This window comes from Uranotaenia lowii, chromosome 2 (assembly GCF_029784155.1).
Source record: "Uranotaenia lowii strain MFRU-FL chromosome 2, ASM2978415v1, whole genome shotgun sequence".
Lineage (NCBI taxonomy): Eukaryota > Metazoa > Arthropoda > Insecta > Diptera > Culicidae > Uranotaenia > Uranotaenia lowii.
The window spans coordinates 404,693,269-405,511,031 of record NC_073692.1 but is presented as its reverse complement, the minus strand read 5'-3'; the positions used below and the strand labels follow the sequence as shown (position 1 = coordinate 405,511,031).

Below are 817,763 nucleotides of genomic sequence, written 5' to 3'. Positions count from 1 at the left end.
TTGACAATTTAGACAATTTTGACAATTTTGACAATTTTGACAATTTTGACAATTTTGACAATTTTGACAATTTTGACAATTTTGACAATTTAGACAATTTTGACAATTTTGACAATTTTGACAATTTTGACAATTTTGACAATTTTGACAATTTTGACAATTTTGACAATTTTGACAATTTTGACAATTTTGACAATTTTGACAATTTTGACAATTTTGACAATTTTGACAATTTTGACAATTTTGACAATTTTGACAATTTTGACAATTTTGACAATTTTGACAATTTTGACAATTTTGACAATTTTGACAATTTTGACAATTTTGACAATTTTGACAATTTGACAATTTTGACAATTTTGACAATTTTGACAATTTTGACAATTTTGACAATTTTGACAATTTTGACAATTTTGACAATTTTGACAATTTTGACAATTTTGACAATTTTGACAATTTTGACAATTTTGACAATTTTGACAATTTTGACAATTTTGACAATTTTGACAATTTTGACAATTTTTGACAATTTTGACAATTTTGACAATTTGACAATTTTGACAATTTTGACAATTTTGACAATTTTGACAATTTTGACAATTTTGACAATTTTGACAATTTTGACAATTTTGACAATTTTGACAATTTTGACAATTTTGACAATTTTGACAATTTTGACAATTTGACAATTTTGACAATTTTGACAATTTTGACAATTTTGACAATTTTGACAATTTTGACAATTTTGACAATTTTGACAATTTTGACAATTTTGACAATTTTGACAATTTTGACAATTTTGACAATTTTGACAATTTTGACAATTTTGACAATTTTGACAATTTTGACAATTTTGACAATTTTGACAATTTTGACAATTTTGACAATTTTGACAATTTTGACAATTTTGACAATTTTGACAATTTTGACAATTTTGACAATTTTGACAATTTTGACAATTTTGACAATTTTGACAATTTTGACAATTTTGACAATTTTGACAATTTTGACAATTTTTGACAATTTTGACAATTTTGACAATTTTGACAATTTTGACAATTTTGACAATTTTGACAATTTTGACAATTTTGACAATTTTGACAATTTTGACAATTTTTGACAATTTTGACAATTTTGACAATTTTGACAATTTTGACAATTTTGACAATTTTGACAATTTTGACAATTTTGACAATTTTGACAATTTTGACAATTTTGACAATTTTGACAATTTTGACAATTTTGACAATTTTGACAATTTTGACAATTTTGACAATTTTGACAATTTTGACAATTTTGACAATTTTGACAATTTTGACAATTTTGACAATTTTGACAATTTTGACAATTTTGACAATTTTGACAATTTTGACAATTTTGACAATTTTGACAATTTTGACAATTTTGACAATTTTGACAATTTTGACAATTTTGACAATTTTGACAATTTTGACAATTTTGACAATTTTGACAATTTTGACAATTTTGACAATTTTGACAATTTTGACCATTTTGACAATTTTGACAAACTCAGACAAATTATTGCATTCTTCCCGAAGCGATGAAGCAATCGTCATGAATTGTGCCAACAATGGGAATTGTTTAACGGTTTGATTAAGATTGAGTGAGATGCAATTTTGAAACAAAGGAAATGCACAATTTGAACGTCAATTTGCAAACGAAGTACCATTCTTGCCATCCCTACCAAGCTTCCTTCAGGAGAAAAAAAAAGTACTTTGTGCCAGCAAAAGTTGGACATTTTAATGACTGTTGAACAGATTTACTTGGAGTGGAACATAACGGTGAAAAAAAAAAACACTCAGGGATAACACTCAAGAAAACTCGTGCTCGCTGCACAATTGGGCCATTTTAAATCTAGATTCGAGGACACTTGAACAAATTAAGAAAAATTCGTTTGAAAAAATGAGAAGGACTTAAAATGACATAACCAGTGGAATCAATGATGATTTCAATAGTAAAATTTTGTGGAAAAAATTTCTCCAAAAATTTCTGAAACCCACTGTTCAAAGTCCTTCAAGTCGTCATAAAATTTGCTTCGAATGCATCTTGGCGTTCTTTTGTTTGGATTGTAATGCTCTGTGCAAATCAAATTATCAGGTGAATAATTTGTTGCAATGTTGCGCAAGTGAAGAGACTTGGGACGTTATTTGAATGGACTCCATCTTGTTGAAGTGGAAACGTTAAGTTTAATGGTGGAAAATGATTTCTCTTGGCTTGCATCCAAATTGCAATGAAACATGTTTGATTTCTAGTATAAAAATAAAATAAAATATCGTCTCTGGTTTTGGCGTTTTAGATTGGAAACTAGTTTTCGTTGGAGTGTTCATAAAATCGACTAACGTGTTCCAATTTAGAAGATGTCCTCTAACAAGAAGGCAATCAATGCCAATATCTGAAAATACAATCCTAACACGTGCTGCATGAAATACCTTGGACATGTTTTGCAATATTCATATCACTTCAGAAGGTACCACCAACAGAGACACACTTCAGCTTGCAGTCGTTAAAGCAAGAAAAAAAAGGAAACCAACAAAAAACGGTACATAAATTTGCGTGATTCATGTTTAGAAAATAAAATCCACTCGTGTGCTTGCTTGCTTGCCCACTTTTTTACGACCACGCACGACGTTTGCCGGTTTGCGCTTTCTTATCATAATGTAATTCTTTCAAATCTAAAACGAGGGAATCAAGAAAAGCAGGAAGAAAAAAAAACCCAACCCACCACCCAACCAACAAATGATGATGGAAAATGAGCATCCGGCTTATGTTTACCCTCAAAGCACTGGAGAACTAAATCCCGTGTAATAGTTTCACGTTCTTTTTCCCACCCGCACTCGCGCTACTCCTAAATACGCGTTCGCCTTGCGCCACACTCCCTCCCTCTGTTTTTGTTTTGTTTTTATTCCGCAATGGCCAGCATTAGCAGCCCGGGACTTGAGGCGCATTACGCGCGTGCTATAAAATCACTTCCGGTTGAGTTGAGTCACACGACCTTCCCTACTAGTGAAACCACTAGTATTTACACCAATTGTGAAACGGGGGTTTTCTTTGGATGGGAACTTGGTGGTCTGCCCCTATCAGCAAATAATGAAAGCGAAAGAAATGCATCAAGGGCGTGACAATTATCAGTGATTTTGAATCTAAGAACTTATTATGCTGAATAACGTCAAGAATGACATTCGGAAATCGGCATTTCCAATTCAAATTGAGAACTTTCCAGTTAAATCAAACTCAATGGAATTTTCAAACTTATTAATTTTTAGTCTATTTTTCTACTATAGTTTCGGAGACAATACAGCTCTGAAAGAAAACACTTTTTGAAGAGATTTGATTGATTTCCTTTTGTGCATTAATCTTAGGAATGGAGATATTTTAGCACAGTTCTAGTAAAGTAAGTGTATGTTTATGGTTCGTTTTACTTTTCGCTGGCGCCCGTCGAAAATTATTCAAAATTTTCATAAACATTTTCAAAAAAAGGTAGCAATTTGTTGAAACAACTCTTATTGACGGTCCTATATTTTTAATGTGAAATCGGGCGCTGAATCCGAAAATGAAATTCAAAAAATTCTCAGTAGAACAGTTTTTGAGTTATGCTCCAGTTATGAAAATTTGAAAAAATAAAAAAAAGTACTTGAACTTAGATTCAAATATCTCGGACTGCGTAACATTAATTTGAAATCTCTTTTATGCATATTAGAGGTGAATAAATTTGCTATCGATCACCTGAACTTCATTTTTACGTATTTATTGTTATTGTTGATATTAGTGACTTTTCGATAGAAAAATTTATAAAAAAACGTATTTTTTAGAGAAAATTTTGTTTCAGCGAAAGTTTTAGACACGATGGTAACATTTAAACATCTGATTTTCTGTTGGCCTTAAATATCAATCTAAAACAAAGATTTCAAGAGATTTTTTTTAATCAAAATCGGTTGAATGTTGAAGAATTTATGAATACTTTACAATAACAGTAATTTTCGCATTTTTGAATAATTTAACGAATCGCTGTGTACTAATTATAGTATAGGAAGAATTTAACTTGGTGAATCCCACACACTCCAAATCAAAACTTTTTTTAGCTTACCCGAGGAGTAAGCTGGGGTTACTAGAGTCTCCAATATGAATAGTATTTTAAGGTATTTTGCTCGGGAGGAACAAAAAATACTGGTTTTTCATTAAAAAAAAATGTTTTTCTTCACTAGCCGATCGCTTTCTATGAACAACCTTAATAAAGCTTAAAAAAAGACAAATATATCACTCATAGACTGCAACCCGATTGGACTTTAAAGAAAAAAGTTATTGCGGTTTAAAAGTTGTATTTTGGTTGCAAATTGTCGTCTAATACGCAATGAGTACTTTTTACGCTTTGCGTTTTATACAAGAATTTTCGACCAAAATACAATCTTTGAACCGCAATAACTTTTTTGTTTCAAACCCAATCGGGTTGCAATCTTCGAGTAAAATACTTGTCTCAATTTATAATTTATGAAAATTGTTCATAAAAAGTGATCGGCTAATGAACAAAATATTTATTTGTGAAAAAACCAGTATTTTTTGTTCCTCCCAAGCAAAATACCTCGAAATCCTATTCACTTTTGAGACTCTAGCAACCTCTCCCCATGATCAGATCTATCTGACATTTGACATGTGACCTTCGGGTAAGCTTAGAATAAGTTTTGACTTGGAGTAAGTTAGATTTATCAGTGATCATAACTTCTTAAGTTTTCAACCGATTTTGATAAATTACCACTTGAAATCTTTTTTAAATATTACCATCGAGTCTAAAACTTTCGCTGAAACAAATTTTTTTTCTAAAAAAAATAGGTTTTTTATATTTTTTCCTATCGTAAAGTCACTAATATCAACAATATCATACGTAAAAATGAAGTTCAAGTGATCGATAGGAAATTTATCCACCTCTAATATGCAATAAAGAGATTTCGAATTTCTGTAACGCAGTCCAAGATATTTGAATCTAAGTACAAGTTCTTTTTTTTTCCAAATTTTCATAATTGAAATATAACTCAAAAACTGTTCTTCTGAGATTTTTTTTGAAATTTCATTTTCGGATTCAGCGCCCGATTTAACATTAAAAATGATATTCAGTTTACTGATTTTAAAAATGCTGTAAACTAGTGAAATTAAACTAATGCCGCTCTAAAAATTTATTGCCAGATAAATGCAATAAGAGTAACGTTAGACTGAACAGAATTTCACTTCCTTTATTTTGTACGGTTTTTACTTATTGACTTTTTTCGGTGAGTGACTTCCCAAGCAATCAAAAGTCTTGTTAAAAGGTCAAACATAGCTTAATCAGCATAATCAAGGTGCTGAAGTTCGTTTTATCTAGCTCAAAATTTAAGTCCTTATTGAACTTTGAAGTTCCATTACAGGTTTCCAAAAATGTTCTCTTTTCAAAAACAATCCTTGGCGAGTTAGTTTTAAGTTGTTCTGAGTTGAAATTTCAATATAAATTATACATTCCAACAATTTCCAAGCAACAAAAAATGATTTTTGATTATTCGCCCTTTTGTGATATTCGTTCACATTTCATATTCATGAAATGGCGGACATGTCTCAAAGAAGGCTATTTGGGGAACGTTTTAGAACTTCGAGTCCATAGACGGCTATTTGAGTTATAATTTGTAACTTTCATACTGAATGGATGTGATTGACATGTCACAAAAAAGGCTATTTGAAGAACTTTTTGGAACTTCACGTCCATAGAAGGCTATTTGAGGTTCTATTTTTAACCTCAACACTGAGTGATGCGACTGCCGTGTCACAAAAAGGCTATTTTAGGAACCTTTTGTAACTTTCATGCTCACATTCGAGAAAATTCCCTTTAGAACCTTTGTTCAGCAAAATTCGAACTTTGAAAGCACGAGTTTAAGTAGATATGCGGCTTTTGTTTAACCCTTCGTTTCATGATTTTTTATTTTTCCTTAAAAATCACTTTAAACAGTTGAAAATCATGAGTACATCAAGAAAAAAAATAAAAATAAATTACGATTTTTCCATTTTTCCATGCATTAATTGTTGCAAATTTGTTACTTTATGAAACGAAGGGTTAATTGGGAATTAGGTTATTACGAGACAAAAAAAAGGCGAGCACAGTTTTCGATAGCGTTAATTAATTGCTTCAAACTGCGAGAAAAACAGAGTAATTAGCGCATTTAGGAAAGGGAACATTGTGGAAGGGGCTGAACATTCGGCCGAATGATGTTAGGCCGAAAGTCGCTAAGCCTAATGGGTTAACAGGCCGATGGATGTCCGGCCGAATAGGATAATAGGCCGAATAGGACATTTGGCCAAAGGTTATTTGGCCGAATGGATGTTAAGCCGAATGGTTGTTAGGCCGAATGGTCGTTAGGCTGAATAGTCGCTTGGACGAAAAGATTTCTATAACACTTGTCTGCAAGTTAGGCCGAACGGTCACTATGCCTTCATAGATATAAGACCAAATGGTCAATAGGCCGAATGGTCGTAAGGTAGAGTTACCAGATCCCACAACACAAAAAAAAAGTACATTGAGAACATTTGCCCAAAAAGTCAGGAGCAACGATATACAGTAGAACCCCGCTTATCCGAACTCCGGTTTTCTGAGCTCACGCGTTATCCCAGCCATCAGGTTGATACATTTAATTGAATAATCGAGCTTTGCGCCCGGATGGTACTCTACTACTTTGGCGGCCTCTCCTACTTCGAATACGCGGGCTTCGACTGTGATTGGAAACCGATATACACCTAGGTTTGTTTAACGTGGATTTTTTTACACGGTTTTTATTACACGGCTTTTTTTACACGGTTTTCTGGAATTAACACGGTTTTTTAACACGGTTTTTGAGAGAAAATATTGGAAAGTGGGAAAATCTTAGCTCTGAGACAAAAAACGTGAAACATGAGACCTGAGACCTGAGACCTGAGACCTGAAACTTGAGACCTGAAGCATAAAATGTTTGGAAACGACATCCAAATAAATCTTTTCGAAGATGTGAGACGTGGGAAAATCTGGTGAAACTAAAAACATATCTGACGCAAGAATTCAACGCAATGCGAAGTCTTCTCATAGATCTCTCCGAGGCGTTCTGACAAAAAAAAATCACCGTAGATGAATAAAGGATAATTTAAAGACTTAAATAGGCGGAGTTTTGTTGAAGTATATAAATGTTAAGTTGTCAAGTAGAGCTTTTTCAAAGATCCATATATTTTACCACATTGGAAGATTATTCGGCGGTCCCAGGAGAAACTTTGTTAAAAAATAACTCCAAGATTTTCAGCGGAGTATAAAAAAATATCTTTTCCATCATAATAAAGTTCAGGAGGTAAAACAGAAGGAGTAAACTTGTTGATGAAAAGTGCGTTTGTTTTTTATAGATTTATAAGCAGAAGGTTATCAACAGCCCACTCGTGAACTTTTTAAAGATCGTGGTTCATTTTAACACCTAACTGCTGTAAGTAAGAACAACCATCAGTACTTACGTAATCTGAACATCATCAGCAGAAAGATGAACTGAGCCAAACTTCAGAACCAAAGGAAGATCGTTTATGAATAACGAAAACGGAATTTTGCCGAAAATAGAACCTTGATGAACCCTAGGATCAATTCCTGAGAATTCCTAAAAAGCTTCATTGAAATAAACGGATTGCGTGCGCCCTTGAAGGTTTGAGAAAATTTAGAAAAAAAACAGAAAAATTGTAATTATGTATCAGCTTTTGAACAAGTTTATTGTGCGCAACCCTGTCGAAAGCTTTCGCAAAGTCTATTTAAAGAAGTAATGTGCTTCTGTTTTATCCAAGGCCAGTTCTATGTAATTATGCACTTTAATTAACGCTGTTTTAGTGCTATGATAAGGTCTGAAACTAGAACTCACTGAGAAAATTATGTTCACTTATTTTATCATATGTTTGTTGTTTAGCAAGCTTTTCAAATGCCTTAGATAAAGAAATCGAAATGTTTAATGGTTTAAAATTGGTGATACGTTAATTTTTTTTTGAAATAAGAATAACTTTCACCCGTTTCCACAAAACGGGATGCTTCGAAGTTAAAATAATGGTGTTGAAGAAATGGGTTAATAATGGAAATAAAGAGAACAGAAGAGTTTTTATAAGTTTCATCGGAAAATTATTCATGCCCACAGCATCGGATTCAATTTGAGATACAGAATTCACAACTTTATATTCTTCCACAATTTAAAACGGAACGCTATGGAGTTTTCAGGAAGTCGCCGAGCTGCGTTGTTTTCAATGGTAAAATTTGAAGTGAAAAAGAATTGATTTCCATTGCAGTGGAACTGAGATTTGAGGGAGATTGAAGCGAATTAGATAAACCAATTTTTTCAAGTTACTCCAAAATTTTCTAGCCGGACCACTCAAATTTGTAGAACGCTTTTCTTTATTAAGTTTGGCATCTAAAATCAATGAGGTCACTTTGTTTCTTTAAATTTTTCGGCAGTTTCGAACAAATAAACTTCGAAAATGATTCCATGTTCTGTATGCAAGATTCCTATTAATTATAACAATTTGCATTGAAATTTCAATACGGACCAGGAATGATTGCGGAACTTTATGAAAGAATAAATCGTGCATTCCTTTTAGGAAATTATTCTGTAATTCAACTAACATATCGGAATCATTTATGCTAAAAAATAAATCCCAGTGCAATTTGGACAGATTTTCGAAAAGCTCACTTGTTTTATAATGCTTGTAGTCGTGATACCTGTAGCCCACTTGCTCTTGATTTTTTATTTCAAAGTTTAGTGTTGCAAAAATTATATCGTGATGTGAAACACCTGGATTTGAAATTTGGCTAAAACGAACAATTTTATCAGGTGTATCAGTGAGAATCAGATCCAATTGCGAACAAACATTATTGTGAAAAAATGTAGGTTCTTAGTTAATACAATGATATGAAAAACTTGACATTATATCTTTCAAAAATCTATTCTACGCGATTTTCTCATATTGTCTGTATTGAAGTCTCCTATAAGAAAACTATTGTTGAACCATACTGCACATGATATTGTAATGTTTCAGGGCAGTCCAAATCTGGAGGATTATAGCAGATTCCAAAGAATAATTTCTTTGCTCCTAAGTGTTGTTTAGTTAAGATAAATTCAGTTGGATAGGAGTTGGAACCATAAGGTGGGCCGTTGCTAGAATTAGGTTTTTCAATTATTTCTATACTGAGAGATTTTTTTTATATAGATACATATTCCACCACCATTCCTATTTCGATCATTACGAGTTATATTGAAACCATCAATAGCTATCGTTGAGTCACTAACTGCATTACTCAACCATGTTTCAGTCATTAAAATAATGTCGACCTTACTTTGAATAAAAATGTTTTTTTAGCTCGATGAATTTGCTAATCGCCAGGCGCATAAACTTTGAACATTCATGTGGCATATGCTAAGTTTATCACTCAAAAGGATACTTTGTAAAACTGTTCTGGTAACAAAGAAATTCGTGGAGGTATCATCCCTTAAAACGTTATCCATTAAAAAGTTTAAAAATTTCTAAGTATGAATTCAAAAAAGATTCAAGAGCAGATTGAGCCTATTATATGCGATAATGTGGAACCGATTCGTCCGGCGGCGAAGACAATTCATATTTAATATAATGTTCAAACTAACCTCGAATTGTGCTTATTTCGGTTTCACTTAAATGGAAATAAGCTAATTTTCCACAACAACTCGTAACTGAGCCGATTGAGTACAAAAGAAAGCTTGAACTACGCGAATCTGAGTAAAACAAATTATTTAAAAAATTATACATGAATTCATTAATCTCCTACACCTACGTTTCCCACAGCTGACCGAGGGAAATACAACGTAATAGTGACAGCTCTCTTCGATGATATGTAGGTAACGTGGTTTCGAATTGCCAATCGTCGAGTTGTTCGATGACGCATGTGTTGCCTACGTCGCTGTAGGTGTAGGTATAAAATTTATGAATTGGAAATTTCCATACAAAGCTTGCAGTGGTTTAATATACATAGATGGTTTGTATGATTTTTTCGATTGTGGGATCGTCAAAAATTATTCAAAACTACCAAAACAACAGTTAGGTAGAAATTTGATTAGTTTTTAATTTGCTGTGTCAGTGTTGCTAAATCGAAAAAAATTTCGGATGTTTGAGCTCATTGGTGTACAAAAATAATTGGAGAGCCAAGAATTGCAAAACAATTGATTGGTAGAATCAAGAGTTGTGTTCCCAAAGTTGACTTGAAGGACGTATAACTGACCACTATTAAGCGTAACCCCATTCTGATGAACCTTTTATTCAAGTACTCTTGACTTTTTTCACAGCTTATTACGGAGGCTTTCCGTGGTCGGTGCCACAATAAAAAAAAATCAAGCTGAGGTAAACTTTGCGTGTATTGGGCAACATTTAGTAACTCAAACCTCCCATCTTTTCCCCCGATCGCGTGTACTTACTCGTTTTCACAAGGTTGCAATGTGCTTCCTCCTCGGCCTGGACTTCCAATGTCTCTCGCCTCTGATGCGGCGACGAAATTCGCTGTGGATGCCTTCGCCACTGGTGCGGCAAAGAGCTTCGGCGGTTGCTCCACTCGATGATTGCTTGCTGCGGCGGTAGGAGGCCCTTTGCTTCGGCGGCGGTTCCCGGAGGTTACGCCACAGATGCGGCAAGGAGCTTCGGCGGCTGCTGCACCCGATGATCGCCTGCCGCGGCGGTCAGAGGCCCTTTGCTTCGGCGGTGGCTTCCGGCTGTAACGCTCCAGATGCGGCGAGGAGCTTCGGCGGCTGCTCCACCCGACGATCGCCTGCTGCGGCAGTCAGAGGCCCTTCGACGGTGGTTTCCGGGGTTTTATGTCACCGATGCGGATCGGAAAAGCCTTTAGCGACCCTTTTGCTTCTTCTTTTGTTTTCTCCAGGCCCGAAATTCCTAGAGTTCCGACTTTCTCGGCACTGGGTACCCTTGGCTCTTTTCCTTTCACCTGACTCGGTGCACGTTGGTAAGCTGTGCACGTGGCGTGGCCCCGCTCTCTCCGCGTATGTGCTGTTTCCCGATGTGCTTGAAACGGCTCTGGCACTGAATTTTTGGCCCGCAATCAGGTCTCACGCGCACTGCCACGATGTTGTTGTGGCGACCGACCGTCTCGTTTTTTCCCCGGAAACTCACTTGACGTTTTTGGCGGTTTTGCACGCTCAGTATTGTTTAGTGATTTTTCCTGCACGCTCAGTATTCTTTATTCCTTATCTACACGCTCCGTATCTTTTCTATATTTTTGAGTTAATTTTGCATACACGCTTGCGCTGCTTAATATGGGGTTGGGTTTTTGGATGAGTTATTGTTGCCAAACGCTTAAAACGTATCAATTTGAGACTAATGAAATAGTGATAAATTTAAATGCAACAAGCTTCAAAAAGAAATTCCAAAATTTTAGTTGCCACCCGTTATTTAAGAAAAAATTCAAATATATCGCATTGGTAACTATTGGTTTGAAATAAAGATTGGAAAATTTTAGTTAAATTAGAAATAAAGATTAGAAAATCTCGCATTGAGTAAAATAGCCGTAGCTTCACACCCCAAGGACGCATGCTGGTCGCGAGACGAGGATTGCATTTGATCAAGAACGCGGCAAAACGTACAAATCCTGACATGTTCTCATTTATTGAACTAACTTACAAAGAAAAAGATAACATTTTCAATTGTACAAATCAAACCTTTAAGAGTCAATCGAATGATATATATCAAACCCATCAATTGAATCCGACGCAATTTCTGGATTGCGTATGGTAGCAAACAATCTTGATGAACAACCACAGCCACTTCGGTGCTAATCCAGCACGTTCTCGAAGTGTAATCCCTCAGTTAATTAGTGTCAATTCACACATACGGTTGAGGAAACAGCAAAACAGTCGAAGCTGCTACTTTATCCTGTCATTTTGGGAGATTAAATAGTTGTCTATTTTTATCTTCTTCAGAGAACTTGACAAACCAAAAATATCAATCAATGACAGAGGAATTGAGCATAGGAAGTTGGTTTAATTTTGCCACAAATCTTAACCAATATCAACAAAAAGGTGAGGGATTGAAAACAAATTTGTCCCTGTTTGTTTTTGGTGGATTTGTGGTTGGTTAGAATCGGACCAAAATTTAAGCTATAGTAACAGGATGAGCTTCAGGGAACTATTTTGTTTTTATTATCGGATCAACTAAGCGAAACAAAATTGATCGTTCGTCCATCAGTCCACAATCTAACCAATGTAAATTAGAATTCACCTCATTTAATTTTGTTGGGGAAATTTAATGTTGAATAAGGTTAGAAATAGAAGCATGTTCAACATTGATAAAAACCTAAGTCGGGAAAATTCACAAGAGCAAACATGAATTTCTGCATCTCAAAATAGAATCAAAATTTTAATGGTCAATCAACTTTGATTCAAACACCCGGTACCAATTTCCAGTTAATAACGATTTAAGTGACCACAGCTTGAATCTTCTGAACAACCGCACTTTAATTGAAACATAACACTTTGTTGCTCTTTTATGGTAATACAAAATGGTCGTCAGCCAACTCTCTTCTCCGAGTCACCCGCCTCGTCCTCGTGGATGCAAACAGTTGTTGCATATTTATAAAAGTCACTTAATATACCACCCCGTGTTGCTCGTTGACAGTGCCGCGATGCAATGGATAATTTTCACTTTGACGGTGGTGGCGGAGAAACCGTGGACGAGAAAAAGTTTTCCCTTTTTCAACCGATGATGTTGTGTAATTAGAGCTTGATGGTTTAGGATCTTTTGCAGGACAGGTACTGCTATAATATTTAGTTTGTTGATTTCCAAGAATTTTCTGAATTTTATATCGCTTTTGGACATTAAAGGGAACGTGAAATGAAATTCGAAAACTTCTCAGAATAACTAATTAATTTTATTTTTTGAAAAAATGAGTAAAACTATGCAATCTTAAATTTCAGGGAATAAATCAGATGGAAATTGATGTTGAAAAACATGCGAAATAAAGTTTCGCTGACTAAAAAAAACCATTAAAACAATTTATTTTCAAAAATGTCTACTGAACCCATTTACGGAGGATATTATGAATGTCAACTTTAATTTTCTGTTTAATAATTTAAATTATGTCATGATTTATGTCCCCAAATAAAATTAAATTAAGGGTTTTTCAAGACAAAGAATCATTTTCCGGAGTAACCAGGTCATAATCAAGCTCTGTATCTTATTCATAATCTAAGGAATATCGTTGCCAAATGTGCATAAAGTGATTATCAGAAGTTTTATTCAGTTTATAAGCTGCAAAAATGTGAATTAAGCTCATTCGTATCTTACAGGTTTACAAATATTCAGTCCGCAAGAACAAAAAGTCTCAAAACCTTGTATAATCCTACTGAAGCAGCGCTTAACCAAATACTTGACACATTTTTTGATAAAATGTTCACATCCAGTCATTATTATTAACAGTTTTTAGTTTTTAAATCATTACTTTCGACGTTTTCTTTATAAAACATGAAATGTGCTAATAGGAACTTCCACCCCAAAAATGTGTACTTTTTCAATTTACTCAGCTAATGATAATAGAATTGGCTTGTGATACGGTAAACTAAGAGTACTTTTGAGAAATCTACCGAATGATTTTTCTTTTTTGATAATATTCCTGATACGAATAATCCTCAAAAATGTGTATGCGTTTATATAAATTTCCAGTACTGTAATAAAATTAATGTTGATGATGTATTGAGCTATCATTTTTCAATCGTTCCTATCGCTGTCGGTTTGAAAAGTGGTATAATGTTTTTGAAAATACACCCAAAAATTTCAAGTTTTTTTTATTGAACCTAAAATACACTAACATAATCAATTAAAATTTGAAAGAAGAGAACAATCAAAACCAAATCCAGTTCTAAAGTAATTTCTGTAATAAAATTTCTTGAATATAAATGACCCCTTTACTGTCGCCATTTCAAAATCCGAAATCAGGAATCAATTGTAGTATACGTAGTGTACGTGAATTTTCGACTTGATCCGATGCATAATTGAAATTGTCCTGGAATTTAAAACTTGGGACAATCAGCTTCAACTATGTTGATAATCTAGATAGTTTCGTGATAATAAAAAATAATGTGATCAGATCAAGACCTGTCTGAGGAGAGATCATAGCATTACAAAGAGAACCCATGGACATGGCCATTTTGGCCGGTTCCGAGGCGAAATATGTCAAAGTTATGCATGTCCTATAAATTCCCTTCATCTTGAGGTCAATAGCTCTCTTCTCAGATGCCACAAGTCTCAATCCGATAAATTTGACATATTTTGCTCCGAAATCGGCCAGATTGACTTGATGAACATAGTTCCTAAAATTCAGTCGGTCCATGGCAACCGTCCACCAATTTCTAAGACATCCCACATTCGCCAGATCACGCTCCACTTGATCTAAACCTCGCTCATGGCGCCCCTGCTTGTCTCGTTCCTACCGGATTCGTAGCAAACACATTCTCGCATTATGTATGTATATTGGGTCTTCTAAATCATCAAGAGAGACCCAACATCATCCACACAAACTAAAACAAACGAATTTGTAAAAAGACTTGAAAACCATAAAACTGATAGACAAAAATACGGCATATCATCTAAAAACATCAAATTCCATTTGTCCAAGGATCTATGGACAACCGAAGGCGCATAAACAAAACTTACCATTGCGCCCTGTCGTCCCCAACATAACAGCCCCAACTTATGCTCTCTCCAAATATTTAGCCCAAATATTAAAAGGTGGAATTCAAAGTAAATACAGCATAAAAGACAGCTTCCAGTTTGCCGAGGAAATAAACCAGATACAATAACCGCAAGGATATGTCATGGTCTCGTTCGATGTTGTTTCCCTATTTACCAACATACCAAGACACCTGGTCATCAAAAACCTTATAGAGGAATGGGACAACATTAGACATTGCACCGACATCAACCTAGACCTGTTTTTAGATGTGGTTGATTTCTGCCTTGAAAGCTCGTATTTCTAGTTCAGAAGCACCTACTATATCCAAACAGAAGGAACCGCAATGGGCAGTTGCTTATCACCAATCCTGGCAGAACTTGTTGTAGACACCTTGATAACAACAGTCATTGGAAAACTAGATTTTGAGATACCCTACATGCGCAAGTTCGTCGACGGTTTGCTTCTCGCCCTACCAGAGGAAAAAACCCAAACAACATTGGATGCGTTCAATGCTTACCATCCTATGTTACAATTTACAATGGAAGCAGAAACACAAAACCAAATACCCTATTTAGATACGCTAGTAATTCGAAACGCAGATCAAACGATATCTACACAGTGGTACGCCAAATCAATCGCATCAGGTAGACTGCTGAATTTCCACTAAATTTCCAGCACGATTTATCACCATCAGATTTGCATCAGCCACAAACTCCAGCATCCATCCAACAGCAGCCACACAACATAACCAGTAGACTGAGTCGATTTGGGGTCATTTTTGAATTTCTCAAACCCTGGGGTCTTAAAAGCTTCGTTTTGGTCCAAAACTCATCCATGATTTTTTGCAGAATTTTTAAGTAACGTTTACATGAGTAAATTTGAACTTTTTGGTTTGTATGGGAAAATTGATTATTTTGTACTGAGAAATCAACATCATTGTTGTTTCTTCTGTGGAACCGAGCCTGCTTATGGTTTTTGTGCCAATTTATAAATTTCTTACAGGAAATTTTCCGCTGAACAACTTTGTCGAATATTATGACTTCGTATCTTTTTGAACAAAAAAGTTATTAGCTGTTTAACAGGTGTATGTCTTTTTGGATTGATAAACCATGAATTCAATTGACACCACTGCTTGTGCCCCACGGAGTATGGCATGAAAAATGGTCTTGTTATACTTCGCTAAGCACCCAGCAGTGGTGTCAATTGAATTTCTTGTTAATCAATGCCAAAAAACATACACCTGTTAAATAGCTAATAACTTTTTTGTCTAAAAAGATACGAAGTTTTGACATTCGTCAAAGTTGTTCAGCGGAAAATTTCCTGTAAGAAATTTATAAATTGGCACAAAAACCATAAGCAGGCTCGGTTCCACAGAAGAAACCAAAATGATGTTGATTTCTCAGTACAAAATATTCAATTTTCCCATACAAACCAAAAAGTTCAAATTTACTCATGTAAATGTTACTTAAAAATTCTGCAAAAAATCATGGATGAGTTTTGGACCAAAACGAAGCTTTTAAGACCCCAGGGTTTGAGAAATTCAAAAATGACCCCAAATCGACTCAGTCTAATAACCAGGGAACCAGCATCTTCCAACACAACATCCGAGGGGCCACAATCCGAATCAACCAGCAACTTCAGCTACCGAACACTCACCTACATCCCAACACTCACTAGCCGAATCGTTAGAGACCTGAAAAAAGATTTTCAAAACATTAAAATCGCCCAAAAAACTATCAACTGCGTTGGTAAATTATATCCGATCGTCAGAGATCCGATATTGCCAGCTCAACAGTCGAACATCGTCTGATTGCGAGAAGGTTTACATCGGAATGACCACCAACACACTCACAAAGAGACTGTATGGGCACAAATCCGATGTAAACAGATATGAAAAAGTTTTGGAGAGCGGAGTCACCAGCACCACGGACATAAAACTGAGATTGGGAGATACTACAGCCATGGTCGATCATATTATCAACACAGAGCATAGGTTCGAACACACCAAAGCCAGGATTGTTGATAGAGCGAAAAACTCATCAACTCTACGGGTATTGGAAATGTGCCACATTACCAATATTGATAATACGGTAAATTACAGAACAGATACAGCTAAACTCAATACCACTTATACAGGAATATTACAGTCAGTCAAAACAACATCAAAAACCAGTAATAGTAGTAATAGTTCCAAAACACAAAACCCACACACAGCAAAGAACCAAACCAACCAACTTCCACTCATTACCCCAAATAGTCCAGCTTCCAACCCCATCCACACATTCCACACAATAGAGCCCATATCTCAAAACGACAGTTACAGTGCGCCATCGCAAATCGGATGAGAAATTGTTTTATAATCCCGATTAAAAAAGTAATTTGATTGTGAGAAATTAGATTGAATCGAAATAACAAACATATATTCACAGAAGAGCAGCGAAGACTGGACACCTGAACGTTGGAAAAAAACGAAATCTAACAATAACAACCGTTAGACAAGTGAGTTTACACACTTTAAAACAGACTCTTAACAATGCTCATTGTAACTTTTGAAACTAATAAAATTCCAGTACCCTTGAGGAAGACCACCAAAAATGGTCGAAACGTCGGGCATTTCACAAAGAAAGATGTTTGCTTGAAATCCAAGACCGAAAAAATAGCCAAAAATTAAACATTAAACATAATAAACGGTCGATAACATAAACCTATTGATCAAAATGTGACATGAACTGGAGATTGTGTGACGATTATACGCACAGCAATCACTAGCTATCTAAAACTCAGACGACAACTGAGCAGCCGTTTACCGAGCAGCCAGGGTGGCACTTAAGCGAGCTTTTAAAACGAGCTAAGATAACTGTTACAGATCGTTATGCCAAAGCGTAGACATGGCCCATGGACCCATCGCTTGATCCCTAACGTTGGATTTTGGATGGATCGGAGACATGGAGAGGTGGATTTCTACATGTCACAGTTCTTGACTGGTTACGGATGCTCCATGCAAAACCACCATCGGTTTGGACACGTGGTCTCGCCATTCTGCCCGAGCTGCGTTGACACAGTTGAAACACCAGAGCACGTAGTGTTCAACTGTCCAAGGTTTGAAGGGGTACGCACTGACAAGCTTGCCGCCTGCGGACCAAACACGACAGCCGACAACATCGTGCGGAGGATGTGTGAGGATGCTAATGCTTGGCGCGTGGTCAGCGATGGGTTCACCCGGATCATGACTGGCCTGCAGAGGAGTTGGAACCAGCACAAGTCCGCGACCGGTGTAGTAGAGTGACTCCTTCATTGGGGAGCATCTGGGTAGTGTGCGTCCGAACCTGGCAGTAAAGCATACAAAGATAAGATTATACCTTCTGCGTATGTCGAGCTGCTAGTTACGTCGCGCGTCTTTGTGTAGGATACCTCCAACGTAACCGTCGCGGAGTATCCGAGTCGAACGCGCCCTCTGAGACGGAGGCTGTAGGGATAAGACAAGCCCTTCTCCGCAGTCGAACTCGTTTGTGGAAGAGTATTCACGTCGTGGAGTACTCTCGGGTAGAGTGGTCTCACGTCGCCGTCGGATGAGCCACTCAAATCGGGTAGGATGACATCACCGTCGGGATTCATCTGAGTCGTAAGCGTAAAAGACCCGTGTGCTGTGCTGTGACAGGCGTAAATCCAGGATAAGCTGCTCTCGATTCGGCACACGGCGGTCAAAAAGCCTAGGGTTGCCAGCCCCTAGATGCCCATATAGGCATATGAGTAGTAGTCGTTCGATCAAAGCAGTAAAGCATATAAAGATAAGACTCTACCTTCTGCGTATGCCGAGCTGAGTATCTGAGTAGAACGCACTCTCTACGAAGGAAGCTGCAAGGATAAGAACTGACCTTCTTCACAGAGAGAAGAGTATTTACGACGCGAAATACTCTCAGGTAGAGTGAATTCACGTCGTCGGCGAGTGAGCCACTCGAGTCGGTGTAGGATGATGTCTTCGCCGAGAATCATCCGAGTAGTTTCGTAAAGCCCCGGACGTATGCTGTGACAGGCGCGCGTCCAGGATAAGCAGCTCTCGATTCGGCACACGGATGGGCAAAGAGGAGAGGGCCTCGAGCCAAACCAAGCGGAATCAAGATCTTGAGTCGCTAAAGAAGAGGTCATTGGTCTCTTGCAGTGGTCTCGAACAGAGGCGGAGCGCAAGATAGTCGTAGAAACCTAGCGAGCCTCGATTCAAGAGTAAAGGTCGGACCTCAAGTCGTCAGAGGAGAGGTCTTTAGCCTTGAATCATAACAAGAGGCGGGGTTTATATGCTGGAGTTTGGACTTGAAACTGAGTAAGCCGATAAGCGCGGATTTGGTCTTCCATCTCGGGTACAGCCTTCAATGCAGTTCCAGATGAGAATTATGACCAGAGGCCTCAGATGGACTTTATGGCGTAGGGGTACATATTATCTAGAGTCGACCAATTGCACCCATGGACCCAGAGTAGTATACTGGTGGGACACGGTAGCTCGTCGTGCCTTGGAATGCAATCCGTTAAAAGGATTTACCACCTGGGTTATCAACTAGATTATAACTCATGGGGCCATGGGTTGATTCGGTGGCCTAAGGTCGTCAACCGAAAAGTGCCCGGAAAAACTGAAAGAGATCGTGCACATCTTTTCCCACAGCATGGCCCGACGCAGTGGCCACTTATCCCGTACGACGCAAGAGCCCATGATATCGAGCCAGTAACGGACGAGGAAGTTGTGGCTATCGCTAAGAAACTTGCGGTGAATAAGGGCTCTGGTCCGGACGGAATCCCAAATGCAGTGCTGAAGATGGCGGTACAGATCATTCAGGATACTTTCAAAGTGGTGCTACAAAAGTGTCTCGATGAGGGATCTTTTCCTAATCCGTGGAAAAAGGCGAAGTTGGTGCTTCTACTGAAACCTAGGAAACCCGCATCGTATAGACACATTTGTCTGCTGGAAACCCTGGGTAAGCTACTGGAGAGGATAATATTCAACAGACCAGTATCTACACAGAAGGCGAAAGTGGACTGTCGGGCAGACAGGTCGGTTTCCGGAAAGGGAGATCTACCGCGGACGCCGTCCGAATGGTGACAGGGTACACGAAGCGCGCATATAGAAAGAAGCGGACAGGTGTTTGTCACTGCGTCATTGTGGTGATCGACATTAAGAAACCCTTCTGCAGGATAATAGGAAGCCTCTTCGAAAATCTGGTCCTGATGTACGAAACCGAAACTGGGTTACGATCTACTGCCCTAACAGCGGGTGTTCCACAGGTTTCCATACTCGAACCTGTGCTTTGGAATGTCATGTATAATAAGGTGTTAACGCTGAAACTACCAGTAGGCGCGCACATAGTCGGATTTGCTGACGATATCGTGCTCATGATCACCGGCGAAACAATTGAGGAGGTTGAAGACCTTGCAACGTTGTCCGTAAAAGGGTTGGCATCTGGAAGGAGGGAGTTAAGCTTCAGATAGCTCACAACAAAACCAAATTTCTGCTCGTGACCAATAAAAGAGCATATGGAGATTACTGTTGGAGGACACACGACATCTTCGAAACAACAGCTGAAATACCTTGGAGTGATGGTCGACAATCGCTTAATTTTTGGTGCGCATGTCAAATACTGTTGTGAAAGTGCATCAAAAGTCATCAATTTATAGGCCTTGATTTTACCGAACTGTCATGGTCCAAATAGTAGCAAGATACGTCTCATTACGAGCATAGCACTGTCGAAACTACGATACAGAGGAGCCGCCTGGAGGTCCACCATAGAAATAGAGCGAAACAGTTCAAAATTACGGAGAACACATTGGCTGATAGCCATGCGAGTTTCCTATGCATACAGGACCATATCAGCAGATGCAGCTTTTGTCACCGTGGGCATGATTCTCATCGAAATAACTCTGGCGGAGGATAAGGGGTGCTACGAAGCTAGAGCTGTTAGACGAGTGCGTAAAGTTCTACGAGCAGCGTCAATGCTGAAGTGACAAGAGCAATGTGACGCATCGAGCAACGCAAGATGGACGTATAGACAAATCACGCGGCTTTAATACTTTTTAAATCGGAAGTATGGAGAGATCAACTTCCACCTGACGCAGTTCCAAACTTGACAAGCTAATGGGAGGTCTTGACCCTCGTATGACACCACAATTCAAAACCAACGCGATCATAGGGCGCGTTACATCGCTACTCTGGACTAATACGTGTTGTGGGACTTTCTTTCCTGCAGCAACTACTAGCTTGGTAGTTTCTCAATCCGCCATGCCTTGGTGGTTAGAAGTCTTACGGGAGTGTATGCTGTGACAGGCGTGATTTACTTCAAAAACAAACAAAAGCTAATACAGAATCTCAATGAAACTTGATGTTTCTCGAAGAGATTCCTTTTTTCTTAACTCTAAGCGTACATCTTTCTAGGATGTAGCACCTTACAAATATAATATAATAACAATATAATATCTTACAAATGCTAAAAACCACCCACCTACAAAAAGTGTACTATGTATGCCATGACCGGGATTCGATCTCATGCCCGCTGGCTTAAAAGACTTGAAGGCTATCCTCTACTCCACGAGCTGCGGAAAAAGCGTTAACTAACTGGCACATGTCTAGGGGTCTTCTGTAGCAGTCTGAAGTTGGCGAAAGAGGAAAAGAAAAAAAAAGGAAAAGGAGAAGGAGGGAAAAGGATGAATAGGATAAAGGTGAAAAAATATAAAGGAGAAAGACCAAAAATGAGAAAGAGGAAAAGGAAAAGGGTGAGATATGCGTATCATAAGGGGAAACCAAGGGGCACATCTGACATATGAAGCCCAAGTTGGTTTTCGTGGGACGAACCCACTCACAGCAGCAAACACCCGGCTGTTATTGTTTGCAGTCAAATTTCCATCTTGTAAAAAAACATCATTCGACAATATACCAGAGATAAAGTATTCATTTGGAACGCGAGGAAAGCACATTGTTAGCACACTAAAGTGTGCGAAAATGTGCGCTGTAAAGTACGGAAATTCACCAGATGTGCAGCAAAACTCATCAGATGTGCGGCAGAATTCATCAAGTGTGAACAAAATTCACCAAGTGTGCGGCAGAATTCATCAAGTGTGCAGAAAATTCACCAATTGAGCGTTCCATCTTTTTGATTGCCCATTTACATGGGATTCGATATAATAACATATATTGAATAATATCCGGCTTTTAAAAGTATGAAAGAATGCGTAGATCACTTTTTCTTATCTTATTCTGTAATCCCATCTTGATTAATTTTCTCTTAACACCGAAGTTTTGAAGTTTTCCCGTTTGTTTTGGAAAATTCTATGTGTTTTGACGTTTCAATCCATAATTACACCCTTTTGATCGCAGGGCCCTCTGAGAGTCGTTTCGAGCTGCAAATCGCCAATACTTGCTGGCTGATTGTTTCTTTCCTGCTTTGCCTTGAGAAAGGATATGGAATATGTTTTATTTATTATTTGAATCTTATACCGATAACTCCACCTCCTAGAAAGCTCAATATTGGAATAGAGTCTGATTCGTGGGTGAAGCTTGTTGTAAAAGTGAAAGCTCCTGACTGAGAAAACATCTGTCAAATCAAAATTTGTTTATATCAACTGAAGCTATTATTTTGAACGACTGCTCGACTGCTCGATTTAGCTTAGCAAAAGCAATTGGAACTTTTTTTTCCTACCACCGTTTTTCTCATTTTCTCACCAGTTTCTTCGAAACCTTCACATAAGTTGCGGAACCAATCTCGGAAAAGCGTGTCAAATGACCAAACGGTAAACAAACAACGATGACGCGTCACGTTGCATCGTTCAGTTTGCATCTAGAACGTCGATTCTTAATGGCTGGTAGGTTAAAAACAGAATCTTATCCCACCTCAAGCAAGAAATAACATTAAGGGTAATTTTCCTAAACCAACCAGAGCCAAGCGTCCGCAGAGCAGATACCACATGCAGCATTCTGATCTCTCACAGAATCTGGATCAACAGACCCATGCATACAGATTGATGCAAGCATCAGAGGCATTGATAATGAAAGGGAGCAACAACAGCAAGACACGTGCCGCAACTTAATCGAATCACCCCGCCACGGCCACGCGCGGCAGTTTTGTTTTCTTTCTACGTCCGCGTCCGCAGTTTTGGTTGATTAGCATTCACAATTGAGGTTGTGCTTCGAGACTGGCAGATTTTTCGGAAAGGATGGGAAAAATTGTGAAAATGGTGAAATTTGTCAGAATTGAGAAAATGGTGCAAATTGTCAAAATTGTCAAAGTTGTCAAAATTGTCAAAATTGTCAAACTGTCAAAATTGTCAAAATTGTCAAAATTGTCAAAATTGTCAAAATTGTCAAAATTGTCAAAATTGTCAAAATTGTCAAAATTGTCAAAATTGTCAAAATTGTCAAAATTGTCAAAATTGTCAAAATTGTCAAAATTGTCAAAATTGTCAAAATTGTCAAAATTGTCAAAATTGTCAAAATTGTCAAAATTGTCAAAATTGTCAAAATTGTCAAAATTGTCAAAATTGTCAAAATTGTCAAAATTGTCAAAATTGTCAATGTTCGAGCCAAACTCGAAGAATTGGCAACGTCGCATTTGCGCCACCAACGGAAAAAATCATCACCGATCACCGCCTGCTACTTTTGTGTGTTGTTCGTCCATTCAAGGCCATGCATTCATACGTGTGCATAAAAACGCCGGTAAACGCCGGCCGGCGTACAACAACAATTGCATGCTGTTGCTTCAGTCAGCGAGCAGTGGAAATTTCCATTGCGCACACAGATGTTTGTATGCGTATGAATGAATCAATCATTCAAGCAACCGGCGTGTTCGCCAATCCAGCCAGATCCATTCCATCCGTCGACAAGTTAAGACGTCGATTTGAAGTTTAGCAAGTGTTCCTCCTTTCCTTCCAACGAGTTAAAGTTAAGTTCCTGATAATTTAAGTTTCCTTTCTCCTTTAATTCCAAGTTAAGCCATTCAAGATCCTTTAATTTATGTTTAATCCTAATAAGTTAAGTAAGTGTAAATAATGTAAATAAAACTGTATATAGAGAACAATAAGTGCATTTTCACTAGTGAAAATTTCTCCATTCAACATCCGATTAATTGTGTCTTCGGACTTTTCGAACGGTCCCCAAATCGAGCAAAATTACAGTCCACGGCTCTTTCAGTCAAAATTGTCAAAATTGTCAAAATTGTCAAAATTGTCAAAATTGTCAAAATTGTCAAAATTGTCAAAATTGTCAAAATTGTCAAAATTGTCAAAATTGTCAAAATTGTCAAAATTGTCAAAATTGTCAAAATTGTCAAAATTGTCAAAATTGTCAAAATTGTCAAAATTGTCAAAATTGTCAAAATTGTCAAAATTGTCAAAATTGTCAAAATTGTCAAAATTGTCAAAATGGTCAAAATTGTCAAAATTGTCAAAATTGTCAAAATTGTCAAAATTGTCAAAATTGTCAAAATTGTCAAAATTGTCAAAATTGTCAAAATTGTCAAAATTGTCAAAATTGTCAAAATTGTCAAAATTGTCAAAATTGTCAAAATTGTCAAAATTGTCAAAATTGTCAAAATTGTCAAAATTGTCAAAATTGTCAAAATTGTCAAAATTGTCAAAATTGTCAAAATTGTCAAAATTGTCAAAATTATCAAAATTGTCAAAATTGTCAAAATTGTCAAAATTGTCAAAATTGTCAAAATTGTCAAAATTGTCAAAATTGTCAAAATTGTCAAAATTGTCAAAATTGTCAAAATTGTCAAAATTGTCAAAATTGTCAAAATTGTCAAAATTGTCAAAATTGTCAAAATTGTCAAAATTGTCAAAATTGTCAAAATTGTCAAAATTGTCAAAATTGTCAAAATTGTCAAAATTGTCAAAATTGTCAAAATTGTCAAAATTGTCAAAATTGTCAAAATTGTCAAAATTGTCAAAATTGTCAAAATTGTCAAAATTGTCAAAATTGTCAAAATTGTCAAAATTGTCAAAATTGTCAAAATTGTCAAAATTGTCAAAATTGTCAAAATTGTCAAAATTGTCAAAATTGTCAAAATTGTCAAAATTGTCAAAATTGTCAAAATTGTCAAAATTGTCAAAATTGTCAAAATTGTCAAAATTGTCAAAATTGTCAAAATTGTCAAAATTGTCAAAATTGTCAAAATTGTCAAAATTGTCAAAATTGTCAAAATTGTCAAAATTGTCAAAATTGTCAAAATTGTCAAAATTATCAAAATTATCAAAATTGTCAAAATTGTCAAAATTGTCAAAATTGTCAAAATTGTCAAAATTGTCAAAATTGTCAAAATTGTCAAAATTGTCAAAATTGTCAAAATTGTCAAAATTGTCAAAATTGTCAAAATTGTCAAAATTGTCAAAAGTGTCAAAATTGTCAAAATTGTCAAAATTGTCAAAATTGTCAAAATTGTCGAAATTGTCAATGATGCTCCACAGCTTTCCTGAAATTTAACGATTTTGTGAGAGCTGAAAATTTCTTTTAAAGATAAAGAATTGTTTTTCACTCATTCAACTCTTAACATTACTTATTCATGTACCTATAAATTAATGATTTCAAAACTTGAACCGAAATAACAAAAAGAGATAAGATTTTAAGATGTGAGCTGAAAGTTAGATAAAGTTTAGTTAAAAATTGGGTTAAGGTTAGATTTCATCAATTGAACTGGTCAAAATTGGATTTTATCAATTTTTTATGGTTTAGTTCGCATTGATATTTTAGTTCAACAATTTTCCGGTAGAGCCTAGATATAAGTCCATTAACAACAGCAAACTCTGAAAGGATCGCAATTCCTGAAATACCATAATTATCTCCCACTCACACGTCATAATAAGTTATCAGTACCTCAAGAGTGTCTGATGATATATTCATTATTAATGTGATTAACAATCTTTTCCATCCCTTTCTGGGTGAGGGAGAAGTTTCATCAGACTCATTTTCACTTCCCCACAAAACCTAATGGCTGAGATTTCACTTATCAGCATATGATCCCAGTCGATTCGATTTTTCCCCGCTTTCTCTTCCACTCTTCTGCTTATGAGTTATCTTTCTTTCTTGCTTGTAGGTGCCGAGAGAAACTTAAGTACCATCATCAATCACTGTCAATTAGGAAGTGGCTAAGCCGAGGGATTTCCGGCTACATGTGAGAACTTATACAAACATGAAGCGCCGCGCCCGCCAAATTCCCTCGACAATTCACACACTCGACTCAACTCGACCAAAATCCACCCAACCCAAGATGATCCGAAATCTACCCTTCTCAGCTGCTTTTTCAGTAAACTGAGAGGTAGGATCGAAAAAATTGGCACACATATACATATAAGCTTCAGCCCACATCCCCAAAACCTTTGAAAACATCAACCAGGATCAACCAAATCTGGATGATTCTCCCAAATGGCTACCCCGAGGAAAAAAAAACACCCCAATGCTACCGGGTGGATGAAAAGTGCATTAAGTGATTTTCCGAACCCTTTTTCCTACCTCATCATCAACGTCATCCTCATCACCGTCATCATGAGAGCGAGTAAAGTCGACGTCGACGCGCCCGTCGTCATCATCTCTTGAACGTCACTTTTTCCGCCAGTTTGAGTACCCATGCTAAAAAGTTAAATTCAAACGATGATGGTTAAATTTCATTACACGTTACCAGGGAGCTAAAGTTGGCTCCCCAGCAAGTTTGCAAGTTCTTGCAAATCAAGTTTAAACCAATTTTGCCATCAACTTTGAAAAGTGGAGGTTTGAGTTTGTAGCTAAGTGTATGTATGTATGGTTTCAAGAGGAAAATTAGCAAGCGTCATGTAAACTAAAATTGAAATTTCTGAAGAAAGTTGGTAGTTGTTAACAACCCACGTTAGCTAATTTAAAGGTAGAATTTTCAAATAATTTTAAAAGTCTTTTGAACAAGTAATTGCTTCAACTTCAAACACATAGTTACAATTCTCATCCACCTGCAATCAAATCACCTACGCCATTTGCCGAAGGCCATTTCGAAGATCCAACCTTTCGTCACCAGAACTCAGCCACAAAACCGATCGGCCGCTGCCACCGGGCCAGGATTAATGAACCGTTCGCTTTCAATTTGCATCCTTTCTCCAGCAATTCCAAATCGACTTAGACCTCAACTATGTACATGTATGAACGTGCCTCGCAGATCGATTGCACAAATGAACCTTGAGAGTGGTTCTGAGCCAGCACCTGCCGATGGAAAGCTGCAACGTTATCAACTTCAACGGTTTTCCTGGTAGCTATCCAAGATGCGAAATGACGTGATATTGGTTGAGGTCCGATGGCTTTTGGCGGAATCTGGAAGAGAAAGCCAGAGGCATCGATTTGTTCGCTGGAGCGTGGGAGAATCGCGCTGTTGAGTGTTCAGTTTTCAAATGGGCGATTGTTGATATATTTTTTGGTTGAATTTCGAAACGATCGAAACTAGTCAACCTATGTGTAAGAGGAGCAACATCTGATTTCTTTTAAAATTAAAATAGTGCCAACATCGCCGAAACCTTGGATAAAAAAAATCTTCAGCACTGTTTTCTGGCTCAATGTTCAAGCTCTCAAGTGAACGCACGAAAATCCGACAAAACTACATTGAATTTGATGCCCGGTGGCTCGTGATAAATGGTATGAATCTTGTTAACAATCAGATAGTTTTCAAACTATGAACAAACACTAACAATCAAAGTGGTAAAAAAATTACTAATAATCATACATTCATATGACGAGCTTCCAAATTATTTGCTTGAGCAACAACAAAATACTCTCATTGTTTGAGTTTCCAGTTAGCTCTACGACAAAAGCTCGGATCAATTGGAAGTGATTTTGACAGTTCTTTTGTATCGATTGGAATTTTGTGTTTCAGATGTCGCTTCTCTTACATGTAGGTTCTCTAATCGAAACGGTGTGTTCAATTTGAAAAACCCAATAATTGAGGTGGAACGATCAAAAGGTGCTTAAGCTGCCAACTGTAGCACAGAGGTCCAAAAAGGCTTAATGTGGAAATTTTTTTTCCAACTACATTTGTCTTTCATTTTAGCTGATAAATCTCTTCAGAACATTTGTTAGTTAGACTGTTTCTCATAACGCGAAAGTATCAAAAACTAGTTACAATCTACTACGATTTAAATAAATAAAAAAAATAACTTCAATGTCTGAAGAGGTAGAGACAAAATTCGTTCTACAAAGTTGTAGATATTATCAAAATTTGAAACTTTGGCAAAAAAATCAAGTGTTCTATTTCTATTCAGTGTAGAGTTACAGTGAGAGGCATAATAAAATTACATTTTTTTTTGTTTCCATTTCTTTTATTCATTGAAAACACATAGTGATCATTATTAAAATATAATTTATTATGTTTTTTTTCAAGTTTTGCTAATGTTTCACTGGTTAAAAAGATTTTTTTTCTGATAAAAAAAAGTTAATATTCCAAAAAAAACAGGGGCAAAATAAAGTGTCCAGATGTATGGCCTCCTTTAGCCTTCAACACTTCCTGTAAGCGCTTCGGCATATTTTCAACAAGGTTGTGCTAGTGTCTTGGGTCGAGATCTTCTCACGTACGCTACAGTGCATCAAAATAAATATTTTTATTTGTCACACCAGTCTTATCAATCCGAGCATCGAGGATGGCCCACAGATTTTCGATGGGGTTCAGATCATGACTTTGTGGGGGCCATTCAAGGGGTTCGATGCGGCAGGAACGGAAAAATGACTTCGTCAACTAGGCCGTATGCTTCAGATCGTTATCCAGCTAAAAAACGAAGCGCACTCGAGGTCCGTCTTGATGAAGGATACCTCGAGGTTTTCCCGTAGGATATTGCAATATGACTGAGCTGTCATGATTCCGTAAATTTTTACCAAACTGCCCACCCCACCCCAAGAAAGCACCCCCACACCATCACGTTACCTCCTCCGTGCTTGACTGTTTTTTTAATATGGCGGTCTTGGAGCTCCTCACCCGACTTGCGCCACATATGATCCCGCTTCTTCCGGTTGAATACCTCGAATTTGGATTCGTCGGTCCACAGCACTGTTTTCCAGTATTCAAGAGGTTTTTCGGCGTGTTCCTTGGCAAACTTGAGCCGCTTAGCATTGTTCACCTGGCTGATGAAAGGCTTTCTACCTGCGATCTTGCTATGGTACTCCTTCGTTTGGACGCGGCGACGGACAATACGACGCGATACCGAAAGTTGGAGCTCTTCCTGTATCTGTCGGATCGTAATTTTTGAGTTTTTCTTCACCTCAAGAATGATTTTCTTGTCCGTTCTGGCATCTGTCTTGGGCTTCCATACTCTTCCTGGGCGATCCACCACGATCCGAACGTTTCCATCTTCTTCATGATTTTTGATACCGCTGTCTTGCTGATTTCGTAGTGCTTGGCCACTTCCCAGTGCGTTTGACCGTTATTGACATCACGAACAACCAGTTTCCGGATGGACAACGGAATGGAACCAGAAATTTTTGCGTTCTCCATATTTTACAACTTTTCGAATGTAGACACCTGTTTGAATACTCCAGAGCCAAGCCAGTTGTTTATAAAACGTCAAACGTCGTTTTTTTTAAGAACATTATCTCTTTTTTTTTAATCAGAAAATAAAAAACAATATTTTAAAAATAACTACGATGTGTTTTCGTTGAACTTCAATCAGAAAAATAAAAGAAATGAAAAAAAAAATATTTGGACACATTGTTTATTCCCTCACTGTATAAAGCTTTTAGATGTGGAGTTTAGTCTAGGATGTGAAACTCACTCCCCTGTAATGCTATAGAATCCGTGTGAAGCACATCTATCAGATTTAAGCTTTTTCCTCAAATTTGAGGTTTTTTTTCTCAGATTTGAGTTTTTGTTTCTAATGTTCTCAAAAAAAAAGCATAAATCTGAGGAAAAAAAGCTTAAAAAAGAGATTCACTTACACTAAGCAAAAAGATGTTGGCCACACGCAGGCCCCTGCAATGATGAAGGATTTGTCTATGTATTGTGTGACTAACACCTTTTTGCTTTTTCCTCAGATTTAAGCTTTTATTTGCCTTGAGAGCATTGGAGACGAAAGCTCAAATCTGAGAAAAAAAAACCTTAAATTTGTGGAAAAAAGCTTAAATCTGATAGATATGCTCCACACTGATTCTATAGCATTGCAGGGTAGTAGGAATTTCCTGACGATGATTATCAAGATTCCGTCAGTTTGGAGCTGGCTCTTAGCTTCTCTAAGAGCTCCGTAGACTACGTTGTACCTAGGTTGCCAATCTAAATGCTCAGTATTTTTCCACAACAGTTATCAAAAACCTACAAATTTGGTACTTTTAAGTTATAAGCTTTCGTGCATGTCTTTATTTTAAATAATTTTCCATGAAGAAAACAAGTACATTAAAGATTTCAGGGGATTTTTTTTTATCTGACGGGTTTGCTCCGGCGGTCTTCGGATTTTCTCCAATATTTGAAATTTTGTTCGTTTTAGCACCATAAAAACATGTTTTTGCAGATTTCTAAAACTTTTATTTTTGCCTTTCCAACAGAAAGCTTTGGTTATTGATCGATTAGGGAGATCAATAATTATGGGTTTTTATAGGTACCTATCTAATCAGCTCGACGAGTTCTGTCGATGTCCGTGTATTTGTATTTGAATTTTTAAACGATTTTTAAAGCTTTAAGTAATGTTTTCACGAAACTGGGCTGCGCGATTCAAATGATTTTATTCTCAAAAGCATGGATTTTTTTCCTATACGACTTATACAAAAACGGGAAAAATACAAAATAGTTGAAATAATTTTCTATACCAAACACGTATCATACTCTTGATGCCAGAAGTTGCCAGTGGCGCCTCGAAGCAGCAGCACCAGCAATCATTAAATTTCAATTATAATTGTAGGTAATCAAAATAAAAAACACACGACTAGGGAATCGAACATAAAATCTTCATCTTTTCAATGTGTAAATTTGTAATTTCGGGTGAAATTTTGGAGGAAATCCTACGACCCCGGTGCCAACGTCTTCAAATTACCCCAAATCCTGTAACCGTCAAAAGTATGGAGGCATAAATTATACTATTCCGTTATTGAAGATTTGAGTATTAAATTTGAATTTTTCTTCATAATTCATTGGATTCTCAGGAAACATCTCACTTAGGGATACAACCCGGCCTAGAGTGAAATCAGACTACAGAGGTTACTCTATCACCGAGTGAGTATGTGTAGAGCAATACTCAGAGAGATAAAAAGAAAAATTAAGTTAAAATTGCAATTTGGAACGTTGAAGGATGTAGGAGCATAAATAAATGCAAGCAAATTAATGAAATTCTAAATCAATTCAAAGTATATATTACCTTACTACAGGATGCAAACGCTACGGGATTGGATATAACCACTGTAAATTTTGACTAGACGGTGATAAGGCAGAACAACAATAAATCTCGAGGAATAGCTATCACAGTGAGAAGACATCTAGACATTGAAATGATTAAAACTTGCAGCGTTTTTAAAAGACTTCTTTGGTGCGAAGTTAGGGTAGGAGAGGAGAGATACGATAATTAGGAATCGTAAACGATCATGGTTCATACAAAACAACATAGCTTTCTAAATAATTAAGCAGGAAACACAGAGGAAAGTTGAAAAACTTAGACGAGTTCAACGCGCAACTAGGTAGGGAGGACTTATCTAAGGCTCTAATCTAAGAGATCAAAGGAAAACATCTCGATCACGAATACTGCAACGATAACGGTGAATTATTTAAGAAGTTTCTTCACAATACATCTCTTAAAAACATTTCCCCATTTATTGGCAAGGGGACTGACTCAACTTGGAAAAGTGGGGAAAGGGAAAATGAAACTGACCATGTTTTAAAACCTAAATTTACAGATTGTCAGATTAGATACATAAAGAACCATAAAATAATTACCGTTGGATTAGTTTTAAGGGCAGAGATGGAAAAAGTTCATTTCAAAAACCAACATACAAAATTGAATATGGAATTGCTTAAATTACCTAAAATAAGGAAAAAAAATAACATAAAAAATAGAAGAGGCCTTTGGTTCAGTTTTTATGGAGAATAGTCTAAATGACAAATACAATTGATACGCAAAGAACATAAAAAAGGCAGCAAATGAGAGTTTCAATAAGTCCAAGTCCATAAAATACAAATTTGATTGTTCTATTATTCAGTAAGAAGAATCATGTAATTATAATCCATTGACACTTTATCAGTGTAAGAACTTTTGAGACTTTTGAGACTTTTGAGGAAAGAGCAAAAAGAGAGGGCTTTATCTGCCTTTCGGATGAATTTATGAGCAGTGATGTCAACCTTCCAGATTTTTTCTGGATCTTTCAGACTTTTTGGACTTCTGCCAGACATTTTTTAGGTTTCCAGACTTTTGTCATTCCTTCCAGACATTTCCAGACTGAATTCGACATGAATTTTCTGACAAAACAATCAAAATTGAAAAGTTTCGTTACAAAATGACAGAAAATGATTCGAATTAGTAATTGAAGATTGAGGAATGCCACGAAGATGGTAGTGAAATAGGAAATAAAGCATAAAACGTAGTACCGCCGACATCACCACAATAGTCTCAGGCATTGATAGTGTATAGAATGTATGATTATTATAAAGTAATGAGTGTTATTCCCTAGACTGCAATATTGTGATCTGGCGACCAAAAAAAGGTCATTTCCTATAAAGAGTTTGCCATCCAGACTTATCCAGACTTTTCCCGAATGTTTTTCATAATCTACCAGACATTTCTGAAAAACAGTTGGCATCCCTGTTTATGAGCTCGTTTGAGAAAAAAGCGAGGAATGAACGGATTTAACTTCATGAGCGAAAGAGATCGCGAGAAGATCATTCAGTCTTTTAAGCAATCTTTAAACGAACGGTCGGGTTATTGTGTATAGTGAAAAGTTTTAAAATGAAACTTCGAAAAAAAGCAGAGGTCACGACAATGGCGCAAGTTTGTAAGAATATCTGCTTATATACTAAAACAACTCCTTTTGTAGTAATACCATAGGCGTTTTGAGCGCAAAAACAGCGACCCGGTTCCCACTAATGCAAAGAGCCCGAGGTGGCGCTTGTAAACAAAAAATAAAAAAAAATGCGACCCGGTCCCGGCTAGACCGGAGAACCTTAAGTGACGCCTGATAAATTGAAAAAATGTGACCATCTTCATAATCCACCCAAAGCTTGCTTCATTTAGATTTGGAAAAAAAACTTTTTCTCATATTGTGGCGCTCTTGGTGGACGGATTTGAAATTTTTTGGCACCCACGTGTCAGGAATTTTGTCAGCTTCATAAAGATATGTATGTTTTACATTTCGCAAATCGACTGTACTTCAATCAATCAACATGGAAGCCGAAAGAAGGAAAACAGTTCTGCACAGTTTTTTTGGAAAAATCCATCATGGTCTGCAGCTTGGCTAGCTTAACAGCTGAAATTGCCCAGAAATACCGTATGGCGCGTTTTCAAACGGTAAAAGGAAACATTGACGACGATTTGGAAGCCTCAAGCCAATCGTCGGAGTGGAACTGTCGACCGAAAACTGCGTGGTAAGATTTTGAAGACGATTAAGAGGAATTCCAATCTGTCGGACCGTGATTTGGTCAGAAAATTCGGTACTGCCCATAGTATTGTGGGGAGATTTCGACTCCGGGAAGGAATCAAGTTGTATCGAGCTAGCAAACAGCCAAATCGCACCATAAAACAGAAAGGTGTGGCCAAAATCCGTGCTCGGAAGCTATACGACCAGGTGCTGATCAAATTCGACGGGTGTCTCCTGATGGACGATGAAACCTATGTCAAGGCTGACTTCAGGCAAATCTCAGGTCAAACATTTTATTTGGCAACGGCTCGGGGGAATGTTCCAGCCAAATTTAAATTTATATTTTCCTAATAAATCGTGTTACAGGAAAAATTTGATAATTCCTTCGAAACCGTGACAAATAATTTTATCCGTATTTTTTTTTAAAGTATTAAAAAACGCTACATTTGTATAAAGAAGATCTTGAATCCAATAATAAATAACCAAAATAAAGTTTTTTGTTTTTGTTCCAATTCAATCTGAAGCAAGCTTCATAGGTTTTTTTTGCGGTAGACAAAGTTGTAAGTACTTTTAGTTAAATATTGGGTTGTTTTTTGAATATCGGACATTTTCATAAGAATCCATTCTTCAAAATTTATTAAAGAAAAATTCGATCAGTAAGAAACCCCTTTGAGTGATGGCAGAAATTCTTCCTGTTAGACTCTCGCTTATCCAAGCTCATCTTAACTTTTTGTTTTGATTCTAATTGATCAGTTTCGGAGTTTCCAAAAATAGACCCATTCGCCCTCCCGAAAACAAAAAACCCTAACCGAATTTTCCCCTCCGTTAGAACCAGGGCCGGATTAAGCCATCGGGGGGCCCGGGGCAATTTTTCTCGGGGGGGCCTATAATTTGATTTTTTTTTCAAACGCTACACGGAAAATACAAAACCTTTTAAACGTGTAAAAAACTGGAGATGAGTTCAGTATACTATCTTCAAATAGCCTTGTTGTCTGCGTAGAAAAAAGTTACTGGAATCTTCAAATAAAAACTATTAATCAATTACGTGAAAGCATTGCGGAAGAGTTTAGAAATTTTTTAGAAATAAAAACTCTGATGAATGCTGCAAAATGTAAAATTTAATTCTCATTTTTTTTAAACCCTTATCACCCTTAACTAAAATTATGACCGGATGGATATTCTACATGATTTTCATATCATCATTGATCGTTTGGTTTGTGCTTATTCGATAAATATTTACCTAGTGACAATTAAGAAGTGTCATGAAGATTTGAAACATAGAAAACAAAATTAAAAAAAAATTAACAAAATAATTGAATCCACATTCCATAGAGATAAAGATATAAGAGTTTAAGAATTCAAAACTTAAAATCACGTCATATTCAGAATCAAAATTCAGTGTCACAAATCTAAATCATAATTTCAAATCAAGTTTTGAGAAATAAAGTATGAATTAAATTTAAAAAAAGAGATACAAAGTTACAATCAGAGCAAAAACAGAAATTGCACCAAATGTGAATTTCAATTCTATGTCTTTGAAACACCAAAAAAATCTTTTCATGAGATGTTTTTGAATATGATTTACATCAGATAATTTTTTTTTTATAAAATTGTTATTCTAAATGTGACGAAAGTTTCAATCGATGCCCTAAAAGCCAAAGGGGTATTAGTGCAAAAATGATCGGTTGAAAAAAAAAAATTGAGAATAAAGATTAAGTGTTTAAAACACAGAATCAGTTTTCATTGAAAAAATCAGATAAGGAATCCAAATGAGTTTAGTACCTTAAAAAAAGATCCTGAATTTTCAAATTCAGAAAAATTATTAAACTGAACTTCAGTAACTGAAGAAATAACACAAGACTTGAAAATTCCAATGAATCTGGAAAAAGATAAGATTAAGATCATAGAAATCTTCATATTAAAAAAATCACTCAATGATACTAGCAACTCAACTATCAGATCGTTTTTATGATAATTTGAGAATGATCATTTGGAAAATGATATGCTGAAATCAGGATATTCACTTCAGTAGATGATAAAATTTTGGTTAAATCAGTTGAAAATGTTCCAATACCAATTTCAAGTCTAAGACAGAAATTGGGATGGAAACTCAATAAAAAAAAACCCTGTACTGTCGATTGGTTCAATTTAAGCAACTACAGTTTTTTGTAAAGATTTTACTTTCAAAAATAGGGAGGGAAAAGGGTTATTTATAAACCAATGAAAATTCCAATAATTATGATTGAAAGGTAAAAAGTTATTATAATACGCAGTATTATCCCGGATACTGCCCGGGTTAAATTCTGAAATGTTTATCATAAAGCGAAATTGGCTGCTATTTTAGTGTAGTAAACGATAGCTTGGAAACTTTACGTTTCAACAATCATTATTGTTGTGCATGACGTTTGAATGTAATGAAAATGAGGAGATGTTTTTTCTTTATTTTACCTGTTCTGTACAGAATATCTTATTAGATATGTTTCGATAAAAAGAAAAAATTGAAGGTGTTTTGCCTCATATTCTTCTTAAATTTTTTTCGAATTCGGCTTTGTTCAGAAGCATTCTCAGCTCGCAAAATGTGGGAGAGCTCCTTCACTGCTTACTCTAGGGGGCCCCTTAACTTTTTTAAGACAAAAACTTATCTAGATTTTATTTCACGGGGGCCCTTTAGTTTTTATATTTCAAGTTTTCATTCCGATATTCTAGTTTTGGTTTCTTTTCATGGATTTGTAGTAGTATGATTTTGATTATACTACTAGTATGATTAATGTTAAATCTTTTTTCCCTCGGGGGGGCCCCTCTGAGCCGGGGGCCCGGGGCAATTGCCCCTTTTGCCCCCCCTTTAATCCGGCCTTGGTTAGAACGCATCTTATAGACGTTTTCCGTGGCGATGCTTTTAGCCAATCTTACTCAGGAGGAGGACTCTGCATTAGCAAGCTCGTTTTCTTCAACACGTATGTATGTAGGTACACTTTAAGCCAAAGAACACCAAAGATGCACTCGGAATGGCCTACAACGAATAGAACGTAGGTGATGCTTGGCATTGAAGGGTAACCAGAAAAGTGGTTTTCAAAATGGTCAATTATATGTTGATTGAATGATAAATTATTAAAAGGATGGTATATTTTTGGACACCGACTGTTGGTCATCATAGCTTATGATTTTCGTTTGCACGTGTGTCCTTTTTTTCTTTAATACAGATTACAGTTGTGAGATTTAAGAAACTCAGAAACAGCTACTCTGCCCGGCAGCCCGACCCGAACAAATCAGATCGCAACGTAGGACCACATGCAAATCGGTCTGCGGCAGCAGCTCGGGAGAGAGTGCAAATATTTGCACTGGAAAATGGAATTTATATTCATGTAAATAGATGGTTCCGTTTGATTGCATTAGAAGCGAAGGTGAAGCTGATGAAAATAGACCAGGAGGGATTCGAGGACCTGGAATGTGGTGGGAGCTTGTTGGAAGCTTGTTTGCGATGGCAAAATATGGTCCCTCGTTTTTTTTTCTTTGCTGTGCCTGTGTTTCAGTTTGAGTTTTCATTCGGAATGACGTTTTGTCAGCAATCAATTAACTGACTCTGGTCGTCAGTTCGGACTGTTGGCTAGGATGTAATTTTGTTCAATGAATACATATCTTTCCGTTCAGTTTACCTACTTGTGTGCTGTTGAAGAATTCTTTGACCTTTCTTCAAGGATGAATTGGAAATGTAATCAGACCCATGAATGCCGTTTTGTTTGATGAAATTCGAAAAGCTTTGCCTCAAGCCAATGATTTTGAAATAAAAAAATGTTTTTCAGAATAGAATCTTCCGATTTTTGATTTAAATTTAATTTTGAAGAATTTAATTCAAAACGAAGTTTACAGTTTAAAATTTTTAGATTCAAACCTCAAAAATAAGTTTAAAATCTAATTTTGTTAAGGTCGCCAAGTTACTTTAAACAAGATGATGCACCTTTTAACACCTAAAACCGATTAAAAGTTAATTCTTCTCTTGTCGATTTTGATAGTTTCACACTTCGGTCACCATCAGACACACTTTGTAATGTTTATTTTTACAATATAAACGATATGTGGAAGGTGCAGTTCATAATCAGCTTCATCCTGCTGATGTGCGGTGGAATCATTTTATCTTGCTTGAAGCTTCAAGCCATCAACCGGGATGCTTCAGAGCTCGGGACTCCCACAAGTTGTCTGGTCCACCGCTAAGCCGAACCGCAAATCCATATTTGCATACCGGAGGGTGCAATTGAAGCAGCATCACCTCCTGTCGATTCCACAGCAGGATCCCGGAACTGAAAACGGCAATAATGAAGACCTACATAGTTGGACCAGGACCAGGGGTCGGTGCTTTTGGGCAAACAATTCCACCTTATTCCACATCCGTTCGGTTTAATTTTGACCCCCGGATTTCAATGGCAATGATGATGACGACGACGACGATGAAGAACAGGACGACAAAGGTTGGGAATGGCCATAACACACTCATCCAGACACATCCGTCGGTGTTGACAGGACTAAAGACCTGGGCATTAGGTCGAACGATTCTGTTCCATTGCCATTGGTGCTTCAGGTCAGCCAAAAGTCGGCCATCAGACAGGACATTCTAATATCTGATGGTTTCCGGATGGAGGAAAACCGGCAGCTTCCTGCTGAGGTTTGACCGTGGTCGAAAAACCCCCAAGAACCAACAGATGATAGAGACATTATCATAAAATTTTATTTCACAGGCAGACAGTAGTAAGTAGACGGTAGGAAATCGGATGGAACGGAGTACATTCTTCAAACAGCAGGACGAAGTCAGGACCAGCACCAGAGAGTTCGCTTCTGGGGAGAGGTAAAAAGTCAAGTATCTGTCTGTATGCACCCGGCGATCGACCCAAGGACCGTGTATAACGGTCTACTTCTGGGTGTGACCTGTGGCCATGTGAGGGTTTTCGAGAAATGCACATTGGCGCCAAAATTTTCTGAGAAATGAATACATTATTTGTGATTTGCAATTACAAGATCCATTTCATCAAATTTACTATTTTTGTGTTACGCATCGAAATTTTATCAGCATTCGAATAAAATATTGAAAAAAATAGTAGAGGAAAACGAGGACACTAATCTCTGTGGTGCCTTGATTGCTTAACTATATCTCAAAACTGCAGTGTCTTACAATGATCAGAAGGTTTAGAGAAATGTGTCAAATGGAACAAAACAACTGTGCTAGAAGCTCAAAAAATTTCAACAAATCTATTTTTAGCTACTGCACATTATTAGAAATTTTTTATAAAATTCATTTGATAATTTTATTCACCAATTTATAATGTTTCTCACATGAAAAATTATTAAAAAAAAATAATTATAATATTTCAATCATTAGTATAAATTCCCGTACTAACTAATTTGAATTCATTTACTGTCTGGCAAGGCCGTATTGAGGGGGAGGCAATGAGGGCAATTGCCCCAAGCCCCCCGTGTGAAAAAAATTACATTACTTTATTCATGCCAAGTACAAGAAATTTAAAAAAGGAACTAGAAACTCGAAAATTGGGATTAAAACGTAAAATATAACAGCTAAGGGGGCCCCCTAAAAATAGTATCTTGAATAGTTTCCCTCAAATATAAGCTAAGGGCTCCCTAGAATAAATGTTGCCGCATTTTTTCCGCATTTATGAAAGCTGAGAATGTTTTACAAAACTTGGTAGAATCTAAGCTTATAATTTGGAATTTTTTGCAAACAAAATCCGGAAAAATGTAGGCTGAACTCAGTAATAATTCTTAATTTTTTAAGAATGAAGTGCGGAATAATACTACAATTATTATTATTTTTATCGAAACACGTCTGCAACGTTTCCCAATCAAAAACAAATTTAGATAAAACTAGCTGAAAAAAAATTTGCCAAACTTGAATTTTTTTGTTTTTTTTTTCTGTGTAAGGAGTGTATTCTATAAAAAATGCAACACTTTGTTTTGTGAATAACTTTTGAATGCGTGAATGTAAAATGGTGAACATTTTCGCAAAGATAACTAGGTACATCGTGTCAATCGTTATGAAAGAATGAGTAATTTGGAGTTTCCACAGGTCGTTAGCCTTCTCAAGTACTAGACATTCATTTTTTTACTTTTTTTCTCCTCGTTTGTTTCCGGGAAATACAGGCGAGACTTGTCAACGAACAGTTTCTGGTTGAAATCCTGATAGGTGACCGCTAAAGAGTTCGTTTTGCTATCCATTACGATATTTTTAAAAAAATCTTCCCACAAGCAGTCCAAATATTTTGCGCACGATTTGACCACCGTATTTTGTTTATTTTACCAGTGGGCAACTTTTCTACCTTGTATAATTGAAGTCATACCTATTGATCAGTGAGCTAGACGAATCTGCCAGAATAATTTGACATTTTTAATCACTTCCTCTATTCATATTTCCGTATTGAGCTTGAAAAGCCTCTCACATTCCTCTCACTTCATGGAATCAATCATCGTCACTTTTATTCAAATTTCAGCGCACTATTGGATCCTTTAGGTCTCCTTAAACGATCTACCATGTAAAGTTTAGTCAAATAGTTGATTACCAGATGTTTTTAGGTTTCCCACTGAGACTTTCCTGGATTTTTCTCGATCCTGCCCAATAAATTTTGTCAATGAACTTCAGTATTGGATGCTATCTCAACAACCACTTCGCAAATTGTCACCAAATTTTGAACACAATACATTACCAAAAAACTTCACTGAAAATTTTATCAATTTCCATCCATGCATACAAAAGTAATTCACAAAACAAAGTGTTGCATTTTTATCGAATACACTTAATATAAATTCAGAAAACTTCACTTGTTTTTACATTATTATGGCAACTATCTTGTCCGTAGTTTGCTTTACTTGTTCACTTCACTTTTAAAACCCTTACGAATATGGATAATCTTCTACCCACAAGAAATAATATATAATGTCCTTTTATTTATTGAATAAAGATTATATTTTGGAGTTCCCACAGAATGAAGCATTATGTGTCAAATATGAAACATTTTCTCAACAGTTGAAAAAAATTTAAAGCTTTTTCGACGTCTGGAATTTCATTTTATTAGCTTGGTAGAAATTTGAACAAATTACAGTATCTAATCATCAGTTTTTGAATGAAGACTTGCAGCACAGAAGAGGTAGAAAAAAGCAATACATCTCTCATTTTTATTAAGTTCGAATGTCTTGCACAATTTCTAGGTATGTAGAAACGCTTCACTCTGGACCATCGCATTTATTGGCAGCAGTTCGTTGTCGTTACTGGCCAATTGATGGTCTAAATGAAGCCCGCAATACAGTCCACCAATGCATCGTCTGTTTCCGCAACAAACAGAAATTCGCTCAGCAAGTTATGGCACATCTTCCTTCTGTACGCGTTAATTTCCATTCACCAGTACCGAAGTCGATTTCATGGGTCCAGTGTACTTGAAACCTCCTCGCAAACAGGGCCCGATAAAATCCTATATTTGCGTCTTCGTTTTCATGGTTACCGAGGCCGCACATCTCGAACTGGCAATGAGCCTTACATCTGACGCTTTCATCGCAGCGCTGAAACAGTTCTGCTCCCGAAGACGTCGTCCATCAGAAATCTACTGCGACAACGCCACGAATTTCGTCGGCGCCAAGAACCAGTTGGAAGAACTTCGTGTTCTCTTCCTGTCGCAACGGCATCACTTCGAAATTGTCAGAACTACAGCTCGAATGGGAATCGCCTTCCATTTCATCCCACCACGCTCATCCACCTTTGGAGGGTTGTGAGAAGCATGCGTCAAGTCCGTGAAACGTCATCTACATCGCGTGACTCTTGATGTCGCACAAATAGAAGCGTGCTACTACTTCCGGCTGCTTACCTGCTCCAACGATCCCACAAACCTCGAGGTCCTTACTCTAGGCCATTTCCTAATCGGTGGTCCAATCCTAGCTCTTCCCAAACCAAAATTTATCTCGATACCTTCTAATCACCTGACCCGCCGGCAAGACCAACAGCGTGTTCTCCAAACTCTTTGGGATGGCTGGAAAATCGAATACTTGCCCACTCAAATGCCCCGGAAAACACCCGAATCTAGCCGTGTCAGTGACATGGTTCTGGTGGAAGAGATCAACTTGCCTCCTACGAAATAACTCATCGCTCGAGTACTGAAGACGATGCGTGTGGCAGCGTTTCAGACGTGCTGTGTGAAGGAAACCAAATCTGCTGTTGCTCGATCCGTAAAATGTGCCCCTCCCACATTGCGAAGCCTACCAATCCTCCACAGTCACGGTATCCGAGCGTTAGTCTTCCGCTCCGAGCTGCACTCCCCAACCATCTCCCACAATTGATCTTCAGGCTACATCCACACTTCCGGCCACTGCTCAACTTTTGGCTCCGAACAACGAGATTGGTTCCCACGACGACAACGACGAATAATCATCCTGGTTTCCATCCATCGACGGCCGTTCCTTCCAATCGAGATGCTGTTGAAATGGTCATTTCAAGGGGGTCGGCATGTTCCAGCGCAGTCACAACGAACAGCGGTCCACAACGATTAATAACGATCAAATTCGAAGACATCAATGAATTACAAACTAAATACGAAGAAATACGATAAAATACGAATGTCAAGGGAAATAGTTTTAAGGCAAGCGATATTTTGTAAATTGTTGTGATATCAAAAAGATGTAATACTTTTACAATAGCGGGAGCTGGTTTTTCCTGTTTCTCCCGAACAAAATGTCTCAAAATCCCATACAAATTTCAGGCTCGTTGAGCGTCCCCTTCCCGTGGTCCGATCTGGCCCAAATTTGGCATGAGATCTTGTACTAGGCCTTGGATCAATTTTAGCTTGCATCGTATAACTTTTTCAAAAGTCGGGTCATTTGGGGCACTCTAATGCACACTCACGCCATAGATTTAAGAGTGAGACGAAAAAGTGATACGTGAATTCAAACCAAATGTTGTAAATGACATGTATATATTTATGCTTGAATAAAGATCACTTTGAAAAGCTAATCGCGCGCAAAGGACGTGTTTTTCTGCTACTGAAAGTTCGTTTCATTTCGGCCTATTGTTCGCTCCGCCATCGCTGGTCAAGTTGATGACAATTGTTGCTTCCTGCTACCCAGTTTTGTCTGCCGTTTGGGACCCAATTCGTGGGACACTAATAACGGAATCCTGCGTCCGTACATGTGGCTATATCGTTTTCCCCTATGTGCGACGGCAAGATTTTCCAGGAATACGCAGACGCGCAGGTCGGAAATACTTGTGGGAACCGGATCATCCCAGCCTAACTGCAGAGAAAGTGGATCAGCATTTTCGCACGAACAATCACCGGTCACTATCCCAAGCGGATCGAACAAGCTCAAGATATTTGACAGGATATTTCGCCTGGTCGAAGGGACGTCTGGCCATTCAGGAACTTTGAACAGAAGCTCATCGGAGGTAAGCTTCCAAAATATGCCGAGTGCTTTGATTGGAGACGAAAGATCAAGTTCCAAAACGGAGGCCTGTTCTCGAAGTTCCGCTGGAAACTGCTAAACTACTTCTGGAATGTGGATGCGTAGGAAAACCACCGGAATTCAGCATCAGAGACGATTCTGGCCGAATTAGTCTGGCACATTTCAAGCTCCCAAAATCGGCTAACGCTCTGCCTAAGATCATGGAACGTCGACAAGTTACAATGGACCCGAACTTCATCAGCATTGGTACCGACTTCGTGAAAACTGGATACGAGTCAACCAAACACTGAATTCTGAAGCATCGGTTTTCCGTCGGCAAGTTTGGAGTAATCGCTTAGCAAGAGCTCGAAGAAAACCCGTGCACCGATAACCATATCGATAGGATCACGAGTAGCAAACGATGGATCGGCGAGAGGAATGTTCTCCGGAATGGCAAAGTCGTTGACATCGATAGTGCTAGTTGGCAAATCGCTGGTCACCTTATTCATCACAATTAACTCCAGCAAAACTCGGAAGTTGTTAAACCGTGAGGCAACCGTAGTGACAGTTGAAAACAGCGATATCTATGTTATCAGGAGTCTTTCGCGAATTAAGAAGACGACAAAACCTTTCAGTCATGGGATTCTGCTATGCGAAGCGCTATCATGCAGAACCCGAGCGAGGCACGAAGTACCCTTTGGACCGAGGACTATTCAAACCTAATCGCGCGCAACGGCGGTGTTTTTTACCACCTGAAGTTCGTTCGTTCTCGGTCTTTGTTTTTCTCCGCCATCGCTGGTCAAGTTGATGACAAAAGTTGTTCCTGCTATTCCGAAAACTTCGACGCCGTTTTGGACCGAATTCGTGGGACACTAATAACGGAATTCTGCGTCCGTACAACGTCAGTATATCATCACTTACTACATTTAAACTAGCGTAAAGGAATATTATGGAGTATTTTAATATTCCTCATTTCTCTTTTCATATTCCAAAAACGTTATTAAAGTTATAAAGTGGTTAGTTTTGAGATTTTTCTTATGAAAGTAATAAAAAATGGATGCGCGCACACATTTTTCTTCATATGTTAATATTAGGAACACCCATATGTTGACATCAGGAACAATATGTGCCAAATTGAAACATCGAAACACTTTAAAAAACTTGATATTTTTCAAAGATTAAACCAAAAAATTGTATGTCTATGAATCAAAGATTTGGCCTACTTGTGCCAAATCTAAAAACCTGTGACAAAATATAGCAAAATTAGGCTCAATCACCCTATATGTGTGCGAGTTTAATATAACAAGTCTGTAAACTTCAACGGACGGGTAAAATTTCAAGGCATGTAAAATATTTGTACGTAGGTAACCGCCCCTAGCTACGCCACTTACATTCGATCATCAATGCCTCCTCTTATCGGTACGGTTGGTCACTGGAAGAGGTTTCCACGATCGTGAACAATAGACGACCGAGAAAATGATCTTCTCCACGAAGGCCTTTATTTACCACAGCCGGGTGGCTGGCGATTAGCCGATGATCGATGGACCAGTTCGATCAGAGTCATCATCCAGTTTACTTGCACGTTTTCGTATATATAAGTCTAAGAAGCTTAAGTTTTGTTGTAATAAATTAAGTAAATTAAAGTTGTTTGTTTTAACTAAAGTCGCGCGTGTTGAGTGTAGTCATTTTAATTGGGACACTAAGGAAACCCACCGGAATAATCACTTGATACGTGAGCCAGCCACATTGGGAAGCCGCAACATTAGCATCGATGTTGGACGGAGGACTGGAGACACCAGCTATCGAAGACCAATAGGTAACAGTGACAACCAAGTTTATTGACCCCCTCCAACAATATTGAAGGCGTGTAATATTTAATTTGCGCTGAAAAATCCGTCACATGTGATGCTTCATTTTCTTTACATCATATATGATATACCTTATTTTACAAATTTCTTTTGATTTGAGTATACATGTCTGTAATTAAAAAAAAACCTGCAGAATTAAACAAGCATAGAAAAATCCATCGTTTATGACGCTTCTCATTGTTTACATCATATGTCCATGATAAATTTTCTAACTTAAGCTTACCCAGGCACTAAGTGAGTTTTTTTTATCGCTTTATAACTGAATTACAGCCGTTTCCGCACAGAATGTTTTTTCAAAGAAGAAATTGCGACTTTGAATAACTTTAAAACAAATGATTATAGCTGAATTTTGTCTGAGGATCATATTTTAGTCACGTTACAAGCTTTCCAAAGCTTTAAATTTTGTAAAAATCGGTTGAGAAACAAGAGAGTTCAAGCGAAAAAAGTGTGATACTAGGATACACAGTAGACTGCCTCAAATTTGTATGGGAAATTCAAAACCTGAGAAATGTTGTGCGCTGCAGGCTAAAATTGATGCTAGGCCTAGTACAAGATCTCATGCCAAATTTGGGCCAGATCGGACCAGGGGAAGGGGTCGCTCAACGAGCCTGAAGTTTGTATGGGATTTTAAGACATTTTGTTCGGGAGAAACATGAAAATCCAGTTTTTCATCTATAACTTTGGTTCCCGTCGGCCGATTTCTTTCAAAAACGGGTTTTCTTAAAGCCTGAATTATGACAAATATTTCATCCGAAGATTGCATATCGATAAGAGAAAAGATAAAAAAGTTATTAAGCTTCAAAAATGGGGTAACTTTTTTACGGTGGTATTCATCACTGTTAATGAGGCATCAATATGTTCGACCGCCCCGACTCATTAACAGTGATGAATACCATCCTTAAAAAGCTAGCCCATTTTTGAAGCCTTATAACTTTTTTATCTTAACTCTTATCGATATGCAGTCTTCGGATGAAATATTTGTCATAATTTAGGCTTTAAGAAAACCTGTTTTTGAAAGAAATCGGCCGACGGGAACTAAAGTAATTGATGAAAAACTGGATTTACATGTTTCTCCCGAACAAAATGTCTCAAAATCCCATACAAACTTCAGGCTCGTTGAGCGACCCCTTCCCCTGGTCCGATTTGGCCCAAATTTGGCATGAGATCTTGTACTAGGCCCAGGATCAATTTTAGCCTGCAGCGTATGACTTTTTCAAAAGTCGGGTCATTTGGGGCAGTCTAATACACAGGTTACCTTTGTCCCACAGCATAATTTTTTTTGTTATCCCTTTCTCTTATTTTCTTCTCTATCTATGAGCTATAAGGACGTGATCGGCGCCGTTATTGATGATTAAAAAGTAAGCATCAGTTTTGTTCATTGTGAATATTGACCGAATGTTGAAAAAAAAAAACAGTTCGAATGAGATAAATTTAAAAAACTCTTTTTGATATAATTCTAACGTTTTATGAGTTTGAATTTGAAAAAAACACATGATAATGCTTATTTCATTTGCTTTCACTTAGACAAAATAATTTTTTTGTCGGACTATCGGTCATAACCAGGCAATAAAGGGATTGTTTTAGTTGAGTAAACGGATTGTAATGAATTAATATTTGATGTTTTTTTTTAGCGAAAATAATTTAAAACGCCCCTGAACAACTTTTGTGAATGCAATACCAAAACCAGGTAACTCGGTCATCATATATGATCCAAAAGGCTCGTTTCTAGTCTTTTACCGCTTCTGGGAATCTGGTCCATGTAAGGGCTTTGCCTCTCCCCAGAATGCTTCCCATAGAAAGAGGAGCAGCTTCACCTGACCAAACATATGTATGTATGTACCTCCACACATTTGCACCGATCTGGAACGAAACCGATTTTCAGGGTCCTCGGCATCGTTCGGCACCATTTCTAAATGTTTGGTCTTTGAGCGTCGAAGAGCAGCAGCGAGCAAATTGCTGATCCTCATCGGCCGTGTTGATTTTCATGCCCTTCTGGGGGTTGCGGGTTAGCAAATTTGAGTTTTGAAAATTGGTTTACCCAGCTTCTCAGTGCTTCAGTAGAGTTAGGTCCGACAAATGGTGGAACGGCCTTTTTAGGTTAGAACCTGGCGGCGATGATGGTTTTGTTCGAGCCATAAAATTTTGGCCGCCATCATCATCGCCATGTGAAGAAGCTCTCTAGTATTAAGGAGCAGCATTTCGATGGTGCTTTCAATTATCAAATTAATAAGTGGATATGAAGAGCTATGGTAATGGCTGCGGGTTTACCTGGAAGGTGTTTTCCGGTGTGAAATATGATTAAGCACCGGTCTCGAGTAATGTCAGGAATCCAATTGGTAAATTTTGCGTCCTGGAGGGTGTTTTATCTCAATTTAGATTCTCCGTACTTAACAGAATGAATTTGTGTGTAGCAGTTTATTGGATTTCGAACTAACTTCTGGAATTTGACACCAGAGGAAAAAATGACAAAAATGACAAAAATGACAAAAATGACAAAAATGACAAAAATGACAAAAATGACAAAAATGACAAAAATGACAAAAATGACAAAAATGACAAAAATGACAAAAATGACAAAAATGACAAAAATGACAAAAATGACAAAAATGACAAAAATGACAAAAATGACAAAAATGACAAAAATGACAAAAATGACAAAAATGACAAAAATGACAAAAATGACAAAAATGACAAAAATGACAAAAATGACAAAAATGACAAAAATGAAAAAAATGACAAAAATGACAAAAATGACAAAAATGACAAAAATGACAAAAATGACAAAAATGACAAAAATGACAAAAATGACAAAAATGACAAAAATGACAAAAATGACAAAAATGACAAAAATGACAAAAATGACAAAAATGACAAAAATGACAAAAATGACAAAAATGACAAAAATGACAAAAATGACAAAAATGACAAAAATGACAAAAATGACAAAAATGACAAAAATGACAAAAATGACAAAAATGACAAAAATGACAAAAATGACAAAAATGACAAAAATGACAAAAATGACAAAAATGACAAAAATGACAAAAATGACAAAAATGACAAAAATGACAAAAATGACAAAAATGACAAAAATGACAAAAATGACAAAAATGACAAAAATGACAAAAATGACAAAAATGACAAAAATGACAAAAATGACAAAAATGACAAAAATGACAAAAATGACAAAAATGACAAAAATGACAAAAATGACAAAAATGACAAAAATGACAAAAATGACAAAAATGACAAAAATGACAAAAATGACAAAAATGACAAAAATGACAAAAATGACAAAAATGACAAAAATGACAAAAATGACAAAAATGACAAAAATGACAAAAATGACAAAAATGACAAAAATGACAAAAATGACAAAAATGACAAAAATGACAAAAATGACAAAAATGACAAAAATGACAAAAATGACAAAAATGACAAAAATGACAAAAATGACAAAAATGACAAAAATGACAAAAATAACAAAAATGACAAAAATGACAAAAATGACAAAAATGACAAAATGACAAAAATGACAAAAATGACAAAAATGACAAAAATGACAAAAATGACAAGAATGACAAAATCGAAAAAAATTACAAATATGACAAAAATGAGCCAAGATTTCAAAATTTACAAAACAACGTTACAAAATTGATATGATTAAAGAAATGACATTAAAATGACAAAAAGACAATATCAAACTTAGGACTTCAAAACACAAATTTAAGAAAACTGTTCTACTGATCGATTGCATTAATAAAAAATCCTTCTTCAACTTTTCAAAAAGTACAACACCACCGAAAAAGTGTGAACAAACAGCATCCATGACACGGTCACATATTTGCACAGCTCCTTTGGGATTCCAGAGCAGTTGTTGATTGAACGAATATCTATGAATGTATATCGGGCAAAAGTTTTTCGCAGGATTCGTCGCTGACAACAAAGTGTCGAGAAATCACCAATCAGTGGAATTTTTCCACCAACGACAATTTGACCCGTAAAAAAACCTTCGTAGAGGGGTGCATTTCCAAAATTTTCCGCACTCCCAACCGTCGTCAGCTGCAGCAACAGCTCCGGGAATTTATACTCTTTTACGAAAGAAAATGAAAAAAAGAACCTTCCGGCAATTCACGGTCCAGCAGGACTACAATCATGATGCGAATGTTCGGTTCGAAATGACTAATGCATGACGTTCCCTCAGGTCACGAAGCGAGTCCGTTCAACTACACAGCAAAAAATTTCTAAAAGTATACGAAATCTAAACCACGAGTAGTCTAATTTTTTACACGTGTAAATCGAAGACGATGTAATTTTCAACTCCTTTTGATGTAATTTTTGTCTTTTTTCAAAAAGTGAATAGAAATACATTGTTTTGCTATAATTTTACATTCCGTGATGTAAAAATCAAGCGATCGATAAATTTTATATCACAAACAGTGTAAAATTGTATGTTTGATTTAAAATTAAATGGAAATGTGCAACTTGTGTGGCAAGCGTCGGATAAAAAGTAAACAAGTAAGAAAATTATTCGAAAACGAGTCGTAGGCGTAGCTCTAGCATTTCCAGAATCCTTCAAAAGCTGGTAGGTTCATAATTATGTCATATTGAAAAAAGAATGCTGTTGAAATTAATCAGTTTTCTCTCCATTGCAGCAAGATCAGATTTTTCGCAGCGGCTGTGATTTTTCGGAGAAATTTTCGTCAGGCGGAGGTGACGCTGACCGAAAAATAATGGTGTTCTGGGACGAATCGAGGATCCTGGTGAGTGGTGACTGCCATCTGTATAACATCACCGTGCTGGGAATCATCAGATGGAACAAAAATTCCAGGCTGACGCTGTGCGTGATGGTGTATATCTTTTAAGGTTATTTTTGGAAATATATGCGAAATTAAAATTTTAAAAGCAGCGTATTTATTCATAGACAACAGCAAAACCTGAATATTTAGCAAAGATTTCTAATATTTACGATAATAAATTTCAAAATTTACATTCCCGTGTATTTTTACACGACGGCTTACGTCGCCCGATTTCGTGCATTGTTTTCGATCTAAATTTACACGCCTCAAAAATTACATTCTTGAAAAAAATACATCGTGATAGAATTTTACATCAAAATCGATGTTCCGTTTTCGTGCATCGTTTTCGGTCTAAAATTACACGAATTTTTCTTGCTGTGTAAACTGTTCTCCATGTTCGTTATTGGAATGGGGAAAACCAAACCTAGTTTTTCAAAGAAAAAAAAATGGAAATAAAACTGAAGCAAATATGTTTGAAATCTAGAAGTGAGAGAAACTTGCCTGGACGTCATCCCCTTTCATATTTTTTTTATTGTATTGGATAAGGTGTGCGTATATTTAATTTAACGTGCGGACGCGTACTGTTTTAATGCATTTTATATTAGTGGCCTGCGGGGGCGTAGAAATTGGTTTACACGAGGACTTACTGGTGCTACAGACAAGAATGCACGTGGGCTTCTCCAAGAAGTTTATTAGACGGGAACAAACTATTATGTTTGTTGTGCAACATATTGCTTGAAGGAAAAAAAATCAACAAGAAATCTAATTTCTACATTCAAATGAAGTTGAACATTTGAGTTCTAATTAAAATTTTACGACTTCAGTTATGCCACGCTTCATGTTGTAAAATAATTGATATCAAACTAAAAGATTTTTTATACACCTCTTATGGAATTGATGAATCAAAGTTGGTTCAAGAGTTTCATACTTTTCATGCTTTAAAACTTTAATTTCTCTTACTTCAGGCATAGGCATTGTTGAATGTATAATGTTCAAACTTTCATAGTTGCTTACGTACCATGAAAAAGTATCGCACGAATGTCTTAATAATCAACATTGAATTTTTACCGTGAATTGAGGAAAAAAAGAGTAAAGTGGATGTCCTAAATGTTTTTTCAAACTTATTTTAAAACCATGATAACCAAATCGTTACACAAAGAGACTAAATTAAAAAAAAAACACTGATGGGTTGACAAATTTCAATTGTAAATAATGAGTTTACTAAACTTTAGGCAGACATTTTTTTTATAGTCGTAAATGAGATTTCAAGACACAGACACAAATGATGCTCTTAGGAATGTGTTAATAGTTTTTTGATTTATTTGAAAAAAAAAAATGTTAGAAGTAGATGCCAGTCAATTACTACTACTCTAGATTTTAATTCCATTTAATACGTTAGTGTAGTTTTCTGGATATTTTTTTCAAATGTTCGTGGCACAGTGGGCCAGGAACCACACTTTTGTGGTCAAAATTGACTACAGGCCAGAGGGTTGGTTGTAGCTCACCGGTGTCTTCGACAAAGTTACTTGACTATATTTGTGGGTTTCTGGTGGAAAAAAGTTCCCCAAACACCCTGAACTGGAAACAGCACTGATTAACACAGACCTTTCGTTGATTGGGCCAGCAGACAGCATTTAGAAACAAGAAGAAGAAAGGCAGCAGGGAGTTGAAATTTTCACACCTGACGAACTATTGATGGATTTGGATTACTTCTCTTTTTCTCCCTAAGGTGGCTCCTTTCTATAAAATTTAACTTTATACAGAAGCAAGATACAGACATGGTTTGTTTCAAAAAAGTTTTAATTATACCATTAACATAACCTTTGTAAATTATTGTTAATTTCTATGTTATTTACTTTCCATGTACATGAAAAAGTACATGAAAAAATCGCTAAACAATACCTCCAAGTTTCACAGTACTCGATTAAAATAGACTTAAATGAGATATTCTAGAGAAAAACTTATTCCTTTTGCAAATTTTTTCTGTCATAATCGCCATAAATAGGTATTAATTATACAGTAGAGTGCCCCAAATGACCCGACTTTTGAAAAAGTTATGCGCTGCAGGCTGAAATGAATCCTAGTCCTAGTACAAGATCTCATGCCAAATTTGGGCCGGATCGGATCACGGGAAGGGGTCGCTCAACGAGCCTGAAGTTTGTATGGGATTACGAGACATTTTGTTCGGGAGAAACATGAAAAACCAGTTTTTCATCAATAACTTTGGTTTCCGTCGGCCGATTTCTTTCAAAAACGGGTTTTCTTAAAGCCTAAATTATGAAAAACATTTCATCCGAAGACTGCATTTCGATAAGAGTTAAGATAAAAAAGTTATTAAGCTTCAAAAATGGGCTAACTTTTTTAACGGTGGTATTCAGCACTGTTAATGAGGCGTCAATATGTTCGACCGCCTCGACTCATTAACAGTGATGAATACCATCCTTAAAAAAGTTAGCTTATTTTTGAAGCCTAATAACTTTCTTATCTTAACTCTAACTGAAATGAAGTCTTCGAATGAAATGTTTTTCATTATTCAGGCTTTAAGAAAACCCGTTTTTGAAAGAAATCGGCCCACGGAAACCAAAGTTATTGATGAAAAACTGGATTTTCATGTTTCTCCCGAACAAAATGTCTCGAAATCCCATAAAAACTTCAGGCTCGTTGAGCGACCCCTTCCCGTGATCCGATCCGGCCCAAATTTGGCATGAGATCTTGTACTAGGACTAGGATCAATTTCAGCCTGCAGCGCATAACATTTCACAGGTTTTGAATTTCCCATACAAATTTGGGGCAGTCTATTATACAGTTTACATAAAGCAATAACTTCCTTAGTCGCATTTTGCGTACCGTAAACTGGAGGAACTTTGATCACCGGGGTTTGATCTGCCTGTAAATTGAGTTTCTTATAGGCCAAATTTGGTTTATAGTAAGAGATTTTTTTCAATGTACTTAAAATGTAGATTTATAGTTTTCATATATCTGTTTTTTTTTTCGAAGACTCACAGACAAACACTCCTGATAAAATTATAGCATATAAAAGCAAATTGGTTGTTTTATATGAGAGTTTAACCAGATATACTTTAACCAATATACACCACTTAACGAGAAAACGCGAGACACGAATAGCGCTATCTGGCGACAGAAATGGAAGTATTACGCTGTGATTTTTTTCGGAGGTTTGATCAGAGATGCCAGGTGTACTGATTTTTCAACTGAGAATCGCAAAAAGTGTGGCGTAGCATATCGAAAAGGCGGAAAGTAAAATAAGTACTTTCTGAATAAATACAAATTATTAACAGCGCAAATTCTTACAGTTCTCAAAACGTTATCCAAACCTTTAAACATCGTGATTGTGTTATGACAATCGATTTATCGCAAAGTTTAAAAAACGAAAGAATGAATAGTTAATGTTATTAGACTCGGTCAAGCATTCGTCACTTATAATCAAAGAGAAGGTTTGAAGAACCTCTTAGCTGAATGAAACTATGATTTCAAAGTAGTCGATGATTCCTTTGAATTCAGACACAGTATTTGAAAGACACAAATACTAGTATTTCACTAGCTACTTGCTAGCATCCTCAGTGGGTTTCCGCCAGCACTTAACGGGTAAACAAGCAAACTCGAATTCCACTAAATTAATTTTATCTCTGTCTTCATTTTGAGTTTTTAACAACGATCCGTTACCTAGATCGGCACAACAAGTGATAATATTTCTAGTGGTTCTGTCACAATAAGTCGTGAAGAATGTTCAGTGAATAGCTGTACCAGCACCAAAAATGTTTCATCGCAATTGTCGTTTCATCGCATATATAGTTATATTTCAATAGTTTTTAATGACATGTGATTAAGATTATCATTTGTTTAGTAATAGTAAAGATTTAAGGAATACATGCCATTTGGACCTGAGATGCAAATAAAAATCTAATTTCGATAGAGTTTTTTTTTATTTCAGTACAATTGGTTTAAATTAGGAAGAACAAAATAATTCTGTTGCACACATTTGTCTCTATAAATAAAAAAAATCAATTTGTGCCTTTTAAAAATGTTAATCTAGAACTGTCGAAATGCTGATCAGGGATGCCGGCCGAACATATTTTCATCACTTTTTTGTTGAGGTTGCATACACTTAAAAAAATTAAAATTCTGCTCATTTGAGAAATGTGATTTAATGTCTGAATTTAAAACCTTTTTCCCTACCAGCAAAATCGTCGAAACCAACTGAGCATATAGTGCTCGTTCATAAAAAATGAAAACAAATTTTTACCTCGCTGTATGAAATTGTGCAAAGAAAGTGAATGGTTGGGAATATCTTGATGTAGTTGTAATTATATTTGTTTATTATTGATTTCTCGTTATTATACAGTCAGTTCATTAGGCGCTTATTTGTTTTTCATATTTTTGTGTAACTGGCCAACCAACTGCGATGTCTTCGGTCAACAGATGACGCAGAAGTTTTACTTCGGAAGCGGTTTTCTAATCCATTCCAGGTATTCCAGGTGAATAAAAAAGGCTGCTGATTTTAATGGCGATGGTTTTTCGGGCTTCATCATTGATGGAATCTATAGTGTCTGCAGCCATAATGGATCGCTGGCTGAAAAACTTGTGCTTGCAACAAAATCATATAATGAAATTTCAATTCAGTATTATCTCTGCAAGATTTTGTCAGATGTGAATTTGTACGAAAAAACAGTGTGTTTTAAGAGCTACTTTTTACGGACTATTGAAGCGTTGGATCGAAAATATGACGCGTTTGATTTGGCAAAAATGACTGCAGGTATGTTTAAGTAATTAAGAAATTTGCAAAATATTTGACTTCACTAAACTTCGCAGTTTCTTGGCCATTTTTCCGGTCCTACTATGACAACTCAACATTGTTTCGGGTTTTGAGCATATTCACGGTAAAGTTTCTTTACATAATAATTTACGAAACAATGTTTGTTTCCTTTAACAAAAATATTGGTCATGAACCATGAACAGGTGCACGAATCTTAACATCAAATAAGGAGGGTAATTAAAAGTAATTGCTGAGATCCAGTATTTGTTCAGAAATATTTGTTTCGTATTATATGGAAATATTTTCTTAAACTCCTTTTTGTTTGTTTGTTGATTCAATAAATTTTTTAATGTGCAAGAATAGAATTATTTATTTATTTACATAGTGTTCCGTCTCACGACATAACTTGACGAACATAATTCCTAAAATTCACTCGGTCCATGGCAACCGTTCTCCAGTTTCTCGGGCACCCCACGTTCGCCAGATCACGCTCCACTTGGTCTAACCACCTCGCTCGTTGCGCCCCCGCTCGTCTTGTTCCTACCGGATTCGTAGCGAACACCTGTTTTGCAGGACAGTCGTCCGGCATTCTCGCAACATGTCCAGCCCAGCGTATCCGGCCAGCTTTCACCACCTTCTGGATACTGGGTTCGCCGTAGAGTCGCGCGAGCTCGTGGTTCATCCTTCGCCTCCACACTCCGTTCTCCTGTACGCCGCCAAAGATGGTTCTTAACACTCGTCGCTCGAATACTCCGAGTGTACGCAGGTCCTCCTCGAGCAATATCCATGTCTCGTGCCCGTAGAGAACAACCGGTCTAATAAGCGTCATATACAGGTTACACTTCGTACGAGGGCAAAGTCTTCTCGACCGCAGTTGCTTGTGGAGTCCATAGTAGGCACGACTTCCGCTGATAATTCGCCTCCGGATCTCACGGCTGGTGTCATTGTCTGCGGTCACCAGTGAGCCGAGATAGACAAAGTCTTCGACTATCTCCAGCTCGTCGCCGTCGATCGTGACCTTGTTATTACTGGACAAGCGGGTTCGGTCGGTCTCCAAGAATAGAAATAATCATTTTCATTTATTATAACTGGCATCCCTGATCAAGTCGAGTCTGGAATACACGCTATTCACAAGTTAGATAAATTTCTTGAATTAGTGCTTCCATTTTGTCCGCTAGAGGATGCTGATGGTGGCGCCTTCTCATTATACGAAGAAAACAAGTGTGGGGAATATTGGTTTCTATTATATTTGGTTTAACTGTTTCCCTTTGAATAGGTACAGTTTAAGAATTATTGTTATGGTCATTCTATGATAATTTTTGGATATTAAAAAACGGACATTTTCTATGAGAAAGCCTGTATATAACAAATGGCTGAAAATCCTATCAAATTCTTCAGTCGTATACTGTGAAACTTGGAAGTATTGTATAGCTGAAAACGAAAAAATGTAAAAAAAAACAATTTTTATGTATTTTTTAAGATATTATTTTTACAACGAAACCAAACAACTTAGATAAAATAACAATAAAAAGCGCAAATATAGTCCAGTAACTTTGTCGAAGTTACGCGACTGCTCGGTTTGCAGATATTTTTTTTTATTTTTTCGTCTAAAATGAAATTTTCTGAATACGCTTGACTAAATTAAACACTAAGTATTTTTAAAACCTGAAATACAATTCAAAATCTGCTGAGTTGATACAATAAAAAGAAATAATCCGCATCTTGTCTTGTAAATAAGACATAAAAAATAAATAAAGCGATACTTTTTACGAAATCAAATCAAACTTGGCACAAACCATAAAATTAATGTTTTAGTTCCACCAAATTAATCGATTTCACAAGTGCTCTTAGATGGTGATCCCTATCTCGGACATCTATTTGATTGTACCTGTATGAGCGCGCCTCGGGGATCATTATTGCGAAAAAAATTGATATGATTTTTTTTAATAATAGCAATTAAATTTTTCTTTCAAAAAAGCTCAAAGCAACACTTATACACTTTGAAGTATTTTTATTCATATAATTTAAACGGATTTTTTTTGTTTTAGTCAAATAAAAGGTTTTTTTCCTTTTTTTAATGATGTGAGTAATTTTCGACCGAGTATGTAGGGTAATGGACTTATTTTAGACCACCTTGTCTAGCTCTAGCAACAAATCATGGAAATTTTCAACAAATATAGTTGAAGTCCGGGCACCAAATCCATTGTACCAATTTATTTCAAGACAAGTTGCTTTATAAGAGAGCTAGACAAGGTAGTATAAAATAAGTCTGTTGCCCTATATGGTGGGATTCATGGACGGCATAACTCCTCAGATCGGCTTGTCTAGAGAAAATGCATTTTTTTCTCGTCTGCTCCTCAGAAGCTGTGCGAGGAGAGATAAATCGCACTACAGACAACAGCAAACACTGCATAACAGAGTGAGATTGTCAACACATAAGAGCGAGCGAGAGAATTTCCGTCCGCCGATGAAGAGAATTTCCTTCTCCGGAAAATTATATTGAGCATTGTGCTGAGGATCAATTTGAAAGGTGTAACCGTTTTTTTTTGTTGTAGAGGAACTGGAGGTAAGGAAAATAATAATTTTACAAGAACTGAAATAAAATTTTGTTCTATTTCCTTCACAAAATCGTTTCTTAGATTGTCTTCAATTAAATATCTACGCTGTCGGTGATTTCAAGCCATTTTTTATAAGTATAGTATTAATTTATAAAAACAGTGACCAACCGGCCCTTGAATTGGTAATTAATTTTCTCAACATATACTAAACCGATTTTAATCTAAAAATCGATCAATGAAAAATATTATTATTATGTACGATGCAGATAAGTATGGCATTTATCAGTTCACAGGTTCCGAAGATTATACCGGAACAAGTTCCAAATATTTAATCAAGAAACTACACATTATGTATACCTATCCAAGGTTGCCGATAAAAATCTGTGTTTTTTACAACAAGAAATTCTCGAATTCTGTGATTTAACCTGAAATTCTGTGATGGTTTTCTGTGACGCTTTTTCTATGAAGTTCATAGGGAAATCATGTGAAACATCAACAAAAAGGAAACTTTTTACGGTAATGATATAAAAATCGTCGGTTTACGTTATCATATTTTCGTGCGTTACAGTCAGAAATAAATAGTCGAAAGTAAAATTTCAATATATAATTTTGAAAATCTGTAGAAGAAAAATGAGAAAATCTGTGAATCCTGTGAAAATTTTATAAATTCTGTGATCACACACAAATTCTTTGACAAAATTTTGTTCAATATTCTGTGAAGATACCCACTTTTCTGTGATTTCGGCAACCTTGTACCTATCACCCGACACATAAAATTGCACTTAACTTCAGAGATTAGCTCAAGTGATGTTAAATGTTTTAGGAGGCCGTTCACATTTTCCGTGGACAGTTAAGTGGGAGTGAGTTGGTTCAGGTAGAAAAGGAGGGGTGTTACATGTCCAGGATTTAAACAATATTTTTTATTGATGCTTGCCCATTAAACAGGAAGGTTCTAAATTGCCCATATCTTGAATACATGGACAAAAGAAATTGTTTTAAGGACATGAACACATGGAATGGCCAGTTTTCTGACTAGATTTATTTTCCTTCATGTGACACTCTACTCACTAGTTTCGAGCTTGTCATTTCCCTCGACATATGATCTTGTAATGTGGTTCTGGGGATTCCAAAGTTTTGCAGGCATTTTTGACAGAAGCCCCACAAGCGATATCCTCTTTTGTAAGGGTAAGGCTCTCTTGGGTCGAACTACCACGGGTAGTTTTCCTTTGGTACTTGCCAGGTATCTGAACTAGGAGAAAATATATTTTAGTAACACCTAACTATCCACAAACTATGTCGGGCTTACTCCATTCAAAAAGTGACGGTTTTCCCTCCACAACATACATGTTTAAAAAAGAATTTAACCACTTTAAAGATTTAACTTACCTATACTTGAATCTCAGCGATAACCAACAAGGAAAAATACCAACTGCACACCAACAACAACGGATTTGGAGCTTTTTTCACGAATTAACTTTAAATTCTACCCGCGAAAGATTTCAATCGATTGCGCATCAGCGGCACGCCAGATTGTTTTGTTTATTATTTTGACGTTTAACACTGCACAGTGGGTTTCATGTATGTCAATATGTCTAAAATTAGAAATACTAACGTGTACAGTGCTTAAAAATTTTAAAAATCTAGGTTTTCTAGTAAAACTCCGAGGGTGACGGTCTTACCCCCGGTTCCCCTACGGTTACGTGAAAGGACTTCGCTCTCCAGAGGTGCCATCAGTCTGGATTTTTTCAGAATTCGTCTTACTTTTCAAGAGACCGTCCTGATTTTTCAAAAACTCTTGAACATAGTTGTTTTTGAAATTTCTCACGCGCATTAACTGGTGTGGACAAAACCTCCAAAAATTTCAGTGCTTAAATCGGGCAGCCGGCTGACTAACACCGTCGTTTTTGAGGCTAATGTTCACAAAATTGAAAAGTGTTAGTGAAACGCCCTGAATTATGACACGAATACCACTAGCGGCAAATAGGACTATTGTTCTGATGTTTTTAAAACTTTTGAATTGTCTCTTGAAACTTTTATGAATTGTCCCGATTTAAAAAAAAAATATATAAAAATATTAACTGAGATTGCAGTTTAAACATGAGAACTTCAAACAAATGTGTAAGAACATAGTTTATACTTATTTATCAGATAATAATCTTCGGTTCAGATGATATTAACTAAGAAGCTGCTCACTACCGTTATCTAAATTAAGGCGTCTACAGCACCGGTTTCTCCATATCATTTCCAACTGACAAGTGGTTTCCTGAAAAATCCTAATGGTTTATCTTTTTTCTTTTTTTTTTTTTGAAAAAAAAACAACCTGGAAACTTTTTTAATCTCCGAACGCTTCTTTTGACATTTTTTTTGGAAGGAAAAAATCCAAAACAGCATGGGCATGGTTGCAAAAAGTACAGATTTAAATCCACAGATTTTTTTATTCCTTTTTGTACAGATTCTGTCTGAACGGCAAACAGATTTTTAGGATTTGTTTCAGATAAGTACAGTTATCACCATTTGAATAAATCGACCACAAAAAAACCTTTTTGATATATATATATATATATATATATATATATATATATATATATATATATATATATATATATATATATATATATATATATATATATATATATATATATATATATATATATATATATATATATATATATATATATATATATATATATATATATATATATATATATATATATATATATATATATATATATATATATATATATATATATATATATATATATATATATATATATATATATATATATATATATATATATATATATATATATATAAAGCAATTTCTGTATGTTTGTTTGTTTGTTTGTTTGTTTGTTTGTTTGTTTTTTGTCCTCTATAGACTCAGCCGTCTTAAGAGCTAGAGGTCTGAAATTTGGCATGGATGCTCATTAGGACCAGGAAGGATGAAAAATGTTTTTAGATTTTCGGATGACCCCTTCTGAAGGGGGTCGTCCATAGAAGACAATTATTGTTTCCGCGATATTGACGTTACATTTCGTCGGATCGTGTTGAAAATTTGCACATGAGTGTTTTGAAAGACGAGAAATCGATTTCTGGTGTTAAATTTTGTGTAAGGGGTCAGCCAAAGGGGTCGTCCATATAAACTGTTCACTGTTTTAGCGATATTGGCGTTATTATACATCGTATTCAGATGAAAATTGGTACACGATAGTTTTGAGTGACGTGCAATCAATTTGAGGTGTCAAATTCATTGTAAGGGGCCGGCAAAATGGGTCGTCCATATTAAATTTTCAGTAACTTAGTGATATTGACGTTTTTATACATCGGATTGGGGTGAAAATTTGCACATAGGAGTTATAAGGGACAAACAACTGATTTCACTTATCGAAACTAAAATCAGGGGTCGACGAAAGGGGTCGTCCATATTAACTATTCACTGTTCATGCGGTATTGTCGTTATTATACATCGGATTCAGACAAAAATTGGTACACGAGAGTTTTGAGAGACGAGCAATGGATTCCAGGTATTAAATTCAGTGTAAGGGGCCGGCAAAGGGGGTCGTCCATATTAACCTTTCAATATTTTTGCAATATCGTCGTTATTATACATCGGATTGGGATGGAAATTTGCACTCCTTAGTTTTCAGGGACGAGCAATCGATTTCAGATGTCAAATGTTTTGCCAGGGTTCGACGGAAGGGGTCGTCCATATAAAATAATTTTTCACTGTTTTAAGCAATATTGACGTTATTATACAATGGATCACTTTGAAAATATGCATACGGGAGTTATGAGGGAAGGGCAATCTATTTCAGATATCAAAGATAGTATAAGAGGCCACCGAAAGGGGTTTAGCCTTTTTGCAATAATTGCGTTGTTATGCAACGATTGAGTCGAAATTTATACACGGGTTTTTTTTGGCACGGTCAATTGATTCCTGATTTCAAATTTAGTAGCAGACGATAGACAAAGTGATAGTCCAATATTTTTGCAATTATTACTTAATAATGACTTCAGAAGCGCATCTGGAAAATACTTGCAATTGACTTTCATACAAACTGTTCATGACATGTGCCAAGTTGAATGCGAAACGGAGTTCGTATGGGATCAGCTAGTATGAAATAGAAACCAAATCATTATCCATTTCATTATCCATAATTTTTTTCAGGGTATTTGAATTCAAAATTGTCGACCAAAAATCCGGGCAATATCCGGGCCAATATGCTCAAAACCCAGGAACTAGTCAACAATAAGCAAGAAAAGAAACTTATCAGCAGATTTTTAATCGTATTTTAGGTTTTCAAAAAACCTTTCATGGTTGTTTAAAACAAACTGGCTCAAAATTTCGTTTTGAACGCATTTAAAAAAAAATTTAAATCACAACTTATGATTTTTTTTTGTTTGATTTGGCAAATAAAGTTAATAGATCCTAGCAAAATCCAGGCTTTTTTCATCGAAATTCGGGCAACTAGGCCAGACCGGACTTTTCTCAAATGCTTTATTGAATATCTGAACAAAACGGGATAAAATCGGGCAATATATTTAGTAAGCTTTGAATATACCCTTTAAAGATGATTTTGGCGTTTTAAAGACATGTTCAATAGACTTTTTGTGTGTCATTTCGATAGAAGTTATAGTGCAGCTTTTTATTTAATTGGGTTAGGTTTATCCATTGCATTGATCATAAAATTATATCTAAATTGCATGAGTGTTAAATTGAATGAAAAATACTGTTATTTTGATCTAGTTCTAAAAATTTTGGACAGTGCAATGGTAATTGTACTGGGTCCAAATTTGTACTTCTTCTGACCCGGATATCATCCCACTAGTCCGAGTTCAATAAATCAACACTCTTGCTTGAGTCTCATACGTTCTGATGTATAGCAGTCGATAATTTTCCAATTATTTTTCTCGTATGAACTCTTTTTATGCAACAAAATTAAATACTTTTCTTGCAAAGCGTCGTTGTATCAGCTTGCATATTGCCGTCATCAGGGCAAGGACTCCGAAATCCCCGGCGTTTGTTTCGAAGGGAGTAGGAAATTTTGCAAATGTCATTCTTGCATAATTTATTTGTCATTCCGCTGTCTCACCGGTTGGCTGTTGACTTGCCTTCTGGCACTGATTGTTTGAAATATTCCCGTATCGACGACGTCCTAACACTTCGACGCAAATCGAATCCCCAGCTCCTTTCATCGCGATGGATGGCTCGAGTCCATCCGGAAAACGTGTTCCCAACCCGATACGTCCAATCAACTCGGATCTGCTGAGTTTCCCTCATGAGTCGACTCGGGTCCCTCCGGAGGAACTACCGGAATGGGAAACCCGTAGCAGGAATCGAAATGTATCAAATATATCATTAATCGGTCCCGTCATCAGTCGATTTTTTCTCTCACTCTATCAGTTGCTTTCGATTTACGACTCTCCCGCAATGTCGATAGTCTACCAGTCTGTTTGGCAGGATGATTTGACGAAAATTTGACATGATATTAATGGTTTTCCATCCCTACAGATTTCGTAAAGATTTTTCGGATTCCAGGTTGTGATTTACCGGGTGAATCCCTTGAGGATTTGCTACCGTCAGATGGTTGTCAGCAAAAACTCAGAAAAAATCCCTTCAATTTACAGCACACCGGTAAAGATCTTCGGTTTTCTTCCTTCGGGCCATTCTGGCTAGCAGCCGACTTTAAACGTTGAAAAATTAATATTCATCTATTGTGTCGCGCAGCATAGAGGCTTCATTCAACCTTTCCTCGTTTGATGGTCTGTCCACAAAAGTCAACAATACACATTCATCAACTGCCGGCATTGTTGTAACAAGCCTATAATTATGCAAATTCATTAGAGCTAGGGAGCTAGCCCGAATCATCATCGTCAGGCAGCCTAATTTTTTGCGACCGTCTTTAAATAATTGCAGGAAAGTGCACAACCCAACTCAACGCAATGAAAGAGGAAATCTTGATTGGTTTGTCAACGTAATGGCGGAGGGAAATTGAGTGAAGGGGGGTTATTCAAATAGCTTCTGGGCTGAAGGACGCCCGAGTTGATTCTATTGCGGAAAAGGAACTTTAACGCTAACAATAAAATCTACACCAATTCTTTTATCGGCCACAATGGGAGTTAAATCGATCTCATGTTCAGGATGAATACAGTAAAGTGAACGAAGTTTGCCACTCAATTAAAATTTTGATTCAAGCAAATGGTTCCATTCTAGTGTAGAAAAAAAAATCATTTCCGTTTTATCAGAAAAATAAATAAATTTTCATCTACAAACCGAAAGGTTGTAATTTATTCGTTATAACGATACTTCAAAAAATTTAAAATAATCATGGATAAAGGAAATTTACACAAAAACCACTTCTTATTTTCAACATCTTTTGCCATAACTTTTTTTCACCTGAATTACTGAAAATTTCCTAGTGAGTTACATTGGTTACACTGGTCAAATATTTTGAAAGGAATCACACTTGAAGAACCCAATTTGGTAAAATTTCAACTTGAATTCTTGATAACATATTTTTGACGATCCTGATGAGCGGTCAGGCTCGTACGAGATTCTTCAAGGAATTTGAAAGGTAAAAGTACGGACTTCTACACGCGGTTTTACGAGTACAAAAGAAACTTTGTTTGTAGCTAACGATAGCAATACGACTACTCGCGACGGGAGAAACAAAAGGATTGAAAAACAATCGACACGCAGTGTTGCCGATAGCTCTGTCAATAAGGAAACGGTACACACTCAATATTGAATGAGCACAAGTGCTCCCAACAGATCTGACCATTAACATTCCTCAATTTTCGGATTACGGGTGGCCCAATAGGGCATTATTTTCCGGCCAAATTCGCCGAGTGTTCTCCGGTCTATCCGAGTAGTCGGTCTACGTTATTGGAGGTGTATGGTCATAGATCGAATCACCTAGAGAAGACTACTGAGTGCTCAGTTTTTCACTGTTATCTCCAACATACGTGTGGCCAATTCGGACATTATCTTCCCGAGTGTTTTCCGATTAATGCACAGGCCGAGTTCCGGCCCGTTTGACGAGCAGATTCCAGCCAGTTGGCAGATAATCCCCAGAAAGCTCCGACAAATTCGACGACCGTCTTCCGGCCCGCTCTCCGAGCAATTTACGGTGTATTTGTATCCGTTCTCGGCCAAGGTTGTCGGAAGCAGCAGAATCCGGATGTTCGGTTCCCGGTACCCTGTTCGCCCAGTAGATCATCGCGCCAAGTCAACCAACCAAGCTGACGAAAACTTCAGGGAAGCCCATGATCTTCATCACAGCCAGCCGGCAGAACCGGAAAGTGTCTTCGGTTGCGACATTTCGGACGGTGATGACACGGCATGCTACATTGCTACAGGATCGTCGACGATATAAAATTCTTGATTATCACTGTTTGCCTGTCCATCCTAGACTTACTCTAGCGCTTGACTTGACTAGAAAATGTACATTTATTTCAGATTTTTGTTACGAGTTCACATATTTGTTTTTAAGTAACACAGGGTAGCCTTTTCATCTTTAGTGCTAAGAGTTTTAGTAATTTATTTTGATGATCCTGATTCTATCAGATTTAAGTCGTTTTTATTACTTTCGTGAAATGGAAAAGTTGCAAAAATTGAAAAATTACCTACTTATAACTACTGTACAACCTAAAGCTACTATTTACAACCTACAACTACCATTTACATTGAATCTTCAAGATATAAAGTGTTTATCAAGATATACTCAGATATATTGCATTTATCTTCAAATTTGTTTCTTATTTCATTTATGATTAGGTTTAATTTTTGCACTCCCGCTTCTTCGTGGAGGTCGGAAATTCTCGTACAGAATGGACGATCTAGAATCATCTGTAGGATTCGGTTTTGGACCACTTGAAGTTTGTTTTTATGTGTTTGAGCACACGATCCCCACACACCGGAGCTGCGTAGAAGACTGCAGGTGATATTATTTGTTTGAAAACGGCCAGTTTATTAACTCCTGATAGACGGGACTTTCGATTAATCAGCGGATAGAAGCACCTGATCAGCGACTGACATTTTACTAATGTTCTTTCAACGTGTGATCTGTAGAGAAGTTTTTCGTCGAAAATCAGTCCCAAATAGACGACTTCGGCGGATCAATCAACCCTTGTGCCGTCCATGATCACTTTACAAGTGGGTGGTGGTTTGATTTTAGGGGATTGTCTGTGGAGGAACATAATTGCTTGAGTCTTCGAGCCGTTTATCTTTATTTTTCACGTACTGGAGTACTTATCAAAGGTGTTTAAAGATCGTTGTTGCCTGATGGTGATTTTACGAGGCTTCCTTCCTTTAACTGCTATTGCGGTATCATCTGCAAACAGGTATAACGTGCAGCCGTTCCCCAGGGGTGGAATATCAGAGGTATAGATTAGAGATGTATCGAATAGTGGTATTCGGCGAACGGCCGAATACCGAATATTGACCTTTTCAACTATTCGGCCAAACGAATATTCGGTCGAATATTCTATTGAGTTTTCAGTGAAAAAACCTGAAGCGATTATTTCAATGCTTTCTATTTCTTCCATATTAATGCCCCACATGTTTTTAGTCGATTATTTTCAACCAGATGATATTATCGGATGATGTTTTACAAGATATTTTTTAAGTAGAGGTCTTTCTGATTTTTCAAATGTCACCAATAACTGAAAAGACATCAGATGACTAGTTACTTCTAGGGCGTTTATGGAAATAAACGAACACACACATATAGGATCTCAGTGAAACTTCATGTTTCTTTGAAGAGATCTAATTTACTTAACTCTAAGGCGTACATCTTTCAAGGATATTATGGCTAGCATCTAACAAATGCTAAAACCACCAGACCACAGAAAGAGTACTATATGTGCCGTGATCGGGATTCGATCTCATGGACTCTGGCTTAGAAGACTGGAACGCTATCCTCTAGGCCACGACCGGCGGCATAAAAAAAATCAACACTTTAAACATAAATTATGTAGAATATCCGATTATCGAAATTAGTTTCTGAATATGAAGCTTCTGGAAACTTATTTAATTTTATTTGCTCTTGAATTTAAAGTTATCGTTCAAAATTTTCAATTTTAGTCGTACTACAACAAATTTTTCATGTACATACATATGTATCTACACATAATTCCTAATTTTTTAAATAATTTGGAATTATAATAAAAAAAATTAGATGAAGGGGTAATTCTGAAAGTTAATACTTTTCTTTAGAGAAGAGTCTCAATCATTTACAATTAAAATAGCCAAACTTTCAGATTCAGAATATCAAACCTTTAGCTAAATTTTAACTTAAAACTTCAATATTATTGTGTAGATGAGCTGAAAGTAGTATCGGTGAAAAATTGCTGTAGATCTTGAAATCCAGGAGTGTTGGTTAAAAATCACTAAAAGATCTTCTGACTGTTTAGTATGATAGATTGCCTTGTTGCGTGAAATGATAAGGGGATAATTTTAATTCACAAGGGAAAAATTAAAACCAAGGCAAACTGTTTGGAAGATTTTTGCGACCCAAACTAGATTTTTTTGTCAGATTTTTTCTCTCCCTTCTTATTTTCTGGCATTTAGTCATTTTAAAACTATGCAGTTTAGAGTGAATCATCATGAATGATCATTGATGAAGTAACTAACCTACATGAACAAAAAAATGTAAAATCTTTACATTATCCTTTATTCAATCAACGATACAGATAAGAAGGAAGAATGCCAAAAAGTTCTCGCAAAAAAAACAATACAAGTTTCGTCTAGATAATCTTCGTATTTTACAAAATGGGGAAACATACTTACTTTTATAATTTTTTCTCATGGTAAATTACACACAGTCTTCATGAAAATTTCATTAAGCCAAAACCTTTTTTTTAATCTTTTTGATATTTTACACTTTTGCTAAAAAGTGCACAATTTTTTTCAATAAACCTTGTATTTTCAAAATTTTTACCGGAAACAAGAACTGATAAAAAAAATACAAATTTGCATTTAGCGCGGTTAGGTAAATAAGTCAAAATCAGTTTTCAAATTCTTTGCACTTTGTAAAATGTGAATTTTGTTCCCTTGTGTTATAGTTTTGAATGCAGAGTTTGGGTTCTGGAGATGAATTTGAATCTGTATCGCCAACACCAATTCCTTCATATTAAAACAGCTTTTATAAATACTGTTTGTTCCTTTTTGGCTCTAAAAAATCATAGAGAACGCCATTTAACGTAAGTGAAAATAGCACTGCTTTAGGTTTTAAAATGAGGTTAGCATCAAACATCTAATATGACTTTATAAAGTTTACAAATTCTCAATGAACCAACTGTAAACAAAAGAAAAAAACAGAATTTTAAATTCAAATTTATATTTAAATTTCAGATAGGTATTAGCTTTTAAATCTTAAAGTAAAGTTTTATTAGAATCATTTTTCCTGATGCTAAATTGATAATTTCAATCGATTTAAGAAATATTTAGAAACTCAAAAAAAATCCTTATGGGAAGCTTTTAGCTGCTCAAAACTTCATCAAAAATGAATTTAATGCGGCATCAACACTTGTTGTTTATAACGATTGAATTTGTTTAGTGAAATATTGGTGACTAAAAGATAAAAAGAAAGATTAGAAAGTTAGACGGTCAATCGAAGTCGAAAAATAAAGAAAATTGAAAATCACACGATTCCGTACGTTTATAGTTTAATGATTTTTTTTACTGTTTCCTTCTAAATTTGAGCAAATAATAAAGAAACTGCATATTAAAGGAAATAAATGTATGACGACAGCAGAATAAATATTTCAAGTATTTCAGTGTTATAACCATATTCACTTTTTCCATTGTGTCATTTCATAAAAGTTCAAAACAAAATCAAGAATTTAGAGGCTCTGAATTTGATGCAAATATAAAATTTATTACGATTTTCTCGTATTAATTTATGCATATCAGGGAAATTAGTGAGAGTTTAAAAAAAAGATGTCCTTACATTTTATTAATAGCCAATTAGAAAACAACACTAAAAACCACACTTTTGTTGAGTTACTTATCAACAAAAGTTATTTGGTATAATTTAGTCCAGTGAATCGCAAGTTACAGCTGGTTGAGTTTGGGAGACCGACTTTTTTCAATATTGAACTTTTTGTGATAAATTAACTTTATTGTAGAATAATCACCCCCACGGAGTGGAAAATTTTGAAAATTTTAAAGCACATCTACTAAGAAAAGTTCCAACTTTTAATAGAAATTCTTACTTTTGTGGGTTTTTTATAACGGTTTATTGTCGCTTGGGGGGGGGGGGGTGATCACCCCGATCACCCCCCCCATAGGACCGCGCCTGATCTGGATATTCCGTCCAGTTGGACTTATCTGGATTCTTTACAGGATTTATTAGCAAGCCCGAATATATCCAGAAAATCTGAAGTATAAAGCGATACCGTTCAGCATCCTCCTGTACGATCTACAGTGAAAGATACGCGGATACACCTCAGTTGTTTTGCTGAAACCATAAGTTTTCAAATATTGTGTAGCTTTTACAACATTACTTTAGAATATTTTATAAAATATCAAAAAATATTTGAAAAATTTACAAGTCTGTAGAAGATATTCGGTCTATTCGGCCTATTCGGCCTATTCGGCTTGCGGATACCGGCAGGTGTTCTGTCTGATGCTGTCTGATAGGGAACTGTTCAAAGATACTCTAAACGACCTTTGCTGAAGGTAGTTCCTGGTGATTTTAATGAGCTAAGTTGGGAAATATAATGAACTCAGTTTGTGTATCATTCCTTCGTGCCAAACATTGTCGAACGCCTTTTTAACATCTAACAGAGCCATTTCTGTTGATTTCGAAACTGTTTTATTTTTTCTGATATTGTTCATCACCCGGACTAATTGATGAGAGGTGGAATGCCCTTTTCTGAAACCAAACTGCTCAGGTAAGATGATATTTTGTTCCTCCACAAAGTTTAGTAACCGATTTAGTAGCAGTTTTTCAAAGACCTTGCTCAGCGAGGAAAGAAGACTGATAGGCCTGTAACTTGAAGGTAAAGTTGGATCTTTCCCAGGTTTGCGGATGGGAATGATTTTGGCTACTTTCCAGAGTCTTGGGAAGTAGTGTTGTTCTAGGCATCTATTGAAGATAATGCTAAGCAATTGGTACAGTTTTTTGCTGAGGTTTTTAGGATAAGGTTGAAGATACCATCGAACCCTGGTGCCTTCATGTTTTTGGTAAGTTTTAGCACTGAACAGCACTGGTCAGCAGTGACTCTGTTTGATAAGGGGACGAAACAAGGGGAGGCACCTAAGTTGTGGACGTTTTGTGTAACCTGACCTTCCATTGGACTTTGGACGTTAGAACCAAACAAGTGGGATGAAAGAATATGACCGGCTATGGCATTTGCTTTCTCATGAGGTGTGACAAGAATTGAGTCGTCCGCTGTGAGAGAAGGGATTGACTTGGGATGAGACTTTAGTACTTAAGCTATCTTCCAAAAGGGCTGGGAGCGGTCATCTAAGTTACGCACAACACGTTCAAAATTTTCGTTTCGGAGTAGGGTCATCCGGGAAGCAATCTGCTTATTTAAATCAGTTATTTGTTGTTTGAGACTCAAATCCCGGTTCTTTGAAACTGGCCTCTACGCACATTTCTTAATCTGATGAGCAGCTGGGTGTGGGAATCAATGGCTACAAACTTACCCCTCACAGGAACACGCCGTACCAAAGCCTCTTCAGCCGCGGATATGGCTCGTTGAAGTCCCTCGATTGCTTGGTTGATGTCTTCTACGGTGTCCAGCAGTGGTGTTCGTCGATGTTTCGGTCTACCATACGATTGAAATGGGCCCAGTTCACATGGTGGTGATCCTTACGTTGGCATCTCGGAGGTGGAACCACGTTGAAGTCGACTTCAGCCACCACCGGTTGGTGATCGTAGCTTAGGTCATTGTACGCTACCGGCTTGGTTACGCTGATGTTTTTCAAGAAGAAGTCCAGCGTGGAAGCATTTCCCGCCGGAGAGATGAAAGTGGGCTCGTCTGGGAACTGCACCGTGTACAGTCCGTGCTGGGAGTGGTCAAACAGCAAGCGCCCGTTTTGGTTCTGTTGATAATTGCGCCATGCTGCATGGCGAGCGTTCAGATCGCCACCCACGACGAAACGGGAACTGTTGCGAGTGATGGCCGTCAGGTCACGCTTGAATTTGGCCGCTAGGTCGTTGCTGGCTGTACACTGTCGGGGACAGTACACAGCGATGGCTTGGATGTTTCCAGATGATGTTTGCACTTCGACACCAAGGGACTCTATCACAGAAGAGCGGAAGTGTGGCAGGATAAGGTACCGGATGCCCTTTCTCACGATGATTGCAACACCACCCCCCCTGGAGCTGGTGCGATCAAGTCGGATGATGTTGTGGTCTGGCAACCAGAAGCTGTCGCCTGATTTTAGGTGGGTTTCCGTCAAGAGGCCCACATCGATGCTGTGCTTGCGGAGGAAATCAGCAAGCTCGATTGCTTTCGCTCTGATGGAGCGAGCGTTCCAGGTCAAGATGATTAATGGTTTAGCAGCCATACTGGATGATGAATTTGCCGAGCACTTGGATTTGCTCCGGTTTGCTACGACACTTGCGTAAAGCGCCGGACATATTGACGAAGATTTCCATCAGTTCATCCGCAGAGAACAGATCGGAGTTGTTGTTTGGGGGAGTTGGTTGCCATCGGAAGCCAAGGGGGGGTGATGATTGGCCAACAGAAGGGTTGATTGATGGTTTGGGGTCCAGACCGCGGGTCTGAAGGGCAGGAAAATTAGCATCAGTGAACGCTGGGGGGGCTCGTTTTTTGTTTCGACCACGCTGATGGTTGGTTGATGCTTGTTTTCGGATCTGTTTGAATTCTTCGCGTTTGGGGCATTGGCGATCCGAACCTTGATGCGCACCTCCGCAATTGACGCATGTGAACACCGCTGCTTCCGCCACCGGACAGGTAGATGTTAAATGATTTTGGGCACAGATGCTGCACCTCGGAGCGATGTTACAGTTACGAGTGCCATGACCAAAGCCCAGGCACCGTTCGCACTGCGTGACGTCACGATGACCACTACGGTACGGCTCCCACCGGACGATGATGGAGAAGAGTGAGCGGACAGCTTGCAAAGCGTTGAGCGTGACTGTCCCCTTCTGGAAGTGGACCAGGAAAAGACAATCCGGGTGTTTTCTGGGGCCTTCATTTTTCCGCGTAATGCGGAAAACCCCAGTGGGAACCAGCTTGTAACGATTTGTGATTTCGGCCGCAATCACTTCGGTTTTGATGTTGGGGAGCCCACGGATAACCACCTTGAATGGTTTTTCGCCAGGGATGTCGTGGGTGAAGAATTCCATATTGGAATCCTTGAGGATTTTCGTGACCCGAACGAAATCTTCCTTAACATAAAGCACAACTTTTATGCCAATCGACGTCAGCTTGTACTCGGCGTGGGCGTTCACTGATGCTAAGGTGCTGACCAGTTTGTTGAGGGGGACATCTTTCACCACCAGCGGTGGGAGCTTCATTTTGGTAGGAGTAGGCGGGTTTCCGGCAGGCCTGGGAACTGGAGAGCGCGGCTGCGCCACGCTGGGAGTGTAGTGTGAAACTGATGCACTGGTTTCACTAGCGGAATCCATGCTCTCCGATCCACGTGATGTACGGTCGCTTCTCGAGCGAGCATTGTTTGGGAGACATTTTCGTTTCGGAGAGCCTTCGCTCTGCAGTGACGCGCGACCCGAGGACTGCTTGCCGCTATCAGGGTCGGACCGCTTGCCGCTATCAGGGTCGGACCGCTTTTTCCTCTTACTGTTCTTCCCTTTGCCCATCTCGGGTGGGCGAGGGAACGCAACTTTATTTCAGGTTTGGTAGAAAAACCCCAATGAATTATGCCTCTTGAAGCACGAAATAATGTTCTGAAAAGAACCGAAACCGGTACGGTGCAATCATTGCCCTTTTATAACTTCGTATCTAGTGCAGTTTGGGTCGGCGCTCGGGGTTTTTTCGCTCGGGTGTTTTGCGCACTAATTTGTATATTTATTATTAAATCAACAGATCATATATTGATCCAAATGATATTTTAAAATTAAAAACTAACAACAAATACAAATCTACACTGAACTTAGAACACTAAGAATTCTTCTTCGGAATAAAACCTTCGAAACGTCAAAATCAAAATATTCTGAGAAGCGGTTAAAAGTCTTGATGACGCCAATTATTGCAAAGTTGGCCCCGTAATTGTTTAGTCTAACAGGAACGAAGAGCTGAAGATCCCGATTCCTCAAACCACGAGGTCGGACGCTAAGTGGAAGAACTTCCAAAAGTGCAGGAGAGTCGATTCTTGATGAAAGCAGATCAGCGACGAAAGAAGCACGAGTGGCGGTCCTGCGGGCTTGCAGCGTGTCGATGTCGATGTATATGCGCTTTAATAGTATTGGTGTACGAACACACAACCGATCCGAATTATTATTCGGAAAAGATGTCCGGAAATTGGAAAGCTTTCGTGACGCAAGATCTGTTCGAGATTTTCAATTTGTACCCTTATATTATAGTGTTCCCGTAGGACGTAATTCTACGTCAAAAATTTCTAAAAATTTGTGCCACCAAAAGTTTACAAATGTATAAAGAAGATAAATTTGGTACATTTTACTCTATTTAATGATGTATTTTATGATGTTTTTATGATACATTTTTTGATATATTAAAAGTAATGAGTAAAATGCACTCATTGCGTGTGAAACGACAATTTGCGCCCAAAGTTAAATCTTTGAGCTGCGATAATTTTTTAGTTTTAAGTCCAATCGTGTTGCAGTGTTCAGGTGCAATGTTAACATTGAATTAAATTCTAATACAATCATTATAAATAAACAATCGATGGACAAAGAAAAATAGTATTTGATGAAAACACACTTTTTATTTTTTTAATAACAAAACGACAGAGAAACAACACTAAGCTTCCGGAATTTTTTCAGCAAATAAAATATGTGAGTTTAGGGGATCAAAAAAAACGTAAAGTACTGTGGGCTAAAGAATGTTCGAGATTTAAAAACTTCAGAACAACTTTTGATATTGGTTTACGACTGGATGATATTTATTTTGATTATTTAATTGTTAACGGCTTAGTCAGTCATAATTTTGAAAATTTTTACGAATGGTTTGTACTACTGTCCAGAAGTTTCGGCTATTTTTTGTAGTCTTCTTCAACTCTTATAGTTGACCTCCTTCACTGAAGTACAATTACTGAAAAACATTAAAATTAAAATAATTAAATTTTGACAGAACTCTAAAGATAAGTGGTCACATGCTTTTTGAAATTTTGACGGCATTTAAAAGCAGCACCGGTAGTAGAAATATTAAATATTGTGAATTTCAATAAAAAAAAATTCGATACGTCGCTGATGAATTGGCAACAAAACACAGACTTCCGACTTCCGGCAATTCAGTACTTCACTATTCTTTGTCGGCGGAAGTCTTTCGGATGTCGGGAATCCGAACTTCCGAGGTAAAGTTTAGTGCTGGCGCGTTTATATATGGACCCCGGATAAGCGCAATATGTGGGATCAAATCCATCCGGGAGACTATGCAACTTTTTTCGCATGTTTGACATTAATTTTCATAAAATCTATTCCTAAATTTCCAATAACAGTGATGGATTTAATTCTGCATAAAATTTGTTCTTTATTTTTATCAGTCAACGTTTTTTTTAACAATTTTATTTTGTTTTTGGTATCTTTTTTAAGCACTTCACTATTTTTTTTTAAATTTGACAGGATATTTATTTTATACATTTTGAAAAAATTGCATTTCCCATACAACTAAATCAATCGACCACTACTGTAAGTACAGTCAACCGTTTCCTTTCATAGAGTTTGTAGCCTTGTTTATACTCACCTCAAACTAGATCTAATTTTTTTTTTCATTCTACCAAGCTCAACAACCTCCGGCGTGGCGGCTGGTGATAATTATATTCTCCAGTCAGCCATCGGCAGTCCCCGATAAGGGTAAGCTATCAGGTCAGGAATCGAGGTTTGGCACTCCCGTCCTGACGTTCTTAGTTCACCACCCCGAGGGGCCAAACCGAAAATTGTACGTGTGCATAATATGGATTTAATTAAATGTATTTAGCACGTGTTCCCCTCGAAGAAGAAATGCATCGAGAGCAAACGAGAGTAATATACACACCGCGTAGCTTCTGATTAGCATAGGAAAACCATTAATGTAGTTAGTTGGTTAGTTGGGAAGGTGGTTGTGTTGATGTTGCTGGTGCTTCTGAGGGTGGAAATTGACAACCCCTTGGCGGTATTGGAAAATAACAACCACCCCAAGAAAGCGTTTTTTTTTTCGACACAACCGAAAAAAAAACAACGGGTGTGACCACCATGCATGACAAAACTGAGGGTTGTAATCAGAATATGCGGGTATATGTGTAACAATTTTCTTCTATAAAATGTTTAGAATCAATCCAAGAACCACCCATGTGCTTGTTTTACTTTTTTTTTAGAAAACCAGTTTGATAATGTAAACTACTAAAAATTTAGCTCGAACTACATAGAATATACAAACAATAAAGTAGATGGAAGCAATTATTTCGACACCTTCCAAAAATCCTTAAAAATTAAGAACCGATAATTCCCTCGAATTGAGGAGTTTATCCTCATGATACAGCTTCCTGCTTTCCGCAATCCAATTAACACTTGGATCGTCCAAAGAACGCGGCAAACTTCTGTACATCTCACTCACCAGGGGGCATCAATCAAGTCACCGAAACTTCTCGTTGATTCAATTAATTAGGCCAGCCAAGGCGTCCTCAGGATGCGGTAGTTTTCCACTTACGCGGGCAGTTAATGAAGTTGTTTGGTTTGGGGGGATGTGTGGGAATGCGTGGGTGTGTCTGTTAATGGCTACGAAAGCCTCTGGGCTTAGCCGTTCATCTTCGATTATCTTGTTGTAAGTGTTCCTTATATTTGGATAGAGTTATGTTCATCATAAATACTTCACTTAAAAAAATATATTTTTTTAAGGTGTATCCATGAAAGATTTTACTATTTTTGGTTACAAATTTCAAAACTTTTGGAATTATTTAATCATTGAACAGAACTTTTTTTAATATCAAAAATAATTTTCAATCTTCGATCAAAGGACTCATTGATTCTCAGCTCTGACAGCTTCACTCCATCAGTGTTCAACTTTCACGAAAGTTTAAAGAAATATAAAATGGATCTTAAAACACAACCGAGGGACAAACTTTCAATGCCCTCGGATCCGAAATTGGAGCGCATTTTCACCCTGGAAAATATCTCGGAAAGTGAGTTGATCCTGAACGCTCATGCGGTGCCCAGCAGCAGGATTTTTACCAGCTGTACCAGTGTGGGTCAATCGTTGAACGGAAATCAAAAAGGAAATGGCTTCCCGAATACCAAACATGAAAATCCTTCGAAGGAGGTGGCAGAAAAATTGTCCCAGCTGAAAACCCAGGTGGCTAATTTGATAGACCAGACCATTGATCAAATCCAGTCGGAACAGAAGCTGGCGACCTTGTCTCAATCCCAATCCCAAATGGTGGAATCTTCCTCCTTCAAAGATGGTTTGCCGCCGCAAAATGGAGGGGGTGATGGGGAATTGTACTATCAACAACCAAAGGAGGATCAGCCAATGGATCATCGAGCTAAAAATGTGCAGCTTCTTCAATCGGAGTCGTTTGCTCAAAGTAAAACGGAATTGCGCAAGAAGCTGTACTCGGAAATTGAAACAGTGCTGGAGCGATTGAAAGATTTAGAAAAGCTGTAAGGAAATTAAAAAGTGAACAGTCAAATGAAATATTTTTTCTACTTGAGAATAAACGATAAACGAAAAATATCGAGAAATCAATAATATTTGCTCGGAAATTTTTTGCAATTTTAAAATGTCTCTGTTCGCCACTCCTGACTTATTCTGCGAGGTGTGTGTGACTTGACAAAATATAACTCTTATTGAGTCTTGGCTCAAAAAAGCACTTCGAGAACGGCCTGGAGGACTTTCCAAAAATGCATTTGGGAACTATCAAAACAAAGAGAAATCTAAAACCTTTCAACTCATCTGATACAAACTTTAAACAAGATTGTTTTTGTAATACAACAAAAATGACAAAAATGACAAAAATGACAAAAATGACAAAAATGACAAAAATGACAAAAATGACAAAAATGACAAAAATGACAAAAATGACAAAAATGACAAAAATGACAAAAATGACAAAAATGACAAAAATGACAAAAATGACAAAAATGACAAAAATGACAAAAATGACAAAAATGACAAAAATGACAAAAATGACAAAAATGACAAAAATGACAAAAATGACAAAAATGACAAAAATGACAAAAATGACAAAAATGACAAAAATGACATGAATGACAAAAATGACAAAAATGACAAAAATGACAAAAATGACAAAAATGACAAAAATGACAAAAATGACAAAAATGACAAAAATGACAAAAATGACAAAAATGACAAAAATGACAAAAATGACAAAAATGACAAAAATGACAAAAATGACAAAAATGACAATAATGACAAAAATGACAAAAATGACAAAAATGACAAAAATGACAAAAATGACAAAAATGACAAAAATGACAAAAATGACAAAAATGACAAAAATGACAAAAATGACAAAAATGACAAAAATGACAAAAATGACAAAAATGACAAAAATGACAAAAATGACAAAAATGACAAAAATGACAAAAATGACAAAAATGACAAAAATGACAAAAATGACAAAAATGACAAAAATGACAAAAATGACAAAAATGACAAAAATGACAAAAATGACAAAAATGACAAAAATGACAAAAATGACAAAAATGACAAAAATGACAAAAATGACAAAAATGACAAAAATGACAAAAATGACAAAAATGACAAAAATGACAAAAATGACAAAAATGACAAAAATGACAAAAATGACAAAAATGACAAAAATGACAAAAATGACAAAAATGACAAAAATGACAAAAATGACAAAAATGACAAAAATGACAAAAATGACAAAAATGACAAAAATGACAAAAATGACAAAAATGACAAAAATGACAAAAATGACAAAAATGACAAAAATGACAAAAATGACAAAAATGACAAAAATGACAAAAATGACAAAAATGACAAAAATGACAAAAATGACAAAAATGACAAAAATGACAAAAATGACAAAAATGACAAAAATGACAAAAATGACAAAAATGACAAAAATGACAAAAATGACAAAAATGACAAAAATGACAAAAATGACAAAAATGACAAAAATGACAAAAATGACAAAAATGACAAAAATGACAAAAATGACAAAAATGACAAAAATGACAAAAATGACAAAAATGACAAAAATGACAAAAATGACAAAAATGACAAAAATGACAAAAATGACAAAAATGACAAAAATGACAAAAATGACAAAAATGACAAAAATGACAAAAATGACAAAAATGACAAAAATGACAAAAATGACAAAAATGACAAAAATGACAAAAATGACAAAAATGACAAAAATGACAAAAATGACAAAAATGACAAAAATGACAAAAATGACAAAAATGACAAAAATGACAAAAATGACAAAAATGACAAAAATGACAAAAATGACAAAAATGACAAAAATGACAAAAATGACAAAAATGACAAAAATGACAAAAATGACAAAAATGACAAAAATGACAAAAATGACAAAAATGACAAAAATGACAAAAATGACAAAAATGACAAAAATGACAAAAATGACAAAAATGACAAAAATGACAAAAATGACAAAAATGACAAAAATGACAAAAATGACAAAAATGACAAAAATGACAAAAATGACAAAAATGACAAAAATGACAAAAATGACAAAAATGACAAAAATGACAAAAATGACAAAAATGACAAAAATGACAAAAATGACAAAAATGACAAAAATGACAAAAATGACAAAAATGACAAAAATGACAAAAATGACAAAAATGACAAAAATGACAAAAATGACAAAAATGACAAAAATGACAAAAATGACAAAAATGACAAAAATGACAAAAATGACAAAAATGACAAAAATGACAAAAATGACAAAAATGACAAAAATGACAAAAATGACAAAAATGACAAAAATGACAAAAATGACAAAAATGACAAAAATGACAAAAATGACAAAAATGACAAAAATGACAAAAATGACAAAAATGACAAAAATGACAAAAATGACAAAAATGACAAAAATGACAAAAATGACAAAAATGACAAAAATGACAAAAATGACAAAAATGACAAAAATGACAAAAATGACAAAAATGACAAAAATGACAAAAATGACAAAAATGACAAAAATGACAAAAATGACAAAAATGACAAAAATGACAAAAATGACAAAAATGACAAAAATGACAAAAATGACAAAAATGACAAAAATGACAAAAATGACAAAAATGACAAAAATGACAAAAATGACAAAAATGACAAAAATGACAAAAATGACAAAAATGACAAAAATGACAAAAATGACAAAAATGACAAAAATGACAAAAATGACAAAAATGACAAAAATGACAAAAATGACAAAAATGACAAAAATGACAAAAATGACAAAAATGACAAAAATGACAAAAATGACAAAAATGACAAAAATGACAAAAATGACAAAAATGACAAAAATGACAAAAATGACAAAAATGACAAAAATGACAAAAATGACAAAAATGACAAAAATGACAAAAATGACAAAAATGACAAAAATGACAAAAATGACAAAAATGACAAAAATGACAAAAATGACAAAAATGACAAAAATGACAAAAATGACAAAAATGACAAAAATGACAAAAATGACAAAAATGACAAAAATGACAAAAATGACAAAAATGACAAAAATGACAAAAATGACAAAAATGACAAAAATGACAAAAATGACAAAAATGACAAAAATGACAAAAATGACAAAAATGACAAAAATGACAAAAATGACAAAAATGACAAAAATGACAAAAATGACAAAAATGACAAAAATGACAAAAATGACAAAAATGACAAAAATGACAAAAATGACAAAAATGACAAAAATGACAAAAATGACAAAAATGACAAAAATGACAAAAATGACAAAAATGACAAAAATGACAAAAATGACAAAAATGACAAAAATGACAAAAATGACAAAAATGACAAAAATGACAAAAATGACAAAAATGACAAAAATGACAAAAATGACAAAAATGACAAAAATGACAAAAATGACAAAAATGACAAAAATGACAAAAATGACAAAAATGACAAAAATGACAAAAATGACAAAAATGACAAAAATGACAAAAATGACAAAAATGACAAAAATGACAAAAATGACAAAAATGACAAAAATGACAAAAATGACAAAAATGACAAAAATGACAAAAATGACAAAAATGACAAAAATGACAAAAATGACAAAAATGACAAAAATGACAAAAATGACAAAAATGACAAAAATGACAAAAATGACAAAAATGACAAAAATGACAAAAATGACAAAAATGACAAAAATGACAAAAATGACAAAAATGACAAAAATGACAAAAATGACAAAAATGACAAAAATGACAAAAATGACAAAAATGACAAAAATGACAAAAATGACAAAAATGACAAAAATGACAAAAATGACAAAAATGACAAAAATGACAAAAATGACAAAAATGACAAAAATGACAAAAATGACAAAAATGACAAAAATGACAAAAATGACAAAAATGACAAAAATGACAAAAATGACAAAAATGACAAAAATGACAAAAATGACAAAAATGACAAAAATGACAAAAATGACAAAAATGACAAAAATGACAAAAATGACAAAAATGACAAAAATGACAAAAATGACAAAAATGACAAAAATGACAAAAATGACAAAAATGACAAAAATGACAAAAATGACAAAAATGACAAAAATGACAAAAATGACAAAAATGACAAAAATGACAAAAATGACAAAAATGACAAAAATGACAAAAATGACAAAAATGACAAAAATGACAAAAATGACAAAAATGACAAAAATGACAAAAATGACAAAAATGACAAAAATGACAAAAATGACAAAAATGACAAAAATGACAAAAATGACAAAAATGACAAAAATGACAAAAATGACAAAAATGACAAAAATGACAAAAATGACAAAAATGACAAAAATGACAAAAATGACAAAAATGACAAAAATGACAAAAATGACAAAAATGACAAAAATGACAAAAATGACAAAAATGACAAAAATGACAAAAATGACAAAAATGACAAAAATGACAAAAATGACAAAAATGACAAAAATGACAAAAATGACAAAAATGACAAAAATGACAAAAATGACAAAAATGACAAAAATGACAAAAATGACAAAAATGACAAAAATGACAAAAATGACAAAAATGACAAAAATGACAAAAATGACAAAAATGACAAAAATGACAAAAATGACAAAAATGACAAAAATGACAAAAATGACAAAATGACAAAAATGACAAAAATGACAAAAATGACAAAAATGACAAAAATGACAAAAATGACAAAAATGACAAAAATGACAAAAATGACAAAAATGACAAAAATGACAAAAATGACAAAAATGACAAAAATGACAAAAATGACAAAAATGACAAAAATGACAAAAATGACAAAAATGACAAAAATGACAAAAATGACAAAAATGACAAAAATGACAAAAATGACAAAAATGACAAAAATGACAAAAATGACAAAAATGACAAAAATGACAAAAATGACAAAAATGACAAAAATGACAAAAATGACAAAAATGACAAAAATGACAAAAATGACAAAAATGACAAAAATGACAAAAATGACAAAAATGACAAAAATGACAAAAATGACAAAAATGACAAAAATGACAAAAATGACAAAAATGACAAAAATGACAAAAATGACAAAAATGACAAAAATGACAAAAATGACAAAAATGACAAAAATGACAAAAATGACAAAAATGACAAAAATGACAAAAATGACAAAAATGACAAAAATGACAAAAATGACAAAAATGACAAAAATGACAAAAATGACAAAAATGACAAAAATGACAAAAATGACAAAAATGACAAAAATGACAAAAATGACAAAAATGACAAAAATGACAAAAATGACAAAAATGACAAAAATGACAAAAATGACAAAAATGACAAAAATGACAAAAATGACAAAAATGACAAAAATGACAAAAATGACAAAAATGACAAAAATGACAAAAATGACAAAAATGACAAAAATGACAAAAATGACAAAAATGACAAAAATGACAAAAATGACAAAAATGACAAAAATGACAAAAATGACAAAAATGACAAAAATGACAAAAATGACAAAAATGACAAAAATGACAAAAATGACAAAAATGACAAAAATGACAAAAATGACAAAAATGACAAAAATGACAAAAATGACAAAAATGACAAAAATGACAAAAATGACAAAAATGACAAAAATGACAAAAATGACAAAAATGACAAAAATGACAAAAATGACAAAAATGACAAAAATGACAAAAATGACAAAAATGACAAAAATGACAAAAATGACAAAAATGACAAAAATGACAAAAATGACAAAAATGACAAAAATGACAAAAATGACAAAAATGACAAAAATGACAAAAATGACAAAAATGACAAAAATGACAAAAATGACAAAAATGACAAAAATGACAAAAATGACAAAAATGACAAAAATGACAAAAATGACAAAAATGACAAAAATGACAAAAATGACAAAAATGACAAAAATGACAAAAATGACAAAAATGACAAAAATGACAAAAATGACAAAAATGACAAAAATGACAAAAATGACAAAAATGACAAAAATGACAAAAATGACAAAAATGACAAAAATGACAAAAATGACAAAAATGACAAAAATGACAAAAATGACAAAAATGACAAAAATGACAAAAATGACAAAAATGACAAAAATGACAAAAATGACAAAAATGACAAAAATGACAAAAATGACAAAAATGACAAAAATGACAAAAATGACAAAAATGACAAAAATGACAAAAATGACAAAAATGACAAAAATGACAAAAATGACAAAAATGACAAAAATGACAAAAATGACAAAAATGACAAAAATGACAAAAATGACAAAAATGACAAAAATGACAAAAATGACAAAAATGACAAAAATGACAAAAATGACAAAAATGACAAAAATGACAAAAATGACAAAAATGACAAAAATGACAAAAATGACAAAAATGACAAAAATGACAAAAATGACAAAAATGACAAAAATGACAAAAATGACAAAAATGACAAAAATGACAAAAATGACAAAAATGACAAAAATGACAAAAATGACAAAAATGACAAAAATGACAAAAATGACAAAAATGACAAAAATGACAAAAATGACAAAAATGACAAAAATGACAAAAATGACAAAAATGACAAAAATGACAAAAATGACAAAAATGACAAAAATGACAAAAATGACAAAAATGACAAAAATGACAAAAATGACAAAAATGACAAAAATGACAAAAATGACAAAAATGACAAAAATGACAAAAATGACAAAAATGACAAAAATGACAAAAATGACAAAAATGACAAAAATGACAAAAATGACAAAAATGACAAAAATGACAAAAATGACAAAAATGACAAAAATGACAAAAATGACAAAAATGACAAAAATGACAAAAATGACAAAAATGACAAAAATGACAAAAATGACAAAAATGACAAAAATGACAAAAATGACAAAAATGACAAAAATGACAAAAATGACAAAAATGACAAAAATGACAAAAATGACAAAAATGACAAAAATGACAAAAATGACAAAAATGACAAAAATGACAAAAATGACAAAAATGACAAAAATGACAAAAATGACAAAAATGACAAAAATGACAAAAATGACAAAAATGACAAAAATGACAAAAATGACAAAAATGACAAAAATGACAAAAATGACAAAAATGACAAAAATGACAAAAATGACAAAAATGACAAAAATGACAAAAATGACAAAAATGACAAAAATGACAAAAATGACAAAAATGACAAAAATGACAAAAATGACAAAAATGACAAAAATGACAAAAAATGACCAAAATGACAAAATGACAAAATGACAAAAATGACAAAAATGACAAAAATGACAAAAATGACAAAAATGACAAAAATGACAAAAATGACAAAAATGACAAAAATGACAAAAATGACAAAAATGACAAAAATGACAAAAATGACAAAAATGACAAAAATGACAAAAATGACAAAAATGACAAAAGTGACAAAAATGACAAAAATGACAAAAATGACAAAAATGACAAAAATGACAAAAATGACAAAAATGACAAAAATGACAAAAATGACAAAAATGACAAAAATGACAAAAATGACAAAAATGACAAAAATGACAAAAATGACAAAAATGACAAAAATGACAAAAATGACAAAACTGACAAAAATGACAAAAATGACAAAAATGACAAAAATGACAAAAATGACAAAAATGACAAAAATGACAAAAATGACAAAAATGACAAAAATGACAAAATTGACAAAAATGACAAAAATGACAAAAATGACAAAAATGACAAAAATGACAAAATGACAAAATGACAAAAATGACAAAAATGACAAAAATGACAAAAATGACAAAAATGACAAAATGACAAAAATGACAAAAATGACAAAAATGACAAAATGACAAAAATGACATTTATGGTTTTTTTTGTAATTTTTAAAATTTCTGTATAGTTTCATATGTTTTTAATTTTTTTTCGTCATTTTTATAATTTTTTTTAATTTTTTTCATTTTTGTCATTTTTGTCATTTTTGTCAGTTTTTTCATTTTTGTCATTTTTGTCATTTTTGTCATTTTTTTGCAGTCTTCTTTAGGGCCTGAACCCGAAATTGAATCCAAGGCTTAAGTACAAGGTTGATTAACATTCAAAAAGTTGTTGTTCATTTGAATTTTGTTTTTGACTTTCTGAAATCTATCTCCATATTTTTTTTAATTTTTTTGGTTTGCTCTTGAATAATTGATTTATTTCTACTCAAATCACTTTGAATTTTAGTGCAGACCGTTTTTTGTAGAATCAGATCGATTCCAGACCATTGTAATTAAAATATCTTCATTCAACCCGTAATTAAAATCCACTTGAAGTTTCTTTGATGATTTTTCCGCCAGCCCGCTATCATTCATTCATCCATCAGCAAAAAAACATGCACGCGTTCGCTCTTTCAATTATCACTCTCATCTCGAGCAGGGACCTTCATCAATGAGTGAGTTGAGTTGTGTCATTCATAGTTTCATTCGTTGTAGGTTAAAATAGTTCTGACGAACTGCTTCTGTCGAGATAAAATGCAGATATCTAGGTTGCATTCAGCCAGCCAGCATATGCTCTAGTGGAAGAAAGTAGTATCATTAGCACACTCTCGAGCCACAAACGTGCGGCGCGTGTGTGATGCATCTCGTAAAATAATAATGACAACGCAGATGTTCCCAGTTTTGCTTTGGCCGCGCGATCGAGGAGCAACATCAGAAGGGCACTTGAAATTTTTACATTTAAACCTCGTTTTATAAACCGCTCCAGCCCCAGTTGGGTTTGGGAAAAAGCACCTCGGTACCCCAAAATTATTTAACCTGAGAGCATCAATCGGCGTCACGAGGCGTCGCGTCGTCTCAATGGGACGCATTGTGGGCTGCAAGTAGGAGGCAGCCGCAAAGCAGCTTCAGCTAACAAATTTCCCGCACAGTGTTGTCTCAGAAAACAACACGGCATTTTAGTCCGCCCACGCTGCTGGCTGCTGCTGCCGTTGCCTATTGCCTTGGTGGGTGGTTTTTGCGTCTGATGCTGATTTTTGAGCCCCCTGATGGGACAACACACACTTTTGCCGCGATTCGGGGAAGGCTCTCCCACAACAGGCAAACACAGGTTGGTGCGAAATTTGTGTCACGCGCCGCCCCTAATCGGTGGCCCGATTTAATTCCATCAACCGATAATGCACTGATGCCTTTACTGATTCCACTAGAAAAGATTGAAAAGGTTTCTCGGTTTAATAAAAATTACTTCAATAGAGAATAAATATATCAAGCATTGAAAAAAAAACTTTTCGGATTCATAAACGATCATGCTAGTTATTCAAATTTACCATCCGATAGTATACTTAATAAAGTTATAAGATGCTTACAATGGAATGGATTTAATCATTTGTTCATTACCGTCAAACGGGGCTTCATGCAACAGCGGGGTAAGATGCAACATGTGTATAACACCACACTGAATCAATATTTAATTTAATATATTGTAATAAAATTATTTATTTATGATTACAAAATAATGATGACATAATTTTTCGCATCTTAAACTTGTGTTTTCAAGTTTTTTTTAAATTTTATATTAAATTTGAAAAATCGAAAATAATTGCACAAACTTTAACTTTTTTCGATGCCGTAAAAACTTTGCCCCGTACGGATTGGCTTGATAATATAACCTTCAAACTTTTTTCTGGTTTCCTCATACTCATACTCATACTCATAAAAATATTTTTCGAACAATCACTCTATTTTTTTGAATAAATATTTTTATAATTTAGTTAGGTGTCTGGGGTAAAATGTACTAAATTTCGAATCAAAGAAACACCTTGTAAATCTCGTTTCCATGTGCTGGAATATGAATGTTTTGCATCACGCGTGTGTATACATTGAAATTTTATTCATCCAAACATGAATTTTTATGATTTTAGCTTGTAGAATTTTTCGTAGTATTATTTAACTCCTAAATGTTTGTAGCATCCTTATTTTAAGAAAAAATTGGAAACTAGTTTTTGCAAACCAAAAAATTACTGCAATGATGTTTTTATGCCTGATGATCTTTATGGCATTGCAAACATATTAAAAACTATAAATTTTCATACGTGCTCATACGATTTTTCATTAAAAACAAAATTTGTTGCTAGTTACTCCATTTTCTAATGAGGGTGAAAATCGCATGTTTGAAGAAAATAAAAATAACTAAGGTACACCGGAGTAAGTGTGGGCGATGGCTATTGAAAAAATACTGTGCACTATTTTTTCAAGCTTTTAATGCAGAATATTCAATTTACTTGTAATCTATCCAATAACTGTGAAAAAAATACGATTCATACAGTAACGGATATTTACAGCGACTTTTTTGGAATTTTTTATTTTCAACTACGATGTCGAGTTGATGTGCATCTCAGTTGCAAATTTCTCGTAAACTAGCTGGCTCTCGATGAAAAACTCTACATTGAAACATTTCTTACATTCCAAACAACCAGTTCGAAAAAGAAACGGCGGTTAAAAATGAAGAAAAAAGAGATTTTTTACAAAAAATTAAAGTTCTGTCTCCAACTCCTACCTGGGGTAGGTGTGGACGGCTTCAAAAAGGCTTGATGTTTACACATTTTTTCAATTTTCTTCCCTTCATCCGTCATGAATTGTATTATTTAGCTATATTTAGCATTTGGAACATGAAAAGTTGGGTAAAGTACTTGTTTGTTCTGTGTTTTTGATAAGGCGGCATCCATAAATTACGTAACGCAAAAAATTATTATCCATCCGAATCACTTCTTAGTACTCATTGATGATAACTCTCTGATAAAATAAATTATCTGTCTTATTACGAGTTTCTCTGTGCTTGTTAACTGGTAATCTACCTTGTTGACATTATTTACAAAATAGCTGATCGGAGTAATCAAAATCAATTGAGAAAAAATATTAAAATTTCCGTCTTACGATTTGATTGAGTTCTTGAGGGTAAATGTACCTAACATTCGGTTTTCCAAGGTTATTTCACGGATATCCCATACACGTTTAGTCTATCTAAGAATCTTTAAATAGGAATGGTTACAAACCAGTTTCAATCTTGTTAATGCTTACAAATTTTAAGATGATGTTAGTTTGCTTATCCTTTAGCAAAAAATGCATGATATCAAAAAAGTTGCGATTAAACTGAAATTTTTTAGGAAAAATATCGTTACGTAACGATGAGCATACCTCCGCCCCTCCCCTATGTCACAATTCGTAACACTAGAGCTTACTCCCTCCCCCCCCCCTAGGAGCGTTACGTAATTTATGGATGCCCCCTAAAGTCGGATCTCGTGTGCTGCACACAATAATTATTGAAAGATGCCTTACTAATAGTATAATGAACTTTTTTCAAAATTTTCGACGGTTCGAGCAATAAAGTAACGTATTCAACCAAGAAAACATAATTTTTTTGAAAATTTCCTGAGAAATCAAAGGGAAAATCTACCTCCACACTTACCCCATAAAGCGGGGTGTATGAAAACATCAGCAGTCCAAAACAACTTACCTACGTGATAACTTTTTTCGCTTTACTTCTATCGAGCTCATCTCTTCAGCGTTTGTAAACAACATGTTCTGCATCACATTGGACGTAGTTTAATCAAAATTGTTCCACTGCTGATTTTCTAATGATTTTTTAAAGTTGAACTATACGAAAAACCGTCCACACTTACCCCGGTGTACCTTATAGAAACCAATAATTTTTCTAACTAAGCCAATTTGATGTCACATCATCCTTACTTTTGATGCATAAGGGGTAGGATTGATTGTGAACATAAGTTTTTTAGAAGCCATTGAAGTTGAAAATTGTTGCATGTTGCCCCAGTTGACGGTATATAAGTAAGGTCGATACCTGTCGTGTTCCCAGAAGATTGAAAAGCAGAGACTAAATTATAAGATATGTTTATTCAAGCAAGTGTGACAACTGAATGAATGACTTTCACACAGGTAGTGGTATTTATACCAGCAGGTACTCCTAGCGTGATGATTGCATGCTACGACATTCTAGTAGCTTCTGATTGGTCATGTGGTCGAGGCCTACCACATCTCCCTTTTTTTTTTTTTTAAGAAAGATCGTACGAGCTCAATCGCTTGGGCGGTCAGCGATTTCGGGTTGGTCTTGTCCGTGGTGGTGGAGCTTCAGGTGACTGCAGAGGTGAGCCATACTCGGAACAATCCAAATCGTCTTCATTCCGCAAGGAGTCTGTTTGGTCAGCTTGGGAGACTGGAACAACGAAATCATCCAACAACACCGACAATGGAAGATTTGGTGTTGGAACCGGTGCTGCTGTTTCGATGAACCAGGCCTTCAGTTGATTGGTGTGGGATCGGATGAGTCGACCGTTGTCCATGAGAACGGTGTACATCACGTTACCTTTGGGTTCGATGATCCGACCCGGAATCCACTTGGCGGAATCCCCTTGATGAACCTTGGCCAGAACCTGGGGCGGGATTATGGAACTCGAAACAATCGAGTTTCGTTCGATTCGACCAACTTTGGCATTACCGATCTCGATTCGAATGGAATGTTTCGAGATGATCTACTACCCGATTTACTCGAAATCTAGTACGTTAAAATTTAGAACTCGAACGAGATTCGTAATACTGATTCTAATTCGATTCGAGTTCAACTCGAAACGGGTAACTCGAATCGAATAGGATTCATAATTTCACCCCTGATTTCCAGCGACGAATTTCCTTTGCACAGCGCCATGACGTTTATTGAATTGAGCGTTTTGAGCATCGTTGATTCGTGTTGGGCTTGGTAGCGTTGGCTTCAGAAGGTCCAGTTGGGTGGAGATTTGCCTACCGAGGAAAAGATAAGCAGGGGTCTTGCCGTCAGGAGCGCTTCGAGCTGGCGTGGAACGGTACACTGACAAAAATGTTTGTAAGTGCTGTGTTGTAGCCATGCTTTCCCCATTTGCGAGCTTCTTGAGTCCTCCTTTCAAGCTGTCCACAAACCTTTCCGCTTGGCCGTTCGATTGCGGATGGTATGGAGCGGTCGTCAGATGTTGGATTCCGTGTTCTTTGCAGAATTGTTGGAACTGTGCGCTGATGAACTGGGAACCGTTGTCGGAGACCAATGTGTGGGGATATCCGTATCTTGCAAAGGTTTCTTGCAAGAAGTCCAAAGTTGCAGTCGTAGTAGTTGAACGCGTTCGGAAAACCTCGGGCCATTTGGAGTAGGCATCAACTATGACCAGATAGTAGAAACCATCGATGGGGCCGGCATAGTCGATGTGAATTCGCTCCATCGGTTTTGAAGGAAGGGGCCAGGATTCGAGAGTTGTTTTCCGGGGATCTCTCACTGCTTGGGCACAGGAACTACATCGGCGCACAAAGTCCTCGACGTCATCATCGATGTTCGACCAATAGACGAAACTTCTTGCTATTGACTTCATGCGCTCCATTCCAGGGTGTCCTCGGTGTAGCTGGCGAAGTATTCGTTTTCGGCACCAGGCTGGAACGACGACACGGTCACCAAACATGATGCAGTCTTGAAAAACTTGTAGGCTGTCACGTCTGGAGAAAAACTGTCGTACTGTTGGATCGGCGATTGTTTTCGCAGATTCGGGCCACCGTTCTGGATATAGTTGAATACTTCTTGAAGTGTTGGATCCTCTGCTGATTGTTTGGAGATCATGTCCGATGTAACCGGCAGGTTGGAGATGGACCCTTCGAAAATAGTTTTCAAGTCTGTCTCCATCTGTATCGCTGCGATGACATATTCTCCGTCCGATTTCTTGTGGGAATCCATCAGACGAGAGAGAAGATCGGCGTGTCCAAAGCTTGCGGTTGGAACGAACTGGATTTCGAAGTTGTAGAGCAACAAAGTCAACGCCCAGCGTTGGAGTCGATTTGCTGTGTACACCGGAATCCCTTTCTTGCTGCCGAAAACCTTCAGGAGGGGCTTGTGGTCGGTTTGAAGTGTGAACCTGCGACCATAAACCATTTTGTGGAAGCGCGTGACAGCAAAGATGAGTGCCAAAGCTTCCTTCTCGATTTGGCCATAGTTAACCTCAGCAGGTGTCAACGATCTTGAAGCGTGAGCGATGGGTTTGATGGAACCGTTGGGAAATCGATGCATTATAACGGCACCCAAGCCGTGTTTGGATGCATCACCAGCTACGATGATTTCCTTCCGAGGGTCGAAGTGTGTCAAAAGAAGGTCGGACTGCAGAGTGGATTTAAAGCGGTCGAACGAGCTTTGGCATTCTGGAGTCCATTCCCAGCGGGCGTCCTTCTTCAGTAACCGGTCGAGCGGCGCACGGAGCTCTTTGATTTGGCCTACAAACCGTCCATAATAGTTTATAGCGCCAAGATAGGATCGAAGCTGTGGCACATTCGTGGGGGCCGGCATCTCAGAGATCGCACGAGTCTTGGCTGGATCTGGGCGGAGACCTTCCTTGTCGATGATGTGACCAAGAAATTTAATCTGAGGAAGAGAAAAGTGGCATTTTTCGATGCGTAGATGAAACCCGTAATCACGAATCCTTTCAAGGGTCGCGTCCAGATTGCGATCGTGTTCCTCTTGAGTTCGTCCGGATACCAGAATATCGTCGAGATAGGTTTTTACACCTGGAATGCCAGCTACCATGCAGTCGATTATGCGTTGAAAGGCTCCAGGTGCCGATTTTACACCTGGAGCAAGACGGTTGTACTGGAACAGGCCTCGGTGGGTGTTAACCGTCAACAGCTTGCGTGATTCTTCCTCCACTTCGACCTGGAGGTATGCGTCCGACAGATCGATTTGGGAGAAAATGCGTGCCCCAGCCAGGGCAGTAAAGATGTCGTCGGGATGAGGCAGAGGATGCCGGTCGGATTGTAGAGCTGCGTTGAGACCAGTTGAGTAATCGCCGCAAATTCGAACAAAGACGCTGTCCGATTTGCGAACCACGACGATGAGGGCAGCCCAATTGGAGAACCTCACTGGAGAAATGATACCGCGTTCTTGTAGCCTTTGGAATTCAGCATCCACCTTCGGGAGAGCGGCATAGGCTACCGGGCGCTTGGGGCAGTATACTTGTCGGGAATCCGGCTTGAGGTAGAGTGTAACCTGTGCTTTGGTACAAAGCCCAAGGGAACTCTGGAACACTTCGGGAAACTTAACCTTCAGTCGTTGTGCCACGTCTTCGGATTTCTTAATGGAGTTCACCAACGAGTCGAAGGGGACTGACCAAAGGTTGAATAACTCGATGAGGTCGATACCCAGCACGTCGAGATCGGAGTGGTTGGTCACGTAGATGCACCCTTGTTTGGAGACGTTCCGGATGGTTACTTCGGTGATAAACTCTCCTTTCAAGTCGAGCTTGTCACCGGAAGCGCTGACAGCAACGATGTCCGTAGGGTTGATTGTTGGTTTCCCGATGCAAGCCCAGGTTTCGGTTGAAATTATGGTGATGTCGGCCGCACAGTCGAGTTGGAGCTTCACATTGACACCGTTCAAATTTACTTTAGCAAATTTGCGCTTTTTGGAGATGTCAACATGTTTCACCGAACTGATGCTCTTCATCTTCTTCGTCTTGTTCCCGGGAGGCTTGGGATGGAGGGACACAGCGTTGATTGAGGGATCCTTCTTCTCAGCCTGGGGAACTGCGTTGTTCTGCAGGAGAACTGCCATCTGCTGCTGCTGGTTGGCCAGGATATCGTTGAGCCGGAGGAGAGCGTTTTTAATATCCATGTCCATGATCGGGATCCTTCGAGGTTCTCGTCGCCAATTTGTCGTGTTCCCAGAAGATTGAAAAGCAGAGACTAAATTATAAGATATGTTTATTCAAGCAAGTGTGACAACTGAATGAATGACTTTCACACAGGTAGTGGTATTTATACCAGCAGGTACTCCTAGCGTGATGATAGCATGCTGCGACATTCTAGTAGCTTCTGATTGGTCATGTGGTCGTGGCCTACCACAATACCAGAGGTGCTTCGATAGATGTTGTTTAAGGGATGAATCATCCTAAGGGATGAAAATCCCGAAAAAAAAAAAAAAGATAGATGTTGTAGCCCGGCTGGAAATTAAACCAGACATTTGATAAATATCGATCAGTTCAGACTACTCGAACGGACTGAATAGGTGGGGAAACATGCTATTAAATTAGAACGGAATTTTGTTCTAAGTGTTACGTCAGTGTGATCAGTGGTAACACCTTTTATATAAGCACACTTTAGTCTGGATCTTCCAGACTGTTTGGACTTTAGCCAGACATTTTTTTTATGATTCGAGACTTCCAGACTTTTCCAGCCTTTTGAGTTTCGACATGACTTTTTTAACAAACCTGTTAAAATTCGAAATTTTTGTTCCAAATAGGCAGGAAATGATTCGAATTAGTAATTGAAGAGTGAGGAATGCCACAAAGATGGTTATAAAACAGGAAGTTTAGCATATTTAAAACGTAGTACTGCCGACAATGGTTTCTGGCAGTGAAAGTGTATATGGAATGTATGATTATTATGAAGTAGTGGATTCCCTGGACTGCAATTCGACTGCAATATTGCGATCTAAAGTTCGCCATCCAGACTTTTCCAGACATTCTTTCAAAATCTTCCAGACATTTTTGAAAAACAGTTGGCTGTGACACATGGTCCGCCCTTCTTTTGAAAGTCATGTACGCGTCTTGCGTACCTATGCAATCATTTCAGTAGATACAGAAAATATAAAATTTTTCAGCATGGTATCGTTGAAAATTTTGGGTATTTAGGCAAAAGTGAGTTTCTCCGAAAATGTTTCATAGTATTGCAAATTACAAGAAGTATGTGTGTATTTCAAATAAATTGCTGCAGTTTGTTTTCAAACAATAACATTTACAAACCTAAACAAACTGAATACAGGCTTGAGGAATTAAGTCACACCTGAACATGTTATTTTACGTAAAATTTATTTCTTGAACTGAGAACTGAGAGGATATTTCAAAACATTGTTAAATTTGCTTCAGCTTATGATTTTCATAATGAGCGAATATTGAAAAATTATTTGATCTGGCTCCACTGGGTAGCAATCCAAATCAAAACATTGAAAACTCAACCGGTTTCTCGAAGAGGCGAACAAGGGTACCGGCAACCGATTTTTAATCTTGAAACTACCATAATTTTGAAAATCATCGTGAAGTATGTCGTTAATTCGAAATATTTCATAGTTGACATTTCCATCCGAGCATGGTTGCTCAGTACTTTTCTTGTGATTTTTATTGTTACAACATACTACAAGCTAAAATGAAAATCAAAACCATACGAATATTGGTAAATGATTGCTTTTTTTGCATATTTACAATTTTCCGTGAAGAGAAAAATTTCGCGCTCAAATCCTGTTTTTCGGTATTTTCGCGACCAGAATCAGCAAATTCGTACAAGTTGGATCAAGCTGGAGCGATTTGGAATGGAAGACGATGCCTTCAACTCCGGTGATGATAGCATGATAGTGCGTACTTTCATAATAACGATTATTGAGTGATCAAACTAATAGAATTTTCTTTCATTCCTAAAACTGACGACATCGATGAAATTTCCCGCTCCAGCTTAGATGAAGCCCATGAAGTTTAAATGATTTGTTTTACAAAAAAAAGTTCGATTGTTTCTTCATTATTTCTATTTCAGCCGTACGTGATAAAATGTTTCTATTTTTGCATAATAGCATGCGAAGATACAACACGTGTTGTTAAAAAACTTGAAGGCCACAGATCTCAAAAATGTTTTTGCATGACAAAATTTTAAAATGTGGTAAAAGCGGCAAAATTTCCATCACTTTTTCCCAACAGCAGTGAACTTGCTCTTAGAAGATATGCGCTGTTGCGTATTTGGTTTACATTTTGAAGTGTTGTCATTTTAATCTTTTGTTTGTATTTGTTTTTGATTTTATTTTTAATTTTCCATCTTTTTGTCATTTTTGAGTACATTATAATTTTTTAAAAAATCTTTTGTTTTTCTTGTTGTATTTTATCACCATTTCAGAACATTAAAACGTTTTTATGGCGTTTGTTTCAATTATATTGGTCCTGTTATAGAGAAAACTAAAAGGTTATGTCGCTTCTAAAAACCGTTTGATTTTGGCACATGTGCCAAAATCGGATATTGCCAAAATCTAATGTTGCCAAAATCGCCAAAAACGAACGGGGTCTGTACTAGCTACCTGCTCTATTTCACCATCTTTAATTTTTTTCTAACTTTCTGTCCGTTTATAAAAAAATAATAATCTTAAGATGTACTTTTTAAAAGGGACATTACTTTTCACCAAAAAGGCCGATCAATTAACAAACATATAAATATAAACTTAAAAAAGAGTTTATGAACTATGAACTTGTTATAAAATATTAAATTTTCGTGAAATGAAGTGGAAAAAAGGAAATTAAAGTTGTCGTAATTCTACAAAAATCTTGTGGTTGTGTCTTACATACTACCTCTTCAAATTTGAAGTCCAAATAGGAGCCGTTCACATCCCACGTGGACAACTTAGTGGGGGGAAGGAGGAGGGGGGTATTGAAATGTCCACGCTTGTCCACGAAGAGGGGGGTAGGGGCTTGGGTCATGTCCACGTGGACATACTTACTTTCAAAATATTTTCTAAAGGTGAATAAACATTAAGATGTTTAAATCAAAATCTTTAAATGGCATTCTTTTCTAGTTTAAGTTTAAACCATAGGTAGCTTCTTGAGAGAAAGTGATGAATATGATTATTAAGAAATTTAAAATTTATAATTTTTTTCATATTAGGAAATTCTTATTCGGTTTTAAGAAATCAGCCATTTCTATAACAAAACGGCAAAAAGTGGTGTTTTCAACTGTCAAATTATAGGTAATTAAAATAAAAACTTTTCCAAATGTGTCCACGTGACATCCGGGACATATTTTTGGTGCAGTTTATATTCTAACTTTCATTTTCAGCGCTTCCTTGTGACTATATTCTGCTATCCATCAACAACTTCAATCCTGATCGCGATGGGATTGTTAGAATGAACAAAACTGCTCGAATATTAGGCTACGCCCTCTTTACTCCCGATGAACTTGATATCAATCACCAAAAACCAGCGAAAAAACAGAAAACGAAAGCGAGGGGAGGAGTAAACCGATGAATACCTATGTCTTATACGAATAAGGTGGAAAGGTCAAAGAAAGGAGAATTCATTTGTTTTCCACTGTTTGTTGCAACGTTGATGGAAACAAAGATTGAAAACCATCAGTTCATCTGAATGAACGTTAGCTGTTTCTTTTCGATGAAATGAATAGTAAAACATACCGGAATTGAAACACCTTTATCATGGTTCTATGGGGCACACCGATCCATATATTTGGAACATATGTGACCGAACGCATTTCCTTTCTGTGTTTTGAACGTTTGCGTTTCATTCCCATGAATCATAGAATCGGAAGGATACACATTTAGCCAAGCGCTGTAATCAACTCATTTAGACCAGTTGGTTGAGTGATGTGACGAATTGTGGCACGTGGCGATGAGCTAGCACTTATCAGTCCTTTCAACACAAATGCAGCTCATTATGAGATTGGGGTGAGTATGTATTGTTTCGTAGACTGACTAAAATCGATTCAAAGAACTGGCTCTCATTTCTCTTGATGATTATGTCTTACAAAATCCTGGATTCTTTTTTTATTTAATATCATCTAAACAATTAACAACGAAATTCGGCTTAGCGTTTTTATGAACATCAATAATGATTACACCAAATAATAAAATTAATGACTTGAAGTTTTGTCAACTGTTCGAAAAGCTGACCAATAAACTATGACATGATCCAATTAAATATTTGTTGCGAGCCTACTTGGCTAAATAATTCTACTGAATCAAAGCAATCGTCAGATTCCCTTTTTTTAACCACGGTATAGGAAAAGTTCAGATGCTGGTATTCCAATAGCAACATACTATCTCTAACAGTGAGCGTATTCGATAATCGATAGTATGTTGCTTTCAAAATATGGGTATCTGAAATTTTATTATACCGTGGTTGAATTAAAGGAAATTTTTCGATTGCTTTGATGCAGTATAACATGATCATTTCAAATGATGAATTTAAGCCGGAATCGTCTTTAGAGGAAATAATGAGATAAAAGTAATCTTGAACTTTCCATTGCAATCGCAAACATTCAAGATCACTTTAACTGTTGGTTGTTTTTTTTTTCTTCAATGGCAAATAACTCGTTCTTATCAATTCGGAGGAATGTTTGCCTAGTAAAAAGCTATATTGTCGGTTGACATGAACAATTGCAGATGCATGATTGCAGATGACTGCTTGACTTTGTAAGTGAAATCATTTGAATTGAATTATTACCAATACTATCATTTCAACGACCAAGGTTCTTTAATTTTTATTATTATTTTCAATCTTTACTTTTCGAATCTAGCTGCGACTATTACGGCCCTCTCTCCTACTAGCCTAGTAAAATGATAAGTTTATAGATACACTCGGCACTCTGCACATTAGAACTTGCTTAAGTGAAAGGCCTAATAACACAAGTAGTACAGTGGTGTTCGAAATAATAGCAGCGGCTCGAAAATTGATAAAATAATTTAGGCATTTTTCTGTATTGTCACTTTAATTTCAATTCTCTCTTGGTTTAGTAAGCATATTAGTGGTACATTAGAAATACAAAAGATTGAGGATCAGAATATCAATTGCAGGCTGAGAATAATAAAAAAATGATTTTTGCCCTGTTCGAAATAATAGCAGCAAGAAATTAAATATTTTTTAAAAACAAATAATGAATTAATACCAAGTCTTTCTCTATGTGAAAGTCATTTATGACATCAATACTTCGTAGTGTACCCGTTATTTCTGATCACTGCAGCGCATCGGCGTGACATAGAGTCCACAAGCTTTTGGCACCGTACGACAGGTATTTCTGACCATGCACGGCGAACTACAACCCATAGTTGCTCTGCATTTGTCGGCTTTGCCTCGAAAACGGCCTTTTTGATGTCTCCCCACAAATTTTCGATAGGATTGAGGTCCGGCGATTGAGCCGGCCAATCCATCACATCAACGTTATTGTCCCGGAACCACGCTTTTGCTCGTCTGCTGGTATGTTTCGGGTCATTGTCCTGTTGGAAGATCCATTTCAAGGGCATTTCCTCTTCTGCGTATGGTAGCATGATATTCTGAAGAATTTCCACGTAACCAACTGCGTCCATGATACCGTCTATACGATGGATGGGCCCAACACCGTGGTACGAAAAACATCCCCACACCATGATTTTGGCACCACCATGTTTAACCGTTTTCACGGTGTACTGGGGTTGGAATTCTGCACCTGGAGGACGTCTGACGAACATTCGCCTACCGCTGGAACCAAACAACTCTACTTTGCTTTCATCAGTCCACAAAATGTTACGCCATTTTTGGATGGGCCAATTGACGTGAGAGTTGGCGAAGTTCAAGCGGTTATGAATATGTCGTGAAGTTAGTAGGGGCACTTTCCTCGGGCTTCTAGCTTGCAATTTAGCTTCAATCAGACGTTTTCTTACTGTTGAGGTACTGATGGGAAGATCCAACTCTTGTTTCAGTGCTCTTGATGAGATGTGTGGTTGCATTTTCACCAACCGAATCATCTTCCGGTCAGTTCGTGAAGCTGTTGCTCGCTTTCTGCCACGAGTTTCACCCTTTTCCTTCCAGTGCAATGCATTGTATATCTTTTTCGCAGAACAGTTAAGCAGTTCCTGAACTTCTCGATATGTTTTTCCGCTTGCAATCAGTCGTTTGATGTGATTTCGTTCTTCGAACGTACAATGCTTCGAGCGACCCATTTTGATGAAATATTGCAGATTTTCGGTAATGTATAATCAACCAAAACTCATCATGGAACCTTTATGTCTCTTACCACAACAAATTCACATCGAAAACTATGAATTTCTTCAAAACTTCAGCGATTTAGTGCACTTTGTTACCTGTGCTGCTATTTTTTCGAACAGCCCAAGAACGATATGTTTTCAAAATGGCAACCGAATAAAGTAAACAAGTGCGTTGTGCATCGAAATAGTCGAGCGTTGCACTCATCACTCATCAATACACTAACGTGCGTAACATTTGTTAGCGGAGGACAACACTCATAAAAGTACGCAGTATAATTCGATGCGCTTCACTTGCGCTGCTATTATTTCGAACACCACTGTAAATATAAAAAAAAATCTCTATGCTCCCTACACGCCGTATCGGAATTTTACCTGAGATTTAAAACTCTGACTGAAAATTGGATACAAAAATGAAAGCTCTGGATCCTGAGCAGTGAACGAAAATTTAACAGACAACATGTAAAATTTAAGACTTAATTTAAAAAAAAAATCAAATAAAAGTTATTCAACTCACAGTATAACTTTTCGATGATTCTCATGGATGACTAACGCAAGATCCATGACTTTTTTGGCCTTTTCTCAATGGAAGATATTAATTATATCAAATTTAAAGTATTTACAATAAGATTACCAGAATCATTCAGGATAAAAAGGAATTATTATTGCACGAATGCCATTATCTTGTTAAGGCTTTGAACAACTAAACGGGTTTTCAACCGTTTTTATATGTCTGCTGTCTAAGAAATGCTGTTTAGGAATTTGAACAGGGGTCTACTGGAGTTCCGAAATTGATCTCAAATTCCATGTATGTACCATTGAATAAAATCTTAAATCTATTGAAATAGATCTGCATAATCCAACGACGCATTCCAACCAAGTAACAAAATTCAACAACGTAACATAATCCAGGGTTGCTAGCGATTATTCATTTTGAAATTTCAGAGATTTTCCTGGTTAAAAAAGATGATTTTCCCAGTATTTATTCTACCCGTTTTTAATAAAAAAAAATAATGGTGGTTTAAAAAGTCAATGTAAAGCTCTAAAAATTTCTAACAATTGTTTCCAAAAATTGTTAACAGGTCAGAAATCAAGATAAATACTTCGATTTCTTTTAACCCAACAATGCACAACACAACTACAATTTCAACAATTTTGCAAAAACAAGTCCGATTTACTTGATTTTTAAATTATAATGTGGTTCTTCTGAGCAACTATGGAAATTTCAATTTTTTTTTCTAAAATTTATACAGAGTTGTAGAAAAAAAATTGTGTAGTTGGTATAGAAATATGTACAAAATACTTCGAAATTTAGTATCAAATTAGCTTTCTGTGTGATTAGTTTAACAAAATTTAAAATCTTTAGATTGTAGGAAAATATTAAGTAATTTTCTAAGTGCAGTTTTTTTTTGTAAAAATCTAAAAATATATATAAGAAAAATAAGTTTTTTCATACAAAACAATGAATAACTTTAGTAGTGTCCTAGTCATTTGAACAAATGATTCGTGAAAATAAAGAATATCGTGAATAAGTCAGGCTGAACTTAATTCGTTTGAATATAAGATATTATTTTGAGAGACGGAGTGCTAAGAAAATTATTTTGTATTATGGTGAATACTTTAGCTTTCGGCACAATTTTTACATAAATCCAGTGTAGAAAACTTTAAGCAAAAGTTTAACCTAAGAAGACTAAAAATCAAAACACTTGCGATATAAGGCATCGTTCCTCAAGCAAATTCAAACGAAACACACAACAACAACTACAACATTGAAAAACGATATTTTTTTCTAGTAAAAAAGAGATTCGTTTGGTCAGAAAAATATCCTACGTTGGAAAATGTACATCGAATTCTGAATCATTTAACGTCGAAAACTCAAACTGGTTATTATGTAACACATTAAGGACAGCAAAGAAATCTAGGCCGAGAAACACCGGAATTCGACAAATTTGACATCGTTGGGCTATCAAAAATTTTAATTTATTTTCGTCTTTTATAGTTTCATTATTTAATTTATAACATTTGAGTTATGCTTGTACATGCTGTGTGCGATAAAATGAGATATCTCAAAAAAGCGATTTAAACTTTGTTTGTTTACTTATGAACGAAAATAAGCGTTTATGAAATAAATGTATATCAAGACTGTCAAAAACTGCTTTTACATTTAGAAATTAATTCAAAAATATTTTTGAAATTCCGTGAAAAAGTTTCACGCATGTGGTGCAGAAATTTCCGTTTTTCCCGGTTTCCCGGTGACGCGATGGAATTCCAAAGTTTTTCCTGATATTCCTGGTTTTTCCGGTTCGCTAGCAACCCTGATAATCCGATCCCGGAAACATAATCCGACGTTGACAATGCAACATGATCCGACATTATGACATAATACAAATGTGTGACTTTATCGAAAAATGCTACAAAATTCGACCATTTGTTTCCGATGTTTTCCTACTTCTTTTTTTTTTTCTTTTGGCTTTTATTATTTGCCCCTCCTTTAGAGTTGCTGTAATACGCAATTCTACGCCCAAAAATATTTATAGAAAATCTGTTTAGAAAACTTATAAAAAGTGGTTTGGAAAATTGATGAAACTTTGATTTTTTTCTCAGGGGGAGGGAGGATTTCATTCAATTTTTAAATTTAAATTTAATAGCAGAGGTTAATTAAGTAGAATTTTTTTTCTATGCTTGTTAAAGGCTTTTTCCTCCTTTCACTAATAACATTAGGAAGGGGGAAGAGTAGCTCCCATACAATTTTATTTAATAGCTCGAGTAAGCAGTCGCACTAACATATGGTAAAAAAATGAGTAGAGAATTTTAATTCAAGAAATATTTCTTAGTTGATTTGGTTCAATTCACGGGATAGTTAAGAGAAGAGAAGTGCCATTCGTTTGTTTTCATAAATGCAAGAGCTCATCAACTAAATCTAATCAAATTTTACATGAGAGACTATAAGGGTATGAGAAATGATTCTATTACCTACCTACCTAAGGGTCCAGCGCCGATTGACCGGCGCATAGGGCTGAGATAAAAGATCTCCACTGCTGGCGATCCGGAGCCAGCGTCTTCACTTGCTGCCAGCCAAGGTTCTCGTCAACTGTGCGGATTTCAGCGGCTAGACTTCGCCGCCACGAGCTTTTGGGCCTGCCTCTTCTTCGATGCCCATCTGGATTCCAGTCAAGCGCCTCTCTGCAAATCTCGTTTTCATCTCTTCGCAGCGTGTGCCCAATCCATCTCCACTTACGTTCCCGAATCTCGATTTCTAGCGCCTTTTGATGACACCGGCGATGAAGTTCAACGTTTGAGATCCAGTTGCCAGGCCACCAAGCGCGGATGATGTTCCGCAGGCACCGATTCACAAAAACTTGCAGTTTTCGCGTCGTCACCGCATATGTGCACCAAGTCTCACACCCGTACAGCAATACGGATTTGACGTTTGAGTTGAAGATTCGGATCTTAGTTCGTAGAGAGATCTGGCGTGACCGCCAGATGTTTCGGAGACTCACAAACGCAAATCGGGCTTTTCTGATCCGGGTTTCGATGTCCTTCTTGGTACCACCATCAGGCGTAATCTGGCTACCAAGATACTGGAAGCACTCCACTGTCTCAACCTGTTGTCCAGCTACCACGAAATTGGAACGATTTTCTGTATTGATTTCCATCGACTTGGTCTTTCCGACATTGATTTTGAGACCTGCTGCCTTGGAGCTTTCGGTGAGGTCGTCGAGTTTGCTCTGCATGTCTTGTTGTGTTTGGGCGAGCAAAACAATATCGTCTGCCAGGTCAAGGTCGTTCAGTTGCTCCATGGTTGAAGGATTCCACGGCAATCCTCGGTTTGGTCTACAGTCAATCGATCCAGTCAAGATCTCATCCATTACGATGAGAAAAAGCAGCGGTGACAAAATACATCCTTGTCTCACTCCAGCAGTTACCGGGATTGGTTCGGACAAGACACCGTCGTGTAAGACCTTGCACGAAAATGCCTCGTACTGTGCTTCGATGAGATGGACTAGTTTCTCTGGGACCCCTCGTCGTCTAAGAGCAGCCCAGATGTTTTCGTGGTTCAGTCGGTCAAATGCTTTTTCGAAATCAACGAACACCAGCAGAAGAGAGTCCTGGAATTCGTTGATTTGTTCCAGTATTATTCGTAGCGTTGTGATGTGGTCCACACATGATCGTCCGGATCGGAATCCAGCTTGTTGCCGTCGGAGTGTAGCGTCGATTTTCTCCTGGATCCTGTTCAGGATCACTTTGCAGAGTACTTTAAGGGTTGTACAGATCAAAGTTATGCCACGCCAGTTACCGCACTCTGTTAGGTCTCCTTTCTTTGGGACCTTTACGAGGATACCCTGCATCCAGTCGGCCGGGAATGTTGCAGTATCCCAAATGTCAGCGAAAAGACGGTGCAACATTTGTGCTGACAAGGCAGGGTCGGCTTTGAGCATTTCAGCAGGAATGCAATCGATTCCAGGCGCTTTGTTGGATTTCATGTCCTTGATTGCCGCTTCTATTTCAGCCAGCGTGGGCGCTTCCGAGTTGACGCCATTAATGCGACTTACTGTGGGCGCCTCGAGCTGCGGGTTCTGTTGGCCATTGCTATTTGTAACTCGGAAAAGTTGATCAAAATGCTCAGTCCAACGCTTGAGCTGATCTGTTCGATCTGTCAGCAGCTGACCTGCTCGGTTTTTCAGCGGCATTCTTGCATTAGTCCTTGCACCACTAAGGCGGCGAGAAATATCATATAATAATCGGATATCTCCAATGGCGGCGGCTCTTTCTCCCTCTTCGGCTAGGGAGTTTGTCCAGGCTCTCTTGTCTCGTCTACAAGCTCGTTTAACTGCCTTTTCCAGCTCCGCATATCGTAAGCGGGCGGCTGCTTTGGCTGACCCGGTACATGCCTGCTCAATTCCGACTTTCGCCTTTCTCCGATCATCGATCATCCTCCAGGTTTCATCCGACATCCATTCACTTCGTCTTCCACAAACTTTACCGAGAGTACCATGGCTCGTCGTGATAAAGGCATTCTTGATTCCACACCACTGTTCTTCGACTGTTCCGTCTGTCGGCAGTTCCGAGGCTCGGGATTCTAGCTGTTCAACGTATGCCCTTTTCACCTCTGGATTCTCCAACCAGATGTGGTCAATTTGATTTTCTGTTCGGCCATCTCGGGATACCCAAGTGACCTTATGTGCTGGTCGATGGGGGAAGAGCGATCCACCGATCACCATGTTGTTGTTGCCACAAAATTCTACAAACAGCTCTCCGTTTTCGCTCATCTGTCCTAGACCATGGCGCCCCATGATGCGCTCAAAGTCCTGATTATCGGAGCCAATCTTTGCGTTGAAGTCGCCTAAGTGGATTTGAATGTCACCCTTCGGAATTCTCTCAACCACGCTGTTCAATTGACTGTAAAACTGCTCTTTCTCCTGCAAATCGGCAACGTCAGTTGGCGCATAACACTGGACCATTGTAAGGTTTCTAACCCGTGTTCTGAATCTGGCTACGATTATTCTTTCGTTTATCGGTTCCCATCTTATGAGGGCCGCATGGGCCTGCGGGCTTAACAGGAAACCAACTCCTCGTTCCCGAGTAGCATGTTCTCCTCGTATGCCAGAGTAAAGCAGTACTTGCCCGGACTGTGTCTTGTGTTCTCCAGTGTTAGGCCAACGGACTTCGCTGGCTGGTAAACGGTGGATAATGTGCAACACGAGACCCCATAGTGGTCATATCACCTCTTATTCACAACTCCTATCTCTACCTCCCCGCGGTGCCGGCTGGGGTGCGAGTAACCTAAGCGGAGATCGGGTACCCAACCCCGGTGGATGCTTTGGTCGCATGCAGACTGAGAAGGTGGCCGCACGCGTCTGTTCCCCAGGTCAGGGGCGGCGTGCAACAACAACCGAGCGTCTGTTCTCCAGGTCAGGGGCGGCTCAAACAGCGTCTGTCTTGCAGCAAGCGGCTGAATTTATGAAATGCAGCTCCCGCCAGCTAAGTCCAAGATGGCAGCCCCATCGCGGGATAGGGACTTTAGGCTAACAACCTACTGCTCCTGATACCTTATATTGTTACAGAAACTGAGAGAAGAAATAACCGAATTGGAACTTTGGCAACGACTTTTAGCATGAAAACACGGACTAGAATTGGAACTTGGAATGATTCTATTGATATTAAAAAAAAACACTTTTCACGTTCAGTTGGGGTAAATAGAAGGGAGAAGGAGTTCCACATCTATTTTTTGAAAGGAGAGATTTCATGCAGTTCAGAGCAGAAAATGGGGCGGGTTTTATCGCGGCAGTTCGTGGACCTTTCCTACATTTCAGGGAAGAAAGGCAAATAAAAACGAGTTCTTAATATCAAATTTGAAACAATAATTGAAAAACAATTTTTATCAAGTTTTTTTAAAAATAATTTTATAGAATCTAATATTCTTTGTATTCCAATTAAAAATTTATGTGAAAGCTTTTATTGTAAAGATATCGAAAAATTATTTATAATAAAATTATTTTCACAATTTTTTTTTTAATTTTTAGAAGGTGTAGCAAGCACACCGGGTCAGCTAGTAAATAAAGCGTGAAATACTTTTTGAACATTCACAAGTCAGCGCAAACTACCGCTAGCAGCTGCTGATTTTTTTTTCAAAAGTGAGTAAAAAAGGGTGGCAAAAGCAACAAAATTATAGGGTGTATCGTAACAGTTGAGTATTTTTGGCATTGAAAGATAAAAACGCAAGTGTCCGCGTAAATCCACTGGATCAACTTTACGTTTCATATTTTTCATATTTGTGTAAAGTATTTAAGCGCTAATGTTATTACACATCTAGAATCGGTATAAAATTTCCTTGGTGGTGAATAAAAATTTAATGCGAAAATTTTGCGTGAATATACTTAAAATACAATGTAAAATTGAATTTAAGTGCAAGTAAATCTCAGAAATTCCAATTTGACAAAAACTTCGAAAAACAGCTACCTTTTAAAATTCGTCAAAATTCTGTGTTTCATATTTTGAAAATCTAAAATTACGAAAATGTGCCAAAGAACGTAAACTTTTCAATCCTTTTCTCAAAATTTAGCTAGAGTGACTTAAACAATTTAGACGGTTCATTGATTGAAAAATAGGGTTTTCACACCACTTTTTACATTTTTTGGGGTCATGAGCTTGACAAAAATTCAAAAAATATATATATTCTTGTGAGCAACGTATTCAGCTTCAGACATTTTTTAAGCATTTCATAGGTGATCTAAAGTCTTTTTTTCCAAAGCATGTTTTTTCGGACTTTTTTTCTGAAGTGGTGAAGGTGAATTATTTATGAACAATATATTCGAGTTACACACCAAAATAAAAAAAAAAAAAACATAAATTTTGTACAAATCGGTTGAGAAATAATTGAGATATAACGGTTTTAAGCGAGGAGTGTCAAATTGACTCTTAAGTTTTGATTAGGGAGTTTTTTCCAGGGTTCGTCCATAAATAAGTAATGATGCAAAATTAAAGAATTAATGAATTCTTTGAGGGTCTCCTAAGATTTTTTTTTATTTGGCTGCACCCGAATAAAGTTACAAGCCGTCAAACTTCCAGTAGAGTCATTTAAAAAAAAGGGATAACAGAGTGCATAGTTAAGGATCCAAAGAATTAGAAAACGCAGAGTAGAATGTGCGCTCTTCGGAGAACTGAGATCAAAAGAGAAGATACGTCAAAGATCATACAATCAATGATTGAAATTGGGGTAAATTGTGGCAAAATTGTGCGGAAGATGAGTATATTTGAGTTCAAATAAGAGAAACCCCGGAGTGCCCAGAGAAAGAGAAAATTTGCGAATTGTTGCAAAATGTTACAAATTGTTAAGCAGTTATAGAATTTTGATCATTACCATTCTAAATGCAAAGAATCCTATCTCTTTTGCCATCCTTCAGCGCTCTCACACCCATCTTTATCATTCCTTCCCCAACCCACTGAATATCGAACTCGGCATGTGCTCAGGCCGAATCAAGACAAAAAATTTGGTCCTTCGAACCGGATTATGGCTAAGCGTTTCGCAATAACCTCGAAATATAAGTAGCTCTGGAGGGCATAAACATGTAAAAATAACTATAATAGCGATTGGTATTTTTGGTCACACAATAACAAACGATGACGTTCAAGAGATTATGATCGAAGATTTGTATTTTAAAGGAGAGAAATCACCGAAATTTTGAGCGGCTTTATCAGTGAGCATTATAGATTTTAAATGATAGACGGAAGAAAGTTAATAAGGTGAAAAAAGAGAAGAGCATTTTTTTTAAAGAAGCGACCACATACTAAAATTTTTGTCCCTCACTAATCAACTGTATCGTAGAAGAAGAACCTAATGGAACCGGCACTTCGTTCTGCGATGCAGTTGATTATGGATGGTTCGACCATGTGGATACACATGTGAGGGTTCAAAATTGCAGCATGTAATCAAGCTTCTATTCAAAAAAATGCTTCTCGCTCTTTCTAAATTATTAGTATCTTTCTTCCTAGGGTTTATCCGTCTATCTTTTAAAATCTGTAATGCTCATTGATAAAATTCCCAAAAAAAGGTCGATGGTTCACCAAAAAAAACTTTAGTTTCACTTCCCCCATTACATAAAATCAATCCATTATAAGTACAATGTTCTTATCAACAGGCAATCCTAATCATTTCACAGAACTATTCACATAACTAAACAGCTTGTCGATCGGCTTTTCATTTCCTCGAATGCAGTTACATACGTTATTCTTGATTGCAAGTGTTTTTATTATTTCACATACATTCTGTATTTTGTTTTCATTTTCTATGAAGTAAACATCATCACAATCATTCGTGTGAAGTTTTTCCGAATCCGTTTTACCCGAATTCATCCGTAAACATTCATCCACTTTCGGTTTCCGAACATTTCCCGAAGCTCAAAGATCCTAGGATTCATCCGACTCATTGATTCAAGTTCATCCAAAAAGGATGCGAACAGCTGTTCACGACCAAATGTAGAAGGAACCCTACAACAGCACCGAGTGCAGTGTTGCTAGTCGTTCAACCCTCGGAAAAGAGGGAATAACAAAACTAAACAATTATTCCTCCCTCATTCGTGTGTTTATTCGCTTCCGCCGTGTTGTGTCGGTTTGTCCGTCGGTTCGGCTAGAATTCGGAACGGAATCGGCTTTCGGGAATCGGGGGTTGCACCATTCATGCTGCTTCCAGCCTGAAATCAGTCAGTCTGTAGCGGTAAGTTGGATCGGTTGTGCTGTAATCGTATACTGTGTCCGTGTGGTACGTTCGCTCCGCGGAAATCCGTCATATCACCGTGGTCGTCGTGGACGTTTGTCGTTTGTCGAGCATCTCTCGGTCTGTCTGTCTCTCGTCTCGCGCGCGCATTTCGCTGGAGGTGTCGCGTGTTGTTCCGATACATTGTAGTAGGTTGTAGGATTGCATTTGCCTGCCGGGATCAAAAGCGATTGTCTTCTTGTGGGCTGCACAGCAAGTGTGAATCGTGTGTCGATCGGTTTTTTGTTTGTTTCGGGAAAATCTATCACATGGATTAATTAGCAAACGCGTGTTTGGTGGGAAGTGCTATGGATGTTGCCTACTTTTCGGAGGATCTGATTTCGGTTCGTTGATTAACGGTTTATTGGATTCGTTTGACCGTTAGAAGTTTGTGTAAGAGGATCTTGCCCCAGGTGAAGCTTTTATTGATTTAAGTTTTCTGTTTCGTTGAGTATCAAGAAGGAAACCTGAAACCATCATCCTCGGAGGTGAAATTAATCGATTTTAATATCAAGTTCGGCGTCTTTCGAGAGAAACAGAACCAGGAAATTTCTTTTCCTTGTTTTCCCATCCGTTACTGATCCAAGTGAGTGTGTTTTTATCTTCGTCGTTTCGAAGAGCAAAAAGAAATATCACATTTCGTACAAAGCGTTTCGTGGAAGTTTCATCGCAAGTGTGATCGAAAGCAAAAAAGAGCAAAAATCCATCATCTTCAGGCGCCGGCAGCTGAAGTGGCCATCCTTCGTTGGAGAGGGTGGATGAAAACAACCCAAAGTGTGCTCCCCGGTTCGTCTTTTGCTTTTGATAACGTCGCTTTTACTGATTTCATTTGATCGCCATCGCATCGAGTGGGTGAAAGTTTTCCAGCCGTCAAAATAAAAAGTGTATCGAGTCGAAAAATTCTTGAGAAAACTCCCCCGCACCTTTTTGACGGTTGAAGATAAGCCGTTGAAAGTGAAATCCGATAACAATATAAAGTGATTGTTCTTTTTTAGTTACTAGCTGGAATCGGAAAAAAGTGAAATAAAAACCATAATGCTTCGTGTTGTCCTTTGAGCAAACAAAAAAAAATCCTTTACCATTCCTAGCGTGAAGAAAGAAGATCCCACTCACGAGAAAGCCGGTCTGTACCCCAAATTTGAAAGCTGTCAGCTGCAAACGTTGCCGCCAACCGATTTCGAGGCCCAAAAAATCCAGAGGACAACTTGGCGCCCGGCTAGCCACCAAAGAAAAAATATCGCAAATTTTTTGATTGATTAGGGTAAACTTGTGGGGGCCAACAAAGGAAAAAAAAATATCGGCGAACAACATTGTCGCTCCATATCTCGGAAAATCGTGTGCAGAAGTGAGAGAAAAATTACACAGTGTTTAACAGTGTGCTGTTCCAAGTGTTTTTCAACCTTCCGCTAGAACCGAGTGAGTCTTCAAAGGTTCTCCAAGGATTAAGCTGAACCCCGTCTCCGAATCTTCAACGACGACGACCCAGTAGTGGAAACCAGCAAAACGAAGCAATTTTTCCTACGAGAAAAATAAGAGCTTAGGAAAAATGTTGGATAAAAGTTGGAACCTACCGGTGATGGCCGCCCAGATGCTGCTTCTGCTGATGTTCATCTTCATACAAGGTAAGATTTCATACCACCCACACCCCCTTAGAAAATTTTGACTCCCTCAACCGCAAACCACAAAGCACAGACAGCAAGACAGCAAAGAAAAAAAATCCAACTGGATTTGCATATTTATGCAAATTCTATCATCATCATTGTCGTACTACTGATGCTGCTGCTTGTTTGAGTGTAAGAGTAGGTACTCATAGTGGAAGCGCTGGTTTTGCTTCCCGAACTCCAGGGACTGAACGGCCGAAACCAACCGCCTCCGGAAAAAATAACGGAAAACCACCACCGATGGAGATTGGACGACGACCATCAGCGAAAAGAGGGGAGGGGTCCCTTCGGGGCGTCATCAAGAACCGATTCGGTAGTGGGCTGTTGAGGGAGTACCTACTATCAGGTTTTTCCCATCCAGGCCGATACGATCCTATGTATCTCTGATATGGACTGACTATGGTTGTGTGTTTTTCCGGTAAATCCAAGCTCCGGTTTGACCAAATTCCGCTTGGGAGCTCCAGAGCTCCGGGAGCCCTCGAGGGTAAATTCTAACGATTTCTTCATGAGTCGGCGAATTATCCACCTTCCTATTTTGATAGTGCTGCTGCTGCTGACGTTGATTTCATCGGTTTAAATGAAGATGAGAAACCGATCGAGTGGAGATAATATTAGTGTTTTTTTTAGGACTCGAAAAACACTGAAGGACGCTTCGGTGGTCATTTGGTTAGCGTCATGACGTGATCGCTCATCTGACAAAGAGGTATAGGTTCGAATCCCTTTCCCGTACTGGGTGTCATTATGTTTATTTCAAGATATGTATGTTTATTCAGCTTTTCTTTTGAAGTTTTGAAATTGTAAATTCTTTACCTAAAAGATTTTATAGGAATCATACATGCTAAAATTTTCTACCTTTTTTGCTCAAATTGTAATTTTTGAAGAAAAATGTTATCGTAAATTCACGTCCTAAAAAATTCTAGAGATAGATACATCAACAGTTATGAAATTTAAAACGAAAACCAACTCAATGAAATTTGATGTTGCCTCGAAGAGATTCTTTTTCACTTAAAGCTAAGCGTACATTTTTCAAGGATATGATGGCTAGCATCTTAAAAATGGGGATTTTTTTTAACTATCTGACTGGTTTGCGCCGGGGGTCTTCAGATCTTATCAAAAATTGAAAATTCGATTTATTTTAACTGCCGTTCTAAGCAAAGTTGTCCCATGTGAAAAAATGTGCAAACGAGAAAAATGTGTATTGAGTATCGAACCAGTAAGGTAAATTTTTTCTATATAAATCACTAAAGGCTCCTCCTCCCCCGCCCTCTACTTTAGTATTCTTTTCAGTGAATAACATTGTATTTAACAGTTTAAACTCATAATAACAGGATTTTTTCATAAAAATTTGCATTTTTCATAGAGTTTTCTCTAGTGTGACATATTCTTAAGTAGAAATATGAACATAGAGACAACCACCTTGATGAAAATTTCGTATAAATTCAGAATAAAGTATACTTGTTTGTGTTTTTATTAGAAAGTTAACACCAAAAGGAACCATTTCCAGCAAAAAGTGAAAATGACCCAAAAGTCACATGGAACAGTTTAGCTTGGAATGGCAGTTAACTACTTAAAAAACACATGCATTTTTTTAGATTTTAAACATTCTTATTTTCAAGTTATTTAGATTCGGTTAGATTTTTTTGTAAATAAAATAAAACCATATTTCAAAGCTACGAAACTCTGTTATTTTTCGACGGAAATCGTAAAATATCTCATCAAAACGCATTTCAATTTTATTAAATTAAATATTCAGAAAAATTTTAGTAATGACTTAAAACAAGCAAAATTTAAAATTAACTTTAAATGGTGTCTTAAAGTTCAGTCTGCATCTTCGAATATTCTGCAAAAAATTCAATTGTATAGCCCAATTTAGGATGCTACTTTCATCTGAAGACACCAAATTAGGCCTACAAATTCTTTAAAAGTTATAAAAGAAATAATGACGAAAAGTTTTCCTTTTTTGCATCGAAAACAAACAAATGCGTTTTTATGTGCTATTTCTTAAAGTTGATTGTCTTAAAGTTTGAAAAGAATCGGTCGACTAGTTATTTTTACAGCATTTTTTTCTGTGATGCAATTTTATGTGGTACACCCTTTATGTATGCCATGACTAGGATTCGATCTCATGAACGTTGGCTTAAAAGATTTGTGTAATTTTTGGAACCACACAAAATTTTACATAAACTATTTAGACAACTATAGGTTGACCGTCAAACGACTGAAATGTGTGGAACATTCATTCCCAAAATAATTGATAATATTTTGAATGACTTAACTTAAAATAGACAGGAATATGAGGCTTGAAAATAAAAGGATGATTCCAGTCAGTTCATGGATCCAAATATTGGATCAAATTGTACAAAATTGGTTATTTAAAGTTTCTCAGAATTTCATGTTGATTTTGTAAAATATAATTTCGTTGTTAAAATTCTCAACTTTTTGTTCTTCTTCTGAGCGTAACGACCAAGCATGGGCAGGGAAATGGGAGGGAAAATTCACTTTTCCTTAAGAGTCATACCTTATGTACAGTCCAGGTCTATTTTTCGTGAATGTTTTATTATGCTTTTGTCTTATCAGTTATTTTACGTGACAATCGGCCATTATTTTTTCATTTTGTTTACATAAAGAAAAACATATAAGTAACATAATTTTTACTTTTACTATGAATGAGGCCCTTGGAGCCAAGTGCATAAAAGCTTAGTTGGAGAAAACATACTTATACTTCATACTCTTTTCGCATTTGTGTTTTTATTTCGAACGTAAAGGTATATTTATAAAAAAAATAAATAATCTGAAAAAAATCACTAAATATAGTTCGAAATATGAAAAATCATTTGACATTATCATTATATTCATTCCATTGTTCTTCATTCCATTGTTCTATTTGCTTTCCCACTGAAATCTCCTTGACCTGATACAATGTAATTTTACAAAAAGGTTATCGTCACTGAATCAAGAAACAATTACAATTACAATTACATTATTAACTCAAAATCGATTATTCTTGCACTCAGGGTTATTTTCCACCTGTTGACTAAAGCTATAAATATTTCAGCTGTCTATCATTTTTTTCCAAAAATTATACTGAATTGAATTGATTGGAATGTCGTTTGATGCAATAAACCAGAGATGTGTGCTCGTGTTTCTTTCATATTGAAGTTATTTTTACATTTTTTCCTTATTCTCATGGAACAATAGTCCATGCCTAACCGTGAATAGTTGATATATCGGTGACTTGTTCCAATATGCATTTCACTTGCAAATGCAAGATAAGGTTGTGTGATAAATAGGCAAAAACGCTAGTTTCTAGTTCGCTTCCTAACCCAGCTGTTAAAATGAGATCATTCACAAGTTAAATACTTTTTTCTTGAATATTGTCAATAAGACTTTCCACATTTTGGTAAGCGATTTTGGTGAGCGGTACAAGATTTCTCATCTACATGACTCAGCTTCTAAGTAACCGAAAAAATAAATCTGATTTCTTGACAGAACTACATTTGAAGTCTTTTGAGCCAGGGGGCATAAGTGCAAAAAAACTTATTTCGAGAAAACACGCTTTCAAGTTGTTGTGTTCATACATTTATACCGGATAATTTTTTAAATAACTGTCAACCAACTGCAACGTTGATATTAAGTAGCGAATCCCTTAAGTATGGTAAAACGATAATAATCGAAACAAAAAAAATAATTTTTTTGAAAATAGGCGATTTTTTTCAAAAGTTAAAGCATGTAAAAAAAATTAAAAATCTGAATATAATCAATCCAAATAAAGTTTTAAACGTATAGAATCGTTGGGCATTATTAACACAAAATCGATAATTTTTACTCTAATACCCCTTTGGCTCTGAAGCTCTCTGGTCTAATATTAGTTCTTTAATTTTACTCAATAAATATGGGACGGTTTTTTGTTATAGGCTCAAAAATTTTATCGAAAATTCATACCAAACATGGCCAAATTGAGTCATTTTACTCAAAAAAAAAAACAATTAACATGTTTATGTATTTGTTATCAAACATTGACGTTTATTTTGATATTGAGATCATTTAAGAAAAATAAATATTGACAAGGGTTACTTTAAGTGCGGCCCGCGGCGAAAATATTCAAAAATCAATGTGACCCGTTGGGTGAAAAGGTTGCTCACCCCTGTGAAAGTGAAAGCAGAAAATTTATGAAAAATTTTAGCACACCCTGAAAATTGTTAAAATAATATTCACTCCTGTCAACCCACACTGCGGGGTAAGTGCAAACGCACCTTTAAGCCATGTAACATCAGACATAAAAAAAAATCATCTCCAAAATGGTTCAGCATTAGATTAGAGTGGTCAGAAGGGGTATCCTAAGTGTTGAATCTGAAGCGGATATTAAAAATTCCGTTATGCCTTGGCAAATGAAGGTGTTTTGTTACAAACAACAGTCAGCGGAACTGGAGTTCCAAAAAGTAATTAATATTGCAGAAAAACAACCAATGTATAAAAAAAAAGTTGATAAAACATACCGGAACATGTATGAAATTCGTTTTAGTAACTATACAATGGCACATCTTTGAATAAGTTTGGAAAAAGCATTGCGTTTGCACTTGCCCCCATAAACGGGGCAAGTGCAAAATTAGAAATTTTTTCACAAAAGGGCCGTTGCTTTTTATCAACGTTTTTTAATTTTTCGCTTTCAATGGGAATTTGTTTAGAAATATTTTATTGATGCAACGAACGAGAATTGATCATTTTTGAAGATTCTCATATTTTTCTAGGACAAGTGAAAGTTTAACTATGGTGAAAACCGTTTGCACTTGCCCCGGTGTACCTCATTGTAGGATTTTGGAAAGTGCCACCAACTTCGAACCGATTAAAAGAGCGTATACGAATTCAAATCTTTCTCTGTTACCAGTGATCCGCGAGTAACCAAAATCAATAAGTTAGGATAACTTTTGCTGAAAAATAATCCCTTCATTTCAGGGTTTTTACTGAATCTTTAAAACCATTTTAAACAGTTGGAAGAAACTTGTATTTTACATTTTTCATGCTTTATGGCTTCATTTAAAGCTTAGTTCATTTAAAAATGGGACAGTTTCCAATTATCTTAAAAACCGTTCGTTTGATCTGAACACTTTCTGAGAAGGAAATGAAAGTAATCTTTATATAATTCATTAAAAAAATATGAAAAAAAAATATTTATAATTTTTGAAGAACATTTCAACTTTGATGTTGGTATCTCCCATCGGCCGACGCACAACCTTTTTAGTCATATTATGTATGTATCAGTTCTTTTCCTATTATACTTCGTCTAATCTGTACTGAAGGGGAATGCAACCTTCTTTTTGAATTTCCGCTAGATTTTTGCCCAATATTTTTCTTTCGAAAGAACCTGAGAGCCATCTGGTGAACTCACCTCTCCATTACAACACGTTTTTACAGGAATTTCAGCTAGTAAAATCTGACATAAATAGTGTGCAATCATCATGAATTAATTAAAAAATAAAATCAGTTAGTTGAGATCGTAGGCTGCAAAGTATACAAATGAGAGCACCTATGTATGTACCTTCTTAGGTTTTGATAAAAAGCGAAAACAAAAGTTTTTGTCACGAACATTTTTATTTGCCTCCCTAGGAGCAGAGTACTAGCAAATCATAAATGACTTTGCATACTTCAATATGCCAGGGGCCTTGCCACGAGCAGAAACGTTACAGGATTCAACCGATGCTATTTTTTTTTATTTTGATTTTTTTACAAGTTTTGTTATTCATCAGAACTCATTTGTCGTTTTGCCTCGGCACCGGCAAAACAGCTTCCGAGTTATGAAGTTAGTAAAATTTGTTTTTTTAGGCTCAGTTTAATTGACTGATAGTTAGGTAACACCTTTAGCCTCTTGGAGACAAATTAGCTGACCCGATCAGAAGAGAAAAACTAAATTATATTAAGATGAGATATTTTGATATTCAATTTTTTCCTATCTGGATGAGTTATAATCTAGTACTCGTAGGATGTTAAAATATCTCAAATTATATCAAAAAATCTATGCGATCATAGCTGAATTATATCAATTTTAGATATGCTCCTTTCAAGATTATATCTCATTCAGATAGCATAGTTTGATATTGGACAGAACAAAACCTATCAAAATTATAACTTATCAAGATATGAGTGCATCGAGAAAAATTTCAAGTGGAATATCAATAAACCACATTATTTGCAAAAACCATGCCCCATTTTTGGTTTCCGAAAACTTGGATTCAATTTTATGAATCTGTTGAGCGAAACTCATAAACGTACGGTTTGGGCCGTTGACTTCGATGTCCGTGTTCCAGAAAATGTTTTACGTACATCAAAATAAGATATAATCATTTTATTTTAGGACTTTCCGAGAAAAATCTTGATCATTGAAAATGAGCTCAACCCCATTCAAGTCTGTCAATCAGAATAAGATATAATTCAGATTGAAGAAACTTAAAATCGAAAATTTGTAGTACTTAATTATAACTGAATCAGATGTAAATATCTTGGTGAGATAGGCTTGAGCTTTTATTTTGATATGCTCTCCTGATCGGGGAGCCTTTCAGTGATCGACACTTTGTTTTTCGCTTATTCATAATTTGAGATGATTCATTCGAGCTTTGTCTTCCCTGATGACCCTTTACCTTCATTCGGATAGATAAACGAGATTCTTAGCAGCAGTTGTAGACAGTAGCTCAAAGCTAAAAAAAAGTATTTATTTTAGTATCTAAGTTGGAGTTAATAATAATGATTAATACCAACATTATGTCTCACATTCCTCATTTTGAGAGGTATAGTAATTGAAGTAATGAGGTATATTTGGGTGATCCTGAATTATACAATTTATGTTAAATATCAAAGTTTATATTTAGTTGAGCGCATGGTTGACTAACCTTAAAACAGCTCTAAATCGATTATTTAGCAATCCTAGTTGTGTGCTTGTTTGATGTTTGTTATGTTAGCCTACAGAAAAGTTTTGTTTTATTTTTTATATAAGTTGATTAATCGAATAGAGATATACTCACAAGTATCTAAGTGTTTAATTTAATAAATTTCAGCTAGAAACGATTTCACCTCACTTGCGCCTAACACTGTGTTCTAGACTTTTTTTTTTCTAAACTTCCTCTTAACTCAATCTATCATAAAAAAAGCAATAATCGCGTGTTGTCAGGTACAGCCGTCTCGGGCAGTGATGCCAGTACATTTTTAGTTGCCGATCATGTGTTTTACTTCAACATGTAATTTGACCGTTGTGGACATTCTTGACAGTGTTCATAAATGCTTACCACTCACGCATAGTATTTTTTGGTATAAACAAAGGTTTTGCCAGCTTTCAATTAGATAACGATACTTTTTTTTTTGTTTAGATTATAGTCGTTTTACCATCTTTATGGCATTCGCGAATTTATCAACGGTGCAGTTGGCGGATCGTTATTGAAAAATTTATCCGATACAACTTTGTTCGATGTTTGCTCTTGGGTTCGAACTCGCGGACATCGGCTCAGGAGACAACAGACTTGCCAACTGAGCTATATCACAAGCCTTGATAACGATACACTTAGAAGGAAAGTGTGCGGAATTATATATTTCTTTTTCTATTGAATCGTAAATATCTCATAAATGCGTTAATAATATGTTTATAAAAATTGATTAGATTGGAAATAACTTTTTCCAAGCATCACAATGCTGTCAAAATTAAGCATATCGGATTACAAAAAAAACTTAGTTATCAACGAAACGAAGTGTCTCATTTCTAAAAGAACTAAGCTTTATGAGTCAGATGACGTGACTTGACGGATTTCATATGCCTACTACACTCATGATAGGTATTTGGAGCATATCCGAACTTATGTTTTATTTCTGAAGATTTTCCTGGAGTTAGGACGTCATAGTAATACTTAGAGAGTCACGCCTATTACCGTCTGGACCAGAGGGGGCCAAACCTAAGCCCTCGAGTCCCTGGTCGTTCCTCTGGAGACTCAGTGGAGGGTGGGCACACAAGGCCTTCTTTTGTGGCTAGCTCGATCTTGAGCAGGAACGGAGCTCCTCAAGGTCGGCTTTTACAAATGCTGCTGATCAAGGACTGTTCGGAAAGGATCAAACACTCTACCACTGAATTGATTTTTATGTGTTTTTATTAATTTACCTTTGTGTTTTGTGTGGCGTGTGTCTCGTTGGGCCGGCCTTTGCTGCTGCTGACGCTACTCCTTCGGAACGCTACGGGTATTTGGGGTGTGGCTAGGCAGTTGACAAGAATTGGCGGTAACTTTGCCAATTCCTTGTCAGCTCCTCAGGCCGGAACGGATATGGGATTCCGTTCAGCCTTCCAGATGTGGATTCCCTTCGGGATTCGATCTTGTATCACGGGAGGTGATTGTCTGCCAAAATGGTCCAAATTGCAGAAACGCGGTACCAGATTGGAATCTTCCCGATACTTGTTGGTCCCGGAGGGCATAAAACATATGCCCCTAAGACCAAGCCCACCGCAAGTTGCTATTTCGGTCGGTATTTTAGATGCTTTGATTGGTTGCGTTTTTATCTACTTACTGATTTTCACACCCATTGTTGCGATCCAGGTTGGTATTTGTGTTTGTTTATTTTCTGATAGCGACGACCGGCTGCGTTGCTACCGGGTTGCTACATAAACGCATCCTGTAACAACCTACTGCTCGAATGCTATTTCTCGAATCAAGTTAGCAACTGTTGGTGCGATGATGGGTTGATAAATATGTTGCTGAATGAACTCGAATCGAGGTTTAGCAACCATTGGTGGGCTTGGTCTAAGACCATGCCCACCAATGGTTGCTAAACCTCGAATCGAGTAAATTCAGCAACAAATTCATCAACCCATCATCGCACCAACAGTCGCTAACTTGATTCGAGAAATAGCATTCGAGCAGTAGGTTGTTACAGGATGCATTTATGTAGCAACCCGGTAGCAACGCAGCCTTTCGTCGCTATCAGAAAATAAACAAACACAAATACCAACCTGGATGGCAACAATGGGTGCGAAAATCAGTAAGTAGATGAAATCGCAACCAATCAAAACATCTAAAATACCGACCGAAATAGCAACGCCCGGTGGGTTTGGTCTAAGTTTTGGGTCCTGATGGATAAAAGGCCGATAAAACTTCTGCGAGGACTACCAAGATCTCTCCACTTTTACCTGATTCGCCTTTCTCAACTGCGCTCTGGTGTTTTTCCGCTATCGGACTTTATTGAACTTTTTACTTTTGATAGTTCAACCCTTAAAAATATAGTTGGGTTAAGTCCTATCGATGCGCAAACTGGCTGTCTTGGCGATCAAAGCGGAAAGAGATCTTCTTGGTATTAGTTTTGGTAGCTTTCCTATCATCATGCCGATTATACCACTTTTTCTTAACTTCTGGACTAATACCTTTTTTAATTTGTGCGTTCTTTTTATACCCGTTCTAGTACTGCATTTAGTGTGTTTGTTTCAGTGTACCTGTGTTAACATGTTGTGTTCTTGTGAGTCCTGTATTTTATTGAACTAAATCTATCTTGCTCTGATGAACTAATAATTAAAATAATGAAGTAACATAGAACAATAAACAAATAATTTAAGTAAATAAACAAATAAAGAATAATTTTAGGAAAACTTTACCGAGTTGAATATCGCAACGGTAACACGCCTCGCAAATCGCAAGCATCATTAGTTGTGATATATTTGTCATATTTAAAATGTTTTAATTTTTTAAATTCTGAATGCAGAGTGAGCCAGATATTTATGTCTATTTATGGTTTAATTTCATTTTGGGAATGTTTATTCTATAATATGTTGTGCGCATGGAATAAAACCCACAATAAACCTTTTTTTAATAAAAAAAATTATCAAAATTATCAAGAGACCGAGATTTTGTTATCCAGTTAAAAAGTAATGTTCAAGCATATTATCTCCAACTTTATAGAAAAAATCTACAGCAGAAGTAGTAAGCAGTAGATTTTAAACAAAAACCATTTAGATGAAGAAGATTGAGAAAACGATCTGAATTTGAAGTTCTCGAGAGGTCGACTGTATATTTTTAAAATTTTATTATTTTTCGGCAAATCACTCCATGCTACCGTGGACTGAATTGCCGAAAATAATAGAGTATTCGCTAGACTTTTATTTAGAGAAATGGTAAATATTTGTTTTGCTGTTAAGTCAAATGACTGCAACTTTCAAACGAATTTGAGTGAATATAAAACCGGTATTTAGTTTTGAAAAAGTTGGTCAATAATGCTGGTTTTCGGTATCGGTATTTATTTTTAAAATAAATATAAAAGTTTATTGTTTTGAATTAATGAATTCTCTAAGGTGAAGCTTATACCTTCATTGTTTTGAAATTGTACCTTCGTGTTTTTTTCCCATACATCTTTCAGAAGAGCCTTTTGACATCTGAATTTTCTGTCCTATTGCCCATTGTAACTATTTAACTAACAACCTTTGCATGTATTGTTTGAAAAAAACTGCTGGTAGGTTAGGGCTTTACCATATCTTTTATGCCAATATTTTATACATAATTTACAAAGCAAATCGTGTTTTCATATCCTTGTGATATAGACCCGATCCTAAATCACCAGCTTTAACCGGCATTGCTTCGACGACACTGAAGAATTCATATTTTAAGGATTTACTCAAAAGGCAACAAAACACTTCAACCGAGTGTCCCCAAGTCGATGCCATCTTGGCGCGATGCGGTGCGGTCACTGATCGGGACACTTATCTGTTGCTCGACAGCGTTTGTTTTAATTAAAATTAATTGAATAAATTAGCTCATAATTCCGCACCGCCGATGTTGTTCGGCGGCGACCGAAAAAAAATGGAATGGCGGGAGAACAATTTGAAAAAACTTAGGAAAGCACACCAACAAAACAAAATTCAAAAGAGGATAACCCAAGAAGATGCTGTGGTTCGCCTCCAGATAAGAAATTAAGTTAAACAGACGAACGAAGAACAAAAAAATCAACAACTCAACACCAATCCATGGGACAGTTTTTTGATACCATTTTTCTTTTCATCATAATTCGCTAACAAATGTTGGAATAATTTTTTGAGTTCACAGTTTTTTTTTCTGCCCTCCTCTTTCCAAGTTGGGACAATTGTGCGATTTTCGACCATCACGAAAAAAGGACTTTGGCCGCGGCTTTCAACTTTTGCTGTTTTAATTTATGCTGCTTGGTGGGTCAACTTCTTTCAGTTGGACCCGAATCCGCCACTTGTTGGAGGCGAAATGAACTTGTGAAAGATGCGAAAACGACTAAAAGAAAAAAAAATGCTGCCCGTCTTTGTGGGTGTCACCAATCTGCTGCTGCAGGAAAGTGATAAAACGATGATTCTTTTCATATTTAAACTTGTTCAACATGGCGCGCCGGACAGTTGAGAGGAAGTTTTTTCGGCTGTTTGGAAGCTGAATGGAAAAAATAATGAAGAAAAAACACTGGCGGAAGTTGATGAAGACAGTTTTTCTTATGCGCGTTTGATTATGATTAAATTTTAAACAAATTATGGAAAATTTTCACAATCTAACAAGTTGGCACGAATAATTGAAAATAAATTTTTCTCCATGTGGAAATTTTAAGAACTGATTTGAACAAAATTGGAAACTCTCATTTGCGAAAACAATCATTTTTCAATATCCGCTGAAATTTTTAAAATTCAAGCAAATGACAAAAATGATAAAAATGACAAAAATGACAAAAATGACAAAAATGACAAAAATGACAAAAATGACAAAAATGACAAAAATGACAAAATGACAAAATGACAAAATGACAAAAATGACAAAAATGACAAAAATGACAAAAATGACAAAAATGACAAAAATGACAAAAATGACAAAAATGACAAAAATGACAAAAATGACAAAAATGACAAAAATGACAAAAATGACAAAAATGACAAAAATGACAAAAATGACAAAAATGACAAAAAATACGAAAATGACAAAAATTACAAAAATTGCCCGCTTTAATCCGGGTTTGCCCAGATATTTAATACAAATTTTGGGAATAATTGGAAAATCACGGATGACTTTTAATTTTAATCAAAACTTTTTAGACCTTAGGGTTCGAGAAATTCAAAAATGACCCCAAATCGACTCAGACCTATGTTCAGCCAACGTTTTAAAACGAGTTTTGAGAACATAATGATGCTTCTTTTAAATTTCAAAAACATTCAAAATTTTTCATCGCCGAGCCCTTAAACAGTCTTTTGGAATGGGGAGATAAACGAGGTATCAATTAGTATTAAATACAACTTAAATTTGGAATAACTGTGCAATCCATATATCTGTATATTTTCCAACATAAACCTAACAAAACTACAGTTAATTGTTTTAAAAGTTTTTAACTGTCTTCAATTTCAGCTATATTTGAATTTTGTTGTCTCTAGGTACACTCTAAGTATATTGTATTGGTCTCAGTTTGATGTTCTTTAAAATGTTATTTATTTGTTTATTGAGCCATTTTTATATTCTTACTAGCTGTTCCCATACGAACTCCGTTTCGCTTTCAACTTGGAATATTTTATGAACAGTTTGTATGAAAGTCAATAGCCAAATATTTTCCTAATGCATTTCTGAATTAATTGTTAAGTTATAATTGCAAAAATATTGAACGAACACCTCTTCTGTCGTCTCCTACTTCATTTGAAATCAGGAATTGATTGTCCGTGCCAAAAAAAAACCCGTGTAAAAATTTCGAGTCGATCGTCGCATAACAACGCAATTATTGCCTTGGTGGCCTCTTATACAATCTTTGAAGTCGATTGTCCATCTCTGAAAACTGAATTTTCATCCCAATCCGATGTATAATAACGACGATATTTCAAAAATATTGTAAGGTTAATATGGACGACCCTATTGCCCCGGCCCCTTACGCCGAATTCAATACCTGAATTCGATTGATCGTCCCTCAAAACTCTCGTGTACCAATAGCTAAATAGATGTATAATAACGACAATATCGCAAAAATAGTTGATATGGACGATCCCTTAGGCCGATCTCTGACTTTAATTTGGATAAGTGAATTCAATTGTTTGTCCCAAATAACCTGCTTTTTTATCTTTTCCATCCCTTATCTAATGAAAATATCTGTTGAAGATTATCCCACTTTTCAATATGGATGATTTTGCTGAGCATGTTGAAAACTCACTTTGCATGTTTTCAACTGCATGTGTGTATTTTTTTCGCTTTTCAATTTCGCACTGTTTAATTTAGTTTACCTTAAATGTTGGAAGTTCTACTTATAGCTTTTTGAAGTTATCGAAAACCAATCATTTCGAAAACACCATTTCTATATTATGAAAAAGGTTTTTTTTGAGTTCTGTTTTTTTTTTGTCATGGGCACAAACATCCAATTAAAAGATGGTAGAATCGACCACATTGGTCATCAATGATAACTCAAAAGTTAGAAATTGGTCAGTGAAATCGAATTGGATAAAACTCATAACCTCATATTTTATTATCTTATCAATTTTCTAATCCCCCATTAAAATTCTAATTGAAGCGTTAAAATCGCAGTCAACATATTCCTAACAGGCTAGTTGTATTTTTCAATCAAAATGTAGGCTTATAATTGTACCCAAATGACTCGTACCGGTAGCATGTGCTTTGAACAGTAGAAGGTACAAAAAATACCCGCCAAAATTTTCTCTTTCAAATTTTTAATGCTCAGCAAGCTTTGATTTGCTATCCAGTACATGTGAGCTCTGGATGGTCGTTTCTAATAGCCTGCCCATGGTGATGGTGAAAATAATCCCGCCAAAGAAACGAACGGAAACGAAAGTCGGTTCAAAAAATGGGTGCCATGACTTTTGGTTCGGGGGAATAAAACCGTTGTTGTTTGGACGACCGCCTTGAAAACGGGTCATCCGAAAATCTAAAAACATTTTTCATCATTCCTGGTTCTAATGAGCACCCATGCCAAATTTCAGCTCTCTAGCTCTTAAGGCAGCTGAGCCTATTGAAGACAAACATACAAACGAACAAACGGAAATTACTTTTTATATATATAGATTTAAAACCCTCGATTGATAGCTCTTTTTGGTAACAGTTTTCAATAGATTTTGTCATCAAATTCTGATCGGGGATGTTTGTTTTCAGTTCAGTTTAAATTCCGAACATCTGCTTTTCATATCAAATCAAGGCATCATTTTGGTCTCACTTTTCTGCGCTGAAAAATCAATTAGAACCTTGATGATGCCTTATTTTGCAGTACTAGAAAAATCAACTCCTAATAGTGCTATCGTTTTGCTATCAATGTTTTATTTTGGTGTTGGTTTGCCGTGGTGTTTCATCATTTTGATACTTCAATCAAACTTAAGTTTGCCATCGGGAAGAGCTTTCTGGCAGTAAAAACAAACAAACAAATTGTAAGTTCAAACTTTCCATACGAAGCTTGCAACGATCTAGAGCTGACGGACTCAACTGAAATGAGATGAATATTTCTCGCAGACCCCTGGTTAAATTTTCATTCATTGCTTTCAACTGAAATTCTTCCATGGAATAACATATCGTAAAATTATCATATTCTAACTAATGAATAAACGCCTTAAATCTTATGAACAATTAAAAAATTTCTGAAATTAAACATTCAAAACGTGTGTTTTGTCAACGATTTCATCATTATCGTTACATTCATGGCAGTGAACGTCATAGAATCCACCTGATCGTTTCGAATGCCACCTAAAGGTAACTACAGCAAACGGCAAGCATGCTTGTTGATCCTTCCCCTACCCATCAGCTACCATTTTCTTTCAGCAGGAAGTTCAGCTGCGGCACCTTTTTGGGAAAACAACTTTCCGTGAAAATTGCAATGACAGCAAGTTTTCGGCGCCATCACGTGGTGCGGAAAATAGGCGGGCGACCCAAAGCTTTAATTTCTAGTGCTTTTCCGCGTGCCGTTGATTGCAAACACACCGGTTTTAAGTCGTCGTTTGGCGATGGCAAAAGTTTTCCCCGAGTGAGAACAAACAGCAATAAATGGCACAGATTTACACCGGGAATGGATTAATTTGATGCGGCTGTAAAAGTATACACATACCTATAATCACAACATGGCTGGAACATCGGGTACCAACTTCAAGGCTTATGCTTCGAGCTTCCCTCAGCAGACATTTCAGGTGCAATTCGGCACAAAAGTTGCCCCAAAATTGGCCCTGGTTTGGGGAGGTTGTAGAATTAAAGCGACGACGAGGACGACGACTGTTTGGCTGAATTAGAACTGCTCATGCGAAGTTTAAATTTTATGCTTCCAACATCAACAGAAACAGAAATTGCATGCTCTTTTGTGCTTTGCTTGGCTCTTTATTAGAAGGGAGGCAAGCGAAGAAAATTTTAGTGCCCCCGTTTTGAGGGAAGGTGAAAACAATTCCGAACAGTTGTTAGTCAACGACTGCAGAAGCTTGTTAGGACCATCGTTGGACCTTTTTTGCCATCTGAAAGAAAAAAATGAAACGCTAAGAAGAGCAACTCAATCGGGACATGTTTTGGGGAAACTCTTGAAAGTAGAAAGGTGGAACGATGACAAAAACTCGAAATATTGTATTTTGTATACAATTTTGAACTGACCAATATTTACTCTAATAAAAATTTCAACTTGATTAAATAAAATAGACAACCGATTGTGTTTTACTAAAGATTGAAAAATATTTTTTTTGTTAAAAGGCGTTTTTCAAAAAAATGCGCTTTCAAATTTCTTTCAAGACACCTTAAAACAAATAGATAAAACTTGTAAAACATTTAATTTAAAATTTATAGGAAATCACAAAAAACCCACATCTTACCTTCTCCTGAGCTTTTGTGAACACCACAAAAGGTGTTTTTCTGTTCTCATTATACTTCAAACTTGTGACTGAATTTTGTTTAATTACTTGTTTCGGTTATCATCATCTTAACTCATATATAAAATAAAATTCTTGAAAACCAATTTCAGGTCCTAAATCCTGAATTAACACATCAACTTTTTTTTTCTCTTGTAATAATAAGAGAAAAGGTTCAAATTCATATTTGGCAGCGATAAGCGTGATTTCAGAAGTTTCATTTGGTTGCAAATTTTAATGACAGAACCAAAATATTATTTCAGTTATCGGATTTTGGGTTCTGTTTTTTTTTAATCAGGAATTTTCATTCTCTATACATTTCGGTAAATTACCAGAAAAAAATTGAAAATTGACAACTGATTTTGAATCCAATTGCAAACTAGGTTTTTTTTACAATTCTGATAAAAACCTAAATATAATTGCATTGGGAGATTTGACAAAATTTTTGTTCATAAGGAAGTTAGTTTTGTTATATTTATCAGATCCAAAACTCAGCTACAGAAATCTGATTAGGATTGACATTTGAAATCAGGAGTTTTAGGAATTCTGATTTAGACTGCAGATTCGGAAGGCATATTACAGAATTCTGGTTCCAAATTCAGAACAGTGATTCCAAATGCGGCTTAGGTTTCAGAATGAGAATTTGTATTGAGTAGAATTCTAATCCAGATTTTTAATATAGAATTCATAATCAGAACACACATGTGGTAACCAATTTCAAAATTTTATTCAAACTTCTTATTGAGAATTCATATCAAGAGTTGAAATTACGCTGTTATTTGAAATTGATGAGGAAACGAAAATGTATCGGTATTCAATGCGGTATAAATTTAGAGGTAAAAAGCTTTGTCATATTGTTTTTTAAAATGAATCTGACTTTCATTTGGATCCAGATCGGAATTTAAAAAAAATCGATTTAAAGTATATTTTAAGGGTTTTGTGATGTAATTGTTCTAGTTTTCCTGAATTTTTATAAATCCTTTTCAAAGCAGGATTTTAAATAAATTGGAAAATCAAACTTTTAATTTGAATTAAGAAACAAGAGAAGATCAATAACAAATTTCTAAACTCTAGGTTTTTCCTTAGAACATTGACTTCTATTCAACAGATGCAAAAAAAAGTCCAGTTAATATAAGGTTGCCAGAATTTCATGAGCCCGTATTCGGAAAAATCCGGCAATTTAATGTAAAATCCATGAAAATTTGCTCAAAATTTTGTAAAATCATAGATTTTTCTCTGATTTCGGAAACTTTGGTGGTACGTACATGCATAGGTATCCAATTTAATTTAAGAAAATTGAAACTTGTTTCTTTTTTTTAAAATAAAAGTTCCCTAAAATCAGCAATATGTTGGACACAGAAAATGTGATTTCGATTAACTTCCTCATAATATCAATGCAATGATCTTATAAGAAATTTCAATTAAAATTTGTTTCAATATTTTTATGGAGAAATTAGGTCTTCGAAAACAAATTTAAATTGTTAAAAAAAAATAAATGAAAAATTTAAATACTTTTCAACGCTGAAAATATTGTGTTTTGGAGAGAAAATATAACAAAAAAGAAAGTAACTTGAAAAACTGATTTTTCATTCTACTTTTTATAGCTGGAAAAGATTCCAAATGGATCAAGAAAAGTATAACCGATTTTAATAAAAAAAATATATATAAATAAAAACGGTACAAAGTTTTTTGTGAACGATACAAATGGCTAGAAATCGTTTTAGATAGAAAAAAGCGAAGCAAATGATGTCTCTGTATGGATGAAGCAGGGCTCGTGGAAAATTTTAAATCAACCAAAAATTAAATTATTTACAACTGACTATTAAAATAACTACGATTTAATCATATCGGTAATTAATTTCAATGATATTGTCCACATTGCTTTAAAAAACAATGATCATTTTCTTTTCCAAAATTGAAAAAATTAAACTTCGTTTTATTTTTCGTTGAAAAAAAAAACGCTTTGTTTTATTTTTCGCTTTCATTTTTTTCGTCGAAAATGCAAAATGTATCGTATTATATATAACAATTCAAGTAAAATGTGTAAAAGATAATGATTTTAATGACTCAAATTAAGAATCTGAACCTTAATCAACACCTTGAGAGATAATTGAAGGTCTCGAAACAGATTTGATAAAGTTTTTCTTGTGGATGAACTGATTTCATTACATGGCAATCCTAAATTTTTGTTATATTTCATCAAATATCAATATCATAGATTTGTATAAAATTACAGCTTTGTCATGTGAGAGCTATCAGCTTCAAGCATTTTCATTATAATAATATGAAAATATTGCTAGAAAAAAAACTAAAATTTTGCTTAAATCAAAAATAGGTGCATTTAGCCCGCACGGTTTGAGGTTAAGTGATTTAGACAACTTTAATAATTTCATCGTTCTCTCGAAAACTGATTTCATCATAAAAATTACAATGCAGGCCTGTGCGCAGGACATGTCCATTGGAGAGAGGTTTTTAGAAATAATTTAGAAATAATAAATAAGGAAATTTATTTTAAAAATAATTTACCTACTTATGCCTACCAACTTACACAACCTGGATGAATAAAATTTTACTGTAACGATTACCGTCAAACGGGGCATCATGCAACAGCGGGGTTCGATGCAACATTTATATAACACCACATCGAATCAATTTTAAATTTAACGTATAGTAATAAAGTTATCTTTTACTGATTACAAAATGATGGTGACAAAATTTCTCACATCTTAGGCTAGTTTTTTAAAGTTTTTTTATTTTTATATGAAATTTGAAAAATTGAGCAATAAATGTACAAAGTTTAACATTTTTTGATACCGAAAAAAACTTTAGCCAGTATGACGGATCGGCTTCATAAAATAACCTACAAACTTTATACTGGTTTCCTCATCTTATACCAACATTATTGGTATGAAAATATTTTTCGAATAATCACCCAATTTTTTTAAATAAATATTTTTAAAATTCAGTTAGGTGTCTGGGGTAGAATGCAACAAAATGCAAATCAAAGAAATACCTTGTAAATCTCGTTTCCATTTGTTGGAATATGAACGTTTTGCATCATGCGTTTGTAAACATTGAAATTTCATTCATTCAAACATTTATTTTTATGATTTCAGCTTTTACAATTTTTCGTAGTATTATTTAACCCCTAAATGTATGCAGCATCCTTATTTTCAGAAAAAATATGAAAATTAGTTTTTAGGGACCCAAAAACTATTGCAATTGATGTTTTCATGCGTAGTGGTTTTCAGGGCATCGCAAATATATGAAAAACTATAAATTTTCGTACGTGTTCATAAGATTTTTAATTAAAAACAAAGTTTGTTGCAAGTTACCCCATTTTCTAAGGAGGGTGAAATTGGCATGTTTTTAGAAAATTAAAAATAACTGAAGAAACCAATATTTTTTCTAACTACGCCAACTTGATATCCCATCATCCTTTAAACTTTTGATGCATAAGGGGTAAGATTAATTGCGAACATATGTACGTTTTTTAGAAGCCATTGAAGTAGAAAATTGTTGCATGTTGCCCCAGTTGACGGTATCAAAATAAAAGGCTCCAAAGTTCATTTTTGAAGTTCTCAATGAAAATATATTTATAATACAACATGTTTCATTAGTCTTCGAAAGCTTAAACGGCAAAGTTTAGGTTAGGAAATGTAGTTTCCTCAATAGTTAATAAGAAATTGAAAAAATAAAAATAGAAATTCCAAAGTTAGGTTTAATAGTCATAAATTTAAAGTTCTGAAAATTTTGTCGCCGTCAATTGAAATTTTGCTTCCTGTAAAGGAGAAAAGTTAAAAACAATATTTTTCTTATAGAACATTTAAACTTATTGGCTTCCAAGAAGATTAAGTTTTTTGAACACAAATCTTTAGAATGGAAAAACAAAGCCGCAATTAATTTTTTTTTGAAAAGTTGGACATTAAAATTTGGTAAAATTGTTTAAAATTCGAAAACTAATCATGAAAAGTAATAATTTTCTTTGAACATTTAATTAGGAAATTTGTTTAATTTAATCGTTTTATCCTTTTTAAAATTCATATACAAAATTTGATAACTCAAAGGAGCAGCATTTTTGGTGCTAATTTTGATTTTTTGAATAATTGATTTGGGCGTCTTGAACTCGTTTTTTTCTTCAGATTTTATCTTTTATATCTAGTGTTGGTAATATGGCGTTAATAAGTTAAAAATGAATAAGATTCAAGAAAAACCACTTATTGATAACTGATAAACCAAGAAACCTACAGTCATGAAAGTCATGATTTTTTAAATTATGCTCCATTCAATAAACTTTATATTTTTCCTAGATATATTGGACTTTATATTTTTCCTAGATAAATTGTACGGTGATGGACATACGCGGGAGTAAGACTAAATAAGTCGTACAGAAAAAGAAATTTTAAAGTAAAATAAAATTATCCTTAGGATAATATGTCCCTCTCACTTCTAAAGAAGCGCATGGGGTGGGAGAAGGACCCAAATGGGCCTAAGGGACCATCACTTAAAAAAGATATTCTTATTTCAGAGAAACAGAGTAAGAACTTAAATTCCACAATTTATTGAAATTTGAAATACTTATATTTTTGACTCTTCCTACGGTTTTATTGCATCTAATAAATTTGTTGGCTTTTGCTTCAAAAACATAAAAAAAATAAACTCTATTTTTTTCTTAAATCTGTAAAATTCCCAAAATGGAGAAATGTTAAAAGAAAAAAATAATATTTTTTTTCCGCACAAGTAAAATAGATAGCAATCTTCGGAAAGTTAATGATTGTTTGAACCTTTTTTTTAATTTTTGGAATGTTAAACAGCATGATAAAAACAAAATGCAGAAACTTCTTAAATGATTTTCAACCTATTTTCAAAAGTTATTTAGAAAAAGCAGATTGCAAATTTCGATTTCTGGCACCCAAATTAATCAGCTCTTGAATTCTTTGAAATTCTAAACAATGTGAGTTTTGGGGACTAGTATAATTTTTCAAAAATTTTTTGAATGTGAAGTTGAGCTTAGTTGAATAATAAACATAACATAAAATTGAGGCTGAAGTTGTTTTTTTTTTGAAGAATAATTCATATAAGCGTAAAACTTGTAATGACGTTAACGGTTTTTTTTTACAATCAAAGAGATTACTAATTAAGTATTAGATACTTGGTTTAAAATATTATTGCTTCTTCTATTGATTATCGTGAATACACATGTAATAAGGCTACCAGCTTGTTGATGTGTTAAATTAGAATTTTATGAATGGATTTTGAAGTTTGTATAGTTGGTTTCAAATTCTGGACTTGTTTACCCAGCAAACATAAAATCACATTAGAAATGATAACTTAATTAGATAACAATGCTAATGAGAATCGCAATTCCTACCAAATAAGTAAACGATCGTTAAAAATGGTTACCGTAAAACGGGGTAACATTGATCATCGGGGTAGCTTTGATCAACACGATTTTTTTCAATATATTCATCAATAACTAAGTCTTAAGTTAAAATATTTAAAAAAAATTTCTACGCTTAAAACCCTACATGTTGAGTTTCAAATTGGGAACAACTTGGTTTGTTTTTTAAATTTCAAATGTAAGTAAAATTGTTATTTCAAAATCTTGGAATATCTTGTTTTTCGAAAGCTCGCAAAGATTCAAGCTTTCTGATGAAATCGAAGCGTTTAGGAGCAGCAGTAAGCAGTAGTTTCCTTTGAAAATTAATAATTTTGGTGTAGTTTTTGTTATATTTTGAGGTAAATTTTTGATATTTAAAAAATTCCAAGAGTAAACCAGACAAAAAGGCTAAAAACCCATATGAACCATATGAACCATACCCATATGAAAATTATCAGTTTCAAACATTTTCAATATAGAGAAATACAGAGAAACTGAAAATTTGCTTAAATCATAAATGGGCGCATTAGGGTGACCCTTAGTTATATGCAGATTGTAAAAAGCCAACATTTCACTGCTTCTACCCCGGAATATTGAACCTTTAATCAAGATAACAAACAGTGCAAAATTTCATTTTGATTGGACCAACTCTAAAGCGACCCTCAAAAACCTTGAAGCTGAAAATTTGTTGAAAAAAAGGTGAAAATTTTCATTGAACAAATTATAAATAATTCTGGTAACACTGTGAAAATCTTGAAAGAAAATCAAAGTGTAGATAATAAGCTTAAAAACAAATTTTTAAGGAGAACACAAGTAGTTTTGGACTTGTTGACCTTTCTGGTTATATTTCTTAATACGTTTTTTATGGGGATATATGAGAAATCAAAAATTAACCAAATGTTTCTGAAAGTTTTTTTCCCTACTATTTTATTTTAATTTTACTTCGAAAAGCTTTCTCCTGAACTAAGATTCTTTAAAATAAAACATGCAGAAATGATTGAAGTGTTTCAAAAGTTGTTGAAGGGATTTAACCTCTCAAAGCTGTTCGAAAAATATCCGTTTCGAGGAAATTTCCGTGCAGTTTGTTGGCTTTCCCCTGTCCGTAAATGTCATTTATTCAGTTTGTGAAGCCTAAGTCGGCTAAAACGGTGTCTTTTTTTAATATTCACCAACTTTCATAATATTAGATTCATTGTGTAGGTAATTCAGTCCATTTACTTAACATTTCAAAATAAAGTTAATATGTATTAGGCACATTATCAAAAAATGGTTTTGAACGAAAAAAGTTCGTTAAAACAATTTTATTTTTGAAGTATTCATAACTTCAGACATTTTTGCTGTTTGAAATTCTCAAGAATACATCTATCCGACGATGTTTTAATATTTTAAGATCCAATCAAAGTTTTGACCGCTATTTTGGATCCTCCGGTAGAAAAAAAATCGAACTTCTGAAAAAAAAACTTTGGCTTTGGTTCCCTGTATTTCATTTCTTTGTGAATCGGTTTTTGCAACTTAAACTTAGTGTTTTGCCGTTAGTTTAATTTTTAAAGGATTGAGTTCCATTCCTAAATAGTTGAGATGATTGGTTTTGCTCTTTTGCTTTTTTTCTATTTTCCTAACGATCTACGCACTGTTTTTGCTGTGTATTTTTTGTTACAATTCTGTATATTTTTTACTGAATGAATTTCAAACTTGTTTGTGTTTACAACTATCTTTCACAGTAACATTTAGTCGTTTAAGTATCCATTGTCGTTTTTGTCCAAAGTTTTGGGTTTTTTTAGAACGTTACATATTACGTAAAATCATTGCTTGTTAAGATAAAGAATCCTGTTGATGTTTCGACTTTTAAAGATTTTCTCTTTATCATTACTAAAATGTAGCTTTGTGTTTGTGGTTGGAATATTATCATCCAGTAACAGTTTCACGAAAGTCAGGTGTCAAATATTTGAAGTAGTATTAAAGCTGCTCCAAGAGCAAATTTATTGGCTTTTGGGTAAAGTTTAATGAGTTTCTGATTTCAGAAGCCGCCTTGTAACGTTTGCAGATTTTCAATATTTATAACGGTTTGAGCTTCCACGTATTGTGGGTACTAAGTTATGACCAACACTGTAATATTGGTAATTTTCTGTGGTTTAATATAAATCTTTTCTTTTAGTTTGATTATAATTTTAATGACATGTGCGGCGGAATGAAAACTAGAGAGAAATTTATTTTAAAGAAAAGTTGAAATTTGAAAGAAAGGTGGATAGACAGGCATTAGTGCGCCAATAGGAGAAAGCTTGATAGGTGTTGAAATTTTAGGCTCAAGGACATGTTTTATGAAAAGCTCCCATGAAATTGCTCCTGCCTTTGCTCTACACTAGCTAACTATACATGAGAAACTCAGAAAGAGAATTCCCATGTAGGTATAGCGAGCCCAGTGGTTTGAGAGCGTGTTTTTACGCACACTTCAAACGAGCAAAAACGTAGCAACCAATGGGCCTACTGAGCTTTCCTTATGCGAGAACAGTTCTAGCGACGTTGCCATCTTTTCAGATTCGCTGCGAATAGTTGCTACTTGTCGATTTTTTCGCATTTCACATTTTATCTATTCCGCGTTCTTACTTTTATGGCCAAGTGTCAATTTTTGAACAGTATTTTCTTGTTGTATTTTTTTTCTTTTTGCCAGTGATTGTTTGTTATATGATTTTAATCGCCGTAATTTGAATGATTATAATTTTAATAGCATGTGCGGCGGAATGAAAACTAGAGAGAATTTATTTTAGTTTGTAATTAAATAGCAATATTCAATACCTGGCAGCACTGTAGAACTGTTGACTTTATTTTAACAAGTTGACGAATATCATAAAATAAAAAAAACATCGAAGATACTAATCAATTGAGGAAAATGGTGAAATAGTTCCTGGCATTATGACTTTGGGCTACCTTCTCATTGATCTGATATTATATTCTCATTAATTCCTTTTTTCACGTGCGACAAAATGTTTTGAAAAGTTTTACAAAGTTGTTTCTCAAGTTGAAATAGTTACGTCACAAAATTTTTGTTGCAATGTAGTGTTGTCAGATTTAATGATGTTTTTTTGTTTTTTTGTTTCACCTTTTCCATACAAAATTTTTACTTATTCCATACATATTCAGAGGTCTTTTATCGACGCCTTAGAGTTATCCAAATAAGCACAAACTTTGCCAGTATTGTTTAATTATTGATTGGATCCAGATTGGGCGGTGGGAGCTGGATTTCAAGAAAGTTTGAGAATTTAGTCCGCATAAGCATTGATAAATTTGAAAAAAAACCACTCAAGTGTACAACATAAATGTTTGTTAATTTCATTTTTAAAACATTTTCTGAAGAACAATTAAACTTTGTGATCTTTAAGAAGATCAATATTGAACGAAGAACCATGAGAAACTTTTCTCCTTTCCACGCACTTTTCCAAAATAGAAAAAATGGAATGCTGAACAAAACTCGATTCCCCACCAAAGTTTGTGTGTTGCTCTGTTTAATAATTGAGTTTCGCATCCCGTGCTGCTAGGACTCCTTTCTGGTATTTGTATCCACTCAATCGGAAATGGGGAATGTTTTATCTCACACTTAAGAGCTGAAGCTTTGTGTGAGCTCCAATGAGACTTGGAAGAAAAAAACCTAACTGGGTAAGGGGGGATGATGTCCTGATGGGCTGGACGAATGTAAGTGGGGAGAGCAGTCCTGTTTCCTGTCTTCTGGTCACACTTCAACCGGAGTGCGAAAAGGGGTTGAATTAATTAGAAAACTTTGTTACACCCACCACAAATTTGTCCCCTCGGTGGCAATAAATATCAATTCGACTGTGTCGAGTTCGTCGGTTGGTGGGGAGCGGAGGTTGTTTTGTGAGAAGAGAGTTTCCTGTAGCCGGGCGAATTGTGGAGTGGAGCAAGATGAATGAGAAGCAAAGCAAAAACCGGGGGAAGGACATCGCCGACAATGCGACAAATGTTCGCTGAATGGGAAGAATCCGTCCCATCGGTCATGGAATTGCGCCATCGCTGCTGGTTGGTTTTAATGGGGATGTTTAATCCTTGGTTGATTTTTGTTTGCGAAATCAAATACCTTGCATTTTATTCAGGATTTGATCTTGCCAAAAAAAATCAATGGACTTCGAAGCTCAAACTCAACATTCAATTCTGATTGTTTCATCAATTTTTGGGAGTATGAAGACAGAAGTTTTTATAAACAAAAACAAAATCATTTTTGACTAAACTTTCTTTCAAAGATTAGACAAGTTTTTGAAGTTTTCGAATGTTGGTCAAATCTAGTACAATCGTAGAATCAAATGGAATTTTTCTTTGTAGAGAATATTGAGCCATTAAAAATTTTCCTCTGAAGACAGCAATAATTAAACTTATTTTTGTTCCGGGTATCACAATTTCACAATTTCATTCTGACTTTGCTTGTTTTCTTAGAACTGGAAATGAACTGCCATTTCATTGCCATAATCAGAATTCATGTGACTTTTAGCTGAAAAATTTTCCCAAGAATTCGAGCAATGCCAGCCTTTAAAAGTGGAAACGCTCTCAACAGCTTCAGAAAGATATCAAACGCGCAGAAACTTTTAAGTGGCATTTGAACTTCCATTGACAAGAGTTTTCCAAAATTCTTCAAATTTATTTGTCCTGAAATCAATTCCAACTTTCAGCCAACGAGAGCAGCGCGGAATCCATTACCACGATCCGGGTAATTCATCCGGCCTGGGCCTCCGATTCGCTTAGCTCGTTTCCTCGAATTTTTAAATTAAGGCTCAGAATTCCCCAGAGCCGGCCCGTCACATTCCAAGGTAATGTTACACCAGAATTTTGATATTTTACTCCGTTGATTGCCTTCCAATGAGCGGGGGTTTTCTTCTTTTCCTTCCCAAATCGAGAAAAATTGAACAAAAACAAGACGACATTTTTCCGGCATCTCACGTTTCCTAAAAAAGAAAAAAAAATCCTCCCAATTGTTGTTGATGTTGATGTTAAATTTTCCTTCCTCCCACACCTTTCTACGGATCAATCCACTTATTTCTGATCCTTTTGATGATTACCTTCCCAAAGAGAAAAAAAATTGCGCGTGATCAAGAAAAGGCTCGATTATTTGGACGAAATTGTAAATTGATTTCCAACTTCGCCCTCTTTAGAGAGAACGGTAAAAAAACCTTCCAAAAATGCCGATGGGCCCTGAATTGGTGCGAAAGAACGCGCTCCGCAAAATTGGCCCTACATCTCCGTTGAGGGGGCAGGAAACAATTTCTTTTCGATTTCGAATTTCCACGAAATGGTAGTTCATTTCTCAAGGGCACCTTTTTACTGTCTTGAGCAGGAAGAGGAAACGTTTCTATTCTTAAACATACTTTTCGATTGACGATTGTTTTGCTTTCAGCGGAGATATTTTCTTGGGGAAACGAATTGTGAATTTGAAAATGATTGTTTTCATTAGACATCGAAATTTAATGAAAACAAAACTTTTTTTTAAACTTAAAAAAAATCAAAAAGATCATCAATAAGATTAGTTTGACACATGTTTCAACCTTCAAAAGACTAAATTGTTCAATCGAAGCATAATTTCTAGCTGTTTCCACTCCAACCGATTCAGATGCAAAATCAAGAAACAGGGAAAAATGGGGAAAAAACCCCTCATAAATCACAGACCAATTTTGATCAAATTAGCTGCTGATTTGATCTTGATCCATTCGTTTCTCGGTGTTGTCGTTTGGCTTGTCGACTTCGACTTTCATGCATGTATGAAGCTGGAAGCTGGAAGTTGGAAGCTAGAGATGAGTTTGAGCTCGAGCTGGTATCATCATCGGCATCATCAGCATCATCGTCGTCTCCAAAGGAAAGAAACCTGCACCTTGCTTAGCTAGGGAAAAGCCCTCCCAAGGATATTTCGTGAGACACCCACTCATTCACCAAAAATTGTGGGGCTATCTTTCGTGTATGGTGGGATTTTTTCTCTCAACAGAGATGTTTGGGTGGGAAGTGAAGTGGGAGGAAATTTCGGCCAATTTTTCGCCCTCAACTAAGCTTGGCCATTTGCCGAGATTTGAGATCAGTTTCTAAGTTTCGGTAAGGATGGGTCATAATTTTTTCGAGAGAAGAATTCCAGATGGAGCAGAAAATTTTAATATTTATTATTTAAATTTTGTTTGCCTAGAAATTTGTTCGTACAAGGCCAATATGATTTTTTTTATTTCCTAAACTTTCAAAGATGATAATTTGTCCAAGGCACTTCTGGCTTAGAGTAAAACATTTCAAAGAGTTTGAAAAAATTTCATAAAATTTTCCATTTTTATGAAAGATTTTCGTCAGCAAAATCCAATTTTATCCTATTCCAGTCAGGCTGGAACAAATATCAATTTCTTCTTTGGTCAACCCCCCCCCCCCCTCCTTCGAAATCTCCAAAAACCCGAAGGGGGAAATAAATAAAGTTTGAAGTATTTGATGAAAATTTCGAAAAAAAATTCAAGAATCCAAAAGATTACAAGACGAATAAACTAATTTTGGAAGATGGAAGTTATTTCGCCTTTTGTATTCTTGTTTTTATTGAATTTATCGATAAAAAATTACTTGTTTTTTAGGTTTTGTGCTATGATATTGTATGCAACTTTGTTGCATACTAGCTTTCGTGCAATTTATTCCAATTTATATGTTTTTCACATTATTTTTTATTGTACCCCCCCTCGCGATGTTTCAACTCCGAGAGACAAAAGAAGGATTTGAAATTTGTTCCGGCCTTATTTCAAACATTTAGAATTTTTCTTTAATTGCCAGTAAAATGTTTGTTAATATTTATCAAAAAACACATAAAATATTTTTGAAATATTGATATTTCAAAATTTTTTCAACTATTTTTAATTCCAGCATTTTCCATTAGCTTGTTGGACCAATATTTTTTCTCGAAAGATTCTCTTCTGTTTTTTTTTGCGGTTTTGTTAAAATTAAAATGATATTCATACCAAAGTGTAAATTTTAAGGTTGCGTCATTTCTTAAAAGTTTTTTATATAGAATTCCATGTTAATTATTGAAAAATAACTTTATTTTCTTAAATTTTTACAATTTGTGTGAAGAATAGGGAAAAAAGTGATTTTTAGTATTCACTAGCTGACCTGTTGTCTTTGCTTTGCTATACCTTCGAAAATAATAAATGATTATTTTTTTAATTATTTTAAGTTTTTGATGTAGGCATCTTTATAAATCAAATTTCAACGTTATTCTGAAGCACCTGCTTTAAAATACGAGCTGCAACTGGGTTTCGAATTTAATTTCAAATGTGATTCAATATAATCATTTGAGCCTTGATCTCTACATTTGTTTATAAAAGTCTGGAAATTTTACTCTACTTTTTTCAAAGTATAAGATTTTCAAATAATGCCAAAAAAAAAAATCTCATGATCCCCTCTCGAAACATTTGAAGTATCTTTAAGTTATACCCGCTTTTCCAGGAAAACGCTGATTTGGACTAAAAAAATTTGAACAAAAATACACCTACCTTGTGTGATTTTGAGCAACCTGTTTGAGCTACCATACACGTTGGAAAATGGAGTTATGGTAGATTTTACCCTCAATTCACCTGTATTTTTTGTTTTATTATGAATAAAAAAGTTCGAAGTTGAACATTTTGAACCAATTGATACCTCTCTGTGTGATTTTTTTTTGTCGAGAAAGCGAATAAAGCCTGTTTGAGCCTTCGCACGCATCGGAAACTGGAGTTATGGCTGTTTTAACCTAAATTTCCCTAATTTTTACAAATATTACAGAAAAGCATGTTCGGAATTGAAAATTTTAAACCAAATATGACTTATCTTAAGTGTTTTTTTATTTTAAAGAATCGAATGAAGTATTCGAGCCATCGCACGCATCGGAAGAAGAAGTTATGGTTGTTTTTAACAATAATTCCCCTAAAGTTTTCAAATATTTCAGGAAAATGCATGTTTGGACTTCAAAATTAAATAACAACCAAATGTGACTTATCGTGTGTGGTTTTCTCCGAGGAATCAAATGAAGGTTATTTGAGCCACCGCACGCTTCGAAAAATGGAGTTATATCTTAACAATTCGGGGAATTGAAGGTTAAAACATCAACAACTCCATGTAACGCTCCGTGCGGTGGCTCCAATATCCTTCATTCGATTTCTCGGGAAAAAAATCTCGTAAAAGATGAAGTCTTATTTGGTTCGAAATTTAATGATTCCAAAATGCCTTTTTCTGAAATATTTGAAATTTTTTGAGGAATTGAGGGTAAAACAGCCCAAACTCCATTTAACGCTCCGTACCGTGGCTCAAATAACCTTCATTCGATTCCTTGGAGAAAACCACACAAAATAAAACTTAATTGGTTCAAAATTTTAAATTTCAATCTAGCTTTTTCTGAACTAAATTAAAAATTGAGGGGGTAATACAGTCATAACTTTATTTTCAGATGCACGCGGTGGCTCAAACGGAATCCATTCGATGTCTCGGAAAAAAAAAATATAACTATGAAATTGAAATGAAAAATTTTAGGGAATCGAGAGCAAAATCAGCCATAACTCCATTTTATGAAGTGTATGATGGCTCAAAAGGCCTTCATTCAATTTCTCGAAAAAAAAAAATGCACAAGATAGGTTTATTTTTGTCTAAACCAGTGTTCGTAGAGTTAAATGTAGTGGAATTTAGAGGGTTAAAAAAGGACTATATTTCCGTTCGTTAGCCCGTGCGGCGTTTGAAACTATGTCCAATCGATTTTCCGGACATTTTATGAAAGGAAAGTATATTTTCATAGATTTGATTTAAGTAGGAGGGAAGAAATTGAATTTCTTGGTGGTTTATACACTTTTTTCTCCATTGTGCATTGGTTGAAAAGTTCTTGAGCTATACCAAAAAAATATGGGGACCCCAACATCTCTCCCCTCTCCACATTGGAAGGCAGAAGGGTCGAACCGAAATACCTTCCAATGTCAAATTTTATTCCATTTGCTTGATAAGTTCTTCAATTATGTCAACAAAATTGTATCAGGGCCCCTTCCCCTTTTCTGAGTATTCCCTAGAAGAAGAGTTGAGGTTCCATTTCCATTATTTTGCATAAATCGAGAACTTATCTTCTTGATTTATGCATAACAATTGCATGAAAGCTCCCCTTTTTCCTCCCTATATCACCAATCAAAGGAAGGAGTAGCCTCAAATAAGCATATAACCATTTCTCGTATTCGAACGCTTTGCCATGTCAAATTTGGTTCCATTCGCTTCATCAGATTTCGAACTTAACCAAAATTTGTTAAAGGGCCACGTTCTCTCCTTCTCATCTCCCCACTGAAAGGTGGCAGTGGTACCAAATATTCTTAGAAATATTTCTCGTACTCAAATATTCTGTTATTGCAATTTGGTTTCATTTGCTCGATTAATTCTCGAGTTATGTAGAAAACTTATCGAAGTTCCCTTCTCCTCTTCCTATTTCCCCACTAGCAGAAGGGAGTGAGGGGTACCAAATATTGATAGAAACATATTTTTCGTACTAAAATACCCTTTCATACGAAATTCAGTTCCATTAGCTCGAATTAGTGCTCAAGTTATGCAATAAAAGCTGGCAATAAAAAGTGGCTCTTCTTAGTAAGGAGTGTATTCGAAAAAAATGCAAAACTTTGTTCTGTGAATAACTTTTGGATGCATTGATGAAATTTTCAGTGGAGCTACCTAGTAAAGTTATGTGTACGTGTACAAAATTTGGTGACAATCTGTCAAATGGTTTTGATATAGCGTCCAATACTGAAGATCATTGACAAAAATGTTTGGGCAGAATCGAGAAAAATCCAGAAAAGGTCCAGAGGAAGACCCAATAACAGCTGGAAATAAACGATTTCACCAAAATTTACATGGTAAATCGTTTAAAAAGTTCTACAGGATCCAATAGTCAGCTTGAATTCAAATAAAAGTGACGATGATTGATTACATGAAGTCAGAGGGATGTGAGATGTTTTTTTAAGCTCAATCCAAAAATATGAATAGAGGAAGTGAAAAAAGTCAAATTTTTCTGATTGGTTCGTCTAGCTGACTTATAAATGGGCTGAAGGCCGATTTCTCCAAGGTAGAAAAGCTGCTCACTGGTAAAAAATATTATATACGGTGGTCAAATCGTGCGCAAAATAATTTGAACTGATTGTGGGAACACATTTTGAAAAATTTCGGTATGGACAGCAAAACGAACTCTTTAGTAATCACTTAACAGGATTTCAACCAGAAACTGTTCGATGACAAGTCTCACTTGTATTTTGCGGAGATAAACAAGAAAAAAAAATTGGAAAATTTAATGTCTAGTACTGGATGAGGCTAACGATGGGTGGAAACTGCAAGTTACTCAGTCTTCCATAAAGATTGACACGATGAATGACTAAAAATACTAAGAAGACTGCCTCCAAATGCGATCGTTTTCTATGAAAATCATTTCAATAGGCCTCACAAAGTTTAAACTCTGTTTAAATTGAATCTGGAATCATGCCATTGCGCAAAAAGCGATTAATAAATTTGAGTTGTTTTGAAGGTCAGGCTTAAGGAAACAAAAAATGATCTCAAAAATAGCCTTGATTTGCTCAAAATTGCTCATCGTATTCATTTTAGATCCATTCATTAAATTCGAAAAATTTCTTCACTGGACGCTATCTCAAAAATCACCTGACATATTATCATACAAATTTGCACATATGAACGTTACAATAACAAGTAACTTCGCTGAAAAATTCATTAATTTACATCCATGCTTTCAAAAATTATTAAAAAATAAAGTGTTGCATGTTTTTTTATCGAATACACTCCTTATCTCCCCACTCGAAGGAAGACAAGGTTTCAAATAATCATAGAATCATTCCTCGCAGGGGGACAGTTCATATAACGCCCCATGTGGCTAATGCGCGCCATTGGTGTTTTCTAGAAACTGTATAGTTTGAACTCTGTAGAATATTACCAATTTCCTTTCATTACTAAGAATAAGAATTGTATGAATTATTCCTTAAATTGTCCCTGATTTGTAAAAATTTTACAATTTAGTTTTTTCTTCATTTCGATGTGTATTTAAAGACACTTTCAATAAAGTGTCACTTGGCGAAGAAAAATGAATAAGACAGTTTATGATACATCAATAGAGGATAATCTAAACTATGATGTTATGTTTATAAATGAGGCCCTTGGAGCCAAAGGGGTATAAGTGCATAAAAGTTAATTTCGAGAAAACACGCTTTTAAATTGTTGTGTTTGGCCATTTTACATATATTTTTCGAGAATTTGCATTTTTCTTTGAAATGTAAAAGTATGTAAAAAAACGTTCTAAAAATACGATAAAAATCATTAAATATATTTTGAAATATGAAGAATCGTTTGGCATCATTAACTCAAAATCGACCATTTTGTCACTTATACCCCTTTGGCTCTGAGGGTCTCAAATCATACTAAAATGACGCCAAGATGTGGGTTCAAATCCTACCGAACGACAAGGCAAATTTTTTCGCAAGTGTTTTAACATCAGCTTTCATGCAATCTATTTCCTGAAACTTCAACTTGCACAGTAGGATTCATTTCTCCACAACAAAAAAAGATTCGCTGAGTGCATGTTTGAGTTATGACCCATCATTGGGTCAAAGTTTAAAAATATACTTTTTTAGTATTCAACCCAATTTGACTCAATATATTTATAAAATTTCTCGTATGAAGAATGAATGATTTGAATTTTATGATTTAAAATGTTTAAAGATATTGCAACATTTAATCCATAAATTTAATATTTTAAACTATTTTTTCATTAAGCAAAACATTTATATTGCATACAAAAAGGGTATTTCCAACCATTTAAAACTTAGCAAGCTCCACTGATTTCCACGCTAATTGAAATGGAAATCGGAAATTGTTTCATTTATCATCAAAAATAATCACACAAAAGATGGTGTGAACGTGAACTTTTTGATAACCGAGCCTTTGAAAATCAGTTCAAAAATACACTAAATGCTTTCTACAGAGCTTTAACAACTTTTAGAACCATCATAAAGTATGAAAAAACATTAGTTTTTGGCTGTTTTCAACTGTGTTCCCAAGACGACAATCCATTTTATCCCATCTACAACATTTCAGATATTAAAATCTTTTTTTTTTCAAGCTTTATTTTTTACATTCACTGTAACTTCTGAAGGTAATGTAATTTAACTTTGACAAAATCGACAAACTTAAATATTTTGACTAGATTAACAACTTTGTCGAAGACGTGAATGCCCTAATTTGAATAACAAAAATGTTAAAATTGTTATCTCACAATTGGTTGACCCTCGGCAAAAATTTTTAAACCAAAAAATGTTCTTTATAAATCTGAACTATTTTGCTGAAGACGCCAAATGTCTATGTCTTCATTTCTGGGCGCTAATAAATCAGTACAGCTAGATTGGTGTTCTGCACCACTGCACTGTGCAGTGAGAGGAAGGGGTCCCAAACTACAATAGGGAAATTCCCCGGCCTCAAATATACCCACCTGCCAAGTTTCAAGTAAATCTGTTCAGTAGTTTCCGAGTCTAAAGGAAACAGACAGACAGACAGAAATGCATTTTTTATACAGGGTCCGGCAATTGAACTGCTACATTACTTCAACAGTAGTTATTTCGTTGCACATGAAACAGTATTGAACGACCCCTCGTCGCTTTGTTTACATTAAGTTTTAGCAATCATTAAATGTATGTAAATAAGTGTTACTTTTGTAATCACGTGCTATCCGTAAAAATGGATCTCGAACAGAAACGTAGCGCTGTGGTTGCTTTGTTCCTAGCTGGCAAACGGCAGAAGGACAAATAAGTGTGTGCAGAAATTTTTTATACCATACAGTTAAAAGATACCTGGAGACTGGAATTGTCAAAAAACGGTTTGGTGGGGGACGCCGACCTACTGTGGTGACATCTGCCATGGCGAAGATTTTCAAGAAGCGCCTTAAGAGAAATCCTCGTCGTAGTGCCACTAAATTGGCAAAGGATCTCAACATATCGGATCGAAGTCTCCGTCGGATCCTGAAAGATAAACTTCAGACCAAGCCCTACAAGATCAAAAAGGTTCAAGACCTTACGCGGAAGGAAGGTTGAAGAATATCGTTTACCGACAAGAAACTCTTCACCGTACAGCAGTTTGTGATTAAGCAGAACGACAGAGTTTGGTTGCCAGACAGATCACGATGCCACGCCGACTTGCTGACGGCCACCTGGCGACAGAAACCAACATCGATGATGGTTTGGGCCGGAATCACCCGTGATGGCCGGACTCCGCTGGTTTTTGTCCCTGAAGGAGTGAAGATCAACCAAAATACATATCGGGAACTAGTTCCATAGAACAGGACTCGGCGCCGGCTCACAAAGCGAAGAAAACCCAACTTTGGATTGCGCAACATTTTCCAGGGTTCATTTCGAGCTCCGAGTGGCCGGCGAGTTCGCAAGGCCTGAACCCTATGGACTTCGCTGTTTGGAGTATGTTGGAGGCCGAAGTCTGCTCTAAGGAACATGAAGGTGTGGAGGTCCTGAAGCGACATCTCATGGCAGCCTAGGATAAAATACTACAAGAACACCTGCGGGCCTCATACGATGCATTCCTCGACCGTCTGCGGCGAGTGGTTAAACTCAAGGGCTAACAAGTCGAACTTTACCAGTGAATTTTGAAAAAGTTATTTGTTTTCAAGATAAATTGAATGAATTTGAAGTTAAAAGTTATTGTTTTGATCAATTTATATGTTTATTTCAATGTAGCACTTCAATTGCCGGACCCTGTATAGAACTTTGTAAAAAAAATTTGATTCAATAATTACACGGAGTGATTTTTTTGAGTTATTTACATTGCAAATGAAACAATGATTTTTTCAAACTCATAATTCAACTTTATAGACCTCTAGAGAGCTCCTAAAATAAAAATTGAATGGAATGTTGATGTTGTGCATTTCCAATGCCCTCGTATAAACACCCTACGACAAGATACCTTGGTATAATTTGAAAGTTAGAACTTAGACCTAAGATGAAAAAATTTAAGATCCAAACTTAAATCTTATGAATAACTGACCCAGTCTAGTTGCAGTATAATATTTCAAACGGGTGGGCACGGCCTCATATCGGGTGCCATGGAAAAAATCTGCTCCAACTTCGAACGCCACCGCTGTTGCTGCCAATATCTTCCGGTTGAGCGCTGATCTTCCCAAAGAGATCTGAAACGAGGTAGAAAAAAAAACGATGCTAGAATTCAACAAAATCCTCAACGCAGCCTGAGCTAGAAGAGGCTCCGCTTTGCTGCTCGCTCCCGTATCCTATATTTTATAGCACTCGTTACCGGATCAACGATTTTCGTATTCACTCGTCGTTTGTCTTGTGTTCTTTTTCCCAGTCCTAGTGATGTTTCAGTTTCAGTTTGATGATTCCCGGGGGCTCTGGGGCTGTTGGGCGGCAATATTCGCTTCTAGCTATCTCATTAGAGCAAAAAAAAAGATCCCAGCGACTGGTGGAGCGAAACCAACGAAAGGATTTCCACCGACGAAGCTGTCGATCTATTTTCTTTTCACTTTTTTTTGTTGATATTCCTCTCGATATCCGAGAGGATTTTCCTTTTCCTCTCCAAAAGGGTGGTGACAATGCGATAGATTTCTTTGGGGTGCGAAACAGCAACAAAAAATGAATCCCCAACCCGGTTCTATTTCCTAGAATGGCGATAGTTGGATTTTTCCTCGTTCATTAATTCTTGTTTTCGATATTGAATAGTCGAGCGATATGTATGTGGGAGGCTCTGAACAGCAGGAAATATGTAGTTTTTGGTCGAATGATGATCCACTGGATTGGAAATCTATTCTCTATAGTCTGGTCAGCTAATTTTTTGTTGTCAACACCAGCAGGAAAAAAATAACCATCAGCAAAGGGGTTTAGGAGATTTGGGGTCGGATTTAGTAGTCACCTTCTGATAAGCTATAAACAAGGATGATGCTAAATATCATTTGACTTACGACAAATGGAAAACAGAATGCAATTTTTCGACAAAAATCTTAAATCCTTCTGTTAACGCTACAACAAATATTAGGTATTTGTTGTTTTTTTAATCAAAATTTCATGAAAGGAATAGTTCCTATTTCAATTTTTTGAAAACAATAGAATAATTCAACTTGAGAGTGTTCTCGGCTCAATTCAGGTTTATTCAAAAAGCGTGTCAATTAAAATGTTTTTTTTTTTATTTTTATATTTTTAAAAATTAAATAATAATCTAAAAATATAGTTCAACGTATGTTAAGCCGTTTTGATATAAATTTAAAGTCATGCATTACTTAAGAATGAACCTTTTTCCATAATTTAAAAACATTTACGTATGTTTTATTATGGTTTGCTACATTCGTTTTAAACAAAAAAAAAGTCCACCTTTTGTATTTGGAATATTTTAAAGCTTTTGCATGTGAATTTTTAGCAACATTAGCGTGCTAAAAAGTTAAAAGAATCGATATCTTTAATCATTTCCTATTCACAGCTTTAAAATAAATTTTCAACAACTATAAACAATTACACAATAAAAAAAAAGAAAAAAAAATAATTTGAATAAAACATTTACACCCAGAAAAATTTTTGATTGAGATTTATTTTTGCTATTGAAACTAGTCAATGATTAATAGATTTTTGGAAAAATATTCATGAAACTTCTCTAAGCTTTACTTGGAGACAAAAAATAAATGTTTTTTTTTGAAAACCAGGGTAAAAATTGATTAGATTTATTATTGACTTTATTTGTTTGACATTTTTCTCAAATGTCATAGGGGGAAGTTGTCTACTACCGGACACTTACGGTTTTTAAGCAATAACTTTAAAAATAGATTTTTGTAAATATTGGTTCCTCTACTGATTTTAAGGGTATCAATATTATGATCCCTTAACTATATTAGAAAAAATTAATTTACAACATATCAATGTGGTAAAGGAAATCATTTTATGTCAGTTTTCACTCATTTCCAAAAGTGGTGTCTATGGCCGGACTGTAAGAATTATTTCACCAAACATGCCAAAGATGAAAAAATGAAAGTTTCAAGTTGAAATCATCAATAATTTTGAATATTTTCTTGTCCGGTCATAGACAACAATTTGGTGTCCGGTCATAGACAAATCACATTTTTTTGGATTTTCCTAATATTTCGTTTGAACTTCAGTTTTATTATCTTATATCTACTGTCGTTGAAAGATCAACGATGTCGTTCATGTGCAGTTCACATTTTACAAGCCGAAAAAACTGACCACAATACAAATGCAAAGTTTAAGCGATCCTCTCCGTACTGCTACCCGATCAGAAGAGCATATCAAAATAATAACTCAAACATATCTCAACGAGATATTTATATCTTTTTCAGTAAGCATTTTGTTTACATAATTTCTGACTCTAAGTATCTTGAATCTGGATAATATCTCATTTTGATTGACATTCTTGAATAGGATTGAAATCACTTTCATCGATAAATAGTTTGTTACAAATTGTCATGAATTATTATAATCGTATCTTATTTTGATATGCATATATTTTTCCATGAAACACGGACATCAAAGTCAACGGCCCAAACCGTACTTTAACGAGTTTCGCTCAACAGATTTTTAAAATTGAATTCAATATTTGGGAAACCGAAATTGGAGCCTGGTATAAGCAAATAATGTGGGTTATTGACATTCCACTAGAAACTTTTCTCGAAGCCTTCATATCTTGATAAGATATAAATTTTGATAGGTTTTGTTCTGCCCAATATCAAACTATGCTATCTGAACGAGATATAATCCTGATAGGAGCATATCAAAAACTGATATAATTTAGCTATGATCGTATAGATTTTTTTTATATAATTTGAGATATTTTAACATCCTACGAGTACTAAATTATAACTCATTTAGGTAGAAAAAATTAGTATCAAAATATCTCATCTTGATATAATTTAGTTTTTCCCTCCTGACGGTACTCTATCGTTTTGATATTGCTGGCAGCAATTTGTGCGGTTGCGGCAAAGGTTACCATGACATTGAGCATATTGTTTGGTCGTGTGAGGTCCATCTTGTCGCCAGAACGAATTTTATAGACTTCCAAATAAATCAGTTACAAAAAAAATCCATCAACAAAAATATTTCTTTGGAGCTTTAAACCCAATGGATTGGAGCTTCATTTTAATGATATCATTACACTCAATATTTAAAAGTCACTTCTCGTGAACTATCGCTGTTTAAAAATAAGCTTATACGAAATTTTGAATTATCACTCATCATTTTATTTGGCGGCCGATAAAAATGACTCTATTAAACCAAGATTTTTTCCTATCAAGACATGAAAAATGAAAAAATTGTCGATTTTGAAAAACCAACAATTTTAAAATTTTAACTCCCTACATCATAAAAAAAACAAACAGAAATTACTTTTGGGTAACTGTAGAATATGATAAAAAGATATTTTTTTGAAGACGAGGATGCGCTTGAAAACTTTGACGAAAGGACAATGTGCCTGCAAAAAATTTTAAGATGATGTACCTTCAAACGGGGCATCATGCAACAGCGGGGTTCGACGCAACATTTATATAATAATACATTGAATCAATTTTTAATTTAATGTATTGTAATAAAGTTATATTTTAATGATAACAAAGTGATGATGATATAATTTCTCGCATCTTAAGCTAGTTGTCTTAAGTTTTTTATTTTTATGTAAAATTTGAAAAATCGAGCAATAAATGTACAAATTTTAACATTTTTTGATGCCGAAAAAAACTTTACCCAGTATGACGGATCGGCTTGATAAAATTACCTTCAAACTTTTTACAGGTTTCCTCATGTTATACCAACATTGTTAGTGTAAAAATATTTTTCGAACAATCACCCAATTTTTTTAATGAATATTTTTAAAATTCAGTTAGGTGTCTGGGGTTAAATGCAACAAAATGCAAATCAAAGAAATACCTTGTAAATCTCGTTTCCTTGTGCTGGAATATAAATGTTTTGCATCACGCGTTTGTAAACATTTAAATTTCATTCATCCAAACATTTATTTTTTTTATTTCAGCTTGTAGAATTTTTCGTAGTATTATTTAACCCCTAAATGTATGCAGCATCCTTATTTTCAGAAAAAATGTGAAAATTTGTTGTTACAGACCCAAAAACTACTGCAATTGGTGTTGACATGCGTAATGGTCTTTAAGGCATCGCAAATATATTAAAAACTATGAATTTTCGTACGTGTTCATAAGATTTTTCATTAAAAACAAAGTTTGTTGCAAGTTACCCCATTTTCTAAGGAGTGTGAAAATCGCATGTTTTTAGAAAATTAAAAATAACTGAAGAAACCTATAATTTTTTTAACTACGCCAATTTGATGCCCCAGCATCCTTAAAAGTTTTGATGCATAAAGGATACTGTGAACATAAGTTTTTTAGAAGCCATTGAAGTTGAAAATTGTTGCATGTTGCCCCAGTTGACGGTAATACTTAGCTCATTTTTCCAACCACATTAAGGCCGAACGCAACTTGAAATCCTTCTTTTGTCACTTGAAGTTGAAATATCACGAGGAGGTGAACAATAAAAAATAATCCATTTTTTTTTAATTTGAATATGGTCTTGCTTTCAACACACTTGCATGCAATATTCATCGCACAAAATAGAAAAATCTAGCTATTTCAAATAAAAATGTTGAAATTAAAAAATGTGATTCAATTCCCATTTTCATTTGTTTGTTTTTCAATCTTTGATCTAATGAATTTTTGAATAATTTATCAAATCAATGAAATACTTTCAGCTTTATTGATTTCCTCTTCCGTGAATTTTGAAAATTACAAAGGGCTGGGAAAGGGTGGTTGTTTTTATGGAATAAAAACCCCAAAAGACTATAATGACTTATTCTGAAACATTTTTACTAGAGGCATGGCCGTGGGAGCGAGGTCTAGGTTCCAGGAAAAGTAAATGAGGTGTTCTTCGTTACACTCAAATTTTAAAATTCTTAATCAAATTTAGATGAATGAGAAAGGTTTCAAGATTAACTCAGAACTGATGCCAAAACCGCGATAACTAATCCCAGGTTCAGAATTCTGTTACAAATTTCAAAAATTTCGTCACTTGATAGAAGAAATTCATTTCTGAATACTAAATTTCAAATTAAATCAAACGCATTTTAAGCTTCCGGTTTACCCGTAAGAGATGTGTTAGCTGCGCTGGACTTAACTTACTTTTACGAACTCTACTCATTCTTTAAATCTATCGATCTTATTCTTTAATCTATCCCTTTATCTGTTACTAACCCTAGTTTAAACAAAGAAATGTAAACATTAAAAAAAATGCCCGTGGCTCCTTAAACCTACAGGATTGAGCCGTTTCAAATAAACGAATGAAAAAAAAAAGCTTCCGGTTCACTATTATCAAAATCTTAATTGTATTTCTGTTTTCATATTTCGCATTAAGTATTTAGTTTTGTTTAGTTTAGGATTCTTGATTAGGATTAGGAAATATAAATGAAAATGAGTTTTCTTTTAATTGTTACAAAAATTTAGTTTTACGTTTTATTCAAAACTGTATCCATACATTTTTAAAGTCATATACACAAAAATAATTATTTTCTATCACAATATTAAGACTATGATCATCTGGAATCCGGGCAGTTGCAAACGCATTTTTTTAACTTTCCGCTTGATCAAAAAATGTGAGCATTGTTGTCAGGCTCATCATATTTCACGTCTACTTGGGCAAAAAATGCTTGAAAATTCAGGAGTTTTTAAGTCGACAATGAATGATTTCCAAGGTGATTGTGTAAAAATATTTTTACAATGAAAAAGAACGTGGTAAAAATATTTTTACACATTCACCTCGGAAATCCTTCATTGTCGACATCGTGAATTTCTAAAAATCACGTAAACTTAGACATCTTTAAATATAAGCATGGTAATCCTCTTCATCACCAACACAACGCTGCAAAAATTTTACATATCCGAACTTTTGAAAGGTAGTTATCACCGAATTGAAGTGCGCGGATTCAAAATTATCATTGCCATAGCTTCGAAATCATCCACAGTTTTTGTTTCATATTCAGATATTTACGAAGTTCTTAAGCTTAATTCTTTTGCCGAATTCAAAATTTCAAAATGGCGGTTCAGAATTGAACACACTGAATACGATTCATCATTCCTAATTCATAATTTAATTAAGATTTAAAATTTAAAAAAGAATTAATAATGAATTCAGATTGAAACATAAAACATCAAACATTAAATACTAGATTGATGATTGAGGGCTCTGAAATAAATTTTCATACTGAAATGTTTACATTTTTAACGCTTTCTAGTCATCGTATTCAAACTCGTGAATTATTCCAAAATTCAAATTTCATAATAAGTAGTCTTGATAATTCTGACTTATTTCTGAGCTCAATCTGAATTTTGAATATTGATGCCAAATTATGGAGATTACGTTGAGGAATCTAAATTGTAAGAGATCGCAAACTTACAATTTTGATTGTTTATTTTTTAAACTTAAAACTAAACACTAACCTAAAATTAAACTAATTATAGAGAGAACGAATCTCTGCGATGGAAGACTGCATCGATTTGCCTCTGAAGTTGGAGATAATTTTGTTGGCCATCTCTCCGATCGATTCAATGCCCGCAATCCGATGAAGATCTTCGGTGCTGTGCCAAGGTGGAAGCCGCAAAATCATTTTCAGAACCTTGTTCTGAATCCTCTGGATGGCCTTCTTTCTCGTCGCGCAGCAGCTAGACCAAATCGAAACTGCATACATTATCGCTGGTCGAAATACTTGTTTGTAGATAAGCATCTTATTTCGCAGACACAACCTGGATTTCCTGTTGATGAGAGAATAAAGAGATTTAGTATATTTATTGCATTTTGATTGAATATCTTCAATGTGATTTTTAAAAGTAAGATTCCGATCAAGTGTGAGTCCCAAGTACTTCACGTGATCAGACCATTCTAATGAAACCCCATTAAAAGTTATAGAATGATTTTCATTAGGTTTTAAAAAATTTGCTCTTGGCTTATGGGGAAATAAAATAAGTTGAGTTTTGGAAGCGTAAGGAGAAATTTTCCACATTTTCAAGTAATTCAAAAAGGAATTTAAATTTTGTTGCAATCTACTGCGTACCACCCGTAAATTTCGACCTTTGGCTGAAAGCAAAGTGTCATCAGCAAATAATCTTCTACCTTTTCCTTCTGGTACATCAGGAAGATCTGAAGTAAAAATATTGTATAAAATTGGCCCAAGTATACTGCCCTGAGGGACACCAGCTCTAATGGGTGTCCTTTCAGAGCATGAATTTTGATAGCTTACTTGTAAGGTTCGGCTAGTCAAATAATTTTGAATAATTTTGGTGAGATATACAGGAAAATCAAATCGAGCTAATTTAGCTACTAAACCTTTGTGCCAAACACTGTCAAAAGCTTTTTCAATATCAAGAAGAGCAACACCAGTTGAATAACCTTCAGATTTGCTAGCGTTAATCATATTAGTTACACTCAAAAGTTGATGTGTAGTAGAATGTCCATGACGAAAACCAAATTGTTCATCAGGGAAAATAGAATTCTGATTAATGTGAATCATCATTCTATTCAAAATAACTCTCTCAAATAGTTTACTTAAAGAAGGAAGCAAACTAATTGACCGATAACTTGAAGGCTCTGAAGCACTTTTTCCAGGTTTCAAAATTGGAGTTACTTTGGCATTTTTCCATTTATTGGGAAAATAAGCCAAATGAAAACATTTGTTGAAGATTTTAACTAAAAAATTTAAAGTGCTTTCAGGCAACTTTTTAATAAGAATATAGAAAATCCCATCTTCCCCTGGAGCTTTCATATTTTTAAATTTTTTGAAAATCAATTTAAGTTCATCAATATTTGTCTCACAAGAACTTTCAAACACATTTTGCTTAGAAAGAATATCATCAAATTCTAGGGAAATTTGAGCATCAATTGGACTTACAACGTTTAAATTAAAATCATGAGCAGACTCAAATTGTTGGGCTAATTTTTGAGCTTTTTCTGCATTAGTTAAAAGAAGTTTATCCCCATCTTTCAAAGTAGGAATTGGCTTCTGGGGCTTTTTCAAAATTTTAGTTAATTTCCAAAATGGCTTTGAGTAGGGTTTTATATCCTCTACTGCTTTAGCAAAATTTTCATTACGAATGAAATTTAAACGACGTTTGATCTCTTTTTGAAGGTCGCAATAAATTAATTTCAAATAAGGATCCCTAGTACGTTGATATTGGCGTCGACGAATGTTTTTCAGTCGTATCAAAAACTGAAGATCATCATCAATTAAAGGTTGATTAAATTTATGTTTAACTTTAGGTATTGAAGCGGCTTTAGCATTGACTATTGAAGTTGTCAAATTTTCTACAGCCAAATCAATATCTTCTACTGAATTCAGTGGAACGTTTACATCTAAATTACGTTCAATAAAATTCATGTATCGCTCGCAGTTAGCCTTTTGAAAGTTAAAAGTTTATTTTAAAGGGTTTTCAATGTGACTTTGGGATAAAGAAAATGTTACTGGAAGGTGGTCTGAATCGAGGTCCGCATGAGTAACTAATTGACTACAATGCTCGCCTAAATCCGTTAGAACCAAATCAATTGTGGAGGGATTTCTAATTGAAGAAAAACAAGTATGCCCATTAGGATATTCAACAGTATAATAACCTGCAGAGCAGTCATTAAACAAAATATTCCCATTTGAATTTGATGAAATATTATTCCAAGATCGGTGTTTTGCATTAAAGTCACCAATAATAAAAAATTTAGATTTATTTCTGGTGAGTTTTTGTAAATCTCCCTTCAAAAAATTTTTCTGTTCACCGCTACATTAAAAAGGCAAGTATGCGGCAACAATTATAATTTTCCCCATAGAAGTTTCTAATTCAATTCCAATTGTTTCTAAAACTTTTGTATTGAAAGAAGGAAGAAGTCTAAATTTGAGACGACTATTGATGACAATAGCTACACCCCCACCTTGTCGATCAAGTCGATCATTTCGTAAAATTTTAAAGAAAGCATTGCTTTTCAAGTTATTGTCTGGCTTTAAAAAAGTTTCAGTGATGGCAGCAATATGTATGTTTTGAGTTTTCAAAAATAAAAAGAATTCATCTTGGTTAGCCAGCAAAGATCTAGCGTTCCAATTCATAATATTTAAACATCTATTTGGATCCATGAGGGAATCGTAAAGTCATAATAATTTTGTTAGCATAATTAAAAGAAGTTTGGAAAGCTTCAAACATTGAATTTGCTTTCAACATAAGTTGCATCATTTCCATTAAATTTTGATGCAAAAATTTTAATTTTTCCTCAGTAATCTCACCCAAATCAACAAAATTGTTAGAATCAGAAGAGGAAGGAGAAGAAAAAGTATTTGAATTTCGGGGATTTTCGCAAGCCTTCGCATGAACGTTGAGACTTGGTTTTTTCCCATTTTTATTAGTTATGCCTGGAGAGGGCAACCCATTTTCAACCACCTCTGAGAACGATAAACAACGAGTCTGTGGCGCAGAATCAGCCCAGGTAACATTAAAATCACTTCGGGTATTACCCAGCCGTGATTCCAATGTAGACCGAGGCTGACTGCGAACAGGCAGGTTGTTTGCCGGCCTGACGTGTGAAGACGAAAAAGAGGAAGGAGGAGAAGAAACTTTTCTGGAAACTTTGGGATTTTTCCTAGAAGCAACTATTTTTGCCCTAACGGGACAGTCTAGAGAATTCGAGGAATGATTACCTGCGCAATTCGCACACTTAAAAAATTCTGTTTTTGGCTTATCACCACCAAAAAGGCATTTAGATTTTTCATGATCGAATGAGCCGCAAAACATGCATCTGGCATTCATTCTACAATTTTTAGTGCCATGACAAAAAGCTTGACAACGACGACATTGCGTAATATTTTGTAAAAAATTGGTAGTAGATTTACGAAAAGGTTCAAATTTTACTCGACAATGAAACATAAGACGAGCCTTTTCCAGAATTTTCAAATTATTAACATGATCCTTTTTAAAATGGATCAAATAAAGTTCAGGAGCAAAACCAACATTACTGGTATTATTCGTGTTGGTTCTTTTCCTCATTTGAATTACTTGAATTGGAGAAAAACCTAACAAAGAATTTAATTCAGCTGTGATCTCATCCGGTGTCTGATCGCCGGTGAGACCACGAAGTACAACTTTAAATGGACGATCACTTCTAGTGTCGTACGTAAAAAATTGGTGTTTTTTATTATTCAAATAATTTAAAACCTTTTGAAAATCATTAAAAGATTCCGCCAATATACGAGCAGTTCCCCTTCGACCGATCTGAAAAGAAATCTTCACATCCTTGACGGAAGTGACGATTTCTTTTCGAAAGGCATTGAAGTCAGGAATCGTGACCGTTATTGGTGGAATCTTTTCGTTTTTAAGAGTATAAGAAGAAGAAGGTTTCTTAGTACTCTTATCAGAATTAAATATGAATATTTCCTCATCACCGATGTTATGAAGGACATCGAATGAATTGGAAATTTCAACTTTTTTGGGCGATGGGCCTGAATTAGGTTCGGCAATCCGTTTTCTACCGGCCCTTGAGCCGGCAGATGACTTCCCCATGCTGGAAAGAAAAGAGAAAATATGAATAAAAGAAAATGAAAATAATTTTAGCACTGAAAAGTGCTGATTGAAATACAGGTAAGGAAAAAATAAATAATGTAAAATGTTCCTGCAGGTACACAGCAACGATACGATGCTCCGACGTACGTGTTGACAGCTCAACGGTACAGATGGAAGTTATTTTGATTGTTATTACAATTTCAAATTTGTTATCGATTTCAGTTAGTTTAAAAAAACATTCCGAGGATTTTATTTGAGTTATCCATATATTTTTAAACTATTTGCGAATAATGAAACATGTAATATTCCCGTAATATTATTATTGCAGTTTTTTCAAGAGCCAAATGTCGATCTAAAACCTTGAATGTGGATAGAGAAGGCAAGTATCAGGTTTGAACCGCAGAACATCAATCAGTTTAACTTTTGAAAATTTTATATATCTTTATATATAAATGGTTAAAATCTTTGAATTTGCTCGAGAGTTTTATAGATTTTATGATTTGAGCATAGAATAATTGTTTTTTACAAATTGATGGTTTTCTTATGAAAAATATCCTATATTCAGATCGAATAAGCTAAATTGACCAGATTAAAGAGCAAATTAACAGATTTCAACCATCGACAAAAGTAAGTTTTCTAAAGTTGTATCTAAAGGATTCCTTATACAAATCTAGTTTACTATTTTTGAGATTTTCATATGTAAATCAAATGAATACAAAAATCTTTTAATGTAAAAGAACTTTAAAATGAATAAGAAATTGTTATAATAAAATGAAATATAAAAATTTGCTTTTCATTTTTTTGGGTTTAGTCGTGCATTGTTGAGTCAAATATCTCATAGAAAAATATGCGTTTGTTTAGAAGAGAGATGAGCAACGCGCGGCCCTTCAAACGTTCTTGAGTGGCCCGCGAAGCTTTTATCCAATTTCTATTATTTTTCGACTTTTTTTTTTGTTCGATTGTTATTTATCATTAAATAGTAGTTCATAGTAAAAAAAAAGCAGTAACTTGATCGAATTTTATGCATTTTCCGCACAATCATTCAGAAGGTTATCTTTTGAGAGGCAAAGTGCAATATTATTAACCGCATCGAATAGTTGGTTTTTCAATTTTTTCCACTATTTTTTAGAATTTTTTATTAAGAAAGCATTCCAAAAATCGATAAATTGAGCCATTTTAATTCAAAATTTTTGAATCCATATTATCAAAATAAGATTATTTAGCTTTTGAAATCCTATCCCGGTTAAATCTGAAAAAAAAAAAATTGAAAATCCATGAAATCTTCAAAAGTGTTCTGGAATCATAAATGTTGTTTGGAATTTTTTAACGAAATTTTGCTTAAAAATCTGTTGAATTAAGATTTTTTTCTAGGTTTCAACAACTTTGCATTGTTAGAAAATATTAGAGCTTCGAGGACAAAATTAAATTGTAGGAAAATTTCGCGAAGATACGCGCAGAATAAAGGAAATTGAAATCAAATTATTTTCAATCATAATTCAGCGTTCAACATCTAAAAATATATTTTTCACGCGTAAAGTTTTCACTGTGGTACAGCGTCAGACTTTTGAAAAAAATTATCTCAAAAACTATTTAAAACTTTACATGGTTCATACAAGGTTCAAAATCCTTCAAAAAAATCAAATTTGATCAAATTAAAATAAGGAAAAAATGAAATAGCTTTCTGTAAAATCGAAAACATTTTCAAAAGCGATCAAGTAACTTTCTCGTCTCAGCCACTGGCGGTTTTTCTGAGGGAAAATGGGATTCAAGAAACCATGATTGAAAACTAGATTTTGACGAAATTTGCTTAGGAATCAATGAATTTGTTAATTGTTTTGTAATTTCGACAGCTTTGCTCAACATCCAATCTTATACGAAGTTTCAATTAAAAAAAAACAAGGTTTTCACCGTTTATAGCAAAAAAAAATTAAGTCTTCAATAACAGTCCTCCTTGACCTAGTCGCTAAGTTTATTTTTAAAATTTGAAGGTTGTCGCAAATAAAAATCACAATCAAAATTATGAAACAACTTTTACAAAATACGTAAACAAAAAAAGGAATTTTACTCAGTTCTCAGTAGTACTCAGTAGTACTATAAAAATTCAACCTCCAGCGCTTAAATGAGAGTGATTTCCAAAAAAAAACTTGTTTTACTTATTATAGTTTATTATTGTGGAATGTCTTCAGAAGAATTTTAGGTAATTTGATATGAATTTGTTATAAAAATAAGGTCTCGAAAAAAAGCAATTTAAATTATATCTCCATTTGGATGAAGAAATGTTTGCATAAAAGTTCATATCATTCAAAAAATTAAATTATTTAAAAATAAACAGAAAACTAGCTAAGATTTAATGATGTACCTAATCAATTTCGACTGGTATTGTCAGCTTTTGTATCTCAAAAACTGTTTTTAACACTTTGTTTCAAGAAGTAATAATTAAGCAACAGATTTGTAGAAACAAATTAAATGTTGTTTTTTTTCTTGATGTACACATCATTTCCAACTGTGAAAAATAATTTTTAAAGCAATGAAAGAATGACGATTAATTTTAATATTTCTCTACAACTATCAGTAAGACTATACAAAATGTTAGAAATTAGTGTGACCCGCCGGAAATATTCTAAAGTCAGATTGGCCCATCGGTTCAAAAGATTGCAAAAGGTTGGTGGACCAGGGGTGTCTTAAATATCATAAGTTTTTCAATTCTTTGTCATTTACATCCTATTTCAGAAAAAAATTAAAATTTAAAACAGAATGTGTTATCAATATAAAACACTTAAAAAATACGTTTGAATATTAAAATTTTCTTTTATTTAAAATAAAAAACTTGCATGAACTTGGAGGATGCTGAAACATACCTTTTCAAAAATTATATGTCAATTCAAATAACCGGAAAAATAAGGTGCCAAATTTGAACAAATTCGTGTAAGAAATATTGCATTAGAAATAGTTTTTTTTTTAGTAAGACAAAAAATAAATTACATATAACTACCTTGTTTTCATATTTTCATGACTCAGCGTTAGAAATATTTAAAAAAAAACCCTTAAATTTTGTTAAAATTTTAAAAATAATGTGATCTGTAACACAGACTCTGTGATAAAATTCCGCTCAAAATTCTTTTTCTATGATATCGGCAACCTTGTTTGCAACTTGTAGATTTCTTCAACAAGTTGCATCAAAATTTTAAGCAAATTAAAAAAAAAATCTTAGTGTATCTTAATAAACTACCGCATGTGTACGGCCATTTCGTGGTCCTGAAATATTACGATCAAATTGGTGGACGGTGGACATGAACCGTACTTTGAAAGGGAAAACAGGTTCGAAAAAAGCACTTTTTAACTCTGTTTTCAGTGTCGAATTTACATAAAGTTTGGTAATTTATTAAGACAGATTATCACAATAAATGGTCTACATACAGTTTATCCCTAATAATAATTTATAATACTCCCCTAAATCTTGTACCAATTTTCGGTCAAACGAAGCTCATCCCAAAATCAAAAAAGCATATGGAAAAAAATTAAAAAATTGAGCTGACCAAGAAAATCAAATAAAGCCGGTCGTTTGAGTCTTCTTGGTCGTCTTCGTCCCGGTCATGTTCACATTCTCAATAAAATTTCCTTCGCCATGGAGAGGTCGTTTCGCTGCTTTCTGCCGAGTTTGCACAAAAACGGTCTACTTTTTAAATTTGATTGATTTTTCTCCCTTCATTTCTTCTCGACGAGCTTTGGGAGAGTCTCGATCCTTTTCCCGCATTTTTCACTTGGTCAACTTTTTTCAATGTTCTTAAGGGTGGTTTGAGAGACGAAAAAAATTTGAAGGAAACATCTCCGGAATTCATTCGCATTCAGGTGGAAGAATCCGGTGAGGATTAAAGTTGAGCTGAAAACTTGTCATCCTTTGGGGAATTACTCGCTTTTAAGTCGAAGTTGTGTCCAAAAATGGTTGTCCTTTCTCTCGTGTCCACCCCTCCTATTTTTTTTTTATTTTTTGGGATGTCCTCGGGCGTGACTAATGTTGAGCTGGAAGAAGTTCTTTCCGAAAAATGGTATTTTGTTCAAGGTTTTTTTGCTTTCTGCCGGACAGATAGCATAACTGGTTCCGGGAAAAGTTCTCGGAAATGGAAACATGTGGAGAAAGTTTTCGGAGGGTCCCAGCATTTATTTTTTTTTGTTTCAGTAAGGCGTCATCGTAAGGAAAGTCGTAGGATTTCTCAGGAATGAGTTCAATATGAGCTAGAATCGCTCTCTTTTAATTTCGACTAAATGGCTTCCGAAAGATCACAGGAAAAGAAACTTCTTTGGAAAATATTTCGCCTGAATGTACACAGCTTATTAGGAATGGTGATTATTTTCGTCGAAAAATTATTTCCTTCACATTCGTGCGTATCAAAACATCCCGATTTAGAGGAAGTACAACTGATTGGAACCTTCCGATTTGAATACGTGATTCCATAACATGAGTTTTGACATTTAACCGGAACAAGAGAGATTTTCCTAATAATATTTTTCCAGGTAAATAACAGTAGATCTAGGTTTCCAACTTTGTAACAGACTTCCATTCGGGATTTTCCGCTTAAGAAACATTGCTTTAAGAAAAACCGACAGCAGGTAAACGGAAGCGCTGGAAAAGTTTATCTTTGCATCAACACGGTGAAATTGACGCGCTTCCATCTTCCATCTTCTTGATGATTTCCATCGATCCACGACGCGATGCGGGCTCAACTTTTCAGGATATAAATAAGACGAAAATCCGGGAATCCGGCCAGCCCAGCTCCAAACAAATCCGGCGTTTCTGTTCCGCCGTTTGGATCAAGATCAGTCAGCTTGGCCGCCCACAAGACTGAAAAACTCAGAGACTGACTGACTGACTGACTGAATAGATGCTGCTGCTTAGTCATTCTACAGGAAGGAATCGTTATTTTCATTGCCGAGACTTTTACGCATTTCTTCCGACTTCTCGCAACTTCCTAACAATAATAATGATGCCAATGATGGATGAGTTGAGCCGTGAGTTAAGACCGATTCCGGGAAGGAAAATGCTTTTTTTTACTTAAAAGCGGAAATTGTTTGCTCAACGTGTTTGGAAATTATTAGAAAATTTCTTTTAAAATAAAGTTTTTCTTTCTTGAATCTGTCACTTTTCTATCAAATTTAAAACACATTCTATGACACATCCTTTTAAAGGAGGTTTATTCTTATTTAAGACCCTAAAGCTGAAATCAACCATCGAAGTGAATCGATCGAAAAGTTCTTCCTTCGATAACGTTCGGCAAACGTCGAATCGGTAATTTGAACTTGAAACTCGATCCCGGCAAAAAAAAAAACAAACCTCAAAACTCATAAGTCACAAGCAAATATACTCACGGCAAAGTCAAATTCATAAAAAAAAATGGAAGGTAAGGAGGGATGATGAAGATTTGAAAACCTTCGAAACAGCTTCCGGTATCATCAAATTGATGAGCAGGTAGGAATGATTTCAGATTCTTAACGGAGGCGCCGCAGTTACGTAACACGCCACCGATTCTGTTGCTGTTTGCCAATGGGGGCGGAAGAAAGACGTAATCGTTTCCATTTCCGTTTCTCGTTTTTTCTAATGTTTCCTTTCGATTCGCTTCGATTATCAGTCCCGAAAATTGCTTCGAACCTTTCCAAGTTTGAAGCTTTATGAGTTTTCTGGGAATCGATATGAGGAACTTATTTGCTGGGAGCTTTGAACTTGACGAAAAACAGTTATTAATCTTAAAGAATGACTAACGGTTAGTTTAGTAAAATTTTAAAATAGGCAAAAAAAAAAGACGAAAATGACAAAAATGACAAAAATGACAAAAATGACAAAAATGACAAAAATGACAAAAATGACAAAAATGACAAAAATGACAAAAATGACAAAAATGACAAAAATGACAAAAATGACAAAAATGACAAAAATGACAAAAATGACAAAAATGACAAAAATGACAAAAATGACAAAAATGACAAAAATGACAAAAATGACAAAAATGACAAAAATGACAAAAATGACAAAAATGACAAAAATGACAAAAATGACAAAAATGACAAAAATGACAAAAATGACAAAAATGTCAAAAATGACAAAAAAGACAGAAATGACAAAAATGACAAAAATTACAAAAATGACAAAAATTACAAAAATTACAAATATTACAAAAATTACAAAAATGACAAAAATGACAAAAATGACAAAAATGACAAAAATGACAAAAATGACAAAAATGACAAAAGAGACAAAAATGACAAAAATGACAAAAATGACAAAAGAGACAAAAATGACAAAAATGACAAAAATGACAAAAATGACAAAAATGACAAAAATGACAAAAATGACAAAAATGACAAAAATGACAAAAATGACAAAAATGACAAAAATGACAAAAATGACAAAAATGACAAAAATGACAAAAATGACAAAAATGACAAAAATGTCAAAAATGACAAAAAAGACAGAAATGACAAAAATGACAAAAATTACAAAAATGACAAAAATTACAAAAATTACAAATATTACAAAAATTACAAAAATGACAAAAATGACAAAAATGACAAAAATGACAAAAATGACAAAAATGACAAAAATGACAAAAATGACAAAAGAGACAAAAATGACAAAAATGACAAAAATGACAAAAGAGACAAAAATGACAAAAATGACAAAAATGACAAAAATGACAAAAATGACAAAAATGACAAAAATGACAAAAATGACAAAAATGACAAAAATGACAAAAATGTCAAAAATGACAAAAAAGACAGAAATGACAAAAATGACAAAAATTACAAAAATGACAAAAATTACAAAAATTACAAATATTACAAAAATTACAAAAATGACAAAAATGACAAAAATGACAAAAATGACAAAAATGACAAAAATGACAAAAATGACAAAAATGACAAAAGAGACAAAAATGACAAAAATGACAAAAATGACAAAAGAGACAAAAATGACAAAAATGACAAAAATGACAAAAATGACAAAAATGACAAAAGAGACAAAAATGACAAAAATGACAAAAATGACAAAAATGACAAAAATGACAAAAATGACAAAAATGACAAAAATGACAAAAATGACAAAAATGACAAAAATGACAAAAATGACAAAAATGACAAAAATGACAAAAATGACAAAAATGACAAAAATGACAAAAATGACAAAAATGTCAAAAATGACAAAAAAGACAGAAATGACAAAAATGACAAAAATTACAAAAATGACAAAAATTACAAAAATTACAAATATTACAAAAATTACAAAAATGACAAAAATGACAAAAATGACAAAAATGACAAAAATGACAAAAATGACAAAAATGACAAAAATGACAAAAGAGACAAAAATGACAAAAATGACAAAAATGACAAAAGAGACAAAAATGACAAAAATGACAAAAATGACAAAAATGACAAAAATGACAAAAATGACAAAAATGACAAAAATGACAAAAATGACAAAAATGACAAAAATGACAAAAATGACAAAAATGACAAAAATGACAAAAATGACAAAAATGACAAAAATGACAAAAATGACAAAAATGACAAAAATGACAAAAATGACAAAAATGACAAAAATGACAAAAATGACAAAAATGACAAAAATGACAAAAATGACAAAAATGACAAAAATGACAAAAATGTCAAAAATGACAAAAAAGACAGAAATGACAAAAATGACAAAAATTACAAAAATGACAAAAATTACAAAAATTACAAATATTACAAAAATTACAAAAATGACAAAAATGACAAAAATGACAAAAATGACAAAAATGACAAAAATGACAAAAATGACAAAAGAGACAAAAATGACAAAAATGACAAAAATGACAAAAGAGACAAAAATGACAAAAATGACAAAAATGACAAAAATGACAAAAATGACAAAAATGACAAAAATGACAAAAATGACAAAAATGACAAAAATGACAAAAATGACAAAAATGACAAAAATGACAAAAATGACAAAAATGACAAAAATGACAAAAATGTCAAAAATGACAAAAAAGACAGAAATGACAAAAATGACAAAAATTACAAAAATGACAAAAATTACAAAAATTACAAATATTACAAAAATTACAAAAATGACAAAAATGACAAAAATGACAAAAATGACAAAAATGACAAAAATGACAAAAATGACAAAAGAGACAAAAATGACAAAAATGACAAAAATGACAAAAGAGACAAAAATGACAAAAATGACAAAAATGACAAAAATGACAAAAATGACAAAAATGACAAAAATGACAAAAATGACAAAAATGACAAAAATGACAAAAATGACAAAAATGACAAAAATGACAAAAATGACAAAAATGACAAAAATGACAAAAATGACAAAAATGACAAAAATGACAAAAATGACAAAAATGACAGTTAATTTTATCAATTTTGTCAATTTTGTCAATTTTGTCAATTTTGTCAATTTTGTCAATTTTGTCAATTTTGTCAATTTTGTCAATTTTGTCAATTTTGTCAATTTTGTCAATTTTGTCAATTTTGTCAATTTTGTCAATTTTGTCAATTTTGTCAATTTTGTCAATTTTGTCAATTTTGTCAATTTTGTCAATTTTGTCAATTTTGTCAATTTTGTCAATTTTGTCAATTTTGTCAATTTTGTCAATTTTGTCAATTTTGTCAATTTTGTCAATTTTGTCAATTTTGTCAATTTTGTCAATTTTGTCAATTTTGTCAATTTTGTCAATTTTGTCAATTTTGTCAATTTTGTCAATTTTGTCAATTTTGTCAATTTTGTCAATTTTGTCAATTTTGTCAATTTTGTCAATTTTGTCAATTTTGTCAATTTTGTCAATTTTGTCAATTTTGTCAATTTTGTCAATTTTGTCAATTTTGTCAATTTTGTCAATTTTGTCAATTTTGTCAATTTTGTCAATTTTGTCAATTTTGTCAATTTTGTCAATTTTGTCAATTTTGTCAATTTTGTCAATTTTGTCAATTTTGTCAATTTTGTCAATTTTGTCAATTTTGTCAATTTTGTCAATTTTGTGAATTTTGTGAATTTTGTGAATTTTGTCAATTTTGTCAATTTTGTCAATTTTGTCAATTTTGTCAATTTTGTCAATTTTGTCAATTTTGTCAATTTTGTCAATTTTGTCAATTTTGTCAATTTTGTCAATTTTGTCAATTTTGTCAATGTTGTCAATTTTGTCAATTTTGTCAATTTTGTCAATTTTGTCAATTTTGTCATTTTTGTCATTTTTGTCATTTTTGTCAATTTTGTCAATTTTGTCAATTTTGTCAATTTTGTCAATTTTGTCAATTTTGTCAATTTTGTCAATTTTGTCAATTTTGTCAATTTTGTCAATTTTGTCAATTTTGTCAATTTTGTCAATTTTGTCAATTTTGTCAATTTTGTCAATTTTGTCAATTTTGTCAATTTTGTCAATTTTGTCAATTTTGTCAATTTTGTCAATTTTGTCAATTTTGTCAATTTTGTCATATTTGTCAATTTTGTCAATTTTGTCAATTTTGTCAATTTTGTCAATTTTGTCAATTTTGTCAATTTTGTCAATTTTGTCAATTTTGTCAATTTTGTCAATTTTGTCAATTTTGTCAATTTTGTCAATTTTGTCAATTTTGTCAATTTTGTCAATTTTGTCAATTTTGTCAATTTTGTCAATTTTGTCAATTTTGTCAATTTTGTCAATTTTGTCAATTTTGTCAATTTTGTCAATTTTGTCAATTTTGTCAATTTTGTCAATTTTGTCAATTTTGTCAATTTTGTCAATTTTGTCAATTTTGTCAATTTTGTCAATTTTGTCAATTTTGTCAATTTTGTCAATTTTGTCAATTTTGTCAATTTTGTCAATTTTGTCAATTTTGTCAATTTTGTCAATTTTGTCAATTTTGTCAATTTTGTCAATTTTGTCAATTTTGTCAATTTTGTCAATTTTGTCAATTTTGTCAATTTTGTCAATTTTGTCAATTTTGTCAATTTTGTCAATTTTGTCAATTTTGTCAATTTTGTCAATTTTGTCAATTTTGTCAATTTTGTCAATTTTGTCAATTTTGTCAATTTTGTGAATTTTGTGAATTTTGTGAATTTTGTCAATTTTGTCAATTTTGTCAATTTTGTCAATTTTGTCAATTTTGTCAATTTTGTCAATTTTGTCAATTTTGTCAATTTTGTCAATTTTGTCAATTTTGTCAATTTTGTCAATTTTGTCAATTTTGTCAATTTTGTCAATGTTGTCAATTTTGTCAATTTTGTCAATTTTGTCAATTTTGTCAATTTTGTCATTTTTGTCATTTTTGTCATTTTTGTCAATTTTGTCAATTTTGTCAATTTTGTCAATTTTGTCAATTTTGTCAATTTTGTCAATTTTGTCAATTTTGTCAATTTTGTCAATTTTGTCAATTTTGTCAATTTTGTCAATTTTGTCAATTTTGTCAATTTTGTCAATTTTGTCAATTTTGTCAATTTTGTCAATTTTGTCAATTTTGTCAATTTTGTCAATTTTGTCAATTTTGTCAATTTTGTCAATTTTGTCATATTTGTCAATTTTGTCAATTTTGTCAATTTTGTCAATTTTGTCAATTTTGTCAATTTTGTCAATTTTGTCAATTTTGTCAATTTTGTCAATTTTGTCAATTTTGTCAATTTTGTCAATTTTGTCAATTTTGTCAATTTTGTCAATTTTGTCAATTTTGTCGATTTTGTCAATTCAGTCAATTTTGTCAATTTTGTCAATTTTGCCAATTTTGTCAATTTTGTCAATTTTGTCAATTTTGTCAATTTTGTCAATTTTGTCAATTTTGTCAATTTTGTCAATTTTGTCAATTTTTTCAATTTTGTCAATTTTGTCAATTTTGTCAATTTTGTCAATTTTGTCAATTTTGTCAATTTTGTCAATTTTGTCAATTTTGTCAATTTTGTCAATTTTGTCAATTTTGTCAATTTTATCAATTTTGTCAATTTTGTCAATGTTGTCAATTTTGTCAATTTTGTCAATTTTGTCAATTTTGTCAATTTTGTCAATTTTGTCAATTTTGTCAATTTTGTCAATTTTGTCAATTTTGTCAATTTTGTCAATTTTGTCAATTTTGTCAATTTTGTCAATTTTGTCAATTTTGTCAATTTTGTATATTTTGTAAATTGTGTCAATTTTGTCAATTTTGTAAATTTTGTCAATTTTGTCAATTTTGTCAATTTTGTCAATTTTGTCAATTTTGTCAATTTTGTCAATTTTGTCAATTTTGTCAATTTTGTCATTTTTGTCAATTTTGTCAATTTTGGCAATTTTGTCAATTTTGTCAATTTTGTCAATTTTGTATATTTTGTAAATTTTGTCAATTTTGTCAATTTTGTCAATTTTGTCAATTTTTTCAATTTTGTCAATTTTGTCAATTTTGTCAATTTTGTCAATTTTGTCAATTTTGTCAATTTTGTCAATTTTGTCAATTTTGTCAATTTTGTCAATTTTGTCAATTTTGTCAATTTTGTCAATTTTGTCAATTTTGTCAATTTTGTCAATTTTGTCAATTTTGTCAATTTTGTCAATTTTGTCAATTTTGTCAATTTTGTCAATTTTGTCAATTTTGTCAATTTTGTCAATTGTGTCAATTTTGTCAATTTTGTCAATTTTGTCAATTTTGTCAATTTTGTCAATTTTGTCAATTTTGTCAATTTTGTCAATTTTGTCAATTTTGTCAATTTTGTCAATTTTGTCAATTTTGTCAATTTTGTCAATTTTGTCAATTTTGTCAATTTTGTCAATTTTGTCAATTTTGTCAATTTTGTCAATTTTGTCAATTTTGTCAATTTTGTCAATTTTGTCAATTTTGTCAATTTTGTCAATTTTGTCAATTTTGTCAATTTTGTCAATTTTGTCAATTTTGTCAATTTTGTCAATTTTGTCAATTTTGTCAATTTTGTCAATTTTGTCAATTTTGTCAATTTTGTCAATTTTGTCAATTTTGTCAATTTTGTCAATTTTGTCAATTTTGTCAATTTTGTCAATTTTGTCAATTTTGTCAATTTTGTTAATTTTGTCAATTTTGTCTATTTTGTCAATTTTGTTAATTCTTTTAGTTTTGTCACTTCTTTTAGTTTTGTTAGTTTTGTCAATTCTGTCCATTTTGTTAGTTTCATTAATTTTTTATCTTTCTTGTTTGCTTTTGACTAGTTAATGAACAAAAAAGAAATAAAAAAAATTCTATCCATCGATAGTGCAAATCCAAGGCTAAAATTTATCATTTTCAGTTCGTCCAGTTTTGCTTGTTTTATCAGGATAAAAGTCGATGACACACGTTTATCTTTAAAAATTTCCAGAAATACTAGGCACGTTCCATTTTCAGTAAGAAGTCAACAACAGAAGTGGAGGTTTTCTTTTTTGGAAAAAAAACTTCCCACTGTTTTTGGAAGATTTTTCTTCTAGCAACTTGTACCAGTGAATAAGTGTTTATCAACCTTGTTCGCCAAAAACCACAGACTGCTTCTATTGCTAAAGCTAGTAAGTATACAGAAACACAGTCGAACTGCATAAAGGTTGTTTTTTTTTTCTGTTTCCATCAGCTCGCTCATGTTGCTTCTCGATTGCAATTCCCAGAATCCTTTTTGTGGTTTGTGTTTCCCTCAGGCGGGCCAAACACACACAGATAAAAACACATTTTTCCAAGTTACGCTCCACGTGCCATAGAAGAGGACACGAGAAAATTTTGGAAACCTCACCAGGAAAACGAATAATATCTGCAGTTGGAGCTTTCCCATGTGATCTGGTTTAAATTTTTTTTGAAATTTTTTACCTATATTTTTCAATTACTGTTAAAAAATGTTCAAAAGCTTAATAAGACAAATGGAACAAAAATATTCAGAATTATCAACAAATATCTGAAAATTGAGAATTTAAAAGATATTTTTGCAAAAAATTTCAACTTTTGCTTATATGACTTTTGGTATCCCACAGTTCAACTTCAGAGTTCATCTCACAAAGTTGAAAAAACTTTCCGCACAACATGAGCGAATCGAACCGGATGCTCCGAATGAAATCGACCAGAAATGAAGAAGTGGCAGACGATATAGCAGTTCGATATAAATAGATAGTGGAGTGGAATCATGCTCCAATTTTATCTCCCTTCCTTCCTGCAGATAAATTCAATTTCCAATTTTCGTGCTTTATCTGATTGCGGGACTCAATATGTTTCCACACTCTTGGCTGCAACAAACTTGTTGCATTTGGACAAGTAAGATAAAGTTTTGAAACTTTAAGCTGATACTGTGTGTTATTAAAAACAGAAGACAGAAGACAGAAGTTAGAAGACAGAAGACAGAAGACAGAAGACAGAAGACAGAAGACAGAAGACAGAAGACAGAAGACAGAAGACAGAAGTCAGAAGACAGAAGACAGAAGACAGAAGACAGAAGACAGAAGACAGAAGACAGAAGACAGAAGACAGAAGACAGAAGACAGAAGACAGAAGACAGAAGACAGAAGACAGAAGACAGAAGACAGAAGACAGAAGACAGAAGACAGAAGACAGAAGACAGAAGACAGAAGACAGAAGACAGAAGACAGAAGACAGAAGACAGAAGACAGAAAATCTAGATTTCAGACTTTTTTCAATTTTTAAACTTTGAGGTAACTCAATCATTCCAAATCAATTTTGAAGATTCAACAATTGTTTACAGAATAACAGAAACTAGAATAAAATTTGTCATTGTCAATACTTGCCCGATTGAAAGCTTTGCATCCTTCTTCATCATCATCAGCAGCAATCTGATTCGATCGGAGGCTTTCTACTTCAACTATCCGGGTGTAGAATCCATTAATTGAAAATCCCACGCGCCGGGCCAAAGGCAAACAAAACACAACCGGGGAGAAACTTTTTTGCCTCCACTCGAAAACACTCTCTTTTCTGAATACGTTTCCTTGCTAGATATCGCATTCCCGGCATTCACAACACACACACACAGAATTCCCCGACGACTGCAGGTAAACAAAACGGGGAAAAATACGGGAAAGTAAACTGAGCCGTGCTTTGCATTCGGATAAAATTTTTGCTCCCCACCACAAAACGGTATTAAGGTTTCTCGTCGTCGTTGTTCGGTGCAAATTTTCCCGGGCATTTTCCTCCTTTCTGCTTCTCTCAACAGCTTGCAAGTTCCTCAAAAAAGAAAAAAAAACTCCGAAATGAGCGGTTGTATTCTAACGTCATAAAAAAGGATTAAATTCTGCTGCTTTCATTACTTCATTTCGCATCCACCTTTGATTACATCTATTCTAATGAGTTTTTTCTTCTGACTCTTTTCTCCTTTCTTTGCGCCTGCAGGTATGCAACAGACAGGACCGGATCCTCACTCACGACGACGGGAACAAAACGAAAAATGCCGGAGTCTGCCTGCATGAGTGTAAGCTTCATGCAGAAGAAAAAGGCTCGACGAAACCTCCAAGCTCCAGCTGCCGGGATGATGAGAAAAATGAATCATATTTGACATCCGTTCTCTCTGTTTAAAGATAAGCGGATTTGTGGTTGGAAATGTTGGTTTATTTTCAGGAAATCTCAAGCAAACTGCATTCAATTTCCGCAAATGAAAAAGTTGATTATGTTAATGTCTTAACGCTATAAACGGGCCTAACAACCAAAAAGCTCAACATAACTTCGAAAAAAAATGAGAAAAAGACGAAAAAGACGAAAAAGACGAAAAAGACGAAAAAGACGAAAAAGACGAAAAAGACGAAAAAGACGAAAAAGACGAAAAAGACGAAAAAGACGAAAAAGACGAAAAAGACGAAAAAGACGAAAAAGACGAAAAAGACGAAAAAGACGAAAAAGTCGAAAAAGACGAAAAAGACGAAAAAGACGAAAAAGACGAAAAAGACGAAAAAGACGAAAAAGACGAAAAAGACGAAAAAGACGAAAAAGACGAAAAAGACGAAAAAGACGAAAAAGACGAAAAAGACGAAAAAGACGAAAAAGACGAAAAAGACGAAAAAGACGAAAAAGACGAAAAAGACGAAAAAGACGAAAAAGACGAAAAAGACGAAAAAGACGAAAAAGACGAAAAAGACGAAAAAGACGAAAAAGACGAAAAAGACGAAAAAGACGAAAAAGACGAAAAAGACGAAAAAGACGAAAAAGACGAAAAAGACGAAAAAGACGAAAAAGACGAAAAAGACGAAAAAGACGAAAAAGACGAAAAAGACGAAAAAGACGAAAAAGACGAAAAAGACGAAAAAGACGAAAAAGACGAAAAAGACGAAAAAGACGAAAAAGACGAACAAGACGAAAAAGACGAAAAAGACGAAAAAGACGAAAAAGACGAAAAAGACGAAAAAGACGAAAAAGACGAAAAAGACGAAAAAGACGAAAAAGACGAAAAAGACGAAAAAGACGAAAAAGACGAAAAAGACGAAAAAGACGAAAAAGACGAAAAAGACGAAAAAGACGAAAAAGACGAAAAAGACGAAAAAGACGAAAAAGACGAAAAAGACGAAAAAGACGAAAAAGACGAAAAAGACGAAAAAGACGAAAAAGACGAAAAAGACGAAAAAGACGAAAAAGACGAAAAAGACGAAAAAGACGAAAAAGACGAAAAAGACGAAAAAGACGAAAAAGACGAAAAAGACGAAAAAGACGAAAAAGACGAAAAAGACGAAAAAGACGAAAAAGACGAAAAAGACGAAAAAGACGAAAAAGACGAAAAAGACGAAAAAGACGAAAAAGACGAAAAAGACGAAAAAGACGAAAAAGACGAAAAAGACGAAAAAGACGAAAAAGACGAAAAAGACGAAAAAGACGAAAAAGACGAAAAAGACGAAAAAGACGAAAAAGACGAAAAAGACGAAAAAGACGAAAAAGACGAAAAAGACGAAAAAGACGAAAAAGACGAAAAAGACGAAAAAGACGAAAAAGACGAAAAAGACGAAAAAGACGAAAAAGACGAAAAAGACGAAAAAGACGAAAAAGACGAAAAAGACGAAAAAGACGAAAAAGACGAAAAAGACGAAAAAGACGAAAAAGACGAAAAAGACGAAAAAGACGAAAAAGACGAAAAAGACGAAAAAGACGAACAAGACGAAAAAGACGAAAAAGACGAAAAAGACGAAAAAGACGAAAAAGACGAAAAAGACGAAAAAGACGAAAAAGACGAAAAAGACGAAAAAGACGAAAAAGAAGAAAAAGACGAAAAAGACGAAAAAGACGAAAAAGACGAAAAAGACGAAAAAGACGAAAAAGACGAAAAAGACGAAAAAGACGAAAAAGACGAAAAAGACGAAAAAGACGAAAAAGACGAAAAAGACGAAAAAGACGAAAAAGACGAAAAAGACGAAAAAGACGAAAAAGACGAAAAAGACGAAAAAGACGAAAAAGACGAAAAAGACGAAAAAGACGAAAAAGACGAAAAAGACGAAAAAGACGAAAAAGACGAAAAAGACGAAAAAGACGAAAAAGACGAAAAAGACGAAAAAGACGAAAAAGACGAAAAAGACGAAAAAGACGAAAAAGACGAAAAAGACGAAAAAGACGAAAAAGACGAAAAAGACGAAAAAGACGAAAAAGACGAAAAAGACGAAAAAGACGAAAAAGACGAAAATGACGAAAATGACGAAAAAGACGAAAAAGACGAAAAAGACGAAAAAGACGAAAAAGACGAAAAAGACGAAAAAGACGAAAAAGACGAAAAAGACGAAAAAGACGAAAAAGACGAAAAAGACGAAAAAGACGAAAAAGACGAAAAAGACGAAAAAGACGAAAAAGACGAAAAAGACGAAAAAGACGAAAAAGACGAAAAAGACGAAAAAAAAGAAAAAGACGAAAAAGACGGAAAAGACGAAAAAGACGAAAAAAACGAAACAGATTAAATCGAAAAATTAAAATTTAATCCCTTGAACAATTTGTCAAAAAAATAAAAAACTGAACATAACAAAAAGTTTTCAAAATTCTCAAATTTCTTATACATTTTAATTTTTTTAAACATTTCAAATTTCTCAAATATAGAAATATTCACAAATAACTCGATTTATTCCAATTTCTCAAATTTCTTTAATTTCTCAATTTTTTAAAAAATTTCAATTTTTTCAAATTTTACCAATTTCTCAAGTTTTTTAAATTTCTAAAATTCAATAAATTTCTGGATTTTTCTCCAATTTCTTTGAAATCTCAAACTTCTCCAATTTTTGAAATTCATCAAATTTCCTAAATTTAAAAAACATCTGAATTTTTCTGAAATATGTTTAATATCTCAAATTTCTACAATTTTGAAAGTATCACTTATTTCTCAAATTTCTCAAACTTTTTAAATTTCTTCAATTTCAGTTTTTCAATATCTTATATTCTCGATTTTCTCAATTTATTCAATTTTTACAAGTTTTTCCAATTTCTCAGTTTTCTCAATTTTATTAATTTTCTCTTATTTCTCAAATTCCAAAAATTTCCAGAAATTTCCCAAAATTCTCAAGTTTCTCAAATTCCAGAAATTTCCCAAATTTCTCAAATTTCTCAAATTTTTTTTTTTCAAATGACATAAATTTTTTAACCTAAGTTCTCGAAAAAATCAAATTTTGAAATTTTTTTCAAGTTTTAAAATATTGCATATTCTCCAATTTCTCAATTTTCTAAAATTACTCAAGTTTCTTAAATTTCTCAACTTTTTCAAATTTGTATAATTTTTTAAAATTTCCAAAATTTTTCAAATCTATAGAATTTTTCAAATTTTTCCAATTTCTTATATTTCCCAAATTTTTCAATTTTCCCAAATTTTTCAATTTTCTCAAATTTTTCAAATTTCTCGAATTTTTTTAACATTTTTTAAATTTTTCAACCTTCATTCTCAAATTTCCCAAAGTTCTAAAATTTCTCAAATTTTACATTTTTTTTCAAATTCACAAATATTGCATTTTCTCGAATTTTTTAATTTTTTCATATTCTTTCATTTTCTCAATTTTCTCAATAATCTCAAATTTCTTAAATTTTTCAAATTTCTCGAATTTCTCATTTTTTTTTTATTTTTTGACTTTTTTTGCAATTTTCAAAAATTTTCAACCTTAATTCTCAAATTTCGCAAAGTTCCTAAATTAATCAAATTTTTCGATTTTTTCCGAATTTTCAAATATTGCATATCCGTGAATATTTCAATTATTTCAATGCTTCCCAATTTCTCAATTTTTTCGGTTTTCTCTAATTTCTCAAATTTCTCAAATTTATAAAATTTCTAAAATTTCTCAAATTTCACAAAATTTCTTAAATTTCCCAGATTTCTCAAAGTTCTCGAATTTTTCAAAATTTTCAAATATCTTGAAATTCGCAAATTTCTCAAATTTTACAAATCTCTCAAATTTCTCAAATTTTTCAAATTTCTTTAATTTCTGAAATTTCTCAAGTTTCTCAAATTTCTTAAATTTCTCAAATTTTTCAAATCTCTCAAATTTCTCATTTTTTACAAATTTTTCGAATTTCTCATATTTCTCAAATTTTCAAAATTTTCTGAATTTCTCAAATTTTTCAAATTTCTCGAATTTCTCAAACCTCTCAAATTTCTCAAATTTCTCAAATTCCTAAAATTTCTCAAATTTCTCAAATTTCTCAAATTTTTCAAATTTCTCAATTTTCTCAAATTTCTCAAATTTCTCAAATTTCTCAAATTTCTCAAATTTCTCAAATTTCTCAAATTTCTCAAATTTCTCAAAACTCTCAAATTTCTCAAATTTCTCAAATTTCTCAAATTTCTCAAATTTCTCAAATTTCTCAAATTTCTCAAATTTTCAAAGTTCTCAAATCTCTCAAATTTCCTTAATTTCTCAAATTGCTCAAATTTTTCAAATTTCTAAAATTTCTCAAATTTTTCATATTTCTCATATTTCTCAAATTTCTCAGATTTCTGAAATTTTTAAAAATCTCTAAAAATTTCTAAATTTCTTAAATTTCTACAATAACTTAAATTTCTAAAGCTTCTTAAATTTTTAAATTTTTCTAAATTTCTAAAATTTCCAAAACTTTTAATGTTTCTAAATTTTCTTAAATTTCTAATATTTCTCAAGTTTTCAAAAATAATGAAATTTCTTAAACTTTTTCAATTTCTAAAATTTCTTAAATTTTTCAAATTTATAGATTTTTTTAAATTTTCTTTAATTTCTGAAATTTCTAAAATTTCTAAAATTTAAAATTTCTAAAATTTCTTAAATTTTTAAAATCTCTAAAATTTCTTAAATTTCTAAAATTTCTAAAATTTCTAAAATTTCTTAAATATCTAAAATTTCTAAATCTTCTAAAATTTCAAAAATTTCTTGGATTTTTTAAATTTCTAAAATTTCTAATTTTTTTTAAATTTCTTTTATTTCCAAAATTTCTAAAATTTCTAAAATTTCTAATTTTTTTATAAATTTCTAATATTTTTCAAGTTTCTCAAATCTATAAAATTTCTAAAATTTCTAAATCTTCTAAAATTTCTAAAATTTTCAAATTCATAGAATTTAATATAAATTTTCTTAAATTTCTAAAATTTCTAAAATTTCCAAAATTTATAAAATTTTTGATATTTCTAAAATTTCAGAAATTTCTTAAATTTTTAAAATATTTCAAATTTTTCATATTTTTTCAAATGTCATAAATTTTTCTTATTTCTCTAATTATCCAATTTCTCATATGTTCGTTTTAAATTTTTTTTTCTATTTTCTCAATTTTTGAAAATCTATCTATTTTTGTTAAATTTTTCTAATTTTTTTCAATTTTTTTTTCTAAATTCTCATTATTCTCTTTTCAAATTCCCTTTTTTAAGTTCTAATTTTAAGATCGTTTGCAATTTTCTAAATTTTCTCAATTTTCCCCAAATATCTCAATTTCCTCAAATTTCCCGGAAATCTTCAATTTCTGAATTTTCTCATTTTCTCAATTTTCTAAATTTTCTCTTTTTTTTTTAATTTTCTCAATTTTTTCAATTTTTTCAATTTTCTCAATTTTCTGAATTTTCTCAACTACCTAAACTTACTTTTTTCCAATCTTTTAAATTTTCTCAATTATCTCAGTTTTCTCAATTTTTTTAATTTTCTGAATTTTCTCAATTTTCCCAATTTCCAAAATTTTGTCAACATTTTCGGAAATTTCTCATAGTTCTCAATTTATAAATCTTGTAATTTTCGCAATGTTTTCAACTTTCTCAATTTTCTAATTTTTTTCCAATTTCCTCTATTTCCTCATTTTTTTTTTAATTTCTCAATTTTCCCTATTTTTTCAATTTTCTGCATGTTTTCAATTTTCTTAAATTTATCATTTTTTTTAATTTTCTCAGTTTCCACAATTTTCTCAATTGTATCAATTTTCTCAATTTTCTCAATTTTCTCAATTTTCTCAATTTTCTCAATTTTCTCAATTTTCTAAAATTTTTCAAATATTCGAATTTCTCAAATTTCTCAAATTTCTCAAATTGCTCAAATTTCTAAAATTTCTCAAATTTTTCAAATTTCTCATATTTCTCAAATTTCTCAGATTTCTGAAATTTTAAAAACTCTAAAAATTTCTAAATTTCTTTAATTTCTTAAATTTTCTAAATTTCTAAAACTTCTTGAATTTTTAAATTTTTCTAAATTTCTAAAATTTCCTAAATTTTCAAAATTTCTAAAGATTCTAAATTTTCCTTAATTTCTAATATTTCTCAAGTTTTCAAAATTAATAAAATTTCTAAAACTTCTTAAATTTCTAAAATTTCTTTTATTTTTCAAATTTATAGAATTTTTTAAATTTTCTTAAATTTCTGAAATTTCTTAAATTTCTAAAATTTTTAAAATCTCTAAAATTTCTTAAATTTCTAAAAGTTCTACAATTTCTAAAATTTCCAAAATTTCTAAAATTTCCAAAACTTCTAAAATTTCTAATTTTTTTTAATTTCTTATAATCAAATATTTAAAGTTTCTTAAATCTATAAAATTTCTAGACTTCTAAATTTTCTAAAATTTCTAAAAATTTTCAAATCTATAGAATTTCTTTAATTTTCTTAAATTTCTAAAATTTCTAAAATTTCTAAAATTTCTAAAATTTCTAAAATTTCTAAAATTTCTAAAATTTCTAAAATTTCCAAAATTTATAAAATTTTTAAAATTTCTCAAATTTCTGAAATTTCTTAAATTTTTAAAATATTTCAATTTTTTCATATTTTCTCAAATGTCATAAATTTTTTGAATTTCTCTAATTTTTCAATTTCTCATGTGTCTGTTTTTAATTTTTTTTTCTATTTCCTCAATTTTTGAAACTCTATCTATTTTGGTTAAATTTTTCCAATTTTTTTCAATTTTTTTTCTAAATTCTCATCATTCTCTTTTCCTTTTCCCTTTTTAAATTTTTTTTTAAGTTCTAATTTTTAGATCGTTTGCTATTCTCTAATTTTTCTCAATTTTCCCCAAATATCTCAATCTCCTCAAATATCCCGGAAATCTTCAATTTTCTCATTTTTCTCAATTTTCTAAATTTTCTCAATTTTCTCAATTTTTTTCAATTTTCTCAATTTTCTCAATTTTTTCAATTTTCTCAATTTTCTGAATTTTCTCAACTACCTTAACTAACTTTTTTCCAATCTTTTTAATTTTCTCAATTATCTCGGTTTTCTCAATTTTTTAAATTTTCTAAATTTTCTCAATTTTCCCCATGTTCAAAATTTTGTCAAAATTTTCTGAAATTTCTCATAGTTCTCAATTTATAAATCTTGTAATTTTCGCAATGTTCTCAACCTTCTCAATTTTCTAATTCTTTTCCAATTTTCTCTATTTCCTAATTTTTTTTAATTTCTCAATTTTCCCTATTTTTTCAATTTTCTGCATGTTTTCAATTTTCTTAAATTTATCATTTTTTTTAATTTTCTCAGTTTCCACAATTTTCTCAATTGTATCAATTTTCTCAATTTTCTCAATTTTCTCAATTTTCTCAATTTTCTCAATTTTCTCAATTTTCTCAAATTTTTTAAATATTCGAATTTCTTAATTTATTTAAATTCTCATTTTTTCCATATTCTCAATTTTGTTCAAATTTATCAATTTTCCCTTTTTTCTCAATTTTCTCAATTTTCCAAATTTTCTCAATTTTTTCAATTTTTTTTTCAATACTTTCAATGTACTCATTTTTTTTTAAATTCTCTCAATTTTCGCAATTTCCTCAATTTTCTTTATTTTTTCAATTTTTTCAACTTTTTCAAATTTTCTAATTTTTGTTTTTTTATTTATGTCTTATTTTTCAAAATGTATCAAATTTTTCAAATATATAAAAATGCTCAAATGTTTCAATTCACCAAATTTCTCAAGTTTCTCATATTTTTCGATTTTATACTATTTCCAGTATCGCAGTTTTTTAAAATTTCTCAAATTTTTGACGCTTTTCAAATTTTTAAATTTTTTTGAACTTTTTAAACGTTTTAAATGTATAAATTCTCTAATTTTTTAAATTTCTAGTTTTTCTCAAATTTTTCATTTTTTTCAATTTTTTTTTTAATTTTCCAAACTATACTTATCTCGACTTTCTCAATCTTTTCAAAATTACTCAAATTTATCAAATGATTCGAAAAAATTTTATTTTGCAAGTTCCATGAATGTCTTGACTCCTCAAATGTTTCAAATTTTCTCCATCCTCCTCTCTCCGTCATTAAATTTTTTACACTTGTCAAATTAAGGACATATAACAAATTTTGCCAATTTCCTCCACTCGTTTTTTTTTAAATTGGTCGGATTCGTAAAGAAATTTCAAAGTCATCACAGTTCATTAACTAGAAACCACCTTTTTTTTTCAAAATTCCATAATTTCAACATTTTTTGATAAATTAGTTTATTTTCAAGGCTGTTATCTATTCAATTTTTTTTTCCTCAAAAATCTGAAGATAAAAAACATTTATATATTCGATATATTTAAAATGTTCATCTTCTATTCTAATTCTTCAAATTTCAAATTATTTTAGAAATAACTGTGGACCTTCAAATCCAAATATTTTAAAGTTTAAAATTTTCATTTTCTTATTTATAGAATAAATAATTTTTTTTTTCAATTTTTTTTATGCAATAATTCAATTCAAAATCTTTTTTTTTTCAAATTTCTTTAAATTTGGAACTTTCTGATTTTATATTATTTTTCGAAATTTCTCAACTTTTTATATCTTTTTTAAGTTTTAACCTGAAATTTCTCAAGCATTAAAAATTTTGAAATTTTAAAAATTATTAAATTCTGACATTATTTGCAGGACATAAAGTGTACCGTTACTTAAATTTTTCTGACTGTCTCATATATCTTAAAGATTTAAAATTTTCTGTTTTGTTTCTTTTTCTGAACAGTTTTTAGTCTCAAGAAAAATTTGATGAACGTTATTTATTATTGTTAATTAATTTATCAGATTTATTTGTGAAAAGTGATGTCCTTCATAGTAAAGATCATTTCAAGATGTTTTTTTGGGGTTGGTTGCAAATTGTTACGGTCGATAGTTTAATACTGGACTACCAAGGATGTCGTGTTTTTGATTTTCAAGTAAAAGTTATTCAAATATTTAAAATAATTTAAATAACGTTGTGCAATTTTTAAACCTTTAAAATTTTTCTGGAATATGTTATAATATGTTTTTTTTTTATTTTGCCTAAAAAAAGTCTTGACAGCGTTGTTATTTTTCTAGTAGAGTTTTTTTATACAAAAAAAAGTCATTAACTGCTATTTAAAATGGTTTAATTCATCAAAATCAAATTTATCTCATTTATAAATATTTATTTTCAGTTTTCAAACCAATCGTATGAAAGAAATTTTTATCCAATAAATATTTTAATATTTTGAAACCTATAACTTTACACTTTGTTTATTTTAATCTATCTAAATTTGTATTCCTCCTCATTTATAAAACTTTATCTATTTGTTTCAAATTCTGAAACTTTTTCAAATTTCTCGGCTTGGTTCAGTTTTCCGTTTCAGTTTAATAATTTTAACTTAATTCTTATGATTTTAATTTTTTTTAAATATTTAATTATTTTCTTAAAAAAAACAATTTCAAATCTTCCGATGGCATTCAGTAGGGTCTTTAAGATTAAATTACCTACCTTAATGTTATTTGTTTTCTTTTAATCAACAATTACATTCCTAAGAATATTCTATTAAATCTGTAGTTCTTATTAAAGTTTAATTTCGCATTTGTTTTGACTGGATTTTAAAATGTCATGTGTTCCTTAATTCAAATCAAACAAATCAGGCTTTTCTCAGGCTCATCTTTAAATATGAAATAGTTTGATTTTTTAATTTTGAATCAGTTGCATAAATTTTGCGATTTTTTATTATTTTTTTATAAATACTCACTTGGAATAAATTCCCTGCGATTTTTTTTTCAAATTTCTAACGTCCACCATCCACCATAAAATGGTTGATCCTAAGAAATTGAAATTCAGAAGTTTTTTTCCAGTTTTTTTTAATTTTTTCATAACGTTAATTTTGAAGCGAAAATTATCCAAACGATTAATTCGATGTTAGAGAATCATTGAATTAAAGAGAGTTTTATATGCATTTGATTCACTAAACAAAATCATAAAATTCCAAGCTTCTATTGACATTCAAGTTTCCCTTAAATATATTCAAGGAAATTGAGCTCTTTAAGCTAAACTTTTCCACGCTACCGGTTGATGACTTTTGGCATATTTTCAACAACGACCACAACACAAACATCAACAAAAACGAGCGGAAAAACTGTTGTTAGTTCCCGCAAGCAATTTAACCAGGGATCATCACCAGTAAAACTGTCTTCACCCATATGTTTTTGTAAATGTGTGTAGTCGCCGTTAGTCTGAGTTTGAGTATGTAGGTTGAGAAGCGGAAATAACTTCACCCTAAAGACAACCAACCAGATAAGCGAGTAGAAGAGGGTGGGACACAAAAAGATGGGCCAAAACTTGATAGTAATCAAATTCGGTCTAGCCTAGTTTGAGGCGTTAAACATCGACCATGAGTACATATTTAGATGGAAAAAGGTGGAGGACATTTTGTGTGGGGGTGGATTGTCTTCTAATGGGGAGGCATTCTGCTGCTATCTTGAGGTTTGTTCGCGTGTAACTGGCATGAAATGTCTTCACCAGAAAGTTATGTTAGAGTAAACAAAGCTAACAAAAAGCACAAACAGGGCTGGGGTAGGAAAAACTTTCAAAAACTTTCAGCTAACACAACATGTTTTGACTTTCTTGTCGAAGTTAGCAGATAGTAAGACGTTGAAGACATTATCCTCCAGTCGAGGAATTCATAATTAAAGTTTCATATGAACTTTATGAAGTTAAAAAATTTCTTTTTCTTCTGTAAAATATCTGTTTTGGTAAAAAATAGAGCTGTTTTCTTTATTTCCCCAGAAAATTGAAACTAATTGGTGCCTTTGATAAACGACCGTCTTCGTCTCTGTTTGAACAGATGGCACTCGAGGCTGTTTTGTCGTTAATTGATTGTTTCTCATCAATCATACTAAAACTCAATATTGGCAGGCATCCAATCGGTGAAACTCCTCACAAAATAATTCAAGCCAAACGCCGACAATTGTTAACAAAAATCTTCGAACCACCCACAAGAGAAGTAAATCCCTCAAGAACGGATGAAAGCCTGAAACCCATTTACGGCTCATTGACGACTAAAAGCCCCATGAAATTTGACTTCTGTAGTGCCATTCATCCGGGACACCGCACCGCATTGATGTACCGAAGTTGTTTCTTCTCGGGATGTTTTCCGAGAAAACTTTCCTCCCGAAGATCCTGGAGTGGAGTCCGTAATCAGATTTGACAGTTTCCCGAAGACAACAACAAACCCAAACTCCCCAAAAAAGAGAGACCTTAAATCGAACCCAGGAGGTTTTTCCCGGAAACAGGTTTTTCTTGGGGTTTGCAAAACTTTTTCCTCCTTCCCGTGAAAAACACCAAAACCACAAAAGTAATTCTAGGCGGAAGCAAATGGAGGGTTGAACTTGTTCTGTTCCTGTTGATTTTTCTTCGAATTGCGGAAGTTGCTTTGGCCTCGGCTCTTGTGAGAATATAATGGCTATATTTACAGTTCGTTTGCACCCGCCCCAGGGACAAAGTTATCCCGGAATCGAATATGGAGCAGGTTTCAGGAAGTTTTCCAAAACCACACTGACACCGCTGCTGACTGGTGGAGATAATCATCGGCACATCTTTAGAAGAGTGGGTGACAGCGGCGTGGGAAAACGATGAGCTGTCATGGGACTACAGTCTAAAATTGAAACGAGAACCATTCTTATGAATAATAACAAAAAAACTGATGATTTTGAAAGTTTAATTTTTTTCTTCTAAGTTAAGTAAGTAAGTAAGTAAGTAAGTAAGTAAGTAAGTAAGTAAGTAAGTAAGTAAGTAAGTAAGTAAGTAAGTATCATTGAACTTCTAAAACTGTGTCTAATGCCGGTGAATGTATTAGAGTGGTTCACTTTCAACAATCCATTCAAAAAACAAATATTTTCAAAAAAATTTCTTATTAATTTAATGATTGACAAAGTCCTTCCAAATCTCGGGATAACCATTTTTTAATTTTGTTGTTCATTGCTTTTATTTTTTTTTTTATCTTAGATTCCAATTTTGTCGGTGAGCAATTTTGTTCTTTCATTCCTTTTAGGGAATTTGAACCTGCCACAGCTGTTATTTCTTCACTGTTCTGTCGCTCATTTTGGCTTTTAGCTGTTATAATAATCAATCCTTACACAACTGCCCGATGCTAAAATTGTCGTCAATCTTACAAATGAAAAGTATTAACGAGACCCAGAGTCATAATGCTTCTAATATACAGACCCCTATAGTTTTTGACAACACCCCCTTGAATTTTGTGTTGCAAAAGTCGAACAGTTTTTTATATATTTTTTTAAAAGTTTTTGTCCCTTAATTTATTTTTCATTATTATTTCAAACTAATCAAAATTGATATAAAACATAACATTAGCATATTTTTTTTCAATTGTGCTTAATTAAATTAGTAAGCAGTAAAATATGGAAAAATTCATTTCTTACTGTTTAAAACTACTATAATTAAGTCAAATAAATAAATTTTATGCTAATATTTCGTTTTACATTAATTTTCAATAATTTGAAATGAAAATAACAAAAATAAAATATAAGATCAAAAAACCATCTATTTTAGATGTTTCCAAAAATCGAACGGTGTCTGTATAAGCAATATTGACGCTTGTTGTCCGGTTAATATTGCTCTGTGACAACATAATAAATGAATTTTCCACCCACTTTTTATGCAAAAACTACGAAGAGGTGGAAACGAAAACTTAAACACATACATAGTTCTGATCTATATTCGTACTGATATCATAATTTTAATTTCTTGAGCCGTTTTTTAAATTGAAATGTTTGATCAGAAAATGCTCACCTTTTCACTCTTCCAATTTTTCTGAATTTTTCCACGTTTAACATGGCCTAGTAAACATTTTCATCTTGATCTAAAAGAACAACCCCGAAATGAAATACAAGAAAACCGATGGTAAATAAAACCAAACATAAAATGATCAACGTAGCGAAAAATTAAAGCTATAAATTTGAACAAAATTTTGTCACTTTTGTTTATTTTTTCGTCACCAACTTTGAGATACTCATAGTTGGCAGCAACGCAGCTATGCCGCCTCCTATGATCAATGCCATCTCGTTAATTCTCTATTACTAAGCTGTGCTAACCTGATTTCTACAATATACCATTATTTTGTTATTCGTTCGATAAATAAATTGTTATGAAGATTTTCAAATTTCCTATTCCAAAAGAGAAAATCAAAAAGGTAATTTTCTACCAATTTGAAACGATTAAACTAGATCCCAACAGTATGCATACAAAATGCCAAAATCCTTAAATTTCTGCTCATATTTTAACCAACACGTTAAGATGATCTTATGCAAGTGCCTTTGAAAAAAGTAAGTAAGTAAAAAAGCTTGGGGACTATTCTAACAGCAAAAAGCTTAATCGTTTAAGACATTTAAAGAAATTAAGAAGAATTCAGATAAAAACTACTTTATATTATGAGTGAACAAAAACACAAGCCCATATAGATTTAAACAATCAAACTTTTACCTGAAATAGAAAAAAAATGATTTTAATGAATGAATATTCAAACGTTTCAATGATTCTAGAGCTCCAATCTGGACAAGTTTGACAGGTTCACTCAACTAATTTGGAAACATTCTTTTGGTCAAAACTCATATAAAAAAAAAATTTTGATAAAAATCTTGGTTTCAGTTTCAGTAAAATGAAAAAATAAAGAGAAAAAAAATAAAAAGTTAATTGATAATTCTTCTAAAAAAGTTTTTTTATAAATCAAATTTTTAATAATAGAAAACCTTTAATATGAAAACAACCTTGTCAGTCTGAAAATGTGATAAGCTATTGGAACTATGATTCAACAATTTACTCACAGTAGAAAATGCAGTTTCATTTACAGATAAAAGTTACAATTTTGAATATTAAAAAAACTAAATTTAAAAAATGTTTCTTAGAACTATGACACTTAAGAGCTTTTTAACCTACGAATCAAATTTGCAATCGAAACGATAGGTATCTCGAAACGAACCTCGGCAATGATCAGAAAAGTTCCTATACGGGTTAGTGGCTTAGGGGGCTTTGGAGGGCCCCGAGGGAAACTTCAATTTAAACATTATTTTAATCATACTGCTTCAAGTTCAAGAAAAGGGGGCTCCCTAGAGTAAGCATTACAGAATTTTTCCAGCAGTTTTTTGGCTGAACATATTAGTACAAATTTTTACCATGCCTGGAAATATCTGGGCATTTATTTACCCGAAGTCTAGCTAACCAACTTCTACTGATAGTTAAAAAAATTCTTTTCAATTATTCTAATTTTTTGCAGGAATTATCAGTCAAGTTTGTTCGTTTGAAATACATTGTTTTTGCAAGCAAAGTGTTCTACCCAACACTCAAAATTTTTAAATGTTTTATCAAATTTTAATTGTTGAGTATGGTTATTCAAGGCTATTCAAACCTTGTAAACTAATTCCAGGTTAGGAATTTTGCTACCGATTTTGAAAATTTTTTTTTCACTTGTTGACAGACATTGTTTTCTGAATGATTAGTTTTAAATTAGATTACACTCAATTCAGAGGTTCTGGCTGCCTTTTATCAAAATAAAAATAGTGTTTCTGTTTTTATATTTCGCATCCTGTATCTAGTTTAGGATTCTTGATTTTCGGTTCGTATCATCATTAGAAATTAGAATTGAAATGGTGTTTTGAAATGTACTGCAAAATTTTATCAAATTTTATGAGCTCGTATGCATTAAGATAATTAGTTTTCTAATATGCAAAAAATTATATTAGAAATCAAAGAAGGGCAACTGAACCTATTTCCAGTTTTCTTTTCTTATTCATGGCCAGTTCGCGTTTACATATCAATATTTTTTTTAGATATTCAGAAATCGGGCGTTTTTGATAGTCGAGTTATGTAAAAGTTTTCTTCTCCCGTTCGGTGAAATACGAAAATTTTGACGGAAATTGGAAAAAAGTTTTAACCAAAGGATATTGTCTAGCTGGATCGACATCTGGAATATCACTAACTCAAAAACGTTTTTAACCCCCCAAAGCTGTTCGGGTCAATATGATCCGAAGCGCACATTTCAAACATTTTTATGATCATTCCAATATACTGAAGAACTGGTAATTTTGACAGACCAAGTATGTTCTATGAAAATGATGATCAAATTAACGACAAACAATTAAAATTTGAGTTTTGAAAAGCGGTTCATAATAGTTCATAATACGAGACCAAATACGTTTTTATCACTCGCGGAGAGTTAGCTGTAGTAAGCAGCATAATTCAAATTATAAATTTGACAAAAAAACTTTGAAAGATCCAAACTTTCATTAAATAAAAAGAGTACAAGTTTTTAAAATTTTTAAATTTCGGGTTTATTTTTAAAACGAACACAAACACATACAGGATCTCAATGAAACTTGATGTTTTCTCGAAGAGATTCCTTTTTCTTAACCATAAGCGTACATCTTTCGAGGATATGAAGGCTAGCATATTTCAAATGCTAAAACCACCAACCCACAGAAAGTGTACTAACTAAATATATATGCCGTGACCGGGATTCGATATCATGCCCGCTGGCATAGAAAACTTAAAAGCTATCCTCTACGCCATGGGCTGCGGTTCTTAGGGTGTTAAAAAATTCATTTTGTTAAATATCACAAAAAATAAAAAAAAATTCTCTGGGCAAATTTGATTTTTCACTGCAAGATTTATTTCCTTAAAATTGTTGAGAAAACGCATGGTCTAGGTCAAATCGGCAAGCTTCGGCTCTTCGACTCACAGCTTAAATATTATTTATTTCATTGAAAAACACATTTGAAAAAATAATGTTTAGCCGATGTTTGTGCTTTGTAACCTAAATCTAGAGTTTTATCCCACAATATATTATAGGTTAGACAATCTTTGAGGATTGGCATACCTTTAGAAACAAGCCGAAGCGTTCAAAGAAAAAAACAATTTCTGAATTTAATTAAATTTTATTAAAACCTTTTTTTTTTGGTTTGACACTGTTTTTGCATCGGAACATCAAGATTTTATTTTTCATTAACTGTTTTAAAACAAAGCACAATTTATTCAAATTGTCTCCAAAACACGTGTTTATTTTAAATCCATTCAATTGAGAAAGTTGAACCACAGATGACAAAAAATTGACTCATGGAGAATGTTAGTTTTCACTCAACTATGATGTATGCTGATATGAAAAATTCGACTTTTTGAGCGGAACACAACATAACTATTTTTTTATTTTTTTTGAATAAATGAATTTTAAAATAAACGCTATTTTTTCTTTAATCAAAACGTGCATTCACCAGAATTTTTCAAATTGTATTTCTAATTTTGATTTTATTAAGAACTATTCTAACCTAATTGTATTTCTAATTTTGATTTTATTAAGAACTATTCTAACCTTTTGCAAATTCTGCGATTCCCCTAGGTATTGAAAGGGTTAAATTGTTGTGGAATAAATCGATTAACTCATTTTTTCTGTTTTGACGAATGAAATGAAAAAATAAATTTTATGACATTAACGTTTAGTTTACATTAAAATTCAGAACATAAACTTTTGATAGCATTTTCATACTAAATTAAGTTTTTAAAAATTTTAAACTTAAATGATGAATTAATTTTGTCGTATAAAAAACTATTTTTTTAAATAAATGCTTGAATTTGATTAATTAAAACATGAACTAAAAACGTCAAAGCCAGATGTGTATCAGCCAATGCAAAATGTAGTCGTCCTATGCTATGCTATGCTAACTAAAAACGTCAAAATCAGATACAAGTAAGATTTGAGAAAACGAACCTGATAACTGTATTTTCGAATTGCATTAAGAAAAATGAGTTGGGACTGTAACATGACAGCTTTGATCATTGAGTTTAGAACTGAGTCATAGTTTTTTAAAAATTTTCCTACTAAACTAGGTTTCCATATTATAATATTTTTTTATAACAGATTTTTGCCAAATTTCAAGAAAATCTGCTAAAATGAAAATATTTATAAATTAATATTCATGTAAAAACAAAATATAATGATCGACTAAAAGTTATATTAGCCTACATATTGATTAGTAATTGAAATTTATCAGTTCTATAAAAATCCACTTTAATTTAATAAACGGACACAAAAGAAATTACAAAAACCTATTTGAAAGCTTAATCACTGGCTATTAGTTTTCAGATTTTGTCTATCACCTCTAGTTTTGATAATATGTTGCATGAGAAACTTTTTCGATTCGACAGATTTCGGTAAAATCGATCTTTAATAACTGATTAACTTTTGCAAACTATATTTTTATATTTATGTCGAAAAATAGAGCTGAAAAAAAAACTTAATTAATATATTGAATCAGCGCCCTTAAATTGCTCAAGATTAGCTCTTATTAACTTTGCATTTCGTTAAAATGAATTTTTTTTGCTAGTGTAATCTATAGGGGAGAATGAGGATACTTGATCCATGGGGATACTTGATTCCTTTTGCTATATCTCGAAACTGGAATGTCTTACAAAGATCATATGTTCTAGAAAAATGTGCCAAAATGAGCAAAATAACAATACTTTTAGTTTAAATTTTTTTAACAAAATAATTGTATGAGTAATTGAACTTTATTTGAAAAATTTCACAAAATGTAACTTGAAGATCTTTTTTCATTTCTTTAAAATGTTCCTTACATGGGAAAACTATGAAAAAAATATTTGTTCCAATGTATCAATCGTTCGATCGTAGAATGAACTTCATAATGCCATATTTTCAAAGCAATGGAAAACTCTCAACTGTTTTCAGAAAAAGTTTTCTAAAATGTTGATTATGGGTACAATTGATCCCCCTTTCAAACGGCATATTCTTCTTCTGAATTGATCGTTATGATTGCTGATTACGAATTTACTAATATTTATCCAAAAACTAATATTTATCAAACATTTGTCTGAAGAAATGAGCAAAAATAATTAATTTTCTTATAATTATAAAAAATAGCGCCTTTAAGTATGCAATGTCATAAGCGTTGAGACAAAGTTATAGAATTTTCTTCTTATGTCTGCTATAAATTGTGAAATTAGAACAAACATGACCAAAATAGTCAATTAACATTCAATTTCGGGGTTTTGTTTGATTTTTATACCATGATTAGGGCTTCCAGAATAAAAGATCAAGTCTCCTTCAATAGGGGATCAAGTCTCCCCTAACTTCAGAAAAATCACAATTTTTTTACTCCCACGAAAATGCTTCTAGTTCATCAACGGGTTCAAGTATCGTTCTAATTTTTGGAGCATAGAAACTTGAAGTTACAAGCTGTCAGAAAATGTCAAAGACGGCGAGTTGCTAAATTTTTCCAAAAAGATATGGTGAAAATAAGAAAAGGGGATCAAGTATCCCCACTCTCCCCTACTGACATAAAAATACATAAATTGCCATGATGCCTTAATTCTACAGGCAAATATGCTTGAAGTTAATTGTGATAATAATAAACAAGTTCTCTGCGCATATTTTAAGAAGGTGTAATATTTCAAATACATAAATAAGTTAAAATTAGGGAGATGTTGTATTTATTCACTTCAGTGTTGTTGTTCAAAATGTTATTTTCAATGATGTTCTTATCTTGCCCGATAAAAAAAAATCTAATACGACAAAACTAATCAATCCTCATTCCTTATATACTTTTAACTTTATTAGTAAAATTGATACATATGAACATAATGTTGTTTCACTTTTACTAAGCAATTAGAGAATTGATTAGTGGAATGATTATTGTTGCCGATTTACTACGTTTTTTTTTTTTTAAAAAACAATGATGCGGATCTTTCAAACTCAGAAATTTTGAAAAATTCAATGTTTAAGCTCTCATGACTCAAAAGTTTGCCGACTGCTACTGGTCTAGCTTATTTGCAGTAGCAAATTCGGTAAACAAGTTTAATTTAAAAAAAAAGAAAATAAAGAAGTTAGAAATTGAAATTTGAAACGTCTTTAAATAATTTCACACTTGTTGAATTTCAGCAAAAAAAATCTTAAAGACATAAATAGCACAAATTGATGAAATTTAAATAATTTTTATTATATGCTAAATTTGAGAACGTTTATATTTTAAGAACTGCGAAGCAATTCAAGCCGAAAAACACTGAAATTTTGTTTTCTATATCTCATAAATCACTTGATAACATTTTTGAAATTTAAAATCTTTGTGTTACCCAAAGTCTTGTGTTAAATTTTTTTAAAAATGAATAAAACTTTCGAGTGCACATTGGCTGCATGGGAAGAACGAGATATCTCGAACTCGTTCCGCAATGTGAAAAAAAAATTTTTTTTTGGAAAATTTGTGGAATAAAAGTATGTAAGAAACTTATGATGGTTGCTTCATTTTTAAGGCTCGTTCACTACTTGAAAATAGTTCGCTAATTAAAATAAAGACAAGTTGTTAACGAAGACGCATCGCTTATCGCTTCAAACCAAATTGTCGTAAACAATTCCCAAATTGGTTGAATGCGGTGAAATCGTACGTTCCTTAAAAAAATCCGTGAAATTCTCCACAAATCTGCTTGTCCTCAACCCACTATTCTCAGCTCGTTCCGGAAGATACCTTCATGCATTCCGCACCGTAGGTTTCCAGATTTCGGGGCTATCATTTTCCAGCTTTGAAACCTTCCGCAGAAAGTCAGTGATAAGCCCAACAACCGAAATGTTTTGCTATCTGCCTATCTCCCTATGTCTTAACCACCCTCACAAAACCCCCTCACAAAACCATTGCTACGCAAAGCAAACAGCAGATGGAGGGAGACCGAAAAAGAAATCAACTTAAAAATTTCCACCGATGAAAGTGCGTGCGATTGAAGATTGTGCGTGCACACGCATTTTTCCGCAGTTTTTCCGGTTCCGCTTTGTGGAAAAATCTCCCGACCACAAGAGTAGGATTTGGGTTTCCCATCCCTGAGCGACTAAAATGGTTCGCGTTTTGTTTAAATTTAAGGTTTTTTTCTTCTCCGGTCCTGGCCCGGGATTTTCGACAGCCACTCTCGAAGGAATTTGTTTTTCCCCGGAACTGAACCTGAACGTTTAGGCCTTTTCATCAATTGCCTAGTGAAAATCCCATCCCAACCTTTTTGGGTTTGGGTTTTGAGGAAAATGATCCGTATCCGATTGTGAAACCGATTTGTTTGCGCCATACTTCTGGGATTGTCGGGAATTTAAAGCAAAAAAAACGAGAGCTGTGTTGCTCGCATTTCCAGAAAACGTATTCCGGAGGCCGCCCGGTGAAATTGTACCTACTTTTCACTAGAAAATTGCCTCGGCAAATGGAAAACCAAAAAAGGTGATCATGAGCCACCAGGCAGTGGTAATCGACACAAACACGTGTGTGTGCTCCACCCTATTTCCCCCCTCCCCCTTCAAAAAGGTGGAATGTGCAAATGTGTGTAATTTGAGATAACAATCGACGCCATTGCTTGTATGTTTGTTTGCTTGGGCTGCTGACTGGGTGCTTGGAAATGTGAAAATTGCCCCTGTAGGTTTTATTTGAATAATTCAGCAACAATTTGAAATGGGTTTTCTTCTCGCGCCGAATTGTAAATTGTATCGTTCTGTTACAAATGGTTCAAATTTGAGCCGCAACCTTAAATTGTAGGAAACTTTCACACAAATTACATATTTATATAAGCCTCTCAAGAATTTTTCTTCACATAAAATTAAGTTGTACAACATTAAACCTTCATATTCTGCATTTTGTGCATAAGAATGCTCCTCAAGAATTTTTCAAAAAAAAAATCTGGAAAAATCGTTTTTGAAAAATTGACCACTAACCAAATTAAAAAAAATTGACAAAATTGACAAAATTGACAAAATTGACAAAATTGACAAAATTGACAAAATTGACAAAATTGACAAAATTGACAAAATTGACAAAATTGACAAAATTGACAAAATTGACAAAATTGACAAAATTGACAAAATTGACAAAATTGACAAAATTGACAAAATTAACAAAATTGACAAAATTGACAAAATTGACAAAATTGACAAAATTGACAAAATTGACAAAATTGACAAAATTGACAAAATTGACAAAATTGACAAAATTGACAAAATTGACAAAATTGACAAAATTGACAAAATTGACAAAATTGACAAAAATGACAAAAATGACAAAAATGACAAAAATGACAAAAATGACAAAAATGACAAAAATGACAAAAATGACAAAAATGACAAAAATGACAAAAATGACAAAAATGACAAAAATGACAAAAATGACAAAAATGACAAAAATTACAAAATGACAAAAATGACAAAAATGACAAAAATGACAAAAATGACAAAAATGACAAAAATGACAAAAATGACAAAAATGACAAAAATGACAAAAATGACAAAAATGACAAAAATGACAAAAATGACAAAAATGACAAAAATGACAAAAATGACAAAAATGACAAAAATGACAAAAATGACAAAAATGACAAAAATGACAAAAATGACAAAAATGACAAAAATGACAAAAATGACAAAAATGACAAAAATGACAAAAATGACAAAAATGACAAAAATGACAAAAATGACAAAAATGACAAAAATGACAAAAATGACAAAAATGACAAAAATGACAAAAATGACAAAAATGACAAAAATGACAAAAATGACAAAAATGACAAAAATGACAAAAATGAAAAAAATGACAAAAATGACAAAAATGACAAAAATGACAAAAATGACAAAAATGACAAAAATGACAAAAATGACAAAAATGACAAAAATGACAAAAATGACAAAAATGACAAAAATGACAAAAATGACAAAAATGACAAAAATGACAAAAATGACAAAAATGACAAAAATGACAAAAATGACAAAAATGACAAAAATGACAAAAATGACAAAAATGACAAAAATGACAAAAATGACAAAAATGACAAAAATGACAAAAATGACAAAAATGACAAAAATGACAAAAATGACAAAAATGACAAAAATGACAAAAATGACAAAAATGACAAAAATGACAAAAATGACAAAAATGACAAAAATGACAAAAATGACAAAAATGACAAAAATGACAAAAATGACAAAAATGACAAAAATGACAAAAATGACAAAAATGACAAAAATGACAAAAAATGACAAAAATGACAAAAATGACAAAAATGACAAAAATGACAAAAATGACAAAAATGACAAAAATGACAAAAATGACAAAAATGACAAAAATGACAAAAATGACAAAATGACAAAAATGACAAAAATGACAAAAATGACAAAAATGACAAAAATGACAAAAATGACAAAAATGACAAAAATGACAAAAATGACAAAAATGACAAAAATGACAAAAATGACAAAAATGACAAAAATGACAAAAATGACAAAAATGACAAAAATGACAAAAATGACAAAAATGACAAAATGACAAAAATGACAAAATGACAAAAATGACAAAAATGACAAAAATGACAAAAATGACAAAAATGACAAAAATGACAAAAATGACAAAAATGACAAAAATGACAAAAATGACAAAAATGACAAAAATGACAAAAATGACAAAAATGACAAAAATGACAAAAATGACAAAAATGACAAAAATGACAAAAATGACAAAAATGACAAAAATGACAAAAATGACAAAAATGACAAAAATGACAAAAATGACAAAAATGACAAAATGACAAAAATGACAAAAATGACAAAAATGACAAAAATGACAAAAATGACAAAAATGACAAAAATGACAAAAATGACAAAAATGACAAAAATGACAAAAATGACAAAAATGACAAAAATGACAAAAATGACAAAAATGACAAAAATGACAAAAATGACAAAAATGACAAAAATGACAAAAATGACAAAAATGACAAAAATGACAAAAATGACAAAAATGACAAAAATGACAAAAATGACAAAAATATGACAAAAATGACAAAAATGACAAAAATGACAAAAATGACAAAAATGACAAAAATGACAAAAATGACAAAAATGACAAAAATGACAAAAATGACAAAAATGACAAAAATGACAAAAATGACAAAAATGACAAAAATGACAAAAATGACAAAAATGACAAAAATGACAAAAATGACAAAAATGACAAAAATGACAAAAATGACAAAAATGACAAAAATGACAAAAATGACAAAAATGACAAAAATGACAAAAATGACAAAAATGACAAAAATGACAAAAATGACAAAAATGACAAAAATGACAAAAATGACAAAAATGACAAAAATGACAAAAATGACAAAAATGACAAAAATGACAAAAATGACAAAAATGACAAAAATGACAAAAATGACAAAAATGACAAAAATGACAAAAATGACAAAAATGACAAAAATGACAAAAATGACAAAAATGACAAAAATGACAAAAATGACAAAAATGACAAAAATGACAAAAATGACAAAAATGACAAAAATGACAAAAATGACAAAAATGACAAAAATGACAAAAATGACAAAAATGACAAAAATGACAAAAATGACAAAAATGACAAAAATGACAAAAATGACAAAAATGACAAAAATGACAAAAATGACAAAAATGACAAAAATGACAAAAATGACAAAAATGACAAAAATGACAAAAATGACAAAAATGACAAAAATGACAAAAATGACAAAAATGACAAAAATGACAAAAATGACAAAAATGACAAAAATGACAAAAATGACAAAAATGACAAAAATGACAAAAATGACAAAAATGACAAAAATGACAAAAATGACAAAAATGACAAAAATGACAAAAATGGCAAAAATGGCAAAAATGGCAAAAATGACAAAAATGACAAAAATGACAAAAATGACAAAAATGACAAAAATGACAAAAATGACAAAAATGACAAAAATGACAAAAATGACAAAAATGACAAAAATGACAAAAATGACAAAAATGACAAAAATGACAAAAATGACAAAAATGACAAAAATGACAAAAATGACAAAAATGACAAAAATGACAAAAATGACAAAAATGACAAAAATGACAAAAATGACAAAAATGACAAAAATGACAAAAATGACAAAAATGACAAAAATGACAAAAATGACAAAAATGACAAAAATGACAAAAATGACAAAAATGACAAAAATGACAAAAATGACAAAAATGACAAAAATGACAAAAATGACAAAAATGACAAAAATGACAAAAATGACAAAAATGACAAAAATGACAAAAATGACAAAAATGACAAAAATGACAAAAATGACAAAAATGACAAAAATGACAAAAATGACAAAAATGACAAAAATGACAAAAATGACAAAAATGACAAAAATGACAAAAATGACAAAAATGACAAAAATGACAAAAATGACAAAAATGACAAAAATGACAAAAATGACAAAAATGACAAAAATGACAAAAATGACAAAAATGACAAAAATGACAAAAATGACAAAAATGACAAAAATGACAAAAATGACAAAAATGACAAAAATGACAAAAATGACAAAAATGACAAAAATGACAAAAATGACAAAAATGACAAAAATGACAAAAATGACAAAAATGACAAAAATGACAAAAATGACAAAAATGACAAAAATGACAAAAATGACAAAAATGACAAAAATGACAAAAATGACAAAAATGACAAAAATGACAAAAATGACAAAAATGACAAAAATGACAAAAATGACAAAAATGACAAAAATGACAAAAATGACAAAAATGACAAAAATGACAAAAATGACAAAAATGACAAAAATGACAAAAATGACAAAAATGACAAAAATGACAAAAATGACAAAAATGACAAAAATGACAAAAATAACAAAAATGACAAAAATGACAAAAATGACAAAAATGACAAAAATGACAAAAATGACAAAAATGACAAAAATGACAAAAATGACAAAAATGACAAAAATGACAAAAATGACAAAAATGACAAAAATGACAAAAATGACAAAAATGACACAAAAATGACACAAAATGACACAAAAATGACACAAAATTGCCACAAAACTGACACAAAAATGACACAAAATTGACACAAAATTGACACAAAATTGACACAAAATTGATACAAAATTGACACAAAAATGACACAAAAATTACACAAAAATAACACAAAAATGACAAAAAAAATGACAAAAAAAATGACACAAAAAATGACACAGAAATGACACAAAAATGACACAAAAATGGCACTTAAATAGCACAAAAGTGACACAAAAATAACACAAAAATGACACGAAAATGACACAAAATTGTCATAAAAATTATACAAAATTTCACAAAAATGAAACAAAAATGACCCATAAATGACACAAAAACAACATGAAAATAACACAAAAATAACACAAAAATTACTCAAAAATTACACAAAAATGATTAAATTAAAATGATTCAATTGCAATCAATTGAAAACAGTTCTTTATTGCTATTTTATAATGATGAATCGAACTGAAAATCGAGAATCCTGAACTGGATACAGTATCCGAAATTTGAAAAGAGAATTACATACAATTAGGATTTTGATAATATGGAATCAGAACCGCTGGAAAAAGTTTAATCTCATTTGAAATTTTATGTTCAGAAACGATTTTCTATCAATAAGCATGAAAAATTTGAAAAACTGACGCAGAATTCTGAACCTGTGATTAGTTTTCGAGTTTTTGGCATTATCTCTTTGTTAAACTTAAGATTGTTACTCTCGAATAACTTTACTTATGAGTCATGAGTCCTTCACCATTAATTTTTTCCAATCTTTTATCATTTTTAATACACAAACGCTTCATATTAGCCTACATTATAAACCATAACATTTCCCCGAAATTTACTAAATCAAATCCGGATTTAGCAATGGGCACTTTGGCGGTACTCCCTTGGGCCGGATGATTGGTCTGCATATTTGAATAATCGGCTCACACCCAAGCCAAGCAAGGGTTGACCGTCGCTCGTCGTCGTTGGCTTAGTCAGAATTTTACTAAATTGTATGCTGCCTCGTGTATTTGTGATGAGGATGATGTACATTCTCGTCGAACATCGTGCATCGGTAGGCACCTGTCCAGATTGTAAATTATTCTCTGTCTCTCTCTCGTTCGATACCCGAAGCCGGATTCCATCAGCATTCCGGCAAAGGCCGCCGCATCCGGAGGATGTGTTTGGCCATTCCCCGGCACAAGCACGCTGCTCATTTTACCCCCATGTTCCGTAATTTTGGGCTACCAACAAGGGCTTTGGTGAGATACCAACGCAAGTTTGTGTACTTTGGGTGTTTTTTTTTTTATTGGGGAACGTTTATGTTTACCAAACGAATTTGTTTGCATCACGCGTAATTCCTATAAATTAATTTGCAAATTTATTCCCATAAAACCGCACACGTTGTTGGTGCTCTCGACTCCCTCAAAAGGATGTGCGGGTGTGAGTGTGAGTGAAATAGTGGCTGGGTCTGACCGATGATGATGATGATCGTTCATCGGTTTTCGACACCACTTAGTGTTTTTTTTCTGGGAGTTTGGGGGAAGGCTTCTCGGAAGAATAAAAAAAGTCCCAAAAACAACAGAGCTGAGTTTAAAAAGTACCGGTTCAATCCACGAACCTGACCCCGGACATATGTTTACGGTGAGGTTTTTTGCCGCATTTTTTTCTGTCCTCTCACAGGAACACCCACCGAAAAATTGTTCAAACCAAAAATCTGCACAATGTCCTCCATAGGGAGAATGGGCTTGTGATTTTATTTTTTGGCAGAGAAACTGGTCCCGAACTTGAGTTGTTGTTTTTTCCCTCACTTTCGTCCCACGCTCGTTCAGAACATGTTTGATTCCTCTGGCCGCCCCCAATTTGTCGAACAACACGTGTTGGAATTAATTGGTCAACTATTTGATCAATAAATATATGCATTTTCCCCCACCCTTCGGTAGAACAAACTGAACCCATCGAAAGGGTGCGTGCCAATCGACAATTTGCATTTGATATCGATATGCGGGGATGCTTTTTGATACTAGTATTGGAACATCGTCGTTCCGGATTTAATATCCATAATGCTCCAATTTATTTCGTCGAGTCGAAACCATTTATGCGTAGGATTGTAGTTTGAACTTGTTTAGAAATAACGATTTTGGTTTTCAATTATACTACTGCTTTTGGTTGAAATAGAGACAAGAATTGTTAGATTTTTTATGCCTGAAGTGCAAATAGGAAACAAAAAGGCTATTCAGCATCATTATGAGTCATCAATAGAGTTCATCAGTAAGTGAATCTAATCAAAACAAACCGAAACAGCGCTTTTGCTTATCCTGAACTGCTATTCAAAAGCATTGGCTGATTGACATCGATTGGCAAACATAAATAAACAAACCATTCCTGCAAGGCAGGAACGACCGAGAAAATGCTTTTGCCATCTCGGTGACGTTATTTTAGGAATTCACCATCCCCGCACCGAAAGCATTCTTGCTGGCTCACATTGTAGCACATCGCAATGCAATGTGATCTGGGAATGCACCAAAGTCATTGTTATATGGTCGGTCAATGTATTGCATTGATAAAGAAAAGCATTTGAAGAATGAGATGCCAGAAATTTTCCCACAAGCAGCCAACTGTTTCCTATCACAACAGGTTGTAGAGAAAATTGTGCATGCTGTTAAAGCAGTATTTTCAGTGTTGACTTAAAAAACCAAAGGCTGCTTACAACTGAGATTATGAATGATGAATGATGTTAAAAAAAATGTAAAATTACGTCTACTTTCAATATCACTTTTACAAACTTATCAAATGTGAAAACTTGAAAGTAACCTGTGTCATTGTTGGAACATTTTTGTGTATTTCTTGAGTGAATTTTGTGTAATTTTTGAGTAATTTTTATGAAATTTTTGTGAAATTTATGTTTTTTTTTGTGTTATTTTTGTATATTTTGTGGAATTTTTGTGTAATTTTCGTGTAATTTTAACATGATTTTTGTGTCATTTTTGTTTATATTTGTTTATTTTTGTTCATTTTCGTGCCATTTTTGTAATTTTTGTAATTTATGTAATTTTTGTCATTTTTGTCATTATTGTCATTTTTGTCATTTTTGTAATTTTTTTCATTTCTGTCATTTTTGTCATTTTTGTCATTTTTGTCATTTTTGGTCATTTTTGTCATTTTTGTCATTTTTGTCATTTTTGTCATTTTTGTCATATTTGTCATTTTTGTCATTTTTGTCATTTTTGTCATTTTTGTCAATTTTGTCATTTTTGTCATTTTTGTCATTTTTGTCATTTTTGTCATTTTTGTCATTTTTGTCATTTTTGTCATTTTTGTCATTTTTGTCATTTTTGTCATTTTTGTCATTTTTGTCATTTTTGTCATTTTTGTCATTTTTGTCATTTTTGTCATTTTTGTCATTTTTGTCAGTCTAGTCATTTTTGTCATTTTTGTCATTTTTGTCATTTTTGTCATTTTTGTCATTTTTGTGATTTTTGTCATTTTTGTAATTTTTGTCATTTTTGTCATTTTTGTCATTTTTGTCATTTTTGTCATTTTTGTCATTTTTGTCAATTTTGTCATTTTTGTCATTTTTGTCATTTTTGTCATTTTTGTCATTTTTGTCATTTTTCTCATTTTTCTCATTTTTGTCATTTTTCTCATTTTTGTCATTTTTGTCATTTTTGTCATTTTTGTCATTTTTGTCATTTTTGTCATTTTTGTCATTTTTGTCATTTTTGTCATTTTTGTCATTTTTGTCATTTTTGTCGTTTTTGTCATTTTTGTCAGTCTAGTCATTTTTGTCATTTTTGTCATTTTTGTCATTTTTGTCATTTTTGTCATTTTTGTCATTTTTGTCATTTTTGTCATTTTTGTCATTTTTGTCATTTTTGTCATTTTTGTCATTTTTGTCATTTTTGTCATTTTTGTCATTTTTGTCATTTTTGTCATTTTTGTCATTTTTGTCATTTTTGTCATTTTTGTCATTTTTGTCATTTTTGTCATTTTTGTCATTTTTGTCATTTTTGTCATTTTTGTCATTTTTGTCATTTTTGTCATTTTTGTCATTTTTGTCATTTTTGTCATTTTTGTCATTTTTGTCATTTTTGTCATTTTTGTCATTTTTGTCATTTTTGTCATTTTTGTCATTTTTGTCATTTTTGTCATTTTTGTCATTTTTGTCATTTTTGTCATTTTTGTCATTTTTGTCATTTTTGTCATTTTTGTCATTTTTGTCATTTTTGTCATTTTTGTCATTTTTGTCATTTTTGTCATTTTTGTCATTTTTGTCATTTTTGTCATTTTTGTCATTTTTGTCATTTTTGTCATTTTTGTCATTTTTGTCATTTTTGTCATTTTTGTCATTTTTGTCATTTTTGTCATTTTTGTCATTTTTGTCATTTTTGTCATTTTTGTCATTTTTGTCATTTTTGTCATTTTTGTCATTTTTGTCATTTTTGTCATTTTTGTCATTTTTGTCATTTTTGTCATTTTTGTCATTTTTGTCATTTTTGTCATTTTTGTCATTTTTGTCATTTTTGTCATTTTTGTCATTTTTGTCATTTTTGTCATTTTTGTCATTTTTGTCATTTTTGTCATTTTTGTCATTTTTGTCATTTTTGTCATTTTTGTCATTTTTGTCATTTTTGTCATTTTTGTCATTTTTGTCATTTTTGTCATTTTTGTCATTTTTGTCATTTTTCTCATTTTTGTCATTTTTGTCATTTTTGAGCTTGAGCTTGAGCTTAGATAAACCGTACATTTCAGTAGTTGCTACTCCGTGATTGACAAGAACCATCAAAATTGTACATAGATCCAAATAAATGGGGCTTGGGATTAGCTTACCATTTTCTGTGTACACGTTTCGAAGGTTCTTTATCTTATATGGTCAATAACGGCGCCGGCCACGTCCTTACGGTTCATCGGGGAAAGGGAAGGATTATTAGTTCGACTTCCGTTGCTACTAGAGACCGAATACACCTCTAAATCTCCACGGTCGTCACAGGAAGGGTGGTTTGTTAGTGGGGAGGGTAAATAGGATCTGGATTCCCTTTGGGAAGGGATGTGATCAAAGCAAAGTTAAATATTTAATGATCGTCGCGTCGCACACTATCGAGTACATCGCGTTTTTATTTAGAACAAATACGTCCTAATGTGGCATTGTCATACACATAGAATGCATTAAGCACCAGTGCAACTTTGAAGATTATCGCGCGTTTAAAACGAGAAAAGCAAGAATATCCTAATGAGAAAAAATGTAACGCATTATGCAAACGGGGAGAGAAAGAGAAAAAAATAAAGCTCGGGATGAATAAGCCTCCGAAGCTTAAAATTCTTAGAGAAAAAAAAGAAAGAAAAAAAACGCCTCCGATCGCGCCTCGCTTATCTGATGTACCTACTCTTTTCCCAAGCAACCGAACGGAGGAGAAAATCTCCATTGTTGCTCTCTTGCAGCATTAAGACACTTTATTTATAAACACCGACAACCGAATTAACCGATCATCGACGCTAAAACACACACAACGAACCGACCCGACTGACGGAAAAGTTATCCATTACCGGAAGAGAAAAAAAAAATAACCGCATTTGAAATAATTAATATTGATATCATCATACACGTACAAAACACTTTTATCGCGCGCTTAAAACCAAAAGAAAACACGTCCAAAAAAGTTTCTTTTGAAAACAGAGAAACATGCCAAAAAAGTGTTGTTTAGACTAGAAATTAAAAGCAACATATACTTATCTTGTTCTGATGTTGTACATTAAATATTTACAGCGGTCACAATATACAAACACGAAGCTTTTTCTGAAAAAGCAAGCACTGCGCCATCTATCTTTTAAAACCAATCTTAACACGATTACAGCGCTATCTCCTTCCGAAAAATGACATCGCACTTTCGTTAAAGCTCTTCAACAGCCATGTTGGCGTCATCACACCACCAAAAATAAAACGAAGCAATCAGTGCACTTGAATTAAAAATTGAAAATTCGATTGATCCATCGCGCTATTCATTATACCACCTTGATTAACATTGGTCCAAACACTAAACATATCGACTTAACAAATGAAACAGAATAAAAATTAACTCTATCACTATAAAATCAACTACTTCTTCCACTCATGGAAAATCACACCCTATACTAGGCAGTGCTTCCAGATCTCCCCCTCCATTTTTGTCATTTTTGTCATTTTTGTCATTTTTGTCATTTTTGTCATTTTTGTCATTTTTGTCATTTTTGTCATTTTTGTCATTTTTGTCATTTTTGTCATTTTTGTCATTTTTGTCATTTTTGTCATTTTTGTCATTTTTGTCATTTTTGTCATTTTTGTCATTTTTGTCATTTTTGTCATTTTTGTCATTTTTGTCATTTTTGTCATTTTTGTCATTTTTGTCATTTTTGTCATTTTTGTCATTTTTGTCATTTTTGTCATTTTTGTCATTTTTGTCATTTTTGTCGTTTTTGTCATTTTTGTCATTTTTGTCATTTTTGTCATTTTTTTCGTTTTTGTATCTTTTGAAATAATCTGTTATTGCAATTTATTGGAAAGAACTTTTTCTTGGTTTGATTTGCTTGACAACAGATATTTGGGATAAATATGTCATTCTTCTTGAGCCTTCGAAGTGAAAAAACGATACTGACCCTGATTTTTCTCCGGCAAACTATTTATGCGAGCATTTGGTCCAATCAAAATAATAAAACGTAAATTACTTTATAAACTTTTTGGAAGCCTGAGAAACATCCTTAACTAATATCCCAGACAGCCAGAAGTCGCATTTTCTTTTACAGATTACATCGTATAGAATGTTATTCATACTCATTTTCGTATATCTGCACCTACAATGTGCGGTCCATGCATATTCTTTATCGTATTTAAAAGCATTGCATGATTTTATTTCGACAAGAAGAGAGACTCGTAATTATGTACATATGAACTCGACCTTTGTGTACGATAATTCGCATAAAATCCGTGAAACGACCGATATACGGTGATCAGCCGTGACTAAGAGATTTTGTCGTGCTATGCATAAAATAATTCGAAATAAAAAACGTATATAACTGCATTGATTCGTAATAATGTGCATGCAATCGTATACCTTTGCAAATTAATTCGCATGTCTGGTTTTCGTAAAACGTATTTGCTGGCAATCGCAAAAGAATACAAAAAAATTCAATAAAATCGTTTATGATGATGGGACATCGATGATTGGAATCGTATTAAAGGAGGCTTCAAAATGTTGGTCTATTTTTAGATCATCGATGACGTGTTCTACGATTTTAAAGATTTAAGTTATAGAAATATACGATTTGCTTTTGGTTTAATGCCTTTGAAGCAAATCCTCTTGAATTTATATATTCCAGATAGCGTCGAGGAACCATCATGAGCTGCAGATCGTATGGTCAGGGGATCAAGTCCAGGTCAGGCAAATAATAAATTTGTACGATATAAACTTGAATTTGGCAGCAAAAAAAGCATTTTTTTTGAAATAATCTTATTATTATTATTTTTGGGAATGAATAAACCAATTGGTTTAAAATACAAAAATAATAATAATCTTATTTTTATTGAACTGACGGAAAATGAGAGCCTTGCACTCAAGTCGCAAAAGACGACCAAACAAGTCGTCAAACTTTCCATATTGTTACGAAAAATGTCGTATATTACATCCTCAATCATCTATATGATGATGTAAATTGTCATAGTATATTCCAAAAAGAATCAGGGTAGTCGTAAATGATGCGCATGACAAGTCGTGCAAATCGTAATTCAATACAATCCAAATCAAGAATATGTTTGCTAATGTACCTATATGGCCTCCAAAATTATACGTATATACTGGTTTTGCTACATTATATACGATATGTTTACACGTATATTTGCACGTATATTTCCGTTGCGAATTCGAAATACCCACCAAATGGTTGTCTGGGATGCAATCTGTATTCTTATATTCGAGAATTGAAATTTCAAAGACATTTAATCGATTTAACTTGGAGCTAAATCAGTTGTCACTTAAATCCTTCATATGTTTCCTCAACTGAATAATGCATCAAGATTGAATTATTTCCTGCCACAGAGAAGACAAAAACTTTAATACACAGATCATCACTCCCGTGGAACGATAACGCGCGCGAAACGGAAACAGCAGAGGAAGAACAAAAATTCAATCCTCGTAAAACAATTTACGATGTCAGGCAATAAACACTTTTCATTCATATTTTTTCCGGCCGCGAACCATCATCCCCCCTTACCCAACACAAAAAGGAGTGGGGTCGGGAGACAAGAAAAGTCAACTCGCCGAAACTTTGAGGAAGCCACGCGACGACGACGTCATTCCGTAACTGCGGGTTCTCACCCGTTGTTGGCTGTCCTGAGCGCGTCATCATGTCATAAAAATTTCATCACTGCCTCAAGTGTTATATGATTTAAATGGGTGGATGTGATGATTTTTGTTTTACTGCATATTTCATCAAAAACGATCATTTTGGTGAATAAGTTTGGTTTGAAAATGCAGTGTATTCTATTGAAATTTTTTAACCAATTATACTGAAATCTTAAGTTATACAAACCTTAATTTTCTTTTCGAAAAGTCGTAGAAACCAACACCTACCCTGAAACTGCTCAAGAATGTTACGTTAACGATTTGGTTGAGAGATTCATCAACTTTTCTTCCTAGAGCTCCAAAAAAATCATCCCCACATCGTCCTCTGGACGTCATAATTTGACAATGACTTTCGCGACGACTTTTAAGCCGGCTGCGGGCGTCCTTTCAAAGCTGGTAAGGGGGGATGATTTCCACCATAATATGTTGTTCTACGTCGTCAAATTATGCCTTGGCTATCATCAAATGGGTGAGCTCACCAGTTTCCAGGAAGGACCACCTAAAAACAAGGGAAATCTAGAGGATGAGAAAGATCACACAAAGTCTTTAGACCGACCAGCATCTTTTACTCGGGAGCTGTTTATGGAAATTTTACGAGCAATGAAATGGCTCCGTGAACAAAAGTTTGTAGGAAATCATAATTGAATAGATAATATCACCAGCCAGCCAGGGTTTCATCTGTCATTCTGGTCTTTTGGCTCGCAGTCAATGTTCTTTAAAACCGGGGAGCCAGCCGGATGAATGTCACGTGACCATCGTTGAACAACTTAATTTTTGCTGCCACAGAAGAGTAGAGACAAAAACGATTGAGCTCCAGGCTTATTGTTTGGACAATTATGGTGGTGCTGACTTTTTGATTGCTGCCTACCCCCCGCTTAAATTGTGACTATTTATCTTTTCCGAAAAGAAACGTGCCAAAGTAATGGGAGGGATGAGTGATTGTTTTAAGTTATGCAGTATCATCATCAACGTCTCGTCACAGTCGGTTGATGATGGAGAATAATTCAAAACAATTATCTTCAATTGACGCTCGCGAGCTAATGGGAGGATCATTTGAATTGATAGCTTTGATAAGTCAACTTGAGCCGTTCTTAGCTGGGACTCTGTTATTTAAAGTTATTAACATATTCTCTTCTTTTTTCCAGGTAACCACGCGATTTGATGAAAAAAGGCGTTGCATCTATGAGTTGTATGTATAAAACTCTCATTGAAAGATTATTTTTTTAATATATATTTACTTGAAAAATCTTGAAAGAATTTCAAAAGTATAAAAGCGAGATATTAGATTTCCAATCTAAAAACAATTTTCTCATAAACTTTCAAAAATTTGGAATAAACTTACAATAATTGATATGAAATTTCTTCATTGAGCAAACTGTTGTTAACATCTTTTTTCAAATAAAGATAACAATATTTTTCAATTTTTTTTAGAACTGTTGATTGCAAAATAGCTTAGATAGAATTTGATTTCCAAAATATAAAATTGGCAGCTTTTTGTTTTAAAGTTTCTGTGAAAGATTTCAAGAAACGAAAGGGTAGAATGGGGATACTTGATCCCCTTTTTTCATTTTTATCATATCTTTTTGGGAAAAATTTATGAATTCACCGTCTTTTGCATTTTCTGACAACGTTTAATTTCAAGTTTTTATGCTTCAAAATTTTGAACGATAAATGAACCCGAAAATGAACTAGACGCATTTGCGTGAGACGAAAAAAAGTGATATTATTTAAATTAAAGGAGACTTGATCCTTTTCTTAAGAAGACTCAATCCTGAATTCAGAGTGCCCTGACCCTTGACATAAATCTACCAAAATCCAAAGGTGAAAATATTTAGCTATTTTAGTACTCGTTTCACAGTTTGTAAATATTTCCTTTGTCTGAGACAAAGAGAAATCTAAAAGTTTGTCCACTACCAAGGTTGCCGAAAAAAGTTCTGTATTTTTGAGAATAAAAATTCTGACTTTCTGTGATTTTACCCAAAAATTTTGCGATGCTTTTCTGTGATGCTTTCCTCTAATTTCTTTGAAACTTCATGATAAATTGAGTCTTTTTTAGATTTAAGTTGAGTAAAATCAACTAAAACTACCAATCTTATCAAACTTTACTGAATACAAAGTAAAAATCTAAATTTTATATTGGCCTAAAAAATATAATTTTGGAAATCCCTTCAAAATTCAAAAATTTTGAGAAATCTGTGAATTATTCAAAATTCTGTGTTCTGTGATACAGATTCTGTGATGAAAAATTGCTCAAAATTGTTATGATATTACAGATTTTTCTGTGATTTCGGCAACCTTGTTTACTACCCAATTGTCATTGCATACTTTAAGGCGCAATTTTATAGTTTAAAGATAAATACTGTATTTTAGTCCTTTTTAACAGACAGTCACTGGATAAATATTAGTTAATGGACAAATTTCTGTAACTTCGTGATAACCAATGATCGTATCCTTGTAAAAATGCGCCGCAAAAATTGTCAGTAGTGTTGTCAATTTTGTCATGGTAACCAAGAAAAAACATTACTATGTAATTCCTTTGCAACATTTCTTTCTCAACACCTCTCTTTCCACCACATTGATTCTCCCCTACAGTTATCTATCTACTTTATCTAGTTTTTCTTTTCAAATCGCTAATACAATGTGATTTGATGTTGAACCAAAGTTCAAAGGTAGGTCTAGATAAGGATAACTGTCTCATGCTTTAAAGGTTCAACTAAAAATTTAACCCTGAAGAATCCAAATTATATTATTCGCTGAAAATTTTACAGCAGCATGTTTTTATGATTACTAACAACTTTTGCTCTACAAAAACTTTATGGATGAGGAACATTCTTTGACAATTTCTGCAAAAATTGCATAAGCACAGGGGCGAAATAACTTGACCTCCACTCTCTTTTTGGTTGAAGTTTTCACACACTTCTCAAGTAACACAGATTAAGAGCATCATAGTTTTTTTTTTATGCAGCTAGTTTTATTATGGTCATGAAAAAAGCAAAGATTCGGCTTAGACTCAAACATTTTTTGAAACTGGATAAGACCTTCAAATTGATGAATAAAAAGGTATGGGAGAGTGGGGAATCATGGGCCACTTTTTTCGTTAACCCATAATTTCTTTATTATAGAAGATAAAATGAAAATAAAAACTTGTATGGTTTTCTACATTTTCAAGGTATCACAAGGTATTTTTTAAATTTTCAATAAGTTATTTTCCCCAAATTCTGCCTTTTTTAAAAAAAGCAATATTTTTTGAATACTGAAAAATGGTGGGAAATCGTGGGCCACTAAATCCAAATTGACCAAATAACATGAAAGTTTATGAGTTGACCCAAAACTGTGATTTCATAATTCATTTCGTTATTTTAAAGCAATTTCAGATGATGAAATAAAAAAGAAAGCTGTGTATGATCGAATAGATTCCAAAACCTGGTACGCGAACGTTTTAGCAAAATTCCTTATATAGATGGACAAAATATTTTTCATAACTCTTCATTTGGCATAAGAAAACTGTTAAGATAGAGAAAACGAATTTTAAGTTCAGAACGTGTATAAAAAACATAAAAATATAAATAGTTAAAAATGTGTGGCCCACGATTCCCCACAAGCTATGATTTGCAAATTGGTTGCGTTTGTGTGACTTATTGATGTTTCATCAAAAATTCCTTTTCCACGTGAAAGATCAAGACAAAACTAAGATCATAAGCGTATGAGCTTTTTTTTGTTATGAACTTTAGGTTCCCCATCGATACAATTAGCGGGTGTATTTTTAATTATGAAAGTAAATTTTTCTAACTTTTTTAAGCTTGATAAATAAAAGAAGCATATGATGCGTATTTAATTCTACAACATATAGAAATATATGCTCACGCAAAGCGACGACGATGACAGTTGGTTCGAGATTTTTATCTCAACACAGATCTGATATATTAAAAGTGGCCCACGTTTCCCCATGGCCCTCAATACCCCACTCTCCCCTACAATTTAGAGTAAAAGTAAAAAACACAAAAAACAGTTAAACCAAACAATTTTATCAAAGAAACGCTACGAGAAGAACTGATATGATCTATTTTGCAACACTCATCATTATGAACTCCCTTTTCGCAAACTGTTGAAACAAAATGGAAACAAATGGATAAAAATTTACGAGATATGATGAATAACTTGAAGTCAAGCAAACCAAATTCTATAGATACTGAAAAATCTATCTCAATTATTTCAAACTTTTACAGCAAGAGGCAGTCAATATTGTCGGGCTTGGCCGAAGAAAGTACCGGCCCATGAAGAGAAGGGGGGGGGGGGGGGTTTGGTGGTGGTTTTTTGACAACATTTTTCCCATAAAATTTTTGCTTGAGGAATTCATTCATAATGAATATTAAAAAAATTGAAGGTGTAACTATTCAGCGATTGCGTTAGGCCGGAACAAATTTCAAATCCTTCTTATGTCACTCGGAGTTGGAACATCGCAAGGGGAAGGGGGACAATAAAAAATAATCCGAAAAACAAATAAATTGGAACAAATTGTACGAAAACTTGTAGGCAACAAAATTGCATACTGTATTATTGCACAAAACCTACAAATCTAGGTTTTTTTTAATCAAAAAATTCAATTTAATGAAGAATACAAAAGGTGAAATAACTCTTATTTTCCCAAATTTAGTTTTCAGGTCTTGTAATCTTTCGGATACTTGAGTTTTTTTTTCGAAATTAATTTAAAATACTTCAAACTTTAATTATTTCCCCCTTCGTGTTTTTATGAAATTTCGTAGAGGGGGGGGGGTTGTCAAAAGGAGTAATTGATATAAGTTCCAGCCTTATTTCAAATGGAAATTAGGTATTTATATTAAATCTAAACTTTAAAAATATTCGAAAGCTCGAGATCTTGCAAATTTTTTAATGTGGATTAAAACAAAATAAATAAAAGATTTTATAGAAAATGATTCGAGATTAGAGAGAAAAACTTTAGTATAAGGTTGCCAGAAATTTTTTAGTACGTATCCGGACATGACAAACCGGGCTATTTTCATCTAAAAACCGGGCAAAATTCGGGCATTTGATTTCAAAATGGTCGGCAAAAATCCTGGCAATATCCGGGCAAATTTGGTCAAAACCTAAAAATTTCTCATCAAAAAATAAAAAAAAATGAAAAAAAAATTTTCACCAAAATTTATCAACAGGTTTTAAATTGTATTTTAGGTTTTCTAAAACATCTTTCATGATAATTTTTATAAAACTTGCTCAGAAAATTTCGATTTGATAATAAAAAAACCATAACATAATTTGTTTTTTAATGTGTGATTTGTGAATGAAAATGAGAATAAACCCGGGCAAAATCCGGACTTTTCCAATGAAATCCGAGCAACCGGGCCGAACCGGATTTTTTCAAAATTTTATATTAAATATCCAGGCAAACCCGGATAAAATCAGGTAATCTGGCAACCTTACTTTAGTAGATACTTAAATTTAAAAAAAAAAACAATAAGGTTACTCTTTTCAACTACAAAATATTCGGAAATCAAAGTAAACGATTAAGTTTGCAGTTCAAATCAGAAAAATTTCGTACGCTTGTAACCTCGACTGAAATTATAAATTTTAGTTTGGAACTTTGTTTCTGAATAATTTTCTATATAAATAATGTTAAACACCAATTAAATAAATTAATAGCTTTATTTTTGCTGAAAGCTTAAGGACAAGTTCTTTTACCAATATAAATTCATCATTAATAATATTTAGCACAATTAGAATCCTGTGAATATTTGGAAAACCTTGAAACTTGAATTTTTCAAAGAACGAAATTTTCATAATGAATCTAAATTTTACTATTTATTTTTGGTTTCTCTAGTTTGTTTTTCCAAAATAACTCTGTTTAAATATAAAATTTAAGTTTTGAAACCAGGATAAAATCGTTCAAATTGCGATCTCCTTCAATTTGAATTCCTTATGAAATTCTCACATTGATTTTTTTTATCTTGATTATGAAACTCAAATTAGTGCTGAAAATAAATCTAAATTATTCATTTCAATTCACGATCTGAATCCTGCCTTTTGAACCTCAGTTTACAATCTGAATTCCGGATCTGAAATGGATTTGATAAACAAAGTTCCATATAACAATTTCTATTCATTATGAACCAAAAAGCGTAGTTTGTGTCAGAACCATTATCAAGAATTATCTTATTTGACTCCTGAAATGTCAGCTTCTAATATAAATTCTTTCTTCAGTTATTTATTTGAAATTCAATTTGTAAAGCTAAATGAAAATTGCGAATGATTCAACTGTTTCAAATTTTTCAGTTCTGGATCACCATTATGACACTTTCTTAAGTTCCAATTTTGCAAAAAAAAATTAAAAGTTGTAATGTTGAAGTAGTTATAACTTAAATTGTTTTTTTTTTCTTGTTATGAATGATGAGTTTCGAATATGCAAAATGCATCAAGTTGAGGTTTTAAATACAAAACCAAGATTCGAATCAGGATTTTTTCCCAATTATAATCCAAACTGGATTTCAAGAACAAAAACCAAATAATGAATGCAAAATTTTAACGCATTCATCGCATTTTAATATTTATAAGCGAATTTGAAACCACATAGTCCAGAATTATTCAAACCTAAGCTTACCAGATATTTTTCCTCAAATATCCGACCGTGAAATGTTGGATTATTTTCCCCGATATCCGACAATATCAAAATTATTCAAATTCAAAATCACGAAGAAAAGCACTTGAAAACTATTCTTTTTAAACTCATCTGTCAATTTGAAATCATATTTTAAGTTTCTAAAAAAGAGTTCTTGTTAATTTTTAAGAAATTTGCTCAAAACATTGGGATGCAAAATACCTGTTATTCTAATGAATCAAATGAAATTTTCGTTTGATTTTTCAAGTAACCTGAACAAAATCGGGCAACATCTGGGAAATCTGGCAAGCTTAGTCTTATTATATTGAAATTTTAAACTTGAACTAAATTTCAAACAACAAGTAATTTTTATTTTTTTTTTTTTTGAAATGCTGTACTAGAATTGTGGACCTGGAATAAGATTTCGAAGTTTTGACTTTAATTTAAAACAATATAAACCAAAAAGTTTGCTCCAAGCTATTTTTAACTTTTTTATAATGGCACGCTGTGCTTGATTTCAAAACCGTAACAAAATTAGGTGACAGTTCTAGATCAAGATGTCAAAGCAGGACGCGCTCAGGCACATATTTGAATTGAAATTCACATTGTGTCATGTGTGTTGGCTTTGAGTTCAACAAAAAAAATATAAAAATTTATTGCTTGACGCCATCAATAATCCCAGGTTTCCGCTTTTCAATTCAAAGTTGTAAAAATCTCATGAAACCTTCACTATTTGGATATTAGGTGAAAAGGCTCAGCGAGTACAAGTCGAATTTCGCTATCTCACACCATCTTGAAATCTTTTTTTTCAAACCTGTATAATACCCCCAATAATTCCCCAAAAACATGGGTATTGAATGAAAGGGCTTAACAAGAAAAAGTCGAATTTGCGGCTTCCGCAAATCACTGAAAATGGTATGAAACATCCACGATACGGTTATTTGATGAAAGGACTAAGCGGGTAGAAGTCGAATTTCGCTTTCTGACGCCATCTTGAAATTAAAGTAGACGACTTCCGCTAAACTTGAAAATGCTATGATTCACTGATAATCGCTCAAAAGTTTATTAAGATTTTCGATCATTTATAGCATTTTATAGACCAGGGAAGTCACCATCTAGGGTAGCGTCAGATAGCGAAATTTAATTTCTTTTTGTTTAGCCCATCACCCCATACCAATATTATGGGAATTTTATGCGATTTCAGTTATAAACAAGCATGTCGAACTTAAGCGGAAACCGTCATATTGGATTTCAAGATGGCGTAAGATAGAAAAATTCGACTTCGGCTCGTTGAGCCCTTTCACCCAATTCCAATATACTAAGGTCTTTTTTAACGCGGTTTGATTTTTCTCAGTTTTTCTAACACGGCTTCTTTTTACGCGGTTTTTTGCCATGAATATGATTCTTCTACAGGGCTCTCACGAATCAACACGTTTTTTGAGTGAAAATATTCCAAGTCCTACAGTGAGCGAAATAAGAATAGCACCACTATGTGTTTTGCTTGTTAAAATATGAATGATTGAAAATTACGAAAATTTTCTTCCACAGATTTTTCTGAATTGATTAACGGATAAATCAAGCATAAGTTTACTTTTTTTGGACGTAGCAATTGGCGTTGAGGACCAAGAATGTGGAAAAGGGGTGCGAAATAAGAATAGAACCACTTGAGTTTTTTAACAAAAACAAGATTATTTTCAAAAATTTACTGTGTAAAAGTGAATAATAATGCTTCTACGAGTTATTTGAATAGATAACTGCATTTTAGGAGTTTTCCAGAATTCCAAAGGATTTCAAAGGTTTTAAAATGGGGGTTTTAAGAGATGCTCCTCTAGCGTTAAGCAATTAAATATTTGAGCTGTAATTCTTTATCAAATTACTAACTTTCTTCGTTAAAATGACGTGAAATGATGAAACAAACATTCGGGGTTAATTTTTAATCAGAAAAAATAGGTTGGAAATCAAAAACTTTTATTTTGTTCTGTAAACCACACTTTTTTCCAGTTTCAAGTCGTAGATGGCAGCACTATCTTGTAGTTAAAACCAAATTTTGTCTCAATATTGATTTTACAGGTTTATTTAGGCCCATATTCATCATTTTGAGGTATTTTGCCATTACAGTTTTGTGGAAGTTCACGCTGCAGAAAGCTTTTCCGGATTGGCAAAAGAATCACCAGCACAAAAATGCACAACCGCCAAAATTCCTGCTCATCTCAACTTCCGATTCAATTGCAAATCATACCAATAATACTGCTAGCCGTCTGGTCCATCAAGCTGCATCCCAAAGTGTAACTTTATTCTGATAATCGGTCCAAAAAATTCACTTTTAGTGACCTTGATGCAATTCTATTTTTTTGGATTTAGTGATCTTAGAATTTCCAATGCGTTCACTAGGTACATGTATTTATTTCTTGACCAAAATCGTCCAGCACTTCCTAATTAATCCCAGATAATCGAAAATAGGCATGAATTTGGTTTAATGGCAAGATAGTGCTGCCATCTATGACTTAAAACCAGAGAAATAGTGTTTGATTATTAAAAAACATTAGTATTTTTTAATTCCAACCTGCTTTTTTGATTCAAACTCAGCCTCAAATCTATGTTTCATCAATTTGCATCATACTTATGAATGTTAATGAAGAAATCAAGCATTTTTATGAAGTATTATAGCTCAAATATCAAATTCTTTAACGCTAGAGGAGCATCTCTTAAAACCCCCATTTTAAAAACTTTGAAAACCTTTGGAATTCTGGAAAACTCCTAAAATGCAGTTATCTATTCAAATAACTCGTAGAAGCATTATTATTTACTTTTACACAGTAAATTTTTGAAAATAATCTAGTTTTTGTTGGAAAAACTCAAGTGGTTCTATTTTTATTTCGCACCCCTTTTCCACATTTTTGGTCCTCAACGCCAATTGCTACGTCCAAAAAAAGTAAACTTATGCTTGATTTATCTGTTAAGCAATTCAGAACAATCTGTGAAAGAAAATTTTCGTAATTTTCAATCATTCATATTTTAACAAGCAAAACACATAGTGGTGCTATTCTTATTTCGCTCACTGTATATGTTTACGAGGGAATTCATACCGCGTAAAAAAATCTTTGTGTATAGTGTGGGTTCCATGCGATTTTAAATTATTTGCAAAATTTTAAAGTTAAGTGAAGTGGAGTAGACTGGAAATTCAACTCAGGGTATTTTTCCACTGAACATTAACAACTGATCGCTTATTTATTTCATTTAAAAAATATATATCCTTGAGTGTTCTACCCGGGATTTCGCGACGGTGAATTCCCGGAAATAAAAAAAATCGGGAGTTCTTGAATCTCGGAAACGCTAAAATATCCCTGAAATTTCCGGAGCCAATAAAAATGGTAAATTTGTTATATTTTCATCGATGATTGAGCAAGAGAAATGATAGTTCTACTTAACTGTCTGAAACTTAAAAACTGTTCCTTCTAAAAACTGGTTGATACAATCAATTTGACAAAAATGTTTTTTGCTGACCATAATAAAGCTTAAATTGTTACTAAAGTATACTACTTTTTGCTTGAAACATTAAATTATTTCTTAAAACTTAAATCAAATCATAAAATTGAATTTCATGTCCTGAATTCAGATATACCGCCAAACGGGGCATCATGCAAAAGCAGGGTTAGATACAACATTTGTATACTACAACACTCATTCAATATTTATTTCAATAAACTGTAATAAAGTTATCATTGAATGAAAACATATTGATGAAAACATTGTTTTTAACATCTTGAAAGAGTTTTTAAAAGTTTCTGATTCTCATAAAAAATTTAATAAAACGAGTAATAGATGTACAAATTTTTACATTTTTCGATGCCGTAAAAAACATTACCCAGTATGACGGATTGACTTAATGATATCACCTACAAACTTTATATTGCTTTGATTATCCTATACCAACACTGTTGGCGTAAAAATATTTTTCGGACAATCACCAATTTTTTTTAAATAAATATTTTTATAATTCACTTTCCAGTCTGGGGCAAAAGACAACAAAATGAAAATCGGAACAAAACCTCATAAATCTCGTTTCCATATACAGGGATATGATTGTTTTGCATTATGCGTTTGATAACATTCAAATTTCATCCATCCTAAGATTTACTTTCATGATTTAGGCTGATATAATATTTGTAGTATTTTTTACTCCTAAATGTATGCAGCAAAATTACACTTTTTCCTGAAAAACATTTTTGATAAAAAAATGTAAAATTTAATTCGAACAAAACAAAAAATTACTGCAATTTGTGCGTCATTTTTCATTAATAACAGATTTTGTTGCAATTTACCCCTTTTTCTTAGTACGGTGAAAATCGCATGTTTTTGAAAATTTAAAAATAACTGGTGAAACCAATAATTTTTCTGACTACGTCAATTTGGTGGCCCATCAACCTTAAAACTTTTGATGTTTGAGAGGAATGATTATCTGTAGGCATTAAGATTTTAGAAGCCATTGAAGTTAAAATGTTTCATGTTGCCCCAGTTGACGGTACTTTTTTTTAATTTGGAAATCAAAAAGGATCGTTAATGAGGGATCAATCAATGCATTTAAGAATCAGAATCTAAATTTTATCAGAATTACAAAATCAATTATTAGAATCAGGTTTCAGTTACGATCACAAAATTTGGGAAAAATAATCGAAATTTCGGTTTAAATTTATAAATTCAGGGTGGCCAGCAAGTTTCAATTTTCAAATACTCGGTTTTTCTCGGTTTTTTTTTATATAGATTTTATGATCTTCTCAGTTTTGAAAAGCATGATTATGATTATCAGTTTATTTTAACTAAAAAAAGACTTTTTTTTTAAATGTTAAACGTTAGGTAAGAGTTGTTAGGTTACTCAGATAATGGTGATGTTTGTTGGGATCTGTACAGAAAATAGTTTAAGCTGGTTTGATGCAAAGGATCAAAAAAATAAATGAGGTGCCAAAATCGTCAATTTTCAGTTAAGTACATCAACAAATCAATTCTTCATATCTCAATCTTCATCTGCTGCAAGACTTTGATTTTTTTATAGTTTTGTCAACCTTTTTTCGATTAAATGAAAACGAATATGTTCCAATTAAAAGCTTCTTTATCGCACACAGAATTTGACTATTGAGCTTTGGTTTCTGAATCGAATTTTTCTTGAAGAAGTTTAAGATCTTTAACTAGAAACTTAGCAACTTCAAGTATGGATTCATGATTCGAATTTTAACTGATTGATACTGACTGATATTCTCATTATTTTTTTTCTCTGCAATTTTGAGAACAGAGTCCACAAAATTCTTTTCCTCCTAATATTCTAAAATTTATTTTATTATCTCGTCTTGAATACTGAGTGTGGTTTTTCATTGAACATTTTTCAATTTTATAGAGCCTGAGTGCTGGGTGTTTATCTAAATTCTAAGTCTGAATTTGCAATCCAACTAGAACAATTTAATATCGTTATCAAAATTTAAAATATGAAATCTTTATTAAAATTTTAAAAACTATTCCAAGGCTTGAATTTGCTTTTCAAACTTGCTTTATCATTGTGATAATTTTTTAATGAGGCTCGTCTCGTAGTTCATACATTTTTACGATTTGTATTTTTCTTTTTAATAATTTTTAACCAATAAAGAATGTGATTACCAGTAAAAGCGCTAAATGTATGATGGAATCACACAAACATTTGGTATCTCGATGTGGATTTAATTTTAAAAAAAACATGTAACATGGTGGCCACATATTTTGAATTATCTGTGTTTTCGCTTTTACCCTCGCATTATCTTATGAATTCCCGACTCTCAAAGGTTAAAATTTGAATTTGATTGTGAAAAACAATTTTTCCAAACATATAAGAGATAAGTTCTTTGCGCTTTTGACGCTTGTCAAAAATTTGTAAATTTATAAATGTCAAAAATTAGTAAATTCACACAAAACAAACTCAATATATTTTGGAATCAAACATTTCAGAGCACTAAAAAATATGCGCTGATTCGAAATATCTCGATTTTTTAAGAAATTTTCGACCTTTGTCCACATTTTCTCCATGAATTATGATCCCGATTTTATATTGTTTTTGAGAGGAAAAATGATAATATATTTAGGGAAAAAAATCGAATAGAGAGTTTTCCAGGGTTTGATTTGAAATTCCAGGTTTTCTCCCGGTTTTCGCGGTCCCATTTTTGATTCCCGGTTCTCAATTTTCCCGGGTCACTGGCCACCCTGTAAATGGGACTGAAAGTTTGTTCATGTTTTCAATCAATTATTGAAACATGAATTGAAGACTATAATATCTGATTCATTATTTCTTGTTTTGAGACTGAATTTTAAATTTCGGAATCAGAATTGAATTTAAGATTTGAAATCGAAAAATCATATCTATTTAAAGTTCAGGACATGAAATCGTAGTACGATTTGTATTTTAAAATTTTAATTACGAATGCAGGTAATTGACATTAGAACCAAATTTGCTGTTCCTCTGTAATTATATATTACAAATCGTTTGTTCTCTATTCTTTGTAATGTGTTTTTTCATCCATAATTCACCCGATAGTAGATTGCCAAAAGGTATCGGAAAAAACCTCTCTTCAACATTTCCATAGCAAATATCTTCCCAAATTCAATCAGAGTAAAATTTAAACCTTCCCCTTTGCATCTTGCATGCGCTCGTGAACCTCCATAATTTGTCCGTTTTCCTGAGGAAAATTATTATGTCAGCAATTATGAAGCAGAAGTCCATACCTACTGCAACCTACTGTGTGCCTGGAGGGGCTTCTCGAGTTTCCATAACTCATCACGAACAATCAACAGTTTTAATTAGAAACAAAAAAAAAAATGGTGAAGGAAAAACCGTTGCGGTGGCTGACCCATGCAATTCAGGTCAGTTTTTGTTGTGTTTTAAGGAAGAACAAAAAAAAAACTAAACAGTGAAGGGTCTGGAAAAGAAAGAAAAAAAACCGCGGCAGTTTTCAACTATGCATCTCATAGTTGAAAAGTGGTATGCAAAAATATTCCTCTCTTCAAAATGCAGCCGTTGTTGCTAGTATAAATAAAAATAATGTCGACTTGATGCAAATTTTTGAGTCCGGGTCCTGCTGCAGTTGCTCCTGGTACATCTTGCCGGCTGGCGGCCGTTTCGGGTTCCCTCAATCGAGAAAGGAACCGAAACAGCCAAGGTAAATATGTGTTTTGATGATGCTAGGGTTTTACCATTTGTTTGACTAAATTTAAAAGTAAATTTGAAGAAATGTGTACTTCTAGAGGCAATGATGAGTTTTTAAGAATGCCGTTCGGTGTTAAAAACACTTCAACAATCTTCCATAGTGTAATGCTTAATGTTCTTGAAAGAAGACTAGTTTCTTCATGACCAGTCATGAATTCAATCAGTTCCACTTTAAGATCCACTCTATGAATTTGAACCGGCAATGCCGTCGTCTTCGTCGTCGTTGCACTGACTCAGCCCGTTCTTACCTTTCGAGGACTCAAGGAACGAGTTTCTTGCCAAAGTGAAAAAGTCATCAACTGCCACGAATTTACCGTTCGTCCGTCCGTTTAGTCCATCCGGTTGACGAACGCCATATACTTATGCATATAGGTAGACTCGAAATATGTACGAAAGTTGGGTGGTGGTGGGTCGAGAAACACACATTTCACATCACATGGCTGGCTTCCGAAACTTTGCGTGCATGCATAAGGCAATAAATAACGTCACCATCACCCTGGCTGGGGCTTTCACCCAATTTTCTTCCATTTTCCCTCACTCTTTCATCTAGTTTCCGAGAACAGTGGCCTGTAAAACCACTTAAATTTCGTGGATACGATGTGAACTGGCCCCCAGTGCTCTGAATAAGGACTCGTGAAGCTAACTGAACCTGATGCACACCTCCTGGTTCGTGAATCTGTACCTATATGAGCGGCAGCACGAGGATGTGATCATATATCCCAATCAAGGCGAGAACAAAATTGCTACAAACGTGATTTGCATCCACTTTTATGGGTCATGGTAGGGTGCTCGATTATGGTCTTTAAGAGGAACAATATTTGTTTAAAATAATCCACCTCGATAACGTTTCAGTGAGCAGAATCAAATTTGTGGCTAGAAACATATCCACAGGCAATAATGCAAAGTAGCCTCGATATAATCTCTCGAAAATTTGTACTGACACTTTCAAGTTCCGTAACAAGTTCAAAGACTTTAAATTTTCGTGGACATTAAGCGGTTTTTTACAAGATTTTTTGCTTGGTTTTTATTATAGCTTTTTTGCAAGGGTTTTGGCAGTTAGCATGTTCTCTCGTATAGAAAAGTCTTTGTCAATGGAAAACACTTAAGAAAAAAATATGATGGGAGAAGCTAAGCTCTGAGGCTAGGAAGGTGAAACATGTGTGATGTTTCACTTCTCATGTCTCACGTCTCACGTCTCACGTCTCACGTCTCACGTCTCACGTCTCACGTCTCACGTCTCACGTCTCACGTCTCACGTCTCACGTCTCACGTCTCACGTCTCACGTCTCACGTCTCACGTCTCACGTCTCACGTCTCACGTCTCACGTCTCACGTCTCACGTCTCACGTCTCACGTCTCACGTCTCACGTCTCACGTCTCACGTCTCACGTCTCACGTCTCACGTCTCACGTCTCACGTCTCACGTCTCACGTCTCACGTCTCACGTCTCACGTCTCACGTCTCACGTTTCACGTCTCACGTCTCACGTCTCACGTCTCACGTCTCACGTCTCACGTCTCACGTCTCACGTCTCACGTCTCACGTCTCACGTCTCACGTCTCACGTCTCACGTCTCACGTCTCACGTCTCACGTCTCACGTCTCACGTCTCACGTCTCACGTCTCACGTCTCACGTCTCACGTCTCACGTCTCACGTCTCACGTCTCACGTCTCACGTCTCACGTCTCACGTCTCACGTCTCACGTCTCACGTCTCACGTCTCACGTCTCACGTCTCACGTCTCACGTCTCACGTCTCACGTCTCACGTCTCACGTCTCACGTCTCACGTCTCACGTCTCACGTCTCACGTTTCACGTCTCACGTCTCACGTCTCACGTCTCACGTCTCACGTCTCACGTCTCACGTCTCACGTCTCACGTCTCACGTCTCACGTCTCACGTCTCACGTCTCACGTCTCACGTCTCACGTCTCTCGTCTCACGCCTCACGTCTCACGCCTCACGTCTCACGTCTCACGTCTCACGTCTCACGTCTCACATCTCACGTCTCACGTCTCACGTCTCTCGTCTCAAGTCTCACGCCTTACGTCTTACGCCTCACGTATCACGTCTCACGTCTCACATCTAACGATTCACTTCTCATATCTCACAGTGTGGTAATGTATCACGTCTTATTTCTCACTTCTCTCGTCTAACATCTCTCTTCTTTCTTCTTACTGCTCATTTCTCACATTGCACGTCTTACGCCTTTTTTCCATTTTTTCCGATTAATTTTTCCTTTCTCTCGTCTCACTTCTTACGTCTAATTTCACTCGTTTCACTTTTCACGTATCACTTCTCACGTCTCCCTTAGCTCATCTCACTTCTAACATGCTACGTCTCACATTTCTCTCGTCTCACGTCTTACGTACCACTCCCTACTCATGGTTCATGTTTCAGGTCTCCCGTCCGCTCAGGTTTGAGGTCACAGGAGACAGATCTCATGTCTCTGATCTCATGCACAGGTCACATGTCACAAGTCTCATGTGGCAAATCTAAATCATTATGTCCTAGGTCACAGGGTCTTGCCTTAGATCTCATATCTTATGTCTCCGATCTCATGCCTCAGATCTCAGATCTAAGGTCTCAAGTATCAGATCTCAAGTCGGGTCTCAGGTTTCTCAGGTGTCACGTCTGTGATCTCATTTCCTAGGTCTCAGGTCTCGGTTCCCAGGCTTCAGGTGTTAGGCTGAAGGTTTCATGACTCAGGTTTCAGATCTCAGATCTCAGATTTAAGGTCTCAGGTCTCAGACCTCAAGCCGTATCTCAGGTTTCACAGGTTTCACGTGTGTGATCTCATTTCCTAGGTCTCAGGTCTTAGATCTCAGGTCTCAGGTGCCAAGTTGTAGGTTTCATGACTCAAGTATCAGATCTCAGGTCTCAGATTTGTGTTTTTAGGTCTCAGATTTCAAGTCGAGTCTCATGTTTCTCAAGTTCATGTCTGTGGTCTATGGTCTCGGATCGCAGGCCTCGGGTGCTAAGTTGCAGGTTTCACGTCTCAAATATTAGGTCTCAGTTTTCATGTCTTAGGATTCAGGTCTCAGTTCTCAAGTCGGGTTTCAGGTTTCAGGTCTGTGGTTTCAGGTCACGGATCTAAGGCCTCAGATGCTAAGTTGCAGTTTTCATGACTCAAGCATCAGGTCTCAGGTTTCAGCTCTTAGGTTTCAGGTCTCAGATCTCAAGTCGGGTCTCAGGTTTCAGGTCTGTGGTCTCATTTCCTAGGTCTCAGGTCTCGGATCTCAGGCCTCAGATGCTAAATTGCAGGTTCCATGACTCAAGCATCAGGTCTCTGGTCTCAGATCTCAAGTTGGGTCTCAGTTTTCTCAGGTTTCACGTCTGTGGTCTCAGGTCTCGGACCTCAGGTCTCAGGTGCTGAGTTGTAGATTTCATTACTCAAATATCATTGCTAAGGTCTCAGATCTTAGGTCTCAGATCTCAGATCTCAAGTCGGGTCTCAGGTTTCTCAGGTTTCACGTCTGAAGTTTCACTTCCTAGGTCTCAGGTCTCAGATCTCATGCCTTAAGTGCTAAGTTGCAGATTTCATGACTCAAGTATCAAGTCTCAGATCTTAGGTTTCAGGTCTCAAATCTTAAGTTGGGTCTCAGATTTCACGTCTATGGTCTCAGGTCTCAGATCTTAGACCACAGGTGTTAGGTTGCAGGTTTCATGTATCAGGTCTCAGGTCTCAGATCTTATTGTTGAAGTCTCAGATCTCTAGTCGGGTCTCAGGTTTCACAGGTTTTACGTCTATGATCTCACTTCTTAGACCTATGGTCACACTAGGTCTTAGGTCTCGGATCTCAGGCCTTAGGTGCTAAGTTGCTGGATTCATTTCAATCAAGTATTAGGTCTAAGGTCTGCGATCTTTGGTCTCAGGTCTCAGATCTCAAGTCGGGTCTCAGGATTCGCAGGTTTCGCAGGTTTAACGTCTGTGGTCTCATTTCCTAGGTTTCAGGTCTTGAATCTCAGGCCTTAGGTGCTTAGTTTCAGGTTTCATTACTAAAGTATCAGGTCATAGGTCTTAGATCTTTGGTCTCAGGTCTCAGATCTCAAGTCGGTTCTAAGGTTTCTCAGATTTTACTTCTGTGGTCTCAATGCCCAGGTCTCAGGTCTCAGATCTCAGGCCTGAGGTGTTAGGAAGGTTTTTTTGGTTTCACGCCTGTGGTCTCAATTTCTAGGTCTCAGGTTTCGAATCTCAGGCCTCAGATGCTAAGTTGCAGGTTTCATGACTCAAGTATCAGGCCTTAGATTTCAGATCTTAGGTCTCGGGTCTCAGATCTCATTTCGGATTTCAGGTTTCACAGGTTTCACGTCTGTGTTCCCAAGTCTCGGATCTCAGGCATCAGGTACCAAGTTGCAGGTTTCACGAATCAAGTTTCAGGGCTCAGGTTTAAGATTTTTGGTCTCAGTCTCAGATTGCAAGTCGGGTCTCAGGTTTCTCAGGTTTCACGTCTGTGGTCTCAGGTCTCGGATCTCAGGCCTCAGGTGCTAAGTTGTAGGTTTCATGCCTCAAGTATCAGGTCTCAGGTTCCAGATCTTAGGTCTCAGGTCTCAGGTTTCATGTCGGTTCTCAAGTTTCTGAGGTTTCACGCCTGTGGTTTCATGAATCAAGTATCAGACCTCAGGTCTCAGATCTTAGGTCTCAGGTCTCAGGGTTCAGATCGGGTCTGTGGCCTCACTTCCTTTGTCACAGGTTCAGGCTCTCAGACATCAGGTGTTAGGTTGCAGGTTTCATGGCTCAAATATCAGGGCTCAGATCTCAAGTCGGATCTAAGGTTTCTCAGGTTTCACGTCTGTGATCTCATTTCCTAGGTCTCAGATCTCGGATCTCAGGCCTCAGGTACCAAGTTGCAGGTTTCACGAATCAAGTATCAGGTCTCAGGTCTGAGATATTTGGTCTCAGTCTCAGATCACAAGTTGGGTCTCAGGTTTCTCAGGTTCCACGTCTGTGGTCTCAGGCCTTGGATCTCAGGCCTTGGATCTCAGGCCTTGGATCTCAGGCCTCAGGTGCTAAGTTGCAGGTTTCATGGCTCAAGTATCAGGTCTCAGGTCCTAGTTCTTAGGTCTCAGGTTCCAGATCTCAAGTAGGGTCTCATGATTCTGAGGTTTCACGTCCGTGGTCTAACTTCCTAGGTCTGAGATCTCGGATCTTAGGCCTCAGGTACTAAGTTGCAGGTTTCATGGCTCAAGTATCACGTCTCAGGTTCCAGATCCTAGGTCTCAGGTCCCAGATCCTAGGTCTTAGGTCTCAGATCTCAAGTCGGGTCTCATGTTTCTAAGGTTTCACGTCCGTGGTCTCACTTTTTAGGTCTCAAGTATCAGGCCTCAGGTCTCAGATCTTAGGTCTCAGATCTCAGATCTCAAGTTAGGTCTCAGGTTTCTCAGGTTTCACGTCAGTTGTCTCACTTCCTAGGTCTCAGGTCTCGGATTTCAGGCCTCAGGTGCTTAGTTGCAGGTTTCATGACTCCAGTATCAGGCCTTAGGTTTCAGTACTTAGGTCTCAGGTCTTAAATTTCAAGTCAGATTTCAGGTTTTCCAGGTTTCACGTCTGTGGTCTCTGGTCTCGGATGTCAGGCCTCAGGTGCTAAGTTGTAGGTTTCATGGCTCAAGTATCACGTCTCAGGTCCCAGATCCTAGGTCTCAGGTCCCAGATCCTAGGTCTTAGGTCTCAGATCTCAAGTCGGGTCTCATGTTTCTAAGGTTTCACGTCCGTGGTCTCACTTTTTAGGTCTCAGGTCTCGGATCTAAGGCCTCAGGTACTAAGTTGCAGGTTTCAAGTCGGGTTTCAAGTCTCTCCTCAGGTCTCGGATCTCAGGCATCAGGTGTTAGATTGCAGGTTTATGACTCAATTCAAATTTGGAAATCGAATGAATTTCTATCGAAAACCTTTATTCAGCCAATATGGAACTTTCAAATCAAAGAAAAACCAAATGAACGACTCCATGACTAGACATTTTGAGGTTTCCCAAAAAATCAAAAAAATTCTCGTTCTGATCCTGTTGAATGTTGCTCACGTTACCCAAGGTTCTTACGCTCTCTTCCATGGATACAGATGGAGGATGTGAAATTAAATTTCTCTAGATTTATTGCTTATCTCGAGCAATTTCGCTTACTTCAACTGTTTTGAGGAGCCAAACCTAGTGGGGGACGAACCAGAAAGGAACTCACCCTGAAGCGTTCCGCACAACTCCTTGGAGAGTAGAATTCACATGAAGATTCTAGGAATCGGGAAGCTTTCCCAAGTAGAATTCAAGCTTAGGCAAACCCGAAGCGTTTGTCGTTAGTTAAGATTGGGAAGTAACCAAATAAAATTTCAATTAATTTTCTTCCTAGCAGCAACAGCAGTGATTTGAATCCTTCGCTCCGCTTCCGGTAGTTTACCGACTCCCAAATGCGAAAAGCGAAGGTACAAAACAGCCAACAACCGGAATGGAAGTTTATCTCTGAGGAAAGAACTTTCCGAACCGAAGAGAGAGAGACTAGGAAAGTGTTTCTTCATTAAGGGATTCGGTGGTTTATTGAAGGAAGAATAACAAAATCCGTTTCTTCACCGGATTTGTAAGTGGAATTAAAATCTCTGAATGAATAGCATTCCAAGCTGGCAAAGAAGAAACCAAAGAGTTTGGAGTTATTTCCGTTTGTGATAGAGTATTTACGGTTAGGGGGTGAGTTGGATTTTACGCGAGAAATTCTAAAAGGGAATTGATTGCGTCCCTGATTGTTGAAGGAGAAAACTTTTATAGATCCAAGAAACAGTGAATTGAAACTGTTTTTTTTTTGTTTTAAAAAAGCTTTTGAAAAAGATTTCCCAAATTTTTGTTATACTAAGCCTTGATTATCTTGATGAGTAACCAATATTTGAAAAAAAAATCTCAATGAAATGCTCGATATGTGTATTCAATCGTTTATCATTAACGGGAAAACAACTAGGAGCAATTACTCAACAGCTTTTCGTCTCTCAGGGTCTTTCTAACGGGTCCTTACTTAACTGGGTTTCCCCAAGACAAATGCGCAAGGTTTTCTCAATTTCCTTAACGCCTCGGGAAAGTTCCGGCACGTCGCTCGTGACAATTATTCTTTGATGAAGTGTTCCGGTTTTAATTATGCTTGCCGCGCGCGATCCATTTCCTTCTTCTCTAGGATCTGGTCCTGAGACCTACAAACAACAGCTGCTGATTGTTATATGGCACCTCCCCCCTCCCCCTCCTTTTTTTCGCTCCCACTTCCTTCATTTGTTATGCAGCTGTGGGTGTTACTTGGCATCTTGATGATGAATGGCTCCGTTGACTTAATTTGCTCGCGGAAGTGGTCCTTTTGTGCCCCAGTAGTCGTTTGTCCCCACAAAAAGCACCCTTTTGGGGTTTTCTTCGAGATGGGGACCATTTTCAGGAGCAAAACAACCTTACTCAAAATGATTTTACATCGTTACATCGGTTCGAAAGCTCTTTGGAGGAGGCAAACAAACAATGCTCGATTTAAGTTTGTTAATTTTACTTGCCCCCAGTATTTAGTCAGCAATTAAATTTGAATGGTATCATAATCGAGGGTTCAATCTTAGACAAAACGGTGAAGAGAGGGATCAATTTCATTTACAAAGAACTGGAATGTGAAACCAGTTTTGTTTAAAATGGAAAATGGGTCCTGGAACACCTTTATTAACGCCACTGATTACGTTTGTCAAACCAAGTCAGGTTTCATTTGGAGCGAGACAAAAACCGGCGATTATCGTCGCTCAGCTGTGAAATTGAAATAAAATGCAAATTTTTTATTATCTGCTCCGAAAGTAGCAAAAAATGTGAAGAAACTTGGTCTAATAGGAGAAAAACTTAGAGATTTTTCTCGAATTTTTTGCCATCCCGAGAAAATTCGAACCTTGACAAACATACTCAGAGATAGAGGAAAAAACGAACTCAACGAATGTCATTCCGAATGGAAAAATGGAAAACGAAAAAAAAAATCCCTACTTACGACAAAGTTCTATCTTTGGCACTGCGAATGTGAGGCTAATTTTCTGTCAGCTTAGTTGGTTATCTGATGAAGAACTTCTCAGCTGCGTTTAAGGGCAATCCAGCGAAGAAAAAAAATCAGAAATGCATCAGAAAGATTCTCGTTTTTTCCTGACTCCCTAGTCATCTAATTTCTTTTTGCTAGTTTGAAAGTTTGCATTTTAAAATTTCTTTCCGCTGCCCCGTTCCAAAAGTGTGTGAAAGGAAAAAAAAAGTCAAGTGACTGATTTGGTACGCAAATTGGATGGCCAATTTAGCTGCTAAAGAAGCACATTCATTTTTTTCTTCTACTATTGCAATCTTTATTCTGGATTAACAATAATGATAAAAGCAATATCGAGGGAGCGAATTTGTAAATGAGCTTTATTAAACTAGACGCGATCTGGATTCTGGAATGAATTAATTTCATCGCCTTTGATTTTCCATCAAATATCAATTTGTAAATAATTCCCACGATGAAATTATCAAAATTGTCAAAATTGTCACAATTGTCAAAATTGTCAAAAATGGTCAAAATTGTCAAAATTGTCAAAATTGTCAAAATTGTCAAAATTGTCAAAATTGTCAAAATTGTCAAAATTGTCAAAATTGTCAAAATTGTCAAAATTGTCAAAATTGTCAAAATTGTCAAAATTGTCAAAATTGTCAAAATTGTCAAAATTGTCAAAATTGTCAAAATTGTCAAAATTGTCAAAATTGTCAAAATTGTCAAAATTGTCAAAATTGTCAAAATTGTCAAAATTGTCAAAATTGTCAAAATTGTCAAAATTGTCAAAATTGTCAAAATTGTCATAATTGTCAAAATTGTCAAAATTGTCAAAATTGTCAAAATTGTCAAAATTGTCAAAATTGACAAAATTGTCAAAATTGTCAAGATTGTCAAAATTGTCAAAATTGTCAAAATTGTCAAAATTGTCAAAATTGTCAAAATTGTCAAAATTGTCAAAATTGTCAAAATTGTCAAAATTGTCAAAATTGTCAAAATTGTCAAAATTGTCAAAATTGTCAAAATTGTCAAAATTGTCGAAATTGTCAATATTGACGAAATTGATATTTTTTTTTTATTTAACTAGAAAAAGTGACAAAATTGACAAAATTGACAAAATTGACAAAATTGACAAAATTGACAAAATTGACAAAATTGACAAAATTGACAAAATTGACAAAATTGACAAAATTGACAAAATTGACAAAATTGACAAAATTGACAAAATTGACAAAATTGACAAAATTGACAAAATTGACAAAATTGACAAAATGGACAAAATTGACAAAATTGACAAAATTGACAAAATTGACAAAATTGACAAAATTGACAAAATTGACAAAATTGACAAAATTGACAAAATTGACAAAATTGACAAAATTGACAAAATTGACAAAATTGACAAAATTGACAAAATTGACAAATTGACAAAATTGACAAAATTGACAAAATTGACAAAATTGACAAAATTGACAAAATTGACAAAATTGACAAAATTGACAAAATTGACAAAATTGACAAAATTGACAAAATTGACAAAATTGACAAAATTGACAAAATTGACAAAATTGACAAAATTGACAAAATTGACAAAATTGACAAAATTGACAAAATTGACAAAATTGACAAAATTGACAAAATTGACAAAATTGACAAAATTGACAAAATTGACAAAGTTGACAAAATTGACAAAATTGACAAAATTGACAAAATTGACAAAATTGACAAAATTGACAAAATTGACAAAATTGACAAAATTGACAAAATTGACAAAATTGACAAAATTGACAAAATTGACAAAATTGACAAAATTGACTTAATTGACTAAATTGACAGAATTGACAAAAAAGACAAAATTGACAAAATTGACAAAATTGACAAAATTGACAAAATTGACAAAATTGACAAAATTGACAAAATTGACAAAATTGTCAAAATTGTCGAAATTGTCAATATTGACGAAATTGATATTTTTTTTTTATTTAACTAGAAAAAGTGACAAAATTGACAAAATTGACAAAATTGACAAAATTGACAAAATTGACAAAATTGACAAAATTGACAAAATTGACAAAATTGACAAAATTGACAAAATTGACAAAATTGACAAAATTGACAAAATTGACAAAATTGACAAAATTGACAAAATTGACAAAATTGACAATTTTGACAAAATTGACAAAATTGACTAAATTGACTAAATTGACAGAATTGACAAAAAAGACAAAATTGACAAAATTGACAAAATTGACATAATTGACAAATTGTCTTCTTTTTATTTTACATAAAAATTTTCACTTGATTGAATATTTTAAATATTTTTAGGGTTGAATTTTTGAAGAATTTTCTTAGGGCATAAAAATTTGGTTGTTCGCTTCCAAATGCAAAGAGGTTTGAATAGATGTTTCAATAAATGAACCTTGGTATCTGTATAGAAAATTTTAATAAACAGAATGTTTTGTTCGATTGAGTATTATTTATCAAAGGTTCTCGTATTCGAGCCATTCAAACAACATTTTGTTCGATTTTTTTTCTACTGCTCTTTTGGCTGTTTCTAAATGGACTGACAACAGGTGCCTTTATCAAAGATTCATAGAATGACCAACCATTTCCTTGGCTATCTCCGTTCTCCATAATGGAGAGACAAAACCACAGAAGCTCTGCCATAAACACACTTATGTATCTATAGGTCCAATGCTCAGAAACACACAGAAGAAAATGGCTCTTGTGACCATTCTCCATTCTCATACAAAGTTCAACTCTTTCATTTCGGAAACATAGGCAAAAGGAAAAGCAATCTTCTACCTTCTCCATTCGGGTTCCCTCTCATTGACCACAACGCCAGCATCCGAGAAGAAGAGCAACATCAACAAAAAAAGACATCCATCCTGATCGATGAGGATGATGATGTTTCATCATGCAAATAATGAAAGGAGACGTCAGTCTCCTGATATAAATTTGTGTGAGTGTGTTCCAAAAACCCGTTGACGTCTCCTCTTATCGAATGAGGATATCAAATTGCTGACGGGCAGACCACAACCAACTTTGGGCTTAGTTCATGATGCTGTGTTGTGCCATTCATGTTGATACTTATGTAGCTATTTTATTATCTTACTTACAGTTTTTGGGTTTTTGGTTCTGTCGTAGGACGTCACTGAATGTGATGGACATACAACAATGACCTGGCAGAGGAACATTTACATAAACTGCATTCTTGTTCTATTGCTCTTTTGCTCATACCTGGTAGCCTTGTTAAGTGATCCAGGAAATTTTGTTGCCTGAAGGGAAGACATCATCTCTTAACATTGAGCCCTCTTCTTAAAAGTAGGGAAGCAATATCTATGTAGATGCAAATCGATTGATCTGATTGTCAAGAAAGTGTATCAATCAATTTTAAATGGGCAGACAGCAGTGATCCGTATTCCCAAAAATGGATCATGACATTTTTTTATCAAGAAAAATATAAGAATTTTTCATCGTGCCATTTTGATGGAAAAAATTTTGCCGTCATGTTTAAATTTTAGATCTCCAAAATTTGGGACATTTTGATATGTCGTTCTGAGCAATATTTTTTTGCCCTTTTTTATAAAATCTTATTCGGACATTCTAATGCAAGCATTTTGATTTTTAAACATTTCACTAGTTTTCCCTTGAAGAAGATTATTGTTGGGAAGGCTTGCAATCTCACTAAATCTGAGGTCTCGCAAAAAATGTTGTCTAGAAACGATTGACAGCTGTTTCCCCATGAATGTCAATCAATCGCAACAGTTCTGAATAAATATCGAACACACACTGTTAGTCGATATTGTAGCACGAATCAACAATATTTTCCCAGTCTATTGAACTGGCTGACTTGCTGAATGACTGACTGACTGACTTACACCATTCTTCTTGCTGCTGCTTGCCTCCTCGAGGGGCAAAAAGGGTGCTGAAAATGTTGACAAACATCATTGCTTCAACACGTGAGCAAATAGGTGGTGAGCTGAATCCACAAAACGCCCGACCAAATAAAAATGGGAATATATATAAAAATATTCGTGAGTCAGCCATCCATATTGGAAGAAAGAAGCTGCCATAAGGCAAAGCACCGAGCTGAGGTGATGGAAAAGTTATCCTTCGAATGTTTGCCTGTGGACGGGATAACATTTCTGGTGATATTTGAACAGTTCCTTTCCCCCAGAAGATTTTGGAAACGGTGCTGACTGCATACGGTTTCGTCGTCAGGATCTCACCAGGAGAATGTCTGAAAAACGTCTCCCGAAGTCAGAAAGATTCCTGATGTGCCATGCCATGCCATCCGGAACAAGATGTTTGAATATGTGTGGTAGATGGGTGGTTGTAATGATCGAAATGCAATTATTTGCCCACCCCTGCGGTTTTATCACACCGATATTCCTATGGTTGGGTATGCAATTGAACGAATTTGATCTCAGTTGCGTCGTGGAACCATTCCCAAATATGGCATATGATTCAAATTCGATTAAGGATATGTGAAATTTATGTTATTTTATGGGACGCGTTTTTTTTTTTTCTCTCCTTCCGCACCAGCTGTAGGAATATTTGATTTAGATGGCGGATGTGCTGCTATCTCACATGTGCCGGATTCTCTTTCCAACTTGCTGCAGAGTGAGAGGATTTCGGTAATAAAATTCAAAAATTTATGACATCGAGCAGAGAAGAAAAAATCCACAATTTAACTAAAATCATCCCCCCATACTCGGTACGGTTTCAAGTGAAAATGTACACTGCAATCAGCAATCAGTAGTGGGGAGGATGAAAATTGGACAGCCAAACAGAGATGGAGAGGGAAATGAAAAATACACACATACAATTGACTGGAATTATGCATAGCAAAATTCTCTGAGACATTAGCCGTCAAGTCCTTTTCACCGAAAAAAAATTTTTAAATTAAAAATAAAATTCTGAATAAAAATGAATGTCTTCCCTTATCCCCAACCACACAAACGCACCCATCTCAGAATCAGACGACGACGATGGTCGGTCGCTCGATGGTAGCGCAATGCAAATATTTTCCTTCATAAAGTTGCATTCAACGTTTGCGTTTCCATTTTCCAAAGGTTCCAAAGAAAGAAGAGAAAAAAATACTGACAGGAGCTTCTCATTCGAGTTCATTTCAGCGTTAAGCAATTTAAGTAGATTTGGCGTTTTTCCTTTCGGGTGGTTTGGGTTTTTTTTCTTTCTACTCTGTTTGCAGTCGTCGTCATCTTTTCATCGCTCCTCGCTTTCTCTAATTTGGTTGATGACCGGCAGTTGCACTCGTTTATCAGTGGATTTTCTTTATTTTATCAGTTTTTGTGAAACGAGGAAAAAACCGCTTGCAGCAAAACAAGCTCAAGCGAGAAGCCGGTTCCAGCTCAGTTCGTTCATCCCCCCTTTCCCAATTCAACCCATTCAAAACGGCTCACGCTTTTGGTGCTATTCCGGAAAAAAGTGTTGCAGCTTAACTCATTGAGAAGAAAAAAGGACTCAGTCAGTGGCTTACTGATTTGTACAAAAAAAAGTATGAAGAAACGATTTCAATAGTCAGAGGCCCTTTCAATATCAAGAATCAAATTATAATTGTAATTTTTAAATATGAAAATTTTGTCAATTTTAACTATTTTGACAATTTTGACGATTTTGACAATTTTGACAATTTTGACAATTTTGACAATTTTGACAATTTTGAAAATTTTGACAATTTTGACAATTTTGACAATTTTGACAATTTTGACAATTTTGACAATTTTGACAATTTTGACAATTTTGACAATTTTGACAATTTTGACAATTTTGACAATTTTGACAATTTTGACAATTTTGACAATTTTGACAATTTTGACAATTTTGACAATTTTGACAATTTTGACAATTTTGACAATTTTGACAATTTTGACAATTTTGATACTTTTGACAATTTTGACAATTTTGACAATTTTGACAATTTTGACAATTTTGACAATTTTTACAATTTTGACAATTTTGACAATTTCGACAATTTTGACAACTTTGACAGTTTTGACAATTTTGACAATTTTGACAATTTTGACAATTTTGACAATTTTGACAATTTTGACAATTTTGACAATTTTGACAGTTTTGACAGTTTTGACAGTTTTGACAATTTTGACAATTTTGACAATTTTGACAATTTTGACAATTTTGACAATTTTGACAATTTTGACAATTTTGACAATTTTGACAATTTTGACAATTTTGACAATTTTGACAATTTTGACAATTTTGACAATTTTGACATTTTGACAATTTTGACAATTTTGACAATTTTGACAATTTTGACAATTTTGACAATTTTGACAATTTTGACAATTTTGACAATTTTGACAATTTTGACAATTTTGACAATTTTGACAATTTTGACAATTTTGACAATTTTGACAATTTTGACAATTTTGACAATTTTGACAATTTTGACAATTTTGACAATTTTGACAATTTTGACAATTTTGACAATTTTGACAATTTTGACAATTTTGACAATTTTGACAATTTTGACAATTTTGACAATTTTGACAATTTTGACAATTTTGACAATTTTGACAATTTTGACAATTTTGACAATTTTGACAATTTTGACAATTTTGACAATTTTGACAATTTTGACAATTTTGACAATTTTGACAATTTTGACAATTTTGACAATTTTGACAATTTTGACAATTTTGACAATTTTGACAATTTTGACATTTTTGACAATTTTGACAATTTTGACAATTTTGACAATTTTGACAATTTTGACAATTTTGACAATTTTGACAATTTTGACAATTTTGACAATTTTGACAATTTTGACAATTTTGAAAATTTTGACAATTTTGACAATTTTGTCAATTTTGACAATTTTGACAATTTTGACACTTTTGACAATTTTGACAATTTTGACAATTTTGACAATTTTGACACTTTTGACAATTTTGACAATTTTTTACAATTTTGACAATTTTGACAATTTTGACAATTTTGACAATTTTATCAATTTTGTCAATTTTGACAATTTTGACAATTTTGACAATTTTGACAATTTTGACAATTTTGACAATTTTGATAATTTTGACAATTTTGACAATTTTGACAATTTTGACAATTTTGACAATTTTGACAATTTTGACAATTTTGACAATTTTGACAATTTTGACAATTTTGACAATTTTGACAATTTTGACAATTTTGACAATTTTGACAATTTTGACAGTTTTGACAATTTTGTCAATTTTGTCAATTTTGACACTTTTGACAATTTTGACGATTTTGACAATTTTGACAATTTTGACAATTTTGACAATTTTGACAATTTTGACAATTTTCACAATTTTGACAATTTTGACAATTTTGACAGTTTTGACAATTGTGACAATTTTGATAAATCTTACAATTTTGACAATTTTGACAATTTTGACAATTTTTTACAATTTTGACAATTTTGACAATTTTGACAATTTTATCAATTTTGTCAATTTTGACAATTTTGACAATTTTGACAATTTTGACAATTTTGACAATTTTGACAATTTCGACCTTTTTGACAGTTTTGATAATTTTGACAATTTTGACAATTTTCACAATTTTGACAATTTTGACAATTTTGACAATTTTGACAATTTTGACAATTTTGACAGTTTGGATAATTTTGACAATTTTGACAATTTTGACAATTTTGACAATTTTGACAATTTTGACAATTTTGAAAATTTTGACAATTTTGACAATTTTGACAATTTTGACAATTTTGACAATTTTGACAATTTTGACAATTTTGACAATTTTGACAATTTTGACAATTTTGACAATTTTGACAATTTTGACAATTTTGATAATTTTGACAATTTTGACAATTTTGACAATTTTGACAATTTTGACAATTTTGACAATTTTGACAATTTTGACAATTTTGACAATTTTGACAATTTTGACAATTTTGACAATTTTGTCAATTTTGTCAATTTTGTCAATTTTGACAATTTTGACAATTTTGACGATTTTGACAATTTTGACAATTTTGACAATTTTGACAATTTTGACAATTTTGACAATTTTGACAATTTTGACAATTTTGACAATTTTGACAATTTTGACAATTTTGACAATTTTGACAATTTTGACAATTTTGACAATTTTAACAATTTTTTCGCTTCCTTACTGATAAAAACCCAGTACGGATAATATTCATAATTCTTAAATAATTCAAAAATTCTGCTAATCGAGGGGCAAATTATTCCAATGTGTGTTAAAGACAGGCTCAAATTTAAAATTCATGCCATCTAATGTGGTGGCAAAAACTATTATTAATTGTTTTGGAATTTTTAAACAATTTTAGAATTTTTTATGAAAGTTACTGTTAAAACTTATTTTTGATAATTTCATGCAAAAGTTGTTTAAAACTATTTATAAAGTAAGATGATTGGTATTTTTTTCGACTCTTATTTTTATTTCTATAGAAAGTTCATTTGACTAATTGAAAATTGAATTACAAATATTATCAAAACATTTCATGAAATTCACGAGAAAAAATTATGAAATGATTGATAAATCATGAGAAAAATTTTTTCGTGACAAACGAGCTACAATTTTGTTGATTTTAAACTCATCAATGAATAAAAACTACTCATTTGCATGATATTTTTAGCTTTATTTGATTACAACTCTAAGAACGGTGCTTTAGAGAGCCTTTTTGAAATCTTAAACTAGATCTCAAATGTGAAAAGAGGATTTTTTGAATCAAACCTTTTTTTTTCGATTTTTTAAGGAATTGGATATTTGCTCATTTTTTATCATAAATCAATTAAATGATTGGATATTTGGATTTTAACTAGTGTTGTTTTAAACACTTTGCATGAAAGAGTTAAGGGGATAATCGATGGATTTCTTCTAATATATCAATTCACTAAGGATGTTAATTGATGTTTGACCGAATAGAGTACTCAAGCAACCAAATGTCCCGTTTAAAAAGTCAAACACAGCTTTGTTTCGTTTTATTCAGCCCAAAATTTAAGTTCTTATTGAAACTTTGAAGTTTCATTACAGATTTAAACGGCCTCCTGTCCAGACCACAACTAATCGTTTAATCAGCAAAAAGAAAAAAAATCTCTCCTGTCCCGTCTTACTTTGGTCACCACCAGCCCATTTGTATTAAAGTAAAAAAAAATTACTCTTTTCAAAAACAGCCCAGCTAGCTTAAAGCTGTTGTAAGTTGAAATTTCAATAAACATTAAATATTTCAACGATTTATAAGCAATTTTTGATCATATTTGCCCTTTTGTGATGTTCATTCACATTTCATATTCATGAAATGGCGGACATGTCTCAAAGAAGGCTATTTAAGGAACTTTTTGGAACTTCGAGTCCATAGCAGGCTATTTGAGACCCAATTTGTAACTTTTATACTGGATGTATGCGATTGACATGTCACAGAAAAGGCTATTAAGGGACCTTTTTGGAACTTCAAATCCATAGAAGGCTATTTGAGACTCAATTTGTAACTTTAATGCTGAGGGAATGTGTTTGACATGTCACAAAAAAAGCTATTCGATGAACTTTTTGGAACTTCAAATTAATAGAAGGCTCTTTCAAGCCCTATTTATAACTTTTATACTGAGTGATGCGATTGCCGTGTCATAAAAAGGCTATTTGACGAACCTTTAAAACTTTCATGTTCACATTCAAAAAAAATTCTGAACCAATGCCCTTTGGAAACTTTGTTCAGCAAAATTCGAACTTTAAAGGCACGAGTTTAAGTAAATATGGGACTTTTGGTAGCTTGGGTAGCTTGCTAAAATCTTTAAACATAAATAAATGCCAAATAGTAGAAGTACGATGTAATGAATTAAATTGAAAAAAAAAATTACATTTTACCTGTGGGCTTGCTTTTTATCACTGTTTATCAGAAAATATTCAGTAATGTGTTATTATGAAGATCCATATGATTCTTGTTTTTTTACTTGTTTAAATATTTCCTTTAGAAAAAAGTTAAATTAAAAAAATGAAGGCCCAGTCAATGGTCCCCTAGAGAATGAAATTCTGACGCAAAACTCATGTCAATGACGATGATTTTATGAATTGTTGCATCTTCTAGTCAAGGATCCGAAAAAAACTCTGTTTATTTGCGAAAAAGAATTCTGATTTTCTGTGATTTAATCCAAAAATTCTGTGACGGTTTTCTGTGAAGGAGATAACATTTATTTCACTAAAAAGCTATGAAAAATTGAGTTAACATTAAAAATCAAACAACATTACAAATCATATAATATTTTTCCGAGAAATAGTAAGGAACAATTTTTTTTCAGAAAAAAAAATAATTTTGAAAATACGTACAAAATTTTGTGTTCTGTGGCTCAAACTCGGGGATAAAATTTTTCTCAAAAGTCTGTGAAAATATAGATTTTACTGTGATTTCGTGTCAATTTCTAAAGACGCTTAAAATTTAAATTCATTACCAAGAAGTTACTGAAACTAGCAGAAAACAATAAATTTCTACTTATTATTAATTAAAACGGGGGATATTGAAATTTAACTGCATTTTTATTTGTGCGATTCATTCCCATTGGGAGCGGCAAATGACTCAAAAATATTCAAACCGCTATAATCAAATTCTTTTAACGTAAATTTTTAACAACACCCTGATGCTTTAAATTTAAAACTGAACTCATTACCCGGGAGGAAAAAAGGTTTCCACTGCTTTTATGCAAGTCCCCGGATTAGTGCTCGATCCTACAATTTATGGTAATCGAAATCATTTCCACCGCCAAAGATGAAAACGCCATTGGCACCTTAATACTCAAATTCGTGGACGGTGTCCTACATTTCCCGTTAAGCCAAATCGAACTGTATCCAAAAGTTCATTGAAGCGCCCAGCGCCGCCATGCAAAAATATAATTGATGGTAATGTGTCTTAAGTGGTTTAGGAAGTTGGAAGCCCTTCCCCCCTCTTGAGAAAGCTTTCTCTAGGCAATGAGAATGCCTCCAAAAGCTAGGCTAAAGGGAGCCAGCTTAGAAAAGTTTCCGGTGCCTCTTACCGGGTGGTGTTCTTGCAAGAAGAAAGTAGATATACACTGCCGGCCAAAAGTTTGGGATCACCCACTAAAAAACATGCAAATTTTGATCGTTCATAACTCAGCCGTCTTAGGACATATTGAAAATCTTCTGAACTCATTTGATAGATTATGAGCAATAGCTATCTCGGAGGTATTTTGCCCAAATATAATGTTTTAGTTTTGAACTTAAAACTTAACCTAAAGTTATACCATTTTCAAAAAATCGCACTCAATATTCAAAGCCGATCATCTCGGGATAGGGTGGACCAAATCTCAAAATTTGAGTGGCATTAGAATTCCTGTTCTTTACTTCTCAAAACACAATCAAAAAAATTTGAGAAAAAATTCAAGAATGTATTTTTAATTAATAAAATAGACACTTGAGTTATCGTCCAAAAGTTTGGGATCACCTCTTTGTATGATGAGTTTGGGATCATTCTTATAAAAACATGCAAATTTGTTTTATTCATATCTTTCTTATCTAACATCTTATTGCAGATCTGAAGGGTTCATTTGGAAGCTAAGGAGTTGTTGTTTTTTAATAAATTCATTCAAAAATTATATTTTGAAGTGATAACCATAAAAAAATCACCTGAAATTAATTGTATTTTGAAAGTTCCCAGATTTTTTTTATAGTTCTCAACTTAAAATATAATTTTTGAATGAATTTATTAAAAAACAACAATTCCTAAGCTTCCAAATGAACCCTTCAGCTCTGCAATACGATGTTAGATGAGAAAAATATGAATAAAACAAATTTGCATGTTTTTATAAGAATGAGCCCAAACTCATCATACAAAGAGGTGATCCCAAACTTTTGGACGATAACTCAAGTGTCTATTTTATTAATTAAAAATACATTCTTGAATTTTTTCTCAAATTTTTTTGATTGTGTTTTGAGAAGTAAAGAACAGGAATTCTAATGCCACTCAAATTTTGAGATTTGGTCCACCCTATCCCGAGATGATCGGCTTTGAATATTGAGTGCGACTTTTTGAAAATGTTATAACTTTAGGTTAAGTTTTAAGTTCAAAACTAAAACATTATATTTGGACAAAATACCTCCGAGATAGCTATTGCTCATTATCTATCAAATGAGACCAGAAGATTTTCAATATGTCTCAAGACGGCTGAGATATGAACGATCAAAATTTGCATGTTTTTTAGTGGGTGATCCCAAACTTTTGGCCGGCAGTGTATGAAAACGAAATGAATATTGAGCTTCTCGCTTCTGACCGAGATTTGGTTTCACTTCCAAAGTGAGGTGAAATTGAAAGGAAGAAAGCCGGAAAAAAGGCTGGTCAAATGGCGAAAGCCGCTTTTCCACTTCCGCAACAAAGCTTCTTTGGTGAAACTTGATAAGATTTTTTTCCGTTGCTGCTGTTACTCTGAACGAGAACTAAAGCGAAAGTTCTTCCATTTCCGGGATAATTATAAAAAATTAAGTTGACTTTTATTTATTTAATTCGAACTGCAAAGAAACTAATTGTAGGATGGATAAAAAATGGAAATTAAATGTTGATTTTGTAAAAAATCAACACGCTCTAACATCTTCGTAAAAAATCTGATTCCAAGTTGAACTGCCACAAGTAATAATCGTTTGGCATTCAAGTATAATGAACTGATGAGTAGAAAAGGGGCGGCGGCTGTTTAGTAGTTTTCCCTCCCGATTGGAGTACATTCGGTGAAGGTTTTTTCCCCCCACTGAACTAGGGGAGGAGAATGTGGGATGATGCAGGGTTTGATTTGCTTAAAATGCTTTTCGAGCTAGAATAAAAGGCGAAAAACTATGCCTTGCTTCCTGTTGCGTGGCAAGAAGTGATTTGCTTCGATACCTGAAAATTTTTTAGAACGTCAAAGCTTTTAAGAATGCATTACTAGAAGGTGCTGAAGGGTAATCTAGTGTAATTTTGAACTTTACCTAATCCTTGTCGTGAGAAATCTGACTAATGCAAAAGGGTGAATGTTGATGTCAGTTTAATTGAGATTATATCGAAGAACAGCTTAAAAATAAAGTAAATGTAAAATTTCTAAATTTTCATAACAAAACATTTAAACTCTAACCTTCTTTATCAGATCTTTTAACATTCACTTAATGACCTGAGCCTTGAATAAAGACCATTTCCAGGCAGACAAACACAAGCCTTCCCATTAACATCTCAATGGTTCGAAAACAACTCGTCGAGAGACATGCCAGCACTTTGTTTTGTCGGAGATAATTAAATGTTTCAAGGTCTTGTTGCCACTGCTGCTGCCGGCTGGCTCATTCATGATCGACTCATTCATTTACACCAGCCCACATACACTCTCGAAATTAGATGGAAAGACACAGAGATAACGAGAAAGAGCCTAGGCAGCAGCTTCCGTTAGGTTTACTCAACAATCCTTCGAAGGCGTTCGTCGGTCCGGCAGGCCGGTCGTCAGCTGGCAAACAACATCGCCATGTCGATTTCGGGTATAATGACACTGTCCCTGTTCCCCTTTTCCGATTTCCTCTAGCAAAAATGTTCAAAACAGTTTCATTTCTCGAGGCTACTGACCGGGACGTGTTGGCAATTGATTTGATTGCTTCATTCTGTCCCCGGTTGCCCCCAGAAGCTTTATTCCGAAGCTTCTAGGACCCCAGAAGAGGTTTGGGAGGCCCAGCCAGCTGGAATCATTAAACAGCTCAGGGAAAAATACCGAGAAACCTAAGCAAATGGAAAAATCAGCAAGAAAATACGCCATAAATGGACCCCCCAACTTGAAGCGACAGAAAACAGAAAGAAAGAAAGAAAGAAAGCCGAAATCGAACCATTACATAATGATGACAAAAGTTGTACAAACACAGAATCCCCGCAGCCCTCAGAGCTTCTGTGTTTGCTCTGCTTCCCTTCTTCGTCCATTCAGAATCCCCTCAGTGGCAGTAAATCAGGCTCTCTCTAGCACCATCCTCTTCACAGTTCCACTTCTCTTCCCTCCCTGAATAGTCAACCGACAACCACCGGATGGCAAATGGTCAGCCGAATCGAATCAAGTTTCGGTTTCGCACATTCGTAGTTCCCCGTTTTGCGGCCACTAGAGAAGGCTTTTGAATTAGGCTCCTAACGAAAGTCAGTCAGAAAGTCCAGATGGATTCGAAGAGTTCTCACCGAAAAACGTTTTCCAGAACTAAGATTTCGGTCTTGTTTAAAGAGAACTTGAGAAAAAGTGATAAAAAATGACAAAAATGACAAAAATGACAAATATGACAAAAATGACAAAAATGACAAAAATGACAAATATGACAAAAATGACAAAAATGACAAAAATTACAAAAATTACAAAAATGACAAAAATTACAAAAATTACAAAAATTACAAAAAATACAAAAATGACAAAAATGACAAAAATGACAAAAATGACAAAAATGACAAAAATGACAAAAATGACAAAAATGACAAAAATGACAAAAATGACAAAACTGACAAAAATGACAAAAATGACAAAAATGACAAAAATGACAAAAATGACAAAAATGACAAAAATGACAAAAATGACAAAAATGACAAAAATGACAAAAATGACAAAAATGACAAAAATGACAAAAATGACAAAAATGACAAAAATGACAAAAATGACAAAAATGACAAAAATGACAAAAATGACAAAAATGACAAAAATGACAAAAATGACAAAAATGACAAAAATGACAAAAATGACAAAAATGACAAAAATGACAAAAATGACAAAAATGACAAAAATGACAAAAATGACAAAAATGACAAAAATGACAAAAATGACAAAAATGACAAAAATGACAAAAATGACAAAAATGACAAAAATGACAAAAATGACAAAAATGACAAAAATGACAAAAATGACAAAAATGACAAAAATGACAAAAATGACAAAAATGACAAAATGACAAAAATGACAAAAATGACAAAAATGACATAAATGACAAAAATGACAAAAATGACAAAAATGACAAAAATGACAAAAATGACAAAAATGACAAAAATGACAAAAATGACAAAAATGACAAAAATGACAAAAATGACAAAAATGACAAAAATGACAAAAATGACAAAAATGACAAAAATGACAAAAATGACAAAAATGACAAAAATGACAAAAATGACAAAAATGACAAAAATGACAAAAATGACAAAAATGACAAAAATGACAAAAATGACAAAAATGACAAAAATGACAAAAATGACAAAAATGACAAAAATGACAAAAATGACAAAAATGACAAAAATGACAAAAATGACAAAAATGACAAAAATGACAAAAATGACAAAAATGACAAAAATGACAAAAATGACAAAAATGACAAAAATGACAAAAATGACAAAAATGACAAAAATGACAAAAATGACAAAAATGACAAAAATGACAAAAATGACAAAAATGACAAAAATGACAAAAATGACAAAAATGACAAAAATGACAAAAATGACAAAAATGACAAAAATGACAAAAATGACAAAAATGACAAAAATGACAAAAATGACAAAAATGACAAAAATGACAAAAATGACAAAAATGACAAAAATGACAAAAATGACAAAAATGACAAAAATGACAAAAATGACAAAAATGACAAAAATGACAAAAATGACAAAAATGACAAAAATGACAAAAATGACAAAAATGACAAAAATGACAAAAATGACAAAAATGACAAAAATGACAAAAATGACAAAAATGACAAAAATGACAAAAATGACAAAATGACAAAAATGAAAAAAATGACAAAACTGACAAAAATGACAAAATGACAAAAATGACAAAAATGACAAAAATGACAAAAATGACAAAAATGACAAAAATGACAAAAATGACAAAAATGACAAAAATGACAAAAATGACAAAAATGACAAAAATGACAAAAATGACAAAAATGACAAAAATGACAAAAATGACAAAAATGACAAAAATGACAAAAATGACAAAAATGACAAAAATGACAAAAATGACAAAAATGACAAAAATGACAAAAATGACAAAAATGACAAAAATGACAAAAATGACAAAAATGACAAAAATGACAAAAATGACAAAAATGACAAAAATGACAAAAATGACAAAAATGACAAAAATGACAAAAATGACAAAAATGACAAAAATGACAAAAATGACAAAAATGACAAAAATGACAAAAATGACAAAAATGACAAAAATGACAAAAATGACAAAATGACAAAAATGACAAAAAATGACAAAACTGACAAAAATGACAAAATGACAAAAATGACAAAAATGACAAAAATGACAAAAATGACAAAAATGACAAAAATGACAAAAATGACAAAAATGACAAAAATGACAAAAATGACAAAAATGACAAAAATGACAAAAATGACAAAAATGACAAAAATGACAAAAATGACAAAAATGACAAAAATGACAAAAATGACAAAAATGACAAAAATGACAAAAATGACAAAAATGACAAAAATGACAAAAATGACAAAAATGACAAAAATGACAAAAATGACAAAAATGACAAAAATGACAAAAATGACAAAAATGACAAAAATGACAAAAATGACAAAAATGACAAAAATGACAAAAATGACAAAAATGACAAAAATGACAAAAATGACAAAAATGACAAAAATGACAAAAATGACAAAAATGACAAAAATGACAAAAATGACAAAAATGACAAAAATGACAAAAATGACAAAAATGACAAAAATGACAAAAATGACAAAAATGACAAAAATGACAAAAATGACAAAAATGACAAAAATGACAAAAATGACAAAAATGACAAAAATGACAAAAATGACAAAAATGACAAAAATGACAAAAATGACAAAAATGACAAAAATGACAAAAATGACAAAAATGACAAAAATGACAAAAATGACAAAAATGACAAAAATGACAAAAATGACAAAAATGACAAAAATGACAAAAATGACAAAAATGACAAAAATGACAAAAATGACAAAAATGACAAAAATGACAAAAATGACAAAAATGACAAAAATGACAAAAATGACAAAAATGACAAAAATGACAAAAATGACAAAAATGACAAAAATGACAAAAATGACAAAAATGACAAAAATGACAAAAATGACAAAAATGACAAAAATGACAAAAATGACAAAAATGACAAAAATGACAAAAATGACAAAAATGACAAAAATGACAAAAATGACAAAAATGACAAAAATGACAAAAATGACAAAAATGACAAAAATGACAAAAATGACAAAAATTACAAAAATGACAAAAATGACAAAAATGACAAAATGACAAAAATGACAAAAATGACAAAAATGACAAAAATGACAAAAATGACAAAAATGACAAAAATGACAAAAATGACAAAAATGACAAAAATGACAAAAATGACAAAAATGACAAAAATGACAAAAATGACAAAAATGACAAAAATGACAAAAATGACAAAAATTACAAAAATGACAAAAATGACAAAAATTACAAAAATTACAAAAATTACAAAAATTACAAAAATTACAAAAATGGCAGTGACAACATCTTTAAAAATATCTTATTTTCAAACCTTTTTAAATCCTTAACTATGAAAAATAAGCAAATAACACCTTGACAATCAAGAAGCAATTGGCATTCACTTTTTCCGAGTACAGAACTATTTTCTTTTTTTAAAGTGTTTTTGATGTTTTTACTCAGTCATACGTTTGATTATCTTGGTATAAGACTAATTCATTCGTCTAGCAGTGATTTTTAGACTTTCTGAAAATGAAAATGGCGATATCGGTATCGAATTCACTTGATAATTCATTATCTTCCGATTGAATAATACAACTATCATTAAATTATTCTAATGCAAGTCCTCTTATTTTCTTACCACTTAATTGTAATGATTTCTATTCAGATTTGCATCATTAAGTTTTTGAAGTTTTTCTTTATAATGGGCTTCAAAAACTTTCAGCAATTCAGTCGACTTGCCAGGTGTCTTAGGAACTTTTTTGATTATTTTTGAAGCATGCGTTTATCCTGCTGCCCTAATTTCAGTTGTGCTGCATAGCCTAATACATCCATACAGTAGTTTTTCGATTTTATCACTGTTCGATTTTTCAAAACTCACCATGTTCACGCTTGATTTGATCACGCTTATTGTTTCGATTTTATCGCGTTGTTTTTGGAAATCATTCAGAAATCATTTGCCATTTTTCATTTTTATTTAAAGTTTCGCCAAATTCATGGTTTTGCTATTATCACGGTGAATTAAGCGTTTTCGTCTATTTGGAGCACATCGTGAAATTTCAGAGAACCTTTTCTCTAAAAATAAAAGATTTCCTTCCATAGAGCGATCTCAATACCCCATACTGAATTATTATTCTAAACAGCTTAGCTCTGAAAAATGAAGGTTCATTTTGCAAAAAAAAATTGTCAAATTTGAATAAATTATCGGTTTGAAACCAGTGACTAAAATCCAAGAGTTTTCTTTGTTAAAATTTAAAAAAAGAATTCATAGTGTTTAAAATTTCATAAACAACTCTGCAACTTTTATGCATGATCCACGAGATTAAATCCATGCAAAATTATTTGCAATAAGCACGACCAATTTTTTAACTATTATTTGATACCCTTTTTTTTTTCTTTTGTGCGACTGATTAAAATAAAAATATCGCATTGAAGGAATTTTACAAAAAAGTAAAACAAAATTTCAAATTCAACATTGAAAATATCACGAGTGCGGAAATACGCGGAAGTTTTTTATTCTGTTTATAGTTCATGAAGCTATGAATATTGACATGATATATAATTTGTTTCTGGGACATAAACAAAAACACTTATTAAACAAAAAAAAACTTTGAAACTACAAACAAAATAAAGAGTTTTTAAAAGCTTCATATACAGTTCCCGATTTAATTTTATGCAACCACTTACTCAACTATAACATTCTAGCATTCCAGCATTCCGATCCAGCAAATAATACCAAATTTGGCATGGCTGAGTATTTGGGTACGAAGAATGATTCTATGAATCTTTGGTAAACCTCCCTTGTCCAGTATAGGAATGGAGAAGGAAGGTTCTCATTTTTTTTGTAAGTTCTACCCAAGAACACCACCTTTTTCCAGTGAATACAAAGAAAGGGAAGAGGTGTCTCGAGACAAATTTTTTTGTCATAATTTGAGATATAATCAACGGGAAAAAAAATCAAATCTGATATGGCTCTTGTCTCCTGAGCCGATGTCCGCGAGTTCGAGCCCAAGAGTAAACATCGAACACAGTTGTACCGGATAGTTTTTCAATAACGATCCGCCAACTGCAACGTTGATAAAGTCGCGAATGCCATATGAGATGGTAAAACGACTATAATCGAAACAAAAAAAAAAAAAAAAAAAAAAAAAAAAAAAAAAAAAAAAAAAAAAAAAAAATTAAGATCTGATATGGGAAGGTATTTAAGTACGTATGTATTTAAGTACGAGAAATCTATCGCCTTGCAATTTAGAGAGAGGAAGAGCGGAGGGAATTCCATATAATTGTGTTGCATAAATAAACGAGAACTTATCAAGCGAAAGAGATTGTTTGCTTACGAATAATAAGTGCTTCCAACTTCGAAAGAGTAGGATTTTATCAAGTTCAAGCTTAGAAGAAGAAATCGTGTTTGTATCGCTGTAGCTCTTATTTTGAAGTGGTTGCATCCGAATTTTATTGAAATTCAATTCATAATGATGCTTACAAAAAAAATCAAATTAACATACATATGTAGCTTAAACAAGTTTAATTTTTTTTTTCAAGGTGTAGCAAAAAACACCGGGTCAGCTTATGAAAAATAAAAAATGATTTAGTGGTGGATTATCCGGTTTTATCCGGAATTGCCATTTCAAATAAAATTTGGTAAGAATCCGGTTTATTCAAGTTATGAAAATTTAGATTTTTTTAAATTTTTGCGTCATAAATCAATTTTATGTGTTTTTGAGGAAGTTTTATGAAAATCATCATTAACGGTATATTATATGCTTTCAATTTGATTTCAAATCTGTTGATGTACTTCCATGAAAAAAAAAATTTAAATGTTTTCTTCTTGAATTTTAATGAATAATTCCTGAGTTTTGACCAAATTTTCCCGGAAATTGCACAAATTTTGGGTTAAAAATTATGAAATCAAATGCTCGGGTTTTGCTTGGTTTTCAGATACTACCTGCTGGCCAGAGAAATCCGAACACGAAAAAAGAGAATCCGGAAGTAAGAACCGAGTGGAGAAAATCCAGGAGGGAAAACAAAATGACAGCTGCATGTAAACATTGCGCTCGTTGTCACGCACTATGGATTCACTTCGTATGGAATAACTCGAAAATCGAAAGTTGTTTTTTTATTCGGACGAAATCGAAAGCAAACCCAGAATCACGCAAATAGTCAATTATAAATATGAAAAAAAAAACATATTACCTGTCGACCACTTATGGGATACGAATCCAAAAGTTTTTTCGAGGATGTTAATGTAAAATAAAAATAATCAGAAGTAATTAAGGATTTTCATGATTATATATGGATTATATTTGGACGAAAGTAGCTCGAAGAAGATGGAAAATGGATGTTGGGCTTTCTCACTTCTCCCCAACTGGTATAATCAAATAATTGAACACCCCTTTTTTGGGTTCATTACCAGCACATTGATAATGCTGTCACAAAAGAATGATAAAACTATGAAAGCTAGGAGAAGGTTTAGAATAGCCCGATCGTAGGTCAGAGAGATAGAATTCGTCTCGCGGCAAGTTAGTCTAGCACGAGCTATCCTTCAATTAACATATGTTGAATATGTGTCCGGATTTGTACCCTCTCACATATTTAGCGATAACAACTGCTCTCAACTCTGCCACTCACAACTTAATGTACACAAACTGCACAGAAACGAAACTCTGCCACTGTGGGCAGCAAAGTTTGTACTTTCATTTGACATATAGATGGCATTAGAGAGATGCAACGTATAGGTAACAGGCGACCCCAAAAAAAGTGTGACAGGACTTTTTTGTCACCCTGTAAATATTTTTCATTAAAAAATATCAAATATCCTGATACTCAGCACCTTATATTTATGCTGTTATATTATTTTTGTATTCAAAAATATGTTTTCAAAATCTTATCAAATACTTAATAATTAAGAAATTCTAAATATTCACGATTCGCATTATAAACCTCCTACTCAGATGTATTTCCTCCACTCGGGCATAAATTTCCCTGCAACACCGCAGCCCGCGCTGAAAAAAAAACGCTTGAACCCCTCTGAGAGAAGACAAAATCTTCAAAATGAGGCCCTCAGAACCGAAGGGGTATAAGTGACAAAATGGTCCATTTTGAGTTAATGATGCCAAACGATTCTCCATATTCCAAACTATAATTTATAATTTTTTTTAGATTTTTAGAATTTAATTTACATACTTTTGGGTTGCAAATCAAAATAAAAATTTTCGAAAATATATGGAAAATTGCCAAACACAGCAACTTAGAAGCGTGTTTTCTCGAAATAAGCTTTCAAGCACTTATACCCCTTTGGCTTCAAGGGCCTCAAATTATTTCAATACGCTTTTCAATTTACGTTATCCTTCCTGACCAACTACTTCGTATTTTACTAATAGTAAAATTATTAATTTCATACTCACAATGCGTTTTTATTATAAAATTGTGATCGTAAGGTTGCAAGTTTGTATGCTAGACTCAAATTTTTGTCTTTTTTTGATGGTCTATATCCTCTATGACTGAGGTGAAATCTTGATATGATGCTATCAAAGGTAGATTAGGAAGTTATTCTAGCATGAACTTTATGATAAAATTTGAGATGTTCAACATCCTATGAGTACTAGTGTCATTGAACGGGCCTAGGGTATCGACGGCACTGAACGGATCTAAGGATGACAGTTCTCAAATTAGGTAGATAAAAAAAAAGAAGAAAATAATGCTGCGAATTGAGCGGGAAAGCGAAAGCAAAAACATAAGGTCAAATTGTAAACAAACACAAGAGGGGAATTGCGAAACGCCAAACGTTTGTGCTAATCAACAGGACACTTTTGTGCTTTATTACGGCAGTGAGCAGAAGTGAAATTTACTACATCCCAGCTTAGGTAGGCCAACGGAAAGTAGATTTGTACCTTTTTTAATTTGACGTTATTCGAACGTAGGCTAAAGTGCTACCCTAGCCTACGGTGGTGCGCAAGTTGGTAGAACGGCAAAGGAATCCAGCGAAGGTGAGAAATATTTAGAGAACTTATAGAAGCGCGTTCTAAATGTACAATTTGAAAGTTCAGGTGAAAAACGGAGGCACAAAGCTGAAAAGTTCAGGCAGAAGGTTACGAATTGAAAGGCCACTAAACGTAAGAAAGAAAAACTACAATTTCATTATGATTTGTTAATAGAATTGTACCCGTAGGAATTTAAAACTCGTCCAACTTCGAACGAATAAAGGAGTGTTACAAATTCGGAAATTTACAACTAGATTTTATTGCATTTTAATATTATAAATGCCTATTAAAATATTTCAACTTAATTTATGTAGTTTTGTTTGTCTCGTCTGATCGAGAAAACACAAATTTCAGCGACGGAGCGAAAAAAAAACACGTCTGTTTCCAAAGATCGTTAAGCGTGTTACATCGCCAAAATTTCGTGGAAGCCGATAGGACCTGCTACTAGTCTTTCTCTACGGGCACGAGACATAGATATTGCTCGAGGAGGATCTGCGTACACTCGGAGTATTCGAGCGATGAGTGTTAAGAACCATCTTTGGCGGCGTACAGGAGAACGGAGTGTGGAGGCGAAGGATGAACCACGAGCTCGCGCGACTCTACGGCGAACCCAGTATCCAGAAGGTGGTGAAGGCTGGCCGGATACGCTGGGCTAGACATGTTGCGAGAATGCCGGACGACTGTCCTGCAAAACAGGTGTTCGCTACGCTTCCTGTAGGAACAAGATGAACGGGGGCGCAACGAGCGAGGTGATTCGACCAAGTGGAGCGCGATCTGGCGAACGTAGGGTGCCCGAGAAATTGAAGAACGGTTGCTATGAACCGAGTGAATTTTAGGAATTATGTGCGTCAAGTTATGTCGTGAGACGGAATACTACGTAAATAAAATAATAACTAGTCATGGCATATTAATTCCCACTGCCTGTTGATTGTAGCCTCGTATGCTCGATGATGTTGTATGTTTATTTTAAGAGGGTTTACAGCCTTCAATTTTTACCCTATGCTTGATTCGAAATAAAATAAATATAACATTGTGAAGTGTTATAAAATCATGATGAGAAAATCTTAAAATATGAAAGGTAATAAGTTAAATAAATATCAAACAGATTACTCAAGTTTCAACTTATGATCGCTTAATTCACTTGGAATTTTTCAAAATATAAATGGGAAACTAAAAATTAATTCGGATAAACAGCTTTCCGATTTATTTGGTTGGAAATTTGTGTCCCATTATCCGTCAATCGTCACAACATCTCGTCCGAAAACAACAAACGAACGAATGAACGTCCATTCAGTCAACCCAAAATAAATTGATGATGTTCAACAGCACTGATGTTGCTGCTTCTGTCAGTTGTCAAAGCTGGCGTGTCGGTCGTCATTGGTTGTCGAAGTGTGAGATGTCCGTCCAAGGGAAGCTCGCTTTCTGACTGATCGGCCGATAAATAGGAAAACATTCGCCATGGGTCGAGAAAACATCTCCCATCCCATCCTATATTTTATCCTCGAATCAACGTATAAAGTTGATGGTGTTTCGTACTAGATATACACACATTTTTATTCCCGGGGGTGCGATGATGCTGCTGCTGCTCCTGTTATTGTAGCTCATTGAACAGCCTCTTGCTCGTTGTCTCTCTATCAAACCGATAGTCGATGATTTGATGCGGTCGACCGAGTATGTGTAGTCGCTTAGTTATAGGTTGTTAGTTAGTTACATACATCAAAGCATCGTTTTGGGGAAGGGCAGATAAAGTGACTTGGCTTATCATCGACACATATTATCATCGGCCATACAGTTTACGCCAATTGGACATGGTGTTGATGAACTAATTACGAAACTCACTAGGAAGCGGCATCATGTTCTATGTTTAGTGTCAGTGCCGATGTTGCCGATGCTGGATGCTGATAGATCGTCCCCTAAGGATGCTGTTGCTGTTGCAATATTCTATACATCGGTGACCTAATTCCTGGAAACGCAATCAGAACAACAACATCCAATGGACGATGTTCTTGCTCCTCGAAATCCAAAGTTGTAAGCGCATTTCGGCCTAATTATGATAACAACCACACTTGACAATTTGTGAAGGAAACATAATTCGTGCTAACACCTCCGTTTACACGAGATTGTGTTCTTGGAACATGGATTTGTTGGTCTTTAGCTTGAAACAAGGTCGTTAATAAACTTTCATTAGAGAAATATTATGCTGCATTTTGGATGCAGTTTGATGAAAATATGTAAACACCCACAGTTAAGACATCGTTGAATCTCTGGAAATAGTAAATATATTTCCGTTCAATAGAAAAGTATATTCGTTGTAGGGGTAAATTTCTCCATAAACTAGCGGTTGTGTTACACAATGTTTTTTATTATTGTCAATTCAACACATAATAACAATTTCAAATTTAAGAATTGGTTCCGGGTCTTTATGCTGAGCGGGAATCTTATCTTGATTATAAATCCAAAACTACATTAAGGGGGGGGGGTAAGGTCTAACACTTTTAAAAAATCGATTTTTTTATTTTTTTATTTTCTTATTGTAAAACATTTCAAGAATGTTGTGTCAAATTTTCAAGTCAATTGAAGCAAAACTGTAAAAGTTATAGGCCTTTATCTCCTCCTATCTAATACTGTAAGAAAGCAAGAGCAGAAACTTCAAACGCGTTTTTCTCAAAAGCACGTTTTTAAAGTCCGTGGACATCGTCATTTGAAAACTACTAATCCGATTCTTTTCAAATTTGGAACATATTTTCTACATATAAAATACCAGACCCCAACGTTTTTCTTTTTTGATTTTTTTACTTTGGGGAGATTTTACAGGTGAAAATTGGCGGATTTTTTCGTGAAAAATCGTAGTTTTTACTTCAAACAGCCACAAAAATTTCATAAAATTTTTTTTAAGTTAAATAAAAACGTTGGGGTCCAGAAAAACATCTATCAAAAATATTTTGCTTTGTTTTTTGACTTCCGATGATTCTGTGCTGAGATACAGTGTCCACCGCAAATCCTGTTTTTTAAAAAGCCTCCTCAAAAATGCTCCGTCACCGGCTCGTTTTTCAATATTTTTCTACGAAAAAAATATTAAATGTTCTTTTAACAATGCTTTGTATAATGCAAAAAATTTGAATACATTTGTTTGAACGATAGCTCCAGAAAAAAATCGTGAAAATGGTGTTTTTTTTATACCCGTTAGACCCTACCCCCCCCCTTAATATCTCAATCCGGAACGCAATGTGATTACGATCCTGAACCATGATCTCGGATTAAGATTCTAGATATTTATCCTGAACTCTGATCCGTTTAGATTCTGGATTATGATTTTGATTCCCATCTCTGATCCTGAACTTGTATCTTGAGTGCCGAAACCTGATACTGCTACTGGAGTCTGAAGCTGGAAACTTTTCTTGCATCCTGATTTTGATTCTGATCCTACGTCCTACCTTATTATTAGGGACTATGATTCTGAATCTCAAACCTCATACCAGACGATGGTTGATCATGGTTCCTGATTCAGACCTTGCTCTCTGATTCTAAATACTTGATTGTGATTTCGAATCATGGATCCTAAGCCTAATCTGGGATCTTGAAACCTATTTGAAATTTTCAAATTGGATTCTGATTCCAAATTGAATTCCTGAATCTTGATCTTAGATTCTGGAACTTGATTGTAGAATTCCCGATCCTGGATCAGGACTCTGATCTTTCTGAACCTGGATCTTGATTTTGGACTTTGCTGCCTTTTTCCGGTCCTGATTCCACAATCTATCGAGAATATTTATTGCAAATTTCCTAAATCCGGAAAATTGTTCGATTGAGCAAAAGAGCAAAAAAGCAAAAGAGCAAAAGGAGCAAAAGAGCAAAAGAGCAAAAGAGCAAAAGAGCAAAAGAGCAAAAGAGCAAAAGAGCAAAAGAGCAAAAGAGCAAAAGAGCAAAAGAGCAAAAGAGCAAAAGAGCAAAAGAGCAAAAGAGCAAAAGAGCAAAAGAGCAAAAGAGCAAAAGAGCAAAAGAGCAAAAGAGCAAAAGAGCAAAAGAGCAAAAGAGCAAAAGAGCAAAAGAGCAAAAGAGCAAAAGAGCAAAAGAGCAAAAGAGCAAAAGAGCAAAAGAGCAAAAGAGCAAAAGAGCAAAAGAGCTAAAGAGCAAAAGAGCAAAAGAGCAAAAGAGCAAAAGAGCAAAAGAGCAAAAGAGCAAAAGAGCAAAAGAGCAAAAGAGCAAAAGAGCAAAAGAGCAAAAGAGCAAAAGAGCAAAAGAGCAAAAGAGCAAAAGAGCAAAAGAGCAAAAGAGCAAAAGAGCAAAAGAGCAAAAGAGCAAAAGAGCAAAAGAGCAAAAGAGCAAAAGAGCAAAAGAGCAAAAGAGCAAAAGAGCAAAAGAGCAAAAGAGCAAAAGAGCAAAAGAGCAAAAGAGCAAAAGAGCAAAAGAGCAAAAGAGCAAAAGAGCAAAAGAGCAAAAGAGCAAAAGAGCAAAAGAGCAAAAGAGCAAAAGAGCAAAAGAGCAAAAGATCAAAAGAGCAAAAGAGCAAAACAACAAAAGAGCAAAACAGCAAGACAGCAAAAAAATGACAAAAATGACAAAAATGACAAAAATGACAAAAATGACAAAAATGACAAAAATGACAAAAATGACAAAAATGACAAAAATGACAAAAATGACAAAAATGACAAAAATGACAAAAATGACAAAAATGACAAAAATGACAAAAATGACAAAAATGACAAAAATGACAAAAATGACAAAAATGACAAAAATGACAAAAATGACAAAAATGACAAAAATGACAAAAATGACAAAAATGACAAAAATGACAAAAATGACAAAAATGACAAAAATGACAAAAATGACAAAAATGACAAAAATGACAAAAATGACAAAAATGACAAAAATGACAAAAATGACAAAAATGACAAAAATGACAAAAATGACAAAAATGACAAAAATGACAAAAATGACAAAAATGACAAAAATGACAAAAATGACAAAAATGACAAAAATGACAAAAATGACAAAAATGACAAAAATGACAAAAATGACAAAAATGACAAAAATGACAAAAATGACAAAAATGACAAAAATGACAAAAATGACAAAAATGACAAAAATGACAAAAATGACAAAAATGACAAAAATGACAAAAATGACAAAAATGACAAAAATGACAAAAATGACAAAAATGACAAAAATGACAAAAATGACAAAAATGACAAAAATGACAAAAATGACAAAAATGACAAAAATGACAAAAATGACAAAAATGACAAAAATGACAAAAATGACAAAAATGACAAAAATGACAAAAATGACAAAAATGACAAAAATGACAAAAATGACAAAAATGACAAAAATGACAAAAATGACAAAAATGACAAAAATGACAAAAATGACAAAAATGACAAAAATGACAAAAATGACAAAAATGACAAAAATGACAAAAATGACAAAAATGACAAAAATGACAAAAATGACAAAAATGACAAAAATGACAAAAATGACAAAAATGACAAAAATGACAAAAATGACAAAAATGACAAAAATGACAAAAATGACAAAAATGACAAAAATGACAAAAATGACAAAAATGACAAAAATGACAAAAATGACAAAAATGACAAAAATGACAAAAATGACAAAAATGACAAAAATGACAAAAATGACAAAAATGACAAAAATGACAAAAATGACAAAAATGACAAAAATGACAAAAATGACAAAAATGACAAAAATGACAAAAATGACAAAAATGACAAAAATGACAAAAATGACAAAAATGACAAAAATGACAAAAATGACAAAAATGACAAAAATGACAAAAATGACAAAAATGACAAAAATGACAAAAATGACAAAAATGACAAAAATGACAAAAATGACAAAAATGACAAAAATGACAAAAATGACAAAAATGACAAAAATGACAAAAATGACAAAAATGACAAAAATGACAAAAATGACAAAAATGACAAAAATGACAAAAATGACAAAAATGACAAAAATGACAAAAATGACAAAAATGACAAAAATGACAAAAATGACAAAAATGACAAAAATGACAAAAATGACAAAAATGACAAAAATGACAAAAATGACAAAAATGACAAAAATGACAAAAATGACAAAAATGACAAAAATGACAAAAATGACAAAAATGACAAAAATGACAAAAATGACAAAAATGACAAAAATGACAAAAATGACAAAAATGACAAAAATGACAAAAATGACAAAAATGACAAAAATGACAAAAATGACAAAAATGACAAAAATGACAAAAATGACAAAAATGACAAAAATGACAAAAATGACAAAAATGACAAAAATGACAAAAATGACAAAAATGACAAAAATGACAAAAATGACAAAAATGACAAAAATGACAAAAATGACAAAAATGACAAAAATGACAAAAATGACAAAAATGACAAAAATGACAAAAATGACAAAAATGACAAAAATGACAAAAATGACAAAAATGACAAAAATGACAAAAATGACAAAAATGACAAAAATGACAAAAATGACAAAAATGACAAAAATGACAAAAATGACAAAAATGACAAAAATGACAAAAATGACAAAAATGACAAAAATGACAAAAATGACAAAAATGACAAAAATGACAAAAATGACAAAAATGACAAAAATGACAAAAATGACAAAAATGACAAAAATGACAAAAATGACAAAAATGACAAAAATGACAAAAATGACAAAAATGACAAAAATGACAAAAATGACAAAAATGACAAAAATGACAAAAATGACAAAAATGACAAAAATGACAAAAATGACAAAAATGACAAAAATGACAAAAATGACAAAAATGACAAAAATGACAAAAATGACAAAAATGACAAAAATGACAAAAATGACAAAAATGACAAAAATGACAAAAATGACAAAAATGACAAAAATGACAAAAATGACAAAAATGACAAAAATGACAAAAATGACAAAAATGACAAAAATGACAAAAATGACAGAAATGACAAAAATGACAAAAATGACAAAAATGACCAAAATGACAAAAATGACAAAAATGACAAAAATGACAAAAATGACAAAAATGACAGAAATGACAAAAATGACAAAAATGACAAAAATGACCAAAATGACAAAAATGACAAAAATTACAAAAATGACATAAATCACAAATAAATTTTTCAAGTTCGATTGAATAAATTTCAATTTCGAAAAATTTTTTGTCTTTGTCTTTGATTTTTGTCTTTGAAACTTGATCTTAACTAAAGGGTAGTTAAAATATCTCTTTTTCAAAACTTTAGTTTTTTTATGGCAGTGATCAAGTAGTTAATCATGTATTATTGCATTCATCATTTTTATCTCTCAAAACGAGTATAAGATAAATAGTTTGTACAAGATTTTCATGTCTTAGGCAAATTTTTGATCTAGACCAGCAGTCAGAGAACCGTGGTAAATTTCACCAAATGGGGTAACAGTGATATTCTTGGGGGTAACAGTGAATATTTTGTGAGTGAAAAATGTATATTTTTCATTTTGCAATTTTATGAATTTGTTGGTTTTATTTTGAAAGTAAATAATTTAGCGGCATATGCAGAAGTATATATTTCTCCCTGAGGCATTCATATAACACGCTTTGAGAGCTCGCTCAGTGTTTACAGATACATTTTTTTGCTCTTCATCATGGGGTTATACCAACTTTAATAAAAATGTTTTGGGGTAATAAATCAAAAGTTTCCTGACCCCTGATCTTGACAATTCTTTGTATTTTTTTAAATTTTTAAAAATGATGCTTTTTTTTTGTTTAAAACAAGCATAAAGAAATTCAGTGGCCATTTTCCAGCATTCCAGGACGCTTCTTGCTTCAGTGAGAAACGGCTTAGTACAACAAATGTTTACCCTGGAAATGTTTATCGCATTATCTCGTCCATATTTCAAAAAGAGGAGAAGGAAAATCCTTCTTTTCCCGTTGAAAAACATTCCGTTTAAGCTATACCTCGAGCCTGGAATCATCATCGCATCGTTCGGACGTTCAACATTGCATTTTTTTTGCTCGAATTTTCACCCTGGCGAAAGGAAAATAGACGAAGCAAATGCGATTGTTAGAACCATCGCAGCCCCTGAATGTAGGCAACAGCTACAGCGGCAGGACAGAAGTGAAAATCAACAGTGCAAACGAACCAACATAACTCGGCACGGCATCAACGCGGCACAATAGAAATTGCTTCCGGGCAAACGAAGCAATTATTACTTTCAATTGTACCGAGTTAGAACATCATCATCATCGTCGTGGGCGCTTTTCAGCTCTGGAATGTTGGCTTTTTTTCCTGGCGTTTCCTTTTTTCCACTTTCTTGAATGATCTCGGAAATGTGCGAATTGGGACCGGGTTTTCTCCATTTTGTAGGGTGTTAGTGGATCAGCAGCACCAACCGGATGGAGTTCAAGATTAAAACGGACAAACGCGGCGTTCAGCTCCCTTAGTCGATTTAATCGAGAACTGTTACTGTCAGCTGGCGGCAGGTGCTGAGAATGGGGCGCCAAATACAACTCGTCGAGTTGATATTGGATTTCCGGACACGGAACGACGGATTTTGAAGAGTGGACAATTCTCGGATGCTACAATTTCAGATTGTTGTAATGCAATTCAACTGAATTTGAAAGAGCTGCATCCGCAGAGTTCCAATTTGAGATTCATTATAGAATGGTAATCAAAAGAGTAAAAAAAAATATTTTTTAATTTTTATTTCGAAGACATTCTTGTGAAAGACATTTTAAGATATTTCATAGTTTGTTACGAAGCATCTGATTAAGCCTTGCCCCTAAATATCACAGTTTTAGCTCATACGGGTGAATTTGAAACACTATCTTGATTATTATTCAGAACCTTTTCCTAGCAAGATCCACATATGTTTTACACGAATGGAAAGGTTATAAAAATTTGTAAAATCGGAACATACGAAGCAAATAAAAAAAACTAATTAAAATCATTCCGAAGTTCTTTAAATCTAAAAACTAAATGTTGGTTTTCCTAATAATTGCATGACGTGCGGGGTTAATTTATTTTAAAACAGAGCAATTTGATTGTGTTTTAAGTATAGTATCCTTATCAGAAAAAATATAGGCCTAGTTCAATCCAAGTTTGAATGAAAACATAAAACTAAAAATAAAGAATTCCTGGAGTTCAAGGATTATTCGGTTCATTTTCTCTACGACCGAATCGATCTATTTAAAGCACAAGTCTATGCTAGCTTCGAAGATTATTTCAGTGAAAAGATTTGAATGTGGGAAATTTGAATTAAAATTCAACCAAGCTTATCCAACAGTTTTAATTGCTGATTAGAACCCGGAATCGAGGTCCAGGGGTCAGAATCAAGTCGAATCCTAGATCAGTATCGAAATCCGGGATCAGGATTAAAGATATGCATCCAGAATCAAGCTATTGGACGATATCCTGAATCAAAGTTTCGGGATTGAAGTCAATATCAGTATCCAGTATCAGGAACCAAGATCAGGATGCTTATTCCAGAATCAGGAATCAGGATTCAAAATCAAGATGTTCAAAAAAATGGAATTAGAAATGAAATACGGGATCAGAGTTCTGGTTCATAATGCAAGATCAAGCATCATGGTCAAGTGTCCAAAATATGAAACCTGGTTGAGTACCCGAAATTAAATCAGTATCAGGTTCCGAGATTAGTAATGAGAAATCGGCAGGGCCGTAGGAAAAATTGTTTTAAAGGGATGAGGGTTTAAATGAAAAAAAAAATGTATCTATACTTTCGCTTGAAGATGGAAAAAAACTGGAACACACATTTGTAATTTTTAAAATAAACTAATTTAGGGTTGTTTTAAAATGTAGATTTCTGGGATTTGCTTGAAATATTGAATTAATGAACCTAGCTTTATAAACTATAACTTGAAATCTAAATTCATTAATAATTTGATTTTTTTTTTAAATTTATAGTCTATTCCCTATTAAATTCTCAAGTTGATATATCTTTTTATTAATAATTCTCAGCTAGTGGTTATTGAATGTGAAATATAAATTTGAACTCGGAACATGAAATTTCAATCTGAGATTAAAATTCGATCATCAGAACAATTCTCAAAACAAACGCTGAATCTGAGTTCTGGATCTTTATTATGATTCTTTAGTCTGAATATGAAACCTGAATTCTCAAATCTGAATTCATAATGCATAATTGCTCAATTGTATGCTCAATCTTGAGTAGTGAATGAATTCTGAATTCTGAATTTAATCTGAAAATGAATCCTGAATTGAAGTCCTGAATTAGAATTTTGAAACTAAATTGTGGTAATGAATCAGCTTTCTGTTTCAAGAAAAACGTGTCTAAAGTCAACAAATGTCGTCAACAAAAATTATGAAAAATATTTCATCCGAAGACTGCATTTCGATAGGAGTTAAGATATAAAAGTTATTAGGCTTCAAAAATGGGCTAACTTTTTTAACGGTGGTATTCATCACTGTTAATGAGGCTTCAATATGTTCGACCGCCTCGACTCATGAACAGTGATGAATACCATCCTTAAAAAGTTAGACCATTCTTGTACTAGTACTGGGATCAATTTTGGCCTGCAGCGTAGAGCAATTCATGGGAGCTTTTCATCAACATGCCCTCTAGCCTAAAACTTCAACACCTATCAAGCTTTCTCCTATTGGCGCACTAATGCCTGTCTATCCAGCTTTCTTTCAAATTTCTCTAGTTTTCATTCCGCCGCACATGACATTAAAATTATTATCATGTACATATATTCAATATGTAGCATTCAATTCATTATTATTATAATTTTAATATGGATAACATTGTTATTTGAGAAAGTTAAGTTAAGATCATATTTCAGAAAATAAAAAAAACCTTTAAGTTTGTTAAACAATTTCTTCTGAATATGCAAATAAAACAATTAAAAATTAATTCAAGATATGTAAATTTTAAGATGAATGATCAATAATTTTGAATTGTCAGATCAATCAAGCAGTTCCAACTATATCCGTAAAAATATCAAATTTAGCCTAAAAATTTAAATTTTAGGAACTATTGAATAAGCAAAAAATTTTGAAAAATTGAATTAACTTTCAATCATTTGACTTTTGATCAATAAATGAAGCTAAGTTTAGTTTATAAGTTTGTAGTTTGAATGGAATATTTTTAATGATCATTGTATTTTATTTCATTCCAGGTACGTTGCAAAAGATAATCTGTCCACGAATTGTCAAAACATTGTTAAAGGTAATTTTTCCTCTGAAACTTTATGCTTTTCATTTATTCCCTACTTCTGTCACTTTATTAAGTTACTGCATAAGTCATGATTATCGATTTTATTTTCTGCGTTCAAAAGAAGTGATCCAAATATTTTGACTAAGATATATTTTTGCAGAAAGTTGAGCAGCTATTTTTACTTTAAAAAAAAAACGAACACACACATATAGGATCTCAGTGAAACTTCATGTTTCTTTGAAGAGATCTAATTTACTTAACTCTAAGGCGTACATCTTTCAAGGATATTATGGCTAGCATCTTACAAATGCTAAAACCACCAGACCACAGAAAGAGTACTATGTGTGCCGTGATCGGGATTCGATCTCATGGACTCTGGCTTAGAAGGCTGAAACGCTATCCTCTAGGCCACGGCCGGCGGCACGAACTCAACAAAATTTCTTCACCCATCGAAATTTGCATATTGAAGCTTCAAACCGAAGAAGATTTTTCGAGTTCGCATGCAAACGTTTCTTGATGAGACACTGTATTTGCTTTGAATAAAAATTTATTGGTAAAATATTTTTTTGTTTGAAACCGAACAATATGTGCTGAGTAAAATTCTCAATTCAGAATGTTTGTTTCCATTTATTCCATTCTATGATATGAAAATAATCATTGTTCATGTAGTTTTTGTGTCGAAATGGACATGCAAGTTTTGAATACCATACGCTTGAGAAAAAACTGTTCTTTACACAAGAAGGTATCGGATTTTGATGGCGAATAAACCAACAGAGAACCACTAAATGAAAGGTATAAATTTTTCTCATCATGCATCGATATGTTTTAACACTCTTATTTGAAAATAGGCGATTTTTCTTCATATTATTTCAATAAATTGAGGACCAAATACGAGATATCTCGTATTTTCGCTTTACGCGAGTGCACTTAACTGAGAAGCATAATAAACTTTATTTCACATAATTGTGTACAACACTTTCGATAACTCGAAGACACTTAATTTGTAAAATTGGGTACAGTAGTTTCTAAGATAGAGAATGCCAAATTTTGGTGTTTTTGGGCTTTGATTGGGTTTGTCTTAATATGTAAAAAAATTATAAAATTTTTTTTTTACAAATTGGACCAAATGTGCTTAATAACTTATTTCAGCATCAAAATGGACTCAGAGTGAAACAAAACGAAGAAAATTAGACTTTTGTAAGAGAAATGGGAAAGAGAACAAAGGTTCTCATGTGTAAATTTGTAATGACAAAGTTTGGATATTTTTTCTCTGATTCAAAAAATAACCTATCTCCTATGATTGTATAATCAAATATTTGGTATTTGACATAAACAATTCCGTCGAAAAAAATATTTTTTTGGTTGGCATCAATCCGAGATACGACAGTTTAGAAAGGACACGTTTTTGCTAAAAAAAATCCCTTATAACTATTGAACGCTTCTGGATATTAGTTTGCTTTTTTAGAGAATATCATGCAATGATCATTTTGATTTGACATATTTTCGAAGACATATTTCTTGATAAAATACAATCACAAAAGTTTGAGCCAGAATACTGTTAATTTCGTCACATCCCTTGGAGTTTTTTTTTTCAAGTAAAAATTCCAGTTCAAGAAATAAATTTACCGTTGTTATAAAAATTTCTTGATCCCAAAGGTATTGAAGAAAAAGTGTTGACAAATGTGTCAGAAAATTACCACGTTTCCAGCGTTCCAGCGGAATTCAGTCTTACATCACTCTAGGCCTAAAACATTTCATTTTGGGTCACTGTATTACGTTTACAAATTGAACCAATATTAAAATGTCAATTTTGAATTACATTCCGCAAACCTTTTGTATTGGATCTCAAATCTGTAGCCATCTGACAGGTGTATTCCACAAGTTAAGAAAACGAGCAAAGCAATCTAAACCCTGATATCCATTAATTTTTTATATAAGTCTCTTTGATAATAAAACTAAAATTTATGTCATTACAAACTTTATGTTGACATGAAATAATCAAAAAATCAATTTAAGAGTGAATTCAATTTCAAGTTACTTATTTTTTTAAATGCTCAGTTCCACATTCAAAAAATATTTTGGTAAGATACACAAGACAACAAAACTCACATTATTCCAAGATGCAAAGAATTTCAGAGCATATTTTTATTGATTTGGGTGCCCTGAATCGAAATATGCAACTACATTTTAGCTATCAGCTTTTTTGATTGAAAAACTTTTGAAAAAAAGGTTAACATCATTATAGAACTTTCTGCACTCTTTGCACTTCACTGTTTTTATTATAAACACTTTGAAAATATTGGTTTAAAATCAATAATTATCTTTTTTTAACTGTTATTTTAATTTATGCTAGTTATAGAAAATTTCCTTTTGTTTACTTTTTCCAATCCTGTAAAATACGGAAATTGCAGACCAAATTGAATTTTTTCGATATTATTTTAAGCAAATGTCAAATCGTTTTGCAATCTTCAAGCAATTTGGTGAATGAAATAAAACATTTTTTAAAACATTCTTTTTTAATGTCAGACAAACTTTTAATGATGATCTTTACAAGTTTCTGAAATTGTAGAATTAAACTTTTTTAGATCATTGAATCTCTGAAAATACGATATATTTTGGAAAAATTGTATTCCTTTATTGAATGGAGGATGTTAAACAAATTCAAAATCGGTTTTTGATTTACATGTAGATTTGTAGGATCATCACCGATTGATTTCACTCAAATCTGATTATTTTTTAATCTTCCTAATGCCATATAATCAAAACTAGAGGTGACGGAGAAAATTTGATAAATGATTCAAGCTCAGGAAGCTTAGTCATTAAAACATAGGCATCAAAAATGCAGTTCCATTGAATTTTATATAAAAGTTTTTGTAATGGTAAGACGTTTTTGATAAGTTTTCCTATGAGTTTTAAATTTGTTTTTCTATTTTGAATTTTAGTGTACTGAAAACATCATTTTCTTAGAAGCCTTTAAATCTATGTAACCCAAAAGAAATAAAATCCTTTGAAAAGAACTTTCATTACACAATATTTCAACTGACAGTGACAACATATTTAGAGCTTGATATTTTGAACCACAAAACCTACGCTTGACAATATAAACGTTTTACTTATTTTTTTTTTATTCTTTATTTTCTTTTTCGAAAAGATCTTGATTTTTTCATTAATCTTTGGTAAGTCTGGGAAGTGATTCAAAGTAAAATAATTTAAGCTTAATTTTTATGCGCGATGTCAACCCTATTAGTATTTGCTTCGTATTTTCTTTATGAACAACAAAACATGATTCCCCTTATGTTTTTTTTTATATTTTGTCAGTTTAAGCTTTCAATAATGAATTGAACATGTTTCAAAAGTCAACTTTTTCAGCCTTTGATTTTGATAGCGGAAAAAATTCGGACATAAAAAAATGATTTCATTTTTGACGTCGACTCTTAAAATAAAATTTAATAAGTTCTTCTTTTTATCAAATAAAATCACCAACTTTGTGTTTTGTTAAAAATGGATACTTATAAATTTCATCCTCTAATCAAGAATTCACATTTCAAATAGGAAAGAAATATTTTTTTTTTCAATTCAAAAAATTACCCCCGGATTTTTCACTCAACCCTTCAATTGAAAAAAAAAGAAAAGAAATGTTTATTGATATGATGAATAAGAATGAGAATGAGAATGAGAATGAGAATGAGAATGAGAATGAGAATTAGAATGAGAATGAGAATGAGAATGAGAATGAGAATGAGAATGAGAATGAGAATGAGAATGAGAATGAGAATGAGAATGAGAATGAGAATGAGAATGAGAATGAGAATGAGAATGAGAATGAGAATGAGAATGAGAATGAGAATGAGAATGAGAATGAGAATGAGAATGAGAATGAGAATGAGAATGAGAATGAGAATGAGAATGAGAATGAGAATGAGAATGAGAATGAGAATGAGAATGAGAATGAGAATGAGAATGAGAATGAGAATGAGAATGAGAATGAGAATGAGAATGAGAATGAGAATGAGAATGAGAATGAGAATGAGAATGAGAATGAGAATGAGAATGAGAATGAGAATGAGAATGAGAATGAGAATGAGAATGAGAATGAGAATGAGAATGAGAATGAGAATGAGAATGAGAATGAGAATGAGAATGAGAATGAGAATGAGAATGAGAATGAGAATGAGAATGAGAATGAGAATGAGAATGAGAATGAGAATGAGAATGAGAATGAGAATGAGAATGAGAATGAGAATGAGAATGAGAATGAGAATGAGAATGAGAATGAGAATGAGAATGAGAATGAGAATGAGAATGAGAATGAGAATGAGAATGAGAATGAGAATGAGAATGAGAATGAGAATGAGAATGAGAATGAGAATGAGAATGAGAATGAGAATGAGAATGAGAATGAGAATGAGAATGAGAATGAGAATGAGAATGAGAATGAGAATGAGAATGAGAATGAGAATGAGAATGAGAATGAGAATGAGAATGAGAATGAGAATGAGAATGAGAATGAGAATGAGAATGAGAATGAGAATGAGAATGAGAATGAGAATGAGAATGAGAATGAGAATGAGAATGAGAATGAGAATGAGAATGAGAATGAGAATGAGAATGAGAATGAGAATGAGAATGAGAATAAACCCGGTCAAAATCATGGCAACCAGGCTGAACCGAACTTTGCCCAAATTTTATATCAAATATCCGGGCAAACCCAATTAAAACCGGGCAACCTGGCAACCTTAATACAAAATGTGCTAGAACCTCATTTTTGGCCTTAAAACGGTTTATCCTTACCAACTAGCAGAATCTCCAAAGTCTGTTCAAAGTTCACTCGGTTAAAACCTTGTAGTATACGCGCATCGGATTTGAATTGAATCTTTTCGATTGATTGAGATCAAAAGTTTTTTTTTTCTTCCAAACAATTCTGACGCGATAAATTGTCCTATTTCCATTTGAACTGCGAAAAATAATCCACTTCGATTTCCTTGATTCCTTTATTTTCCTGCAAACCATCGCCATCATCTTTGCTTCCCAAAAGAAAACTTTTCTGATGAAGAAATCATTTTTTCCCTCTCACTACTACTGGGAACGGGCGGTTGTCCCGAGTTCGTTCAATTCACGAGACAAGTCGAATCGAGAGGAAAAACTTTTTCCGCTTTCTTCCCTTATCACTGATGACCTCCATTCTTGGGTTCTGTTTTTCTTTTTTCATTCGAAACTTCTCCCCGTCTTCGATTGGTGCAGGGAAATTGAACCTCTGTGTGTCAATTTAACTATCATTATTTTTGATGATCTTTCACGTTAAGTTGAGAGAAACTGAAAAGAAGTAGGGAAAAATGATAACCGAGAAAAGTTCGACTCTGATGGTGAAGATGTAAATTTTCCAATGCTGAGTCGTCTTTTTCCATCGATAGGCAGAGTTTCGATTTATGACCAGATAGATCTAGTAGTGTATATCCGGTAAAATCGAAATTGAATTTCCTTAAGTACTGGTGCTGCCCTGTCCCTTGTCTCTGTGTCGGTTCGAATGGAAAATTCGATCCGGACACTTTTCTGAAGAACGCCTTCCTCATCATCACTGCTGACTCGAGTTCCGATCAGAATTTGGGGGAGGATGGGAAACATCAGATGTCACGTCAATCTTCGTCAAATCTTTGGGAAAACGCTGGACTCAGCTGATATAAAATGTTCCGAAACAAGCCGGAACAATGCCGTGTGTTATGTAATCATAAAAATTAACACAAAAGATTGACATTGACCACAGAATGGTGTATAGAGTAGATATAGTTAATTCATGAGACCGGAACTGAATGGCAGGGAATTTGATTGGCATACGAGAATGTTCTTGATGATGATGGAGATATGAAGGTACGTGGAAATCTGCCCAACCGAAAATGAATGGGTGCCATCGGCCTCTGGTTTGCGTTTTCGAAAGGTCGTGTGGACAGAAATAAATATTCTCAAAGTTGCAGCTACAGCTTTTTACCTCAGACCTCAATGAAATATCTCCTAAAAGAGAACGGAAAAATCTGCCAGTGATGGGCGTTTATCGGACCCCTTCTATATGGATGGACAATTTTGGGGTTTTGTTTTATTTTAGTTTGCTTCTTCATTCAGCATTTTCAATGTCCTTCCCTCTTTCGGACGGCACAGAAAACCGTAAATGCTGATGACCACCAGTATGGTGGAAAATTTCCCATTATTTATCAAGTTGATAGGCTGGAAAAGTTATTATCACTGTGAACTCATTTTCATGATTGACGTCATCTGCAAAAATGTAATTTAAAATTTTCAAATTGTAACAAGTAGGTGTAATTAAAAAAAAAGTGAATAATGAAAAAAAAAAAATTAAATGTTGATTCTAGAATCAGGTTCGCAGTCCGAAACCAAAACTGTTTAAAAAAATGTGTTTTTTTATGATTAACTCTTCATGAAGACGAATTCCATCAAAAGTATTCCACAAAAAAAAAATCCACTTTTTCTGGTTAAGTGCTAAATTTAGTTTTTCTATATTGTTCTATATTCAAATCTACTGCATCCATCTATCGTTCCAAACGGCTCCAGACATTGTCTGCAGTAGTCCCAGTTCAAACATTTTGCCACCGGCCATTCCGGGCTTCATCAACTTTTGCTATTGGTCCGGAATCCTCCGGGATGAATTCTCTCATACAACCATTCATGGAAGCCATCCATTTTACAACTAAGTATGGAGTCAAACACGTTAGGACGCTACAGTAGTGGTAGTATCGTTTCGCGATCGGAAGCGCGTTAAATTTATTGAACTCATTCATTCGGATCCGTTTGAATGGCGCTCCTACTACAAGCTTTTCGGGTGGACGAGGACGGGAAATCAAACTGATGCAATGCAAATCCGTGAAGCAAATATTTTGTCCCAAATTGACTATTCATTTCGGGTTGCACCATTTCAACAGCCATCGTTTTGGTGATGGATGTGTCACTAAAAAACGAGAATAATGGGGAAATTTCATTCAAATTTTGAATAAATTTAATTCAAATATAACATCTGAAAAATTTTCTTTCTATTTAACCTTTATACTTAATATCTGTTTAAACTTTTTTTTTTTGGTTTTTTTTAAAGATAGTTTTGCCCAAATTCCATCACCCAAACCCCACTATGCCTCATGCTACATCGATCAGAGCAATTTCCGGATCGATGATGCCAGCGCGAAGTGTCAACTGTTACCTACTCATTCCATCGGGGAATTTTTGAGTTTTTGTTTTACTGATCCTGCATAAACTGCTCACTGAGTAAGCTTCATGAAAAACGTACAAAGGGTGCCTGGGTGATGGAACATACAGAGCCAAAATGCAAAAAAAAAAACAGAAGCTTTTTAGGTGTTTAGTGAAGACAAAGTGACAATAAGTTGATAGGAGCAAATAGAGCGTGAGTGCTGTATATCTACTATACAAATGGAAAGATAATCTTTTACCAGCTGATTTTCCAACTTGATTTCTAGATCACAGGAAAAAAGCATGGAATGAAACAGGTATTCAAAACGTTTACTCATTACAGGTATTCAAAACGAAACATTGAGCGAAAAAAGACAAATTTAAAACCAAAAAAAGATAAACATATAATTAACTTATATAAGAAAATGAAAAATGACAAAAATGAAAATAATTACAAAAATAACAAAAATAACAAAAATAAGAAAAACTTAAAGAATAACAAAAATACCACGAATTGCAAAAATTACAAAAAAGAAAAAAAAAACAAAAATGACAAAAATGGAAAAAATGTCAAAAATAACAAGAATTTAAAAAAAAACTTACAAAAATGACAAAAATGACAAAAATGACAAAAATGACAAAAATGACAAAAATGACAAAAATGACAAAAATGACAAAAATGACAAAAATGACAAAAATGACAAAAATGACAAAAATGACAAAAATGACAAAAATGACAAAAATGACAAAAATGACAAAAATGACAAAAATGACAAAAATGACAAAAATGACAAAAATGACAAAAATGACAAAAATGACAAAAATGACAAAAATGACAAAAATGACAAAAATGACAAAAATGACAAAAATGACAAAAATGACAAAAATGACAAAAATGACAAAAATGACAAAAATGACAAAAATGACAAAAATGACAAAAATGACAAAAATGACAAAAATGACAAAAATGACAAAAATGACAAAAATGACAAAAATGACAAAAATGACAAAAATGACAAAAATGACAGAAATGACAAAAATGACAAAAATGACAAAAATGACAAAAATGACAAAAATGACAAAAATGACAAAAATGACAGAAATGACAAAAATGACAAAAATGACAAAAATGACAAAAATGACAAAAATGACAAAAATGACAAAAATGACAAAAATGACAAAAATGACAAAAATGACAAAAATGACAAAAATGACAAAAATGACAAAAATGACAAAAATGACAAAAATGACAAAAATGACAAAAATGACAAAAATGACAAAAATGACAAAAATGACAAAAATGACAAAAATGACAAAAATGACAAAAATGACAAAAATGACAAAAATGACAAAAATGACAAAAATGACAAAAATGACAAAAATGACAAAAATGACAAAAATGACAAAAATGACAAAAATGACAAAAATGACAAAAATGACAAAAATGACAAAAATGACAAAAATGACAAAAATGACAAAAATGACAAAAATGACAAAAATGACAAAAATGACAAAAATGACAAAAATGACAAAAATGATAAAAATGACAAAAAATGACAAAAATGACAAAAATGATAAAAATGACAAAAATGACAAAAATGACAAAAATGACAAAAATGACAAAAATGACAAAAATCACAAAAATCACAAAAATGACAAAAATGACAAAAATCACAAAAATGACAAAAATGACAAAAATGACAAAAATGACAAAAATGACAAAAATGACAAAAATGACAAAAATGACAAAAATGACAAAAATGACAAAAATGACAAAAATGACAAAAATGACAAAAATGACAAAAATGACAAAAATGACAAAAATGACAAAAATGACAAAAATGACAAAAATGACAAAAATGACAAAAATGACAAAAATGACAAAAATGACAAAAATGACAAAAATGACAAAAATGACAAAAATGACAAAAATGACAAAAATGACAAAAATGACAAAAATGACAAAAATGACAAAAATGACAAAAATGACAAAAATGACAAAAATGACAAAAATGACAAAAATGACAAAAATGACAAAAATGACAAAAATGACAAAAATGACAAAAATGACAAAAATGACAAAAATGACAAAAATGACAAAAATGACAAAAATGACAAAAATGACAAAAATGACAAAAATGACAAAAATGACAAAAATGACAAAAATGACAAAAATGACAAAAATGACAAAAATGACAAAAATGACAAAAATGACAAAAATGACAAAAATGACAAAAATGACAAAAATGACAAAAATGACAAAAATGACAAAAATGACAAAAATGACAAAAATGACAAAAATGACAAAAATGACAAAAATGACAAAAATGACAAAAATGACAAAAATGACAAAAATGACAAAAATGACAAAAATGACAAAAATGACAAAAATGACAAAAATGACAAAAATGACAAAAATGACAAAAATGACAAAAATGACAAAAATGACAAAAATGACAAAAATGACAAAAATGACAAAAATGACAAAAATGACAAAAATGACAAAAATGACAAAAATGACAAAAATGACAAAAATGACAAAAATGACAAAAATGACAAAAATGACAAAAATGACAAAAATGACAAAAATGACAAAAATGACAAAAATGACAAAAATGACAAAAATGACAAAAATGACAAAAATGACAAAAATGACAAAAATGACAAAAATGACAAAAATGACAAAAATGACAAAAATGACAAAAATGACAAAAATGACAAAAATGACAAAAATGACAAAAATGACAAAAATGACAAAAATGACAAAAATGACAAAAATGACAAAAATGACAAAAATGACAAAAATGACAAAAATGACAAAAATGACAAAAATGACAAAAATGACAAAAATGACAAAAATGACAAAAATGACAAAAATGACAAAAATGACAAAAATGACAAAAATGACAAAAATGACAAAAATGACAAAAATGACAAAAATGACAAAAATGACAAAAATGACAAAAATGACAAAAATGACAAAAATGACAAAAATGACAAAAATGACAAAAATGACAAAAATGACAAAAATGACAAAAATGACAAAAATGACAAAAATGACAAAAATGACAAAAATGACAAAAATGACAAAAATGACAAAAATGACAAAAATGACAAAAATGACAAAAATGACAAAAATGACAAAAATGACAAAAATGACAAAAATGACAAAAATGACAAAAATGACAAAAATGACAAAAATGACAAAAATGACAAAAATGACAAAAATGACAAAAATGACAAAAATGACAAAAATGACAAAAATGACAAAAATGACAAAAATGACAAAAATGACAAAAATGACAAAAATGACAAAAATGACAAAAATAACAAAAGTTACAAAAGTTACAAAAATTGCAAAATTTACAAAATTTACAAAAGTTACAAAAATTACAAAAAAAAAAATTATAAATTACAAAAATAACAAAAATGTTTTTTAAGATCACTTTTTTCTCAAGAACGTTTGATCTTAAATGTTCGGAAAGTTTTAAAATCCAGAATGAAACCCTGTTTTTTTAAAATTAAAATGTGTTACAAGAGGAAGATTTCATTTTCCACAACTCGTGGGGGGAGATGAATTAATACCGAATCTCCCTCTCAGGATCCATTGCTCGACGTTGGAACAAAAAGGGCGGAAACTTGAAGCGATTTTTTCGCTATCTGTGATATCCTCCGGCCCGAGAAAATCTCCCCATCTTGGAAAGATGAATGGTTTTTTTCGGCGCTTTCCTTCGCCAACACTTCGGAGCCAGAGAGCAAAAAGTCGAGGTTGAAAAATATTGCCAAAAAAGCAAAGTGACGGCACACGGGGCAACAAATGTTGATTCGTTTTTGATTTTTAGCGTTTTTTTTTTCCTGGTGAGAGGATGTCGTCATTCTGTTTCCTCGACTTGATGATAGAGCACAATTTCCCCCCCAAACTCAAATCCCTTCTACTTGTTTCAGCTCCACCGCAGGAAAAAAAACATCCCGAAGGAATCCTTTTTTTCTCCGGGAACATTTTCGGTTTTCCTCATCATCGTCTTCGTGGGGAAAACAGTTTGTTCCCACGAACTTTTGTGGTGTTCTAGTGCAGAAAAGTGGTAGGGTATGGTGGCGTTCGTGGGTGTTCGTTGGTTGCTTCAAGCTGTCACTTTTTTCCTCCATTCAACATCGTGTAACTAACTTTTCGCCATCGCCAGATTTTGTCGACACTTTTGGCTCCGTGCTTTTATGACTTCCTGCTTCCTAGTTTTCAGATGGCTTTTTTCCATGATGAAATGAAAACTCAGTCAATGGTGAAATGATTGTTATGAAGTCAAATTCAATTCGAGATTCACATTTAGTCTTGAATTTGAATCTGCAGAATGCATTAAAACGAAAGTTGAAATCAAGCTTGACAACCCAGAACATTCATACAAGTACTAAAACAATAACTGTTTTTTGAAACCTAATAGGCAGTCTGATTTAAAAAGAAAGTAAGAAATTATGGTAAATTTTCTTAAGGGGTCATTTACTAAAATGTTTTAAAAAATCTCATTTTGATACTTATTTATTTTCTAATTTTAATCTGGCTTAGAGAGTTTTCTTCTACTTCTAGTTTTTGAAGCTGCAGCAATTTCCCACCTTTAAATTGTTACTCCATTGAGCTTCGATTCGAAAGTTCACAACAGAAAGAGAATCAATCGTAATCAATCGTGAACCCATTTAACGCTCATTGATTCTCGAGATCCGATTCAGCAAGGCTGTGCAATAAAAATAATATAAAACTTTCCATTGTGGAAACTGGATCATTTCGTTGGTTCGTTCGTGTTTTTCCACTTAAAGCACCTTGGCATTTTCCAATCCAGCAACCCAACGCTCCCTAGAGTCTAATCCTGGTCAAGGAAGAAACGAAAGAATTTTTTTTTCCTAACTAAGCTCAAACCATATCATCGCTACTAGCTTGAAGTAAATTTTTTCATCCCCCCACGCAAACAGGAAAAGAAAACTTCAACCTGAACCAACGGCTGGTCCATAATCCCGCCCCGAGAAGGAAGGAAAACAATTTCCAACCGGAGGATTACGCTGCACTTATTACTTCTCAAAAAATATCGCTCGAAAATATTGGTATTTATGGGCGCCGGACCAGAATGTACGAACTATTGGCTTTCCTCTTTCAACTTTTTTTTTCGGCTCTCTCTCCGAAAGTCAAGGTGGATAACCGTAATTTACATTCCATACCAAATCCACCCTCTTCTTTGGCTCGCTGTTTGCTGCTTGTTACCTGGATTGTTGGGGGAAAACTGGACACCCACAATGTTTGTTGCCGGAACAAATTGAACAGTTATTGCGTTTGAAAGCTCCAGGAAACGTGAATGGGGCCCACAGTCTGATGTTAGGAGGCATACCGACACATTCCTAGGCAGCTGGCAGAAGCGCCATTCTTTCCATCGCCATGTTTTCGTCGCGAGTACCCTAACTAACAAGAGCTGACTTGGCAATTTTCAAGTGGAGGTAAAATTGAAAATATGGTGAACAGAGTGTTGAGTATGTTAATCATCTAAATTTATTGACATTAAAATTGGATTATTATTTTTCAAAACTTAGCCACTTTGCGTAATCGAAGCAATTAAACTAAATGTAATTTTATTTTGGCACAAAACATCCTATTTCGCATCCCCTGCAAATGTATGATCAAGTGAGGTACAATCAAGGTGTAATTAATGCTAAGGTGGTCTCATATGTCAAATCGCACGTTCACATGTATTGAAAAATGTTTTGACTACTGACTTGAGTGTTTATGAAAAAGGGGGCCCAGAGATGCCAGGTGTTTGAAATAAAAAAAATCAGATAAATTAAAAAAAGGTTTAGCGTTGAGTTTGAGTGGTGGGGAGAAGCAATTTGTTGTTTTCTCGATTATTAATATATAAAATAGGTGAATAAGGATAGTTTCTGAACCACATACATATATCTGTCAAATTTAGCTTTGTCTGCACAAAATATGCTTAGGAAAGTATATTCTGTGGACCTAGTAACTAGGTTATTAAAATTAAGTTGCAAATATTTTTATCATAAATTTTTCAACAAGTATTTGGGTTCACCTTCCGAGTGGGGTGAAATGGTACGGTGATTTTTTTAAGATTAAGTTTTAAGATAACTTAGATACACTAAATACAGCGGATTAAAGAAAAAAAAATCCAATATCAATATTTATTTAGGTCAAAGGTGAAGACTCTGGGATACAACAACTAATCGATAAAGCCCTTTTAAGTGGAGAAAAGACAGGCAAATAACTTTCCTTAGGTAACATCACGGAAAGAAATGTATAGTATTTCAAACAATAATCCGCTAATATTCGATCATATTTCTGATTGATTTTCGATTACTATAAATATTAAGCTTTAAGCTATTTATAATTGAACATCTGGTTGCTTTCGTGCATTTAATTAAACACATAATACATTGAACTATACGTGTGTAATTGACTGTATGCATTCAACAATAAATAAAATAGATTCAACTTTAATCGTTTGATTGATCTTCTGCATTCAACAATAAGTATCGTACATTCAATTATAAGAGTATAGTTGATTTAACTATAGATATGATAGATTCAATAATATATTTTATATTGTTTTCATGAGGTCAACTATAAATATTGTAGATTTGCCTTGAATATTTAACGCTTCTGCATTATTTTTTCAGAATTTAATTTTATTACACAAATTTTAAACTTATAAAATCACAATTTTGTTCTCTCACATTTTGAGTAATTTTGGTAGCCGCTTCCATCAACAATACGAATATTTTGTTGATGAACATGTCAGCAGCTTGAAGATGGTCATCGTTTCGGTTCTGCCTGAGTGATTTTTTGTCACCATCATGATCCTGAAATTCTGAAATTATATAAGTAATGATCTGCCCGGTGCTATCGAAGCTTTTGCCTACCTTCACTTGCCTGCTGTTGCTGGCCTTGCCCAACAATTTTTTTTTTCATTTTGCTGTTGCATTCCAGGAACTGTACAGATCTTAGCAGCTGGATTAGGCAGAACTACAAAAAGCTGTTGCACTAGTCCTAAAGGGTCGAAAAAAAGATAAAAAATCCTCCTTAGAAAGATTCCAAAGTTAAAAACATCAACCACTAGATGAATCTCCGGGCTTGTGATATAGCTCAGTTGGCTAGTCTGTTGTCTCCTGAGCCGATGTCCGCGAGTTCGAGCTCAAGAGTAAACATCGAACACAGTTGTACCGGATAAGTTTTTCAATAACGATCCGCCAACTGTAACGTTGATAAAGTCGCGAATGCCATAAAGATGGTAAAACGACTATAATCGAAACAAAAAAAAACTAGATGAATCTATTATATTTATAGTTGAATGCGTAGAATCAATCATACAATTGAAGTTCAATCTATCATATTGTCAGTTTAATCAATTATACTATTATAGTTGAATCTATTATATTTATAGTTGGTTGCAGAAGGTCAATCAGCAGTTTGTGATTCAATCTATCACATTTAAAGTTGAATCAGTTATACCATTATAGATGAGTCTGTTATATTAATGATTGATTGCAGAAGGTCAATCTACAGTTTGAAGTTGAATGCCTGAATTCAAATATACAATTGTAGTTGGATCCATAATATTTATAGTTGAATCAATTATACCGTTTAAGTTGAATCTATAATATTTGATATATAATATAATAGTTGATTACATAGACCAAATAGTAGTATGTAGTTGAATCTTTTTTATTTATAATTGAATGTGTAAAAATCAACTATACTTTGATGATTGATATAAACAGCTGAAATAATTGGAACAACTGTCGTCTTTTATCTTCGTGATTTTGTTCAATTTTTTTTGTCGTTTTGAAAGTAAAATCGTGCAGCAACACTAGGATTATACAGCCGTAGACTTTTAGTAATCCATGGCGACTCAGCTGCCCATCAAAACAACTTGAAAGAAAACCATGCTTCGAACAGAAAAAGGTAATTATAATGCCAATTGTATTGGTATTGAAAATTAAAAATAATGAAAAAAATACCAGCCATTTTAAAGTTAGCTGAAAAGAGTTTCTTTTCGTTCAATCGAAAACTTATTTGAATCTTCAATACGTATGAAAACAAAAAATAATATCATTTCAACGGATAATTACTTCAACTGCCAACAAAGGAATTACATATCGATAGCATTCTTTTCTCATTGAATCATCTTATCAAACTAAGAAATAATTTGTTAGCCCTTTTATTGAAAAAACAAGTTTCAGGATGAAGTTCTACAAAACCTGAGCACATTGAATAGGTTTTCTTAAGGCAGACTCCAGAAAATTTCTTTAGTGCAGTACGTGTTGATAATTGTCCGTATAGTATATGGGAGAATGGGGATACTTGATCTCTTTTGGTTATTTTAATCATATCTTTTTTTTTTTTTTAAATTACTGATAACCGTCTTTAGCATTTTCTGACAGCATGTAATTTCAAGATTCTATGCTGCGTTGATGAACTAAAAGCGATTTCGTGGGACTAAAAAAATTGGAATTTTTTTAAAGTTAAAGGAGGCTTTAATAAAGGATGATTTGATCCTTAAATCAGGGTGCCTCAAGTTTTGGCATAAATCATACAAAATCCAAAGATAAAAGTTCAATTGAATTTTTTGGTTATATTAGTTTTCATTCCACAGTTTATAAGTGTCTGACAAAAATTAATCATACCCATTTCACCCCAATCATTCATTGCATACTTTTTTTTTCAATTTACTAATTTTTACATGAAAGCAGTATTTAGAGTGGTTTTTATGCGGAATTTTTTGGATAATTTTTAGTCGTTAGATAAATACTCCCAACATTATTAGTGCTCCTTATATATTCAGAAGACATTTGATATATGTCAGACATTCCAGTTCCGAGATATAGCTAAGGAATCAAGTATCCCCATAGATTTAGTATTTTCATTCTCTTTTACAGTTTCTTAAAAATGGTTTTCGAACCTCTTAAAAATTCCCTCCCGTTTCAAAAGTGGAAGGTGTCTTTCAGTAAAATAAATCATCTCTCCAAGCCAAAACTTCCATGGGTACAATAGCCCGTGAAGAATATTTGAAAATGTATCAGCTTAGTCGTGTCAATGCAATTATTCATCCGGATATGTCAAAACTTGTAGTCGTTACAAAGTAAAGAAAATAATTTGCAAAATGTTCGAGTTTTGAGTAAATTTCTTCCGTTTTTTAAGTTGGAGAGGTTTGTCAGTCCAATGGATCATCTTGATATGTAAAATATGTTTGGGTTTAAAATTTTATTAAAATCATTTCAAAATACTTAGCCATGTGTCGCATTTTATAATTATTTTTTCCTATGCTCTTCCATTTCAAAATTATCTTTATAAGTAAAATTTTAGAAAAATTATTTCAAAATTTTTCAAGTTTTGTCGCGTTTATTGATTTTCTAAAGGAACCCCCAAATACAATGGGTCGACGAATTCGAGCTGTCTCATTTTACATTTAGTTTCTATGCGAACCTCTTGAAAATCTGTTCGAAATTGTTTCAGCTGTGTCCTTTTTTCGGATAAATTTTGTGTAATCCTCATTCCGTTTTGAGTCTCTTGGAGAGAAAACTTTTGGACATGAATTTGATGAAAAAAAATTCTGGAAAACTGATCGATTTGTGTGGTATTTCACATTAATAAAGTATTCACGTCATTCATTTAATAAAAATCGCTTAACAATTGTTCGAGTGATGTCTTATCATAAGTTGATTTTGTATGGGAGCCCCCTGTTCTCAAAGTGGCATGGGTCATTTAGTACAATAAGTTTATTCACCATGTCAAAACATGCATGTGTTCTAAATTTTATGACTGTTAAAAAGAAAATTGTATGAGTTCTGTCGTTTCTTTTTTTTTTACTAGAACCTTTCGTCATGTATGAAAAAAAATTTTTCGGGTCAATACATGTGTTGCCTCAGTTTATTCAACCGGTAGATCTTACAGCAAAGAGAGCGACAGGGCATATAGTCGTAGGTACTGGAAAATAAATTTGGCGGAAGTAAGACCGGTATTATCATCGCTGTTTTATCCAGAAATTATCGGAAAATGGGTGTAAAATATCGAATTTCTTTAATTTCACCGAAAAATAAAACGTTGTCGATAAGATTTTAACAAAAAATCTCTCTTCAAAGTCTATTTTTAAGGAATTTCAACTCCACCTGAGGCATTTATCCCTAAGTCTCTTCAAAATCTTCATTTAAAACTGTGTCAAAATGGAGTGTTTTGTTAAGATGTGGAATTTTTAAACTTAAGTTTTTCAGATTTAAATATTTTTAATTTTTCCAAACATTTGTATTTGGGTAAGATAATTAACTCCTCAAACAATCAGTTCCGGCCAAAATCAACGACAGATTCGAATGAACGAGAAAGCTGCACAAAATTGCAGTATTTTAATGTGGATTTTTTACAGGTCGAGAATCCCACAGGCATCAATTTTAAAAGTTTTTGGTGCAAATTGGCCAAATTCAGAAAAATTTTATCAAAAAATTTTTAAAACTCGAAGCTATTGGGTGATTGATCCAACATAATTGAAACCTCAATCAAGATCTTCGAGCAAGAATGAATGCGGCGTTTCGTGGGAAATCTTTTTTTCAATGGTCCAAAGAAAGTGAAAACATTTCGCGCAAAAAACTCAAACAAATACAATAAATCAAAAAAAAAAAAAAAAGATTAACTGAAAAAAACGTTTATCACTTTAAATCGGCAGTAAATTTCAGCCAGTTTTTAATTTGTCCGGCAGTTAGGACAACAATTATTCAAAGTGGATTAAATTCATAAAAATGTATAATAGTTAATACCCTATTCAAGGTGTTGAAGCAAAAATGAGAGAGCGATCATGGAGGGAAGCACGTTTTCTTTATATCCGAAAATAGCAAAAAATGGTTTTCTATCATAAAACGTTTGTATTTTTTTTTTTTTAATAATCTTTTATTCAATTAATTTTTACAATGTTAGATTCTACAAGATATGCAAATACATTTTCAAATAATCAAGTTTTTTTTCATTTCTCAATACTCATTTAAACTAATAAATTTCTTTAGTAGTTAAAAAAGTCTGATCTGAAACTACAACAAATAACAGTAGGAACTAAAAATGTATTATTCACATCTAATCATTTTCTGGATGCTATCGTCGGTTTCCGTCTGGTTCATACAAAAAAAAACACCATATCCTCTAGTTTTGTGTTCTTTTTAGGTTGGATTTTCAATTTTTCGGTTGCGAACATGAACGAGATCGCGTGGCAATCTCCACAATCGGTTTAGTCTGCTGCTTACCCTTACGGCCTCGTTTCGACTTCGGCTTCTGGAAATCGTCGTTGATCATTGTCTTGTCCATGCTCGGTTCCTTTTGTGTTGCACACGTTGTTTCCTCCGGGTCCGATGATGATCTTGACGTGATTGTCGCCGAGCGTTTAGCAACGTGCTTAGTAAACGTATCCATAGGTTCTGGTTCGTGTTGTGTTGAATCTTCGATGAGGTGCTGCGTCTCCCGCGGCCCTTTGCTTCCCCCGGGATGCGGACCATCCGCACCAACGGTGGTTTCGTCTTGGTTAGTGATGGTGATCGGAGCTGATTCTTTCGATGTTGCTGGTGATGATTCCGTGGGTTTGTCAAGAATTTTCATATTGCTCGAAATCGGTGCAACCCTTAGCACTGGGCCAGGAACAATTCCCGTTGCTGTGATTGAGCTGTATGAACTTGGATTATTACGAGAAGCGTTTGATAGAAGCTTCGGGCACGATGCCTTCTGGTGACCCTCCTCCTTGCAGAAAAAGCAGCGATTTTTCAAGCCGTCGTAATAAATACGAACTCGAAAATGTCCAATGAAGATACTTGGGGGGATTTCTTTGGCGACCTCCATATGGACTCCTCACACGCCGTTAAAAATGTTTAAATTAAACTGTTGCGGGTAGCGCTCTCGCACATGTTGGCGAATCATGCCAAATTGTCCAAGCACGTTAGCGATGATTTTGTCGTCGATTTCGGGTGGTAAGTTGAATATTCTTACATACCGGAATATTCGGCTGGCAATTTCCAGAGTCACTTGAGCCTGTGTCCCATCGTCAAATGAAAAAATGTATGAATCCAATGCGTTTTTCCAGAATTCGGTGAATTCCGGTTCATCGAAGAACTTCACGTAAAAATGGCCGTCATTCTCGTCTTTGTACACAGAGTGCAGGTCAGCTACTCCCAGGTTCAGCGTACCGGTGATGAAATTCAGCACATCCAAGTGTGACGGGGTGGCTGTTCCAACATCGAAACAAAGCTTCAATGTGTTCTTGCGAACTCCAGATTCCATTTTTAGTCCAATGCGTTCCGTTTGTATTAACGACTAAAAACACGTGGCGACTGCACCAAGCGAGCAAAAAATCCTTCAACCAATCGCGAGCGAAAACTTTTTGCGACCGTTCGGACTCACGTCTCGTCCGAGAATGAAACAATTTTTTATAGATATCTATTTCAATTTAATTTAAATTTCCTCAAAGATTTTAATGCGAGTAAACCTTTTTTTTTGTTTCTGCGATAGTTCATAAAATTGTGAAACACGCACTTGCTCTACTTATTACACAGTAATATTTAATAAATTTTTTTGAAGAAATGTTTGGTAGATTCATGATCAGTTCAATGTGAAGATGATGAAAATGTGAAGATGAACCAGGTAGATTTGTATACAAAGTTGCATTTCTTTTTCAAACATTAATTGATTGATCTAAAATTTTGTGCGTTGTTGAGCATATACTTATACTTACTAGACTGAGTCGATTTGGGATCATTTTTGAATTTCTCAAACCCTGGAGTCTTAAAAGCTTCGTTTTGGTCCAAAACTCATCCATGATTTTTTGCAAAATTTTTGATTAACGTCTACATGAGTAAATTTGAACTTTTAGGTTTGTATGGGAAAATTGAATATTTTGTACTGAAAAATCAACATCATTTTCTTTTCTTCTGTGGAACCGAGCCTGCTCATAGTTTGTGTGCCAATATAAAATTTATTTGAAGAAATTTTCCGCTGAACAACTTTGTCGAATATCATAACTTCGTATCTTTTAATACAAAAAAATTATTAACTGTTTTACAAGTGCATGTCTTTTGGCATTGATGAACAATAAATTCATAAAAATTAGTCATGCAACACCTCGATAGGCACCCAGAAGTGGTGTCAATTGAATTTATTGTTTATGAATTCCAAAAGACATACACCTGTTAAACAGCTAATAACATTTTTATCTAAAAAGATAAGAAGTAACGATCTTCGATAAAGTTGTTCAGCGGAAAATTTCCTTCAAATAATTTAAAATTGGCACACAAACCATGAGCAGGCTCGGTTCCACAGAAGAAACAAAAATGATGTTGATTTTTCAGTACAAAATATTCAATTTTCTCATACAAACCTAAAAGTTTAAATTAACGTTACTCTAAATTTTTGCAAAAAAACATGGATGAGTTTTGGACCAAAACGAAGCTTTTAAGACCCCAGGGTTTCGGAAATTCAAAAATTACCCCAAATCGACTCAGTCTAATACTTACTTTGATGTTCTTTTTGTAAAAATCGTTCAAATTTTAAGTGAGAATGAAACAATTATTTTGCAAAGTAACATTTTCTTTATAAGGGCGAAGGGACATATCACTTTTAAAAAAAATTATCATCTATAAACAATCCGTTTGAAACGATTTTCAGTGTAATAGAAGCTCCAGGTCATTTTATATGACTAGACGGACTTAAAATTTCTGATTAGCTCGGTTTAATCCCCAAATAGCTTATTTCTTTCTAATTTAAACCAAATAATTCTTTACTCAGATGGTTAAAGTCAAATACGACAACAGGTTTGAAATTCTGAGACAATTTACCAAAGATAAGTACTATTTGCGGGCCTCAAACTGGAGGCTTTGAATATTTTGGGTACAAATAGTTCCACTGTGTATAGTTTTGGAAACACAAGGTTAAATTATTTTAAAAAAAATTACCAACTCATCATCTGCTTGAACTGTTGCACGCTTGTTTTATTCTTGTTGATTGTAGTGTAATTTAAGTTTTTAATACAAATATTGATTTGTTTAGATTGTTTTAAAGAAGATTCACTTGAATTGAAGGCAAAATAGTGATTCCTCGGTCAGTAAAAAAAAAATCAAATATACACTTCATTCAGATGGTTCAGATCAAATCCGTCGACGAATTTTAGTTTTTAAGACAATTCCACGTAAGACAAGTACTAATTCATGTCCTTAAATCTGCGGTTTTGAATTTTTTGGGATTCTTGGTCCAAATTTTCTCACTGTGCATTGTTTTAAAAAATCACAAGGTTAAATTATTCTTTAAAATCTTAACAAATCATCATCTTCTATTTAGAACTGTTGCACCTATTTTTTCCATAATTTGTTTTCGTAAATTTCAACTTAACTTAATTGTTTTGTAAATTTAGTGAACTATTGGAAATTATATTTACTGTCAAAATAATTTTATTTTTAAAATAATTATAAACAAAATTTAATTGTCTCTAAGGCTCAATCAAAATTGGCTTTCTCGGTCGATAAAAATAAACTTCAAATATCAGTGCCATTCAGAAATTCACGTTTCGTTTCACCATTTTTCTGAATTTTCAAATAAAGTTTTTGTTTTCTTCATCGCTTAATTATATTTAACTAACATACTCTCTATCTTATTTTCTTTCCAGGTACGTGACTCACCACTCATTATCCAAAACCTGCCACAATATTTTTCCAACCCTTGGTTTTTCATCATCCAATAAAGGCACAGGAATGTTAGTAAACACACTGTAGCAGCAGCGAATGTTCGCCAAAAAATCCTTTTCCACTCCAATCTATAGGGAAAGGAGGAACCGGGTTCACCTAATCCACGAGAGAGAGAAAGAGTTTTTGATACCGGTTTGTTGGCTGGCTGGGCCAAAAAGGTGTCGTATATCATCCCGAGTGAGGTATTTTTTTCTGCGGTAGCTGGTTTGTTTTTTCCTCTATCGTTTTTGGCGTTTAAATTTGATCATTCTGCCATAAAGAAGGACCCACGATTTTGGGGGAGAAAAAAAGCACCTCTAAAAGTGGTGCATATTGGTTTCCCCATTGGAAAAGAGGAGGAAAAACTGTTGAACAAGAACAAAGAAAAATGGGGGGAAAATTTTAAACCGATCCCGGGTTATTTTTACTGTTGGTTGAGCTGCTCCTGGCGATTTCGATGATTTCTCGTGTGCTCAAAAGTGGAGTGGAACGCCTTTTTTCCTTTGAGTTGAAACACCTTTTTTTCTAGCTTCCGAGCTCTTGATCGGCGGCGATGTTCCAAATTGTGGAGTTTGTTTCCTTCCGTTTTGAGTTGGGTGAAATATGTTGGAAGGAAAGGTGAAAAAAAACGGGAAAATTTCTTCCCCTAATCGAATGATGAACATCGGACAGTTTTCAGAGGAGCGGTCGGAAACACACTCAATCCAGAAATGAGATATGGGGTTATTAAGGGATCGGGTGGGACATCCTGGAGGCGAAAAATGAAAAAAAAAAATAGAATAAAAACCGGATGGAGGTACCCAAGCCATGTGTGCGATGTGGATGGATGGGATCTCTGGTGCTGTTTTTGTTTTATTACTCGGAGCTCCCTCGGATGGGTTTTTGGTTGGCCAGTTTAATAGATTTTCCTCCGAGGGCCTTCAGTCTATCTGCCTGTCTGTCGGTTGGTTTCCTTCCCTGGAACCCTTGAGGTATTTTTTGGGGTGGAGCTGAAAAAGGGTGTCCGGTTTGAGAGTCTATTAAAATAAATTGGCTTTTAGACTGTCGAGTGTGGTGGAAGAATCGTTGTTGAAATGTTTCCGACTGTGAAGAAGGGGAATCTTTCTCATCTTTTTTTATTACAATATTGGAAGTCCAACTTTGTGTGAGCTTCATTAAAAAGTTGTGCATCAAATTTATCACACTTGGTATATGATGTACGATGGGGTAGAATTTATGGCACGACTGTTCATTACACTCACCTAGAAAATCGGATCGAAAAGGGGGTAGAACTGAAGTTTTTGAGCATATTTATGTTATTTTACTTGCCAAAATAGGTAGAGAAGGAACTTTGGAATAAATAAAAATCCATCAATTTACCCAAAAAATTTAAATAATTACAATCATTCCCCATGGAATGATGCTCCATTTCGTTCAAATAATATCTCCACCATAAATAAAATTCTAGGAAATTTGATCGCATCTCCCACTTATGCATGTTCATGATTCGAGGAATCATATCTGTAACAGAGAGTAGCCAAGGAAAAAAACAACACAAATTCCAATTTCTCGTGAAAATGGATAGCCCACAAATCGTGCGACGAGCACGTGACGAGCTAGAGTAAACACGCATCACTTTCGTGCAACGATAGTCTTGCCTCACCTCGTCGTGATAAAAACGGCAAAAAATGATGGTAACGAATCGTTGACATCGAAAGGACAAGCAAACTGGGTACAGGAAGGCAGATCGTTCCATCTTCTATTGAAATTTTTATATTTCTTTTTTGAAAATGTAACAATCGATTGAAGTATAAAAATCGACAGCATTTCCTTAGAATATTTATCACCCAAATCAAGAAAATTCCCTTAAAAAATATTCTTTTTGTGGACGGACGAGTAAACTTGGAAACCCACGAGCGAAAGTTTACCTGACAACGACAAAAAATAGTGAATGTGAACGAAAATCAACCAATACCATCACGCAGGGCCGTAGAAAGAACCTGCTCATGGGGGGTGGTTGGGTTTTGATGACTATTTTTTTCCAATAACATTTTTGCTTCAACAATGCATACACAAGTGAAAATATGTATATGTACTGAGCACAAATTATTCTGGTTAAAGTTAATTTGCATTAAAAGTTATTTATTTTTGAAAATAAGTCCTAGGTTTAGCCAATTTTATTCATGAAGCTTTCAAAAATATGGGGACTTGTGGTATAGCTTAGTGGGTAAATAGGTTGCCTCCTTAGCTGATATCTGTGAGTTCGAGCCCAAGATAGGTTTTTCAATGACTGTTGCGTCAACAGTCAACAGTGGTATCATTCTCCAGCCAGCGCTTTCTGGCAAGTATGATACCACTAAGAGTTTTTCCTCGCGTGATGGAATTTACCTTTCCAGTGATCATCGATCCCGCGCTACGTTCGAATCGTCCGAACCCTTCAACATTTTCTATCAGAACGTCGGTGGTGTTAATAGTTGTTTGATTGACTACTTGTTGGCGACTTCATGTTCTTGCTACGACGTCATTGCCTTCACCGAAACCTGGCTCAACGACCGGACCCTCTCTAGTCAGATTATCGGCCCAGATTACGCAGTGTTCCGTTGCGACCGTAGTCCTCGTAACAGCAAAAAGTCTACTGGTGGTGGAGTGTTACTCGCCGTGAAATCTACGTTTCCAGCTAAGCCAATTGAAGACGATTCCTGGGCCAACTTAGAACTTGTTTGGATTCGCATTGATTTCGGAGATCGGAAACTTTATTTGTGCGTAGTGTACGTGCCCCCTGACCGTTCTGGAGACTTGGCTTTAGCTGAATCTTTTTCGCTCTGCCTCTCTAAAATAAGTTCGATTTGCTCTCCGGCAGACGACATACTCATCATCGGCGACTTCAATCTACCCGGTTTGAAATGGTGCTCCTCCCCAAGCGGCTTTTTATTTCCGGATCCTGCTCGTTCTTCATTCTCAGCATCCTCTAATATCTTCCTTGACTCCTTGAGCACCGCGACTCTACGACAGATCAACAAAATTGAAAATGAAAACGGCCGTATGCTTGATCTCTGCTTCGTGAACGAAGGGATCAAGAATCCGACGATCGAATCTGCTCCTGCTCCTCTGGTTAAAACTGTCCCGCATCATCCAGCCTTGTGATTTCACTGGATATCACTAAAATACTTGGCTCAGAAGAGAAAACTGCGTCTTTCTATCACGATTTTAAGAACGTTGACTTCGAAGCCATATCCCTCGTCCTGCAATCCATTGATTGGGAGGCTGAGCTCGATTTTTCTAATCCCAATGCAGCTGCCGAGACGTTTGCGAACATCCTGAACTATATCATCGATCGCCATGTGCCGAAACGTAGCACGGCTACCATTCTACGGACCCCCTGGGTTACTGGAAGTCTTCGTAGACTTAAGACGGCTAAGCAGCGCGCACTACGCAACTACAACAAACACAAGTCCCTCTACACTAAGGACAAATATCGCAAATTGAATTCTGCCTATAAGAAAGCCATTAAGCGTAGCTACCAGAATTATATTAATCGGTTACAACAGAATTTCAAGAGCAGTCCGAAATCTTTTTGGCAGCACGTGAAAAATCAGCGGAGAGAATCAGGGCTTCCGTCTCAAATGTTCCTGAACAGCGACACAGGGAACTCTGATCCCGAAATTTGTGATCTATTTGCCGAGAAGTTCTCCAGCATTTTTACAACTGGATCCATTTCTCCTGAGCAACTGGCAAGAGCTGTGAGAAATATATTGCCTACACCTTCTTCGTTTAACGGTATCACAATCGACGATGCATCCATATCGAAAGCGACAGTTAAGCTGAAAAACTCTACATCTTTGGGCCCGGATGGTATACCTGCTACTTTTTTGAAGCGTTTTATGCCACTTTTGCTGTTTCCTATTCGGCATATTTTCCAATCATCGCTGGATGTTGGAATCTTTCCCTCACTATGGAAGGAAGCCTACATGTTTCCTGTTCACAAGAAGGGTGACAAGAGAGACGTTAACAACTACCGCGGAATTTCAGCTCTATGCGCGATGGCCAAATTGTTTTAATTGGTTATCCTGGATCCTATTAATTCGTTCTTCAAGCACCAACTTTCCAATGATCAACACGGGTTCATGCCTAAACGATCCACGACTACCAACTTACTCACCTTCACATCTTTTGTGCAAGACAGCTTTGCTATGAAAACCCAAACTGATGCCATATATACTGACCTTTCTGCTGCATTCGACAAGGTGAATCACGATATCGCTATCGCAAAGCTGGAACGTCTGGGTTTCTGTGGATCCCTTTTGCACTGGTTCCATAGTTACTTAACAAGGTCGAAAGTTATCCGTTCGTATTGGTGACTCCTTTTCAAATCATTTTCTTGCCTGCTCCGGCGTGCCTCAAGGAAGTCATTTAGGACCACTAATTTTCGTGATATATTTTAATGACGTACTCTCGCTCCTTGACTGCAAAAAACTTGCATATGCCGACGACCTGAAACTCTTTCACACCATAAACGGCCAAGAGGACATCAATTTCCTGCATCAGCAGTTCATTGTGTTTGCTCAATGGTGTGACCTGAACTGCCTGCCCCTGAATCGCAGTAAATGCTCGGTCGTATCATTTTCTCGTAAGCGACACCCTCTTTATGCGGAGTACGCTCTCGGAGACGGAATCATTTCTCGGGTGGACCACATCAACGATCTGGGCGTTATTCTCGATCAACGGCTGGAGTTTAAGACTCACACAAACTACATCGTCGACAAAGCATCCAGAAACCTCGGATTCTTATTTCGCATGGCCAAAGACTTCAAAGACGTGTACTGCCTGAAGAGTCTTTACTGCTGTATAGTTCGTTCCATCCTCGAGTATGCTTCAGCTGTTTGGAGCCCTTTCTACCAGAATGGGGCTGAACGAATCGAGGCCATCCAGCGTCGCTTCATGCGGTATGCCTTACGTCATCTGAACTGGCAAGACCCGTTCCGTTTACCAAGTTACGAGAATCGCTGCCGCCTCATAAACATAGATACGCTTCAAGCTCGCAGAAACGCTACGCGCGCTCTAGTTGTTGCTGATCTCTTAACGTCCAGAGTCGACTGTCCCGTTTTGCTGGAGGCCATTCCTCTCAGCGTGCGTCCCCGAGGATTGAGAAACCAGCTTTTGCAGCTCTATGTACCTATTCGTCTCAACAACTACGGAGCGAACAGCGCATTTATCGGCATATTGAAAACGTTCAATCGCTTTTCTGAGCATTTTGACTTCGATGTTTCGAGGAACGTGTTCCGGACAAAAATTTTAACTGTTTCAAGAACTGTATAGACCTGTGTTAATTTTTTATCTTGTATTGTTATTATCTACTATTAAGTTATCATTAGGATCGACATATGATCCGTTGATTTTATTCTAATAAACAATAAACAATAAACAATAAACAATAAACAACTGCATCGTTGGTTAAAGTTCATAAAAAAAAGATTTTGAGCGCTTCATTCATACCAAAAAAACCTTTTTTACTCACTTACTTTAGCAAGCAATTTCTTTGGAATCATCAGCCTGACCATTTTAAGTGTGGGTAAAAATATATCTGATATTTAGAAATAAAAGAAGAAAATAAGGTTTACGTTTCAAATATCTTTTATTTTATACGCTTGTTAACTAGATTAAAACTTAAGACTTTGTAAGAACCTTTGATTTTGAAGAATCTGCAATGTATGTGAATATTGTTAAATAACGTTTTCAGCTGAGTTTTCACCTACGGATGAAAAACAAGTTCAAAAATTATCATTTATTATTTTATTTCTCATAATTTAAATCTTGTTACAAAATTTTTCAAAATAAAATCTAGATTTTCCGAAAAACAAATTCCTTGAAATGAATCCAGATCTAATTTTTCATATGTAAATTTCACAAGGTTTGTGTTTCAAATCTGAATTTGATGAAATTGAAATTTCAATTTTGAAGCAAGAATCAAAGTTATGAAACTGCGATCTCCTTCAATGTGTATCCTGAGTGAAATCTTAACATCGATATTTTAATATTGATCATGAAACTTAAACTTGATCTAAATCTTAATACAAACCTTTGATCTTATTTCCCAGTCTGAATTCTGCATTTTGAATCTAAGTTCAAATCTGAATCTAAATTTCAGACAAGAAATCCTATGAATTTGAAAGCAAAATTGGTCTCAGAACCCTTGACCAGAAATTATTAATTCGATTTTGAGTTCATGGTTTTCAATATGACTTTTTTTTTCAATTATCAATTCGGAATTGAACTTGAAAAATTTGAATAAAATTGTTGAAAGAGCCGTGGACTGTATTTTTGCTCGAATTTGGGGACCGTTCGAAAAGTCCGAAGACACAATTTACCAGATGTATTTGGAGGGATTTAACTTAAATAACTTGGCACTTAAATGTTCTCTATTTACAGTTTTATTTACACTATTTACACTTCTAATTAATCGAAGGAATCATAACTTAACGAAGAAAGGAAAACTCAACTTGGAAGGAATTAAAGAAGGAACTAAACTCAGCAGGAACTAACTTCAACTCGTTGGAACTTCTTCTTAAAGAGCCACGTCTTAACTGGCCGGAAACTTGAATGGAATGACGAACACGCAGATTGCTTGGATGATCGATTCATTCACACGCACACAGACATCTGCGTGGACGACGGAAATATCCATTGCTTGCTGGCGACGCAACGGCAGGGAATTGTTATTGTACGCCGGCCGGCGTTTACCGGCGTTTTTTATGCACACATACGAATGCATGGCCTTGAATGAACAAACAACACACAAAAGTAGCAGGCGGTGGTCGGTGATGATTTTTTCGTCGGTGGCGCAATTGCGACGTTGCCAATTCTTAAAGTTTGGCTCGAACAATTGTGAATAATGAATTTTTTTCACATTTTTCACTCTTGACTCTTTTGACTCTTGAAACTTTCTTATGTTTCAACTTTGCATATAAATATAGGATAAAAATTTCAGTTCAAAATTTTACAAATGGTTCGATTTTTTTTTTGTTTTCTAAATCCGAAATTATGAGTTTCAAATATGAAAAATTCATCACATTTTAGATTGAAATGCAACACCAAGGTCCGAAACAGGATTCAATACTAATGATGATCAAAACTGAAAATCAAGAACAATAAACTGGATACTTACTAGATATTTTTTCGCGAGAGTCCGGGCTGGGTAAATCCAGCAGTGATTGAATTTTGCTGAGCATGAATTGATCAATCTTCTCCCGCTCACTGCTTTACTCGGAAGCAAAGGTTGCTTTGAGGCAGCGAAAACGACAAAACCGATGATGCATACGCTCTCAATATGGCCCGCCTTCAAGAAGCAGTATACATTCGAGGCAGCGAATCCAAAAAACCAAACGAATGGCTCTCACTCATCTCCTGTTACAACCTTGAGGGAACCGAATTCAAAAGGCAGAGCAAACCCGAGTCTCCTCGTTTGTGCCTGGATCGAATGCGTGAGGTTTTTCTGCTATTGCTATTATTGCACAGCAACCGCACGCAGGCAGCTAGTTTTTTCATTTCTTTTTCTTCCCCCCTCTTTCACCATACGTTGCGGGCCGTGCAACGCAATAAGTTCGGTTGTTTTTGTTGTTGCCTCAACCTTTGCGGTCGGCTCGAGTTATTCAAATTCAACAACGTAAATGAGTATGTGTGCCTCGTCTTCTTCATGCATCATGTAGCAACCGAACGTTGAGAGAGTTCGTTCGGGGCAGCAAACGGATAGTGTCTCTCAGAGCAGATCCTCCTCATGGGGGGAGGTTTGAATGAATGTATATGTATCGTCTCCTGTATAGCTATGCGAGGCCTCAAAGTGTGTATTTTGAATGCCTCTGATGAGAAAATTGGTGAGGATTTCAATCACTGAAATCCAGGCAATTTTACCGTAAACCTTGTGAAATTAGGACATATTGATTCAAAACTTTCCCAAAAAAATCCGTCCAATATGCAATTTCGGAATCATTCCATTAAAATGTAGAAAAAAAACACATGGAAAACTGTTTTTAATTTTTTCGAAACACATCAGCCGATTCAGAATCATCAGAGGAATCAGGCTTCCAAAAAATCTTTAAATTTTTTTTTTTTATAAAATTTGTTAAAAAAATGCTTTGGTAATAAGATATATAATTCTAAGTCAAACTTAATTGGGATATTTGGGACTCGTTACTGTCAACAAGTGAAATTTTTTTTGAAAATCTGTTGTGCAATGGTTGTCCTGGATTGAGATTTTGAGGTTTTGAAGTCGAGATTGATACACTTTTGTTACTTTTGAATCATTTAAATAGTTCATCAAAATTTTAAAAGAAAACTCAAATTTTATGTTTAGTAAAAAAGATTTCACTTGGCATTTTTGGACCTTCGTGGGGGGGCCCACCCCCAACCACCAAACCCCCCTCAATCCCCGTTCCAACGGCCATGCCAACACATATGTACCAATTATTTTATCGATTCTTCGGGAATTGTTCAGTAACCCCTAAATTTATGTTTGAACGAAAGAAAAAAAAACCAACAAATGAATGTGCTTTGGATCTTTATGCTCTTGAAGTTGGTGAGACAAAGTCAGGCAAATTTTGTGAAAACACTGCCATAGGTACCCGATATTTTTGTAAGTGAAAACATAAAACGCGATTACAGTAGTTATTCGATTCTATCTATATATTTTTTAATAATCGCCAAATTCATGCTCGATTTTACCACTGTTTATGTTTCGATTTTATCACGTTTCATTAGAAATCATTCAGAAACCATTTGCAGGGCCATTTTTATTTTATTTTTATTTTTATTTGCATTACCTTAATATTCATTCAAAAGCATAGAGAATCATTGTTCATGGTATTTGTTATGGTTTATGCTATTATATATAAGCATTCAATAATATGAAAATGTCATTGAACTGCTTACTTAGCTGTATAGTGTTTAAAATCGTCATTTAAATTTTAAAAATGTTTGTAATAATAGACATAAGTATTCCAACGTCGTGCTGTTCCTAGTGTAATTATTTGTGATTGATAAGCTGCTCTTAAATAGTATACTTTGTTGGTTATACAAATCCTATAAAGATGTGCGTGAATGTGAGCGTTCTTGAAAAAAGATAAGGGTTATCTGATTTTGTCAAATTTCTTCATATGAGCCTTTAGTGTTGATTGAATAGATAGATTTTTTTTACGAAGATGGAATTCTTCTAGCTTTGCCGTTAAATAAGCAAAAGGGACTCAAATTTTTTTTGCAAAATATTGAAAAGACCATAAAGTGAATTTCGAGAAACACACACAGTCTAAGCTGTGCTAATTTCAAAATATTTTTCAAGAAGGCAAGTTTTTCAGTTAGTCGAAGGTGTGGAGGTTAAAATATTAAATTTGCAGAAGGTAATTTTTTGATGCAATTTTTAAAGAAACCTTTTTTTAAAATCAATTTAAGAGATAACGACTGTTCAATTTCCATAAAAGCTGATAAATTTATACTAATTGGCTGAACACTATCAAAATGATGTTTCTTTTGAATTTTTTAAAGGAATATCTTAAAATGGCTATAGAGTAGAATAATTTGAACTGAAAACTACCCATTGTGTTATGTAAATTTTGATAAATACATCTAATGATACAAAACGTATCCACTACTTATGACATTTAAACTAATCATTTAAGACGGTTAAAATACATTTCCCCATTAATTTTAAGTTTCTAAAATTTCACGGTTTCACTATTATTACGGTGAATTTTTTTTTGTTCTTGATAAAATACAAAAAAAAAACTACTGAATCTTAAAATGCTTCCACTTTTTATAGATTTTTGTCATTTTTGTCATTTTTGTCATTTTTGTCATTTTTGTCATTTTTGTCATTTTTGTCATTTTTGTCATTTTTGTCATTTTTGTCATTTTTCTCATTTTCGTCATTTTTGTCATTTTTGTCATTTTAGTCATTTTGGTCATTTTTGTCATTTTTGTCATTTTTGTCATTTTTGTCATTTTTGTCATTTTTGTCATTTTTGTCATTTTTGTCATTTTTGTCATTTTTGTCATTTTTGTCATTTTTGTCATTTTTGTCATTTTTGTCATTTTTGTCATTTTTGTCATTTTTGTCATTTTTGTCGTTTTTGTCGTTTTTGTCATTTTTGTCATTTTTGTCATTTTTGTCATTTTTGTCATTTTTGTCATTTTTGTCATTTTTGTCATTTTTGTCATTTTTGTCATTTTTGTCATTTTTGTCATTTTTGTCATTTTTGTCATTTTTGTCATTTTTGTCATTTTTGTCATTTTTGTCATTTTTTCATTTTTGTTATTTTTGTCAGTTTTGTCAGTTTTGTCATTTTTGTTATTTTTTTAAAAGTAAGATTGTTCAAATTTTCAAATAAACCCCATTTCACACAGGATTATTTTCGGTTGTTTTTGCGAGAGCGAAAAAAAACCTTTTAGAAACCTATCCTTGCTTCCCCTAGAGGTAGGCAACCAACATCGTTTGTTTCACCGGCAGTATTCCGGAGCGATTGATGGCGTACAAAGTACAGTAATTTGTTCTTCCAGTACACCAGCCAGCCCATTCCACCGATTTTTATCCATCGCTGCTGCCAGTTGAAGCAGCAGCACCACATTGGGTGTCCTGTCCAGTGAATCGTGAAACGTGGACCATTTTGGTTGGACGTTTTTCCCCGTTTTTTTGGAGATTGTGCGTGTCTCTGTTCAGTTCCATGCAATGGCACCATATATCTATCGATGTCGGTATATTGTTCCACGATTTTCTCTGACAGGCTTCATCAACAACAACATAGATCGGTTAGGAGGAAAAAATCGGATCCAACAACACCAGATTGTTCATTGGTGCGGTCACACAGAACCGGCGACAAAATAGTCGGCGCTATCTGGTTTGGGGATCTCTCGGTTTACTTTTTTTTTTCAACTAACTGTAAAAACCACCCCTTGTCTATCATGATCAGCTTAATTTGTCCCGGTGTTTGGAAGCGCTGTTTGGGAATGGGTAATGATTCCGGAAGCAAGAGAATGAATAGAGCTCAGAGTCGATGGCAGAAGTGGGTGGTTGTTGTTTATGAGGTGCACCGGAAAGTGTCTCTAGGCTTATGAATGCTTTTGTTTTCCTGGTGCAATTTGTGCATGTGTGTACGACCGTTAAAATCGCATTTAGCGAAATCGGAAAATAATGTACCCTGTAAATGGATTTATGTCAATCGACTGGTGTGAAATTTATATCAATGAAATCTACTATGGATGTTTGGATTGTTATGAACTTTCCGTCTAAAAATAGGAAAAACAAATCAAAATTTTTTCAAACAAACCCCTGAATTGTAACAAAAAAGTTGCAATTCTAGAATAAAAATTCATCCCTCAGACATCAATTCTCAAAACCAATCTCGTAAATGGATGCCGGTACCTCCCGAAAAGAAGAATCTATAATGTTTGATCTACTTTCCGTTGGTATTTGCTTCAGTAAAACGATCCATGAACCGGACCGTATCAATACCAATCGAGAGAAGGAACATTAGCAACACTCCGTGTTGCTCACCCAATAAGCAAAAACGAAACTCGATCCCTCTTTATGGCTCATTAAAAACTGTGTGCATGGGTTAGTCGTTGCTGCTGTTGCTTCCTTTGGAAATTGATCCGAATGAAAGCGCACTTCGTTACAAGCATTCAACCCCTCAATCCCCTTCCTGGCAGTTTCCTGAATTGGCAAAGATGCTTCTGCAATCAAATGGTTGCATCATAACTCTTCAAAAGTGTGCACTTGAAAGACCCCTTCTTCCATTACAGTCCTAAGCCTGAGCAAGGCGTCCCGAGGGGTTGTTTTGAATTATCGTCGATCGGTTCCAAACTCGAGCACTCGACGAGTCTCTTTTCTGCCATATATTGCCAAAATATTACAAATTGTATTTTCACCATTATTCTGGTACTAATGCTGGTGTGTTTGATGTGTGGCCGACCAGAAAAGAACACACAATCCAGACCGAACAACAAAAACCAAGCTTTCCCTCATTTGTGAGGCTTTTCTCGTACTAGGGTTAGATATTCAGGCATCTCTCCAGTTTTGAGATTCCATCAGTTCATCAGTTCCGATGTTACGGTTGATATTTTCCCGACAGAACAAAAAATCATGTTTTTGACCTCATAGATTACATTTCCTGTCAATGGAATTTTATGTAGTTAATTATCTTCAACATTTTTTTGTACAGTGTAGTTAAAATTAATTTAAGCAATAATATCACCAAATGTTTTTAGTCTGGTGTTTCAAACTTTATAGCTTCGATAGACCATGACCAGCAGATCTCATTCCCCAAAAATGTGTTTGAAAGATGAAATTCTTAAAAAAAAGTCATGAATAAAATTGATAACACCGCAACAGTCAAACGCATGTTTGGATAGATATTATCATAACAGTTTGAAGTATTGTGGGAAAAAACCCAAACGGTATCTCGCATGTTTTTACCATAATTTTTAAGAGATTCGTAATTCCTTTGAAACGAAAAATTGAGAAAAGTAATGAATGTGGACAACATTATAAATTATTGAATTCTATTGCATCTCACCCAAGGCCAGATAAAGCCATCGGGGGGAAAATTCAAAAAAAAATATTGACATTTTTTTTTCAATTCACCCTTGATAGCTTGTTGTTTGCTCCATCGAAAGTATCTAAAAAGATTAAAAATCAAGAATTAACTTCAAATTCCATGAAAAAACATATTTAAAAGTTCAAATTTAAAATCAAAATTTAAAATAACATTTTTTTTATTTCAATTTCTTATCCTTAAAACAGTTCAGTACAGTACAGTACAGTTCAGTACAAAAGTTTTAAAAACATAAAACTGGAGAAACAACACAAGACTTGATAATCTCAATTAATTGAATCTCTATTGTAAAATTTGGAAGAAGATAATATCAAAAACATAGATCTATTAGTATTTGGAGAATCCCTTTAAGATTCTCAATTCAACTATGAGAACATTTTAATGATGGAAAAAAATTGAGAATGGTTAATTGCTGAATTCAGGACATTTACTGCTGCAGAGGATAGTTACAACATATAAGAAGCTTAAAATAAATAGCACAAAACATCGGTTAAATCAGTCGGAAAAGCTTCAATTCGAGTTTCAAATCTGAGACTAAAATTGGTATGAAATATTAAAAGAGAATTTCAATATTGCCAATTAATCCTGCTTCAGCGACAACCGTCGTTTTATTTTAATTTTTTAATTGATTTTCGGAAAAAGGATGTAGAGTTTTTATTCAACGAAAGTGTTTATAATGACCGTGAAATTGATTCTACATTGCTCGGTTTGATTAATTAGCAAAACTGAAAAAAAAAACTTTAAATCTGAAATTATTTTCAATGTTTTCCATCACTTTCTTCATTTTTATTTTCAACTAGCTGATTATACCCGGCCTTGCTCGGGTTCATTTAAAATATAAATCAAAATGTGTCGTTTGACTTCTAGAAATTTTAGAAGCTTCGTATTCACATAATAAGAAATTTGACACCTGTTTGGCCATTTAAGCTTTGTAAGTTTCGTAAGTCTTTTTAAAGCTTTGATTGAGATTATTAACTGCGTTTATCGTTTTCATAATATTAAAAAACTCATAGTTATGAGGTTTGTTTGAATAGGAATTTTGAAAAATCACCTATGTACGCTTATTCATCCTATCACGCACGAAGAACATTCTAGAGTTCATACTACTTTTCAAGAAGGATGATCTTCTCGTACGTATATACAAGTTTTATTTACTTAAAAAATTTCTAAAAAGACTGATCCTTGTTGAAGACTCACTTTGCATGTTTTCAATTGTATGTGTCCTTTTTTTTCGCTGTTTAATTTCACATTGTTTATGATAGTTTTTCCTGAATGTTGAAAGACCCACTAAAAGGTTTTTGAAGTTATCGAAAACAAATCTTCTAGGAGCCAAAATCGTTCATTTTATAACTTTCAAAGGTGATGGGAAATATTAGAGAAACATGAGATATCAAAGAAAATAAGAATATAAGCCGAAAATGTCAAATATTTCTCGAAAAACATTCAACACGAACCCTCAATTTCCGCTTGTCCGCACTTCATGTTTCTCTAATACATCCCATCACCTTTGAAAATGTGATCATGTTCAGGTATGAAGATGTACCAAGACGAATCCAAAACATAAGATTTCATTTTATTAAAAAAAAGCTTTAATTTGAGTTCTATTTCAATTAGTCTATTCTTGGACACAATTATCCCATACATTTATGTGAAGAGTAATCAATTTAACATCTCTTAGATATCATTCGTTTAAAGTTCATTTTTAGTGAATTTTTATATAAATTTACCAATGAAATTGAATGATATAAATCTAAAACCTCAGATTTTATTGCATAAAGTTTCATGCGTTGGATTTTGTTTTTATTTTCAGATAATGCACGTTCAATTTTTTATCCCGCATTTACATTCCTCGACGGCTATCAAAGCAATGAAACTTATAACTCTGAATTTGTTAACTTTTTATTTCTCTATGAGGAATTCCAATAATATGAAAATGGTTGATTTTTAGAAGCTGGAATTTATAAAAAAAAAACGGTTCATTAATTTTCAGCATTCCGCCCAAATTGTTATTCAGCAGAAGAAGTCTATTCCTTATGTAGATGAATCATTGCATTGACTTTACATACTGCGTATTCTGTAGAATTTCAATAACCTCCAGGGGCGGTAGGGATCATATTAAAACCACTGTTTTCATCAATATATTCTTAACAGGCAAGTGGTATTTTTTCATCCATAATGTAGGCTCATTATTTCATCCAAGAACCACGTGCTAGTGATCCGTGCTACAAACAGAAGGAAGAAAAAAAGTTCGCCAAAAATTTCGCTATGAATTTTTCTATCATTAGCAGGCTTTGATTTGCTATCCAGTACACGTGAACTTTGGATGGTCGATTCTATTTAATGCCCGGCCCACGGTAATGGTTAAAACAACCCCGTCAAAGGAAACGAAAATCTGTTGACAAAATGGGTGCCATGATTTTTGGTTTGTAGGAATAAAAACGAAAGTTGTATGGGAGGGTTCCTTTTCTTAGGCGGGAGGGGCTCAGAAACGTTGCTAAAACCTCACCCTGGTCCAAACATACCACTGTATCAAATTTCTGGCTGATCGGTTAAGCGGTGTGGATTTGCATACAAACAAACAAACAAACCAACAAACATATAGTCCAACTCAACTTGATATATTTGATAATAACCGTTTTTTACCCGGATATTGGCCGGATAAAACTCACCAATTTTTATTTTAATGTCTGATAATGACTTAAATTAAATAAATTCGGCCAAAGCTCAAAAAAAAATTCCAGTCGCCATGTTCTAATTTAAATGTTGAATATTCACATTAAAAGTATAACATTTGATTCAGTGGGACTTTCCTCAATGTGTCCTTTAAAGAAAAGATTTGTTATACAATTTATTGACGGGCAGATGTCTCGGATTTATTCGGACATGTCCGGGTTTTCAAGGTAAAGTGGACAAGTTCAGCAGTCTACCGTCGAGCTTGATTGCCAGAATATTATAAAATCAAGTCCGTATTTGCTGGATTTATTCACATAATAAAAAAAAAATTCATATAGAGCTTGAGCTAGATTTACCTAACGTAAAACGGCGCGTTAGCCAATTACACTACGGTGAACGGCTAACACGCCGTTGTACTGAATCGGCAATTGCTGGCTCAAGTCCTGTCGGTGAGCCGTTGTAACTTTTTCGAGAAATGTATGATATTTACGGCTTATGCTCTTTCTTTCTTTGATATCTCATGTTTATCTAATAACTTCCTTTGAAAATGTGATCATTTACAGGAACGAAGATGTACCAAGACGAATCCTATTCAAAAGCATCAGATTTGAAGAGATTCCTTTTAACTTAACTCTAATCGCACTTCTTCCGAAAAAATGATGCCAGCATCTTACAAATGCTTAAACTACCAACGCCCAAAAATTTTACTATGTATTCCGTGTATGTATCTCATGACGGTTGGCTTAGAAGATTTTAAGGCTATCCTCTACGCCACGGGCTGCGGCTATTCATATGGTAAATCGATCAAGAGCTCTCGAGGGTACAGTGAGCTAAAATTTGAAAAAAAGTGAAGGTTTATTTTTATGAAGTTAAGGGATGTGAGAAGTTTTATCATGCGCAATACGAAAATATCAAAAGGGGGAGTGATTAATTTTTCTGACTGGTTCATCTAGCTAACTAATAAACAGGCTCGATTTAACTTCTGTAACAAAATACGGTGGTCAAATCGTGCGCAAAATATAAATGGACCGCTAGAGGTAAAAAAAATATTGAAAAATAAATCGTAAAGGACAACAAAACGAAATCTTCAGTGGACACCTGGCAGGTTTCTAGCTACAAGCTCTTCACTTATAAGCCTTGCTTGGATGTTCCGGAGATAAACATGAGGGGAAAATTGAACATTTTTTTGTCTAGTACTTACTTAAAGAAGCTGATAATCTGTTGAAACTGCAATTCCGACGGTTTCTCGTAACAATTGACACAATGAATGACTGAATATTCAACGAAAACTTCCGAAATGCGACCGTTTTCCCTGCCTAGCACTTAAAAGTGACCCATTAACCTTAAACTTTGTTTCGACTGGATCTGGAATCGTGCCATCACACAGAAACTTTTCTGGAGTGATAACAAGTCAAATATGTTGTTATTGTGCCAAAGAAATAAAATCGACTAAATTTGTTGTTACTTCGACCAAATTTAAATTTTTGATTTATTTTGAAGATCAAGCTTCAGGAAACAGAAAACGTTATCAAAAAATAGCCTTGATGATATTACAACTATTTCTTAAATCACTTAAGAAAGTCGTTGAGTATTTGACATTAAAGATTTTAACTCATTTAAGAATGTTTCGAAGACTGCTAAATAAATTGACATTTCAATACTGATGTTATGAAATCGCTTGGTACATCTTTATAAAAATAATCACATTTTCGTAGGTGATGGAAAGAATAAGAGAAACATGAGGTATCAAAGAACGAAAGAACATAAGCAGTAAATATCATGAATTTTTCGAAAAAGATACAACGGATCACCGGCAGAACTTCAACCTGCAATCTCCGCAGATTGCAGGTTCAAGTCCTGCCGGTGAGCCGTTGTATCTTTTTCGAAAAATTCATGATACTCAAGGCTTATGTTCTTTCGTTCTTTGATACCTTATGTTTCTCTTATTCTTTCCATCACCTACGAAAATGTAAATTGACATTTGCTTTGAAAATATCTTGGATTCAATTCGGTTTAAAAGATCTAAAAAATTTGTCGAAAATAATCTAAAAACACTGCTACAAATTTTTCTCTCTGAAGTCAAATTCAATCTTCAAAGTCTTCGAGAATGTTGATATTTGAATAAAAATCTCTTATTTCCAAATATTTGTAATGTTGATTTTAATTCATATCTATCTTCCAGAGTTATCTCGAAAGCAAGCTGTTAGAAGCTGTTAGAAAAAAAAACTTATTGCAAATTTGGAATAAACGCTCCCAAATAAATCTAAACTAGGTAGCTCTCAAGTTCTTTGCACCTCGGAAAATGTGAATTTTGTTGCTCTACGATAATTAGAGTGCCCGGTCAGGAATTCTTGGGAATTAACAAATTCTAGGAATTCTCGAATCCTGGGAAACGATCGTAGATCCTGGGAACTCCCAAGCTCAAAAAATAAAGCTAAACCTGATGATGGAGATAAATATTCAGACACATATGCTAAACATTTGCTCCTAAACTAATACAACTCCTTCAATTAATAATTGTTTTCTCTCACGGTAGACATTTTGACACTATTGCGACTTTTAAACCTTATATTGCACATCCTTCTACACTAGGAAAACAAAATTCATACATAGCTCAGACTCCCATTAATTATGTTAATGTGAAACACAGCACAAATAAATAAAAAGCTTTAAGGCTATAAAAAGACACTTTAACTTCACGAGATAAATCATTGCATTGAAAAAAATTTCTAATTTTCAAAACGGTGCACAGTGCGGTGACCAGTGGACAAAAGTCAAAAATTGTAGTTTATCAAACATTAAATTCAACTTTACCAATCGATTGGCAAGAGGTTGGAGTTTCATGAACGAACATGCTTTTGATATAATTTTGGTTCCTACACGCGCAGCATTGGTTCAAAGTTGATGCATTAAGAAGGCAAGAAACAAATTTTTTTTTTCGAAAACATACACTTTTTTTGTAACTTTTGTTTACCATTGACAAGTTTCGCAGCAAATTCAAATTCTTTGTTCTACAACTTGAAGATTTAAACTCAACGCATGTCGTATTGTGTTTTTTGAGTGAGAAAAATTCGTTTTTTGTCTTTACAGCTACCTCTGAATCTACCATTATTTTTGTAAATTTCATCAACAAAAATTGCTCAACTTCAGCTAGTCAGAACAAATACGCGTCACAAGACGTCACTACTATTTTACACTCAAATGCAAGGAAATATCATCCTGAACACATACTATGCTTCCTGAATTGCGTTTTTTTGCGCTAACAGAGATATGAGCAATTGGCGGAGGGTCATTTTTACGCCATATGAATGAAAGTTTTTCGAAAAAGAATCGCTGTGGTAAAACGAAAACCGAAATCAAGTGAATTTTTCTTCTTTAACTTATCAGTATTATATTTTATAGAAGATTTTGAATAAAAATGGATTTTTGATATGGTTGTGGCTTTGAAATCTCATTGAAAAATTATAAGAAACTTTGTGGTTTGAATTTTGAAATATTTTGACCTAAGATAAAGCATTCATCAGCCAAGTTCCCGTGAATTCCATATTCGCTTGAAAAGGAAATTGTTGTATTCAGTTATTTTCTATGTGTAACATTATCAGTACCAAACTTAATCGTTCATGAAAGCAAATATTAGACAGATCCATAGGATCTTTTATAAGAAAGAGTGAAAATCTTCAAAATATGGGTTTTTTAGACATGGATTTTGAGGCTTAAAAAATCAAAATTGATACAAAACCTTCAAAACACAGTTTTTCAGACGTACTTTCAATAATTGAACATTTAAACAAATATTTTATCGAATAAAAACTTTTTACGACTTTTGTCCATCGGCTCTATGAGATCACCGCACTGTGGCGGTGTAGGAAATGTTTGAAGAAAGAAAGCTGAAATTTTATTTTTTCAACTTTTGTGACTAGTTGATAAATTTCAATAAAAAAAAGTTATGAAAATTAAACCGACATTAAAAAGCTTTGTATCAAAAACGTGTTTTGTATTTGTGTATTTCAATTAGGCCGGAATTTTTTTTAAATCCTTCCTTTGTCACCGGAGTTGGAACATTGCAAGGGAGGGGTTGGGGTTATAATAAAAAATATCGCGAAAAACAAATATATTGGAATAAATTGCACGAAAGCTTGTATGCAACAAAATTGCATACTATATCCATGAACAAAACCAGTAAATCTAAAATTTTCTTATCGAAAAATTTAATTTAATCAAGAATATTAAATGTGAAATACCTTCCATCATCTAATATTTGATTTTGGTCTTGTAATCTTTCGGATATTTGATTTTTTTTTCGAAATTTACATAAAATACTTCGAATTTTATTCCTACTTCGGATTTTTGGAAATTTCCAAAAATTGCCAAAAAATAGAAATTGTTTTTTGTTCCAGTTTTATAAATACTTAGAAGAATTGTCAGTTGGATAAAATTTATGTAGATTAAAAATAAAACCAGTTCTGTATTGTCTTATGTAACAATTGGAATAATTCACTTGAAAGAGAAAAGGAGTTCCTAACTTCTGAAATTAATTACATGTGACTGTTTTAACTTACGGACGTTAAGAAGTTGAATCAATTTTTATCTGCCGACTGTTTTTTTTAACGAATACCATATTTTTTGCATCGCCAACCATTATTTAAGAAAGACGATATACTTAAAAATTTTGAAGACGAGGGTTTTTTTTTTTAATTTGGTGATTAAGAAATCAGTTTAATGTCTATTGTAATAACACTTTTTTACATTTATGAGGTGGGAAGGTTTTAAAATTCCTTAAAAAGAATAAAATAAACTGTTTGATATATAGAATTGACGAAATTTACATCAGCGTGTATTGCAGTTTATATTAAATGTTAAATTTTTTTCTGTGAGTTCGCAAGCAATATTTTCACGTCATAAACTATTTTTGATCGATTGTCGCAGAATTCATATCAACTCAAAGTCTCTTTGTCGTTCGTACAGAATCGGAACTCAAAACGAGTAATAAAAATTATTTTTTGGATGATACTGCACGATACTTGAGAAAAACCCAGGCATATGCATAGATTATTCACCTTTGAACATAGTCTACAAAAATTTGTTACTTATTGTCAGAAGAATTGAAAAAAAAAATGCTGTTTTGGCCCGCTAGTATCTTTATCCATTTCTAAAATTCGGCCCGCTTGTTGTAAATCTTGGCCCCCCCGTGGTATTAAAAGTAAAAAATGACAATTGATTTCAAACAAAAATACACAATGAGAAGAACTGGAATAGTTCGTTTTGCATTACTCATTGCTAAGTTTTTTTTTTATTCGATCAAAATAATCGGAAAAAAATATACTGTATGTAACAAATGGGCTGTTACTTCAGAATTTGCGAGATTTAATGGATAACCTAAAGTCTATCCAACCAACTTCTATCGCTCATGTAAAATGTTTCTCAATTTTTCATTTTTTTGAAAAATGAAAAAAAGAGGTCATGTTTGTAGGCTGATTCACTCATGAACTTAATTTTTTTTGGATTCTTATTTTTCTAAGTACACTTTTTAACTTACTTATTAAGTTTTTCGTAGAACAAAAATTGTGTGTAATCATAGAACTAAGTTTCAGTGAATTTTTTAGCGAAAAAATGGGTGTCTAGACGGTTAGAACGTTAAGAAAAGGATTGCTAGAAACAGTTAGGAGTTGTGGTTTGATTTTGACCACTGGAAGAAGAAAAGTAACAACACTCGTATCCTTCGGTTGTCCCGTGGCGAAGTCCCATCATCAGAAAGTTTTGGCTAACCAAATATCACGCAACCCGAGATACCTTCCATAGATTAGAAACATGTTCGCAAAATGAAAGGGGAAACAACTCCTCTGGCGAAAGTCACCGAAAGGGACCAAAAGGAAGCAACCATAAATATCTATTAAGTTCATACGTTTTCGCTACAAACGGTCCAACAAATTGATGCTGCCAGTCGTCGGTCGATCGCTCGTTTCGTTTCTTTCCCCTGGAACAGAAGTTGAACGAGAACAGGAGGACCGAAGGAAAAAAAAATAAACGTATAAATACCCAAACGTGTATTGAGCGAAGTGAGAAAAGCCATTCGCACTCGAATGGCTAACACACATGAAGGTATACGAAAGGACCAAAACAGAAATTTGCAACATTTATTTTTCTCATCTTCTGGAGGTCCTCGACTCGGAATTTTTTCCCCTTCTAGCTGTACCTTTTATCAGCAGCCAGCACGTTAGGTTTACGTTAGGAACGCAAAAACGGTTGTTGTAACCCACATTACATTAACGCCCGGATGGTACCTCTGGGACAAATTTAAGATATTTAAACACCGGTCTCTCGATAGAGTGGTTAGGGATTTTTATATGGTCGCTTTTCGTATTTATAGCATGTTCTGTTTTTCTTTTTTTTGCATTTCAATGTTCCGGTGCCGACAAAAACCATAGCTAATCTAGTTCATAATTAGATCCCGAGGGAAAATTGATTTGTTGCTCGGCAAATATTTGCTTTTCCCGGGACTTGAAGAGCATTTTTTTTTTTGGACCGGACCTCATGAGCATAATTTTCAATTAGATAGGCATGTTATTTCGTGGAACGGGTTTCAGAACTTAAATGATATCTTGGCAATAACATGACTGTTTAAGAAAAAAATATAGAAAAAAAACACTCGATTATTTCAAGTTTAAACCCTTAAATTAAATTTTCCCCCGAAAAAGTATCCTTATTTAAAAATGAACTTTTTATCCATCGTTCGAATGAATTTTTAAAAACCTGCAAAAATTTAGTCATTTTTGTCATTTTTGTCATTTTTGTCATTTTTGCCATTTTTGTCATTTTTGTTTTTTCTTTGTCATTTTTGTCATTTTTGTCATTTTTGGCATTTTTGGCATTTTTGTCATTTTTGTCATTTTTGTCATTTTTGTCATTTTTGTCATTTTTGTCATTTTTGTCATTTTTGTCATTTTTGTCATTTTTGTCATTTTTGTCATTTTTGTCATTTTTGTCATTTTTGTCATTTTTGTCATTTTTGTCATTTTTGTCATTTTTGTCATTTTTGTCATTTTTGTCATTTTTGTCATTTTTGTCATTTTTGTCATTTTTGTCATTTTTGTCATTTTTGTCATTTTTGTCATTTTTGTCATTTTTGTCATTTTTGTCATTTTTGTCATTTTTGTCATTTTTGTCATTTTTGTCATTTTTGTCATTTTTGTCATTTTTGTCATTTTTGTCATTTTTGTCATTTTTGTCATTTTTGTCATTTTTGTCATTTTTGTCATTTTTGTCATTTTTGTCATTTTTGTCATTTTTGTCATTTTTGTCATTTTTGTCATTTTTGTCATTTTTGTCATTTTTGTCATTTTTGTCATTTTTGTCATTTTTGTCATTTTTTTCATTTTTTTCATTTTTGTCATTTTTGTCATTTTTGTCATTTTTGTCATTTTTGTCATTTTTGTCATTTTTGTCATTTTTGTCATTTTTGTCATTTTTGTCATTTTTGTCATTTTTGTCATTTTTGTCATTTTTGTCATTTTTGTCATTTTTGTCATTTTTGTCATTTTTGTCATTTTTGTCATTTTTGTCATTTTTGTCATTTTTGTCATTTTTGTCATTTTTGTCATTTTTGTCATTTTTGTCATTTTTGTCATTTTTGTCATTTTTGTCATTTTTGTCATTTTTGTCATTTTTGTCATTTTTGTCATTTTTGTCATTTTTGTCATTTTTGTCATTTTTGTCATTTTTGTCATTTTTGTCATTTTTGTCATTTTTGTCATTTTTGTCATTTTTGTCATTTTTGTCATTTTTGTCATTTTTGTCATTTTTGTCATTTTTGTCATTTTTGTCATTTTTGTCATTTTTGTCATTTTTGTCATTTTTGTCATTTTTGTCATTTTTGTCATTTTTGTCATTTTTGTCATTTTTGTCATTTTTGTCATTTTTGTCGTTTTTGTCATTTTTGTCATTTTTGTCATTTTTTCTTATTTTTTCATTTTTATCTTTTTTGTTATTGTTGCCATTTTTGCTTACTTTTTTTATTTTTTATTTAAAATGTTAGTTTTCTACTTCAAAAACAATGGTAATAATTTTGACTTTTATAGCATTTAAAGATATCTGATGAATGTCGCTTAACAGAATTGACCGATTAAAACTAATTGAAAATTTTCTTTCTTTCTTTTTTCAGGTTCGTGAACGACGGAAATAATTTTTTTTGGCAGAAATTTAATCATCTTTAAGTCAAAATCTCATCAGTCAGCTACACAAAAAGAACATTGCTGCAATGGTAGGTCAGTAGAAGTTTAAGATAATCAAATCAGCCCCAAAAAGCTAACATCTACCCAGGAGGCTCCAGAGCATTGTCAAAAATCACAGCCCAGGAAAAACACACCCACAACAGCGGGATGATGATGCTCCACAAAACATTCCCCCATCGGCAGTTTTCCAGTTTATCATTTTGCCCGGGAATGAAAAGGAAAAAAAATTACAGAAAGACTAACATTTCTCAACCAAAATTGTTCACCAAAACGTTCGTCGGGGTACTTTCGATTCATTCTGGGCGGTGAAAAATGCTTTCGCCTTCAGTGAGTGAGAGTTGTTTGGAGGCTTCAAAAATCATTTTTTATTAAGCATTCCTAGTGGGTAGGAGGAGGGCAAAAAAGTTGGTGTAAGGTGAAGGACGTTTCAGCCCCCGAGGATGAAAAATGCGTATGCAAAACAATAACACCCGAGCTGTCGAGGGAAGCCAAAAAAAAGGAGCAATCCAGCCAGATGCAGCCAGAATAGAGTAGCGGAATAAAAAAAAATCACTGGTCCAAACCGAGTGCTCCCAAACATGACTTTTCAACTTTGCTGCTTATTCGACATTGGGGAACAAACAAAAAAAAAAGTGGGAAAAGAAACGGAATGGTGTTGTTCTGGTTTGAAAAAGTCGAGAGAAAAAAAATTGGGATCCATTTATCATCCCTTAACGAGAATTCCTACCAGGATATACGTAGATCCGTTAAGGATGGCATAACGAATGATCAGCGAAAAATCATGCTTAGGTTTTTTTTTAAATCAAGGGAAAATTTGAAAAATTAAAAATTAGAAAATACCTACAAGCTTTACATGATATTTTAATGCAATAACTCGAACTTTCCGATATAGTTTCTTAAAAAATGGGTTTTTGTCCAAAGTCTTTTTTTTTGTTTTTATTCAACACAAAAAAGTTGACATTAATACAAAACTTTTCTTTGCTTTCTGAAAAAATTTTCCATTTGTTTGTGCAAGCATTATGTGAAATGTTTTCCATAGATAAAATTTTATAGAAATATTAGCCAAATAGAACTAAACCTGTTAAAAAAAATAAAAATTTAATTATTTGAGTTTTTGCACTTTGAAAATCTTACAAAATGTGACTTGAAGATCTTTTTTAACTCTTTAAAATGTATCCCATGCGAAAAAAATAGTACGAAAATATTTACTCCAATATGTCAATCGTTTAAGAATAATATGAACTTATTAATGTTATATTTTCAAAGCAATTGTTAGTTCTTTAAATTTTTTTAAGAAAAAGCTTTCCAAAATGTATGTTATGGGTTTACTTAATCCTTCGAGTCCAAAAAATATATTTTTCTAATGAATGAATGTTGATAATCTCTCAGCACGAAATTATTAACATTTATCCAAAATGACAACCCAATAAATCCATTATTTTCCCGATTAAAAGGGCTTTAAAAAGGGCAAGGATAGAAGATAAACTTTTAGAATTATTATGTCTGACACTTATAAACTGCGAAATAAAAACTAATATGGCCACATAAGTCAAAAGCACTTTTATGTTTCAATGTTGCATGAGTTTTGCCAAGCTTAGGCACCCTGATAAAAGAATCAAGTCTCCTTTAACATACAAATCATATAAATTTTGTAGTTCCACGAAACCGATTCGGGTTCATCTATGGGTTCATGTATTGCAGCATATTGCAGCATATATATTTGAATTGGCAAGCTGTTAGAAATATCTAAGATAAGTTTTTGATAACAATTGCTTTGAATTTGAAAATGCCTTTAAAACTTTGATGTTTTGTTATTGTTCTGGTATATTTTTCTGTTAAGGTATTTAGAAGTATCGTATTATTTTAATCAGTTCTGAAACTCATTTTTTATTGTGAATTGTGGTCGAAGAATTTTATTTCTAAATCTAAATTTAATTCTGAAATAGAATCATGCAATATGATGTTTCTGTAATCAATGCCGATGTCTGGAGCATTTTTCCTTGATTGATACTTCATTCCTATTTTTTGAATAATTAAAAATTAAAAATTGATTGTGGGATCAGTTTTTTCACACTTTTCCTATTCAAAATAAAAATTTTCAATCGTTTTCGAGGTCTGAGTGAAATGTTGGTTTCTTTTGGAAGAATTACAGCTTGCTGTTTAATTCCTTAAAAAAAAAAGAAGAAAAATGTTTACTTCTAGAAAATTTTATTTCAGTTTTTTCCCTCTAAAGGCCATTTTACACTTCACGTGAAAATGAACGTGAAAATTCTTTTTTCGTCAATTACAACTTGTTGTTGACAAAATAAGTTTTTTTCATCTTCAATTGAACTGTAAACCGGACTTGATAAGGGATAAATCATCTGCATAAGATGAAAATCCCAGAAAAATAATAAAATATTTCTATCCCTTTCTACGAAAATCTAATAATTTGACAAAATTTCAAAGAAACGTTAAGACGAAACGCTTTGCAGTCTTTAACAACAAACGCCTTTTTGTGATGTAAGAAAAATTTATGTTTTTTTTGCAATTGAATTTTTTTTTTTAAGTTTTGTATCTCTGAAACAAGAAAATCTAGGCAAAATCAGGATCCTTCATTTAATAAAGGGTAATTAAAAGATTAATTTCAGTTTTTAGTTTTTAAGGAAGTTTGCAAATGCAATGACTGACTTCAGTAAAGATTGGTCCATTTCCAAATTTCTACGAAATATACAACTGAACCACTAAACAATATTCTTATTTATGATGCCTAAATCTTTCAAAATCAGCAATCAGAGTCTCAATCAATTGCAATTAAAAAAAATCAACTTTTTTGGTTAAATCTTAAACTGGATTATATTTTAATTATAGTTATCATTGTGTAATTGTTCTGAAAACCACATTAACGATATGATTGGTGTGAATCTTAAAACCCAGCCATGTTGGTTAAAAATTACTCAAAGATATTGTTGAGAAAATAGCCGTCTGATTTAGCGTTCTAACTTGAGTAATATTTTAAATTCAGTTTTTACTTTACATAGCTGCATTTTTTCATATATGATGTGGAAAATTTGAAACGGGAAACTGAAAATCAAAACCAAAATTTAAATAAGAATTTTTGAATTCAAACTGAACACACGTGACTTTATGGTATTATTGTTTTCGAACTTCTAAACTAACACAAGAGGACAGCATTCCCGTGCAGACTTTTATGGTATAATTATACAAAATTTTGCTACCATGCATTGAAAGTAAAATGTGGTATCATTATGTACGAATAAAGGTAGAACAATGCTATAATTTGGGTCTCAATTTCCATATGTGAAAACCTCAATTATTCTAAGTTTTGGTTTCACTTGAACCTCAATGATCCCTCGTTTGGTTAGAATTTAAAAAGCGTTTGGAGAGCACAGTGAAGCTACTTTTTTGTGTCGATTGATTCCCAAATTTGGCATCAATCTGCTTTCAAATCTATTTCGATAAATTTCTATTATTGATTAGTATTTATTTATTCTAAGTTTGAATTCGGCATACGGTGAAACGAAAATAAAATGCTATCATGTTGACCAAACTTTTCTGATCTATGAAAATGAAAAAAACTTTAATGATGTCCTATTAAGTTGCCTAATCGTGCTACCATTATGCTATAAATGCCTTATTTTGTATTGATTTGTCATCATATTCAAGCACTTCGATATTAAAATGGAACCTTGTTTGGGCATCGATGAAAATACAACACCAAATCATGCTATCATTTTAGCATTGAAGGCTCATTTTGGTTACTGTTTGCTATTGATTAAGGCATCAAAGTCTGCTCAGGTTTTACTGATATCACTGTATCTTTGGCGATTTTCATTGAAAAAAAAAATTGATCCAAAGATGTAAAAATGTGTTATGTATAATGAACCTGGCCAAATTTTGTCAAAACCAATTAACGCGATCAAAAATAGTGCCAGTTGGAAAATAGGGTTCATTTTAGCCAAACAGAAGATTTTTTTTTTTTAACAAATGTTTGTATGGAAAACATCGTGATCAATGTTTTCTTGGTTTTTCTTTCACAAAATCAAAATTGATCACAGAGAATACTGTAAATTGATAGTAGCTTCTAGAATCACACATTCTTAGGGCTGTCCCAACGGTTTTCGACCACGCTAAAACAGTCTGACTGGCACCGGTGGCGTAAATCGCTGTTTTAGCACAGTTATCGATTTCAAAATTCCCAACAGTTATACGCCTTTGTTTCAAATTCATGCAAATTTGGAACAGGATTTCAAAATATACGACAGACCGATTTAGTTCACGGTGAGAAAATTTTAGCCAACAATGATTTCTTTCACACATGTTTGGGTAACATTGGGTGTCATAATAGTTTCTTTTTGAGATATTATTTGAATGTTTTTTTCGATTCAACCAGCCTATACGTAACATGAATTGAGAATAGATGTTAATAAAAACCATATCAAGTATAAATAATAAATGTCACATTATTCTCGATTTAATATAATTAAATAAAAAGCTTTTCATTTGGGCTCGACGAATTAGTGAATCCAGTCAGCGTTTTAAAGTTTGAAAAAAATAATCGAAAATAATATTTTAATACTTTTTCGATGAGGTAAATTAAATATTTAATTGTTTATGTTTATTGTTTGTTCTATAATTTTTGTTTTATTTGAGATATTGAGAGATTTTTAGTTTCGTATATATTGCTCGGAGTTTTCGTCAATAGCAGCAAATTTTTCTGTATCCATACATAAATTTACAAAGTGAAACAAGTTTTTGTCAAACAAAAATGTCGACAAATCAAAGGAAAATTTCCTTTGACTTTGGGATAAACATTTCTCATTTCCTTTATCAATGTCAGCAATAACTTGAAAAAAAATTGCTTTTTCATTTCATTTTAACAAAACTTTTTTAAATTAATGTAATCCTGGTAGAATAGTTGAAATCGTTGTTCTATCAAAAAGAATATTCGTACAATTAATTTTAAGACAATTAACCGTGAAACTCAAAACTTATGCAATTTTTCTAATAAAATGGGTTTTTTCTTCTCAATTATCGAGTGTCTGCAATGAAAGTGTTTCCGTTTTAAATTTGCTCCTACAACGGTGGGGAGTGGGTGTTTTAGACGATTCTAAAATTTCAAATTGTGCTTTAACTGGTTACTTAAAACCAATATTTACGCCTGAACCGTTGCAGGTGCTCTTACGGGCTAAGCATCCATTCGCCCTTACAACTATTTGGTCCGACGACCATTCGGAATATCGTCTTCAGTTTAAACACAACAGGATTGTGAGCTGAACTCGCGTCACGAAATTTCAAGCTATTTTGAACAATTTTTCACAGGCTTCAATTTTTTTATCACTTTTAAATGTGATATTATGTTATTCCGACTTGTTCAATCTTAAGTTTTCAGAATCTGATTTTGGAGCATATTAACCTAAGATATTGCTGTTGTAACTCAGCTCTACCGTTTTCTTATTATTAAATTATTAAATAAAAAAATATTAAATTTGGTGTTTCAGAATCGCTTCGTCATTTTCAACTAAGATTTTTATTCTTTTTGTAAGAAAAGTTTAAAGTTTCCCCATGAAATAGCAAAAACTTGTTGTGACGTGAATTCACTCATTTGCGAGTCTTTTGAACGCTTTTTAAATCAACACCATTGAAAGAAACAAATTATTCCAGTATTTGTTGGCTTCAAAACTTATAACACAAATTGCGAAAATATCAATTCATATATTTGTAATTCATTATTTTATAAAGTTATCACTTAATTCATTGAAAAAAAAATTTGAAAACTCTATAAAACGGGATAAAACGATTATTTTATTTTTTGTCGATAGTTTTTTGTGATTTGGATCATCGAAATTATTATTGATTTTTAAAATTTTTTATTCGGGAACGGATAAAAATCACTTGTGGGCGTTACAGGCACGTGGACTGTGTCTCAAAGCTGATGCCAAATTATCCTAACGCTCATCCCAGTCATTCTTTTATTTCATTTCAATATCCAGATAAAATTCTCTGAAATTTTGTCATATACAACTGGTTGAGATCAAGGTTGCCGAAACCACAGAAAAATCTATAATAATGATAACAATAATAAAAATAATATTAATCATACTCATAAGTGACCCTTTAACATTGTAAATCATTCAGATCAGAACTGAAAAATGTATGATTTCACAGAATTTAAATCAAATTTTTATCACAGATTTTGGGTCAAAGAACACAGAATTTAGAAAATGTTAACATCTTTTATAGATTTCATAGATTTTTTAAATTTTAAACATATAACCATAATTATAATTTAGGATTTTTCAATTATTTTTGGAAAAACATTTTTAGATTGGTTACGTTTATTGATTTTTCTCATGCAAAATTATAAAGAGAATCAATTTTTTCGCAAAATCCAAGATTTTTTTTCGGCAACCTTCGTTACGATTTAATCAATAAGCAAAAATTATTTCGTTCTTCTATGGATTCAACTTCTATGGATTCTAAAAATTTTATATCCACCGATAATTATACCGCTTTTTCATTAAAAGTTTTAAGGTTAATGAGACATCAAGTTGACGTTGTCAGAATAGATATAGATTTCACCAATCTCTTTTTTTTTAATTTCCAAAAACATGCGATTTTTAGCCTGTTAAAAAAAGACCTAAGTTGCAACAACCTTCGTTATTGATAAAAAATCAAATCAAAACTTACGAAAATTTATAGGTTAAGATATATTTGTGATGTCGTAATGCCTTAAGAAAAAATTACAGATTTTATTTTTGTTCGAATTAAATTTTACATTTTTTTCTGTTAAAAATCTTTTTAACAAAAAGCAGAAGGGTGATGGGTTGTATGATGTTGTTCAATTTGCATCTCGGTAAAGTTGAGTTTCTCTGTTAAATTTCCATTCCAATTTGAGTCTTAAATTTTAAACATAAATTGAAACTTTCTGAACTGATTCAACCGAAGCTTTACAGAATTTATTCTGAGATAATTCTTTTTCAAAATTACCCTCTTTTATAGTAGATATACTGAGTTCAGTCACATTTTCCAATTGACCATGTTCATATTAATTTCATCGTAGTAATGTTATCATAGATGAATTGCAAATTTCATTGAGTGATTCACTAAACATGAATATTGATTCGTTTTTATTCTAATCTTACATTACATTTTTCAATTTATTAATCGTTAGGTACATTAACCCTATTTTTTGTGTTTGAGAGATGAAGTTGAACTTTGAATTCTGAATTACAGATTATGCAATTCTTAGTTTGGCTCTGATTTTTATTTGTTTCTCAAATCTTTATTCGAAATTATGATTTTTATTTGCGACACTGAATTGTAGTTTTGAATTGATCTCTTGAATTCTTGTATCGTATCTCAATGGAATTTGAATTTGTGATTTTGTTTAATTTTTTAATTTTGTTTTCTTAGTCTGAAATCTTAATGTTACAACTGGATCGTCAAGGAAGCAATCATTATACCTTCTTTTTATAAAGCATTTAGCAAGCTTTTAATATTGAAATAAAAAAAAAATCTTTCTATGAGTGTTGGAAAAACCGATATCTTAATAATCTCGAAATTTTAAGTGTATGTATAGTAGAACACCTTGCTTGCTTTTCCTGGACACTCATGAGAATTGGGGAGTTTACCCCTAAAACCTTCCCCTCCCTCTATTCCTACGGCCATGTTTTTGTGTTTTTTGTTAACTCCAAATTTAAATGCTTTGGTAACGATACTAAACGTTTTTTTTAACACTTTTTAGAACCTACTCTCAACGTTCCCTCTTCTATCTCTCAAAGTTGATTAAACGTTATCTTAACGCTCTCTTCAAATCATCTAAAGCATTTTTAATTTCTATTCAATATTCTATTCAAATTCATCTGGAAATATGTCATGAGATTTGAGATTTGATCAATTTACTAAAAGTGTTCTTTTTGCTCATTTGAAAAATTCGACTTTGAAATATAAAATCTCATTACACTAAAGTTGCATTTTTTTGTTTTTTTTTTTTTGAAAAAAAATACATATTGTTTTCTTATTTTATATCTTCGCATTAAGATTAAGATAATTCATCATAGAAAGTTATTTTTGACAATTATTCTACTAAAACATATTGTTGTCTCCGATAAGGCCGTCAAAAAAATAATTAACAAATCTCTGCATGGTTAAGCTTGCAAGATTGCCTGGTTCTATCCGGGTTTGCCCTGATACAAAATTTGGGAAAAATTCGGTCCAGCTCGGTTGCCTGGATTTCGTTGAAAAACGCCCAGATTTATTCAAACAAAAAAAACCCTTGTGTTTTAAAAATTCTAATTTAATCGTTCAAAACGAAAGTTTGATAAAAATAATAATGAAAAGTTTTTTTTAATTAGCCTGAAATGCAAACAAAATTCTGCTGATAAGATTTTTTTTCTTGATTTTTTTTTATAATTCTTTGGTTTTGACTTTATTTGCCCGGATATTGCTCGGATTTTTGGCCGACAGTTTTGAAATTAAATGTCCTGATTTTCCCAGTTTTTTGAATAAAATAGCCTTGAATTGTCCGGCCCGTATAGGTGCTGATAAATTCTGGCAACCTTATGCATGATGCTAAGTTCAAACTACGTCAAGAGCGTCACTCAAGTTTCTGTACATCCAAAGAAATTCTTTGTTAGAATTCTCCTACTTGATAAAAAAAACAGTTTTTATATAAAAATCGATAGATTTTCATGTTTCGGCAACAAAAAGTGTCCAAATTAGCGATAAACTGGATCAAAACCACAACTTAAGTTTTTTTTTTAATCTCAAACAAAAAATGTGTGCTCCTAAAAATTTCGAAAAAATATCAATTACTTCAATGAAATGGTTATTCAATTTTTTTTTATTCCAGATAGCTTAATTTCTATTTTTGTCATAGGATTAACAGAAATTGTATCATGAAAAAAATGTTTTTTTTTTGCAACCGATGATGCCAGGAAAAATTTTTAAATCAACACCTTAACTAGTTCCAGTTTTGCTTGCTATAATCACTTCAAACCGAAGAAATAAAAATAAATTAGCGCCTTAAACAAGCAACAGCTAGAACGAACAAGTACCCAGTGAGTGGAATAGCAAAGTTGGGAAGCACAAAATTAAAGTAATTTCTCTAATAGCACAAGTTTGTTTGCTTGGTTCTAAATTAGGAACCATAATTGAATTGCTTTGCTCATGTTGAGCTTTGTGGAAGGTCTAGGACTGAGGTCACCTTGCCAGAAGACGGGTGACTGAAATGCACTCCTGGAAGAACTTGGAAGTCCTCGAAATTGAAACAGAACGAAAAAAAAATCCTCAGAAACAAAATAAAAGCCCAAACTCTCTAATCAAATGCGATGAGCTGTTCGGCTAACTGGTATAGTTTATGGGGGTGTATTGCAATTTCGTTCCTCGAGACGACGTCGAGACTGAATTTCTGAGCGCCTCCTCCCCTGCTTCCCACTTTTAGTACTTTCAGTGGAAGAACTTGTTCTTTGCATTTTCCGATACGATTTTCCTGAAAGGAATTAGTATGGGTACGAAAAAGCTTGAACAGGAACATACACATATCTTACGAAAACCGGAAACAACGAGCGCCGAAACAAGGCGCTTGATGAGAGAATTTAATTTTCGGGTAAAACACGTTCGTTTGATTCGAACAACGAGGAAATTGAGAGCCCACCCTCCTCTTGATTTTTCTCAGATGGAGCAGTTGAATAGTGGGAGCTTAATTCAGTTAGAAGAGTTCATCTTGAGGATGGCTTTTGAAAGAAGTATTTTTTAATTTTTTTTGTTCAATTGTTTAAGTGCCATTTTTAAAGCTTCGTTTCAAAAATTTAATTTCTGAAACTGATTAAACATCTCATTATGAACCACGCTAAACTTGCCTCGACACAATCTACCAGGAAACTATATTTGGAGCTTGTGCTTCAAACTCGGTTAAACATTCGTTCAAATAACTCAATTACACCAGGGCCTGGATATTTACCCCATCATGGATAGAGGAACGTTCGTCTAAGCACTAGGATCTACTACAATTTAGGCACAAATTTGTTTTCAAAAGTTCCATTCATATGAACGGGCGTTGTTTCGTACCATGCCATAACCTGCTGCTGTATGCTTTGCTTAGCCAATTTTCACGGTTGCGAAAAGTTCCGGTACCGAGAGAATGAAATTTGCAGGAACAACTTATCGTCATTCTCAAAGTCATCAGGAGTGCCAAGCCAGGCCTCATTACGCCATCACAGAACGGCGCGAGGCGTCCTGATTTTTGAAAAGCCAAACCCAAAAAGGAGCATCGTCGTCGTCGCCTTGGTTCGCGTTGATGATGGGGATGGTGTAGTCATGATGAACTACAATTTAGAGTTTGACCAGGGCTTTTGAGACGGCTCCGTAGCCTAACTATAGGCGAACATGATTGACGAACAGGACCTCACACGAAGAATGAAATTTTTTTTCTAACTTCCTACCTAATCATATGCAAATTATGTTACTACGTTGATTGCAACCATTTTGGAACAGTTTATTTTGGCATACACTAGTAACACAAATGCACCGGAAGTTTTATCATTGTTTAACAACGGAGCTCACGCTAGTAAACTTCTTGAAACAGAACCGAATGTTTGATTTAGCTTCCTGTTTAAAATTGCACCGAATGGCTGGCTACCCTTGAAACGATGAAGTTATTAGGATACTTCCTTTTTCAAGGTTCATTTTACTGGATTGACTTGAAAGTGATTACTCAAAAATTGATACTATAGTTTTTTTTTGTATTTTCGGGTATTTTGATGTTTGTAGACTTGTAGAAAACAGTTTATTCTAAATAAAAACATTTGAAGCCTTGATCGGAAAGGTGAAAGTACCTGAATGGTGATTTAAAAAAATCGCGTTCTAAAGTCAGGGTCCTCGATTATTATATTGAACCAGTTATATATTGAGATCTGGATTTTAATTGTTGAATTTACTGCCCCTTCCTTTTTAGGGGCTGTCCTCAAAACTCGCTTAAAATTTCTATCGATACTTCCAGGCTGTCCTCTCAACTTACTTTTGAAAGTCAAGCTGTTCTCTTAACAAGCTTGAAATTTCTATTGCTGCTTTTATGCTGTCCTCTCAACTCATCTTTCAATTTCAAACTGTCCTCTCAACTCGACAGAAATTTCTATCGATACGATTAGGCTACTCTCTCAACTCGTCTACCAATTTCAAGCTGTACTCTCGACTAGCATTAAATGTCTTTTGATGCTTTCAATTTGTTGTCATCTTAACTCGCTCAAAATTTCTATCGATACGCTTAGGCTGTCCTCTCAACTCGCCTTTCAATTTCAAACTTTCCTCTTAACTCGCTAGATATATCTATTGGTACGATTAGGCTGTCCTCTCAACTCGTCTGTGATTTTCAGGCTGTACTCTCGACCAGCTTGGAATTTATTTTGATACTTTCAGGCTGTCCTCTCAACTCGCCTTTCAATTTCAAGCTGTCTTATCAACTTGTATGGTGTTTCTATTGATGATTTCAGGCTGTCCTCTAAATTCGCCTGTCAATTTCAAGCTGTCCTCTCAACTTGCTAGAAATTTCTATCAATACGAGTTGAGGGCGGTCATCTCAACGCACCTTTAAACCTCAAGCTGTCTTCTTAATTCGCTTGAAATTCCTATCGATATGTTCAGGCTGTCCTCTCAACTCACCTTCGAATTTCAAACGGTCCTCGCAACTACCATGTAACTTCTTTTTAGGGTTTCAGGTTGTCCTCTCAACTCGTCTTTCAATTTCAAACTGTCCTATCAACTCGCTTGATATTTCTATCGATAAGCTTAGGCTGTCCTCTCAATTCCAAGTTGTACACTCGACTAGCTTTAAATTTCTTTTGAGGCTTTCGGGCTGTTCTCTCAACACATCTTTCAATTTCAAGCTGTCCTCTCAACTCGCTTAAAATTTCTATTGATACGCATAGGCTGTCCTCAAAGCTCACCTTTTTATTTCAAACTGTCCTCTCAACTCGTCTGTCAATTTCAAATTGTCTTCTCAACTTGCTAGAAATTTCTATCGATACTCTTAGGCTGTTATCTCAACTCACTTGTCAATTACAAGTTGATCTCTGAACTCGCATGAAATTTCTTCTGATGCTTTCAGGCTGTTCTCTCAACTTACCTTTGAATTTCAAGCTGTCCTCTCAACTCGCTTGAAATTTCTTTCAATACTTTCAGTTGGTTCTCTCAACTCGCCTTTCAATTTCATGCTCTCCTCTCAACAGGCTTGCAATTTTTATCGATACTTTCAGGCTGTCCTCTCGACTCGCCTATTAGGATTAGTTTGTTTAATGATTCAAATTAAGGGGTTTGAAGAGTGTATTAAAAAAAATGTAACAATTTGTCTTATGAATAATGCAATAATAATGCATGGAACGAAATTGAAAAAAAATTCATTGTAGGTACCAAGTAATGTTATGTTAACTTGTGCAAAATTTGGTGACAATCTGTTTTGTGGATTTTGAAATAGCGTCCAATACAGAAACTCATTGAGCAACATTTTTGGGCAGGATCGTGTAAAAACCAGGAAAGTTCCAGTGGGAGACTCCAAAAAAGCTGGAAATATGCTTATGGTCAACCGTTGAAGGAGACCTAGGGGATCGAAAACAGTCAGCTTCAATTGAGAAAAAAAAATCTAGATGTTTGATTCCATAAAGACAAGGAAATAAGAATAGCTTATCAAGCGCAATCTGATAAATCTGATAGTAAAAGCGGTTAAGTTAATATTTTCGGTCTAGTTCGTTCAGCTGACAAATTGAAAGGCTGGACTTAATGTTTACAAAGTGAAAAAGCTGCCCACCAGTGAAATAAACAAAAATCGGTGGTCAAGTCGTGCGCAAAAATATTTAGATCGCTATGAGGGAGATATTTTAAAAACTTTATTGTGGACAGCAAAACGATAATAGAGCAATTGTTAAAAAAACGTTTTTCGCTTTATGAAATTCACTTTTTGATAACCTTATAGGTAAAACGCCTTCAAGCAGGCAACGAATTTCAATTTCAATTAATCGAAACATTTTGGAGCGATATTCATCAGAATTGGTATGAGCATTGACATAGTTAGATGATTTGATGTTTTAAAAACCTCTCCAATTTTTGTACAAGGGGGCTCGCATCCAAAACAATAAACTTGCAGAATTTCCTCCTTTTATGAGTTTTAGCACTCGACATAGGAAGGTATTTGCGCACCAGAAATATTTAAAATATAATTTTTTCCGGATTTTTCTACATTTTTGGCAGTTGATCATAAGTGTCCTAGCAAACATGAAATAATATTAGAAATGATAGCTTAAATGATAACAATGGTGTTGAGAATCGCAACTCCAACTGCGTCTTGAAAAGATCGTATGAAATGTCGTCTGAAGTCAGTTCAAATCGGATATGATAGAAAATCCACCAAGTTTGTATATTTTGAAATGATTTTGCTACCGCGTGGGCTATAACTTATATAGCCTATAAGTGAGAAAGTCATCGTCATGTTCTCTCTGCAACCATCAGTACACCCAGATGGCTAAAAACCGGATCGGAATTGAGCAATATTGATCAATGAGAGAACTGGAAAATATTGTCGCTGGCAACGATTTTAAGGCTTTAGAGCAAAATCTTGCGCTCTCTCGCATTCTTCCGATTGGTACGAATAAGGTGTCGGATAACGCCCGATTGGTTTAGTTTAGACCACAGTAATGTACACGGAACGTATATCAAAACAGCATCAAAATAAAGCTACAAAAACGTTGGCTGGGGTGGAAATTTCGTGTTTATTTGAATTAAAGAAAAAAACCTTTGCCAAAATTTTGTTTTTGGCAAAAAAAAAAGCATGCAAAAATTTAACAATCTACCCTTGTATATCATATTACAGTTTCTTTTAAAATGATTCAGTTCATTTATAGCCTGATTGCTTTAACTTCAAACGACGTATGATAATTCTTGATAAGGAGATCAACAAAACAGTGTTTTCACTGCAAGACTAAGAAGTTTGATGCCAGAGGATAGCAGAAAATGATTTTTTTTATGAAAATTTGGTATCATAAACCGCCTTTGAGTTCGTTAATACACTCTTCTTTTAAATGAAAAAAAGTGTTTTCAAAAAAACGGGGTTAGTTAATAGTCAAAACCCATTTTCCCGCGGACCATAATGTTTTTGACACCTAAAAATCCCTGAATGTAAGCAAACATTTTTTTTCTTCCAATAGAGATGTAGAGCCCACAGGCGAATCCATGATGTGAAATTTTCTCAAAGTTATTTATTTTCCGCTGTCTACTTAAGGAATATTTTAAGAAGGTACTGCCAAGGCAGCTCTGCTCAAGTATTGGTACATACTGTGACGTCAAAATCACCAAAAATCTGATAATTTACTAAGGATATTGCCTTCATTGTTAATAATTCTAGGAGTCTGCTGGAAATATTCCACTTTAAAAACTATAATAACATGTTTTTAAAGTGGAAAATTTTGGCTTTTTGCTCTTCAAGATCGGTACAAAATTTGGACTTCTGAGTAATTTTTATATAAAGTGCACCATCGCAGTTTGGAGAAATGGTGGATTTTCCAACTCAAATTTGCAATACTTTTCAATCAGTTCAAAGTCTTTCATAAAAATGTAATAGTCAGTGCAGTTTAAGCTCCTTATGTTATCCTTGAGTTATCAAAACACTTTTTTTTACAAAACCCTAATCTTTCATAGGCATTAAAGTATACCGAGTAAACAATCATTTATTGATTTAAATTTTTCTGCATAAGAATTGTATATGGTAATTCGGTTGACAAAAAATCATAACAATCAATTGAACACTCTTTAACTACCAGCTTTGTCTTTATATAGCTGAATTTTTATTAATTTAACACGTTTTAGCTTCAAGATGACATTGCCTTCATTAATTAATTAAGAAAAAAAAATCTTCAATGGACCATAAAACTTCATCACATAATGAAGTGTGGGCCTTACAACACAATCAAAATGAAATTGGAATTCAATTTCGTTCTCGAGCGTATTTTTCTTTGAAATTTCTACAATTGTCTTATGAATTTTCGATAGAATCGTTTTTGTAACGTTTAGAAAAACCAATATGGCTCTCAGCTTTATAAGGACATTTTGGTAAAAATCATCTACACATTTATTTTAATAAAAGTGATGTGATTAATAAAAAATAGTTAAGTTTTCCCATGTTTGAAATTTATTTTAATTTAGCTATACATTTCACAGTTACTTTTGAATTAAAGATTTACGCGTGCTAAATAACTTTTATGGAATAATATTTATGTTCAAAAGATGCTAGGCTAAAAGAAGAAAATTTTAAAAATATGAACGAAAACGATTTAAACTACAAAGTTGCAAAATACGTCTATATTCAATAATTTGTCGAAAACTAGCTCCTGTAGAAATCCAGAGTATCAATCCTAATAAACAATTAAACTATCAATCTTTTAAAAATGAGTCATTTGAAAGAGGTTCTTTTTTCCGTCATATATCAATCATAAAAATGTGTGTTGCGGTAAGGCTTCATTATGCCTTATTCAAATCATTGGTTGTGGAGTGTTTACGAAATGTTCATGAAATAAGTAAGAGTTCTAACTACAATCACTGTAATATTTCTAACTAAAATAACTCTTCCATTTTCAAGCTTAGAAGTTCAGGAGAAAGTATTTCAAAGTAGTCAAAAAACTAAAACTAAGCTAAAACAGTCGTTTTTTATTTTTATATACATAGTACTCCGTCTCACGACATAACTTGATGGACAAACGAAAAAAGTTGCTGATTCTGTTGTTTAATTTTTGATTTCTCATAAATCCTCACACAAAACAAAATAGGAAAATATAAACTAGAAGGTTGTGTTTAGTCCAGAACTTCATGTTGTCATCTGAAAAGTTGTTTTTTAGCTTAAAGTCTTAATTTCAATTAAGTTTTAGGATTTTTACAGCGTTGCCAGAACAGTTATGATTATTTTTACTGATTTTTTTTTTACTTTTTTTTATATTTGAGGGACGCCTTAAAGTTATTAAATCATAATGAAAATTTTGCGTAGCTTGTTATCTTAAGCTTGCCAGATTGCACGGTTTTATCCGGTTTTGCTTTTTTTTAATGCAAAGTTTGAAAAAAGTCTTTGACTTCATTTAAAATAGTTTCATTAAAATTTTTCCCGGATTTGCTCACATTATTTACGAATCGACTGTAAACAAATGTGTTGTACTTTTTTTTATTTATGCGTCCAAACGAAATTTTTTGAATAGGTTAAAAAAAAATAATCGAGAAAAGTTTTTTGGTTCAAGCTGCGGTTTCAAATTTGTTGATAAGATTTGTTAAAAAAAATGTTGAGCAATTCCTGGGTCTTGACTGATTTTGGTCAACAATTTTAAAAACAAATTCCTGGATTTCTCTAGGTTTTTTAGATAAAATTGCATGGGTTTCTCCAACCCGGCTACGTGCTGAAAAAATTCTGGCTACCTTAAGTTTTTTTGATGAAAAAGGGTCAATATTTAGAAGAAACGAGCAGTGAATCCGCAAAAAAAAATTGAGGAAAATTACCAATCAAAATCAAATTTGGAATAAGACTTTCTGCTAAAAAAAAACCATTTGAGCCCCCAAGTTGGACACATACCCTTTTTGGGATCACTGTATTAATCTGTTTGGGAAATATTTTTAAAATCTTGTTTAGGATTTAAAAAATGAGAAGCTTTTTTGAGTTATTAGAGCCAAAGGGAAATGAGGGCATAAATTTTTCATTTGAGAAAACACGTTTTTTTAGATTTCGTGTTGCAATTTTCTCTATATGCTTTTCGAAAAATTGTGACTTTCGTTCGAAGGCTTAAGTATGGAAAATTAATTAAAAAGTATGACAAATTGAAAAATAAATTATAAAGCGTAACGAAAAATGTTCCTTATTAACTGAAAGTTGTTATTTTTACACTTACATCACTTTGGCTTTGTAGGCTTGATATTGGTTTGGCGAATCAAGAAGAAAATGTGGATGAAATGGTTTCTATGTACTAAATGCCAGCAGATTTGTGTGTTAAAGGAAATATCGTACTCACATTTTTGATAATTGTTTTTTTTTTATAAAATGCACAATTTTTGACTTGCTTTGTACACAGTTCGTTTAACTATTTTACGTTGTTTTTTTTACAGAACTTGAAAATAGCAAAATAGCGAGACAGAACTTAGCAGCTCTTGAAAAAATTAGGATGGCATTATTTTCGGTTCAATGAAAGAAAAGTTATAAAGTTTAAAATAAATTAAAATAGACAAAACCTTGCTTCAAGAAAGATGTTAGAATAGAACGCGAAGAATGCAGTTTTAATTCTTCGAAAGATAATTTTTTCTTATATTGAAAAAAAAAATTATTAAAAAACAGATTTCGTTAGGGATTTTTAAAAGGGTTAATACGCCAAATAAAGAAAATGGAGTGACCAGCAGGGTGAGAAAGTATGTCCGGAGACCTATCCACATTTTGTTTTTTAAAAGTTATCTAAAGGACTTTTAGTTTTCGAGAAATAAAAACATCAAAATATTTTTTTTGCTGGGAGCTTACGAAGCTGTTAAACTTTGTAGCAAGGTTGCCGAAAAAAAATTCTCTGTTTTTGACAACAAAATTTTTTTCGAATTCTGTGATTTGGGTCTAAAGTTCTGTGACGGTTTTCTGTGACGCTTTTTCTATGAAGTTCATTGGGAAATCATGTCAAACATCAACAAATTGTAAATTTCTTACAGCTTTAATTGAAAAAAACTCAATTTATATTACCTTGTTTCATATTTTCATGAATAATAGTCAGAAATAAAAAATCGGAAATGGCAAAAAAAATATAATCATGGAAATCTGTACAAAATTTAGAAAATCTGTTAATTCTGTGAATATTTAAAAAATTCTGAGATCTGTGACATATTCTGTGACGAATTTTAACTCAAAATTCTGTGAAAATACAGTTTTTTCTGTGATTTCGGCAACCTTACTTTGTAGGCGACTTTCTTAAAACAGTGATGTTGGCGACTTGCCGTTTTCAAAATTCGATACCGTCATTCTTGTGTTAAGCTTAGAGCAAGTTCACTGGTATTGGGAAAAAGTGGTAGAAATTCTGTCACTTTTAGCACAATTTTTAAATTTTGCCATGAAAAAACATTTTCAAGATCTGTGGCCTTCAAAATTTTAAACAACACGTGTTGTAGTTTCACATGCTATGATGCAAAAATAGCAATATTTCTATCACATACCGGTGAAATAAACCCAGTGCTCTAAAAAAATACAACGCCCAAAGATCTTGAAAACATTTTTGCTTGGCAAAATTTTCAAAAAGTCAAAATGTCTACCACTTTTTTCCCAACACCAGTGAACTTGCTCTTATGATCAATTAAATGGTCAAATCATATTGTGTTTTAAGTATTAAAGTATGCCATGACTGAGATTTGATCTTAGGACCATTGGTTTACAAGACTTGAACTCTGTCCACTCCACTATGGTCAGCAGCTGTGTGCATTTGTCGGGCAGAACTACTGTTTTTTTCAGAATTTTAATTACTTAGAGAGTAGCAAGTTTGGATTTGCCATAGCTTTGATGTCGTAGAGAGATGCATCTTTTCACAGTAACGAACGACATCCAGGATTTCACTAGGAAACCTTACCGGAAGGAGAGACAGAGAGTGTAATTCACAAAATTCACTAGAAATTAATTATCCCTTCAGACGTGCCTGCAGGATGCTTTTCAATCGAGTATTCCCCTAGCTGTTACGGCAATAGTTTTTGCTTTGAGAGACTTCCCCACATTTTTGCTTCAATATTTTCCAAAAGCAAACTCCAGCTCGGCAAGGTTGTTTTGCTCCCTACCACGTTATTGATAGTCCGGTGCAGTTTTGCCAAAAGTTATTCCACAACACAGATTGAATTTGGGGAGCCAAACACCTCAATGGACGAAATCTGCCTGTGAAATTTAGTAATCAAAGTTTTTCACCGGACTGGACCAACGATTCCAAACGATAAAGTTTGACCGAAAAAAACCAAAAATGGGGAAAAACCGAGGGAGGGAAAAAATTTGCTTATTGCTTTTCCGAATTAGTTCTTCACCGATGGGTTTTGGGCCAAATTTTCTTCCCCTCCAATGCACTGCACCAGAGAACTAGTGCTACAGTTTTCCGAGGCCGAGAACCAAGTCCTTTAGGCCAATCCATTAATAGCCATTCATGCATCAAAACCATCAACTCAAACTTTTGACTCGCTCACCGGGGAGAAAACTTCTCAATGGGGAAAATTTCGAGTTTTCGAGGTTATACTTTACGATTCACTGATGGTTTCGGTTCCTTCGGCTACTTTCCGGGCAAAGTTTTGCGACTCCCCTTAAAAATAAAATAAAACTCATCATCATCGAACATGGGTTCAATTTCTGCTGCCCGGAGCAGATTCTTCAGAACTAGAAGAGGGAAATCTTGCTTTTCTTTCTTTCTCTCCCAGAAGAAGACCACCGACACGTGAGGATGATGCTGTCAAAATCAGTGAATTCATCGTAGCTTTCCTTTTTTTCCGTCAGTTTCCACCCACACTTTCCGGTGAACTTCTATTAAGATCTAACTAAGAATGGGGGGATGATGGAAGCTGCTCCAAAGAAAAACCTACCGATCGATGGATGCGCAAAAAGAAATCCTCGAAAAATAAATTACTAGGGCGTCACATATCATACAAATATATGACGGTCGTTTGTTCCGAGGCCGTGAACATAATCTCTTTTTCGAGGAAGTATCTTCCTCAAATTTATTAATCAGTTCCGCCCTATGACAACGGATACTTTTGATGTAAGTATGTTTAAATTAAATTTGAATTTATCCATTCATCGACTGAATAAAAAAGCGAATAAGCACGGAAAACGAGTACCCACATTTTATTTCCCTAGAACAGCTCCAAAGTTCCCTTGAATGGAGTAAAAACTCAGCTGGAAAATCGGATTTCACTTTTTCCCGAAGGTAGCAAAAGCAGTGAAAACACCCCCGAAAAAGCAAATCTAAATCCTCACGCGCGCATTCAACCGGGGAGCTCCAATCCAGCTTGGTTTTGCTGCTACTTCCTTTTTTTTCCTCGTTGTTGTTGGATTGTGAATGAAGTTGAATAGAAAAAAGCAGCGATTGAAATCGTATAAATTCGGTATTCGTTTGTGAAATTTTTCTTACTCAATTGCGGAAGATTTGGTCTCAAATTCACCGGTGAAAAAAAGGGAATCCTTGCAGAAACGTTGAATGTAGAAAAAAAATAAGACGGGAGATCTGCTTAAAATTCATGCAAGCAGCGGTAATCCTTGGAACCGAAGGGAAATAAAACATTCAAGGCTTTTTTCAGTCGATATATTCGATGCGGATGGTTTTTGCCGCGGAAGAAGACGATGATCGACAGCTGCAGAATCTGTTATTTTGAGGATTTTTTGGATGCTCCATTGCCTTTAAATTTGAATAAACAAAATTATTATTGCAAAAAAGATTTCAACTTTGTATCAATATTAAAATATAGGAAAATCATATTAGATCTGTATACTAAAAAACTTTAGCTATCAAGCGGAAGTGGAAAATAGATAAAAAGAAACTTGTATAATACTGAAAACAATAAAATATTTGAATTTAGAAATTTCAACAGGGAATTCAAAAATCATTTTGAATCTCACATAAAGATTCAAAAAAATTTCCAAAATGTTTCCATTCCACAAACCTCTTTTTCATGCAGATCATATAAATACATATCATGTTGTCTATGAGTGAAAACTTTATTTTTCGAAAATAAGCATCGCTAATTTATGCTCCATTCAAAAGCCTTGACAATCCCCTTTCATTTGAGCCCACATTTGAAAATATCCATCGGGGGGTCTAGAACAGTTTTTTTTTTTGAATATTTTTCAACCTTTTTAATTTTCAAAGACAAAATCATACTCATCACGAGTCTAAGGTTTAACAATCGATTGACAGTGATAAGTATGAAAACATTCAAAAATCAACAAAAAATGATATAAGATTTTCTAACAAAGATATTTACTTTTGATATCCAGGTAAATTATTTAAAATTTGGGCTTCAATGTAAAATGAAAGTCTAATTTGTTTCCTAGTCTCAAAGTCACTTGTTCAGTTTCGAGGATGTAAGGTTTACCGTTTCGAATAACAAAGTTAAGAGTTTAACATTTGGAGATCTTTTTACGTTTTCATATGATTGTATATTACATGTTTGTATATGTACATTAAACCTCATTTTTCAAAAAGATTAAACTCATTTCAGAGCTTCTTCAAAATAAAAATTGTATTTCTGTTTTTATATTTCAAATTCTGTAACTATAGGAAAAAAGAAATGAATAGCAGAATGAAAGCCATCAAAATTGAAATAATAAATTCATGATAAAGGGCTCTACAGATCCAAAATTTAAATTCTGAATTCAAAGATTCAAAATTCATTAATTGATATTCAAATTTTAAATTCAGATTCAGCTCGTAAATAAGTTCACAAACAAAATAAAATTATCAAGGTGAAAATTTCACTCAAAAAAATATAATTCTGGACGGTAGTTCAATTTCAAAATTTTATCCATAATTCAGCTGGAAATTACAAATGTATAGTTTGTTTTGCAAGTTCCATTTGATGAAATATTTTGGGCTTTGAAAAAAAAACCATCCACAGGATTTTAAATATGGAATTGATTTTAATGAAAAATATTTGCTATAAAAAAAAGATGTAATATTTCTTTAAAATTCCATATTTTTTGTTGAATGGCATAACATTATTAATTTAACAGCTTTCTCAAGAACCAAATTTCAAATTAAAATCTTGAATGTAAATCGAGTTTGCGAGAATCAGATTCAAACCGAAAAGATTTTATCTATTTTTTTCATTTTTGAAATATTCATTGATTTTGAGTTTGAAATCTTTGAATTTACGCTAGAGTTTGATAGATTTGATTTGAACATTTGACTGAGTTGAGTGAATTTTTGAATTTCTCAAACCGTGGTCTAAAAAGTTTCGTTTGGGTTCAAAATTCAGCTACTGCTACTGGTTTTTATGCTAATTTATAAATAAAGGAAATTTTCCAATGAACAACTTTTTCAAAGGCCCCAACTTTGTATCTAATAAGGCTTTACAGTTATGATCTGTTTCATAGAGGTATGTCATATGGAATTTAAAAACAATAAATTAAATTGACATCACAGCTTTTTTCAAGCGAAGTATTGTAAGACAAGTAGACCTTGCTAAGAAACAGCAGTGACGCCAGGACGCCAGTTAAATTTAATGTTTTTCAATGTCAAAATAAAAACCCCTGTTAAACAGCTAATAACTTTTTTGCCTAATAAGATAAAAAGTTAAAGTTTTCGACAAGTTTGTTGAGCGGAAAATTTCCATTAGAGAATTTATCAATTAGCGTAAAAAACATAAACAGGCTCATTTCCACAGAAAAAAACAAAAATTATGTTGATTTTTCAGTACAAAACATTCAAGTTTCCCATACAATCCATATAGCTCAAATTTACTCTTGTAAACGTTACTTAAAAATTCTGCAAAAAAATATTGATGAGTTTTCAACCAAGGAGTGTAAGAAATTCAAAAATGACTTCAAATCTACTCAGTCTATTGAAGAACATGTTTTTTTTTTAAAGAAAATAAGGCTATTCTATGTTCTAATCAAATTTTTTTCAATTCGAGCAATTTCATTAAAATCGAAAAAGTGTTTAATTAAATATTTAAAAAATCGTAGTTTTGCACCAGAAGTAAATTAAGATAAGAAGAATCGATTGGTAAACTTAACTTAAAAGCGAAGATTTTGTCACTTTTTCTCTGCGATTCTGAGAGCCTCAATTAAGCTAAATTCGCCAAGTTTTCGAAAAAAATTCAAAGAATTCTACCATCAATGCACGTAGGCTTCATATTTTGTTAGTTAATGTTGTGATGTATGTTACCATTTGGAGGATTTCAAGATTTTTTTTTAATTTTTATTATAATACGAAAACCTATTAATGTAAACGACCTTATGACTGAAGAATCAAACAATTTTGATATATAATTCTTTATTCATGTCTTGCATTGTTTCAACAAAAATATCATAAAAAAAATAGGTCGCAAAACCCATCAACCCCTCCCCCCTTAGACGGTTCCTCTTTCAGCCCCGTCTTGGATAATACTACATTAAAACTTTTAAGTGTATTTGATTCTAATTATCTTTCAATAAAAACTGTTTAATCCAATTTTCTTGTCTTTTTTTTAAATATTTTTTAGAATTTGAAAACTTATTGTTAAGAAGAAAATTTACACCCTTGTTTTCTTACAACTACCTACTACATACTTCTTAGAAGGTAAAAATAGGGGACTTTTTCAAATTGTTTCAAAATCATCAAACAAGATAATAGTGTTACACTCATAATTTTTCTCAATCATAAAACTTTTATGCGTTTTTTCTACTATAATGAATATTCTCTTTCTCAGGAAGGTTTTGGAAGCCAATTAAATTATGGTTTCTACAGTTTCTGAGTTTTTTAAAATTATCATTTAAAGAAATTTTACCTTAATGCATAAACAAAAATCTAAGAAAAAAAAAAACCTCCTAATGCATTTGAAATATTTGTTGAAAATTTTTATGAACCTCTTTGCTTTTAGAACTGATTTTGATAGAATGTTGCGATCGGAACTGGAATCGAAATTGCATTTTTTTTATAAGTTTAATTGAAAAAGTCCAAAAAAAATAAGACAACACTGGGGAACTTCTAAGAGCTTGTGATATTTATCTAACAATCTCGTTGAAGAAAGCATAGTGTGTTTATTAAAAAAAATAAGCATCAACGTGCTTAAAAATCAACAAATTTTTTTTGTGGTTTAAAATAGGATTGGGTGATCTTGAATCGATTTTCTCAAGATCGATCTTTTTAACTCAGATTTTTTATTGATTCTTTAGCCGATTAGATTAAATTAAATCAAATCGGTTTATTTTTGATTTTTTTCTCCGTGAGGGAGGAATTAAGATGTGATTTTAACACATTTCGCTTTACTGAGAAGCATAACTCAAACGTAATACATTTTTTCTAGAAATTTTATTCTACATAATTGTGTACAACACTTTTGATAACTCAAAGACACTAAATTTTCCAGAATTTGGTTCAGTCGTTTCTGGGATAGAGAACGCCAAATTTTGGTTTTTTTCGGCTCAGATTTCTTCGCGGTCCTAAATGTGTTAAGCATCCATTGGTTGCAAAAAAAATTGCCTGCTGTTTTGCATCTAGTCATAACGATACTCACTTAGACTTAGACAGGTTTTTTTTTATTTTTGTAGTCAGATTTCGATATAATAAATATTCAACTACATAGAGGCGTTTGGAAACTTTTTTTTTATCGCTACGCCAATTGCTCATAAACCTTTGAAACTAATGTAAATCTTTAAATTTAAAACGTAACTAAAGCAGTAACAGATTTAAAAAAGTTCACCAAGAGGATCTAATAAAAAATATCAAAAATACCAGCAAGCCAACAACATATCGACTGATCCGAAAATTATAAATACACTTTCTTGGATAAAAGAAACAACTACTTTTTGAAAACATTTTATTCTCAAATAAATTTTCGATTTACAATTTATTCAGCAACAATTTCATATATTTTCTCAGATTTGCCTTCGCCAAAGCCCAAAAAGTTTCGATTGGACGAATCTCTAGACATTTTTGTGGGTTCATGACCCGCTGTTTTAGAAAATGTTATGCTATCCTGTTTTTTTTTCTCAAAAAGTCCCGCATTTTTCGGAGAAAACTTTTGTGGTAGACTTAATCGTCTCTGATTCCACCACTTCAAAAAATTGGTACGTGCTTGATGAAAACGTTTCTCATAAAAGCTCTCCTCGATCATTTGCAACTCCTGTAATTTTTATCAAATTTTCGTTTATCCATTTATGATTTTGGAAACTAGGAATGTTCTTACTTAAAGAGCATGGCATTCACCGATAAGTCTGTAAAAATTAAATAGGTAACACTTTTACAAAGTTTAACTGGCTTACACTGGAAAAAACTGAATTTGGCCTCAATTTTAAATAATTAGTTCAAAACAAAACATCATTCAAATATAATTGTTTGTAAATTTTGTTCAAAATAAACAACATTTTTTTTTTCAAAGTGAATATAAGACAAAAACAAATAACTCGTTTTGTTCTAAGCATTTAAGGTTTCCAGACATATTCGGACTGGGCAAACCGGGCAATTTTATCTTGAAAACAGGCTTAATCCGGGCATCTGATTTAAAAAATTTCAACCCAAAATCCGGACAATATCAGGTCAAAACCACGGAATTATTTTATAAAAATAAAACATTTGAAAATATATATGTTTATATCAAAACACATCAGCATATTTTAAATCATATTTTAGGCTTCCGAAAAACTGTTAAGATTATTTTGATAAAACTTGCTAAAAAAAAACTTTCGCTTTGTTTGCAAAAATCTGTGCAACATCCAGGCTTTTTTTTCTACAAAATCCGGAAAACCAGGACCGACCCGAATTTCGAGGAAGAATGACCTTAACGAGTTAAACGCCTATCAAAAAGAAAAAAAAAGACCGACCCGAACATCTCCTAAATTTTGTGTCAAACATCCGAGTAATCTGGCAAGCATATCTTAGCATCACCATAACAACAATGGTTAAGTTAAAGGGGGGAGGGGGGGGGGGGGGTAGGGTCTAAAACTTTCAAAAAATCGATTTTTTTATTTTTTTATTTTTTTATTGTAGAACATTTCAAGAATGTTGTGTCAAATTTTCAAGTCAATTGAAGCAAAACTGTAGAAATTATAGGACTTTATCTCCTCCTATCTAATACTGCAAGAAAGCAAGAGCAGAAACTTCAAACGCGTTTTTCTCGAAAGCACATTTTTAAAGTCCGTGGACATCGTCATTTGAAAACTACTTATCCGATTCTTTTCAAATTTGGAACATATTTTCTACATTTAAAATACCAGACCCCAACGTTTTTCTTTTTTGATTTTTTTACTTTGGGGAGATTTTAGAGGTGAAAAATGGCGGATTTTTTCGTGAAAAATCGTAGTTTTTACTTCAAACAGCCACAAAAATTTCATAAAAATATTTTTAAGTTAAATAAAAACGTTGGGGTCCAGAAAAACATCTATTAAAAATATTTTGCTCTGATTTTTTGACTTCAGATGATTCTGTGCTGAGATACAGTGTCCACCGCAAATCCTGTTTTCTAAAAGGCATCCTCGAAAATGCTCCGTCACCGGCTCATTTTTCAATATTTTTTTAAATCAAACAATGAATAAATGGACGAGTTGAATTGAATAAACTTGGTAGATGTTCAAAATTGGCTGTATAAAATCTTTCTTCAAATTTTAAGTTATTCTGAACTACAACACTTTCAACTGAAGTGTTCGCAGATTACAAACACGGAAGTTTTTTCGAGAATTCAATTTTAAAACATTAATTCACTTATGTTCATGTATTTTATTACTTTCTATGAACTTTTTAAGCTGAAGGAACACATACATATGTAAAGGAATGGCAATAATATAGGGGTTTAAAAGTTTCTCAAATGTCCCGCTTTTCTCGGCGCTGTCCACCTTTTTTTCGTGAAATGTTCCGCTTTTTTCTGAAAATATCTGGTAAGCCTAGCTCATATTTTTTCTTTCTTTGATATCTCATATTTCTCTTATGTTTCTCATTACCTTTGAAAATGTGACTCGGAATGACCTTATTCCTTCCCGGAGACGAATTCGTCGCACCGTACTGTGAGCGGCCTGGAACTTATTGGCCAAATCGCGGTCTGAAAGATTGGGATTCCTCTTGACGGCCTTGATGACTTTCCCACGCAGTTTCCGGTCGACAGTTCCACTCCGACGCTTCGAATGCGGCTTCCGAGCCGTCGTCAATGTTTCCTTGTACTGCTTGATAACACGCCATACGGTATTTCTGGGCATTTTAAGCTGTTTAGCTAGCTTCGATGCCGACAACAATGGATTTTCAAGAAAACTGTGCACAATTTGATCTCTCCGTTCGGCTTCCATGGCGGTTGTTTACAAAATGCTATCGTTTGGTGTTATGACATAAATACATGGTGAAAGGTAATGAACTTCCCGACACGTGGGTGAAAAAAGTTTCCAAATCCGTCCACTAGGAGCGCCACAATGAGCAAAAGAATTTGTTCCAATATTAAATGAAGCAGACTTTAGATGTAAACAACAGGACGCAGCTAAAAAAACGCTTATAAATGAGGCCCTTGGAACCAAAAGGGCATATGCGCATAAAAACTTATTTCAAGAAAACACGCTTTTAAATTGTTGATTTGGCTATTTCCCATAAATTTTTCAAGAATTGGTATGTATTTGTTTGTATTTGAATTTGTAAATTAAAAAAATACGAAAAAACCATCAAATTAAGTTTGAAATGTGAAGAGTCCTCTAGCATCATTAACTCAAAATCGACCAATTTGTCACATATACCCCTTTGATTCTGAGGGCCTCAAATATTCTACAAAGTTTTGTTATTCACTTTGACACCTTGACGAACCAAAGTTAGTGTAGTTTAACAGTGTTGACTGTTTTTCTCAGGGTCGCCTTTGAGTTATCCGAATAAGCTAAAACTTTGCCAGTATTATTTTATCATTGATTGCGGAATATTGGGAGTGGGAGCTAGGTTTTAAGTAAGTTGGAAAATAAGGGCCCGTCTAGGGGTCAAATTTTTTTTCTAAATAATGTCTTTTCATGCTTATGACTGATTGCATAAGAAAAAAAAATTAAATACCTTTTAGCATGGAAACAGTTGGAGAATTTTATCAAAATCCTTTAAAAATAATCATAATTTTAAATAAAACAATATACACCGAAACGAAAAATGAAGTGAAAAATCCTAACAGCAACAATTTGCTGGAAATTGATGGTTTGAGAATAAAATTTCAAAGTAATGATTCACTCTGACACAAAATATTCTGGAAATATCACTTAATGGTCGATTGAGAACCTTAAACTAGGTTACAACCTGCATTCTGTGCCTTTTGGCACAGTTTGGTCCTGTTGATTATTGTTTTTATATTATTGACTTTTTCCAAACTGCGAGATCTTACTGCTCGTTTTGAAATATATTTTTTAAGCAGTAACAGTATGGAAATTAACGCGACAAAAGACAAGAATCAGCCAAAACGTTTCTTTTGGGAGAAATGCTTTGCCCCGTTCTGATGGAAATTAAAAGCAAACCATTATTAATTTAATTGTCGCCAATCATGATAGCCGCCGTTATAATTCAGGAGGATTCCCGTTTACTTTCACTGTTTTTTTAACTTGATCTTTCCAACATCCACCAAAGATGATTTTGTATATACTTTGAGACTTCCAAGAAAGTCTCCAGAACAGCTTTGTCCAACGAAAACAAAAGTAAAATAGTTTCCTCCCCCAAACAAACTTCTTGTCGCGTCTGTCATCGACGTCCGTCGTCGTCGCCGTCGTCAGTTGAAAACGGTTTGAATTTCATTCAATTTCTCCAGAATGTTGCTGCTGATGCTGGTGCTGTGGATGGTGTTGGCCGGGTGCCGGGTGCTTCTGGCACTTTAATTAAAATTTATTTACACAAAATGGAAACTTCTGCATCGCATCCCACGGACAGAACCCGTGTCACACCGTTGTTGGGCTGGCATCTCGACGCCCCGAAGAACAAACGGTGGCGTTTCTTGACTGTTAGGTACCGCGTGTGATTCCAAAACTCGGTGCGGTCTACCCTCGTTAGGATTGAGGGAGAGCTCGGTGCTGACGATGACGACGTTTCCAGTCATCCCGGAGTCGTCCGTCATCTTTCGGAGAACTTTCTGAATGGTGGCACACACACACACACGGTTATGACCCCGATGACCCACACCGGAGGACGTCAAGCAACGGTCAGCTTCAACAGAGATCTGCGGGGATATCATTGCAATTTGTAGCACCCGCTCTGGAAGCTTAATTTTTTTTCAACGTCTGGCACATCGTTAGTTTGGTCCGAAATTTTTGACGTCTACCCACTCTGAGAAACATTAAAATTCATCACCCTTCAATGGCAAGCAGCCGGTTCCCATGTAAATGTGCCAGCTTTATCACCAATCACCACCGTCAATCGGTCAATCTACATCAGATCTTTCGTCCCGGGTTTTACCAACAACCAGCAGCCGGGAGCCATAAATGAGCGACGACGGCAATCCTCCCACCCGCATAAGCAAATGAAGCTCGATCCTTAACCTTCGCTTTCCTCCTCGCTTAAGAAACAATAAAGACGAAAGTTGAATGGTCCCATTAATTTAGCTCAGCTCTCGAAAAGAGTCTGCTCACTGCCTGGTCATCCAACCAACTTTCGAAGGACCCGGCGTGGCGTTTTCATCGGTCGGACACATAATAATCATAATAATAATGTGACGACGAGTGTTGTATCGTGTCGTGCGAGGCCATCGCTGATAAGAGCGTGCGGCTTCTGAGTCCGCGAATACTACAACGACGATGCTATTTGGTGGGTGGGAGTTGGCGGCGGCGGCGTGGAGTTCGGCCTCGAGGTCGTCCATAACTGCAATATATGACGGTGGGTGTAATTAGAACCAAGGGGCAGAACTCTTAGCGGGAGTTAACAGTGCGTTATCGGCAGTGGCGTTGATGTTTTCGGATGGCATTTGTTTTTACCATTTGTATAAAACCTGGGTATATTTATTACGAGGTTTCTATTCCAGTATGCGGTTCGTTGAAAAAAAATGTAAAGTGATGGATTGAACAACGCTAATTTTGCAGTATGCAAGAGGAAGAGTGGCCGTGTTAAATAAAATCCTCTCAAAATATATAACATAGAAAAATAAACAGTCTTGCCTGTATCTACACTGGACTGAGTCAATTTAGGGTCATTTTTGAATTTTTCAAACCCTGGGATTTAAAAAACTTCGTTTTGGTTCAAAACCCATCCTTGATTTTTGCAGACTTTTGTTCAACTAAGTTTTTCAGCAGAAAATTTCCTTTGAATAACTTTAAGCAGGCTCGGCTCCACAGAGGCTTTTGTTTCCTCTGTTGAGCCGAGCCTGCTTAAAATTATTCAAAGGAAATTTTCTGCTGAAAATGTTGATATTTAGTACAGAATATTGAATTTTCCCATACAAACATAAAAGTTAAAATTTACTCATGTAAACATTGCATAAAAATTCTGCAAAAAATCATGGATGAGTTTTGAACCAAATCGAAGCTTTTTAGACCTCAAGGTTTGAGAAATTCAAAAATGACCCCAAATCGACTCAGTCTTATCTACACCCAAAATTCAGCCTTTACTCCAATCATGAGTTCACAATATTTCAACGTCATTAGCATAAAAAGAGGCATGCATTTTCTCTATGGAGAATCTCCGCGGTGTGGGTCTTCTAATTCCCCGAGGAGTTTCTCTGCGTTTCACCACGGAGATGTTTAACTTACACTATTGGAGAGAATATTGTTTTCACCCCCAAGTAACCATAACCACTAAAAACTAACACCACTTCTGCTCTAACGTCAGCTATAGAGCTTGATTTCTTGCATCATATTAGCCCTGTGAGCCAGGTTTGGCGAAATTAACTTCTGCTTCAGTGCAGAAACTGGTATAACCCTTTAAAAGCACTGTGCTATGCCAAGTTGATGCATAGTGCTTAAAAGCATTACAGAAAGTTAAGCAAGATACGGCCTTCATGTCAACTTTGTGTACACATCTTTCGATTATTCTAATCAATTGTTTGGAGTTCTTGGCTCCCCAATTATTTTTATACACCAATGAGCTCAAAGATCCGAAAAAATCTTCGATTGGGCGACACTGAAGCAGATTTGTCGAGTTGTGATTCTTGGGTACAAATGGGATCGAATGGCTCTTCAGGAAGGATTGTGTTTTTTTTTTTTTTTGGCATAATGCGATGACGCTTTATCCGGCCAAAACACGTATTGTCTATCTGTATGATGTTTTTTATAGAATCGGCATCAACATTTTTTCAAACATTTATTTTGGTACATGGAGACCGGACATTTGGCCGAAGACCGATAGGCCAAAACATGTTAGGCCGAAGGTCGCTAGGTCAAATTGGTTAAAAGGCCGTAGGATGTTCGGTGGAATTGGACAATAGGCCGAATAGGACATTTGGCTGAAGGGTATTTGGCCCAATGGATGTTGAGCCGAATGGTCTACAGGTCGAATGTATGCTAGACCGATAAGACATATTAACGCCTGTTTGCATGAAGGGGCAAATGGCTGTTTGGCCGGATGGTTGTTAGGACGAATGGTTATCAGGTCGAGAGAATATGAGGCCGAACGGATTTAAGGCCAAATGGTCGTTCGGTCGAATGTAGGTTTCTGTAATTTTTGTAATGGATGTTAGGTCGACTTGACGATCATTCGTCCTAGCATCCATTCGGCCTTTCGTCAATTCGGTCTATCGTCCGTTTGGCCTAATGACCATTCGGCCTAACATGCTGACAAGTGTAAAAGATATCTTATCAGCCTAGCAACCATTCGTAACGATCATTATGACCATTCGGCCTAGCATCTATTCTGTCTAACGACCATTCGACCTATTGACCAATCGGCCAGATCGCCATTCGGTCCATCGACCATTCTACCTGATGATCTTTCGGCCTGATGACCATTCGGCCTAATAATCGTCCTTTCGGTTTTGTATCCTTTCGGCTGGTGACCGTCGGCCAAATAACCCGTTCGGCCTTGTGGCATATTCGGTCTGATAACCCATTCGGCCTAACGTCCATTGGCCGAAAAATTATCGGCCGAATGACCTAATCTTAGCTAAACCAGACGGCTTGAACCATGGCTTAGAAATGGCCATGTACGTTTCCGGGGATGTGCGTCTTCGAACTAGGGAAGTACCCTTCTGTAGGGATGAGATGAAGATATGCAGAATGTAAATTAAATTTAATAAAAATATAATAAAATAAATAATAGTTGTATTCGGCAACATTGAACATAAATAAAATAAAATAAATTTCTATGGCAACGTTTGCTATTTTGGCAACACTAGGCAAAACAAACAAAACAAAGTCAGTCATTGACCTATTCTTGTGAGCGATGGACGTGTCTAAGTGAATCTCTGAATTGAGATTCGTAAAATCACGACACTTTCATCGTCCAAATCAAAACATTTTCCAGAATATTTTTATCATCCAGCGGCACTGGGATTAAAGAGTCGAAATTTGATCCTCAGGGGGCTCTTATCTTCTGTCCTGGTGAGAACAATTGCACTTTTCGGCGGCATCCTGTTGGCTCAGTGAATCGTTGTTGTTGAAATCACGAGAAAGAGAACGAAGTCCTTTTGCGTCCATAATTTTCGCTGGTCTGTCACTAGAAGAGATGAGGGTATAATGGCCACCTTAAGGAAAGTGCTTATTTAACCATAGAGAACAGCTGTAATATGTGAATTACATCATTGTTTCGTGTTCAGACACTCAAATAGTGTATTGCCCAATTGGATGGAACTTGAAAAAGTAGATAAAAACGTTTAAAAATGCTTTTTAAAAATTTTGTCGAAAGCTGAAAACCAGTCACTGTAGAGGCATAATGAGAAACCCCTCGAGGCAGTATGAGAACCATTAATGAAGGCATAATGAGCGTTTTCTGCCGGGGATTCTAGCAGCAAATTCGACTCGATGAAGTCAACTGAGTAATAGTGCTACAGCTTGACTTGTATTGTCTAACGATTTGGCCTATTGGTTAGATGTCGGAGAGGTAATCAATAGCCTCGAGTTCGAGTCCTGGTCTAGGTAATTTTTTTTTTTTCATATATTTATTTTTTTCATGATCATGATTGCACTAAACGGTGAGGCGTAGATTCATCAAACAAAGCAATAACAAAATAATCTAGGTCTGTTTGTAGAATTCAAAGAATTAACACATGCTCATACATTATGTTTCTGGTGTTTTGTTTGACGGATGATGCTTTGATGCTTTTAGCCGTATAATGTAACAATAAAAAAAATCTATCATGAATGGTATGTGCAAAAAAAATCCCATCGAACAGGAATCGAACTCGAGTCTACTGATTACCTCTCCGACACCATACCAATAGGCCAAATTGACAGACGAATCAAGCCAAGCTGTAGCTCTATTATTAAGTTGACTTTATCGAATTGAATTTGCTGCTAGATTCCCCGGCAGAAAATGCTCATTATGCCTTCATTGATAGTGCTCTTTTCGCCTCTAGTGAACAAATTAAAGTAAAAAAGCGTTTTTAAATTGATGAAAGTGAAAAATCAAAAATTTTATGATGTTGAAAATTGAGAAACAATGTGTAGATCATGTTGCAGTGCGTACATTTCAGATCAAGATAATTTAAAGGTCATAAAAGCTTATTTGGTGGTGCTCACAAATTATATGGGAGAGTGGGGAATCATGGGCCACTTTTTTTCGTTGTTCCATAACTTCTTTATTATAAAAGATAAAATGAAAATAAAAAATGGTATGATTTTCAACATTTTCAAGGTATCATAAGGTTTTTTTTTTTAATTTTTAATAATTTATTTTCCTCAAATTCGGACTGTTTGAAAAAAAGCAATATTTTTTTTTAATTTTGAAAAGTGGTGGGGAATCTTGGGCCACCAAATCCAAATTAATCAAATGACATGCAAAGTTTATGAGTTGACCCAAAACTGTGATTTCCTAATTCATTTCGTTATTTATAAGCATTTCAGATGATGAAATAAAAAAGAGAGCTGTGTATGATCGCATAGATTCCAAAACCTGGGTCGCGAACGTTTTGGCAAAATTTCTTATAAAGGATGGACAAAATATTTTTCATAACTCTTCATTTGGCATAAGAAAACTTTACAGATAGGTAAAAACTATTTTAAGTTCTGAATGTGTATAAAAACATAAAAATATAGGTGATTCAAGATGTGTGGCCCACGATTCCCCACAAGCTATGATTTGCAAATTGGTTGCGTTTGTGTGACTTATTGATGTTTCATCAAAAATTCCTTTTCCATGTGAAAGATCATGACAAAACTAAGATCATAAGCGTACGAGCATATTTTTGTTATGCACTTTAGGTTCCCTATCGATGAAATTAGCGGGTGTTTTTTTTTAATTATGTGAGTAAATTTTTCTAACTTTTTTTAGCTTGATAAATTAAAGAAGCATATGATGCGTATTTTTGTCAACAACATCTAGGAATATATGCTCACGCAAAGCGACGACGATGACAGTTGGTTTGAGATTTTTATCTCAACACACATTTGAGATATTAAAAGTGGCCCACGTTTCCCCATGGCCCTCGATACCCCACTCTCCCCTAATATTTTCGTCACTTGAGAACCTAGCTGGTTATTATTTAATATTTCTGTAAAGATGAAAAGGATATTTCTTTTTTGGTGAAAAATTAATACTATGGGTAGTACGAAACAAGTTCTTATGAAAATTTGTTTAAGAAAATACGTACTTTTGTAGAAAAAAGGAGTGCTCATTATGCCTTGGGTGCTCGTTATGCCGTCATCTCCCCTACCTGGTAAAACCAATATTTTTTCTGACTACGTCAATTTGGTGTCCCATCAACCTTCAAACTTTTGATGCACAAGAGGTATGATTATCTGTAGGCATTAAGATTTTAGAAGCCATTAAAGTTGAAAAGTGTTGCATGTTGCCCCAGTTGACGGTACTTCCGTTTTTATTTGGAAATTTAAAAAACTGTTCAATTAATGAAAGTAACTCTCATTTAGTTGGTAAGAACCATTTCTCTGCAACCGTCATAACTAGCTCCAAAGTAATTTATGTCTTTCGCATTACTGCACTTTCAAAACTTGGGAGCTTTATTAAATTTCTTCACTTCAAGTGCACTCGAAACGGCGCTCCCGAACGCTTGCAATGCCAGAAATGCAAAACAAATACACCACTGCAACCACCCAAGTCGAGCATGCACATTTAACCAAATTTCATAGGGCTTATGAAATTTAACCGGCAAATGTGCTTACATGAAACGGTTGTTTTCATAATGTTAGTTACATTTGCCCGGAATAAGTCGCCCCGGCTAGAGTGCTTTCCACAATTTCATAAATTGTTTGAAAATAACAGGGATAAAAAAATTGGAAACATTTCTACGCTCTCTACAGCTCTAAAGTCAACTTTTGCCAACATTTGCTTTACAAATTAAACAAACTTGCCTATGTTGAGCAGCCGAGCTTGAACGTTTTTTTTTTTTGACGTTTTGAGTCAGTACTGGATTAATGTTTTTTTCCATCCTAACTCGTTTCCATCCACACTTTCTTCCGAGTTGCAGTTCTGCATAATCCGAGCCGTAAAAGCTGGTGCAAACTGAACGAAAAGCCACCAAAAAGCTGCTGCATAACCTCAAACTCATTTGTAATCAAAAGTTGGAGCTTCCCATCTGTGGATTGAAAAGAGTGGGGAAAAATCTGACAGAACAAGCAGGAATAAAATAACAAAAAGCTGACTTCAATTCCAACAGGTTTTCTCCGGTTTGTATTTGCAAAAAGAAGAGAGAGAGACAGAGTGCATGTTTTCCCAACTTTCCTCCGATGGGGGACCCGAAATTCGGAAACTGGTTGGTTTTCCGGGGTCCTCCTGTGTATATACACGTGTTTTGTGTGGGACCGATTTTGCTTGGTTGGCTCGAAAATGAAATATAATAATTTACTCGCCCGCCCAAAAGCATCTCTTTCTCTCTGGAGGGGCAAAGGTTTATTCGCGCACCTCTCAAAGTTTTCCTGGCAAATATGGGAAACGTGATTCGGGTTTCGGTCACGGATTTTGAATGAACCCTTTTTTCTCGGGGAAGCAAGTTTTCCTAGGGTAAATAGAATATTTCCCCCCAGCGAACAATGCTACACTGGAGGTAAATTAATGGAGCCAAATTTGCTGTGCTAATGGGAAGTTGTTCACAGTTACCTGGATGGGAAATAAAATTTCAGATTTCTTATGCATGTTTGAATGATTTCCTTAAAACGTTTGTGTTTCGAAGGATAATGTGCAGTTAAACCTAACAGAGCCTATGCTGATGTCAATAATGAAACGTCTTTTTACATGGCGACCGTTATAAACTTTGTCACAAATAAAAGCTAAAGCTCTGGCTTAATCGATGCAATCCTGTGGGAATGAAAAATAATATACAATAAACATGATTATAAGAATGTGCCGAATTGCAACTTTTTTTGATTTCAAAAATGATTGTTGTGTTATAGTTTCCTTTACGAACGACAGAATTTTAAAATGAGGTTTATATACCTACCTGGGTTTTGATTTCAAGTTTTTTTTATGAAAGGCGAAAAATTGTTCGGTTAATGTAACTTTTTCGGTTTTTCTAAATAATTTTGATCCCTTGCGATGCAAATGAAATTCCAATGCGTGGAACATAGTGGAAAATTCTCTTTTTATAATTAGGAAGACGGACAAAACGATTGGTATAGCGAAATAAAAGTTAGAACATCCCAAATGAAGAGTTCTTATTTCATGAAAAAAACTGGCAACACTGCCAGATTTTTTTTCTGATTTTCAGAAATATTATTTCAACAAGAAAATTTTTCGATTATAAAGCTTTAAAATGTGGTTATGAAATCATCTCCGTAGATCTGAAAATTTTGATCATTTCCACAGAGTGACGGATCGATGTCCGAAATTTGCGGATTTCAGCAATTTCCCTAAGAAATATCGATAAAATTTGACCAAAAAAAAAGGTCATCAGGTTTAATTTCGCCAAAATCAGTCCCTTTTTTGCTTTTCGGCTTACCAACGGATTTCAGCGGTTTGTAATCTGGCAACGCTGCTTCACATTGATAAGAAACTCAATCACTCTCAAGCAAAGTTGATTTCAGCTGGAAGTGGCCAAACTTCTCATTTGAATTTTAATTTCCCATTCAAATCGTTGTTTGAACATGCATATTCGAAAGTTATTCCAGCGTAACATGTGGGTAATTAGCATACTCACGACTTCCAGACTTTGATCCCAAGTAAGCCCTCTCTTCTTGTCGTCAGCCAGAAAACAAACCCGGAGCCAAATGAGTCATCTTTTCAGATTTGCAGAGCCATTTCCAAATCTCCCATCAAACCTTTGATGGGGCTTCCCTTATACCAATACCCCTTTGGCTTAGAGGAAAGTATCAACATCATTTTCCCGGAGAGGAAAACGCTAGATCAAAAATCACCTTACCCCAAACCGTAGCGCATTTATTATGCAAACAAACCGAAAATATGGAATCGGAAAAGGTTTGATGAAAATTTCTCGCTTGAAGTACCGAACATCAAGCATCAAGGGCTTGTGTCAGTCTGTCGATCCTGTTTTTTTTTTTTGCTTCACCCATCACTGAACACCTCCGTTCTATTTCCTGCCATGCGAATGAAAACAGATGTTTTTCATCCCGGGAAAAATTCTTTCGAACACCTTTAAATTTAGATTTATTTACGAAGTGTTGTAATAGGATTTAAATACGATGAAAACGATTAAATTTGATTGAAAAAATTAACCTGAAGAGAGCACACATTGACAAACAAACTTCTTTTTCACCACAGGTTATAAACTTTATGGAATTTTCTAAATTTAGAATCTCTATCGGTTACTCTCATCCATGATCGAAAAGGATCGAATTCAAAATTCATATCTGATTCAAGGTACATCTATTTTCGGCCCTTAAATCGAATTTTAAATTTACCAATCCCTTGTACGGGTGAGGGTGGGCAGAATTCATTATAATCGTGATTGGATCAATCTTCCCCAAAAACTGCTGACTACAGTTTTACTGATATAATTCAACAAAAGCCGTTGTCCTCTCCTGTCTTTCTTGTTTGTTTTGCTTGAGTATAAGCACTCCTACATATCCATATAGAAAAAGCAAGTACTTAGTTGGTATCCGATAACATACTTACCAACATACATATAGACATAAAATCCTGCTTTTTCAAACCCCTTTCCCCCTGAAAGTAGGCAATCCAAGCAACTAACAAAACACTAACTAAATAGGCAAACAAACACACTCATTTCGGTTTCGGGTGAAAGAAGAGCCAAGCCAGTCAGCCAGCCGGGGAGTCCTGTCGCCGACAGGATTATACTTTGAATAATTTATAGAATTTTCTTAATTAAAATATCAAAAATGAATACGACCTCAGCCGATGATGATGCTGATGACGATGGCAAGTAATGGTGGGGTGCTCCCGGGTTTCAGGTTTTCAGGTTTTTCGAGGGGGTTGGGAGCTGCTGTCTGTATGTTAGTGTGCCGTGTATCTGTTTTTGGGGGATACACACTTGGAGAGCACACGTGTGGGCTGCAATATGTGATGAGTAGCTATGTCGGTTTTCTCCTCGTATATTCATTGGTGAAAGTCTGTGACCTAGAGTTTGTTTTGAACTAGAAACAAGTGGGTCAATGACACATAAAAAAATTTACTCAGTTTTGAATCTTAAATGGCTGAAAAGGTGAAATTAGAAGTAGCTTTTTCCTAAGATGAACAGAGATAGCTGTCAAAAATGTTGTGAACAATGGTTTCCCACGCATTCTAATTCTCAGATCATTATCCCAAAAACTATGAAAACTGTGAACATATGTAAACATCTCATAGAGGTTTCAGAAAAGAGAACAGGACTTTCCATTAACATGTTTGAGTATAATTCTTAAGTTTCCATTACCTCCAAGTAGCAATTGTTTAATGTTTATTTCAGCTCATAATTTTAAGCTCACATACTTACTCACATACTCACTGACCATCACCTCGTCCTTGGCGAGATACGACTGAGAGTTGCGCGTGTCCAACGGCGCGAGGAGAAAGTCGGGTGTCGATACGACGTCCGCCGGTTGGAGAATCCAGAGGTGAAAAGGGCATACGTTGAACAGCTAGAATCCCGAGCCTCGGAGCTGCCGACAGACGGAACAGTCGAAGAACAGTGGTGTGGAATCACGAATGCCCTTATCACAACGAGCCATGGTACTCTCGGTAAAGTTTGTGGAAGACGAAGTGAATGGATGTCGGATGAAACCTGGAGGATGATCGATGATCGGAGAAAGGCGAAAGTCGGAATTGAGCAGGCATGTACCGGGTCAGCCAAAGCAGTCGCCCGCTTACGATATGCGGAGCTGGAAAAGGCAGTTAAACGAGCTTGTAGACGAGACAAGAGAGCCTGGACAAACTCCCTAGCCGAAGAGGGAGAAAGAGCCGCCGCCATTGGAGATATCCGATTATTATATGATATTTCTCGCCGCCTTAGTGGTGCAAGGACTAATGCAAGAATGCCGCTGAAAAACCGAGCAGGTCAGCTGCTGACAGATCGAACAGATCAGCTCAAGCGTTGGACTGAGCATTTTGATCAACTTTTTCGAGTTACAAATAGCAATGGCCAACAGAACCCGCAGCTCGAGGCGCCCACAGTAAGTCGCATTAATGGCGTCAACTCGGAAGCGCCCTCGCTGGCTGAAATAGAAGCGGCAATCAAGGACATGAAATCCAACAAAGCGCCTGGAATCGATTGCATTCCTGCTGAAATGCTCAAAGCCGACCCTGCCTTGTCAGCACAAATGTTGCACCGTCTATTCGCTGACATTTGGGATACTGCAACATTCCCGGCCGACTGGATGCAGGGTATCCTCGTAAAGGTCCCAAAGAAAGGAGACCTAACAGAGTGCGGTAACTGGCGTGGCATAACTTTGATCTGTACAACCCTCAAAGTACCCTGCAAAGTGATCCTGAACAGGATCCAGGAGAAAATCGACGCTACACTCCGACGGCAACAAGCTGGATTCCGATCCGGACGATCATGTGTGGACCACATCACAACGCTACGAATAATACTGGAACAAATCAACGAATTCCAGGACTCTCTTCTGCTGGTGTTCGTTGATTTCGAAAAAGCATTTGACCGACTGAACCACGAAAACATCTGGGCTGCTCTTAGACGACGAGGGGTCCCAGAGAAACTAGTCCATCTCATCGAAGCACAGTACGAGGCATTTTCGTGCAAGGTCTTGCACGACGGTGTCTTGTCCGAACCAATCCCGGTAACTGCTGGAGTGAGACAAGGATGTATTTTGTCACCGCTGCTTTTTCTCATCGTAATGGATGAGATCTTGACTGGATCGATTGACTGTAGACCAAACCGAGGATTGCCGTGGAATCCTTCAACCATGGAGCAACTGAACGACCTTGACCTTGCAGACGATATTGTTTTGCTCGCCCAAACACAACAAGACATGCAGAGCAAACTCGACGACCTCACCGAAAGCTCCAAGGCAGCAGGTCTCAAAATCAATGTCGGAAAGACCAAGTCGATGGAAATCAATACAGAAAATCGTTCCAATTTCGTGGTAGCTGGACAACAGGTTGAGACAGTGGAGTGCTTCCAGTATCTTGGTAGCCAGATTACGCCTGATGGTGGTACCAAGAAGGACATCGAAACCCGGATCAGAAAAGCCCGATTTGCGTTTGCGAGTCTCCGAAACATCTGGCGGTCACGCCAGATCTCTCTACGAACTAAGATCCGAATCTTCAACTCAAACGTCAAATCCGTATTGCTGTACGGGTGTGAAACTTGGTGCACATATGCGGTGACGACGCGAAAACTGCAAGTTTTTGTGAATCGCTGCCTGCGGAACATCATCCGCGCTTGGTGGCCTGGCAACTGGATCTCAAACGTTGAACTTCATCGCCGGTGTCATCAAAAGGCGCTAGAAATCGAGATTCGGGAACGTAAGTGGAGATGGATTGGGCACACGCTGCGAAGAGATGAAAACGAGATTTGCAGAGAGGCGCTTGACTGGAATCCAGATGGGCATCGAAGAAGAGGCAGGCCCAAAAGCTCGTGGCGGCGAAGTCTAGCCGCTGAAATCCGCACAGTTGACGAGAACCTCGGCTGGCAGCAAGGGAAGACGCTGGCTCCGGATCGCCAGCAGTGGAGATCTTTTATCTCAGCCCTATGCGCCGGTCAATCGGCGCTGGACCCTTAGGTAGGTAGGTATACTTTTTGTCAGATATTGTCGGATCATTTTTGGTGATAAAAGCTAATTTTTAGTTATTAAAGCTCTCAACACAATTGACTATTCTTCGGCACTCACTGAAAACTTTGACATAGATATGTCTCATAAGTTCTGTAGAAGCATTATCTTGCTGGGAAGTTTTTTTTTTTGTGTTAGCCAATTTGAAAATTTTTGCCTTTATTGAAGGAAGTGAACAATCGTCTTTACTTCTTCATATTAACCAACTGACAAATTGCATTTCATAACGTTTTAAAATATCTTTCTGCTTCCTCAAAGACTCCTTCATTGTTAAGTTCCAATTTTTATAAGCAGCAGTTCATTCAATCGCGACTAGCTAAGGACATTTACTGATCTCTTCTTACTGAAGCATTTCTTCGTGTTAGATTTTATCGAACAAGGCGGTAATCTTCATCGCACCAAGCAAGGGACAGTACTGACGGAAATCTGCATCGCTTCAGATTTTTGGAAGTAAGAAAATTCTTGTAACATTTCTACTGGCGGAAGTCTGCATCGCATCATATTCGGCGAACAAGGCGGAAGTCTTCATTGCGCCAAGCAAGAGACAGTACTGACGGAAGTCTGCATCGCGTCATATTTCAGTAACTCATTTAGGCAGGAGCCTACATCGCACCACGCCTAGAACATTGTTGAAACATTTTTACTGACGGAAGTCTTTATCGTGCCAGCCAAGGCACAGTACTGACGGAAGTCTGCATCGCGTCAGATTTTTGGAAGTCTATTAGGTGGAAGTCTACACCCCGCTTGGCTGAGAACATTCTTGAAACATATCTACTGGCAGAAGTTTTCCTCGCGTAAGATTTCATTGAAAAAGGCGGAAGTCTTCATCGTGCCAAGCAAAGATTAATACTGACGGAAGTCTCCATCGTGTCATAGTCACGAATCACGGAAGTCAATTAGATGGAAGTCTACATCGCTCGACGCTAAGAACCACCCCGCTACGCTGAGAATATTCTTGAAAAATTTCTACTGGCGGAAGACTTCATCGTGTTAGATTTTATCGGCCAAGGCCGAAGTCTTCATCGCGCCAAGCAAAGGACAATGCTGACGGAAGTCTGCATCTCGTCAGATTTCCTGAAGACAATTAGGCGGAAGCCTGATGTGACAGTTGAACGCGAGGGATAAAATATGCGACAACCAACGAGGGGCTCCTCGATGGCGTCGTTGGAATAATGAGAATTAGCTTAAATACTTATGATATTTTGAAGCTATGAAACATACGCACCTCACAAGTTGCATGAGTTGTTTTCATTACACTTCTTGAATTAGTAACTAGGGAAAAATGATCAAATTTTTAAGCCATCTTCTTAAAAAATCGGTAGCAATGGTTTTCTCACAAAAGAACTTTATTTCAACAATTTATACAGAATATTCGAATTTAAGTAAAGCAGCGAATTTTGAAAACAAAAATCTCTCATTCTTTCCTCTCTGCATTAATAACATCGGTTGATAAAACACCTCCGAAACAATTTTACAATTGAATCTGTGAAGAGCAAAAGTAACATTCTTCATGACCTGTTCTTAAAACGAATGGTAAATTAACCGATAAAAATAAGTCTACCAAAATAAAACTCGGAAATACTGTAAAAATAAAAAATTAATATTTCAAATGAAAAAAAAAGTACAGAACCTTTCATAGAAACATATTTTGATTATTTCTCGATCAATGTATACTATATTGTATATTATATATTTGATAAAAAGGCATATTTTTGAAAAAATAGCCCATTAAAGTTATGTTGAAAAACCAAAAACAGTTGTAACTATGCATTTGTCTCGTTATTTGAGTGTGTTCTATTCCCATTTAAAATTTCACTGATTTGAGTTTATTTTTTTTTTTAAATCATTCGAATAAAATAAAATATTGATATAAATTTTGTATTAATATGTTAACAAGAGAGCTGCACATTCATCGAGATGCTCTCTCTCGGTCATTTAAGTGCTCTTTTTCAGTAAAAATATAGAAAAAAATAAAATCTTTCGAAAATGAAAACAATAAAAACCATAGTTGAAGCCAAAGATTATGGATTATTGTAGGAAATTGACAGCTTTATCCACCGTGATTAAAAAACGAAAACTAAAAAACTGTCTCAACTCACCATGTGCTGGTATTCTCGTAAAATTTTGGAATATCTTCAAAAAAATTTCACGATCGTTCAAGTTTGTGCATCTTCGATAACAATCCTCCATATAAAATCTAGAGTGAAAAAATTGTAAACAATTCATGTGGACAAAACAGAATATATCTTCTGAGCAAAAATTATTACGCACAATTGTTGTTGTTGTCATCAAAAATTTTAAAATTCCAAATTTGTTTTTACAGTTTTTTTCAGTATCTTTTTCATCATCCATAATTGTAATAGAAGAAATGTTGATGATGGTGTCTAGCTCCAAAAAGTAATACATATAATAGAAGTTTATTTTTCTTCATTTCTCACAACAGATGATAATTAAATTCTCCAGGGATCAACTTGAAAGTGGAAAGTCCTTTTCTCCAATTTTGCATTATTTTCTAGGATCGAAGAAGATTCTAGACTAAGGTTGCCAGAGTTTTTCAGCACATATCCGAGCTGGACAAATCCATGCTATTTTACCTTAAAACCTGACAAAATCCGGGCATTTGATTTCAAAATTGACAACCAAAAACCCAGGCTATATCCGGACAAATCTGGTCAAAACCCAGGAATTACTCAACAAAAATTAAGTAAAATACTGGAAAAAAATTATCATCAAAACTCAACCGCAGGCTTTATATCGTATTTTGGGCTTCCAAAAAATCTTTTCTGATTATTTTTATAAATCTGGCTCAAAACCTTTCGTTTTGGATGCATAAATATATCATTTTTGCAACACAATTTTTTTTTTGTTTGATTTTAAAAATTAGGTGAATAAATGCAGGCAATATTTGGACTTTTTCTAATAAACTTCGGGCTGCTGTGCCAGACAGGACTTCCCACAATTTATATAAAAATCCGAGTAAACCTGGATCAAACCGGATAATCTGGAAACCTTATTCTAGACTAAGGTTTGCCAAAATTTTTCGCGCACCTATCTGGACCTGGAAAACCCGTGCTATTGTATCTAAAAACCTGGTAAAATCCAGGCAGATGATTTCTCAACATTCAATAAAAAAAATCGGACAGTATCCGTGAAAATTTGGTCAAAACCCAAGAAACATTCAACAAAAATAAAGAAGACAAATTAAAACTCTATTATAGCAAATCCATTAGCAGTTTTCAAGTCATACGTTAGGCTTCCTTGAAATCGATCATGATTGTTCTGATAAAATTCGCTCAGAAATTTACGTTTTTGGGCGCAAATATCGTAAATTAAATTATATCTTTTTTATTATAAAGAGATCAATCACCGTAATTTCAGTTTGTCACTTAGTTTATCGGCCTTATCGGAGATAAGTGATGTCCCAGAAAACAATTTTGTAGATATATCTCTCAACAACTTTGTTATAAGTTTCATATACATTATAGAATGATCGTATAAAATTCGAAAGAAACAGCAATAGGACGATATGCAACACCTTATTCGTACATTAGGAAAGTAAGCAAGAGAGCGCAAGTTTTACTCTCAATCCATGCAAACCGTTGCCAGCCACAATAGTTCCTACTTCTCTCATTAAAAAAAATCTTTCAAATAAACCATCTAATTTTGAGTAATCTGGTTGCACTGCTACTCGCAGAGAGAACCAAAGAGTTGTTTTCTCACTTGAATCCCACGCGGGAGAACAGATTTGCAAACATGGCACACTTTTCATCATATCCGATTAAAACCGACTTTAAGTGACCATTTTTACGATCTTTTACTTATTTGGTAGGAATTGCGATTCGCATTAACAGTATTAACGACTTAATCTATCATTTTTTATGCGATTTTATGTTTACTGGGTGTCCTTTTAAGAAAGAACATCTTAAGAACATGAAATTTTTACAGACGGAAAAAAAGTTAGAAGAAATGAAAGGTGGTGAAAATGAGGGGGTAGAATTTATACAAGTATTGTCATCACGTACTCATGGTGTGTAAAATCATAATTTATTCAATTTTAATTTTGAAAAGTTGAGCTACATGTTTTAAAATGACCTGAAACATCTCTTATCAAATTTGAAATCAAATTGATTGAAAAGTATGAAGGAAAGTAGCTAGTGAAATAAGGTCACCATTGTCAATAAAATTCTAACGAATTCCGCTCAATTCCGTTTTTCATAAAAACGTCTGTTTCTCAACTTTTAATTCACTATAAAGGAAATGAAATTTCCCGAAAAGACGGAAACAGAACTGTGCTCCACACAAAGTGTCTTTCGAAAACGAGGAACGCGCTGAACTAAAGAAAAAAAAACGAGCTCAAATCGATGCAGAAGTCCGCGAAATAATGTTGAGTTTCACACCAAGTCCGCATCAAGCAAGTAGGGCGAGCACTGAACTCCCAGCTGCGAGTTGGGTGAGGAAGCCTTTTTAAAATTATTAAGGCGTAAGAAAAATGAATATTCAAATGCTTTTCTCAACAAAGATAAGCGAACGGGGGAAAGTTTGAGAAGCAACAGCAAAAAAAAAGGAATATGAGCCACTGAACTGAAACCGAACAAATTGTGCGAACCAAAAAAAGGAAAGATGCGAACTATCGCACAGTTGCAGAATGGTTTGCGAAAAAGCTCACTTTCCGGGACCGAGCTTCTCATGCATGTTGTATCACTTCTGGGCCATGATAGGGTGAGATCTGTTTCATCACATGAGAAAAAATAACTTGATAATGTATACAGTAACTCATCTCAAGTGATTTGGCTATAACATAAAATTAAAAAAATTTAAAAACTGTGTTTGTTTTTAAATTTTTTCAAATAAATTGAGAAATCTGAAAAAAAACAACTTTTTTTAATTGTTTTTTTTTTTGGTATGAAAAAAAGAGACAGAAAAATAACTAAAATCAACTGCAAAAGTAAGTTTAGTGACCAACTGAACCGATGCTGCCACGGAACTTTCATAGACATAAATAAAACAAAGTTCTACGAAGCTGCCAGTTTCGTCATCCTGTGTACAGAATTGTGAGACGCCAAAAAAAACATACAAAAAAAAGGTTAATGCAATTGTTCAAACGGCGTGAAATACACTCTGGTAGACAATGATGGAGCGCCATCTAGAACTCTATTCTTTCCATTCCAGTTAGGACAGTTGCAGAAGTGAACTTGCACACTCTGGTTCTGATTAGAATAATGGAAAAAGGAAACCGGAAAGAGAGCGGAGCACCCCGATGCTACGTGGGAAATTCGTCTGGGAGAAAAATGTCTGAAATCCGGCGACGGCGTCATCGCGAATTAAATGAAAAAGAAAAATACGAATGTTGATCCGAACGAAATGCTACGAAAGTGCATCCTATCCGAATGGCATATAATTCAATGATCTTAGCAGTGTGAATGAAGAAGGAGCTCACGGCTGCGACTGGGGAGCATTTTCAGGAGCACTCAGAGAAAATTGAATTTTTCCTCAAATTTTAGAAAAGTAATGTAAGAGTTGCTAGTATTATGAAAAGAATTTTAAGGATAACAAATTTCCGACTAAGAAACTGTTCAACAACATTAATGAGTTCACTTTACCTTCCATCATTTAGAACGTAAATCAGTGCATAATTTTTCGCTTTGTAGATATTTTTGGATTTCTCCAATCACCAAAAATCACTTAAATTCGAAGAAATGTTGATACTGGGGCCTAACTCCAGGAGCAAGGAACTTCAAATAAAATTTCGATTTTCATTTCATTTCTTTTTTTTAGGATTTTCTAAAACATTTTCTTCAGTTTTTAAATACCACAATCTCAATTTCTGATTTTTTCATGAAGAACCGTAAACGGGAGGAACTTTGATCAGGTTTTTCATTCATTTTTGAATATTTTGGAAAGGGGTTAATTATTCGTAACACCTAACTTTAAAACACTTACTGAGGTGAGGAGTATTAAACATGATCATTGATTGCAGTTAATTCAAACGACATTGGTCGTAAAATTAAATGTTTGTTAAAAAGTTTCGGAGTAACTTTGATCACTATGGTTTTTACGTATCTCAACATCTTCAATTTTATTGTTTTGATGCCATTTAACGAAAAAGGCTCAAAACATCGATAATTGCAATTTTTTGTTTGGACTCAATTGAATTTTTCAACGTTTTCTTTCAAAAACAAATATACTCAAAAGGTGGACAATGTTGTTGCATACATTTAGGGGCAAAAATTATAAACATTTTTCAATATTTTTTTACCTCAAAAACAAATTAAATTTTACCTTCATACCATTCCCTAAGTTTTCGCACTATTCCTTTCTATTCTATTCTATTCACTTTTCTTTAAACTTAACCATTTAATAGGGTTTTTAGCCATTTTTTCTATACGAACTTTTTCATGGAAAATTACCGTTTTTTTCAACATCCAAAAATTATCATCGAATGACCATAAAAATAACACTTAAACTAAACCTTAACCAAGAAAAAAGTTGAACTTTCACATTAAACAACCTATTTGATTCTAAATGCTTAAATTTGATCAAGAGATGTTTGTTTGTGAACCTTCAAAAAACCAGAAATTTTTAAATTACATTCTAAGTAACATTAAAAATCTCCTAATCAAAACCAAATTAAGCTTATGTGTAACTCAATTTATAGACTTTCAAACGAAGTAAACAGTTTTCAGATACTTTAACTTTATACTTAGTTAATGATGATTATCTGCAAAAATTTCATGTTGATCAAAGTTGCCCCGCTGATCAAAGTTCCCCCAGTTTACGGTAACAAAATCAAAGGAGACATAAATAAAATTGAAATACATCAACATTTTTTTTAAATACTTATTCGTAGACATTTATCATTACCAGGCCATCATGATTGCAATAGAAAAATGAAAAACTTTAACACAAAGAGATTAAATTTGTGATTTTTTTTTCTTGTAATAACCATTGATTTTTTTCAATTCTAAATTTTTTAATACACTTTTAATTGAAAGCCTTGATTATGACAGAAAACATTTATAAAGCCCATCATATTTCTTAGTAAAAGAAAATTTATCTAACTAATAAGTTTGAGAGAATTAAGAACATGCATTTTAGAATCTCTCTAATCAAACAATCAGTCAATCAACATGCATTTAAATTTAAAAATCATAGTAGTTTTAAAATATCCACAACACAAAAACCCTGGCTCACAAGCGATTTCTTCAGCCAAAAGTGCTCTAGGGTCGATCTTTCCTCCTATCAAAACTTTTATTTCTGTAAAAAAAATCTACTTTTCATTTCATTTCTCATCGAAATTCCTTACATTAAGTAAGACAATAAAAAAACACAAATAAAACATTATAAAGAAAAATCCGCTTGGAGTATCAAACCTAATCGAACCTATATGGCTATGAAAAAAGCTTTTAAAAGATTCATACATCGCGGAAAGCACAAATACGGGAATGAACGCAAACAAGATGATTTCCAAGCAATCAAAAGTCCCATAAAACAGGTACGAAAAAGCTTAATCAGCCCCATCATTAATGTGAAGTACGTTCTATGCAGCTCAAATTTAAGTTCTTATTGATACGTTCAAGTTCCATACAATTTCAAACTGTCCATCTATTCAGCTTCCAATGGCATTTTAATTCAGCTTTTAAAAAAAATCGTAATAAAAAATCGTAATATTAGGATTTTGTAGTAGAAAATATTTTTAAAATAAAAAAAAAGATGTATTTAAAATAAAACAAAATATTTTAAGAAATCTTATATTTGAGAGTTTGAAGCGAAGGAATGATTTCGAAAAAAATGAAAAGATTTTTATTGGTATAATAAGTCCGATTTTTCATATTCATCCATTGATTAGTTATGAAACTTGAAAAAAAAACTATCATGAAATTCAAAAATTATAGTTTAAATTTTGGTTGTAATTTAATTTTTGCTGTGTTGATTATTTTAAATATTCTTATGATAGGGATCTAAATAAAAAAAATACAGCTATTGCAAAACTGATTGCTAAATCGAATCTAGAATATTGCGAATTTATGAATTAGATTTTTAACGTAGCATTCCAAGAGATTCAGACTAAGGAAGAGGTACTAAGTTAGTATAATATCATGAAATAGGTGCTTTAGCGATAAACATTTAATTTCTGCTCCAAAATTATTTCACTCACAATAATTATTTGGAATATCCCTTTATCAGTCGACTATTTTCTCGGGGACGATACAATCGCTCGAGTTGAAATCTAGAAAGATCTCGGAGTGATTTTTGACCAACACGAATGGGTTTCAAGATTTCTACCAATCATATCGTCAATTTTTTTTCCAGATCTTTCACGCAATAATAATAAAAATTAAAAATTACAATCCAGCTACGACATTAATGAAAAGTCTCAACTACACAAGAGAACAGAATTTTTGGTGCTTTGTTTTAACACCTGATTTGGAAAGATTTTCGCGTCCTCTATCCAAATCGTTTATCATAGTTCACCTATAGGTTTGATGCTATGGCTTGTGTACGTTTTTAAAATGAACAATTTTTACTGAAATTAGTCATTAATAGCTGATAATTTAAAAAACCTACATAAAAACTAAACACTGATTGTAAATTATTTTTTTCTATGCTTCATTTATAGAAGGATTTAGATTTTGGCCAAGATTTTCTAGTTTGAATAAAAATGAAACCCTACAATTATAAGAAAATTGAAGTGACAGGAATACAACTATTGCTGACATCACAAAAGGGCAAAAGGGTATTTGAAAGATTTTGATTTTTTTTTTCCATTTTGTTTAAGAATGCAAAACGTTTTGCCTTCAAAAATATCTAAGATTAATTTTGGATCATTTTTTTTTAGTTTCGTAAGTTTTCTAAATTTGTGTAGAACTCGTTCCTGTAGAATTCGTTCCTTTTTCTCAGATGTCAAAATTATTCACAATCATCGAGAAAATAATCTTTGATTCATAAACTTTATATTCAATGTATTTGAAAAATTTAACAGTTTGCACCACTTTATAGAATGGTTTTTCACTTATTTTCAAATGTAAGGCTTGAATCTCAGAAACGAGAGCTGATATTATGAAATAAATTGCATATTTAGAATCGGCACTCACAAATCAATAAAAAAAATTATAATTTGTTTTGCTTCTCGGAAAAACTGTGAATTTAATTGGTTTGTGATTTCAGATATCGGAATAATTTCAATATTTTTAAATTATTTCGTAAAATATTTTTTTATTTTTTTTATTGCAAATGGTTTAACTATTTGAAACAATGAGTTTTATTCAATTTATTTCAATCAAAGACCTGCATAAAACTTTTTTCTGCGAAGAACTTCAAACATGACAAAAACTTTTTGGTATTTTTTTCTAAAATTGCATAACACCACATCAGGGTCTAAGAAATTTGACTATCAGTACTTTTAGTAAGTGTGTAAACATGAACCATTTTTTCTTAAATTTTTGAAGCACAGCAATTTTTTATATCATGTTTGTCGAAATTGTTCCACAAAAACTGTGATATTTACACTTATAAAAAAGTGAATATTTCACCAATTCTTCGATTTGAAGTCTATATTTCCCAAACCCTGTCTTTAGACGGGATTTATGTTAAGTGCATCGTTTCTAGTAGCTTACTCGAAATCTTCTTTTTTCTCAAAAAATCAATAAAAGGTTGGACAATTTTAGATTGAACCTTTAATAGCTATTTTATTTTTTTTTTATTTTGCTGTTTCTTTTGACAACTGCTTGTCAAAACGGTTTCAATAAGTATGGATTGTTAGATGAAGGAAGATGTTTTGAAAAGTTCTGTCCAAAAAGTGAATTTAAAAATAATTGGATTAGGTGTTACGCCAATTCTAGTGAACCCCTTCTAAATGCGGGATTGGGGATGAGGGATAATGTTAAACATCGAAAATGATAGCAGGAAATTGATGAGAAAATCAATGAAAGTAGACTTCGAAAAGCTCCAGACTTCAGAATCATATTTTATAATTTTATTTCAAATCCAAATTTAAATTTATAAATAAAATTCTTCGGCCACAATTCGCAATGAGAAATGAGTTTCACCATTTTCAAAAATAACACAGTATTTCCGGATCTAAATCCAGAGAAAAAACCGTTCAGAGTATAAAGAAAATATCAGAGTTTTAAATTCATAGCAATTGTTATCAAAAAATTATCTCAAATATTTGCTTTTTCGAAGGTAAAGTTTCCAAATGAGGACCATTAAAATTTCGTTTAGTTACTCTTGCGCTGAAGATGCTCAGGAAAAATAAATAATTTATAGATTTCTTAAAATATTTTCCACTGGGTATACTCTAGCACCGCGCTAGACTTGAAGATTTTATAAGACAATAATTTTGAACATTGATAAAGACGTACGATGAAAGAACTTTCTTCCATTTTTTCATCCATACTCAACCTTATTGAAATTCACTCACTTACCTACTCAACAAAAAAAACTAAGAATGAAAAAACTTAATAAGTTAAGCTACACACTATCTTTGTCATATACAAATAGTTATTTATGCAACAAGTTGCAAAATGAGGATTTTTCAGCACGAGTCGTACACCAATTTATCCAACGAGGCTTCCTGACTCCAATTTATTTTTAATAAATTGAATAACACACTCTAGCGAATGGTTTTCAGATTGCCCGGTTTTATTCGAGTTTGCTCGAATATTTAACACAAAATTTGAGAACAGTCCGACCCAGCCCGGTGGCTCGGATTATATGAAAAATGCCTGGATTTTACCCAGATTATTTCACTTTCTTTGGTAAATTGAACAGGAAATGCCCGATTGTAATCAAATTTTTTATACATATCTATTTCTCTACAACGAAATTTACGATTTAAAATCTGTCTATAAGTTTTGATGAGAAACATTTTTATTATTTTTTTTTCTTGATTTTTGTTGAGTAATTTCTGGGTTGTGACTAAATTTGCCCGGATATTCCCCGGATTTATGGTCGTAAAGTTTGAAATCAAATGTCCGGATTTTGCCAGGTTTTTATAAAGAATTGCTCGAATTTGCCCGGTCCGGATACGTGCTGAAAAAGTCAACCTTACTCTAGCGTATTCCTGTCTATTTTTTGAATTTAAAAAAAATCTACGATCTGGAGAAAAACACTAAAATAGCAATATTTTTAAACACGATTTGTAACTAAAATTGTACTTGGCCAGCAGAAAATTATCATCTATGTATAATGGGGCTTGTGATATAGCTCAGTTGGCAAACCCGTTGCTTCCTGAGCCGATGTCCGCGAGTTCGAACCCAAGAGTAAACATCGAACACAGTTGTACCGGATAAGTTTTTCAATAACTGTCCGCCAACTGCAACGACTAGTAAAACGACTATAATCGAAACAAAAATAAATATCTATGTATAATAACACGCTGCGTGTGGGTACATTTCTTAACTAGCCTCTTTGAAGGTAATGCGTTTTTAAAATTTTTTTCCAGCTTCAGGTTTTCAAGCAAATTAAAGATTCTCAAAATTTAAGTCCTTCCAACCCAACTAAGCTCCGGCATTTTATGTGGAAGCAATCCCCTATCAATGAATAGATAATATCAGCACCAGAGTGAAGACAAAGTTTCCCATAAACAACTATCATCACACGAGCAGCAGCAGACAGCGCTGTCAGCCACGTGGTAGATGTCATTGACTATCTTCTTCCTCCACTTCCTTTTACTACTTGAAGTCCCTTCTCTCGGATGTCTCTTTCCAACTGTGCTGTGAGTATCCTGATGAATCCTTCCGGGGGCCGCTAAAAGCGCAAAACCCTCTCGCACTCGTACGACGAGCTGGGTGGGCTAATTTGGTCGTAAAGTTTGCAACTTTAGTACCACTCACGGGGGCTAAAAGATGACGCACTTGAATGCCCCAGAAAAGCCCGGGTGCTTCTGAAAAATGTCACCCAACCGACCCTCCCCCCTTTCATTAAAGTGGGGCCCACAAAATATGTCATCGAGTTCCTCCTCCCTCAAAGCCTTGGTTTGCTTGCTTTCGTCATGGCGACAGCGTGAGCTTAATTTTTACGCTTAATGAGCACGAAACAGGCAATGTTTGTTGCTTTCACTTTTTTTTTTGGCACATTAGGTAGTAAGGAAAACAAACAACTCTTTCGGCAACTTTAAGCTAGTCGTTGAGGAAATTTTGGCAAATCATTTCCCTTGAGAGAAAATGTGTTGGGGTAGTTGTTTGGGAGGTCATTCAATGAGGCTCCCCACATTACCACAGACCATGTCGACTAGCCTTGTCTAGCCTAGGAAACTTAGTTAATGTTGCTGACCTTTTGGACGTTTAGTAGCGTGACAATATCAAAACATTAAACAGGATTATTTTGTCGGTGATAGTACTGACATTGCCGTTGAAATAAACAATAAACATCGGCATTAACTGGGTGTTTGCTGAAGGTTTGATAAGCATTTTTTTATCGGAATTATATTTTTCTCATTTTTTCTTTATTTTAAGAGATAATAAAAGTCTTCCTGACAAAAATGACACAGAAATGACAAAAATGACAAAAATGACGAAAATGACAAAAATGACAAAAATGACAAAAATGACAAAAATGACAAAAATGACAAAAATGACAAAAATGACAAAAATGACAAAAATGACAAAAATGACAAAAATGACAAAAATGACAAAAATGACAAAAATGACAAAAATGACAAAAATGACAAAAAAGACAAAAATGACAAAAAAGACAAAAATGACAAAAATGACAAAAATGACAAAAATGACAAAAATGACAAAAATGACAAAAATGACAAAAATGACAAAAATGACAAAAATTACAAAAATAACATGAATTACAAAAACTACAGAAATTACAAAAATTACAGTCATTACAAAAATTACAAAAATGATAATCTCATATCATAAAACACAAAAATAATAACCATTTATTTTTTTCTTTTTTTTCAGGTAATGAATCGCCCCGAAAAAATAACAATCTCATATTTCTGTCCATGGTAGGTTAAAACATGAAATGAAAAGTCAATGAAATACGTTGACATCAATTCAGTATTACGAAGCTCTTGATCGAAATGAAAATTTACATTAAGAAAAGTATTCAACAAAAACTGAAAATCTAAAGGTACTGAAATTATCTAATTTCAATTCAATCAATGAGCATTTTAAGGCTTTTCTACTCAACTCGGTGAAAGTTGAAATGACACTCACTGTCATTGGAACTGTTCCAGAATAACAATTTTGAAGATTTATTGATCATTTTATTACCTTTCACTGTAATCGGGAAAACTTCCAGAGACGGAAATCCATTCATGCAATATTGCCTGGCCAATGTCAAGAGCATTGTCCCTTTCCATTGGCTTGTACCATTGCAATGTTCCCTCAAAGCCTCTCGAAAACTCGAACGACTAATTCATGACTGCCGCAAAGAAAAGGAACCGACAAAATAAAACCCGGATTGACACTAAGTGGCCCACCTTTTTTTTTGTTCCATTCCTGTCTTGTGTACCTTTATTCGCATTATTATGATTTGAGACTTTCAACAACAGCGACGACGACGACAACGACGAGGACAACAACAGAAAACCGAGCCGATCCGGGCTCACTTTCAAAGCTTCCGATGTGAACCGGATCTGATCCGATACGGCGGGGTTTTACCTACTTTTTGTGCTGTTCCTTGTCTATGCCTGCCTTCCTTTTCGACGATCCAAATTCGAGCCATCCATCCATCCCTTCATTCATCCATCGGTTCCGTTCACCGTTCATTGATCCGGTGATCTCGATGAATATATGGGGTGGAAATATGCGACAAATCCTTGAGAGTGGGATGAGGGAGTGTCGAATCAGAGTTATTTGATATGTTAACCCTAAATCCGTCCCAGATTTTTTTTTAATCCGTTAAAGTTCTTGGAGTGACAATTTGACACTCCAACACTTATCCCTCTTATATCTAAATCGAAAAATGTTGCGAATGTGTATGTTTTTTAATATTGAAAAACAATCAATGTAACTGGCATCAATGCTGGCGCTTGGCGAGTTATTGCTAGACTGCTTTTCAAGCAATTCCTTGCAAGGAACCAGCAGTGATGTCAGTTCAATTGATCGTTTTTTTTTTAAATTCTATTAATCCTGGCTCTGTTTTCACCTTTCTTGCCAAGCTGTGAACTTTAATTTGAACTAATAGTTACTTATGTAAAAATATCATTAGAAACAATAAATTCACTCAAAAGTTTGTATTGTAGGTAGGATTCTAGATTTCAATATAATCACTGTATCTGGAGCAATGTTTCTACGTTGAATTTCTATCCAGAGCTGACGTCTCGAGTGGCTGTCCTCATATCTAGGACATTTGAAAAAGATATGGTCCGGTGAAGCGTCGTCTGCTCCACAAGGACATTCACCAGATGGGATGATTTCATTTCGATGAAGGTGTGCAGGTAGCCGGGAATGGTTGGAGATAAGTTTACACAGGATTATTGTTTCACGTCTTGTTAATCCTTGGTCGTGTAACCAGGGGATCAAACCAACTTCGCTTAGGATTTCATGACACATTCGTCATTTCAAACTTGAATCCCAAAGGCTCTGCCACTTGGTTTTGGCAATAACCTTGGGAGGGAAATGTATGTCCAAACCGTTAAGTTCTCCCGACCATCGAACTCCCCTAGTAGCTGCCAATTTAGCTGCCGAATCTGCTTCCTCGTTCAGTGTTACTCCTTTATGTGCCGGGATCCACAACAATATAATCACATAACCCAGGTTTTCTAGTTGTTTTAGCATTTTCCTTAATTCAAACCAAGCTCTTGGAAATGTTAATGCTAGACACTCGATTATTACTTGGGAAAGAATGCTCATGCTATCCGAAAGAATAACATATTTATTCCTATTTTGTTCAGCAATTGCTTGAAATACGCATTGAAGAGCGCACATTTTAGCGGTGTACGAGGCTGCATTGGATGGAAGTTTCTTCTTAATAGCTGCTGGGAAATATCTGAAACTACGGCAGCTAAAAACTATCATGACGCTTAGAGCCGTCAGTTGCCAATCTGATGAAACCTTCGTACTTCGACCTGATATGTTGTTCAACCTTATCGTTCCAACTTAACACACATCCAACATTGACTTTGTGGAGAAGAAGGTCAACCTTTGGGTGGAATTGCTTAAGTTCTCTTTCGGTATAGATAACACGGTAACATATCAAGTAGGGGGGCATTGTGGTGAATAGTATTTGAAGGAACAACTTCTCGCAACACAGGAGCTGCAAATGTATCATGCCAGGTACGAAGTGAAATTCTCTTATTAACGAAGTTGTCTGCAGCAATCTCTCTTCTTTTTTTTAACGGCATGAGTCCACTCAATACTTCTAATGATAGTGTGTGAGTCGTTTTTGTGGATCCAAGGCACACCCGTATGCATTGCCACTGTGTCCATTTAGGGCACTCAGCGGAAAAATCGCACCATACTCGGTGATTGGACGGATGCAGGATTTGTATATTTTCAACAACACAGATGGATAAGATCCCAATTTTTGGCCCGCAATGCTACGTAAAAAGTTGATGTATGGAGCGACTCTCTGCGAACAAGACGATTCCAGGAGAGGGTTGATGACAAATATAGACCCAGGAATTTAGCGTTGCATTCGTGAGGGATCTCTGCGTTGTTGATGATAAGTTTAGGAATGCGTGTAGGTTTTCGCCTGGCGAATAACAGAGTACTGAATTTTGCCGGGGAAACTTCTAGCCCAATGTTGGCCAGCTCTGACACAACACAATCCAGAACATTTTGAAGAACAACTTTACTTTCCTCTACATCATCTCCAACCGTCATAAGTGACATATCGTCAGCAAATTCCACCATAATGACACCAGGATTTTGCGAACTGCTTTGATTGATGAATATATTGAACCATTAAGGGCTCAGGGGTGACCCCTGCGGTAATCCCATCCATGTAGTTCGCGTTACAGAGGCAGAATGGTTAAGTTGCCGCAGCCCGTGGCGTAGAGGATAGCCTTCAAGTCTTCTAAGCCAGGGGGTATGAGATCGAATCCCGGTCACGGCATACATAGTACACTTTCTGTGGGTTGGTGGTTTCATTTATAAGATGCTAGCCATCATATCCTCGAAAGATGTACGCTTAGAGTTAAGAAAAAAGAAATCTCTTTGAGGAAACATCAAGTTTCATTGAGATCCTGTATGTGTTTGTGCTCGTTTTTAAAAAAAAAGTTCTCTGAACAGAAAATACGCGATTCGAACTAATTCAATTAGAATCTGCCATATAAGCAATTCATCCACCTGTAGATTTATGATGACACAATCATAAGCACTGCGGATGTCCAACATACAAAACAAGGCATGTTTGCGATTTTGTATGGCCTAGCGAGCAGTATCAATAACCTTGAACAGGGCATCTTGGGTCCCCTTTCCTTTGAGAAATGCGAAAATTTCATCTGCAAAGATCATGCTAGATTCCATATGCCACTCCATCCTTTCCTTTACTATCAATTCGAAGATTTTTCTGAAGCATGATGACAGGGCGATTGGTCGATATGATTTAGCAACGTTCCTTTTTTGCCCAGGTTTCAATATTGCCACGATTTGGAACATCTTCCATCCGGCTGGGATATCTCCTTAAGCAAAGATATCGTTGAAGATATTTAGCAATATTCTTTTGGCTGAGAGTGGCAGATAACGGATCGCAGCATAAGAGATTCCGTCCATTCCTGGAGCTGAATTTTTTCTCTCTTGAAGAATAGTATCAAGGTCGTTGAACGAAAAGTATGTTCTGCAAATATCTCCAACATTGCCAGCCGATAGTTGATTAGCTGGGTCCAGTGTTGAAGCTGGAGCCAACCTATCGAGAATCTCTTCAGCTACTGTAGGGTCTCGTAGCCGGTTGCTCTCCACGTTTTTTCCTTTAAACATTCGCGCCATACGCCATAGTGTTGGTAACGAGGTATCACTGTTTAGCGAGTCGCAGAAGTTTTTCCACGATTCGGTTTTCTTCGTTCTTACCAACACTTTAAACCTTTCTTCGGATTATTTATTCACTTCGTACAAAGCAGCACTGTATCCGCTATTCTTCCATCTTCGGAAATTTCTCCTTTTTTCTCTCACCAACACTTGTAGTTCTGAGTCCCACCATGGTTGCGGAATTATTTTATCACTTGACACTCTGGTTGGAGGGGAAGCATCCGAAATCGCTTCAGACATCAGATTGAAAAACTGTTCATAGTCATTACACTGAACACTCTCTATTCTCCTCTCGACCACTTCCGAAAAGTTCTCCCAGTTCAATCGGCGACACGGTGTTCGGTGACTAGAGACGATCGATATTGGCTGATTAGTTTCGAACTCAACGGGTACGTGATCACTTGAAAACGTATCGTCCATCGTATCCCAGTTAAAACACAAACTGATTTCAGCTGAAGTAACTGTAAGGTCAATAGCACTTGAGTTTCTGGATCGATCGAATCTAGTGTGATTGCCGTTATTCAACACAACCAGGCCGGTTTTATCAACAACACTAAGCACTATTTTACCTCTTCTATTATTTTCAACAGAGTGTATGTTTTGCGTTCCAATCTCCTCCAATGATGAAGGGTTTTGGGATAGCACTAAGAAACTGCTCCAACTCGAGTTGAGAAACCGTGGAATTTGGATGGATGTAGATCGACACAATAGTGATTACACCTTCTGAACTGGCGATAGTACATGCTACAGCATCCACACCTGTAGGACACGGAAGCTGTTTCGATAGGGGACGTAGTTTCTCCCTCGCTGCAATTGGGACTCCCCTAGAGTTATTACGGTGATCTTTACGGAAGATTGCGAATCCTTTCACTTGAAAGGACTTTGCCTCCTCCAAGTGAGTTTCAGATAACAGCACCACAGACGAATTTCGAGAATTAATAAGATGAACTAGTCGTCGTCGCTGATGTCAATGTCGGTATTAATTTTGCGTTTTCTTTTAAGCATTTTCGCAACCGTGATCATCGTCAACATTATCGGCAAGGCAGGATGGACACCTGCGTTTGCTCTTGCAATGTTTCATCATATGACCAAATCTCCAACATAGGCGACATTGCCTTACAGGGTAGATGTATTTGCGGACTGGATGAAGAGCATTATCCAGCTCTACATGAGACGGCAACACCGTACCACTGAAAGTGATTACAATAGATGGCAGATTCACTGGACCATTTTTCTGCTTTCTTTGCATGCGTCTAACCTCAACTACTGTTATATCGCTGTTCTGGTACAATCTGGCTTCCTCGAAAGGTACTAGACTTTCTAGGTCATCATCTTCTGCACCTTCAATAACCGCAACACCCAAGCACTCCACGAGTCTTTGTGGGATACTGGTACGCATTCCGACGTATTTCTTAGCGGCCAGCTCGTTAGCTGACAAGACTCTCGACATTAGAAATTTCGCCTTTTTTCGTGATATAAAAATATGAAAACTGAATGGCTTTCACGTAGTTGTCGCCAAAATCACGAGTCACTTGTTTGACCAATTTCGCCAGATCGAGCTTTTCGTTTTCAGCTTCCGCAATGACTATAAAAGGAAAGAATCATACTTTCGAACACGAAAAAATCGAGATTCGTTCTCTTAAAAATATGAAAACTGAAGCTCACCATACAGAGAGTTTTAAACCGTAAACAACAATACCCAGCAGAAATCAGCTGTTTAAACGTAATCCGGAGTGGCCTGGGTTGTATTAAAATAGTGCTTATGTAGACATAGTGTTATGAGGGTGTTCCGTGGTCGGTGCCACAAATAAAAAAAAATTAAATTGCAATAAATTTTGTGTGTATTGGGCAACATCTCTTAAGACTCATCCCTCCCATTTTCCGCCAAGATTGCGTGTACTTACAGGCTTTCACAATGCTACGATGTGCCACTTTCTTCGCCTTGTCGAATGATTGCGATGCTCCTGGAAGCCTGGCAAGTGCGGATGGTGACCGCGGACCACCGGAATTTTTGTCACAGGTGCGGCGATCGGATTCAGCGGCTTTCGCCACGGGTGCGGTGATCAGATTCGGACGGATTTGCCGGCGGTACCATGGATGTTCGCCACTGGTGCGGCGATCGTATGCAGCAGAGTTCGGCACCGGTTCGCCGGAATTCTTGCTCCTCGTTCGGCGAACGGAAGCCTCGGATTCGGCGGTTGTCCCTCCTGGATATTCGTCACTGGTGCGGCGATCGGATTCCACCGGTATTTCGCCACAGATGCGGCGATCGGATTCCACCGGAAATTTCGTCACTGCTGCGGCGATCTGACGCCTTAGATTCGGCGGAGGTTCCACAGGATGTTCGCCCCTGATGCGGCGATAGAATTCGGTCCGATTCGGCGGCTTTATCACCGGAAGTTCGCCCCTGATGCGGCGATGGAATTTAGTCCGATCCGATGGCTGTTTCACCGGATGTTCTTCGCCACTGGTGCGGCCACTGATGTAAAGCGGACGGATTTGGCACCGGTTCGTCGGGATTTTTCTAATGATTCGGCGATCGGATTCAGTCGAATTCGGCACCGGTTCACATTAATTTCTTCGCCACTGGTGCAACGATCAGAGGCCCTGTGTCTGTGGCGACTCCTGGAGACTACCAGGGGGCAACTGTTTCTTCCTTTGGCTGATTGGATGCGTGCTAATGTCCAAAATGATAATCCTTAAAAGTGGTTGAAGATCAGGAAAAAAAAGAGCCCTGAGCAAAAAATGCTTTTAGTATGTTGGCCTACGGGTTGAGTTCGTACAACTTACGCGACGTGGCTCTTTTCTTTTGTTTTCCTCAAACAGGCCTCTTCTGGCCGGCTCGTCTCGTCGGATTTCTGTCAAGGTGCAGAAATTTGATTAGTGCGGGATAGTTGGTGCACTGCAGGGTAGTGCTTAACTTTTTTTTCTTCGGCAAATACTGCGGCACGCGGTCCTGGATCCGGAAGACACTCTTCACGTTCACGTGCCGAATCTGTTCCGCGTGGCCCGTTTGACAACTCCTGTTGCACGATGCGTTCACGTTCCTCGTTTTTGGATGCTCTTAACTAGACATTGCAAGCTTGCCGCATTTTAACCGAGGTTGGTTTAGTTTTAACAACACGCTAATTTTTATCAGTATTTACAAAACCGCGTTAATTCGAAAATCCGCGTAAAAAAACCGCGTTAATTCGAAAATCCGCGTAATAAAAACCTCGTTAACTCGAAAATCCGCATAAAAAAACTGCCGTAATTCGAAAATCCCCCTAAAAAACCAACTTTAATTAAAAAATCCGAGCAAAAAAGCACGTTACCAAAAAAAACGCGTAAGAACCATGATCATTTAAATATTTGCGTACAATGATCGTTTATTTTCAAGGTAAAAAACAATTGATTTTATTTTTTATCTTGAAAATCTTGATAAATAGAGTAGTAGAATAAAGTGTGGCTTATTTGACAGTGTGGAATTCAGAACGATAGAACAATACGCATTATGCGGATTGAAGTAAATTCAGTTTTTTAATCTTTTTTATCAGTTCAGCAACAAATCATTATTTTGTTTAATTGATAACAAAAAAAAAAGTTCAGTTCATTTAGTCAACTAAGTTGGGACTTTCAACACTTATTGAAAGTTACAAAGAAATATCGTTAAGCTCATCCAGTGAGAATTCATTAATCGCTGTCGTAGATTACCTATGAAGTCTGGATCCTCCACGTCAACCTGAATATTTTCGGCAGTTTTTGCCTCAACTTTCACTAATTCTGAATACCTGTGCAATCAATATTTCAAATCATTGCGAAATGAAATTGCTCGCTCAATGCATGGATCGTGGGACAAAAAGAAATCAGCCAGTTTTTCACCAAGCTCCAGTCCCTCTTTTACTATGTTCTCGGTGAGTTCCTCTTCTTCGTCGTTCAAGTCACTTGTTGTATTGGTAGCAAACGCTAACAGATCGTCATCATCGTAGAATGGTTTCGTTGTCATCTCCTCTATATCAGCTGTCGCGAAATCATCGAATCCTTTTCCTCCGATAGCATGGGCGAGAAGGAGAATCTCTCCTTCAACGTTGATAGACGGCGGTGTTGATTCCACACAGTCCTTCCATAGCGGCTTCCAGAAGGCGTTCATCGTAGACCTGGGGATTTTTTTAAACATCGTACAAAGTGGTGCGGAGGGTCTCAGATTTCTATTTTAAATTGATCTGCAGGAAGGGTTCAGAGATCTTTAAATACAAAAATTTGAAAATATGTTGGGTTGTCAAATTTCCCGGGAAATTTTATGATCCAGATGTTTTTCATAGATGGAAGTAGAGTTTCTGTACTAGTAGATCGATTTTTACAAAAATTTGAGACCCTTCTTACCAAAACCGTTAATGGTTATTTTTATTAAAAAAAACTCACCTTTTCATCTGCTTCACTGCAACACCAATGAACTCCACACATTCACACATCGTGAAGGATTTCCACGCTTTAATTGTATCCGCTTTGCCTGTATCGACTTTATCGAGAATATAGCGGAACGTTGTTCTGATGAAATACTTTTTAAAGGTGGATATAATGCCTTGGTTAGATAAGCGAAGTTGTGTTCGGAGGGAGGAACACAAGCTTCACATTGGGATGCTCCACATTCAAGTGTCCCGGAGCATCATCGAATGCTAGCAGTACACGGAACTCTAATCCTTTTGCTTCGAGATATTCTTTGACTTCAGGAACAAAGTATTCGTCAAACCATTTTTTAAAAATGTCTCTAGTGACCCAGGCTTTCGCGTCGGACATCCAATGTACTGAAAGTTTATTGAAGTTCATGCCTTTCATAGCTCTTGGCCGTATTGCCTTGTGAAGAAGCAAAGGCTTCAGCATTCGATCTCCGGAAGCGTTGCTGCAGAAAAGCAATGTCACGCGGTCTTTGGCTGCCTTGAACCCTTACGCTGATTTCTGAGCTTTGGCGACATAGGCCCTGCTTGGCATTTTCTTGTAGAATACTCCTGTCTCATCAGCATTAAATACTTGATCAGGGTAGTACCCACCCTCTTCGACTATCTTGGCAAATTCAGCAGGATATGTTCGTGCTTCCTCATTGTCTGCCGATGCACATTTGAATTTTATTTGCACGTTTCTGATTCTGTTCTTCCTGATAAACCTAAAAAACCATCCTTTGCTGGCTGTAAACTCTGTTTTTTTGGCAGAGCTTGTTGATGGTTCATCTTCATTGATTTTACCATAGAGCTGTAATGCTTTAGCCATAATGCTATCTTGGTCCAACGGACAACGTTTTTGCGCCTTGTCTTCTATATAAATAAGCAATGCTTGCTCCATTTTATCCATGATCGGATCACGAACGTATGAGGATCGCTTTTCGAGATAGTCGGTACCAGTTATTACAGTTCTCTGGATAGCTTCTTTTTTTTCTTGATTGTTCGCACTGTTGACTCACTCAACAGAAACATTCTGCTGACAGCGGCACAAGATTTACCGCTTGAAAGACATTTCAACACGTCCATTTTAGTCTCCAACGTGATGGACTTCCTCTGTTTTTTTCCTACATTTGATGAAGATGCCATTTCGGACTGCATAATAGAAAAAGTGTAATTCATATCACCATTGATGGTAGCTTATGTTTCAAGTTGTTCACAGCAGGACATAAAAGCTTAATTATCTCATTCTTCATTTGACTTTTATTTTCTTTAAACATTTATTTTAAGTCTAACCTTCGAAATTAAAATCAATATGCTGGCCGTTATCTTGAAGATTTATAATGAAAACATAACACGGACACAGAGAGTCTCGAATTTAAATACATGTTGATAAGAAAAATTAAATACCTGTGAATGCAGGTTGATAAGAAAAATTAAAAAAAACTGAGTTTTGATTCTTCAGAGAACTGACAACCATACTTTCAAACATCACATATGGCAGTTGGAATGTATCGAGCTGCACAAAAAAACAACCTCTAACATATTCCTCCTGACGAGTTCAGGAAATCTGGATAAAAAAATCATGTATGAAATATTTGGACAAGAACAGATGTTGGCATCTAGTTCATGGTTACCAGTCAGTCCCCTGTTGTCACCACAACTGCTTTCTAGTGCTTTATGAATCCTCATCGAAAACAAATAAAAATGAACTCACATGATTTGTTGTTCTCAGTAGATCACACTACCCAAACAACATTCACACCTGCTGTCCAACAACATATAACATTCTTTTAGAACACTTTTTTACTGAAGATCACTTTATCAATAATCACTTCACACCAAACACGATAATTGACAGGATTATTTTGTATTCCTCGAACAAAGCAGGAGATCGAATTGAAACCAGTACACCCTAAGTATTGTATCTAGTGTTGTCGTTTTATGTGAACTTATCTGATGCAAGACTGAGTACGTTCATTTTCGGAAAAAATGAATAAAACACACAAAAAACGCTTATTTTCTTTTCGCGTAAAAAAACCGCGTAAAAAAACCTCAGTGTAGATGGTTTTTTGAATGAGTTATGTTGCCAATCGCTTTAAACTTATCAATTTTGAGATAAGAATAAATTTAAATGCAACAATAATGGGACACCATATTCCTACACTTCTTTTTTTTCCAATGGACTTTGGTCGTTCTGGGTCTGGAGCTGGATGCTGAAACTGGTCAGGACTATGACCAGGGTTATCAGGATCATCTCCATTAGTTTTTTAACTTAGCTTTTAACTTACCTATTCCAATCAAATCCGAACTGTTCGACTTCTATCCGTTGCCGGAACTAACGGTGACATCTTGCAGGGATAATGCTCCTCCAGAAGATCCTTCTGCGAAGAAAGCACTTTGCTGAGGTTTCTGTCACATTCCTGGCGCAGAACGCCAGCACCTTCATATCTGTGTCGAGCTGTGACAAGAAAAATTCGTATTTTAGCTTTTTATTGCACTTATTTTAAAATATCTTACCATTTTCCGATCCGACTCCGGCACCTTCGGTATGGTGGATAAATGACTGTTGAGAAATCCAGGCCTACTTTGGTCACCAACACAAACAAGCAAAAAGTTATTAAACGACCAATCAGTGTTACACAGGAGGAGGATTTTCTGGTATGCTCATAATTGAATTTGAATATGTGCAATCGGTGCAATCAGCTGACTGGACGAAGTTAAGCCAAGAGTTGCCAGCTAATTTTCAAAAATGTCTGGAAGTTGGTGACGCAAAATTAAATGTTGCAGAAAGACTCTAATCGTTTAAAAATCAAATATTACTGGCACTACCAATGCAAGTGCTTATATTGCTAAGTTCCCTGTTTCATATGTTTCTTAGCAGCATTTCCCATTTCTAATATCTTCATACATTTTTAATTCCCAATTCTAATCATTTCCTACCATATTATATCTGAAAATTTTGAATTTTGATAGTTTTGTAGGTTAATTTATGTCCAAACCAAAAATCTGGAATTTTCTCAAAGAAATGTCAAAAGTCTGGAAGTCTGAAAACTTGAAAAAATGTCTGACAAAAGTCCAAAAAGTCTGAAGATTCAGAAAAAATCTGGAAGGTTTACCCCAATTTACGGCATTGAATGCCTACGCGCGAAATTTTTCGCTCAAGATTTAAAAAGTGCCTGGGGGCTTGTTTCCAGTTGAGATCGGTTCACACCAGTTTGTACACTGAATGAAAGCTGTTGGTCATCTGAGGGTTGGCAAACTTTAATTGAATTATCTTAGCATATTTTATATCCGAATTGGTTTTCTAATGCAATAAGAACTGTTACATTTTTAGATCCCAGGATTTGATTAATTAAAAAAATGACCCCAAAAAACCTTAAGTAATCATTTTGACACGTTCTCTGAACGACTCCATGTTTTACGCCTATTCTAAACAAGTGAACCATTTGCAGCCAATACACCCAACAAAGGCTGAATAATAGGATGAAAAAAAAGTTCGCCACCACCAAACAACACTCATAGGATGGCAAAAGAAAGAAGCGAGAATCCTTTCCACCTCAGCTTATCCAGCTTCGATTCCACCAAGTAGCGAGAGGGGCTGTTTTTTACATCTGTCCTTCCTCATTCTTTTGTCGTAATTCAGATGCTGTCCTCGGAAGTTGTACCTTATGCTATGCCTATAAGGATGGGTAGGCACTTCCCGATGTCTCATGTTTCTGCGATTTGCTCCCGAGTTCAAGGGTTTACGGTTGCTTGCGATATATTCATGATCTGCTGCCGCTGCCAGTTATTTGCTCTTCGGCTCTCGACTTTGCCTTCTGGCCTATGCCTTGCTACTTTTTCTACCATGAAGATGTTCTTGAGACTTTCCAGCCCACCGGCAGACAGAGGCCTTTTCACACCACAGGTTCTTTGGGGTGGATATCAGTTTTTTTGCACTCGTGACCCACCTTTGAAGAACAACACTTAGATATGTTTATTTTTCACATCCACGAGGAAAGCTTATGATAAAACTTGATGCTAGTAGCTAGAATCACCTTGGCTGGATTTCTTTTTTTTGTGTCTGTTCTCTAGATAAACCCACACAAATATGAAAACTTTTTCTGTGCTCGTTTCGGCGATGAAGAGAGAAATAAAACCTAAAAGCCTAGATTTCTATAATCACTTCCCAACCGCAAGGCCTCTTTAGCCAGTCAGAATCAGAGTCAGGGCCACACAAATCGGAAAACCACAACCGGGCCATGAATCTAATGCTTCATTAGAAACGGCCTGGTCTTGCCCTTCAGCCCCCACAACATCTATCCGACATCCGAGGCATTAGTCCACCTCCAGTTTCAAGATTTCAACGAGGCAGAAAGCCCAAAAAACCAAAATAAAACAGCAAGGAGAGATTCGACAAAATCCATTTGCTGCGGCTGCTAGCTGCCAAAATGTACCAGAAGTGACGTGCCGGTGTCATCGGTTTCAAGGATTAGCATTGCTAATGCTTTCCGAATCCGGAACCGCAAACAACATCGAAGAGCACACAAATATGAGAGCAGCCCCTGAAATCTGCTCCGTTGAGTGCTTTCTCCACCAAAATCCTTACCGATTGACGATTTAGTCGATGAATGTGTTTTTCCGGACAAACGAACGAATCGAAGATTGTCTGTCTCGGTTTCGGGAAAATGGACAGTGACATTTAGGGGGGAATCTCTGAAGGGAATTGTAACTCTTGCTTGAAGACCAGTACAAACATTTTCACGAACTTTAAATTGTTACATAAAAAAATAAATGAGACTTCTCAGAATTTAGGTGCAGATAGCAGAAACGGGATGTTTTTGTAGTGTCTATCACTGGAAAACTGTCTAGAAATTCATTATCAAAAATGCCTCATATTGAGTTTTAAAGACGTTTTCTTGATGAAGCCATTTTCGAAATATGATGGATTCAAATCGTATTGTTACAACGCGCCACTTTCCTTTTTGTTTCTAAAAATTTCTGATTTAAAAAGATTGTTATGATGAAAAGCGAAATGCCGCGATCTTTTTAAAGAACGTGTTTTAGTGTTTTTGATGGCATGTCAGTTTGAACTGGTTCTCTGTAAATTTTGTAGAACCAGATTTTTTTTTATGAATTAGGTATTAAACGAAAAATAACATAACATCTAAAATAACCACAAAAGACGGTAGTGAGAAAAAAAATTAAAACCTGAGTAATACGGTTTCGTATGGCTGTGACGAATTATCAATGTAACATTTTTTACGTAAGATTTTTGGAAACCCCCTAGTAAGAGATCGTTAGCAAATGTGAAACCCCCCCACCCCCCTTATATACTTACGTTATTAGTGAACGGCCCCCTTATAGGTATTATCAACAAAAATTTAGCTCAAATTTTTCTTTTCGAACCTAACGTTGTAAAATGAAATCATTAGAATTTCGTTGTGGTAACCTTGCGCTGATATGAAGAAGATTTGAAAAAATAGATAGTTGAAATATTTATTTAAATTTTCTGCCATTAATCAACAAGTGTATTATTTTCATTCATGAGTCATGAGTCGATATTCGTTTAACTCCCTGGTATATAAAATACAAAAATCTTCGTGTTTTCAACATTTTTTACATGGAAAATTATAGATTCACAGATTCGAAGATCAGTAGCTATCGAACTAAGTCTATCTGGAAAATTTATTCAAAAAAAGCTTAATTTCTTTTCTTATTTTGATTAAGTTCAATGGTATCAAATTGGTGGAGAAAAAGTTGTGTTCAGAACCCTTTTTTCACTAGATATTAAAGTTCTTTAATTTGGTCGGTTTTCATCGGATTAAATCGTCCTCCCATGAACGAGCTCTAGGACTACGCCTATAATCTGTATTAAAAATATAAAATTCAATCTTTCTCTCGATAAGTCATGCATTCCAATAAAAAATTATTAGATCTTATTGCTTAATAATAGCTTCCTACTCACCTCCAGTGCTATTAATTCATATTATCACTCGTCTAGGCCTGAGACTCTACATGACGTCCATGAATTGAAACTAATTTTAATTGTAAACTTCGATTCGCAATTTAATAAACCTTTCATATTGAAACTCAAATCTTGACACACAAAAATCGTACCTTGTCTTTAAAATTGGTTTTTATTAGGAAGTGTCTCTGAAAAAGTTAATCCATTTATTTGGAACTCAAGCACTTCTTTAATAAAAAGAAAATTGGATACATTATTACAAATTATATGCTGATATGAAATATTTTCAAGGAAACTAATTTCAGCCCAAATTTCATTTTATGTTTCTTGTTTTTCGAAATGCTCAACTTCTCATTCAAAAGGGTTTAGATAAATTACATAAGGCCACATAATTCACATTTTTGTGAGGTTCAATGAATTTGGGAGCTAATTTTGATTAATTGTGGTTCCCCGATTTTTTTTTAAATGGAAAAATTATTTCAGAAAATTCGGCACTTTTCTGATATAACTTTAAAATATTAAAAAAAAATTCAAATAAAGGTTATTCAACTTCATTCTTTTTTTAGAATTTAAACTAATTTTTGAAGAATTTTACAGCTCTTCTTCTCCTTCAACACCAACATGGCCAAAACATGTACGCATCATGGAAAATGAAAAACTTGGGTTTTTTTTTCTTTTCAACATAGTATCTGGTAAATAAACATACATTGCAGAAACCACTCCGGCTATTAACGACAATGTTTAATTTGTCAATATGTGAATCATAATAAGAACAGAAAAATGGATTGACTCACCCGAAACTTCCAAAGTTTGACGCTTACTCATATAGGTGATCCAATTTCAGACGACAGGGATTTGAATGTTTTTTTTTTTCCTCCAGATATTTTATTTATCATAATCGTCACTCCTGTCCTAACACGTATTTCTAAAAAGAACCTCAAAACAGATAGAAACAATTTTCTTCCCACGAAAAAAAAACAAATGAGACAATCGCAACGTCAAAAACACATGTCCATTAGGGTGTCCCAAAATTGCATAACTTCTGGGAATCTGGGGGCTCACCCTCCAAATGGTAGATTAGGATGTGCAGACCAAATTTTTTTATGGGGCCGACTAAAAAAAATCATGTTTATAGGTTCCGCAAGCGCCATCTTTGAAAAAAGTCCACTTTCAAAAGATTTGATTTTAAATAAATTCTGGGTCCAAAAATTTTCATAAAACTTATATATTTTATATTTTTTTAATTTTGTTTGAGTTAAATACCACACGTAAAAAATGAAAAATGAACCAAATTTGTATCAAAATGTAAAACAAGCAAGCTATTTCCAAGAAAAAAATTTTTTTTGGTCCAAAAATTTCGAATTCAACTGACCAAAATGTGTACCAAGCGTAAAATATTTTTGATACCAATGCCGTCAAAAGATGCGGATTTTTGTGCAGTTTAACTTTCCTGAACAAAACATGTTGTTTGTATCATCGTGTAAAGAGCTATTTACGGTTTAATACTCAATAAAAATTAAAATTTAGGATATTTTTTATTGAATTTATCAAATTTGTCTTAATGAATACCTACTTAAAAATCAAAATACTTGCAAAAAAAGACTTTGATGGTTTAAGGGATTCATCAGAAGGCCATATGCCAAATTTGAGCGGAATCGGACAACAGGAAGGGGTTGCACTGAATCTCAAGTGTGAAAGGGATTCTGAGACATAGTGTTCAAAAGAAGCATAAATAACTGATTTTTCATCATACATTTTTTCCCTTATCAATCGATTGCTTGATTATGAAGATTTTATTAAAATTTCAGTTAAGACTAATATTCCACCTGAAGACTGCAACTCGATTGGACTTAAAACAAAAAAGTTATGGCTGTTCAAAGATTGTGTTTTGGTTACAAATTGTCCTGTAAAACGTAATGAGTAAAATGTACTCATTGTGTGTTAAACGACAATTTGCCACAAAAATACAATCTTTGAACAGCCATAACTTTTTTGTTTTAAATCCAATCGAGTTGCAGTCTTCAGGTGAAATGTTAGTCTTAATTGAAATTTTAATAAAATTTACATAATCAAGCAATCGATTGATAAGGAAAAAAATGTATGATGAAAAACCAGTTTTTATGCTTCTTTTGAACACTATGTCTCAGAATCCCTTTCACACTTGAGATTCAGTGCAACCCCTTCCTGTTGTCCGATTCCGCTCAAATTTGGCATATGGCCTTCTGATGAATCCCTTAAACCATCAAAGTCTTTTTTTGCAAGTATTTTGATTTTTAAGTAGGTATTCATTAAGACAAATTTGATAAATTGAATAAAAAATATCCTAAATTTTAATTTTTATTGAGTATTAAACCGTAAATAGCTCTTTACACGATGATGCAAACAACATGTTTTGTTCAGGAAAGTTAAATTGCACAAAAATCCGCATCTTTTGACGGCATTGGTATCAAAAATATTTTACGCTTGGTACACATTTTGGTCAGTTGAATTCAAAATTTTTGGACCAAAAAAAATTTTTTTCTTGGAAATAGCTTGCTTGTTTTACATTTTGATACAAATTTGGTTCATTTATCATTTTTTACGTGTGGTATTTAACTCAAACAAAATTTAAAAAAATAAAAAATATATAAGTTTTTTGAAAATTTTTGGACCCAGAATTTATTTAAAATCAAATCTTTTGAAAGTGGACTTTTTTCAAAGATGGCGCTTGCGGAACCTCTAAACATGATTTTTTTTAGTCGGCCCCATACAAAAGTTTGTTCTGCACATCCTAATCTACCATTTGGAGGGTGAGCCCCCAGATTCCCAGAAGTTATGCAATTTTGGGACACCCTAATGTCCATTTTCGAGCAAGGCTTGCTGCGACCTCTAAAGAATTTTTAATATTTTTCAAAGCAACAGATTTCAACAAATTTTTAAGATGAAATAAATCTTCTATTATACATTCTTTAGTCATATCATAAATACTCGTCTATCCAAATTTTAAAAAGCTTTTGAATTTTTCTTTAGATAATTTATCATCATCAAAATATTGTTCCTGAATTGTATAAAGTATAAATAACAAATTCAAAATCAGTTTTTTTTCTCTTATGTGGATTTCTAGATCGGTTATCAATTGATGAATTCATTCAAAACTTTATCATTTTTTGACTAATAAACTTCATACAACCAAAACGAATTTTAACAAAAAAAAGTTAACAAAAGATTCGAGTTCAGAACGCCAAAGTCTACCGAATCAGTGTTTAGAACATATTTAGGCATTAAAATGCTGAACCTTGAATTGTCATTTTAAAATTCTATAAATAACATTGAAAGACGTTTTTACTGAAAAAATATCTTTCTAGAAGGTTTTTCACTTTCATATATTCAAATTGAAAAGTGAGAACACTTCAAGATTATGAAAATAATAGGCGGGTAAAAATGTAAGAAAAAATGAATATTTAGATATTGAAAATCAGCGAGTACACTCAGCTGAAAAAGGAACGTTAAATTCACCTGGATTTTTACGTAGCCACTCATAACGTGAATTTTTGCTTGATTTAAGTGAAGCACTTAGGGTCTAAGCAAAAAACCACTTGATTTTAACGTGTAATTCACATAGTTGAATGCTGTCAAAATAATGACACATTCCATTTTCTTGAAAATCTAGTGGTAATTTTTAATTTAATTTTAAGAATTTTACAGTCGAACTACAATAACATTTTTAAATGTTTATAATAAAATTTTATTTGTTTTTCAACCCTGAATTTTTTATTCCTGAAAACAGAATCTGCTTAAAAGCCTATGAATTTAAATTTTCACCAAGCAATACTTATTTTTTTGCTTTTGTCCTTTCCAAGACCCAATAGTTCAATTAACGTCGAAAAAAGGGCTTGAATTCTTAAACTATTCAAACTTTTAACGTTTTACTTTTTTTTTTTCAAATCATACTTTGAGAATCTAAGAAGTAGCGACTTTCAAGCTTCATATAAATGCGCAATGTTAATTTGAATAATAGGTATTTGCCATCAAAACCTGGAAATTTTTATTCTTATTTTTATCAGGTCCGAGTCTGATCATTCAAGGAGCTACCCATTTCCTAAGCCGTACATTTTCGGTGTAAATGAATTGAACAGGATGTATTTCAAATATATGAAGTTATTATTGTGAACTTTAATAAAAACTGAATTTTTATTTTATAACTGATGAAATTATTATTTCAAAAATAAATTTAATAAAATTAAGATAAAATTAAATACTTTCTTTTTTTTATTAAATTAAATCCAATCATCACCTATATATGTATTCGAATATATTCTCTTTTTAGTTCGAATTGGATTTTTTTTTTCCTTATCTAATCCTTATACCACATTTCGCATCAGAAGCGTGGTTAATTTCAGACCTGATCCTGCCCTGATGTCTTTCAATTTGGATTTAATTTCTTTGAAAATCGAGTGTTATATTTAATGTTTTCGATTTCCGTGCTCTTATTCTTATGTGTGAAGTTTAAAATTTCCATTTAAATCGAAATTTTAATTCGGATTCGTTTTCTGATGTTGCGAAAATATTGACTTAACATTTCTAGCTAAGAATAAGGATCATAAATTTGAATAATTTATTTTAAACTAATTGGAAATAGCATTGATTTGAAACTTCGATTCTGATTTAGTTTTGTGTGATGGTCATAAATAAGAAAATATCTTTTAAACATCTGTTTCCTACTGTAGTTTGCATTTTTGGTATTGTTCATATCTAGCTAAATTTTAGTTTCGAAAACCCCTTTCATGGGTGAGTTCTTTGCACGGGCCTGGATGACCTCAATGCTACATCGAGGGTTTTGAACATCTAGAAATCATAGTAAAGTTTCATGATAGATCGACATAAACACTGTTAAGCGTCTTTAAACTGAAATGGTGACTTAGAGAAGATAAAAAAACCTTTGACATCTCAAGAACCAAACCCTATGTCATGTTGCTCTATGTAAGTGTGTCCCAATAATTCACAAATGTCCTCCAGCTGCTTCACCCGCTTTAAGACGGCAAAACGACAGCCCTTTCAACAATAAACCGGATCATTATAAATTTCCATCAAATAAAGAACACCGCCAATGTCCCTAATGTGGGGCACTTCATCATCGACCAGGACAACAACAACTTAGAACTAGTTCGTTCCTTGCTCCAGAGAGATGTTTTTTTTCCAAAAAAAAATCGGAGGACGAATGACGTGCCACTTGCTAATAAATCTCGCCAACAGATTGCCAAATGTCATCAATCACTGAAAAGTCTCGCTCTCGGTTTTCGGGGTACGACGATTATTACGACACTAACTGACTGGCTTGACTGACTGACTGACTGACTGGCTGGCTGAGTGTATGCAGCTGCTGCCAACCTCTTCCCGTCAGGACAGGATCATGGATTTCGGGGTTCAGCAGCCGAAAAAAAGGACATTCTAGTCGTTCATTCGCTAGTCAACAAAAGTGATCCGTTTGCCGTTGACAGACTTTTGACAATCATTTGGTGGTGGCGCTAGACAATGCTATGGTTCTTAAAATGTGAATGGATAGTGAGCTATTTAACTTGAACCTCATAAAACCCTTAAAATCCGAAGTAGTTTTTTTTAAATAAATTTTCCCTCTGAGGTCACCCTTTGTTGCACCCGGAGGTAAAATTTATTAGAGAGAACTCGGCGCAACCCTTCCTGGGTTGGGCCGCTGATGGAATTATGAAACTCGATACACTTCATTTTTTATTCATACATATCCCTCGCCCTGTAACGATACACTCATATAAGTATGGCATAAAACCCGTATTCGGTCCCACTAATGGGGTGAAATGAGGACATTATTGAATCAGGGGTTGAATGCGTTTATGCGAAATGAGGCCTGGAGAGTCCTCGGAAAAATGACGAAAAAAATACTGCCATGGATGGATGAAAGCCGCCGAATAATGCTGCCTCGGTGAGGATCTACCAGTGTCATATTTATGGTTATTAATTATTGTGTATGCGTAATATAACAAGCAGTTGGACAAACGAGTTTTCGGCTTTTTCTGATTCATATATACGGTTCACAGTCACGCACAAAAGGGAGTGATTTTTCATCCTTTTCTCCTTCTGGTATGTTTTTTTTTGTTGGCCTGGTTCCGCTTTTTCATCCATTCATCGGTGATTCGATTCGGGGTTGACTTCCTTCCTGTCTGCTTTCGTTCCCCGATTGCCGGTGGCCACGTTTTGCCAAGTCAGCTTTTACTTACTTACTCCTTCCCAGCCGAGACGGTTCCAGAGTCAACTGGTCCCGGTTAAGGCTAAGGTGATTTATTGAGCTTGGACCGATTTGACGACGACTTAGGCACTACTAGGAGCAGGGTGAAAACAGAGCACGACAAAAAAATCTGACTGTGAGTAATGCTTCATGCTGTCGAGCGCTAAGCCGCGATATATGAACTTATAATACACCCTTTATACCGAGGTGCTGTTTTCGTTCCAAAAGGCACAATAATAACTCGACTTGCCTCAACTTCAAGGAGCTGCGGGACAATTTTGTGGGAAGTTACGTACTCGAGTGAGAATCGTGCCGCTTGATTCTACCGAACGGGAGGATTTTCATGTTTAATAATGACAGGAATCGAGCAGTGGCAGATGATTTATCGAAATCGGTTTTCCTGAATATGAATTTAGATTGAAAAATATTGGAACAGTTTGAGGGATATTTAAAAAAAATTGTAAATTCTTAGTTTAAGATTTAAGCAATAACAAACTTTATCGACGACGAAGACAGTTGTTCAAATATTATGATATCAACTGTTTTGCCTTTAAAAATTTTACCTAATAATTAAAAAATTGTCAATATTTGGATAGTTAAACAGACAGAAATGCAAATGGCTTTAATTAAAAATCTGTTAGAATAATGATATATACTGATCATTGATGTTTTGCTGAACTGCAGAAACTTACGAACACACACATATAGGATCTCAGTGAAATTTTATGTTCATTTGAACAAATTTCATTTACTCAACACTAAGGCGTACGTACATCTTTCAAGGATATCATGGCAAGCATCTTACAAATGGTGAAACCGCCAGCCCACAGAAAAAGTACTATCAATGCCGTGACCAAGATTCGATCTCATGGCAACTGACTTAGAACACTCACACTTGATTGTAGAGATAAAATTAAGAATTTGCAGAAAATAAACAAAATTTAATAAAAATAAAATAAAAGTTGGTAAGATGAGTACACATTTGCAAGGCTCAAATTGTTCAGAAATGGTTCCGACTCTGGTTAACAAATCGGAACGACTCGAAAAGCGCACTTTGTTAAGGTTGCTGCTTTGATAGATTGTTTCTCCGGTTAATATGCTGCTATGATTGTTTGTTTTGATTTGACCTTAGGAAGCGTATATTTTTATGACTGTTGCTGCTGATTGTACGTTTTGATTTGGTATTCCGGCGAAAAAAAATCCAGAATTGGCATAGGAAGCGCAGATTTTCAAGGCAACTGCTGTGGGTTGTATATTTTGATTTGGCCTTCCAGTGAAAAAAAGAAGACGGAATCGGTTTAGAAAGCGCTGATTTTGAGGACTGTTTGTTCGGGCTCGGCCGATGGGGGGTTCGGATTTCGGGGTATTTCTTCCCGTCTCTCGTCGACGGCATCCACCAGCAGCAAGAATGTCCAGGTAAGTCTTCGGCACTTCACTAGTCAGCTGTTCACCCGCTGGGGGAAGAATTTGTTTTCCTCTTTGGGGTAGGTTTGCGAGTAAGCACCACACAGTATGCACGTTATAGTTGCGATTTGTTTACCACAATTGCCGATTTCGGATCCACTACTGAGAAGTCGCTCAGTTGGACTTAATTCAATTAGACTTTATTGGAGATGAAGTAAAATTCCGTGCTTCTAATTCAAGGTACTGATCTATTCTACTTAATTCTAAAATGGCTTACTACACTATTATTTCAGACTCTCTCGAAGAAAGTATTAATGTTGCGAGAGAGTTATGCTTATCCTAAGGTACTTGCACAAATAATGGTGTTTGCGAACAAATTGATTAAAGTGTCAAGTGAACATAAAAAGGACACATTACAAACAGAAATCAATTTGAACTCCTGATCGGTTCAGTATCGATCATTCCGGCCACCTTGAAACTGCTGGCGATCGTTTCAATAACCCATATGCCCAACGGGTTGCTGCATGCTTCTTCGGCTGCATTCGAAGGCACGGCTGGTATGTTGCTCATCGAGGAAACTGCTTCGACTCAGCGTCGGAACTAGGGATCGATAGTGGGACCCGGGTGATCACTCGGCTGAGAACTCATCCGGTTGGACCAGAAGATACGGTTGACACGTCGCGCATCGAAGAACTTCGTCGCCATCGGAACTGGTGCAGAATCTGTGAACGACAAGAGACCCGGTAGAACGAACAACGGAGGATAAGGTTATAGGAACGCTAATCACCTGTTAGCGCCCCTCTAGCGCGTTGAGCAACATTCGGTGTGCTCTACCGATCTTTGTAGACTCTGCTTTCTCCATAGATGGATTTGGCCGTCTTCTATGGTGTATGATAAGATTCTGCGTCGAAGTATTGTGGGTGATCTGGAATCGACAAAAGACCCGGTAGATCGAACGATAGGAGAAAAAATTATAGGAACGCTAATCACCTATTAGCGCTCCGTTAGCGCATTGAGCAACGTTCGGCGTGCTCTACCGATCTTGGACGATTCTGCTTAGGACTGGCTTGATAAAAGGCGATGAATACTCGATGGCGAAAAAGAATGATGAGGAAGAGTGGTGATTGAGAAGGGATCTGAAATCAACGAAGACCAGGTAGATCGAACGAGAAAATGTGACAATTTGGAACGCTAATCACCTGTTAGCGCTCGACATGCGCGTTGAGTCACATTCGGCGTGCTCTGCCGGTCTTTGTAGATTGATCTCGTTGACAACAGATGGCGGATATTACAGCATTAAAAAAGATCTTTTAGCGCTCTAAAAGCGCGTTGAGCATGTTCGGCGTGCTCTACCGGTCTTTGTAGCTTTCTCTGGTCGATTGTAGGGTTGACGACTTGGCTGCTGGCGATGAGTAAGATGGTAATCCGATTCACCGCTCTGACAACCATCTCGCTTGGCTGTCTCCAGTCCTAAAACAGGAACGACTCCATCTCGACTTGGATGAAGCTTTGCAATGCGACTTAGTGGCCGCAAGGTGGCGGAGCAGGGCCAGTTTTCCATGGACGAAAATTGACGTGTAGGGTCGTAGTAGCACTGACGCTTATCGGGGAAATGGAACATGCTGGACAGATTGCTGGCCACATTGTGCCCGTCTGTACCAATCTGGATAACCGGTGCGCGTTTAGCAGCGACAGTTCTCCAACGATGCGGTGGCGGCTTCGACCGCTGGGGTATCCGGAACGGTTCTGTTGGCAGAACAGGTGCACAGTACTCCATAACGGTAACAGAGGGCTGCTTGGCCAAAGGGACAACGTAGCAGCAGGATCCACAGGCAGCGCCTTCTCCTTCATCGATGACCTTGGATGCGCTTAGAGGAGTACTGGACAGCAGGCTGTGTTGAGCGACGGGACCGACGAGCAGCATATCGTTGAGCGCGTACCCTGAATTGGGCTCATAGGATGCGTTGAATACCACGCGTTCATTGGTGGTTTTGCTGACTTCCTTGAGCACCGGGTGATGTGGCAGATAGCAGTGTGGTTCGTCCTCAACAGGATCGCTGTTGTGCATATTTCTGGGTTGGGTGATACTTTCAGTAGTTTGATGGTGTCCATTTCTGGTGGAGTTTCGTTGTGTGGTCTTCGTGTTCGAATCTCCAAGGGTGGTTTTAGGATTATTGGGCCGGGAATGGCGGGCGACGGATCCTTTTTCGTGGATTTGAGTGGTGGAGGGTTCAGCTTCCGTTCTCAGGCTCCCATCGGCGGTTTCCATTGGCCGGAACTCCCCAGGGATCGTTTCTCGGGTTTGATCAACGGTGGAGAGGAAGCACGCTCGCGGTGCGGTGGTGGAGCTGGAATCCACTTTGCCAGAAACTGTCCAGCCAAAGAGGGTGTCCACCAAAAACGGAGAATTATCACCAAGAGAGTGGCGTACGCCTGTGTGGAACTCGTGGTAACATTCTCCACCGATGATTATGTCGATTGTTGCTGGAACGTGGAACTGAGGATCCGCCAATGGAACCTTTGGCATTTTCCAGGCAGTTGTATCGATCGGGGATGTGGGAAGATGGGAGGTTGGCTTCTTCATGACGAGGAAATCGAGTGTGGTGGAGAAGTCGCTGTTCCTGGATATGATCTTGGCAGCTAACTTGTGCTTGATACGCTTGACTGACTCTCCAATTCCGGCAACTGCGATGTCCACGGGACTTTGACGGGTGGCGAGCTCGTTCGCCAGCTTCTTGGTGATGAAATTTGACATCGCTGCAGAATCAAGTAGAGCTCGTGCTTGGATCTTTCTGCCGTATCGGTCGACTACTAACAGCGAGACTGTCTCCAAGAGAACGGTTGAATCAGAATGCACGGAAAGATTTACTGTTGGGGGGCTAAGCAATCTACTGGGGCCTGGATTCGCTTGTACGGGATGTGGTTCCTCAGTAGAGAGTTGCTCTAGATGTGATATTTGGTGGTCGTGCAACATGGTGTGGTGTTTTGCTTGACAAATCCTGCACAGAAACTTAGATTTGCAGGATGTTGCCCGGTGGTTTGCGCGAAAGCAATTCCAGCAAAGACTGTGCTGTGTCACAAACTCTCGCCGTTGGGAGCTTGATAGGTTCGAAAATGCTGGACATTGGTGAAGCGGATGTGTTCTCAAACAACAGTGGCATGGCGAAGTACTGGATTGAGTTTCGGACGTAGCTGTGTTCACGACAGATCGGATGGGAACTGGTTTCTTCGTGATTTGTCCGGCCACCTTGAAAACGGTGGGCACTGAGGAACGATGCTGGAGATCGCTGTCCACGGATTTCAACATCCGGACCTGGTGGATGAGAAACTCGATGAGCTCGTCTTATTTCACCTCGTCCTTCTGTCGAGTATCTTGCTCCCATGCACGAATCGTCGCCGAATCCAACTTGTTTGACAGGATGAAGATGAGCGGAGTGTCCCAATGCTCGATCGGTTCGCCTAACTTCCCCAGAGCCTTAACGTGTCGCTGGAAATCATCAACCAGTGTGTTGAGGTCTTGGGCTGACTCATACTGGATCGGTGGAAGGTTGTACAGGCCTCGAAACAGCTCCTTTCTGAGGAATCGCTTGTTATCGTAACGCTTCTTAAGCGCGTCCCACGTCGACGAATAATTATCGGCTTGGATATCCACAGACTCGAACGGTTTTCTTGCCTCTCCTTCCAACGACTGCAACAGATACTGCAGCTTGTTGACGATCGGTATGTCCTCGTTGCAGTGGATCATCGAGAGAAAGTTATCACGGAATGAGATCCAGCGCGATTCATCTCCACTAAACTTCGGCAAATCGATTTTTGGCAGACGATGATGAAAGCTGGAAGACATGCTATGAGAAGCCGATGCGTGGATGATCGTCGAACTCAACGGATGCTCCCTACTCTCCAGTTTGGACAGCAAAAAACCCTTCGCCCTGCAGAATCGATCCTCAAAATCAGCACGGAATTCCAGGTGTGTTTCAAACCGTTCTTCGCTGTCACCCATCTCGATGTCGTTCTGCACGTTCAAGAAGAGTTCGTTGCACTTGTTGAGCGCCTCCAAACGTACCGCAACCTGGCAACAATCCCGTTCATAGGTGAAATCCGCTACGAACTTCTCCACCACATCTCGTTCAGCACACGCTCGTCGTCTCGTCAGAAGGTCCGCTGCTAACTTTTTCTCCGCCTTGCTAGCCATCACTCAACACCACTCAAATCACACTTAAAAACACCAAAACGACCGTAAATGCCACCAATGATTGACTTTTCGGATGTGTTTTATAAATAAAAATCGCCAAAATATTTTTATTTAGTGTATGTTGCTATCCTTTTGAGCGGTACTGTAGTCAGCAACTTGTATTTACGTAACCCAGCAATGTTACAATCGCCACAAAATAAACAGGCAAAGGGATTTTGATTTTTTCCAAAAATCCAATTTTTTAAGTGACGCTATACTTTTGTACGATACTGTTGTCTAGCCACTTGCCTCTATGGGTCTCGCTATAATGCTTCACAGTGTCTCAGTGACCACTGGAAGTGAATTCCAATTTTTCCAAAAACTTTCAAATTTGTAAGTGCCGATATAATTTTGACCGACACTGTAAAGTGCACCACCCTAAATGCACTTGCAATTCGCCGTAGAACTGACTTTTAGTCACAAAATGCAATTTCGTAAAAAAAAGTTATTTAATTTTTACTTGTTTCTAAACTTTTGCACTGTACTGTGTTGTAAAACTTTTGTACTGAAGTGTAATTCGCAGTTTGTTTTGATCCACAATCAATCATCAAATTCTATTGTAAGTGCCGTATCGAACAATTTGTATAGTGATATCGGTGCGATTTTCGCTGGCCAAGTGAATAATTAGGCCGTAATAGTTTGTCCACGGTGAGAAAATCACAAGTTGGCCTACCTTGGGTGTGGATTTGCTACAAACCACAACTGCTATGGCGCTCGGAAGATGGCGATTGATGATCTCCTCTGCTGGTCCAGATGAGCTTCCTGTCCTCGAATCCGGCTCGAAGGACCAAATGTTCGGGCTCGGCCGATGGGGGGTTCGGATTTCGGGGTATTTCTTCCCGTCTCTCGTCGACGGCATCCACCAGCAGCAAGAATGTCCAGGTAAGTCTTCGGCACTTCACTAGTCAGCTGTTCACCCGCTGGGGGAAGAATTTGTTTTCCTCTTTGGGGTAGGTTTGCGAGTAAGCACCACACAGTATGCACGTTATAGTTGCGATTTGTTTACCACAATTGCCGATTTCGGATCCACTACTGAGAAGTCGCTTAGTTGGACTTAATTCAATTAGACTTTATTGGAGATGAAGTAAAATTCCGTGCTTCTAATTCAAGGTACTGATCTATTCTACTTAATTCTAAAATGGCTTACTACACTATTATTTCAGACTCTCTCGAAGAAAGTATTAATGTTGCGAGAGAGTTATGCTTATCCTAAGGTACTTGCACAAATAATGGTGTTTGCGAACAAATTGATTAAAGTGTCAAGTGAACATAAAAAGGACACATTACAAACAGAAATCAATTTGAACTCCTGATCGGTTCAGTATCGATCACTGTTGCTGCTGATAGTTTGCTTTGATTTGGACTTCCGGTTGTAAAGACGGATTTGGCTTAGTAAGCGCAGATTTGTAAGACAGATTCTGCCCAATGTTTGTTTTGATTTGGGGTTCCATTGGAAAAAACGAAATTGGCTTAGAAAGCGCAGATTTTGAGGACTGCTGCTGATTAGTTGCTATGATTTAGCCTTCCGGTGAAAAGGACAGAATTGGCATAGGAGGCGCAGATTTTTAAGGCTGCTGCTATTGATTGATTATTTTGACTTCGCCTTTCAGTGGAAAAGATGGAATTGGCTAAGGAAGCGCAGATTTTTAATACAGATTCTGTTTATTGTTTGTATTGATTTGGCTTTCCTTTGGAAAAAAACGGAATTGGCTTAGAAAGCGCAAATTTTTAGGACTTTTTCTGCTGATTGTTTTCTTTGATTTGGCCTTCCGGTTGTAAAGACGGAATTGGCTTAGTAAGCGCAGATTTTTGAGGCTGCTGTTGCTGATTGCTTATTTTGACTTGGCTTTCCGGAGAAAAAGAAGAAATTGACTTAGGAAGCGCAGATTTCTAAGACAGTTTGCTTTGATTTGGCATTCCGGTGCAAAAAAAAAGAGTTGGCTTAGGAGGCGCAGATTTTCGAGGCTGTTACCGTTGATTGTATATTTTGATTCGGCCATCCGATGGAAATAACGGAACGGCTTAGGAAGCGCAGTTTTTTAAGGCTACTGCTGCTGATTGTTTATTTTAACTTGACCTTCCGGTGCAAAAACGGACTGACTTAGGAAGCGCAAATTTTTAAACAGCTTCTGCTTATGGTTTATTTTAATTTGGCCTTCCTGTGAAAAAGATGGAATGGCTTAGGAAACGCAGATTTTTAAGACTGTTGCTGTTGTTTGTTTGTTTTGATTTGGTCTTCCGAAAAAAAAAATTAAATTGGGTATGGAAGTGCAGATTATTAAGGCTGCTGTCGATTGTTTGTTTTGACTTCGCCTCCTGGTGGTTAAGGACGGAGAAGCTTAGGAAGCGTAGGTTTTTAAAGCTACTGCTGCTGATTCTTTATTCTGACTTGACCTTCCGATGAAAATACGAAATGGCTTTGGAAGCACAGATTTTTAAGACAGCTTCTGCTAATTGTTTGTTTTGATTTGGCCTACCGGCGGATTAGAACGAAATTGGCATGGAAAGCGTAGATTTTCATGGCAGCTTCTGTTGAGGCTTCATTTTGATTTGGCCTTCCCTGGCTGCTGCTGCTGCTGCTGCTGCTGCTGCTGATTTTTTGTTTTGATTTGGATTCCCGGTGTGAATTACACGGAATTGGCTTAGAAAGCGCAAAATTTTAAGACTGTTGCTGTTCTTTGTCTGTTTAAATTTGACCTTCTTGTTGAAAAGGTTGATTCTGTGAATACTTTTGGATTATTCCGGCTCTGGTAAAAAGAGACAGAGCATCAAGAAAAACACAGTTTGGGAAGGATGTTTCTAAACATGTTTTCAGATTGTTTCGGCTCTGGTAAACAAAGACAGAGCAACAGGAAAAGCACAAATAGGAAAGGTTGTTGATAGGAATATTTTCGAATTAGATGAAGAATTTGCAGAAATCAGATAAAATTTTAAGATTTGAAAAGCTTTTACTGAGAAAACAATGTGGACTTTAGATGAAGGGTATTTGAAAAGTGAAATTTTATTTTAGAGAAAAACAAAAGTCAGTAATGAAAATGTTTTATTGAGAGTAGGGGTAGAAGGAATGTAGAGATGAGATGAAGAATATGCAGAAAATAATTCAAGTTTAATAAAAACAAAATAAAATAATAGTTGTATTCGGCAGTACTGAAGATAAATAAAATAAAATAAATTTCTATGGCAAGTTTTTTATTTGAGCAAATAATCAATACAAAGTCATACATTGATCTATTCTTGTGAGTGATTAAGGTGTCTCTGTGAATCTCTGAATGGAAAGTCATAAGAATCATAAAATAACGACAAGGATGACTTAACATATTATTTTTTTTTAATTTCCTAGAAAAAGGTTTAAAAAGAGAACACACACATAATATAAAGGATCTCAGTGGAATTTGTTGTTCCTCTCAAAAGATTTTTTCTTCTATAAGTGTAAATCTTTAGAAGTTGTGATTGCCAACAGAAAATCTTTTTAAATTAAATTAAAATAATTGATCGAAAAAACAATTAAAAAATCTAAATTTATTTATTTATTTTTCTTCTCATTTCAGGTAATAATTCATCAGTTTTCACATCGAAACACGATGCAACAAAAACGCGCTTTCAAGAAAAATGGTAAGACAAAAATTTGTAAAGAGTAAAAAAAACTTAAAAGTGAATTTCCATCTGGAAATGGTAAATTGGAAAGCAATGTATCATCAACAAGAAATCAGAAATAACCGGAATGAAATTATCATGGTTGGCCTAAATCTCAAACTTTTAATTTTTACGGGTGAAAATAGTATGACCCTATTGTATCCATTGAATCCATTGTAAAATACAAATTTGACAGCAATCAAAGAATAGAATAAAATATCGAAAACTACGAATGGTCAGGCTTGAAATTAAATCTATTATTTGTAGTGACGGAACGCCAAATTTTTTGAAATCGTTTTTTCTCTTTTTATCGCGTTTATTCTCTCCAAAGTTATTTTCTGAACTGAATGTTATTCAATGAATTTTTAATCATCAACAAATACTTCTCCACAACTGTTAGTTTTACGCTGGTTTCACCATACAATAACTACACTCAACCTGTTGAGCCCCTAAAATCCAAACTTGCGAGCTTTTCCCACCAATCTGAATAAAACTGTAACCCTTAACCCTAATCCGCTCTTAAATGTCAATATGACACTATTAGAAATTTGGCGGCTTGTAAATGTACTCGGGTGCATCCAAACTGAAAAAAAAAATCTTCGGAGACCTTCAATGAATTCTTGAAATATTAATTCAGCATCATTCCATTTTTGTGAGGATAAAAACTCACTGATCACACCTTGAGCGTCAATTTGACACCCCTTGCTCAAAACTGTTTTATTTCTCTTGGTTTTCAACAGATTTATACAAAACTTTAGGCTTTGTAAATCTCGTAATGTAACTAAAATATGTTCATCAAAGAATATTCGGCTTCAACACTTCAGTTTTCCGTTACTTAAAGTCTAAGAAAAAAAAACTGAAAAACATGCTTCGGAAAAAAGACTGTGGCTCAGATACGGAATGTTTAAAAAAATTTACTTTGTGTCCAAAAAAAATTAGAAGCTTTACATTGCACAGAAGGAAATATTAAAAAAAATTGAGATCATGACCACAGAAATGTAAAAAAAAAGTGGTGTGATAATCGTACTTTTCAATCAATGATCAATGACCGTCAAGATTGTTTGAGTCACACCAGATAAAGAGGATTGGAAAGTTGAAATAATTTGGCACATTTTCGCATCTTTAGGATGTCTAGATTCGGAACACAGAATTTTTAAAGGTAGCTCTGCAACACCTTAAACAAATGTGAAAACCTTGAGAGATATTGAAGATTGAAAATTTGTTATTTTAAAATGAAATCGCTTCAAGAGTTCAATTAAACTTTAAAATAGAGACTTGCCGATTTTACAATGGTTAACTTTCTCATACAAAGTAAGTTTCAAATTTTACTAAGAAAAAAGCTTAGGGAATTTTTCGTTTTTCGAAGTTAGTTTAAAAAAATGTTTTAGAAACATGTTATTTAAAAAAAATATAACTTTGCTGCCTTGAACAAAGGTTTATAAAATTGAATGATCTACAACTTTAATGAAGACATTATTGCAATTAGATGAAAAATACTAAAATAAGAAATTATCTCCCCTTTAGATAAATTGAACAGGAAGGAAGAAGCATAGCATATCCTACCGCTATTTGACATAAAAAGTGATAATAAAATTCTCAATGTTATTAAAAATGTTCTGTCCCTTCAGTCGTAAAACTGACAGCTAAATTAGTGAGAGGCATTTTGACAAATAAGCGTGAATAAGAAACATTCACGTTTTTAAACTAACTGAGCCAAAACTCCAAGAGAAGCCTCATTCGCTAAAATAATTATGAAATATTCAATCTATATTTCCAGAAAATCTGGAAAATCTTTGGAAAATCTGAAAAATGTGTTAAGGGTTAAAACAAACAGGAAACTTTCGACCAAGACATTCCACTTTTAGACCCGACTTTACTTACATATTTTTTTAAATACTAACCAATCAATACGTGCGCATTTTTATAAGGGCATAATTTAGAACCTTTGTTGAACTTATCTAACATTTTTTTGTCAGCTTCAAGCTCATAAGATACAAGGTAACTCGGAAAAGTTCTCATGATTGTGCTGCTGATGATACTGAACATGTTTGAAATATTTTAGGCGGATATTTTAGTGTTTATTTTAATCGTTGACAAGCTGTAAAACTTTTTAATTATAATATTTAATAAGAAATTGAATATAAAATATATTTTTGAGATATTTTTACAAAAACCAAAATTTTTTTTCGATACTTTACACCTAATACCAGTTCAGCACTAAAGCAGGAACAGTAGGTTTAAAGTAGGAAATTTTGGTCATTTAAATCTTTGTAAAGTTACGACAAAAGCGAATGAATTCATTCATACTTTCAGATGAGATTTTCCAATATAAATACATTTACTGAAAAACAAAAAAAAAACAAAAAAAACTCCTGCTCAAGGGTCCAAAGTAGGGCAACTAATCCTATAACTCTGGAAAATACATCCTTAAATCTTTAAAATGGCTAGATAAGTTTGTATCTGGATTCCTTTAAATAGTTAAAAAATAAGAAACTTACTTTCATCAATGGTTATAATCATTGAATTTGTTCAAAAATCTGGTGAATTTAGCTTATTGGATTTGAACCTAATGCATAAGTTTTTTTTTGAAGAAAGATTTTAGTTTCTAAAAAAAACTTATTCTATGCTTAAATCAAACAAATTAAATCAATCATCCTTTGAGACTGATGATAGATTTAGCTGTTTTAACTATCTATGAAAATTAATCGAATTTTCAAAAGAAAAGTAAAAGACTAAAATTTTACTGTTCAAATCTGACTCTTTTAAACTAGATCCAAAAGACAAACAATACATCAAAAATATGAAACTCCCTGCATTTTTTACGGATTGACAACATTGTTCTTCATCAATAATCAATTCCTTAATTTAAATCCTGTAGATGCTTTTCTTAAAATACAAACCAGATTTTTTCAATCAACAAAACTTGAAAAATTTACTCAAATTCTACTTTGTTTTTGTGATTTTTAGCTGAATTGAGTATTCAATCTGACTTTGGTGAATCATTTGAAATTTCGAAAATATACGAATCAAAATTAGAAGTCAGCTCTTTGCAATTTGAATTTCTCGACGAAATAGACATTTTGATAATTTAATCTTAATTGTGAAACTTATTTACGAGCTAAATCGAAATCTGAATTTTGAATATTTATTTTGATTTGGATTCGGGCTTGATTCCAAATTTTTATTTGATTTCTGAAATGTGAAAAACTAAATTATTATTGAAATAGTTTCCAGATCAAAATTTCAATTGAAATTTCTTTCAGAGCTCTCAATCATGAATCTAATCTAATTGTGATGTTTTGGGTTTTAATGTTAGTTCAGTATTGGAATTATTTATTTTTAATCAGTTTTGTGAGTGTGAATTGAAATATGAAATTCGAATGATGAATTTGATTCTAAGTTATCAATTCTAGATCGCAATTTTCAGGCTTTGTATTCTTTGAAATCTTTAACAGAATTAAGTATAAGAATTTAGAATCTGAATATGGAACAAAAAATGCTCGATGGTTTCTTTTTTTATATTTGGAAAACTTAACAATTTTTTTTAATTATATTAATTTTTAAAATTTAGAAAATGCAAATGAGTTTCGAAAATTATAAATTAAATTTCAGATGAATTTGAACAACATTATAACGGGGATTTCTAAACAGCTTTTAATTTTTATTTCCTTACTATGATTCGAATAAAAAATCATGAATCCTCATTTGGATCCAGAATTCCAAATATGACAAAGATATACAATTTTAATTTTGATTATTTGAAACTAGAAGCTGTGAAATGAGTATAATCTCATTTAAAATTCAATATTTTGAAGTGAATTTCTATCAACAAGTGAAAAAATGTTTGAAAAAATGTAGCAGAATTCTGAACCTGGCATTAGTAAAAGTTGTTTCACATGCATAACCCTACTCAATTCTCAAAGTTTGTTAAAAAAAATAGAATTTTAAGTGTGAAGTAAAATACCCTGTAAGCTTTTCCTGAGTCCAGAGATACCTAAAAAAGACGATAGTTCGATAATGGTTCAAAAAACTCATTTTTTTAAAGTTTCGAAATCTTTTGAATTATCCTTTTTTTGAAAATTTGGGCATCGTAGACAGCTTTTGAAGACTTGAGAATTTCCGACTTTCGTATTTTTGGACTTCCCTGTTCAGATAGTTTTTATCGTTGTGAACCGCTTTGTGTTGAACAAATAAGAAAATAGTGTTCCAAATAAAATCATTACCTTCTGTATTCCCATATATTTTTCCGAGATTTTCTAATAAATAGAACACACAAAATTTGGTATTTTAAGCAGGTCAAATAGCAACTCATTGCTTCAATAACTTTGTTGAAGACTGGTCTTTGAAAGCCTAAGATACGATTTAAAATCGGTTGATAATTTTGATGAAAAAATTATTATTTACAAATGGTTTTATTAAGGCATTTTACTTCTATAGTTGTTATGTGCCGGGAGAATTTCTTGCTTTTTGTTGAACCATTTTTGAGTTTTTGTTTCTAAATGTTCCCGGATTTTCGGTCGACAATTTCGAAACAAAATGCTCGGATTTTGCCAGGTTTTTTAGATAAAATTGCCCGGATTGGTTCGGCCTGTATATGTGCTGAAAAAATTCTGACAAAACGGTTATCGGATCCTCCAGAGGAATACGTACTTCCGGATCGGTAGAAAAAATCTGCTAGGGGAACATGCCCTATTATGCGCCACCTAAGCGAATCACTGATTTTCTATGCATTCCACGCACAAATTGTGTTAAAAATGGGTGAAATCGTTGAAGAAAAGTGTTTTCTACAAATGCCTATGATTTTTTATTACTCAAATTGCTATAGTAGCTTCAAAAACTTGATTTTTAAAAACCATTTTCAAAGCCACTGATCAAAACTTTGTTGCAAATACGCGCCGCTGTGCATTCAATACGCGCCTAGCAGCCGAACTCACCCGAAAGCAGCCGAAGACTGAAAACACACCAATACTTACAGACACTTTGAATGAAAATAAAATCAAAATCGACTAATCAAAATTAAAACAAAAATAAAAGTAGATTTTTTGGGCTGAATTAACGCTCAAAATAAGGATTTAGACTTTTTGTTCATTTTCAATGAAAATTGGCCTTTTTGAAAAATTAATGCTTTTTTCAGCCTACTACGATTGGCGCGTTATAACGAGCGCATGGGCCGTGATAAAACATACCTATAGTGAGTTCGGTATAATTTTTTAGCATTAAATCGTAGTTCAGATTCTCCTCTATCGATGTGTTAGAAAATATTGTCTTATTCGTTTTTCACTGCTTGGTGACACCTTATTAAAAGTGTTTTAAAATTTAGATCGAAATGAAGAAAAACCTAAATTGTGAAATTATCACGATAAAGGAGCATTTTGAGGAAAAATTCATACTTGCCATGACCAATCACAGCATTTAGAACAAATTGGTAATATTTTGCAGGCTTAAAATGCTTCAGATACTTCAAAACAAGGGTGGCGCGTATTAGCCACATGGGGCGTTACATGGACTTTTCCCCTACTGCGTCGGCGAAACCAAAGCATTGTTTGTTTTGGTTCACCGCATGCTTTGAGCAATTCGCAATTGATGATTGCCAAACAAAAAACTAGTGATGACGATGACAGTATAAATGTTTACATCATCACACGATTAAGCGAAACAACTCAATTTAGGTTCGTGGTAACACAACCGTTTTGCCAGATATCCTGGGTAGAAGTATCATTCTACTCATCGAGAAATGAGTACTTTCAGGGAATCCTAGTGTAAATGGTTAAAAAATAAGTTACAGCTAATGATATAAATAACACTGTAACGAAAAAACGAAGAATAAGCATAAAGATTAACTCTACTCCATCACTAAAAGCTGCTTGGAATCTTTCATTTCAACACAGAAGTTATGGGCCAAAAAGAAAGGCGTAAAATACCCACATTCCCTTCCATGTTAAGCTACTGATAATCTTAACTTCAGAATTCAAAGCAAATCATGTCAGTTTAATTTTAACATTTCGAAATGTTTCATCAAATTGTAAAATATTTACATGGATTTTTATTTTGTCGAAAACCGCAGTACATCCACAATACTCATAACTGAACTTATTGTATTTTTAAGTTGAAAATTTTACAACATCAACGTTTCAGATTTTTCATCTTTGATTTGATCTTTAAGTGAATCAACCACCTCATTTCAAGAATTGCGCCCACCAAAAAAACAAAGAACAGTGAAGAGTGAGCGCGCATTCGCTGAATCGCACTAAATGAAAGTCGCGCTTGTTCCGATACCAGAGCTCCTAACAGGAAAACTGCACAGATACCTGTTCGCAATCTCCTCGCGGGAAAGCTGACAAGATGTTCCATTTCCGGTTCCGACCACACACACACACACACAGACACACACCGTCAGCCAATATGCACCTACCCATTGCATAAGTTGGTGAAAGCCAAAAACAATGGCTGATAGCCGACCCACCCACACAACACGAAAGTGTGTAGATGTTATGTTCGGTCGGCAGAATCTGCATGTCGGCCCGGGCCTTCGACTTGGTTTGGTCTAGTTTTTGGCAACATATTCAAGCTATTTTAGTGCTGTTTTCGTTTTCGTTCCAAACCACATTCCATGTTTTTCCCCATTCCAGGAGGTACAGACGGGGGATGGAATCGAGAACACACACAGGCAGCAATTTTTGGACTTCAAAATCAACGGAACGGAAACCCGGAGCGCAAATTTGCTTATCTTTCCGGTACGGAATTCGTAAACTTGAGGTTCGGTGGAGTGGAATAGATTCTTGAATCGGGATTCCATTTCCGGGAGAAGTGTAACCAAATTTTTCTTGAAAAAAAATTCAATTTTTTTTCTAAATATTGAACTTTTTTGCAGTCAACTTTATACTGAAAAAAACACGTTAAATGTTTACAATTACAATGTCAGGCAACCCTGAATTACTCCTGTTGATTCCATTCTTCCGATATCGAAACCCCTTTTTCATGCATATCAGAAAACTTTTCCAAAGCACCAGACAATTTTGTGAACAGCTGCCAATCGCTTCTACAGGCTTGGTCAAATCGAGAACTATCGTCTTTCCGATCCTAGAGACGCATATGAGTTTGAAGTTAGATGAAACGCAAAAAAAAAAAAGCTGAACGCCACCAGTCGATAAAGACAGCAAAAGCAGCAGCAGCAGACGCCTGATTTTGAAAATTACCCAATATTCATTTTCAATTTGGCTTATCCAACCGAAATTGAAGCAATTTCGAGTCTGCTGGCACTAGGCGGACGTTGCCCCGAATTTTAAATTACCGGCAGCTGTTGTCGCCCTGATATTCGGCTCATTAGATTTGAATTTTTGTGGCATTTTCACTGAACCGTTTCTAGTCGTCGAAAATGGTCAATACAAATTTGATGCCTTCAATAGTGGAAAATCATTTCAACCTATCATTAGCGAAAACTGGTGCCATCGTTGATTAATGTTTCCATTTTAAAATTTAAGCTTTGAAAATGTTACCCAAGCATGGCTAAAAATCGTTCAAAACTGTCGTCAATTTTGGTGCCACCGAAACAGGCGAGCGATATGGAAGTGGGTGATGGTGGATTTGCAGTATATTTCCGGATTGAAGACAGCAAAAAAGTGATTCATTCTGCATCAACACCTCCCAACTTTGTCGTACGTGCTGCATGACGCTTAAAGCAAAACTCAGATAAAACACGTTTCAGAATGTCGTTTCAAATGACAAAAAAAGACCGAGATGAGTAGAAGGGTGAAATTGGAAACAAAAAACAGCTTTTTAAACGTTTTCAATATAAAATCAGCTAATAACAAGCAAATTGTTTAAATAATAATCACGAAAAATGACAATTATGAAAATTTTGACAATTTTAACAATTTTATTAATTATGACAATTTTAACAATTTTAATAATTTTGACAATTTTGACAATTTTGACAATTTTGACAATTTTGACAATTTTGACAATTTTGACAATTTTGACAATTTTGACAAATTTTGACAATTTTGACAATTTTGACAGTTTTGACAATATTGACAATTTTGACAATTTCTACAATTTTGACAATTTTGACAATTTTGACAATTTTGACAATTTTGACAATTTTGACAATTTTGACAATTTTGACAATTTTGACAATTTTGACAATTTTGACAATTTTGACAATTTTGACAATTTTGACAATTTTGACAATTTTGACAATTTTGACAATTTTGACAATTTTGACAATTTTGACAATTTTGACAATTTTGACAATTTTGACAATTTTGACAATTTTGACAATTTTGACAATTTTGACAATTTTGACAATTTTGACAATTTTGACAATTTTGACAATTTTGACAATTTTGACAATTTTGACAATTTTGACAATTTTGACAATTTTGACAATTTTGACAATTTTGACAATTTTGACAATTTTGACAATTTTGACAATTTTGACAATTTTGACAATTTTGACAATTTTGACAATTTTGACAATTTTGACAATTTTGACAATTTTGACAATTTTGACAATTTTGACAATTTTGACAATTTTGACAATTTTGACAATTTTGACAATTTTGACAATTTTGACAATTTTGACAATTTTGACAATTTTGACAATTTTGACAATTTTGACAATTTTGACAATTTTGACAATTTTGACAATTTTGACAATTTTGACAATTTTGACAATTTTGACAATTTTGACCATTTTGACAATTTTGACCATTTTGACCATTTTGACAATTTTGACAATTTTGACAATTTTGACAATTTTGACAATTTTGACAATTTTGACAATTTTGACAATTTTGACAATTTTGACAATTTTGACAATTTTGACAATTTTGACAATTTTGACAATTTTGACAATTTTGACAATTTTGACAATTTTGACAATTTTGACAATTTTGACAATTTTGACAATTTTGACAATTTTGACAATTTTGACAATTTTGACAATTTTGACAATTTTGACAATTTTGACAATTTTGACAATTTTGACAATTTTGACAATTTTGACAATTTTGACAATTTTGACAATTTTGACAATTTTGACAATTTTGACAATTTTGACAATTTTGACAATTTTGACAATTTTGACAATTTTGACAATTTTGACAATTTTGACAATTTTGACAATTTTGACAATTTTGACAATTTTGACAATTTTGACAATTTTGACAATTTTGACAATTTTGACAATTTTGACAATTTTGACAATTTTGACAATTTTGACAATTTTGACAATTTTGACAATTTTGACAATTTTGACAATTTTGACAATTTTGACAATTTTGACCATTTTGACAATTTTGACCATTTTGACCATTTTGACAATTTTGACAATTTTGACAATTTTGACAATTTTGACAATTTTGACAATTTTGACAATTTTGACAATTTTGACAATTTTGACAATTTTGACAATTTTGACAATTTTGACAATTTTGACAATTTTGACAATTTTGACAATTTTGACAATTTTGACAATTTTGACAATTTTGACAATTTTGACAATTTTGACAATTTTGACAATTTTGACAATTTTGACAATTTTGACAATTTTGACAATTTTGACAATTTTGACAATTTTGACAATTTTGACAATTTTGACAATTTTGACAATTTTGACAATTTTGACAATTTTGACAATTTTGACAATTTTGACAATTTTGACAATTTTGACAATTTTGACAATTTTGACAATTTTGACAATTTTGACAATTTTGACAATTTTGACAATTTTGACAATTTTGACAATTTTGACAATTTTGACAATTTTGACAATTTTGACCATTTTGACAATTTTGACAATTTTGACAATTTTGACAATTTTGACAATTTTGACAATTTTGACAATTTTGACAATTTTGACAATTTTGACAATTTTGACAATTTTGACAATTTTGACAATTTTGACAATTTTGACAATTTTGACAATTTTGACAATTTTGACAATTTTGACAATTTTGACAATTTTGACAATTTTGACAATTTTGACAATTTTGACAATTTTGACAATTTTGACAATTTTGACAATTTTGACAATTTTGACAATTTTGACAATTTTGACAATTTTGACAATTTTGACAATTTTGACAATTTTGACAATTTTGACAATTTTGACAATTTTGACAATTTTGACAATTTTGACAATTTTGACAATTTTGACAATTTTGACAATTTTGACAATTTTGACAATTTTGACAATTTTGACAATTTTGACAATTTTGACAATTTTGACAATTTTGACAATTTTGACAGCTTGGTTCATTTTTAACCTTATCTCAAAAGTCTGCAAGTGTCTGAAATCTGTTTAAAATTCGATCGACGACTAATAAAAACAAAAAGTCTGAATCTGGTGCCACTTTGTAACTTTTTGCCCGATTCAATTTTTAACATCCAACACTTGGACTTGGACTTCTTATCGCAACATCTCCGACAATCACCGACCAAGAAGCACCGAATGACGTGTTCCTCCGTTTAACAACCATGAAATCAGAGCGTAGTAAACAGAACGGAAACGAGAAAATCACAAGTTGGGGGGACATTTTTAACGGGACGGTTTTTTTTCGTACCGTTTCTATTTGTTTCGCGCCATTGTTGGTTGGAAAAATTGAAACAAACAGGCGACACATCTCATTCGTCTATGTCGGGGTTTTGTTGATTTGTTCGGTCTAGATTAAAAGCAAACAACATTTTTACAACTTTCGACTTTGGCGACGACGTCGCGCCATTTGCGAAGAGACAGAGGCAGAGGAGAGAGATAAGAAAGAGGGAAAAAATGCCACCCCCAACTATTGTCAGGTACTTCTGGGGGTAGAAGCTTTGCAACTTTGTCGCCGTTGAAATGATTTTATTTACGACATTTAGGTTTTTTTGAAACCCACCAATTTAAGGTGACTCTTGCAGTTAAAAGCCCCTCTTTTCATGAGTGACACAGTATAGTAAGAAAATAAAATTATGAACCTGGGGTAAGACCATTTTCTTCACAATAATCTGTTGTCGTAAAAAAGGGGGGAAACCGGAACCCGAAATCACCAAAACCGTATAACGCCATCGGCCACCGGAAGGAAGTGGTTGAAAAGTACGCACCCGGCGACGTCCGCCGACGACGACCAAACGACCGGTTGTTGAATTGTGCTGCTCGTTGTGTATGTTGCTAACATAAATCATATTCCGGCTCGGGTTATGATTTGGTGGAGGTGGACCGAGACTGCAGAGGTTAACCGTCCGCCGGAAACAAAGCGCATTGCGACATCTAGATAGTGCGGCCAACCGGAAACGGCAGCTCAAGTGTGACGGAATTGCTTATCATTCGTCGTGGAAGTTTTACGGTTATTGGAAATAACATTGGAAAACTTAAGGAATACAATTGAGGAAAAATTCTCATTCAAAATTGTCAAAATTGTCAAAATTGTCAAAATTGTCAAAATTGTCAAAATTGTCAAAATTGTCAAAATTGTCAAAATTGTCAAAATTGTCAAAATTGTCAAAATTTTCAAAATTGTCAAAATTGTCAAAATTGTCAAAATTGTCAAAATTGTCAAAATTGTCAAAATTGTCAAAATTGTTAAAATTGTCAAAATTGTCAAAATCGTCAAAATTGTCAAAATCGCCAAAATTGTCAAAATTGTCAAAATTGTCAAAATTGTAAATATTGTCAAAATTGTCAAAATTGTCAAAATTGTCAAAATTGTCAAAATTGTCAAAATTGTCAAAATTGTCAAAATTGTCAAAATTGTCAAAATTGTCAAAATTGTCAAAATTGTCAAAATTGTCAAAATTGTCAAAATTGTCAAAATTGTCAAAATTGTCAAAATTGTCAAAATTGTCAAAATTGTCAAAATTGTCAAAATTGTCAAAATTGTCAAAATTGTCAAAATTGTCGAAATTGTCCAAATTGTCAAAATTGTCAAAATTGTCCAAATTGTCAAAATTGTCAAAATTGTCAAAATTGTCAAAATTGTCAAAATTGTCAAAATTGCCAAAATTGTCAAAATTGTCAAAATTGTCAAAATTGTCAAAATTGTCAAAATTGTCAAAATTGTCAAAATTGTCAAAATTGTCAAAATTGTCAAAATTGTCAAAATTGTCAAAATTGTCAAAATTGTCAAAATTGTCAAAATTGTCAAAATTGTCAAAATTGTCAAAATTGTCAAAATTGTCAAAATTGTCAAAATTGTCAAAATTGTCAAAATTGTCAAAATTGTCAAAATTGTCAAAATTGTCAAAATTGTCAAAATTGTCAAAATTGTCAAAATTGTCAAAATTGTCAAAATTGTCAAAATTGCCAAAATTGCCAAAATTGTCAAAATTGTCAAAATTGTCAAAATTGTCAAAATTGTCAAAATTGTCAAAATTGTCGACATTGTCAAAATTGTCAAAATTGTCAAAATTGTCAAAATTGTCAAAATTGTCAAAATTGTCAAAATTGTCAAAATTGTCAAAATTGTCAAAATTGTCAAAATTGTCAAAATTGTCAAAATTGTCAAAATTGTCAAAATTGTCAAAATTGTCAAAATTGTCAATTATGTCAAAATTGTCAAAATTCTCTCAATTTTCAAATTTCCCATAATTTTCAAAATTTTTAAAATTGTCTATATCGTTAAAATATTATAAATTAATTTCATTCAGAAAATTCACAAACGTTTTAAAGTCAACTATAAAAAAAACTTTAAAAATCAATTTCTCTCTAGAATGGATCTTCTATTTGGGTTTCTGAATTTCTTAGAGGATTGCTTTCTACGCTAAGAAGTGTTTTAAGGATATTTTTAAGGAATTTACAAAAACTTTACACCTCCATCCAATGTTGAATGCAGCTCTGGTCGGAATGCGTTTGCATCAGTGGTACCTCGCAGAGATGTCAGCAAGCAAGTGCCGGAATTGCTAAAACCAAACTAGCTCTAGGCAACCTTCCGCTTTCCACTTTTCTCTTGCTTGCAATTCCAAAGTCCTTCGCCGGAACACCGAAGGTGCAGCAATGAAACTGTCGAAGCGAGTAAATGTCAGTTCGGTTGGCTGACTGCTCTGGAAGAGATGCAATTTTATCGTTGTTCCCATTTTTTATTATAGCTGGTCGTTGGGTGGAGGAACAATTGTCATCATATTCTGGGAACGAATGTCAGAATTTGTTTGCACTTTTTCTAGCCTCTCAACACCTCAGCGCAGCACGGCCAAGCGCTAATGTAGTTTCCTCGATTTCTGGAAGGGGCTGCCTGGCACTTTCTGGGCTGTGACGTTCAGCGAAAACTTTCTTATTTCTCCGTTTTTTTTCTTCTGTTACAAAAAGTCATCGCAAAACTTTATCTTTCAGTTTACGTTTCGAAGGATTTCTTGTAAATATATATAAACAAAACCACCCCAGCCGCCCTCGAGTATAAATACTTTTGTTGATTCCGTTTCGGTTTTGCTGCTCGGTCGTTTCTCATGGCTGTTTGTTGGTTGTTGTTTTCGAAACCGAAATGCCATGCGATGCACCGAGCGGAAGATGCAATTGTTTTTATCGGTTATTGTGTTACACCATCCAAACAAGAAACAAGCCAGAAGTATCTACCAAGTTTCGTTTCGATTACACCACACAATTGAGCGTGAACGACGAAATTCGACTCCCAAATTGAGTAAGTCAATGTTGAAAGATTTACGAAAGCAGGGAGGCGAAAAGTTCTTGGCTTCGGAAATGTCTGAGCCCGGTGGCCTGGAAATGGAACCGGGCAATGGAGCTGAAGATAACGATAAATAATTGAATTCAAAAGGGTAAAAACTATAGTCACAAAAACAATCGATAGTGCACTAAGAAGTTGATCGAATTGAAGATGAAAGGGTTGGATACACATACCGATTTTCAGGTATTTATACCGATTTTTGCCAATTTTTTACTAGTGGGCTCACACTCACTCTTAGAGAATTTGTTGAGCTTAGCTAATATAAAAGGTGTCAAAATGTCAAACGAACCTGAGGTTTGGTAAAATACTTCTTAAAGTTGACCGAATAGGAAAAAAATTAGTCGATATGGATCTTATGGACAAGCCAATCATTTCTGAAACCCAAAGGTGTAAGTGGTATTTCTAAGCCCAGGTTAAGGTTAAGGTTTCTCACTGAACCGGTTTTTAACACAAATTAAAGTATTACTTTGTTTTGATTATTATTTTTATAGAACTTACTTAGTTTCTCCAAAATCTTAGTTTCTCAGATTATCGAAAAGAAATTAACAAGTTTTTTCTATTGCACACTCTGGGTTCTGTTGACCCACAATCTTCCACAATCAGCAGCAGTAGTCAAAAAATCTTCGCTTCCTAAGCAAATCCGTCTTTTCCACCGGAATGCCAACTCGAAACAATCAAGCAACAGCTGCAGCTATAAAAATCTAAACTTACTAAACCAATCCGTCTTTTCAATTGGAAGGCCGGAACAAACAAACAATCAACAGCAGCCTTAAAAATCGGCGCTTCCTAAGCCAATTCGTCTTTTCCACTGGGTCAAATCAAAACAAACAAGCACCAGCAGCAGCTTTAACAATCTGCGCTTCCTAAGTCAACGCGTCTTATCCACCAGAAAAGACCAATTTGAAAAACAAACAATGCTAGCAGCAGCCTTTAAAATCTGCGCTTTATTAGCATCTCCGTCTAATAAACCGGAGTCAGAACCATTTCTAAACAATCTGAGCGTCAGCCTTGCAAATCTTTGCTCATTTTGCCGACTACGCCATTGTAGTGATTTCACGGTTCTTATGAATCTCAACTCAGAGATTCACTCAGACACTTCTGTCGCTCACAAGAATAGATTAATGCAGTGATTAACTTGTGTCTTTGTTTACACTTTATATCTTCTCTTGCAGTGTTGCCACATATTTGTTTTACATGATTATCATCATAACTTTTTTTAAATTTGTACTTTCCTCACCTCATCACTACAAACATGTATCAACTTTTGTACGAAAAACTTCAAACGAATGTTTTGGAGCTTCATTGATCTTATAAGCTGCAGCTCGGAGTTACCCGCAAAATCATCAATCATGCTCTATTTCATGGTTGGCAATTTCCTCCAAATTTTAAATTCCACATTAGCAAAATCTACTGGCCGTGATTTGCATTTCCCCCAAATCGTTAGCAGCCCTTAACAGAGGGCCAAATATGAGAGGACAAAACGTTGAAAGCCGAAAAAAACCCTCATAAATGCTCTCATAAAGGCAAAAACAGCAGGAAGTCTTTCGACGACACACAGAAAAAGCAAAAGCGAACAATATTCCCTTTCCGCGGAATCATAAAGGAAGCGGATCCACTTAATAATGCACCCTTATTATTATTACAATAAAAGAGACCACTTCCCGCTCTCCTGCTGGGTCAAAGCTAGAAGAAGGAAGGTAAAAACCGCTGAGCCACCGAGATTCTACCGTTGCTGGAGTCTATTAGAGGGAGCTGTTGTGGTTCTCCTGTTGTGCCACAAAATGGTTGTGGGCCTGACTGACTAAGGAGTTGAAAGAAGCCGACGAATGACGACCGAGCGGGTAGAAAGGGGGAAAATATTTATGCTCGTTTCGGCAACCAGCACAGCATTATGCTAATTATGATCAAAATCGGAAGATTTATTAGCACCGACACCGCTGCCATCGTTAGTTAGCTGTGGAAAGTCGGGGGTTTTCTTTGAAAACAGGGAAAAAGTTCTGAAGTCAAAAATCGATGCCCGAGGTTTTCTTTCGACAGCGTTCAGAAACGTCGTCGTTTTTGGGTTTTGGGGTGGTAAATTTATTGAATTGCTGTTTGGTGTTAAATAAATGCTTTTGTAGCGTTATTTCAGTGCACTTCTTAGACACAAGAGTTCATTGTTAGTGATTTCACACTCAAAGATGGTTAAATTTCATCATTGGAAGGATTTTCTTACAAAAATATCATCTGCATAAATTGGAATTAAAGTGAAATAATCTTAAATGTATGCCGGAAACGAAAGAATAGTAACAGAGAAACACATATAGGATAATAAGTTCTATCTTTCATCACTCAACTCAAAATCATGTTATGATTTCAACAGAAGGAATAAAGAGAACATCCCTCTATTGTGTTGTGAGCCTACTTGGTTGAATTTTTTTTTTATTTGTTTCGATTATAATCGTTTTACCATCTTTATGGCGTTACAGTTGGCGGATCGTTATTGAAAAACTCATCCGGTACAACTGTGTTCGATGTTTACTCTTGGGCTCGAACTCGCGGACATCGGCTCAGGAGACAACAGACTTGCCAACTAAGCTATATCACAAGCCACCTACTTGGTTGAATGATTCAACTGAATCAAAGCAATCGAAAGATTCCTTTTTTTGAATGAATTAAAAGGAATCTTTCGATTGCTTTGATAACATGCCTTAAAACAGTAGACTTAGTCGATATGGGGTAATTTTTGAGTTTCTCAATCCCTGGGATCTCAAAACTTTGTTTTGGTTTCAAACTCATCCGTGATTTTTCGCGTAATTTTTTAACAAAGGCCGTAATCTTATTGGGCAAAACAGTTATTGGCTGTTTAATAGAGGTACGTCTTTTGGCATTGAAAAACAATCAATTCAACTGCCATCACTACTGCTGCCTAGCAAGGTCTAGCATTACTACTTTTCAAGCAATACTTCGCTTGGAAACAGCAGCGAATAATAATGCTTTTACAAATTATTTGAATAGATAACTGCATTTAAAGAGTTTCTAGAATTCCAAAGTTTTTCAAAGGTTTTTAAAAAGGGTTTCAAAAGATGATCCTCTAGCGTAAAGGAATTTCATATTTGAGCTATAATACTTTATCAAACTGCTGTATGATGCAAAATGATCAAACATAGATTTGAGGCTGAATTCTAATACAAAAAAAACAGGCTTCAAATTCAAAAATACTAATGTTTTTTTTATAGTTAAACACTATTTCTCTAGTTTTATGTCATAGCTGGCAGCACTTTCTTGCAGTTAAACCGAATTGATGCCAATTTTCGAATATCCGGGATTAACTTAGGTATGCTGGATAATTTTGATCTAGAAATAAGTACTTGGTACCGTGTGAACGCCTTGGAAATTCTAAGATATCTAAATCAAAAAATTAGAATTGCATCAAGGTCACTAAAAGTGAATTTCTTGGACCGTTAATCAGAATAATGTTGTACTTTCGGATGGAGCTTGATGGACCAGACGGCTAGCAGTATTATTGGTATGATTTGCAATTGAATCGGAAGTTGAAATGAGCAGGAATTTTGGTGGTTGTACATTCTTGTGCTGGTGATTTTTTGCAAATCCGGAAAAGCTTTCTGCAGCGTGAACTCCAACAAAACTGTGTTGGAAAACTACCTCGAAATGACAGATATGAGCCTAAGTAAATCTCAAAAATCAATATTGAGACTTATTTTGGTTTTAACTGCAAGATAGTGCTGCCATCTTCGACTTGACACTGGATTAATTGTGGTTTACTGAAAAAAATCTGAGAAAGAAAGTAGATAAGTAGTTTGGTAAAGAATTATAGCTCAAATATCGAATTCCTTACTTCTAGAAGAGCATCTCTCTAAACCCCGTTTTGATACCTTTGAAAAATATTGAAATTCCAGAATACTTCTTTAGATGTAGTTATCTATTCAAATAATCCGTAGAAGCATTATTGTACACTTTTACACAGTTATTTTTTAGAAATTGTTTTTGTTGAAAAACACAAGTGTTACTATTCTTATTTCGCATTTTTCTTTTCTACCAAATCTACGAGTTTTAGACCTTTCTGTCTTACTGTCAACCATGAACCAAGGATTTCTTACGCTACTAAGATGATAATTTTTCGAAAAAAGGTCAATTTCATGTTTTTCTTAGATGCAGCTTTTGACAACTGCTGAAACAGTCAAACAGCGGCCATTAAAGGGTGATACGGTAAAAATTTGGTCAATTTCAACTTGACGGGTTTTTTTTTCAATTTTGCATTTAAAAAACCTGAACACCCCTCATTTTGAAGGTGTGTGTGTGTGTGTGTGTGTGTTTGTATAGAATGTTGCTCCTTTCATCATTTTGGAATTCACTCTTCAGTTGTCAAAATGCCGTCCAAGGAAGAAGAGCAGCATATCAAAATTTTGCTCTAGCATCGCGAAAATCCGAGCTACTCGCACGCAAAGCTGGCAAAATCGCTAAAAGTTGCCAAATCAACCATTACAAATGTAATTAAAGTGTTTGGGGAACGTTTGTCGACAGCCAGGAAGTCTGGATCGGGGAGAAATCGAAAACCGGAAGCCGCTGAGACGACAAAGAAAGTTACCGGTAGTTTCAAGCGAAACCCTAACCTCTCTCTCCGAGATGCCGCAAATAAGCTGGGTGTATCGTCTACAACCGTGCATCGAGCCAAAAAACGAGCCGGACTATCGACTTACAAGAAGGTAGTGACTCCAAATCGCGATGATAAACAAAATACGACGGCCAAAGCGCGATCCCGGAGGCTGTACACGACGATGCTGACGAAGTTTGACTGCGTGGTAATGGACGACGAAACCTACGTCAAAGCCGACTACAAGCAGCTTCCGGGACAGGAGTTTCATACGGTAAAAGGAAGGGGAAAGGTAGCAGATATTTTCAAGCACATGAAACTGTCAAAGTTCGTGAAGAAATATCTGGTTTGGCCAGCCATCTGTACCTGTGGCTTGAAAAGTAGCATTTTCATAGCTTCCGGGACTGTTAACCAAGAAATTTACGTGAAAGAGTGTTCGAATAAACGTCTGCTGCCTTTCCTGAAGAAACACGGTTGTTCCGTACTGTTTTGGCAGGATTTGGCATCTTGCTATTACGGTAAAAAGGCCATGGAGTGGTACGCCGCCAACAACGTGCAGGTGGTTCCCAAGGACAAGAAACCTCCCAACACGCCAGAGCCGCCCAATTGAGAAATACTGGGCTATTGTCAAGCGGAATCTAAAGAAGACCAAAAAACTGCTAAGGACGAGCAGCAGTTCAAGGCAAACTGGCTTTCTGCGGCGAAGAAGGTGGACAAGGTGGCTGTACAAAATCTGATGGCAGGGGTTAAGCGTAAGGCCCGGCAATTCGGATTTGGAAAAGCGGAAGCCCAACTGAATATTCTTCCTGAATTTTGTACTAATTAAACTTGAAAAAGAAATTTAATTTGATTTTTTGAATAAACGATTTCACCGATTTACACGCGTTTTCCCTTGACCAAATTTTGACCGTATCACCGTATTTTACATTTCTTTCATCTTAAATCTACCACATTTTTTTAATGCGACGGTATTGTAAAACCGAAATAGAATATAAAATACTACTGTTTAATAAAATCTCGTTAGAATGTTGAGATTCTTGAAAAAAATAATTTTATTGTGAATGTTAAAATTATTGTATTCATTTTGAGCTTTCAGAGTCAAGATGGGATCGTTAGTATTAAAACTAACTGTGTTTCAATATCAAGAAATGAGTGCTTTGGCGATAGTATAGTAGTATACACAAAAATTCAGTTCCAGAATTAAAAATACTTGCTCACAGCAATAATTTGAACTATCCCGTTATCTCTTGACTATTTTCCGGCAACGCTCGAAAGATCTTAGGGTGAATTTTGACTAACTCGGATTCACTACAATCACAGTGTCAATATTATTTCCAGATAACTTACACAATTTTATTTTAAATTAAAAGTTATAATCTAGTCAGATTTAGGTCCGATTCTACATAAAAGTTGATTATTTCAATTGCAATTAAACAATAGTTACTAGCATATTTTTTCATAACTGATTTTGAATGATTTTGGCGTTAAAAATGCAAATATTTTGTCAGATTTTTGCATTACGGCTCACAAAAATTTACCAATTTTTACTGAAATCAGCCATGGTAGCTGTTCTTGTTTCAAGGAAAAGTACATTGCATTGAAATGCTTCAGAAAATTAATGTAATCCTACATTTATGGAAAAAAAAAATTGAAAAAAATATTTCTGACGTTACTTACACAAGTGCGTTTGAAAGTATTTGTTATTAAAAATTTAAATTTATTAAACATCTTGGTTGAAGACTACAAATATTATTTTGGTTTGAATATTCATCAAATTCCTGAATTATCGTAAAACACTGAAAAAAACTGATGTGATGTTTTCTTAGAAGTCAAATCTACTCGCAGTCTTCGAGAAAGTTGACCATTGATTTTAAAAGTTTGTTTTTGAAAAAAAATTTTAATATTCTACAATTTTGTCTGTTAAGTGTTCAGCATTCCAAAATCGGCTCTTAAATTTTTTCACCTCGTAAAAATGTGTTTTCTGCCTTGTTTTATCAAAAATGAGTGCTTATTTTCATATTTTTTAAGTTTCCCAAGGGAACAAAATTCACATTTTCAGAGATGCGTAGAATATAAGAGCCAAACTAGAATAATTTTGGGACACAGATTCCAATTGAAAATGAAGGTTTTAACTCAAGAATCAATTTTTCCGAATGCAAAAGGTTTTCTATCGAGCAAAAAGTTGTTGAAGTTTTTTTCTCTCGCTGATTTTTTCAAATTTGTTAAAAACGGATGTTTTGCGTAAATTTTAAACAAGTTTCAAATTCAATTGATGCTTTGATATTTTCAAAACGATATTATTTGCAACTATGTTTTGATGTTGAATAAAGAGTAAAAATTTATTATTTTGAGTTTGTTTGCGGAATAGTAGCGAAAAATTGTTCCGGAGTAAACGGTGTATATCAATGTTTATAGATCAGTCTTGTTTCAACCAGCTTCGAGTTCGGACGCTTTTATCGATAACTGCCAATTTTACGGATAAGTCTTTATCGCTCTCGAAGTGTTCTTTCCTCTATTGTTTTTTCAAGGTTAAGAAAGACAATAAAAACTGGTTAGTGGAAGAATTTTGTACAGATTGCCCTCGTCGCCATGGCGGCTGGGGGGTTTCACAGGAATGATGATTTTCCTGCATTGGGATCATTAGTTCCAAATCGTGGTGAAATAAGATATGTTATCGTAGAAAGTGACACAAATAATTCATCGTTGGCCAATGTATCACCATTTCTCATACATCGTTCCATTACAAATGCGGTTGGTGATGTGGAAGATTCGCGTACGGAACAAAATGGTGCTCGTATCATTCTGAAAGTAAGGGGTACAAAAAAATATGAAAAACTGCTACAGCTATCTCAATTATCTGATGGCACTAAAATCAAAACTTTCGAACATCCTACACTCAATTTTTGTAAAGTCGTAATACATGCTCCGGAAGTAAGAAACGTTGAAGATGAAATCATCCTAGAAGAACTTCGTGATCAACATGTTGAGAAGGTGGATAGAATAAAGAGAAAGGTAGGTGAAGACCTCATCAATACCGACACCATCATTCTTACGATCAGACAACACACATCTCCGGCGTTCATCAAACTAGGTTTTACTAAAAAACCAACTCGTATATACTATCCCCGTCCAATGCGCTGTTCAAACTGCCTTGAATACGGTCATGTTGCCCATAAATGCCTAAAACAAAAGAAGTGCAAAAATTGCAGTAAGAGTTTCCATGGCGATATGTGTACTCTATCTCCTGTTTGCGTCAACTGTTCTGGTCCCCATCCCGTTACTTCATCTTTATGCCCTGTATTCAAATCTGAAACTGATATTGTAAAAATTAAAATAGATAATGACATTCCTTTCCCATCCGCCCGTCGTATATTTGCTGATCGCGAACGACACAAATCATATGCTGATGCATCCAAAAATATATCTAGCCGATTGAATGTTGCCCAACTATCTTCCGTGCCCATGCGTAGATGCAGCTGTAAATGTGCTTGTGAAAATGAATCCCTCCCTCTCCCAAACCTAGTTACCTCTCCATTACCTATCAACCAAACTCCTATCATTCTCTCAGAAAAAATTCCCACAGTCTCTCACCAAAATAACTTGAATATTAAACAGTCTCAACATGAGACAAACGTAGTTGTAACCGGAACAAAGCCGAAACAAGCTCCGAAAAATAAAAGAACCGATCAAAACAATTTAAAGAAAACACGGCCAATTAAATCCAACCCTCAAATCGATAGCCCTTCCTCGCCTAATAGTAAAGGACCACCCAATAAACACTTAAGAAAATCTCGTCCAATTGATTCTCGCAGTGATGATGACATGTTGGATGGAAATGATATTGACATTGATAGTATCTAAACCCTGTTCTTTTTCTCTTTTTAATAAAATTTATTTTCAATATCATACAGTGGAATATGAATGGTTTAATTTCTCATCGAAATGAATTGAACAATCTGATTGCTAACATAAATCCCCAACTTATAGCTTTACAAGAAACACACCACAAAACAACATTTAAGATAAATAATTTTAAAATTTACGATAAAAAAAGGCGTTGATTACAACTCCACATGGGATGGAGTTGCAATTGCAATTTTACAAAATATTCCTCATGTTGAAATTTCTTTAAATACACCACTTCAAGCTGCTGCTATTCAAATCTTATACCCATTTAAAATTTGTGTTGTATCTCTATATCTCAGGAATGGACACTGGGAAAAAACGCAACTCTCATCCCTTATTAAATCCTTGCCAATACCTTTTTTAATTTTAGGAGACTTTAATGCTTGTCATCCGGACTGGGGAAGTATTGAAGCCAATAGATCTGGAAGAATTATTTCTGAAATTATAGCTGAAAATGATTTGATTTTGTTGAATAACGGCTATGGAACCCATTTTTGTTCAAGCACAGGTAATATTACCAATATAGATTTGACAATAGGGAAAGGGGAAAAAGTGATAGATTTTACATGGGACGTTCTGGAAGATCTATGCGGAAGTGATCATTTTCCAATAAAAATATCGACAGGGCATCAATCATCTAACATTACCAGGCGTAGTCAGTGGATCACTAAAGCAGCTGATTGGAATACTTTTGAAAATATCATTGACGAAAATCTTCCAGCTGGTTGTGCAGCATCTGTTGAGAAAATTACTTTTGAAATTGTAAACGCAGCACAAAAATCTATCCCTAGAACCTCTGAAACTCCATCTAAGAAAAGGGTTCCTTGGTGGTCAGATGAAGTCCACTCCACTATCAAACATAGAAGAAAAACACTAAGAGCACTTAGAAAAATAGGTAAATATCATCCAAATTACGATAGAATGTTAGAAGAGTTCAAAGTAGCTAGATCAGATTCTAGGAAAACTATCTGGATAGCGAAACAGGAATCTTGGAAAACGTTTACTTCATCTTTCAACTCTGAAACTATGCCTAGCGAAATGTGGGGACGAATCAGATCCCTACGAGGTTTCAGTAAAACTTCTAGAATATCAATCATGGAAACAAATGATGGTTTAACTGATGATCCTATAAAGATAGCCAACACCTTGGCAGAATCATTTGCGAATATTTCTAGTAATGAATCGTATCACACTGAATTTTTGAGATACAAAAACAAACAAGAACAACCAATATCTTACAATTTTGCTGAAAATGATTTGTATAACTGTCCATTCTCTATTCATGAACTCATGACTGCTTTAGATAAAGGAAAAGGAAAAAGTTGTGGTCCAGATAACATTAATTACTCCATGTTACAACATCTACCATACCATGCTAAGCTTACTCTTCTTAGAGCATTTAATAATCTGTGGGAGGAGGGTAGTTTTCCAGAAATTTGGAGGGAATCGCTTATTGTACCAATTCCGAAACCGAACAAATCATCAACTAATCCAAAAAATATACGACCAATTTCGTTGAACGCGTGTCCTTCCAAAGTACTAGAAAGGATGGTTTCATTTCGTTTAGCTTCAGAATTACATCGTAGAAACTTAATAGATTTGAGACAAATTTCTTTCCAAAAAGGTAGATCAATTGACGAACATATAGTAACGTTAACAGGAGATATCAAAGAGTCTTTAAGGAGGAACCAAATGACAGATGCAGTTTTTCTTGATATATCTAAGGCATATGATGTTACTTGGCGTTTTATGATTCTCAAACAACTCAAAGATTGGCAAATTGGTGGAAACATGTTTAGATTTATTCAGAATTTTCTTGAATATCGTACTTTCAAAGTTATTTTTGGTAATTACATTTCGGATTCCAAAATTTTAGAAAACGGTGTTCCACAAGGTTCGGTTTTGAGTGTTTATTTGTTTTTGATTGCATTCAATTCGGTGTTTAGTTACATTCCACGTGATGTTAAAGCTTTAGTATTTGCAGATGATATTGTTTTGTATGTCTCCGGTAAAAATGGCAAAGTGTTGCGGAAAAAATTACAGAAAACACTCAATAAAATAGGAACTTGGTCCAAACGTTCTGGGTATCAGATTTCATCCGATAAAACTGTAGTTATGCGTTTCACAAAGAAAAAGGAGAATCTCAACCCAACTCTATTAGAAATCAATGGAATTTTGTTAAGTAATGTAGAACAAGTTAAGTGGCTTGGAGTGACTTTAGTACCCAATATGAGTTTTCTTCCTTTCATAAAAGAAACAGCAAAGATATGTGGGAAAAGATGTAATATTATAAAAGCTATATCAAACATAAAAACTGGCGGTCAGTCTAGCGTTATTTTAAATATTTCGAAAAGTATTGTTTTCACTCGTCTTTTTTTTGCCATCCCTGTTTTAATTTTATGCAGCAGCACTTATTTGAAAAAGCTTGAAGTAATTTATAACAAAGCCATCAGGGCGGCAATCGGAGCCTTCTACTCAAGTCCTATAATAAGCATCATGGTTGAATCTGGAATACTGCCATTCAAATACACATTGCTTTTCAATTTTGCAAAATTCTTTGTTAAGTTTCAAAATAGCGAGAATCAAAATGTAAATAGAGTAATGAACTATTCTTTTCTAACAAATAAAAAAACAAGAAATAGAGTCGACACTGAACTGGAATTTACCATCAGCTAAAAATATTTTAAAATACCCTGTTAAATGGAATTTATCACCTGCGAGAATCAACTGGGAAATGTTAGAATACCGTGATAAAAAAATTTCAAACATTGTCATCCAGCAAAATTTTCAAAACATGTTAGGTCAGAAATATATCAACTATAAACAGTGCTTTACCGATGGTTCGAAAACGAATTCTGATGTTTCTGTTGGAATTTTTCATCCCCATAACAACGTTTCTCAATCCTTTTCGCTCCCTAACTTTCTTTGTATTTTTTCTGCTGAAGCATATGCTATAATGCTAGAAATGAAAAGAATTCAAGATACAACTTTACCCCACGTCGTATTCACTGATTCCGCTAGCGTTTTGCTAGCTGTAGAATCCAGTGAATCTCGACATCCCTGGATCCAAACAATCAACAAAATTGTTCGAGAAAATCATCACATTCAGTTGTGCTGGGTTCCAAGTCACAGAGGCATATATGGAAATGAAAAAGCTGATTTAGCAGCTAAAAACGGCTTAGCCCTTGATGTCCATCCTATCCCGACTCCTCAACAGGACATTATAAAAGAGATAAAGAAAAAAGTTTGGGAAATTTGGGATCATGAATGGTTAAATACTACGCAGAACAAACTACGGGAAGTAAGAAATACTACTCGCCCTTAGAAATATTTTACTCAATCTAGACGCGAAGAGGTGGCATTACGACGTTTGAAAATTGGGCACACGTGGGAAACACATCATCATTTGATAGATAAAAGCGACATGACCTGCGAATCTTGCGGGGTAACAAACACCGTAAAACATCTTCTAATGGACTGCAGAATCTATGAACAACAAAGGCAAGAAAGCAACATTTAAAAGATGTCAGGAAAAGTTGTAACTTCATCCATTCCAATTTTAGAAAATTGTAAAAAAAAAATTAGGCGATGTATCTCCGAAACAAAATGACTCGTCAGGATCTGAATCCATCACTGAATGATGCACAGCAAAAATTATTTCCTATAAAATTGCGCAAATGTCCTGTAACAAAAAAGAGCAGGACATTTACCGTTATTTTACATGTCGAAATACAAATAACGTGACATTTTATTTTCAGTGTGCAACTTTTTTACAGGACATTTGCTGTAATAATAAATGAATCTTCGCTAACTTTCAAGGAAAAAAAAATTAAAATTACAGGTTTTGTTAATTACAGGTTGATTTATTTTAAAGGTTGCAGTTTCAGTGACACGTAATAGTCAAAAAAATTTTCTGCGTGGATAGTAATTTCATTTAATATCCGCTTTAAGTGTTCATGTAGGTTTTAAAGAAGCTTGTAGTATAGCTCAGTTGACAAGTCAGTTGCCTCCTGAGCCGATGTCCGCGACTTCGAGCCCAAGAGTAAACATCGATAAGTTTTTCAATAAGTGTCCGCCAACTGCAACGTTTATATATAAATATTCACGAATGCCAGAAAGATAGTAAATCAACTATAATCGAAACAAAAAATATGTAGGTTTATAAGGTTATCAGTTATCAAAGATCGAGTTAACCCAAAACTGACCAATTTTAAAATTTCCACGCGCGATAATACCAAAACTTCAGGAAATAAGCAAATTCTAACAAGTGTTTTGAATACAAGAAGACCAAATCTTCCAAAATGAGTTTTGGAGCTTTGGCACAAAAATGCTGTTCCTTTGAGTTATTTATTAAAATCGTTTTAAAATTTGGTAATAATGTATCCTTTTAAGAAACAAAAAATTATTTTATTTATACATTCTTTGTTGCCTATCTGTTCCTACTCGGTAAGAAAGGTGTAAAATATAATTTTATTCGTTCCAGCTTAAAAAAATGTTAAAAACGAGAGCTCGAAATTTAAAAGCAAATAAATAAAACTAAAGTTCCAAATGGCTCCAGAGTTCAGAATAAAATTTCATTACTATATTTTAGAATTTAATATAGGTTAAGAAATAATAATATATCAACCTGATATTTCCGAATCACTATTCAGAAAATCATAACATAATATTTAATTCAAAAACCAGAATTTTAAAATCAGTTTATTTAATCAAAAAGTTATTCCAAATATTTGCTTTTTCGCACGCAAAATGATATCATTGAATTTTTTTTGTGGTTACCTTGCGCTGATATGAAGAGTATCTAGAAAAATAAATAATTGAAAACTTACTTAAAATAAAACTTAAAACTTACTCAACAACAAGTGTGCTTTTGTTATTTAAAGACAATCAATGGCATTTTTAACGAGATGTTTTTTATTGAGCTCATAAGAGGTATTTTTTGTATCTCTTAGTTAACTATACAAAATACGAAAATCATCATTTTTCTCATTCTTCTAAAATGAACTATTTTTCACTAGATATTCGAGTTCTATGTTTTGGTCGATTTTTGAAAATCTGTTAAATCAGCCATAGAGTGAGCTCTAGGATCGCACCTGGACTAAATGAAAATAGTAAAGAACTCGTTCAATAAATATTTTATGGCATCATTTGAAAAATAATTGTGTTGAAATACGCTTCTCGCTTTTATCAAAGGAATAAAAACCTAAGTCATGAAGTAGTGACTAAGAATTAAGGGATTCGTAGCTTCCGTTCGAAATATTAACATATTTTTCATATCTTGCACAACTACTAAAGACATTTTAAATTGTGTTTGTTAAGTTTTTTCCTACTGAACATTGTTTTAATTCGTCCAAGGACATTATTTGAATTAGGACTTTCATTATTTGAAAACCTTTTAACGAAACGCTCAGGAACAGCTGATTCAATTTCAACTTTTCCATTTTTCGACCGAAAATTGTTTCCCAACTTAACTAGAAATGCCCACGGCGGCGTGGCTCTCGAGCTAATCCTCCCTAAAACGGCATTCTCCAATTAATTGGGTGCCTTGTCCGCGTCAAATAAATTAGCTAATCCCCGGTCTTGGATAAAATGCGTGTGCCCTTCCAGTCAGTAGTCAGTGTGACAAACAACTGCGCTGACCGGAAAGATCCCCTCCGAAAAACACTTTTGCCCATCTTTCCGGGAACCTTAATTTCCTGTCCCGTGGTTCTTCGAAAGGTCACTTTTTGGCAGGGTAGGCATTCCTTGAAAATCCATCAAAATTTCCCTGTCCCGGTTTCGAAGTCCTCTCAGAGGCGAAAAAAACACCATTTTAATGAGAGAATGCTCCTTACACTTCTATTGCGGCCTCGTTTTTTCTCCGCCCATCGTTTCAGCCAAGTGTATCAAAAGATGAAAAACATCACCCAAAAGCTGTTTGTTACCTAATCTAACTTTTACGACAAAATAGGGCCAACAGAACGAAGAAGAAAAAAAAAGTGGTCAGAACTGTTAACCCTTGGAAGTTGAGTGAGATGGCGGCAAAAAAAAAAAGGAAAAAAACAAGTATAAAAAGGCCTTTCCAGCTTTCGGCTTCATTCATCCTGGCAGCGGGGATCAAGCGCTTTTAGGCACTTATTAAGTCACGCAAATCCAACCGCCTGGAGCTAGACTAAGTAGAAGCAACTTTCTGCCATCATTCCGGGTGCGGCTGTCCCTTATTTTCTTCAAAGCCACTCAGTTTTTTCTGCTCTGGTCCTGAATGGCGTCTTACCAAAGGCCAGAGGCCATCATCGTTGAATTTTTAATTTCGCTAAAACCGAGAAAAGTTTTTTCCCTCTGTTTTTTTTTTAAACTTGCTGATGCTTGTTCTGCCGGGCAAATTGTTAAAAGAAGGGGCTTTCCGAAAGTTTAAATAACTGTTTGACAGTTTTCTATTGGGCGACCGAGTTCTTATTTCTCTGTTTTATTTGAATGATTTTCGTTCGAACTTGACAGTTACCGGAAGAGCGAGACATTTCATATGGAATTCAATCGTGAAAATAGAGAGTTGAGAGTCGAGAACCAAGATTCGAGAGTCAAGAATCGAGATTCGAGAGTCGAACAGTCGAGTATCAAAAGTAAATCTTGAGTCGAAAGTCGGGAGTCGAGTATTGAGTGTCGACATCGAGAGTCTAAATTCAAGAGTCGAGTATTGAGTATGTTTTTTCGTTCAATCGTTTTTAACATTTTTTTTGCTAACAAATGAACGTCTAAAAGGATGTACTGAAAGAACGTTCAGGCTATCCTCTATATAAAAATGTGGTCATCCTACTAAGATCTCAAATTACCGTAACACGTATAAAAAAAATCTGATCAAAATATACCACCTTTTCATTTCGAGCATAAACATCCAGTCAGTGAGTCAGTGGGTGCTTCTGGTTATTCTGTTAGGATATCCGCAATTTAATTCCACCAAAGGCAACCACCCGATGTTAAAAACCCCGTAGCTGTTGTTCGATTTCACCGGCTGGTTGGTTGACTGCAAATAAGTGGATACAGGCAGCACGTTGAAGGAGGTATGTATGCAGAGAGATGCAAACGGAGATCAGCTGCAGCATCCCAAGAGCAGATAAACCCTTGTAGCTGGGAAGCAATCCTCGGCACCATTAGAGTCATGTTTCATCCGCCGCATGTTCTGCTCTGTAGTAAGCATGTAGGCAACAACTCAAGCAGCAGCAACATCAACCTCTCATGAGGATATGTTTGTCCAAAGCACAACGAATCTGCACACTGTCGGAACATCGCTAGTGCATACAGATTATGCTAGACTAGGTTTTTCCTAGCGCGATCCCAGCTTTTTCCCACCGGGACAAACATGGAAAATGTGCGGCATCCCAGTTCCGCAGCACGCCAGAATAAATCCATCTACCCTACCTTAGTTACCGAATCCAAACCGAAAGGGCCACCAAGTTCAACACATTTTCGGAGCTTGGCCACGAAAGAAGATGAGCTCTGCCGCCAAACACTCCTCGTTGTTCCTCATCATACCTTCTTCCGACAAACATATGATTAAAAGTCAACAGCAGAAGCTTCCGAAGCTCTTTCTTCTTGTGAGTGGCGTGGCGCGCGCGTTTTACTGCATACGATAAATTGCTAATCCCTCCAGAGAGACACCAACTCCGGCAAGATATGAGTAGTGAGCTTCCTTCTGCTGAACCCCAAGCACAGCATCCACTACTTATTTTGTGTTTTTTTTTCGCTTCCCAGTATGTTAGCTTACCCGTTTATTCTGGCTCCAAGCTAAAGTACACCAAAGCCAACCCGAGCAACTAACTGAAGAGCGATTTGCTGTGGGAAATTGGTGCTCTTGGCAGTATTTTAACATGTTAAATGAGACCATCTATGTTATTAAGTTTTTTTGTGGTGCTTGTCTTTTTTTTTTGTGTATATCCACTCAAAAAGAATTCAAAGGACGTTTGGTCGAGCAATGAGAGAAAGTTAAACTGAAAATATAGCTGTCCGCATTGGATTACTTTTACGATCGTGGAGTAATTGAAAGCGCTCAGTGCTTCTTATGTGCTAGTTAATTTTAGAATCGATTCAATTAATTGCAATCGACTGTAGTAATAGAGGTAGTTTTTGAGATAGCGTCTTGTGAATAAATTCGTTGACCAAAATTTTTGAGTAAGGCTAATTATATAGGGAAGTCCCATTGAGAGACCCAAAAACAGCTGGAAATCAACTATGCGAAAAAAGTTCATGTGTTCCGATAATTATCAATACACTATAATATAACCGTCATTTCAAAATCGTGCACTGTCAAACCAAATTTTGGCTGCGTACTGTTGTTTACATCCAAGTGAAGTAAGCGTTGTCATTTTGTTGTCGTTTTTCGCGAAGAAATCTGAAAATGCGTGGCCTTACTCCCGCGCAAAGAAAAGGGATTGTGCACAAATGGAGTACTGTGAGTTGTCTTTCTATCAGAAAACTAGTTAAGGAAGAAGGTGATAGTGTCTGAGCAGTTAAAAATGCGTTGAGAAAGTATGGAGAACATTGTACTTTCACAGATACCTCGAGATGCGGTAGAAAACCTGGCCCTGCTGACCGTACGATGGACAATAAAATTAAGGATTACTACAAACGGCATCTTTCAGCATCAGTACGGGATCTAGCTAAGAAACTAGGTACCTCATCGACTAACGTTATGTGTGCCAAAGAGAGAATTGGACTTCAGATCCATCGGAAGCAGAAACAGCCAAAAAGGAGTACCAAACAGGCTGAATCCGTGAAACCGAGGCACAGTGGGGCAGAACCTATGAAAGCTTGGCCAAAACCCCTTTTTGTAAATTTAAAAAATACATCATAAATTTATGCTTTTCAGAAACTGTACATTACACCGATCACAAATCTGTGAAACAAAACTTAAAACTCGTTGTTCCATACAATTATCTACGTAGGTGAAGTTGGGGCATGATGCTGTTGGATTTTATCGCAAAAACAAAAAAATATTTTCAATACTCCACTAAAATTTTATTTCTTGAAGAAATAAAAAAAATTAACATGGATGTGTTAAGAATAATATGAAATTTATTTATTTGAGGTTGAAGAATTGAAAAAAAAATCGTAATTTTTTTTATGAGCATAAACGTATAATGTTAAAAAAAATACGAATTTTCATCATATTGGGACATCTGGAAAACATGTTACCCCACGTTACCCCACTCTCATTTTTTCTCGAACATTTAAATGGAAATCTCAGCTATCCAACAAAACAAAAAGTAGTTGCCAATTTTTGCCTATTCAAAAGTTATTCACGTTTTATTGAAACATGTTTTTGGACAATTTTCGTACTTGTGGAATTGCTTTTGATAATGGTTTTTGCTAGAAAAATTTAAACTCAATCGAATTTAAAATTTTAAAACTTATTTTTTTTTTAAATTTATTTTCCTCTTAGTTTGATAAAACTTTTTCGATTTTTAAAAGTTATATTTATCTACAGACAAGCAGGAAGAGTAGGCTGCGGCCGTGGATGACGGGTGTGATTTTTTTTCGCTGCGAATTTTAATCTCGGGAAAATATTTCATTTTTACATATTAATTGTTATTTGTGCTGAAAAACTGTTCGGAAATTGAATGCTTTGAGTTAGCATAGTATAGATTCTTGTTTGGTAGACGTTCTACATGCCTAATTTATTGCCAAAATTGGTGGATGATGTGTAGTGGCCGCTGTAACAACTGGAGCTGGTGCCGATGCTGAAAGAAGATGTACTTCAACACAAGATACTTCCTGCTAATCATTCGTCAGATCAAACATTAGAAGAAGACTCGGATTACATTACAATTTCTATGAAGCTTTGACCAATTGGCTGAAGATACTATAAGGCTCCATCATTGCATACATTCAAATGGTACTTTGAAGAGGAAGGAAGAATGCGCTGAATTCGGTGAGATTGTTCAATTTATAGGAATTTGTGAAACATATCATTATTATTATATTGACAAGTCCTACTTGCCATGTAGGATGCCCCATATCTAAAACCCTCCCCATTCCTTTCTGAAACAGCTTCATGGGTCGTATGAGTTCTCTGCACCTAAAGAGTTTATTTCGCTGTTTCAGAACTTTCCTATCATGATTAGGGTAAATGTACCCGACCTTGGCACCTAATGCATGGTCCACCCTTTTTTTCAACATTCCAACCTTCCTGTTGAGTGCACCATAGAACATCCTTTGAAGAATTTACTTGCTAACTTGCTTAGAGCTCAACAAAAATATGTTTTCTCTATGGAACTTTCATTAATGTGAGCAAAATGCATGCAAAGTACTCACTGTGGTGCTCCAATTACTTGGCCGCCGTACCAATTGTTTGCCGTTTCGGTGATCCGATTCTTGGCCACCAGCAATGTGCAATAGATCTTTACCAGCAATGCTCAATTGACAGTTAACAGAATCGTTGGCTATTCTGAATATAAGGCCACTGACAGAATGACGTCAGCTGAGCGTAAAGTTCTATGCGACGATGGAACACCGGGCTTCACTCATACAACCAAAAGGCTTTTGAAAACATTGATGACATTTGGTTGGAAGGGAAGCACAAAATAAGCTTTCATTTCAAAAAGTCGGAAGTCCAGAATTTCCGCAATTTTTTTTTTAATTTTTAAAACTTTAAATTTTTACTCATTTAAACACAGTGATGATTATAAACACCTCAGGTTGTTTCAGAATATTTGTGTACCTATGAACATGAATCATTGGTTTATGAATGACAACCAAACCTTCATCAGGGGGACCGATTCAGAAACGAATTATGTCCGCGAGTGGTTTGAAGTGAAATCTAAACTAATATATTTTGTAAGCAAACTTTTTAAACTGAACACTTCAAAAAATTTCTCCAATATGCATACAGTTAATAACTTATGAAGGACTGATATAATCTGAATAAAGCCAATCAATCTAGGAAAAGTATTTCAGATGGTATGGGCTTATCTAGACTAGCCCAGGAAAATTTCATCAAAATAAAAATGAAATACAACTTGAACGGGAGTAATACTGAAAGGTTTGATCCGTGTCAAATAAACGAATTATTTGAAAAAAAACGACTTGAACGTGGATGTTGTGAAAGTTGTATTGTAACGTTGAATTGAAATATCTTATTTCGAACTTTTCTCATCGATAAGATTTTCCCAAATATTGGAAAAATTGCTTAGATTTTCTCAGTTTTATCTTGGAGAATTTCCTGACTTGAATGATAACTGGACAAATTCAGGAATGCTAAGCCTAACGACAGATTTATTTACGACATTTCTATGGTTCTGTGCATCATGATGTGTTGTCATTTATAAATCATAGTTTAAATTATTCCTTTTGAGTTTTTATTGATCATAAGTTGATAGTAAAATACTCTAGGAGACTTGCGATTGCGATACATAGGGATATTTGCACTACCAAACAACTATCTTCATATCGTGGAGTTTGGCTTCATAAAGTAAAAAATTGAAAAATTCCTTGAATGGTATTTTGAAATTTTGCCCTTTTGAATTTGTTAGCTGAGATTATGAGCTTCTAGCAAGAGCCATCTCGAATGCCCGGGGCGTTGCGCAGTGGTTTGGCACGCCAAATAGATGTTAGAATATAAACCTTGCTAAAAAAAACTTTTAATTCGACTCACATCTAATATTTTAACGAATAATTTTAAAGAAAACGATATTTTCCTGAACTTCCTTCTTCTGTTTCCAAGAAAAAAATTAGAACAATAATCCAAAAAATTAAATCTGAGTATACATATGGTTCCCAAGCAATAGAAAACGATTCCAAAACTCAACTAATTATGTATTTTATATACTAAAGTCATAAATTGCCATCGATCTAACAGTTTTTAGATAAGAAAAACATCTTAAGTCTTGTGAGTTGCTTAATTTCACTTAGTTTTTTTTTATTTCGAACCACAGTGTTCTGTAGGAGACCACGTGGTCTCTGTTCGGCAGACTGCAATGCAAATGCTGTTCGCACGCTCACCAATGTACCTTCGATTCATGGTTCCCAAACAGCGATTTTTGAATTTTCAATGCTTGAATATGACTTTTAGTTAATCGAATCACTTATGTTCTCCAACTTATTTCGAAGCTTAAGTTGATAGAAACGGTCTTATCATACAACTCAATTAGTATGAAAACATTTGTGCGTAGTTTTAAATGAATTTTAGGGAAAATCTCAGCCCAAAAATATCTCTTTAATGAACATGTATTTTTTCCAGCTTCCAACACTGGTGGTGTATTTTGGTTGAACTTGCATGCCAAGAAAAGGAACAAAATTAGTTTTAAATTTTTATTCAAAACCTAAATAAATATTCGTTCTTTCGTCTGTCTAGTATTTTTCGATTTTTATCCGAGTTTAACTGTAGGTATGCGTATTTATTGCAAATTTTTCAAATAAATATCCGCTTTTGAAATCGCATGTGAATTTAACAGTTGCACTAGAAAGGTGAGTTCATCTGATTTTCATACGGTGATTTCCAACATTAATTGCCTCGGACGCAGATCGAAAAAAATTACCCACTTTAATAAAGTACAAACAATCAAAAAATTTGGTATGCACAGATTTGAAACAAATTATTGTCTTCGCAATGAAAATATATTCAAAATAATTTTAGCTCAATTTGGACCTGAAAAACATGAAAAGACATGTTGGCATGCCAAGAAAAGGACCATGCCAAAATAGGGCTCACTTACCCTACATTGACTTGCCACGGTGTGCATTATAGTACCTCACTGAAAATCAAAGCGGCACTTGAAATAAGTATTGAATCCAGATACTTATTTTGGCATCTCGTGTTGGCTCTGATTAACAGTTGTACTTTATGTACCAGCCAATGCAAGATGTGTGTAGTCACCCTCTGCTATGCTATGCTATGCTATGCCTCTGCTTATATTTATCTACAGACAAGCAGATAAGATTCTTTGGAACATAAACTTTCTATAACCTTCTCAAATCCTTTTCGGTCAGATGTTTAGTACCTAACTAACTTTTATTCAAAACTCTTTTCTATAAAATTTAGAGATTTTAAAGTTTTATTCAAAAATAAAATATAAATTTTTACACAGTGAATGTTTGGATATTTGAAAAAAAAAAAACAATGCAACCATGTTTTTTGCTGTCATATTCAGTAACAGCCTACTTGATCCGTTTGCTACTTATATAAGGTACCAATATGAGTTTATGGCTTTATTATCTGAACTTATTTGTTCTGTTACCACTGATAATACTGACATGACCCTTAGAACAAAATTTCGTTTATATTTTTCATATTTAATTTGTATAGAAGCATTCGTTTCAGAGAGGGAATGAGTTTTGAGCCATCATAATAAACGATTTGTCGTACCCCGAAATCCTCAGAGGTCAAATTCGGTTAAAATTTGGTTCAATTTGCTTGTTTGTTCCTTGTCAGGTTCCTACTAGTTGTTAGATCATTTGTGGTTGCTTGGTTAGTTTTTTGAAATGTAGAAATTTGGTACCATTTCTATGGAATTTTCTTCTTCCAGAAAAGAGATTGGTCTCAAACTAGCGTTAAAATAACATGCATTTCTTTCTTGAGAAATTTGGGTCCATTTGCATTATTTATTCAAGAGTTTTGTAGATATTCAGGTAACATTTGTATGGGGACCCCCCATTCTTGTGAGGGGAGGGATCTTAGAGCATCATTTAACTTATTAACGGTCCTAAAAACCCTTACATGATTATTTTCACGCCGATCGACTGAGTAGCCTTCAAGTTGATAAAGAAAATCTGCTAAAAAAAGTTATCTAGATCAAATTATACAACATCCAGATGAAAAAAAATTACATCAAATTAAAGATTTCAATCAGATGAACAACTTTTCAGAAGACTTCAAACCAGTAGGATTTCATTTAAAAAAGTTATGAGGTTTTGACCATCGATTGGTCAGGCCTGCCCCTCTGTGCGAGGGCTCGATAACTCTTCAAAATACTTCTGGCCAAGAAATCGGGTTGTGTTATCAAATTGATGTCTCTGTCTCATCAATACTTTGGCCAACCCGAACAGTGTAACACTGGTCACCCGGAAGCGTTTTGAAATTAAACTTTCAATAGGTTTCATTGTCGATGATAACGCACACTGATTTTTCGCACTACAGTTGACCATTTAATTAACGAGCTCATGGTTTATCAGAAGCAGCTTGTTTTTGACTTTGCGTTGGCTTCTTCCGCTTCTTAAATGTCTAAAGACCAAATCTCAGGGCTGGTAGCGGTTCGACAATGAAATAGTAGTGACTGTAGTGACCAAAATTTGGAAAAAGTGACCAAATAGTGACTTTTAGGACCAAAAAAAGTGACCAAATTGTGACTATGTAGAACGAAAAAAGTAACTTTGAAGTACAAAAAATGTGACCAAATAGATTTTGAAGCAATTAAAATAGTCAGCCAAAGATAATTCTGTAGTTATCAAGTTTATTGAAGATGATTTTTGATCTGCAAAGTGTTAAATGTTCATTGGATAACAACTTTATTCCTTTTTGTACCATGAAAAATGAATTTAAGTCCACCGTCTTCGGTAATTCTTCGGCTTTTTGGCGAAGAAGCCAGTTATCAAACGCGCTTTTTTCTTCTCTACGGTATCTTGAACTTGGTCAGCAGCTCGTTTTTGTGAAGACTGCTGTTTGCAAACAGTCGAAACTTCCTCTAGCATCGCTTGAGCTAGCTCGACTTCTGCCATATTACGGGTTTCGATGGCCTTTTTAAGTCGTGTGTTTGCTTCCAAAAACAATCTAAAGAATATAAAAATATCAAAGTTATTCTATTTGGGTACAATTTGTAAACTTAACAGAACATACTTATCGGCAGTCCGTCTCTTCTCGTCCTCATCCTTTCGAAGGACTTTAAGCTCTTCCTCCTTCTTTTCTATTGATGACTTCAAATCATTTATATGAAGCTTACTCTTCTCTTCTTCCTCTGCGCGTGTGATCTCCTTCAACCTCAACTCTTTTTCCTCTTCCTTTTGGCGTCTATGTTCTTCCAGGTTATTTTTGACGTAGAATGAAGTCTTTATAGGGGTACAAATTAAAATTCGCGAACGGATCTCGCATCACGAAAAAATCCTCTTTAAGGTGGGGGGGAGGGGGGGGGGGGGTGTAGGGTCTAACACTTTCAAAAAATCGATTTTTTTTATTTTCTTATTGTAAAACATTTCTAGAATGTTGTGTCAAATTTTCAAGTCAATTGAAGCAAATTGTAGAAATTATAGGCCTTTATCTCCTCCTATCTAATACTGCAAGAAAGCAAGAGCAGAAACTTCAAACGCATTTTTCTCGAAAACACGTTTTTAAAGTCCGTGGACATCGTCATTTGTAAACTACTTATCTGATTCTTTTCAAATTTGGAACATATTTTTTACATACAAAATACCAGACCCCAACGTTTTTCTTTTTTATTTTTACTTTGGGGAGATTTTACAGATAAAAAATGGCGGGTTTTTTCGTGAAAAATCGTAGTTTTTACTTCAAACAGCCACAAAAATTTCATAAAAATTTTTTTAAGTTAAATAAAAACGTTGGGTCCAGAAAAACATCTATTAAAAATATTTTGCTCTGATTTTTTTACTTCAGATGATTCTGTGCTGAGATACAGTGTCCACCGCAAATCCTGTTTTCTAAAAGGCATCCTCGAAAGTGCTCCGTCACCGGCTCATTTTTCAATTTTTTTCTACGAAAAAAATACTAAATGTTCTTTCAACAATACTTTGTATAAGGCAAAAATTTGAATAAATTTGTTTGAACGATAGCTCTGGAAAAAAATCGTGAAAGTGTTGTTTTTTTTACCCGTTAGACCCTACCCCCCCTAACGGACATCGCTTCCAAAGATCATTTCGGGATGGCTGTGTGTTGGTGCATCAATACCATTAAAGCGCAAATACGAATTGGTGATGGAAAATTTATAAATATACCTGCCGCGAAAATCAATTGGCAAGCTGTGTTTAAACACTTCATAGTTCCGGATGTGTTTTACCGAAATTGCTTGCGCGGCTGGTGCTGCGCGTCCAGCCAAGAGCAATAATCCAAACGCTCTCACGGAGATAAGGAACCTGGTGCTGGCAGCCAAAATGACAAGACGTTCTTTAAACGCAACGAGTCGTCTCTCCGTATGACGTTTTTTTTTTCAGGATATTAACCATGGCCATTACCTCCTTCTATAAAATAGAAAGCGGTATACCTTTTTCCAGCATTAAGCACATAAGAGGCCTTCTCCCCTAGAATAGTTGATGTACCTTCTATCTACACTGCTGGCTAAAAGTTTAGAATCACCCCTTTAAAAGCATGATTGTTTTGTGCGGTCAGATTTAAGCCAACTTATGACACATTGCATATATTTTCTTCGTATGTATTTGGCAAAAATATATATTTAGCTCAATAGATCCGCAATAACCCGTAAAATGAAAAAGTTATGATCAAAAAAAAATTTCAGGTATTTTTAGGTCAGACATTTTGGTAAAAATTTCTGAAACATAATCAATCTTAAGTAGAAGTTTTTGTGAAGCATGACTAGACAAAATTTAACTAAATATCAAACAAATAAGCTTAACAGTTTAGCGATGCGCTGTTTGATAACAGAGATACAGATGAAATAAAATTATTGTTGATACTTACGGTTTTCGGAGCAATCAGCAGAGGAAATCTGCCACTCCGTCGGCGAAACCAAAACAGTTTGTTTTGGTTCCGCATGCTTTGAGTCAATTCGCAATCGAGAACAATAGATCAATGATTGCTGATGACAGGTGATGATGATAAACGCGGTATAAATGTTTAAATCATCACACGGTTAAGCGAGACAACACAAATTGGGTTCGTGGTAACACAACAGTGTTGCCAGATATTCTGGGTAGGAATACCAAAGTACTCATTGAGAAATGAGTACTTTCCCGGTTAGGGATTATAAGAAGTGGAAAGTGACAATTAGCTATCGCTAATTAATATAGTTGTATTCTAATGACCTAACAGACGAAACATGAATAAAGATAACTCTATTCCACCACTGAAACCTGCGTTTTCAACAGGTTATGGGCCTAGATACGTCTGGAGAATCGGAAAATGAGTTAGTGAGAGGGGTACTCTCAATACTTGCGGTTAGCAAGTTCATCAGCGACCAGTGCAGAAGGACCAGCCAGGTTGAGGGGCCAGCCACCAGCCAGAGGACCACCGAAGAGGGCCAGCCAGCTGATGGAGAACCAGCCAGCGCCAAGACGAGCCAACCTAGGGTCCCTGAGCCAGCGGAGATGGACCAGCCAGGGCAGAGGCTAGGCAGCTAAAAGTCCATGGCCAGCCAGGAGGTACCGTCAGAGCCCGAGGAGGTTCGCGGATTGAGAGGGCTACTCTCGATGCCGTCACGAGCCACATTGCGGTTAGCAAACGTGAGCTCACGACCGACGGCCGGGAGGAGTCCCAGGATCGACAAACGGGATGGTTCAGCGCGAAGGTCGGTAGGTCCACCCCAGAACAATTGGGTAGAACTTATAGCCGAGAGGGTTACTCTCGTGCTTTGGCTGTGCGCTGCGGTCAGCATTCAGGAGCTGATCCAAGCTCAGACGACCACGAGCGCGGAGGATCGCCAGCACAGAAGCCAGGAGATGCTCCAGGTCAACCAGAAGGTGCCACTGGAGTTCGAGGCATGGAAGTCAGGTTCCGAGAGGGTTACTCTCGATGCCGACACAAGCCGCGCTGCGGTAAGCAGCGTGAGTTTATTTCCGACGGCCGGGAGGAGGTCTCTCGGGATCTGTAACTAGGATTGGTCAGATCTTAATGCTCCAGATGGAGTATTAGCAAAGATTGGAGATTGGAAGAAGCTGTTCGAGAGGGTTACTCTCGTGATTTGGAGCTGCGCTGCGGTTAGCATGCGTGTATTTATCATCGTCTGTTGGAAAGAATTTCCAGCGCGTTGTAGGAGATGGTTTGGGCGACAGTTAGTTGCCAGCAACTTCAGCAATGCATTAGATCCAGATGGGCTGCATGCTGCTGAACGTTGCCTCCCAGATTTCCGAAGTGGTCAAAGCGTTGACGTAACGGGATGAATGTCCATAAAGAGGTTCGAGAGGGTTACTCTCATGATGTGGAGCTGCGCTGTAGTCAGCACGCGTAAGCTTATCCAAGCCTGCAGTACGATTTTTCTGCGGCTTTGGAGAAGGTGTTTTGGGCGACGGTTAGTTGCCAGCAACCTCAGCAACGTACCAGAGTCAGATTGGACTCATGCTGCTGAAGGTTGTCCTCCGTCTTCCTGGAAAGGTCAAAGAGTTGACCCACCTGGACAAAAGTCTATGAAGCTGCAAGTCGAGAAAATTATTCTCGTACTTAGGAGCTGCGCTGTGGTTAGCATGCGCGAGCTTGTCTTCGACGTTTGGAAGCTGTTCCGGGTGCTGCGGAGGAGGTGGTTCAGGCGACGGTTAGTTGTCAGCGATTTCAACCACTTCTTGAATTTTGCGGCATTAAGGACGAGTGCTGCCAATCGAAGTCTGGCTTATTCACGAAGCCACCGAGAAAGGGCTCTGTTAGCAACAAGAGATTGTTTATCTGGGGTTACCAGAAAACAACATGCAAGATATGCTGTGCGTTCGCATGCTGAAGTTATCAGCCACCAGAATCAACGAAGATTCGTCATAGATTCTGGTGCCAGTCAGCATACGTCGCGAAACGAGAGCGACGACGAGAGTAGCGATGATGAAGATGACGATGATGATCAAGATTCCGTCAATCTCGAACCGGCCCAGAGACGCAGTCATCGAGCAGGAGAAGCTTATCAACGCTACGTGGCTAACGTAGCCGCTGATGATAAGGAAGAGCAACTTCGAATCGTCAGCAAGCTCAAGGGCAAAGGGACTGCTTTTTCCGGAAGACCATCGCAGCCATGAAAGGAACGAGATTCGGGATGAACGAGGTGAGGTTATCACTGAACAACCATTCAAAGAATTGATCGGTTGTCTACAATATCTGGCGACATCTTCGAGACCAGATATCTGTGCTGCGGTTAGCGCACTGAGCAAGTACCAGGCCAGCCCGGCGGATAGGCACTGGCAAGGCCTGAAGCGTATTCTGCGGTACCTTCGAAATACGACCGATACGGCGTTGGTATTCTGCAGAAACGCGAAATTGGAACCACTCATCGGATATGCTGATGCAGATTTTGCTTACGACTCCGATGATAGAAGATCTGTATCAGGTTACGCTTACATGATCTTCGGGAATCTAGTTTCGTGGTCAACGAAACGTCAGCAGACGGTCAGTCTGTCGTCGACCGAAGCTGAGATAGGAGCCCTTTGCCATGCAGTCAAGGAAGGTTTGTGGTTAACAAACTTCCTTGGTGAACTGGGTGTGGTTAGCACTCCTTTCACGTTAATGGAGGACAACATCCCTTGCATCCAGTATTTGGAAGAGGCGCGGACTCATCAGCGGATGAAGCATCTTGATGTGAAGTATGCTTTCATTAGAAGCGGTCAGCTATCTTTGCGACACATCTCTACTGGGATCAGCCAGCTGATGCGTTCACGAAGGCGTTACCAAGGGCGAGGCACGCGAAGCTGTTCAGCATTCTCAATCTGCAAATTGAGGGGAGGTGTTGATACTTACGGTTTTCGGAGCAATCAGCAGAGGAAATCTGCCACTCCGTCGGCGAAACCAAAACAGTTTGTTTTGGTTCCGCATGCTTTGAGTCAATTCGCAATAGAGAACAATAGATCAATGATTGCTGATGACAGGTGATGATGATAAACGCGGTATAAATGTTTAAATCATCACACGGTTAAGCGAGACAACACAAATTGGGTTCGTGGTAACACAACAGTGTTGCCAGATATTCTGGGTAGGAATACCAAAGTACTCATTGAGAAATGAGTACTTTCCCGGTTAGGGATTATAAGAAGTGGAAAGTGACAATTAGCTATCGCTAATTAATATAGTTGTATTCTAATGACCTAACAGACGAAACATGAATAAAGATAACTCTAAACCACCACTGAAACCTGCGTTTTCAACAATTATAAATTCCTGAAAACCGATCTCAAACTTTTGGCAGATACACCATACTGCGGAGTGACCCCAAACTTTTCAACGATAAATTAGGTAGCTATTTGATAATTTGAAGCACAAGTCAATTTTTTGTTCAAAATTTACTCTTTCATTGGTTTATTTTCGGTAAAAAAAAAGTGACTTTTTGTGATAAAAGTGACCATTTTTCGGAAAATAGTGACTTTAGTGATTAAATGATGAAAAAATTGACTTACGATGGACGGTGCTGAGAAAAGATATCACGTTTTGGCCACATTCTGAGGTGAGGCAGTCTTCTCACTGGCATAGGCGCACATGACTTTCCGGTCCAAAGCTTTGTCCATCGGACCCGATTTTCGCCCATTTTTTTCAAATCCACGAAGCATTCCATTGTCGCAAACTGAATCAACGGAATGTTGGGTAAAGTAAGCCATCAGATTTTGTACAGCCATCTTGTCCACCTTCTTCGCCGCAGAAAGCCAGTTTGCCTTGAATTGCTGCTCGTCCTTAGCAGTTTTTTTGGTCTTCTTTAGGATCCGCTTGACAATAGCCCAGTATTTCTCAATTGGGCGGAGCTCCGGCGTGTTGGAGGGTTCTGGTCCTTGGGAACCACCTGCACGTTGTTGGCGGCGTACCACTCCATGGCCTTTTCACCGTAATGGCAAGATGCCAAATCCGGCCAAAACAGTACGGAACAACCGTGTTTCTTCAGGAAAGAAAGCAGACGTTTATTCAAACACTCTTTCACGTAAATTTCTTGGTTGACAGTACCGGAAGCTATGAAAATGCTGCTTTTCAAGCCACAGGTACAGATGGCTTGCCAAACCAGATATTTCTTCGCGAACTTTGAAAGTTTCATGTGCTTGAAAATATCTGCTACTTTTCCCCTTCCTTTTGCCGTATAAAACTCCTGTCCCGGAAGCTGCTTGTAGTCGGCTTTGACGTAGGTTTCGTCGTCCATTACCACGCAGTCAAACTTCGTCAGCATCGTCGTGCACAGCCTCCGGGATCACGCTTTGGCCGTCGTATTTTGTTTATCATCGCGATTTGGAGTCACTACCTTCTTGTAAGTCGATAGTCCGGCTCGTTTTTTGGATCGAGACGATACACCCAGCTTATTTGCGGCATCTCAGAGAGAGAGTTTATAGTTTCGCTCGAAACTACCGGCAACTCTCTTTGTCGTCTCAGCGGCTTCCGGTTTTCGATTTCCCCCCCATCCAGACTTCCTGGCTGTCGACAAACGTTCCCTAAACACTTTTTTTAACGGTTGATTTGGCAACTTTTAGCGATTTTACCACCTTTGCGTGCGAGTAGCTCGGATTTTCGCGATGCGCGAGCAAAACTTTAATACGCTGCTCTTCTTCCTTGGACGGCATTTTGACAACTGAAGAGTGAATTCCAAAATCAAAATAGGAGCAACATTCTACACACACACGCACCTTCAAAATAAGGGGTGTTCAGGTTTTTATTAATTGTACATCAACAGATCACATATTGATCCTAATGAAAAAAAAAAATAAAAATTAAAATTAATGGCACTACAAATACAATTGTCTACACAAAACTTAAAGCTTTAAGGATTTGTCTTCGGAATGCATCCCACGAAACGTCAAAATCAAAATGTTCGGAGTAGTGGTTAAATGTCTTGATAACACCAATAAGTGCTGTGTTAGCGCCATAATTATTCAAACGAAGAGGGACGTAGAGCTGGAAATCACGATTTCTCAAACCACGTGGTCGTATGTTGATTTAAAGACCTTCCAACAGTGCGGGACAATCAGTTCTGGATGAAAGCAAATCAGCTACGACAGAGGCTCGTGCGGCGATCCTGCGGGCTTGCAGCGTGTCGATGTCGATTAAGCGACAGCGGCTCTCGTAGCTGGGAAGTCGGAACGGGTCTTGCCAGCTCAGGTGTCGAAGGGCGAATCTCATAAAACGCCGTTGGATAGCCTCAATACGCTCGGAGCCGTTTTGGTAATAAGGGCACCAGATAGCAGAGGCGTATTCAAGGATCGAACGAACCAAACTGCAATAAAGACTCTTCAAACAGTAAATATCTTTGAAGTCTTTCGCCATGCGGAACAGTAGACCTAGGCTTCTAAAAGCTTTATCGACGATGTAATTGGTGTGAATCTTGAAATCCATCCGTTTGTCAAGAATGACACCAAGATCTTTCACGTGCTCAACTCGAGCAATAGCCTCATCGCCGAGAAAATACACTGCATTTGATGGAAGCCGCTAACGGGAAAAAGAAATTGCTGCGCATTTACTACGATTCAAGGGCAGACAATTGACATCGCACCAGGAGGCGAAGAGGTTGAACTGGTCTTGCAGGAACTTGGCATCGTCAGGGCCGGAGATGGGAGAAAACAACTTGAGGTCGTCTGCGTAAGCTAATTTTGGTCCATCGAGGAGCAACAGCACGTCGTTGAAATAAATCAAGAATAGTATTGGTCCTAAATGGCTCCCTTGAGGCCCTCCAGAGGTGGCGAAAAACTGGTTAGAGAAGGATTCTGCCGTTCGGACATGCTTGCTTTTAAACTCAAAAAAATAATGGTGATTTTTTCAAGTTTCTCAAATTTAATTTTTGCAAAGATTTTATACATAGTTGGAAAAATCCTTATTGTTATTTTAAGTTTTGTTTCGTAACTTTAAAGTAATCCAAATATTATGAAATTCAAGTTTATAATAAGAATCTGAAAAATGTAGGGGAGAGTGGGATATCGTTGGCCATGGGGAAAAGTGAGCCACTTTCAATATCTCGGAAGTGTGTTGAGATAAAATTCTCAATCCAACTGTAGTCGCCGTAACTCTGTGTTAGCAAATATGTGTTCCCTTATGTTGTTAATTTGTGTACGCATCACATGCTTCTTTTCATTGACAAGCTCAAACAAATTTACTTACTTAATTAATCAAGCGCCCGCAAATTGCATGAAAAACGCGGAAAAGGAAGTTTTCATTGCGTACCGATAAGTAAGCCACTCAAACACAACGAATTTGCAAATCGTGGCTTGTGAAATATCATAAGCCGCATAATGTGGCATATCATGGGTTACCTTTATTAAAATGTTCTTGAACACATTTATAAATACATTTTCCCTATCTGTGAAGTTTTCTTCTGCCAAGGCGATCGAGACGAACATAAATCCTATATTAGAAGTTCTGCCAAAATGTTCGGAAGGCAGGTTTTTGAAACAGTTCGATTATACACAACGATCTTTTTAATTCCTCACCTGAAATTGCTTTAATATTAATAACAGAATGAGTTATAAAATAATAGTTTTGAGTCAACCCATAAACTTTGCATGTCATTTGATCATCCGTTGTCTAAACAGCCAGTTTAGACCAAAATTCCGACCAAAGTAACCAGTAGACCATTACCTATACCAGTTTCAACTCAACTTTTTTTAACTGGTTTAAGCATTGGTCCAAAGACCAAAACTGAGCAGATCTGGATCCAATTTTATGCAGTTCTAAACCCTTTTACAGTTGTAAGATTACGGATGGGGATGTCATTTTCACTGGATTGGATTTTTTTTGTTGCTCCAATTCTTGTATAAGTTAGACCAAAAAATTGACCAGCGAAACAGGTGCACTTAGTAAAAAAATTTTATAAAATAAATTTAATTGCTAAATGAAACGTAAGAAAAGTAGAAGATCATACCAATTCTCTTTTTAATTTGTGACCAATACTGATAAGTTTTTTTTTTTTTTTGTTCCAAATCTCAACTCTGCTTGACCATTAAGAAAGCCATTTTGTATTGTGTAAAATCTAACCCCATTAGAGTTGGTCTATGTGGCAGCAAAATAAGCATAAAAAACCATAATATGATTATCTCTTCCAGTCCACGACAACGGTCATTGTTGTGCTGTAGTACAGTAAATCCCAGAAGTTATTTAATAAACTAGTTTTTTTGGCCTCTGTAAACTTGAGCTGTATGCCTGCAATGCATCAACTGCCCAGCGAAGCCGAAAAAAAGCTCCATCACCCTCCTCAGTATCTGCATCCATTTGTCACGAGACACACAAACAAACTAACAACCAAACGGACTTACAAATTCACACACGAACAACTCGAAAAGCATTTCGCAGCTCAACTCCATCATCTGCACACCCGCGAGACACGACGATGAAGAGAAGAATACAAACCAAAGCAAATACATCTCGGAGCCCTTTTTCCGGAAGGAAGGGAGAAAAAAAAAAAGTCCCGGGAAAAGTCCGGAAGTGGCAGCTGGCAAACTGGAAAAAAGTGTGATAGTCACGACCTCTCTCGGTCATTTTACTTTTGCTGTTCCCATCTCGTGGCTCACTGACATTTCACGTTGCAAGCTCTCACGCTTCGCTTTAAGAAGAAGAAAAAAAAACCAAGGTGGAAAAACAACAATGGCGCTGAACCTTGAAGGGGGAAGATTATTTTTTTGCTGCTGCTCCACTCAAGTGTTGGTTTTTTGTATGTGAGTGAGTAAGGGTGGGTTTTTTACAATCCCTCCACCCCCTCTTTGGCTCCCAGTTTAAGCTCTAACAATGAGCAAGATGAAGCCCTCTTAATGGAGCAACAAAAAAGGGCTAACCGCCGACCTTCCCCAAACTTCTTTACTTCTTTGATCCTTCCATCCACCCTCTTGAACTGTAGCCATAGCGCCATTTTTGAGGTTTTTGTTGTTTTCTAGAGTAGTCAGTTGTTGTTGTTGTTGTCTTTCACTTGGTGTTTACTTCAACCTCTTGCCCCTGGGTTTTGCTCGGGAACTTCATTACGGTTTGACTTGTTTCCTAGCGAGCAAGTGTGAGGATTTTCGCATTCACAACAGTGATTAAGTGGGGTCTTATTTAGTCCAGCAGAGGCTAAACCCTTTTCCTCTTATTTTGATCTGCAGATAATGTGCGAAATTTTAGCGAATTTGAATGTCTTACTGCCGCAGTCGAATGATTTTCCGGAGGTGTAAATTGAAAATTTTGTTTTTTTTCTTAAATAAACAAATAATTTGTCATCTACAGTCCACCTGCGGACCCTCCTAGCAAATGACATAATGGTTGGACTCCGTGAATGGTTCGAGATAAACTATTTTGCACAATGAATCAAATGAAAGATTGCTGGGAACAAGCAAAACAATTTTACTGTAAAATTATAAGGATCTCCTACTTTAAACTGAACCAATAACGACGCCGGCCAAGTCCGTCTAGTCGATAGAGAAAAGTGCAGCACAAAGCTCATGTTTCTCTTAAATTTTCCAACCCCTTAAACAAAAGAATACAGAAAAATGTCAATTTTGGCAAATTTCCCAATTTTGACAATTTTGAAAATTTTTAAAATTTTGACAATTTTGACAATTTTGACAATTTTGACAATTTTGACAATTTTGACAATTTTGACAATTTTGACAATTTTGACAATTTTGACAATTTTGACAATTTTGACAATTTTGACAATTTTGACAATTTTGACAATTTTGACAATTTTGACAATTTTGACAATTTTGACAATTTTGACAATTTTGACAATTTTGACAATTTTGACAATTTTGACAATTTTGACAATTTTGACAATTTTGACAATTTTGACAATTTTGACAATTTTGACAATTTTGACAATTTTGACAATTTTGACAATTTTGACAATTTTGACAATTTTGACGATTTTGACAATTTTGACAATTTTGACAATTTTGACAATTTTGACAATTTTGACAATTTTGACAATTTTGACAATTTTGACAATATTGACAATTTTGACAATTTTAACAATTTGACAATTTTGACAATTTTGACAATTTTGACAATTTTGACAATTTTGACAATTTTGACAATTTTGACAATTTTGACAATTTTGACAATTTTGACAATTTTGACAATTTTGACAATTTTGACAATTTTGACAATTTTGACAATTTTGACAATTTTGACAATTTTGACAATTTTGACAATTTTGACAATTTTGACAATTTTGACAATTTTGACAATTTTGACAATTTTGACAATTTTGACAATTTTGACACTTTTGACAATTTTGGCAATTTTGACAATTTTGACAATTTTGACAATTTTGACAATTTTGATAATTTTGATAATTTTGGCAATTTTGACAATTTTGACAATTTTGACAATTTTGACAATTTTGACAATTTTGACAATTTTGACAATTTTGACAATTTTGACAATTTTGAGAATTTTGACAATTTTGACAATTTTGACAATTTTGACAATTTTGACAATTTTGACAATTTGGCAATTTTGACAATTTTGACAATTTTGACAATTTTGACAATTTTGACAATTTTGACAATTTTGACAATTTTGACAATTTTGACAATTTTGACAATTTTGACAATTTTGACAATTTTAACAATTTTAACAATTTTGACAATTTTGACAATTTTGACAATTTTGACAATTTTGACAATTTTGACAATTTTGACAATTTTGACAATTTTGACAATTTTGACAATTTTGACAATTTTGACAATTTTGACAATTTTGACAATTTTGACAATTTTGACAATTTTGACAATTTTGACAATTTTGACAATTTTGACAATTTTGACAATTTTGACAATTTTGACAATTTTGACAATTTTGACAATTTTGACAATTTTGACAATTTTGACAATTTTGACAATTTTGACAATTTTGACAATTTTGATAATTTTGACAATTTTGACAATTTTGACAATTTTGACGATTTTGACAATTTTGACAATTTTGACAATTTTGACAATTTTGACAATTTTGACAATTTTGACAATTTTGACAATTTTGACAATTTTGACAATTTTGACAATTTTGACAATTTTGACAATTTTGACAATTTTGACAATTTTGACAATTTTGACAATTTTGACAATTTTGACAATTTTGACAATTTTGACAATTTTGACAATTTTGACAATTTTGACAATTTTGACAATTTTGACAATTTTGACAATTTTGACAATTTTGACAATTTTGACAATTTTGACAATTTTGACAATTTTGACAATTTTGACAATTTTGACAATTTTGACAATTTTGACAATTTTGACAATTTTGACAATTTTGACAATTTTGACAATTTTGACAATTTTGACAATTTTGACAATTTTGACAATTTTGACAATTTTGACAATTTTGACAATTTTGACAATTTTGACAATTTTGACAATTTTGACAATTTTGACAATTTTGACAATTTTGACAATTTTGACAATTTTGATAATTTTGACAATTTTGACAATTTTGACAATTTTGACGATTTTGACAATTTTGACAATTTTGACAATTTTGACAATTTTGACAATTTTGACAATTTTGACAATTTTGACAATTTTGACAATTTTGACAATTTTGACAATTTTGACAATTTTGACAATTTTGACAATTTTGACAATTTTGACAATTTTGACAATTTTGACAATTTTGACAATTTTGACAATTTTGACAATTTTGACAATTTTGACAATTTTGACAATTTTGACAATTTTGACAATTTTGACAATTTTGACAATTTTGACAATTTTGACAATTTTGACAATTTTGACAATTTTGACAATTTTGACAATTTTGACAATTTTGACAATTTTGACAATTTTGACAATTTTGACAATTTTGACAATTTTGACAATTTTGACAATTTTGACAATTTTGACAATTTTGACAATTTTGACAATTTTGACAATTTTGACAATTTTGACAATTTTGACAATTTTGACAATTTTGACAATTTTGACAATTTTGACAATTTTGACAATTTTGACAATTTTGACAATTTTGACAATTTTGACAATTTTGACAATTTTGACAATTTTGACAGTTTTGACAATTTTGACAATTTTGACAATTTTGACAATTTTGACAATTTTGACAATTTTGACAATTTTGACAATTTTGACAATTTTGACAATTTTAACTATTTTAACAATTTTGACAATTTTGACAATTTTGACAATTTTGACAATTTTGACAATTTTGAGAATTTTGACAATTTTGACAATTTTGATAATTTTGACAATTCTGACAATTTTGACAATTATGACCATTTTTACAATTTTGACAATTTTGACAATTTTGACAATTTAACAATTTTGACAATTTTGACAATTTTGACAATTTTGACAATTTTGACAATTTTGACAATTTTGACAATTTTGACAATTTTGACAATTTTGACAATTTTGACAATTTTGACAATTTTGACAATTTTGACAATTTTGACAATTTTGACAATTTTGACAATTTTGACAATTTTGACAATTTTGACAATTTTGACAATTTTGACAATTTTGACAATTTTGACAATTTTGACAATTTTGACAATTTTGACAATTTTGACAATTTTGACAATTTTGACAATTTTGACAATTTTGACAATTTTGACAATTTTGACAATTTTGACAATTTTGACAATTTTGACAATTTTGACAATTTTGACAATTTTGACAATTTTGACAACTTTGACAATTTTGATTATTTTGACAATTTGACAATTTTGACAATTTTGACACTTTTGACAATTTTGACAATTTTGACAATTTTGACAATTTTGACAATTTTGACAATTTTGACAATTTTGACAATTTTGACAATTTTGACAATTTTGACAATTTTGACAATTTTGACAATTTTGACAATTTTTAAAAATTTTGACAATTTTGACAATTCTGACAATTTTGACAATTTTGACAATTTTGACAATTTTGACAATTTTGACAATTTTGACAATTTTGACAATTTTGACAATTTTGACAATTTTGACAATTTTGACAATTTTGACAATTTTGACAATTTTGACAATTTTGACAATTTTGACAATTTTGACAATTTTGACAATTTTGACAATTAAGACAATTTTGACAATTAAGACAATTTTGACAATTTTGACAATTTTGACAATTTTGACAATTTTGAAAATTTTGACAATTTTGACAATTTTGACAATTTTGACAATTTTGACAATTTTGACAATTTTGACAATTTTGAAAAATCTGATAATTCTGACAATTTTGACCATTTTGACAATTTTGACAATTTTGACAATTTTGACAATTTTGACAATTTTGACAATTTTGACAATTTTGACAATTTTGACAATTTTGACAATTTTGACAATTTTGACAATTTTGACAATTTTGACAATTTTGACAATTTTGACAATTTTGACAATTTTGACAATTTTGACAATTTTGACAATTTTGACAATTTTGACAATTTTGACAATTTTGACAGTTTTGACAATTTTGACAATTTTGACAATTTTGACAATTTTGACAATTTTGACAATTTTGACAATTTTGACAATTTTGACAATTTTGACAATTTTGACAATTTTGACAATTTTGACAATTTTGACAATTTTGACAATTTTGACAATTTTGACAATTTTGACAATTTTGACAATTTTGACAATTTTGACAATTTTGACAATTTTGACAATTTTGACAATTTTGACAATTTTGACAATTTTGACAATTTAGACAATTTTGGCAATTTTGACAATTTTGACAATTTTGACAATTTTGACAATTTTGACAATTTTGACAATTTTGACAATTTTGACAATTTTGACAATTTTGACAATTTTGACAATTTTGACAATTTTGACAATTTTGACAATTTTGACAATTTTGACAATTTTGACAATTTTGACAATTTTGACAATTTTGAGAATTTTGACAATTTTGACAATTTTGACAATTTTGACAATTTTGACAATTTTGACAATTTGGCAATTTTGACAATTTTGACAATTTTGACAATTTTGACAATTTTGACAATTTTGACAATTTTGACAATTTTGACAATTTTGACAATTTTGACAATTTTGACAATTTTGACAATTTTAACAATTTTAACAATTTTGACAATTTTGACAATTTTGACAATTTTGACAATTTTGACAATTTTGACAATTTTGACAATTTTGACAATTTTGACAATTTTGACAATTTTGACAATTTTGACAATTTTGACAATTTTGACAATTTTGACAATTTTGACAATTTTGACAATTTTGACAATTTTGACAATTTTGACAATTTTGACAATTTTGACAATTTTGACAATTTTGACAATTTTGACAATTTTGACAATTTTGACAATTTTGACAATTTTGACAATTTTGACAATTTTGACAATTTTGACAATTTTGATAATTTTGACAATTTTGACAATTTTGACAATTTTGACGATTTTGACAATTTTGACAATTTTGACAATTTTGACAATTTTGACAATTTTGACAATTTTGACAATTTTGACAATTTTGACAATTTTGACAATTTTGACAATTTTGACAATTTTGACAATTTTGACAATTTTGACAATTTTGACAATTTTGACAATTTTGACAATTTTGACAATTTTGACAATTTTGACAATTTTGACAATTTTGACAATTTTGACAATTTTGACAATTTTGACAATTTTGACAATTTTGACAATTTTGACAATTTTGACAATTTTGACAATTTTGACAATTTTGACAATTTTGACAATTTTGACAATTTTGACAATTTTGACAATTTTGACAATTTTGACAATTTTGACAATTTTGACAATTTTGACAATTTTGACAATTTTGACAATTTTGACAATTTTGACAATTTTGACAATTTTGACAATTTTGACAATTTTGACAATTTTGACAATTTTGACAATTTTGACAATTTTGACAATTTTGACAATTTTGATAATTTTGACAATTTTGACAATTTTGACAATTTTGACGATTTTGACAATTTTGACAATTTTGACAATTTTGACAATTTTGACAATTTTGACAATTTTGACAATTTTGACAATTTTGACAATTTTGACAATTTTGACAATTTTGACAATTTTGACAATTTTGACAATTTTGACAATTTTGACAATTTTGACAATTTTGACAATTTTGACAATTTTGACAATTTTGACAATTTTGACAATTTTGACAATTTTGACAATTTTGACAATTTTGACAATTTTGACAATTTTGACAATTTTGACAATTTTGACAATTTTGACAATTTTGACAATTTTGACAATTTTGACAATTTTGACAATTTTGACAATTTTGACAATTTTGACAATTTTGACAATTTTGACAATTTTGACAATTTTGACAATTTTGACAATTTTGACAATTTTGACAATTTTGACAATTTTGACAATTTTGACAATTTTGACAATTTTGACAATTTTGACAATTTTGACAATTTTGACAATTTTGACAATTTTGACAATTTTGACAATTTTGACAATTTTGACAATTTTGACAATTTTGACAATTTTGACAGTTTTGACAATTTTGACAATTTTGACAATTTTGACAATTTTGACAATTTTGACAATTTTGACAATTTTGACAATTTTGACAATTTTGACAATTTTGACAATTTTAACTATTTTAACAATTTTGACAATTTTGACAATTTTGACAATTTTGACAATTTTGACAATTTTGAGAATTTTGACAATTTTGACAATTTTGATAATTTTGACAATTCTGACAATTTTGACAATTATGACCATTTTTACAATTTTGACAATTTTGACAATTTTGACAATTTAACAATTTTGACAATTTTGACAATTTTGACAATTTTGACAATTTTGACAATTTTGACAATTTTGACAATTTTGACAATTTTGACAATTTTGACAATTTTGACAATTTTGACAATTTTGACAATTTTGACAATTTTGACAATTTTGACAATTTTGACAATTTTGACAATTTTGACAATTTTGACAATTTTGACAATTTTGACAATTTTGACAATTTTGACAATTTTGACAATTTTGACAATTTTGACAATTTTGACAATTTTGACAATTTTGACAATTTTGACAATTTTGACAATTTTGACAATTTTGACAATTTTGACAATTTTGACAATTTTGACAATTTTGACAATTTTGACAATTTTGACAATTTTGACAATTTTGACAATTTTGACAATTTTGACAACTTTGACAATTTTGATTATTTTGACAATTTGACAATTTTGACAATTTTGACACTTTTGACAATTTTGACAATTTTGACAATTTTGACAATTTTGACAATTTTGACAATTTTGACAATTTTGACAATTTTGACAATTTTGACAATTTTGACAATTTTGACAATTTTGACAATTTTGACAATTTTGACAATTTTTAAAAATTTTGACAATTTTGACAATTCTGACAATTTTGACAATTTTGACAATTTTGACAATTTTGACAATTTTGACAATTTTGACAATTTTGACAATTTTGACAATTTTGACAATTTTGACAATTTTGACAATTTTGACAATTTTGACAATTTTGACAATTTTGACAATTTTGACAATTTTGACAATTTTGACAATTTTGACAATTTTGACAATTTTGACAATTAAGACAATTTTGACAATTAAGACAATTTTGACAATTTTGACAATTTTGACAATTTTGACAATTTTGAAAATTTTGACAATTTTGACAATTTTGACAATTTTGACAATTTTGACAATTTTGACAATTTTGACAATTTTGAAAAATCTGACAATTCTGACAATTTTGACCATTTTGACAATTTTGACAATTTTGACAATTTTGACAATTTTGACAATTTTGACAATTTTGACAATTTTGACAATTTTGACAATTTTGACAATTTTGACAATTTTGACAATTTTGACAATTTTGACAATTTTGACAATTTTGACAATTTTGACAATTTTGACAATTTTGACAATTTTGACAATTTTGACAATTTTGACAATTTTGACAGTTTTGACAATTTTGACAATTTTGACAATTTTGACAATTTTGACAATTTTGACAATTTTGACAATTTTGACAATTTTGACAATTTTGACAATTTTGACAATTTTGACAATTTTGACAATTTTGACAATTTTGACAATTTTGACAATTTTGACAATTTTGACAATTTTGACAATTTTGACAATTTTGACAATTTTGACAATTTTGACAATTTTGACAATTTTGACAATTTTGACAATTTTGACAATTTAGACAATTTTGGCAATTTTGACAATTTTGACAATTTTGACAATTTTGACAATTTTGACAATTTTGACAATTTTGACAATTTTGACAATTTTGACAATTTTGACAATTTTGACAATTTTGACAATTTTGACAATTTTGACAATTTTGACAATTTTGACAATGTTGACAATTTTGACAATTGACCACATGGAAAACGTTGCGCCTATAATACGTCTCCAAGTCGGAAATATTGAAACGACACCTCTTCCAAAACATTTCACGTCTGCAGTTCGTTTTTGATTCCTGAATTCCTTATGCGTATCTCGAAACTGGAATGTCTTACATTGATTAAAGAATTGTTTTAATCTAAAAATTAGGAAATTTCGCCTTTAAGTATGCAATAACTTAAGGATAGAAGAATTCTCTTTGTCTCATACTTAGAAATTATTAAATGAGAACCAATATGGCGAAAAATAGTCAACGAACCTTTTATCTTGGGATTTTGCTAGAATTTTGCCTAGGCCACCCTGGATTGAGGATCAAGTTTTCTTAGTAAAGAATCAAGTCTCTTTTAAATTTCAAAGTATCACGATAATTTTCGTCACACAAAAATGCTTCTAGTTCATCTACAAGTTCATGTATCGTTCTAACTTTTGGAGCATATCAACTTTAAATTACACGCTTTGATGGTGGTTTTATTTTTTTTTTTTTTTGCAAAGATATGATTATAGAAGTATCCCTTTTCTCCCCTTTTGATAAAAAAAGATGATAAATATTCATATTCTAGCCCATCATCGGTAATCAGACGCACCACCTGGTCCTTTCAGCGTTCGATTATCGAGCAAGTATTGTACTTATTATTTTTTAAAGGAATTGTTTTCATTGAATTCTTGAATTAACTTCACGATCTTTATCAAGCATCGAAAGTAAATGTTTTTATTTTCTCTTTTCAGGTATTTATTCCATCTGCCCGAGTAAGATGTAACAGAAACGAGAAACTATTGTAGTTAACAACTCATCATAAAGGTATTGAGTATATTCTAAACCAGAAGTAAGTCACACTAATATTATTTCTAGCATAATTAACAATACCTCATGGAGAAAGCTCTTTCTTAAAAAATCTATTGAAAATATTAATAATTTGTAAAATACAGAAATCATATCTATACTAGAGTTTGATTTTATTATTCTGTTGGTTAGCATTTCAATCGCCGCCTACATCTTCCACCCCAAACAAACTTGTGTAAATTTTATGAATATTTTTTGTTCCTCATTTTTTATCCCCAGGAAATGGTTCCTAAAAAGTGTAAGAGGTGGGTAGGCCATTATTCAGAATGATTTTCGATTTTTTCCCAATACCTCTGACAATTTCGACTTACCCTTCCACTGCTAAAATGTTTCGCTCCAATCCATTTCTTTTTCTCATTAAACGGTACGCAAATGTTATGGGAATCGGGGTTCAACTGCATTGAATTCTATGACTTTTTTTAGGAAACTTTGATGAGTCATAAAGTCAGAAGTGTTTTTTTACAAATTTTCCGAGATTAGTGTTCGAGATTAGTGTCCGAATTTGATGTTTTATCAACTATTGTAAAATTTATAATTGAAAAAAAAATCCAAGCATGGAAAAATTAAGATGATGGACGTGATTTGAGTGATCAAAAATGATAAAATTTAATATTTAAGGTTTTAAATGTTTGAAAAAAAAAAACGAATCGTAATACTCACAATTTACCAAATCAGTTTCCGCTTTCGAAAAGCCAGAGCCTCTGAAAAGATTTACAACAACATCGTAGTAATTAAAATGTCAAATAAATTCTGCATTGGTGTCATCGTCGGCAGAAAAAAGTTTTCTTCTCCCGGGCCAACCAGAACCCAACCAGCTAAAGCCTCGGCTGCAGACTGTGCACTTGTTGTGTGGTGTGCAGTTTTCGGCAAAACAGCCCATCTTTTCTGCATCCAGCCCGCACGAGATAAAGCTGTGAAAATGTACACACCCAAAAAGTTGCAAGCTTTTTCCCAAAAAAAAGCCAAAAAACATAACGGCCAATGCAAAGTTTTCGAGGAACAAAACCATCCCCGAAATAACATCTGTGTTGTTGCCTTTTTTGGTTGTTTACAGTTTGGGTTTTTTTTTCTCTTTTCGAAGCAAAACTCCATCTGATTTTGGTTCAAGGCAAAAAAAAATAAGTGCGAAGAAAAATGACTTTCACCAGAAAATTTCACTATTTCCGGTTTCGTTTGGTTCCAAGCTTTCCTCATTTCCCCTCGCCGAGGCCGAAATGGATTCATTTCCTCCTTTTACCAGATCCATTTGGGGTTGCTTTATTCTTTCTGCCTTAGTTTTGAGAGAGAGTTGGGGAAGTACGACTTCCGGGCTAGAAGAAGTGGAAATTGTGCGAGCAGAAAACCACTGGCATATTTTCTTGTACTTTACTATAAGTTTGGTTGGACTTGACTTGGCTGGAGGTTGCACACAATTTCTAGTGTTTTAACTTAGCGAAGTGGATTCAGCGTAACGGATAAGAGATGAGAAATTTTCTTGTAAATATACTCTTTGATGTTGGAAAAAGTTAGCACCTAGATCTTAATGAACAGAGATGATTTGTCTGGTCAAAATACTTTGAAAATTTCTACCCTTTTTGCTAAAGTTTTGGTCCACTTGGTTCTAATTAAATAAGTTGGACTCTGAAAAAGCAAATCTTAATAGATGAGAAAATTTTAATAAATTCTACTTTTCAAAAAATCCTTGAAATGAAACTGGATGCTGTTCTCTTGCTGTATGTATTCTGACTGAAGAAAGATTCATTCTTATTTTTAGCAATTTAAATATAATTTTTTTTTCAATTGTAAGAGGGTACGATATCTTAACTATTCTAATTGTTTTCTGAAGTCGTAAACAGTATTTTTTCTAGTTGAATATCATCTTCATTCTCCTCTGTTGAAGTAATGGAGATTTTAAAAAACAAACTTTTGGAGACCTACTATCCTCTCGAAGACATTTGCAAAAAAGCTCTGTGTTCAATTACTCATTTGAAGCATTTTGTGGTTGGCTCAAAACAATAACCTGAGCAAAATTTCATCTCAACCGGATTGGGTTTTGGGAGGAGAAAAAAATGAAACAAAAAGATTTGAAAATGCATAAAACGAGGAGATATTCCAAATAATCGACTTATTGAACTGTGATCGTTATGTGTAACACTGTTGGAAGTAACTTTTCAACACGTTTGTTAAGGTTTTTTTTAAATACTTGGTATTTTCGAGACACTGGATTTCAAATTTTCCAATCAGCTAACCGGGAAATAACCCGAAAAAATCAACACAGAATCCTGGCATTATAAAAAAAATAATCAAGAATATTAAAAAAAAACTATAACTTGTTTTTTCATTCATGCACATCAGTATCATTAAAATCGTATTTAAAGCATTCAAAATGATGTTGTATGGTGTTCATTTAAATGAATTAAACTACAAAAAAATCGTTTTGGGACTAAAAATTAAAAAAAAAAATGGTTTTGAATATTTTGCCAAACTTTTCCAATAATATGAATCAATCCGAAAAAAAATCCGACAATCCTCCATGACATCCGGGGCTGTCATTTTCATTGAATATATACGTAAGTTGGAATGCCTCAGTAGTAAGGAATGGTTGGAAATTAGCTTGTAAACCAAAAAAATTACAACCAAATCACAACTCACTCGCGGTCTTGGAGCTCACTTTTGGGGGGATCTGGTTTTGATATTAAAAATTTTCAAAAACCGGCCAAAAAATATCGTGAGAGGGGAGGGGAGTCCTGCACACTGCCCCTACTCAATAATCTCAATGGACTAAATAAGAAGGTTTTTTTTGGAAAAAATTCAAAATCACAGAAGAAGTCAAATATTTTTTAACCCATTTTAGCTTAGCTTAGCTTAGCTTGATTGACTACTCACATCCACCTTTAAACATTGAACCAGAAATGCTTCATTATATTTTTTAGTAATAAATTAATATTGAACAATTCCGTTGAATTTCATCAGTATACTTCATAAAAACTGTTTATTGGTAGTGCCTACGATTATATTGTCTCAAATACATTTCGAATCCCATGATCGCAGGCGTGGCTCGGTAGAACAAATTCCACATCGCCAATGGTTGCTACTCCGTGATTGACCAAGGCCACCAATTTTGTTCAAGGGTCAAATGAATGGTGTCTGGGACTGACAGCACATTCACAATGCCCAAAACTGATGCTCTCTCTTTAATCATCAATAACGGCGCCGGCCACGTCCTAGTAGTCAATAGATAGAATTGAAAAGAGAGAAAAGGATGACAGAAGAAATCATGCTTTAGGACCGAGGTCACCTCTGCATCCTAGCAAAACAATTTTTGTTGAGAATAGGGGTTAAAGGATATGATCATGAAGACACTTTTGACTGTGTTGTGATCTTATGTTATAATTTTCTTCTACTGCTAGCCTCTAAATTAATTAAAATGAATCTGAGCTATGTTATTGAAGTGAAAACTATCCTTACTTCAACCAAATGAAATCTCTAAAGAGGCATTTTTTTCTAAAAGCATTGATCTTTTTTTAAACTTTAATCAAGATAGTAAACTGACTTTCGTTGTTAATTTTTAAGTTCCATTTAAAATTGAAATGAAAATCAATTTAACTATTTTTAATTTTTTTTTCTCCATTTGGCAATCACAAGACTTGTTTGACATTGCTAAACTAAGACCAATAGATAATTAGAAATGAATTAATTTAATCAAGTTTTGTTCTGCCCTTTCTTAAGTCTAGAGAATCTTTATCTCTTTTTAAAAAAATTCTCAATCCAAAATTTTAATAGTGTAAATAAAAACTGATTTTTTCCATTATTCAGCTGGGAGTAAAAGGGTAAAAAACCCGAAAATATGACAAAAAGCTAGCAATAGATATGCAAGTGAAAGATACGGCCTTGATCAGGATTATTTAAGTATATTTATCGATGAGCGTGATTTAAAATTAACTGATAATAAAAGTAGACAAAAATCATGGATTTCGATGTCTTATAATTTGTCATCCCTGAATCCTAAAACGACCGAGGCTACTTTTGTCGATACAAGTGGAGGGTATTCAATTAAATAGGCTTGTTGATGATTTTTGAATGAGCTTAGATTCCAATTCCTAAATGTCTCCGAAAACTGGAACGAAAGCAAAACTTTTTACCTTTTTTTGGAGGAATTTTTAACTATAAGTACAATCGATGGTGAACAAGACAGTAAAATAAAGTTAACCAGAAATCTCTTTTAAGTGCAATACTTTTCACAATAAAAAAAAACTGCCCAAAAGATTTCGACGAGCTTATCAACGTTTTACAACGAAGTGATGAAGAGCTTTCGCAAATTACACATACGCCAGCACCATTTGCTTTTCAAAATTGAAATTGGCTTTGATTTTCAAAAGCTCGCCTCTTCGCGGTAATAGTCTGAATTGGTAGCTTCTGATTAATGTTTTGTATAAAAAAAATGTACTTAGCTGCCTGATTTACTCCGTCCATCCTCGTATCAAACACGACTTCGTTGTAGTTCAAAGTTGATGGTCGAATGAAGGGCGTCCCAAGATCAACTTTTTGAAAAAGATTCAAAATTCTTCAAAAATAATCAATACACAATATTCAGCTCTTAAAAATAAAAAATAAACCAAGCGGAAAAATCGCGACGTCAGAAAAATCACATCCGTTCCCGAGCACGGCATGCTGCGACTCTCAAATATTTTTTAACCCATTTTCTATAGAAACGTTTTCCAATATCCTTTGATAAAACTTCAATCTGCGAATCTCTAATTTCCCCTGTGGAAAAGTTTTGATTTTAAGTTTAATTGGTACCATGGAGTAAAAAAATAATCGATCTATGAGCCCATTATGAATGTATTAAAAGAAAAAAAAACACTTGTTGTTGAAAAAACGAACATTTTGTGATATCTTTAAATTACCTATTATTCCCGAGCTTCTTCATTTTCAGGTTAGCACAAGGTTAAAGGATGATACGGTCAAAATTTGGTCAATATCAACTTGACGTATTTTTTTCAATTTTGGATTTAAAAAACCTGAAAACCCCTCATTTTAAGGGTGTGTGTGTAGAATGTTGCTCTTATTTAGATTTTGGATCACTCTTCAGTTGTCAGTTCAGTTGTCGAAAATCCGAGCTACTCGCACGCGAAGCTGGCAAAATCGCTAAAAGTTGCCAAATCAACCGTTACAAATGTAATTAAAGTGTTTGGGGAACGTTTGTCGACAGCCAGGAAGTCTGGTTCGGGGAGAAATCGAAAACCGGAAGCCGCTGAGACGACAAAGAGCGTTGCCGGTAGTTTCAAGCGAAACCCTAACCTCTCTCTCTGAGATGCCGCAAATAAGCTGGGTGTATCGTCTACAACCGTGCATCGAGCCAAAAAAACGAGCCGGACTATCGACTTACAAGAAGGTAGTGACTCCAAATCGCGATGATAAACAAAATACGACGGCCAAAGCGCGATCCCGGAGGCTGTACACGACGATGCTGACGAAGTTTGACTGCGTGGTAATGGACGACAAAACCTACGTCAAAGCCGACTACAAGCACATGAAACTGTCAAAGTTCGCGAAGTTCTGGTTTGGCAAGCCATCTGTACCTGGCTTGAAAATTTAGTTCATTTATTTATCAGATTCTAGGCTTCAGCCTTTGATCCTAACTAGTTACAATACATCTATGATAAAAACATCTTGAGACTATTTTTTATTTGTTCTCTTTACATAGTCAGTTTGATTACATCAGCATGTGCGTTGTAAAGCGCCATTATTCTATAGATTGGTTCATTACGAGCGTAATTCTGTATTCGATTTGGAAGCTGAAACGGTCGCACGTTGCGCAAACTGCTACGTCCTTCATTCGGAGAAATTTGTGATACTAAGTATGGCGAAAAGTACTTTCCACTGGTCAAGTCCTTTAAAAACAGCGCATCTGTTGATTTCCTCCGAGTTTCGAGTGACTCCAGTCCTACTAACATACAAAAGGATCTGTATTCCGGCGTTTCTTTTCAATCCGAAATTGCTGCAACACTCTGAAAATCTATAAAGTACATTTTGTAGGGTCAAACAATCCTTTGGGTGTCGCACAGGGAGAAACAGTTTTAGATCATCTGGGTATATCAACACAAACACGTCTTGCAGCACTCCGGGAAACTCGTTCATAACAGTGACGAAAAGAAGAGGTCCCAAGTGACTCCCTTGTGGTACGCCGCTGTTGACCGAGAATACCCTGGATCTCGCATTCCCTATCTTCACAAACTGGACTCTTTCTTTCAGGTACGAATGAATCCACTGAAGACAAATTCCGATTATCCCATTTTTACACAGCACTGACAGGAGAGCATTTATGTTAATCACGTCAAAAGCCTTTACCCTGCATCATCCATTGTGAAGTTCGAGAGACGAATTCTGCCAAGTTCGTAAACGTTGATTGCTTTTTCAAAAAGCCAAACTGAAAGTCCGACATTTTCCCTTCTAACCAGGGATACATTTGGTCATAAATTATGCTCTCGAACAGTTTGGGTATGGCAGACCGAATTGCTATCCCACGATTATTTTCAGCAGGCAGTTTTGAACAATTTTTATGGAATGTGGGAGATTTCCCAAAATTTCGGAAACTGACCTCTACGAATTGAAATTGAGAAGAGCATTATCATGGCTCCACCAAGGCGTTAACGCATTTTTTAAGAAAAGAATTTGGAATTCCATCAGGTCCACTACCATTGGATTCGTCAAGCAGCAAAATTTTTCATCGAACATCCGGGATTGATATTCTCAGCTCAGGAATGACTTCTGTCACGGTTTGGAATTCCAGCTCTGGAACTGTATCGTTTACGCTGTAAATGCGGTGGAAATATTCGGCAAATAATTCCGAAGCCTCATCGAGGGTTTTGGCGTCTTTGTTGTTATAAGATATATTTTTCGGGACTAACTTTGTCTTACGTTTGGAGTTGACATACTTCCAAAAACGTTTCGGTTCTGATTAAATACCACTTTGAAGTTCATTCAAATAAACGATACGTTGGGCTCTATGCAAAGTATTGAAAGCATTGGCCGCAATTCAGTAAGCAGTTTTATCCAGCTCAGTTTTACTTTTTAAATACTTTTTATATTTCTTTCTTTTATATTTGAGAAGGCAAATTGTTGCAGCGTTAAACCATTCAGGATACTTAGTTCGATTCGGCCTTTCTATAAATGTTCTACAATGTTCTAGCAATATGCCGTAAACAACATTGTAGAAATACAAAACGTTGAAATCAACAGCGTTTTCGACTGAACGATAATTTTCAGAAAGGTTATCGAAAACACCAAAATTGCTTAAAAAGTCAAAAATGCTTTGAGCGCGCGGTCTGGCGGTATCAACGTTAAAATCATCGTTCGGTATAAATACGTTATTCCCTTCAATCCTCAGCTGCATTTTCATAGCTTCCGGGACTGTCAACCAAGAAATTTACGTGAAAGAGTGTTTGAAGAAACGTCTGCTGCCTTTCCTGAAGAAACCCGGTTGTTCCGTACTGTTTTGGCCGGATTTGGCATCTTGCCATTACGGTAAAAAGTCTATCGAGTGGTACGCCGCCAACAACGTGCAGGTAGTTCCCAAAGACAAGAACCCTCCCAACACGCCAGAGCTCCACCCAATTGAGAAATACTGGGCTATTGTCAAGCGGAACCTAAAGAAGACCAAAAAAACTTCTAAGTACAAGCAGCATTTCAAGGCAAACTGGCTTTCTGCGGCGAAGAAGGTGGACAAGGTGGCTGTACAAAATCTGATGGCAGGGATTAAACGTAAGGCCCGGCAATTCGGATTTGGAAAAACGAAAGCCTAACTGAATATTTTCCCTGAATTTTATACGAATTAAACTTATAAAAGAAATTTAATTTGATTTTTTAAATAAACGATTTCACCGATTCATAGCGTTTTCCCTTGACCAAATTTTGACCGTATCACCCTTGAAGCCGAAGTTTTGTCCAGAAGGTCAAAACTAAGGCTGGGCTTCGAACGTTCAAGGTACAAAAGTCCCCTAATTGCGACGAGAAGCAGAGCAAGGCCACCAAAACCCGTGCCAGGAAGTTGAATGCTGCATTATGGACGACGAAACATATGGGGATTTTTTTTTATTATCTGACAATTTGCGCCGGGGGTCTTCAGATTTTCCCCAAAATTGAAAATTTGGTTCATTTTTGCGACTTAAAAACACATGTATTTTTTCAGATTTCTAACATTTTTATTTTTTGAGTTAGCTTCGGTTAGGTTTTTTTGTAAATAAAAAATAATTACACTAGTTTACAGCATTTTTGAACTCAGTAAACTGAAGGTCATTTCCAATGTGAAATCGGGCGCTGAATCCGAAAATGAAATTCAAAAAAATCTCAGTAGAACCGTTTTTGAGTTATGCTCCAAATGTGAAATTTCAAAAAAATTAAAAAAGTTCTTATACTTAGATTAAAATATCTCAGACGGCATAACAGTAATTTGAAATCTCTCTTCTGCATATTGAAGGTGAATAAATTTTCTATCGATCATCTGAACACTGTTTTTGCGTTTGACCAATAGTATTGTTGATATTAGTGACTTAATGAGAAAAAAAATTATAAAAAACGCATTTTTTTAGAGAAAATTTTGTTTCAACGAAAGTTTTAGACTCGATGGTAGCATTTAAAAAATCTGATTTTCTTTTGCGCTTAAATGTCAATTCAAAACAAAGATTTCAAGTGGTTATTTATCAAAATCGGTTGAAAATTGAAGAAGTTATGGCTACTTTACCATAACTGTAATTTTTGCAGTTTTTAATAATTTAACGAACCGCAGTATACTTATCATAGTATAGGTAGAATGAAACATGATAAATCTCACTCGCTCCAAGTCAAAATTATTTATTAGCTTACCAGAAGGTCACATGCCAAATTTCAGGAAAATCTGACCATAGGGAGGGGTTGCTTGAGTCTCAAACGTGAATAAAATTTTGAGGTATTTTGCCCGGAAGGAACGAAAAATACTGGTTTTTCGTCAATAACTTTTTTCATCACTGGCTGATTGTTTTTTATGTTTGATTTTCTTATAGCCTAAGTTGAGACAAATATTTCACCCGAAGACTGTAACTCGATTGGTTTTGAAACAGAAAAGTTATTGCGGTTCAAAGGCCGCAAATTTTGTCCAACGCGCAATGAGTACTTTTTACGCATTTCTTTTTATACGACAATTTTTGACCAAAATACAATCTTTGAACCGCAATAACTTTTCTGTTTCAAATCCAATCAAGTTACAGTCTTCGGGTGAAATATTTGTCTCAACTTAGGCTTTAAGAAAATCAACCATAAAAAACAATCAGCTAGTGATGAAAAGAGTTATTGATGAAAAACCAGTATTTTTCGTTCCTTCCGGGCAAAATACCTCAAAATTTTATTCACGTTTGAGACTTAAGCAACCCCTCCCTATAGTCAGATCTTCCTGAAACTTGGCATGTGACCTTCTGGTAAGCTAATAAACAATTTTGACTTGGAGCGAGTGAGATTTATCATGTTTCATTCTACCTATACTATGATAAGTATACTGCGGTTCGTTAAATTATTAAAAACTGCAAAAATTACAGTTATGGTAAAGTAGCCATAACTTCTTCAATTTTCAACCGATTTTGATAAATAACCACTTGAAATCTTTGTTTTGAATTGACATTTAAGCGCAAAAGAAAATCAGATTTTTTAAATGCTACCATCGAGTCTAAAACTTTCGTTGAAACAAAATTTTCTCTAAAAAAATGCGTTTTTTATAATTTTTTTTCTCATTAAGTCACTAATATCAACAATACTATTGGTCAAACGCAAAAACAGTGTTCAGATGATCGATAGAAAATTTATTCACCTTCAATATGCAAAAGAGATATTTCAAATTACTGTTATGCCGTCTGAGATATTTTAATCTAAGTATAAGAACTTTTTTAATTTTTTCGAAATTTCACATTTGGAGCATAACTCAAAAACGGTTCTACTGAGATTTTTTTGAATTTCATTTTCGGATTCAGCGCCCGATTTCACATTAAAAATGTTGGTCAGTTAATCAAGTTCACGATTTTTTTTAAATTTTGTAAACTAGTGTTATTTTTCAAAGCTACATAACTCTGTTGTTTCTCAACGGAAATTATAAAATAGCACATCAAAATGCATTGAAATTTTATCAGCTTTCCAAATAGAATAGTTGAAAAAAATTAAATAATGACCTTCAACATGAAAAGTTGTAAATAAACTTTAAATGGCGTCTAAAAGTACCGTCTGCACCACCGAATATTTTGCAAAAAATACCATTGTATAGTTCAATTCATGATGCAACTTTCATCTGAAGACACCAAAGTGGGCCATTAACACCTTGAAGAGTTATGAAAGAAATAATGACAATAAATCTCTTTTTTTGCATCGAAAACAAACAATGGTCGAACAACTGCACTCACATATGGAGATAGCAAGCACTTCTAACAACATGGAAACAAAAGAACTTACCAAAGCAGGTAAAAAACACTACTTTTTCGTGCTTTGTAGAGTGTTTGCAGCAAAACTGACTTTAAATTTTAACCAAAATTCTGAGTATCGTATTGTTTAAGTGATATAACTAGTAATGGGTATGTTGCTTTTACAACCTGGTCATATACTATATAACTTATTAATTTTTCGATCAAAGATCATTGTGAAGCATAATCAATGCCAATAGTAGAAGGTTCAGTCCCTGTGTTTGGAATCACAAAAATGTGATTAAAAAAATGAAATATAGACGTGCTTTACATAGTTTTTATATCGGGAGTTAAGCACTGGACACAAAAATCCTTTCCCATTGATCAAAAAAGTATGAGAAAGTGGCACAAATGTTGTAGAAATAATCAAAGAGCTCAGTATGGCCAGCCTAGGCTGTAAAATGATGAAAGTATGATACTTTTACCGTATTCGTTTTCTACATTCGCCCAGTTTTGAGGTTTACTATACTAGAACGAACATAATTCGTCGTCAGTGTTTTGCTACCTCGATCGCTCACACACGAATCTCCAGTGTTCCACCGTCCATTTTAAATCAAATCTGGGGAATTACGGATGCATAACTTAACGCATAAACTTCTAAAAATGACAGTAAAATGTGCATAACTTGTTGTGACCTGGTGCAAAACTGGGTATAAACGAATACGTTATTAGATTTTTGGATATAACATGAAGTCAGTTAAGCTGCAACAATCTACCGCCCCTTCTTTCATAACAGTCCCATATACAAAAATAAACAAGCGAGACTATCAGCTTTTTCTGTTTTGGGATATATTTTTAAATTGTGACCACCACTTTCAGCACAAACGAAAATCGTTTCTAGGTTGTCATAATAAATCGTTAGGCCTGAAATTTTCGAAATTGGGTTATTGGTAAGGTCGAGAGCACCATTTTTATTCATTATGGGACTGTTAATCGACCATATTTGAAACCTTTTTCGAATCTACTAGCATAACAGTCCCATACAAAATATATTTTTCTCACCAAGATACTTTCTAAGACTTAAATTTGATCATTTTTGAACTTCTAAATGCAATTGTCAGGAAAAAAAACATACTTTTGCAAAAAAATATCATGAATTCCACATTGTAAGTTGAATCTTTTTACGATTTTTGATTGCATCCGATAGTTTTTCGCTCAGGAAGTCATTCCTAAGAAAGTCAGACCTGCCTTCGAAAACTAGTGTGCATAATTCGATATCAAGTGAGTTAAAAAAAAATGTTTAAATGATTCAAAGCAATAAACCAAAGACTATTTCGCCGAAAGAAACATTGAAAAGTAACCAAATCCGTGGTATTTCGCATATGGGACTGTTATTCAGGTATATTTCATATAGGACAGCCACGAATTGATATTTTTTTCGAAATTTCTAGAACAAAACCTCTATTTTTAGTCTTTTATGTTGAAGCCTTATGTTGACCTAAAATGACGAAAATTCATATGGGACTGTTATGCGAGTAAGGGCAGTCTGAAAAGGTCGAAAAAATAGTAGCTTTGATAAGTTCTTTTGTTTCCATGTTGTTAGAAGTGCTTGCTATCTCCATATGTGAGTGCAGTTGTTCGACCATTGTTTGTTTTCGATGCAAAAAAAAAAGATTTATTGTCATTATTTCTTTCATAACTCTTCAAGGTGTTAATGGCCCACTTTGGTGTCTTCAGATGAAAGTTGCATCATGAATCGAGCTATACAATGGTATTTTTTGCAAAATATTCGGTGGTACAGACGGTACTTTTAGACGCCATTTAAAGTTTTTTTTTTTTTTTTTTTTTATTAGTCTTAAAATAAATGGCTGTTTGCTTTACGCCTTGCTAGCCAAGCGTTCATACTGAATTCAATTTACATGTCAATACTCGACTCTAAGAAAAAATTAGCTATTAACTTTAGTACAGGAATTTGTTGATTTTTAAGAATCGATGTAATATCTGCTACTTGTCCTCGTTCCGTTAGTTTGGCCATTAATCTCCTTCTCTCGTGCTCGAACATTCGGCATTCGAATAGCAGGTGTTGCGGGTCTGCTGAAGCTGTTCCGCATCCGCAGCGGGCATCTTGGATAATCCTATTCCTGTACAAGTGTGCAGGCAGGCGTGAATGATTGCTAATCAGTTTGTTGACAATAGTTAGTTCTCTCCGATGAAAACTTTCTCCCGACCACCAAGGTCTTGTTCGAACTTTAGGTAAAATGCTGAAACAATATCTTCCTTTCGATCCACTATTCCAACTTTGTTGCCATACTCCAAGCTGTCGTCTTTCCGACGGGAATGAAATATCATAGTGACTGAATGTGTAAGCTGTGGAGTTGCCGTCTTCTGTGGCTTCCTTAGCCAGTTGATCTGCCTTTTCATTCATTGTTATTCCTTGATGGGATGGAACCCACATGAGAGTTACTTCATATCCTGATCGTTCTAGCTGTGACAGGTGTTCTCGGATCAAAAACCATACTTCTGGCAAATAAGCTCTGCTTCTTCTGTTTGCGAGAAATAGTAGAGCACTCATACTATCAGATAGTAAGAGATACTTCCCTGGGGGTAGGTTACTAATACATGATATACCCTCTCTAATGGCTAAAATCTCGGCGTTGAATACAGTGCAATAGTCAGGCAGTTTTATTTTTATCGAAAGCTGCTCGTAGTAGAAGGCAACAGCATATCCGGTACCATGTTCAGTTTGAGATCCATCGGTGGCCAAAATATTGTGGTCCGAGTACTTATCTTCCAGATACTTTTCCACAATCGCACATACATTTTCTTGGGGTGGCATAGGATTTTGAATTAACTCCTTTGCGACGCAGTCTATTCGAATTTCATATTTGCGCACTGAATCAGCAAACATGTATATCCCGAGATAATCTGATAATTTAGCTGTTGGACATAGATCATGAACACGCAGTATGGCTTTATGTATCATGGTTTGAGGGTTACGATTTTCCAGAACGTCTACGGCATACAACTCATACCAGGATCTGATTGGTAATTTACGAGCTACAAACTGTTCGGCGGTAATTCTTCTTCGCAGCTTGAGAGGCATAATTCCAGCTATTACCTCTAAGGATCCTGTGTGACACGTTCTTGTGGCGCCTAGGCAGATTCGTAAGCATTTCCATTGAACTCGATCTAAAGGAAGTAGAATACTCTCTTTTGCCTCGCAATAGAATAGTGAACCATATTCTAAACAAGCTCTAACACACGACCGATAAACTGTTAGCATGGCAGCTGGATCAGCGCCCCATCTTTGTCCAGCGATGCTTCTGAGGAAATTGACGTAAGGAGTAGTTTTCCGCACAAGATGTCTGATGTGAGCTGCCCATGATAATCTTGGAGTTAAGAAAACTCCAAGAAGCTTGATAACGTTTTCGTACTTGATAACAGTTCGTTGAATTTCTAGGTTCAGTACACTCCGAGGTTTTCTTCTGCAGCATATCATAGCACTGCATTTAGAGGGGGACAGTGTTAGCCCTAAGTCGTGTAGGCCATCATGCATGACATTCAATCCAGATTGCAATTTTTCAACCGCACGTGTTGGGTTCTTATCCCGGTAGTATAGTGTCACGTCATCCGCAAAGCAAACTAAAGGCACGACTTGTTTGACTTTATCCAGCAGTCCAACCATGTAAATGTTGAAACATATTGGAGACAGAGGCGATCCTTGAGGCAGACCTTGCCATGTGGTTCGACATAGGTTTCTTTGTGGATCCACCGATGCTACCAGAAACCGTTCACTCATTAGTGAATGAACAGTTCGTATTAACCAGCTGTTAATACCTAATTTATTCATTTCATCCACCAAACTGGACATGTTGACTTTGTCGTAGGCGCTCTGAATATCTAAGCAGGCTATGAAGGTGTATTCGTTGAGGGAAATTGCTGTTCTTGCTTGTTCCACCACTGCATGGATGGCATCCATTGTACTGCAACCTTTTCGAAAACCACATATTTCTTTATGAAACAGTCCAGCCGACTCTATGTACCATTCCAACTTCTCTTTGATGATAATTTCGAAAAGTTTTCTGAAACAACATGCTAGTGCAATTGGTCGGTACGATTTTGCATCATTCGGATCCTTTTCTGGTTTAAGTATCGGAATGATTTTAAAGAATTTCCAAGCCTGGGGAATTACGCCCTCGATTATGATACGATTATAAATTGTTGCTAGACAATCTTTAGCTATGGGTGGCAACTGTTTGATGATCTCATAAGAGATTTGGTCGACTCCTGGGGAAGAATTTTGACATCCTAGAAGAGAGACCTGAATGTCAGCTGATGTGATAACATCTCGAGCTTCATATTGCAAATCTCGAAGCGGTGGTTCGGGGGTTGATGGAGGAGCCAAATTCTCGAGGACTTTATATAGAAGATCTTCGTTACGTAATTGCGATGATTTTCTATAGTTGCCTTTAAATATCTTTGCCATGTTCCACATTTTACTAAGCGCAGTTTGACTGTCCCAGGATTCGCAGAGATTTCGCCACGATTCCTGCTTTTTTCTTTTGAGCATTGTTTTAAACTTTTTCTCTGCTGCTAAATATGCGTTATGAGAATCTCGATGGTATGAACTGCGTCTCCATTCTTTAAATTTTTCCTTCATATCGTTCACCGCTGCTGTTAGCTCGAGATCCCAAAATGGTTGGCTTGGCCGTTTTCGGTGGAAGGTCTGTCTCTCACTGGAAGCGGAAACTAGACATTCGTTGATGGAAGACATAAGCTCGTCATAAGTCATGTTTTGGTTGGTTTCGACACGTTCAACCATGCCACTACTAAATACAGACCAGTTCATTTTGTTAAGGTTGTGTTTTGTTGTGTACGAGCATTCCCCTCGAACGCCTAGATCAAATATGATAGGTGCGTGATCGCTTGTGTATAATGCATCCAATGTATCCCAAGACGCGTTTAGACTAATATCCGCAGATACTAGAGTTATATCTACTGCACTGTTCTGTCGTAGTTCATCAAATCTGGTAAACTTTCCGTTGTTGATCACAACCAGGTTGGCTTCGTTAATTGCAGCTTCCAACATTCGGCCTCGTGTGTTTGTATCTTGAGAACCCCACAGCATATGTTTCGCGTTGAAATCGCCTGCTACTACGCACGGTTGAGGTATCTCAGATAGAAAGGTTTCCAGTTCAAGCGGTGATACTCGATCTTGGGGCCGAATATAAATCGAACAGATGGTGAGTGTACTGCGACCCAATCTGATTTGGCATGCCACAGCTTGAACCGAGGAAGGATGAGCAAGTTGAAAGCTAGTTGATTGAAGTTCTTTGTTGCAGATGACAGCTACGCCCATGGAATTACTGCGACAATCGAGCCGATACACGTCCATGTTGTTTATCGCAAAACGCATATGATGATCGAGGTGGGTCTCGGAAAGAATGGCAATAGTTACTTCATTTGATTGGATAAGATTATTAATTATGGGAACTTTTCTTACCGCGCCCCTACAGTTCCACTGTAGGAACCGCAGGGGAAGATGTGTTGGGGAGCCTGATGTTTATCATAAACGCAGAGATCTGATGAAGTCCTGTATTCCGTCAGAGATGGCACGAGTAGCAGTTCGTTTATACGTCTCCAGAATTTCGGTTAATACCTCTTCATCAGCATCGAAATACATTTCCTTAATTTTTTGTATAGTTTCGTCGACCACTCGGGACTGCAATGACTCATTGATGACGTCATCCAACTTATTTTCCACACACAGTTGCAGTTGAGGAGGATCCGCGCATAACGAGATCGAGCTTCCACTGATAGAGCTTACTCGGGGCCTTTTTGGGCACGACTCACTTATCTGTGAGGCGTGAGAGAGAGGAGGGAATGATTCATTATCGAACACAGCTGGTGAGGATGATGCTTCGATCGAAGTTGGTGGATGAGCTAAAGCTTCAAACCAATTGGGTTTGCCTTGTGAGAAGGTAGACTGCTTCACTCTCATCTCTTCCCGTTTCTTAGCAAACATGGGACACTTGTTTCTCTCGTCGGCGGCATGTTCTCCAGAGCAGTTAATGCATTTAGGGTTGTCTAGAGTACATTCGTGTTCTTCGGTGACGGGAGTTTGTGTGCAGCGATTGCAGCGTTTTGCACTTCTACAGTTATTTTCGTGGTGGGCGAATCGCCAACACTTTCGGCACTGTCTAATGGGATATACGTATGGTTTGATAGGATAAAGTATCTTACCAAACTCGACATGAGTAGGCAGATAAGTGCCCGAAAAAGTGAACACTACTGCCCATAGTGGAGTGGTGGTCTCTCCCACTTTTCTTGTAATCCGTCTGGTTTCTACGATTGAAATGTTCTTGTCTTGGTTGACTTTTGCCTTATCGAACGCATTTGCATGGTCGAGTTCAGACTCCGATACTTCAGGGTCGATGTATGCGACACCCAAACATTCACAAAATCTTTGAGGAATGTATAGTTTAGTATTGGGATATTCTTTACAAATTAACGCATTGGCATCATTTCGGTTCTCCATGAGGATTTTGGTCTTTCTTCTTGACATCGCGACAGCTTTCATGTATCCAACACCAAAGTCTTTATGGATCAATGCGGACAATTTGGCGGTAGATAAACTTCCTTCTGTAGCTTCAGCGATCACCACAAAAGGCCCGGTAAAGTTGGCGGCATATTTCCGGATGCGCTTTGGTGGTTCCCTTGAACCAGTGGAACTCATGTTTCACACGAACTTAAGTTTTCGCACAGAGCTTATATTAGCTAGCTGTTTACTCAACGAAAGCTGAGAGCGAACTGCGCCATTTAAAGTTTATTTACAACGTTTCATGTTGAAGGTCATTATTTAATTTTTGACAACTATTCTATTTAGAAAGCTGATAAAATTTCAATGCATTTTGATGTGCTATTTTATAATTTCCGTTGAGAAACAACAGAGTTATGTAGCTTTGAAAAATGGTTATTTTTTATTTACAAAAAAATCTAACCGAAGCTAACTCAAAAAATAAAAATGTTAGAAATCTGAAAAAATACATGTGTTTTTAAGTCGCAAAAATAAACCAAATTTTCAATTTTGAGGAAAATCTGAAGACCCCCGGCGCAAACCCGTCAGATAATAAAAAAAAATCCCCATATGTGAAGGCCGACTTCAAACAGATCCCCGGCAACGTGTTTTTCACGGCCAATTCCTGGTTTGGCAAGTCATCTGCAAGTGCGGGAAGCAGAGTGCACCTTTCGTGACCCAGGACAAGATAATCGGACAGGTGTATATGAAAGAGTGCCTCCAGAAGTGGCTGCTTCCTCTCCTGAAGGCCCACAACGTCTCAACAATCTTCTGGCCGGGTTTGGCCTCATGCCACTACTCCAAGGACGTGCCGAAGTGGTATGCGGACAATAAGGTCAATTTCGTGCAGAAAATGTTCAACCCTTCCAACACTCCGGAGCTCCGCAGCATCGAGAAGTACTGGGCTTCAGCAGCACCTTCTAAATCGACCTAATGTAATAAAGATAGTCGAGGAACTGAAGAAAGTATGGGTTTACATGCAAAAAACGGTAGATTCACAGGCTGTGCAGAATCTTACGGCCGGGGTTAAAGCCAACGTGCGGGCATTTGCGTGTGGACTGTAAATAAGATACGAGTAAAATGTTAAAATGAAGTTTAATAGTTATTTTTCAATCCCTGAAAATTTGTTGGCAGGGAAGAAAACTCGAATTTTGTGAATCAATTTTGTGTGTGGCAATTTCATCGTGGACACCCTTTAACTCCGAAAGATTTGGTTTGGGGACATAGCCTACTTTGTACTCACTGATGCATGCATTATGTTCTACATACACTCTTTTGCTTTCTCAATTTCCAAAATTCTCAACATTCCCACCTATGACCTACCCGACAAAGTTTCCAAATAGCCCTCCAGGGAACAAGAGTTTTTTCATTCGCCCTCGACAGGTGACATTACTCAAACTTTCCCTCCGACTTCCGGTCAGAACGCGAGCTCGAGTAGCGCGAGTCTCCACGCCGAGCTCATCATTAATTCAGTGCGCTGAATTTTTGACGTAGGTAACGCAGAAAGAGTAACAGAAAGCTGGAAAAAAAATCAACACACCATAAACCCAAACCAGCTACGGGCAAGGTGAGTTGATGAGAAATTCATACCCGGTGAACCGATGGCCAGGCAAACTGTTTCGTTACTTTTTTCCTTCTTTTTGGTTCCCTGTCAACACCCCGTTTAAATAATGCACCGTCCACATGTGTGGGTCTCTTCTACGAAACATGAAAGACTTTCGCCTGGTTTAACCTGGCACAGTGGAGAAAAATACGGTGAAAACGAGAAGGTCACCCACGCACCACACCTCAAAAAATAAAAGAATGCTCTTAGATTACATATTCTTTCTCTTCTCGAAAAACCACCCTACCCAACTCCGAGAATCCCATTATTCTTGAATCAGACCCAGCCGTGAATAGGTCACAGCGAGAAACTGCCCCTTTTCCTTTCATAATTCATTCGAAGTCATTTGCCCCACGACGAGGACCGATTTTTGTCCTTTGGGTTTTCACCTTTCCCTCAAACCTCCTATTCAGAGGGAATCGAAAAAGAAATGTTCCAATTTTCCTTCGACTTTGGCAAGAGATGACCAGAAGAGGGGAAAAACTTGCAATTGAGTTTTGGCGACAGGCCTCAATTTATTATTCTGGTCCAGTGCTGTTCCGTTTCCAATCGTTAACTAACTTGAACGTTCTTTAGGGGATGGGATTTTTTAGAAAAACGAGGGAGGTTGCTTACTTTACGTATGTATAGTATACACATTGTTACAAATACTGAATCGATTGGAGGTCATTTTTGAATTTCTCAAACCCTGTGGTCTAAAAAGCTTTGTTTTTGTTCAAAACTCACCCATGATTTTTTGTACAATTTTTGAGCAACGTTTACTTGAGTAAATTTGAGCTTTAAGAAAATTGAATATTTTGTACTGAAAAATCAACATAATTTTTGTTTCTTCTCTGGAACCGAGCCTGCTCTTGGTATTTGTGAAAATTTTTAAATTCTCTTAGCATAATGATATTTTTGTTTTCTTTCATTTATTCGAATACTAAGGAAGACATAGAACTGAGGCGTGTCCCAATAAACAGGACAAAGTCATGCTTTTCCATCATTCATCATTTCCTAGAAACTAACTGACAATCATGAGAATGCGTGCTCGCTGCTCACGCAACACCTAATCAAATGTCCGCATTATTGATGATTACGGGGAAAACCTATCGATAAGACATGCCACGAACCGCACGAAACTGTGTTACGAGAACAAATTGATGAAATTGCAACAATTTGTAAAAGAAATTAGATCAAATGTAAGAGTCTAAGACTTTTAAAAAAAAACTTCAAATCATGAAAAATCTTCCATCAAAAAGACGGTATTGAAGTTCTACAGTTGAGACTTTTTCTTTGAATTGAGGATAGGCGTGCTTCAGTAAGTGTTTCAATTGGCTGGTCGATTCTTGGAAAGCTGAATTGAAAGCCAATTTCGATTTCAATCATCTAAGAAACAAGAAAACCATTCAAGATGAAGATAAAAAATATTTTGTAAATTTTGACAATTTTGACAATTTAAACAATTTTGCCAATTTTGACAATTTTGACAATTTTGACAATTTTGACATTTTTGACAATTTTAGCAATTTTGACTTTTTTGACATTTTTGACATTTTTGACATTTTTGACATTTTTGACATTTTTGACATTTTTGACATTTTTGACATTTTTGACATTTTTGACATTTTTGACATTTTTGACATTTTTGACATTTTTGACATTTTTGACATTTTTGACATTTTTGACATTTTTGACATTTTTGACATATTTGACATTTTTGACATTTTTGACATTTTTGACATTTTTGACATTTTTGACATTTTTGACATTTTTGACATTTTTGACATTTTTGACATTTTTGACATTTTTGACATTTTTGACATTTTTGACATTTTTGACAATTTTGACATTTTTGACATTTTTGACATTTTTGACATTTTTGACATTTTTGACATTTTTGACATTTTTGACATTTTTGACATTTTTGACATTTTTGACATTTTTGACATTTTTGACATTTTTGACATTTTTGACATTTTTGACATTTTTGACATTTTTGACATTTTTGACATTTTTGACATTTTTGACATTTTTGACATTTTTGACATTTTTGACATTTTTGACTTTTTGACATTTTTTACAATTTTGACAATTTTGACAATTTTGACATTTTTGACATTTTTGACATTTTTGACATTTTTGACATTTTTGACATTTTTGACATTTTTGACATTTTTGACATTTTTGACATTTTTGACATTTTTGACATTTTTGACATTTTTGACATTTTTGACATTTTTGACATTTTTGACATTTTTGACATTTTTGACATTTTTGAAATGTTTGACTTTTTGACATTTTTGACATTTTTGACATTTTTGACATTTTTGACATTTTTGACATTTTTGACATTTTTGACATTTTTGACATTTTTGACATTTTTGACATTTTTGACATTTTTGACATTTTTGACATTTTTGACATTTTTGACATTTTTGACATTTTTGACATTTTTGACATTTTTGACATTTTTGACATTTTTGACATTTTTGACATTTTTGACATTTTTGACATTTTTGACATTTTTGACATTTTTGACATTTTTGACATTTTTGACATTTTTGACATTTTTGACATTTTTGACATTTTTGACATTTTTGACATTTTTGACATTTTTGACATTTTTGACATTTTTGACATTTTTGACATTTTTGACATTTTTGACATTTTTGACATTTTTGACATTTTTGACATTTTTGACATTTTTGACAATTTTGACATTTTTGACATTTTTGACGTTTTTGACATTTTTGACATTTTTGACATTTTTGACATTTTTGACATTTTTGACATTTTTGACATTTTTGACATTTTTGACATTTTTGACATTTTTGACATTTTTGACATTTTTGACATTTTTGACATTTTTGACATTTTTGACTTTTTGACATTTTTTACAATTTTGACAATTTTGACATTTTTGACATTTTTGACATTTTTGACATTTTTGACATTTTTGACATTTTTGACATTTTTGACATTTTTGACATTTTTGACATTTTTGACATTTTTGACATTTTTGACATTTTTGACATTTTTGACATTTTTGACATTTTTGACATTTTTGAAATGTTTGACTTTTTGACATTTTTGACATTTTTGATATTTTTGACATTTTTGACATTTTTGACATTTTTGACATTTTTGACATTTTTGACATTTTTGACATTTTTGACATTTTTGACATTTTTGACATTTTGACATTTTTGACATTTTTGACATTTTTGACATTTTTGACATTTTTGACATTTTTGACATTTTTGACATTTTTGACATTTTTGACATTTTTGACATTTTTGACATTTTTGACATTTTTGACATTTTTGACATTTTTGACATTTTTGACATTTTTGACATTTTTGACATTTTTGACATTTTTGACATTTTTGACATTTTTGACATTTTTGACATTTTTGACATTTTTGACATTTTTGACATTTTTGACATTTTTGACATTTTTGACATTTTTGACATTTTTGACATTTTTGACATTTTTGACATTTTTGACATTTTTGACATTTTTGACAATTTTGACAATTTTGACATTTTTGACATTTTTGACATTTTTGACATTTTTGACATTTTTGACATTTTTGACATTTTTGACATTTTTGACATTTTTGACATTTTTGACATTTTTGACATTTTTGACATTTTTGACATTTTTGACATTTTTGACATTTTTGACATTTTTGACATTTTTGACATTTTTGACATTTTTGACATTTTTGACATTTTTGACATTTTTGACATTTTTGACATTTTTGACATTTTTGACATTTTTGACATTTTTGACATTTTTGACATTTTTGACTTTTTGACATTTTTTACAATTTTGACAATTTTGACAATTTTGACATTTTTGACATTTTTGACATTTTTTGACATTTTTGACATTTTTGACATTTTTGACATTTTTGACATTTTTGACATTTTTGACATTTTTGACATTTTTGACATTTTTGACATTTTTGAAATTTTTGGCATTTTTGACATTTTTGACACGTTTGACATTTTTGACATTTTTGTCATTTTTGACATTTTTGACATTTTTGGCAATTTTTACAATTTTGACAATTTTGACAATTTTGACAATTTTGACAATTTTGACAATTTTGACAATTTTGACAATTTTGACAATTTTGACAATTTTGACAATTTTGACAATTTTGACAATTTTGACAATTTCTACAATTTTGACAATTTTGACAAATTTGACATATTTGACAATTTTGACAATTTTGACATTTTTGACATTTTTGACATTTTTGACATTTTTGACCTTATTGACATTTTTGACATTTTTGACATTTTTGACATTTTTGACATTTTTGACATTTTTGACATTTTTGACATTTTTGACATTTTTGACATTTTTGACATTTTTGACATTTTTGACATTTTTGACATTTTTGACATTTTTGACATTTTTGACATTTTTGACATTTTTGACATTTTTGACATTTTTGACATTTTTGACATTTTTGACATTTTTGACATTTTTGACATTTTTGACATTTTTGACATTTTTGACATTTTTGACATTTTTGACATTTTTGACATTTTTGACATTTTTGACATTTTTGACACTTTTGACACGTTTGACATTTTTGACATTTTTGACATTTTTTGACATTTTTGACATTTTTGACATTTTTGAAATTTTTGACATTTTTGACATTTTTGACACGTTTGACATTTTTGACATTTTTGTCATTTTTGACATTTTTGGCATTTTTGCCATTTTTACAATTTTGACAATTTTGACAATTTTGACAATTTTGACAATTTTGACAATTTTGACAATTTTGACAATTTTGACAATTTTGACAATTTTGACAATTTTGACAATTTTGACAATTTTGACAATTTTGGCAATTTTGACAATTTTGACAATTTTGACAATTTTGACAATTTTGACAATTTTGACAATTTTGACAATTTTGACAATTTTGACAATTTTGACAATTTTGACAATTTTGACAATTTTGACAATTTTGACAATTTTGACAATTTTGACCAATTTTGACAATTTTGACAATTTTGACAATTTTGACAATTTTGACAATTTTGACAATTTTGACAATTTTGACAATTTTGACAATTTTGACAATTTCTACAATTTTGACAATTTTGACAATTTTGACAATTTTGACAATTTTGACAATTTTGACAATTTTGACAATTTTGACAATTTTGACAATTTTGACAATTTTGACAATTTTGACAATTTTGACAATTTTGACAATTTTGACAATTTTGACAATTTTGACAATTTTGACAGTTTTGACAATTTTGACAATTTTGACAATTTTGACAATTTTGACAATTTTGACAATTTTGACAATTTTGACAATTTTGACATTTTTACATTTTTAACATATTTGAAAATTTGACAATTTTGACAATTTTGACAATTTCTACAATTTTGACAATTTTTGACATTTTTGACATTTTTGACATTTTTGACATTTTTGACATTTTTGACATTTTTGACATTTTTGACATTTTTGACATTTTTGACATTTTTGACATTTTTGACATTTTTGACATTTTTGACATTTTTGACATTTTTGACATTTTTGACATTTTTGACATTTTTGACATTTTTGACATTTTTGACATTTTTGACATTTTTGACATTTTTGACATTTTTGACATTTTTGACATTTTTGACATTTTTGACATTTTTGACATTTTTGACATTTTTGACATTTTTGACATTTTTGACATTTTTGACATTTTTGACATTTTTGACATTTTTGACATTTTTGACATTTTTGACATTTTTGACATTTTTGACATTTTTGACATTTTTGACATTTTTGACATTTTTGACATTTTTGACATTTTTGACATTTTTGACATTTTTGACATTTTTGACATTTTTGACATTTTTGACATTTTTGACATTTTTGACATTTTTGACATTTTTGACATTTTTGACATATTCGACATTTTTGACATTTTTGACATTTTTGACATTTTTGACACGTTTGACATTTTTGACATTTTTGACATTTTTTGACATTTTTGACATTTTTGACATTTTTGACATTTTTTGACATTTTTGACATTTTTGACATTTTTGACATTTTTGAAATTTTTGACATTTTTGACATTTTTGACACGTTTGACATTTTTGACATTTTTGTCATTTTTGACATTTTTGACATTTTTGGCATTTTTGAAATTTTTACAATTTTGACAATTTTGACAATTTTGACAATATTGACAATTTTGACAATTTTGACAATTTTGACAATTTTGACAATTTTGACAATTTTGACAATTTTGACAATTTTGACAATTTTGACAATTTTGACAATTTTGACAATTTTGACAATTTTGACAATTTTGACAATTTTGACAATTTTGACAATTTTGACAATTTTGACAATTTTGACAATTTTGACAATTTTGACAATTTTGACATTTTTGACAATTTTTTCAATTTTAACATATTTGAAAATTTGACAATTTTGACAATTTTGACAATTTCTACAATTTTGACAATTTTGACAATTTTGACAATTTTGACAATTTTGACAATTTTGACAATTTTGACAATTTTGACAATTTTGACAATTTTGACAATTTTGACAATTTTGACAATTTTGACAATTTTGACAATTTTGACAATTTTGACAATTTTGACAATTTTGACAATTTTGACAATTTTGACAATTTTGACAGTTTTGACAATTTTGACAATTTTGACAATTTTGACAATTTTGACAATTTTGACAATTTTGACAATTTTGACAATTTTGACAATTTTGACAATTTTGACAATTTTGACAATTTTTACAATTTTGACAATTTTGACAATTTTGACAATTTTGACAATTTTGATAATTTTGACAATTTTGACAATATCGACAATTTTGACAATTTTGACAATTTTGACAATTTTGACAATTTTGACAATTTTGACAATTTTGACAATTTTGACAATTTTGACAATTTTGACAATTTTGACAATTTTGACAATTTTGACAATTTTGACAATTTTGACAATTTTGACAATTTTGACAATTTTGACAATTTTGACAATTTTGACAATTTTGACAATTTTGACAATTTTGACAATTTTGACAATTTTGACAATTTTGACAATTTTGACAATTTTGACAATTTTGACAATTTTGACAATTTTGACAATTTTGACAATTTTGACAATTTTGACAATTTTGACAATTTTGACAATTTTGACAATTTTGACAATTTTGACAATTTTGACAATTTTGACAATTTTGACAATTTTGACAATTTTGACAATTTTGACAATTTTGACAATTTTGACAATTTTTACAATTTGGACAATTTTGACAATTTTGACAATTTTGACAATTTTGACAATTTTGACAATTTTGACAATTTTTACAATTTTTACAATTTTGACAATTTTGACAATTTTGGCAATTTGGAAAATTTTTACAATTTTGACAATTTTGACAATTTTGACAATTTTGACAATTTTGACAATTTTGACAATTTTGACAATTTTGACAATTTTGACAATTTTGACAATTTTGACAATTTTGACAATTTTTACAATTTTTACAATTTTTCTAAATTTCTCCCTCATTTGGTTAAATTAGTTGATTGATACTTCAAACAGTCATCAAAAGTCCTTTGACAAGAAATGTCAAAAATTTATTTATTTCCTGTCCAACACCTGTCTCAGAAAAAAAAGTGGCTATCTAATCGAAAAACTTCGACAGTAAATATGAAAACATGAACCCACTCAACGGTTTCGTGTTCCCAAATTGAAACCAATCGAAAGTTGTTCTCATAAAAATTAATTTATTGGCCTTCACTAATCCTGATTGGTACTTTTCTCCTTACTTCTTCAATTTTCCTCTCCATCTTCTTTTGGAAACGACAACGTGGTATCGGGGGCTCATTATTTTTTATCCATAACATCGTTGCGCCGAAAGTGCTTTCAAAATTCGTCTTCCTTACAATTCCGCTTCCGAGTAACTCACCGACGACCGGAGAAAAACCTGCGGCTTTTCCCCAAATTTTCGGTTGTTGTTGTTGACTTCAGCCTTGTTAGGAAGGTATGAAATGAAGTTTTTTTTCTGTCGTCTTCTCTTGAAACGACGGCGTCCATCGAAAGGATGGAGCATGGAAAGCAAAAAAAAGGTAGGTAGGCATGCTTCCAAATAACCGAGACACGTGGCACACGCACCACATACACTTGGCCACGACATCAGGCCTCTGTAATCGGTCGCAAACATGCCTCCCTGCCCATGGCTGGAATTTTTTTTCTCCGGTGCTGCATGCTGGAAGCAATTTAAATGTCATTTTTATAAATGCGAACGAGCCACTGGCAAATTAATGTTTCATTTCGATTTATGGGGTTTCGGAATTTATTTCATTTTTCCCTGTTTTTTCTTCGTTTTCATTCGGGGGGGGGGGGGGGGGGGGGGGTAAACGCAACGGAAATCGATTTTTTTCGGATTCGAGACACTTGCATAGTTAGAATTTCGGGAAAAATTATGGAATCCTTAGTTAAATGGGGCACTGAAATTGTTATTCACAAGTCAGAAATAATGTCAATCAAGGAAAAGACTCCAGTATTTTTTCCTCTTCTTCGAAAATTTCCGTCGCTGTCACGGAATCACTTTTATGCATTTTTACCAAGAAACGGGAGCCCTGACACCCATTACGTCCATTATTCACTTAAAAAGGCGGTCCTCATTCATCCGCCCACTCACCTAATATGCAGGCCCCCAAATGCCGGCAGCGAAAGGCAGGGCAGCAGCAACTAATTGAATTGGATTCAATTAAACAGGAACAGAGAATGTGCGCGCTTCGCTGTTCCAATTTTCCTCCAAAGCACGCGGACCAAGACCGACCGAGGTCCATGAATACCGAGGATTGTCCATTTTGCGGGAAAAACCCAACCACCCACCCACTGTCTGAGCCCTTCAGTTGAAGCCAGGCGTCAACTCATCAACGCGAGCGGACTGAAGTAGTTTAGTCGAGTTGGGGGTCGAAAACTATTTCCCAAGCACGTCCCCCCAAGGAACGTGTAAGTCTCGGGTGAAAGAATGTTTACCATCACCATTTCTAGTTACTAGTCGTTGTCGTCGTCGTCACTATCGGGGGGAATTTTTCCGAGAAAAAGGCGCATTCGACAAAGGGCAAGTGCCCAGGACCGTAGCCGGAATCGTGACGGAGATTCCTTGTTACTGCAACTGGTATGGTGGCTGGGTGGGTGTTACCCTTCTTTCGACGCTGACTGGTCATTGTTAGAGAATTTTTAGCTTGACAGATAAATCAGATTTTTTAAAATGACTTGTGATATTCAAAAATTGTAAGACGACATTTCACTGAAATATGTTACAAAGCTACCAGGAAGCTGATGTAGATAAGTGAAATGTTCATCTGGATGCAAGTTTTGTCGATGTGACAATGCGTCCTTCGAAGCTCTTAAAACCTTATTGTGCATGTTTAGGACACGCGATTTCATAATTCGACAGCCCTGAGTTTCACTTGAACCTTGCTGCTAACGGAACGATTGTGAAACGATGCACGTATTGAATTTTACCAGTTTCAGCTATTCCGCAATATTTGAGTCCGATCGAATCCGGTTTACAAACAAAATCCGGTTTACAACTTCCCTAGAAACTTATCGTGATTTAATTTAGGACTTTGACTAAACATTATTTGTCATCTTATTTTGATCTCCGTTGGAATATATCGTGATTTTATTTCATGAAATTTCGTTTATATAATTTATAGCATGAGTTATTGGAATAAATTGAACGTATCAGCCATTCTCCAGTTTGTCATACGAACAGCTGATTCCTCATTGTTTACAAATTTTTTGACAACCTTTGGTCCGCTAAGTAACAACAACATTAAGCATGTTCAGTGGCCGCACAGTATCTAAATGTGTTTCGCGCCAAGATCAAATGCAAGTTTAACGATATGTGCTGCAATAACGTTTTTCAGGTAGATATAAGTTTTACTGAAAACGAATATTTAATTTGAACAAAAAAAGATTTCTATTTCAAAAAATCATTGAACAAATCTAATCTTCATGAACTGTAATGGGTCGATTCAAGGTGACGTAAAAAGGCATTTCCCCACTCGTCAAATGAACAGCTGATTTCTCATGTTTACATTTTCTCGGCATATCGTGGTAGGGTTAACATAACAACAACATTACACATGTTCAATGACCAGATAGTAAAAAACTAAAATTGGCTATATAATTGTAGTGGTTTTGCAAGCGCACCCTGGTGAGGAGAATATATATTCTTTGTTTAATTATTTGTAAATTCATAACAAGTTAAGACATGAAGGAACGTTAATGATTTTAATTGAAGAAGTTTTTAAAAGAAAGCATTGAACAGTGCTTATCATCAAAGATCAAAATGGCGACCAGTTGGTGTTAACATTTTTCAAAACAAAAACAAAAAGTTACCCTACCACAATCTGCCTCAGGAAATACTCTATTCCTTTTTGTGGTGACAGTTCGCACGTCCTGTTTACAAAATTTAACGATTGAGAAATAGGATGCGGCGTAATTTTTCGTGTAGGAAATTTCATAACAACTTTTTTTTTTCATCCCATGATTGAGCTGAAAACTATTGCTGAAAACGTGTGAATGATAATAAAATGAGGAACCAAATGTTTGCTATACTTCCTCAGCGTGTACACTGCTGGAAATAAGTATAAAGACAAGCTATATATAGGGAATTCTGTACTTTCCTGTGATTATTCAATACAACACTTGTCCACGGTTGATTCATAGAAGAATGCCATTACTTGAAATACTGTTGTTTTGCAAGATTCATGAATCTTAAAATAAATATGCTCTAAAAACGGATTTTCGGGTTGGAAATAAGTATAAAGACAAAGGCTATTTTATTGGAAAAACACGTTTTTATTGATCTGATTTTCAAAAACAAAGGACTTTAATAGCCTTTCTTGGCAATGACTTCTTGCAATCGTCGTGGCATAGAAGTTATGAAGCTTTTCAAAACGTTCGGATCCAGATTAGACCATTCGTCCTGAATCGCCATTTAAATTTGTCCAGCCGTTTCATAACTTCGGCCATGCTTGAAAATGTTACAGGAGAGAAGCCCCCAAACGTTTTCGATCGGATTTAGATCCGGACTGCAGGCTGGCCACTCCACTATGGGGCAGTTCCATACAATGAGGCGGCAAAAAGTATGATTAGGTGTTTGAGACTATTTTGTTATTTTTGAAAATTTTGTTTGAACTTTGGGACCAACATTTTTTAAAAAACTTTAAATAAATTCTTACAAAAATTTTATATAAATAACTTTTAAAGTACGATGCTTGGTGTTATTTATGACCCTACTTTTTATTTCTTTTGAAAACCGGGTTTTGGACTTGTTAACGCGTAAATTTAAGCCACATTAATGAGTCTCATAATGCGGAAGCAAAACGAGAGCAAACAAACCCATTTATGGCAGACTAGATACTCTTTTGGCACAGCTGATCAACACCCGATCAGCTGACGATCGAGGCAGTCAAAATTAACCACCGAAGAGATCGGATATAGCTCCACAATACAAAATAAAGATTAAGTCAAAAGCTCAAGTTAAGTTATTCTTTAAAGTTGTACAATAAAAAGGCATATCTTTGAAGACAATATAAAGTGTTTTGAAAGTCAATCCGCGCTTCTTAATTCATCCGAAAATGTTAAAATAAGTCGATATAAACTGCAATAGGACTAATTGATCATTAAATGATAAATAACATCAAGACATTTCATGAAACTCATGAGAAAAATTTGTTAAATGATTGATCAATCATGAGTAACATTTTTTTTTGACAAACCAACATCAACTTTGTTGAATTTATACTCATTAATGGGTGAAAATTACCCATTTGCATGATATTTTCAGCTTTATTTGACTATAACTCAAAAAATGGTGATTTAAGGTGCCTGGAATCTCTTTCATTGTATTTTCAGGACTTTAAACTAGATCTTGATAGTGAAAAGAGTATGGGGAAATGCGGGGATTTTTTTTGACAAGGCTTTTGACTTTTGAAAAAAATAATTATTTACTCATTTTAATCATAGATCAATTTAGTGTGTAAAAATTTTGAATGGTTCAAATGATAGCTTTTAATTTAAGCTTTCATATGGTGTACTTTAAATTTGAGAAAAAAATGTTTTTCATAGAAATATATGTGATTTAAAATTTCTGTCAAATTATGTGTCATATAAATTTCTCAATGTTTCAAATTCTGATGTCTGTGGTGCGTTCAATTTTCAAGATAATGAGTTGAAAAACTGGGAATATCTTAGTTAAATATAAAGTTATTAACTAGTAAAAATAAAAAAAGCAATCCGATAAAGTTCAGTTTTTGACTTTTTGCCGCCTCAAACCCCATAGTGCACTCCAAAAGAGGGATGTTATGAAGTTCCAAGAATTCTTTCTTAGCTCTGGACGCATTCCAGGCAGCGTTGTCTTGCTAGTAAACCATGTTTTCGCCCATAAAATTTTCCGAAAAAGGAACAAGAACTTCTTCTAATAGCTGGCAATACATCTGTGAGTCCATCCGGGTAGAGATGAAACAAAAAGGTGTCTTTCCAGCCATGCTTATGCCGGCCCAGATCATGACAGGACCTCCACCAAAGTTTCGTTTCTCTCTCGTTGGCCTCTTCTGCCTCTTGTCGTACCAGCGACTGCTAAAACCATCTGGCTCGTCACTAAAAACCACGTTTGACCACTCTTGATCCCAAAATTGGTACTTTTCGGCAAAAGCAAAACGGGCTTTTTTGTGACGAGTCTTGGTACAGGCGTTGTTTTGGTGAAGGAAACATTAGGATCGTCTTTGAGAACCTGCCGAATCCGACGCCCAGATACTGTCAACTTAATCTCCTTGATTTCCTCAGAAGACAGTTTTTGGTGGACCGCCAGTCGTTTTATTTCCCTCTTACACCACGGCGCCAGGGAAGATGGACGTCCACATCGCTTCTTTGTTGCATATTTTTCGCCTATCCGTAGATAATTATGCACTACATCCTTACTCCTACCAATCCTGATGCCGATTTCACGCAAGGTTAGCCCTTGTTTTCGAAAAGTATCTACTCTACCCTTCTCATAATCGCTCAAAGGGCTATTTTTGGCATTTTTCCTGTAAATATCAAATAAAATGTGAAAACCTTCACCAATGATGTTTTCTTTCTTTGTCACCATCAATTCACTTCGTATTGAGCAAAACTTTTCACTTTCAGCGTAAAAAATATCCTCCGCGAGCGAAAATGAACAGAAGCACACAACTCTGTCTTTATACTTATTTCCAGGCGCAAAATGAAAATATTTATACTCTGACACGCACACATGCAATCAAACCCATTCTCACACACAGATAATATTCTACTCACTACTACATTTACATTGATAACATTCGGTCACAGTTGTTTACACTGTAAACGTAAGAGCAGTAAAAACTATGTTGTCTTTATACCTATTTCCAGTAGTGTAGAATTGGAAAATAAGAAATCAAAAAAGGTTCGCGAAGTGTCAAAAACAGTGAGGTCAGGCAGTGCGTGAATCGACCTATAAATTCAATTTTGATGTTATTATTTCCCAAAACAATCATCAACAAAGAGGACCAACGTCTGTCTCAGGAAATACCTGATTGATTGATGGAAAACACTCCTTTCTTCATACTCAAAATTAATTTTACCGAGGTTCAAAACATAGTTCGATTCCATTAACTTAAAGTTAAGTTCACATTTTCCTCCTTGCGATGGTTCAAAATGCTGTTCGAACTGCGAACCCAGAACTTATCCATTTGTTTTTTTCTTCGGCGGGGCAGCAGCACTGAGTTCGACCTAAAAATTGAACTCTCTTTGTTGGACTGAAAACATTCAGCTAAAGGGTGATACGGTCAAAATTTGGTCAAGGGAAAACGCGTGTAAATCGGTGAAATCGTTTATTTAAAAAATCAAATAAAATTTCTTTTTCAAGTTTAATTAGTATAAAATTCAGGAAAAATATTCAGTTAGGCTTCCGCTTTTCCAAATCCGAATTGCCAGGCCTTACGCTTAACCCCTGCCATCAGATTTGCAGGTTGTAGACGATACACCCAGCTTATTTGCGGCATCTCGGAGAGAGAGGTTAGGGTTTCGCTTGAAACTACCGGCGACTCTCTTTGTCCTCTCAGCGGCTTCCGGTTTTAGATTTCCCCTCGATCCAGACTTCCTGGCTGTCGACAAACGTTCCCCAAACACTTCAATTACATTTGTAACGGTTGATTTGGCAACTTTTAGCGATTTTGCCAGCTTTGCGTGCAAGTAGCTCGGATTTTCGTGATGCGCGAGCAAAATTTTGATACGCTGCTCTTCTTCCTTGGACGACATTTTGACAACTGAAGAGTGAATTCCAAATCAAAATAGGAGCAACATTCTACACACACACACACACACACACACCTTCAAAATGAGGGGTGTTCAGTTTTTTTCAATGCAAAATTGAAAGAAATACGTCAAGTTGATATTGACCAAATTTTGACCGTATCACCCTTTAGTTAACTTCGAAACGTTTTGTTTGCAGTTTTAATCATAGACCAAGAATCGTAAATATCGAAATTTCACAGCTAGAAACTTTTTATAAAAAAAAAACAAAATGACTTCATTTGCTTGCCAGAAAATTATTTCAAATTCCCTAGGCATCACAGCTAACTAAAATATAAATCATCAAAATCTGAACAGTTATTTGATTATTTTGAATATTCAAAAACTCATTTGGAGTTGAGGTTCTCACGCAGCTATGTAGAGTTTAAATATTATTGAAGAAAATTATTCCATATTCTTCCAAACAAATAATTAAGTTAAGAAACAGATTTGTTGCATTTTAAAGTAAAAATATATAACCAATGAATAAACCATTCTAATGATAACGCCAGGCATCCCGGCTTTTGGCAACCGGCTGGAATCGATAACATGTGAAATGCATTTATCAACCAAATATATGTAATATAATGAAGAAATAACTAATTTTTCCCTCTCAAAAACAATAAGCGGTTTGTAGTTTCTATTCAAACGGTAAGATTTTTTTATTTTTTTTTTTAAATCATTTTCATTTATTTTTTCACTCTAATAGATATGATTGATATCAACCTATCTAGGGGAGATAAGGGCATAACGAGCACCCAGGGCATAATAAGCACTGCTTTTCTCTACAAAAGTACGCATTTACTTGAATAAATTTTCATGAGGATTTGTTTCGTACTATCTATAGCATTAATTTTTCACCAATGAAGAAATATCCTTATCATCTTTACAGAAATATTAAATAATAACCAGCTAGGTTCTCGAGTGACGAAAATATTATAATTTTTGAGCACCACCAAATAAGCTTTTGTGACCTTTAAATCAACTTGATCTGAAATATACGCACTGCAACATGATTTACACATTGTTTCTCAATTTTCACCATCATAAAATTTCTGATTTTTCACTTTAATCAATTTAAAAATGCGTTTTTACTTAAATTTGTTGACCTGGGGCGAACAGAGCACTATCAATCAGGGCAAGATGAGCGTTTTCTGCCGTATAATCTAGCAGCAAATTCAATGCGATGTATTCAACTGAATGATAGAGCTACAGCTTGACTTGTTTCATCAATTTGGCCTATTGGTAAGGTGTCGGAGAGGTAATCAGTAGACTCGAGTTCGATTCCTGTTCGAGGGGCTTTTTTTTTGAATGATTTTTTTTATTATTACATTATACGACTAGTAGCATCATCCGTCAAACAAAACACCAGAAACATAAAGTGTGAGCATGTGTTAATTGTTTGAATTCTACAAACAGACCTAGAATATTTTGTTATTGCTTTGTTTGATGAATCTACGCCTCACCGTTTAGTGCAAAATGCATTGATCATGAATGATAAATGAAAAAAAAATCACCTTGATCAGGAATCAAACTCGAGTTTACTGATTACCTCTCCGACGCCTTACCAATAGGCCAAATCGTCAAATGAAACAAGTCAAGCTGTAGCTCTATTATTAAGTTGACTTCATCGAGTCGAATTCGTTGCTAGATTCCCCGGTAGAAAACGCTCATCGTGCCTCGATTAATGGTGCTTATACTGCCCCAGGGGGGTTCTCATTATGCCCCTACAGTGACTGGTTTTCAGCTTTCAGAAAAAAAATTTTAAAATGCATTATTGAACGTTTTTATCTACTTTTTCAAGTTTTATTCAATTAGGCAATAGACTATTGAGTGTCTGAACACGAAACAATGATGTACACACAACGAAAAAAATCTGTAAAATCACATCACATGTGATGTAAATAAAAAGAAGCATCATATATGCCGGACTTTTCAGTGCTAGTTGGAAATTACACGCCAGTGAAATGTTGCAACGTGTAAAATAAAAATGATGTAAAATATGGCAACATGTAAAATAAAAATGATGTAAATTATAAAACCACTGAATATTGGAAGAAAATCTTCCAATTGGAATCTGTTTTGTTTTATTTATTGATATTTTTGATTCAATAATGGAATTATCTCATGTCATCATAAAAATAAAACCTTTTTATAATTAATTTAATTTATTTCATTTGGTGACAATGATTTTTTTAATCTCACAATTTTTTATATTAGGAGTCACATTCACACTTTTATTTTTTCTCGAAGACCGGATCCAAAGTTGAATAACTTGAGCAGGAAGAACCGCTTCCTGCTTCACGAAGATCTCTGGGAACTTTAATCGCGGGAAAACTGCTTAAAAAATACTTTTTGGTGCACGACCTTGACTTGACACTTTGTTTAAATTTGTCTGATCCTATTAAATTGAAAATTCAATGTCCTCATCACATTCCATGTCGTGTAATTTTAAGAAATTTCTATTTCTATTACATCACATATGATGTAACAAAAACGAAGCATCACATATGATGGGATTTTCAGTGCGAGTTGAATATTCCACGTCTGTAAACTGCAAAGGACGTGTAAAATTTAAAGACATGTAAAATATTAAAGACGTGTAATATTTAATTCGCACTGAAAATTCCGTCGTATGTGATGCTTCTTTTTATTTACATCATATATGATGTAAATTTACATCAAATAATCGCGTTCCGTGTCAAGTAATATTTGTAACATACGAATTCAGTGCTTTTCAGGATTCAACTTTTTTTAATTTGTAAATTTACATCAATAAATCGCATTCCATGTCATGTAATGATACAGGTTTTCAGTTTCAGTGTTGTTAAGGATTCAGATTTTTTTTCTGTGAAATTCACATATTATAGCTGTTCTCTATGGTTAAATAAGCGTTTTCCTTAAGGTGGCCATTATGCTCTTATCTTCCCTTATGTTCGATAAACTCATTTATTCTATTCAGCGCGTTTTTAAAAGATTTAAAGAATTCTTCAAGGTAAAAGAATACGACTAAAAATAACTATTTATTTCTTCATTGTGGAGTAAATGACAAATCGCTTTTTTGTATGAAGCCAAATTCATCAAAAATAAATTATTTTTTAGTTATCATAATGATTGATGGATTCATTTTTTTATTGTTAGGTACATGAGGGATGAATCATCCTAAACGGATGAAAATCCTATTAAAAAAGAAAATAAAAAAAAAATAAAAAAAATAAAAAAAATAAAAAAAAAAAAAATTGTTAGGTACATTAAGAAATAATACATCTTCTACTGGCAGTCATCTTTCTTATATTTTTTTTTCATATTGTAACTATTAACTCAAATAATTTTAAAACTAATTCCAGTTTTTTTTCACTGCAAAAGTCACAGAAGTTAAGTCTTATGATTGCATACAACTTTATTTCTTTGAATAACTATGTATATCGTTTAGAAAACAATTTTTAAATTTTTTTTTTCTAAAAATTTCATAACCACATGATCTAAATAACTTAACTTCAGTACTTTTTCGGTAGCAACCATTTAACCTATTTGTCAATTTGTTGTCGTTTTTCCAAACCCCGCCTTTAGATGTGTTAATATTTCTTCTTTTCCACCAAATAAAGGATGTTTTTTTAAAGACAAACCATAATGGTGGGAAGCTGAAAACCTAACTGTCGATATCGATTTTCGATCGAAAAATACATGAACCGAGGATTTCTTACGTGGCCAAGATGATAATTTAAAAAAAAATAGGTCCATTTTCAGTTTTCACATGTTGAAGTTTTTTAAGATTTTATTTAAGATCAACATTTATATCCCAATTTCAAATGTCTTGATACACTTTAAATTGCAAGTTCCTATTTTGACAGAAAGCATAGTGAAGGAAATTAAACTAACTAGATAATTTCAGTTAAAAACGCATTTTAAATTAAGAATCACACAAGTAGTTAACAGTTTTCAACTAATTATTCGATTTCTATCCACCTTCCATTTTGATTTCTGTCTAAGACCCACTTTCTCAGTAAATTTTGTATAAAAGTTAATGCAAATATTGTTCAGAACTAAAAAATGTATCAATAGATTCAGAATTTCAAGCATTACATTTCGATATTAAAAGCTGATTTATCGATAAAAAAAAGTAATTGGTATGTGAGTGGTTTAATTCGTAACGTCACAACACGCCCCTTTTTAAATTTTTTGTTCTGAAAATTCACATTTCCGAATCGTACGTTCTCAATAAACAATATAAAGAAATAAGTTATGATTAAAAGTGATGTTTGAAAAATTACTTTTAAAGCAGTGTTTTTTTTTGTAAATTATGAAAGTAAGAACTGCAGAAATGCTGGGTGACCGTCTGAAAGGGGTTCTAACTAGGATTGTTCGATCTTAACGAAAAAAACGATCTCCAAGATTGATTCAAATGGACGCACGTAGGGTCGATAGACCTAAAAAATTGAAGCTTAAGGATCGATCTCTGATCTAGTCCTTTTTAACAAGAAAAAGAACTTTATGTCATAAAAAGGTCAAAAAAGAACACGAAGTATCAAAGAAGCATAAACCTTCTGTCTCTTTAGCAATAAATTCTTATAAACGCTTTAATTAAGGTAATATAATGAAAAATTCCAAACAAACAAAAAGTGTTATATTTTTATTTATAAAATGACATTAATAACGAGAGATTCATTTAAGAAATTTTGGAAATTTTGTAAGTCTTCGGACGTGAAATGAACACAAACATAACGAAAAGAAAAACAATGTGACAAAGAAAACGGAAATTGTGAACTCTACGGAGTATAAAAGATCGCAGAGACTAACCAGCCAACGGCTGAAATTTAGTTCAATGAGATCAAATTGGAGAAAAAGGGTCAGTGTGCAGCATCCTTAGACCCCCCACCTATCACTCTTCCAAAATGCACGTTTATTCACAAGATATTAAAGTTCTTTTCATAGATGGATTTTTGAAAATTGGTAATATTTTCGAAAAAAAAAAGATAATTTCGAAACATAGTCACAAAAAAAAATGTATTTTTTGAATCGTTTAAGTAAATTTTTTGACAAAAGTTATTCGTGTATCATCGTTAGATGAATGAAAAATACTAAAATTCATTTGAATATTTGTAATGTAATGCAGATACAGTGATTCGAAAATTTTGACAACAAGTGCGTACTTTATTTTGTCCTGTACTGTAAATCTTTATAATAAAAAAAAATCTAGCTTCATAACTTATTAAGGATTTAAGCTATACAAAATATCTGCAACTTCTGTAATATATTGAATTTGCATTTATAAAAAATGTCGGTCCACCCAAAGTTTTGAAGTGTTCGATTTGGAGGATGGGATCAGCAGCTTGTCTTCTTTTTGCTTCGCTGAATCGGCGGCCTGCAAGATTAAATTAGCAAGTTGGCTTTCCAAGACAAAGGACAACACGGCTTCTTTTTCATGTTAACGTCTACGTTTTTCTTTCAGTTTCATATCCAAAGTGGTCTTGAGAACACCAAACTTTTTTATGTGCCTGGTCACTGCGATACAAATTGTATTAATTTTTGGTTTTATTCATACTTAATTTTAAATCTTTTTTTCCCCTAAAGCTGAAAAAGGACTATATTCATTCAGGGGTACAAACTGCGTGTGTGACATAAATACGGCATAAGATAACGCACCTAAAGGAAGCTAGTAGCACCACTCAAGATAAATGATATTTATGTAGTTTCACTCAAGATCATACTTAAGATTTTGAAACTACGCGATTAATTGATATTTGTACGAAAAACTCGTAACAAAATCCCGAATGATGCTTTTTAATGAGTTTGAGTACCAATTTACTCATTAAGAATCTTTTTATATCGTGTTACATACATATGGAGATTAACGTCCAAAGTCAGCATTGATCGGTGAAAATTGCAATAAAATGGGTGTATTTGCTTCAATCCGCACAAAATATAACTTCTTAAATAAATTTAAGCAATAATTTCAAGGTTTTGTATAAAAGGATCTTGAAAAAAAAAGATTTTTCAACATTTCGACGAGATTCATCAATTATCATTGCCAAGAACTGCGGAAAAGTCATCCATGATTTTTGTAGAATTTTTAAATAACGTTTACATGAGTAAATTTGAACTTTTAGGTTTGTATGGGAAAATAGAATATTTTGTACTGAAAAATCAACATCATTTTTTTCCTTCTGTGGAACCCAGACAGCTGATGGTTTTTGTGCCAATTTATAAAATTTCTTAAGGAAATTTTTCGCTGAACAACTTTATGGAAGACTGTAACTTTGTATTTTATTAGACAAAAAAGTTATTAGGTGTTGAATGGGGGTATATCTTTTCGCATTGATAAACGATAAATTCAATTGACATCACTGCAGGGTGCCTTGCGAGGTATTGCATGACTCCTTTTCATGCAATACTTCGCGAGGCTCAAGCAGTGATGTCAATTGAATTTATTGTTTATTAATGCGAAAAGACATACCCCTGTTAAACGGCTTATAACTTTTTCGCCTAATAAGATACGAAGTTACGGTCTTCGACTAACTTGTTCAGCGGAAAATTTCCTTAAGGAATCTTATAAATTGGCTCAAAAACCATCAGCTGTCTTGGTTCCACAGAAGAAACAAAAATGATGTTGATTTTTCAGTACAAAATATTCAATTTTCCCATACAAACCAAAAAGTTCAAATTTACTCATGTAAACGTTACTTAAAAATTCTACAAAAATATGGATGAGTTTTGGACCAAAAAAAAGCTTTTAAGGCCCCAGGGTTTAAGAAATTCAAAAATGACCCCAAATTTACTCAGTCTAATGTCCACCAAAGATCATTTACCCTAGTAATTTGAAGAAAAAAAAGTATTTGGGATTTTTTCAACTAACTGAGTTAAAAATTCTAATTTTTGGAATTTCGTTGACACCCAGACCAGTCTTTTAAACTGTTTTGAATAGAAATTAGCAAATCATGGCAAGTTTATCTGAAAATTTCAATAACTTTGTATTCTTCTTAAAGCTTGATTGAAAATTGCGTGGTTTCTCGCTGCAAATTAAATAATTTTCCGTTTTCAAAGAATTTACTCAAACCCGTTAGACCTTTGTTCAATCAATCAATTGGGGTCGATTTTTCCATTATTGCATAATTACTAGGTATTGTTTCACATTTGCACCCTCGCTTCGCCCGATTGCCGGGTGCAATATGTCAATAAAAGGTTGTTATACATTACGAAATGACTTAATTTGCGCTGCATGTAATCCAACACCTGGTCTGGCCTCGGCCTCGACATCTCAACCTCAACTCGAGAGCGAGCGCAGCGAAGCCAATTGATTCGTTCCATTCAAACACTCCTACCGTGCCAATTTTGCATCCAAAAGTCAGCCAATTCTGTCCATCTTTCATCGAACGAGCGCACCCCGAATAATTATTATTACGGCAAACAAACAAACGGTAAAAATAATGGACCCAATGATGTTTCATAATTTATCATCATATCGGTTCGGCGTTTGAGTCCCCGGGAGCCAGGGAAATGTTCCGGAGGGACCGATTACCTTCCTCCTATGAACGATTCAATAAAGTGGCAAGGGGACATCGCAGTCGGGAACAGCCATTCGCGGTACACATCTCCATACTATGCGGAAATATAGTAGATGGCCTGACTGACAGCGTAAATGCGTTTTTTTGTTTGTTTTAACAACTTTATCGGAATCATTTCCGGGGGCCATCCGCCTTCAGGACGAGGAGAATAAATGGACGCCGCCGTCCTCTACAACGCGTTCAGGTCGCAATTTATCACATACAGACGACGATTGTCGATTAATGCTCGCTTGATGCTTGACGTTTGAGCTGAAACAACGAGGGGGAATTTCGGCAATGCCGTTGGGGGAGAAAACCCAAAAAAAAGGAGACCCATAGCGAATCGAAATAGAGGAGCTGACCTGATGGCGGTGAGGAAGTCGCGGAGGGATTGCCCAAATAACGTGGTCGATTCCGTTGACCACATGGCGCAGCAATCAACGAGCGAGAGACGGACGGCTTGGTCGATAAACATGTCCTCCTCCAGCGCTTCCCTCAGTTGCAGAAGGTATCCCAATCCAGCAGTAGGTGCTTTGGGCATGTTTTGTGGCCGACCGGATGGGTATTCAGGAATTGCAATCATCATCGTGACAATGGATTCCATGAATTTTTGGCGTTCATCATCCACGGTGGCCGACGGCGGTGGCGAATTGAATTCTTATCAAATTATAACGGGAGTAAGGGGGGATGATTTTGTTTCCAAATAGTCAACTTGTTTGATGAACAAAGGTAATAGGTACTTTATTCCACGAAAATTGAATCAGATTTAGAATTTTAATAAGCATCTCAATTCTGAGCACCTTTGTACTTTATGTTTACAATCAATGCTGATTTCTCTTCATAGCTAAGATTCTACAGACCTCAGACCAAATATTTTTCTAAATCACACTTGATACACAGATGTTTTAAAATCAAACCAAACTGAGAATATGAATTAATTTTTATAAGTTTCATTTAGAATTCTCTTTAAGAATTCTGCTTTTAAATGGTTAGCATGATACAGATCTATTTGATAAACCTTTGTTCAATGTGCTGGATAGTGAAGAGCAAATTTTGATAAATTGGGAAGCTCTGAATCCAGAAAAAAAAGAAGTTTTTTTTCTGTAAGCACTAGTTTGTGAAGTCAAATTTTGAAGTCGATGATTATTTATTTATTTGATTTTTATTTACTTTATCAAAAGATGATTTGAAAAAAATCTCGGCTAAATGAAACTATGAATTTAAAGATAATCGATGACTTCCTTTGAATTTAGCCACAGTATTTGAAAAACTAAATACTAATATTTCCCTAACTTCTTTTTAGCATCCTCAATGGGTTATCGAAAAGAAAATTTAAGATGTCTTATTATTGTTCGTTGAAATAGAGAGTTTGAAAATTTAAGTAAGTTTGAGCTATTTTGCAAAGTGTATGATATCATATTTTGCTGTTTTTATAAAATTTCTTTGATAAATAATTTTTTTCGTTATCCAAAGCCCAGAAACGTCCTTCAGCTTTCAATTCATTGTAATTGAAAAAAAACTGTTTCCTAGTGCAATTTAAATTTTGATTTGAATACAATTGTTTTAATTGGTAAATCAGTAGAAATTGAATAAACTGAATAGAATTTATTTTTTTAAATTAATGATTTGTTATTAGAATGAGAAAATTAAATTTTTAAAATATCATCACTGAACTATTTAAACCAGTGTAAGGCATCATAGAAATTTTTCAGTGGGGTTACCCTGAAAAAATTATCCCGGTAAAAATAATTAATAAGCAACCCAAAAACAATAGGCCGTGGTATATAAATTTTTTTTTCAAGATTACATCGATTCCGCCATAACATTTTGGTAACAAACAAATTTCTAAACTCAAAGATTAAATATTTTTGGCATTTTTAAATAGTTCTCTCTTTTAAGAAGTTTTGTAACTTGAATGCTTTTTATTATACTTTTCCGGTATTTTTTTTAATTAATCATGGACAAATAAAGAGTTTTGTTAGTCTGCTTGTTGAATTGGCTCTGTTGTTTTGCTTTACGCTCTGTCTTAAAAGTTCTCGGAAACACTGAAATACTCACCTGGTGCTTTGCTGGCTGGACCCATCTTGGTTGGCAGGAATTGCAGTCGCTTACCCACATCAGGAACTATCACTGGATCTTCCGCAGGAACCACTTTTACCGGATTTCGGTGAAGTATAAAACGGGAAAATTTCTTTCTCCGTTCTTCTTTTACCTAAATAAACAAAAACAGACGATATTCTGTCACCGGTCTATCACAAAATCGCAGCTCACTTTCTGTAACCGTTCCCGGTATCTGACACAACCGAGTGTTTTGTTTTCACGAGATCTACACTTCCGTTCAAAAGTTTTTGCTCAACGTGTTAAAATATTCATAATGGAAGATGAGAAAAATATATTCTGTTTCATTTGCGAGAGTTTGGTGCAAGATTTAACGAAAGTGATTGAGTGCGTGCACTGTCATCGATCGGTGCACTTTCGATGCAAGAAAATATATGGAAATAGCATCCTGAAGACTAAGAAAAATCCCTTTTTCTGCTCGACTGAGTGCATTGACATGTTTACCCGTGTCACTCAGGCAGTAAACCGCGCTGATTCTGTAAGTGATGATATTCGAAAGCTAACGGAGTACGTTCGAGGGATTAAAGAGGATCAATCCTCAGTTCGCAGCGAAGTTCGAGAGGAATTGCTAAAGACCCGAGCAGTTGTCGACAGTTTGATGGAAACTAACAAGCACATTGAAGAGTCCCAAGAATTCCTATCGAGCAAGTTCGAAGAGCTCAGAGGAAATTTTAAAACTTTTGGAAAGGCAATCAAAGAAATGCAGTACGATAATGAGAAGCTGAAGAACACGGTCGGTGTCTGGCAACAGAAGCACTACGATTTGTCAAGCAAAGTAGAGAGATTAGAACAAGAACTGGATAAAGCGAACAGGTCTGCGTTGGAGAAAAACGCCATCGTATTAGGACTACCGTCCAGCGCCCAGGAGAATTCAACGGAGATGGTAAATAAACTAGCAGCTGCAGTAGGTTGTCAGCTGAAAGACGGTGACGTCACTGAGACGAGACGGCTGCTGAGCAAAAATTCAACATCTAGAACCGCACCGCTCCTTGTTACCTTCGAGTGTGCTGCAACCAAGGAGCTACTTTTTCAGAAAAAGCGAGAACACGGAGTTCTGTATGCATCGCAGATTGATAAGGTTTTTGCTGGAATGTCGAATAAAGTGACAATTCGTGATGAGTTAACTACGTTTGGAAAAGAACTGCTGTCGGAAACCAAAAACATGCAGGAGGAGCTGGGAATAAAGTTTGTTTGGCCGGGGCGAGATGGAAAAATCTTGTTTAAACGTCATGAAGGGGCAAAAATAGAGCAAATAGGAAACCGAAACGATATTCGCACGCTTGCCAGATCCACCCAAAAACGTTCACTGAATCACTCGCTCGACATGGAAACATCCAACATCACACTGCCAGAAATGTCTCTGCCGAAACGCTTCAACACTGGATTGGCTGATATGTAAAAATTGATCAATACGTTTTTTTTTGTTGATACCTGTATTTTGAAAAGATAATGGATAATAATAATAATAAAAATATATTACATGATTCCTTTGATTCTTTATGTAAAAACAACCGGAATAAAAATAATAGTTACTTCCTGAGATTTCTTCAACTCAATGTAAGAGGCCTTAATGATCCAAACAAACTGGATGCTATCAAAATGTACTTAGAGCTATTCCCTACATCAGTTGATGTATTGGTGCTGGGGGAAACATGGTTGAAAGAAGAAAGAAAGCACTTAGTAACTGTTAATGGATATCGCAATTTCCTATCTTGTCGTCCAGATTCAAGCAGTGGAGGACTCGCTGTTCTCGTAAAAGAGTCTCTCGTTGTCTCCGAGATTGAAAATTTGCATGTTGATGGCTTCCACTACATACATTTGCGTCTTGAGCCAGGTGGCTCACCAATTGACATCCATGCAGTCTACCGACCCCCTTCTCAAAACATAGAGTTTTTCTTCGACAAACTTGACTCAGTACTCGCAACCTTGAAGCCGAACTCCCAGTTTTTGATGTTAGGCGACGTCAACATTCCAATAAACAAAACGGGCTGCCCGATAGTCGATAGTTACGTAGACCTTTTAAGTTGTTACGGATGTAAAGTTTCCAACACATTTATAACCCGTCCAGCAAGCAGCAACATTCTCGACCACGTTGTCTGCCCAGATTCGATGATTGAACAAGCATTAAACGAAACAGTTTCACTCGATATAAGTGACCATAGCCTGGTGATGACTACAATTAACCTCAAAAAGAAAATAGTTAACCGAAAACTAGAAAAAATCATAGTAAAGCATGATCAGATTAATGAAGCTTTCCGGACAGAGTTCAATAATCTACAAGCGAATAGTCCGGCTGAAAAGCTAGAGAAACTGAGCACAATTTACAGTCAACTGAAAAAAGATACTCAAAAACAATAGTTGTTGAAGCTAAAATCAAGGGCTATTGTCCGTGGATGTCGTTCGACGTGTGGAAGCTGATGCGAAGCAAAGATAAAGCTCTTTTGCGTTGTAAAAAACACCCTGCCAATGAAGAACTTAAAGACACTTTGTTTCAAGTATCTAAAAATCTCAATCGAGCTAAGGCTGAGGCAAAAAAAAACTACTACCACAGCCTTTTTCAAAAATCTAATCAGAGAGAAATGTGGAAAAACTTGAACAACCTGATAGGTGTGAACGAATCGAAAAAGGAAACGATAAAGCTAGAGCTAAATGGAGAAGTAACGGAGGAAGGAAAAACGGTGGCCAACGCGTTCAATCACTATTTCTGTAACATAGGAATTCAACTCGCTGCCACAATCCCAAGAAATGTTCACAGAAATGATCATCGATATGTCGGAAACAGCAATAGTATTTATCTTCGACCGGCAACAGAGCAAGAAGTTATCCTTAGAATAAGCAAACTCGACAACTCAAAAAGTCCGGGACCGGATGATATTCCAGCACATTTTGTCAAAGCGAATCATACCATTTTGGCACCCTTGATTAGAGACGTTTTCAACGATTGCATACAAAACGGTGAATTCCCAAAATTCCTGAAAATAGCACGAGTTTTACCCATCTATAAAACAGGAAAAAAGACTGATTGCAGCAACTATCGCCCAATTTCTATACTATCGGTGTTCAGTAAGATCTTGGAGCAGCTAATAGCTGATCGTGTCTCGCAATTCCTGAAGCACCACAATATCCTGTACACCTATCAATATGGCTTTCGCGAAGGATCGAGTACCCTGACAGCAGCCTCTGAGCTAGTGGATGCAATCCACAATGCCCTTGATAGCAGAAAATTCATGGGAGTTTTGTTCCTAGATTTGAAGAAGGCTTTTGACACGATCGACCAGACTATTCTTCTCCGCAAACTAGAATCTTGTGGAATCAGAGGTAGTGCGAATTCCCTTTTTGGGAGTTATTTAACCAACCGGAAACAATACGTCCAAATAAACCAGTCAACCAGTGATCTATGTAACTTGTCTGTTGGAGTTCCTCAAGGCAGCAATCTAGGGCCTCTTTTGTTCATCCTCTATGTAAACGATCTGCAAAAATTACATTTACATGGTAAACCCAGACTGTTTGCTGACGATACTTCACTGTCCTACGAGCACACCGATGTTGGAACGATAATTTCCCAGATGTCGACTGATTTAGAAAAACTTCAGGAATATTTTGATGCAAACCTCCTCTCGCTCAACCTGGATAAGACAAAATATGTCATCTTTAGATCCACGAATAGACCTTCTGAGAGCCACAATCAGCTGAAAGTTGGAACCACAATTATTGAACAAGTTAAAACTTTCAAATACGTAGGCCTAAAGTTCGACGAGCAGATTAGATGGAACGCGCATATAGATGGCCTTAGAAATGAACTAAGTGCCATACACAGCATCATATGGAAGATTTCGAGATTCGTTCCTTCTAAACAACTAACCTGTGTGTATCATGCATTTGTGCAATCCAAGTTACAATACATGGTCTCGATTTGGGGAGCTGCTAGGAAAAGCTACATCAGACCTCTTCAAGCCATGCAGAACCGATGTTTAAAAGCAGTTTATAAACGGCCAAGACTTTTCTCCTCCCACGATCTATATCAAGAAGCCTCGCACTCGATACTACCAATAGCCGCTTTAAGAGAGCTTCAAAGTGTGATTCAGATCCACAACAAACTATACAATCCGCTTTTCCATCACAACCAACAAATCCAGCATCTGAACCACAGATTTCCAACACGCTCAAGAGGAAATATAGCAACTAGGAGAGCCAACACGGAGAAAATGAAAAGATCGCCTGAATACTACAGCAGAATGAAGTACAATAATCTCCCAGCATTCCTGAAACATGTAACGAACAAAGCTAGTTTCAAGCGTCATGTCAAAATCCACCTGAAAACCAACCTTACAAGCTTCCTGAACTAAAGTAAAGCAAAACTAATTAAGTTGTGAACCAGCTCGAACTAGTTCCCTTAACAGAGAGCAATCTCACTGGGGACTTAAAAAAAAATCAAATTCCTCACTTGGAAAATATCTGCCACTAATCGCCACAATACAAATTTTCTGTATACTCCCTCTCCGCTAGCCACCACCCGCCACCACCCGCCACCAAATCGCCCCACCAAACCGCCACCAATTACCACCACCAAGCAAGAAATGTGAAAATTGTTATAGTGAAGAAAAGAAATGATGTGCGATCGAAATATTGTAAATTATGAAAAGAAGTAACAAAAAAAAAATAAATAGTGAGGAGGTTTTATGCCTTCGGGAGCATGATCTTCCATTTTTTAAATAAGATCAACTCCCGGGGGCTTTTCCCTGCTCTTAAAAAAAGTTAGTCCTTTAAATACATTTATAAGATTTAGACATGGTGCAGCGAGTTGTGATATATTTTGCAGGCCAGTTGTAAAACAATTCAGGCATATTCATTTATTTTCGGCCAATATTTTATGACATCAGCAATAAATTAATTTCCTGAATTTCATAATTTAAAAAAAACCATTTTTGTTTTGCCAGTTTAAGTTTGAAAAAAGCGCTCTAAAAGCAATGTCTTAAGCTTACATTTCGATTTTCATGTTTAATTTTTATAATACCTAGTAATTTCAGCAAATGAATTTTGAAACGGAGTAAAAAATGGATCAAGGAAATTTTGAACAAGCACGAGCACAAAAGCAATATTGCAGAAGACTTTATTGACACAAAATGTGCAAAGAATGTTATTGAAATAAATTGAAATGGAACAAAATTAGCTTTAAAATTAACTTTCTTCTAATTTCAAAATATGTTTAATAAAATATGGAAACTTCAAATATTTATTCACATACAGACCTCGTTCGATTTTGGCAACATTCGATTTTGGCATCATTCGTGCTAATCCGTACGTTTTAACAAAAAATCGGATTTTGCTCACATTTTTTATTTTTATTTTATTTTGACTTAATTTAAATTAATGTAAAACATAATATAAGCATTTAATATATTGGATTGGCTCAATGATGACAGCAGTGTTCCGAATATCACTCATTTTCAATGAATGTTCCTGATTGCACTTCGCAACTGAACGTACAGTGATCGGGTTTTGTTATTGATTGCTATTGGACCTATCCGATCATTGTTCGTTCTATTCATCGCTAAAATACAGATCACCTCGCATGATGCTTTCTGTCAAAACAGTACAGCACCATCATCAAATTGGAATCTCACCAAAGAGCGATGCATACGGCGAATCATGTTCGTCTAGGATCAGGAGTGAATGGTTCAGGCAGTGAGTGAGTGATACATTCAACCGATCATTAGCAAATATTATTTGATTTTAAACATAGCCAATTAATAAATTTATTTGATTTTACAGCGTGTTTCTACACCAGTAAGCATAAAATCCAATTGTAGTTGTGTTCGTGAGGGAAAGATGGTCACTTCCGCTGTGTTTTCAATTTCAAATAAGCTAGACGGATACTGAGTGAGTGACATTCAGAAAGGATCAGTTTGTATCTCACTCATCTCCGATATGCGGTGTTTGCAAAACCGATGATTCTGAATGATGCGACTCGGTTGGCATTGCTGAGTGGAACGCTGATCGAGATTGCATACCAGTCGGGCTAAGCAGTTTCGAGAGGCGCCTTCCTATTATACTATCAGAATGTTTCAAATAAGAAACGTATCCTGAGTGTTTGTTTTGATTGATTTTCGGAACACTGGATGACAGTTTTAAGGAGTAAATAGAAGAATATTTTTAAATTTTACTGCTTCAAACTTATATAATTTAACAAATCTAATTAATTTTAAGCTTATATTATGTTTAACTATAATTTTGAGTAGTTTGAAAGAAAAATAAAAAATAACATTCGATTTCAGCACTGTAATTTGTCGTCATTTCACTTTAGCATATTTTACTCTCAACTCACAGGTACAGAACATGTTTGTAGGATACAGATGAACAGGTTATACAGAAATAATGATAAAAATAAATAAATTTAAATCATTCTAGAATCAGTTTAAATAGAAATGAATCGATCTGCTGTTTTTAATTTTATCGTGCATTCGTCGAAAAGAGGTTAACGAAAAACTGGACGAACGATCGGATAGTGACAGAGATAGAGAATCGAAAACGAATTTGAAAAACGAGTGAATAGAAGAGTCAGTTTGCTAACGAATTTTCGAGGCAAAAGACGTGATACGTTACATCGGTCAACAATTACGAAGAATCCGACAATGTTCAAGGTCAACAAAAAAAATCTATGATTTTGCACAAAAAAAAATATTCTCGGAATGCGTAATTTTCTGTAATTCTTCACGCTGAGGAAGCAAAGTAAACGTTTGGGTCCTCATTTATTCGCATTTACACGTTTTAAGCTGGCAAAATCGCTAAAAATCAACCGTTACAAATGTAATTAAAGTGTTGGGGGAACGTTTGTCGACAGCCAGGAAGTCTGGATCGGGGGAAATCGAAAACCGGAAGCCGCTGAGACGACAAAGAGAGTTGCCGGTAGTTTCAAGCGAAACCCTAACCTCTTTCTCCAAGATGCCGCAAATAAGCTGGGTGTATCGTCTACAACCGTGCATCGAGCCAAACAAAACGAGCCGGACTATCGACTTACAAGAAGGTCCAAATGTTACTCCAAATCGCGATGATAAACAAAACACGACGGCCAAAGCGTGATCCCGGAGGCTGTACACGACGATGCTGACGAAGTTTGACTGCATGGTAATGGACGACGGAACCTATGTCAAAGCCGACTACAAGCAGCTTCCGGGACAGGAGTTTTATACGGCAAAAGGAAGGGGAAAGGTAGTAGATATTTTCAAGCACATGAAACTGTCAAAGTTCGCGAAGAAATATCTGGTTTGGCAAGCCATCTGTACCTGTGGCTTGAAAAGCAGCATTTTCATAGCTTCCGGGACTGTCAACCAAGAAATTCACGTGAAAGAGTGTTTGAATAAACGACTGCTGCCTTTCCTGCCTGTTTGAAGAAACACGGTTGTTCCGTACTGTTTGGGCCGAATTTGGCATCTTGCCATTACGGTAAAAAGGCCATGGAGTGGTACGCCACCAACAACGTGCAGGTGGTTCCCAAGGACAAGAACCCTCCCAACACGCCAGAGCTCCGCCCAATTGAGAAATACTGGGCTATTGTCAAGCGGAACCTAACGAAGACAAAAAAAACTGCTAAGGACGAGTAGCAGTTCAAGGCAAACTGGCTTTCTGCGGCGAAGAAGGTGGACAAGGTGGCTGTACAAAATCTGATGGCAGGGGTTAAGCGTAAGGCCCGGCAATTCGGATTTGGAAAAGCGGAAGCCTAGCTGAATATTTTTCCTAAATTTTATACTAATTAAACTTGAAAAAGAAATTTTATTTGATTTTTTAAATAAACGATTTCACCGATTTACACGCGTTTTCCGTTGACCAAATTTTGACCGTATCAATCACTCTTTAAGTAAGAAATAGGATGTTTTAAGCATAAAATAATGAAAAATCAATCATCAATCAATGTTAATTCAATGTATGTTAATCCAGCTGAAAACATAAATATAGGAATAAACGGGTTTAAACTTAAAAGTTAAACTATCCAACGTTATATTTATTTATCGAAAATATCATATCCAAAAAATTAGATTGTTCAGCCTTTTCTTTCAGTATTTTTACCGGAGAATTTTACTATATTGAATTCTTCTGTTCCTAAATAGTGTATTCGTACAGGTAAATGTATGAATTTGTATACAGCTTCCGGTCTAAATAACACAAGAAACTTCCGGACATTCGAATTCTATAGAAGCTTCCACATCTGGACATTCGATGGGATGATTCCATTCGATACTTCAATAATTTTCAACCTTCTGTTCATTCCCGTTGAAATTTCCGTTAAGAAACAAAATATGCGCTAAGTTTAGTTCACAAAATGGGACTTGGTGTTTTGCTATCCTGTTTTGAGTTAAATTTCATGACCGTGCAGCTATAGGACGAAAAATTTCACCGCACTCCATTTCGCGTTTTTTTTTTAAATTTTGTAAACATAACGTGCAAACTGCCACCACAAACGGGAATAACGTCATCGTGAATCCACCCATACGGTTTTACTCTTCGTCGATTCTAGAACAAAAGCGAATTGAAGTTTCTCTCTCTATGATTGTTTACATTTGTCACGCGGTTCACTGAACCTCGAAAATAGCCAAACTTGAGAATTTTCACTCCCCAAACCTGAGTTCAATATTGACTACTTAAGTTTGTGAAAAATCACAAAAATCATATTGTGATGTCAGATTTTGGGGTATGTGTTCTCTTTTAAGAGCTTAACTTTGGGCTAAGCTGTCAAACTTGTCCTTCAAGCGATTATCATCCTTCAATCTGATTCTATTACCTCATCGTGGCAGATTTAGGTTTGGGGGGGTAAGTTCAAAGCGGAGAACTGTTTTTTTTTTGGGGGGGGAAACTTTTATTCCCGCTTCATTCGCAGAAAGTCTCTCATATACGATGATGTGGTTGCCTCTCTCAACAACTCTCCGATGGTCGAGCGGTTAGCATCCTGAGATGATAATTGCAGTGCCATTGCAGCTTTGGTTTTGATTCCTGTACCTGGCTGTATTTTTTTAATTTTGTTTCCATTTTATTGCGGTATCAGATTTTGGGGAATGAGTTCTCCTTTAAGAGCTTAACTTTGAGCTATGTCACCAATAGCCAAACCTGTAGGGAGGGAGTTTCATTCGGATTGGCAGGGAAAGTTCTCAAGTTTGGGTATTTTCGAGGTTCAGTGTATAGCTCAGTTGGCAAGTCTGTTGTCTTCTGAGCCGATGTCCGCGACTTTCAACAATAAGGTATTGCATATTCAAGATCTGAATTCCGAATACTTTTTCCTAAAAAATCACAAATGAAAAGGTAATATTCCAGTCTCAAGTGGTGACCTGAATTAAAAATCAGGTTCAGAAATGTACATGCTGAATACGTTGAGGTGCTGTTGAAATATATTACAAGTTTTATGAAAATTTCTTTATTCAACATCAATTTTTTTTTTTGAACGCCCTGGAACCGATACCTATGTACTTGCAAAAATTTTAGTGCTCCCTACTTATATTTGGTTCCACAAATACGTGCATTTTTACGCCCTTGTTCTAATTGTGTATAACTCCGTTCTTCTAAATCCCAAAAGTCACCGACCAACTAAAGATGCGTAGCCTCGAACGAGACGAAACCACAACATTGAAAATTTCAAATTGTAACGAAATGCCCCTACCTTCACCCCATTTCCCAGTCTATTGTGTGTGGGAAAATGTTTTTCGCATATTTTCCGCATGTTGCTGCTCGGTAATTTTTTTTCACAAGTTTATAATTGTGCTAGTAGCTTAGTATTTCAGTAGACCGAGTAATGCCGACGTAAGAAATGTTCCGCTCGAGTCACAGGAAAAGGTCAGTCACCACAAAGTGTCACTAGGAAAAGAAAAAAAAACAATTTTAAAAATTTTCACCGGACTGTCACTTTATGCTAGCAGGTTGAAACTGGTTGTGGACTGAGAAAACTACTCCCTAACTGGCAGGCTTTTTACAATTAAGACCTTCCGGAAAACTGTAAATGAAAATCACTTCTGCTGTGGAGAAGCACGGAAAGTTTGGAATTTGAAAAATAGGACCAAATGATATAAATGTTTAAAACAGAAATTTTTTGAGTAGTAGAACGCCGATTTTTGTATATAGGTATACATTTATCCATATTGTATCTCTTGTTTTAGAAAAAAAAACTTTAAAAATTCGAAGCTTTTCCGTTTCCGCTTCAAGCGCCAAAGAAGGTCGCCCCCGGAGGTGCAGGCAACAACGTGTAAACTAGCTCCGGAAGTTCCACACTTCACTGTGGCCTGACCCTTTTGGACTTCCAACCGATCCTTCTTGGCTCCAGCTGACACCCACCCACCCCACTTCAAGCTCAAATCGAGTAATGGCAGACGGGTTACACATTATGAGTTGTTTTGTTCGGGAATTCTATCCGACAAACAACGAAGCGGCATCTGCTGTAACCATATCGAGCTGGGACCAGGACAAAAGCTGGAAAACCGAGCGAGCGTAAAATGGGAAAAGCGCTACTCTGACACCTAATTACAATTTATAACTTTAAGGACGAAAATAGAAACGTGAAGCACGGATCCTGTGTTGTTGCCGCCATTGAGTTGGGGTTCTTTTACACTAGCTGCTGGACACACAATTTGTTACATGAAGTCCCACCCTGTTATTGGAACGCTACACAGAAACGTCCTTGTGAAGTTACTCTTGAAGTTCGAGCAATAATAACAATGGCCGGCAGATATTTTGGACACGAACGAACGAACCGAACGGATGAGTTTTGACCTTTATCACCCGGACCAGGACAAAATGGGCTTGGATCCTCGAAAATCCGAGAGGCAGCACTAATTCATTTACAGGCAGGAACCACCAAGCCAAAAGTAAGCAAGCAACAAGGACCACGCGAGAACGAGAACAGCCTGATATTTCGGGGTTCCGGACACGTTCACGACCGAAGCCGAATACCGAATGTGACCCTTGAGGTTTGCCACCCTCCCCTTCCCCTCTGGCCTCTGGGGAACCGTTTGATGTAACCTAAAAGTTGGGATGCCCCATTGCCAATAATGGCTGTGTGCTGTTTTAGGCACTGGCTGATAGTGTCAAATCTGGCTACTTACAGGGAAGTAGATGACAGCCAGCCGAAATCCGTTAAAATTTATCGGAACAGCTCAATGGTGAGAAAGTTAGTAAGTCGAGAGCCATTGATGTGGTAGTTTTGCGGGAAACCACATTTTTGGTGGTCAAATTTGGACGTGGGTATACAATTTCGAATAAAATAAGAAAGTGTTGACGAATTATTATAGACTGTTCCAGAAATTATAAGCACCCTTTCAGAATAATTTAAAAAAAAATTGTTTTATCACTGTTCACTTATTTGATGAAAATATTTAATCATTAACGTTAACCAGACTTCGCACTTTTCCTCGAACATGACTCATAAGCTTCTGCACAGTCGTATTACCCAGCATTTTCACTCCTTTAGGCCAATCATTTTTAAATTTTACGATGTCATCAGCTGGTTTCATGTATTTTCGTAGCTTTGTTTTGGTCAAAGCCCAAGAAGCCTTCGATAGGCCGTGCTTTCGGCGAAGTTCGGCGGGTTCATGTTTTTTTTTGCACAAAACAGACATTTTGGATTTTGTACCACCCTAGTGTGTCTTTGGCGTAATGAAATGATGCCAAATCGGGCCACAATATAACGGATCCATCATGCTGCTTGATCATCGGCAATAAACGCTTCTGGAGGCATTCCTTCCTTGATATAGTTCTGGGTGTTCATTGTTTCCGATGTAACATATGGGCTAGATATTTAGCCGCACTCGCAAATTGCCTGCCACACCATCACTTTCGTTCCAATTTTTTCGGTGAAATTGGCCTTCTCCGTTTCGGGGATATCCTTGTGTCCCAGGAAGGGTTTTATAGTCCAATTTCACATACGTTCACATCGTCCATGATAATGTACCCAGAACTTTAGCAAAATATTGAATCATACACACTGAACCTCGAAAATACCCAAACTTGAGAACTTTCCCAATCAACCAGAATAAAAATCCCTCCCTACAGGTTTGGCTATTCACGGCCTAGCCCAAAGTTAAACTCTTAGAGAACTCATCCCCCAAAGTCTGATAGCGCAATAAATTGAAAACCAAAATTCAAAAAAAAATCTTTGCAGGTACGGAGAATCAAACTCAATCAAAGTTCTTCGCTTTGAACTTACCCCCCAAACCTGAATCAACAACAAAAACCTCCTAATATATCAGTTCTCCGTTTGAAGGGCAAGTTTGGCATATTTACAAGCTGTGAATTTTTCACAAACTTGAGTTTTCAATATTGAACTCGGGTTTGGGGAGTGGGAGTTCTGAAGTTTGGATTGTTTAGATTTTCAGTGCAGTTTTCGGGCTCTTGGTTCAACAGAAGCGGCTTAACTAGGGTTTCTTTAGATTTTTTTCTGGTTCCGGTAGGTCTTAAGCCCAAGTCGCTCTTTAGCACGCATAACGTTAGACGTCGAGGTCCCGACTTTTCTCGCCACGGAAGCCGATGGTTTCTGTTTGTATGCATCCCTGACCTTTTTGTCGATAGCAGGACTTTCAGGACCAGTTTTTCGATCACTTCTCGGTTCATCTTCGACGCTCACATTCTCTTTTCTGGTAATTTTTTCAATCAGATTCCATTCACAGTACATCACTTGGGCACGATAGTTTTCCTCTTCTCCTGAGTTAAGCCTAGTCCACACTAGGAGATGGTTCGTCTCGAGACGGTCTCAGCGTCTCGTATTTTCTTCGGAAGACACTGAGACCGTCTCAGGTTTCCAACAATAACAACAGGCAACAAAGTTCGTCTCATAACAAAAAACGCAGTTCATGATGCCTAATGTGGTCTAGGCTTTAGACCACGCATTAAGAAAAGTAATCACAAACTAAATGTACAGAAATGTGTAAACACAAAGACGCAGCCATTAGAATTCAAAAAAAAATCGATTCAAAATGACCGTTAACATTAGGTGTGCTTATAATTTCTGGAACAGTGTATATTGTCTTTTTTCGATGTTTGACGACTACAAACAGATATAACACCTTGTTTCAATGGTGGCTGTTTTGTATCAAATTTAGAAAACATTGAAGTATTAACTTCGATATAAAAAAATAAACTAAATTTTTGAAATCATTTTTTGACTAAGTTAAGAAACTTTTCAAAGCAAATAATCATTTTGGCCAAATGTTTTATTTTAAATTTGTAAATTCTAGTTCCGACATTTTGGTGAAAGTATATTCTAGGAGAAAGAATATTAGAATTGAAAATTGTAAAGATGAATAGATAAGTTTGAAGAAATTTTACAAGATTATGAAAAAGGCGAAAGAGCATTTTGCTAGGAAAACCATACTTTACCCCACAAAATCTTATGCTGCCCATAGTACCGTGAGGAGAATTCGACTCCGGGAAGAAATCAAGTTGTATCGAGCTAGCAACCAGCCAAATCGGACCATAAAACAGAATAGTGTGGCCAGAATCCGTGCCTGGAAGCTTTACGACCAAGTTTGACGGGTGTCTTCTGATGGACGATGAAACCTATGTCAAGGCTGACCTCGGGCAAATCCCAGGTCAAAAATTTTACTTGGCAACGGCTTGGAGAAAGATCCAGCCAAATTTAAATTCGTTTTTGCCGACAAGTTTGCACGAAAATTTATGATTTGGCAGAGCATTTGCAGCTGTGGCAAAAAAACGAAAGTTTTCGTTACAAATAAGACTATGACGTCGGATACCAAAAAGAGTGTCTCCAAAAATGAATTTTGCCGTTCATTCGATCCCACGACCATCCCCTAATGCTTCGGCCAGATTAAGCAAGCTGGCATTATAACAAAGAAGTTCAAGAATGGTGTGCAATAAAAGGGGTCCAATTTATTACGAAAAACCTCAACCCACCAAACTGCCCCCAGTTCCGCCCTATTGAGCAATACTGGGCTATCATGAAGAGGAGACTCAGGGTGGAATAAGATAGCTTAAAAGAAGATGGAAGGTGTGCGCCGCCTAATGAGGCGTGTTACTGGAAAAAATCGAGAATTTATTCCTAACCGTGACAAATAATTTTCGTTTTTGTAAGTATGAAAAAACGCTGCATTTTCATTAAAAAAAAGATCTTGAATTCAATTCTAATAGTGTTTTCGTTTATTGGCAGTGGCAACCTATTTACCCACGAGTTTTGCCCTAACTGCTGTTATTAGAGCACCTGTATCCGTGGTCCAAACAGCCGGTTTAGACCCAAATTCCGACCCGAGCAACCGCTCTGGTGATCCATTATACCAGTTTCAACTCAACTTTTTTTAGAGCTGGTATAAGGATTGATCCAAAACTGATGAGATTTGGATCCAATTTGACGCAGTTCTAAACCGTTTGACAGTTAATGGAACACGAGTGCAGTTGCCAGTTTTTTCATTGGATCGAATCTAATTTCTTTGGTTCAATTCTTGTATAAATTAGACCCAAGAATAGACCACGAGAACAAATGCTCTTATGTTCGGTTATTAATTCAGAAGTCCACTAGTTTTGCCCGAGATTTGAACCTCAAGCAGGCGGTTGCACCCCTTAAAAGTTGTCAGTGTTGGGGGTAATTATAAGGGTGAGTATAGCAACCATATATTTGCATCGTCCCGGGTAACGATTCTGTTTGTTTATTCAGAAAAAGTTTTGCCCCGCGCAAGTGGAGATAAACGAAAACGGCATAAATAACTAATACAAAGGCAATTGTTTTTGTCCCAGTTCTATCTGAAGCAAGCTTCCGCCACGTAGTTAATGAGGAAAAATTGTTGGTAAATGTAATATCGAGTTTTTCAGTCAAATTCTTTACAGTTATGTACAAAAGGTCTATTTACAGGTTTATATGAAGGTCTACAAAAGGAAGAGATTATTGAAAATTCCAATCTTCTATGTTTCAGACCATATCCAAGAGTTACTTAAACTTTGGAGTTAAAATTGGATGAATTTCTCTACCAATACAAATAAAAAATGCAAAGGCAAGAAAAAGTCTCCGACGAAGTATAGTCATTTGAATTTGAATAAGTATAAATATGTAGGTTTTAAAATCAGCAAATGTTTACTAACATTTTTATTTAAGAATTTTGAAAAGATCGTTGTCAATTGGGATCAAGGCCGTGCGAACGGGGCACAGTGGGGCAGACCTCATAACTTTTTTAAATGAAATCCTACTGGTTTGAAATCTTCTGAAAAGTTGTTCATCTGATCAAAATCTTTAATTTGATGTAACTTTGTTTCATCTAGATGCTGTGAAATTTGATCTAGATAACTTTGTTTAGCAGATTTTCCTTATCAACTTGAAGGCTACTCAGTCGATCGGCGTGAAAATGACTAAATATGTAAGGGTTTTAGGACCGTTAATAAGTTAAATGATGAGGGACCCTCACAAGAATAGGGGGTCCTCATACAAATGTTACCTGAATATCTACAAAACTCTTGAATAAATAATGCAAATGGACCCAAATTTGTCAAGAAAGAATTGCATGTTATTTTGACGCTAGTTTGAGACCAATCTCTTTTCTGGAAGAAGGAGATTTCATCGAAATAGTACCAAATTTCTACATTTCAAAAAACTAACCAAGCAACCACAAAAGATCTAACAACTGGTAGGAACTTGACAAGGAACAAATCAAGCAAATTGAACCAAATTGAACCGAATTTGACCTCTGAGGATTTCAGGGTACGACAAATCGTTTATTACGATGGCTTAAACCTCATTCCATCTATGAAACGAATGCTTCCATACATATTAAATATGAAAAATATGAACGGAATTTTGTTCTAAGTGTCATGTCAGTGTGATCAGTGGTAACAGAACAAATAAGTTTAGATAATAAAGCCATAAACTCATATTGGTACCTTATATAAGTAGCTAATGGATCAAGTAGGCTGTTACTCAATATGACAGCAAACAACATGGGTTTTTTTTTAAATATCCAAACATTTAGTGTGTAAATAATTTCTATTTTTTTTTAGTAAAACTTTAAGATCTCTACATTTTATATAAAAAAATGTTGAATAAAAAATTATGTTAGTGAACAGATAGGTACTAAACATCAGACCGAAAAGGATTTGAGAAGGTTATAGAAAGTTCATATTCCAAAGAATCTTATCTGCTTGTCTGTAGATAAATAAAACTTTTAAAAACCGAAATAGTATTATCAAACTAAGAGGAAAATAAATTTTGATAAAAAATTAAATCTAAAATTTCAAATTTGTTTGAGTTCCAATTTTCCTAGCGAAAACCATTATCAAAAGCAATTCCACAAGAACGCAAATTGTCCAAAAACATGTTTCACCAAAACGTGAATAACTTTTTAATAGGCAAAAATTGGCAACCAGTTTTTGTTTTTTTGGATAGCTGAGACTTCCATTTAAATGTTCGAGTAGAAAAGAGAGTGGGGTAACGTGGGGTAACATGTTTTCCAGATGACCCAATATGAAGAAAATTCGTAATTTTAAAACGTTATACGTTTATGCTCGTAAACGAAATTACGATTTTTTTTTCAATTCTTCAACCTCAAATAAATAAATTTCATATTATTCTGAACACATCCATGTTAATTTTTTTTATTTCATCAAGAAATAAAATTTTAGTGGAGAATTGAAAATATTTTTTTGTTTTTGCGATAAAAAGCAACAGCATCAAACCCCAACTTCACCTACGTAGATAATTGTATTAAACAACGAATTTTAAGTTTTGTTTGACAGATTTGTGATCGGTGTAATGTCCAGTTTCTGAAAAGCATAAATTTATGATGAATTTTTGAAATTTACAAAAAGGGGTTTTGGCCAAGCTTTCATAGGTCCTGCCCCACTGTGCGGGGGTGGTTTTAGGGGTTTAAACCACTCCCCCCCCCCCCCCCCCTATGAAAATTTTTTTAGGTTTGTTTTTAATTTATTGTGGTAACGGAAAATTACTTGATCCCAAAAAGTATTCAAAAAATAACTGTTCAAACATGTCAGAAAATTGACTCGCCTTCGGCGGAATTTCGTTCTACATCACATCCCATATCGTATGCTTTCACAAAATTAAACTAATTTTTAATTGTAAATTTCGAATTTTAATTCGACAAACCATTTGCATTGAAACTTAAATCTTGACACTCATAAACACAAGCTTCTCTTAAATCAAAAACACAAGCTTCACTTAAATTTCGACACTCCAAACCACAAGCTTCTCTTTGGAATGGGGTTTCTTTAAGAATTGTAACAACTTAACAATTACTCAAATACTAATTTGACTTTAACACATCAACAAGCTAGTAGCCAAGTGACAGATACTTACCACTCACGATAGTCAACTAAATTAGCTAAAAAATTTAAACCTAGTCAATAGTCAATTCTTATCACTTTGATTACAAAATTTATGTCATAACAAATTTCATGCTGATATGAAATATTCTTCGAAAAAAAATTAGCTTCAATTTTGTTCTATGATTCTTGTCCTCCTAAATGTTCAATTCCACATTCTAAAGGGTTTTGATTACACAAGGCTACAAAATTAAAATTTTCCTAGGTGCTTAGAATTTAAGAGCTAATTTTTTTAAAATATGGGTGCCCTGCCGACAATTATTAGTTATTTTTTCTATCAGATTAGGTTTTTAAGATAACTTTTGAATTAGACATCATTAAAAAAAATGTCTGCACTTTTCTGACAAAACTGTATAACGTTAGTAATATTTTAAAATAAATATTTTAAACAATGATAAACTTTCAATAAGTCCTTGCAAAATATTATTGTTTGATTAAATTAAAGAAAACAAATAAAATCATATAATTTTTTAACTTTCATTTTGTTTTGTTAGCTTATCAGTTATCAATGATTGATTTCATTCAGATCTGATAAGTTTTCAAACTAATTATATATCACCAAAACTAGATTAGAAAAACAAAATCAGACAAAAACTGACAAGTTCAGGAAGCTGAAATCTTTCAAATCACAAACATTTAAACATAGGCACATAAAGTTCTTGTCAATTTTAAAATTTAAATTTAAAAATGGTAATACGTTTTTATTGAAAAAAATTCCTTTCAAAAACTAACCTTTTCCATCTACATTATGTTTATTTTTATTCAAACAATTTTTTTCCAATTTAACAGAACACTATTGACATTTTTGAATTGTATGTAGTGTCTTCGTTTCTCAATTTTGAATTTTTGTGTTCTGAAAACATAATTTTCTTAAAAACCATTCAAACTAAATTTACAAAAAGAAAAACATTGTTTGTATCATTTGTCCTTGAAACATTATTGAAATTAACGGCGGCAACATATTAAAATCTAAAATTATATTTTCATTTCTATTTTTTTATTTTTTTTTTAATCGATCTTGATTTTAAACTAATTTTTGAAAAGCTAGTTCTTTTAGTATCAAATGGAAATTTTTTCCTGATCGAGAATTAAAATTTCAAATCGTGAATTAAATGATTTTTCCCAATTCATGTTTATTTCTGACATGCTCTGAGATTTATTTTGAAACTTGAATTCAATTTCTATTTAAATCTGGTTTCATGTTCGATGTTATCTATGTCTGCACTGCATTTTTATGTCCGAAGAAAAAAAATTCTTGTTTTATTGAAATTTTAATTGGTATTCGTTTCAAGTGATTCGTAAATTTTTATTTCAAATTTGGAAATTAGGCTGCTTGAAATTTATTTTCAAGCAAATTTTTAATTCAAATTTACGAACATCTATTCTAAATTTTTTTTTAATGACTTCCGGAGGAATGCTATTGATTTCAATATTTGATTCTGGGTAAGTTTGAATCGTTACAGTGAAATTTTTTATTTACTCAAGCCTGTGTCATTGCCATAAGTAGGAAAATAGTTTGAGAAACCAATTTTCCTATTTATTGAGCACTAGCTGACCCGGTGTGCTTTGCTACACCTTTCAAAATCAAATTATATTATCAAAAATTATTCAAGTTTTTATTGTTTTATTGGCATTATTTTAAATCAAATTATAACATAATTCATAAACAACCGCTTTCAAATGAGAGCTGCATCTGGAATTTCGAATTGCAACACAAAGATAACTTAAACTTATTATCTGAATCTTGCTCTATAAATTTGTGTTAAAGATCTGATAATTTTAATCTGTCTGGAGGGTCTCAAATAAATCGTACGCAAACAATCTATGATTGTTTTTGCATGATATGTTCTGGATTCATGCTAAAAAACTGATAAAAGAGCCTCCTTCAGTGTCCTTTTCTTCAACCCCTGCTGAATGGAGGTCTTGATCTTAAATAATCATTCCCATTTTTTTCGTTCCCAAAAATCCTCTTATATCAAATATAGTTCCATTGGTTGATAAGTTTTTAAACTTTACAACAAAATGTATATGGAGCCTCCTCATTTCTTCCCCTCTATACACTGTAAAGCGTAAGGGTCTATATCAATCGTAGAAACATATCTCGTAACCAAATAACTTTCCATGCCATATTTGTTTCCATTTGTTGGCTTCGATAACATAAATTGAGAACTTTTGCTAACAAAATTGTATTTGGCTCACCTCCCTTCTCCTATGTACCTATTCACTGAAAGGAAGATCTCTGACACGTCGAATCTGACACAAAAGATAATCATAAAATCATACCAAAATGATATTCCATGTTAAGTTTAGACCATTTCTCGGATTTTGTAAAAAAAAATAATTTAATGTTAGCCTCCTCTTCCCTTTCTATTACTCTATTGCAAGAAAGGAATTGTTTCATATAGAAGAAGTATTTTTCGTACTAAAATACTTTTTTATGCCAAATTTGGTTTCATTTGCTCGATTCATTCTCGAGTTATGCAAAACAATTGTATGGAAGCCCCTCTTTCCCCTTTTACATCTTTTCGCTGAAAAAGGTGGACCTTCAATTTATAATAGAAATATTTCTCGTATCCAAATACCCTCACATGCCAAATATGGTTCAAATTGCTCGATCAACTCTCCAGTTATACTGAAAATTGTAGGGGAGATCTCTCCTCCCCCTTTTCATCCACCGCTTTGAAGGAGGGATACAAAATATTCATAGAAGCATTTCTCGTGCCCAAATATCGTTCTATGCCAAATTTGGTTCCATTTGCTGTGGTAGTTCTTGAGTTACGCAGTAAAAATTGTATAAAACTCCCCTCCTTTTTTCCTTTCTTCACGCTGGAAGAAGGAAGTGGTCTCAAACAATCATTAGAACATGTCACGTTCCCAAATACTCGCCCATGACAAATTTGGTTCCATTTGCTTAATTAGTTTTGAGATATGTAGAAAAATTATAAAAGAGGACCCCTCCCCACTTTATATCTCCCTACTCGAAAGAGGGAGGGGTCTCAAATAATCATAAAAATATTCTTCGTATCCAAATACCCTCCCATGCAAAATTTTGTTCCATTTGCTTTATTAGTTTTTGAATTATGTAAAAAAATATTACAGAGATCCCCACCCTTTCTACTGGTAAGAGGGAGGGGTCTCAAATAATCATTGAAATATTTTTCGTATCCAAATACCTTCCCATGCCAAATTTGGTTCCGATATCTTGATTAGTTTTCGAGTTATATGAAAAAATGTAAGGTAGCCCCCTCCCCCCTTCTTATCACCCCACTGAGTGGAGGGAGGGATACCTTATATTCATAGAAATATTCCCCGTTCCCAAATACCACCCCATGTCAAATTTGATACCATTTACTTGATGGGTTCTCGAGTAATGCAAAAAATTGACTTTTTCTTGGGAGGCCCCTCCCCCCCTTCATGAGAAAGGGAGGGGTCTCAAACTATAATAGGAACCTTCCCCTGCCCCCAATACCCCCACCTGCCAAGTTTCACGCAAATCGGTTCAGTAGTTTCCGAGTCTATAGGGAACAGACAGACAGACAGACAGACAGACAGACAGACAGAAATTCATTTATATATATACTAGCTGACCCGGTGTGCGTTGCTACACCTTTCAAAATCAAATGATATTTTCAGATATTATTCAAATTTTTATATTTTTGTTGGCATCATTTTAAATCAAATTATAACATCATTCATAAGCAATCGCTATAAATGAGAGCTGTAGCTGGAGTTTTGAATTGCAACACAAAGATAACTTAAAATTATTTTCTGAATCTTGATCTATAAATTTGCGTTAAAGATCTGATAATTTTAATCCGCTCTAAAAAAGGAGGGTCTCAAATTAATTGCATACATTGTATGCTCTTATATCAAATATAGTTCCATTGGTGATAAGTTTTTAAGCTTTACAACAAATTTTATATGGAGCCCCCTTCTTTCTTCCCCTCTCTACACTGTAAAGCATAAGGGTCTATAACAATCATAGAAATATATCTCGTAACCAAATACCATTCCAAGCCATATTTGTTTCCATTTGTTGGCTTCGTTAGCACAAATTGAGAACTTATGCTAAAAAATGGTATTGGGCTTACCTCCCTCCTCCTGTGTACCTACTCACAGAATGAAGGATGGTGTGTCAGATAATCATAGAATCATACCAAAATGATTTTCCATGTTAATTTTTGTCCTTTTCTCGGATTTTGTAAAAAAAAAGTTAAATGTAAGCTTTCCCCTTACCTTCCTATATTTTCAATTCTATCATCCTACTGCATGAAAGGAATTGTTTCACATGGAAAAAATTTTTGGAATTGATATACCATCCCAAAGCAAATTTGGTTTTATTTGCGTAGTAAATTCTTGAGTTATGCATAAACTTGAAAGAAAGTACCATCCCTTCTTCCGTTCTCCGAATTGAATGGAGGGGAGAGCTTAACATTCATGAAGTATTTTTCGTACTCATATACTTTTTGATGCCAAATTTATCTTTCCGCTGAAAAAAAAAATGGGGCTTCAATTTATAATAGAAACATTTTTCGTATCTAAATACCCTCACATGTCAAAATTGGTTCAATTGGCTCGATCAGCTCTCCAGTTATGCTGAAAATTGTGAAAAAGAACTCTCCTCCCCTTTCCATCCACTTCTTTGAAGGAGTGAGGGATATCAAATATTCATAGAAGCATTTCTCGTACCCAAATATCGTTCCATGCCAAATTTGGTTCCATTTTCTGTTGTAGTTCTTGAGTTTTGCAGTGAAAATTGTATGAAACTTCTCCCTCCCTTCTTACCTCTCCCCGCTGGAAGATGGAAGGGGTCTCAAACAATCATTAGAACATGTCACGTTCCCAAATACCCACCCATGCCAAATTTGGTTTCATTTGCTTAATTAGTTTCTGATTTATGTAAAAAAATATAAAAGAGGCCCCTCCCCCTTTACATCTCCCTACAGAAAAGAGGGAGGAGTCTCAAATAATCATAGAAATAGTTTTTGTATCCAAATACCCTCCCATGCCAAATTTGGTTCTATTTGCTTTATTAGTTTTTCAGTAATGTAAAAAAATATAAAAGAGGCCCCCTCCCCCTTTCTACTGGAAATAGGGAGGGGTCTCAAATAATCATTGAAATATTTTACGTATCCAAATACCTTCCCATGTCAAATTTGGTTCCAATATCTTGATTAGTTTTTGAGATATACGAAAAATTGTAAGGTAGCCCCCCTCCCCCCTTCCTATCAGCTCACTGAGAGGAGGGAGGGGTACCTAATATTCATAGAAATATTCCTCTTTCCCAAATACCACCCCATGCCAAATTGGATACCCTTGGCTTGATTAGTTTTCGAGTTATGCAAAAAATTGTCTTTTGTTTGGGAGACCCCTCCCCCCCTTCATGAGAGAGGGAGGGGTCTCAAACCATAATAGGAACCTTCCCCTGCCTCCAATACCCCCACCTGCCAAGTTTCACGCAAATCGGTTCAGTAGTTTCCGAGTCTATAGGGAACAGACAGACAGACAGACAGACAGACAGACAGACAGACAGACAGACAGACAGAAATTCATTTTTATATATATAGATAGATTTTTGGTATTTAGAAACAATCTAGAAATAATCTAGCTAAATTTAAATTTTGTAGATCCACTCCCCCATGGACGGGTCCTTCGCACGGGCCTGATTGGGATCAAAGAAAATCAGTTTTTCTATTATGGTCATGGATTTTCCAAAAAATTGTATTATACGTTTTTGGGTTTTAATTTTAAATTCTTCGCCTAAATTTTGACTTTAAGTATGAAAAGCAATGTCAAAAGCAAGAGTATTTGTCTTTTCGGATGTTTGAATGTCATTTTAAAATCTTCATTGTTTTCAAGGTGAAACTTTTGTAATTCTTTTAGAAACATCGAAATCAAACATAAAAAAAACACTGGACCCTACGGCCTTGTTATGCAGAACATAATTCACCACCCAGTAGTGCTTCCAAAGGGCAAGGATCGCGTGACCTTTCATGTTACCGACACTGCCAGGTCCACGCGTGGTCAAGATTCCAGATATCAAACAAAGGTCCCACGCCAACAACGATTAGTCAACGAATGCCACATGTCACATGGCACCCGAAAAACATCTGGCCTTCTGACCGTTCCGGAGGCGGGAGTTTAGAATATGCAAACAAGCTGCTTCTAGCTAGTTAAAAGGCTTGGTACGTGTCATATGAGTTCATGTTTCTGGATTTTTTATGGTGCAAATCCGCCAGAACACCCACATTTGAGAGGACACACAAAAACGGACACCGGGAAAAGTGGACAGAATTAATTAGAATAGATTAAAAACCTGGACCGGGTCCCGGTTCACAACCGGAAGGGTCTAAGCAAGTTGGGAGTCAGGTTTTTCTGGGGGAGTTTGGATTTTCATTAGAAGGACACCGTTCTGGAGAGCCTTTCGGTCAGTTGCAATGCACAAAAGTTGAGATCAGAAAACGGGTAGGATTTTCAAAGGATTCAAAGGACTTCAAAGAGTGAAAGAAATTTTCACCTTTATAGGTCTAACGGTGGTTTCAGTAAAGTCGATTCAATTGTCAACGATTCCCGAAAAGATAACTCAGTACGAATCGGATACACTCTTCCTACTGAGGTTTGGAGGAATTTAATCAATTTTTCATTTAGTGTGTCATCATTCCCAAATATTTTTAGACTATTTTTCTGCGATTTTTCTAACATTTTACAATCTCTTCTTCCAATCGATCTAAATTTAAACACTTCTATCATTTTTGTCATTTTTGTCATTTTTGTCATTTTTGTCATTTTTGTCATTTTTGTCATTTTTGTCATTTTTGTCATTTTTGTCATTTTTGTCATTTTTGTCATTTTTGTCATTTTTGTCATTTTTGTCATTTTTGTCATTTTTGTCATTTTTGTCCTTTTTGTCATTTTTGTCATTTTTGTCATTTTTGTCATTTTTGTCATTTTTGTCATTTTTGTCATTTTTGTCATTTTTGTCATTTTTGTCATTTTTGTCATTTTTGTCATTTTTGTCATTTTTGTCATTTTTGTCATTTTTGTCATTTTTGTCATTTTTGTCATTTTTGTCATTTTTGTCATTTTTGTCATTTTTGTCATTTTTGTCATTTTTGTCATTTTTGTCATTTTTGTCATTTTTGTCATTTTTGTCATTTTTGTCATTTTTGTCATTTTTGTCATTTTTGTCATTTTTGTCATTTTTGTCATTTTTGTGATTTATGTCATTTTTGTCATTTTTGTCACTTTTGTCATTTTTGTCATTTTTTTTTCATTTTTACCATTTTTGCCATTTTTGTTATCGTTCTTGGTGTCATTTTTGATGCCATTTTTGGTTTCATTTTTGGTGTCATTTTTGGTGTCAATTTTGGTGTCATTTTTGGTGTAATTTTTTGTGTCATTTTTTTTTGTCTTTTTTTATGCATTTTTGTGTTAGATTTGTGTGTTTTGTGTTATTTTTGTTTCATTTTTGTCATAATCGGATCTTCAACAAACTGCCTGAAGAAGCAACAAATCTGATTTACTAAAGCGCTGAACAAGTCATGAACCCACTTTCACTTTTCCAGCTTTCCATAGTTATCGCCAGAGAGATTTTTATTGCTTCCTTCGAAAAAATCGTGCCACGGATCAACAAATTTCTTTTCAATCATCACGACAACAACGAAGTCAATAACAAGCGTGAAACCGCCTTACGACGGCACAAAATCATTCACGAAAAAAAGACCCATCAAAGGCCCATTTGTTCAAATTTCTTCGCCGATGCGCATCGAATCGCAATTCCAAACTAATTTGTTTACGTCCGATAAACATCCTCCCTGAGCGTTAATTATGATTCATGTGTTGCTCCAGGCCCAGCCTATGATTTCTATTTATGTGCAGCTAGAACTTTGGGAAAAGCGACAACTCATTCTCTCGAAATTTCACTCGGTAACGTGCCATATGTAACACACTGGCTGGCTGGCTGGCTGGCTGGAGAAGTGCAATTAATGTCGTTCCGTATAGGACGTAGTACCTCTATTGGACTTAATGTGGTGCACACAACATCTAGCCTTTAATGTATCTTGCACTAACCAAATGAGCCAGCACATTCTGTGGCGTGGCTGATTTATGATGCGTCCTGTTTTCTCTGCGCCCCACCCACGACTTTCGAATCTCCAGAACCTTCAAGCTGTGCAGGCAGCCACAACAACACCGATGTGCATTAAAACTTTCACAAACCAGCTCGTGTGAGCTATTCAAGAAGCCAGGGAGAGTTCAATAATAATTCATAACATATTGTTAGCGTGGCTCGGTGCAGTAAAAATTATATTCCCTCTAAGAGGTGTGGCTCCTTTCTTTTGCATCAGTATCAGATTGGAACCAGATGAAACTATTCATTATGTGGGTTGCTGATTGAGGCCATAAACGAATAATTTGGGGGAAATTTGATTGATTTTAATTTTGAGACAGCCAATACTTCACATACATTTAACAGGGCATTGATTTGAATATGGAAACCACACAAAGGCTGGATAATACTTACCGAAGTGGGCTCGCTCAGTCGGTAGAAGGCTTGCCTTTTGAGCCATTATTTAGCTTCGTGTTCCAGCCAATGAGTATTTCAATACCCATCTTCCAATTGAATCTGGAACATTAACATCGTGATTGCGATGAATTGGTTTCCTAGAAAAAATATTACATACGAACGTTCTTTTAAAAAAATGTTCCGCTAGTCCAACACTTTTTTATCAATCGAATATGGTCACATCCCAACAAACATTTTTGCTGATTAAAAACGCCAATTCTCTGATGTAAGGCGCTGATTGCTGTTTCAGCTTTCTGGCTGAAGAAAGAAATACTTTAGCTCTGTTTCAGCATGTAAGGAAGTTTTATTCCAGCTAATTGAAAGTAGGGGAAAATTGGTGGAAGAATAACTCGTTCAGCCTTTGTCCAACCATTTTTGACACCATTCAAATTTGACAGGCGTCAGCTGTACAAGAATAACTTCGAAAGCGACTTTCAACTATATCAAACTTCCTGTTGTTCATTGATCAACCAATGAATGATAAAAATAGATCGAAAAAATGTTTTTCTGATCGTCTAATTATTCGTAGTTTCTCACTTTGCTTGATAAAATGGCTTAGCCGGGAAATTTTCTTTATATTTTCGAAGCATTTAAATTTCAATTGCTCCATGTGAAATTGACCTTGGTTGGAAGATATTTCGGTCGCTTAAGAACGACACTTTTCTTATGCTCCACAATTATTTTTGTTTTTTTTTTTTTTGTTGATCCGTCAATTGACTTTTCATGGCAATTTCGCTGATTAATTTCTCCGAATCTCGATGTTTAAGAGGTGAACAGCAGCTTCTCCCTGAATTTTGGTTGCCTTCTTCCAGCATGATAGCTGATTTAAAATTAGAACTAAATCATGTTTCAGCGGTTGTTGGGATTGGAAAATTGCAGGCTATCACCATGACGTTGCTGTAGCGTCCTAACTATCACTTTGGTATTGCTTCGTGCTCACTTCGGTTGGGCTCGGAATCTTCGGCTTGACAAAATCCAGAGATGTTCGAACCGATCTTCTCCGGAAAAGTTCAACAGGTGTCTTTCCTTCAGGAGCGTTTCGGTCATGACTCCAGATTGGTTTTCCCTCGTGGATTTTGCGCACAGAAACTGCAACATCGAACTTTGGATTTGTGTTGCACGGACTGAATCAGTGTGTTGTACGGTACCAACCTCCGGATGAACTGATCATCTCGAGTTGTAAGTTCACCTTGATGTATTTTCGTTTCATAGATAGTTCCAATCGATTAACGAAAGTGCCATTGAATTTGGTGTCCTTGGCAGACTTATAAACTAAAGTCATTTTCTCTGACAAACGCACAGCCTGCTTTTATCAGTTTCATCGTTCGTGCCATCAAATGAATTCGACCAAACCCTGACACAACAGTCGACTACTATTCACTCTCTCTCGTGGAAACAATGTGTTGGTCAAACAATGTGGAATGATTATTTACGCATATGGAATGAAAGTCAAATGACTAACTACTACAAAGATCCGAATTTCATTTGACATTTTTTTTTGCTCTCCAATCAAACGATCTCCATGATGATCAAGAACGATGTTTTGTGGATGTCTCCAAAAAAATAGTTCAAACGATGGTGACCACTTACAAGACTGGTCCTTCGGCGTTGATTTTCGAGATCGGCTTGGATGTTTTCTGCTCAGCTGAGGAACAACAACCATCTTTGTGTCCCTTCTTCTTGCCTTTGCTGCAATAACAATGTTGATAAGGGAACTCCTTGACGAAGTGTGGGTCCCCACACAACCAGCAAGGATGGTGTTTTCGAGACCTTCCTCTAGCTATCAGGCTTTGGATGATGGGCGATGCTGCAGACGCCTACTTGTCTTTTCCGCCTTTCTCGGTCATTTTTGTGTCCTGTTTGACGTTGATGAGCCGATTGCACACCTTAACCAGGTTTTCTTGCGTCAGAGTGGTTCCATCACCGGATGGTGCTTGTGTAACTTAGGGTTCGCTCTATGCTGGCTTTACGGGAGACACGCACCAATCCTCACTCAAGGTCGTACGTAGACTGACGAGACAACGGTTCAGCTGTCGTGTGTGTGCGTGTATAGGCTAAGATGGAAGGAGATAACCGACTCGGAATCTCAGGAGAACCTGTCGTTCTCGCAACTATCGGCTACACATCTCCCCTCTATACAAAAAAAAATGAATTCAAGAAGCGATGCTTCGAAAATCGCTCAACTTTCGTGAGCCATGCTGTATTACATTCAAAGATAAAAGAATCATTGCAGTTAATTTTCCATTTCCCTTTCAAACCATTTTAACAAAATCATGCGAGACAGCATAGCTTCTATCGTTTGAACCTAACGATTGTAAACTCAAGATTTACACACTATGAACAGATTCCTAAGAGCTATTTCATCTGACAATGTTTGAGCCTGGATGACTAAGGATGTACAATTTCCAGACCAATAAATCTTCTCCATTCTCTCTCGTACGGTTTCCTGAAACATCGTTAGAGAGGCTGGATACTTCTCAATGAACATCGACAGAGTTTGAGAATGGCACTGGATTGGCTCCTGTTCCACCTTCGATCTGCCTCCAAAGCTCAGCATTTCTAAGCAACTCATTTTTTCCACAAGATCGAAAAGTGTCCATTTCCTAGTTTGCCAAATGAATCTTGATATTTCTCCAACTTCCAAAGTATTCAAGATTTTTGTTGAAATCATTCGATCAAACTTTTTTTTTATTATATTTGTTTGATTCTGTCTGATTTTCCAAATATAGTTTGCCGGATTTTGTGTTTCCTCACTTGCTTCAATTTCCCGTTCATCAAATTCCAAAAACACTTGATAACTACTTCCCAAAGACTTTCCGAACTTTTTAGTATCGTTATTCATAAAACAAAAAAGTTTCACGAACAGCTTGTTTGGAACATCACGGAAATTACGAACTATTTTATTTGGCGTGCATTAAACCAACTGTTTTGTTTTGCACTGGACTATTAAAATGTTGATCCATAAAGTGAACTTTCAGAACACTTTTCGTGTTGGTCCTCCTGATCCAACGAAAATTCATAAAGTGAACCTTCTGAACACTCTATGTTGGTCCTCCCGACTCATCGAAAATCGAATTTCAGTTGGAACTCCCGTCGTGATTGGAAATTTAATCCTTTGATTGGAATTTCCATCGCAATCAAACTTCAGTCGGAACTTCCATCGCGTCTGGAAACTTAAGTTTTTTTTGTAATATTTAAAAAGAAATAAAAGAAGATTCGAACCCACAAGCTCAGACTCTAATCAGAAATGAGCTAATAATTTCACCGAAAGTACGAATATCACTTTGTAAATATCACTTTGTAAATCAATGAATTATTTCCATTTCCTTTGGCATAAGTTGGAAGATCCTGCGCAGCCAAAAAAACTACTGTCCTTAGCTCTGACTTTAGAAATCATCTAAATTTTTAATTTTTTAATAAAACCTTAGCTCTGTCTTAATAAATCATCTAAATTTTGATTTTTAGAATAGAACACTTTTTGGGGATTTTAGCATTTGATGCTAGCCATGAAATTCTCGAAAGATGTACGCTTAGAGTTAAGAAAAAAGGAAACTCTCCGAAGAAACATTCAGTTTCATTGAAATAATGTATGTGTTTTTGTTCGTTGAAAAAAAACAAACAAACAAAATTTTTTTTAATAATACATACAATTGCCAGGAACTAATATACTTGTTGTTTTTTTTTTCAAGGTCTTTGAATTTTTCTTTTAGAATCGGTAGTACAATCTCATTAAACGATAATAAACTTCACCTCAAATTACATTACTATCATGTATTTTTTTCAGTCGTTAAAAACTTTTAACGGCATTATGCTTTTACATTTAAAATTTAAAATTGCGGACCAAATGCAAGATATCACATTTTTTCGCTTACCGCTAATATGATCCATTAAAAAGCATAATTCAATTTCTCTGAATCTAATAATGGAACACCATTCTACAAAATTTAGAGTTACACAATACACCGAGAAAATATAGAATTTTGTGCGGATTTTTTAAATGTAGATCCGGTACAAGATTCTTTAACAGTACAGACGTGAATGATTTTTTAAATAAAATTTAGGTTTTTCCCAAAAAAAAACAAAAGCTCAAATACTACATTTGTGTCCAAAACTAATTTTGGTTAAGAATTTGAAATCTGGAAATTGAATTGAATTGCAATCTTAGGGTAATGATCTCTTGAATTTCTCAACAATTTATGTTGATTGAAAAATTAGCTTACAAGCTAAATCTTTTTCTGAATTTTGAATCTGCATTCTAAATCTGAGTTCTGAACTTCAATTCAAAAATTGCGCTTTCCCATATTTGAATTTCTATGTTATTTTCGAAATGTACAGAAAACACGATTTCCGAATCTTATTCTAGATCAGAATTTTATGAGCCACGTTTTATAACCCTCATTCTTCTATCTGTTATTCTAATTCTGTAGTTCAGGTTAAATCAAAATTTACTTATAAATTATCTATTTTTAATCTGTGTTGTGAAACTGAATTAAAATATGAACTTCAAATGATCTGAATTTGCGTTTTAAATTTTTGATGGCCACTTCAAAGCTTGAAATGTTTGAATTGTATGTAAGAATTAAGTTTCAAAATTTTCAATTTGATAAAAAAATTTTTTTTTTTTCAAATTCGGAAAACTATTATAAAAATATTGAAAATGCAAATGATCTCGAAAAAAAACGATTCAAATTTGATATGAAATGCAAAACCAAAATTCAACCAGGTTTTCAAAGCAGCTTTTCATTTCTTATTTCTTATGATTATTCGAACTGAAAATCAAGAATCCTGAATCAAGAATTCCTGGATAAATAATTTGAAATACGGGACGAGGAATAGAATTTTGGTTATACGAATTATTGAATCAGAACCTCCGAAATGGATTAAATTTAATTTGATTTAAAATTTAATATCCCGACCTAAATTTCTATGAACAAGTGAGAAAATTTAGAAAAAGTTTATCAGAATTTTGAATTTGGGATGGGTTTATGAGATTTTGGCATTAGTTTTTATTTTATTGTTACTCGTTATCGTTATCCTACTATCGTTATTAACGTTATCCTACTATCATAATTTGGTTCTGAATTGTAAATTTTAAGTGTAGAGTATACCTCACTTGCTTTTTAGGATACTCAGAGGGGGGGGGAGGAGTTAAACCCCTAAACCACCCGTCCTCCTCCCGTTCCTACGGCCACGACAAAGTTTATCAAGACAACTAATGAATTTTTATTCGTAGGGAAAAGTCTCCTTTATAATGTTACAATTTTTTTAATGTCGAGTTTGTCTTTTAAATGTTTAAAAAAGATTGAAGTTTTTTCCAATGTCACAGATAAATTTCTAAAAGTATTCAAAAATTGACAATCCAGTTTGGATTGAATTTCCTTTATTTAAAAATGATTACAAAAGAAGTTCAATAAATTTCCGTAGTTGGAAAACAATCGACTGACAATGCTACAAATGTGCAAAAATTGTAAATAATAATAAATCATGCTTATTTTTTTATCTGTATGCCAAAAATTTCTATCTTAGTAAAAATTCGATCTGTTTGATCTGAATCAATCTATAATAATACGTATATTTTTTTCACTAAAGTCAGCAAAACTTTTGAAAAAATTGCAAAATTGCAATAATAACGGACAAAGAGTATGAGAATCAATTTTATTGCATTATTTTAGCATTTGAAAAATAAACATTTTCAACTGAAGATTGAAACGCAATTAAAAAATTGAACAATTCAACAAAAAAGGCTGGTTTCAAATTATATGTCTTTATTAAGGACAAAAATATTGATTCGTATACCTACATGAACTTATATTTTTATTTAAGGTTGCCAGAAAAACCTGGCAAAATCCGGGCATTTGATTTCCAAATCGACGACCATAAGTCCGGGCAATATCCGGGAAAATTTTTCTCAAAACCCAGAAATTACTCAACAAAAATCAAGAAAAAAAATTTAAAAAAATATATTTTCGTCAAAAGTCATCGACAAAATTGTATTTTAAGGCCCAGAAAGAACGTTTCATAATTATTTTTATAAAATGTGCTCAACAAATTCCGTTTTGGAGCCATAAATTAAAAAGTTACATTACAAATTGGTTTTTTTTATTTGATTTGAGATTCGGGCATTTTTTAATAAAATCCAGGCAACCGAGCCGGGCCGGACTGTTACAAAGTTTTGTATTAAATATCCGGGCAAACCAGAATAAAACCAAGCAATCTGGCAATTTTATTTTAAATGCGGATACAAACTAATCTTGAAATTCAATTCTACATACCAGTTTCTAACTCTAATTTTACTATTGAAATTTGAATTTCTAATGCATCTTATTTTTCCTTTTCAAAATACATATAATGCCTTCATTATTTTTGATTCAGATAGTGAAATTGTGAGGTCTAGAAATAACTTTGAGTATAACATTTTCAATTGGAATAAAAATTGAATAAATTTTGCTATAAGGATTCAGAAAAAAAAAATCATACAAACACCAACTGTATTCAGATGATAAAGATTACGTTTCTGAATGCGAAACGTTCTGAAATGATTACGGAAAATCCAGCTTAAGAATCATGATTCAGCATTCTGAATCAAAATATGGATTTATAATCACTGTTCAAAGTTTAAATTCAAAAGTCTACCGAATCAAAGCAATCGGTTGCTTTGTTTCAGTCGAATTATTCAATCGAGTAGGCTCAAAAACATACAAACACTGTATTAAAATTCCATATGAAAAATTAAATTCAAAAAAATTAGGAAGAGGAATTTTAAAATTAAAATAGTGTTGAATATATTATTTACTAGCTGACCCGTTGTGCTTCGCTACACCTTCCAGGAATAAATGTAATTTGTAAAAATTTATTAAAATTTAGATTTTAGAGAGCATTGTTTTAAATCAAACCTCATCATATTTCAGAACCAACAACTTTGAAATGAGAGCTGCAGCTGCAGTTCTGAATAGCAATTCAAAGATGGTATATATTATTTACTGATCTCTAAACTCTTTTTTCAAGATCTGAAATTTGTACTCTGTACCCAAAAAAACCTTTTTAAATATAGTCCCTTCTTTGAAAAGATCTTTATCTTAAATTTACATGGGAGCTCTCCCATCTTTTTCAATTTTGTCCCCCACTGCTTGAAGAAGGTAGGCAAATTTAACCGGCTCGATACCCAAACAGCACTTATCATGTAAATGAAAAATATATTTAATATATTTTTCATTAACATGATAAGTGCTGTTTGGGTATTATGTATTGTTACAGTTACATAAATACAGTGCAAATTTCTTTTTTTTTAAATAAATTTACTACGGTAAACATATAAATATTTAAAAAAAATATCAGTCACTAAATAAGTTCTCAGCGTTTATTTTATTTTCTCTTTGAAAGTCAAATATACAAAAATGAAGGCAAAAACAAATTTCTAAGTTTACATTTGTCCCGTATATTGGGGCAAGTGTCAATGCAAAGCTTATTTACAGATGCGTCAGAGTAATGGCTTTAAAATGGATTAAATACGGATTCCTGTTTTTTGTTCTATCAAATTTCACTGATATATCTGCAGTATATCTGCAATATAAATTTATGTTTGTTACTCCACTTTTAACGAATGCTGTTTAAAGGGAATGACCTTCATTTACAAAGACATTTAAGAATTTTCAATATCCGCTTTCAACATTCGGAATACCCTTTGTGGTCTTTCCAACATATTGAATCATTTTGAAGATGAATTTCTTAAAAGTTCGACGTTTGCCCTTGCCCCACCGTGTAAGTTGACAGAAGGGAATATTGTTTTTAACACTTTAAGGGTAAACTAAAAATTTCTCTTAAAAATTTTGCGTCCAGTTGAATATCAGTTCTAAAGTCTCGCTTTTCAAAAACGAAGCGGATCAAAAGTCTATTTTATGCAGCCATGTAATACAAAAACACTTTTCATGTTAAGTACGTATTTGAATTGGTATGTAAGCAAAAAGTACGATGGTTTTTTCAGAATTATTTAAAATAAAAAGCACCCATTTTCATTTCTAAATTCGTTTCAGTTGTGTATTTGGGCCGAAGTAACAATTTCTAGAAGAAAACATAATTTTTAATTTTTTTTAACAGAAAAAGTTGAACGTTTGAACATGTTCTAATGTTCCTTGAATGAAAAGTCGAATGCTACCTACATTAACACGAACTAAATAGGGAAGTATTTTAGCAAATCTTTCAATTGGTTTTGATTCGATTGATAAAATACCAATCCGTGTCACATATAGGCGTCATTTATTACTACGTGCTGTGTACAAATCAAATAAGCAAGAAAATACCCATCTAGGTTGCATATCGCCCCACGTGTTTGAGAAACAGGCGCCTTAAATTTTCCAGCAATCAATGAACAGTGTGCTTTGGTTACTATCCTCTTGCGTCGACGTTTGCTCGCCCATGGAGACGAAAAACAAACCCCAGGTTGAGAAATACGCGCCAAAATATTCCTACTGATCAGTATGCTATGCCTGGGTTACTTTCCTTTTGCGACGCCTCGACCAGAGAGACGGAAAAATAAACCGCCCAAAGGAAAAAAAATCTCAAGAAAATGGATGTCATGACTTTAATTTGTTCCGAAAAACTACAAATTTTGTATGGAAGCCTCCCCGATCAGGAGGGAAAAACTAAATTATATCAAGATGAGATATTTTGATACTATTTTTTTCCTATCTAAATGAGTTATTATTCAGTACTCGTAGGATGTTAAAATATCTCAAATTATATCAAAAAATCTATACGATCATAGCTAGATTATATCAATTTTAGATATGCTCCTATCAAGATTATATCTCGTTCAGATAGCATAGTTTGATATTGGGCAGAACAAAACCTATCAAAATTATAACTTATCAAGATATGAGTGCTTCGAGAAAAATTTCTAGTGGAATGTCATTAAACCATATCATTGACTTAAACTATGTTCCATTTTTGGTTTCCCAAAAATTGGATCCAATTTAATGGATCTGTTGAGCGAAATTCATTAATGTGCGGTTTGGGCCGTTGACTTCGATGTCCGTGTTTCAGAAAAAGTTGTACATATATCAAAATAAGATATTATCATTTTATTTTGGGACAACCCGAAAAAATTCTTTATCATTGAAAATTATCTCAACCCCATTCAAGTCTGTCAATCAGAATAAGATATAATTTAGATTGGAGAAACTTAAAATCTATTTTTTTCAGTACGTAATTATAACTGAATCAGATGTAAATATCTTGGTGAGATACGATTGAGTTATTATTTTGATATGCTCTTCTGATCGGGTCTCCTTCCTTAAGTCGGATAGAGTTTTGACTATTACAGAAACCATCCCCGGCCTCAAAAACCCTCAGATGCCAGTTTTGACGATGATCGGTTCAGTAGTTTCCGAGTCTATAGGGAACAGACAGACAGACAAACATTCATTTTTATATATATAGATGAATCATGTCTGAATAAAATATTCTGTTTTCAATCTTAAACATTGGACTCAGCTTTGAGCTTAAAATAAGAAACAATGACCATTTATGAATATTTGAATCAAGACTTGTACGTCTCGGTGGTCGAGTGGTTAGCGTGGTAAGACGGTAATCGCTGGTCCACTGATGGCATGGGTTCGATTCCCATCTCGGTACTGGGTGTTAAATGTTAATCTTAAGTTGTCCACGTCATTTATTCAGTCTGTAAAGACTAAATCGGCTAAGACGGTGTATGTCTCTTTAAGATGGTATAGAGAAAAAAAACTTTAAAGCTAAACTACTACTATCCCTGTGTTTCTGAAAAAAAGTTTTAGTTCAATTTAAAATTTTACAACATTGTTACAACATTCGTTAACCAAATGTTTAACATCAATATGAATAGTATAAAATCAAATTTTAATTTGGAATCAAGGACATTTTCAACTTTCCGAATTCTTCACCACCTCACCACCTTACCACCTTGTAGGTTTCACTTCATTGCTAACACCTTTTATTTCTTCTTTCCAATTTCAGGTAATTTCGTCTAACGGTTTCATCCCACCGAGCCCCAGGATATCGGTGAAAAAAATTACCAATCAACTCACCAGGTGTCAAAGTACTTGAACCTGAAAGAGCGGCCCCGAACCTCCCACCCAATTCTGAACTGTCCATCGCAATCGGTCGCTCGGTCGCTATGGGTCAAATCACTCACCAGCGAGTGCCACCGGTCATTTCCGAAGTTCACAGGTCATAGACCCCCAGCTGCGCAAATAATAGCCTCGACACTCGGCATTCGGTAGCAGCAAAAGTGTGGCCGAAACGACCCGAAAACACACAATTAAATTAGGCGAAGCATCGGCGCAAAAAGGAAGAAAGGACATTAAACAAAAAAAAAATGGGAAAGGACCAAAACCCCTAAAAGTGGACCTTTTCGAAACGTGTGGTTCCCTTCGGAGGTCGGGGGTCGAAAAGCAGGAAATGAAAATGTAAAATACTTACACCCTCACCGCCCTTCTCCGGATTCCCGCTAAATCTCTATTGAGAGAGAGGGTCCCAGGCCGTAAAATGTTCACGGGACAAATGAAATTTTCGTTCCGGTTGCATGAGCTTTCGGGGTGCGCCATGTGAGATTAATGCATCAACATCCCCGAGAAGTTGGTAAACATGGCACGACGAAAAGGAATGAGCAATATTGCGAGATGCTTGTTCTGTGTCCTGTGTAATTTATGCCTGGACGAAATCGTTATTCCGTTATGGGTGGAGCACTGGAAGAAATTTAATTTAATTTGAAATTTTAATCTATCTCACTATTTGATTGTTGGAATTGTGCAATAGTGAGTCCGTTATTCCGGAAAGATTTGAATTTGGACACTTAATGAAATTATTTTCTCCCAGATGGAGTACAACTGAAGGTAATGATTCATGTTCAACCAAATTAAGTTCGGAAACCCCATACATAACAAGTTCGTGGTTTCATAATTGGGACGCTAACTTCATTTGGCGCTCATCCTCGGTTTCGAATCGAATGATTGATAGTATTGACATAAATCACCTCCTCCGGTTGCGCGAATTTTGCATTTCATTCCAGCGGAGACCAGGAACAACAATGAGATACGCACTCGGTGCGAAAACCCAAAATGGTCCAGCAATAAATTTTCATCCTCGAGAATTTACCGAGCTATCAGACGTGTTTTCGTGAGCACACACACACAAAATACACAAACACACACGCACACACAAACTCCTGCCGGCAAACGTAATATGCTTAATAGCAATAATTAAGAGCATAAATGTTGCTTCAAATTATGACATGAATTATCCATATCGAGAGTGAGCAATGAGCAAGTCATGTTTGGATTTGGGGGGGAGGGGAGGTGGAGGAGTATTGTGAGGAGAAAGTGAAAGAGAGATGGAGCCTTCCAAATGAATATTCATTATTTCATCTCTCGTACACGTACAAACACACAAACACATTTACCAAACGCGCAGTTAAACATAAACATAAATTTACCTGAAGAGAAATACCCAGCACAACTGTTGTGTGCTGTGCAAGCTGACACACTGAAAATGGCATAGTCTTCGGTGGTAATTCATTGGCACCTGAGGACGCACGCAAATGAATTTAAGGCGTCCTTACGCTGCTTCTGTTATTGGTTCTTTGTTTTCCTTTTTTTGCGATATCCTGCCTCAGGATGAGAGGAAATATTTTTCCCAAACACATGTTGATGTGAAATTTATATATTTTCAAATATTTTGACAGGATCAGACGACTCACAGTTGTTCGATACTCTTGATCGGTGAAAAAAAGACTCATAAAATCTGGAACAATGCATCACTTTTCTACGGAAGTACATAATCTCATAATCTCATTTAATAATGATCAACCACAAATCAAAATTTACTATTTAAATTCAAATTGAGGGAAGAATTTTCTGAGACTCTGGGAATTGAGACAGAGATTCGTTTGATACTCATTTGAACCCCTTTTGGAATTATTTTAATACTCTTGTGAAACCTTATCAAGACTTTTTTAGGATTGATTCGAGACAGTAAACTGAACCTTGAAACCCCTTTTTAACCCTCATCTGTTTCTAAAATTTTTACCCGTTACAGTACACGAAGTGTCAATTTTACACTCCATACTAAAACCAATATATCTCTCTTGTTTCCTAACTATTTTTTACAAAACTTATAGTTTTGGAAACCTCGTAATAAAACTTCAATGTTTTTCTCAAACAAAATTCACTTACAACACTTCGGTTTTCCGTTATTCAAAGTCTAAGAATTGGAAAATCAGCTACGGAGTACCAAAAAAAAATTATACTTAATGTCCAAAAACGCGACCTTTTGACAATTTGCAATTTCTCAGATTTTCTAAGACTTAAATTTAACTTTGCACTGGATTTTGAGTGTATCAAAGCAAGATTTCCACAATAAATTTATGTTCACCAGTCAAGTAGTTTTTTATTGTTTTCACACCACTTTTTTACATATTTTTGGTCATATAGCTTCTAACTCCAGCTATCTTGGACACTAAGTACATTTTTTTTAGCATTCCGTAGTTGATCTATAGTATTTTTTTCCGAAGCATATTTTTTCCGATTTTTTTCTATAAGACTTTTAATTACAGAAAACTAAACTGTTGTAGGTGAATACTGTCTGAGAAACATAATTGAGTCACATCACGAGATTTCCAAAACTATAAATTTTATAAAATCTTTTGGAAAACATGAGAGATATAGCAGTTTTGAATGAGGAGTGTCAAGTTGACACTCAAGGTCTGATTAAGAAGTTTTTTTCCTGGGCTTTCAGGGTGCGTCCATAAAAAAGTAATGATGAAAAATTTTAGATTCTAAAAATTCATTGAGTGTCCCCCAAGATTTTGTTTATTTGGATGCATCCAAATAAAGTTATAAGCCGCCAATCTTCCAATAGTGCCATATTGACAATCAAGAGCAGATTGGGGTTAAAGTAAGGTTGCCAAATTTTTTCTATCACGTATCCGAGTCGAGCAAATCCGGGCAATAATCTAAAAACCTGATGAAATCCGGGCATTTGATTTCCAAATGTTCAACCTAAAATCCGGGCAATAACCGGGCAAATTTGGTCAAAACCACGGAATTATTAAAAAAAAAATCAAGAAGAAAACTTTCCTTAAATTTTGTGTCAAATATCCGGGCATTTCCGGATAAATCCAAGCAATCTGGCAACCTTAAGTTAAAGTGAAATCAATTTCTTCAAAGACTTTTTAAACTGTTTTGAATGTTAATCTAAGACTCTAAGAGAATATTCTGAGCCCACATTTGAGACTATTTTGAGCCACATTTGAAACTTTTTTGAGTTTCTTTCGTGTATTGAAACTTGATCAGAAGTACCTTTTTATTCGCCGTTGGAATTCTCTCCTTTTAATTTTCTTTTCGTGTTCGTCATCAATGTTGCGCATAGTAATTTTGCCAATACGCGGTCAGAGATGGGGGTAGTGGTTGATCCCATCCCCATGGCTTGCCGTCGTCGGAGTTCAGACTCCACAGAGTCTGCATAAACATTTTCGCAGTAACGATGACAGGGCCTACCAATACCGACGGGTTCGGGTAACCGAATTTGGAACCGGAAGTGATCCGACGCTGGTTCCCAGTGCAACCCCAAGGTTTTGATGGTCTGATCAGCTGCGACTGATGAATGAAGCGCACGTCGTTCGGATGGAATGCCATCAAGAGCGGATTCGATAATCGACGCAAATTTCCGGAATTCAAAACTTCCTCGTCGGCACAATTGGTCAAGTTGATTCCGCACTTCCGCCAGTTCTTCAGGAGTCCTTCCGCTGGTAACCAGGTCGTCTACGTACTATGTGGTTTATCTATAGGTGGGGACAAGACTACCCTTGCACGAGTGTGTCTTCTTCTTCTTCTTCTAATTTGGCTGTGAAGCCATGGTTGGATCGGTGACGGTGACCATATATCCAGCGGTATTCGGTTTATAATATTGTCACAGCGAGGCTTATAGAGGTTTTAAGAGGTTTTGTGTTTTCCACTAATAGTCTATATGCTCATATTGGAAGCTTTAAGGAATTCCATTATTTCTTTGAAGTGCAATGTATTTTTTGTTTTCAGTAAATCTGCAATAGTTTGGAATTTACAGTCAAAGTTGAATTTTGTTCGGATTGTGTTGTATCGGTGGCAATGAAGGATAATGTGTTCGGCGGTTTCAGGTTGATCGCAAGTTTCACAATTAGGAGTATCTGCTAGTTTCATTTTGTGTAACCAGTATTTGCTATAATCGTGTCCGGCCATTAGTCGATTCAGTGTCCGAGTTTCTGTATTTGTCAAATCTAACTTGTGAAACCAAGGCTTCTCACAAAATTGCGGTTGGATGTTATAAAATTTGAGTCCTTTTGAATGTTCTTCGGCTGCACGAGTGTGAGAATCAGTTTTTTCAATGTTTTGATTGCTACGTTACAAACGTTCATGAGCGTCTCGACGTTAAAGACGCTATTAAACGACGGCATACAATGTTTCAAGTAATTTCGAACATCACAATCAAAGCACCCTTTTATTTACGGTATTTCTTCCTGACACGCAGTACGGTGACGCTGTTTGTTTTGAATAATAAACAACTTTATTTGCGTTCCAAACATTCCTTCTGATAAGTTTCCATGGTAAGATTTGGACGCTTAACACTTGACTCCGTGATGACGTCGTGTAACGTCACAATCGTTCATAAACAACTGATACAACGAACTAATACTAAAGTTTTTGGTTGTCCCCACCTATAGATAAACCACATAGGTCTACGTACACATCTCTCTTAAGAATCGCCGCGCCCACAGGGAAATCCGCTTGTTCGTCGTCTGCCAGTTGTTGTAGGGTTCTAGTGGCCAGGAATGGTAAACTAGCTGTTTCGTAGGTAACCGTTTTCAGTTCAAACGTGCTGACAGGCTCGTCCGGTGCACTTCGCCAAAGAATCCGCTGAAGAGGAGTGTCTCGTTCGTCGACCAGGATTAGACGGTACATATTTTGGATGTCAGCGATGAGCAAAACGGGATTGATTCTGGTTCTCAAGATGATGGAACGAAGGTCGTCTTGGATGCCCCGACCATGAGCAGGTCGTTTAGCGATTTGCCAGATCCTGACTTGCACGAAGCATCGAAGACGACTCGCACTCGCAGTCGAGCTATCTTCACGAATCACCACATGATGAGGAAGGTAATACTGCTGGGTAGGTGGAGTAGAAGTGTCTACTCGGTGCATATGCCCTAAGGTGACGTATTCGGCCATGAAGTCGTGATACTGAGCCTGTAGATTGGTGTCTCGTTGCAAGCGAGACTCGACCATCCGGAATCGACGTTGTGCTATGCTCCGATTGTCGTCTACGCTGGAAACAGGTTCTTTGAACGGCAATCGAACGATGTATCGGCCTTCTGGGGTGCGTTGCACGTTCTGCGAAAAGTTCTTTTCGCAGGCTGCTTCTTCCACCGACATACAGGGAGCTGAATCTGCCTCTTCGATGATCCAGAATCGTTGCATGAGGCGATAAATATCTGCGACGGTTGCAAGATTGGCGATAACGGAGCTCGTAGCAGTAGAGTTGGTAACTTTCCCAGAAACAACCCATCCCAGAACAGAATTCACAAGAACAGGCAGTGAACCTCCGAGAGGAATTCTGCCAGACGGTTTGAAGAGATCGAAAAATATTTCTGCGCCAAGGACGATGTCGATAGGGTTGGTTTTGTAAAAGTTAGGATCTGCGAGCTGAATTTCTTTCGGAAGGTTTCAATTAGAAATGTCTAAAGTGGCGGATGGCAAACTTAGAGTAAGTGTTGGCAATACGAGGAGCTCTACGATGGTCGAAAATCCCGTAACTCGAGAGTGTATGGTGGTGCGAAGCTTGGAGCGAGATTAAGTGGATGACTGACCAATTCCGGAGATGGAGAGGTGAACTTTGGTGCGACAAACTTTGAGTTTTTGCGCAAATGACTCGGTGATGAAGTTGCATTCGCTACCCGAGTCGAGGAGCGCTCTGCGAAGTGAGTATTGCCGTAATCATCCGTCAGTTTGATCACGGCCGTTGCTAGAAGCACCTTGTTAGGGTGACCCTTCTTGGGAAGTTTCCCGACTGCTGCAGATAATGATGACACTTCTTGGCTGGGAGGGTCAGGATCCCTGGACGTATTCCCCTCCGCTCTCGGCTTGCCGGATTCACCCTGGCTGGTACCTGTGCTGCATAGTTGGCTATGTTGGCGCCCTCGGCATTTTCGACAGCAGTTCTTGGATTGACAACTTCTCGATTGATGTCCCTTACGTAGGCAGTTCCGACAGAGTTGTTGGCGGCGTACTAGTTTGTCCTTGTCTTCGATGGTCATCTTGGAAAACGTCTGGCATAGATAAAGTGGATGGTGTTTAGTTTGCTGATGATTGCTGATCGATGAACCGGTTTTTGGGTGCCGAAGAAGAGGAAGTGTCCAGTTGAACGTTGCTCACACTCTGCAAAACGGTGACCCTCCGCAGAAGAAAGCTGACCAGATCTGGGAAGGTAGCGGCCTCATGAGTCGACGAAAATTCTTCCCAATCCCTTCGTGTAGTAGGGTCGAGACGAATACTGAGCATACGAATCAGCAACACGTCCCAAAACTCGGTTTTCTCTCCCAACTGCTTTAAGATGCGGACATTAGCTTCGAATCGTTCCACCAGAGAATGAAGAACACTTTTTTTTTTTATTTGTAGCGGCCCACCACACTCCCCCACACCAAAAGGCTCAATTGAGCCCCCTGGTAATGGACGCTACTGTTCTCAGCATGTCTGGCAGCAATGATAATAAAAGTTAACGCGAGCAAATTTTAATCATGCTGAGAACACAAAATTGTTTAATGTCGTGCGAGGAAATGTATTATTTAACTAAATTGACTACAATATGAATCTCAATGGAAAATAATTTCCTTTGAAGAGATTCATTATACTATATTTACTATTACACTAATTATATTTACTAATTTTATCAAGTTATGTTCAATAATTTAATAAGATAAAAATACAAACTACAATTTTTTAAAGAATAATAATATTAGAAATTAACGCTACAAATATGCAAAAGGTAAGCAAAACAAAGACTGGTTGATGATCGACTGTTTTAATGGTTCAATTTTTCTTTCAAAAGCTGTATCACTTTGGTTTTGAACATGGAACGATTGGTTATGTTTTTAATATCAGTTGGTAAGGTGTTGTATTTAGTAGGTCCAATAAACGAAATTCTTTTTTGCCCTAATGATGTTGTGGATCGGCTTCGTTGCAGATTCCTTTTTCAACGGAGCAAATTCAAAAAGGGAGTCGACATAGGCTTGCTTCAAACGTGCAGGATGTTGGAAGTGGTCTATCAGCAAGTTCCATGCAACTGGATAATTAATTATTGGCGCTAATCGCTATCGTTTGTTCCAGCTTCAACGCATCCCCCGCTAATGACGAACGTAAATAATAAAATTTCTGGATATTGGACAACTCAGTCGACGAATGCACTAACGAAATGAATAAGTCATGAAAATTCAACCAATTTTCGAGAGTGCCTTTAATAACAGGAAGTTTCACATCTGTGAGCCGAATTTGCGAAGGAGTAGGGAAATGCGCACTGGAGAGACAAGATTGGGAGCTCTGAAGCGATGTACTTTTATTAACGGACAGCAAGATATGGTTTCAGAAAACATTTTTAAATTTTAAACAGCGTTCAACAGTACCAATAGAAATTTGGTTGTTGAAATCTGACTCTTGCAAACTCATTCCAAGTTTTAGATTTTAGTTTGAGATTTGGCTTTTGAAAAAACTGTAACTTCAAATGTAAAACAATAGGGGAGAATGGGAATACTTGATTCCCTTTTCTTAATTTCATCATATCATTTTGGGAAAACTTAGAAACTCTGCATTTTCTAACAGCGTGCAATTTCAAATTTATATGCTCCAAAAGTTGGAACGATACATCAATTCGTAGATGAACTAGAAGCATATTCGTGGAAGTAAAAAATTGTTATATTTTTTGAGTTACAGGAGATTTGATCCTTTACTAATGGGGACTTGATCCTTAATTCAGGGTACCCAGACTCTAGAGAAAAATGTAGTAAAATCCGAAGATTAAAGGTCCGTAGACTATTTTTTGCCATATCAGTTCTCATTTCACAGTTTGTAAGTATCAGACAAACGGATTTCTATAACTTTTATCTACTATTCTATAGTCATTGCATACTTTAAGGCGCAATTTTCTAGTTTCTAGATAAATACAGAATTTTTAGTTCTTTCTAACGGATAATTACTGGTTAAACATTAGTTATTGAGCAGATATTAGTAATTTCATGATAACCAATGATCACGATCCATTCAGAGAAAAAAATATATCTTTTTTGACTCTAGGGATCAACTACAGCCATAACATAGAATTTGGAAAACTTTTTCTTAAAACAATTGAGAGTTTACTATTGCCTTGAAAATACGGCATTATAAGATTCATGTTATACTCTAACGATTGACGTTTCGGAATAAATATTTTTATAATAATTTTTTCGTGTGAGAAACATTTTAAAGTGATAAAAAAAGATCTTCAAATCACATTTTTTTAAATTTTTCAAACAAAGTTCCATAACTCAAAAAAGAATTTTTTTTAATTTGTTAAGATAACAGCACTGTTGTTTTGTTCTATTTGGTACATTTTTCTAGAACATTTGATATTTGTAAGACATTCCTGTTTTGAGATATAGCAAAGGAATTAATTATCTCCAACGATCAAGTATCCTCATTGTCCCTTACACAAAAAAATAGGAATTTCCCTGCCAATTGTTTTACAGGGAGACTACAGAGAATATTTTTCAACAAAATCCATCCAATTATTAAATTCCAATAGCTGGTTTAAAAATAAAAAACACGGGTTTTCATTAAAAATTGCAAAATAACTCAAATTTTACTTTAAAAATTTGTAATTTTTGGCTGAGTCATTTATTCTAAACGACTACAATACAAATTCCTCAACGAAAAACTCATCTTAATATTTTTATTTTGATTGTGAAACTCATTCACGAGCTTAATCTGAATCGCAATTTTGAATAACAATTCTAGACCTTGACTCTGCACCGGAACTCAAAATTTTAATTTTGATTTTTTTTATGGGTTTCAATATGAATTTATTAATTTTATAATTACTTTTAAAACGACTTGCGAATTTGAGGTAAAATGTGGATAAAAAAATGATTAATCTGATTCTTAGATATCAATTCTAGATAACTATTTTGAAGTTATAATGTTTGCATATTGCAAAAGAAATAATTTTTTTTAAAGAATTAAGTTAAAGAACTTCGAATGAAAATCAAACAAGACCTAGGATGGTGTCGTATCCTAGCTAATGGAATTTTTCGTGACGACTTTTCACGCGTTCCGAATCGTTCACTTAAGCGCGTCTATCCTCAACAACAATCACAGATAGAATGCTTTTCTCATATTTTCTGCTCGTTCATCCTTTCGCTGTTATTTGTTTCTGTCTCTTTTGTGCATCAGCGATTTTATACACTTGATTATACTTCATCTCATTCAGATGCCGTTTGAAGCGTTTGCACTAAAACACTTAAGCAAACTCTTTTCTATTTCTTATACAAATAATCATTCAATTTAGTTATGTTTTACCAATGCCCACCTTATTCACCACATTACTCTCCTTCTCTACTCTATGTGGATATAAAAATATTATTAACGTACACTTTAAAATTACAGATTTTTTTATAAAATCATTCATAGAACTCTCATGACGCGATGAAAAACTTTTTTTTTTTTATTTATACTTTCAAAACACTTTTAAAATAATCGATATCTTTGAAAAGCGAAAATAATATTTGTAGCAAAGATCTTCTGCTTTGATCCCTCGATCTATTTGTATTTTTTTTTTTTTTTGTATCTGCATATACTGTTCTCCTCATCCTAACTACCTCTCTTTATTACGTATGAACAGCAAAGACCTCACTTACATGACCTATCAAAAATCCATCAAACAACCATTTAGTTATGATTTCTGAGAAACATTTTTTTTATTTTACATCTTACAAACCAAAAAAAAACCTGATCATTCAGCCAGGAATAATGAAAAATGTTTGTTTTGGTAACAATATCGAAAAGATATGCCTCTTCCTTACTGTTTTTCTCTCGTATTTGAAATTCGGTTACAACGGTTATTTCTCTCAATCAAGTTCAAAATAAGTCTGTGCTTCACCGGCCTAGTCATGCTCTACATATATAGCCTATTATCTACGAACAACTTTCGCTTTCGATAATGTTTGTTATATTTTTTTCTGCAAGTTTAGTGTAGAGCATTATGTTCTCAGAATGACGTCAGGATTGAGACATTCCACCAGACAATATTGGTTAACCCCTCATCAGCGAACTAATAAGCGATGACTTCACTCACACTATCACGTCATGAACGCGAGTGCGACGTAGTCATATCAGTAAAAAAAATTACAGGAGTGAGCGAATAAGCCAACACTTTCATTGATCATCATTTATCTCTTTCCTACGCCCATCTCACACCTGTTTTTCTCCTTCTTCGATGAGCGTCCAAATGAAAAGGTTGGAATAGTTTTTTTTGGCTGTATACATACATATTGCGGCAACCAACATGAAGGGATTTACTAATTCCGAGGCCTTAAGTAATGCCTTGTCTGCAGTAGAACGCACATTTAGAAACCTCTATTTTTAACTAAAGATTTGAGAATCTTAAGATTAAGACCAACGTCTTCAACATTCATGAGTCCACATTAAGAATCATCCAAATGAACATGAAGAGCATTACCCTTTTTCAATTTGTTTTACCTCCTACTCAACATCACCTGAAAAGTTTCTCGAGTTGAACCTTTTAAAAACCTTGTTTAGTTTATTTCAGAAATCTATCACTGTTTTTCAGTTTTTTTTACTTTCGTAACCATTCTACTACTAATGAACGGTTTTTCAGTTCTTTATATTTTGATTTTTTTTTTTCATCTTAATATCTTGAAATCTTAGGTAGCAAACCAAGCTTCCCGATATGTTAATGTTAGGACAGAAACTTATTGCTGCTCTATTTTACCGCAAAAAGAAAATTCACTTTTCTTCACATTATTTAAGTTTGATTATTCATGACGTAGAGATTTTTCGCTCTGTTTTTTTTCTCAACTGCTTCTACAATTCGGGTCAACAGAAAGTTTTTCTTTTAAGCTCTCCACGATCCTAACCAGATTTCTAGCTTTCATCTTTGACAGATAACGTTGAAAATTGCTTCAGGTGACAAACCGAAGAATTTTTTTTACGTGTGCGCAACGATTGTTTCAACACTCAGGTTTCAAACCGAGAGTTTCAACTTATGAGATAAAGAAGAACAAATAGCTAGCTCGACCCACTATCGCATTATTTAACAAACCAGAGTCTCTCGCTCTAAAATTTGATTTATCTCATATTTTTTTTTTCTTTTTTCCTTTCAGAGATCTCTCGCTCTGACTCAGAGTACTCTCGCTCTGTTCGTTTTTTTTTGTGCAACTGATATCATTGCTCAGGCTTCCAACCGAGAATTTCTATCAGAGAACATTCCATTTTTCTTTTCCAAAGACCTCTCGCTTTGTCTCAGAGTGCTCTCGTTCTGTTTTTTTTCCACACAATGTAACTTTTATTTCCGCGTGGCTTTACTGAGCTATTTGTTTTCCTTTATCTAGATAACCTGTGAATATTGTATAGCACTCCCGTTTCACTGTAATCACGATTACCGTTAATTTTCCGAGCGGTTATGGAAACTACTGCGCCATTGTCGTATCCTAGCTAATGGAATTTTTCGTGACGACTTTTCACGCGTTCCGAATCGTTCACTTAAGCGCGTCTATCCTCAACAACAATCACAGATAGAATGCTTTTCTCATATTTTCTGCTCGTTCATCCTTTCGCTGTTATTTGTTTCTGTCTCTTTTGTGCATCAGCGATTTTATACACTTGATTATACTTCATCTCATTCAGATGCCGTTTGAAGCGTTTGCACTAAAACACTTAAGCAAACTCTTTTCTATTTCTTATACAAATAATCATTCAATTTAGTTATGTTTTACCAATGCCCACCTTATTCACCACAGATGGTTTCCAGATTTTTTTATGATTTGGAAAATTATTATCTAAACATTGAAAACGCATATGAGTTTCAAAAATCATATATACAATTATGAATGAAATTCAAAACCAAATTTGAGCGATTACAAAACAGATTTTTATTTCTGTACTTTAATGATGATTCGAACCGAAATTCAAGAATCCCAGACTGGATATAGAATCCGGAATATAAAAACAAAATTCCAATTAAGATTTCAATAATTTGGAACCAGAATCTCTTGAATGAGTATAATTTTATTTGATATTTAATGTTCAGAAACGAATTGCTATCAACAAGCAAGACAACTTTGAAAAACTGATGCAGAATTCTAAACCGTGGAATAGTTTTCGAAGTTTTGGAATTATCTCCGAGTTAAGATTGTTACTCATGAACTCAATGATCAATATTCGATTAAAAATTTCGAATTTTGAGTGTTACTCTACACTCAAATTTGAAATTCTTATTAAATTAGGTATTCTACTCTGAAAACCTCGCTTGCTTTTCTAAACCCCAAAGAAACCCACCCCCCTCCCCACCCCTTTCTGGAAATTTTAATACTCAAAAATTTCTCCTTCTATACAAATTCCATACACAATTGAATCACGTTGCGCTAATTTGATTTTGGAATTGGTTTTAATATGTTGTGCAAATAATTGAATCTAACTATTCACCAGGTACACCAGGTCAGCTAATACGATATAAATATTCAACTTCATCAAACGTCCTTTATTTATTCGTGTATCCCATTTTATGATGATTTTGCATGGAGGTTCCCCTCCCATAAACAGTAAGATTCTTGAAACTACTATGAAAATAATTTCTGACCCGTAAACCCAGGGATACCGAATTTCACTTCATTCCGACCATCCGGTTATACGTGATGGTCATGAAAAAAACGCCTCCATTTTTGTGCAAAGATTTTATATCAGAATTCAGTATCGGGATAAAGTATTCGATTACTGGAACCAGAATTATAAACTGGAATTAGATTCCAGAAAAAACATAAATCGAAGATCTAGTTGAGGGATCGTGAATCAAGATTAAAGTCAACAATCTGTATCAAGGATCGGAGATCAGGACTATGCATCAGAATCCAGGACAAAAATCCGGTATCATAATTTTGGATCAGAAGTCAAGATTTAAGATTTGGATCAAAAAATTAATAAATTCTAAATCATGTTTGGAACAAAGTCAAAGATTCAGGATGAGAATTCCATGATCGGAATTCAGGATTCTGGGTTAGCGTTCAGGATGAGAATTGTGGTTAAAAACGAAAAACCGCAATCAGGATTTTGAATAACGAGGATCCTTGATTTAAGGATTCGGAATCATGAATCTGGATCCGTGATCATTCAGTATCCAGGTCCCCGGATCTAGATTCAGAATTCGAGATTGCAATCAGGATTCAGATTCAAAACCTAATTGCAGGATCAGGATCAGCTCTAGAATGAGATTAGGATCAGGTTACAAATCGAGATATTGAGCTAAATTTGGATTTAACAAGTGATTCACACGTTTGAGATTTGAATTGAAATCGGTGTCGAGGTTAGGTTTCAGAACAAGATCAGAATCATAATAAGGATACAGAGTGTCATTTGGATCACTTTTGTATTCGAAATTTGTTGGAAGTAGTGTAGCACCTATTATTTTGCTGTTTTTTGTTAAAGCTATTCAAATTCGGCATCTATTTACAATCATAGCCACTTCACAATTTCTTAGTCAAGATAAATAAATTTACTATTCAAATTTAAGATGACTTTACATAAGCCTCAGTAAAAAAAAAATGCTCAATTAGGATATGTTCGAGTTCTAAAATTAAGGGATGGTTCAGTAAAAAAACATTTAAGAACAAGAAATATATGTATTTTCATCAAGCATTCAGTTAGAAGACGTCTCTACAGTTTGATTTTTTTTAAATAATTTTTATTATGATGTCTTTGGTGTGAAAAATTGAAATCATTCAGGGCTCATTCTTTATCGTGCTTAGATGTTGTTTCTAGATAAAGATTTTTTCTAAACTTCTGAAAACCTTATTTCAAACGTTAATGTATTCGAAAAACGTTGCTTCATTCCCCAAAATTACAACTCAATAACGTCCTTCTCCGGTTGGTTGAATGCTTGCTCACAATCAATAAACTATGGAAAAAAATGTCCCTTTTCTGATGCCGAGAATCAATCCGAGGCATCATTTGTCACTTTGTCATATTTGTTTGGGATGTCGGTTGGATCCTTTCATTCAAAGGATCGGTTTGGTCATCATCTGTTCCGGATGAACGAATCTGGGTCGAATTGAAATGGACATCAACCCAGCTGGAGGTGTGGGATGTTTGTTGAGCATAAACAAACTTTCATTATCAAATTTCAATCGTTCTGATTCCGGGTGAAGATGGAAGTTATTTTTCAAAATTTAGTTAAATGAAAGTATAACTTGAATCAAAAACACTTTGTTTACGTACGACTTCAAATTTTGTATCAATCTTATGAATATTCTCCCGAAATATCTCCGTGTTCCAAAACCAGCAAACAAACGCTGTAACATCGCAAATCCTCTGCTCAAGCAAATATCCTTCCAAATGATGGAAAAACAGTAAACACAATTTAATTCCGGTTCCTCCGGCTGTAATTCCTCACTCCGAACCCGAATACCCGAATACGCTGCTGCGCCTCGCCTTTTTATTGACATTAATGATAATCATTAAAAATTTAATCCGCTTTTAGTGAGGCGCCAGGCCGAAAAGCGAGAGAAGGTCCTCAAGGCTTTATTTGAGATACTCAGGGCTTGGGTTGAACGCATTTACAAGAGAGCGTGAGGAGGGGGACCATTTTTTCGTCATCTGCTTGGTTATTTGACCGGCCGACATTCATATATTCATTCAATCGGACCAGATGTGCGGCGAATTTCCGCGGCGATACTCGGAAACATGATCTGAATAGATAATTATAACATGCATTCGTAGGTGGTATTAATCGGGGAAGGAAGCTGCTCAATGCAGATGCCACCAGCCGGAAATTGTCCAGGATATGCACGCGTAATTCGAAAGAGACATGGAAGTCGCCCTGGCCGACGACAAAAGGGATTAGGTGCGAGTCGTTAGGTTCGATTGTTTGGAATTTGGAATGCACACTTCCGAAAAATAAGGAAATGGTGGCACCATATGTGTGATAAGCTTGAGAACAAAATTTTAAAATGAAATTTCGTTAAGCTGGTGACCAAAAGTCCGATAACAAAGTTGCGTGAATCCTAATCAGCTTAAAACGACATACATATGTACATTGAGAAGAAAGCTACGAGAAATAATCGGTATTATTTTTAGATATTATTTCGAGTTCGATGTGGATTTATTCAAATGCACACATAGTAAGTTAACAGAAATTTTTAGAGTAACCCTTATTCAGCCTTTATGGAACTTTGAAAGCAGACTCTTGAGTTTATACGGAAGTTTAAGTTCCTGGGTACTTGGAAAATTCCAGTTCAGCAAGCAGTTTCTAAAGTAAGGTTGCCAGAATTTATTCAGCACGTATCCGGGCCGGACAAACCGGGCAATTTTTTATATAAACCTGGCAAAGTTTGGGCATTTCATTTCTAAATTGACGACCAGAAATCCGGGCAATATGCGAGCAAATTTTGTCGAAACCCAGAGATTACACAACAAAAATCGATGTAAAATGGAAAAAATATTTTTTTCATCAAAATTTATAAACAGATCTAAAATCGTATTATTTTTGCTCACAGTGTCTTTTTTTTACCATTGAAAGAACAAATCGGCATCTCTAGAAATTTGCCGCATTATAGAGGAGGCTCTCACCTATCCAACGCACTTTTCAGGAAAAAACAATCGAAGGGTCGGCAAAATGCGGCTCTTTAGCTCACTGCTAAAAAAAATCATATATTTTTTAGATCAAATACTAACAAATCGTGCTAAAGCGATTATTGAGTCTTTTGTTAGTTCCTAGATACTTTCTGTTTTGATAATAAACAACGCATTTAAATTAATCAATCATTTTGAAAATATTTACTACTCTTACACGTAACATAAAAAATATTGGGAAAGGCACCTCAATCTTATCTATTTATTTGATTTAAAAATTTGTCTGAATTTATACCTCATAAACATTCCTGACTACCTGGTTTTAACCGTGCTAGCCCGGTTTTTCAAAGAAAAAATTGGGAAATCAAGGTCCGATCTGGTTGACCTGATATCGAGAAAAAAAAAAGCCCGGGTTTCTTCCGGATTATTCATAATTATTCCGAAATTCAAAATTTTCAACTTTTTTAGCGAGATAAAATTGCTTGCATGTTTTAAAATTGTGAAATAAGATTGGAACATCTGCTTGGTTAAAATAATTTTCGTGTTTTTATTTTTCAGATTTTCTCTTACCTTTTTATGGAAAATAGATAGATTTTAGCTGAATTTGCCCAGATATTTACCGGTTTTGAGTTTGAAATTTAGAAAGAATTGAGAATCACAAATAAAAGTTTGATAGCATTTCAAACTCGAATTAGCATTGAGCATGAATGAAAATTTCAATTCTGAAAATCTAATTGAAAACTTAATCACAGGCTCAGTAACTAAATTAATACTTACACCCCGAAGCAGTTTTTTTTTTCAATTGAATTGTGTGTATTTATAAAAAAAAAGGAACTTTTAATCTTTTAACACATTTAACATTTCAAGTGTGAAGCCCACAGTCAAGAGTTGCCAAAAGCACACAAATTCTGAACAAAGTTTCAGAAATGGACTTTTTTTTTCATTTCAGATGAAGAGTTAGTCACTGTTGATTTTTTTTTTTATTTTTTTTTTTCGAAGCTTTTAAAGTATCCTTGAACCGATGAGATTTTTGAATTTTCCAGCAAATAAAATTCTGAAAACACGCTAACTTGTCATCATAGTTTTTGAAAATTTCTAAATTCGAAATGACATTTGTAACTAGTTGTCATGAGCATAACTTTAGAAGATTTAAATTTTTGGCTACATAAACTGCAGTTGAAATTATCCATACTTCTGGATTTTTGAAACAATAAGTTTAAACTATGGAAATGTCATGAAAACAGTTTGATAACTGTAAAGAAATTTATTTCCTCTCCTACGTTATTATAAAAACTTTTCTTAGCTGAAAAAAATTACAAATATTCTGCCTATGTGAATATGTTCAAATCATTCACTCTAACATCATGAGAAGTATTCATTAAAGCTTAAAATGGATTTTAAATTTTCTTTATCCGATATTTACCAATGCTTTAAAATTAATATAAAGTAAAACCGTCTTTGAAAAAAGAGTTGAAAAACCAGAAAAGAAACCAAGTACCTAATGATTATCAGAAACAAATTTAAGATAAGAGTTAGGATAAAAAAAAACTCTAATGGTTTTAGAGTTATTTTCGTAAAACTGATATTCAATTGTCATTCATATATTATGTATTTGATTGAATTAAAAACAATTATTTTATTAAAAACAAAAACAATAAATCATCATCTCTCTATCAAACTTCAATTGTCATTTTTGTCATTTTTGTCATTTTTGTCATTTTTGTCATTTTTGTCATTTTTGTCATTTTTGTCATTTTTGTCATTTTTGTCATTTTTGTCATTTTTGTCATTTTTGTCATTTTTGTCATTTTTGTCATTTTTGTCATTTTTGTCATTTTGGCATTTTTGTCATTTTTGTCATTTTTGTCATTTTTGTCATTTTTGTCATTTTTGTCATTTTTGTCATTTTTGTCATTTTTGTCATTTTTGTCATTTTTGTCATTTTTGTCATTTTTGTCATTTTTGTCATTTTTGTCATTTTTGTCATTTTTGTCATTTTTGTCATTTTTGTCATTTTTGTCATTTTTGTCATTTTTGTCATTTTTGTCATTTTTGTCATTTTTGTCATTTTTGTCATTTTTGTCATTTTTGTCATTTTTGTCATTTTTGTCATTTTTGTCATTTTTGTCATTTTTGTCATTTTTGTCATTTTTGTTATTTTTGAAATTTTTTGTTATTTTGTAATTTCAGAGAGTTTTCGAATAAATAGAAATGAAATTTATTTTAAAAAAATCGAGATTTTTATTTTCAGCAATTACATTAGCATTTTTGAACTCAGTAAACTGAAGGTCATTTCTAATGTGAAATCGGGTGCTGATTTCGAAAATGAAATTCAAAAAAATCTCAGTAGAACCGTTTTTGAGTTATGCTCCAAATTTGAAATTTCGGAAAAATTAAAAAAGTTCTTGTACTTTGATAAAAATATTTCGGACGGCGTAACAGTAATTTGAAATCCCTCTTTTGCATATTGGTGGTGAATAATTTTCCTATCGGTCATCTGAATACTATTTTTGCGTTTGACAAACAGTATTGTTGATATTAGTGACTTTATGAGAAAAAAAATTATAAAAAACGCAAACGCCCGATTACATTAAAAATGTTGGTCAGTTAAACAAGTTCACGATTTTTTTTTTAATTTTGTAAACTAGTGTTATTAATGGGTAACATGGGTCATTTTGCAAGCCAATTCTCAAATGATCCTTAACACTTCATTTCATGATTTTTTAATTTTTCCTTTAAATTCAATTATAACAGTTGGAAATGTTGAGTGATAATTGATCAAGAATAAAGAAAAAAAAAATTAAATAAAATACGATTTTTCACTTTTTATATACATCAATTGTTACAAATTTGTTACTTTATGAAACGAAGGGTTAGAAAACCCTCGGTTGCCCAAAAATATTCACAACAACCGACTGCACGACGTCGCCAAGAACGCAAAACGCAAGCTACTAGAAGCGATTCAAAATCTGACTCAAAGTAAGTTAGACAGCCGTAAGGAAAGCACACGGCGAAACAATTGTAAGTGCTTCAAGTGTAGTTAAAAGTGACGGAAAATTGTGTAAAAGTTTTATTCTAATAATTTTTTGTATTATATTCTATTTTTGAAATTTTATGAAATACAGTTTTTCTGAAGATGGCCGAAACACAACAGTAAGCCGAAACGTAAAGAAGTTGTTTGGGTTTGACTTAATTTTCACCGAAAAATATCAACCAAAATCGATAATAAAAATATTCCCAGGAAGCTGATTTTCTGGAAAACTTTTTTTACGTAACGTAAGATCATTTCATTTATGTTTTCTAAAGTAATTTTGTATTTACTGTTTTTTTTAATTTCTCAGTTTCGTATGCACTATGTAAATTTTGTTTAAGTATTTTTTTTCTTTGCGGTTGGAAAAAACACAAATAGACCGGCACATAGTCCAGGGATGGACAATAATTTATTCCGGAAACATATTTCTCCAATGTCCCCGGCGATGATTCGAAAAAAATTGAAACCCCCACATTTCAATGCATGGTTCTTTGTATTGCTAATGGTACCTATCATATCAGGGTGAAAATCAATGCGTCCGGCAATTTCCAAACCAATTACAAGCTGCCATAATTCTCCGCGCTTGCCGTTCGTTTTCCCGGAAATTCAAACCGTCTCGCCGTGTCCTTCAGCGTACCGGAAGGATGTCGGCCACAATTTGAAATTTCGATTGTCCTGTTCGAGGAAAAAATTACGACCCGTTAAAGAATCGACAAGCCCGGTGAAAAGGTACAATGGAGAAGGAGAAAATTACACGGAAAAGCCCATAGGAAATTCAATAAATGGCCCATTCTCACCCGGCTAATAAATCTTCCGCACTAAATGGGCTCTTCTGTTGGGTGATGTGATGAATCTCACTTTCTTTTTTTTGGGCTGGAGGCTTCTGAAGAAGCCTAAAATTGAGCAATCTCACGGTCGCCAAACTACTAAGCGAGCAGCGCAATGATAGTAACGTCCCAATTTAAGTCCGGGAAAAAGTGCCATTACCAAGAAAGGAATCATTGTTGAAGTACCCCCCTGGTTGCCAGCCGCGATAGGCTTTCGAAAACATAATGAGAACGGAAGAAATTGCCCCTGGAAGTAGGCAACTAAGAAGTACGCAATTTCGGTTCCAAAAATAAAACAATGGCAACCGGACCCGGATGGCGCTGCAGATGGCGCATTTCCCGCCAGGGTCTGACCTCGGCCCCGGTAGGCTTCAAGTAGACGCCATCTCCGGAAGGCCATAATTCGTAATTGAAAAAGACATTAATCGTGTACTTAATGACAAAATAAAGAAAAAAATAGTAACGGCAAAACAGCGGCGCATAAATCCCGGAACAGATTCGAGAGAGCCACTTCTGCCTGGTGCTGCTGCTGTTATTTCTTTTGGGTTACGTTCAAGTCAAATGGTGCCTCGTTTCTTTAAGGTCCTTAAACATTTTAACGGTTCCAGCGTGGAGGCTAAGATGGCCCTCCAACTCGGAAACTGGGCTGGGAGTCGAGGATTTCCGGAACGAAAGCGTTGATTTGTTACCGCATCTTGGCTCAACTCAGCCGGCAGAGAGTGGTAATGTGTCCTTCGTTTCGTTTTTTCGAGACGGCTGCGAAACTCTTGTCCTGGTGTGCTTCTTTCCTTCCAGTTGATGGCTCGCTAAAGGAAGGCCGCACAGACACTGGCACTGGAAATGTCTTGAGCATGGCCGTGGTAATCGTATTATAAAGAGATATTACACATTTACATCTTGTTTTATGAGCCTTTCCGCTTAAGTGTTTTCTCACTACTGACTGACTGACTGGAGCATCTCTGCCCTAATGGGAAAATAACAACAACGAAAATACATTCATGAAACTTTAAGATTGTGAGACTCCTTCTTTCATTGCTTATAGTTCAGTTGAGGGCAATTCGAAGGGCATTCGTAAGCGAAAAGTTTACTGTTTATATGTGAGTGTAGTTTTCAAGCACTGTTCTCATTTCAGTTGCCCCGAATTATTGATATAAAAATGTTTAAAGATTGACTGCAATAGATGAACTCTACAGATTTTATAAAAACTACTGTTTATTTGAAGGATTGAAGCTCGCTTGGTTTTAATAAGCTTACAACTTATCTATTTCAAGTGAAAACCCACCATACGCCATACCATATATCATTATATTTCAAAAACATTTTAAACTTAACCATTCATCAAAACATTTTTATTTTTGAAACTTTCGGTTTTATCCGGCATCCGGAACAGCAGCAGACGATTTCTGCTAAGACGAGCAGAATCTAAACATGGGTTTTTTGGTTCCTCTTGCAATGTCCAATTTGCAATTGATGATTGCTGAAGCTTAGTCCACACTAGGCACGATAAACGATCGAATCGATTATTTTTAGATATTCTCAGTGGTAAACATAAAATTTCAAGTCCAGCCAATATTAAGATTCGCAGCAAGCCGTGCTCGAGAATGGTCGCGTTTTCTGTCGGTCTCGTTTTTTATCTCGTCGTTATGTGTTTTCTAAAAAATTATAATTTTGTTCCCTGATCGGGCTTTTTTCGTGATGTGTTGAAGTGTTGTTTGTAGCTGTGGCAGAAGTATACCTCGCACTTCGATCAACAGCAAGTCATGCGCCGCTGGTTGGAGAAAAGGCAACATCTCTGACGAATACGGAAAAAATCCGGTGAGGATATTCCATGATGGCATTTTTCACTCTCTCTCTCTTTGTTTTCATAAATTTTTCTGTACACTTTGTGTGCGAAATGAAACAAACATCTGAAAACAGTAGGTTTCATTATAGTTTTTGCAGGCAGGTTTTTTTTAAGAGTCGATGAACCAGTTCGATGTGTGTTCGCGGCATTTTATTAACGCATCTGCAAACAAACTTTGATAACAATCTTAATGTTCTCTATGTTATTTCAAAACTTTGAGTTTTATTTCCATAGTTGTTTTTTTTTAATTAAGGAGTTCGGATTCGCCCGGCACTTGTCGAGCGAAGAGTGTTTGATTGTCGACTTCCACGCGGCGTATTTTTGTACGATGTTTTTTTACCCGATTTAATCCGTTCAGTGGGTTATGAAGACAAGGTGAACAAAATAAGATTTATCCTCTTTCAAAGTTAACTCCGGAACTGTGCTTAAAAAAGTGTAGGTACTTTGTGTATTTTTGTTGTTTCTCGTCTATCGAAGAAAAAATATTAGGCCAACATCGAAATACGCAATCCAACCGTGTGTTTCGCTTGTTTTTATCCTAGTCGATGTTTTAATTTGCGTGACTTAGATTGTCAGTTGTTTTTTTTTGTTTTGGAATTTTTCCCTCGGAATTTCAGTTTAAGCTATTCATCGTTTGGAGTTAATTTCGATTAATGTTGTGTTACTTAGTATAAATCGGGAAACAGAAAACACAAGGAATTTAATCCTATCAATGAATATTTCTTCTACGTGGAACCTCTTATTATTTACTGACTTAGGTACATCCTTTTTTTTATAAAATAATTGTTTTGATTAATTTTTATTAGCTAGTTTTGTTAAACTACTGTGATGTTTTTATTATTCGATGATTTGTAAGAGTTTATTTAGTTCATGGAAAATCAGGCTCAAGGCTCGCTTAAAAAAATATATTAATTAAAATTGGAAATATTTGTTCTATTCGTTTTTCCTAATCAGCTTCAACTCCGAGTCTAAATTGTGTTCCACTGTAAAGTAAATTAGGCAGCAGCAAAAAAAAACATTTTTTTTTTGATAAGAATAAAAATAAGGAAAAATTTTAAGATGATTTATATAATTTTTAAAAAAATGTTTAGATATGTTTATGAATTGATATCATGTAATGTTATATTTCAATATTTTCTCAGTTTCTTGATATTGAAATTAAAGTTTCGTCGACTTCAATCAGGTTTCAATTACCTATTTTTTAACTTGAACACAGTAAAAAAATCTTATAAAATTTTGTTCTTTTGAAATGAAAAAACAGTAAGTAGTAAAAAAACTTTAAAAAAGTTCTTTTTATTTGTTCAAATATATTAAACAACAGAAGCATATTAGATAAGGTTTACAACCAAAACCATGGCACTAGTCAAAAGTGTCTCCAGATCATATCCTTATACCCACACTCCAAACCAAAATTATTTTGCTAGGATGCAGAGGTGACCTCGGTCCTAAAGCACGAAATCATTCTTTCATCCCTTTCTCTTTCTTCTAATCTATCAATTGACTGCTAGGACGTGGCCGGCGCCGTTATTGATGATCAAAGAGAGAGCATCAGTTTTGGGCAATGTGAATGTGCTGTCAGTCCCAGACACCATTCATTTGACCTTTGAACAAAATTGGTGGCCTCGGTCAATCACGGAGTAGCAACCATTGGCGATGTGGAACTTGTTCTACTGAGCCACGCCTGTGATCGTGGGATTTGAAATGCATAGCTTGTAACGATAATTTCATTAAAGGAATTTATTTTTAATCAAGAAAGGTTTTGAAAGAGGGAGAAAAATACATGCATTAAAAATTGAGTTTTGTCGATAAAGCATTTCAGGTTCAACTATTTAAGGTGGATGTGAGTAGTCAATCAAGCTAAGCTAAGCTAAGCTAAGCTAATTTCAAGTCCAGCCAATATTAAAAATAAATTGCTGCTAGTTGCGAAAAACTAAAGCCGGTGTTTATATTGATCTAGATGCAAAAGGTTTCCTTGCAAAAACATCAACAATGATTGCGCAGTGAAAAAAATAAACGAAAAATCTAATTGTCTGATGTCTTATATATGATGAGTTTACATATCATATTACGTCTCTAAGTTTAAATGAAATTCTAACGCTGAAACATCTAATCTGCTATTGCTTCAATCAATAAAGCTGATGTATCTACTTAGATATTTTAATATTTTCAACTTGTTTTCTTTGCTGAATGTGTTTAAGACTGGTCGAAATATATCTTCGAAGTTCAGTGTTCTACTTCTATTCAGAATTTCGCTGATTTTCGTTTTAAATACGTGAAAGGCGTTGTTCAATCTGGGGCAGTCGCAATATTTGTGTCTTATCGTTTCAGTCTGCGCGCCGCAGTGTTCGCAGTTTTCGTCGTCAGCTCTTCCAATTGTGTGTAGGAGTTGTCTGCAAATAGCCTTTTCATTCGTCCACAGATACAGCTTTTCTTTTTGGGCAGAACTAAGCTTACGCATAGAAATGTTCCTCCAAATTTGTTTCCAGGCGATGGTCGTATCTCAGTGTGTGTCAGGAAATGGCAGTAGATCTCGTTCGCACTATGTCTTCGCTGCAGGTCTGGGGGTAACGTTGGCCAAAACTGTTTTATGGTTTTGATATCGGGGAGACTAGTTGGGGCTGCTATCAAGGCTTTATAGTAAGGCATGGATGCAGCCAAGTGCCTATGTATCAAGAGGGATTTACATTTCAGGCTTGGTAGGTGAAAGTTAAGCCCCCCTCGATCGATTTTCCGAGCAATTTGTTGCATAGGCACTCGCGCACAGTGTCCTTTCCAGATGAAGTTCCCACACATGTTATTTTTGCCACATGTTGGGAATTTGGTGGAAGTATAGAGGCAATATACCACATTTTTGAGTTAACGAAAGTGTTAAGAAGCATAACTTTTTGTCCCACACTCAACATGCGCATCGAATGAAGCCATGTAAGTTGAGTGATTTTTGAAACTAGTGAGTTCCAGTTCATTCTGTTCATTACCCGAATAGAGTTAGCATACATCACTCCCAAGACCTTGATTGTGTCTGTTGTTTGAAGTCACGGTACACTTATCGATTCACCACTTAGAAACCCAACATCTATAGCAGTAGTCTTGTTGAAGTTTAGCTTAGCCCCCGATACCAAACCAAACTGTGTAAACAAATTTTCTATAAGTTCTATTTTGTTCACTGTTGTCACTGTTTTCAGAAAAGCCCGATTTGCGTTTGCGAGTCTCCGAAACATCTGGCGGTCACGCCAGATCTCTCTACGAACTAAGATCCGAATCTTCAACTCAAACGTCAAATCCGTATTGCTGTACGGGTGTGAAACTTGGTGCACATATGCGGTGACGACGCGAAAACTGCAAGTTTTTGTGAATCGCTGCCTGCGGAACATCATCCGCGCTTGGTGGCCTGGCAACTGGATCTCAAACGTTGAACTTCATCGCCGGTGTCATCAAATGGCGCTAGAAATCGAGATTCGGGAACGTAAGTGGAGATGGATTGGGCACACGCTGCGAAGAGATGAAAACGAGATTTGCAGAGAGGCGCTTGACTGGAATCCAGATGGGCATCGAAGAAGAGGCAGGCCCAAAAGCTCGTGGCGGCGAAGTCTAGCCGCTGAAATCCGCACAGTTGACGAGAACCTTGGCTGGCAGCAAGTGAAGACGCTGGCTCCGGATCGCCAGCAGTGGAGATCTTTTATCTCAGCCCTATGCGCCGGTCAATCGGCGCTGGACCCTTAGAGCGTAGAGTTGTCACTATCACACTTATATCGTCGGCATATGCTACTACCAAATCCTGATCACACACACGCTCAATTCATGATAGAAGAGGTTGTAGATATAGCACGAAAAGGTGCATGACGAGAGGATCTCCTTGCCGCACAGATCTCTCAATCCGAAATTATGCTGATAGATGACCGTTGATTAGTAGACGTGAAGAGCAAATCTGATGATCAGGTTCACCATATCTCTATTGAGTCCCAGAGAACACATGGTATTCTGCAGGTATTGTTGATCTACGCGGTCGAACGCAGAATCCAAGTCGAAGGAGATCAGTTTCCCTCTCTGTTTACGTTCGATGAGGGACGCAATTCGATCTTTGAGAGAGAGTGTCGCCTGAAAAATATTCCTTCCTGGATTTGAGCATTTCTGACTCTCGGTGAGAATATGGTGTTCTACCATCACTTTCTCCAATCAGGTTTTCAGTATACGGGAGACAAGTTTGTAGTCGTAAGACTTCACTGTTTCTTCGTTGCACTTTTTTTTCACTAATACAATTATTCCACTCACTAGTTCCGGAGGTATGTTACCAGCAAGGCCAGGTTCGCTTCGCTGTCTTTCGGTATTGTATTGGCGCATAAAAACAGGTCTTCAGCATGTTCGTCTCGGTGGCCTCTTGCGTACAGATTTTGATAGTTGCTCAATAACGATCTTTCAATTTCTTCGGGTTCTTGCGTTATAATACCCTGACTGTTTTTCAATCGTGTGATTAGAGTTTGTTTTCTCCGTCGGTCACCAAGCTGGCATGACGATAAGGATTCACCTGCAAGGTATGTTTCATTCGGGCGGACGAAAAGCGAAGTGTAGCGACGTTGATGAAGAAGCATCTCGGATTTTATACGATTGATGGTGGTTAATAGTTGGGGGTTTTGATAATACTCGTTATATGCCCGGTTTAGATTGGCATATATGTAGACGTTGTTGTTCGAAATGGAAAAGATTGTAAGCAATGCTAGATTTCAATCGAAAAAAACGTTTAATTTTTTGCTTCGCGAAACCTATCCAGTCCATGAGGAGAAGTTTTGTCACTGTCGGGTCCATTGACGCCAATGTGATTCAAACTCTTCAATATTTTCAGCTTTTAGTGTGTGTGGTTGAATGGACCAATAGCTATTGCCGAGAGATGGAAGACATATTCTTGCTGTTTACAGCCTTGTGGTCCGAGAAGCAGCATACATGGATATTGATGGATCGTAGATACGTTCGGAGGCTGGAGCTGGTATAAATACGGTGTGTTATATACCTGTGTCCAGACTCTCTAGGAGACAACTGAACCCACACGTCTAAAAGTTTCATTTATTGTATAAGTGCCTGGAGAACTGGACTATTACTATTGGTGCCAGTGGCGTCACGGTTGCGCAAAACACAATTGAAATCTCCTGCTATGATTGTGTTTTCGGTACGATAGCGAAGATAATACAGAGTGTTGTGTTGTTTACTCGTGTAGTGATCATTCTACCGTCTAAGCTTTTCTCGACGTGTGAGAATTGTATGTATTGCTTAAGAGCTATAGCGGTTCCTCTTCTTGAGTGATCTATGTTGCAGAGGACGTTGTAACCTGGTAGGGACAGGTTGTTGTTTTCGACTTCTTGTAAGAAAATAATATCAAGATCCATTGTTCTCAGAAAGGTTCTCAAAGCGTTTAATTTATTGGTGTTGGTGATAGCGTTGATATTAATAGTTCCTATATTATTGCTACCTGTGTTCATAGTATCATGTCTTCATCGGCACTCTGTCTGCTCTTTTTGTATAGTGGTTTGTTTCGGCTGGAGCGCAAGCTGGTTGAAGAGGTGGCAGAATCATCAGTCTCATTTCCATCGGGTAGTTTTCGGTGCAAAGTTTCGTGTTTTTTTTACAGCGGCTCTGGTTATCGGTGGTGGCATTATGGTGACTTTCGAATTATCTTCAAAAGTAAATGGTTTCATCTGCACGAGCTGAGGTTTTCGGTTCCGTTGAGTCGGCGATTGTACAGCTGCTGAAGTATGGTCCGTGAAGGTTTCCTTGGGGGCTGATGATGGTATTGGATTTGACTGGTTCGAGAGGACTTTCGCACAGGAGAGTTTGTTTTGATGGACGAATTCATTACAGTGGGGGCATGTCGGTTTCTGACCTCTGTAACTGATAGCTACTTGTCGGGAATCAATATTTATTATCGAGGGAACGTTTTTTTTCGACGATCATCCTCGCAATTCTCACTCAAGTTGATGTTCCACCAAACAGATATTTATCATCCCACAGTTGTTCGCGAATCAATAAAATTTTCTCGTAAGAGGCAAGTGTATCAGGATGTCTTCATTAGAAGTTTCTTCGGCGAGATCGAAGATTTTAACATCAACAGCTCCATCTTCCATGATAATGCGCAGCTTGTAGGCTTTGCCCTCGATCACAACGTTGTGTTTGTTGTCATGCTGTTCTGCGATTTGTTCAGCAAGTGCCAGGTCAGTGACCTTTACGAACACACATGCATGTCGTTTGCTTGGTTGAATCATAGTTACGTTTTCACGTGTTAGCTCGAGCTGCTGCCCGATAAAGTTGTGTATTGCTTCGTAAGCCGGAGGCTTTGGAATGTTCGAGAAATCAATACGAAAAGTATTTTCGCGATGTGTCATCTCGTAATCGAAATGCGCGAGCACGCGTCGCGACACTTGACCCGAATTGGTAAATAGAAAGCGTTATTAATAGCCCGTGTGAAACTTCGATTTACTATTCGCTCGCAAAACACGACTAAACGTCTCGAAAGTTTGACGCTAACTATTTTTTGAAATATGTACATGGTTAAATTTGAAAAACAATATGAATTATATTTTGAAAAATAATCTATTAGTTTTATGTCATTCTCCCATTATAATTTAAAAAAAAACAATTCGTTTCTCGTATACTCGTAGCTCTTATATTCTGTTATTCATTCTGATGCAATATCTTAACTTTAAACTAGTGATCTGAGAACTTTTTAATATAATACTAAACAAAAATGCTGTTTGGCATTGAAGTTCAAAAGAAGCTCCACATGGAAAAAAAAGTTCGTGAAGAGTTCTGCATGGATTCAAAAAGTTCGTAAGATATTCTGCATGGTATCAAAAGGTTCGTAAGAAGTTCGTTACAAAGAGCGAGAGGCCAAAACGATACGCAAATTTTTAAAGCACTTGGAAGGCACAGAAATTTTCTGTGCTACTTATTTATACTTTTTATATTCGTTAAGAAGTACAACTCAAGCACTTATGGAAAACGTTATTCATTTATCTCGAGTACCTTTTATTCAGCCAAATGTGAACTTTTAATGCACAAGATTAGGTAACTGTGTGACTTTTGATTACTAGGGTAAAATCTATCGGCCAGCTTTGAAGCCGAGCGGAATTCTCAATTAAAAAACATAATTGGTACCTACCTGTTTTATTTGAAGTTTTTACAAAGTTTTATTTAGCCTAAAATTAACACTAACCTTTTGAGTAAAATCTCCCATCTTCAACACGTTCCTCCAGTCAAGCAAAACACATAGCTTCCAAACTGCCTAAAGCCCATAACTTCCGGGTTGCAGAAAAAGCTCCAAAAAGGTGACATCAACATTCACCCCTTGTCCTCACTCCATGTTCAGATCTTCAAAACCAGGTCACCACTAAGACATAAAATTTTGGCCACTTTTCCGCCAGAACTTATCCTACAAAGATGCCGGACCAAAAACTGACGTGTCAGGCAAAAATTGGAACTGCCTCACCGTATTTCAACCCCGGTCGTCAGTTCCGGAATTCACCTGCCGCCGGAAAAAAAGGTGGCTGGAAACTACTTTGTATGCAAATAAAATTGGTTCTCTGCTCTGTGTTTGCCACTTTCCTCGGGGGATAGATTTAACTTCCGCGTGAGCTCTTTTCGTTTCGTTCGTGGTTCATTGATGAAGTTGAAGATGAATGAAACAAAATTGGAAACCCACGCGCGTGGCACTTCTTCTTCTTCATTGGCCGGACGTGTGGTAGTTTTCTGACAGATCGGGTTAGCGTGGAGCCTGCCAAAAGGATGCCGTCATCTTCGTTTCGCTGAGCTCGCAGGCCCTTTTTTTTCTTCTTCGCCGGTCTCAAGGATTTGATGGCTGAAACATGACGGGCGTGATTTTGGTTTCGAGATTTTTGCCGAATTGGGGGTGGTGGATAGACTAAGTAGCAAAAGTCAAACATCGAATCTCCCGAGAAGCCCCCCGGTGGAAATTTTAGAGGAAAAAAATGCACGTGAGCCCACGTTTGGGGTGTAAAGTTTTTGCCCATGTTTCCCCCCTTTTTTACGGCGATGCTGAGCTCAATACTTTCGGCTGTATAGTTCCGATGTCGTCCTCGGCTGATCGGACAAAGGAAACGGAAATTGCTGGTGTAAGGTGGAAAAAATACCCCGGATCTAAAGTATGGTGATTTGATTCGATCCACCACGGTTTTTGGTTTGATGAGATTTTGGCGTGCAAAATGCGCTAGAGTTGCCTTCGGTTATCAAGATTTATGGAGGTTCGTGAGGTATTGGCTAGAGCGCGTCAGGTTTTTGAATCCTTTTATTTTAAGGATACAATCTGGTACGCAGGTTGATGGCTTCATTCAAGACTTACTCAGGATGTGATCAAGACGAATTTGACTCTTATTTAATCATCGAGTCTATATTTAAACTCGAAAACATCAGAATAAATACTGGTGTTTAAATCGGATTTTTAAAGAAAAGTCAAAATAAAAGGTTTTTTTTTTAATTTAATAAAAAAAAACCTTCATCATGCCAAAAATTCATACACACTGCTTCATCAAAATTAAAGTTGACAAAAAAACTAATAGAGATAATGGCCATTTTCCCCTTATCTCCTGAAGACGGTAAGATTGAGATGTTTTCACCGAGCCGATTTAAATCCCTGTTCCCCACCCCAGGACCCTCCTTCCAGAAGATCCCGAATTGATCCACGGGTGGCTTCAAAGTTTCCAACTGCGAACGATTAGCTTCCATGTTAGCCCAAATCTGGCCACCGCAAACACTCTCTCGTTCGTTTATTTTTTGACATAATTATGTTCTTTCTAAACGGATCATCAACACGATGTAGCAATAAAAACTTGATTTTGTCTTCTTTTTCCCCTCGCACTTTCTCGTCCTAAGCCGCGCTTAAAGTGTATTCAATTTCATCAAATTAGGAAATCACCACCATACCGAGAGAGGGGCCTTTTCGTTGTAAGATGGATGAGTTTGCTTGCTGAGGGAAGTTCGCGATTGTCAGCTGGTTTTTTTTTGGGTGTAAATTTTTCTCCCTGCCCTATGGCTGTTCAATCGGGAAATTCGAAACTTGAAGGCAGGAGGATGGTTCTGAAATAAAAGTTAAGACCCGGCTGCTGATAGGAGGTGGCCGCCAGTCTATAAAATAATGCAGGCTGGCTGGAATGGAAGCTTCAAAAAAGGATTAGGCGCCGGATTTGTTTGACGAAAATTAATAGACTCGCAGCGGTTCTTGAATGAGCTTCTTCTTGGCTGTTGTGGGTGGGTCGGAAAAAGTGGGAAAAGCAAACCGGGGAGAAATCGGGATGCCGCCAGATGTGCTTCACTGGCAGAGCAAGTGTTAGATAATGCTTATTAAATTAATTGAAAATTCATTGGCATGAAATTGAATTGGCAGCGCGGCACGGTTTAAACAAATAGACTGACTGAATGAGAAGGCGACTGAATGAATGAAGACAGAGACAGAGACAGAGAGCGTTTCTCGCGCGAGTCGTTCGTCAATGTGGCCTCGATCTCGAATAGCTCGACACGCAGACAATTCAATTAGGGAGAGTGGTTTGATGCAAGGCTAGCATTGATTTTATTGCTATTGTTTGCCATTTTGCCATTCACCACCACTTTATATGCGACTTCTATGAGAGACTTCAAGCTGGGAGCAACATGCTGCTGCAGCCGGTCTGCTGGAAAGAAAATCATTTCAAAATGGGAAAATCCATTCCGATGTAAAGTTTTATTGGCAAATCGGCATTAAAGGATTAGGTGGAGACAATCGGAAATGGTTGTACGTAATCAACGAAGAACGAAGGCAGAATAAAACAACACAATAATACTGCATAAGATGATTGGATGATCGGGGTTCGTAAGTCGGTGTGTCAAAATTATATGAATTATAGTAAGAGGATCGATTTTTTAATTCCTTATAGGCCTTCCTTAGAATAGGCCATAATGGAATTCCAAAACTAATTTCTTTTCTAGACTCTTAACATTGGAAGTCAGGGTGGACACAACCTTTCCATTTTTTTCAGTATATGATTTTCTAAAGAATGAATGTATACAATTATAAAAATTTTCAACAATGGAAAAAATAAGACTTGGATATCGAAACGCAGAAATACAATTCAACATAAAACGTATAAAACATGAAATATCTAATCAGAAAAAAGTTAATCCGACTCTTCAATTTCCTATCAGAAATGAAACCCTGTACAGAAATCAAAGAATTTAAAAGCTTTTAAAACAATATATCTATATATATAAAAATGAATTTCTGTCTGTCTGTCTGTCTGTCTGTCTGTCTGTCTGTCTGTCTGTTCCTTATAGACTCGGAAACTACTGAACCGATTTGCGTGAAACTTGGCATGTGGGGGTATTGGAGGCAGGGGAAGGTTCCTATTATGGTTTGAGACCCCTCCCTCTCTAATGAAGGGGCGGAGGGGTATTCCAAACAAAAGACAATTTTTTGTATAACTCGAGAAATAATCAAGCCAATGGTATCCAATTTGGCATGGGGATGTATTTGGGAAAGAGGAATATTTCTATGAGTATCAGGTACCCCTCCCTCCTCTCAGTGGGCTGAAAGGAAAGGGGGAGAGGGGCTACCTTACAATTTTTCATATATCTCAAAAACTAATCAAGATATTGAAACCAAATTTGACATGGAAAGGTATTTGGATACGTAAAATATTTCAATGATTATTTGAAACTCCTCCCTATTTCCAGTAGAAAGGGGGAGGGGGTCTCTTTTATATTTTTTACATAACTCAAAAACTGATAAAGCAAATAGAACCAAATTTGGCATGGGAGGGTATTTGGATACAAAAACTATTTCTATGATTATTTGAGACCCCTCCCTTTTTCCTGTAGGGAGATGTAAAGGGGGGAGGGGCCTTTTTTTATAATTTTTTTACATAACTCAGAAACTAATTAAGCAAATGGAACCAAATTTGGCATGGGTGGGTATTTGGGAACGTGACATGTTCTAATGATTGTTTGAGACCCCTTCCATCTTCCAGCGGGGAGAGGGAAGGGGGGAGGGAGGAGTTTCATACAATTTTTAATACAAAACTCAAGAACTACAACAGCAAATGGAACCAAATTTGGCATGGGACGATTTTTGGGTACGAGAAATGCTTCAATGAATATTTGGTATCCCTCACTTCTTCATAGAGGTGGATGGAAAGGGGAGGAGAGTTTTCCTTCACAATTTTCAGCATAACTGGAGAGCTGATCGAGCCAATTGAACCATTTTTGACATGTGAGGGTATTTAGATACGAAAAATGTTTCTATTATAAATTGAAGCCCCACTTTTTTTCAGCGGAAAGATAAATTTGGCATCAAAAAGTATATGAGTACGAAAAATACTTCATGAATATTAAGCTCTCCCCTCCATTCAATGGGGAGAACGGAAGAAGGGATGGTACTTCCTTTCAAGTTTATGCATAACTCAAGAATTTACTACGCAAACAAAATCAAATTCGGTATCGGATGGTATATCAATACGAGAAATTTTTCTATGTGAAACAATTCCTTTCTTGCAGTAGGATGCTAGAATTGGGAATATAGGAAGGGAAGAGGAAAGCTTATTTAACTTTTTCTTACAAAATCCAAGAAAAGGACAAAAATTAACATGGAAAATCATTTTGGTATGATTCTATGATTATCTGACACACCATCCTTCTTTCTGTGAGTAGGTACATAGGAAGAGGGAGGTGTGCCCAATACAATTTTGTTAGCATAAAAACTCAATTTATGCTAACGAAGCCTACAAATATGGCATGGTTGGTATTTGGTTACGAGATATATTTCTATGGTTGTTATAGACCCTTATGCTTTACAGTGAATAGAGGGGAAGAAAGAAGGGGCTCCATATAAAATTTGTTGTAAAGCTTAAAAAATTATCAACCAATGGAACTATATTTGATATAAGAGGATTTCTAAAATTATGGCAACAAAACAATAAAAAATTGAATAATATCTGAAAATATCATTTGATTTTGAAAGGTGTAGCAACGCACACCGGGTCAGCTAGTTCTATATAACAATTGAACAACAAAAATTGGTAATATTCAAAAATCGCAGAAAGTTCTACCTCAAAGTTAAAATTAGAATTAAAAAATATTCATGTAATTTATTTTATATTTATCATTTTTGTCATTTTTTTCATTTTTGTACTTTTTGTCATTTTTGTCATTTTTGTCATTTTTGTCATTTTTGTCATTTTTGTCATTTTTGTCATTTTTGTCATTTTTGTCATTTTTGTCATTTTTGTCATTTTTGTCATTTTTGTCATTTTTGTCATTTTTGTCATTTTTGTCATTTTTGTCATTTTTGTCATTTTTGTCATTTTTGTCATTTTTGTCATTTTTGTCAATTTTGTCATTTTTGTCATTTTTGTCATTTTTGTCATTTTTGTCATTTTTGTCATTTTTGTCATTTTTGTCATTTTTGTCATTTTTGTCATATTTGTCATTTTTGTCATTTTTGTCATTTTTGTCATAATTGTCATTTTTGTCATTTTTGTCATTTTTGTCATTTTTGTCATTTTTGTCATTTTTGTCATTTTTGTCATTTTTGTCATTTTTGTCATTTTGTCATTTTTGTCATTTTTGTCATTTTTGTCATTTTTGTCATTTTTGTAATTTTTGTCATTTTTGTCATTTTTGGCATTTTTGTCATTTTTGTCATTTTTGTCATTTTTGTCATTTTTGTCATTTTTGTCATTTTTGTCATTTTTGTCATTTTTGTCATTTTTGTCATTTTTGTCATTTTTGTCATTTTTGTCATTTTTGTCATTTTTGTCATTTTTGTCATTTTTGTCATTTTTGTCATTTTTGTCATTTTTGTCATTTTTGTCATTTTTGTCATTTTTGTCATTTTTGTCATTTTTGTCATTTTTGTCATTTTTGTCATTTTTGTCATTTTTGTCATTTTTGTCATTTTTGTCATTTTTGTCATTTTTGTCATTTTTGTCATTTTTGTCATTTTTGTCATTTTTGTCATTTTTGTCATTTTTGTCATTTTTGTCATTTTTGTCATTTTTGTCATTTTTGTCATTTTTGTCATTTTTGTCATTTTTGTCATTTTTGTCATTTTTGTCATTTTTGTCATTTTTGTCATTTTTGTCATTTTTGTCATTTTTGTCATTTTTGTCATTTTTGTCATTTTTGTCATTTTTGTCATTTTTGTCATTTTTGTCATTTTTGTCATTTTTGTCATTTTTGTCATTTTTGTCATTTTTGTCATTTTTGTCGTTTTTGTCATTTTTGTCATTTTTGTCATTTTTGTCATTTTTGTCATTTTTGTCATTTTTGTCATATTTGTAATTTTTGTCATTTTTGTCATTTTTGACATAAAAAATTAACCATCATTTATTGTTATGATAGTACAAAGTTTTCCGAATGATAGATAGTTTTTGAGAAATTTAGAAACTAAAATAATATTTTTACTGGGAATTTCAAACTTTAAGCGCGTTTCGCTCGAAACAGTGATGTTGGCGCATTCACCGTATTCAAAATTCGATACCGAATAACAATTAATTTTTCATCTTCATTTACATTTCTTTTCTTAATTTTCAACTGTAGAAAGATTCCACAGTTGTGTTATGAATTAAAAAAAAATAATCGCGATTTGAAATGCGAATTTAGAATTAGGAAAAAATTTTAATGGTTTATGTTTCTAGAACACGAAAAATCAGAATTGAAATACATAGACAAACTTATCAAAAATAATTCAAAAATTTAAAAAGTTTGACTTTAAAATTCGGCAAATTTATTTAAAAATAGAAAAAAACTGAACCTGCAAAATGATAAGATTTTTGCTTTAGAAAGTATCTTAAATTCAATCTGGTTAAAAGCTTCTTTAAAAATTTGTTAAATGGGGATACATAAACAAATAGTAAACTTCTATAACTTTCTCCGCGGAACTAAAAATTACTTGCAGGCTTGATGAAAGTGATGAAAGTTGATAATGCAATAATAACTCATTGTTTTTTTTTCTTCAATTTAGCGGATATATGACAACATTGAATTTGTTCAAGAATCTTTGTAGGCAAAACAAGTGTTAACGGTGTAGAAACGCATGCAAATAGCAAACAAAACTTGAAGTTGAAAACCAAAAAAAAAATGAAATTGACAACGTTTAAAAAAGTCAAGTTACCGTCAACTGGGGCAACATGCAACAATCTTCAACTTCAATAGCTTCTAAAAAACTTATGTTCACAGTTAATCGTATCCTTTATGCATCAAAAGTTTTAAGGATGCTGGGGCATCAAATTGGCGTAGTTAAAAAAATTATTGGTTTCTTCAGTTATTTTTAATTTTCTAAAAACATGCGATTTTCACCCTCCTTAGAAAATGGGGTAACTTGCAACAAATTTTGTTTTTAATAAATCATCGTATGAACACGTACGAAAATTCATAGTTTTTAATATATTTGTGATGTCTTAAAGACCATTAAGCATGACAACACCAATTGCAGTAGTTTTTGGGTCTGTAAAAACAAATTTTCACATTTTTTTCTGAAAATAAGGATGCTGCATACATTTAGGGGTTAAATAATACTACGAAAAATTCTAAAAGCTGAAATCATAAAAATAAATGTTTAGATGAATGAAATCTAAATGTTTACAAACGCGTGATGCAAAACATTCATATTCCAACACATGGAAACGGGATTTACAAGATATTTCTTTGATTTGCATTTTGTTGCATTTAACCCCAGACACCTAACTGAATATTAAAAATATTTATTTAAAAAAATTGGGTGATTGTTTGAAAAATATTTTTACACCAACAATGTTGGTATAACATAAGGAAACCTGTAAGAAGTTTGTAGGTAATTTTATCAAGCCGATCCGTCATACTGGGTTAAGTTTTTTTCGGCATCAAAAAATGTCAAAATTTGTACATTTATTGCTAGATTTTTCAAATTTTACATAAAAAGAAAAAACTTAAGACAACTAGCTTAAGATGCGAGAAATTCTGTCATCATCATTTTGTTATCATTAAACGATAACTTTTTTACAATACATTAATTAAAAAATTTATTCAATGTAGTGTTATATAAATGTTGCATCGAACCCCGCTGTTGCATGATGCCCCGTTTGACGGTACATCTAAAAGGAATCCGAAATTCATTTGTATGTAGAATCAAAGTAAAGTTTCTTATATTTAAATTTCAAATTTTAAACTTTTGTTGATGCAAAGCAAAACGAATTTCGGATCCCATTTCAAAATTCAATTTGAACAATTTGACCACATATGACAAGCTTGACATTTATTGCTTTCTAATGAATCATGACGCAAATATACAGTTGAAGTCTTCGTTGTGAGTTATTTTTGAAAGAAAAAAAATGTAAAATATCAAATATTTAAGTCAATTCCAAAAAATTGAAGGACTTTACTGGTTGATATGTACGATACTCAATTCTGAAAATGGTTCAATAATTGAGCTATTATCTACCATAACTTTCCTGTTGGAACTTTCTGATTTCAACCTTGAAACATTCCACCCAAAAAACAAAACTCTGTTTGACATCAACAAAACCGTGGCACGCTTCACGAACCGGAACCGGAACGTTCGTGAATCGTGAGACTCATTTGTTATCCGGAAGGTAAACGAAAGGGAAAATTCCGTAACAAATGTAGCTTCGCTATCATTTGGAAACGAAAGGCCTTCTCCTTCAGTCGTCCTGGAATTTGTGTCATTCCAGCAGCTCCATGCATATCCGGTCGGTGCCAAATAATGATATCCACGGGACGGAACTTTAGCCAAAAAGTGGAGTTTGACGGAAAAAGTGGCAGAGGCGAGACGAGACAGAACATTAAATCACGTTCCGGAACGGCACGAAAGATTGCACCGTGAGAATGGAGGTTTGTTTCCACTTTCATTCCATCCAAACACAACTCTCGAGTACAACATCCTGAAAAATAAAAACAAACAAAACTTTACACATAAAAAGATTCGTTTTACTAGTCCTGGGGTCGAGTCGAGTAGGGGTAGGTTCGTTCAGGCCTCACTTTCGATTGTGTCTTCTGGTTTGGGCTTCACTTTCTTCCTACCCCGCCTTTTGGAAGTCATCGTCGTCGCCTTAAGCTTCAGTCGTAAAGAATGGTTTTCGAAAGCACTTTTCGCGGAAAGCCCCCGGAAAAGGCAGCTCGCCAGCCAAGCAGGAAGGTAGTGTTGACGGGCCCCGATATCAGGGTGCGTCTTTTCGGGAAGGAATTTTAGCTTTTTAGCAGTAGAAGCTATGAATGGATTGGGGGCGCTGGAGAAAGCAGTTGTTCTTTAAATGATTTTATTTCATTTACCGATGATGATGAGGCTCCTGTCGAGGAGCTCTCTGGTGCCCTCTATGCGTCCTTTCTGATCGGCGTCACTTGACTCGATTGAATGGACTTTACTAGAATTATTCAAAAAATGTTCAAAATTGTCAAAATTGTCAAAATTGTCAAAATTGTCAAAATTGTCAAAATTGTCAAAATTGTCAAAATTGTCAAAATTGTCAAAATTGTCAAAATTGTCAAAATTGTCAAAATTGTCAAAATTGTCAAAATTGTCAAAATTGTCAAAATTGTCAAAATTGTCAAAATTGTCAAAATTGTCAAAATTGTCAAAATTGTCAAAATTGTCAAAATTGTCAAAATTGTCAAAATTGTCAAAATTGTCAAAATTGTCAAAATTGTCAAAATTGTCAAAATTGTCAAAATTGTCAAAATTGTCAAAATTGTCAAAATTGTCAAAATTGTCAAAATTGTCAAAATTGTCAAAATTGTCAAAATTGTCAAAATTGTCAAAATTGTCAAAATTGTCAAAATTTTCAAAATTGTCAAAATTGTCAAAATTGTTAAAATTGTCAAAATTGTCAAAATTGTCAAAATTGTCAAAATTGTCAAAATTGTCAAAATTGTCAAAATTGTCAAAATTGTCAAAATTGTCAAAATTGTCAAAATTGTCAAAATTGTCAAAATTGTCAAAATTGTCAAAATTGTCAAAATTGTCAAAATTGTCAAAATTGTCAAAATTGTCAAAATTGTCAAAATTGTCAAAATTGTCAAAATTGTCAAAATTGTCAAAATTGTCAAAATTGTCAAAATTGTCAAAATTGTCAAAATTGTCAAAATTGTCAAAATTGTCAAAATTGTCAAAATTGTCAAAATTGTCAAAATTGTCAAAATTGTCAAAATTGTCAAAATTGTCAAAATTGTCAAAAATGTCAAAATTGTCAAAATTGTCAAAATTGTCAAAATTGTCAAAATTGTCAAAAATGTCAAAATTGTCAAAATTGTCAAAATTGTCAAAATTGTCAAAATTGTCAAAATTGTCAAAATTGTCAAAATTGTCAAAATTGTCAAAATTGTCAAAATTGTCAAAATTGTCAAAATTGTCAAAATGGTCAAAATTGACAAAATTGTCAAAATTGTCAAAATTGTCAAAATTGTCAAAATTGTCAAAATTGTCAAAATTGTCAAAATTGTCAAAATTGTCAAAATTGTCAAAATTGTCAAAATTGTCAAAATTGTCAAAATTGTCAAAATTGTCAAAATTGTCAAAATTTTCAAAATTGTCAAAATTGTCAAAGTTGTCAAAATTGTCAAAATTGTTTAAATTGTCAAAATTGCCAAAATTGCTAAAAAGTTTGAATCAGCCTAGCATTTCAATTTTGGAAAGCTAAAAATAAGGAAGCATCGATAGCATAAAAGAGGGACATTGGTTTTAAATGTATTCAGAGCGAGTTTCTCTCGATTAGAGAACAAGGAAGGATGAAGATTCGAGGGTCGAGCGGCTGTTCCAAGGATAAAAGTATCCGCGCACTGAAATGTGTTTCTTTATTTTTAATACCGTTTTACGGACTTATTGGAGATGATTATCTCATTGCGTGGATGGGAGGCTGGCAGAGTGTGCCACCGACTTCAACTCGGATGCAGCATTTCTCCAAACGCGTCGCATGGGGATCAGAGCCATAATCACTTTGATATACGCGTACAGCGTCTGTGGGGACGGCAAATGCGGATCATCCCACTTTCTATGACCCAGCTAAAACCGTAAATGAAATGAAGACAAGTGGTTAAAAGAGGGAGGAGATCATGAAAATTTTAATGCACCCATCAACGACAGCAACGAGGACGGTGCCACGACGCGAAAAAGACGACGCCATTTCCGGCACAAACACACAGTCTGCGGTGGCCATTTCCGGCTACCACAAGTGCGTACAAGTATTATCCATATAAAAGTCTAAGTAGACGTAATAGAATTTAAATTCATAGTCCTTTTTTTATGGGACCAAGAGAAGGTTTTGGGGATTTGGGTGGAGGTAAAGTGGGTGGACTAAAACTGTTTTCCCCCAGAATAATGATCATGTTGACTTTCTGAAGTGACCGTGGGAGGTCCAATTTGGGATGCGGTCGATTACAAATCTGCTTTCCTATTATAATATTGTATCGACATGACAAACTTCTTGAACTCAAAAATGACCAAAATGACAAAAATGACAAAAATGACAAAAATGACAAAAATGACAGAAATGACAAAAATGACAAAAATGACAAAAATGACAAAAATGACAAAAATGACAAAAATGACAAAAATGACAAAAATGACAAAAATGACAAAAATGACAAAAATGACAAAAATGACAAAAATGACAAAAATGACAAAAATGACAGAAATGACAAAAAAAAACAAAAATCGAAAAAATGGTCTGTTAATCAGAATCTGAAATATTCATCCTCTTTAATCGGTCTCCTCGAATCGATTGCCTTATATTGGAACGAAGTGAAAACGAAATCAATCGTCAGTTCGGCCATGCATAGTCCGACAGATTAATCGTATCGAAAACATCGAACAGCTAACCGATTGGAAAGACCCATACAGGTATTTCTTTTCCTTGCTAGCAAGCGAAAAACACCCTCACAAAAAAGTTTCGAGAGCAAAAACTCCTCTTAACATCCGACGGGCCCGGGTATCTTCTAGCCGTATTCCTTTTCTCGCTGGATTCGGCTGATCGGTTATCAGTCGGATTTTCGAATGCATAACATTGACCACGCCGCCAAGCACAACCACACCAATCGTTTTCCGTTCGTACATCTTCGACTTAAAACAAACGAACAATTCGTCTGCACCATCTACTCTGGTCTACGAATCGGAAATCGAAACAATGGGAAGAATCGTGTCGTTCCGGACGGCTCGGCGAGTGGAGTCAGAGACAAACGACGATGACAACGGCAGACGGTTCAATTCGATTCCGGGCACAATCTCGCTGTTTTTCCCAATCAAACATGTCTAGGAGCACTCAAAGTTCAAATAAGTTGCCTTTTTGGTATACGGTTCTGCCAAATTCACAATAAACGTATGACAATTACGGCATATGTTAATATGCCAAAACGGTAACAATTTAACTTAGTTTTTCTATAAAAACTCCTTTCACAATTTGTGTGTATCTTTATCCCGGGAAAACGTTCGATGTTTGAAAATTGGATCAGGGTAATAAAATAATTGAATGGAAACAGTTGAAATGTTTCGTTTCGACTGCGATAGCCTGGTAGAGGAAGACACGTGTCTGATTCAGAACTTTTGGACAAATCTTGGATCGGCGTGGCGTGGGACGTAATTAACATCAGTGCAGCGCACAGTGATTTCGATTTCGTATAGTTTCCCGGAAAATTTTCCGGAGATAATTCACACCGGCCAGCCCCGGAAAGGAACCCAGAGACAATGGAGTTGATATGATTTTCTCTCCATCGATTTTCGCCGGAACAGCGATAAAAACGCTTTCACTGATTCTGATATGCACTATCGGGTTCTCGATTTACCACTCTACTTTTTACCAGATAGAAACCGATACCTCGAAAAATCTATCGAACGCAAGCTGGAATTCGTTGGGATAACGGATGCAATTTCCGCATGTTTTTTTCTGTTTCGTTTCTGGAACAATTTGATAGAGCAGCTAGAACTACGACTGAAAAAACAGCCGAACAAAATTGCCATCATTTTGCATTATATGTTCTAGGATAGCACGAAATACTTTTTGCTAGCGATGGACTTATTGAAGTTCATGAAGCGACAAATGGTTTGATAAGATTTTCATATTTTTCATGCCATCGAAAATCAAAAGAAAATGAAGAATCTAGAAGCACATCAGTTAAAGCCGCAGCTCGTGGAGTAGAGGAAAGCCTTCAAGCCTTCTAAGCCAGCGGGTATGAGATCGAATCCCGGTCACGACATATATAGTACACTTTCTGTGGAGTGGTGGTTTTAGCATTTATAAGATGCTAGCCATCATATCCTACAAAGATGTACGCTTAGAGTTTAGAAAAAGGAATCTCTTCGAGGAAACATCACGTTTCATTGAGATCCTGTACGTGCTTGTGTTTGTTTTAAAAATATATATATATAATTCAATTTATTCGCTCGTGATGAATTTAGTTATACAAGTGGGTAAAGTAGGGAAATTTTTTCAAAGAAACTGCCACTAGATATATTTATTTACATAGTTTAGGTTCGAAGCCAAATAGGTCATGTCAAAGGTGAGGATGCAGTACCGTAGACATCATCCGCTCTGCCATTGAGATAGCGGACAGAGCCAGGCTAACGAAGAGGAAAGGGCTCAGCTTTTGCTCGATGGTCGCTCTGGACGTGAAGAATGCCTTCAACAGCGTCAGTTCCACAGCGATGATCGTCGCTCATCCAAATGAATGTCCCGGTATATCTGTAGAAAGTTATTTCCACAATCGCCAACTACATTAGGTAGATATCTATATCCGGTGGGGGCATACGGACACAAGAAGTTTCGGCGGGTGTGCCTCAGAGGTCAATACTCGGCCCGGTCCTGTGGAACTTTACGTACGACGAGCTCCTATGAATGAGCCTCCCATCGGAGGCTGAACTCGTAGGATTTGCGGACGATGCAGTCCTCTTGGCGAGAGGCTCTTCGACAACGGAAGTGCAGCCATTTGCCACAGAAGATATCCGGGCATTGGAAAGCTGGGTGCACCTAAGTGAATGCGTATAGCCCACCACAAAACCGAGATTATGCTGATCACCAAACTCCAAACAGGTACCATTGCAATTGGACTATGTGATATCGTGTCCAAACGCACAATTGAGTACCTAGGGGAGATGATCGACGACAGACTCAGCTTCACGAGTCATGTGGGAATCTCGAGTCATTGCGATGAGATATCGGTGCTCAAGTCGTGAGAGGAGAGTTCAGACGTAGAGTCGTAAGGATGAGAGGTTTTGCTAAAAGTGGGAACTAAGTCTGCGGCTCCAGGTGGAGTTTAGACAGTAGGAGATATACACAAAATATATCATGAGCAAGCTTCTGAGATTCGCTCAGGATAGCCGATCTCTGATCGCTGTTTCCAAAGCTCTCTCAGGTAGTGAGAAGAACCGCCTTCAATTACTATGTGAGCAGAGAACATGTTGCGCGACACTTATTCCTGTATTATCGGAGAGCATACGTTGCTTGTCTTGTTCGTGACGGAGGGGAATTCTATCTCGTCAACACCCATTGAAGGTTCGCTTACAAGGTAATTTCCCGTTCCTTGTATAGCTGCAGAATAATTCGACAGAGGGGAATATTTTAGTTTGTCGCACTCGCTTGCGATAGGTTCGTAGCATTTATCAGCAGTGAAAAACTCGGCTCTGAGGTGGATCACATGGATCGCTCATACGTTTATCGTTTACGTCGGGTAGTGGCAGAAGAATGTATAACATAAACTAAAATCAAAATATCTCGAAAACGCGTGGATATTTTTTAGTCATGTTTTCACAAAAAATTTTCTAAGAATTAAAAGGAACTTACTTATGACATTTTCCTTACTATTTGTTCCTCAAAGTGTGAGAAACTGGTGAGGCTATTACAGAAATTGCTTAATTAGTTATAATTATTTTTTAGAAAAAAAGTAATTTTTAAAACAATGCATTTCCATCGAAAGGTTTGAGGATTCAAACAACTTTTTAACCTTAATCGATCACAAACATTATCCTACACTTAATGAACATTTTATATTAATTTTTGTTAGTTTCGTTATTCACAATTCATTCTCAGTTTGATGCATTGTTGATAATGGTAAGTTATCTGAGAAGGGGTTAATTTGCGTTGAGGGCTTGCAAGGAACTGGAAGCATTCTTCAGTGGTTTTTTTCAATTTTTCAGAGTGACATTCAAACATTTTCGATACGATTTAAAGTTTACAAAAAAAAAAAACTACAGACCCCGTTCGTTTTTGACAACATTCGATTTTGGCAACATCCGATTTTGGCACATGTGTCAAAATCGAACGGTTTTTTGAGCGACATTACCTTTCAGTTTTCTCTATAATAGGACACATATAATTTAGAAAAACTCCATAAATACGTTTTTACCTTCTGAAATAGTGATAAAATACAACACAAAAACAAAAGTTTTTCAAACAAATTATAAAGAACTCAAAAAGACAAAAAGATGAACAATTCAAAAAAATTGAAAAACAAATACAAACAACAGACTAAAAATGACAAAAAAAAAACAAGCAAAAAATGCTTTATGCTTAAATTTATGACCAAAAAAACAAGATTTTAAACAAAAAAAAGAATAGTACAAAATGCATCAAAAACATGAGAAAAGATAATTAAAAATTGAATAAAAATGGTCGATATAGTTGACTAAAAATAAGGTTAATGGTAATAAAAATAGATATTTTTGTAGAAAAAAGAGTAAAAAAAAAATAAAGAAAAACTGTTCGATTTTGGCAACATTCGATGTTGGCAACAAAAAATGTTCGGGCATGTTGCCAAAATCGAACCGGGTCTGTATTCCAAATTTAGATTCCAGATCAGAATTCCAATATGAGCCAATAACTGAAATTTGTTTCAGAGCCCTCAATCGTCAGTTTATTAGTGTTTAAATTTAGAGGTTTTTTTTGTTTTAATATGATTTCTTATTTTTTTTTCAATCGAACTTGCGAATCTGAATTAAAATATGAATTCCAAATGATGAATCTTACATAATCAGAAAATAATTATCCATTATTCCATGAATTTTCAACACATACACTGCCGGCCAAAAGTTTGCGATCACCCACTAAAAAACATGCAAATTTTGATCGTTCATATCTCAACCGTTTTAGAACATATTGCAAATGTTCTGATCTCATTTGAAAGATAAAGAGCAATAGCTATTTCGGAGGTATTTTGCCTAGAAATAATGTTTTAGTTTTGCACCTAAAACTTAACTTAAAGTTAGAACATTTTCAAAAAATCGCTCTCAATATTCAAAGCCGATCATCTCGAGATAGGGTGGACCAAATTTCAAAATTTGAGTTGGATTAGAATCCTTATTCTATGTTTCTTAAAACACAATCAAAAAATTTTGTGCAAAAATTTAAGAATGTAATTTAAATTGATAAAATAGACACTTGAGTTATCGTCCAAAAGTTTGGGATCACCCCTCAGTATGGTGTATCGGCCAAGAATTTGGGATCATTCTTTTAAAAACATGCAAATTTATCTCATTCATATCTTTCTCATCTAACATCGTATTGCAGATCTGAAGGGTTCATTTGAAAGCTTAGGAATTGTTGTTTTTACATAAATTCATTCAAAAATTATATTTTAAATCGATAACCATAAAAAAATCAGAATCATAATTGTGAATTTTCAAAACAACAATTAATTTCAGGTAAATTTTAAATGGTTATCGATTTGAAATATAATTTTTGTATGAATTAACGAAAAAACAACAATTCCTAAGCTTCCAAATGAACCCTTAAGATCTGCATTACGATGATAGATGAGAAAGATATGAATGAGATAAATTTGCATGTTTTTAAAAGAATGATCCATACTGAGGGGTGATCCCAAACTTTTGGACGATAACTTAAGTGTCTCTTTTATAAACTAATGGTACATTCTTAATTTTTTGCACAAATTTTTTTGATTGTGTTTAAAGAAATATAGAATAAGGATTCTAATCCAACTCAAATTTTGAAATTTGGTCCACCCTATCTCGAGATGATCGGCTTTGAATATTGAGAGCGATTTTTTGAAAATGTTCTAACTTTAAGTTAAGTTTAAGGTGCAAAACTAAAACATTATTTCTAGGCAAAATACCTCCGAAATAGCTATTGCTCATTATCTTTCAAATGAGATCAGAAGATTTGCAATATGTCCTAAGACGGCTGAGATTTGAACGATCAAAATTTGCATGTTTTAGCGGGTGATCCAAACTTTTGGCCGGCAGTTTAAGCATTAAATAGAAGTTGAAGAAAAAATTCATGGAAATTTTTTTGAATGAAATGCAAAACCAAATTTGAATAACGATTTCGAAACACCTTTGCTATTCTATATTCTAATGTCGAAGTGAATCGAATATCAAGAATCCTAAACTACATAAATACGAAATTTGAAATATGAAAACAGAAATACAATTTCTATTTTGATAATAGGGAACCTCTGATTGAGCTTAGTCTTATTTCAAATTCAATATCAGATATAAATTTCAATCATTTTTTAAATTTGTAGCAGGATTCGGATTAGTTTTCGGGATTTTGGCGTCAGCTCTGACTCAGGATTGTCACTCTTGTATAACCTCACTCAATTATCAAAATCCAATTTTAAACTTGTTTTGTGTAGAGTAAAACAGCCGCTCACTTTTCCTAGACCCTCATGGGAGTGGGGAGAGGGGGTTAACAGCCAACCCCCCCCCCCCCCCATCCCCCCATTCTACGGCTATGCCTAGAATGACAAATTCCCAAAATCAAACCCCAGAATTTACTTTTTGTTGTAATTGTAATTTGTATTTTATTACAAATACAAATACAAACTATTCCTCAGAACATTTTTTCCAGAAGGCATCATTTATCTTAAATATTTTTACCAAGAATAGACCATTTCCCACAATGGAACATGTCCTAGAATGTCACAAACCTAGATTTTTACTCTTTACTTTACTTTGTTGAAAGTTCAATGCAAGACTTAAGCGACGACTTGTTTGTAAAACTAGTTGTTTCATATTTTAGAGCTTGTTTCTGCAAATATAGTCAAATTCTTACTAAAATCTGTCCCAACCAATACTAGTGATTTTTGTTAAGTCAAAGAGACAATGAGTGGAAGTTCTTTGAAAAAATCATTGAAAAATTCATTGCAAAACAAAATATCTGGAGTGAGTTTTTATTTTCAAATTTAACATCAAAGCATAATTTATTTCTATTCAACCATGAAAAGTGCAGAAAAGTATTTTTTTGATAGGAAATGTATATTTTTCAGTCAAATCAATTCGACTGGAACGACACCACCATGCATAAGCAGTAAGCTCATGTTTTCCATCAAGAAAAAACAAGTAATTTAAAAATTATCTAGGTGGGATCGTAAAAATTCCAGAACAATTTCGAATTCCAAATAAGTCAAAAAACGTGTATACGATTTGTATACGCCGATTCTCCTGTTAGTAAAACTGCTCCATCCTTCTGCTGAACGCTACAACCAAACCAGTTCGGAAACAAACGAAGGAAGTACATCGCTCAGAGTTGTCTCTTGAGTCGCTCTTCACAGATAGCATTCAGAGGTGATAAGCGACAACATGTATTTTCAATGTAGCTTATCATCGTTGAGTTGTTTCATTATAGATAGGTGATTTGTTGCATTCGTCTGCCCGTAGGATACAATGAAACAAGATTCTTAGTAGGAACTATCTCTAGGCTGACAAAATGTCACGCGGGATTGTAGCAGAGAGAAAATACACCATGTTTGTTTCGGCGGAGAATTCTCTCGCTTGACGATAAGGAGAAATGATCCAATTTCGGAACCTTGATCATGAGTCTTCCCATTTTACTACCCATGGACCCAGAGTAGCAAACGGGGGGGACGCGGTGGCTCTTCGTGCCTTGGAATAAAATCCGTAAACCGGGATTTACCACCTGTGGTTACCAACAGAAAAAACACTAACACATATGTAGGTCATGGGCGTAGACACGGGGGTGGGGGAGTTTAACAATAAACCCCCTCCCCCCATGATGGTTTATAAAAAGCAATCGAGGTATTCTACTCTACACTCACAAAACTCTAAGTTCCTAATCAAATTTTTATGATTGAGGTTATTCAAGAGTAACAATCTTGACTCAGAAATCATGCCAAAACCTCGAAAACTTTTCTCAGGTTTAGAATTTTGCAATGGTTTTAAAAAATTTCTCATTATTGATAGAAATTCAGTTCTGAGTTTAAATTTCAAATGAGTTATTCGGAGGTTCTGGCTACATATTAACAAAACAAAATTATTTTCGGTTTAGGATTGTTATCTTCAGTTCGAATCATCATTAAAAATTAGAAAGGGAAAGCTGTTTTGAAATTCTAGTTTAAATTTGGTTTCATCGATTTCAGAAGTCACGTATTCTAGTTTCAAGATTTTGTCGAAATTGATGATTTGATTTCATGATTTCTGAAACTCATATCAATTTTAATGTTTAAATATAAATTTCTGAATATGAAAAATGATAATTAAAAACAGTCCTGAGTTTTTGTTTCATATTTAGATGGCGGTTCAGAATTGAAAAATATTAATAGGATTCATCATTTGAAATTCGTATTTTGTTCCTCATGTTGAATTAAAAATAAATAATTGAAATATTGATTTCAAATTGAAACCAAAAACATCGGATTTTTAATAACAGAATCATGAAACAAAATTCACTTTTTGGCTAGTATTTTGAATTCTGATCTGGAATTAAGAATCAGTTATTTTTTATAAATATCAGAAATCCTTTTGAATCCTTGAAAACAGATTCAAAATTTTAATTTTCAATTCAGGTTCAGACAGATTAAAATTTTATATTCAAAAGTCAGATTATGAATGAGTTTAAAATTCAATGTAAGAATATCAAGATGAATGTTTCAATGAGGAACTTAATTTGCAGAAGATTGCAGACTAATATTTTTTTTTAAATTCAATTTAATTTTTTTTTTTTATCAAAGTTGGTTAGTATGAAAAATTCAACTGAAAATCACGAATATAAAGTAGAATTTAAGTTTATTTTGCAAATTTTGTCACCACCAAATATTCGAAAGATTTAAAAAACGTAATCTTCACTTTAAAATATCTGCAAGAAATTCTGAGTTTTATTAGTCTTTTGGTTTTGATAAGGTTGCCAGATTGACCGTTTTTATCCGGCTATGATACAAATTTTGGGCATTCAAAAAAGCCCGAATTTTTTACTTTATTTGGCAGATCAAACATTAAAAAAAAACAACAAATTGTGTTGTAATTTTTTTTTATTTATACCTCTATAGCGAGATTTTTTCAGCAAGTTTTAACCATGAAAGGTTTTTTGGTTGCCTGTAAAACGGTTTAAAATCTGTCGATAAATTTTGATTAAAGATTTTTTTTAAAATTTTTTCCTTGATATTTGTTGAGTAATTTCGGGGTTTTGATCAAATTTTCCCAAATATTGCCCGGATTTTTGTTCGTTAGTTTTGAAATCAAATGCCCGGATTTTGCAAGATTTTAAGATAAAATATCCCGGATTTGCGCATAGCATACTGGTTAGTATAAGCTTGCCAGATTGCCCGGATTTATCCGGGTTTGCCCGATATTTGATGCAAAATTTCGAGAAAGTCCGGTCCGGCCCGGTTGCCCGGATATTGTGAAAAAAGTCCGGATATTGCCCGGATTTTTTCACAATTTTCACAAAGAAACAAAAAAAATCAAAATTTTTGAGTAAGTTTCAGCAAAATCGATTAACGGTATGGAAATTTTCAACGGATGTTTCAAATAATTTCGCTGATTTACTTTTATAAACCTTTAAATATTTATGTGTTCCAAAAACTTTTTGGAAGTCTTTAATTACATTAATAAAATATTAATTTCATTTTTTTTTTGCATTTTTTCTTTGCTTTTATATATAATCACACCTAAATTTTGCCCGGTTTTTGGATTTGAAAAATTGAAATCCATGCCCGGATTTTGCCAGGTTTTTTTGAAAAAATGCCCGGAATTGCTAGGCCCGGATGGGAGTGGACAAAATTCTGGCAACCTTAGGTTAGTAGGAACATTTGGGCGCGTTTTTCTCAACCAGGCATACTGTCAATGCACGTGGTGGCGCTATGAAGCCTAGATGTGATATTTTTCTTTATGATTCCCAGCACATTTGTACAGCACATGGTAATTAATGACGCCTTGATGTGACCCAGATTGATATTTTGCCGAACAAATCTAAAACTTTTAAACGATTTTCAAAATAAAACTATTTTAAATTAGTGTTAATTAGAAAAGGAATTGTTGTAGAAAATATATAAATTTAGTCCTGATGCATATGAAATAATGGTATGACTCTTTGCGGACATTTGAAAAAAGGAAAGTGGGTTGACTTACATAATATTTTTACAATACAATTCGCCTAGAAACATTTTTCGAACATGTGCAAATGTGCTTAACGGAAGATGTATGGCGCTTTATACATCTTCCGTTAAGCACATTTGCACATGTTCGAAAAATGTTTCTAGGCGAATTGTATTGTAAAAATATTATGTAAGTCATCCCACTTTCCTTTTTTCAAATGAAATTCAAATAAATTTACAGAACATCAATAAAATCCGATGAAAATGAACAGCCACGTGAACTGAACAAGAGCCTGTCCTTTAAAATGTGTACATTATTTCTTCATTCATAAATGGTTGGGCCCAAATAAATAATGTGACTAAACAAACTCAATTTTTTTTAAATCATTCACTGAAAAACTGTTTACAGATTCACTGTTTGTTAACATAGAATTTAAGTACGTACCGTAAACTGGGGGAACTTTGATCAGCGGGGTAACTTTGATCAACATGAATTTTTTGCAGATAATCAGCATTACTTAGTATAAAGTTAAAATATCTGAAAACTGTTTACTACGTTTGAAAGCCTATAAGTTGAGTTACAAATAAGATTTTTTTTTTGTTTCGATTATAGTCGTTTTACCATCTTTATGGCATTCGCGACTTTATCAACGTTACAGTTGGCGGATCGTTATTGAAAAACTTATCCGGTACAACTGTGTTCGATGTTTGCTCTTGGGCTCGAACTCGTGGACATCGGCTCAGGAGACAACAGACTTGTCAACTGAGCTATATCACAAGCCCACAAATAAGATAAATTTTGTTTTTATAAGGAGATTTTTAATGTTACTTAAAATGTAATTTTAAAATCTTAAAATATCTGTTTTTTTAAGGCTCACAAACAATCATTTCTCCTGATCAAATTTAAGCATTTAGGAGAAAATGGGTGGTTTCATGTGAAATTTCAACTTTTTTCCTGGTTTAGGTTTCGTTTAAGTGTTATTTTTATGGTCATTTGATGATGATTTTTGGATGTTAAAAAAACGGTCATTTCCATGAAAAAGCCCGTATGAAAAAAATGGCTAAAAACCCTATCAAATGGTTCAGCTTGAAAAAAACAAGAACGTGGGAGCAGTGCGAAGACTTAGGGAATTGTATGAAGGTAAAATTTCATTTGTTTTTGAGACCAAACAATATTGAAAAATGTTTATAATTTTTGCCCCTAAATGTATGCAGCAACATTGTCCATCTCTTGAGTATATTTGTTTTTGAAAGAAAACGTTAAAAAATTCAATTACTGTTATCGATGTTTTGAGCCTTCTTTGCTAAACGGCATCAAAACAATAAATTTAAAGATGTTGAGATACGCAAAAACCATAGTGATCAAAGTTATCCCGAAACTCGAAGTCTGGTTTTGTAACAAACATTTAATTATTACCACTAATGTCGTTTGAATTAACTGCAATCAATGATCATGTTTAATATTCCTTACATCAGTAAGTGTTTTAAAGCTTTTAGGTGTTAAGAAAAAGAAACCCCTTCCAAAATATTAAAAAATGAATGAAAAAAGTGATCAAAGTTCCCCCAGTTTACGGTACTTATCATAAACGTGTGTTTTTGTTTAACATATTTTGGCTACATAGAAGAGACTTTAGATCCGCTTTTTTGTTGAAAAGTTTTTTTGTGATTGATATTCTAGTAGCATATTTTTTTAATAGCAGAAGCAGAATTTTTTTTGACAAGTTTTTATTATGACCTGAAAGTGTTGAAAATAATCTTAACTCCTGTCATTTCACACGGTGCAACAAAATGCAACGCGTCTTTTAGCCATGAAACATATACCTTTTAAGAATTTTTTCTCCAAAATGGTCAGAAAGGGTAAGAAATTTCCAGAAAATAGAATGAACTCATGAAATCAACGTAGCCTTAACAGATTAGTTCTTTTCGATCTATTTAATTTTTTAAAACCTGAGTTCCAATTAAATGTTATTGAATCTTGAAAATATAACATAAACTTAAATGAAATCGCAGATCACCTCCAACACCGTTCAGGAAATTTTTGAATCAGAACACCCCAATGCTTCAGTTAGAATCTTTAAAAACAATTGTTTGATTTGGCAGACATTTCCTTTACACACAGCTGAGATATTTAGAGTGGCCCCCGTTTCCCCATGGCCCACGTTACCCCACTCTATCCTTCCTTATTTCGTTACTAAAAGCTTTATAAAAAAAAATCAGTCAAGCAATTTATTGATTTTAGGACATAGTTTTAAAAGTAACATTTAGTTCTGAAAAACTATTAATGTAAAAGAACTGAAAATGGATACTTCAATAGTTCTAAAATTACAAAATCATTTTTTATTCATGCATTGTTTAAGCAATAGTATTATATTTAAAAAAAACAGACACAAAATCCCCCCTCCCTTCACATGAGGCAGCTCTTTCTAAGGCCCTGATGTAGGTACAAGCTAAAAACTTTTTCTAATTACTAGAAGTCTTTACCCATAGAGTCGCCTTTTTTTTCATGCCAAAATTTTGAGATAAATTGTTCACGCAGAAACTTTGACCCCCATTCAGAAGTAGTTTCAACGAAAATCTATGGAGCTCAACAGTGTCAATGGGCTTGGCTTGCGACGACAGTTGACAAAGTTTGATATTGAGCTAGTGTTCACTAGCTCAAATAATCAACTAAAATCCATCTTAGGATCGACTAAAGATCCAGTAGATCTGTTGTGTACAGAATCAGTTGTTCCGACTGTGATAAGATGTTCATTGAACAAACCATAAGGAAACTGATAAATAGATTCGAGGAACACATGGTTATAGCTAGATCTAACTCAAAGAGCAAAATCCTTCCTTCACAGAATCCTAGATCTGCAGAAGCATTACACATGTGTGAACCTATTCACTCTATTGGTCGAGAAAATGTTTCGCTGATTCAGTCTTTAAATAGCAATTCGCTTAAATTGGATGTTGCTGAAAGTATTAAAATTTTCAATCAAAAATCAGTTCATCTCTTAAACGGAAGCACATAAAAGTTTATCTCAAAAGCTTGAATTGAGAGCCAATAAAAGTAAAAAATGGAGTTGACCTTTTCAACTGCGATTAAAACATTCAATTTAAGAGTAGCAATTTACCAATTCTACAGGAATCCTCATTAGCATAATCCGTTTTACCAATGTTTACCTAACCTTGATCTGAATGATACGCTCTAAACTCCAATCCGAATCAACCTACGCCCATTCAACACAGGAAGTGATTAAATCCGAAAAGCCAATAAGTCAAAAATGTAGTGAAAGGGGCGGGGGGGAGATTAAAACGCCGTGTTAAAAAAAAGTAATTCAAGGTCAAATGGTATTGCCACCAGTCAAACCAAACCAGAACGGGAACGCAGGTGCCATCACTCGACGACGACGACGACAACGATGATCACGATGATGTGACACCCGGCAAATCCGGTCCATTTGGCGAGGAATTTATTACCGAGCCAGGCTTGGATCCGCTGATTTATTGTGCGTCAAATAAAACAATCATTCCGCATCCCGCATCCACAGTCATTCAGTCTTTTTTTTTGGTTTTTTTTTTTTGGGTTTTGGAGCTCACATGTGCTGAACTCACACTCAAACAACGCAGCGAAGGCACAAAGAGCGATTTTTCAGCTTAAAATAATCAATATTTGTATACAATGCGATTACCGGAGTGAAAACGAGTGCGAAAAAGTGTGTACCAAATTTTCTGGCAAAATGTGTGCTGCGTTTGGTGCTTTTTTTATACATATTTCAGGGTTCTGGGTTCGTTCCCCGGAACAATCATCGATCCGCTACGCTTAAACAATCCCAGCAGCACCACTACGTCAGATTTTCGTATGCAAAAAAGCGAGAAAAAACAGCGTATCTCGCGAAATCTCAAATGTACACATACTCATGTCTGTTCGTCAGATTCGTTGTGATATAGAAAAAAAAACACACACACACACACAAGGCACAAGCTCCATTTCGTTCGAAGAATGCCAATGTGCATTGTGCAAAAGGATTTTTCCGGACACACAACCAGCCGTTACCGTTTAATGCCATCAGCTCTTATAGGCTTTCAATTGGGTTGAGGCGGAAAAAAGATAGATTTGTTATCGGATGAATTGGAATGGATTTAATTGATGGAGATGCTTAGGGTGAAGAAAAAACCAATAGCGATGGAACTCAAACATTTTTTTTTTTTTCAGTCATATCGGAACTGCTCTATTAAAAAATGTTTAATGGATCACATTTTCAAAGGTGATGGGAAGTATTAGAGAAACATGATATATCAAAGAAAGAAAGACAGCTTTAAATATCATGAATTTTTCGAAAAAAAAACGGCTCACCGGCAGGACTTGAACCCGCGATTTCCGCTTCAGTACAACGGCGCGTTAGCCAATTACACCAGCTCCGTCGGTCAACCGCTGGATCTTCTATCGATACTCCATGTAGGGGAAAACTGTACAAGACGCACCAGCGGGGTAAAATGGCCCATGTCATTCTTTCTCAAATATACACTAACCTATGGCTTCGAATGATGTTTTTCTTAATTTTTATTGTAGTAAACAAGCTTTTTCATCATTCAATAGATAAAAAGTTCACAAAATCTACTTTAGTTCTTAGAAACAGAGGAATTAATGGAATCAGCGTGAAACTTGTAATTTTTCATAAGTTACATACAGGGCTCGGCATCGTCGAAAGGAAAGAATGAAATTGAAATTTCCCTTTATTCGTCTCACTCCAACAAATTTAAATTTCGAGCAGTTCACTTTCATTACTCGAATGAAAGTGAATCCTCTCATATTCACTGCTCGGGTGAAAGAAAGAAATTCAAAAGTCAGCAGAAGAGAATTTCAATGATGCTTGAAACTGCCCGCAATCAGTGTCATCAATTTCGACGTCAAACGAGACTTTCAATGCAGCAAAACAGGCAGCAACTAGCATACACACACACACACCAGTCGCGTGGCAACAGATTTCTTGATGTGCCCCGTGCAATTGTTGGTATTTTTGTTGATGCGTCTACCGGCCGTGTCGGCCTGGCACCTTGTGCGTCTTCAAGCAATTGTTGTTATTTTATGTGGGTGCGTCCGGCCGTGTCGGCCCGGCACCGTGTGCATCTTCAAGCAATTGTTGGTGTATTCCTTGGGCGCCAGCAAATTGTTGGTGTATATTGTTGTTTTCCAGCCGGCATCAGCCGGCTTTGTTTTCGGAGGTATGCGAGTATACGCAATGAAACTTTCATTGAAAGGGATATGCTCGAATTTCGTTTTGAAATGAAATTGACGATTGTCAGTTTCGAACGAAGGAGACCGAGGTGAAAGCGGAGTGAAATTAGCGTTTTCCGAATGTGAAGAGAAGCTGGTGTGAGAGGGAATTGACAGTGAAGCTCTTTCGAATGACGCCATCTGTGTTAATTTTTGAGTGACGATTGACGATTGAAAGTGAAATTGCCAGGGCCTGGTTACATATAAGGTTTTATGGTAAAACAGCCTGCGCAATCTGATCAAACTACAGCTTATCGTTTTACCACTCATGTGCTTTTTCGGAAGACTATAAATATTTTGTTGTATTTTACTAACTTCCTACAAATTTTATCCAAAATCAAACATATGAAATTTGGGGCAGAATGCCCACAAGACCACGTGTTTTACGCTCAAATTTTGAATGCTGTTAACTTTTGACAAAACCCGAATATCAAAACAAAATGCCTTTCTTTTTATTTGCTGACTCCCAAATGACGATAACATTGCATAATTATAACAAATTTCGTCCTTGTTCGAGTTAAAACGGTGCACCAATAATCGATTCGAAAAAATTATCGGCCGCCATGTTTGCCGCGATATCACTATATCAGTCGAAAAAATTGAATTTCGTTGCCTACTTGAAGGCGTTTTATATATAAGGATATTAAAAAGTGTATTTTGAAAAGCGAAATTTTCGATCAGTTTAGCAATACTTAATGATTTTTAGCCAAAAAATGGTAGTTTAAAAAACTACGATGAACATGTAATTAAACATTTGGTGTTTCAATAATTACATTCCGTATAATCATCGTTCTATTTCTTACCACCCTTCCTGTTTGGTGCATTCTGTCCACTAGTTTTGGCGTTCTACCCCGCGGTTTGTTTTCTGGCTGTTTTAGTTTTTTTTACAAAAATCTAGTCAAAATCGAGTTTTTATCATATTTTTTCTTTTTGATAATACGTAGATTTCATCCTTGAATCGTTGTCAACTCTCAATTTGGTTCTTAAATGATTGGTATCGCTATAAATAGCAATTATGCTTAGCTGGTGCGTTTTGTACAGTTTTACCCTATATCTTGCATTGGCGCCCACTATTGATCCCTCTGTTGTTTCTCTATCACCACCCATCGACTCGGTATTTTCTTTACGGAAATATTATGGAAGCTTATCACAAACCCGTCAGCTAATAAAACTTTCGATGATACAATCGCAAAAGTTTGAAACCATTGAGAATCGTTGTTATTATTCTACTTGTTCAGTCCGACCAGTGGACTGAAGTTGGAGAGAGCGACGAAGAAAATACGCGAGAGTATCGCACTGAGAGAGCAAGACGGCTGCTCTCGCTGAAAGCGCCTAGAAGGTTCGAGGCGGTTCCATCTGATGCAAGCACGTGCTTGTGTGCTTGTTCGTCAGCCTATTTAAGGGCGCATTCTTTGATGCGCCTTTAGTCAGTCTTTATCAAACCGTCAAGAAGGACGGTAGTGTAAATAATAGTGTAAATAGTTAAGTAGAGAAATAAAAAAGTATTTAAGCCGAGAAAGAGTGTCTTGTGCTTTCTTCCGCTGCTTCGCTCCGACGCCTTGCTCCCGGGTCCAGCTGCCACAATCGGCTCTTTTCAGAGCCCCCCAATCCAGAAAGAGTTTTGGATCTCGGTCAACCGGGCGATCGAGATCCCCCCGAGCCTTGGCCGCCAGGCAGCGTCAAGTGGACCTGCCTCCACTGATGGGACAACCATGCGTGGTTGTCTCTTAAGGTTCAATCCCACGAGGGGAGCGAACCATCAGTGGTAGTTTCCCAAGCGCTCACATCGATTGGCCTTGGCCTCCAGGCAGACAGTCTTTGGACCTGCCTCCACTGTTCGGCAACCACCAGGGGTTGTCGAAGCCCAATCCCAGAAGGGGAAAGGGCAAGCAGTGGTAGTATTGCCAAGCGCCGCACCCACAGTCCACCAATGGCTTTTCATGGCCACAACATGAAATGGTCCTTCGAACCGGATGTAGAAGCCGGTACCTTTCGACGGAGTACCTCCGTCATGAATGTGTGGAGTGGATCGGGCAGCAAAGTAGGCGAGCGGAGTTGGAAGGAAGCAAGCATCGAGAAGACAACGAGAACGAGCAAATCGAGATATGGAATCATCTAGAACGAGCTGGCACTACCGGAATCCACATCAAGGTTGAGATTGGCTCAGCAAGCAATCGATAAATCCGAGAAGAGGTGAGAACAGCCAACCAAGTCAAGAATGGTCTTCTCCAAGAGCGACACGTCAACAATCAGCAAATGATGGAAGAGCAGCCCAAGGTCGAGAATGTTCCTCAAATGCAATTCAAGACGAAGAAGTATCAGCGCAAGGCAGTCTTCTTCTAAAAGTGTCAACGCGAACAATAAGATGGAGGAATACAACACGCAGCGGCGCATTCCCACATGCTGCTATTTCCGATCTTCCAGAAGCGTTCCAGAAACATCGACGAGAATGTTCCACAAACCAAGCCAACCGTTCCCGAACATTCTTTCTGGTGGCGAACAAAGAGTGGTGCTTCCACGAAAGCCTCATCCAGCAGCGGCACATTCCCGAGGGCCACCGAGGTCGACGATAATCCTTCCAGTAGCCGAGGCAATTCCTCTGCAAGCATTTTTTCTGGTGGCGAGTGTGTTCAGTCCGACCAGTGGACTGAAGTTGGAGAGAGCGACGAAGAAAATACGCGAGAGTATCGCACTGAGAGAGCAAGACGGCTGCTCTCGCTGAAAGCGCCTAGAAGGTTCGAGGCGGTTCCATCTGATGCAAGCACGTGCTTGTGTGCTTGTTCGTCAGCCTATTTAAGGGCGCATTCTTTGATGCGCCTCTAGTCAGTCTTTATCAAACCGTCAAGAAGGACGGTAGTGTAAATAATAGTGTAAATAGTTAAGTAGAGAAATAAAATAGTATTTAAGCCGAGAAAGAGTGTCTTGTGCTTTCTTCCGCTGCTTCGCTCCGACGCCTTGCTCCCGGGTCCAGCTGCCACAATCGGCTCTTTTCAGAGCCCCTCAATCCAGAAAGAGTTTTGGATCTCGGTCAACCGGGCGATCGAGATCCCCCCGAGCCTTGGCCGCCAGGCAGCGTCAAATGGACCTGCCTCCACTGATGGGACAACCATGCGTGGTTGTCTCTTAAGGTTCAATCCCACGAGGGGAGCGGACCATCAGTGGTAGTTTCTCAAGCGCTCACATCGATTGGCCTTGGCCTCCAGGCAGACAGTCTTTGGACCTGCCTCCAAGGTTGCCGAAATCACAGAAAAATCTATAATTTCACAGAATTTTGAGACAATTTTCGTCACAGAATCTGTGTCACAGAACACAGAATTCTAGAGATCATTCAAAGCTGATTCAAAGATTTCACAGAATTTTGAAATTTTTTACGTATTTTTCAAAATTCAATTTTTAAGTCAACAGAAATTTTCGGTAATTATCTTAAAAAAGGAAAAAAAATATGATAAAATTGATAATATCAATAGATTTTTCTTAAGTAAAATGTAAAAAAGACGCAATTTGTCAAGATTTTTGAATGTGATTAATGCTAAAAGCATCACAGAAAACCGTCACAGAATTTTTGGGTAAAATCACAGAAAGTTAGAATTTTTTTTGTCAAAACACAGAATTTTTTTCGGCAACCTTGCCTGCCTCCACTGTTCGGCAACCCCCAGGGGTTGTCCCAGAAGGGGAAAGGGTAAGCAGTGGTAGTATTGCCAAGCGCCACACCCACAGTCCACCAATGGCTTTTCATGGCCACAACACTACTGTTAAAAAAATATTCCAACATGCTAAAAATATGCCGTCAATATCAAAACTTGATCTTTGATTTTTTTTTAATGGTTTTTAAACCAAGAATTTCGAACTTATGCTAATTGTAAAAAAAAAATTAAAATATCGCTCTCAAAATTTCAAAACAAGAATGAACATTCCGTGAATATCATTATTTTAAAAAAAAAATATAAAACGACTCACCGACGGGACAGTCGTTGTACCTTGAGGTCGTTATTTCGAGTATTATAAAAGTTATGGCCAATCAAAGTTGGAAAAAATTTTAAATTCTAAATTGATTTTAATACGATCTTGCAAATTTCTTCCAAACCTTGTTAATTGGGTGTAGGAAGGTATATGTGATTCATTTGATTAAAAAATTTGTTTAAATTTGTAAATCAGAAAAATAGCAGCGATTTTTCATAAACGGCTCTTTAAAAAAAATAATAAATTGGATTTTTTAAATTTGTTCGCATACTTTGTTCAATATCTCACACATTCATTAAAATAGCTTTTCAAAAACAGCATGGGCTTATTCTAAGGTTGCCAGAATTTTTTCCACTCCCATCCGGGCCTAGCAATCCCGGGCATTTTTTCAAAAAAAAAACCTGGCTAAAGCTTAGTTCTTTTAGAAATGGGACAGTTACGAATGCGTGTATCTCAAAAACCATCCGTTTGATCTAAATACTTTCTATGAAGGAAATGAAGGTAATCTTATGACAATTCATGAAAAAATTCGAAAAAAAATATTTTTCGTTTTTTTGTAAGAATAAATTCTACTTTATTCTTGATACCTCCCTTCGGCCAGCGAACACTTTTTTCAGTCATGATAATGATCAGAGTTTCAAACTAATACTTCGTCTAATCTGTATTTTAGGTGGCTACATCCCCGTCCTTCAATTTCTGATACTTTTCGGACCAATTCTTCTCTTTTAAAAGAAACTGCGGCCACTTTAGTGGATACAGCTGTTTCAAAATTAACAAATTTGATTATTTTTGAGCCAATTTTTGAGCGTTTTAATGAAATTTCTGCTGGCAAAATCTGGCAATAACGAAGTAAAACCATGAGGAGATAGAACTTAAAGTATAATCGATTAGAATAGATCGTAGGTTGCGAAGGGTACATAAAAGATTACTCTTTTTAGGCTTTTGAAAAGATTGAAAACAATAGTTTTCGTTTTTAAAATTGTCGTTTTTTTTCCACATGAGCAGAATTTTGGCAAATCATTATATTCTATACGAAATAACCAGCAAATACATACTTTAATATACTCGGGACCTTGCCACGAGCAGACATGGTATAGGATTCAAACGCTGGAATTTGTTTAAAATAGGGTATTTCATAAGTTTTGTCGTTCATCAGAAATCATCTGTCCCATAGCCTCGGAACCAGATATACAGCTTACGAGCTGTGGATCTAGCAAAAAATTTTTGTTGGAGGTAAGGTTTGAATGGCTCATTAAGAGGCAACACTTTCAGCTTATCGGAGAAATTTTTTTTTTGGAAATTTCAGCGATCTACTCTTAGTTTGTCGCATATTGAAAATTCAAAATGCTGGTATGAGACTTGACTTCCCTAATGCCCTTAGCCGCAGTTGCCGATCATTTGCTTCACTCAAATGCTTGATTCGAACTTTGTGAACATTTTTGACAGTATTTCCATACTTTTCCACCACTTACACACAGTAGTTCTTTGAATAATCAACGGTTTTGTCGGCTATCAATTTGATAATGATGGATTTTGAATGAAACTGTGCAAATCTCCTTTCTCTTCTTTCCTTTTTCTCTTGCATCATAAATATCTCAAAACGCATGAATTTAAAATTTTGGAAAAAAATTAGTCGAATAGTACTTTTTACAGGCAACAAAATGCTGTCAAAATTTTGAATGTCCGATAACTATTAAACGAGCTATTAGCAAAAGAAAGTGTCCCATTTCTAAAAGAACTAAGCTTTAAATCCGGGCATGGATTTCAATTTTTCAAATCCAAAAACCGGGCAAAATTTAGGTGTTATTATATATAAAAGCAAAGAAAAAATGCAAAAAAATGAAATTAATATTTTATTAATGTAATTGCAGACTTCCAAAAACTTTTTGGAGCACTTAAATATTTAAAGGTTTATAAAAGTAAATCAGCGAAATTATTTGAAACAACCGTTGAAAATTTCCATACCGTTAATCGATTTTGCTGAAGTTTACTCAAAAACTTTGAATTTTTTTTTTGGTTTCTTTGTGAAAATTGTGGAAAAATCCGCAATGCATTAGACTATTCGAGATCACTCACTGACTCGATTGTCGAGCAAATATTACCTTGTTAATTGAACTGGATAATTTTTTGATCTTTTGTCGTGTTGAGTTTTGTAAATCAGTGTGATATTAAATGTATATCAAATTGACTTTTTTCAGTTTTGGTAGATATTCTCTAAAGAGAACAAACTAGTCGATTTCAACTCTTACGCATTAGGGTTCCGGGAATCGAACCAAACTTATTAGTAACGCTATCAAGTTGAAAAGTTGCAAAAAAAAGTTCAAAAGTGAAAAGAAAAAATTTATTCCAAATCCCCTCAAGAGTCTCCTCGGTGTTCTCAGCTCCTACAAAGATTTTGGAAAAATTGCAACGTTGGCAAATTGTACCTCGACGATAAAGGAAAGTTTTCGCACAACCTTGAATCCGTGCCGAATTTTGGTCCAAAGGAAATCGCTCCCTGCTGTGGGTAGGATTAACGGAAAGAAGCCACTTGAAAGAGAAATTTATGGACAGCTTCAGTAGGAGTGGGTGGAGATCAGCTTTCTCGGATCGAACTGAAGAAAGGAAATTTTGCGGCAGGCAAATGTGGTTCTTAATTCGGAGCCAATCCTGTTTCCTCCCGGGGAGTTTCGGATTACACTTCCAAGGTGGAGATATCATATATCAAAAGGAAGCAGGCTCAAGTTTGGATTCAAAGCCAGATTTGTAGTCTCTTTTTGGGAATGAACTTAGGATGATTCTAGTAGCCGTTTATGTGGTTGTAGGAGTGAAAAAGCTAATTTAAACGTAGCTTATAATTTTCAGTTGTTTCTCAACAGGTGTCTTCTAAGATAAATTTAAAAAAAAAAAGCTATCTAGTATTTCCGATGAAATTGCAGGCGAATTCGCTGATTATCGTTCCAAAGCTGCTCTCATAATTCCCATCGAAGAAAAAAACTTTTCCAATCACCAGAAACCTTGAAAAAGACACAACCGTACCGTCTTAAAAATATGAAACACTGCACTCTGAGTCTTCTGCAAATGCTCTTTATCAAACAAGAAAAAAAACATTTATCGGTGCCACATGCGACACGATTCCTCGAACTTGGCTGGAGCTGCATAATCACGTAGCAAGTTTGCAAAACTAGAACTATCGATTATGAAGGGGGGGGCGCATGACTGTCTCGGATACTGAACCCGCATATTCCACGCGAAGGCTTGGATTAGGAGGCGAAATAAAAAATGAACTCGAAAAAAATCCTATCACAAAACTATCTTCTCGTCTTCCGGAACAAGTCACGAGAGGAGGTTTCAAGCAAACTGACAGCCCGGCAGCTGAGTCAAGATACACGGCCAGCCGCCTCCGGTTTCGGTTCCTCGAATCGGTATGTGCCCGGGCTTGGGAACAGTTCGGAATTTATAGTTCCGTTTTCTCCACGGCACAAACCGGACAGGATTCCGGATTGGAAACTGAAACCCTCCCGGCCCTCCTTACACACCCTCACTCGATAAGCAAGTAGTGGGGAAGCAAATCCAGGAAATTGGATTAAATTTCAATGACTGCTGCTGCAGCGCAGCGATGAGGGAAGACAAAAAAAAGTTGTTCCACTCCGGGCACACACGTTTGCATAGCACATACATACATATGTGCAGCAGCCTTGGAGCTTCCGTGTCCTGCTGCTGCCCGAGAAATAACTTTTGAATTGAGGAAAATTATTATCAAGTACAGCCCCACGTACGAAGTCGGCGTTAAAGTTAAAAGCCAACTAGTAGAAGAATAAAAAATGGAACCCCAACGGAAATGTTTGATGAAGCTGAAGCTGTTTTGAGGTTGATCTTTTTTCTTGGTTAAGACTCGGCTCGAAGATTTATCGTTTTCCGTTGATAACTTATGACTAGATTCAAGTATTAATTCTGGTACAAATTTTCGGAACCACTGAAAAAATACCAAAACATACACGGGGTTGAGGGACCTGAAATAAGTCCTGTAGGTTTGATTATAAGATTTATTTGGCGACCGTTACGTAAATCTTTAGATGAGGCTCTCAATTGCTGCAAAAAATATCGAATGTTATCTGTGCTGAAACCGAACATAAAATAAGTTCACAGCAGAATCTGTTTGATATAAATTACAGAAATTCCAGATTACAGATAAAGAATTAAATCGAAGCAACAATCAACAGGATACTTTGGAAATAATTGTCTTTATTTCGTGTGACCAGTTCGTTCAAAAGAAAAGCACACTTCTCGTAACTGAATCTACTGAAGTCAAAGTTAGATGAAACGAAAAGCAAGTGTGAATTTTTATAGAATGTAAGAAAAATGATCGAAACCTCTAAATTCCAAAAAAAGGAATGGTTTTTCTTTGCATCACTAAACAGAAGATTGAAGTCTTTTATATCAAGTAGGTAGTTTATATCGATGATAAACTTTAATTAAGTTCACTTTCATTTTTCCCGGTCAGTTAAAGTCGACGAATACATGAAAAGGTTGTGTGTGAGACACGATTTCAAGATAAGAATTACGATATTCTGACTCTTGTCGATAATCCTGATGCAGATCCTGAATCCGATCTTGCTCAAAATGCATTTATCTTATTCCTAAACCTGATCCTAATCATTATTATGATCTTTATCATGTTTTGATTGTTTTTAAAAATCTGTTCATGGTCCTGATCCTGATTCTGATTTTGATTTTGATTGCTGATTCTGATCATTCTAGTGCTGATCAAAATCATTATCCTAATTCTCATCATGATCTAGATCCTGATCCACATACTGATCCAGATCCAGATTCTGACCTCTGATCTTGATTCTGACCTCTGATCTAAATCCTGATCCAGAGCAAGATCCAGATCTTCATACTGATCAAGATTAAGATTCTGATCCTGATTCTATTCCTGATTGTGATCTAGATCTTGATCCCGATCTCAAATCTTGATTCAGATACAAATTCAAATCTTAATCCTGATCCACATACAGATCTTAATACAGATCCACATTCTGATCTAAATCTTGTTCCTTATCTTAATCCTTATACTAATCCTGAAACTAATCCTGATCCTAATCCTGATCCTAATCCTGATCCTAATGCTGATCCTAATCCTGATCCTAATCCTGATCCTAATCCTGATCCTAATCCTGATTTCAATCCTGATCCTGATCCTAATCCTGATCCTCATTCTGATCCTAATCCTGATCCTTATTTTGATCCTTATCCTGATCCTAATCCTGATCCTAATCCTGATCCTTATCCTGATCCTAATCCTGATCCATATCCTGATCCTAACTCTGATTCTAATGCTGATCCTAATCCTGATCCTAATGCTGATCCTAATCCTGATCCTAATCCTAATCCAAATCCTGATCCTAATCCTGATCCAGAGCAAGATCCTAATCCTGATCCTAATCCTGATCCTAATCCTGATCCTAATTCTGATCCTAATCCTGATCCAAATACTGATCCTAATACTGATCCTAATCCTGATCCTAATCCTGATTCTTATCCTGATCCTAATCCTGATCCTAATCCTGATCCTAATCCTGATCCTAATCCTGATCCTAATCCTGATCCTAATCCTGATCCTAATCCTGATCCTAATCCTGATCCTAATCCTGATCCTAATCCTGATCCTAATACTGATTCTAATCCTGATCCTAATCCTGATCCTAATCCTGATCTCAACCCTGATCCTCATTCTGATCCTAATCCTGATCCTTATCCTGATCCTAATCCTGATCCTAATCCTGATCCTAATGCTGAACCTATTCCTAATCCTAATCCTGATTCTAACCCTGATCCTAATTCTGATACTAATTCTAATTCTAATCCTGATTCTAATCCTGATCCTAATCCTGATACTAATTCTAATCCTGATCCTTATCTTGATCCTAGTCCTGATCCTGATCCTAATCTCGATCAGTTTTTCATCAATAATAAAACTCCGGATTACACGAATAACATTGAAAATCCTATCCTTTTGCTTTGGTTTAGCATATCATCAAAAATGATCTATTACATGATTCGGAACTCTGATGGGAATCGACGGACAAAATCAAAGAATTGAATGATGCGACAGGAATGCAACTACTACGATATTTACACGTTAAAGAGAAAAACTCAACCTATATAGCACGGTCGGGAAAAATATACTTAGATCTGCCATTGTTTTAATTGCTCGGTTTTTTAAACGGTATTTCTAAAGCAATTTTAAGGAATTAGCACGGTCTTTGGGCAGTTTTTTGCAATAAAAGCGGTATCAGTGAGAAAATATTTCAAGTTTTTTTCAATAGAAACAAGATTGTTCTTGACAACTAATGATCGGTGGTTTGACATCCCTACAACCAGATAAAAAAGTAAAATTCAAAGATAGTTAACCTAAATAAAATGAAACAAAAAAAGATGATAACAACAAGATGGGCACATTTTCGTAGATGATGGAAAGAATTAGAGAAAAATTAGCTATCAAAGAACGAAAGAACATAAGCCGTATCATGAATTTTTCGGGAAAGATCACATGCGGGATATACATGGTGTTTTCGATAGAAGGTCCAGCAGTTGATCGGCAGAGCTCGATTGCACGGGTTCGCCGGTTTCTTCACGTTCACCGTGGTGAAATTGGCTAACGCGCCGTTGTACTGAAGCGGAGATTGCAGGTTCGAGTCCTGCCGGTGAGCCGTTGTATCTTTTTCGAAAAATTCATGATATTTTCGGCTTATGTTCTTTCGTTCTTTGATAGCTCATTTTTCTCTAATTCTTTTCATCATCTACGAAAATGTGAATATTTTCAGGTACAAAGATATACCAAGCGATTTCATAACATCAGTATTGATTTCAACAAGATGGGATAAATACGAGGCATGATAAAAGAAACAAACCAAGATCATACAATGCAAAATAAAACACAACAACTGTACCTAAAACAATTTCAAAGATGGAACATTCCTTAAAAATAGTTTCATAAATAATTTAAGATGAAACTTTTCTAAAATCGGAGATTTTAATTGCACCTAAAATCAGGTACTTGATTTCATTGGTCAGATTGCTTTTTTTCAAATTGATGAAATCAGCGTGTATCTTGAGCAGGTTTATTTCAAAATTGAATAGAAAACAGAAATAGGAGAGGAATAAAGCTTGGAGTTCCCTGCCAAACGCTTCATATGATTATATAGGGTTTTGTTATAAAAGATAATGTTTAATTTGCTAATTTGGAATCACAAGAGAACAAAAAAAATTATTGATCTCACACGAAACTTCCAAAATTTGACGCTTATTCAAACAGATAATCCAAAACTTTTTTCAGGCGACGGGGATTTGTATGATTTTTTACACTTGCAGATATTTTATCACTTTTCACACATTTTTCGCAAAAGAAGTCCTCAAAAAAATCAATGTAGATGTTTTAACGACAAAAACAAATGAGAAAATCTCTACGTCGAAAAGAAAAAACGTTTGTTCTCGAGCATGGCTTGCTTCGACCATATGTGGAAATTCTAATGGTTTGGAAAATAATTCAAAAGGATGAACTTCGTTCCACCCCTTTGGTTAAAATGTTGAATTTTATGAATACAGATGGAATTTAATTTAATGATATATCATCAAATCAAAATCTAATTAAGAGTCTTAATACGTCGAGTACCGTGAAACGGAGTAACATTAATCACCGGGGTAACTTTGATCAACATGAGATTTTTCCACATAATCATCAATAACTAAATGTTAAGTTAAAATATCTCAAAACGTTTATCTACGTTCAAAAATCTATAAGTTGAGTTTCAAGTTGGGAAAAATTTGTTTTGTTTTCGAAAATTTTAAATGTATGTTAAAAATGTAATTTCTAAATCTTGAAATATCTATGCGATTTATGCGATTCTAAATTATTTGACATCAAAATTTAAATTTCGATTTTCTGAATTTTTATTGGTCCCCTCTTTGGTAATTTTGGAAAATTTAAGTCGATTTTTGACTTTTTTTTTTCATGACAACATCAGATTCTGACATTTTATGCATTTTTAAGTCATTTGACATTAAAATTAAAATTTCGATTTTCTGATTTCCTTGGTCCCTCATTTGGTGATTTTTGAGGATCAAGAAACCGTAACTTAGAGCACACCTAGCGACAAATCAAGTCCGATTGAGTTGAAATTTTGCACAGGTCAGTTTTTTTGGGCCAATCTACAAAAAAGTATATGGTCGGTTTTCAAAATTCGATCATTAAGTTTTTCCCATACATTCATCCTAATGTGCGTATGGTCGGTAGAAACTGTAAAACTTTACTCATTTAGTATGAAGGAAAATTCAAAGATGTGAAAACTCTTTGGGTGCTAAACATTTATGTATCAATCTTTTGAACCAACTTTGTACAAAACGAGGAAAATTGTTTGCCAAACTTTGGGTCTTACGTCATTTTGACACGACCAGCTGATGGTAAATATTCTGTTGAACAACTTTATCCCATTACAAGACATTGAAGTTGTTCTTAAATTTGAATGATATTTTCACAAAGTGGAAAAAAGAATTCAAATTTCTGTTTCAGCCCTGCTATCTGTTGCTCCGAAAATTCTGAACAAATAAGTTCAAGTCACCTCGTTCACCGTCTGTATAATTTCATCCAACCAGCAGAAGAGTTTTTCCGGTCTTGATCGAAAAGTTTCTACTTCAAGAACAAGACAGCTATCAGTTAGTTTCTTCCACTCAGTTTTTTTTTTTTTGCTTCATGCAAAAAACTTTAACAAAAGGTGCTAGAACCTGCTGCCTTAGGGTAAAAGATTTTTGGCAATTGAAGCACGTTCCCGCACAGAGTGCTCAGTTCTCCGATGAGCTTTATCACCATGAGTTTCGTTTCCTGGGGTAAAACTGTGTGCCCTGGACCCCATTCACGTATCTCTACCATTTTTAGTGGAAGGAACTGCTCCCATAAACCCGGAACGTCACATAATGTGCAGCTTCCACAGAATGTTAGAAAACCGAAAGAGAGAAAACGATTATCACTACACGATTTCCGAAAACGGGAAAGAATGCTGGACCGGGAACCTGTAGGAAATGGGGAAATGGAAATTTCTTACCAACTCATCATCCCGAGTCTGAGTCAAGTCTTTAGGAAGTTTGTACCTTTGTAAAATTCATCAGCAACAATTGGATTTTCGAATTTTGGTAAAAGCTGTCTGTCCATCAAATCAGGAAGGATAGAATGCCCGGTAAAGAAAACTAAACTCAATTTGTGTTGATTGAGCCATGTACGTGGCTTGAAATTTCTCTAAGTTACTAAACCATATGGAACACGCTAACCCGGATCAGGAAATTTAGTCTGCTTCAAAATTGACGTCATCCATTTAGTTCATTCAAATAAAAAATCTCACAAAAAACTGAATGAATGTTCCACATAAGAGTTAAACGTCTCATAGCAAATGAAAATCTGGTACCAGAATTTTTCCCTACTAGCCTAAATAAGAATTTTCTCGTGACGAAAAATGCAGCTTTTTTCTAACCTTATTTTCTCTTTCTACTTCTTTCAGGCACAGAACCATCTCCCTCGCCGCTCTACGCGGACAGCAACTACCTCGAGGAGGACAAATACTCGCCCGGATTCCTGACACTCGGCCAGAAGTACAGCATAGCCATCGGATCGACGGTGGTGCTGCCGTGCAAAATTAATGAGACCGGTACGTTGCGTCATTCGTTTTTGGGATTAGTTCACCTAGTTCAGTTAGTTCACCTATCGACTAAGTCGATAACCCACTGAGGATGCTAGCAAGTAGCTAGTGAAATACTAGTATTTGGGTCTTTCAAATACTGTAGCTGAATTCAAAGGAATCTTCGACTACTTTGAAATCACTATATAGTGTGTTAATACAGTGACCTAAACAAGAATAGTACCACTAAATTTTGCTTGTTAAAATACGAATGACTGAAAATCGTCATAATTTGATTCTACAATTCTACAACAAATAAATCAAGAACAAGTTTACTTTTTTTGGATGAAGCAATTGGCGTTGAGGACCAAAGGTGCGAATAAGAATAGTTTTATCACTTATGTTTTCCTACAAAAATTAAGATTATTTCTTGAAATTTGCGGTTTAAAACTGAATAGTAATACTTCTACGAACTTTTTGAATAGATAACTACATTTTTAGGCGTTTTCTAGTGTTCCAAAGATTTAAAGGGATTTTAAGAGATTAATTTCCTCTAGCACTCAGAAATTTGACATTTTAGCTATAATACTTTTTAAAACTGCTTAATTTCTTCATGAACATGATGTGAAATGATGTATCATAGATTTTAGGCCGAATTTGAATACCAAAAATAAACAGGCTTCTCATTAAACAGTATTAATTTTTAAATCAGTCAAACATAATATTTTTCATTTTAAATCGTAGATGGCAGCACTATCTTGCTGTTGAACGGAATTGAAAATAATGTTTACTTTCCGATGAAGCTTGATACATCCGATGTCTAGCAGTATTATTGGTATGATTTGCAAAATAATCGGACGTGTAGATGAGTAGAATCTACGGCGGTGGAATAATCTTGTGCTGTTGAGTTTTTGCAAATTAAGAAATGCTTTCTTCAGCGTGAACTCCAACAAAGCTGTGTTGGGAAATTGCCTCAAAATGATGAATATATACCTAAACCCGTAAAATCAATATTGACACTTGTTGCGTCAGACCAATTCGGATAGGACCAAAAACCAAAGAGGATTTTTATTTTGTCTTTTGCCTTAATTTCAACTTTTCCCGCTTAATGATGAACCAAATTACAAAAGAATGAACAACTGGCATCATTATAGCGGTGGATAAATTGTTAGCCTGCTAGTTTACTTTACGGCGGCGTTATCATAATTTCAGGGTGACCTACAGTGATGAGATTCATCAACACTTAATTTGGTTTTAACTTGAAGATAGTGCTGCCATCTACGACTTGAAACTGTAAAAAAAATTAAGTTCCAACCAGTGTTTACTTATTCAAAATTTACCCAGAACGTTTGTTTTATCATTTCAAGTCATTCTAGTGAAAAAATTAAGCAGTTTGATCAAGTACCTTATAGATCAAATGACGAATTCCTTTGTGCTAGAGGAAAATTCTTAAAAACCACTTTAAAACCTTTGGAATACTAGAAGACGCCTTAAAATACAGATATCAGATAGTTTCTAAAAGCATTATCATACACTTGTACATAGCAAACTTTAAGAAATAATCTGGATTTGGAAAAACTTAAGTGGTACGTGGTACTATTCTTATTTCGCTCAGCTTTTCATATATTTGAGATTCAATGTCAAACAGTTCCAAGTGCTTTATCGTCACTCAAAATTTAGTTGATTATTGGGCAACTTCTGTCTACCGATTCCGATATATTTATTGAGTGCGTGCGTTAAAGCGTTTGGAAGCATTTTTTTATTTGAAGATAGAAGGTTTAAACATCTTTGAAATTTTATGTTCTTTTTTAAACCCAAAGTAGCACTCAATCGTTAAAAATTGTAATGAGAGATTCTCTAGATCCACTTTTCAAGTGCATCTATCCTACGGTCAATGGTGATTTTCTTGAAGATCGAATAGTTCTAGTTCAAACATTCAAATGCCGTTTAAAAAAACAAGTCACAATAGTTTGAAATTTTCTCCGGATACTTATTATTGTCCAAATCTAATACGAAGGGATTTACATACAGTGGTGTTCGAAAAAATAGAAACGCCACTAAGTCCTACATAAAATTCTTTTAACCCATAAATGTGATTCATTGTATAAAAAAATTTAATTGGCGTGTGAAATGAAAAAAGGAAAATTTAACTTTTTTTCATGCTGTAATAAACATTCTTGTTTTTTTTCTCAAAAATGATATCAGAATAAATTTAAAAGAACAATTATCGCCATTTTGGTTAAATTTATTATTCTGCGCTGCTATTATTTCGAACACCGGCACTAAGTCATACATACTTTCTCCAAAGCCGATAACAAATGCCCAACCATTCCAAAAACAATTCCGTAATATTCTTCTTTCTTCATTACACAAACTAGGGTGATAATGAATGTATGTGATAAATTTCCTAATCGAGATTTGAAAACTGGCCATTTACTTTTTGTAGAATTGCCCAAAAAACTGCCAGTGTGAAATTTCAGCATTTCGAACTTTAAAAGTTTAATCGGCTTTTAAAGTGCCTTAAATGCTCAAAGGTTCAATATTTTGACCCTCCAAAATCACTCCAGGGAGGATCAAAGAAAATCGGGACAATCAAAATTTAAATTTTGATCCCAAGTGACTTAAAAATACATAAAACGTCGAAATCTTATGTTATCTCCAAAAAAAACCAACTTTCTGGGACTTGGACAGAAAACCTCACGATTTTTTATATTTTTTAGGAATCTATTTTTTTCAAGAAAATTCCTGTTTTAGACCAAATAATTACTCGTTGGCAGTCAAAAAATTCAAAATCAGAAAAAATGGTTTGAACGAAATCCAGAATTAAATGTAAATGAGAGCTACTGTTCTATAATATCGCTCTTATCAGAGAAAATTCTTATTCTTGTGATTTTTAAGTCGAAGTGTGTTTTCGTTAAATTGTTGAAATGTATATTTTCTTCAATGTGGAATGCTTCAGAAGATCGAAGAATTTATTACATTATTTCATTATATATTTGTTATATTATTTAATTTTTTCGTTTGATTCTACTAGAGTTTTTCTCAATTTTTGAGCTTGTTCTCCACAAATGTATTTAACAATGGAAAAATTTGAAGAAAATCAATTCAATTTTATTCAAAGCCAATTTCAATAAATTTAGATTTATCGCTCTTCAGTTTTATCGACTCTTTTTCGGCGAGTTTTAATATTTAAAAAAAAAAACAAAATTCACCAGTTGTCCAGACGTTTCGAGCTACTCTGGCATTCGCTCCTCTTCAGTAGACAAAATTACTGACCACCGTCTTAACTACTTTGATTCTATACTTCCAAAACGATGGCAAGTTATTTTGTCCACTGAAGAGGAGCGGAGCCAGAGTAGCTCAAAACGTCTGGTCAACTTGAAAATTAAGGTTTTTTAATATCACTTCCATCTGTACCGTTGAGCCGTCAACACGTACGCCGGAGCATCGTATCGTTGCTGTGTACCTGCAGGAACATTTTTACATTATTTATTTTTTCCTTACCTGTTTTTCCATCAGCACTTTTCAGTGCTAAAATTATTTTCATTTTCTTTTATTCATATTTTCTCTTTTCCTTCCAGCATGGGGAAGTCATCGGCCGGCTCAAGAGCTGGTAGAAAGCGAATTGCCGAAACTAATTCAGGTCCATCGCCCAAAAAAGTTGAAATTTCCAATTCATTCGATGTCCTTCATAACATCGGTGATGAGGAAATATTCATATTTAATTCTGATAAGAGTACTAAGAAACCTTCTTCTTCTTATACTCTTAAAAACGAAAAGGTTCCACCAATTACGGTCACGATTCCTGACTTCAATGCCTTTCGAAAAGAAATCGTCACTTCCGTCAAGGATGTGAAGATTTCTTTTCAGATCGGTCGAAGGGAAACTGCTCGTATTTTGGCGGAATCTTTTAATGATTTTCAAAAAATTTTAAATTATTTGAATAATAAAAAACATCAATTTTTTACTTACGACACAAGAAGTGATCGTCCTTTTAAAGTTGTACTTCGTGGTCTCACCGGCGATCAGACACCGGATGAGATCACAACTGAATTAAATTCTTTGTTAGGTTTTTCTCCAATTCAAGTAATTCAAATGAGGAAAAGAACCAACACGAATAATATCAGTATTGTTGGTTTTGCTCCTGAGCTTTATTTGATTCATTTTAAAAAGGATCAAGTTAATAATTTGCAAATTCTTGAAAAGGCTCGTCTTATGTTTCATTGTCGAGTCAAATTCGAACCTTTTCGAAAATCTTCAACCAATTTCCTTCAAAATATTACGCAATGTCGTCGTTGTCAAGCTTTTTGTCACGGCACTAAAAATTGTAGAATGAATGCCAGATGCATGCTTTGCGGCTCATTCGATCATGAAAAATCTAAATGCCTTTTTGGTGGTGATAAGCCACAAACAGAATTTTTCAAGTGTGCAAATTGCGCAGGTAATCATTCCTCGAATTCGCTAGACTGTCCCATCAGGGCAAAAATTATTGCTTCTAGGAAAAATCCCAAAGTTTCCAGAAAAGTTTCTTCTCCTCCTTCCTCTTTTTCGTCTTCACACGTCGGGCCGGCAAACAACCTGCCTGTTCGCGGTCAGCCTCGGTCGACATTGGAATCACGGCTGGGTAATACCCGAAGTGATTTTAATGTTACCTGGGCTGATTCTGCGCCCCAGACTCGTTGTTTATCGTTCTCAGAGGTGGTTGAAAATGGGTTGCCCTCTTCAGGTTTAACTAATAAAAATGGGAAAAAACCAAGTCTCAACGTTCATGCGAAGGCTTGGGAAAGTCCCCGAAATTCAAATTCAAATACCTGTTCTACTCCTTCGTTTTCTGATCCTAACAATTTTGTTGATTTGGGTGAGATTACTGAGGAAAAATTAAAATTTTTGCATCAAAATTTAATGGAAATGATGCAACTTATGTTGAAAGCAAATTCAATGTTTGAAGCTTTCCAAACTTCTTTTAATTATGCTAACAAAATTATTATGACTTTACGATTCCCTCATGGATCCAAATAGATGTTTAAATATTATGAATTGGAATGCTAGATCTTTGCTGGCTAACCAAGATGAATTCTTTTTATTTTTGAAAACTCAAAACATACATATTGCTGCCATCACTGAAACTTTTTTAAAGCCGGAAAATAACTTGAAAAGCAATGCTTTCTTTAAAATTTTGCGAAATGATCGACTTGATCGACAAGGTGGGGGTGTAGCTATTGTCATCAATAGTCGTCTCAAATTTAGACTTCTTCCTTCTTTCAATACCAAAGTCTTAGAAACAATTGGAATTGAATTAGAAACGTCCATGGGGAAAATTATAATTATTGCCGCATATTTGCCTTTTCAATGCAGCGGTGAACAGAAAAATTTTTTGAAGGGAGATTTACAAAAACTCACCAGAAACAAATCTAAATTTTTTATTATTGGTGACTCTAATGCAAAACACCGATCTTGGAATAATATTTCATCAAATTCAAATGGGAATATTTTATTTAATGACTGCTCTGCAGGTTATTATACTGTTGAATATCCTAATGGGCATACTTGTTTTTCTTCGATTAGAAATCCTTCCACAATTGATTTGGTTCTAACGGATTTAGGCGAGCATTGTAGTCAATTAGTTACTCATGCGGACCTCGATTCAGACCACCTTCCAGTAACTTTTTCTTTATCCCAAAGTCCCATTGAAAACCCTTTAAAATCAACTTTTAACTTTCAAAAAGCTGACTGGGAGCGATATAGGAATTTTATTGAACGTAATTTAGATGTAAACGTTCCACTGAATTCAATTGAAGATATTGATTTGGCTGTAGAAAATTTGACAACTTCAATAGTCAATGCTAAAGCCGCTGCAATACCCAAAGTTAAACATAAATTTAATCAACCTTTAATTGATGATGATCTTCAGTTTTTGATACGACTGAAAAACATTCGTCGACGCCAATATCAACGTACTAGGGATCCTTATTTGAAATTTATTTATTGCGACCTTCAAAAAGAGATCAAACGTCGTTTAAATTTCATCCGTAATGAAAATTTTGCTAAAGCAGTAGAGGACATAAAACCCTACTCAAAGCCGTTTTGGAAATTAACTAAAATTCTGAAAAAGCCCCAGAAGCCGATTCCTACTTTGAAAGATGGGGATAAACTTCTTTTAACTAACGCAGAAAAAGCTCAAAAATTAGCCCAACAGTTTGAGTCTGCTCATGATTTTAATTTAAACGTTGTTAGTCCAATTGATGCTCAAATTTCCCTTGAATTTGATGATATTTTTTTCTAAGCAAAATGTATTTGAAAGTTCCTGTGAGACAAATATTGATGAACTTAAATTGATTTTCAAAAAATTTAAAAATATGAAAGCTCCGGGGGAAGATGGGATTTTCTATATTCTTATTAAAAAGTTGCCTGCAAGCACTTTAAATTTTTTAGTTAAAATCTTCAATAAATGTTTTCACTTGGCTTATTTTCCCAATAAATGGAAAAATGCCAAAGTAACTCCAATTTTGAAACCTGGAAAAAGTGCTTCAGAGCCTTCAAGTTATCGACCAATTAGTTTGCTTCCTTCTTTAAGTAAACTATTTGAGAGAGTTATTTTAAATAGAATGATGATTCACATTAATCAGAATTCTATTTTCCCTGATGAACAATTTGGTTTTCGTCATGGACATTCTACTACACATCAACTCTTGAGTGTAACTAATATGATTAACGCTAGCAAATCTGAAGGTTATTCAACTGGTGTTGCTCTTCTAGATATTGAAAAAGCTTTTGACAGTGTTTGGCACAAAGGTTTAGTAGCTAAATTAGCTCGATTTGATTTTCCTGTATATCTCACCAAAATTATTCAAAATTATTTGACTAGCCGAACCTTACAAGTAAGCTATCAAAATTCATGCTCTGAAAGGACACCCATTAGAGCTGGGGTCCCTCAGGGCAGTATACTTGGGCCAATCTTATACAATATTTTTACTTCTGATCTTCCTGATGTACCAGAAGGAAAAGGTAGAAGATTATTTGCTGATGATACTTTGCTTTCAGCCAAAGGTCGAAATTTGCGGGTGGTACGCAGTAGATTGCAACAAAATTTAAATTCCTTTTTGAATTACTTGAAAATGTGGAAAATTTCTCCAAACGCTTCCAAAACTCAACTTATTTTATTTCCCCATAAGCCAAGAGCAAATTTTTTTAAACCTAATGAAAATCATTCCATAACTTTTAATGGGGTTTCATTAGAATGGTCTGATCACGTGAAGTACTTGGGACTCACACTTGATCGGAATCTTACTTTTAAAAATCACATTGAAGATATTCAATCTAAATGTAATAAATACACTAAATCTCTTTATTCTCTCATCAACAGGAAATCCCGACTGTGCCTAAAGAATAAGATGCTTATTTATAAGCAAGTCTTCCGACCAGCGATAATGTATGCAGCTCCGATTTGGTCTAGCTGCTGCGCGACGAGGAAGAAAGCCATCCAGAGGATTCAGAACAAGGTTCTGAAAATGATTTTGCGGCTTCCACCTTGGCACAGCACCGAAGAACTTCATCGGATTGCGGGCATTGAATCGATCGAAGAGATGGCCAACAAAATCATCTCCAACTTCAGAGGCAAATCGATGCAGTCTTCCATCGCAGAGATTCGTTCTCTCTATAATTAGTTTTAATTTAGGATAGTTTTAGTTTTTAGTAGTAAGTTTAAAATATTTTTTGACATTACAGGATGTTCTCCTACATAAAAATACTTGATTGCACTCAGCAAAATTAATTCAAATAAATAAATTATAGTGATTAATAAACTATAGGGCTCTGGACAGTTCATCATTGAACTGAACACCTAATTTAATGTAATAATGTAATATAAATGTAATGATGAATTGGTACAAATAAAGACATATTTAAAAAAAAAAAAAAAAGGTTTTTTAATATCAAAACTCGCCAAAAAAGTTAAATAAGTAAGATTATTCGATATGGTTTATATTGCAATCTTGTGTTTTTTTTTTTTTGTAGACAAAACCTTCTAGGCCAAATATGTAGGAGCTATCTCATATGCCTTCCTTCCGATTGTTACACCTTACGAGTGTCCGAGAAAATGCAACACATTGATTTGTGAATAGCTTTTGAATGTGAAGATGGAATTGGAAAAAAAATTCAGGGAAATTACCTAGTAATGTTGTGTTTACAAAATTTGGTGCTATTCTGTCGAGTCAAGTCTGTCTGAGTGGTTTTAAAGGTAGCGTCCAATAGAGAAGCTCATAGACTTAATTTTTGGGCAGGATCGAGAAAATTCCAGGAGAATCCCAGTGGGAGACCCAAAAACAGCTGAATATCAACTATTCAACCACCATTTATATGGTAAATCGTTTAAGGATCTAAAAATTAAAAAAGGTGAAGATGATTTACTCCATGATGTTGAGGAATGTGTGAGGTTAAATCAAGCGAAATTCGTTTGAATAAGGGATGAGATAGAAACAGATTTTTTTCTGACTAGTACGTCTTGTTGACAAATAACTTCATTTCTTCAAGGTGAAACAGCTGCCCTGCTTAAAATTATTAAAATACGGTGGTCAAATCGTGCGCAAAATATTAGGACCCCTAGCGGGGAAAAAACTGGAATAATTTCGTAATGGTCAGCTAAACGAACTCTGTGGCGGGCAACTGGCAGTTCTCCAGCCAGGAACCTTTCGTTGTCAAGTTTCTCTTGGATGTTTCGAGATGAACAAGAAGTAAAACAGAAAAATGGATACTTGAGGAAATGACGATCTGCAAATCAGTCAGTATTTCATAACGATTGGCACGATGAATGAATAAATATACAAAGAAGACTGCCTCCAAATGCGTCCGTTTTCCCTGCACAGCACTCAAATAGATCTAAAACAGTTGATTCTCTGATTTGGTTGGATCTGAAATCATACCATTACGTGAAAACTGTGGTGGAGTGATAAAAAGTAAAACATATTGTTTTGCGACGAAGAGGACATTCGGCTAAATTTGTCATAATTTCGGCCAAATTTAAAATTTTGATTAATTTCGAAGGTCAAGTTTTAGGAAACAGAAAACGCTATCAAAAATAGCTTTGATTTGAAAAAAAGGCTTCATTGGACGCTATCTCAAAAATCACTTGACAGAGCGTCACAAAAATATACACATGTACACATTACATTATCAGGCAGCTGTACTTAAAGCTTCATCAATTTTCATTCATGCGTTAAAATGTGATTAACAAAAAAAAATTTGCGTTTTGTTTTCGAATAAACTACATAGAAAAATAACTGAAAAGTATTAGGGGTTAAAAATGGAAAATTCTGAAAAACCCGTATAACATTTCGAATAATTACATCAAACTTAAAAAAAATGATGGGATGGTTTACCAGATAAAGTACGTCAAATATCGGAATTAGCTACGATTAGATTTCTTCGTGTTCTTAATGTACTCAAAACAAAAATTAAAAGATTTAGCCATGCCGAATTACAATTTAAAAAAAAACTAGTTTTTTTTTATTTATTTTTCTCTGAACAACAAGAAACATTTTCAAAAAATCATAACTTAATGCTGATAATTAAGCTTTGGTTTTAGTATTTAATTAACAATTTTCGGAATTTTTGAATAAATGATTTTTTAATTCCTACAACAAATACTTCTGCTGATAAAAGGAAGCACTTGCATAGATAAGATTTACTGTACGTTAAAGTTGAACTTTTCAGCATCACTTAAAGTTTTTTTTTTTGTGTTTATTTTATATTTATATTGAGATAATTGATTTTTTATTGAAAAAAAAACTATATTTACTTGGTGAAAAAAAGTTGAACCTGAACAATAAAAATATTAGAAAAACTTGAGTGATCAAATTAGCCCCACAACATAAATTCTTGTTCTGTGTAGTTGTGTGTAGTGTAGTTATTGTAGTTATTCATTACGTAAAAAAAAATTCCAACCAACGATCAGGTTTTATACTTCTTACTACAGTGAGTGTTTTGAAAATTTCAGGAGCTGCGAAAAATGAACCCCTTTGAAAATATTTTAAAGTGAATGAAAAAAATTTCCGAAGTTCCCCGGCCCGAAGGCGAATTTAAACCCATTTCACTATGAAATATTTTCTATTCCTCTTCAAATTTTTATAAGGGTTTCATTCATCAAAACTTGATAAGAAAAATTTTCATCGTGAAGAACATAAATATATGAACTGGGTAACACATAAAAATAAATAACACTTTCCTCCTGAGAAAAGAAAAACGACCGTTTATTATTATTATTTTTTGTGCTAAGTCTAGACTCCTGGCCCCAGGCAAACACTGAAAAGCCTCGAGACTGCCTTAGTGTTTATCCCAATGCCCCACTGCTAGGAGACGTTTTCACAATAACCAGACACAAGAGAAAACTATATTTCTTACCCGGGGCTGGTCATAAATCAACCTCGCAATCCAGCCAGTAGTGCTCCAGTTTAATCTTGAAATTTTTCTTTCTTTCTCCATCGCTAAAACCAACAGAGAATTCCAGCCACTACGTGCTGGCATGGAAGCGGGACATCGCGGTGCTGACGGCCGGCACAGTCAAGGTGACCGTCAACCCCCGGATCAGGTTGATGCCGGTCCAGGGCCAAGCCAACGAACATGGCGGGCTATCGACGGGCTACAATCTGGAGATTCGAGACGTCCGGGTCACCGATGCCGGCGACTATATCTGTCAGATTGGGTCCATGGAACCGAAGGAGATTGTCCACACCCTGGAGGTGCTGGTCCCACCGAAGATCGACTACGTGTCCCCGCCGGCCAAGCTGGATGTGCACAAGGGTGCCCACGTGCGGCTCGAGTGTCGCGGTTCCGGCAATCCTACCCCGAAAATTATCTGGTCCCGGAGGGTAAGTGAGACCGTAAGTTTTTCTGCTGCTGCTGGAATTGAACAGCACACTGCTTTCTACTTCTTATACGTTTGAGCCCCCCAACTTCCGCATTTTCCTTTCGAAATAGACTGAGTCGATTTGGGGTCATTTTGGAATTTCTCAAACCCTTGGGTCATAAAAGCTTCGTTTTGGTCCAAAACTCATCCATGAATTTTTGCAGATTTTTTTAAGTAACGTTTACATGAGTAAATTTATACTTTTAGGTTTGTATGGGAAAATTGAATATTTTGTACTGAAAAATCAACATCATTTTTGTTTCTTCTGTGGAACCGAGCCTGCTAATGGTTTTTGTGCGAATTTATAAATTTTTAACAGGAAATTTTCCGCTGAACAACTGTGTCGAATACTATAACTTCGCATCTTTTTAAACAAAAAAGTTATAAGCTCTTTAACAGGTGTATGTCTTTTGGCATTGATAAACAATAAATTCAATTGACACCACTGCTGGGTGCCTAGCAAAGTATTGCAAGACCATTTTTCATGCCATACTTCGTGGGGAACAAGCAGTGGTGTCAATTGAATTCATGGTTTATCAATCCAAAAAGACATACACCTGTTAAATAGCTAATAACTTTTTTGTCTAAAAATATACGAAGTTATGATATTCGACAAAGTTGTTCAGCGGAAAATTTCCTTGAAGGAATTTTTAAATTGGCACTAAAACCATAAGCAGGCTCGGTTCCACAGTAGAAACAAAAATGATGTTGATTTTTCAGTACAAAATATTCAATTTTTCCATACAAACATAAAAGTTCAAATTTACTCATGTAAACGTTACTTAAAAATTCTGCAAAAAATCATGGATGAGTTTTGGACCAATACAAAGCTTTCAAGATCCCAGGGTTTGAGAAATTAAAAAATAACCCCAAATCGACTCAGTCTATTTCGAAACCAACTCCTCAGCAAGACTGGAAAATTTGACAAATATATCCTAGCGGAAAGATGAACGCACGAAATAATTTAAGTTTGAAGTTTTTTAAGTATTAAAAAACAGTAGAAAAGTATTAAGTAACAAACATAAATTTTGGTGTTTAATCTCTTCATAAAATTCAAACTTTGGCTGAAGAAAAATCAAAACACGGCATCAAAAAATCGGTGGTAGTCCATTATCAGACAGCAGACTATCATGGGTACCGATCCATAACCTGTTGCATCGTAACACGATGATACCAAACTGAGAAAGCTAGTAGGTACTCATCGATAGATCAGTTCTGAGTTTAAGAGAACTCTGAGCGGTCACATAGGGGGAAGTGTTCCTAAAAGTGGGTAATATGCGCAATGCGCATACAGCCGATTGACGATATGGCTAGAGATTCAACATATCAAATCAGGGCAATTTGAGGGTAAAACGCTTTTGACACATGGCATGATAAAATTGAATAGTTATTTAAAGTCAAAAAAAAAAATCAAACAAGATTTTTGTCAGTTTTGTTATAATATATTGAACTTTAATTATCGTGCTTACAGAAGCTGTAAACAAAAATGATAATGGTTTTTCTTTCTTATTCATCTGGAATTAGGAAATTCAACTAATTGAATTTTTTGACAAAGATGTAAATGATAAGATATTGGAATAAGAAACAGGTTTTGAATGCCCATATCAGGCAGGTTAAAATGCCTTGGGGAGATAAGGGCAAAACGAGCACTCCTCTTTTCTACAAAATTATGCATTTTCTTAAATAAATTTTCATGAGGATTTGTTTTGTACTTCCAAAAGTATTAATTTTTCACCAAAAAAGTAATCTTTTTATCATGTTTACAGAAATATTTTGAAAAAAACCAGATAGGTTCTCAAGTGACAAAAATAATAAATTTTTTATTTTTACTTTAATCAATTTTAAAAAGCGTTTTTACTTGAATTTGTTGACTCGGGGCGAACAGAGCACTATCAATCGGGGCACCATGAGCGTTTTCTGCCGTATAATCTAGCAGCGAATTCAACTTGATGTAGTCAACTCAAGCTACAGCTAAACCTTGTTTACATCTGACGATTGGGCCTCTGATTATCTCTCCGAAACCTTCCAATTGAGCTTGGGCCTGCTAAAAAAAATAAAGCTTGTTCTTTACTTTTACACAGATTTCCATAAGAATAACAGCTAGTCGGAGTGAAATTGGAGTGAAGGCTATTGCTTTCTCTATTTAACGCATGAGAAATCGTAAATATCCTAGGCCAAATCGTCAGATGAAACTAGTCAAGTTGTAGCTCTATTATTCAGTCGACTTCATCGAGGTGAATTCGCTGCTTGATTCTCCGGCAGAAAACGCTCACTATGCCCCAATTAATGGTGCTTATTCTGCCCTAAGGGGAGTTCTCATTATGCCCCTGCAGTGACTGGTTTTCAGATTACGGCAAAAAAAATTATAATGCATTTTGAAACGTTTTCATCTACTTTTTAATGTTCCATCCAATAAGGAAATAGACTATTTTAGTGTCTGAACACGGAACAATGATATAATTCACATATTATGGCTGTTTTCTATGGTTAAATAAGCTTTTTCGTTGAAGCGGCCATTATGCCCATATCTTCCCTATATAAAGAGAAAATAGATTAGCCTTATGAATTTTTTAATTTTTATCATTGAAACATTGAATCTACGCTCAAACAACATTCTTGCATTGAAAAAAAGAAGAGTTTAATACTGATCCGATAAAAATACGAGATGAACAAAATATTATCATGAAATATGACCAAATGGCATACCTAACTATGTTTCATGCAAAAGTACTAGTGATAACTTAAATTTCTACAAAACTTCAGCCTTGACGTATGCTTAACATCCGACCATTTTCAACAAAAAAAATATATATACATAGTAAGTTTGAGAAGAGAATACTATCAACTTTGTGATTCCATGAAAATTTGGTCATTGAAAAGAAAAAATGGAAAATTATGAAACGTTAGAAAAATTCCTCTTCTTCCTTCATGCTTGGATGCTTATAATCTTAAGGAAATTTAGAAAATTAAAATGGTAAACTGGATAGAACTAAAACTCATAATTTGATCCAAAACTCAGTATCAGAAGTCAAAAACAGGTTTTGATTCAATAACCTCTTCAAACACAAGAAGCTTGTAAAATAAAAATTTTAGTCTCAATAAAAATATGAATCAAGATCCAAATATAAAACAGAGAGTTTAATATAAAACCAAATATCAGTGATAAGAAAAAATACAATTTGATAATATGTAATGTTAAACATTGGTTTATACTAAAATTTTGAAACTCATGAACAATATTTTAGATTGGCGAAGAAAACTTTTAAGTTTCATTTCTGATTTTTATTAAACATCACAATGAAAAGCAAATTATTGAAATAACGTTAAAAAATTAAATTAAATATTCCCAAAGCCAAATTTTGAACATTGAGGAGAAAAAAAGAAGAAAATTCTGAATTAAATTTAACAATTTTAATTTACTATGTCATGTTTTATCGTCAAACCAGGAATTAAAATCATTTTTATTGTGAAAAATTACAACTTGAATAATAAAAAAGATTCGTTATACTTCAGAAGTTTGAAAGCTAAGATAAAAATTTATAAAAGAATTAAACGAATAAATAAAAGATTCGAAATTTAATTAAAAAATTAAAAAAACACGTGGCTTAATTTTTAAAAATGAGTTAAAGGAAAAATGTAAAAGCTGTAGTTCTCTACGTAATTTTAGTAATCGATGCTATTTTGTAAAAATAAAATTGAATGAATATTTCTTATCTTCTAACTTTCGTTTTTCTCAACATAAGCATTCACATTTTGAAAAATACTATAAAATGTAAATTGAATAATTCAAAGTAGATAATCAAATGCAGTTCAAGTAACGAAACACTAGAAATTGAACAAAATATGGAAATTTGCTCAAATAAATTTTAAAAAAAATATTTGAAGCATAAAAAAAACTACCAAATTTCATACCATGAGATGTGAAAACTCCGAAAATAGTGATGAGCCATGTTGGTATACGGTGAAGAATACTAAATGATTTTTGAAAAAAATAAGGCAACTGATTAAAACTGCTGAAAATGGCTCTTAAATTATTACATTAATTTTCGCCCCTGGGGTAGGTACAATAATAAACATTTCATCAGATATTAGGAAAGATGGCTACGGGGAAAAACACTAAACAAAAAATATCCTCGAAGCAAAAAACAACGCACTGATCTACGTGCATTATGATGGAAGCTGAGCGATTTTCTTGATTAATAAGCTATTGTTTCTACTCCACTTGGGTTGTAGAAAACAGATGTTTAAAATTGGGTCCACCTAATATAATTCGACAGAAATATTACGGAAATAGTCCGAAAACTGTTCCGGTTTTTTCCTACGGTACCAATCCATTTCCAAGAACATAAATAATAATTTACTACAAGGAACATTATTTTTGTAAAAATTTAAAGGCTCAACGAAGTTTGCCGGGTCAGCTAGTTATTTTATATATTTATAATACCTGCAATTTTCATTGATAGTGCATTAACTTTATGTTATCTTTCCAGATATCCTATTTCACAAGCTTCCAAGTTATCAAAGTAAATATTTATTTAAAGCATATCTGCGCCTGAAATTAAGATAACGTCCAGATTTAAATGGTTCTGATATTTCCGAATTAACCATTTATTTTCAATTTGAATTTTTGACATTTCAAAACCCTCCAAATCTTCGTCGATTCTGAGATATAAATTTTTGAATTTCGAAAAACTGTTTTTTCATATTTTAATCTACAAAATAACAAAAAACTTTTCAATCTTTTATTCAATACATTTTTAAAACGCAAAACTTCAATTTATTTATTTTTCAGTTTTCTTCTATTCTTATTTATTTATAGGCTAATTACTATCCTTTGATTTATTGCCTCGTATTCAGTCAATTCAATTTCCAGGACTACAGAAATCAAACTATCAAATTCATAATTATTCTTTAAAAAACTAATTCAAGTGTCTGTTTTCCAATTAAAAAAAAAGTTTTTTATAGTTATTTTTTTAGTTCTTTCAAAAACAATACATTTTCAATTTTCCAAAAACTGAAAATTTCAAGTTTCTTGGATAGCGATGCTATTTTTACGAAGATACTATGCGAATAAATACTAGGTATGTGATACTTTTGCGATGATTCCAGAAATTTAAACAAACTTTAGCTAAAAAACCCTACCCACAGCCATACACTCGCGACTCGCACCTTTCTGTCACAGTTTTCTCCTCTCTTCGCAGATCCCAGCAACGTTACACGATTTGTCTATGTATAGTGTGACCAACATCTTTTAAATAAGTGCTGGTATATCGTTTTTAAGCTTTTTATTCCTCAGATTTAAGCTTTTTTTCGCCTTGAGAGCATAGGAGATGAAAGCTCAAATCTATGTATGTGTATGTATGTTTGACCCACCAGTGGCTGATAGGTCTTTCGACCCGAGTCGGTACGGAAAGTCTCGATCGCACATTCAAATACTGTTCATGCTTAACTCATCAACAATAATTGCAATACAATCACCACCACGTTACCACTGGCTTGGGACAGGTTTGACTCATCTCACTCCCTTCAAACTGTTCGAAACAAATAAAGAATCCTGAAAAGGTACCTAAGTAGCCTACTCAAGATTCCAAATTTGCCGAGATACTCTGGCTGGCTTGAACCCACAATCCATTGTATATCAGTTTCCCTTTCGTTTGATGTCCTGTACAAACCCTCCCACCAATCCCCTTAAATAGAGTTAAGCTATTTGTTCTGAATGAATCAATTGCAAATCAAGAAGTGATGAAATGAAATGATACTTATCTTGAGGCCATCAAAAGGCTTCAGCAGTTTTTCGGCGATCTACACAGAAAGCAAAAGTCTGCATGTTCTTGATTTACATATTAAATAATTAATAATCGCAGCAGTCTAGTATTCTACCAATTACACCAATACCCCACAATAAAAAAGGAGATGAAAGCTCAAATCTGAAGAAAAAATCTTTAATCTGAGGAAAAAAGCTTAAATCTGAAAGATGTGCTCCACACGGTTTGTATAACGTTGCCGGGATCTGTCTCTTCGGTACCTGATAACCCAAGCAGGCTGCAGTATATTGCGGAAGTCGAGTTACGCTGTAAGATCCGAAAAAAACACACCCGATCGCAATCCTCACCCCCGACCCCCACATTTATCATAAGTTCATCCGAATACTCAATTTCTTCTTCAGTATTATGTTCATTTCTCAGTACATGGCACCTTCATCCAATGCATTCAATTTGGTGCAGAAAAGAAAAAAAACAGTATCGAAAAGAAGCACTTTGTATTTGATACTTCACACTTACTTCCAAGGTTTTTTTGAAACACGAGGTACTCCGATTTTCACAGTTAGTAGGCGAGAAGTGAGCGGGGCTCTCAATGAGTTTGTTTACAAACATAAGATTATTTTGCTCAGCTTTTCTGTGGTTTGTTTGTAAACAAACTCCATGAGCTCCGCAGTTGCATAGCCTAAATAGCCAAAATGGCTGAATCGGGAATTTGATATTCTGTAACACCTCTTATATATATACACCTTGCTTGCTTAAAAAAAATAACAACCATCTAGTGATTCATTGAAAACTTGATATTTTCAAATCTTTTTTCTAGGTCAAACTTTAGGAAATAAACAAAAGCATAATGATAACGTGTTTACATCATTGCGTATTGCTTATAAAAATTACTGCTCCACATCGAAATGCCAATCTGTTACAAATTTCTATGGACATATTTAACTCACCGATTCTTGAAAGTGAGCCTTATCAGGGTACAAACGTAATTATTTTGTTCAACAAAAAAAAAGTTTAATCGTTGAAACAAATTATAATTGAATCTACAAATTTGGGCAGTATTTATTATCAAGGAGATGTCTGTGTTCATTGAACAAAGATTAAAAATATTTTGAAACGTTCCAAGAATGTTTGAAAATCTGCCCGATAAAAGAAAACATGATGGATCCCTACTCGACCGCATAATAAAGCTCATTAATTTCTCCACTCGGTTTATTGACGAAACGTTGCGGTCTCCCACGGAAACGTTCCATCCAGGTTAACCCGAAATGGCAGCGTGGCCCAATTCCAATGCTATGCAACCTGGTCAGCCAGGTTCATTTCGGAGTGCCCCAGCAGAAAGAAAGTTTATTCAGAAAATGCTGACAATGCCCGATGCCATCATCATGGCGCATCTATTCAGTTTGTTGTCTACCCACAAAAACCAATTATTTCACCCCTCGGAAATGTGTGTACTTCAATGTTTCCGGACGTATTCCGGCCTGGGTTGTGTGTGTCCTCACGTATCGCTCGCTCCGGAAATGTCCGGAAAACATTCCATCCAGTTTTGCAGGTTTTGCTTGGTTCAAGCTCGGAAAAAGTGGACAACAACGACGTGTTTGCAACACGATTCCAATTATACAACCTCAAAATTGCATTCCGAGTCCTCACCGGAAAAGCACGGAGGGAAAAATGACCGACCATTTGCCACGTACAGGCTCTTTCTGTCTCATGCATTCACGCATCAGTCACATCAGGAATGTGAATGTGCTTGTTGTCCGTCTCCTGCTTTCTGTTGCTGCTGTTGGACGTTTCCGAGCGCTTCGGATTTCAATCTTAATCAGCTTGAATAAATAGACCTGGAATGGACCGGCTTGCGATTACGTCCCGGGAAACAGACCTCCATTGCTGGAGAGTCCATGTCCGTTGTCCGTCCGAAACCGGAACCTGAGGCTGCTGCTGCTGCTGACCGAGAGGCAAATTGGACCGGGAAGCGACTTGATAATACACTTTGTGTCACATTCCGAGCAAAACGGATCTGTCACGAGGTGCGCTCTGAAAAATGGCTTCTTGAGATGGGCATTTATCATCTGAGCTGCCTACTTTTTTTAAGGGGTTTAGTTTTTTATCCTAGAATTTTCACGAGATGCTGAAAAGCATACAGTTTCGAGGGTGCAATTGATATAGTAAAACTTCATAACAAAAATTTATGCGTTCATCTCGTACTCATTGTAAATTCAACTATATTGATAGTTCAGTCAACAATATGGGTATATTCAGTTTGACTCAATATTTCAACCTGTCGGATGGGCAAGGTGAAGGTAGAATTTTTTTTTTCTTTATTTGAGAGGTTTTCAGTCACAGGCTGGTTCGCCTCTAGAAGATTTAAAATTCGTACAAATGGATTACAATTCGTCGTAAATACACGATTCTTTTAAAAAGCGTAATAATTTTTCTTCGTTTGTTGGGTCATTTGATAGTGCGTTGCGGATAGATTTACCGATGTCATGCGATTCTCTGATACCATGGAGACCGGGGCATTCTACGATGATGTGTTTCACATTCAATCTACAGTTACAGTGCTCACAATTTGGGACGGCTCCTCCTTCAATGGTATGACGATGAGTTAGCTTTGTGTGTCCTACTCGTAGCCTTGACAAAACGATTTGCTCTTGTCTAATTTCTCGATCGTTCCAAATAAAAAGTTCTCCTTCGATTTTTGCCAATGCTAGGTTTCTGTTCAGCCATGTTCCCCAAGTTTTGTTTTTGAACCATAGATGTAGATCCGAAGGATTAGATTCTTCATCACGGCCGAGTGCAGCTAACTTGTCCACTTCTTCATTGCCACGAATACCAGAGTGACCTGGTATCCAGCAGAAAGAAACATTTGTTGGAAGGAGTTTTTGAATTCTTTGAATCCAAGGGTGTCGATTTTTTGGATTCTGCAAAGCACTTAACGCGCTGGCAGAGTCGGTAAAAATAACAGCGTTTCCAGAAGATGTGATATGACGCAAAGCTAGTAGTAAAGCGGCTACTTCAGCAGAAAAAACAGTGACTTGTCCGGGTAGATTTTTTGCGATTGCCACAGAAGGACCTAAAAATCCGACTCCGACTTTTTCTGACAATTTAGAACCATCAGTGAAGTATTTTTCAAAAAGGAAGTAGTTCCTCTCGATTAAGGAGTTGTAGTGTGCTATTACCTTCCTCCTAGGGTCTCCGGCGCGTATCTTCTTTTTGATTTCCAGCTCTACCTTTAAGTTACCTGCGTTCCATCGTTGATCGCCAATTCGCTCTAAACGTTCTGTACTTGGCAGTTCCAACCTCGTATATTTACGAAAAATTGCTTTGTTGTACAAAGTATGTTCGCTTTGATTCACAAGTGACTTTTCAGCTATACTGATCGCCTTTTTGATTGTATGAAGGGCCACTATCATATAAAAAGGTAGAACTCAAAATATCAATGAGTTTATCAAAAGCACCACTTGTGATCTCCAGTCCATAGAGTAGCCTGCTTGTTACTACACAGTTTCCGATCCTTATCAGCGTTCGACGTTTGTTCGCTGATCGTCTTTATCAGCCTTGAGCGGCTTGCAATTTCATGTTTTACTCGTTTGCAGTGCGGTTCTTTTCGGTATGGGGTTCGAGCTCTATTTTGTACTTCCATGGATGGTGATTTTCCAAGCAAATGTGGCTTCTTATACATTTCTCGGCTGACATGGAAAATCCCACAGATTTTGACCACTCTGATATGCGATTGACTGCCAGTTGTATTTAACGACGATTTATTTTTAAACTTTTTCCCGTGACGATAATTATAATATCGTCGGCGTATACAAAAACATGAATTCCTTTATTCAAAACTGTAAAAAGTGAGTTCCTTGCTTAGCTAGCTTAGCTTTGCTTAGCTAGCTTAGCTTTGCTTAGCTTAGCTTGGTTGACTTTTAAAGACTTCAAATAGCAAATTTTATTAGGCTTTGCTCAACTTACGCATTTCCGATTTCATGATCGCTGGCGTGGCTAGGTAGAAGAAGTTCTACTTCTCCAATGGTTGCTACTCCGTGATTGATCGAGGCCATCAATTTTGTGCAAGGACCAAAAGAATGCTGCTTGGGACTAGCAGTTCATTTGCAATGCACAAAACTCATGCTCTCCCTTTGAATATGATCATTAACGGCGCCGGCCACGTCCTAGTAGTCAATGAGGGATGCAGGAAGGATTGTTAGTAGGATACTTCATAGGATCAATTAACAACCTTTCGCCCCTTTATATTCCAAAGAAAAATTTTGAAAAAAATTAGAAACAAAGGTAAATCAATATCTCCAACTATAGAAACCGTCTATACGTCTGCGAATCTATATTTAAATATCCAAGGAAAGGGTTTTGTTAGTTGGGGAAGGTTTAAGATCAGGATCCATTTTGGCAAATGGTGCGATCAAGTTTTCCTACACCTCCTATGCTCCTAGATATTTCCTAAGGAAACTCCTACTTCTATCTATGAGGCAGCGACAAAAAGGCAAAAATTTTACCATAATGCAGTTATGGTGAATAAAGCATATTTTAAAAATCTTCTTGAAGCTTACTTATTTTTCTAGCTATTATTCCTGTTATATTGATGTATTTCCAAAAACGACCCTTCAAAATGAAGAGATAGGTCATACTTCAAAGTATAATTTTTGGAGATTGAAACGGCTTATTCAGTCATTTGTGGAAATAAAAACGAGTTATTTTTATTATTGTCCAAACGTTTCGGCCATTTATTGTGGCCTTCTTCAGTGGGTAACTGTAAATTTATTGTAATTTTGTAACATTGTCTAAATTTGTGTTATGTGAACATATTTTGTACTCACTAATTGTCAGGTTCGTTTTTAGTCTAATTTTTGTGGTAATTAAATATTGTAGTTCGAATTTTGTCTGTGAATACTGTATCAAATATGTTAGTTTGAAAAATTGAACGTTTCCTATTTTTTTTTTTTTTAAACTCACTGCGTCGAAAATTGAACCGCAACGCTTCACCATTAGATAAACTGTGCGGCAGCGCTTTGTTTACTAATGGCTACTCGGATTTTGTGTGTTAGTGTTTTGATCGTGATTGGTTATTGCTATGTTACTAACATTTGTTTTTTGTTTTCGTGTGGTTGTACATTGTAGGATGTTTGCATATGTGGAACTGAGGTTGTTTACGTCGGTTCTAAAGTTTAATGTGTTCGTGTTGGTGTAGATGTGACACATTTCCAGGATTGGGAGAGCGCTTGATCTTCTGGTTCTATCAATGACTCTGGCTTTCTCGAGATCCATCGTGTGGCCTTCATCAATGATATGAGCCAGAAGAGCGGTACAGTTCTCTCTCATGCTCGCTTTCTCGGTGTTCGTTTGTGTGAAATCCCGTGTAGATAGCTGTTCATACTTCTTGATGTTTGACTTGTGTCCAACGAGTCTTGTTTTCAAGTTGTTACGACTCATACCGATGTACTGTTTTGGGCAGCTGCTACACGGGATGGAATAGATGATGTTTGGTGTTTCAGATGAAGCAATCGGGTCTTTGGCTCGTGGCAATAACATTCCAAGCGGCTTTGGAATGCAATTAGCGATGTGAATTTCAGCGTAATCGGTTTTCAGGATTTTGGTGATGTGGCTTGATAGGTTCGGGATGAAAGTGAGCGGAAAATATCGGATTTGCGGAGGATTGATGCTGGATTCTGTTGCTGTTTGCTCGGTTTGGAGATTGCTTTCGGAGTGGTGTTGTGTTTGTTGTTCTACGGCAGTTGATTGGTGATCTTCGTTGTTTGGTTTATGCTGTTGTTGGGTGGGTGGTATGATGGCTGGTTGCTGTTGGGTTGGATGCTGTTCGATTGGATGCTGTTCAGTGGGATGCTGGTCGGTTGGATGTTGTGCGATGGTGATGTTTGGAGTTGTTGACTGTTCGTGCTGATGGATATGATTTTCCCGGTTTATTATGCGGTTGATGAGTTGTTTTGGATAGTTGTTCTGGCGCAGGATTCTATGGATGGTTGTATGCTGTTTTGATTTTTGGTTTCTTGAATCGAACTTTATCACTCGTTTGACGAAGTTTCGGGCTACGTTTAGTTTGACGCTAATCGGGTGAAATGAGTGGTAGTTCAATAGGCGGCCTGATGAAATGTCTTTGCTGTACCATTCAGTGCTCAACGTCCTGTCTTCATTAATGGTGATGAAAGTATCTAGAAAAGCGATACTGTTGTTTTTGGCTGTTTCCATCGTAAATTGCATTTTTGGATGATAGGAGTTGAACGTCTGGAGTACGTGGGTTAGTTGGTTGTTGGGCAAAGCTAGTAATAAGTCATCAACATATTTGATCAGCAGGGGTACTGGGAAATCGAGTTTTTTGGTGCAATTTCGCAGAAGGCCTTCCATCACCAAATCGCATAAGATTGGTGAAGTAGGGCTACCCATCGCTGTGCCTTCTTTTTGCCGGTAGAATTTTTGACCAAAAATGAAATAGCAGCTCTCCAAGCAGAGCTCTATCATTTCGATAAAAATATCCAGGTTTATGTTTGTTGCTTTCCCGATCGTGTCCCAATTCATAATGATATCATGAATTATTAATCGCTTTGGAGTGTTTGTAAACAGTGACACTACGTCGAAGGATACGAGTATGTAATCGGGCGGTAATTTGACCTGTTGAAGTACTCTTATTAGCTGGAATGAGTCTTTGATGTTGTACTGGCTGTTGAAAGATGACTGTAATATTTGGCATACATATTTCGCTAGTTTGTATGTTGGGGCTGTTATGTTGGGGACAACTGGGCGTAACGGTAGGTCGGGTTTATGGGCCTTGGGTTGACCGTAGATGCATGGGCGAATTGAGTTTTTTGCTTCCAGTGTCGTTGCGGTTTTCTTGTCTATGAGTTTCAGTTTGTATAGCCTGTTGATAATGTCGTTTGTTTGTTTGGTTATTTTGCTGGTTGGGTCTTTTTTCAAAACCTCATAAGTGGGATCATCCAGTAGTTTTAGCATTTTGTTGTTGTAATCCTCTTTTTTCATCACAACAACAACAACAACAAAATGCTAAAACTACTGGATGATCCCACTTATGAGGTTTTGAAAAAAGACCCAACCAGCAAAATAACCAAACAAACAAACGACATTATCAACAGGCTATACAAACTGAAACTCACAGACAAGAAAACCGCAACGACACTGGAAGCAAAAAACTCAATTCGCCCATGCATCTACGGTCAACCCAAGGCCCATAAACCCGACCTACCGTTACGCCCAGTTGCCCCAACATAACAGCCCCAACATACAAACTAGCGAAATATGTATGCCAAATATTACAGTCATCTTTCAACAGCCAGTACAACATCAAAGACTCATTCCAGCTAATAAGAGTACTTCAACAGGTCAAATTACCGCCCGATTACATACTCGTATCCTTCGACGTAGTGTCACTGTTTACAAACACTCCAAAGCGATTAATAATTCATGATATCATTATGAATTGGGACACGATCGGGAAAGCAACAAACATAAACCTGGATATTTTTATCGAAATGATAGAGCTCTGCTTGGAGAGCTGCTATTTCATTTTTGGTCAAAAATTCTACCGGCAAAAAGAAGGCACAGCGATGGGTAGCCCTACTTCACCAATCTTATGCGATTTGGTGATGGAAGGCCTTCTGCGAAATTGCAACAAAAAACTCGATTTCCCAGTACCCCTGCTGATCAAATATGTTGATGACTTATTACTAGCTTTGCCCAACAACCAACTAACCCACGTACTCCAGACGTTCAACTCCTATCATCCAAAAATGCAATTTACGATGGAAACAGCCAAAAACAACAGTATCGCTTTTCTAGATACTTTCATCACCATTAATGAAGACAGGACGTTGAGCACTGAATGGTACAGCAAAGACATTTCATCAGGCCGCCTATTGAACTACCACTCATTTCACCCGATTAGCGTCAAACTAAACGTAGCCCGAAACTTCGTCAAACGAGTGATAAAGTTCGATTCAAGAAACCAAAAATCAAAACAGCATACAACCATCCATAGAATCCTGCGCCAGAACAACTATCCAAAACAACTCATCAACCGCATAATAAACCGGGAAAATCATATCCATCAGCACGAACAGTCAACAACTCCAAACATCACCATCGCACAACATCCAACCGACCAGCATCCCACTGAACAGCATCCAATCGAACAGCATCCAACCCAACAGCAACCAGCCATCATACCACCCACCCAACAACAGCATAAACCAAACAACGAAGATCACCAATCAACTGCCGTAGAACAACAAACACAACACCACTCCGAAAGCAATCTCCAAACCGAGCAAACAGCAACAGAATCCAGCATCAATCCTCCGCAAATCCGATATTTTCCGCTCACTTTCATCCCGAACCTATCAAGCCACATCACCAAAATCCTGAAAACCGATTACGCTGAAATTCACATCGCTAATTGCATTCCAAAGCCGCTTGGAATGTTATTGCCACGAGCCAAAGACCCGATTGCTTCATCTGAAACACCAAACATCATCTATTCCATCCCGTGTAGCAGCTGCCCAAAACAGTACATCGGTATGAGTCGTAACAACTTGAAAACAAGACTCGTTGGACACAAGTCAAACATCAAGAAGTATGAACAGCTATCTACACGGGATTTCACACAAACGAACACCGAGAAAGCGAGCATGAGAGAGAACTGTACCGCTCTTCTGGCTCATATCATTGATGAAGGCCACACGATGGATCTCGAGAAAGCCAGAGTCATTGATAGAACCAGAAGATCAAGCGCTCTCCCAATCCTGGAAATGTGTCACATCTACACCAACACGAACACATTAAACTTTAGAACCGACGTAAACAACCTCAGTTCCACATATGCAAACATCCTACAATGTACAACCACACGAAAACAAAAAACAAATGTTAGTAACATAGCAATAACCAATCACGATCAAAACACTAACACACAAAATCCGAGTAGCCATTAGTAAACAAAGCGCTGCCGCACAGTTTATCTAATGGTGAAGCGTTGCGGTTCAATTTTCGACGCAGTGAGTTTAAAAAAAAAAAAAATAGGAAACGTTCAATTTTTCAAACTAACATATTTGATACAGTATTCACAGACAAAATTCGAACTACAATATTTAATTACCACAAAAATTAGACTAAAAACGAACCTGACAATTAGTGAGTACAAAATATGTTCACATAACACAAATTTAGACAATGTTACAAAATTACAATAAATTTACAGTTACCCACTGAAGAAGGCCACAATAAATGGCCGAAACGTTTGGACAATAATAAAAATAACTCGTTTTTATTTCCACAAATGACTGAATAAGCCGTTTCAATCTCCAAAAATTAAAAATCATCCAGTCGAAAAACAATACCAAAATCAAAGTATAATTATAATTAAATTTTTTATGTCCTATGTTTTTTAAATAAATACCTCGTTTTTAAGTTAAAAGAAAAATTAAATGAAATTTCTGTTTTGATAACTGATAAAGGTTGTTTTTGGAAACTCATCAATTCGATTCTACTCTTTACCTCATATTGATTTCGCTATTACTGAGAAGAAAAAGGACGAGGTATGAACTTTTAACTGTAAAAAGTGAGTTAATTGCAATCAAAAAGTGAGTAACTGCCAACACGGATCCTTGTGGTACCCCGTTCTCTTCGTGTTTGATTGATGACTTGGTATCTCCGACGATTACTTAAAAAGTTCGATCAGACATGAAATTATAGATGAATTTTCCAAGGCGGTCACCTATTCCCCAAGATTTTAGTTGCATGAGGATATTGTTTTGTCAATAACGTCACCAACAGCTGCTAAGTACGTTCCTGTTCCACGACCTCTACGGAAGGCATGTTGTCGATCGTCTAACAATTTGTTTTCCTCTAACAGGGTTGTTAAGCGACGATTGACCATCCTCTCAAAGACTTTCGAAGGGCAGCTTGTGAGACTTATCGGACGAAAGTGGCTAGGCTCACGACATTGTGTACCATTTTTTGGGATCGGAACAATATAACTGTTGCTCCAGCATGTTGGAAAAAACCCATCACACCAAAGATTGTTGTAACATTTTGAAAGTGCCGATTTTACTGGTAGAGGAAGACGTTTGAGCATGGGATACCCAATCATACAAGGTCCAGTAGACTGCCGCTTGAACTGTCTAGAGCAAAAAGAAGTTCATTCATGCTGAAAGTCTGATTGTAGTCACATTCTAAGTTGATCATTAGATTGAAAGTGATATCTTCTGCTTCTATTTTAGATTTCAACACTAGAAAATCATGATCGTAGTTAATCGATGCAGAAAGATCCTCAAAATAATTTCCAAGTCCTTCTACTATCTCTGATGGTTCCTCAGTAAAATTTCCATTCACTTTTATAAACAAATCCTGTGACCTACGTTTTCCACTCTAAGAATTTACCCTTCGCCATAGTTCCAAACTCGAGGATTGAGAACTTATTCCATCTAAGAAATCTTCCCAACAGCGTTGTTTGCTATCAGCTATGATTTTCCGACAAGAGTTCCTTGCCGTACAATAATTGTGATGATATTCAATATATCGCGGGTCTCCTAAAGGTAGTTTTATGAAGGCACGTAAATGCTTGCATCTATTTTTAACGGCAGCCTTGACTTCATCATTCCACCAGTGAGTCGCTCTTTTACCTATTCGGCATCATGAACGGGGAATACTTTATTGACTAACTTCAAAGATGATGCTGTTGAGCTCGTTCACTGAGTAATGGGAGTGAGAGTCTACCCTCTCTAGTAAGAGATTTTCAAAGTTTTCCCAATCTGCTTAAGGTAGAAAAATTGTTGAGAGTGCGATTCTCACTGACATCTTTTCATTTACTGCAGCGCCCCTAGTTGTCAAATCGCAGTAGTAAAAGCTGTCAAAGCACTTGTCTATTGACAGTGTTTTGATTCGGATGGTTTGTTTACTTAGTGGTGAAAATTTCATCAAGATTGAAGCAGTCAGTCAAAAAGTTATCGACGATGGAACGCGAAAGGCGAGAGAAAATTCTGCACACTCACGTAGAGAAACCGACGTGGTCAGGGGTAAAGATCGCGAAATTCCTGAAATATCCAAAATCGGCTGGTCCTGCAACGTTACCGGGAGACCCTTACGGTGGATCGAGCAAAACAAACCAGGCATAAAAGTGGAACATATGACCGGAAGCTGCGAGCAAAGGTAATTCGATCAGCTCACAATAATCCTGGAATCTCCTTGCATGATTTGGCGAAAAAGTTCAAGACGAACCACAGTACAGTTCGACGAATTTGTTCGCGAGAAGGCTTGCGGTCGTTTCATGCAAGCAAACACTCCAACAGGACGCTGAAACAAAACCTGGTTGCCAAAACCAGGGCAAGGAAGTTGTACGAGAAAGTGTTGACCAAGTACAACGGATGCATTTTGATGGACGACGAAACTTACGTCAAAATGGATTTTGGACAGATACCCGGTAACAAATTTTACCTTGCGAAGCGTAAATGGAATGTTGCGGGTAGATTCAAGTTTGTTTTCGCAGATAAATTTGCTCGTAAGTTGATGATTTGGCAAGGGATCTGTAGTTGTGGGAAGAAGACTAAGATTTTCATCACTGGGGACACAATGAATGGAAATGTTTACAAAGAAGAATGTCTCCAGAAGAGGGTTTTGCCATTCATTCGGTCCCACAAAGGTCCGGTGAAGTTCTGTCCGGACCTGGCAAGCTGCCACTACAGCCGGGATGTCATCAAGTGGTATAAGGAGAACAAGATCGATTTTGTTGAAAAAAGTATCAATCCACAATACTGTCCGGATTTTCGTCCCATCGAGATGGCTTGCCAAACCAGATATTTCTTCGCGAATTTTGACAGTTTCATGTGCTTGAAAATATCTGCTACCTTTCCCCTTCCTTTTGCCGTATAAAACTCCTGTCCCGGAAGCCGCTTGTAGTCGGCTTTGACGTGGGTTTCGTCGTCCATTACCACGCAGTCAAACTTCGTCAGCATCGTCACGTAAAGCCTCCGGGATCGCGCTTTGGCCGTCGTATTTTGTTTATCATCGCGATTTGGAGTCACTACCTTCTTGTTAGTCGATAGTCCGGCTCGTTTTTTGGCTCGATGCACGGTTGTAGACGATACACCCAGCTTATTTGCGGCATCTCAGAGAGAGAGGTTATTGTTTCGCTTGAAACAATCGGCAACTCTCTTTGTCGACTCAGCGGCTTCCGGTTTTCGATTTCCCCCCGATTCAGACTTTCTGGCTGTCGACAAACGTTCCCCAAACACTTGAATTACATTTGTAACGGTTGATTTGGCAACTTTTAGCGATTTTGCCAGCTTTGCGTGCGAGTAGCTCGGATTTTCGCAATGCGCGGACGGCATTTTGACAACTGAAGAGTGAATTCCAAAATCAAAATAGGAGCAACATTCTTCACACACACACACCTTCAAAATGAGGGGTGTTCAGGTTTTTCAAATGCAAAATTGAAAGAAATACGTCAAGTTGATATTGACCCAGATCCCTGCAACGTTACACGATTTGTCTATGTATCGTGTGACCAACATCTTTTAAATATGTGCTCGTGAATCTCGTTTTTAAGCTTTTTTTCCTCAGATTTAAGCTTTTTTTGCCTTGAGAGCATAGGAGACGAAAGCTTAAATGTGAGGAAAAAAGCTTAAATCTGTCAAAACGAGGGGAAAAAAGGGGAAATCTGAGAGATGTGCTCCATACGGTTTGAATAGCGTTGCCGCCGTCTGTATTGACCAAATTTTGACCGTATCACCCTTTAAAGTTTCCAGTATTGGACTTCGGTCCAGTTTAAACAAAGTTGCCACTGTAGAACTTCGGTCCAGTGTAAGACTTCAGTCATGTTTATTACTTTAGTCAATTTTAGGCAAAGTTACCAGAGAAAGACTTCGGTTCAGTGTAGGATTTTGGTCCAATTTAGGACTTCGTTCCAGTTCAGGCAAAGTTGCCAGTGTAGGACTTCGGTCCAGTGTAGGACTTCAGTCCAGTTTAGGACTTTTGTACTTTTGTCCAGTTTAGGCAAAGTTGTCAGTGAATGACTTAGGTTCAATGTAGGATTTTAGGCCAGTTTAGGATTTCGTTCCAGTTCAAGTGAAGTTGTCAGTGTGGGATTTCGGTCCAGTTTAGGACTTCGGTTCAATTTAGGACTTTGCTCCAGATGAGGACTTCGGTCCAGTTTAGACAAAGTTGCCTATGTAGAACTTTGGTTCAGTTTTGGAATTCAATTCAGTTTAGGCAGAGTTGACAGTCTAGGACTTAGGTTCAGATAAAGCAATGGTGCCAGTTGTGGGCTTCGGTCCGGTTCAGGTAAAGTTTCCAGTGTTGGACTTCGGTCCAGTTTAGACAAAGTTGCCAGGGTAGGAAATCGGTGCAGTTTTGAACTTCAGTCCAGTTTAGGCAAAGTAGACAATTTAGGACTTCGTTCCAGTTCAAGCAGAGTTGACAGTCTAGGACTCAGGTTCAGGTAAGGCAATGGTGCCAGTTTAGGACATCGCTCCTGTCTAGGCAAAGTTGCCATTGTAGGAATTTGATCCAGTGTTGGACTTAGGTCCAGTTAAGGATTTCGATCCAGTTCAGACAAAGTTGCCAGTGTACAACTTCAGTCCAGTTTAGGCAAGGTTTCCAGTGTAGGAATTCAGTCCAATTTTGGACTTCAACAAAGGCAATCAGAGATTTCATTTGGAAGACAGAACCCGAAATTGTACAAAAGTTGAAATTTTAAATTTGACTTATAGTATTTCTAATAGTTTTTTTAGTAAGATTCGGTTGAATTTTTTAGAGATAAAATAAAACCATATTTTCAAGCTATTTACTCTGTTATTTGTCAACGGAATCATTAAATAGCACATCAAAACGCATTGAAATATGATCAGCTAATTAAGTAATTTAACTTTAAAATTTAAAAAAAATATTTGAAAAGCTGATAAAATTTCATTGCGTTTTGATGTGCTACTTTAAGATTTCCGTTGAAAAAAAACATAGTTATGAAGCTTTGAAATATGGTTATATTTTATTAATAAAAAAAACTATAACCGAATCTAACTCGAAACATTAAAATTTTAGAAATCTGAAAAATTACATTTGTTCTTAAGTCGTAAAATTTAATCAAATTTTGGATTTTCGTAAAGACTGAAGACCCCCTGGCGCAAATTGTCAGATAATAAAAAAAAATCCCCTACTGCATTCTACTTAAGTATCCCAATTTCAATTTTTTTTTTAAATTCGGGTTTGGTTAGAACGTTGAGGGTCCAAAACAAGTCAAGCAAAATGTTCTTCTCTAAAGTCAAAGTTATAAATTCTAAATTAAACTATGATGTACGAGTTAAGTGAATCACTGTTAAAAAACTTGACTCAGAACCAAGGCCAAAAGTTTGAAATCTTATCCCAAGCCCATAATTCTACTACAGTTGATCAAAAACATTTTCACTTGTTGATAGACAACTGAAGACTGTTCTCAAAAGGCGCTATCAAAAGTTATTCACAAAAAAAGTTGGTACATGAATTTTGGGAACAGTCGTTAGTCTTTAATATCGAATTTTCAATAACATTAAACTCACTTAGGTTGTCTGATTGCCCAGATTTTGCCCGAAAGTCAAAGGAAAATATATGTATATTGAGTCCAAAACAATTTTTTAAGCTAAGTTTATCCAAATAAACTGGCCGATTTGTTTCGATGAAAAAAAACTACTTTTTGATTTCCCAAAATTTGGTTGTAAACTTTGAAGTCGAATGCCCGGGTTTTGCAAGGTTTTTAGAAACAAAAGCCCGGTTTGTCCTTCTCGGATAATTGCGAAAAATTTTCTGGCGAGCTTAGGTTTGAATCATTTCCGATGTTCTGGTTCCAATCTTTTTTTTTATAAAAATCAAAATTTGTTGCCGGTTACCGGATTGTGGAATCTGTATCCAGTTTATTATTCTTGATTTTCAGTTCGGTTCATTATTGGGAGAAAAATCCTGATTCGAATCTTGGTTTTGCATTAAGAACTAAAATTAGATTCATTTATAATAGTAGAAACTCATCATTCCGGAATATTTAATGAAAATATTTAAAATAACAAACCATTTTTAAGATTTGATTTGGATTTAAGATTAAGATTATTTGGATTAAGATAAGATTTGGATTTGAAATTACTCTCAGTTCTTATGCAGAATCGACACTTAAAAAAGTTCCATAATGCTGATCCAGAATTGAAGTATCAGAGTTTCATCATTCGGAGTTTCATTCATTCATATTGACTAGTTAAGTTACAATACGCAATTAAAAAAAAATTCATATAGAAAATCAAAGATTCAAAATTCAAACAAGAGATTTCTGGTTAAGGATTCTGTTATAAAATGCCATGTTTGGAACTATAAGACGACCAAAAACAGCTGGAATTAAATTTTTCTACTACAGTTCATATGATAAATTGTTTCAAGAGCCCTGTAGGATCTTATAGTGAGCGAAAATTTGAATTAAAGTGAAGCTGATTGATTTAATGAAGTTAAGGAATGTGAGAGAATTTTTCAAGCGCAATCCGAGAATGGTGAAGTGATAGAAAAAGATAAAATTTTCTGACTGGTTTATCTAGCTGACAAATTAACAGTCCTGACTTCATTTCTAGAAGGTAAAAAGCTTGACCACCGGTAAAATAAACAAAATACGGTGGTCAAATCGTGCGCAAAATATTTGGACCGAAAGCGGAAAGATGTTTTGAAAAATTTTAGTGAACAGCCAAATGAACTCTTTAGTGGGCACCTGGCAGGATTCCAGACAAAAACTTTTCGCTATCAAGTCTCGGCTAGATGTTCCGGAAATGAACGAGGAGACACAAATTTAAAAACATGATGCTTACTGCTTGAAGAGGCTGACGATCTGTGGAAGCTGCAAATCAGTCAGTGTTTCATAACGATTGACACTATTGATGGTTCAATATACAAAGAAGACTGGCTTGATATGCGACATTTTCCCTGCAGATCTTACGAAGTGTATTCTCTGTTTTGGTTGGATCTGGAATCGTGCCATAACGCGAAAACTGCGGTGAAGTGATAAAAAGTCAAACATATTGTTTTTTTTTTGCCGTGGAGGACAATCAGCTAAATTTGTCATAACTTCGACCAAATTAAAAATTTAGAGTAATTATGAAGGTGAAGCTTCGGGAAACTGAAAACGTAATCAAAAATAGCCTTGATTTCGAAAAAGGGTGGTTCATAGTATACTTTATAGATGGCGCACTCGGTGCACAAAAATTAAATGCAAAGATCATCTTCATTGGACGCTAGCTCAAAAACTACTTGACAGAACGTCACCAAAATGTTCGCGTGTAAACATTACATTACTAGGCAGCTAGAGTCTGAAAATTCTAATAATTTCTATAGAAGCATCCAAAAGTTATTCACAAAAGAAAATGTTGCTGACCAGTTACACAGGGAGGTGTTGTTCTGTTGAAATCAATACTGATGTTATGAAATCGCTTGGTACATCTTTGTACCTGAAAATGATCACATTTTCATATGTGATGAAAGAAATTAGAGAAACATGAACTATCAAAGAACGAAAGAACATAAGCCGTAAATATCATGAAAATTTCGAAAAAGATACAACGGCTCACCGACAGGACTTGAACCTGCAATCTCCGCTTCGGTTCGGTTCCGTTCACCGTGGTGGAATTGGCTAACGCGCCGTTGTACCGAAGCGGAGATTGCAGGTTCAAGTCCTGTCGGTGAGCCGTTGTATCTTTTTCGAAATTTTCATGATATTTACGGCTTATGTTCTTTCGTTCTTTGTTAGTTCATGTTTCTCTAATTTCTTTCATCACATATGAAAATGTGAAAATGTTGCATTTTTTTCGAATACACTCCTTACAAAAACCGATTTTTAATCACGAAAAAAGCCGTTTGAAGATTTGTGTAATCTATTTGAACAAAAATATGTAGCAACGTCCAGATTATGATTCAAAGCTTGGAATTCAAATTATGGATTTTTGAAATTTTGATTCAATACTTAAGTCCTCCTTAGGAATAAATCCTTTGTTTATTTGAATTTAAGAGACTAACAAAAAACTACTTTTTGATGGGCTTTTTAAAAAAACATCCGGTATATTTTATAGCAATTTTTTAGTTTTGGAAAAAAAAATTTTTTTCATTTTTGTTATCACTAATAGGAACCGGAATTCATTCGAATTTCAATTTTTTTCGAAAGCAAACTTTACCCGAAGCTATTTTCACGCTTCGGTTTCCATGTTTTTGATGCCGTTGTTGTTGTAATGAGAAGAAGTAGAAGAGGATTCCGAACCCGGCCTTTCTGACGATAATGAAGTGATGCGTCCAGATTCCGGTCCCGAATCATCAACAACAAAACCAGAAACGAATTTGTTTGTTCAGGCGGAAAATTCGTTTTCCCTTCGCTCGACTCTTCCGGTCGTCCGATCTTCATCGGACTACCGGCCTCCGGAAATATGGTGATGCGTTTTACATGCGACGACGACCGACATCCAACTGTCCAGTCCTGACCCACACAATGAGTTTTCCAGTCCAGCATGAGGTACTTGTCCGTCTAAAGTTTTCCCTCCGGTCAACCTCAGGTCCTTTACGCAGACTTCCACACACAGATAGCTGTATTCGGTAGCCCTGCTAACACAAAACTCGACCCGAACCTTAAAGCGGTCAAGTTCATCCGACCATCGTTCCCTAGCTCTAGGGCCCCCCTGCTGCGGTCATTCGCCAGGCGCCGAATACTGGCCAACAAAATACTGACCGACTCGACACACAAAACAGTTTTCTGCTTCCCACACCACCACCAGTGCGTTCGAAATCACTATTTCATTCTAACCGAGTTTGTGTTTTCCCTTTATCTCTCTTTCCATCTCCGTCGTGGCCGCCGTCTGGTTCCCGGATTCCGGAAAACGAAAAATATCACCACCCCAACACAGAACAACCACCTGCCCAACGGGGAGGCCAACAAAACCGGAAACACGTTCGATGTGATGCATGCCACCCGTCACATCAGTGGACATTATAAATGCACCGCCGATAATCGGGTCGGTCAACCGGACAGCAGGGAAATCGTGGTCAACGTTCTCTGTAAGTATATTTCCTGGCCCTGGCCTAGTCTAGCTAAACCATTTCAGCTGCCCGAGCTGCTCAACTTGTCCATGTATCACTCATACACATAAGCCTCACAGACGACGAAACGCTAGGACGTGTGGGAGATTACTTACAATTAAAAAACAGTAAAAAAGTACTGACTGATCCTTGAAAAAGACCGAACGAAGAAGGAAACGTTGCACAGTCAAAACAATTTAAACTGAGTAAATCAATATCAACTTGACTCAGATTTCCAACGATTATCATGAGACCAAAACACTGAAAGTCTGAAGTCTTTTTTGGCGTTTGAATTGTTATTGTATTTTTCTCTTCATTTTAAAAAGTTTAATTTCTCATTTAAGTGTCATTTTGGTTGTTTTTTTCAATTTTTTTTTTTTTAATTTTTGTCTTTTTTTGTCATATTTGTCATTTTTGTCATTTTTGTCATTTTTGTCATTTTTGTCATTTTTGTCATTTTTGTCATTTTTGTCATTTTTGTCATTTTTGTCATTTTTGTCATTTTTGTCATTTTTGTCATTTTTGTCATTTTTGTCATTTTTGTCATTTTTGTCATTTTTGTCATTTTTGTCATTTTTGTCATTTTTGTCATTTTTGTCATTTTTGTCATTTTTGTCATTTTTGTCATTTTTGTCATTTTTGTCATTTTTGTCATTTTTGTCATTTTTGTCATTTTTGTCATTTTTGTCATTTTTGTCATTTTTGTCATTTTTGTCATTTTTGTCATTTTTGTCATTTTTGTCATTTTTGTCATTTTTGTCATTTTTGTCATTTTTGTCATTTTTGTCATTTTTGTCATTTTTGTCATTTTTGTCATTTTTGTCATTTTTGTCATTTTTGTCATTTTTGTCATTTTTGTCATTTTTGTCATTTTTGTCATTTTTGTCATTTTTGTCATTTTTGTCATTTTTGTCATTTTTGTCATTTTTGTCATTTTTGTCATTTTTGTCATTTTTGTCATTTTTGTCATTTTTGTCATTTTTGTCATTTTTGTCATTTTTGTCATTTTTGTCATTTTTGTCACATTTGTCATTTTTGTCATTTTTGTCATTTTTGTCATTTTTGTCATTTTTGTCATTTTTGTCATTTTTGTCATTTTTGTCATTTTTGTCATTTTTGTCATTTTTGTCATTTTTGTCATTTTTGTCATTTTTGTCATTTTTGTCATTTTTGTCATTTTTGTCATTTTTGTCATTTTTGTCATTTTTGTCATTTTTGTCATTTTTGTCATTTTTGTCATTTTTGTCATTTTTGTCATTTTTGTCATTTTTGTCATTTTTGTCATTTTTGTCATTTTTGTCATTTTTGTCATTTTTGTCATTTTTGTCATTTTTGTCATTTTTGTCATTTTTGTCATTTTTGTCATTTTTGTCATTTTTTGTCATTTTTGTCATTTTTGTCATTTTTGTCATTTTTGTCATTTTTGTCATTTTTATCATTTTTGTCATTTTTGTCATTTTTGTCATTTTTGTCATTTTTGTCATTTTTGTCATTTTTGTCATTTTTGTCATTTTTGTCATTTTTGTCATTTTTGTCATTTTTGTCATTTTTGTCATTTTTGTCATTTTTGTCATTTTTGTCATTTTTGTCATTTTTGTCATTTTTGTCATTTTTGTCATTTTTGTCATTTTTGTCATTTTTGTCATTTTTGTCATTTTTGTCATTTTTGTCATTTTTGTCATTTTTGTCATTTTTGTCATTTTTGTCATTTTTGTCATTTTTGTCATTTTTGTCATTTTTGTCATTTTTGTCATTTTTGTCATTTTGTCATTTTTGTCATTTTGTCATTTTTGTCATTTTTGTCATTTTTGTAATTTTTAATTTTTGTCATTTTTGTCATTTTTGTCATTTTTGTCATTTTTGTCATTTTTGTCATTTTTGTAATTTTTAATTTTTGTCATTTTTGTCTTTTTGTCATTTTTGTCATTTTTGTCATTTTTGTCATTTTTGTCATTTTTGTCATTTTTGTCATTTTTGTCATTTTTGTCATTTTTGTCATTTTTGTCATTTTTGTCATTTTTGTCATTTTTGTCATTTTTGTCATTTTTGTCATTTTTGTCATTTTTGTCATTTTTGTCATTTTTGTCATTTTTGTCATTTTTGTCATTTTTGTCATTTTTGTCATTTTTGTCATTTTTGTCATTTTTGTCATTTTTGTCATTTTTGTCATTTTTGTCATTTTTGTCATTTTTGTCATTTTTGTCATTTTTGTCATTTTTGTCATTTTTGTCATTTTTGTCATTTTTGTCATTTTTGTCATTTTTGTCATTTTTGTCATTTTTGTCATTTTTGTCATTTTTGTCATTTTTGTCATTTTTGTCATTTTTGTCATTTTTGTCATTTTTGTCATTTTTGTCATTTTTGTCATTTTTGTCATTTTTGTCATTTTTGTCATTTTTGTCATTTTTGTCATTTTTGTCATTTTTGTCATTTTTGTCATTTTTGTCATTTTTGTCATTTTTGTCATTTTTGTCATTTTTGTCATTTTTGTCATTTTTGTCATTTTTGTCATTTTTGTCATTTTTGTCATTTTTGTCATTTTTGTCATTTTTGTCATTTTTGTCATTTTTGTCATTTTTGTCATTTTTGTCATTTTTGTCATTTTTGTCATTTTTGTCATTTTTGTCATTTTTGTCATTTTTGTCATTTTTGTCATTTTTGTCATTTTTGTCATTTTTGTCATTTTTGTCATTTTTGTCATTTTTGTCATTTTTGTCATTTTTGTCATTTTTGTCACATTTGTCATTTTTGTCATTTTTGTCATTTTTGTCATTTTTGTCATTTTTGTCATTTTTGTCATTTTTGTCATTTTTGTCATTTTTGTCATTTTTGTCATTTTTGTCATTTTTGTCATTTTTGTCATTTTTGTCATTTTTGTCATTTTTGTCATTTTTGTCATTTTTGTCATTTTTGTCATTTTTGTCATTTTTGTCATTTTTGTCATTTTTGTCATTTTTGTCATTTTTGTCATTTTTGTCATTTTTGTCATTTTTGTCATTTTTGTCATTTTTGTCATTTTTGTCATTTTTGTCATTTTTGTCATTTTTGTCATTTTTGTAATTTTTAATTTTTGTCATTTTTGTCATTTTTGTCATTTTTGTCATTTTTGTCATTTTTGTAATTTTTAATTTTTGTCATTTTTGTCTTTTTGTCATTTTTGTCATTTTTGTCATTTTTGTCATTTTTGTCATTTTTGTCATTTTTGTCATTTTTGTCATTTTTGTCATTTTTGTCATTTTTGTCATTTTTGTCATTTTTGTCATTTTTGTCATTTTTGTCATTTTTGTCATTTTTGTCATTTTTGTCATTTTTGTCATTTTTGTCATTTTTGTCATTTTTGTCATTTTTGTCATTTTTGTCATTTTTGTCATTTTTGTCATTTTTGTCATTTTTGTCATTTTTGTCATTTTTGTCATTTTTGTCATTTTTGTCATTTTTGTCATTTTTGTCATTTTTGTCATTTTTGTCATTTTTGTCATTTTTGTCATTTTTGTCATTTTTGTCATTTTTGTCATTTTTGTCATTTTTGTCATTTTTGTCATTTTTGTCATTTTTGTCATTTTTGTCATTTTTGTCATTTTTGTCATTTTTGTCATTTTGTCATTTTTGTCATTTTGTCATTTTTGTCATTTTTGTCATTTTTGTAATTTTTAATTTTTGTCATTTTTGTCATTTTTGTCATTTTTGTCATTTTTGTCATTTTTGTAATTTTTTTTCATTTTTGTCATTTTTGTCATTTTTGTCATTTTTGTCATTTTTGTCATTTTTGTCATTTTTGTCATTTTTGTCATTTTTGTCATTTTTGTCATTTTTGTCATTTTTGTCATTTTTGTCATTTTTGTCATTTTTGTCATTTTTGTCATTTTTGTCATTTTTGTCATTTTTGTCATTTTTGTCATTTTTGTCATTTTTGTCATTTTTGTCATTTTTGTCATTTTTGTCATTTTTGTCATTTTTGTCATTTTTGTCATTTTTGTCATTTTTGTCATTTTTGTCATTTTTGTCATTTTTGTCATTTTTGTCATTTTTGTCATTTTTGTCATTTTTGTCATTTTTGTCATTTTTGTCATTTTTGTCATTTTTGTCATTTTTGTCATTTTTGTCATTTTTGTCATTTTTGTCATTTTTGTCATTTTTTGTCATTTTTGTCATTTTTGTCATTTTTGTAATTTTTGTAATTTTTGTCATTTTTGTCATTTTTGTCATTTTTGTCATTTTTGTCATTATTGTCATTTTTGTCATTTTTGTCATTTTTGTCATTTTTGTCATTTTTGTCATTTTTGTCATTTTTGTCATTTTTGTCATTTTTGTCATTTTTGTCATTTTTGTCATTTTTGTCATTTTTGTCATTTTTGTCATTTTTGTCATTTTTGTCATTTTTGTCATTTTTGTCATTTTTGTCATTTTTGTCATTTTTGTCATTTTTGTCATTTTTGTCATTTTTGTCATTTTTGTCATTTTTGTCATTTTTGTCATTTTTGTCATTTTTGTCATTTTTTTCATTTTTGTCATTTTTGTCATTTTTGTCATTTTTTTCATTTTTTTCATTTTTGTCATTTTTGTCATTTTTGTCATTTTTGTCATTTTTGTCATTTTTGTCATTTTTGTCATTTTTGTCATTTTTGTCATTTTTGTCATTTTTGTCATTTTTGTCATTTTTGTCATTTTTGTCATTTTTGTCATTTTTGTCATTTTTGTCATTTTTGTCATTTTTGTCATTTTTGTCATTTTTGTCATTTTTGTCATTTTTGTCATTTTTGTCATTTTTGTCATTTTTGTCATTTTTGTCATTTTTGTCATTTTTGTCATTTTTGTCATTTTTGTCATTTTTGTCATTTTTGTCATTTTTGTCATTTTTGTCATTTTTGTCATTTTTGTCATTTTTGTCATTTTTGTCATTTTTGTCATTTTTGTCATTTTTGTCATTTTTGTCATTTTTGTCATTTTTGTCATTTTTGTCATTTTTGTCATTTTTGTCATTTTTGTCATTTTTGTCATTTTTGTCATTTTTGTCATTTTTGTCATTTTTGTCATTTTTGTCATTTTTGTCATTTTTGTCATTTTTGTCATTTTTGTCATTTTTGTCATTTTTGTCATTTTTGTCATTTTTGTCATTTTTGTCATTTTTGTCATTTTTGTCATTTTTGTCATTTTTGTCATTTTTGTCATTTTTGTCATTTTTGTCATTTTTGTCATTTTTGTCATTTTTGTCATTTTTGTCATTTTTGTCATTTTTGTCATTTTTGTCATTTTTGTCATTTTTGTCATTTTTGTCATTTTTGTCATTTTTGTCATTTTTGTCATTTTCGTCATTTTTGTCATTTTTGTCATTTTTGTCATTTTTGTCATTTTTGTCATTTTTGTCATTTTTGTCATTTTTGTCATTTTTGTCATTTTTGTCATTTTTGTCATTTTGTCATTTTTGTCATTTTTGTCATTTTTGTCATTTTTGTCATTTTTGTCATTTTTGTCATTTTTGTCATTTTTGTCATTTTTGTCATTTTTGTCATTTTTGTCATTTTTGTCATTTTTGTCATTTTTGTCATTTTTGTCATTTTTGTCATTTTTGTCATTTTTGTCATTTTTGTCATTTTTGTCATTTTTGTCATTTTTGTCATTTTTGTCATTTTTGTCATTTTTGTCATTTTTGTCATTTTTGTCATTTTTGTCATTTTTGTCATTTTTGTCATTTTTGTCATTTTTGTCATTTTTGTCATTTTTGTCATTTTTGTCATTTTTGTCATTTTTGTCATTTTTGTCATTTTTGTCATTTTTGTCATTTTTGTCATTTTTGTCATTTTTGTCATTTTTGTCATTTTTGTCATTTTTGTCATTTTTATCATTTTTGTCATTTTTGTCATTTTTGTCATTTTTGTCATTTTTGTCATTTTTGTCATTTTTGTCATTTTTGTCATTTTTGTCATTTTTGTCATTTTTGTCATTTTTGTCATTTTTGTCATTTTTGTCATTTTTGTCATTTTTGTCATTTTTGTCATTTTTGTCATTTTTGTCATTTTTGTCATTTTTGTCATTTTTGTCATTTTTGTCATTTTTGTCATTTTTGTCATTTTTGTCATTTTTGTCATTTTTGTCATTTTTGTCATTTTTGTCATTTTTGTCATTTTTGTCATTTTTGTCATTTTTGTCATTTTTGTCATTTTTGTCATTTTTGTCATTTTTGTCATTTTTGTCATTTTTGTCATTTTTGTCATTTTTGTCATTTTTGTCATTTTTGTCATTTTTGTCATTTTTGTCATTTTTGTCATTTTTGTCATTTTTGTCATTTTTGTCATTTTTGTCATTTTTGTCATTTTTGTCATTTTTGTCATTTTTGTCATTTTTGTCATTTTTGTCATTTTTGTCATTTTTGTCATTTTTGTCATTTTTGTCATTTTTGTCATTTTTGTCATTTTTGTCATTTTTGTCATTTTTGTCATTTTTGTCATTTTTGTCATTTTTGTCATTTTTGTCATTTTTGTCATTTTTGTCATTTTTGTCATTTTTGTCATTTTTGTCATTTTTGTCATTTTTGTCATTTTTGTCATTTTTGTCATTTTTGTCATTTTTGTCATTTTTGTCATTTTTGTCATTTTTGTCATTTTTGTCATTTTTGTCATTTTTGTCATTTTTGCCATTTTTGTCATTTTTGTCATTTTTGTAATTTTTGCCAGACTGAATATTTGAAGACTGAAATGACTGAAAAGACTGAAAAGACTGAAATGACTGAAAAGACTGAAAAGACTGAAAAGACTGAAAAGACTGAAAAGACTGAAAAGACTGAAAAGACTGAAAAGACTGAAAAGACTGAAAAGACTGAAAAGACTGAAAAGACTGAAAAGACTGAAAAGACTGAAAAGACTGAAAAGACTGAAAAGACTGAAAAGACTGAAAAGACTGAAAAGACTGAAAAGACTGAAAAGACTGAAAAGACTGAAAAGACTGAAAAGACTGAAAAGACTGAAAAGACTGAAAAGACTGAAAAGACTGAAAAGACTGAAAAGACTGAAAAGACTGAAAAGACTGAAAAGACTGAAAAGACTGAAAAGACTGAAAAGACTGAAAAGACTGAAAAGACTGAAAAGACTGAAAAGACTGAAAAGACTGAATAGACTGAAAAGACTGAAAAGACTGAAAAGACTGAAAAGACTGAAAAGACTGAAAAGACTGAAAAGACTGAAAAGACTGAAAAGACTGAAAAGGCTGAAAAGACTGAAAAGACTGAAAAGACTGAAAAGACTGAAAAGACTGAAAAGACTGAAAATACTGAAAAGACTGAAAAGACTGAAAAGACTGAAAAGACTGAAAAGACTGAAAAGACTGAAAAGACTGAAAAGACTGAAAAGACTGAAAAGACTGAAAAGACTTAATAGACTGAAAAGACTGAAAAGACTGAAAAGACTGAAAAGACTGAAAAGACTGAAAAGACTGAAAAGACTGAAAAGACTGAAAAGACTGAAAAGACTGAAAAGACTGAAAAGACTGAAAAGACTGAAAAGACTGAAAAGACTGAAAAGACTGAAAAGACTGAAAAGACTGAAAAGACTGAAAAGACTGAAAAGACTGAAAAGACTGAAAAGACTGAAAAGACTGAAAAGACTGAAAAGACTGAAAAGACTGAAAAGACTGAAAAGACTGAAAAGACTGAAAAGACTGAAAAGACTGAAAAGACTGAAAAGACTGAAAAGACTGAAAAGACTTAATAGACTGAAAAGACTGAAAAGACTGAAAAGACTGAAAAGACTGAAAAGACTGAAAAGACTGAAAAGACTGAAAAGACTGAAAAGACTGAAAAGACTGAATAGACTGAAAAGACTGAAAAGACTGAAAAGACTGAAAAGACTGAAAAGACTGAAAAGACTGAAAAGACTGAAAAGACTGAAAAGACTGAAAAGACTGAAAAGACTGAAAAGACTGAAAAGACTGAAAAGACTGAAAAGACTGAAAAGACTGAAAAGACTGAAAAGGCTGAAAAGGCTGAAAAGACTTTAAGTTTTTGAAGACTTCAGAAGTTCAAAGACTTCGAGAACTTAAGAGACTCAAATACTTAATAGACTTTGAAGACTTTCAAAGACTGAATTTAAAAAAAATAAGAACAAAAATAAACAAGCCCTGTTTGCCAATTCCTGAATGCAATTGCCTAAAAACTCACGATTCCTATCGCCCAGAGCGATCCCAAACAACTCTGCTGAGGATGTATTTGAGTGGAACAAACATGCCCAAACGGAGCGCCCATAAATAGGAATGATGTTTGTGAATTTAATCATCGTTAAGGATTGACCAGCTAGTACATACTAGCAAGCCAGCCAGCTAGCCAACCAATCGTCCATCCAACTGACCAAGATAACTGGTTGGACGGAAATAGTCCGGAAGTGATTGGTTGTCCCTGGGTTAGGTTCCGGTCCTGCCCTCCTGCCATTTGCCCTCTAACCGAAATCGAAAACTATGTTACAAATGATGAGGTTCGGTTTGCCAACAATGAACACAAATTAAAAGCACATTATGCATTGGATGAATCGAAGAATGAACAGACCCATTGGCATCCAAAATTGAAGAAAATAAACTTTCTGATCATTCCCCGAACAAAAAAACATTTGTCATTTTAAAAATTAAATAACTTTGACAATTTTGAAAATTTTGACAATTTTTACAATTTTTACAATTTTAAAATTTTAACAATTTTAACAATTTTTACAATTTTTACAATTTTTACAATTTTTACAATTTTTACAATTTTTACAATTTTTACAATTTTTACAATTTTTACAATTTTTACAATTTTTACAATTTTTACAATTTTTACAATTTTTACAATTTTTACAATTTTTACAATTTTTACAATTTTTACAATTTTTACAATTTTTACAATTTTTACAATTTTTACAATTTTGACAATTTTGACAATTTTGACAATTTTGACAATTTTGACAATTTTGACAATTTTTACAATTTTTACAATTTTTACAATTTTTACAATTTTTACAATTTTTACAATTTTTACAATTTTGACAATTTTGACAATTTTGACAATTTTGACAGTTTCGACAATTTTGACAATTTTGACAATTTTGACAATTTTGAAAAAATTTCACAAAACAAAATATAACAAAATTGAAATAAAAATGACAAAAAAATGGCAAATACAACACCGAAAATCACAAAAATGACGTCTTGTTGATAGCAATAAATCATATGAATTCGACTACATGTGTTCATCTAACACCAAAATCCCTCGAAAGCTGCGAATGAGCCAATTAAATATCCATTCCAGTGGAGATGTAAATATCGTCCATCGGCCTTGGGTTTCAGCAGCAAATTGCCAGCAAATCCAACTTACATACACCTTCATCCCGGCCCCAAATTCAACTCTTTTAATATCACTTAATAAAACCCAAGCTTCTCCTGGTTTAGTCAATGGCACAATCTTTCCTGGACGTTCTAGGAGAGCCTCCTCATACAGCATTAAAGAGACCATTCGTCACACAAAAACCTATTTATTTCTTGCCTCTTGGTTGGTTGGCTGGAATTATGCCTGTGCTGTGTGCCCCGAACTCAAATGCGCTTTGATATAACTAGGATGGTATCTAGGGAAGCATCGGGAAGCTTCCCCAGTCTGGCACTTGCTTCCCATAAATCCTATTAGGCAGCAGCAAAGTGGTAGTAGTTTTGTAGTGCCCAGCTGGAGCCTTGGAAGCAGAAGCATCACCGGATTCATCCAAAGCCTCATTCTATTTCTCTGTGGGAAAACCGGGCCATACACAGGCAGGCCATAAAATATTCATCTCGCTTTGCTTCTCGAAATCCCCAGTGATGCTGGATTGCTGCTGCAGCCTCCGCTTTTGGACGATAGTGAGGTTCGAAGTTCGAGTCCCGGTTGCTTTGGCAGCGCTGAGTTTATCACAATTTTCGGCAAAAAGGGGCCAACAGTTAATCCAAAGCCCTTGCACCCATGAAAAATAGAGAATAGGGCCACTATTTCGGACCTATCAAACCAAAGCCTGTGGGTTCTGGAAATCAAGATTTACTCCCCACCCAGCAATTCATAGTTCTTTGTCGGATTCGATATTTTTTTCGGAAGCTTACAAACCTCAATTGGACCATTATCAAGTGCAGCAGCCCACATTCGGCAATGTTTCCTGGAAGAGCTCATTCGTAAAAGCTTCACAGAGCAGAAAACCATCATCCGAAAACATTACCTTACTGACTCTTCTTCTGTTTTGGTCCAGATAGTGCCCTTACAACATCCGAAGGACAATGCCGGGAGGTCTATCAACATGACTTCTGGGATTCATTTCCTCTTCCGAACATCAAAAGCCTATATCCGACGTACGGATTGGAATTCTTGATTTACTAACTGCCAATTTCGGACAGGCAGACCGATAGACAGACAGACAGGCAGACCTCTTGTTATCTCGCAAACATGTGGGAGCCTTGTTTTCGTTTTTATTCGAGGAAAATGTTGAAAATAATTTGAAACTTCAAATTTTCCTGTTCAATTTTCTTCAAGGTTGAGCAACTCCTTTTTGCATAAATTAGAAAAAAAACCGCCCCTCAATTATTACAATTCATTTTCACAGATCCACCGGAAATCGAAGTCGAGCAGGCAGTGGTGCACAGTGGAGTTGGACACGAGGCAATCCTGGTTTGTATTGTGCATGCTGAGCCAGCCCCCAACGTCATCTGGTACAAGGAATCGACCCAGCTGGGGACCACCGAACAACACTCGCAGCAGGTGAGTTTTTGACAGAGGGATCATCTTGAATTTTTGGGATGATTTCACTTCAACTACGATTGATTTTCTTCAAATGGTTGAAGTCAACAAACAAATCGAGTTTAATTGATCGTAACAATTTTCACAATGTAAAAAATCAAAATTACCAGAAAATTAAAAAAAAATTACAAATCTTTAAAAAAAACAAATACGTCGCGGTCATTGGTTTTCGTTCCTGTCCAGTTTTTGGTTGACCTCAACCTTCGGACACAACTGAAATCGATTGGAACTGTCTCGCCTCGAACGACAAACAACGTTGCTGACCGTATTGATTACGGACTCTCTAACTCAGAAGCATGTGGCGCTATGCCCTTTGACTGCGTACCGGAAGTTCTTGTCTTTAGAGGGGTGGGGATGGGGGATTTACAAATTTCATGCCCGCTTCGCGACCTCATTCCAATCTGGCTCGAACTTCGTATGATACGTTGTGCTAGACCTAGGATCAATTAATGCATGCACCGTGTAAGATTTTCAAAGGCCTGCTGATTTGGGCCACTTACTCTAAGGTTATGTTCATTTAGTATCCAGGCAGTTCATTTCGACGCTAGTGGCGCTACAGGTGGTCAGATTTGCAAACTTTTGACAGTGGTTTGTAGATTACAATCAAATCGACCCGGTTGTTTTTATTTTGCGCAGATTAAAACTTATGTGGTGCCAAGAATCTACGCATGGAACAGGAAGAAGAAAAAAATTGTGCACAGTCACCTTCAAAATATGTTAGCTTTAGCTAGGCAGCTGGTAACACTTCTAAATATTCTAAAAAGCACGCACCGTGTCGGAAGTTATTAAAAAAGTACAAGGAAACTCTTAAAACTGCACGAAAAATGCAAACAAAGCGTGTGCCGCCGTGAATAGTGGAAAAAAATCTGGATGTTTATGATGTAGTGTGGAGACTATGTGGTTTATCTATAGGTGTGGACAACCCAAAACTTTAGTATTGATTCGTTGTATCCATTCAGTTGTTTATGAGCGATTGTGACGTAACGCGACGCCATCACGGAGTCAAGTGTTAAGCGCCCAAATGTAGCCATGGAGACTTATTAAAAGGAATGCTTGCGACGCAAATAAACTTGTTTATTATTTAGAACGAATAGCGTCGCCGCGCTGCGCGTCAGAAAGAAAAAGCGTTTCTAAATGAAAGGGTGCTTTGATTGTGATTTATGAAATTAAATGGAGCATTGTATGCTTTCGGTGAATGGCGACTTCAACGTCGAGACGCTCATGAACGTTTGTGACGTAGCAATCAAAACTTTGAAAAAACTGACTCTCACACTTGTGCAAGGGTACTGTTGTCCCCACCTATAGATCAACCACATAGGTGTGGAGAGTGTCAATTTGCCATTAATGATCTTGAGCCTATCGGTTGTGGTTTTTGTGGCAATTTTTTTCCACATCAGCCAGCAGTGTTGTAGATTCAACATCCGCCTCAACAGAGAGCTGTTCGCACAGGGTAAGGTTATTTTTATATACAAGCCGTGTCGTAACGAGCTCAACGGAGTAAAGTATCTGCTCTTCTATGACGATAACTCGATCTCGGATGGAAATTCCGTCCCAATATTCGCGTTTGACAAGCTTACAAATCAGCTCAACTCATTATCTAGAGAAGTCTATGCCAGGGCTCAGAATCAATATTCTCCGATTATCTACATGTTCATCGTTCCTGTCTTCGAAAGGGACGCCACGAACGTATCCATCTGCGAACATCAAACGTCGCCGTGGCAATGATGGACTATCGCTTGTGTCTTCTACAATGACCGGGACTAAGTCTGTCGATCTTAGTGATCTATCAGTCTTGTTTATTGTACCTTCTTCCGCAATACCTTAGTTCTAGTTATACCTAGCTGGTCCCAGCCGCAGATTCCGGACGAAGATGTGTCTTCCAAAATTGGATTGGATCCTATGTACAAAGATGCTGCATTGAACCTCATAACGTGGCCTACAGGGTTGCTTTTTCGAGAATTTGTAGATTAGCCAAAAAATTATGGAAGCTACTATCCCGACCGTATTTGGTCCTGACCGATCCACAACCGCACCGGTGACCCTGATGTAGACTTTCCTAGTGTCTTTGAGGATGAACCAGCGCTGCTTGGGTTTCATCACTCGGATGCAACGACCTTGGCACTTGGGAGGCCTCAAAGCCCCTCAACTCAGTCGCGCAGTTTCCAGCCAGCGTCTTCAGCCGTCCCAGCCCTGAGTTCGATTGTGGCGATGAGATACCCCTGCCTACTTTTCCAGGCAAGCACTCATCTTCTTTTGGAACACTTTCCCTGTGTGATAAAATTACACCCAGATTCTACAATGGGCAGCAAAACTCTTCGGTTACTTCAAGGGCTTCATCACCAGGACGCATCGATTTGAGCTCTTTAAAGGGCCGCGGAGCCCTCCGACTCAGTCGCGCTGTTTCCAGCCAACGTCATCAGTCGTCCTGGTCCTGAGTTTGTTGGAAGCGAGAGGGTTCTCCAGATCACTTTTACAGGCAAGTACCCCATTAAGACGAAAATGTAAACGGTCGTTTCCTCGACCTTTGCTTTGTCAACGAGGGGTTTAGAAATCCAACAATCGATTTAGCTCCTGCTCCCCTTGTTACAGCTGTCCTACATCACCGCCTTAGTTAGTGATCTTACTCGATGTTGCCAGGATATTTGCTTCCGCTGAGAAAATAGGATCCTTCTATCATGAAGCTATCTGCCTTGTTCTTGATTCTATCAATTGGGAAGATGAACAGCTGTCGAACATTTTTCAAATATGGTAAACTACACTATCGATCGCCATGTGCGAAAACCCAGCGTTGATGGTGATCTACGAACTCCTTAGGTTACTAGAGAACTGCGGCGACAGAAAACTGCTAAAAAGTGCGCTCTCCGAAACTATAATAAGCACAAATGCATCAGCACGAGAGGGGAATGCCGAAAACTGAACTCTGCTTAGAAAAAAGACAGCAAACGTTGCTACCTCACATATCTGAACCGGTTACAGCGAAATTTCAAGAGCAGTCCGAATTTGTTCTGTAAGTATGTCAAAAACCAACGAAAAAATCCGGACTTCCGTCGCACATGTACCTGAACAGTGATATTGCTAGCACTGACCCTGGGATCTGTAACCTGTTCGCTGAGAAAATTGCGCGGATTTTCACAAGCGGGTCCATTTCTGCAGAACAACTGACCCGGGCTGTGAGTAATGTCTCACCTCCAGGCTCTTCTCTGAAAGGTATTCTTGTCGACGATGCAGCCATCTTAAAAGCAATAGCCAAACTCAAAACAGTCTTGAAACGGTTGATGCCTCATCTGCTAACACGTATCAGGCGTACCCTGTCTAGAATTCAATAACTGCCCACGTAGAGACCCCTGCTTCAAAGTAATGGTAAACAATAAATCGGTGGTGTACCATTTGAAGTGTTCTCCAACTGAGGGAGAACTACAGTGTATGACGAGCTCTCCGTATGTCAAGGTATTACACTAGGGTCGATACTGCATCTATTTTGTTAAAATTTACATACGACGAGGTTTCGAAATTGAAGTTTCCCGAAATTTCTAAAAATGGATCAAAGAAATACACGATTAGATTGAATGACGCAATTCCTGATTGATCAAGGTCATAGATATTTCATACATACGATCAAAGGCAGACGAATAATCTGAATTCATTTGTCCAAGATTTGAAGACGTTATTTTTTATATTTTTATTTACATGATTTTCCGTCTCACGACATAACCTGATGAACAACATACCTCCAATCTACTCGGTCCATAGCAACCGTTCTCTAAATTCTCGGGCATCCCACATTCACATTTTAAAAGGTGATTGAAAGTATCAAAGAAACATGAGATATCAAAGACAGAAAAAATATAAGCCGTAAATATCCTGAATAATTCGAAAAGATGCAACGGCTCACCGACGGAACTTGAACCCGCAATTTCCGCTTCAGTACAACAGCTTATTAACCAATTTACACCACTGTGAACGTGACGAATATGCTCCAACATGCGTACATGTCGAGCACTATCGGTCGTCTGCTGGACTTTCTTTCGATACATTTCACGTATATCTCGCATGTGTTATTTGAACACTATCGATTACTCTGTTGTTTCTCTATCACCTACCACCCATCGACTCAGAATTTTAGTCGAGCGCACCCATGGTCGATTGCTTCGGGTTGGCCGCTAGTAACGATCATATGAAGAAGCAATCAGGACTGCTCCAAGTTCTGAGCAGACCAGTTATACAGGGAGGTTTTGCTCTGTTGAAATAAAATTTTCTGATACGAAGATGAACCAAAACGGAGTTAGATCATTAGATTTGGATCCCATATTCGCCAGATTACGCTCCACTTGGTCTAACCACCTCGCTCGTAGCTTCGCTGTTCGTCTCGCTTCTACCGGATTCGCAGCGAACACCTATTTTCCAGGACAGTCGTCCGGCATTCTCGCAACATGTCTTTCCCTGGGTATCGCTCGTGATTCATCCTTCGCCTCCACACTTCGTTGCTCGCCACCAAAGATGATTAACTCGTCGCTCGAATACCCCGAGTGTACGCAGGTCCTTCTCGAGCAATATCCATGTTTCGTGCCAGTAGAGAACAAACGGTCTAATGAGCGTCACGGACAGGTTATACTTCGTGCGAGGGCCAAATATTCTCGACCACAGTTGCCTGTGGAGTCCACGACTTCCGCTGATCGTTCGTCGCCGGATCTCAAGGCTGATGTCATTGTCTGCGATCGCCAGTGAGCCGGGATTGACAAAGTCTTCGAAATGTAGAGATGCTGTTACTAATTCATTGTCGTTCGGTATCGCAATAATGTAGTTTCTTCAAACACATCCAGAATCCTAAACAAAAGCCATGAATTGTGATGAACGCGTGCCGCTTGGTTTGAAGAACTCTCCAACATATTTCCAGGACTGTGTGTTCTAGTTGTTTTAATTTAGATATTTGAATTTAAAGTATCGTTTTTTTTATTTTTTGGTTTATATAAAGTCATCATAGATTTTTCACGATGATGTAATCAATGCAAGACGATGAGGATGGGCGAGTCAGAGGCCGGAATGACCAGAGTTTGTGTGTTTGTGAAAAGTCCCCTTGGATCATGAGTAACTGCAATTTGGTTTAGTTAGTAGAAATACAGTCCTCTTTATATCGTATCGAGAAATCGGGAAATATCTAGTGTTAGCATTGATGTCGTCAGGGGAGATCCTGATTATTTATACAAATCCACAGAAAATCTTCAAAGCGAACATAGCGAAAGTTCCAGGGTTGGAGACGACTGTGTCTACTAATGATCGTAAAGCCTCATATTAAGGCAATGGCCGAGGTACTAGTTTAACACATTTTTTTTCCGTTATTCGACTTTGAAACTAATTTCAAAATGCCAAAATGCCTAAAATACCAAACATTAAGTTAAGTTTTCACTCCCAAACAAAACATTTAAAGTTCACCAACTTTAAACCCCACATTCACAGTAAGTATAAATTGTATGTCTCCGCTTAGAGGTGCAAACGAATAGAAAAGCTTAAACGACGGCTCATCATCACCGCGCTACCTCTTGTGTGTGTGTTTTTGAAGGCTCCTCAACAAAAACGCCACATTTACAATTTCATCTTCAGCTTCATACCTATTCCTACCCCTAGAAACTCGTCCCTACCCCTATTAAGCGCTCTCCAGCAAATTTTCGTAATAGAATAAAATCGTCCTACCCAGAGCTAGACATAGACACCGACACAAACCTCCATAGCGCAGTAAATAGTGAACTGCAAAATGACACACGCAGAAGTTGTGAAGAGTTCTCACGTCGTCGTCGTCGTTTTCGTTTTTGTCGACGACGGCGTCGCTGTCGCGGTTTAACCGGTTAGAATCAACTTCCAGGTTAACATTTTTTTTCATCTCAACCTAAGAGGCACCCCTCGAACTTAAGTCAGGGGCCAGACAATGTCTATATCTGTATGGGAAACCTGACTGACTGACTGACTGACTAACTTCGTTATACGTACTACACAGTTGGTGGAAAGGGGGGATGTCTGTCTCTAAATGTCTCTTCCAGCCAGAAACGAGAGGGAGCAAAAAAAAACACTGAAAGAAACCACCGGAAAGGGTTGGAAAAACGATTCTATTATGAAGTGTGCCTGACTTCAAGTGTGCATAATTGTGGAGTGTGGAGCCATTTTTTTTTTCGTCTTGTTTTGCTTCTCTATACCTGGAACGTGATTCGTTTTTTTGTTCTCCTGTTTTGCCGTCATCGTCTGGTAGAAACGAAAAGCGAATTCTCTCATGGTAATGGACTAAACGTGTGCCCTTTCAATGTTACGATTATGGCATTTCAAGTGATTCAAAATTTGAAGCATTCAATTTAACATGAATGGCAAAAAAATTAAGCACCATTTAGCGACGATTCTCTAGATGAGTGCTTGAATTGATAGGACTTTTTTAAATTTTTTCAGGTCTAGAACATAGGATTAAAAATCGGAAAATAAATTGACAATTTAATTGTCATATCATAACATGATTCATGTCATTCAAAGTGGTTTACAATATTTAATTGCACAAGGAAAAGACACTCTGTATCCGCACTGAGCTTGCAATTGGAATTCAAACGATATGAGCCATGGATCAACACCGGATAATCTACGGGATTACATTCCCCAAAGGCACATTCGTACATCTTCTACTCTGTCTTTTCACACACATGTTTTATAAAATTATGACTTCAAACAAACAGGACGCTCGGTCAGCCACCGCAAGGACAACGACAATGACGACAAGGACGATGTCTCACTTCATACACGTTTCTTTATGGATGTATCTCTAGCCACACATATAGGTAGGAGAAAGCAGAATTGTCGCCTTTCCCTCAAATGAATGCAGCCAGCCACCACAATCTATTATCCTTAATGAATTATTAGACCGTAATCCTTCGTAATACACTCAACTTTGGTGCTACCGCAGCACACACACTCTTAGAAAGAAAAGCATATTTTCAGGCGCTTTTCCACCACAATTTAACACATCTTCCCCTGTTAGAGCACGACTCGGCTAGCTTCAGAGCAATAGCTCCCGATTAGTTTGGCGCTTATAGTTTTAGAGACGACGACGACGACGGTGAGAAAACTTCTTTGGCTCGGGGAAATCTACTGTACACAGACACACCGTAGTTAGTTGGTTCAACCCCGGGAACAGATTAATGCGCCCATATTTCAACGGCGGCGTGCTAAATTAAATTGCAAGTGCAAATCCTTGGCGGAACGGAACTTTTTTTCAAACGTTGAGAGCTGTTTTTTGTCGGATTGAGTCATTTTCGGTCCGATTAAATGAGACATTCCGAGGGAGAACGTGGAAAAATCCACATGCAAAAGCCGGATGTTAAGCAGTTTTTTGTTAAAAATGAATTCTGTGCAGCATCTCTCATATAACAGATGATATAATAAGCAAATGCACACTTTAATCAATTTTGAACTTGCTGTGCTGAATTTGGATATGGTATTTTGTGGTTAGAGCGGCGTAAAAACAGATAAATTGAATCGGTTTTGCTTCTCATAAAGATGAAGCAAAACCTCGCTAAATTATCTCTGTAAATTTCATTCTAAAGGGAAAGCCAAATGTCTCATCCACTACTGATAAAAAATTGAAATATACCATTAATATTTAGACTACTCTAAATTTAAAATATCCTCATTTACATGTTTCCAACCTATCCCAATTTTTTTTTCTAAAAATAAGTCTATGGAACGTTTCTGGCACACTTTTTAACCCGAACGGTATTCGATCGTGTTCGAACTTTCGAAAAGATGCTTTGAACACTGTTTTTCAAATGATCAAAATCCTATACAAGAATCTGATGCCTGATATCTGATGTCTAATTTCTGATGTCTGATGTCTGATGTCTGATGTCTGATATCTGATGTATGACGTCTGATATCTGACGTCTGATGTCTGATTTCTGATGTCTAATGACTGATGTCTGATGTCTGATTTCTAGTATATGATGTCTGATGTCTGATTTCTGATGTCTAATGACTGATGTCTGATGTCTGATTTATAGTGTCTGATGTCTGGTGTCTGATGTCTGATGTCGGATGTCTGATGTCTGATGTGTGATGTCTGATGTCTGATGTCTGACATTTGATGTATGATATCAGATGTTAGATGTTAGAAATCTTATATCTGATGTCTGATATTAGGTGTCTGATGTCTGATGTCAGATGTCTAATTTTGATTCCTGATGTCTGATATCTGGTATATAATGTTTGATTCCTGATGTTAGATGTCAAATGTCAGATTCTGATATCTAATGTCTGATATCTGATGTCTGATATTTGATGTCTGATGTCTGATGTCTGATGTCTGATGTCTAATGTCTGTTTTCTGATATCCCAGATATCTGATGTCTGATATCTGATGACTGATGTCTGATGTCTGAAATCTGATGTCTGAAATCAGATGTCTAATGTCTGATATCTGATGCCTGATGCCTGATGTCTGATGTCTGATGTCTGATGTCTGATGTCTGATGTCTGATGCCTGATGTCTGATGTCTGAAATCTGATGTCTGAAATCAGATGTCTAATGTCTGATATCTGATGCCTGATGCCTGATGTCTGATGTCTGATGTCTAATGTCTGATGTCTGATGTCTGATGTCTGATATCTGATGTCTGATGTCTCACATCTGATGTCTGATGTCAGATGTCTGATATCTGATGTCTCAGGTCTGATGTCAGATGTCTGATGTCTGATGTCTGATGTCAGATGTCAGAAATCTGACATCTGATTTCTGATATAAGTTGTCTGATGTCTGATATTTGAAGTCTAATGTTTGATTCCTGATGTCTGAAATCTGATGTCTGATATCAGATGTCTAATGTCAGATGTCTGGTATCTGATATCTAATGCCTGATGTCTGATGTCTGATGTCTAATGTCTGATGTTTGATGTCTGATATCTGATGTCTGATGTCGGATATATCTGATGTCTGATGTCTGATGTCTGACATCTGATGTCTTTTGTCAGATGTCAGATGTCCAATGTCTATTTTCTTATATTCCAGACATCTGATATCTGATGTCTGATATCTGATATCTCATCTCTGATGACTGATGTCTGATGTCTGATGTCTGATATATCTGATGTCTGATGTCTGATGTCTGATGTCTGATATCTGATGTATGATGTCTGATGTCTGATGTCTGATATCTGATATCTGATGTCTGATGTCTGATGTCTGATGTCTGATGTCTGATATCTGATGTCTGATGTCTGACATTTGATGTCTGATGTCAGATGTCAGAAATCTGATATCTGATTTCTGATATTAGGTGTCTGATATCTGATGTCTGGTATAAGATGTCTAATGTTTGATTCCTGATGTCTAATGTCTAATGTCTGACGTCTGCTGTCAGATGTCTGATGTCTGATGACTGATGTCCGATGTCTGATGTCCGATATCAGATGACAAATGTCAGAAATCTGATATCTGATATCTGAAGACTGATGTTTGGTGTCTGATGTTTGGTTTCGGATGTCTGATATCTGATGTCAGATTTGGGATATCTGATGTCTGATGTCTGATGTCTGATGTCTGATGTCTGATGTCTGATGTCTGATGTCTGATGTCTGATGTCTAATGTCTGTTTTCTGATATCCCAGATATCTTATATCTGATGTCTGATATCTGATGTCTGATGTCTGATGTCTGATGTCTAATGTCTGATATATCTGATATGTCTGATGTCTGATATCTGATGTCTGATGTCTGATATGTCAGATGTCTGATATGTCAGTTGTCTGATATCTGATGTCTGATGTCTGATATATGATGTCTGATGTCTGACATCTGATGTCAGATGTCAGAAATCTGATATCTGATTTCTGATATTAGGTGTCTGATGTCTGATATCTGATGTTAGATGTCTAATATTTGATTCCTGATGTCTAATGTCTGATGTCTGATGTCTGATATCTAATACTTGATTCCTGATGTCGGATGTCTGATGTCCGATGTCTGATGTCTGATGTCTGATGACTGATGTCCGATGTCTGATGTCTGATATCAGATGTCAGATGTCAGAAATCTGATATCTGATATCTGATGACTGATGTCTGGTGTCTGATGTCTGGTGTCGGATGTCTGATGTCTGATGTCAGATGTGAGATATCTGATGTCTGATCCCTGATGTTTGATATCTGATATCTGATGTCTAATATCTGATGTCTGATATCTGATGTCTGATGTCTGATATCTGATATTTCAGATATCAGGTGTCTGATGTCTGGGTGTCTGATGTCTAATGTCTGATATCTGATGTCTGATGTATAATGTCTGATGCCTGATGTCTGATGTCAGATGTCTGTCATCTTATGTCTGATATCTGAGGTTAATGGCTGACGTTCGAATTCTAATGTTGGGTGTCGGGTGTCTGATGTTTGATGTTTCATACCTGATGTCTAATGATCGATATTTGATTTCTTATGCTCATGTTTAACGTCTGATATTTGACGTCTCATGTTTAACGTCTGATAGCAACATAATTACGCTAGCAACTGCTCCACCTTCATCAACCATTGAGTAGCCGGAGGTGCAAAGTTAATCACAAAATGTTACTGGCACAAATTTATTTCAAAAAGAAAGCTCTCGGCAAGTTCATCAGCCCAGTCGGTGGTGTTGGCCGTCGAGAGTGGAAGTAAATTTAAATTCTTACCAAATTAATTGTTATTCTAAGAGGGTGCCCCGATGACACAAAGGCGACAAAAAGCCACGTTTGCTTCTGGCTAGGAAACAAGTTGTTGTTGTTCTTGTTGGCCACCCTCCAAAATTGGAGTCCCCGAAGCACAGGTTGACTTTGGTGGTTGTTGTCGTTGAGAAGTAAGAAACTTTTCCATTCAGCTTTGGACCTGCCAATAGGGCACTCCCGTTAATCGTTTTACGAGGAAAATAATGTGTAATTTGAATGAATAAATAGGTCGGTTGTTTATGTTATTCCTCTTTTTTGTCCGTTTTTTTTGTTTCCGTGCTTGATTTGGTGAAACTTTTTTGCTTTTTTTTCGGTGTGCTGACTGCTCGTTGATGGCGCTTCCTTGCGTTTTTTCGCGTAATTAAAGGTGAATAATGGCCATTGTTTTGGTCGTTGGAAATTACCATTTTTCACTGGAATTTCTCCTTCGTGAGTGGAAAGCTTAATTCAAAGCGATTGGAAAATGAGACTTTTCGTAGAGAGGTCCTCAAAAACTAAAAGTTTAGTTTACGAATCATTTTTGTAAATTTTTCATTCTACAGTCATGAGCTTCCCTTAATCATGTTAACACTTTTGAAGTTTTCTATTCAACCTGCGTAATCATTTAGATTCTAATCCAGAATTAAGCATGTTTTGCAGCGAGTACCTAATCCCATTAAAACCGCTTTCTGTACACTATAAAGCACTTTAATCTACTCTACGGCTAATTAATCAAATGACTATACACACTCGCTCTCGGTTCGAGTAGTAGTAGTTCAATTTCGTAGAAACCTCATTAAAAGCCAGCCCCGCTGAATAAGTTATGGTCTAGACAGACAGAGGCGTACTTGAATGTGTGGGTGTGTGTGTATGTGTGCAATTGTGTACCAGTCTTTTCCATCCAATTTCCATCAGGCAAACTTTGGCTTGGATCCCAATTCCCTAGTCTAGGCTTGGTGGATACTTGCACCTGCAAACTTCCATAGAACTGTTTCGACGACAGCCCATAACCCGAGCTGCCAACCAATATATTGTATGTTGTATGCTCAGTTCTCGACTGTCACCCTCGTTAGATGTATCTGTATGTGTGCATAGAGGTGGTGCAATATTCCAACTCGCTTCGCATCCAATTTGTCTAATATCATCTACGATGACGATGATGTCGCCTGGTGGAACACGCTCTCACCTGAAGAGGAAACCTGCGAGGGCCCAGTGGGGAGACATTCATCCCCCCATTCTCGCACCTCGAGCTCTGCTGCGTGATGTACGGCTCAGAGGTCCTTCAAGAATAATCCCATCTTTCAATCATCCATGAATTCTGAATTACCAATATGAGTGATTGTATTTTTCAATATCTATCTGGAAAAGAGACATTCACTCAACGAAATTTGATCTTCATTCCGTATGCTGGCCTTTTGGCGACATCCTGATATCTTCTTTGAAATGTTCAATTCAAATAAATCAAGCGAGAAAGGCTGCCACGTCGAATTTGAAACCATTGGAGCAGAACAATTTTACAATTTTGAAAATTGTTACTATTTTGACAATTTTGACAATTTTAACAATATTGAAATTTTTTTCAATTTTGTCAATTTTGTTAATTCTGTCAATTCTAACAAGTTTGACAATTTTAACAATTTTGACAATTTTGACAATTTTGACAATTTTGACAATTTTGACAATTTTGACAATTTTGACAATTTTGACAATTTTGACAATTTTGACAATTTTGACAATTTTGACAATTTTGACAATTTTGACAATTTTGACAATTTTGACAATTTTGACAATTTTGACAATTTTGACAATTTTGACAATTTTGACAATTTTGACAATTTTGACAATTTTGACAATTTTGACAATTTTGACAATTTTGACAATTTTGACAATTTTGACAATTTTGACAATTTTGACAATTTTGACAATTTTGACAATTTTGACAATTTTGACAATTTTGACAATTTTGACAATTTTGACAATTTTGACAATTTTGACAATTTTGACAATTTTGACAATTTTGACAATTTTGACAATTTTGACAATTTTGACAATTTTGACAATTTTGACAATTTTGACAATTTTGACAATTTTGACAATTTTGACAATTTTGACAATTTTGACAATTTTGACAATTTTGACAATTTTGACAATTTTAACAATTTTGACAATTTTGACAATTTTGACAATTTTGACAATTTTGACAATTTTGACAATTTTGACAATTTTGACAATTTTGACAATTTTGACAATTTTGACAATTTTGACAATTTTGACAATTTTGACAATTTTGACAATTTTGACAATTTTGACAATTTTGACAATTTTGACAATTTTGACAATTTTGACAATTTTGACAATTTTGACAATTTTGACAATTTTGACAATTTTGACAATTTTGACAATTTTGACAATTTTGACAATTTTGACAATTTTGACAATTTTGACAATTTTGACAATTTTGACAATTTTGACAATTTTGACAATTTTGACAATTTTGACAATTTTGACAATTTTGACAATTTTGACAATTTTGACAATTTTGACAATTTTGACAATTTTGACAATTTTGACAATTTTGACAATTTTGACAATTTTGACAATTTTGACAATTTTGACAATTTTGACAATTTTGACAATTTTGACAATTTTGACAATTTTGACAATTTTGACAATTTTGACAATTTTGACAATTTTGACAATTTTGACAATTTTGACAATTTTGACAATTTTGACAATTTTGACAATTTTGACAATTTTGACAATTTTGACAATTTTGACAATTTTGACAATTTTGACAATTTTGACAATTTTGACAATTTTGTCAATTTTGACAATTTTGACAATTTTGACAATTTTGACAATTTTGACAATTTTGACAATTTTGACAATTTTGACAATTTTGACAATTTTGACAATTTTGACAATTTTGACAATTTTGACAATTTTGACAATTTTGACAATTTTGACAATTTTGACAATTTTGACAATTTTGACAATTTTGACAATTTTGACAATTTTGACAATTTTGACAATTTTGACAATTTTGACAATTTTGACAATTTTGACAATTTTGACAATTTTGACAATTTTGACAATTTTGACAATTTTGACAATTTTGACAATTTTGACAATTTTGACAATTTTGACAATTTTGACAATTTTGACAATTTTGACAATTTTGACAATTTTGACAATTTTGACAATTTTGACAATTTTGACATTTTTGACAATTTTGACAATTTTGACAATTTTGACAATTTTGACAATTTTGACAATTTTGACAATTTTGACAATTTTGACAATTTTGACAATTTTGACAATTTTGACAATTTTGACAATTTTGACAATTTTGACAATTTTGACAATTTTGACAATTTTGACAATTTTGACAATTTTGACAATTTTGACAATTTTGACAATTTTGACAATTTTGACAATTTTGACAATTTTGACAATTTTGACAATTTTGACAATTTTGACAATTTTGACAATTTTGACAATTTTGACAATTTTGACAATTTTGACAATTTTGACAATTTTGACAATTTTGACAATTTTGACAATTTTGACAATTTTGACAATTTTGACAATTTTGACAATTTTGACAATTTTGACAATTTTGACAATTTTGACAATTTTGACAATTTTGACAATTTTGACAATTTTGACAATTTTGACAATTTTGACAATTTTGACAATTTTGACAATTTTGACAATTTTGACAATTTTGACAATTTTGACAATTTTGACAATTTTGACAATTTTGACAATTTTGACAATTTTGACAATTTTGACAATTTTGACAATTTTGACAATTTTGACAATTTTGACAATTTTGACAATTTTGACAATTTTGACAATTTTGACAATTTTGACAATTTTGAACACTAAATCAGTTAACTAAGTGTGTCTGATATGATTTATGAGAAAATTATAGGAAAGAAACACAATACAAAACCACTCGCTTTTCTGCATTGAAATTTTTGTTTTAACTCAATTAAAATCTTTCTTCCTCTCCTTTTGACCTCCACTCAATAGAACAAACCTTCTACGAAAAACGATGCAGAACACACACATTAATCAGAATCTATTACCCTTTCTGCACTCTCGAACTGGGGTGATCTAGGGCAAAGGTTTTCCTTTAAATTAAATTCTGCTGTTCGATTGGATAGGTTATGAACCGGATGATGACCTAACCTGACTCACTGCTTATGTATTTGTACATGGGAGGAAACAGGTTATAAGAGGAATCGGGTCAAAAGTGAACTCTTAATCTTTTGCCATTACTGCCATCCGCAACCCAATTCTCATCCGCTTCTGATGCGATGCGACAAATATTATATTGGAGGTTGATAGTTCAAACTTCTATGCGCCATATCAATAAACTATAAATTTTATACCTTCCTTACTTCGAGAGAGCAAGTTTCCGTGCGAGGAGTGTGAGGTTAGGTTAGGGGTGCTCCAAAACTGTCGATGCATTTGGGTCCTATACCCTATACGGGAGAGCGTCCTGGGAGGGAACCCAGGGGTATTGTGTGTATCATAATTCAAACTTTCACCATTACCGGAAAATTGCTCTTGAAACAGGTGCGCATTAGGGGTGGTTCTCCCCGAAAAAGTTTTTAACGTTTAACTTTGAATTTTAGTTCTCCAAGTCAAGGTTACGTGCGAATACTTATAAAAATAACGTTGGGTTTGGACTTTTGAAGTTTTTAAGTACCTTCTACTCAAATAAAAGTAACTTGTGAAATTGAGTCAATTAAACCAGCAATTAAACTTGACAAAATTGAAAAAAAAACATCTGCCGTAACTCAAAGATGCCAAATTTGTAGAATTTCGTCCGGGAGTTTCCTGAGATACAGAATGCCGAATTTCGTTGTTCCTAGGCAAAGACTTGTTCGCGGTCCTCAATATGTTAATATTAAAATTACAATCGAAAGTTCCCAAATTTAAGGAAGTTTCTGTTCCTTCAAAAAAACTCAAAAACCAATAAAAGTAACTTGTGAAATTTAGTCAATTAAACCGGCTACATCACTTGACCGAACTAGCACGATGATTCACCTATAATGCACCAAAGGACACATTATTAATTTGTCCTCGGTGATGATGATGATGCTGATGGTGATGTTGATGTTTATCTGCACCTAGGGTGGCTCCTGTATCGAAGCATCTTTCGAATGGAACGTGACTAGCATTTCTCGGCGAAAGCATCTTCATTCGATCGACCGCCTCTAACTGAGCAAGTGAGCTGGCAAAAGTTTAAAGTGCTGCACAATAACAAGCAATCTGCTAGGGCAACTTTAACCGGAATTTAGTTGTCTTCATTTGCAACAATCATCCTAACTTTGTGGATCCAGAGCCAGGAAAATGGAGGATTATGGGAGCACGGGGTACACCTGTAATTATAAACTTGTCTGTTCTCGGAGAGCAAGTGCTGGCTGATGCTGCCTGGATGCCGATGCTTTTTGCCTGCACGTATTTGGCGACAACGAGATACCTACTAGCTACTACACGGCACTATCGAACGTAACGAAACTTGAGCTTTGGTCACATATGTGTGCACAACCGGGCTGCAATCGTTCCTCTACGTGTATGAAACATGTATCCCTTTGATCCTGTTGGAGCTGTTGGAGGAGAAGCATTCTTGAGTCCTCTGGAGGAAGTGTTGCCATTTAAGGAATAATTAGAAAACACATCTCTTTAGATTGCGAGAATGCTTGAAATTTTGACAATTTTGACGATTTTGACAATTTTTCCATTTTTTACAATTTTTGACAGTTTTGATAATTTTTACATTTTTTTAAATTTTTACAATTTTTACAATTTTTACAATTTTTACAATTTTTACAATTTTTACAATTTTTACAATTTTTACAATTTTTACAATTTTTACAATTTTTACAATTTTTACAATTTTTACAATTTTTACAATTTTTACAATTTTTACAATTTTTACAATTTTTACAATTTTTACAATTTTTACAATTTTTACAATTTTTACAATTTTTACAATTTTTACAATTTTTACAATTTTTACAATTTTTACAATTTTGACTATTTTTACCATTTGGCAATTTTAACAATTTCGACAATTTTGACTATCAAAACAAACATTCAGCAGCAACAGTGTTAAAAATCGGCGCTTCCTTAGGCAATCCCGTCTTTTTCCACCGGAAGGGCAAACCAAAACAAACATTCAGCAGCACCAGTATTTAAAATCTGCGCTTCCAAATCCAATCTGTTTTTTTCACCGGAAGGCGAAATCAAAACAAACAATCAGCACCAGCTGTAAAAATCTGCACTTCCTAAACCAATTCCGTTTTTTTACACCAGAAGGTCCAAAACAAACAATCAGCAGCAACAGTCTTAAACATCTGCGCTTCCTAAGCCAATTCCGCCTTTCAAATCAAAATAAACAATCAGCAATAGCAGCCTTGAAAATTTGTGCTTTCTAATCCAATTCCGTCTTTTTCTTCCGTCAAACCAAAATAAACAATCAGCAGAAACTGCCTTAAAAATATGCGCTCTCTAAGCCAATCCGTCCTTTTCCTTAAAAATTTGTGCTTCCTAAGCCATTCCCGTTTTTTCCACCGGAAGGCTAAATCAAAACGAACAATCAGCAGCAGCAGCCTTAAAAATCTGCGCTTCCTTAGCCAATCCGTCTATTTCCACCGGAAGGCCAAATCAAAACAAACGATCAGCAGCAGTCTCGAAAATCTGCACTTCCCTAGCAAATTCCGTTTTTTTACCGGAATTTCAAATAAACAATCAGCAGCAACAGTCTTTCAAATCAAAATACACAATCAGCAGAAACAGCCTTAAAAACCTGCGCTTCCTAATCCAATTCCGTCTTTTCCTTCGGAAGATCAAACCAAAGCAAATAATCAGCAGAAACTGCATTAAAAATATGCGCTACCTTAGTCTATCCGTCCTTTTCAACCGGAAGGCGAAATCAAAACAAACAATCAGCAGCAATAGTCTTAAAAATATGCGCTTCCTAAGCCAATCCCGTCTTTTCCATCGGAAGGCCAAACCGAAACAAACAATCAGATGCAGCCCTCAAATATATTAACAATAACAATAATGAAAAACACTTATTGATGATTTTCAAAGCTTTATGGTCAGCTCTAGACAAGTATTAATATTCAATACATTTTGTATAATGAGTACTCTCGACGAAAAAAAGGGAAAATTTAATGAAGTTTTTTTTTTAATCTTTGAAGAGAACTTTAGCCCTGTTTTTAAATGCAATGTGGACAATTCCAGTGAAATTGAATAGTTGTAGTCAATTTTTATGATCAATTTTGAATTATTTAATTTTTGATTTATTTGAAATTTCTTACAAACATACCTTTTTCAAACAGAGAAATCATTTGCTACGGTTTTTCTTTTCAAAAACGATTTTTTTTTCAAGGTTTAAAAAAAAATTAACCGTTTTTAAGTAAAAACGGTTTTATTTTTCTAGAGCTTTACTATAGCAATAAAAAATAGCAAAAAAACATTTTTTGAATCACTCAATTTTTTAGTTTTTTTCTTATCACTTTATTTACAGCGTTGGGCGCTACTAAAATTTCCTTTTAGCATTGCATGTTTTTATTTTTTTTTCTACAATTATAATTTGTCCTCGAAGCCCTGACAACCCTTCTCAACAAACGATGAAAAAAACTGTACTTTTTTATTTGAAATTCCTCATAAACCCGCTGCATTGCGTCATGAATATATTCAAATTTTTGGATTTTTCTGACACTTTGATAACTATATATAGTTATCAAAGTGTCGAAAAAATCCAAAAATTTACCGATTTTTAAGCAAATTTAGCCAAAGTTACAGTTAACATTCTTAGTTCAATTTTTTTTTATAGAATCTAAAGATTTTCCTGATTTGAATCGGATACCGATCACTTGGAAAAAGATTTCTAGAGCTGTTTTTTAAAAAATTATGAGATTGGTTATGTGGATTGCAAATGTTTAAGTAAAATTACTAATTTTATTGATGAATGGCATGACTTTTTGATGGCTTTCATGAAAATAGCATCACAGATGATAACTGTTACTAACTTTATAGATCAAATCACAAAAAATTACAGATATGGTTTTTGTCAAGAGCTTAACATTTTTCTCCTCAACTTTGATGGTGAAATCTTAAATGATTCACTAAGACTTCATAACAGTTTTTTTGTGCTCACGGACCTAGCCTTTCAACAAAATTTGATAGAACTGATATAGATACCTATAGATATAGATATAGATATAGATATAGATATAGATATAGATATAGATATAGATATAGATATAGATATAGATATAGATATAGATATAGATATAGATATAGATATAGATATAGATATAGATATAGATATAGATATAGATATAGATATAGATATAGATATAGATATAGATATAGATATAGATATAGATATAGATATAGATATAGATATAGATATAGATATAGATATAGATATAGATATAGATATAGATATAGATATAGATATAGATATAGATATAGATATAGATATAGATATAGATATAGATATAGATATAGATATAGATATAGATATAGATATAGATATAGATATAGATATAGATATAGATATAGATATAGATATAGATATAGATATAGATATAGATATAGATATAGATATAGATATAGATATAGATATAGATATAGATATAGATATAGATATAGATATAGATATAGATATAGATATAGATATAGATATAGATATAGATATAGATATAGATATAGATATAGATATAGATATAGCCATAGCTATAGATATAGATATAGATATAGATATAGATCATGGCCGTAGGAACGGGGGGGTTTTGGGGGTTAAACCCCCCCCCCCCCCATGAGGGTCCAAAAAAGCAAGCGAGGTATTCTACTCTACACTCAAAATTTTTAATTCATAATCAAATTATGATAATAGATCAAAGTTATTCAACAATAAAAATCTAGATTAAAAACCTATCCCAAGTTCAAAATTCTGCTACTGTTTTTCAAAATTTTCTCATTTCTTTATAGAATAAATAGACAAATCTGGGATGTTTTATTTAAAAAACCAGGCAAAATCTGGGTATTTGATTTCAAAATTGTCGACCAAAATCCGGACAATATCCAGACAATTTTGGTCAAAACCTAGGAATTACTCATCAAAATCAATAAAAAATAACTTGATTAATCATTTCATGATTATTTTTTTGAAATTTGCCACATAATTTGTTTTTTAAAGATTGATTTAAGAATGAGGATGAGTATAAACCCGGCAAAATCCGGGCTTTTCCAATGAAATGCAGGCAAACAAATTGAACCGAACTTTTTCCTTAAGTTTATTTTAAATATCCGGGCAAACTCGGTTAATCGGGCAATCTGGCAACCTTATCATTGAAGCTCAGGTTTGCATATTAAATTTGAAATTAAACCAATTTTGAAGGTTCTGGTTCCATATTCTCATAACCAAAACTGTATTTCTACATATTTTCGTATTTCTGATTCTGTATCAACTTTAGGATTCTTGATTTTTTCAGTTTGAATAATCATTATAAATTAGGAATGAAAAGCTGCTTTCCTGGTCCAAATTCGGTTTTGCATTTCATATCAAATTTTAATCATGTTTTTCGAAAATCATATGGATTTTCAATATTTTGATAATAGTTTTCCGAGTATGACAAAAATAATAATTTGGCTTTATATTGAAAATCGAAGTTCTTAAACTTTATTGTTACACAAAGTTTAAACATTTAAATCTTCTAAGTGACGATCCAAAATGGAAAACTCGGATTCAACATTTGAAATTCCCATTTTAATTGAGATTCACAAAATAATTTAAAAATAAATAATTGAAATAATGAAATAAGATTAAACCATCACTACAGAATTTAAATAATAGATTCATTAACGATGGCTCTAAACTTGCCTTAAAAAAACTGATCTGGAATTAAGAAACGGAAAAAGTATTTTTATACATTTGAAAAATCGTATAGAAATTCAGAAACAGATTCAAAGTTCAATTTTCGAATCCAGGTTCAGAATTCAGGATCAGAATTCAGATTGAAAATTTGCAAAAGGTATAGCTTGTGAATGAGTTTTTCAATCAATATAGAATTGTTGAGGAATTGAAAAGAACATAAGCTTGTCAATTCAATTAACAGATTTCAAATACTTTATCAGAATTAGTTGGACACACAATTTAGCTAAAAATCACAAATATAAAGTAGAATTTGAGTTAATGTTCTCATTTTGTTTTATGCAAAATATTAAAATTATATTTAAAAAAATCATCCACAAGATTTTCATTATAGAATTGATTCTTTATGAAAAATATTTGCTGTTAAAGAAACCTGATCTTCATCCAAAAAATCTGCTCAAAATTTTATATTTTCTCGGAGTTTTGTTTAACATTATAAATATTGCAGTGTTTTTAAAGCCAAATTCCAAATCAAAATCATAAATTTAGTTCAAGTTTGCATCATGAATGTTTGATCCGAAAATTTTTAATCTCTAACTGTTTTTTTTTAAATTTTATTAATTTTCATCAAAAGTTAGAATCTTAGAATTTGCAAGATTGGGCTTGTTTGATTTGAGTAAAGAACAGGTTTTTTTTTAAAGAAATTAAAGACTACTCTAAAAAGAACGTATTCTAAGCGCAAATCCAATAACTTTGATATATCAGACTCTTAAACAAATAAAAAATTTAATCATCGATGAAAGAAAATTCCATATCTTATTTTTGAAGGTGCATTATAAAAATTCAGCTCACTGTTTAGGCTAAGGACCACTTTTCTAAACCTACGATTTAATAAGAATACTATTAATGAGTACTTAAAAATCATATTCATATATGTACATAGTTACAAACATAATTTGTTTTAATTTTTTTTCGTGCGTTCTTGGGCAAAAAATCATAGGTAAAAATCTGTCACCAAAACCCCCCTCATGAGTCGGTTCTTCCTACGGCCCTGATATAGATATAGATATAGATATAGATATAGATATAGATATAGATATAGATATAGATATAGATATAGATATAGATATAGATATAGATATAGATATAGATATAGATATAGATATAGATATAGATATAGATATAGATATAGATATAGATATAGATATAGATATAGATATAGATATAGATATAGATATAGATATAGATATAGATATAGATATAGATATAGATATAGATATAGATATAGATATAGATATAGATATAGATATAGATATAGATATAGATATAGATATAGATATAGATATAGATATAGATATAGATATAGATATAGATATAGATATAGATATAGATATAGATATAGATATAGATATAGATATAGATATAGATATAGATATAGATATAGATATAGATATAGATATAGATATAGATATAGATATAGATATAGATATAGATATAGATATAGATATAGATATAGATATAGATATAGATATAGATATAGATATAGATATAGATATAGATATAGATATAGATATAGATATAGATATAGATATAGATATAGATATAGATATAGATATAGATATAGATATAGATATAGATATAGATATAGATATAGATATAGATATAGATATAGATATAGATATAGATATAGATATAGATATAGATATAGATATAGATATAGATATAGATATAGATATAGATATAGATATAGATATAGATATAGATATAGATATAGATATAGATATAGATATAGATATAGATATAGATATAGATATAGATATAGATATAGATAAAGATATAGATATAGATATAGATATAGATATAGATATAGATATAGATATAGATATAGATATAGATATAGATATAGATATAGATATAGATATAGATATAGATATAGATATAGATATAGATATAGATATAGATATAGATATAGATATAGATATAGATATAGATATAGATATAGATATAGATATAGATATAGATATAGATATAGATATAGATATAGATATAGACATAGATATAGATATAGATATAGATATAGATATAGATATAGATATAGATATAGATATAGATATAGATATAGATATAGATAGACAACTGTTTATTTTATCAGCGAAAAATAAGACTTCATCAGTGGATTTTGAAATGCCTATGATCATCTGTAAAGTAGCCTTCCAATTTTTTACCGACCACCATTAATGGATTTCGCATCTCAAAATCCTAGTTAAAATGTTAGGTAATCTGAGAAAAACACTCCTATTATATTTTTTTTATATCTATTTTATAATTTTTAAAGATAAACTTTAGTTTTCAATTTGATTCAGCGAATAATCTGAATAAACCAGGGCTAAATCCAGAAAGTATTCAACAATATCTGGGCAATCCGACCAGATTTAACTTATCTCGAATTCTCTATTGGATTTATGGGCAAGCCTTGATATATCAAGATAATCTAGAATGAACGATAATCAAACTTTAAAGCGATTTTCGACAGCATTCTCCTGTACGATCTACAGTGAAAGGTTTAAAAATACCTCTATGATGTTTTGCTGAACCATAAGTTTTTGATGACATAACTTTCAGATATTTCATAAATTATTCAAAATCTTTTTTTTTTTTGTAGAGAAATGAATCCAACTTAGATGAAATTTCAGGCACAAGATAAGAGAAAATCGATGTTGAAAAACATGCGAAAAAAATTCGCCTTGTCTCCCGGTAGGACTTGAACCCACATCTTGCGCCTCTCCGGGGCCCATGTATTAACATTCTACTACAGGAGACCAACCTGGCGTATGAATATTATACTGGTTGAGTGTCGATGTCTATCGGAATGAAGGGAATAGTTCTCCCATGTGATCATAATCATTTTTCTTGGTCTATTTCTATTCCCATCATTTCATCTTACATCTAGTCCCTGAAATTTCATCTAAGTTGGATTCATTTCTCTACAAAAAAAAAGTTTCGCTGACTAAATGTTTGAGTCAAAACCCATCTCTGGGTCGCAGTTTAAAAATTATTCAAAATCATTTGAAAAATTTGACAAATCTGTAATTGAATAAATTTAAATACACTGGATTCTATTTTTAAACGATCTTATTTTACACGGTTTTATTTTAAACGATTTTTTTAAATATTCGGCCTATTCGGCCTATTCGGCCGAATACTTAGCTCAACTATTCGGTGAGCCAAATATTAGGCTTAACGGGTTTTTGGCGATACTCGGCGCCGAAATTCGGCCGACCGAATATTCGGTACATCTCTAATATGCCCTTTTGTGATGTTCGTTCACATTTCAAATTAATGAAATGGCGAACATGTTTCAAAAAAGGCTATTAGAGGAACTTTTTGGAACTTCAAGTTCATTGAAGGCTATTTGAGAACATTTTGTAACTATCATGATCGCATTCGAGAAAATTCGTTACCAATTCCCTTTGGAACCTTTGTTCAGCGAAATTAAAACTTCGGAGGCACGCGTTTAAGTAGATATCGGACTTTTGGTTGCTTGGGTGGTGAGAACAATTGAACTTTTTGGCGGCATCCCGTTGGCCCAATGAATCCTTGTTGTTGAAGGACGAGAATGAGAACGAAATCCTTTCGCGTTCATAATTTTCGCTGGTCTGCCACTACCTTGCCCGTGAGTAGTTGTAAAGTGGAAGCCACCTCATTTTAACTTTTAAAATGTTGTAGTGTATACTTATTAGTCAAGATTTGTGTGCAGTTCGTAGAAACGCTGTTTGTTTCGACGGCATTATGAGCAATACTGGGCAAACATAAACAAAACACATACATAGAGTGCCCCAAATGACACGTCTTTTGAGAAAGTTAAGATGTAATCTGACATTTTCAAGGATGATATTCACCACTGTTAATGAGGCGTCAAAATGTTCGACCACCCCGACCGGAACACTCAATTTGAAATGCATGCCATTTCGTAAAATCATGACCGATTTAGATTTATTTGTTGCGTTAGATTTTAAAATCTTAGATTTTTCAAATATTTGGTTGTGGTTGTGGATAATATCTATTCACGTGATAGCACAGATCAAGTGATAGTTCGGGGAGAAGTCACTTCAAGGGAGAATTTAATAACGTGATCCCCATTTCTTGTTTTCATCATATTTTCAAGTGAAATATACCCCCCAAAACCCCGTTTTCGCTGTAAAATGCGCGTTAGCTAAGTTTGATGATTATAAACAATTTTGCTTAATGAAAACCTTCATAGTTGAGGATAAATTCTTGACCGTTTTCCTTAAATTGCATAACCACGGGCGCTAAGGAACATGACTTTTTTCCGGTTGCAACCATTTTTCCTTAATTTGGAAACATTTTAGACTGACTCAAGGCTACATATCTTTATAATTCTTGTTAAAATTGTTTCACATGTACATAACTGAAATAGCTTAACTTAAACGAAAATCAAATATTGTACATATGTGTACGCCTTTAGGCGAGGTTTATGTTTCATCTCTTCTACCTAACATAGGATTTTTTTTAAATCAATTCAGAATAGTTGCATCAATCAGAACCACCAGATCGATTGTGCATCAATTGTGTTGATGTTTGGAATTGCTGATTTGATAAATTTATTACGTATAAATGAATCGATAAATCTGCTACCGAACATGCTTCGAAAATTCAAAAAATCTCATTTATTTGTGAATCAATTTTAACAAGAATTAAAAAGAAATGTAGCCTTGAGTCAGTCTAAAACGTTTTCAAACTAAGGGAAAAATTGGTTGAAGTGTGGCATGCATTACAATCGAAAAAGTACTGAAAATCATGTTCCTTAGCCCCTGTGGTGATGCAATTTAAGAAAATACGGTCAAAAATTTATCCTCAACTATGAACTTTTTTGCTTAGCAAAAGTCGTTTATAATCATCACACTTAGCTTATGCGCATTTTACAGCAAAAACGGGGTTTTGGGGGGTAATTTTCGCTTGAAAATATGATGAAAATAAGAAATGGGGATCAAGTAATTTAATTCTCCCATAAAGTGACTCCTCGAACTATCACTTGATCTGTGCTATCACGTGAATAGATATTATCCACAACCACAACCAAATATTTGAAAAATCTGAGATTTTACAATCTAACGCAACAAATAAATCTAAATCGGTCATGATTCTACGAAATGGCATGCATTTCAAATTGAGTGTTCCGGTCGGGGTGGTCGAACATTTTGACGCCTCATTAACAGTGGTGAATATCATCCTTATAAACGTCAGCCCTTTTTTGAAGCCTAATAACTTTTTTATGTTAACTTGAATCGAAATGCGATTTTCGTATCAAATATTTGTCATAATTTAGGCTTTAAGAAAACCATTTTCAAAAGAAATCGTCCGAAGGGAACCGAAGTTATTGATAAATTGGTTTTTTTATGTTCCTCCCAAACAAAATGTCTCAAAATCCCATACAAACTTCAGGCTCGTTGAGCGACCCCTTCCCGTGGTCCGATCTGGCTCAAATTTGACATGCAACCTTGTACTAGGCCTAGGATCAATATTAGCCTGCAACGCACAACATTCTACAGGTTTTAAATTTCCCATACAATTTTGGGGCACTCTAACATACACACTCTCATTTTTCTCTTTGCTCGTTTATGTTTGAGTATTGGGGCCTCGAAAAAATTCCTAAGTTTTAGTTGGCACCCGTCAAATAAGTAGCTCAGTTTTGATTTCCTGTTCAGAAAAACCTCATTTCCATCCACAGAAGGATGAAACTCCAAGGACCATCATCATGTAGTATAATCAGCTTTAGCATATGTGCTCCCAACGAAAATATTTTAAACATTTTATATTCATGAAATGTATGGTACTGTTTACCACGTTTCTTCCTACCTTGGTTTCAGTTGTCTCTGCGTTCAATACTGCACAGTGGGCCCGGCCTTGTTAAGATGAGAAGTTAATGTACTTATACTACTCACCGGGATGCTGACAAGATCTGGCTGTATATGTATCATAAGCATAAGCAAGCATAAGCATTTTAACAATTTTGACAATTTCGAAAAATTTGATAGAAAAGTTAGTTTGTCAAAACTCCCCCTTTTCTTTAGCCAAAACATAATAACAAAATCCAGCATCACTGCTTTCGTCGAATGCTATCTCTGGTTTCATTTCTGTTCAAGAAAACACGTAGGTAGGGGAAAAGTTCATATAACGCCCCATGTGGCTAATACGCGCCACCCTTGTTTTGAAGAATCTGAAGCATTTTAAGCCTGCAAAATATTACCAATTTGTTCTAAATGCTGTGATTGGTCATGGCAAGTATGAATTTTTCCTTAAAATGCTCCTGTGTCGTGATAATTTCACAATTTAGGTTTTTCTTCATTTCGATCTAAATTTTAAAGCACTTTCAATAAGGTGTCACCAAGCAGAGAAAAACGAATAAGACAATATTTTCTGACACATCGATAGAGGAGAATCTAAACTACGATTTAATGCTAAAAAATTATACCGAACTCGCTATGGTATGCTTTTTATGGGTATGTTTTATCACGGCCCATGCGCTCGTTATAACGCGCCAATCATAGTAGGCTGAAAATAGCATTGATTTTTCAAAAAGGCCAATTTTCATGGAAAATGAACAGAAAGTATAAAAGCTTATTTTGAGCGTTAATTCAGCCCAAAAAATCTACTTTTCAATTTTTTTTAAATTTTGATTAGTCCATTTTGATTTTATTTAAATTCAAAGTGTCTGTATGTATTGGTGTGTTTTCGGTCTTCGGCTGCTTTCGGGTGTGTTCGGCTGCTAGGCGCATATTGAATACACGGCGGCGCGTATTTGCAACACAGTTTTGTTCTGTGGCTTTGAATAAGGTTTTTAAAAATCAAGTTTTTGAAGCAACTATAGCCATTTGAGAAATAAAAAATCATAGGCATTTGTAGAAAACAATTTTCTTCAACGATTGCACCCATTTCTAACACAATTTGTACGTGGAATACATAGAAAATCAGCGATTCGCTTAGGTGGCGCATAATAGGGCATGTTCCCCTAACAACAGAAGACAACACACTGCCACGAGGCGCTCACGGCTAAGAACCTAGACACCTTTGTTATACCATATACTACCTACGATGGAGAACAGCCATCGGAACACCCCAAGGTTCCGATGCAACGATATGATGCCCCTCCTCAAACCGCAAAGCAACTATGAACATGTTTCCACCGTCCCTCTACACTAAATTTAGCAAAGGCAGAAGCTGAAGCAGCGGCATCTTCATGTGTAGAGCTGAAACAAACGAGCAACTTTAATGAAACTTTACTGCATAATGTTGGAAATTTTCTCCGCCTCATCTCGTTTTCTTTATAATTTAATTAATTACGTACCGTTTTTCATTCTGAAAGCTTTGAGGAGTGAGGGGTCTGTTATGTGGAATTCCACTTCGGGAGCACAGTGATGTGATCCCATGTGTACCTACTTTCTTCGGATGTGCTTTGGCCTTGCATCATCAGTTCAACCTTCAAACAACCAGACGCAGCCTACATCCAGGGGTAAAACAAATCTATTAAAACTGGGAATTTTCTCTTTCTCTTTCCTTTTGCAGGTTCGCGGAAACAGGCACAGCCTCATAATCCGGAATGTGACACTGTTGGACATCGGAAACTACACCTGCCAGGCATCGAACACCCTGGGCAAGGATCGGGGAGCCCTGTCGCTGAGTGGCCTTCCGACGACCTGCTCCTTCGACTCGGTATGTGTGCTTGGCTGTTTTTCATCTTAATTAAATAAATCCCGGACCCAATCCCTTCGTTTATGGGAGAAACGAAGGCTATAACGTATCAGACTACAACACATGTCATCATCAGCAACCCAGGCTGCTCTGACTGGAGTGAAGGGGAGAGAAACTTAAAAAAGTGAACCGATTATCGACTATGTCTGTCGATCCTGGGGGAAAGTTTGCAGTGTACCACGACACAACACCTCAAAGTCTGATCGTCTATAGGATGTTCGTACAGAGTAATATCGCTTTGCAGCTTTTCGACTTGCAGCTATCAAGCTGCAGCACCACACAATTTAATCTTCAAGCCACGCCACGCCATCTTCTCCCACGAGCGGGAGGCTGCTGCTCCCCGTCAATAAACGGGCTTCTAGACTTCTAAATGGACCTTCATTTCTCTCGTCTCTTTTGGTTTTTCTTCCATGGCACTGTCCAGTGAGAGTGAGATTGTCGTCTTCAATTTTCCTCACTGGACCAGTTTTTCTTTACAATATCAAACGGAGTTTTCTTTTCCAATGTTTGTAAAAAAAATGCAACAAAATTGTCTACTCTAAACGATCTTACTATTTGGATGACCATTATGACGACAATTTAGTTGATAATTTTCATAAACATTTTTTTTTTCACATCTTAAAATTTTCGACAATTCTGCTGGTTTTTTTAATGAAAATTAACGAAAATTTCAACGATTGTTTGAGCTACAAACAGTTGACAATTTTGATAAACATTTTTAACAATGGTTAATACAATTCGTTAACAAAAACAAGAAAATCTAGGAAGAAAAACTGCTTCGACATCAATTTTGACGACCTTAATGGCAATTTTTACAAACATTGTCGTCAATTGCAACTGTAGTTTTGCTTTAGTTTGGAGGGGAACTTTGTTTAAAATTTTACTTCAATTTTAACAGCAGTTTTACTTTAATTTTGAAGAGAACCCAACAACATCTATGACAGTTTTGAAGTTTTTGATGCAAATTTGAAGAAAATTTGACAATAATATTGACGGCAATAATCGCAAAAATTGATCGTACAACGAAAATGTTGAAACAATTTGAACGACAACTGTGAAAAAGGTTTGACAAAAATTAAAGATCGTTTACATTAATTTTATCAAAAATTTGATTACAGTTTTAAAAACAATTCGGACGACTATTCTACCATTTTTCATTTATTTTAACGATAAAAAGTTTTCTCACTATTTGCGTAACAATTTCAATATGATCTTAAGATGAGTTTACCCATATTTTTGACAGCAAATGTTTGTACGATGATCCCTACAAAAAAATTTACAACAACTTTGACGAATATTGGAACGACAACACATTTTGATAGAAATTTTAAAGAAAACATTGACGAGACGACAATATTGCTTAGCTTGTAGGGGAACTTTGACAACATTTGAAAAGGCAAACTGCCGATAATTTAATCAGTTCGAAAGTTTTAACAATTTTTATGACAATTTTGATCTGCCTTACAAAAATTTTGACGAAAATTTCGAATAAAATATGATTACAGTTTATCGACAGATAGACGATAACTTCAACGAAAATGTAGAAAACAAATGTTAACGATAATGTCTCGAATTTTGATTACTACTTTGTTGACAATTTTGGCGACAGTTTTAACAATACCTTTGATAATTTTAATTGTAATTTTTATAATTTTGACGACATTTTGAGAATTTTTTGACAAAAATTTCGATGATTATTCCGGCGTTTATTTTGGCCAAAATTCGGTCGATAATTTCGATAAAATATTTAACGAAACTTTAACGATGCCTAGTTTTGCTATCTTCAGAATTCGGCACCAATTAATGTGTGCACTGGTAGCCACTAAATTTGTTTTTTGGTTTTGTTTTAATTTGTTTATGTTTTAATACTTTAAAAAACTGTTTTTTCATCTAAAAAAATTATTAGCAAATCATTATATCATTATAATTCAGGGATTCCATACTCTTTTAAGAGTACATGTACTCTTTTTCGATCAAGAAATGAGCGTAATCTTCTTTTTGTGAAATTTTACGAAATGTATACTCTTTTTTAATGAAAGGAATTTAATACAATGTTGTTATTTACATGAACTTATTTCTTCTAATACATGTAGATTGCATTCTTATAAATACAACAGATCCATTATTTTTATGCATTCGTTGCACAATACTTCAGTTTTGCTTCTATTGATAAATGTTTCAAAGGATGGATAGAAATGGAAGGAATCACGAGTACATTGACGATTTCAATCAAGATTTTCCGTTCAAAATTAGCGCCTTTGAGTATGCAATGAACTCCCGGACAGTAGACAATATGCATAACAACAACTTGTTTTAAAAGCATAGCGCACAAATATTTAGCAGCAATAATGTTTTTAAATATTAAAAAAAAATCGTCTCTTAATATGAAAAAACTTTTTCTAAAGTGCAGTTTATTATCAACTTTGGTGTGCTTTCTCAGTATGAAATCGAAAACTTTGTAAAATCCATCTTAAAATTCTGAGCAGTTGTCATGTGAGTCACATATCTTACAACAAATTGGCGGTATTTGAATAATTTCTTTCATCATGGTTTTCATAAAAAATGGCGTTTATCTTTACAATTTTGGAAATTTTTCTCAATGTACTCTTTTTGGCGTTGCAGGATATGGTAACCCTATAATAATTTCACTTTTCCGCTTTATGAAAATAAATGAAATCTCAATGATTTTTAGTTCAGCTACCGTAGAAAATTTGGCATCTTAAATCTAGTGCTATGGTTCAAGGTTGAGCTATCAATACTTCTTTTGGACTTTCTTTGTCATCAACTTTCAACAAATTGATATTTCAAAGAAAAGTAATTTTGTCATCATTTTGATTACAGTTTGTAATCGCTTGAGGCATCAACACCAACTCAGGCAGTTTTTTTTCAGAAAATTCTTGTCAATCTAGGAAAAACTGAATCCCCTTCAGATAAAATTTGGTTTGTAGGAAAAAAAATTAAAAAAAAGGTATATGATACAATCATGTAAAAAATAAGAGATGGAAATGAGACAGTTTTGTGACAATTTGAAGATAATAAGATACGTCATTTTTAAAAGATTCGTATCTCAATAGGGAGAAATATTGAGACAGTTTTGAAATTATTTCAAAGCAATTTTCAGGAGGTAAATTTTGGGAAATTTATTCAACGAGAACATTATATTTTTCACAATTTTAAGACATTTTTAAAACAATTATCTATCAATAATTTTCCGTTAGTTGAACGAAAATATTTCACTTCGAACCTAGAGCCTACTTTGGTCCTAAAATGAAGAAAATGGAAAATAATTCATTTCACTGGCATAGATTTATAATAATCTTATTCAAGCAATGAAGTTTCAATCTTCCTACATTTTATCATACCGCTATTTGCTATAAAAGGGTAACTCTAATGAATCTACTACTGGCTCTAAAGTGGTAAAACAGACAACTAAATTAGTAAGAGCCATTTTGAGAAGAAAAAAAAGCGTGAATTGGAAAAAATCACGTTATCTTATTTTTTAAGCAAAAATTTCAAGCCACTGTAATGAATTTGAACTATTTTACTTATTTTTCTTAAAATAAACCTGTTTTTTTCCGAAAATCGAACTTTTTTCGGTATTTTACATCTAGGTCCAATAAAGGGTACAAGTCCAGTTCTAAAGCAGGAACAGTAGCCCCAGAAACAGTTTTCTGCCTACCGTGGCCTAGAGGATAGTGTTTAAGTCTTCTAAGCCAGAGGTCATTAGATCGAATCTCGGTCATGGCATACATAGTACTATTTTTGTGGGCTGGTGGTGTTAGCATTAGTAAGATGCTAGCCATTATATCCTTGAAAGATGTACGCTTTAGTCTTAAGTTGAATTTAGATCTCTTCAAAGAAACATGAAGTTTCACTGAGATCTTTCTTATATGTGTGTGTTCGTAGGTTCAAAGATAGAAATTTTAGTCATCCACATCTTCGTAAATTATAAATTATAAACGCCGAAACAAAAGTTCAAAATTATCCTTCAAACTTTCAGATGATTTCTCAACTATGAATAGATTTACTGAAAAAAACGAAATTACTGTCCATTAGTTAGAAAAATCTGGATTTATAAAAACCACCGCCTAAAGGTCCAACGTAGGGCGACTAACTCTACATACAGATCTTTTTATTAATAATTTTTACGGCATTTTTACGAATTTTTTAAAACATTTCGGATTTACACTTTAGATCATTTCGAAATAATTTTAAACTAATTTAAAGCAAATTTGACTGGTTTGATTCAATTTCGAGGTATTTTTGAAACTCTTCAAGAGCAATTTTTTAAACAATTTCTTCTTCTTCTTCTTCTTCTGACATCAACATGGCCAAAACTTGTATGCATCCTGGGAAATGAAAAACTTGCGTTCCTCATTTTTCTTTTCAACATAGTATCTGATACATAGAACATGCATTGCAGATACTACTACGGCCAGGCCAACCATGTGATGATAAACGCAAAAGATACAGGAACAAGGGTGGAATGAAGCGTGGAGTTCCCTGCCAAACGCTTCATATGATTGTAAACGGCTTTGGTTATACATTTTCAATAGAATATGAATAAACAAACAGAATAAAAATAATACAGAACGGGCTCACCAAATCAAAGGGACACTATAATTACAGATGATTCAGGACGCAAAAATAGCTTCAACTACGGCAAAAAATTCTGAAAACTCGGCTTGACTGGATCAGGAGGTGTTGGGAAAACTGCTAACTTTGCTTCTTCGCAGAAACCGAGGCTAGCTAGTAGGTCTTCATTTGGGTGGGCCTCTAGTCCAGAGTCCGGACGGTTCCATTTCTTGGACTTTAGCCACCAAATAGATTCCGATTCTGAATATTTTACATATATCACAAATTGCAGCAAATTTTCCTGTCAAAAAATAAACTCGTCGGCTTTCTTCCTCGGTTGTGTTCTTGTCCAGAGCAATTTTTTAAACAATTTCAGACAATTTCTAGTACAATTCAATACAATTTTTTATCAGACAATTGCAGAAATATTATAGAAAAAATTTCCAAAATTTGCGAGTATTCTGAAATAATTTTGAAATTATATCGAGCCTGTTAAGTTTGGAAAAACATGAAAACAACCCTGTGACATTTTGAGCCCATTTTGCGACACTTTGAAACATCACATTTTAGCCAAACTTTTTCGGATGAGTCCAACAACATTTAATTTTACTTAATCCATTGGAGAGAAAAAATTGTGAAATGATTGTGAGAAAATTTCAATTCTAAAAAAAATTAGGATAATTTTGAAGCAAATTTATCCAATATTGTTAAATTTCAATGGAATTTAAGACAGTTTTAAGATTATAAAAAGTTTTAAGCTTGTATTAGAACAACATATAGACTTATAAGAGGCTGTATTGAAAAAAAAAAACAAAATTCAAAATTTTCTACATGTTCAAATTGGTCTCCAAATTGTCAAAAAATTTCAAAAATTCAAAAAATATTAAAAATTGTCAGAATGATCTCCAAATTTTCAACATTTTCAAAATTGTCTTAACTTTTGAACATTTTCAAAAAAGTGGTCTAAATTATTAAAATTGCCAAAATTGTCAAAATTGTCGAAATTGTCAAAATTGTCAAAATTGTCAAAATTGTCAAAATTGTCAAAATTGTCAAAATTGTCAAAATTGTCAAAATTGTCAAAATTGTCAAAATTGACAAAATTGTCAAAATTGTCAAAATTGTCAAAATTATTAGAATTGTCAAAATTGTCAAAATTGTCAAAATTGTCAAAATTGTCAAAATTGTCAAAATTGTCAAAATTGTCAAAATTGTCAAAATTGTCAAAATTGTCAAAATTGTCAAAATTGTCAAAATTGTCAAAATTGTCAAAATTGTCAAAATTGTCAAAATTGTCAAAATTGTCAAAATTGTCAAAATTGTCAAAATTGACAAAATTGTCAAAATTGTTAAAATTGTCAAAATTGTCAAAATTGTCAAAATTGTCAAAATTGTCAAAATTGTCAAAATTGTCAAAATTGTCAAAATTGTCAAAATTGTCAAAATTGTCAAAATTGTCAAAATTGTCAAAATTGTCAAAATTGTCAAAATTGTCAAAATTGTCAAAATTGTCAAAATTGTCAAAATTGTCAAAATTGTCAAAATTGTCAAAATTGTCAAAATTGTCAAAATTGTCAAAATTGTCAAAATTGTCAAAATTGTCAAAATTGTCAAAATTGTCAAAATTGTCAAAATCGTCAAAATTGTCAAAATTGTCAAAATTGTCAAAATTGTCAAAATTGTCCAAATTGTCAAAATCAGGGATGGAAGAAAATCTCTTCTAGCGACTTTTGAGCAGGGAGCGACCAACCGTAGAACACATTCAAATCGCCCTAGCTAGCGATGCTCTCTGCTCTGTTACTGTTATGTGGGGAGATCTCCGAGAGTGGCGAGTTACCACAATCTTAGAAAAGCAAGATAAAAAGAAAGTCCTTGATGAGCGCACTCGCTTTGCCTGCCAATATCGTACGTACGGATTGTTGTGAGTGGTTGCAACAAAATGCGAATCTCTAAACGTACAGATCTTGACTAAGCACAGATCGCGACATGTACAACTTGCGATCGGATCCCATCATAGCGTTAAGATTGTATTTTTTTGGAAGATTCAAAGAGAAGCTCTTGCTCGCAACAACATTTGTGTGTTGCTCGGTCGTTTGTTTGGAGTAGTACGCAACAGCAATTAATAAGATAACAAGCCTTGGAATGTTATATAGCATAAGATGAAAAACAATCCAAATGATGAGGGGAGGGAAGGGGGGGGGGATGGGCGGAAGGTTGTGGTTGGAAAACTGGGTGAAATCTGTTGCAAGAAGTAAAAATCTACAAAAAAAAATCCACAAAAATGAAAGAAATTTCGAAAAAATAGAAATAGTTTTTAAAAAAATTGACATTCAGAATCTATTGACTTTATCGGCTTTTTTGATGTTCTGTGTTGAAACGGTGTGCTAATTTTCAGCACTGTTTTTAGACTTCCTTTCTGTTTGATGCCCGATGGTTACCGACGAAATAGCAAAAAAAAAATTGTATGCAACTCGTTGTTAAAATCGAATTTTTCATCACACGGTAACCCTCGTTAGATTAATCCTCGACTCGTGCTGAAAAATCTACTTTTCGCAACTTGTAGCATAAATAAAAAAAGAAATAACTATTTGAAAAAATCATCGATATTTCAATTTCTGAACTACATATTTACTTCGGCTTAGGTGCAGAATGTTAGTTACATAATTTGTTAAAAAATTTCAGAGGCATTTTTTAATTAGTAAAATTTAGCTGAAACAGTGTTGAAAAGTGCTTCTTTTCAACACTGCTTTTTCCATATGTAATCAATAGTATTAACTGGGTTAATTTAACACTTCGATGCTTGATTTTTATGTAAGTGTATTAAATTCTGTTCCATTTAAATAATACATGGGAACAACATTATCGGTGTCTATGTTAAAAACCTGATATTGAAAGAATTTCGCATCCTGAATCCAAATAATGTGTGGGATATTGATAAAATCAAACAATAATAACTTATGAAACAACATACTTTAGAATTTAAATTCTGCATAGATTTTCAATTTTCAGAACAAGTAAAGAACTACGAATATTTTGATTTATGCCTTAAAATTAGCGTGGTTGAAAATTCTTTCAACATTAACATATAAACCAAACTATGAAAAATCATGCAAGAGAGACCCTTTCCAACTTTTTCTAAGAAGTCAAAATTACACGTGTTCTTAGAGAAAGTTTATAATTCAACTAAAACCTTTTATTTGAGCTTCTTCGAATCATCTATAGTTTTACCAAAAAGTGCAAATGAAATTTAAATGATTTTACTTATTTCTTTATTTTCCAAGTGTTGAACTTTGAATTCCAGATTTCAGATCTAGTAGAAAAAAACTAATTGTCCATTCAGCGCTTTTTAATTATTTTTGACACTTCGAAGAAAGGTGAATTTGGTAGCGTTGTGTATCTCATTTAAATTCTATGTAATAACATATCTCAATAGGTTTGTGCTGATTTTTGGGTTTTATCAGTTGAAGGTACTTTCGATTGAATGTCGTAAAATAATCGGAGATATTTCCACAAAAAAGAGTTAGAAGGCAATCAAGCAATTAAAATTGTGCCCTTATTTTATTTACGGTAATTAAAATCAATTTGAAATAACTCAATGTTATTGTATAATTAATAATCTGACAAGATTTTAAATCTTTTATGCCACAATAGTGGATTAAAAATGCATATTTAAAAGAAATGAATAATAACTTAAAGGTTTCTACGAAATTGATGTGTTTGTATTTAAACAAAAAAAGTCTAATGATTTTTTTATTTGATAATTTTGGTTTTTGCAGATCTAGATTATTCATTTCTTCGAACTTTTGTTAACCAATTTTGTAAGACGAGATGTCAAACTCGAATATCCACTAGCGATATGAACTTCTGATTGTCATTGGAAATAAATTGTTTAAATTGAATCAAAATTTAACCTTTTATTGAACAGAAAACAGAATAAGCGAGTTTTTGGCAATTTCAGATTATTAATAAAAATTTTTTTTTTATGTGGACATAGGTCCATATTAGACCTTTCTTTAAAATCATATATCGGAGAATCTTGAAAATCACGAAGTCTTGGCGAATGCACTAAGAAAGAAAATCAGATATAGGCATGTAGACACGATTGTTGTCCAAAAATCACTTTAATGTTAAATTTCAATATTCAAAATTCAAACATTTATTTGAATTTTAATTGATTTAAAAGTTTTATGGAACAAAAATTTAAATCCTTCATTAAAAGTAATTCGTTTCAGAAGAAGAATTGTCGTGGTCGTAGAAAATTCGAAATGAAAATTTAAAAGAATATGCAATACTAAAAATGTCAAAGTCAAACAGTTTTTTGCAAAAAATTCACACATTCGTATATTGGTAAAAAAAACCATCCATGTTCAGAATATAAAATTATACAATATAAAATTTAAGATTTTAATTCATATTTGCAATAACATTACAAAAGTAAGCAGCAGCTTTCATTTTCAAAAGAGTGTTTCTGATTGTTTATGTTATAAGAAAATGCTAATTTATAAAATCAAAATTATTTTTAAGAAAAGTTTAATTATTTTAAGAAAGTGTAGCAAAGCGCTAGTGCTTGTATACAATAAACAAAGAACACAAAACATTTAACAAAAAAAAACATTTTCATCAGTAAGTAATTTAATTGATAAGGGTTCCACGTCTCGAAAAAAATCTGTGAAGTTTGACGGAAGAATTTTATAAATATGGGAGTTTCCTGAAAATGAATTATAAAATCTAAACAGACTTGATATTTAAAAAAATAGTATAGTAAAAAGGTATATTTGAGGTATCAAATCAAGGTTTTAGTAAAGAAAAACTAGCTATATCAAACACAAACTGCGTTTAGAAAAAACGAATATGTTCTTCAAGTTTAGACGTTTGATATCACATCGTATCACGGAATCATAAAATCATCCTTATTTAAATCAGAAAAGTTTAATTGAGCTTTCAAACTGTCAACAGTTTACAACAAAATGAGCAAAACTTTATCTTTATGTTCATATGTAGCGAACTGGTGCTGATACCTGTTCAAAGATTTAATGAAATATCATAAAATATCAATTAAATTATCATTAAAGAAAAGAGCACTTTCCCGGTGATTTGTGGAAACTTCCAGCTTTGAAATTCACGAAATTTTCCGGATTTTTCCTTATTCCCAAGCACCTCATTTTAACCAATTTGATTTTATTCCAGTTTTATCAGCTTCTGCTTGGAATTTTCAATACAAAAGTTAAAAAAATCATATTAAAACCAATTCAAGGTAATTATTAATATAAGCGCTATGGTGATCTAAAACAAAGTAATAAATTTTGAATAAATCAGTTAAAACTCCCATGTCCGTGCGCTAAGCCAAAAGAAATTCTTCAACATGTGCCGGCCGACAGTTGAACTTCCATCCACGTCGCCTGTCATATGTTTAAGCTTCGTTTGCGCCATTCGATTCAGATCCGCAAGGATCTGTGTATGTAAGACACTCATTCTCAGCGAGCCAAGCGTACGTTGTGATTGGTTAAAGTTAGCTAGCAAAAAGGGTAGCTCTTCTCCCCGAGCTACACACAGTCTCAAAATGTGTTTGTCGGTATTCAACCATCATCGTTTCAATAAAAATCCTCTATCGAGGGGATATGATTTTGCTCTCGGTTTGTACAGATCGCGACTTGTACACTTGACGACTAAACGTTTGTCGGATCAAAATCTCTTCGATTCCATCCCTGGTCAAAATTGTTAAAATTGTCAAAATTGTCAAAATTGTCAAAATTGTCAAAATTGTCAAAATTTTCAAAATTGTCAAAATTGTCAAAATTGTCAAAATTGTCAAAATTGTCAAAATTGTCAAAATTGTCAAAATTTACAAAATTGTCAAAATTGTCAAAATTGTCAAAATTGTCAAAATTGTCAAAATTGTCAAAATTGTCAAAATTGTCAAAATTGTCAAAATTGTCAAAATTGTCAAAATTGTCAAAATTGTCAAAATTGTCAAAATTGTCAAAATTGTCAAAATTGTCAAAATTGTCAAAATTGTCAAAATTGTCAAAATTGTCAAAATTGTCAAAATTGTCAAAATTGTCAAAATTGTCAAAATTGTCAAAATTGTCAAAATTGTCAAAATTGTCAAAATTGTCAAAATTGTCAAAATTGTCAAAATTGTCAAAATTGTCAAAATTGTCAAAATTGTCAAAATTGTCAAAATTGTCAAAATTGTCAAAATTGTCAAAATTGTCAAAATTGTCAAAATTGTCAAAATTGTCAAAATTGTCAAAATTGTCAAAATTGTCAAAATTGTCAAAATTGTCAAAATTGTCAAAATTGTCAAAATTGTCAAAATTGTCAAAATTGTCAAAATTGTCAAAATTGTCAAAATTGTCAAAATTGTCAAAATTGTCAAAATTGTCAAAATTGTCAAAATTGTCAAAATTGTCAAAATTGTCAAAATTGTCAAAATTATCAAAATTGTCAAAATTGTCAAAATTGTCAAAATTGTCAAAATATTCAAAATTGTCAAAATTGTCAAAATTGTCAAAATTGTCAAAATTGTCAAAATTGTCAAAATTGTCAAAATTGTCAAAATTGTCAAAATTGTCAAAATTGTCAAAATTGTCAAAATTGTCAAAATTGTCAAAATTGTCAAAATTGTCAAAATTGTCAAAATTGTCAAAATTGTCAAAATTGTCAAAATTGTCAAAATTGTCAAAATTGTCAAAATTGTCAAAATTGTCAAAATTGTCAAAATTGTCAAAATTGTCAAAATTGTCAAAATTGTCAAAATTGTCAAATTGTCAAAATTGTCAAAATTGTCAAAATTGTCAAAATTGTCAAAATTGTCAAAATTGTCAAAATTGTCAAAATTGTCAAAATTGTCAAAATTGTCGAAATTGGCAAAATTGGCAAAATTGGCAAAATTGACAAAATTGGCAAAATTGGCAAAATTGTCAAAATTTTCAAAATTGTGAACATTGTTGAATTGAAATTGACTCTTATGAGGTCAATTTATCCAGTTTTTGACGATTTTGCCAAATTTAATATTCCTTGTCTGAATTTATTGGTTTTTTCTCATGAACCAAGAGAAGATATTATTCAATAATTTGCCCTTCCAACGTGACTAACTCAATAAACATAATTTGTCTGCTTTCTGTGCATTACAGCCCACGCTGAGCAGCTACCGGGACCAGTACAACATTTCTTGGACCGTGCAGAGCTACTCCCCGATCCGGGAGTACCGCCTATTCTACCGGCTGCAGTCCCCCTCGAAGCACAACCTACTCCACTCGAGCGGAAGTGGCGGCGGTCTGATGATGGACAAAACTCTGGACAACCACATCTACTCGTCGCACCAGGGAGGCAGCTACTATGGCGGCAGCAGCAGCGGCAGCATGTACGGGGGCAGCAGTTCCGGCTCTGGTCATCTGTCTGGCATGAGCGGTGGCTCCGAGCAGTGGGAGAACGTCGTCATCCCGGAGATGTTTGGCGACTACAACAGCCTCCACGGGGGACACTACTACAATGCGCCGTACAACTATCAGCCCGGCACCCGGCATCGGATGAGCTTCCAGATGCGGAACCTCCAGCCGGGAAGCAATTACGAGGCCCGGGTTCAGGCTCGCAACGACCACGGCTGGAACCGACTGTCCAGTATATTCCACTTTGCGACCCGGTCGGAAGGTTAGTATACATAGATAGCATGAAAAATAACTAAACAGACTAAAGCGAACAGCTTATTGATTGAAACAAAAGGTCAGACTTCACTCTCTGGAGCCACTCCAAGCCAACTCACTCAAGTGAGATACATAGAATTTGTGATTTGCAAAGGACGATGGAATCGAAAAGTTATTCTTTCTCTCCTTAAGAAAAGCCGTAAGATTTGTCAAAAGTTGGGAGAAATTTGAGCTGCATCCCACTTGCACTAGTGGAAAACCATCTCCCAAATTTGGCACCGCTTCCATCGCCTATAAGAACCCAACTTCAATCTTAGCCAGCTTTTTTTTAGCTTTTAGATGCACATCTCGTATTGTTTCTGTTTCTACATTTGATTCACTCTCTGGAGCCACCCTTGACCAGATACAGCTAATTCTGAGGCTATTTTGGTTCAGGGCTTAAAATCAATCATGTTCTCAATTCTCCTTGGAACGTTCCAATTGTTCGAAAACAGGAATTAAGCTATAAGTTATTTCGAGATTCAGATTAATGGCATCGCTAACCACCGCTAACTCACATTAGTCAAAATCAGGGGTAGGAACGCTCGTTGAGATTTCTGTTGATTCCCTCGGAAAATAGGCTGCTAAATTCATGAGATCCTTATCAAAAACCTCGAAAACGACCTCCACACAAAACGAAGACGACGACGCACCCAATTAGGTGTGGAAAAAGCTAGAAGTGTACATCAACAAATTCGATAATCTCTAACCATAACCTTTGTTTCTTTCTTCCTTTTCTGTTTCCACAGATCAAGAACTGGAGCCATCGGCCCAACCGGCAGTCCACGGTGCCGGTCTGCTGGACAAGAAACTGCTCGGCAGCAACGCCGGAACATCTAATTTCCATAAATCATCCACCCGACTGCTACTCCTCGCAGTGACGATAGTGACGTTTGCGCTCGCCACCACCAGAGGCAGCACCGCGGCATGATTTGCATCAACATCTCCCTCCACCATTAGCGGCAATTTTTTGTTGTTCCATCGATAAATCACTACGAGGACGTAGGTGTGTAACTGTGCGAACTAGCTAATACACTAACTAGTAGTAAGGGGCGTGGAAATGGCTGAACTACTACTTCTAGCGCAACCGAAACGAAAAGAAAACTTAATGATAAGGTCGTAGCAGAACAACATAAACATATTATCTCCAGAAAAACGACCCCGGTGAAAGTGTAGCATTTTCTAACAATAGGAGACGCCATTACGACAACCACCGCTCGCTACTATCTTCGATTGGTGATCAGAACAACAACAAAACAAGAGATGGCGCCACAGTTTGAGTATCTGTCAACAACAATAGCTTTTTCGTAAATAGCAACCGAAAACAAAAACAAACAAACAAACAAACAAAGGTGACATGTTGCTTTTGCCATTTTTGTCCCAAAAACCTAACGGAGCCTACCGCTAGCTGTTAAGTAAGAGAAAATATAAAATTCTTTTCCCTTATAATGTTCATAGGTTTAGTTTATGCAAAAACAAAACAAACATTTCAATGTCGCCGACGGCCATATTTTTGTACCAAAGAAACCTTCTCTTTCTAAAGAAAAACAACTGTGCCATGGTGTGTCCAACTGTTGGAGGTTGTCTGATTATTCCAGATAAGCACGAAGCCTACTGCAGTTGAATGCACTTTGACAGCTTTAGGTAAATTGAAATCCGTAAATTATGAGACTTTTAAGAATATATTATTGAAAACCCATACTGCAAATGCAAGCTGAGAACGAATCGCATCTGGAATGGAATCAGTTGATGATGATTATAGAGACTAGAGAGTAACGGAAATACACATATTTATTACGTAGGGAACGGAAGCTTGTAATTTTTTTTTCCAAGTGTATAATACTAAACTACTATTCTAGAGGGTAATTAAAGATTAAAAAAGAACGATGGAAACTATGACTCTATAGGAATATATAAATATAGATATAGAATCTAATGTTGGCGTGACGTCCGGAAGTTGACGATCCGGATGGGAATCGGACCAGCTGCTGTAAAGAAGAAAAAAAAGGGTAGAGCGCGCAGTGATTAGAGTTTAGCGAACAAGAACACAAACACGCGAGAGAGAGAAAGCAGTTTTGTGTTCCAGTTCTTTACCTGCACAACATTATCATGAGAATGAGCATTGTATGAGTCAGATGTTGGAATGCTTCAGTTGAAAAAAGGGAAAATACGAACGAACAAAATGCGTGTAGGTCACACAACCTGCTATACGGATAAAGAAAGAAAAATAGCAAACAGACAAAATCTGCAGTTTGAAAGAACAACCACTTTCCAACCGTATTTTATCACTTAAGGAGCAAAACTAAGCGTAAGATAAGAGGTAATAAAATTTTATAGATTAAGTAAAAACAAAAAAAAACGAACGATGCCATACAATTTCAACCAAAAAACAAAACAAAAAACATCAAAACCAAGAGAAACTTACGAATAGGCCTTTCTGATGAATATGGACAAAGCAAGACAACAAAGCAGTCGAAAACGCCTACTTGTGCTAAAGCGCACAAATCACAACAAAGGCGCAACAGAGACAGAAACAAAGCAAAAACAAACGAAACAAACAAAAATCGCGGGTGAAAGTCGACAAATCAATGACAGTTTTCAAAAAAATTTAAATCCTTATCAAGAAAAAAAACTAACGATTCAACCACTTTACCGCCGATCTCCGTACACACAATTTCTTTCTTTGTAAATAATGAACATTCCCAATTAGAGCTAAACAAAAGAGAGCAAAAATCGAACAACAAACGTTTTCCAATAGTGATTGTCCAGAACAGAACAGAAAACTGTCGAAGCGCGAAGAACTTTAATCGGAAAAAACGATTTAAAGAGGCAAATGAAACTTGCAATAAAAACTTTTAGTTTGAGTTTTTTATATTTTTTTTTGCCTCTAGTACTGTACTGTTTAGTAATGTTTAACAAATTTGTTCCAAATTCAATTTGTTTTTTTTTCTGAATCTGAACTTAATGTAACTGGCCATATAGTTCGAGTTACTGGGCCACAACTTGAAGTTGACAGAAGACGTTTTCGATCGAGAAAGAAGAAGAAAAAGAATCTAAACTCCGAGTAAAAAACTTGGTTCTAAATATATTTTAAATTCTGGGTTTTTAATCTGAAAATATTCATTTTGAATCTATTTCTGCAAAAAAACTTTATTTCCAATCTGAGTCCTCAATTCTAGATCTGAATCTTAATTCTAAACCTGAAAACTGGATCAGAATTTTGAATCTGAATTTTGATCTGCTTACCAGAATTTTAAAGTACAAGCCATGTACAAAATATATTTGGTTTAATTTGTTTTTCAGTCCATAAAATTTGATATTTTACAAAATTTTGACAACATTTACATCGCGTCAAAAATTGTCTCTTGTAATAATGATTCATCTTCCTAGAAATAAAAATTGGTTTACATCAATTCGAGGAATAGTTCAAAGATTCTGTTTGTTTTTGTGGGACCACGAATGATAAAAATTAAAAAAAAAAAAACAAACAAAACCAAACAATATAACTGATGAAAAATCTCCGCGGAACAGCTGGTAAAATTCCAAGTGCCGATTTGTGATGCCGCGCATCATCATTTCGGATATTTACGGATGTCTTTTCCTGCCTGAAACACGAAAAATTTATCCAAACCACGGAGGCAGAAACAGAAACAAATTGACCATTGATGGATGATTGAAACGCTGCTTGTACATTGCCTGAATCGACAGAGAACATTTATCATTCGTATTCGCGCTTTTCCGCTCTTTCCACGGAACCCGAAAGGCGGTTCGTTTCCGAAATCAACAAGTCTCACTCACCACAGGTGTTTGACGTATTATCTGACATTTTTTCTCTCCGTGCAAACCGAAAGTTTGCGACGTAGCAACAGTGCACCCCGAAAAATTTCTTAACTTTGTTCCTTCACCTTATATCAATAAATCGAGACAGAGAGAGAGAGAGCGAAAACATCTATTTGCATTCTAACCATTCCATATCAGAAAAGCGGAAAATGTGAGAAGAACTTCAATCAGAAGAAATAAAAAAAGATAGGACGTATATTTAAACCAAAACGTTGAGAAGATCAAGTCAGATTGTTCTGAAACTGGACAGACATTTAAATGCGATAGCGCTCACACAAAACTGAAAATTCCGACTGGTATTTTTCAATTTTATCTTCTCCGATTTCAATTTTGAATGATCAACAATATTTAAACGCCTTTGGAGTCCTTTAAAAGGACACAATTCTTCTAAACTCTTAAGAAGACTTCAACAGAAACAGCTGAATCATAATCTACAATAGAGAAACAACAAAATCACCGAACATGATTCAAAAACTTCGATCAGTTTTACCTAGATAAAATCAGATGTTTTGCTTTCGGACAACCAAAGGTCTATTGTGCATGTGTAAATAGAACGATTACCCATATTTCAAAAAGAGAATAGAACCAAAAAAACCAAAAAAAAAACAAGAAGTGACAAAAGCCACTGGAGAAAAATGTCTAGGATTGCAAAACAATTGATTAGACGACAATGTGGATTCGGTGGAGACAAAAAAAATATGAAAAGAAAATGAAACCATTCCAAATCCTAACGATATGGTTACAACAATGCGAGACAACGCTAAAAGTGACATACAAAAACGTATCCCTTAAAAGTCTCTATGGTGAGCTAAACCCGAAAAACAAAATCGACAAAAAGAGAATGGGGCAAATACAATGAAGAGAAGACAAAGAGAACAAAACTATTGTAAAATATATATATGAAGGTGATTAATAAAAAACTGAAATACAATCTAAACTGGTGATGCGTTTTATTCTGAAGAAAGAAAGTAATCTTAACTAGCTTATTTCTAACTGTTTGTCTCCGTAATACAAAAGAGGGGATTTTCATGTTGAATCGAATATAAATCAGCTAAACTCAATATAAACTCTATAATTTCAAATTTGATTCGTTTCATATAAAATTTGTATTTAAATAAAGAATATCCCAAGCAACCAGAATTCCCTTAAAAAGGTTCCATAGAAGCTTAATCAGCTCTCGTTTCTGTCTGAAGAGAATGCTAATCAGCTCAAAATTTAAGTTCTTAAAGCTAGTAGTAGAATGCTATTCAGCCTCTAAGAGAATGTCAAAAAACTTCTACGCGACGAAAAAAATCCGATTGACAGATTTCTCTGACAACCAGATGACAGATTGCTAGATTGCCGGTCTATCATGGTATATCTCATTGATTTCAATTCTGATTACATAGTTGTGGTACAAAAGCTACTTACGCTTCGAGAATTGAACCGCTGCTCTCAATGTTGCAATGAAACTCACCAGCCTCTCGACCAATTCAGCAATAGCTCTTGCCTCTGTAAAAATAAGTATTTGAACTAATTTTATTTGAACTCGCGTATGAGCGATGATCGAATGGGTTGGTTGAGAGTTTATACATTTCGTTTTTCAAGGACTTTCAGTTCACCAAATAAATATGTTATTACAAATATTTCATTCAAAAGTTTATTCAAATAAACCACTCTTTAAAAATTTTAAAATTATTTCACAAAAGACACTATTACCTACAGCAGCAGCCTAGTCCTCCAGCACAAATCCTAAATTTTCCGAAATGAGCGGAATTTATGGCTATTTTGTTTCCCAAGGGTTTTTCTTGAGCTGTGCCAGAATGCATTTCTAAATCGCCGGCAGCAAGCTCCTTAATCGCAGGGGTGGATGATGAAAAGGCTCTGAAAATATAAAATCCACAAAATTCTTTTACATGTTTGTTTTTACCTTAGACATTTTTTTTTATTTTGCATTGAATCCGATTGTTAATATAAGTACTGATAAAAACAAAACAAATACCATGACATAAAATTGACAGACATATTTGACACGTCGCTTAGGATTCCCAAATAAGTTCCTTAAAATACCTAGAAGTGTTATGGGATTCCCAAATAAGTTCCTTTAAATACATAGAAGTATCTTAGAAAGTGCTTAGCGAACGCAACTGACCTTCTCAAAATAAATTGCATTAAAGGCGCTTAGAAGTTCCGTTATCGTTATTTTAACCTTTTAAAAGGCGATGGAAGTTCCTGAGTAACTTTTACGTGACGTGAGTAACCTAAAGCTCCCTTAAAACATTTTTTCAGCCAAATGTGATCTTTGGAGTTCCATCTTTAAGTAAGAACGTGACTTTTGGTTGCTTGGGATGTTTTCCAGGCTACAAATATTCCAAATGGAAGTTGCGACTAGTTTTTGTGTTTTTTTTTCAAATTTTCTTTCATACGACGAAATGAAAGCTCACGCAAGATATGAAATGAATGTATAAAATAATAAACATTTTTGATTATTCCTTTGAAACAATTTAACCAATTTTCGGGAAAAGTCTCGTTGTGCAGCAACGAAAACACATCGCAATTGGTTGGTGTCTTGGAACAAAAACATAGAATCGATTTTTAGGGATGCCAGTTTTTTCCGTTTATTCCAAATTGATATAAGACGCTGAAAAAATGAAATCAAATTACAAGTGATTTTTTTTTTGTTAAAAGAATTCAACAAAATTGACAAGTTTAACAAATTGACGAATTGACAAAAATGAACAAAATTGACAAATCCGACCAAATGGTCAAAATTGATAAAATTAACGCAATTTGACAAAACTGACAAAAATTGACAAAATTGACGAAATTGACAAAATTGACAAAATTGACAAAATTGACAAAATTGACATAATTGACAAAATTGACAAAACTGACGAAATTAACAAAAATATTTTGTCATTTTTGTCATTTTTGTCATTTTGGTCATTTTTGTCATTTTTGTCATTTTTGTTATTTTTGTCATTTTAGTTAATTATTGAAGAGTTGTTTCCCCAAAATCCGGAAAAGGAGTAAGCCATGAGTTTTGGACATCGGACGCAATTTTTTCGTGCTCCGTGAAAATTTTTAAAAATAAAAGTTTGAATAACCAAAAATCGTCAAGTTGTACAAAGATATTATCATTTAATTGCAGTGCAAATATTTGAAGTGATATTAACAAGTTCAGGTGTGGTTTCAAACTGAAGTTTTACAAAACTGCAATAGTGAGTTTTGCTGAATCGATGCATCCAGCTAAAAAAAAAGTATCTATTGGAGATTTTAATTCAAGAAGAACGTAGACCTTCAAGACAACTGCAGATTTTAAGATAAGTGTTTTCAATTATTTTGTTTTATCTTATTTGATTCATTTTTCATATTTTCTTCGTAAAAAACATCTTAAATGGTAGGAAATATTGCAGTTATATTTCAACACGGGATGTTTCCCCGTTGAATCTAGGCGTTACCTTAAAACAACTTCTTGAGTTATGCAAATTATTGTCTTAAAATCAGGGTGTGAATGTGCTTGTTTTTATAGTTTTATTGTAAATTTGTTATTATTTTTAATGTATAATTTTAACTTTTTAACGTGAAAATTCTTTTCGATTTATGGCTAGATTGATTTGAAACTGTTATTAACCACCAACAAAAATTTAACATTCAGTCATCAGTTTTAAAAATAAAATAGTTATGCACCTATTCCCGCATCAAAATATCTTCAGCAATATAAACAATCAACAATAGTATTAAAATATAAAATTTTCAATCTTTTTGTCGTGATACCTTAAGATTGAATAACGTAGTTTTCAATTTGCATTCTGTTTAAAAATGCAATGACATAAAACAATAAGGGCCAATAAATGATTCACTATAACATATTGCATTATTTATACTTTGAAAAATAATTAATAATTCCATAATAATTTTTATAACCATCACGGATGTTAATAAATGACTAAACATTTTTACCGTCATAAAACTTTGTTAAAATTAGATAAATTTTTCATAAAGAATATGAGGCAAAGAGTTGAATTGTACTAATGAGTTCCAAAAACGATTTTATTCAGTTATCACAAACTACATAACAAGTCAAAAATCAAATAGAACAAAAAGACGATTCACTTCATCCATCAACAACATTTTAATACTTTCTACATTTCCTTATAAATATTCTTAGAAGTATAATTAAAGTATCTTAACTCTGAAAAGTCGTTTTTGAAAAAACATTAGTGTATCAGGAAAATGAATTAGGAATACAAGTTAGTTAAAAAATTAAACATATTTTTCACTTTATTAGGTAAAGGTCTTTCTTAGTTTCTTTCCACTGCCTCAAAGATAGAAATAGGAGTTTCCTTAGGAAAAATCTAGGAGCATAGGAGGTGTAGGAAAACTCTATCGCACCATTGACCAAAATGGATCCTGATCTTTAACCTTTCCCCTTTTAACACAACCCTTGCCTTGGATATTTAAATATAGATTCGCAGACGTATAGACGGTTTCTATAGTTGGTGATATTGACTTACCTTTGTTTCTTAATTTTTCGATATATATCTTTGGGATATAAAGGGACAAAAGGTTGTTAATTGATCCTACAAAATATCCTACTAACAATCCTTCCTTCATTCCTTTTTGACTACTAGGACGTGGCCGGCGCCGTTATTGATCATTTTCAAAGGGAGAGCATAAGTTTTGTGCATTGTGAATGAACTGCTAGTCCCAAGCACCATTCTTTTGGCCCTTGCACAAAGCTGATGGCCTCGATCAATCATGGAGTAGCAACCATTGGCGAGGTAGAACTTGTTCTGCTTAGCCACGCCAGCGATCATGGAATTCGAAGTGCGTAAGTTGAACAAAGTCTAATCAAATATGTTATCTGAAGATTTAAATGAATGGTCATGTCTAAGCACTTCAAGTTCAATGATTTAAGGTGGATATGAGTAGTCAACTAAGCTAAGCTAAGCTAAGCTAAGAGTTGTTTCCCCAAAATCCAAATTCAGTATACGGGGAAACTTTTTGTTAAATGTTTTGTCTTGCCCAATTTTCCCTATTTTATTTTCATAACCCACATATGGCAACACAGCACAGAAATGTTTTTATGCGATGTTTTCATATCCATTGGTTGACACAGCCCTGCAATGTTCGCTTTCTCTTTCTCTCACGAAGCTTCCCATATCTTACTTCTTACTCGAGACGTTTTGTTTTGGTGGGTATCAGCTGTCATCGCAAACTGTCATCGCATCCGCATCGATCAACGAAAAGAGCGAAACGGAACGACGCGGAAAAGCTCACCAGCAGAAGACAACAAAAGGTCTGTTCAATAAAAGCTTCGTTCAATGGTTGGTAAAAATCGGTTTCAACTGCATGGTTTCTGTCAACTGGTAGATGTTCAACGAGCTAATGTTTTGGTCGAAACTAGTCAGGTCTTTGTTCAATGGAGCAAATAGAAACTAGTCGAAACCAATCCAGCTCGGCAATTGGATTCGTTTCGACCTGGTAGAAATCGGTCGAAGTCAATTGGAAAGAGACAGGTGATCAACTGTCAATCCATTTCTACTTGTTTCGATCCGTTTCGACTAGATTTCATTGAACAGACTTTTTAATGGATTAGTTTGACTAGTTTCGAGCGATTTCAACTTGCTTTATTGAACAACGACCCGACTAGTTTCGTCAAAACTTTGGCTCATTGATTAACTACCAGTTAACAGAAACCAGTAGAAACCAATTCCTACCTACGATTGAACGAAGCTAAGAGAAAGCAGCCTCGTCGTCGTTCGTCGATTCGATTCGGTCGCGTTTCCACACTGAACCAAATCTGGAAATAAAATCTACTGGGTCATTTCAATAATTTTTAAAGTTTATCGCTCAATTACAAAGTAATGATTTATCCTGTACAAGTTATTGGAAAATTCAATAAATTCTGCAAGTGTATTTTGTTGATGAAAAACATACTAAAAAGTATAGGAAAATCTAATGAATACCATGAGCCTAATAATCATAATCAAATGTATTAGAAAATCCATTAATTTTCAAATGTTTATTTTAACATAGAGTTTATATTTTGCATTCATGTGTATTCATGCATTTTCGTGTAGTGTCTTGAATGACTGAAAGAGTTCTGCGCATCAGCTTAAAAAAGAAAAACTAACGATTCCGGAAAACTCCGGGAATTGGACCGGAAAAACCTTGACAGCACTGAAAGATTTTCACACCGAGGCCGACAACAAAGAGAGCGATAAAGGTAAGTGAAAAAAAAACTGTTTTCAGCAAATAATTTATTTATTTCTTAACCCCGTACAGCTCGACAAACTCCATCATCCGACCGGACAAAAATCGGAGCAGTTCCAGCGGAAACAAGGTGAACACTCCGCCGGAACAACCAGCACCACATCATCAAGAGTCACAGCAGTAAACATACTTGGCGGAAGAAAAACATCGTTCAAATTGTGTTTTGGTTTTATTCAAGTGAGCAGAACACACGACTTCCTGGATCGCACCAAAAGGAATCTCCGATGGCCCCTAAATATTCTTCCGAGGTAATCTCTAGGCATTGAAACAGGTAAAGTTTCGCAATTTTCCTTACATATTTTGTTTTTTCTTCAAAAGGAGCACCACGGGCTACGAAATCAGGAGAATCGGACAGAAGAAAAAGCAATGCCTTTACGGAAAACCCGAACGTTAGGAATTCCGTTAAAAAGTGCGGATAAAATGGTTTTGTTCATTCTCCCGAAGTTACCATCTGTTGACGGTAAAGTTGTAAATTTGTATTATTCAATCATATTTGTATACTATAGTTTGTTTTTGTTTTTCAAGGTTGCATTTCGCCGGATCAGCAGAGTCGGGTAAAAAAGCTCTTACCATTCAAGGTGGTCAGTGGTTCAAGAGTCCCCGGAATAAGCTTCAATGGTTCCGAAGACTATCGCGTAGTCCACCTTCTGGTATTAAATTTGTAAATTTTAAAATCTTTTTTGCTATTTATGTTCAATTTTTTTCAAGGTAAGCTTCCGACGTTGCGTTGCTTGATCGACTTTGCCAGAAGCACCTTCATTGATACAAAAAGATGATGGCAGCAAAACTCTAAAACAATTTCGAACACTTGCTCGGGGATAAATGCTGCAGGGGTATGTAAAAATTTTTACTATATATAACCAAAACAGTTCTCTATCTTAATCCTAAATTTGAATTCTATTTCTAAATTTTATTCTTATATCTCTCTAATGTTTCGTATTTGATTTGAATCCAATATAGGAATTTCAGAGATCAGAATTAAATATGAACAATCATGATTTCAAAGTAGTCGATGATTCCTTTGAATTCAGTCACAGTATTTGAAAAACCCAAATACTAGTATTTCACTAGCTACTTGCTTGCATCCTCAGTGAGTTTCGTTATTCATTATTTGATTTATTTACTGATCAGAGACGAATTAACTGGAAAAGTCTCTCTAATTAAATTAAAAAAAAAACATTAATATTAGTATTTGGGTTGTTAAAATACTGTGGCTGAATTCCAAGGAATCATCGACTACTTCGAAATCGGAGTTTCATTCAGCTTAGAGTTTCTTGAAACCTGCTCTTTGAATATAAATAAACAATCAGAAATCAGATTGAATCTAGTACCGTTTGTATACTTTTGAGTCCAAATTTAAAATTGACGGTTATGAACTATGATAAATTTACTGTAATCTGTTATTATGATTAGAAAACTGAGAATGGTTCTGTAAACATATTGGAATTAAAGTTATGTCCCAGGAATTTATCATTCAATTTGTAAATTTATAATTTTTATGTCGTTATTTTTATTTCATTTTATTACTATCCAGGTTCACTATGATCGTTCTGCTATGTAGCTTTTCTCTGCTCTTCGAGTTTTTTTAAACCAATCTGAAGCAACAAAATCAACGGCAGCTGCAGCTCCGCATCAACTACGCGTCAGGTTTTCCGCAGTCATCATATCTGATGGTAAAATGTGTCAACTTATCTTATTTTGTTGTAACATAGTTTTTCTTTTTTAGGTAAAATGGTTAAATCTAATAATGCTAGTCATGGCCACTCAACATCAAAAAGTGGTTGGAAAGCCCGTTGTTCAGATTTAGAACGCGATTTAAAAGATTTCACATGAAGTCTGATGTATCTAAGAGAATCTGTAATCGTTTTCAGATGCTTCTGTTCAAATGTATCTGTAATCTGCATCACCCTAGGAGCTCTCTCTCATCAACATCATTTATCAAGCCTAGTGTAGTTTTTAGTGCCTAGTGAGTTTTTCATTCAAATATCGGGATTACATACAATTGGATATAAACAGAGATAGCTATAGGAATACATTGGTATTAATTTTATATAAGAGCGGATGCGCCAAAAAGGTTTTCAGTAAATCGCGTTTTAAGTGGGACAGCTCTATTACCCAGCAAAAATATTATTTTATTTCCTCAATACTTACTCATTCAACCATCCGGCTCCGGCAACGTTAGGAGACCTACTTTTTAATTCAACACGCTTGTCAGTAGGTCTTTCACTTAGCTAACAACTCGATTTTTTTTACATTTGGCGCATTACCAATTTTGAATGAAATTTAAATAGAAAAATGATTTTTAAAATGTTAATTGAGGCTGCTTTAAATTTGAAATTATTAAAAAACAATTCCATAATAATGTTCGGAATTATTTTTAGATATGGATTTATTATTTAAGTTTATGAATTGGAGCTAAATATAATTTGTTAAACTGAATCTTGACTGTGGAATAAAAACTGGAAGTCTCAGATCTTCTAGGAAATTTTTTTAGTTTAAACTATTCGTCATTTACATTTTAAGATATCATATGTGCCATGAATGTCCACATAGTCGAGGCCAAGCCGATATCAAGCCAGGTCGTTATAAAAATCATTCTCTTTGAGGTAGTGATAATTGTTGATAATTTGATTTGTTTTTAAATTTACTTTTTGGCAGTGTACTAATAAAAGTTTTTGTGATCAATAAAATATTATGATGCTTCAAGCCCAGATGTTTCATTTTTCATAACAAATCAATTTAAAATCGAAAGAAGAATTAAATACATTCATTTCATTGTAAAGAATAATCATTTTCATCATATTACAATTAAATTATTTCTACTGTAAATTCCTATAAAATTTATCGGAACGCTAAACTATATGCGCAAAATTTTGCGCTTACCTATAAAAAGTATTGGATTTTCTAGTAGTGCAAAAATACTAAAATTCCTAATACTGTTTATAGCTCGATTTTGCTCAGTGCAGCCAGCCGTCAAAGCAGAAAAGAAGAAAGACGAGCGAGCGAGCAAACTGACGGAACGAACGAGAGTCTTTGCATGGCGTTTTTTTTGTTCGGTTGGTGTAATTTGTTAATGGACAAAACACGAGTTTTTCGCACCGAATTACTTCCAACTAGCTTTAATTTTGTGTGCTACTAGTTGCTGTAGATGGTGAAGTGCTAGATCGTAGTGATAGCTCAAACGTTTCCCGAAAATTTTTGGCAAATTTGTGTTCCCCGTGCAATCTGTTTTCGTGTGCTCTTTGAAAATTCCTCTGAAAAGGTGGAGCTCGCCCAAAGATAGGGGAGTTGGGAAGGCAGTGAAGGAAAAGAAAAAAGTTTGTGAATAGAAGTTATTTCAGTGGAAAAGAAGTTGTGAAAAGTGACTAACGGGCTTACAATATCGGAAACAAGGTCGTCAAGCTGGAACGGCACAAAACAAAACCAGATAAAACTCAACAGCAGAGCCACGGTTCCTCCTGGGGCAATCTGTCCACGTTGAGCGGATCCGGATCTGGAACGGGTCCCACCGGAAGGGATCAGCGCGCATCGCCACCAGTACCGGATACCAGTTGCTCCTCGACGGCCGTCGCCGAGGACAAGAAGAAAAAGATGAACGGTCTCAGCTTCAGTGAGCTGTGCTGTCTCTTCTGCTGTCCACCATGTCCCGGACGGATAGCCTCGAAGTTGGCCTTCCTGCCCCCAGAACCTAGCTACGATCTGAAAGCGGACGATGCTGCCAACAGTAAATTCACCCTGAGTCTACTGGATCGGGCCGATTGGCAGTACGGCGATCGGGAGAAGGAATGCTTCGAAGCCTTCTTCGCCAGATCGTCCCGGGGGAACCGGATTGCCTGCCTCTTTGTTAAATGCAGCACTAACGCTAGGTAAGTGGCCTTCCCATACCACCCCAAAGTACATAGTTTTGTTGTTTGTTTCCTCCTCTAATCACATGATATTTATTTGTTTTACTTATTAAGGCCACAACCAGCTTGGTTGTTGTTGGCTCATCTTCCTCGCACTGAACACCACGAACGCATTACGGATTCTCAAGATCAGTTCATGGTTCAGTAAACATACCTACCTGCTGTGCTCTGTCTGTACTAAGGCCAGGCCAACATTGGCGTTTTATTTGGCCTTCACGCTCAAGTTGACATTCGCCGATAGCTAGGGCAAAGCTCTTCCGATGGATGCTTCTGCTAAAGCGTTGCAATGCACTTGACCAGAAAAGAATCGATTTACTACTACATTTCTTCCGCCAGGTTGTTTGAATTCTTTATCAGTCGGAGAAACACTTTCTAAGCGGGCCTTTGTTTGACAATCGTACTGAACATTCATGGGTTGCGTTATAATTTGATAAGGAACTTTCTAGCTCCCATTCAGTAATGACATTATCAGCGTTCACTAATTGACTGTGTGTTTTCGTTAACTATATCAGCGGAGTCCAATTAACGCTGACTTGAATGAAGCCTGTTGAAATAGAAGAAAAATACCAAAAAAATTCACTGTGGGTCGTGATTTAAATTATTCCAAATTATTTTCAAATTATTATTTTTACATCATATGTAGAAATCCATACCTATTATAGAGTTCCTCTCAATTTTAATACAAACAACCTGGTAAGAGCAATAAGAAAGTAACCGAAAATGGGTACCGAACATCTTTCATGTTGCCTTTTCATCCTCGCTAATTCCAACAATGGTATTTTTAGTCCTTTAGTAAGCAATATAACGAAAATTCCGTCGTATGAGCTGGACAAAACTTTGTCAAAATTAGTAACCGAATAGTAACAGTTACTGTGTTCAATAATTTTCACTCATTTCTATGAGGTGTGTACTGTTCAAAACGCCGATTCTGAGTCATAGACTTTAAAACTCCTTCTAACGTCTTTTTCAAACAATGCACTCTTATAGATCGGGCAGTATGAGAAAGGAGTTGAAGATTTGGATCTTAGTATCGTAAATCGGGCTTTTCTCATCCGGGTTTCGATGTCCTTCTTGGTACCACCATTAGGCGTTATCTGACTACCAAGATACTGGAAGCACTCCACTTTCTCAACCTGTTGTCCAGCTACCACGAAATTGGAACGATTTTCTGTGTTAATTTGCATCGACTTGGTCTTCCGACATTGACTTTGATACCTGCTGCCTCGGAGCTTTCGGCTAGGCACAATTTTCCCGTATGTTTGGATAACGTGCCGCTTTTAAGCCTACCCCCATTCTGAGGTCGTCGAGTTTACTCTGCTTCTTCTTCTTCTTCTTCATGTTTTGGCCAGAGAATGCTACTCTATAACACCACTGTACTTGTTTACTCTGCTTGTCCTGTTGTCTATGGGCGAGCAAAACAAAATCGTCTGCCACACCCAAAATAATTTTCACTTAAAAAATAAGTGACATCTGTAGTAAATTCTCGCCATACGTAATTTCATTTGAATTTTAAGTGATGGGTTAAGTGAATTCACTTAAGTGACCGGTCAAGTGAATTAAACTAGGAAATTCGAATGAAATTTATCTGAGTTTCTAAGTAAGTTTCTAGTTAATTATCTCACGCGCTTTTAAATAAAAGAACATTTATAGAACACCACTTCGATTTAAAATACTTACATTACGCTTTCACCATAAATTTATTGATTGGAAAATTCCATCGTAATCCCGAGGCAGATCGGTTACTGCGGATAGTGCGACTTCTAAATCTTCCCTGCTGCAAACCAGAAAATCTGTCCAGTTCAACCCACAAGCTGAAACATGATAACACCTTTAAATAACTTTTCCTTACATCACGTTTAACACAAACTACCGCCAAAATCGCCTAGTAAAGAATTGGGAAAATCCTAATCCAGCATAAGCTTTAAACGCTGCTCTTTAAAATTTGCCATTTTGAACTCTGAAAATAAACACAACCGACCCGACATTCACTTGAAATTCAAGTGATGGGGAAGTGAATATTTTTTCTCACTTCAAATTCAAGTGACGACTGAAGTGAATGTGGATGAATTCACTTGAAATTTAAGTGACTGCCAAGTGAAATGTACAGTACCGTTCATAATTGTATACTGCCGTTGGACGCATAATTGTCACATGTGACATTTCGACGTTTTTGACTTTTTGATGCCAATCGTGATAATTTGATACGTATTATTGAAATTCTTTGTCGAAACATAAAGTTTATTCTAGAAATTTCGAGAAAAATTCAAAGTCAATTTGTCACACTGGGACAAATGGACGCATAACTGTCACACTGAGACGATTGGACGCATATTTGTCACACTCAATAAATGAATGTATTATAACTTCGGAACGTCTAAATAGATTTTCACCAAACTTGGCATACGTGTCCTTGATAGTCGCGAGGGGATCATGGAAATATAAAGAGAGGGAAGGGTCACTGTTTTCGCGACATCCCAGTATGTGCAAGAAAAACTCTGCAAACTGCTTCGGGTTCGTTGCTGGCGCTTGGAAGAGTGAATGCAAACGAAACCCTTTTCACAACATTAGTCAAATATTACTCTTCCGGCGCCGTGGAACTGTAATCCAAAATTGTCCAGGATGGCCATAAGTGATTGTCGGTGGTTTTAGCAGACCATTTTTTCTTTGGTTTCGTTTTGAGTTTTTATTTTGGTGCACCTCGCAAAATACCGGAGATGTCTGTTTTTTAATGTTTACGAAGTATGCCGCCCAACCCCCTGGCAACTTGACGTTTCCCATACAAATCGCGTGTGCCAGTTTTTTCTGGTTCTCTGGTTCTGTCAAATCGAAAATCAAGCGACTTAACATGTCGGAAGGACGCATATTGAAATATATTCTCTTTCAATTGATTCAACAAATGAAAAAATGATTCGAATTTAAAAATTTTTAGCTCAGTTATGTAAAAACGATCTGTTTTCAAAAGTTAAATCGATGCAAACGACTCACAGACGTAAATCTTTGTGTCACTTATTAGGTCTAAAACTTCTGGACTGATCAAAATAATCCACTGATAATCGGCAGTTTTTCGGAACAAGTATCCCTTCCACCGAAACTATTGTGGACAATCGTACACAATAAATGTAAAACAAAACATTACCACAACAATCATCAAGTGATTTTCATAAACTGTGATACATATGAAAATTTTAGAATGGCAAAACTTTCACATTATAGCAGAACATTTCTTGTTTTATGGAAAAACTGTTTCTATACAATAAATGAATAGGTAGATTATTCCGTACCCTAGGCTGTAATGGGTCACGGCGACGGCGTGCATTACTGTGTTTATGGAAGTTGAAGGTTTGGAAACAGACTCTAAACTAACATAAACCTGAGAGGGCGGTTGCACGTAGCCTTATTCGATATGAGATCATAGAAAATAAATTAAAAGGTGATTGAATATCGTATACTTTTTCTTTGATGATCCATGTTGATAAGGTGAATGGGAGTTGAAACACTTGCCCTCCCTTCCGTTGGACAACAACAGCATTGCGCAGTGGAAATATCACAATTTGTTGTTTAAATGTTGATATTTCCACTTTTCCATTATGCGCAAGTTAGATTAGAATAGACAGTATTGTAAATGAATGATAACTGCCAAAACTAGATAGGCAATTTAATTGTACAAGAATTAGATGGATGAGGATGTTAACAATTGGCATGGTTAGGTATTCAATGTTCAATGTGCTACTAGGCAAGGTAAAGTAACAGTTTCCTTCTCCCCAATGCTCTAGTAAGTGTGCATTGGCGGTTTATGAATTTCGAAGGCTTATTCTTAAATCAAGCATTTTACAAGAACTAGAGGCTTATTGGATTAAGGTGCTGTTTAGATAGTTTTCTGTCAAAAATATTTCCTGTGCGTTTCAAAACTTTTTGATAGAATTGTATATTTTTTGGTTAGGTATGAAATTCAAATAATGAAGTAAAAGATAGATGATAGCACAGCAAAATAATATTGGAGATTTATAAATAGGAGTGTAATTTATTTCATCCGAAAAAGATTGAAGAAAGTTGTTCTGTGAAGTTGTAAATGTTCGAGATTTTAGAAGAACAGCATAGTTCTTTCTCGTTTTAATACTTTTTATTTGTAGTTCGATCTTATAGCTTGATTAGGTTTGAAATTCAAATAAGGAATGTAGAAGATAGAAGGTATGATTCTGATAAACAAGAACCTACTCGTGCAGGAAAATAATATCGGGGTTTTAAAAATTGACATTCATTTCAACCAAACCAAAGATTGAGGAAAGTTGTTTGAGAAGTTGTTCAAAATTAGCAATGAGGTTTTAGAAGAACAGCATCGCCATTTGCATTATGGTTTAAATCCTGTTATTTTGATAAGTCAATGATAGTACAAAAGATATTGAACATGCAATTCATAATTGTATCTCTATATTATTTTTTAATTTCCAAAACATTTGGTACAATTATTATTTGTGTTTAGCGAAATTCTATTAATTGCTGCATTGAGAGATAGCTTCTTATCTAGATGTTTTGTTCTGAATTCGAAAAATATGTTTTTTTAGTCAATCTAAAACGATAATAAATTCAAAGTTATTGCATCGAGTAAGGTTAGGTGGCAGGTAGGGATAACTCAACTACGGTAAGATAGTGAACCCTTCTGACAATGATATCGAGACGTAAGCATATGATAACTTTTGCTACCATACTGTTACTGCTCGGTTGAATTGGAGGTTGGGTTAACTCGAAGCTCATGTAGGGCCCAATTGTCCCAGTCCGTCGAGCACTATCTTAACGCTTCCCTAAACTGGTGCTTCAGAACCCTCGGGCTCTGTTGCCGCTATCCTACTCTAAGCTATTCTACTCTCATGTAAATTTTCCTCTTCTGTCCCCCGATCTGTTTTTCCTTTCCGGGTCAGCCAGGTAGCTCATAAACCCATACAAAAAAAAAAAAAAAAAAAAATAAATGAATAGGTAGATTATTGAATGTGTATAATAATTTCGGTTGAATCTTTTCTTCATTCATTCGAAAGTTATGAATTTGCCTGATTCGCACCACATTTGATGATGGGCCCTTTCCATACGCATGGCTTGAAAAGTACGTAAACAAGCGGTACACATGCGACATCTGCGATTTTGAATCAGGCACACGAAACTCGCCAGAACTATCAAGTTGCCAGGGGGTTGATGCCGCCAGAGTTACTTCATCCGGAACTTGTTCCAGGACCGTATTCATTTCAAACGGATTGATTGTCCTCTTCTGGTATCGCTTCTCTCGCGGTTGCGGCATTTTCAGCACGGCAGATGACAGTTTGTTGAAGAAATGTTGCTTCCTGTACAGTAAGTAAGCTGCCGCAAATGGCTCCCCGTGCTTTTTTATTGATCGAACCCGTTAAACACTTCATGTTTGTCACCAAATAATGTACGCTTTCGAATAATCCGATTCAGACCTGATTTTTTCAATTTAAGCTACCGTTTACAAATAAAACACAAGAGCCACGCACGAAATTCCAAACCAAACAACTACTGAGAAAATGTTCGTGGTGTGACAAATATGCGTCCATTTTTCGACTATTCATAGAATTTCGCGGCATAAATGTCACACAAGGATTTTCATTGAAAAAACAGTTCATTTTCGAAAAATTTGATCGAGGCTCATATGATAGGAATATACTTTAGAGATCTACGGCATTGAAGTCAACAAAAGTTGCTAAACTGTGCGATAACAGCAAAATGTTTTGGTGAAACTTTAATTGCGTTTTTCTCGCTTTGCCTTTTTGTAACATGTGACAATTATGCTTCCAACGGCAGTATAGAAATTGGAAGCAAGCGCACTGTCACTTCAACTTTGAACTTCCATAACTTTTTATTCTGATGATATTTTTTGATCAGATTTTTTGCGTTAGATAGATCAACTATTACACTATTATTACACAAAATTTGAGCTTTCTGGAGTTTGTGTGGCCTGAGAAACAGTAATTCTACGAAAATCGGACTTTTTGGACTTTCCTCATTCAAACTGCAATATCTCTAAAACTACGCAACATTTTTTATTGAAATTTTGCAGAGTGATTGCTGAAATATAAAACTAGCATGTCTGAAGTTTTCGAAAGATTCTATCGATGAGACCAAAAGTTACGCGAGGTGCAATATTTCAGGTATGAACCTTGAAATGCGATTTCTATAAAATTTTGGACAATTCAAGAGAACAATATCGTTTCCTCCACCAACCAGACAAAAAAGTTCTGGCAAAAGCAATGAAGAAAAAAAATGGAATAAATGATCCATTTGTGTTTTGAAATCAGAATCTCGCAATATTGTTGTGATTGTTCGGTTGAAATAGATTTACTGGATGTTAAACAGGGAATATGATTTTCGTATGGAAACATTCGTCCAAAATTCTATAGAAATCGCACTTCAAGGTTCATGCCTGAAATATTGCACCTCGCGTAACTTTTGATCTCATCGACAGAACTTTTCGAAAACTTCAGACATGCTAGCTTTATATTTCATCAATCACTCTGCAAAGTTTCAATAAAAAATGTTGTATAGTTTCATAGATATTGCAGTTTGTATGAGAAAAGTCCAAAAAGTCCGATTTTCGTAGAATTACTGTTTCTCAGGCCACACAAACTCCAGAAAGCTTAAATTTTGTGTTATAATAGTGTGATAGTTGATCTATCTAACGCAAAAAATTTGATCAAAAAATATCATCAGAGTAAAAAGTTATGGAAGTTCGAAGTCGAAGTGACAGTGCGCTTGCTTCCAATTTCTATACAATTATGAACGGTACTGTATATGTCGCACTTGAATGGAAGAAAATCACTGGATCCTTGTTTATAAGGGAAAAATCATGTGTATTTTAAGAGTGGATTTGGGTTCAGTGCAGGTCAAGGTCGTTCAGCTGCTCCATTGTCCAAGGATTCCACGGCAATCCTCGGTTTGGTCTACAGTCAATCGATCCAGTCAAGATCTCATCCATTACAATGAGAAAAAGCAGCGGTGATAAAATACATCATTGTCTCACTCCAGCAGTTACCAAGATTGGTTCGGACAAGACACCGTCGTGTAAGACTTTGCACGAAAATACCTCGTACGGTGCTTCGATGAGATGGACTAGTTTCTCTGGAACCCCTCGTCGTCCTAGAGCAGCTCAGATGTTTTCGTGGTTCAGTCGGTCAAACTGCACTGTTCGAGCGACGCGGTGTGCTTTAAGTGTTCCCAAAAACACACTCTGAAAAAAGAACAAATTTGCCTGAATCCAGTCTACTGCTACCACTATGAAGGAGCCCACTCACCGATCAGCAAGAACTGTCCGGTCTTCCGAAAGGAGGAAGCAGTGGTTAAACTCAAGGTTGACAGGAATATTACGTTCCGCGAAGCTCGAGGCGAAGTTGAAAGAACGAGTTCTCAAAACACATACTTGAGCCAAGTTCAAAACCGACTCGCTGAACATTCTGATAAGGACAGGGAGATCCAATTGCTGCACAAGGAAGTTGAGAAGCTTCGAGACCAGCTAATAGATTTCGCACTCCTCAAATCCCAGCTGGAAGCACTACAAACTGTTCACCACGCTGCACTCAAAATAAACCAACCCAGTGGAAGCCAAACTAACGCAAGACTGGCTAGCGAGAAAGGTATCTCCTTTAAAGACAAGAATCTCCCGAATAGACTCTGGAAAAAAAACTTCTACAACCAGCCAAGCCTCACAGGTCACTCCTTTAAACGAAAACGCCGCAAAACACCCTGATAGAAGCATCAGCCGAAAACGTAATTTGCCAATCTCCCCTACAACCAAACACAACAAAGTTCCCAAAAACATCCACCAAAATCATCCCACTGTAAACACCCGCTCGCAGAGGTCTTATGGACATCCCTCAAACGACGACGATGACTCCGACGACTGACCGCACTATACCAACAACAGACCACAGCCCGTTAATCACAACAACCAACACTACGGTAAGCGACAACAGCAACGACATAGGTACCCGAATACGAAACGATACTAATAATCAAAGGTTTGAAGAACCTCTTAGCTGAATGAAACTATTATTTCAAAGTAGTCGAAGATTCCTTTGAATTCAGCTACAGTATTTGAAAGACCCAAATACTAGTATTTCACTAGCTACTTGCTAGCATCCTCAGTGGGTTATCGACTGAAGAAAGTGTATCATATCCCTCCCTTAAATTGTCCAAGCTAGGTAGCTCTGAATTATTTGTAGGTAAAAAGAACCTTCGAATGCTCGGCAAATGTGCCGTTGTCAGTTTCTTGGGCCTACCTACCCTTTTCTGGGTGTTGTCAGGTAGATTATTATTGTTACCCGCCCTATTTTGGGCGTTGTCAGGTAAATTATATTTCTTCCTACCTAAGAACTTGAACAGCCAACTATGACCTGGTCCGTTGTCTCCGTTCAACAGTTTAGCTGAATTTTGATTGAAAATTTCAATACTTTCCGCTACATCTAACTTCAGCGAATTACTGTTCAACGATCGAAGTAAAGAAATATTTTCTTGATCGATCAAATGGCCTGTTTCACAGATGTGTAATGCTACTGAAGATCTAGGATTCTGTGAAGGGAGAACTTTTTTCTTCGCAAGAAAAAAGTTCTCCCTTCACAGAATCCTAGATCTTCAGTAGCATTACACATCTGTGAAACAGGCCATTTGATCGATCAAGAAAATATTTCTTTACTTCGATCGTTGAACAGTAATTCGCTGAAGTTAGATGTAGCGGAAAGTATTGAAATTTTCAATCAAAATTCAGCTAAACTGTTGAACGGAGACAACGGACCAGGTCATAGTTGGCTGTTCAAGTTCTTAGGTAGGAAGAAATATAATTTACCTGACAACGCCCAAAATAGGGCGGGTAACAATAATAATCTACCTGACAACACCCAGAAAAGGGTAGGTAGGCCCAAGAAACTGACAACGGCACATTTGCCGAGCATTCGAAGGTTCTTTTTACCTACAAATAATTCAGAGCTACCTAGCTTGGACAATTTAAGGGAGGGATATGATACACTTTCTTCAGTCGATAACCCACTGAGGATGCTAGCAAGTAGCTAGTGAAATACTAGTATTTGGGTCTTTCAAATACTGTAGCTGAATTCAAAGGAATCTTCGACTACTTTGAAATAACGAAACGATAGACATTCCAGCCAACACACGTACTCGACAAACAGGCATCCAGCAATCAGGCATTACCCCGTGTCAGCGTTGGCAGGAAATACATCAACTACATCACATAACGATCTTCATACTGCCACCGCTGACACGGGGAACATGTCTTTCACGGCAAGTATCCTTCAAGTAACTTCCCAAGTATCAAACTCCCTAATACGTGGCCTTGCATCTACAAGGCACTCTTCCATGCGACTCGACATTGAGTCCTCCTCGAGTGCGAAACCGAAATAGTTTTTCGTCAGGCCCAAGCAGGAATCCAGGAAACAAGCATCTCCCTGTGTCAGCCTTAACCGCTCATCCACTACCAACGTTATCATGTCGTAACAGTTCGTTGAATTCAGCCGATCGTGTTTCCATAGATTCAGCGGAACCGGAAGCACCCGGTGATTGTGTCCTAGCTATCCAGCGGAACATCAGAGACCTGAGATCACATCGGAACGAATTACAGCTCCTGATTTCTAAATTTCAGCCCTCCGCTATATGTTTGCAAGAAACAAACGCAGGCTCTCATAACATGACATCCAATTTCATCGGCCGCAACTATATTCGTTTATTAGGAGCATGCTCAACGCACAGCAGGCAAGGCGCAGCCCTGGCCATCAAATCAGGAATACCCTTTCAACGACTACCTGTCAATACTGACATTCAGGCTGTTGCGATTCGTATGTACTCACCTATAGAAATGACCCTCGTCTCTGTGTACCTACCACATAGCGACAGTGATACTGTTAAAAAACTAGACACATTACTCACCTCACTGCCAAAACTGCTGATGATTCTAGGAGATGTGAATGCTCATCGCGCTGCATGGGGCAGCCACATCACAAGAAGATCCACTCCGGCAGTAAACAGAGGAAACCATCTACTAGAACTATCTGTAGACCATGGGCTTGTCGTTATGAATGACGGTTCACACACACGCATCGACTCGGCAACAGGCAAAACGCAAGCAATGGATGTTTCCCTTTGCTCAGCAACCATGTTGCCCAAGTTCACTTGGAACATTCTTGCAGACACCTCTGACAGCGACCACCTCCCAATAATTATAAAAAGCAACAGCAACGAGCCATTGCGGCGTCGGAAATGGCTTTACAACCAAGCCGACTGGGAAGATTGACTGACGACAACCTGATTCCTGAACAAATACCCACAGCTGACGAGTTTACAGAAAGACTAATCGAAGCGGCAGAAAAAACAATCCCTAGGACGAGTGGAAGGCCGGGGAAATAAGCAGTTGTCTGGTGGAGTCCAGACATTGAATTGGCTGTCAAAAAGCGACGCAAAACGCTCCGATCATTAAGAAGATTAGACGACAACCATCCACGAAAACCTGAAGTACTGGTCCAGTTTCATGAGGCTACATCAATCTGTCGTAAAATGATACACAACAGTATCAATACGGAAACCCCATCTTCTGAAGTGTGGAACCGTATTAACCGTCTGCAAGGCAAGCAAAAGACTTCCAACATTATCCTTCATCTGACATCTGGAGCAACCAGCGATGGTTCTACAATCTGTAACGCGCTAGCAGATGAGTACGAGAAACGGTTCTCGAAATCTAGCTGTCCAAAAAGGCTTCAAAATCAAACGTTTACGACAACTGACCAGCCGTTTCTGGAGGAAAACTACAACAAAGACTTCTCGCTGCGTGAGCTATTATGGGCATCAGAACGACGTGGAGGTAGTTCTACTGGCCAGGACAACGTCGGTTATCCTCTGCTACAAAAATTGTCGGAATCAGTCAAACTCGCACCCCTGCAGCTCTACAACCGGATTTGGACATCCGGAGAATTACCACCATCTTGGCGCCAAGGCATCGTCATTCCAATTCCGAAGCCTGACGGTAATCGCAGCTCACCAGATGGTTACAGACCCATAACGTTTTAAAGCTGCATGGGGATGATGTTTGAGCGCATGATTAATCGACGCCTTATCACTGTACTAGAAGACACACACCGACTATACCACCGCCAACATGCTTTTCGCGCGGGTCATGGAGTTGACACGCATCTTGCAAAACTCGAGACCCTCATCAAGATAAACGAATCGGAACACTTAGAACTAATCTCTCTCGACATTAAAGCGTTTGACACGACAAATAGGGTTCACATTCTGCATACCTTAAGACAAATGGAATGTTGGCCGTTAGCTTAATATTCTGTGTAGTTATCTTGAGAACAGAACCTTTCGAGTATCTGCTAATGGAGCGCTGTCGAGCCCACAAATTGCGGAAAATGGTGTTCCCCAAGGATCGACGCCATCCGTTACGTTATTTCTAGTTGCCACGCAACCACTTTTTGAAGTCATCCCCGGGAACGTTGAAGTCCTTCTTTATGCTGACGATGTTCTTCTAATTGCTAAGAGAGAAAACAGGGCGATGATTCGCCAACAGCTGAGAGCAGCTGTCAATGCTGTCATCAAATGGACAAAAACTGTAGGTTTCACGATTTCGGCTCCTAAGTCCAAGTTAATGCATGTATGAGAAATAAAGCACCGAAAGCGAGGCAGATCCATCAAACTAATTAGAGAGCCCATACCACAAGTGAGAAAAATGAGAATCTTGGGGGTGCTCCTAGACTCAAAAATGCAGTTCCTTCAACACTTTTCAACGGTCAAGCAAAGTTGCTCCAGCCGCGTAAGACTTTTAAAAATACTCAGAAACAAGCTCAAAAGAAGTCACCGCAAAACCCTCCTTCAGGTTGGCAACGCATTGGTAACGTCCAAACTAATGTATGGAGTTGGAATCATTAGCTGCAACATGAATCTCGTGGACGAGATGCTTTCACACATTTATAACGAAGTAGTTAGGTTGTCATCTGACGCTTTCCGTTCGAGCCCTGTTGAATCTCTATTAGCAGAGTCTTGCTGTCTACCGTTTCGGCTGTTGTTGATCCAAAGATTAGCACAAATAGGAATCCGAATTGTTGAGAAAGATATTGATCGATGCTCATCAATTATAGAGAGATTCAGGCGCATCTTCCAACTAGTCACCAACGTAACTGTGCCAAACATCTGTCCAGTCACAAGGCTAACAGATCGCTAATGGTTTTATGCGCCTCCGAAAATTGACTACACGTTGAGAAACACTATAAAAGCCGGCAGTAATCACACATTCGTGCTTCCGAAATTCCATGAATTAATTGCAAAGTATTCGGGACACATACAGTTCTATACAGATGGTTCCAAGAACGCGAACGAAACCGGAGCAGGAGTCTACATACCTCCAAGGAAAATAAGCTGTGCAATTCCAGGCGACACTACGCACTAAATGTCGCTGTCCAAGAAACCAACAGGAATGATCGTTTTCTGATCTTAACCGATTCTGCCAGCTGTTTGGATGCACTTTTCAAAGGTAATTCTCGACATTCATGGATTCAGGACACGCCGGAATACCTGGCAACGAAGAAGCGGACAAATGTGACAATATGGCACGCAACCAACCAATACTCGATACAAACTCAAGAGTTCCAGCTCAAGACGCTATACGATCTATAAAAAATAGTACTTGGATGACATGGGAATACCGATGGCACTCGAATCAATCCTTCCTAAGACAAAATAAATACACGCCAAACAAGAATAAAGACCGGAAGTGCTCCTCAGACCAGCGTGTCCTTACGAGACTTCGTATAGGGCGCACACCAGGCTCACTTAAACTTGTTTGACAAAAGTCCTGCACCGATTTGTCAATTCTGCAGTGTACAAATCACAGTTCAACACATCTTAACTTAATGCTACGGATACAAGGAGGCTCGAGAGGAACACAACAAAAAAGGAACTGTTTTCGAAATAAAAAAAAAAACGAAGAATCCAGCTAAAAATCTCTTCTAGACTTTTTTTGAAAAAATGTAACATTTACGAAACTCTGTAAAGTCCATAACATTAAGACACGAATGCCATACAGATGGTAAAGTGTCTGAAATAAAATTATAATATAATAATAATAAACAGACATACATTATTTTGTTACAACTTTGTTTGATAGTCGTAGGATTCACCGTTTAGTGCAAAAAGCACCGATCTTGAAAGGTAAATGAAAAAAAAAATAACCTCGACCAGGAATCGAACTCGAGTCCTTTGATCTGTAGCTCTATAATTCAGTTGACATCATCGAGTTGAACTCGCTGCTAGATTCTACGGCATGTTTATCGTGCCCCGATTAATGGTGCTTATACTGCCTCAGTGGAGGTTCTCATTGTGCCCCTACAGTGACTGATTTTCAGCATTTGGAAAAAAAATTATGCATTTTTAAACGATTTTATCTACTTTTTCAAGTGGCCGTTATGAAATAGGCTTTTTAGTGACAATGAAGTAACTTACTTTTTTTAGCTGTTTTCTATGATTAATTAAGCATCCTTATCTCCCCAACAGAAGTACTTTTCTACTTCAAATGTTGAGGAAATAAATTTCCCAAATTACATTTACCAAACCAAGCTGAAATTTGCTCATAGAATCGATGGGTTGAGGCTCAATTAAAAAGAATCCAAGTATGAAACACAATCGCATCCTCCCTTTTTGTCACTCTCTCACATACCGAGTCGCCAGACAGAATTCAATCAAACTGCTACGTACAGACAGACAGAAATTGATCTCGAAAAAATTGGGACGTTTTTCTGTTCCCAAGCAATGCCTATGATACCTGGCTGGACGTCTCCCGCACAGCCTCAATTCGGTCGCCAATGGAGTTTGTTAGGTATACTGGAACAACAACCCATATGAGAGCACCCGTGAAGTAGACAAACAAAAGTGTGATAGCTCTCTTCTAGACTGAGGAAGAAGACAAAAAAAATAGAAGCCACACATCAAGAGCCTCCACAGCATCCTAGCAGATCGTCATCGTCGTGATGAAGGATTCACAAATTTGTCCTATTTCCCGTTGTCCTTTGGCTCGATAAAGGTGCTTGGTTATGCCCATTTATGTTGGGAACAGCAGCAAGTGATATAGAACGGAAAAAAAACTTCATACCCCACGACACGGGAGAAGCACGCGATTTTATCAGCACATGAGACATTTCATCGCTGCTTTTTGCTAGTGTGCGATACAATGTCGCGTGTAATGAACTGGAACAAGGACCGACCATCTCCGGCTGGGTAATGTTTCCATATAATGTGGGAATGTACTGGAATAAATTTATTAATATACCAGCGTGGCATGAGACAGTTTTCTAATGAAGATGAATCATAATTAAGATAATCTTTAAATGTGTTTATGGGCACATCTGAGTATTGTCATTAGAATAAGGCAAGTTTAGTTTATCCACATAAATAAGTTTTGGATCATGAGTTTTTTTTTCAAAATATTGAAAAGTTTTAAATTACCGATTGAGTATCATTGGTTCAAACATATTGACATCAGCTGAATTTTTTAATATATCCTGATATCTAAGCTCATTTTTTTGTCATCTACCTTTCCAGGTTCACACTACTGTTCTCCCATGGAAATGCTGTGGATCTGGGCCAGATGACCAGTTTCTTCATCGGGCTAGGCCAGCGGATAAATTGCAATATATTCAGTTACGACTATTCCGGCTACGGCATGAGTACCGGAAAACCTACCGAAAAGAATCTTTACGCCGACATCGATGCGGCATGGCACGCCCTCAGGACTCGATACGGCATCAGTCCGGAAAATATTATCCTGTACGGACAAAGTATAGGCACGGTTCCGACCGTAGATCTGGCCAGCCGCTACGAGGTGGGAGCCGTTATCCTGCATTCACCGTTAATGTCCGGCATGCGAGTAGCCTTCCCGGCTACCAAGCGAACATGGTTCTTCGATGCATTCCCTAGGTTAGTACCTAACTAATTATTTTTCCCACTGATCTGTAAAATTTTCATATGCTTCCTCTTTCCAGTATCGACAAAGTTCCCAAGGTAACGTCACCGGTGCTGGTGATACACGGCACCGAGGATGAGGTGATAGACTTTTCCCATGGCATGACAATCTACGAAAAGTGCCCCCGGGCCGTTGAGCCACTGTGGGTGGAGGGTGCCGGTCACAACGATGTTGAAATGTACAGCCAGTACCTTGAACGGCTGAAGCAGTTCGTCTCGGTCGAGCTGGTCAACTGACAAAAGTTGAATAAGGGCGGTGGCGCCGGGGCCACAGGCGGTGGTGGTGGTAGTGTTGGTGGAAGTGGTGCCGGTAGTGGCAAACGTGGCAAAGGTGTTGGCTCCGAGGGGGAAGATGCCGGCGGTGAAAAGAGTCGGAATGATAAAGACAAAACGGAGCGAGCTGGTAAAAGCACCACCGACGAAACCCTGGAAGAAGATGACGAAGATCTCAATACTGGTAAGTTCAATCATTGAATTGATGGTAGGCTCTTGAGATGTCAATGTGGAGGTCCTTTCTGTACAAGTGTTGTTATTATACAGACTTTTTCTATATTCATCTTTTGTATCGATGACCGTTGGTATTGACATATTTGACATTGATTTGATTAGGTATTACCATGATTGTATCACCATGATGTCAATGCGAAACGCAATCTTGATAAAAATCAGACGTAAAGTAAAAAATATACCTTATATTTCTCAGTACGCTACTAATGATAATTCGGATGTACCTTTCTCTTAAAAAAATCTACTTTGAAACAATCTTAAATAGACGTGGGCGCTCTATAAAAAAGTCTTGTTTTTAATAGGAACACAGATGTAGTTGATTAGTCATATACGTTAGCTGTCGAATCATTTCTGCCGTCAATAGTGGATGTTATCAACCGCCTTATGAGTGATTCATAAAAACCGACCCCCATGTTTTTTTAAACTGATTAGAGATTATTTTTCTACAGGGTCCGGCAATTAAATTGTTACATTGGAACTAACAGATAATTTGATCAAACCTAAGCACATTTTCAAAACTCATCGGTAAAATTCGATTTTTTGAACTCGATTTTAACCACTCGCTGCAGTTGATCGAGCCACATGTCTTACAAGGCCCGGAGGTATTTTATTCCAGGCTTCATCTAGATGACGCTCCAGAAGTTCCAAACCGTCATGTTTTGTGAAACAGACTTCGGTCTTCAATACACTCTACACAGTCAAGTCCATAGGGTTCAGGTAAGGCGAACTGACTGGTCACTTCGAGCTGGAACTGAACTCTCAAAAAATGTTTTGCAATCAAAAATTGGGTTTTCTTCCCTTCGTGTGCCAATGCAAAGTCCTGCTGAAAAACCAATTTCTCCATTTCGAATTAAAGCCATTCTCGCTGAGTAGTCCGAAAACCAATGGGGTGGTTTTCTGTTCCTCTGGCTTCGTCTCAATTCTTGTTGATCTGCATCTTCCTCTCCATCAGCTCGACTATCATTTGCGCTTTCGTAATCAGTTTCGCCAACTGATTCCTCCAATGTATCCTGATGCTCAACTGGATCTGGATTTCGTTCAACTATGGTAGCATCTTCTGTTTGATCTTCACTGATTTCTGACCATCACTCTCTTGATCCTCTTCATCCTTCTTGAAGATCTTCATAGTTATCCTTGAATTGGAATTGTGTGTATAATGTCAAATCCTGTTCCCCAGGATTGACTTCATCCGAACCATTTCCACGAAAACCATGTCCGATTCGTCGAATACAACGTTTCTACCAATTTCAATAGAATGTGTTTCGTCATTCCACAATCTAAAACCATTGTTTGCGTATCGCACAAAAATCAATGATTTAGTGTTGGAATCCAATATTTGATGGTTCCCAAATGTTTCAAATTGGGTCGTCTTTTAAACCACATTTCATAAGGAGTTCTATCTGACTCTAACCCTTTTGTTGGAGATCGGTTCAAGAGATATGTTGCAGCATTTAATGCCTCACCTCACATATCTTTAGGTAACCCGCTTTCATGAAGCATTGCTCTTACCTTTTCCATCAATGATCTATTCATCCTTTCACTGACTCCGTTTTGCTGAGGAGTATATGGAACTGTATAAATCATTTGAATTCCGTTTTCCTTACAGTATCTTAGGAATTCGTTGCTTGTGTATTCTCCGCCCTTATCACATCTCAGCATTGAAATACGGGTTTCAAAATATGCTGATGCCATGGCTTCATACTCCTTGAATCTCTCAAAGACTTCAGACTTATGTTTCATCAGGTAAACTACGACAAAATGCGTATAGTCATCGATAAAAGCTACAAAATAGCGATAACCATCGTATGTTTCCTGCTTCATGTTGCCACAGACATCTGAATGTATTAATTCTAATGGTCGTTTTGATCTTGGCGATTTCATACCCTGAAATTTGAAAGCAGCTTGTTTCCCCGCCAAACAACCATTGCATACGTCAGTCTGATCTTTCTCTTCAGCAGATAGATTGATAACCTCAACCATACCTTTTCTAATGAGTTTCTCCAAACTAGTAATACTTAGATGTCGGAGTCTTTTATGCCATGCCTCGAGACTCACCTGTTTTCCAAAATATGCTGATCCGTTTGCATCTTCTTCGGACTTTCCATTCCAAATGCAATCAATTTAGAATAAACCATCAGTGAATCTACCTTCACCGATTACTTCATTTTGGTATTCAAAGATATCCTCTTCATCTGAAAAAGTAACCCTTTTCCCATGAAGACTTGCCCTTCTAACCGAAAGTAAATTTTCTTCAAAATTAGGAATGAATAGAACATTGTACAATTCCAATTTCTTTATTAAACTCTGGCCAACCACTGACTTCAGCCGCAACTTACCCATCTTCGTAGCCCGAAGATTCTCGCCACTTTTGGCTGTGGAGATCATCAGTGGTTCCGGAAGTTCCTTAACGTCATCCAGCAGGTGCTGGTCGTTGACCATGTGGTCGCTCGCACCAGAGTCGATAACGAAACGAAACCGTTTGGTCTGCTGAATCTTCGGTTTTGTCATCATGGCGTGGGGTCGTTTGTTGTCGTTCTTTTTCTGTTCCTTCTCGTACTTTTCCTTCTCCTGCGCTTTAAACTTCTTCATCAAAGGGCACTTGTTGTAAAAATGCCCCGTTTCGTTGCAGCCGAAACAACGCGTGATCTTCTTCTTTGATGCAAGGGCTACGTTCGGCGGATTCTTTTTTCTCGCCTTGTCTTCCTCAGCTTCTGCATCGAAGAACATCCGTTTTATTTCGGTGGTGGTTTTTCCGGGTGGTGTGTCTTCATTCGACAACACAAGTAACGCTCCTTTGACATGCTTGTATCACTCGGGAATGACACTGATCAGTGCGTGGATTTTCTCCTCCTTTGAGACTCCGCAATTCATCCGCTTCAATTCCCGGACGATTTTATCGTACTCATCGAAAATCGTCATCAGAGGAGCATCGCGATGACGGTATTTGATGGAGAACAGCCTTTCTCTCAAGTTGACAAGTGCATCAGTGCCTGCCTTCTCGTAGGTTTTAATAAAAACGTCCATGGCTTCCTTGGCGTAGTTAAGGCCATTTAATTTGTTCAGGACGTTGTTGTTCACGAGCATGAAATTTGGTCGAGTGCTTCGACGTCATCGTCCAGCCGTTTCTGCAGTTTCGTCCTCCTTGCAGCTTCTTGCTCCGCAGTAGCACCTGCGACAGCTTCGTAGTATTCTTCTTCGTTCGGAGTCCGGGTGAGTGTATGGAGCAGCGTGAGCTTCGCCAATCGGTTCTGAATGCGCCATTTCCACCGTCCAAAATTCGCTTCGGTGCCGTCGAAAACGTTGGTTCGCTCCGCTTGCAGAACAGTGGTAGCGTAGGGTAAGGTGCGCTCGAAAGTTCCCCTTTCGAAGCCTCCGTTCCTACGTCCAGCCATTGTTCGGAGTTGTCGTCCTGCGCTTGTCCGATGTATGCGTCACACGGTGTTTGCTTCCTCGTTGACTATCAGTCTACCACTGATCACGCCTCTAGCAAGATCTGCTGCTTCCAGTTAACCACTGGTGTAAGACAACCGCTCCAAGGTCTGCTACTCCTACCAGTTGACCACTGATTTTCCAAGTCCACTCCGAGGGCTGCGGCTCCTACCAGTTGACCACTGGTTATCCAAGTCCGATGTACGATCCGAGGTCTCAGTTAACCACTGTATGGGCCCAGTGGTTTGACCATTTGATGGAATCTAATACAAAAATAAAACCACTTGGTTTGATTCCAGGTTAAAGACAAAGATTTATTGAACATCATCTCGTCAGGTCATCATAAGCGATCGTGTTGATCTATCGATTGTTACAGAGTTATTTCGTGTATCTCATGTCTATATTCGCCTACCTACTATTACCTATAGCACACACTTTTACCCTATAAGCTGCCGCGCACGTATTGCACAGCTTTAAGTTTCCCACCTAAAGCTCCCCATGCATATTGGATACAATCGTATGCTGGCGCTCGAGATATAATAGGCTGTCCTCAATCTATTTGCTACCTATAGATATAGTATATTGCCTGATGAATGGCAAATTGGTTTTAATTTCAGTTCACTTTCTAATTTAACTTAGTGCAGTGAAATGTTACTATCAACACGGCCAAGACCTTCAGACGATGTAGGTTTCTGTCATCTGGTGGCCTTCAGTACGTCGGCATTAAGTTCGTCTTGGTGGCCTTCAGTACGTCGGCATTAGGTTTGTGGTTTTTCTGGAAATCGAAATATGCTTTTTCACAAACCGCTGTATGGTGATTTCGATTTTTTACTCGTTTTTATTTCCATGACAATTCAATTCTTCGATTTTTTACTCGTTCTTATTTTTATTACGCTGGAAAGTCTTGAAACCTTAGGCTTCGTCTTAAATTCATCTTTCTAGATCCAAGGGCGACTTCGATCCGGTATACTTAATCAAATCTTTTATCAATTTAAAGTGGTACTACTTCGAAGAATTCTCTGGAGGTGCTTCTTGATTATCATCACCTTGATAAAAATAAGAGTGAAAGAAAAAATAAGAGTCTACATCTGCACGGAGAAAAATATATGCCTACACTGAACCAAATCGGGCTATAAAATGTATAGACTCATTTTAATAATTATTATGATTTCATTGTCTGATAGATACTAATGTTAAATTCATTAAAAAATATTAAAAAATCCAATACTTTTTACAAGTTTGTCGATATCCTACAGTATCCAGTAAAAAATACTAGAAAATCCAATGAATCTTATATACTTGAAGCGCTTTTTGAAATTTATAGGAAAATCCAGTAGCTTCGTTTGTTTAGTTTCCGTTGGAGGAAGTAAGTCTAGCTGCCGGTAAAAATAAAAAGCAGCAAAATAGAACGGCTGATGTGTTGTAGAGCTCATTAGTTTGTACATCAGGTTGGTGCGGAATCAAAAAAATCCTTAAGCAGCGAAGAATCGAACAAGTGATAAAAAATTTAACTCCACAATTTTTTGAGTATGTAAGTAAACATATTTTCTAAAAATATCGTTTTTATTAAATTTATTTTTTTCCAGCTTTCTACTAATTTACGGAAACATCGTATAATTAAAATTTGACATCTGGTCAGAGTAACAACTTGTGGGCGCAAGATTTCGATCAGGCGAATGCTCAAACTTCACGGCAAGGCAATCCAAAATTGTTCAAACTGTTCCGAAGTGATAGCGCTTCCGGCTACTCAGTACCCAGTGTCAGCGTCGGAAATGTGGCCCAACTGGCGGTGGATTTTCATCATCGAAAGGCTCAAACTTTCATAAGTGCATGGTCTACTATAATCTGTGGCATCCAGCTTTAATTCCGGTAGCCGGTCCACCCGCATACGCTCACGATTCGGATAAAATGACCACCACTGCCGAACTGTTTGCATCCGATGAGCATAAGTTGTTGGTTCTTGAATTGCGAGCCCCTTTCGTCGGCTCCTTGCAGGCGGAATTTCTTATCAGTTTATCGGACTTTGTGGAGAGTCAAAACTCGGAAATGTTTTCATACTATCCAGTAGCTTCGCCCACGAAAACCAGCAAATCGGTTCCCGGATTAAGTACGTGACCACGGAAGCATTCCTTTCTAAGCGACATAAGGCTCTAACTCAATTGAAGTGGCCACAGTTGGAAGGGAGCGTTATTCACGGGGGAGGATTTACTATGAAGTTGCAAAAAATGTTGGTAGCACGTAATCAATTCGGATTTGTGCTGTTTAGTAATGCTTTCGAAAGGAACAGCACTACAGATGCTGTTAATTTGGTATTGTTGATGGATCAGATTAGAGAACCGGTGCTGCTACCGAGAAGAACAGAAGATTAGGATTGCCGTTCCCAGCCCTTGGAAGCACCTGTTTGGAAACTCAGCTCCTGTGACGTTTATTGAGGGAAAATAAATTGTTAAACTTCAAAAAATAGTTCAATACCGGAAGCAACAGCATTCAACTCCCGGCGAGATTTGATTCTCTGAAGATATCCTTTCTGACACTGGAGTAAACCGGCCAAGAAGAACATTGCGATTACGAAAAGTTTTTTAATCGGTAAGTTTTGAAAATTAACATATATGTACATACATCTTCAACGAGTAGTGATATTGTAATTAATGTTTCAGATGATGACGTATAAAACGGATTACGAGTTGGCGAGGGGAATCTTTACACTTCAACAACAGCCGATACCAAGAACCGAATCCGCAAAATGATCCAATTGATTGAAACGGAAAATTTTTGACATACAGAGGCCAGAGATGAATGTATTTTTAGACGGGATTAATCCACTAACAATAAAATATTTATAGTGAATCTCAATGATGTATTTTATTTACGCTGCAGTGAAAAAAAAAACTTTAATTTAAGAATAAATTGAATAAGGTACGACATATTTTATTGAATCTATGAACTATTCATTTCACTTCTTTTAATAGTAAATTATATCATCTTGGCGCACTTTAAAATTCATTGAAATTTCCTATAAAATTAATCACCCCTATTTCGACCGTATATTCGTAAAAAGTATTGGATTTTCCTTTAGTGCAAAAACACTAAAATTCCTAATAAACCTTATAGCCCGATTTCGTTTAGTGTACGTCAATGAAACTAAGCGTCAAATCGACGACATTTATATCCAGCATTAGATACGGTAGATTCAGGATCGGAATAGGGAGTTGTCTAGCATGGGATTGATAGATTTAGATATGTTGGATTTCCAATTGTTTCCACACACATCTGTCGGATTTAGCTAAGCACCATTTTTTCCAATCTTTTCAGCATAACACTTGAGAAATTTAAGCTAGAAAAATGTTTTAAAAAAATTAAATATAGAATAGAGTATAGAGTTGTTTGTAAAAATAAACTGTTTAAATTGATGTTCCAATCAATTGGCAAATAGCCTGCATGGATCCATAGTTCTTAGATCTAACTGATTACTCGAAGATGCTTGTTCGCAGTTAGTCATTGAGTTGCTCGAATAATGAGTGTCGAATAACCGATTCCCTTTGCAGATGATGAGATTCTGAATGCATCCATCACCATCAGCTCCAACTCGAACATTTCGATGAATGCCGTAGTGACGGAGAAACTTCTCTAGCATCAGGGGTCCGACGCCGGTAGTGATGTGTTCAACATGGCACCCGGTGTCCTGGCTACCACGGCCAAACACCTGCAGCAGTCGTCCCTCCCACCGCCACCTCCCGTTCCGCCGGGCCATCCGGAGGCCGCATCCTCGGGCGTCATCCCACTGTCAGCTGCTTCCGAAACCAACAGTAACGATACCAAAGCCATGGTACACATCAACGGTGTAGCAGTGGACCATTTCCAGCAAAACTCCGACCAGACGCAGGTGGCCACTACTGCCAACAACGTTCCATGTGACAACAGTGACATCCAAGGATTCATCTCGTACTCCAGCGACAGCAGCATGATCGAGTTGAACCTCAAATTTAGGAAGTGCGCATGCAACGAGAATATCATCAACATTTCCAAAGAAAATCTTCAACAACGAAATGAAGCAGAAGCCGTAGACGATGATGTAACACGGAGGAGAGAAATTGCCACTCCCGCCATCCCCGCCGCCGCCCCCGCCACAACAACATTCAGCAAAGAAGGTAAAAGTAAGAAATTACTACAGTTAAACAAAGACAACTTAAACAGTTTAGTCAATAAACTGAACGACTTGAATAGCTCATCCTCATCGTGTACAAAGTGTAGATTATCGTTAGATATAAACAATATTTTAAATCAGATCGTTAGCGATCGGAAGCTTCAGCTGGAAGCCAAATCAGATCAGACAAAATCAGAGTTACGATTTTCAGCTGATGGCTGCAAATCGGGTAACGTAGATTTGGAAGAGTGCAATCGAACGTTGAAGGTGGTTGACCGGTTTGATGGCAGCCCTTCAAAGGCTGCCAGCTGGTCTCCCCTTATTCCCTCTCCGGTTTCTCCCTCTCCCTATCCTTCTCCCTGTGTCTCCTTGATCGATGATCCTGCCAGGCTTCAGCGCCGTCACAGCGAAAATGTCGAACGGAGATCGATCGGAATTCAGCACGGTCTTCGATCCGGGGGCTACCGCAAAAAGCCACAGCTGCGCAAAGGTAAAACTCAGGTCGAAGAAATCATTATAATTTCGGACGAATTCCGGCGCCAATCGTTGTCGGACCAGCGGGTGAAGGTCCAGAAAGCCAAGAAATATTCCCAATCGATGGAAAGCATCACTGATCAAACCGTGGCGGATCCACTTTCGAAGGATAAGTCCAAACAGCAGGTGGGTGTGGTTGAATGTCTGCATCTAGAAGACGATACCCTGACCATTGTTGTCGATCCTGGAAAACCGCCAACAAACGGACACTCCAGGTCCAAATCCAAATCTGTTGACGACATTTCCCTCGGTTCAAATCACGCAGAAGAAGAATTCGCGAAACCGCCCATCAGTCCTGCCACAATCAACGCCGCCGATAGCGTTGAACTGGTCTTCATTTCCCAGGAATTCGTTCAGCGCAAATCAAAAACCAGCTCCGATATCATAATCGTAGACGGTACCCACAAAAGCTTCCGCCGTAGGAAATCTTCCAGTTCCAAACCTCCCCCGGAATTGCTACTGGACCCCAAGGGGGGACCACGCCGTTCCAAAAGCTCAACCCGGGGAGGATCGCTCAAGGGCCCGGCCAAGGATCCCCGCCGCAAGACAACGATCTCCAACTCGAACAGTTTCCTCACCTACGAGGAACCATTTTCGCCGGAGACGCTCGAGAACAAGGACATTGGCACCATGTTTGCCGAGGCTAGTGCGGCAGCAGCTGGTGCTGCCAATGCCGATCCGACATCTCCTGCTGCTGCCCCGGTCCAGACACCCGATCCCTCTGTTTAAAAATCTTTCGGTACCCACCTACCGAACTGAGTTCGTTCGAACGCACACATCCTCCTGTAGCATTTTGATTTTTCTTCTTGTTAATGGTTGTCTTTTGTTCTCAAGGCTGTGTGTAGAATTGTTGTCGGAAAAGAACTTCCTGAAAAGGGTTTCGTTAAAATCGAGATTTTATGACCAGTGATTTTACTATCACGAAAAAAACCTTAAAGAAAGGTTTTCGTTAGTAGTTTTGAGCTTACGATTTTAACTTTTATTTTTTATAACCTCTTAGCTTGAATCTGCTTGATTCTAGGTAGTGAAGTCTCGCATTTCTGTACTCCACAACTGTTTTAAATTTTTTAATTTTTATTTTAAATTAGGTTTTTTGTTAACTTGACTCGTGATTGTTGAATCTGGACTGACGATTCTGTAATTGTAATTCTTGATTCTTGATTCTTGAAATTTGTTTTTGAAATTCTTGATTATTGCTTCTTCGTTCTTAATTCTTGATTCTTGATTCCAGATTCTTGATAAGGTACACCGGGGTAAGTGTGGACGGTTTTTTGTATAGTTCAACTTTAAAAAATCATAATAAAATCAGCAGTTGATCAATTTTGATGAAATGGCGTTCAATGTGATGCAGAACATGTGTTTAACAAACGCTGAAGAGATGAGCTTGAAAGAAGCAAAGCGAAAAAAGTTATCAAGTAAATTGTTATGGACTGCTGGTGTCTTCACTTATCCCGCTTTATGGGGTAAGTGTGGACGGTAGATTTTACCTATGATTTTTCAGGAAATTTTCAACAAATTTGTGTATTCTTGGTTGAATACGTTACTTTATTGCTCGAACCGTCCAAAATTATATTAATTATATAGTTTTCATAGCCATCGTCCACATTTACCCCGGTGTACCTTATTTGTTTTAGAAATTCTTGATTATTTTTTATTCTTCATTTTTGATTCTTGATTCTTATTTCTTGATTCTTGATTCTTGACACTTAATTCGTGATTCTTGATTCTTGATTCTTGATTCTTGATTCTTGATTCTTGATTCTTGATTCTTGATTCTTGATTCTTGATTCTTGATTCCAGATTCTTGATATTTGTTTTTCAAATTCTTGATTCTTGATTCTTGATTCTTGATTCTTGATTCTTAATTCTCGATTCTTGATTCTTCATTTTTGATTCTTGGTTCTTGATTGCAGATTCTTGATATTTGTTTTTGATTCTTGATTCTTGATTCTTGATTCTTGATTCTTGATTCTTGATTCTTGATTCTTGATTCTTGATTCTTGATTCTTGATTCTTGATTCTTGATTCTTGATCCTTGATTCTTGATTTTTGATTCTTGATTTTTGATTTTTGATTCTTGATTCTTGATTAATGCTTTTTTATTCTTGATTCTTGATTCTTGATTTTTGATTCTTGATTCTTGAAATTTGTTTTGAAATTCATTGATTCTTGGTTCTTGATTCTGGATTCTTGATTCTTGATTCTTAATTCTTGATTCTTGATTCTTCATTTTTGATTCTTGGTTCTTGATTGCAGATTCTTGATATTTGTTTTTGATTCTTGATTCTTGATTCTTGATTCTTGATTCTTGATTCTTGATTCTTGATTCTTGATTCTTGATTCTTGATTCTTGATTCTTGATTCTTGATTCTTGATTCTTGATTCTTGATTCTTGATTCTTGATTCTTGATTCCAGATTCTTGATATTTGTTTTTCAAATTCTTGATTCTTGATTCTTGATTCTTGATTCTTGATTCTTGATTCTTGATTCTTAATTCTTGATTCTTGATTCTTGATTCTTGATTCTTGATTCTTGATTCTTGATTCTTCATTTTTGATTCTTGATTCTTGATCCTTGATTCTTGATTCTTGATTTTTGATTTTTGATTCTTGATTCTTAATTCTTGATTCTTGATTTTTGTTCCTTGATTCTTGATTCTTGATTCATGCTTTTTGATTCTTGATTCTTGATTATTGATTCTTGATTCTTGATTCTTGATTCTTGATTCTTGATTCTTGATTCTTGATTCTTGATTCTTGATTCTTGATTCTTGATTCTTGATTCTTGATTCTTGATTCTTGATTCTTGATTCTTGATTCTTGATTCTTGATTCTTGATTCTTGATTCTTGATTCTTGATTCTTGATTCTTTATTTTTGATTCTTGATTCTTGATTCTTGATTCTTGATTCTTGATTCCAGATTCTTGATTCTTGATTTTTGATTCTTGATTCTTGATTCTTGATTCTTGATTCTTGATTCTTGATTCTTGATTCTTGATTCTTGATTCTTGATTCTTGATTCTTGATTCTTGATTCCAGATTCTTGATTCTTGATTTTTGAATTTTGAAACATGATTCTTGATTCTTGATTCCTGATTCTTGATTCTTGACACTTGATACTTGATTTTTGATTCCTGATTCCTGATTCCTGATTCCTGATTCCTGATTCCTGATTCTTGATTTTTGATTCTTGATTCTTGATTCTTGATTCTTGATTCTTGATTCTTGATTCTTGATTCTTGATTCTTGATTCTTGATTCTTGATTCTTGATTCTTGATTCTTGATTCTTGATTCTTGATTCTTGATTCTTGATTCTTGATTCTTGATTCTTGATTCTTGATTCTTGATTCCAGATTCTTGATATTTGTTTTTCAAATTCTTGATTCTTGATTCTTCATTTTTGATTCTTGGTTCTTGATTGCAGATTCTTGATATTTGTTTTTGATTCTTGATTCTTGATTCTTGATTCTTGATTCTTGATTCTTGATTCTTGATTCTTGATTCTTGATTCTTGATTCTTGATTCTTGATTCTTGATTCTTGATTCTTGATTCTTGATTCTTGATCCTTGATTCTTGATTTTTGATTCTTGATTTTTGATTTTTGATTCTTGATTCTTGATTCTTGATTCTTGATTCTTGAAATTTGTTTTGAAATTCATTGATTCTTGGTTCTTGATTCTGGATTCTTGATTCTTGATTCTTGATTCTTAATTCTTGATTCTTGATTCTTCATTTTTGATTCTTGGTTCTTGATTGCAGATTCTTGATATTTGTTTTTGATTCTTGATTCTTGATTCTTGATTCTTGATTCTTGATTCTTGATTCTTGATTCTTGATTCCAGATTCTTGATATTTGTTTTTCAAATTCTTGATTCTTGATTCTTGATTCTTGATTCTTGATTCTTGATTCTTGATTCTTGATTCTTCATTTTTGATTCTTCATTTTTGATTCTTGATTCTTGATCCTTGATTCTTGATTCTTGATTCTTGATTTTTGATTTTTGATTCTTGATTCTTAATTCTTGATTCTTGATTTTTGTTCCTTGATTCTTGATTCTTGATTCATGCTTTTTGATTCTTGATTCTTGATTATTGATTCTTGATTCTTGATTCTTGATTCTTGATTCTTGATTCTTGATTCTTGATTCTTGATTCTTGATTCTTGATTCTTGATTCTTGATTCTTGATTCTTGATTCTTGATTCTTGATTCTTTATTTTTAATTCTTGATTCTTGATTTTTGATTCTTGATTCTTGATTCTTGATTCTTGATTCTTGATTCTTGATTCTTGATTCTTGATTCTTGATTCTTGATTCTTGATTCTTGATTCTTGATTCTTGATTCTTGATTCTTGATTCTTGATTCTTGATTCTTGATTCTTGATTCCAGATTCTTGATTCTTGATTTTTGAATTTTGAAACATGATTCTTGATTCTTGATGCCTGATTCTTGATTCTTGACACTTGATACTTGATTTTTGATTCCTGATTCCTGATTCCTGATTCCTGATTCTTGATTTTTGATTCTTGATTCTTGATTCTTGATTCTTGATTCTTGATTCTTGATTCTTGATTCTTGATTCTTGATTCTTGATTCTTGATTCTTGATTCTTGATTCTTGATTCTTGATTCTTGATTCTTGATTCTTGATTCTTGATTCTTGATTCTTGATTCTTGATTCTTGATTCTTGATTCTTGATTCTTGATTCTTGATTCTTGATTCTTGATTCTTGATTCTTGATTCTTGATTCTTGATTCTTGATTCTTGATTCTTGATTCTTGATTCTTGATTCTTGATTCTTGATTCTTGATTCTTGATTCTTGATTCTTGATTCTTGATTCTTGATTCTTGATTCTTGATTCTTGATTCTTGATTCTTGATTCTTGATTCTTGATTCTTGATTCTTGATTCTTGATTCTTGATTCTTGATTCTTGATTCTTGATTCTTGATTCTTGATTCTTGATTCTTGATTCTTGATTCTTGATTCTTGATTCTTGATTCTTGATTCTTGATTCTTGATTCTTGATTCTTGATTCTTGATTCTTGATTCTTGATTCTTGATTCTTGATTCTTGATTCTTGATTCTTGATTCTTGATTCTTGATTCTTGATTCTTGATTCTTGATTCTTGATTCTTTATTCTTTATTCTTTATTCTTTATTCTTTATTCTTTATTCTTTATTCTTTATTCTTTATTCTTTATTCTTGATTCTTTATTCTTTATTCTTTATTCTTTATTCTTTATTCTTGATTCTTGATGCTTGATTCTCGATTCTTAATTCTTGATTCTTGATTCTGAATCTTTCGTTCTTGATATTCGTTTTTAATTCTGATTTCATTATTACTGATTCTTGATTTTCGATTTTTGATTCTTGACACTTGATATTTGATTCTTGATTCTTGATTCTGAAGTCTTGAATCTCATGTTTTGAATTTCTTAAGTCTTGAGTATCAATTCGTTAACCTTGATTTTTGATTATTTATTCTCAAGTCTTGACCATCAAGTCTTGACTCTCAAGTCTTGACTCTCAATTTTTGGCTCTCAGGTCTTGAGTCTCGAGTCTTGAGTATCGAGCCTTGAATATCAAGCCTTTAGTCCTGATTCTTGATTGTTCAGGCTCAAGTCTTGAGTTTTAAGTCATGAGTATCAAGTCTTGAACCGCAAGTCTTAAATCTTAAATCTTAAGACCCAAAACTTGAGTCTTAAGTCTAGAGATTCTTGAGTTTCAAGTATTTTGTTTAAGTTGTGTATCATCAGTCTTCAATCTTGAATTTCGAGTTTCAAGTCCTAAGTCTTATGTTTTGAGTTTCAAATCTTAAGTCGTAAGCCTTCGAATTTCAATTTGTGAGCATCGAATGTTGCAGTCTCAATTTTTGACTATCAAATCTCGAATTTTAGGTTTTGACTTTTGAGCCTCAAGTTTGAGTTTTGAGTTTCAAGTTTTGATTTTCAATTCTCAAACCTCAGGTTTTGAGTCATGAATCTTGGGTCTAGAGTCTCAAGACTTGCAGAATCTCTACTTTTGAGTCTCAAGTCTTGAATCTCAAATCTTGAATCTCAAGTCTTGAGTTCCAAGTTTAGGAGTCTTAATTTTAATATCTTGTTTTTGAGTATCAAATCCTAAATCTCAGATTTTGAGTCCGAATCTTGAATACAAGGTTTTGAGTCTTGGGTCTTGAGTCTCAAGTCTTGAGTTTCAAGTCTTGAAGTCTCAAGTTTTGAGTATCAAATCTTGGATCGTAGTTTTCGGGTCTCATGTCTCAAATCTCAGGCTTGAAGACTTTTAACTTGAGTATTAATTCTTGAGTCTTGCTGAGTCTTAATTTAGGGGTCATGAGTCTTGAGTCTTGAGTCTTAAGTATTGAATATTGAGTTAAGAGTTAGAGTCTCTACAATATCGAGTTGCATATCTCAGTTATTATAGTCTTGAGTATTGAGTCTTGAGTCTTTATCTTAGATCATCATTCTTGAGTTTTTCAACTTAAGTAGCTCGTCTTGAGCTTTGAGTTATTAATCTCGATTCTCGAATCATGAGTATTGAGTTTTAAGTTTTGCATCTTAGATTCCAGGTTTTCAGTCTTTAAGTTTTTATATCATTTTGATTTTTTTGGAATTTTTAGTAATTTTCTTCTTCACGATTCTTTCATAGTTCTAGTTGGCATTTTTTTACTACTTATTTTTTGGTACCTTAGTCTCAATAATTCTTTTGACCATTTGTTACAGCAAATTTTAAATTGATTGTATCAGCATTGCATAAATAAATGCTACTTTTTTTTAAACCTAACTCGCGAACGTCATTTTATATTAAAAAACTTTCAAAAGACTGGGCTGTTAATTTTCGTGTAGAAAACCCCCGTAGTGATTCGTCCCTTTCAAAAGTTCCATTTAGCTTTTTTTCCTAATTACCGATAACGACTGAGCCTTAAAAAAATGACCGACTGATCGGAAAATGGCAAACCAAATCCTTTGTAACTAGAAAACAGAATTAGTCTGAAATGTCCTATAGAGAAAAAAATGCAGCCCTTCTAATGCTGGTAAGAAACTTGTGAACAGTAGTTAACATTTCAGATGGAAATCATCCTGTTGTCATCAATGATTTTTGTCGATCTTCAAACGAACATTTAGATTCACAGAGTCCAAACACTGTAAGCCTCATCTCATCAAGTTGTAGTAGCGTGTTAGATCACGAAAATTGTCACCACAACCACCACCATTCTAAAAAAAATCAAAACAGAATCAGGCTCTCAATTCAAGACATAAAAACTAAAAGCAAACGTCTCACACGTTTGATATATATTTTTCCACCTCTATTGCAGATCTGATCTGAATTACCACAACCTTAATTGCCGTCCCGTAGTAGCAAAACGTATTAGTAAAAAACACTTTTGAACAACAAAAAACAAGAAAGTACATTACAGATTACCTACCACCTACCTACATCATATATTTGCAAATGCGTAGTCACAGAAATTGAGAAAAATCTTACACAGAAATGTTATTTTGTTGAAATTGTCCTGTGCCGTACTGTAAATTGTTGGGTTTTGCCGTGTAGTGATGGTACTTTTTTGGAAACCACTGTGTGTGGATGTCTGTTTGTATGTGCGTGTGGTACAGTGTAGAGAATTTTGAAAAAAGGCATTAATTTTAGAAGAAAAAAAATCTTGAAAAATGTGATTCCCTTTCTCATCGAATAATTGAAGTGAAAATCACCTTTAACAATGCTTCCTAAATAATCTAATAGTTTCCGTTTGAAATCAATAGTGTATAATCGCAGCAAAAATAGAGGTAATAGAGGCTCCTGGATGCACACACCACCAAACAAAAGTTCCAAAATCAGTTCCACAGATCACAACAGTTTTATCGTATAGATGTGTTTTTTCGTGTTAATGTAAACTTTGTAGACACCGGAAATTTCCGCCGTTTTATTTAGCTAGATCCATTGAGATTTGATGTCCAATCGTCCTTATTAACTTATCAATTTTATGAACTTTTAAGAAAATTATTTCCTTATTTTTTAGTAATTTGTTTTTGTCATTTCTCTTCCGTTAACTTTTTTATGTTATTATCAATTTCCAAAAAAAAATATGGAAAAGCATTTTTCATCTTCCATTTTGTCTGTATGCTATTTTTCCAATAAAACCCTGTCTTCAATTCTAAAAAAAAGTTTGCAATAAATATATTTTTATACCGACAAGAAAATATTGGAAATCATGTATATTTAAAGCGCACTTTGTTCAAATAGCAGTAAATCAACACTAAAAAAGGACTGTATCATTATACACAAGATCTTAAATATTGATTTTTAAAATAAATTTAAAAGAAGATTGTTAAACGAACCCAAATTATCGCTAGCGATAATCGGCAACAACGTGGACTGTACTGATTAAAAAGTTGTAGGGAAAATGGAAAAAAAACTCCCAAAAACTGATGAAGTGGAAGTAGTGATTCTACCGGAGATGGGATGCGAAAGGCAGAAACATATTTATTATCGATAGATCCCCCCTTTATTATACAGTGTGGTTATTGTAAAAAAATAGTGACAAAAATCAAACACTATACAGTAATAATAATTAAAATACAAGCAACAGAAAAGTTTTCGTCTTTAAACGAACACAAATAGAAAGGATACATAAGAAGAAAGAATAAAAAAACAATCAAAATTCCGTGAAAACATCTGTCGTCATATTATTGTAAAACTGATAATTATCTAGAGTTTAAGATTGGAATATTGAACCATAACATCAACAAACAACCAAAAAACAACATCAAAGCAAGTAAACTAAATCAGCAATCAAATGTGAAAATTTACAGTAAACAAAAAAAAATCAAGAAATCATAACATCCTAAACAATTTTAATGAACATACCTACTTGAACACAAATAAAAAAAAAACAAAAATACTGTATCATCAGACTGACTGAAAAACTTAAAAACTAGCACAAGCAGTTAATTTCGAAAAGGGAATGTTAATTAATCCCTGTTAGAAGTTTATTCTTGTAAGCAGTTTGGGAAAAAATCGTCCCGAACTCAAATGAAACCCATATTTTTTTCCTTTGAAATTTCAAAACTTTAAAACTTCTGTTTGTTGATTCTGGTGATACGGTGAAAACGTGAATTTTTCGAACCATTTTTGTGTTTGGCGAGAGAAGAAAATCCGCGCAAACAATCAAATGCATGGATGTTGGAGGGAGTATTGTGCGAGGACACAGATAAATAGAGAGAATAAATACAAAACGAACAGGAGGCAATCGATGAGCGAGAGAGTTGAGCAGATTATTATTACGATTATGTTATTATTAATTATTATTATTATGAATATATGATTATTTAAAGTGAAATATAGAATATTATATATTATTAGTTGTGATTTGTCATAAGATTATACAACAAACAAAAAAAAACAAATCTGAATTCAAGCAAGCGATAACACATACACACACAAAAACAAAAAAAAATCAACTTAAGAAAATATATTAAATCAAATTGTTATAAGTCCCGAATTGATATATGTGTCCATTTTATATCGGGTAGCGTATTTTCTTCCAATATCACCAACTCCTTTCTGTATAATGACCGGCATGAGCATTAAAAAATCGATATTGGGGGTGCATTAGCGCGGGTGTTGTTAATTACTTGCACTAATTTCCCTTATCGAAAATAGTTAACTGTCATCCTAATTTTGATGTCATTTCATATTTCTAAAACCCTGGGATCTGAAAAGCTTCGTTTTGGCTCGAAACTCATCCATGAATTTTTGCATAATTTTTAAGTTCAAATTTACTCATGTAAACGTTACTTAAAAATTCTTTAAAAAATTATGGATGTGTTTTCAACCGAAACGAAGCTTTTTTGATTCCAGGGTTTGAGAAATTAAAAATGACCCCGAAACGACTCAGTCCAACGCACAGGCACTGGCACTGCGTTCCAGTACTAATACACACCCAACATCGATATTCTTAATTCTTGTTCCTAGTAGTTCTGCAGTAGTCTAGTCTTTTATACTTCCTATCCGTCTATAAAATTTCATAATCTTGAAATGTTCTTCACTGAAAAAAACATCACATCCATCATTAAGGCGGATAAACGAATTATCATTGATTAAAATTTTAGTTAAACTTAGTAATATAATGCTCATGTATGCAAAAATTTTTAACGATCAGTCGATTGGAGAAATTGTAAAGAAATGGTTATTTGACCGTCTGATTCGTTGCTAGACAATCTAAAAGATTCATAAAGCCCGATTCCAAGAAAACTTGTTAACTTCTAAGTCTATCGAAAATGGATCTTAAAACAATTACAGACCTTTTTCAGGTCATTGTCCATGCAATTGCCACTGTTTTGGCCGGATTCGGCATCTTGCCATTACGGTTAAAAGGCCATGGAGTGGTACGCCGACAACAACGTGCAGGTGGTTCCCAAGGACTAGAACCCTCCCAACACCCCAGAATTCCGCCCAATTGAGAAATACTGAGCTATTATCAAGCGGAACCTAAAGAAGACCGACAAATCTGCTAAGGAATAGCAGCAGTTCAAGGCTGCTGGCTTTCTGCGGCGAAGAAGGTGGACAAAGTGGCTGTACAAAATCTGATGGCAGGTGTTAAGCGTAAGGCCCGGCAATTCGGATTTGGAAAAGCGGAAGCCTAACTGAATATTTTTCCTGAATTTTATACTTATTAAACTTGAAAAAGAAATTTAATTTGATTTTTTAAATAAACGATTTCAACGATTTACACGCGTTTTCCCTTGACCAAATTTTGACCATATCACCCTTTAGTGTAGGGTAATTCCATGTAATTTTAGTTTGTCTTTAATTTTTTAACCTATAATTTAGATCAATATGTAATCTGTTGATGAACAATAAACAAACACCAAGAGCGGATGATATTCCGCAGGCAGCGATTTTTTCAGTTTTCGTGTCGTTACCGCATATGCGCACCAAGTTTCGCACCCGTATAGCACTGTTTCGGAGACTAGAAAACGCAAATCGGGCTTTTCTGATCCGGGTTTTGATGTCTTTCTTGATTCCACCATCAGGCGTAATCTGGCTACCAAGATACTGGAAGCACTCCACTTTCTCTACTTGTTGCCCACCATGAAACTGGACAAATTTCCTATGTTGATCTTCATCGACATGATCTTTCCGACATTAATTTTGAGACCTGCAGACATGGACGTTCAGTGAGGCCGTCGAGGTTCTCCCTGCAAAACAATATTGTCTGGCAGGTCAATGTCATGAATTTATTCGTGAGAAAAAGTAGAGGTGATAAAATACATCCTTTTCTCACTCCAGCTTTTACCGGGATTGGATCAGACAAGACACCGTCGTGCAAAACCTTGCACGAAAATGCCTCATACTGTGCTTCGATGAGATGGACTAGTTTCTCTGGGACTCCTATACGTCTAAGTGCAGCTCAGACGAGCGCGAATACCGGATGGCAAACGGTATCGCGCAAAAGGGGAGGGCCCAAAGGTACGGAGACGGGAAAAGCCAAACCCCGACCCCAACGACGCAAACGTCGCGTCAGGGAGAGGCGATTGTCGTCAAAGCACCTGAGGGCACGTACGCAGATGTCTTGCGACAGATGCGTACGAACGAGGACCTCGCCGATCTCGGCGAAAAAGTTCGGAGGATCCGTCGGACACGCACTGGTGAGATGATCCTCGAACTAAAGCGTGGTGCGGGAAACTCCAGCGGGACCCTCACGGCTAACGCAGCCGAAGCCCTTGGCGACAAGGCTGAGGTGCGTGCCCTCTGTAAGGAGGTAACCATCCGGGTTAAAAACCTGGATGAAGTCACGACGGAAGATGAACTGCGGGTGGCACTGGTCGAGCAGTGCAAAATCCGCTCAGACCAGATGTCGGTTCGTCTGCGGAATGCCCCCCCCCCCAGATCTGGCATGCAGATTCCGGTTGCAGCAGCAAACGCCGCACTTAGGTGTGGGCGGCTAAAGGTGGGATGGTCTATCTGTCAGACATCCTTTTCCCCATCCCCCAGCAACCGGACATGTGCTTCAAGTGCTTGTTGAACGGTCACAAGTCGTTCGACTGCACTGGGCCAGACAGAAGCGGCATATCATGGCGCTACACAAACCGGCCACATGTCGGCTAACTGCAAGAAGCCTGCTAAATGCCCTGTCTGCGCTGGAGACCACGCTGCTGGCAACCCTAGGTGTCCCGCCTACAAAAAGGCGCAGGCGGTACCACCCCGGGCGCCAAGAGCATAGAGGTCGTCCAACTTAACCGCAACCACTGCTACACAGCACACCAGCTGTTGCGGCAGATGACAGTTGAGGAAAAGTTGGACATCGCGACCCATAGTGACAGACCCATATCGCAGAGCTGCGAATGGCACTAATTGGGCGACCGATGATGCCAAACTGTCCGCGATATGGGTAACAGGTAGTTTCCCCATAAAAGAAGTGGTGGCGACGGAAAACGAAGGCATGGTGGTGGCCAAAGTGAACGGGATCTACTTCTGTAGCTGCTATGCTCCCCCAAGATGGTCCTTGGTTCGGCACTATGGTTGACAAGATGGTAGAGATGCTAACGGGGAGAAGCCCCATCGTTATTGCTGGCGACTTTAACGCGTGGGCCAATGAATGGGGTAGCCGTCTCACAAACCCCAGAGGTTAAATACTTTTAGAAGCCCTGGTGAGGCTTAATGTGGATCTGGCCAACGTATGGAACACCAGTACCTACCAGGGTTGGAACGGGAGCGGGTCAACCATGGATGTCACCTTAGGTAGCCCGGGGTTGGTATGCGATTGGATGGTGAGCGAGGCCTACAGGAATAGCGATCACTTCGCGATTCGCTATCGGCTAGGCTCTAGTACACGGAAAGTAGACGCGAGTCTTGTACAGGGGAACGCCTCTGGAAGACAACGCAATTCGACCAGAACGTCTTTGTAGAAGCGTTGCACTGGAAGAGGAACCTGGACAACCTGTCCGCGGAAGAACTGACGAGGGTTCTAGCTCGCGCTTGCGATGCTACGATGACGAGAAGGGCCCAGCATAAAAACACTAGGCCACCCGTCTATTGGTGGACGGAGGAAATTGCGGGTCTGCGTGCCGACTGCCATAGGGCAAGGCGCAGGATGCAGAACGCCAGGACCCAAGAAGAGCGAACGGAGCGTAGGCCACTCTTCACAAGCGCGAGATCGGCCCTCCGCAGGGCCATCAATGCAAGTAAGAGGCACGTTTCAAGCAGTTACGCCGTGACGCCAACGACTGTCCATGGGGTGATGCCTACCGGATAGTCATAGGCAGAACTAAAAGTGGGGGTGCACCGCCTGAAACGTGCCCCGATAAACTGAGAGTCATCATCAATGAGCTGTTCCCACAGCACGATGTTACCCGCTGGCCAACAGTACCGTATGACTGGGACACCACCGCCGAAGAGCGGATAACGGTGGAAGAACTTCGCGAGATCGCCAAGTCTCTCCAACCGAGGAAGGCCCCCGGACCGGACGGCATTCCGAACGTCGCAGTGAAGGCCGCGATCAGGGAGTTCCCCGATATGTTCCGGACATCGTTGCCACGATACGTGACGGAGCGGGTGTTCCCGGACACGTGGAAACGGCAGAAACTCGTCCTTCTGCCAAAACCGGGTAAGCGTCCAGGAGACCCATCGGCATATCGGCCGATCTGTCTACTGGATACAGCGGGTAAGGTCCTGGAGACGTTGATTCAGAACCGACTTCAGAGGTACACTGAAAGCGAGGGTGGACTCTCGGGGAAACAGTTTGGTTTCCGTCGAGGTCGCAGCACTGTAGATGCCATCCGCTCGGTCATCGAGGTAGCGGACAGAGTCAGGCTGACCAAGAAGAGATGGCTTCGTTTTTGCGCGGTGGTCACTCTGGATGTGAAGAACGCCTTCAACAGTGTCAGTTGGACAGCGATTGCGTCGTCGCTCATCCAAATGAGGATCCCGGCATATCTATATAGGCTTGTGGAAAGTTACTTCCACAATCGCCAACTGCAGTATATGACCGGCGAGGGTTTGCGAACACAAGAGGTTTCGGCGGGTGTTCCACAGGGGTCAATACTCGGCCCGATTCTGTGAAACATTAATTACGACGAACTCCTACGAACGAGCCTCCCATCAGGAGCTGAACTCGTAGGATTTGCGGATGATAGTCCTCTTGGCGAGAGGCTCCTCAACAGCGGAGGTTGAGCTACTGGCCACGGTAGCTATCCAGGCAGTGGAAAGCTGGATGCACTCTAAGTGCCTGCGTTTAGCCCACCACAAAAGCGAGATGGTGCTTATCACCAACCTGATCTCACCCCAAACAGGTACCATTGACGTTGGACCGTGCAATATCGTGTCCAAACGCGCAATCAAGTACCTAGGGGTGATGATAGACAACAGGCTCAGTTTTACGAGCCATGTCGATTGCGTGTGCAAGAGAGCGGCAATGGCCACGGCCGCACTCACACAGATGATGCCGAACTACTCGGCCATCCAAAGCAGCAAAAGGCGGATCCTGGCAAAGTGACCACATCGATCTTGCGGTACGGAGCAGCGGCCTGGAGGCAGGCCCTGGGAAGAAGCTGTAACCTGCAGCGTTCAGCGGCTTAAGAACCTGCGGGTTATCAGCGGATACCGGACCATGTCGTCCGAAGCCGCCTGTGTAGTAGCGGGTGTTATGCCCATCTCGGTTTTGCTTGAGGAGGATGTCTATTGTTACGACAACAAAGACACGCCCAATGTACGAGATCTCGCCAATGAGAACTCGATGTCCAACTGGCAGCAGCTGTGGGACAGCTCAACGAGAGGGAGGTGGACTCATCGTCTGATCCCGCACATCGGAAGCTGGATCGGAAGAAGGCACGGTGAAGCGGACTTCTATATGACGCAATTCCTGACTGGTCATGGATGCTTCATGAAGCACCACTATCGGTTTGGACATGTGGCTTCGCCATATTGCCCAGATTGTGGTGACGAAGAGGAAACACCCGAGCATGTGGAGGGTAGAGTGGCTCTCGATGCCGAGCAATCCTCTCGAGTCGGTGTAAGATGTCGTCACCGTCGGGAAGCGTTCCAAGTCCCGAACGTGTGCCGTGACAGGCGCGAGTCCAGGATAAGCTGCTCTCGATCTGGCACACAACGGGCAGGAAAATCCGCGGGCCAAAAAATCCTAGGGTTGCCAGCCAAGGGGGATAAAGAAGACCGGACAACGGTCGGAGTAGACTGACCCCATCGACGGGGGGCTGTCGAGTAGAGTGTGTCCGACCCCACGGTTTGAAACTACAAAGATAAGACAATACGTTCTGCGTAGCGGATGCCGTGGGTGCGCCGCGTTCGTGCGTAGGATGCTCTACCTTCGGGGAGTATCTGAGTAGAGCGGTTCTCAACAACAGAAGCCGCGGAGATAAGACATGACCTTCTTCGCAGTGGAAATCGTTGGGAAAGGGTTATTCCACGTTCGGAGAATACCCACGGGTTGAGTGGCTCTCGACGCCGGGTGAGCCATTCGAGTCGTAGTAGGATGACGTCTTCGTCGGGAATCACCCGAGTCGTTGCGTTAAGTCCCGCGCGTGTGCCGTAACAGGCGCGAGTCCAGGATAAGCTGCTCTCGATCAGGCACACGACGGGCAAGGTGGCAAACTTCGAACCCTGAAGATAAGAGGTCGGGCCTCGAGTCGTTAGAGGAGAGGTCAGGTCTCAAACCTTCAGGCGGAGAGGTTTGTGTGGTCAACCCCGAGTCTTTATGATAAGGGGTCGGGCCTCGAGTCGTAAGAGGAGGGATCAGGCCCCTTATCGGGCCTTGAATCGGGCCTTGAATCGTGTAGAGGAGAGGTAAACCTCGAGTCGATGTGAGGAGGGGTCGGATCTCAAGTCGTTAGAGAAGAGATCAGGCCTCAAGTCGCGAAGAGGAGAGGTTTGTGTGAGAATCTTGAGTCATTGCGAGGAGATGTCGGTTCTCAAGTCGTTAGAGGAGAGTCGTCGAGAGGCGTCGAGTCGTAAAGACGAGAGGTTTTGTTGAAAGTGGTCTCGTTAATGAGTATTGCCTTGGAGCGCATTAGCGCGAATAGACCTCCCACTATTGAAGCATAGTGTACTAAACAGTTCGAGGTGGGAACCAGGTCTGCGGCCCCAGGTGGAGTTCAGGGAGTAGGGGTTATACACGGAGTATATCATGAGTCTTCCCATTGTACCCATGGACCCAGAGTAGCTAACTGGGGGGACGCGGTGGCTTGCCGTGCCTTGGATTACAATCCGTAAACCGGGATTTACCACCTGTGATTACCAACTAAAAAAAAAGATGTTTACATAGTTAAGTCGGTCGAATGCTTTTTCAAATTCAACGAACATCAGCAAAAAAGAGTCCCGGAATTCATCGATTTGTTCCAGTATTATTCGTAGCATTGTGATGTGGTTCACACATGATCGTCTGGATCGGAATCCAGCTTGTTACCATCGGAATGTAGCGTTAATTTTCTCCTGGATCCTGTTTAGGATTACTTTGCAGAGTACTTTAAGGGTTGGACAGATCAACGTTATGCCACGCCAGTTACCAAATTCTGTTGAGTCTCCTTTCTAGGCAACTTTCACAAGAATATCCTGCATCCAGTCTGCCAGGAATGTTGCAGTATCCCAAATGTCAGCGAAAAGACGGTGCAGATCTTCACAAAACTTTGCATATGTAATCATTACATTACAAATTAGTTACACGCAAAATTTCATTGATTTCCATCCAGATTACAGTCTCGAGTGCCAGTTCTACTTATCTAAATGTTTGTTTTGAAAATCCAAAAGTCACAACAAAACATAACATACACTTCATTAGGGCCATCACGATGAAATAAGACATTTTCTTTTTTTCGTGAAATTTAAATAACACTGTTGGAACGTTATCGTTAGAACTTATCTTTATTTCTGCTGGGTTAAATATCATGCAAACGAAATTGTACAAAAAGCTCAGTAGGTAAGCAAGTTTCAACACAACAAGAACTTGTCTTCTTAAACAAATGTAACAAACATCTTTAATCACAACTATCATGAACACTATTTGCGTTAAGATGTGCCACCAATCAAACTACATCTTATAGACTATTAACAATGATTTTAATTCTCTCAGTTAAACTTTCGTTTATCTTTTCGTTCTATGTAGAACAAACTCTTCGTCGTTGAGCACCTCGTAAAAGTCGTCCTTATAGCCTAAACAATCCTCGCGTAATCTATCGACACATTGATCAAACAATTTTATCACCACCGGTTTAATAGGCTTCAGATCAGCTGTTGTGGCCAAATCCTCATAATACCGGGCCTGGAAGTCGTCCATCATTTTGTGCATGCACTTTTTGGGGATGCCACGCGACCGTCTTTCAGCAATGTCCTTCTCGGTGTCGGCCAACATTTCCTGGCGCGAGGGAAGACTTTTCCGGCCTGTCCAATAAGCGAGAACGAACCGTACCTGCAGATCCATCATTTGAGCCGGACAGCAGTAGAACGGAACTCCAATCAGTGCCATTGTGGTGTGGTTCATGTTGAATATATGTTTGTACAAGGGCTGCACGTGCTTATCGTCCAGTGTGATGCCACAGTCCACACTTAGAAAAGGAAACGTATATTTGTAGCCCGTACAGTACACAATGATAGAGCACTCGATCTCGGACCCATCTACGAATTTAACACCCTTGGGAGTGTGACTAGCAATTGCGGGGCGTGCTGCTACATTGAGAGCATCCTTGAATATGATTGAATCCGGTTTATGATGGCTGACTGTTACACTTTTGGCTACTTTCACTGCGGCTGTCGTTACATCTACAGCGCTGAAACCAGCTCCAACGATCAGAACATCTCGGCCTTTCAGTATGTCACTGTTGCGATAGTCGTGACTATGGATTTGAATCCCTTGGTAAAGATCTTGTCCATCGTACTCCGGAGTCACCGGACATGCGTAGTGGCCGTTACAAACTAAAATGTAGTCGAATTCCAGTGTTTCGTACTTATTGTCTGCCAAGTTTCGAACGATTACTTCCCATTTGCCTTTCTTGAAATGTATCGGTGTCACTCGAACGACTTGATGACGGTACTTAATCAGCTTGTCCAGCTCGAAGTGCTCGATATATTCGTCCAACCATTCCAGAATCTTCTCCGGTCCGACGAAAGATATATCCGACTTGATGTCCCAATCCGGGAAACCCATAACGTCCTTGGGAAAATTCGCCCGCAAACCTTCATACAAACTGGTGTGCACCTCTATGCCATCCCGATCCAACCCTACCTCGTCGGAATAGACCCAGGTTCCTCCGGTACGGGCCATCTGTTCGTAGACGACCACTTGGCCCCCGGTAGCCGCGACATGACGTGCGCAAACCACTCCACCCACACCGCCACCGACAATACAGTAACGTGGTCTACTCTCGTTCATCGTTAGTGGTCAACTGATTAGCGCATTACCATAACTTGCTGCTTCGAGTCGGGGTGACTTGCTCATATTCCGATGCCAGCGATAATTTATATCAAGCGTTCCGGTGGCTGAGATGTGTTTAACAACAGGTCTGTTATCACTTGCTGTTTAGCTCTTGCAGATAAACGGGCGAATTGTTGTAGTAGTTGTTTGGTGGAGCAAACAAGCTGGAATAAATTATCTAAGTTTAATTGCGATTATTTTCCGCACCAATTGTTCAATGACTAGAATGAAATCACTTAAAAGACAGGAGAAGTTATATTGTTTCAAAATTCTGGAAATATAAAAAGGCATATTATGAAGGGATTGATCACCGTAATTTGAATATGTTTGTTACAATAATTTATCGGCCTGATCGGTGAAAAGTGATGTCCTTTTTAGTATAGACATCCAAAGATTATGGTTTTTTGTTCTTTTTTTTATATAGATGGATAGAAGGTTAGATGAAAATAGAAGATGGTGAAAATGAGCGGGTAGAATTTACTTAGAAGCATTACATATCAAGCTTATCTGAGTGAATCCCAAGTTTTCCCGCTTGGCCTACTAATGTGTGGTCGTAGATGCAACCCTATCTGTATCTCTAGAAAAAAAACTTAATTACATCACCGGGATACCGAAAAAAGGGGAATTTCAGAACATCACTGGAAAAATTGTCATGTTTGAAAACTTTCAACGGAATTTCGAAAATATTGATAAATAAATTTCTAAATGTACCAGTAGTTTTGACATCCTCGATACAGTTATACCTCCTAAACATGTTAAACTAATTTCTTGACTGATTTTAGAGCTTATGCATATTTATTCTTATAAATAACTAGCTGACCCGGTAAACTTCGTTTTACCTTTACATTAGTAAATCGTTATAAATTTTTAACTTCACCAACACGTCCTTAACTTCTTCGTGCTCGTGAATTTAATTTTTTGAAAATCGTATTCAAATTGTTTGACTCGTGTCCCATTTTAAGTTGATTTTGTATGGAGGTGAGTGAGATTCTTAAAACTATTATTCATACCATCCCTGAAACCCTTCGGATACCAAATGTCAGTTAATTCCGACCGTCCGTTTATACGGATGATGTTACAAAGAAAACGCCTCCATTTTTATATATAAGATATAAATTTTCTACATTTTCTTTTCATTTTCGTTCATTTGTCGAAGCACCTTTAAAAAAATCTCTTCTTTGATTTAGGTTTCGCCAACCAGTTTTATTTATGTTTAATTATGTTTTTCGGAATACATGTTTCATTTGTTTTTTTTTTCATATGAAAAACAAGTATTTTTGCAGCGTGAGTCGTTTTCAAGCAGAATTGCCTTTTTCAATAATACATACCTCATTATCTCTGGTGAAATGGGTAGAAGAGAGTAGGCGTTTGATGAATTGTCAAGACGTGTTTTTCGGCAGTAAGAATTTTAAAAGAAAGATTCATATATTTTTAAGATTCCTCCAATCTAATACAGTGAAATTGATTGTGGTGAGGAAGTGAAATCGCTTTTGTATAGTTGAGTGAAAGAAAGGAAGGGTTTTCTGGCGAAGCGTTGCTCCATCGAAATGGTCAGGTATGAATCGCTGGAAATATGATACAGCTTTTGCGGTGCTGCAGTAAAAATTGGTGAGCTCGTTCCTTTTTGGTTTGGTTTTTATATTATGAACATCTACAATTTAGTCAATATTGTGGTGTGAATAGGCGATGGAAGCGGTGCCTAATTTGGGTGATGGTTTTCCACTAGTGCAAGTGGGATGCAGCTAAAATTTCACCCAACTTTTGACATATCTTACTGGTTTTTCTTTAGGAGAGAAAGAATAACTTTCCGCTTCCATCGCCTATTGCGCTATATTTTGCCATGAAATCTGAAGGAGAAATTTTTTCACTAGCAATAGCCGGCAAGGGGACTTTGTTCCCTTCCATGCAATTGACAAACGAGCATATTTTAATGCAAAGCTTGCTGCGAGCGTATTAATTTCTCTGGTTTCAAATATTTTCTCACAAACTTCTAAGTACCGTTAAATTATTCGAATTTCCTAATCAGTTTATAGTTTTTGTTGTAATTTTTTTAAAATATGTTTGCCCTATTCATTTATAATTAAGTCGTTTTGCTAATTTATTGGTGTTATAGGAAGGAGCCACATTGAGGGAAACAAGCTATTTAACTTTATCAAAGCCCTACAGTCTCTTATTGGAAATTTTTATGATCATTGGTTTATTTTTAAGTCGTTATGCTATTGGGTTATAATTTTCATCTAAATTTGATTATTGATGAAAGCCTCATAGGAAGCAATAGGAGTTTCAATAGGAAATATTGCTGATCCACTCTTTTTTTCTATTTCTGCGATAGCTGATTTGGGCTCCCGTAGGGTACCACTGTAAAAAAAAATTACAGTATTCAAGAAAAAAATGAGCATTGTTCTACATAAGGATTATTTATCGACTGAAATTAAATCGGATGAACAAGCGGAAAACATTGAAAGATGATTTAAAAAAAATTTGCAAACAAACATGTATACCAAATATTATTATCGGATTATCTATTGTTTACAAAACAAAAAATTGTGTTTGCCTTGAACTTGGTCAATCAGCAGTCAAAATCACGGAAAAATGAATAATAAAAAAAACCTGTTTGCGATGGGGTCAACCAGCTGACAAATTCACGAAAAAAAAATGAAAACCTGTAGTTGTTTAAATAAGTTTAGAGTTCGACGACACGGTAGCGATCATTCATTGAATGTTGGATTTCGTGCTATGTTTTGCAGTCGGAGTTATCCGTATAAAGTTTAACTGAAAAGCGGTTAGCGTGTAGAAAACCGTCAGATTTTATACTGATTTGACAGATCGCACAAATTTCGCAGTTATGAGTGCGCAGTCCAATTTTTTGCGATGCGAATGGTATTATTTCCTATAATAGACTATTCACCGTACACAACTCCTTTTTTTAACTTCTCATATACGATTTGTTACATTTTAACGACAACATAATTGAATTCGACCAGCATATAAAGTATCAAAGACGCATTTATCGCATCAAAAATCTTCGTCATGCCAAATTAGTTAATTCTTAGGCTATGGAAAAATGTGTTTTCAATAATGTAGATTGTTTTTTTGTTTTGTCTGGGATTTTAACGCTCGTAATTAATTCAATCTCAATGAATACTAAAAATAATAATATTTCATTCCGATGACTTCATGTTTTGTCCTCTCTTGCAAAATAATGATTTGAAGATTGATTCAAGAATTTACTTCTTAACTTTTCAATGAAATTAGTGAGTAAGAATGAATTTTTTAATTGTGTTTACTGCTCCGGTTAGCCTACCGCACGGAAGGCTACCGTCGCGCGATTAGAAATTTTCCCAGTAACCGCAATATCTTGGAGCAAACGTGGTGTAGGAAAATGAAAATGGATTCGCAGATGTACAGGGTGACAAAAAAGTCCGGTCACACAGGAAAACCTCAATATCTCAAAGAAAAAGAAGAAAATCTTAATCTGGCTTTCATAGTTGTATTCTGTAACTCATAAAGATACTTCACAGACGATATTTCGGAATAACACCACCTTTATCTGATCGAACCAGCTTCAGACGTCTCGGAAAGTTGTCGCAAGCGGCGCGCACCTTCTCCCAACGGCATCTCGTCCCAGATTTTTGTGAAAACTCGCTTGAATTGCTCCAAATTTGCTATTCTATAGTCGTTCAGCTTAGAAATCATGTATCCCCACACGAAATAATCCATTGGATTCAGATCCGGAGAAGACGGAGGCCACTCATTCTTCGAAATGAAATCAGTCAAGTTTTCCTCACACCACGCCTGAACAACCTTTGCGGTGTGGGATGCTGCGCCATCTGTCAGGAAGCAAGACTGACGTCTTATTTTGGAACCGGGAAACGTTCAGCTTATCCGCAGGAGCTTGCTGGAGGCTCACACTCCAAACTCGATCATTTTGGCGATTGACTGTTTGCTCCAAAACGAACAGCTTCTCGTCCGAAAAAATAAGCCAGTCATCTGCGCGCCAAACCGAGCAACGATAACAGCTGCCCTTAACTCTGCCATGGCACACAACTCAATGTAAACAAACTGCACAGGAACGAAACTCTGCCACTTTGGGCAGCAGAGTTAGCCCTTTCATTTGACATATAGAAGGCACCAGAGAGATGCAACGTGTAGGCTACAGGCGACCCCAAAAAAGTGTGACCGGACTTTTTTGTCACCCTGTAGACGGTTTCCATTGCTGGTGGAACTAACTTACCCCTGATTCTTAAATTTTCAAAATTATTTTTCGATCTATGCAGGAACGAGGGGTTGGAATAAAACATTTCATTTATCTTCATTGACTACATGGACGTGGCCGGCGCTACTATCGATCTTTTTTTCCAAAAAAGAGCATCAGTTTTGTGCACTGAGGATGTACTGCTTGTCCTAAGCATCATTCTGTTGAGCTCTGCGCAAAATTGGTGCCCTCGAAAAAGTCGGGATTTAACTAGATAAAAGCGGAAAAAAATCGGGAATTCCTCCAAGAAATCGGGAATTTTTGTTGAGCTGTTCGGTACATATATCTTAGTGCTTTCAATGCTCCAGAGTACCTGAAAAATTACTAAACTAATACTTAAACAATGTTTAAAAATGAAATAAGAAACTAAACTAAAATGTCAAATTCCGTTTAACTTGCATCCTTTTTTTTTTGGTTTAACACATTGCGGACTACTGCGAAGCAAATACGAGATATCTCGTTTTTTTGCATTACGCGAGTGCGCTTCACTGAGAAAAACAACGAAAATGGTGTACATTTTTTAAAGAAACTTTATTCTACATAATTGTGTACAGCACTTTCGATAACTCCAACATAATAAATTTGTAGAATTTGGTAAAGTCGTTTCTGAGATAGAGAATACCAAATTTTGGTGTTTCGGGTTAAATTTCATCGTGGTCCTTAATGTGTTGGGTAACGGAATCTCCAAAATTCCGAAGATCAACGAATGAAGCATCCAATTGAAATTACAAGTTGCACATATGTAATAAGAGCATTAGAAATTGGAACTCCGATTACCGGACGCTATCTGCAGACAGACTGCATATGAAGTGAAGTCAGAGGTTACTTTAGAGAGATTTGTTGAGTTGTGAATCTTTAAATAATAAAATGGTTCAGAAAAAGTTGAGTTTTTGATGGATAAACTTTCAAAAAAATGCGTAGTCCAGTTTCGAGTTTTAGGGCTTATCTTCTAATGTTTGTTAGAATTTAACATAGAGAATCTTTAGTGAACTTTTTAACGAATACTTAGTTGGGTTTGACCAGGCCAAACTAAGCACCATCACTATGACAAAATTTTGAAACAACAGCCCAGTAAGCGCGTCCTCTCAGAAATCGACAGAGCATACAAAAAATTGAGATTTGAGTCACCGCACTTAGAATAAAACGGTTAATTTCGGTGACACTCCAAGAACGCAAATTATCTCTCTCGGTTTGTCCTGCCGAGATACCTAGAGGCAACGAAGTACGAAGACGAATGCGTAATGCGTACATGCGAAATCAGTTTGAATCGTACGCTCGTACGGTGCGCACGCATTTTATCCCCGTGTTTTTTATACGTGTGCTTTCAATCGTAGCAGTCGACTTCTCAGGCAGGCAAACAGGCGTCTCGAAGGGGAACATACAAACACGATTCGGATTGTGTTCGTGTGTTTCTTTGGAGGGCGTGTTATAGATTATATCGTGGCACTCACCCAAGGCACGCGTACCCAGTAAACACGAATCGGCAGAGAGGTAACTCAAATCGCCAGAGGGATCGTAACGATCTCTCTGGCGATTTTGCATCATCACATCGGCAGAGAGGAACACACCATACGCGTGCCTTGGGTGAGTGCCACGATATAATCTATAACACGCCCTCCAAAGAAACACACATGTTCCCCTTCGAGACGCCTGTTTGCCTGCCTGAGAAGTCGACTGCTACGATTGAAAGCACACGTATAAAAAACACGGGGATAAAATGCGTGCGCACCGTACGAGCGTACGATTCAAACTGATTTCGCATGTACGCATTACGCATTCGTCTTCGTACTTCGTTGCCTCTAGGTATCTCGGCAGGACAAACCGAGAGAGATAATTTGCGTTCTTGGAGTGTCATCGAAATTAATCGTTTTATTCTAAGTGCGGCGACTCAAATCTCAATTTTTTGTATGCTCTGTCGATTTCTGAGAAGACGCGCTTACTGGGTATGGTGTGTTCCTCTCTGCCGATGTGATGATGCAAAATCGCCAGAGAGATCGTTACGATCCCTCTGGCGATTTGAGTTACCTCTCTGCCGATTCGTGTTTACTGGGAGAATTCGAATCTCATTTGAAAGACCGAAAAAGCAAATATGATTGACGAAAATTAGTTTCTTGGATTAAAAATTACTAATCCTTAAAATTCATAAATTTTGTTTTTTGTAGTCTGGTAGGAATGATTTGTACATTCAACAAAAGTTTCTCCAAAAATTCTGATCGCGTTAAATACGATTTGGTCAAATTCTGACCATTTTTCCCCCGGGAGAAAGTAAAAAAAAATTATACCTAATTAAATCACTTATTAAAGATAGAAAACCGGTAAATAGAGCTTTAGTGAATCTTTTTTGTTTTTGATAATCGGGAACCAAGCTGGAAAAGGTCGGGAAAAATGCGGGAATTTAAAAAAAATTGAAATTGAGTCACCTCTAAATCAAACCCTGTTGAGCTGCACAGGTCAGTTTCTTTTGGGACAATCAACAAAATATATATGGTCGATTTGCAAAATTCTGCATGACCCATTTGGCTGCCGTCCTAACCAACATACATATGTCTAAAAAATTCTATCCTTCTATAATTTTTCATTGGACAACAAGAGAGCTCCTTCTACCCCATGGTGCCGTATGATGAGAAAGCATATCTCGAAAAAATGCCCCTGCTCATACTCTTCACGACTAGCTGTGTTTAGTTGCTGATTTGCTTTCATGGCCTGATACAACAGACTTCAAACTGCTGCTACGCCTGAGCCGGGAGGTTATCTGCGTAAACAAAACAGAATGGTGAGTGACATGGATTTATTGTTATCTCATCAGGTTGCCAAAAAGAAATTCAAATCGGTCTCACTTGAATTTTAGGTAGCCAAACGGTACTGCGTGATCGGAGCCGGTGCTGCCGGAATTTGTGCGGCAAAATATGTTCTTCAGGAACCAGTTGGGACGGCTGAGGTGGTCGTTTATGAGCAAACCACTCAAGTGGGTGGCACCTGGGTGTATACCGATAAAGTTGGAACGGATCAAAATGGATTACCGATTCATAGCAGTATGTATGAAGGGCTTTGGACCAATCTACCGAAGGAGGTGATGGGATTCGCTGACTTTGAAATGCCTGCGCAGAGACGATCGTACATACCTTCGAGCGAGGTTTTGGAATTTTTGAAAAGTTACGCCAACCACTTTAACGTTGTTGATCATGTTCAATTCGAACATTTGGTCGAAGAAGTTAAGCCAATAGAAAAAAGTGGACGTTGGAACGTTACAGTGAAAGATATTAGGAATAATACGACGAAAAGTGAATCCTTCGATTATGTCATAGTAAGTAACGGACATTACTTCGAGCCACTAACACCTGGCTATGAAGGTCTAGAAATCTTTGAAGGAACGCAATTGCACAGTCACAATTACCGATCACCGTCAATCTTCCAAGATCGTAAGGTACTAATCATTGGAGCCGGTCCCAGTGGAAAAGACCTGATATTTGCTGCTGCCAAATATGCCAAAAATGTGTACTTTAGTCATCACGTGCATGAGAAATTAAAGCATACGAAACTGCCGGACAAAGTAGTTCAAGTGGCCGATGTCCAAAGGTTACACAAACATACCGTGGAATTTACCGACGGTTCATGCTATGAAGTCGATTTTATTTTATATTGCACGGGTTATTACTTCAGCTTTCCTTTCCTGAGTCCTGACTGCGGAATCCAGGTTGAGGATAGTTGGGTAAAACCGCTGTTCAAGCATATAATTAACATCAACAATCCTACGATGGCTTTCATTGGAATTCCGTACCATGTCTGTACGAGTCCCATGTTTGATCTGCAGGTCCGTTTTACCCTGCAATTTTATTCTGATCGCAAGCAGTTACCTACGCAAAAAGAAATGATCCAAGATTATGAGGCGGAAATGGAGGCTCGATGGAGCAGGGGATTGGCCAAGCGAAAAGCTCACCAGATGGGAGGTGAGGTGCAGGCGGCGTACTATGCCGATCTAGCAAAAACAGCCGGGATCGAACCGATGCCGGTGGTCATACCGCGGATGCACATTGCCAGTAACAAGCGCAAGAACGAAGATTTGGCCACCTACCGGAATGACGTGTTTCGGGTGCTAGACGACGAACGATTTGAGATAAGCTACGATGCGGAACTGGGATTTGGGCATTAGTTTATCGACGGTTCGAGATCATTGTCAGAAATTTTTAATGTTGATTCTGTGTGGACTATTTCAAAAATTTACGTATGTAATAAATGTTATGAGATAACTGAAAACTATAAAAAAACCGTTTTTACTAAAGTTATTTGACAAAAAGTATAAAACTATTCTTAAAAATAAATTTACAAAAATTCTGAAATGTATTCAAATATTTGTTAATGTCTTCGATGTCTTTGATGAATTGTTTGATGACAGCCTTAAGGCTTAAGGACCTTTAATGAGACAGAAAACTTTAACCTTAAAAATTATCAACTAGTAGTGTCTTAAGGGGGGTAGGGTCTCTTTCAAAAAATCGATTTTTTTATTTTTTTATTGTTAAACATTTCAAGAATGTTGTGTCAAATTTTCAAGTCAATCGAAGCAAAACTGTAGAAATTATAGGCCTTTATCTCCGCTTATCTAATACTGCAAGAGAGAGAGAGAGCAGGAACTTCAAACGCGTTTTTCTCGAAGGCACATTTTTAAAGCCCGTGGACATCGTCATTTGAAAACTACTTCACCGATTCTTTTCAAATTTGGAACATATTTTCTACATATAAAATACCAGACCCCAACGTTTTTCTTTTTTCTTTTTTTTTTACTTTGGGGAGATTTTACAGATAAAAAATGGCGGATTTTTTCGAGAAAAATCGTAGTTTTTACTTCAAACAGCCACAAAAATTTCATAAAATTTTTTTAAAGTTAAATAAAAACGTTGGGGTCCAGAAAAACATCTATTAAAAATATTTTGCTCTGATTTTTTGACTTCAGATGATTCTGTGCTGAGATACAGTGTCCACCGCAAATCCTGTTTTCTAAAAGGCATCCTCGAAAGTGCTTCGTCACCGGCTCATTTTTCAATATTTTTCTACGAAAAAATTACTAAATGTTCTTTTAACAATGCTTTGTATAATGCAAAAATTTTTAATACATTTGTTTGAACGATAGCTCTAAGAAAAAATCGTGAAAATGGTGTTTTTTTTACCCGTTAGACCCTACCCCCCCTTAACTGCCTTTTGCTATATTTTAAATGGCAGTTCAATTTGTTTTATTATTCGTAGGACATAGTTAGGTTCTCTTGTCCAGATAATCAATAGATGCAAAATTCACATTTTTCTTTCAAATTAGGAAAAAAAAGTAGTACTAATTTGTACTTGTGGTCAAACTGAATTTTTAAGATTGTTCGAAAAAATTAAGCATCAAAAAATTGTTGAAAGTCGAAATGCTGCTGAGTCTGGATTTTGTATTGAAAATTTCAAATCAAAATCCGGACTTTGGGCCTTGTGACATACCTCAGTTGGCAACTTTCAGAGTGGTGCTACAAAAGTGTCTCGACGAGGGATCTTTTCCCAATTCGTGGAAAACGGCGAAGTTGGTGCTACTACCGAAACCCGGGAAACCCCCAGGGCATCCATCATCATATAGACCCATTTGTCTGCTGGACACCCTTGGTAAGCTACTGGAGCGGATAATATTAAACAGACTTATTATATACACAGAAGGCGGAAGTGGACTGTCGGACAGACAGTTCGGTTTTCGGAAAGGGAGATCTACGGTGGACGCCATCCGTATGGTGACAGAGTACGCAAAGCGCGCATATAAAAAGAAGCGAACAGGTGTTCGTCACTGCGCCATTGTGACGATCGACGTTAAGAATGCCTTCAACAATGCCAGCTGGGAAGCGATTGCCAAAGCGCTTCACAGAATGCTTGTTCCCAATACTCTCTGCAGGATAATAGGAAGCTTCTTCGAAAATCGAATCCTGACGTACGAAACCGAAACTGGGATACGATTTACTGCCTTAACAGCGGGTGTTCCACAGGGTTCCATACTCGGACCTGTGCTTTGGAATGCCATGTATAATGAGGTGTTAACGCTGAAACTACCAGCAGGCGTGCAGATAGTCGGATTTGCTGACGATATCGTGCTCATGATTACCGGCGAAACAATCGAGGAGGTAGAAGACCTTGCAACGGTGTCCGTAGAAAGGGTTGGCATCTGGATGGAGGGAGTTAAGCTTCAGATAGCTCACCATAAAACTGAAGTTCTGCTCGTGACCAATAAAAGAGTTGTGCCGCACATGGAGATTACTGTTGGAGGGCACACGACATCTTCGAAACAGCAGCTGAAATACCTTGGAGTAATGGTCGACCATCGCTTAAGTTTTGGTGCGCATGTCAAATACTGTTGCGAAAGTGCATCGAAAGTCATAGATTCATTGGCCTGGATTATGCCGAACTGCCATGGTACAAAGAGTAGCAAGAGACGTCTCCTTGCGAGCGTAGCACTGTCAAAACTACGATACGGAGGAGCGGCCTGGAGCTCCGCGATAGAGGTAGAGCGCAACAGATCCAAATTACGGAGCACACATCGGTTGATAGCCATGCGAGTTTCCTGTGCGTACAGGACCATATCAGCAGATGCAGCTTTTGTCATCGCGGGCATGGTTCCCATCGACATAACTCTGGCGGAGGATATGGAATGTTACAAAGCAAGAGCTGTTAGAGGAGTGCGTAATATTCAACGAGCAGCGTCAATGCTCAAGTGGCAGGAGCAATGGGACGCATCGAACAACGCAAGATGGACGCATAGGCTAATCCCGAGACTTTCAGACTGGGTAAATCGGAAGTATGGAGAGGTCAACTTCTACCTGACGCAGTTCCTTTCGGGTCATGGGTGTTTTAAGCAATACCTTCATCGGTTTAAGCTTATCAGCTCGCCTTATTGCCCGGAATGCGTAGAGACGGAGGAATCAGCAGAACATGCTATCTTTGTCTGCCCCAGGTTCAATTCAACTTCAAAATTTGAACGCTGAAAACATAGTGAGTGAAATGTGTCGCGACGAACAGTCATGGCGTGCTATAGTCGACGAAATCTCGCAAATCATGCGCGATCTGATAAGGATCAGGAAAGATGATGAACGGAGAGAGCGAGATAGTCAACCAAATTTGACAAGCTAATGAAAGGTCTTGGGCCTCGTATGACACTTCAATTCAAAAGCAACGCGATCTTAGGGCGCGGTATAACCCTAATCTGGACTCATACGTGTGGTGGGACTTAAAAGGTCTCACGTACTCAGCTACGATCTTTCCTGCAGCAAAAGGAAGCGGAGATACCATTCGGGGTGGTCGTGTCGGGATTCTAGCTTGGTAGTTTCTCAATCGGCCATGCCTTGGTGGTTAGAAATCCTGCGGAAGTGGTTGCTGTGACGGGCGCGAGTTACTTTGAAAGCGTTACCTAACCGGCACACGTTTCGAGGTCCCCGGGATAGTGGCTGCTGTGACGGGCGTGAGTTATTATGAAAGCGTTACCTAACCGGCACACGTTTCGGAGTCTTCCGTACCAGTCTGAAGTTGGCGATAGAGGAAAAGGAGAAGGAGGAAAAAGGAGAAAAAGGATAAAGCAGAACGATGATCAAGGAGAAATTGAGGAAAAATTGAGAAAGAGGAAAAGGGTGAGATGTATAAGTGCATGAGCACAGCCTACCCCTTGATGTAGTATCATAGGGTAAAACCAAGGGGCACATCTGGCACACGAAGCCCAAGGTGGTTTTAGTGGGACGAACCCACACACGGCAGCAAACACCCGGCTGTTATGGTTTGAAGTCAAATTTCCATCTTGTAAAAAAAAAAAAAGAAAAAAGTGGCAAGTCGGAAGCAACTGAGCCGGTGTCCGTGAGTTCGAGCCCAAGTTGTACCGGGTAAGGTTTTCAATGACTGTCCGCCAACTGCAACGTTGATAGAAGTCGCGAATGACATAAAGATGTTAAAACGACTGTTATTTATTTATTTACATAGTATTCCGTCTCACGACATAACTTGACGAACATAATTCCTAAAATTCACTCGGTCCATGGCAACCGTTCTCCAATTCCTCGGGCACCCCACGTTCGCCAGATCACGATCCACTTGGTCTAACCACCTCGCTCGTTGCGCCCCCGCTCGTCTTGTTCCTACCGGATTCGTAGCGAACACCTGTTTTGCAGGACAGTCGTCCGGCATTCTCGCAACATGTCCCGCCCAGCGTATCCGGCCAGCTTTCACCACCTTCTGGATACTGGGTTCGCCGTAGAGTCGCGCGAGCTCGTGGTTCATCTTTCGCCTAAACACTCCGTTCTCCTGTACGCCGCCAAAGATGGTTCTTAACACTCGTCGCTCGAATACTCCGAGTGTACGCAGGTCCTCCTCGAGCAATATCCATGTCTCGTGCCCGTAGAGAACAACCGGTTTTTTTTTTTTTGTGATGGTCCCATTGGCCCATTTGGGTCCAACCTCCACCCCATACGCTTCTTTAGGAGTGGGAGGGACTGTTTTATCCTCTGGATAATTATATTAACATTGATAGTTCAATTTCTGTACGACTTGTTCGTCTTACTCCCGCGTATGTCCATCACCGTACAATTTTCTGTCTGATGCTTCGTCAGAACTTCATCACATTGATATGATCCTTTTTAGGATTAGTCTTTGTATCAAATTGTCTGTTTGACATATTGTATTGTCAGCTTCTTAAAAACATTCAAGTTTGAACTGTCTTTGATGTTCATCGGTAGATCATTATACATCTTCAATCCGTTGTAGAAAATAGATCGTTTGCTCATCTCTTTTTTCGTGTTCGGCAATCTAAAATCTTGAGCTCTCCTTGTACTGTATCTGTGGATATCGATTCCGTACTGCAGGCCATCCAACAAATAAGTTGGTAACATTCCTTTCTTCATTTTGAATATAAAAATTAAACTGTTGTATGTAATCCTCTGCTTAACTGACAACCATTGCAGCATATCAAGCATAAAAGCACTAGGAGTATATCGGTTGCATCGTATTATCACTCTCATTATCTTGTTTTGAATTCTTTGTAGCCGCTTTGTCTGCGTATCTGATGCATGTAGCAGTATTGTAGCGCAATAGTCAAAGTGTGGCGTTATCACTGATTTCACGTAGATTTCACGTAGACCGGTCTAATGAGCATCATATACAGGTTACACTTCGTGCGAGGGCTAAGTCTTCTCGACCGCACTTGCTTGTGGAGCCCATAGTAGGCACGACTTCCGTTGATAATTCGCCTCCGGATGTCACGGCTGGTGTCATTGTCTGCGGTCACCAGTGAGCCGAGATAGACAAAGTCTTCGACTATCTCTAGCTCGTCGCCATCGATCGTGACCTTGTTATTACTGGACAAGCGGGTTCGGTCGGTCTCGGATCCGCAGGCCAGCATGTACTTCGTCTTGGACGTATTAATCATCAACCCAATACTTCCTGCTTCGCGTTTCAGTTTCCGGTAGATGTCTTCCACCGCCGCAGATGATCTGCCGACTATATCAATGTCATCGGCAAAGCAGATAAGTTGACTGGATCTGTTGAAAATCGTGCCCCGCATTTCGCCCACCGCTCGTCGAATAACAACTTCTAGCGCCACGTTGAACATCATGTAGGATAGACCATTACCTTGTCGAAGCCCCCTGCGTGATTCGAATGAACTCGACAATTCACCCGAGATCCGCACACAGCACTGCGTTCCATCCATCGTCGCCTTGGTCAGTCTGATCAGCTTCCCGGAAAAGCCGTTCTCGTCCATGATTTTCCATAGCTCTTTACGGTCGATCGTGTCGTATGCGGCTTTAAAGTCGATGAATAGGTGGTGCGTGGGGACTTGGTGTTCCCGGCATTTTTGGAGGATTTGCCGTAATATGAATATCTGGTCCGTCGTTGACCGTCCCTCCATGAAGCCGGCCTGGTGACTTCCCACGAATCTGTTTGCTTGTGGCATTAGGCGGCGGAGTAGGATTCGGGATAACACTTTGTAGGCGGCATTGAGGACAGTGATCGCTCGGTAGTTCTCACAGTCCAATTTGTCGCCCTTCTTGTAGATGGGGCATATTACTCCCTCCTTCGACTCCTCCGGTTGCTGTTCTATGTCCCAGATCCGGACTGTCAACCGGTGTAGGCAATCGGCCAACTTCTCCGGGCCCATTTTGATGAGTTTGGCTGCAATGCCATCCTTCTCAGCCGATTTGTTTCTATTCAGCTGGCGAATGGCTTCCTTAACTTCACTCATCGTTGGGATTGGCTCCTCTACGTCGTTGGCTACGCCGGCGATGTACCTTCCCCCACCGTCTTGATCTCCTGCATGTGCGCCGTTCAGGTGTTCATCGAAGTGCTGCTTCCACCTTTTGATCACCTCACGATTGTCCGTCAGGATGCCTCCGTCCTTATCCCGGCACATTTCGGCTTGCGGCACGAAGCCTTTGCGACTATAATCGACTTTGCTAGGTGATTTTAAAAAAAAATCGTACGATTCAAGGCCTCCAAATGGGAGGGGAAAATTCAGAAATCCTTACTCCAGTACCTTCGTTGAGTATCCTAAAAAAACAATACCTAGTCAAAAAAAACTTTTTTGCAAAATTACATGATTGTCATAGTGACTGATTATAGATTGGATTTAATATTTTGTCTAATCAGCATTAATATCGGAGATGAATCCAACCAGAATGTGAAGTTGAATCAACTATGCAGGGTCCTCAGTTGTCGATTGCTAAAAAGATCAATGCCTCATCTTTATTTAAGTTGAATGCCTGAAACAAACTATCCTGCCTGATCCTGATTCTGAAAATAAGACTGGAAGATTTCACTTTGCAACGCTTAATCAGCCATGTTTTTTTTGTTCAAAACATTATTTTCTGATTCAACTGAGTTCAGACTGGTCAGAATCAGGCTTGCCATTTCTCTATCGAGAATCACCGACGTGCTCGGTTTTCGATTCTCGGTAGAGATTCTCTGAAACGCACCGCAGAGATTTTTAGCCGAACCAGAGAATCTGTAAATCAACACGACAAAGCGAACACACACTACAGCGACAAAATTTTTTCACCACGGAGAACGACAGCGACGGCAGCTGGCTTGGCTTGTTGCGTTTACCAATACATACGAAGCTGAACCACTCGCCCGAAACATTCATCGTTTGTTGAAGCTATTATTATGCACACCATCGTGTTTGTTTTTGTCTTTGCTTTTTCGTGGCTTGAACTAGTCGGTTCTGTGTTTTCACCGGGATGCTCTAATGTGACAAATTGTCGCACGCCGTAGCTATTGAAATTAGGTGTGTGTGGCTCTCGAAACCGGGGTGCAAATAATGTGTGGAGAGGAACACAAAATCTCACCCGGGTGATTTGCAGCTATCGCACGAGGGTGTTTTATTCTCCGTTCTTCGTTCTCCGTTTTTTCTCGGTAGAGAATGGCATCTCTGGTCAGAATCAGACAACCATATTTATGGCTGAATTCACCATTTCACCATTCGTTCATGAAAGGTTTGTGCGTTGTGGTACATAAATATACCAAGGCTCGATGTTTTAACAACTACAAAAAAGGACACGGAGAAAAAAGACCACAGTTGTTCTAATTATTTCAGCTGGTTATACCAATCATCAAAGCGTAGTTGATTTTTTCGCATCCAACTATAAATATAAGAGACTCAACTACGAACTGATGATTGGCTTTACGCAAAACTATGAATATAATGGATTCAACGTAATGGTATATATGATTCAATTGTTATTGTGATGGATTCAACTACATTTGTATGATTGATTTTAGGCATTCAACTACTTTCGTACGTCTCAGTGGTCGAGTGGTTAGCGTGGTAAGACGGTAATTGCTAGGTCCACTGATGGCATGGGTTCGATTCCCATCTCGGTACTGAATGTTAAATGTTAATCTTAAGCACGTCATTTGCTCAGTCTGTAAAGCCTAAATCGGCTAAGACGGTGTTTGTCTTTAACTATAAACATAAAAGATTCAACTATACATTTCTGGTTGACCTCTAACATTTAACTATACATATGATAGAATCAACTGTAGTGGTATAGTTGATTCAACTGTAAATATGATAAATTCAACTACAAATGTATGATTGATTCTTGGTATTGAACTATAAATATAGTAAATTAAACTATGTTTCTATGATTAATTGTGTGATACTTGAATACTATAGTGTTCATCAGCAAAAATTAAAAAAAAAAATCGTAAGTGTGAGAGCAGTACGTGTTCCCTACAGCGATCGTAGTTCTGTTTTCAGGACTCAGCTGGTAGTTCCTGACGTCGGTGGCAGAGCACAAGCGCTCTCCGGCAATAGGGAAACATTTTCCTCTACCAGTTCCTGGCAGCGGTCGTGTAGTAGGTCGACAGTTTCTGGAATCGGGAAAGGTACACCTACTCTGGCTGCCCGTGAAATCGACGCAGGTCTCGACGTTCCTTTACGTGATCCTGGCAGAATCCCACAGGAAACTAGCATTGGTAAGTCAGCGTATGATAGATTGTTGTCATGATATTGAGTGAATTTTCCCCACCACAAGGTCAATCTTCGCCGGGTGCAGAAGCACGGACTTCTTAGGAGGTCGTCCGGGACCGATTAGTTAATACGCACAATTTGCTGGGCAAATACATCAAGTTGCAAAAAGAACAACAGCGGAGGAACCAAGTCGTAGATATCGGGATTTCCGGTCAGCTTTTCTAGCATGGTGGCGGCTAAAACGAACTAGATGAAAAATGCTGAAATAATAAATTAAAAGAAAATAAATCCTAGCCATATAATTATTCCGAAAAAAAAACATTTTAAGAAATGATAACTTCCAATATAAACAAAATTTAAATTTTCAATATTTATAGTTGACCTCATTGAATCTTTCAAAGAAATAAAATTGAATCTATCAAATTTATAATTAAATCAATCATATTATTATAGTTGAATCTATCATATTTATCATCAAATCAATCATATTATTATAGTTCAATCTATCATATTTAAAATCAAATCAATCATATGATTATAGTTGAATCTATTATAATAATTATCGAATGTATGACATCAATCGTACATTATAGTTGAATCTAGTATATTTATAGTTGAATGCACAAAATTATTCATACAACCATGGACCAATGTATCATGTATATTGTTGAATGTTAGAAATCAATTGTCTATTATATGTATTGTTGAAATTTTGATAAGTACACCCAAAATTCAGCCTCTGTGCCAATGGCGTGTAGTCAATTTCATAGCATCATTGGTACAAGAAGATAACGCGACCGGCACTGATTCGATTTGCGCCCACCGGCATTAACCTACCAGCGCAACCGAATTGCGTATGTCTGAATGAAACAAAATAAAAACGTTTTCGCGTCCCTCCCCATCGCATCACAAGCCGAAGAAGGATGGAAATAAATACCGGCCAACACCAGGCAGCCAGCGAACCGAGCACTGTGCGTGTGAATGTAGCAAAAGCAACAACAAAAACTTCCTTCTAATTCAATCAACCGGCAAACACGGCTAAGCTGTGCGTGTGTATGTAGCAAAAGCAACAACAAAAACATTCCTTCAATTTACCGGCAAACAACACCGGCCAAGCTGCCCGGCTTTAGCAGCTGTGTATATGTAGCGTGTGTATGTAATAGCAGGCAGTAAGCAAAGCACAGTTCTCATTCAATGGGTTTCCCGTTCCTTCACTCCCGTTCCCTTTCCCGTTTCCATCTTAAGACAAAGGAATGCATTGAAAGGAGGCCAAACGCCGGGAAGCCGCCGTTGTACGTTTTTTGTGATTGATCGGTAACAGAAAGCCTATGACAAATATATTGTCGCTGAATCCCCAAACCGGAGTTATCGTCAATGAGCGCTGGCGACATTTACTGGCGACACTCACTGGCGACAAGTTATTATCAGGACGTGTACAACTTCGGGTGTGTTCTTATACCAAAGATTTTTTATTTCAAAGGAAAGTGCCGCAAAAACAAAGGATTTTTTCCTTTGGTTTTGGTATAAATAAAAAATCCTTTGGTTCAAATGCATTTTCCTCTGTTTCAAAGATTTTTTCTTTTGAAAAATCTTAGATGCTTTGATATTACCCAACAAACATTTTTTGCTGAACAACCGCTGAAACATTGTTTAGTTCTAATTTTAAAACAGCTATCTTGCTGAAAGAAGGCAACCCAAATTCAGAGAGAAGCTGCTGTTCAGCCCTTAAACATCGAGATCTGGAGAAATTAATCAGCGAAGATGACATGAAACCACATGGAACGTCAATTGACGGAGCAACAAAAAAAAACAAAAAGAAAGTTGACCGATGTATGTCCGATGTTTGCCAGCTAATTTTCACCTCCCGTGTTATTTTTTCTTCATTTGAACTTGTCTCGAACTTTGAACCTACGACTTGTTGGTCACATGCCGCAGAAGGCAGAACCAACCATGCATTCTGCGAAGGAGCAGAAAAGTGTCGCTCTTAAGCGACCAAAATATTTCTCAACCAAGGTCAATTTCATATGAAGAAATTGAAATTGCTACGAGAATAAAATGTTAATTTCCCGGCAAGGCCATTTTATCATGCAAAATGAGAAATTTCGAATCATTAGACGATTCAAAAGATTATTTTGATTCGTCATGAATAACAAAAAGTTTGGTATTGCTGAAAGACGCTTTCGAAGCTGCCCTTGTACAGCTGACGGCTGTCAAATTTGAAGGTGTCAAAAATGGTTGGACAAAGGCTGAACGAGTTATTCTTCAGCCAATTTTCCCCTACTTTCTATTGGCTGAAATAAAACTTCCTTATACGCTGAAACAGCGCTGAAATATTTCTTTCTTCAGCCAGAAAGCTGAAACAGCAATCAGCACCTCAAAACAGCATACGATCAGAGAATTGGCGTTTTTAATCAGCAAAAATGTTTGTTGGGTAATGCTTTGATACAAAAACCAGTTTCATTTGATTTAAAGTTATTATCTTTGCTCAAAGGTAATTTAGATATAGATTTAAAAGCATTTATTCATTGAACCATTTTCCATTTATTTCAATTGGAAGATTTTTACCCTGTTGTTTCGAAGTTCCTATTAGGAGTTTGAATAATAAAAAGATACAATTTTAGTTCTTAAATTCTTTTTTATTCACAAACACATAAAACACTGGTTCACTATAACCGAGTAGGGTCCTTGATATCGTTGACAAAGTTTCGCATTCTCCGTGGGCCGGTCAATAAACTTCCGAAAGCCACTCCAGCTGCTGGCTGGTCCGACTGGTGATTGCCGTTGAAGATTGGGCCGAAAAAATACGACCGCGGGATTTGGGGAGGTGTTACTTTGCGCAGCTTTCTCCATGTTCGAGAGACTTGGAAATCTATCCGTCGGCCGTGGTCCTATAACTATACAAGTTGAAAGAAAATTTACTTTGTTTCTAAAGAAATATGCAATTGAACAAATTTCTTTTGAATCAAAGAATTTGTTTGAAATCAAAGTCCAAAGTTATTCAATTCAAAAAATTTATTCTTTCTTTCAAAAATTATTCTTTTCAATCAAAACTATAATTCATTGATTCAAAGAAAACAGGAGCTGGATTCAAAAAAATGAATGTTTTTAATCAAAGTCAGATTTAATTCGTTCCAAAATTCAAGTTTACTCTGCGTGAATACACGGAATCGTCCATCTTGTGACAGGCAATCGTAATCATAGGCATGGTAGGCGAACAATTCGCTGTCAAAAAGCGCTCCGTCTCCACCCCCCACCAATGACAAACTTTTGGTACTCCTTGCCTACTGTTGCTCAATATGCAACCACCCGTTGCTGTATAGGCACGCTGGTTATTACTACAAAAGCGTTGCCAGTAATGATATTTCACAACGTCGCTAGTTGGCAAGGTTGCCGATCACCAGCGCGAAAACTTCGGATTTCAACTTCAATGACAATACCTCGTCCTGCATGAAGCTCGAATAGTACACTGGTTAGAATGTCGGACTGGCAAGACGATACAATTGGTGATGTGAGTTCGATTCTCACTACAGCGCTGTGGTTTAAATTTTTATTTTCTTGTTTCTGGGATGAATTATCCAATGTGTGACCCATGATTGTGGGGGGACTGTAATTGAATATAAAAGGATTATTGTTGGAAATATCATACTTTTTCTCCGTGTAAGTTTAGTAAATATCATGTTGAAGATATGTTCACGTATTGAGACTTTTTTCTTCAGAAAATAGTTCGACACATCCAAAGATCTTGCCGTTATCTTTGAGAGGCGAAGAAGATTCAACGAAACGTTTTGATTTCTCTTATTGTCAAAAAATAACACTACCATGATAAATCTATTCTATTTTAATGAAATTTTCATCATCTACAATGCGATACTTGTGCTTTCGATAGTTCATGATGTCCTCCTTTTTCTCGGCTATCGAAACCGCGTAAAGTTTAGTCAGCACCGGTTTCAACGGCTCAACATCGGCAGTACTAGCCAAAGCATCGTAGTATCGTTGCTGCATATCGCCGGCCAACATATGAGCGAACTTCCCCATCAATCCCTTCGAAATACGTTCCTCTTCATCGGCCGCCGTATCGGTGAGCATCTCTTCACGAGTCGGCAGCTTCCTGGATCCGCTGAAAAATGCTATCGTAAATCTCACCTGTAAATCCACCATCAATGTGAAACAAGCCGAAAAAGGTAACCCAATGATTGCCATCGTAGGATATCGAATGTTGATAATATGTTTAAACAACCGTCTCACGTGATTGTCTTCGACGTAAATTCCACAATCAGCGCTGAGAAATGGGAAGACGATTTTATAACCGGTGCAGTGAATTATCACATCGAATTTCTCTCTCGTTCCGTCAACATATTCAACTTCGTCCTCATAGATTCGAATTATTTCCGGTTTTTGAATCACTTTATCATAGAAGATATTCAGCGGCTGGGCACATCGATGACTAAGAACAGTTTTTTCGGCAACTGGCGCTATAGCAATCGAAATATCCATCCCACTGTGACTTCCACCAATCATTACGACTTTCTTATCTCTAAATCGATCCGGACAGCGATACTCGTGACTGTGTAGCTGTAAACCTTTAAACCTTCGGCGCCCCTCGATTTCCGGATACAGTGGCCGGAAATGATGCCCGTTACACACCAGCAAAAAGTCGAAAGTGTGCTCATGGTAATCACCGGTTTTTAGATCTTTCACCAAGACCTATGACAAAAAAATCTAAGTTGAAAAATCCGTTTAAAATTTGTTCAAACTATGATCACCTGCCACTTTTCACCTTCTCTCAGCGGAATTACACGAATCACATGGTGTTCGAATTTCACAAGTTTTCTCAAGTCGAACTTCTCCGCATACCGAACGATGAACTGCAGTACGTCTTCCGATGTAACATAGGAATCTTCCTGATCACCGATGGGAAAATCCGCGAAGCCCATCGTCTCTTTCGGCAGATTCGTCCTAAGCCCTTGATACATACTTGAATGCACCTCCAGACCATTTTTGTCTTTTTCCGTTTCATCGGTATAAACCCACGTTCCTCCAATTTTATCAGTCTGCTCAAAAATGGTCACCTGTCCACCGGCGTCCAGCGCATGTCGCGCTGCATTGATTCCCGATAGACCGGCACCGATTATCCCGTATGATGGCTGTAAATTGTTCTTAACTGTTAGAAAATAGTCGCTTGATAGGCGAAATGAACCTTCACCATTTTTGTTTAATGTTGAATTTAAAATCAATTCGGCAACCGCCTTGCCCAATGGTGCAAATCTGACTAAAGCTATCAATTTTTTAGGGGATCCAACCGTTTTTTATCGCAACCTTCTTTTTATCACTGAAGATTTAAGATGATCTCGGTAATCTATCCTACTGGGTGATGGAGGCCTGTGCATCTTGAATTTTGTGCATTCGGATTCGGCATGCTCATTCAGAAGGGTGTATTTAGTGCAATATTGTAATTCCGGCATGCAGCAATAGGATTCACCAACACCATGAATGGTCGAATTTTTTTCAATACTTTAGTTATGGTTGTCGCCAGTTGACACTTTACATCACAAGTTACAAGATATCTTTATGACCTCTGAGACAATCTGAAATGATAAATAGTTGGTTCAATAGCCTTTTGACTTAGTCATGAAGCACAGATTTTTCAGATTTTTGCCAAACGAAAGTTGGACCTCGTGTTATTTATATTATAAACCGAAAAACCCTGATATTTCTATTTCTGTAGCAGAAAATATTTCGTCATAAAACTCAAGTATCTTGAAAAATGCTAGGGGTGTTTAGTTTCAACTAGTCGATTTTGGGCTATTTCTAACGGACAAATTGTTCATGCTATGTTAAAGCATTTTTATAGAATGATGACCGGCACTGTATAAGTATGCCCCCTGTCTTCTTGTCACAATGAATTATTCTACATTTACAGTTCAACAAAGATCAACAGGCCAGATAAGCTTGAATGATTTACTCTTATATTTCGGATAGCAGTTGTAATTTCTTTTCACAGTCCGCGTCTTCTGCACGCTCACCAAAAATTCTCTTTTGTCGCATTTATACCTAAATAGTTGGTGAAAGAGCTCAATTAGGCTGAAAAGACGGTGTTTAAAGTGATAAGAGTATTTGGGGAGAGGTTGACAACAACTCGGAAGCCTAGAAGAAAAGGAAACCTCGTAATCTTACAAATATGTTTTTCAGATATTATTCACCTACATACAACACTTAAGTTTTTCGTTGTTCAAAGTGTAAGAAAAAAATCCGAAAAAACATGCTTCAGAAAAAAGACTAAGATCAGCTACAGAATGCTAAAAAAAATCACTGCTGAAGTTAAAAGCTATACGTTGCACATAAGGATATATGTTTTTTTGAAATTTTTCAAGATCACCACAAAAAAATGTATAAAATGTTGTAGAAACTGTACTTTTCAAACTATGAACCGTCAAAATTGGTTAAGTCACACCAGATGAATTTTGAAAAGAGGATTGAAAATTTGACGTAATTTGGCACTTTTTTGCATTTTTAGATTGTCAAAATACGCGAAACACAGAATTTTTGACGAATTTTCACAGGTATCTGGTTTGAAAATTTTTGTCGATTTGTAATTTCTCAGATTTTCTTGCACTTTAAATCAACTGCACTGGATTTTAAGTATATTACCGCAAGATTTCCGCAATAAATTTATATTCACCAGAAAGCCGGTTCTTAGGTGAGGCAAATAGAAATTTACTGCAACATTTCTGCAGCATTTTTTTTTACTTTTCGACAAAAAAACTGAGCAGTATTCGAAAAAAGTAGTAATCGTTTGGGATAAAAATTCATGCCGGAACCAAACAAAATCAACTAAACTTTTGTTTTATATATAAGACATGATAAGTTTGGTGAAATGTTCAATGAAAAACTTTCTTGAAGGCTTAGAAAGAGTTCTTATAATGATCATTTTCAAGGAGCAAAATTTGATACCCACTCAGTGGTCGGTGATTTAATCTGACCAACTAGACATTTGAGCGTTTTTTTTTTTTTTCATTTTTTCTGTTTTCCAGCATTTGAGAAGCTTCGAGAAACAAGCATGGGAATAGGGGGGAATAAGCTCCTCATGTTATTTTTTTTAAAAATTAGGCTGAAACAAATATCAATTTCTTCTTTTGTATCTCCCCCCCCCCCCCCCCCCTTCGGAATTTCCAAAAAAAACCCGAAGGGGGAAATAAATAAAGTTTAAAGTATTTCATGGAAATTTAATAAAAATTCAAGTATCCGAAAGATAACAAGATCAAAAAACAAATTTTGGAAGAAGGAAGTTATTTCACCATGTGTATTCTTGATTTTATTGAATTTTTCGATCAAAAATCACATGATTTATAGGTTTTGTACAATGATATAGTATGCGATTTTATTGCATACAAGTTTTTGTGCAATTTATTCCAATTTATTCGTTTTTCGTATTATTTTTTATTGTCCCCCCCCCCCCCCCCCCCCCCTCGTGTTGTTCCAACTCCGAGTGACAAAAGAAGGATTTGAAATTTGTTCCGGCCATTTTTGGACAAAATTGTATTATAAGAAGGTGCTTGCAAGACACACCGACGAAAAAACATTTATTTTTTTACAAAATTTTAAGAAAAATGTGCAAACAGTTCTCACATAAGAACAGACATCTCAGAAGTGCATTTTCATAAATAATAAATCTTTGAAAATCAAAATAACTTTAAATCTTTTTCCAGTCCGTTGATTCCAGACAAAACCACAGAAAACAGTTTCCAATGGCAGTTTTTGATTTTCAATGTACCGCTTTGCAGTTATCAATATTTTTCAAAAAAATGTTTGAAATTCTTGAAGAGGACCTTAAAATTCTATTCTATTTGCTTTACAAAATTGTGAAAATGGACAAAATCGACTTAATTTACAGATTATCAAAAAAGACTAAATCTACTAAAATAACAAATTTGACTTAATTGACAATAGGAAAAATTGAAAAAATTGACCCTCCAAAAATGATAAAATTGACGTGATGGACAAATTAAAAAAGGGCCAAAAATGACGAAAATGGTAAAATTAACAAATTTGTCAAAATTGACAAATTTAACGAAATCGACTAAATTGACACTAAATTGAAAACTAAAAAAATGATTAAAACAAATTAACAAAAATGACAAAAAAAAAAAGAAAAATGACAAAAAAGACAAAAATTTCAACAAAGACAAAAATAACGAAAACAATAAAAATGACTGAAATGACTGAAATGACAAAAACGGCAAAATGCCAAAAATAACCAACAAAAATTACAAAATTGTCAAAAATTACTAAATTAAATTAATTTGCAGAATTGACTATTCTGACAAAATTGTCAAATTTGGAAAAATAACAAAATTGATCAAATTGACAAAATCGATAAAACCGACTAAATTGACAAACTTGCCATCAGTGACAAAATTGACAAAAAAAGCTAAATTGACAATAATTGACAAAAACGAAAAAACTGAAAAAATGAACAAAATCATAAAATTAACGAAATTGAAAAAAAAATGCCAAAATTGGCAAAAATAAGCAAAAAGGAAAAAAATTAAAAGGTTGACCAATTTGGAAAAATAGACAAATTGTGCAGTAGAAAAGCAAAAAACAGTTCTCGTTTGCAATTCCCTTTCTCATTATAAGACAACACTGGCAAACCCCCACCAAACGAAAGACACTGTGCGTTTTTTGTGATGGAGCATGGCACGTGAGCATAATTTTTACTATCAGGCTGAATTCCCAACAGAGGCCTACTTGAACCACTTGGACTTGAGATGGTAGATGGGCTCAAATTAGTTTAGAAACTTCATTTTCGGCTCACTTCTATTGACATCTACACTATGAAGACCACAATTGGCCACTTTGAGTTGTATATTGTTTGGAAGGTGATACTTTTCTGATTGTAAAACTGTAAAATATGTAACCGAACTCGTCCGAACTCAGGAGATAAAATCAGTTAAAAATGACTATTTTTGTTAGGCATTTTCAAGATATCTCGTTCAAACTTCAAAATTTTTATACAGTGTATTCAGCAAAAGTGTGCAACAATACTATCTCAAAAACTCTCTAGAACATTATTTATATGAAAAACTACTCGCAAAAAAGTTATGTTGGAAAAACGGAATGATATTTTTTTAAAAATTGACATAACTTTGAAACGATTATTGATACAGTAATGACTTCTTTGGCAAAGTTGTTAGAATTGGTACAAGCTAAAAACTTTTCTCAGACAGAATAGCTCTAAAATGGATATTAAAAAAGTAAGTTTTTCTAACTCACTGCTAGGTGTATTAATCAATTTTTTAAAAAACCAAGTTAATAGCCCTTGTAATGTAGGTTATTTGTCTCGAAGACACTATAGGTCTAAAACGCATAGTTTTGTCAGAAATGTTTTGTTTTACCCCTGTGTGCGACGGCCTTATTTTCTTGTTTCTGGGATGATTATCCAATAGGATAAAATCCCACAAAATGTTTTTCTTGTTTCGCTTGAATGTTTGTATGTAATGGTACTGCATTATTTTGCCCGAAAGCCCGACTCTTTATGCCGGTGACGGGAAAGCAATCATATCATCTTTGGCGCAATGCAATTTTCAGCGCATTTTCGGCACATAGCAAGCTCCGACTGGCATTGAAATTTTTCAACTTCTTCTTTGGGTGTAGGATGATTCCCGGAGATGACGTCAGTCCGCACTGACTCAATAACCACTGTGGAGAACGTCTAGTCTAATCTCTATAAATTTGGCCACTTTTAGGCTTCAGCCGCAGAATGTGATGGAATGATTCTACACTAGTGTGCCCCAAATTAGTATAGGATATTTAGAACCTGTGGAATGTTATGCGCTGCAGGCTAGAATTGCTCCTAGGCCTAGTACAAAGGCCCCATGCCAAATTTGGGCCAGATCGGACCACGGGAAATAGTTGCTCAACGAGCCTGAAGTTTTTTTGGGATTTTGAGACATTTTGTTCGGGAGAAACATGAAAAACCAATTTTTGATTAATAATTTTGATCCCTTGTGACCAATTTCTTTTAAATACGTTTTTTCTTGATTTTTATATTATGACAAATATTTCATCCCACGACGGCATTTCGATAAGAGTTAAGATAAAACAATTTTTAGCTTCAAAAATGAGATAACAGTTTAGATCAGGGGCTAAACAATTTAAAAAAAACTCGGCGAAAAATTTGTTTTGTGGTTTTTCATTAAACTAAGAGTCTGTAACTTAAATTTTAATCTATGGCGATAAAATTTGTTGAAATCGGTCATTATTTCACCAAATAACATGCATTTCAAATTGAGTGTTCCGGTCGTGGCGGTCGAACATTTTGACGCCTCATTGATAATGATGAATACCACCCTTAAAAATGTTATCCCATTTTTGAAGCTTAATAACTTTTTTATCTTAACGCTTATCGAAATGCGGTCTTGGGATGAAATTTTTGTCATAGTTTAAACTTCAATAAAAACCGTATTCAAAAGAAATCGCTCTTATGGGATCAAAATTATAAGTGAAAAAAAGTTTTCATGTTCAAACTTTAGGCTCGATGAGCGACCCCTTCCCGTAGTCCGATCTGGCACAAATTTGTCATAGGACCTTGTACTATTTAAGCATAGGTAGGATCAATTGTAGTCGGCAGCGCATAGCTTTTTCAAAAGTCGGGTCACTTGGGGCAGTCTGTTCAACACCGTTCGTTAACTGGTGCATTCTCCAACTTTTCTGCTGGAAAATCATGAATTTGGCGAACCCATTGCTGACATGCCAAGTGTTGGCATCCTCGCATGATCAAAAATCCGTTTCAACGAGTCTTGATGGCAGATCAGCTATTAGAGTAGTGTGGTCAAGATTCGAATCTGTGATGATACAATATGAAGGATTCGTAAACTGTCAAGAATTGGCCATGTAGTAGTTCAACCATAACACAGATGCTGCCAGTTGGTCATCGAGCATGTTTCTGTTTGACTTCCTTCTTGTGAACTAAGATTGGCATAACGATTCAGGAGAGGCTGTACACATTACATTACACTGCTGAGTTACTGCAGGTTACACTGCTAATCCCAAGCCTTTTGCCTGGCCGTCGCACCATGTTGCAGGATTGTCGTCCGCAAATCCCACCAGTTTGACTTCGTTGAGAGGCTAATGATATATTTGAGAGCTATTGAATTTAACGCTTTCAAGAAAAAACTGAACTACTTTCGGCAATGCGTAGAGAATACTGTATTTAATTTAGGTCAAACATGTTTTTGTAATTCCAACATTTAATAAATATTCTCATTTTGTCCTAAATAATATACAACGATAACGATTGCACAAATTCAAACCTCCTCAAAAGAATAATCGTCGACTATCCTGAAAACATCGTTTCTAAAGTTCAACAAATCATCATTGAAGCGCCGGCTGCTCTCGGTATGCAACGCGGCCATCACAGGTTTTATCGGTACCAACCCCGCTGTCTTAGCCAGATCTTCGTAGTAATCGCCCTGCGCAGGTCCCATCATGTGAGCTTGCCGCTTCTTGTAACCCAACCACCATCGGTGTTCCATCTGTTCGCGTTCATCGGCCCGCATTTCTTCCTTCTTCGGTAATCCGATTCTTCCGGTGTAGAACTGCAGACAGAATCGGATCTGGAGGTCGAACATCTGTGCCGCACAGACGTAGAAGGGGATCCCTATGAAAGCCATCGTTGGTTCTGCGATGTTAATACAGTGTTTGTACAGCGGTTGAACGTAGTTATCTTCAACGGTTATACCACAGGCCGGACTGAGGAATGGGAAACTGTAACGGTACCCGGTGCAGTACAGGATAATGGAGTAGTCGTTACGAGTATCGTCTACGAAAACTACACCACTATGAGTAAGTTCTTTGACATCCGGTTTCTCGGTAAGATTTGCAGGGAATACTGTTTTAAACGGTTCCGGACTGTGATGACTCAGAGTTACTTGGTTGGCATGTTTGGAAATTTCTAAGGCTATATCCATTCCGGAGGGACCAGCTCCTATCACCAGAACACTTTCGTCTAGAAGTAAAATACAGATTTTTAAAAGGTTGAAACTAAAGTCAGGAATTTAACCTACCTTTGAAGTGTTCCGCAGATCTATAGTCGTGGCTGTGAAGTTGCTTTCCTTTGAAGCGCTCTGAATTTGGGATGGACGGAACCATTGGGGTATGATAGTGACCATTGCAGACCAGGACATAGTCGAAGAAATGTATTTCCACCTTATGTTGTGGCAGATTTTTAACGGCTACCTTCCATTTCTTGGGACCGCCATCAACTGGTTCCACAAAAATAACATGGTGTTCCAGTTTGACCAGCCCGATCAACTCAAATGTACTTGCGTACAACTCAACAAAGTTCAGAATATCTTCTGCCGGAATGTACGACGCTTTTTGCCGAGGAATCGGAAAATCCGGAAAACCCATAACCTCCTTCGGTAGGTTTGTCCGCAACCCTTGGTACATGCTAGTGTGGATAGGCAGCCCATATTTGTCCTTGCCGACCGCGTCCGTGTAATTCCAGGTTCCACCCAGTCGATCGGTTTGTTCGAAAATCGTCACCTCGCCACCGGCTTCCACGATGCGTCGAGCAGCTGCAATCCCAGCTGTTCCTGCGCCGATCACACAGTAACTGTACTTCGGACTCATACTACCACCTTAAGCTCACTCCCAGAGAGAACTAAACCCGGGCTGATCTCGAAGCAGATCATTTATAGCACACTGCACAGCCGTTGCCGCTTCATAATGCATTTCCTTATCAAACGTGATCACATCATCACTAGTTATCAACACAACGGGGAGCAACGACGCCAGATCAGGAAGCTCACACGGTATCTCACAATGATGCTGATCCCACAACGACGACAACGACACGGATATGATCCTAGAGGCAGGCGTGTTAAGCTCGGCTTAGTTCGCCTTTTTCCCATGGTGAGATAGTAACGGCAATGATTAAGGCTTTATTTGTTCGCTCCTTGTTATGGTCGTCGGAACAAATCAAAGAATCATTGATAGAAACATGAGAAGAACTTATATTGACTGTCGATAAATGCACCACTGTTAACGGTAGATAGTAGACGAAAGTGTGTATTTTGTGCAACAATGACAGATAACGAACATTTGCGAGCGCCTTTAATCCTTTGTTTGGCTGCAGATCGTTATCTTCCCAAAAAAAAATGCACATTACTGACCTTGCACTTGGACCCGACTTGGCCAACACATTCGGAAGAAAGTATAGCATAGAACGTCTGCTCTGTATATCTCGCATTCGGCTAGCTTGTGCGCGCGTTTTTGATTACCGGAATTTGATTCGACTTTTTTTTTTGAGGTATTGGTGCTCTGCCTCATGATAAGGGAAAACTTGATTAATTAATGAATTATTCATACTTTTGTTGAATGGTATCGGATTGAATGAAACATTCTAATTCATTCGCAACAAGTGGGGGAAATAGGGGCATAATGGCCATCTTAAGGAAAACGCATATTTAACCCTCCAAAGCTGTTCAGGTCAATATGACCCGAAGCGCACATTTCAAACATCTTTATCATCACCCCAATATATTGAAGAACTGGGAATTTTTACAGATGAAGTATGTTCTATAAAAATGATTAATCAAATCGACAAAAAAAATTAAAATTTGAGTTTTGAAAATCGGTTCATTGGGAAATGAGATACAGCTAAGCAAAGCTAAAATAAGATGTCGTTTTTTTCAAGTGAGATTTTTTTCTACCGGAAGATTTGAGATAGCGGTCAAAACTTTTATTGAACCCCAACATATCTATACTTTGCCGGTTAGATGGATTTTTGACGATTTCAAACTTCAATGAAACACTTAAATACAGAAAAGCTGTAAGAAGTTATAAGTTTTTTAAAAATAAAATTGATTTCTCGGACTTTTTACTTTCTGAACCAGTTACTGATAACATGGTAAGGGGCCGTTCAGATACCACGTGGACAGAAAAATGAGATTTTTGACCCCCTCCTCCCCCTCCGTGGACAAGCGTGGTCATTTGGAAAACCCCTACCCCCCTCCCCGGATGTCCACGTGGACAGATTTGAAATATGTTTTTTTTAAATACCTGTAATTTGACAGTTAGAAAACACAACTTTTTCCTTTTTGTTATAAAAATGGCTGATTTTGAAAAAAAAAGCCGAATAAGAATTTCCTAAAATAATTTCTTTTTTTAATTTTTTAATTTCTAAATTATTATACCTGTTTATCACTTGCCTTCAAGTAGCTACTAATTGTTTAAATTTGAAACTGGAAAGCTATGCCATTATAAGATTTTGATTAGAACATCTTAATATTTATTCTCTTTTAGAAATTTTGAAAGTAAGTATGTCCACGTGGACATGACCCAAACCCCTACCCCCTCTCCGTGGACAAGCGTGGACATTTCCATACCCCCCTCCCCCCCCTAAGTTGTCCACGTGGTATGTGGACGGCCCCTAATACATATCGACTTTATTTTGAAATGTTGAGTAATTAGAATAAATTACCTACACAATGAATATAATATGATCAAAATCGGTTAACATTTACGGCCAGGAGAACGCTATCGAACTTCAACTCAAATTTCCCCAAAACGATTATTGGGGAACGGCTTTGGAAGGTTAAGCAAAGAAAAAAGTAACCCATGATACCCCACTCTCCTTTACTATCCGACTTTTTTTTTTTTCAAAATTTAAAATTTTCGCGTTTTTAAGATATTTACGATGCAAGAGGAAAAGAAAAAAATAATTTAGCACAGTTTCCTTAAAAATTCATCATTATCAAATTGATAGCTGACAAAACCGTTGATTATTCAAAGAATTACTGTGTGTGAGTGGTGGAAAAGTATGCAAACACTGGCAAAAATGTCCACAAAGTTCAAATCATGTGAAACACATGATCGGCAACTACGGTTAAGGGTCATCAGGAAGGTCAAGTATCATACCAGCATTTTTAATTTTCAATAAGCGAAAAACTAAGGATAGATCGCTGAAAAGTCCAAAAAATATATCTCCGATAAGCTGAAAGTGTTGCCTAGTAATGAGTCTTTCAAACCTAACCTCAAACGACAATTTTTTGCTAGTTCCAGGGCTCGTAAGCTGTACAGCCGGTATCGAGGCTATGAGACAGATGATTTTTGATGAATGACAAAACTTATGAAATACCCTATTTTAAACAAATTCCAGCGTTTGAATCCTATACCATGTCTGCTCTTGGCAAGATCCCGAGTTTATTAAAGTATGTATTTGCTGGTTATCTATATGTATATATATATATACACACTATTAATTTTTTGGTGTAAATTTATGTCAAAAAGGATGCACAAAAAAGAAGCATCACTTTGGACATAAAATTACACTGGAAAATACAGAAACGCTTGAAGACATAAAATTTCCGGCTATAATTGAATAGCACATTCGACATAATATTACATCATCAATGATGTAAATTTACGTCAAGTAGGACGCACAAAAGCGTAGCATCGTTTTGACATAAATTTAGATCATTGATGATACAATATAGCATCGTTTAACCACAGTATAAGAAAAGTTCAGATATCGGCATTTCGATAGCAACTTACTATCTTCTTCAGTGAGTGTTTTCGATTGAAAACGCTCGCTGTTAAAAATAGTAAGTTGCCACAAGTTGCTGTCGAAATACCGGTATCTGAACTTAGCTTATAACGTTGTTGAATTTAAAAAAATCTCTAGATTGCTTTGATTCAGCGTCGTTTATATTTTTAGTCATAGGAGCTTTCGGAGACACAATTTTAGAGGCACACATTTCATTTTAATATTCGTATTCTTATATTGTTTATGCAGCTTATTCCAAAAAACACAAATTTTATTTAAAAAAAATTACGGGAAATATTTATAAAAAACCTTAAATTATTCTTAACCTTTATAATTTCTAAAACACTCTATTGGCTGGTAGAAATAATTTCCTAGAAAAAATAGTGAACATATCAAATTAGTAACATTCTACAACTTCCAACATTCCTTTTTCAGCAACTCAGAAAAATCGGGTATTTTTTCATTTGGTCGTTTCGTTGTCAACGTATAGTATGTCGCTTGTCGAAGATGAACCGTTAAGAGGCAGTACTAAAGAACCTGCAAAATAATACAATATTAGAACAATATTCCGACATACAAAGCTTAAATCAGAAAACTTACTGCGCAAATTATCCACTTATGGTTTCGTTTCTGCTTCCAATGTTCCGTGCAGTTTTTGTTTGTGCAATCGAGCTACCATCTCGTTGTTCGAATCATATTTGTGTTAATCACAACAAGAGGGAATCGCCTTTTCACCCAAAAGAACACTTTCTGGCTTAAATTTCCCGTGACAATACGCACCAAAATAAAATGCACTTGCTTTTGTTTGTTTTGCTTCTGTTTTTTCGCAGGATTGCCAAATTGTAACCTCGCACATAATTTTACATCTTCTTAAATTTAAATTTAGGTCCCTTTTATAAGTTTATATTCAATGTGATTGAAAATTACATCTTTAATGAATTAGATCATAATACAATTAAGTCTTTCGAAAATTATGGCCCGTAAGCTTGGGTATTTGTTAAGTTTAGATTGAAAATGATGTGAAATTAAATCAATTCCTAATTAGGGCGAAATATAATTAGGTCTTCAAGCGTTTCTGTCTCGAGTAATTTTATAAATTTTTTGGTGTGTATATATAAAGCAATTTCTTTATGTTTGTTTGTTTGTCCTCTATAGACTCAGCCGTTTTAAGAGATAGAGGTCTGAAATTTGGCATGGATGCTCATTAGGACCAGGAATGATGAAAAATGTTTTTAGATTTTCGGATGACCCCATCTGAAAGGGGTCGTCCATACAACACAAATATTGTTTTCGCGATATTTACGTTACTTTTCGTCGGATCGTGTTGAAATTTTGCAAATGAGTGTTTTGGAAGACGAGCAATAGATTTCAGGTGTCAAATTTTGTGTAAGGGGTCGACCAAAGGGGTCGTCCATATTAAATGTTCGCTATTTTTTGCTATATTGACGTTATTATACATCGTATTCAGATGAAAATTGGTACACGACAGTTTTGAGTGTCATGCACGTATGATATTTAGTTCATTAGAGCTACACACCAAAAATTTTTCAAAATCACACGAGCCAGAAACGCTTAAGGACCTAAATTTCTTTCGTCCTAATTAATAAACAATCTAATTTTACATCATTTAAAATCTAAAGCACACGCACACCACGAAGAAGTAATTTCGAGCAAGCTATCTGCTTGTTATGATTTAAATTTAGGTTACCTAGCATCTAAATAAGAAATTTGAGAATATAAAATAACGTGTGCGAAACCGGTGCGTACTTCCGTTGTTTTTATCAGTGTTTTGAATGTGCCAATGAAAAATATATTGGAATATTTGGTTGACTGCTTCTTTTATTAGTGGTGAAATACAGATCGACAAAGATGAAAACAAAAAATATTATGCGCACGATTTGGTACCGGTAAGATTGAAGGTTTATAGTTTTGCTCGACTTAGTAGCCAAAAACATGATTTCGATTTTTTCCCCAACGCGTTGAATTTTATTCTTCATGCATATCAATACCAATTTGGCTGCACTTTTCAGAATGACAAATCCAGTAAATGTGAAAAAGTTTGTATATTAAAAAACTTATGAAGGTGTTTATACTTCAGGAACTAAATTGCTGAGCACACTGTCATTCTGATATTTAGGTATTTTAAAACAAAAAGAAATTATGTTAGCTTTTTCAGTGAAGTTGAATTGAAATAAAAAAAAAATATTTCGCTTGGAATATGTAAGTTAACTCGTTATGCAATGTTATGCTAGAATCTGTTGACAGCAAAACAAACACTGCTAGATCAAAACAAACCGAAAAATGGAACAGTGTTTTGTTTATTTCTAACCATCAACAGTTGAATAATCTATAAAATCCAACAGCACAGCGTCTGATTTGTACGACTTATCGTCTGATCATCATGTCCAAAGTCCGCAACCAAATGGCCAAAAATAAGGTAAGTAAATGCAAAAGTCTTGACTACTATGCAAATAACTTTTGGTTTAAATGCGTTTGCAGATCAATCAATGGGACAAACGGGACCGACTGAATTGCGAAATGAATTTTACTTGGAATTACATGAGCAGTGGGTGTTGCAGGAACAAAATCTGGAAAAAGACAGCTACCGGAGGCAGTTTTGTTAATCAGCAACATAAACAGCTCAGCTACAGATCTGGTTATGTTTTATTAAATGTATCGGAGTCCTAGAACGCAGCTGAATGATCGGATTTACGAGCTGAAATAGTGATGCTAAAATCTAGTGACCAAATTTTTTTTCCGGAATCAGCGGCTAACCATTTGAAATTTAGCCTTAAACCTGAAGGAAAACGTATGATTCTATCGCGTCTACAGGTAACATTGGATATTGTTGTTATTTATTATTTTGTTTTTATTTAACTTTTCAATTTTTTTTAGGTAAAAATCTTGAAACCACAGAACGCAGAAAGAACGTATCATGCAGTTTTCGGCTAGTTGCAGCTGCGGAAACAAACCGTTCCAATCAGAATTTTCATAGATGAAGGCTTTCTAAAAGCTGAATACGAAAATTTATTAGTGTGCTTCCCAATTGGATAAGATAGAGAAAAATTTGTAGCTGATCCAGAATAGTTGTAGTGCGATGCGAAATGCGATTCTTTTTTAACTACTATTACGATAGTTCAAAATAATGCACTGGTTGTACAAACTGAGAGCAACTGAAACTAATATTTTCACAAACTAGCATGTAGTTTTATAGATTTTAGATACTTAATAGATATAGATACTTAATGAACCCATAACAGTAGATACAAATAACAATGAATGTACACAATTGTCAAATACGTCTTTGGTAAAGTAAAGTTTTAATCGTATTGAGTGTGATTGTCGATATATCAATATAAACCAATATGAACTAGTTGACTTAGCAAAATAATTTATTCGAAACTACTAATTTGTAACCATCTCCTTCACTATGAATGTTCTTGAATAATTCATTCTTTCCGTTCTTATAATTTTTATTTTTGATGGATGAAGGAAGTATATAAACGTGAAAGCAGAAAAACGCAGTATAACATTTTAAAAAATTAAATAAAAATAATAATGGAATATATTTTGTACCAAATTAGCACTGCCCACGATGTAAACAAGCTGTCAAATATTGAATCGAATGATTTCCTAAGTTTTCATGAACAAGAATATTTCGATAGTTTTCACTTCAGGAAGTCAAATTATAGTTGAAATAAAAAAATTTTAAAGAAATTTTCAACTTAAATGACACCTCATGCTTATTTGTCTAATATGCAAATTTAAACTGGATTTTTATATATAAGAAAAGAGACATAATGAAAAACATTTTACTTGACTTGTCAATAAATTCTGATGCAAAATGTTCAACAGCAGAAAACGAATATATTTTTTCAACAATTATTTTAAATCTATACAATTTGTCCATATCAGACATCCTCGACATTTGGAAATTCTTTTACATTTTATTCACGTATCAAACAAAATACGACATTTATTACCACTTTTCATCGAGATGGTCCTTGGTAAATCTAAGTAAATCTATTCAATAATTCACTCCAGTCAACAACTTTGAAAATATTCTCAAGAAAACAAAACATGACCCACAGGGTATATCAACCAGCAATTAAAATAAATATGAAACGTTTCTTAAAAACGTTGTTTCTAGTCTAAATTTACATCGATTGCAATGTGAAATATCTATATAAATAACAGATCGACCGATGTGAAATCATATTCATCAAACATCCTCATGGCTTGTGATTTTACAAGTCACGATCACAAAACATAAATTTGTGGTTAAAGCGATGGTACAGTTTTTTTCATCCCTTTAGATGTAAATATAAGTGACTTGTTTTTTGCTGTATAATATGCCTCTAAAATTGTGTCTCCGAAAGCTCCTATGACTAAAAATATAAACGACGCTGAATCAAAGCAATCGAAATATTTGTTTTATTCAACAACTTTATAAGATAAGTTCAGATACCGCTATTTCAATAGCAACTTGTGGCAACTTACTATGTTTATCAGTGAGCGTTTTCAATCGAAAACGCTCACTGAAGTTGCTATCGAAATGCCTATATCTGAACTTTTCTTATACTCTGGTTAAATTAAAAGCTATTTTTCGATTGCTTTGATTCAGTAGAATTATTCACATATTAGAATGTACGATGCAAAATTATATCATCAATGATCTAAATTTATGTCAAAAATGATGCTACGCTTTTGTGCGTCCTACTTGACGTAAATTTACGTCATTGATGATGTAATATTATGTCGAATGTGCTATTCAATTATAGCCGAAAATTTTATGTCTTCAAGCGTTTCTGTATTTTCCAGTGTAATTTTATGTCAAAAGTGATGCTTCTTTTTTGTGCATCCTTTCTGACATAAATTTACACCAAAAAATTAATAGTGTGTAGAAGGACGGTTGACCGGTTCTTCGAAAGTGTTAAATAGTGTTTCAGTTCCATGAAGAAAGTTGTAAAGGAAAGGAAAAGACAAATTAAGTTGAGGTTGTTTCATTTATGGGTGGAGGTAAATCCTGACCCACACATGGGCAGGGGAGGTGTCTGAGTTCTTCGATAAAAAAAGTGATTTGCTGTTCTGGTCAAGCCAGTGAAGGAAATGAAAAAAAAAGCAGTGCATGCAGTTAGTGTTTAGTGATAAAATGGATTGTAAAGAGTATACAAAATCGTCAACTGGGAGGTAAGCCCAGTGAGATAAAAGGGGTAAGGTCAAAGGTAGCCAATTTTTCATAAAACTGTAAGGGTAAGATTATTAAATAAAATCATATTTGAATAATCAATCAACTGCAAACTGGTTAGGCAATACACGGATGCCGGAATACCTGTTGTAAATTTATAAAATTTATATTTGATAAATTTTAAACTAGTGTTGGAGATGATTGAAATATTCTTCCAGAATCAAAACACACAGTAAAACGACAAACACACATTTCATAACAGTTCATACGAAGCCATGGTATCGGGTTTGTTTCACCCTCCATTTGATATTTGCTGAACCAATAATTTAAAGAATGCAGGATGGAACATACTTTAATAAAACTGCTGTGAATCCGTGTACCCATGGTGGATTACCAACATACAACATAACATTAACTATAGTTATTTAGCAGAATTTTCACTATTTTTTACCTATACATCATAATATATTTTTAAAAGCAAGTCATAAATATTCATTCATTTTCAGATATTCATGGAATGTATAGTTTCAATTAGTACACATAAAAATTGTGTAGATTCTCTTTCCTCGAGTCTCACTGTTTACTTTTTATTTATATCGCAATTGACTTCTGAATTCTTTGTAATTTAATTGATTATTTCCTGAAGCATGTAGGGTACCCGAACTTGGCCCCTAAGGCATGGTTGACTATATTTCCCATGATTGTAGTCTTCCTGTAATATGTACCTTCAAAAGTCCTTCGACAAATATGATTGCTTACTAGCCTGAAATGTAGTAAAAATATGTCCTTGCTTTAAAGCGGTGGATAATTTGAGATTAATCTGATTAAACTATTGATTGAAATGCTCCTTATTGTGGCCCCCGTTCCGAATTTTGGCCCTTTATAAGTTCCTTAAATTGGCCGCCTCTAGAAGAAATTTGCTTCACTAATACAACAACAGCCCCCACGAATTCGTTGATAATATCCTGGAAGAAAGCACAACAATGTTCTGTGTTGTTTTCAAAAAGTCGGAAGTACGAACTGTCAATCAATTTTTAGAATTGTTATTTGAGTGCAGAATTATAATCTTACGTTAAAAAGTTTCACTTGTTTGTTTCAGTTTTTGGTGTGTTTAAAATTTCTATTATCAGAATAACAATCTAGAACAAATAAGTTCCAAAATATTGCATTGGTTAACATAAATATGTTTATCAACCTAGCAAACAAATCGTTTGTTCAATTTTTTAAAATGAAATCATGATAGATCTGTTTCCATTGAAGTTAACATATGATAGTGAATGTTCATATTTTTTTTATTCCACTCCCATAAAAGGAGGAGAGACATTTTAAAAACCATTATGACCGAGGCAAGAAGCAAGCTAAAGCTAAAACTCAAGTAAGCGAACGATTTTTTGAATCATACATTTTTAAAATGTCGCCCTTAGGAATTTTCTAGCAATCGTTTGCGTACACTCGGATAGAAAAACAAGACAAACTATCGCTCACTCCAGCCAGCCTGATAGAAACAGATTGCATCTCACTCGTTCGTTTGGGAACTATAGCCAATGGAAGCGAACAACAAATATAAAAGCTGGGTGAAATTCAAGCTGCATCCCACTCGCACTCATGCAAAATCATCACCCAAACTCGGCAGCGTTTCCTTCGCATATTCCTTTCCTACGGAAAACAAACGTCGTCACCTCTGCTGATGCACAGTGATCCATAATATAAAACAAACTTGGTCAAAATATTATTTTTGATTTCACATGAAATTGAAAACAATAAAATTTAGCTCTTAGTTACATAATTTTTCAACATTGTGATGTAATTACTTTATTGAATAAACATAATATTTAGAATGTCATAATTTGAACTTTGTAACCATTCCTTTCAAAGCGACACATATACAGCAAATGTTCATCTCCAGCACAAATAAAATGAAATCAAAATACGTTGAACCTTATTTCCAATTGTAAATTTTATTTTGGGCATGGATAGAGTAACTTCAACGAGATCCAAGATATCGATTCGGATCCGAATCCGGTTGATTTCGTGCTCTGAAGTAAATTTTGTTATAAGGAGAAGTTCTAGAAATTTACCAAAGAAAAAGGCAGCTAAACTTGTAGCATTATAATCCCAATTAAGATGCCAAATACACTTAAGAGATAAATAAATTGATTATAGTCTAAAATACATTTATGGTATTTTCAAGTTATTTCAATCCTTCTTTTTACTTTCGACCGGCTTTCAAATTTCCAGACCACTGTGCACTAACGGCCGAAGATTCGGCTGCCGGCTGCCGGCTACCGTCTGCCTGCTGATTTCGTTCTCACACATACATACAAACCTCAATTAGTGGAATTTCATGCCAAGATTAGGTGAAAACAAATGTTTATATTTTCTTCAATTTTAGATCAAATATGTACGTTGTTTGGAGTAGGTTATAATTTTATATTTTTTGCCACGTTTTGCTGTATCCAACGATATTTTTTAGTGATTTTTTCATAGGGAATTGTGTATTTAAAATCGATCCGAAGATGGCAGATGCACTAGCAAGGTAGGTTCATTTCAGATTTTTTCCGAAAATCGTAATTTTACTTCCAGTTTGTCATGTGAAAAAAAATTATTACGCAGTTATTTGGATTCAATAGCGGACAAATGCTATGCAGAATGTAAACAAATGCGATTTTCTTTTATGTTTGATTTATTTTATATTTTTAGGCATATGTTTGACACATAAATTACCAAAATGTATTTTGGCATGCCAAGATAAGGAGCATGCCAAGTTAAGGCTCACTTACCCTACACCGCCAACATAATGTAAACATTTATTATAACATTTTTTTATTCATTTACTTTGACAATATAGCTTCCCTGAATTATTATTTGTAGGGCGTGGTCATGTTTACTGTTCTTAGTTTTTTGTACTTAAACTGAATTTATCATTTTCGATATTTTGTTCAAATATTTTGCTTCGCGATTTTTTAATAGTATAAAATTTGTTCATTTTAGATCAGATGGAAATAAGTATGGTTATATTACTGAATAAGGTCGGTTACAGCTAAAGGTAAGCTTAGAGTGTTTTGAGGTAAGATGGGTATAAAGGTAAGGTTATTCTGTTGTATAAATATTTCATTTATTGACTATATTATATAAGAACGTCCAATCCTGTCGAAGATTTATAACACTGAAAATGTTATGAATTTTTTACGGTTGCGAAACTGTTTGCTTGTTCTGCAAATAAGACATACACATACACGAAATACATTCATTACATGACAGTTCAAACGAAGCCATGGTGTTGGGTATGTGGTATTTTTCATTGAAGATTGGCCGAACTAAAAATCTAAAGAATGCAATTTAGCGCATACGTTGGCGAAACTGCGGTGAATCCGTGCACCCATGGTGGATTATCTACATATATATACATACGAAAGTTTTGAGTGACACGCAATCGATTTGAGATATCAAATTTAGTGTAAAGGGCCGGCAAAAGGGGTCTTCCGTATTAAATTTCCAGTATCTTAGTGATATTGACGTTTTTATACATCGGATTGGGATGAAAATTTGCACATAGGAGTTATTAGGGACAAAGAACTGATTTCACTTATCCAAACTAAAATCAGGGGTTTTCAGACGAAATTCAGACGAAATTTGGTAAACGAGAGTTTTGAGAGATGAGCAATGGATTTCAGGTATTAAATTCAGTTTAAGGGGCCGGCAAAGGGGGTCGTCCATATAAACCTTTCAATATTTTTGCAATATCTTCGTTATTATACATCGGATTGGGATGAAAATTTGCACACGGTAGTTTTCAGGGACGGGCAATCGATTTCAGATGTAAATGTCTTGCATTTGGTCGACGAAAGGGGTCGTCCATATAAATTAATTTTTCACTATTTTTAGCAATATTGACGTTATTATACAATGGATTGCTTTGAAAATTTGCCCACGGGAGTTTTGAGGGAAGGGCAATCGATTTCAGATATCAAAGATTATATAAGAGCCCCCGAGAGGGGTTTAGCTTTTTGGCAATAATTGCGTTGTTATGCAATGATTTAGTCGAAATTTATACACGTAGGTAGTTATTGATTCCTGATTTCAAATTTAGTTGCAGACGACAGAAAAAGTGTTCGTCCAATATTTTTGCGATTATTACTTAACAATGAATTCAAAAGTTATCTGGAAAATGCTTGGCAATTGACTTTCATACAAATTGTTCATGACATATTCCAAGTTGAAAGCGAAACAGAGTTCGTATGGGATCAGCTAGTATATATATATAAAAAAGCAATTTCTATATGTTTGTTTGTTTGTCCTCTATAGACTCAGCCGTTTTAAGAGCTAGAGGTCTGAAATTTGGCATGGATGCTCATTAGGACCAGGAATGATGAAAAATGTTTTTAGATTTTCGGATGACCCCATCTGAAAGGGGTCGTCCATACAACACAAATATTGTTTTCGCGATATTTACGTTACTTTTCGTCGGATCGTGTTGGAAATTTGCAAATGAGTGTTTTGGAAGACGAGCAATCGATTGCAGGTGTCAAACTTTGTGTAAGGGGTCGGCCAAAGGGGTCGTCCATATTAAATGTTCGCTATTTTTTGCGATATTGACGTTATTATACATCGTATTCAGATAAAAATTGGTTCACGACAGTTTTGAGTGAGATGCAATCGATTTGAGGTATCAAATTTAGTATAAAGGGCCGGCAAAAGGGGTCGTCCATATTAAATTTCCAGTATCTTAGTGATATTGACGTTTTTATACATCGGATTGGGATGAAAATTTGCACATAGGAGTTATTAGGGACAAAGAACTGATTTCACTTATCCAAACTAAAATCAGGGGTCGGCCAAAGGGGTCGTCCATGTTAACATTCACTGTTGATGCAATATTGTCGTTATTATACATCGAATTCAGACTAAAATTGGTAAACGAGAGTTTTTGAGAGATGAGCAATGGATTTTAGGTATTAAATTCAGTTTAAGGGGCCGGCAAAGGGGGTCGTCCATATTACCCTTTCAATATTTTTGCAATATTGTCGCTATTATACATCGGATTGAGATGAAAATTTGCACACGGTAGTTTTCAGGGACGGACAATCGATTTCAGATGTCAAATGTTTTGCCAGGGGTTGAATAAAGAGGTCGTTCATATAAATAAATTTTTCACTGTTTTTAGCAATATTGACGTTATTATACAACGGATTGCTTTTGAAATTTGCACACGGGAGTTTTGAGGGAAGGGCAATCGATTCCAGATATCAAAGATTGTATAAAAGGCCACCGAAAGGGGTTTAACATTTTGGCAATAATTGCGTTGTTATGCAACGAGTGAGTCGAAATTTATACACGGGGTTTTTTGGCATAGTCAATTGATCCTGATTTCAAATTTAGTGGCAGACGACAAAGTGATCGTCCAATATTTTTGCAATTATTACTTAACAATGAATTCAGAAGTGCATCTCGAAAATGCTTGGCAGTTGACTTTCATACAAACCTTTCATGGCATATTCCAAGTAGAAAGCGAAACGGAGTTCGTATGGGATCAGCTAGTTTTGTATAAAATATAATGATTCGCCAAAATTCTGCTCCTGTGGAAAAAAACAACAATTTTCAAAACGGAAACTTCGAAGCCTTAAAAGAGTAATCTTGTATGTACCCTACCGCAACCTACGATCTTTGCTAACCGATTATATTTTAAGTTCAATCTCACGATGGTTTTACTTTGTTATTGTCAGATTTTGCCAGCAGAAATTCCATTAAAAACGCTTTAAAGTGGCTCAAAAATAATCAAATTTTGTTAATTTCAAAACAGCTGTATCCACTAAATTGCCCTCAGCTTCTTTTAAAAGAGAAGTATTGGACCGAAAAGTAGCAGAAATTGAAGGAATATGATGCAGTCATCTAAAATACAGATTAGATGAAGTATAAGGTTGAAAAACTGATCACAGTCATGACTGAAAAAAGTGTGCACCGGCCGATGGAAGGTACCAAGAATAAAGTAGAAATTTTTCTTACAAAAACGATGATTTTTTTCAAATTATTTCATGAATTATCATAAGATTATCTTCATTTCCTACATAGAAAGTATTTCGATCAATCAAATGGAAGAAAGTTGGATCACTAGCGGGAAGAAATGTAGGAAAAAGGCAATTGATTGTAAAACGCACTTTTAGACGAGTCCAGAACCATTTTTTCCTTCACAAGTCTCGCCTTTATGTTCCGGAGAAGTACTAGGAGCAATAGTTGACAATTTGATATTTAGTAGGTACATACTTTAAACAAAGAAGAATGCCCTCAAAAGCGATCGCTTTCCTTGTGGTGGAGTGATAAAAAGTCAGCGATGTTGATTTTGTGCCGCTGAACTTTTAATAACTTGGATCATATAGAATATTGTGAGTTATTTTGAAAATATCCATGATTCGGAAAAGTTGGAGGCTCTTCTTTATTGCATCTCAACAACTAGAATTATGCCAAAGGAGACTGGGCAAATATGTGTAAAACTTGGATTTCCGATGTACTCAAATATGGTATACGGTTCGAAAGGTGACGAGACAAAAATATGGGCCCATAAAATCTGGAGTGATCAATTTCCGTTACGTCGACTGCTAAGCTGGATTCATTGACCCTGTTGTTGTTTACAGCATTTTTGTGTTCTTTAAGTCGAACTTTAAAATCGTTTGTTAAGTGTCGGGTCCTGTAATACGCCGTGTGTTAATTGTGTAGTGATGTTCTTACGTTGGTATAAATCCGCTTTAAAATGAATATTTTTTCAACGGTAGATTTTTTTGGCCTTTTAATGACTTTTTCTTGTCACGTCAAGACTTCCATATATTGTGTCTCAGTCTCCTTTGGCATAAGGCCTTCTGGGACGCCAAAGAACTATTTCAGCCCCAAGGTTTTGATTCCAGAACAATAACACCTATTTGTGGACCACCCTTCAAATAAAAAAAAATTGACTAACAATTCCTCGAAAACTCAAATCTCCCGTCGTTTTTTGCCGGAACAAATTATGTAACGCGTTTTTTGGCCCAAATATTTAAACCATTGCAAATGCACAAATCAAATCAATGACATCGTAGCCTCAATATATTCGTTTATTAAATCGTTGACATGATACAAAATCAGTAATATTTCAATATACACATAAATTTTCCAATTATACTAAAATGCTTCAAATGCACATTACTTTCATACAACGAAATTTCACTGTTTAGCTACAAACAACCCGAAAGTAAGCAATGGTCCATAATTTATTCATCAAAGTTTCATGTTGGTACTGTAAGAAATATTCAATCCACTTTCACGAAAGTTTGATCATCAACAATCCGAAACTTGTCTCTCCTGAAGTTGACCAGATCCTCGCTGAACCGAAACGCGCAAACTTTGTGCAGCTTCTTGATTACCGGCTTGATGGGTTCCACCTCAGCGGTCTTGGCCAAATCATCGTAGTACACATCCTCCTGGGGTCCCATCATGTGCGCCTGACGCTTCTTCAACCCACGACTCCAACGTTCTTCCATCTCGGCATTGGTATCGGCTTCCATCTCTTCAGCCGAAGGTAGTTCTTTGGCACCGCTGAAAAATTTGATACAGAATCGAGCCTGTAGATCCATCATTTGGGCCGCACAAACGTAGAACGGCAATCCGATGAAAGCCATCGTCGGATACCGGATGTTGATACAGTGCTTGTACAACTTCTGAACGTAGTTGTCCTCAACGATAATCCCACAATCGGCGCTCAAGAATGGGAACGTGTACTTGTACCCGGTACTGTAGCAAATCACACTAAAGTCTTGCGAAGTTCCATCCGAAAAGACCGCTCCCGTTTCCGTTAAACTCACAACATCGTGCTTCAGGGTGACGTTGTCCGGAAAAATTGTTTTCGGGGTGTCTTTCAGATGATGACTGAGCGTAACACGTTCCGCTTTCTTGGACATTTCATAAGCCATATCCATCCCGGAAGGTCCCGCACCAACGACCAGCACAGTTTCACCTACGGAGAAAAAGGTATTTCTAAATTTTGCTTGGGTTGATGTAGAAATGATAAGTACATACCGACAAATGGATCGTTACATCGGAACTCGTGACTGTGCATCTGTTTCCCTTTGTACGTGCTAGCTCCAGGATAGTTAGGGAAGTTCGGAGTATGGTAGTGGCCGTTACAGACCAGTACGTAATCGAAATAGTACGTTAGCAGTTTATCATTCGGACAATCCTTAACGATCACCTCCCACTGACGTTCGTCTTTGGTCGGTTTAATGCGTATCACATAGTGATTGAACCTGATATGTTCCGTAATTCCGAAGCTATCCGAAAACAGCTGGAAAAACTTAATCATATCCTCTGCCGGTATGTAACTGCTATCCTGCTCCGGAATGGGAAAGTCCGGGTAACCCATAATTTCCTTCGGCAGATTGGTTTTCAACCCTTTGTACATACTCGAGTGGACGTCGATGCCGTACTCATTTTTGTCCACCTCCTCGCTGAACACCCAGGTGCCTCCGAGCTGTTTGTCCATCTCGAAAATCGTTACCGATCCTCCCGCCTGCAGGGCATGTCGGGCAGCACACAGTCCAGCTGTGCCTGCCCCAATCACGCAGAACGTCCGCTTTTGCTCGTTGACCTAAAATCGAAACAAAATTGAAACTGATACAAACTGGTCGAATATTTATAGATTGTTTCAGTCTTATCAATGTTTGCAATTACAGTTATTGGGTAATAAAAATCTCATTTTTGAAATATAATCTCATGATTCCGGCCCCATAACACAAGTTCACAAAAATAGGTTTTTGCATCAAAGATTTTTTGTTCATTATTATGGCAACACTGTTAAGTTTTACAATTAAGTTGAAAAAAAGATTTTGTTTTAGACCTTAACTCTTTTTTTCTGATCGTTCAACGTTTAAATTTTAAGGGAATGTTTCAGTTACTAAAACAAAACAATAAAAAAAATTGGTCATCCTGTGTAATTGAGGCACATCTCACACTATGCACACAGTAACAGTGCGGAGTTTTCTAGAAGTCTGTGCAAAATCCAAGGTTTTCCGCTACTGATATTATTGCGGCGTATTGTATTGACACATCCTCATTCATCCACTGAGCCGGTATCAATCGATTTGCAACAGTTTATTTTCCCGGACTATTATAATGATACACATTGATTGAACCATTTATTCATTGGAAATTATGCAATTTATCTTAATTGTGTAAACATTTCCAAGTTGAAATAAGTTGAATACCTTCGAAAACTGTTTGAGAATATTTCAAATGTTTATTTTGATGACCTTAGCAATTAACATTGCTGGAATTATGAAAAAAAACATTGGACAATGCTTACACATACACCAAGGTCTTTTTTTACACTGATATACGTACCGCGTAAAAAAACCTTGTTAATTCCCGGAAACCGTGTAAAAAAAACCGTGCTAATTGCGGAAAACAGTGTAAAAAAAGACCTTTAATTTTATGCAGCTTTGAAACTTGAAACAATAAGACATGTAACTAGACGCCTTAGACCTGACACCTGAGACCTGAGACTTGAGATCTGAAACTTGAGACTTTAGACTTAAGACATGAGACCTGAGATCTGAGACTTGCGAACTGGTACCTTAGACTTGAGACCTGACAATTGAGACATGAGACCTGAGATATTTGTACCTATGTTGCATATATCTTCGGCCTAACAGCTGCCTTCGCAACTACGAAACACATTTCGCCGCAGTACAACGAATAATGAATCTGGCCACCGCACTGGACTCTGTCATCGTTGTTGGCGATTACAATCTCCCACAACTGCAATGGATCTTTGATCATGACTTAAATAGCTACCTGCCGACAAACGCCTCAACTGAAGCCGAAATTTCTCTAACTGAAATGCTTTTTTCCGCTGGCTTGCATCAAATATGCTCCATACCAAACAACAATATGCGCCTTTTGGACCTTGCTTTCTGCAATGATCCTGGTAATGTGATCATGTTCGAATCCCCGGTCTCGATTATTCCTACCGACCGTCATCACAAGCCGTACGTATTATGTGTGGAAGTTCACTCCAATTCTTCGCCGACCGATTGCACAGGAAGATTTGACTTCGTCTTAGACTACAGTAAATGTAACTTCGACCTGATTGCTGCTGCGTTTGACTCCACAAACTGGGAATTCATCGGTGCTAACGACAACGTCAATGTTGCAGTCGACGCATTCTACAGTAAACTCCACTCCGTTTTGAAACAATACGTTCCTTTGAAGAGCTCTCCGAGACCCCAGTCATTTAAACACGCATGGTGGAACTCTGATCTCAGACGATTACGGAACCATCTTCGTAAGGCCCGCAAGTGTTATACTAAGAATCGTACCGAAGATCAAAGACGCCGTTTGAGGTCTTTGGAACGAGATTTTAAAGAACTGAACGACAATCTTTATCGTCAACACATCAGCCGCCTTCAACAGAACCTGAAACGCGATCCTTCGTCGTTTTGGAAACACTTTAAAAGCAAGAGAAGACATGCAACTATTCCTGTGGACATCAGTTTTAATGGCGTAGCTGCAAGTAACTTGACGGAATCTACGAATATGTTTGCTGACTTTTTTCAAAGCGTTTTTAGTTCCGCCGACTATGAAACAGATAGCAACTATCTAGCCTCTATACAATCTCACGACGTCAACTTACCTTTGCCATCCCTCACTGAACAGGAAGTTTTCGAAAGATTATCGACAGTCGACCCATCTAAAGGTACTGGACCAGACGATATACCTCCATCAGTACTAAAAAATTGCGCTGCATCTCTAGCTGCACCGATTTGTCACCTGTTTAATCGCTCACTCAGAGAAAGGACATTTCCTAACGCCTGGCGTATTGCGGCTATCACTCCGATTTACAAATCAGGAAACGCACATTGTGTAGAAAACTACAGACCGATTTCGATACTCTGTGCAATTTCCAAAATCTTCGAAGTTTTGATGCATGACCGTATGTATGCTGCCATAAAACCCTTCATCGCTGACTCGCAACATGGTTTCGTTAAAAAAAGGTCAACTGTCACCAACTTAATGTGCTACGTGAGCTCGCTGAACAACAATTTGGAAAAAGGATGTCAAGTAGATTCGGTTTACATCGACTTTGCGAAGGCTTTTGACCGGGTCCCGCACAAAATACTGATTGCAAAGATGGATAGACTTGGCTTTCCATCCTGGTCGCTTGAATGGACTGCGTCGTACCTTGCTAACCGTCAGGCGTACACAAAAATAAAAAATTCACGCTCGAGGAAATTTGACACGCCGTCTGGAGTACCGCAAGGTAGTCACCTTGGACCTTTATTATTTATTATTTTTGTAAATGACTTGTGTGCAACGCTTCAATCTGACACGCTTATGTATGCCGACGATCTAAAACTCTATAGGAAAGTGATTAGCGAATTTGATTGCCTCGCCCTACAAACTGACATCGCCAAACTAGAGGACTGGTGCCACTCAAATGGAATGGCGGCGAACGCAAAAAAATGTAAAGTGGTTAATTTCTCACGTTCACGTAATATTGTTCATTACAACTATCAACTTTCTGGAGTGAGCTTGGAGAACGTGAAGTCTATTGTTGATTTAGGTGTTAAAGTGGATAGCCGACTCACATTTTCTGAGCACATTGCGCTTACTGCTGCAAAAGGTTTCGCAGCTCTTGGATTTTTGCGCCGAAACACTTCTGATTTCGACGATATCTATGCCCTTAAAGCCATCTACTGCTCTTCAGTGCGTAGCATCATGGAGTACGCTGTGCAGGTTTGGGCTCCTTCTCAGAACACCCAATCCTACCGCCTCGAACGAGTTCAGCGAAGTTTCGTTAGATACGCTTTACGACAGCTTCCTTGGAATGATCCACATCGACTACCACCGTACGAGCAAAGATGCAGCCTGATGAATTTAGCGACACTCGAAAAGTGTCGAGCCGAGTTGCAGCAAACTTTAATTTTCGATACCCTAACCTGCCGAATTGATTCATCATATATTCTCCAACGTGTCAACATGTACGTCTCGACCCGAACACTTCGACAACGCCAGTTTCTCTGGATCCCCTATCACCGTACTGCATATGGCCGAAATCACCCGTTGGATAAATGTTGTGAACGTTTCAATTCTGTATACCATCTGTTTGATTTTAACATGTGTAAACGTAGTTTTAAAATAGCTATAAGTAGTGTTCCTTAATCTTAAGATACAAAGTCTGTAAGGTCCATTCACCAAAGACAAATCAATAAACAAAAAACAACTGAGAACTGATACGTGAGACCAGAGACTTTTGACATGACACCTGAGACCTGAGACCTAAGACCTGAGACCTGAGACCTGAGACCTAAAACCTAAGACTTGAGACCTGAGACCTGAGACCTGAGACCTGAGACCTGAGACCTGAGACATGAGACCTAAGACATGGGATAATAGACCTGAGACCTGAGACACAAAACATGAGACCTGAGACATTAGACATGAGACATGAGACCTGAAACATTAGACATGAGACATGAGACAAGTCTCAAGTCTAAGGTCTAATGTCTAATGTCTCATGTCTCATGTCTCAGGTCTCATGTCTCATGTCTCAGGTCTCATGTCTCAAGTCTCATGTCTAATGTCTCATGTCTCATGTCTAATGTCTAAGTCTCATGTTTTATGTCTCATGTCTCATGTCTCAGGTCTCAAGTCTCATGTCCCATGTCTCAGGTCTCATGTCTCAGGTCTCAGTTCTCAGGTCTCAGGTCTAATGTCTCATGTCTCAGGTTTTATGTCTCATGTCTCATGTCTCAGGTCTCATGTCTCATATCTCATGTCTCATGTCTCCTGTCTCATATCTCATGTCTCATGTCTCCTGTCTCATGTCTCATGTCTCAGGTCTCATGTCTCATGTCTCAGGTCTAATGTCTGAGCTCTTATGTCTCAGGTCTCAGGTCTAATGTCTCATTTCCCATGTCTCAGGTTTCATGTCTCAGGTCTCAGGTCTCATGTCTCATGTCTCATGTCTCATGTCTCATGTCTCAAGTCTAATGTCTCATGTCTAATGTTTCATGTCTCATGTTTTATGTCTCATGTCTCAGGTCTCAAGTCTCAGGTCTAATGTCTTATGTCCCATGTCTCAGGTCTCATGTCTCAGGTCTCAGGTCTAATGTCTCATGTCTCAGGTCTTATGTCTCATGTCTCATGTCTAATGTCTAATGTCTCATGTCTAATGTCTCATGTCTCATGTCTAATGTCTCATGTCTCATGTCTCAGGTCTCATGTCTCAGGTCTAATGTCTCAGCTCTTATGTCTCAGGTCTCAGGTCTGAGGTCTTAGGTCTTAAGTCTCATGACTCAGGTCTAAAGTCTCATGTCTCGTGTCTGAGGTCTCAGGTCTCATATTTCAGGTCTCATGTCTCAGGTCTGATGTCTCAAGCCTCAGGTCTCAGGTCTCATGTCTCAGATCTAATGTCTCATGTTTCGTGTCTGAGATCTCAGGTCTCATATTTCAGGTCTCAAGTCTCAGGTCTAATGTCTCAGGTCTCAGGTCTCAGGTCTCAAGTCTCATGACTCAGGTCTCAGGTCTCAGGGGTCTTATGTTTCACGTTCTTAGTCTCAGAGCTAAGATTTTCCCAACTTCAAAAAGATTCTAAGTGTTTTCCTTTGAAATGGACTTAGAATATTTTCTCTCAAAAACCGTGTTTAAAAAAGCCGTGTAAAAAAATCCATGTAAAAAAAACTGCGTAAAAAAAACTTAGGTGTATATAACTTTACAAATAATTTAAAATTTGACATAAACACTGAAATGTGTTTTTGGTGGAAAGTAATACATACAGTGCTTTCTTATCTATGATTCTCTGAGCACCGCAATTGTCAAAAAAAAATCCAACCAGTCTTTAAACAAGCTATTACTGTTCCACTCTTTTTTCTATTTCTGCGATAGCTGATTTGGGCTCCCGGAGGGTACCATTGTAAAAAGAATTACAGTTATCAAGAAAAAAGTGAGCATTGTTCTACATAAGGATTATTTATCGACTGAAATTAAATCGGCTAAACGAGCGAAGAACAGTGAAAGATGATTTAATAAAATGTTGTAAAAACAAACATTTATATCAAATATTGTTATCAGATTATCTATTTTTTATAAAAAAAATTCTTTGCATTGGTCAATCATCGATAAAAATCACGGAAAAAATGAATAATAAAAAGTTGCCAAAACAAACATATAGACTACATATTATTATCCGATTATCTATTGTTTATAAAAAAATGTTTGCGATGGGATTAGTCAATTTGCGGGAAAAAATCACGAAACAAATGTAAACCTGAAGTTGTTTAAATAAGTTTAGAATTCGATGACACGGTAGCCATCAAATGTAATTTTTTATGTTTCTTTTTCATTCACCACATCAATACAAATTAAAGTGTGTGCTGAACGCGAGTCGATAAAAATATTCAAGAATATTGTCCCTTTCATTGAAAGTTGGATTTCGTGCAATGTATAAAGCGGTTAGCGTTTCTCGTCTACCGTAAAATCCTTCGGCTCCATATCTCTTAATCCAGTTCAGAATAGTAGAATAATGTTTAGAGTAAATTCTGGCTAGTTGAATTTTGGAGAATCCCATATAATAATAATTGTATAAGCAATGCATAACGGTATTAGCACTTGCATGCTTATGCAATACTTCGTTCCGGATACAAGTCATAATTTCTGGAGAAAACAACTAATGAATATATAGAAAAATCGTTTGAAAATAAATTATTTACCGTCTTTACTCGGAGAACGACAGAGAACGAGAAATGGTGAGTATGCAATAACTCACCGATAAACGACGAATGTACTATTTCCATTTCTTTGTGCGCAAAAGAAGCTTTTCTAGATTCGCATTGAATGGAGATAAATAACGAATAACCTTAAATGAAGTGAAACTGGTAAATACACAAATCTCTGTGCAGTTCTTCGTAATTAATTCAATCTCAATGAATATTAAAAATAGTATTATTTCATTCCGACGACTTCATGTTTTGTCCTCTCTTGCTAAACTAATGATTTGTTTTTCAAGAATTTACTTCTAAAATTTTCAATAAAATTAGTGAGTGGCAGTGAATTTTTTAACTGTGTTTACTGCTCCGGCTAGCCTACCGCACGGAAGGCTACCGTTCGCGCGGTTTGAAATTATCCCAGTAACCGCAATATATGGCGCTTTTATGTTTGTATCATCATTTCCTACTTGTTGTGATTTGCATTTTCTTAAACTTAATCTCATTGTAACATCGTCTTAGTGATCTTTTTTTTTTTTGTTTTTGCGCTCGGTAACAGTCTTAATCATTATCATCAAAACAGCCGATGTTCATCACCGGTAGCTACAATTTATTGCACATTTACAAATTCAAACAGCTACTGGGAAAGGTATTCGAAAAAAGGGTTACCAGAATTTTTACGAAAAGAACTACATTTATTTTATTTATTTATCGTTTGGGTTGAAAGGTTTAAAATGAAAGTTTCAACAATTCAATTTAAAATTTTATTCTGACTTTCCAATTCATTTAAATTCTGAAACCTCATAGTGCATGGTTAAAAAATTGTTGTTATAAAAATTCTCAAGGTTGTTCTGTCCACTTAACATATATGTGATTCGACTTCACATTTCGATCAATCAACATCAATATCGAAGTCAAATCAGCCATCATGTGGGCATGATTTGGTAATGTAAATTTTTTCAGCTATCGATTGTTTAAAATGCCTGGAGTTGAAATATAGACTGTTCCGATAATAATTAATATACTATAAAATCACCGTCATTTTCAAAAATCAACCAAATTTTGGCTGCGCACTGTTGTTTACATCCAAGTGAAGTAAGCGTTGTTATTTTGTTGACGTTTTTCGCGAAGAAATCTGAAAATGCGTGGCCTTACTCCCGCGCAAAGAAAAGGGATTGTGCACAAATGGAGTACTGTGAGTAGTCTTTCAATTAGAAAACTAGCTAAGGAAGAAGGTGTGAGTGTCGGAGCAGTTAATCATCAAATAGTAATACGACCCCTTCAAAACTGACTAGATTTTCGATATATTGTTATGTTTTGAAAAATGCATGAAACGTCGACATCTGGTGTTATCCCGAAAAAAAATTTTGGTTAAAAATCGACTTTTTTTTGTCGTTTCGAAAAACCGACCAAGAACAGAACATCGATTTTCGGTTTTTCGGTTTCGATTTTTGGTCAAAATTTTTTCAGAGGCATCAACAGATCTCGATGTTTTATGCATTTTTAAGTCAATTTCGATTTTCCGAATTCCCTTTGGTGTATTCCCCCTTTGGTGATTTTTTTAACAATTGAGGACATGTAATAAAAATCTATCCGCCCATTATCAACATCTATTCATTTCATCTAACTTTCTATCAGCCTATAATTTTAACAATCTGGAAATGTTCTTACTAAAAGATCATAACTTTTACCGATAAGGCCGATAAATTCGTAAATACAAATAGTGTGAAGGAAGCTACACTTTGAAGATAACAACATTTATTGAGAGTTTCTGGAAAGTATTGCAGTTTATTCTGCATAAAAAGTTCCCTATCTCACTGTCTATAATTTTTTTTTTATTTATTTCGTGATGTTTAAGGTCTCTTGTGAAAAGACGTGTAACGATAAGTATTTGCAGTCCAATGATAAGCAAACAACAAATTCTTATCTAAAGCTTGCTTCATTTAGAAATGAAACAAACTTTCGCCCCTGGTGAACGTATTTGTAAGTTCTTGGCATCCACGTGAGGGAATTTTGTCAGCTTCACGTAAAGGGTGATACGGTCAAAATTTGGTCAAGGGAAAAAGCGTGAAATCGGTGAAATCGTTTATTTAAAAAATCAAATTAAATTTCTTTTTCAAGTTTAATTAGTATAAAATTAAGAAAAAATAATCAGTTAGGCTTCCGCTTTTCCAAATCCGAATTGCCGGGCCTTACGCTTAACCCCTGCCATCAGATTTTGTACAGCCACCTTGTCCACCTTCTTCGCCGCCGAACTTTGGCACACTGACCACACTGACATGACACTTAGAACAAAAATTCAACCATTTTCTGTCTAATTTTTTGTTGTCAGATTTTGCAGGTTCGCAATACCGACGGCAGGTGGCGAACCTGAAAAATTTGACAAAAAATGCCCTGTAGGAAAAATGGTCCTTGTTTAGCCCGATTTTATCGTAGAAATTGCGTGTTTTATTTTTAAAGTTGGGGGCATTTCCTAACTGGGATAGCATTTCTTCAAATCGATCGATGCGCACTCTGGAATCGACATTGCGTACTGTTGGAAAAATTATCCAGAAAACGAAATCGAGTGTCCAATCAGTATGGTCAGTGTTTGACAGTTTCATGTGTTGGAAAATATCTGCTATCTTTCCCCTTCCTTTTGCCGTATAAAACTCCTGTCCCGGAAGCTGCTTATAGTCGGCTTTGACGTAGGTTTCGTCCTCCATTACGACGCAGTCAAACTTCGTCAGCATCGTCGTGTACAGCCTCCGGGATCGCGCTTTGGCCGTCGTATTTTGTTTATCATCGCGATTTGGAGTCACTACCTTCTTGTAAGTCGATAGTCCGGCTCGTTTTTTGGCTCGATGCACGGTTGTAGACGATCCCGAGCAGACTTTGATGCCCGAATTGATAGCAAACTGAGATCATAATACGGTGTCAACAGCAAACTGACAGCATGTTTTGCTGTAAAATTTTGTACGAGAGCAAAATAAGGCATAATTAAGGTTTCTTAAACGTTTATTTTACAGCAAATTGATGTCACATTTAGGTATCAACAGCAAATGATGAGCACAATTTGGTGTAGAATTTTATATGATAGCAAAACTAGGCATAATAAAGGTATCCATATGTTTTTATGAATAGAAGCCTGAGACCAAAATTATAGCATAATTTGCTGTACAACTAACCCAACAACAAAATTCAGCATAATTGAGGTACACTTAATTTTGAAGAAAAAAATCAAAATTGTAGCCTCATCTGGCAAATAAAATAAATTTTTTTTTCTTCTTTGAAAGAAAACATTGATAGCAAAAATAGGCAATGATAAGCTATCTATAATTTATATATTTTTCACAGCAAAAACTAAATCATTCAATTTCGACCATCGCTTAACACACAAATTTATGTTGTGTTTGGAATACACAACGTGGTTTGTAAAATTGCAAACCAAAAGCAAGCAAAATTAGGCATCATTATAGCATCTTTAATTTTTACACAATATAAATCTGAAATCAAAATTATAACAGAATCGAATAAAGAATGAGTTCATTTAATAGAATAAACATTGATAGCAAAACTGGGCATCTTTGAGCTATTTATATATTTTTTAAATAAATTTCTTTTTCATGTTTATGAATCGATACACAGGCAATTGAAACTCCTATCACAAAATAATTGTTAATGGCGTAGTAACCCTTGTATGCAATATGTTATTTTCAAATTTTGATCTCTAGTTTATTTGTAATTTTTTCTTTGAACTACATTGGTACAATAACCTTATTCTTTTTAATCCTTGGTCATTTCATAGATAGCAATTAAAATTTTATCAAAAACTTTTAAAAAAATTGTTACTGAGAGACTGTTTTTGAAAAAAATATGAAAAGTTTAAGTGAGTTCACTTTACATGGACTGCAAAACATAACACGAAATTTGCCTTTATTTAATAAAAAACGTAAATAGTAATTTCTCTGTTATCTGAATGAAAAAATCACAATGAGTTATCTTGTACTATAGCTAAATATTATGTTAAAGTCCTTGAGGTTTTTTCTCACATTTTCAGCTTGATTAAGTACTGTGAAAGATTTCAAACTATAAGAATACATTTAAATTTTTAAAGAATAATTAAAAAATATATATTCTACTCTATTTAAACACTCAAAACTATACCAAAAACAATTCTGTTTTTTGGCATAAATCGTTTAGATAGAGGTCAATAAAGTTACACATTCCATTGGCATCACATTTTTCTCAACGGTTTTAAATTCATGCAGAAGAGGTTAATTTAATTTTTAACTCCAACTCACAAATTTTTTTTTGTCAAGAAATAACCGTAAACAAAATATTTTTTTCATTTTAATGTAAAAATCGAATCTGCTCCTCGAAAAACTTGAAACATGAATCGAATCGTACTTCGTTTTTTTATTCCACAGTCATTGTGTGTACTGAATTTAAAACAAGATTGAGAACTTCACATATGTTCCTGCTATAACGCATGGATTCATAAAAAGAAATTTCTATCCAAGCTTTTGATAAAACTTTTACTCGGACATATTCCAAACTCGGCAACGGTTTCGCTTTTTTTGCTATCCCGAACAAACAGGCTAATTTTCTCAGCAACCAAATTAACCGTTTGGACGAGGTTCGGCTTAATGGATTTTATGTTAAAGTATTATTAATTTAACACAAATTTAAAAAGTAATAAAATTGATTTCTCGATCGTAAAATGCGTAGCGCTCATGGCCGTAAGAACGGGGGGGGTTTTGGGGGTTAAACCCCCCCCATGAGGGTCCAAAAAAGCAAGCGAGCTATTCTACTCTACACTCAAAATTTTAAATTCATTATCAAATTATGATAATAGAGCAAAGATATTCAAGAGTAACTATCTGAACTGAAAACTAATACCAAAACGTCAGAAACCCATTTCAAGTTCAAAATTCTGCTACAGTTTTTCAAAATTTTCTCACTTGTTCATAGAGGTTGTTAGATTTTTTTCAGCACGTATCCGGGCCGGACAAATCCGGACTTTTTTTTACATAAAAACCTGGCAAAATCCGAGTATTTGATTTCATATATGTCGACCGATTTGGTAAAACCGGTCGATTTTGGTTAAAACCTAGGAATTGCTCATCAAAAATCTATTAAAAAAAACTTTAAAAAACCTTTCATGAACATTTTTTGTAACTTGCTGTAAAAAATTTGGACGTATAAATAAAAAACAAATTACAACACAATTTGTTTATTTTTAAGTTTGATGTAAGAATGAGAATGAGAACAAACTCAGGCAAAATTCGGGCTTTTCCAATGAAATCTGGGCAACCGGGTCGGACCGAACTTTTACAAAAAAATTTGTTAGATATCCGGGCCAATCCGTTTAAAACCAGGCAAGTTGGCAACCTTATCATAGAAATTCAGTTCTGAATTATAAATTTAAAATTAAACCTATTTTGGAGGTTCTGGTTCCATATTCCTTTAACCAAAATTGTATTTCTACATATTTTCGTATTTCTGATTTTGTATCAAGTGTAAACCTACGAAATAGTTTTATTCTGAGTCTCAAGGCCAATGGAGACTGGGTGCTACATGCACTTCCCTATGTCGAATATGCTAGCTAGTCGAGTCTGTAGTCCGTATGCTAAGTCATCGTATGGGCTACCATCACTCTCTCAATTTGCTCGGGCAGTCAGTCGTTGTCATAGTGTCCAGTGGTAGAGAGGTGATTGGAAAAGGCCGGGGCTCGGCTAGTTTTTCTAGTGGTTCGAGCTCCACACAAGTTAAGGATTCTTGATTTTCAGTTCGAATAATCATAAAAAATTAAGAATGCAAAGCTGCTTTGAAATCCTTGTTCGAATTCCGTTTTGAATTTCATATCAAATTTGAATCATGTTTTTCGAAAATTAAATGCATTTTCAATATTTTAATAATTTGTTTTATATTCAAATTCGAAGTTCTTAAACTTTATTCTAGTTAACACTAAATTTAAACATTTAAAGCCTGTAAGTGGCGATCCAAAATTGAAAACCAGATTTTGATTCATCATTCGAAATTCACATTTTAAATCAGATTCACAGAACACATTAAAAATAAATAATTGAAATAATGAATTAAGATTTAACCAGCACTACAGAATTTAAATAATAGAATCATGAATGAGAGCTCTAGGATTTGGCTCATGAAATTCAGATTTGGAATTAAGATTCGGAAATTGTTTTTTTTTTACATATTTCGGAAATCGTAAAGATATTCGTAAACAGATTCAAAATTCAATTTTTGAATTAAGGTTAAGAATTCAAAAAAGATTTAGCTTGTGAATGAGTTTTTCAATCAACATAAAATTGTTGAGGAATTCAAGAGAACATAAACTAAAAAATTTGCTTCTCAGTTCAATTTCCAGATTTCAAAGTTTTTAATCAGAATAAGTTTGTACACACAACTCAGCTGAAAATCACAAATTTGAGTTAATTTTCTAAGTTTTGATTCATGTAAAATATCCCAAATTATATTTAAAAAAATTATCCACAGGATTTTTAGTATGGAATTGATTTTTTATGATGAATATTGCCTTTTAAAAAAAAACATGTACCTGATCTTCACCTAAAAATCTGCACAATTTTTTTATTTTTTCGGTGTATTGTTTAACATTTTTAATATTGCAGCTATTTTAAGTCAAATTTCAAACTAAAATCAAAAATTTAGTTCAAGTTTGTATCAAGCAAATTGGATTCGAAAAATTTTTATCTCTTACTATTTTTTTTTGTAAAATTTTGTTTATTTTCATCAAAGGTTAGAATCTTGGAATTTGCAAAAGAGTTTACAAGATTGGGCTTGTTTGATTTGAGTATAGAATAAGTTTTTAAAAGAAATTGAAGGCTACCCCAAAAAGAACTTATTTTATGCTCAAATGAAATAACTTTGATCTAACAGACTTTTAAACAAATTCAAAACTTTTAACTATCGATGACAGCAAATTTCATATTTTGTTCCCAGAGGTTTCATTAATAAAATTTAACTCACCCTTTAGGCTAAGAACCACTTTTCTAAAGTGTCCTTTTTAAGGTTTTATTAATGACACTTTACCATCCTTGTGGCATTCGTGTCTTCTGTTAAGTTACAATTTCATACGAAAAATATTAATGAGTACTTTAAAATGAATAATCATATAGTTACAAACAAAATTTGTTTAAATTTTTTTTTTATTTCGTGTGTTTTTAGATAAAAAAATCATAGGTAAAAATTAGTCACCAAAACCCCCCCCATGAGTCGGTTCTTCCTACGGCCCTGGTAGCGCTAGCCATATTTTTATGTTACTGATCCAACATGAATAGAGTAAACAAAACAGAAAAGCAACAAAACAAATTCTTTATCACTGGCTGGTAAAAAGTGTTTGCGACGCGATGGATCCCGGCAAGATCTCTGTTGGTCATGGAAGATGACTTAAAGGATAACCGGTTGGTGAACGTAGGTGAATTCAGGAACATACGGAGTAGCATGCATGCACAAAGCCTGAAGGTAACTGCAGCTTCAGAAAAAGGTAAGATTTACGATACCACCATCAATTATGTATATGTATATATTCAATAATTTCAATTACACAATCTTCGTCACAGGCACTCAACAAACTCCAGCAGCTGCTCCCTGCCCGAAAAAAAAAACCATTTTTCGGGGTTTCGGTTGGCGTGATTCTCACTAGCGGTTATTATTCAGTTACTGGTACTGGAAAGTTGTGATTGTTAGTAAGTATTTTAATCGAAATTTATTTTTTATAAATAACAATTAAACTTTTTAACTAACAAGTGAATCGTTTTCGGCTCAGGCAATTCTTCCTCATTCGACTACCAGTGCTCCAAACGGAAACAATAAAAGAGGAGCCAATTAAATCAATGCATCATCATTCTATTTCCATTGGAAAAGGCGAACAACTCTGATGGCGGCTCGATAATACTTAGCGGTAACATCACAAGTTTTTATGAAACCAGTGCAGTTCTCTGTGAGCCAGTCCTTAGAATTTTCAAAGGTACAGCGTGGGTGTTGCAAAGTAGCAGAGGTAAGTATGTAATGCATATTTATGCTTTTTTCCAAGAGCAACCAAGAGTTCTGAACCATTTTAAAGCGAAATGATATTGATTATCGTATCAACATATATGTACCAATCACAAATTTTAACTCCTTAAGGTATGCAATGCATGTGATTACCATGTATGCTTTTAAGGGAGTACATTTTGTTAGCTGATATTTCGGGTCGCTCAATTTTTTTAAACATAGTTTTTCAGGCTTCTGTAAACAGAACAGTTTTTTTTTGTAAGAAGGATTCAGACATTTTTTTATCTGACATTTATGTAATAAAATAACTCAAAAATTTGAATATTTCTAGGCCTCAAAATTTACGGTTTATTCCATTGTACTATGAATATTCTTCCTTCGATTTTAAAACCATTGCATAAGTGAAGGCTGTCATAACTGTGTATGAATCCCGGAATATTTGAATAATATTCATATGTTCTTTGTTTGTACGGGTATAGTAAAAAGTCATAAGATTAAATTTTGGCTAACAGGGTGAAATACATGTTCTTTAGTATGGCTGATAAAGTTGAGATACGGTTGATATGTGAATGTAATTATTGAAAATTAGTACTCAATGTAATAGTAACCATTTATGGCTTCAATCTTTAAAAAAATAACACAATTTTCGAAAATTTCACCATCTTATCTAAATTCTATCAAAATAACTGTGTTATTGTCAAAATAGAACACTGATAGACGCACTTTAACTTAACTATATAAACTATTTTCAATAAATTGTACACACTAGTGTTATATTTTTGCCTTTTCAGTTTTATCTAATACATACAGTTAAAAACAAAACTTTGGATAAGGAAAATCGCCTTCACTTATACAATCGTGAATGGTGATGACATTCATAATACATAGACATGTTCTTTTACAGGAAAGCCTGCTCCTTGGTTTACACTACGAATGATTGAAGATGATAAAATACTTTTCTTGATTCGTGTGCTAGGTTCCTAACAAAATGCGTTTAAAATTTGTTTCAAAGATGTACCAGTTAATCACATAATTGACCGTTCACAGTCGCACTCACACAGGTTTCCAAACCCTGCAGTTCCATAAATTTCTACTGCAGTGATATTTTATCATCAAACTGTGAAATGTTATCTCACTATTCGATAAGATTTTCAAAAAGTCAAGTGCTGTATTTAAGTCTCAAACATAAAAAAAAATCAAATCTCAGATAATAGAAAGTTTTAAGCAAAAAAATCTTTGCAGTAACGTAAACTTTGCGACTTCCTGTATATTGAAATTAATTTGTAACAAACTTTAAACGCATTTGGTTAGGAATCACACGAATCAAAAAATAGAGGTTTTCCATCTACAGTCAATCATTGTATAAACAAAGGCGCAAATTTTCATGTTATATGGTCGCGATTCGACCAGACCGAACTGAGCGCCATAAACTTGATTTCGAGAAAACCGAGTTCGAAGTTCACAGCCCTACCAATTGATACCATTTCATCAGATATCTTATTTAATCATTGTACTATCACATTTAGACTCTTATAGAGCCATCGAGGTTATACTGGTCGATTTCTGATTACACATCAAGCAGAAAACTGAACTTTAATAGCATTATGTTTGCACCCAGTTCACTCTGGTCGAACAAAAATGTTTAAAAAATTGTCATGCACTATCATTTGACTGGGCAATTTGTACTAAACGTAGGAGCCTACTTATAGGCGGTTTACAAGCAGCACCCAACGAGTATGGCTGATGCTTGAAAAATGTTTTTTTTCGTTGAGCCAGAGTGAACCGAGCCATACAAATTTCGCACTTTTGAAAATCGGAATATGTGTGATTTAAACTTACCGGTTGCGTTCTGAACGACAGTAAGCAATAAAATAAAGCATCTTTTATCGTTGAATGTCAAAAATCCTAACATTCCCTTAAGTAAATTGGAAAACAAAATTCAAGGGATTCGGTTCAGTCTGGCTGAACGAGATTTTAATAAATGTTAACAATCCGCAACATGAAGTTTTTAGCTACGGGAACGTTTCTTACCATTTAATTTATTAGATATTAGTTCCTGACAAACCGAAGAACTGTTTTGAATAGAAAAAAAACCAACACACATAAGCTTATTTCGAACAAAATCAGTTTCATGACCAAAACATGCTTTTCATCTTCTCCTCAAAGCTGGCTCTCAGTTCACTTTGGCGCAACGCATTTTTGCCATTTCCACTGTCTGCAACATTGAAATTTTCTAATAAAATCAGTAAAAATAGTAAAAATGTTCTGATTTTCATTGAATATGTAGTTTATCATGTTTCGCATCCGTTGCAATAGATAACTCAATTTTTTTCAAATTGGCGTTCAGTTCGGTCTGGTCGAATTGCGACCATATGAACATTGTCATGTATACAGATAACGCCACCACTTCTGATTATGATTGCATAAGTGAAGGCGATTTTTATTACCCATAGTTTAACATGGTAGGTGCAATTCTGTGCATAGTGAAAATCGCCTTTACGTATGTAATGAATATTAAAGGCGATATTCATAATATGAATACCCGTTCAGACTTAAGTTGCAAATCCACGTGAACTTTTTTGAAATAAAAGACTTAAAAACTCTACAGGCATACATTTCAGACAAAATTATCGCAAAATTTGCTATCACGCCTAGAGAGTTAAATTTGCTGTGATTTTGCTCGACATAAGGAATCTTCGAACATATTCAGCAACATAATACCAATTTTAGCTTAAACTTAGTCCTTACTACACCTCACTTTTAAAAGATTTGAAAGCATAATGATATCAAATTTTGGTGTACATGAAAAATAAGTGATGTTCTATATTGGCATCATCGTGCTCTCCAAGCTCTCAAAAAACGAGGTGTAGTTATGGTCTCACTTTTAGCAAAATTAGGTATCACTTTGCTAACCAAGTATGAAAATTTGTGCTCTCATTTTTGCTGTGTACCACCTTATGTCAAGCAAAATGAGAGCAAATTCGGCTCTCAGGGCGTGATAGCAAAATTTGCTATAATTTTGCCATAAAAGTCTGCTCGGGATACACCCAGCTTATTTGCGGCATCTCGGAGAGAGAGGTTAGGGTTTCGCTTGAAACTACCGGCAACTCTCTTTGTCGTCTCAGCGGCTTCCGGTTTTCGATTTCACCCCGATCCAGACTTTCTGGCTGTCGAAAAACGTTCCCCAAACACTTTAATTACATTTGTAACGGTTGATTTGGCATCTTTCAGCGATTTTGCCAGCTTTGCGTGCGATTTGATAACTGAAGAGTGAATTCCAAAATCAAAATAGGAGAAACATTCTACACACACACACCTTCAAAATAAGGGGTGTTCAGTTTTTTAAATGGAAAATTAAATGAAATACGTCAAGTTGATATTGACCAAATTTTGACCGTATCACCTTTTATGTAATTTTGAAATTCCGCAAATCGACTGTACTTTGTAAACAAGCAACATGGAAGCCGAAAGAAGGGAAGAAATTGTGCACAGTGTTTTTGGAAATCCATTGAGATCAGCAGGCTAGCTAAACAGCTGAAATTGCCCAGAAATACCGTATGACGCGTTATCAAGGAAACATTGAAGACGATTCAGAAGCCTCAACCCAATCGTCGGAGTGGAACTGTCGACCGGAACCTGCGTGGTAAGATTTTGAATACGATTAAGAGGAATTCCAATCTGTCGGACCGTGATTTGGCTAGAAAATCCTGTGCTGCCCATATTACCGTGAAAAAGAATTAGACTTCGGGAAGGAATCAAGTCGCATCGAGCTAGCAAACAGCCTAATCGGACCATAAAACAGAATAGTGTGGCCAAAATCCGTGCTGACCAAGATCGACGGGTGTCTTCTGGTGGACGATGAAACCTATGTCAAGACTGACTTCAGGCAAATCCCAGGTCACAAATTTTACTTGGCGACGGCTCGAGGGAATGTTCCAGACAAATTTAAATTTGTTTCTGCCGACAAATTTGCACGAAAATGTACGATTTGACAGGGCATTTGCAGCTGAGGCAAGAAAAAAACGATAGTTTTTGTTACAAATAAGACAATGACGTTAAAACTATACCAAAAAAGGTGCCTCCAAAACGAATTTTGCCGTTCATTCGATCCCACGACCATCCCGTAATGTTTTGGCCAGATTTGTCAAGCTATCATTACAGCAAAGTCTTTCCAATTCTATCTGAAGCAAGCTTTATTCTCTCTTCGATTTATCATCTCCTATGTGTGATTAAATGTAATCATTAAAACCTTTTTCCACGTCAGTATATGAACACTGAACATCACGTTTCTGTGTAATTCTGGATTAATGAAAACAACAACAATAGTCCCAGTGCAGCGAGATCCTTGTCAGTAGAAAGCATGGAAAAAAATCTTATACTGTCTCCTCTAGTTTCACTTCCAATAATAATGCATGGGGGTTTGTTGTTCGACTTTTTTTTTGTATGAAAAACAAACAAACATGGTATAAATGGTATGAACTGTTATATATTATGCTATACATGATAACAATCTGCCGTGACTATTTAGTAGTAACTGATATTACGCCACGCATTATGATAATTTGTTTCGGGAACTTTCATTCTGTATTCAAGAACGAATGCTTATGAAATCCGGATTCCAACACGTTTTATAAATTATTAAATTATAAAATTTAAATTTTGATATTTAATTTTTTTTAGGATACAAAACTTTGTCTGCCTTTTCTGCCAGCTCTCGAAAGGGTTAAAGGCTGGTTGTTGTTGAGTCTTGCAGTCTACACATTTTACCACTTTTAAAAGGCTCATGAAATCGTAGCAAATAGATCATGCCACCGAAAACGTGCTAGCAACTGTGGCTGTTTCCAAACTTTTCATAAACAACCGGATCTTAAACACGGAGATTTGACGTAGTTTTTTCCTTACCGCATACAATTTATTGCAAACTTTCCATAATTTTGAAGCCAATTACGTAGCAATTTGTTTATACAACATGTCAATCTTCGTTCGTTCTCGATCACTCATGCAATGAATGCAGCACATTTCACCAAGGGCCAAATTGCTTTGCTGATGAAAGTGTGAATCACAATTGCTGATCATGTTAGACAAATTGGGTTTTCTCCCTCTAGGCAGAAACAACACCCTTTGAACCCATCAACCACCAACCACTAGAAATTGAGCCCAGTTCACTGATACGCACCGGTTTGTCGTTTACCATTTTGACCGTTTTTGAAACGTGATCAAATAGTTCCACACTAATCACGTGCTCTGCAACTGTGTCCAACTGGTTATTTCCCTGCCCGGCTGGCTAATTGTTGGGTCTTAGTTTGGTTTTACGAAAAACTTCCAGTTCTTTTCAGTAATGACTCACAAGTGCTGCGTAAAAAGGGCTCGTTAATAACTCGACGCTTTGTAGTGTGTCTTTTGAGAAAACTTGTCACCAAAGTTGCAACTTTCCAACCGCGTTCAAGTTTTGTTCCGTTTTCTTCGCTAGTTTAGTACCGTTTGAAATCCGACCGCCGCAATGGTCCTTATTTATAAAATTCCCTCGCTGTACTAACGCGATCGCAACTTTAACTGCAGCGTATCAAAAGATCATAGAGATCGGCTGGTGGCACGGATCCGAGCTTTTGCATCAGCCAGCACTCAGCTCTGCCGTTCCGATTCGTCCTAGTGCGCGAATGCATCTACGTATGCACCTACCTCCATACATTGTAGGCATCTAAATTGCATTTTTGTACCATTCTAGAGATTAATTAACGATGCACACAGGGCCTTACGAAAGTTTTATGGTAGGAAAAAAAATTCCCAATAGTTGGAAAAGATCATTAAAACGTTCTTTTATAAACGAATCTTTTACCAAAATTTAAAAAAAAATATAAGAATTTCATCTAAAGCCAAGCTGGTTCCGTAAAAACTCAGTTTCAATGTCGCTTTAAATTGTGATGATTCACAGCCCATCAGAGGATGAAAATCCTGAAAAAAAAGTTTCGGTTTTCTTCAGCCATTATAATACAGTGAGCGAAATAAGAATAGCACCAATATGTGTTTTGCTTGTTAAAATATGATTGATTGAAAATTACGAAAACTTTCTTCCACAGTTTGTTCTGAATTGCTTATGGGCTAAATCAAGCGTAAGTTTACTTTTTTTGAACGTAGCAATTGGCGTTGAGGTTTTGGTCCTCAACGCCAATTGCTACGTTCAAAAAAAGTAAACTGTGAAAAAGGGGTGCGAAATAAGAGCAGCACCACTTGAGTTTTTCAACAAAAACAAGATTATTTTAAAAAAAATTAACTGTGTAAAAGTGACTAATAATGCTTATACGAATTATTTGAATAGATAACTGTATTTTAAGGAGTTTTCCAGAATTCCAAAGGTTTTCAAAGGTTTTAAAAGGGGGTTTTAAGAGATGCTCCTCTAGCGTTAAGGAATTTGATATTTGAGCTGTAATTCTTTACCAAACTACTTACTTTCTTCATTAAAATGACGTGAAATGATGAAACAAACATTCGGGATTAATTTTGAATCAGAAAAAAATAGGTTGGAAATCAAAAACTTAGATTTTTTCAGTAAACCACACTTACTACAGTTTCAAGTCGTAGATGGCAGCACTATCTTGCAGTTAAAACCATGATGCATCTAGGATGGTGATCTCAGATGCCAAATCGCCATTCAGCCATATTGAAAAAAGTTTTGACATCTGGCTGTAGTGTTTACGAAAAAAGGGGTCCAGGGATGCCAGGTGTTAGAGATAAAAATCAGATGGTAAAAAAGTGTGTGTATGTGCACAAGCTAATCGTAAACGAAAGATCAAAAGATTTAAAACCGTACTGGGGTTTAGTTTAATTTATTATATTTAAATTGAGTTTTCGGAAATAAAGCAATGATATGAGTATTTTCAATGTAATTAGTATTCTAAACACTTTTTTTAATAAAATTACAATACAGTTCGGTCTTTTCGTATGTTCCGAAAAAGAAAAACTTTTCATTGACCGTTATGATAGAAAGGATCTTAAAGGGTGGAACAAACAACCAAACCCTAAACCGGATGTTGCTTGCCCCTTATTCTTGTTACCTTATCCAAAGAGCTATTTTGTTTCCCTCCAATCGAAAAGTGTTGGATGAAAATAAAAATAAATCGGTTCTGCTAAAAAAAATGTTATGAATTCTGCTACTGATAATTTTCATGATTAAATGATAAACGATTTTATGATTCGAAATTTTATTTTCAAATAACTGTTGCACCATGTAAATACTGCTTAAGCCTTTTTTAATATTAACATATTCAGTTAATCTACCTTCACCACCACCCACGAGCAGCGCTAAGCTGGAGCTTTGCTGCACTCGAGGATGACTAGCAATTGGACAGCATCACCTGCAGGAATCCTTCAGGGGCTCAATCCATTCCGGACAATCAACAGTCGGCAGTGGATCGAACTGATTCTCCAACATACTCATCGGACTTATCGTCATGCTGCTCAGGCGCCTAACGTTGCGCCTATTTTTCTATTTTAGCTCATCGGTTCAAAAGTGCCAAAAACTTCATCTGGTTTTCCCAAATGCTACTCATCAGTTCCGGATTACTCAATTGGATCTTCTGGAGCAGCGATGGCAACAGACGGGGGTCCACCTGAAGCAGCTTCATCATCTCGATGAAGATCGGATGTTCCTGCAGGAGGGCCAGCCGCTTCTCGGGCGATGGAATGTAACGCCTCGCCATGTTACCATCCGATTCGATGACTTTCTGCTGCTTCTAGATAGCTCTTGAAAGAAAAAAGTGTTGAATAAGCATACATTTGTCACAAGAAATGCAAAATTAATGTTACTCACCGCTACCGACAAAGTTGGCACCGTCGTTTATAGGTCCAACCTCTTCCAGCTTTGCTTACCAGCCCGGAGCTCAGCCGGAAGATTTTGTTTCGATTCTATGAATTATATTTGCAAAAATCAAGGCGAAATCTTTGTCTAAGCAATATTTTGATGATTGGCAAGCTTCGTGTTTTACAAAAAATCAGAGCACCTGGCATCCCAGCCAGCCTGCAGCCAGTCGAACAGCCAGCTGTCAAATTTCGGCTGCGTTTCGCCCCCTCCTCCGCATCCAACCCTCGTCCACTTTTTGCCAAAGTGAGACCACCATATCTAGATTCCATCATGGTTAAAACCAAGTTTAGTCTCAACATTGATTTTTCAGGTTTATTTAGGCCCATATTCATCATTTTGAGGTATTTTCCCATCACAGTTTTGTGGAAGTTCACGCTGCAGAAAGCTTTCCCAGATTTGCAAAAGAATCACCTGCACAAAAATGTACAACCGCAAAAATTCCTGCTCATCTCAACTTCCGATCCAATTGCAAAATACCAATAATACTGCTAGCCGTCTGGTCCATCAAGCTCCATCGCAAAGTATAACTTTATTCTGATAAATCGGTCCAAAAAATTCACTTTTAGTGACCTTGCAATTCTATTTTTTTTTTGGATTTAGTGATCTTAGAATTTCCAAAGCGTTCACACGGTACATGTATTTATTTCTTGACCAAAATCATCCAGCACTCCCTAATTAATCCCGGATATTCGAAAATGGGCTTGAATTTGGTTAAATGGTTAGATAGTGCTGCCATCTATGACTTAAAACTAGAGAAATAGTGTTTGACTATTAAAAAACATTAGTATTTTTGAATTCCAACCTGCTTTTTGGATTCAAACTCAGCCTCAAATCTATTTTTCATTATTTTGCATCATACTTATGAATGTTAATGAAGAAATCAAGCAGTTTGAGAAATATTTATAGCTCAAATATCAAATTCCGTAACGCTTAGAGGAGCATCTCTTAAAACCCCCTTTTAAAACCTTTGAAAACGTTTGGAATTCTGGAAAACTCCTATTCAAATAATTCGTATAAGCATTGTTATTCACCTTTACACAGTAAAGGCTGCCACACAATACAGCGTCGGACGTCGCGTCGCGTCAGCTGAAAAGGTCGTCGTTGAGTTGTAAAACGCTGACGCGACGCACCCAAAGATGTTTGCATCACAATACACACGCTCCTTTTTTTAAACTCAAAATTAAGTTTGACCGAGGTTCAAAACATAGCTCGATTCTATGATCTTAAAGTTAAGTACCCTTTTTCCTCTTAACGATTGTTCAAAATGGAGTTCGAACTGCGAACTCAAAACTAATCCCATTTGTGCCATTTTTGCCGAACCGCATTTCAGGTAGCTATGAACAAGGGCATAAAAAACAGTTCAAAAAAAATGGAACTCGCTTTTGAACTTAGTTTTGAGTATGCTTGTCAGAACTTAGTTTTGCTATTGCCCAGTCAAACTCAAAGCTGAGGGCTGCCAATGAAGTGCTGTTTTGACCGTGGTCAAATCATAGTTCGATTGTATGAACTAAAGTTGAGTTCCCTTTTTCCTCCTTGCGATGGTTCAAAACGGAGTTCGAACTGCGAACTTGAACTAATCTCATTTTTCCTTCGGCGAAGGAGCAAAACTGAGGTCGATCTAATGAACTAAAAATTGAACCCTTCTCGCGTATTTTGAACTGAAAGCATTGAGCGAGTTCGGCTGCCGAACTGCATTTTAAGTAGTTACGAATAAAGGCATAAAGAAAGTTCAAAAAATGGAACTCGCTTTCGAACTTAGGTTTGAGTATGCCAGTCAGAACTTAGTTTTTGCGCTTACTCAGTCTAACTCAAAGTTGAGGGCGGCAACTGAAGTGCTGTTTTGAACCAAAACTACTTAATTTTGAGTTTAAAACAAGGAGCGTGCAGCGTCAGGTGACATAGCAACCAAAAGTTTGTTTTGATACGCTTCTTTCGTTCACGGTGTCGAGTTTTTGCAAGTGGAATTCAAAATTCTTCGTCGTGATTCATAAGGTAGAGCAGGAATGCGGTTAATTGATCGACTCCCAGAGAAGTGGAACTAAATTTTCAAACAGAACCGCATGTATTGGCGATATAAGCAACGGAATAGACAGCTTCCAGAGTAGAAGTCCTCGATGGATGAAATAATTAGTTTCGATGATCTATTTCCAATTTAATTCTCTTGCCGGTAGTGGATCGACAGCAATTTGACTGTGTAGTGTATAATTGTTAATTATGTATTCTCAACAAGGACAGCAATAAAAATAATTGTTATTTTAATCCAAAGCTTTGAATTTTTGCAAAAATGATCAATTTACATGTGTATGTTGTGTAAATCAAGCGCAGCCCCGAGAATGGCATCGAAAACGGTCGAAATGATAAAAGAACTATAACCAAGTTTAGATACGAAAATACGTTAGTAAAATATTTATCAATTCAGCAACAAATCGAAATAAAATGATATAAAATCCAATTTATTTTATTAGAAAAACGATAACTGTAAGCTCAAAGCAGTATGATAGATTTCCTCAAAGATGTTTAAAAAGTTTATTCGTGGAAAAATTATTTTTAATGGCATACATGAAAATATTGAAAGGAAAAAATGGACTTATTCTATGAGTTTTGGTTTAATTCGTTTTAAACTTCGACAAAAACACTTATAACGGATTACTCAAAACGTTGCTGACGCGAAACAATTTTGAATTTTTTCGAAACCAGAGCGTCGACGTTGGAGAACGCAGCTGTTTAGAATAAAGGCGGCCGCACAATAGCGCGTCCGTCGTCGCGTCGCGTTGACAGTTAATTTTGAGAATGCTATTTTCCGTTTGAGTCGCCACAATGGTGCGTCGCGTCATTGAAGGCATTGTACTAAAACGCAAAACTTGTTCTAAACGGTAGCGTTTTCCAGCGTTGACGTTTTGGTTTTGGAAAAATTCAAAATTCTAGCGCGTCAACAGGTTTTTAATTTGTCCTTTTTACGTTTTTTGTCAAAGTTTGACACAAAGACTAAGAAATCAAATATTTGTCGATTATTTTTTCAAATCATGAATCATGATAATATTGACAAGTCACATAAAAGTAGAGTAGATTTTCGGATTTGTAGTTTTTCTTAAAAATAGTATTCGAAGCCAATACATTTATACAGTTTATTTAGATTTTAATTTACATTAATTTTCTTGCAATGCCAACCTTTAATGTTTCCTCTACTTCCGTGTTTTTCGTCAACACCGACCAGTTGATTAGTTTATTTTTTGATAAGCTTCAACTGTCGACCGATTCAGATCGCTCCCGCAACCGATTGGCTTCCGAAGATGAGAAAAATTAGCTGGAATTCGATTCATACGATTCATACCTTTAAACAGAAAAGAAATCACAATTAATAAATCGATTTAAATATTTCAGTATTATTTTAAATTTCTTACCTGCTGTATCATTTGATGTTGACCAAATTTTCCAAGGCGAATTTTCCATCCGTGAGGCAGCAGCCGTCCTACAAGCAGCGTAAATTCCGGATCAATTAAATTGGGTTACGTTTCACGACAAAAAATTAGACATACAAAACGACGGAACGAAATAAGCGAATCAAAACAAACTTTTGGTTGCTATGTTTCCCGACGCTGCTTTGTGATGCAAAAATCGTCGGGTGCGTCGCGTCAGCGTTTTAATACACAACGGCGGCGTTGACAGCTGACGCGACGCGACGTATGACGCGGTATTGTGTGGCTGCCTTAAGTTTTGAGTTTTAGTACAAAGCCGTCACTGACGCGACGCATCATTGTGGTGACTCAAACGGAAAATAGTATCCCCAAAATGAAATGTCAACGCGACGCTAACCCAAGTAACCAAAAGTCGCATAGATACTTAATTCTGTGCATCAAAAGTTCACATTTGGCTGGATAAAAGGTACTCGAGAGAAATGAAAATAAGTGCTTGTTTTGGGATTCTGAACGAACATAAAAAGTCTAAACAAGTAGCATAGAACGTTTTTGTGCGTTGCATGTACCTTAAAAAATCCAGGATTCAATTTGGCTGATCGTGCTTCGTTACGAACTTTTAACGAATTTTTTGGTTCCATACAGAACTTCTTACGAACTTTTTGGTTCCATGCAGAACTTGATACGAACTTTTTGGTTCCATGAGGAACTTCTATAGAACTTCAATGCAAACGTTAGCGTTAAGATTTTGCCCAAGAGTGAATAACAAAATATCAGAGCTACGAAAATACGAACAACGAATTAAACCTTAAAATAAATAAATAAAGACACATCTCCTCGTTTACAATCCGATTTCCTTTATTTTTTGATTGCGAAGTTATTATTACAGCTGAAGCTGTTAAACCTCCAGCACCTAGAGCAAATTTATTACCGGCTAGTATCGACGGTAGCTTTTCGCAGCTGTTAGCAATATGTTCTTCAAAAGGATGAACTTGACTCTGTGTGGCGCACGAATGGATGTATGCGTATATCATACATTCCCTCTGTGTGAGTCGTGAATGTGTTAAACGCATACCGCGTCATCCCACATAAGCGTGCGGGGAGTCAGTCAGTCGGTCGGTGAGCAAACGAGCAAGCCGAGTAGTGCGTGCAGTTTCCGCTGCAGTTAGTGATCCGTTGGCCCCCTGGTGCTGCTACCGAGCTTCGGAGCTCCGGACAGGTCTGCACAGACTCTAACTTTCTCTATTCCTTTTCTATATTTGAAACAGTTCCGCAAATCTTGATTGTCATGATTGGGAAAAACCTTGATGAGCAATCACATGAAAGCGCTCTCCATTTTTCAACTAAAATTGGAAATAGATAGTTAGAAAAGAAATAAAAAAAAAATAAAAAAATAAACCTACTCACGATTAATTTTGATTCCTCCTAGTTTTTTTTTGGAAAAAAAATTTACATCCTTTGGTGAATGGATACGAATTTTTACATTTTTTAATATCGCCTGCTTTGAAAAAGCGATAATTCTAAGTTTCATTTATATTGATGTTTAAAATAACAGCAATCTATGAATTAGCCATGGTACAGAGGTAGCGTGTTCAGTTCTCACCTCGTTGGTTCAGGTTCAAATCTTCAAGCATGCAAATTTTTCAAGTAAGTATAAAACTCATTCACAGTTGAAGCAATATTAAATTAGAATAAATAGGTATAACAATTCAAAGCAAGGAAAAGTATGATTCTTTTTTCATTAATTTTTATTTTTCGAGGTCTCGTGTGGAGGCTGAATAGCCTTCTACTCAGCTTCAACTATGGACTTTGAAAGTATCGATAAGAACTTAAATTGAAGGCTGAGTAGAATGCTATTCATTCGTTAAACAAAGCTGAGTAAGCTCCTAAGAGCCTGTTTTATGGAACTTTTGGTTACTTGGGTAACGCGACGCGACGTTCGACGGGCTATTGTGCGGGCGCCTTAAATTTCTTGTTTTTGTTGAAAAACTCAAGTGGTGCTATTCTTATTTCGCACCCCTTCTTAACATTTTTGGTCCTCAACGCCAATTGCTACGTCCAAACAAAGTAAACTTATGCTTGATTTATCCATTAAGCAATTCAGAACAAACTGTGGAAGAAAGTTTTCGTAATTTTCAATCATTCATATTTTAACAAGCAAAACACATAGTGGTGCTATTTTTATTTCGCTGACTGTATCATAATAAGTTTGTGTTTGAACGGTAGTTCGATTCATTTTCAAAGCAATATTGCATAAAATATTAGAAAGTGTTTATCGTACATTTCTCTTGTCCTTCAATCTGAAACTTAAAATAGGAATTTGATTGACTGTCTCAAAAAACATCCGTGTACGATTTTTTGTCTTTATCGGATGTATAATCACGAAATTATTGGAACCTGGGATCGATTTACCGTCTCATGAATTCGCCGTGTACGAATTCTCGTCTCGATTATATAATATTATCATATTATGCATACCACAATATTAGAAGGTATTTGCTTTGTGTAAACGAAAACCCAAAAAAATTGTTCATCATTCTTTCCCATCACAAACTCCCGTGCTAAATTTCAGCTCCTTTGGTCTTTAGACGGCTGAGTTTATTGTGGTCAAACAAAAAAAACCCACAGACATAAATTGCTCTTGATCTATCTAAAGAAACATCAAAAATTTTGATTCAAAACCTAAAATAATTATAATCACCTATAACCTTAACTTTGCAGCATCAAGCACTCTATCAAAATTTGCCAGGGTCCGAAGCATGAAGTATGATCTTAGAGATTACTGCTCCCGATTTACGTTTGGCTTATTTTTAAATAAGGTTCATACAATCTGCATTACAGAGGATCCTGAATTACGCTGGGATTAAGCTTTACAACGAATAGAATAGAAAGATAGAAATAGAATAGAACAATATGGAGTGTTTCTGGTGTTATGTAATCAAGCGAAGCAAAAGCGATTCAGACCAAGGGCCATAGCCATCCCAATGTTTTTGCAAAAAAAAAACTTTTAGTTAGGTATGGTCGACAATCGTCAGTTTTTTTTCTTCAAACAAGCAATCCGTTTCATTTCTCTAATACGCTCTTTTTTTGCTTCAAATTCAAGTTCTGCGAACAGATAACGCTATCGTAAATCTTATCATGACCGATAAATCGTACCTGAGCGTTTGGCGCCGTTCGTGAGAAATAAAAATTGGCTAGAATCGCTGCAACTTGAGCATGTAACCGAATTATCAATTTCACGTCATCATGGCTTACCCTTCCAAGAAAGGTGTCCATCAAGATGTCCTCAAGTTCGGCTTGACGGCAAAACGGATTTCCCAAGGATTTTTTCGATGCAACTCAACGAGCATCGTCTGGTCTGGAATAGGAAAACAAGGGTCCGGCGCCAATTGACCGACGCATAGGGCTGAGATAAAAGATCTCCACTGCTGGCGATCCGGAGCCAGCGTTTTCACTTGCTGCCAACCAAGGTTGTCGTCAACTGTGCGGATTTCAGCGGCTAGACTAAGCCGCATCGAGCTTCTGGGCCTGCCTCTTCTTCGATGCCCATCTGGATTCCAGTCAAGCGCCTCTCTGCAAATCTCGTTTTCATATCTTCGCAGCGTGTGTCCAATCCATCCCCACTTACGTTCCCGAATCTCGATCTCCAGCGCCTTTTGATGACACCGGCGATGGAGTTCCACGTTTGAGATCCAATTGCCAGGCCACCAAGCGCGGATGATGTTCCGCAAGCAACGATTCACAAAAACTTGCAGTTTTCGTGTCGTTACCGCATATGTGCACCAAGTTTCGCACCCGTACAGCAATACGGATTTGACGTTTGAGTTGAAGATTCGAATTTTCGTTCGTAGAGAGATCTGGCGTGACCGCCAGATGTTTCGGAGACTCGCAAATGCAAAACGGGCTTTTCTGATCCGGGTTTCGATGTCTTTCTTGATACCACCATCAGGCGTTATCTGGCTACCAAGATACTGGAAGCATTCCACTTTCTCAACCTGCTGCTGCTCCTGTGTTGATCTCCATCGACTTGGTCTTTCCGACATTGACTCTGAGACCTGTTGCCTTGGAGGTTCCGGTGAGGTTGTGCATATCTGGTTGTGTTTGGGCGAGAAAAACAATATCGTCTACCAGGTCAAGGTCGTTCAGTTGCTCCATTGTTTAAGGATTCCACGGCAATCCTCGGTTCGGTGCACAGTCGATCGATCCAGTCAGAATCTCATCCATCACGATTAGAAAAAGTACACCCAAAATTCAGCATCTGTGCCAGTCGCGTGCAATCGATTACATCATTGACACAAGAAAATACCGCGACTGGTGCTGATTCGATTTGCGTCCACCAGCATTAACCTCCCAGCGCAACCGAATTGCGTATGTCTGAAAGAAACAAAATAAAAACGTTTTCACGTCCCTCCCTATCGCATCACAAGACGAAGAAGGATGGAAATAAATACCGGCCAACACCAGGCAGCCAGCGAACCGAGCACTGTGCGTGTGTGGGTTTCCCGTTTCCTTCACTCCCATTCCCTTTCCCGTTTCCTTCACAAGACAACCTTGATAGGCGGACAAACGCCAGGAAGCCACCGTTGTGCGTTTTTTTGTGATTGATCAGCAGAAAGCCTATGACTTAATATCCATCGTCATGCATGAAGCTCAAATAGTACACTAGTTAAGATTTCGGGCTGGCAAGACTATATAGTTGGTGATGTGAGCACAGAGAACAGACGTACAAGCTATCTCACGAAACTTGTGTAAAATTTCCAACGAGCATTTTAACCAATTTTTCCTTTTTGGCTTAACCACCAGATGTCTCCAAATACACCAAAGAGAACTGTGAAAATTTGATTTGTAACGTTTGAACGGCGCAATAGATGGCACGGTTTTAAGTCAAGTTTCAACGTATTTTTTGGGTGTCAGATATGAAATTACAAAAACAACAAAAACGAATGGAATGAAAAACTATTTTTTCGTTATTTTTGTACCTGGTTTTTGTTGCTTTTGCAACTTTTGCAATTTTGTAATTTATTTTTTATTTTTTGTATGGGTTTATGAGCTACCTGGCTGACCCGGAAAGGAAAAACAGATCGGGGGACAGAAGAGGAAAATTTACATGAGAGTAGAATAGCTTAGAGAAGGATAGCGGCAACAGAGCCCGAGGGTTCTGAAGCACCAGTTTAGGGAAGCGTTAAGATAGTGCTCGACGGACTGGGACAATTGGGCCCTACATGAGCTTCGAGTTAACCCAACCTCCAATTCAACCGAGCAGTAACAGTATGGTAGCAAAAGTTATCATATGCTAACGTCTCGATATCATTGTCAGAAGGGTTCACTATCTTACCGTAGTTGAGTTATCCCTACCTGTCACCTAACCTTACTCGATTCAAAAACTTTGAATTTATGATCGTTTTTACTCGAGATTAATATAGATTGACTAATAAAACATATTTCCCGTATTCAGAACAAGACATCTAGATAAGAAGCTATCTCTCAATGCTACAATTATAAAATTTCGCTTAACACAAATATTAATTGTACCAAATTTTTTGGAAAATAAAAAAATAAAATAGAGATACAATTATGAATTGCATGATCAATATCTTTTGTACTATCATTGACTTATCAAAACAACAGGATATAAACCATAATGCAAATGGCGATACTGTTCTTCTCAAACCTCATTGCTTATTTTAAACAACTTCTCAAAACAACCTTCTTCAATCTTTGGTTTGGTTAAAATGAATGTCAATTTTTAAAACCCCGATATTATTTTCCTGGACGAGAAGGTTCTTGTTTATCAAAATCATACCTTCGATCTTCTACATCCTTATTTGAATTTCAAACCTAATCGAGCTATAGATGGAACTACAAAAAAAAGTAATAAAACAAGAAAGAACTAGATTCAGATGGATTGGGTAATTAAAGATGTTTCCCAATGTGTGACTCCTTAGGAATTCCAAATAAATACGCGGCTGCTCTGTAATTATATTAACAACTTGGATACCATAAAACAGAATTTTTAATTGTCTAACCCCCAACTTTTGTATTAATTTTACGTTATACAAACAATGAAATAAATAGCATGATTGAATTAATAATCAGACCATACTGCTAATGACAATGCTATTCTTCTAAAATTTCGAACGCTTAACAACTTCTTAGAGCAAGTTTCCTCAATCTGTTTTGGATGAAATAAATTACACTCCTGTTTATAAATCTCCAATATTATTTTCCTGGACTATCATCTATCTTTTACTTCATTATTTCAATTTCACCTAACCAAAACACTGACAAATCTATCAAAAAGTATTGAAACGAAAAGGAAATATTCTTGACAGGAAACTGTCTAAACAGCATCTTGATCCAATTAGCCTCTAGTTCTTGTAAAATGCTTGGTTTAAGAATAAGCCTTCGAAATTCATAAACCGCAAATGCACACTTACTAGAGCATTGGGGAGAAGAATACTGTTACTTTACCTTGCCTAATAGCACATTGAACATTGAATACCTAACCATGTGTTAACCAATTGTTAACATCTTCATCCACTAATTCTTGTACAATTAAATTGCCTTTCTAATTTTGGCAGTTATCATTCATTTACAATACTGTCTATTCTAATGGGTGCCAGTCTCAGTGTCTGAAAGCGGTCTTCATTTTGTTAAATTCTGTGCGATGTGAAAGTTTTAAAATGGGACTTTTGTAGTTGTTCAGTGCGTGAAGTGCGTGCCCTTAAAGTGATTTCATTATTTTCGTGTTATTTCGATAATTGCGTGAACAAACGTAAAGTTAAAAATCTAAATTCGCGAGTGATGTTTTGAAGGTGATATTTTTCATCGATATCGAGCTAGAAAAGCGTATCCCAAAAAGCTCGGATTAGATTTAACACCAGGTGGTGCTAGTGTATAAGTCGATAGTGAAAACTTCAACCGCTAGCATCGTTCATCGACATTACTTATCGCTGAGGATAATCGAAAGGACAAAAGATAAGTTCATTTTCACCGTTGACATTTTTCATAGATATTCCATTGAATTGAATAACATTTTCATCAATTAAAATTACTAGGTAAACATTTGGAAATTCGTTATTTTGTTTTTGCTTTTATAAGCCGTTCAAAAGAAAGTATGAATGTTTACATTCAAAAGTTAGATTCAATTATTTATGAACATACCTCTCAATCGGTTTTATATGAAAAATTAGATAACGGCCGTTCATAATCTATCATTATATTTTTCGTTATAGATCAAAAGCATTGTTCAAGTAGCTATAATTTACGTTTCAGATTTGAAATTTAAACCAAAGCACTCATACAAACATTCCTGTGAATAATTACATGATTCAATTTCAAAGATCCAATTTAATTATCATTTTTTTACATATAACAAACATTTTAAGAATAAAGAGACCCTGTTTATATTGAAAAAGATTTGGGAACGCTGGCAAGCTTAAGAACGGTTGATCGATTGTCGTGTTCTGTTGATCGATGAAGTAAGCTTTTCGATTAAACTTGTTTTGAATTTAAAACCAGATGGTGCTGGCGTTAGTGCGATTTACAAATATGTGTTAAAGAACGTTTTCATTTTTTTTAAGAAGGAAAGTAGAGATTGTGAATTAATTTTCTATTTTAATTAATTGTGCATTTTATTTTTCACATTGTCACAAAACATCGCATAGAATTTTCAGAGCTATATTGATTCAAGCAGTGGATTAGAAGTAGATACACAGTACATGAATTTCTTTGTGATATGAATATTATTGATTGATCTTTTCATAAGGAGTAAATGAGAAAAGTGTTGGTGTTGATGGATACGTATCATTAGGATTTCAAAAATTTCAGTGAAATAGAAGTAAAGTAAGGTTTTTTCCAGTATTTTGATCATTGGATGACATGTTCAGGTGTAAAAAAATATAAATAGATTCAAAATTAAAATGCAGAGTGCGCCAGCCTTTCTTATAATCAAAGACTCGAACCTGAAACGAATTTGTCTGTTAGCACTCAGTTTTTTTTAAGTGATTGTTTTTGGAATTTAGTTGCCAGAGAAAACATTCATTCATTTTAATTATTTTTCTTTTGAATGAACAACAGTATTAACGACCTTTTATAAGTTGAAACAAAAAATCGAAATCAACAAAAAATGTTCACCGAATGAATGAATGTACCAAACAATTTAAACATTTTAATTCTAGTTTTAAAATTAGGTTCAAAATGTGAATACAAAGTAGCAGCATGAATAAGAATCGATAATCAAAATGACTTTGCAAGTTTGAACAATCTTGATTGCTGAAAAGCTAAGTTTGATAAATAAGCACAAACGTAAAGTTTCAAAAAGCGTTGAACAATGAATATGATAATACGCATTGAATGTTTCAGTTCAGTTCAAATAACTTATTTACAACATGCGAATGATTTTAAATCATAGAAGGTAGTATAGATTTTGTTTTTAACAGCATTAAATTATATTTTTTGCTGCTATATTATAGAAACTCGAAAACCAAATAAGTATTATATGTGGAAAAGTTTATATTTATTTGTACTAGAAACATTACTCTGAAGAGTCATCAGTTCATTAACAAAAAGAATTGAAGCATTGATAAATTAACCCAGCACATACTCACTTAATAGTTAATTGTATTGAAAAGTATAATATGCTTAGTTATACGCGTTTTTTGATGGATGGATAAAGTATAAGCAAATGTAACATTTTTGGTGTTTGAGATATGTGCAGGAGAATGTATTATCTCTGGAAAAAGTTAGAAGTTTTTAAATGATTCATAGAATTAGACCTTTTGTTTTGATGATTTGTTTTGAGCATATTCTAAAAAAAAACGAGTATGGTGGTCGCTGTAATAATCAGTAATTGTTGTAAAATAGTAACATGAACGTCTTAAAAGTAGCATAAAATTTTCTGAACAGTCCAATTCAAGTTTTCCTGATACTAGATAATTTTTGCATTTGTAATAAAGTAATCATTGAAGTATTCAATTTGTCTGTTGGATCGTAAAGTTTTCAAACATTTATTTATACGAATTAATACCATATTTCTTAAAGAAAATTGAGAATCAAGTATATACAATACGGTTCAGGAATTTCATTAGCAAATTGTAAGAGATTAGGAAAACAGGTTAAAATAACCAGATCCATGCATTTGTCAAAGGTGTTTCCAGATCTTATCCTTCTACCCACATTCCCAACCAAATTTTTTGCTAGGATGCAGAGGTGACCTCGGTCCTAAAGCGCAAATTTATGTCTTTCATTCCTTTCTCTATTTTTCCTAACTATCTATTGACTACTAGGACGTGGCCGGCGCCGTTATTGATGTTCAAAGAGAGAGCATCAATTTTGTACATTGAGAGTGAGTTTCTCATCCCAAGAACCATTCTTTTGACCCTTGTACAAAATTGATGGCCTCGGTCAATCACGGAGTAGCAACCATTGGCGATGTGGAACTTGTTCTACTGAGCCACGCCTGCGATCGTGGAATCCGAAATGCTTTTATATCAAAACACTGACAAGCATAAAAAAATGTTTTCTTCAAAACTTTAATACGTTGAGAATAATTAATAAAATACACTTCAAAAGCTATTGATAAAGCATTTCGGGTTCAATGATTAGGGTGGATGTGAGTAGTCAATCAAGCTAAGCTAAGCTAATTTACAATACTGTCTATTCTAATCTAACTTGCGCATGGTGGAAAAGTGGAAATATCAACATTTAAACTGCTAATTGTGATATTTCCACTGCGCAATGCTGTTGTTGTCCAACGGAAGGGAGGGCAAGTGTTTCAACTCCCATTCACCTTATCAACATGGATCATCAAAGAAAAAGTATACGATATTGAAGCACCTTTTAATTTACTTTCTATGATCTCATATCGAATAAGGCTACGTGCAACCGCCCTTTCAGGTTTATGTTAGTATAGAGTCTGTTTCCAAACCGTCAACTTCCATAAACACAGTAATGCACGCCGTCGCCATGACCCATTACAGCCTAGGGTACGGGCAATTTTGTAATTTATATCATTAAATTGCTGTTTTCCTCAGCGCACATGTAATTAATTAAATCTCAATGAATACTAAGAATAATAATATTTCATTCCGACGCCTTAATGTTTTGTCCTCTCCTGCAAAATAATGATTTGTTATTCAAGAATTTACTTCTGAACTTTTCAATAAAATTAGCGAATGAGAGTGATTTTTTCAACTGTGTTCACTGCTCTGGCTAGCAGACCGCACGGAAGGCTACCGTCGCGCGGTTAGAAATTATTCCATGTAACCGCAATACTTTGAAACGAATCCTGATGGCTTTTCTTGAGCGATTTTCGGAAAATTGCGTTAAACGCTTTAAAAAAATGTTGAAAATTCGTTATAAAAGTAAGGGGCCGTTCAGATACCACGTGGACAGAAAATTGAGTTTTTTTACCCCCTCCTCCCCCTCCGTGGACAAGCGCAAACCCCTACCCCCTCCCCGGATGACCACGTGGACAGATTTGAAATTGTTTTTTTTTTTTTTCAAATACCTATAATTTGACAGTTAGTAAACACCTTTTTGCCTTTTTGTTATTGAAATTTAAAAAAAACGAACAAGAATTTACTGATGTAAAATTTTTTTTTAAATTTTAAGTTTTTTAATTATCATATTAATTACTCGCTTTCAAGTAGCTACTAATTGTTACAACTAAAACTGGATAGCTTTGAAATTTTAAGATTTCGATTTAAACATCTTAATATTTATTCACTTTGAGAAAATATTTTGGAAGTTAATATGTCCACGTGGACATGACCCAAACCCCTACCCCCCTCTCCGTGGACAAGCGTGGACATTTCCATACCCCCCCCCCCCCCTAAGTTGTCCACGTGGTATGTGAACGGCCCCGAAGTAAATTTCTAACTTAATGATCCCGCGCCGATCCTCCGGTGCATAGGGCCGTGGTAAAAGACCTCCACTGTTGACGATCCGGAGCCAGCGTCTTCACCTGGTCCCAGTCAAGATTCTCGTCGACAGTTCGGATTTCAGCGGCTAGGCTTCGCCGCCACGAGTTTCTGGGTCTGCCTCTTCTTCGATGACCTTCTGGATTCCAATCTAGCGCCTCTCTGCAAATCTCGTTTTCATCTTTTCGCAGCGTGTGCCCAATCCATCTCCACTTACGTTCCTGAATCTCGATTTCTAGCGCCCTTTGATGACACCGGCGATGTAATACCTCATTCGAGATCCAGTTGCCAGGCCACCAAGCGCGGATGATATTCCGCAGGCAGCGGTTTACAAATACTTGCAGTTTTCGCGTCGTCACCGCATATGTGCACCAAGTTTCGCACCCGTACAGCAATACGGATTTGATGTTTCGGAGACTCGCAAATGCAAATCGGGCTTCCCTGATGTTCCCTGATTTTCCCTGATGCAAATTGAATTCCCTGAATTTCCAGGTTTTTCCAGGTAGTCGACACCCTGTTTAGAATCCGTTTTGGCCCGTTGTGCACTGTGGAGTGAGGCGTGAGTTCGCTAATCTCACTGCTCGAGGCGCTCGACGAGTGATGGTGCGGGTGGTGTGAGCAACCAAACAGCGATGCTCTACACGGAAAAAATGAGTTATTCATAAAATGTGTTGCGATTACACCTTCAAAATAACTAATCGGTTGTTGCTCAAAATTTGTATATTCCCAAAACAATTTTGGGTTGTTTCGGGTTAACAATATACAAATATGAACTAAATCTCGATTATACAGCTCTGTATAAAAAGTTTGCTGTTGTTGGAATCTGTTGAAAAGGGATGTTCGAAGCTTATTGTGAGAAAAAAATAAAACAAGTAACAAAAATAAAAATCTTTATGGAGGCCTGGAATTTGTTCTTTTGTGTTTTGTTTGAAGATTGTGACGAAAATAGCGGTACAATTACTCAAAACTCGATTGGATAGTATGCTGATGGATCGAGAACGGAATCCTTCGAAGTATTCAAGATAGAACTAATCGTGGAAAACAAAAGCAGCGGAATCAAAGCGGAATCATTCAACCAAGTAGGCTCACAACACAACAGAGAAAAGCAGCGGATTTTAAAATTCTTTCCGAAAAGGTCAACCGGCGACCTTTGGATTAAGCTTCCGAGGACAATTCTTAAGCGAAGACGAACAACAAGCCAGCGGCGATTATGGTTTAAATAAATTAAACCAACAATCAACGGCTAACAACGGGCAATGGGCTTTAGATTACCCGGGGACAATCCGGTTACCCGTATATGTTCAAAGAAAGATTTTTCAAGTAAGGATTTAATCATTATTTTACTAAATGTCACATAACAATGTCTCTAATCGGTTGAACCTATTATGATTTTAGAAGCTGAACTGGATTCTCTGGAATTGGAAGAAGTTGACGAAAATTATTATTCACTGGAGTTGTATTGGCCAACCTAAACTCAGTCCCGTGGTAAGATCATGAATCAAAAAGCTCTGGCTCGGAATTGATTTGTCAAAATCGACGAAATATTTAATGTTAAAATTGTCATTTGTTCGTTGGCAATATGCAATTTGCCTTTAGATGGCGTTTTTTAAATTCCGTTATTTTCTTAAGTTTTCTGCTTTATTATGAACAACATTGGAGAATTCAGTGGTTATATAATTACAATATATTATTATTATTATTGAAGAATTCAATGATTATATAATTACAATATGTTAGTTCTACGGATGTTTGAAAACTTTCATAATTTAATTTAAAGAAACGAGCATTGCCTACAAGTTTTTCCGTAGCCTCTTTGTAAAAAAAGTTTAATGTTTTCTAATTTCTTATCTCACTGATGCAGCGTCATGAAACCGAATGCAACTATGGACACGATGGAAGTGAAACTGCAGCGAATAACTATGGATGGTTGGCTAATAAGTACAATCTTAAATAATCAACTCTCCGGATACTATGATGAAGATGATATTTACAAAGGTACTAAAACTTTATTTTTACCAATCAAAAATCCATTTGGATTTGTACAGATTCTGAAATAGCGATTCAAATATTCACATTCAGTCATCATATGTTTGAATCTTTTTAGTGGCACTTCTGCACCCGATAATAGAACCTGGATTAGCTGAGTGGTCAGCAAAAAGAACGGCACTGGAGAATATTTTCCCTATTAGGTACTCTGGACATAGTCCAAGGAGAAACCGGTACTGAACCTTGTCTCATAGCCTTCCATTACAGCTTGCAGGCACTGAGTGATCACATGGGGAGCATCTTCCGGGTGGAAACGTGAGGATGGCCAATGCGTCAATCCTTAGTACTACAGGCCGATAGGTTCGAACTTGGATGTCGGCTTTTGGCTTGCTGAATAGATGAAAATAGAATTAAGAAGTGTACTTTAAGCACAGACTAATACAGACATGACTCTCCATAGAAAATTCTTTCCATTTTTTAGCAAAATTTCACTCAAGTGATTGCACTGCCATCTGGTATCGACATTGCCCCTAACAATTGAAATCTTCAAAAATTGTCGAAGTAGCCATGGAAAATATTGATCAGTCAAAAAATAAACACTAAAGCTGGTCAATTAAACACACAAGCTAGATCGGTGATGCAGCTTTATATGAATCAACATACACCTCAAAAAAGCATAAAAAAAGCAGACTGTTACTTCATCAATGTCGGTTCACTTTAAAGTATATTACGTTTGGCAATTTTGTAAATTTATTAAAGTTTGGTTATGATTTTTTTCTTAAATTGATTCCAGAACCAAGTGAAAACACCTTTTAAACTAATTTATTGATTTCTTTAATGATCAACATGTTGCTGCTTGTTTTCCGGAAAATTTCTACATTATTCACTTTTTCTCATCTCATTTGTAGTCATTCGCTTCCGCTTTATATCCTTACGTCCACGCTTATTTTAATAATTCTGCATATTGAAATTATTTCTCATCTTGAGCAAATCGATACGCACTTGGACAGGGGCCAACACTCACGAACGGTCACATTGTCTCTGGCCTCAACGTATTTAAACACGGGGACAGGTGTACATCTCATGTTCCGGTTCCATTTTTCGAAACGATCATACTTGGGGATGTCCCTCCGGAAGACGATGTTCCTCTGCATCTTCATCTTATTTACGTACCACCCCGGTCAGGATAGGGGCAAATCGAGATATGACCGGCGAAGGAGCATTTCTTGTCGATGTAGGTTCCGGTGATGGCTTCTTTGAGGGTTTGAGTTCCGGTTCACACCGACTTCCTTCTGCAACGCACGCTCGTTCCGATTAGCCAGACGTTGGGAATGGTTGCATATTATCCTCGAAGAAATCTGAAATTAAGTTTTGTGGTCCCAATTTAAATTTTTCTTATGCTTTGTGAACTGTATAAAGCTTACCTGTAAAAAAATTGAACTAGAAAAAACAAACTCAAATAACAACAAACGGTTACCATGTAAATATCCATTTGAATTTTAGTCTAATTGATAAAAACAAAATCGCCAGGTTCGATGATGTCAGCTAATTTTTTGCGATCGACGCGCACTCTAGTGCCGACATTGCCCATAAATCTTGCGAAAAACTGAAAAAGAGTGTCCTGTCTGTATTAGTCTGTGCTTTAAGTGTACGTTTTTATATATTACTAGTTATGAAATTGTACGAAATAAAGAAT

At 35.1% G+C, this 817,763-nt stretch overlaps 11 protein-coding genes and 2 long non-coding RNA genes across 14 annotated transcripts; 7 read left to right on the top strand and 6 right to left on the bottom strand.

Annotated features, from left to right (window-relative positions):
* The first annotated feature begins 74,784 nt into the window (after positions 1-74,784).
* LOC129743364 (uncharacterized) lies at positions 74,785-75,420 on the top strand. Its single transcript, XM_055735349.1, has one exon. It carries the CDS (start codon positions 74,848-74,850, stop codon positions 75,418-75,420), a length of 573 nt encoding a protein of 190 aa, XP_055591324.1. The 5' UTR covers positions 74,785-74,847.
* A 12,161-nt stretch (positions 75,421-87,581) lies between these two features.
* LOC129743363 (uncharacterized protein K02A2.6-like) lies at positions 87,582-88,883 on the bottom strand. The gene is made up of 2 exons (XM_055735348.1): positions 88,188-88,883; positions 87,582-87,923 (listed from the first exon to the last, which is right to left on the bottom strand). The coding sequence occupies exons 1-2, from the start codon at positions 88,881-88,883 to the stop codon at positions 87,582-87,584; spliced, it is 1,038 nt and encodes a 345-aa protein (XP_055591323.1).
* Positions 88,880-91,168, bottom strand: LOC129743362 (uncharacterized protein K02A2.6-like). Its single transcript, XM_055735346.1, has one exon. It carries the CDS (start codon positions 91,166-91,168, stop codon positions 88,880-88,882), a length of 2,289 nt encoding a protein of 762 aa, XP_055591321.1.
* Positions 91,169-106,464: 15,296 nt separating this feature from the next.
* Positions 106,465-680,415, top strand: LOC129743829 (lachesin-like). Of its 2 annotated transcripts, none has more exons than XM_055736027.1 (8): positions 106,465-108,145; positions 589,374-589,520; positions 599,982-600,364; positions 624,068-624,218; positions 634,814-634,968; positions 663,193-663,339; positions 675,090-675,606; positions 676,388-680,415. In XM_055736027.1, exons 1-8 carry the CDS (start codon positions 108,070-108,072, stop codon positions 676,567-676,569), a joined length of 1,758 nt encoding a protein of 585 aa, XP_055592002.1. In that variant the 5' UTR covers positions 106,465-108,069; the 3' UTR covers positions 676,570-680,415. The 2 variants fall into 2 exon arrangements, with proteins under 2 accessions (XP_055592002.1, XP_055592003.1); XM_055736028.1 differs by having other exon boundaries at positions 106,466-108,145; positions 599,982-600,352.
* A 5,109-nt stretch (positions 680,416-685,524) lies between these two features.
* On the top strand, positions 685,525-687,411 carry LOC129744523 (uncharacterized). The gene is made up of 6 exons (XR_008736932.1): positions 685,525-685,689; positions 685,749-685,984; positions 686,055-686,196; positions 686,262-686,386; positions 686,445-686,569; positions 687,271-687,411. It is a non-coding gene; the product is annotated as an uncharacterized LOC129744523 (long non-coding RNA).
* Positions 687,412-688,707: 1,296 nt separating this feature from the next.
* LOC129744522 (alpha/beta hydrolase domain-containing protein 17B-like) lies at positions 688,708-705,107 on the top strand. Its single transcript, XM_055737093.1, has 3 exons — positions 688,708-689,602; positions 704,240-704,614; positions 704,680-705,107. Exons 1-3 carry the CDS (start codon positions 689,328-689,330, stop codon positions 704,894-704,896), a joined length of 867 nt encoding a protein of 288 aa, XP_055593068.1. The 5' UTR covers positions 688,708-689,327; the 3' UTR covers positions 704,897-705,107.
* On the top strand, positions 704,977-714,881 carry LOC129744521 (uncharacterized). Its single transcript, XM_055737092.1, has 2 exons — positions 704,977-705,116; positions 712,141-714,881. Exon 2 carries the CDS (start codon positions 712,263-712,265, stop codon positions 714,000-714,002), a length of 1,740 nt encoding a protein of 579 aa, XP_055593067.1. The 5' UTR covers positions 704,977-705,116; positions 712,141-712,262; the 3' UTR covers positions 714,003-714,881.
* Positions 714,882-730,141: 15,260 nt separating this feature from the next.
* On the bottom strand, positions 730,142-732,244 carry LOC129746927 (uncharacterized). The gene is made up of 2 exons (XM_055740870.1): positions 732,191-732,244; positions 730,142-731,860 (listed from the first exon to the last, which is right to left on the bottom strand). Exon 2 carries the CDS (start codon positions 731,652-731,654, stop codon positions 730,371-730,373), a length of 1,284 nt encoding a protein of 427 aa, XP_055596845.1. The 5' UTR covers positions 731,655-731,860; positions 732,191-732,244; the 3' UTR covers positions 730,142-730,370.
* A 6,361-nt stretch (positions 732,245-738,605) lies between these two features.
* Positions 738,606-740,189, top strand: LOC129747146 (senecionine N-oxygenase-like). The gene is made up of 2 exons (XM_055741189.1): positions 738,606-738,724; positions 738,800-740,189. Exons 1-2 carry the CDS (start codon positions 738,722-738,724, stop codon positions 740,099-740,101), a joined length of 1,305 nt encoding a protein of 434 aa, XP_055597164.1. The 5' UTR covers positions 738,606-738,721; the 3' UTR covers positions 740,102-740,189.
* Positions 740,190-752,236: 12,047 nt separating this feature from the next.
* On the bottom strand, positions 752,237-753,831 carry LOC129743361 (uncharacterized). Its single transcript, XM_055735345.1, has 3 exons — positions 753,612-753,831; positions 753,172-753,552; positions 752,237-753,112 (listed from the first exon to the last, which is right to left on the bottom strand). Exons 1-3 carry the CDS (start codon positions 753,612-753,614, stop codon positions 752,237-752,239), a joined length of 1,260 nt encoding a protein of 419 aa, XP_055591320.1. The 5' UTR covers positions 753,615-753,831.
* Positions 753,832-759,685: 5,854 nt separating this feature from the next.
* Positions 759,686-761,086, bottom strand: LOC129746997 (senecionine N-oxygenase-like). Its single transcript, XM_055741007.1, has 2 exons — positions 760,474-761,086; positions 759,686-760,415 (listed from the first exon to the last, which is right to left on the bottom strand). Exons 1-2 carry the CDS (start codon positions 761,039-761,041, stop codon positions 759,715-759,717), a joined length of 1,269 nt encoding a protein of 422 aa, XP_055596982.1. The 5' UTR covers positions 761,042-761,086; the 3' UTR covers positions 759,686-759,714.
* Positions 761,087-766,260: 5,174 nt separating this feature from the next.
* LOC129743989 (uncharacterized) lies at positions 766,261-767,215 on the top strand. The gene is made up of 3 exons (XR_008736771.1): positions 766,261-766,395; positions 766,458-766,790; positions 766,854-767,215. It is a non-coding gene; the product is annotated as an uncharacterized LOC129743989 (long non-coding RNA).
* A 9,002-nt stretch (positions 767,216-776,217) lies between these two features.
* On the bottom strand, positions 776,218-797,395 carry LOC129748510 (senecionine N-oxygenase-like). The gene is made up of 3 exons (XM_055743159.1): positions 797,065-797,395; positions 777,190-777,757; positions 776,218-777,127 (listed from the first exon to the last, which is right to left on the bottom strand). Exons 1-3 carry the CDS (start codon positions 797,080-797,082, stop codon positions 776,424-776,426), a joined length of 1,290 nt encoding a protein of 429 aa, XP_055599134.1. The 5' UTR covers positions 797,083-797,395; the 3' UTR covers positions 776,218-776,423.
* Between the last annotated feature and the right edge of the window lie 20,368 nt (positions 797,396-817,763).

Excerpts from the sequence above, each read along its gene's own strand:
- LOC129748510 (XM_055743159.1), bottom strand. Across the intron at positions 777,128-777,189 it reads ATGTAACGATCCATTTGTCG|GTGAAACTGTGCTGGTCGTT; the intron begins GTATGTACTTAT and ends TTTTCTCCGTAG.
- LOC129743363 (XM_055735348.1), bottom strand. The coding sequence starts at position 88,883 with ATGAAGTCAATAGCAAGAAGTTTCGTCTATTGGTCGAACATCGATGAT. Across the intron at positions 87,924-88,187 it reads TCAATAAACGTCATGGCGCT|GTTCTGGCCAAGGTTCATCA; the intron begins GTGCAAAGGAAA and ends ATCCCGCCCCAG.
- LOC129743361 (XM_055735345.1), bottom strand. Across the intron at positions 753,113-753,171 it reads GAGAAGGTGAAAAGTGGCAG|GTCTTGGTGAAAGATCTAAA; the intron begins GTGATCATAGTT and ends TTTTTGTCATAG.
- LOC129744522 (XM_055737093.1), top strand. The coding sequence starts at position 689,328 with ATGAACGGTCTCAGCTTCAGTGAGCTGTGCTGTCTCTTCTGCTGTCCA. Across the intron at positions 689,603-704,239 it reads AAATGCAGCACTAACGCTAG|GTTCACACTACTGTTCTCCC; the intron begins GTAAGTGGCCTT and ends CTACCTTTCCAG. Across the intron at positions 704,615-704,679 it reads TTCTTCGATGCATTCCCTAG|TATCGACAAAGTTCCCAAGG; the intron begins GTTAGTACCTAA and ends TCCTCTTTCCAG.
- LOC129743829 (XM_055736027.1), top strand. The coding sequence starts at position 108,070 with ATGTTGGATAAAAGTTGGAACCTACCGGTGATGGCCGCCCAGATGCTG. Across the intron at positions 663,340-675,089 it reads CGACCTGCTCCTTCGACTCG|CCCACGCTGAGCAGCTACCG; the intron begins GTATGTGTGCTT and ends TGTGCATTACAG. Across the intron at positions 675,607-676,387 it reads CTTTGCGACCCGGTCGGAAG|ATCAAGAACTGGAGCCATCG; the intron begins GTTAGTATACAT and ends CTGTTTCCACAG.
- LOC129746997 (XM_055741007.1), bottom strand. The coding sequence starts at position 761,041 with ATGAGTCCGAAGTACAGTTACTGTGTGATCGGCGCAGGAACAGCTGGG. Across the intron at positions 760,416-760,473 it reads ATCTGCGGAACACTTCAAAG|ACGAAAGTGTTCTGGTGATA; the intron begins GTAGGTTAAATT and ends TTTTACTTCTAG.
- LOC129743364 (XM_055735349.1), top strand. The coding sequence starts at position 74,848 with ATGGATCTTAAAACACAACCGAGGGACAAACTTTCAATGCCCTCGGAT.
- LOC129743362 (XM_055735346.1), bottom strand. The coding sequence starts at position 91,168 with ATGGACATGGATATTAAAAACGCTCTCCTCCGGCTCAACGATATCCTG.
- LOC129744521 (XM_055737092.1), top strand. The coding sequence starts at position 712,263 with ATGGCACCCGGTGTCCTGGCTACCACGGCCAAACACCTGCAGCAGTCG.
- LOC129746927 (XM_055740870.1), bottom strand. The coding sequence starts at position 731,654 with ATGAACGAGAGTAGACCACGTTACTGTATTGTCGGTGGCGGTGTGGGT.